A 1,004,439-nucleotide genomic window follows, 5' to 3' on the forward strand; every position below is an offset into this window, starting at 1 on the left:
TTCATGGCCAAATAATAATGAAAAAGGAAGGATAACCATTTCTCCAGTGTAAGATGAATCTTTATTTTTGGAGTGTTTTGCCCAATGAACACCATATATAACTGACATTATAATTAATTGTGTATGTAATGTAATTGGTTATTACATACTGCATGCAAGAAGAAAGAAAGCATTGGTTATGCATGAATTAGAAACTCCAGCCGGAAGTAGGTCCAAATCTTGCAAACGGTGCGAGATATTGAGAAAAAATAATCGAAAAATCTCCCCTTTATGATACCCCTTGCCGATTTTTTTAATGAAGCCGTCTTTTACTTGTGTCTGTAAAGGGACATGTACAGATGTGAGGAATGAGAAGGATATTTATGCTTATATGTGAATGATGCACTGTGTAGAGAGCACAGGTTCATCTAGTTAAATATTAAAGTTATCTATCTATTAAAATGCTACAATAGCAAATTTAAAAAGATTTTTTTAGTTAAGCCGGTCAAAGGGTTACGCCCCTTCCTCGGGACGAGGATTATAGGTATGGGGAATTATCTTTATTTGTAGGGGGCATTGAGGGTTGGGAGCATTGTTTTATTTTATTTTATTTTATTTTATTTTATTCTTAGCTGTGGGCATCATTTATTTTTAATATATCTTGGAAACATCAATTTGCAGTAGGTAGGTGGCATTTATTATTCACTATTGCTGTAATTCGAGGCCGGGCTATTGGCATGTTAGGAGACATGAGATGAAGTGCAGGTCGACGTCGCAGACACAAGGGTAATGTTAGTATGGACGAGTGAATGGTTATCTTCTGCCCTAGGGCGTTACAGAACTGATGAAGACAGATGAAGCCCGCTGCTAGCAACATTGATGGAACACTAGTGCAGAGATGGATAAATGCATGGACTAAGATGAGGTGGATGGTAAATGGCAAAGTCGGCCTTTTGAGGGTCATTGTCGTCTAAAGTGTTATGGTATAGACTGAGAAGACGTTGTAGAGGATTGGATTGGTGACGTGGGGGCGTGTCATGTATTATGTCCTGTTGAAAGGTGTCTAGGAATATCGGATTTCCTTTTGCAATGACTTTTGTAATATATTTAGTGCGAAGTGTTTCTAAGTGTGGAAGTATGGTTGGAAAGTTGATTCGGCGATAGAGGTCGGCAGTCAGTGCTGGTAGTTTGATACGATAAGCAAGTCGGAGAGCATGTCTTTTGGAAATGGCGAGTCTATTATATAGTTCATCAGGGGCAGAGATCCAGCAGATATGGCCATGTGTGAGAGCAGGTCGGAGGAATACTTTATAGGTCGTTATGTAAGCCCCAGGTTGTGTCCACTAGCCGTCGGAGGAGGTTTAACAGCCCTTTCTCATTTGGCGGCGAATCGCCGCGCAGGGTAGAAAGACATTGCAAGCAATGGAGCTTTTCATATATGCGCGGCGGTCGCCGCAAATTTTCGCGGCGAGGAAAAACAGCCGCCTCTCCCTGCTAGAAAGCGGCGCGGCAGATTGCCGCGTATAGCGAAGAGAGACATTGAAAGCAATGGAGCTCTTTACATATAGGCGGCGAACTGCCGCTTGGGTGTTGGGGGAGGTAGCAAGTGTTGCCAGGAAAGAGTAGGGAGTGGTTGCGATAATATGGATGTGTGTGTGTTTTGCGTTGTGGAGTGTTTTTGTGTATGTGGTTATGTTCTAGCTTAGAACATCTGGAGTGCTTTTAACCAAACTTGTTACATACAATATATGGGAAAAGATAGTATGTAAAAATAATCGAAAACGATCCATACTACCGAAGTGTCGAATCCATAGGTCGTTGATTAAAGAGTCCAAATCAATACAAATTATTTTTTTATTTAATAGAATATTGGGATATATGTGCGGGCAGCGCTGGGCATATGAGCTTGTAATTCTATAAATGTCTTGTGCTCCAAAATTGAAATATATACTATCAAATATTTCAAAAATATTGCATATTTTACGGTCTTTTGCTATATATTTATGTACTATTTTGCTATATATATATTTTGTTACATAAAAATTCGTAATCCGGATTTTAGTAATAATACTGTACCTTAGCAATGTACCTTAGGATTACTTTGATTACGTGATATTTGATAAATATACCGTATTTTATATATTTTATAACTCTTAACACTTCTATAGGTGTAATTCCTTGAATAGTCTCAGTGCTTTAAAGAGACTCGAGTCAATAGTCGGAACGCTTAAAACAAACGAATAAACTCGAAATACTATAACTATAATAATAATAATAATAATAATAATAATAATAATAATAATAATAATAATAATAATAATAATAATAATAATAATAATAATAATAATAATAATAATACCTACAGACCAGCCTTGGGCTCAGTGGTTGAGTGTTGACTTGGGATTCTGGGATAGATCTCAACCACCGACTGTTCTTAGACTTTATCCTGGTTTTCCCAGTCACAATAGTTGAATATCGGAATGGTATCTGGCCATCCCTACTTCAAAGGCCTCAAGAGACGCAATGAGGCGTCCTCGGACGGATATGAATTTACTAGAAAAAATATTTCCACTTGATATCGTGTTACTTCTAGAAATTTGACACAAACTCACTCCAACATCTATACATAGCAATTCACTTCCTTTGTAAGTCTCCTACCCTTTACTTGTGTGAGTAAGAAGAGATGCACAGTGGGAAGGAGATTCATGGTCATAAGAGAACGATGCGCTGAGTAGACAGCTCAGATTCAGCTAGTTGTATTATAAAACTTAATTTTAACAAGTTAAGTAGATTTCAAAAGAGAAATCAATACAATAATACTACTAAAAATTAAATTTCACTTCAAACAAAGAAACAATAATTTCCCGTAAAAATCACTGGGCTAAAAATAAAGATGGCGCAGGTATTCAACACCGTTAAAACATGTCTCAAAGAAACGTATTTTAAGAAACAAGCTGAAGAAATTAAAAGAGACCCGTTGGATTGAAAGCAAAGACATTTATTTATAAAACATATGTATGTGCATAATTGTTCTTGATAGCAAATCTATCCAATTTTGAGTTAAATGTTCTTTTCATTCTATTGATGATACAGCTTTCCATTCACTAGTACTTCTCTTATCTTCTTCCCTCTCCTCGGATGAGGATTTAAACTTGGCTTTAAATCACGAATCTCTTCTAGCATGACTTATCTTCTTAATGGAAGGGTATTTCCTCTCTTGGGCATTGATCCTGTTCTTTTCTTCCATTGCTTTTATTTCAGTATTCCTTTTCATAAGGCCAACTTTAGAACAGCTTTCCTCCTTCAGCTTCACTGGGGTGGCTGAAAGAATGGTTAGATAGGGGGAAGACAGACAGAGGAGCGCGAAAACTTCAGGAGAGACATCTGGGCCATAGGATATCGGGTCAGATGAAAATGTAGGCATCAGACCAAGTGTTAGGGCGCTGATAAAAATGCCATAAGCTATGAAGAAACATACATAACATATGGAGAGACAGGTAAGGTATGGTGTCGTGTAAGTGTAATTGTTCATATAACAATCAGCAATAGGAGAGGGTACACAAAAGTAACCGGAATTACAACACAGTATGGATACGTTTTGTAGTTACGGAATGTGCCGCTAGACATTATAGCTTGGGGTTTCCTCGCCAATGTCATGAATAGCGTCAGCCTTTGTGAAGTGTTTCCTTCTTGATACTACATTGAGTATCCTCCTACTCTTAATGTTCTGCGATTATTGTGATGTATGAGCACAAGGAATAAAGAGGACGGAAAGGATTTGTGGGGAAAACTGAATATCACTCTTAAACCAACTACTGGAGGTACATATCAGTATAATTAGTGCAGATTCAAAGCCCGGATAAGCGTTAGGAAGTGCATTCGGACGTAAAAACATATTGCCTAGCCAAAACCAACATTTTGCCTAGGAAAATGATAGTGTTCTCCGGAAGCGACGCGTAAGAGCCTGCCTCCTGTAAGAAATGAGGAACGGCTACCAAGTTATGCGCGAGAACTGTTTAACAAGCTACTCCATTTACAAATAGGAACCTTAAATGTGGGGTCAATGAGCAGAAGAGGAAGGAAAATGGCAGATCTAATGGCAAGAAGAAGAATAGAAGCACTGTTTTTTTCAGGAAGCAAGATGGAGAGGATATACAGCGAAGAACCTAAGAAGTAGACATAAACTACTGTATGGTGGAGCAACTCAACAAGGTAGAAATGAGGGCAGAAATTGTTCTGACTAGTGAGCTAATTCAATGTGTAGTTGGTGCAAATAGGAGTGATAGAACAATTAGTGTCAAATCGCGTCTTGAAGAAATGTTTAGTATTATGAGCCTGTACGATCTGCAAGTTGGATGCGAAGATGAAGAAAATGACACTTTCTGGAATGATTTGGAGTGAACATAACAAAGGAAGGAAAAATAATTGGCGATCTGAACGAGTATGTTAATGCAGAGGAGGAGTTATATCTTCAAAAGTCCACGAAGGTTGGAATGCTAGAGAAAGGGATGAGAATATTAAATTTTGCACAGGCATGTGATTATACTCTCTATATATGTAACACATTATTCCAAGAGAATACAAAGCAATTAGTTACATATAAAAGCAGAACAAGGGAGAGCCAAATAAATTCTTTCTTATGCAGATGACAGCTTGCAAAGAATTGTAAAATCAACCACAAAGAAGCAGTACATCACAGAATCCTAGTCTTGATTGCAATTCTAATGCAAAATGAAAAGAATCGCTAAGAGAACTAGAGCTAACATTAAGTAGCAGAAAGTCATAGATCCAAATCTAAGGTGCGAGTTCAAAGAACCTTACTACACAAAATACAACCCATGAAAGGTGCCAGCAAATGGTGGGAGATAAATACTGTAGTCATGAAAAAGATAGGGGAAGAAGTATTAGGTAAGACTTCAGAGAAAGGTGCTCTAGAAAATAAACACACTTGGTGGTGAGATGAAAACGTTCAGACAGCAATCGAAGAGAAAGGAGATGTGAAAGTAAAATGCGATAAATTAGGAATTAACGAGGATCGAGAACTATTCTGGAAACTAAACACAGTAGCTAAAAGCAGAGTAGAATAAAGCAAAGTCAGACGCCTAGCGAAAAGTGTACGAAGAACTTGAAACTAGTAAAAACGAGAGGGAACTCCTATAGATAGCCAGGGAAATAGATAAAGTGAAAAAGGAGAAGTACCACAGGAAGAATAAAGTCAAAAGAAGATCGGAGACTACTATAAAAAGCTGCTAAATGAAGAAAACTTGAAAGTAATCTCGAAGAACAGTGTACTAAACAAAGAGGTTGAAGACAACATAAGGGAAAAAGAAGTAATATTAGCGGTACTCAAAACAAAGAATAAGAACGCAACCGGCCCGAATGAAATACTTGTGGAAATATGGATATGCCTCGGCGAAGAAGAAAAAGTCTATTGTTAAATTTGATGCAGGGTATTTTGCCAAAGAAAGAATACCCCAAAGAATGAAGAGTATAATAATACCAATTTTCAAGGAAAAGGAAGATATCCAAGGCTGCGAATATTTTAGTGGGACTAAGCTAATTTCCCATAAAATGAAGATGTGGGAAAGAATCCATGAGAGATGGCTTCGGGAGGAGACATCAATAGGAGAGGAATAAATCAAATTGATGGATGTCGAAGAACAACAGGTATGATTTTTGCAATTAGACAAATGATGGAAAAATATCAAGCAAACAAGAAAGAACTACATGTAGTGTTTTTCCACCTGAAGAAATCTTTGACTATATCGCGTCAAGAGATCTAAAGATTCATAAGAAGTGAAGTTGTGCCAGAAAATGTGTTCACCTCATCCAAAATACATATAAGGAAGGTATGAAAGACCAATCACTTTTGGGGTGTGCAATATGTAGATGACACTGTTTAATATATCAACAGAAAAGAGTTGGAACAGTGGAAAAGACCTTTGAGGATAGAGGATCAGAAACCAGTGGGGAGAAAACTGAATATATGAACTTTGGAGCAGATGGATACGAAACCATACAGATGGAAGTACAGGTTGTAAAGAAAGTAAACAGATTTGAATATCTAGGTTCCACAGTGAATAAGAATAGTAATTTAGATGCGGAAGTTGAGCAAAGAATTAAAATGGGGTAGATGAAATGGAAGAAGATCTCAGGTATTGTTTATAATAAAAGAGTAAGTTTCAGGGTGAAGGAAGAGCCTACAAGCATAATAAGACTCACAATATTGTATGGAACAGGGACTTCGGAAATCAAAAAAGATGTAGGAGAAGAAACTAGACGTGGCCAATACGAAAATGCTCAGATGAATTGTGGTGTTACCAAAAAGATCAATGTTGGACAAGATCATAAACGAAAGAATAACAGATAGCTTTAAAAGAACTGAGATATCTAAATAATAAATAAATAAATAAATAAAAATGATGAGAGAGAAGATTCCAGTGGTATAGTCATATTATGAGAGAAAACGATGATTAAGTCGATAAGAAAATGGGGAAGCAGAAGCCAAAAGAGGAAGAGAAAGACCAAAAGGAAGATTGATAGATTGTATAACTCCTAATTTAGAAGAAAAAAGGTTAATAGAGACTGGGGTTTGCAACTGAGTAAGGTGGAATCAAATTTTCAAAAATATCGATTCCACATAAGCAGAGAAAGAGTAAAAGAGAAAAGAAGACAGTATATCACCGTCCAAAGTTCATGAGTAGAACAAGCGCTTTTGCGAAGAACGGACGTCGCTCGGGACTGACAAGCAGAATGGTGCACCGAAGCGTGTTAGAGACCAGGATGTTGCTAAAGTGGATGAACTCATCAAGGAAATGTAACAGTCGTCGAGTAACAACGAAATTTCAGGCTCACCCTTCAGTCCTTGTAGTCATACATCACACTGGACGCTATGAGCAATAACATACACAATGCAATATCAATGCTAAACAATTCCAACTCCACACAAAGTGACGCCACTCGGCTAGTGACATGCTTTCCGTAACCACAAAATGCGTGCATGTTGTGTTGCAATTCTGGTTGGTTTGGGTATTCCCTCTTACTTACGAACTGAAGTGCTAGAGTGCGCGTATTTGGAAATATCAGTGTAGTGTAGTATATTTATGTGAAAGAATGCGGCGAGGTTCAGTGCTAGAGCGCTCACTTCTGATGCGTAAGTCCTTGGGTCAACCCCAGCTCCAGCCAAGTAAGCTATATGATGGACAAACACCGTGTGCATGGATTTTCTCAGGGTTTTCCGTTTCCTCCCACTTTCGTCATTCCATCATTATCATCCATCTCATCATCACCGTCTTCCTTAGCCTCAGTGCATAATTGTGGGGCGTTAAACTAAAAAAAAAAATTTTAAAAAATCTCTACAAATTGCTGGTGTCTCCGGTTCTACTATCGGTGGAAGATCAAATGGTTTCGATTTCATGTTAAGCTATAGATCCACGTCTCATGTAGTATCAGTCATTAAGGAAGAAAGAAAAAGACTTGAAAATAATAAGTTGTTACTATGTATATGACTTTTACGTATGAAAGGGTGTTATTATGCGTAGTACACATGTTGATGAGTAGAAATATGTAAAGTCGAGATTACGATACGAGATGATAGAGGCAGTGATTGAATAAGCCGGTATGAGTCTGTGTAACACACTGGCGGTAAATTGAAAAGCCAAAAGCTCATACCAGCTGCAAAAAGTTAAAAATAAGCTTTATAATATTGAAGTATATCAAAGACATATCTATGGATATAACCATATGGGTAGTATTTTATTTCCAACATAACTATTGAATTATGGTGAATGTCGGAGTAAATGAAACGAATAGTTAGAAAAGAACAGAGTATTCGGAAAGAGAGAAGAGCGGGATAGAAATTTGATAAAAAGATGTAGAAACAAATGATTATTATTAAAAGAAAGGTATGGTGAAAGCTTCAGAAAGTAAAAGAATTGGAAAATAAATTATAGGAAAGTGATTATATCAAAGGAATTGAAACAAAAGAAGATAACACTAAACACCTAATTCATTTAGAATAAAAGTTGTAGAAAGAGAACGAAAAAAACAATTATAGATATTATAAAGAATATAATAAAAAAGGATAACAAATGGATATTAAAAACTTAATGATAGGAATAACACTGGATTTGGTAAAGAATGGACCAGACGGTTGTCACTGTTTCCGAAGTTCAAATTAAGATCAAAACAGGTTATGATTTATACTTCATTTATGGAATTTGGTGGATGAAAGAGAAGACTAATTTACGACATCATTTCTCTATATTATGTAAATGGAATGGTATCCTTGTACAGTTTTAGGAATGGAGAGAAAAACTGTAAGAAGCAGACTTACTTTTAAAAAATAAATTCATAACTATTTATAGATGCGATACGAATGATATTAATGTTTGATGATTGTTGGCAAGAAACTGTAAGGCACAGTCATCGAAAAAGTTAGGATTACTTGGATATCCCCAGGATTCAGTTAACAAGTATCTTCTAGAAATGACGTAATGGATGTGGGTGTCGCAGTTTCAAATGTGTGTGTGTGTTAGATTTTTGAGTTTAGCATGCTTTCGTTAGCAATGAGGCTATATGAGACATGGACTACAGTTTAACATTAGATCTAAATAACTTGAGCTCCTGCCGAGAATCGGACCCGGATCTCCCGCGTCAAAATGTGTATGTGTCATATCTGTCTATTTATCTATCTATCTATCTATCTATCTATCTATCTATCTATCTATATATATATATATATATATATGTGTGTGTGTGTGTGTGTGTGTGTGTGTGTGTGTGTGTGTGGATGGGTAGGTATTTGTGGGGTTGGGGGTGTTAGTGATGTAGATGGGGGGGCGTGTAGTTTAATATATTTATACATATGTACATGTGTATGCGTGCATGGAAGTGGTGTCGTACGTGTATATGTTTATGTGTAGATGTGTGTGTGTCAGAGTAATACCGGTCTGCCTCTTAATTGGGATGTCTCTTAGATTTAATTGGCATTGCCTCTGTAAGACATCCCACGCACCCAATCTAATGCCATCCAAGAAAAAAAAAGATCAATATGTAAAGTGCCGATTTTGAAAAAAAAATACGTAACTACATCCGACCGTCTGCCCAGCGGCCCAAACGCCCTCCTTCCACTGCCTGTTCCCCTGTCTGTTAATCCAGCCACCATCAATCTTCACCATTGACCCTTTGAAGTCTCTGAAGATTGATGGTACACTATCCCCACCCACCCATTGATCCGACCACCCCAATTAATCAAAGCTACGTAACCTAAAATCAGTTCTGCATACCCCTAGTGATCTGAAAATTTGAAAAGAAATAGATTTAACTCGCCAAATATTGAGAACAATTAAACACATTTATAATGAGAAACAAATAGAAACAATAGGTATCTATTCTTAATTCAAACTATACATAATATATAGTACACATGTAAAAATAACAATTGCTTGCTTATTTATGTGTGATATAGTATTTTATTAACTGCAAACTAAGGTTACCAAATACAAACTATTATCAGAAGGGCCAAAGAACTAATGCAGATTATAATTGAAAGCGTTGAAAGAAAACCAAGAGAAAAAGATAAATTTATTTTTTTATGAACAAATCTTTTTCAAACCAGGATAGTAAATCACTGAATGTTTTAAAGGATTTGTAGTTCAATGTATGGACAATCCACTCTATTCACTATGATTATAATCTATTTACTAACATAGACTGAAATTTTGAGAAATTCAGAGATTATAAGTACAAAGAGTAGTTTTCTGCAGGCCAGATAAAGTTATTAAACAATAATGCCCTAAATAACTATATCTGTAGATTATTCCCTTTTTTGTTACTTCTCAACCTCTTTCGTACTCTCAATACCTCTTTCGGTTAAATTATTTTTTTTTTTTAATATTAACTAATTTTATTTGTTTGAATTTTATATTTCACATCTATAACTTTAGGAACAAAGATGATAGTGAGAAATTATGATTATGATAATGAAATCAAGATTAACATTTTATAAAACTGAGCGCATTACATCTTAGCATTTTACCACAGAACACTTAAGTATGTACCTAGTACAAAGTATTCAGTAACATTAGTTAAGATATGGACTTATATGCTAAACTATATATTTTAAGAAAAAAGAAAACAAAAGAAAAAGAGTGAGTGTCAGCTCGGGGTAAGGTTCGTCAACTCTGTAATATTACGAAATTTACTATATTTTGTTACTACATCAACCACCACTGAATTTTGTATATTATGGTTGATTATTATTACTGATGAATAATCTTACTTATGTTTGTATACTAATTGGACATTGTCTATTGCTTGTAAGGTTTAACGGCAATAGAATATTTTATTATATTCTCTTCTATATCTAAATTCAGTACTGAATGTATGTATTATTCAAAGAATACTTATGTTTGACTGAAGTGGCTCACAGATTGTACTATGTATTATACGTTTATTCAGTGGAAATAGTACATCGAAAAGTTCTACGATGGAATGAACGGAAAGAGGAAGATAAGATTGCTCAGGATGAGAAAGAAGATTGTATACAAGAGCTTGCTAACTACCTTTATTTTTAAATGGTAGCGAGACCAGGATGCTCGGCCAAATAGATAAGAAACGCATAACAGCCTTTAAAATGTGGTGCTACACAGTGTTCGAAGTGGAAAAAAAGCAGAGGCGGTATGTTTTATTATGATCTTGGCTCAACATACCGGCTATTTAAATATTGTCTTGATCACTGAAAAACCAGAGACGGTATGTCCTCATTACTGAAAAACCAGAGGCAGTATGGCATACCACCGCATACCGTCTCACTTCGACCACTGGTGCTACAGATTTGTTTTGAAAAATCCAAGAGTGGACAAAGTAACAAATCAGAAAATATTGAAAAGGATTAGATATGAGAAAAGAGGAATATCTGGTGTGAAGACATGATGACTAGTTAAAAGGTTGCTAGAAGGATTTAGAGAGGGAGAGAATCCTAGGGTAAGACCTAAATTATAGTACATACACCAGATAATTGAAGATACCAGTTGCAAAAACTACGAAACACAAACAAAAGGCACACTGACAAGGACTTGCAAATGACCGTGTATTATGGACTGGTTCACACCAATCATATGACTAAATACAAAAGAAGGAGATTCTGTTTAATATACTACCCAAGATATTTTCGATGGGACGAGATGTGCTGCAGAAAGAAAATGGAATAAAAAATTTTAGTTGATAGATGCAAGTGAATAAATTTGGGGGAAAAGTTAGGAAGTGGAAGAAAATAGGAGAATCTGAGGAAATAAGGTCATTAATTTGAACACACATGGCCCGAGATTAAAGTACGATACTTTAAGCCAGAAGAGAATTTTATACCACCGAGATGCTATTCTTACAATTATGTGGAAAAAAACTAGAACTAAAAATATAAAGCAAATTTTTTTAAGGACTAAAACTATAAAACCCATAATGTTCCTTTTGTTTCCTTATACTAATCCAATTTAAAGTATGAGAGCATAGTTTATGATCAATCCAAAAATTCCAAACGAGATTAGTTCTTCGCATTATTTTTGTTATAAATCATATTTACTACCTAACCAAATATGGACACGACGGCAATATATCTGTTTCGAAGATGTTGCAAAAAAATTTAAGTACTCCACTGCTGACAGACGTCATGACACAACACACACATATGCATATATACATATGGGCCGCCCGATTGCTCGTATGTATATATGCATATGCACATTGCACTGCCCGATTGTCATGGATTCCCTGCCAAGAAGTGATCAAGGTACCAGAAGAGACGACAGTCGATAGGAAAATCGTCAGTAGAACAAAAGAATATGGTTGGCTAGGAAGGGTTTCATACTGCAACTTATAGAGAGTCTGCACGGTCCTTCAAGAGTAATATGGAAGTTCATTTTCGTGAAACAAAAAGATATCATGTTTGTCACTCATTGCTGGATGGTTGTGGACAAGTTTTCGGTGATTTGATGGAGTTCTCTACTATAATGTTTAGCAGTGACGGTTTCACCTTGATGGAGAAAAACATGATGCGGGCGGAGAGGTGAGTTTGGACGTTGATCACGATCCAACCAGTCCTGACTGTCTGTGGTTGTCGCAGCAGAAACGTTTTTCATCCAATTGACACTCTGATGTAGGAAATCTTCCCGGTTATTAAGTACACTCAGAGAACTGCACACTACCAGATGAGGATCCTTGTCGCCCAGTGTCGACTCATGTGACACCCACTCCAACTGTTCCTCCTTAACGATTACAGGAAGCCACCAAAAGTCGCTGATACGAGTCTACGTCCAACTCGTCTGCAATGGCACGAATACTTTTTCCAGGGTTCGCTTCCACAATATTGCTGAGGAGCTCATCAGAAATCCCTTTTGTTGATTGCTGTAGTTCTCATTTATCTCCCCATAACCCCCCCCCCTAATCATTCATTCATTCATTCTCATTTATCAATCCCTAGTTACAGGCAAGAAAATGCACTGTTGATGTTTTTCACGACTAGATAATAGAATGTCTCAGTTTAAGCTCATAAAGGATAATTACTCATAATTGTGTGTTAAAAGTCATAGTTCATACTCGTAAAGAGTAAGCACTCACACCTGTGTGCTCTCCATGATGCATTTTCAAACAACCCTGTTGAACAATACACTTCATCTTGACTGGGCACCTCAGTTTGTTTCGTGAACATCTACTGAGTTTGTGACGTCATACGCGTGATTTCGGCTCATCCATTGGCTGCATTATAGAGAGTAGTTTCCTTGCAAACATAAGAGCAGACATTCCGGTTGTACAACCGAAAATATATTGTATTTCGTCTATTCTCTGTTTTTTTCAAATGTTTTCTATCTTTCTTGGAAAGTGGTTCAATTCTTTCCAAACCCCTATACTATGTAGAATCAGTGATTTTAATAATATCACTAAGCCTCCTTGTGGCTATACGCATCTTCGATGCTCAAGTCCTGGGTTCGATTCCCGGCTGGAGATCATGTGGTTTGGATCACACATTCTAGGTTCATGTCTCATATAGCTTCGATGCTGAGAGGGACGCTAAATCTAAACTCAACCAAATAATAACATAGCTAAATGAATAATAACCACTACTATTTTGTCTTTCTATTATTTCAACCCAGGAAGTATTATGACCGATTAGACGGATTTCAGTTGGTTGGTGTGTGGTCAGCCCTTCACATCACTTCGTTGTTGTCTTGTTCCTTTCCTTTTAATCCAATGGTCCCGATTGTATCACGATGGTGTGACAACAAAAGAATGCTATGCATTCGTCAGGAATCGAGCTCGATACCATATTTCATGAAAGACATTGCAAAAGGCCCTGTGGTTGGATGGGACCATAACAAATTAGTAAACCGTTAATAGAAATAAACATAAAGCGCTGAGATCCTCGAGAATATGAGTAACATTTTAAAAATATACATAAGAATTACATCCTTTGTAATCGAAACCAAGATTTCACGTTTAATGAGAGATTGGGAGTAAAAGAAATGCCTATAATTAAACAAAGAGAAAGAGAAAGCTTACTTTCTTGAGAGGGAAGAGATACATCTTGCTCTTCTTTATGTTGAACTACAAGGTAGATCGCAAGATTAAGGTGACTCAAAAATAGTTTTTTTTTTCTCTGAAGACATCTAAAACCTGAAAAGAATGAAGAATATTAAAGTTTTGTTCACTTTATTCAATGATATTTAAGAAGTTATATATTCTCTGTAAGAGTTTTCTTACCTTGTTTACTACAGTAAAACCTGGCTTCAACGGACCCTTTATTAGACGGAAAACTGTCTTAAACGGAAATATTTCACGGTCTCATGAATTTTGGACTAAAAAACGCCTAAAAGTCCCTTCATTAAGTGAAAACTGTGTTATGTGGACAACGGAAGGCAAAATAAACCTTTAACGGAAAATTCTGAGTTCCGGACTGCAGCGTTTAGAAAAATTTTTAGACATCCTGTGAGGGGCAAACATATACATTATACTATCTGCAATAAATTCTTCGTTCCTTTGTTAAATCTTTCTGGACAATTTTCCTTACGGAGAAACGTCTCTGATTTACTAAAGTGTAGTATCTGAGGCTAAAGTGTGTGCGGAAAATGGAGCAGCCAAGCAGCAATATATACAAAAATCCCTACTTGACTATTGGAAAAAATAAGGGTAACGTATGCATAGCATATGTTATGTTTATTTGAAGATTTTGTGTATTAATTTGTAGAAGAAAGAAGTACTGTAATTGAACAACGTACGTACAGCAATATATTTTCCCAGTATGTCCGTTATAAGCATATATTTTTAAGGAAAATTCTACCTCCATTAAGCGGAAACCTGACTTTAACGGAAATTTTTACGAGTCCCGCTCGATTCCACTAAAGATAGGTTTCATTGTATTAGATTTAAGTTGAAATTCAACATTCTCAATATCAACAATTTAGAAATCAACGGATAACTCCTTTCATATCATTTTTTCATTGCAGTTGTTTTTACTTGGTCTTTTTATCTTGTCAGTCAAAATCATGGATCATACAATTCAATAAATGAATAACTAATAAACATAACTAATAAAAGTAAACTATAAATAATAAAAAGACCATCTCCAAGAAATAACGTGTGTAGTTAGTTCAAAGCATTGAGTTTACTCCTCCTTCCACTCCAGTACAGAAACGGTTCCTTTTTCCGTCCAAACAACTTGAATACAGTGACACCTGTCAAATTGGGTTTTACAGAGCAAGAAAACTACGCAACGTGAATCAATCTCTCACTTATGTAGCAGAGTGAAGGTCTTGTAGTAAGACAAAATGCCGATAAGAAGATACGTCATGGCTCTGACCCATGGAAACTTTAGAACAGTGCCAAATAATGGCTTTGTCATGAGACGGGCCAATGTTAGTGATTTAATTAAACGTTATGCATAGCATTCTTCTCTACAACTCTTATTACCAAAGGAATTGCATCCAAAGAGAACATCAGTGGAACTTACAAGATCTGTACTAAAAAAGATCTGACATATGGCTGCCTTGAGAATCCACTACCTCAGCATGTTATGGTCAAACGGTTACATGTAGCCTATGTGCAATCCATCACAAATTGAGGCTGTAAACCGTCCGCAAGGGCAGCTGCATGCGTTAACATTATGGAGCCAAAGAACAAGGGCAGATGGATGTGCGAGCGCCATCTATTTAGTACCGCTGGAAGTTTGTTGTGACAATGCAGGAAGCTTAAAGGTCAAGGGTTTGTGGAAAAGTCGGCCATCACCTACAGAGCTGTTCATCAAAAAGATCTATGTAACTTGGTACATCAATTCAAAGTTTCTCGAAAGATTTTATGACTTTTGCTTTCTCCTGCTATAGAGGAAAGGTCGAAACACAAGTCAAAATTATTGCTGCTCATTCACATGTTCTATCCCCAATTTATACAAATGAAATACGACATTGTATGGCTACTACATGCATTGTATGGAACTGCACCAGGACCATGGCCACCGGCAGGGGAAGGATAAACGCTAAGTAAAAGCATCACTGCCATCACCATCTGCTTTCCCATTCATCTCATCTAAGTATTGTCCAAATTCAGCAATGATTATACAGAAATCGATACATCAAAGAGATTAGGGCGTTGAGCTGTTCTACTGGACAGTTCTAAGGAAGCTTTTACTGGTGAAAGCAAGGTGTGTGTAAATTGACTAACAACTTTTAACTCGTGTCTTCTGAATTATTTCTTTTGATTGCCTAACAATTACCACCAAATAAGATGACTTCACATCTTTCGGGTAAGTGAAAGCGATTGAACTAACTCTTGACTTCGGGACAGTCATTTCGAAGGAATTTGTGAGAGTCTGGAACTGTGATAAATTTGAACTTGCTCAGCGAGTTTCCTGAAGCACAATTGAAACGATTATATGTATATAATTTTTGACTCTTCAACAAGTTTGTTTCTTGTTCTGAAAATAAAGAGAAAGATGCTACAGTAACTTAATGTTTAGATCTATCATTATACTTACTAACATCCATAGCATTTAAAGCAGGCGGAGACAACAGTTCTAACGTAGAAGCTGGTTGCAAAATCCACAACTGTAACCATCCATCAGTGACAGCGACACTTCATTGCAGGTATTGGATATTTCAGTTCTTTGAACATGTAACGTTAGAATCTTCTGCTAATTGCATGTAATATTGAGTATGATAAGCTCAAATGCACTATAAAGAGTTAATAGCAAAGTCTTGAAGAGGTTAAAGAGTGTTGAACAGTCAATCATAAGCGCTGAAACATTACAGAACCTTCCCTAAAATAATCACGGGAGAATGTTCGATGTCTCGACAATCATTTACTAAGCGTTGAGAAGCAACTTTGTACTCTAGATTCTTCTTTGGATGAACACTGCCAGTTAAAATTTGAATTTCTTTGTTTATTCACAATTTAAACCTCAATATTTTTTTAGTTTTCGTGTATACTGTTCACATGCAACTAGTCATAAAATATTTTGTACAAAATGTTGTCTTGTGTATTATAAAGTTTTCGAAGTATGCCATCTCATATCGGGACTTTCTGTCCATGTAATTTATAATTGATTGAGTGTATATTTTTCCATCTTCAACAACGTTATGTCCATGAAAAAAAAGAAGAAAAATATTGTGTTGATGAAAGTTGTATGCAATCGTATATTCTTTTAATTTCATCTTTTCTAGATTCTTCTGGCTGTTTATTTGAATTGACTTGTTCTTCACTTTGCATTGGCATTTATTGAGTCTTGGTGTGTGATAGATATTATCGATTTACACAGTTTTAGTTTCTTTTATATTTAAAACCTGATAAGTCCCTTTGAAATTAGAAGAGCAACTGTTTTTGCAAATGCAATGGTTTTATATTGAATGTTTCGTCTCCAAATTTAGTTCCCTTACAATCTTCTGATAAATGGATCACAAAGATTATAGAACCCGTCTTAAAATTAACTTTTTTTTAGCATATTGGAAGTACATAAGATCAGTGCATTCAAAGCAAGGAGTTATCGTATCTGTTTCATAGGTGTGTTACTCATGATTATGTCGAAGCTATCTGCTTTATCGAACTGTATTTTTCAGTATATTTTACTAATTTCTTTCTATAATATGAAGTTAGGCGGTATATTATTCTCTTAATCATCCAACCCAAGCATTTCTTGAAGATGTAATTAAGGACTATATGTACACATTTTCCCTCTGCATCACAAGTTATCTCTGTAGGTTTCGTACTCATGGCACAAAGAATATCAGTTCTTTTCTTTAATTCCATTCTGCGAAGAATATATCCAAGGTAAGTTTAGATCCATTACTTCTTCTAAATACATGTTACTCCTTCTTCCATCGTTTTGATTCCTTAAGGAGTATTTTTGAATTCAAAGGAAGACCTTTGATTGGTAGATCTGACGAATGAGAATCTGGCTGCAAAGACAAAACGCTTTAAAGAGTCTACACTTCTTAAAATATTAGGTATTTCAATTATGTTGTCTATTAATCAATGTACCATCATCACATTTTGGAAGAAAGTGATTACTAGCTGAGAATTTTGCTTTGCTTTATTGTACTTATGATTGCATATCTCATCAATAAGTATAAAACATCAATATGATTTTGTCGATAAGTATGCAACACAGATATGTTGCTAGTGGAGAATATCTTTTGACGAAAAAACACACTTGTTGCTAATGTTGGAGCAAGCTTTCATAAATTCAAGTGCTTAAAATTTATTAATATCTGAATAAATTATTATTTCATATATTCATAATTTCAGGCTAAGAATCTAATGAAAACAAACAACAGTAAATAATTACATTTAGTAGTTAATATTTTGCTAACTCTCTGAAACTCTCTGACAGGAAGACAGAACCCACTAATCACCCAACACATCAAAGTCTTATCTGTTCTTAAATACTGTATTTTCCGAAACACATTTCCCTTTCAACTATGATAATCAGAAATACAGTCCCCTCTTAGGGAGCTGCTATTAATATTTGTAATTACTATTTTGTTTATTATTCTTGTATATCTTATGTATCCTTAGTTAATATAGATTTAGAAAGAAATCCCGGCCGGGTAAATTAATTATTACAGTATATATAATCTACAGTATATTAATTCTTATCTTTAATATAATTTTGTTTAGCTTAATTGTTAACTAACAGCAGTTTTCCTTCTTTACGAAACAGATTCTTTTTAACAGCTCACTTAGGGCAGGGGGAGCTCCTCACGCGATGCGCAAATCCATTTTAAATTTCTGCTTTGCACATGACGTCACGATAGGAGCAAGTGAGTACGTACTGATAAGAGCGCTTTTAAATACAAGCGGAAAGATTCGGTTTCTCAGTTCGCGGCTTATTGAAATGTTGATTCTTTGCATTCATTGCTGAATTTTAGTTTCTGCTTGTTTCGATATTAGGTGTTTTATGTCTTAATAGCTATTTTAGTTTTCTGATTTTTTCAATTATTCGTGCGTGTGTGTGCTACGTACAATGTTTAAGATAAATTTAAGTGAAAGTTTTATTGTTATTATTTTGTTTTGTATTATTTCGCATTGTGTTGTGAGTATACACTACACAAAAAGTAAACATAATACCTGGCTACGAAGTCACCGGGTACCATACGTAGCGTGCAGTAGAAAAACTAAGAGTACAAACATAGTGTATCATTCCTTTGCAAAAGGTCCTCTTTTACAAAAACTAACTAAATAAATAAATAAAAGTAAAAAATTCTTAAGTGTCGAAGAAAAGACCTCTTCGTTGTTTCAACTTTCACTGTATGTTCCCAACATTTGAAAGCGGATGATTATGTTAGTGATTTGCGAGCAGTACCGCTTACCTCTAGTGCGTAGGGTCCGCGGTTCGATCCCCGACCAAGTAAGTATGTGTCAGACAACATTGTGCCCGTGAATTTCCTCGGGGTACTCCCATTTGTTTCCACTTTTGCATTCCACCAATTCTTCCATCATCATTCACTTGCTTTAATCATCATCTCCTTTAACCTAAACGGCACAATCGTGGGACATTAAACTCTTTCATTCATTTATTTTTTCTGAATGATCCATTCGACACATTAAATGCCAGATGTGGAAATGGTAAGAAATAATGCCATATACCTATGACACACATCAAGCTCAAGAGATAATTTTACGAGAGCTTTATGTTCGTTGTGAAGGAATGCGAGTACGAAATTCACATCTCTTGCCCTTTCAGAAAGGTTTCCTAACAACAATTCGCTCTTTGGTCTTTTTTTTTTTTTCTTATCTCCAATTGCTAAATATTAAGAATCTTCTGCGAGCGCAACTAAGTAAGTCAAGATAGTTCAGAGACTTTTTTCTCACAAACACGAGGACCAGTGTTTCTTCCAGAAATGTTTTTAGGGGGCACTACCCCCCGCAGCTCTAGGGAGTGTTCCCCGGAGGAGACCAAAATATTACGTCTATAATATAATAATAAATAGAATAGTACCAGCAGTGCCCTTGGGTACGTTGTGTGCTCCCGGAACATAGTTTCTGAAAAAAAAAAAACACTGGCGAGGACTTTGACGATTTTATGACCATCCGACGCCAACTGAATTCAAACACCGCTTGAGGCTCCTACTTGTGAGAAAAATATAAATGAAATACTTCTTTCAAATGAAGTTGCTATAGCACAAGAAGATGGTGTTCTACCCGATATGACACAACCCTTAGCAATGATTGAACGCAAAACTGAAATTGACTACATCTTTATTTCAGATTAAAGAATAGTTATTCAATCATCAGATGTTGAACAAGAGACGGATTGTTCAGTAGAAGGGTTTCGAATTCTTGCTGATGCATAGTTTATCGGGGGAAGACGATATGACACTGATCACGTTAATAAGTTGAAAATATCCAGATGTAAATGAAAAGTTATCAGGCTATTTGTCAGAACTAGAATGCTTATTCGCATGGAATACATGAATAAGAGTAATAAAATTCAGAAATGAACGCCTGCCCAAAGAATCTTGACAATGGCATGCATCAGTTAAAAATGAAGCGCACAACAATTAACTAAGTAAGAAAAGATACGTAGAAATTATTATTTATTAATTCTTTTGCAAACGCCATGCTTTCTGTTGCCTGTAGTTGTGCGCTTCTCTCGCTCTGCTCCTGCAGTGACGTCATGTGACCAGCCAATCATCGTCTCGTTTCTCCTATAGCCCAATCTTATTACTCTATTAACCTTGACTTAGGGGAGAGTCAGTTACGAACGCTAATCTTGCATTTAAAAAAAATCGTTAATTTTAAAATATTTTAAACCAAGCGTCTCGCTGGTGACCGTTGGCTGTGACTACTATATGAAAGCAGAAGAATCATAGGTGGGGGAGGATCAGACTAATCTGATGTTTTCGTTACAATCGCGATTCTGCCAATTTTGGGGGGATATGCGCAATAAATGGTTCTCTCCTATAAAGGGCTGAATTCATTACTTCCAGATAAAATGATCCGAGACATTTTTTTTCCTCTAGGTTATTAGAACTTTTTTTGAGTATTTTGAAGCTTTGTTTAAACCCTATGCATCTAGACCAATCTGAGTACATTGCTTAGAGAAAGATACTTTGGGGGCTCGTTTTCGTTTTTTATATTTTTTATTTTTTGTTACTCAACTATGCTATTCCTCCTGGGTGCACACATGTTAAATGAGCCGCTTATACTCTGTGGACACAAGTTCTGTTCTGGGAATGTTTCCTTAAACGAGGAATGGTGATAAGTGAATGGGGGACGAACTTGGAGGTGGCAGAAATAAGCTCTGAATACTTCAAGTACAGTGATTAATTGTAAACAAATATAACTTTAGTTTCATAATTTTAAAAAAAGTTTAAAACCTCTGTTTGTTGGTGAAAAGTTTCTTCTAGTTACGCCACCCAGAGTTATAATTGACCCAGCACACATTGCGGAAGAAGTAGACAAAATAATCGTGCAAAAATAAAATAATTGTTCCTTCCATCAATGTACGTATTCGTTTCCTAGCTACTTTGTACTTTATACAGATAGATCTGCTTGTATGAGTCATGTAAACAAAATATCTATAGAACTATAGCAAAAGATATAATTTTCATAACAACTGCCTGAGACTCTACAATAGCAGAATGACCCTTTAATGCAATTGAAATCTGAGCAGAGAATTCGATTAGATAATGTTGTCATTTGTGACGTGAAATTGCAATAGATCTTTTCGCTTTTGTTTTCCAAAATGTGTTTGATGAAGTTATTGGAGTGTAAAACACCGAGGGAAGGAAACTATAAAATAATATAATGAAAACATTACTAAAATTCCCAGATTACAGTCGGACGAAAACATGCGTAGGGGTGATTGCTTATTCCAGGGATAGCATATGCCAGGAACATCGCACCTGCAGCCCTCCTGAATTTCTTTGGCAACTTTTTCTTCTTCCAGTGAAGTAATTTTTCCAAGAGTGATTTGCATCCCATGAAATAATTTCGTACAGGAATAAAACAAGTTAGCGGGAAGGTCATTTATGTTTTCCGTGCATAAAAGTAAATTTTATGTTCAATACTTGAAACTATTTACCCTGCTACATATAAATGAAGGTGACAAGCAAATACTCCAGTACATTTATAACGTCCATCCACTGTTTCTACATTCAGATGCTCTCCAATACTAGAATTTGATTTTGTTTATGAATAGGTCAATGATTGTACCGAAGGACATGAACCTCGATGTACCAAAAGACCATGGGCGGAGTTATGGGGGGCATGGGGGCAATTGTCCCAGAACTTTTTGAGAAAAAATAAAAATGCCACCTATAAGATAGCCACCTACCAAGACCTCCGAGACCGACCAAAAAGTCTGCCTCCCACTGCCCTCCCAGCACACAATTCCTAGCTCCGGCTATACAAAAGACAATACTTTGGATATAATGATAACTTTTTTTTTTTTTTTTTTGCAATGATCTTGTCAATATAGCTAGTTTTGGAACCAATGTCTCTAATTGCATATTAATTGTATGTTCTTTCACCAAATGGTCTATTAAAACTGTGAAATGCGCCAGAGTTCCTTTGTATTATCCTAAATGCTTTCAATAGTGTCAAATAGTTTCCGTTTAAATGCGATTCAGGGTAATGAAACGTAACCTAAATGGTATGTTATAGAGTTATAGCTAAAGCTATTATACATAAAATGAATATGTCATAAAACACCATTTACTTAAAGATTTAACAGGCTTGACAGCCGTATGCCAAAAGTAACACATAATCTACTAGGGGATCTCATTTGATGTTATAGAATTTTAAATAAAACATGAACACATTATTTTTTGAAAGGCACTGCAGACTAAAGTTAAGGTATAGAGCTGTGAATTACTTTTGGTATGAGCTTTTAAAGTGTTTGGCGTAAGAGTTCCCAAGTCTCGGTTTGGCACATCATCTTGCTTTGCAGGTAAAGATCCATTATCTCGCTGGTCCATCAGCTGATGTGAATCCATCAAAATGTGGTTCTCCAATCTCTTTCTCTGGTTGATAGTTTTGTTCTCGGTTCGTTTTTCGGGCCCCACCTTCGGTCTCTTCCAATTGCAAATATGGAAACTGGTACTTAGTGTAATATCTACAATTATGACGAAAATAGCCGTCATCTCGGGTGTCCATGAAGGTTGTGAACCTCTTCTTGAACCCTTCTTTGATACCATCGTAACACATCGTGGAATCTTGATGTAGCTAAAAGGCGGAACGAAACTCTTGACGGTGACCAAAATTACGGAAGAGTCTGTGAACTTTTTTCGTCCTCATTAAAAACAACTAGGAAGTTTTAATTCTACTCCATCAGCAATCCATTATATTTCCACAAGCTGACACATGGGGAAGCAAAATACAGGCAAAGGGGTGAAATGAGAGGAGAGAATAAGGAATTGCTGTAAAAGACAAAGTAGTGAAAGTCGGCTAAGAAGTCTGCATAATGTACCTGAGTTTATTGTACAGAGAAAATTAATTTAAAGAAAAAAACAAGTAACAAAACCACTCAAGAGAGCTTGAGACCACATCAATAATGTGTTTATATATAAAAAAAAAATTAACGATAATTCCTTGAATTGACATCAACGGGGATCGAACCCATGGATTTTTCGAACACAATCATCAACAGTAGGAAACAGGAAAACGTCACATGGAGTTAGATCATATGATTAGGAGCAATGGTGTTCGACGGTGATGTCTTTCTGCAAGAAGCTAAACACCATTCCTTAAGTGTGACACAGACCGCTGTCATAGTGCAAATGCTGCTATTCAAATACCCATTTGTCCGGACGTTTACGTCGAACGGAATCGCGTAATCGTCGTAACACAGATGCGTAGGTCTCCTTATTGACAGTTTGGCCACATGGAACAAATTTACGATGTACGATCCCGAACATGCCAATAAAATACAACACAGTAACATTTTCAGCAGGATTGGCCTTCTCTGGCCTTTTAGGATGATTTCAATGGGATGACATTAGCTCGGTTATCTGTACCCGTAAACCCATCATTCATTTTGTATGACGATACTGCCCAGAATTTTCAGATCATTGGCGGCTGTTTTCTTCAATTCCCTGCTGATGGTGCCACGAGCGTTCTTCTGGAACTATGTAAGAATCCTCGACAGAAATTTCGCTAATACACGCCTAGATCTTCATGTATAATTTGCTAAAATTTGGAGTCAATTGAAATATTTAACGCCCCCGTACTTACACGGACAGTCAGTCTATGATGGAATTTCTCGGACCGAAAGCGCATACGCTAACCGTAGTCGCAAAGCTCTACACTGATTCGAATCCCATCAAATTGTCAGTATATGTCTCATATAGACTCAATGCTGAAAAGAGGCAATGGACAATTATGTTAATTGAAATTTTGTATTCATGTTTTCGACATACTAATGTGAACGTGATGCCTTTAATATTTTTCTCTAATGACATCCCTATTGACCTGTAAATAAAGGTCAATAGAAGAAACACACTTATTTTATTCTACTTGATAAGGAGCTTACCAAAGCTGCTTACACAGCACACGTGACCCACTCGGATCAAGACAGATTCTTTCGCCAGTTGAAGGAATAACATTCCTTAAATATGTAGGGTCACACAGTGACATCAGGGAAACATAGTCTGGAAATAAAATGATATAAATAATAATTGGCATGCAGTTTAAAGTAATTTATTTATTTGTTTAAAAACTCCGAATAGCATAGGGTGCCCAAATTATAATTGAGAACTTTTAAATTACAAGTTATTACACATTTATTACAGATTTATGACAGTTATTACACATTTCAACAAACGGGTTTTTTGGTTAACTAAACTTTGCGAAAGTAGTCGTAAGTTTGTAAATTTGTGTATTTGGTGCTGACGGTGCTAGTGTACCTTAAGAAAAAGTATAATGTGCGTATACTATGAAGTGTTACGCAAATGCAATGGAAATTTCGCCATGTGTTTTATAAGGATCGTTTGTCATGTACTATATTATACTGCAGTACGTTGACTTAGCTGAGAAAAAGTTCTAACGCGATATTTTTTCCCTCCCTTATTTTTCAAGATATAACGTTGAAACTTCGTACAGTTATTACACATAGTACGTAGTATCTTTGAGGCTTTTTTGGGTTCTGTGGGTTGACACAGGGGCCGACCAGAGGGGCCCAAAATCGAGGAAAAGGGGATTTTTGACAAAAATTTCCCTTTTTTGCAAATTTTTTCCACTATGGTACATGCTAGAGACATGCGAGTGGTTCCATTTGAAATACTGGTTCATGCCAAAGAAAACGAGGTACGTATCATGACTTTACAATAAATAGTGATAATACTGTAGATACTTTACTAAAGTAATTGATTAAAAAATGTGTAAAAAATAAAAAAAAATAAAGAAATCGAGATTTTTTTGACACACGTCTGTTGACTCTAGCAACATGAGTCATACCTAATTTTCTTCAGCGTAAGACAGCCTTTCAAATGGTACCACTCAAATTTTTGCTATCGTGAAAAGAGGGGAAGAGAAAAATGGGGAAAGGGAATTTTTCTTTTTTAAAATCCCCTTTTTTCCATTTTGGACGAGATTTTCCCGCTTCTGGTACACGATAGGGAAATTTGAGTGGTACATTTAGAACGCCTATCTCATAACGAAACCAACGAGGTACAAACCATGATTCTAGGGTAAATAGTAATGTGTCAGGGAGTTTTTGAAAAAACTTCTCAAATATATCCTTTTTAAAACCCATCGTCCATGTTTGTGACGTCACAGCCCCCAGACAGAGCACGCGAGGCTGCAAAATGCCCATAAAATATGTTCTATGATGCTTCATATTTGAATGAATGCAAAAAACTCGGTCTAAAAAGCTTTACTAGAGAATTATAAAGCAAATTACGAAGGTTGACGCCATGGCACAGGTGTTGTGCCATCATAATTTAAAAGGGTTAATGGTTATGATCCAGCTCAGCACTAACAAAAAAACGTCGAAAGACAGAGACGATCCGCGAAAATAATTTGCCCTGGCATAGATTTTGAAGAAAATATGAATTCAATGATTGAACAAAGTAAGTTTTTGTCAAATCTGGCGAATAAATCTCGTTTTATTGAGCAACTCACAAAAGAGCTCCAAAGCAGAGGAATTACTGTTAATTCAAGCAAATGATGATGCAGATAGGCTCATCGTGCAAACGGATATCAAACTGGCTACCAGAATCAATAATAAGCCTGTAGTTGTAGTAAGAGAATATGTTGACCTACTGATTCTGCTGACATCATTTACACCTATCTAAGATGTAAAGATGTAGTAAGATACCTATCTAAGATGTAGTAAGATACCTATCTACCTTTTGAAGTCAGGACGAGGCAAAGTTTCTGATAATTCTTCTATTGATGTGCAACACTGCTTTAAAAATGTCAAAGATCAATTTCTATTTTTAAATGTAGTAACTGGCTGTGACACCACATCATCTTTGTTCATGCAAGGAAAGAAGAAAATCTAAATTCTGAGAACTAACCCTGAACTTCAAAATGCAGTTTCAGTTTTTAATGATCCATCAGCACAAGCATCGATAATACTGCCTGAAAGAGAAAACTATCTTCGAGTCTACGGAGCTACAGAGACAGAGATTTCTTTAAATACCTTTAGATACACTAACTTCTGTCAACTCGTTTCTAAAGCCAAAAGTGAAGTTAACTTGGCTAGTCTTCCCCCAACAACAGAGGCTACCCAACAACACCTATTCAGTGTTTCATCAAGTGCAACTATGGAAAGTAATGTATTACCAGCAGAAAAATGGGGTTGGCAGAAAGAAGATGGAATTTCTTTGGTTCCAGTCACCACGCTTAAACTATCCGCTCCCAAAAACCTTTTAAAGCTAATAGCATGTAAATGTCAAAAGGATTGCTGTTTAGGTTACAGATGCATAAATGTAGGTCTTCGATATGTTATTGTATGTTTTCATTCTAGAGGATTGCGATGCCACAACTTGCCACCTACTATGTTAACTGAAGAAGAAATAATGGGTGAACAAGTTGAAGAACAACTATTTGTTGATGAAGATAAAAACAAAAGAGAATGTGAAAATGTAGAGTTGTGCACTTTTGGTAGCAGCATTTCGAAAGTCACAGACAAATGGCTGACGAAATATTGATAACAAGAGAGGACTGCGAACAGCCAGGACATTCAGATAAAGATATAAATGGAATTCGATTAAGGAATCATACATGAAATTAGCCTTCCTCAGTTCGACCCCGGCAACTCATTAAGAATGGTAAGCAAACTATTTTTAGTTTCTTTTTAATTTATCTCACAATTTTAAAGATTGAGTAAATATATAACGTAAAACTCCCTTAGTAAATTGTTTTTAAGATTATATAAAAATATAAAATAAAAAAATCAAAATAAAAGGCAAGAAAAAGGCAAAGAAAGGGAAAATGGTCTCGAAAAAGGAAAAGGGAGAAGAATTGTTTTAGAGCAATGGTTCCCAACACCTTTTGGAGGACTTTATTTATCTCCATCATGAACGAGACTCCAAGAAACCTAAATCCTAAAAATCGTGATTGAAGTCCCAATCCTAAAAAAATCAATGTGTCCTGTCACCAATATGTTAAGACAAAATACGGTTAGAAATTTTAAAAATCATATTATAATGTTTGATGAAGGTTGGTTTAAGATAAAAACCCTTTTTTCAACTATTAATTGCGTGTCCTCCAGTGAATATCCACTGACCTCTACGGGTCTGCGGACTGCCATTTGGAAACCTCTGCTTTTGAGAATTGCAATTTTCTTCAATTTATTGGAAATTTAATGCTCTACAAGAAAGGCCCAATAACATTTTTGCGTATCTTCCATAGTTTTAGCACAAAAAAAATTGGGAAGAAAAAAATGTCCGAAAATAGTTTTTTTTTCAAGATGGCGATTTCCCAGGTTTCCCACCATTAAGATCAATTGAACTCTCCAGTATTGTTTTTAATGCTATTCTGAACGTGTGTACCGAAAATCAGCTTATTCCGAATTTGTCCCACTGATAAAGCTAATTTGCCTAGGCTGTCTTCACTGTTAGAAGGTACCAGTTCGCCGGGGTGTTCATGGCGATAATCACTGTCCGCCGCGAGCCGCATTACATGCACATACGGAGACGGCTGTACGTGCGAAAGCACTGATAAGGAAAAAAAAACATCCAGGACGACGCCAACGATGCAGCGAACATGCAGCATGGACCATAGACACGCAACATAGATCGCAGATTAAAATATGTAATATAATCATGTGAATCATCGTGCGTCTTATTTAAAACCATGGGCCACGTTTATGTCTGGTGCAAGGTTACATTCCGCAGCATTTTTGCCCAGTCTTGAAATGGCGGAGGCTCTGTGATGCTGTAGGCCACAATATCCTGGTTTGCATTGAGCCCTGTGCTAATGCTTACCAGTCCGCCTCATTGCCTGTGATTATGTAGCTATTTTAAGAGACCATGTATATCCTATGCTTCAGAAGTTGTTTCCAAGTAATGATAGGATAATAATGCTCTCATTCATACAGTTGAAGAACATTGGAATAAAGTTGAAACATCTTCCCTGGCCCTCCCAATTCCCAGATCTGTACATAATTGAACATCTGTGATCTGTTTCGAAAACACAAATCTTGTGTAGATTTCCGCCTCCATCCTTTGTCAGTGAACTGAGTGATGCACTGCACGCGAAATGGTATAAAATTCCACTTGTTACCTATCAGGATCTTTATGACTCCATTCCTCGTTCCACTCCATTTCTTCCATCCATACTGTTGTGAGGTGAAAAGTTGGTCCAGCGCCATATTAATTCTTGTAAGTTGTACTTTTTCAAAAGGCATTTTCTCACATTGATAATTATATATATGTATATTAAGTAATACTTCCGGTATAAACTAATTCACTCTGTATCATTTACGCATTTTCCAACCTAGTTTGTCTCACAAGACTCTATTTGCTACATTGATGAGACATACCGTATAAATAAATCCTTGTACGAGAGCGATACACAAACTTTATTTATCTCCATCATGAACGAGACTCCAAGAAACCTAAATCCTAAAAATCGTGATTGAAGTCCCAATCCTAAAAAAATCAATGTGTCCTGTCACCAATATGTTAAGACAAAATACGGTTAGAAATTTTAAAAATCATATTATAATGTTTGATGAAGGTTGGTTTAAGATAAAAACCCTTTTTTCAACTATTAATTGCGTGTCCTCCAGTGAATATCCACTGACCTCTACGGGTCTGCGGACTGCCATTTGGAAACCTCTGCTTTTGAGAATTGCAATTTTCTTCAATTTATTGGAAATTTAATGCTCTACAAGAAAGGCCCAATAACATTTTTGCGTATCTTCCATAGTTTTAGCACAAAAAAAATTGGGAAGAAAAAAATGTCCGAAAATAGTTTTTTTTTCAAGATGGCGATTTCCCAGGTTTCCCACCATTAAGATCAATTGAACTCTCCAGTATTGTTTTTAATGCTATTCTGAACGTGTGTACCGAAAATCAGCTTATTCCGAATTTGTCCCACTGATAAAGCTAATTTGCCTAGGCTGTCTTCACTGTTAGAAGGTACCAGTTCGCCGGGGTGTTCATGGCGATAATCACTGTCCGCCGCGAGCCGCATTACATGCACATACGGAGACGGCTGTACGTGCGAAAGCACTGATAAGGAAAAAAAAACATCCAGGACGACGCCAACGATGCAGCGAACATGCAGCATGGACCATAGACACGCAACATAGATCGCAGATTAAAATATGTAATATAATCATGTGAATCATCGTGCGTCTTATTTAAAACCATGGGCCACGTTTATGTCTGGTGCAAGGTTACATTCCGCAGCATTTTTGCCCAGTCTTGAAATGGCGGAGGCTCTGTGATGCTGTAGGCCACAATATCCTGGTTTGCATTGAGCCCTGTGCTAATGCTTACCAGTCCGCCTCATTGCCTGTGATTATGTAGCTATTTTAAGAGACCATGTATATCCTATGCTTCAGAAGTTGTTTCCAAGTAATGATAGGATAATAATGCTCTCATTCATACAGTTGAAGAACATTGGAATAAAGTTGAAACATCTTCCCTGGCCCTCCCAATTCCCAGATCTGTACATAATTGAACATCTGTGATCTGTTTCGAAAACACAAATCTTGTGTAGATTTCCGCCTCCATCCTTTGTCAGTGAACTGAGTGATGCACTGCACGCGAAATGGTATAAAATTCCACTTGTTACCTATCAGGATCTTTATGACTCCATTCCTCGTTCCACTCCATTTCTTCCATCCATACTGTTGTGAGGTGAAAAGTTGGTCCAGCGCCATATTAATTCTTGTAAGTTGTACTTTTTCAAAAGGCATTTTCTCACATTGATAATTATATATATGTATATTAAGTAATACTTCCGGTATAAACTAATTCACTCTGTATCATTTACGCATTTTCCAACCTAGTTTGTCTCACAAGACTCTATTTGCTACATTGATGAGACATACCGTATAAATAAATCCTTGTACGAGAGCGATACACAAACTTTTCTCCATATTATTTGCAAAATATATGTAAAAACATATATTTGACCAGTGATTATGATATATTACTCTAAGATCAATTGAAGGTGTACAAAAACTTGTAGAATATAATTAAATGAGGCATTAATATGACTATTTTAAAATTTAAAAGTGTATCACTCAACTCTCATTTACGGTATTGTCTTGCACACCGTTGACCAATTATAAAGGGCAAATCCTGAAAGCATTACTTCTCATAAGTTTTAAAGAAACAGAAAACACTTATATATATATATATATATATATATATATATATATATATATATATATATATATATATATATATATATAGCCTATATGTATGTTCAATATGTTTAGTGCTTATCCATCGCTCTCTATTTCAGTGTTGATTATTCTAAATGGATCAAAAGAAATAGATGAAAGTTATCGTGTCCATTTCTGCTGTTTCCCTTATGTAGCTATAGACAACTGTGGCGTCGTTTCAGATTTTGTTTCTGGGGGTACAAGATCCTCTGCCGAAATAAGAATGTCACGTTTTATTTATTAGGTTATTAGTATTTCTTGATTAAAAATACGTATTTATCAAAACTCGAAAATGACGTCCCTGATAGACTGTGTACAGCAAATGCACCACTATATGCAAAAATTGCACGACAAGAAAGACTTGTGGGAGTGGAGTGAAATTATTTAACAAATTCATTACATGACTATGCAGAAGTAAGTACAACTACAGAACTGAACCACCCCCTACCCTTGCATTCTGATTCATCAAGATTACGTCTACCAATCAAATAGGCGTTGAATGTATCCACCAAGAATCGCCTGCCACGCAGCTGAAGTTAAGGTTACTAGAAAGCAAAATATGTATGTTCCTTGACAGAAATTGAAAAAGTTCACGGATTCTCTGAGTTAGGTAATCTTAGCTAAGGTTCTTGTCAACAAGGTATCGACACTGTCTGTTAAAGGTCTCTGATGAACAAGTTACCGACAAACAATATCATACTTATGTCGATGAGTGACGTATCGAGCGACATACAGATCAGGAAAACAGCGTACGTGTCATTCCTTTAAGAAGACGTCTACATTCTGGGATATATGTGGTTGGGCATTATCCTGTTAAAATAGCATCCGTGTTGTGTGAAGGAACTTTTCTGATTTATTGGCCACTCGTGAGGTTGCTCTGAATTGGTAGTAGCTGAAGTCGTGTGTTGCACCCAATGCAGTCGCCTCAAACCGTTATGCTTGTCTTTTGGCTGCCATGATACTCGACAATACGCTAGCAGATTACACTCATAATGACAGCGTCTAAAAGTGGGTAGCCGTCACAGTACGACTTGTCTGGGCCGCTGAACATGGTAAGCAACGGCATTCACATGCCCACTGTAGCCTGAGACGTTTGTGGTTCTGAGTCAATGGAAGTCAAGTAAAGCCATGCGTGCCCCAGTATAATATTCCCAGACACTGACAAACAGTCAACTCAAACAGCTCTACATCCATTATCCTTTACCGTCTAGCTGATGCTGTGTACGACGGTGTTTGCTGTCATAACCATCTAAAAAATGTCTGTTATCCAATGGTGTGTCCACGTCCCAATCGTTCCTGCGTATGATTATCTTCTGTTTCCACACGCGTATCACTGTTTTGGCAGCATGTTTTGCACGTGCACAAACTTCTCATGGTCTTCCTTTTTTGTAGGAAAACCTAGGACTCCATTGAACACAGTATATTAATAGGCTACATTGAGCCCTCCTATGCTGACGAGGCATATTGACACTTGGGCATATGGTATGTTTCCTGTTCAATTGGCCATGCACTACTAACTGAATGCTGCGTTGATCGTCTTCTCTCTGTGCTATTCCTTAAATATAACTAAAATATATTTCCTTGTATAAATTATACTTCTTTAAATATACTTTTCAATGTTTCTCACGAGTTTCAACTTATTTTCTCTCAACTTCCTCAAATTCTATTGATCCACGTTGGAGCATAACCATGTTAGAAATGTGGGAATTCATTGATATTTTTACAATTAAAGCTAGAAAGCCAATTAAAATGGTATCTTAAATGATTCTTTAACGATTTCTTTCTTTGTAAATTTTAAATCATGTTTGACTAACTGGCTGTAGCAAATTATAGTAGCCACGCTCATAATTTCACCAATCGTCAAGTTTTAATCGTAACTTAGAGAAAACGCTATGAGGACTTCGGCAGAGGGTTTACATTGTGGATATTTGCTTCTCCTCACAATGCATTACGTAAATACGTTAACATTATTATATAATGGTCAACTTTAAAAAGTCTGCTCCAGCTACAACCCACTGTAGATAGTATTCTTCTCACCTAATGAGGGGCACTCCCTAACTCCCAAACAATATAAGCATTCTATGAAATAGATCAACAATCGTCTAAGACAATAGCCAAGCTCATACTCAATGAAACTATGTCTGGCCCTATATCCGCTTAATCTTAAACAAAAACACCTCAGAATCGTAAATTGCAAAACTTGATGCATACTCAATTTAATTTTCAAAGAAAATTCCTCGAATAGCATAAGACGCCTAGGCTATACAGATAAACCACAGCTGCATTAACAACATCTATCGTGAAAAGTTGATCCACTTTGTAATCAATGTCATCTGTCGCAGAGACGATAAGTAATCAGTGTTGCCACACCTGGTACAATTGTGCCAAATTCAGCCCTTTTTGTCGTTCATCGGCCCGTTGGTACCACGCTGGCATTTTCAGCCCCTTTTCTGAAAAAGTTGGTACAATTCTACCCAATTCAGCACCATTCAACAAATACTTGTGACATTTTCAAAAGTGTCAGTAAGACTTTTCCTACATCTCACGTTACTCATACTGTGTGTTGGACTTTAAAAATGCTGTTGAGCATTGATTCTGTGACGTTGCACCGCATAACGCTACGACCTTTGAGAAAAATTCGTAATTCGAACTATACCGGGAAACAAGTGACGCTTGAAATTAAAGAAAAGAAGCACACACACCTTGAATCAAGTGTTGAATGTTCTGAAGAAGACCAGCGTGTGCTCAAGTAAGTCTATAATTTATGTGTCGTTGCGAAGATTCTACACCAAAACATTTTTAAAAGTAATTTTAAAGGATGTGTTTAAAAAGTAATTTTTAAAAAGAGCCCTTTCTTGACTTGGACTCTTGTAAGAAGAAAGGGGGGGTTCTAGAACTTCACCTCTTTTATTTTCGTGTTCTAGAGCCATGTATTACACTGGTATAAAAAAATCAGCCCTTTTTGTTTCAATTTGGTACTATTTTTCAGCCCACTCTAGAGGTAGGGCTGTGGCCACACTGTAAGTAATATAAATTTACATCAAATTTGACAGAATAAAGACATGCTGCATAGCTAAACCCAAGGTTACACCATCTGTCGCGAAAAGTAATTCAATCTTAACCTTGACATAACGAAGACCAAGTTACTGAGTTAACCGAAAGTTGCATCAATGCAATCTGTCGCAAAACACTCGAAAACGAGTCCTACTTCTCGGTGCCCATAGAGCCGAATTGGAGCGTTTATTACGAAGTACAGGTAAATCTGTCAGAGGCGTACGCAAGGGGGATTTTTTCGGTTTTAATTCCACATTGAGAAAGATATTATGGAAAAGTAAAGTTCAGTCACGTTTGTACTGAAAGAATATGAGTTTGAGTATCTGAACCCGTTTTGTTAAAATTCTGTGTACGCTACTGAAATATGTAATTTTTCAATGATTACTAGATTTTACACCTAATCCCCACCATAGCTGCATTATGTTCATCTTTCCAACTGTTAGATAAGGACCGTCTCCTTTACCTTAGCCAACATAATCATAGGAGGTAAAACTTAAAGATTTAACTTAATTTATGGTAGATAAGGACAATCACATCCAGTTTCAAATGAAAATTACCACGAAATTTTGCTATATACATTATATATAAACGAATGATTTACTAAATAATTTTAAAGCATTAGAGTTGTGAATCTGAAAACACTAATCATCACTATTAATATATAACATGCTTACATGCATATAAATTTTCATCAAATAGTTTAGGCCAACATATGTAAATTTTAATTCTTCCATTGGCCTATTGTTTTATAATAAGATTAAATTCAAACCTCGTCGTAGATACTTAGGCTACACACCCACTATTATTTATAAATAAATATTACCTATTGAAAATCCCGCATACGTATTTTTTCCTCCAAGAATCCAAATTCTCCACACTTTATCGTAAATTTTGCAAATGAATTAATCAAAATATATGAATAAAAATGAAAGAAAGAATGAGAGAAATTACTATCAACTCACCTTGCGTCCATATCTTGCGTCCATATATATTCTTAACATAAAAAGTTGTGTTCATGGTAATATATTTTTAAAGAATTACAACAAATAAAGTAAATTCAAAATTTTATAATTTAAACGAATTTCTATTGTTCCTTTCTATTGTTGAAATAATGCTCTGAGCAGCCAGTATTTCTCATATTTTTTTAATTTTAATTTTATTTATTTAATTTAGTTTAACATCCAATGATTATGAACTGAGGCTAAGGGAGACGGTTATACTGGAATGGATGATGATAATGGTGGAATAAAGGAAGTGGGAGGAAACTATAGAACCCCGATAAAGTCCACGCACACGATGTTTGTTCCCCACAAAGCTCACTTGGCGAGAGCTGGGATCAAACTAAAGATCCCATGCACCAGAGGTGAAAATTCTACCACTAAGCCACAGTAGCCCAGTACTCTTAATAGTAATGTATCGCTCGCGAGTGAGTCGGCTCTTATGACTAACTCTTTTGGATGAGTGAGTGAGTCGTTGTTCACTAGAAATGAGTAACGATTCTTCGAGAGTAGTTACTCTTTGAGAGTCGTTGTTCTTTGGGAGTCGTGGTTCTTCGGGAATCATGATTCTTTTGGAGTGGTGGTTCTTCGGGAATCATGATTCTTCGGGAGTCGTGGTTCGTCATTGTTCTTCGGGAGTCGTGGTTCTTCAGGAATCATGGTTCTTTTTGAACCATTATTCTCTGGAAGAGACGATTCTTTAGGAGTGACAATGTTTTGAGAACGTGAATCTTGTACGTCGCGCACTCGCAAACAGCTCTCTTGTTGGTTGATTCAGTCAGATGCTGTTTCGCTGGTTCTCATTATAGCGAGCACCTCTTCAGTCGAGTTCGGCAAATGTGCGTTGCTTTAGTGTATTTGCACCTCTGGCATGAATAAATTAAAAAGAGTACCAACAATGTAAATGTTTAGCACTTTGATGTGGCAGTTGGACTCACATTGATATTTTTCATATAAAGCAGGGGTGCCCACAAAGGGGGGCTATGACGCAAACTGCGTCATTGAAATATTTGGGGGGTTAAAAATCTATATAAATATGTTTGAGGGGGTGTAAAAATTAATCGAAAAGATTTTTTTCATGGAAGAACACCTACGGATAGACAATTAAGGGGGGGTGCGTCATGGACATGAGGGGGGCATCACTGTATAAAGCGTAACTTTTAACTATCAATTAAAATCGCATCTGCAGAATGGGGAAGTAGGTCAAGTACGTAAAAGCCCGCAAGAGCCGGTTCTTTCCTGTTCCCTGGATCCGCTCTTGCAATCGCACATAGACAATTGAATATTCAGTTGAGAAATTAATGAAAAGGAGAGCGCACCAGCAGTAGAGATTAGTCATTCTGCGTTTGTTCGTACTTCAATATTGTGCAACTGTTAATTTTAAACAAAAGTATGGGTTATACAATTCTTAAGGGAAATGGTATGTGAAAATGAACATATGTAATTCAAATAAATTCGTAATAATTACAGTAAATTTTAAATATATTTTATAATAGGGGAGAATTGATCCTGATTGTCTTAGTTCATTATTTTCGTTGCAAAAGGTAATTTCAGCTTAAATAACGAAGGTCTATTTAAGGGTATTTTAAGATACTTTAATAATATAGACCTATATGGAAATTCTTAAGACTGTGATGTACTACATTCAAAAAGTACTTCTCGTAAGTTGTACCTACAACATAACTGAATTTTATGGAAGCACACACGGTTGGGATGGGTAGGACCGATGCCCCTGTTAAGGCTTTCTGTACTTAAAACAGTTCTTAAACCGCAATGTTATGTTATTGACACAATACGTCTATTATATAAAAATGACAAAAATCTTGTAATCACGCCAAGAGAAAACAGTTGGTTATTAATAGTGTTGCCACGAGACGAGACGAGACAAGACTTCAGGCTCTCTCGTCTCGTCTAGTGCAAAGCATGCCTCGTCTCGAAAAAATATGCTCGTCCCGTCTCGCGTCTCGTCTCGAGAGGTTCTGTCCCGTCTCGTCTCGTTTGACTCGTTTTGTCTCGTCTTGTCACGTAAAAAAATAGCAGCATACCACGAAAGTAAAATGTAGCAGACTGCACCATGCTAATCAAGATACAACTAAGTTATTACCCAGAACACACAAGACAAGAAATGTCACGGTAGCTACACCGTGAAGCATTTACCTCTGGTGTGTGTGGTAGTCGGTTCGATCTCGGTTAGTGCCATGTGAACTTTGTGGTGGACAAACATCGAGTGTGTGTGTGTTTTCTCGAAGTTGTCTTGTATCCTATCACTTTCTTCATTCCACTAATTTTCCCATCATAATCTATTCGGAGTCTGCCAAAGTTACCTAAAGGTCTTAAAAATAAATTCAAATAAACTCACAAGGTAAGGACAAATAGTTTACAAGATAATATATATCTGCTGTTAGTTGTCTGAGGCTTCTCGACCCTGGCCTTTATTATTATTATTATTATTATTATTATTATTATTATTATTATTATTATTATTATTATTATTATTATTATTATTATTATAATTTTACACCTTGAAACATTGAAATTTGTTTCACCAGTTTCAATACACGAATATATAGTAAATTACTCATAGGTACGTGGAAGGTGAAGACACTAATGTCAAATAATGTTTTTACGACAAGCAAAGTTCGATGTAAAGGTGTCACCATCCCCGACACTACTGTATACTAGCAGCCCACTTTAGCAGCCCAGTTGTATCTATATCTATCTATCTATATATATATATATATATATATATATATATATATATATATATATATATATATATATATATATATATATATATATATATATATATATATATATATATTAGATAGATAGATGTGTGTGTACACTTTGATTTCATATATTCCAGCCTTTAGGTTTTACAATGTTAACCCATACCAATCAAAAAACTACTTTCCATTTTAGCATGTTTAGATTTCTTGCAATTATATATATATATATATATATATATATATATATATATATATATATATATATATATATATATATAAGGCTCGGAACCAAATACTTTTATTGAGTAATGGAAGGTATTTGATTGAAATTTTATAGGTTACTGCACCGTAAGCTCTACTTGACACATCGGAGGAAAGAATGCTTGGGGCCAGTCTACACCTCCATGGTACAAATCTCTTCCCATACCCGCGGGGTGTGTGCCCCTATATGGTGGTTGCCCCGTTTGTGTAACAAATTCATGACAGTACACCCAGATTAGCTAGTGGTCTAAAAAATTATTTTTGGGTGGCCATTTTGGGTTAAAGTTTCTTATATTGTCGTGATCTATTCGTAATCATACAATGTACACCTTCATACCAAACCGAGCGGCCTGCGGCGATAGACCATCGGCTTGAAGGCCACGGGTTGAGTCCCGGAAGGGTCATGTGTATTGATTTTATCATCATTTGTTTTTCCGTATTGTATCAGGGGGCGAAATCGTACGGAATAAAAGGACTTCAGTCTGAAAAATTTGGAGAGAATTTTCTGGCCAGGTTACTTTCATGGGAGTAAGGAATTAGTAAAAATATAGGATATACATGTTATAGCAGGTTTAAATATATGGTTTGGGTATCCTATTTCTTTTCTGTTAATTATGTTCTTCAATGTTCGAATTTTGATCATTCTCATAATATTTTCTGCTTTCAACAGAGTTCCATGAATATTATACCAAGTGTTCTTAACATTTATTAAGTTCGAAAGGTTTTATGCGCCTGTAAGAAACCATTTTTGAAGATAATTCAGATCCTAATGAATATTATTCACTAGGAAAGTGAATTATTCCCCTCCGCTAAACATGGAAGCAGAGGGCAATTTCGCACTCTGGTCAGATCAAACGTTTCCGCGTAACAAAAGGAAGGCCCCCCTGTAAAACCTATTGTTACTATAGGGGTACCATAAATTTGCTGAAAGCAAACAATTTGAAGGGTTCGTCGACAATATCTTTGCTTTCTTTGTCCTTCGCCCGGCTTCCAAACAAAAATGTGAATTTTTCAACATGACTGCTCTAAGCGGGCGATTGGTAAAACGGTAAAAGTGTGTTTTTATGTGTGTGTGTGAGAGAGGGAGAGAGAGAGAGAGAGAAGACAAAATTTTAGTTACAAGATGGCGTACTTCAGTTGCCGTTTTCGGTTCATTTAGTAAAAAGAATACCGCCGCTCCACCAGAGAATAAGGACAAGTCTAGTCTGTTCTTCTTTGCCACCTCAGCCAGAACTTTCAACTACAACCTGTGATGAGTATAGACCTTACCCAGTTTTCAAATTGAATAGCTGGTGGTGGTAGTTCGGTTTGTTGACCTTGTAAAAATCTTCCCTGTCTTTGTTTTGTTTGTCATCATTCCAGCCAGAAATAAAAAAAAAGAGAATTCCTCAGTTTACAGCAAGGGGAATTTGGGACAAGAGATTAAGGATGATATTCCTGGAAGCTCACGTATCACGATTGTTTCATTCAATAGACAGAGGACACTTTTCTATGAAGGCTTTTCAACATGTTTTGTTACAAAGGGGATTTTCCTTTTGCAATCTATAGGACCACTGCCAATTTCAATCTTGGCCATTCCCGCCAGTGTTTTCATTTTCGAGACACGAGACGAGTCCCGTCTCGTCTCGTCTTGTGGCAACACTAGTTATTAACACCTACTTCGAATTCAGCTTTTATCATGTTACTTTGATTTGATTCAGGTCCGTATCCACGGGGGGCGCGGGGGACGGGCCACTTCTAAATTTTTATTGTATCCCCTAACATTTTCATGGTAGGCTTGCAAATGACCTATAATATGGTGCTGAAGTATAATATTGTTGGATCGCCCTCCCTAACATCCACCAACCCCCCTACATTTTTGGGCTCGCTACGGGCCTGATTTGATTTGGTTTTGAGTCTAGTGTTCTTTTCAGTAGCGAGGCACTGTAGCTCAGTAGTAAATTGCTTACCTCTGGTGCGTCGGGTCCCTGGTTCTCTCCCCGGCCAAGTAAGTTCGTGGTGGACATCATGTCCGTGGGTTTTATCAAGTACTCCGTTTCCTCCCACTTTCTCGTTCCACCAATTTTTCCATCATCATTCAGTTGCTTTAATCATCGTCCTCTTTAGCCTACAGGGCTTAATCGTTTGCCATTAAACTAAAATATTTCATTTTATTTCAGCAGCGGGGCTATATGAAACGTGGACCTACTGAAAACATGGAACCCGAACCACATGAGCTCCCACCGGGAATCGAACGGCGGATCTCCCACGCCAAAAGCGCGTACGCTAACCGCTTAGCTACGGAGGAACTCGTTACTTTGATTAAAATGTGTATTCTAAGGGGGATGTGGTCGCCAACATTATTAGGAAAAATTTAGTTTCTCACTATGTTGTAATAAAATTATAATGTTTTTGGCATTGAATTTAAAGTTGTAACTCTTTTGCAGTAATTCTAAAATTGTATTGCTATAGCATTGAGTCTACAGTTGTAATATTTTGTATTCCGTATTTTCATTCGTTTAGGCTGCAATTTGCATATAGCAGTAGCGTCTTCTCTCGGTGTGCAAGACGTGTATTAACGCCCAACGAAAAATGAAGAAAAGAGTATTTTAATTTAATTAAATGGATCGTCAGAACTTGGGATTTTTTATTTTCAACGAAACAGAATCAACTGTTGAAGTGCAAAAGAACAGAAAAGTGCTGTGCGGTCTCCGTCAGGTTTTGAGGAGGCAACTCTGCGAGTAAGTCGTTAGCAACGCTTTGGCTGAATTTTCAATGCTTTCGAAGACTCCTATTGTGCATGCGCTTCGTGCGAAGCGCTCCATTCGGGCTGGTATCGCCAAACTTGAAACCAGCCAATTTACTCTACCTTTAAATCCTAAACTGGGTTGTCAACCTTGTAACGTAAAATTAGATCCTATGGCTGGAAAGCCAACTTGAAACGTTAGGTTTTACGCTTTGATTCGTAGCTAACGTTACACAGGGGAAAGAAAGAGAAAGAAAAGAAAAAATTTGGGTCGCCGAAAACTACTTTCTTTCTTATGCTACGAACATGGGCCAGTAAGCACAACGCTATTTATTTTCCAGATTCTTCCACACCAACGGTGTCATCGCTACCATGAAAAGGAAAGAAAAAAATCATTGCCAAAATAACACTATATAATTTGCGTATTATAGTTATTTAACCTCTTTTAGCGAACAGCAGATAATTGCAGGAATTATATCGATGTTAGTGATTATAAAGTTCAGCTAGACTCAATAACCATAGTTTGAAAAAAATCATCAGACATATGTACTTCAGTCTCTTGAAATTTCAGAAAACTTCTCACACCAACGCAATGGAATAACCAGTAACAACAGTGTAATAGATGCTATCCTTGATAATACGTTAGACAGTTGTTTACATTTCTCGAACAAACATTTGAGATAGAAAACTTTAGTAAACTACATCGTAGTAAGTGAAAGAAGAATACAGAAGGTACATCACTACTTGCAAGAACATCTCATTACAGAGGCAGTAGTTATGCGGCTGAATCGATAATCCCCCTTCCCAATGCACATAACGTTTCCACTACCTTTCTGCAACCAACTGTATTAAGAGGGCGCCACACCTCCACTCGGCTTACAATTTGAACAGCGGCGGAGACAATAATATATGTAATAGAAACATTCATAGGAGGTACTAAACCTGCCAGCAACCTAAACTTCACCCCTGACACCACCACATCTAGGCGTGAATACCAGTAGCGATGCCCACCGTCTTCGACGCGTCCAACTAGACGGTTTAACGTAGCTTCTTAACTAAGATCGGACATATAAATACTTCAAGGATTAACATGAATCTTTTCCTTGCGTGGCAAATTCAAATTGCAAACTATGAATTATAGCAACAATACGGAGTGCCCACTAACGGGTCGAACATGAACTAGCTATAAAGTAAATGATACATTTGTACATCTGCTCGACTAAAGAAACTGTTTTCGCTTAATGCAAGGGAGAAATAACATTGACATCGGACTACACCGTCGGCGTATGAATCGACTTACTGGATGGAGAGCTCCCTTTACTTTACGCAGTCATGTTAAATACAGAACGCATGGTATTAAATAACATTTTAGACATCGTAGAAGAATGAGAATTAAGTAAGTATTGATAATACTTGACTGACTAATCTTATGAACAGAGACAATATCAATTTTACTAATTACTTGAAATAATGATGATATTGAACAGTTCAAATACAAAGTTACTTCTTCGACCGGTTGCGTCGAAATACTAATATTATAAAGAGGTTACCTGGAGACGGATGATCAAAGTCAGTCCAGCAGCTACTCACAGTATTCCCACAGGTGGAATGAGATTAAAGCAGCAAACCAATTTCAGGAGGCACGATTACAGCAGCATATGTGAATGACAACCAATCTCCGGCAGTCTCTCCAGGCCACTCGACATGACGCGACAACAGACTCCAAGCCAGGGCGTAGAATTACTATGGCGACGACCATTAGAAGAAGTAGACGACGAACAGGATACAGTATTTGTGCTCAGCTTCGACAGCAACAGACATGAGTCGACCACAGGTACTAAGTCACTGCAGAGGATGATCTACACCGACGACATCACAGATGAGTAATTAAAAAGCAGCGAAGTCAAACCAAAACCGAAGAGAAAGACAGTTTCTAATGTCATTGCAGAGAATGTTAACACCACAGACAGGATTACGATAAAACTCTACGTCCTCACATTCCAATGTTGAAAATCATTAAACACTTAGTTGAAACCAGGCTGGTAAAATTACAGGCCAGCGAATCAGGAAATGTAGCTTATAAGTTGAACAATTTATATTACTTATGCATTCTCGCTATAACACACCATTCTTCTTTTATAGAGTCACTTAATTGTAACTGATCACATTGTTTCGTTCAATATATCATTATTATCCTCGGTTAATGCAGAGGATACGCTATTAAGCTACCTTTCAACGGCCATGTTTCTTGCGGTACAGGGAGGCAGAACAAAGAAGTGAGCTCAAAAATCCTCCTCGCTCCCTGATTGGCTGCTCTTAATTGCGCAGCATATCGCTAAACTAAATGGAAATTATAATATAAACTTTAATATGACGAGACGAAAATAAATTGAATATATGTTATTATTTAATGGATATACTTACAAACAAATTACTCAATCTTAATAAAATACAAATACTCCAATTTTAAGCCACTAACGCCATCTCGCTGAATTGAGAGAATCTAACTCGATGCAGGCCATAGACTAACCAAAAAGCGTACTTCAGCTAAACAAACCAACCCAGTTGTCGACCATCTTGAATCCATCAGAAAGGTCGAGAATTGGGAAAATAGAAAGAGAGGAGAAATAACACTTAACTAAGAGCTAATTAAATGATTCTATGAAATAGTCTCTTTGAAAAATGTAACGTTCAAGGAGGGTCGTTACATCCACCTAGGGGACAGAAAAATAAATGATCTGACCTAGATCAGTTATTTTAGAACACCCTATATTTCACCACTCGAAGGTAAGAATGACCTATGTGGGTAATTACGAAGAAGTTCATCTCTCCGTTCTTTGGAGCAGTTGAATTTCTTCAAATTATGGAAATTTTGTGTTCCCACACTTTCTCCAGTGAGGGTATGCAAAATTGCAGAGTTTTTCAGAATCTTTCTGGTCAAGAAAGGGCCTGAGAAACATTTCTTATATTTAGCAAATTCTCCTTTAACTGAAGACGAAAGATGGTGAAGTCGAACCATTACCAGATATCCTTCTTCTAACTTAACTTCTTTTCCTGTTTGCTTCAAAACTTTCTTAGTTTTCTTAGTAACTTTAGGATAGAATGTAATATGATGATTTTGGGTAGGTGTCTTTTCCAGAACACCAGGCCACGGAAAATTCTTTTTAAATGCTTCGATAGCAGAATAAGATAAAAACAACTCTTCAGGTGTACAACCAATCTTACTACATAACGAATAATTAAGGAGTTCCTGACATTGCTTGAGTACAGTACTCCACTTAGAATGATTACTATGACACTCTAAATGAATAATCCGGTTGAGCTCCTTATGGCTCCTCTCAGCCAAGCCATTCGAAGAAGGCGAATAACTAGACGTTAATATCGATTTCACATTATTCTCCTTGCAATAGTCCTGCCAAGGCGCGAAAGGAACTGTGAACCTTTGTCTGAGACAATAGCATTAGGATAAGGGAACAAATAAAAATAATTTCTTTCCATCGTTGAAATCATACGTTTGACATGAGCAGTCTTCAAAGGAAAGAAACAAACAAACCTTGAGTAAATATCTATAATAGACCAAATATAGTGATAACCATAACTAACTGGGAGTTTCCCAACGAGATCGATCGCTAGATGGTCGTGAGGTCTAGTAGCTTCTACATGAATCTCCTCTTTAAGTATTACCTGATTGGCGAACTTCGGCTCAGCACAATCTAGACAATCTCTAATGTACTGTCGAACCGACAATCTTTGCTTCTTCCAATAAAATAAGGAACGACATACAGACCAACATTTCCTTACTCCAAAATGACCACGCGAATGAACCAGTCCAACTATTTCTTTTACTAATTCCTGAAGAATAACCAAAAGCCATTGGTTCGAATTTTTATGCTTGAAATATAACAAACCTTGATAACATGTAACACGCTCTGGAGAATTATCCAATAAATACCTTAACTTAATGCAAAAATCATCATGCTGTTGCTTTTCCCTGACTTTCTCCACGTTGAAAAGAGAAGAATCCTGAACAGATAGAAAATTGACATGATAATCTTCTAGATTAGAAGGCACCTCTGGTGGATTCCTACTGAGAGTGTCTGCTATGAAATTCAAGCTTCCGGTACAGTGTTCAAAAACAAGATCGAATCTTTGTAATTTGAGAAGCATACGAGTTGTTCTGGTGTCTAAATTCTTCATAGTTTTACTTTAAAAAAATTAAATAAATAAACTGAATTGAATTAATAGTCAATTACATTCATTTTACTTTATTTATTTATTTTAATTTTTTTTAAGTTAAAATGGCGACCCATTAGCCAGGATTTCTGTTGTTTCAATCCTACGCGAGCGCTAAGGAAAACAAACAATCACAGCAGAGTATTTGTAATGGGGATCATTATGACAATCGCTGCATTGAATGAATCATGGTCACTTCTGGATCTGTATGTGAGTGATGTTGTGGGAAACAAACTTAATGAAAGTGAGAATGTCTGTGGGTAGCAGATCGAGTAACGAATCTCGTCATCCGAGCGAATATATATGCTGTTCTGACGAAATTGCAGGGTTCAGTGTTTATTGTGACAGTTGCTTTAGATGGGTACATGCCCAATGTTATGGTTTGTCAGAGGAACGAGTGCAGGAGTTAGACAAGAGTAGTGAGCCGTGGTTATGTAAGCCTTGCCTGGCGAAACAGGTGACAGTGTTGCCACTTCCGAAATCATCGGAAACTGAGAGTGAGGAAGGTGAACGTGTTACGCGGGATAGCCCGAACGATTCTGACAAGGAGGAAGGAAGTCGAGGAAACGTAGCTTCCGGTTCAAATGTGCAATTAACGGACTTTGCAGCCATGATGGAACGATTTAGTCAAACTTTAACTTTGACGTTAAATGAAAAATTTGAAAAGGTGGACAATAAATTTCAGGCGATGAGTAATCAGGTTGATAGTAAATTCCAGGATATTCATAGTAACTTTCAGGCAGTGAATCAGAAATTGGACAATGTCAAATTTGAATTGTTGCAAACGATTAATGAGAAAGTGGCTCGTGTAAACGAAGACGTAGAGGCTGTTAGGTCGGAAGTTCGCGATTTATATACCTCTGTTGGGAACTATCAGAATAAAATAGACGCGCGGGTAGATGCCGTTGAGGAAGGTCTCCGGTTATCGGTTGAGGCGCAGAATCGACGATGTGATGACTTGACTAAGGAGTTCTCACATCTCGAACTAAGTACCCAAAGGTCGTGTCAGGCACTTGAAGCCAGGATTCAGACGTTGGAGGAGAAACAAAACCAAAGAAAAGATAAACGGTGTGGACGTAAACGAGCGCGAGACTTTGTTGTCGGTGATGGAATCGAGTCTGACGGGACCGAGTCAGACATCCAAGTAGATGTACCGGTCTCTTCGGTTGGGGAGACTCGTACTATTCCCACGGTGACTGTCTCTGTCTGTCAGCCGACCAACATTCACGGCACAAATGTCCTTCCTTTTGAATTATCCCCACGTACGTTGAACTTAAACAAGTCACATACATCCTGTGTTGAGACAATAGGTTATCAGGCGTCGTCCAGGAGGTCGAATCCATTGTTAGTTTCATCTCAGGTGTCAGGATCTTCCAATACTAGTTGTCGTTTGAACCATGTGGTGTCCTCTAGTAATGCAGCAGACATGACTCCTTCGTGTGCTGGAGTTCAGGAGGGAATGTGTGGTCACGCGGTGGTATCAATGCCAGACAACTTAACTTCTGGACAAAATTACAAACACTATTCTATTTTCGGTCAAAATCACTCGGGTGCAAAGAGCCCCGTCGTTGGCCACAATTCTCCCGTGAACCCCAGTAAAAGCGAGGAAGGCTTTGGTAAGCGAACTCTAAATTTAAGACTTTCTGAATTAAATCACTTACCTACATTTTCTGGTGAATATTGTTTGGCGAGATCATTTTTAGAAAATTTGGAACAAACTTTTAAGGTAATTTCGGCATCAGAACACGAACGTCTAACCTTGGTACCTTGTTGCTTAACAGCTGGGGCCAAGACATGGTTTCAGACTGTATGTCAAGACATTAATAGTTATGCGGATTTTGTGCGTCTGTTCCGGGAACACTATTTTTCGGCAAGGATGGAAAGGTTGCAAAAGAAGTTCATTCAGGGAATGAAGTATGATCGAGCGAAGTACAACCGATTGACGGACTTTGCATGGAAAATTGTAGCGGAATATTATGCGGTGGCACAACACCCGGATGAAACCGAACTTATTGAGATAGTCTTGGATTGTTTACCAGCTGGTGATGCCAAGTTGTTGAGGGCTGTTGAACCGAAGAACATTCAACACCTTATGGTCAAAATTGCCGAGATAGAGGGACATCCGGAGCCGAGTGAACCGGTCACGGACAAGAAGTTTAGACGCTTTCAGGTGCGTCAGGCGAAAGTCGTCAAAAAGACCGAAAAGTCAGGAAAACAACCCACCAAAGATACTTCGTCTCAGACGGAGGAAGACGAAGGCAAGAGGAAGGAAGGAAATTCCAATGGCAAAGGAGATGACCGATTTTCCGGAAGCAGGGGTCGAAGAAGGAACTTTCAGTCTCGAAGACCTTGGCCCAATCAAGGAAGACCGAATTGGGTAAGAGATGGTAATGGAAATCGGAATGCTCCGTATGGGTACAACCAACGCTACTATCCAGCAGCGATGAGTTACGGGTATCCGCGGGGTACATCTCAGACATGCGCGCCAAACGCGATGACCTCAGCAGGAGCGCAAGCCTATCCGGGATACGCGCCGAATTTACTTCCTGGAGGGGGAGTGGCGGCTCCCACGTCCACTTCTTCCCCAGGAGTGAACATGGCGATGTCCACTGGATGGCCTCCACAATATACGACATTCGTACCTACGATGGCTCAGCCACCGGAAACGAACGGGAATAGTTTGGGAAATGCATACCGCAGCCCTCATTAGGGGAGAGTGTGGACTGCGATGTGGATTCCTCAACTCCCCAGAAAGAACAAGATCGGTTAGCGAGTAGTCAAAATTCCAATTTGGTAACAACCTCGTTCGATTTTGATACCAACCTTCCAAATTCAAAATTCAATGTTTTGGCAGATTCCGAAAATCGGGAAACAAAATTGGGCACGCCTCTGTTCTCGATTCGTTTCGTGATCGACGAGAAGGAGTGTGACTCCAGTGCGGAAAAAGATATTCTGTTAACTTATCCTTCACCTACGTTAAGTTGTTCAGTTGGAAGTTTAACTTTAGTTTGCATTCTGGATTCTGGAGCGGACACGAATTTGTTGTCTGGAGACGTTTGGAGGAGAATCAAGGAGATTTATCCGTCAGCTAAACTTCGTCCAAAATCCAACATTTCATTACGAGGTTTCGCAGGAGACGAATCTTTTCAAGTCAAGGGTTTTCAGATTCTAAATTTTACGATTCAAGGTTACGTTTTCGAGGTTCCAGTATATGTGATTCAGAAATTAAAAACAGATTGTATTCTAGGTTTTCCCTTTTTCATTCGGTATCATGTTCTTCTAAATTGCAAATCGAAAGAAGTCTCTCTTGAGACTGATTCTGGACAAACCATCTCCATCAACATGGAACAGCAGCATTGTTGTCGAGTCACAGTTGCGGAAGTATCATCAGATAAAGAGGAAGACTCTTTATACCAACCAGCTATTTCGAAAGAAGACATTCAAAATTTTGTTTCTCAGAGAACTGATTTAGATTCAGATTCTAGGAATCGTTTATTTTCTTTGTTAATCAGGTTTCGTTGTCTTTTTACAGAGAATCCCAGAGTCGTGAAGGTTGAGTCGTATAGAATACAGCTTTCAGACGACGTTCCCGTGGTAGGAAAGTTGTATCCTGTACCTGTTCACCTCCAGAAGGAATTCGAGCAAGTGCTGGACAAGTGGTTGAAACTTGGAATCATCATAGAAGGTCCTTCACCTTACAGATGCCCTGTACATATTGTGCGTAAGGCGTCTGGAGAGCTAAGGCCTGTAGTTGATTTGCGTGGTATCAATGAGCGTGTGATTGCACCAAAGATTCAAGTCGAACCGATCTCCGATCTAATCGCGCGAGTCAGTGGTGCAACCGTTTTCACCTCGTTGGACTGTACGCAGTCATATCACAGTGTCCCGATCCATCCAGACTCTTACAAATATGTCAGTTTCATTTACAAAGGTCGTCAATATCAAATGACACGTCTAACCATGGGTTTGAAATCATCTCCAGCAGTTTTCCAATCAATCATGCATACTTTTTTCGGCTTAGAACCTTTCAAAAACTTTCTCATTGTATACCTTGATGACGTCCTTTGTTTTTCATCATCTATTGACGAACATTTTCAGCATTTGGAAAAGGTCTTTGAAACTCTTCGTTCGGCAAATCTTTCGCTCAATTTTCAAAAGTGTAATTTTCTTCAAGTACAAATTCCTTTTCTTGGCCACATTATTTCAGGATCATCAGTCAAAATTAATCCAAAAAGTAACGAGGCTATCCGTCACTTTCCTCTGCCGCGGACGAAGAAAGCTTTACGAAGATTTCTTGGTCTCGTGGGATGGCGAAAGCGACATTTCCCTGACTTTGCGGGGTTAACAGCTCCATTTTATGATCTTCTGAAAAAGGACCGAAAGATTGAATACTCTCCGGAGTTACTGGAAAAATTTGATCAGTTGAGAGAACTTTTAAGTAGTCCTCCCGCACTTGCGCAACCGGACTTCAATCTTGATTTTCATTTGTACAGCGATGCATCTGCGGAGTCGTTGGCCGGCTATGTGGCGCAATATCCCCCGGGACAGGATGATCCGGAGGTTATTGCGTATGCGAGTCGGCGGATAAAACCGCACGAGGCCTCGTTGTCAGTGTTCCAGTTGGAATTAGCTGCAGTTCTTTTCCTCTGCGAAAAATTTTCATACTTCATATTAGGTCGACGGACTACGGTCCATTGTGACAATGCAGCAGTCACATATGCTTTCAGTTTAAAGAATCTAGATGCTCGAACTACTCGTCTTCTGCTTAAGCTGCAACGCTTTGATCTTCACTTCATTCACATCAAAGGCACGGACAATGAAATCGCAGACCTATTGAGTCGCTATCCTCCAGAGATTCCTCAGGCAGAAGAGGATCATTTTGTAAATTTCTTGACCGCGGAAGACACGGACTTCTTGAATGTCACGGAACTGAGGCGAGAACAGCGGAAAGATCCGTATTGTAGAAAATTACATACCATTTTGAAGGGTTGTCAAAACAATACTAGGGTACGTGTGGAAAATAATTTGGTTTATGTCCGAAATTCTCAAAATTCTGTTTGGTTGCTGGTCATTCCTTCCAGCTCAGTGAAAAATATTGTTTCGGCAATCCACAATAAAGGCCATTTTGGAGTGAAGCGATGTTTGTCGTTCGCTAAGGCCATGTTCCATTGGAGAGGTATGCGTGAGACTTTTACAAAGTATATTCAAGAGTGCCTTCTTTGTGCACGAACCAAGTACTCCTACAGGGTGATTAGAAAGGAGCCCTGTCATGTTGAGGCGTCTTCTTCCTTTGAGAAGCAATGCCTCGACCTGGTCGGGCCTCTTCCTAAGAGCCAGGGATATAAATATATCTTGTCCATCTTGGACGTCTACAGTCGTTTTGTGTGTTTCTTCCCTCTTCGGACGGCACACACAAGAGAGATTGTGGCGGTCCTGGAGAAGAGATATTATTATCAACTACCATACCCGAAGTATTTGGTGAGTGACCAAGGTCCGCAGTTCTTATCGGGCGTCTGGAAAGAGTTTTGTCAAAAACACCGGATAAAACATATACTTACCACGCCATACCATCCGGCTTCTCATGGCATTATCGAACGCAGACATCGTGACCTTCATCGCATTCTCCGCCTGTATTGCAGTGACAACCAGTCCAAATGGAGTAAGTTTCTAAAAGCAGCCCAAGATTTGTGCAATCACTCTTGGTGTGATGCTCTCGGATGTACTCCAGCGGAGCGTTTCTTATCGTATTCAGCATCCAAGAGCTTCAAAGAAAACTTCATTTGGCCCAAAGAGACGGTGCAAGTAAAGGAAGACAAGAAATTTGTAGTTTCTATTCCGGCAGCAGAACCGAAGAAAGAAAGAAAGCTGCGGAAACAGCAAGACATCGTCACAGAAGGTTCTTTGGTGATGGTGAAAACTCACCATGTGTCGTCGATACCAAAAAAGGTAGTCGCTAAGTTTATGCATACCTACGTCGGACCTTACAAAGTGGTATCTCTAACTCGAAATTCGGCGAGATTGCAAACTCTGAAGGGAGAAAACATAGGAGTTCAGAGTTTTGACAATCTGAAATTGTTTCGCTGTTCCGAAGAGAAAAGAAAGGAATTATTAGAAGGATAAAAGAAAAAGGAGAAAAGCTTAGTTTATAGGTTAAGGTTAGGTTAGGATTGATTAGAATGTATAGTTGTAATTAGAATTGAGAAAAAAAAACTTAAGAAGAACTCATAAGTTGAGATTTTTTTTCTCCGAAGCTCCCGGAGGATGTTACCTTATGCTCAGCATAACGTAACATGGCCCGGTGCTTTTGAGCACCTTGTATATTGGCAGGGAAATTTTAAATTTTATTTAGAATGTAAGAGAAACTTTTTATTTTATAGTAGGAAAACCGTAGGTCGAAGATTTTGCGTAATTTTTGTAAAATAAATCGTTTCAATGGATATTATATGAATATTACATGATTATTAATTATATTTTGTATATTTTACGTATTTATCCAAGAATATATCATTATTTTAGACAAATAAGTGTATATTCCAGCTTTTTCAATGGTTTTCAGTTTATTTCTATTCATATTTCGGCATAGGGAATCTTCACAAGAAAGCTAAAAATTTTATTTCGTAAAATCTTCTTCAAAATTCCAAATTAAGAAAGTCAGCCATAATTTCTTCTTGGTGTATCTCTTTGTTTCGAAGTAAATTATTTGATTGGATAATCCACAATCACAGCTGCGGCTGAGATTTCGGTTTTCTTTGATCTTCACACAGAAGCCTATCATCCGATAGTTACGTCACGATTATCTTCCAATTAGGGATCATCTTCATGTAATTCTTTGTCTTACGGCGTCAGCCATTTCAGGAGACAGACGTGCAGTGTTCAGCGTCTGCAGAAATTGTGGAATAATTTGTGGTTACGTTAAACTGTGATAAATTCTTCGTTTTGGCGAATATTAGAAATTGTCAGCAGAGATAAACGTGCTGTGTTCGGTGTTTTCAACAAAATTATTAATCCAGTAATATTCCAATTGTGAAGTGATTTCGTATTTCATAAGGGATACTAGCATGGTAGATGTCTGGTGTTACGGAATGAGCTCCTTGGCAAATTTTACGTTCTCGGTCAGCCAGAGAACATAGGAGAAGCCAGAGGAGACGGTGACGGAGAGGAAACATTGAGTCGTTGTGCAGGCATCGAGGAAGAAGAAGTCAAGCGACGCTCGATGGGTTTTTCCGGATAGGTGCTGCAGGAGTTGGTATCCGAAACTGTTTTGAGACCACAATTTAAGAGTTTCCCAGGAAATTCAAGTGGAGAAAGCCGTCAGGAAACTTTTTTTTGTGGTCTCAAAACAGTTTCGGATACCAACTCCTGCAGCACCTATCCGGAAAAACCCATCGAGCGTCGCTTGACTTCTTCTTCCTCGATGCCTGCACAACGACTCAATGTTTCCTCTCCGTCACCGTCTCCTCTGGCTTCTCCTATGTTCTCTGGCTGACCGAGAACGTAAAATTTGCCAAGGAGCTCATTCCGTAACACCAGACATCTACCATGCTAGTATCCCTTATGAAATACGAAATCACTTCACAATTGGAATATTACTGGATTAATAATTTTGTTGAAAACACCGAACACAGCACGTTTATCTCTGCTGACAATTTCTAATATTCGCCAAAACGAAGAATTTATCACAGTTTAACGTAACCACAAATTATTCCACAATTTCTGCAGACGCTGAACACTGCACGTCTGTCTCCTGAAATGGCTGACGCCGTAAGACAAAGAATTACATGAAGATGATCCCTAATTGGAAGATAATCGTGACGTAACTATCGGATGATAGGCTTCTGTGTGAAGATCAAAGAAAACCGAAATCTCAGCCGCAGCTGTGATTGTGGATTATCCAATCAAATAATTTACTTCGAAACAAAGAGATACACCAAGAAGAAATTATGGCTGACTTTCTTAATTTGGAATTTTGAAGAAGATTTTACGAAATAAAATTTTTAGCTTTCTTGTGAAGATTCCCTATGCCGAAATATGAATAGAAATAAACTGAAAACCATTGAAAAAGCTGGAATATACACTTATTTGTCTAAAATAATGATATATTCTTGGATAAATACGTAAAATATACAAAATATAATTAATAATCATGTAATATTCATATAATATCCATTGAAACGATTTATTTTACAAAAATTACGCAAAATCTTCGACCTACGGTTTTCCTACTATAAAATAAAAAGTTTCTCTTACATTCTAAATAAAATTTAAAATTTCCCTGCCAATATACAAGGTGCTCAAAAGCACCGGGCCATGTTACGTTATGCTGAGCATAAGGTAACAATAGAAAGAGAATGAGTGACAGCACCATTATCTGTATAAATATACGTTGTTCTTCCAAGGATATATTGTGAAAAGCGTTCACACAAAAATAAAACAGAAAGCAATTCTAACTGAAAAGAAAACAACGAAAGTTCATGGGGTTTAACTCTACGACTAGCGTAGGCAATGACATTTGGATGATCAGACCCCTCAGGGTACTGTGCCAGAAAACCAGCCAAATTTTCTGAACAAGCACCTGAATAGATGTGAAACGGCAAATTGAAATCAGGTTACCCCAACGCAGGTGGATTACTGACAATTTCCCTTAATTTATAAAAGAGATCTAAAATCTCGGGAGTGAGTTTGTACTTGGCATCTTTCTGAATGAGGTCAAACAACGGAGAGATGAGAGTAGAATAATTGTGAACAAACCGCTTTCGCCATCCCAATAACCCTAGAAATTGGCGCATTTTCTTCTTGGTTTTTGGGATACAATAGCAACGAATTGGTTCACTGTGACGTGGGTCAACTTTGACAGTCTGACCACTAATGACATGTCCCAGGAAGTTCACTTCCGTCAGGAGGAAGCAACACTTCCAGAAATTCAGGGAAAAATTGCCACGTTCAAAAATATCGAACACACGCTCTAGATGGGGAAAGTGTTCGTCTAGAGAAGTGCTAGATATTAAAATGTCATCCAAATACAGAGTGACGAAGTCTTTAGTAGTTTGATCGAAGAAACTATGCATTACACTTTGAAAAATGGCGTGTGCACTCTTGATCCCTTGAGGCAGCACCATCATGACGTACTGACGTCCTTTATAAACGAAACTAGTACAGGGATATAACGAAGGATGTAAACCCACGCCATAATACCCTGACGAACAGTCGAATTTTGAAAAATATTGCGCTTTCGCTACACGGTTCAATATTGGTTCCATTTGAGCCTTAGGAGCCCGAACGCGAAGGTTCAATAGGCGAAAATCGATCACGGGTGTAACAGCACCGGATGTCTTACGGACACAATGCATGGGGTTCCGGTAAGGCGAGGTCTGTTCGCGGGCTATGCCTAGTTCTATCCATTTTTGTAATTCTGTTTCAAATTCCTTTTCCATGGATTTCGGCACAGAATAATACGGTCCTACAACGGGCTCATCGTCGGTTAATTCTATTTTATACGAAGGCGTTCTATCCTACGAGGATATTCAGAGAAAATATTACGATGTCGAAGTAACAAATCATACAGACGTTGCTTGACATTGTTATCCAAATCATCTCGAGATGAGATATAGTCCTAATTTTGAGCTTCTGAGAGATTGGATTCAGGAATCGTATGCACATCTGGCACACAAGGGGCGGCTGAATTTACTACTGGAGGAGAAACCCCTAAGATATTAACATCAGAACACGGAAGTTCAGAAGAAAGTATTTCTTTCTTTTCGGATGGTTATTCGGTCCTCTCGATCTCAACCTTGTTCAAACACAAAGCTACGATAAGAATACTAGGTTGATCAGTCGAAATTACGACAATACTATCAGCATTATCACGCAATCTGATTTCCTTCCTTTCTCTATCAACAACAGCTTTGAATTTGTCCAAAAACGGACAAAATAAGATGAGATCAGTTCGAAGATACTTAATGACGAACAACGGAATGTCAAATAAATGACTCTGAATATTTAAACTAAATACCTGGATACCTTGAACTGAAAACTTCTCTGTACCTGCAAAGGCACCTAACGACAAACCAGTATCCGGTCGTAATTTAGCAGATGGAAATTTAAGCTTTAACTGTTTCCAAATATTCCAATCTAAGAGGCATAACTCGGATTCACAGTCACAGTCAATAGTACAAGTTAATTGAACTCCTCCAATATTCCCTTTGACGACAGGGGAGGAAAAAATAATAATCAGGCTTTTCTTTTTCTTCATCCTCTTCAACTACAAAATTTACATTAAACGACATAGCATTATTACTCTCATTATTGCTAACGTCTCCAGATAATGACTCGACCAAGACACTATAAGTTTTGACATTAGTTTCAGAATCATTATCTACGGGGATCGGAGAAATATAGCAGTCGTTTCCCCCCGTGTTCGGAAAGGACTGCGACATTAGTTTTCCGAAGTAGATGAAGGTTGATCTTCCCTAGGATTGGAAGATGCCTCATCTTGTCTTCTATTATTGTTTTGATAGCCTCCGTTACGTCTTCGGTTCCTTCCACGATAACGGTTCCTACCATTCCCTCGATATCGATTATTATATTGATAATTATTACCATTACTTTTATTGTTATTACTCCTATTTTCAGTCTGAGTATAACTTAAGAACTCAGTTTGACAACCACTGAGAACGTGTTCTGAATTACGATTAATAATCTTCGCTTGTTTAGCGAATACTTTCTTTGTCGGAGGCCTAACTTCATGTATAGAAGTATCCTCAATTCCAGATAATAAAGCTACTTTACTCATTAATTCATCGACACTATTTTATTGCGGAACAGATATCAAACGCATGTCCCTAGGCGGTAAAGAATTCAAAATTAATTCCACAAGTTCAGAAGTACTTGGGGTTTCACATATATTATAATAACTTTCAACCACGAACCAAACGTAGTCTAACAATGAAGCGAATTTAGTTTTATCATAACGCAAAGATTGCAACGCTCTATTTGAGGCGAACAATATTGATTCTTAAAGAGACGCACAAAGTCTTGATAAGTTTTAATTTCAGGGGCTACTTAACTATAGCAAGCAAAAGCAGCTCGAACCATACAATGTTATACGACCCGTAACCGGTCTCCATCAGTAAGCGAATATATACTTAAACATTTCTCAAGATCCCTCAAAAACTTTCTTGGGGCTCCAGGTTTAATATCCCCAGAATACGAAGGAAAAGATTGTAAATCTTTTTGCTTTATCGCAAAAGGCAATGAACTTGGTGTTATACCACTGAAGATGGCAACACTATTACGCGGTACTTGACTATTCTACACAATAGTAGTATGAAAAACACTAGGATCATAACTAGACTTTAAACGGTTAATATTAAACACTGGTGGGCTACTACCAACATGAGAAGTAATCCCTCTTGACACCGACCATGTGACGGTATCAGTGGTGCGAGTTATATTACCTACATTGCTATTATAATAAACAGAAGAGTTAACATTAGGAAAAGTATTTAAAGTGCTGGCAACAACTTTAACTTCACTAGGACTACCAGGCCACTCATATTTAATATCCGGCGTTGATTGCACAAAGATTCAGTTAAATAACTAACAGAACTAGTAACAAACACATCGCATTCAGCAGACGTACTTGTAATAGTATTAATGGGAAAATTATCCCCTGACTGGGATAACGACACTAGAGGGTCAACACTAGTGCAAGGGCGTTTACAAGGACCACCTTCCTTACCCAGGCTCCCACACTCCACAGACAGAAATTTCGTTTTCCGTAATTTGTCCACTTTATTAGTCAAAGTTAACACTTCAGAAAAGAGTTTTGATTGGCTATTACTCACCCTTCTAGTCCACTCTTAACTTCATCGTTTTCATTTTCTAGTTTCTTAATTCTATCAAAAACAACCTTTAATGCTTTATGATGAGATTCTGTTTCACTTTCTACAGAATCAACACGAGACTACTGATTCAACACACAACTTATTCTTATCAACTTCTGTTTTCATATTATCTAACTGCGCTTGCAAAGTATAGGCATTTATACTTAGATTTTCTGCAAAACAAAAACTTTGAAATTCCGGAATCACGTAAACGTTTACAGACATTTTGTGTGAGTGATATAGATTTTAAACATACATTTATGAAAAATCTTGCACAGCGAGCGTTGATAAACTGATTTCGCTAAGACGCTATGAGTACGAACTAGAGGTGAAAACAAACTTGAACGTGGCCTACACACTTTCAAACAGCAGTTAGACTAGCCCTAATAATACGAAATTAGTTTGAATTGTCATGAACACTTCATAAAAACATTTAATATAATTAGTCCGTGCGACACAACACTCGCGACACAAAGAATGATGGTGCAGTGTAATAATTGGAATTTTTAGTGCAGAAAAGTGCATTGTTGGAGAGATGAATCAGCGGAACAGTGCTTATTTCGATGGACATGGACAGACCAAAGCGCGTCGCCCCTGGCACTTTAGGAGGAAGGCTCAGGAGGAGTCTGAGGACAGAACTCAGGACCCAAGACATTCGTCGCACAGGCATGGAAAGAGGAGACGTAAGGACCTCTGTGTATGTGTGGTCAGCGCCGTGGCAACAACGAAAGTGGTCAGCGCAGTGGCAACAACGAATGTGGTCAAGGCAGTGGTGACAACGAAAGGTAGGATCCATCTAAATTATTTATTGATAGTAAAAGGAAAAAGTCTCAGCATCAAGTAAGAATGGAGGACGTTCTCTGTACCAAAATTAAAGTCCGGAAACAGTTTAGACTTTCAAGCATCATTCCATCGCATTGAGAATAGACATTATATTTCGAACTTGAGCTATCAACGATTAGATTTTTTTACCTTAAAGTCAGCCTACATTGAACTGTAGAGACACTTTGTCAATTTCACTTATGTAGTATGTGATATTAGTGACCGCATTATTCTCATTTCAAGATATATTAATTCCTATATTTTTTGTTTTTGTCACTTATGAAGCATAATTGCGGATAAAAAGAGATAAACTAAAGGTAAACAAAATATATGTAAACTTTTTAGTGGCTCGAATGGTGCAATTCTTGATAAAATATGACTATTAAGTATTCAAATTAGAATGTTTAAATTTGTATGCAGTCAAAATACGTCTAAGCCGTTGACAGGCACTCTTTTAATGTAAGATAAGTAAAAACCAAGCTTGATAATTTTTTTAAGTGTAATCAGTGTATTCTTTAAATTGTATGGAATCACTATGTCTGTAAAGTCATTTACAAAGGAGTTGGTAACTGAGTAAATTCATTTCAATCAATATGGTAATAGGAGCCTTATAAAAAAGTCTGTATCATGTCTCAATAAAAGTATTCGACGTAGAGAGCTTAAATGTCAATTAGTAATCAGAAAAACGCGAATGATCTCACGATTAGTCATCTTTGTTAGAGATACGGAATCCGTTATTAAGAACGGAACAGCTGTTAGATTCTATCATGAAAAGTATGTATTGGCAATAACCATGAAGTAGGCTAAGCAAAGCCGCATTGAATGAATTATTCTGATCCTCAAACCAATAGAGCGATCAGAAGTCTATGCGCATAGGCCACACTAATTACGACAACCTACGGATACGTGCGTATGTTACTGTTGCAACAAAAGAGAAACCAAGAAAAATAAATACATTTGTCTAAAAAAAATCTTTCAAAAGACGTCTTTGCACTTATTATGAATATTCTAGTATAAATTGTATTCTGTGTATCTATGATTTATCTGTGTATATTTGTGTCTTTATATTTTGCTATATTCGCTAATATGTGTATATATATGTGTGTGTTATGCATGGTTAAATCACTATATTAATCACATTGATATTATGTATGAGGTATTCTTGTTGTTTATGATGTTATCAAATTTAATATCAGGTGTAATTATCTCCAATTCTCAGTAATAACTAAAAATAATTAGAAGTCAGGCTAGGCTTACTCATTTTCTTTAGCTCATTCTGCTTTTCTCTCAAATTTCTCACTAAATTCTAAATCAAGGTCATGACTTAGTCCAACTTATTTCGATTTATTGCTTTTTCAATGTGTTCCAACTTATTCGGGAATATATATTAATTTTACTTAACTTATATCGTAGGTAATTAAATTCAGGTTCCATCACACTATAAAAATCTTAAATTCATAATTTTAGGAATATAATTGATCATAAAGTATCAGCTGGTCAACGCTAATCTTTTATTATCCAATGTTACGTAAATAGGTATTTTCAAATGTAAGGTCGTAAATTAACCAGCTTGTATTGTACTCATTATGAAAGGATAATCAATCATAAATTTCAGATATGACTGTTTATGTATATCGATCTCACTAGTTTGTTTATGTATGTCAAGTTACTGGTAATAAGTCATTCAAGCTGGAGGTCAAGAAAGAAAACACATGTAATTGTGTTAAATTAATTTTGGTGCTAAGGCCTTCTGTCTTATTTTTCACACTTGTTATCACAATATTTCAAATGCAACGTTAATTTTCATCATACTAATTTTTTTTATCTAAACATTTTTGTTTGTTTTTATTCATTAAAGCTTTTATTGTTTTGTTAACCTAAAATTCGTGAACTTTTTCTTTCATAAACAAATTGCATCCCTAACCTCTACGGTAACTTTTTTTTGAGTCTGTTAGGCCAAACTATTAAGGCAATATAAGCAATTTTCTAATTCTATCTGCCATGGACTGAATTGAACTGATTTTCATGATCTTTCAATCAAAATTTTAAATTCAAGATGTTTGTTCACTTCTTGCAATATTATTATTATTATTATTATTATTAGTAGTAGTAGTAGTAGTAGTAGTAGTAGTAGTAGTAGTAGTAGTAGTAGTAGTAGTAGTAGTAGTAGTAGTAGTAGTAGTATTCCATATTCATGGGAAGTGAAAATCAGTCTAGTTTGTCCCTACAAACTAGAAATTAGAGCAAGATTCTTTTTCTGCATTGCAGCATGTGGATACATGGATACAGGTGCGAATAAAATTAATTTTCGTTTGCTCTCGGTTTAGGGGATCTTATTTCCCTAAAGCTCTGGGATACCGCGGGGAGATAGGATTTTCCAAACCGTGAAATCAGTCTTTATCGAGTCATAAACCAGTTAATTCAGAGAAGGAAGACTTTAACGGTGGTGCACATGATAGCAATGGTGACACCCGGAAAACGAACCCAAAACCCCCACTTCAATAATTTTTATTTTTGATTTAATTTCGATTTTTACACATTGTGAGGTTTAATGAAATATGATCACAAGCCTCTGAACCGATTTTGAGAAAGCTATCCGAAAAGAAAAGTAAACGACTTCTTCGTGAGCGCCGACTCTGAGATAGGCAGAAGAAGCCTGAGCCCCCTGAAATTCGTTCTGGACTACACATTTATATTAAAATTCTCATCAGTGTTTTGTTAGAAGAAATTTGACACACATTGAAATTTGAATGGGTCTCCGCATAAGTTACACAGAAATCGGCACCATTGTAGCATTGTGGACTTTTTCTAATTAAATCAGTTTTTGTAGGGTTCTTTATGAAATGTGTATTTATGAAGTCACACCAAGAATAAATTACCTTTTCTGGATTTTTCTAGAAAAAAATATTGTTACTGTATTATAAGGTTGTTAATGAAATATTGATGTACGAAATATAAACGAAATCGTCAGAACCGTTTTTGAGAAATTCGCCTCTTTTAAGTTGAACGTCCCTCGGTTACTTCACGAGGGTAAGGAAAATTGTGGTGATGATGATAATAAACAAAACAGTAGAATGAAGAAACTGGGGGAAGTAGGACAATTCTGAGAAAATCCATTCACATGGTGTTTGTACACTAGAAATCTCACTTGGCACGAGCTAGGATCTAACCAAGGATCCCATACTCTAGATGTGAGCACTCTACCACTGAGCCACCACGGCCCTGTACATTTTTCTTACCCTTAAGTATACTACTTTTTTGAGAGTACATAGATCAAAATCACCCTAGAGAATCTTAAAAAAATCTTTTTGATTGAGGTACGGTTAACGGTATGAGTTGTAGGCGAGTCTAAATACACCAGGTCGGGACAGATGAACGAATGGATAGACATCCGAATTTCAGTTTTGTGGTATGCAGGGAACATAAAACGTGTAAAGCCGTTGATTATTTTAATTACCAAGTTTACTTCGCTCGGAACTCAAGTAGAAAGGATAATAATCTAATTTTAAAAAATCGAACTGACATATACAGTGGCGTATTTAGGGGGGGGGGGGTTCCGGACTTAAGCCCTCCGGAAATCTTACTTACTGTAGTAAAGCATACACCGTGTATGAAATATCTTGCAGAATTTTCACATTTTCAGGCAAAGTTTCCCCCGAAAGTTAGCAAAGCCCTCCCCGAAACAAAATCGTAAATACGCCACTGGACATATAGGTTTCATAGTTTTAAGTAATAAATTTAATCTCAAAACACATGCGTTTTCATAGCAGGTACTGTAAATGTTGATAATACGAAGTCCGACAATAAAGTAGTAAGAATGTCTTTTTTTTTTTTTTTCAACTGATGCGGGCAACCTGCAGACTGAAACTGCCGCCAGCGTGTGACGAGCCTGCTCCAGTAGTACAGCACGTGACACTCCAGAGGTTGAAAGTGCAGCTGTGTGTTGGACCCCGTCACAACAATGGAAGCACATAATATTGAGCAGCGCTACGCAATCTCCTTCTGCGTGAAACTTGGTGAGACTGCCGCGGTAACGTACCAGAAGCTTCAGCAGGCCTTTGGAAATGAAATGTTATCAATGGCACAGGTGTATCGTTGGCACAAAATGTTTTCGGAACGCAGAGCTAAAATCAAAGATGAACACCGCAGTGGGCTACCCTCAACAACACGAACGGAAGAGAACACAGACAGGGTGAGAAACTTGTGCGAGCAGATAGACGATTAACCGGGAAAATGATTGCGAATGAATTCAACATGAATCGAGAAACAGTGCCTCTGATATTAACAGAAAATTTGGGAAGGTGAAAAGTGTGTGCCAAACTGGTTCCAAAAAATCTCACACAGCAACAAAAAGATGACCGGAGGACTGTGGCGGCTGATTTGTTGGACCAAATGGAATCTAATCCGGATTTACTAAAATTGTCACTAGTAATAAAAGTTGGTGTTTTCAATATGATCCCGAAACGAAACGTCAAAGTGCGCAATGGTGTTGGAAAGATTCGCCACGACCAAAGAAAGCCCACATGTCGAAGTACAAGGTAAAAAGCATGCTTGTGTGCTTTTTTGACTCGAGGGAAATTGTCCATAAAGAATGGGTACCTCCCGAGTAGACAGTAAATCAACATTTCCACACAGAAATTCTCGAAAGACTTCGAAAACGCATCCGTCGTATTCGTCCAGAGATTGCTGACACCTGGATCCTCCATCACGATAATGCACCAGCCCATATTGCATTGTCTGTTTGGCAGTATTTGGCATCAAAAACCATTATAGTGCTATCACACCCTGCTTATTCACCGGGCATCGCCCCGTGTGATTTTTTTTCTGTTTCTAAAGGTGAAAGCAGTTCTTAAAAGTAACACCATTTTGAAGCAGAAACAGACATTCAAACAACGGTAGCATGGGCTTTGGCAGGAATCCCAAAAGATGACTTCCAGAGATGCTATCAACAATGGAAACGCCGATGCAGTAAGTGTGTGGAGGCAAAGGGGAGTACTTTGATGGTGATCACATTGTGGTTGGTTAAAAATGTAAGTAAAGTTGTTTTTTTAAACAATTCTCATTACTTTATTGTCAACCCTCGTAGAATTTCGAGGCGAAATTGGAACTAGAACTACCATATTCAGTACTTTAAATGTGAGGTTTAAAAAAAGTTAGATCACGTTCTAACATGAAGGAGAAAAAAAGGATTACAAACAATCCATTCAGGATTGTAATTGGGAGCATTTGAGAGACAATAGAACAAAATGTTATATTTTTTTAATAAAATATTTAAGATGCAAAAATTATGAATGATAGTTCGTGTTCCTTCAGTATTTGTTCTCGTAAGCCTCCTAATAAAACCTACATTTTTGCTGCATTTGTATCCTGAGTTTTATATCAATTGTGTTCAGTCATTATAACTTCAAAAGGCATGATAACGTTATAAACAGGCCCGTATACAGGGGGTCTAGGCCCCCCCTAAATTTTGGCTTCCCCCCTAAAATTTTCACGATAGATTGGCAAATGAACTATAATATGGTTGCATCGCCTCCCCTAACTTCAGCCGGGCCCCCCTTAGATTTTTGGGCTGACTACAGGCCTGGTTATAAATAGAAAATAATGTAATTTAACAGTACAGGGAGAACATGAATTCTCTCAGTGATGCACTCCACTGCCAAGAGACCTACGAAGTTGGTGGACTTTTTTTCTCCCTAAATATTGAATGCGATTCACTGCAAGTAAATGAAGTCTACAATGTCTTCAAAACACGCGTGGTTTTAAAAGGGTAAAGTTATCAATAATGAAAGAGATCTGTAAGTTTTAATATTTTACAGATGATTTAGCTGTACGTACCCCAGGTAGAAATCGAGGTCATTCTTTTCAATTTAATCTTATTTATAAACAGTAAATATCTCAGTGCATAACACCAATTCCTATAGTAAACAGTCACGCTAATAACTATCTACTTCCATTATCGTTTATTGTTAACAGATGTCGGTAGCGTGAGGCAGTTTGCCGATTTAGAACTTTTGTTACGATTTAACTGTAACTGAAGAACTGTATTGTTTCAATTTAATTTCAAAATAAGGCGACTGCAAGTACTGTAATCATATTTACACTTATGCATTAACAACTGTGTATTTCTACAGTGATATATTGTGATGATTTAATTGTAACTTAAGCTGTTTTTAATGAATTTGAATATTTCAAAATAGATAGTGATGACACTGAATATGAACGTAGTTTGCTATTTACTTTTAGACAAGGGCTGTAACCATATTTGCGTAGATTTGAGCATTAATATTTGTTTAGCCGCATGTTGGTTGGTAGGTAAACTCAAGAGATAACGAAATAAGAACTATACATTGTTCAGCGTAAGCTCTAAACTCCGATAAACAAAATATTTGTATCCTTCCGCTTGTCACAAATACGATTGGCTAGTGATATATCACTCCCACTCCCCACGGGGAGGAGCAAATTATACAAGTGCAATTTGACAATACTGTCTCGTGTTGTCCAGATACTTACAGGAGCAGCAGAAAAGAAAGAAAAGAAACTCGAAAGATTAAAAAAAGAAAAGTATTTGAATTTCGCTCGTAAACAATTGTTGCTTAGTGAGTAAAGGTTTGCCTTGTTGGTGTTTCACCACAACACTCACGGAACCGGGATTCATGCCAGCCATTTTTCAGACTTTAAAAGCAGAACACCCGTCCACAGTTGAATTGGCGCCATAATTACTGCGCACGCTTAATGTTTATTTCTATTGTTTCATTAGCCACACTCGATTACAGTATTATTAGATAATCCGTATTATATTTTTGTCATTTATAATAATATAGCAGTTTTATATGAAGCTTCATAGTAAAAGTAATAATGCAATCACATGAACTATTTTGCGGAGGAGTACAAGCGTCGGTAGGACAACAGCAAATCAGCGAGATTTAGTTTCACGTGGCTTTGTTTATCGCAGTTTAGAGCTTACGCCGAATAATGTATAAATTTATTACAGTACAACCCCTCAAATCCGAAATAATTGGGGCTGAAGCCTGTTCGGATTTCGGGGGGGTTCGGATTACCCGGGAAATAATATTACGTACTTATTTCGTCACTGAATTTCTAATCTTCGACAGTTAAAGATAGTTGACTTCAAGTGAAAAATCAGTGTTTGTTTAATCTTGTGTTGCAATTTTTCGTGTGAATCGTAATCCAGTTAACCTAAAATGATTTCATTGTTTTGGATGTTTTGAAATACGTAAGTAGACATAAACTAGTGCCTATTTTATCTAAACTTAACTGCATTTTATAACGTTTTGAATAAGCATTAAGTCTAAACATGTTAAAACCTTAAAAAAAAAACTAAATTTGTGTGATTATTTATTTTTTTTTTAATTTTCTAGCTGTAGTTATTTTTTTCCCCCAAGAACGTGTTCGGATTTGCCGGGTTTTCGGATTTCCGGGGTTCGAATTTGAGGGGTTGTACTGTGTATACAGTATTTGAAACTTTTATGAAGCTCAATTTTAGCCGAATGCTTGCCCACAACAACGCTTACATGCGGTTTTCCACGACTCGATTTCCGTATTTTTTCCCACAGTATTGTTTTTGATGATTTATCTTATATCACAATCGTAAAGATTTACATAAATCGACTCGTAAGTTTAGGATTGCCAGGGTGAAGATATAACAATGAAAAACAAATTATGTTTATAAACAGAATACATGCAAATGGTCTCAGGTAAGTCATTAGATTATTGAGCTATCGGCTATTAATGCCAATTAAATTGAAGCTCTTGAGATAATCATTACTGTTGTTAGAAACCTGCCAAAAGCGTTTCTAATTTGATATGACGTTCAACATGTGTGCGTTCGAATCTGCATCCAATGTTGAAAAATGTAATGAAATCTTTCAGTTTAACGTCCATGATTATGTCCCTTAGGTTAAGGAATACGATGATTAAAGCAAGTGAATGATGATGAAAGAATTGGTGGAATGAGAAAGTGGGAGGAAACAGAAGTACCTCGAGAAAATCCACGGACACTATGTTGTCCACCATAAACTTGGCCGAAGATCGAACCAGGGACCCCGCCAGAGGTAAGCGCTATACCCCTGCACCCAACATTAAATCTAAGCATATCACTAGGGCAATCTGTAAAAGAGAGAGTGAGTGGCAATCCCGGTTAATGTCGGGGACTCAGACCTTCGGGAGGGGGCATCTCCTTTTAATTTTTCATTACTTTCCTAGAGGTTAAATTAAACGAAACTAAATATATGATTTTAATAATCTTTTAAAAATCTTTGGTGATAAGAATGAAGGTTAGTCCGTTGACAATACAATAATTTAGTGACTTGTATTATTATTTGGCTATTTTATATAGTTATTACAAATATTATTAAAATACACTGGTGGGCAATTTCTTCCTTCCATAGCCTTTCTGAAATAAGGTGGATTATACATTGATACAATGAAGCCTATAGCCTTCCCATGGAGCCAGACAACCCATCAGAAGTAACTAAAACTGCAAAATATATCAAGCTAAATAGGCAATGCAGGTTGTGCATTGGCTATCAGAAGTAAAGATACAGGGGCGTACCCATGTGGAGGGTCCACCGGGTCCGGACTCTCCCAAACTTCGTAAACTCAACATACATTTATACACTTTTATAAAATAAAGCTATAATTTTCTGACAGAGAAACGATAGATGTAAGGGAAACATTTGATCTTACATTTCATCTATACTCCTGCTTGGCTTACAAGAGAATCTACTTCGTATGTTTTTTTTTTTTTTTTTTTTTCTGAGAATATAGGTTTCAGTACTTAACAATCGCATATACAGTAGCCTTTTCGGGTGTAGAACAACACCAGTTCAATACTACATAGACCCCCCAAACTTTGTCTTGTAATATTGGACCTCCCAAACTTTGAACCCCTCCCAATAAAAACTTCTGGTTGCGCGCATGTAAAGACACATGACATTTCTCCAACTTTGAACAGTTACAGACATCTATTTTCACTTATGAAAACTTGAAGTTGTGAAGATGTATTTTTAAATTGCAGCAAATACTACATTACACTTTACGTTTCCAAATGCAGTGATTTCAGGCTACAACTACCATTTCAACCAGAACATCTGGCGGAAACTAAAAAGTCTAGGGTTAGTCGATGACTGTCTCAAGATTAAAGAGATTCGCAGTCGGTTTGTTGATCAACATGGAGGCTGTCTGATTAGACGAAGAGTCAAACTCTTCAATGATTACTTTACGGAGCAATGGCTGGAAAATCCAAATTTTTCCCCGGAAAGTTCGAATTGTAGCAGTCATAGGCGCCGAAACCTGGGGGCTCAGTCCCCTTCAGCCCCCCAATGTTACCGACGAGGGGCCTGAGCCCTCCCCCCCCCCCGATGCTTCAGCTCTGTTTTCGTATTTTTATTTCTTCAAAATACTTTTTTCAGACTTAGTGTTTTTTGAAAACTGACTACTCAGGTGCATCTTCATTTTCAGAACATAGTATTTACTCCAGATTTTTTATTGAAAGGAGGAGAGAGATTATATGGTTACATTTTTTCCCTCACACTCCCAGCTTCAATTTTTTACTGGTGTCTGGATTGATGAGCATTGTCGTCCTGGAGTATCAAAGCAAACGGAGAGAGGAAAAGAATTACCGTCGTTTTATTAGTATATGATGTACGAACAAGTATAGTGGGCCTCTTTTTCTAAGAATTCTGGAAGCCCACTGAACTTTCCCCTGCTAGCCCTTGATACACATGGTACTTTATATAGGGGTTTATGACCCCCTGTTTGCCCTTGGTTGCACAAAATCAAAGCTGCCTCCGTCCCTTTCTTCTGATTTTCTTTCTGTATTTTTCACATATTGGGTTTTGATCATTTTGTGGAGAAAACGCATACATCCCTTATTTCTTGTTTTAAAGATTTCTTGTCGTGTCGGTGTTTTAGTTTATCGCTGGTGGGGCCAGACGGATCCGGATCTCGGATATCCGGATCCTATAAGATCCGGATCCGGATCCTATAAGATCCGGATCTCGGATCCGGATCCGAAATTTCGGATCTTGGATCCGGATCCGGATATCCGGATCTTGGATCCGGAATTTCGGATCTTGGATCCGGATCCGAAATTTCGGATCTTGGATCCGGATCCGAAGTTTCGGATCTTGGATCCGGATCCGAAGTTTCGGATCTTGGATCCGGATCCGAAGTTTCGGATCTTGGATTCGGATCCGGAATTTCGGATCTTGGATCCGGATCCGAAGTTTTATATCTTGGATCCGGATCCGAAGTTTTGTATCTTGGATCCGGATCCGAAGTTTCGAAGTTCAGATTCAGACTCCTGTTTTGAATATTTTAGGCCTTAGATAGAGACACAGAACTAAAATATCCATATGTATAAAATTTACTAGGTGAATCTAACTCAGTGGGAAGACAATTCAATTTAAATGACAAAAGATTACATCAAAATGTCATTTTCACATTTTTCGGGGTGTAGACCATTGTTGCGCACACCCCATCATTTAGTCTTTAGTATATCTTTAAACGTACTACAAGTATGCCACTTTCATCTTAAGTCAGTAGTTGTATAGATCTGCCTTTTGTTATATATTAATCGAGTTAGGATTAAAATTCGATTGTTTGTGAGACCTATGATAATATTTTCAGAATGAGTTATAACGTTGAAAAACTGCATAGTAATGCTGCATATTTTCTTTGTGCCACATTGGAATTTAATGTAGTCTACCTTATACAGTCGGCTCTTATGATTAATTCAATGATCTGAACTCCTGCAGCATTACGCTAAAATCATGGATGTCTTTGAATTTTCGTCATCATTTCTATTTTTTTTTTTTTTTTTTTTTTATTACGAGCAAAATAAATATCATAAGCGGTATTTTACATAATACATATAGACGCAGATCAGTCAGTTGATTGCTTAAAGTTTATAGCAAAGCTATTACATTTCTAAGACACTGGCGGCCTTAGAACAAAATCCATGGTTTTCCCATAAAATCTTAAATCTCTCTATATAAAAAGGGCAAAGTCCTGAGTGACTGAGTGAGTGAGTGACAGATCACCGTACAGGCCAAATCGCTTAAGCTACAAACTTGAAATTTGGACAGTTTATAGGCTTTGTGACGTAGGATACCACTAAGGAAGGACTTTGGGAAATTCGACGAGGAAGGGGGGAAATGGGGTGGAAAATATTGATGATTCTTGACGTTAGATACTTCAAATTTGATATTTGGGTTTCTCATTGAAAATAATTTGATACTTGTTTAAGTGCTTTTTGATATTTAAATTAGAAGGAGCAGAGAAGATATAGGAAGTAAAAGGGCGGGTGGTAATTGCAATTATTGCAACTAGTATAATAATATGCCTATATCTCGGAAACTTAAAGGGTTAGAAACATGGAATTTGGTATTTGGACTTCTCACTTAAAATAATTAGATACGTATTTCAACGTTTATATATATATATATATATATATATATATATATATATATATATATATATATATATATATATATATATATATATATGGCCCAGAAGGGAAGAAAAAGGGCGTGAAGAAAATTAAGTGGGGATTACAATTACTGTATTAATATGTTATATCCTTTAAGGTTAGAGACTTGAAATTTGGTATTTGCATTTCTCATTGAAAATAATTTGACATGTGTTTCAGTGTTTTTTGACGTTTTAGTAAAAAGGAAAAGAAAAGAGATGGAAAGGAAAGAGAGTGGGGATTGTAATTATTATAATAACATGTCGATTTCTGGGAACCTCTGAAGGTTAGGAGCATAGAATTTGGTATTTGGACTTTACATTTGAAATAATTAGGTATGTACTTAAGCGTTTTTTGTTGTATGTCTTAGAGGAGAAGAAAAGGGGCGGGGAGAAAAGACTTTTATATCTCGGAATCCTGGAATGTTAGAGAAATGAAACTTGTTATTTGAACAAAAATTCGTTATGAAATGAAATCCTTGAGTTTTAAGTCCCACGTTTATGCCGGTTAGGCTAAAGGAGACGGTGATTATGAGAAATAAATGAAATGAAGAAAGTGGGAGGAAACGGGAAAACCCCGAGAAAACCCACGAGCACGGTGTTTGTCCACCACAAAGTCCACACGGCGCGATCTGGGATCGAACCAGGGACCCCAAGCTCTGGAGGTGAACGCTCTACCACCGAGCCACCGCGGCCCCTTAAAAATTCGTTATGTTTGCAGGCGTATGATGTGCGAGGCCGTAGACCGAGCAAATGTGTGGGCTGGGCGGAAAGCCCCCATGTACTCGCACTGAAATTCGGTATGTCTCGGGATACCAGATTGTTATTACATACAATTTGATATTTGAACTGAGATTCGGTATGGTTGTAGGTTTACGAGGTACGAGGTCATAGGCCGATCAAATGAGATATCAGAGGGTCTAAGGGCAAATCCCCAGACATTTCTTTTTAAATTGATTATGATTAGAGGCTTTTGTGGTGCGAGGCCCTAGTAACGGGGTCTAGTGGCGAAGCCCCCAACTAGCCGAGGTCTATTAAGTATATAAATGTATTTGCGTAATGACTGGAAATTGCATGTATGCCTGTGGACAAAATTGCATAAGTAGCCACGAGAAATGACAATCCTTTAAGATAAAAATTTTAAAAAGCTACCAAAATGTACTCTTGAATGAGTTGTATATTATGTTTGCGCAGTGCGAATCCAGAACGGACTCCTGGAGGGGGCGGTTGGGGATGCTAGCAGTGAAAAATTACTTAGATGATCTGAATTTGCCACAAATTACTACTAAAGTACACTGTTAATGGTGGCGGTGGGTAGGGGCGAACGACTTTTCGCCCTCCCCCTTCATCCGCCTATGTGTTTACATGAATGATATAGCTCCTTATACAACCTATGCAGAGTTAAAGTACTGGATTACTAATTACAAAGATACGTGTTACTGCTCGTGCCTCCATATGGTATTTTGTATACACACACAGTACATTAATACATTGATTTTGATACATTAATTGCCATTTAGAACTTCATCTCTACTACAATTCTTAATTATAACTGGAGTGGTACGGTCACAGAGAAACGTATTTTTAAAGAAAGAAAAAAAGCTCATCAAGAGCAAGAAAAGGAAGTTGCTCCTTAATTTGATTTGATCTATATTTTATGGGCTGTTCCATTAGCAATGGCCTAGCCCATCACGACTAGGAAATGGCCTCATTCAGTGACCACAATAACTCAGAAAAGAATTAGAAAAGTAAGCAGCCTGAGTCTAATGAAGAAGCTTGGGCTTGAGACTAAGGTTTCATCCCAGCATTTGACTAGTGTTACAGAAAACAAAGGACAAATTTCCATCAGGACGACCGCTTTAAAAATGATTTACTACCTTTTCGGTCAAGTATTTCCATTAGGATCGAATCTGACAATGAGATTGCTCTCACCTAAGTCGACAGTTTTACTCAATCAAATTTGGAATGAAGAGAACGCAAGGCTGTCACACGATCAGATACCAAAAGTGTCTTAAAATCTTATTTTAAGCATAGGAATGAAAATAACTTTGTCAATAATTTCGAAAATTTTGCTGATTCGGAACACCCGAATTTTCTGACACGGAGTTTCGAATCCGACATTTCGGATCCGGATCCAAGATTCGGTTTCTCGAATCCGGATCCAAGATCCGAAATTTCGGATCCGAATCCAAGATCCGGTTTTTCGGATACGGATCCAAGATCCGAAATTTCGGATCCGGATCCAAGATCCGGTTTTTCGGATCCGGATCCAAGATCTGGTTTTTTCGGATCCGGATCCAAGATCCGGATTTTCGGATCCGGATCCAAGATCCGAAATTTCGGATCCGGATCCAAGATCCGAAATCTCGGATCCGGATCCAGTGTCCGGATATCCGGATACCGGATATCCGGACCCAAGTGGATCCGGATATCCGGATCCAAAAATATCCGGATCTGGCCATCCCTAGAAAAAAGAAAACTTTATTCTGGTGACTTGTTATCGTTTGTTTTCTGGAAGAAGAGGAATGTGAGTTTTAGTGAAGTGTTTTAGTTTTATTTATTCATTAATTCATTCACTATTTACTGGTAAACAGTGTTAATTGCAAATTTAAAAATGGATCGTTTTGTAGTGAGAACGAAAAAAGTGCATAATGAATCTTCTATGTCAGTGATTGACAATAGGTATACATTCCATCTTTTCTTTTTCTTTTTCTTTTTCTGTCTTTTTTTCTTTTTTTTTTTTTTTTGTGCTACCATCCACCATTTGCACAGCGGGGAGATCGTTTTCTTCCTTAAGAGTCTTCATCCCGCCGATCCCGGCGAAATTAAAATACCGCTAATTTTACGTAATTATGTGATATCTTCAAATAGATAAAAGATAATTGAAATATGGAACAAGAGCGCCCTAGACAATATTATTTTGCGTGAGGGACCGTTATCACAAGTCATCTAGTGGCTTTATGTTTTCAGCTGTTTAGAAACGCGAAAATAAATGCCGATATTCAAAATAGCTGGAAATCGAAAGCAGATAAGTGAGTCGTGATAACGGTTTCTCATGTAAAATGATATTGTCTAGGGTGCTCTTGTTCCACATTTCGATTATCTTTTATCTATTTGAAGATATCACATAATTAATGTAAAATTAGCGGTATTTTAATTTCGCCGGGATGAAGACTTTTAAGACGACTAAAGTCCTATCTGCGATCTATTATGGAACATAAACTGCTCAACGCGTTAGCAATTTTAAAACGTCAAGAACTTTATGCAGGACTCGACAGTAAAATAACATTATCTACTATTGTGGTAAGTTACCTTTCATTATTTCTTTTCACTTACGAAAAACAGGCAAAAGAAAAATTGTTAGCTTTTGAAAAATGTTCAGTAATCTGCTCCCTTAAGGGCAAATAGTCATGTTCCATCGACGTCCGTTGAGAAATTAACTAAACCTATTATGCGATAAAAGGCTAAACAGTTTATTGGTTATAATGAATTATTAGCCATTGCCATTTCTGAATTGTTGCAACTATATTGTTGAATTGAGTTGATTATCATTCAGCGTATCTTAACAGCAGCAAGGCTATATGAGACGTGGACCTACAATTTAAGGTGAAATCCGACCCACTGTTGTTCAATGCAGTCCCACCGGGAATCGAACTCGGGACTCTGTGCACTAAAGGCACACGCGAGGGCAGCAAATAGGGCTGCAACTGCATTGTGACGAGTTGCCAGTAATTCATTGTTGGCACACAGAAACGAGGAACGTAAATAGGGAGAAACATTGGCGCAAATCCTGGGGTGCTGAGGGGGATATGTTCCCTCCAATCTTCGAACTGGGAGGACTGTCCCCCCAATAATTCGATTTGAAATTTGATTTTTGCCTGAGTAGAAACATACCAATTATAAATATGCATGTATTCAGATTTCAGAATGTGTTCACGGCACTGATTTGTAATACTGATATGAACCACTACTTCATCTACATCGCCTAATACATATTTAGTCTACAACAGGCTCACCTAAGAAATCAGATTCATCTACCGTAATAGGATAAGTTTCATCTCCTCCATCCCCCAGAATAAGCCTCAAATCTACCCACCTCCCAATATTGAAGAGAACTCTGCTCCCCTGATTCTCCACAGCATTGTTTTTCAACTTCATAAATACTTTGAACATCGCTTATAGAAACAGGACTACGGCAGAGTGTTTTGTCTGTCCCTCGATTTGCGCCGCTGAGGAGAAAACGAATGAAAGCAGTTTACCAGAATTGGAGGGGGGGGGGGACTCAGGCTGTAAGGTGCCTAAATCCATCACTGATTAAAATCTGTTGGTTTTCAACCAACTAACACTACAACTAACAAATTTCTTGTTCCTGTTTACGGTGGTTCAGCCCCCCCCAATGTTTTCCTCGTGTCGACGCCTATGGTAGCAGTCACAGGAATCGAACAAATAAAGCAGTAGAAGACTGACACAGACGCTTAAACAAAATATTATCCAGAACCCCTGCACATTTCCAGTCTTGTGAAGACTATTGAGAGAAGATTCTATATGTAATCATGTTTTCAGAAGAATGGAAATGCTGAGCATTACTCAAAAGAAAATGAATGAAATGAAATTTTGAGTTTTACGTCCCACGGTTATGCCGGTTAGGCTAAAGGAGACGGAGATTATTCATTACTCAAAAGAACAGAAAAGCCATGTATATGAAAGTTGACAATGGGATACACTCAATACTTCATAATTTGAGAGAATATGTTGACCTGAGAAAATGTCTCAGTCGCTTGAGCTTTGTATATACATACATTTCAGTAGTTAATAGCTGAATTTTATTTCAGACTTACATTTTAGTCAATGGACGACGTGCAGTTTGTACAGAATATAGAGGACGGGGTTCTAATAGGCACCTAGAACTATGAATTAAATGTGAAGTGATATTATAGTCACTACTCGTATTTCATGCTTCTGGGCGCATAAATTTTACTTCTTTATTTTATCTTTGTAGAATGGTTGCTGCGGAATATTAACGGGTTAGAATTATCAGAAGGGATATATGAGATCAGCTTTGAGCTTCGTAAGTTAATATGTGTGCTTTTCTTACAATTGGCATTTTGGAACTTTTTTCTACTCTTGTGACCACCCAAACGTATTATATATGCATTTCTTATGTATATAGGGGCCACTTTGCCTCACTGGCCAAGTCTTCACCTCTGGTGTGTGGGGTCTGGTTAAATTTCAACTCATGCCAATTGGACTTAGTGGTGGACAAACCGTGTGTGTCAGTTTTCTCGAGGTTCTCCCATTTTCTTCCACTTCCTTGAATTCAACATCTTTCATGCATTCTTATCATCACCCTCTCATTTGGCCGACATGGCATAATTGTGGGGCGCCAAACTGAAATATTTCATTTTTCTGACAATAGCCGCATAGCATAATAGAAAAATGGAACATTATATAACAAGAGGCATTATTAAGATCTATGTTAAATGGAAAAATGTAGTACTGCAATTACATCAGTTTATGAAGCTATATTGTGATATTAATGATGTTTTGTAAAAAAAAAAAAAAAAAAATTAAGTTTTACGTCCAACGATTATGCTGGCTAAACTAAAGGAGACAATGATGATGAGAAATAAATGAAATGGTGGAATGAAGAAAGTGGGAGGAAACGGGAGAACCCCGAGAAAACCCATGCACACGGTGTTTGTCAACCACAAAGCTCACTTGGCGCGAGCTGGGATCTAACCAAAGACCCATGCACCAGAGGTGAACACTACCACTGAGCCACGGCGGCCCCTAATGATGTTTTGTGTTCGTTTGTTTAGAGCTTAATTTTCTTTTGCAGGAAAAAGCTAATGCTCGTCCGAAAGGCAAGAACTCGTACCACTTATTTACAGAGGATCAAAAATAGACGTGCTTACCTTTTACGTTAAGTATGTGAATCTTCTCGATAATGAGATCTAATAAACCGCATTTGAAACACTGTGGAAAATCATGCCACACAATCAGTGGCGGCGGTTGGACGTTAAAAGTGGGGGGAGCAAGACATGATCTGAACAATTGTATATAAATGTTAGATTTCCTGGTTATTTCCAACACTGTTTGATGAAAGGTTGTATAACTAATAGGATACCATCTTTTTCACTTAAAATGCCGTATATCGTATTTCTATTTTATTAAGTAAATTGATAAGAGCAATACAGGTAGGCGGAAGCTTCATAACGAGGAACTACATAGTTTATACGGTTTACCCAACATTGTTAGGGTCGTCAAGTCTAGGAGGCTTAGGTGGGCAGGTCATGTAGCTAGAATGGAAGAAAGTAGAAACGCTTTCAAAGTCTTGACTGGTAGACCCATAGGAAAACGACCAATAGGAAGACCTAGGCGCAGATGGGAGGACAATATTAAGATGGATCTCGCAGAGATAGGAATACAAAGTAGAAACTGGATGCAATTAGCTAAGGATAGAAGTCAGTGGAGAGCTTTTGTGAACGCGGCACTGAACCTCCGGGTTCCATAGGCCATAGAGTTAGTTAGTTAGTTAGTTAATACAGGTAGGTACTAGCCCTTTATACTCTTAAGCAACGAAAGTGTAAGAAGAGTTCTTGTTCATGAACATCTTAAAATTCTGTCTGGAAAATTCTTTGTGTGATCAGATTATTTAATAAATTTGCAAAACAAATAAATGGAAAGGTTAATATTAATCATAGTAATGAATAATGACGATTGCTTTGCAGAAGTTAAATTGAAACTGGGAATTAATGAACAACTTATACTTTTAATTCTACACATGCCATTAAATGAATGTTATTACTCTTAAAAAATGAAATACAGGAAGTACTCCAAACATATGCTATGACAAATAAAGAAATATGCAATTACTGCAATTAAAACGCAATTACTGTAGCTTTCTTAACTCCATGGAAAGACAAATAACCAATACGTACTCACGCAACGGCAAATATCATATGGCACCATTTTTATCTATGAAACAGTAATACATACAAAACCTTTATCAGGGTCTTAACATTCTGGAAAATAAGTGAAAGTCAAGGATAGGTCAGGGAAGTAAGAATGTATCAGGGGAAGCCAGGGAAATGGCAGATTGGTCAGGGAAAGTCAGGGAAAAATCGATTTAGGTCCATTGTTCAATTACTGAATTTATGAAATAGGGTTGATTTCGTTAATGTTACTGGATGCAAAATGTTGTGTTCTCAATGATGATATTGAGGAGGTCAGTGTTATCTGATGTAGTTGTTGAAACTAATTTTCTGCGAGAAACACATCTAACTGCATCCTGGCATATTTACTCAAAAGGGTACACACTGTTCTAGAAGAATTGCATGGTGCCAAGAGGATATTTGGACAAGTGGCTGAGAACGCGAAGAAATAGTATCTCCAGCTCACAGTGAAAGCTCAGACTGAAGAATTTGAGAAACACTCGAATAAAATCATAGCCAATGACAGAAATGGTATGGAACTTGATGAGTTTTTTTTTTTTTTTTTAACTTAGTCTTAGAAAATGAGAAGAACTTCGTTGACTTATGGTCAGTTATGAAATTGTGTTTTATCTTCTTTCACGGAAACTCATTTTTTGAAAGTGGTTTCACAATAAATAAAATTCTCATTGTTGACAACTTACAAGAAGAATCTCTGGTGGCTCAACGGGTCATATATGATTCTGTGATGAGAATAGGTGGATCATCATGAGGTATGATAAATTCAGTGAGAACTTCAATATCAGGTGTATTTGGGAAAGAAAAGAGAAATAAATGCTAGAGACGAGAAGAGGAGAGAGAAACTGAAGATTCAGCAAAAACTAAAAGTGCTGGAGGAAGAAGAGAAGAAAATTAAACTGCGGAGACAACAAGAAGCATATTCAGATCAATGAGAAGAAAACTATGAGAGAAAGGATGAAAACAAATTTCTAAATGGGTTTCATTTAACAACTGCACCAGCAGAAGTATAACGTGTGTGTGTGTGTTTTTTTAATAATCAGTAAAATCATGTATGAACAGTTTATTACTATAGGCAATATTATAATGCTGTGTAATTGGTATTATAATCTGTAAACATATAATGTGTAATTCTTTTCATATCTTAAATACTAATGTATGAACAGTTTATTACTATAGGCAATATTATAATGCTGTGTAATTGGTATTATAATCTGTAAACATATAATGTGTAATTCTTTTCATATCTTAAATACTATGTATACTGCACACTTTCGTTTGTAACTTTACATTTTGTGTAATATGTAGGCCTAATCAATATCGGTCTACAAACACCGTGCTCGTGGGTTTTCTCGGGGTTCTCCCGTTTCCTCCCACTTTCTTCATTCCACCATTTCACTCATCTCTCATCATCACCGTCTCCTTTAGCCTAACCGGCATAATCGTGGGACGTAAAACTTAAAGATTTCATTTCATTTCAATATCGGTCTAATACACATTCCTTGTAAAGAAAATTGAAAAAAGAAAGAAACAGAAGTGGAAGAGAACAAGGGCAACTATGGGGAGTGTGGAGGCTGGGGTTTCTTTTTTTTCTATATTTTTAAGTTACTCAAGGGTCAGGGAAATCTGGAACTCTCGTCATGGAAACTCAGGGAAAAGTCAAAGATCTTTTCTCGAAATTGATTGGGCACCTTGTTTACATTTCCAAATGAAATTATATAAATTAGAGCGTCACATCAAAAAAGTGGGGGAGGAGCAACTTCCCCCTCTTGCCCCCCCCCTAATCGCCGCCCATGCACACAACAACAAAATCGTGGCAAATAACGGGCCACAGCAAGAACTAGTATAGCTATAACACGTAATTTCAGACATTAAGAAATAAAAGAAAGTGTGGTAGCATAATTCACATATTACAGTTCTGTTTTACCACGGATTTTTTTTACTTGAGTTAGTCATCCCGCGACACCCAAAGTAATAAACTGAAGTTGCAGCAAAGGTTTCTTTTTTTTTTTTTTTTTTTTTTTCTTATTACAGAACGTCATAAGTAAATGAGTTTCTATTTCTGAGTATCGGAGTAATACTCTGATTTTGTACTTTTGTTTCTTCTTAATTCCCCATAGATAGTCAGAAACTTTCCCTTACGTTTTACGTACATACCAAAATAAATCAACCAAAACAAATTAACCTTTTACAAACAAATACCCCAAAATTTTAACATATAACCAATGGACTATGCACGTAATTCCATTATTAAATTTGTGCAGTAGCATCATTTTAAATTTTACTTTGAAAGATAGGAGACGAGACTCTCCGAAAGAAGTAGTTTCATTTATATATATTATATACAGTAGCGGATCCAGGATCCAAGGGAGGAGCTATGTAACCATACTTTGCCGTTTTATCCAGTGTAAAGCAGGAGTGAACCTCATTTTATCCAGTGTATACCTGAGCGTCAAGGGGGGCTATAGCCCCCCTTGAATCCACCACTGTGTGTATATATATAGTAGTTTCACGAAAAGTCCCGGGCGCCAAGCTATTTTTTTAAAAATTAGTATTCCCAATTTTTACCTGCCAGTAGTTTCTGAGTTGGCGCATCATTTTTACAACTAGCGCCTGAATAAGAAGAAAAATTGACGAGTCATATATCAGTAGTAAGCTACAGGAAGACTGGGGGCTAAGATCACTGCTCATAAACTTGGCCCAACCAGTGGTCCCTACTCAATGTGGCCATGTTGCCACTAACTAAAATATTGAAAACCGTAGTACTAGTCGATAATTACTTCGTGCTATAAAATATTCAAAACTACTGCTCGCAACTACGGCAATCTCTGTGCCAATCTTTGAGTTGACTATTAGAAAAAAAAATCGTGTATTATAATGAATGTTAAGTATAAGGTCAGTGACGACGTCAGCTTAGCGAAAATGATAATTCTATACAACTGAGGAGCACAGGTTTTGAGGGAGAAGCGACGCTTCGGTACAGAATTAGGAAAAAATAAAGTAATTGCTTACCTTTGTTTCCGAAAAAATAAAGTAGAAAATTAAAAAAGTGTTTTTAACTTACACCAGAAGTGTTCAAAGTTATGTTTTAAATGTTTATTCATTCACAAATAAACGTTAATAAATATTCATAATTAGCTTTCAATTTCTATTTATGTTGAAAATGTATTTTGGGGGTCTCTTATCTTCCATCAACCACACAGGCACAGATGAATTTGGGACTATCAAATAATCCTGATATTGTTTAGCCTACATTACAATAGGTCTGTAGGCGGCAGTCGGGGCATAGCGTTGCATCAAAGAACTACCTCCTTCCCCACTTTGGCGTCGTCGCTAATTGTATAGATTTTTGCTGGACAAACACCGTGCATGTGGGCTTCCCGGGTTCTTCCCTTTCCTTTAAATTTCTTAATTCAATTATTTTGCTCATTAGCATCTCCCTTAGTTACGCAGCCCCATTCGAGATCCCTCGTGACTATATGTTTAGCGTATGCGTCTTCGGCTCGGGAGATCCGGTTCGATTCCAGGTTGGAGCTCAAGTGGTTTGTATCTCATGTTACGTTGAGTTCACGTCTCTATAGCTGAGTAGGACGCTAAACTAAAACCAATATCCTCCTCATCATCGGAACACATTTGGAAGGTGTTAAGCTTAAAATAAAAACTAGATTGCGATTCTTCTATTTATATGTTTTCTTTTCCCTTGAAAAATATCTTAGGTCTCTTTAAAAGAAGAAAACGCAACAATCATTTGAGATTTTACATTTAACGAAAGAAAAAATTGATTAATTAGGCTTATCTTATATAAAAGAGAACGCACAAATCCTTTGTTCCCTCATCACGCTAATACGGCTGAACCAATTTCTTTCATTTTTGGGGGGTTATTAGGATTTGGACCCTAGATGGTTTTTATCATATCACTTTAATTTTCAATTACCAGTGTCTTGAGATAATTGACCATTCAAGTGTCCATAACGTACAAATCCTTTGTTAGTTCATCATAGGTAAAAATAAACGTATTTATATGCAACCCGCATGACCGTGTCACTCGGCGGGTTAACATAAATGACAGGCGATATAATGTTAACATTTACTGCAATCTACTATGGTTTTTATCATATCACTTGAAAGCGAAAAAGTAAAAATTATCTAAGTAACAAAGTTTATTGCGTTCCGGGGTGACCCCAGCGAAGCGGGGTGAACGCTGCTAGTATTATATATAATGGAACTTCTCCACTTTATAGTATAAAAATTTGAGATGGACCATTTATCTTGATACGCTCATGTAATTTTAAAACTAATTGATAAAAATGGCTGAAATTTTGTAAGATACAAATAATGACAAGGGAACTCTGTCTAATAAACTCTGCAGTACCAACAAATTAATAGTGTTGCCAACATAATATAAAGTTATATTTTTAACGGCACTATGCCATGTCTCAAATCTAAATATTAAACGAAAACTTAACAACACAAATTTGTTATCCAGTGTTGCAAATTAAGGACGCTGCAATATGACAAGCATCTAAACTTCAGAAACCTGCTAATAGTATTAATAAAAGCAGAGGCAGATTCAGGACGAACTCAACGGTGAGGAAAGAAGGTAGTGAAAGATTCTGTTTTATCTCTCAACTTGCACTTTTGCAGCACTGGTGATTGTGAAACTCAGGGAGATGAATGACCTTCCCCCCTTGATCTGTCTATGAATAGAAGTGAAATACAAACCCGAAATACCTTAGTGTCGAATACTATGACCATGACTTATTTCGAATGAATAGAAGAAATTGAAAATTAGACTTTTTTCGAAAAATTTCTTACATAAATAGAACGTCTAATCACATAGGTGATTCTCAAAAGACGTAAACTTCTCGGAGCCGTTACAACAATTTGATATCTCAAATCGTTCAGGAGGTATGAAAAACGTGAATACTGATAGCGATACTCCTAAAAATGACGTATTTGGGGATTGTTTGTAATGCATCTTGATCCTCTTTGCTTTTATAACACTACAGAAACAGATTTTGGTACTTGTAATTGTAATAAATTCTTGCAATTACATAATTTTAATCAGTGTTGCAAACTTTACCAATGTGTATCATATCTCCAGATCAGTTTGAGATATCAAATTGCTGTAAACTGCATTATTATTCTTACGTCCGTTGAAAACCTTCTATGTTGGATATGACACTCATCCAAGCAGTTATCGAAATAAAATCTTTCGGGAAAAAGTCAAATTTTCAATCCCTTACGTGAAGACTAAGGAGCATGGAAGCTTCTCAGTTGCGGTAAGTGACTTGCCAATAATGGCACAATGCCTATGATGACAACTTTTTGTACCTATTTATTTGAAATAAATCATATCATGATCATAGTATGTAACACTAATGTACTGTGGATGTGCATGCCCGTCCATGTTATTAATTACTGTTATAGAAGCCTAAAACATTTGGATCTTTGTGGATTTTCGTGATACTGTAGCATCCTTAGTTTGTAACAAAATTTCAGCCTTTTTTTATATTATTCTAAAAGTTACAAGAGTATATATTATAGATAAATACTCCACTAAGTGTGTTCGTGTTACGTTGTATTTCATTTTTACCCTAAGAGTATTAAACACGAGTGTCCCTTAAATAAATCTTATCTACCCCACTCGGGGACGAGGATAGAAGCTTCAAATGACACCAATAGATATGTATATAAAATCACTTACCTCTGTTTGTTTTGTGGCTCCATCTCTGGATCACCCTTGGCCTCAATAATGTCTTTCAGTGACTGCTGTCTTGATGTTTCCTGTATAACACCAACGTATCGTGATCTTAAATGGTACCACAAGCCAGTCGTTGAATTTCGATTGTGGATAATACTTCGACAGTAATTGCATTTTGAAGAAACACCACCCTTTTCACGAGTGAAATGTTCCCATATATTCGACTTTCCCATTGTAAACTTCCCGAAAAGATATCTTCTTGCAGTTCTTTTATACAGTTCGAAACAAGCTCTGCGTTGGTAACTGATATAATGAACGTCGGTTGGGTATTCCTCATAACGAACTAATGCTTCTCCCACTAGGCCAATAAACATATCAGAAGTGTTGATATCGTAGGACACGTGTCCTTTCTCTAAACAACAATCTTTTATTGTTACCAAAATATGCAGTCACAGCGAATATGAAACCACATACCCTATCAGCAAAGGCGAGTACGAGATAGCTAGTTAAAAGCAGTCTCAAATAGCTATTACGATTAGAACACGCCACATCAGCGAAATAAGATACTATTTAATTTCAGTCCAGGAGTAAAGCTTATGTATATGTAATGATGCGTTTCTTTTCTTTTGTTTATAACTTCAATCAAACCAGGCAGAGAAGGAAATGTTGCTCTTTCACAACTTCAAATTTCTCTTCAGTTTCGTTTCGCCCCTTCGTATTCCATCTCCAAACTTTGTCCTTCTGTTTCGATTTTTTTTTTCGTTTTTCAAAAAAATTTTCGTTTTTCGTTTTCGAAAAAGCCATTTTTCGAAAGAATGTGGCCATCTGTAGTATGATACCCATGCGTGTGCGATTTCTAACCCGTTCCTACTACTACTACTTATAATATGGATCCATATAATAAAACTGCACTGTAAATTATAACCAGGGGTGTAACCAGGGGGGGCATCGGGGCTAGGCCCCCCAAATGATTTCCTGGCCTCCCCAAATGACCAGCTTTTAAAACATCATAGTAAAATTATCTCGCTTCATTCATTTAAAAGTAACAAAGTTTACTGACAATTAATAATTTACAGTAAAATAGCATGGAAAAATATTGTTTTTCCATACCGATCGAAAAATAGGATACTTTTTTGTGACAGCAGATTATACAATTTACTGCGATTTATATTTGACAGTTTGAAGACAAACGTTTTAACAAGGTACTATAAATACAGCAATAAAACAAAGGTACAAAATTGATTTGTAAGTACATTATATTTTTATATGCTTTAACAAGTATTTTAAAAGACATAGAGGATGGAAAATTTGGTGAGTAACAATGTTTTTTTCAGTTTGGATTTCATTCGCTCTCTCTTTTATTTCTACTCAGTGTAATATATATATATATATATATATATATATATATATATATATATATATATATATATATATATATATTAGTCACGAATAATAAATAAATATTTTTGTCAGGAAACCGTAAAGAAATTAAGTGAAATTTCAAAGAAAATCAATCTTGTATAGATAGGTTTTGTATACAAGGTCTTAAATTTAAATACAAAGGTAACCAAGAAAAGTTTTGTTGCTTTTTCACCCACCATCTTCGAACATCGATATGTCACCTAACCTGGAAGATCGAAAATAGTCCCCATCAGCCTCGACGACCTTCTCCCAACATTCTTAAAGGCCATGGATTCCATCGCGGTAGAACATGGTGAGCCGCGAAACGAAGAAGGTATCTGGTGCATTTTGCACTTTTACTAGGAATTTGAACTGGCGTCCTCTAACATGATTGTCCAAATAATGGAACAGGTAATAATCGGATGGTGCAATATCCGGGGAATATAGTGGTTGCAATATTGTCTCCCATCCAAGGCGTAGAATGGTGTCCTGAGCCATCTTAGCCACGTGGGACTTAGCGTTGTCCCGTAAACGAGGACCCGTTTGCAATTGAAAGTGATGGTTCCAGAGTTTTGAGTTTGTCTTTAACACAGTTCAACTGCTGACACTACACAGTTGCATTGATACTCTGACCAGCTGGTAGCAATGCCCGATGCACGATGCGCCAAGCACACAGAAGGAGCTTCTTCTAGTGCAGTGCTGGTTTCGGCTGTTTTGAAATCGGTTCATGGGATGCTAACCAATGAATACGGCGCCGTGGAGCTTCGTATAGGACCCACTTTTTTTCACATGTCAACACCCTGTCCAGAAATGGCTCCGAAAGAGTAAATAAACACAGGCGACTGTCGCGTTGCATTCTGGCCCGGAGTCAAAACATGTGGGACCCATCGACCCAACTTGTAGTGCTTCCCAAGTTGATGGATGTGCTGCCGAATGTTTTTTCCACTCACACTGAATTGTAGTCCCAGTTCCTCTTTGTACATGTATTGGTCTTCCGGCACGTGGTGTTTTCGGGTGTTTCATCATCGTCCTTAAACTTGTTAAACCATCGCTGCACAGTCCGCGTCGTCACGACACCCTCACCAAAATCCTGGCATAGCTTCTGTCCCGCTGTAGTGGCGTTTGACTTCCATTTAAAGTCGTTCAGCATACATGCCCTTATGACGCTCTGTGGATGTCCCATTTCCCTCTGTCCTTACGCAAGTTCGCGGTGTATCTGAATTGCCACAACCAGGTAGTATGTTGGATATACCCACACCAACAACTGACCTTCGTCTTATTTCCACTCGCATTCAACTCACGGTGTGAGGACCAATTGAACACAGACCTTCACGAAAAGTGACAGAACTTTCTTGGTTACCTTTATAGTTATGCACAAAAGTGGGCCCCGTTTGGTCCCGGGCAGTAGTTCTTGATTAAGCATAAAAAAACTACCTTGAAGTAATTTATGGAGGAAAACATAATAATAATAATAATAATAATAATAATAATAATAATAATAATAATAATAATAATAATAATAATAATAATAATAATAATAATAATAATAAGAAGAAGAAGAAGAAGAAGAAGAAGCTAAAATCAAGGATGTTATAAAATAGAGGATCTGCCTATACAACAAAATCGTGAAGCCATACGTCATCGCTTCGCCACACCTACTCTGCCCAGCCCAATCCGCGCCACTAAGATTGCGATGTTTCGAGCCAACAATCATGGCGGAAACGAGAGTCGCTAATCAGACGTTCCGGCTCAGATGATGCTCGGTTGTTTTTTTGGCTTCATAGAGTTCATATGATGAAGATATGTATGGGCAGATCCTCTATTTTATATCATCCTTGGCTAAAATAATGTTTCTAGTTTTCCAGAAGGAAACCAAAATTTTCCTGTTTTATCAGGCCTCAAAAACACTAGCAGCAACACATTTTTTTGGCTTTGTACATTGTAGCTGCCCCCCCCCCTCAAAAACGACGGGCCCATCCTACATAAACTTGCTGGCTACACCCCTGATTATAACTAACGTTACCACTAACCCAAACTAAAAACCAGAATATGCTTTGTCCTGAAACAAACCTCCACTGGTCTTTTGATTTCGTTAGGACATTTGAGTTTAAATGTCTGGCTACACTGAGCTGACGTAATTTCGACGATCTGGGAGCAGACCGACATGGCCGCATGTTAGTCTCATATTTTCTTTACTGTTTGCCAACGTTGTGAAGGGTCTATAGTCCCACGTAGAACCATCTTTTTCATCTCAACCAAGAAGGATTTTTTTCCAAGACCGGTTGAAGTGAAATAGACGGATTACAGGTATGTATCTTATTAAAATATTAAAGAAATGTAAATGGGGTTTGCCGGCATTGGAAGTTTCAGATTTCTCAATAAAATCAGCATACACAAAACCAAAACCTATGAGAAAACTTGAATCATTAAGTTACTCGTAGGAATCATCTGTTCCATTTTTCTTTCTTTCAAATTTTTTCGTAAGAATATCACGCACTAATAGATAATGTGTACGATTTCGTTGCTGCCAGTTATGCTGTATTAAAAGGAAAAAGTTTACAGTGTACACTTCAGATAAACACGTCCTTCTGTATATAGAAACAAACAGTTGAAAAGTTGAGAACATTTATGTTTGTTTTTACAAATGGCGTGTCTGTCTATAAATTTGGATATGGATTAAGAATTTGGTTGCTAGTGTGTTTAAAATCAATGGCTAATTTTTGTTTTCATGAAGAAGTTTAGTGTCGAATAGTACTATCCTATCGTCACTTGGCAACACATGCAATTCACAGATTTGTAAGGAAAGAATAGTTTGGGCCAAACTACACGGCATTTTACAGATGCCGAATGGAATGGAATGGAATGGAAGGAAAGAATAAGACAAACACAAACCACTGTCGAATTTTGAAACACATTTTTTACTTAATTTTTAGTCTGTGTGCTGTAATTTATTCCTTATAACATTCTACACCCTTGTTTCTTTGGCACTTGTCCAAGATAATTGCGTACAAATTCATATGTGTGACCCTTTATGGGCATAATTACGCGTCCGGACGAGTGCCATAAAAACTGTTATACAAGAAACCATGACTAGTGCACAAAATACTAACCAACCTGTGCTAGGTGACTGCTTTTAAAAAACGAATGATATCTAACTGACTTAGGGCTGGAGTGCAGAAGCCAAACCAGCGCTTCAGGGTATAAGCACAGACAAGGATAGTGAAAAAAAAAACACCGTATGTCGCATAAAAAGAGTGCACTTGTATTTGTTGGAGTACTTGTAATGTCTTTACACTAGTAACTCTGTACTTCTAAACAAAGTATACGTTCTCTGCATTATGTAGAAACAGTCCACTGGTGGAAATTGTTAAGTTACACAGTTGTTTAAAAATGCACTGATTCATTTGAACCGTAACGTTGCACTAGTAATGTACTAACCAGGGTTGGCAAAAACCATGTTTTTTATTGAAAAAACGAAAAAAACAGTTTTTTTGTTTAAACCAGTTTTTTTTTTTTGTTTGTTTGTTTAAATAATTTACTCTTATTATATTTATATTAGATATGGACAGAAATTAGTTTGGGTAATAGCAGGGTTGGCTGGTTTAAACCAAGGTGGTTTAAACAAAAAAATCAAAAAATGTTCGCAAAAGTGTAAGTGTTTGTAAAATCTTGATGAACACACATTTGTGAGTTATCACGTTTCACTCCCGTATATTATTCGTATTATATTCAGACCTAAATTCCCCATTCATTACTCAAAAAGGTTATACTACAAAAGCAACTTTTTTTAAAAAAGTATATAAATGTTTATTTTGTGATTTTTTTGTAGTTGTTATTATTGTTATGTAATTGCAATCGAAGAAAAATTCTAAATATTGTTTCGTTTCAATGTTTACTATTGATAAAATACATCGATAATGGCGTACTTTTTGTGTGTGTGTGGGGGGTCATACAGACCCCACGAGAAACATTTAGTGAAATAAGTATCTTTGGTATCTATTTATGTATAAATGAGTCGGAGCCAAAGTGGACTCAAATAATTCGTATCTTTATTCACTTTTCTTATTGATATGCAGATTAAGTCGGTGTATTTCTTTAATTTGGACCAATAAAAGTCGTTGTTAACTAACTTGAACTAAATTAGTTCTTCCGTACTCCGTAGTACTTTGAAATTGTTCATATGTAATTCTGTGTAATGGTTTCACTTGTGCAACTGTTTATCTTTTTGTCCTTCTGAAATGACTCGTGACAGTTATATTAAGAAGCATGTAAAGATCAGTGCAACGTATTTTTTTTATCAGGATTCCTTCGTGAGTGAGTCGAGGGACGTATCGCATTTGTGGCCAATTAGTCCTGGTTCCGAGTTCAAATGGAGGACAATTTCTGTCGGATGTAACTCGAGGAGCGGTTTTTATTCCGCTTTAAGCTTATGTGACCCCTTCCAGCATAACCCGGTTGTTGCATAATAACATCAAGGCGAAACAAACTTATTTCTGTCCATATATGATATGAATATATAGAACAAATTATTTAAACCATAAAAACCAGGTTTAAACCAAAAAAACCGGTTTTTTTGGTTTTTTTAATAAAAACCATGGTTTTTGCCAACCCTGGGTAATAGTATACATGAGAACCCCCTGTCTTCCGTGCGCGAGGATACTTCATATTATATATTTATACGTTACCAAATTAAATCACTGCGTTGTCTTCATTATATGTGCTTAACATTCTATTTTTACTTTCTAGAATAAATTTTGTTGATTTCGATTCGAAAAATGTTAAATATTTTAAAATTTATATCATGATGCAGACCAAAATCCTTGTTGCATATAATGTAATGCGCTATAGCATATAAAGTACAAGGGCAAATAGGTACGTTCTTTTTTATTTTCGTATCAGTGGATAAGTAAATGAAAGTGGGTTTGTTACCCCCTTTCTAAGTTCGTAGATACTCAATGAATAATCCCTAAAAGTATGAGCGTCCAGCTTCTGGAACTCAGACGGTCTTACGTATACTATATCCTTAGTTTGTTTCGCCTTGGTGTTATTATGCATCAACTAGGTTATGCTGGAAGGGATCACATAAGCTTAGAGCAGAATCCAAACCGCTTCTCGGCTTACATCCAAGAGAAATTGTCCATTTGGACACGAAACTGGGATATTGGTCATAAATGCGATTGCCGACTCACTCACGAATGACTTCTGATAAAAATACGTTGTACTGATCTTTACATAGGCCTACTTGTTAATATAATTGTCAAGAGTCATTTCAGAAGGACAAAATGATGAACAGTTACACAAGTAAAAACATTATACAGAATCATATATAAATCGGAAAAACTCCCGCCTCAGCCATTGGGACAATCCTGTTATTACTTTAAATTTATTTGTATGTAAAATTTTAATGTCAACGTATCATGATCACTACGCTAAAACTGAGGTATTAAATTACAAATTTGGTATGTAGATATCATTCAATAAAATTAAAACCAAGTCAAATCCAAGCTGATGTTGGAAGCTACGTAGGCAGTTGATAAATTTTGCCAATTTCTATCAATATATTTAAGCAACCATGGCTTCTTTATAAAACAACAGGCATTCATTCAAGTAGAAAGATATAATTTGGTTTCATTTCGTATGTTTAAGCTTAACATCCTTATGAAATACTAAGGTTATCACGGAGAAGACTTTTGCTTAGAAGGACACGTCGAATCGCTACTTAGTTTAAATTTGTAAGATGGGTTGTGGTTCGACCGAGAATTGAACACGGGACCCCTTGATTAAAAGGTGAAAAGTAGATAAACCTAATGCAGATGGTTTGATGTGTGGAAACATCACCATGAAGTTCACACGATTTAAAGCATTTTCGTTCTTTTTCTTTTTTTTATCTTTTTTAGTTTATTTATTTATTTATTTATTTTTTTAACCTTGGTTTAAACCAGCCAACCCTGGGTCTAACACTTGTAAACATAGAATACTGGTTTGCTATATTGTGCAGAAATGCTCCGCCACTGAAAATAAACATCTTAAACAGTCCTCTCTCATACGCAGTCACTCATTTTAACCGTAAAATTGCCATTTTTATTCAGTGTATTGTAAATCTTTTTAACTTTAACCATCCATGATTATGCACTGACGAATGAAATGGATGATAACGGCGGTATAAAAGAAGTGGGAATATATGCAGGGTAGACTTCGTATCTTAATACGCCCTTATAACTTTTGAACTAATGAACAAAATGCGCTGAAAGTTTATATCGTGCAATTGTTAGCAAGAGTCGTCATTCTTTGGCATGCTCCATAAGTGATACCACAAGGTTAACAGTGTTACGGGAAGGTTCTAGATTACTGGTCCCCCACGTAGATTAGTAGCTGGGAAGGTTTCTTTCTGTACTAAAGTTTATACATTTAACTTATACAGTATTGCCGAGCGAGCGTTAGTGAGTGAAGGCGGGTTAGGGCCCCGCAGGGCACGTTGTTTTCTGTCTTTATTACTGCTCAATGGGAGGGGGGACCAGTAATCTAAAACCTTGCCCAGTGTTACCAACTCAACATAGTTCTACTTTTGGCTAGAGTGCGTTTTATGCCGACAACACTGAAAGTGGCATTGCAGGGACAGAATCACAGTCACTGGAACAGGTACGGAATCGTTCTTTCTGTTGAGAATGTTGTTTTGGTGTTTTAGCGCTTGGTGGCAGTGATATTGTCTCCTGTGCTGTGGTTGGTTGGTTTTGTTGATGTCGCTGATTGGTTGTTATGTACTCTTGAGTGATCATGCTGTATGTTTGAATTTGGAAATTGAACTATGTGTTACTTTGGTGAAGGAAAGAGAAGGCAGTCAAGTGTGTCAGCTGAAGTCAGTTTCGATGTCGGTTCGTTCTTGTAATATTGTCCAGGATTTGAACAGACCGTTTTGCGAGTTTGATTGTTCTGATATTAATTATTTTATTTATTTATTTATTTTGTTTAAACATGTATGTGATACTGAAGTGAATGCCTATCGTTTCGCTATATTGTGTGGATTGATTAACATTGAAAAGAATTGTAGTAGATGTGGTAGACTGTTGAATATTTTTTCTAAATTTGTTAATAGGGGACGGTTATTCATTTCGTTAGTCTGTCATAATAGGAAGTGTTCGGATTTCAAGAAATATGTTTCTCTGAGATGGAAGAGTTTTTTTGAAAATGTTAATTTATCTTTATCGCAGGTTTTTCTTTTATCATATTTTTTTGTGTGTAATGTTACTAATTATGATTTCATTATCAACGAGTGTTCTAGAATTTCCTCGAAACTCAGTAGGCACACTGATCCCGAGAGTGGTGCCGTCTATCGAGAATCTGTGGTTGCATTTAAAGACGAATTTAAATTTAACTTATCGTTCTGATAATTTTATGCTTCATTTTGCTTATTACTTATGAAAGAGGAGGTTTGCTGCTGGTTGTTCGATTGGTGAAATGTATTTCATTTTTCTTCGTCATGCTGGATTGATTTATAATTAGTGGTGAGTGTTGTTTGCAGTTTGTAGTTAGTATTTGTTAACAGTTAGTATTAGTGTGGTGAGTGTTAGTATTTGCAGTTAATATTTCTGTATTATGTTAGATTTATAGTAGTGGTTTTATTATTTATTGTTTTGGATGTTTTCTTTACTTGTTGTTGAGCGGGGGGTTTGGAGGGCGGCAGCTCCCCATTGAGATCACAAAAGTGATAGTCACCGTTTCAGCTGAATTGATGTTTCGGGAGACTTTAGCGTCAGTTTTCAAGGATATTGCCCTTGTATAGCAATTGAAGAGTAAATTCTTGGTGAGTGAGGTAGATAATTTCGTTAACAATCGTAATATATTATCATTGTTATGATATATCTTAGTTTGCTGGTGTGAAGTTAGATTACGATTGCTTATTAGGTGGTATGCAAAGCTTGTCCAGAATTTACTTTTCGATTGCTTCGATTCATGTGATTATTTTAGAAAACTGATCTCTGAACCGTTCCGAGGAATCAGTTCCAATGAATATTCGGCATAAAGTGCACTCTTAGCCTACTTCTTTTCAAATGGCAAATGACACATTCAAATCTACATGTAAAATGAGCATATACAATACGGTGGTGAGCATTATCTTGGTAGTGCAGATAATTGAAGGTATTATTCGAGCAGACGGTTCTACCAAATTTTGGCACATTTCTTACATTTTCAGATTAGCTTAGAACTTTTTATTTCTTTTAGCAGAGCGTACACTCTGTATAAATACAGTGCGGATGTATAACATAAAAACTAAAGTGCATAAAACACGAACCAACTTGTGCTAGGTGACTACTGAAAAGCACGAATATTATCTAACCGAATCAGGACATGAGCGTAACATGAGGGCCCAAGCAGTAGCGAAGGGTTGCGTCCGTAGGAAGCACACGCGTAAGCGATGGCGGCATACATAAGCAAGGATGCACGGTAGTGAAGGAGTATATACAATGCTTTCACTGTCACTCAAAATTAATTTCAATATGCAGTGCACTGCCAGTAGTTACTTATATTCACACTCTACGACCTTCACGAAAAATGTTTAACATCGTATTTTACCTATAAATGACCGATTACATTTCAAATCGTCCAGGCAAGACACAATTGGTCCCCATCATAGTCTCAGATTTCATTCATATTGTTTGTATGGGATCTATTTGCAATATTATTAGACATATTTTTTCTTTTTGCTGAAAAAAATTTGTCCTTCAATATACAGCCTTTCAAAGTAGCAGCCCTCCTCTCGGATTGCTCGAAAAACTGCAATACATGTCAAATTAAGTGTTATTGTACAGAAACGAGTACTTAATAACGTCTGTTGGTCCAATACGAATTGCGCGATTCACTCGTAATGTTGCCAACGTTGGTGAAAATTTTGCTAACTTCAAACATTTTTTATTTCCATCCTCACAAGCCATATCAACCTCTGCTTCTAGCATCGAAATCTACTCGATAAGGTCTCTTGAAAATGTAAACGACTTACGTTTCTGATTATTACATCCTATGTTATACTATGATGAAAAGCTGAAAATTTCATTAAGACCTCATGTTTGGCCGCCATTTTCTAAAAAAAACCACTTTTTAAAAATCAGAATTTCTTACAACTATTGGAGAAGTACCTAAGTATTTAATATCCGTTAAAACCGTTCATGCGGCTGCAGAGGCTAACGTTCGCAATTAATTACTGAAATTTCGATTTTTGTACTTGAAATGTATATATTTCCTATGGGCATTTAGGTCCTGTACACAAGACGATTTGAAGGGGAGTATGAAAATTTTGAGAGTTAAATCCTGACATCAAATCAAGTAGAAAAGTTCCTATAAACATGCGTCGAATTCCACTTCGTTTTCGAGTTACAGGATTTCCAACTCGGGACTTAAAATTTCGCGACAATGGAAAATAAAATATATATTTCGCGTTAAATCAGAAACTATGTGTTATGCGAAATTCACAAAGTTTGTTTGTATCAATATGATGATTTTTATGTGAGTTGCAATTCGGTTGGCAGTATTGCCAACTTGGTAGAACTTTTGTTTCCAAATGACACTACGTGGTTTTTATTTTATATTTGGTATTCACTAATGACTGTAAACATCAAATGAAGCACAATTTTCTCCATATCACCTCAGTTTTCGAAAACTTATATGTATTTCGTTAAAAGATCTTATCTTGTGCATTATTGATAGTTTGAAACATTGAGTGTGAATTTCACTTGATGTGTATCATCATTAGTAAAACCAAAATGTTGAATGAAAACTATGTCTGTGTAATAATAATAATAATAATAAGGAGAAAAAAATTTCTTTTTCTTTATTGCAGATCAGGGTTGGTAAAACCCATGGTTTTTATTGAAAAAGTAGGTTTTTTTAGGTTTAAACTAGGTTTTTATGGTTTAAATAATTTATTCTATGTATGTATAATAAATATGGACATAAATTAGTTGGGAAAATCCTGTCATTACTTTAAATGTATTTGTATATAAAATTTTAAGGTCAACGTATCATAATCACTACGCTAAAACTGAGGTATTAACTTACAAATTTGGTATGTAGATATCATTCAATAAAATTAAATCCAAGTCAAATCCCAGCTAATGTTGGAAGCTACGTAGGGAGTTGATAAATTTTGCCAATTTCTATCAATATATTTAAGCAACCTTTGCTTCTTTATAAAACAACAGGCATTCATTCAAGTAGAAATATATAATTTGGTTTCATTTAGTATGTTTAGGCTTAACATCCTTATGAAATATCAAGGTTATCACGGAGAAGACTTTTGCTTAGAGGGACACCTCATATCGCGACTTAGTTTATACTTGAAAGATGGGCTTTAGTTCGACCGAGAACTGAACACGGGACTCCTTGATTAAAAGGTGAAAAGTAGATAAACGTAATGCGGATAGTTTGGTATGTGGAAACGTCACCATGATGTTCACACGATTTAAAGCATTTTTCGTTCTTTATTTTTATTTATTTATTTATATTTTTTGGGTGGGGGGTTAAACCAGCCAACCCTGTTGCAGATCCTCTCGTAACTCTACACATCAAGTTCGAACTTGTTCAAGAAGTTCTGCTGGAACCATTAAACAGTTTGTTACGTGATTCGGTGTTCTCTGGAAGCATGAAAATTGTTTTCACGGGTAACATGACGTTGTAGTGCACTATTTACAGTGTTCGTGTCAATAACAATGGACAAGTCCTATTACAGTAAGGATAGTATTAAATGTGTTAATTATCCTAAAAGGCATAAAAGGATTGTGTACAAAAAGAAGTTTCGACAAAAATTTTACCTTGCGGTAAAATATGTGGATTGCATATAGCGTGTCTGCCTGAACATACTTATTAGGGGAGGATGATTATTTGTGATCTGTACCCAAGGCTATTTGAAACGCAGTATGAAAAGTTTTGAGACCTTTGCCGCAGTCTAGGTTTCACCGATGACGACCGTTTTAATGGCGACACATTCATGTTTAGTACGTGAACTGTCTGGCTAAGTATTTCCAAATCTACCTCCAGAGGAACAAATTCTTCATCTTGCTGGTGCGTGGTCACCAATATCTCACACACATATATTCACGTTGTTTACGATAAATATTCAAAGCACTCTTTACACAAATAATCATTCTCTCCTAATACTCCGTTTTGGCACGCACGTTGTACGCAATACATATATTTTACCCCAACATAAATTTTTTCTAGAAAATTCTTTCTGTACATAATCCTCTTATGCTTTTAGGATAATCACCAAACACATTTAATACGGTCCTTACTGTGATAGGACTTCTCCGTTGATATTCACACAAAGACTGTAATTAGAGCACTACAGTGTCATGTTACCAGTGGAAACAATTTTCATGTTTCCAGAGAACACTTGGACGATGTTCACGACAACGAATCACGTAGTGAACTCTTTCGTGATTGCAGCAGTACTTCTTGAACAAATTCGAACTTGATGTGTAGAGTTACGAGAGGTTCTGAAATAATAAATAAAAAAAAAAAATCTTATTATTACGCAGACGTAGTTTTCATTCAACATTTTGTATTACTAATGATGCTAAACATAAAGTGAAAATCATACTCAATGTTTCAAACTATCAATAATGCACAAGATAAAACCTTTTAATGAAATGCACATAAGTTTTCGAAAACTGTGGTGATATGGAGAAAATTGTGCTTCATTTGATGTTTACAATCATTAATGAATATATATTAAAAAAAAAAAAAAAAAAATAGTGTCATTTGGAAACAAAAGTTCTACCAGTTGGCAACACTGCCAACCGAATTGCAACTCACGTAAAAATCATTATATTGATACAAATAAACTTCGCATAACTTTAACACACAGTTTCTGATTTAACGCGAAATATATATTTTATTTTCCATTGTCGCGAAATTTTAAGTCCCGAGTTGGAAATCCTGTAACTCGAAAACGAAGTGGAATTCGACTCATGTTTATAGGAACTTTTCTACTTGATTTGATGTCAGGATTTAACTCTCAAAATTTTCATACTCCCCTTCAAATCGTCTTGTGTACAGGACCTAAATGCCCATAGGAAATATATACATTTCAAGTACAAAAATCTAAATTTCAGTAATTAATTGCGAACGTTAGCCGCTGCAGCCGCATGAACGGTTTTAACGGATATTAAATACTTAGGTACTTCTCCAATAGTTGTAAGAAATTCTGATTTTTAAAAAGTGGGTTTTTTGAGAAAATGGCGGCCAAGTAATAATCAGAAACGTAAGTCGTTTACATTTTCAAGAGACCTTATCGAGTAGATTTCGATGCTAGAAGCAGAGGTTGATATGGCTCGTGAGAACGGGAATAAAAATGTTTGAAGTTAGCAAAATTTTCACCAACGTTGACAACATTACTAGTGAATTGCGCAATTCCTATTGGATCAACAGACGAATTTTTCTCTTCCACCGGAACACACTACTTTATATTCTTCCTACTATTGTTTTTATGTTAGTAAGTGCTCTCGTTTCTCTACAATAAAACTTTTAATTTTACGTGTTTTTTAGTTTTTCGAGCAATCCGAAAGGAGGGCCGCCATTTTGGAATGCTGTATATGGAAGCAGAAACTTTTACCAGGGAAAAGAAAAAATATGGGTCTAATAATTTTGTTATGTAGTTTCTCATTTTAAAAAATAAACTAAATTTGAGGTAGTCGTGCGGACCACCCTGGACGATTTGAAATGGAATCACTCAAATTTTGTATTTGGTAGAACAATCTGCTCGAGTAAATCCAAATGAAACAGCTAAAATTGCAAGTGGAGAGTTAGGGTGCTTGCATTGTGTACACCAGTTTTTGTGATAAATCCACAGAATCGTGAGAAATATTGCTAGTGATTCACGGATGGATGTGATTCACCTTCCTCCTGAAAAGATAGAGCAAGCACGGAATCGGTCGTACTGATTCATTCTGAATGTGCTCCTCGGTATTTTTTTTTTTATATGCATACAAAGATCCCTTGTGGCTATATGAATAGCGTATGCGCTTGTGCGTAGGAGACCAGGGCTCGATTCTCGGCGGGAGCTCATGTGGTCCGGATTCCACGTTAAGCTGTAGGTATATGTCACATATAGCCTCGCTCCTGAACTGGATGCTGAATTCAAGCCAAAATAAAAGATCTGTGTCCATACACTAAGTTGATTATATTACGTAATTACTTCTGAACATTTTTTGTTGTTGTTCTATGGCGCCTTGCTTTTTTACTAAACGTAGCTGATCTGAAATAGTACTGACGGTCCTATAATTGAATTGATACCAGTGCCTTAGCATAATGGGATTTAATGTATGGCCAATACTGCATCGTAATATCGTGGAACGTTAGAATTACGTGTTGTTTTCAAAAGCTTAACGTTATAATCGTTCTGTACACCATTGATTCCATTAAAGGATGTTCTTACACGTTCATAAGTACCTGTACAGGAGTACTTTTAGGACTTGAATAAGTTACACTGTCTCATATGTGAGCCTGTATTCTTATATAAGTATAATTTCATTTCTGGAGCACAGAAGGTAAGGTATGAAAAATTCTTTGTTACATCCCTCGTATTATTTAAGAATTTGGTAACTCTAAATGTGATATACAATCACCGTTCAAGATATATTTCGAGTGAAGTTTTCATGTTTTGTAATGGGTCGAGAATGAATGCATGGCGTCACGGATATGGTTAATCTAAAAGATTTTTCGAGGGTATCGAAGTATATGGAAAAGATAAAAAAAAAAAAAAAAAAAAAAAAAAAGAAAAAAAAAAAAAAGGAAGGTGCAAAACCAAATCCTAGCATCGAAACGAAAATATTTCTCATCAGTAGCCTTAGTGATAGGACGATTTCTTGTAGAATCTTCGTGCGTGGATATTTCAATTCGCTACTCAGAAGTTAAAATTGGCAAGTCGTTACTTTGGCCATTTCATTCAATTGAATCGTTCAGTGAACCGATTCATAAGGAACAGGTTTCTCGAAACAGTTCGTTAAATATCACCAGGAACCAGTTCCTTACGAATCGAATCTGTTAGAAATCATAGTGGTTCCGACTCTAATGATTCTACTATTATTTACAACATTGCATATTTCAAGTATTTATACATACAGGACTAAGCGAACTTCCTATCGTATCAGTTCTAAATGCAACAAAACTTGAAATATATTATGTATGAAGTAATAGATTAAACTACAGCAAGAACAGTCACACTTTCACAATGGAAACAAAAGAACAAAGGGACAAACCCGCCGTAACCCCCCCCTTAGAAAGGGAAAACAAATTATACATATGAGGGGAGCAGGCCCTCCTAACCCCATTAGAATTTAGAAAAGCGACAATTAACGTACAGTGGAAATTTCACAGAACTATGTACTTGAAATGAGACAACTGCAAACGAAACCAAATAAATATTTTACAACTACGAAAAAAATAATAAAAAGTAAATACCTGATATTTTAATGCGGTATGTACAATTCACGAAGAAAAATTAAATGAAATTAAATTTTGCCCAATGCTGTAACCGGAACAAAATGTCCTATTTCATAAAAAAAAAATATCGAAACTAAAACATCCGTTCTGACCCATGCGTGCAGCAAAAACTCCTCTTCAAATGGTATCAATGAACACTCATGAAAAACATTCATACCTTAACTCAAGACACAAAATTGTAACAGTAAAAGAATCTCACGTACTTCCAACCTACTAATGAAGCTGCTAGTTCGCGCAGACAACTGCTTTAAGTAACGCGAACATTGGCGATTGTAACATACAAAGTACACTTTTAACCGATTATGACGAATTGTACTCAAGAGCTTCTGTTCTTTTTCAGAAGCATTGCAACTCCTCGTAAGATCTAGTACTTTCACACAGAAACAAAAACTATAACCATCCATGTCAGTTCCGCACACTAATGTCGTTAAACCAATAAAAATTTAAATATCTTATCACTCCTGTATCGAAAAAAAAAAAAAAAAAAAACTACATCGCATTTGACAGTAAGAGCATAGAAGCGAACCACCTGCGCCCGCAACTAACCACGTGAAACACTGAAGACTGTGACAAGATGACATCACACCATGTCCATAATTTCCTTTTCAAGCAGAAAAAACATCAACAGCATATCATCACATACCGCATGACTTGTTACTAGCAATCAAGTTAGTGGAACACGTAAGTTCTCAAAACCAGAACTGAAAGATCAAATCACTGAATCAAAGAATCGAAAAGATGAATGAAATGGCTGAAGTAAGGACTTAACTAAAATTGTAAAGAATACTGAAGTTTAAATTTCTTGATCAGTTGTGAGGGCAGACATAAGAGACGCTATACGAACCATTGCGGAAGTGTCGGACAGACAAATTCACAGTTCATAAGAATGTAAAGAATCCCTGGTAGTGATAATCAGTAAAATAAGTTGTAGGCTTTCATTCAAATATAAGCTAGCTAAAGTCAGTTCTTGCCTGCTATCATTGACAGTAGCAGTGAATCGGCCGACGTCTTGTCTCGATGAGTTGTTAAACGTCCAGGAAGCAAAATATATATATGGTGTCTAATGATGGAGTTAATTTAGGGAAACTCTTCGACTCTATTATTGAGAACCAAAAAGAGGAGACTCTTGTTGCAGACAATCAGGCCTATAATGGTGTGAGAAAGCGGATTGATTGAAAATGAAACCCTAAGTTAAGTCAAAAATCTTAAATTTTAATGTTTCCTAATGATCACATAATCAACTCATCGTTATACTACCAATCATTAGTTTTTGTAAACAAGTTTAATGTGAAGTGAATTTCTCTCTGTGTCTGCAGATCTCGCACGGTGTTCGTCACTTCTTTTACAAGGAAATTGCCGTGACAATTTTTCTACAGAAACAGAGCTCTCTGTCCAACTATGAACCTTGCACTAAAAGTAAAATGTGTTTATAAAAGAGATTCGATCTTTGTGTGTGTTACTTAACCTCCAGGAACAAAACCACAGCTTAAGTGGCCGAAACCGTTCCAGGAGTCAATATAATTAGGGTTTCAACTGATAATTTTTAATAATTTGATCGAAAATCGTTGGTTAAGGAAGAACCTGTGGGACAGCATTGAACGCGTTATGGTGGGTCGGGTTCCACTGTAAAACTGTAGATCCGCGTCTCAAATAGCCTCAGTAATGTAAAGCGACACTAAACTTCAATACACAGATATATATGAATAAAGAATTGGAATGTTCCTACCTTGTAACTCAACAGTTTTAGTGTACTTTGCCACTTTCTCCAGTAACATCTTAAAATTTCTAAACTGGATACGCATCTGGTTTCCGCCCTAAATGTGTGACTTTCCTAGTGAACTTTAATCCTTGTAACTTGTAGAAAGTGGTTTTCTTCTGTGGAAACTCAGAAGTAGTACAGTTGTCAAAATAATAAAGTTTTCGTAAGATTTTTACAACTTAATGCTGATTTTCCATTTTCTTCTTACGTTCTTCTTTTCCCCTGTTGTAACAGTCGGGCTCTTTTTCCTCTGTTCTGTTGATAATGACCTAAATCCCTACGAAGAATTTTAATACACTAGGGCAGGCTGTTACAGATATGCTGAAGTGGATAATTGAAATAAGAAAAAAAATATATATATATTGACTAATTGTTGGTGCTGAAAGTGTGTGAAGTGATTGTGAGCAGTGTCACTGTGTTTCATAACACATTTGATACAAATATTGTGAAAGAGAGGAAAAGATATCCCTCCCTTTCATAATATGTTCTGTTATAGCAATCCTGAAACAAAGGAATGAAAATAACATGTATCAATGTAGCCAACATAAATTTAGAAACATCCATACTGACTAACAAGAATAATGACCTGTATTAAGTACTATTTGAAAACGTAATACCTCTCGAAATAACTCAAAAGGTGGATAATTGTGTAAATTCAAATGAATACATCAAGAAACGAATGAAATTGAATATAAATTCCTTTGATGCTGCAGGTAAATAGCTCCAGGCAAATGGTTATCGATCTGAACCCATACATTCACATGGTCAATATCGTGCAATGTTTGGTTATGTTGAATTTTGAATCGGATCCCATTGAGTGCCCAAAATGCAACTTTGTGGTGTTTTAGTACACATATGAGACTACAATCTGGACAATTTTGAACAAATTCAGAGGAACACTTCTATGCTAAATTCAAAATTCAAATCTTACTGTGAATTTTTGAATTGTTATTTTTTATTTTACAGTTTTTTTAATGTAGCACAACTTGTAGAGCAATCTTTAAGCTTTCTAATGGTGTTTGTTCCACGTCTCTAGTGCAAATATTAACCATTTTATGACAATTTTTAATAATCACTATAACTGAAAAAATGCCGTTTTTTGCATTTTTCAACACCCAGTATGGGGGACACTTTCAGGAGGAGAGAAATAATATTTGGAATTTTTTCAACTCTGTAATAAAGCTGTGCACCAATTTTTACAAAAATCTAAGATCGTCAAGTCAGATTTTGCCATTTCATTAGTTGATTTCACATGGAATGTCCCTAATACCTTCTAGTTCTTACTTTGGTATATGTTAAGTTTTTGCTTGTTAAAAACAAAATTCCTTATGACATCAAGACACATCAGAACAACACTGCACTATAATACAAAGGGTTCGAAAGATGAATTCTGACACTTTCGGTTAAAGTCAACAGTTAAGCTTTTGAGGCGGTATTCAAATTACGAGGTCATATTGACACTATTCTTCTAGACCGCAGTAAAATTCATGACTGGCAAGGGTTTTAATTAAAAGTAGAAAACACTGACTTTTAAGATGAAACATTATAATTGCGAACCTAACGCTAACAGTTTTAATTTTTACAGGTATTTCTCCTACCTAATTAAAATTCTTCCTGTTTGTAGAGAAAATCGACATTCAGTTTGTGCGCAGGCTACAAAGATTACATGTGATTCCTCAACAGACATAGTTTTCTTTTTTGTCAGTTTTCATGTCTTTTATTTATTAATTTTGGTTGCACTCCGTTTCTTCTTATGTATTCTTTTATTTATAAAGTGCATGTGCACGTCGCAGGGAGGCAGTAGATAATGGTCAATTAAAGTGTAAACACTTAGTAAAGTGCCAACATGCCTCGTTGATGTCGATAGGCGCAATATACGCAGTTGAGTGAGTTCAGATGGTGCAGAATGATCGGACAGCGGGAAGCGTATTTGTCGTACCACGAAATTGTTGCTCTTAAAGGACATGCTGCGACCTCAATGATGCATGTGTGGAAGCAGTGAACAAAAGAGGGTCATACAAAGCGACGAGCAGGGATTAGACCATGCAATGTGACCACAGCACGAAATGACAGGACACATTGTCCTGATGGTCATATTGGAGCGGATAGCGGCGTCCAAAGTGTTGGTTCAACGTTGGAGCACTGTTACAGGTGTTGTCATGTCTGCGTCAACTGTTCGACATCGTTTGGTGAAGGCTGGACTGATGACTCGCATACCATTGCAACGGCTCCTCTTGACCAGAAACCACAAACGCATCAGGCTCATATGGGCTTGCGAACACTGTCACTGGCGTGCTGAATTGTAAAATATGGTGTTTTCGGATGAAGTCCCGTTTCAGCCTGTCCTACAGTGATAGCCGCATATGCATACTACACTACCGTCAGGAGCGCAATCTGCCAGCTTGCATTGTTGAGCGTCATAGCGGACAAATGTCCAGTGTAATGGTGTGATGGCGCCATTGGTTACATGCGATCGCAACTCATCCTTATCCAGGGCAATTTGAACAGAAAACTGTATATTAGTGAGGTTTTCAATTACTGTGGCCATAGAAACAACATGAGGGCTGGAGATATCTCTATAGAGTACTGTTCTAGATTATCTGAAGGGTTGTGCTTCATCCGGTACTGAATTCTGTTTGCACCATTATTCCATCATCTCAGTATTGCGATATCTCCTGCACATGGGATGGATAATTTCGAGATCCACGTTTCCTCCAGATGAGAAGGCATCGATTATCTGATTATAAGGTGGAACGTGATTCATCCGAGCACAGAACAGTGCTTCACTCAACATGCCCCCAACTACGACATTCAGCAACCCAGTTTCTGCGAAACCCCTACGCTGTTGGGAAGTCAAAGAGATACACACAATCGGCCTTGGCGCATAAGGCCTCTTCACAGAGCTGATTGCTCACGGTTTGGGTTGACATTCTGCGTTCTTTTGCTAGTCAAGCCTACATTGCAAGTCAGTTACGTTTACGTTTTACCGCTTATTTTTCCGAGCCAGTCTTCCCTTGCTAACATTGTCAATGGGCGACCTTCTTCTGGCTTCCAGCATATTGTTTCCGTCTGTTGTAAGCGTGTTCAGCTACTTTAAAAAACACGGAAATCCTCAGCTACCACAAATTGTGTCTGCCCGGCTTCAATCCTGCGTACAGCTTTCCATGTCACAGGTTCCTCTGAATCATGTTCTGTTGTCATTTTTCCTACGCAATACAAAAACCAGCAGGAGCCTGCCTCAATTTACTGCCTGTCAGTGTTATGTTACTAGCATTCTTAAGTGGCCTGATAATTTCACGTCTTATCGCGAGTTGTGCCTCTTGTGTGTGTATTTTCTTAAATCTGTTTATGGACTGTATTAATTATTACGAAAACTGACTTAAGGTACTTCATAGCGGAAAAGAATGGTGTCAGTGTGACTTCATCGTTTGCACAGGTTCAAAAATTATTGACGTTAAGTAATGGTTTCGTCTCTTTAGCAGGTAATCAGCGTAAGTGTATGTAGCCTCACATTCTATTTAATGTGTCATATAATCTATTCATTTTGGTGTTTGGGATACATCTTGCACTTCTGTCCATTCATTTTGTGATGTATTACCTAACTTTCTTAGTAATGTAGATAGGCTAAAGGTATATTGTCAATTCCAGTTAAATAGGATACATTCAAGCTCTTCTTTACACCCCAGTTGAGTCGGGTAAGAGAATTCTAATTCAAGATACACGCAATAAATTCCGCTTTATATCTACAGGATATTAATGAACACCATATCAAATTTAGGTGATACCTTATATGAAATGAAAGAAGAAGGTTCTAATAAATATGAGTCAGAAAACGCCTCCTTTCAGAAGTATAAACCGCCGAAACTACGAAAACACCTTGGCTTGAAAATTATGGGCAGTTCAAGGAATTACGTAGGAGCTAGTATGCTCTATCTAAATCGGGACAGGACGTTTGGGCGCGAAGCCGTTTAGGCGCCAGACGTTTGGGCGCGAGATACATAGTAAAAATCACAATTTACATAATATATAGTAAGCTAGGCACTGAAAACTAAGCGCGAATCAAGATATATACATTTCCTACACTTCTATCTTTATCTCACCTCATTTACCTATCTATTTTCTATCTTATTTATTCATCTAAATTAAATAGTTTAATGCGTTTGTGGCATTTGTTGCCTAACCTCGTCATGGATTGATTTTACGCTTGTTCACGATTCTTGTACTTCTGATCTAATGTTGATCTAATTTTTGTATAAGAAAGCTAGGAAATGAAGGAATCAGACAAACTGTTAATGATTTTCTTAATGTTAATTAAAACATATTGATTTAATTTTTGTATTTTTTATAAAAGTTAATAATTACATACTTATGAATATTAAAATTTGCTTTCTTTCGTATTGCGTTTACCAAACTCTTCTCTTCCTTAAGTCCAATAAAGAACTACCAATAAAAGATTTCCGCGTACTCGAGTTGAGAGAAGTGGCCCCGCGTAGCGTAGTCGCTAACGCTCTCGCCTTCGGTGCGAGCGGTACCGGGTTCGATTCTCGGTAGGATCACTCGGTCGAAAAAGTGTAACACGCTGTTTCAGGCCGGCCACCCTGAATGAGGTTTTCCTCATTCACACCAGGCAAATGCCGGGGTGGTACCTAATTTATAGGTCCAGGCCGCTTCCTTCCTTCCCCAATCCTTTCTTTCTTTCCTTTCCCCGGATAGTGTGCCCCCTCAAACGTGACGGGCTAAATGGCCTTACATGCCGAGAGCCCAGAAATCTAAAAATCCTAAATCCTAATCGAGTTGAGGGAAAGCTTCTAATACAGGGTGTCTAAGACATTGAGTTTAGGAACTGTAGTATGCTGTATTTTTGGTATCACTTTTTTTTTTATTAACATTCCAATATAAAAATCGAAACTTAACACACATTTTTTTCGTCTCATTGTAAGCATTTAATCTGCACTAAAGAAAGTGGCGAAAGGAAAAAAAGAACGATTTCAAAGTGAAACATAATAGTTAAGTGTACATATATTGGTCATTTAGCCACTAAAAATGTGTTTGACATTCACACTTATTGCATAACTACAGTAGCAGTCCTGCTTTAATTTTTCTAATGGAATAGGTTCACTATGTACGTAATGCAGTCAATCATATCTAGTCTGGTCTACTTACCTTTTGCTTGAAAAGTTGTCAAATAAAAAGCATACTTAACTTTGGTTGAAACTTAAATTCACAAAATTTAATTGTTAATCCAGTTTTTAGAATTTTCAAATTTCAGTATTTCTAGTATGTAAAACAAAATCCAGTATAATTCAAGGACTTCAACTACAGTAGACCAGTGATTTATTTGTGGATTTTGTAGAAGAGGGGAATGTTTATGCAAGATTGTGTTCCGTATAACAGAACAACTTTACAGTCGGGTTGGGACAACGTTATTTTTAAACCTATCTACTTTAAAATTATGGTACTAGTTTGATAGGCGGTCCCCAAGTTCTTTACCTTTCTTACCTTTTTAAAAACAATTTTATGATAAATATGGATAGGTGCGTTAGATAAGATTTGGTTAGGTAAATTAGTTTACATGTGTTACCTTGCTACTTTTCGTCCTACTGCTGAAGACAAGTGTGCAGCATCCAGTAAAAGCCCTATAGTTACATTGCAATCTGCACAACTTGTCGTAACAAGTGTCACGCTCCTACGTAAAACAGTTTTGTTATGACAAATAATTCTTTAGTCCGTTCTAATTTGGTCTTTGAAAACCAAATTCCTCACCCGAACAATAAATATGATAAAAGGTAATAGTTTACTTTGGGCAGAACAGTGATAGGTGCACATACACTTGAACCTGATTTTATTAAATAGAAGGGGAAAGACTGTATTAAATGTCATTCGTCATATCATAAATGAGTTTTTGCACTTGCTCCTTCTACTTAATAAAATTAGATTCAGGGGTGTGTGACCCTAGCATTGTTCTGCTGAAAATAAACTTCTGGTCAACAAAACATACTGGTATTAAAACGAATCCAGAATTGAACAAAGACTGTAATCTGGTCTCCGAAGAATCATGAGCATGTATTAAATAAATACCAATATAATGCTACCTAGGAAAAAAATTCCTTTTCTTTCACTTTTACTCTCGAAATTGAAACAGCCATTGTAGCCTACCATATTTACAGTTTTTACTACAAAATAACGGGAAAGGATTGACTGCCGATTTCACCTTGAGTTAAGCTGGAGCATGACTTACGGCGTGTTATCTAACACTGTCTTTAGAAATTAACAATATTTTCTCAGCGTATCCCACTTTAGAATAGTGAAGCAATAGGAGGTTAGTTTACATCGGATACCGTCTTTTTTTAGTTGGTTTGTCGGTAGCAATATGGTGTTCATTTTTTATCCAGCTGAAGGCATACTTTTCTCCATTGAAAGATGTAATATCTGGCCCATTAACGTTTATGGAAAGAAGAGATTTCAGGGTTTTTACAGATAAATGGTTTCTAGCGTCAGTATGCTGTAAGTTTAAGTTGGAAAAGCCTCTCTTACACTCTGCAGAAGAAACTGAAAGCAATTCTATGAACAATTCTTCAGAAAGCAATTTTATAAACAAGACCAACATAGCTCGCGACAATAAACATACTGAAAAAAATAAAGAATCGCTACTAAAACATGAAGTTGAATCATTGCACTCTAAAAGAAAATGAAATGAAATGAAATCTTTAAGTTTTACGTCCCACGGTTATGCCGGTTAGGCTAAAGGAGACGGTGATTATGAGAGATGAGTGAAAATGGTGGAATGAAGAAAGTGGGAGGAAACGGGAGGACCCCGAGAAAACCCACGAGCACGGTGTTTGTCCACCACAAAGTTCACTTGGCGGGGGCTGGGATCGAACCCGGGACCCCAAGCACCAGAGGTGAACGCTCTACCACAGAGCCACCGCGCCCCCTGCACTCTAAAAGAGTTTATAGCTTAAGAAACGGGGAAAATATCTTCCCAGACTGAGAAGGCTGAATTAAACCTAGAGACAGGGAATCAAAATTTAGAAGGGTGGAAATTCCCTGGCTACAAATAAATCCCTGCAGTAGACACCTTGTGATATCTTGATTCGAACTTAGTACTCAGCGCCTAACATAATGACTTTTTAATTTAACTCGCGCCCAAACGTCTGGCGCCCAAATGGCTTCGCGCCCAAACGGCGGGGCCCAAACGTCCGCGCCCAAACGGCGGCGCCCAAACGTCACGTACCGATCTAAATATCCCTGTTTTATAATATCCGGTACCGGCGTACAAAAAGTATATTGGGGTACGAGAATACGCTTTTAAATACTAGTTGAGTATTCGTTACGAGGGTACCTGAGATTGTGAAACAAATACTTAGATAGAGCGCATACTAATCCTTTGAACCGCTTGCGTAGTTCTCAAGTCAGTGTATTTTAAAACCTGGTCTTTCGCATTTTCGATGGTTTATAACTGAAAGGAGGCGTTTTCCATCCTTCTGTATTAGAATTTGGTATAAGTGTGACATGTTGTTCAGTAACACCCTGTGAGTATACGTACTGTATATTCGAAAGTAGAAACAATTACATTGTTTAAGAAACATTTTTCTTGCTTCGTTAGCGTGATCGCATTTTAAAAATTGGTAAGTTATTGGTACCGTAGTACGGATTTTTATCTTCGCCATGTACTTTGTAACATCTAATTTCCTGGTTAAGTGGAAACTTATTACGTTGAGCTACACTTCTCCTGTGTTGATTAGCACATAATCTCTACACAGAATTGTAATTTGGAATTCATTTTTATGATTTATTTATGTGAAACAACACACGAATGAAAACTTCAAGGTGGTTGTCTGCTTTATCCCCAACTATTTCGTCCATTCTTGTTTCATTTGTAAGTTCGTTCATGTATTTTGCTGCAAATTTTAAAGCCAGTGCTAACATTTTTTTTTTTTTTTTTAGTTCCGATTCTCGTAGCTTATCTTTTCGATTACGTTGTAAAACGGAGAAGGAGAATACTGGACAATTTGTCTCTATTTTACGAGCTCGTAGCTAGAAATTCCATTAGTTCTTAATAATTCTATATGAGACGAGTTTGTGTAATCCTTTAATATAAATTTGTGAACTTTGTGCTTTTCTTTGAATTTTCTAATATACATTGTTGAAGATTAGCTTCCCTCTTCACCGTCGGCTTATGAGACGTGGACCTACAGTCTAAGATGGAATCCGAACCACCATGATGTGTTTCCCAAAAACCGAATCCGGAACTTCATGAATCAAAGCCGCACGTGCACTATCCACTCACTAGACCAGGAGTGAAGACTATTCTTGAAATAAGTAAGGCAATATTAGAAGAGTATTCATTCTCTGTAATTCCGTGGCAATATTACATTTGTAAATATATTTTCTTGTCTTATCCATTGTGGATGGAATATTCCTCAATGTTGATGGAGTGCTGAATGTGAAAAATAAGTTATGTATGTCTTGTTGGACAAATAAAGTATTATTGAATATAGACTGGCAATATAGTTGATCAATGACTGACACTGGTGGACAGTCATGGCTAAAACTTTCCAGAAAGTCATGTATAAGCGCAGGAAAAGGCTTAACCGTAATTATATGAGGATGATTTTGAAGCTAAACTAAATTTATATTTATATATATATATATATATATATATTTATATATATATATATATATATATATATATATATATATATATATATATATATATATATATATATATATATATAATATAAGCAAGCCTAAACTCCCTGTCAAGAAGATCCCGAGTTTCCTAAACCGGTGAGGCAGCTATTTGAAGTTGGTATATATATATATATATTCTTCCTTCGGAGTCCGGCACATCTTTCATCCAAAAAGTTCATTGACTCCCCATCAGAATTAAATAGAATATTTCTACAAATTAAAACGTGATCTTTTCTTTATTAATTCATTTATTAACATTCAGTTATAGTGTTCTTTCGGAATGCTCAAATGATTATTATATTCATAGTATTATTTCGTTACCTCCGAAATAATACTACGAATAGATCCACCATTTGAATTTTACACTTTTGGTATCTTTATTCAGACATAGCGACGTCAAATATCTCTATATACCCAATTTCATATCCATAACTTTTTTTTTTTTTGTGTGTAATTTGTGTCCGCCATTTTGATTTGTAAACATTTGATGTCAGATTCGTATTCAGCTTTCGTTTAAACCTATATATACCACATCTCAAAAACAATTACATCAGAGCTTCCTATTTTGTCCACGTTTTCTGTAGTTTCGGAGCGTGTCTTGTTTGGATATTCAAATGGTCGCCACACCCCTACAGGCCCCATTCAAGCGAGATATTTCACATGTGAGGTGTACTCAGTGTGACTTCCAACGATATATAACACATGGAGATCCCGCGTACTACTTCACCTACTTCCCTTGTAAATCTATGGATGTAATAAGGATGAAAGCCAATAATCTTGTCATGCAGTTTGTTATAATAGTTATGCTTGAGATTGCGTACATGAAAGACAATTACAAAAGTAAACTAAATGAAGTGGAAGGTAAAAGGGTAAAGTAATTAGAAAGGAAGTTGATTTAGCATAGGAATGAGCACGATACTTCTTTTATCCGCGTCTCCTTTGATGATTCCTCTATGTCTTGAAAATGGTGGTTTTCAAATGGTTGCACAACTCTCTTGGCTCTGATAATACCAAAACAAAGATGCGTTTGATACACGGACAGCTCATCCTGTCTAGCTACCAGGGGTCACCATAAAAGTGTGTGACGTAAATTTCAAAGATGGAAACTTAATGCTGGCCTGCCTAACATCTGGAATGACTGTTTTCGTGGATGGACGACTGTATTTCAAAATCCATTGCATTTAGCGTCCTCTAGTTAGAATAAAAGATAAATTTTAAATTTAATTTTAACAAGGCGCAGACAACGAGATATTCAAAGGCGGCTGTTGAGGCCGATAATGGTAAAACATACAGTGCATTGGAGTAAGAGTTCACTTGCATTGCAGAAATCATTTGCCAATGCCTCTACCAGCTTGGAAACAGTTTTAAATAGAACGGTGGATCTCCATGAGCATTGGAAAGCGATACGAACTAATATTTGTTGGTTCATTATCTCATTAATTGATGTATGTTTTTCGATCGAGTGCTGAGGTGCGGCATAAGTATGATTGGTTGGCACCACGTAAACCCACTTCCTAAGAACCGAAAATATGATTTCACCAACAGAGGAGTATACTTTTCTTGATGTACTGCTGTTGGGGTATCGTGGATCGTGAATTATAACCTCCTGGCAGACGAGCAATGACACTTTATTGATTGTAATAAATGTATCGGTTAATTTCTTCACTTTCAAAGTGCGAGGTTCCAAAAGTCACATTTTTAGTTCCAGGAATCTGTTAGGTGAAGAACACATAGACTTCTGTATTTTCATCTCCCCCCCCCCCCCCCCATTCAGATAAGTTTCCACAACTTCCTTATCTTCGATACAATTATTTATTTTAATTCGTTCTTTTGGAAATTTAAACAAAAAATGTTCATTTCCTCTTTCATCATATAATAGTCATAGATCAACGCAAAATCGTTGTAAGGTGCATATATAGCACGTTTCTTTGGAAGTCACCGGAAACAAATGATACTGGTACTTACTAGCTGTAAGACGTCATCCTTGACTTATCCATTGAAACGCATACATGATGGAGCAAGGGGGCGCGGTGGCTCAGTGGTAGAGTGTTTACCTCCGGTGCTTGGGGCCCTGGTTCGATTCCAGCTCGCGCCGTGTGGACTTTGAGGTGGACAAACACCGTGCTCGTGGGTTTTCTCGAGGTTCTCTCGTTTCCTCCCACTTTCTTCATTCCACCATTTCACTCATCTCTCATCATCACCGTCTCCTTTAGCCTAACTGGCATAATCGTGGGACGTAAAACTTAAAAATTTCATTTCATTTCATTTCATGATGGAGCCAGTGCTTGTGGATCGCAGAAGTGTTACTCTGCATTAGAACAACGCGAAGTCACACCTTTGGAGACTCTTTTGTGACATCAACATCGCAGTTAGTTGGGAAAATAATTCCGCCATATTCTTCGTACCGTCGGATTACTATTTATTAGACAGCTATCTGCGGGAATAGCAGCTCCAAATCGTCGACGGGGTGACACACGCACTGGATGATTTCATTTGTTCGCGTTCCGCTGAGTTCTATTACCCTGGGCTTTTGGAAGCAAGTTATTGTTGCTAAAGGGATATTCTTGATCAGCAATGTGCAGCTTCGTTACTCTGGAGAGATTTAAAATCCAGCAGGGTTTTAGGATATGAAATGCGAATGAGAAATGAAAGCAAAGATAGGAATGGTGAAAGAAACATTTAGGAAGAAGAAAATTATTTTGTGGGTCCTTGAAAAGAGCTAAGCAAAAGTTCATAAAATACTTCGTGTGGAGTATTGTACTCTATGGGGAAGAGACATGGTTTTTACTCAAAAGCGGTGTAAGTAGACCGGAAGATTTCGAAATTTTGGTGTGGTAAAGAGTGGAGAGAATTAATTGAGTCTATTGGAAAACGAATAAGGAAATGCTAGAAGTAATAGAGATTAAAAAAATCACTTTGAGATTTGATTTAATAACAGAGGAGTAGAAACTGATTCGAACATTGGCTGAGAAGGAACTGTATCATGAGGGACGTGCTAGAAGGTATGCTGGGAGGAAAAAGAGGAGGAGGGCGAAAGAGGCTAGAATATGGTATTAAAACAGAAAATTCCTACGTGAAGCGTGTTTACCTGAAGATCGTGGTGCATAGAGGATTTTTCATTCATAATTTTTCCTTATTCTGTTCTTTCCGACTCATTTCTTCTCGGATCGGCTTCCAGCATTAGCTACACTTACCAATGATTGCTGAATCCCTATGATGCTATATGCGAATATGCTTGTAGAAGTTTTCATCAACTCGAACATATTAGTAGATATACATATTACTCGAACATATTACTGACAAACTTTTGCACTTTTATATGTCACGTTTCAATGTTGCATAAGACTAGTTTTGTATTTGATATTCTTAGTTATTCAGTTCTGTACCTCGGTGTAGTTGTCGACCTTTTCCATGCTGAAAGAACTGAACTTAAAAATAAAGTGGATATAATGATTGAAGTATGAAATAGTGTTATATTCGGATATAATATATATACGGGGTGTTTCAAAACAACAACGACAACGTTTGGGAGGTGATTCCTGATACCAAGATAAGATGAAAAATATAGACCAACCTGGGTGCACAAATGCTTCCTTTCGAAGTTATATGCTACAGAAAACATGAAAAAATGAAGTTTAGTGCTCCATAGCTGCAAAACTATGGAACCTACCGTAATCGGGTGAAAAGTTCACTTAGGAACTAGTATGTGTGCTATCCAAAAAGACATTTTTCAGAATCCTAAGGTACTCTCGCAACAATTTTTATAGAGGCAGTTTGGCTGCGGACATATAATTTGAAGTACTCACAACTACCTCTATAAAAATTGTTGCGGAAGTACCGCATGCTTGTGAAACTTCGATATTTGGATAGGGTACTTACTAATTTCTAAATAAAGTCTTGACCCGACTGCGGTAGGTCCCATAGCATTGCAGCTATGGACCTTTAAAGTTCTTTTTTTTTTTTTTTTTTTTTTTATGTTTTCGGCAGCCTATAACTCCGAAAGGAAGTATTTGTGCACCCACGTTGATATATACTTTTTGTCTTATCTTGGTGTCAGGAATCACCTCCCAAATGTTAGTGTTGTTTTGAAACACCCTACACACACACACACACACATATATATATATATATATATAAATTCATCTACAACCTGTTTCCTACAACATTTTAGAGGTAAGTTAGACATTTTAAATTAGCAAATACCTTAAATTTTGTTTCATAACACAAATAGTCATTTTCATAATGTTATTATTTTTCAACTTTATGACCTAGTTCTCTCTGTTTATTATTTAGACACTTTAAATAAAGGAGGAAGAATGAAAAAGTAATAAGAGGTGTAAAGAAGAGCCATAATACTAAAAGCTTGAGTTCCTTACTTGCATGCACTATAGGACGCAAATTGTGTGCTACCTTTAACTAAATAACTGCATCAGGCTTCTGCTTGTAAAATAATTAACCTAACTAATATGTGCGATTTTGTTCTTTTTCCTTGTAAACATGTTTGTTGACTGTAGTACTGTTTCAGTTCCTATGCAGCTGGTCCTGCTGTGATTTGGGACGATTATGCTACACCATCAACATCCTGTCCCCATACAAGCGAACCAGCTGAGGGAGGCCGGCAGGTACTACATTAGACTCCTTCATCTGCACTTACTTCCTCTTCTAAGTTCATTGTGGTTACATGGAATGTGTTCGTTGTTAGTTCTAGATATGCTTTTTCTTTTTTCCTCAGTTTGCTCCTGTAGCATGTAAAATATGTATAATATATAAAAGGCAGAATAATAGATAAAACTAAACCGCAGGGGAAAAAAAAGAGCTCTGTTTTCAGACCTCTGTATTTTCTATTAGATAGGCTTCTTTGTGCCTTGGAAGTCTTTATTGAAAGCTTGTGTCTCAAACTACGTACCTTAACCTAAGACATGAATAGAAAGCTTTTTAGAAAAATGTGACCATTTATTTCTAAACTTTACTCTACGTGGATTGTAAAATACATTATTACACTGTAGTACGTTGAATAATTATAATCAGATTAACATGGAAAGTAACCGACGAATTATCTATTTATTTAGCGAATTATCTTTCCATTTAAAATTCATATGGACAGATAAGCAAAGGACAAAGAATAGACACAATTTTTGAACAGTTCATGTACCTGATTAGTCTTCGTTTTATATAAATATATATACAATGGCGAATCCAGGATATGATCAAGGGAGGGGCTAAACCATACTTTGCCGTTTTATCCAATGTAAAGCAGAATTGAAGCCCATTTTTTCCAGTGTATACCTGAGCGTCAAGGGGGGCCTATAATCCCTATACCCCCCATTGGATTTGCGCCTGTATGTATATATGTATAATTTCTATTTTTCCTCATATTTCGTCACATATTTGTTTCCTAAAAATGCAGAAATGTATAAAATTTATTCCTGTAACGATCTTCCACTGGAAGAGAGTGTCGAAGTAATCAAGTGCATTGAAATGCAGTTAACGATAACTGTTTGTATTAAGAAACTTTTTCAGTTGTTTTACTTTTTAAACTGAGAATCAGTTAAAAAAAAAAAAAAACAGAAGCCCGCAGAATAAATAGTAGTCATCCATTGTTATTAGGCGAACAATTTCCTTATTTATCTCCACAATGTCTGACATTACCCAGGACTTGCATTTTGGTCATATTTGTTCTGACGGACCTGCTTGGACCTGGGCACCCGTAACCTTCTACAGACTTCCTACCAGCACTGAACCTTTTATCACATTCAAACACACGGCAACGAAAAAGAATTTTCCACATAAACCTTTTTAACATTTCAGGTGTCTGCATTAGGGTTTTTCCTAAGTGCACACTGAACTTGATATTCACACTCTTTCTTCATTCCACCATTTCATTCATTACTCATCATCACAGTCTCCTTTAGCCTAACCGGCATAACCGCGGGACGTAAAACTCAAAGATTTCATTTCATTTTTCTGTTCCATAGTTGACACGCTGATAATGTATCACAACACTAGTCTTTACTTACCCGCGTCACACGTCACACTGAAGACCGGCCGAGCTAGAAATTTCTGCGCGTGTTTTCAAGGTCACAGGCAAAATTCCCTACTATGAACACTTCCGTGCCAAAACTGATTTCACAACCAATATGTTATTTTTTTTTTTTTTTTTCAAATATCAAAGTTTTATGTAAACACTTAGATTACTCCAAGTAACATTCACGCTACTTTGCTTTTTTTCGAAACAAGTAAAGGAGTAAAATTCAAATTAAAAAATAAATAAATAAAATAGAGAACACAGTGTCTTAAAATGTGTGTAAAAGGTTTGATGAGTTTGTTTACAGCTGAGAAATACGTCGTTATCATATTTTTATGCTATGTTTTTCGCTATACTATACTAATCAAGATTCATTTCTCCTTTTTTTTATATATATATATAAAGTATTGTAATTATTTTATTTTTAGGTTCGTATTTGTATTCTTAAGCAATGTGCTCTCCAAACTTGTGACACGACTATTTCTTTCCTTTTATTTCACAGTTAGTTTAAAAACAAAATTAGTAAAATCGTGGGGCTCAGTTAGTTTATTCTTTAAGTGTGGTTTTGATAATAATCATACGTAACGCTTCCATTAAGTATTCTCAAGTTACAGTATGTTGAATATTACAATTTCGTGATGTCTTTTGATGGCATTTAGTTAGCCGTAAATTAGATTGCTTCGCTCATTGGAGGACGTTGTATAGTACAAAAATTATATATAGTAAAAGCCTGTTGAATTAGTGTCGCCTAGTAGTTTTTACCTAATCAAATATAAAAAATATAATTTTATATTTGGGTGAGTAGAATATTTGAGTGTACAGTTTTATCGGCCCCAATATAATTATTTTAAAGGAAAGGGCTACCAAGTTTTCTGACTAGTAAACAGTAAAAGGAATTTTATAAACTCTAGTAGACAGCAAAAAGAATGTTATAAACTCCAGTAGACAGCAAAAAGATTTTTATAAACTCTAGTAGATAGTAAAAAGAATTTTATAAACTCTAGTAAACAGTAAAAAGAATTTTATAAACCCTAGTAGACAGTAAAAAGAATCACGCATTAAAAGTTTCAATTTCATCCGGTAGATGTCAACCGCTGGAGGATGTTTGCTGCCATCTAACTGCGAGATATATTTGGTCTAGGAATTAATTCGTGCGGTTTTTAATAAAAATTGAAGCTTTATTTCAAAAACAAAGTAAATGAATACGTTAACAAAAATATTGTCCATCGCTAGCCACTACTTTCTCCCATCTTTCAGGCAATTTACGGATTCCGTGTCGAAAGAATTCCTCATCTTTTGACGCAATCTAATCAAAGATCCATTTTTCGATATTTTCTGAAGAAGTGAACCGCTGTCCAATCAAATCGTTATTTATGCAATCGATCAAGTAGTAGTCAGACGGAGCAGTGTCTGGTGAATATGGCGGGTGGAGTAACACTTTCCATCCGACATTTTCCAAATAGGTTTTGACCGGTTTTGCGACATGTGGTCGAGCGTTATCATCTTGATAAATAAGTTTATTATGCCTGTTATTCCATTCTGGTCGTTTTCAGGCCAGAGCTTGCTTCAAACGCATTAATTGTAGTCGATAGCGGTGTCCATTAATAGTTTAACCAAGTTTCAGAAGTTCATAGTACACCACACGTTTCAAATCCCACCATATATACAGCATAACCTTTGCACAATGAATATCTCGTTTCGGTTGTGAAGGACCTGGTTCACCTTGCTTCACCCAGGCCTTTTTTCGTTTAGGATTCTCGTAATGAATCCACTTCTCATCACCAGTTACAATTCGATGCAAAAATCCCTTCCTTTTCTGTCTTTGAAGCAGCAATTCGCAAACGGTTTTTCTTCTTTCAGCGTCTTTCTTTTCAATTCATGTGAAACCCAATAAGACATCTTTTGAATCATTCCTATGGCTTTGAGACGTTTGGAAACTGTTGTTTGCTCAACTCCAAATGCTTCTGCAAGTTCGTCCTGCGTTTGACACGAATCCTGATCAAGCAATGCTCTCAATTCTTCATCTTCAAATTCTTTTGGCTGTCCAAATTGCTTTTGGTCTTCCAAGCTGAAATCACCACATTTAAACCATGCAAACCACTTCTGACACGTTCGCTCAGCTAGAGCATGGTCACCAAACACTTCCACTAAAATATGATGACTTGCGGTAGCACTTTTCTTCATGTTAAAGCAATGAAGAATAACTCCCCGCAAAAACACTTTATCAGGCACAAAATGCGCCATTTTCAGTTGAAGATAAAATGTTGTTGTTTCCGCTTCAAGCAACTGACATATACTAAACAAGATGCTCAATGACAGTAGTTTTCAACGCATGTTTGGATCAACGAAACTATGGGACAATAAGCTAGTTACGCCATCTTTTGTAAAACCGCACGAATTAATTCCTAGACCAAATATAACTTACTATCTTTGTTATTGTTAGCTCCCGTCGTAAGCATACGGGAACTTATAGTTTCGTCCCAGGTGTGTGTGTGGGGGGAGGGGGGGGCTTTATTAGTTACTACTGGACGAATCTGAACTAAATTTGGTGAGCGAATATTCCATGGTCAAATGAATAAAAAAAAATGCTATATTTGATGGCCGGGCTTTACCAGGGACAGGGTTAGCTTGGCTGAGCTCGGCTCGCTTTGCATGTGGTACTTTATTTCTCTGTAACAGCTGGCCAGATCTGAACGAAATTCGGTGGACAAGCAGCTAATCGTCTAAAGAATAAATAACTATATTTGGTGGCCAAGTTCTGTCAGAAACATTCTTAGCTCGGCTTGGATGTGGTACGTTATTTCTCGGTAACTAGTGGCCAGGTTTGAACTAAATTTGGTGGATAAATAGCCCATGGCCAAGGGAATAAAAACTGCTGTATTTGCTGACCGAGCTCGGCTCTACTAGCCTTGTATATGGCGTTTTATTTCTCGGTAACTACTGGCCGAATCTAAACGAAATTTGGTAAACAAATAGCCTGTCGCTATATTTGGTAGCCGGGTTTGGCCAGGGAGAGGCTTGGCTCGTCTTGCCTTGTATGTGGCACTTTATTTCTCCATAACTGCTGATCGGATTTGAACCAAATTTGAAGAACAAATAGTACATTGTCTAGGAAATAGAAATTGCTGTATTTTTGTGAGAGCGAGGGGAGAGGTTCAGTCAGTGTTGCCACAACCGTAGCTCTGGAATGGGCTAAAAGAAAATGGTACCAAATTGAAACAAAAAGAGCTGAGTTCATTATTTTATACCAGTGTACTATATGGCTTTAAATGAAATTAAAGGAGGTGAAGTTCTAGAACACTCCCCCCCCCCTTTCTTCCAAGAGTCCAAATCAAGAAAGTGCTCTTTTTAAAAATTACTTTTTAGAAACATCCAAATAGGAAGACCCCAAACAACTGTGAAAGTAGATGAATCTTTTCTAGCACGTAGTAAGTATAACAGAGGCCGCAAATTAAAAGGGAAAACAGTTATCATCGGTATGTATTGTAAGGAAACCAAACGCGCCTCATTTCAGTGACCAATAAACCAAAACGGCATTATGGCCATATGAAATATATATATATATATATATATATATAAAACTAGGAACAAATCAATCATCTCAGAGTTCGTGTGTAAACAATATGTTATAATAAAACATTATTCTCGCTTATTTCATGAATGCATTTTTTAAGAGTCCCACACACAATATGAGTGACGTGGGATGTAGGAAAACGTCTTACTGACACTTTTGAAAATGTGACAAGAATTTGTGAAATGGTCCTTTTTTTCTTCTTCTTCTTTCACAGAAAGGGCTGAATTTAGTACAATTGTACGAAGTGTGGCAACATTGGGCTCAGTTCTACTCGCGTTGTATATAGTACTTTATATTTCTCGATAACTACTGGCCGGATCTAAACGAAATTTGATAGGCAAATAGCCCATCACCTAGGAACTAAAGATCGCAGCATTTGGTGGCCAAGTTTGTATCAACAACAGATCGCTCTAGCTACCTACTACAGACAGCAGAACTCAAAAATTCGTTTTCGTTCAAGAGTGTTGACTAACGGACGGACATAATTCGCCCTTACTCGTTAAAACTGTTCTATCTTGAAAGTTGGAAGATCCCTCTTACATGTCTGTACATGTTGTCTGATACAATGGTGTCGGGAATGGCTGAAGCATTTTCCAATATACATAATTTGCTTCGTTTAGAATTTCTGTAATGATATACATGAATATCTTGCACAACGCGGTTAATTGATTCGAACCACGTCGTTGAAGGTTTTATTTACAGTGAAATTAAATTAAATCTTTACAGTTTTACATCCCAATTTTGTGCCCTATCTAAATCCCGTAACCAGATTAGAAGGTTTAGTCACTGTTTTTTCGAATGCAAATAAAGTGAAGGCCAAAAGCCTATCACCAAACTAAAAGATTGGGTCATCACTCGCGACTTGGCGATCGGAAATGCACCTTGCTTTACACTAAAGGAGATAATGATTGATGAAAATGAATGATTATGAAAGAAATTGATGGAATGAAAATATGGGAGGAAACAAGAACCTACGAATAAGCTATGTTCACCACAAGCTTAAGGCTCGAACTAGAAACTCCCCCACCAGAGGTGTGTGCTCTACAACAGCTATTGTGCCATCTTCCTTCAGTTGGAGTTAATATTATATCAGACTCCAATAACTCGATTCGACTGATATAGTATTTTCATCTCATGTGTATACGTTCCATTTATTGCCTTTAGTTTATTATTTTTTTAAAAAACAGTTCCCGTCAAAACTGATATTGACTCATAACCAATTGTGATGAAAATAATAGCACTTTTTGTGTAAATCTGAGGACAGAATCCAACGGAACTATCTTTAAATATCCATTCATGCTGCTACGAGAAATGACCTCAAAGGTTGAATATGGATTTGCGTATATCTCAGAAATCATTGATAAAGAAGTTTTTCGGATAGTGTAAGAACTAAACACAATTCCTCTACAGTTTAGTCTTTTTAAGTGCTTATATGATAGCTATGAAATAATTAATAAAAGTAATTAAAAGATAATAATCTGAAAAAGTTAACGGTACAGTGCAGTTATGTTACAGATAGGCATGTGAAACTACACGTATAATTATACATTTCTACATCTCAGCTTAATAATTATCTTCAAGTTGACTTTTTTTTTTTTTTTTGTATAGAGCTAAGACTTCTGTTCAAGAGGAACAGTCTTGAAATAATGACTATTAACTGAGTGCTACAGATGGTCTTTATACATCTTACGGTTAAACTTATTTTTTTATAGCTTTTTTATTTTTATATTCTTGCGTACTCAATGATAGATCACGTCTTTTGTTACATAACTCAGTAATAACTTTTTTTTTTTTTTGCATTTTAAAACTGCATTATTATTTTATACATTAATTTTCTTAGTAAAAACCGCAAGTTTATTTTATTTAAAAAATGATGTAGTATATGATTAAGTAATGTATGTAGTATGATATAGTTAAGGAGGTTCTTTAATGATCAAATTAGTATAAAATCGCAGTTGGAAATGTATTGAAGCATATGAGCGCTATCACTTTTGGCATAAATGGTACGTCAAAGATGCCTCCCCCATATATATATATATATATATATATATATATATAATATACCTAGTTATATCAAATACTGTCACAACGTTTGGAGTGGCGCTGTAGGCACCCGGAGTGGCACAGTGCTGCCATATGTGTATAGAGCGGAAGATGCATGTAGTGTGTGTTTGACTGTTCATGACATACTTGATATTGTACTGAGTTCTGATGGAGTGGGGCGATTACGAAAATCGTGTAGCAGTAATTGCGCTACACAAGGTCGGGAAGACAGCAGGTGAGATTTTCGACCTCCTAAAATCCCTACAAATCAGCAAGAGATTCGTGTATCGCGCCATACAGTGATACACCGAGATTGGAACGGCAGCTGACCGCGCAAGGAGTGACAGACTACAAACGGTACGAACCCCGCAGGTCTAGAAAGCAGTCGCAGCAAGAATTCGAAGAAATTCTGTTCGAACACAAAGTGTGATTGCTGTTGAGATGAACATCAGCAGCAATTCCATGTCTCGTGTGCCCAGGAGTGACCTACATCTACGTATAAGAGGCGGACTGGTCACTTTCTGACCCAAACATTAATGTCACAGAGGGTTCTTAAACCAAAGAGACTGTTGCGGCGTTACGCCAACAATCTGCACAGAAAGATTCTGTTCACTGACGGAAAGGTGTTCACAATTGAGCAGGCCTACAACGCCCAAAATGACCTGTATATGCCACGTCATCTACTGCAGCTTCAAGGGTTCAAAAGGCACATCATCCTGCCTCAATGATGGTTTGGTGGGCAGTGAGCTACTTAGGCACAACCCAGCTGCATTTTTGCGAACAAGGTGTTAAAATATCTGCCAAGGTGTTAAAACATCTGCCAAGGTGTACCAGGACACAGTGCTAACACCTATAGTGAAACCACTGTCTGTTACCACGCTCCCTGGAGAAAGGTGGACCTTCCAGCAGGATTCCGCTCCAGGCCACAAAGCGAAAACAACCCAGGACTGACTGGCACGGAACGTCCCCGACTTCATTTCTACCGCTGATTGGCCTTCTAACAGCCCGGACCTTAACCCGTTGGACTACAAACTTTGGGCAGTCCTTCAAGCAAAGGTCTGCCATAAACGGCATCCATCTGTCGACAGTCTGAAATAGTATTGTAAAATTTCCGGAAATTTTGAGCCCGTTGGTAAAAAAACAGTTTTTTTTTCGGGTTTCGTTCCGGAAAAATTGGGAAAATAACTAAAAATCTTTGTATTAGGTTAATTTTACTAGTAATTGAACCATTTTTTCCTTAAATTCGTGAAAGTGTAAGTTGAGAAACTTCAAAAATGCGAATATTTTTTTTTTAAAAAAAAGAAGCATTCGAAATTAAAACTGTTGTAATTATTCTTGAAAATAAATAGTTTGCACTCATTTCCTTTATATGCTTTTTAGTCGTTTATTCGTGGTTGTGCATTAATTACAGGCCTTAACAGCTGCATACACATCTACCATCATGAAGCGTTTCTGTTGCCGCAAATAGGGCTCTTGAATGGAAATGAGTTCTTAATGTGCTCTTTGATCTGGTAAAATTTAATTTTAACCAAATTACTCTTTAAAAGAAAGAGCGGTAGGCAAATTTCACTAATACTCATGCACTAAGACATATAATTACTATTATTAAATATTCTAATATATACTTGAATATGAACTTTACACACACTATTTTGTATGTAAACAAACACCTGTTTTCTACTGTGACAAATTATATAAAAATGAAAGTGACTATATTTGTAACATTACAAATTTGAACCACCAGACCTAGGATAGTTTTTATTATATCACTTTGAAGGTTTAACTTGGAGGAAGACCGATATTAGTGTCGAATCCATAGTTTTTAAGGTTGCTGAGATGAATAGTGACTCTTCAGATGCCGCTCAAATCCAAATTCAGCGCTGTAAATTGGGGTGAGGGAGGGGAATATATAATTTTTGGGGTCGCTGAGACAAACATGACCATCTCGATGCCGTTTAAATCCAAATTCAGCGCCGTAACTTCATTGAGGAGGAAGGATTGATATATAAAAAATGATCAAAAATGACCGATATTACTGTCGAATCCATAATTTTTGGCGTCGGAGAGATGAACAGTAACACTTCCGATGCCGTTTAAAACCAAATTCAGCGCCGCAACGCGGGGAGGGAGAAAGGAAAGAAACATAAAAATGATCGAAAATGGCCTATATTAGTGTCGAATCCATAGTTTTTAGGGACACTGGGATGATCAGTGACATTTCCGATGCCATTTAAATCCAAATTCAGACCCATCAGTACTCCTAAAGGGGGAAGGTGACATGTTAAAGTAATTGAAAATGACTGATACTATTGTCGAATTCATAGATTTTTGGGGTCCAATTTCATTGGTGACAGTTTTGGTGCCCTTTATGTCCAAAATGAAAAGCATTATCCCCGTGCGAAGAACGGGTATTTTGCTAGTATTTAATAGTAACGAACGGAAGTTTTAGATGTTAAATTCTTTAATATATTTCTCGCTGCTCAAATTTACTCACTTGTACGGTGTATGTGTAAATAAGATCATCTCTCTTTGAGTTGTTCGAAAAATATGTAAATAATAAAGAGGGATTTTTTTTTACCAAAAATCAGAAAACTGAAAAGTAAAATTAAAACCTGTTGCTTTAAGTACTTTCCCTGCTAGCAAAATACATTGTATACACGCTGCAGGCACGTTACAGTAAATAAGATTAACATCAGGCGAAGAAATAATTTTTAAATTATATTTTCCGTTTTTTTTTTCCCATATTTCCGAAAGATTTTTTTAATGGATTCAAAATTTCCAGAAATTTTACACAGCACAAGTAAGAAACTTATCTTTTTAAAATATATATTTGATTTTAACATACCGGTATTAACTAAAATAATTCTGGCTCCGTTATTTTAAAACTTCCCTGCCATAAAGATTGTTTTGAAACTTCAAAAAATTGCTTAAGATAATTTAAAGTGTCTATCTTAATTAATTTATTTTAGTATCTTTTGTAGCCATAACTCCGTTCTATCACGGTGCTAACTTTAAAGGATTGGTGCACATATTTGTTGACACAAGTTTCCCTATTGTAATACAAGAAACATAAGCACTCAACGATCTTAAATGTAAACTAGTATATATATATATATAATATCATTTTAAAAGCATGATGTAGTAAAATATTCGAAAATTTCAATTTTTCTCAAATTTTCCGTTTTTTTTTTTTTTTTTCGAGCTCAGGAGAAAACAGTAAAAAACTGTTTTTTTACCCAAAATTTCCCCTTTTTTTTCCCAGGCCCTCACAACACGTCTGAAACAATCCTTGACCCGAGCAGTGAACAATTTTCCCATGGACGTAGTGCGTAATGCTATTGACCAGTGGCCGGACAGACTTCCTGGCTGCACCAAGGCCAAGGGGGGCATTTCGAAAAATGATTCGTGCGACAGATGTACAACATATCAATGTAAAATATGACCAAAATAAATTGCCTTGGTGTTAATACTCTGTGTTATTCACATTCAAACTTGTGACAGTACTTATGATATAACTATATATATATATATATATATATATATATATATATATATATATATATATATATATATATATATATATATACTTTGAAGTCATTTTTCTCGTGATCCGATGGATAGAGATGTTTTAAAATAATTTCATTGGATTTGGTATCCTCAAATTACAGTATAGAAAATTAAAAATTTATCTAAGCATGGGTACTTTTTTACCAGTGGCATGACGGGTAGTTCTTTCTCCAGTATAAGAAAAGTTCTTGAAGTAACTAAAACAGGTTGAGCAGAAAAACAGTCCCTGATTTGGTCGGCTCACTTTAGCAGTAGTTACATAAACTCAGGAAGTTTTGGTGGTGGTAATTGAGTTATCAACAGGCGATGTGTGCACCATTTATTACGCAAGAAGCATCGAGACGATAATCCACCTCAATCTCGTGGAACGTCACCGATGTATTGGAGTTAATAGCTGCACTGATGCGTTCCTGACGATCATTCTAGAACTCTGAGCAGTGTAGGTACATAGATCAGGTTTACCAAATCTTCAGGAACGCATTAGTGCAGCTACAAACTCCGTTAAATCGGTTACGCTTCGTAAGATTTGGTCGTTTCTCGGTGGGGCACTCGGTCGAAAATGTGTAAAACGCTTTTTCAGGCCAGCCACCCTGAATGAGGTTTTCTTCATTCACATCAGTCAAATGCCGTGGTGATACCTAACTGACAGATCCCAGGTCGCTTCCTTCCTTCCTTCCCTTTCCCCGGATAATGTGCTCGCCGAGGGACGTCATCCCTCAAAAGTGACGGGCTCAATGGCCTTAGATGTCGAAAGCGCAGAAATTGAAATCCTAAATCCGTAAGATTTGGCTAGAGTTGGCGCACAATTCGTGTGTTTGTGATGCCGATCAGCATCACCAGAAACTTTTTGAGTTAATGTTACTGCTAGAAAGTTTGAGCAGAGTAGCACTTTTGATATTCAAGTTACACTCATTTCAAGTCAGGGAGTGTTTTCGTGCTCATCCTGTATAGTTCATTCAATATAGTTTTATAAATATTAACTGGCTTACTTTTCAAAAGAGCCATATTGTATCTTTCCATTGTTATTTATAAAATAATAGACATAATAATAATGGGGGGGGGGGAGATTCTGATAAGTGAACTGCTGGTGTATCTTCATCTTTGCTTTTTAGCCTTTGATTTATATCGGGAAGGGGTTCATTTTCCTCTTATCTTCGAAATGAACTGGAATTTAATGCTTTGACTTCATTGATTTCTTTTAATCAGTTTAACTGTCCCTTGCTTTTTCAGAATCAGATTGCGTTACATATATAAATGTAACATTAATTAAATTAAGTGTGATTAATAAATACTAAAGTTATACACAATAAAATTTAGTTTTCACGAAGTAAGGGACACATAGCTAGATTTGAATGCCTTTACTTTTACATTCAATTGCTCTACGAATCTGCGGTTGCATTTATGCATTTAAAATTAGAGTATGTATACAATCATGAGAATTCAAAACAAAAGTAGTTAGGTTTTTGTTGCTCCTGTGGATGTATTATTATTGAATCAGTTAAAAATTTTAATATAATTTAATTTTGCCTGAAAGTGTTAACTTGAAATATGTCAATAAATGAAACATTGGACGTATCCTGACATTTGATATCTGTGTTGCTGTATGTGGTATGTGTGAAATGTTACTGTTTCAATGGATAAAGCATGGAAAGTTACAATTTGCATGTTGCTCTGCTGCTTTAATTTGCTAAACTATGCTAATACAAACTGCCTACAAATAATTGCAGAGTTAGATTTTGTAATAGAGGGCGTATGTATAGTCTAGTTGTCTGTTTGAATGATAATGCATGATCATCATATTAATATATAGATAAATTGCTTGTGACGGCGTAATCCCCTGCGTTTTGAAGTTCAAAAGGTTATTCACTATGTAGCTGTGGTAGCTTGCGGTGCTGATATAACAAAGTCCCGAAGTTGTAAGACCTTTCACCCGCTATTGTACATTGACCCACAGATTTGATAACATTGCGGACTAGTCAATATGGACGGCGTAGCCGAGAGCTAATATATATATATATATATATATAATCGGGGTTGGCATTCGTAGCTACTTCATATTCTAGTGTTCCGGAAAGCATTCCCGAACCATCAGGGAACACTCTGTACTTTGAGCAGCTCTTTAAAAACAATGCGCATGAAAAGAATGATTACATAAAGGATTTTTCAAAATGTCAGGGTTTCCTCATTGTTGCACTAGATCTGGGTAATTGACCCAGTTAACGGTACTGCTTTGCATGTAAAGTATATCATAATTGGGAATAGGTTTTTGATCGTCGTTTTTCGATGCCTCTGCCGCTAGGTGGTATTTGTGCAGCATGGCTGATATTGTTACTGAAAGGGCTTTTTATGCTCCTGTATATCACGCAACGAACTGCGATACAGTTGTAAAACGATATTCTCGATTTTCGTACTCGTTATGGGAAATATGCATCGTCTGACAATTCCATTAGAAGGTGATGTGCATACCTTAAGAAAAGAGATTGCGTTTGCAAGGCCAAAAGCAATGATAGACCATCAGTATCTGAAGATCTTCTTGAGTGAGTTCGTGCAAGTTACTAGCGGAGTCCGAAGGAATTGAGTTATGCTGGATTCAGGACATTTGAAATTGCACCCACAACATTATGACGTATTCCGCGTAAACGCCTATCCATGAAACTATACTGAATAAGCCTCACCCTGATGCTAACATCCGACGAAAATGATACAAGGGAAAAGTGGATATGTAAGTGTTCATGGCTGAGGGTGACAACTTTACCGAGAACCTGATTTTTACCTATAAGATGACATTTCGTGTAAGTGGAAAAATAAACTTCCACAATGCCTGTATGTGGGGAATGAAAATCCACACGAGTATATTGAGTTAGTTCGGGACTACCCTAAAGTGAATGTGTTTTGCATTGTGTCAAGAGAAAATACTTTCTTTTTCCTTTCTTTCATGGTCTTTTCTATTTCATTTTCCTTTATATGTTGATCGAGGATCGGTTATTTTCTCAACTCGATGAAGGTAAGATAATTATTGAACAGATAACTACCACATCATTGAATTGAGCGCGCAAGTGGTGGTGATGATAAACTTCTGTCATGCCGCCACGTTCCCCAGACTTTTCCCCTTGCAACTTTTTCCTCGGGGCTACTTTAAAGATGCAGTTTACTGTTCTCCAGTGCCGCGTCCAGTTAACGAACTGAAGGTATGCATAACAATGCCATCCACATTGTTACACGTGACATGCTAGGCGGTGTATGGCAGGAAATGAACTACCACTTAGATATCTGCAGGGTTGCCAGAGAGCACATTGAACATTTGTAATAGTTTATAACCAAACTTGCTGGGTTTTCTTATATTTTGTATGTATCTTCATTATACAAAGTACAATGTTTGTAACACCATTAGTCATTTTGAAAAACATGTATATGTGATTCAGTGGAGTAAAATGAATAATTTGCGACCAAATTATCAGTTTTCTATCGTCCAGAGTCAAGTTTTCATGTGGAGCCATGGTGGTAAGTGATAGAACATTTCTTTTGGTATGGAAAGTCCCGTCATTCAACTGACAGTGCTTTTCTCCATGTCTTCATTCGTCAGCACTTTTATTCTCGTTGGCTTGGGACATAAAATGAGATGATAATCTAAAGATTCACCTTACGCCATTAAAAGCATTTTCAGTATACAGTTTTGTTGACTTGAAGTATATTCCATGATGTCTTGTTCCAAATCTATCTCATATCTTTTCCTTTTTAGTATCTTTCTAAAAGCGATTGAAATGGACTTTAATGACAGTCTGTAGGAATTTTATAGTGAGTTGGAATACAGCAGTGCATCTTAGTAAAATTTTCTCCCCTAGTTATATTGTATATTCAATTTGGGACTTTAATGGGAGTGTTTTAAACACATTTCCGTGAGCACTTGTGAACTCAAACGTCTGCCTCATAATGAATCCTTCAGATTTAGAAACAGAGGTCACGGGTATAGTTCTTGAGACATATGAGGGACTACTTCGACGATCTTACCTTGGAAATCGTTTCTTCATCCAGCTGCCAAGGGACTTAATGTGAACCGACCTTGGACAGCTTCAAGTGATCTTTCATACTTCTTTGCACGATGCAGTGAGAGTCTCCTGTAAGGTTGCCGTTATCATCAACGGCTAGCTTTCTGTTCTCTGTAACCAGCGCCTCAATAGGTGCAATGTTTTCTTAGGTGGTTGAACAAGTTGCACTTGCGGACTTTGACATGTGACCCCTCCCCGTGAAATCACGCACTCACATCCTCACTGTACAGTCAGCAAGGGCAGTGTCCTCACGAACATCCTTCAACTGGCGATGATATCCTCAGTAAGGTCCATAATATCACACCTAAGTATCAGTATCCTAAAGAGCTTCTCTTCAACCACATATCTCAGTCAAAAGTTCAATCCGTTGCAATTTCACTAAAATGCTTTCACGCATTTCAGACGTACATTAAAACGGCATGTACTTTCGGTACACACCTCATACCCCTTCTTCCAGTTCTTTCCAATTCGGTCTCATGCGATGCATAAATGAGCTACTTGAAATGTTTCTACAAATTGCTACTTACAGTGACGCTAGTATTGGCTATTACAAAATTCGGAAGAATAAACCTTTGTATGTTCAAATTATCTTAAATTGAGTGTTAAAGCTTATTCATTTACTTTTAAACTGGGTGAAGAATTTGTTTTGTGAGAGAAATGGAAATTCCACTAGTGGAATTTTCGGGCAATGATTTTTTACGATCTCAGATTTAGTTTAACACCCGAGATAAAGCACCATTCAATAGGACTGTGTACAATTCACTTCCAGCGTGTTTGCACATTTTTGAGTGATGAATTTCGGGAAGGTCGTCCATCCACATTTGTTGTCGCCAATAATGTTGATGTGCGTGAAATCATCGAGAGACGTGTAACATACCGTGAGACTTAGACATCCTTTCACATTGACATGAAGGCAGTAGATGAGATTTTGCATGACCACCTAAACGTAGGAAACTTTCAAGCCGTTGGATCCTATTTCCTTCTCCATCCGTTTCTTTCTCCCCAATTCCCCGTGTAGTGTGATCGCCGAGGGACGTCATGCTTCACGTGACAGGCTAACATGGCCATAGATGCCGAAACCCCAGAAAAAAATTCATATTCCAATTCCATTGAGTCCTACATAACTTGGCCGAAACTCAAAAAGAGGCTCGTGCGAAGAAATGCTCAAGAAATTCAATCAACGTAAGTCAAATTTGGTGGACTGCATCGTTATAGGGAACGAAACTTGTATCTATTCATACGAACGTGATACTTAACAGCAATCGGTGTTTCAAAAATGAGCCAAAACCAACATAAGTTGTTCGTTGAAGGAGCGGTACCAAACCAATGATTGCTTGTTTCTTCAGTTATACTAAACATGTAGCAACCATAGCTTTAGAAAATCGAAGAATTGTAGATGCTGAGTGGTATACAAAATTTCTTTATTAATGAATTGCGTAAAGCAAACCCAAATCGTCGCATCATTCTTCACCATCCCAATGCCAGTTTTCACCCTCAGCACATCAAACTGTTGATTTTTCCAGTAAAAAATTCAAATTAATGACTAATTTTCCATACGCACCCGATTTAACACCAAATGACCTCTCTTTGTTCCCTTACATGGAAAATCAGATACATGGCGAGCGATTTTTGTCGCCTGAACTAGCTATTGACGCATCCCTAACAGCAGTTTCTGAGGTACTACACAACTATAAACAATCAAAGATAATTTAAGCATAGAAAAGCCTATTCTGAATTTTATAATATTGGAACGCTAGTGCTACTGTAAGTATTAGTTTGCAGAAACTTTTCCAGCAGCCCTCGTATTGTCGCTTTACGTACCTCTTCCAGAGAGAATTAGCAATGTAATAGTTCTGTGAGTTTAAATCTTCAGAAACAAATTCTTCCAAACGAAAAATGCATTAATTCATTGGAAGAGGTCCTCTACTTTGAAGTAAACCAGATGTTCGCTTCCCTCTTATTTTTTGTTCCTGTTCCCTTTACTGATTAGTTCCACAGTTCATTTGTCTTTGTCATAATTTATATTTCAGTCGTTTGGCTCCTGAACCAAATACGTCGCGACTAGGAATTGTACAAGCAGAGCAAGATATATTATTTGATTTTTGCATGTGATGCATTAAGTACTTCGGATATCACGTTTGTTAAGTGAGCTTTCATTATAAACTCTCATATACATGGTGGCGACTGCGTATGTAGGAATACAGAAATGACCTGCTTCGTAATTCTACACTGAACATGTCAGTTGAATAGCGAACGCGTTGATATAAAAGTATTTTACTTTGTACTGTTTGTTTTGTTTTCTGGATTTAAAGTCCCAGCATTTATTAGAAATGAAGAATTTCGAATGGAGTTTAACGTCTGTAAACATAGACTTTCAGAAAGCAAACGCCATTCCTTAGAATATCTTCCCCGAAATTTGCCTAGAGATTATAGAAAAATCTTTTAAAATAAAGAAGTTAAAAGAAAATAAGAGGAATCGATCGATTTTCCTTACACTACGTCGTGTATAGATTCGAATATAATGGAAATTCAAGGAACAAAAAAGTACGGTAATTGAACCCGGGCCTCTGGTTTACTGTGGTAGTGCACTAAACACCGCTGCTCAGTCCGTTGCCTAAACAGCGGACAACCAGTTTAGAATTGTCTGGTTTATACCTAAAAAGTAATTGTAAAAGGAAAAAATGCCTCAGATCATGCGAACTTTATGCTAACGTTCCCATTTCATCTAGAAGGAACCCAGGAAATCACAAATATTTTCTGAATATGTATATGTATTAATGCTTATAGCCAGAGTTAACTCAGATGATTCGTATTTTGATTCACTTCTTTTATTGATATATGCAAATTAAATTAATTCGTTGCATTTTTCAATGAACTAAATCGGACTAAATTACATCTTCTGCACTATGTAATCTTTTGAAATTGTCTTTGTGTATCTTTTTGTCCTTCTGAAGCGTGATTCAAAATATTCACGAGCGTACAAGGTCAGTAGAAGATATTTGTGTGTTCTCCGTGGATGAGTGTAGACTTGTCGCCTTTGTAAACAAGAAGTTTCGATGAGTCCAGATGGAGAACAGTTTCTCTCGGCTGCATACTGGCTAGTGGTTCGAATCCCACTTTAAGCTGTAGGTCCCGTCCTACACAACCCCGCCGTTGCATTAGGACGTTAAGGCCGAACAAACTTTTGTCCAGAGCACTTTCGTGGCTAAGCGGTTAGCGTACGCGCCTTTGGCGTGGGAGACACGAGTTCGATTCCTGGTGGAAGCTCATGTGGTTCGGATTCCGCGTTAATCAGTAGGTTCACGTCTTATATAGCCCTGTTGCTGAACGAGACAAACTCAAAATCACCTCACCTCAAACTTTAATCCATATGCAATCTAAATAAATAAAGCAAATCTGCAAGGATCAGTCACAAGTCTTGCAATACTTCTATAACCCAAACAGCAAGCGTGTGTGTACGCTGTGATCTACCGTAAGTACAAGGTCAAACTGCCCCAAGAGGTAGTTGAGAAGCTTGTTATTTAATACTGAGGCCGCTAACCCATCAAGATGAGTGTTCAACAAAATCTGATGCGTGAAATCAACGTATGAGTTCGAACTCCGGCATAATGGTGAGGGAATAAACCAAAAGCATTTTTTATGTAAAAAGGGAAGGTGCAGTGAACCATAGCATAGCAACTTGTTGGTTCCAGAAATTCCATACAGGTTGAAGAAAATGTCAAAGATCATCCAAGGTTCGGGCGTCCCAATGTAACGTTCTGAGATCATATGACTCAGCATTGAGAAAAATTCATCCACCTGCACACGACGAATGTCAGATCAACTCGGCATGTCCCAATCCACTGTAATGAGTCATCTTTACGACCTCGACCGTCTGGAGTCTCTGCATTGTGCCCTATGGGATGACCCCAGCTCAGGCCCAGAGGAGAGGGGATATGTGCCGACAGCTGCTGCAAAATTCGCGTGATGTGCGTTTCGTGAAACGGATTGTCACATGTGACGAAAAGTGAGTGTTTTTTTCCGAAATCCGTATGTGTAAAAACAGTGGTTTGAGCAATGGCCACCTTGCAGAACTGCTCTCAACCAGAACAGTTTCGAACGAAAAGTCATGCTCTGTATGTGATGGAACTATGAGGAGGTAATTCACTTTGAGTTCGTATCATCAGTGCCGACCTTTACTCCGAAGAATTGGAGTGATTTTGAGTTTTAGTGTTCCTTTCAACGACGAGGCTCTATGAGACGTGGATCTTAACGTAGGATCCCAAGCTCCTGCTAAGAATCGAACGTGGGGTTCCCACGCCAAAGGCAACAGTTTAAGTGGATGTATGCTACTTGTTTTAGTTCATGGTGCACTTCCTGAAACACGATGCTTCATCAGCCGGCAGGAAGTGGAAACGGCAGTGATTGAGCAAGACGCGGTATCAAGGAAGTGGAGGAAGATGGCTGCAGAAAGTCCAACGAATGTTGACCTGGTTTCATTGTAATGCAATAAATGCAGGTGTGTTGTGTACCAGAATATTGTAAGACTTACAACTTATCCTTGTATTAAAAAAAAAAAAAAAAAAATCATAGTTTTTGCCAAGTCGGTGAACAAACAGCACACTCTTTATTCTTGAGGTTAGTTCTCATATTTATCTGACAATTCATACTGGCACTTTAATCTGTAGACCTGAGTTCGATTTCTGACCCAGTTCCGCACTTTTTCGCTTTTTCAATTTTCATTCGGCGTTATTACAACTGTTCTACACAGGGAACTTTTTTCGGTCTGAGGGGCGGGAACGTGCTTAATGCACGAAGTGCTCACTGGAATTTGCCACATGCTGAGATAATGTAGGATTTGCATGCAAACATTTGTCTTTTGTCTTGCCATGTGAGACGCTTTAAATGTACATGCCCCAACTGAAGATAAGGATGACGATATAAAAGACAGTTTTTACGAAGTGGAACGGGTATTTGACCAACTCCCGCGATACCATATGAAAATTTTATTAGGGGATTTCAGTGCGAAAGTAGGACGAGAGGATATTTTCAAACCGATTATAGGGAACGAAAGTCTGCATAAGGAAAGTAATGACAACGGTGTTAGACTCGTGAATTTTGCAACATCCAAAAACCTAATCGTGAAGAGTACAAAATTCCCACATCGCGACGTTCATAAATACACTTGGACATTACCAGACGGGAAAACACATAATCAAATTGATCACGTTTTAGTAGATAGAAGAAGGCAATCTAGCATAATTGATGTCCGGTCGTTTAGAGGGGCTGATTGTGACACTGACCACTACCTGGTAGCAGCGATAATACGAGAGAGGTTATCGTGGAATAAAGGTAATATTCATTGTCCGAAAACGGAGAGATTCGATTTAAAGAAATTAGAAGAGAGCCAGGTAAGAGAGAAATATCAGATTGAAGTTTCGGATAGATTCTCGGCTTTAGAAGATGCGGAGTGCACTAGTGTTGAGGATACCTGGATTGAAATTAGAGATAGCATTAAAATTTCAGCAAATGAAAAATTGGGACACACGGAAATACGTAGGAACAAACCATGGTTCGACCAGGAATGCATAAAACTAGCAGAGAAGAGAAAACATGCAAAATTATGCTGGCTACAAAATCCGAATGAAATAACTACACAAAATTTCGCAGATATCAGGCGGGAAACTTCCAAAACTTTTAGAACAAAGAAACGCGATTTTCTGAAAGCTAAAATTAAAGAACTTGAAGATAATAGTAAAAATAAAAACATCCGGGACATGTAAAAGGGAATCAACGAATTTAAGAAAGGCTATCAACCTCGTGCTTATATATTAAAGAAATCTGACGGTACAGTTCTCACTGACACGGATAGCATCTTAAATAGATGGAAAGATTTCTTTGACGATTTGCTTAACATGCAACCAAAAACTAGTGTGCGTGGAGAAAAGGAGATACACACCGCAGAACCGTATATTCCAGAACCCAACCGAATAGACGTAGAAATTGCTATAAAGAAATTAAAGAAACACAAATCTCCGGGTGTAGATGAAATTCCGGCTGAGTTAATTTTAGCTGGAGGCGAAAAATTGTGGAACAAGATACACAAACTCATTCTCCTTATCTGGAACAAGGAAGAATTGCCACAAGAGTGGAAAGAATCAATCATTGTTCCAATTCATAAGAAAGGCGACAAAACTGACTGTAATAATTATCGAGGCATTTCTCTTCTGTCAACATCCTATAAAATTCTTTCAAATATTCTATTAGCAAGACTGACCCCATACGCAGACGAAATTATTGGAGATTATAAGTGCGAATTTAGACGAAATCGATCAACTATCGACCAAATATTTACCATTCACCAAATACTCGAAAAAAGTGGGAATACAATACCCCGGTACATCAACTATTTATTGACTTTAGAAAGGCGTACGACTCGGTTAGGAGAGAAACATTATACAACGTTCTTACAGAACTTGGAATACCGAGAAAGCTAATTAGATTAATTAAGATATGTTTAAATGAATCCCAAAGTAAAGTCCGGGTAGGAAAATTTTTGTCCACGAGCTTTCACGTCGAAAATGGCCTGAAACAAGGAGATGCGTTGTCGCCATTATTATTTAACTTCGTTCTGGAATACGCTATAAGGAAAATCAAAGATAGCAACCAGGGTCTAGAGTTGAACGGTATTCACCAGGTTATGGCATATGCTGCTGATATAAATTTAATAGGGGATGATAGGAGAACAATAGAAAGAAATGCAGAGATCTTATTAAACGCTTGCAGGGACATGGGTTTAGAAGTAAATAAAGAGAAAACTAAATACATGGAAGTCCGTCGGGACCGGAATACAGCAAATTATAGATGCGTTAAAATATTAAATAATACTTTTGATAAAGTGGATACTTTCAAATATCTTGGATCAATATTAACAGAGGAAAATCATATTCACGGAGAAATTAAATGTCGACTAAAAGCAGGGAATTCGTGTTACTATTCGGTTCAAAATCTCTTGTCGCGAATTCTGTCGAGGAATTTGAAGCTTAAAATATACAAAACGATAATCATGCCTGTTGTTCTGTATGGCTGCGAAACATGGCCACTTACTCTGAGGGAAGAACATAGACTGAAAGTATTTGAGAACAAGATCCTGAGACGAATATTCGGACCCAAGAGAAACGGGAATGGAGAATGGCGGAAACTTCATAACGAGGAACTACATAATTTATATGGTTTATCCAACATTGTTAGGGTCGTCAAGTCTAGGAGGCTTAGGTGGGCGGGTCATGTAGTTAGAATGTAAGAAAGTAGAAACGCTTTCAAAGTCTTGACTGGAAGACCAATCGGAAAACGACCATTAGGAAGACCTAGGCGCAGATGGGAGGACAATATTAAGATGGATCTCGCAGAGATTGGAATACAAAGTAGAAACTGGATGCAGTTAGCTAAGGATAGAAGTCAGTGGAGAGCTTTTGTGAACGCGGTATTGAACCTCCGGGTTCCATAGGCCATAGAGTTAGTTAGTTAGTTTATGTGAGACGCTTTACTAAAGCACTCATGCCTCCCAGACTTTTTTCCCAACAGCATTATTCTTTTACCTGAAATCATAACAGGACTTCATATATATATATTCTCGTTTGCAGCTATCTAATCTTGGCAAAATCGTACGCACTTCATGCCCAAACCTATTCCCAATACGGTCAAGTCACTAGACTGTGTGTTTAGAACGATACTTGGTTACACAGTTGTCAGATGCAACGCCAATGACCCTCCTCATATTTGTGAAGGCGTCGGCTCTTGGTACGTATTTGACAAAATTGATATGTTTTCCCCGTAATTTCTTTTTTACTGAACATTCTCGGATGATGTTTTAATCAGCAGCTGTTTAGTTCAGTTTTCTTAATCATAGAAGGAATATACACAGCTTGCAACAACCTAATCATCAACTATTGCATTGCTTTTAGGTTTGCTTTTGGTGCACCTTAGTGCTCATTTTCTCACCCGTATTGCATAATCTTAATATCCTGACCTTTAGGTTAAAGATGTCTCATGTAAACTTCTTTTCTTTTTTTTATTTAACCCACAACCAATAAAGGAGGAATGTCACATTTATATTAGCATATTCATGTGCTGTCTTATGTGCAGTGATGTGTACAGTCTGTTTAGTAATGCATTCAAGGTGAGTGAAGTATGGATGAAGTAATTTTTTTTTTTTTTTTTTGAATTATCAAATGTTCTAATTGAAATTTAAACAAAACAAGTTGATGATATAGTGTATACAGAAAATTAAGTTGATATTTATTTAATTAGGTATAGGTAGAGTTAGTACTTTGCGTAGGATCTACATACTAGTGAAAAGTAAACTTCCATCAGAAATCAAATTACAACCATGGACACCAAAGGTAAGCATGTTTACCATAGCTACTAAAGGGTTCGCAGAATATTTCAATAATAAATTTAATGTTAAAATTCAAATAAACATATCCTAATAAAAATGTAAGAAAAATTCTTGTTACGCTCACACAGGCTGTATAAAAAGTAGTGGTAACACTGCTGTCACGTGATAATATATAGCCACTCATATTCGTTAGGTGATAACGGAAGACTAGATTTGCAAGTGTACCGAGTGGGAATAGTTCTTACTTCAAAACAATGCAATATTTGATAAGCAAGGGCGAAAATAAGTTGTTTACGAAAATAGAACAACGTGCGTTGAACAAAATTGTAGTGGCACCTGATCGAAATACACTGGACTGTTTCCAAGGACTGTGAAATATATGAGGGTAAAGAGTTTCTGTATCTAATAATGACGCGATGGGTAAAACTGCTTGGGAAACAGGGATACTGTTCAGGACAACTCCCAAAAAGACCACAATTTAGTTCCTCTTTTCCTGATGGAGGTGAATCACTGATAAGCTGTGTGTGGTTTAGCAGCTGAAGTGGGCGTATGCCACAAAACAGTACTTCACATCCCACACAACATTTTTGGGTTCCGCAAAACTGCAGCCCTGGGGATATCCCATCAAATTACACTGTGCAATTGCACAGAGCTTGAAACACCGTTACGAAAGAGCTGATGACAGCTTTCTTGCACAAAAGTGGGCTTGGTCGTATGAACCACACTTGATGTGACAGTCGAATAAGTGGATGCATTGTGAATCTCCTCGTCCAAAGACGCAAGGTTGGACTGTAGAAGCATCCATTCGAAAGTGGCAAACGACATCCATTGTAGGATAATCGCGCACGTGCGCCGTTCTTGACGTCATGGATGGATGGTCGATGCAACTACTACTGCAGGTTCTTGCTACATTACCCTCATCATACACACAGGCGTAAACGGTGGCATTTGCAGACGACGAGGCTCTTGTATGGAAGTGTGAAATGTCACATAGTCTAATGTTGTGCAGGGTCTGCTTGGCGATGGAACGTATTTGAATATCTGTCATATTCCCGGACAAGAATCTGTGCGATTGTGATCTCCTCGCCAGAATAAAGAACAATTTTGCAGAAATACAAGAGAAAGCCATCATTGGTGCTATAGGGTGGTCCCTGCGAAACAGTGATAAAGATGGAGGTGCTAGGGTAGACAACGGGCAATTAGATTGAAGCAGTGTTTCTAATAACGCACTCTTTCTTTAATTCGAAGTCTTAAGTGGACACGAAAAAACTTCGAAATTTCCAAAAATGTACATTTTTAAATGTCCAAAATCGTGAACATACAAAACTACTGTATATGAGAAAACAATTAACATGCGATAAACTTTATCTTAGAGGTAGCATATCATTTGCATGATTCAATACCGCAAATAAACGAAGGACATTTACTCGTTGACATGGAAAACACATTTAAGTTCAGTGCCCCACACACTGAATTAACAGGCAAAAGCAGATACATGACTATCAGTCTTATCTGTTATCATTTCAAGGCTTTCGCGCTCTTCGTTTGCTTTGGTTTGAATATTATTACAAGATCAACAAAATCTTTTAATTTCATTTATTGCATGAAGTACATCATTTAATTGCATTTATTGCATGAAGTACATCATTTAATTGCATTTATTGTATGAAGTACATCATTTAATTGCATGAAATGTATCACTAATAAATTAATAACAATTGGTTTACTTTTAATAAACCTGCTTAAACTTTCAACGATCTCGGAAAGTTCAGATGAGCGTCGAACATATTGTTCTGTACTTCATCACCTGTCTCGTCTTCATCTTCTTTAGCATCATCAAATGGATTGTACTTTTGTGTCATTTTTCACTACAGCTGCCTCTTTTATCTACCCCTTTTACTACAATTCCATTACCTCCTTTCTTAAAAAAAGGAAAAAAAGAAAGAAAGTAAAAGAAATAAACTATTACCCCGAGACCTTGTTCAGAAACGTACTTCAATAATCTATTTTTTAAACTAATCTTCAAGCTAATCTTCGAAAATTCCTTACATGTTTCTTGAAAAGACTGAGTAAGTGATATCTTTTGTCATTAGTCATGAATTCCGATTACTGTTCTTCATGTGCTTAAGAATCTTATAGTTCTTCTGAACTGTACACATGTTCCTAACTAATCGTATTATACAATGGACCTCATATTATTGAGATATCTTTCCCTAGTACGTTGCCACTTTTGTTGTTTTTGCAGATATGTATCTACGAGGGTCATTTTCTTGAACTAACAATATTGTGGGATTACTGTTGACTAATGATTCTATGACAAATGATAAACTAATTGTTCTGTGAACTTGTTGGCATATTTATTTGCAGCTTATTACTATGTGATGGTAAATTACAAACAATGTAGTGTGTGATTTCGATCACCTAAATAAATGAATATATGCCAGGAGCATTGAGTATTCATAAAGTTCAGCAAATTGTAAGAAACTTGTGGTGAGGCAAAGTGGCTGCCAAATGTAGTGAGCGGTCAAATGTGGCTTGAGCCTGCGAACCTAAATTGAAATTACAATCAAATGACTGGCGTTATACGGTTCACCAGATGCGCATATTATGATGATATTGACACACATGACTACCAAGGAATTATTTTTGTTCGTAGTATTCCACAACAGGTAATACACTATAATATCTAGTATGTTCATTGCATGTAATCTCATCTGGGCCCGTTGTTAAACAAGAAATCACGTCTTCTGCAGTCATGGAGAACAGTCAAGCAGTAATGTTCTCCATAATAACAGAAGATGCTGTGTATCACGTGACACGCAGAACTTACTGCTGAAGTGTGGTTGAGGAAGTACAGAGCACCTCCTTTGTTCACTAGTACGAGTATGAGTTATTTGAATGTTCAAAAATGCATTACAAGGGCAACACTTCATGACATCTCTAACATGGTTTCCGCTCTACACAGACTTCGGACGTTATCATAAAATAAAACAATCAGTTTCATAAAACGCGTGGAAAATCCAGAAAACATGTTATCATAACATCAGAATATAATAATGACCACAAATAATAATTAACAAATCTTGCATAACAGTTAAGTTGATGTTTTCTGGCAACATAAGTTGTTTCTATCAGATATATAAATACCAGATATGTTATCAGTTCACAAGAGTATTCCTCATATAAGTCCATATAATAAAACCTAAATTAACTATTTCAAGCACGATGGTACTTATAGTATAGCACCTTTTAGATAACGCTTAGGAAAAACCGTGCCGCAGAGAGTTAAACGAAACTTGTCCAACGCGAAAACAGAATATTTTGTATACCTGTGGTTTTATTAGTGCTGTTTCCCTGTGCGATATGATTTTCCCCTCCCGCAAAAGTACCGAATTCGCATCATGGTTCGCATGCTTGTCTTTCATGTGTGTGGTTCCGGGGTTTGATTTCTATTACTGATGTCCATTATTCTACATTTTAGAAGTGAGGGATGTAAGCTAAAGATTTATCTAATAAAATAACAAAGCTTATCCTTGCACCCGGGTAGCCTTCTTTTAGTTTATTTCGACTTGCTCGGATGTCTTGTTCGCAACTACTTGTTACCTCTGTGCAAGCTGAAACTCCTATATCATCATCGTTGTCTACTTATGTAAGTTCTGTAAGGAAAATTAACGCCGAATTCCCAGAGTGCACTAGATTTTTTTAACACGTTTCACTTTTGACACTCCGTTAGCAATTATCCATCTACTAACATACAAATAAGAACTGCTAGTTTTTTGCATCAAATTAAATTTAATATATTTGCAACTGTATACAAATTTCTTAATTTCGTTTATTAAAGTAAGTATGCGTGGAAAGCAGTGAATAATGTGACAACTAAAAGTTAATATCAAGAAGCAAAAACCAGCAGTTTTTATTCGTGTATTAGTAGACAGATAGTAATTGCAAATGAAGTGTTACAAGTGAAGAATAAAGAATAAGAAATCTAGTGTAACCCGGGAATTTGGAGTTCATTTTCTTTACAGGACTTATGTAAGCAGACAACGATGACATTATAGGAGTTCCACCCTGCAAAAAGGTATCCAATAGTTGCGAACATAATTCCCGAACGAGTCGAAATAGTAACATAAACTAAGAGAAGAGAATCTAGCTGCAAAGTTAAATTTTATATTTGGCACCCCGTGGCCTCTATCAGTAAATATAAAAAATTATTATTATTATTTTTAAGTGGTTCATGAGGTTCAGTAATCAAACTTTGTGATTTCCTTACTCTTAATGATGATTCTGTTTTTTATTGTGAAATCTTTTGCTGTAAAATGTAATAGAAAGTTAATGGTGTTAGAAGCATCCGGATGTAGAGCAAGCTAGAACTGTTCCAAGTATCTTTTATAGTTACAATTGTTTAATAAAAATACTTATACAGATGGGAATAGTTGTGGCATGATGGCATGTTACAGATCAAAGGTGGGAAAATGAAGGCGTGATCTGTTTAAAAGGCATGCACATTTCCTATTTTCTACTGAAATGAATGAAGCACGAAAGTGTTTTTGTTGGAAAAGATAAGGTACCTTCATGTTTGTGTATGATCTTTCTCAGCCCGCAGAAAATGTCAGTAGCTAGAACTTAGTTTGTGAGTGCAGTGAATGTCCATTGAATTTCACCAAAAGTTGATAATGTCCAAGTGAAAATCATTCAGAACACTTTCGTCCATAATTCCACAATATGAAACAGAATGGTATAATTACTTCAAAGATGGTCGTACATTGGTAAAGAGGTACTCACGTTCCGATAGGCCCTTAACAAACCAAAACGACAAAGTAGTGGACCACTTGCGGACCTAGTTATGCAGGACATCATTTCAGTGCCCAAGAACTCGCTTTCCTTCTCCCAGTTGCAAATGCAGAACAGTATTGACATATTTTCTTATACTCCCATGGAATGATGCTTCATGAGTACACACTATAAGACCAGAAAACTACAAAATAGTACTATATTCAAGTTCTTTACCTCTGCATACCAGCATATTCTTCAGATTTTATTCAGCCTAAAACAATTACAATATCATCATGGTTTGTAACCTCCGTACCTTCGCGACAAAGTTCTTAAGGGGTCCTCAAGGTGAGAGACTCGATTTGAATCATGAAGAGACATGTCGAAAATAAAAGCCCAGTTATACTGTATTCCTATAGAAGCTTTTCTGAAATTATATAAGCAATGGCAGGGCCTCTGGGAGAAATTTGCGCAATCCTAGGGAGTTAACTTTCAAGAGGATTAGGATCGAAGACTGTTCGAAAGGTCAGATACTTATTTTAATAGATGTCATATCTCGAAACCAATTTTATTCCCCAGTGTTACCTTAATGGAAATGCAAAACTACATTCATGCCGAGAGAACAGTTTTTCAGCAAACCTTCAAAGAAAAATTAATTTTATAATGTGAGCATCATTAGTGTAACAATCCAAGTGATACTAAATTCGGAGGAAAGGTGAGTGAACATTTTTACCTCTACTTACCGTCCAAGGAAACCGTATTGGAAAGTGGAGCTACTTCTAAGGTCTTTTAAGCACATTGTCATTTTCACTGCTTTTCACGTCTTATTACTCCCGAATGCCTCAGCTCACGGTCTGCTTCCTGCTACCACTTTCAATAGCATTGCCTGTTAAGGTTCTCCTTAGGGAGAATAATAAGCACACCGGACAAAAGTAATCTCCTCCAGAACTAATATTGGGCTGTTTTTTATCTATAGATGGCATTTCGTTTAATGCTGACTAGAGTTGTAATTTATTTATTTATTTATTTATTTTTAATAAAATGTTTTTTCCACAGATGTAAAATAATGTATGTAAGAAGAAACATAAAATTAAATCATGCTTAGAATGTGCCGAGATGTAGATAAACACAATAAAGAGAAAACAGCAATGAAATTTGAACTACGCCTCTTACATTTTGTGTAACCAATCCAGTAAACAAGTAGAAGTGTCACGTTTACACCGCGTGGAGAAGTTTCATTTGTATGGCGTGATATCATCTCAGTGTTGAAATCGGAAGTGGTAGTAAGCTTTTACCATTTACAATTGTAGCAGAGAATTTAGAATTAGATGGAAACATTATTGAGATTTCATTGATTGCAAATTGATGCGATTTGATTCTGGCTATCTGATACCATTGTTACTGATGATGATGATGCATGAAGTAGTTCTTGAGGTTTTTTCCTCTCGGATGGATGAAGGCTCCAACTGCATAATAATGCCCTAAGAAAGCTGTTGCAGCAAATTCAGGTCACACCGTTGGAGAATTGACCAAGGAACTAGGAAGTAAAGAGCGTATGTTCGACGGTTGATTCTTACAGCATATAAAATACTGTAAATGATACAGTTATGAGACAGTGCTTTTATACTTGTCCAAACGATCTTCAAGTAACGTTTAGATTGTGTATTCATCTGAAAAAAAAAAAAAAAAAAAAGCAATGGAATTATTATACTTTCAAAAATCGAAGAAAAAAATACTGCATTTTTCATTGAAAGAAAACTTCACAGAAAAAAGAAGGTCGCCATGTATAAAAATCAACTAAAAAATTAATTTAGATTTCAGACTTACTCATACAACCAACTAAATCAATACTTATTTAGATATGTATTCTACCTAACATATTATCATTACTCTTGATAACATTTTTCTTTTGTATTTTTAAGTGTTTTTATTTTAAAATATTTTCTCCTTTAAATGTTTTGATCATACTCGGTATTTTTCTTTCCTGTTTTATTTATATTTGTTATTGTTGACAGTGTAACTATATATTAGACCGACTGCAAAATAAGGCACGAGCCTTAACCCAGTCTGTAATAAATTGAATTATGCAGGGTACCAACCTGTTTTAATATTACAACTGGTGTGTGCACAGGGCTTGAAGTTTTTGTATATGGTTTGAGGAACATTCATATACTCTGTCGCACCTGGCTTTGCTTGCAGTCCTCAAATTTAAAATCTATAGGACTACTTAGTCTTAGCATACATACTGTCCCAGCTTTCGAGAGTAGCTGTACTTCCGCCCGTACAAGCGAATGACATCAAAAGCGGTATGGTGAAGCTTGAGTCATTGCTAAATGAGTTGAAGAAATGTAAAGGTGTCAGTTGTTAGTGTTCAAGATGGAATGGGGCAAGTATGAAAATTATATGGCCGTGATAGCGGTGTACAAGGTAGGCAACTCACCACAGGGAAGATCTTCAAAACTCTCCAGAAGCTGAAAATTGGTAAAAATTCGTTTACTACACTATCCATCGCTTAGTTGAGACTATAGTAGTCGCGCCCAGTCGTGAAGCTTCGGCTCTAAACCATTCATAGAAATGTTTTGCTTGAGCTCCGATGCATCGGAAAACTTCGGTACAATTCGTTGAGTCGTTGAGCGCGCACTTGGGGAAACGTCAAACAGCTGAAATTTACCAACAATGTTGCCAAACATATAAGACATAGTAAATGAGTTTTTAAAAAAAAAAAAGCATCTTATCTATTCCAAAGGGACAGCAAGTTGTTCTTCCTTTTCATCCTCTTGTCCAACTTCGTCTGTTTTTACGCAGGCTTCGCTCTCCGTATCGCTGTTTTGTAAATTTATAATAAATTTTCCGTTCTGCTATCAGCAACCACTTCGAGACGAAAGTCTTCGTCTTGTAGTTTTTCCGCGTGACCAACACATGTCTCTCACTGATGTTTAGATAGGCTGTCCAAAGCAATATTTACGAGATTTTCTACTTCGTTTAGCCTAAATGTGTTGTTTCTGTCTGCAATCGATATCTTCATTTGTGCTCATATCATCTTTATTAGATTGTAGTGACAATGATAGGGAGGCAGTCTGATTACAGTGTGACCAAAACTTGAAGCAATTTCGTTCAGTTCGCTCATCTTAATGCGAGGTTTGGACATCTGTACAAGTTTCAAAAGCTCAACACGGGTTTGCTTCGGATCGTGTGGATATATATAGCCACTCAACTATGTCATTTTTCTTTGTGTTCGTAGTTGGCGATCTCTTCAAGATTACTGAGTGGCATCTCGCGTTGTCCACCACAATTACCGCATTTTTCACCTCTAGGTCACGTAACTTATTAAGAAAGTTTAAAAACCACTCCTTAAAAACAGCCGCGTTCATTTCATGGTGGTAGTCAGCAGAGCTCTCTTTTCCGCGGAAAACTAATTTGCATCCTGGTACAAATCCTCTTTTCTCGGCACCCACGTGGCATACTATTATTCTTTTCCCTTTTCTCACAGGCACGTTCAAACCACCTCTTCCGTCTTCGTCTTGCCACCTTGGAATGAGAGTGGTTTTTGTGTACAAATGTCTCATCAAGGTAAAATATCTTCCGCCCTTCTTCTCTTGCCTTGCAGATTTTGCGTAAAAATGTTATACGCTAAGTTGTAATATCGTTTATTTCAATAAGGTATTTTCGACCATCTTTTGTATTCCGGTAATAGAAACCCATTGACTTCAAAATGAAACGTAAGGATGTTGCTTTTCTCTTAAAGTTAATTTCTCTCTTCATATCATAAAGTTCATTCAACGTGGGATACTCACCCTTCTCATAGTACTGGAATATTCTCCTCCTGACATTTTTATCAAAATCATACAGATCAGTGATAACTGGTCTTCTGTTTATTCGTTTCCTTGGAGAAACGAAGGATGTTTCACCTGTTGAAGCTTGTGCTCCCTTTGCGTCTCCAGTTATGCGTTGAACAGAGCTTCTGCTTACCCCACAAGCTTTTGCAGTTATCTCCTGCACTTTTTATGTTGATAAGAGGAGCTCCTGCTTTGGCTTCTTTTTTGAAAAAACTGGAGAACAGTAAAAATAATATATCTCCGTTGCTTGTGAATCACCTTCTTATTATTTCTAATATCACTCATATTGCATATCCCAAGAACAGAACACGAACGCAAGGTGAAAGAGGGGATAAACAAATCCAATAACAAGTACGCGTATAAGAGTATACATGTATATCACATAGACACAGACGCACACGCATACACTTAAAAATTACCAATAATAACACTGCACAACAATAACCACTGTAACAATTATTCTAAAATGGTAACAATAACACGAAGAGTAACAACGAAAATATAACGCAACAATAAACAATTAACAAAACGGAACTTGGTGCCAATCCAACACTGTACTTTCAGGAGATGTCTTCCGTGTAGCGCGAGAGACGACACTGACAACATTTGATGGTTGGGGGTTGACGACCGGAACACACCCTCGCGTTCTATTGGGTGGTGAAATCGGCAGATCTAGGTCAAGCATCGCGACTACTACAGAACTATGAAAGATCGCCCGCGGTAAGGAAGACCACGCACAGTACGAACCAGGGTTGCCAATTTTTCATAAGAAAAAATCGGAACGGGACAATCGATGTTGGAACCCCCTTCCCCTCCCCGGACGACTACGTACGGCGAGTTGTTGAAAACAATGTAAATAATCAGCTGAATAACACGAACCTGAACGAATGCGCACCTTTGTTTTTGTTTTTTTTTATTATTTCCCCACCCACTGCTCGTTACTAGCTATGGGCAAAATATGCAACAAATTCAAACCAAAACAACTGCAATTTATTTAATATAAACAAAGTTTTGAAAGAAAACTATATATCTATATCTATATATATATATATATATATATATATATATATATCACAAATGAGTGCATAATATTATTAAGGAATCACTGACAAAAAGTATTACTAAAATCGAGTCTTAATCTTTGGCTGTCATCACACAACAAATTCAAACCAAAACAATTGTAATTTTCTTAACATAAGCAACGTTTAAAAAGAAAACCAATAGAATGTTTGGGTTTTATCACAAACAAACGTGTTACTTTAAAGAATCACTGAAAAAGACTATCAACTAAACAAGTCTTTTCTTTGGCTATTCCCTTTAGTAAACTTAAATAGCTGACTTGAACGTTAGTGTTACTGCTACTGCCGTAGTAGTCGCTTTTATGTAGAGGTTACAAAAGCAATATTTTTAGCACTGTATAAAATATCATCATAATCGGCTGGATTATCAACTCAAAACAATTAGGCAATAACTATAAATTAAAAGCAAGCTGCTATTTTTTTTTTTTCACGAGTCAAGTCAAAACATAAATTTGTTAAATTGATTCTATACATAAAGCTGGACGTGTAAAAGAATACGTTATCCCTTTGTAAAAATGGTCCAGTAAAATCGATTAACTTTGAAAATCGATAAATCGGCACAATATGCAACCCGACGAGTGTTCAGTCGGGACGCGGAATAAATAAGTCAGAAATCGGTACAGTCCCAACAGAATCGGGACGGTTGGCATCCCTGGTACCGTGTGTATCCGGAGCTTCTGAAAGCAGTGGCGGTGCGTGTCCGATAAAATGCAGTTAGCAAACAGTCAGTTATGGCTCATCAGCTAAAGGTATCGAAAATGTCTGTCTCACACGTTAAGCAGTGACCTGGGACCTCCGTGCGTACAAACAACGGAAACTGACAAATGAGCTCAAGCGCTAGAGCAGCGTTTCCCAACCTTTTACAACTTGCGGCACACTACAGGTGTAACTTGAATTCTCGCGGCACACTCATGTAGATATTATTATTATTATTATTATTATTATTATTTGTAAATATAAAATACCGTAGTAATTTATTTCTGTGATTATTGATCTCCTCACAGAGAAGAAAGCCAAATGACTGGTTTTCGGTAAATTATTATGTTATTTTTCATTCTAATTTAAAAATAGAAAACAACTGCAATGAGATATAGGACTCAGATTTTTAAAAATACACTTTCTTTTTCGAAAACTGTATCCAACCTTTCACTAAGAAGGAAGATCACTAAATAAAGAACGAACAAACAAATCTCTTTTACTTTTAAAACACAAATGTAGGTAATTTGTATGCATGTTTGCTTTGTCGAAAAGATTGAATGATATTACGAAACAGTCTGCAACAATAAAGAAGCAATAATGGTCATAACAATGATGATAAATACTTTTTTCAACATTAAAAATGTATAGAAAAGTAACCGAGTATGAAAATTAAAATTGTAGATTCATAGTAGAGGTTCATAGTAATGTGAAATACAAATATACATTTTCCCCTATGTTTTGCAATTTGATTGCCATGAATTAATAATTTTATTTCGATTTCCTCGCGGCATACCAGCGGACCATTGGCGGCACACTAGTGTGCCGCGGCATACCGATTGGGAAACGCTGCGCTAGAGGCTCGTAAAGTAAAGCGCTTACTCCTAAGCATTAACAGCAAATTGCCACAGTCGAATCCTTTCCACTGATGAAAAGCGACATCCCAATATTGAAAGTTTAAAGCAGTCTATTCGGAAGGCAGTTGCCGATTTCTCAGTTGATATGTTGCGTAGTGCAAATAATGAGTGCCCACAAAGACTTGCGGACTGTATGCATGCCAATAATGGCTATTTTGAATAATTATTTGTGATTTTGGTTGATAATGCATTCATGTAACTCATGTCATTAAGATATTTAAAAAATATCTATTAATTTCGTGTCAATGTACTTAAAACTTTGGGACAGTATTTATGGTAAGACTAGGTATTTGCAGCAGCAGGTGAAATGCACAAATAATCATTCTTGTATGTTGTTGGAAGTATGGGATCTGCTGATACGCGAGTGGGTTCACATGCGGACAGCAGCGGTTCATGGAGTCACTTCTGAGCATAATCCAGGTGATTATTTAAGCTGGATGCTATTAGGTAAGTTCTGGGGAGTGACTAATTTTTTGTCCGGTGTGTTTGTCTTTACAGTGTAAAGTGTTTAGATCTATTATTTTATTCCTCTTGTTTGTGGAAAAATCTAATATATTTCCATTAATTCTTTTTATGTACGAAGTAGTTGTTAATGTATTCGCCGAATGTACAGTCCTGATTATTTCTGTACTTTCTGTGGTGCTTCCAGAATGGCCCAAGTTCCACTCCGCATGCCCCAACCTGGAATGGCTCCTCCCCAACAAAGACCTCCACATGGAACGCTCATGATGGGGATGCAGCCACCTCAGGCCAGTGTGCCTGGTAAGTTTTATATTTATTTATGTTCGCAAATAAAATGTTCAAAGTGTTTAAAAAGAGTCAGTTTCTGTGAAACATTTGATCTCTGAAATTTATATTCGTACACATGAAAGATTGTTTGTATACCTCAATCTCTTTAAAATTGGCTGTAAAAAGTAATGTATTATGAACTATTTTCACAGAAGAATAAAGTATCCGAGTTTGCAGTAAGTCAAATTACGGAATTTACGTCAAGTTACATATATACACAGTCCATTGTGAAAAGTGACTAATGGGAAATGAAAGACAAGACATTGTGGACTTGTAGTTTCCAGTACCGTCTATTAGAAATGATCACTTGGTGAGTCAATACATGCATTGAAACGCTTGTAGAACTGCTGAAACAGTCTTGATATTCTTGTTTCACAATTGCTTTCAAAATCGCGGTCGAAGCCTTTTGGATGTTTGAAGTGTTTTCCTTCAACGCCAATTTTAGTTTCGGAAGTAGCCAAAGTCGATGGAGCAAAATCTGGATGATATAGGGAGTGGTAGAACTCCAGATCCCTTTCGTGATCAGATCGAATATGAATCTTGGCCAGTAGATGCTGCAAAAACCCACGTAATACTTGACGTTCACAGGGTGACCATCTGGAGTAAATTCCTTATCAATGATGATGCTTTTGACTTGAAGAAATCAGTAAACAGTTTTAATTTGGCTCTTCTGTAGGCAGTTTCTTCGAATCTGGAGAGCATTGGTCCTTCCATTCCAAGCTTTGAGTAATTCGTACAGAAAGCATCATGTTTCATTATTTGTTGCAATGCTTGACGTGAATCCTAGATCCATTCCAGCTGAGTGTTTCATGTCTGCAGTGTTCCACTCTGCAATATTTTTGTTCTTCGCTGAATGTGTGTAGCACAAACTGCATACACACCATTCGTTTACCCAAATTTACCCAAATTCTTTCGTGGCTAAGCGGTTAGCGTACTTGCCTTTGGCGCGGGAGACCCAGGTTCGATTCCCGGCGGAAGCTTATGTGGTTCGGATTCCACGTTAATCAGTAGGTCCCGTCTCATACAGCCTCGCTGCTGAAAAGGACGTTAAACTTAAAACCAAACCAAATTTTCAATTAGAATGAGACTGGCAGTGAACTTGGAAATTTCAATGAGATCCTCGACGACCCTTGCGGATGCATATTGATCCTTATGTACGATCTTCGCTACTGTTAGGAAGTTTTTGTCAGTTCACACATTGCTGGCCCCGGTCGTGAATAGTGTTCACTTGCTGGCCCCGACGTTCCACTTCGTGTAATGTGAAACGAAGTGGAACGTCCGCTAGGGGCGCTAGAATCGTACAGGCAGTAAGCACAGCAGAGCAATCAGAAACCACTTGTGTGGAGAATTCGGTAACAGGAAGTAAAGTGCTCCGAGTGTAAAATGCCTCTAAAAGTGACCACATCCTGGGAGGGGTACATCACCGCTCTTTTCGGCATCGGATACAGCTACAGTGCAATTATGAAACAGTGTTCGTCCAAGGGTTGCATCATTTCCAAGAAGGGTATTGCCAGTCTACTCAGACGCAACAAAAATACACAGCCAGAGGAAGCGGGTGTGCGCACAGTGACACGAAAACATCCCCGTCCCAAACGTACAATAGATATGGTTCGACAAGTGCAGAAGTTGGTGACCCAGAAGAGTCCACCGCCACAAAGAGACATTGCCAGGAGGGTTAGAAGAACTAAAACAACTGCGCAGAGATTAATCAGCCAGGATTTGTGCCTGCAAGTAAAACATAAGCCACGTATTCACACACATCCGGGAACGCAGGGTCCATTGCAAACGGCTCTATGAACGATATTTAGCGGGTGACAAATGGAAATATGTGGTCACGTTAGACGAGGCCTGGATCTACTTGTCAAACTCCAAGCGGGTTCGAGCCATTTACTATCACCAAAGGATGCCAAGAAATGCCAATTGGGACCGCACGTGCTACGAAAGTTTTCCCCGTGACTTCATGGTGGTTGCAGGTTTTTGCCATAAAGGCAAACTTCCCTGCATAGAGTTGCACGAAATGTGAAAATTAACGCAGCGTATTATCAACAACACGTTCTGTAGCCATTATACCGGCAGCATATTCCGTCGTTGTATGGTGCTGAGGTGTCGAAATTCTTCATTCTCAAGACAAAGCAGCCAGTCACACGGCTCGAACAACTGTGACATACATGGCCCGCAAAGAGCGTGAAACTGAAACCCATGTTATCCCATATTCAGACATCCCTGTCAAGTCTCCCGACGCTGCACCAATGGACTTTCGTGCTTTCGGGTGCTTGAAGCGGGCGATTTCCTTACGCCACCCACGCACATTGACTTGCTTGTGGAAAGTTTGCAAGGAGGAGTGGTCCAGACTTGATCAGATTTCTCTGAAGAGAAACCTACTCCAATCGAAACTTCGGTGTCGGGCTATAGTTTATAGTCAGGGTCGTCATACGAGCGCAACCGCTGGTGGAAATACGGCTTTACGCCCTAGCCTAGGAGACACAAAATCGTTTCCATAGATGTGGACCAACCTTCTGTGCTGTAAACAGTTTGAATAATTTAAAACAATTTAATGTTAGCACTTTACTCCATTGCTGTCTTTGTGACCGACGTTCAGCAAGTACTTGCTGTCAGTAGCAAGGTTCGTTTTCATTGACTGTCACTGCGAGGCTTTGCAACTTTGACGGAAGATAGTTGAAACGTATCGCTAAGCAATGTATATACTTAGCTAAGCCACTTTTCCCACTTGACAGACTATGTAATTGAATGGGTGAGTTGAAAAAGGGACATATTCCAAAAACCTCAACTTTCAAACACTGGGTGGAAACATGAACACATTCCAGAAATATCTTCGATTTTTCACACATACGTTCCCGTAGACTTCAGTAAAGAGGACCTAAAATTAATGAATGCGTTCCTTGTTTCTCTCAAGCGGTGTAGGTTCATATAAAATCAATATAACCATCCCAGTTTAGCTTGCCTATTTTTTGGAATGTGTACCTTTTTCAACTCACTCGTTCAATTGTCGTCAGCTTGAAAATCAGATGTACTAACACAGAAGATTGGCTATTGATTAGGGCTCCTTTCTCCAGTTCTGTTCTGTAGCAATCATTATGAACATGACAAATAAAACCGTGGTGCAGTTAGGTGAATACGGTATTATAGATACATGTGTGATATATTATGTGTACGTATATAAAAGATCGAGAGAGCTACAGTTTCTTGGAAATAGGTTGAATTCAATGATCTTAGGGATAGGTGACGGTAGAAAAATAAGGTAATAACTAGCTTAATTTTGCAGATTTACTAGTTACAGGAAACAAAATACTTTTATAAGCAAGTGTACAGGAAGCCTGCTAACAACACACAATACATTTAGGAGAACGTTCAAAAGAATTACATTCGACGAACATATACAGTCCTTGTTAAAAATTGAACACATTTGTGATTTTTCAGAATTACACAGAAAATACACTGTATTCATACAAACCCATGTTGACCTTGTTTTGCAAAATAAACTCATTGTTCACGTAAGGAAATGAAAATTCACTGCTTTATTTCCATTGAGATAAATTTATTGAGAAAGTTGGCGTTCATCGAAGTACCGAACCTTAGCCTTGATCAGAGTTTTACAAATTCCAAGCACTTGTTTGATCAATGTATGCGACTCCAACAGCTTTGAAGATCCTCCCAGAGATCTTCAGTTGTTGGCATGTTTCTACGGACTGTCATGTTAAGTTCATTTCTCAAGAGCTCAGTGAGTAACAAATCCAGAGACTGGTGGCTATTCCATTTTTGGTGATGATTTGAGACTCTGCTTTACAGATAACTACTGCATAACTGGGAAGAATGTTTGGGATCATTATCCTGTTGTTGTACAAAATTACGGCTCAAATTCCGCGTTCCTAATGAAATTGCGTAACTCACTTAAATGTTATGATAGTTTTTTTTTCTTCATTATTTCGTTGATGTGAACTAAATCATCAACTTGATTGCTCGTAAATCATCCCCATACAGTAGCACTGTCTTTTACGTGTGTTACTGTAGGCATTACACAGTCGGGATGAAAGCACATTTTGGAAGAGCGATGCACAAACATCCGGCGTTGGGAACCAAGAAGTTTAAATTTAGATTCGTCGGCCCAGAATACCCTTTTCCATCGTTCATCGGTCCAATCTTTATGTTTTTGCCCAACAGTACCATTTTGCGATGTTTCCTGCTCGAAGGAGTAGTTTCTTTACTGCAATTGTACCCCCAAGACCAAAAGTGTGCAGACTTCGGACCACCATCCTATCTGATACCGATTTCGAACGGCTTTTCCGTAGTTGTTATTTCCGAATTGTTTAAACTTCTATTCGTTTGCTTGTAGTCCTAATGAATTTGTCCTTACAAGAAGATAACCACTTTCCGTACAATATTTACACCAGTTTGAGACTTTCTTGAAGTCCGACCATGCATCGATCGATACTTGCAACTATTGAGCGATTTTCCGCAAGTAACAGCTCTCCTCTCAAACTAGCCATTTAAGCACGTGATTCAACACTTAACTCGGTTTTTCATCCGCATTGTATAGAGCTTGCACATTCTTCACAGTATTTTACTGGTTCCGCGAGTAAAAACAGCACAATTGAATACTACAGATTCGCACTCAATTTTACCCATATATGACACGATTCAATAGGCACATACAACTGTTTGTGAAGTAAACGTACAAGTCCTAATAAGAGTTAGTACAAATACCCTAGGTATTAAAACGAATGCATCAGCAGGCAAAACATGATGTTTCTTGTCTATTCGTTAGTTATCTGTGTACTTCAAAGCAATTTTCCTCAATAAATGTGTGTCAGTGTAAACAGGATCATAAGATTTCATGCTTGTTTAAGATACATAAACATAACGTGGCAGCGCTGCCACAGACAGCGTATAGTCCCGACCTCACTCCGGCCGATTCCCCCCCCCCCCCCCCCCGTTCAAGATCAAGAAAGTACTCAAAGGGCCGTTTTGAAAGCACTGAGGCTATTCAAGCAGCTGTGACAATAGCTTTAAAGGAGATTCCCGCCGAGGCCTTACAGGGGGCTTACCAGATATGGGAGAGTCGGTGGAGAAAATGTGTAGCTGCTCATGGACAGTACTTTGAAGAATATTAACCCTTTCTACAGATCTGGTTAATATTTTTTTTTTTAATCTGTTTAATGACTTTTGGGACATCCTGTGTATCCTGCCTAATTCGATCTCTGTTCAAGAGAGTGAACTAACACTAAAATTCATTTTTAAAACAACAACAATCTTTAATTTGTCTAAAATGGAGCTATACGATTTTAGGAAATGACTACCGATATGAATAGAATGTAAAGAGTTTCTTGAGGGTTACTTCGTATATCGATTAGTTTTCTTTAGACCGCCTTATGGTACATTCTCTATAGGATTTAGATAATAATAAATAGAGTAAATATCAGTATATCAAAATTTTCAGAATTACTCAAGTATTTGTAGGCCCTTCCCCTCTCCGTAAACAATATCTTTTAAATCATTTCATTTTAACGAATTTGGAACTTTCAATATAACGAATGAAATGTTTCCTTAACACAACTTGAAATTTATCCTATTTTATAATATAAATATTTCTCTTAGTTGGATTGTTACATTCATATGCGGAGGTTGGAGACTATTTTGAACAGTCTTTTATGACTGACTGTGTTCAAAAGAAATCAGACTTTATACAAAAGTACAAGACTAGAATATTATGTACAATGTAAAAATTTGGTAATCTGAAAAATTAAAGAAATATCTCTTGTAATCACTGTACGTCATATTGCTTGCGTAGGGCCTATATATGAATATCCAGATTTTCTCATCTAGTAAATGTTAAGCTTTTTGTGTCTAAGTTTATATTGAAGTAAATGAATCCTGTAGTGGAATAACAGTAAGTATTTTTTTTGAAACGGGATTATTTCATTATTACAAGATTTCACTGACATTAATTTGTAAGTTCACCAAAATTCTGTGTTTTACTGTACAACTGTGTATGTTCGATAGCTCAAGATATAACTTTTTTCTCTCGTTACTTTAAGCAATGTCTCTTACGTTTCTTTGAGTGGTAATTACTAGTAGGAAAGTTTAGACTGGCTACCCCATTTAAAAATAATAAAACTTTGCATCCATGAGAGAGTAGAGAAACAAAACAAAACAAACAAAAAAAATATCATAAGTTAAAACTCCGCAACTTTTGGTTCTTCTGAACAGTCAAGAGTAGCTAATATGTATATATATACATCCTTTGTGCTACAAATGCCAGATTCTAGTATAAGTATGTGGAACGTTAATCTTTAAATACCGAAGGACGCAACTGCTGCGTCAAGGCTTTAAACCTTAATAGCTAAACCCCTAATTAAGCTAAGAAGATAATTTTGCTATCAATGGGTTCCTGCCGCTGATATGCATTTTATGCATGTGAATGTACTTCAACGGAGAGGGGGAGGATAAAGGTCGGGGTTTTTGTTAGGCCATCCGCCCTCCCTTGGGGATCCAGTCATAAAAATTGGTATCAGAAGCAATGAAGTTGTCCACTACATGGTAATACCCTGTATGTGTACTTTTTGCTTATATGGGAGAGTAGAGGGTGGGGGCAAATTTGGCCAATGTTTTGAGTCTTAGTTTTTTAACGCAGATTATATTTATTTTCAAAAGGTTGGGTATAAGACAAGATATCTTTTCACTGAATTGGTCTTTGAAGTGTTACCTCCTTGGAATCTGTGTTCCATAAGCTTTCCAACGAAGTATCAATCATTACCCTGTGATAATTAGGGGTTCAGCAGATCCCCAACGTGAGAGTCTACGATTTCGTTCAAATCCCTAGCCGGTGTATAAAGGTTAACGTTTGGTCTTTTCTGACCATAATATTTGAAACCTAGTAACAAGTTTGAGAAATACAATCAGAAAAATAGGTATGGGGGCAGATATCTTTTAGACAAGAAGTTGAAGAAAATTGGAAAGATTCTTGTCAAAATGACCCAAGCGTACCATCGAACTTTACTGATGTAGTATTATATGTCCTTAAAATCATTTTAGATAATTTATCTATCAAGCGTGTCATAATGCAGATATCCCATACGGCACTTTTTTTCATTTCTTTTATATGGCTCTTACTAAAGATAGGAGGAAAAGGAAACTAGACACAATTCAATTTACAATATTGGTTTGATGAGATTAAACTGGCTAATACAGCAGTAGAGTAGGGGGAAATTACCAAACTAAGTTATTGCTCCAAGAAGTCATATATTCTTCAAAAATGCAATTTGCGCTTTCTGTAAAGAAATACGAGTCGGTAAATACGATACACAAAACCATTGAAAGCAGTGGTAGATTTTTGTTTGTTAGCTTAATATCCTACGATTGTCCTCCGAGGGTAAGGGAGACGGACGATAAAATGGATGATAATGGCGGAGTGGAAAAAGTGAGAGTAAACGGGGTAATTTCAAGAAAACCCATGCACACTGTGTTCGTCCACCACAAAGCTCACTTCGCGTTAGTTGGGACCAAACCAGGGATTCCACAGAACAAATTTGTTTTCTCCTCGTGTATTCTACGAAATCTTTTCCCCGGAGTGCACGACTTAACTTATACTTTCTAATATTGTGTTTATCGGTTCAAAAACATAACAAGCAAATTATTTCATATACAGGGTGGTAGGTAACTCCACCGAAAAACTTTGGGAGGCGGTTCCTTATACGAGATGAAAGAAAAAAGTTCTAATAAACATGGGTCGAAAAACGTCTCCTTTCAGAGTTATGAACTACCGAAAATTCGAAATATCACGTTTCAAAACGCCCTGGCTTAGAAACTATAGGGCCTATCCCAAGAGGTTTAAGGAATTACACAGGAACTGGTATACGCTCTATCTAAGTATCCATGTTTCAGAATTCACTGGTACCGGCGAAACGAACACACCATTAGTACTTAAAGGAGTATCCCTATACTTCAACTTCCTTTTTACAGTTCCTTCCACCAATAACAGAGGATGGTAAAACATGGATATTTAGATAGAGCACATACTAGTTCCTGTGTAATTCCTTAAACCGCTTGGGATAGGTCCTATAGTTTCTATGTTATGGAGTTTTGAAAAGTGATTTTTCGAATTTTCAATGGATCATAGCTCTGAACGAAGATGTTTTTTGACCCATGTTTATTAAAACTTTTTTCTTTCATTTCGTATAAGGAATCGCCTCTCAAAGTTTTTCGATGGAGTTACCTACCGCCCTGTATATGTGAGTAATATACTACCAGTATTCCATTACACGTACTACCGGTAGTATGTGCGTTCCATAAATTACTTAGAATTAAAAGCTAAAATAAGGATGACGTGAAAAAATTGAAATTGTAATCTTTTAGTTTAACGTCCACGTTTAGACTAAGGGAGACGGGTGAATAAAACAAACGAATGATGATGTAAGTCCTGAAGCAGTGAAATGTAGCATAGTGGTTAAAATAGAAAGGCGGAGAGAAATTGCTGAGCTGGAAGCCTAATTCGTTGAATATCTGTGGTGAACAGTTTACGATTAAAGCATAGTATCGTTTTCAGTAGGATCCAGTTTTGTACAGAAGTAAGTATACAGTAACCTCGGTGCTTCAAGAGCGAATTAATTCCAGCCACTCAGTCTGTTTAAAGAAAATTGATTTAATAGTTTTAAATGCCATTTATTTTCTTTCACTTTCCGTTTGTTGTTGCTCCAGAAGGGAAAATATTTTAGTGTAATGTAACTACCTATACTACAGTGCGCAAATGGCAAAATCGTTATCGTTAACACTGGAGAAGCAAGTTTTGTTGATTATGAGCTTTAATGGGTGAAGAACGTTTAAGTTAGAGTTGGGAAATATTCATTGATAATATATTTTGTCACATAAACACCCAGAAGTAACAATACCTCCTTCAGTCGTAGACGCTTCAATGATATCTTCATCGGTACAAATTCATTAAGAAAACACGTTACCAGAAGGATTACATTGTCGATGAATTTCCTTCTGTTTGCAAATAAATTAAAGCTAAAGAGCTAAAGAAGGTTGCTGAAAAAGCAGCTGATACATACATACATACATACATACATATATATATATATATATATAAATCCAGCTGCACAATATTTACCAGATTATTAATTCCATTGAGCATAGTGGAAGAAGAACATTTCATCTTTCATTTCTTTATGAATGGAAGGAAATTCACCGACAATGTAATTCTTCCAGCCTCTTTTCTTAATGAATTTGTACTAATGAAGGTGATAAACCATCATTGAAACGTGTATAGTCAAGACCGCATTGTTATTTTGTTATTTATGGGTGCTTGCATAAGTAATGAGACTTTCTTATATAGTTTACATTTTGTTTTTCATCAGTAAAACAATACTAAATTTTATAACTGATAATGGCTTGTCCTGTTTACCTTTAATGTTTTTCTGTTCCGTTTCTGCTGTGATAATTGGAACGATAGTAGTGTTTCTAAGAGTTACAAGACTGCCAGGACTTATTATATATAACAGTGGTTAATATTGGCATCATATAAATGAATATTTTTTCTTCAAAAAATTGCTGAAATAATTCCGCAGTATTTGAAACAAAGATCGGTAACCTTTTTAATGCTAAGGTATGCTATCTATGTAGACTTCCAACAAGAATCCAGTGGACTCCAGTAAATTGTAAGAATAATAATAATCTTGTGTATGATTTAGTGAATCTTTATGTTAAAAGTCATGTATTAAACAATTATTTAAACAAAATGAGTCTCCTCCGCAAGTAAGATAAACATTGTTTAAGACGTAATGCGCAGTCTGCAGAAGTAATTGCTAACTGGATTTCTGAAAACCAGAAACAGCAATGAATTAATGTGTGGGCAATGAAATGAAATAGTGAACTCAAGTGTCGAATGCAAGCTGAACAAATTATATTTTTAAAAGGATATGGTAGCAGTGAACGCACAATAGTCGACGTATTTCTCTATATTTATTGCCAGCTTAAAGGAAAATTCATGTACTACCAAATATTACGAAAGTCTTAACTAGACCCCAACGGGTATACTAATTTTTAATACTATACCAATACGAAAAATTTATTGCATTATCCAACATATTATGTAAGTGTGAAGTAAATTACAATTACGACATTAATAAATTTGAAACTTTCAAATATACTCAAAAAGCCAGTAGAATACTTGCCAGACATGGTATAAGATATATTCACAAACCTCTAGCCAACTTCTGATCGTTACTCAAACCAGTGAAGGATAGGCTGCACCTACGCACTTCTGGAATGTATCGTATACATTATGAATGTGGCAAGTCATACATAGGGCAAACTGAACGCACCATAGAACAACGATGCAAAGAACAGAACAGCTATAGCAAACCAGCAACCTCAAAAGTCAGGACTAGTATATCATAGCTTAGAGCTCCACCTCTATATATATAATTTGTCCATATATCTCCGGTCTCTTCATTACACCCCCCTGAAGATGAATGCAATGTCTACATCCGAAAAATCGGAAGTCAATATTTTCATCTGGCTGTTAGCCGGAAGAAACAACTAGAATCACGTCGCTAGAAAAGATTTCATTTCTTTCTTCAAGTATATTGTTTTCTCAAATACTTTAATTAAAAATAAAGAGTTGGAATCAAGTGAGACCTTGCTTAGCATTAGAAAGATTAATAATTGTTTCGATATTAACCAAGAAAATGTGTATATTTTCATGTTTGTCAAAATGAAATTCACATTTCTTGTACGAGGACGAATCAAAAAGTAAGACTTGTTAAAGCTATATTTACCTTAATTTATCCAACGTAATGAAAAATTGTACCATGAAAGATGCTGCCGGTCAGCAAAATTTCTGGCGCATTCAATGCAAGTGCGCCTTCGATTTATACAAGCTAATTAAACCTTTCTGGTAAAGTTCCTACTGACTCTGCTGTCCCCAGGACTTCAAAGTCAATTTGAATGCATCGAATTGCCCTGACGTGTTCGTTCCTTTAATTGCTAGAGTAAAACCTATTAACTTGGCCAGCTTCAAGTTGGCCACCTCTGGATGTTGGTCTCTTCCCTATGGAACCTGCATTTTCTCTTAAGACATTACTCCTTACTTTATAAGTTGGCCACCTGTCATCTTGTATCTTGGCTGGATTGAGGCAGCGTTACTTCGATCTTACTAATGTTAAATTCACATCTGTATGTTGGACACCTACGTAAACTTTTCTCCAGATGCACAGTCGGTCGCTTTTGATGCTTAATTGCTGAGAGAGGCGAGTGAGTGTGTTTGGATGATTTTGAGTATTTCTTGAAATTGACATTTTACCTTACCTCATCTGTCATCATATGTGGAAAATAATGTATCATAGTATGTTTTGGAGCTAATTAGCATGTTGAAATTACATACAAAGCATATTGCGCAAATCACGAGCTAAAAGAGATACTTATTTTATAGGATATTCTCGTATTCCACATATTATTTATAATATACAGACTAATACAAAGACAATAATAGATGTATTAAGGGAATTTATTACGATATATATATATATATATATATATATATATAAAGTTTGCTACTTTGCAGTGGAAACTATGGTGGCCAACATAAACAGGTTTCAAGTATGCCAGGATCTCCCAGTAATTATATTATTTATATATATATATATATATATATATGGGTGTCCCTTATATTGGGTAATTTCGTGTTGCGATACGCACACCCCCAAATGTATTCTATGTGACCATAAACACGCATTAGTGAAATAGCAGCTCTCGAAGAGAACGTTAACCCGTACCGACTTGACGACAAAGTCATGAAATGGCGTTTCCACATTATAATATAATTTAGAATTTCCAACCGTGATAACGGAGAAACTAAAAGAGACGGAGAAACGAAACTTTGCACGAAGCAACTAGAGAAAGTGCGACATCTGCTCGTGTATTGACAAAGAGCACTAGTTGAACAGTGTTGCCATCCCAAGACAGAGTTGTGTTTTTGTAAATCGAAAGACCTAAATTGAATATAATCATTGGAAGCAGCAATGAAAACAAAGACAAAAGAGATTGTAAAGGCAGATCAGTGTTGCAAACTGTTCGAGAAATAATGTGTAATATATGTTGCCACACACAGGGAGTGAGGCACTAACGTTTTGTACACCTTAAATCAGATATTGATAAGAATTGTTTGTATTGACTCTAAGTCTAGAAGCATTCGCTGAACAGTGTTGCCAGCAGCAGAAGGGAGGAATTGAGTTTGGAAGAGAAACAACAACTCGGGAAAGGTCACTAGTGCAGTATGGTTTGAAACCTATAATGCAAGGCAGAAGAGCATAAGGAGTGGCGCCGTGATTATGTGAGATTGATAACTCGCACACTGACAGATGTATTCGGTATCTTGTTAAAGTAGAGAACTAAGGTTTGTAAAAGATGATAATGCTGCACAGCAGCGGCTTTTTTACTCTTGATTTCATCATGGTTATCAGCGTCCTCAAAAGCCCACGAGTACATAAACCCATGGAAGTTGAACGCTGTTTTCATATTTTAACCAGGTTGTTGAGATTCTAACCCGCTGTGCAGCGTTGCCGCCTTTCACAAACCCTACTTGTTAGCTTTTACAAGATATCGTATATCTCAGTCAGTTATCGATCTCACATAACCATGGTTCTACTCCTCATGCTCTACCGCCTTGCATTATAGGCTTTAAACCATACAGAACTAGTGACCTTTTCCGAGTTATTCTCTCTCTTCCAAACTCAATTTCTCCCTTCTGTTAATGGCAACACTGTTCAGCGGATGCTTCTAGTCTTAGAGTCAACGCAAACAATTCTTGTCAATATCTGATTTAAGGTGTACAAAACGTTAGTACCTCTCTCCCTGTGTGCGCCAACACACATTACACGTTATTTCTCGAAAAGTTTGCAACACTGATCTGCCTTTACAATCTCTTTTGTCTTTGTTTTCATTGCTGCTTCCAATGATTATATTCAATTTAGGTCTTTCGATTTACAAAAACACGGCATTGTCTTGAGTTGGCAACACTGTTCAACTAGTGCTCTTTGTCAATACACGAACAGATGTCGCCCTTTCTCTAGTTGCCTCGTGCAAAGTTTCGTTTCTCTGTCTCTTTTAGTTTCTCCGTTATCACGGTTGGAAATTCTAAATTATATTATAATGTGGAAACGCCATTTCATGACGTTGTCGTCAAGTTGGCACGGGTTAACGTTCTCGTAGAGAGCTGCTATTTCACTGATGCGTGTTTATGGTCACATAGAATATACGTGGAGGGTGTGCGTATCGCAACACGAAATTACCCAAAATAAGGGACACCCTAATATATATACACCCTCCATTCCAAAAGAAACCGAACTTTCGAAAACAAATAGTACCGCTAGTGCCATCTGTTGTAATATTTTACCGGTAGGTTGTAATATTTTACCGTAGTCCCTCATTGACAACTGGTATACATGTCATGACATTTGGATGCACGGCAACAAAGTTATTGCGTTTCAACTGTCAGTGTGTTGTGTACATCGGTCGGAAAATGAGTTTCAAACAACGAGCTGCAATTGAGTTTTGTGTTAAACTGGGTAAAACTTTTAGTGAAACGCACCAAATGCTACAAAATGCATATGATGATGAGTGTCTATCCCGTACGCAAGTTTACGAGTGGTTCAGGCGATTCAAATCGGGTAGAGAGACGCTGGATGATGACGAAAGATCAGGCCGTCCCAGAACCGGATTATCGGAAGAAAACATCGAAAAAGTGCGTGAATTCATCAAACATAACAAAAAGTCGTCGGTGAAAGTTATTGAACTGGAATTAGGCATTCCTCAAACAACCACATACCGCAGTTTGACCGAAGTTTTGGGCCTTAAGAAGGTTAATTCGCAGTTTGTACCACACAAACTCACCGAAGACCAAAAAGTTGATCGAATTGCGCATTGCAAAGACATCGTTAAAAGTGCTCGGCAGGATCGAAACTTCTTGAAATCGATTGTAACTGGTGACGAGACGTGGTGTTTTGAATATGAGCCCGAAACAAAGCGGCAAAGTGCTGAATGGAGAGCGCCGGATGAAGGAACACCCAAAAAAAAAGTCGCTTGGTGAAGTCAAAAGTTAAGGTGATGCTGATTTGTTTTTACGATTCAAAAGGAATTATCCACAAAGAATTTGTTCAGCCCGGCCAGACAGTCACTGGAGAGTTTTACTTGGGCGTCATGAAGCGTTTGCTGGCAAGAATTCGTCGTATTCGGCCCGAATATCGCGAAATCGGCAGTTGGACTCTTTTGGACGATAATGCACCATCACATCGTTCGCGACTTGTAACTGAATTTTTGGTCAAAAATCACATTATTTGGTTGCATCATCCGCCCTATTCACCAGATCTCGCTCCGTGCGATTTCTATCTGTTCCCGAAACTGCATTTGGCGATGAAAGGAAAGTGGCACGCATCGATTGATGCCATTGAGAAGGCGACGACCGCCGTCCTAAAGACCATTCCAATAAAGGACATCGAGAAGTCGTTTGACAACTTGTTGGAGCGTGCAAATATGTGTATCGATGCAGAAAGGGAATACATTGATTAATAAAAATGATTTGTTCCAAAATGTACATTGCTTTTTTTTTTTTTTTTAAACGTTCGGTTTCTTTTGGAATGGAGGGTATATATATATATATATATATATATATATATATATATATATATATATATATATATATATAATATGGCAACCTGTTATCAGTGCATACAGTAACTCAGCGATATTAATATCTGTATTCATGAACACGTCAAAGCACTCATAATTTTCTGCTATCGTCGTTGTTGACCGTTGTTCATTGTGTGTTCATACGTGATCTGTTTCTTTTGCGTTAAGAGTTTTTCACTTTTCTCCTAATATTTCTTACATCAAGTATGGCTGTACGGTACGCTTTTTGAAGCTGACTATGAATGTTTGTAGCTTATCATCTTCGCATTACCGGCAAGTCCACAACTCTCTCTTTTGGTTTTGAGTCTATATTAGAAAACTACCTCCAGGAATAAAAATATACTCAGTTAGCGAAGAAACAACCAGTTGGTAAAAACATTGGCCTCAATTCACTTGTTTTCTTTACTGACATGTGTTACATTTCAAGTATAAACATTAAACAGAGTATATAAAGACTTAGCTGTACATATTGTATATTTTTATTTTCTTGATTTTATTTTAGGTGTGATGGTGTCGATGCCTGCCCCAGTTATGGCCACTACCCTCCCCCCGCAGCCGGCTCCTCCACCCACAACAGGTAGGAGATGTAAGTTTACTACATAGCAATTCATGTACAGTCTTGTTTTAAAAATACTGACTTCCCAGCTCTCTAAAAGCTAATATTTTCTCAACCTTTTATAGGAATTCTTAATACTGTTGATTTAAAGATTTCATTTAGTGAAGTATTTTGTGTCTGTTCGATTTTATTCCTCTTATGAATAAGAATACAGGGTAATTCAAAAAAGAAATCCACTTTTTTTTTAACAAGACTGTATATGACGTATCCGTCAGACTGTAAAATCAAAATAATGTTAATTCAAAATATAAGTGCAAAATTAAATGATTTGTGTCAAAATTCGGAATGTCCTATTAGCTATTAGCTTTAAGAAAATACTCCATTTAATGGCAAATTAAGTTTGTATTTAAGTAAAGGATAGTAGACACTACTGGTGGTACCTTAAACATTGGTTGGTGCTTCGTAGGTTTAAGTTTTCAATAGAATTTTCACTTTAATTCTAGAGGCACTTTCAAGACTACAAACTGGAAGAAAAGGTAACAGGGATAGGATAGGAAGAAATACGAAGGTCATACTGTAAATATGTGCAAATATCTTTTTCTTTTTACTAAATTGAACCTAGAATCACAAAATCAGTACTAGGATTTCCTAACTCCCAAACCATTTAAACACCTACAAAAAAGAACATTAAGTAGATAAATTATAAAACATTACAAAAACTTGTATCAAAAATAGAGAAAGAAGTTTACTAATAGTTTTAATTAGGGTGATAAATTTAATGGGTGTACTTCACAAAAATTTGTTCCGCATCATCAACTCATTTAACGTTGTTCCGAATGAAAGTACTAGTTCATTATCTTTGCAACGTACAAGTTTCAGTTAGTTATAGACAAGAAAATATCTATCTATCTTTTTTTTATTATTATTATTTTTTCTTTGAATTCAACTTTAATAGCTCCAAAATGTCGTCGCAATATATCGAATACGTACATGAGTTTCCAGGAATACAATTAGGTAAGTTCTTTTCTAATTTAGTCGTAAGTCGATTAGAAACGGCCCCGTTGTCTCAGATTGTCTGGGTGATGGTTGTGTATATTCATCGACTATCATCAACTGCAGTCACATGATTGTATGAGTCAATAGGTTAAATAGCTACCTTTGATTAAGTGCCAGACCTTGTACTTAGAATGAAGTACAATTAAAAAATAATAATAAAAGTTCTTAAAAACCCCCGGAAACAAGTTTAAACTAGGATTGGAGTTACGTACCTTGTGTCTTTCATTTCCATCTGTTACTTGTATAGCTTTGACACCTCGCGCCATCACGCATGACTCAGCGACGTGCCTGAATAACTTGGCGTCCTGTTCCATGTGTACACATTGTAAACTTCGCTCCTGCAGATGAGGTCCGGCTCATCAGCCTCATATAGACTGATTTATAGTAATAATTAATTAAATAAAACAGTTCAAATAACATACGCAATTTATGTTCCCTGTGAGAAAGGTAAGTTACACAGATTTGAACAGTGAACAACACTGTTTTCTGCAAGAGAAAGTTAGTTCGAAACTGACATCGCCATCTACCAAAATAGCAGTTTATAAGCAGGAGTGATAGTATCGTCGTTCTAAGACACACTCATAATCCTCCGACGTCAGTGGTTAGCACGTAGAGCCAGATATTGTAATAATAATGTTATACTAAGTGTGATCATTGTATTCCATATTGTCTGAACTGTTGCTATACAATCAAATTATACATTGATAGTAATAATAACACTCGTACACATCAATAATGTACATTATTTTACCATATTATATAACAAGACTTGTAGTCCACTCTTTATACCATTGTAATAACTGTAAGTATCTTTGTAAGTACTTCCTCAATTATATCTATGCATGTATAATCCATCGTGACAACAGTGTACAGTGTTGTGAATTCAAGAATGTGTCATACAGTCGCATTCCTACACCACATCCTGCCATTACATTAGAATCCAAAACAGTCAATTGCTATTCCCACAGTTTGAGATACTACATGAAAACTTGCTCCTAGCTCAAGTTATACTCCTTTACTTCTAACATTTTCAATTACACCCAACGAGATAACAGGACTCCCGCCAACTTGGAAAAGTCAGAGGCTTTTAAATACGAGCTTTTACTCCTCAGAATCCATTTTTCTTTTTGTCTTAACCAGCTTAGTTGGTAGGGAATATTTTATAAAATAAATTAGTTTGTTTTGCAGAACTTCTCTACCTACACATACATTATATGTATGCATAGTAAATACAGAATATAGTTGCTGGGGCGAGAATATAGTTACTTTTTTACATTATATATATAGACTTGGAAAACCTGTAAAAGTCAGGGAATTCGTTCTGACCAAATATGTGGGAACCCTGAATTTAGGTTTCTTTGTTCGTCAACGCATTAGTAATGGTAAGTGGAGTTTAATCAGAGAAAGGACAGGATGAGATTTCCTTTTGTCGTCATGTTATATAGCCAGTTACTATCACAAGACATCGTCAGCTTGCTTATTTGAACGTTAACTGTGAATATCGAACTTCTTGCTGCATAGCTTATCGGGTTTGATATGCAAACATAAAACTCTTAGTCGAATGTGCGAGTTGAAATACGTTTTGAAAATTTTGAAAGAGAAAATCTAATTCTTAAATCAGTTCGATCGTGTTCAAGCTTTATATATAACAGAAGAAGAAAACGATTATTCAGAAGAAGGCGGAATTACTTGATGCCAAACATGCTTGTCGTTTTATGCCAAATTAATATACTTTGAATAATGTCGAGAAATACTTATGCCATTCCGTAGTATAAAAATAAAACCTGACGAAATCAGTTTCATAACTTACGAAGAAATAGGAGTAAAACAGCATGCAAACGAAACAGAATTCAAGCAGCAAAATGCAACTTCTCACGGAAAATAGTGATTCTAAGAGGTGACTTGTAACAGCGAGTTTGATCTGTTACAGCTTTTGAATGGTAAAGTATAGAAGTAAACAAAGTTCAAATTTGTCACGACTTCGACTTCCGATCCCTGTAGAAAATCGGGAATAATTTGATGGTGTTGTCAAACTCTTTCTGGATGTAGATTTCAATGATTTACACGCTCGAAGTAAACTAAAAATAGACTTCTAAGAGATTTAATGGATGAAGTCATTTTTAAAAAGTACCTGTTTAATGCAGTTTTTATAGTATGCAATGTTGTTTTATCATCAGCAGACTTCCGAGGTTTTATAATTAATATTAATCAATCAGCGGCAATTAAATATACATGCTATATATAGGGTGTTTCAAAACAATACGTACAACATTTGGGGAGTGATTCCTGATACCAAGATAACACAAAAAGTATAAACCAACCAAGGTGCACAAATGTTTCTTTCGGAGTTATAAGGTGCCGAAAACATGAAAAAAATGCAATTTAAAGGTCCATAGCTTCAAAACTATGGGACCTACTGTACTCGGGTCAAGACTTCATTTAGGAACTAATATCCAAAAATACATGTTTCAGAATCTTAAGGTACTCACGCAACAATTTTTATAGAGGGAGTTTGACTCCAGCCATATAATTTGAAGCACTCAATAACTACCTCTAGAAAAGTTTGTTGCGAAAATACCGCAGGATTCTAAAACTTGAATATTTGAATAGGGCACAAACTAGTTCCTAAATGAAGTCTTGACCCGACAATGGTAGGTCCCATAGTTTTGGAGCCATGGACCTTTAAATTTTATTTTTTCATGTTTTCGGCAGCCTATAACTCTGAAAAGAAGCATTTGTGCACCCAGGTTGGTCTATACTTTTTGTCTTAACTTGGTGTCAGGAATCACCCCCAAACGTTGTCGGTGTTGTTTTGAAATGTCCTGTATTTTATTTTCTACTTGTTAAGTTCTCGTACGAAGCAATAACGTTAATATTTTGTTGAAAGTTGCATAGATAAAGTTAATTATAATAGACAAAGTATTATTGTACGACAAATTGCTTATAAGTGTTCATATTTCAGTTTCCATGGCGCCAGAGGTGGCACATGCTGTTGATGGTGTGGTGCATCATCAACAGCACCAGCACCAACATCAACATCAACGTCATCAACATCATCAACAACATCAGCACCATCATCAACATCAACAGTATCAGCAACCTCCAGGCTCCCATCAAAACAATAGTCAGGCCCAGCAGCAACAGTCGAACGTGGCAAACACAAAAGAGAAGACTCCCATGTGTTTAATCAATGAGCTGGCCCGTTTTAATAAGGTGAGATTCATTCAGTGTAAATGTTGAGTGAAAACTATATATGTATAGGGACGGATGTAGGTGAGTCCACGTGCACTTCCTTCGTCTTAAATATATACTATCTAAAATGAGAAGCTAGTAGTGAAAATAGCAACATTTTCTGAAACTTTCTGCCGTTATGTTTCCGTATAGGGCTTAAAGCGGAGTTTTGCAAACGCAGTAGCTCAAGTCTATTTTTTTGAAGATTGAAGGAAAAGGATTCACCAAGCAAAACAATATTTCTCATTCACACCACAGATGCGTAAAGGCATTAGGAAAAATTCAAATTTAATTCAAATGTAGTTGTTGGTGCACATCCGTTAGAAAATCAGGATCCGGCCCTACATATATCGGGTGTTCTAAAAATGGCACCCACGAACCACAAAGCATTATTCTACAAGTCAAAGCTGAATATATATATATATATATATATATATTTGTATATCTTTCGAGTCCTCGTCTGGAGACAACAAATTGCACTGTGTGGCAACGTCGCAAATAAAGAACCATAGATTAGATCTACCAATCTATCAAATAGTTATCTCGATTCTTTCCAGATGGCAGCTAAGGTTGATATTGATTGACATTAGCTTCACTTATTAGTGTAGAAGTCCATTCAACTGCTTGTTGTATTCGTAGAGTAATGCCAATGGCTCGAAGTTAATCTGCGACGTTTCTACATTGTGAAATTTTGATTCCTCATAGCAGCTAAAGAAGGCCCCGGAGGGCATATCATCATATAACATTTTCGCTTTATTTTGATCTGGAGAATAGTGTTCTGTGGTCCATTGGTGCCACTTTCAGAACACCCGATATGCATACATACATACATATATATAATAAACTATATATATGAACAGATGTGTGGAAAAATCGGGATGACAGGGATCCCCGACTCTGGTAATAGTTTTAAAATACATCTATACCCTTTTATTATTATTTGTATTCATGTTAGAATAATAATGGTAACGTCAGTAGCATTTGGCTGAAATATAAATTAGAAGTGAACATCTGGGTGAATTCATTTTATTGTGCTTTTGTTATAGTTATGAAGATTTGTTTCCTGGTCTGCATAATTCCAATTGCTTGTTTCTTAAAGTCAATACAGATTCACTAGTTAATAATAATAATAATAAATCATATGTGCACATTTAAAACCTACTTAGGCAATCTGTAAGACAAACGTAATACTTAAATATGGATATTAATAATTATTATCCCTCGCTAACCACTTCTATATATATTAGCAGTTTTGCAACCGTTTCCTCGTATACAACATTCTTAGGTATTTTTTTATTTTTTGTTTGTTTGTTTGTTTGTTTGTTTGTTAAGAAAAAGACCTCGAGAAATAACACAAAAGGGAAATGTGTCAACAACAGATCTGTCACCTTCACCGACTTTCCTTCGACCAGCTATAAATAAACCCTCATACTGAGTTTCGTGATATCCTCCATCACCCGTGGTATGTCAGCATCGGACAGTAACTGTATACCAGGATAGTGAACGTACTATACCAATTTTCGGAAGATCGATTTATACTCGAAGCACATTTTCCATGCAGTTTGAGCGTGAGAGGTCATGCACATCCCTTGTTAGACTTGTGTCATTACCATTATATTCTTTATATAACTGGGAGTGTAAATAGATGAAGTAAATAAATCGTTATACTTTCTAACACATGCTAATAATTCAAACTCTTAACGGACATCGCAAATAATTGAAGTTCCCCGTGCTGACTTCGAACAATAGCAGCGAGTATAAAATGTAAATATAGTCATCATAAGGTATTATTCTTAACGTATTCTTTATTACTCCACTGTACGTAAGTGGAAATTGTTAGAAATACAACGTATCTTCAAAACTTCATTCACATTCCCGGTAGAAGGACATTTACGTTCGAAATTAGTGGCATTTGTTAAGATACCTTCACTTTTTGGAGTTACTCAGGGATAAAATGTTGTGTGTTAAAACAAGTCTGTTAGTGCTTGTTTTCAGAATTATAGAGCTTACATTTCTATGCCGGATTCCAATATTCGAAGTACAGTCGATTCCAGAAAGGTTGATTTTAAGAAATTCTGTCCGAATTACACGTTTTTGTTGCAGTTCATTCCGAAGTATACAGGTGAATATTGAAAATATCTCACCGAACAATGAGTACGTTTATTTATTTGAAGTGTTATTAAACTGAGGTAGACAGTCTTCCAGAAAGATTGGTTAGATTTTGTGAGGCTGCTATACAGGAGTGATGTCACTTGGGTGGTTCAGTTTATGCAGTGCTACCAGAATTCACTATATTTTATTTAAAAAAAAAAAAAAAAAAAAAAAAGTGAAAATTTGTTTGCATATCATTGTTGCTTTGCGTGGTTTCTGTATGGGGTTTAATCAGACATTGTGTATACACCGTGTTAAAATCCATAATGTGAATCACCAGAAACAAGGAATCAATGAGACAATTGGTACTGTTACGTCAGATTTGCTCGACAGGCTGTTATAAAATTGGTTATCGCCTGGCGTGTATCGTGCTTTGAATGGTGCACACACAGAAACATACTGATATGCAAACGCAGTTTAATATGTTTTGTCCCCGTATGGTGGATTCTAGTAGCATTGCATTTGTTTTTGCGCTGAATAAACCATTTGACAAACAGAACAATGTAACATTGAACCACTCAAGTGCCATCATTCCTGCATAGCAGCACAACGAAACCCCACCAGTTTTTCTCGAAGGCCTTATATTTCAGTTCATGTTGTGAATTTATACTTATTCAATTCCCTATATATATTTAAAGTGTTTGCCCTAATTTGAATCTCGTGCTTGTGAGTAAAAATTGCGTTTCATGCTGATTTCGGAAAAACTAAAGCAATAGAAAAGAATGATAGTTTTCAAGTTCGAAGAAACTACTTAAAGTATAAAATATGCCTTGAGAACCACAAATTATTTTGGATGTTAATTGTTAGCTTATGATTGTGTGTAATCGATATTTTTCTGAGTTAATAAAGTAAGTTCGTATATTGTTAAAGCATATTAATACCATTGTATTAATTCTTCAGATCCAGCATCAATACCGACTCACCAACGAGATGGGTCCGGCTCACAAGAAACGATTCACCGTTACCCTTAAATTGGGGGATGAGGAGTATTCAGCAGATGGACCCAGCATCAAGAAAACACAGCATGCTGCAGCTGCAGAGGCTCTCCAGAAGACAGCGTACAAACACCCTCCTCCGAAAACACAGAGAAACATTCGACTCGGGAGAAGTAAGTGTTACGTGAAAATTTTACAATGTAGATTCATTTCATGCAAGTGTAATTTTCCAGTTATTTACCTAAACAGGATCAATTAAAAAAAAAAAAAAAGTTGTTTTCGTAAGTACATTTTCTAGGCCTAGATGAATTTTTGTTTAATACTAACTTGGAAAATCTAAATCATCTTACGAGCATGAACGTATCACTTTATTAAGAACATTACCAATACTAAAATTAAATAGCGATAACTAAAAAATAAGGGACTGCGAAGACTCAGTGGTAGAGTGCCAATACTAAAATTAAATAACGATAACGGAAAAATAAAGGACTGCGAAGGCTCAGTGGTAGAGTGCCAATACTAAAATTAAATAACGATAACGGAAAAATAAAGGACTGCGAAGGCTCAGTGGTAGAGTGCCAATACTAAAATTAAATAACGATAACGGAAAAATAAGGGACTGCGAAGGCTCAGTGGTAGAGCGCCCACCTCTGGTATGCAGTTTCCGAAGTTCGATCCCAGCTCCTCCAAGTGGGCTTTCTGGTGGAAAGACGTCTTTTGCTTGGATTTTCCCTTGATTTTCCCGCTTCCTCTCACGTTCATCATTCCATCATTGTCATCCAGATCCTTATCACCGTCTCCTTATCTCGGTGTATAAACGTGGGACGTTAATCCGATTGAATTTAAAAAAAAAAAACGGATAAACAAAAAAAAAATTGTCTTCATCTATCTAACTGATTACAAGCTTGAACATGCAAGCGTACTATTCCAGGGTTTCTACTGGTCAGGGAAGTGAGAAAAAACTGGGAAAATGGTGTGGGTCAAGGAAACAGGGGAAAAGGCTGGAAATCGGGAAAATTTTATAAAATATATTTTTTTCTAGCATTAATTGTACGTCAATTTCAGCTTAGCCTAGCACTAATGATCACAATATGGAACGTTGCCCAGATTTTTATGGTGGTAAGTGGAATGTACGTATGAGCAATTGATTATTATTTGTCTTTATAGAAAAATGTTCTCATATATAAATATTCACCGTTATTATTCCTTCCGACACTGTCATGAAAGTCAGGGAATTTCCTGCCAAAGGTCAGGGAAATAGATTTCTCCAGATCAGTAGGAACCCTGTATTCTATCAAGTGCTTATTCCCAGGGTGTCTACTGATACTGGAAATACTGAAAATATACTAAAATTTTGATCCACATACTGGAAAAATTATGAAATATACAAAAATTATCATTCTTTATAATCTCTCCTGTATTTTTCAACTCCGAAAGTCGAGGATAATAACAATCTTGCATTATAACTAGAATAAAATAATATGCAAGATAATACAAATAATGCTCTTGGCTTACTGTATCAGGCCTGCGAGCAGTGTGTGTACAGGCCATGGAAGGCATGCATTGAGGTTGTCGGTCAAAGGAAAGTAATGAAATTAATAATAATAATTAAAAAAAAAAAAAAAGTGATTTTATAGAACAACAATACTTATTGTAATACAGTACAGTTACTGAAATAATAGATTGTGATTTTCCTTAATGATCCGGCGTTAAGAGGTGAGGCCATCTCTCTTTAGGTTGCTGATAGTCACTAACTTCCCCCTTTCTACTAATATTGTGTTCAGTTTCCGCTTTTTTTCTTCCCTTTTTTTTTAATACCTCACGTATAATAACAATGAATGCATTATATTAGATGCAGTGCTTCTAGTGCAGTATACAGGCTGCAAACTAGTCAGTGAAGTCAGTAAAAGTAAGCCCAATGATGGGAAACTGAGGACCAGTTTTAATGCTTGGTATGGATGTGGCATATTGCTTGTGTACAGATTTCAGAGCTTTCGTGGGCAGCTACATATACCTAATCATTTGTGTTTCAAAGGAATCAAGGCTAACTAAATTTATTAAAAATAAAGTATTCATTTGATGGTAAAACAATTACAAACCTGAAATCATCAAGAGTGTGAGTATACCTTTAATATATATATATATATATATAATTGTATTAGATACTAAATTCTGATATTTATACTGAATATACTGGAATTTTGAAATCGTAACTCAGTAGACACCCTGATTCCGTTTTTGTGGTATTGCTAGTGTTCCCTTGTTCATCTAGGCAGTAGATTATCTCTTCTCGGCCTACAGCTGAAGATAGGTTTCTTACCAAGTCAGACAAAACTGAATGCGATAGAAACGAGTAGGAGAGTTTCGGAGATGTTCTCGGAAGAAGTGTATGGCACGCTTTAAACCCACCTTTTTCATTTAATGTGAGAAAAGTTGATTTGTCGTTTACACTGAAAAAACAAATGACTGATACTTGTCAGATTTACCTTCTCTTTTTGAAAGAGTACTTGTTTCAAACACTTGTTGCAATGCTATTAAGAGTACAAAATTAGTTTCTTGATTTCTTCGGAAAGGAGATGCTTTGATCTAGAAGCACTTCCTCGAAGAACAAGAACTAAGAAGAATAGTCAGTTGATCTGGGAAATATTTGCGCCCAGCGTATTTCAATGAACCTTGAATCAGATAACCTCGGAAAAGATCGTGAGAAGATGAGTTATACAAACATGATAAACGCGGTAGGATCAATTGATTCACAATAATGTATTACATAGTTTTTTGCGTAGTAAACACGTAGAATAGTTATCTACGATTTTCGATGTATTACATAGAAGCAGATACACAATAAGGAAAGGAAGAGAAGGAATAACGTAAGACAGCAAATGCTGGCCGTGAGAAGGCAGTAATGGATCCACGAGTTTTTTGTTTTTTTTTTCACAGCTTTTTTTCCTGGGAAATTTTGAGGTTTTTTGAACTCAATTCAATGAAGAAATAACAGTACGTTCCACCTTTCTTTTTCTATTATAACACAAAAAAGCATTTAATTGCTGCATTCTGAAGAAAAAATGAAAAGTTCAGTTATCAAGGATAATTAGTTACTCGATAGAAAAGAAAAAGAACAAATCGGTAGACGCAGTGAGTTTTCTAATTGGAACCAGTTGCCTATAGAGCTATTAAAGTAGTAGTCTACGAGAGAAATGTTGTAGTGAAGATTTAATAGTGTTAGCAATAATTATTTTGAAAACATACTAGACAGACTCACTGGAACGAAATTATCGTCCAGAATTTATGCAAAAACTAAAACTTAAAGGTATTTGGGGACTAAAGACACCTTTCATGTAGAAGGTAATGTGGAACAAGTATGTGAACCTATAATATATGGACCAGTGGCTCAGTGATAGAGCGTTCACCTCTGGTGCATGGGGTTCTTCGTTCAGTCCTAGCTTGCACCTAGTGAGCTTTGTGATGGACGAACACCGTGTTCGAGAGTTTTCTTGGGGTTCTTCCGTTTCCTTCCACTTTCTTTATTCCACCATTTTCATTCATTTCTCGTCATTGCCGTCTCCTTTAGCCTAGCCGGCGTAACCGTTGGACGTAAACTTAAAGATTTCATTTTTTTTTCATCAACCTACGATATATACTGTACATAGCATTTATTCACACTGTTAAAATCCGAACGAGAGAGATTAAAAAAATACTATTTCCTATTTCAAAAATAGACAAATACGATATAAAGGGAAAAATTCTGTAAATAAGTTTCACTATCATAACTAAAATGTCCTTTTGTGGTTTTAATTTTGTAAGCTGAACTTACATTAGATTCTAGCATAATAGAAATGGAATTACCAAAACAAATGTGGGTTTATGACACTTTTTTTTTTCTTATTTGTCAATTTGAATTTAGATAACACGTACAACATACAAGAAAAATGTATAACTCTGGATCTTGATAGTGCTCAGGCAACCAACATGTTCGTTGTGATATCCTTGGTTGCGTAACTTACACTTTCTGGCCACTAATGAAATTCCAGTGAACTAGTAAAAATACTCAGTCCCGAACTGAGCATAGTACTCGTAAAGTAGTGAATATTATAAAGGCAGGGGCCGCGGTGGCTCAGTGGTAGAGCATTCACCTCTGGTGCATGGGGTTCTTGGTTCGATGCCAGCTCGCGCCAAGTGATCTTTGTGGTGGATAAACAGTGTGCGTGGGTTTCCCCGGGGTTCTCCCATTTTTCCCACTTTTTTCATTCCACCATTGCATTCATTTCTCATCATCACCGTCTCCTTAGCCTAGCCAGCTTAATCGTGGGACGTAAAACTTAAAGATTACATTTTTTCAGTTTTTTTCATTATAAAGGTATTTTTTTAATTGTAGAATTCACTACAAGAAAACCAAGGTTATACTTAAATAAGAAAAATTATAAAGTCAAGAGAAAAAGGAAATTTTCCGTTTTTTTTTTTTCTAAAGAAAATAAAGAAAAACCTCAAAATTATTATAATGTTGGCGAAGTTCAGTATGTAGCACCACCAACCATTGGATATCCTTATTGATGATAATGATCACAACCTGTACATGTATTCTGAGTCTATAGTTCAATGCCCATATTCATTCTTATCTTTTCTTTGTCATCGACTTGCCAAGGTAGGTAGTCAATGCTAGCGAAGTTTCTCTGTATCTAAGAACTCGGATTGTCATAATATCCCCTACCTTCTCCAAACTAAATGTTGGAATACCTTAAAATTCTTGCCATATAGGTAAGAATACCTACCAAAATCTAAAGAATAACTACCAAAACTTGATAACCAAGTCTTCCTGTAAGTTATAACCTAAAGCGCATGTATCTGTGTGCTGTTTCGGTATCAAATAATTAATAATAGTAATAATATGTATTATTATAATTAACCCTACTTCGACTTCAGTCATGTGGCTGTACGTGAGAATGCAACAGTTTTCGCGATCAAGGCACTAACCCCTCGGTACTCCACTCTGTGATCTTTGTTTGACACAGATAAATCTTGGCATTTACTCATCAATAGAGACACGATTTTTTGGTGACACGCGAAAACGCGAAATGTACCAGTTTTGTATGAAAATGTTGTGTACCTAAAATATATATTTATTTCATTATTTGTTAGGTCGTATAACGCTCGCGATTAAAAGCAAAATTCTGTCGAATTAGCGAAATTTGCAACAAGTCTCGATATTCCACGAAATTTACGCAAAAGTGACAATTTTTCGACGCTTTTACGATTTATTCATTACCATTATTTCTTCCATCTGCATACTTGACTGTGAGTAATCGCTACTAGTTCGTCATTTGTCTAGCATAATGAAATACGGGACTGCCAGCTGTCTGGGGCCAGCCCTCTCTCAGTTTATTTTATTTCTTGGCTACAACGATTGTGGTCCTACATTTGCTTCGTGTACTTCTGAACGGCAAAGCAACCAATACAATGCCAAAAAATCACACGTTTCGATAGAGCACAAGAATTTAAAGATCATGGTTACTACATTTTCGATGCACGTCAAAAAATAGTTGTGTGTAAATTTTGTAATATTAGACTAGCCTGGAAGAAACGCGATTTGCGTGTGGAGCACAATGAAAGCGAAAATCAGAAAAAGAAGTTGTTGTTTTGTTACCCACAAAAGAAAAAAGACCTGAAATAATGCTTCTGTGTTATGTGCATAAGTAAACTGTGAACACTAAAGTTCTTTTTTTCTATTAATGTTCTCTCTGTGTGTGTATTTTTCTTAAAATTATACTTTTATTCAATGAGCATGCTTAGTGGTATTTTTTAAAAAAACTCAAATATTGTTTAATATAGTCATGCATGAGCTCATGTCATGATGATTGATAAGTGGAAATTAAGGTGAAACAACAGGCACCAATTGTAATTGCTAAGGAAAATAGTGTTCTTACATTGAATTTTTATTCACCGATTTTATCCCGCTTTACGCATATTTTTATAACGAAATTACGAATTTTTATTTACCGCAAAATCGTGTCTCTACTCAGCGCAACTTCTCACTACTGACTGATCTCTTTGCCCGTAGCTATTTTCTAGGCTGCATATTGCAGGGCTCATAGCGAGTCACTTTTTTAACTAAAAGTTACTTGTTTTCAAGTTGGTCACTACTAAAATTACTTTTTTTTTTTTTTAAATTTGTCACTAAAAGTTACTTTTGTGGGAGGTAGTGATTTTTTCGTGTGATTTATGTTTTGCGTTGCCAATTTTCTAAGGAAAATATAAAAATAAATGGAAAAGGCAGAAACCTGTTACTCATTACTCTTCTGAAAACTTCAGTACTTGCTGCCACATGTGAAACGGTCAGCTTTTATTCTTTCTAAAGCACAGTGGATGGTTGGTGGATGCTTTAGCTCTCAAGGTGGGGTTGAGAACCCTTCTGTGTCCATTCTTTCTTCTGTCGTAATAGTCTTTTAGTTTTCTCTCGTAATAGTTAACGCTCCGCTCAACGTTGTGTTTGTGTGATTCATCATGTTCATCTTGTGTTATGCTTCTTGTATGTTCTTCTTAAAAGTAGGTGATGATTTTGAATATTTCACGGCTTTGAGAACTCTCAATGCTAAGTTAAATATAATGTCTGGGATGAAGAAATTCGGAAATAGGCCAGAACTGGTTCCACGTACTCAGAAGCTTCTTACATCTGCTAAGTCTGTTTATCGCAACTACAAAGCAAACTTAGAAAACCTGAGAAAGGAGGAAGCTCAAAAAGAAGAAGAAAAGATGAAACAAAACAACAAAGAGAGAGGTGATGGAGAAATTCACAAAGGAAAAAGGGACATGATGAGATTTTGGTCACTTTTTCGTGTGCTTTTGGTCACTTTTCAACTATTTACAAGAGTCCAGACCACTATGAGCCCTGATATTGCATCATCATGAAACTCAGGTGCAACAAAGTTGGATCTACTTCCAGAACGATCGGTCTGTAGTAGGAAATAATGAAAGCATCACGTAACACTACAAAAAGTACAGTATAAGCATTTGCGCTAAACGCTTTATCAAATAGAGAGAAAGGGAAAAAAGAGAAGAAAAAATAAACAGAAAAGTAGAGTGAAAGAACTAGACATTTTACCACTACTTGTGTGTTACAATAAAAAAAATTAACTAACCTTTAAAATATTATTTTCATATTCCATGGTCGATATTTGGGATACATATCTCGATCGTACATACATCGTTTGATCAAAATCAGGTTTAAATCATACTTTACATCAAGTGCGTCACGTACGTACTTGCAGCAACGTTAGTGAAGATGAGATTACTATGTGTATCAATGCGAAGTAGTGTATACTCCCCCCCCCCCCTTCGCCTCCTCCCTAACTGATTAAGCATTTAGCGCAAGTGCATAGTGTACCTGTTGTGGTTTTTGTGTGATAATATTTTCACTGTTTGCTCCTGCTTTACACGTTTTCAATGATGCGTTGGAATTTCATTCTTCCAAGTGTTATTAATATATTATACATTCAAGTATACCACAACTTACCAAACTTAGAGTTCTTTTAAGTTGTAAACTGATTGCTCGATTGATTGTGCCTCTATGGTAGACCTTTTTCGCTTACGCAGGAGTTCGGAGCGTAAACTTAATATGTTTTAATGTAGAGATTGCTGTGGTGAACATAATAGAAAATATTTGGTGCATAATGTAATGCAGAAAATACATTTCTCAAAACTCTCAATTAGCGGAGATAAGAGAGGTTGGAAATATGACTTCTATTAGTATCATTGCAACATGTTTTGAGTTGTTTTACTATACTTAGATACTAATAAAGTTCTCAGCGAGATACATCAAAACTCCTTGTTCTGTCTAATCCTAGAGTCTAAGGAATTGGGCACAACAATTCCCTGTGGTTCTACAATAACCCATATTGTGTATATAGAAAGACAAAGTTTTAAATAGAAGTCACACAATGTATGAAGCGAGCAATTTTTGTTTCCTGTTAGGCATACATGGGCATACATACATAGTCTCTCTAAAAATAACGAATACAACATTAATGAGAGATGAAAGATCATTCTACTTCAACATTATATACGCAGTATTGTTTTATATAGAATGTTGGGAAACAACAACAGAAACCTTTTGGAAACAGATCTTTACACGAAAACTTGTCAAAAATTATAGACTAACATCCTGTAGTACATCATTTCAGACTTATATCCCGCCGAAAGCTGTTCGAAACGATATATATATATATATATATATATATATGTGTGTGTGTGTGAGAGAGAGAGAGAGATGTGTGTGTCTGTTTGTTTTCAGTTCCTGGCCTATCACTTTTCGTGTCTAAAAGACCCCTTGTATCTCCTTGTATCCTAGAGGTTAACACTGTTAACTTTTATTCGTACATTAATGGAATCTAGCTCGAAATGAGAGCTCCTTCCTCGGTTAGCGTACGCGTCTTTGGCGTGGGAGACCTGGGTTCGATTCCCGGCGGGAGCTTGTGGTTCAGATTCCACGTTAATCAGTAGGTCCCGTCTAATACTCAACTAGCTCGAAATGAGCTCTATGTTCGTTCACCCGAACTTCATCCGACATTTTGTTCTTGAGTTACTGTCTTTCATTTTATCATTACAACCAAATTATGGTTAACTATCTCTGAAAGTTTAACGTCCCGTGATGAGGCTAAAGGACACAAATAATGAGATGGTAGAATGAAAAAAGTAAGAAGAAACTGAGAAACCGAAAAAACCTACACATTGTGTTTGTCCACCAGAAGCCCATTTGCGATAGTCGGGATCGAACCAGGGCTCCCACGCACCAGGCGTGAGCGCACTATAACCGAGTCACTACGACCTCGAAATGACGCATTTGTGCGTCCTTGTTGATCTATCGTTTGAGAACTCAGTTCCCAAAGTTCCGCGAGTAAACTGACAAACTTCGCATTCGTGTATGTATGAATATATAGGGAAAATTTTTGTTTGCAACTTGGGTCGGAAACGCCTAATGGACATTTCCACTGAATTTTCTTTACTGCGCTGTAAAATACTTAAGAGCTAACTGCTGACGGAAAACACTTTTCGCTCATGTGTTGAGTGCAACTAGTCGAAATTTGCAATTGAATTTTGGTCTATTACTTGTGCGCTTCCGCATGTTCGTATGTTATCTGTCAGTTCGGGGAAACTGTCTGCGCCCCTCAGTAGGGAAACGTTTTAGAGAAAGAAATGATGCACGGTTTTCAAAGTGTGTACGACGTTGCTAATGAAACAAATTTTTTTTTAAAAAAAATAAGGATTCTTTCAAAAGTACACTATTTGTCTATTACTTATTTAAATATACTCGAATATCAGAGGACAAAGTTATAGAGTACTAATTTGAAAGATTATACAACAAAGTATCTATATTAATGAACTGTTACTCAGTAATACAGTCTATGCATTAAATTTACTAAACCACTTAAATATGTAATAGTGTTACTCAGAGGTGTTAATCCTCGCGAGGGTGGCCCTCTCGAGGACATCATTAGCTGTAAATGCCATCGCCCACAATGACACGAGAACGAAGGTGAGGGTAAGCGAGGGCAAGCTTCGAGAGCGAAGGCAAGGGCGATGGATAACTTCCTTCGCGAGGGCGAGGGTGAACGAGGACGAAGACTAATTACTACTGCGAGGTTGAGGACATTTCCAGCACGTAGGCAAGGGCGAGGGACAACTTCTTTCACGAGAACGAAGGCACGCGAGGGAGAAGGACAAGCTTCCTCAACTAAAACTATTTTGGAATTTATTGTTTGACCATTTTTGGAGGGTGGTATCAATTGAAATAACATCTGGCATGTCCCCTACACGAAAAGCTGGCGTCATAGCAAGATTATAGGTTGATCGTATTATTCCTTTCATTTAATTGCAGTGAACAATTTCTTTTGCATACTTCTAACATAATTTAAAAACAATAGTGTAAATAAAATAATAATTACATGTTTCCTATGAAAGTTTTCGGATAGAAATAGCGCTGTGTTTAAAAGCGGGTGTGCCTCATTGTTGCCCTGTCCCTGTGTGCCTCACGAGGGTGAGTGAGGTCGGAGTGAAATGTACACCTATGGTGTTACTTTCCTTGGCAGCACAGCACAACATAATCAGTGCCTATGAACATAAGTACTCATTCAAATTTTGCAGTACTTTTAGAAACTCTAATGTAAGCTACACAGAAAAGCACATGAAGGCTCTTGTGATAATGATTTTTGTTGCACCTTTACGTAAATGAGCATTGTTTGAAGCCTGAGTTAATACACTAATTAGTGTCCTCATGTTTAGGTCACCAACTGACCTTAACGAAGCAAAATGTTAATGCATAAAAATCAGCGGTACAACAAGTACGGTGATTTGATAGTAGAGTGCTAATTTCTGGTATGCAAATTCGTCTTAGATTCGATGAAGAATGCTTTAGGGAGGAGCTTGAGGAAATTGACTATGGAGAAAACATTTCCCCAGCTAAAAATATAAATTCTGTGTTGCATTCATAGCACGTACCAACTTAAGATAGTATTCATGTCTGAGCTTTCTGAGAATTCTTCAGTATTATTATCGGACTGTTTTACATACTACCAATATTATTTCACCGTCGTTTCCTTTATCCAATGGAACACACACGTAAATTGTTTATATTAGTCCATAAGACGTATGTAACTGATATAGTTGATTCCATGTGAAAATTTAAAGATCGATTGAAGTGCTTCAAACACATGAGTTATTTAAATCAACAAATAAACAGATATGATATCACAGTAATGATGACAATCCAGTTCGCTGATTTCTGAAAGAAACAAAGTTAAATTTCTTCTTTCATGTCCCATTATATAGCTTGTAGGGTAAGAGAGACGGATGATTGATGAAAGTGAATTATTATAAAAGAATTGGTAGAATGGTGATATTGGGAGGAAACGCCAGAATCGCGAGAAAATTTCCAGACACGATGTTGCACACTAAACTTACGTGGCCTGGGATCGAACCAGGGACCGCTCGCACCAGAGGTGAGCACTCCACCACTTATGCACCGTATCCCATAATTACTAAATGAGTATGAATACTTGTTATAAGTCATGACGAGTAAATTCTGTTCCAGTGAGTGAAAAAACAAGGAAAGCCAATTCATAATAACGAAACTTAAAGGGTTTTAAGTCTTCAAGCATTTGCTTTCCTGATTTTTTTTACTTGTGGACCTCAGAAAATATTCAAAACGCAATAGATTCACTATCTAATTTTTGTAAGTATACCACTATAGTTCAAATATTGTCCACTTTTTATGCTCAGATTACTATTTCGTATGAGGTGATTGTAAAGAAAAAGTTAAAAGTTTCAAAATAATAACGCTTGCAATACTTAATGAATTCCTGCTAATATTCCTGTTCAGCCTCGAAAAATCCCAGGCCCTGGGTAGTTATAGTGACTGGAAATAGGAATCTGGTGCCTACATGAGCTATACCCAAAATATGTAGGCCCATGTATTAAATTGCATTCATATTATTATGGTGCCTAGTTTTAAGAACTGGCCCCTAGGTCAGAAGAAATATTTTAGAGCACTGTTCTTGCTTATAATGCTCTTTCGGTAGCATAACTATCTGTACTATAGTCTGTCTCTTCAGCTCCAAACCACCGCGGTGACTTAATTCATTTTCTTTGTGAAAATAAAATAAAATAGTAAGGACACTACACTGGAATTATTATAATACGAATTCTTATACCATTAAAATACGATTACTTCTACCAGTGCTGTGTGGTGATCAGTTGCTAATACGTACAGTATTGGAAGAAACGATGTAATAAATACAGAAAGATACGATTTTTAAAAAAGGCATTAAGTTTTCGAAAAGTGCTATATTTGTAGCCGTAGAATAATTGCATAAAACTTCAATACATACGTAATATGTATGCCGACAAATTTTGAGTATGTACAGTTTAAAGCAGGAGAGACGTATTGGTGAACTTTCAATGTACTGGGAGCCAAGTTTTGAAAATAAAAAGCTATAGGGCTATTTGTAACTATAATATGGTGGCCTGAACATTCACGATCTGCGCATGATTTATTTTTAATTTGAAATGATGTAGTAGTTAAGAAGACTCCAATATTTCTGGCCTAATATAATAATAAAATAATTCTGTTGACGTATATATGTGTAAAATATTTGTAGTGAGAACATTGCAAATGACTTGTAATGTATTTTATACTAGGAAAATAGATCTTACTAATTTTTTTCAATAAGTTACTTATTTTGTTATTTTGCTTTTAGTATTCCACTAAATTTATTTGTAGTTTACAGTAAAAAAAAAAAAAGAAAAAAGAAAAGAAAAAAAAAGAAATATAAAAGCACCCCCTGAAGGTTTCAGTGCGTTTCAGAGAAGGTACCCGATATGTGACTCTTGCCAAACAGCATGTTTCCGTTGCCATGACGTAAGCAGCGCATTTGTGCATTGTTTGAAACTTGGTATCTGCGTAACTAAGAAACGTTTTCTCTGAGAGTTTTGGTTTGTGCTATCTGCGTAACTAAGAAACGTTTTCTCTGAGAGTTTTGGTTTGTGCTATATTGAGATGGGATCATTAAATTAGTACGTATGGTCAGGAAGGGAATGTCCAGTACGGAAACGGGACCAATTTAAGGTGGTTAGTAGGATTGGTTGTAGGGTACTTAATACTGAATGAAACAACCGACAGATTTTGCATACATGTTCAGTACCTCAACACAAGAAAAATGTGGCCCATGTAGTGTAGTCGCTAACGCTCTCGCCCTTGGTGCGATCGGTCCCGAATTCGATTCCCGGTGAGGACACTTGATGGAAAATATGTAACAGCTTTTTAGGCCAGCCGTCCTAAGTGAGATTTTCCTGGGATTTTCTCATCCACACCAGGCAAATGCCGGGATAATATCTAACATACAGGTCCTAGGCACTTCCTTGCTTCCGCCTTCCCCGGATAGTGTGCTCACTGAGGGACTTCATCCCTCATACTTGACGGGCTTATGTCCAGAAATATGTGTAAATAAATAAAATAAATAACTCACTCACTTTATGACCTATGGAACCCGGAGGTGCAATGCCGCGTTCACAGAAGCTCTCCATTGACTTCTATCCTTAGCCAGCTGGTTCCAGTTCCTACTTAATATTCCTATTTCTATTTCTGTGAGATCCATCGTAATATTGTCCGCCCATCTGCACCTAGTTCTTCTTAGTGGTCGTTTGCCGATTGGATTTCCAGTTAAAACTTCGAAAGTGTTTCCAGTTAAAACTTCGAGAATAGTTTTTTTTACATTCTAGCTACATGATCTGCCCACCTCAACCTCCTAGATTTGATGACCCCTAACAATGTTTGGTAAACCATATAAATTACGTAGTTCCTCCTTATGAAGTTTCTCACGTTCACCATTCCCGTTTCTCTTTGGTCCGAATATTCATCGTAGGAACTTGTTCTCAAACATTTTCAGTCTGCGTTCGTCCGTCAGAGTAAGCGACCATGTTTGCAACCATACAGCACAACAGGCATGATTATCGTTTTATATATTTTAAGCCTCAAATTGCTCGACAGAATTCGTGACGACAAAAGGTTTTGAACTGAATGATAACTCGGATTCCCTGCTTTTAGTCGACATTTACCAAGTGTAAATAAATAAAATACCAAGAAAAAAGTATATTTGCAACTTTGGAAGAAACATCTAATTACGGAGATGGAGCCAGTGTAAAGTAATCGACTTTACGAGCAGTTTCATTAATTACCTTAAATTCCCGTTAAACGCGAAGTACGAGTCAAACATATTTTTCCTAAGAAATATACATATCTAGTAATTTTTCTCCTCTCTCACCCTCCTTTTCAACATTAAAGTAAGTCATATTACGTCCCCCCATTCCAGAGGATACAACATTTTGGTAGTACTTCTTTAAGATCCGCCATAAACAGACTTTTTTTTTTTTCCACCAGTCGAACAATAATTCTCAATTTAAAACACACTTTTTATATTCAAAATAACACACACACAACCAAAAGAATAAATAAAATTTTAAAAATAAGAAAATTCAAATCAACATGAATCCATTGACCGTTTGTTTAGAAGTAAGTTCATTTCTTCAGATTATTGAAATACATACCATTCTAATTAATGTCGATTCAACACCAAAAATAGAGAGTGATAATCATATAAGCCAGTTGGACATAAAATATAGCTAGGGGTCTTTTTTGTCAGGATATAGAGTAGTGACCAGTTTTCTTAGCTATATATCGTTTCCTGCTTCATGTTTACCAGTTTTAATTCCTGTTCCAGTAGCTTCGTGGTCATGATTCCTTCATATGTTTAGGTTGACATTGATACAGTGGTTGATTTGAAAGCTGTTTCCGTAAAAAGGAAGCGAAGCTCTAGAGCTCTCTTATTGATTTGAATTTTTTGTAATAACATGTAGTAAGCGCCATTTTTACATCCACTTCGTATAATATTCAAATATATTGTTTTAACTGGTATTTCCTAATGATTTGAGTTTTCATTCACTAGCAGTTACTCTGAAATCAGTTATTACATAGGGTAGTAATGTTTTTTTATGTATAACTGAAACCTTAGTATTCATAGTCGAAAGTACGGGCTACTTGATCTGTGACAGGGTTTAAGCCGTTAATTTATAAGATCATAGTAACGATAGACTTTTGTTATTCTATTTTTACAAATAATAATAATAATAATAATAATAATGTAATAATTTTTTTTATAAATATGTTTGATTTTCAGGTGCATGATGAATTGATTTTCTCATTGATGCATTCGTTTCATTGCTGAAATAAACTTAGCTAACGAAGTCCTTCTGCTTCAATATGCGTATAGGGCGATGTTAACTTCTACTATTGAAATCTTCTTTGTAATGTTGGTATTGAATTTTAAAACATAAGAAGAGACTCTATAGCATGGCTTTGTATAAGAAGTAATGATTTCTAACTCTCCTACAGACATAACATTGGCTCCCCTTAATGGTACTTGGTCAGACACAGTGAATCTACGCGGACCTCCTTGTGGTGAGTGAAGATCAACCTTTCTTGTAGCATGTTCATGGAATAATATAGTGTAAATTTCTCTGATATTACTTAAAAGAGCTAGCAGTAAGCTCTGAGTCTCAATAAGAGCGTATGTGCAGTAAGTTCTAAAGAGCTAGCAACATTACACATTTAAAACTGTTACATCAAAATTCAAATAATGTTTATTCATTGCTTTGTGAACGTTAAAGCTATGGAATTTTTCTATTTAAAAACAAAAGAACATCAACAACTAAAAAAAAAAAGAAAGAAAGAAAAATTATAATAATAACAGCTTAAACCCTGTACGGATTGCGGCTAATACTTTTATCAATTATAGAAACATTTATAAAGAATACGTGCTTTAAGTATTTAGCTTTTTCCCACCACTTTCTTCAGACACTGTTTATTTTATATATGCAGTATACAAAAAGACTCTGTTGAAAAACTGTAAAAAGCTTTTTCAGGCGAGCCACCCTGAGTGAGATTTTTCTGGATTTTCCCCATTCATACCAAATAGATGCCGGGGTGGTACCTAACATAATCCAAGACCGCTTCCTTTCTTCCCAATTTCCCAGATAGTATAGTCACCGAGGGACGGTTTAATATGGCCATAGCTGCTGAAAGGCCAGAAATCTAATTCCTAATGTTACAAACAGATACTTATATGACAGTTTTGGAAGTACATTAATCTTTTGTTTTTATTACGTTTAGATTTAGATATATTAATACTAGGATTCCTTTTATTTTTCGAACCATGTATATATATTGCGGCCACTAGAAGTCGAGACTAAAGCTGTAGAAAAAAAAAGGGGAGAAATATATCCGTTTCATCATCAAAGTACGAATCTTTGAGTGCAGACTTGAGGAGTTCAGAAAATAGAAAATAATCGCACGGAACCAGATTTGGTGAAGAGAGAAGGTCGTAGAACACACAGATCCACTTTGGGGGGAAAAAAGACTTTCACAGTCATTACCTTGTGACATTATCATGGAGCAGACTCCACTGAACATCACCCAATACCCGGGTCTCACACGTATGATACATTACAGCAACCGCTTCAGTACCTCAAGGTAAAACGAGACATTAACTGTTAAATTCCTTTTGCACGATGTCCTTACTATCGTATAAAAGCAATGAGCAGAACCTTGATTTTTGGATTTTGACTGTTGTTGTCTTTTGGCTTGTGGAGAGTTAGAAGAATTCCACTGTGTTCTCTGACTTTCTGTCGATGGTCATATTGAAAAACCTATGTTGGCGATAGCAATCAGTGATCGACCCTATCCCTTTGTTGATTATTTGTAAATTAATGACGCACGAAGCAGCCACAGACCTTCCTCTTGTTGAGATCGTGGATTATTATTTGTTGCACAGTTTTTTATTCACGTACAGCTCCTCAACAAGGATTCACAATATCGCGTTTCAGTCTTTGTGAACAGTGTTCTCATTTTCTCCACCAATTTCTGTTCTCACTGTCCTTGCTGCAGCCGGATGTTCGTCCAATTCAGTTAACTGTCATCTCTCCCTGAAACGTCTGTGCCATGCAGATACACGCGCACGGGATAAACAAGTGACACCATATACTTGTTGAAACATTTGTTACGTTTCTGTAGCAATATTACCTAGATGCGCAGAAAACTTGATGTTCGCTCATTGTTCCATGTTGAACTCAAGACGCAGCTTAGCAACACGTATACTCACCACGCCTACACATGTAACTGTCAGTCAAGATCAATGGACTTGGTGTCAGTTATTCATAAAACATTTCTCTTTTGTTTACACCGCAGCTCACTTGCACAGCTGCGCCACATGTTGAAAAAAAAAATCAGTTTCGATTTCAAATAGCCACATTGTGTATATGTACATACACGTCGGCTGTTTCAGATAAAACGTCCAGTGCTTGGGTATAAATTATAAGCGGGTGAAGATGAAATGATGGAATGAAAAGGGAGATAGGAAAATGTAAATGGGTACATTGAATGGAGCGTTCTGTTTGTCCTACAGGGTTCTTTACCATTAGGTCTTGGGAAAGGGGTCACTCGGAATGTTTAAATGAGAAAGTATGCAGTTCCATGCATCATTGGAAAATACCATGGAAAGCAAACTCATTTGTAGAATAAAGTTGTTCGTGTGGGGAAACCATGTGCAAAAACTGAGGAGATATTTTCTACCTTGGTATTGCAATATTTCCATCTGCACCATATCATAATAACAGCAATAGCAGTGCAAGAAAACATAGTTGAATTGTAGTCATTTCGTAAACAATGCATCACATGTAAAACTTTTTCCTTCAAAAGTTATTTCGATGATGTATCAGATGATATACCTTATCATTTAAAATTTTCGGAGATGTCTTCCAGATAAGCACAACGCTCCATTCGATGCGCTTTGTGACACTCCCCTACCTCACTTTTATCATGCTTTTATCTCCTGCCGTTTGTAACTGAGGAGAACTGGTTTTGTGTGAAACATTTCGTGATATATGATATTCTGAGTACAAGTAAAAATTACGCTTGAACAGATGGTATTTTTGTGCCTATATTGCAAATCACTAATAAAAATATCTAATTTTATTGTATTACGTAATTCTAAGTTTCTGTGCCTGAGACTGTTTTTGGTAACTTCGCTATTCGGAAAAAAACAAATGGCTTTGAACTAGGATACAATTTTGGGAAAAGCCAAATGAAAGCATGGCTAGGAATATAAAAAGAAGCATTCAGTAAAAAAAAAAATGTTTTTTGTAGGCCATTCAATAAAGAACTAAGAAAAATATTAGTCAAAAAATCCAAACCGCAGTGATGTGTTCAATTTTTTAGTAGTTTTTCCACCCTAATCGAACCCGGGATCTTAAATATTTCGTGTTTAATATTATTGAGGTCAGAAACATGATCCCGACGCAAAAATTGTGAAATAGAGGCTTTCCAAGTGTAAATGTAGAGAAGAATGGAGAAAATTAGCTGGGTCGGGGAAATGTTTGGAATATTACGGGAAAATATAATAATACAGTGAAACCTTTGAATAGCAGACTCTGATGGAACATGATTATTTGCTTATAATAGAGAGGTGTCCGTCACTAAGAGGTTACACTAATTTCAATTACTAACGACTCAAGTAATTGTATGGGATATGCAGTAATTTGTATATAGTTGTAAATCTAGGCTATTGTGAAGATACCGTACTGACTAAGGGAGGGTGTGATGTCGCTCTGAAATAATCGCACCAAATTTGGTGTAGGGGAAGGTAACAAGAGTAGATATTATATCTTTACCGGGACAAAAAATAAAAAATAAAAAAAAATAAGTCTGTGTTGAGGGAGGTTTCACTATATTTGATGTAAGTAAAAACTCGAATATAAGCTTGTTGGACACATTGAGGAATATAGAAGGTATGGTAGAGGAAAGAAAAACAGGAAGGAGAAAATATATGGTAATAGATGCACCGAGTTACAACTAGCAATTGCTGCTTAATGAAGAAGTGGTTAGCTGATCAGCGTATAGCGTCGATAGTTTTCACGTTACGGCAAATAACCCAACAGTAAGGGTAGAATATTTATGATTACGATGATGTGTCTGAATATAGTAGTTAATGCCTCCTTTCGAGATAACAGAAAATTTGGCTTTTCCCGAACAGTTATGATAGGTTCTTAATGTATTGAATATCAAATATTGATAACGCTAATGATGACGTGGTTCTTGTAGTAATAATTTCGTATTCCTTTTACGAATTCTGTTCATAGCAATTTATTTATCAAATGAGCACACTCAGACTAGTTAATATCCAACTCGGATTCCATTTATTCTCATTATTAACTTCTTACTTATAGTATATTTATACCTTTTTTATGTCCTAAGGTTACCACCGACCTGAAAGTCAGGGAATTCAGCTTACTCATAAAAGTTATGTAAAGAATAAGGTAATTTTAAGTACGGCTTTTTACTTTTCAGAAGGCATTTCTCTTTTTGCGTTACCCGGCTATATGGCAAGGTATATTTTATAAAATAAATTAGTTTGTTTTGTCATACTTCTCTACCTGAACGTCCACTGTGACATACATGCACATGCTTAGTAGATGAGGAACCGCTTGGTCGGAAAAAAATATAGTTGCATTTTTACGTGGTCTGTTAGAAAAGTATCCGATCTTCGGCCGGGAGAGAAAACTGGCTTACCTGGAGCGTTGGACACCTAATCACCTTCAAAGTAGGTCCCTTGGGACTCCACAAACTTCTCCCAACGGTGCCGCCATTATTAGAAGCATGCGCAAAAGGCTCGGGTTGAGAGAGTTGAGCTCGGCTGTTGTTGCTGCCATAATGTCCTCTGGTCTGAAATCGCGTTCCTTCAGTGGCCTTTGAGTTTGGGAAACAGCCAGAAATCGCAGGGGCCATATCAGGAGAGTAAGAATCCTGTCGAAGCACAGGAGTCTGATGTTTCACCAAAAAACGTCTGCTCCGCCGTTAACAGCTTCGGCATGAATTTCGCCGCCATTCTCTTCATGGCCAAATCTTGGGTCAAATGGAATGTCCCGAATAAAGTGCTTATACCGACCTCTTCCGCTATTTCTCGGATAGTCATACGACGGTCCCGCATCATCACCGCCTTCACGTTGGCAATGACCTGGCCATTTGGGCATGTTGATGGGTGACCGGTGCGTGGCTCGCTCTCCACCGATGTTTGGCCGTCTTTAAACTGGTTGTACCACTTTTTAATCTGTGAGACTCATAGCATCGTCCCCGAAAGCCGTCTGAATGTTCCGAATCGTTTCCACCTGACTGTCGCCTAGTTCTTGGCAAAATTTTATGCAGTAGCGCTGCTGCAATCGTTCCGTCATTTCAGTTGCACTGAAAAACCGACGCGAGCACTACACACTACCATACTGAAATGCTGCTTGCCAGCAACTGACGCTATCGACAAGCGGAAAAAAATTCACGTATGTGCACGAAGGTTCAAGGTCGACTGACGCAAGCATGCTTGCTTCAACTCCCATCAGTTTTTCGAATAATAATAATAATGTCGGATACTTTTCTAACAGACCAAATTGCATATAGACATAAAAATATATACACCATAATCTGTAAAACCTAAAAAAAACAAGGAATTTGTGCTCACCAAATAAGTGAGCACTCTTTATTCTCAAATGTTTTCCAAGGGATACTTGGTTCGATCCCGAACCATATGAGTTTGTGGTGGACAGTATCGTGTCTGTAGATCTTCTCAAAGTTTTCGTGTTTTTTCCTGCGTTCTCATTCCACCAGTTCCTTCATAATCATCCATCATAGCCTAAAAGGCATAACGATGGGACTTCAGACGAGAAATTTTATTTCATTTTCCATTTATCGGAAAGATTTTGATATCTTAAATCTTGATATATCTTAACATGTACCCTATTATCCATAGTGACAGATACACAAGGTAACATTTCATCTGCCAATTACTCTGCTAACTGACGCTAACCAGCATGAGACTATCGACTAACCAACGTCAGTCACTAAATATTTTATTTCTCACAGATGAAATCTCCTAAAAACAAAGTAGATTATTATAATTGAAGAAGTAAAAGAGAAATAAAATTTCATTAAAAAGCATGATCACTTTGAATTGGGAAGTTGAACATAAACTTAGAGAGAAACATCATGGTGGTTTCCAGAAAGTAAGTTTTAAGTAAAATCTTTGATGCAAAAAACCTACGTATGAAGAATGTAACCAACACGAAATTTCACACGCAAACCCTTCCCGCTAGTCTGGAACTAGCGCGTGTTACTTTGATGCACAGGGTGTCATGATCGATCCGCAGTAGGAGTGCATTGAAATTGAGGGCATAAAGGTGGTTCGGAAACCATCCTAAACTGTAGGTCTGTCTCATATAATCTCGGTGCCGAAAAGAGATGGGCGAACAAACAGCGAAGTTTCACACCCGTATATCATACGATTTATATAAAAACGAAAGACAAATTTTATTTTTTGTTTAAAAAAAAAAAAAGGTGTACACTACAATCCCGTTTAACCGAATTGCTGTTTAGAAAAACCTGATGGATGTCCCAAGAGCATTGCCAGAACGAACTTAAAAAGAATGGAGTGGGAAGAGTGGAGTGGATGTTCCTACGTGTAAAAGTAAATCTTTTTATCCGCACCTTCTTCTATTTCTCGCAAAATATCATCTCTCTATGACGAGGTATGGCACCTTAAATCTCTCGAAATTAGAACATTTTTGGCCAATATCTGGGGAACGATGGCCAATTGACCAGTGACCGCCGGTTATTATTTAGTACCAAAATGTTCACCATCCTTTTAGATGTTAATCAACACCAATATGATCTCTCTATGACATACAGTTCCCGAGATAGGCTCTTTAAATCTTCCTAAATCAAACTATTTTTTGGCCAATATCTCGGGAACAGTGTCATAGAGGGATGATATTGGTGTTAATAAATACATGAAAGGAGGTAAACATTTTGGTACCGATGTTAATTGGTGGCCAGTGGCCACCGGTTACTGTTTAATACCAAAATGTTTGCCATTCTCTTCGGTATTGAACAACACCAATAAGAACTCACTATGATTTACGGTTTCCGAAATATGGCTCCTTAACTCTCTGGAAATTGGCCATTTTTTTCTTTTGGCCAATATCTCGAGAACGGTAAGAATAACGCGAAAAATTCAATCACTTTCACAGATAGTTTGTGATGCTTTATCGAATGGAGGGTTCAAAATTGAAATAATAATAATAATAATAATAATAATAATAATAATAATAAAATAAATCGCAAATGACACACACACGCAGAGAGAGACATAGAGAATTCAGTAACGAACTTTTTAAGTTTGTTGAAAAGCCTTTACCAAAGAAATACCAAATGAAAATAGATTTTTTTTTTTCACAAGCAGAATTAAACTTGATTGTTTTAGTCGTATGGATTTAGTTTAGCAATGTTCAGTTTTAAATGCATCACATTTTGCCAACAGCGACTTTTCATGCTGAAAATTCATCAAAAATAAGGTACGTTGTCTTTATTCCGGTTTAGCCGAATCACCGTCGGTCCCATCAAATTCGATAAAATGAGATTTTTGTATATAACTGTTCGACGGTATCTGGTTCGATCCCTGGCCAAGTAAGTTTTTTTGGGGGGGAGGGGGGCAACATCGTGTCCGTAGGTTTTTTCGGGGTACTCCTGTTTCCTGCCACAGTCTTATTTCACCGATTCTTCCATCATTCACGTGCCTTAACCATTCGTCTTTCCTAGCGTAAAAGGCATAAATGTGGGACGTTAAACTGAAAAATTTCATTTCATTTCAAAGTCCAAAATTATGGTGAAATTTCACTTCATTAACTCATTGTAACCCAAAAGAAGACCAGGCACTTAAGGAGTTTTGGACAAAGTTATAACTGCGGCTGGTGAAGTCCCCTTTATTGTTCACACATATTGATGGATTGTTGTTTAACGTCCTTCTTCAACACTCATGGGATCTGCTGCTTACAGTGGGATCTCAGCCCATTCTCGGACTTGCATTTAACATTTCACATAGGGAATTGAACCCTGCATCAAAATTACTAGTCACGAAGTGACACGTGTTTTCACTAGTGAAATAGTCAGGTGTTACAAGCACCTGTAACATCACGTTATTCAGTGTGTACTGGTTTCTATATGATTAGTATTAATCTAGTGCCGCCTCAGGTATTTGGTAGGTGTGGCAGAATAGGAAGAAGTCTTAAGAATGTAGAATCGATAATTACGTGGATCCCATAAAAGCGGGAATCGCAGGTAGTTATGTATGCTCCATGAACGAAATATCTTATAAACTTGAGTGTGGTAATTGCACTGGGAATAATGAGTGTATATAGGCAAATTTGTTCTTTCATCCATGCCTAGACTATTTCTACGACTTACTTAAGGCATCAAAATCCTTAATATGCACAAAATTTCTTTGTGGCTTGTGCCATCATCAATTTTCCAGTAACCAACTTAACTCCATAACGTTTGAGGTTAATTATAATTAGAGACATTAAAAAAAAAAAAAAAAAAAAAAAAAAAAAACATTCTTCTTCATCACGCATTAGCATTACTCTTCATCATTGTACAATTCGCGGCAAAAAACCTGCAACATGAGCATATAAGTTTATTGTGAAATGACGAAGTCTTTTGTTCCAAAATAAGTGTGCACGGGAGGAGGCCGAGGTATATCCTGGCTTGATTTGTTCCACTTAGATGTTATGTTCATTCCCTGTGCTGTTAGGCGTAGTTACACAATAAACTTACATCCTCATGTTGCAGGTTTTTTGCCGCGGATTGTACAAGCAGCCATTGTTACTGATTTTAAATTTTCAAGTTGTAGATTGAATATGTCTCTCACACGGCAACTACACGCAGAATGCGGCATAAATTTTGAACACATTCCTGTTTACGTCATTCCTTTCCTCCACTAAAGATTATGCTCCATGTGACTGACCACGAGTCTTGGCGGTATTCCTAGCGGTATGGCTGGATGCTTTGTCGATGTGGATCCACACTTTTCGGGATCATTGCCGTAGAATTGTGGGTTGTGATTTGTGTATAAGAGAGATGAAACTTCTTCACAACAATTTTGATGTTTTGTAGCATTAATTGTCACTTTCGCATTTATGTCGCATTTATTTTTTTAATGTAGCACTTTTTTAGGTTATGGAACTTACAAACAGTGTATTTTTTGGTAGTAAGGTGTATATCTAATACAAAAGTGAGGATATACCTTGATTAGGTGCATATTCTAACTACTGTATTAACTGAAATATAGAAATTAATGCGAAAATGTAAACACTTCCTCTAACGTCATCCTTAGGTAAAGGATGACATGCAGCAAGATATTACCAGTTCTTCTTTTAAGTTTGTTCTCCTGTCAATAACAAACATATTATACTTGAAAAAAAACTCTCGGCATCAACACTCGAGACTGGTAACCACATTGAATGTAACGAGCTGACAGCAAAAGATCTGAGGTTAACTTTCAAAAAATAGTCAAGGGTTTAAACAACAGTTCAGTTTTGTTGATGTCTACATCTTTATGAAGTGAAACAGTTTCTGGATCAAATAACTCGCAGAGCTTTTTCGTATATGCGATGTTTTTTGAAGTTAAATAATATTAGAAACGCACTTTTTAGTTATTATTAGCAATAATTAACAAGAATTCCACTTTTCCGTTTTCATTCGCATTTATCGTAAGTAGTGGCGAATTTCGAAAAAAATCGCGATAATATAAACTTGATTTCTGGCTCTGAAACGAAAAGTTTGAGGCTTCCTGAAACATATACGCTTTATTTATTTATTATTATTATTATTATTATTATTATTATTATTATTTTTTTTTTTTTTTTTTTTAACGTTTCGCACGTATCGCATTAACGAAAAAGTTTCGTCTCTATGTATAAGGGTGCCATTTCAATCTGGAAGGAGGTTGTATTTGCCTTCGGCTTGGAATGGACACGATGGATTGGCAGTTGCTCACGGGCCCAGAAATCTCCGACTGCAGCGCAGTGTGCAGTGCATTCAAATCGATATTATGCTAGTTTCTGAATAATTCTAGTAATGAATGACTTGTATTAAAGCAGTCCAATGTTTTATCTAACGAAGCACAATTTTGAAAGCTCCTTGATCCTTTTTTATTTCGAAATGTGTAACAAGAAATACCTTGTAATCTCAGTTGCCTGTACAATGATGAGTAATGCTAATGTATGGTGAAGACTGATTTTTCTTCTTTAATGTGTTTGAAATTTTAACCTGAAACCTTAATTAAAACCAACTACCATGGAGCCCTTTGAAAAAGTCTCAATTTCCATATGAACTTGGAGCGTAAAAAAGGCTCTGGGCTTATTTGTGTCGCCGAGATAAACCCAAGCTTCATCGAGAGTGACTACTCATTGCCAGTTGTCACATGGAAGATACTGCTTGTGTAGTTTTTGTATGTTCGTGAATCTCTCCTGAACATGCCTATCGCTTGCGACGTTTCTTCAGGCCCAAATCTTAAGTAATATGATTAACTGTGCCTTCTGATGCACTGTATGTTTCGGCAAAGTAGTGTTGAATGGAAAGGGCTTTTCCTGCTGACAGTTTTACGGATGTTGTGCGCAGCAGATTGTTTCCTAAAAGGTCATCCCCGTCGTGTACACTTCACGCCTTCGTATGGATATATTTCGAGTTGTTGTTTTCACACCAATGGAGGTCAATCCATGTGAAGTGGTCCAAGATGGGTGAAAATGGCTCGACCATCTCCGAAAATTATACAAATTTGATTGTGATGAACCTTGTGTATGAGAAGGTCAATAACATCATTCACGTTGTCGTATGTACAAATGTTCCTGAATGGTGGCCATCTTCGTTGTCGGTGGAGTACCGATTTTTCCATTTGCAAGTGTTTACGAAAACTACAGTTGCTCAAGACGTACGAATCAGACGAACAACAAACAAAACAAATGTTTACACCAGAAAAAGTACAGAAAATTACATCTTTAAAGGGGCTGTATTTTGGAATGGCATAAAGTCGGGGGTTCGTAAGTTTTGTGCTGAATACTATTGCATGTAAAGAGTCTACAGAAATATTCACAGCTATAATGCTACTGGCACCGTAGATTTATGGGAATCCAAAAGTTGAAGTTTGTGATTTTGATGCCATTTTTGGAGCGTAATATCTCAGGAGGGCAAAGTGCTAAAAATTGCTGCGTAGGCCACAAAGTAATTCTGTATGTGAATAAACTATTGCAAAAAAATCATGACTGATATTGCATGGAGAAAGAAGTAAACACGCACAGAAACACGGTAAAAATGCGAAGAAAACACTGCGTGACTATGGTCGTAGCCCGGAAAAATTTAAATGTTTGGGTATGTTTCATGCTGAATCTAAAAAGCTACGCATGGTGCAGCAATTAGGCCTGCTTTTGTTTGTATCAGTTGTGCGAAAGCTTGCAAGTGGCGTTTGTTCCGCTTTCTAGTTCGATGATAATTGCCACATCTATATGGTAAGGAGGTTAGCTTCCCCTTGCACATGACACCCATCGTCGAACTGGACCCCGATATTAAGGCACGTAATGTATCAGCAAAGTATCATTGAAATCCAGTCCCTGTTACGGAAGTTAATATATTCACAAGGTTGCGTTATAGGATAGGTAGATGTAACATACATAGGATAGATAATGTATTGGCATTATGTGAAACAAAATGCCATGAGATACCAATTTCATTTGTTACATCCCACGATTCTTAAGTCACTTCCAGACGTACAAATTAATATGCGTTATTTCTATTCGCCCGTCTCCGGGTTTAGTCACTGGTAGGGTTACATGCCTCGAAATAGAAGACACCTTACAAAAAGCATTTCACTTCCTCGTCTGTCCGATTTGGGTGATTTTTAGATATGTTGTAGCTGAAGACCCTCCGGTCAGTTGTTGATATTGGACCAACCTTGTGACCTCCAGAGGTCACCAAAGGTCACACCGTACAAACAGCATTGCATTTCAAGGGCCGCGGTGGCTCAGTGGTAGAGCGTTCACCTCTGGTGCTTGGGGTCCCGGGTTCGATGCCAGCCCCCGCCAAGTGAACTTTGTGGTGGACAAACACCGTGTGCGTGGGTTTTCTCGGGGTCCTCCCGTTTCCTCCCACTTTCTTCATTCCACCATTTCATTCATTTCTCATAATCACCGTCTCCTTTAGCCTAACCGGCATAACCGTGGGACGTAAAACTCAAAGATTTCATTTCGTTTCATTTCAGCATTGCATTTCCTCGTCTATCTGATTTGGGAGATTTTTAGGTATGTTGTAGCTGAGGCTCTTCTGGGAAATTGTTTATGTGGGGTAACTCCCTATGATCAATCCTGTTCTGTCCAGAGGTCACCAAAAGTCACTCTGGTTCAAACTTGCCATGCAAAAAATAGTTGTTATACTGGGCTACGGCAGATGAAGATAGTCCACGTAACGGTGTGACTTTTGGTGACCTCTGGAGGTCACAGGATTGGTCGTAGAGAGTTGGCCTCATATAAACACTTAACCGGGGGGTCCTCAGTTACAACATATCCAAAAATCACCCAAATTGGCCAGACGAGGAAATGCAATGCTTTTGTACGATGTCCTTTGTGCAAGTGACTGACAGGTATCTATTCTTTAAAACAAGAAGTTTTTGGTGATATGTCAACTGCTCGAAAGGGTTCTCTAATAGGTACCAGTCAGTTATAAAGGTAACCAAGAAAGTTCTGGAGGTCTGTGTTGCATTGGCCCTCGCACCGTGAGTTGAATGCGAATGGAGATAAGGCGAAGTCAGCTGTTGGTGTGGGTATATCCAACATACTACTTGATTGTGGCAGTTAGTTTACACCGTGAACTTGCTTGAGGACAGAGTAAACATGGGACTCCACAGAGTCATAAGAGCGTGTATGCTATACGAGTTCAAACTGCGGACAAACGCCGCTACAGCAGGGTGGAAGATATGCCAGGCCTTTGGTGAAGGTGTTGTGACTACGTGCACAGTGCAGAGGTAGTTTAACAAGTTGAAGGATGGTGGCGAAACACTCGGTGTCGGAATACCAACAACACATGTACAAAATGAAATGAAATCTTTAATTTTACGTCCCACGGTTATGCCGGTTAGGCTAAAGGAGACAGTGATGATAAATAATGAATGAAATGGTGGAATGAAGAAAGTGGGAGGAAACGGGAGAACCCTGAGAAAACCCACGCACATGTACAAAATGAAGATCTCCAGGCAGCAATTGAGGCGAATAGTGGCCAGACATGTGAAGAGTTGGGACTACAGTTTAGTGTAAATGGAGAAACCATTCGGCAGCACCTCTATCAACTTGAGAAGCTACAAGTTGAGTCGATGGGTCTTCCATGATTTGACTCCAGGAAAGAAGGCAACGCGAGCATGCACCTGTGTTTCTTTGCTGTCTCGTCTGAGGAAGAATCCATTTCTGGACAGGGTGTTGACATATGATAACTGGGTCCTGTACGAAGCTATCATCATTGGTTAGCATCCCCTGAACCGGTTCAAAAACATCCAAAACCAGCACTGCACCAGAAAAAGGTTCTCCTGTGTTTGTGGACTGCTCGCGACATCGTACACCGGGAACTGCTACCAGCTGGTCTAAGCATCAGTGCAACTGTGTACTGTCACCAGTTGAGCCGTGTTCAAGAAAAACTCAAAACTGGAGCTAGCACTTATGAATCGCAAAGGAGTCCTTCTGTTACAGGACAACACTAAACCCCACGTGACTAGGATTACCCGGGAGACCATTCTACGCCTTGAATGGGAAATACTATTGCATCCGCCATACTCCCCGGACATTGCACTGTCCGATTATCACCTGTTCCATACTTTAGACAGTCACCTTAGAGGACGCCAGTTCAAATCCCTAATAGAAGTGCAAAATGCACTTGATACCTTCTTCGCTTCACGGCCGACTAAGTTCTACCGTGATGGAATTCATGGCCTTCTAGAACGTTGACAGAAGATCGTCGATGCTGATGGGGACTATGTTTGATCTTCCAGGTACGTCTTAGGTGACAAAAACTGATGTTCGAAGGTGGTGGGTGAAAAAGCGCCAGAACTTTTTTGGTTACCTTTATATAATAATTTACTTTTATACCATGTATCACACGGGAGTTAGTAGTTTGAGGCCTTTACTTAGGACTTACACTTTACCATCATCCTCTGCGTCACCTATATTGAATCATTTAAGTATTCTGTCAATCAAAACAGCTTCAATGTACCAAAGTTTTATGCTTTACGACCAACGGTTGAAAGAAAGAAAGAAAGAAAAAATAATAATTATAAAATTGCCACCTTCCTTTTGCCGTTTCGAATGGAATTTATATTAAAAAGAACATCCATATATTAATTCACTGCGTGTAAACCTAGCATTTCACAAGAAATGTAATGGATATAATAATGAAATAATGAAAAATCTTTTAACGCCTCTACCTGTCGTTCAGACTTGCATTTCTCAAAATTCCGTCGTTTATGGTCTAGAGCAGTGGTTTGTAACCGTGAATGGGAAAAGCATAAAAAGCGATCAAGAGAGAGCGAGGTACTATCAGGAATAAACTGTAATATTACGATTAGAGCACTATTTGTGACTATTTTACAATTAAGCTTTAGAAAATGTAATAAACTTTACATGTTTGACATTTTGTTATGTCAAACGGGGGCGTGAAGTATGCAGGGTTTACGAAAAGAGGGTGGGTGGCAAGTTCGCCTCTTTAAATTTAGGCATAGAGCAAACATGTTGCTGTCTATAAAAGCAGTCTTTTTGAAAGATTTGTATGGCTGGTCATTGGGATTTGATTAATAGCATTACATTTGTGGTGTATTTGGTAAAAATGAACGCCTTAATACAAATCCTCGGAATAAATTAATATATTTTCTGTAAAATCCTGCTTTAAATATCTTTAACACATAGAACAGTTCATTTTAAATCTGCGTGTATGTGTGTATTTATTCGTGGCTCCAGATCTGACGTTACTAACGAGGAACCTAATTTTAGTTATTCAAGCTGATTATGATCAAATTTGGCAGGTAGATAGGACATGAAATAAGCGAATACTTTTTTTTTTTTAATTTTCTGCGAAAAAACTTCGGGAGGGGGGGGGTTGAAATTTGAAATTCCCCGCTAGAAAGTTGAAAGTCAATGCCAAGAGCACAGGAAGTAAAAGACCGAATTAACTAAAATTGCGCACAAGTATAGTAGACGTAAAATAAAGGAATACCTACTTCGTATTTTCTTTGATACAGCTATTAGGTGGGACAAAGTCCCCCTATAGACTTATGACCACGAGAGTTCAAAATTAATAATGAAGATGTGCATGATTGTAACGAAACTGTGTACAGAGACAGTACACACAAAAAAGCGAATACGTGTTTCTTACGTTCTGTGGAAAGACTGTTCTTGGGGCGAGGACTTGCAGGTCCTTGTTTTACCTCTACTGTATTTGTGCACAATTGCATTCGCTTCGATCTTCATTTTGCTATGCTTTCAAACTTCTGGGTTGAACTTTTACTCCCAAGAACCTTCCCCCCTCCCCCGCCGCCGAAAATAACCGTATTAGTTTATTTAATACTCACTGTCTCCGTATCCATCTTCATTAAGAATCGTGCATATACTTCAGGGACTTCTGAACTACGTTCATTACCAATTTTGAAATGCCCTGGTCATAAGTTTATCAAGGAAAACATAAAACACACATTCCCGTATTTTATGTCTATTATATCTGTGCGCAATTTCATTCACTTCGGTCTACTTCGACTTCCCAAATTTTTAGCTAAATTTGATCGAAATCAGCTTGGATCACTAACAGGAAATGACTCCAAAGTTGAACCTTGAATCTGGGGATAACCTGTTTATTTCTTGAAAGGGTTTGTCGAGAAGTTCCAAAACAGGTCTCAATTCCGTGCCCGGAAGTGACTCCACACCTTCAGGGTTGGAAATATATATACAGAACAACTTGACCTATATATGGTATATATCAAAATACTCCGCACGACTAGTAGATTAAGAATATAATATGCACTACCCAATTATATCCTATATCAAGGTAATAAACCCAAGAAAATATTTCATTATAAATATCGTATACTAGTAAACCTCACTATCACGCCCGTAAAGTGATCATGAGACAGTGTGAGTTACGTGGCCCTAACACCTTAAAAACAAAGGCCAAGTCCTGGCAGTACTATCTTGCCAGCACTGTGACATATGAGTTACATGACTCTCACACACAGATTAAAACTAAAGCCAAGGTCCGGCAATCAACATCCAGTCAGAGCCTCCTTCCCTCTCATTACCCGGGCTTTGTCGTGGCTGAAGGGTGACCAATCGGATTTATATAGCAACAAAGAAAGAGTTATTCCGATTGAGTAAATGAGCTGAAATTACCACCACGACTAGTTTTCCCTAATTAGTAACTCAACATCTAGTGAACGTTTTTGTACAGTGTGACCTATCAAACAACTCCTAGATGAGCAGTTGATGAATATATAATGAACGTACTGATCTGATAACTTATATATGGGAAATCGTGAAAAATACAGAAACGTGAATGTATCACATGTAGCAATGCGTCACATTAGTTGTAATAACCAAATTACTTACTGTTGCCTAGATATTATGTGGATATGCTTTTCTCAACTTCATAGGTTCACTAATATGGGATATTTATAGTGAATTTTTTTATTCAACTACAGGATATAATTGGGTAGTGCATATTATATTCTTAATCTACTAGTCGTGCGGAACACTTTGATATATAGGGCATACAGGTCAAGTTGTTCTATATATTTCCAACCCTGAAGGGGAGGGGTCACTTCCGAACAAGGAATGGAAACAACTTGTTTCGGAATTTACTCCACAAACTCTTTCAGGACATATATAGGTTATCCCCAAATTCAAGGTTCAAGTTTCTAGTCATCCCTGGTAAGATGATACTCGTTGTAAGATATTCATCTTGAAGCAGCGAAATACGTCAAACATTGGTTGGTAATTTTAATTTCCTACTTGTTCAAGAGTGTTAATATTAAACGTGAAAGTCTGTTTTTCTAGTTACATTAAAGATACAATTCACTATATTACTTTTACATAGGTAATATCACACCCACCGTAGAACTGAATGCGCTTGCAATGAAACGAGGAGAGCCTGCTGTGTATACGTTTATGGATCCCCCTCATCCTAGCCCATATATAACACCAAATTTCAATTTTCGAGGAATGTACAATCAGGTAAGACCGAACTTCTCGACTTGGTATTAGCATGGAAGGCATATATCGTTTGTTTGAAGTAGTTCCGTAGTAGTCGTATTGTGAATCGTTCATTCTCTAGAGTTTATAGTAAATTGTAGAAAATAGTGAAACTTGTAGTTTGATTCTGAAATAAACTTTTATTTATTGGCTCACTTTAAAACAAATACAGTGTGTCTCAAAAGTTCCCTGGCATAGGGTAACTGTGTTATCTGAGTTACAACAAAATGTAAGAGGGGAAACCGTCTACAAATAGATGTTTTCAATCTAAAGTGAAGGATTTTTTTTTTTTTTTTTTTTTAATCGGACGAACCGTTTGGACTGTACACCATTTATGCACCCAATGTTAAATGAAAATGCAACGTTGCCATTTACCTGGGTCCACAACATAAGTGAATGAAATTACTGTCGTTTACGCTAACGTGTCGATGGCCAACCCCAATTTCAAACAGTAACTTCATTCATTTATGTTGTGGGTCCAGGTAAATGGCAACGTTTCATTTTCATTTAACATTGGCACATAAAGAGTTTACAGTCCAAATGGCTTGTCTGATTTAAAAAAAAAAAAAAATCCTTCACTGTACATTGAAAACATCATATTTTCCCCTCTTACATTTTGTTGTAACTCAGATAATAACAGTTACCCTGTCATTGGACTTTTGAGACACCCTGTATATATAGTTTGTTTCTGTAGTTATCGCTTAAACCGTAGAGCTAAAAGGTTTTGCTGAATTGCTTTTTACATTGCATGTGCACAATGCATTAAATTAGACAGCATTTTTACCATGTTTTGCAAATTCTATTGATTTCTAATTGAGATTTTGAGTTTAGCCATGAAAAACATCTGAAACATCTTAATGGGTGGCAGGTGATTTGATTCATTCACGTTATCTAAGGAATTATCTCGAGCGTAAAACTTATTATACCTTTCGTATATAACGCGATAATCATACTACAGCAAATTAATGCTGTGTAATACACTTTTATTAGCTATACTCTCCGTCATATTACTATTTCAGATGGTGGCTGGCACTTTCTGTAGAGAGCAGGGATGTGAATTCAGTCAGTATATTCAGTATAATGTGGCTTACATTATAGAAGCAGCATTGTGTGCGCTTCTTTCTTCATACTCCGACTATATATATATATATATATATATATATATATATATATATATATATATATATATATATATAAAATATTCTTTTTCGCTTCTATATATAACCACATTCTTAACGGGCACATAACTCGCAATAACTCTCAAACACTTCCAAAGTTTAACACTCCGATTTTGATAAAATTTGGTAGGTAGCTACTACACATAAAATAAACGAATACGTGTTTTTAAATTTTCTGCGGAAAAACTGATTTGGGGCAAAAGCCCCCACCCAAAATTTTGAAAGTTGACGCCCGAAAGGCAAAAACAAGTGGACCTATGTCAACAAAATTGTGCACAGATATTGTAGACAAAATAATAATAATAATAATAATAATAATAATAATAATTAATAAATAAATAAATAAAATAGGGAATACGGGTTTCGTATTTGCCTGGAAAAAACGCTTGGGTGGGGCACGGACTCCTCCAAACCTTTGATCACGAAATATCAAAAGTGCTAGTAACAGTATGTCAGAGGTGTGTAAAGAACATGAAGAATTGCAACGAAACTTTGTGTATGGACAACACGCAAAAAATAAACAAATACGAGTTTTAGGACACGAATTTCAAAATTTTGGGTAGGGTCTTTTGCCTCTTAAAACCGTTTTTCCGCAGAAAATAAGAAAACTGTATTCGTTTATTTTTTGCGCATTGTCACTACATAATGTGTCGTTCCAATTCTTCATGTCCTTTAAGCAATTCTGACATACTGATATTAGTAGTTTTGATATTTCACGATCAAAGTTTTGGAGAGGTCTGTGTCCCACCCATACGGTTTTCTTTTTCTCAGGAAAATACGAAACACGTATTCCCTCATCTTACCTCTACAATATGTGTGCACAATCTAGTTCACTTCGGTCCACTTGTTTTTGCCTTTCGGGCGTCAACTTTTAAAATTTTGGGTGGGGTTTTTGCCCCCTGAAACCGTTTTTCTGCAGAAAATAAAAAAAAAAACATCTTCGTTTACTTTTGCGTATTGTCCCTACACAAAGATTCATTGCAATTCTTCATGTCCTTTACACACATCTGACATACTGTTACTAGCACTTTTGATATTTCGTGATCAAAGTTTTGGAGGGGTCTGTGCCCCACTTAACCGTTTTTTCAAGGAAAATATGAAACACGTATTCCCTCATTTTGTGGTTACAATATGTGTGTACAGTTTCGTTGACTTCGGTTCACTTGTTTTTGCCTTTCGGGCGTCAACTTTCAGAATTTTGGGTGGGGACTTGTGCCCCATAAAACAGTTTTTCCGCAGAAAATAAAAAAAATACGTATTCGTGTATTTTATGTGTAGTATCTACCTGCCAAATTTTATCAACATCGGAGTGTTATACTTCGGAAGTGTTACTTGTTAGTAATAAAATACACCTCTCTCGTTCGAAAGGTCCCTGCATAATCCCAGACCATGTGAGGTTTTGGTTTCTTCCGAGTTTACTTTTGATTCTTCTTGCTTCGTTATTTTTGCTGTTTTTTAATTATCATTTATTTCTTAACCATCTGTCCCTTTTACCTGACAGGGCATATCGTGGGAAATAAACCAAATTTCGTATAACTTCAAGGACACATCTATGGGACCAGTCAATTCATTTCAAATAACTAGAACACAAGTTTAATTGTAATTGCATTGCTAACATTGCATGTAGATACCCTGTCATTAAATAACATAAATTACTAAATATGTATGCTAGGGTGACGAAGTTCTTTATTATTTATATATTTTCGCCATTCATTAAATATATAAGCAAATATACAGAATTATGAATGGTTGTTTACTGTTTTATCTTCATTTTATTTTCTAACCAGTGCATATCCTTTACCGCCACACAGTGGGGCCAAAGCAGTGAATTTGGCAAGAAATAGGAATACGCAATAAGAAGCAGAAAATTGTAAGAAAACCAATTAGTTCGGTGTGTGTAGTGGCTAAAATAATATATTCAAAATGTAGAAGAAAGATTTGGAAATAAATTTACAAGCGAACGACAAAAAAAAAAAAAAAAAAAAAAAAAAAGTTTTAGATAGTACGCACCAAGATGCACTATATGAACATGTCTTTGAAATGAAATGTAAATGAAAATCTGTGGACTGAAATGTTTATTATTTCGACAGCAGAACCATATGACTCACCGCTGCTTGCCAGTGAATCATACTGGGACTGAACATGTGCAGCTGTTAATAAGGCTAATGCACCCTTGTGAAAATGAGACGTTTTCCTCTGTGATGCTTTTCGAAGGCTCGTAATAAGAGGGTCTGATGTGATTAATAGTAAGTGCATCACATCTTCGTTTATCTTCGTTCGTGAAATTTTATGACCGAAGTGTTTCTGTATTGTTTAAATTATTCCGTGCCTCTTGGGCTTCTTCACTGAGTTTGATCTATTGGAAGCAAAGCGTGCTGTATGATTTAAGCACTATGAATTAACATCTTATGCATAGTTGGTGGCATTGGGTACCAGAAGTATTTCGTAAAGAACTCCTGTTCCGTGTCGAGAGCGTATTTGCGAAATTACTCCACATGCATCTCACGACCACTATTAAGTGTCTGCAGCACAATCTTGAACCTCCATATAATGCCAACATCATCAGATATATTAAACATATGATTTACACGCATCGGTAACCTGTTCAGGTTGTTTCATATCTTGCATCGTGCAATACGTGGACTCCTTTCAGAACTTTGATTAGAACACACTGAGCTGGAGCGAGCGGAGGCTCATTACAGTTAATTCCAATCTCACTTCTCTCCACGCATCGCAAAAAGCAAGCTAATGAATTGATCAACACCATTTTTAGTCTGGTGCTACCTTATGGTCCTTAGATTGTTTAGTAAGCATTGGCGTTTCAAAATGTCTCCACTTTTAATCAAATATGGTTCAGCAGAGTTTATTTTGTGGGTGAATTCCCGAGAAGTATGATTAGATGTTGGCACAAGATAGGGCAAATTTCCCAGAATCGACTTATATTCAACTTTGTCAGTGCGTACATGAGAATCACACATCTAATCTTACACTTGCTCTCACATTCATCCCAGCTCAATTCAAAAGCAGCACTACATGCAGAATGCGTTTTTCCTAAAATATTTTCATGCTTTCAAAAAGAAAAAAAAAACTATATATATATATATATATATATATATATATATATATATATAAAAAGAAAGCTGTGATATCCAAATAACTAGAAATGCTAAATTAGTATGTACTTCGTAGTTCACTTTTTCCCCCTTGCTTTTCAGTTGACCCTTTCATGTTTTGTTATTATTTGTTTCATTTTCAAATTCTTAATTAATCTAATCTATGTATGCAAAATTTATAATACAAAGTTTTGCTTTTTATTGTTTTTGTGCATTTTGTTGTTTATTTTATGTATATATATATTTATTTAATGTCTTAGTGTTTTAATGCTTAACTAAGATAAATGCCGTTTGCTCTCAAGGTTCGAGGCTACCCTACCTATCAGACCTATGATCATCCCCGTCGTCGACAGGGTTCTCTGTACCCACAATATGATGCGCAGGTAAGAAGGTAGTAAGGCATGGCTTTATATTAGTTGTGATCTTCCGAATGTGTAGCTGTGTGTGATAAAATACTGCTTTATACTCATTAACTGTAGAACTGCTTTTTTTTTTTTAGTATTTTCTTCCTCTTATTTCACGGGAGTTATTCACTGAGGGTCATTCCAGATAGTAATTCGCGCTGTTACAGTGAAAAGGACAAAATTAATTCAGAATACGAGGATGATTCAAATGAAAATCTTACAGGGCAAGTTAAGAAATACAGAAAAAATATCTCATTCTTTGGGGGGCGAGAAAAATCTCATTTTTTATCAGTTCAGCAGTTAATTGACGTGGTATTCATCTCTTAGATATTCTATTGTCCCGGAGTGTTTGTCATTGACAATAGTTTGTGTTGAACGAATACGAATATTCGAAATGGTAGGTATGTGTTCATTCGTTACCATTCTAAGTACCTGGCCCTGTTGCGTGACGTCCTCTACAGAAGTTATGTCACTTCTAAACTTTTTGCACCGCTCGTAGATTTGCTGCAAGGACAGACAAAAACCGCCGTACTTCACTTTAATCTTGCAATGTATTTCAACTGGTTTAACATCTTCGCTACATGAGTCGGTCATTCGATAACTTCCGTTGACCTACAGATCAGTTGTACAATTTTTGCACATTCAAGGCTTTCATTTGAATCTCCATCATACATAGTGCCTTAGAATTTAAAAAGTGTTATACAACTTAGAAATACGTCATAAACATGTTCTGAACAACATTTTATAGGACTTCTTTTCTTTTAAACTTATTTCGTGTTTGGAGCAAAGGAACATTGAAATGAGCATAGAAAACATATTACATATCAGAAATCAGGAAAAGTACTGAAACAAGAACCCAAATGAAAGTAAACGAGAAGCACTTTCTTAAATAGACAATCGATGTGTAATTCAGTAAAATTAAAGAATTATCTAGTAAACGTATATATATCGGGTTTTCTAAAAAATGGCGCCCACGGACAACAGAGCCCTATTCTACAGATCAAAATAAAGCGAAAATGTCACATGATAGAATGTCCTCCGGGGTCTCCTTCAACCGCTATTGTAGATCAAAATTTCACTATGTGGTAACATCGCATATTAACTTGTAACCATTAGCATTGCTCTATAAATCCATCAAACAGTTACATCGATTGTTACGCTAAGAAGTGGTGCTAGCGTCGAAGTCTATTGGCTTTAACTGTCATCTGTCAAGAATGGATGTATAATTATTTGATGGATTGGTAGATCTAAGCTATGATTCTTTATCGGCGACCAGGGGCGGATCCAGGACCGACTTCTGGGGGGGGGGGTTGTCATACTGCTACTTAGAGCTTCAAACTCTGGAATGGGTTTTATTTATATTTATAAAATAAAAAAAAAAGTTTCCTTTTCTGGGGGGAGGCGATTGCCCCCCCTGGATCCGCCACTGTCTGCGACGTTGCCACATAGTGCAATTCGCGTCTCCAGACGAGGAACCGAAAGGTATGCAAATATATTTTTTTCCTTTATTTTGACTTGCTCTGTTGTCCATGGGCACCCTTTTTAGAACACTAGATATATATATATATATTCAAACAGTTTCAGCCGTAAGAAACTTACGATGCGTAGAAATATTTATTAATTTGTACGTAGGGAGAAAATTAAACAGTGGACAAGCAAAGGAATGTCATATATATATATATATATATATATATATATATATATATATATATATATATATATATATATATATATATATAGATCACTTTAACACTAAAATTCATCCAACTGTCTTGTACGGAACCGGAAGAGAATAATCTGGTTCAGAGAGAATAAGAAAGAAAGTATTCTGCATTCCTCTAACTTCAATTTTTAGCACATTTTCGGCAAGAGAGGAGTGATATGTAAAAATGAACGGAAACGACCGATATTGTGTTCAGTCTATAGTTTTCGAGGCTGTAGAGATTAACTGTGACACTTTCGTTGTTGTTTATGTCAAAATTCATCCCCCATTGGAAAGGAGAAGACTTATAAAAGTAATCGAAAACCATTAATATTAGGGTCTAATCCATGGTTTTCTGGGTCGCTGAGATGAATAGTGACATTCCCGTTACTGTTTAATTCCAAGCTCGGCCGTAATCGGTATGGGGGTGAGGGTGACTAAAAACAATCGAAAATGATCGATATTAGTATCCAGTCTATAGTTTTCATGAAGCTGAGATAAATAGTGACGCTCTTGAAGTCGTTTAAATTCAAATTTGTCCACCATGCATATTTCAATAAACATATTCTTATGGGAAGAGCGGGCATTTTATCTAGTCTAAAAATACTAATAGCAGCCTTCTTACAAAACTGGTGTTCAGAAGTACGAACTACCACAATGGAATTTACAGGTTGCACCAGGTCATTCTCTTCCTGGTGGACACTGCAGTTGAGAGTTCGGTGTCAACGTGACCAGCTTTCACTTCAAAAATATCCTTTCACCATTTTTTTAACGGACCTCTTTTTTATTTAATTTTCTTCATACGTGTAGAAGTTGATAGGCCTAGATATTTTTACACGAAATTCCATCCTTTTTATACAGAGTGCCCACCTAATCATGCAAACTGTGAAACTGTTAATAAGTCATGCATTTAGTATGCCGTGAAGAAATCTAGAATAACCTTGAAAATCTAGAAATTTTCATATTATACCCTGGCCGGTGAACGATGATTTCTGACAGCTTTGCACAAGGCCACGGCGAGCAAGCAGAAGACAGCAGGTCAACCAATCTCAGGCTCAGAATCTGTCGCGTCTCCATGGTAACCACCGCACATTGCCAAACTTTCACTCACCCCGCCCCCCACCCTCAACGAGGAAGCAGACGATTCTCTCCCTGCACGAGAAGCACATGGCAACACCGCACTCCTCAGTCGTCCTCGCGAGCTTAGCTGTCAGAAATCATCGTTCTCCGGCCAGGGTATAGTAGAGAAAACTGATCAGATGAAAATAGAAGTCGTTTTGAGTTTCAAAACTGTGCTTCGGAACTATTCGAAATTTATAACTGGACGAAAGTTGGGACTCCCCTTTGGTCCTGCACCAGGCAGGTTTTTGTTGTTGGTGTGTGGTTAATAAAGGTTATCTTTTGGTTTAACTGCAAGGAGAATCTTTTCAGATAATGACATATGTAATAATTGCATTTCGCTGCCCCTCAAGTACTCAGCAGATCAAGCTGAAATTTAGTACAGCGATGGAGACTGAAAAGTGCCAGGTCCGAAGGACTATTAAATGTAAGTTAAGGGAGTGGTTGATAAATCGCAAGTCTCTGCAGAACGCCTGGAGCAAATTCCCAAATTAATTACATTCATAACTTACAACCTGAAAACAAATATATTGAGGGTAAGACACCCAGCACCCCAAAGGGTTGGAAAGAAGGTGAAGTTAAAATAATAATAAACTGATATTGGTTTCGAATCCATAATTTTTGGAGTCAGATTAATAGTGCCATACCCGATGCCGTATTGTGGAGTCAGGACAACTTCAGCATTACTATGATTTGGAGGGGATGACATGTAAAAAGTAGTCGAAAATGACCGATATTAGTATCAATTCCATAGTTTTCGATGTCATTGAGATAAATAATAATACCGATACTATTTAAGCCTAAGTTCAGTGTCCCCATCGATATGGGAGTTAGAAGGGTAGAAAAGTGAAATGTCCAGTGACCAACTTAAGAATCGAATCCGTGGTTTTCGAATTCTCTGAGCTGATTTGCGACGATCCGGATGGCGTTTAAGCGTTTAAGTAAGAACGGACATGGCAGCTGGCCCAGATTGACTTTCCGAAATACATTGATCCTAGACTCTCTAATAACTCTATAACACTTACTGCAGTAACTAAAACTTGGACCAAAGATGATACAACTCTCTCTCACCAACAGATATCGATCACTGTTTCAGTATGACAGATATCGATTCACTGTTTCATTTATCCCAAGGCAAGACATTCCCGGAAGTTGTCATTGAATTTAGTGACAAAAAAAAAAAAAAAAAAAAAAAAAAAAAAAAAAAAAGTCTCGGAATTTTGTTTGAGTCCGATGGCTTGAAGACATTATTCCGACTAGTGTTCTTTTATGAAAGGATTTCATTCAGACACACCAAAATATTCAAACATTGGGAATTAATGCCATAACAAATCTCCTCAGAAGCCTTTGCTGCAGTAAATTTTGGTGGTTCCTTCTTGAGGCCACAATTAAGTGTCACCGTTAAAAGAAAGCCACTTAGCCTATTAGATCTTTTGATTTTAACAAAAACATATTTCACATAAAACTTCGAAGAGTATTATAATAATAGACGGTATTTCTAATCGGTTTCGCCGTCATTGTGATATACTACTCTACAGGTAACCTAATAAAACATTCTACATTTAAAGGCTATTAAGACAAAAGGTATTGCAGATAAAACAGTGTTTATTCAAAAAATATAAAATGATATTGACAACAGTTTGTATGCAGGTCTCTTGAAGACTAGAAAATGATCAGTTTTTACTTCAAAAATACACTTTGGTCATTCTTTCACGTAGGGGCCTATTTTTAACTTCCTTTTACCTACAATTTGATAAATGCTTTTACGTATCGTAATTTCCATAAATATACAGAAATAGAAAGTTATCAGTATCTATCATCTATCGATCAAAAGAAGGTAAAGTGATTTAGTAGTAAAACCATCAATTCTGGTACGAAGAGTCGTGTGTTTGATGCAAGGTTATACGAGTTTATGGTAGACAGTATCGCCTCCAGCGGGTTTTTTGGGGGGATTTTTTCGTTTCCTCGTACTTTTTCTTGACATTCACTTGTTTTTATTGTCAGTGACCTCTAGCCTAACGTGAGACTTTAAAGTATAAATGCTTCCTTTTATTAATCATTGTCTCTTTTAGCTTACAGAACAAAATCACGGAACATAAAAGTAAAAGGTTCGTTTCATTTGTTTATAGCAATCTGAGAGTAATTTACGTTGTTTATATATGAGAAATGAAACTAGTTTCTTTTATTGTATTCTTCAGCGTTACCATTATGGAAAACAACCAGGCTATGCTCCGATGTTTTTCGTATCACTCCGTGTCGGAGCGAGGGAGTATTTTGGAGAAGGACCAACAGCTCAGGCGGCACGACATGACGCAGCAGCTAAAGCACTGAGTGAACTCAAAATACTTCCGGAACCCGAGCATAATATTCATCCGCAAGAAAATGGTAAGATTTTGTATATCATCTTTAGGAAGTGTCATTTAACTCTTATTTGGGAACACTGTTAGATATTTTAGCACTCAGTTTGGGAACCTGCTCTCAGTAATAGAACGCTTAGCTCTCATGCTAAAAATCCCTGACCTGGTTCTTGATTATGAAATTTTGTGATGGGCAGTATCATGTCCTGGCTTTTCTCGGAGTTCTTTCATTTCTTCCACCAATTCTTCCATAGTTACTCACTTCCATTAGTTATCCGTCTCCTTTGGTCTACAGGGCGTAATCGTGGGACATGAATTAGAAACTTCATTTTATTTCACTCAGTTTGAAAACTATGTTCAAAGGTTTAGAATGTTATGTTCTCAGTTTTTTTCAGTTACTTCGAAAAAGAAGGTAAAATACCGCGATATTTTCGTTTATTCAAATGTAATTTCTGCGAGTTCAAAAACCTCTGCTAAAATCAGCATCTCCATTCTGACTTAATTAAGACAGTCAAAAGCATTTAACAATATATTGTAAAGTAGCTGTGTATTAAATGTGAAGTGACCATGTGATAATTTTATAAACTCTTAACTTAATTCGCTAAATTCAATTACTTTATTAAATTACATTTATCTACGACAGAACTATAAACATTTAAAATCCAACAGAACAAAACTTTTATTAATGTTGTATATTGCCAAACAGTTTGTATAAGCATGAATTTGTTAATTGTTACTTTTAAAATTGTCAATAAACGCGACTAGTTTCCTTTTTGCTTTTCCGCGTTACTTTCCGCCTAGCTTGACATTTCCTAGTTCACTAAACGTCGGACTCCTCGTTTTTCGATTAAGCAAAACCATAGAGGACACATCGACAAGGGGTATTTGCCACAAACTTTAAGAAGATGCAAGATTGTCGTAAAAGACACGTCGCTCCATTAATAAACAACCAACTCCATGTTTTGGAAGTACCATTCTGTTGGTTTATCGCCACAAATTCAATGGAGTCCAATATTTAACTAGTAAAATAAAAGTGTAAAAGAGCATAATTGAAAACGCATCAAGACGAAAAAACTCGACGCCCCTGGCTGATGGCACAGCACCGGCACAATATTATCTTTTCAGCAACAGCGTAAATGTTCTCAATAACGGGTACTATGGGTCATCGCACTAAACCTTCTCGCGCCAATTTCTTAAATCAGGTTATACTGCAGTTATTACTGAAACATCTGTTTGTGAAATACGAAGAAATTATAAGGCGTTTTCGGAAAACTTGGTCCGAAGAAAACTCATCCCAAAAGTAAACTAACCCTTGTGGATATTTCATAAGTAATTAAATTAATATTAATACGATTATTAGTAAAATATTTATTTATGGAAGTTCGTGTTCGAGGAAATCACTCAAGAAGAAAGTCATCCCCTAGAGTAACTAACCCTTGTATAATAATTCAGGACAAATGAGTTCTTTATGGTTGTCAAGTTATTAATAAAGTATTTATTTATGAAATATGAAGAAAATCGCCTAAATTGTTTGAAAAAATCGTCTAGAAAGAGCAACCTTAAGAGCCTTAAGAGTAAATTGGCTCTCCTGATTTTTTCCTAGTAAAAGTACCTATACCATATTATAAGATGAGTGAACATATTTACATCGAGACGAAGCGATGGACAGACATCCAAAAGTCCGTTTTTCGGCATCTAGGGGCCATGAAACGTGTAAATCCATTGAATTCTCCAATTCAGTTTTCTTCATAATCAACATACTTTCTTTTTTGTCGTCGCTCGAAAATAGTCTCAATTTCCACTTGCTTCCAGAGAAATTCAAATGAAACGTCTTTATCAGTCCGGTAAAAATGATGTAATTTTCGCAAACCATATTTCAGTATAAAACGTGGTTCTTCATTGTTACATTTGTTCTTAATAAAATCAGAGCCATATCTAGGTAATAAAAGTAATACAAGAGTGAGTCATAACTGGTGCAGTATTTCCATAACCCTAAAGGCAGGGGCGTGTACACGCCATGATCGGCCGTAAGTACAAGGTCATGTGATCAAAAGGTAGTGTGGCAAGCGGACTATTTAATACAGAGACTTGAAAATCCATATATGAATGTATGGAATTGCTCTTAGGCGGATATCCTTAGTTAGAGTAACCCTGAAAGCCACTACGCGCGTTTACCTCCTTGAGAGAAATCCAACAAAGATTTGTCATGGTTCATAGTCCCCTATAAATATTTCCATCTGACTACAGTGAAAAATGTAAGGGGTTAATAAATGTTTTAGGTTAACGATACACAAGAAAGATTTCGAAAAATAATAATGAATTGGTAATTCGGAATGTGATATCGTTCGTTTGGCTTTCTGCCCAGTTACGCTTTGATTCATAAAACACTTGTGTTCCTTGACTTTTGTCTTATCAACAGGACAAACGTGTGGAGGAACATCTGGCTGGTCTCTTGAATAAAAGTGCATTGTTCGTTACAGAAAGAAAATCAGTGATTTCAGAATGATTTAGCTTCTGCGTTTCTCACAAGAAATGAGAAATGTTAGGAAAAAGTAAATACTTTTAAGTACATTGTACACTCGGGCCAGAAAGTCGTGGATCGGTTACAAAATGGACATCGAGTTGCATGGGCGAAACTGCTAATGAGGGACCATAACGCTTTAGCACGACACGAATGGTGTCACGGACATGCAACATGAACTGCTGATGACTGGAAACTTGATATGGTCGGATGTTGAATTGTGCACCTTATTTAAAGCCACGGATCGTGTTTGTGTGTGGCGGATGCCCAAAGAAGCGTATAATTTGTGGTGTCTTTGCCCAATCGTGCAACTCTGTAACACTTTGAGCTGCAGATCTTGATGTTAAGTGTTCTATCCTGACACTTAACCTGTTGAGCCACTTCCCGCGCTTATTTCGACATTTTAGGGAACCATGTGCATCAAATGATATTTTTTATCTTAGAATGACGCTACATTCCAGAATGGTAATGTACTCATTTGAATATATGTTGTTCGTTTTGGAGAAACAAATCTAGCATAGTTTTCCACTTGCATACACTGCACGCTGAATGATATAATCCAGTTGCTATCATTCATGACCATTGGGACTCCATTCTAGATCGCATTAGAGCTGTTCTGAGAGCGAAAGGTGATCCATCGCCATATTTATTTGCTAAGTTGCATTTCTTACATGTGTTTCTATTATTTTGATAACCATAGATGTATACACTCAGTGCTCACTGAATTGTGACTACCCCCCTGCACAAGAAGACGTGGCCGGAGCCGACCTGACATGATGACCACCTCGACTGGGAGCATTGCAGAGAAAGAACACACTTGAAGCTACATGTTGGCAGACAGCACACTGTTGCAGTGGGAAGTGTGATAAATCTATCCGCATTCCAAAAGGTCATGATTGCGTGGGTCCAAGCAACAGTTGCGTCAATAACCCAGACAGCAATACTTATCGGATGCGCCCGTTCCAGTGTATACAAGGAGTGGCAAGAAAATGAGGTCCGACTTCCAAGAAACGGAACAGCAGAGGCGTATTGAAGATCACTGCGAAGTAAGCGCTGCGTCAAACTGCCCATGACAGCCAAACGAGCCATCAGTGTCTGTGAATTATTCAATGGTGAATGCACAACACTCATATCCCATGCAACTATGTGGCGTATACTGGCACACATGAAGTTCCACAGTCAATCTACTTGTTACCCACTCCTCACGACTTGTCACCGCCTCTACGTCGCGTTTGGGCACAGGAACACGGTAATTCGAACGTGGACGATTAGAAAAGGGTGTGTTGGCCCGATAAATCATAGTTTGTGTTACACCAGTCGTACGGGCGCGTACGAGTATGGCGCCAACAGCACGAAGTTACAGATCCCTCGTGCATGATGCGTACTGTACAGGTAGGTGGGGACGACTTTCATGGTTTGGGAACACTCCTGCTGACATGGACTGAGACCGTTTGTGTAGAGTTTGGCTCACGAATCTCTGCCGCGATTCTAATTCTTTCTTGCCGTCAACCGCGGCAGATTCGTGAGCTAAGCTATACATAGACCACAATGGGATACCGTTGTGTATAGGTTCGCTAGTGGTCTACTATTGCCACGCTTAGTTGCATGCATGGGGAGCATGCCCGTCACCGTCAGAATTTGTCCCCTAATTATGACTCGCCTAAACGATGTAACCCCCCCCCCCCATTCTCTGGGGGAGTGGGATACGCCCACTGCGCAGCCAGACCGAAGTTCTAAGTGCCTACCAGTGAACCTACTGGTTGAGGCAGACTACTAGCGAGTCAGTCTTACCATGCTCTGCAAGCATGGCGCCCGAGCGTTATAAGGCAAGCTCACCTCCCGCCCGTGTTCACCGTTACCCAGATTCCTGGGATTGGCTCCCATAAGCTACCGAATCCCACGGTGTAACCACAGCCCTGCAGAGTCCAACCCAAATCCGGGGCCTCAGACTATGCCCGAGGAGGTTTGTTCAATCCCGGCCCTGCCTACCTCTATCGTTCAACTGGCAACCGCCTTGTCGTGTAGAGGTACCACACACACGTCGAGATACTCCCATATCTCATCCCGGACCCAATGGTACGTGTTAAGTCACCATTTGAGTTTAGTGCCGGCCCATATCCTACAGAGTTTCCTCCCTTTAGCAGGATCAGAACCGTTACCCAGATTTCTGGGATTGGCCCCTCCCCATCTCCGTTTGGTCCAACCGCAGGCAGGAATCCGACACTTGCCCCACCCGGTAGGGTCGTCCAAGCAATAGGGGCTTCCTCTAATTACGGTAGAGGTACACCGTACATTACCAGAGCCAATGACTGATGTAGACCGTTTGCTCAAAGGCAGACATTGTCATTTGGGAGCCGTGTCTCCCCTGATAGGCCCGCCCAAACAATACGGGGCTACCTATCTTTAACGTGTTTAGGTTCCACGTACACGTTGTAGCAAAGCTACTTGTCCGAATCCCAATGGTACGTGTAAGCCACCATTAGAAGGGACACCCACTCCTTCGGTAGGGTCGTTCAAACAATACGGAACTACCTCTTCTTACGTGAGAGGTCAACCGTACGCTACCAGACCCAATGGCTGATGTAGACTGTCTACCTTTAAAGACAATGGCCATTTGGGAGCGGCGGCTCTCCTGGTAGGGTCGTGGCTCCTGCACCCAGTGAATGTGTAAACCTAGAAGGAAGGAGTGACCCACTTCCTCAGCGCTCCTGAGGTATGAGCATGCGTTAGGATACGAGTATCCCATCCCGGACCCAAGAGAACGCATTACACTCTCTTTGAGGGTAGTACCTACATCATCCTCCCGGTAGGGCACTGGATCCGCCCACACCTTTGGACACACCAGCTACCCACTCTTTCATACGTGTTGGACACCACGTAGCCTTATCTCCCGGACCCAAGGGCACGGCCTAGTTGCCTATTTCGGAGGATACCCAAGGCTCACCTCCGCCGGTAGGGGCGGCAGTTAAAAGCTACCTACCTCACTAAGGAAGTGATGAGGTCACACGTACTCTCCCAGATCCAATGGCACGAGTTAGTCGCTCATTTCGGAGGAAAGCCGAAGCCTCACCTCCGCCGGTAGGTTGTTATTCTGATTTGCACCGACAACTAAATAGATCGTTGCCAGCTTTTAGCACAGGATAGACAAGAATGAAGCGTGTTTCCACGCTGCTCCCGAAACCCTGTCTCCCCCTGTGAGTTACCTGGCCACCACAAGGCATGTGACCAGGCCACACATAAGGGGTCCCTCTCCCTTTCTCAGCACGGGCTTGGGACCGGCCATAGCGGGGTTAACTGTTATGTATCTGTAGATGTTAATCATCTACACCCTACAATGCAACACTTCTAACCACACGCAGACGGCATTTCCCAAGACGACAACGCATGGTGCCACCGAGCCAGAACTGTACTTGCTTGGCTTAAGGAAAATTCAACGGAACTGCAGCATATGAATTAGCCCCCTAACTCATCGGATCTTAATCCTACAGATCGTCTATGGGATGTTGTGGAATGAGCTCTTCGCGCCGTGATTCCTGCATCGATATCTGTGAGCTCATTGTGGGATGCCATCAGGAATATGGAAACATATCAGCAACTTGCGAACTTCATGACACGCCCTATCCAGGCCGTCCTTTGGGCAAAAGATGGATCAACGAAGTATCGTAGTTCAGTGACCACTGAGTTTATATAAATGCATACCTAGTATATGTAATAGAGCAATGCTTAATATAATAATTGAAGACAAAAAAGATAACAAAATGAAGCAAAACAAAACATCATAACGCAGTTTGTTCTACCTGAGTTTGTATTTGAATTTGTGATACATTATTTGCATTTGAAACGTGTTTTTATTTAAGTTCTTTGTTTACTTTCGAGCGACGATAAGAAAGTAGGACATATAGTAAACGCGGAAAAACTCGAAATCTGAATTTCAATAGATTTACACGTTTTATAGTCTCTATATGCCGAAAAAAGGATTTTGAATGTCCGTCCGTCTCGATATACGGACACTCTCGCCTAGAGACCATGCCGTAAGAAAAGATTAGTTTACTGAACTGTGGAATAAAAAATTTCGGTAGCCTCCTAAACAGCTCGAACGATTGTCATTATATTTCATGTATCAATCTCTCTGTACATCCTTTATCTGGATAAAATCCAGAAGGGTTAGTTTACTCTTAAGAATGAGTTAATTCTAAATGTTTTTCTCAAACCTGGTTCACTATGTTTTATTAAAACCGTGACGATACCATATAACTCATTTGTTCTAAATAAGTCTACAAAGGATGAGTTTTGTTTGTACGATTTTTTCCTGACCATTTTCTTCACATTTTACAAATAACTGTTTCCTTAATAATCGTACAAAACGGAATAAATCATTTCTCTTGTAAAATATACTTTTTAGGGAGAGTTTTCTTCGGACGAAATTCATATATTATGAGACATAGACCTAGAATACGAATCACAGTACCTTGTAAGTGAGGTAAACTCAAAACCTTTTACATCACTGAGCGCAGCTGTTGATTTTTCTCTTCTATGACAACTTCGAAGTTTTTAAACTAGAATAGTCCCAGAAGCTATCCCAAAATTCAAATATCCATACGGAAAAGTGCATACCGGTAAGGATTACGTTTACAATAAATCCTGAAATCCAAATTATACATATATTAAGGAATGAGCCAACACGTCGAAGTAAACCATTAATAATAATAATAATAATAATAATAATAATAATAATTTTTAAGTTCGCGCACAGTTACAGTTGTGCTGCTGCCATCTCAGTTGCTGAACACTTCCTTGATAGGAGGCGACAGCATTGTAATGGTGTTCCTCTCTTCAGGGGCTCTTCACTTATAACTACCACGAGGAAGTTAATCATTGGCCCATCTCTCTGGGACCTTAATAATTTCCCTTCTTAACACAATTTCCATGTGACTTCGAGCTGTCAATTTTTTCTAATTTTCTACATGTATAATTAGTATATGTTGAAGGTTATACAACAGATACTCTGATCAATACATATAATTACAGTACAACAATTAGTAAGTGAAAAATATTAATAAAAATGTGTAGGTCATAAACCTGATCAAGTTTTTTAAACGTGTTTATTTATTGCAGGAAGTGCCGATTTAGACCCTAACGCTGAGCTAAAATCACCCATCTCGCTGGTGCATGAAATAGCCCTTAAGAGGAATTTACATGTAAATTTTGAAGTAATCAGTGAAAAAGGACCACCACATATGAGAATATTCGTGACTCGTTGTACAGTTGGGGATATAATAACCGAAGGCGAAGGAAATGGGAAAAAGGTAATATTTCAAATTTTATCTTAGTCGTTATGGTGTACTATGGTAATAAATTGTGTAGAATGTGTGAATTAATATAATATTGTTATAAACTCCTGTAGTGGATTTATTTTTGCATGAACGCTGAGGATCAATGCAATATAAGAAAATGTTAAATGGTCCTCAATATGGAAAATTTTATTTATTTATTTAAGGAAAGAAGAAAATCAATATCACTTGCGAGCGGTGATTATATTCAATGGGAAAAAGCGGAAAGGCTATTACTCACCACAAAAAATACGTAGCAGAATATTCTTCTACATACAACAGGTAGCGATTTCGGAAGATGCTACTTCCTTCATCAGCCTGTGGTAGACTTCAAAAAGGATAAAAAAAACATCAAGGATGGTTAAAAAATTGTTAAAAGGTTAGGATATTAAAAAACAAATCTTCTGTCAAATATTAAAACACACGGGAATAGAAACTCACTGACATTGTATACTGCTGTTCACTGTTTTCTGTTCTTGCTTTCCAAATGGTGAAAGTATGTAGTGAAAAGATTACTCCAAATAATATTTATTTCTTCTTTATCCAGCTGAAGTTTGAGATCCTTTCTTTGTGAATATAATATGATTCCTTAATTTTTCTTTCCGTTGCTGTTTTGCTTTTTCAATTAAACATGATTCCACGATATGATGGTTATAATCTCTAAGATGCGTTGCTAGATCGGATAACTGTTGCGGATTCCAAGATTTCGAGGTACGAACGTGCTTGGTTATTCTAGTACAAATGTTCCTTTTGGTTTGACATATATACACTTTATCACACTGACATTTCACCCGATAAACGCCACTGCATTTTATCTATAAATTTTGGAGGAGCTTCTGAAATTTTGATGTTGTGTCTTTGTAGAATCATCTTGATTTTTGCTGAAAAATGTGGAACCAAAGGGACACCAATCCGTCTGTCAGTTACGGCATCTGTTGTTGGTTGATGGTGGGTGCCGACGACCTCCTGTTGTACCTGTTTGTACCATTTTAACACTAAAGATTTTTGGAAACCATTTTCCTGTCCAATTTGTAATAAATACTGTATTTTCTTGTTGAGATCCTCAGAGGTCTAAAAGTAAAAGAGCTCTCCTAAAAAAAGTTTTTCCAAAAATGTAATTTCTGAAGCCATGAATGATTATTTAAAGTTGATTTATTTTGTACCAGCAGAAGGTTTGCGGTATACCGAAGTAACAAATTTATGGTAATACCAAGAAAGTTAAGAGCACCTTTTTCTTCAAGTTCCTTCGTAAATTTTATTCGAGGGTGGATTTGATCAAACTCATCGAACAGTTTATTTAATTCTTGAGGATCCTTGTACAAAATCAAAGTATCATCAGCATATCGAAAATATCTAATAAAAGAAAATTTAAGAAGGATATGTGTTTCAAACATGTCCAGTACCAATAGAGAAAGGGTATTACCCATAGCCAATCCATCGTCCTGTCGAAAAATGGTGTCTTCAAATTGGAAGAAATTGTTCCTTAGACAAAAGGCTATTAGTCGAGAGTTAATTGGATTTCGTATGGGTTCACTTTTAGTTTAAGTAAAGCCATTTTCACTGCCTATATAGCCAGGTCTACTGATATTGATGATCAAGTGCATATAGGTCAAACAAAAAGGAACATTTGTACTAAAATAACTGAGCACGTTCGTACCTCGAAATCTCGGAATCCGCAACAGTTATCCGGTCTAGCAACGCATCTTAGAGATTATAACCATAATATCGTGGAATCATGTTTAATTGAAAAGGCAAAAACAGCAACAGAACGAAAAATTAAGAAATCATATTATATTCACAAAGAAAGGCCCTCACTTAACCTGGATAGAGGAGAAATAAATATTATTTGGAGTAATCTTTTCACTACATACTTTCACCATTTGGAAAGCAAGAACAGAAAACAGTGAACAGCAGTGTACAATGTCAGTGAGTTTCTATTCTCATGTGTTTTAATGTTCGACAGAAGATTTGTTTTTTTACATATCCTAACCTTTTAACCATCCTTGATGTTTATCCTTTTTGAAGTCTACGACAGGCTGATGAAGGAAGTAGCATCTTCCGAAATCGCTACCTGTTGTATGTAGAAGAATATTCTGCTGCATATTTTTTGCGGTGAGTATAGCCTTTCCGCTTTTTCTCAAAAAAAAATATTATTATTAAATCACTAAGGAACTTTGTGTGGCGCCACCCTCCACCACTGCGATGGCAACCGAGTCTCAATGCTGTGCGGTCACGCTACTTGTTTTCGCAGAGATTCAAATGGCGGCGCCAATCGAAATTCCCCCCTTCCCTAAATGTGAAGTATGGAGTGCCATTCGATTTCTGAAAGCGCAAAAAGTTAAGTTTATTGAAATTTATAGGCAAATAAAGAATGTTTATGGTGATAGTGCGTCAAGTCGTCAGTGAGGAAATGGTGCACAATGTTGAATCAAGGAAGAACCAGCGTGCATGAAGAAGGTCGGAGTGGGAGGCCATCACATGTTACGGAAGAACTGAAGGAAAAGGTCGAAAACAATTAGGAAAACCGACATTTCACTTATTTCCGAAACTTTAGGAATTTTTGGGTGGAAAGCAGTTCGCAAGCGATGAGTAACTCAAGCAAGGAGTGACAACCTGGCTCATATTTTTGGCGGCAGATGAGTATAACATCGGCATTGAAAAACTGGTCCTACGTTATAACAAGTGTTTTGACAATTATGACGATTATATAGAAAAGTAGAGTGAAGTCCTGTGGGTTTGTAAATAAAGTTTCGTGCTGTTATCTTTTATTTTTATTTAACCATGCCAAAACGTTCTTTACTTTCTGGACGACATACATACAGCTGTTGAGCTACATACATTAGACTCATATTATTTAAAATATATATTTCAGAAAAAACTTAAGTATATTAAGAAATTAAACATTATAACACAAGTATGAAGATTTTTTAAGCTAATAACAGATGCTGTGTGAAAAGTAGTGAAGAGGATCACACTATATTGCTCACAGATAAATGAAATTGATTGATTGGTTTGCCGAACGAAACATTAGAGTTGAAACCAACTAATTTGTTTTTCTCTCTGGCCAATAATTTATAAAGAAGTACTCGGGAATTTTTCCTCTGCGAAGCTGCAACCCGTTTTGATTAGTTATGTTGTTAGCTAAAAATTCTGAATTAAAAAAAAAAAAAAAAAAAAAGTAAAATATTAATAGCTACCGTTAAAGTTACTGTGACGATGAAATATGAGCAGCCACCGTTAACCGAGAACCAAGATGATGATACCGGATTCAGTCTATTAACTAACTTGGCCGAAATAATCGCTCTAGCTATTTATTGCAAAATAAATTATATATATATATATAAAAAAAAACGAGAATTACCGTGTGAATAACGAATGGATGGACGTATTAACATTTATCATCTTACAAGGACCACTAACATAACTCTTAATAACTAACGAACTGTGATTTACTATTTTCATAATTTCGTTTTAATCTTATTGCATTTTTACACAAGCAGTATACTTCACTATTAGGAGAAATGAAACAACAATAAATACAACCTGCTACTAAATGGTTCATGTTTCTCCTGTACAGCACATAAATTAATAATAAAAACTTTTCCAGCAGAATCAAAAATATTAACTACATCATATTGGTAACGAACGAACGCTTTTTTGTGTCGAGAACTACTTGTAAGGATTTACGAGGAAGTATTTAGGAATTTAATTTTAATTATCACAGTAAAAAAAATCAGGATGCAGGGATTGTTGTGATTTGTAGTTATTTATCTCTCTCTATGTTGTCACCACAAAGATTTACCCATTTCTTCCAGCGTTCTTTCACTTTACGAATACCGTCATTGTAGAAGTCCTCACATCTGTTTTAAACCATTCTTCCACCTCATGAATAACGTCATCTGTGTTGTCAAACTGGCGACCACGCAACGGATTCTTCATTTGGGGAAACAAGAAAAAGTCAATGGGTGCGAGGTCTGAAGAACAAGTCGGATGTTGTAATACCTGGAAGCCACATGCCCTTGCTTTGTTGACAGCAACTTAAGATGAATGAGCTGGCGCATTGTCAGCTAGAAGAAGAACTGGTTTCGAGCGCATGCTGTGGCGAATTTGTTTACGACATTGCTGTACTACTTCCCAGTGACGGTTTGTCCTTTTGCAAAGTAATCTGTGAGGATTGCCCCACGAAAATCCCAAAGAACTAACATCATGATCTTCTCCCCTGACTTGCACCTTTGCCTTTTTGGGAGGGGGAAATCTGCATGTTGATGGTTTTGGTCCACGGATCATACAGATATATCCGAAGTTTCATGAAGTTTCATCCATGGTTACCAGACGCACGAAAAAATCCTCTTTATCGCAGGGCTTATAGCGAGTCTAAAAGTTACTGTCTTATCGGGTAAAGTAACTTTTTCGTGTGATTTATGTTTTGCATTGGCAGTTTTCTAAGAAAAATATAAAAATAAATGGAAAAAGGCAGAAACTGTTATTCACTACTCTTCTGAAAGCTTCAGTACTTGCTGCCACATGTGAAACAGTCAGCTTTATTCTCACTTCAGTTTTTATTCTTTCTAAAGCACAGTGGACGGTTGGTGGATGCTTAAGCTCTCAAGGTGGGGTTGAAAACCCTTCTGTGTCTATTCTTTCTTCTATCATAATAGTCGTTTATTTTTCTCTCGTAATAGTTAACGCTCCGCTCAACGTTGTATGTGCGTATTTGTGTAATTCATCATGTTCGTCTTGTGTTACGCTTCTTGTATGTTTTCTGAAGAGTAGTTGATGAATTTGAATATTTCATGGTTTTGACAACTCTCAATGCTAAGTTAAATAAAATGTCTGGAATGAAGAAATTCGGAAATAGGCCAGAACTGGTACCACTTACTCAGAAGCTTCTTACTTCTGCTAAGTCTGCTTATCGTAACTACAAAGCAAACTTAGAAAACCTAAGAAAGGAGGAAGCTCAAAAAGAAGAAGTAAAGAAGAAAAGATGAAACAGAGAGAGGTGATGGAGAAATTGACAAGGGAAAAAAGGGCCATGATAAGAAGTCACTTTTTGGTCACTTTTCAACTATTTAAAAGAGACCAGACTGCTATGAGCCCTGTCATCGTCTCTAACAGCGTCAACATGTGTTGGGAAAGGTCACGTTGCAAGCTTCAATCTTAACCATCTTGCACTTTGGTTAGTTTTGGAGATCTATTAACCTTGACATCATGCACATAAGAACCAAACATAACACACAAAATTTTATTATCCTTCCTGGTGATAATTAAAACTACGATACCCCCTTGTACAGTCAAACCGGTAATTTTCGTCAACTGGGTGTCATCTATCGATTGATATATTTAGTTAGTGCACAGTGTTAAATAAAAATTAAAGTTTTAAAGTTAATCATAATCGTTGGCAATATCTCATTAACCATGCTGTATAGTGTCGGCTTAGTAATGTCATAATGGAAAGCGTGATTAGTATATATTTTAGTCATCCGAACAGGTTGCATGGTTATCGTACAGTAAACATTTTTTAGTTAAAAAAAAAAAAAAAATTCTCGGAAACTACACATGAGGCTTTTCGCTCACGCGCTCTCAATAACATCTATTGATTGGTATATGACTCGTTTTGGACAATTTTTGTTCCATTAAACGCTAATAATAGTGTATCATCATCATTCACAAATTATCGAACAAATTGTATTCGAAATAGGAATTGGGTGAATATATTCTGTTGTTCTTATGAATTGGATTGGAAGTTACTGGATTGGAAGTTACATATACAAGTTAATTCAGAACAAGACTTCAGTTTTATTCTGGAGAAAATCTGTTATTTGATTCTTTTTTGGGGGGAGAGGGGCACAGATCCATAAGTTGAATGTGTTGTCAGATTGTGCTTTTAAGGACGATTTGATATATGAAAAGGGAAAGAAGAGTTGATTTTTGTTTTATGTAGTGATTCACAGTTACGGCTTGGTTACTAGAAAGCTAATTTTCTTGAGCGTGATGTCCGGTGACGATCTGTTAAATGTCTAAAGTTCGCCACAATGTTAGTATCAATACTTGTTTTTCAGGATTGTTTAAACATTTGAAATTTCCAAATATCATACATCGCCTACTGTACTTCTTCAACTGCACAGCAAGTGTTTGACACATTTTACGCGGAATCTACATTGGCCTAAGCATAGCACTACCTCCAATATAATTTGATGGCAAGTCTTTGAATGATTTTTAATGGATAAATAAATATACTCAGCATAAAATACTAAACATGAAAATATAAAATGGAAAACTTACCAAGTTAAAGCTTTTTCAGATTTAAATGTTTTTTTCATCATCTTATGGAGATCCCATTTTCAGAATGCTAGCAGTATATTCAGATCAATTTGAATACCCCGTGGAAGCATCATAAAGTTAAATTAACAGCAAAAAGACTAAGGCTCATGTCACTCGTAAAAGATGCTCACACTTGAATACGTTTCTAATTGCGCTTTTGATACTAACATGAGAATGTTGAATCCAGTGAAACTGTTACCCAATCGTGGGCACGTTTTACCCCGGTGGCATGAGTGTTAGATCTTTAGGTGTCAATCAAGTCGAACCATAACACGGCATTACACGTTATCATCACTTATTTCCTGTGTACGTTTGACCTTGACGAGTCACGCAACGTTACGGTCTCAGGAAAGAGATACAGATGGTACAGTTCTGCGTGGGTATGAAATAAACACTTTACTTTTAAAGTTAAAGGGGTTCGGTTGCGATTATAATATGGAGGCTTTTTAGTAACTGAAACTAGTTTTATACCGAAATTATCATACTCTGAATTCGGGACAATACGCTAAATATCATCATCATCATCATCATCATGTAGGTATAGTGCCATTATTGGCAGGTCACTTGCTATAACTGAGAAGCTTCCATGCTCCACGGTCTTCCGCTAATTTCTTCGTCTTCACGTACAGTTGTTTTGTTTTGATATCGTCCATTAATTGTGATCTCTTCACCTCTCCCTCTCTTCCTTACCACTATACCCTCTAGCACATCCCTCATGATACAATACGCTAAATATAGAACTAGATAATTAGATATAAGTTGTTGGCATATACTCACGATTTGTAACTGCACATCTCTGAATAACAGGCAAGAAATTATTTTTCAAATAATAGGTCGTTGATATAAACATTTTGTAAATAATAAATTTCACTTTGTTCGTTACCTGATAGTCTTTTAAATAATTTTTATTTGTTAGTTGCATTGAAAAATGGTTGGATACAGTTTATATTGATGACCACTGTAAATAGGAACAAAATATCTGACCGTGCTCCTCTGTTCATACTTCTACCATCACCACTAATAGTAGAAGAAAGAGAAACAAAAACGACTTAAGAAGTTTACACTATAGTCAAATATTAGCTCCAGTATTTCCCAGTCCTTTTACATTCTGTGAAGTTACATCAACAACAACAAAAAATAATAATAATAATAATAATAAAATAAAATAAAATAAATCAAGGAACAATTAAAATTTGAGATATTACAGCGAGAATCAAGATCAGTATATTTTGTTATTATTTGTTTCGAATTTATCAGTAGAGCTAAAACTATTTTCACTGTAAAGAAATGCTTGCTTCAGAAAGAAAGGAAAAAGGTTACCTTGCAACTGGAATATTCAAATACTGCTCTGGAGAAATAAATTAAATTTACTGTCCCCGTTGAATATTTAACATTAATTCTGTACTGTATTAACATAGGTTGCAGTGACTCAATAATAGAGCTCCCACCTCTGGCGCGTAAGTGTCCTTAGGTCGATCTCAGCTTTCACCAAGTAGGTTTCCCAGTAGACAAATCGTGTGCACGAATTTTCTCAGAATTTTCAGGGAGCATGGCGGCACAATGGTAAAACTTACTTCTGGTGCGTGGGGTCTCCCAGGTTTGATTTCCGGCCAAGTAAATTTGTAGTGGACAACATCGTGTCCGTGAGTTTTCTCGGGGTACGCCCGTTTCCTCCCGTATTGTCATTCCACCAATTATTCCATCATCATTCCGTCTCCCTTAGCCTAAAGGACATAACCTTGGGATGTTAAACTGAAAGATTTCATTTCTTTTTTTATCAGAATTTTCCTGTCCTCCCCTCCCCCCTCACTTCACTATTATTATCTGTCTTATCGTCACCGTCTCCCTTTGCTTCAGTGTGTTAGTGGCTCGTTAATTTTTTTAAAAAAATATACTAACCCCGTATATATTTTCTTTAATGTTATAGTAGAATAGATCGTGAGATTCGTTGAGAATTTTATTTCACTTTTGTTTTCTAGGTTTCCAAGAAGCGAGCAGCAGAAAAGATGTTAGAAGAATTGAAGAAACTGCCTCCACCATCTCCCACTACTATGATAGCGCGGATTAAAAGAAAGCCCAATTCTACCAAGAAAAAGACTCGCAATCTCATCAAGGTATATGAGGTTAGAGTTTTCTTTCTTTGAAAGATTCTCGGTGCATGCAGTTTGTTCGTTTGCTTTTTAAACATTATATTGGTAACTGCTTTCATAGCTAATGAATTTCATAGCCGAAGCATGATTGAATTAGAATGAAAACAGTATTAGTCAATCCTTAAAATCCAATTGTAATTGTATGCTCAGTCTTCTTTTATTCCAAGTAAATCTGATCGCTGACGTTTCATGACTGAAAAGCTCCCACTTATTTGAAGAAAATACGATAATTTTGAAAGAAATTGAAATACACATTGTGTAAACAACATTATACGAAGGTTGGATTTTTAATAGTGGCAGCAATTTTATTTTCAATTGATATGAAAGAAAGGGACAGCGTAGTCTAGTGGTTAGAGCGTAGGACTCACGTCCATGTTATCCCGGGTTCGATTCCCGGTCGGTGCTTCCCAATTTTCGGCGTCTACCCAACGTCGTGAAGCAAACTGGGGAGTCACGTGAATGAAAGACGTCTAGAAAGCTTCCGATACACTCGTTAGTGGCAGAGCGACGCAGCTCGCTGACCATGTGCTCGTCGCTAGGCTGGACGTAGTTCAGCTGGTCGCTGACAGATGGTGTTGGAGTAGGCTCTGGCCCACAAAGAGCTGTCAAGCCAACTTTTTTTTTTTTTTTTTTTTTTGTACGAAAGAAAAATATTTCTATAAAACTTCTACTGTCCTAGGACATAGTCACCAGCGTTAATTGGATGTTCATTGACGTTAAGCGGCCCAATTTAGCAGCGAGGCTATATGAGCCATGGACACAGCTTAAGGTGAAATCCGAACCACCGTAATGTATTCAATGCTCTCCCAGCGGAAATGGAACCTGGGACCTCATGTACCGTGACTAGCGATGTGGGAGTCGTAGTATACCTATAACAGTTTCTTTTCTATTGAGTAGTGCCCGATGAATCTCTCTAACAGTTCGGAAACAAATACCACAAAGTGGTATCTTGATTTTTGGAAACAAAATTACAAGCACCGGCACTTTAAGTTGGGGAATATGGTGGATGGTAACCACTTCCCAGTAGACAGATGCTCTACATGAACCAATGCCTTGTCCTCTAAAGTCAGGGTAGTTTTGGTACTGACTTTTACTTCTCAGAACGCATTGTTTTGCTAAAGCAATAGCTTACCCGGCTATTTGGTAATGGATATTTTATAAAATAAAATAGTTTTTGTAAAACTTCTGTACCTACACACACATGATATTCATGTACATGCATTAGTAGTTGAAGAATACACTGGACGGGAAAATATCTGAAAATTTTTGATCTGGAAAAGTCAGGGAATTCGTGTCGCCAAATAAGCAGGAACCCTAAAAACCGTGGAGGATTCTCGAAGAAGAGTCACCGTATTTTTACAACGCTTGTTGTGATTGTTCCAAGAATGAAAAGTAATACTGTTCATGAATGGTTTGCCTTTGTCGTTTAGTATGTGTCAGAACAACGAATCACAGTATTAAGCGAGAATCATCGTAACCTTCACATTGCTGGGTTTCTGAAGAATCTTTGGTGTCCATGGTTACCTATATTGGCACAAGTCGTTCCGTTGGCACTTAAGTTATGGCTTATACCATCTAGTTTGTGCCTTATCCAACATAATGTTACGGTATTGGAAAGCCAAAGAGTGCTTTAAGTGAGTTTGACTACCGTTATAGTGTAGCCTGCTCGTTTGTTCTTTGCACGTATTACCGCCATTTTCCAACACGATGCACTTTTTCTCATGCCAGTTTTTCCGTCAAGAGTATGAAGGGTAGTCATATGTGATAATTGATAGTCTTGTCTTGTGGGCTAACTCACGAATCGTGTGGGTCGATCCGTCTCAGCAACACGCCAACCATGTTCAGTTACTTTACACCACCACTACGGCCAAGGCATGTTTGCAATACTTCGGCATCCGTCATTGGAGATCATTGAGCAGCAACACCGTACGACTGTTCCGTAAGGCAACAGATTCTCCGCCCTCCTCACGAAGATTTTATAGTACTTTGTGTTGTATGGCCACGGGCAATTTGAATGTTATCCAACTTCGTTGTTTATATTTCGAGAACATTGTGCTACACAACTTTAGACAGACAACTTACAAGACCCTGTTTTCCTCGTCACGAAGGATGCACGTAGCGTTAGAAGGAAGAGTTACTTTACTAAGAAGTAGGTTAGATATCGAACTAATATGTGGTATAAGCGCGAAGCAATGGTACAATTTTATGACGTTTATAAATCATTGTTTCCGCTATTGTATTGCAGTCCTCGTATTGTTTTGCATGTTATATGCTAGTGTATTTAAGTATTGTAAGCGTGAACCTCATAGGTATCTGTTAATTAATTAATGGAGTCTTAAAGTCATTTACCTTCAGATGAGTCTAACTGAAATTATTCGTGTAAGCCAATTAAGTGCAGCAATTTATTCAATGTAGACTGTACTAATAAACTAATGTAGGTAACTACCTGAAGGGATGTAGTGGATTATAAATTTATACATAGTATGTCGCAAAAATAACGGAACTTTTTAAATTAAACAAAACGAATTAGGTATTTTACCAACTGTAGTCCTTTTTATTCAAAATATATTCCTTCCGCATCAGTACTCCACTCGGCAGGTTCAGCCAATACTAGCATAGAGTTTTTAATGTTCTTTTCGGAACCGTTTCAGTGACCCTCGTCGCGGCAGACTGGACATTGTCATAAAATGTTCCTTTTATGGCCAATTTTAATTCTGGGAATAGGAAATAGTCACACGACGATAAATCAGGCAAATATGGAGGATGTGGAAGCACACATTTGTTTTTTAGTCAAAAAATCACGAACTGCGACGGTTCTGTGACATGGTGCATTGTCGTGCAATAAAGACCAACTGCCTGGCGCTCGATACTCAGGCCTTACGCGAACGATTCGCTTCCACAAACGCTCCATAACACCCAGATAAGATTTAGCATTAAGAGTTTGACCCTATGGAACGAATTCCCGAAGTATAATGCCTTTGGAATCGTAAAAACAAACCAACAAACGTAGCTACAACCAAAAAACAAACGTGATTTTTGTAAACGCAATGTTTTCGTTTTCGGAGAACCTGTGGACTTTTACGTAGCGCTTTGGCGTTCTGTTTGCGGGTCATACTTGAAGCACGAAGTCTCATCACCAGTTACAATCGATTCCAGGAATGTTCTGTTCCGTCTGGCTGTTTTAATCATGTCCTTGCAATGTTCCACGCTATCAAGTTTTTGGTCGTCAGTCAAGGTGTGCGGAACAAATCGAGCACAGATTTTCCATTTCTTTAAATCCTTTGTCAGAATTTCGTGAATCATGTTTTTCGTCGTATTTAATTCCTCCGCCTTCCATCTCACAGTCGAATTGGCATCATGGGCAATCATTTCACTCACTTGTTACATCAGCTCATCGTGATGTTTGTTTTTCGGTCTGCCTGGTTTTGGGTCGTCTTCCAAGGACTCATGACCGTCCCGGAATCGCGTATACCACTCGAACACACGTGTACGAGACAAGCACTCATCATTATACACTTGTTTTATCATTTCCAGTGTTTATCTAAATGCTTTCCGTAGCTTGAAACAAAATTTAATATTGACTCTGTTTCATCGTGTTTTTGTGACAACGTGACACCAGACACACTCATTTTTCTTGCTGTAACTTGACACTATGTTAATCGGCTTACATAATTGTGGTCTGGTTTTGTTGAGCAGATATCCACCTTTCCGGTGATATGTTGCTTCAATAGATGGAGCTAGTGGTTATCTGTAGAGAAAAAAAAAGTTCGGTTACTTTTCCGACATACTGTGTGTATATAGAAAAAGAGTACATGTTTTTGCACCAATATATTTCTCACTAAATTTTCTACCATTAACTACACAATTTAGTAGTGCTACACGGTATCGTAAAAAGAATCCAAAGATGGAGGTGAGCCATTAAATTTCTAGAATCTGCTCTTCTACAAGTTTTGCTTTGCTATTTGACTAGTAGTTGCTATCTTCTGAAGCTTATTTGTCCTCGAGGGGTACTACTTTTTTTAATTATCAGAAGAGACGAAAATATCAAGTAGCTACGTTAATTGGTAAGAAGACACTAGAATGCACTGGTTTAAAGTAAAGCGCGTAAATACAATAGTGTGCAACACTTAAGTATAATGTAACCAAGTTATATTTAAGGTCCAGAAAGAGTATTTCGAGCACCATACGTGGCGAATAGTGCGTATTGCTTGTAAGCCTCATTGAACTAGCCGAATACTGTTGCCTGGAGCTGAAACGCGCGCACTCTGTGTAGGTCTGTTCTGTTGAGTAAAGGAAACTAACGAGTTGAATGTGGCAATAGAGAGCAAGAATATGACACAATATGTTATATGAAAGCGTTTACTAAGGTTCACATCAACCGGCACTTGTGCACAAAATGATTGATACATATACTTTTAAAAATGGCATTCAGTAACTCAAAGAAGATGCAGATCTGATTTTTAAGGAAAATTAAGAAAAAGACTGATCAAAAATTTACATTCTTTCCATTATATCCGTGTTTATTCTAAACACGTACATTGGTATGACTAAACGCGGCATAAATACCATGGTCAGGGACCATACTAAAGATTCCAAAGACAGTAATGTTGGCATTTCAGTTTCTTCCAAATATTTCGATACTATTGATTGTAACATAAAATGAGTACAAATTTTGCACGAAAAGTCTTCACAAATGGAAATAAATGTAATATTCGAGTTTTTTTTATTATATTACAGCGAAGAATCCAGATTAAGCATAGACAAGGGGAACGTTTTTATAAGCAACTTTATTAAAAAAAATTACAGTCTCAATTACAAAAATAAAAATACGTAAATCTTCATGTTCGCGCCAGATTTTCAACTGCAAAATTGCATATCTATACCAAAGTATCCAATTGTACTGATAAATAAATTTAAGTTGTGGCAGCAATGAGTAGCGACCATTGTTTTTAAGTAAGAAAGTCCATGCTGACTGTTGATTTATTCTTAAGTGGAAATAAAATCTTAAACTTAACATCCTACAATTATGCTCTTTAGACTAAAGGTGACGAATGATTTAATGAAAGCAAATGATTGTAAAAGAATTACTGGAATAAGAATGTAGGAAGAACCAAGACAACTCCGAGAAAATCCAGGAACACCTCACACTAAAGGTGAGCACTCTTATCACTGAAACACCATGCTTCTACTGCTTTAAGTGAACATTTTATATGGATCTTTTAGTAAATAATAAAACAATAGCTAAACATTTGTGTATATATAATATTTTTGTATATTAAACCAGTGGTTCCCAACCGATCCATCGCGAAAATTTTAGCATTTAAAAGTCATGAAGCATTTAAGAAATAGTTAAAATCAATTTTAAGGTAGCCTGTCCAGCAGGCTCGTATTTATATATTGTGCGCCCCTGTGCTCAATATCCCCCCCTCCTCTGCACCATCACCCGCACAAACTTAGGTCTCAAACAAGGAAACAGGCCGTGATTTTGCAAGCATACCAGATCTTGTTGAGTAGCAATATAGGTATTACAAGTTACAAAATTTACAACATACTTTTAAATGGCCTAATTCTCTAAATGATTAATCGAAAACGACCAATATTAGAGTTGAATTCATAGTTTTTGCGGTGGCTGATGAATAGTGACAGTTTTAATCCAATTCAACTTAAAGGCTATCCTCACTCCCCACGGACGGGGCGAGATTTTAAAAATAATCGAAAATGACAGATAGTAGTGTTGAATTCAGTTTTCGAGGTCGCTGAGCTTAACGTTATCAGCTTTCATGATGTTCAAGTTCATCCTCACCCCTTGGGGTGGGGTGGGAGAGGATGACTTTTCAAAAATAATTAGATAAGTGTGCTAATTAGTAACTACTGTAATTAGAGCGAATTAAACGCATTACCAGATTTTCTCGCGCTTACATGGAACTCTGCGGGTTGTTAGTTTTAAATATTTATTGGGAATCTTTAAAAAAAAAAAAAAAAAATTGTCGCCCCGTGCTTGAGCACAGAGTAGCACTTACCTAATTACCGGCCTGTGTAACAGTCAACCTTTTCAGTGTTAGAAGTCATGCTCAGTTCTAATAGAGTAATTATTGTATAGAAACTGCTAGTCTTACACGATTATAATGTATGTTACTGTTACTAAAAGATCAAATAAGATGTTGTGACCTTTCAGTAAAGTGTGCCTTCAGTCAGAAGAGGTTAGGAACCACTGTATTAAACAAAGTGACAAGTTTTAATTTGATTTTTTTAATGCTTGTTAGGCTAGAGATGGATGGTATTTTGTTCTGAAGTTCGGAGAAAGGAGTAATTCAAAGATACAAGAAATCGACAATTAAATTTCTCAGAAAAAATGCAAGCAAAACACTAATACTCACTGCAATAAACAAACTACTCCTCTAGGAAGTACTTTCGGAGAACATTATCTCCATCTTCAGCCTAAACACAGTACGAAAAGGATTTAAAACATGCGAAGCGTAAATTTTCTTGTTGGACATAAACAGATATTAATGGTAACTCACTTGTCACTGTTCACTGTTGTTCACTGTTTTTTTAATTGCCTTCCAGACGATGGAAATGAGTTGTGAAAAGATTGCTCCGAGTCATATTTATGCCTCCTTTATCCAAATTGAGTGTAGGTTTCTCTTTATGAATATAATAGGCTTCTTTAATTTTTCGTTCAGTTGTTGTTTTTGCTTTCCCTATTAAACATGAATTAGCAACGTTATGGTTATTGTCTTTGAAATGCAATGCTAATCCGGATAACTGTTGTAAGTTACGAGATTTCGACATGCGAATGTATTCCGCTATTCTGGTACAAATATTCCTTTTTGTTTGACCTATATGTAGAGATTTTGTCACATCGACATTTAATACATTTAGAGTGATAATTAAAGGCTTTTTAGGTTTTTCAAAATTAGTAGCAGTCATTTGTGTCTACAACAAAATAATCAACTTGACACAGGTTTTTGGTATTCAATTGCATTTATTTCAGTGAAATAAAAAGACATAACTGTCTTTGGAAAGTACCTCCCAATTGCACCCCCTTCCCCGCCGTAAGGCATTTAACGTTTTAACTATGTAAAAAGGTACGTTTTCTTCCAATAATGATAATAGTGATGATGATAATTGTGTGAACTCTTTTAACGAAGGCTATAGCCTACTAATTGCAATAATAGATTTGGATTTCTATTTAAAAAATGAGGTTATCTTTCTATACTGTAGTTTTGCTTCTATACTAATAATAAATTATTCTAAGTACTTTAATAAAGTCTTCTTGTGATCGTTCTATATTTTTTGCAGGAACAAAAAGCCAAACCAGAATACGGGGAAGATATTAATCCTATTTCTAGGCTTATTCAAATTCAGCAAGCCAAAAAAGAGAAGGAGCCAATTTACACGTTACTTGAAGAACGAGGCGTGCCTCGAAGAAGGGAATTTGTTATGGAGGTGGGTACATTTCACTCATTTGTTTCATTTGTACTCGTAACATTCCAGTGCAGAGGTTACACAGAATTCATAAAATAATGCAGTTTATTTTTGAGAAATTAGATGATGAAATCTTCACAAAAACTTTTCTCTTCGTAGAAACCACTCACTTTTCGCGTAGTGTTTTGCATTTTTAACTTTTTTTCTGGTAAGTTCAAATTTGTTATAAGTCCAACAATAAAGTTCAAATTTGTGGTAAGATCCAGCTATTATGAATGTGCATATATCTTAAAATAGTTTTGTGTTAGTATATTATTTTTTTGAAGTCCAATCGGAAAACGACCATTAGGGAGACCTAGGCACAGATGGGAGGACAGTATTAAGATGGATCTCGCAGAAATAGGAATACAAAGTAGAAACTGGATACAGTTGACTAAGGATAGAAGTCAATGGGGAGCTTTTGTGAACGCGGCATTGAACCTCCAGGTTCCATAGGTCATAGAGTTAGTTAGTTATGGTTTAGTTATTACAACCACTTCGATTTTGTTCATGGATGAAAGGCATAATAATGTTTAACGCGCTCTTGGGTTTCGCACCTATTTTAATGTGTTGCTTTTCGATGATGATATTATTTTTAGTCTTTAAATAATTACGTAAGTATGATATGAGGTTGGAGTAGTTGATGAACAAACTCAAAAAAAGGTAAATTCATTGAATGTAACCAATTAGAGCTTTAAATTAAGTATCATTTTAACCTATAGTGTACAGTGGAGGAAAATAAGTTTCAAACGTGTTCGAAATTATACACGAGTAAAAGAGCAATCAAAGACAAAGGAAATATAAACAAGATTTCAGGTAATAATTCTTCCAACGTATTTATTTATTTCATCAAATTTAATGGTTGTATATTTAATTTGCATTTAGTATTTCCCAAGTTATCAGTTGGTTTCGTACAATAGTGTGGCAGATTTAAAAGGAAAAAAAAAAATAATTTATATACAACAAATATAATTTTTTTTCAGAAAACAGATAATATTAGAGTACGTTCACGAACTCAACATGTTCCGTGCGACAGAATTTTCCTGGTTTGATTTTTTGTTTTGATTGTTCAAGCCACTGGTAGGCCACCAGGCATTTTGGATTTTACTGTATGTGCTCATGCAAAATTCTGTCTTAGCCATCTAGTGCTGTCAGTATCCATGAACAAATTATTTCAGCCCAAAATATAATGAAGATGCGGGAAAACTTTTGCAATGCGGGAAAAATCTTAAAATCCATGACGATATGGGGAAAAAAAAAACGACGTGGCAGTTTTCGGTGCCACGATGAATCGAACCGCACTGAATATAATCAAAAAAGAAAAACCCAGTCCCTCTACTATCGGAACAACAACATCATCATCATCATCATCATAATATAATAATAATAATAATATCATCATATCATCATCATCATCATTATCATCATATCATTATCATCTCCTGATCATCATCATCATCATCATCATGAAGAAGAAGAAGAAATATGTTTTATTTTGATTTTCAGTATTTCATCTTCAATCGAATTTTACCCTTCTTCATATGGCTTGTTAAAATCGTGTAATATATTACTTTGGAATGAACTGCAAGCTTTCAAACGAAGTATAACTTATATCGATAGGTCAATTAGGAGTTATACAGAATCATGTTAAAATTTGTTGGCGATTTCTTAAAAATGGGCGGAAAGTATTTGACAGAACTTCAGAAACTAAATATTTCCAAACCTGCCTTCACAAGTTTTCTTATCAACGTATCAGAAACCCATACCTGAAGATATGCTGTGTAATTTTGCTGTTTATATAATGTTTAGTAATTATGTTCAGGAGATAACTGTGAATACTACTAAAGAAAATTTGTCTTTTTCTTTTTAGGTGACCGTAGGACAACATTCATGCACTGGAACCGGTCCTAACAAGAAATTAGCTAAACGAGCTGCAGCAGAAGGTCTTTTACAATTGTTAGGATATTCGCGTCCTACAACGCAACCAGGGAAACCTTCCATTAAAACTCCTGGAGAGAGCAATCAAGAAACTGATAAAAATAGAAAAGTAAGAACTTCACAATTCTATCCATAATTAAAGCACACGGTTAAATAAGTATTGTGCGATTTGTCGGAATTACATCTAGGGTTGAATTATCCATCTCTAGTAGAAGCCCGTAATGTTTACGTGGAAAACAAGATTACAGATTATGTTTTATTTAGAAGCTGAAGTGCGATAGTTGTGCTGGTTGACAGTAACCGTACCTAATGCTTGTATAATACCTAGCTGTAAATGCGTTCTCACTAAAATCAGAAGAATGTATGTCCTGCTTCAAATTCATCAGAGAGAGTACTCGGCAAAGCCATGGTTTCGGCGCGTCATTTCAGAGACAACTGGGAACCAAATAATACGTTAGTCGTGTTTATAAAAAAATTTCACGTTTTTGACGTAATAAGTTTGTCTAAAGATAATTACACCAAACAATATACGTTAGCGCAAAAAGTATTCATACACCTACAGAATGGAACAAAAAATAACTAGTTTCGTCATATTCATTAAAAAGTTCTATGGAATAGTGATTTTAAAGGCATAAATATTTTATTTAGGTGTATCAATACTTTATGCACTAACTATAGGCAAATAATTGTAGAATATGTTACACATAGTCAAATCTTACCTTAAAAGCGCTAGCTGTAGAATGTTTACATTAGATTTTATTTTACATTTCAGATAGTTGTTCCAGGAAGGGTGCAACGGTATTTCTGCGTCTTCCTAGTAGCGTTTTCAATATTCCATTGTCATTTCTGCGTTTTCTGTTCTGTCATTCCTATTCTACCTATTAGATAATTGAAATGTTCCTTCCAATAGGTAGAAATATTGTTACATGAGTTTCTTTGTTCATTGTTCTTTCAAAATGTTCCAGAAGTAATTGAAATGTTCCGTTTTCACAGCTTCAAGAAACCTCCTATATTTTTTTGCCGTGATTTCCTATATATTTTTTTTCATTAACATTGGAAAACCTGTATATGGTTATACACAAAAACATACCAAAGCATAAAAATATCTGATTTGGGTAACAAATCCTTTAATATTATTGATGTAAATGAGTGATTTTGTACTAAACAAACCAAAATGGAAGAAGTCCTGTTAACGATGATCGTGGTCATTACGTGTCCCCACCTCGCACCAGGTGAGTGTAGTCCAGAACCATTATTCAAACTGAATCTGCCCTGATCTGAGAAGAGAATGCAACTCCACTTCTCCTCGGTTCAATACTGATGATCTTGGCATCACCGCAAATTGGGTGATATCAATAAAACGGAGAAGTTACTCATTACGCCCAATTTTGAAGTAGTTACTCGCATTGGTATCAATAAAAAGAGAACTGAGCACTAGTCGTCTCGGCTGACCTCGAAGAAGCCCCGCCCCTCTAGAGTAACCACACCTCTATTCTCGAGCCGAGGAACTACTCCGCGTTTGATATCAATAAAAATGAAAGACTCTTCTGTGATGCTAGTAACTTCTCCAAATTTGTGGAGCAAGCTAAATAGGTGACTCCGTGCGAAATATGACAGAGTATATGATTGTTTTGCTATGTAGCTAAACTCATAAATTGCATAGAAATGTTGCAAATGGAGATTACAAAAAACATAGGTTCATGAAGGAAAATGTAGAGTAGTTAGCACAACTTTTTTTTAGGAGAATCAACGGAAATTTGGGGTGGTGCACTACGTAATGACGAAAAGATGCGGGTTTTCTTGCTTTACGTGAGTAATCCGGGATTCCAGGTCTGAATGTCAGGGGATTCTGTTGTGGCTCAAAGTACTGTGTCTATGACTACTACAAGTGTGATGGATGCGATTATTGCGAAATCTGAAAATTGATTGTTTCCGGAGGTGTGTGTAATATTCAAACAGCAAAGGCAGATTGGCAAAAACAATATACATTTCCGGGTGCTATCGGAGCACTTGACTATACACACATGGCAATAAAGAAACCTAGTATTTTGTAGACGAATACGCTAATAGGAAGAGCTCCTTCGTGACTAAGCGGATAGCGTACATGCGTTTGGCATGACAGACCCGCGTCAGATTCTCGGCGGGAGCTCATATGGTTCGGATTCCAAGTTAATCAGTGGGTCCCGTCTCATATAGCCTCGCTACTGAAAATGACATTAAACTCAAAAATCAACTCAACTCAACGCTGATAGGAAGGGTGTATACATGGGAATGTATATTTTTTTATGCCAAGGTGAAAGGGGACACGTATGGTGTGGAAAACGCAATCAGATGGACGTGCTTTATGACGTGACTGTCTGGACTGTTTAAAAAAGGAAACAAAGGGACCAAGTGTCTGATTTCGTTCTTAAAGCCAAACAATCTACAAAGACCTTGGACAACACGTGATATGCACTTGTCGTGCTAATCTTGATATTGCTGGATTCCAATCAACATCCATCAGTTCCAAGAGATTCGTCCCCGTGGTTTCAGTATTACTTTTTTTTTTTTTTTTTTTTTTTAATGCTCGCTCGGATATTAAAGATTCTCTTTTGGATTTGTGTCTCATTTGTAGATGTATTTGATATTTCGTTGCATTTCACTGTACTTGCCTTGAAAGCTTCGGCTTTCCTTCGTTTACTTTCTGGTAACTATAACTTTGAAAGTTCCACTGGAAACTCTCTTATAATATCCACAAATGCATTTTGATTGAAGCTGTCGTTACTACTTGTCCCTTCCATGGCGTTTAGGATACTGCACCATAAGTTACCCACAACGAAATGACCGCCCAACAGATCTGAGAAATGAGTAACCACTTCTTTTATTGATACGACTCAGTGCTACGTGCAGAGGAAGCGCGAGTAAACGTTCATAAATCTGGAGCAGACTAGACCTGAGTAGTGGCTTGTTTTATTGATACGAAATTGAGGGAGGAGATTACTCCAGGTGTAGTTACTCCGATTCTCGAGCAGGACTTCTCAGGAGTAGTTACTTATTTTTATTGATATCACCCATTGTGTCGCCGATGTGCGAGTATTGTCAGAGCGCAACATAATGCCCGTCGGCCAAACAAACTACCTCCATACAGTCGACATGTCACTGGAAAGCATCAGATTGAGCGACTTGTAATCCCATTATATATGTTTGCGTTTGCTCCCACTGTTTGGCATCGATCCGTTCTTACTTGTTGCACAATGTAACGGTCATCCGCTGCCGTGGTCCGTCGAACAGCATTGCCTGTTGTTGGGAACGCTTCCCATACACATGGAACAATATTGTGGGCAATACCAACTCCTGGGTCACACTTCGTCCTTATTGCAATTTCCCGATGATTCTTCCCCGTATGAAGTCATCCAAATGTCTCTGAACCATGTCGTTGTAAGTAACACTATCACAATGCAGCTCAATAACTCTGACTGACACGCGCTGTCTAGTCTCTTTTAACTGCTCCGTGTTGGAGAAGCAATCCATTCAGTGCTACGGTCACTCTGACGCCACGCTATGCAACGACTTTCTCCCTGTACACGTGCGGAAGATCTCTATGTCGTCCTTTAGTTTTGCACACCAGAAATACAGTCCCAACCACTGTGGCATGAAATGGGATATATTGGGAACAAGTTCCCAAACTTGAAAACCTGGATGAGCACAAACCATGTAAGTAGATAGCAACCCAGAGCCGGAGTCTGAGCAAACACGAGCCCCGATTGAAGAGCAGGTATCTCTGATCGGGAACAACAAATAGAAGATAGTGAAACGGCAGCTTTTTTAATGAATATTCATAAGAAATGACAAGAAATATTAAATTTTGTTCTACATTAAAACTTAAATACGTCATTGTTTTAGTAGGTTAAATATATGTGTGTGAAACATTTAGTCATATCGAGGGGGAAATATGGTAAATAATTTACATACATGAATACCTTGCAAACACGGTTAATTCTAGAATATAGCGCTACGCAGAAGCTCATTATACGATATCTATTTACAATGGGTTTGAATTGAGTTTGTTCATTACAAAAAATTATGATAATAAAAATACTAAAATTTGATTAGCTATATATTAAAAAAAAAAAAACTAATTTGGTAAACCTATTGCTAATAATTTGTAAATATGTGTAACAATGTAAACACTCTATTAAAACAAAATCCAAATTGTTGAAAGCCGGCTTATGCAAGAGCTTGCCTATCATTAAAACAAATTAATTTTAAAATTATAATGGAACCTACTACACCTCACAGACGATGTCACAGTATGAATGACATACTCCATAATGTTCTTGCTATCAATACAAATCTACGAACAGAAATACTGATTCAGAGAAGCTAACAGTCTCAAAATACCACAGTTTGATAACTAGAATTCTGTTTGATCAAGTATGTAAAGGCAGTATATTACATTGTTTTAAAAATCAAGAACTACTTACACGAATACCCCATTCACATCAGAAGAATGAATGTAATAAATACGTGATATTAATGTCATTTTATTATTTCAACAGGTGACATTCCTAGATGAAGCAGGTGATAAGAGTAATGAAGGACTAAGTAGTATCGGTGGTGCAGGTGGTAGTGGAGGCCGACAGTTGGTTCCTGGGTTGTTACTAATGACGGATACCAGTGCAGTACAAAGCTACAGTCAACAGACTTCCAATAAAGGTTCAGGTGAGAGAGGAACTTTTCTCTAGATTTTTGACAATGGGAAAAGTATATTTATTTTTAGGCAAACATAGCAAAATCAGAATTAATTTATAAACATGCTCTTTTATTTTGTGTGTCTGATACTTAATCACTACTATCTGTTCTTCTTCGTTGTACCCCGACATTTTCCACAGCAGAACTGGGCAAAATTGTGTACACAGTAAATAATGTCAGAAAACTTGTGATAATGTAAATTACTTGCACTAGACTAGTCTTTAGAAAGTGATATTGCTGTGAAAATCTTCCGTAGATCATCTTCATAGAGATGCATAATTTTATGCTAATTTCTAGAAATCTTGCTCGATTCCTAATGAAAGCTGATGTGGTTCTGATTCAATGTTAAGCTGTGTATCCAGATCTTACATAATCTTAATGCAGAACGGAACTCGAAACTCTAAACCAACCACTTTTAAGAGGCTTTTTTTTTTCTTTTAAAGTTGATCCCATGATTATGCATCGAGGCTAAAAGGGAGACTGTGATAATGAAGTGTATGATAACGGTGGAATAACGAAAGTAAGAGGAAACGGGAGAACCCCGAGAAAACTCTCAACGATGTTTGTCCACTACAAATTCCACTTGGCAGGAGCTGTGGTCGAACCAGGATCCCCAGAGCTAATCGCTTTATTACTGAGCCACCGCCGCGACCCATAACAAGCACTTTGTCAAGATAATGTTATACTACTGTATAGAGTGCCGAGAAAGCAGATCTATTCGAATTAGCACCATAACTGTGATACAATAAATTAGCTAAGTATTTACTATATAATGTAAATATTTGTCTGTTCTCGACAAATCCACGACAAGTGAAAGAAGTGTGTAATCATCGAAATATATCGTACCATATTTAATCGTAGATTCAAGATTAAAACAGCCTCTTCACAAAGTGTCTCTTAGAAGTGAGCCAGATTTCTAGCAGCTAGCACAGAATTGCGTCTTCATAAATATCTGCTGCGTAAATGTTACAAGGCAACACGACTTTCGAAAGATGATGAACCTGTAGTACAATGCTACATTATGATATTACCAAGTTTTTTAATCACATTATTGCTTCCGTGCAGATGAAATAGTGCAAGATAAAATTCTAAGAAGTGAGATGAGTTTGCCCAAATCACCGGAAGAAGATATTAGGGACAGCGTAACAGTACATTAAATACTAAACGCAGTAAATAAAAAGAGTACGTTTACAAATCATTAGAAGCATGCATCAATTTATATCTCATCAATTAAATCAGAATCATTTAACCAATGCCTTTGTGAAAAATAACAGCCTTATTTCCCTTTCAAGTAAAGAAGTTGCTCATTTTTTCTCGCCTATCTTGAATAATAGTCTTAAATGACACGTTAGGCTGTACCGCCTCTGGGATTATAGGATTGAGCAAGCGTATTGTTTGTGGGAAATGTTCTGGCATGATACATATGATCACTTTATTGTAATATGAAATAAATAATTTTGAAAAAAATTACATCATGTTCTAATCTACAATTTTGTAAGATATATTAGTACTCTGATGGCTCTTAGTATTAGAGAAACTTTAAGATCTCCTAAACGAACATGTCGGGATACTGGGCAGTTCTTACTTTAGAAGAATTGTTGAGCAGAAAGTGTAAAGTTTCAGTTTCCATTAAATTGTGAATAGCTCTTTATTAGTTCTTCTACATCTGATAATGCTCAGAGATCTAGGAGGAGTACATCGTACGTAAGTACGAAATTGTGTCGGGTAAAAGACTAAAATCAGTTTCGGTGTATTTTATGTTTCAGTCACTGTGCTTATTTGCTGCCTCTTATACATAGGACATTAGTTCAATTTCAACCATAAATTGAAAGAGACAATGCATTAGCATGAAGAAAAAAATAACATTTTTTATGTATAGATTAACATCCGTTTTACATTTTCAGTTATTTTCTAAATGCCGAAAAAATAATATTTCTGCAGGAAAATTTTTACGAGTTGATCTGAAATTATCTGTATGGAACGTTTTTCAAAACTAATTTGGAACCTGTTAACACTACGAAGGGTGCTGAAATGTTCCCAGCTTTGCTCAGAAAAAACTAGAGAGATGAAATTGGGGTTATTCTGAGACTGATGCACTTGATACAGAATTGTTGCAGCTTTTCTAACCCTTGCATATAAAATTCCTCCGGTTGGCCTGAAACCAGATCTCCGCAATATATTGGACATCAGGAATGTGCTCAAAATAATGTTCCTTCAGTAGTTTTTCTTTTTTTTTTTTTTTTTTTTTTTTTTTTTTTTTTTTTTTTTTTCTTCAAGTTTAGGTACAAATTATTCAGAAAGAGTCAGATCAGGCGAATAGAGGAGATGGCGGAGCAATTGGAACCCCAGAATATTCAATTTGGCAGCTACAGCGTGGAAATTAGAAAATTGTTGTTCAAAATGAGCATCCTTTTGGATAGCTCTCCGTGGCGTTTCACCTTAATTGCCTCATGCAATTAGTTCAGTGGGTTAGCTTAATACTCGCCAGTGATAACTGTTTCCGTCTGTCTAGGAGAATTGAAGCTTTAACCTGTTTTGCTGATTTCTGGGTGCGGAGCTTCTTTCTTGGCGCCACTCCATTGACTGATCCTTGGTCTCAAGATATGTGGTGCAAGGTGGCTTCAATCACCAACGGGTTCAAACTGCCTTGGATATTTTAACTCGTTATTTCCTCTGATCACTATTAACATATTTCGGCTGAAAGCTTGCGTATTTCCAGTATACTGTTGATCATAAACTCAGCACACTCCTGTTTGATGTTTGTACTTGGGCTGATATTCGCCTGTCCTGAAGGGTCAGTTTATGAACAGTATCACATGTTGGGGGTAGGTTGAGGTAGGGCTACCACTGTTAGGCTCATCTTCAATAGTGAAATGGTCAGTCTTGAAACGAGCTATCCAAGTTTTAGTGGTTTTGTAGGAAGGGCATTGCTCTCCAATGTTTTTTGATCTCAGTACGAACGTTGTTTGTTCCCTGGAGAAGCTGAAACTTCATAACGGTTCGACATTCCGGATCTGTGAAACTTGGTTGACCCTTCTCCATCGCTGCTTCAAGCTTAAAGGCAGAAAAAAAAAGATAGAAAAAATACGAATCACAAGAAACCTATATCTGCAGCTTTACCTACTTAGATACTTAGCTTTCATATGAACCTACACGCAAAGTTTTATAGGGACTGGGGGAGCGCAAGGCCAGAAACTTCTCAGCCTTCGTTGTGCATGTACCGGTAAAATATACATTTGCAATTGAAGTTGCACTCGTGCAATATGAAAAGTAATAACTATAGAAATTATATATAATTCATGAGATACATATGTAAATGTATAAAAATACATAGATTTTCTATCGACAGTAGCCACTATTGCCTTGATTACAAGAACTAGAAAAATTACCGACACTATAGGATAACAGTGATTGAGTCAAATTTACTCTCTAAAGAAAAATAAATTCGAAACACTGTAACATTCTACATTTTTATTTGTTTTATTTGCTTCTAAACCTTATGTACTTTTATGTGTGTCAGTAAACAGAGTTAGTATGCCCTTAAAGATATAAGGAACATTATTATAATAAAATGTATTGAGTGTATTACTTCGTCAGTAATGAATCACACTATTTCTTTTGAAGGACTTGGTCTTTCATCTCTGGGTATGTCTCCCAATAACTTGGTTAATATGCAAACTACCGCGACTATAGCCAAAGAACTACTGAAGGGAGGCACCTCCCCAACCGCAGAGGCATTAGTCAAGTCGGGCCAGATTCAGAAGATGTCTACACCGTCGGTCCCGTCCCAGGTCCCGGGCCAGGCGGTGCGGCCCAAGGATCAACTCCTGTACCTCGCCCAACTGCTCAATTTTCAAGTGCAGTTCTCAGATTTCCCAAAGGTAAGTGTTGTATCACATGAAGCTCGGTATTTTATGTGTGTTGGCAATTATTAAGGTAATTCTTAACGTCCAAATAGTTTGTTTCTAGCACAGTAGATGGCGCCACCGTCACCAATGTTAACATATACAACTAATAAAATTAAAACAATCAAAAATAAAATTAATAATTCAAAAATTACTCAAAAACGAATAGTCTGCTTAATGAACGTTACAAAATCTAGGGAATGGTGCGTGCCACTTTCACATATTGTTATTAGTTTCATTGTTAGAGGCCACCATTATTAAATTATCAATCAACTTCCACTGATATACTTTCTACCAGAAACTGACGAGACTTAGCATAATCATTTACGATTGAAATATCTACAGAATGGTACGTGTCGATTTCACATATTGTTGTTAGTTTCATTGTTGGATTAAATAAACAATCGTAGGAGATCACCATTATTAAATATACAATCAACATTATCTACTACAATTTCTACTAGAAACTGACTAAACTTGGCACACCCATCTACGATTAAAATATCAAGCGTCGTGCATGTCGATTTCACATATTGTTATTACTGTCATTGTTGGAGGCCACCATTGTTAAATGAACAATCAGTTTTATCTGCTACACTTTCTACCAGGAACTGACCAAACTTTGCATACTCATTTACGATTGAAATATCTAGAGAATGATACGTGTCGATTTCACATATTGTTGTTAGTTTCATTGTTGGAGGCCACCATTGTTAAATAAACAATCAAGTATATCTGCCACACTTTCTACAAGAAACTAACAAAGCTTTGCACACCCATTCATGATTGAAATATGTAGGGAATGGTACGTGTCGATTCCACATATTATTAGTTTCATTGTTAGGGGTCACCATTTAAGTAAACAATCGTTGGAGAACACCATTGTTAAATATACAATCTACTTTATCTGGTACAATTTCTACCAAAAACTTACCAAACTTGGCACACCCATTTACGATTGAAATATCAAGAGATGGTGAATGTCAATTTCACATATTGTTGTTAGTGTCACTGTTGGAAGCCACCATTGTTAATTGGACAATCAATTTTATCTGCTTCACTTTCTACCAGAAACTGACCAAAGTTAGCACACTCATTTACGATTGAAATATCTAGGAAATGGTACGTGTCGATTCCACATATTGTTGTTAGTTTCATTGCTGGAGAGCACCATTCTTAAATATACAATCAACTTTATATGCTACACTTTCTACCAGAAGCTGACCAAACTTGACAACCCATATACAACTGAAATATCTAGGGAACAGTACGTGTCGATTTCACATGTTGTTAGTTTCATTGTTATAGGTCAACATTTTAAATAAACAATCAACTTTATCTGCCATACTTTCTACAAGAAACTAACCAAACTTTTCACAGCCATTCATGATTGAAATATCTAGAGAACGGTACGCATCGATTTCACATATTGTTAGTTTCATTGTTGGGGGTCACCATATTAAATAAACAATCGTTGGAGCACACCATTGTTAAATATTCAATCAACATTATCTGCTACAATTTCTACCAGAAACTGACCAAACTTGACACACCCGTTTACGATTGAAAATCAAGCGATGGTGCATGTCGATTTCACATATTGTTGTTAGTTTCATTGTTGGAGGCCACCATTGTTAAATGGACAGTCAATTTTATCTGCTACACTTTTTACCAGAAACTGACCAAACTTGTCATACCCATTTACGATTAAAATATCAAGCGATGGCGCATGTCGATTTCACATATTGTTAGTTTCTTTGTTGGAGGCCACCATTGTTAAATGGACAGTCAATTTTATCTGCTACACTTTCTGGCAGAAAATGACTAAACTTGGCATAATCATTTACGATTGAAATATCTAGGGAATAGTACGTGGTCGATTCCACATATTGTAGTTAGTTTCATTGTTGGAGGCCACCAATTTTAAATAGATAATCAACTTTATCTACTACACTTTCTACCAGAAACTGACCAAACTTTGCACACTCATTTACGGTTGAAATATCTAGCAAATGGTACGTGTAGATTTGACACATTGTTTTTAGTTTCGTTGTTGGTGGGTCACCATTGTTAAGTAAAAGATCGTTGGAAGAAACCATTGTTAAATAAACAATCAACTTTATCTTTCATACTTACTAACAGAAACTTACGAAACCTGGTACACCCATTATATTACGACTGTAATATCTAGGGAATGGTACCGGTCAATTTCACATATTGTTGTTAGTTTCATTGCTGGAGGCGCTATTGTTAAATAAACAATCAACTTTATCTTCTGTACTTGTTACCAGAAACTGACAAATTTTGCACTCCTACGCGTATTTACAATTGAAATATCTAGGGAATGGTATAGGTCAATTTCACATATTGTTATTAGTTTAATTGTTGAGGCCAGTGTTAAATAAACAATCAACAATATCTGCCATACTTTCCACCAGAAACTGATTAAACTTGGCACACCCATTTACGATTGAAATATGTATAGAATGAAACATGTCGATTTCACATGTTAATTGGAGGCCACCACTGTTAAATAGAGAATCAACATTTATCATCCACACTTACTACCAGAAACTGACCAAACGGGGCATATCTATTTGGGATGGAAATATCTAGGAAATGTTACATGTTTATTTCACATATTGTTATTAGTTTTGTTGTTGGAGGTCACCATTATTAAATAAACAAACAACTTCATCTCCCATACTTGCTACCAGTAACTGGCCAAACTTTGCACACCTTTGAAATATCTAGGGAATGGTACATGGCGATTTTACATATTATTGTTAGTTTTGTTGTTGGAGGCTACCAGTTTTAAATAAACAGTAAACTTTATCTTTCAAAGTTGCTAAAAGAAACTAAGCAAACTTGGCTTACCTATGTAAAATTGAAACATCTGTGGAATGGTGAATGTTGATTATAAAGGGCTAAAAAGCCCCCTGCAAAATCACGTGTAATACTTCAGTATGCGTTGTGATATAACGATAATTATTCGTGCTCAAACTATCTGGCCCAATTCCGATTAAATTTGGTTTCCTTGGGGGGGGGGGTTAACAAGTCAAGTTTAAATGTTATTGTTCGGAAAATGGAATAGTGAAAAAAAAAAAATTCAAAAGTAATTCAGTAACACCCTAACCTGAATTTTACCAAATGATTAGCAAAAATAATATGGTGTGCGTGGTCCAAGGTTTCAGTCCCGGTGTGGCACTCAAACGTTGCGATGTTGACCAAACATTGAGAGAAAAGTTGGGAAACTAAAAGATAGGGGACTCCGATCCAGGCCTGTAGCCAGTCCAAAAATGTGAGGGGGGGGGGGCTGAAGTTAGGGAGGGCCGATGCAACCATATTATAGTTCATTTGCCAGTCTACCGTGCAAAGTTTAGGGGGGCCGGCCCTCCCTAGACCCCCCATGGATACGGGCCTCCTCCGATCTAGACCTAAAGTTTTAGGTTTAGGATCTAAATTAAGTGTTTGTTAATCCATACTTATTAGAACTTTATGTTGTATGTAATGCCCAAAATTCGTCAATTTTTGTAGTGTTTAGATTATTTAATATTACAGTGTTAAATACTTCTTTTTTATTTAGTAGGCTCTATGCGTTTTTTCTTCCTTTTCGCGAATGAGCTGAAACGTCAGGAAAGATAGCATAGGAAAATTTAGCCAAAAATGGCTCGAAATGGGGAAAAAAATATTAGAAAGCAAATTTTCATTGCAACACATTCTATGAACTCCCATGATACTCCACAGAAAAGTCCTAAAAAATCCCACGTGGGCAACCGCCTGAAATGACGTCATCAATATGGCGGCCATGTATATGCTTATGCGGTAATCTCTCATCACAGAACTGAGATACAAACTTCGTTTTGGTGCCAAATTAAAGATAAGGCATTTGTATAAGTGATTTCAACTAATATCGTTCTTACATGTTACCGCCATTTTTAAATATGGCGGTTATTATCTTAAACATTTCATTTTATTTATTTTAAAGTAGATTACTATGAAACTATCAGATATACGGAAAAACACCTCAAAGTAAACGTTATAGAATGGAGTCTCACCTTTCTAAAGATACCAATATTATTTCTGTATCTTAACAATTAAGCGAGCGACTCCATTTCCTGTAACGCAAGGTGTTGAATTTTTAGCATTTAGATTACGCTAAACATGTGAGAATATTTTTACAATTAAAGGCGGAAAAACGTTTGAAAAACAAACTGAACACATTTTCTTTAAATCGCTGAGACTTCCGACAGAATCGTCAAAAATAGCACATGAGCAACCACCTAAAATAACGTCATCAATATGGCGACCATGCGAATACATTCATTTATGCTTATAGGAAATATCTCATCACAAAACTGAGATAAGAACGTTGTTCTGGTGCCAAGTTAAAGTTACATGATTCAAATGTATTTGTTAATATAGTTTTTATGTGTTATTGCCATTTTTAAATATGTCGGGTATTATCTTCAACACTTAGATTACGCTAAACATATACAAATACTTTTAAAGACGAAAAACTTTTGGAAAGCTAATTTGTATTTCAATAATTCTTTTGTGCGTCTGTAACTCCATAAAAACTTGCCAAAAATAGAAATAGGCAGTGGCATAACACGACATCATCAATATGGCGGTCAAGTGATGATGATAAAAATCTTCTACGTAAATTTAAACAGGCATGTTTGTATTATAATGGGGTTGAGTGTGCTCTAGGGACATTTTAAGTCGATGAGTAAATAAATATGATTGTATATTCACAAATGTTGAAAGACAATATGTTGTCGGTTCACTTTGTACACGCGCCGCCCAAACCCCACCGTGGCCGGTCCCAGCCCGTGCTAGGATTTAGGATTTAGATTTCTGGTCTTTGGGCATCTAAGGCCATTTAGCACTTCACGATTTGAGGGATGACGTCTCGGTGAGCACACAATACGGGAAAGGGAAGAAAGAAAGGAAGCGGCCTGGGACCTATAAGTTAGGTACCACCCCGGCATTTGCCTGGTATAAATGAGGAAAACCTCGTTCAGGGTGGTTGGCCTGAAAAAGTGTGTTACACTTTTTCGACCGAGTACCCCACCGGAATCGAATCCGGGACCGCTTGCACCGAAGGCGAGAGCGTCAGCGACTACGCTACCCGGCGCCACCCAACCCGTGCTGAGAAAGGGGGAATGACCCTCTCATTACACACCTGTTATCGCATGCCTTGTGGTGGGCTGAATGCTGTGAGAGGGAGATAGGTTTGAGTGGTGCTTGGAATCAAGTAACTATCTCGAATGTTCAGCAGCCCGAGCAGCTCTTCCTCATAGACTCTTCCAACAAGCTCGACAATACCCTACCGGAGGAGGTGAGGCTTAGTCTATCCTCCGAAATGGCCAATGTGGGAGTATCTCGACGTGTGTGTAGTGCGTCTATACGCGAAGGTAGTTGCCAGTTGAACGATAGAGGTAGGCAGGGCCCTGGATTGAACTAGCTCCCTCGGGCAATGCTTGGGACTCCCGAATTGGGTTGCAATCTGCCTGGCTGCCGTCATACCATGGGATTCGGTAGCTCATAGGGGCCAATCCCAGGAATCTGGGTAACGGTGAGTATTTGTGGGAGATGAGCTTGCTCTGAAATGCACGGGTACCATGCCAGCAGATCATGGAAGGATTGGTTCGCTAGCATTTCTCTTTTACCAGTATGCAGAACTTCTGTCGCGCAGTGGATGTACCCCACTCCCTGAGAGAATAGGGGTTACACGCCAAGGTGTCAAGGTCGGGGGATAGATCTTGACAGTGCACTACGTGCACGAGGACTAAGAGTCAGAACGAGGAACTTCGGACACAATGTCTTGTTTGGCGGAGCCTGTTCATCAAATAGACCAAACGGCCGTAGGCTCGCCCTCCACGCGTGCACTTAAATGTAGATATAGTAGACCACTCGATCCTGATGTTCCAGAAACTGTAAGTGCCGAAAAGGAGGACTCCACTGCAGTGTTCGAAGTGGGGGGGAAAAAGAGGCGGTTTGTTTTATTATGATTTTGACTCAACATACCGGATATTTAAATATTGCCTTGATCACTGGAAAACCAGAGACAGTATGTCCTCATTACTGAAAAACCAGAGGCGATATGGCATACCCTACCTCATACTAGGGATGGCCGGATCCGAAGATCCGGATCTGATTGGGTCCGGATCCTTTGGATCCGGATCCTTTGGATCCGGATCTCGGATCTGGATCCGGATCTCGAATTTCGGATCTGGATCCGGATCTCGGATTTCGGATCTGGATCCGGATCTCGGATTTCGGATCTGGATCCGGATCTCGGATCTGGATCCGGATCTCGAATCTTGGATCTGGATTCGGATCTCGGATCTTGATTCTTATCCAAACCCACATCCCATCCAAATTATGATAAACATGAATATCTAAAATTCGCCGAAAGTAATTTCACGAAGTCCTGACAGTGAAGAAGAGAACAGAAAATTAAGACGAATATTGACAAGTCTATTTGTTTCCTTCATTCTACTCTAAAGATCAAATGTTTGGCTTACTTAAGAAAAAAAATGATCCGGATGAGAGCTCAAATGTCGAATCTAGTTCCACTCGGTTGCAGGACCGAGATGAATATTTAAAATTCCTCAATGCACCTATTTCATTGACAGTTAAGAAAACATAAACAGTTAAGACAAATATTGACTACTTTTTACGTAAATTTATCTTGCTCAGTCTGCTCAAAATATCAAATGTATACCCTACAATTAGATTTAATAATTATTTAATAAATCACAATATGAGCACCGAGAATAAACTATGAATTTTGGTGCCTCTTATCTAGATTTGAAATTTCGGATTCATACATAGAATCAGGCTGAAATATAAATATTTGAGATCTGGAAACCGAAACATGTGCTAGTACCAAGATCGTAGCCGTTTGTACAGTGGCGTATTTACGATTTTGTTTCGGGGGGAGGCTTTGCCTGAAAATGTGAAAATTCTGCAAGATATTTCATATAGTTTACTATAGTAAGTAAGATTTCGGGGGGGGGGGGGGAGCTTAAGCCCGGAAGCCTCTCCCCTAAATACGCCATTGCGTTTGTACCTAGGTAATGCGAGCGAAAGGCACTTGCACTAATTCCGCATGTAGTTTGAGGAACACGAGAAATTAAAAACAGATAAATATTCTTTTTCAGGAGTAAGTCGCGCTTTAACATGACTTTTCATGAGTGTTGTGTTCAAATATGAAAACTGTAATGACAACTTGTTTGAAATAAAAACCTTTTCATTTTTAACAATAAAATTAGGTACTTTCACATTGGAGAAAAATTAGCAAGGCACATACCACTGATTAGGGTGCTGATTCTTATGGAAGCTTTCACTTGAAGCGGAAGATTTCCTCATGTTAGTATCGGATTGCCACAATTCACCTTGCTGAAAGACGTGGTTTATCAGGAGGTCGGACAAGATTCTTTTGAACGTAGCCTGTAGACTGCTTCTAGTCTCAATTATTCCCATATAACAAGACTAGCCATATACATAGTTGGTTCGAAATAAGTTAAAATATCACTAATTGACCTTAAGGGGATAATCGTGATTTAAATATTCGTAAATCAGAAGAGATGTGAAAGTTAAGCGGTAAAATAAGTCCGATAATTCCGGAATAAAGAGATTTATATGCAACCTAATGATAGCAATAAAACTCTTTATGTAACATTTTCAAAGCTAAAATTAACAGTTATCTTCTTGAAGAGGGTTTACGGCAACATAGAATATTACAAATCCAATTATTATAAGTAGTACCTCTGACAGCCCTGCATTTCACATCACCATCGCCCTTCATCCTGACAAGTGGGCAATTCACTTACCCACAATGACTTTTCAGGCGTTCCAGTGACATCAATATCTCAGTTTGGGTTTGGGATCATGCTTCGGTGAACCTTGACTATCACCAGCAGCAGCTATTAGAGAATCAAAACTTATTTCTGTATTAGATAATGTGGGTAACTATAGCTTTTCGTCTATAGAAGTCGGAGAGTGTATGGTATTATCGCAGGAAATATTTGATACATAAAACTTAGATTGTCAGTATTTAGGAGCAACTTTTAAAATAATCAGTTACTGTAAATGTGCTACAGATTAGCCGAGAAAACCCGACAGCCATAGTCGAGTGGTCTGCGGCATTAGGCTGTAGATCCTTTTACTGTAAATGTCTTGCATTCAAATCTCGCTTCAAATGAACGTAAGCCCGATGATAGGAACCAAAGGACTGTCGTGCCAAGAATTTAATTTGTTTTAATTATCATAAATGCCTTCTTTATTATTAAATTTTATCCAATATTTTCTTTTCAACCAGTTTGCGAAACTCAAAGCTAGCTACTTGTTTTCTTTTTAATTCATGTTCATAGTTAGCACAGCTAATCACTAAGGAAAAACAATCATTTCAATAAAATTCGCCTCGCGTCTTTCGTAGCTCTAAGTTATTTTCAGCTTTTTTTTTTTTTTTTTTTTTTTTAAGCTGAATGGCGTTTTATCACTTTCCCCTCGCTTTCCCTATTTTTTTTCTAGTTTTACCTATGTTTCTTTGCACGGATATTGTGCCTATATGCACGTGCTTAATGTTTTGTTTACAAAAGCGGGCCATTTCCTTGCCACTATAGAAAGTAGAGTGCCCTGTATCAGAGAAATATTAATTGACGTATGTAAGTGAATATATCTGTGATGAAGTCATAATTTCTCAGTTTTTGCATCGCACATAGTTTCCTCATCCTCATTAATCTCTTCACCCCCGCTTCCTGAATTCCAGTTCTGGTATTCTTTCTTGAGCAAGGCCTATGTAATGGGAGACTGATGTCTCATGTAGGCTTATTAACTATATCATCAGCAATAAAGAAAGTAGGGTTTAATTTGCACTAATTTTAGAACATTACGTTAATTAAATAATAATAATAATAATACGGAGTGAGCTCAGGCTACTTGTTAGGATTCTTGCTTCGCAATTGGATTATACCGAGTTCGAATTCGGAGACCAGCTATCCTGACTGAGGATTTTCCAGGGTTGTTCCTCAGTTATACTGGGCAAATGCTAGGTTAGTACCTTGATCTAAGGCTCTGGAGACCTTCCTTCCATTCCTTTCCCAATGTTTTCATCTGTTGATTATTACAGTGTAAAGTGGCCTCTGAGGATGTATCTGGTAGCTTATAGTAAATAAACAATAACGACTTAATATATCTTCACGAAACGTGTGAGTTAATTTAACTATAGCCTTACAGTCACAATAGATAGCTAAAGTTTTAATATTAATTTCCTGACTTTTAAATACTATTTTCATATTGTTTCAGCTTTCAATTATCTCATGTATGTTCCACCGAGAATTGAACCTGAGATCACATGAACAAATGCGAATATGTTAAATATTTTTGAACACTAATATACAAAACACAAAACGCTTCAATGATACGATGCATGGATATGTTTTGGTTACGTCCTGCAATGTATGATTAAAGAAACCTGGAGGGTGAAGAATAAATAACAGAAATCTCTTTTATATTTACTCCTTCAACAAACTCCTGACCTCAGAAGGGCAAGCCATAAGTTAGGTAATAAAGTCGTACAACGAACACTTTTATTAATACTAATAATACTACACAACCATATCGCTCTCCTGAAATTCTCGTGTGTATGTTTAAAGATCTACTGTTGTTCCGCGCCAACCAGTCTATATTTTTTGTTGTACCTTCGAAGTGAAAGATTTGTTGATGGTTGGACTATAGTGAGTCAGAAACTACTATTAATAAAGAGTTTGTTTTGTCCAGTATTCCTGCGATTAGAAGGGTCTTATCTAAAAGATATTTCATTTGTATATGAGAAAATAAGAAAGTTTATATAAGAAAGTAAATATTGCAAGGTTAAAATAACATAAAGAACAAAGGTAGCACAAACGTGTTATGGAAACATTTAAAAGCACAGCATCCTACTATATTAGTGAATCCGAAAAAAGTTTTGACGAATTTTAGATATTCAATTTTATCATCACAATTTCAGATGTAGGTTTGGATACGAATCAATATCTGAGATTCGGATCCAGATCCGAGATCCGAATTTCGGATCTAGATCCGAGTTTCGGATCCAGATCCGAGATCCGGACCCAGATCCGAGATCCGAGTTCCGGATCCAGATCCGAGATCCGAATTTCGGATCCAGATCCGAGATCCGGATCTGAGTTTCGGATCCGAGATCCGGATCTAGGTCCGGATCCGGCAAGATCCGGATCCGGATCTCACTGGATCCGGGATATCCGTATCCGAAAATTTTTGGCCATCCCTACCTCATACCGCATCACTTCGACCAATGCTCCACTGCACATCCATGTGTGGAGAATGTGCGGGAGAATCATGCACAAACTAGTATTAAATTCATTAGAAGACGACGATTATATTTGTAAAGATCTTAAAGAAAGTTAGAAATAATCTTCTAAACGATTTTGAAACATTAATGAATGAAACAGTTAAAAGGAAATTGTAGAGAGCTAGGTTATGCAATTTGTAATGCAGTAAAGGGTTTTTAAATTTTTATTAAATATATATATGTTATGTTGTTAAACAAAATTTTAAATATGTTATTTTATAACAAAAGCATTTAATATTTACTATTTTAAATAATAATTTTGTTTGGTAATATCAATGTAAAGTGCAGACTATTTCCATTACAAAGTATAGTAAATTAGCGATATCAATGTTACTTTGAAATACTAAAACTATTTCTTATGTATGTATCTGGTAGTTTGATAATCTGATTTGAAACAAATACAATGAAACGGAGTAAATTATTTTTTAAGATAATATCCGGTACACCTTAAAATGGCGGTAACATAAAAGAACGATATTAACTGAAATCATTTGAATCATGTAACTTTAACTTGGCACCAGAACGACGTTCATATCTCAGTTCTGTGATGAGATATTTCCTATAAGCATAAATGAATGTATTCGCATGCTCGCCATATTGATGACGTCATTTCAGGTGGTTGCTCGTGTGCTATTTTTGACGATTCTCTCAGAAGTCGCAGCGGTTTAAAGAAAACGTGTTAAAAGTTTGTTTTCCAAACGTTTTTCCGCCTTTAATTGTAAAAATATTCTCACATGTTTAGCGTAATCTAAGTGCTAAAAATTCAACACCTTGCGCTACAGAAAATGGAGTAGTTCACTTAATTGTTAAGATACAGAAATAATATTGATATCATTAGAAAAGTGAGACTCCACTCTATAACATTTACTTTGAGGTGTTTTTCCGTATATCTGGTAGTTTCATAGTAATTTACTTTAAAACAAATAAAATGAAACGGAGAAAATTAATTTTTAAGATAATAACCGCCATATTTAAAAATGGCGGCAGCACGTAAGAATGATATTAGCTGAAATCACTTATACAATGCCTTATCTTTAATTTAGCGCCAGAACGAAGTTTGTATCTCAGTTCTGTGATGAGAGATTACCGCATAAGTAGTCGTAGTTGTATGGCCGCCATATTGATGACGTCTTTTCAGGCGGTTGCCCACGTGGGATTTTTTAGGACTTTTCTGTGGAGTATCAGGGGAGTTCATAAAATGTGTTAAAATGAAAATTTGTTTTCTAATATTTTTTTCCGTCTCCAACCGTAATTTGCCTATACTAAGATAATTTACTCGATTTTGTAACTATCTATTCGTTAAATTATTTTTCACTTCCTGTATTGAACCAAGCTGAAAGAATCTGAAATATATTTTTTACAGGGAAACCAGAGCGAGTTCCTGAGTCTGGTATCTCTTTCAACCGATCCAGCTCAAGTGTGTCATGGAGCAGGCTCAACAATCGATGCCTCGCATGATCAGGTAATGAATGCAGCGTGAATGCTATGCTTCAAATTATTATTGAAACTGAAAAATCAACATACTTTACTTTTGCTATTATCTGGATTTTGTGTTATATTGCGTACCTAAATAAATCTATAAACATTTTCCCCATCCATTTAATTATTGAAGCTGGTTCTGCATCAGGAGTACTTTTTTTCAATAAGTATATATATCACGTCTGAAGAAAATGTACCGGTAACTTACGTGCTTAACACGTTGGCTACCATGGGACTCATTGGTGATATCCTCAGTAAAAACTATCTAATCTGATTAAATTAGATATGTCTTATACATTTCAATCAGAAAAGCTGAGAACTGTAAAAATGCATCAAAGGTATGTACGGGGATAACTCAGAAAAGGGTCTCGGTAGCCAACGTGTTAAAACGGCATGGGACCTCCGTTAGCTTTAGAGAACAACCCTTAATTCGGCTTGGAATTGAGGCGTATAATTTGAGATTAGTTTCCAGAGAAATATTTTACTACAGAAAAGATAATCTGCTCCGGAGTCAAAACTAAAGATACCAGAGATGTATTTCATCCCAGTGTTCGTGATACTCCGCTTCAAGCAGTTTCATCTTTATCTTAGGGAACTGTGTAAACTGCCCTAAAACATTTATTACACTGGCAACCGTAGATTGACTTCAGCTAACTAACTGCGCACCAATAGTTTGGTCTCTTTGAATCTCAGAGGTCGCTCATTTTGCATCTCCTCCTGATTTAACACATGGCTGCGCTGTACTCCTCCTGACGTACTACAGATGATCACCTAAACAATAAACAACAGTCGGGCTGCATACACACCTCAGTCCATCTATAAGCGTTTCCATTGTTTTGATAACTATTGTGTATATATGTAAATCCACTCTTTGCATTAAGTTGTATATTAGAAGCGACTGCTCGAGTTTTCCCTTTCCTTACGATAAATTGTGTGTACATGTATTGAAATACTCCTAAGTAAATGAATTACCACGTTTTATTTTTTCTTCTGTGGTAGTGGGGCACTGTGGCTCAGTGGAAGATAGCTCACCTTTGATGCGAGGGTCCCTGGTTTGATCCTGGCCATATGAGCTTGTGGACAACAGTTTCTTCGGAATCTTCCGTTTCCTCCCACATTCTAATTCCATCAAGTGTGTCATAATCGTTCACTTATTATTCATCCGGCTCGTTATCATACAGGCTAAGACTGGGATGTTAAACTAGAAATTTCATTTTTCTCTCTCTCTCTCTTTTGTTTTGTCGAATACTCTTTCCCATTTTTCGTATATAAATGTGTTAGTATTCTTCTATCTTATTGTATTAGTTCTTTTCTCATGTTCCGTTACTTGTTAGTATGATTGTATACTTACTTCATGCTTCGTTTCCCCCGGCGAAGCTCTAAGTTGACAATTGTCATATAAAATAACTTTAGAAGTAATTAGAGAATCATACTTAAGGATTTATGACAGTAGTTGGAAGCATAATAAAATATAAAAATTTATATAAACTAACCAGTAAAGACTTACATCTGAAATAGCACTGATTTTTTTTTTATTTATTTATTTATTTATTTATAAGTTAGAAAGACCTGCGCATGATCATTGCGTTTGCATTTGATACTTTCGTCGTTGTTACTTCCATCAGTAACGCTACAACTGTTTCTCAAAAACATAATTTCTTTCAGAATAATTGTCTAAAGCACTTTTTGTAAGTCATCCCATTTTTTCGTTACCATTCTGCTACTTCATCAGCAAATTACTATCAAGGCGCATCGAATGGAACAACATTGTGGAAATAAATGTGGTTTTTCGTTATACAATTAAGAAAGAAACTTACATGATTTTTTTTTTTTTTAAGTTCCCACTTTTATTCTCTTTAGACTAAAGAGAATGATTATGAAAATCCTAGCGTTAATACCCATTCTTCGCATGAGGAGAATACGTTTCATTTTGGACATAAATGGGTGAATTTGGATTTGAACGGCATCGGAAGTGTCATTGTTCGTCTCAGCGACCCCGAAAACTGTAACTTCGACACTAATATCGGTCATTTTCGATCATTTTTAGGTATCCCCCAAGTTGTGGGGCTAAATTTGGATTTAAATAACATCTGAAGTGTCACTGTTCATCTCAGTGGCCCCGAAAACCATGGATTCGATACTAATATCGGTCAATTTCGATCATTTGTAAATATCACCTTCCCCCCCTAAGTTGCATCGTGAAAGTGAAATGATAAAAATCATCCAAGGCCCGAACTTCATCCATGTTTAAAATTTGATTGAGATCAATCGGGTGCTTCAAGAGTTATGAAGTCACAAACTTAGTCACTTTCAATTTTGTATAGGTAGATTGGAACGATGAGAATGTGAGAGGAAAGAGAATCCACGGGCACGATGTTGTCCACTATAACCTTCTCCGACATATGCCATCTTCTAAATAGACATTGACGCAGGACTATTATAAATATGACAGATCTCTTATGAAGTATAAAGTGATGTGTTCGTATACGATGCAGATAGTACAATCAGTAAAATACCTTGAGAAGACATAAAAACATACTCGTAGGTACCATCATTCTATACTATGCTTAATTGAACATAAATAATATACACAGTCCATGTGCACGACTACTCGCCTTTAAGTAAGTTCATGTAAATATATTATATAGGAAGCACTCTAATTGAGGTAAATTATCATAATCGGAAAAAACGTAAAATTGAATATCAGCAATATGTCAACGAAGAAAGATTGACCCAGGTTGTTTATTCTTTTAACGTAACATTGAATGGCTGTTGTGATAAATAATGTCCTCTCACATTACTATTAAAAATACGGCGGGCGTTCGTTACCGCTTATTACTTCGAGATACGAACTTAAATCTCAGTAGATGATATTGACATTAGAAGCAGTTCAAGAGTCGCAACATCTTAAGCAATAGACATAGTATTATAGAAACCTTTTTTTACGGAGGTTCTGAAAGATCTACGAAAGCATGCAGTTTATTTCTGCATATTAATTAATTTTCGCAACATAACATATTAATTATATATAGGACTAAAGCTATTAAAGGACTAAGCTTTTACAATCAATAAGCAACTCATGTCGCACTATTTTAGCAGAAATTATAACAAATTAACTTCGAACGCTTGCTCTTTAAAAAGTTTGCACAGAATCTTTTTTTCTTTCTTTCTCTTGTATGGATTATTTACTCTATCCTAGTTTAAAATTACAAACAGAAGAAAAGAAAGATAAAGAAGCTCAGAGAAAAATCTCATAACTGTGTAATAGAAAATGTGACTAAATCTAGAAGTTAACATAAACATACAAAAACAGCTTATATTTAGCGAATGCGCCAATTATGGAAGATATCTGTTGTTTAAGCATGACTGAAGTGTAGTCGCTAACGCTCTCGCCTTCGGTGCGAGCAGTCCCGGATTCGATTCCCGGTAGGGGCAGTCGGCCGAAAAAGTGTAAAAAGCCTTTTTCAGGCCAGCCATCCTGAATGAGGTTTTTCTGTGCTTTCCTCATTCACACCAGGCAAATGCTGGGGTGGTACCTAATGTATAGGTCCCAGGCCGCTTTCTTCCTTCCCTTTCCCCGGATGAAGGACATCATCCTTCATCCGTGACGGGCTAAATGGCCATTGATGCCGAAAGCCCAGAAATCTAAATCCTAAATCCTGAATTACTCCAAGCCCTATTTTTCAACCCAGTACTGGTTAACATTGATGTAGCGAATGTAGAAATTATAGATTCCGGATATCTAACGAGTATCGTGTAGCAAATGAACATATATGTATATAGGAAATAGAAACAAAAGCAAGATCCGAATCAGGAACCTTTCGCATCAAAGATGGCCGCTCTGTCATTGAACCACCGTGCCCTAGAAAAGAAAGACAAAACGAACTGTTGTTTCTTCAGTTGAACTTTCGAAACTGTTCAAAGAAAGAAAGAAAAAATCATCCATCTCTTCCTGCAAGTAAAATATGGTCTTTTAAGTTTGATGACGGTGAGGAGAGATGTGGAGCAGAGTAAATACAAACTTGAGTAAGGTCCAATTTGCTCACACACATATATACATGATACATATATGATATCGTCCCTCTCGAGACAAAAGGGCGTATCTCATTTTCGTAACTTTTCTAGAAGACAAGTTTAAATCTTCGTCATTATTTATTTTATCGTCTTCTTTTAAAATTTAGTCTGATTTACTTCGTTCCAGGCATAGAACAAGATCAAATTAAATTTTGACAGAACACGATAAAATGAATTGTGAAAGAATCTTTATAATCTTACTGTTCTGGATCCCATGTTAAGCTATAGGTCCATTTCATGTGGTCTCGCTGCTGAAACGAACGCTAAACTCAAAATTAAGTCAAATCAAGTGTTAATTGCAAGTGAAAGAGAAATAAAGGGATTGTCTAAGTAGAACAGAAGAAAAGGAAGTTCGAGGAAAGCTCTACTAGAGTGATAGAACTTAAATTATTTTTAATACTGAAAGCATTAGGTATAGAATTGTTCCAGAAAAGAATTTTGATTAGTAAATTTTACCAACCCGTGCGTCACAGATTTAATGAGAAAAGCCTAGTAACAAGCCTTCGAAAATTGCATCATTCCTCCTCATTATTTATTTCTTTATTGCATTATTTACAAAAATTGGAAAAAGGTATTTATATAAAATTATGTTGTGTTCTACAGGCAGCACTAGCAGCTCTACGCGCCTTATCTGAACTCGGACTGGACTCAGTGACGCCGTCTGGTAGCTCTCTGAAAAAGGATATAAAAACACTTGCAGGAGGAGACGGGTAAGTTAAGATAGGTCACATCGCTCTAACATATTGAACTGATTGAAGTTCTATTAGATAGAATGGAGTACAAAGTATAGGTGATTGAGTTGTTATCCAGTGGCATGTATATACCTATATAGGAAATTGTGAGACGTTATGAATGTTTCTAACTCCATTATTCACCCCAGATGTGCCGTTTTGCTCGTACGAATTGTCAAAACATTTCGCATTCAAATAAACAGGTGAAATTCACAGTTGTCAGTTTGATACTTTTTATATAATACTGTTTTGAGCGAATCAATTCGAAGTGTTTGGTTTGTTAGTTTCCTCTGTAGTAAGCATTAGAACACTAATAATTAAAATAAGCACTAACTTTGTATTCCAAAAGAATATTTGTTGTTTTATTCATATAATTTTGACCCTCACTGGAGTCTTGTGGTTAGTCATTTTCTTGAGTGTTCATCCCCAACATTCCATTCTGCTCAAATCGGTGTTTTTCTTGAAGCACAAACTAGGGATTGCCAGAACCGGTTCCTGGTGGAACCGGTTTTCGGATCTGAACGGATCCGGTTCTAGAAGATCCAGGTCTGGAACCCTTCAGATCCAGGTCTGGAACCGGTTCTTTGGATCCAAGCCTGGAACCGGATCCGGTTCTGAAAACCGGATCTCCAAGAACCGGTTCCGCTGGAACCGAAACTTTGTGACCATCCCTACGCTAAACCCGAGCTGCTGGCAGGCTGTGAACAGTATGCTAGATGAAATGGTGGAAGCGACAGGCAGGCGCCCAGGCGGCTGCAGCTTGTCTCATTTGACTAAATAAACTGGGTAACTGGCCAACTCATTTGGCTAAACACCCACTGGTGGACAAAAAATTTTTTTCTGGGGGCACAAGCGGGTCTGGGCGGGGAAGGCACAAGCGCATGATCCTCTTTGCATTTTTTTTGAAGGTGAACTTTGTGCCTCCTTTACGGGTCTTTGGGGGCTTTCGGATCCAGGTCTGGAACCGGTTCGGTTCCTAAGATCCGGTTCTGGAACCGGGTTTTCAGATCCAGATCTGGAACCGGTTCTTAAGATCCGATTCTGGAACCGTTTTCGGATCCAGGTCCGGAACCGGTTTTTCGCGGAACCGGAACTTTGTGGCCATCCCTAGCACAAACTACTAGAAAAAACAAAGATGACACAAGTGATTCTGAAAAAAAGGTATTAAGTTTTGAATTCCCAAATTTTATCAAAAGGAAAAAAAAATCGTAGAGGAAGAGTTGAGTTTAGCTATTTCAGCAAGCAAATTGTGGATAAGTGAAAAAATGTTTTATGTAAATATGATTCATTTTGTGTAGTAGCGTTGGAAGAAATATGTTTGAACGTTGGTACATAGTTTCTTACCGTTATTAGTGGTTTACTTTGTGAATAAACCATTTTTACGATTCATATGCTTATAATTGTTTTCAAGAATAGAGTGTCAAAAGTGATTATGTATGAGGTTCTAAATAATAATGTTATGTTTGGTCAGATTCGTAATTTTGGTGTGTCAATGTTCCCTTACGGAGAGCATTCATGGAAGTGAATAGCAGCAAGAGCAGTTAGTTAGGAGGACCCCAGCGAGGGTCGAAATTATAAAATACAAAATTCTTTCGGAATACAAGGCTAGTGATTATTTTAATTATTAATATTACTCTGTAGCATCCATTAGCGAACATTAATTAGTAGACTAATTACGCCAAAAAGTGTTTGAAACGACGGAAGCAAAAGGCTGTTTACTAGCAAGGCAATGACAGTAAAGCGGAAATTATATATATATATATATATATATATATAGAGAGAGAGAGAGAGAGAGAGAGAGAGAGAAAGAGAGAGAGAGAGAGTGCGCAAAGAAAAAGCTTTGAAGGTTCCATCTGTAAGTAGTTGAAGATTAAGGTAGTAACTGCTGTTATGGAGCACATGTTGTTAAAATAGTAAGATTGAAGAAAAAAGGATGTATAAAAAGAACATACGTGTTATTGATTGGGTATTAATATGAGAAACATAGCTTTAAGTGGCAGAGTGTTTCTCAATAAACATGTTATGAGGATATCAAGTGTGAATTGTATTTGGTTAAGTACTCAACTTTTTGCCACCTAACATCCTCTCAGGCTTACTTGGAAAATTTCTTAACCTTTTCACTGCTAAACTGCTATCTGACATCCACCTCGGTAACCCGAGAGAATGTTACGAGGCGAAAATGTTAAATTAGATGCAGGACAGTTAATATATACTTAATCAGACATGATCCATACTTGATACCTTCATAATATGTTGCTTATTCAAATATACTACACCAACTTACTATTCATTTCATAAAGATAGGGCCCTGACTTCGCGGTACTGCCCTGACGTTCACTCAAGACTTATATTGCATTGTCGTACCTTGTTAGAATTGTTGGAATGTTGTCTTTTCAATACTTAAGACACAGAAATTTTCTCTGTATTGTGTAGTGAGAAACAAATAGGAATTAATGAAAAAGTGCGTATTTTATCACACATTTTTGGTAGACTAATGTTTATAGGACTATATCTCGGAAAGGAGATCACATGAAATAATTCCCTGTGCACGATATGTAGGTGCATCTATTACCTGTAAGTTCTGAAAGTTTCATTACTCAACACGTAGTAATTTTCTTGTTATTCAGTAAAAAGTTAGACATCATTATCTCTGAATTGCTGCGGTGTATTATCAATCTGAAAAAACTTAGCGTGAGCTGGGGCCGAACCAAGGACCCCGTGCACCAGAGGCGAATGCTCTAACACTGAGGCACCGCGAACCTGTCTTTCGTATATTAAACTGCTCCCTAAGATTTATGGTATCAGGAAAAGCTGAAAACAGTTCCTCGTTTACTTAAAAGTGTCTCTAGATTCTTGTTTCTTCATGGTCTTTAAGTTATTCGATAAAAATAAAGAGAAAACAGGAGGCGCGTCTATGGAAACGTCCGGTTTCCGTTAAATTGGCTGGTATTGCAGTATGTTATGTATTTTGATCCCATAATGAAAGGTCTCAATGGGCACAAAACCAAAAAACCATACGTTTTTGAGAGATCCGCTGATTATTATCGTCACTTAAAGACATACACTCCCTCGTAAACTGAAAATAATAATTAGGTTGATATTTTATGTGACAGGTATGAACGAGTCTCACTAGGGTATAGTGGGGTTTTTGGGGTCCCTGATTAAGAATCCGATGTCGGTTGATCTCCATCACGTCAGGTTCAAGGTCATTTGAAAATCAAATCGAGAGGCACCGTTGCAAAAATGTGAACAAAAAGTACATAATAAAGGTTTTTCGAGTCGCTGAATCCGATTATATCATTTTCTTGATCCGACAAGGTCATTTCAGTGTCATTTCAAGGTCAAACTTGAAAAACCGTATGAAAAATCTAAAAAAGTGATATATATATGTTTTAGGGTAACTGATTCCAAATCCGAGGTCAATGATAATCGAATTTACCATTAATGTTGTCCATTTAGTGTTCCAGTCAGTCATTTACAGTGTCTTCTTCTTCAGTAAAGATTTGTTCTACATCTCATCACTCTTGCACTTCGACCTCCAGTATTTCACCTTCATTTCCATCGTTGTTCACATTACGATTACCAGCATATTGTATGTATTCCAGTAAACCTCGATTAGGATATTTGATTTGTTCTTGATGTCAAGCCCGTCCTGAAAACAATTGCAATTCCATGGCCAGCAATTTGTATCATTCACTGCAAAGCGTATCCAAAAGTGATATTGAGTAGCCTTTCTAAATCTTGAAAACATTCTAAAACGTAACAATCCTGGTAGAACTTAAAACCCAATCTATGAATTTTTTCAGATTTTATCATATAGTTTTTTAAGTTTGATCTTCAAATGACCTTGTCAGTTCAAGAAAATGACATAATCGGATCCAGCAACTCGAAAAAACTTTTATGTACTTTCTGTTCAGATTTTTGGAATGTTACCTCTCGATTTGACCTTCAAATGACCTTGAGCCTGATGTGTTGGAGGTCAACTGACCTCGGATTCTTAATCAGCGACCCCAAAAACCCTAGTATACCCTAGTGAGACTACTTCATACATAAAATGTCAACCTAATTGTTATTTTCAGTTTACGAGGAAGTGTATGCCTTTTAAGTAACTGTAATAATCAGCGGATATTTCAGAAACGTGTGTTTTTTGGCTTTGTGCCCATTGAGACTTACCAAAATACACAAATACTACAGTGCCAGCAAATTTAACGGAAACCAGATTTCCATAAGCTCTGAGCGGGGTCCTTTTTCAAAAATTAAAATTGGTATTATTCTAGAGCCATTTCACTCATTTTATGCTGTACTTGTTAGATGAATCCGTAAAAGCATATTGTTCGCTCACCTCGTAATGTTCCCAGCTAATTTTTATGAATACAGCGAGGGAAAAAAAAAACTGTAGGAAGCAGATCGTAGTAGAAAAAAACTCGTAACTTCAAGATAAGGCTATATTACTTTGTGGTTGGATATCAGAGCTTTAAAAAAGTCTCAATTTGATTCATTACGAAACGTACCTCACCGCGCCGTGAAAACAATCATGTCTGAATATTTTCCATCCAGACGTATGAACAACACCGTTAATAGGCATAATTGAATAATGAACGATTCGTCACAAGTAAAACGCGTACTGCATGAACACTTTCTACGGTTCCATTGTTCAGTATTGGATAATAAGATCTGTAGAAAAGCTGCTTCGTATTAACGTAGTGTGATTCCAGAATCTAAGCAAACAGAGTACAATCAGAAAATTCAGTAAAGGTTGTCAATGTTTCTGGAGTTATATATTAAGGAAACATGTATTATCCTTTCCGGTGATCATTGGATATCTATCTATTAAAATGCTAGGTTTATATGTTTATGGTCAAGAGAAGTTTATATGTTTGTTCCCCATCTTCCGACAATGAGATCTCGAAAAGCCGCAAGTGCTAGAAACGTGCCGTTTTCTCTAGTCGATTTCAAATTTTATATGGATTTGCCAGTTCTCATTCAAATTTTCGAAAAACTTTCTCTATTCCATATTTTAGGCGTCGTTTTGACCCTGTTAGTTTAATATTGGCATCAGGATGTTAAGGTTTGATACCCTTGTGAAAGGCAACCATTAGAGAAACTACGTATAGCGGGTTGATGGACATTTCAAGGCGCTTTGCGTTAGTCTGAATGACAAAACCTATTGCAACTTGGCAACTTCTAAGGCTTGTGGACCCACAATGAAGCGTACTCGGATATGGAATTATAAGAGAAAAATATTTGTATTTGGCATCATCTATCACTTATCCAAGTTTGCCACAAACTCACTGCAATATTCTATATATATTAAATATCTGTTATATATTTATATGTTTGTCTATAGTAATTCACTCCATTTGAGAGTCTTTCTGTCCTTTACTTGTATCCGTAAAGGGACTTACGCAGATCTAGTGAGAAGTGGGAAGATGATTCACGCTCATACTAGAACTGTGCTATGTAAATAGCGCAGGTTATCTAGTTTTATGTTAAAAACTCTCCACATCGTCTGGTAGTTTTGCTGTTTTTGCATTGTTTTTAACTGTATGTATTATTGAGTATGTTTTATTCTTTATTTTCAGTCTTCACCTTACAAGTGGACAGAAGCCAGGAGGCATGACTGCCCCAACCATCACAGCAAACGGGGCAGTGGGTAAATAATAATCCAACCCCTCTGATGAGACTTGTGAAATAACTAATCACAACGTGCGGCCATGGAAAGAGCTCTGTAAATAATAATAACTGCAGTACAAGTTTTCTTTTCCTTTCATTCTTTGCATCTTATGTGTTCAAGAAAGAAAAAAACTGATTGTAGGAAGAATTACTCGTTACAGTGTGGACGGACAAAGAAAAAAGGGAATAGTTAACAATTTCTTCCTTCCAGCTTAAATAAGTATTAGGTAGATGTGTTTTTCAGTAGTAATTCCCCAGTTTGATTCAGGATAGGGGACAGTTCTTCAAGCAAAATAGTGTTGTATATTTCATTAAAAGAAAGAAGATGAAAGAGAAAATAATGTCGTGTTCGCATATTATTATTATTATTTAAATATATAAACATTCTGCTTGTCAGTACTGTCCTCGTGTAGTAAAGGAAAACTTGTACTGTCAATTTGATGAATCTTGTTTATATACAAGACCATCCCCTCCACTCTTGACACCTAACACAGAAAAGGGGAGGGAGAGAGGAGGGAATTACTTGTATGGTGCAGCCCATCGCCACTCTTTTAAATAAATATATATATGTATCAACACTTGCACACACACACACACACACACATATACACATACATATTTTATATACTACTACTACTTTCAAATATATATCTGCCAGCACGGTTTGAAACTACGGAAATCATAGACAGTTTCCCCCATTACATTTCTTTTATAAAAAGAGAAACCGTAAAATATTAAATAATTAGAATGGCATGGGTTGATCACCTACTTCCTCTTTTTGCTAGTCTCGGGGAGTTGTTTCACAAAGAGAATTTTTCCCAGAATACACGTCGAGCAGATTAAAAAAAAAAAATGGTCAAAAATGAAGTTACAAAACACGTGACTTGACTTTTCTGGTCTTTTAGTAGTGGCTAAATACGGATATAATTTTTAATAATTATAGGCAAACTATGTGTTTGTTGATTTAGTTGTTTGTATGTAAATGTGGTAACTCTGGGAAACATTTTCCTACTTTTCGTTACAACGTACTGCAAGGTTTATTGAACATATGAATATGGAATTAAGATTTCATTAAAAAAAAAAAATATCTAAAGTGTAATTTGAGAAAATTGTGTATGAAAGCAGCGAATGTGCTACTTTTTTTATTTGTTTTTATTTGATTTAATCATGAAATATTTAGTTTCATTTTTATCTGGTAGATCTGCCATGAGGACTGGCAATAGTGTGCACGTGTAATTTGCAGTTTTTGCTACTTATCATTGCTTTTTCGTTTATTGATATATATACATGCATATATATAGATACATGTATTTCTTCTAAGAATGCGTAATTGATATTGATATCAGATTAGTGTAATATTAGTACTATTACATATACTATTTCAAAGCAATTTCTTTTTAAAAATTTAAAAACCATTATCTACAAGCTTTTTATCGTATATTCTTCCCTTTATACAGCATACACACAGGCTTTAGTTGAAGAAACAAAAACTGTCACATAAGTTTAGCACTAAAGTACATTTTGTTAATAAATAAAAATCACTTCTAAAGAAATGGAAAAACCGCTTTCACCGTTATCATAGAAAAAAAAAATGTTCCATGTGTATGTTATTTCTTGTGCTTTATACAACAAGCATTTTTAATGTTTCGTAAAGCTTATTTTTGCACTTTATTGTAGTACCATGTTAGAGCTTTCGGGGCTGGGTAGATATTTGATAAACTTATGATGAATAAAAGTGTATGAAGAGTTTCAATTTTAATATTGAGAAATGAATTAAAAAAACAACAAAAAATAATAATGGACTGGAATGCCTGAAAAAAGTTATGTGGCGAAGCAAAATTATTTTTTCTTTTTTCATGTTTTATATGTGACAGAGCAACTTGTTTCCATGCTTTTTGTCTTCGTCGACTTGCATTTTTTTTTTTTAATTGTTGGTAAAGGTGTTCCAATGTTACACACCTCATGCGTCTCCCTGCATGGAACGGCCATTTTCTTCAGGGAAACGCATGTAAATGGCACTGGAAGCAGGTTGCTTCTTTTGAACCTTGTACCCTGAGACTTTATGTAGGTTATAACTGTCTACTGGAGACAGGAAAAGTTCAAATAAAGAAACAAACTTTGATATTGTCTTTTTTTTTTATTTCCTCACTCTTTTCATGTACGTAATTTATAATATAGTTTGTATGTCTGCATCGCATTCATTAGCATTACTTATAGTAGCATACTTAATACATTAGCATTAAGTAATGTAATCACGTTATAAAATACAGTTAAGCCTATATTGGCTATCATCGATTCTATTGAAAATTGACTAATTTACAGAAAATAAGTGTATTTTGAAGCAAAACATTTTACATGTCCGCATTTCTATTGTAACTAATTACTACCTACGTATTATCAGGTTGGTGTAATAGTAATTGCGGTTTTTGTTAGTTTAAACTTTGATCTTTAATTTTGGAAAAAAACTATTATTTAATTGCTCACAATATTAATCAAGCACTGACCAGGGGACTATCAGTAAGGGTAAAGCTGAACATTGGTTCAAAAGTTTCGTCAAGGAGATGAAAGCCTTAAAGAGAAAGAGGTCTCATGCATCCTTCTGCGATTGAAGATGAAAAATTGAGTCATTCTTGAAACGGACCCATTCGAAACAAGCAGGTTTCGACATTTGCACCAAATGTAAAAACCAAAAAAGCTCGACAAATTAGTACTAAACGATCTGAACGAAAAACCAAAAAAACTTCGCCGATCTGAAGTCTACTGTGCGTTCTTCTTATTCTTTTTCGCGTTGTAATATGCGACAAGAAATGAACCCTATACGGGGTTCCACGTAGTGACTAGACAGCTATGTAACACCAAAGCACTCTTCCTAACCAAACCTGAATCAAAAATGTTAATGGTTAAGTTTGCTGGTCGGCACGAAAAAACATTTATTCACCTGCAACTTCTTGACCTCTAGCAAAACCATCACATCAGCGAAGTACTGCCATGAAATCGACAAATGCAGCAAGAACTGCAAAATTTGATGGCCAACATTGATCAATTAATATTGTAATGACATAGGTAGAAGCTAAATAACGGTCCAGGCTAGTCTTTTCCCCTTCACCAATTTATTATAAAATTTGTTAAATACAAATGTCTTTGATTACAAAGAGTAAAAATAGTGTATATCTTGTTATTAACCAGATGAGAGGAAATAGGTGTTTTGCATAGTGCCTCTTCTCTCAAGGCAGCTTCGCGAGGCTTGGTTGTAGTAAGGATACCTAATCCAATGCGACCTCAGGGCAGGTGTTAGTTAGTTGATCAGTTGGTCGACTGATGCCGGGTCCCTCGGTAGTCGAGCTTTTATCTGTCCTCTTCGGGTCCTTCCGTGAGGTCCGTCTTCTTTCGGCACTCCTTGGTGTCTTTCGTGTCGGCTTCTTGTCTGCCACGCTGTTTACAATCAATAGCACGTGTTGTGTTGACATGTGCTTTTGTCGTGATGTCGGGATCTTTACAATATGAACCACTTCGTCTATACGGAACGCAAGACCATTGCTCCACAAATGGCTGAACAAAAACAACTAGGTTACGAAACTACCTAACCCAGCTTATTCACCAGATCTGTCCCCGATTACCACTTTCTTAAGCACCTAGATACCTACCTGCAGCAAAAGGTTTTCAATAACCAAGTAGAAGCCCAAAACTCTTTCGGTATTAGAACTCCAGATTTTTATGCTTCCGAAATCAATAGAAGTGTTTCTTATTGGCAAAAATGGATAGATTATGATTGTTCTTATTTTGATGAATAAACTTTGAGATGTTATATATACTACTTTAAAGTTCATAATTCAAAACCGATATTATTTTTGCACCAACCAGGATTTTGTCAAAAATTCTTACCGTAGTTTATTATTCGCATATTATGATTTAAATGAAATTTCAATATGTTAATTACCAACAAAACGCTACGACACACCTTTTATTGTTTTATTCCTTCCTCATGTGACGACAGATGCAGATAACATCGTCAGAAATATTCCATGCTGCCTCATCATGAAGTGGCAAACTCCAAATACAGCCCTTAGTTATAAATTTACAAACAGCTACATTCACCTACACTTGGATGTTAAGTATTGATTAACAAGGTCTTCGGATGGTATCATTTTTCTCCACTTGGTAATACGTATGTGATCGTCATTTGTATTATATTTCCTGCAGGTTTCCGAAAGGAAAAGCATTCGAAAACGCGACGAAAACAAAGGGCATCCAGAGCTCAATAAATCCATCTTGGCTAGACTACCAATGTTTTGCGAAGAGAATCTAAGTGAGAAAACTTAATGGTGCCGATCTGTTCATACATTCGCCGATAATGGATACAAAAAAGGAATGAACAATACCATCGCCGCACTGTGTTGATAGTTTTCTGTGAAAAGCAGTTTTCAACCTTGCGGTCATTGACCTTCCAAAATGTAAAAATAAAAGATGTTCTGAGAAGGTACCGGTATCAAAGAAATGAAAATGAGTATGAACTTATATCGAACTTCAACCGATGTAAATTTAATATTGACAACATGTGAATAGCTTCAATGCAACCAAGTTCTAAGATAGATAGGTGGTTAATTTACAGAATAGCAAGTAGTTCATGTCTCACGGAAAGCCGCAGGTTCTACAACACTAAAGCAACATTAAATGGCGAAGATAGATTTTCCTGTAAAATGAAATGATGGAAGTTTCTTTGTTGATCTAATAAGACTGCTAGCTACCGTCTCCCTTGGGTACTGGCTTCCAGAGTATTCCCTAAAGAAACAGTTGATAACAAATCAGGTCAGAGCTCGTGTCCTGTCCAAGGGCAAATTTACAGTAGTAAGATAAAACGAGCGGTTTGACATGAGTAGCCTCAGTGGTTCGGAAACTTATGTTTAATCATTCATACTTTTGTGCACATACGACTGGCAAGCTGACGATCCATAAGTATTTGCACACATGCAAATAAAAAGAGAATATTACTTTGGATGAATTCCTATTTATTGAAGATATGTATATGTACGAAGTAAACAAAAAGATATTAACAACACAAAATTTTTACTTAATACAGCATGAATGCTTGAGCGAATGCAATTGCGCACGCACTTGAGAAATATAAAACATTTAATATCACGAAAATATATATATAGATATATATCTATGGTAAATGAAGACAGAAAATATAGCCCTTTCGTTATATTTGTGATCACTTTCACTAAATCACTATTCACATTGAAGTTGGGCTTTCACTGCGAAACAGGGACAATGAGTGTGGGGATTGGAGGGAATACTAACTTCCGACGAAGCTCCGCAACTTCAAAGATGATGCACTTATAAAGTATCTATGCAAACAACACTACATCTACTTTTCAATTGATGCTGTAACTATAATTTCCTCAAATACCTAATACTTTTTTCGTAGCTGTTCCATGTTAACACATAAGTAAGTTTATCTGCAGGAGACTTACATTCCTCCTTCACTCAATACTAGACGCCAACTCCTCGCTTCTGCCAACACTTGGGAAAATGCCGGTTATCGTGTCTGGTTGGCAGTGCATTTTATAATTTAATAAGAGAAACAAAAGTTTGTATAACCCTACATAGTACAAATATAGCGGTGGTAGATTTAATAGCTCTGGCAACACGTGTTTTAGTTTCGTGGGAGCGATAACCTGGAGATTGGAATTAAACAAGTGTTGCAGACCACAGTCCATGACTGATGGATTTTCCACCTCATAGTTCGATACAAAGCAGTTTAGTGAAAAAGCATGCACATTGGCAATTGGTGTGGCTTAACCATTCTGTCTGCGACTCATGCAGGCTGCGAGCACTGTTCTCACGATAGGTGAGGTAACGAAACGTTAATGCGTGGGAATGCAATGTTCAACGCGCACTTGTTTACACTGTAACAACTTCGTGTCTAAAAAGATTTCCAAACTTTAATAATTACTGTTATGAAGAATATATACAAAACAGTCTTAGTAGCGAAAACCATGAGTTGGTAACTTCACTCAGGGAAAGAAAAAGTTTGCTGTTTCAAAGCACTATGCTAATGAGATAAGAGTTCGGTTCAGAAACAACGAATTCTTTGTATTATCGTCAGAGACGATAAGTCTGAGGACCACCTGCGGGTAAAGAAAGAACAGAGTTTCTAACCAGCTCGGAAGCGTTCAGAGCCAAGCAAGAAAAATAACTCCTCCTTTTCCGTGAATAAAATAATAATTTTGCGTGATTAAATGTTAAGAAAATACACAATCTGTCCAAAAGTGCAACCTTGTGCCCATGCTGACGGTCACAACCTGGCGATCTGTAAGGGACCAACACATTGCGAGCAAGCGAAGTAATGCGTTGAGAATCATGGACAATTACAGGTTGGAAAACGAGTTGGGAGATTTTTAGTTTCTTTTCAAAATATGGAGTTTATAACACTGCTCTTGATTCACTGGGTGTGGAGGATTATGGGGAAAACATTTTTCAGTGAACACTTCGCAGTGAATAATTTGGATAGTATGGATTTCTCACTATAAATCACTAGGGCTATTTATTTATTTGAAACACTGTTGATCTAGATGGATGACTATCAGCTGATTCCAGATTCCATAAGTGGTTGCAGGAAATTCCACATCCAGATGTCTTCCTTGTTTCTTCTGTGGTGAAAGTTCCAAATGGTAAAATCCAGCTTCCTTGGCAATTGGGGTTATAGGGCGCGAAGACATTTGTAGCACAAATGAAAGCCTCTTTCTTTGAGAATAAATATCCTCACTTCACTGTAAACATTTGCTTTATAATAATCTTTTAGATATATTTACTATTCGTTTGTGATGTGTATAACACTTTGAGCTAAAGTGATCATGTGAAGATAAATATGTGGTTTCACCTGTATGTGTGAAAATGTTTATAGGGCTATATAGTTTTCTTTTTATTTATTTATTTTTTGTTTTATAAGAGCATTCATGCTTGAACCGTTAAAATATTTAGATGAAAACTAACAAATATAGACAAAATGTAGAAATATAAAAATACTGAATATCTTTAGAATACTTGAGTATATCGAATGAATATGCTAACTTCAAATAGGATTATTAAAAAAGTTTGATTTATTAATCTGTTTATGAATAATCGTAATATAGGTTCATTCACCTGGATAGGGATGTTAATTCGTGGTAATCCTGAGGATTTATACGAACGAACATTCGTGAGATTAGTTTTGTGTGAACTTTAAGAACGCAAAATCTTGCATAATGACAAACAAAAAGTTTCAAATTCCCAGATATGGGTAGAATACATATATATACTCCAACAAATAAGAATTCTTTCGAAAAAAACATTTGCAAATTATCCCTTCATTTATGTGTATTCTAAACACCTCATGAATTCACATGCCAGTACGCATATATCTCATTGAATTATTTTAACTAGTCTCATTCATTAACTATTGAAGATGCCAAGTTTCAACTATACTATTCTTTGATCTTATTAAAGTAAAGACAGTTAACCATTATTGAAGAATGCATGTAAAAGAATATTCATTAGTCTTTATATGACAGCTGTTACACGAGACGTCTGTGGAAAATATTCATCACGTTTAAAACGAAAGGTAAGAATAAAGGAATACTAATCTTGCATACTTCCAAGATTTTTTTAAAAATCTGGCTTCTAATGCTTGTGATAGGATAATAAAATTTTATTAATACAAAATCAACAATGCATGACAACTATGTATAGACATATTTATAAATGCAATCCTCTCTTATGACGCAAAATTCCATCGTAAACAAACGCTTAGCTTTGTCGTAATGGATGCTCATCGGCACGTCCATAATAGCCGCAAAGTCTGCAATAATATACAACAACATGTTCATTAACGACACATGTATATTTATTATAACATTCATATATTCGCCATTTCAGACTATAACTTAACGTATGCCTAAAATAAAATCCTATTAGCACTTCATTGCAATGAACACGCAAAGACGCATACTGACAATAATAAGATATAATATTCCTTAAAATAACAAGATATAAATATTCCTGAAATATTCATTATCAGTGAAAATAAGACGCCGTGAATTAGAAACACTAAAACGAAATAAAGACTTCAATAACATTTCTCGGATGAGCTTGTTAACTTTCAAGCTGTAAAATCAAATAAATGGTTAACAACAAGATTTTCAGTTAAAGTAAGAATATTAACATTAATATTACTTCAGGTTGATCAATTTTAAACTTCTGGCATCAACAGAAATTAATGGAAATTAGCTGGCATGGTAGAAATAATTAGTTTTTAAAGTTGTATGCGTTCTTGTTTTACTAAATAAATAAAAATTACAATAGCTGCGCAAAAAATATTTAAAATATATTATAATGCATGCAAACATAATCTTAAGATACATGAAGTAAAATATGGATACACAAATATTTCACAAAATTAAAATACTGGTTACACAGAAATACTTCAGATTTTTCGTGGAAACCTGTTAAAATATGAAAATGGCATTAATAGGTATAAAATTCACAAACGTTGAAATATTGATTAGAGCATAAAATACACTATAACAGTAATACAATGGAACATCATTAAATTTTAATAGAATAGAATAGAATAGAATATTTTATTGTCATTGAGCTTTACAAGCAATAGACAACGTCCGAATGAAATATACATATAGATACAGATATATAAAATACAGATACAGATATATATATAAAATAATCATTACATACAATCAGTTATTCGTTAATATTATATATATATACATATATATATAAAATAATCATTACATACAGACAATCAGTATTGGTTAATATTAAATATATATATAAAATAATCATTACATACAGACAATCAGTTATTGGTTAATATTATTATGAACAACCTAATAATATTTGAAATAAAGTGATACTGCAAACTAGGACACAATGTCTTGACATTCACTAAACTCTTGAATTGAGTAAAATGGATTCGTTATTAACCAGTCATATAACTTTTTCTTAAAAACCTTAAATGGCAGCTGTTGTATGGAGGATGTTAGTTTATTAAATAGCTTTGGTCCTATAACTAAATAACTATTTTTGATCTTCGATAATCTAGTGAAGGGTATATCAATTTTCTTACACAATCTAGTATTATATGTATGTACTTCATCTCTGAGTGTCATATTTGCCAGGTTTTTCTTAGTGTAAAGTAGCACTTGATAAATATATACATTAACTACTGTCATTATCTTAAGCCTGATAAATAGTGGTTTGCAGTGTTCTTTATCATGTGTTCCAACAATAATCCTGATGGCTTTCTTTTGCAAAACTAGAACATCATGTGCTTGGCTACTGTTACCCCAAAGCAAAATCCCATATCCAATTATGCTGTGAAAAAATGCAAAATATGAATTCCTCAGATACTCATAAGGAACTGTATCTTTTAATTTTCTTAACAGAAAGAGCACTCGGGAGAGCTTTGTACATACATATTTGACATGTTGTTCCCAGGTTAGTTGGCTGTCTATATGTATACCAAGAAATTTAACCTCAGATACATCATAGTTTCCTCTATCATTGCAGTGATTGAGACTAAAGGTTACTTTTTTTGTTTTATCTTGATTTAGCACAAAACCATTTCTTTTAAACCAGGTCGCTGCCTCTCTTAATGCGCCTTGAGCTTCTATATACACTTCTTCAAAGCTTGTATTTATGTTAAGTAGCGTATTGTCATCCGCGTATAGAATTGATGTGGTATTAGTATTTAGAGGCAAATCATTTATCATTATTAAAAATAGTACCGGACCCAGAACAGAACCCTGCGGTACCCCATATTTCACTTCTAAGATGTTTGAATACATGTTGTTAACACTGACTATCTGTTTACGTTCCTTTAAATAGGATTTTACAAAGTTTAAACTGCTACTGTGGAATCCGTAATACGCTAACTTATCACATAGAATTTTATGATCAACACAGTCAAATGCTTTACTTAAATCGCAGAATGTAGCTAGAGCAAAACCCTTATTTTCAAAAACTTCATATATTTTTTTCGTTAGTGATTCTACTGCATCAATTGTGGATTTCCCAGATCTGAATCCAAATTGAGCTTCTAGAATTATGTTTTGCTCAGTCATATATTTATATAGCTGATCTTTAACAATAGTTTCCATAATTTTAGAAAAAACTGGAATAAGGGATATTGGACGGTAATTAGATGAACACGATCGATCTCCCGTTTTGTGTATAGGAATAACTTTTGCTATTTTAAGTGCTTTGGGAAAAATACCTTGAGAGAAACATTTGTTGAAGCATATTGCAAGGGGTTGCGCAATTTGATTAATTATAGCTTTTATAAGGTTGCTCGATATGTCAAATATATCCTTACTGTCCGAAGTTTTCATTTTTTTAACTACTTTTATGACATCATCAGGGCTAACATGGTTAATAACAAAAGAACTATTAAATGGAGTATGTTGACTTAAATACTGATACATATTTACATTAGTATCTGCATTGTTTTTTCTTGATTTCCTCTACGGAAGTAACAAAATACGTGTTAAGAGTATCAGGCGACAGCGTAACATTATTATTGTTATTATTATTTCTATTGCTTACCTTGTTGATTATCTTCCATGCAGTTTTGCATTTATTTGATGATAATTCAATGCAATTTTCATTGTATGTTGCTTTCGCTACCTTTATTGCAGATTTATATTTACTCCTTTGAGACTTATAAATATCACTGGATTCACTAGTCATTTTATTCTTATATATATTATAATACTGCATTACTTTATCTTTCATGGCAGAGAGTTCTGGGGTATACCACGTTCTTTTACCTAACTTTGTTTTCTTTGATGAATTATATCGGACCACCCTTTTAGGCACACACATATCAAAAATATTTAGAAACTTTGTTAAAAAAAGATCAAATGTATCGCTGGCATTTAAATTATCATACCTAATGTTAACTTCCCAGTTTATACACGATAATTGTTGAATGAAACTTTGCAAATTAGTTTCTGTGATGGGCCTAGTTGCTATAAGTTCGGTGGTGGGAAAACTAAAGTTGCAGGATTCTACTTTTGTTGTACTTAGATTGACTAGCAGGGCATCATGATCTGAGAAAGGAAATTGACATACATTACTGGTTAAATATTCCGTTTTTACATTGGTAAATGCATTATCTAAGCACGCTGTGCCTCTAGTCGGTTTACGATTAATCACTTGAAGATTATGTTGTCTGAGTAGATTAAGTAACTCATGGACAGTTCGTTTGTCAGTAGTCACATCAAAATGTGCATTTACATCGCCCCCTATTACTATCTCATAATTATGCCAGTTGCTGAGAAATGCCAATAACTTCTCCAATTTTTCTAAAAAAATATTTGGATTACTATCAGGAGTTCTATAAACAGATACAATTATTAACTTGTACTGATCCAGAAAAATTGCAGTTGATTCAAATTCACGTTCAGTATTAAGAAAAGTTATATCTAATTGACGATATTCTATTTGACTATTAACATAGATAGCGACCCCACCATGTATGTATATACTCCTACTGTAACTATTTGCCATAGAAAAACCATCTATATTGTTGTATTGGAGTTCACTGTCCGCACTCCAATGTTCACTCACACAGAAAATATGTAAATCATTTTCGTAGGCAAAATCTGAAATAAGGAATGACTTGTCCTTCAACCCTTGTACATTAAGAAAGCATAGTTTAAGAGCATTGCTGGTCACTGAGTGTGTATCATCAGCTTTATTAGATAGTTGGGCTAATTGGACAGCATTGACTGAAATCGGTTCTACTCCCTGACTCATATTACCTTGTACATTTGATCGTTTATTAACAGTTACATTTCTACTTATATCATTAATTTTAAGCGACTTTGTTAGGTTTGAAGTTTCCACCCGGCCCCACGAAATTTTCAATTCATTCATGGAGTCGGGTGATTTGGGTTTTCCTGTACAGACCAAGGCATCGCTATTGCCTTTTTACTTTCTAATGTAGTGGCTATGCTCTTATCAATTATTTCACAGATCTTTATACTTAATAGATCCTTCCCTGCTTGATTCAGATGCATACCGTGTTGAGTATACATTTCCCTATACACAGAAACGAAAATGAAATCTTTAAGTTTTACGTCCCACGTTATGCCGTTTAAGCCGGTTCCTTACTTTATTGACTCTTCTAGGTAGCTGTCCAACACAAAGTCCACTCGACATGGTTTCCTTCTCTTTATAGACATATCTAAGACCGTTATGCACATTTCCTGGAAAGTTTTAATTTCTTACTTGCTTCATCACATCAACAACAATACAAAGGTTTGCTGGTACAGTAGCAAACATACAATCATCAGCTACCAAGTTCTTGAGTAGCTTAGATGAGTGTGTGTGCTTCATAGTTGCTAAAGTAAAGTGATCTGAATAAATTTTTAAAAAAACTATTGGAAAGTGTGATATCGTACTTCAAAATTACATCAGTATCATAGCATCTTTCATTAGTAATTTCAAGGATCCTATAGCATTTTTTTAAACCTTAAAATTGTTTATCTTTAACTCGTTGGTCTCGTTATATCTTGATTCCTTCAGTCTTACAATAGGATCAGACAGCAGCTTAGATTTATTTACGAATCTATCAAGATGAAAATCTTCGTAAACCTTAACTTCTCTCTCTAGAAAACTCAAAATTAATTCTTCCGGAGTCTTCCGAACTTCTTTAGTCAGAAAGTTATGCAACTTTACAGTTCCAGAATGTGGTTCGTACGGATTGCCACAATGAGTCTGCATAAATCGTAGAATAGCCTGAACGTGAGATTCAAGCTGAACTGCAACACTTCTTGTCAGTTTATGATGTAAGTCAAGCTCGTAAGTGATCAATATGGTGTTAGTCAATTCCCTAAAAGTATTGCATATAGACAACCTCGTGGCACACTAATTCCCATTCTGCAACACATTCTTTTCGCCGAGCTTCTCTAATTATCCCGCCACTGATTTTTTCACTCCGGTTTATAGTTTGTTCTAAAGTCATACCAGTTCCACAGCATTGAATTGAGTATTTACACGCCGAACAACAAAATGACAATAAATTTGGTGTAGTTGTTTGGATGATCACTGCTCATCAAATTCATAGTTCCCAAATACAATGAACACCATCTGACATAATTAATATAATTGAAAGTTCTAAATATTGGTAATAATTGTTGTACTATCTCAAATGTAGTTGCCACAGTCCTTCCCTATCAGCTCGAATGAGATTTTTTAGAAGTTATCATGTGCGAAAATCCACTCCAATAACGAGCCACCTAGTTTCTTTTTATACAATCTGAGACAAAACTTTTAATTTGTGACGAAGGTCAGAAATTAAATCATTCAGCTTTTGATGTTCTTGAGTATAAGGCTTGTTCCTATTATGCACTTCATCTAAGAGGATTTTTGCCTCATTTTTTAATTTTTAAAATTGCTCCCCGAACTTCTGAAAAAAAATATTTCTATTGTATACGTTCAATAGATCTGCTACCGTCAAAAATGCTTTTAATGAGCAATTGTAGTTGTTACATTTTATAATTGCTGACATTATGTTGACACCGAATATCCTTCTCTGTAAAAGTATGTTCAGTTCCGGGTCCTGACTAGTGTTGTAAAGGCCGGAAAAAAACCGGAAATTTTGGGTAAATTTTTTTACCGTTTTTTCCCCGAGCTTGAAAAAAACGGAAAAATGAGAAAATTGAAATTTTCGAATATTTTACTACATTATGCTTTTAAAAATGATTTACTAGTATTTTTTATTTACTAGTTTACAGCTAAGATCATTGAGTAGTTATGTTTATTGTATTAGAATATGAAAATTTTGCGGCAACAAATATATTTGTACCACTCTTTTCAAGTTAGCACCGTGATAGAATGGAGTTATGGCTACAAAAGATCCTAAAATATAATCCTCGTGGGATTATTTAATATAGACGCATTTAAATTATCTTAGGTAATATTATAAAGTTACCATTTTGTGGCAGGGAAGTGTTAAATAACAGGGCCAGAATCATTTTAGTAAATACCAGTATACTAAAATCAAATATATATATTTTATGAAGATACGTATTGTCCTTGTGCTGTGTAAAATTTCATGAAAATTTTGAACCCGTTAGAAAAAATCTTTTGTCCGGAAACATTATCCGAAAACCCGGAAAATATAATTTAAAAACTATTTCTTCTCCTGATACTAATCTTATTTGCTGTAACGTGTCTGCAGCATATATGTATATAACGTATTTCGCTAGCAGGAAATATACTTAAAGCAACAGCTTTTAATTTCACCTTTAAGTTTTCTGATTTTTGATAAAAATCCCTCTTTGTTATTTGTAATTATATTTTTCGAAAAACTCAAAAAGAGAGATGATCTTATTTACATATACATATATACACCATACAAGTGCGTAAATTTGAGCAGCGACAAATATATTAAAGAATTTAACATGTGAAATTTCCATTCGTTATTATTAAACACTAACAGAATACCCGTTTTTCACACAGGGAGAATACGTTTCATTTTGGGTATAAAGGGCACCAAAACTGTCACCAAGGAACTTAGGGACCCCGAAATCTATGAATTCGACACTAGTAGACCCTATCAGTCATTTTCAATTACTTTTAGATGCCACTTTTCCCCTTTAGGAGTAACTAATGGGGGCTGAATTTGGATTTAAACTGCATCGAAAGTATTAATGTTTATCTCAGGACCCCAAAAACCATGGACTCGACACTAATATCGGTCATTTTCGATCATATTTATATATCTCCCCATCCCGAAGTTCGTGGATGAATTTGGATTTAAATAGCATCGGAAATGTCACTGCTCATCTCAGCGACCCCGGAAACTATGGTTTTGACACTAATATCGGCCATTTTCAGTCATTTTTATATATCTCTTCCTACCCAATTTGCGGGTCTGAATTTGGGAAGTGTTACTGTTCATCACAGCAACCCCCAAAACTATGGATTCGACACTAATATTGGTAATTTTCGATCATTTGTATATCTCCCCTCTCCCCCGCCCCAGGTCAAGGCGCTGAATTTGGATTTAAACGGCATTAAAAGTGTCACTCTTCATCTCAGCGACCCTAAAAGCTTTGGATTGGACACTACTAACAGTCATTTTTGATCATTATTTTATATATCACCCCTTCCCCCCTCCCTAAGGTTTCGGCGTTGAATTTGTATTTAAACTGCATTGGAAATGTCACTGTTCATCTCAGCGACCCTGAAAACTATGGATTCACACTAATATCGATCATTTTGCATCGTTTTTATATATCCCCCTCCTCCCCCAGTTTGTGGGGATATATTTGGATTTAAACGACATCGAAAGTGTCACTGTTCACATCAGTGACCCCGAAAACTATGGATTCGACACTGATATGGCTTTTTCAATATATATATATATATATATATATATATATATACACCCTTCCCCCTCCCTTAAGTTGCGGGCCTGATTTTTATTTAAACAGCATCGGAAGTGTTACTGTTCATCTCAGCAACCACGAAAACTATGGATTTGACACTACCATCGGTCATTTTTGATCATTTTATGTATCCCCCTCCCCTTTTCCCAAGTTGTCAGCAACTCCGAAAACTATGAGTTCGACACTAAGATCGGTAATTTCTTCCTACAAGTTGCAATTTCAAAGTGAAATGGCAAAATCCATCCCAGGCCTGAACCTCATCTATGTTGAAAATTTTTATCGAGATCAGTCTGGTGGTTCAAGAGTGTTAAGTTAGAAATATAGTCACTTTCATTTTTATATATATAGATAATTTGTCGCACTAGAAAACAGGTATTTGTTTACATACGTAATTTTGTACATAAAGTTTATATTAAAAGTCTGTATTTGAATATTAAATAATAGTAATTATATGTTTTAGTGCATGAGCATTAGTGGAATTTGCCTATTGCTCTTTCTTTTACGAAGTAATTTTGTTAAAATTAACAAAATTTCACCAGATTAAAGAGCACCTTAAGAAATCAGTTTCATTCAAGAGCCCTATTTGTTGCAACAGAAACGCTTCATGATGGTAGATGTGTATACAATTGTAAAAGTTCTGTAATTAATGCACAACCAGGAGTAAACGACTAAAAGGCACATAAAGGAGATAGGTGCAGACTACTAATTTTCAAGAATAATTACAACAGTTTTATTTTCGAATGTTTCTTTTTTTAAATATTCACAATATTGAAATTTTTCAATTTACATTTTTCACGCGTTCGAAAAAAAAAAAGTTTCCATTACTAGTAAAACTAACCTAGCACAAAGATTTTTGTTATTTTCCCATTTTTTTCCGGAAAGAAACCGAAAAAACGGTTTTTTTACCAGCCGGTTAAAAATTTCCGGAAATTTTACAACACTAGTCCTGACAAGTACTTTCCAATGCATTTAATAACAATTTTGGACATGTGGAATGATCCTAACATCGAAATAATATCTTTAAGTTCATCTGGGTTCAGGAGTTCTATAGTTGCAGCAATACTTCATCACAAACAGTTGGTAGTGCTTCTTGCTGCACCTGTTTCCTTACATCTTGGAAATTCTTCATAACTCTATATACAGCTGCCTCATTTGTTACAGGATATGGAATAATTGGAAGAAATCCTACTTTTTTTTTTTTTTTTTTCTCGAACGTTGGCCAAAGACATAACAGCATTGAAGCTATTCCATGTAGGCACAGTGGAATCATGCTTGTTCTCGACATGAGGCAAGGCTCGACACAAACTGACAATTTTCTCTTTGTTTGCTACTAAGTTGCTCTCTTCATATGATGTTCGCAGGTTTTCTGGAAATTTCATTGTTTCTGGGAGATCCTTTCACGATAGTGATAATTTCTAAGGATTTGGCATGGTAGGTGCGTTGGCATTCTCTTGCTTTTATTATCGAAATTCATGGATGAAACACTTGGCTTTGTCGGAAGAATCGTTGACGCATATTGAAGGAACACCATGACAATGTCGTGTGTTCTATGTAATCCAGATAAAGTATCTTTCTCATGATCAAACTTATCAAAATTTCATACTTGACGACATTTCTCTTCATATTCATAGAGAACATGATTGTTCAAACTAAGATATCTGAAGTAAATATTCTGCGTACCGGGCGTAACCTCAGAATCGGCCATAATGGGAAATTTTGATTACTGTGAATGTATTTGTGAACTATATTGTATGTTATATGTTAAATTCCCCCCCACCCCCATATATGACCCTACATCTATAGTCGAAATTGAATTATATATGGACAAGTTAGTTTCAGTTGCATAGTTTTAGTGCAGAACAGTACGGAAAGAGGAGGGGTCTCCATAAGCCTAACAATAAATGTGCTTCATTGGCAAGATTTGTTTTCTGATTTTTCTCTTGCTTTGTATTACACCGATCTGCATGATTGTTGCACATGTTTTACACAAATATCTAAGGTAAACTCTGAATTATTTTTGTCGGCGTATGGTAAGCGTAAGTGTTGCCAACTGCCCAAGAATTGAAAAAAACAACCTATTTTTTCCTAAATTTTAAGTTTTCTTCTTTTTCTTCGTCTAAAATTTAGACAGTCTGAGCACAAGTTTATATCGTTTGAATCTGTGTTTTATGCGCTTTGAAACGATGTATTACTTATGACAATCGGATAATTATCAGGAGCGCTAAAATGCATGTCTGCGAACTTTGACAGACGTCAACCGGCCATTTTCCAAAATGGCGGATTCTGAAGTTATGCCCGGGATACAGAAAGTCTACCTCACATTTTTATATTCGAATGTACATGTTCTCCATGAATATGAAGATAAATGTCGTCAACTATGAAATTCCTACAGAGGTATTGCTAGGGACTCCATTAGAAACATTTGTACAAATAGCTACGTGTAGACTATTTTGAGGACAAATGTGAAAGATAATTTTATGCATTTCTATCCGTTGAGTTGAATATTTCGATTCCAACTTCGTGTGTAAGTGTGTAGTTCGGAAAAGTACGATTGATGATTGAGATCTGTACATTACGGTAATTTAAAAGCCAGTTCTTCGCCATTTTGTCTTAGCCACGATCCTTATTTATTGCTTGATTGATTATTTGGAGTTTAACGTTCCTTTTTAGCACATAAGACGGGACTGTAAAGCATGATGTGAACTCGGGTCTGTATGCGAATGTCTCCACCCAAAACTTCAACCTACAGGCGTTCGTCACTGGACCACGAAGCAACATATTTTGTATTTATATATATATCGCGAACACTACTAAATGGTATAAAGAGCAACAGTACCCATAATAGGTTGGCCGATTACGTACAGGAGTAGATATTTTCGTGAAAAACGTGAAATATCCTCTAACCAGGGTTACCAACCGTCTCTTTTCCCTGGACATTTTTTCTGGAAAATGCGCCCGGGAAGCTTCTTAAAATATAGAATTTGTACAGAATTTGTCAAAGAAAAATAATCACAACAAAGTTACTTCTTACAAGTAATCTTCTAAATGAGCCTGCGCAATTGTCAAACAGAATTAGGCTGTTTGAACAATTTTATACGACTAGGGGTTGGTACTGCTGATGAACTTCATACAATATCGCTTCTTTTAGTATTTTCAATTTCGAATTGTTCATTTAGTTTAGCTGCCATGTTGAGTAATTTTTCTCATGGGAAGGGATTATATAATGAATAGGGCCCGGATTTTTGTGTGCTAAAAAAACCGTAAAATATCCATTTTTATATGCTAAAAAATGAAAAAATATTTGCTAAAAGTTTAAAAAATTAACAAAAAATAAGGAAAGAAGTATGAGAAAACGCGCAACATTAAAAAAAATAAATATTGGTACCCACCAATAGCTCCTATTCATCAGATGTCGAAATTCCATGAGCATTGCAGTGAATAACTAACGTCTTTTCCAAATTGCCCATCGTAAAGCCATGCCTATTGTCACGGAATAATGCTTCATATTGAGAAAAGAACGTTCTACATCACACGATGGTTAACCTAGCGTATTTGAAAACGAGCATATCACGAATATTCACACCAACTTCAGTTGTGTTCTGGCTTTCCCATACCTCAGATATTATACATAGGGTTTTATGGCCAATGTTTTTCTCAAACGAATCCTTAAATTCTTTTTCTTACGACTTCAGCTTTCGAAGCAGAAAGAACATTCAGCTTTCTTTCAACCCACTCTACTTCTTTACCCGAAGTACTCAATAAATTTCCCGTAGTTTCTAGTTTCTTTACAGAGTGAGTGAACAAAACGAAATTGGGAGATATGGAAGCCAAATCACATTTCAAGCTACTGTCACTTACTAAAAGGATGAACCATCGTCTGTCTGGGTTTAGTTTAGTTCTACAGATTCAAATGCTTCAAAATGATCCGCATAATATAGTACTGCATTAAGCCAGGTACCGCACTGCGTGCTTTGAAAAGCTCAATTCTAGTCTGCGGTTTAACGAAAATGTTTTCCCATTTGACACTAACTTGTCCACTTTAGGATAAAGGGTTCGGACTTTTTCAGACAATCGATGTAGAGCGTGTACGACACATGTCACGTGAATCATGTTAGGGTAGCATATGGAAAGAGCTTTACCAGCTTTCCTCATATAAGGAGCACCATCAGTCAGAAAAAGAATAATATTGTCGTATTTCACACCATTCGGCCACAAAATGTGCAAAGAGTCATCGAACAGCCTGGCAATTGTCACGTGATTCATACCTGAAAGTTCTTTAAAGGTTAACAGGACTGTGCCTACGATTACTTCCCCTTCACCTACGGGAGTTTTGACATCTAAGTACAAAGCGCTCCTTTAGAAGCTCTTTATTTGGCACAAGTTATCCCAGCGCTGATGAGCAGAGTTTATGACGACGCTGTTTCTACAGGTGGGAAATTGGTTGTAAATACGATGGATAGTATTATATAGCCTGTTCTTTTCCCTATGTTGATTTCTTTCGAGAGAGAAAAAATTGTGGTGAAATTTAGAATAAAATAACGGAAAATTATTAAAAATATGTATTTATAACAAAAATGTCCAAAATATTTATTTACATAACTTTTTTCAGAAAATATGCATTTTTATGGGCTAAAACTCAATTCAAGGGTACATGTCTGTTATCGTGATTTTCATAAGAAGATTTGCTTCTTTCCTGGAGATCGTTCCACCTGACCAATTAGTCATACTTGATTTTCCCACGCGAGGTGCTACGTGATTTTCCCCCCTCAGTTGTCATTGTTGTTATTAGATCCAACCCCTAGGCGGTAAGACTTACAGGATCTCATTTCAAGGGTACACATTTTAATCAGTTGTAACTAGTGTACAGGCCAGTCAATATGGACACCTTTAAAAGCATTACAGGGCTACATAGAACTATCGCCACTTATGGACTGAAATAATTTCTTTTGCAATGGCATCTGGTTCAAGCTTTGAAGTTGTAGTAAGCGTGATACGTGAACAATACAGAAGCATCTAATTAACAAATTTTACAATAATACTTTCGGATAACAATCTAGTTCTACACTTACGATCTTTTTCAATGTACGCACTAATATACCTATTTCTAAAACAATCATGTTACCTTTTTAAATTCTTTAAAGAATTAATCTCTCTTAATTATCCAAAAGAGATGGGGAAAATCGATAGAACTCATTAAGCAGAATAAAATGAAATGAAATCTTTAAGTTTTACGTCTCACGCTTATACTGGCTAGGCTAAAGGAGACGCTAATGATGAGAAATGAATGAAATGGTAGAATGAAGAAAGTAGGAGGAAACGAGAAAACCCCGAGAAAATCTACGCACACGGTGTTTGTCCACCAAAAAGCTCATTTAGCGTGAGCTGGGATTGAACCAAGAACCCCATGTATCAGAGGTGAATGATGTACCACTGAGCCACCGTGGCAGCTAAGAACAAAATGAGGTCAGGGTAAATCCCTTCATTTGCAGTTTTTATAAAAAAAAAATTTACAAAAGCGAATTTTTACGATAATAAAAAATATCATTCATGGCCAACAATAACAGACTTAATAACACGGCACCTATATTACAGTGAAACACATCGCTCAAGTTTTTCGTTATTACCTCTTCAACTTTAAAGATATTAAATAGGAATTTTGCCAAAATTCAGAATTGTATTTCTAATAATGTGTCCCCTTGAATTGGAATCGTATAAGTCTTACCACCCCGGGCAAGTGCTGATAACTATGACAATCATGTGAAAGTGGTCGCTTCAAGTATGATGAACTCAGCAGAGGGTGATGTGGGCATTCACGTGGAACGATCTCCAGGGAAGAAGCAAATCTTCTGATGAAAATCACGATAACAGACATGTACCCTTGAATTGAGTTTTACCCTTTTTATGTGAAATAAAATTTGTAATTTACACTTGCAGACTCTTAATTGGGATAATAAACTTTGTTTTGGGCTTGTATGTGTTTGAAAAAAAATGTTTTTACATAAAAATCCGGGCCTTAATAATGAACCATTACCTCCAAAGACCACTATTTTTATCTTACAACTTTCTTCAAGAACCAGTAAGATTTGTCTTACATTCTTTATCTACCATCGTTAGAATTAGGAACAGAATAAATAGAAAATATTCGACAAATGAATATATAGATTGACTTGTTGAATAATATACTTTCTTCCTTATTACATCTACACAAAGATTACGATATTTATGTAACTTAGCCCTGTTTAGGGCATAGGGCATTACTTCACGTATCTTAGTTCATCATATTTCATTTTTTATAGTATCTTTAAAGGTTTCAAATACCATTACTTAAGTTGCATGAAATTTGTTAACCCTGCCTTTAAGGAAATCGACAAATTCATACAATTTAAAAAATTAATTAAGTTCAGCAATTAAGTTGCATATAGTTGGTACATAAATCCAAATCAGTTCTCATTCACTAATCCAGATAATTAAACCTATTACGGTAACCCACTACTGCATGTGATCTAAAAAATCGGACGTCGTGTTTATTACTTTTAAATTCATTATAACTATACATCCACAACTTTTGCCGGCAGAATATTGTCGCATGATCCTATAACAATCATGAGAGGATGATGATGTTTTGGAAACGCTGGAAATTTGTAGTTTACAGGGCAAATGCTTCACGGAATACCGTTATTATTGAAAGGAGAATAGTATTCCAAATACATGACTGTAAAGAAATGCCAGTTTGTAGTTAACAAGCAAACCTATTAATCAAAGTAACCAAATGCTAATTTTGTAGAAAGAATAGTTTTTTATTATAACAAATATTGGTAAAATATATTACTCCCAAGTTTTTCCTGCGCATATGATCAGATTTCTCAGATGGCGCCCACTACACTATAATCAAAATTTCAGCTAGAATCCGTTACAAATGTTTAAAATTGTTCTAAACCTAGCCTAAAATAAGAAACTGTACTCAAAAATTATCCCTAGCGAACTTCATGCACTAATGAGTTGAACAGCGAAATACAGTTTGCACCACCATGATGAATTATTGCACTAAAATTATGTATCTCTGACTTTTATAACAGATACCACACTTGCCTTAAAGTCCATGCTCCTATTTTCTACTCTCGGCTTCAAGATCTCTCCTTTTCAATGTAAACTCAGTATCATGAAACACTATTTCACCAATTTGCACTGCAAATGGTGATGTCAGATTTTGAAAGGTACAAATACTAGTAACTCTAGCCGATATATTGCAATTAATTATATATAATCCAAATATAAAATTGATGCCTAGCATGTCCGTTCACATGCTGTAGCGACATGAATTTCAGTAAAAGTATGGACCTTTTTTCATTGCAGTTTCAAGTCTTCTGTAATGTTTTCAATTTTAAGTCTTAACGTCTAAGTCTTCATATACAATGAGACGTGTCGCTGGTTTTACTAAGCATGATGAGATCCGCATTTAGTTTACCAACTTCCAACTTAATCAACGTTAAGCATACTTAATGTTATAACAGTTGATGGACATATTATTTAACAAGATTTGAATCATGTATCTCCTATAAGGAAATCGATGACTCAGGTTTAATTACCCTGGAGCCCTACCAGAACAGACAAGATACACATACAGACAATATATTTCCATAAGTGCTGTGGAAATCCGTTTTGATCGTTTGCATGGAGAAAGAACCAATTACCATTGGGTGTTGTCACAAGGAGTTGGCATTGCCATCGGTTTTTGCATAGGTTGTCACAATAATCAATATATTTCCATCTGTTTCGTTTATAGTATTTAATAGTAGAGATTAGACAGAAAGTTAGCCCTACTGTACAGCGGTCTCCTACTCATTTGTTTCTATTGTCGTCATTAGTAACTTAAATAAAAGCAACCCTGTATTAGGCTGGTGCAAATGAAATGTCGATTTAACACCTCACCTCAGCAACATTACAAAGGGATGGACTAAAGTCATGTGTGTACCATCACAGGCTCAATAAAGTCCAGCAAACATGCTAGGGTAACCAGACAATCACGAGACAGTGTGTTGTTGAACAGGGTTCTATGAAGGTGTACAATACAGAACATACAATTGCGAGTGATTTTTGTTTTGAAGAGCTCCGATATTCTACACAGCAAGTCGTAAAATCCATACAACAGTGCATTTGAGCCAGAATGACGAATGAACGCACCATTCGTCGTTGGTTCGTTAAATGTGACAGCACTGCAAACTAAGCTTCACGGGCACCGATCAACATCATGTTCGGATGAGCTGTTGAGAAACACCGTGGAAGTGGGCTCTCGAAAAAGAGTTCGTGCAACTGCAGGCGAGTTAGGCATACGCCATACCAATGTCGTTTGGCAGTTTCGTACAATTGATAAAATGAAAAAGTTGCACTCATGGATGCTACAAGATCGACATTGGTCAACAAGGATCACCGTCCGAAAGATGTACAGTTCTCCGACTGTACGGAATAACCGGAAGATTTCCTGCATTGCACTGTCACTCTTGATGAAAAATGGATTTGCTATGGCATTCGTACACCGTCCGGACAATGGTTGGATCATGATCAGCAAGCAGAGCGTATGCCAACACCCGCAGAATGCTTTGTTGCCTGTATGTTGGTCTACAGTGGCGGCTCCATCGTATCTCTCTTCACTGAGGATAGTTACTGTGCCGAACTCGATGGAATCCACCACAAATTTATCATTAAGCATCCAGCAGTTTGACAGACATTGTTCTCATGTTGCACGAAAATGCACTTAATGACGATATGCTCCATGAGTTGTAGTATGAAATCTTTCGTCACCCACCATATTCCCCCGATATATCTCCCACTGATTACCACCCTTCCGGCATTTCAGTCACTTCTTGGAAGGGAAGATCTTTCTTAATGATTGGGTGGTGAAACGTGAGGTGGAGGACTTCTTCGCATCGCTTAACTTCAGGTTTCTTTCGCCACGGAATCCAATCATTCAGTGATGACGATAGCGTGTGGCTACAGGCGGTGACTATTTTGTTTAAACAAGTATTGTTTTTTTTTTTTTTTTTTTTTTTTTTTGGGGGGGGGTCATTCGCATCAACCTAATAATTATTCAAATTTCTTAAACAACTGTATGTAAATTAAGACATTCAGTTTCCTGCTTATCTTGTCTGTGCACCCCAACTCCTTTCCCCCACACACCAGTACACAGCTAGATTCAAAATTCCCACACAGCTGACGTCAGAGCGGACAATAGTTCTGTGTTGTGATGCAAGAGGTGCTAATGTACCCATGATGTAACCGATCACATAAGATCTGAAGTTTTTCGGCCAGTTTACTGTGTCTATGTTTACCAGTGCTTCTTTATTACTACAGATAATGGACAGCCAACAGTGACAACACCGCATTTGGCATCAACTGTTGCTTCCCAAACGTACCCACTACCTTAATTCTCCGCTACATACTATAAAAAGAAAAGTCACAGTTATACCATTTAGATTACAGATGATTATAGGTAACTGACTGACATAGGGTAATTGTCCTCCTACATGGTATGCCCATGATGCGATTAGTCACCATGGCACTAAATTGTAACTATTCCGAAATTACTTTCAGAACTCGTTTCATGTTTAATTAGAGGTCGTGTAATAAATTATTGTACAGAACTGCTTGAATACTACTTATAATGGAATAACAAGTTTTGTGTTCAAATGTTATAAAACAGCCTTGTGACTCCAACTACGACGCAGAACTCTCAAAATATCTGATGTGCAAATTAAGTTCTTCACTGTCTTTCATACTATAACTGACCATATGCAACATAGACAAAACAAAATCATTTGAGTAATATACTTCATTTATTGTGATTTTAACAAAATTCACACTATAGTAAGCGTGCTATATTTTTATCAACTTTGTTCGTATACTGTTTCGCGTGTCATTTGTTTGCTGTATAATAAGGCAGCTCACAAAATACAAATCGTCGGAGGGGAAAAAAAGTGTGGTTTCCACTGAAAAAATGAATATGATCGTAGCATACCGTATGTCCTTTCTTTTCAAGGCTTGGCCTTGTTCTGAATTGGGAGAAACAATTTAAATTCCGCTGGTAACTCGTCTTCAGAGTACAGTCTGTCAGAAAAGTACACACGACGGATGCGGCAATTCGCATGTATCTGCACCCGCAGTGTCTCGATATAATTAGTTCCATAGGCACGTCGCGTGAAATCTGACAGATTGAACTGGATTTGGTTCCATCCGTCATCCAACCGCATAGGCATTGTGCAAATGAATGGCTTCACTCGAGTGGTCGACTGGTAATTGCTTGCTCGAAATCTCCGCCTCACATTCTTGTCATCTAAAACCTATAAAATAAATAAATAAATCAGAAGAATTGTATTATCAGGCTGGTTCTCAAGTTCGGATACGACTGCAGGAATTCAAATTAAATCTTCGCCATTACTATTAATATCTAAGAAAATATATAATCATCACGTTGGCTGTCTTGAACCCAATTGATATTTTTCAAATAGGAAGGGGATCATGCATTGGTTTTGAAGGTAGAAAGTAACCGAAATATACATCTGATATTGGTTTTTACCTAACTTTATGCATGTAAGAGTGATTCACATCTCAATGCGGAATATCAGCAGTTATAGTACGTACTCAATGTTGTGACCAGTTCGCTTGATTCATTTCGCAAAGACCATTCATGCACTTTGCATGCAATTTGGTGAATGCATCAAGATCCACGTTGGTACAAACGTTCGAAATGTGTTGTTGCAAATCACGGAAGCTGTTAATTTTGACCCGATTCACAATGACTTAAATGTTCCAATAGGTGAAAGTTCAGGAGTATGGAAGTCTGGAGATACAGTACTGAATGAAATGTTGATCCAACCACTATGGGATTCAGCCTCATAGAGCGGAAAGTACGTTGAAAACGTGTCTTCTGGATTCAGAAGTGATGGAAATACCTCCTCGCATAACAGATTCCTATATTGATCATCATTCGATGTGCGTTCAATGAATACGGAACTCACAATGCATGTTCCCTATCTATCTCTTGTGGCAACTCTGGATTAATATGGTATTGTTTCGGGCCCCACTGGCAGAACTCGAATCGCTTGTCGAGGTTTCCTCAGCTAAGCGTTACTGTAATTGCAGCTCATAGGGGTGATCTGTAAAATTGAACTTTGACTCGCGCCACTGCTGACATGTTACATGGCGCGTACTACCATGTAACTACTAAGAACACAACAGCTGATATTTCCTCGTTCGTAGCAACGTAAAACCATTAATACGCCGTCTCCCAAATTAACATGTGAATCACTCTACAAAAAATTGAGCTTGATAAAAACCAATAACGGATTCGTCTTTTAGGTGACTCTAGCCTTAAACGACATTATCACATGACCCCCTTCCCATTTGAAAATGTTGAGTTAGATTCAAGATGGCCATCATGATGGTCGTGTATCCTTTTAGGTTAAGCCCGACGCTCAATAGTCAAATGACAGATTTCATCCTAATCCCTGCAGTAATTTCCAACTTACAAGAGTATATGGAGAGTTTTTAATCTCCGTGCAGAAAAAATATATATTACTAACCTTGGAAAATATATAAAATTTTGAATCAAATCAATAAGTTTTCGAATTTTCGATATAATCATGAAAGTATGTTTGAGACAATAACAGCGTGAGAGATAAAATAATAAAGGTAACACAGAAAATATAGAAAAAATTACAGATATCTTCGTACAAATTTGTCTCCAGATATGTGCTTCTCTGCTAGCAGATAAGGCTTCGTTTTTCTCCCGAAAAGACAATAATATCAAATCTCTGCCAAATAATATATATGAGCCGTCCAATTCCAAAACGTCTCTCGTCCACTTTTCTGGAATGTATTTTTTTCGTGATTTTTGCTTTGTTAATACCTAATTTATCCCATATAATGTTTCAGGAATTTATTTTAGAGTTTACAAAGCTTATTTTACTCGCTCTAAGATGTACTAATTAAGATTTCCCGAAAAGTGGACAAGAGACGTTTTGAAAAACGGCAACACACATGTTCAAATTTATTTTTGCATGCTCCTTCAAGTTGAAGATCAACCTCGCCGATCTAACAGTTAACACAGAAGCAGATACCTGAAGATAATTGCAAATAAGAAGACATATTATTGTTTCTTTATCCTTTTTCTGTTATTCTTATTTCTATCCTTTTTTGTTTTCTATTCTCTTCAATGCTGTTATTTCACACATAATCATTACATTAAAAAATTATTTTTTTCAGACATTTCTATCGGTATAAAACGAAACAACTTTTTAAACAAACAATAATACCCTCAAAATGATCATCCTATGCATTATCCAAGAAAGGCTGGATTTTGATTGAATGGAAGTTAGCGTACTTTTCATCATCGAGACCATATGAGACGTGGACCTACAGGTTATTGCGGAATCCGAACTATATGAGTTCGCTACTGATTGAACAGCAAACGGTTAACGGACAAGGGCCTTCTGCGAAGAACCCAAATAAAGGAATGAACTCGTGTCTTCCACACAGAGATGCGTACGCTAACCATTACAACTGCAATCTGGAACCTTAAAAACCTACTATTGTAAACACTGTTCTCCTTACCAATCAGTTCCAAAGGCGCAAGAATGGTGTGTACAAGGCGAAATATAATGTATTTATTTACTTATTTTTTTGATTTCTACACATGATCCGTTCTTTAAGCTAATTAAGACTAGGAGAAATGAATGATAATCGTAAGATGAATTACGAAAGCATAATACCTCCATGCCTTCAGTGATATTCGAATCCGCATCCTCGATCGTCAACCTTATGTTCGAAATCAGTCATTTCTAACCCCGATGTATGATGTAGGAGTAGGCTTTTATGATCGTAGCCAGAACATAGAGAACAGAAATGGAAGAAAGCACAGGTGCTGGCAGCGTTGGGTTAGTCATGTGTCCACAAATAGTGTATTTGCAAAACCATCGACTACGCCTTGTTTGCCTGTCTCTTGTGTTACCACTAGGTTTGCTGCCTTCTCCTTGCTCTCTCTGTGTGCTTCACTGAGAACACGAGCAGCAACCTCTGACGTCACAGAACATCCTGTTGGAAGTAACTCCCTTATGGAGTGCGACCATACTACTTGACGACAAGTACCTAGTCTAGTCATAAATACTGTTACAAAAGTACTAGAGGCTGCGACACTGTTAGTTGTGGGTAGAAAGAACGAACCTGGAAGTGGAAAGTGCGATCATGCATTGAGAGTGCTGCTGTACAAAGAGATACACGTAACCCGTTAAGCAGGATGGAATGGGATGAGTACGAAAATAGTGTGAGCGATAGCGCTACACAAAAATGGGAACACCAGCGTAAGAAATTCTTAACACACTAAAAAAGCTCAAATAACCAGTTGCATGTTTGTGTACCGCACCATCCAGCGGTTCCTTAATACTGGGTCTGTTCAGGATCGCCCGAGAGCTGGCCAACCACAAAGTGCAAGGACTCCAGAGGCCGTGAAAGCAGTGGCGGCGCGTGTGGAGAAACTCCATATGGAAGCAGAGAGTAATGGCCTGTGAGATGAACATCTCCACGCGAACGATGTCCAGGCTACTCAGGGACAATCTTGGTATTCGAACGGAACACTTTCTGACCCGCGTCTAATGGAGCAAAGGAGGCGTAAAAGTATATGCCTGCTTCAGCGGTACGCTCAAAATCGGCACAGACAGATCTTGTTCACCGACGAGAAATTGTTCACTATCGAAGTGTTTCAATAGCCAAAATGATAAGGATGTGACATCAGCTCACGAAGCCAGGGCGAAGTTCCGAAAATCCAGAGAGGCCATCATCCTGCGTCCGTCATAGTGTGGTGTGGAGTGAGCTATGCTGGCACCACACGTCTTCATTTCTGTGAGAAAGGAGTAAAAACTAGTGCCCGGGTGTACCAAAACACTGTGCTGGAGCTTATAATGAAGGACTTGACAACCACCCTCTTCAGAACATCCACATGGACTTTCCAGCAAGACTCGACTCCTGCTCACAAGGCAAAATGAACCCAGGAGTAGCTGGCGCACAATGTGCCTAACTTCATATCCACTGAGGACTAGCATTCTAGCAGCCCTGATCTTTATCCCCTGGATTACGAACTATGGACAGTGCTTAAGGATATTGCCTGCAAGAAGCGTCATCCCACAGTTCCCAGTTTGAAGGGCTCTTTACTGGCTGCAGTGGCGTCAATTCCCCTGGAAACAGTGCGTGCTGCCTTAGACAAGTAGCCCGTCAGACTCCACGCCTGTGTGTGCTAACATTTTGACGGACATTTTGAAATATGATTAGTGCAAACTGTTGTCAGACTATGTATGCTTCACATACTATATGCATATTAAATTCCCTTCTCTCTTATTGCTGATGTTGAGTTCTTTCTGTGGAACAGTATTTATGGCTAGACTAGGTACAATGAAGTCCCAAAATTTTGATCACGGGTTATTGGACAAATATTTCATTTCCTTTTCTGTTATACTTTAAAATGTAGTTCTTTGTACCCCCAAATTAGCATCATTCCTGCGCCCCTGAACAATATTTTATTAACTTCTGAAAACTACATAGAACAAATATCTTACCTGCACTTCAAAAGTGAAGTACTTCTTCAGATTTTTGATAATCATAACCAAAAACGGTAATTTAATACCCAAAGTTTTCTTTGGATCTGCTGGGCACGTTATATACGTCGTGCTAACATTGGTTCCAACAATTTCTAGCACCAAGGACTGGATATCATTGTCCGTGATTCTTTTTATGTGTCCATTTCGCACTTTCTTGTCCCAGATTTGTAATGGTTTACTGCCCACACTGTACAAGATGGAGAGAAATCCACTTTGGAACGTGTTCTTGAACATTTCGAAATGTTTCCACTGAAGCACTTGTCACAGCTGTATCAGAAACTGCAATAAATAATAAGCTAATGTTTTCATTTTGTATAATATGTTATTATGTTAAATATAAAAAAGAATCACGTACCTTAAAGTATTTATGTTTCGTTTATTGGAAGTCTATTTTTAGTATCCATCCAAATTCCTGATTTATCATTCTAGAGGTAAGAAGCTACTCCAAAGTTGAACGAATCCTATTTCACTAGAAATAAACAACTGGAACTTAATCTGGATCGAGGTTCACTGGACAAAAACTGGGAACACTTTATTAAGGTATACAACTTCAAGAGAATTATTAATTAACTGCGACTGGAAATAGTTGATAATTTTTCTACTATATAGGAAACCAAGACAGTTGTGTCGCTTTTTCACCCACCACCTTCGAACATCGATATGTCACCTAAGACGTACCTGGAAGATCAAAAATAGTTCCCATCAGCATCGACGACCTTCTGCCAAAGTTCTGGAAGGCCAAGGATTCTATCACGGTAGAACTTGGTGGGCCGTGAAGCGAAGAAGGTATCACGTGCATTTTGCATCTCTACTAGGGATCTGAAGCGGCGACCTTTAAGGTTATTGTCTAAGGAATGGAACAGATGATAATCGGAATGTCCGGGGAGTATGGTGGATGGAATAGTGTTTCCCATCCAAGGCGTAGAATGCTGTCCTGGGTCATCTTAGCCATATGGGGCTTGAGTTGTCCTGGAACAGGTGAACCCCTCTGCGATTCATAAGTGCTGCTCCAGAGTTGAGTTTTCCTTGAACATTGCTCAACTGCTGACAATACACAGTTGCATTGATGCTCTGACCAGCTGGTAGCAGTTCCCGACGCACGATGCCGCGAGTAGTCCACGAAACACACAGGAGGACCTTCTTCTGGTGTAGCGCTAGTTTCGGCTGTTTTGGAACCGGTCAGCGCCGTTGAGCTTCTTACACGACCCACTTCTCATCACATATCAACACCCTGTCCAGAAATGGATTCTTCCTTAGACGAGACAGCAAAGAAACACAGGTGTCTGCCCGAGTTGCCTTCTAGCCCAGAGTCAAATCATGTGGGACCCATCGACCCAACTTGTAGTGCTTCCCAAGTTGATAGAGGTGCTGCCGAATGATTTCTCCTCTCATACGGAACTGCAGTCATAGTTCCTCACATGTCTGACCACTGTTTGCCTCAATTGCTGCCTGAAGATCTTCACTTTTTTACATGAGTTGGTCTTTCTGCACGTGGTGCATCTTCGAGCGTTTCGTCACAATCCTTAAACTTGTCAAACCTCTGCTGCACTGTCCGTGTAATCACGACACACTCACCAAAGGCCCGGCATATCTTCCGCCCCGCTGCAGCGGCGTTTGACCTGTTTGAACTCGTACAGCATACATGCCCTTACAACGCTCTGTGGAGGTCCCATATTCACTCTGTCCTTAAGCAAGTTCACGGTGTAATTCAACTGCCACAACGAGGTAGTACGTTGAATATACCCATACCAACAACTGACCTTCACCTTATCTCCATTCGCATTTAACTCACGGTGTGAGGGTCAATTGAACACATACGTCCACAAGAAGCGACAGAACTTTCTTGGTTACCTTTATAGTAATTTTTTTTCATCATTTTTTTTTTCATACTCTCAAGAATTAAACAAATATAATCTTTGGCTACTTTGAATTATGATCTGCTAGTTAAGAAACGCAGTGCTTTGTAATAAAAGTCATGTTACCAATATATTTATATTTATATGTTCAGGATATTTACAGTGAATTAGGAATTGCCGGTAGTGTTGTGCATTGTTTAAGATGATCAAGTTTCAATAGTTTAAGAAACAACACACGACTAACATTAAGAATTTGGCAGTGGAAATTACTTATCATTAACTGGGAATGAGTATAAATTAATAATTTTTCCTACGACTTATAAGAATTTTTCCGCAATTTTTCATATTCTCACGAATTTGAACAAATATAATAATTAAAAATGATGACGACTTGATTAAAAAGAAAAACTGTATGCGGTAAGAGAACTCGTTGATTTTTATGATATCAATAACTTTTCATTAGTATAATTACAATGAATTGTGAATTGCTGATAGTGTTGTCCATTGTTTAAGATGATCAAATTTTAATAGTTTGGAGCAAATCGGCAGGACTAGCATATAAATTATGCAACTCAATTAAAACTTTAAAGGGACTGCTTGCTTCAAAAAAGATGTCACGAATTTTGATGGACACTTAAAAGTTAGACTACCAATAAAAACCACAAATACCAGTATGTTGAAGTTCGTGATTTATTTCCTTCTTATTCTGCAATAAATAAATAAATAAATAAATAAATAAAGAAGAAGAAGGGAACTAAACTGACATGTGATTATAAGTATTAACTTGTTATATGTCTATCATTTAATAATTACTGGAAATTTCAATAGAAACTCCCATCTTCCTCAGCAACGTTTTCTTAAAATATCGACTGCAAACTTCTGTTTACATCTTATGATATCAATCGTTATGATATACAAGTATCATAAACAAAAATAATAAAAAGCCGACACACTTTGTATCCACAATGACTAATTGCGATTTATATCATTTTGGCTCTCACTGGAGCCTTCTTGAGTAACACATTTTCTCAGTTGCTCTTCTTTCCTTACATATTCATCTTCAAAGAGGATTTTCCTGAACTATTTAAAGAACACACGATCATTCTAAAATATTATTAAATTCGTAGTATCATTTGTTAATGGTCTTCCATGCTAGTGAAGAACACATTTTTTTCTCTCATACATAAAATGGTTCCGAACATTATTAATGACGTTCACAATTTAAAATTTAAGATTCAAGAAAAAATTTCGGCAACTATTAAATGACTGACGTATACCAAGGTTATCCCAAGTTGATAATAATAATAAATTTGCTTCGTTTCACAGTGTGAAACTACGGTAGTCTTCCGAACCATGTCAATTCAATACTCGCAGTAGCCCAACTATAACTATTGGTTGCAACAGATTAACATGATCAAAGACAGAACCTGTTCCTCGGGTATTGGATCTATATGAAAAAGCTGCCAGTCGATATCTATTTCTGTTTTATCCATTATGCGGTAAGTATTGTAACCGGACATTGTAGATTTTCACCACCTTCGTTCGAAAAGATACAGCTTGGGACACTGACTTATTTAGAAACACCGCTTCAGGTATCTTTCCCCATTTCCGCTCTATGGAAACCATTACCGAATTCGGAAATACTAGTAAATTTCAACCATTCAGGTTTCAGTGGAATTTCGCTAGTAGTAATGATATATTCTGTTGCGACTCTGAATCGATTCTCTCTCTCTCACACTCACACTCACACTCACACTCACACACACACACACACACACATACACACACACACACACACACACAAAAAAAAAACGATATATCGGTATCGGTGATATCGGCCACTTTTGGGAGTATCGGTATCGGCAAATGGACACCGATATTTACCAATATATTTTCCGAACTATTTTCAATTTGTTTGATATTAACAATGACACTTGTATTTCATCGATTTCTTTCAGACTTGTTCTAAATTATTATCAATTGTACAATCCATTTCTTTATACATGTGTACGCCTTTGATTTCCACTACTCGTACTGAACTGATATTTTTAGTCCCTCGATGCCAAAATAGTGGTGAAGAAAAGCCAAATGGCCTCAGTCAGGATACCAGACCCAAGAAATGATGATCCTCTATCGTCGTGAAAACAACATGCAAAGTATTTTCCTTTACTTGTACAACTTGCGAAGAAATGTTTCAGTGCTCCCCATCATCAGTTGGGGAAAGTGAACGTCTCTTTCGTATTGGTGGACATACATATATACGATAATTTAAGAAGTAGAATGAAATCTGAAACAGCTGAAGTACTTACGTTTCTTCATTGTGATTTTCGTTTACTGAATTTCAAACTACTAGAAAATAGAGTTAGTGTAACAAGTGATGGCAAATTACTAAATTGTGTTCAAATATTTCGAAACTACTACAAATGAATAGAAATTCTGAAATAGACTTTAGAATTTACTTCTCGTTATTTTTTGTTTCTTTTTCGAAGTCATACAACTACAATCAAGTGGCTTGTAACACTTTGTATTTACAAAAAAATATAACTTTACAATAACATTAATTTCAGAATTGGAAGAAAGATTTCATCAGGTATTTCATATGTCATTCTTTTAAGGATATAGTTTTTATGCGAGACGGGTGTGTTACAGATTTCCTTGATGTGATGAACAATCCTTTTGTAAAAACTATGGATTCCGAAAAGTGAACTGGAGGTTAAGAATTAGCTTATTACAATGCATATAATTGTTAAAAATATTTTGTAGAAAATTTTCATGGTTAAAAACAATTAGTTCTACAGTTAATATAGTTTTAGCGTTTTCGACTTCGCTTCAATAACTTCTACTTAAATAACGCTCTTAGATATACACAGCAACACCTGGTTCAGCACACATAATTCTGTAAACAATAAAAATTAGTAACGGTAGTATCTGTTTGCATTATATGTATGTAATAGAGACTAGTAAATATAATGTAACTATCAAAGTACATTATCACTCAAAATATCAGTCACTGACTCAGAACTAAGTTTACACTATACAGGGTGTTTCAAAACAACACCGACAATGTTTGGGAGGTAATTCCTGACATCAAGATGACAAAAAGTATAGATTAACCTGGGTGCACAAATGCTTCCTTTCGGAGTTATAGGCTGCCAAAAACATGAAAAAATGAACTTTAAAGGTCCATAGCTCCAAAACTGTAGGACCTGCCGTAGTAGGGGAAGAACTCCACTTAGGAACTAGTATGTGCCTTATACAAATATTCACAAGTTTCCGAATCCTGCCGTACTTCCGCAACAGTTTTTATAGAGGTAGTTGGTGAGTACTTCAAATTAAATGCCCGTAGCTAAACTTCCTCTATAAAAATTGTTGCGAAAGTACCGCAGGATTCCGAAACATGGATATTTCGATAGGACACATACTAGTCTTAAATAAAGTCTTGACCCGACTACGGTAGGTTTCATAGTTTTGGAGCTATTGACCTTTAAAGTTCGTTTTTTCATGTTTTCGGCATCCTATAACTCCGAAAAGAAGCATTTGTGCAGCCAGGTTGGTCTATACTTTTGTCTTATCTTGGTGTCAGGAATCACCTCTCAAACGGTGTCGGTGTTGTTTTCAAAGACCCTGTATAAGTATTTGCTGCATTTTAGTTCATTTTATGGGAGCTGGATTAAATTTTGAGGAAATATATTTTTAGTGTGGAACCCAATATAAAATTCAGCTTTTTGTCTTTCTATGTAACATTTTGACCTTATATCTAATATACCCTATTACAATGTTGATCATTTCATTATTCTGAAAATTCCTGATAATACATAAGAAAGGTGTCCAAAAGTATCACTATTGGTATCGGCAGTATCGGTGAAAAAGTGGTATTGGTAAATCCCTTATAAAAAAAAAAAAAAAAAAAAAAAAAAAAAAAAAAAAAACTACGTCACTATCTGCTATCGTTTTTGTTCAATAGCTATAACGTTGAAACCGGAAATGGTTGAATACAGGATTACAGGAGACAGAACCTATTGCTCTGATGCTGAATAGATTGCAGAAAAACGCTCCTCGATATCTCTTGCCGTTTTTACCTTTTGCTTTTATCATTTAAGTTTAAAAATCGATTTAAAAAAATCAACAAAAATTATTTTTTGTTCTATGGAACGAAACTTACTTGTTACGTATAATGAATGGCCATAAAACCACATTGATCTTGCGCAAATACAAAAAGAATGCATGGAAATAGAAGTATTCCCTATATGCTCACTTTTTAAATCTATTTTGTCCACTGGAAAATCGTGGTACATAAAATTGCAGATTTTTAAATACGAGTCTTCATTTGAGTCTTACCCTGGTATACAACAGTTTTGTCATTATTTTATTGTAATTTTCTAACATACGATTAATTCAATAATTAAGCTTGTGACAATCACAATGATCTAGCATTGTATAATAGTAATATTTTAATAACTTAAATCACTATACAGGCAATTGATAGTTCCCAAATTCATACCGTACTGCTTGGAAGAGAGAAAAAGTGCATAAATTACACGTAGCACAAACAAAGTTTGAAATAAACCTTCAAGCATTAGGGTGCGCAAAATACGCGAGCAAACACGACAGAAATTCTTAATTCACTGCTACTGAATATATTAAGAATATTGACTGACAGAGCGTATGGACAGGAACGGGTTAGCATAAGGTTAGGTAAGTTTTGACCCATTTTCATAAAATTAATAGAGTGTAATTTCTTGCTTCTGAGTGAATATACCAGCTGAAGCGGCCATTGTAAAGTTAACCCAACTCTTCTACTGATGACACTATTCTGTACTAAAACTATGGTTCCACCCTATTTTCGGTTAGCTTATATTTGTAAACTTTATGGAAGAAGTATTTAATATTTTTATACAAGAGTAAGGTATAAGTAATCAAAATACAGGAATCCTACTCTGACATGCGTAATTTTGTTTCAAAACGTAATCGAAAGTATATGCTTCTTACCACGTAATACTGCATAAGGAAGCAATGACAAACTCCAAGTGTTGTGCGGAGGTACTGTTCCAAGACAAGGTAACTTCTTAATCTCTTCTTATATCTGACAGCAAGCCTTTAAAATGTACAAAAGAAATATGGGCCTTTATGCTGCAGAGTAGGTTCAGTAGTTTCAGGCTGAAAAACATTTTTTTTTTGGTCATTTATGAGAAAATTATTGTCATTGCCTTATAAACTGCCTTAAAAAATTCTCGGTGTACATTCACTTTAAAAGGACTTTACCGTTTTGCGTGCAAATATTCTGCCACAATGTGTACCAGAAAAACTAGTGTAAAAACATCGACTAACTTGTGCGAGGTGGTCGCCAAAAAGCACGAATGCTATAACCAAGTTAAGGCAGGACCGTAGCGAAAAGGCCCGAGCGGTAGCGTGGAGTGCTTCCGTACAAAGCACACACATCAGCAATTGTGAATGTGTATGTATACGAGGACGTCGCTAAAAACATTGTTAGGTGCGGTACCTTTTCTGTCGACAATTGTATGTGCTTTCCCTGCCGACTTTCGCCAATAACATTTTACACTATCAACACGATGTTCACATTTGGAAGTGTAGCCATTCCTACACTTCTTTATTTTCAATGCCTTCCTACATTTGCAACATTTTCTGCTCAACTTCAATAATTCGTGCCCCTCTACGTAAGATAATAACTGGGTCTAGGAAAATTTGGTGTACAGAAAATTCGGTGTGTGGAAATTTAGGTAGTTTCGGTGTAATACATATTGAATATTACCACTTACGGTAATTTACGACACTTCATATTGTGAAAACGAAAACCATAAAATGTAAGGAATAAAATGTTATTACCTATTTGAAGAAAAGTTTTTTTTTTATTTATTACTATTTTACTTTCTTTCGACCAGTACGTATTTCATGTTTTTTGCGAGTATTACTATAAACTACTTTCCATCACACAATGGAGATGACACTTTTTGTCAGAAATAAAACAATTACAACTATAAGTTCAGAGAATAGTTATAGGAACAACTAAAAAAAAAAAAAAACACCTTTCCTATAGTACATCATCGAAGATATACAAGGTGATTCTTTTAAAACTCACGGGTTTCATTTGGGTCTAGAATTTCTAACTGAAGTCCGATTTTCATGTGGTTTGTGGCAAATGATCAAGGAACGTTTAACTATGTTATGGATCTATGTTTACTGGTTTAAATTGATTTGGGGTAATATCGGCTACGCCTCTAGAAAAACAGCAAATATTCGCCACTGTACCGAATTGGAATTAGGTGAGGTGCGGTGTTGAGATTTGAGTTTCTTTGTTAAATGGCAACCTCGCGACGGTCAATAAGAAACAGAAAACTGGGCCGTTGTATTGGGAATTATGCTGTGCTACTGTGTCAATATGATCAGGACACAGTTACAATAATGCACTCTTTGGAGCAACGTGATTTTTTCGTTAAAAAGTTTTTGGAGAACGGGATCTGTTGTTGCTACGCAAAGGGCATTTACACGCAACTTTGCCTCACGTTCTGCCCCAGACAGGAACATAATATGGTCATTAGTGAATAAATTGCAAGAAACAGGATCGCTTCTGAGTAAGACAGGGATGTTAGTTACCGACTCTAAGTCACTCAAGAAATCTCTATTCAACATGTCATTTATGTGTGTTACCACTAACACTTAATTTGTATTCTCACTAACTCTTAATTTGTATTCTTCAATTTTGCTTCACATATACAATATCTCATTCGAACTGTAACGTACAATGGCGAATATCTGCTGTTTTTCTTGCCGCCTACTCGATTTTACCCCGGATGAATTTAAACCAGTAAACATAGTCCCATAAATCTCCCATCCTTCCTTGATGATTTGCAACAAACTGCATGAAAATCGGGCTTCAGTTAGAAATTCTAGAGCCAAATGAAATCCATGAGTTTTGAAAGAATCACTCTGTATATACATAAGATGCAAAAATATTTTGATCAAAAGTCTTAGTGAAAAGGGCAATATAAAGCAGGATGGTTTTATCAGATAATAGTTGTACAAATAGTTGACTTCTACTCCAATCAGACACTTTAGTTTGTTTGCCTTAAGTTAAGGTAAACAAGTACTGTAACCCTATTGACTCCTCCAATCAGGCGTAGATACTTTAGTTGAGGCATTTATTTTTACACCTTTGAGTAACAAATAAACTGTGTCATTTTTGAAGAATTTAGATTCTTCATATCCATCACATACAATCACCATCTTTGAATTTCCTCATTCACCATAACGTTTAACGTCAGTATGTCTGCACTCAAAAAGAAAGAAAAAAAAACTAAGATAATGCAACTTCTAACACTGCAAAATACCACATTACATTTCTTGGTAAAAGTGCACTTTATACCGAACATTCATTGGAAACGATTCACCTGAACCGATTCCTCGGAACAGTTCAGAGATCAGTTCCCCAAAATGATCCCATCAAACGAAGCAATAGAAAAATAAATTCTAGACAAGTTTTGCAGACCGCCTAATAAACTGTAACATCCCAGTTGGATGTTCCAATCTGGAATATACATGGAGCATTTGGAATATTTCGCAAAAAAAAAAAAAAAAAAAATCCAACTGCTGAGAAAAAAGAAGTGAGTAATGTCAAGCATGGCGCATGAGAATATGCTCATGTAATAGATATTGATTACGCAGTTGATTTTATTTCTTCATATTAGCATTTTTAATTATTATTTGTCATTTCAATATTTTGTTTGTAGGGGAAAGGTAGTGTAGGATTTGTTGTAATAGTTTATTATTTCATACAGTTTGTAGTAAGGAAATTCGTTTCAAGGATGGTACTTTTATTATTATTATTTTATTTGCTTAGGATTTTCGAAGTTACTAAGAGGGAAGTAGGAAATGGATTGAACTAGGTAATAACCGAATTTATTTTAATCTTCAAAATTTCTTGTTCGGCCATATTTAATATTTTACGTTCTTCGAAAACATATTTCTTTTCTAATCCAGGTATCCAATAAGCAATTAGGCTCTAGAGGGATAAAAGAAAGGTGTTTAGATTTAATTGGTTTTCAGTTACGTCATCATGAAAACAATTCTATGATTCGCTTTTAATTACCCATGGTTCTGTTGTAAGAGGCTTCTAGACGCTGGTATGGCGGGATGCTGTATCCTAGGAGGGACCCGTATTGAATGGTTCCTGGAAAACTTTCAAGAAAACGATTAAATCCGTGATTCAACCCTCAAAATAACTAAAATTATGCTTTCGAGATGTTAGAGGAATGTCTACATTTGAATGTAAACTGATTTGTCAGTGAGGGTTGTATAAAACAGTTCTGTCATCTGTTTGAACGTGGTGTTCGAGGTTCACGGCTTGGCGGATCCATGTTAATGTGGACAGTTGGAACAATCGCTATTGTTCATGATAACCTTGGAGTTTCTTTTGGAGAGGTAAAGTATGGCAGATTACATCCAGATAAAACATGGCTTTGGGACAGTTCAGTTGGACTTGTGATTTACCTTGTAGTAACGAAGTAACCAGGAGGCTGGATTACTGTTTTCTTGGAGTGATGAGGTGTCAGTATCCTAGTTATTCCAACTAGGACAGCAAGTAAGTCTCATTCAGATTAATGCGCGTCTCGTGAACTACGGAAACTCGTCAGTGGAATCTACAAGAATTAGTGGATTGTTTATGTGGATTTTTTTTTTTTTACGGAATCTTCAAAAGTGATAACCTTGACTAACTCTTTGGCTAAAGTTTCGTATGTGCAAGGATCATAATGGCAATGATGGTGTAGTAAGCTAAAGTTCCCTCGGATACCTTCGATAATATATTCCACATGTAGTTCGAAAGTATACCTTTTGGGGTTAGGGGGGAATTTGTATCGTAACTTCAAAATGTGATGATCATAGTTTGGCTACATTGATATAAATAGTCTTATTTCAGAAATAACAACCTTCCAAATTAATATCTTAAATAATTGGCTCTTAAAATTACTATTGACATTATTTTTGTGGTATGATGTTTCGATATTTCAATATAAAGTAAAGAAAGAAATCAGAATCTTGTACAACAATGCAATTGGGTGCTAGAAATTAACGAGGTTCGATCGTCATTTGTCTGCTTCCGTCTTCAGTATGAGCTTTCGCTATATAGTATTCATTTGTTTATGATGACATTTTTCCTGAATTAAAAGAAAACTGTTTACACTGATGGATTATTCGGAATGTTGATCTAAAAATTTGTTAGAGGAACTCAATACTTCATATTAGTTCCTATTGAAAGAAGGCTAAGTAAATTATTAAGTAGAATAAATATTTTCTCTCTGCCAGATATGAAAAATGTAAACAGTTGCGTTGCATGTTTATGTGCTATCTGATCGTGTTGTTTTGCTCGAGGCTCATATATATCGTCATAGGATGTATTTTGGGAGAAGCGCTTGAGAACAGGGAATCTAGATTAAAATTTTGTGGATAATATTTACATTGAAGGTCAGTGCCTGTAATATTTTCGTGTGTGAGTATTTATATGTGTATTTTTATATGTGTACTTAGAATAGGTCTTGTAGTAGTAGGTTAGATTAGGTATATAATAAAATAAATATTGTGTCCCTTGATAATGTTGAATGAAACGTAAGAATGTGGAAAGGGGCCGAAAGTAGCCCTGACATTTACCCTGATTCTCTATAAGCCAAGTAACCCGTACTGTATAGAGCTGTTTTGAGAGCGTAGTATGCGATCCGCAGATTGTACAATGCAGAGCAGAGGTACTTAATATTTTAAATTCTTAATAAGCTTTGAATTCCTTCTACATTATTGGCAAGAAACTATGTAAACAATTTCAGAATTATTTCGAAAAGAGGACATTCAAAATTAAATCCTGTTTTATTTGAAGTACATGAAACTATTTGGATAAACCTGTTTTGGTAGTTGAATAATGTAGCTTTACTGTACATATTATTATTATTTGGAGTTTATAATAAATAATTCAGTGGAAGAAACTTTTCATTTCACAAGCAGAACTGTATTCGTATTGCTAAGTAGAGATTTGCTGTTGTTTCAATATATTCTCGTTAGGAAGCGGAAGCTAGTGCAAGGGTTATTTCGAATGTAAACAAGCCTCATATTTGCGTTGTATGAGAATGAAACCGTGCTTGGAAAAACAGTTTTTGGAATCTTCTTCATGTTAGACAACATTCGGCTTCAAAAATCAATATTTTTATTGAATAATTAATTTTATTTTTCGAGCTTACTTTTTTTTTTTTTTTCCTGTGAGCGCTTGCTTAATCTGGAAAGTTGAAGTACTCGCGTTTTGTATCCATGCCTGGCAATTGATTGGGTTCTCAAATCAAAGTCAAAGGTCGGAGGTATGTATACGAGCCGTGAGGGTCAACAACCAAGATTGAGTCAAGGCCCGAGTTCGAATCCAGGCTTGTATTTGAGTCTTCCATTCCATATTGCACTGAAGTAGCATATACAAGAAGAGCTTGTTCTCTGAACGGGTGTAGGCCTAACCTAGTACAGAGGACTGACCCCTTCGGGTAACTGCTCGTCCATGGTAATGTGGAAAGGTGACATCATCATCCTTATTATCATCAAGTTGCGCAATACAGTAAACAAGTAGTAGTAGTAACAAAAGTCAGAGCATAGACAGCCCATAGAGAGTAGTTAGTAATTCACTCGTTTACAAACGAGTGTCGATCTAAAAAGCTATTAATAAAAACATACAATGTAAATCATAGTTTTTTTTTTAAATATATAATTTTTTTTTTTAAAGTAAAATTGGCGACTCAGCCTTAGGATATGGTTTCCATGAGCACGTAACCGTTCTCATAGCAAGCAGCCTATTAGGAAGTTGTGATACAAATTGCCAAAATCCCGAGGGTATTCGTAATTGTATGTGGAGTATATTTGAGATGGTAGTCTGGGAACTAAAAGTGTAGCAGAAGATTAAGAAAATGGTGCGCATACGTAGAGTTATCAAAGGTGATGGTGTAGTAGTAAACATTCAAAAGAATATTGCACTGCAATCTATAGTGCCAGATCATGTTTTAGTTGTTAACAGTAATGAAGGTTCAAGAGATGTAAATATAGTTACAATAACTGGAATTGTTTATGATAATAGAAGTGAGGAATGTAGGTTCTTGTGCAAAGACAATGCTGTGTGTCTTTCAGTGGACATCAATCAGAATGAGCGTGATAGATGTGTAAGCGAGTATGATAAGGATGGAAATTTCGCGAAACTTGTTGAATGTTTATTAAATACCAGAGGTGTGGTTTGTGAACCACCAGACAAGGACAAAAACCAAGATGTATTTGGAAACATGTCTGTAATGTCTAGTATTTCTAATGTAAATCATAGTATTGTAAATGACGATACATGCGAGTCTCAAGTTTGCGTAAATGTCCTTCAGGATAATACGGAAGTATGTTACAAAGGAACTAACGATAGACTAGGTGTATTGAATTTCAACAATCGGATTTTTGGCCAGCACACGAATTCAAACTGTGATAATTACAATCATGAAAGGTCACAGTTTGCATTCGTGAATCAACCTGTAGATAATCTATCACAACGTGTGGTTGATCAACTCAGTGAGCGATCTAATATAGAGTGCGCGAACATTGAAAGAATTCCGAGCGTGAAGGAATGTTTTCGAACTCCTGCAAATGTTGGGGATATGAAAACTGGAATGGAGATCGATAAGTGGAATTGTGTTTCGACTTGTTTCGATGCGGAATATCCTGGGACGATTTCTATTTCAGTTTGCATATCAATGATGATGTCAAAGGGAACTGACACGAGAGATAACAGTGAGGAGTATTTTCGTTCATCAGTAAGTTCTAAAGGTCGGATTCTAAGTAGTAGATCAGTATTTGAGGTTGATTCAGGTTCGCTATCGTGTAGTCAAGTGGACAGATTTTGTTATATAGAGTGTATGCAGGATAATAGGCTGGAAAAGGAAATTGAAATGACAGGATCAAATGGTGAATCGCAAATGGGAAATGATGGTTCCATCTCTCCTGTACCTCTTAATTCGGCATTTACGGTACAAATGAAACAGATTAGCAACACATCAGATAACGATTTACTACGAGAGAGAGGAAAGGGTGAGAGACGAGTTCCGCATTTCAGATCCCTCAATTCGGTGAAACAGACGAAAAAGGTAAACTCTGATATGTCCCAAGGGAAGCAATATTGTGGTTTCAGTGGCGGATACCACCTACCAATAAAATCCCGTGTGAACATAAAGAAAACTGTAGGGTTGATAGAAAAGAGTGATGTAAGGTGTTTTGATAAGACAGTGTGTTCAACAAATCATGAGACGGGACATCAAATGATGACAAACAACGAACACGATGTGAGTCATATAGGTATATCACATGTGGAACTTGATACTCGGCAGGAACACGTAGGTTATGAAGGGTGTAATCCATTAGTAAAAGGAAAACAAAAGCGATTCAGTGGCGTAGCATGCCTTGGGAAGAGATTTCGATCTCACATGACAGAATTTTGTGTGAAGCGGAGAAGTCAAAGGAATAGAGTGATGAGTTCAGGAAAACGAAAGAAAAGGTGGAAAGTTAGGAATCAGTATGCATTCTCCAAGCTTCATGGTCAAAGATTACGAGTGAAAAGACACAGGCATTTAATGCTGAATAGATGGTCAATACCAGGCAATTGGTATACCAGTGGACCACCGATGGTAACTGGACTAATGTCATTGAAAGTAAGACATGCAGTTCCATCAAATCAGAGCTTCTGTAGACTTGTGCGGAAGAGGGAAAAGAAGAAAAGAAATTCTTCCAACTGGTATTTTCCAGTTTACAGAATTTCTCCTGTTCGTCCAGGAGGATGTAACATCCCAGTTGGATGTTCCAATCTGGAATATACATGGAGCATTTGGAATATTTCGCAAAAAAAAAAAAAAAAAAAATCCAACTGCTGAGAAAAAAGAAGTGAGTAATGTCAAGCATGGCGCATGAGAATATGCTCATGTAATAGATATTGATTACGCAGTTGATTTTATTTCTTCATATTAGCATTTTTAATTATTATTTGTCATTTCAATATTTTGTTTGTAGGGGAAAGGTAGTGTAGGATTTGTTGTAATAGTTTATTATTTCATACAGTTTGTAGTAAGGAAATTCGTTTCAAGGATGGTACTTTTATTATTATTATTTTATTTGCTTAGGATTTTCGAAGTTACTAAGAGGGAAGTAGGAAATGGATTGAACTAGGTAATAACCGAATTTATTTTAATCTTCAAAATTTCTTGTTCGGCCATATTTAATATTTTACGTTCTTCGAAAACATATTTCTTTTCTAATCCAGGTATCCAATAAGCAATTAGGCTCTAGAGGGATAAAAGAAAGGTGTTTAGATTTAATTGGTTTTCAGTTACGTCATCATGAAAACAATTCTATGATTCGCTTTTAATTACCCATGGTTCTGTTGTAAGAGGCTTCTAGACGCTGGTATGGCGGGATGCTGTATCCTAGGAGGGACCCGTATTGAATGGTTCCTGGAAAACTTTCAAGAAAACGATTAAATCCGTGATTCAACCCTCAAAATAACTAAAATTATGCTTTCGAGATGTTAGAGGAATGTCTACATTTGAATGTAAACTGATTTGTCAGTGAGGGTTGTATAAAACAGTTCTGTCATCTGTTTGAACGTGGTGTTCGAGGTTCACGGCTTGGCGGATCCATGTTAATGTGGACAGTTGGAACAATCGCTATTGTTCATGATAACCTTGGAGTTTCTTTTGGAGAGGTAAAGTATGGCAGATTACATCCAGATAAAACATGGCTTTGGGACAGTTCAGTTGGACTTGTGATTTACCTTGTAGTAACGAAGTAACCAGGAGGCTGGATTACTGTTTTCTTGGAGTGATGAGGTGTCAGTATCCTAGTTATTCCAACTAGGACAGCAAGTAAGTCTCATTCAGATTAATGCGCGTCTCGTGAACTACGGAAACTCGTCAGTGGAATCTACAAGAATTAGTGGATTGTTTATGTGGATTTTTTTTTTTTTACGGAATCTTCAAAAGTGATAACCTTGACTAACTCTTTGGCTAAAGTTTCGTATGTGCAAGGATCATAATGGCAATGATGGTGTAGTAAGCTAAAGTTCCCTCGGATACCTTCGATAATATATTCCACATGTAGTTCGAAAGTATACCTTTTGGGGTTAGGGGGGAATTTGTATCGTAACTTCAAAATGTGATGATCATAGTTTGGCTACATTGATATAAATAGTCTTATTTCAGAAATAACAACCTTCCAAATTAATATCTTAAATAATTGGCTCTTAAAATTACTATTGACATTATTTTTGTGGTATGATGTTTCGATATTTCAATATAAAGTAAAGAAAGAAATCAGAATCTTGTACAACAATGCAATTGGGTGCTAGAAATTAACGAGGTTCGATCGTCATTTGTCTGCTTCCGTCTTCAGTATGAGCTTTCGCTATATAGTATTCATTTGTTTATGATGACATTTTTCCTGAATTAAAAGAAAACTGTTTACACTGATGGATTATTCGGAATGTTGATCTAAAAATTTGTTAGAGGAACTCAATACTTCATATTAGTTCCTATTGAAAGAAGGCTAAGTAAATTATTAAGTAGAATAAATATTTTCTCTCTGCCAGATATGAAAAATGTAAACAGTTGCGTTGCATGTTTATGTGCTATCTGATCGTGTTGTTTTGCTCGAGGCTCATATATATCGTCATAGGATGTATTTTGGGAGAAGCGCTTGAGAACAGGGAATCTAGATTAAAATTTTGTGGATAATATTTACATTGAAGGTCAGTGCCTGTAATATTTTCGTGTGTGAGTATTTATATGTGTATTTTTATATGTGTACTTAGAATAGGTCTTGTAGTAGTAGGTTAGATTAGGTATATAATAAAATAAATATTGTGTCCCTTGATAATGTTGAATGAAACGTAAGAATGTGGAAAGGGGCCGAAAGTAGCCCTGACATTTACCCTGATTCTCTATAAGCCAAGTAACCCGTACTGTATAGAGCTGTTTTGAGAGCGTAGTATGCGATCCGCAGATTGTACAATGCAGAGCAGAGGTACTTAATATTTTAAATTCTTAATAAGCTTTGAATTCCTTCTACATTATTGGCAAGAAACTATGTAAACAATTTCAGAATTATTTCGAAAAGAGGACATTCAAAATTAAATCCTGTTTTATTTGAAGTACATGAAACTATTTGGATAAACCTGTTTTGGTAGTTGAATAATGTAGCTTTACTGTACATATTATTATTATTTGGAGTTTATAATAAATAATTCAGTGGAAGAAACTTTTCATTTCACAAGCAGAACTGTATTCGTATTGCTAAGTAGAGATTTGCTGTTGTTTCAATATATTCTCGTTAGGAAGCGGAAGCTAGTGCAAGGGTTATTTCGAATGTAAACAAGCCTCATATTTGCGTTGTATGAGAATGAAACCGTGCTTGGAAAAACAGTTTTTGGAATCTTCTTCATGTTAGACAACATTCGGCTTCAAAAATCAATATTTTTATTGAATAATTAATTTTATTTTTCGAGCTTACTTTTTTTTTTTTTTTCCTGTGAGCGCTTGCTTAATCTGGAAAGTTGAAGTACTCGCGTTTTGTATCCATGCCTGGCAATTGATTGGGTTCTCAAATCAAAGTCAAAGGTCGGAGGTATGTATACGAGCCGTGAGGGTCAACAACCAAGATTGAGTCAAGGCCCGAGTTCGAATCCAGGCTTGTATTTGAGTCTTCCATTCCATATTGCACTGAAGTAGCATATACAAGAAGAGCTTGTTCTCTGAACGGGTGTAGGCCTAACCTAGTACAGAGGACTGACCCCTTCGGGTAACTGCTCGTCCATGGTAATGTGGAAAGGTGACATCATCATCCTTATTATCATCAAGTTGCGCAATACAGTAAACAAGTAGTAGTAGTAACAAAAGTCAGAGCATAGACAGCCCATAGAGAGTAGTTAGTAATTCACTCGTTTACAAACGAGTGTCGATCTAAAAAGCTATTAATAAAAACATACAATGTAAATCATAGTTTTTTTTTTAAATATATAATTTTTTTTTTAAAGTAAAAAAACAATTGTAATCTAACTTCGTACCAGCAAACTAAGGTGTATCACAATAGCAACAATAGATTATGATTGTTAACCAATGATCTATCACTCACCAAAAATTTACTCTTCAATTGCTACGAATAATGGAGATGTCCTTGAGAACTGACACTAAACTAATCCGAGAAACGGTAACAATCAATTTTGAGATCTAAACGGAGCCGCCCCCCAAACCCCTCGCTCAAGAACCAAAAGATAACACCCAAACAACAATAAATAATAAAACCACTACTATAAATCTAACGTAATGAGGAAAAATTAACTGCAAAGAAATAAAGTAACACTCACCACTAATTATAAATCAATCCAGCATGACGAAAAAAACTAAATACATTTCACCAACCAGCCAGCAGCACCCGGAACAAACTTCAGCAAACTATCCACTTGACTACGGCGCATTCGACCCACATTAAATTTGCGTCTACCGAACAAACTCTCGCCCAGCTCAACATTTATTCAAGGACCTCCGATAAGGTCACTAGAATTTCTAACGATTGTTTCAAGACACACCTCTCTACAGAAACACAACCAATCCGAAACAGTGTACCTACTAAGTTTCGAGGAAATCCCAGAACACTCGTTTATAATGAAAGGATATAGCATACATGAAGCAGCATCAGTTCCCGAAGGAGCAGGACGCTCATACTTTTAGGGATTATTCATTGAGTATGTACGAACTTACAAAGGGGGTAACAAAGCAACTTTTATTTACTTATCGACTGATACGAAAATAAAAAAAGAACGTACCTGTACTTTATATCTGCATGTGTAGTGCCCTTGTACTTTATCTATGACTATGTGTGTGTGGGGGGGAATTTAACGCATATCGCATGTCTTTTGCACATGGATACTTCTTACTGTTGCAGTACGTAGAAAATTTATGGTATTTCATTTAGAGGTGGTAATGGAACACAGAAGAAACGCAGATCAAGGGGTTCTCATGTATACTATTACCTAATGAAATCATAATTAGCAACATTACAAACAAACAAAAAAACTATAAAAATTCTTCTCAATGTTAATCATAATCAATTTACACAATATTGCGAAACGATACGAATTCACTTCAAATCACAAACATATTTAAATAATAATAATAATAATAATTCGCAGTGAAACTTCGAATATAACTCCGAAACTCACTTGAGAATATGAGAACATCCAAACTGACTTAACATCACACTTCTCCAATGCAACACGCATGTTCAACCGTACAACAGTCGAACATCAGTCACGAATACATAACAACCGATCATCGACACAACACAACCAAGTAACCACAGCACAGGAGGCAACATCAGTGCCACCAACCGCTAAAACACCGACTCCGCACCTGTTACAAACAATGATTCCATAATGCCACAACCCAGTGGCGTATTTGGGGGGGAGCCTTCCGGGCTTAAGTCCCCCCGAAATCTTACTTATTATCAGTGGCGTAGCACACTTTTGCGGGCCCTCCCGCAAAGTATAGAGAAGGGGCCCTAGTTGTAAAGCCGACAGAAGTAAGGTTGAAGTTCTACTTCTTTAAATCTTTATTCATCGCAAGACTTCGGGGCCCCTATACCTCGGGGCCCCCCGCACTGCGGGGGTTGCTGCTACGCCACTGCTTATTATAGTAAAGTGTATGAAATATCTTGCTGAATTTTCACATTTTTAGGCTAAGCACCCCCCCCCCCCCCGAAAGTTAGCAAAGCCCCTTCCGAAACAAAATCGTAAATACGCCACTGTGACAAAATCACTTGTTCGGCATAAAGTGCGGGTTAAGTTTAGAGTTACCCCTCCGCTTTTTATAAAAATCAGGAAAATTTACAGGAGAAATGAGGTAAGAAATGATAATTTGAAGTTTTTATTTGATGTTTAGAAATGTAAGTTCGCCAGGAGAGTTATGTTTAATACGAGAAAAGATATGTGGAAGTTAGTACTATTTTCCGGATGCGGAAGCATTGCGGAAGGTTTCAGCAGCATGGTAGTTGTAAATATGGCGAATATGGCGAACAGGTGTAACGGATGCACAAATATAATGAAGAAAACCTTTTAAATTTTTGTGAAACACACGGAGGACTGAAATTAAGTGAAATGTAACAATGTTTAATACTTTAAGCACTGTTTTTTGTATGTTGCAAAGTCCAAGGGCAACTTCAGACTGGAGGGGCAACTCTAAACTTAAGCCTAAAGTGCACTCTAGTCCATTTCTTTGTTAGTATGAATTTCATATTTTGCACCTTTTTGGACCTACTCTCAGGCACTTAGCCCGAAATACGTTAGTGGCCAGTGGTTATTTTGCACTGTGGTTTTTACGCCCCTAACATAATCTAATCCAGACAAATATAACCGAATGCAGTACATTTTGGTACATTTTTTCGATGTTCAAATTTGCCTAGCCATAGAGCGCTAATGCCCACCTTTCCCGTTCTTTAACGCGGTTAACAGCATTCATGCTCTTTAGAGGCCATCTAGCACAGGTTGGTGTTTTTTGCACTGTAGTTTCTATGACATGTGTCTGGACGCTTTATTTATATGTACCACGTTCAACCCCGTAAGGTGAATCTGCACTGAGGAATACGGTACCTACGTCCCTTTAAGAAATACTTTCTACGGTAGTAACAGAGAATTCCTGACCAAAGAAGTGATATCTCATTAATCGCAGAGTAATGACCTAAAATAGGATAACAGGAAAATTATTTTCAACATTATACGAAACAAAACCCTTCGTACGAGCGTCTTTTGTTGACAGAACATGACTGTTAGCATACAAATCTGATTTTCGATCATGCGTCAACTATTAATATTTAAAATTGAACTTACATATTTTTCCAATATAAATTATTGCCCTTGTACGGTCTGAGATAATTACTTCATGTCTAGAATTAAACGAAGTTATCCATTCGCAGTTCCATCCAATTTTCCGATAATTTACATTTCACACAGTTTTGTTTTCCCACAATGATACCAGGCCAAGATCATTTTTCTATACATAAGCAGCAATAGTAGGTTGATGAGATGTAGGGAGAATATTCATTTTAACAGCTCGTTTTAGTTGCTGATTTTATTATAAAGAATGGGAAAAAGCAATAAAATACCTTTACTACTTTCCCCCATATTTATTCCGTTGTGTTTATCCTCTTCTAATTTTCCTGAGAATTTAAAGAAAGAAAGAAAACAGCATGTGGAATAAATTTGCACTTAAAGCCCAATTAATCCCAATGTTTATTCCTTATACTTTTCTGAAGTACAAATTTCGGTTATTTCATCGTGCAAGTTGAGTGAGGGAACACTACTCCAAATAATTGTTACAATATTATAATTCTTTCACAAATGTTTTTCTTATTGTCCTCCAAAAAATTTATCCTACACGACATGACTAGTGCCGGATATAGGTTTAATGGGGCCCTAAGCTTTTAAAAGGCAATGGGGCTTTTTATACAGTGGTTCAAAAAAGTTTCCGTACAGATGTTTTCCTATGAAATACACACAAAATGCTGACCGTATTACAAATCAAAACAGTTTCCGTACAAATAAAGAAATGCACGTAAATAAGGGCACCACGTTGTGTTTCGACCGCAGTTAGTGATCACTTGGTTCTCCTTTGGCCTTAAGTAATTACTTCTCGCATTCGTTTTTGCATTGCAATAACCTATTTTGATGTAGTTGCAGGGGCAAGGTGACCAGAACTTTAACTTTCAAAAAACGGGACGCATATGAATCGGCGACGGGGGGGGGGGGACTTCCACATTGCATTTTGGTACTCAGCAGTGTTTTCAATTTTCAAAATACACAAGTAAGAATGATAACACAGCGTTTCTAACTTAAGCACTACGTACCCAAAAATACTTTTAACTACTTCAACATTCAGAATTCCCACTCAATTCCCACTTGAACCACAGAATACTCAATTCTCATTTGAATATTCAGAATATTACGGCTGAACCTTCCCAATGAGTGTTGGTACGGAAGAGTGTAGAATTAGCATTGACCATTTATATTTTGAATAATAATTACGGGACACCTGAGTCATGTTTGCTTAAAAACGGGACATTTAGGCGTCCCGTTTGAGAATCAGAAAGAAACGGAACCGGTTGAAAATAAGGGACTGTTCCGGCTAAAACGGGACGTCTGATCACTTTGTGCAGGGGAGATGTTCCTTCATTCTTCATGTAATGCATTGTTCAACTGGTCCTTGTTTCTAATATTATGTTTACTAAAGCGTGTCACTAATTCATCCCACAGTAGTCCAGTCATTATAGGTTCAAAAATGAAGGTTTAGAAAAAAATTCATACAAGCAAGGGACTTTGTATAAACATTGTATATACCTTTAAGACTCAAAATATATAAAGTCCCCAAAAATAAAAGTTGTGCTTAAGCCGCCATCTTGGAAAATGGCGGAACACCCAATATTTACGAAGGAAGTCGTAGATTTAAGTTTAAAATAATATAGCAAACACACTAATTGGTTAATTGGTACAAATTGTACCTCGTTAGAGTCAATAAAATAAGCTTTCATACGACATATAGCAATCGTCCGTAGTACAACCTATTAAAGGGAAGTAATGGCGGAAATATTTTAGTGCCCAAAATTCCCTTTTTTGTATATTTTCAACTGTAACATGGAAACTCTGCATGGAATTCATACACAAAAATATTATACAAGTACACTCATATATAATAATGAATATATGAATCACAATAACATGGATATTGTATTGGTGTGCCGTTGTTGTTTAAAGTGTTTAATATAAGGAAGTACTGGAGGGAATTTTTGGAAAGTTAACTTCTTTTTGTAAAAGCATGTGAGGTTATAATGTCAGCGGAGCTTGGGAGCACACTTTCAACAGTCAGTGTTCGATTGGGTGGCTTGCACTTACTAATGAGTTTCTTAGGTTCAATAGGTTGGCGTATATCATGAGAGGCTGCAAAATTGAGGAACTGTGATCAAGTTTGTATGCTAAAAACACAATTCCGCACTTTATGTCAAGTCATGTTTTTTCTCGATTCTTGAGAGCACATCAACTAATATTTTGTGCATTGGTTTATCACTTGTATGAAAGATATAATGAATTAAAAAGCAATTGTTTCAATACAATAATAAGAGAGAGTAAAGAGGTACTTACAAATGAAGTCATTCGCAGAATTAACATTGTCTGAGGCAAGTGTCCAAGTGGTACGTGACTTAAATAAAATCTGTACAAGAGCAAAGGAAAAAAAGTCGAACCGCAAAATTGTGGCTTCTATGTGTGAGCCAATTGAAGCTGGTTATGGAATTCATTGCAGCGGAAAGAACTGGAAACTGGAGATAGTTAAGCTTATGATCTCTACCTTTCATGCATCAGGCCACAATTTGTATGCAAAAATTGCTCACCTGTATCCAGTTAGTACTTGAGTAAGAACATCGAATCTCAGCACAAAACTTCAATAAGTTTACAAAAGAAAGATTCTTCTCCATTCCTTATTCTGAAAGATATTGATCGGGAGTATCCACTGATATGGTTATAGAACAAACACCGAATCGCCCGATAAAATCTGTAGGTGGACTTACTCATGGTAGAGGCATAACAAATGAAATTTTGTTACGATGGATTTCTTCCTCACCACTTAGTACGAAAATATCAAAAGCAGTAAAGAAACTAACCGACTTTTACATCCTCTGAGCAGCATAAGGAAGAACGAATCTCTCGGCAGATTCGTGATTACAGGAAGGCGGAAACTTTTTGCAAGGGCTCTTGGAACATAATCCATTTCATCAAGAATCTGAAGAATTAATCAACATCGCGTCAAGACTAGTTGCAGATGATACAGTAATTTGTGATCAAGCCATAGAAAAGAGAATAGCTTCCTTAGCAGCAAAAGAGAGAAAAGATTTTGCGACTGTAATAATTCACAGGAAACAAAGTAATTCTCCTTACTGCGTTAAACTCTTGGGATTATCATGAACAATGAAACAATACCTATCAATATGCAGAAACTTTTTAGCAGGATAATTGGTGTTAAAGATCCTCAGGAGCTGAGAAGGTGCTTCAAGTATGAGCTTGCACCAAAACCACCATCCTTATTTGACAGTGTATCATTAAGAAAAAATAAAAGGCTTTTCAAATCTTTTAAATCTACCGATATGTCGTCTCTTCCCGAAGACTGCGTTCACGTTCTTGATGGTGGTTACTTACCTCATTGTGTGGTGTGACCCAGACCTACAACTTATAATATTTTCAAAAGCTATATTTCCTACATAAAATCACATTACGGAGGATCATGTACGGTACTGTCGTATTTGATGGATATCCAACCCAGGGGTGTAGCCAAGGGGGGTCCATTGGGGCCAGGCCCCCCCAAACGGTTTCCTGCCCCCCCCAAAATGACCAGCTTTTAAAACATCATAGTAAAATTATCTCTCTTCATTCATTTAAAAGTAACGAAGTTTGTTGACAATTAATAATTTATGGTAAAATAGTATGGAGAAATATTGTTTTTCCATACCGATCGAAAAATAGTATAGTATCTCTTCCTTATACCGATTGAAAAATAGGATACTTTTTTGTGACAGCAGGTTACACAATTTACTGCGATTTATATTTGACAGTTTGAAGACAAACGTTTTAACAAGGTACTATAAATACAGCCATAAAACAAAGGCACTAAACTGATTTGTAAGTACAGTATATTTTTATATGCTTTAACAAGTGTTTTAAAAAGACATAGAGAATGTAAAACTTGGTAAGAAACAATGCTTTTGTTCAATTTGGATTTCATTCGGTCTCTGTTTTATTTTTCCTCAGTGTCATAAAATAATTGTTTTTTAGTCACGAATAATAAACAAATATTTTTGTCAGGAAACCGTAAAGAAATTAAGTGAAATTTCAAAGAAAATCAATGTTGTGTAGATAGGTTCTGTATACAAGGTCTTAAATTGAAACATAAAGGTAACTAAGAAAAGTTTTGTTGCTTTTCACCCACCACCTTCGAACATCGATATGTCACCTAACTGGAAGATCAAAAATAGTCCCCATCAGCATCGACGACCTTCTGAAAACGTTCTGGAAGGCCATGGAATCCATCGCGGTAGAACTTGGTGGGCCGTGAAACGAAGAAAGTATCAGGTGCATTTTGGACTTTTACTAGGGATTTGAACTGGCGTCCTCTAAGGTGATTGTCCGAAGAATGGAACAGGTGGTAATCGGTCGGTGCAATAACCGGGGAATATAGTGGTTGCAATATTGTTTCCCATCCAAGGCGCAAAATGGTGTCCTGAGTCATCCTAGCCATGTGATACTTAGCGTTGTCGCGTAAACGAGGACCCATTTGCAATTCAGAAGTGATGGCTCCAAAGTTTTGAGTTTTTGTTGAGCACAGCTCAACTGCTGACACTACACAGTTGTATTGATACTCTGACCAGCTGGTAGCGGTTCCCGATGCACGATGCACCAAACACAGAGAAGGACCTTCTTCTGGTACAGTGCTGGTTTCGGCTGTTTTGAAATCGGTTCATGGGATGCTAACCAATGATGACGGCCCCGTGGAGCTTCGTATAGGACACACCTTTTATCACATGTCAATGCCCTGTCCAGAATTGGCTCCGAAACAGTAAATAAACACAGGCGACTGCCGCGTTGTCTTCTGGCCCGGAGTCAAAATATGAGAGACCCATCGACTCAACTTGTAGTGCGTCACAAGTTGATGGATGTGCAGCCAAATTGTTTCTCCACACACACTGAATTGTAGTCCCAGTTCCTCTTTGTACATGTGTTGGTCTTCTGGCACGTGGTGTTTTCGGATGTTTCGTCATCGTCCTTAAACTTGTTAAACCATCGCTGCAATGTTCGCGTCGTCACGACACCATCACCAAAGGCCTGGCATATTTTCTGTCCCGTTTGACCTCCATTTGAACTCGTTCAGCATACATGCTCTTATGACGCTCTGTGGATGTCCCATGTTCCCTCTGTCTTAACGCAAGTTCACGGTGTGTCTGAATTGCCACAACCAGGTAGTATGTTGGATATACCCAAACCAACAACTGACGTTCGCCTTATCTCCACTCGCATTCAACTCACGGTGTGAGGTCCAATTGAACACAGACCTCCACGAAAAGGGACATAACTTTCTTGGTTACCTTTACAGTTATGCACAAAAGTATAGCGTTTGGTCCCGGGCAGTAGTTTTTGATTAAACATAATAAAAGCTATCTTGAATATAATTTATGGATAATAATAATAATAATAATAATAATAATAATAATAATAATAATAATAATAATAATAATAATAATAATAATAATAATAATAATAATAATAAGACGCTAAAATAGTGTTTTTAGTTTTCCAGATGGAAACCAAAATTATCCTTTCTTTCAGGCTTCAAAAACACTAGCAGCAACAATTTTTTTTTTTGGCTTTGTACATTGTAGCTGCCCCCCCCCCCTCAGAAACGACGGGCTCCCCTTACACAAACCTGCTGGCTATACCCCTGATCCAACCAATCCCACCATAACGAGACTTGAAAATCAAAGGAGAGCTGCTAAGAGAACATCTATAAATCTAAACTCTTCACCACAAGTCACTGTCGAGAATCAAACAGAGATATTCATCAAGCAGAATCTGATACACAGGTGTTTCATTGTCTCAGTAGCCACAGATAAAGTAAACACTGGAAAGAATGGCGTTATGGTTGGTCAGGATTTTGATTTACTTTATCTTCACACTGCTAAGTCTTCTCTGTCTGACAAAAAGTATGTCTTCAAACCAGCTTCAAAGAATGGAAAAGAAGCAAAAACTGTTCAATATTCCAGACCAAAAGGCTCTTCTGCGTGAGGTTTGTGGTGTTCTTCATTTTGCTCATGCTACTTCTGGATGTGATGCCACTTCAGGCCTCTACAACAAAATAAAATAAAAGTTCTAAAAATTCTTTAGAAAGATTGTGAACTTCGGTCGAGTTTAAAGGTTTTCAATCTGTCTTCGACTTCGAAAGATGAAATTACAATATTTTTGTGTATGAATTCCATGCAGTGTTGCCATGTTACAGTTGAAAATATACAAAAAAGGGAATTTTGGGCACTAAATCTTAAATATTTCCCGTCATTACTTCCCTTTAATAGGTACTACGGACGATTGCTACATGTCGTATGAAAGTTTATTTTATTGTGATTCTAACGAGGTATAATGTATACCAATGGGCCAATAAGTGTGCTTGTTATATTATTTTAAACCTAAATCTGCGACTTCCTTTGTAAATATTGGGTGTTCCGCCATTTTCCAAGATGGCGGCTTAAGCACAACTTTTATTTTTGGGACTTTATATATTTTGAGTCCTAAAGGTATATATAATGTGTATACAAAGTCCCTTGCCTGTATGTTTTTTGTTTTGTTTTTGTTTTTTTTTTCTAAAATTTCGTATAATAACTGAACTACAGATGCTCAATGGGATTACAGTCAGGAGATTGTGGAGGAGTATGAAGTTGTTTCGGCACATTAGATAACAACCACTCTTTCAGTTTTCGTGCGGTATGTTTAGGGTCGTTATCTTTCTGGAATATAAGAGAGGCTCCCATATTCAGTTTCTTTGCACTGTAGTGGAGATTTTGTTTCAGAATGTTCAGGTAAACATATTGGTTCATTGTACCTTCAATGAAATGCAAATGTTCTACTTAAGCTGCACTCATGCACTTAAGTAGAACGAGCACACCACCACTTTCATGCTTCACGGTAGGATACAGATGTTTCGGTTCCATGTGCGTATTTGGTTTCCTCGACAGTAACTCTTCCGTCGGATTCATGAATGTTCACTAAATGAAAGAAAGTTCTGAAGCTAATTCGCTTGTCCACATGAACTTTTGCGAACTTACACGTTTCTTGGCCTTTGCTTTATTAACATATGGTTTCTTTCTGGCTACGCGACCGTTGTACCCCGCTTTTTGAGGACAGTACGAACTGTTTCAGGAACCACTAGTACATCATAGTCAGGTTTAAATATACTAGCTAGTTTTGGGTTCACTTCGGATAGTTCTTAAAATAACACTTTATAATTGTCCTTCGGCTTTGTTGGGTGGCCATTGTGCGGCAATGTTTGCAACAATTTGTTGCAATATAGGTCTACCTCAGTGGCGGATCTAGCCTGGGGCCGAGGGTCCTAGGCTCCTCAGTTTTTGGCTAGCAAATAATTTAAGGTAATATTTGTATATTTTTGGAAGTTTATAGTAATCTCATGATATACCTATGAGGTGTCTGTGTCTGCCCCACCAGTTCTTACCTTCTAGATCTGCCAGTGGTCTACATATTTAGAATGTATTGTACTCTAAAATGTGATTTCTTTACTGTCTCTGCTATGTTTCTAAGAGACTTAACTTTCTTGTCTTAATTTTCCTATTAGTTCACGGATTGGCACTTCCATTTTGACGTATCGTTTTACTGCCTCTGTAAGTCACCCTTGCCCAAATGTAACTACCGTAAAAGCTATTCAGTAGTAAGAGTATGCTACTGTCATCTGTAAACAGTGCAAATTCTGTTTGGTGTGTGTTTTGCTTAATTATTTTGTGTATTTTTGCCGTGTACAGAAACTTTTTTGACCTCAATTTTCAGCAACTTAAATCGTAAGTTATACTATTGGTATATTCAATGCCACCACTATAATGTGTACACATAACAAGTAGACACGAAGGAATTCAGCTAAAGTATTATTATATATTTATTTTATTATTTATTTATTTTAAGATAGTATAACATTTTGAAATTACTAATCTCTGGTGTACGGAAACTTATATGACCCACTGTATGTATGGCTTTCTATTTCAGCAACTAATAAATATCTAAATACGTTTACACATAATTTTTTTTATTAATTTAGATATTAATCAACATATAACATTTTATAATCTTAAAACAATTACAACACATTGCAAAATTCTTTAGAAGAGTCTGAATGTTGTGTTTCTAATAGTAACACAAAATGCAGACTCTAGTCTCTGGAAGCTAGCTATAACATGAAATAATAATAGTTGTCAATATACAAAGTATTACGCAAACTACTAATAATCATATATGGCCCTAACATCACTAATATGAGATTATGTTTAACCTCCACGCAATGCTGTTATAGTTAATAGAATGAATTTATGTAATGTCAATATCACCATAGTACTCCACACTGTTCACTGGGACAGCAAACCTTTGTACCCTGTTACACTGACTTAGTGTAAAAGACGACATTTCTAGTAATATTAATATCATTTATATTAATACATCTGCCCAATACTCATTCAAGTATATAATTTTATCATGATTCTTAATATACTGGCTAAACAAACAATTAACAAACATTATCTACATTAAACCACTTTCCTTCTTGTCTCTGCCGAAACAAAATCATTGATAATATTATTAAATGACAAACTACGGAGCTTGTTGCTTTCTATACACGTGTTATTCTAAATTCATTTTTTACCCTCTTTAGCTGAGACAAAGGTCTTTTTCCATGGCAATTTGAAAACATAATATAAAGGAATATTCTCAGAATTGCTTTTACACTAGCGAATGCTAGACATGGTCATTAAATATTACTTGATACGAATTCTGATGTGTCAGATTCTCATGTTCATGGCTTTGACTATGTTTAATATATTGATGAAAATGTTTGAATTCTCCAACAAGGTTCATGTCCACATATTCAGAATACATTTGGCTTAGAGGATTGATTTCTTCAGGAATTTCTTCTGTAGAATCTAGTTCTGTTGGGAACGAAAACTTTCTTGCAGGATCATTGTATATATCCTTTGTGACCGATTAGATTCTAATGCATCTATCACAGATACAAATATTTCGGTTCTGAACTTGTCTCTTAACTCAATATTCTTTAAAGCATCATCTTCATTTATGTGATTCCTTCTAGATCTGCTTTTCTGGTAGTCAACATCAGTCAATATGTCTTTTGCCTCTTCTTCAGAATGATAAAAAAAGACCCTGGAATATTTAACAACGTCCAAAAGTGAACCATATCGTACAATTTATAACGTGCCCACATGCTTAAAAAATGCGTGTATATTGTCACGATTTCTCGCATTTATTTCATTTTCCTTATGTATATGGGTAAAATTCAGTTATTAGTAAGTGGAGATAATAGAAAGCGATACATCTAAGAAGATATTTCTAAAAAAAATACAATAAAATAATAAAAATGTAAGCAAAAAACAAAATTATGCTCGGTTTTGTGTATACTGGCAATAATACATAGGAGGGATTTTTGCAGTAGCAGAGCACGATTGCGCAGGGAATTTCAGAATTTGCAGTCGGAGAGTTGGATCAAAGAACTGAGAAATGGAATAAAATATTGCATTTATTGGTTTAACCTAGAATCTAGATTGTCTGCCAAATATAGATTAGCTTCTGTAACCAAGATATTGTACAGAAATATAAAAACAAAATGAAAAATCTTGTCCTGAGGTTCGAAGTGACACGAACCATGGCTATGAGCTTTTATTTGTTCAGAAAAAGAGAGCAATCAAAAAGTAGCCTTCGTGGTTAGGTGCGTAGCGTGGCGGATTAGTAGTATTCTTCTACTATTTTGACACCAGTTCGAATTACATCCCATCTCAACCTTTCTTTACAAAACATTATAGGAATGTATGATTGTCATGTTAATAACAACAGAAACAATATAATAACGAAATATTTTATTGATAGTGTCCTTTAACCGACGTACAGTATTTATTCAGGATTCGAATACTATTGGAAAGAGTGATTGTTTTCAGTTTATGATTTTGTATGCTTAGTCCTCCCCTTGCCGTTTTTGCAGAGCAGGCCAACTTCAACTCACTTCGGGTATGTGTGAGTCAGGAACAGAAAAAAACATACGCGACCTGCAGTCTTTCCAATATTAATATCAAAGATAACATGTTACAGAATAATGAAGTAGAAAAGCTTGTTCTGATGAAAAAAAGATAGAAAGAAAAACGAGATGTCAAATTATTGTTCTTGTGTGTGTTTTTTTCTTTTTAAGGTATTGATTTTCTCTCTCTCTCTCTCTCTCTCTCTCTCTCTCTCTTTCATAACCACAAGTGCAAGAAATGCAATCATAAGTCTCTGTAAGAAATAAAGAATGCTTTCCTTAAACAAAAAATTATACAAGTCTAGGTGTCCAGAACACGAATGCTCTAAAAGATAGCATAAATATGAACAATAATCATGCCATTCTTCTAAATTATACAGTAACGTGAAAAAATATATTAAAATGATATAACGAACAGGCATAAGCTTTTTTTTAGAATGACAACACATTAAACGTAACTCATTAAATTTTGGGGATTACAAATTATCAACTTACATGTCTGTGTAGGCCTATTCGTTTTCACATTCGAACGACGAGAGAAGAAAGTGTGATGATAGTGATAAAAATCGAATTCGAGATTTCAATGAATTCAAGTTTCATAGCCCCTACATATAAAAAAAATGATTTTTCGATGTCTGTCCACCTGTTCGTCTGTCGGTTCGTCATGCTTTTACATGCACTCAAATAGAGGCCATACTGTTCAACGTACCTGGACTGAATTCTACACATGAGGTTTCTATAACATTTTATCGTTTCAAATTTTCCTCCGACACCTAAAAATAAGGGTAGTTCACTGAAGGATGAAAATTTAAAATAATTAAATTTTCTCAAAAACAGCTGTACCGATGTTTTTATAATTATATATTTTATAATATATATTTTAATATATATTTTATAATATATATTATAATATATATTTTATAATATATTGTAGAGGATATCAGGCTTAGCACCTATTTTGAATTCTCCCTGTGTGTTGATATTTTGTTTTTCAAACAAGAAATTGTAATTATTAAATAATAAAGAAGAGACTTACCTATGTTGTCACCTCATCTCAATACAAATTCATGCTTACCATTCTCTTCCTAGTTTCCGTAACTTCATCAAAACAAATTCAGCCACGCCGTTTCAGCAATTAACAAACTTCCCTCTTGACCAAGATAATTGTGATGAGTTAGTCACCCACGTGCGGATCACCAGGAAGAAGCGAAAGCAAGGAAGTAGAACAAAACCAGGGGACACGGGACCCTTCAGGTGAGAAATGTGACAGAAGCCGCCAGAAACACACTTTGGACCCCTATTCAGAAGAGTCGTCGTAGCAGCAATTGAGAGACGGTCGGCACGCCTGGGCCCTCACCAATCATTGTATGACAGAAGTGTCATTCTGAAGAGGCCAGGACATCTGGGAGCTGTTGCCCTGAGGTCGAGAGGTTCTTCACTCTCGAACGTGAGGTCCGGGATCGATACCAGACGGAATCACTCAACGAATTGGAGGATAAGGCTTCACACGATATTTGAAAAGGCTCATCATATCGGAATGGCTGAGGTACAGTAAAACCATTTCCTTTCCTAACCTTTGCGTCTCTGTGATTTCTTCTATTGGAAAACATGCATTTCATTTCATTCATCCCCAATTAATTACTTCAGCGCTGTACTGCTCAGATCCCCACGTACTTTCTCTCTTGCCATGCGAAGTGCTATCCCCACATTCTTTCAGTAAAGAACTGATAATTGAGCAAATAACTGTGGTTGTAACCCCACAGTACAGTACAGCAAGATGGTGGAGATGTGGACCTTCACTTTGTGAAGATTTTTGACGCCTTTGCCTAGCATTTAGGAATTTTTTCTCCTAATATAGAAATGCAGCTTCTGTGAGACATTGTTATTATAAATTCCGAACCATAAGACTTTTAAATTAACGTCAATCCATCGATTTTCATCATATCATTTTTTGTTACAATTCTGTTACATCAAACCATGTCTTTCTTCTTATTATTTTTTTAAAGTGACGCAAAGATTGGGTTTATTTTAACTTTAAGTATGTTGTGTTGACACTGATTTTATGTGCATGTTTACTTAGCATTTTCTGCATGTTTCGATTATTAGCTGAACAGTATCTACAGCCTTTTGATGATCTAAACGATATTTCCACTACGCAGTACTTTGAACATATAATTTGTTCTTCACCGATTGCCATTCCAGTTACTAGAAATTTTTATACCAATCTTAAAGACAATTTGCATTTATCTACCTCAGTTTCAAGTATTTCTTATTCTTTCACACCGGACAGTTTAAACATGGCCCAGAATAATAGTGAGAATGTAGAAGGTTCATTAACCTCGATTCATACGATAGTAAGGTCCGAACCATTTTATGCTAAATTAGAAGAAGACATCACGCGGTATTTGCAGAAATACGAGGCTATTGCCTCCATCAATAATTGGACAGGCATAAGAAAAAAGCTAATCCTATGTACATTGATGAAGGGTCCGGCTGAATTTTGCATGGACAATACTTCTAAAAAACCAATTGGACTTACGATGAGTTCAAAGCGAAATTAATAGAAGCTTTTGGGAGCGACACCATGCCTCAGTTGACAGAAAGTGAAACGCGTGCTCGCGAACAAGGAGAAACTGAGAGCATATCTGATTATGTTTATTCTAAACTCAACCTCATTTTGAGGGTAGACCCTCAAGTCTCCCCAGCGAAACAAACACAATTAATCATAGAAGGGTTGCAACCTGAGTATTTTAGGGCCGTTATTTGCAAGGAATATGATTCAGTTGAAAAACTGATATCAGACTTAATAACTGAGAAAAAAACAAAAATCTTATTAGAACGAAAAACCATCGAGAAATACATTAAGTATAATTCGTCAATATTGCAGTCTTCATTAGTTTCTAGTAATACGAATATTGACCCGATGAATACGCATTCTTGCTCTCAGCCTACCACACAGTCCAGAGCTGTTGAGAAAATTTCTGCTCAGAAAAATGCTGACACGCATGTAAACTCTCAGGTCCCTGACTCCAATGCACTGCAGCAAATACAGCAACAGTTAGAGAAACTTTCTTTAAATATTACGTCTCTCACTGCAAATCAAGGTCAATCGACAAACACAGGAAATGCAAGTTCATCTTTTCGTGGTAATAACAGAGGAAGAAGAGGCCGAGGTAGAGGGGGAAACCAAACTCGCTACTACAACAACTATGCTCAAAATCAAGGGAGTAATGGTGACAGGGGTAACGCGATTGACAATAACTCGAGTGACCAGGGTTCAAGCCCCGCTGCGGGGACTTCTAAACCACCACGTTCTCCTATTGTCTGTTGGCGCTGCCAAGGATTAAATCATATAGCCCGAGATTGTCGCGCATTTTTAAACGAAGAAACGGAATGGTTGGTCGGGACACAACTATTCGTCATTTTGTGTTACAAGTCCCTATATTCAAGGAATCAGAACTCCCATACATTAATATTAGAGCAGGGAGCGTATACACTCCATTGTTAATCGACTCAGGATCACAAGTTTCTTGTCTCCCTGAAAATTTAGTTCCTAAAGGAACAAAGAAAATAGCAATTACTACAAAATTAAAGGGAGTGACGGGCAACACAATTGAAGTATCTCATATTGTTTTTTGCGTTTCTTCATAGGAAAAAAATCCTAGGTTTCCATTTAAGCCCTTGCTTGGTCAGGATTTCTTAACATCCCATAATGTTTTCCTGGATTTTCAGAACAATATTTTTTTCAGTCAATAGATTTGGGAAACCACCTCTAAATCAGTTTCCACGTAATAACAGTGAGGGTGTAATTTCTGAAACTTTAAAAGAGAAATTAGCGAACTCTTTCTAAAGCTATTTACACACTTTCTGAACGAATAGTGCTTCCAGCGGAAACGCATACTCGAGTTTCTCTCACTAAACGTTACGACATAGGAGGGAATAAGAATCTTTTAGTGCCAAATATTTCTTTCCAGAATAAATTAGAAATTTTTATTCCTTTTTGTGTGTTGTCAACATCTCAGCCTTGTGTATGGATTACGAATCCTACTATTAAAGACATAACGTTAAACGAGGGTCAAGAAATAGGGTTAGCCGAAGAATTTGAAGAAATATCAGAGGAAGACTCTGCTTATCTAGTAGGTCAAATTCAGGAGGAATTGTCACCCGAAATTTTAGAAAAAAGAAAACTGTTTGACAGGTCACAAATTCAGGTTAACCCCGACCTTTCTGAAAGTGATAAAGAGAAATTTTATGATCTCGCTTATCGTTATAGTGATATTTTAATGTGGCACGATCAAGATTTTTCTTTTGCTAAGGATTATGAATATCAAATCCAGCTCAAAGACCACACGCCTATTTGCAAACCAGCCCTACCTATACCGTATCATTTGCGCGCTGTAGTTAAAAAACAGCTGGACAATTTATTACAAAGAGGGATCATTTCGAGAACTATATCCCCATGGAACTCACCCATTCTCTTAGTTAAAAAACGAACAGGTGATTATCGTTTTGTTTCTGATTTTCGGGCTGTAAATGTCCAGTGTAGGGTGGATTTCTTTCCGATTCCTGGCATGGAGGGCGTGTTAAATCGTGTTTCTGGAAAGAAATTTATTACAACGTGTGATCAAGAAGATGCCTTCTTCCAAATCCGCATCACAGAAGATAGCAAAACAATCACAGCATTCTCTGTTCCGGGGGAGGGATCCTTTCATTATAATGTGGTTCCCCAGGGATTACTTTGTTCTTCTGCTGCGTTGAACCGGCTCATAAAACTGACATTAGCCGATATTCCATCGCCCCATATACTGAATTATCTAGATGACTGTTTTATAGTAGCTGACGCCATAACGGAAATGTTAGAATTATGCACATTACTTTTTGATGCTTTTCGCAAGCGAGGTTTAAAATTGTCTCCAAAGAAAACCAAGTTTGCACAGACTTCTGTAGGTTTCTTGGACATAAAGTAAATAAATATGGTATTTCTATGTCTGACAAAGTGATTGACACTATAAAATGTTACAAACGTCCTAAAACTAAAAAACAACTCAAGTCATTTTTCGGCACTTGTAGTTTTGTGAGACGCTTTGTAAAGAATTTCAGTGAAATTTCAGCTCCTCTCTTACAGTTACTTAAGCGTGATGCTAAATATAGCTGGAAAAAGCCACAACAGGATACTTATGAAAAACTCAAAGAAGCAATAATAAATTCACCAACTTTAATGAACTATCACCCCAACAGACCGTTATTTCTGTACACGGATGGATGTAAATCTGGGGTGGGGGCGGTTGCTAAGCAACCAATTGATGATAACCCTGACAGTGAATTAGTTCCTATTAGGTATTGTTCCCGGTCTCTAAACGCCACAGAAAAAAATATTCAATATATGAGATTGAGCTTCTTGGGGTTCTGTATGCACTACGTTCTTTTCGTTACTGGCTCATCGGAAGACATGTTTTTCTAAAAACGGACTGTAGAGCGATCACGTTTCTAAAACAATCTAAAAATGTTAGTGGCAAGCTAGCTCGGTGGCTTTCTCAACTAGAACAATTTGACTTTACAATATCCCATGTCTCAGGAACCGCCAATATAGAAGCTGATAATAGTCGTTTTACTTCCAATAAAAGAGATCTCGAAGATGAAAAGTTCAGAGGATCCCTGTGTTTTTTTCTAGAAGATAACACCGATATTAATATTAGCGAAGCTCAGAGAAAAGATAATGTTCTTAAGCACATTATTGACTGGCTTGAGGGCAAATCTAAAGACAATCAGTATGAAAGACAAGCTTCGTGTTACGAATTGCGCAATAACATTCTTTACAGAAAAAATAAAACACCTATGGGTATGAACTACTTGCTTGCCATTCCTTTGTCATTGCGGGAAACAGTTTTTAAGAAGTGTCATGAGGAGATTTTGGGAGCCAATCACTCTGCTTTTAGTAAAACATATAAATTATTAGTTAACAGTGTATATTTTTCTGACATGAAACGCTTTGTATATAGACGCTGTAGAGAATGCCTTCACTGCCAAATGTTAAAGAAAAGAGTTGGTTTGAGTTATGGTAAGCTGCAAACTCACCCTAGTGTTATGCCCTTTTACCGACTGTATTTAGATGTAGCTGGGCCTTATTGCACTAACAATATTTTGAAACACAAATATTTTGTAGTCTGTGTGGATGAAGCCACAAGATTTTGCATAACAGGTTGTATTCTAGACACCACTGCCAATACTTTGGCATCATTCCTTTTTAATGACGTCATTTTAAAATATGGGTTATTTTATGAACTTTGCCTAGACAGGGCAGCTGCTTTTACAAGCGCCATAATTAAGGAATTGTGCAATATTTGTGGTGTTACGTTGAAATTTGCAGACGTGAAAGCACATTTTTCTATTGGGCTTGCTGAGGTAACAATACGTAATTTGGAACAAAAATTGAAGCTCAATATTGACCCAGATAATTCAGGAAACTGGGTGGAGTTACTTCCCAAGGTTACATTTAGCCATAATATTTCTATTAACACAAGTATGGGATACTCCAGTTTTGAATTACTCCATGGTTTCAAACCAAGGTTAATACATCAAGCTATGTTTGACACACAGTGTCAATTTCAAGACAACGCAGTCAGGCTATCTCATCTTAATGATATTCGAGAGCAGGCTGCTGAAAAATTATTCAAAAGGTTCCAAACTTCTGCAAAATCATATGACAAGCGTCATAAACAAGTGCAATTTCAAAAGGGATATCTTGTTTGGATATATGTAGATAATATGAAACGGGGCCAGACACGTGCTTTCACTGGGAAATACATTGGACCAGGTGAGATACAGGGCAAGAATAACGAAAATAGTTACTTCGTTAAATTCACTACTGGTACAGGAAGACAGAAAATAGACTCCATTACGGTTGACCGTCTTAAGAAATATTACCCTCCGTCGCCTCTGGACGAGTTAGGAGATCACGACCATCAATGCGAGACCTCCCACCAGTGACGATATTGAAGCCAGAGACTCAGCCATTTAAGGAGAGAACGTACCCCCTGAAGAGAACTGTACAGAAGATGAGGAGGAACGGAATCAGCTGTCTCCACGGAATGATGAAGACGAAACAGGCTTACCAACATCTAGGTTTATTATTGAATTTACTGGAAGGAAAGAGGGAAAGGAAGATAAGATGATCAAACTGACAATTACACGTGCCTAAATATCGTTAATGCCATTTCTATGCTCCATTTACCGGCGTGGGATGTCACAGCTAGACGTACGCTACATAATGCACCTAAAGTTCCTTCAAAATTTGGTGTGAACACTGAGATCAATTCTAAAGTAGCTTTGTACCATGGAAGCATTGTAGAACTCCAGGGCGATGCCATTGTAAACCTAAGCAACACGGATTTATTACCCATAGGGGGCGCAGACAGGGCAATACACTTAGCAGCAGGGCCACAATTAACTCAAGAATGTGCACGCGTTGGGAAATTAAAAGAAGGTTCGTGCATAATTACAGAAGGCTTCAATCTTTCAGCTAAACACGTAATACACACTTGTGGACCTAAAGGTGAAAATAGCAAATCATTACAGTCTTGTTACGAGAAAATCTTATTTAGTGTTTTAAACAATGATTTTCGTACAGTTGCATTGCCCACCATTTCAACAGGTGCATTTTTATATCCTAAAACACCAGCATGTCACATAGCCTTAAGAACTGTGAGAAATTTCTTGGAGGAAAATTTGGATTCCATAGATAAAATTACTTTTTGTGTTCTGTTTACGATGTACAGAATAAACGAATCTACGAACATTTGATGCATGAATATTTTCCTGTGGTGTAAAAAAAAAAAAAAAAGAAAGTGAGCTTGAGCATATGAGTGAATAAGCTAATCTTATTATTACGATACATTAGTAATGTATAGTGAAGTATTGATACTCTATTTTTGATAATTTTGAAACTACTTTTTAGTTTCTGTGGGATATTTTTATAGTCCTTTCATTTGAGTATTATTTATTGTGTATGAGTAGTGGGTTGCATGACAAGTGTTCTTTGAATATGTTTCATATTCTTTCTTGACCTTTTTCTTGGTCGTTTTTTTCACTGTCAGTGAACCTTCAAGTAACATGGAAATAAATAAATAAATAAATAAATAAATAAAAATATATATGTACATATTAGACGAAATAAGGGAAAGAAGCACTCAGATGTTTCTAGTGCTGTATATAGTAGATAATTTTAATATTGTTTTATTATTGCTCATAGCTCTTCACCATGAAGTTAAGAAGTAAACACAAGAATACTGCTTCAAATCTATATTTAATTGTAGAACTAGGCATGATTTCTATTCTAATGTGCCACTTTTCTCACTTTGTTGCAGGCAAAATATCTCATTCTGCTTTTTGTGACGATAACTGCTGTCACTACAGTAGCAACTTTAGAATTCAGTATTTCGTCTGGATTTTATTTTAAAAAGTTAAGTAATATGGTCATCTATCAACACTCAGTACCATTAATTTTCAATATCAGTTTTGTGTTCCCGGAAAAATTAAACTCTTCTACGTTGTATAAATTTTTACACTGCAATACACAACAGTATTATCACATGGATGTATGCAAAGCCGCAGATACGCTTAAGCAATTACACGATCACATTTTGAAAAACTTTTTGCATATACCGAAACCTATGTTTCATAAGCCGGCACCCAAGAAATCTAAGAGAGCGTTATTGGGTTTTATTGGCAATCTTCTAGGATATTGTTGTGATGTAGCTGAATCATCAACTGTAGATGCTTTGCATCAAAAGGAAGAAAAGTTAGAAGAAACTGTATTGCAAGTTCAAAAGTAATTAATGAAAAATAAAATATTTTTACAGAACTCATCTCAAGAACTTTCAAATTTTCAGGCTCAAATTCAAAACAACTTCCAGAGAATTAGAAATTTTTTCCCAACACATTGTAGAACAAGAAAAAAGATTAGGCAAATCTCTTAACACGCTAGATTCTAAAGTGACGGCTGAATCGTATGCTTTTATCTCCGAATTTTATGAAATCACGGCACAATTTTTGAAATTTTTGGAAATTTATAAATATGATTTATTAGTAGAAAGCTGTAGAGATGGAAAACTCAATGCCAATACTATACCATATAATGTTCCTGATGCACAACTATTAGCTTTAGAATCTACTCTTATTAAAACTGGGTTCGTTCTAGCCATTGATAGAAACCTATTAGAACTTTATTACACTATTTCAACGCTGTCATGCTCTATAACAGAAAATTACATATATTTGCAGCTGAAAAATCCTATCCTGGAAAAAGATTCTAGCTTTGAATTTTTTTCTGTAAGAAATATACCGTTCGCAATTAGAAACCAGACATGTGTTGTCGATTTGGAACCTGCTATTGTAGCCGTTCAAAACAAAAAGACTATAATTCCCATAATAGGATCTGATATGCTTGGTTGCCAGTTTCGAACTACTCGCTTATGTAAAATTCCCAACCACGTTATTACAAATTCTCGCCAAACAGAATGTATTACGCATGGATATAGAGGACAAACTGTAAAGGATATTACTTCTACTTGCGATTTTCGATGTGAATCAGTCACAACAGTTCAAATAATGGAATTAGATGACCACCAATACTTATTAACGCACCCTCCAAAATTTGTTACCCTATGGAATAATAGTATCCCAACCAACCTCTCATTACCTGATCACTTGAATTTTGGTGCTGTACAAATAACTCTACCGTGTAACATCAAATTGGAAGTCACTCAGCATCTCTTTGTAAAAACAAATTTTCCCTGCTTCGACAATGATTTATCAAAACCTAAACTTCTACATTTATTTCCGGCAATGATTGTAAACAATGATTTATTTCTCGTTGGACAAAAATTCAAACTCAATGTTTTCTTTAATGTCAATACATTAGTGAATGATTTATGAATTTAATCTGTTAGCCACATGAATGTAACGCCTTTTTCATTGGTTGAAACATCATTTGAACGTCCTATCTTTGAACATGAATGGTTTGTTCCCGGAATCATTTTTCTTTGGCAACTAATACTCACCATTTACGTAATTTACGTTCTCAAACAAAACAAAATGTTAATTCTGCCATTTTGTTTCAAGCCTGTGAGAGCAATGGAATTATCTTCGGCGTTTCAAAGCTTTTTAGGAATTACTGACCTGCTCATCTTTATAACCCTAGTTCTCATGTTATTTGTGTTAATAAAAATCTTCCGATTACTACAAAAGAAACCATCATCTCTTCATCGTACTCTTCCAAGATTTTTACCTGCTACTGCTAGAAACAACGCCTCGACAGAAACACGCGAGGACTTGCATCACTCCACGCTAGAACTTATTCCGAGAAATATCTCAGCATCTTATTTAAACAATTACATCCCTTATGTGTAACGTATTTTAGCTCGTGGTATCCCAGTCATTTAAGTAATCTGGAATAGTGCTACTCTTCATATACCGTTACCGAGTAGTCCGCGGTATATCGGACTTTTCAGGCACTTAGTAGAGGAAACGCTACTAACCAAATTAGTTAATCTAATTGTATCCTCCCATATTCTAACACTCCCATGAACATCAATTTTAACTAACTCAAACTTTTACGAATACCTAAACTTAGAGAGATTTTACTTTGCATATGTATAATATATATATATATATTATTTATCTTATATGTTATTCATTATTTATAATTTATCTTATTATATTACATATATTCATATATTTATTTTATATATCACAATTAGGTTAAGGAATCATATAATTATTGTATATAAGCAAGTTACAATTAATTTTTCTTTCAAATGTCATTTTTTTCCTTCCCACTTAACCCCTTACTTGTATCTCAGCCATAATCTATATTAATAATCCCATATTAAAATTATTACACTTACCTCCCATCAAGATTGCATAACACCACACTTCCTGAAGTACTATGAACTAATTCGTTTTATTTTTCTTTCATGTAAAAAAATCTGAATCAGCGCAACCTTGAATTCTATCCTTCTACATCTTCATTTTCTACGTAGTAATGGGAGCATCCGCCAGAGGGCAACCTTCGACAACATATTATAATTAATTCATACCTGACTGCCATCTTAAGGACATTGGAGAATTACTACAGCATCTTTTGGTCAACACTCTTCTCCAGGAGAACACTCCGAATTTCTTTCAAAATCGTCGTGGAGAAATAGAGCAGGGAGTGTATAGGATATCAGGCTTAGCACCTATTTTGAATTCTCCCTGTAAGTTGTTATTTTGTTTTTCAAACAAGAAATTGTAATTATTAAATAATAAAGAAGAGACTTACCTATGTTGTCACCTCATCTCAATACAAATTCATGCTTACCATTCTCTTCCTAGTTTCCGTAACTTCATCAAAACAAACTCAGCCACGCCGTTTCAGCAATTAACAAACTTCCCTCTTGACCAAGATAATTGTGGTGAGCTAGTCACCCACGTGCGGATCACCAGGAAGAAGCGAAAGCAAGGAAGTAGAACAAAACCAGGGGACACGGGACCCTCCAGGTGAGAAATGTGACAGAAGCCGCCAGAAACACACTTTGGACCCCTATTCAGAAGAGTCGTCGTAGCAGCAATTGAGAGACGGTCGGCACGCCTGGGCCCTCACCAACCATTGCATGACAGAGGTGTCATTCTGAAGAGGCCAGGACATCTGGGAGCTGTTGCCCTGAGGTCGAGAGGTTCACTCTCGAACGTGAGGTCCGGGATCGATACCGGATGGAAACACTCAACGAATTGGAGGATAAGGCTTCACTCGATATTTGAAGAGGCTCATCATATCGGAATGGCTGAGGTACAGTAAAACCCTTTTCTTTTCTGACCTTTGCGTCTCTGTGATTTCTTCTATTAGAAAACATGCATTTCATTTCATTCATCCCCAATTAATTACTTCAGCGCTGTACTGCTCAGATCCCCACGTACTTTCTCTCTTGCCATGCGAAGTGCTATCCCCACATTCTTTCAGTAAAGAACTGATAATTGAGCAAATAACTGTGGTTGTAACCCCATAGTACAGTACAGCAAGAATATATTATAATATTTATTTTATAATATATATATCTGAAATATATATTTTATTAACCCTCCACCGTAGTATGAATCATTACTCTGAAAGAGTATATAACGTGTAATTTACTGCATGAGATGAGTTCTTTTCCCGCACAATTTTCTCAATCATATTTCATAAATAAACGCATCATTAATAACCAAACAATATGGTATAATTCGTTCATCATGTAAACATTCAGAAGGGGTAGTTTACTCTTAGGGTGAGCTTTTCCCCGATGATTTTCCCATTAACGCCTCAGACAATTTTGTTCAAATTTCGTAAAGAAATGTTTCGTTAATAACCTAATATACTGCATAACTCGTTTATCCTGAAAACATGCAAAAGGAATGGTTTTCTCAAGGGGTGATTTTTTGGACAATTTTCTTAGTAATAACGGGGACGAATTTGTTTTAATTTCAGTAATAAATATTTCAGTAGTAACCTTACAATATGGTATAACTCGCTTGTCCCGAAAAGTCCAAAAGAGGTAGTTTACTGTGACAATCGCCTAGAAGCAATTATTATTACATGTGTAAATTATGTACAATCAACTCGATATTAAAATTTGAGTTAGCCATAACACCATTTCCTTTTTTTAAAATGAACATCTTTACTTCGCGATTCAACCAGCTTCGATCGCAGGTAACGGAAGGCCAACTTTTCTGGATAATAGATCCCGTTTCTTTCTGTCCTCGTGGCCCACACACAGGCTGAGCAATTAACAGTTAAAATTCTCCGAGGAACTGCTAAAACATCCTTTTTACATTGGAAACATTCAGAAACCCTTTAGCTTTGTAAGCATGTCATAAACTCACCCTGGAACGTTACAACGAACTTTTTTTTTTTAAAAAAAAAGAGAACAACGAAAACCGCCACCACAACAAACCAAGTTGCGAATTTTAAATTTTTTTGAAAGAAAAGAAAGATCTTTTTGTTTATAGATAGGTACGCGCCCTAACACCGAAAGAAGCTACGGGAGTTGCAATACATTCGTCGAACATTACACACGGCCGCTCTCCACACACACACACACACTAACAAATATCGACGAACTTATTTTTTTCTTCAAGTGATTCTTAATTAATAACTATGTGCTAGTGCATCGCCGTCGTGGTGTTTTGTGAGGGGCCTACCAGCTAACATTTCCTAATGATTAATATCGTTCAAACACTGTAGACTACATTGATAAATATTATTCGAATTATTTTACTTTAAGAAAAAGGTGTTATCAAAAGCAGAAGTGGTTTGTTGATAGTGGCGGTGATCGAACTTGTTGATAGTGGCGGTGATCGAACTTGTTGATAGCGGCGGTGATCGAACTTGTTGATAGTGGCAGTGATCGAACTAGTTGATAGTGTCAGCCAACTCCATAGTAGAACAGAATCAAACATTTACATCCCATGGAAGCCCCAGCATATGCTCTGTGAAGAGGCAAATGAGAGACCAGCTGAGTATCCAGCCCAGGAGATGCACAGGTCGGGATCCGAAGTAAGGACCTCAACCATAGAATTGTGACGGAAGCATGGCCCACATGGAAAGGAGCAGGAGAAGCTAAGTGCAAGCGAACATTTTAACAAGTTTAACGCAAAGAAGAAAGTACGTGCCTGGTAAGAAGCAGTCATAAAAAGAAATGGCGACCAGTTGCGGTGAGAAGGTAGGAAATATAGTTATTTTATTTCTTCCCCATTATGACTCAAGGCCGGACTATTTTGGCAGATGTCATCCGTCGATTTCTTTACTTCGTTCCCCAATCGGGTCGAGACTGTTGGTGTTGTTTGATTCTCCGTTCCCATACGGAATGAACAATTAACGTGCCTTAATTTTCATCCAATAACCACAAATCCAGTTGCATGTCAGTGATCCATTTTATTTTATCGATTTATTTTATTTTATTGAAGAAATATTACATCTTATTGCATAACCTTTTGAGTTCTTAACTCCTAATCATAAACTAAGACTTTCTGTTACATAATTAATAAAGAAAAGGTCAGAATAAGAAGCATATTTGTAGCCTATCGAGTCCTAATATTTAGAATAATATTCATGTCTGTGGAAATGCAAATTTGAGAGTTGCACTTTGAATAAAACATAAATTCAATGTTATTAGTTATTTGATGATAGGCACTTTGTTAACGGAAACGAATTGTAGTTGCACATCTATAAAGGTTTTTGTAAAAGCAAGAGTTTCGGCCTGTCGGTAAATTAAATCATATATACAACAGTTAGGATAATTCCTCGATAAGTATTTAATTAAGCGACACGTTACGCAGACGGACTCTGATCACTGAAGACAAAAAGTCAACTAATTCAAAGTAATATCCAATTGATATCAATTTGTATCAGTATTATATGTGTATTTTATGGCTTGTTTATATAGTAATGAACATTGATTTTTCTTTGGTAATTTGTTTAGATAAGAATGAATAATGATTTGAATGTTTATATGTATGAATATTTAGCTATATGATATATGTATATATACGAATATTAAGATCCACAAGTGCACTTCTATCCTATTGTATCTTTTCTATAATTTCACGTTTCCATTCCCATTCGCTAGCAAGTCATGACTTTTAAAGTAAATCAAAATTGTCCAATCATAACTTCTCTACAGTCTTTTCATTTTTTTTCTATTCTATTTTTTTTTCTTAATTCTTCTTTAATAATAATATCTGGAGGTGATAAATAAACTTCAATTTAAGTAATAGCATTCTGTTTGCCACTGTTTAGTTATAAGCAGAGAAATTAAAATCTCATTTACTGTTAGAAATTATTCAAAAACATATATGATAGTAATTCAGATTAATTGTATTTTTTGAGCCTTAATTGGAAATTAATAAAAAAAAAGGAACTGTTAATCAGGTATGAAATGATTCAGGAAATCACATAATTGTATGCTGAGATAAGAAACTAAATTCTCTATTTAACGTTCTCAGGTGGAATCCTTCTGATTCCATAAAAATAATTCAGGTATTGTCATTAACATTTTCAAAAAGCAAACAATGGTATTGATTTCTGTTGAAAAGATTTGTTTTTCTTCTGTTATTTAATTTTTTTTTTTATTGTTGACTACTCTAAATTGTTATTCCATTCACTAGTAATTACCTTTATTTTTAATTAATTAAAATTTTATTGCTGTTACCAAATTTCTGTGTAACTTTTGTTATTTAAGCAGAGTAGATTTAAATTCCTCACCCCTGCTAGACATGGTAAAAGTATCTTTTTTTGTTTGTCTTGACATTACCAGTAATTTGGGAGATGCCTGAACTGACCACCACAGTCATAATTAATTTGAGTTATTTTGAATTATTTCGATTTGATTTATTTCCATTATATCTTTTCAATAAATCAAAAATCTATTGCAGCATTCGGCACTTAAATTTTTATTCAAAAATTCACTTGCTTCTCCAAGTGGTAGTCAGTACAGTCTGTCCCATAAAAACTGCATTAGCGAGAACATTTTCTTTCAGCTTTGCAGCGTGTGACCGTTCTGTGGAGGTTGCGTAAAACAGATGTTTATTTTGTTTTATTTAAATTCTAATTAGCTGCGCAACTACTTTTTCCTAGCGCCCTGGTAATACCGTTTTGGGGGAAAAGTAGGACTTCGAAATCTGTATATCATTAGAAGTATTACCTTTTAAATTTCTCTACGTTTCGTGAATCGCTAATTGAACATTAGACTTGGAGACCTGAGGTTCAAGCCCCGCGGCATTAACTTCAGCTTTCCATGATTTAGTTTACTATCGCACCGGTGCACTTTTCGGAAGCAAACCATCAAAAGCCCAGCCTTGGTAGGCAAATATAAATTTACATATTAATTTATTCAGATCTGGCGAACCCTAGCATAATGCATATCATTATGATAATTATCACATGCTCATATTCAGGAATCGAGGTCAAATTTACATATCTAATAAATTTGACCAAAACCAACCTTTACAAAACTTGGCGCAACCGGACTTGGACCAAAGTACCCCGTTACAAAACTTGGCTTACCCGAACAGAGACCCGAAAATACTATACATAGGCTCCGAACAACATGAAACGAAATCGACCAAACTCGAAGCGTCGTTAATTAGAATCGAATTATTATCACATACCCAATAGAGAACGACCAACGTTCGTTTCCCCTCCACCTTACGTTCTTTTACAGGAGAAAGTAGAATGGAAATTCTCAGTGGAACAACAGCAACTTGAAAATATCAGTTTCAGTGACTTCTAAAAAAAAAAAAAAAAAAAAAAAAAAAAGTTATCAGCATAAAGAAGAAAAAGAAGCAAGAGAGGAAATCATGTGTATATATATAGGTTTATTTCTTCTGTTTACCTAAAAAAAAAGTGATAATTATTCTGTTTTGTGTGGATTGAAGTAAAGAAAAAGAAGAAGAAAATTAATGAAATCAAAATAGGTAAGAACAGGTAGGCAACAGGATGTATGAGAAACAACTCAAATTTATTGATTCACTTACACTTTCGTTCATATATATGTATATATGTATTCTATTATTGTGTTTTATTTACCTTATTTTGCATTTTTATTTATTTTATCTGTAATGTCGTATGTTAGTAGAAGTAAAAATAAACGTATATTCACTTATTTCAATATTAACTATTTATATATTTCATTTATGTTTATATTATGGTAATTAATGTTAAGCATTGAACGATATGGGTCAATAGGTTGTGTTGGCGCTAAGAGGGAAGCTCCGAGCAAAGCGCCACGTATTTCATGAATTGATAAATACACAAGTGTGTGTGTGTATCGAACTGCAACTAGAACGTTTTCTAGAAGTATTTGTTTTTATTAAGTGAATAATTTAATTTCTCCTATATTACATGTGTGAAAGCATAGTTACTTCTTATAAAAGCGAAGATAACTTAACCAATATATTAGGCTTATAAGTATCTTTTCAGATGCCCCAGTTGCGTCCATCCACCTTGCGGCAGAGACCTAGGAGCATGATGTCGTCCGACGAAGAAAGTTCAACTCGTCTTGCAGATGGACATGAGCAAGAGGTGGATCCCACAGACAATATTAAGAATACAGGAACGCTTGCAGACGCACCAGCATGGGCACAAGTCCTAATAAGGCTGATTCAAAAGAATACAGAAGAACAACGGAAATTAAGAAAGCAGCTAGAGGGAATACAGGAGCAAAGTAAGAAGCTAGAGGAAGATCTGACAAAAAAGATAGAACAGACGAAAGAGAATATAGAAAGCCTGCAGCGGGAGAAAGAAATTATCGAAATCGATTCCCCAAACACACAGACAGTGCCAGAAGCGAGCTGTGAGCCACAGCAGCTGCAAACATTAGATCACCAAACCTGTCAGGATTCGAGTCAGGAGATTAAGGAGTCCCATTCTCCAATGGACAACCCTGCAACTAATTCAAGTAACTTGAAGACTCACAAGGTCAAGCATAAACTGCGCGGAAGGACAATTCCAGGGAAAATAAGAGTCAAACCGAGACTCGAGAAGTACGTCAAGGTGCAGAACTCCTATGAAGGACAACAAGAACGAGAACGCAACTATTTATACAGAAGAGGAAATGACCAGCACCGGTTTCACAAGGAAACGTCCTTATATCGAGAGCAAGACACTTGCAGTGCCGATGCTAGGGGAAAATTCGAACACACGAATGAAGGATCATTGCAGCATCAAAGTTATTACTGGGATCCAGGTAACTCAAATATTTACTACGGTCGTCAGGTAAAGTTCATATTCAGCCAGGAAGAAAGTGATGAAAACTGGCAAGACGACTTCAGTCCAACCTGGTTCAACCCACCTGATAAAGGCAAGAATACCAAAGACTATACATATCTGAAAGGTCAAAATAGACCGTATGGTATAAGGATGGGTACGGTCAAGAGAGTTAAATGTCAAGAAATGTCCGATGACAACTGGCCAGAAAGAACAAGTTTGCCATGTCACAGCTCACTAGACAGACCTAAAAGCACTGAAGACAACCTGAATGGTATTAGCTTCGCTACCATACAGTTCACCATGATGTTGGCATATTAGAACTTAGTTAGTGGCCCAGGGTTCGAGATGATGGTCAGAGAGAGCATACTAGTAGCAACTTATCTTGAATGATGACGGCATGGAATAAATTTAAACGAAGTACCACAATGATTGTAGATCGGAAGAACTTGAATGCGAAGCGATGAAAAAAAAAAGAATCCAATAACTGCATACAGAATGTACTGCAGGAACAGCAGACGAGAAACTTTTAGAATGGCACGCCCCATTGGAATAAATCTGGCACATTAATAGAAGATGAAGTATAGACACCATAGTACTAAAGAAAAATTATTATTAACCAGCGTATTCCTGAATCCGATGACTATATTGCGAAGTGAGGTAAATATGAGTGAAGAGGACAGAAGGACAAAGATATCCGCCAAAGTGCGACCTTCTATATTGAAACCGGCCTAAGAGACACAATTTTGAAATACATGTGAAAGCGCCTAGAGATGCATACGTATATATGTATAGATAGCGAGCCATCGGTTGAGAGAAATTCCCGATTTGAGCTCTGAAGGGAGTATTGCGTTTGGAGCAAGAGACTCAACGCACCCCTTCACCTTGGTGATGATATCTGCGATGAGCGCGCCGAGCTGAAAGTGGATAAGCTCTGAGCTGCGAGCAGCCACCAAGAACTTAGCAAGTTTCAGTACGTTGATATGAAACTTTGCCCTCAGAATATGGTGCACATAATGTTACGATGTTATATAGAAGAGGTGAAAGTACAGCCGGATAATGAAATCTCAAGAGCGAGCCATGGCCTTGCCCTCGCATAAACAGGAGCTCTGCCTCCAGAAAATCCTCTGAACTCTGATGTCATCCTTCCCTGTAGTCCAGGACGCTGAGGAGTGTATTAAAAGATATTGTTGTGTCACCTAGGGAAGCCAGTACTTTGGGAAAATGAATTCTTGCAGCTGATGGTCAAATTAAATATCACGATATTATTGTAAACCATGCCTCACGTGCTAAATAAGAAAGCTCAAAATGACCACATACTTGAAACCAGGGACCACACTGTCCACCAGAACATTATATGGAAAATGATCACGAGATGAATAATTAGAGCCAGGATTTTTATAAAAATAACATTTCAAAACGGAAACACTTCGAAGCCTACATTAGAGCCAGGATTTTAATGTACTTTTTAAAATTAAAATAATTTTATTTTAGGGTTCGGATTTTTAGGAACTTATTTTTGGACTTTTAAATTTTGTGCATTTAATGTAACACATCACCCATGTTCTCTTGGGATGAAGCCGTACTTCAACGAAGTTGCAGCACTTGCTTCATCTTAGGAGGGGGGTAGTTGTGACAATCGCCTAGAAGCAATTATTATTACATATGTAAATTATGTACAATCAACTCGATATTAAAATTTGAGTTAGCCATAACACCATTTCCTTTTTTTTTTTAAATGAACATCTTTACTTCGCGATTCAACCAGCTTCGATCGCAGGTAACGGAAGGCCAACTTTTCTGGACAATAGATCCCGTTTCTTTCTGTCCTCGTGGCCCACACACAGGCTGAGCAATTAACAGTTAAAATTCTCCGAGGAACTGCTAAAACATCCTTTTTACATTGGAAACATTCAGAAACCCTTTAGCTTTGTAAGCATGTCATAAACTCACCCTGGAACGTTACAACGAACTTTTTTTTTTTAAAAAAAAGAGAACAACGAAAACCGCCACCACAACAAACCAAGTTGCGAATTTTAAATTTTTTTGAAAGAAAAGAAAGATCTTTTTGTTTATAGATAGGTACGCGCCCTAACACTGAAAGAAGCTACGGGAGTTGCAATACATTCGTCGAACATTACACACGGCCGCTCTACACACACACACACACTAACAAATATCGACGAACTTATTTTTTTTCTTCAAGTGATTCTTAATTAATAACTATGTGCTAGTGCATCGCCGTCGTGGTGTTTTGTGAGGGGCCTACCAGCTAACATTTCCTATTGATTAATTTCGTTCAAACACTGTAGACTACATTGATAAATATTATTCGAATTATTTTACTTTAAGAAAAAGGTGTTATCAAAAGCAGAAGTGGTTTGTTCATAGTGGCGGTGATCTAACTTGTTGATAGTGGCGGTGATCGAACTTGTTGATAGTGGCAGTGATCGAACTAGTTGATAGTGTCAGCCAACTCCATAGTAGAACAGAATCAAACATTTACATCCCATGGAAGCCCCAGCATATGCTCTGTGAAGAGGCAAATGAGAGACCAGCTGAGTATCCAGCCCAGGAGATGCACAGGTCGGGATCCGAAGTAAGGACCTCAACCATAGAATTGTGACGGAAGCATGGCCCACATGGAAAGGAGCAGGAGAAGCTAAGTGCAAGCGAACATTTTAACAAGTTTAACGCAAAGAAGAAAGTACGTGCCTGGTAAGAAGCAGTCATAAAAAGAAATGGCGACCAGTTGCGGTGAGAAGGTAGGAAATATAGTTATTTTATTTCTTCCCCATTATGACTCAAGGCCGGACTATTTTGGCAGATGTCATCCGTCGATTTCTTTACTTCGTTCCCCAATCGGGTCGAGACTGTTGGTGTTGTTTGATTCTCCGTTCCCATACGGAATGAACAATTAACGTGCCTTAATTTTCATCCAATAACCACAAATCCAGTTGCATGTCAGTGATCCATTTTATTTTATCGATTTATTTTATTTTATTGAAGAAATATTACATCTTATTGCATAACCTTTTGAGTTCTTAACTCCTAATCATAAACTAAGACTTTCTGTTACATAATTAATGAAGAAAAGGTCAGAATAAGAAGCATATTTGTAGCCTATCGAGTCCTAATATTTAAAATAATATTCATGTCTGTGGAAATGCAAATTTGAGAGTTGCACTTTGAATAAAACATAAATTCAATGTTATTAGTTATTTGATGATAGGCACTTTGTTAACGGAAACGAATTGTAGTTGCACATCTATAAAGGTTTTTGTAAAAGCAAGAGTTTCGGCCTGTCGGTAAATTAAATCATATATACAACAGTTAGGATAATTCCTCGATAAGTATTTAATTAAGCGACACGTTACGCAGACGGACTCTGATCACTGAAGACAAAAAGTCAACTAATTCAAAGTAATATCCAATTGATATCAATTTGTATCAGTATTATATGTGTATTTTATGGCTTGTTTATATAGTAATGAACATTGATTTTTCTTTGGTAATTTGTTTAGATAAGAATGAATAATGATTTGAATGTTTATATGTATGAATATTTAGCTATATGATATATGTATATATACGAATATTAAGATCCACAAGTGCACTTCTATCCTATTGTATCTTTTCTATAATTTCACGTTTCCATTCCCATTCACTAGCAAGTCATGACTTTTAAAGTAAATCAAAATTGTCCAATCATAACTTCTCTACAGTCTTTTCATTTTTTTCTATTCTATTTTTTTTTCTTAATTCTTCTTTAATAATAATATCTGGAGGTGATAAATAAACTTCAATTTAAGTAATAGCATTCTGTTTGCCACTGTTTAGTTATAAGCAGAGAAATTAAAATCTCATTTACTGTTAGAAATTATTCAAAAACATATATGATAGTAATTCAGATTAATTGTATTTTTTGAGCCTTAATTGGAAATTAATTAAAAAAAGGAACTGTTAATCAGGTATGAAATGATTCAGGAAATCACATAATTGTATGCTGAGATAAGAAACTAAATTCTCTATTTAACGTTCTCAGGTGGAATCCTTCTGATTCCATAAAAATAATTCAGGTATTGTCATTAACATTTTCAAAAAGCAAACAATGGTATTGATTTCTGTTGAAAAGATTTGTTTTTCTTCTGTTATTTAATTTTTTTTATTGTTGACTACTCTAAATTGTTATTCCATTCACTAGTAATTACCTTTATTTTTAATTAATTAAAATTTTATTGCTGTTACCAAATTTCTGTGTAACTTTTGTTATTTAAGCAGAGTAGATTTAAATTCCTCACCCCTGCTAGACATGGTAAAAGTATTTTTTTTTTGTTTGTCTTGACATTACCAGTAATTTGGGAGATGCCTGAACTGACCACCACAGTCATAATTAATTTGAGTTATTTTGAATTATTTCGATTTGATTTATTTCCATTATATCTTTTCAATAAATCAAAAATCTATTGCAGCATTCAGCACTTGAATTTTTATTCAAAAATTCACTTGCTTCTCCAAGTGGTAGTCAGTACAGTCTGTCCCATAAAAACTGCATTAGCGAGAACATTTTCTTTCAGCTTTGCAGCGTGTGACCGTTCTGTGGAGGTTGCGTAAAACAGATGTTTATTTTGTTTTATTTAAATTCTAATTAGCTGCGCAACTACTTTTTCCTAGCGCCCTGGTAATACCGTTTTGGGGGAAAAGTAGGACTTCGAAATCTGTATATCATTAGAAGTATTACCTTTTAAATTTCTCTACGTTTCGTGAATCGCTAATTGAACATTAGACTTGGAGACCTGAGGTTCAAGCCCCGCGGCGTTAACTTCAGCTTTCCATGATTTAGTTTACTATCGCACCGGTGCACTTTTCGGAAGCAAACCATCAAAAGCCCAGCCTTGGTAGGCAAATATAAATTTACATATTAATTTATTCAGATCTGGCGAACCCTAGCATAATGCATATCATTATGATAATTATCACATGCTCATATTCAGGAATCGAGGTCAAATTTACATATCTAATAAATTTGACCGAAACCAACCTTTACAAAACTTGGCGCAACCGGACTTGGACCAAAGTACCCCGTTACATTACTTTCACGGTGAAATTTTTCCCGATAATTTGCTTAGAAATGACTCGAGCTGCTTAATCCAGATTTCATAAATAATTTACAATACGGCATAAATCGTTTATTCTCAAAATTACAGATAGAATAGTTTACCTTTGCGCGTAAGTTTCTCCCGATGACCATCGGAAAAACAAGTCAGGAGATGTTTGTTATTTATATTTCATAAATAAATATTACATAAAAAACCTAATGGTATAATTCCATTATCCTGAAAATCTAGAAGTGGTATATCACTTTTGGGAGTAAGTTTTACCCTGCATTTTCTCAAGAACGACTCAGGCGATTTTATTCATATTTTATAAATAAATGTTTTATGAAAATACTAACAACATAGCATAACTCAATTGTTCTGAAAAGATCCACAAAGGATACTTTATTCTTGGGGTGACTTTTTTGACGACTGTCTCAGAAATTACTTAGACGCTTCTGCTCATAGTTCACTTACAATTATTTCCTTCATAATTCTAATATGTGGCATAAGTTATTTCTAACGGAAATATGACTGACTAATGGGCCTAAAATTTCTTCGAACAAAGTTTTCCAAAACCCATTATTTTATTCACATTTTGCAAATATATGTTTCAGTAATAGCTGCAGCCTAACACGAGTCAGTTTTAGAAATTCGAGCGAGAAAGTTCAGTGCGCTTGCTTCATATCCTTTCTTAAATATATTTTTAAATGTTACACCTAATTACAATTTTCCTAGCAAACTCGAAACTTCTTTTTAAATGTGACTTGTTGTGGCCAAATGTTTCAAGTGTTTTGTTCTAGATTTGATTCCAGTGAGAGCTAGTGTATGTTCATCCAATGTTAAGGTATAGGTGACACGTCGGTGCAAAGAAAAAAGTGTTTAAACGAGCCTAACCAAGCTAATCAATAATACAAAGAAATAATACAATGTTACGAAATTATCGAAGAAACGTTGTTAATATTAGGTAGTTGCGACTGAAATGTCCAACCAATGATTGTCAATTACAAAGATTAAAAAAATGAAAAATACAATACCAAGTAAATTAGTGGTCTCTAGGTAAAGCTATCCTACTAAGAAGTGATTGACAAACCAAAAAATGTAATCACTAGGAAACATGTTAGGATAATACAGTGGGGGAGGGAGAGCGGCTCCCTACCCTTCGATTTAGTAATAAGGTTCGCAAGAATTTTATAAAAAAATAACAATACGGCAAATCATGGATAGTCTGCACCTTCGTTTGAGGGCGAGAATTGAAGTTCGTATATAGGTTTGCACAGAAATTAACATCAGAATACAATATCTGTTGAACATTGGTGAGGGCTTGCGGACAGGTTTGCAGTGCATTTCACGGGACTCGATATTGTAACGGTCCTAGTGAACTCCTGAGCCTTCCCCACTGTACACTGTAAGTTAAATTCGTGCTTAATTAAAACTCTATTCGCCTTATGCAGAGTCGTTTTGACGTATGATTAGCATCATGCTAAACGGCCGACTACCTGCAGAAAAATTATGTTAGTCGAACTCTTTAATACGGCACTAATCACGCTTCATTACGACTCTGCATAAGGCCCTATTTGTTTAAATTTAAAACTGTTGACCGTTATAACCTATGCACAACGGGCAACAATCCACAAGTAATTCTTTGTTTTCGCCTTTGTTTTAGCCCCATAAATGTTTTTGTTCATAAATTTCTTTGTGTATGGTTTTGCATATGCGTGGTGTGACTATTAAATTTTGACTTCTACGCCATATGTATCTAATTACATCCACACGTATAGAACGAACACATCAAATTTAGAATATATTGTTTGCAGGGACGGATCCAGGATTTTATGAGGGGATGCACCGTAAGTTCCAAAATTGAATTATCGCATGTCACTTTGAAGAGTTCCAGTCTAATTGAAACTCTTCAAAGTGACATGCGACAATATTGTTTACACCTGACATCGCTGATACATAGAACGGGAGGAGAGTATTTGAAGCAGGGTGTCAAGTTTTGTGCAGGAAAAATAGTTCTTCCCTCTTCCTGGCTTGTTTTCTTCCCTACTTGATAAATGTTATTTTGCTTTGTTTGCTGAATCCTTTTCCTTCAACCTTCAGAAAATCGACTTAAACTATTGCATTTGCAAAACTTCTCCTTCTTTTAAGCTCCAAACGGAAACATAACGAAAAGAAAGTTTCGGAAAGTATTGCTATTTTCACTGCTTGCTTTTAGTTTTAGACAGTGTATATTTACAACGAAGGGGGTACACGTGCATCGGTGCACCCCCTAAATCCGACCCAGATTGTGTATGGAAAATCACACATACGGCGCTGCAAGAAGAACTGTATGTATGGAATTCCATACACATGGCAGTCAACCTGATAAGAAATGTATAATAGTAAGAATTAATAATAATAATAATAATAAACTTAAATTAAACGATCATTTACATAATTTATAAACATAAGTTAACATATATTAACGCATGTAAGTGCGATGGACTTAAGTTATTTTACAACGGTACGTTGTTGTATATTTGTACATTGTTATCACTTGTAAATTTTGGGCGTAAAGTATTTTTATATATGTACTAAACTATGTTATTTCAAGAAGAAAAAGAAGTCAGTTAGATATAATATCGATATAAAGAAGATATTTATATGTTGTCATAGCTTTTAAAAATAATAGGATTGTGGATAAGAGGTTGGCAGGACAACCGGATATAAAATAAATGAAAACAATGGCAACGTAGCTTCGTTTTATTTAATGGCTCAATAACAATTTTTAAGAACCGTTATATATATGGTAACGGAACCCGGGAAGTGAGTAGTTGTCGTTCGTTTTGAAGTAAAGTAGAAGCGAACAACATTGAGCCAATTACTAATTGTACCATTTTGAGAAGTGGCCGAATTATCTATAGAAACGTTATGAGTACTGCAGATAGTGAAACGAGTGGCACTCAAGTAACAAATTCTTCAGACAACATGATGGACTTATTAAGACAAATATCGCAACAAATCAAGATCAAGCTCAACATTTTGATGAAAAGCTTGAACAATTCAGCAACACAATGATGAAAATCTAGAGCAACTGCAGCAACGCAATGATGGTAAGTGGGACCAAATACAGTAACAATTAAATCAGATGAACCAACAAATGGCTGCCAAATTTGGTTATTATGATGAAGATATGGAAAAGATGGTACAGAGATGCACAGAAGTTCAGGACACAGTTGATATTATAGGAACTACGGTAAATGAACATGCAAATAAAATTCGACAGTTACGGGATGAAGTGAACTTCCTTAAACAAAAGTGTATTTATGAAGGTGCAGTGCAAGATGGTGGGCACATGAATGCTGTACATCCCACATCTGTCGGTTGGGAATCTACATGTAATCCAAGAACAATTCTTGAAGATAATCAATCATCGAGCTATAATGAAGACAGTACCGAAGGAGAAAGAAGAATGATGCGATCATCCCATCAGAAGCGTAAACACTACAGGTATTTAAAGGTTAATACAGGTAAATCATTACGGTTTAGTGAAGTGAAAACACTTACAAAATTTAGTGGTGTACCGGAAGACATAACAGCGAGGGGATTTCTTGAAAAATTCGAGGACGAATGCGAACTAATGGGCGTAGACGAATCTCAATATTTAAAGTTACTAACACATATATTATTGCCACCTTGTCTAACATGGTCTAAGGCAATTAGGAATAGCCTTCGTACATATTCTGACTTAAAGAACGCTCTGCTATCTAATTATTAGAACGAATTTATGATAGCAAATAGAGACGCATTACTAAGAACGAAACCCTTCAATCCCATGTTACATAGAAGTATTACAGAATTTGTGGTTTCTACATTTAACGAGTTGAGAGCGTTAAATCCGGGTCATCCAGAGTCACAAATCATTGCTTCTGTCCGGATTTTATTACCTTTTAGGTTACAACAGCTACTGTCAGTGCAATGTATCCATTTTAACCATCTGATAATGCTCGTCCAAAATTATGAAAGTCAATCTGTAATACAAAATGGTAATAGAGGACAAGACAGAAGTCAAGGCAATTCTGGTCGTAATCACATACAATATGCTCCAGTGCGTAACTTAAGTATACAACCAGGAAATACTTCCAATTCTTATTGTTTCAATAGCAGAATAAACGATCGTAATGTTACCGGTAATCAGACGCAACCGAATCGAAAAAACGTAAAGAGGAATTTTAGAAATAACAACCGGAATTTCAGCAGGAACAACAATCAACGCTTATCTATACAAAATCGATTTAGAGATGGCAGTAATCACACGCATAGAAATCCGAGTGCTGTAACCATGCATAATCGCCAAGAAAACACCCAAGATTGTGGAGTGCAGAGTAATTTAACCGAAGTTATGAATCAAAGTAATTTAAACTGGACTGTGCTGATGTGGAAGTGGTTGAACCCATGTCAGCGTTAGATACTTCCAATCAACTTTCTGATTATGAGACTGATTTTAAAACCTTAGATACAAACGCCGTTTATCAATACCTATCAATTGTTGTTTAAGATATTTTACTTTATGTTGTTTAATCTTTGAGTTTATATCTAAAATAGTAATTTCTCAAATTATGTCTACAAATGCCTTAATGTTATGTGTATTACTTCATATATGTGTTTCATACTATTTCTGTGTTTTCCTATGATTGCCAAAATGCAATATCAATCACATTATTCATGTTGTGATGTTAATAAGACGTTAATTATGTTCTGATTATTATCGATATCTCAATCTTAATCTATATTTTGTTTAACTATATCTTATATTCGATCATCTTGTGTTCAAAGAACAACTATATGAATATCATATACATCTTTTTCAAAATCATCTTCATGATGCTTAAATAAATAATTATTAATTTGTAACAAGCATTTAATGTACCCGAAAAAGGACTTAAAATCAAATAACTTGTAAATCAAATTTCGAATGTGCCTTATCGTCGTTGAAACGTATAAATAAATGAAGATTATGATAAAGTTTAAAATAAATGTGATAATATTATTATAAAATTAAATATGAGATATATGTATATTTATATGAATTGTAATTTTCAAGTATACGAGGTGCATTCGAAAACTCGAATGATTGATATGTAAAAGTCAACGATCCAGAATTCTTTGTCCTTTTATTTGAGTAAATGAATAAAAAGAAAAGTCCGTCGGGCGCCATAATATACAACAGTACGTTGTTGTATATTTGTACATTGTTATCACTTGTAAATTTTGGGCGTAAAGTATTTTTATATATGTACTAAACTATGTTATTTCAAGAAGAAAAAGAAGTTAGTTAGATATAATATCGATATAAAGAAGATATTTATATGTTGTCATTGCTTTTAAAAATAATAGGATTGTGTATAAGAGGTTGGCAGGACAACCGGATATAAAATAAATGAAAATAATGGCAACGTAGCTTCGTTTTATTTAATGGCTTAATAACATAATTTAAAGAACCGTTATAATTTCTCCCTCTCTCTCTCTCTCTCTCTCTCTCTCTCTCTGAACAAAAGAGCCTTTATTGTGACAAGGCGTAGAAGAGTACTTGTGGCACTCATGACTTTGGGTAGTGTGTGGTGAACACATCGGATCCCTTTGTAGTTAGTCCTTGTCCTAGCTTTCTAGACCGAATGCAATTATTCCCGGTTGAAAATACAAGAAAATAGACCTTTCTATTACTGATTATACTCATTCTCTTAATGTGATACTTGTGTCTGCTAAAGTGTATACAGACACCTCATCCGTGGAAGAATCGTTGATAATAAAAATAAAGAAACTTGACAAATATTCTTGTAAATAACACTTAAAAGTTTGCGTCACAATGTTCACTTTGCTGGGCATTACACCAATTGTGTCACACTGAAATTTAGGGTATGGTTTTCTAATTTTTCCCAACAATTTCAATTGCTTCAATTGAAATGAATCTATAATAATAAAAAAGAGAATTTAGTCTTCTTACCCTTCGATTCAGAAATGAGGTTCGCGAGAATTTTAGAAAAAATAATAATACGCAGAATTTTTTAGAGTAGTTTGTTTATTCGAATTTATATACTTCCTGCAATTGTTTGGGGTTGAAATTATTTGAAATGAAACCTTTAAGTTTATGTCCCACGCTTATGAAGGCTAGGCTAAAGGGGACGGTGATGATGAGAAATGAATGAAATGGTGCAATGAAGAAAACGGGAGAACCCCGAGGATACCCACATACATGGTGTTTGTCCACCATAAAGTTGTCTTGGCGCTAGCTGAGATCGAACCAAGGATTCCATGCACCAGAGGTGAACGATCTATCACTGAGCCATCGCGGCCACTCTGAAATTATTTATAGGAGAGAGGGAATGCTTTATGAAAACTTGATAAGCAACACATTTGTTAAAAAGTACCGGCTTTTCGTGAAATATTGATTATGCTTTCCTTCAAGCTTTCCAATGATATTTGGCTTGTAGGCTAGTTGGAATCACCCAAGGGCAAGTGGGTAGATTCACTCCTGGTTAAGGTTCTTATATCAGGAAAACCCAAGTCAATAATAATAATAATAATAATAATCTTAAATAAATTAAAAACTCTCTGGGCTTAGTGCATTGGCACAATTCTACGAATTAAAAAGAATTTGTTTCTTTCTCATGTAAGTGTAGAAGGACTTAATCCCTGTTGCTTTCAATATACCAAGAAAGTGTCAAACTATCAAGTGATAAGTTACATACAATACTCTAAGCAATATCATGCAGTATAGAGTCTACATTTGTCTAAAGAACACTTGTTTCAGCAAAAAAAAAGGAAGAAAAAAACAGAAAATGCTCAGTTTTAATTTATGTAGAGAGTTTGCTTTTGTGTGTTTATGTGTTAGACCCTCACGCAAGCACTCGCACAAAAAAAAGAAAGAAAAAAATAGCAGTAGTCTGTCTTTGTGAGCTAAAACTTGGCACAGATGTTCGGAATGATGTTTTAAACAACATGCTAAAAGTCCCCTGAAATCCTACGTGATCTTCGTCGCCATATTGAAAAATTGCGGCCGGAAGTGCCAAATGAACAATACCAGATAAAAATAGCAATATTTTCGCTATGGTTGAACATAAAGAGGTAAACTTAGTGTCGTTTTATATAACATGGATATCACATTATTATTTTTTTTATAGAGAAACAATTTTTCGTAAAACGCATACTTTTAGAAATATTTAGCTCTAAATTCTGAAATTCCGAAATTTACCGTCAAACTTATTTCCGATTTTATTGAACTTGGGAAGTAATTATTAACAAGTTAAAATTTGACATTGATGTTGGTAAAGATTATTTAAATGACTTACTAAAATCCCACAATTTCTTTGTTCGCCATATTGGAAAATGTCCAAATGTTCGAACTAATTGAAAGATAATATTTTGTTAAGTGAAATACAAAATCTGGACTGGGCTAAATATTTGAGAAACTGTCAATGCAGTCGATACGAAGTCAATTGCGATCAAGGGGCGAAACATTAAGACGTGTTTAAGGTTGTCGTCCGTCATCTTGGTAGCCGCCATCTTGGAATCAACTTGTTTATTTTAAATAGCATTATGATCATGTGACATATTAAACAACATCCTAATTTGAAGAAAAACTCAGTGGTGAGGTTATTTTTCCAAAACCTATAGGTTTTTAAGCTGTGAATAGATTTAAGACGTTATGTAAGAAATGCTGCGAAATTTGCTGTGCGAAGTTTCGAATTAAAGGATAAAGTAAAAACAAGCTTTGTAAAATCTCACATTACGTATTCTTTAATAATCAGGAAAGGAGAGAGCTAACACACAAAAGACAAATACAATCACATGACATATTCAACATGCCAACGTTCTGTTCTATGCATATCCCTAACCGTGAGATCAGTGCTTGTGCACTCTACGAAGCACATTTCGTGATATTTGTTCACAGACCGTAACGATTCTCCTTTTCAGGTAGCCAATGTTATTAATTTTACACTGATATACAATAGCTTTAAAGTGCCCCCAAAGATAGAAATCAAACGGAGTTAGGTTGGGGGATCTTGCTGGCCATTCAACTGGTCCATGTCGACCTATTTAGCAACCGGGAAAGTGTTCATGAGTCATCGGCTACATTTCGACCATAATGCGTCCATGCCTCATCTTGTTGTAATATTGACGAAATCGCTTTTCCTTGTTCAACAAAAGTGGCATAAGAATGTTTTCAAGCATATCTCCGTATTGTGCAGCATCCAAGGTCCCATCAATGAAAATAGATCCAATAGATCCCTTCAATGAAAACAGGTTCAATAAGTTTTTCGTCCCATATTCCACACCATTTTCTTAACCTGCACCTTGCATCTTTGATGTATCTATCTCATTAAGATTTGTATTAGCCCAGTACCGAGAAATTCTACGGTAAAGTTTTTTTTAATCTGCAACGGTTTTGAAGTCGTGGATGGATTTAGGATAGATTATGTTATCATTTAGACTTTAATTTTGTTGTGTGTGGTACATTGTATAGACGGGAACCGACTCTCTCTTTACTTTTTTCTTGTAGGTAGTACAGGATGCTGGCACCTACTCGGGTGGTAAAGTGCACCGAATGGCAGATCTGTTTTTGAAATAAAGCCTCACACCTCTCTCACCCAAGTCCGACTTCGCCTTCAAGTGGTGGTGCTGTTAACCCTTACCGGAGGCAGGGTATAAAACCTCTATGGTAAAAAAAAGAATCCCTGTGGAAAGTAAGGGGACGGAAGAAGTCGGGCCTGATCCTCCAGGTTGGGGGTTGGGCGTCAGGCCGACAACCTGGCCCCGGAAAAAAAACTACTGTTAGAAGACCGGAAGAATCGCCTCGGAATGGACGGATCAAGGGGAAGATGGACCGGAAGCGAAAAAAGGACAAAGAACTGGTACTCGGTACGTGGAATGTTAGAACACTACATAGACCGGGGGCCCTGCAAGAACTAACAAACGAAATTCAGAAATATAACATAGACATATGTGGCATACAAGAGATGAGATGGGACAATAAAGGCATTCACCAAAGACAAAAGGAAACCATCTATTTTAGTGGAAACAACAAAAAGAAAGAATTTGGAACGGGATTCATAGTCAGGGGTCAAATACGTAGTAAAATAATTAGCTTCACGCCAGTCAGCGACAGGATATGTAAAATCAGAGTAAGAGCAAATCCAAACAACATAACCATTATCACAGCCCACGTACCAACCGAAGAGAAGGATGATAGAGTCAAGGACGAGTTCTATAGCCAGCTGGAAAAAGCATATGACGAATGTCCGAAATATGATATGAAAGTAATTGTTGGTGACATGAATGCAAAAATCGGTAAAGAAAGCTGTTTCTACCCAGCGATAGGGAAATATAGCTCGCATGAAACAACAAAAGGCAACGGCATAAGGTTAATTGACTTTGCAGCTTCCAAGAACATGACCATATCTAGCACATGGTTCCCACATAAAAGAATACACAAGGTAACATGGAGATCACCGAACGGGAAGACCGAAAATCAGATTGACCATGTTGTAGTAGACAGCAGACATAGTTGCAATATACAAGACGTGAAAACAAGAAGGGGAGCTAACATAGACTCCGATCACTATTTGGTAGTAACCCGTATCTACACAAAAATAAGCACACAACGGAAGCCCAACATGCACCAAGTCAAGAAATGGGACATAGCGAAATTAAGGGACGAACAAAGAGTCAACGAATATAGGAGCAAAGTCACTCAGTATATGGAGGAAACACAATGGACAGGAAAACAAAACGTCAACGATATATGGGCATCAATAAAAGACAACATAGTTAGAGCAGCAGAAGAAACAATCGGAGAAAGGAACAAACCTCAACGGAACGACTGGTTTGACAGCGAGTGCGAGATAGCAATAAAGGAACGGAATGTAGCTAGGAACAACATGCTAACTCACAGAACAAGGGAAAGACAAGAAATTTACAATGAAGCCAGGAGAAAAGCCAAAAAAACTACTCCGACAAAAGAAAAAATCCAGTATAGAGAGCAAAATAGCAGAACTTGAGAACGTACAATATAGAGGGGAAACAAGGTTCTTTTACAAGGAAGTTAAGCAACTAAAAAGAGAGTTTAAGCCATACTGCACTGCAATCAGGGATGAAGGCAACAGCATACTAAACTCCAAGGAGGAGATACTGAACCGGTGGTCTAGATACTACGAAAGAACTTTTCACGACGAACCAGATGAAACAGCTCAGACAAATTTCGAAAACAAAGAAACTAGAGAGATGCAAACAGAGACACCAACACTTCAAGAGGTTAAAGAAGCAATAAAAAAATCCGAAAACAACAAAGCACCGGAAACTGACACAATAGCGGCAGAGCTACTTAAGAAAGGAGGAGAGGAAATAGTGATTGCTCTACACAAACTGATCTGCAAAATTTGGAATGACCCGAGAGACATACCTGAAGAATGGAAAACAGGGATAATAAACCCCATACATAAAAAAGGAGACCAACTATCCTGCGATAACTACAGAGCAATCACATTACTCACAACAGCATATAAAATATTTACAACCATCATACGCAATAGACTGGAAGCATACTACGAAGCACTGGTAGGAGAATATCAGGGTGGCTTTAGAAAAGGACGATCAACCACGGAAATTCTGGGGAAAAACATAACCACGTATCACTTATTCATAGACTTCAGAACAGCATACGACAAGATAAATAGGAAGCAAATGTGGAATGCACTCCACGAATTAGGGATACCCGGAAAGCTAGTTCAGTTATGCAAAATCAGTACAAAGGAATCGAAAGTCCAAGTGAAAATAGGAAGCGATATGTCAGAAGCGTTCCCAGTGCAGAAAGGTGTCAGACAGGGAGATGGACTAGCCCCCATACTATTTAACCTGGTACTAGAAGCAGCAGTAAGACGATCAGGCATAAAAAGAACAAGGAACCTAACGACCAATAGCCATCAAATTCTAGGGTATGCAGACGATATTAACATCATTGGAAGAAGTCTGAAAGCAGTAAAAGAAGCATTTACAGACATGGAGAAAGAAGCGAAACAAGTAGGACTTGAAATAAATGAAGGAAAAACCAAACTTCTAGTCGTATCTAAGAACACAGGACATCTGAAAAGAATCTTGACACACATAAATATAGAATCACACAACTTCGAAATAGTGAATGAATTTATCTACCTAGGAACAACAATCACATCAAATAATGACCAAAGTGAGGAAGTCAAAAGAAGAATCACTACTGCGAACAGAGCATACTTTGCACTGCTGCCCCTACTAAAATCAAATCTCATCTCTAAAACTACAAAAACCAGGATATACAGAACATTAATCAGGCCCGTAGTAACATATGGATCAGAATGCTGGACTATACGGAAAGAGGAAATACAACTACTAGGGAACATTGAAAGGAAGATTTTAAGGAAAATATATGGAGGTGTGAAGGTAGACAAAAATACATACCGAATGAGATATAATAATGAACTCTACAGTAAGTACGACGACGTAGACATAGTAACGCACATCAAACTTAGCCGTTTACAATGGGTGGGACATATTGTCAGAATGGAGGAAGAAAGAGTAGTGAAGAAAATCTTCTTCGCTAACATCGAAGGAAAGAGAACGAGGGGAAGACCAAGGAGGAGATGGTGGGACACGGTCCTAGAGGGCATGAAGGAATGGGAATCTCGTGACCCAGTCTTTCCTCATAACATTGTTTTTAGCGATGAGGCAAATTTCTATGCAACATGTGAACTTAACAACGAAAATGTCCGGTACTGGGCGAATACAAATCTTAATTAAATAGATGCATCAAACATGCAAGGTGCAGGTAAGGTAATGGTGGGTGTGAAATATGGGGCGGAAACTTATTGTACCTGTTTTCATTGATGGGACCTTGGATGTTGCACAATATGGAGGTATGCTTGAAAACACTCTTATGCTACTTTTGTTGAATGTGGAAGGGTAATTTCATCAATATTGGCAACAAGATGGGGCACCGCCGCATTGTGGCCGTAATGTCATCGATGGCCGAATGAACATTTTTCCGCTGCATGGACCAGTTGAATGGCTAGCAAGATCCCCCAACCTAACTCAGTTGTATTTCTATCTTTGCGGGCATTTTAAAGTTATTTTATACCAGTGTAAAATTACTGACATTGGCTACCTGAAAGGGAGAATCATTAGGTCCTGTGAACAAATATCACGAAATGTGCTTCGTAAAGTGCACAAGCACTGGTCTCACGGTTAAGGATATGCATAGAACAGAACGGTGGGCATGCTGAACATGTCATGTGATTGTATTTGTCTTTTGTGTGTTAGTTTTCTCCTTTCCTGGTTATTAAAGAGTACGTAATGTGAGATTTTACAAAGCTTACTTTCTAACTTTATCTTTAACCTTTAATTCGAAACTTCACACAGCAAATTTCGCAGTATTTCACACATAAGATATTCTAAGGCCGTGTCCAAAAGATACAAGTGCACATTTGAAGTACGCTTATTTCCGGAAGTGACGTCACCTAGTGTGCGTCAAAAGGTCCAAGTTCACAAGTGTGCGAGTGCATAGTGCGTAGTGTGCGAGGATGTACACTACGTTAGTATACTTGTGTGCTTAATATGGCGATTTCTCGTAGAATGACCTAATAAAATTTTAATAGGCATATACTTAATATTTTTGTTTAAGTAAATATATTTGTGGACTGATTTTATAATAATTTACTTGATAAACATACAAGTTAGTGATTTTACAAGTCGAATATAAAAATATTACGCAAATAACAAATGTATTTACGTTATGTTCTTTGAGTATGCAATAGAATTTAAAATAGTATAGGGAAAACAAACAAATAGTTTCTTTAATAATGCTATAAAGACATTTGTGCTTAAATATTACATGGTTTATGTAGCTTAATTGAAATAGTTGCACTATCGGTAATGCGGCTATTTGCACGTAAATGACAAATTTTAATGGTGTATGAATATATTAAGTTCTAGCATAGTATACATAGATTATTCATTTCTCTATAGCTACAGCTACAGCCGCAGCCGCAGCCGCAAATGTTAATTCATAGACACATAAGCCTAATTTTATAGTTTTGATTCTAAACGAATTCCTTTCAACGATACCATATTTCCTTGCACTTGAGAGAGACTGTAATATACCAATTACCATACATTGTGTATTTTTGACAGGTACCGAAAAGTGAAATACAGATCAAAAATTCCTTTCTCCACATTTATCAAAGATTTCACAAATTACTCCTGATAAGTCTTTACTATGGCCATTTCATTTTTTTTATTCTTCGATTTAGCGATTTGATCTCTTGGTTCCGGTTTTAACAACTTGCCTCTTCACCCATATACTGTATATAAGGTAGTAGGTAGGTTGGTTCCTTTTTGTACCAAAGTATAATATTTAATTCACATAATATTGACGAGCGAGTGTTAGCGAGTGAAGGCTGGTTGGAACCCCGCAGAGCACTTTCTTTTCCGTCTTCGTTACGAATCGGTTCATTGAACGATTCATTGAAAGAAATGTCCAAAGTAAAGACTTGCCTTCCTCTTAATTCATATAATCCCATTACTGTACCCAGTATTAAAAGATTATGAACAATAATTTCTTCCGTATAGTTGAACAATGAGAGCCATTACATTACATACTGTATTTTTTCATAAAACCGTCTCTTAATTTTCATAAAATTCTTATTATATTTTTAGTAGTTTATTTTACGTTTATATTTGGACAAGGGGATTTGTTTCGTTACTGAATAACCATTTTCGCAGTGGGAAGCATGTAGGAGAGTATATTTCAAGAGAGATGTAGGGCGCCGAAAGCGTAGTAAAATGCACGTAAATGTTGAAGTGTATACAATATACAGAACTCCATTCAAGCAGGCTTATAAGATAGTAATCTCATTTTTTTTTTTGTTATTTTTACCATACTACTTTCATTAGGGTTATTCGCCTTGAGTATGCATTATCCTTATAAATTGGTATTTCATAGCGACATAATAGCATTTTTCTGTAATTTTGGTCCTCATGTTGTTCAACTTTACCATTTCTTTCCTTGTCATCCTTCTATGTGTTAACTTTTGCTGTAGATTAAGAATACGGAGACACTATTTCGATGATTTCCAGGTAAAATCAATAAATTCACAGTGAAAGAATAACATCTAAGGAACTTCAATATTAGCGCAATATGGTAGAAAGAGTTCAATCAGTATGCCTGAACTGAAAGAATACAGTAGAACTACAACAATTATACTGTCATTGTTGTGAAATCTACCGTACAGGAAGCAATTATACTCAGTATCAACCCTCTCCCAAAGTAGTTTTGTGCCACATTATTGTAAATACCGCTCCCCTCGGTGTCCTAACGCTCTTGCACGTTGCCTACTTTCAGTTGCAATAAAATTCCTAAACTAATTCGCAAAAGTGTCTTCAGCGCCCTAATCACCAGTGCTACTCTTCTTTCGGAAGATTATTAAATATTCCCTCCGCAAGCATGCCTAATAAAGTAGAATATCGCCAATAGTTTAGTGTTTTTTATGCTGTTACGAGTTTATTGTGCACATAAGACAACGCACACATATATTATATATGTATTGCATTTATGCTCCGCTCTTGTTAATCTGCGCGTGAAATACCCAAAATGACAAATATTTGCAGGCACGGCAAAGCTGAAGCTGTTGGCATACATGAAAAAAGCTCTTAAATCATTTTATGGTTACCCCATATAGTCAATCTGTACGGTTTATTTATCTTTAATATAACTGGAAAGTCATTCATCTAAAGAAAAAGCATGCTATTTTTTTCTAGTACGCGAAATTCTCCCTTCTTTTGTCATCAATGTTCCATATTCCACCACAACGAGGCGCTGTAAGCAAGTGCTGATCAAAAGCTAATTTTACGAAGTGTACACTATTTAGTGTGCACTCCATTTGTAGACTTCGAGTGTGCATCCTCGAAGTGTGCACTATGCACTTTTGGACACGGCCTTCTATTCACAGCTTGAAAACTTATAGGTTTTGGAAAAATAACCTCATCACTGAGTTTTTCTTCAAATTAGGATGTTGTTTAATATGTCACACGACCATATTGCTATTTAAAATAAACAAGTTGATTCCAAGATGGCGGTCACCAAGATGACGGTCGACAACCTTAAACACGTCTTAATGTTTCGCCCCTTGATCGCAATTGACTTCGTATCGACTGCATTGACAGTTTCTCAAATATTTAGCCCAGTCCAGATTTTGTATTTCACTTAACAAAATATTATCTTTCAATTAGTTCGGACATTTGGACATTTTCCAATATGGCGAACGAAGAAGTTGTGGGATTTTAGTAAGTCATTTAAATAATCTTTACCAACATCTATGTCAAATTTTAACTTGTTGATAATTACTTCCCAAGTTCAATAAAATCGGAAATAAGTTTGACGGTAAATTTCGGAATTTCAGAATTTAGAGCTAAATATTTCTAAAAGTATGCGTTTTACGAAAAATTGTTTCTCTATTAAAAAAAAAATAATAATGTGATATCCATGTTATATAAAACGACACTAAGTTTACCTCTTTATGTTCAACCATAGTGAAAATATTGCTATTTTTACCTGGTATTGTTCATTTGGCACTTCCGGCCGCAATTTTCCAATATGGCGGCGAAGGTCACGTGGCATTTCAGATGACTTTTAGTATGTTGTATAAAACATCATTCCCAACATCTGTGCCAAGTTTCAGCTTGTTACTAATTTGATCCTTTCTTCATTAAAATTTGAGCTTCATTTACTGCACTACTAGTTGAAATACTAAAGGTCAAATCATTGTCAAGGTTTCCTAACATTGTATTCGTAGCCAATCAAAATATTAATTTCTAAGCTTTACGACTATGTATAGCCTATAAAGTAAACAATTCGAAAAGTCATTATATCGGTGCAAAGGCTGAGAACTGTTAATCAGTCCTTTTAAGGGCTACATTTTAAATTCCAAAATGGTAAATTGAAACGCAAATTAACATGAATCCGTTTTCTAAATAATGTTAAGTAAAAAGGTTTTAAAAATTTCCCGGAGTGGATTCCAACCATTGACCTTTAGTTTGAAAAACTCGCACCTTTCTACTACTCCACATCCCATTCTCTACAGAAACCACTTGAAGGAGCGGATGAAGAAGCGCAAACTTTAGTAGAATAATTTCTGTATTTTAACATTATGGATAAACGATAGTACTGTAATAGGATTATTCTATTCTCGTTTTAGAAAAGTAAACTCAGGGAGGAGTAGATTTAAGGAACAAATGCACATAATTGTCGAATAGTAAATGTAGTTCTGATTAATGGAGTAAGACATTGTAAATAGTTGATTTTTGAAATATACTGGGAGTACCAGAGACATTACCCGATGGAAATATCGAAAGAGATATGTTAATGGTGTTAGTTACAAACTATTGTAGAAGTGAAAAATTTGAGGAACTCTCTAAAACTCGGAAATCACAGATCCAAATTGACTGACTGTTAAGTAAAACTGCAAGATCTGACTAACGCAAAAGAATGTATTAAAAATGTATGTCTGAAACCTGCTTTACAGTTTCAGGCACATCATTCTCATACCAAAACTACGGTAGAAGTAAGGCATGAATATAGGGGAATTTACAGTTCTGGAATACGATTTTGCTAGATGCAAACTTTGGGAAATCTTATATATATATATATATATATATATATATATATATATATATATATATATATATATATATATATATATATATATATATATATATATATAAGGCTTTAGATTCATTTATTAGTTTGTTCATTAGCTTCTCCCTTCACACGTGAGGCAGATTGTAATCGTCCAAAAGTGTTTTGGAAAAATCCGACTTCGACTTCTGAATAATCCGTTTAGAATCAAGTGGAATCAAGGCTGCCCCACGGGAAGGTAGAAAACGTGAGGCAATCACTCCAAGCTCTACGCTCGAGAGATTCCGTCTTATTCAATACTAGACTCTTCAGGAAAAGTAACAAGTTTATTATTCGTAATTTATTCTTTGGGTTCAAAGTATTTTACGATAAATAATCGTTTTGTAAGATATTTTTATGATTGTATACTATTAATTACGAAAATTGTACTCATAATGTAATATCCCATTATGGATTTGAAAAAATCAAAGTTCGAATAAAGAAAGTTTCTTCATGTTTAATATGGAAGTCTCATCTTCATTATTGACCCCTAATATATTTTAGTTCTAGGCAACGCGAATCGACGGTACGGCTCTAAGTGAAAACATTCATTTAGTGGTTAAGTAATCAGGAAATGCTTGCTGCTATATTCGGCGGGGAACATTTATTTCGTTGAGAAATTTTATACCTCTTCACCAAGCGATGTTGGTCTTCAAGACTTTGAAATAACGTTGAACATTACACCTAAATATCGTTATCAATTTAATGGAAACACGCCAGATGTCTGGCTGCCAACGGATAGTCGGTAATCACAGCAACGAATAGACAGCGATCAATTGGCCACGGTGTGCTAGACCAAACTTCGTACTACGAAAGAAGCAATAAAACGGCAGTGTGCAGTGAATTAAGCAGACGGTAATATTGTAAAATAGGCGACCTCTGTGATTTCGAAAGGTATTGTTGTGTTCGGTTATGTAGTCCGAGCGTGACAAAGGTGGCAAATATGTTGGATGTGTGGCGTAGGACAGTCAAAGTAATGACGGGCTATAAACCCATCAAAACCACATCGGCTAAGAGGAACGGAGTTCGAAGAAACCTCTCAGTGGCAGGCTCCGCAAACGATTAAAGCGAATCATCGCTCTGAAGTGTCATGCGACTGGGGTATAAGAGACGGAAGAACTCAAGCAGCAAACCCTCCCTAAACCTGTCTCACAGTCCGCTGCGAGTTACATGGAGATGGAAATACAGAGTCGGGTTGCATGGGCGAAACCGTTGATAAAGGACCATAGCGGCTTACCAAAACAATGGCGCCGCGAACATGCAACATGGACTACTGATGACTGAAAACGTGTGATATGGGTGTATTGAGTCATCATTCATCTTATTTCAAAGCCGGACAGTCTTTATGTGCCTGGATGCCCAAAGAAACGTATGACCCGTAGTGTCTCTGCCCAAAGGTAAAACGACTCTGTGATACTATGGCAGAGGCGGACTGCTCCCCCCCCCCCCCGGATACCGGGAAATTTCCGGGTGGGCCCTGTCCTCTGCAAAATCACTTACGATATTGCTCGCTTAGTTATAACTCATTCAAAACTCCGTTTTCGTTCATAGTAACCAGTTACGGAACTAACGGGCCTACAGTGCAAGCGAAGGAGGGTCACTGGGAAAAAGGTAACCCTGGTCAAGAAGTAGCCTTGTTTTTGAAAAATCGATAATACAATAAAAATAATCGCAAAAATACATGTAAGTTATTAACTCGGAACTGTAATCTCGTCCATAATTTATGTAATAATGTAATGTGCAATCGATAACATATAAAGAGCATGGAGCTGATTCTCTCACGGCAAGGAAACCGTGTTAGACATGGAGTTGTTAGACGCGAGTGGGGGCGACAAGTAATGGTTCCCTGAGCACAGTTGTAATGTCAGAAAACGGTCCCGAAATCCTAGAAATCGGGCCCCGAAGTTTCGAGCTTGGGTCTTTTCTATTCAGCAATGAAATATGTAATTCTTGGATGTGGGAGGTTGCAATGGAAAGGCCTGGTCTCCTGAGCACACCGGTGATGTCACAAAACGAGGCCCAGGGCCCCGAAAGTATAGGGTCGGGTCCCTTCTATTCACCAATGAAGCATGGAGTTTTTGAACGTGAGTGGTTGCATTGGAAAAGGTCGGTCTTCCCTGAGCACACCAGTGATGTCGCAAATCCTGCCCAGGGCCCGAAGCCCAAGAAATCGGGTCCCAAAGGATATTCAAGCCATGTTCTCCAGGCCTTTTGTTCAAAAAAGTAAGTTTCCTTATTATTCTGCCTGAGTGTTGTTCAACCGAACATTACAATACAATACTCTGATGCTATATGTCAGTAACGGGAAGCGCAATATATTTGATATCGAATAGAAGAAACCTGAAACGTACTACTCCTTTCTTGCAAATATTTATTTTTAACTTATGATTTTTATTTTACTTTTAACTTGTTTTCAAAACTCAGGTAGAAGGTCTCCATTCTAATGTAATCATAGTTTCTTTAAAGTCAACTCGTTTGTGATTTGAAGAGCTATAAAATGGAGAGCTAAATAATTTGAAGAGCACACACACAAAAAAAAAAAAAAAAAAAAAAAAAAAATCGGGCTAAAAATAGAGTACGGTATTTTGGAATAGCTCTAGAAGCGTTTAGAGACATAGGATTGGTGTCATTTTACAGCATTTTTAGGTCTAATAATATACATATTAATATTTTTAAAAAGTCGCAAAATCTCAGTAAATATGAATTTTCTTTTTTTTTTTTTTTAAGTACATATTTAGAAGTTTTCACATGAATTCACTGAAAAGTTATTAGTGCTGTAAATCACAGGTCAAAATATACACGTGGAGTCATAATGGCTTTATTGGTTAAAAGACTGAAGTTTAATGTAAATTAACATTTCTTAACTTTTTTTAGCCATGAATCCATTATCATATGTCGTTTATAATTATAAATACTATTTACTTTTTGAAAATAAAAGCAAATTCAAAGGTTTACTTAGATTTTAGACGCTTTTTTTAATATTACCTTACAGATACGCATATACAACTTTACATTTCGTGGGGGAGGGGGCTTAACTATTCACGTCTCCAGCTAGAGGTTCATTCCTAAAAGAGCAGTCCAGACTCCAGACTCCAGACTAACTCAGTATTCATCAAGGCCCTTAAGCATCATTCTCCGGGTGGGCCCTTGTACTCCCAGTCCGCCTCTGTACTATGGGGACACAATATCGAGGTTTTCAGAGGATTCTGTGTTGGCACTTACTAGTGACATCACTGCTCGTGATTATGTCGCCATTCTAGGAGACCATGTGTATCCTATGTTCTATATATTGTTGTTGCAATAATGCCATATTTTAAGATGATAATGAACCATTCGCACAGCTGGGCCCGTTCACACAGCTCAAGCTGTTCATGCGTGGCTTGATGAACATTAGGATGAAGTTGACACCTTCCCAATCACCGGATCTGAATATAATTGAATATTTGCATTTCGTTTAGGATACACGTATCCGGTGCAAATTTCCACCTACATCCTCTCTCAAGGAGCGTAGTGATGCACTGTAAGTGAGGTGGTGTGATATTTTACTTGTAACCGTTTACGATCTTCGACATTCTAATTTACATCGCATTAGATCTAATCTGAGGGCAAAGGTGATCCAACGCCTGTTAATCCATTACGTTGCACTTTTTTCAATATGTTCCTATTAAGTTAATATCGATTTAAATATACTTCCGTGTGCAAAGCGCCGCCAACTATCATCGATTTGCAGATAGCCACCGAAGTGAAGGAAAAATGATTGCCGGTATAGGACTGTTTTCGGTTCCAAGTGGAAAGCCACCGAACAGGCACGTAGCCAAGGGGTGGGTCCGGGGGGTCCGAACCCCCCCCCTTCAAAACCAGAAATGAAAAAAATTAAGGAAGGATGAAACAAAAAGGTACGAGAAGAAGAATCAGCGTTAAAAGTATAAAGCTACAGCAAGTTTTTGGTTATTCTTTCTCATGAGGAATTTTGCGTGGAGGAAACGGGGAGAGGGCAGGTTGAAAATTGATATTATTGTAACGGAGCATTCCGAATTCCATCTAGCTCTATGCTAATGCTATGGACTACAAATGACGATCTATCTATGGTTCGATCAGATAGACTCTCAGATAGAACTTAAGAAATGCTCACAATCACCAATAATATGAGCCTGGCAACATAGATTCCAGTTACACTTGTTAAAAAAATTTTTAATCTCGCGGCAACACTAATACATTTTATAGGATGTCTTTACTACCGACAGAGATCTCGTTGCTATCTTTGACTACATTAAACGAAGATAAGAAAACGAAGAAGAAAGAAGGCAAAAAGAATCGAGTTCGAATGACCCAGGAAGACTATATCTTTCTCAATATTTTTTAATATTCTTTTACTAGAGATTTCTTCACAATTTATTAAGATACTTACTAGCATATCCTCATTTTATTGTCCTAACAAACCAATATGGGTGTGTTAACAGTAAAATTGTTTTGATTGATTAAGCCCCTACAGTGTGACCACAGTATTTCTTGTCACGTACCCCACCCCACCCTTTACGAAATCTTGGCCCACCCTAAACGAACCAATATATCGGTATGCTACCAGTAAAATAGTTTAGAATGGTCAAGCCGCTGATGTGATAACCACAGTATTTCGTCACGGACCCCCCTATTACGAAATCCTGGCTACGTGCCTGCACCGAAGCGAAAGCAAAGCGGCTGTTGTCGTCGGAAAGTTAGATGGCAGTTGTCGATTTTCCGCCAGGCGATGTTATAGAGACTTTTCGACGAAACACCGCTGAATAATGATGAGAACTCGGTAACTCCGCTGAGAACTGTTCTGGCACCTGTTGGTGTCATCTGTTTTTTATGTGCTAGGGCATAAGCGCAACAGGTGCCAGCACTGCTACTGATGTAACTATTGTCATGCGGTTCATAAACTTACTTAACTATTTTCGTGACCGATTTCAGCAAATGTCAAGTATACTGCGGAAAGCTTTGCTCGTCGCAAACAATAAAATCCAATTAAACATTCTCACTGACAATTACTAGTTACTTCTGATGTGCTCGGAAGGCCGTGTCTTTGGTGTTAAATTAACGGTATTTATTTTGTGTTTTAACCATGTATTGGTATAGAATTTTCAGGGTATAAGTACCGGTACCAATGCAATACGTTGCAAAAAGTTGAGTAGATGATTAAAGGCAACAGAAAAGAGCCCATGACTCAAGTTAATGGCGGTACTGGTGGTTTCAAGCCAGCACTGGAGGTTACGAAGCGACCATGTGGCGGTACTGGTGGTTTCAAGCCGGCACTAGCGGTTCGGACAAGGAGAAACGACCGATGCTGCCTTATTACCATCATGTTGGTAAAGTTGCGGCATTCGTGTAATTTCATAACAGTACCTACTGCTGCGTTAACCGCCATCGGCCCGCCAAATTTTTGACGGCAGGCTGCCGCGGTTCGCTTTTCGTCTAACTACGTCTTGCACATAGTGATTATGCATGGACACTTCCATAGGTTGAAATAGTTGGAAAGGATTTGGGGGTCCGGACCCCAAGGACTCACCCCTTGACTACATCCCTGGCATTTTGCCGCATCAGCCAGTCATTTACCTATGCAAAATCCAGTTTTTAAGCTACGAGAAGAAAAGCGCTCTGGATTTATGAACCCGGAAGAACATCGCCATTGCACATGTGTGTTCCCGAAGCCTGCCCGCTAAGTAGTTTTGTCCGTGTGCGTGGGTTTTCTCGGGGTTCTCCCGTTTCCTCCCACTTTCTTCATTCCACCATTTCATTCATTACTCATTATCACCGTCTCCTTTAGCCTAACAGGCATAACCGTGGGACGTAAAACTCAAAATTTCATTTTTTAAAGTAGTTTTGTAATTAAGTTTTTTTCTTTAATTTTAACCCAGCGAATCAGGTATCCAACGTTAGTATAGAAATAATCATTTCCAACCGTAAAAGATTCTGTTGCTGCTATGGTGATCAATGGTGTGGATAATCATATCTTTCTCCGTCGGTGTGAAACCACAACTACGAACCATTACAATGTTGAACGCCGTGAAATATGCAAACCTGTCCATAAGCATTCATCAATGACGAACAGACATAGTGTTCTAATGTTTACTTCAATACACTCCTACATATCGTCATTGTAACTTAAGGGAGCGCGGTGACTCAGTGGTAGAGCGTTCACCTCCGGTGCTTGGGGTCCCTAGTTCGATCCCAGCTCGCGCCGTGTGAACTTTGTGGTGGACAAACACCGTGCTCGTGGGTTTACTCGGGGTTTTCCAGTTTCCTCCCACTTTCTTCATTCCACCATTTTCATTCATTTCTCATCATCACCGTCTCCTTTAGCCCAACCGGCATATTCGTGGGATGTTAAACTTAAAGAAATCATTTTCAGTGTAACTTAAAAAACGCTATGTGTAAAATTTAAAATTTTAAAAGAAAGATAAAAAGCTCCTGCATTATTTGTTAAGCGGTAGGAAGAAACTCGGATATATGCAACTGCTGAACGCGCATTATTGTTACCTTCTAACATAAAATCAGCTATGTCTCTTTGCGAACAGCAGAAAATGATAAGAACAATTTGACTGCAGCATCACATAGCGGGGTTTGTTTCATTACGTAGCAACCACTTAAATGAACGATATCACATAACGATTGTAGGTATTTGCTCAATGCCAAAGTGCACCTACATCCGTAAAAATCATACTTTGAGCAAAAACTGCACATATAACTTTTTGAAGACTAAACAACGATATGCGCTTCAACGTAACTTCTCAAACGATGATGTATACTATCTATGATTTGAAGTATAAAACCCTTCTCTACTCACAATATTATCATAATCTCTCCCATCGATTACTCCTTTTCTGGTATTTCAGTGACTTCTTCGCAGGATAACTTTAGCCAGAGACCGCTGACTAAACCTGATACTGTATTGTAGTTTTCATTTTTATTACCTTTGAAAGTGATTCATATGATGAACATTACAGTCACTCCAACCTCTTTTAAATAACATATCTTTGATATTTTCCTAATATTGTATGCTTTGATTGAGTGATTGGTTTATTTGGTTTGGTTTACTTAACACTCCTTTTATGCGCTGATTTGTTATCTATACCTTAACGTGGAAACCGGATTTCGGACCATGCACTTAACCCGCTTTGCCAAAAGTGCACATGTGAGTTTTTCTTTTGATTTCCTTAGGAATATTGCTAATGGTATGACATTTGAAACTATTTAAAAAATACACATCGACACACAAGATGATAATCTGAAACCTAAAAAATATATTGAATTGTTTTTAGTTTGTTCTCACGCTACCAAAACAGTACTTATGCTTTCTTTATTCCACACTTATAATATAAGCATTTCACACTATTGTCTGTTCTAGGATGATACAATTCTATAAATATGCCACATTGACTTGATCCCTAGTCTTCCATTGCAAGTGCTGCTATCGGCTGAAGGAATTCCACTCGCTTTCTCTCGCTTAACAACAGCTGAACCCTTATTGGTTCAACGCGTGGGTGTGTGAGGGTGTGAGCTTTAGTTCGCATTTTTGCCACGGCTCAAGACATTTTGGCAGCACAATAGTTGATATATATGCTATCTTTGGAAATACAGTAGAGTTACGCTTATCCTACATAAACAGGCAGGCAGAACGGTGTTAAGAAAAGGCCTATTGAAAGTAAAACTATGATATAATTTTACAACATTACTTATCTAATAATCATGTTTTATAAGAAATAAATGCACTGGACTAAATCAGGGACGTATCCAGCGTGAGGCACTGGGGGGTTGCCCCCCTCCGAAACTCAAGCACTTTTTAGTAAATCTGCGTTTACCCTTTTGAGGTTCTTTTATATCAGTTTGCAATGTGTTGTTGTCTCGTTATAATGGCATTGATCCCAGTTGGAATTATACAACACTTTTAAATAGGGCTAAAATTTACGTGCCTAAAATTAACCCCCCACCTCTTCCAAATTACACCAAACATTGCACATCGTTAGTGCATGGTTAGTGCACGTTAGTGCACTCAGAACTAACGTTAGTGCAATCAGCGTTTACGAGATATTAAAGATTTTTGGTGGGGGGGCCAACTTCATATGAAGTTAGCCCCCCACCCATCTTTATGCAGACAGATTTTCACAAAACTTAGCGCATCGTTAGTGCATCGTTAGTGCACTCAAACACACTAAGCACTACCGTTAGTGCTACCATATTTTGGGATTTATTCAAGATTTTCGGTGGGGCGGCAACTTCAGAAATATCAAATTCTATACAAATAGAAGTAGAAACATAGAGTTAACGGCAATTGTTAGTGCATCGTTAGTGCACTTAAAAGCACTAAGCACTAACGTTAGTGCTACCATATTTTGGGACTTATTCAAGATTTTTGGTGGGGGGCCAACTTCAAAATATCAAATTCTATACAAATAGAGGTAGAAACATAGAGTTTACGGCAATCGTTAGTGCATCGTTAGTGCACTTAAACGCACTAAGCACTAACGTTAGTGCTACCATATTTTGGGATTTATTCAAGATATTTGGTGGGGGGCTAACTTTAGAAATATCAAATTCTATACAAATAGAGGTAGAAACATGGAGTTAACGGCAATGGTTAGTGCATCGTTATGTGCACTTAAACGTACTAAGCACTATCGATAGTGCTACCATATTTTGGAATTTATTTTAGATTTTCGGTGGGGTGGGCAACTTCAGTAATATCAAATTCTATTAAAATAGAGATAGGAACATAGGGTTAACGGCAATCGTTAGTGCATCGTTAGTGCACTTAAACGCAGTAAGTACTAATGTCAGTTCTACCGTATTTTGGGATTTATTCAAGATTTTTGGTTAGATGTCAACGTTAGAAATATCGAATTCCATACAAATTGATGTAGAAACATGGGGAGTGTTTCGTTAGTGCATTTAAACGCACTAAACACTAACGTTAGTGCTACCATATTTTGGGATTTATTCAAAATTTTCGGTGGAGTGGGCAACTTCAAAAATATCAAATTCTATACAAATTGACGTAGAAACATGCGGTTAACGGCAATGGTTAGTGCATCGTTAGTGCACTTAAAAACACTAAACACTGACGTTAGTGCTACCATATTTTGGGACTTATTCAGGATTTTAGATGTGGACCAACTTCAGAAATATCAATTTCTATACAAATAGAGGTAGAAACATACATTTAACGACAATCGTTATTGCATCTTTAGTGCACTTAAATGCACTAAGCACCAGTGGCGGCTGGTACTATATGTTGCATGGTTGTGCAACCGGATATTTTTTTTAATACTAAAAATATTTTTAAGTGTTAAAGTTGTGTATCAGTAAAAAATAAACCTTTGCTCTTGAGCGCAAAACAGTATTGATTCATTTCTGAAAAAAGTCAATTAAAAAACGGAAAGAAAGAGAGAGATTTACCTTTCCAGTGGCAGCGAACGTTGCCACTGGAAGCAGTAACATTGAGCATATGGCAGCGAGCTCCTATCTCTTAACATGGGGAAGTGGATTTATTCTTGCAACGCTCCTATTTTCCCGTATTGGTCCCTTGCGGTTGCATTTTCTCCCGCAACTGGTCAGCTTCTGTAATAGTTACGAATTCCTCCGCTTAGCAGCGCTTGATTCAATTGATAGGGTGAGGAAGATACAGACGCGTAGAAGAAAGAAGTTATTCACAAAACATAAACTCGCTAAGAACAAATATAAGTCTGGTGGTAGCAGGGACGGATCCAGGCTGAAAGTTTGGGGGGCGGTCGTTCGAAGTCAACAGATTTTATTTAACATTTATAATACAAAGGTGAAAATTCTTGGGATAAGATTTATTTTTTAAAAAAATCCTATTCTGGTGGTGGTGGTGGGGGGGTCAATCGAGTCTCCAAGAAGAAAATGTCTTACTACTGGTCTAATTCCTAGCTCTGTGTCTTTCGTGCACATGATTCCGTGTTCGATTTCCGGTGTCACAGGGATTTTTTACCCCTGGAAAGTTTTACCCCCTGGAAAATTTTACCCCCTGGAAATCTTTACCCCCTTGTCGGTTTCTGGTAACTTCAAAGGAAAAGTCAAAAGTCACATTAAAAATTCATATAATTGAATGTGATCTCTCAGTGTATGCACTCACTTTGGTCAAGATGGCTTTAAATCCGAAGATTTGGTAGGGGGGTAAAAATTTCCTAGGAAATTATTACCTCCCTGTCGGTTATTGGTTACTTCAAAGACAAACTCAAATGTTACATTATAAATTGATACCACTCTGTAGTATCTCTTAACAGACACAGTCACTTTGGCCAAGATGGTTTTAAATCCGAAGATTTGGTAGGGGGGTAAAAATTTCCTAGGAAATTATTACCTCCCTGTCGGCTATTGGTTACTTCAAAGACAAACTTAAATGTTATATCATAAATTGATACCACTATGTAGTATCTCTTAACAGACACAGTCACTTTGGCCAAGATGGCTTTAAATCCGAAGATTTGGTAGGGGGGTAAAAATTTCCTAGGAAATTATTACCTCCCTGTCGGCTATTGATTACTTCAAAGAAAAACTCAAATGTTATATTATAAATTGATACCACTCTGTAGTATCTCTTAACAGACACAGTCACTTTAGCCAAGATGGCTTTATATCCGAAGATTTGGTAGGGGGGTAAAAATTTCCTAGGAAATTATTACCTCCCTGTCAGCTATTGATTACTTCAAAGACAAACTCAAATGTTATATTATAAATTGATACCACTCTGTAGTATCTCTTAACAGACACAGTCACTTTGGCCAAGATGGCTTTAAATCCGAAGATTTGGTAGGGGGGGTAAAAATATCCTAGGAAATTATTACCTCCCTGTCGGCTATTGATTACTTCAAAGACAAACTCAAATGTTATATTATAAATTGATACCACTCTGTAGTATCTCTTAACAGACACAGTCACTTTAGCCAAGATGGCTTTAAATCCGAAGATTTGGTAGGGGGGTAAAAATTTCCTAGGAAATTATTACCTCCCTGTCGGCTATTGATTACTTCAAAGACAAACTCAAATGTTATATTATAAATTGATACCACTAAGTAGTATCTCTTAACAGACACAGTCACTTTAGCCAAGATGGCTTTAAATGCGAAGATTTGGTAGGGGGTAAAATTTCCTAGGAAATTATTACCTCCCTGTCGGTTATTGACTACTTCAAAGACAAACTCAAATGTTACATTATAAATTGATACCACTCTGTAGTATCTCTTAACAGACACAGTCACTTTAGCCAAGGTGGCTTTAAATCCGAAGATTTGGTAGGGGGGTAAAAATTTCCTAGGAAATTATTACCTCCCTGTCGGTTATTGGTTACTTCAAAGACAAACTCAAATGTTATATTATAAATTAATACCACCCTGTAGTATCTCTTAACAGACACAGTCACTTTAGCCATGATGGCTTTAAATGCAAAGATTTGGTAGGGGGGTAAAAATTTCCTAGGAAATTATTACCTCCCTGTCGGCTATTGGTTACTTCAAAGACAAACACAAATGTTATATTATAAATTGATACCTCTGTGTAGTATCTCTTAACAGACACAGTCACTTTAGCCAAGGTGGCTTTAAATGCGAAGATTTGGTAGGGGGGTAAAAATTTCCTAGGAAATTATTACTTCCCTGTCGGCTATTGATTACTTCAAAGACAAACATAAATGTTATATTATAAATTGATACCTCTCTGTAGTATCTCTTAACAGACACAGTCACTTTAGCCAAGATGGCTTTAAATCCGAAGATTTGGTAAGGGGGTAAAAATTTCCTAGGAAATTATTACCTCCCTGTCGGCTATTGGTTACTTCAAAGACAAACACAAATGTTATATTATAAATTGATACCTCTCTGTAGTATCTCTTAACAGACACAGTCACTTTAGCCAAGGTGGCTTTAAATGCGAAGATTTGGTAGGGGGGTAAAAATTTCCTAGGAAATTATTACTTCCCTGTCGGCTATTGATTACTTCAAAGACAAACATAAATGTTATATTATAAATTGATACCTCTCTGTAGTATCTCTTAACAGACACAGTCACTTCAGCCAAGATGGCTTTAAATGCGAAGATTCGGTAGGGGGTAAAAATTTTCTAGGAAATTATTACGTCCCTGTCGGCTATTGGTTACTTCAAAGACAATCTCAAATGTTGCATTATGAATTGATACCACTCCGTAGAATCTATTAACAGACATACTCACTTTGGGTAAGATGGCTTTAAATTCGAAGATTTGGTAGGGGGGGTAAAAATATCCTAGGAAATTATACTCACATGTCGGTTTTTGATTACTCCAAAGTAGTGCTCTGAAACGCGTCTCGGGTCGGGTTACGGGTCTGGTCGGATCAGGTCAACTCAGGTCGGTTTGTGGGGTGGGGTCAGTCGGGTCAGCAAGGGTCGCGTTGTCGGGTTAGTCTACTCGGGTCGAGTCAGTCGGGTCAGCTCGGGTCGGGTTGTCGGGTCGGGTCAATCGGGTCAAGTCGGATCGGGTTATCGGGTCGGGTCAGTCTGGTCAGCTTGTGTCGGGTTGTCGGATCGGGTCAATCGTGTCAGTTCACTTTGGTCAACTGAGTTTAGGTTGAGCTTAAACTCGGCTGGAGTCGAAAACTGCTGTTTTTTACTAGCTGCCTAATTGAAAATAGCAATTTTCTATTTTTTTTATAGAAACCATAAATCTATTTTGAACACTTAAAGCTAGTACTTTTATGGTAAATGCTTATTTTTGTAATTGTGTGTACTTTAATTTTTAAATATGGAAGATTGATTTTTCCAATCGACTGTAATATTAATATCTACGCCAATATGGAGTCTGGATTTAGAACAAAACTAGAAGTTGTTTAAGTAAGGCCAAAAGAAAGATTGGATATGGACGACCAAGCCCAAGCAGGGCTGCGGTGGCTCAGTGGTAGAGAATTCATCTCTGGTGCATAGTGTCCATGGTTCGATCCCAGCTTGTGCTAAGTAGGCTTTGGGGTGGAGAAACGCCGTGTAGTGGGTTTTCTCGGGATTCTCCTGTTTCCTCCCACTTTCTTCATTGCACCGTTTCATTCATTTCTCATGGTCACCATATCCCTTAGCCTCGGTGCAGAATCGAGGGACCTTAAACTGAATATTTCATTTTATTTCACCAAGCCCAAGGACATCGATACAAGAACAAGATAAAGATTGGATATGCAAGACGAATTGCATAGTAATCTTGCTCTTGGCCTTCTTTTGGTGATCACCAAGTAGCGATGAGCGTATTTTCTTGCTTTCCGTATAGTATGAAAGACCATAATCAAAATCACACTTGGTCTTCATTTGTACCGATGAGGCGAGCATTCTTGGCTCTTATATAGCATGAAAGACCACCAAGACTACGAAATGCAGGACCAATACTTGACTGCAAGACAAAGAATGAGACGCAGTATTGATGACCAAGACCCAGGGAGCGAATCGTTTGAATTTTATTTGTAGGGCTGAAAGTGATGAAATAAAATTAGTACTTTATAATTAAATATCATACTGTATTTTTAAATTTTAAATTACAAAATTCATTTTATGTATCTTGTTACGTGCAAGTATATATACTGTAAAATACGTTTTAATTACCGAGAAAGAAAAATCAAAGTAGCACGGGTCCCGGAATCATAAGAACCTATTTTGGAATGAAACTTGAAGGGTTGGAAAAAATCACAGGTGTTCTCCTGTTTCCTCAACCCTTATCATTGTAATTAAACGATTTCCTTTTGTCTCCGCCAAGAGACTCTTGCTACTGCATTCCGAGAAGACCCCCTGCCGTCCGAGCAGGTGAGAACACTGACCTTGAAGAAAATTTTCGTCACATAGAACTAAAGCAAGAAAAAAAATAATTTTTTCCCACGTCGGACGTTGTTAATAGTTATAAAAAGAAATAACCAAACCTCAAAAGTGCCAAGTATTCATTAAAATGCATATACAAATCCCCCGTTCGATCTAGCTAGTGGTTAACTTGTAAGACTTCGGTACACGTGGTCCGGGCTTAATTCCCAATGTGAGTGCATTTTGGCGTTCACCCAGTGTCGTGACCATAGTGCTCTCAAACAGATCGGGTTGACCCAACGCGACGCGTGACCCGACCCGACCCGACTCGGATCGGGTGAGCTCGGGTCGGGTTACGGATCTGGTCGGGTCGGGTTGTCGGGTCAGGTCAATCAGGTCGGATCACGGTTCGGGTCAGTCGAGTCTGGTCAGTCAATTCGGGTCACGGTTCGGGTCGGGTCGGTCTTCAACCCGACCCGACCCGACCCGACCCGTTGAGAGCACTACCTAAAGACATCAAATGTTACATTATAAATTATTACCATTCTGTGTTGTTCGTTAACGGAGGCATTCACTTTGGTCAATATGACTTTATGTCCGAAAATTTGATAGTGGGTAATATTTTCCTGAGATATTTATACCGCCTGTCGGTTATTTGTTTACTTCAAAGATAGTATCAAATGTTATATTATAAATTGATGCTACTCCGTGTTATTTCTTAACAGACGCAATCATTCTGGTCAAGATTGCTTTATGTCCGAAAATTTGGTTTCATGACCAAAAACTTGATAGTCGGTATTGTTTTCCTAGGAAATAATTGCTTTTCATGTTTTGCACGTGATTTGCTGTCTGACGAGGGTGTCTTAAGAAAAAAATGAAATGAAATCTATTAGTTTTACGTCCTACGGCTATGCCGGTTAGGATAAAGGAGACAGTGATTATGAGAAATGAATGAAATGGTGGAACGAAGAAAGTGGGATTAAACGGTAGAACCACGAGAATGACCACAAGTACGGTGTTTGTCCACCATAAACTCCACACGGCGCGAGCTGGGATCGAACCAGTGATCCCAAGCACCAGAGGTGAACACTCTACCACTGAGCCACCGCGCCCCCCAGGTGTCTTAAGATGGTTGCAGTGTCAAAGTGGTAATTTCTATTAATTGTTTTCTTATTATATCAATGAAATTTGTATAAATTGCTCTTCAAGAGGAACAATTCAAATCTTACATATTAGCGGCCTAGTATAAAAGGAGGAAGAAACTTTCCTCCGAAACACTGCACTGTTAAAAAATATTTCATAGTTTCGTTCGTGAAAGCAGCTCTTGACTTGTTCTACTAGTAGTCGAGATTTAAGGATTTAGTAGCGTCGAAAGGAAAATATTGATTTTGAAACTCGATTTTACTCTTTTGACAGTGTGGAACACGTAGGAAGAAAAATATATAGAGAATAAACAATCTTTTGAAACAAAGGTAAGTAAATCTAACTTTAAATTTTGTTATTTGCAACTGAGAAAGCAGACTTTCATTCCAAAATATAACCTAGTTTGCAGTGTAAAATATTAGATATTAGTTGCCTTATAATCTTGATAACTACTATTACACAGTTTATAACATAAATGATTGTAAACATAAAACACATCTTTCAATTAAAAACAACGTTGTTGCAATTTATTCCTCTCTCTGTCCCTATATACACATGGTAGACAATTTATCGTGATCATCCGCTATAACGGGTTTAGACAGAAATTCACAAGTGTTGCCAACCAAATATAAATTTATATTTTTTCAAATGGCACTACGTCAGTTTATTACACATTTCTAACCATGTTAAATGTAAACTTAAAATACTACTTTTATTAATCAGTGTTACAAGTTAAAGATATTATGGTATCACAAACATCCGAAGTTTGGAAGCCTCTAACGCAGACACAGCACAACAGAGATGCACAGGATAATATAGTTCGAAAGAACTTTAGCGCTGAATATCATGGACATGGTATGACGTTTTTCGAATGAATAGAAACGAAGTTACAGGGGTTGAAAATTTGAATTTTTTGAAAGTCTTTATTTACAAAAATCTTAAGTAAATATTATATCTAGTTACATGTGTGGTTTGCAAGGAACGTTCAAATTATTTTACCGTTTACAACACTTCGATTTCTCTAACCGTACCGGAGATATAATAAACATTGATAAAGTTGTCAACACTGTTGAAAATGGCGTAGCTAGCTAGTGCGAGCTAGCATCCAGAACAACGTACAAGGCTTGTAAAAAGAAGATTCTCAAGTCGTATGTACAACCGCTGAACTTAGAAACTTAAAGCTTGGTCAGTACATGGGATCTGAGACGTCATATATCACAGAGAATCGATTTTTGGAATTTCAAAGCGGAAGCGAAGAATACGTATGAAAATTATCTTATAAAAACGTGTACATTTTCGGGCTCTATTAAACCCGAGTCACCAAATTTGGTATTTCAACATCTCCTTTAAAATAAAAATAAGTTTTAGCTTTCTTTATATATTACCTCCCTATGAACTTTCGAAAATAAAACCATCCTTCATCGTCCCCAAAGTGAGTGCGTCTCTTAAGACATAAACCGGTATAACATCAATTTATAATGTAAAAATTTGACCTTATCCTTGAAGTAGCACAGAACCAATACAAGAGTATAAGCACCCCTATAAAATTTCTGATATAAAGACATCTTACCGACAATCAGTACGTCTGTTAAGAGATAACAGGGTATAATATCAATTCATAAAATCATATCTTGGCTAAAGTGAATGTGTCTGTTAAGAGATACTACAGAGTGGTACCAATTTATAATATAACATTTGTGTTTGTCTTTGAAGTAATCAATAGCCGACAGGGAGATAATAATTTCCTAGGAAATTTTTACACCCCTACCAAATCTTCGGATTTAAAGCCATCTTGGCTAAAGTGACTGTGTCTGTTAAGAGATACTACAGAGTGGTATCAATTTATAATGTAACATTTGAGTTTGTCTTTGAAGTAGTCAATAACCGACAGGGAGGTAATAATTTCCTAGGAAATTTTACCCCCCTACCAAATCTTCGGATTTAAAGCCATCTTGGCCAAAGTGACTGTGTCTGTTAAGAGATACTACTTAGTGGTATCAATTTGTAATATAACATTTGCGTTTGTCTTTGAAGTAATCAATAGCCGACAGGGAGGTAATAATTTCCTAGGATATTTTTACCCCCCTACAAAATCTTCGGATATAAAGCCACCTTGGCTAAAGTGACTGTGTCTGTTAAGAGATACTACAGAGTGGTATCAATTTATGATGTAGCATTTGAGTTTGTCTTTGAAGTAATCAATAACCGACAGGGAGGTAATAATTTCCTAGGAAATTTTTACCCCCTTACCAAATCTTCGGATTTAAAGCCATCTTGGCTAAAGTGACTGTGTCTGTTAAGAGATACTACAGAGTGGTATCAATTTATAATATAACATTTGAGTTTGTCTTTGAAGTAATCAATAGCCGACAGGGAGGTAATAATTTCCTAGGAAATTTTTACCCCCCTACCAAATCTTCGGATTTAAAGCCATCTTGGCCAAAGTGACTGTGTCTGTTAAGAGATACTACTTAGTGGTATCAATTTATAATATAACATTTGAGTTTGACTTTGAAGCAATCGATAGCCGACAGGGAGGTAATAATTTCCTAGGAAATTTTTACCCCCCTACCAAATCTTCGGATTTAAAGCCATCTTGGCCAAAGTGGCTGTGTCTGTTAAGAGATACTACAGAGTGGCAATTTATAATATAACATTTGAGTTTGTCTTTGAAGTAATCAATAGCCGACAGGGAGGTAATAATTTCCTAGGAAATTTTTACCCCCCTACCAAATCTTCGGATTTAAAGCCATCTTGGCTAAAGTGACTGTGTCTGTTAAGAGATACTACAGAGTGGTATCAATTTGTAATATAACATTTGAGTTTGTCTTTGAAGTAATCAATAGCCGACAGGGAGGTAATAATTTCCTAGGAAATTTTTACCCCCCTACCAAATCTTCGGATTTAAAGCCATCTTGGCCAAAGTGACTGTGTCTGTTAAGAGATACTACATAGTGGTATCAATTTATGATATAACATTTGAGTTCGTCTTTGAAGTAACCAATAGCCGACAGGGAGGTAATAATTTCCTAGGAAATTTTTACCCCCCTACCAAATCTTCGGATTTAAAGCCATCTTGGCCAAAGTGACTGTGTCTGTTAAGAGATACTACTTAGTGGTATCAATTTATAATATAACATTTGAGTTTGACTTTGAAGTAATCAATAGCCGACAGGGAGGTAATAATTTCCTAGGAAATTTTTACCCCCCTACCAAATCTTCGGATTTAAAGCCATCTTGGCTAAAGTGGCTGTGTCTGTTAAGAGATACTACAGAGTGGTATCAATTTATAATATAACATTTGAGTTTGTCTTTGAAGTAATCAATAGCCGACAGGGAGGTAATAATTTCCTAGGAAATTTTTACCCCCCCTACCAAATCTTCGGATTTAAAGACATCTTGGCTAAAGTGACTGTGTCTGTTAAGAGATACTACAGAGTGGTATCAATTTGTAATATAACATTTGCGTTTGTCTTTGAAGTAATCAATAGCCGACAGGGAGGTAATAATTTCCTAGGAAATTTTTACCCCCCTACCAAATCTTCGGATTTAAAGCCATCTTGGCCAAAGTGACTGTGTCTGTTAAGAGATACTACATAGTGGTATCAATTTATGATATAACATTTGAGTTTTTCTTTGAAGTAACCAATAGCCGACAGGGAGGTAATAATTTCCTAGGAAATTTTTACCCCCCTACCAAATCTTCGGATATAAAGCCATCTTGGCTAAAGTGACTGTGTCTGTTAAGAGATACTACAGAGTGGTATCAATTTATAATGTAACATTTGAGTTTGTCTTTGAGGTAACCAATAACCGACAGGGAGGTAATAATTTCCTAGGAAATTTTTACCCCCCTACCAAATCTTCGGATTTAAAGCCATCTTGGCCAAAGTGACTGTGTCTGTTAAGAGATACTACAGAGTGGTATCAATTTATAATGTAACATTTGAGTTTGTCTTTGAAGTAACCAATAACCGACAGGGAGGTAATAATTTCCTAGGAAATTTTTACCCCCCTACCAAATCTTCGGATTTAAAGCCATCTTGACCAAAGTGAGTGCATACACTGAGAGATCACATTCAATTATATGAATTTTTAATGTGACTTTTGACTTTTCCTTTGAAGTTACCAGAAACCGACAAGGGGGTAAAGATTTCCAGGGGGTAAAATTTTCCAGGGGGTAAAACTTTCCAGGGGTAAAAAATCCCTGTGACACCGGCGGAGAGCATAAATTAATATCAAATCATTCACTTCCAATACTCATCTGTCTTTTTTAGCCTAATTTGTTGGAATGTTAATTTTTTTTTCATTTTCAAAGGAAAATATCTTAGATTTCATGCTTCTTTCCAGACAAAAAAATACGTGGTTCTTGAAAATTGACTTTTTGTTCCGTATATTTATACAAAGAAATGCTAACAAAATGCATATTGTCGGAGAAGAGAGGTGTTTCTGGACCCTAAAGAAAATAAAGCGGAAAATATTTGCGGTAGCAATGCTTTCTATTCAGAGAAACTTGGCGAGCAGCATTTGAGATTTCAATAAAGTCATAGAAAAATTTGAAGCCCGAAAGATTGAAGATAGACCTTCCATTCTAAAATAATGCATAGATTATATAATTAAATAATTTTGTTTAACTGCTTGCATGCAATGTTCTTGTTTTTTTTCTTCTTTTCGGATTAACGCCATCATTCATGGCTTACAGCACATAACGTACTATATATTCGCTTTATCTCGTGTTCAATAACATGAGTGTAGAGGTTTTGTATATAAATAGTGTATAAACGTACATTGATAGTGGTTGATTGAAAAAAGGAAAATAACATATATATTAAATCAATATTAGAGAAATAATTTAATAGAGCTTAAAAGACTTTCCTCTTCATATTTCCTGAATATTTCTTGGATAAGACTCAAGAATGCTGGGGGAGGGGAACACTTGCGCGTACGTACATACCTTTGATATTGCAACATTGCAACCGGTGCTTGTACAGACTACGAGCCGCTACTGCTAAGCACTAACGTTAGCATTACCATATTTTGGGATTTATTCAAGAATTTTGGTGGGGGGCCAATTTCAGAAATATCAAAGTCCATACAAACCTTTAGTGCTTTCTAGAAGCACTAACGATCCACTAACGAATGGCATTAATTTTTTGTTACTGCTTGAAGTTGGGGCAAGTTCATCGTGCCCTCCAAAGATATTGTACTTGTTGCACCTACACTAATGAAGTACTAACGTTAGGAGTTGGTGCACTAAGAGCCACCAACAATTGCATTAGAACTTATTATTAGTGCTTTGGAATTTGGCGGAAATTTCATGCAATTAAAAATTCCCAATAAATTTCTTATGGGAGTTTCGTGACATGTAATTGTCGTTAACTACACTAATATTGAAGTACTAACGAAACTGTTAGTGTTTTCTAGAAGCACTAACGATACACTAACGATGTACTAGAAGAGATCATTAGTGCTCTTGAATTTGACGGAAATTTGAGGCAATGTAAAATTTCCATAAATATATTATGTGAGTTTCGTGACATGTAATTGGCCATAACTAAACCAATAGTGAAGTACTAACTAAACTGTTAGTGTTTTTTAGAAGCACTAGCCATGCACTAACGAATTGCACTCAGTTATTAGTTAGTGCTTGAAGTGGGGGCGCTAAGTTCACTCTGGCCTCAAAAGGTATTTTAATTGTAGCACCTATACTAATGAAGCACTAACCTTAGGTATAGATGCACTAAGAAGCACTAACAATGCACTAACGATTGCTCTAGAAGAGATCATTAGTGATTTTGAATTTGGCGGAAATTCGATTCAATAAAAAAATTGCCATAAATTTCTTGTGTCTCGTGTGACCATAACTATACTAATAGTGAGGCACTAACGAAATTGTTAGTGCTTTATAGAAGCACTAACGAATGGCACTATTTTTTCCGTTAGTGCTTAAATTATGGGTGCGAAATTCACGCTGACTTCCCCAAAGGTCATTTTTTACTTGTAACACCGATACTAATGAAACACTAACGTTGTGTTTGTGCTTTAAGAAGCACTTAAGATGCACTAACAATTGCACTAACAGAGGTAATTAGTGCTTTTGAATGCGATAGGAATTCGATACAATGAATAATTCCCCATGTGTTTCTTATGGGAGTTTTGTGACTTATAATTGGCCATATCCACACTAATGGTGAAACACTAACGTAACTACTTGTATCTTCTAGAGGTACTAACAATGCACTAACAAATAAAACTAATTTTTTTCGTTAGTGCTTGTAGTGGGGGCTAAGTTCACGCTAATTTCGAAAGTTTTCTTTACTTGTAACTTTAGTGCTTCCTAGTGCACCTACACCTAAGTTTAGTGCTTTATTAGTGTAGGTGCTACAAGTAAAAAAATCTTTGCGGGCCAGCGTGAACTTGGTTCCCACTTCAAGCACTAACGAAAAATAAGTCCATTTGTTAATTTATCGTTAGCGCTTCTGCAAAACACCCATAGTTCCGTTAATGCTTAACTATTGATGTAGATATGGCCAATTATATGCCACAAAGTCTCATAAGAAATTCATGGGGAATTTTTCATTGCGTCAAATTTCCGCCAAAATCAAAAGCACTAATGACCTCTTCTACTGAAATCGTTAGTGCTTCATAGTGCACTAACACCTAACGTTAGTTCTTCATTACTGTAGGTCCTACAAGTAAATAAACCTTTGGAAGCCATCATGAACTTGGCACCCCCACTTCAACCAATAGCAAAAAAAATTACTGCATCGTTCGTGCTTCTCGAAAATACTTTTAGTTTTGTAATATCTTTGGTGGTCACCATGAATTTACGCCCACTTCAAGCACTAACAAAGTAATTAGTGGATTCGTTACTGCTTCCTGAAAATACTGACACTTTTTATGGAATTTGATATTTCTGAAGTTGGCCCCCACCAAAAATTTTGAATAAATTCCAAAATATGGTAGCACTAACGTTAGTGTCTAGTGTTTTTAAGTGCAATAACGATGCACCAACCATTGCCGTTAACCGCATGTTTCTACTTCAATTTGTATAGAATTTGATATTTCTGAAGTTGCCCACTCCACCGAAAATCTTGAATAAATCCCAAAATATGGTAGCACTAACGTTAGTGTTTAGTGCGTTCAAATGCACTAACGAAACACTCCCCATGTTTCTACATCAATTTGTATGGAATTCGATATTTCTAACGTTGACATCTAACCAAAAATCTTGAATAAATCCCGAAATACGGCAGAACTGACATTAGTGCTTACTGCGTTTAAGTGCACTAACGATGCACTAACGATTGCCGTTAACCCTATGTTCCTATCTATTTGTACAGAATTTGATATTACTGAAGTTGCCCACCCCACCGAAAATCTAAAATAAATTCCAAAATATGGTAGCACTATCGATAGTGCTTAGTGCATTTAAGTACACTAACGATGCACTAACCATTGCCGTAAACTCTATGTTTCTACCTCTAATTGTATAGAATTTGATATTTCTGAAGTTGGCCCCCAACCAAAAATCTTGAATAAATCCCAAAGTATGGTGCGCACTAACGTTAGTGCTTAGTGCGTTTAAGTGCATTAACGATGCACTAACGATTGCCGTTAACTCCATGTTTCTACCTCTATTTGTATAGAGTTTGATATTTTTGAAGTTGGCCCCCCCACCAAAAATCTTGAATAAATCCCAAAATATGGTAGCACTAACGTTAGTGCTTAGTGCGTTTAAGTGCACTAACGATGCACTAACGATTGCCGTTAACTCCATGTTTCTACCTCTATTTGTATAGAATTTGATATTTCTGAAGTTGCCCCCCCCCCACAAAAAATCTTGAATAAATCCCAAAATATGGTAGCACTAACGTTAGTGCTTAGTGCGTTTACGTGCACTAACGATGCACTAACGATTGCCGTTAACTCCATGTTTCTACCTCTATTTGTATAGAATTTGATATTTCTGAAGTTGGCCCCCACCGAAAATCTTGAATAAATCCCAAAATATGGTAGCACTAATGGTAGTGCTTAGTGTGTTTAAGTGCACTAACGATGCACTAACGATAGGCTAAGTTTTGTGAAAATCTGTCTGCATAAAGATGGGGGGCTAACTTCATATGAAGTTGGCCCCCCACCAAAAATCTTCAATATCTCGTAAACGCTGATAGCACTAACGTTAGTTCTGAGTGCACTAACGTGCACTAACGATGCACTAACAATGTGCAATGTTTGGTGTAGGGATGGCCAAAATTTTCCGGAATCCGGATTCCGGAAATTTTATTTTCCGGAATCGGAAAATTTACTTTCCGGAATTCGGAAAAATTCCGGATTTCGGAAAAATTCCGGATTTCAAAAAAATACGGAATTCAGAAAAAATCCGGAATTCGGAAAATTCCGGAATTCAGAAAAATTCCGGATTTCGGAAAAATTCCGGAATTCAGAAAAATTCCGGATTTCGGAAAAATTCCGGAATTCAAAAAAAATCCGGAATTCGGAAAAATTCCGGATTTCGGAAAAATTCCGACATTCGGAAAAAATCCGGAATTTAGAAAAAATCGGAATTTTTCCGAGATCCGGAATTTTTCCGATTTTACTTTCCGGATTCCGGAAAGTAAAAATTCTGGAATTGGCCATCCCTAGCTAGTAGCTGTTAAAAGAGAAACACAATAATGAATATATATACTGTATTAGTTTCTTGTAGTTGGATATGTCTTTATCACTTACGTAGACAATTGCTACTGCAGTTATTTACTGCTTTATGAGAAGGTCTTATTTTCACACAAAAAAGTCGCCGGTATGTCTCAAACATTATCGCGTTCCCACCTGCAGCTGCTCCAAAGCACTGCAAACTACTTTTTAATCAGGCGAAAGGCAGTGAAGGAAAAGAAATCTCAACAAATATTCTAATAACATTCGCTTATTGTCAACATACCTACAGTGAGCGCAGAAAGTGCTCGTACACCATGCATACTTTATAATGAAAACAGCTAGCATGAGAACGGGAGGTGGAAAATATATATATAATCAGAATTAAGACTACACATTCATACATTTTATTTCTATATACAAGAGAAAGGCCAAACAAAGACAATCACTGTTTTGCTCAGAAGAAAAGAGAGAATTCCTTTTTTGTAAACGCAAAAAGTCACCGTACACTTATGATTGAATTAATGCTTATAAAGTATATTACGTTATTTATTATTTTGTGGGATTACCCTGTGCGTTAATGATTGTCTGTAGTCTTCGTGGCATTGATTTCACCTGTAGTAGTTCGTAGTTCTGTAGCTTCGGGACTATAGAAGTCAGTGGAGAGCTTTTGTGAACGCGGCATTCAACCTCCGGGTTCCATAGGCCATAGAGTTAGTTAGTTAGTTAGTAGCTTCGGGACTGAATATGTCCCATTCTTCTTGAATAGCTTTTCTCAGGCCTTCTTTAGTAGAGAAGCTGTGCCTTCTGATTCTTGTCACCAGAATAGACCATAGATGTTCTATGGGGTTCATGTCTGGGGATTGGGGAGGTGTGCGAAGCTGTTTCAAGGTATTATAGAGTAGCCACAATCGAGTATTTTCCACTGTATGTTTGGAGTTGTTGCCTTGCTGAACAATAAATTGTTTTCTGCGCACTAGTATGGAGATTTTCCTTTAATATGTTAATATACACTTTGTGGATCATCACTCCATCGATAAAGTGGAGACGACCCACTCCTGAGGCACTCATACAACCCCAGATGAGCACGGACCCTCCTGCGTGTCTTACTTTAGGGACGAGATTTTGAGGATTCATCTCTGTATTCACCTTGCGTCATACCATACGCCTCCCATTGGATTCGATAAGATTAAATTTACTTTCGTCCGAAAATATGACCCTATTCCAGAAAGAAGCCTGATCCCTTATCTTTATACTCTTTTTCAAACTTTAGTCTCTTTATACGATTTGTCTTGTTCACCCATAACATTTTCCTGGCTATCCGAGCATGATACCCTGCAAATATTCCGCACTATACTGGCTGATACTTTAACACCGCGTGTTTCCAGATCCGTTGCCAATTGCACAGCACTACTTTTCGGAACCTTTTTTCTTTCCCTAATAATGTAACGTTTATCTTGTTCACTCAACACTCTTGGTCTTCCAGTTTTTTTTTTTTTTTTTTTTTTTTTTTTTCGCACAGTGATAGAAACATTATACATCGCAATTATTGTTTGTACTGTTGAACGAGGTCTGTCTGCAAGGTTTGCTATCTTTCTCAAAGATTTACCCTTCTTATGCAATTTAATAATTACTTTTCTTGTCTCCTCATTTGTTTCTGTTCGGTTGCTTCCCATTTTAACAGCCCACCGTGCAGTTTTTTCACTCCTATTCACAACTAAACTCATTCTGTTATTCGTCATGCTATACAGAGGTGTATACTCAGGTAAATACTAGTGAATCCCAGTTAAGGTATCTTTGTTTCGTATTCGTACGTCAGGTGTACGATCTCTTTTTGCGTCTACTCTATACACTTTCTACGGAATTTATTTACTTTCTGACCATTAAACTTGTTTTTGTGGTTCTTTATTGATATATTCATAAAGCTTAGTTTTCATTATTCATATTGTGTGTGTTATTACACTTCTTAAATTTTCTGTTTCTTTTTCGCAAGCATTCTCGTTTCAATAGCATAGGTGTACGAACACTTTCTGCGCTCACTGTGTGTACAGTAAATACAAATTTATAATTTTTGACTTTACGAAGTATACAATGTAATTGTTCAATAATTAACATAAGCAGGCATTCATTAATTTATATTAATATAATAATTAATAAAACTAATAAGCGGGTGATTGATGACTCAGTGGTAGAATTTTCATCTATGGTATTCTAACCCAGGACATGTGGGTTTTCGATGGCTAATTTTGTGTTCGAAAATTTTTCCGGTGGTAGGCCTACTCTTGGTTCCCTTTCTTATATTTGTTCCATCATCACTCATTAACGAATTTAGTTTATCAAAACTCTATAGCCATATATTCATTCTGTCCGTCAGTGAAACAAACAGTCTCAAGTACTATCTGATGGATTACCATCAATTTTGGCCACGATGTTCAGAGTCAATAGTTAAAAATCGAGTTCCCTGATGAATGTAATATTCAAACCGGAAGCGGTACAAATCAACCATTTCCGGTTTTAACGTTAATCATTATATAGTAAATATGGTAATAGATAGCGAGAAACGGTTTTCAGTAATCGACATATATAACATTCATGTAGATAGAATGTTACCCAATTTGTGCATCTGCTGAAAATAATGAGCTTAGGTATTTAGAGAGCATTTTCCGCTTTAGAAAATGTGTGCTTGGTAAAGAATGTAGAGAATTAGCTGAGTCAGGCACGTAGCTAGAATATGGTAATAGGAAGGGGGGGTCTGTCACGAAATACTGTGGTTATTTACCAGGGGCTCAATCATTCTAAATTATTTTATTGGCAACATATATTGGTTCGTTTAGCCAAGATTTCTAATGGAGGGATGATATGAAATACTGTGGTTACACACCAGAGGCTCGATCAATCTCAATATTTTACTGACAACATACCCATATTGATTGGTTAGGACAATAAAATGTGGATATATTAGTAAGTATTTTAATAAGAAGCTATGAAGATATCTCGAGTAAAAAATTATAAAAAAGTATTGAAAAAGATATAGTCTTCCGAGGTCATTCGAACGGTGTCGAGAATTTTGCGTCTGGGAAATTTGCGCCCTACCTGAAGAACAAGGAAAATTGCGCCTGCAATGTACCTCCACCGGGAAGTTTGAGCCCTGCGAAATAAAAGAACCTATTCGAGCTTACGCATTTGCTCGGAAGGGCTGACATTACAGCATAAACAATCCTCCCCCCACAACCATGCCATTTGTGATTTATTTTCATTGTGGCTATATAAGGGGAGAATAAACTTCAATATAAGCCAAACGAACACAACGGATCAACGCAATCACTGCTTCTTCCAGAGATGATTTTGGGGGAACACTGGCCTCCCCAGAGCTCTCAAAGTGCCCCCTCGGAGGAGACCAAAATAATACGTCTATAATATAATAATAAATAGAATAGTACCAGCAGTGACCCCCTCCGGAATACTAAGTGTGCCCCCCGGAACATTTTTTCTGAAAGAACGACTGAACGCAATTGTGTGTTTAAAGTGTAATTCCAGCAAGTAAACACACTGTACATAGTTTTCTTGATAATATTACTGAACTGATTTTACATTCACTTTACATTTTCTTTTCTATATTTTGTGTCCTAAAAAGCCAAACAACTCGCAAGGATTGTGAACAGAGATATCTGGGTAGAGCCAAACAGTCTTTTGTAGATTAAATTATACTCTTTGATTATATTAATAAATAATTATATATCAGTCATTTATACTTTTATTGTAAATTTTGTAGTATAATGAAAAATTGTATTTGTATGGATTGCCCTTCAGTGAACTAAAATTGTATTTTTTTTTCATTTGTTCGGAATATTATAACGGATGGAGTAACTCACTGAGACGATGAGAGGCAAGCCTAGTTCAAGTGTGAGTGGAAGTTACTTTACACAGTACAAAAATAAGTTGAATTGTAGGGCGCTAACATCCCAGTGCAAATATATAGCCGGCGCATTTTCCCCTCTTTTTGCGGTAGGGCGCAAACATCCCAGTGCTAATATATTGCGAGCGCATTTTTTCCTATTTTTGTGGTAGGGCGCAAATTTCCTGGGCGCAAAATTCTCGCATTCAAGGGAAATATAATGTCCGTGAAGTTGACAAGCCACTTATGTCAGACTCCAATTTCGACTTTAAACGTCGCTAGTGCTATGTTAGTGTTCGATAGTGACGCAAATCGTTAGCACTCCACAGATAACGTGTGCTTTTTAAATAATGGATATGTCTTCTAACTGCATGCCAACACGCCCACTTCTAAGAATCATCTCAAAAATGAGGTTAACCGTTAGAGCAAGTAAGTACTCATTAGTACCATTAACATTAACGTTAATGCCTCCATTGTACGGCCCTTTGAGTAATAATTACACCACGTATAGTCTCAATGGGTCCCTATATTCTCGCGAACATTCTGACGTGCCCAAGTTAGTTACTTTTTTTTTTGGAACTATTGTTTATCTGTTATTGTTTATTGTTTATTGCTAGTCTGCAGAGTAGTCCTTACATTAATATGCCATTGTCCTTGATAATCATTGCGTATTTACAAGCAGTTTGTTATTACTGTTAGAAGATATCAAAAAACAACAGATAAAATCTACTACTTAACGGTTCATATTTTTCTTTTACAGTACACAAACGATTAATAATAATAATAATAATAATAATAATAATAATAATAATAATAATAATAATAATAATAATAATAATAATAATAATAATAAGACTATTCCAGCATAAAAGTTATCAATTGCATCACACTGGCAACAAGCGACGCATATTTTAACTTCATAAAAATTCGTTTCTCACGATTTTCTGGAAAACTACGTATGATATCTTCATTCTGTCAAGTTGTTTATCTCAGTGTGATATATGTATTACCTCTGGACAATATCACAGTAAAACAAAAATTAAATATTAGGAGTGCATCGTACTTTTGGACTACATCTCATTAACCATGGGAAGATTGAGTAGTGTATACTTTAGGATGTAAGTTTCAGCTTAACTTGCATCATACATTCTTAGGATTACAAAAAGGAAATTTGTTCGTTTGCATTTGAACAAAATTCTTAGGATTACAAGAAGAAAAAATAATTTTTCCGAATTCCGGAATTTTTCTGAATTCCGGAATTTTTCCAAAATCCGAATTTTTTCCGAATTCCGGAATTTTTCCGAATTCCGGATTTTTTCTAAAATCCGGAATTTTTCTGAATTCCGGAATTTTTCCGAAATCCGGAATTTTTCTGAATTCCGGAATTTTTCTGAATTCCGGATTTTTTCCGAAATCCGGAATTTTTCCGAAATCCGGATTTTTTCCGAAATCCGGAATTTTTCTGAATTCCGGAATTTTTCCGAAATCCGGAATTTTTCTGAATTCCGGAATTTTTCTGAATTCCGGAATTTTTCCGAAATCCGGAATTTTTCCGAATTCCGGAATTTTTCCGAATTCCGGAATTTTCCGATTTTACTTTCCGGATTCCGGAAAGTAAAAATTCCGGAATTGGCCATCCCTAGTTTGGTGTAATTTGGAAGAGGTGGGGGACCAACTTCAGGCACGTCTAAAATTTAATTTCCGTTCTGTTTATAACTTTAATGTATTAGAACGATACACTTATTGCCTTCTTGCTATTTTTGTTATGTGATATACGTGGCAGACAGTTTTCCTTACTTACGTCTCTCGAAAATATGTTTGATTTTGTCTATGGTACGATGCAGTTTGTTCAAGTAAACCGGTTCATAAATGAAAAGTACGAAAAACTTTAAGAGAAATACAAAACTGTTGCATTATTATTATTATTATTATTATTATTATTATTATTATTATTAGTAGTAGTAGTAGTAGTAGTAGTAGTAGTAGTAGTAGTAGTAGTAGTAGTAGTAGTGATATTTTTAAAACATTAGAATTACGTGCTTATGAGGATTTGTGTTGGGCCCCCTCCGAATAGTAAACCTGGATACGTGTCTGCAATGGATGATGGACACGTGAGTCATGATGTAGGCGGGAGCAATAGGTGATCGAGTCGAGAGCATAAAAAAGACCAAGACCACAACTTGCAGTTCTTTTTGCTGATTGATGCTATTTTTTTATCTACAATGATTTGTCGGATAATGCGGTATATGGAATAAACGAAGGTCGGATAAGCGAGACCATGTGAATTGGTGTTTCACGCATCTAAACCTGTGAAATATTTGTGTAAAAAAGTATCTTTCACTCCCTAGCTAAATTTGTGGATAGGCTATGATCGCACACCTTGCCTTATAACGTATAGTCTTATAGAGAAAATATATATTTTAGCTAAAAGCTAAAGAGAAACCAACTTTAATAATTTGCTATAATTCTTTTTAATAATAACAAACTTGTGAATTTCATCACAATAAATCACGTTTGGTACTAATGTCTGTTTCTGTCCATATATATATATCTTTCATACTTTGTTGGAGACAAAATTGTTCTTTTTTCCAAGAAAAGAGGATGAGAGAAGAACCTATACAACAGCATGAACTGAAAACAATAGCTATTACCAAAACGATAGCTCTAATACTGGATTCATACGTCATCAGAGGAAAATATCAATAAGTTATTTCCTTATTATATTGCTTCGGTTCTTATTAACATGAAAATTATAAACTTCCTATAATGTTTTGCAAAAAAATGGGATGGGATGGGATTCAATCTGGTGTCAAAATAGGTAGTACAGAGCGTTCAAAAAGTCTCTATACATCTGAATTGTCATATATTCAAAGCAACGAGAAAATTATTTTACTCAAAATTTATTATATTCTATGGCATAAAAGCACTATGTACAGGGCGTAGCATATACACCCACATTTTAACACACATTTTCACAGCAAATGTTGGAAATATCCCCCATTAGCCTCCAAACATGCTTGCACACGTTTCTTCGTGTTCTCAAATACTCTCACAAGTTGTTCATGTAGAACGCTATGAGCAAAATCTCGAATAGCTGTTTCGAGTTCTTGTAGCATGTGAGGGTTCCCTTTATAAACAGAATTCTTTGCATAACCCCAGAAGTAAAAATCCGGAGAATACAAGTCAGGAGACCGAGGTGGCCACAATCCCTTTGAAATTATTCGATCTCCAAAAACCTCTTGCAGTAATCTTATGGATTGGCGAGCTGTATGTGCTGTAGCGCCATCTTGTTATATCCAAGCATTACGAATTTCGTCTTCCGTTAGTTCTCCCATGAACTGGTGAATAATTTCACAATAACGAGTTGAATCTATGGTTTGTCTGGAAAATATGGGGCCGATTCTTCTTCTTCTGGATATTGCTATCCACACCCCTACCTTCTGGTCATGCAGACGAACTTCATGTATGACATGTGGGTTTTCTGCATACCACAAATGTGAGTTCTTGGCATTGACGAAACCTGATAAATGGAACCAGGCCCATTAGTAAAAAAAAAAACTATCCAAAACATCGTCAGACTTGTCCATAACAAACCGTGTAAACCATTCACAATACTGCACTCGTTTTACACTGTCGGGAGGAAGTAACTGCTGCACTGCTCTCACCTTATACGGGATAAGACGCAGTTTCTTACGAACCACCTTTTGTGCCGTACCAACACTTATTGCTTCTTTCTGGGCAAGTTTTCGAAGTGGTTTATGGGAGCTACGTTGCATTGCATCCGATATGTGTAGTATTTTTTCTTCATCGAGCACTGACAGTCTACCACTTCGATCATAGTCCATTGCCGTTCCAATGGCTCTAAATTTATCGATCAGTGCCCTAACAGTGTGATGATTCGGAACAGTGTATCCGGAAACCTAGCTGCAAACTTATCTTTGACTGTCTGTTTGTACTCACCTTGTTCACAGAACACATGTTCAACCAGGAATATTCGTTGTTCCAACGTTAACACCATCGTTTCAGAGACAGCTAACTAGATGCAACAATCACTTCAACGTCACTTTGCCGACTGGAATCTAAGAAAGTAACTTCACGCAAGGCAATAATATAGCAGTGTTGCAAACCTTCTAATGTTATTTCATGTGACTTTGAATGCGACTTTGACTTGCCACGATTCAGGTGTATAGAGACTTTTTGAACGCTCTGTATAAGAACTACTAATCCACCACGCTACCCACCTAACCATGTAAACTACTTTTTGCTTTGTTCTCTTTTTCTTAACAAATAACCAGAGCGCATGTCACTTCGAACCTCAAGACAAAGAGTTTTCCTGTTTATTTCTATATTTACGTACGACATCTTCCTTACATAAGCTAATTTATATTTGGCAGACAATCTAGACACTAGATTTAAACCAATAAATGCAATATTTTACTCAACTTCCCAGTTCCTTGATCCAACTCTGATTGCAAATTCTGAAATTCCCTGCGCAATCGTGCTCTGCTACTGCAAAAATCCCTCGAAAGTATCATTGCCAGTATACACAAAACCGAGCATAATTTTGATTTTTGCATCACACTTCATATTTTTATTATTTTATTATATCTTTTGGAAATATATCCTTAGATGGATTGCTTTCTATTATCTCCACTTACTAATAACTGAATTTTACCCATAAACATAAGGAAAAAGAATAAATGCGAGAAATCGTGAGTTACAGTATACGCGCTTTTTTTGAGCATAGGGATACATCAAGGCTAATTTTGAGGTCTTGCAGTGAATAACTAACTTTGTGAAATTCATTGAGCAAATAACTCCAATCATATAACACTATCATACATTCAAACTCCTCCATTTTATTCAAAAGGTTTCTGGTTTGATTTCTTGTTTCATCCTTCTCTAAAATCTCTGTAGTATCAATATAAAACTGATGCAATATAGAGATTATTTCATCATAACTGTCAAGAATCGAACTGGTGGCTCTTGAATGAGCTTCGTATCTAGTCTTTGACTAAAACTTTGAAGCTTTTTAATCATCTTTGAACAATGACAACCACACTGCCTATCTGTGTGTAGATGATGCAAAGAAATAATATATAATTTTTTAAAAAGTATCGCCACTTAGAGCTGTAATTCCTTGATATTTTACTATTATTTTGCCAGTTTGTCGTTTCATGTCTTTTTTTTAAATGCATCGTCCGTTACCTGCCCCGATTTCTTATCGAATTCCAAAGAGTACGCAAAAGGGTAGTGCTAGAATTCTATGGCATACAAGTTCAAGGTACCGTAAAGCTTATACTGTGGTCTTATTAAAAACAGCTAAATGAAATGGCTAGGAAACAGGGTCCTCATTACAGGCTGGGCTCTGAAACAGGGGTCCCATTAAAAATAGAGCTGAGAAACAGGGACCCCATTACAAGCAGGGCTAGGAAACAGTGGCCTCACTTCCCTACAAGAAACAAGTCACTATTGTAAGCGGCGGCGCCCCATTACTTGCTTCATACGAACCTTACATCTTTCATATCAGATGACATGCGTATTACATGAAATGGATCCTCCACTCTGGCTCTTCCAACAAGATTGTACCACAAGATCGTTCAAGCATGTATCGTGGCGGACACAAGTCTTTGACCAGGTAATGGCGACAGCTTTGAGACAAATGTAGAGTATGAGAATTAAATCTGTCATATCTGTAGTTTTGTGTGGAGAAGAAACAAACTTGTGAACCAAAGATTTAAGAACAACTCATGTTATTAATATAAACTTTGCCGAAGATTATTAACTTATATCATTATAAAAGAAATTCGAAAGACTTTTCGAAACGAAGAAAAATAACACAACTTTGCAAACGGAGGCAAAGAAACCTAACGTAACCAGACTAAAGACGAACCGTCTACAGCGTAGTGATCGTGGTTCAGTAGACAAGGCGCTTGCCCAGTATCCTGGAGGTTCTTGGATCGAATTCCCGTCGAGTAGTTTTTTTTACCTAAGGAATTTTGATGGCGATTGATCGGCGATGACACACGTTTTATTATATTCAGATATTTGAATACTCGGATGTTTCAACACTTGAACTATCAAATCTTCAGCAATAATAATAATAATAATAATTATTATTATTATTATCTCGTAGAAGATTAAAAATTAGAAGCTTATTATCGCTCAGTTCATACCATTACAAACAGAAACGTGATATTAGGCAAAAAATATTTCGGTTTTGATTAATGATGCCCATCAGAAGAGGAATTTCTCATCTCGATTCTAAAACAAACCCAACAAAATCGGGATGAAACTTAACATTTAACATTCGTCTTTATTATTATTATTATTATTATTATTATTATTATTATTATTATTATTATTATTATTATTATTATTATTATTATTATTACTGAATATTTGAGACCTCAATATTACGACATATTCCAATGCAAATAAGTATTCCCATTTTCTCATTCCACCGATTTGTGCTTTATAATTCACTTGCTTCAATAATAGTCTTCGTCAACCTAACAGGCATAATCGTTGTACATTAAACGTAAAGATTTCATTTTCAAGCTGTTACCCCAAACCAATACGAATCGAAAAACAGTTGTATTTTCTATTGCTCATAAACATGTTTTCACAAAAAAAAGTTATACGGTAGAGAAAAAACATGCGGTATCGTAATTCCATTCAAAAGTGAAACAGCAAACTCATAATACCTTAACCTAAAACGAAACCATAATATATATCGTTTGGAACTTTTCCAAAATATGTACGGATATTCTGAAAAGTGCCAATAAGAGTTGGAGTGGATCAGTGAATTGGTGGGTCAGTAGGTCAAGTGGATCGAGTTTTCTGAGTGTCAGTGGGTCGTGGATAAACAGCATGTAACCCTCTGCGACCCACCTCCCACCATAACCCACTGCGACCCACCACATATCAACCCACTCTGCTCGCTGCATTGTAGACAGCATCTTCTGAAGAGCATGTTTCTTTTAACACTCAACCCTAGCCATAGAAACTAAAAACACGTTTGCTGATTCGTTGCAGTTTACGATTATGCAAACCAGGCCCGCAACCAGAGGGGGCTAGGGGGCCTGGTCCCCTTAAAATTTTCATGGCACCTCCAGACCTCAACACAGAAAACACAATTTACATATGTGCAAGAGAATTTTTTATCATTTGTCCCCCTACCATATTCATGGCCCCTCTAAACTTCTGTGGCTGGTTGCGGCCCTGGTCCAAACCTTCTGGTGTATGTATTGTGTATTGTAGATGTAACAGAAGAAACTTATCACTTTGTTGGAGTTCAAGAAGAAGATTGAAGCAGCAGTTGAGGTTAAATTTATATCATGGCAGTCAAGGTGGAACAAGACGATTCCTGCGGGGTTTCTAAACCGTTCCTACTACTACTACTACTACTACTTTTTCTTATACAGTGATATCGTATAGCAAAATTGCACACGTAACGTAAGTAAATCACTTTTTTGGGGTATTATTCTTTTATAAAAATAGAAAAATTCCTTGGCTCGGGTTTGAACCCACGAAAAAAGCAATCACAATTACTAGCGTATTGCGATAGTATGCACGGCCACGAAGACTGCCAGTGACATTTCCTTTATTTAAGCTGTATTTATTTATGCTACGTGGCGAGAAACTGATAACTGTAACTAAGCCGAACCTCGCATTTAGCTCCTATGAGTAGAGTCGAGCGTGATTTAAAAATATGCTTCTGAACACTGGTCAATTTGTCTACGTTTTACTTTCAAGGCCTCCATTTCCCTTTTTCATTTGTTTCTGTTTACGTACCTGAGATTAGTATCTCTAGGTGAAAAAAGAACTTGAGGCATTTTTGGATACTCATATTTGTAATTGTAATAATAGCATTAGGACTTATACTGCTACTTGGCTTTCGAGACTATGAGCTTTTAGAGGAGCTAACTACAGGAAAAAAAAACATTTTTGAAGTACTGTAATATATAAATTATTATATAAAAATGAAGTAACTGTGTGTGCCTATTGATTACGGCCAAATTGCAGTCAAATGAAATGAATTTTGGTATATGGTTAGGCTTTAATTCAAAATTGGATGTTATCATATTGCTTTCATTATAATAATATCATAAGGTATGGTGGGGATCGAATTTTTCCTTAAAAAATGAGTATCTTACAAGCCGTTCAACTTACGGAGCTGAAATTCAGTATATTAACTCTATTGAAAATGAACAGAACGTTTCCTAGCATTTTTTAAACTTCTCCTGTATGGGGAGGAGCGGCATTTTCTATATATGGTAAATTGATAGTGGATTAGTTTGTAAAAATAATCGAAAACGATCGATATTAGTTGAGACACAAACGACACAATGCTTCGCGTTATATATCCATATATCCTTGCCATCAGGGGCGGATCCAGGACGCACTTCTGCGGGGGCGGTTGGTTGTAATACTGCTACTTAGAGCTACTTTTAAGAGCTCCGGACTATAGGTTTTACTTAAATATAAAATAAGAAAGTTTCCTCTTCTTAGGGGCGAACGCCCCCTATGTCCGCCCCTGCTAACCATGCGTTCTCTACTATAATAATTGCTGAAGCTTGTTTATTATATGGAGTGCTTAGAGCATAGAGCAATCAACCCATAAAGTTCTGAGAAAAATAGACATAAAATTTGTAATGTAAGCTTCTGTACGTTGGTCTACTTCCCTTGATTTGGGACTTTAAAAATTTCATCTCTTTTTGCATTGTAAAATATCGATAATTCAACAAGGAAATAATTAGACCATAATAGTTAATTTAAATTCATTATAATTTTATCCATGACAAACACTTTACCATTTTATATCTTAAAGGTCAGTTCCATCTTTACTGTAACAGAGCGGTGCTTGAGAGATTGACTGTAGAAATTCAAACTCCGATTAGTTAGAATTTCACAACCTGATTGTATTACAAGTGTAAACTCTGTAGTCGGTAAAGAGGCTGTGGATCTGTGACAGAGCTGATGACGATATGTTTTGATGGGTCAGTGGTTCATGGTGGATGGTGGGTCGGAGTGGGTCATAGTGGGAGGCAGGTCAGAGTGGGTCACGGTGGGTGGTGGGTCAAGTTTTCATTGGCTCACGCCATCTCTGGGTTAACTGGTTTGGGTTCGGTATAAACTTGAAACAGAATGTGTCCGTTTATTTCAGAAAACGAACCGTAATTGGGTTCAGTTTTGTTTGAAAACAGACACTATATTGCCACTTTTCAGAATATCTTCTATATGTTGGAAAACTTCGAAACGATATATATTATGGTTTCGTATTAGGTTAAGGTATTATGAGTCTGCTGTTTCACTTTTGAATGGAATTACGATTTCCCATGTTTTATCTCTATATATTTTTTTTGTGAAAACACACTAATGAGAAATAGAAAATACCACTGTTTTCCGGTTCGTATTGGTTTGGGTTAACAGCTTGAAAATGAAATATTTACGTTTACGAAATCTTTACAACGATTATGCCTGTTAGGTTGAGGAAGACTATTATTGAAGCAAGTGAAGTATAATGAATGAATTGGTAGAATGAGAAACTGAGAGTGTCCCGAGAAAACACACGAGCACAAAGTTATTCATCTCAAGCTTACTTGCCTTGAGAATGAACCAGGCAACCCATCCATCAGATAGTTCAGTAGGCGGGGTCTCGGTTTCGATTCCCAATGGGAGAGCCTTTGAAATATTAAATGTTCTCGATCTATCTGTGTTCGTGTTCCTGTCGTTCAAGGTTACTGGAAATAACTGTACATCGAGAATAGCTGAATACTTCCAATCTTTTTTAAAATTTAAACTTGAATTCTCTGGACTATAGTATTTTATCATGACCGAAATCAGTGTTTAATCGTTAATAAAATATTGGAATCGTAAACGTTGGCAATTTGCTACATACACGAGTGTTTCTTGACTCTTACTTAAAAGAACGGTCTTATGGTAGTGGCTTGCGCATTCATTTCATGAGTTAGGGGTTCGCGTTCAATTCCCTACGAGGATATTCAGAAAAAATTATAATTTAGAATGTTGATAAACCTGGTGTATAATAACATGAAAAATAGTCAATATCTCTCGTTCTTACAAGTTAGAGCTGAAACGACTTCTTTCACAGGGGAAAAGCTAACAACATGACGTCACAGTCAAAAACCTTGATTCCTACTTACTGAAAACTTCGCGTGTTTCGCAAACAATTCATGCATACAAAAGGGTCATCCTTCAGACCTAGTATGAGTCATAAATTTGTCTGAAACGTCATTGTCGAATTTTTTCTAAGTTCTTCCACTCTTACTAGAAATAATATTTTCGTTCGCCATTTCCAGTACGTTCCATATATTCGTTCAACAAAAATTGGTAAATAGAAACTATTTTTTCTATATTTATTTGTATATTTTGTTAAAATATCAATATAACGCGTAGATAATCCAATATGTTTTACCCAAAGAAGGAGTGTGACTATGTATCGTGAATCCTACTTAGTATCTGTTTAGGCATCCAAAGCTTCGATTTTCATATTGTCCAGTGGCTTACACCTTCTTTTCCCCTCTTTTCTTTCCGAAGTATCTCTTATAAGGCAATTCATTCTTATAGAGGGTCCAAAAAATTTTTTTCATTTTTCTAAAGTGTGCTTACCTCCACGGGAATAGGACGTAATATTGAGGTCTCAAAGATTCAGTAATAATAATAATAATAATAATAATAATAATAATAATAATAATAATAATAATAATAATAATAATAATGATAATAATAATAATAATAATAATATAAAAGATAAATTCCGTATGAGGACAGATTGTATTAAAATCTGTAAAGTCGCCCCTAGCCTTAGGCAAAAGTTACAAAATTGTCGGGATTGGAGAGAAGTGTCAGGACCATCAGGACATACTCTGCATACGTCCCTACAACTAGCTAAATGTTAAAATGGAAAGTTTCCAGGCAAATTTCATGTAGAAAGTACGGATACTGAACTCACAAGAACCCTAAGAAATTTGATTTTAAGTAATGAATATGCCGGCTTAAGCTACATAAGACGTCGATGATGAAAATTAAAGAAATATTGGAATGAAGAAAGTGGGAGGAAGCGGAACTCGGAGAATATCTAGACGCACGGTGTTTGTTCAGCACAATGTACACTAATCGGGAGCTGGGTGGAATAGGATGAACCATTAAATTAACAACACTTCAATAATAATAATATTAATAATAGTATTAAATGTTTTAAAGTTGCCCTAAAATTTGGCAAAACTTACTTAAACGTGAAAGAAAACGTAAAAAAAAGTAGTAGTAAACGAAGAAAAGAGCAATGTAGAGGAGTCGCTAAAATTAATTCTCTTTGAACGAGGGCGATTACTAAACAACACCTACTAATTGAAATCCAGATTATTCTCCAATAAAGTAAATTCCAATAAACTTTCTTGTTATTGTTCGTCCCTCAATGCATACTCATCTCATTGTTAATTATCCCATATCGGACTCCCGAAGAAAACTCATCGAAACAACTTATTGACCGTGCCAATAGCGACTACTCTCAGTCATGACTCCGTTTTCTTTCATTCAGAAATAGAAAAGAAAGAGAAGAAAGTAGAAGGGTAAAAGAAGGAGGTAGAAAAAGAAGAAAGAAAAAGAAATAGGGTATTGTAATAAGAAACAGATTACTGGATAATTCCGGAAATATAGTAAGAATTCGAGAAAGTCCTTGAAAGATGAATCATTCTAAATGTTATTAACGACTAATCAATTTTGGAATGTTTCGGAATAGACATACCGCAACCCTCATTCCACCCAGACCTAGCTCCAGGCACCACGATCGTGGGGTTGCCCAGACCTAGACCTGGAAATGAGAAAAGTGAAATCATTCTTTGTACTGTTATTCCAACCGGTGATTGATAACCATCCAGCATCTGAACTCTGTTCTCTAGGATCGACCACAGATATGAATTAGCCAAGAAAGAAAGAAAAAAAAATCAAACTTATAAACTCAATATAAATTTATGTATCGTATCAATAAGAGTCTCAACTTTCTGGAAGAAAGATGTCGTATTTAGGCTTATCCTGCTATTTCCGTTTCACTCCTAGAGCCGATTTAAACCATTAGTAGCGGTCCTTCATGACCTAGGTTATTTACCTTAACACATATATTAAAACATGACACATATATTACAGATGTTAATATGACAAATGATATCACTAAAATTACTTATATTAAATTTATCATGCATTCACACGCTCACTCACTCAGGACAGTGTATATATGTTTAAAGGAAACCAACTAACTACAAAGATACAAATAGTTTATTACATTCATAGTGAAAAGGAAAAAATAATTACAAAGAAAATCTTAAAAGCACAAGTTCTTGGTTATATATTAATAGAGTACATAGTGTTATATTCTAGTAAATTTTTATATATCCAATCATCTTGACAAATAAAAATAATTACATATATTGTATCTTAGGCATGCTAAAGCAAAATTATGATTTGCGACATAAGCAAAGAAGACACTTATTTCACTTTAAAAAAAAATTGGACAAAGAGGAAAGAAAAAAAGAAAAAAAACTTTTAGGTGTATTAAAACTTATATGAGTCTCTACCTCACATTGAGCAATAAAATATTAATAATTCTGAGCGTTCAAATCACAAATCACGCACTACTCGCAGTGTCCAAAAACATTTCGCTCCATTTAACTTAGTTTGTGTTTATATATATATCTCTATATATATATATATATAACTATTGGTTTACAAAAACCATTCATCGACTATATTTAGTTTGTAACTCTTAGCAGTTTATATCTGCACTCGCACACTGCGACGTTTATACCCATCTAGGGATTTCGAAAAAATCACTTTCGCCAGAGGATGTTTCTCCTCTTAGACAGTCCATTTCCAAACTTATTAATTGGATAATTTCAAGTTATTTGTTCAACACTGGGACACGTCATGAGACCTTTCCTTTAGATCACTTTTGTATATATGTATACATGGTTCGGATTTAAAACGATCTTCCACAGGTGAACGGAGTGTGATGGTTTAAATTGAGGATAAAAAAAAAAACTGGTCAAGTCACAGGATACATATGCAGGTGAGAAGGATTCAAGGTGCACTTTCCACAATGGTTTTAGGTTGGTAGTTCAGGGATAATATTCATCATGATGTGGGTTACGTTTAGACCTGCCGTTACTTTTTAATACATGCCATCAAATAATTACATAGGTTATCATTTACATCTATTCAGAAGAAAAGGAAAAATTACTTGAGTACACGGCGGTATTCTTGACAAAATCTACATTCTTATATTCGTCGGAAAACTTACTGGTAAACTATAGCAACCAATACACGTTTGGGGGGACAGACACGAGCGCTCTTACATATATTCATATAATACATTTAATATCATACTTTTACTTTAAAATCATATTCAAATACTAAGTACATATACATTTCGATGTATTCATTTCTCTATATATATATATTTATTATAAATGCGCACACATTTAAATTAATCACCCCAACAATAATTTTTGAAAAGGTTGCAAACATTGTCCAAGAAAACAAATGACTTCCGACATTACATATGAAAAAAAAATGATTTTACCTGATACCGCGCATCTATAAATTTTAACTTTCATATATTCAATTAGTGCTTAAATAATTTTAAAAAAAACTTTGTGAGGCAGGCACGTAACATAGAACATTCCTAAAGATATAACTAGATAACCTAAAATACAATTTCTGGGCCCAGATCAACTACAAGATAATCGAAAACCAAAACAGAAAAGGAAAGTGACCAATGGATTAAAAAAACTTAAGGGGACGACGGTGAAAGAACGTAATTGAAGTGTCGTCAAATATGAAGTCTTTGTTCATTTCGGCGATAGGTCAAAATGTGATGGAGGACCCAATCATTATCTACTCTATCCATGAATCGTGTCTTGCAACGTCTCAGCCGGTAATTTCAGATCAGAGTTGTACGTTAAATAAATCGTAAGCGACAAGTTCGAAATCGGGGGGGGGGAGGTTGAAAAATTAAAAAAAATCTCGAAGTAAGAAGGAAGAGACAAGAGAGAGAAAGCGGCGCCAACGAAAGGAGAAAGATTAAAGTACTACTCACTACACAGAAGAGTGATCGAATTTAAATATATAACAACTCATAGCCAAAAATATTCTTAACATGCCAAAAGGGTTCGGCTTACCAAATAAATAGCCGATAAAAGATCTCTGCAAAGATGAGACAAGTCTGTGTCCCCGATGGGATTTTCGGAAAGACAAAGGCTTTAGGGAAATCCCACCTCTCACCGTATCCGGTCAACACCCTTGCAGATACCGGAATCCTCCGGAAGGTTATAGACGGCGTTAATTTAGAATTTCAAAAGAGAAAAAAAAATCATCCGACCTCTTGAAAACTAGAAGATTCCAGAATAGTAATGAAATTAGAATAATAGCTAAGATATCCCTAATTAGTGATTTGCCAAAATAAAAAAAATTAAATAAACTGAATTTTGGATCGGTGATTTCTATGGCCAAACCTCACCGATAGCTTCCCTTCGCAGAATGCGCTAAATTCTGAGGCATCGATTAATTTCCATCACTATCTAGTTTGGAAACTAAGAAAAGAAAATGAAAATATTCAAGGGGGGAGAGGTCGATGCCCGGGTACGGTATAATAAATTTTAATAACTAATTGTTTTGATTCTGTAACCCTGTCAGAGCTGTCGCCTCCATGAACATTGTAAGCTAGCCCGAGTAGGTGACGTGAAGAAAAAAAATCTCACGGAGCAGGTTTATTCTATTTTTAAAACCGACCAGAAAATATAATTCACTACAGCCCTGTTGTATAACTACTACTGTCTTTTCATAATTTATTATTCAATATGTCTAGTCAGCGATTATATGATGCTACCCATTCTATCAGATGGTATTACTATGGTTGATTATTACTATAACCCATTAAACTACAAAGTATTACCATAGTCCGACTATATATCGCCCTCCGGTCCGCGTGATATTATGGTGCAGGGGTCAGAACCCGAGATGTTTGTAGCTACACGTATCTATTCAATATATATATATATCCACACGTGGCGAAGTATTCACTGGGCTACTATATATATTTAACTATATGGGTGTCCTATCTTCTATATTCATTTACTACAATATTCATATACTTTCATATTCATATTCATATTAATATTCATATAATATTCATATCATCATTCTTTTCATTTACTACGACGCTATATTTTACAAACACCCTGTCTCCTCTATCTACGCCCAGCCTATATACACATTTCATCATAACACTTTAAAATCTATAGTCACTACAAACATTTCCCATTCCGATCACCGCACGACAACCTCACTCGAACTCAAGACTCTTTCACCACACACACAATACTATGTAATACCTGGTAGCTTTATTAAGAACGAAAAAAAATCCTACGTATGTTCACTGAAAATGGAATTATCTGCGATAATATTTAATGTTTACGAAATTCTGACAACAATGAAATTATTCTGCAGCCACAAAGAAAGAAATGAACATTTAATATAATTTCAAAGCGAAGAACTAGCATCATATCGCCCGACTTCTGTTAAAAAATTACGTATTGTTTATTTACTTAAATATTTCGATTTCTAGACTAAGCAGAATGTTGTAATTTTCAGGATATATTAATTTTGGGTCACTTGACCTAACTGTACATCCATATGGGCTGTGAATTATACCTTCTAGGTTTTATTTCGAAAAGAAAGGTCAATTCCATGAAAACTAAATCACTAAGAACATCGACATACAAATGGCGGTTAGTACTGACTTTTGACACTAGGGGCTAGCGACGATATAATCAACCCTTGAACAACTGAATGTGACCTTGTACACGTAATTATTGTACTATATTACGTACACTTTTAAATATTGTGTATGAGTTCACTTAATGACGGAATAATAAAAAAATTATCGCATAGCAAATACTACACTGTCCATATTTAATTATCTCACACACTCTTTCATCACTTAGGGGGACGCGGTGGCTCAGTGGTAGAGCGTTCACCTCTGGTGCTTGGGGTCCCGGGTTCGATCCCAGCCCCCGCCAAGTGAACTTTGTGGTGGACAAACACCGTGCTCGTGGGTTTTCTCGGGGTTCTCCCGTTTCCTCCCACTTTCTTCATTCCACCATTTCACTCATCTCTCATCATCACCGTCTCCTTTAGCCTAACCGGCATAACCGTGGGACGTAAAACTTAAAGATTTCATTTTTTTTTCTTTCATCACTTAACTACCACTACCACTGATACTACATTACAAATATACACATACTACTTAAACTACAAGACACATCATGCCAATACACACCAATCATCACTATCATTAATACATGTTATACTAATAAATATACACAGACAACATTCAGATTTTACCATTTTAAATCGGCTCGAAAGGAAAGGGAAAGAAAGGAACAGGGCCAACTGGCCCTTGTATTTACTAAATCACATTATTAAAATCAACCTGTTTAATCAATGCCCCGAGGGGACATATCAAAGTGTTGACTAACAATAGGACCCCTGCCCTGAAGGGGCAGGAACCCGGAACAAACTACATGTTCAACTCATCCCGCTGGAAGCCGTACTCCCAATGTGGGAGTCAGATAGGAGCCCTTACTGTAAATTTACACGTGCATTATGATTACTATCCTAACTATAAAGAAATTAAATACCGCCATATATGTTAAAAAAATCACTCGCTACCTACATAAACAAATCTATATATGGACAGGTCTTATAACCCTCAATTAGCAGGAAAATTGGAAGGTGAAAATATCAGGGGAAACACTGATCTTCAGAACCGGTTTTAGGAAAAGAAAAACGGAAATCACACTACTTCTGAATCCTGTCCATAGCGATCGGTAGATGAAATCATGGCGTCACTATATTGCACTTACTATTTCAGCTTTTTAGTCCAGTTTTGTTCTGAAAATTTAATAGTTCTATGGCTCCTTGAGACCTCCAGCGATTTTACACGTTAATAAAATCCAAATGTTACCTTTATTTGCAGCTTTTCTAGCTCATTTTCGACTTTCTGAGCTAGAAGATCCGAATCTGGCGTCCTCAGTGAAACTTCCCGGCATGGAATGGGAATAATCGCGCCCTAATATCATAGCGTGGGTTTATCCTCCAATCAAAACAAAGCATTTTGGCGGTGGGGCTTTGAAACGAATAAAATTTGGTAAAATCTGGATTAAACTAGATTTTAGAAGGACCTAGGTATCTAAAAGAGAGGTGAAGGGTGGTCCTGAAAATTCTGTCGAATTTTAGATTGGTTATTTAATCTGAAAAGTTCCTTCCAATGGTGGACCTATGTTTTCAGATAGCACTGACACCGTAAGAATTGTAATAATCCATTTACACATCCATATACAAGACTTATAACTAATTTAAAATATAAATAAAGGTATTGACTCCCAAAACTATAATTCCTAATAAATTTTTTTACAGTTTTCCATGTTAACTTGAAATAGAATAACAAACAAAATTACGAATTATATGAACAGCCAGAAATTTTTTGTTAAACGTCAAGTACAGTCGGTGCAAAAAATTTCGGGCACCCTCCTATTAAAACATCATCACATTAGACTGTAATGGCATATTACAGTTCCCCGGCGCAAAAAAAATTTTGTTTGAATAACAAAATTTTGTTGATTAGAATTAACATGTATTAATAGTAATAAACTAACTACTCACTCATACTCTCATGCACTCAAATGAGACAGTGTAACATTCACTTTGGGTATTGAGATAGAAGTTCCCGTTTTTTGTCCTCGGTACAGTTGAAAAGCTTAAGATTCTGGAAATTGTGAGTTCCGATACTTTCACCTTTTAGATTGTGTAATACAGCGCAATTTTTCAATAATTTAACTGCTAAAAACGGGCCGGTATAGACTTTCATCCATTTTGCTGACTCATGCTTTATAAGTGAGGATAAGTTATGCAGTTTCAACATCACTAATTGCCCTTCTTGCAGATTTATAGCGTTTGACGACTGTTTAGTATGACTTTTTAATTTTACCTCTACTTCAGCGTATCGGAAACGGTTATCTACGGAATCTAACTCTTTGGGCCATGGGAACACTTTCCTATAATTATCAACGGCAGAATAACTAAGAAAGCGTTCCGCAGGCGTACAGCCAATACTGGAACAATATGAATTATTCAGAAGGTCCTGAATTTTAACTAAGTATTTGTGCCAAGTAGTTTGATCTTCATGACACCATAATCTAACTAACCTATTGAGTTCTTTATGGCTACGTTCCGTAACGCCGTTAGCCTGCGGCGAATAACTGGAAGTTTTCTTATGTTTAATTTTGTATTTGTTACAAAAGTCCTGCCATAACTTAGATTGGAACTGTGGTCCTTTATTGGATAAGAATTCCTGTGGGTAAGGCAATAGATGAAAGTATCGTCTCTCTAATACTGTGATTATTTCCTTAGTATGAGCCTTTTTCAGTGGAAGGAAAGTAACGAAACGAGAATAGATATATGTTAGAGATAAAATATAATAATATCCCTGACTGGGTGGCAATTTTCCAATAAGGTCCACCCCCAGAGTCTCATGGGGTACGGTCGCTTGGATATGATATTCCTGCTTAGCTATAGCACGGTTTGTAAACTTTGTTTCGGCACATTCTATGCAATTTCGTATAAAGTTTTTAATCGTGGTTTTTTGATTTTTCCAATAAAATATAGCTCGACAAAAACGATAACACTTCTGAACTCCAAAGTGACCGGTAGAATGGACAACACTGATAATTTGGGGTATACAACTCTGCGGTATCACTAAGAGCCATTTCTGAATACGCAAAGGTTTAATATAAATTAACCCACAGTACATTGTTACTCTGTCCAGATTACGGTTGTTTTCATATTGCTTTAACAGGTTCTTACATAACTCATCTGTTATTTGATTTTCTCGAATAAAGTCTAGACTAATATCAGCATCCTGCGTTTTGGTTAAAAAATGAACATAATGTGTTTCGGGCTCAAGCAATACCTCAGGTGGGTATCTGCTAATTGTATCGGCTACAAAATTTTCTCTGCCTGGGCAGTGTTGGAAAATTAAATCAAATTTCTGCAATTTCAATAGAATGCGGGTGGTTCGTGGCTCAAGGTTCTTTTGGGTGAATGCATGTGTGACTGCCGCGTTATCCGTATGGACATAAGTAGTACGACCCATGATATACTGCTCAAAATGTTCACAAAGGAACAGGACTGACAGGAGTTCCAGCTGAGAGATTGAAAGAGACAACTCATAGGGTTTCACCCGTCGACTGGCATATCCAATGACGTTAGGATTATCTTTATCTGAAGGATATTGTGCAAGTAGGCCAGCCAAATTTTCCATGCACGCATCACTATGGATGTGAAAAGGCAAGGAGAAATCTGGCTGACTTAATGCAGGTGGATTACTAAGAAGAGTTCTCAGTTTATTGAAAGTCTCCAAGGCTTCGTTATCCAGTACGAATTTCTGATCCTTTTTCAGGAGTTGATATAGATTAGCAGTAAGACCGGAAAAGTTTGGGATGAATTTTCGCCTCCATCCTATGAGCCCTAAAAACTTCTGTAATGCTTTCTTGGATTTCGGTACTGGAAAACAACGAATTGGCTCATTGAGTCGAGGGTCAACCCTTATTGTTCTGCCACTAATTATATGTCCTAAAAATTTGATTTCCCGTGCAAAGAACTTACATTTCTTGAAATTTAATGAAAAATTTGCTTGTTTAAAGATTTCGAAAGTTCTCTCTAAATGAACCAAATGCTCTTCTTCAGTAGTTGATTTTACTAGAAGAACATCGTCTAAGTACAAAACAACAAAAGAACGGGTTGAGTCATTAAAAAATTTTGTCATTACTGATTGGAATACAGCAGGACTACTTTTCAGCCCCTGTGGCAGAACAGTAAGGCAATATTGTCTTCCCTTGTACACAAAACTGGTGCATTGGTAAGAGTCTGGGTGTAAACTGATCCCGTAATATGCACTTGACGCGTCAAACGACGAAAACCACATTGCCTGCGAAACACGGTGTAGTAACTCATTGATAGGTTCTACCTGCACCTGTGGAGAGATAATTTTTGAGTTAGTAGCCCTCAGATCTAAAACTGGACGTACACCGCCAGAGGCCTTCCGGACGACATGAATAGGGTTTCGATATGGAGACATTTGTTCTATTGCTATTCCCAACCGTAACCATTTATTCAACTCTGCTTCAAACTCAGGTTGTATAGCCTGAGGAACGGAATAACATGTTCCAACAACTGGTTCTTCATCCTTCAATTGTATTTTATAGGGAGGCGCGTTAACGCGGCGTGGGTACTCAGAGAAAAGCGAACGGTACTTTATTAATAATTTCCGAAGACCTGATTTAATCGGTGATGGTAAGTCATCCCGAGTAGCAATATATGAATCAATATCTTGTTCCGAGACATTGCATTCGGTGCCCAGGAGTGGATCCAGCTGATCTCCCCTGTTAACCCCTCCCTTGTGGAGAGGTGTCACTGCACATGCAGCTTGACAATTTAAACTGGGGTCAAGCATAGGTTGATCCACCACCGGCCATCCTGATTCACCGATTGCAATCTCTTCTACTGGTAATTTCACTAGCATTATGTTCGGTCGATCTGTAGGAACGACAACAGTGTTTCCTAAACTATCTTTCATTCTAATCTCTTTCTTTTCCCGGTCAATGATACACTGAAATTTGTCTAGAAACGGGCATCCCAGTATTAGGTCCGTTCGCAAATACTTTATGACGAAAATGGCTATTTCGAATATATGATTCTGTATATTTAGGTTAAAATTTTGAACGCCCTGAACCGAAAAACTCTCTTTCCCAGCGAAAGCGCCAAGTGTAAGGCCCGTGTATGGTCTCAATTTAGCGGATGGAAACCGTTGCTTTAATTTTCTCCACACCTCCCAGTCCATTAGGCAGAGCTCCGAGCCACTATCTATTGTAGCGACAAGTTCAACGCCGCCGATACTTCCTCTTAGGCTGGGAGAGGTAGAAAAATAGCGTTCTTCACTTGAAGCAAAGGGTTCCTCATCTATGACAAATTTTATAACAAATTGTAACGAGTCCCGAAATAATGAATTTTGTGTCCACAAATTAGATTTATATTCGTGGTCATTCTGATTTTTCAAAATAATGGGGTATATTTTCCCGCAACTATCCTCCCCCATTTCACCAGGTAGTTGCGGAATTAGTTTGTCGATTTGACAGCGGTCTCGCGACTATCAATCCCTCGATTCGCTAGAATTCCATTTCCGCCATTAGTTTGTATTTGCGAAGGGGCAGAATTCTGAGATCTACTTGCACAGTTATTATTAACATTGCTGCCTTGACCATTACCGTTTTCTCTTCTCCGGTACGCCCCGTTAAAGTTCCTCCTATTATCGTCCCTATTCGGGTTCGATTCCCCTATTGTGCGGTCATAGGGGCGATAGCCCCGGCGATTGTTAAACATCGGTCGGTTACGGTACAGACGTCGACCATTATATTGATTGCTTTCCGAGCCACACCCACTCGGATAACGAGATCCAGCTTGGGTATAACTCAGAAAGTCCGTTTGGCAACTAGCGTTGCCTTGCTTTTCACGGGTTTCACAGCTTTTGCTTGTCGGGCGAAATACCTCTTTGGTGGGCCTCCAGTTTCTTTCCCACACAGGGCAGCTAGGCGTGACGTAACTTCTCGCACCGTTTGGCACAAGTGGGAAGCAATAGCCCGCGACTCATCTGGTGGAAGAGCGTTCACTATGATGTCTACTAGTTCGGCTTGCGATGGATTTTCTGCGATCTGGTAGTACAATTCTATGATCTTCCAAGCATAGTCCAAAAGGGACCCATACTTGGCTCGATCATATCTTAAAGATTGGAGGTTGCGTTTCTGAAGCCTCTCTATATGTTCATTGCAGTATTCTTCCTTAAAAAGGATCAGAAAATCATCAAATGTATGGATTCTATATTTAATAGAAGCAAACCACGCGCCTGATGCTGCAATTAAAAGTTTCTCAACTATTTGCAAACGTTCTCTATCGGTCAGCCGATACATTTCTAAGCACTGCTGCAATCTACGCAGGAAAACACGAGGCTGTCCATTAGTGATATTCCCATCAAACATGGGAAAACGTTCGATGTCCCTCAGTGAAACCTTGGAACTCATGCTAACATAAGCAGGGGAATAGTTACTGGGAATTAACATATTATCCTGCACAATCGGAGTAGTCACCGGATTTACCACTGATGACGTCGTAGCGGTGTTATAATTACCCATGTAATTAAAAGGGATTCTGTTGGTCGTATTGAATATGTTGGGCTCCATCCCCGGACCAATCGCACCCGTGAACAACGACTCAGAATGGTACCCATCTCCTCTTCCCGGCAACACGCTATGTGATTGTATACCTCCATGTAAGGAGGGAGCACTCACGCTAGTGACCGTAGTCGTCACAACACTCGACTGATTCGGCACACTATTGGAATTAAACCATGACTTTGGTTCTGACCGATGCATGGGGTAGTGCGTCGCAATATCCCGTGCATCAACTGACATTAAATTTTCTTTTCCTGCGCCACAGGTAGTTGTTATAGCAGGTAATATTTCTGAGGAATCGCTACCGGGGAAAGGATAGGTTACCTCTGATTTTTCGCGACTAGGTTTCGTTATTTCTTTTTGAATATTTACTATTTCGTTCTGAATTTTCGAAATTTTTTGGTCAGTTACTTCCAGTTTGGTTTCCAGTGATAAATCTGACAAGGTTGACTTTAAACTATCAATTTCGGCCTGCTGTGTTTCTAGTTTATTGTTGATCTTATGCAATTTGGTATCTATTTGTTCAAATTCAGAATTTACATGATCAAATTTACCCTCAGTCTCCTGCTGAAGTTGCTTTAGGGATTGCTGAGCCTCGCATCTGACCAAATCAATTTCAGTAGACGTTTGCTCCCTCAATGTGGTTATTGAGGAAGCAAAGTCCGAACATATGTTGTCGATTTTCTGGGTTAGTACCTCGAATCGAGATTCGGTTTCTCGTTTCGAGGTGTCAAATTTCTCATTTATTTCGCGTCTCATCTCCCGGCTATTCTTGTCTATTTTTTCATTTATTTCGCGTCTCATCTCCAGGCTATTTTCGTTTATTTCACGTCTCATCTCCAAGCTATTTTCATTTATTTCACGTCCCATCTCCAGGCTATTATTATCTATTTTCTCATCTATTTTTTGTAGCATTTGTTGCAATGAAAGGAGGAGAGCGTCATTATTGGATGACACAGTCTTCCTTTGCTCTTCTTTGGTTTTATCACCAATTGAATCCCCATCTCTTTCATCATCATCGAGGTCAGATATCTCCACTGGAGATATTTGGCCTCGGTTCTTCGGGGTACTATACCCTCGCTCACCGTCTGAATCGGGATGTTCATTTTCTTTCTCAGAGGATAAACTCATGGGTTCACGCGACTGGTGGAGCTTCCCCTCACATTCTTTACAGTATTTAACTATCTCACCAGCCCGGACCTTTTCTGCATTTTCAGCAGTATCCTCTAAATTGATACAACTGAAATGAATCCATTTCAGCCCACACTCGTGACACCTCACTAGCCTACGGGAGACGCGAGCTCTTTTCTCATTACTTTCTAATGTACATTGTGTACATGAGACTTCCGCGTTCTCGTGTGATACAACTTCTCTATTGGTTGCCATAGCTTACATACAAAATACACAATATAAACACATGCAATTATATACTTATAGACTAACAATACTTATTATTCAGGTACTGTTCATAAATTAAAGGACTCCTATCTAATTCCCTCCTTGGGTCAACTTCCAGCATTTTCAAATTTTAGAATTCACTTTGACAAATTCCTTCATTTCCTCCTTTCTACAGAGAGAGACAAAGATAGCAGAACAGCCAATGACTATAATTATTTAATCTCACTGTGACCTTTTTTAATTATTCACCTTTTGTGGCCAAGTCAATATGTGCTCGATCCTAAACAGTGTTTAATAAATAGTTTCAGATCCGATACCAGGGAAAACAATTGTTTCCATGGTAACTGTCCGATGTCAACGGTCGCCAATTGAAAGAAAACGTAAAAAAAAGTAGTAGTAAACGAAGAAAAGAGCAATGTAGAGGAGTCGCTAAAATTAATTCTCTTTGAACGAGGGCGATTACTAAACAACACCTACTAATTGAAATCCAGATTATTCTCCAATAAAGTAAATTCCAATAAACTTTCTTGTTATTGTTCGTCCCTCAATACTCATCTCATTGTTAATTATCCCATATCGGACTCCCGAAGAAAACTCATCGAAACAACTTATTGGCCGTGCCAATAGCGACTACTCTCAGTCATGACTCCGTTTTCTTTCATTCAGAAATAGAAAAGAAAGAGAAGAAAGTAGAAGGGTAAAAGAAGGAGGTAGAAAAAGAAGAAAGAAAAGAAATAGGGTATTGTAATAAGAAACAGATTACTGGATAATTCCGGAAATATAGTAAGAATTCGAGAAAGTCCTTGAAAGATGAATCATTCTAAATGTTATTAACGACTAATCAATTTTGGAATGTTTCGGAATAGACATACCGCAACCCTCATTCCACCCTCATACCACCCAGACCTAGCTCCAGGCACCACGATCGTGGGGTTGCCCAGACCTAGACCTGGAAATGAGAAAAGTGAAATCATTCTTTGTACTGTTATTCCAACCGGTGATTGATAACCATCCAGCATCTGAACTCTGTTCTCTAGGATCGACCACACATATGAATTAGCCAAGAAAGAAAGAAAAAAAATCAAACTTATAAACTCAATATAAATTTATGTATCGTATCAATAAGAGTCTCAACTTTCTGGAAGAAAGATGTCGTATTTAGGCTTATCCTGCTATTTCCGTTTCACTCCTAGAACCGATTTAAACCATTAGTAGCGGTCCTTCATGACCTAGGTTATTTACCTTAACACATATATTAAAACATGACACATATATTACAGATGTTAATATGACAAATGATATCACTAAAATTACTTATATTAAATTTATCATGCATTCACACGCTCACTCACTCAGGACAGTGTATATATGTTTAAAGGAAACCAACTAACTACAAAGATACAAATAGTTTATTACATTCATAGTGAAAAGGAAAAAATAATTACAAAGAAAATCTTAAAAGCACAAGTTCTTGGTTATATATTTATAGAGTACATAGTGTTATATTCTAGTAAATTTTTATATATCCAATCATCTTGACAAATAAAAATAATTACATATATTGTATCTTAGGCATGCTAAAGCAAAATTATGATTTGCGACATAAGCAAAGGAGACACTTATATCACTTTAAAAAAATTTGGACAAAGAGGAAAGAAAGAAAAAGAAAAAAAACTTTTAGGTGTATTAAAACTTATATGAGTCTCTACCTCACATTGAGCAATAAAATATTAATAATTCTGAGCGTTCAAATCACAAATCACGCACTACTCGCAGTGTCCAAAAACATTTCGCTCCATTTAACTTAGTTTGTGTTTATATATATATCTCTATATATATATATATAACTATTGGTTTACAAAAACCATTCATCGACTATATTTAGTTTGTAACTCTTAGCAGTTTATATCTGCACTCGCACACTGCGACGTTTATACCCATCTAGGGATTTCGAAAAAATCACTTTCGCCAGAGGATGTTTCTCCTCTTAGACAGTCCATTTCCAAACTTATTAATTGGATAATTTCAAGTTATTTGTTCAACACTGGGACACGTCATGAGACCTTTCCTTTAGATCACTTTTGTATATATGTATACATGGTTCGGATTTAAAACGATCTTCCACAGGTGTACGGAGTGTGATGGTTTAAATTGAGGATAAAAAAAAAACTGGTCAAGTCACAGGATACATATGCAGGTGAGAAGGATTCAAGGTGCACTTTCCACAATGGTTTTAGGTTGGTAGTTCAGGGATAATATTCATCATGATGTGGGTTACGTTTAGACCTGCCGTTACTTTTTAATACATGCCATCAAATAATTACATAGGTTATCATTTACATCTATTCAGAAGAAAAGGAAAAATTACTTGAGTACACGGCGGTATTCTTGACAAAATCTACATTCTTATATTCGTCGGAAAACTTACTGGTAAACTATAGCAACCAATACACGTTTGGGGGGACAGACACGAGCGCTCTTACATATATTCATATAATACATTTAATATCATACTTTTACTTTAAAATCATATTCACATACTAAGTACATATACATTTCGACGTATTCATTTCTATATATATATATATATATATATATATATATATATATATATATATATATATATATATATATATATATATATTTATTGTAAATGCGTACACATTTAAATTAATCACCCCAACAATAATTTTTGAAAAGGTTGCAAACATTGTCCAAGAAAACAAATGATTTCCGACATTACATATGAAAAAAAATGATTTTACCTGATACCGCGCATCTATAAATTTTAACTTTCATATATTCAATTAGTGCTTAAATAATTTTAAAAAAACTTTTTGAGGCAGGCACGTAACATAGAACATTCCTAAAGATATAACTAGATAACCTAAAATACAATTTCTGGGCCCAGATCAACTACAAGATAATCGAAAACCAAAACAGAAAAGGAAAGTGACCAATGGATTAAAAAAAACTTAAGGGGACGACGGTGAAAGAACGTAATTGAAGTGTCGTCAAATATGAAGTCTTTGTTCATTTCGGCGATAGGTCAAAATGTGATGGAGGACCCAATCATTATCTACTCTATCCATGAATCGTGTCTTGCAACGTCTCAGCCGGTAATTTCAGATCAGAGTTGTACGTTAAATAAATCGTAAGCGACAAGTTCGAAATCGGGGGGGGGGGAGGTTGAAAAATTTAAAAAAATCTCGAAGTAAGAAGGAAGAGACAAGAGAGAGAAAGCGGCGCCAACGAAAGGAGAAAGATTAAAGTACTACTCACTACACAGAAGAGTAATCGAATTTAAATATATAACAACTCATAGCCAAAAATATTCTTAACATGCCAAAAGGGTTCGGCTTACCAAATAAATAGCCGATAAAAGATCTCTGCAAAGATGAGACAAGTCTGTGTCCCCGATGGGATTTTCGGAAAGACAAAGGCTTTAGGGAAATCCCACCTCTCACCGTATCCGGTCAACACCCTTGCAGATACCGGAATCCTCCGGAAGGTTAGAGACGGCGTAATTTAGAATTTCAAAAGAGAAAAAAAATTATCCGACCTCTTGAAACCTAGAAGATTCCAGAATAGTAATGAAATTAGAATAATAGCTAAGATATCCCTAATTAGTGATTTGCCAAAATAAAAAAAAATAAATAAACTGAATTTTGGATCGGTGATTTCTATGGCCAAACCTCACCGATAGCTCCCCTTCGCAGAATGCGCTAAATTCTGAGGCATCGATTAATTTCCATCACTATCTAGTTTGGAAACTAAGAAAAGAAAACGAAAATATTCAAGGGGGGAGAGGTCGATGCCCGGGTACGGTATAATAAATTTTAATAACTAATTGTTTTGATTCTGTAACCCTGTCAGAGCTGTCGCCTCCATGAACATTGTAAGCTAGCCCGAGTAGGTGACGTGAAGAAAAAAAAAATCTCACGTAGCAGGATATTCTATTTTTAAAACCGACCAGAAAATATAATTCACTACAGCCCTGTTGTATAACTACTACTGTCTTTTCATAATTTATTATTCAATATGTCTAGTCAGCGATTATATGATGCTACCCATTCTATCAGATGGTATTACTATGGTTGATTATTACTATAACCCATTAAACTACAAAGTATTACCATAGTCCGACTATATATCGCCCTCCGGTCCGCGTGATATTATGGTGCAGGGGTCAGAACCCGAGATGTTTGTAGCTACACGTATCTATTCAATATATATATATATCCACACGTGGCGAAGTATTCACTGGGCTACTATATATATTTAACTATATGGGTGTCCTATCTTCTATATTCATTTACTACAATATTCATATACTTTCATATTCATATTCATATTAATATTCATATAATATTCATATCATCATTTTTTCATTTACTACGACGCTATATTTTACAAACACCCTGTCTCCTCTATCTACGCCCAGCCTATATACACATTTCATCATAACACTTTAAAATCTATAGTCACTACAAACATTTCCCATTTCGATCACCGCACGACAACCTCACTCGAACTCAAGACTCTTTCACCACACACACAATACTATGTAATACCTGGTAGCTTTATTAAGAACGAAAAAAAATCCTACGTATGTTCACTGAAAATAGAATTATCTGCGATAATATTTAATGTTTACGAAATTCTGACAACAATGAAATTATTCTGCAGCCACAAAGAAAGAAATGAACATTTAATATAATTTCAAAGCGAAGAACTAGCATCATATCGCCCGACTTCTGTTAAAAAATTACGTATTGTTTATTTACTTAAATATTTCGATTTCTAGACTAATCAGAATGTTGTAATTTTCAGGATATATTAATTTTGGGTCACTTGACCTAACTGTACATCCATATGGGCTGTGAATTATACCTTCTAGGTTTTATTTCGAAAAGAAGGGTCAATTCCATGAAAACTAAATCACTAAGAACATCGACATACGAATGGCGGTTAGTACTGACTTTTGACACTAGAGGCTAGCGACGATATAATCAACCCTTGAACAACTGAATGTGACCTTGTACACGGAATTATTGTACTATATTACGTTCACTTTTAAATATTGTATATGAGTTCACTTAATGACGGAATAATAAAAAAATATCGCATAGCAAATACTACACTGTCCATATTTAATTATCTCACACACTCTTTCATCACTTAACTACCACTACCACTGATACTACATTACAAATATACACATACTACTTAAACTACAAGACACATCATGCCAATACACACCAATCATCACTATCATTAATACATGTTATACTAATAAATATACACAGACAACATTCAGATTTTACCATTTTAAATCGGCTCGAAAGGAAAGGGAAAGAAAGGAACAGGGCCAACTGGCCCTTGTATTTACTAAATCACATTATTAAAATCAACCTGTTTAATCAATGCCCCGAGGGGACATATCAAAGTGTTGACTAACAATAGGACCCCTGCCCTGAAGGGGCAGGAACCCGGAACAAACTACATGTTCAACTCATCCCGCTGGAAGCCGTACTCCCAATGTGGGAGTCAGATAGGAGCCCTTACTGTAAATTTACACGTGCATTATGATTACTATCCTAACTATAAAGAAATTAAATACCGCCATATATGTTAAAAAAAATCACTCGCTACCTACATAAACAAATCTATATATGGACAGGTCTTATAACCCTCAATTAGCAGGAAAATTGGAAGGTGAAAATATCAGGGGAAACACTGATCTTCAGAACCGGTTTTAGGAAAAGAAAAACGGAATTCACACTACTTCTGAATCCTGTCCATAGCGATCGGTAGATGAAATCATGGCGTCACTATATTGCACTTACTATTTCAGCTTTTTAGTCCAGTTTTGTTCTGAAAATTTAATAGTTCTATGGCTCCTTGAGACCTCCAGCGATTTTACATGTTAATAAAATCCAAATGTTACCTTTATTTGCAGCTTTTCTAGCTCATTTTCGACTTTCTGAGCTAGAAGATCCGAATCTGGCGTCCTCAGTGAAACTTCCCGGCATGGAATGGGAATAATCGCGCCCTAATATCATAGCGTGGGTTTATCCTCCAATCAAAACAAAGCATTTTGGCGGTGGGGCTTTGAAACGAATAAAATTTGGTAAAATCTGGATTAAACTAGATTTTAGAAGGACCTAGGTATCTAAAAGAGAGGTGAAGGGTGGTCCTGAAAATTCTGTCGAATTTTAGATTGGTTATTTAATCTGAAAAGTTCCGTCCAATGGTGGACCTATGTTTTCAGATAGCACTGACACCGTAAGAATTGTAACAATCCATTTACACATCCATATACAAGACTTATAACTAATTTAAAATATAAATAAAGGTATTGACTCCCAAAACTATAATTCCTAATAATTTTTTTTACAGTTTTCCATGTTAACTTGAAATAGAATAACAAACAAAATTACGAATTATATAAACAGCCAGAAATTTTTTGTTAAACGTCAAGTACAGTCGGTGCAAAAAATTTCGGGCACCCTCCTATTAAAACATCATCACATTAGACTGTAATGGCATATTACAAACGTAGGGATTTCGGAGAAGTTGTTACGTACCTTTAAGAGACACCTCTGCAACTACCCAAATTTAAACGAAAGCTTTCTACTAAAGTTTCATGTAGAAAGTATTCTACTGTACGTTTTAAGGAAAATAACTGTAATAAAAATAAGTGAATATCATTGAACAGAAAGGCATTTAATAAACAAACTTGTAGAATATGCAGATGCAATTATACAAGCTTTGCTACAAAAATATATACACAGACCATAATTCAGTTAGCTCTGAAATACAAAGTAACAAAATAACGTATAAGATTCAGTCTACAGAGCAATTGTTACTTAAAGAGTAGCATACATTATTCCGAGAATCGAGATAAGACGAGAAATATTTACGATACTTTTCGTCTCGTCTCGATTCTCATCTGCAAAGCGAGACGATAATTAGAGTTAGCCTTGTCCCGTGTCGAATGTAAAATGTTAAGTCTCATCCCAATTTTGTTTGGTTTGTTTTAGAATCGAGATGAGAAATTCCAATTCTGATGGGCAACATTAAACAAAACCGAAATAGTTTTTGCCTAATGCCACGTTTCTACTTGCAATGGTATGACCTGAGCGATAATAAGATTCTAATTTTTAATCTTCTACGAGATTATTATTATTATTCCTGAAGATTTGATAGTTCAAGTATTAAAACATCCGAGTATTCAAATATCTGAATATAATAAAACGTGTGTCATCGCCGATCAATCACCATTAAAATTCCTAAAGTAAAAAAAATACCGGATGTGGATTCGATCCAAGAACCTCCAGATTACTGGTCAAGCGCCTTAGCCACTGAACCACGGTCCCTAAGCTGTAAACTGTGACAAAACAAGCGGGAAGTGAGAATCGGGAAAAACCAATGCACCAGAGGACTCCAGAATAAACTCACTGGTCTCTTATCAGATGTTTTTATTGACCCAGGCACCCTGACGTTATTTTGTGAATGTGTGTGAGAGTAAGTACAGGGATATGATCGTTGAGTAAGTAGATAAATTGCGATATCCTTTGTCTCTGCGTTTATCGTTCGTAAGTTTATTATATTTGGCAAGTAGCTAAAGATGTTTAATGCTTGCCACTAAGAAAAGACGGATCCACATTATAAAAATTTTGATGTTTCATAAAGTTAGGTTTCACTTTATAATTTTGCAGCAAACATTACCTGATACATTTACAGCAAACATGATCTTGCGATCGTGAAAATACTTTCTGCAATGTTGCTGCAAACCTTTTAATATTTTCACCAAATTTATCAGCTCATTTTCGGAAATTTTGTCAAAGAAAATTTGCACAAAATATTTGCAGCAAAGTCCTGGGAAACTTTCTTGCTGTGCAGTCGCAAACATTTCGTTGTATTGGCAGATGTTTTCATTTTCTGAGGCAACTTTGCTGCAAACTCAGCCAGCGTCAACTTCGTTATTTGCATTGAACTTTCGGCAAATTTTCTCATTTGAAAAGGCAAGTTTTTTGCAAACTTTTTAGTTTGCCTTTGCAAATTTTTAAACATTTTTACAAATTTTTCTGTGCTATCTGGGTTGGAACCAGGTAGTAGTAACATATTTCTTCAAACTTGTGTGAGTGAAACAGAATGTAATACAACAAGATTTTTTTTTTTTTTTTTTTGTCCAAAGCAGCAGTCCGAAAAGAAACAAAAATCTATCTTGTGTAGAACATGGCCCAGAGGCCAGATTCAGATGAAATTCCAGCAAGTAGGATCCTATTTGAGATGAACCACGGGAGGCTACTGTTTCTAGCCACATACACATGTATACATTTTTCATAATGCATTGCTGTTCACTGTTTCATTGTTTTGAACCAACATTTCGTTTCCGCATTTAACACTTGTTTACGAACTTTTGTTGTAGTTGTGTTTGGTAGCGTGCTACCAGGCTCCGCCATCTTTTTTTTACAAGCAGACATGTCTTCTGATTGGCCGTTACAACTGGACTGTGGTTGACCCTTCTCTCAAGACACGAGTTGTTGTGCCGCAAAACGTCACATATTTTCATTCCTATTTTTGAAGACACAGGGAACAAATTACAGACTCACTTAGTTCGGAAACCGATAGACAGGTGACGGAGCAATGCATTTCCACCATAATCTCATTTTTCTTCAGAGTGTGGTTTGGCCCCCTCTCTCGGTCAGCCCTTCAATTGTTTCGGTTTCTCGACGTAGATATGCGACTTTAAATATCTGCAGAGAAAATAATCTAATGGCTTCAAATCGCAAGAACGAAGTGGCCAGTTAACAGGTCCATTTCGTGAAATTAATGATTCACAAATATTTCTCACAGTAAATTAATTGTGGTGCGCGCTGTGTGGCAAGTGGCGCCGTCCTGCTGCAACATTAATGTCTGTCAATTGAGGCACGAAAAAGTTAATAACCATGTCTCTGTGCCGCTCACCGTTGACTGTAACGTTCTGATCTGTATCATTTTTGAATATATTGCACACTATCAATCGCTTATTGTTTCCGCACTGTACGACGTCTTACGGGAAGCTATTATCGCATAGAGTAAAGGTATTGCGAAAAGGATTCATAGTTTCTCGAATCAATCGCTCTGATGGACGATTATGAGCACCTTAAAATGCACGTAGTGCCCGATAAGTTTGTCGAATTGAACCATAGTTAGCAAAATAAATTTGCAAAATTTGCCAATCTTGCTCCGGGTTGACTCTATTCATGATGAATTGCCAAACCAAACTAACCTCGAAACAGCCTAGAATTGTAACATCAGTTGTCACAGAAAACAGTGTTGCCAGTTTAAAGTTCTCGCCTCTTAAAAAAAAAAAAGAAAAAAAGAAACCTCCCTTTACGTATTATTGTGGTTGATGTTGTTGAAATATAATAAAAGATTTCCATATCTTGAATAAAGGCAAACCTGGTTGAGAGAATATGAATAAAAGATGTTCTTGCTGTATTTTTTAGATAGAAGTATAGCTAATTCTTTATCATTAAGTTTGATTTTGTATTCGTACTTATTAGATAAATTTAATTCTCTGAGTGAGCTCACAACTTGTGTTGCGAATCCTTCGAAAATGATTTATTTCGGAGTTTCGCATTTATAAAATGTAATATACAGTTATCGCTTTTACAAGTATTAATTTCTTCATTACTTACTATTAGTACCTTAGGTGCACTTGTAGTTCTGTAATTTCGTTCTATCTAATTTTGTATTCCATTATTTATAAAAACGTATGTTATATTAATATTGGTATTCATCCATTCTGCTTATGTCTCTTAGTTGTTTGGAAAATGTCTTTCTTTTGCCTCCGTTAGTTTCCTTGGATCCAGTTGTCAATTTTGAGATACCTACCTGGCTTTTATCCGTAATTGATTTTAGAGATTATTCTGTCACGAACGGCCTTCCAAGAGGTAGTGTTTTATTTTCTGCTGAATAAGCATTTTTTGTCTAAACTTATAAGGAATGCATGTTGGTAAGCTGCTCTTGTCATTACAATAATCTTTTTTGTGATTGGTGTTGCATATCTCGTGTCTGAAATGCAACATTTTTCAATATGTCTAAAGTTCTAGCACTTATTACATTTGGAATGGAAATAAAATCTTTCAGTGCCACGACCTGGTAATTCAGATTTTAAGACATGATGTCTAATCGCAGGTATTACCTCATTTACTATGTGGCATTTGGTTCTTCCTTTTGGGCCTGCACGGAATCTTGGTTTCAAACTAGATTTAGCCTCCTCCAAAGGTTCATCCTCAGAGATTTGGTTCATAATTGCTTCTACAATTTCCTCATCTTTATAATCAGCAGGGACATTATATGCAATTTTGTGTAGATTTTTTTGTCTTTTCTCATTCACAGTTGAATACTTTCTTTATTTGGTCATTTTGTGTGATTTTTCTTAATTTTTCCTCGGTTTCAGATTCTACTCTTAGCGCTGTTTCTTGTCATTTAAAGAGATGTTAGTTTTATTTTATCTTTTTGTGGGTTAACTACGTTTTGAAACTCTTTCTGGACCTGTTTGATGGTTTGATTCTTCTTAGGTTTTATAAATAAAATTGTGTTGCTCAGTTTTGATTTCGTCTATTCTTTATGTTGTCTTTCAATATCTTGGATTGCTGTTGATACTAGGACATTTCTATATGTAGATTTCAGTTCCATTGTTCATTTTTTTTTTTCTTGTTGATTTTCAGTTTGGTCCCTTTTCACCTTCACGTTTATATTTTCCTTTAGTGTAGCATTCAGTTGATACGGTTGCATGACTCTGCCTTCTAATTTTGATTGACGATGCAGTCAACCTAGCATGGTACTTTTGATATTGTTGCCTGTCCAACTTTCAGTGATTTGAGTTTTTTCTGTACTAACTATATTGATATCTTTCTGATATTGATTCAAGATATTCTCCACTTCTTCATTTTTGGCTATCTGTAAGTAATAGTGATGGAACACTTTCGTTTTTCATAATCTTGGGATTTTTTTTCTATGTGCATGTTTCCACAAACTTCAGTTGAAGTTCCAGTTGTTTTTCGAAACTTAATTCTGAGGGAAGCAACATTTTTTTGGTGGTGGTCTCTTAAAGCTAAAGAAAAATTTCCTTTCAACTTTCAAAACCATATTCAGCCATAAATTAACATTTAGGGTGGTAGCTCACTCCATTCAGTGACGTCAAACTCTTCCCCAACTAGAATTATGGAACGAAGAGCATCATTTCCCTCTCTTCGTTCGGTTTTTGTTTATAAGTAATCCCTATAAGAGGACATCCATTAATATAGACGTGTATTGTACCTATTTAAAACATTTAATAATTATTATCTGAAATATAGTATTCTACGTATATGAATTAAGTGTGTAATTCTTTAAGTACTTATCGGAGTACAAGATTTAAGATTTTAACTATTCGAACTGTGGTGATAACTGTACTGTTCACTGAACCTTGCTCTTTTGTATGGCAAATGTTTGAGATTCTGTCGCACCATTATGCCCAAGTTCGAAATCATAGAATAACAATTCGTGGATCAAACATTGTTGAACATTCATCGTCACTGCCACTAGAAGCTGACTAAAACTACTGACGGAGTGGTTGTTTCCGAGGTAAGTAGTCCGGTTGCCACACTACCACTTGGACTAGTTTGCCTTTGTACTTACGGTCAATCACGGTGTACACATTCGCCTGCTGTTTGAGTTGTGCAAATGTTGCATGAGTTATGACTCTTCCTTGTATAATAGATTTTGCTTTTAAAAAAAAAAAAACTTTTTTCTGTATTTAGGTCACCTGCCTAAGTTGGTCACTTTTCTACGCAACCTAAATGACCACCATCGACAAGTTTCATTAAATTTGAATGATGTAGTTAAAAAGCAATACTTTTTACTCAGCTTTTCAGACTGTAGTTCGAAACTTGTGCAGTGTGTTTCAATAGCGTAAGTGCGTTTGCACACGGCAACGATAATAGCGGTGGAAACACCGATAATGTCGGCGGTGAAATCGACTTCAATGTACTCAAATCGTAGCTTGCACACGCCACCGATATTATCGGCCGATCCTCCGACACGCAGATGCTGTCGGCCAAGCTCCCGATATTGTCGGCGATATCGCCGACACCGATTTTGTCGGGGGCAATATTTTTTTTATGATTGGATGCACATGCGGCCGATAATGTCGGCCTGCCAGTGGGTTAAATGAAGACAGTGAGTGAAAGGCGTTGTATATTCTTGTTTCGTTTCTTGTCTTTGGAATTTTTTGTTTCCATTTTTTCTATTACAATTGTATAATAATATTATTATTATTTTTTCCTATAAACAACTTCGGAACAGCTTACTATTTTTTTACAGTCTCTGTTTTGGAGTAGCTAATTCCCTTTATTAAATAAGTATAAAATGTGGGAAGTCAGAAGAGTACTGGTTTCCCTCTAAGTAGCTATTACCAAATAGAATATAGGAAATTTAGATTACCAATTTCTTGATTATTTTTTACTCCTTTTTTTTCTTTCTCTCTCTCTCACACACACACACTCTTTGATGGTATATTTTTCAATCTATTAATGCATTTAAATTTTAATACATTCTGGAAATTAATTTAAGCGTAATTTTCAAAGTTTGATACACTGTAAACATAAGCATATGGAAAAAATCCTGATTATTATTACTTCCTTTTATTTTCATCAGAATTGTGTGCAGATCACTTTTCCCGGTCCCACTCAATAAGCAATTATTGAATAGAATATTTGTTGACAAGTCAAAGTAGAATTATTATTATTTTGAAACGAAACCAGCACAATCAAACACTCTTTGCAAAGCTCCCAGGACAGGTGACTCATTTGGCATTTTCTTGATTGATTGTGATTGTGGGATGTGACTTCATACATATTTTTTCTCTCACTTCCAAAACTATCCCAAATCCCCCATTTTTAAAAAGAATTTGTGAAATGGCAATTGAAAACAAAGACCAAAGCTATGTATCCAAGTTTTCCCTTTCCCCTTTGTACCGGGTTCGACCCCCTGATAGAGTTCTGCAGTTTAGCTACTACAGTGACTGGATGAAAAGGTTGTGTATTATTGCATTCTTACCTTTCTAGTTTTGCTTAGATTTTTAGAGGTTGCAAGAATTTTTCCATTCGATATTTTAACCCTTATTGAACTTGTGGAATGTTGACCTTGCATATGGGATAAGATAGACTATTTCAAGAACAGAACTGAAAACCAAAAAGCATGGCGAGAAGTTTATGCAAGCCTTGCCCAGGATTTTGAGTTCATGGACAAAAAGAAACGAGAAACGACAGGTATGTATGCAACAGCGAAAATGTGTCTTCAACATTGGGGGGGGGTCGGGTAAGATCGTTCCCATATTATATATATCTATATACCTATATCTATATCTATCTATCTATCTATCTATCTATCTATCTATATATATATATATATATATATATATATATATATATATATATATATATATATATATATATATATATATATATATATATATATATATATATATAGCGATATTCAAAATATTTCTATAGTCGAAACAATGCTGTGGAGAATCAGGGGAGCAGAGTTGTCTTCAACATTGGGAGGCGGGCAAATTTGAAGCTTATTCTGAGTGGACATTAATTTCATCTCACTTTACTTTCTGGCGACTGGACACAAATAATCAAATTTCTCCCCCAAAAAAGACATTTCAAATCGGATTATTGGGGGGGGGACAATCCCCCAGTTCCAAGATTGGAGGGGACATCCTTCCGCTTCATCCTCCCGGGATTTGGGCCAGTATATGTATGGAGCAATGTAAAACAAAATTACTAATTCGAATCTTATCATTTAATCTACTATGACATTAGTGTTAATTGCATGGAAAACAAAATAATATACATACATACAATATATAACAGTGTTTCAACAAAAATTAAAACTAATATAGTTTGCAATGTACCGCAGCATCAATTCTCATCGAAACGAAAATAATATGTTTACGACATCTATTTAAAACGGTACTGTTAAATCTAAACATGTTTAGGCATAGGTCTATTTTTTCTAAGTTTTGTACCGTTCTCTACACCTCTTCAGAACAGTTTTTGTAGTCCTTGTTTTAGAAAATAATTTTCCCGATTATTATTACTTTTATTTGTTTTCATATGTGGAGAAGACTTTTAGAAACATAGTTCAGAATATGTTATGTGTGTCGCTTACTTCGCTCATCACCGGCAACAATATTGTCGGGGCTTCCTCCGATTTTGTCCGTATCGTATGCAAACACGCTAACGCAAGAATGTCGCCCCTTCCCCGCAGAATTATTTTTGGGCCCCTCTTTCCATGCCCATTAACTTCCCACTATATTATGTCCCTGTAGAAGACAATGGTTAATAAATCCATTGAATATAATAAAATTACAATTAAAATTAATACTCACGAAAAAGGCAAAAATTATTTTCCCTTAACCTTCGAGTGTTAAGATGATTTTTTAAAGCTGAAGTTGCTAGAGTGGATGAATTTTCACCCAGAGCATATTTTTCTTTTCTAAAGTAAATAATGTTCAGGGAAATGGATATTCCGTATTCAGCTCACTTTTTGTAGCCTATAATTCTTGACATTTACTTCGCGGTGGGCCCCCAAACTCTGCGGGCCCCTCCGTTACGCCACTGGTGTGTTTTCCAGCCAAAATTTACATGCGGTTGTACAAAAGGAGAAATTATTGTACGAAATGTGTTGTCTCCATTTGCATTGTCTGAAGTACAGCTTCATTCATAGCAATCTAATTGGTCTCTTATGACCGATTCTTCAAATCATAAGAACATTAAAATATTTCCGTTACTGGTGAGATATTTCTTCTGTACTGGGAATGAATTGCTGAATCTCAAATCTTTGCCTGGAAAAATGCCTGATATTATCACTTAAAAAAAAAAGTTTTAAAGAACTCGGGATAGAAAAGAAACTTGTACACATGTAGACTACACGAATTTGAACTTGTGTATAACCTGTTATCTGGGAATCAGAGTTTTACCGCCCTCCTGCAATCTGTGCGTTTCATTTTTACTTCAAATTCTGGTCACCCAGGATAATACTTACCCAGGAAGAAAGGCAACGAAGGATTTATTTTTTTAAATATGAAATCAAAGATAGTCCAATGTCATTTGCAGTGATTTAAGTGTTCGTGTAATCGTGAAAACTTTGGCGAAGCGTGACGAAAATGTATAAACGATTGCTTGAGGCATCGAACCATAGTTGCATTACGTATACGGGAAAATGGGGTAAGATCTCCAATTGTAATATTGTATACACAACTCCAAAAGTGCATTACCACCTGCAATTCTCGTTTTCCTGCAATAGCAGGCAACCCAAAAATCTCGGCGGTTGGGTTGGTTCCGAATTCGAAAGGCGTTGGACCAAACCTCAATTCTGTTAAAAATATATCAGTGTGGCAAACTGAAAAATAAAGAAATAAAATAAATTGTTAAGAATGACAATTTTATTATCGTGACGGAGTTGGATGACATAAAAAGTTACAAAATGATCTTACTTAAACACCTCAAAAAAGATGAATGGCAAAAGACACATATCAGAAAAAACATTTCTCTCCTTCTCCCCCAAAAAAAGAATTTAAAAAAAGAAAAGTTACATAAAGTAAAGGTTTAATATAAAAGCCTCGCCCAAAATTTTGAAAATTGACACTCGAAAGGCAAGAATAACTGAACCGAAGTGAATAAAATTGTGCACAGATATTGCAGACGTAAAATGTGGGAATACAGGCTTCATATTTTCCTAAAAAAAAAAACGGTAGGGTGGGGCACGGACTCCTCCAAACCCTTGATCACGAGATATAAAAAATGCTAGTAACAGTATGTGAGATGTGTGTAAAGGACATGAAGAATTGTAACGAAACTTTTTCTATGGACGACTCGCAAAAAATAAAGGAATACGAGTTTTTAATGTTCTGCGGAAAACAGTTTTAGGGGGCAAAAGCCCCCACGAAAAATTTTGAACTTTGACGCCCGAAAGGTAAGAAGAAGTGAACCGAACTGAATGAAATTCTGCACAGATATTATAAACAAAAAATGAGGGAATACGGGTTTCTTATTTTCCTTTAAAAAACGACTGGGTAGGGCACGGACCCCTCCAAACATTTGATCACGAAATATCAAAATGCTAGTAACAGTATGTGAGATGTGTGTAAAGAACATGAAGAATTGCAACAAAACTTAGTGTATGGATAATATGCAAAAGACATACGAATACTGTTTTTTTTTATTTTCTGCGTAAAAATGGTTTTACGGGGAATAGCACCCACCCAAAATTTTGAAAGTTGACGAACGAAAAGCAAAGTCAAGTGAATCGAAATGAATGAACTTGTGCACACATATTGTAGGCGTAAAATGAGTGAATACGGGTTTCGTATTTTCCTGAAAACAAAACTGTTGGAAAGGGCACTGACTCCTCCAAAGTTTTGATCACGAAATATCAAAAGTACTAATAACAGTTTGTGAGGTGTGTGTCTAAAGGAAATGAAGAATTGCAACGAAACATTTTGTATGGAAAATAACCATAAAATAAATCAACACGAGTTTCTTATTTCCTGCGGAAAAACTGTTTTAGGGGTCAAAAGCTCCCACCCAAAATTTTGAAAGTTGACACCCGAAAGACAAGAAGAAATGAGCCGAAGTGAATGAAATTTGCATAAGTACTGCAGACGTAAAATGAGGATAAGGGTTTCGTATTTTCCTAGAGAAAACAGTTGAGTGGGGCGCCGACCCCCCAAACGTTTGATAACGAAAAATCAAAAATACTATTAATAGTATGTGAGATGTGTGTAAAGGAAATGAAGACTTTCAACGAAATTTTTAATGAGAAATGCGCTGAAAACAAAAAATACGGGTTTTTCATTTTTACGGAAAAACGGTTTTATAGGGCAAAAGACCCCATCCCAAAATTTTGAAATTTGGCGCCAAAATCGAAGAAAAAGTGAACCGAAGTGAATAAAATTTTGCGCAAATATTGTAGACATAAAATGAGGTTATACGGGTTTCGCATTTACCTAAAAAAAACGGTTAAGTGTGGCACGGACTCCTCCGAATCTTTGATCACGAAATTTCATAAGCGCTAGTAACAGTATGTCAGATGTCTGTAAAGGACATGAAGAATTGCAATGAAACATTGTGTATGGAGAATACGCAAAAAGAAAATGAATACTTGTTTTTCATTTTATGCGGAAAAATTATTTTGCGGGCAAAAGAACCCACCCCAAAATTTCGAAAGTTGGCGCCCGAAAGGTAAGAAGAATTGAGCCGAAGTGAACGAAATTGTGCACATATACTGTAGACATAAAATGAGGGAGTACGGGTTTCGTATTTTCCTTGAGAAAACGGAAGCGTGAGGCCCGGACCCCTCCAAACCTTTGATCACCAAATATCAAAAGTGCAAGTAACAGTATCTGAGATGTGTGTAAAGGACATGAAGAATTGCAACATATCTTTTTGTATGGACAATACGCAAAAAATAAAGGAATACGGGTTTTTTGTTTTCTGCGGAAAGACTGTTTTATGAGGCAAAAGCACCCACCTCAAAATTTTAAATTTGAAGCTGGAAAGGTCAGAACAAGTGAATCGAAGTGAGTGAAATATTGCACAGATATTGAAGGCTTAAAACGAGGGAATACGGGTTACGTATTTTCCTGGAAAAATGGCTTGGGTGAGGCACGGACTCCTTCAAACATTTCGATCACGAAATATCAAAAGTACTAGTAACAGTATTTGAGATGTATGTAAAGGACACGAAGAATTGCAACATAACTTTTTGTATGGACAATACGCAAAAAATAAAGGAATATGAGTTTCAAATGTTCTGCGAAAAAACGGTTTTAGGGGACAAAAGACCCTATCCAAAATTTTGAAAGTTGACGCCCGAAAGGTAAAAAGACATTAGCCGAAGTGAATGAAATTCTGCACAGATATTACAGACGTAAAATGAGGATATGAGTTTCGTATTTTTCTGAAGAAAAAGATTGGGTGAGGCGCCGACCCCTCCAAACCTTTGATCATGAAATATCAAAAGCGCTAGTAACAGTATGTCAGATGTGTGTAAAGAACATGAAGAATTGCAACGAAACATTGTGTATGGAAAATAACCAAAAAATAAATGAATACTGGTTTCTTATATTCTGCGGAAAACTGTTTTAGGGGTCAAAATCTCCCACCCAAAATTTTGAAGTTGACACCCGAAAGAAAAGAAGAAATGAGCCGAAGTGAATGAAATTTGCACAGATATTGCAGACGTAAAATGAGGATACGCGTTTCGTATTTTCCTAGAGAAAACAGTCGGGTGGGGTGCCGACCCCTCCAAACGTTTGATAACGAAAAATCAAAAGTGCTACTAACAGTATGTCAGATGTGTGTATAGGACATGAAGAACTGCACCGAAACTTTTGTATGGACAATGCGCTGAAAACAAAGGAATACGTTTTTTTTATTTTTGCGGAAAAACGGTTTTATGGGGCAAAAGACCCCATCCCAAAATTTTGAAATTTGACGCCAAAAAGTAAGAAAAAGTAAACGGAAGTGAATGAAATTTTGCACAAATATTGTAGACATAAAACGAGGGAATACTAGTTTCGTATTTACCTTAAAAAACCGGTTAGTTGGGGCCCGGACTCTTCTGAACCTTTGATCACGAAATATCAAGAGTTCTATTAACAGATTGTCAGGTGTGTGTGAAGACCAACAAGAATTCCAAAGAAACTTTCTGTATGGACAATATGCAAAAAATAAAGGAATGCGTTTTTTTTATTTTCTGCGGAGAAACAGTTGTAGGGGGCAAAAGAGCCCACCCAAAGTTTTGAAAGTTGATGCCCGAAAGGCAAGAAGAAGTGAGTCGAAGTGAATTAAATTGTGCACAGATATTGTAGACATAAAATGAGGGAATACGAGTTTCGCATTTTCCTGGGGAAAACGGAAGCGTGGGGCGCCGACCCCTCCAAAACTTTGATCACGAAATATGAAAAGTGCTAGTATGTCAGATGTGTGTAAAGCACATGAAGAATTGCAACACAACTTTTTGTATGGACAATACGCAAAAAATAAAGGAATACGGGTTTTTTATGGTCTGCGGGAAAACGGTTTTAGGCGGCAAGAGACCCACCCAAAATTTAAAAAGTTGACGCCCGAAAGACGGCAAGAAGTGAACCAAATTGAATCAAATATTGCACAGATATTGTAGGTTTAAATTGAGGGCATACAGGTTTCGTATTTTCCTGAGAAAAACGGTTAGGGGGCAGGGACCCCTCCAAACCTTTGATCACGAAATATAAAAAATGCTCGTAACAGTATGTCATATGTGTATAAAGACCACGAAGAATTCCAATGAAACTTTTTGTATGGACAAATACGCAAAAAAAAAATAAATAAAGGAATACTTTTTTTTATTTTCTGCAGAAAACCAGTTTTAGGGGGCAAAAGAACCCACACCAAAGTTTTGAAAGTTGACGCCCGAAAGGTAAGAAGAAGTGAACCGAAGTGAATCAAATATTGCACAGATATTGTAGGTTTAAATTGAAGGCATACGGATTTCGTATTTTAATGAGAAAAACGGTTAGGGGGCACGGACCCCTCCAAATCTTTGATCACGAAATATAAAAAATGCTGGTAACAGTATGTCATATGTGTGTAAAGGCCACGACGAATTCCAACGAAACTTTTTGCATGGACAAATACACAAAAAATAAAGGAATACTTTTTCTTCTTTTCTGCGGAAAGACGGTTTTATGGGGTAAAAGAACCCACCCCAAATTTTTGGAAGTTGACTCCCGAAAGGTACATGTTGTCTCAAAGGTCGAGGGCATTCTTTATTGCTAATTTGAGGCAAAAAGTTTCAAAGTCCAGCTTCGGGTAGCTTCGGAGAAAAGTAAACCAGGTTCGAACCTCGAAGCCAATCTTTGTAATCGGGAGAAATTTTGCAGATGTGTTTTTCTTCTTTTAAATATAATAAGACTTGTTATTAATTGTATAAAAAAGCAACATTGATTGAAATACTTAATAATACAATATTTCGAAACTTTGTATTAATATCAGCACATGCTTGTTTGTCATTTATCTCTCCATACGTAATGAAACATTTAGATACGTAAACGAATATTTCCATATGTGAAAGAATGCAGAAAATTAAGACATAGAACACAATTCTCGCCTGAGTACTAAAATAAAAGTCAAAATAGAACAAAAACAGCGTTTGCAGTGGATATGAATCAGAGGCCTGCACGGGCTGGGCGTGTCCTGTTCGGCCCGGACACAAATGCTATAGGGCCGAACCGGGTGCATGTATTTCCGGGCCGAGCCACGCCGGCCCGGCTCGGCCCGGGCACACTGAGACGGGTTGGAAACTAATGTTGTCATTTTTTTCATTAAATGTCCTCCACTACCCCTGCCTTTGCCGTGTTCGTACGGTCTTACTGCCAGTCTATGTTAATCGTAGTGTGTTTGGGAAACTGACTCTTTATTCAAGACTGCAAAGTACTTTAATACTACTAATATCACTACTTCTATTACTACTACTTCTATTATTACTACTACGACCACAGTTAATACTACTATAACTGCTACGATTTCGCGTCAGAGTTGACATGTCTGGTGATACAGAATTTACCTTCTAAGTTCAATATTTTATAACAAGACGTTTCAAACAGGGTGAAATATCCCTATTTTCATTTTCCAACCATTTTTGACCAAACATCGACTTTTGCGAGGTGAAAAAGGAAGATACGACAGAAGGAAAACAACATTATTGTAAAAGCATTATCATCAATATTTTGCATTCCAAAATACGAAATGTTTCTTAAAAAACATAACTTTAAAAGAAATGTCTTCTAAAATGAAAGAACAAATCATGGCATTTTAGGCGTGTGCGTAACAGTAATATACAAAATAAATAAATAAATATTCCAATACTTTTGAGGGTCTAGATCATTTAGATTATATATTGGTATTCCAAAGGTAAACAAATAAAATGTTTTTTTTACTTTTGACTGAAAACGTGATTTGAATTATATATATATATATATATATATATATATATATATATATATATATATATATATATATATATATATATATATATAGACTGTTCCATAATTCGTGTAATTTTCTACAGCACTGGGAGAAGATGAAGTTTTCACACCATTAATATAAAATTTGGCACTCTTATTGAGAAATATCTGAATTTTTCGAATTTTTAAAGGAAATAGGAGAAAATTGCTGTTTAGCCCCCCTTTTGGGAGTGTAAACACAGAAGTTCATTTTCCTTATGGGAGATTCAATGTTAAATTTTGGAAGCAGTTTTCTCCAATAATTATTCGTAAAGATTTTGGGGCAAATGAGTTGTATTTGTTACGAAATGCAAAAACACTCATTCACAAAGCTAGTAAAGCCGTCTCAAACATATTTTGGGAAGCCCCCCTTTCGGAGGGCAAGGGGTGTAAAAAGATGGTGTGTGATGTGTTACCAAAATCCCAAAATTTATTTTCGGAGTGCCAGTAAACGTCAGATTAATCACGAATGTCATAGAATCAATGCTCCAATGCTCCTTACATGTAAGAGTGACTGATAATGGGGCTACAGCCCCCTTTCAAAAGTAAGAAAATCACCATAAATATCCTTAGTAGGGACATACGAGAAGAAGTTATTTTTTGTTAATTAATGTAAAAATTGGCGTCATTGTAGCAAAAGGGTATGCATTTTTGAAATCTGGAATGCTATTTTGGTAACGCACCGCCTTAGGGGGCACAGGGGACGAAGCATTAGATGATGTATCTTTATAAAAATTCAAAATTTTGTTCCGGAAGCAGTTTTCTCCAATAATTATTCGTAAAGATATTGGGGCAAATGAGTTGTATTTGTTACGAAATGCAAAAACACTCATTCACAAAGCTAGTGAACATACGTATTTAGTAAAATTATGAAGTGTAACTTGTATTTATGGACTAAAAATTATGAAAAAATCTTTTGATCAGTGGCGTATTTAGGGGCTATCGGGCTAATACCCACAGAAATAATTTCATTATTACGTTTTCGCATCATACGTACAACACAAATGATGATATAAAAGCAATATGAAGAGCATTTACCTACGTTTAAAATGTCCTAGTCATTACACAATTTACTCCAATAATAAATGTGGTTTAAATGTTCTTATATCACACTATTCGTGGAACTATCGTGACGCGGAACGGTTGTGAAAACTCCTAATTGAAATTAAGAAAAAATAAGACAAATTTTTTAAACATAAATTAACAAAACTCAGCAATAAAATTTCGAGACAAGAGCGAAAAAAGTCTTCAATGATCGAGTCTAGGCCTATTAAACATAGGAGACGAGACGAGAAAACCTTACTTCTCGTCTCGTCTCATGAGGAACATTATCTGAACGAAGCAGATATCATTCTTGCTTGTAGTGACTAGCTGAGAGATGTTGGTGCATTTTTTTGCATGAGTCGATTTTATGGCATATCAATTTCCAAGCATATCATCAATCTGTACGCTATTATTGGTTATTAGCCAAGAATAGAACGCTGTAGAATGCATTAGGTTATTATTTAGAAATGAAATGAAGTCTTTTAGTTTTACATCCCACTCTTATACCGGATACACTAAAGGAGACTCTGATGATGAGAATGAACACGAAATGCTGTAATGAAGAAAGTGAGAGAAACGTGAGGACCCCAAGAAAACCCACACACATGGCGTTTGTCCACCACAAAGCTTACTTGGCGCGAGCTGAAATCGAACCTGGAGCCTCATACACCAGAGGTGAGCACTCTACCACTGAGTCACTATGGTCCCCTTTATTATTCAGGGCATAATAACTGATGCAAAAAGAATTCTTGAAATTCCCATATCCTTAATCTGCACGAAAATAGATTTAATGAATAATATTTCTTCTTTCTGTGTTTATTATGCTTCCAAACGATGTTATGCATAAGTATTGGAAGTCTAATAGAACGGCTCTGCCTGTTGACAGGTATCAGACCAAAAGCGGTAAAAAAAATATTGAGAAGGATTTTCCGGAATAGATTTAGCGTCATAAGAATAGGTTCTATCTCCTCCGTCAATTTTCTATATAAATCGGAAGTTATAGAGATGGACTACTTGCGGGTCATAATGGCTAGCGACAAGCAAGTTTAGGGAATTGATTCAATGTCCCTCAAAAATGTGCCATTTCTACCCCTATCTTTCTATCAAAACCGGAACTGGTAGAAATTTACTACTACTTCCAGTTTCAATATTGATTTTCATAGAGCAAAGACGATAAGATATATCGAGAAGCAGTTTTCTGGAATCCATTCAGCACCCCAAGAATAGGTTCCGTGTCCGTCTCCTCCAACAACCTTATATTTAAACCGTAAGTGGTAAAAATCGAATACAACCAGTTTCAACATTAATGGCCATAAATCAAAGACGGAAATAACTAGGGACGAGAGGATTTCGGAAATCGATCAAACGTCAAGAAAATTTACCACCTATACCGTATCTCATTATTAAAACCGGAAGTGGTAGAAATTTACTACTATTTCCGGTCTCAATATTCAGTTTCATAGAGTAAAAACTGTCAGAGAGGCCGAGAAGTGTTCGGGAATTCAAACAACGTCTCAAGAATAAGCTTTCTTTCTTCCGTTAATCCTGCATTGAAATCAGAAGTGGTAGGAATAAACCGTTTTCGTTTTTAACATAAAAATAAATTGGTAGTAGATAGCGACAGTTTTCGAAAATCGATTGAGCATCTCAAGAAAAATACCATCTTCACCTATTTCTCTCTACTGAAACCGGAAATCGTAAAACAATTTTACTCTTTCAGTTTCAATATTGATCCCTATAGCTTCATTTAGCTCCATTGAGGTGGGTAGCATACGCGTCTTTGGCGCGGGAAACCCGGGTTCGATTTCCGGTGGGTTCGTATTCTCTCGCTGGAGGTCCATGTCTTATATAGCCTCCCTGCTGAACGGTACTCGAAGCTGAAATCAAACTAAAATCAAATCCATAGATCCATAAAGCAAAATCAATAAGTGATATCAAGAAGCAATTTTTTAATTATTATTAAAGTTCACCCACAATTTTCTTCTGTCCCACCAGGCGAATATCACCAGGATGATGTAAATGAAATCTTTGAGTTTTACGTCCCACAGTTATGCCGATTATTCTAAAGGAGACGGTGATGATGAGTAATGAATGAAATGGTGAAATGAAGATAGTGGGAGGAAACGGGAGAACCCCGAGAAAACCCACGCACACGGTGTTTGTCCACCACAAAGTTCACTTGGCGGGGGCTGGGATCGAACCCGGGACCCCAAGCACCAGAGGTGAACGCTTTACCACTGAGCCACCGCGGCCCCCAGGATGAGGTACTCCGCACATATGCTCTGCCTGATTTCCATATTTCTTTGCCTTTGTTATTAATGTTTCGGCATAAAATGGCCTTTCGGCTCCATTTGACATTTCGTTTTCTAAAATAAATATTAATTAATGCATTTAAATTTACTCCCCAGTTGTGTGTGTGTCTAACACAGCAGCGGTCTATTTCTCAAAACTACTCGTCTTGTAATGTTTTTTGAGAATCCATCAAATATCATGACGCAGAAATACTAGAATAATAGTAAAATTCATTTCTAAGTACTATTGCTGACAATTTTAATTTGCCGCTTTTTTACAGTATATACAAGTGTAAAATATTTGATTTTGAGAAGTTTCACTAGCATTACAAGACTAGTAGTTTTGAGGCGTAGGCCCCTGTAGTCTCAAGTTTGATTTTTAAAAAAGGAAAAGAATTGGGTTCTCGATGTCATTCAAAACGCAGATATGTAAATAAAATATATATAATAAAAGAATCGTACGGACCGTTCTTTATTTTTACTCATTTCTAGATTTATTAGACAATTTTTTTATATAAATAAACAGACAGTAAGTACCAGCATTTAGTATGTCGTCGTTTTTCCTAAGACTTCTCTTTGATCTGTATGTAAACTTTTGTCAGTTGATGCAACAAATAAGCGAGTTTGCTCTACGCTCTACAGTTCGAAACTCATTTTATAAGATGAATAGACTTCCCTCACTTGAAAACAACATAGACAGATTTTCTGAAACTGTCGTACCTTGTTAGCTGCAATATTCTTGTACAGGTAATTATTCGCGGAGATGTTTACGTAGTTTTTATAAAATTTTGGAAAGAAATATGCTATGTTATTATATATATAATGTTCCCCTCGCGTTCACCCTCAGTTTTACCCCTACCAGGCACGTAGACAAGGGGGGGGGTCCGGGGGGTCCGGACCCCCCCCCCTTCGAGACCAGAAATGAAAAAATTAAGGAAGGATAAAACAAAATGAAATGACAAAAAGAAGGATCAGCGTTAAAAATTAAAAAGAAAACTACAGGAATCTTTTGCTTACTCTTTCTTATGAGGACCTTTGTATTACTTGCAATATGGTGGCGAGGTAAGCGAGGTATTCTGGAGGAGTCAGGGAATTTGAAATTTCAAGAAAAGTTATAGAATTCTCAGAATTCCTGCTACTAGTCAGGGAGAGTTCAAGCTTTCGAAAGCATAAGTGCCGTTGTGTAACAGCGTGGACATTTTAAATCATAACTTTTCGTCATCGCATCCTTGCAGTATCAAACATGTTATTTCAAGGACAATTTTCTGTTGATCCTTTAACCTGTCATTTGGAACCGACAGTAGTTGACGGAATAATAAAAACAAAAAATATGTTGAAAGAAAGTTTTGTTAGCATTTGATTCAACAGAGAAAGGAACGCATATATTGTAAAACTAGTTGAATATACACATGCTTCGCACAGGGGCTGTATTTGGAAGTCAACGCCTGTGGGAGTATCACCATTGATCTCAGCGACCGCGAAAACTATGTATTTGATACTAATATCGGTCATTTTGGACTATTTCTTTACATGTGTAGGTATCCACCCCCCGCTGACTCCCGGCCCGCATACTTGCAAGTCATTGCTAATGGAAGTGTCACCATTGATTTCAGCGACCGCGAAAACTATGGGTTTGACACTAATATCGGTCATTTTGGATTACTTTTACATGTCTTGGTATCTCACCCCCCTCCGGTGACCCCCGGCCCGGAGCCGCATAGCGTGAATTTAGAAGTTAATGCGACTGGAGTTTCACCATTGATTTCAGCGACCGCGAAAATATGAATTCGACACTAATAGCTCAAGTGGTAGAGCGTTGGCTTTGCATTCGGGAGGTCGTGGCTTCGAATCCCGCTGCCTATCATCCTGACAGGTTTTCCAGAGTTTCCCTCAGTCCTACCAGGCAAATGCCAGGATGGCACCTACTAAACAGGCCCTGGTCGATACCTTCCCAAATCCTTTCCATTGTGATTGTTGTTGGATATTCAATGTAAAATGGCCTCTGAGCTGTATCTGGTGATTGTTAAATAAATAAATATCCGTCATTTTCTACCACTTTTACATGTCCCGGTAAACGTCCCCCTGAGACCCCCCTGGTTTGAATTTGGACAAAAACGTTTAACTCTGGTCTGGAGCCTGGACCAAGGTATTCGTGACTAAAATTTGGTAACTCTCGGACAATTTGTCTGGTTCCCAAGCCGGTTCCGGTAAACGCTCCCCCTGATACCCCACTGTTTCGAAATTTTAAAAAAACGCTTCGTCTTGATCTGGGGCCTGGGCCAAGGTACCCCTGACCAAAATTTGGTAACTCTCGGTCCACTCGCCTGGTCCCCAGGTCGAACACAGACAGACAGACAGACAAACACACAAACAAACTCTTTATTTTTTTATATTAGAAGATAGTTTACAAGACAGTATTCAGTGTGTACTTTTTATACTAATTGAGGTCATAACGAAAGGAAAATTGTTAAATTTGAATAAACAGGAGAAGGTCGTAAATATTGCAAAAACTTTTTCAATCCTTTTTTTTATTATTATTTTGCTCGAAATTTCTCCATAGTTTGTTATTAAAATACTTGCCAACATATCCTCATTTTATTGTCCTAACAAACCAATATATGTTGATAGTAAAGTAGTTTAGATTGATCGAGCTCCTGGGCCTTCAGAATTTCATGCCACTCCCCCTCCCCCCCGTTACGAAATCCTGGCTAAACGAACCAATATATGTTCCAGTAAAATAGTTTAGAGTGATCGAGCGCCTTTTGTGATGACCACAGTATTTCATGTCACGGACCCCCCCCCCCCGTTACGAAATCCTGGCTACGTGCCTGCCCCTACTATATATGAGAATTAACATTTCCCTTTATACTTATTATGGAAATAACAAAATGGATACTCAGAACAGTTTTGGTTTTCAAACACTTAATGCCAAGAAGCAAGCATATCTCCATGAAACAAGCATATCGCTTTGTTTGTTTATTTCTTTCTTGACTCCTCTAGTCGATCGCCTGAAAGCAAAACATCGTACAGCAAACAAGCTGATTCGACACGTGCCAACGACAGAACAAAAGTCTTGATTTTAGTACTTTAGTACACTCAGGCAAAAAAAGCAAAATGCCCGCAGGCTTCTGTGCCTTGTAACATTGTGCTTAAAAAAAACAGACAGAAGGTCAGTTGTGAGTTCCTTACTTATTTCTAAAACACCTAATAATACTTTTATACAAATCGTTGTTGTTTGAAGCCTCTTTATTCCTCATAAAAACAATACATCCAGATTCGCGAAAGCCCACAGGGATTGTATTAGAAAGTTAAAAAAATATATTTATCATTCAGATCCTTTATTATTATTATTATTAGTAGTAGTAGTAGTAGTAGTAGTAGTAGTAGTAGTAGTAGTAGTAGTACCACATAATATTTTTCGTTAGTCCTTACAGCAATTAATACTTATCAGCAGAGGTAAAAGTGCTTGGGAATGCAGGGGACGCTGTCCCCCACCTCCAAAAAATGTGTACGGCGTCCCCCCAGTTCCTAAGAAATTACAATGGGCAAAGATAGGCATGGGGGACGGCGTGACGTCATGCCGCTACCTACTGTTCCCCTACCTTTTCAGATTCATTTTATCTTTGCTTAGCAGGAAATCGATACAAGAGTTAGTAGGACAGCTACTCTTTATTGATAAAAATCGTAATTTGGAGGTTATTAAAAACAATACTTCTGTGTCTAGAGGTAGAAGAGAGGGGACCATGGAAGTTACTATTGCCACGTACAAAAATGAAACCTGTATTCAACACTGACTACGTATAATTCAAGGATTTTTTTAAAAAAAAGCAAAATGCTTACACCTTTTCAAAAGTAAAATTAAAATAATTACTAAGAAATACATTCATAGAAAAACTCAGAGGTGGCAAGTCCGCCGTCTCAAATCCGCTTGAGGGGCCGCGGCGGCTCAGTGGTAGAGCGTTCACCTCTGGTGCTCGGGGTCCCGGGTTCGATCTCAGCCCCCGCCAAGTGAACTTTGTGGTGGGCAAACACCGTGTGCGTGGGTTTTCTCGGGGTTCTCCCGTTTCCTCCCACTTTCTTCATTCCAGGAGTCTTTTCTCCAGGAGTAGAGTTAAGCAAACATTAAGTTTAGTTATTTTTTTTTGTTTTTTGTTCGTTTTATCTTTATTTTTTGTCCAATCCCTTGTTTTGGTTTCACGTCCTTTTCCCCTTCCCTTTCCTTCTTCAAAATTATGAAATAAATAAACCCAAAAGAGAAATCATTCGCAATGATGATACTTCGCCGGTTTTGAATGCTCAAGGCACCGGCTGACAGTAACGCGGCTGAGCGAATGAGAAAAAGAACTTTCTTCATTCCACCATTTCTTTCATTACTCATCATCACCGTCTCCTTTAGCCTAGCCGGCATAACCGTGGGACGTAAAACTCAAAGATTTAATTTCATTTTTCATTTTTTTTCAAATCCGCTTGAGAGCGCTCGAGTCCAAATTCAATAAAGTTAACACATGGAAGACCTAGGTTCGATTCCCGGTGGGAGTTCATGTGATTCGGATTTGACGTTAATTAGTAGGTCCACGTTTCATATAGCTTCGCTGCTGAAAGGGACGTTAAGCTCAAAATCAACTCAAGAAAAGTTATAACAATGAGAATGTTTTCTACTGTTTTGGCGTATGCAATTCTATGTTAAATAAAACTACATACATTATTTGATAATGGAAGCATTGTCAGAAATACAGTATCCAATAAATCAAACTTTTCGAGGAGGCTTTATCTGAAGATACATACAAATATTGAAAATAGTTTAAGAAGGTGCATAATGCAGAAATACTATTTTATCGCGTATGAACTTGAGGCTTCTAGAACAGCAAGTTCTGACCAGATATTAACACCGCAGAACCAGGATATGATCAAGGGATGGACTAAACCATAGTTTCCAACTTTACCCAGTGTAAATAAAGTAGGATTGAAACCCACTCTATCCAGTGTATACCTGAGCGTCATGGGGGGGGGGGGGGCTTTAGACCCTATAAAATTCCTCTTGGATCCGCGCCTGTTGAAACCAATTCATATTTCATAACTTCATACACGGCACAATCAAGCACTGAATCTATTGAAATCTTACTATGTAAAATAATTATCGAGTGTCTACACTTTTTCTATTAAAGCTCATAGTATATTCTATCATAACATAAATTGTCACTCATGTAGTGTGTGCTAATGTAACTAGGGATACGCACGAGACAAGATTTGTGGCTGTCTCGTCTCGAAAATGTGCTGTAAAAGTGATGTCTTGACTCGAAAAATGTATATTCTCTATTGGAAGTGCCGTGTCTCGACTCGAATTTTGTCAGGAAAATCCTGTCTCGATTCGTCTCGTGCACATCCCTAAATGTAACTCATGACAAAAATGTTTCGTTTTAAAACAAAATGAAACGGTTGAGGTGGACTCTGCCGAGTAAAAGACATCCAATTTATTAAATCGCCTCGCAACCCACTTGGCCGCACACTTAGGTTACAGTTTTCACCTTTTTCCCATGCTATCTAAAGTATTGGCTAATCTTAAATTCGCATTGCCGACTCGGGTTTTCTAACAAAAGTTATTATGTTCCAACTTAATTTGGATATGAAATCCTTACTAAATTAGCATTTAAAAACTTCGCAGTGTGCATTAAAATCATGACAGAAATATAGTTAAATCTCTGTTTTAATTTTCATGTCTACCTTGCATCCAAATACTTGTGCTGTCATTTCTTTCAATGTTGGTAAGAGCCGAAAGTTTCAATTGATCCCAATTTTTCGCTTTAATTCCCTCTATTTGTTCATACAATTTTAAAGAAATATTATTATTAACAAGCAACACTTCTGAAATGTAACACTCCGATTTTGGTAAAATTTGGAAGGTAGATACTACACATGAAATAAACGAATACGTGTTTCTTATTTTCTACGGAAAAACGGTTTTAAGTCGCAAAAGACCCCACCCACAATTTTGAAAGTTGACGCCCCAAAGGCAAAAACCAAGGAAACCGAAGTAAACGAAATTTTACACACATATTGCAGACATAAAATGAGGGAACACGTGTTTCGTATTTTCCTGGAAAAAACGGTTAGGTGGGGATCGGACCCCTCCAAAACTTTCATCACGAAATATTGAAAGTGATAATAACAATATGACAAATGTGTGTAAAGGACACAAAGAAATGCAACGAAACTTTGTGTATGAAGAACATACCAAAAAATAAAGGAACACGGGTTTTTTATTTTGTGCTGAAAAACGGTTTCAGGGGGCAAAAGCTATCACTCAAAATTTTGAAAGTTAAGGCCCGAAGGCCAGAGGAAGTGAACAGAAGTGAATGAAATTGTGCACAGATATTGTAGACATAAAATGAGGGAATACGTTTTTCTTATTTTCCAGAAAAAAAGAAAACCATTTAGGTGGGACACACACACCTCCAGAACTTTGATCGTGAAAAATCAAAACTGCTAATAACAGAAGTGTTTGAAGGACATGGCGAATTGGAACGACACATTGTGTGCAATACGCAAAAAATAAACGAATACGGTTTTTCTTTTTTTTTCTGCGGAAAAAACTGTTTTAGGGGGCAAAAGCCCCTACCCCAAATTTTGAAATTTGAGGCCCAAAATGCAAGAAGGAGTGCACCGAATTAAATGAAATTGTGCGCAGATATTGTAGACGAAAAATGAGATAATTGGGTTTCGTATTTTCTTGGGAAAAGCGGTTGAGTGAGCACGGTCCTTCTAACCGTTGATTACGGAATATCAAAAGTGCAAATAAGCATACGCAAAAGTTCCTAAAGAATATGGAGAATTGCAACGAAACTTCGTAAAGGGACTATTTGCAAAATAGTATATGAAACATGTTTTAATTTTTGCGGAAAAACAGTGTTGGGGCCTAGGTCCCATCCGAAAAAAAAGAAAATATTACCGTAATAGCTCAGAAAGGAGTGGACCCGAGCAAATCAAATTGTGTGTAGATATTATACGTAAAATAAGGGCTCTCGTGTTTCTCAAGTGTTCCTATCCGTTTTGCTTCAAATTTGGCATATCAATAGCAAACTGAAAATAAATCGACACGTGTTTTTCTTTATGCTGAAAAAACATTGCAAGGATTAAAGGTGCCTCCTGAAATACTATAAAAGACGCTTTACTGTTTGTGTTTGCTGTTACTTGATCTGCCAAATTTGAAAAAATCGGATGGAGACACGACACTTGTGAAACACGGAAGGCCATATTTTACATATCCAATATCTACATACAATTGCTTTCGCTTCGGTCCACTTCTCCCGCAACTCAACGCCTCGGTTCACTCACATTTTTTTTCTTTCAGGAAAATACGAAACACGTATTCCCTCACCTTACCTCTACAATATTAATGCACATTTCATTCACTTCGGTCCACTCCTTCTTGTCTTTTGGGGTCAAATTCCAAAATTGTAGACGGGGGCTTTTGCCAACCAAAACCGTTTTTAACCAAAATTTAAAAATGTATTCGTTTATTTTTTCCGTATTGTCCACACACGCAGTTTGATGCAATTCCTCATGTCCGTTACACACATCTAATATACTGTTACTAGATATTTTGATATTCAGTGATGAAGGGTTTGGAGGGGTCCGTGCCCCACCTAACCGTTTTTTTCAGGAAAATACGAAAACCATATTCCCTAATTTTGTGTCTACAATATCTGTATAAATTTCATTCACTTCAGTTCACTTCTTCTTACCTTTCGCGCGTCAACTTTCAAAATTTTGGTTTTGGGTTCTTTTGCCCCTAAAACCGTTTTTCCGCAAAAAAAAAAAACATATTCCTTTATTTTTTGTCCATACAAATAGTTTTGTTGCAATTCTTCATGTCTTTTACGCACATCTGACATATTGTTACTAGCATTTTTCATTTTTTGTGATCAGAGGTTTGGAGGGGTAGGTGCCCCACTCAACCGATTTCTCCAGGAAAATACGAAACCCGTATTCACTCACTTTATGTCTACAATATCTGTGCACAATTTCACTCCCTTCGGTTCGCTTCTTTTTGCCTTTCGGGAGTCAACATTCAAAATTTTGTTTGGGAGGTTTTGCCCCCCAAAAACCGTTTTCCCGCAGAACATAAAAAAACCCGTATTAATTTACTTTCTGCGTATTGTCCATACACAAAGTTAGGGTGCAATTCTTCATTTCCTTTACACACATCTGACATACTGTTACTATTACTTTTGATTTTTCGTGATAAAAGGTCTGGAGGGGTCTGTGCACCACCCTACTTTTTTTCCCAGGAAAGTACAAAACTCGTATTCTCATTTCACGTCTGCAATATCTGTACACAATTTCATTCACTTCGGCTCACTTCTTCTTGCCTTTCGGACGTCAACTTTCAAAATTTCGGGTGGTGGCTTTTGCCCCTGAAGCCGTTTTTCCGCAGAACAAAAAAAAGTATTCTTTTTTTGTGTATTGTTAATACACAAAGTTATGTTAGAATTCTTCATGTTGTTTGCACATATCTGACACACTGTTGGTAGCACTTTTAATATTTCGTGATCACAGGTTTTGAGGTGTCCATGCAGCACCCAACCCTTTTTTCCAGGAAAATAGGAAACCGTATTCCCTCATTTTACGTAGAATTTCATTCACTTCGGTTCATTTCTTTTTGCTTTTCGGACGTCAATTTTCAAAATTTTGTATGGGAGCATTTGCCCCCTAATACCATTTATCAGCAGACTATAAAAGAACCCGTATTGTTTTATTTCTGGCGTATTATCCATACATAAATTTCATTGCAATTCTTCATGTCCTTTATACACTTTCTACATACTGTTATTAGCATTTTAATTTTTTGTTATCAAAGGTTAGGAGGGGTCCGTGCCCCACACGTCCATTTTCTCCAGGAAAATATAAAACTCGTATCCTCATTTTATGTCTACAATATATGTGCACATTTGCACTCACTTCGGTTCACTTCTTTTTGCCTTTCGAGCTCAACTTTCAAACTTTAGGGTGGGAGCTTTTGCCCCTAAAACCGTTTTCCCGCAGAACTTAGAAAAACCTGTATTCGTTTACTTTTTGCGTATTGTCCATACACAAAGTTATGGTGCAATTCTTCATGTCTTTGACACACATCTGACATACTAGCACTTTTGATATTTTGTGATCAAACGTTAGGAAGGGTCCGTGCCCCAACCAGAGCCGGATTTCCCAATAGGCCCGGTAGGCCCGGGCCTATGGGCGCAACCTCCCAGGGAGCGCACGGCCGAGAGAAAAAAAATTAAAAATATCTAGAAATAAAAATAAATAGCCATAACAACATATTTTTTGAATTGATTTAAAAAATCAGGCTAATAAAGCATTCTGAATTTGAAGCTCATTGGAACAAATAATTGTTGGTAAAGTTAAAGATAAAATTGCATCGTGGAGTGGTGTTTAAGCAATTAACATATATGCCTGATATATTTTTAAATGAAGGTTTTTAAGAAAGTAACTTTAACCAGACTAGGGGGCGGAAAAAATTATTGGGCCTAGGGGCGCCAAAATGCTAAATCCGGCCCTGGCCCCACCCACCCCTTTTCTCCAGGAAAATAGCAAACTCATATTCCCTCATTTTATGTCTACAACGTACGTGCACAATTTGATTCACTTCGGTTCACTTCTTTTTGCCTTTCCGGCGCCAACTTTCATAATTTTGTGTCAGAGCTTTTGCCCCTAAAACCGTTTTGCCGCAGAAAAAACCCTTCTACATTTTTTGCGTATTGCCCGTACATAAAGTTTCATTGGAATTCTTCATGTCCTTTACACAAATCTGATATACTGTTACTAGCACTTTTGATATTTCCTGTGCAAATGTTTGGAGGGGTCCGTGCCCCACCTAACAGTTTTTTTTTTTCAGGAAATACGGAACTAGTATTGCCACATTTTATTTTCACAATATGTGTGCAAAATTTCATTCACTTCGGTTCATTTCTTCTTGCTTTCCCGGCGTCAAATTTCAAACTTTTGGGGTGGATTCTTTTGTCCCCTTAAACCGTTTTCCTGCAGAACATTAAAAAACGTATTCTTTTATTTTTTGCGTATTGTTCATACACAAAGTTTCGTTGCAATTCTTCATGTCCTTTACACACATTTGACATATTGTTACTAGAATTTTTTTTTCGTGGTCAAATGTTTGGAGGGGTCCGTGCCCCACGCGGCCGTTTTTTCCAAGGAAATACGAAACTCGTATCCTCATTTTACGTATGCAATATCTGTGAAAATTTTTATTCACTTCGGTTTACTTCTGCCTTTCAGGGGCCGCGGTGGCTCAGTGGTAGAGTTCACCTCTGGTGCTTGGGGTCCCGGGTTCGATCCAAGCCCCCGCCAAGTGAACCTTGTGGTGAACAAACACCGTGTGCGTGGGTTTTCTCGGGGTTCTCCGTTTCCTCCCACTTTCTTCATTCCACCATTTCATTCATTACTCATCATCACCGTCTCCTTTATTCTAACCGGCATAACCGTGGGACGTAAAACTCAAAGATTTCATTTTTTTCTTCTGCCTTTCGGGCGTCAACTTCCAAAATTTTGGGTGGGAGCTTTTTCCCTCTAAAACCGTTTTTCCGCGGGAAATAAAAAAATAATATTCATTTATTTTTTTGTCCATACATAAAGTTTCGTTGCAATTCTTCATGTCCTTTACACACATCTCAGATACGGTTACTAGCACTTTTGATATTTCGTGATTAAAGGTTTGGAGGGGTTAGTGCCCCACCTAATCGTTTCTTCCAGAAAAATACTAAACCCGTATTCCTACATTTTATATCTACAATACCTGAGAAAAATTTCTTTCACTTCGGTTCACTTCTTCTTACCTTTCGGGCGTCAAATTTCAAAATTTTGAGGTTTCCCCCTAAAACCGTCTTTGCGAAGAACATAGAAAATCCTGTGTTCCTTTATTTTTTGTGTATTATCCATACAAGAAGTTTCGTTTCAATATTTCATGTTTTTTACACACATCTGACTGACATACTGTTACTAGCCTTTTCACTTTTCGTGATCAAATATTTGGAGGGATCGGCGCCCCACTCAACCGTTCTTTCCAGGAAAATACGAAACGCGGATTCCCCGTTTTGTCTACAATATCTGTGCACAATTTCATTCGCTTCGGTTCATTTCCTTTTGCATTTCGGGCGTCAACTTTCAAAATTTTGGGTTTTAGCTTTTTCCCCTTAAAACCGTTTTTTCACAGAAAATTTAAATAAATGTTTTCTTTTATTTTTTGCGTATTGTCCATACACGCAGTTTGATTAAATTCTTCATGTCCTTTACACACATCTGACATGCTGTTACCAGCACATTTGATTTTCCGTGATCAAAGGTTTGGAGGGGTTCGCGCCCCACCCAACCGTTTTTTCGAGAAAAATACAAAACTCGTATCCTCATGTTACGTTTGCAACATCTGCCTTAATTTCGTTCACTTCGGTTCACTTCTTGTTGCCTTTCGGACGTTAAGTTTCAAAATTTTGGGTGGGACCTTTTGCCCCTAAATCCGTTTTTCCGCAGAAAATTTAAAAAGCCCGTATTCCTTTAGTTTTTGCGTATTTTCAATACAAAAAGTTCCGTTGCAATTCTTCATGTCTTTTACACACTTCTGACATACTGTTACTAGCAGTTATGATATTTCGTGATCAAAGGTTTGGAGGGGTCCGTGCCCCACCCAGCCGTTTTTTCCAGGAAAATACGAAACTCGTATTCCCTCCTTTTACGTCTACAATATCTGTGCACAATTTCATTGACTTTGGTTCAGTTGTTCTTGCGTTTTGGGTGTCAACTTTCACAATATAGAGTGGGACTTTTATATTAAAACTTACGTAACTTTATGTAACTTTTTCTTTTTTATGAGATTCTTTTTTTGGGAGGTGAGGAGAGAAATGCTTTCCTCTTATATATGTTTCTTGCCATTCATCTTGTTTGAACTGCTTAAGTAAGATCATTTTGTAACTTTTGATGTCATCCATCTCCGTCACGATAATATTATTGTCATTTTTAACAATTTGTTTTATTCCCTTATTTGCAGTTTGCCACACTGATATATTTATTACAGAATTGAGGTTTGGTCCAGCGCCTTTCGAATTCGGAACCAACCGAACCGCCGAACTTTTTGGGTTGCCTGCTATTGCAGGAAAACGAGAATTGCAGGTGGTAATGCACTTTTGGAGTCGTGTATACATATATTTGCATGGTTTGTTATAGTGATGAGCGCAAGAGTCTTGGTCTTGCAGTTTTTGCAAGAGTCTTGCATGCAAGACCAAGACCAAGACCAAGACCAAGACCAGGAATAGCGGTGCAAGACCAAGACCAAGACCAAGGGGTGCAAGAACAAGACCAAGACCAAGACCATACTTGCAAGACCAAGACCAAGACCAAGACTCTTGCGCAAGTCTTGCACAAGTGCTGGTAATACTTAAATTTTTTTATACAATGTAAAAAAGGAGAAAATTCATTACATCTTTTACTTGAATTTTTTGACTTCAGTAAAAATGACACTGGAGTGAATGTGTTCCCAGTAGTGTTATGCAATCCGTGTGAGTCGGTCTGCCCCTGTAGCATATAGGTACAGTATATCGTTTCCTGAATTGGTTGTTCGCGTTTTCTGTAGATATTGCTCGTTTTCAAGCCACACATGTGTCATCTTGCGCCATGTAAGCTATTTTGGTGGACAAACATCGTGTGCGTGGGTTTTCTTAGGTTTTTTCCGTTTCCTCCTACTTTCTTCCACCATTTCAGTCGTTTTTCATCATCACCGTCTCCCTTAGCGTTGGTGCATTACTGTGGGACTAGATACTTCATTTCATTTCAAAGCATATTAGTGGTGTTCTTCTTCCAAAACTGAAGAGAAGTGTAGTATTGAACATCGGTAATTCCGTACACCATAGGTGTCGACTACATGGGTATGGCCTTGGTTATGAGACTCAAGCATCCGTTGTAAATTTTTAATGTGTGCTCATAAAATTAATATCGAAATAACATTTTCATGACATTGACAAAAACTTAGTGCATGTGACCGCAAGTTTGATTTCATGGGCGGATGCTTATACGTTAAATAATTGTTTATTCATATAACTTTTAGCCTCCTTAGGTATACGGCACATCGGGAATTGAGCGATATAACATTACAATACAACAGTAAAATTGAAAGTGACTATGTTTGTGACTCCTAATCTCTTGAGCCACCAGCTCGAGATCGATCAAATTTTCAATATAGATCAGGTTTGGGCCTGGAATGTTATTTTTCAGTTCACTTTGAAGGAGCAATGTATGTGAGGAGGATGAGAGGAGGTATACAAAAATCAAAATAAATAAAAATAAAAGTGACTAAGTTTGTGACTTTATAATTCTTGAACCACCAGACCGACCTTAATCAAATTTTTAACATGTATGAGGTGCGGAACTGGAAAGTTTTTTATAGTTTCATTTTGATAGTAGAACCTAGGAGAGGAGGAGGGGAGGGGGAGGTATATATAAAAATAAATAAAACTTAATAACTCTTGAAACACCCGACCGATCTCGTTCAAATTTTCAACATAGATGAAGCTCAGGCCTTTCACGTTTTTATCATTTTACTTTGACGGTGCAACATAGGGGTTGGGGAGGAGGGAGATATATGTAAAAAATAAAAGTATAAGTGACTGTCTTTGTGACTTCATCACTCTTGAACTAGCCAATCGATCTTAATGAAATTTTCAACATAGATGAGGTTCGGACTTGGGGTGTTTTGTATCATATCACTTTGATAGTAGAACTAAGGGTAGGAGGAGGGGAGAGGAAGTGTACAAAAATAAATAAAAACTTAATAACTCTTGAACCACCCAACCGAACTCGATCACATTTTCAACATAGATGAAGTTCGGACCTGAGATGGTTTCTGTCATATCACTTTGACGATGGAGCTTAGGGGCCGGGGAGAGGAGAGATATTTAAAAATGATCGGAAATGACCGATATTAGAGTGGAATCTATAGTTTTGGGGGTCGCTGAGATAAACAACGATACTTCCGATGATGTTTAAATCCAAATTTAGCCCTGTAGCTTGGCGGTTGGAGAAGAGATATCTAAAAATGATCGAAAATTAATATTAGTGTCGAATTCATAGTTTTTGGGGTCACGAAAGTGAACAGTGATACTTCCGACCCCGTTTAAATGCAAATTCAGCACCGCAACTTGGGAAGGGGGAAGAAGGATATATATAAAAATTATTGAAAATGACCATTATTATCAATGTCAAATTCATGGTTTTCGAGGTCATTGAGATGAACAGTGACACGTTCGATGCCGTGCCTTGCAACATGGGGGAGGAGGAGATATATAAATTTATTGAAAACGAGCGATATTAGTGCCGATTCCATAGTTTTCGGTGTCTCTAAGATGAACAGTGACGTTTCCGATGCCGTTTAAACCCAAATTGAACCCCGCAACTTGGGGAGAAGAAGGGGAGAGAAATATAAAAATAATCGAAAATGACCGATATCAGAAAGCGCTTAGTAATAATGAAAAGTGACTGATTAACGAAACATATTATTATTATTATTATTATTATTATTATTATTATTATTATTATTATTATTATTATTATTATTATTATTAATTTAACCCAACGAAGTGGGTAATTGATGCTAGTAATCCATATTCACAAGTGAGACTGATTTTATACAGTTATTTTAAATAACTTGTAGTTTGATGTCGTTATTTTGTATTTCTAATATAGGTCAAAATTATTTATACAAATTGAGTTTACAGAAAAGACAGACAGACAGACAGACAGATGAGTCGTTTTTAGTTTTCACTCAAATTATTCTAAAATATTAAGTTTTGATTATAATAATTATTTTATTTTTTCTCTTTTTTGTCGATATGCTAAACATATCATCATAATCATCATCAAAGCTATTCTGCCATTATTGGCTGGTTGCTTGCTGCAACTGAGAAACCTCGATATACGGTGGTCCTCAGCTAGTCTCTTCGTCTTAATGTAGCAATTTTCTTAATATTTTCCTTCAACTACAATTTCCTTTGCTCCCTTTCTCTCTTTCCTTTCACCATACCCTCTAGCACGTCCTCTACAGCCAATATCCCAACCAGTTCCTCTTTCTCCTCTTGTCAATATCTAAAATTCTTCTTTTTTCTCCTACTGCTAATATTTCTAACATCTTCTCATTCGTTTTCCGTTCAACACAGCTAATTCTCTCCATTTTTCTCCATGCCCAGGTTTCGAAAGTCTGTAATTTTTTCCATCGCTTTTGCGTAATGTCCATGTTTCTGCCTCATTGGAATCAGTAAAACCAAATCTAAATATTTAATTATAAGTTTGTTTAACACAAAGATTAGCTAATGTGGTTGAAAAGAAAAATCTGACGCCTTTAGAGTGTAAAAATAATTTTGCATTTCATGGTATTTCAATTATCTGTACCGTTTTGATTTTCTTTCATTCCTCCCAAGGGTAGACTCCCCAGTTTCCGGAACCTGTGGAGTGTTGGATCTGTTAAAAAATATAAAAAGATTACGAAACGTCGTGATTTATGAAAGTAGCGAAGCGTGGGCACCCAATAAAAAAATAAAGGTCATCACTTAATGCTATGTTGTACACTATTATCATACTTACACGAAGATAAACTATGTTACATTTAGAAACATATATTGTATTTCCGTTACTATTGGAGCATTGTAGAATTTATTATCCCTTATATCCAGAGTAAAATTTACCTATGAAAAGCATAAGCTTTCTTAAAAGCAAGACCAAGACTGGGTGTGCAAGACCAAGACCAAGACCAAGACTGGGTGTGCAAGACCAAGACCAAGACCAAGACTGGGTGTGCAAGACCAAGACCAAGACCAAGACCACCCCGGTCTTGGTCTTGGTCTTGCAATTGCTCATCACTAGTTTGTTAGACGAAGATGTGCCGCACGCCGCGCTACAATATCTTTTGCGTGGTGTGCAGGAGCGCACCTAGGTGGAGGTCCACCGGTCTGGAACCCCCCCCCCCAAAAAAAATGTAACTAAACATTGTATTTGCGTACTTTCTTAATAAAACTATACTTGTTTGGCAAAGAAATGATTAAAGTAGTATAGAGACTTGCTCTTAAATTCCATTTGTACTCTTTCTTATACGTATAATCAACCTACTTATATATATATATATATATATATATATATATATATATATATATATATATATATATATATATATATATATATATATTGTTCTGAAAACATAACTGGATTTCGCATTACTTAACAATTACTTATTGCCTGTTCAGAGATAGAATAACACCGATTCAATACTGCATAGAAGTAGCGTCTTGTAGTATTGAATCCCCCTTTTAAAAAAAAAACCGTTGAATCCCTCCCAACAAAAATTTCTGGGTGTTCTCCTGGTGCTGTGTATGTATGTATGTATATGTTACAAGTCCAAATACCGCATTATTTTTGTGTAAAGAAGAAAACTGTTATTGAACTGGAGAAATGAGCGACTAATGGAAACGGAATATCGGGATCTTGTATTTGGAATCTGGAGATGAAAGAGGGGGTTCATGTTTATGTGGGGAGGTCCACCGGGTCAGAGAAAGAAGTGAACTTATATGCTACAAACATAATAGTAACGACATTATTTATAATAATAATTTATTATTATTAAACTTCTGACATATCTTATCCCACCATCCAATATTTCTGGCTACACTTATAATTTATGTAAGTCGTCAATTAATTGTTTTGTTAAACATTGTTTATTCCATGAACAGTCTCCTTCAGTGACGTTGCACTCAGAGGCGTTAATTCAGACTTTCCTTGAGGGGGGCAAGAGCACCACCGACATAAAGAAATGAAATGAAATCTTGGTGAGTTTTACGTCCCACGCTTATGCCGGTTAGGCTAAAGGAGACGGTGATTATGAGAAATGAATGAAATGGTGGAATGAAGAAAGTGGGAGGACCCCGAGAAAACACACGAGCACGATTTTTGTGCACCACAAAGTCCACACGGTGCGAGCTGGGATCGAACCAGGGACCCCAAGCACCGTAGGTGAACGCTCAACCACTGAGCCACCGCGCCCCCACCGACATACAGACTTTTACGTTTTGTACTAGTATATTAGTAAACAATCCATTAAAGTATATGTATTTCTCAAACTCTTGGGGGGCAATTGCCCCCTCCTGCTGCCCCCTAAATGACGCCCCTGGTTGCACTGCTAAAAATGCTCACACAAGATAATCTCAGGGGAAGGGAAACTACAAAGATAGTTACAGTGTGCGACCAAGAGGTTGATTTTGCTTCCCACAAATAGTTAGAGATGATCTCGCAAGATGGAGTTGGAGTGGAGATCTGCAGACATTCCACTATCAATCTCTGTCCGTCCGCATGGAGTTGCAGAACAAGCGGTAGCCTCTCTGCTGGCTGAGCCGAGTGAACGAGTGAGGAGACTTGCCGCGGGTGTCAAGTTCTAGTGACGTCATACTAAACTCAAGGTTTGTGCCGTGCCGTGAACTAAAGTGTGTTGTTGTGAATGTGTGTGAGTGAAGTCGGTTGGTGAATTTTTGCGATCAATTAGTTTTGGGCGAAATTCGGGAGGATTTCGTCGCGTCCTGAGTCGGAATGGATGCATGAAGGTGCAAAGAGTGATGTTGCAGCGAAATCAAGAGGTGTTGAGTAGGGGGTAACTTACCAGCATGGGGAAACCCCCACGTCCACCGATTCGTCGGTCGGGGGGAACCCGAGGAGCCTGACTTGGCCAACCTGCCTGTCCAGCCTTCCTCGCCCGCCATGCCACGGCGAAAAGGAAGCGGGATTCTACCGAGTAAACGTAAGTAAACAAGTAGCTTATAGTGCAACAATTACGTCATAAGAAAAACAAGAGCATCGCAGTGGTAGTTCGACGATTCAGTATGCCCGCTATGAAGGCATGACGATGTACAGTTCGTCCATAAATAGCAATAGAAACCCAAGCGGGCGGGAGGGGACCCTCGGGCAATGCTAACTAGACTTGTGGATTGTCTGTGTGTGTGTTGGAATGTGGTTGGAATTACCATGTTGAGGCCGAAGGGAGAGGGAGTAGAAGTACTAAGAGGGAGGGGAGAATCACTTCTGAAAGGATTGTTTCTTTTTACGAGTGTTCACAGGGTGAATAAGATAGTTTTGCGATTTTTCCTTTAGCTTCGAATACTTGCATCTCTTGATGCGCCTGTAGATAACGCTAGTTTAGATACTGCGTGATGTTTAGGAAGGTGATGATGTACACTTGTGATCAAAAACCCTGGACACTTTAGACCAAATCTTGTATTTTTTTCATAGTCGTAACCCCAACAAGCAAATTAAGACTGTGGATAATAAAGGTGAATGAAACCTCATATATTATTTTATAATGAATGCGCACCTATTTTTGTAATTTGTTTTGGAGTAGAATTAAGAGGATAGCAGTCGGTTCAAGAGCAAGGTACAGGGAGATAAGTGTTTTAAATCAATTACAATAAAAATAGATGTAAATGTATACGCAAGAAGACTATAAAGATGTCACCTGAAACTTGGTTTTCCTCGAAATTGCGATTATCACATCTCCATTTTGCTTCTCCCCACAGGTTTTTATTTTATTTTTTAAAGTAATTTATTACAGGATGAAGCATTCAAATAACCTTAGTATCAGATCCGTTGCTAGGATTGGCGCGGGAGATCCTTCCCCACGACCACCTTCAGCCTCCTGAATTTATCAATTGTTTTGTTTACATAAATAGGTTATATACGTGTATATTTTTTAAAAATATAAATAGTCAAGAACGTAAGGTGAAATTGAAATCAAGTTGAGCCCCCCCAAAATTGTCTCGGCTCCATCTTACAATTATTACTACGGGCGTGCTGTGTGCACATACAGTTAGTTGTTAATGGTTATGATTGAGAGGTGGGTGATCAGCTTCATAGAGAGAGAGAGAGAGATGCGGATCCTGGATAAAATGGGCTGGGCTTTAATCCTCCTTTTTTTTTTTTTTTTACACTGGATAAAGCGATAAACTATGGTTTAGCCCCTCTCTTGATCATATCCTGTGGCTAGGCCTATATATATATATATATATATATATATATATATATATATATATATATATATATATATATATATATATATATATATATACTTCTTTTAATTATTACAGTACTGAACTAATCATGCTTAGAAGTAATAAATTATAATATTTTACCATGACGTGAAGAAACACTTTTGAACTTCTATCTTTCACTATTGGTTGCAGTTCCTATCAGCAATGGTACTATAACATAAGTATGTAAGGCACTGGCAACGTTAGCTTTTTAAATTGGGGGGTCGGATGAATCAAAATCAAAATTCTGTTTCCGACAAAAGTTATATATACAAAGTAGTGGCGGATCTAGGCCAGGGCCGGGGAAGGCTAGAACCCCCCCAGTTTTTTGAGTGACTAAAATAATTTAAGCTATTATTTATATATTTTTGATAGTAAACTCATGATATACCTATCATAGTCTGGATTCTGGCTGTCCCCCCCAGTTTTTACCTTCTGCATCCGCCACTGATACAAAGTAATATAGTTTCTTTAAATATATGCCTATTTGACTAAAATTTGGGGGGATGCGTCGCCCCGCCGACCCCCCGCTAACGACGCCCGTGTGTAAGGCAAGGATTTACAATTTAATGTGGGCACTGAACCAAACGTACTACCACAAGAAATAGAAATCGCCCACACTAAAGCCAAGAACGTTAAGCACTGATTACTTCCTAGAGACTCATATGCTATACTTCTCTGGGGCAGAAATAAATCTTACTTTGGAACGCAGTTAATTTTGTTCCGTTGCTGGGCTTGATATTTGAGCTTTTTTTTTTTTTTTTTTTTTTTTAAGTTCACAATTCGTTAGTAACAGCAAATGTATATTAGACGTGGACCACAGTTCTATAGTGGATGAAAATTGCACGATTCCCATCTGGGATTTGAGCTTCTTTGCTGATACAATACCTGCCCATCTGGGATTTGAGCTTCTTTGCTGATACGATACCTGCCCATCTGGGATTTGATCTTCTTTGCTGATACGATACCTGCCCTGATTTTCGTCTTACCTTGACTTTTCCTGAAAACTCAAAGACTATATCGTACCAGTTCTATCAGCCTCATTCAATGTGGATTAAACTTGGCATGGTGGTCGACCTTAACTTTCTATACATGTTGTGTAGACTTTTGATTTCCAAGCTATCAAATATAGGATGTGGACTTAGTGATATTTTCGCAAAACAATCTCTATATATAAAAATGAAAGTGACAATGTTTGTGACTTCATACCTCATGAACCACGAGACCGATCTCGATCAAATTTGCCACATAGACGAGGTTCGAACCTGAGATAGTTTTATCATTTCACTTTGACGGTACAACTTAGGGTGGGGAGAAGGAGATGTGTTTAAAAAAACATAAAAGGAAAATGACTACATTTGTGACTTCATAACTCTTGCACCATGAGACCAATCTCGATCAAATTTTCAACATAGATGAGATTAGGGGCTGTCATGTATTTTTTTTTTTTTTTTTATCATTTCACTTTGACGGTGCTACTTAGGGAAGGGGGCAGATATTTTAAAATGACGGATATTAGTGTCTAATCCATAGTTTTCGAGGTCGCTGAGGTGACCAGTGACACATCCTATGCTGTTTGAATCCAAATTCAGTCTCGTAACTTGTGGGAGGGGGCGGGATATATATATATATATATATATATATATATATATATATATATATATATATAAAATAATCGGAAATGACAGATATTAGTATCGAATTCATAGTTTTCGGGGTAGCTGAAACGAACAGTGACATTTCCGATGCCATTTAAATTCAAATTCATCTCTTTATGTCCAAAATGAAACGTATTCTCCCCGTGCGAAGAACGGGTATTCTGCTAGTTTTCAATAAACTTAACATCAATGAAGAAGGACTTTTTTCTTCAATTGGGAAAGTTGTACTAGTGCTGATTGACTAGTGACAGTATTCCAGTCTTCTATCAACGTATATGCTTATGGTTTTGAATGGCACGAATTTGAATTCATTGAATTTCCGAAGTTTCTGCACCTCAGGGACGTTCTTCACTCCAGAAGTTTACAATAGCCACGGCTTATCTTGTACGTAGTGCTGTATTTCTTGGTAACTACGTACTGGTCGGATGTGAATGAATTTCGTTGCGGAAGTATCCTATCGATTAAGGAATAAAGATCGCCATATTTGGTTGCTGAGTTCGATCAGGGATACGCTTGGCTCACCTTTTATGCGGTACTGTAAGACGGGGTTACTTTGCACATCAGGGGTTACCTTGCACAAAATATGAAAAGAGTTTCACAGTTCTTTGTCGATAAAACTATGAACTGTAAAGAGGAAAGTTCAGCTGCGACCATAAGATAGTACATCTAACTGTATTTTGGGTATAATGTTGGCGGTTAACGTCAGTTCTAATTACCCGAAGTGCGTTTGCACACGGCAACGATAATATCGGTGGAGCCACCGATAATGTCGGCGGTGAAATCGACTTCAATGTATTCAAATCGTAGCTTGCACACGCCACCGATATTATCGGCCGATCCTCCGACACGCAGATGCTGTCGGCCAAGCCCCCGATACTGTCGGCGGTACCGCCGACACCGATTTTGTCGGGGGCAATGTTTTCTTATGATTGGATGCACACGCCACCGATAATGTCGGCCGGTCAGCGGGTTAGATGATGAGAGTGAGTGACAAGGCGCTGTGTATTTTTGTTTCGTTTCTTGTCTTTGGAATTTTGTTGTTTCCATTTTTTCTATTACAATTGTATAATATTATTATCTTGTCCTATAAACAACTTCGGAACAGCTTATTATTTTTTTACAGTCTCTGTTTTGGAGCAGCTAATTCCCTTTATTAAATAAATATAAAATGTGGGAAGTCTGAAGAGTACTGGTTTCCCTCTAAATAGCTATTACCAAATAGAATATAGGAAATTTAGATAACCAATTTCTTGATTATTTTCCACTCGTTTTTTTTTTATTTTTGTTCTTTAATCTATTAATGCTTTTAAATTTTAATATATTCTGGAAATTAATTTAATCGTAATTTTCAAAGTTTGATACACTGTGAACATAAGCATATGGAAAAAATCATGATCATTATTACTTTCTATTATTTTCATCAGAATCGTGTGCAAATCGCTTTTCCCGGTTCCACTCAATAAGCAATGATTGAATAGAATATTTGTTGACAAGTTAAAGTAGAATTATTATTATTTTGAAACGAAACCATCACAATCAAACACTCTTTTCAAAGCTCCAAGGACAAGTTACTCATTTGGCATTTTCTTGATGGTGATCTCAACAATAGGGATGTGACTTCATGCTTTACTTGTTGCAGTTTTTTTCTCATTTCCAAAACTATCCCAAATCCCCCTTTTTAAAAAAAAATTGTGGAATGACAATTGAAAACAAAGACCAAAGCTATGTATCCAAGTTTTCCCTCTCCCCTTTGTATCGGGATCGACCCCCTGATAGAGTTCTGCACTTTAGCTACAGTGACTGAATGAAAAGATTGTGTATTATTGCATTCGTATCTTTCTAGTTTTGCTTAGATTTTTAGAGATGGCAGCAATTTTTCCATTCGATATTTTAACCCTTATTGAACTTGTGGAATGTAGACCTTGCATATGGGATAAGATAACAGACTCTTTCAAGGACAGAATTGAAAAGCAAAAAGCATGGCGAAAAGTTTATACAAGCCTTGCCCAGGATTTTGAGTTCATGGACAAAAAGAAACGAGAAACGACAGGTATGTATGCAACAGCGCAAATCTGTCCTCAACATTGGGGGGGGGGGGGTAGGATCGTTCCCATATTATATATATATAGCGATGTTCAAACTATTTCTGTAGTCGAGAAACAATGCTGTGGAGGATCAGGAGGCAGAGTTGTCTTCAACATTGGGAGGCGGACAGATTTGAGGCTTATTCTGAGTGGACATTAATTTCATCTCACTTTCCTTTCTGGCGATCGGACACAATCAAATTTCTCTCCCAAAAAACACATTTCAAATCGGATTATTGGGGGGGGACAATCTCCCCAGTTCCAAGATTGGAGGGGACATGTCCCCTTCATCCCTCCGGGATTTGCACCAGTGTATGTATGGAGCAATGTAAAACATAATTATTAATTCGATTCTTATCATTTAATCTACTATGACATTAATGTTAATTGGATGGAAAACAAAATAATATACATACAATATGTAACAGTGTTCCAACAAAAATTAAAACTAATATAGTTTGCAATGTACAGCAGCATCAATTCTCATCGAAACGAAAATAATATGTTTACAGCATCTATTTAAAACGGCACTGTTAAATCTAAACATGTTTAGGCATAGGGCTATTTTTTCTAAGTTTTGTACCGTCCTCCACACCTCTTCAGAACAGTTTTTGTAGTCCTTGTTTTAAAAAAATAATATTCCCAATTATTTTTTTTTTTTATTTGTTTTCATATGGAGAAGATTTTTTGTGTGTGTCGCTTACTTCGCTCATCACCGGCAACGATATTGTCGGGGCTTCCACCGATATTGTCGGCGACGTGTGCAAAGTACGCCGACACCGACACCGATATTATCGGGGCTTCCACCGATATTATCGTTGCCGTGTGCAAACGCACGAAGGGTTTGTTGTTGTAGAGGTATGGAAAGCAGTCACTGTAAAGGCCGCCAAAATTTGAAAGGCACCACGTACAAGACTTTCCATCAAAGTTAGGTCAGTTTCGACTACTGTGTATAATGGGAATCTGATGCAATAGTTGAAATTGAAATATGAAACGTTTTAAAGTCATAAAAAAGTAAAACTGGGAGAAGGTGGTTTCAGCCTCTACTCGGGGTTACTTTGTACCGCTCCAAAATACCCCTTAGATAGGAAATTATTACTACTGGAACCTCCTGGATTCTAAATTTAGATAAAGTTCCTATTTAGGTAGATGCCGGAATTAATTTCTTGTTGCAAAATAAATTATGAACAGTGGCGGATCCAGAGAAATAGTTTCAGAGAGCTTTACAGTCAGTGGCTTCGTTTGTTAGAAATCACTAGACTTTTTTTTTTGGGGGGGGGGGACTTGAAGCTTATACGCATAGGAAGGACTAACATTAGATAAAAAAAAAAGAAAGAAAAATATGCAATTTGGGTGGGATCCAGCCTGAAAGTCCCAAACCCCGTAAATCTTCCACTGATTACGGTTGGGATGATATTTTTGGACGTAAGGAATAACCAAGGCAAATCAGTTCAAGTTTTTTTTCTTCGTTTCTGAGTTGGCATTTTTGTGGGACATATGCTAAACTATCAGGATGTAATTCCTTTGCCGGTATCAGAAAATACATATTTTGGTACTATCATTCTAATATCAATATTTGTAGATTGTATACAGTTTTGTGTTAAAAGTGAAATGTATAAATAACGAAGGAAAAACAATACACAGAAACATTATGTTCGTATGTTGAACATATTTTTTAAAATGTTGTGCAAAGTAATCCCACCCATGGGGTTACTTTGCACCAAAGTTTTTATTTCAATAACTATAATCATACTGAATGTTTACTAATGAACTTGCATTAATGTTTTCCTTATATATCTAGCTATTATATGTTTTAAATACAGTGTTCTAAATCATTACGTTTGTAAGTTACATTCGATTTTCTTTAAAATTCCTTTAATCTGGTGCAAAGTAACCCCGTCTTACGGTACTTTATTTGTTAGTAGTTACTGACCGGATCTGAACAAAATTTGGTGGGCAAGAAGCTTGGTAACTTAGACTGTGATCTTGGTACGCTGGGAGCTTTCGAATTCAGTTCAATTAAAAGTGTTTCGCTTTTTTCTTATTTATTTATGTAAAAAGAAAAATGAGTTTGAACATTCCATCTTGGAAGTTATTTATTAACCATGTCGTAAGCGTACGCTAAATTAGTGTAAAACGCTTTAAATGTTCTGTCTAAAACCTCCATGAAAGGCGTAAGTTCGAGACTATAATACATTATCATTGCATCCATTATTAAATATTATCACATATGTTTAGAAGTATTTGACGTAAACACCATTGTGAGTAACATGTGTGTTTCTTGCCAGGAGTGTCTGTACCGTTTCTACGCAGTGTTAGAAAAATATAATCTTCAGCTACCAAGGACGGTACGTCCCCAGAAATATATATATATATACATATTGTAAATATAGGTCAGAAGTAGATGAACGCTAGGATTATATATATTAATTGCAGCGTAATTGAGGGAGGAGGTAAGATTCTCTACTGGCATATGTAGTTTCACTTTTTTAATTGGAATATTACTACACTATTAAATAAAATTTATACATGTCTCAAACCCCCTGACCCCCTCTAAATGACCCGCCTGCGTAAAAGATATGTGAAAAAAAGCCCGGATGATATTTTAGCAATGCGGCGTTCATTCAACACTGTCAGTTGAATGAATGAAGAACCGGCCTCTAGTCGTCTTTTTTTTTAAAGCAAAAAGAAAGATCTGCTATTTTGGAAAAATAAAATTTTCCCCTCATATGGCTTTTTTATAATGTTCGTATTCAAATATCACCCTTATTTTTCCCGTTGTAGATTCTATAATGAAAAAAGAAAAGTCTTTACAGCATATAGTACTTGTTGAGTTCAATATTCTTTTCGGAACTGACTGTCCTGCTTGGTTTTCAAACTCGCATTGCATGCTTTTCGTGCACGCGAACGTTATGCAACACAACAAATCACCGATGCAATTTTGGTTGCCTAACCGCCTTATTAAATACATGAAAGTTATACATATTATTTTTGGTTTGAGGTTCCTTAAATTCAAACTTGCATCTTGAAAGAGAATATTATTTGAATAAAAAAAAAAAAAAAGAAAAGAAAAGAAAGAGCATATTCACAGTTCGGGCAACAGTTTTCTTGAGCTGCAAATATTATAGCTATAATAAAGTAAATATTCTCGTAGAATAGCCTTAATATGACACTTGTTTGCAAAATAGACATATATCATGTCAATATGTTTTGAAATAGAAACGTTACTAATAGCGTAAAAATAAATTTATTTTCCTCGAAGGGTAAAGGCATCTTAAATATGTTGTTCGAGCTATACTTCTACATAAAATGTGAGCTTAAGAGTCTTCATCCCGGCGAAATTAAAATACCGCTAATTTTACAGTAATTATGTGATATCTTCAAATAGATAAAAGATAATCGAAATGTGGAACAAGAGCGCCCTAGACAATATCATTTTACATTGGCTACCGTTATCACGACTCACTTATCTGCTTTCGATTTCGAGCCATTTTGAAAATCGGCATTTATTTTCGCGTTTCTAAACAGCTGAAATCGGAAAGCCACTAGGTGACTGGTGATAACGGTACCTCACGCAAAATAATATTGTCTAGGGCGCTCTTGTTCCATATTTCAATTATCTTTTATCTATTTGAAGATATCACATAATTACTGTAAAATTAGCGGTATTTTAATTTCGCCGGGATGAAGACTCTTAACTCCTGAAACACGTGAATAAGTGAGGTTTATGAAATGAAATATTTCTGTTGAACGCCCCACGATTATGTCCATTAGCCTAAGGTAGGTGGATGATTGTGGCAAGTGAATGATGATGGAGAAATTGGTGGAATGAGATTGTGGGAGGAAGTTTTGATTTAAGTTCTAAATTTATTTATTTATTTATTTATTTATTGTTTATTGTCAACACAACAGGCTATAGCCCAATTACAGTGTTGTAAATTACGCAATGACATGTTCATAACTCTTGATAACAAAATCTAACAATTACATTTGAACATAGTTATTGCTAGCATAATTATCTTCTTTTTTTTTTTTTTCAGAAATAGTTTTATCGAACAGCGTTCTAGTTTAACGAACAATTTGTTTAAAGTGAAGAACCAACAGTATTCAACCACTTGATCTTTTTCTTTCCTATCGAATGACTAATTTATTTGTTTATTTTGAGTTTCATTCTTGGAAATTTTTCTTTACTTTTTTCTGTAGACTACGATAATTAATTGTGTGTTTGTGTCTGTGTGTTATAATGAGAAAATAGAGATGAGATGAACTGTTATTGCTTCATTAAAAATTATCTTAAAAAAAATAAACACGATATTTTCCAGCAAAGTAGCCATAGAAACACTTTTTAAAACCTTTTTTCTAGCCTTTACATTTCTAATGAAAATCAAAAATAAAATAATACCTATTAGGAAATACTTATATATTTCGGAATTAGTTCTTCCTGATATTATGTTTAGATGTTTTGTTTTAAAAAATAAAATAAACCGAAATATTGAACTATATGGACAATATGCTTCTTCTGCCGACACCCATTTCATTATCCGCCACTGTCTCCTTTGTTGAAAATCGGAGCCTTACTTAATCAGAGCACAGACGCTGTTTCGAATGCCGTATGATGATAGTGTAACAGAAGAAGAAGAAGATCTCATAAATGCCAACAGTTGCTTTCTGCATGCGGCTTTGAAGAAAGAAATATTGCGTCATGTCGACTCCCGAAGCTGCATTAAAAACCTCAGTAACGCGTTGAGGAAGGAGTCGTATAATTCACAGAAATGCACATTAAGTGTTCTCTACAAGCAATGTGTGGGGAGATCAAAACGAGAAAGACAACAGAAGCCAATCAGTATTATACAAAAATACAGGATGTCCACCGTAAGACTCCCAATATCGAAAGAAAATGTAAAGGGAAAAAATGTATTACACGTGCATCATTATTACGAGATAAGAATTCAAATATAACTCAAAAGGTTCTAGTGTAACACAAATTAGTGCACTTCAATTCAGCTCGCTTACACATTGGCGCCTCTGGTGGCATGATGAAAAATATCCTAACCTGTCGTTAGTTTCGTGTTATGTGTTGCGCAGCATTTCTAGTTGGACAGAGTTTGTGACATCTCTTATATGATGTAAGCCCAGTATATTCTTAACTTTTGTAGCGTACACTTTGTCTTTGACGTACCCACTTCACTTTGGTAAATATTATTGACTTCACTTTGGAAGAGCGTAAGTAGTAAATGTGTGGGTATGAATATTGTCGTGAACGATTTGGTAAGGAGCCACCAAGTCGTCAGACTTTGACCACGTGGGAGAAGAAAGCTTTTTCATGTCGGGAAGTGTTTTGGATACCCCTCGTTCTGGTCGTCCATCAAACCCAAAAGGAAACTTGTACAGAAGTTAGTTCGTCAGTGATGCACAGGTGTAAAGGGACTTTCTGGCCACCCTGTACAGAAATGCTGATGTCCAACAGTTATGCCATAAACAGTGCACTCAAATTTATGGAGGGGCCGCAGTGACTTAGTTGCAGAGCGTTCACTTCTGGTGATTGGGATCCCTCGTTAGATCCCAGCTCGCGCCAAGTGAACTTTGCGGTGGACAGACGCCGTGTGCGTGGTTTTCCTCGGTATTCTCCCGTTTTCTCCACTTTCTTCATTCCGCCATTTGATTCATTTCTCATCATCACCGTCTCCTTTAGCCTAGTGTGGACGTAAAACTATATGCACAACTATATGGACACATAGTGGGACGTAAAACTTAAAGATTTCATTTCATTCATTTCATTTTCAAATTTGTGGTCTATAAGGGAAAAAAATCCGGAAAATTTATTAGTTTAAAATTATTTTGTAGATACTACCTGGCTCAGTTTCTAGACTTTTGGTACTCTTCATTGTCCTTAAGAGAATAACATATTAAAAATAATACAAAATTTACTATTTGTCTTGCGCTTGTTTTTCGTAAGTGAAAAAAGATGAAATGCAACTTACCACAATCATAGATAATGTTACTCTACAACAGAAGATATGAACCTGAAGAATTTTCAGTGTTGCCATCGATAGAAATTACAGTGTTGCCAGAATAACATTTCCCCAAAAATCTAAATTGAGGCAGCGACTAGAGGAACGAACTCAACTGCATTTTGATTACGTATCATGTTGTGTTGAAATCTTGTGAACTGCTTTTTAAATAACCTTATTATTTAATTTTAATAACTGTATGTTAAAACTATTTTGTTTATTACAAACTGAATACAACTATTATTTAAAAAGTTGCATTTCGTTATCTCCTTTTACTTATGAAAAACAAGCAAAAGAAAAAATGGTAAATTGTATATAATTGTTAGTACGTCAGGCTCTTAATTATGTTATTCACTAGAATCCACAAAAGTGGAGGTGAGCTTACAAAGACCCATAAGAAGAGTGTCCAATTTTTCTAGTATTACTCCTATTTCGTTATTTTGCCTCACAAAATAAATTTTCTCCTTTTCATATATTTTCTCTTGTTCAGTACATTTGTAAATGTATTCCTTTTAGAAGTTTTTTTGACAGTGTTATTATTAAGTATTAAATAATTACGGGAACAAATTTTAATGTTAATATTCTGAATATGTAGTAAAAAAAGAAGAAGAAGAAGCTAGTGATTTGTCCATCCTTAAAACGGCTAAAAGTACAAAATATATGCGCCTCAAACATCATATTCCAGAAATACAACCCAATTGAGAAAGATGCATGTAACAGGTAGCAAATATAAGTATGTATGCCTCTGCATTCATGTCCGTTGCTGCTTTATGAGTGTGATGTTGCACGAAACGAAGAAGTTTCAAAATAACAACACAAAACGTCTGGGAAGCTGGTGGCCTGTTCAAGAATGTTGCGTTCCGAGACACGCCATTTCCAAGAACGCGCTGCAATTAGTTGTGAATCAACCGGGGAAAGAGAAAGAGAGGGGGGAGGGGAAGAAGTGGCCAGTTTACATCACGAAACCTGTTGAATTCACTGTTACGTTTGCTGCTGATATAATTTAGCTTCCTGCCGGCCGAACGAGAAAAGAATACTAAGCAAAACAAGTGAGATAAAATTAAATATTTTATATTTATCTAACACTAACAAAAGTAGATTTGAACCCATATGTTACTATGATAATAGAAAAATAATAAGTCCTACTTTTATGCTGGTCAGTTCAACAAGTGACGCCAAGCGTTTTTTTAAGCGGATAATTATATAGTAAAAACATTTGAGATGAAAGTTATGTATCCTATTTATAAAAAGCAATTGTCTCAGTGCTTCACGCTAATCTTTATTATAAAGCAAAAACGTTTCAGTCTGTATCACTAATATTCAAACGTCAAAACATTTAAACACACGGCTATTCGAAGCGTTCGCAACGCGTTTTTATGGCACATGCGTACGCTTGGAATACGCTGACCATGTATTTAAATGTGGATGGCTAATTACAATGCGTTACAAACTCAAAAGCAATAAAATCGTGCGAATAGGCTCGAGCGGTTTGGAAAAGTAGATCGCCTGCTGTTTCGGAATCAGTAAAAGATTTCCAAAGGAAGGGGAAAAAGGGAAAGACGTGTTGCCTTGCAAGGGGATTTTAGCAAGAAACAGCTGCTTGGAAGATGCTTTGTGCAGAGTATTGGAATTCTGCTGTTATACAGTATGTGCGTGTATACAAAAGAAAATTCACAAAAATATAAGGAAATTCCGAAAACTTAGCTAATCTCAGAAAAATGTATGTAACACAATAGGGTTATTTCTCGTGATTCACATAAATGAGAATAAGAGTGTGGCAGTAAGGCCTGTAAGCCCTGACTGGCTCACATTATGACTCTGGCGAAAGTAAAATTACAGAGTAACCACTTTGGTTACGTTCGCTGCGGGGGGTAACACATCGGAAACGCATCCTTTAATAGCCATTGGCTAAGAGTTACGTGTGACATAGACATTTGGGGGAAACATTTAGCTATTCTTGATCCTTATTATTGAAATGTTATCGTTTCTTTTTTTCTTCTTTTTCTTTCTTTCTTTTTTTTTTTAATATGGACCCCTTTTATTAGTCAGTGTTCAGCGTATCACCCTACCCTTGTTCCCTTCGAAACAAACTTACACACATATTGAATAAACTATACCGTCAAATTGCAAAACGTGATTTCTCCCATGAAAATAAGGGCGTGCCTCATCACGGCGAAATTAAAATACGGCTTATTTTACAAATTGGTATCTTCAAATAGATAAAATATAATCGAAATGTGGAACAAGAGTGCCCTAGACAATATTATTTTGCATGAGATACCGTTATCACGAGTCACTTACTTGCTTTCGTTTTCGAGTCATTTAGAAAATCGGCATTTATTTTCGCGTTTCTATATGGCTGCAAACGGAAAGCTACTAGGTAACTCATGATAACGGTACCTCGTGCAAAATAATGTTGTCTAGCGCGCTCTTTTTCCACATTTCGATTACCTTTTATCTATTTGAAGATAACATAATTACTGTAAAATTAGCGGTATTTTAATTTCGCAGTGATTACGCCTCTTAAGACCTAGGACCGTTCAACAGAGATGGCAGCACGTTTTATTTCGAATACACACCAACGTAAAGGAAGGGAGTCATACATACACTAGCCAAAAATAAATGTTTCTGCGACGTCAAATGAGTGCGCAAGGGATTTCCCTACAGGGCACGATTCCCAGACATACAGTATTTCCAACAGAATTTCCAGATATGTTCTGAATTAAAGATGGGCCCAAAATAGGCGAAAAGAAAGCTTTAACAACAGGAGTGAATACGAAATACGTCGACGGAAGTCGGAAGTATAAAGGGAACCATAGACGTACACACTTGCATGACCAACTTGCATGAAAGATTTGTATCATCATGCATGTTGAAAGAATTTTGTTGCCCACACACGTACAAACTTGCTGTCCAGCTTAACGACCTTGGCATTACAGAGGAAAGAGTTACGTGATTTCTTCCGTTGTAGTGATTGGTGGACCTAAATACAAAACAACCAACTTACATGAACGAGCACATGTTTCGTGCGGTACATCATGCATGTTTACAGAAGATTTTGGAAACTTTCAACATGCACGATCAACTTGCCAGTGGTTTTATCATTTTTCACGCATATTGGAAGGTTTCTTCATGCATGTGTCTGCATGTATGGATCACTTTATAGTTCCATGGTTCCTCGTGTTCGTAATAGCGGGTGCTGGGATGTATTGTTTCACGCTTATAGTATATGCCAATATTTTGAGTACATACTTATTGTATATTCTTTAATATAATGTTAATTAAAATTTCCTTAATTTTTATATATGTGTTAATAGAAGAAAATACCTATTAGTTTTTTTTATTTAATTGAAAACTATCAAAAATACTTGATAATAATACATCTAAATAAGTACTAAAATTTGCGTAATCTTTACAATACAGTATTAACGCATTGATAGCTATAGTAATTCATGAGAGTCTGAACTGTATGTGTGATACCCAGTTTACTGTTTCGTGTGCTGTTTATTTAATTTTATATTTTTTTAAACTAATGTTCAATCTAAGAGAACCTGAAAGGCACACTTTGTAGACCATATTTTGTGAAACTTTGGTGTGTATAGGTTGTCTTAAAAGTCCCCTGACATAGCGTAACTCTGTTGTTATCAGAGTTACAACAAAATGTAAGAGGGGAAACCGTCTCCAAATATAATTTTCAATCTAAAGTGAAGGATTTTTTAAAATCAGACAAGCCGTTTCGGCTGTACACTCTTTACTGGCCCAATGTTAAATGAAAATGCAACGTTGCCATTTACCTGTACCCACAACATAAGTGAATGAAGTTGCTGTTTTTTTACGCTAATGTAAGAGTGTGGTGAATGGCGCCATGTTTGAAATGGGGGCTGGGCATCGACACGTTAGCTTAGAAAACAGTAACTTCATTCACTTATGTTGTGGATCTAGGTACATGGCAACGTTGCATTTTCATTTAACATTCGGTGCATAAAGAGTGTACAGCCCAAACTGCTCGTTCGATTTAAAAAAAAAAAAAAAAAAAAGCTACACTTTAGATTGAATTGTCCCTCTTACATTTTGATATAACTAATAATAACAGAGTTACCGTATGTCAGGGGACTTTTGAGACACTCTGTATTAGCGGTTTCCTAAAGAAATATATATAAATAAAGCCCTACCTCCAACTGTCAATATTTTTAATGAACCAAATACTCTGTTGGTCTATTTGCATGGGGTTTTCTTTGTTAATGAAAGAAGTTGGATGTGGGAGACAGAGAGAGAGGAAAACTTTCTTTGATGAAAACAGTGTTTTGTTTTGAAGGAACCAAAATCAGCGAAGTTTCTGGCGTCACATCCTCCACATGTGCGTCAGTTATTTTTCTCTGGTTGCCACACCCTACAATGAGTGGCAAAATCATCTTCCGCCTACGCTGTTCCTGCTGTGGAATGTAGGTTCCAATCCAACCTCCTCAACTGAACTGCCTCTCAGTTCTTATTTTGTATGAGCTAAAGAAAGAAAAGGGGAGACACCAAAAAACTTACAAGAAACAACGTTCATATTGTCGATATCCAAGAACTGGCTGGGATACGAAAATTAAGGGTAATGTTTATTGAGTAGTCAATGTATGTTTATATTTAATGCTAAATTCAATATTCTTAATTGAATAAATTGGAAAAAGAAGTAGTCGAATAAATAAACATGTTTTACAATATGGTCAATATTTAACGGAAAAAAATGTCCAAAGATGATAGAGATATACAGGGTGAGGCAAAAGGATGTTAACATTAATTGAGGGCTTACTCACGTGAAATTACAAGACAAGGATTTGGTTACAGGGTTTCAATTTAGCACCTATCCTGCCCAATGTACTTATGGAATATGTCCATTGTTGATGGCCTTCTGGGCCATTTGGGCAGGGATAGCAGCGATGAGCGAAATGAACTTCCTGTGGGTGCTCGATCCTCCAGATGACACAGTTGTGTTTGTTCACACAGGTGGACCGCTGAGGTGGAATGTTGCTTCGTCAGAAAACATGAACAGAATGTCGGGCTCCATGCGCACCATTTCCAAGATAATTTGTGCAGCATTCATACGTGCTTGCTTATCCGCATTTGTGAGATGCTGCAAAATCTGCAAGTGGCATGGCTTTATTTCTAAATCACGGCGTAAAATTCTAACCAATAACCTTTGAGAAATGTTAAGGTTCTAGAGAAAGTCTGCGCGAGGACTTGGTTGGGCGCCCTGGACGAGGATGATATTTTCTTCAGTTCGGACAGTTGCAATCGTCTTAAACGGACCCCGTTTTTACAAGCTTCTCGTAGGTCCTACCAATTGTGAGGCGCAAAAGTGCATCCCGTGCGGTCCAAGCCGTAATTTTTCTTGTACGATGCTTGGAGACTGAGAAACCTCCATCCAGGCGGCTTCATTCCGCAATGGAATATCGGCACGCCATGATTTAATCTGTAAAACAAAAATAAAGAGAACACCAATTTAATGTCAACATATTTTTGCCTCGGGTCACATTGAGCTAAACGAACTGATTTGGGTGAGTTTTTTTCTTTGTTTCTTTTAAGCCTCCACGTCCCTCTGCTGTTGCCAATTATTGTGGTCTTATTGAAGTCCAGGCTCTATATAGCTCTTTTGTCTTTTAAGTCCCTCTATACTTCCATTGAAATTTTCACAGCGTTTTATCTCTCTCTCTCTTATTCGACTCGAAGCTCTAGTTTGTATTCATATGGTACCTTTTAATAGACGACATACCCTTTCTGCCACCATTTTTATTTATTTATGTTCATTTTTATATACAACACATAAAACATGAACGTACATACTATGGACAATTCACAATATACAGTGTTTTTATGTTTATATATTTTGCTTCAGTTTGTTTCTTTCCAGTATTTGAGTTGTCTTTGATTATGAGTTTTCACTGTACTTGAACGACCCAATTCACACGCACGCATAACAACATAAAAAGTTAAGATTATAATTCTTGGTATTTTAGAATTAAACTATGGTTTTAATATCGATCGAATTACAAAATTGGTTAGTTTAAAATTCTTTTCCTTTTATTTTAATTTGATATTAACCAAATTTTACGTCTCTAACACTAAAGATTCCGAGATATTAACATTTTACTATAATAATTGCAACTTCCATTTTTCTCTTCAATGTCGAATTTCCAAAAAAATATATCCGTGGTGGTACCTTACGTCACAAAACCTATGTACTATCCACATGTTTGTAGGTTCAACAGTATAGGGATGTAGCTTACTTACATCTGTTTGATCTATTAACTCTCATGCACTTTTTTTAAGTGTTTGAAGCGCATATTTAAATTCTACCACATTATGATACATATGATACCTTGATGCAAGTGTCCTTGGGATCTATAAGACTCCACAAAATTGTTCCTAATCGGGACCCACAGCTCCTTAGTTGGGCTCTGCTTTTAATCCCACCAAATGTACAGCTTGACCTGCTTGAGTTGGGTCTCAGAGTAGACTTTTCCACAGATTGTGGAGCTTCCCCTCGCTTCGGTCACGATCTTTTTTTCGCACATTATTGTCGTAGGTTATCTACTTCTCATCACTCTCGATCAACCGCTTCAGAAATATCTCGACTTCGTTACGTTTCAGTAGAGAAACGCAGCCAGAAATACGATCGAGTAAATAAGTGTCTCGGTCAAATCATATGGTACCCAAACGTCGTTTTTTGCGCTTATCTTTCTGCAAATGGAAAAATACTGTTTGGTGATCGATGTTTTATTCCTTGCTTACTTCCTTTTTGATTGGTTGCCCGCTACGAGAAACATTTTGGACATTGAAATTACCAGAACGGAAGGTACTCAACCGTATTTTGACTGTTACTTCTGATAACGTATCTTATCCATAACCAGTACAATATATTTTCAGCAACCTGCGCAGCATTTTCGCCTTTATTGAAATAAAACTGTAAAATGAGGCGCAGTTTTGCGGAAAGATCACTTATCTGCATAGCGCAATACGTGATTATAAGAATTCCAACATTTTTTGTACTGACGCAACGTCATCTCGTGCGCAAAAGGCTCAATACTTTTTAGACAACCCGATGCCAATCTTTTTATGTTGTATGTAGAATTAACTATTAACAACGTGGCGTTTAGCGTCGGGCATACATAATCGATTGAGTTGATTTTGAGTAACATCCTTTTCAGCAGCGAGACTATATGAGACGGGACCTACTGATTAACGTGGAATCTGAATCACTTGAGCTCCTGCCGGGACTCGAACCCGGATCTCCCATGCCAAAGGCGCGTACACTAACCGCTTATGCACGGAAAAGCTCATACTGAATCTTATGTAACATCGTATACCGCAAAGCCTGTTTTAAGACCAGTGTAGCGATAGATGTATCATTTACCAGATTCTATCAAGCTATTCATAATCTATTTAGAATTTTGTTATATAAAAATATGGCTTTTAGCGTTGGCATGTTGAATTTTACGTGACATCACATCCCAGTCTCAGTAAAAGAAAGTTTACAAAATCAAACTTTACACAGGCATAAAAAAAAAAAAAAAACTTTTTAGTTTCGTTACAGTCAGGTAAAAATACGTACTATAAGAGAACTTGTAGTAACATATTTTAAATTTTATTTCCGTTTTAGTACTACATCTATCTATGCAAACTTTTTTAATTTTATGGGTTGTTAAAGAATGCCACACTCTATTAATGGATAAACAGAACAGAAAAAAAACATGCTTATAAGAATAATAGCTACTTAACAGTCCTGCAAATAGTTACACATCATCAATTGAATCAATCTTGACGTATTTCTGTTTTTCTTTGTATGTATGTGTATATGTGTATGTTCTTTCATTGAATATGTAGGTACTGGGTTGTGTTAAACGTACATAGTACGTCAAAGTAGCGGCCTTGAGTTTTTTTTTTTTTTTTTTTTTTTTTGCAACAGGTCACGTGATTCAGATTCAGTATACTTACTTGTGTAAAAGACATCGGAGATTTTTCAGAGCAAGTTTCGAGATTAACATGCACACTTTTTTTTTTTTTTTTTTTTTTTTTTTAATATTGCTGAGTAAGCAATGCAATATATGCTGTGTAAAGTATCTGCTGTATTCTCTTACAATTCTTTCGTGTGAGTTTCTATATTGTGTATCATGAACTTTGATCATATGCAGTGGAGTTTTTTTTTTTTTTTTTTTTTTTAATGTTAAATTAGCTACCTGTTTGGCACTTCAAGACATCAGAATGATAATGAAAGTCTAATATTATACACTTCTGTTTGTGAAAATTGCAACACCAGAAAAGGCACATAGAGCTGTATCGCAGTTATACAGTACACGTCTTCCATATGGGAGACCCGGCTTCGATTCCCAGTGGGAGCTCATCTGTGTGTCCCATGTTAAGCTGTTGACCATGTTTCAAGTAGCTTCTGTGCTGATAGGCAGAGGCGGACTGGGCCGCCCGGATACCCGGAAATTGCCGGGTGGGCCCTGCTGTCTGCAAAATCACTTAAGATATTGCTCGATTAGTTATAACTATTTCAAAACTGCGTTTTCGTTCACAGTAACCAGCGGTGTAACTAACGAGCCTGCAGTGCTAGCGGAGGGAGGGCAATAGTGAAAGGGTCCCCCTGCCCAACCCGTAACCTTGTTTGTTGAAACATCAATAAGACAATAAAAAGTTTCGAAAATACATGTAAGTTATTAACTCAAAAATGTAATCTCGTCCATAATTTACCTGGTATGTATCCAATAATGTAATATGCAATCGATAACATAAAGAGCATGGAGATGATTCTCCTACGATAAGGAAACCGTGTTAGGCATGGAGTTGTTAGACGCGAGTGTTGGCGATAAATAATGGTCCCCTGACCATGCAGTTGATGTCAGAAAATGAGCCCGAATCGGGCCCCGAAGTTTCGAGCTTAGGTCCCTTCTATTCACCAATGAAATATGTAGTTCTTGAACGTGGAAGGTGACAATTGAAAGGTCTTGCTCCCGTGAGCACAGCGGTGATGTCACAAATCGAGCCCGGGACCTGATGTTCCCAGATATCGGACCCCGAAAGTATAGGGTATGGTCCCTACTATTCACCAACAAAGCATGGAAATTTTGGACATGGGTGGTTGTATTGGAAAGGGTCGGTTTCCCCTTATCACATCGGTGATGTTGTAAATCTGGCCCGGGGCCCGAAGCCCAAGAAATCGGGCTCAAAGGATGGTTGATGTCATATTCTCCATGTTGTTTGCTCCAAAGAGTAGGTTTCCTTATTATACTGCCTGAATTTTATTCAACTGAACATTACAAGACAATATTGATGATGCATGTGAGTAAGGTACAGCGCAAGATATTTGATATCGAAGAGAAGGAACCTGAGCCCAAACATCAGGGTCCCGAATTCTTGGATTTCAGGCCACGGGACCGATTTCTAACATTACCGCTGTTCTCAGGGAACCCGGTTCTTTCCAACCCCACAACTTGCGTTTCCAACTCCATGTCTAAACGGTTTCCTTACTGTACGAGGAGGATTTTCATGCAATATTCTCCATGTTCTTATCCAAGAGTAACAAATAGATTACAAATCTGTGGGAATTAACAGGCCATTAGATTGGGGCAATTTCTTTTTATCGTATATATAAAGTACACGGGAAATAGTTGACCCCAATGGAAACGCACCACTCCTTTCTTGTAAATCTTTAGTTTTTAACTTATGATTTTTTTTTTTATTTATTTTTTTTTTACTTGTTTCCAAAACTCGAGTAGAAGGAGGTCTCCATACCTGATGCAATCATAGTTTAAAAAAAAAAGTTCGAGGCGATAAAAAGGAAAGGGTAGCAAGATGGTGTTTCTAATTCGATATACCTAACAATAGTGCACAAATATTGACCAGGACCCATTTGCGAATATTGCGGAGTGTGGCATTGCGATACAAATCCAGGGTAGATTAAATGATAGATTTACAAACAACGAAAAATGAATCTTTGATGCTTCTTGTCTTGATCCTCGCCGATTTACTGATTTACTAAATGAGGGTGTTCCAGAAGGTGCTTGAGCTTGAAAATTTGAAATCTGAATTGTTGAATTTTGCTAAAATAAAAAAAAAATAAAAAAACTGGAAAACTATGTCAGACTACTCTGATAAAGCAAATAATGAAAACTATACCGACATACAACCCGAGGTAGATGTTGCAGAATGCGACAGTTAAGTGTAGTGCCTCGGAGGGAGAAAGTTAACCTGAGGAGTGCATTGCCTTTTTTTCAGAAGATGTGCAACGAAAATCATCCGTGTAAGCAGTGTTACTTGTGTTGCTACAGTTTGCTACTAAGGTATAACATGCAGGTTTCCACTTTCCAAACGCTGTTTACTGTACACAAATATTTGATAACTCTCTCAGTTACTCAAGTACCGTGTGAGCGAGCATTCAGTTATCTTAAATTAATTGAAACTCGTATGCGTTCGTCTTTGTCAAATCATATTTTGGAATCATTTATGCTTATGGCCATTGAAAGGGAAGTTCTGCAAAAAATCTCCAGTGATAAAATTGGGAAATCTTCTGTCTTTAGAAAAGTGCTGTTGTAAAAGTTAGTTTAATAAATGAACTTCATTATTCACGTATTTTATAAGAATTGCAAAACACATCAAAGACATGACTGGCAAATGCGTTATCATCTCTACGTAGTCAATAAGTATGCGAATTTTTACATCAAAAATTCGTGCTGTTTGTTCCGTTTTTCTTCTTCTTCTTTCTTGATTTTGAGAGGGTGATTCGTAACTGCCGTTAGTAGAAAAAATATGTTTGCCTGTAATGCTAATATATGGTAGTAATGTTCCAATTTAATTAGTGTTTGAGAAGTCAACAAGAAATAATTTATCAAACTCAGTGTGCTTTATCAAAAATGTTTTAAAACCGTTTCTCTAAACTTTCTGTTTTTTCTCACCTCCATAATTGGATGGTTACTCAATGTTCTTATTTAAATATCATGTAAACAAATCTACAAAGATAGACTATTTTACACAATAAAATTAAGGTTATTATAATTTATTCACTCATTTGCATGTATCATTCATGAAAATTAAATTCCTCATAATTTTGAAGATGGAATCGTATCATATTCAGATCTCTTTCAATATAAACAAACGTTGCTTTGAAAGGACATGTACGATTCATTGCAAAGATTTTCAGACTGTATAAAATAAAGAAAGCGAAATAATACTTGGCTATAGATATTCATATACGGGGGCGGGGGTTTAGCAGGGTTTGAAAAAACCCTTTAAAAAAAAAAGCCCAACCCACCTCGGCTTATATGGGTTTAATTGTTTTATTTTTATTTATTTATTTATTTATTTATTTATTTATTTTTATTTTTTTTTTCAAAATATTTGAATGTTTCTGGGGTAAAAGTGTTAATATGTGATTTATATTTCAAGATTATCATTGTCACAACTTGCAACAATTTTCTATTCACTGCTGTTTTGGAAAAATAGCCACCATTTTGAAATTTTACGTTGGATCGCCGCTAAAATATATAGAGCTAATTTAGAGTGTTTCGTGCTTCTACTCTGAAAATTTCAACTTAAAGGACCGAAACTTGTGCTTTGTAGCGTGAATACCCGCTACTATTAAAAAAAGCCGCCATTTTGAAATTTTACGTTGTTGTGCCGCCAAACTATACAGGAAATTTAGTGTGTCTTGTGCTTGTATCCTGAAAATTTAACAACCCTTTAAGTGGCACAATTCCCTGTAATAACACAAATATCTCGTATTTATTTATTTATTTTTAGTGTCATAACATGATTTTATAACGTGCTACTTTACCTGGGTAATAAGTATTAAGGGTCTCATACACGCAGACACATGCATGAAGAAACCTTCCAACATGCACAAAAAATGATCAAACCAAAGGGAAGTTGATCGTGTATGGCCTCGTTCATGCATGTTGAAAGTTTTCAAAATCTTCTGTAAACATACACGAAGTTCGTACTCCTTGTACTCCCAGTCCGCCTCTGCTGAAAGGTACGGTACATGTGAGTCGAATGAAATTTATTCCAGTCATTTGTTACATGATATACAGAAGTAATTACAGTTCCAGAACTCAACGACAACAGTACGATTACAGTACGACAACCTCTAACCGTTGTAAGTCGCGTGCAATCTTTCTTCCAGACATAGCTACTTGCAGGGGAATTCTCTTTCAGAGTTAAGATTAATTGAACTGGGATTACATGACACTCTTGTAGGGAGCACGTCCTTTAGAAAATAGTAACCTAGTTCAGCCCAACGTATTTTGAGTTTGCTGCCCTTCCGGACATTTTCTGAAAGAAAGCCTAAACTCGTGAAGTTTCGATATGCTGCAATCGGATCCTGTACGCGCGTGGCATCGAATCAAATTGGCGTTGAGTTGAATTGCTTACCCGACTGATTTTACTCAAATTTACGAGAATTGATAATGTCTGTTGTATGATCATAAACGAGAGGGACGACCAATTAGGCTATATCCTACACATCGTTGGCTACATATTAGGCAACGTAGGTTGGGGAAGCAGTAGTACCCGTCGTTCGGCCGGATGTTATTCTGCTGAAATGTGGTATCCGGAGGTATCTGAAGGTAGGGTCTGTCTCTAGATAATTTTCTTGATGTAGCGGTCATCGACAAGTTTGCTCTCAGTGCGTAGTAGTTGCACTTGCGTGTTGCACATGCCTTTCGACCGCTTTGACCTTCGATAAGGCACACTGGCAGATTGCGCTTACTGCATATGTTCATCAATTAGACGGACAAATTGCAGCGAGACTCGTTCGGAAACATTACTTCTGCCTTTCAGCACGCCTATGACGGTGATCACTTGCTCACTGTGTTGCTTGTGTTCTGGATAAATGGAAGCGGACACATATGAATGCATGCTGTAATCGAAGTTTCATAAACAAAGCTTTTAATGTTAGCCTTTCAGTAACAATGATTTCCGGGCCTTACCTTAAAATCCAGAAAAATGTGGGTGCAGCCTTTTTATTAAATTACGGTATTATTATATAACATTTTGTAAAATTTAAACTGATTCCATCTAAAAATTATTTTTGTTGAGGTATTTTAAAAAGAAAATCAAAAAAGAAGTGTGAGGAAGAGTGAAGAATATAAATATTTTAAGTACATTTAACTCATTGTCAACCTTATTTCTCTTCATGTCCCTTTGTCAACACTAACTACTATTAAAAACAGGTCTGGCTGGTTTAAACCAAAGTAATTTAAACTATTTAAAAAATAAAAATAAAATAAAAATCAACCCTGCTTTGTTTGAAAACCATTTTTTAACAGAAAACTAACCTTTTTTTCCTAAAGAAAAAAGGTATAGAAATATGAGTACGATTTTACTATATGACAAGCATTAGGATAAGCATTAGGATTAGGATCCTATTGATAATATAGGTTTGTGCCTGGAAGAGCAAGGTGATGACTAATTCTTGGGTGGGTGTATAAAGAAAAGTGGCTCTGAAATTTTGAAAATTGAGTTATCTTACTACGAGGAAAGCGAAGGAACTTCATTATGTATCTCGTGGTATGTGCGAGCATACAGAGTTCAGTACCTCATAATATTCATCTATCTTAAAATCAACTTTCTAGAGTTACTACATTTTATACACTTATCTGAGATCTCCAGTCTTTATCAAGCAAACTTCGAGATACAGCCTGCGAGGCCAATTTACAACAAAATAATTAATAACCAAAACCAACAAAAATAATAAGAAAAGAAGTGGGAGGAAATTGGCCAGGGTCTGTATTTAACGGTACCACCCCGGTATTCGTCTAATGAACTGTGGGGAAAATCTCGATCAAGATGGCTGCACACCGGATTCGAACCCGGGTCATCCTTATTGTAAAGTAAGAACACTAACTATTAGTTTACACCCGCTCGCTTTGCATCATTGGAAACGTCCTGAGATTTACAGACGTGTTCAAATTGTTAGACTCACACTCGAAAAATGCAAAATTGATGTAGGAGTCCTAATTTCAGAGTTCTAGAACATTGAATTTAATGCTTAAACCGCCAATATAAGACCCTTCATTTGTTTACTGTACCGTTGAAGTGGTGATATCACCGTTGAACAGCAGATGGTATTACTGATAGGGGGAAATTCTGAAAGTGGTGTTTCAAATGCAGATAGCTATTGTGATTCCTATCAACAAATTACTGTCTGAAGTGTTTTGGTTGCTGTCATAAAAAGTTAACGACATTCAAAAAGTTCCAACAGTTCGAATGGGCCAGTTTAAAATGATCGTGACGTGTTCCGTGTATCAATCTTTTATTCTGTGTAGTCCTGTAATTGCAGCATAATGGAAAAAGCAAAAAACCTTTCTCCGCATAAAATAGAAGTTAACGAAATACTTCTGGTGGAAATAAGATATGGTATGCACAGCAATACATTGCTAGTACAGTTGGGATATAACAAAAAACTGTGATTAGAATCTCTGTTGAAATGAACAAGAGCAAAATAGGGTTGGGAAGTGTGGGCGAAAACCAAAGCTATCGCTAGAGGTATCAGAAAACTAAAAAGTTGTCTCTGGGAAAGAGAAGTGCAACTTCTAACAGACTTCAGCATAAAAATGGCTGAATGTGGCGCAGACATTTGGCCTGAAAGTGTTCGAAGGATTCTTTGTGTTGAGGGAATAAAAGCACATGGTCAAGAAAGAAAACAAGAATTAGAGTCTACTCCAATCATGGCAAAGAAGCGCCTCGAATGGGCACGAGGTCTAGAATATTGGACTGCTGACGATTGGAGAATAAGAGTGTTTCAGTGATGAATCATGTATATTTGTGTCTGATGAATGTTCACAATATGTGCGATGTTGACCTGGAGGAATTCAAGTTGGAATGTTTTTAATAAACCGTGGAGTATCATACTTCAGTCATGCTCTGGGGTGTGATTTCTGTCTTCGGGCCTGGAAGACTGTATATAGTAGAGAGGACAATGAAGCACGACTAATACCTACAAGTTCTTCAAGAAGAACTGCTTTCCCAGACTGCAGTCTGATTAGATGACGTACATTTCATCTTTATGCATGATGTAGCCCCATGCCACCGAGCCAAAGCTGTGACAAAATTTTTCGAGTACAACGAAATTAGTGTTCTTCCGTGGCCAGGCACTAGTCCTGATATGAACCCGTTTGAAAACTTTTGGAGCTTCATGAAAGAAAAGCTAGAGAAGAAGCACATTAGAACCAAACTTCAATTGATCAAGGAGATCAACAATTTGTGATATCACGATGCTGAATTGAAGGCAAAATGTGCTAAACTCGTTCATAGGATGCCACAAAGCATAAAAGACTTAATAGAGAATAGGGGAAGGAATTTCATAAGAAATATTAATCTTTGTGTGAGAGAGAATTTTTTTGTAAGTATTCCATTTCATTTTTTGTTTCCAATTTGGATATACACACTTTATAGTAATTATATTTGAATGTTACGTACGTATTTGTTTTATTGATATTGAAAAGCATATGCCACACCCACTAGAAATTAGGACAGAGTTACAAAGTAGCAATTTGGACTAAGTTCGAACGTATTTTCTCACGTAATACTGTAAGAACAGTAAAATATTCTGAAACTGAATGTTGAGTCTAATAATTTGAACACGTCTGTATCTGAGGGCTCCGTTCCATCATTTGCTTGTTGACGCTGAAGAAAATCCTTGCTCTCGCTAGACTTATTCTAAATCCTAAGATTGAACTTGAGAGGCGTCATCACTGCGAAATTAAAATACCCGTAATTTTACAGTAATTATGTGATATCTTCAAATAAATAAAAGATAATCAAAATGTGAACAAGAGCGCTCTAAACAATATTATTTTGCGTAAGGTACCGTTTTCACGAATCACCTAGTAGCTTTCCGTTTGCAACCATTTAGAAACGCAAAAATAAATGCCGATTTTCTAAATGGTTGGAAATCGAAAACAGACAAGTGACTCGTGATAACGGTATCTCGTGCAAAATAATATTGTCTAGCGCGCTCTTGTTCCACATTTCGACTATCTTTTATCTATTTGAAGGTATCACATAATTACTATAAAATTAGCAGTATTTTAATTTAGCAGTGATTAGGCCTCTTAAGACCTCCCCCTAGCATTATCACTATTCGAAGACATTGGCCAAGTATTTATAAAATACTGAGGTGGATTTTTCTCTCTCCCTTATGTCTTTAAAAATAAACAGTAATAAAACTTCGGAATGAATGCAATGCTCTACTTTCAATAAATTTTGAAAATTATATAACGTGATAAGAGAAGTAAAATTTTACAATGCAAACCGAGGATGACATCTTTTAATGCTGAATTGAACGTTATTTTCTTTTCTTTGTTTGAAATTTTGTCCAAGTGGAAACAGAAACTCATCAACTACGACAGGTCCGTATTCACGGGGGGTCTAGGGGGAACCGGGCCCCCCTAAATTTTTTATGGCCACCCTAAAATTTTCACGGTAGGCTTGCAAATGAACTATAATATGGTTGGATGGATCCCCCCCCCCCCCAACACTTTAGGGCTGGCTACCGGTTGAACTATGGAATATAATTCTTGATATTTAATTAGTACGTTTTAAAAATAACATTATGATTGACTTTCATAACATTAATTGATAGTGCGTAACAACTCTCATATTTTAAAAATCAGAAATATAGTTTAGTAGTTTATAGTAATACATATTTATTTTGAAATTTCGTAACATATATATATTTAGAAAGTACTGAAAATTCTATGGTGATCCATAAATCATTTCAAATCTATATTAATTCCCTTTAGTTGTAAATAGAAGTACAGAAATGTTATCTTGTAGTATACATGTAAAACAAATACAGTGAGTGACGATTATTAGAATATAAATTTATGTGTCTCATCCGAAATAAGGGACACTTGGGTTTAGACCTTTTTTTTTTTTTTTTTCCTTCACAAGAACCTTTAAAGAAACTGATTCGCAACAAAATATCATATATTTCTGAAACCAGGACTGACTTCATATATTTTTATTAAAGGACTAGCATATATTACCCTCTTCACTCGGTTAAATGCACAACTCCGTATCTCGTGTGTTTAGTACCCGTGAAATATACTGTTTTCGTTTTTAATGGCATCGATTTAAACGGCATCGGAAAGATCATTGATGATCTCGGCGACCCCGAAAACCATGGATTCGACACTAATATTGGTGATTTTATTTTCTCTCCCTCTCCCAAGTTGCGGAGCTGAATTTGGTTTTAAATGGGATCGGAAGTATCACCGGTCATCTCAGCGACCCCGTAAACTATGGCATTCGACACTAATATCGGTCATTTTCGACCATATATATATATATATACTCCCCATGTTGCGGGCCATGGCATCGGAAGTGTCACCGTTCATCTCAGCGACTCCCGAAAATGTGGATTCAGCACCAATATCGATCATTTTCGATCATTTTTAAATATCTCTTCCTCCTCTCCCCCAAGTTGCTGGGTTGAATTTTAATTTAAACGGGATCGAAAATATTACTGTTCATCTAAGCGATCCAGAAAACTATAAATTCGACAGTAATAATGGCTATTTTCGATCACTTATATATATTCCCCTGCCCCAAGTAGCAGGGCTCATTTTGGATTTAAACCGGATCGGAAATGTCACTGTTCATCTGTATGATCCCGAAAACTGTCGACTAGACACTGATATTGGTCATTTTCGATCATTATTATACATAGCTCCCCCTTTCCCTCCTCCGTGCTGCGGCACACCGCATCAGAATTGTCATTGTTAATCTCAACTACTTCTGAATTTATGAATTTGACACCAATATTAGTCATTTTTGATCATTTTTAAATGTTTATCCCCTCCCCTACGTTGTATCCTCCCCCTCCCTAACTATCAGGGCTGAACTTGGGTTAAAACAGCATCAGAAGTGTCACTGTTTCTCTCATCGACCCCGAAAACTGTGAATTCAACACTAATATCGGTCATTTTTGATCATTTTAAAAATGTATCCCTCCTCTCCTTCCCCTACGTTGCATCGTCAAAAGTGAATAGCCTAAAGTAATCCCTGCCCCTAAACTCATGTATGTAAAAATTTGAATGAGATCGGTCGGGTGGTTCAAGAGTGATGAAGTCACAAAAGCAGTCATTTTTATTTTAATTTTTTTTTACATATTTTTTACATATCTCTCCCTCCCCCTCCCCTCCCCTAGGTTGGCTTGTTAAAGTGAAGCGATAAAAAAAACCAAGGTCCGACCCTCATAGAAGTTGAAAATTTGATCGAGAGTGGGTGGGTGGTTCAAAAGTTATTAGGTTTTATTGGTTTTTATTTATACGTCCTCCTCCCCTCCCTCTCCCCTACGATCTACCGTTAAAGTGAAATTACAAAAATGTTTCTAGATCCGAACCTCATGTATCTTGAAAATTCGATTGAGATCGATCGGATAGTTCAAGAGTTATTTTATTAAGTTACAAGAATAGTCACTTTGTCTTATATAATTGGATTTTTATATATCTGCCCCTCCTTCTCTTCCCCTACATTGCTCCGTCAAATTTAAATCAAAAAACGATCCCAGGCCAGAACCTCATTTATGTTGAAAATTTGATCAAAATCGGTCGAGCGGTTCAGGAGTTATTAAGTTTTATTTTTTTTATATACCCTTTTCTCCCCCCCTCCTCAGTTCTACTATCAAAGTGAATAGCCTAAAACCAGCCCAGCCTCGAACCTCATCCATGGTACAAATTTGATCGAGATCGGTCGGGCTATCCAGGAGATTTAGGCCTACCGCTCACTGGCGACAAAACAGTTGCGCAACTATCTCGTCGCTGTCGCCTGCAGTCAGCAACTTCACGGCGACAAAACAGTTTTGTTGCCATACCCTCGCTCACTGGCGACGGCAACAGAAAAGTTGCCGAGCATTTGATATCACAATTTACATAATCGGCAACCGGAACAGTTCACATAATCGCTGGTTTCGGACATGAAAAAACTACCGCCCATTCCAATGGTTAAATAAATAAATTTAAATAAACTTGCGAAGGTAGCGTCAACAGGGGCGTTATTTCAGACTTCACTTGAGGAGGGCAAGAGCACCACCGACATAAGACTTTCACGTTTTGTACTAGTATATTAGTAGACAATTGATTAAAGTACATGTATTCCTCAAACTCTTGGGGAGCAATTGCACCTCCTGCCCCCCTAAATGACGTCCCTGAACGTCAATAAGTGACAAAAATAACAGCATTGTGTAAGCTAATACGAACAGGAACAATCAAAAGATAACAAGAATAACGAAAATATAAAACGACTGGAAATAACTAACAGAACGAAACTAACAAAAGCGGCAATCCGACAACACTGTACAGTAACTGTACTCTCAATGTTCTACGTATAGCCATAAAATAAAAATTGGCTTTCTTCGTTCTTCCCGCGTATTCTTCACGTTTTAAAATCGGCCATTTTTATACACTACAGTTTTTTCTTCTTTATAGCTATTTGAAATGGAAAGAAACTTGAAAATGATAATTTTATCTGTATTTTTTTCTAGTTGTGGGAAATTAATGAAAGTAGTAGTGTGTAGTATGACAGCGATATGTCATTATCGAAAAATGCACCTGTCTATGTTGTTTTTTCTTAGCTGGAAAGCTCATTCTAGTTTCTTATAACAGCGAAACACACTTCCTTCCATAATTTCTTCTTTATATATATTTCTTCTTTAACGCTGAGTGTTTCTCTATATCCTCAATTAATTTTTCATATTCTTTATCACTAAAGACATGCTAGTCACTAATCAAAGAATGTGTTAGTTTCCATTGCGAACACTTCTTTTCACGCGCTACACACGGAACGAACTGTTACGTGAAAAAACTTGTAGAAAACATTTATTTTTTACCTTTCTATTTGGAGGTACCTCGGCAACTTTTTTGTCGCCGTCGCCTCAGTGAGCGGACTCCCATAAGACTCAATGCATTTTTAGATGTTGCGCAATTGTTCCGTCGCCGAGCTGTTGCCCTGCTGTCGCCCTGCTTGGCGACACCTCGGCAACTTTTCTGTCGCTGTCGCCTCAGTGAGCGGATACCCATAAGACTCAATGCATTTAGCCAGAGCAACAAGATAGTTGCCCGACAAAATGTTGCCAGTGAGCGGTAGGCCTTAGAGTCACAAACATAGTGATTTTCAATTTTATATATACAGATTTAAAATATATATATATATATATATATATTCCACGTATTAAATTTATTTTCAGAACGCTTTCTATGAAGCTATACTAAAAAACAAATCAGATACTGACCCCCCTTACAAGGAAAGCTATCCAACTCCTCGACGAGTATCGCATTGAAACTTGCACAAGTGGAAAGACATATTGAAAGATGGAAATATGCTTATTCTTACGATTCACAACGTCGTCGAACCGGAAGTAGAATGATCGTTCTCCCATAGCCCCTGAAAGTTATGTATTCTGGTTATACATGGCAGAAGGTGATACACTGGAACGTGTTTTCTCACGAAGACAAATATTGCAAACTCAAGATGATAATAGTCGGTGGTGATTGGGATCTCTAGTACGTCATTAATGCGAACCGATGTGAAATGAAACACAATACGATACACCGATCGTAAATTCCAAACGAACACCTTTACCCGGTGGAGAAAAGGGACACGCTGAAACCATAACGCAAAAATGGCTTTCTATGATTCTTATTATTGTTATTAGTATGACTTTATTATTATTATTATTATTATTATTATTATTATTATTATTATTATTATTATTATTATTATTATTATTATTATTATTATTATTAGTTGTTGTTGTTGTTGTTGTTGTTGTTGTAGTAGTAGTAGTAGTAGCAGTATGATTAGCATTATTAATATGAGCAGTATGATGAGTAAAAATAATAATAATGAAAAGAAGATGAAAACAAATGTATTGTTGGGTCCGTTCAGTCACGAAGGACTTCGGCCCGCCTTGAGTGTCCTCTAGCACTGCTATAAAGGTTTCAAAATCCACAGACAACCATATCCCAGCCGGAATTCGAAGTCGGAACCCTTGAATCGTTGGCTTGACGCCTAACCAACACGAACGTGAGGTTGGCAATAAGATGAAGAAAATGACAAAGAAATAAGATAATAACAATAATAATAATAATAATCCTATACCAGTTTTCTTAACCTAATACCGATCACGACCCCATATTATTACATCTTGCCAACGACCCCCTTATAATTTCTGGCTTGTAATAAGCTTGTGCGGATTTTTAATATACCTATTGAAGAGGTCTCACTATATACATCTATTTCTATAATAGTAGAATCCATTTCTTGTATATAGTGGATACAGTAACTTCCCTAAAAGCGAATGGATTAAAACCAAATTTGATCCGTTCATTCATATTACAAACATCGAATCCGATCCGTTATACTGTTTCAAAATGGAGGTCGTTTGGAAATTTTAAAACTTCATATCTCCTTCAATTGTGGGTCATATGATAATAAATAAATAAATAAAGTGCATTTGCATTCTTCAGGTATTTCAATGTGCAGTTCTCATTAGTTTCATATCGTACCTCTTTCATTTAAATGGATTTTTAACCAACTCTGCACCTGTTGAAAATGTTTAGCAGACCATTTTTATTTTCTTGACGGTATGTATACAAATATGTAAAAATTGTCTATCAGAACAAAATTCAAAATAATAATTATTTAAAAATATTTTCGGTATTAGATTCTAATTATATTTCTCCCTTTTGCTTATCTTCGCGAGCCCAAGGTTGAGAAACCCTGTCCTATATTATTTCTTCTTCTTGCAGACCTCGTGTTCGTGTGGGTTGAGGCGTCAGACCAGCGACTCAAGGGTCCCGAATTCAAATCCCGGATGGGCTATGGTTGTGGATTATAAAACCTTTATAGCAGTGCTACAGGACACTCAAGACTGGTGGAAGTCTTTGGTTACTTAACGGGCCCCTTCTTCTCATTATTATTATTTTTACTCATCAAACTGCTCATACTAATAATGCTAATCATACTAGCACTACTACTAATAATAATAACAATAGTTATACTAATAACAATAATAATAATAATCATAGAAAGCCATTTTTGCGTTATGGTTTCAGCGTGTCCCTTTTCTCCACCGGGTAAAGGTGTTCGTTTGGAATTTACGATCGGTGTATCGTATTGTGTTCCATTTGACATCGGTTCGCATTAATGATGTACTAGAGATTCCAATCACCACCGACTGTTGATATCTTGAGTTTGCAATATTTGTCTTCGTGAGAAAACAGGTTCAAGTGTATCACATTCTGGCATGTATAACCAGAGTACATAACTTTCAGGGGCTATGGGAGAACGATCATTCTATACTTCCAGTTCGACGACGTTGCGAATCGTAAGAATAAGCATATTTTCATTTTTCAATATGTCCTTCCACTTGTGCAAGTTTCAATGCGATACTCGTCGAAGAGTTGGATAGCTTTCCTTGTTAGTCTTCCTGATTGGAAGGATCCAATGAAATTGCGACTTCAAAGATTACAGAAGGAGGGTGAGGAAGAGGGTACAATTGGAGCTTAAGAGAAACTCATGACACTGTTCAGAAGAAATTAAAAAAAAAAAAAACTCCCCATCATACGTTTGCGAAACCAAGACAACCCCATATTTTTTGCTCGAAATTGCGAAAAAAGAAAATCGTCTTGGATTCAGAAATATATGGTATTATCCTTTCTCAATATTTTCAACGAACTTAAAAAGTTGGTTAGTGAATTCTCTATGTCTATGTGCGTCTGTTGTTTGCGAATTTTTCAATTTTGAGCTCTCTATTCAATGAAGCATCAAGAAGTGATTGAACTTTATGATATTGGTGTTGATCAATATCAATATTGATTAAATAGCAATACCAGTTATTGATTGAATAATTAATGCTTTATTAGTTATTGTCTCAATAATTGTTGCGTCACTAATAAATATAGACTATGCTGTTAAATATGTTAAAATATGCACTTAATATGTACTAACAATGCAATACCGTATAAGAGAACATTTTTAAACATGCAGCAAAGTTGTGACAAAGTTTTGTAGGAGAAATATAACATCAAAAGTGTGCGTTACCTTTCAAGGAGTGACAGTGACAGTTTATATACTCCTAACTTTTTAAAAGACAAAACTATGAAAATAAAATAAAAACAGTGATATGAGAACAGGATCTCTAATAGTTGTTCTTCACATTTGTATTTTAGAGTGCATTTACTTCACACGATTTATTATGGCGTCACTATTCTACAGGTTTCCAATTTTCGTTTTTAAGAATTTATATCCTTCCCGTAACTAGCCTTACAGTATATCACAAGATGCTTCTCTTCATTTTTTTGGTGTCAGTTTATAACATTTGTAGTCTGAGAATGACCTGTTAACATAAATAGATGTTAGTAGTCAATATTTATATAGAGAAGCAAGTTTAGTTTCTATATTTTTGACAAGTTGAAATTTAACTTTTGAAGGTATTTCCCCATGGCTTCAAGTGTTTTGTAGTTGGAGTTACTGGCAATAACATCCGTCAATTTCTTTCCCACACAGTGCCCGACCAGGAACTGACTTGAGTTCGTGCTTAAGATTATCAACTAGAGCTAAGCATTCACTGAGCATCATCCCTCGCGTCTCTTGTTTCTGAATTAAGGTCGACACGATAGTACAGTGTCTTTATCAGATTTTTCTTAACGTCTTGACAATTGCAGGGGGTCTTTGTTCTGCTGATCGTTAGCTAACAATATTGCTCCTCCATAAACTGGGTATTCTTCCACTCTCCCATGCAAAAAGATGTTTTGTTCCATAGACATGTAAATGCATTGAAAATCCAAACTAAAACTGGATTTATACCATGCTATAAGCATACGTCTGAAATAATAATAATAAAAAAAAACTTCTAGAATATACTAAATATGCTCTTAAGCACTGATATGCTCTAACATTTGAAATATGCATTAATGTGTACTATAAAACAAATTCGAGCATTTATTGTTGTTAGAATGCCCTACCAAGTTTAACAGAGATGCATATAAGCAAACAAGATATGCATTTACATAAAAATCCGATGTCTAGCCATTAGTTATTAATTCAATGATTATTGCGTCATTAGTTATTGATTCAATAATTATTGCGTCATTAGTTATTGATTCAATAATTGAAGACTCGCTGTAGAAAACAATGTAAGTGCCACCTTGAAATTGTTTCATTTATTTTTTGAATACGTTTATGTCGTAGTTAGATTTCCATGCTTGGTTATATACTAGGTTGTAGTTCTAAGCAATAGTATTTTCTACTCTTTTGACGCTTGGGCACAATTTACAATCTTTTGTCTCTACTGTTACAGTAACTTTTGTGTTTGACACTTACATTGTTTTCTACAGCGAGTCTTCAATTATTGTATAATTAGTTATTGATTCATTAATTATTGCGTTATTAGTTATTGCCTCAATAATTATTGCGTCATTAGTTATTGATTCAATAATTAATGTGTCCTTAGTTGTTGATTCAATAATCATTGTATCATTAGTTATTGATTCAATAATTATTGCGTTATTAGTTATTGATTCAATAATTATTGCATCATTAGTTATTGATTCAATAATTAATGTGTCCTTAGTTATTGATTCAATAATTAATGTGTCCTTAGTTATTGATTCAATAATTATTGTATCATTAGTTATTGATTCAGTAATTATTGCGTTATTAGTTATTGTCTCAATAATTATTGCGTTATTAATTATTGACTCAATAATTATTGCGTCATTAGTTATTGACTCAATAATTATTGCGTCGTTAGTTACATAATTTATATTAATATAATTATCTATATTGTATTATCTATTGAATTTAGTGAAAATAAATTTAATATACAATTTCATATGAATTTGGAAAAAATAATTCTTTTTTTAATTCGTTCTGGCAATGCTCTTTTAGCATTCTCAGCTGGTTTATTCCGGATCTGTTACTTAGATATGTGAAAGTTCATTCTTTTGGAGTGGATTTTTGACTTAAGGCTCTTTGTTACGTTCCCGTTTCAATCTTTTGGCTTCAAGTGCAATGAAGAATCAAAAATATAGAAAATGAGAGAGGTAGCATCTACGAAATACGATTTAATAAACTGACAACTTTTTTCCTAACTTTTTCTTACGGGCCACACATGGTGTTCAATGTATGATGTCATGATTAGTGAACCCATATTTCTACTCTATACGAAAGGTCTTGAAAGCAATTGTTGTAAAAGGGAACGATACTAGTATGCAGGAGATACTGGCTCATTTTCTAAATTTTTTATGTTTTGCGCTGTCTTTTAAGTTATTCACCAAATTAAAAAAAAAATGCACTGAGATTGATAAAAACCCTTTACAATGGTTAAGAACCACATTATCTTATATAAGATCATTCATAACGGCTGTCAAGTTGCAATGAAGTGATTAGGTCTTGCTACAAACATAAATTTGCTACATCAAGGCAGCTTTGGGGCTTAAGAAAGTTGCAATACCACACAAACACACACACAAAAAAACTTTTTTGTGGTTAAATTTGACAAGTTACCAAGGGAGAAAAAAAAACTGCCAGTAACATGTTATATTTCTTGTTTAGCATTTGGAATGAAAGGAATTTTGTTGCATTCTTTGGTGTAAAATTCTTTCACTTTCTGGCATCATCACTAAACCGAGGCGATCTCTTCCTTTTTGCTTCTTGCTTCTTCTGCAACTTCAAAGGCCATTGCGGGAGAGAGGCTGCCAGCGAATTTCTTGGCTGAGATGCAGCATTCTCTTAATTTAGCCCTCCCCTCTTCATCTGGCTATGCTGTGATGAAGTTTTCGTAGTGCGGTGAAGTTTATATTCCGTGGTTGATCTTGTTGATTGAAATGAAACTGACTCTCGTTGATTTGATACAAACTGAAGAAATCATCTTTAAAACATAATCATGTTTGTTTTCGTAATGTAAATGTATTTGTTAGTGCGCTAGAGTAGCTCCTGTTCTTTTGGTCGCGAAAGGTCCTCTGGTAGATTATGTAGTGGCTCACTAAAATATTGTCTATCTGTGATACAAGGAGACCCTTTGATCCTACGCTGAATAAGTAGAAATTTTCCCCCATCCCCTTCTCACGTAACCACAAAACAGCATTCAGATGATGCTAACAACCAACCTCTCAGCAGCATAACCTATTCTTCATTGTGTCCTTGTGGAGAACAACATGGTTTTCTCGGAGTTTTCCCGTTCCTTTCCACGATCTTTATTCTGTCAATTCGTGTTGTATCGCGCCTTCAACGTCAGAGACCAGAGTTTGTTTCCTGGTTCGGGCTCATGTGGTTCGAATTACACGTTAAGTTGTAATTCCACATCTGATATGGCCTTGTAGTTCCACATCTCACATGGTCCTGATCGAGACGCTAAACTCAAAATCAATTACCCATTTTGTTATATCATTCACTTGCATTTCACGTGCGTCTTAGGGATGTACCAAAATATCGGTATCGATATCGGTCACTTTTGGGAGTAAAGGTATCGGCAAATGGACACCGATATTTACCGATACATTTTCCGGACTATTTTCTATTTGTTTGATATTAACAGTGACACTTATATAGACCCAATATATAATCGATTTCCTTATGCATGTGTATGCCTTTGATTTGCACTACTTGTACTACACTGATGTTTTTAGTCCCTCGATGTCAAAATAGTGGTGAAGAAAAGCCAAAAGTATTCAGTTAGGATAGCAGACCCGTCATTTGAATCCCAAACGAGGCAAAGGTTTAGATTCAGAAAAAAAGTACTATGGAAGAATCCCAGAGGACGGTCGCTTTGTCATTATTTTCTCCTATTTACATATTAGAAAAGATTAACGGCGCATTGGGAATATGAATCTGCTTCACATATTCTTGATCTATGGAATAAGATGAAGTGATCAGTCCCACGCTCTTATCTTTCAGTGCCCACAAGTACCAACGACACTTTAGTATTCAATTTGATTTTTAGGCTGAACACCAGAGAAGAGACTACTGAAGAGAAGTATCAAGTGCCCTGAGCGAGATTTTGTCATACGAATTTTTATGCTTATTAAATAGGCTCCCTGACTTTCTTTAGCTACGGGATAATCGGACACATTTTTGATATTTGAAACTTGGAGAAAGTTTCAGAAGATACTCAAATTAAAGAATGCTCCAAAGCTCTCCTAACGGAATTCGAAATTTGTCTTGCAATCAGTGCATTCCAACAAATGAAAATGAAATGAAATGAAATCTTTGAGTTTTACGTCCCACGGTTATGCCGGTTAGGCTAAAGGAGACGGTGATGATGAGTAATGAATGAAATGGTGGAATGAAGAAAGTGGGAGGAAACGGGAGAACCCCGAGAAAACCCACGCACGCGGTGTTTGTCCACCACAAGGTTCACTTGGCGGAGGCTGGGATCGAACCCGGGCCCCCATGCACCAGAGGTGAACGCTCTACCACTGAGCCACCGCGGCCCCTCCAACAACTGATGATCCTCTGTCGTAGTGGAAACAACATGCAAATAGTTTTCCGTTACGTGTACAATTTGTGAAGAATCTCATTTAACTTAAAACGATTATAACCAAGGGGCGTTAGAAGTCAAGGTTTCATTTCATTTTACATCAATGAACCGTACGAAATAATAGTACTGCGACTTATGATTTTTATCCAACAAGGTGATTGACTGGACAGGAGCTTAATGCCCATTCCAGCACTGTTGCTGTGTCAGATTTTTACCGATGATTTCCACATTATAGACTTTTGTGACTATAGACCAAGGAACAAGGACTCCCCCCCCCCTTCCGGAAACTTTTGACACTATTAGAAGTGTTCCTTAGGGTACTTAGAATCAAAAAATAGTTGTTGGTCAACATATAAATGCAACACCTGGGTCCTGGGGTCCTTAACCCTTTAGCACCCGTGTATATTTACAGACATCGATGGGATCTCTTTAAATCGACCGTAGATCAGACCGTTAGTGCAACACTGGAACAAGTTATGCCTCGATCGATTTGTAAAATTGTAGGCTTTCAGTTTACGTAATGAACGGGACATTTCTGTGTACAAAAGGAAAACTAATTGAGAGATATTTAAGAAAATTTTCCTTAAAAACGTTCCTTCTCGCGACTTTTTAGTTATTACGTGGCAACACTGCAAATTAGGTGAACAATAAATTGTATTTATATGTCCTATTTTATGTTCAATTTATAAACTAAAAATTTCACCTTGATGCATCAAACAGCAGCAGAGGAAATATGTTTTTTCTAGTTTTCACAGAGTTCATAATAATAGAATTTCATGGAAGTACGAGTATGACTTTGTGTCAATGTTCCCACCTTCAGTGAAACACTGGAACAAGTTATACCTCGATCGATTTGTAAGAGTGTAGTCCTTCAGTTTATGTGACAAACGAGACAATTCTGCATACAAAGAAAAAATAATTCAGTGATATTTAAGAAATTTTCTCTAAAAAGTCACTTCTCGCGATTCTTTTAGTTATTACGTAGCAACACTGCAAACTAGGTGAATAATAAAATGTATTTAGGCATTCTCTTTTATATTCAACTTAAACTGAAAATTTCGTCTTGATCTATCAAATAGCAGTAAAGGAATAGTCTTCACAGGGTTCATAATAATTGATTTTCATGGAAGTACGAGTATGATTTTGTGTCAATGTAGAGATATTACGTGGCAACACTGCAAACTACGTGAATAACAAAATGTATTTATGTGTCTTATTTTATGTTCAACTTAAACTGAAACTTTCATCTTAATCCATCAAATAGCAGCAGAGGAAATATGTGTTTTATAGTCTTCGCAGGGTTCATAATAATTGATTTTCATGGAAGTACGACTATGGCTTTGTGTCAATGTTCCGTTTTATTTTTCTATAGAAAACATGTGATACGAATTATTCTAGTTGATTTCTCATTCGTTATATTGTGACCACCGCCCGCTGGACGGAGCGAACCTTCCGTCCAGCGGGCGGTGATTGTGACAAGATTCCCAGTACCAAGAAATCCCCCAGGAAGGTTTGTTAGTCCGTGATATAATAGAAAATATTTCAAAGCAATAATTTTACTGTTGTGCGGTTCCATTATGTTCCTTTGAAACTACTTGTTGTTTTGGTATTCTACAATGAATACACTTCCTAACATGTCTGCTAGTATGTGAAGTTATTGTGTAGGGCATGTATTCTTATTACATGTGCACACAGATAATCGCACTTAATGTAGTATGTAATATGTAGTTTTTTAATAGCTGTAAAATTCCCAAAATTTTAGACTTTTTTAAAAATCCAAGCTCATTGGAGATATTGGACAGTGAAACATGGCAAATTGGCATAATTCCCCAAATTTACGATATTTTTTCAGGCCTTTAGAAGCAGCTACAGGTATGGATTTTTTTTTTTTTTTTTTTTTTAAGTATAAACTTATGACCCCGGACTACATGCACACAAAAATTCAGACCTCTATGTCAGTTTCTTCTGTGGTTTTAGGCAAAAATGTTAAGAGGACAAAGTTTTAGCTCCGCACAAGTTGGACTAACTGACTAACTCTATGGCCTATGGAACCCGGAGGTTCAGTGCCGCGTTCACAAAAGCTCTCCACTGACTTCTATCCTTAGCTAATTGCATCCAGTTTCTACTTTGTATTCCTATCTCTGCGAGATCCATCTTAATATTGTCCTCCCATCTGCGCCTAGGTCTTCCTAATGGTCGTTTTCCTATGGGTCTACCAGTCAAGACTTTGAAAGCGTTTCTACTTTGTTCCATTCTAGCTACATGACCTGCCCACCTAGGCCTCCTAGACTTGACGACCCTAACAATGTTGGGTAAACCGTATAAACTATGTAGTTCCTCGTTATGAAGCTTCCGCCATTCCCCATTCTCGTACCTCTTGGGTCCGAATATTCTGCTCAGGATCCTGTTCTCAAATACTTTCAGTCTATGTTCTTCCCTCAGAGTAAGCGACCATGTTTCACAACCATACAGAACAAGTTGGACACGCCGAACAATTTTCAATTTGCTAGGATAAATACATGCTGAGATATATATATAAAAAAAAATGTAAATGCCTAAAATCGAGAAAAAACAAAATGGCGGAAGCCGCTGCGTTGCTGCGAGATGTTTTAAAAAATAATTAATTGTGGTTTTGAAGTACCCTGATATAGTTTAAACAATCGTGAAATATATATATATATATATATATATATATATATATATATATATATATATATATAGAAAAGGCCGAGCAGCATTTTTTCTTTTTTCTCAATCACTTGGCATGGATTGCCTCTGTAATAAAATGTAAAATATAGGCTAGGACTAAGAGGGCGCCAAAAAGTTACTTTGCCCGGATGAAAATTTTGCCTTGGTTCGCCTCTGAAAAGATGAATGCATTGACCAAGAACCAAAGAAATCGATTATTTACATCTGCTTTATATTGCTGCTACGTATGAGCGACAAAAGCAATACATTTTTCGAAGATATTCACACAGGCAAGGAAAGCTAAATATTGTACGATAAGCGACATCTTCTATCCAGGGCCGGCACGAGAGGGGGTCGAGCCGTGCCACCGCCCAGGGCAGCAAGTCTAATGGGCGCCAAAATTTGAAGAAAGAAAATAATGCTATAAAAATATAATGCTTCGTAATAGGCCCACATGGAAAAATAAAATTGTGTTCACCTGAGAATGTAATTGAACTTACTTCACTCACATTCAAGAAAATACTCACTCAGAAAATTTAAAGCATTCCCCCTCATTTTCAACTATGAAATTACTAGCCACAGGCATCTCGTTCAATATTTCTTTTGCAGCGGCGTAGATATGATTTTCAGCTAGGTGGACAAGATTATCAAGGTGTCTTTTATATTTTTTCTATTCAGCAATGTTCTAACGCTCCACTCCAAGTATGCAAAAAGCACACTCCCACTTGAGACAGACCATTCTAGCCTACAGCATCTAGGTTCTAGCAGCGATTTTTTTTAACCAATTTACAATTGGGAATATTAGAACCATTTTAGTCAAAAGAGGTCCACCAGAGCAATTAACAACTGTCCCAGAGATAATTTCAATCGTCGGTTTACAGGTAACTGTTACAAGTACACATTATGTAACGCGGTGGCTCAGTGGTAGAGTGTTCACCTCTGGTGATTGGGGTCCCTGGGTCGATCCCAGCTCGCGCCGTGTGAACTTTGTGGTGGACAAACACCGTATTCGTGGGTTTTCTTGGGGTTCTCCCGTTCCCTCTTATTTCTTCTTTCCACCATGTCGCTCATCTCTCATCATCATCGTCTCCTTTATCCTAACCGGCATAATCGTGGGACGTAAAACTTAAAGATTTCATTTCATTTTGGAAACGCTTTTTGATATATAAAATAAGCTTAAAAAAAATTCTCAGTCGTGACTAAAGCATTTTTTCAAAATTTTATTTTCTGTATACACTGCTGTACATAACAGATATATAACGAAATTGAGCATACTGAATATTGTGTAATGTATGGAGTCGTTTAAATATTACGTAAGCATTCGAGGAAGGCAGTTCTTTTTCTTTTCTTTTCTTTCTTTTTTTAAACTTTTCCATTTATACATGTTTTTAAATGGGGCATCTTACTTTTTCGTGACATTTAAATAGGGTTACCATAACTTTTTGGTCCAAAATACGGACAAGCCTTAAAATGACGACCCATCAAAGGTACGGTGCCCACACAGAATAAATATTTTGAAATTTCTTACCTAAAAATCACCTTTTCAGGTTATCACACAATTGTTTACTGTAATACTTAAAAAAAAAAAAAAAAAACCATTGGAAACTAATATGTTTCATATTTCATTAACACAAATATAATAAATCATGCAATTAAATTACGTATATTAAATCTAACCAAAAGAACCCTGGAATGGAAAAATGAGACACTTATTAAAAACATAACCTACAGTATTAATAGTGACTAAAATATAAGTTATATGATGAAAGCACAGTTCTTTTCATCCAAGATTTTGGGGGACCCGGGTTCGATTCCCGGCGGGAGCTCATGTGGTTCGGATTCCACGTTAATCAGTAGGTCCACGTCTCATATAGCCTCGCTGCTGAAAGGGACGCTAAACTAAAATCAACTCAACTCATCCAAGATTTTAGCGATTCCCGACTCGGAAATTTTCGGGCAGCTCCAAAACTGTCAAATACGGACATTTTCCTATTTCATGCTTGGTACAATACGGACACGGGCTCAAAAATACAAACAGTCCGTACAAAATACGGACATATGGCAACCCTACATTTGAACGTCTTCTGTCGAAATAAGGTTTGCGGAATAAGAGGGGGGGACATGTGAAAGTACCGCCCAGGACGGCAAATCTGCTAACGCGGCCCTGCTCCTATCCATGTTTGAAGTTATATGACTTGTCAACCTTCACCTCAGTGTTGTCAAAATTCAGCATATATCAATAGATATAATAAGTCACAGCTAGGCTTAAACAATGCATACGCATCAAACGTACACTACTTGACTCATAACAGGTCAACTAATCAAACCTATACTACTTGACTCGTGTTTTAATACCATCCATCAACTGTAGGCTCATCGCTCCCTGTTTCTCCTGCCACCATATGTACTAACACGTTCTTCATGACACAGTTCCTTTCAAGGTAATGTTCCAACCAGTTTCTCTTCTTTGTTTTTATTACAGCTAAAATTGTTTTTTTTTTCTTTCCTACTATTTCTAACACTTTTTCATTTGTTTCCCGTTTGACTCAGCTAATTTTCTACATTCTTTACCAAGCACACATTTTCTAAAGCGGAAAATTCTCCCTAAATACCTAAGCTCACTGTTTTCAGCAGATGCACAAATTGGCTACCATTTTATCTACATGAATACTATATAATGTCGATTACAGGAAAACGCTTCTCACTATCTATTACCATATTTATTGTTCAGTGATTAACGTTAAAACCGGAAATGGTTGATTTGTACCGCTTCCTGTTTGAATATTACATTCATCAGGGAACTCGATTCTTAACTATTGACTCTGTACATCGTGGCCAAAATTGATGGTAATCCATCAGATAGTTCTTGAGACTGTTTGTTTCACTGACGAACAGAATGAATATAGGGCTATACTAGGGTGACCAACCGTCCCGTAAGAACGTGATTGTCCCGTTTTTTCATTATCACTCCCGGTGTCCCGAAAACTTCTCCCGGGACACCAAAATGTCGCGTATTTACGTACACTGGGTACAAAAAACCTTTCGAATCGCTAAAATTTCCTAATTTATATTATTTTTTTTAAGCTATGTCATTATATTGGAATACGTATAATTACTGAGCAACGTCATTAAGACGTTTGCAATATTGGATGTGGTGGCTGCACTGTTTTCCCTCCTAGGCCTCCCCACTCCGCAGATGCAGTGCAAGAGGCTGAAAGTGTTATGGAGAACAAATGTAACCCGTTTTTACTCTCTGTCTCGGGCGGTGGAAGATTGAGGAGCTGTCATCAGTACAGTACAGTGTTTCCGTGATTTTGACTAAGATGTAACATACTTACATTTATGAAAGGTGACCAGAAGTATGGAACTATAAAAGTGAAAGTGAAAAGAAAAACTAGCTGTAAATGAAATAATGTTTTAAAGTAAGAAAATGCGAATAAAAGGAGTTGGAATTCGATGCTGAGAGTAATTATAAATCCTGTCGGGGATAGATTTGAGCGCTCATATATTTTTAGTAGTTTTCAAATATTTCATTTTTTGTTAGCTGCTGATAGTTAGTTATCATCTAATTAATTCCACAACCTTTTTAATAGGTTTTAAAAAGAAACAAGTGTAAATTTGCTCTTTTTTGTGAGAGATTCAAAAAGAGAGAGAGAGAAAGGAGAAGCTAAAAAATATATTTAGGGGAGCAACCTATCCAGAAATAAAGGTGTCCCGTTTTTTATAGTTGACGATTTGGTCACCCTAGGCTATACTATAGAGTTATGGTAAACAAAAGTGATTAATAAGTGACGATGAAAGAAATACAAAAAAGGGAAACAAGAGAACGACGGGAAAATTTGCGAACACAATATTAGCCATCGAAAACCCACATGACCTGGGTTAGAATACCATAGATGAAAACTCTACCACTGAGCCATCAATCACCTGCTTATTAGTTCTATTAATTATTACATTAATATAAAGTAATGAATGGTTGCTTATGTTAATTATTGAACAATTACGTACACTTCGTAAAGTCAAAAATTATATATTTGTATTTACTGTACGTAGATACGTTGACAATAAGCGAATCTTATCAAAAGAATGGTTGTTAAAGGTTTGTTTGAAGATTTCATTTGCTTCACTGCCTTTCGTCTGGTTAAAAAGTTTGCAGTGCTTTGGAGCAGCTGCATGTGGGAAAGCGATAATGTTTCAGACATACTGGCGACTTTTTTGTGTGTGAAAATAACCCCTTCCTCATAAAGCAGTAAATAACTGCAGTAGCAATTCTCTACCAAAGTGATAAGACCAGTGTTCGAAGTGGAGAAAAAGCAGAGGCGGTATGTTCCATTACGATTTTCACTCGACATACCGGCTATCTAAATGTTGAAATACCTGTACAGTGAGTGTGAGTTGCCTAAAAGATTGCATTTCTGTTTACATAATGACTCAAAACCATAATGGCTATCTATCTATAACCTCTAAATCCACCCATGCTCTAAACACGGCATTTGTATGTATGAAGGCAAGAAGTCACACATTTATAGCAAAGAAACAAATATGGCACTACACAATATAAATGAGATGAACTTCTTTCTAGACACCTCATTTTAGAAACAAAAAAATAGAAACATTTTTTTAATGTCGGTGTTGCCAATTCAGAAATTATTTCTACATAAGGAATAAAGAAAGTATTTTACACCCAAAGCTTTTTGTTAATTATTGTGTATATAATAAATTTATCAAAGGTATATTAGCATTCACTTTCCAATTACGGTATGTCTTGATCACTGAAAACTCAGAGACGGAAGGTCTTCATCACTGAAAAACCAGAGGCCGTATGGCATACCGTCTCACTTCGATCACTGGATAAGACATCTCAAACTACAAGAAACTAATACTGTACAAGTTACAGTATATATTCATTATGGTGTTTTTTTAATTATTATTATTTTAACAGCTACTAGCTAGGGATAGGTGGCCAATTCCAGGATTTTTACTTTCCGGCATTCAGAAAGTAAAATCGGAAAAAATTTCGGAATTCGGCAAAATTCTGAATTTCGGAAAATTCCGATTTCGTAAAAAGTCCGATTTCGGAAAAAATTGGAATTCGGAAAAATTCCGGTATTTTTCCGAAATTCGGAGAGTAAAATTTCTGATAAACTGTTTTTGTACATTTTTCATATGGTCGTTTGACTGTACATCGTAAAAGATTTAATATTCATCTTACACATTTTTCGAAAATGTAGTTTTACATAAGAAACATTTTACATAAAATCTGGACCACAATAGGTTTACAACATTTTTCAATGTTCTCTTCGTGCATGATTACAATTTAATAGCTTTTTCAATCCATTTAAGTTAGCTAAAACTATTTTTCAAATGCGGTGTTTTTCTTCATTGAGAATTTAGTTAAATATACACTAATTATTTGCTGAGCACAACTATATATTTTCGTTAAAATTCAACACGTGTTACAGTTTCGCCAGCTAACTCTTTGGCTTCATCAGACACTATGTGATACAGGATGGCGAAACTGTAACACGTGTTGAATTTTAACGAAAATATATAGTTTTGCTCAGCAAATAATTAGTTTAAATTTAATTATAACAAAGCAAAGCTTCTACTTATGAGAATTTAGGCACTTTTTAAGTTCATTTTCGACATTCCCCAGAAAATTTCTTGTCAGCATTCTTTTTTATTTGGTAGTGTAAGTTCTATCCATGATGTACCTAGATTCCGTAAAACGCAACTATACTTTGTTTTAATGGTTTTTGATATTTAATACTCAGGCAACTAAATTTTCCGAACGAACTGTTGAATTTCATTTTTAAAATCTTGATATTTCGGGAGCATATGTACATATTTCAGATCTGAAAAAAGTAAATTGTTCAGAATTGACTGAAGGTTTCTCCTTAAACCATTACTCATTTTCTATTCTATGTGTATGAGTACTTAGTGCCCTGTCTCTTATTACCCCTTAGGGGTGATAAGAGACACTGACTTTAACAAAATTTTTCGTTTTTTTTTTATGTGTGTGAAAAAGCAACTGGAAAAATGTGTTAATACATCAGCAGGTTTATATTTTTAGTACAATCATATTTTTTTTCTAGTTCCTCAAGAAATCAATTCAAGTATTACCCGTCGCACGAGTCTGTGCATTTGTTTTGTAGTGGCGCTGCTGTTGTTTATGTTTTGGCACATAGCGAAGGGAGTGGTGGGAGGGTAGGCAGGAATTTTTTTTTTTTTTTGTATTCCTTTACAGGGTTGCCAGGACGTTTTCCTACAAAGTAAGAGGCCTTGTGGCTCAGCTAGATGTTCCGTCGTCAAACATCCCCGTTTCCCTCATAGAGTATATAACATGCATATCACTTCCCTATTTTATTCTCCTGCCGTCACCACCAACACAGTGAAAGCGATACTGAATGGAAATATTCGTTTGCCCTTTTGACATTCAAGTATTAAAGGAAGAGGGAAGGAAAGCCATCTAGATATTTTAATGTTTGATTCCACATCAAATAGTTTTATATATTTCTCGCAAAACGACTTGAAATATGTACACACTACTCTCACGCAAATTTGATTTTGTTCATATCCTTTTGATTTTCTCGAAAAACCTGACCATAAAAGAAATCTCAAGAAACTAGTACCTCTGGCGACCCTGCCATGTTGCTTCTACCACTTGTAAACAAGGAAGTTAGTTCCCAACTTCGCCGCATGCAGAGAAAAATCAGACGAGTAATACAAGAATATTTTTTGTCTCTTATTACCCCGGCCTCCCCTATATATATATATATATATATATATATATATATATATATATATATATATATATATATATATATATATATATATATATATATATATATAGTGTTACAACATTAGACGAGAAGAAATTAAATTAAAAGGAAACGTGTTTGGCTGTTTGTGAACGATGGAAAGAGCAAGGGTTTTATTGAAAGGATGAAGGACGGTTGCTTAATTTATGAGATTTCTTAAAAGCGGAAGTGATTCTCGGAAACAATATCAGAATGGGAAGGATGATGAATCATCATGGCAGTGCCTTGCAGCAGGCATATAATTCTGTATATTATTACCGTATAACGGGAAAAAAAATCTTTTTCAAAGAGGAGATATACGAAGTCAGCTAAACAAAATGATATAAGAAAGTGTAAGTCATTAGGTGTGGCTTTCGTGAAATTGATATATATATATATATATATATAATGTTTTGTAAATCTAAAAATTTATGTTGTCGATAACTATGATATGTATTAACATTAAATTGCACAAGGTCTTCGCTATGGCACTACCGACAGATCAGTAGACGATATGGTTAATGCGATGGGATCCAGTGACGTAACTAGGGGACAGGGAGCAAACTGGGCTTATGCCCCGGGCGCCGGATTGGAAGGGCGCAAAATTGGGCGAAAAATTGGGGGTTTGTGGGAGCGTTTTGGTTTGGTTGGTCAGAAGAGCGCTGAGGCGAGTTCTTGCCTCGGGCGACAACTAGCATATTTGCGTCACTGATGGAGTCTATAGCCCAAAATTATGTTTAACTCTAAAGTTTTATTTTTTATTTAACTCTACATAAGTCGCAAGAGATGAACAAAAGGTATTTTGCTTGTTGCCACGTACTGGGACTAATTAGTTTATTTATTTACTAGCAGCGTTCACCCCGCTTCGCTGCGGTCACCCCGGAACGCAATAAACTTTGTTACTTAGATAATTTTTACTTTTTCGCTTTCAAGTGATATGATAAAAACCATAGAAGATTGCAGTAAATCTTAACATTATATCGCCTGTCATTTATGTTAACCCGCCCCGCTTCGCTGCGGTCATCCCGGTGCTGGCATATTGTAAAAGTGTCTGTAAAAATAAGCAAATCAATTAAAAAATTTTAAACAGAAGATTCAAGCTATTTTCCGCTGTATATCGCCTGTCATTTATGTTAACCCGCCGAGTGACACGGTCATGCGGGTTGCATATAAATACGTTTATTTTTACCTATGATGAACTAATAACAAAGGATTTGTACGTTATGGACACTTGAATGGTCAATTATCTCAAGACACTGGTAATTAAAAATTAAAGTGATATGATAAAAACCATCTAGGGTCCAAATCCTAATAACCCCCCAAAAATGAAAGAAATTGGTTCAGCCGTATTAGCGTGATGAGCGGACAAAGGATTTTGTACGTTCTCTTTTATATATATAGATTATATTTAGGTTTGGGCCTAGAAATGTTCCTTCCACGTTTCTCGATCTTCAGCTTGCTCTTTTAACTCCTAATACTTTCTTCTATTTTTCAAATTATCGATAAGTTGTGTCCTTTTCTTCCTACTCCGCGCTTTCTTTCCATCTATCCATGTATGGCGGTATGAAAAAAAAAAAAAATTCTTCGCAAAATGTGTCCAATTAAATTGTTTTTTTTTTTTTTCCTACGAAATATGCTGGCTAAAAGCATTCTCTTCTCTCCTACCCGTGTTAAAACATCTTAATTTGTTACTACATACATCAGGGTAAACTTTCATGCATCGCTTTCGAGAAAAACAAAATTTTATATTTATAAAAAATATATATCCTTTGTTGCCCAGGCCCACAAATGGAAGAGTTGATTAATATGGTTTTAGTTATTTGGAATGTATAACCAAACATACACACGTATATACAACTCTCCTAAACTGTTAGTTTTATTACATCAGTATACATGTTAAAACCATGCAAAAATCAATAACTCTGAAACAGACCATTGATTAACACTTCTTTCGACTTGCTAAATATAGTGCTTGTTTGTTGACCCATTCATATGTAATAGGCTCTGCTCACTGTAAGAATAGTAAAAAAGATCATTGAAAGTGTCAGTTTTGTCCAGTAGATGTCACTGCTGAGGATGTTTGCTGCCATCTAATGGCGCGATGTGGAAAATGTAACATTCTATCTACAGTTATATATTTTCGTTATATATGTGGAAAATAAGTTATACATAGACACCGTTACTCGTTAAGGTGTTAACGATTGACTCCTTTAACGAGCTCTGTCGAGAGGTAACCAAAAAAGTTCTGTCGCTTTTTCACCCACCACCTTCGAACATCGATATGTCACCTAAGACGTACTTGGAAGATCAAAAATAGTTCCAATCAGCATCAACGACCTTCTGCCAACGTTCTGGAAGGCCATGGATTCCATCGCGGTAGAACTTGGTGGGCCGTGAAGCGAAGAAGGTATCAAGCGCATTTTGCACCTCTACTAGGGATTTGAACTGGTGTCCTCTAAGGTGATTGTTCAAGGAATGGAACAGGTGATCATTGGACCGTGCAATGTCCGGGGAGTATGGCGGATTCAGTAGTGTCTCCCATCCAAGGCCTAGAATGGTCTCTCGGGTAATCCTAGCCAAATGGAGTCTTAGCGTCGTCCTGTAACAGGAGAACCCCTTTGCAGTTCAGAAGTGCTAGCTCCAGAGTTTTGAGTTTTTCTTGAGCTAGGCTCAACTGCTGACAGTACACAGTTGCACTGATGCTCTCATCGCCTGGTAGCAGTTCCTGATACTCGCTACCGCGAGCAGTCCACGAAACACACAGGAGGACCTTCTTCAGGTGCAGTGCTGGTTTCGGCTGTTTCGGAACCGGTGCATGAGATAGATGACGGTGCCGTGGAGCTTGTACAGGATCCACTTCTCATCACATGTTAACACCCTGTCCAGAAATGGCTCCTTCCTTCCTCAAACGAGACAGCAAAGAACACAGGTGTCTGCTCGCGTTGCCTTCTGTACCGGAGTCAAATTATGTGGGATCCATCGACCTAGCTGTAGTGCTTCCCAAGTTGATGGAGGTGCTGCCGAATGTTTTCTCCGCTCACACTGAATTGTAGTCCCAGTTTCTCATATGCCTGGCCTCTGTTTGCCTCAATTGCTGTCTGAAGATCTTCATTTTGTATATATGTTGATCTTCCGGCATGTGATGCATCTTCGAGTGTTTCGTCATTGTCCTTAAACTTACCGCTCCGTTGTCCGCGTAGTCACGACACCCTCACCAAAGGCCTGGCATATCTTCCACCCCGCTGCAGCGGCGTTTGACCCCAGTTTGAACTCGTACAGCATACACGCCCTTATGACGCTCTGTGGAGTTCCCATGTTCATTCTGCTCTTACTCAAGTTCACGGTGTAACTAGTGTTGCCACGAGACGAGACATTTCTCGTCTCTCGTCTCGTCTCGTCTCGTTTACGAGACGAGACACGAGACGGGACAGAGCCCTTTTAGACGAGACACGAGACGAGACAGACAACTTGTCCCGTCTCGAAAACGAGACGAGACACGAGACGAGACGGGACGTCTCGTGAAATGTCTCGTCTCGTCTCGTGTCTCGAAAATGAAAACGCTGGCGGGAATGGCCAAGATTGAAATTGCCAGTGATCATATAGATTGCAAAAGGAAAATCCCCTTTGTGAGAAAACATGTTGAAAAGCCTTCATAGATAAGTGTCCTCTGTCTATTGAATGAAACAATCTTGATACATGAGCTTCCAGGAATATCATCCTTAATGTCTTGTCCCCAATTCCCCTAGCTGTAAACTGAGGAATTCCTTTTTTTTTCTGGCTGGAATGATGACAAACAAAATCACAGACAGTTAAGATTTTTACAAGGTCAAGAAACCGAACTGCCACCACCATCTATTCAATTTGAAAACTGGGTAAGGTCTACACTCATTACAGGCTGTAGTTGAAAGTTCTGGCTGAGATGGTGGGAGATAACAGAACAGACCACATTTGTCTTTATTTTCTGGTGGCGGTATTCTTTTTGCTATATGAACCGAAAACGGCAATTGAAGTATGTCATCTTGCAACTAAAATTTTGTCTTCTCTCTCTCTCTCTCTCACATACACACACATACACATAAAACATACTTTTACCATTTTACCAATCGCTCGCTTATTATACAGCAGTCATGTTGTAAAATTCACCCCTTCGTTTGGAGGCGAAGGACAAAGAAAGCAAAGATATTATCGACGAACCCTTCAAATTGTTTGCTTTCAGCAAATTTATGATACTAACAATAACACTTTAGGTGAAGAGGTTTTACAGGGGGACCTTCGTTTTGTTACGCGGAAATGTTTGATCTGACCAGAGTGCGAAATTGTCCTCTGCTTCCATGTTGAGAGGAGAGGAATACTTCCCTTTCCTAATGAATAATAATCATTAGGACCTGAATTATCTTCAGAAATTGTTTCTTACAGGCATATAAAACCTCTCGAACTTGATAAGTTTAAAGAACATTTGGTATAATATTCTTGGAACTCCGTTGAAAGCAGAAAATATCATGAGAATGATCAAAATTCGAACATTGGAGAACATAATTAACAGAAAAGAAATATTATACCCAAACCATATTTTTAAACCTGCTATAAAATGTATATCCTATATTTTTACTAATTCCTTACTCCCATGAAAGTATCCTGGGGAGGATATTCTCTCCAATTTTTTCAGACTGAAATCCTTTTATCCCGTACGATTTCGCCCCCTGACACAATACGAAAAAACAAATGCTGTTAAAATCCATACACATGACCCTTCCAGGACTCAACCCGGGGCCTTCAAGCCATGGTCTATCGCCGCAGACCGCTCGGCTTGGTATGAAGAGGTACGTTGTATGATTGCGAATAGATCATGACAATATAAGAAACTTTAATCCAAAATGGCGAACCAAAAATCAACTTTTTTTTTAGCCACTAGCTAATCTGGGTGTACTGTCATGAGTTTGTTACACAAACGGGGCAACCATCACATAGTAGCACACACCCCGCGGTTATGGGAACAGATTTGAACTATGGAGGTGAAGACAGGCCCCAAGCATTCTTTCGTCCGATGTGTCGTTCAGCTCCCATTACTATGGCACTTTAAGTAGAGGTTACTGTGCAGTAACATTTAAATTTCAATCAAATACTTTCCATTACTCAATAAAATTATTTGGTTCCGAGCTTTTTTTTAAAAAAAATAATAATTGCAACAAATCTAAACATGCTAAAATGGAAAGTAGTTTTTGGATTGTTATGGGTTAACACTGTGAAACCTAAAGGCTGGAATATATGAAATCAAAGTATACACACATATTTCCATCTCTCTCTCTCTCTCTCTCTCTCTCTATATATATATATATATATATATATATATATATATATATATATATATATATATATATATATATATATATATATATATATATATACTATAAAGCAAGTGGGCTGATAGTATACGATTGTGTCGGGGATAGTGACACCTTTACATCGAACTTTCCTTGTCGTGTAAACATTATTTGACATTAGTGTCTTCATCTTCGACGTACTTATGAGCAATTTGCTGTATATTCGTGTATTGAAACTGGTGAAACAAATTTCAATGTTTCAGAATGGTAAAAAAAAAAAAAGCCAGGGTCGAGAAGCCTCAGACAACTAACAGCAGAGATATATTATCTTGTAAACTATTTGTCCTTGCCTTGTGAGCTTATTTGAATTTATTTTTAAGACCTTTGGGCAACTTTGGCCGAATGGATGATGATGGGGAAATTAGTGGAATGAAGAAAGTGGTAGGATACTAGGCAACTTCGAGAAAACGCACACATTCGAAAAATGAAATGAAATGAAATGAAATCTTTGAGTTTTACGTCCAACGGTTATGCCGGTTAGGCTAAAGGAGACAGTGATGATGAGTAATGAATGAAATGGTGGAATGAAGAAAGTGGGAGGAAACGGGAGAACCCCGAGAAAACCCACGCACACGGTGTTTGTCCACCACAAAGTTGACTTGGCGGGGCTGGGATCGTACCCGCGACCCCAAGCACCAGAGGTGAACGCTCTACCACTGAGCCCCCGCGGTCCCCACACACATTCAATGTTTGTCCATCACAAAGCTGACATGGTACTAACCGAGATAGAACCGACTACCACATACACTAGAGATGAAGGCTTCACGGTGTAGCTACCGTGACATTTCTTGTCTTGTGTGGTCTGGGTAATACTTGTAACTTAGTTGTATCTTGATTAGCATAGTGCAGTCAGCTACATTTTACTTTCGTTCCCATGGTATGCTGCTATATTTTTTACGAGACAAGACGAGACAAAACGAGACGAGACGAGACGGGACAGAGCCTCACGAGACGAGACACGAGACGGGACGAGCACATTTTTTCGAGACGAGACACGAGACGGGACATGCTTTGCACGAGACGAGACGAGACAGACTGAAGTCTCGTCTCGTCTCGTCTCGTGGCAACACTAGGTGTAACTGAACTACCACAACCAGGTAGTATGTTGGATATACCCACACCAACAACTTAGATTCGCGTTATCTCCATTCGCATTCAACTCATGGTGTGAGAGTCAATTGAACATTGACTTCCACAAAAAGCGAAAGAACTTTCTTGGTTACCTTTATAAAAAAAAATTAAAAAAATAAAAAAATCGTTTCCGTTTAAGAGTTATCTGTGGAGTAATGGACGGAAGCTAAAGTCACGTTTACCCATTAAGATGTTATTGGATTGGCTCTATTAATGAAGTCGGCTGAGATAAGTGTTTTAGCTATCAGTTGCAAAAGATAGAATTGAAAAATTCACTTTCGTTGAAGAGTTATCGTATGGAGTTATGGTCCCCGTACTAATATTACAATCTTGTGAGGCCCACTTGCGTTATCCTAATTAATTGAAGATGTGGATTCAAGATAATAATTTAATATATTTAGAAATAATAGGTTTGTTAGTACATTTATGTTTTTCTTTAAAGTTCTTCTGAAATTTTAACATTTAAGAACGTTCCCAGATTACGCCTTTCCTGTGTGAAAGGCTTGGTTGTAAGTAGGGAGTATAATCTGTTATCAACTAGAAGTATCCTGAAAAATGGAATCACACTACATTTATATCCTGCAAAATCCATATGATCACAGAGGTTTGAATTTACACCATAGAAATCATTGCTCTCCTGCTGGTACAGGATCTTACAGATTAGAAGTCATCATAATATATTCTCTTAAAATTATAACTGGTTAGCGGAGCCGAATTTGTCTCCATTTGATCAATACCGTTCTGGATTTAGATGTTTTTTCTTCTTTTCTTGTATTGGACCCGTTTTAATCAGAATTATTTTGTAGTTTTGACTCTTACGTGTGATTAAGGTCCTTTTGAAAAAAAATATTTAAAAAGTTTCCCATGATTATGCCCTTTAGGCTAAAGAACACAGATAGAGCCATTCTATTCCACCTGTGCCCTCGGAAAATATGTGAAACATATTTCAACTCCACCCCGCCTCCTTCTTTCGGAGGAAGCCGCCTTTCCTTTGCTTTGGAGGAAAGAAGTGAATAACCTCGATTGTGTTGCTAATTTGTCATTCAGTCGCTTGGTCTTGGCGAGTGAAGATCGTAGGCTACTTAGAATGGCTAACAAGACAGTGCACAGCGAAGCCTGTCAACGTGGCAACCCTATCCACATTCAACTATTAAAGAATTTCGGCCACAGTAACTTATCCCTTTTCTTTTGAAGGAGATACGGGGAAAACACACACCGACAGCAGCGCCAGCAGAGGCATAATTGAAATAGAAAGGAATGAAAATTAATGTGAAATTAATTTTTAAAGTTGATTTATTAATCAAACGTTTCTCAATAACTTGATTTGACTATTTTGTTTCTGGTTGCACTCTTTTTACCATTTTTTAAACCTAACTTAATACGACAGAAATATCAGGGACAGTTAAAATTTCATACGAGCCCTCCGACCGGGAATCGAACCCGAGACCACGTGCACCAAAGGCACATGTGTTAGCCACGAGACCGGTAGGGAGAGTTAAGAATCCTTTTCTCGCTCTCTTTGTTCGGGTTCTTCTGATAGCACATTCCAAGACTTAATTTGGATAAGACCTCATGCAGCAAATATGAAATATTACAGTTTTTTCTCACTCTTATCCCAAACTGTACATATTTTGTTCTCCGTGGACATAAGCATATTCTTATTGTGTCGAATACTTTGGTAAGCTCTGTGTGGACACAAGTTCATATGAAAACATACGACAAGTAATTTTTGCAATAAAATGCCTTTTGATTTAAGATTTAGATTTCTGGGCTTTCGACATCTATGGCAATTTAGCCCGTCACGTATGAGGGATGACCTCCCTCGGCGACCACACTATCGGGAGAAAGGGAATGAAGGAAGATGCCTGGGACCTATAAGTTAGGTACCATCCCGGCATTTGCCTGGCGTGAATGAGAGAAACCCGGGAAAACCTCATTCAGGATGGCTGGGCTGAAAAAGCTTTTTACATTTTTTCGACCGAATGCTCCCCACCGGGAATCGAAAAATTATCTTTTGAAGAAAATGCTACATAAGCCCTTATCCAAATCAATCCTTCAATTTTCAACTACGTAACATTTCAAGAAAATCAAGCTTTTTCACGATTTGTTTATTTAAGAGTTTCATTCACAAATATATGTTCTAGAGTTATTAGTAAAATAAATTACCGTTATTAAACTTGGCCGTCCAATTTCAAATATGTACAGTACAATATAGTTTTTTAAAACAAACTTTCATATTGATCTCATGCCATTTATGATAGTATATCCTATAATAATTAATTTGATCCTGTTATTTATATTTTTAAAACATAATTTTCACTTCTGTTTTAATTCCAGGTGAGTAGCAGTTTTATTCTTCTCGCTGGGACTAGAATTGTAATTTGGTAAGTTTACTTAGAGCGTTCCGGCTAGTAAGGTCGAACTCAACTGGGATTATTATTTTTATCAACAATAATAATAAGTAATTATTAGAGGAACGTTTTGTTAAGTTCACTCTTACTACTCAGAATGACTCAGTTGTCTGTAGTAGTTACAAAGAATAGGCATATGAAATCATAAGGTAACTTGAACGAAGATGTCAAGCTTCTAGAAGAAACTCAAACTTAAAAAGGTAGATATCAAATACAACCTTGGGACCATTCTTCAAAACGTTCATGTAAAAACGTTTCTTACAGGAATTAAAATAATACGAACTACCAGCACTGGAATAAGAACAGTAAAAGTCATTTGTAAATAAAAGTCCTAAAAGTGAGTTTTACAAGTCGAAAAATATTTTGAAGTAGCATCACTATCAAGTCTCATCAACTGGAAACGATTTGAGCCAGGAAACTACACGCTAATTTCTGTATATGGTCCGGGTATGAATTCATGAAGCGACAATATTGAAATTGTAATCCATTTCTTATCCACGAGAGAACAATATAGTAGTTATACAACCCAACCTATTACTAATGTCATTTGGGTTGCCTAATTACCTTATCAGTGTCTGACAATTACATTTTTTTTCTTAAATTCTTGCTTAAAGTTTAAATTTAAACTGGCAGACAAGAAAATGTTATCATAAACAAAGCAACAGATACAAAATTATTTTTGTTTTGGTGTAAAAATACACTTATGATATACAAGTATCTCGTTCACTATTGTTCGGAAAACACTCTTTTAGAAGAACCTAATATGAATTCAGTTTGTAAACTTTGGCCATTTTAGTTATGATTTAAGCTTAACACGTAGGGATGCGCACGAATCGAGTCACGTCGGGATTTAAGCCTGTCTCGATTCGTCTCGACAAAATGTCTCGACTGGAAAATATGTTTTTGTTTCGATTCGTGTCTCGACTCGAATTCGAGACGAGACGTCTCGAAATTCGAGTCGAGACAAAATATACGAGTTAAAATATATGCACACATCAGCCAGGAGTGAAAGTTGAAGTTCAATATCTCATGAACAATCCATATCTCTTTTATGTTGGGAATCAAAACCATAACTATTGTATGTAGTTTATTGTTTTATAATTTAGTGTTTACAAAAATCCTTTTAAAAAATACCTATCTATAGAAGTGAAAGGTACATATCTGTACTAGTTCTTAGCATCCAAGCAATCCATTTATTGTAATATACTATGTAAAATACTCTCGTATCATAATATCTGATGTACAACAAAAGGTTACATTATATATTATCCGTAACACGTGATATACTGCAACACATTAAAGCCTCAAAACAGTTGGGGAAGCGAATAATCCAGAAGTTATGTAGCCCTTTGCGTTCATGGGAACGAAAACACAATGATTATAACTATACTAAATTACTATAGACTGCCAATTGGTCATTCTGAGAATTTATGAAGTTCACTTTATCGCACACTAGATATAGGCGATACAAACTAGTTTTATACAAACTATATATAGGCTGCGAATAATAGTTTTGTACAAACTAGATAATCAAATATTATTATATTTGAATTACATCTGAAAATTAAATCTGATTCAGCTGAATTCACTGAAATATGAATTAACTGAATTGAGCTGAAAATTAAATCTTGATCTCGAAAGATTAACTATTAAGTTTATGCGTTCTGTACCTTTCTAAAGTAATAAGTACTGGAATTGTTTTCAAGACTATTTCTGAGTGAATACTTTCTTCAAAATAATATTAAAAATTATAGAAAGATTTTCGAGACATTCGAGTCGAGTCGAGATTTTTACGAGCAGTCTCGACTCGACTCGTCTCGAATTTTGCAAAGTGTGTGTATCGACTCGTCTCGAATTTTACAGTGTGTCTCGACTCGAATTCGAGTCTAGTCGAGTCAAGATTCGAGACATGTCTGGACTTGTGTGCAACATCCCTATTAACACGGTTGCAAAAGGTTTTCTTTTTTTTTCTTTTTTGTAAAAGGAAGCAACTTTTAGAGTAAATCCATCTGAAAGTTCAAAAGTTTAAGAGAACACATTTCGTAGTAGGAGTAAAATATGCACGAAATGAAATCAATTTATCGTTTTTGTGTGCGAGAAAGCAATTTATAAATACGGCATTTGAAATAAAATGAAATGAAATCTTTAACTTTTACGTCCTACGATTATGCCAGTGAGGCTAAAGGAGACGGATGATGATAAGAAATGAACGAAATAGTGGAATGAAGAAAGTGGAAGGAAACGGAAAAACCCTAAGGAAACCCACGAACACGGTATTTGTCCCCCACAAAGTTCACTTGGCGTAAGCTGGGATCGAACCAGGGGTCCTATGCACTGGAGGTGAGCGCTCTACCACGAGATAGTGGTGGCTCAGTGGTAGAGTGTTCACTTCTTGTGCGTGGGGTCCTTGGTTTGATCCCAGCTCGTGCCAAGTGAACTTTGTGGTAGACAAACACCGTGTGCGTGAGTTTTCTCGTTTCCTATTCCTTTCTTCATTCCAGCATTTCCTTCATTTCTCATCATCATCGTCTCCTTTAGCCCAAAACCTTACTGTTTCAACTGTACCCCTTCTGGCGCTGCTGTCGATATGTGTTTTGCCGTACCTCCCTCGAAGAAGGAGGGACAAGTTGCTGCACCCGAAATCTTTCAATTGTTGGATGCGGAAACGTTACCACAATGAATTATTTCACGGACTTCGCTGTGCTCTGCCTTGTTAGCCACTCTAAGTAACCTACGATCTTCACTCGTCAGGACCAAACGACTGAATGACAAATTGGCAACAGAATTGAAGTCATTCACTTCTTTTCTGTGAGCAAAGGGAGGGTTTCATATCTCAGAGAGTGGTGGGGTGGGGCCGAAGTATGTTTCACATATTTTCCGAGGGCACAGGTGAAATAGACAGGCTGTAGCTAGCATAACTGTAGGACATAAAACTTAGTACCACGAATCTTGATTGAGTTTGTTTGATAGGAGTAGAATCTGGTGCTGTTCTTTTAATTTCTACGGCGTGAATCGCGTGTTCCTTAAGTCATGGAATACAATAATCAGTTTTTCGATCAAGAAACCAGAAATTGTGTGTATTTTTTAAAAAATAGTATTTCCCTACATATTCTCCTGTTAGCAGGCGAAGAACGGTCATTTAGCATAGAATACTTAAAACTTTATGATCCACCTAACATTACAGGAATATTGAAAAAAAAAAAGGGGGAACAATGGATCGATAATCTCTCTTTATGGTGCATTCAATAATCTTTACTTGCTGAAATTTAATGAGTTGTAAAAATTTTGTGTATGTTTGATAGTCCTACGAATTTCGTCCACACCTCGTTTCGTTTTTACCTCTTGATCTTCGCAGAAGAATACTCACTCTTCCCGCCTGACAAGAGAAGGATGCTCCAAGATAGAAAAAGACGTTGCATAACAGATTGGTACTTGTGAAGATGATAAAAATAGCTGCCAAAAAGAATTTCTCTCTCTCGACCCTTCGTCGTCATTCGTTGGTTGCATCGTGCAGTTTTTTTCTTTCTTTCTTTTACTTTCTATTTGGATTGGGCGCGAGAAAAACGGCGCCTATTGCCCGCGCGGAAGACCCGCTTCCCACGCGAAACCACTTACGGCTCAGCTCTTTCTCATCCCAGAATGTTCTTTTCTTTTTCACTTTGCTGTCATTTCAAAGGACAGTATGAAGAGTTTCACATATAGGGTAATTTTGGGTAATATGGCCAGAGAAAACAGAAATGGTAAAAAAAAAAAAAAAAAAAAATTCTCACAGATATTAAAATATAATTTAATAATATAAAGCGGAATTTACATTTGATGATATATCATCAAGGGTAGAGATAATTTTCAGAAATCAAGTCTAAATTAGTTTATCTGATCACATATCTCTCTTGCATATGATACGGTGAGATAAGTTGATGCAAGCCAGGTATAGCTTCCCCTTCCCCCGTAGAGAAACAAAGAAATGAATAGGTCACCCCTCTTTGGCTGTCAGTTTCTGAAGGAGGCCATAGACGCACACTTGCATGACCAACTTGCTGTCCAACTTACTAGAAGAATGAATCATAGGAAAAAGTCACGTGATTTATTCCGCTGTCGTGATTGGCGGACTTAAATATAAAATAATCAACTTGCTTGAACGAGCACATACACGATAAACATGCATGAAGAACGGCACAACCATCATGCATGATTACAGAAGATTTTGAAAACTTTCAACATTGCATGAACGAGGCCATACACGATCAATTTGCCTGTAGATTTATCGTTTTTCATGCATGTTGGAAGGTTTCTTCATGCGCATGTCTGCGTGTATGGGCCTCTTCAGAAATAATGCGGAAAATATCTGGTTGGAACAGGTTTTGGTAAGAATTTGCTGATACCTGTCATCCAGTGGATCTGTCGTGTTGACAAAACTGAAAGAAATAACTTCTCGTTTTCTGTGCATGAAATCCAAGAATTATTCCAAAAATACAAACACCCAACAAATTAACCAGCTCGATTTGGTTTGCTTTGATTTATGAAGTTTCGGAAATTGAAACCTAGAACACATACATCAGAAGCAACAGGTCCTTAATTCAAGCCCTTTTCCATGTCCCCGAAACAAAATCTTTTAAACCGAAAATTAAAAATTTGTACGTATACTGATACCTTGTCTTGTCTGTAGCCTCATAGAGTTTGCTTTCAAAAATATTTAAATAGTGATCGAGAAAACTTAAAAATTCAACCTTACTGCAATTGTCCATATTTAACAAAATGTGTGTGTAATATGGATAGGCGTTATGGATAAAAATGAGCAAGTACCTCTTATTAATAAGTAAATTATTATCCACCAAAAACTAAGACCAAAATGTAATAATGGATGAAATAGTAGTAAATACTTAACACGTATCACATTTGATCCGTGAAATAACATCACAATATACATAAAAGCATTAAAAAGAAAGTGCATAATGTGCATTGTGATATTCTTAGAATCAAATTGTGAATGAATGTGAGTGTATGCGACATGGTAAAAGGGAAATAGTAATTTTTACTTATATGTTCCAGTTCATTTCCAATCTAAGCGTCATCTACGCTATGACATTTTATTTAAAAAGGCGGAATCGTTAATTGCCTTTGCCATATTTGCTGCTGATTTTTGCGTCGCAAAATTCAAATTTAGTGAAAAGCCGACCATGGTGATCACGGATTTAAATACGTGACACAAATTCGTTTAATAATATTCCTTCAATGGTCTTCAGAGAAATTTGTTGATTGTAGCCAGTTATTTAGTCAGACAGAGATATACTTTAAAGTAAAATATAATTTTTGTACTCACAATATACTTTTTTTTTTTTTTAATTCCTCTTTCATGATGAAAAAAGTCTGTATACAGTAACATGAAAATGTTTCTTTGTTTGATAATTGCTCAGTGGATGTTCATTATAGCTACCCATTATATGTAAAAAGATTTTTCCCATATTGTACCCAAAAACTGTATTTACTAATTTGCAACACTACAGTTAGAATGTAACGAACAGCTCCCTCATTTGATCTGTAATGATAATTGGGCAATGTCTATACAGGCCCATATCCACGGGGGGTCTAAGGGGTCGGGCCCTCCTAAATTTTTGCTGACCCTCTAAAATTTTCTAGCAAATGAACTATAATATGGTTGGAATGGGCCCCCCTTAACTTCTACCGCCCCCCCCCCCTACATTTTTGGGCTGCCTACCGGCCTGTGTTTCACCATAAATAAACTGATTTTTTAAGTCAAAAGTTTACAGTGCGTGAATTCCTTATATCCCTGATACTGACCAATAAAATGTGGAATACAAATAACAACAAATATATATTTTTGTCCTCGAAATTAACACAGTATTAGTTACGTCTTAAAAACGAGACGATACTTTACATTATAAATCAAGACGAGACGAGAAGTATCGTAAGAACATCTCGTCTCGTTCCGTCTCGATTCTCGAAAATTTTATGCCCATTTTTCAAAATCAAAAATTGCTCTGTAGACTAGACGTAACACAAAAATTTTACTTTGTATAATTCGAAGCTTATCGAATATTCAAGGAACAGAAGAACAAATAGTTAATTGTTATGCCTAATATTTGCTTGTTGTGCATGTACACTGCATTCCTTTGTCTTACATTGTATCATTGGATATATTACTTAATATCCAATTTACTACTTAATATAAATAGCCATTTCTTCAGTTCTGTTATATGACTGTAGTCACTACGTTTTGCTACATTACATCTTTACCAGAAGTATAATTATATGTTTTAGAAGAAGTAGAATGTCATTGCTTGTGTATTAACAAAATTTTCTTATTGTTTGTGTTTAAATATTAAGGTTATAAGCAGGGCTGGAAAAATCTCGGGTGTCAAGATGCCGTGTCGACCGGCAATACGAGTTTGGCACTTTGCTAATTTAGGCCAAAACATGTATATCAAATTAGAGTTTTATTATGATGCGTGGTTTTCAGAACTGGTGCCTAAGTCAGAAGAAAATTTTTCGAGCATTGGTTATTTTAACTATTGGTTTTACTTGAATTGTAAATTTTTGTTGAAAGATACATAATAGAATTGAGTTAAATGTTCAGTGGACAGATGAGAGAAGTAACTTCAATAATCTCTATATATACGAATGAAAATCACTGTGTTTATGACTCAATAATTCTTCAACCACCCGACCGATCTCAATCAAATTTTCAACATAGATGAAGTTCGGGCCTAGAATGGCTTTTATGATTTCACTTTGAGAGTGGAACTTAGAAGAGGGGATATATTTAAAAATGATAAAAAAATGACCAATATTAGTGTCGAATCCGTAGTTTTTTGGTGTCGCTGAGATGAACCGTGATACTTCCGATGACATTTAAATCCAGATTCACCCCCCATTAGTACTTTATGTCTAAATGAAACATTTTCCCCGTAAGAAGAACGGGTATTATGTTATATAATATTGATATAAATATATTTGTATAACTTGAAACACACAACGTATACAGATTAACTACTATGGTTAATGTATCTAAGACATAAAAGAAAGTTAAAAGTAGCGAAAAATATGGTACATAAAGGTCGACTCGTCATGTATGACTTAATGCCATAAACAAATTAACCTAATTTAACAAAGAGAGGGGATATAGCAAAAGTCCTGCGTCAGTGAATGTGATAAGTGTCAGCCATGTTCTCAAGTTTCGACGTGTTATCTCGCGCGAAAACTGACGAAAAAGGAAATTTCTTATTTCATTTAGCATACAGAATAAAATACAAAGTACTATTGCTTTGAAAATGAATTTTCTGAAAGTAATTAATCATATCTCTAAATCAATACAAACCGATAAAAATGAATATTAAAATAGTAGAGGAATTGATAAAGGAGTACTGTATGTTCGCAGTAATGAAAATAACAGCAAGCTGTTGGTAATTGTTACGATAACTACATTTCAGCTACTCCAAGCCGAGATATTTTGGTCGCAGGTAAATCTTCCAAACCGGAACACTTAGATAGGAAGTTTACTCCCTCCATTGGTAGAAAGTATCAAACCAGCAGAAGAATCATTTTTATTTCAATCCTGTTTGATGTTTCAATAATGATGCTTAGGAAAGTTTAAAGATCATAAATGAACTGTATGCTGAAGAGAGGATGTGCTCTACCAAATTCAACCGTACTATGAATTAAGTAAGATTACATATGTAGTTGTAATAGCAAAAATATTTTAAAACTGCAATGAAGATATGACACAGAAAATAGGGATGAAAAGTGGGACAGCAAACTTCAAACCATGACTGCCCTGTTCAAAACTCAACGTATGGCAACCCTAATAATAGTAGGAGTGACAATGACGAAAAACAAACGAACAGTTTAACATCACGATGGCAGGATTTTGGGTAGAATATCAGATTCAAGTAACAAATCACACTTGCGGTTGGTTGGATAGATTTTGGCGCCATTATTCTGCACTGAAGCTATATAATACGTGGATCTAGTTTAAGATGAAATCCGAGCCACCGTGATATCTTCAAATCTCAGGGAATCGAACCCGGAACCCTGTGCACCAAAAACGACTCTACTAGCCACTGTACCAGAGGGGAAGCTTTTTGTACTTGGATCAGGAGCAGGGGCACAGCCACAAACATTTTACTTTTTTTTTTTTTTTTTCATTGACAATTTTTAAAATGAACGTGCATTAGCTCCCAGTGTATGTGTGTACTTTCTGTTATGAAGGAGATTATAACTGACAAGGGAAGCTAAAGATATACCACATTGACTTGATCCCTAGTGGTTCTGTAGCAAGCACTGCTATCGGCTGAAGGAATTCCAATCCCTTTCTCTCTCTTAGCAACAGCTGAACACTTATTGGCTCAACGCGTGAGTGGGTGAAGGTGTGAGCTTTAGTTCGCATTTTTGCCACGGCTCAAGACATGTTGGCAGCACAATAGCATAAGATGGTGTCTTCATGATCTTCATCTTACGCCAATTACCCATACCCTGATCCAGGCCGGTAGCCAGCCCAAAAATGTAGAGGGGGGGGCGGCTGAAGTTAGGGAGGGCCCGATCCAACCATATTATAGTTCATTTGCAATACTACCGTGAAAATATTAGGGGGCAGCAAAAATTTAGGGGGCTCGGCCCCCAGACCCCCCTTGGATACGGGCCTGCCCTGATCTTGTTGACTGAACATAGGTAGGTATACACGTTTTTCTGAAGTGTGTAATATTTTTTCTTTCTTGCAGTGTACTTATCCCTCTCTGGTTCATGTTCTTGAGTTTTGATTCTGACAACGGATATGTCGTCCATGTCAATTCTTGTGACGAAAATTTGTTATCCTTCTTCTGTTTTAGAACAGTGGAATACATAGATTGAGAATAATTCCCGCTGGAATCAAAATTTATTCTCTCGTTCCACTTATTCCAGATCTCCAATGTATTCGAATCCTGACATTCGGCACTTTCTGGCTAAACAAAGTGAAATTTGAGTATGTTAGGAATATCCACCTTGACCCCTATTAAGAGTGGACTTTATGGAAATGCTGAAACACATATATCGTTATTTTTAATAAAGAGCTTCTTTGCCAAGTTTCATCTCTCTAACCTGTGGGGAAAATTTTAAATTCTCTTTACCCCCTCCGGATACGTATTTCCAAAAATTCCTTCTTATCTCTTGCTTAGGAGTACTCTGCCTAATTTTCACGTTTCTACCTTTAGTAGTATGGCCTAAACGTATCTGCACGAGGTAAGGTGATAAACGTGTCTGCCGAGGTTAATTCTCGAATTGCCGCCTAAAAATCAAATCGTCCTCCAATTGTGTCTGCGGCCACGTTTTACGTCACGGATCTAGAGCTTGTGCTTTTTGTTGCCTCTTGTAGCAAATCGTCATATGAAAGGGGGGGAAACAGTAAGCCCCAGTTTCAGGTTAAGTGGAAGAGGAAAAAAATTAATATAACTGAGAAATGGTAAAAGTAAAGTCCCTTTACTATAAAGCTGTTCTTCAAATAGCTCTTGATGCTACGCTTCTGTCACGGAGTTCATCTTGGATGTACCTTTCCCGCGCCACAATCAAAAGTTAAAGAGCAAATAGACAGAATTCTGTCTTCCTTGTTTTTGGGCCATTATTAAGACTTTCGTGTGTCGTTGGTCCGTGCAACGAAGGAATGTTGTTGTCTCGAACGAAATCTGGGATTTTCATCCGAAAAACTCGTTCATCGCGGCTTGTAATTACGTGAGTGGCTGAGTAGCTGAGGTGGCGCCGGCAGCTGGTCCGCCGTCCATTGATCGCTTTGTCCACAGTTTCCATGACAACCAGAGGCTGACACTGTCGTCGTGGTAACAGCCAGGCCGCCCTTTCTGTCATGTGATGATGACACAAAGACAGTCATAACAATGACAAACATTAATATCAGTACTTTTTCGTGCAGGTTTACTTTTGTGGAATTACAAACACTTTTCAAATACGTAATTTTGAGGTAAAAGATTGTTACTTATTAGTATCAAAAACAGGCATTTTATCCGTCAACAAGCAGATTTAGTTTAGGATAAGTATTATAAACATTTTTCCAACCATTAAAAACAAATTAGTCCTCTGTGCCTAAGATACTCAAAATAAGTTAAGTTGGATTAGGTTTGTTTATACTTTAGGTACGATCTTCTCTGTGTTGTTGGTTTATACAATTTGCCGGTTTTTATTTATTTTATTTCTTTTAGCCTTTTACTTACCGTCAAATGTGAATTTATACAACTTTATAAACCTCTATGGTACTAGGCATAATAGACTATTTCCTTGTGGTCGTTTTAGTAATTGCTTCTTAGGTATAAGGATTAACTTAAATAGAAATAAAACGTAGTAAAAGCAAATGCTTATTATTACTAAAATGTGTTATAATTTCTGCAATATACAACTGTCTTCATCACATATATATATATTATCTAATTACACTATAAATATAATGCGTCTTTGTTTTTCGTCAAATTTTACTTTTATTGAAATAATACGGTTCTGAAGAATTAGAATTTAGATTTCTGACCGTTATCGTAGGCGATGAGAGCGCAGTGAGTGCGTACAGTAATAAGAAAGATAAAGTATGTATCACCAATTCATTTTTTTTTTTTTTTTAACTCTCGTGACAAGAAAAGACTTCTTTTCTCTACTATGTAATCTAGGAGTTACAATGTTTAGGACAAAACAAAAGAAATGCTCCCTCAATGTGAATAGTTTTACCTCAACCTTTTCATTTTCAAATTCCGTCCCGTACAAAAATATCTCAATTCTCCACCGGTTGGATGGGGGAATATCCGTATTGTAGGATAAATGCCGATGTATTTTACGATGTTGTTTATGAGAAATAGAAAGAATGGAACTGACGTGTGTGCAAAGCATCCTTGGAGAGGGGAGAAGCGAAACATATCCTAGTTAGAGAAATTGGAGCGGAAGGACAAGTAAACAGAAACTTATAAAATAAATAAGGGTCTTCGCAGTGAACCCTTTGACTTTTAAAAATTAATTTTCTATAAAAAAAAAAGCGTTTTGTTTCTTTTTTCTTTTTTTCTTTCTTTCTTTCTTTCTTTTTTTTTTCATGAAGAACCACTTTATATGTATATAGCTGAGTTTGGGAAAGCAAGTTTGAGTACACAACATTAGCTACTGATGGAAACCACATATGGTCCATTGATAGAAAACATGAGGTCCATTCATGGCCACCTACCTCCATGAATGGGATGTAGTTTTTGTCTTTATTATTATTGTTATTATCGTAATACATTATCATTCTTCATGATATTTTTGGTTCGGATTTGCTGTGTATACAATTATTACCTAAAAATAGATACATTATAAGTTAATAGTACTTTACTGCTACACACAACTCTGCTGAGGTGATTTAAATGATAACTTTATCAAATTTCATATGTTTGTGAGTTACTTTTCACGCTTAGATCCTAGAGATGTGACCAGTAATGTAAAAGAAAGCGAGATGTCTGGAAACTGAATAATAAATTAATGTCTTCTAGTTCTTTTCATTACCTAAAAGTTTTCTTGAAATTGGATTAATCTATCGCTTTGGAAGGAAAACGGCGGTTAGCTCAGTTTTTTGTTGATCTTTGGAGTGACTTAGGAAGAGAGAGGGAGGAAATCCAGAACATCTTCAAATTCAAATTCACACTAAAGTTGTACTTAAACCAAAAGGTAGATTTCGTATATGCTTCAAACATGTTCCATTAACCTTATCTGTTGACGAAAAACATATATTTCAAGTAATTGAATGTATAAGTTTGAAAAAAAAAATTGTTAAAGTACATAATACAATTGTCGTTTTGATTGGGTCTTCCCTAATGGAAATCTGTGCATATTTTTAGGTAGAGGGAAATCAGGCGGGAATACAGACGGAATCTGCTGAGCAGACAGGAAAGGGATGGGGAGCAGAAGACCTCTAAACCTGTGACCGAAAAATAGGTGACGAAGGCGGAAAGAGAGAGGGGAATAAGTGTCATACAGTCATGGAAGAAAAAGAAAGGAAATACGTGATGCACGTATGTGTGTCAGTACATATGTGCACCTTCACACCCGTTCCTCTCCTTTCCTGATCATCTCTTTGCTGACCTGTCTCATGCGCTCTCCGCCAGATCACTTTATTTCTTTCTCCCACTCTCTGTGCAATTTCTTTCTTCTGTGCCTGTCAGTCGTAATGTGTCTGTATATAAGACTTTAATAGCGCCCAAGATCGAATACTGCTCTCCCATATGGGCCATGGCAGCACCTACACATCTCTCCAGACTTGATTCTGTTCTCAATTTCTTCATCGCTATAGTCCGTTTTCGTGTTCCTGCACTTCGAATATTATCTAAGAGAAGGAGCTCTTGCGACATCTTAATATTCAGACTCCTGAAGTACGCAGAATTATCTCTGACCTGAAATATCTACATAAAATAGTTAATGGAAGCTTAAGATCGGAAATATTACTTCAGGAACTATCCTTACGTGTCCCTTCCCGCATCACCCGGAATACCCACCTATTCCATCTTGCCCGTCCTAGGTTGGCTGTTATACAGAGGTCTCTTTTTTTATAGAATACCAAACTGTTATAATCAAGTAACAACTGATGTGGACATTTTTTCGAGCTACCCAGTGTTTGAAAGAGCAATTAAACGAGCTTTGACGGAATAGTTTTACTTTTACACTCTTTTTTCTATGTTGTTGTTATTGTTGTCTTGCTTTTTTTTTCTTTCTTTAGTTAGCATGTCCCTGTGTAAAATGGCAAAGTTATGCTGTATCTGGGAATTTGTTCAATAAATAAATAAATAAATAAATATAAACATTTTACATAGTATAAGTTCGAACAAGAACTAATTTTTTAGTTGAACGTCTCACGAATATTCATTTTAAGCTAATGGTAACGAATAGTTAATAAAAATGAATGATTGTGAAATTAAAGTTTTATGCTCTCCCTCCGGACATTGCACCAGAAACTATGTGCCCCAAAAGCACATATACCAGCCACTAAACCAACAATGAGAACTTGTAGACGTCAGAGATCGAGACTAACGTGCAAATAAGATTTTGCAGATATTACAATGTTAATTTTAGACCCTTCTAACTCCTATACTCTCTGATATCTGTCGTTCAGATTTCGTATTTTTACTAATTTCGGTTAGCATTTTACGAATCTCTCTCTCTCTCTCTCTCTCTCTCTCTCTCTATATATATATATATATATATATATATATATATATATATATATATATATATATATATAGTATGTCTAGCTCTTCGGATGTTGGGTGACAACATTTACTAGTTAGTGAAATATAAAATAAAAATAGTACCATGTAATATTAACATTTTTCAAATCACCCTGTATTAAAAAAAAAAAACTATAGTAATTTGTGTAATGTTGATAACACTTCGTTTTTATTTATTTTTTCCTCTTTCTTTTCGAGAAAAAAGGAATAGAACAACTGTTCATGTAATTTCTTGTTGAAAAATATCTTGGATTTAGAGGTGAGAATTATAATATATTCTTGCATGTATAAGGCGTCTTTAATTTTGCCTACAATTTCAGGGGGAAATGCATGTATGTCACAAATAGCCTAATTCAAAATTAATATTGTGCGTAATTATTTTGTTTGACATCCTTCCTTAAAAGGACCATTTACCATATTACTACTTACCCCTATTTAATTGAATGCCAGATAACGGTAACCCAACAACAATTATGACTCACAATTCAAGTACATCAAGTAAGATTTGTTGTGTTTCGGATTTACGTATTTCTCATCTTTCTCGTCTATAAGCCGCGTCGTTTTTGATATTTTGGAAGAATATGCGGCTTATACACGCGAGAGTAGAGTAAGTTATCGGAGTTAATGATGTTATATGAAAAATAAATTGCAAGTTTAAGATATCAAAAGTAAAACTAAATTGTATTCGAATTAATCTCGAAACCGAAAGTACTCGTAGTAACTACATCTGGGGAGTACAGTTGTCAGACTTCCAACCTATGCTAGGCGTATGAGAAATTTTATAGACCGCTTCGTCTGTCAGTTAACAGGGTTGTCAACCCAACATAAAGTTGTATTTTTTTTCAAACGGTGTTACGTCACGTTATTGCACTTTTCAAATCTGTGTGTTAAGCAAAAACTTACAATATTATGTTTGTTTGTTTGTTTTTATTCAATGCTGTAAACTAAGAACGTTACAGTATCACAAATATTCCAATTTTGGTAGCCTCTACAGCAATAATGACTCAAATGAGACAGACTGTGCAATGCATATCCAAAGTACCTTACGCTTTAATACTAAGTCAATAGTCATTATATGGCGGATTGTGAATGAATACAAAGTTACAAGGGATGAAGATTTTATTTTCTTCAAAAGCCTATATTAAAAAAAAAAAAAAAACCTAAGGTAAGTACCTCATACAATTATATGAATGGTTCTCAATAGCTAATAAAATTATAAAGCCGTTTACGGCAATTTAGTATCTCAAACCGTTCTGGAGATATTGTTAAAAATATTAAAGTTTGCAACACTACTTAAAATTCTGAGAACTTGTTGTAATTAGACCTACAAAATGTATTGTAACTTTTTAGAAGTAAAGTAAATGAAAAATTGTTCTGAAAAGTTTCCATAAAGAAGCCATTTTAAGCAATATATCAAATTTTAACATTCCTTCCGTATCTCCCGAATGTTGGAAATGATTGCGTAATTCGATGTTATGTAAACATTTTCTTGAAATAAAAGCCTTCGTAAAAAGTCAAAATTTCAATTTGTAACTTTGTAACTACCTATTCAAAATACGTCGTACGATGACCGTCGTATTTGACATTAAGATACTTTAAATGTGCATTATCCCGTGCGTCTCACTTGTGCGTTATTACTGTTGTAGAAACCTCCAAAATGTCCTTATTTTTCGATGTTTGTGATACTGTAGCGTTTTTAGTTTGCAACACTGCATAACAAATGTGGTATTGTATCTTTTCGTTTTACATGTAGATTTGAAGTAGCGTATGTAATAACCTGATATAGTGTCATTTAAAAAATATATGGAGTTGACAAAACTCTTAACCTTGTAATGTCGTAGAATATGCCAGACAATGTCCGTCCCTCTGCAGATATTTGCATTGTATAAAATTTCAGTGTTTTTTTAATTATTATTATTATTATTAGTTTAAAAGTTACAGGGGTGTATCAAGATAAATGGTCCACCCTATGTATATCCACTTTGTAGTATGAAGTCCAACTGTAACTAAACATCAGTTTGGTTGCATACCATTCAGTTACTTTCAGTATAACCAAATTCCTTCACATGGTGTACACATTACACCATTACATGTTCTTGTATACTTTCAAAACAATATCGTTTCCATCCACCAAGTATTTCTTGTTTGTTCTTTTATGCACTGTGGCAAAATATTCATAGCATTTCACGATCGTTACCGATCGAAAACCAAAACAGAAATAGTGCCCGTAAAATGAAATGCCAAACGTCAAATCCTCTGCTCTATTCATGTGGATTGTAAACCGTAACTAAGCCGTTGCAAATTCGTCTTATTCAAATGGCTTCGTGTATCAATTCGTTGATAGTATTGCGAGTAATCTAATTGGACATTTAATACTGATATGTCAAACGTAATCCCTCGCACTGCGACATTGCTTTAAAATTGGAAACCGTTCAATAATTTGGATTCTAATTACAGAATGCAACACAAGTTTATTTATTTTGCTGCTTTTTGCACAAGTTCAGTCTCTATATTTAGCTTGTCTCAAGACAAAGTTTGAATACTCATATTTTAAATTTAATTGAATTAGTTATGAAATTTCTCACTCCTTGCAAAATGCAGTACATTAGAAAGGTAGGGAGATGCGTGCTGCCATCAATTTAGGATTTAGATTTCTGGGCTTTTGGCATCTATGGCCATTTAGCCCGTCACGTATGAGGAATTAGCTCCATCGGCGAGCACATTATCCGGGGAAACGGGAAAAAAAGGATTGGGGAAGGAAGGAAACGGCCTGGGACCTAGAAGTTCGCTATCACCATTTGCCTGGTGTGAATAAGGAAAACCTCATTCAGGATGGCTGGCCTCAAAACGCTTTTTACATTTTTTCGACCGAGTTCCCCCACCGGAAATCGAACCCAGGCCCGCTCTGGGGATACTCGAACTTCCCCTAATAGCAGAGACAAATTGCAGACCACCTTGCTATAAGCTTGACTTGTAAGTCGGCCAAGCTTGCATGCAGCTTGATTGGAAAACGTGGAAGTATGCCGCAAGCTGCATTCCATTAACGAAGTTACATGGAGACAACCTTGCATTTAATGTTCCATTTAAGCTTGGCGCAAGCGTTTTACAAGTCAAGTCAAGTCAATAGCCAGTGAACGGCCAGTGATGCTATGGCACTCTGCGAAGGGTCTAAAGCATCGCTTGCAAGTACAACAAAAGGCAGATTGTATGAAAGCGTTTGTTTCAAGTGCAAGCGTAGAAAGCCAAAAGCCAAGCATGCGCCAACTGGCCGAAAGCTTTCTTGCTGCTAGGGTCTACTCTCATCTTCAGGGAGAAGAGTATTTAAAAACTACAAATATACCAAATATGGTGAAATATTATTCTTATTAGCAGAAGAATCAAATTAATTGTGACCAAACGTCTCAGATATACTGAGACACACCTAGTCTTCCACAATATACTGAAGAATGTTTTACAACTTTGTGATTACCCTATACAGAACAAGGAGCTCTTGCAGAAAATTCACTCTTCTGCGATATATATTGAATTGCATTAAATTGACAATGTTAGTGTTACATGCTCTACCTTAATTAATTTGCATTGTACAGAACTACGTTCCTGTATTCCTAGATGTTATGGTTTAAATAGAGTTTTTTTTTTTTTTAAGCAAATATAAGTGTGACTATTACTATGGCAGTGTTTAAGGGAACACAACAAATAATACCCTAAAATTGAAACCTGACCACATGATAGTTTTTTTTCTTTCTTTTTTTTTTTAAGTCTGGCCAAGCTGATCAAGTCATAAACTTTGTCACGGATATTCCCATATATGCTTCCCGAGTATGTAATCAACACCAACATTAAGAAAGAAAGAGTTGTGCCACCTAAAGGAAATTCTAGCTATAACCTTGCTATGGTGCTTGTGTGTGTGACATATTCAACAAGTAATGGTCAGCGGCGGACCAAGGGACGGGCAATCTGCGCGACTGCCCGGGACGCCACAGTCAGGGGCACGCCGAAACCAGTCTCAAAAAGCAGATTTTGTAACGTGTTTTCTACTGAAATTTTGGGTTTATATTCTTGTAAAGTAGTGTCAATTACATCATCTTTTTCCATTCCACCATGGAAGAAAAAAACTTTCATGGTACTAGGGTGCCTGTATTGACAAATGCAAACATGGCATATAAAAGAAAAAGTGGAGGAGGAGTTGGTATTGTTTTATAACGGCCATGTTCTTTATAAACTTTTCCCAGGCAAGTACTAAATATACCTATACCATGTATTCGAGTATTAATTTTTCTTTTTGAAAAATGGGTTTAAAATATGAAAATCATTGTAATAAAATGTAACATATAGGCTAGGACTAGGGAGGCCCCAAAAAGTCACTTTGTCCGGGTGAAAATTTTGCCTTGGTCCGCCCCTGATAATGGTAATCCCTTGCTGTGTGTACAAAGGTTTAAATCTCTGCCTTTAGTGAACTTGAACTTTGTTCATAATACTGTACTACTAAATTGGGAATTCAACTAAGGATGCTGATACTGTAGTAGGGATGCGCACGAGACGAGTCGAGACAGGATTTTCCTGACAAAATTCGAGTTGAGACACGGCTCTTCCAATAGAGAAATATACATTTTTCGAGTCGATACATCACTTTTACAGCACATTTTCGAGACGAGACAGCCTCAAATCTTGTCTCGTGAGCATCCCTATACTGTAGATTTCTAATGGTAACTTTTGAACTTGTTGGGAGGATTTTATAGAAGTAAAATTCTATAATTAGAGGGTAAATGAAAGTGTATTTGTTTGTACGTATGTGAGATATCTCTGGGTTGGGGAATCCCTTGTTTCTTGTAGTGGCGCCGATGAGTAATGCAGTCAGGACGTGTGTGTGACCCATGAAGGAATTCCACGACGCAGTCACTCCCTCCGTTCGTTTCCAGCTCTCCCTCTCGCACTGCAGGGAATCCCCGGGATTCCCCCGTAAAGGAAATCGATTCGCGCCGTGTTTGGGGGATCCCTCCTCGTGGGGACCCCTTACACCAGTAAACATCTCCCACACGAGAGCGAAAGAGTACAGAGATGGACCAGCGAGTTGCTAGTTGCTATGGTAACCTGAGGAGACAGTGTTACAAGCTCAAAATAATGTTCATGTTACATAATTTGGTTTCCAACTATTTCAACGTGGGTACCAACATATCCATATTTATGTCACAATTAGAGTTATGTAGTATCCGGATTTGGATATCGAAAATTGATATTGACAAAATATCAAAATTTGGCCGTTATGTTGAAAATATTAATTAGTAACATTTTTCGATACCACTATTTGAAAATATCATCTGATATATTGAAATCTGACACGGAACAAACAAACAGACAGATATCCAAAAATTACTTTGTCAGCATATAGAAGCCATGAAACGTGCGAATCCGTGGAACTCTCGAATGATTTTTTTTTTTTTTTTTTTTCATGTTCACCATACTTTCTTTTCTTCTGTCGTGACTCAAGAGCAAAATGATCCAGGAAGCAAGGAAAAGTGCTGTTCAATTACCATCGAATTATTCAGAAATTGAACTATTTGTTCTTCATCATCAAACATAGCTAAGATTTTATTTTAAAAATGGAAAATATCGAGATACCTTGATATTGACAATATTGATATATTAATGAATATTTTTTTCAACATTTCGATATTTGAAAATATCGATTCATCGATCGGTGTATCGAAATACAGCACAGCTTTAGTTACATACAGTCTAGAATTTCATTGTTCATCGTCCTCTACCAACAAACACAAAGGGTCTTTCGCAGTGATGTATTTTGGTATTTGGTAATTCTTTCGAGATTATTCGAGTCATGTATTGAGCATATTATGAAGACTAAGATTCAATGAAGGAAGCTAATTTGTATTTCTTGCTCAGGAACATTGGAGCTATTTCTTACCAACAAGCTATCCTAACCAAACTCTTAATGCGATATATGTCAGCTGTTAAATCCCAACATTGTTTTTTCAGACATGAAGATCCTTGCCTACCACAATACGAAAAATAAAAATCGCTTTTTATTAAGAAATACGGCAGAAGTGTATCCACGGAGAAATGGGGTCTCAGTCTCCGAAACGATGTCCTATCCTTCCCCGAAAAGCAGTTTGCCTGTTATGATTTCAACAAATGAAAAGTGTTTAAAATAACATGTGAAATAAAATTTAAACTATTCCAACACGTTAAAATAATTAAAACAACTTAATCATCTATCTTGCAACCTCTTTTGTCTAACTGTAATTCGCCACAGAGTAGCGAATTTATTACTATCCTATTACATAACAATCCCTAACGCTCTTACCTTCATGCGAGCGGTTCCGGTTTCGATTCCCGATGGGGGTACTCGGCCGAAAAAGTGTAAAACGCTTTTCAAGCCAGCCATCCTCAACGTGGTTTTCCTGATTCACACCAGGCAAGTGCCGGGGTGGTACCTAACTTATAGGTCCCAGGCCGCTTCCTTCCTTCCCTTTCCCTGGACAGTGTGCGCGCCGAGCGACGTCATCTCTCATACGTGACGAGCTAAATGACCATAGATGCTGAAAGACCAGAAATCTAAATCCTAAATCTCTATTACATAACAATGTCTGATCTTGTTTTCTCTTCAAGTTATTATTATTATTATTATTATTATTATTATTATTATTATTATTATTATTATTATTATTATTATTATTATTATTATTATTATTATTATTATTATTATTATTATTATTATAAATATAAATATAAAGGAATGAACTTCCATAAACAATCTTCGATTTCTTATGAATAGTTTATAGATGTATTTCCTACAACATGTGATTCTAACTTAACCGATTGTTAAAAACCTTGTTTCAGTAAGGTAGCATTTTGAAAATAATATATATCTGGCCATGATATGTGTGCCGTAAATGTATATAGTGAATTATTATTGCTTTCGTATTGAAAGAATTCATTTAGTTTGGTTTTAGTATGTAAAAGCCTCTCCCCGTAGAAAAACTTGGTGGCTCACCATTGCACTAAAGCTATGTCATTCATTCACTGGCAAAAAGATGAAGGAAGGGCTGGTAGTCCTTTCGTTATATCTAGACTTCTTAGATGAGTCTGCTACAACAATCGTAAACTGTTAGGATAAGGGTTGGATCCTGATCAATGTCCAAAATGGTTTCCTAAATCGCTTCTCCATGCACAGAATTTGTTGTTGCTGGTGCGATAATCTCTGGTGGGAGCAATCTGTCATAATACCTTTCTCAGGCGAGGTGAAACTATCAATGCAAATCGGTAATACAGCTGAACTGCGTGAAATGCAACGCGAACTTGCATTAATTGTCAACAGTCATGGTGTCCTCCTGCTGCATAACACTGCTCGCTCACATATCGCGTAAAAGACGATACAAGGCTCTCAATGAGTTGCAGTATGAAGCCCTTTCTCACCTCCCGTATCCCCCGATATCTCTTTAACTGACTTCCACCTTTTCTGGCATATCGACCACTTCTTGGAGGAAAGATCTTCGGGCGGTGCACTCGTATACGACGGAGGACTTTTTCACACTGTATACTCCAGACTTCCTTCGCCACAGATCCCAACCTCGTGGGATGAGCGATGTCAAAAATGTGTTTGGTGCTGACGCCAACTATTTTGTTTGGTCAGTCATTGATTTTTTTTAAGCACATGGTGCGGATATTTTGTTCGCACTGACTAACAATAAATAAACTAATGAAATTTCTGCCGCAGCGTTTGTATTTTTGACGATCTGTTTATCAATTTCTACAAAGCGTTTACATATAACACGACAGTTTTGGTCTTAAAGTTTTTTTTAAAAAAAAATGATGCTAAAAAGACGCTGAATTATTTGAATTGAATGAATTAATCTGAAATGAATTAATGAAAAAGGAAAGACAAACACAAAAACTTAACAACGTTAATCCACCACCGTGTCTACCAGCTACAGTCACATTTAATCCAGTTATTATTGCAGAAACCAAATAAATTATTTATCGTACTATCTCTAATGTTTCTAATATAAATAAATTAAAGAGTTTTGTTTGTCTGTCTGTGTACGTACTGGAGACCAGACGAATGGACCGAGAGTAACCAAATTTGGGTCACGGGAACCTTGGTCTAGGTCCCAGACCAAGACGAAGAGTTTGTTTCAAATTTCGAATCAGGGGGGAGCGTTTACCGGGACATATAAAAGTAGTAGAAAATGACCGATATTAGTGTCGAATTCATAGTTTTCGCGGTCGCTAAGATCAATGGTGAAACTCCGATCGCATTAACTTCCAAATTCACCCCATTCGGCTGCGGGCCGGGGGTCACCGGGAGGGGGGATATCGAGACATGTAAAAATAATAATAATAAAAAAAAACGATATTAGTGTCAAATCCATACTTTTCGCGGTCACTGAGATCCCTTGTGACTCTTCCATTTGCGATGACTTTCAAATTCAGCTACCATTGTATGCGGGCCAGGGTTCACCTGGGGGGGGGGGGGAGAGATTTTACCGAGACATGTAAAAATAATCAAAAATGACCTATATTAGTGTCAAATCCATAGTTTCACGGTCGTTGATATGAATGGTGATACTCCCACAGGCGTTAACTTCCAAATACAGCCCCCATGCGAAGAATGGGTTTTTCAGCTAGTCTTAAAATAAAATATTGGGTATGTGATATCTAACGGTTTTATTTATTTATTTATTTAGTATCCATGGAGGGAAAATGCAAAAGGCTACAAAGGCAAAATTTTCGTGTTGATATACGCGACGAGATAGCCTCAATTTTGGCCTCGTGAGCAATCCTAGTCGCAAACTGTCAAATTTTCAGATAAGAGTCAAAGTAAATTGATTGAATAATAGTATTTTATGGTTATAGTACGTACCTAAAATGTGAAGTCTTGAGTATTCTAATGGTAAACATACTTGCTGTTGATTCTTATGGTTTCAGGTTCAATTCTGTAATATCTAGTTTATGGTCTATAAAGCATAATTATGGGGGTGAGAATTTAACGTAACTTCACCTAGCGAAGGAGTTCTGCCGTAGAAACCACCTTAAAGATTTGCAACACTGCAGAAACGTGGGTTGAAGTCACGTGGAAAGCAGGGAGGAGAGTTTTCCTCCTGCAATGCTGCGCCACCGGCACGACACCGGGTTATGAGAGGTTGCCTACGCTGCAGGAAAGAACAAAGAGTTTTGGAAAAAGATAAAAGGGGGGAGAAGATTTTCTCTCTCCCTGTCGTCATTCCAACAGAAGTAGGGGATTTAAGGTGGGAGAGAATGGAAGGGAATTGTTAGAAGTCAAGGGAGTGATTTTGAATATGGAAGAATAGAGGGGTTAGTAAAATGATAACTGGAAAAGACATGAGGGAAAGAAACTGCCTCGTCAAAATATGTTTCGCTTCAAGAATTACATTACAGAGAGGTGTGTGCTTATTTCCGGTTTTATTTCTACTAAAGGCGAAGTCTGCTTCTTTTTTTTAATGTTTTTCCAGCATTGGAGCAAATATAATCTGCATTTTGATTACAAAAAAAAAAAAAAAAAAAAAAAGTTAAAAGAAATTAAAAGAAACTACTGCAATCTCTTACCTTTTGATCTTAATTAGAGAAATTATTGGGCTTTTATACGAAATCTTGCTAAAGCCGATTTCCGCAGCAACTTCGCCACTATCGTTTATTGGTGTTGCAAGAATGCAATTCAATGTTACCATATGTATTTATTAGGTAGAGTATATATTAGTACTTAGATGATAATTCAATAGTTGCATAGTTTCAATTACTAAAGATGTATGCACGGATCAAAGATCTGGACGTAACCTTGAGAGTAAATCTTTCTTTAATCCCAAGTTGTTGTTTTTTTAAAAAAAAAAAATTGGAAAGTCTCTGCGGAAAAATAGAAACTTCTTTTTTTGTCTTTAATCGTAGCATTTCGCCGAAAACTGCTCTCAACAGAAGCAGAAACTATTCATAGACAAGTAACGATTTACAGTAGATGTCAATAACAAGAGGTGCTGATTTTTAAATAAGGTGCCTCTAATTTTTGTTTCTATGATTTAAGCTTTCATTATAAATGGATAATCTGTAATATTAACAAATTTGAAGTATGTAGATCTATTGACAATATACTTATGAATCCTAAATTTTTAGGGAGTTATATTTCCTGCAATAGATACAATCTATTATATATCAATATTTTTACATATACTGTAAATAAATAAATAAATAAATAAATAAATTGTTACATCAAAATTGATACTCCCCACCATCAAAATTGCGACACAAAAGAGTCAAGATAGCAGCGCAAAAGTTGACAAGAAGATAACTGATGATACGAGTAACAAATGATTAGATTTATCGCTTTGTGCAACTGTGACAACGTGACGATAGCGAAGCAGAACTGTCGATGGTCACTTACCTCTGGGCCTACAATGGGCAGTAACAGCGAGGCATCGATAGAATAAGATCTTCGATGTCTTCTTGGGGTACAGTAGGTTATGTTTCTTCGGCATGATGTCACAGCTCATCAACTGTAGCTGGTAGAGTTCGCAGATATGAGAGGCGTTGTCCAACCATGGACTAGATATATTCAATCGGCGAGATATCGGGGCAACGCAACGGCTAAGGAAGCAGAGGAATATTGTGTCCAGCTAGGAAATGCACAGTAGGACAGTACATGCAACATAAGGACGCGCGTTATCCCGCTGGAATGTGGTTCCCGACATAACCCGCACTAAAGGGGTCACAATCGGGTCCAACACCTCGTCAACTACTGTTCCTGAGTTCACAGGATATACTAACGGTTATGGAATCCAATGTCACCCCACACCATAATACTCGGTGCCGGGTCGACGTAGTGACCCAAAATGCGGGAGTTACCCAAGATAATGCACGGTACCTGCGGCGATGTTGCTGTAGAAAGAAGTCGGATTAATCGGAATAGAGGATGTTCATTGATTCGTCTCTTCATGCGCGACGTTCGTACAACATTGTACTGTTCTATAGCTTGCTGTGCAGTCTGCGGAAGTTACACCACTGGGTACCGTGAAAATATGCCCCGCTCTGCCAGGCGACGTAGAACTGTTCGTGAGAACAATTGAACGCTGTGTAATGCATCAAGTGCTTGCGTCATTGCGTCATACGTGCTGGATGTGATTGTCCGATCTACCACAGCCAAACGCACTAGCTGTCTGTCTTCCAGGCCTGTGATATATCGCGGTCGTTGGCATCCGAAGTGTCGCTCCGTAATGACTTCGTGGAGCCATCGAGCCCAGATGCACTGCACCAATGTCCAATATGAGCACCAATGTCGCGGAAGGATGAACTATATACATGATACGCCACAATTCGTCTGCGAAGGCCAAAACCTTCTGAAAGACTGCGGCATCTACTTGCTGTCACTACCTAGATAGCATAACCGCTGCCTCTGCTTCTTCATTGTGCTCTTGTGTTAATCAGTTGTTTATCCTTCCATGCTCTATATATTCTGAGACTTCCTATTGTGTCTCCTATACGCACGTGGAATTAATCCTTTGGCATCTCACTTTATTCATCTCGATGTGATTTATCAATTGATAAGGACTCTAGGTAATATATATTAGGTTAACAAAAAGTTTGACTTAATCATAATTTTTGGCTATATTTGATTTTATCTGTAGTATATAATGTCGCTTCACTAGTGCCATCTCATAATGAAAAGCGTAATTAGTGTATGTTCTAGTATCAGTTTCATCTTAAGGTGGATTACCAGCCGGAAGTCAGTACATATTTTAGCTCATTTCCTTAACTACTGTGCAATGAAACATTACATATTATAAATATTGTACTATAAGATAGAGTTATGTTTCAGCTACAACACAGGACACTGATTCATTTGGTCGTGGCTTCTGATATCGAAAAGGGTAACAAATAAAAGAAAATATTTGATTTATTTTACAATGAGCACACAAGATGGCACTTGTTGTTAGATCTTACTTGAAGTGCTCCATTTCGTGAAATGTTTATTTGTGTGTGTAAAAGTATTTTAAAGTAACAATCTTATCACGAAATAGATATATTGTTTGGCCGTTTTTCGTGTTATGTTTCATATTTTATTTAAATGTTAATTTACATTTAAGGCAATAAGAGTTTGAGACGAAACTTGCGCAGAACGCCATAATGCGTTGTTGCCAAATTTGTACGTTTAACTGTAGTAGTCACAACAAGAAAATTCCTGGGTTCTAGCGTTGTAGTTGGAGAAGCGGAATCGTGGTAAGGGTCCAAAACTAAGTTCTCCAGTAAGTATCTAAGAAGAACTTTATGAGTACCCCCTTTAGTATCTAGTAAATACTCGACACTATCTACACTACCTGGCAATGCCGCACCATTCATGCAGCGTTTAGCATAGCAGCGAGAAACCTAGTGATCCACCTTAACAGGTGGCGTAGTTATCGTACAAAAAAAATAGTTCATCCGCATCTTTTTGTTCAGTTCAATGTGATATATCAATTGGTGTGTGCTTCATATTTGGAAAAATGAAATGAAACCTTTAGTTTTACGTCCCACGCTTATGCCGGCTAGGTTAAAGGATACGGTGAAGATGAGAAATGAATGAAATGGCGGAAGGAAGAAAATAGGAGGAAACAGCAGAACCCTGAGAAAACCCACACACATCGTGTTTGTCCGCCACAAAGTTCACTTGACGCGAGCTGGGGTCGAACCAAGGACCTAATACACCAGAGGTGAACGCTCTACCACTAAATCACCGCAACCCCGCCTCATATTTGGACAACTTTCAGTTGTTTATTTATTTTTCGCAGATAAAATTTTAGAATTTCACAAATAATGTTACAGTATTAGCACGTAAATAAACTACTAATATGTTGTGGTTTCCTTGAATAAAACTTGCAGACCCCAGTTTGAGAACCACTATCATGTACCATATAATTATTTGCATGTATGTAGTAATGAGTCTATCGATTTCGTTAGGATGAGGGAGGAGCAAGAGTCGCTGTGAGCACAATCCGCTGATATATTTATTAATGAAGAATATCCCTCATATATTCTAGTTCTCTTTGAAGTACTTGTTTCCATGGAGACAACCTCTGCCATATTTCCTCGTCTGCCTCCCAACTCAACAGGTAATTTTAGAAGATGCTTAATTAACTTTTAATTTGAAGTCTGGCCTCCTCTCCATTGTGTATCGCAGGATTAAACTTTTTTTCTTTTAGTCTTTAATTATCAATTCTATGGAAGAGAGAAGCTTATGGATATTATTTATATGCTTATAAATAGTATGAAAGGACAAGAGATTGATTAGTATATACGTTCGAGAGGGTTTGATTTCAATTCCAGCGAATGCATGATCAAGAATGTGGTTTCATATTTCAATAATCTTTCCACGTATATTCCCCCATAAAGTGCTATGTGGACAGAGAGGATTGTGGACGATTTTATTGTACAAAAAGAATAAATGGAAACCAATAATACAATATTGATGAAGTCTGTACAAATACCAGAGATACAATATACGTTGCTTATTTTATAACTAGGGTTAGCTACAAGACAAGACGAAACGAGAAATAAAGTATTATTGTCTCGTCTCATTTATCAAAGAATTCCGTCTAGTCTCGATTCTCGAAAAAAAAATATCGTCTTATTCTTTAAATTTCCGGCCGGTGCATCCCAATTTTCGGCATCTACCCAGTGTCGTGAGGCATACTGGGAAGTCGCGTGAATAAAAATGTGACGCCCACTAGGTCTAGAAAACTCCCGATACACTTATTAGACATAGTGCGACGCAACACACTTAACTACGTGCGTGTTCGTCGCTAGACTGGACGTAGTTCATGGGGGCGCGGTGGCTCAGTGGTAGAGCGTTTACTTCCGGTGCTTGGGGTCCCTTGTTCGATCCAAGCTCTCGCCGTGTGGACTTTGTGGTGGACAAACACCGTGCTCGTGGGTTTTCTCGGGGATCTCTCGTTTCCTCCCACTTTCTTCATTCCACCATTTCATTCATTTCTCATCATCACCGTCTCCTTTAGCCTAACCGGCATAATCGTGGGACGTAAAACTAAAGATTTCATTTCATTTTTCTGGGCGTAGTTCAGTTGATCGCTAACAGATGGCGTTGGAGCGGCTCAGGCCCAGAAAGAACTGTCACACCAGTGGTTAGTTTCATCTGTAAGTTATCAGAGTCTTCCGCGTCATGAGAGATCCACAAAGGGTGTGGTATAACAAAATTCAAATGATATTTATGGTTGAAATATATTGTGTAATGACTTTGTTGTGTTGAAATATTCATAAATGCACTTCATTGTGTGCTCATACCGTCACTTTGATCAATTTATTATAGATTTTATACTGTAAATCGTGTAACAATAAAACAGTGTTTTAGTTCTAAGACTTGGACGAAGTAGTGTTGGACTCGTAAAATGTCTCGTCTCTTTTTTGAGACGAGACGAGAAATTTCTAATCTCTTTGGCAATATTAATCAACTTTTTGTCCCTTCTTTAATTCTGAAATTGATAGTACATAGACACCCCAAACCCGGTACACAGGTATGGCTTCTGGATTTTGTATCACAATAAAATGGGATTTGCAATTACTTACTGAATCGTTTTGTTAGAAATTAAAACATTTTCAAACTAATGCTAATCCGTATATTATATATATATATATGTATAATATTGCCTTTCTTAAAAATAAAATTTTTAACTTCGGACGCATTCAGTCTGTACGATTCAGTATAAAAGATAAACTAAATAGTATTGTAAATATTCAAGTTAAGAAAGAATCCTTCATGGTCTCAGAAACCATTTGATCTAAACAATAAATTTCGTGCTGGGTTTTTTCTTTTTCTTTTTATAGAAGTGTTTTTTTCCTGTTCTTAATTCTTTATCGTTTCTTCTGTTTCGTTTTTCTTTAGCTTTGAAGGCGTCTTCCTGGAACCATAAGACAGGCTCGTCTTTTCTTTCACACCGTTTCCAAGTATTCACCAGATAAGAAAACAATAATAAATAAAATAAAAAAATGAGTAACAGAAAAAGAACTAAACTTTTTGTTTAGTTTTCGTTATAAATCTTTTTCTTAGGCTGTCGCTGAGATTTTGAATAATAGTTGTCACTTGTTTATGATAGATATCATTTTACATTAGCTATTTATATTAGTGGCGGATCTAAGATATGATCATGAAAGGGGCTAAACCATAGTTTGCGACTTTATCTAGTGTAAAGCAGGATTGAAGTCCATTTTATCTAGTGTATACCTGAGCGTCAAGGGAAGGGGCTACAGCCCCCTTTGGATCCGAAAAGATTTTCTTATAAATAGCTAATGTGAAATGATATCTATCATAAACAAGTGACAACTATTATTCAAAATCTCAGCGACAGCCTAAGAAAAAGATTTAAAACGAAAACTAAACAAAAAGTTTAGTTCTTTTTCTGTTACTCAATTATTTTATTTTTTGAAACGTATCACGTTTAAAAGCGTATGCCTTATGGCGATGAAAGGTGTAACTGCAAGGCTGCAGGTTTCTTCGTTTGAAAATTAGAGAGCTGGAAGTGTATGTTAGTTTGAGTCTGTCGTCGACAACAATCGAGCTGGAACGACTTAATTTCTGTGCAGACGTCTTTTACTATTTCAAGTACACCCGGCGAAATTAAAATACCGTTAATTTTACAGTAATTATGTGATATCTTCAAATATATAAAAGATAATTGAAATATGGAACAAGAGCGCCCTAGACAATATTATTTTGCGTGAGGTACTGTTATCACAACTCACCTAGCGGCTTTCCGTTTTCAGCTGTTTAGAAACGCGAAAGTAAATGCCGATTTTCAAAATGGCTCGAAATCGAAAGCAGATAAGTGAGTCGTGATAACGGTTTCTCATGTAAAATAATATTGTCTAGGGCGCTCTTGTTCCACATTTCGATTATCTTTTATCTATTTGAAGATATCACATAATTACTGTAAAATTAGCGGTATTTTAATTTCGCCGGGATGAAGACTCTTAACGCAAGAGCAGTGCCATGGGTATTGTTTAGAAAAGTGTTTCGGAGACTGTCGTTCACGCACAGCTGTTTTTAATTGGTTTGCGGAATTTAAAAGCAGCCGACAGGAACTGACAGATGAGCCTCGCTCTGGGCACACTAGCACAGAAGTTATGGATAAAAATGTAAGAAATTTTGTGAAAAAGGATCACTATATCACATATCACATGCTAGGAAACTCAGTCAACTTTACAAGATTGATCAACTGCATCCTAGTCTATAATAAAAGATTACCTCGGTCTTTCCAAGCATTGCTATTGCTGACTTCCACGTGTGCTTACGCCTGAGCAAAAAGATGACCGCGTGGAGTGTTGCCGCCATATCCTCAAAAGATGTACGCAAGGATAAAGTAAAGACGTTCGTAATATTGTCACAGGTGATGAAACATAGAATGACAATTATGATTCCGAATAAAATAAAATTCCACCTTCAAAAATTATGGAGTGTGAAGGACGGAATGGGGGTAAAGTTATGGTGGCATAATTTTTCGTCTAAGATTTGCCATTTAGCAATTGTGTAGTTAGATGATCGAGGTACAATAACAGCAGAGTGGTATATTACTTATTATCTTCCGAGTCCGAAGCTTGTAGATATGCCCACCAAAAGTCTCCACTGTCTCACTTTCTTCTCCATCACGACAGTACACGGTCACACAAAGTCGCTACAGGGAAGTGGGGTCCATATTCTACCGCACCCGGGTTATTCTCCTGATTTAACTCGGTGTGATTTTGCCTTCTTCCCAAAACTGAAGGAAAAGCTTCGAGGACGCCGCTTTCAGACAAGTGAAAAGGTTATTGCAGCGTATAATAATGAAATTTCTGACATTCTAAAATAAATAAAATTAAAAAAAAAAAAAATAAAACAATATTTGACTCATCATTTTTAAGAATGCAAGAGCATATTGATGCATGTCGGAACTATTTTGAGAAATTGTAAAATGTATTATGTAAATAAATTAAGTTTTCGAAGAGTATCTAAAACCTTTAGAAATGCCCCTCGTAATGTAATATTTTTTAACTTTCGAATAAACTGAAAAAGAAAGTTCAACCATCCCATACAATGCAATACAATGACAGTATGTACCTTTAAAAAAAAAAAAAAAAAAACTTTCCCTGACATCTGAAGATATATTTCCGAAATTAAACTGCCTACATACTATTCTGTGCGTGTGGTTCGATTCAAACCCATTCCATCTTTTTTTTAAAAAACAAATCTTTTTCACTTGAGGTGGCGCTTACGATTATGTCACCCCTTCCGAACTGTTCAATTTGTCTTGCAAAAATGGTTTACTGTGCAAACAATTCTGTATTTAACTAAAACCAATACTTTATGAGATACAGTAGTAAAGTACTTCTCTATTCCCTTTTCCGGAAGAGAGTCACAGTTTAATAATAATATTCTTATTATATAAGGTTTGTTTACGCGTATTACAAGGAAAAAAATAATTTAACACGGAAACGATGCTTATACGAAGCACGTATTGCTTCCTCTAGCCATTTAAAGTTCTGCGAATTATAACGTTAGCGTTCGACTATTCTCTATAATCACATACGTAAAAAGAAGTCCTAGCTGTTTAACTGATCAATGCCAGCCCAAATCAACTTACGTCAAAAATTTCAAATTTGAACAGGGCATAGGATTTTTGACGTAAGACACCACTAAGGAAGAATTTTTAGAAATTCGACGGGGAAGGAGGAAAATAGGATAGCAGTTAATTATTATACCGAAATGTCAATATGTCTGAATTTCTCAAGATTAGAGATATGATAAGGCACTCATTTAAACTTTTTCAATTTGATCGAGAAGAAAATAAAACGAGTGGGAAGGAAAGAAGTGGTGTTAAAATAATAATAATAATAATAATAATAATAATAATAATAATAATAATAATAATAATAATAATAATAATAATTATTATTATTATTATTATTATTATTATTATTATTATTATTATTATTATTATTATTACATCTCGAGATCTCTTAAGGTTAAAGACACGAAATTTCGTATTTGTACTTTTAATTTAAAATAATTAAACAGATGTTTCAGTGTTTTTAGATATTTGACCTAACCACATTAACACGTGGAGTAATTTGTTAATATATCCATAAAATTGCATTGGGATTGCTCAAAAACGAATTATTATTAAGCAGTTTACAATTCCTTTCCCTGTCATGCGTTGCAGTTGTCACTCGTTAGGCACGTTTTGTCATTTGAGTATTATCTCGCAAACTTTTGATTACCAAAAAGCGAGCAACATTCAGTTAGTTTACAAATATGCAGCAGGGATATGTTATTTATCTCACTTGCACAGTCGATTACAATAAAGCATTTACTACAATAAGTACGTGTATTGTAAAATATACATATAATTCGTTCTTTATAGATGCCATTGACATTTTTCCATATAGGGGTTGATGGTGGTAGAAGAAACAGCACTCGTAAGTCTGTCAAGCTTGATTGAAGCATACAATGCTAACAGGGCAGAAAAAACTTCGATAAAGGGTTTAATTAAATTGCAGTTAATAATTAACTGTTAAGCCCAATGCAACATATATGCTGGAAAGAAAAAGAATTAAATATTGGCGTAGTAAATGCAGCTTCTACTCGTGTATATTGAAATTAGAGCCTACTTTTTATTGTTGTTATTGGTTGTTTTTGTTTTAATAATTTGTGCTTTTTCATCTATCAATTTTCGTAAGAATGAACATATTTTCATACGTTGATTCACTTGGTCAGAGCGTTCAGCTGACTAGGTAATCCGTATGAGTTGAAATCAAGGAAATATCTCCCTACTTAGCCCTTTAGCCTCCTATAATTTGGCTCGAATGGCGTACGACCAACTTCTGTATGTGCCTTACCCTTACGCAGCCTGTGAGTCTGCTATGATCTGTCTCGAATTATGTGCGACCGCCTTGTGTATGTGCTGAAGTCAAGAAAATGCCTTACCACTGTACAGCCTGTTAGGCTTCTAGGACTTGTATGGAATGGCGTACCACCTTCTGTATGTGCTGAAGTCAAGGAACTTTCTATGAACTGTCCTGAATGGCGTTCACCATTTCTCTGTGCAAATACGTAGATACCACGTACGGTAACTTTATTCTCGAAGTGTCTTTACTATGGCTTCCACTGCACTTTTTCTGAGTTTTTGGTAAATAACTCAGTAGCAAATATCAATACGGTAATTTCGGAAATTGGACAGTATATAAACGTAATATTGCAGGTGCTCCGTTTAGGATTCGTAGAAAGTAAACATTATGGAATACATGATGTGTGTTTTCTCGATGGTTCAAGATAATCGGGAGTTCGTGTTGGTGAGGTTTTCCGTCATATGCCGTGTTTAGGCACATGTTACATCGGGGCACCGTTTTACTGGAAAATTATGCTGTTTAGAATTCTATCGTACTCCAATTATAGTGTGGTTTTAACATATCCTAGTACTTGGTGTCCACGGTCTTCCTCGACGGAAAAAGGGGCAGGATGGATAACGCCACAGCTCGCGCAGAGTTGTCTATTATCTGACAAACACATTAATTACACTACATGTCGGAGGATATCTCCAGATGTTTTCCGTACTACATGCAATGTCAGGGATTTCCATGCCAGATACACGTTTTGCAACGCAGTGTGTGAGCGAAAGACAGTAGATAGTTTGATGAGTGCTTACGAACAAAGCCATCTTTCACATCAGCGGCCGTGTGAATGCACATAATGCAGTCATTTGATGAACGGAAACCCACATATCGGCCCTTGATCATGAAAACGCCTCCAATATTTTAACCGGAAGTTCAGGTGGAAGAAAGCTGTTAAGTAATAGTAATAGTAATAACGTAACTGTTTTGATTATGTAATTATTCCAGGCGGAATATTCCACACTAATGCTGCGCTATGCTTAGAATATTTTAATATGGTATGATATAGTATTCGTACCAATAGTTCGAACTAACAATACTCAAGTTACAAAAAGATGTACAGTAATAAATTTCATATTTCACAACGCTCTTTTGCTTGTAACTGAGGTTAGTGTAAACGTCTTCGAAACTATCTTTCATTAAGTTCACTAAGGTTTTCTTTCTTGTGTAATTTGCAATCATAATCATGGAGTGAACAATCTGTTGTGTAAGATTCTTTCAACTTTTTCAGTACTGCTTCATATCAGTGTATCTAATAGTTTCGTTCACCGTTATACGGGTCTACGAATTTGACTACGTATGGTTCGATGATAATGCGATGATGGATAGACTGTGTATTATGTAATTTGTTTCGAATTTCCCAAAGATAGCGTACTGTACGTGGATTTGAAGATATTTTGTCTACAAAATTTTGCCATTGTGTGGATCAATGACGCTCAAACTTTTGTTGCGTCGTAATTTTGTTGATTGTTGCTCCTAGTGTCTGTAACGTTGGAACAAGCCGTATCTTCAAAGAATCTGCTAAACCCACTTTTCAGATTTTTAAAACTTACTTTACAGTTTGGAAGCATCCCTTGTTAAACATCGTGACCATATTATCCGTTGCATATGAGGTGACTTGCAGCTATCGTGAAGTTCAATTAGTTCATTGTTGTCTAGCATTCTCTCTCGTCTTCTTATAGAATTAGTCTCTATTAGAAAAATAAAAACATTTAAATACAGTATATATAACTATAATTTAACGATATTCGTAGAGTGGTTGCTTCTAATAAGGCAAACTCAACGAATATTCATTTTGTTCACAGAAGGCCACAAGCCAGAACGCTAATAAGGGAAGTGAGTAAAGTGGTACGGGGGGATCTGTATGTGTTATATATCGTTGGAAGGTTCACACCGAGTACACCTCATATCTGGCATATCTCGCTTGAATAATGCCTGTAGGGGGTGTGGTGACCATTTGAAGATCCGAACAAGGCATGCTCCGAAACACTAGAAAACATGGACAATATAGGAAGCTATGGTGTAATTTTTTCGAGACGTGGTATATATAGGTTAAAAAGGTAGCTGAAGACGAATCTGACATCCAAGGTTTATAAATCAAAATGGCTGATCCAATATGGCGGACACAATTAAAAAAAACAAGCTATGGATCTGATATTGGGCATATAGAGATATTCGACGTCGCTGTGCATGAATCGGATGCCAAAAGTGTAAAATTCAAAATGGTGGATATGTCACGTCTGAGGTGTACTCGGTGTGACCTTTCCAACAATGATAACGTATGCAGATCCCCACGTACCACTTCACCCACTTGCCTTGTAAGATCTGGGCAGGCAAGATTTTGTTTGAGGGGGGGGGAGATAACTTGAGTTTGCCTTACATTCATAGTTTCCTATTACATAAATGCTATTGTTATGAAATGCAGTACCGGTACGTATTAGTGAGCTTGAGCTACGTGGAAACAAAACCGCGTGAAATGCATTGAACAGTTGGCACAATTTAGTCCAATTTTAACAGGTTTTGAAAATTGATTATAAAATGAATACGTAAATCTAATAAGGAAATATAAAGTATGCCTGTCTGCAGAATGGTAGCCATCTGGAATTTCTGCAAATAAAGAAGAAAAAAAAAAGAAAATGGAAATACCGGAACAGCCATATTGACACAATAATTGAAATTACTGCTTCCGACTAAATACATGAATTTCTGGAGACAAGAAATGACAAATTTATCCCTCTTCAGTGATGCAAAGAATCGTTTTCAAGTTAATAAAGATAAAAACTCTTCTATGACGACAGAGAAGTCATATATATATATAAACTGTCGGAGAAACATTGGGCCAAAAATGCTAAAATTTTAAATTGGATTATCTATTCTTCCCACAACCAAATTTTCTTTTTCTGGTAACGAAGCTGTAAGAATTCCGTGGTTCTGTTTAATTCTTTTTAATATATACCTACTAAAAATAGGAATACTAGAAACATTTTGTGGAGGTTGATTGTGGTCGCAGGGGGAGCTGAGCTGCCCTGATCAACCCTCAGCTAAGCGTGACAACTAAAATAATGATTTTGTTATAATAGTTTCTTTCCTTCAAGTGCCACATCATAGAAATTCCTTTCTTAGCTTTCAGCAAAAAATATTGTTTATGAGTGCATGTGTTATGTGTGTGTGTTTATATACATTTCTTTTTTGTCACTTGTACTAAGAATGGAAGGGGAGAGAGCAAGAGACGAAGACACCATCAACTTGTTGGAGGCCATGTTCCTAGAATCACGTGACCCAACTATTTCCTGGAACAGCCATCATGTCCTGGCTAAAAGTAGCCTCATTATGGTGTTATGTTCTATTCTCTTCTCCCGGCATCTGGATTCGTGGAAGTTTGCATTGGCGGGGGGATACAACTTCTTACTTCCTGGAATAATGTCCACGCTCCAGTCAGCGCGCCTGTCTCTTTGACTTGTGTTATGTGCATGCATTTCAGTGCTTTTCATACCAGTGTAGCCAATGTAACTATTTTATAACTACGAAAGTTATCGCAAAAGTCGTGGCAACATTTTTTAAATTTAGTCATTTACTTTACGAAAATGAAATGAACCAGGTACTTCTGAAATATGCAAATGGAAGATTCCATCAGGGTTTAGCACGAGAAAAATTAGTAGAACGGATGGTTCGTTTCACACAGGTATGTATTCCACGCAATGATTCCTTAGGCCTTATCACTGCGAAATTAAAATACCGCTAATTTTACAGTAATTCTGTGATATCTTTAAATAGATAAAAGATAATCGAAATGTGGAACAAGAGCGCCCTAGACAATATTATTTTGCATGAGGTACCGTTATCACGAGTCACCTAGTAGCTTTCCGTTTGCAGTCATTTAGAAACGCGAAAATAAATGCCGGGTTTATAAATGGCTTGAAATCGAAAGTAGATAAGTAAATGGTGATAATAATATCTCATGTAAAATAATATTGTCTAGGGAGTTCTTGTTCCACTTTTGATTATCTTTTATCTATTTGAAGATATCACAGAATTGCTGTAAAATTAGCGGTATTTTTAACTTCGCCGTGATGGGGCCTCTTTAGTTTTGGTATGAGTTCGAAGTCGCAAGGTGATAAGTCTGGCAAATATGGTGGAAACTCGAGATGTTGCAATTCCCATCATGCCAGAAGACTCTGGACATACGCTGCGGTACGGGAAGGGGATCGGGCGCCCTCCCAGATGAGGAAACTTTCTTATTTTATTTTTCATATTTATTTATTTATCAGCATAATTCCAGATACAGCTGAACACCAGTTTATTACATGGTAAAATTGCGATTTACCATTAGTTATTTGATTTTGGCCAATTCTGCATTCACAATTGCTAGTTCCTATCCATTTGTTCTTTATCAGTAGGCCTAGTTGGATTTCTTTTCTAATAAAAATCTCTTAGAAAAATGTGAATTAAAAGAAAAGGTAGGTTTCTATTTTATTTAATTCTTCTGCTTGCAAGAATTCTTCTGCTTGCAAGAGTATAGTCACATCATAACAGGTAGCCTATCTTCTTTGTATTATCCTCACCTTCGCATATGTTTGATTTGAGAATATGGGGAATAATATTACAATATCAATATGACTCTATTGAGTACATTAAAATTAGGATTTTTATTTACTTCACTGTTAAATTTTGTTAGCTATAATTGCAGGCGGCAATTTAGGAACCCATAATTCCCGCCTTCCCACGATTTTAATTCGTGGTTAATTTGTGTATGATTTGCTTCCAGTGAATTTTCGTCCTATGCTGTGTATATTTTACTATAATAGTATTGTGTTACTTCAATAATATCATCAGAATATAGTCAGTCTGCATTACCACAAGATTTGAAAACGAATTTATTTGGTTTAGCTACTTGTAGGTAGAAAAAATTTTTTTGAAATGTTATCCTTTTATCACAGGCGGAACAAAACATACATGAATACATATTATACGGGTGAAAATGTTTGATTTGAGAATATGGGGAATAATATTACAATATCAATATGACTCTATTGAGTACATTAAAATTAGGATTTTTATTTACTTCACTGTTAAATTTTGTTAGCTATAATTGCAGGTAAATTTAGCTAATTTTAGCTAGATTCTATGCACTATTTAACAATTTTCCGAAGGTACCTGTTGGCAACGCTGATACTTCAACTAGCAATGTCTGACTGCCTCTTTTTGTCCAGAGAGAATCTTACTTTTTCTTGCTCTCTCACACGCACACAACAGCTTCTCAGTTAGGTTAACTTATATGTAGCAAAAGGCATCCTTCGTAAGCTAAAAACAATTCAACCTTAACTTATATAAAAAGAGTTCTAGTTATGAATGTAAGAGTTGTAATATATCAAGATTTTTTTTAAACATAAAAGTGTAGATGTAAGATAAATCTATAATGAAGCCTTGATTCTCAAATGTGAAGCTAAATTTATTTATATGCTGCTCGTTATGTTTTCATAGTCATAGGAGAACATACAATAATTGACGAAGCGTCAGCAAGAGGTAAAGTAGCAGTAAAAGTACAGTAATTAAAAATGTAAAGTCATATGTTCAGTCGATTCTTTGAAGTGGGAGACCCGGGTTTGATTCCCGGCGGGAGCTCATGTGGTTCGGATTCCACGTTAATCACGTCTCATATAACCTCGCTGCTGAAAGGGACGTTAAACTAGAAAAAACTCGATTCTTTGAAGATACAGCTTGTTCCAACGTTATAAACACTAGAAGTAACAATCAACAAAATTACGGTGCAATAAATGTTTGAGTGTCACGGATCCACACAATGACAAAATTTTTTAGACAAAATATCTTCAAATTCACGTATATGTCAAATTCACGTATGAAATCACCTAATTTTAAAACATGACCGTGCTTCAATGTCTCAGATTCTCTTCAATGTTTTTTCATACATAGATACCAATGAAATTATGCTGAATTTTTTTTTTCGATTTTTTGGATGAGAAATGGGCCGGGAAGAAATTTTTGAAAAATGTGAATCTGGCGCCAATTTCACTTTCCGGCACTCAGCATCATGGAACTAAAATTATCACATCTTCCTTATTTTTGAAATTGTTGGACTGATCCAGGTGTCAACTGAAAGCTTAATTTTTGCTCTTTCAGAGGATCCCAAGGAACCTTGCAAAAGGTTACACTGTCAAACATTAATGGACATGCAAAGCAAATTTTAGTTTTTTTACAAATTGTACCATTGCTCAAAAGTTACAATTATGAAACTTAAAACATTTTTTGTACATTCATCTTAACATGTGCATGGTATGGTTAAAAAATAAAAAGTTTTTTTTTTGTAATTTTGTAATTATTATTTTTTTTATTATTATTGTATTTTACACATAGGAAATATATACTAAAGTTTTAAGTTTTGTTACAAATTGTGTCATTGTTCGTAAATTGCAACTATGAAACTTTTGAAACTTTTTTTCTAGAATCCTCTTAGCACACACATGATACACAAATAAAAAGGGTACTTTTTTTTTTTTTTTTGAATTTACGTACAAGAATGTACTAACAAGTTTCAAAAGTTTCATAGTTGTAACTTTTAAACAATGACACAATTTGTGAAAAACTCTTAAGATTTGCATTGTATGCCCATTAATGTTTGATAGTGTAACCTTTTGCAAAGTTTCTTAGGATCTAGTGAAAGAGCAAAAATGAAGCTTTTATTTGACACCTGGATGAGCCCAATATATTGAAAAATATGGAAGTTATGGTAATTTTAGTTCCACGCTGATGAGTGCCGGAAAATGAAATTGACGCCAAATTCACATTTTTCAAAAATTTCTCCCCGGCCTATTTTTCATCCAAAAAAATATTTAAAAAAAATAATAATTTAGCATAAGTATGAGACATTGAGTATGAAAAAGTATGAAGGTATCTAAGTACGAAAAAAAAATTGAAGAGAATCTGAGACATTGAAGCACATTGCTCTAAGTGAATTGCCGTGAAATGACACGTATAATAAGTCTTAAGTTTTGTTAGTACTTTCAAACTAGGATTACACGTTTGGCAGCCCTTATATACCGAAAAATAATTTTTCTTCATATCCTGGAAGATAAGGGTAGATTACTGAAGAGTGAAAATCGTAAATTCAAATTTTCTTGGAAACAGCTGTAGTGATTTATTTCAGATTTCGTGAACTAATATTTAATTTAAAATCCTCTATTATGATATAAGTCGTGTATCTGGAAAAAATTCCAGAAGAAACGGTTTACTCCTCGGATGAGTTTCTTTTCGGATGATTTCCTCAACAAAAGCTCAAACAATTTTGTTCGTCTTTCGTAAATAAACATTTCATTAGCAATCCCATGATATGTGGATTAAATAATCCCTCTTCAAAAATATCAGCAACGGGTACTTTGTGTTCTTCTGGTGAGTTATCTTATGGGTAATTTTCCCCGAAATGCTTCAGGCGATTTTCGTCATATTTCATATATAAATACTTTGTCAACAATTTCACAATATGAAAAAAAGTTTTTTTAAAAAAAAAAAATTTAAAATAGAAATCTGTAAGAAATAATTTACTTTTGAGGAATTTTTAGGCTAATTTTATCAAAAAGAACTTAGGTAACTTTGTTCATATTTCGTTCCCACAATCTTCATACATAATTTTATATAATTAACAATCGTACAATATGAAGTAATGCCATTTCTTTAAAAATTAATGTATAATTTAATTTTGGGTTGTTTTTCAAAATAATTTTTTCTCTAACGGAAATTGAAAAAATATCGGTAGAAAAAAAGTTTAAAAACTGGAGAATACTACAAAAATCTGATGTTTAAAATTTCGTGTCAGTTCATATTCAAAATATGTATTTACAATCACCATAATTCTCCCGTACCGTCACTCGAAGGTAAACTTGATAGATCCCGTATTTCAGTACTTTCGAAAATTCCGGTCTTAAAGTGAGAAAAGAGAACAATTTCTACATAAGTATAATATTCAAATTTCCGTCTCATTCAGTAAACGGCCAATGAAACCATTCACTCTAATTATACAGGGTGTTTCAAAACAACACTGACAACGTTTGGGAGGTGATTCCTGACACCAAGATTAGACAAAAGTATATACCAACCTGGGTGCACAAATGCTTCCTTTCGAAGTTTTAGGCTGCCGAAAATGTAAAAAAATAAATAAATAAATAACTTTAAAGATTTATAGTTCCAAAACTATGGGACCTATCGTAGTCGGGTCAAGACTCACTTACGAACTAATATGTGCCCTATCCAAAAATACAAGTTTCAGAATCCTAAGGTACTCACGCAACAATTTTTATAGAGGGAGTTCGACTACGGGCATATAATTTGAAGTAGTCACCAACTCCCTCTATAAAAAATTGTCGAGGAAGTACCGCATGATTCTGAAACTTGGATATTTGGATAGAGTACATACTAGTTTGTAAGTGAAGTCTTGACCCAACTACGGCAAGTCCCATAGTTGTGGAGCTATGAACCTTTAAACTTCATATTTCATGTTTTCGGCAGCCTATAACTTTAAAAGGAAGCATTTGTGCACCCAGGTTAGTCTATACTTTTTGTCTTATCTTGGTGTCAGGAATCATATTCCAAACGTTGTCGGTGTGGTTTTGAAACACCCTTTAGATGTAAACTCTTATTTTAAAATAAGCTAGTAAGTGGTACGATGTTGTAGAGAATTCCCTTCTAAGAGGGAATGGGAAAATTTCTATATTATTCAAATTTCGGTTTCCTCATTCACAATGTGCTTATTGTGAGGATTCGTTTAAGTTGGAAGTACGAAATTGTGTGTCTAAATTCTTCATTAAAAATGAGCGAGCATCAGTCGCATATTGTCCAATATTCTGCTTCTGCAGAAGAAAATGGGGAAATTTCTACAATACTGAAGTTGTCCGTTTTATGTTCATTAAACCTACTTTTTCTTGCCCGAAAAGAACAAATACATCTGCCAGTATTATTTATATATTAAAATGGTATGTTTATATGTTTGTGGCTAATTCTTTTAACAGTGATATCTCGGAAACCACAAGCTCTACAAAGATGACGTTTTCATTGATCGATTCCAAATTGAATATTTTTCTTAAAAAAATCTTTATTACATATTTAGGGGTACACTGGAACTATCGACATTTTAAAAAACATAATATCCTATGATTTATACATTCCAACACCACACATTTGTATACGGGGTTAGTATATATCTCAGGAGTTTGTTTCATGGCCAAATAATAATGAAAAACGAAGGATAACCATATCTCCAGTCTAAGATGAATCTTTGTTGTTTGGGGTTTTTGCCCAATGAACACTATATACAAAATATCACTGACATAATAATTAATTGTATGTGTAATGTATTTGCTCATTACGTACTGTATGCAAGAAAACAGAAAGCAACGATCATACATGAATTAGAAATTCCAACCGAAAGTACGCTCAAATCTTGCAAACGGTTCGAGATTTTGAAAAAAAATAATCGAAAAATCTCTCCTTTACGATACCCCTTGCCGATTTTTATCAAGGCGTCCTTCGCTTGTGTCTCTGTAAAGGGGATGTATAGATGCTATGAGGAATGACAAGGAGACTCATGCTCTCATGCTTATATGAGATCAAATGAGAATGACGCACTGTGTAGAGAGTGCAGGTTCAGCTAGTATATTTAAAACTTTCTGAACTTAAAAATGAAAACTGACCACTGTTCGTTACAGATTTCGCCAAGGTGTATTAAATTGTAAATATGTAGTAAACACAATATTTAGCTTTAATTTATTTTTGTAAACAAAGCTATAAAATGACCACTGAAAAGGAGATTGTACCTCGAAATTAACTGTGTTTGTTTTCTCATCAAGGCAGGAGCAGCATTCCTCTGTTGTGATTGGATCTGCTTATTTCGAAGAAGAGCTACTGTTCTTGGAAATGTTGATAACCTGTTGAATGAAGATTAAAGAAAAGAAGATGCCATTAATCTTAGTGTGTGTTTTTTTTTTTTTTTTTAATAAAATGACTCATCAGTTTGCGACAAGCTGTTAATGTTAGTGGATATTAAATCGATTAATAAAAGCAACACTGATCAGGTTGTACAGCAATTATTCAGGGGTACCCAGAAAGTTATGGTAAAGAAAGAAAAATAATCCAAGCATTCACACCGTTTGCCAACTAAAAATTTGTATGAAGGCAAGTTTCAAGGAACGGTACTCATCAGTAGGTGGCAGCACAGTTCCTCTATTATTCCCAAATATATTTTATATGGAGAGACAGTATTCAAAATAATTCAATTAAATTTAAAGGCACGTTTCCTTTTTACATGAACTTGTAGCTGTCATAAAAATAACCTTGTAACCCGATCTTTTTATTTACTCCTTAGACGTTACAATTTCTTGAATGCAAGAAAGGTGTCTCCACACATGCAGCGCTACACTCTAGTGGACAAACAGTGAACCTTCTCAATAAAAACTTGTATTTTGGCGCACTTCCCCTCCCTGACCAAAAGAATCCGTTGTTTTTGAAGCGACGAAACTGGTTTTTCCTTTTTGTCAGCGGGAGGGCGATAGCAGGTAGCAAGCAAGACGTCCCAGAATGTTGCACACTGTTTAAAGGCCAATCTACACCATAAAAGATCTTGTACAAGATCTTGTAGCTGTCATAAAAAAATCTTGAAACCCAATCTTTCTATTTACTGTCTACACATATCAACTTCTTGAAAGCAAGAAAGACATTTCCACCCATGCAGCACTGCGCTCTAGTGGACAAATAGTGAACCTTCTCATTACAGGGTTCTGCCTGGATGACAAATGGGTTTACCTGAATCACCTGAATGAAGTCTATCTACAGTGATGGCAAAAAGTCCTGAACACACTCATTTTTTGCCTAATTTTTGTGTTTGACTTCATTTATCGTTACGAAATTATCGCACTATCTTAAATATTGTTATTGATTTTAATGTATTTTTTCATGCTGATTACAAATCTGTTTGTAGATTCCATCTAAAGTAAATGGTTTCATTGATACGCTGAAAAAACCTTGACAAGAAAGCACAGGGTCAATGTAAGAATGAGTGAGTGTGTTTTCAACAATGAAATGCTCCGTTATTTCAACCAATCAGAGAGCAGTAGCGATAAAGGGTTGAAAGGAGAAGGTGAAACGTGGTTTAATAGTGTATTGAAAGCAATTTGAAGTACGTTTGTGAAAAATGTTGGAATTATGGCTAAGTTTTCATATCTGCCTAAGAATAAAAGGTACAAAATAATACATTTGAAGGAAGAAGGTTATTCTATGAGCCACATTGCTGCCAAAGTACGATGTGGCCTTTCTACTGTCGTGAGAACTTTGAAAAGATTTTCTGAAATAAATTCTATTGCGGACAGGGGGTGATCAGGACGAACAAGAAAAACATCTTTACGTGAAGACACGTTATTGCACAGGAATTCACTTTCAAACAGAAAGCTTAATTCAACTCAAATTTTGAAACAATGGACTTTGACATCAAATGTGAGTGTGTGCCTAAGAACTGTTAGAGGAAGACTGCTGGAAATTGGGTTACGAGACTGTCAAGCGCGCCCAAAACCATTACTGACTTAATTTCAACGCAAGAGGCGATTGACGTGGGCAAGGGAACATTCATTATGGACCATTAAAGACTGGAAAAAGGTCATATTTAGTAACGAGAGTCAGTTTTGTATTTCTGGTAACCAAAGTAGTGCCTATGTAAGACGAGGCACTCATAAGGAATTCAGCCCTCAATGTCTGAAGCCCACAGTAAAGTATCCGACAAAAGTGATGGTATGGGGTTGGAAATCTCGTGGTGTTGGAAGACTTCACATCGTTAGCGGAACAGTAAAAGCCATGGACTACATTGAAATACTACAAAATAAATTGCTACCAACTGCGAGAGATCTTTTGGGGAATCAGTCATGGATTTTTCAGGACGATAACGCCCCATGTCACCGTGCAAAGGTAGTCCAGAAATGGTTCAAAGACCATACTGTGAATAGAATGAACTGGCCAGGACAGTCTCCCGACCTTAGTTGATAGAAAACTTATGGTTTAAAATTGGTTATGAAATTTCAAAGAAAAAACCTTCAAACAAACGTGAGTTAATTGAAGCTTTAATATTTTCCTTCAACCATATTGTCACGAAAGAACTTCTTTTGAAATTGGTGCATTCCATGCCAAAAAGATGTAGAGCCGTAATCAAAGCAAACGGCTGGCCCATAGAATATTAATGTTCTAACATTTGACAACAATGTAATTTTCAAAATGCGTATTAAATGCACCGTATTTGTCAATTTTCGTGTTATTCTTCTATTCATATTATGTTATTCTATATTGTTTATTCTGCACATATTTCACATTATTGTGTTCAGGCAGCTTTACTACAAAAAATATTTTAGGCATTAAAAAACTAGTAGTAGATTTGAAATCAGCATGAAAAAATACATTAATATCAATAACAATATTTAAGATAGTGCGATAATTTGAGAACGAAAAATGAAGTCAAACACAAAAATTAGGCAAAAAAATGAGTGTGTTCAGGACTTTTTGCCACCACTGTAGAGGAACTGTACCAAACCCGGGCCCGGGTCCATAAAGCGGGCCCCCTCAATTACTCCTCCGGGTATTTGCGTAGAATGCTAGAAATACACTGAATTGTAGTTTACGGTTACTGTTGCATGCAGCGCTAGTTTCTGTGTTGATCAGTTAATCCTTTGTTCTGCAATCAGCATCCGACAAGTTTTCATGTAGTGGAAAGTTTTGAAGCTCCGACGAGCAAGTATTGTTTTCCATAGTTAGTAAAGTGGTAAGTGAGCCAACTATTTATTTATATAATCTTAATGGTAAGGGGTACGTTCTACGTAATTAGCTAGTAATTTAGACGTAGGAGTGACAAATTATTTGCAGCGAAAGTGAAAACACGTATGGTCGTAAAGTGGGCCCCATTGTCAATCCTAAAGCGAGCCCCAACTATGTTGTGCAAAAGTAAAAGATATGTGTCATACAAAAGTTCCATGACTCGTGCAATTTATTTACAATTTTCAAGAGGACCTAAATACCCAAAACAAAGACGAAACTAACAACACAATGTCATGGTCGAGGGCATGGTAGTGTTAAGTCATCATCAATATCCTATTATCTAGGAAAGGAAAAGACACCGCTGAAGCTGAAAGGAAGAGCCAAGGAAGACGATTCTGATTGTGGCTCAATCTCTGATATAAGTGAAGCATCAACAATATTCTCAACTTTAAACGTTCCACAGGGAAAAACACTGTCCACAGATGAAGATGCCACCTACATGTTCTGCACTGAAAATTGTTCGAGTGATCCGAGAGTTGAACTCTGGGTCCATTGTGTGATGTGCTCTTAGTGGGTCCATGTAGATTGTGATGGGACTGACAAAGTCATTTATATTTGTGACTTTTGCTAGTAGCAATCTTAACTACGTGAAGCATTTCATTTATCACATTTAATTTTGGAAGTTTCGGTTCTGAAGTTCGAGAATTCTTTTTTTAAGGGCCAAATAAGGAGGTTGGAGAGAGAGGGATGTTTAGATGTCTTATTTCTACCAGTAGAATATTGAATATTTTAGTTTTGAAAGTTTCAATTTTCAAGTTTAGTCTTTGAAAGATTGTTCTGGAGCTTTAAAAAATACTTTATGATTTGCTATTTCCACCAGTAAAATGTGGAATATTTAAGTTTAGACATTTTCAGTTTACAAGTTTAATCTATTTCAAAGGTGTGCTGGAGTTTAAAAAAATACTTTAAGATTGCATTTCGGCCAGTAGAATGTGGAATATTTAAGTTTTAAGTTCAATTTTAGTATGTTGTTTAGTTTTCGGAGTTTGTTTCAATTTCTTCTAATAAAGTCTTTTAAACATTCATATTTCATTTTATTTCAATCCCCACTGTTTAGGATATTTGTTTTAGCTTAAATACGTAACTCACTTAATGTAATACAGGTTTTTGCTTTGTGAAATTTATCTAAATTTAAAGGAGCCCGGTTTTGGAACAGTTTTTTTGAATGCCAAAAATGCAGTCCATATGAAAATCCATTTCTTCTCAACCTATTTTTTCCTTGATTGTTATGGGAAGAAACAAGCACAGCAATTACATATCATATTATTTTCAACCTGGATAGCATTCTTTTCTGATCGATATTTTCTTAGATATATGGAAAAAACAAAATGGGGGCTCACTTTTGGTACAGTTCCTCTATATATTGTATTTTTCTTCACATTTATGTGGTTTTCAGATATTCACTATTTTTAATTAAGAGTTCAAATACAGAATTACACACCTCCAATTTTTAAAAAATCCTTACATTTGACCTTTTTCTAAACAAAGAATCGCAAAATTTGAAATATTAAAGAAATTGGCCTTCATTCCCTCTTCAACATCGAAATTTTTGACAACGCTGCAGCATGTGTTCAGTTATTTATAACAAGGAGTTGATATGCCGAGTTTCACGTCCCTTACTTAAGGGATTTCTAAAATACTCTCGGTAGTTCGTATTTTAATTTAAAATCCTTTCTGATTCCTTGCTATCATATTAAAATGATTTTTCTTCCAAATATCACATTTTTTAGTATATTAGTATGACCTGGGCCAGTGGTGTAACTACAATGGAGCGAGTGGAACAGTTGCTCCAGGGCGCACAGTAAAAGGGTGCATGTGCGAACGGACTTTATGCAAAGAACGTTTGAAATCATTTCAAAAGGTACGCTATGACTATTAGCAATTAATTGGCAACAGCCGATACCGGAGGCGGATCCAGGAATTTTTGAGGGGGCGGGCAGGTTTGAAAAATAAACTAGAAACATTTTTCGATATTTGGTTCGCTAACTAAAAGTGTAGACTGCAGTGCTTCATAATTCGTATTTATCTCCACCCTTCTAGAGGCGGCACTGAGGAGTGGCGAACGCACCCAGAATCTTCCTTTTGAAAGAAGTTTTATATATATTTTTTTCCTACAACCTTTAAACAAGCGCTCCGTTAGGGACTAATTTATATATTTTACTCCTCATGGAATATGGATTTCTCTCAGGATTAGAAACCTGCTTGTGTTTGATTATTTTTGAAAGTATATTTTAACATCAAAAGATGATATTATATTACGAACGTTTCTATTCTATCCATTAATTAAATCACATCTAAAAGTGAGACAAGTGTAATATCAGAGAAGGGGGATGGGATAACGAGTCAGTTGTTACGCCATGCCAGCTCTGTTGGCCCGTGTTTCACGATGCGAGCAGGTGTTTTCACGATTCATCTTACAAATATCTCCCAAACCGTTACTCCCTGTTAAAAATCTTAGTGCACCTTCTTTGTAGAAGTAGTCTTAGAAATAAAATGAAAAACGAACAAACAAGCCAGACTGTACGATAACGAAGATACGAGTGATACCGTAAACGCTTCCAGAGGGAGGGGATCTCGATTTTTACAAATATCCCCTAACCAGTTACTTCCAGCTATAAATTGTACTGAATCGTATTTGTACTACGTAATCTTAGGGGGGAAAAAAGAGTGAACGCGCTAGGGTATATAGTAACGAAGATATGAGTGATGCCATAAACGCTTCACAGGGGGGTTTAGGGGAATAGTGGGATAAGCATCGGGGAGAATTTAGGAGAATTTTGAGAAATTATACCTTTACATGTGTGCTAACGATTGGTAGATAATTCATGTTGCTACAAATTTGTTCTGACATTTTCCCTTCATTGACCGGGCTAGTGGGCAATATATATATATAACCGGGTCACGGATAATTCGCAACAGAAAATGAAAAGGGGTCAATTCCCACCAGGAAAGCAAAAGAAGATAGGTTATTCGTTATACGTACAATATACCTAATAAGAAAAACACTTGTAGATGAAATATAAGCTTTAGAAATATGAACTACTACTACTACAACTATTATATTATTACTATTATTATTGACCACATAGGTTCGGAGGCCAATTCACCAAAATCTGTTGACTCCATTCTTAGAAGCCCATTATTATTATTATTATTATTATTATTATTATTATTATTATTATTATTATTATTATTATTATTATTATTATTATTATTATTAGTTTTGAAATACTAACAGCTGAACTTCCTATTTGCTACTTATTTCCTATTTTGATGAATGTTGAACAATGACTTATGAGAAATGATAACTTCGATTAAAATTTATTGTGATTACAGAATTTAGCTTGAAGTACCGTGATGAATTCAATATGCTATTTCCATGACAGCAGAAATTATATTCTTTTGACACACATATTCATATGGCCACGTCTCTCGCAAGAGGATACCAAAAGTGTCATAAAATTCCTGACCTAAGTTGTTAATTTATCACATCATTAACTTCACGAGTGATCAAAATGATGTGTTTGTGCATATAGCTTTCATTTTATTTATAGACCCTATTAATTGCTGTATATTTATATTTTATTGTTTGTGAAGTCAGTGTCAAGATTTTGTATTCTTGGCCTTTTTCTTTTGGCGCGAACAATTTTTTTCACTCATTCATGTCTGCATACTTTCTTTCATCTGTAGCGAAATGGATCCTCAGAAATGTGCATCGGAATATATAAAAGAGCAACCTTTGTGTAGATTTAGGCCTTCTGTCCCGAAGGAAAAGAAAGGATGTTTCCATGCTTCTTTCCTACCGCGTAGGGTCTTTGTTTCTTCAATTCCCAGTTTCAGTACAGTGCAGTTTATTGTACGTGTAACATGGAGCACGCTGCTAGTACACTTGGAGTGGAAGAGCAATTTGTTTTGTCCTGTACAAAAGCTCCAATTTAAGCAATACTTTACATGCAGTAACATAACTAGGTGGTTGCGTGTTAAAAGGACATTAGAAGAACTTAAAACACTAAAACGGCGTAATCGAATTTTCCGAAGAAATAAAATTAATTTCGATGATTTTTTCCAAACCAAACTTTGACTTTCCGCTGAATAAAGTCGAAATCACTACTCCAAAAATGAAATGAAATGAAATCTCTAAGTTTTACATCCCACGGTTATGCTGGCTAGGCTAAAAGAGGCAGTGATGAAGAGAAATGAATGAAATGGTGAAATGAAGAAAGTGTGAGGAAACGAGAGAATCCCGAGAAAAAACATGCACACGATATTTGTCCTCCAGAAAGCTCATGTGGCGCGAGTTGGGATCGAACCAAGAACCCCATGCACCAGAGGTAAATGTTCTACCACTGAGCCATCGCGGCCTCTATTAATAAAATTGCAAACCTTTATTCATGTTATAAGTCTCAGCATACAGTACATATATACATTGTATTATTTATACCTTTTATAAACTATGAGATGTAAATAATGCCACGGACCTTCTAACGTCGTAAATATATTTCACGTGAATTACTTTTCTATATTGAAAGTATTTATGGCGAAAACCTATCAACACGATATTTTCAGATTTCGAACATCCAAAACTGGAACGTTACGCGCTTAAAAGTAGGTCAGATAAGCTAGTGAATCTGCATGCATAGTAAAACTAAGTGAAGTTGACTGATAGTAACTCCCCCTCCATCACATTTGGTGCCTCAACTCTCTGTGCTATTCGCCTATCTTCACAAAATTGATTCCCTCCCTTCACAGTGTTTCACGAAAAGCACTTGGACCCAATAGAGCGCTCAACTCTTGCGCGTTTGGTCCATAGGTCAATTTCAGCCACTGTCAAGTGAGCTTTTGGTGGACAAACACTGTGTGCTTGGGATTCTCCTGTTGCATCCAACTTTATTCAACCATTATCACCTATCTCATCATCAACCATAAGTCACGTTAACATGTTACTAATATATTAAACTTAAAGCGAGTTATACTAAAGTAATCGGTAATTAAAGGAATATTTAATTGATGTTATAATAACTGTTGTACTTACTCAGGCTTTTGTTTCCTTCCTTTGTTCTTTTTAGTTGTAAACAAACCTCGTTCAGTAAATGACTCATCATCATCATCATCTTATTATTATTATTATTATTATTATTATTATTATTACTATTATTATTATTATTATTATTCACCAATTTAATGCCCGAGGCTACAAATATAGTTAGTAAATATATGAAGCTTATAATAAACTAATAAGAGCGTGTTGCGTAGTAAAGTATTAACAGCACGAAGTAGAAGATATACACCCTCCATTCCAAAAGAAACCGAACGTTTTAAAAAAACAAAAAAGCAATGTACATTTTTGAACAAATCATTTTTATTAATCAATGTATTCCCCTTCTGCATCGATACACATATTTGCATGCTCCAACAAGTTGTCAAACGACTTCTCCATGTCCTTTATTGGAATGGTCTTTAGGACGGCGGTCGTCGCCTTCTCAATGGCATCAATCGATGCGTGCCACTTTCCTTTCATCGCCAAATGCAGTTTCGGGAACAGATAGAAATCGCACGGAGCGAGATCTGGTGAATAGGGCGGATGATGCAACCGAATAATGTGATTTTTGACCAAAAATTCAGTTACAAGTCGCGAACGATGTGATGGTGCATTATCGTCCAAAAGAGTCCAACTGCTGATTTCGTGATATTCGGGCCGAATACGACGAATTCTTGCCAGCAAACGCTTCATGACGCCCAAGTAAAACTCTCCAGTGACTGTCTGGCCGGGCTGAACAAATTCTTTGTGGATAATTCCTTTTGAATCGTAAAAACAAATCAGCATCACCTTAACTTTTGACTTCACCAAGCGACTTTTTTTGGGTGTTCCTTCATCCGGCGCTCTCCATTCAGCACTTTGCCGCTTTGTTTCGGGCTCATATTCAAAACACCACGTCTCGTCACCAGTTACAATCGATTTCAAGAAGTTTCGATCCTGCCGACCACTTTTAACGATGTCTTTGCAATGCGCAATTCGATCAACTTTTTGGTCTTCGGTGAGTTTGTGTGGTACAAACCGCGAATTAACCTTCTTAAGGCCCAAAACTTCGGTCAAAATGCGGTATGCGGTTGTTTGAGGAATGCCTAATTCCATTTCAATAACTTTCACCGACGATTTTTTGTTATGTTTGATGAATTCACGCACTTTTTCGATGTTTTCTTCCGATAATCCGGTTCTGGGGCGGCCTGATCTTTCGTCATCATCCAGCGTCTCTCTACCCGATTTGAATCGCCTGAACCACTCGTAAACTTGCGTACGGGATAGACACTCATCACCATATGCATTTTGTAGCATTTGGTGCGTTTCACTAAAAGTTTTACCCAGTTTAACACAAAACTCAATTGCAGCTCGTTGTCTGAAACTCATTTTCCGACCGATGTACACAACACACTGACAGTTGAAACGCAATAACTTTGTTGCCGTGCATCCAAATGTCATGACATTTATACCAGTTGTCAATGAGGGACTACGCCATCTACCGGTAAAATATTACAACAGATGGCACTAGTGGTACTATTTGTTTTCAAAAGTTCGGTTTCTTTCGGAATGGAGGGTTAGAATGAGGGGTGTTACGACCTCCCATGCCATGATACGATATGCATAAACCGACTCGCAAGAAAACGACAGTTGTTCTTTGTTCAATGACGTCACTCATGATGAAAGAAACAACTGTCCATAGGCGGTCAGAATCACACATACAGATGGATGTATGAAATATATAGCTGACGTATATAATATACGTATACATGTGTAGTATACGGAAGTTTGTTAGATGTCAGACACCCTGCAGCGACATGATATAATGTCTAAATGAGAAAAAGGCAGTAACTATGTAGTATATGGATAACGTATGCTCCGTACAGATTTCCGTACTAATCGTAAGGATTCCATATATTTGTACAACATACCGCTGTCCGAATAACAGACTTTTCTCAGTGTACACATAATTCTATACTATATGCAATAGTATCATATATACTTTGATTTTCATATTTATATTGCCAATGTAAATAGCAGCAATACAAAATATCAATATCAATATCAAAATACTTGTATGTTTTTTTGTAGTTTCAATCAAATCATAGGGTCAGATAATGGGGGATCAGGGCCGTCTTACGCATCCTTTTGCATTGTTTGCTTAATATATGGCCAAACATGTCTTGAGGCTGTGAACTGTGGAACCTTTTACGTACTGCGAGCAGTGGCGGTTTTAGCCGGTAGACACGGGGCTACCCAAAAATATATAAAACTGAAAATATATAAACACTAAAAGATATAATAAAAAGTAAATATATTTTCACTTTTTCTATTAATGGTAAATAATTATTTAATAAACAGCATCAACAACTACTGTAAAAGTAATTTCCTATTGTCATTAATCAATCGAATGTGCATATGTATCCATACGCGAGGAGCGGACCTACCCAAAATTAAAATCCTAAAGCCGCCCCTGACTGCGAGCTTTAGCATGTTGGAGGTGAACTACTGGAAAACAATACAATTGAAATGACTTGATACTAGACCGAAGTAAGTTTGTTTTATCTTTGTTTCAGCTATAATGTCAAACGGTTTACTTGCAACTGAGTCAGTCAATTTTCAATTTCTATGCAGTTAGCTTTCTTTCTTTTTTTCTTTTTCTTTAATCACATTCAATTTTACTGATATAGATGTAAATAACGCTGCTAATAAGAGAATAGTATCTAGTTATTTTTCCAAGAAGAAGAAGTAGAATAACATCTAAAATTTATGATAAAACTAAAAGAAAGAGTTATTCTTCTTACAGAATTATTGCGAAAAAATGAAATGAAATCTTTAAGTTTTACGTCCCACGGTTATGCCGGTTAGGCTAAAGGAGACGGTGATGAGATATGAATGAAATGGTGGAATGAAAAAAGTGGGAGGAAACGGGAGAACCCCGAGAAAACCCCGGAGCATGGTGTTTGTCCACCACAAAGTCCACACGGCGCGAGCTGGGATCGAACCAGATACCCCAAGCAACGGAGGTGAACGCTCTACCACTGAGCCACCGCAGCTTCTATCTACAATCAAAATATAGGCATAATTAAAATAATTGCAAAACCTAAAGATTTCTGCTCAAGTACAACCCTGAAAACTATGTACATCGGTTCAAATTTCCATTTAATCCATCATATATATTATGCCATCATATAAAACATTATTATTATTATTATTATTATTATTATTATTATTATTATTATTATTATTATTATTATTATTATTATTATTATTATTATTATTATGAAAATTAGTAATTGTGAAAGATAATAACTTCGATTAAAGCTGCTATGATTACAGAATTTAGCTTGCAGTACCACCCTGAATTCAGTATGCTATTTTCATATCTGTGAGGAAGCTAAATTATTTCGATGCCTACATTCATGGAACCGAGCTGTTAACAAAAGAAGAGACACTTTTTTTCCCTGGCAATCGTAAAAATGTGTATTTTGGCTCTTCCCCCTCCAGCCCAAAAGAAACCGTTGTTTCGGAAGCGGCGCAACTGGATTTTCTTTTATGTCAGTGGGAGGGCGATAGCAGGTAGCAAGCAAGACGGCCCAAAAAGTTGGACACTGTTGAACTTCTTGCAAGATGGAAAAAATGTTTTATGACCCTATCAAGACTATGTGTACACGGGGAAATATGGTAGGGTTTCAAGATTTTTTTTATGACAGCTACAAGATCTTGTACAAGATCTTTTATGGTGTAGATTGGCCTTAACTCTTTGCAAGATAAAAAAAAAAAAAAAAAGTTTTATGGGTCTTTCAAGACTATATGTACATGGTGAAATATGGTAGGGTTTCAAGATTTTTTTTTATGACAGGTACAAATTCTTCTAACGTGGCAACCCATCTTAAGAGATCAGTATTCAGAATTTGCGCAAAAACAAATTGAATCAGTGATCACTAGAAATCGGACTTTCACGCAAATGCATAATTTGTTTGGTTATGTGCATCTCTGTTAAACTTGGTAGGGGTTTCTAACAACAATAATACAGCTCGAATTTGAAGTTTTAGGATGCATGTAAATGCACATTTCAACGCTTAGAGCATATATTAGTGTTTAAGAGTATATTCAGCATATTCTATAAGTTTTTACTTCAGATGTATGTTTATAGCATGGGAATAAATCCAGTTCTAGCTTGTATTTTCAATGCATTTACTTCAATATAACAGAACGACTTTTTGCATGGGAAGATGGAAGACTGCCTAGTTTATGGAGGACCAATAACGTTAGCCACCGATCAGCAGAACAAAGACCCTCGGCATTATAATATCGTGTCATCAGTTCAGAAACAAGAGATGCAAGGAATGCTGCTCATTAAATACTTAGCTTGCGGTGGCACAGTGGTAGAGCGTTCACCTCCGGTGTGTGGGATCCCTGGTTCGATCCCCGCTCGCGCCATGTGGACTTTGTAGTGGGCAAACACCGTGCTCGTAGGTTTTCTCGGGGTTCTCCCGTTCCCTTCCAATTTCTTCATTCCACCATTTCACTCATTTCTCATTATCACCGTCTCCTTTAGCCTAACCGACATAAGCGTGGGACGTAAAACTTAAAGATTTCATTTCATTTATTTAGTTGATGAGGTTTAGCACGAGACCTTATAACGACTTATCAAAAAGATAGTCGTAAACCTGGTTCGTTTGCTGAGATAAAAATTCGAAGTGGTAGTATTTCTTTGGCATGAAAATATTAGCTTTGATAATTATGTACCATTAATCTCACCTTTTTAATAAAAAAGACAACGTCTATAAACGGTGCTAAACTGGTTTATTATTTGATATAACTTATAATATCCTTTTCTTAAAACTGTTAAGTACACAAACTCACTGACTAGGTAACCATAAAACATGTCCATAGCAACAACTATCCCATAATACTAACTTACATATATTAAAAACATTCTTCTTTTGTTAATATGAAATTAACATACTACTAAGTATAGTGCACATGTATGAGTACTTTCTGCCCAAGGTACAGGTAAATATTACACAAACCAAAGTATTTTGTTATAACCTTTCTGGTAAATTCAGGCGCTCTGTGGAAAAGGAACTGACGGATGTTATTGCCAGACATTCCGACTACAAAACAACTGAAACCATAGGGAAAATACTTTCAAGGGTTAAATTTCAACTTGCCACAAAATATAGAAACTAAACTTGCTTCTCTCTATAATTATTATCCAGTAACATCTATTAATGTCAACAGGTCATTCTCAGGCTACACTGTCACAAACTGACACCAAAAAAATGAGGAGAAGCATGTTGTGATATACTGTAAGGCTAATTATGGGAAGGAGTAAATCCTTTATTATTATTATTATTATTATTATTATTATTATTATTATTATTATTATTATTATTATTATTATTATTATTTTCACAGCAGAAAGATGTAGAAAAATGAGGCTCATATTGTTTCGTGTAAATAAATGCACTTTAAAATACAAATGTGAAGGAAAACTACAGACCGTGTTCTGATACTGTGCTTTTAATTTCATAATTTGTGTGTTTTTAAAAGTTTACGAGTATATAACTGTCAAAAAAAAAAAAAAAACTGTCAAAAAAGAAGAAAAAGAAAAGACCCTGAAAGATAAAGTACACTTTCGATGTCATGTTTCATCTATAAAACTGTGTCTCAATTTTGCTGTATGTTTGCACAATAATAATAATAATAATAATGCTCTCTTTTATTGCATTGTTAGTGCATATAAAGTGCATATTTTAACTCATGTAACAGTATAGTTTCTTGCATATTTCAAGTGCATAAATTTCCGATGTCTAGTGATCACAGACTAACCCGTTTTTTTTTTTGTTTTTTTGTAATAATAATAATAATAATCTTCGTTCATTGTTGGGAACCTGGTTCTAAAGGGAAAAAAATAAACGGTTTTAACAATGAAAGAACAAAATAATAAACAATTATTCTCTAAATATGTGAGGTTTTTTTTTTTTTTTTTTTTTTAACGTAAGTACCGTTTTGAAATTCGGCCGCTGCAGAACTGTGGTTGACACCCCACGCATGCGCACTGTGTACTTACATATGTTAGCAAACCAGATCGACCGTCTTTAGATTTCAAATTGCCTTTGGACAAAGTCTGAATGTTAATCTCTTCAATCTGATCAGTGGCGGATCTCGAAGATAAAAACTGGGAGGAGGGACAGACAGAACCCAGACTATAATAGGTATATCATGAGTTCACGCAAATGATTTTAGTTTGAAATCTGTTTACTATCTGTTTGAAGTCTGAAATCTAGGATTTTTTTTTCTTTCACCAGTTACAGATAAACATGAAGTACGAATTAGCAATTAATAAATTGTAGGCATTTACAGGTACGGTAGCTTATCAGATTAGTCACAAAACATCGTGTTATATGAAAAAAAAAATGTAATTAACATTCAAGTTATAAATTGTCGGAGAAAATAATCGTTGTTTATAAATATACAACTCACCATTATTAATATTATCCTAGAAGTGTCCTGTGAACCTCTATTGGAAGAAGACTATTTCTGTCACTCAAAAAACGGGGGGGGGGGGCGTGAACACCCTGGTTTCGGGCTAAATCCGCCACTGGATTTGATTGAGTTATTGTGAATATTGTCGCTGCTTACGAAATACGTCAGCAAAGTAGAAGAAAGGTGCTCCTGCCCTCTATTGACAATAGTCAAATCTTTACACACTTTATCATACCGATGGTAAGTAAATGATTTCTATTGTGGGATGTGGGCTGGTAGCTTTTTTCTTGGACGAGTAAAATTTTGTTGCTTTTTACATTCCTGCATTAATTTATATGGAAAAGTACTTTTTCTTTTCTTCCTTTTTTGTTTCAAATAATGTTGTAATTTAATTTTTTTTAAATTTTTACCAATTTCTTTTTTTTTTTTTTTTTTACTTTAAATTCTGCTTGCTTTGTGAAAACTGAATTCTGTTATCTATAATATTTAATAGTTATATCATAAGTTGAATTTAATTTTGAGTAAAATAGAGAGACTGTATTAGTTACATGGTTCATAGGTACCCAATAGACTTCAGTAATAAATATGGTTTAAATGTTATAACGTCATAGGCTTCGTAAACCTCTCGAGACGTAGAAGGATCCTGATGAAATGAAAGATTCTGATCTTTTCAATGAAATTAAAATGAAAATCAGGTCATAAATTTTGTACATAAATTTGCAAAACGAGGCTTTATATTTCGTCAGGTGATCATAACTACTCACCAATCCTCATAACAGTGCGAGTGCTATTATTATTATTATTATTATTATTATTATTATTATTATTATTATTATTATTATTATTATTATTATTATGAATAGTATAACTGCGTGTCTACGTCAACAACAAACAAATATGCCATATTTTCCGGTGTATAACTCACACCCTATTTTCTCCATTCGATTTAGAGTAAAAAACACATGCAGTGAAATAAAACAACAACAATTCAGGACATAATTGAAAGGAGGAAAAACCATCTAATTAGGTCGTCGTCATTTGAGAATTTAGAGACCACGTGCGAGTTATAATGGGAAGAAAACGAAGTTGAAGGATAAATTGAATTGGATTTCAGTTTAGCGTCTCGTTCAGCAGCGAGGCTGTATCAGACATGAATCTACAGCTTCGAAACACACATGAACTTCCGCCGGGAATCGAACCCGGGTCTCCCACACCAAAGGCGCGTACGCTATCCCCATGACCACAAGGGAAGTCGAAGGTGAGGGATAGAATACTGCAACTGACAAGGGAACCTTCCGAAAATGATAGTTGCAGTGAAAGATGTGACCTGTGCCAATTGAAAGAGCTGTAACAGAGATGAGCATTCCCAAAAAATTAGCTGCCCATAGCAAGAGGTTCAAGAAATACAAGGGGTGGAAGTTCGGGAAACAGCAAGGTTGGACAAGGAGGGAAAGGTGCAAATTCCCAAAAAAAAAAAAAAAAGGAGGGGGACACGGCAAAATACAATGCTCACAAGTGATGTATAGAAAGAGACTTGCCATAATAGGGAACAAATGAAGGCCACCAGTGGGGTTAACAGTGTTGCCAACTGCAATGAAAAGTACATGTTTTGCAAAGAGCAATATTCAATGTCAACCTGTCATGTAGAACATAAGATATGACGTGTATAATCAGTGGTACAATCTAACAAAAGAAAATAGAAAACCAGAAGTACGAAAAATACGGAAAAGACGGAGTTAGCCATAATGCGCCACATTTGATCACGAGCTGTGCATATTAGAATGAACAAAACAAGAAAGCACCAACTATGCGGGAAACTGACGTACCTAGAGTCGAAAAGAAAAACGAGTTCCAAAGTTGGTAACACTGGCCATGAAAATCCAGACAATTCTAATATAGTTAGGCCACTCGCTTCACAAAAAGAAAATTCCGGCAACAGGCATTAGCCTTCGCATCATTTGTGCATGCTCGTCAACATTGTACGTGCAATTGTTCGGTGAGATATGGTCCAAACAGAATATACATTTGCAGTGAGCACAGCGGAATACTGCCATGGTACAATGGTCGCCTGTAAATGTCTCGAAACAGTACTCTAGAGGTGTCAGAACCTTTGGTGGTCTTTCTATCACGTATCCACACCTGTAGAAAGCATACATAATCAAAGGCTTGAATAAACATGCGGTAAACTGGTAATGAATTAAGGCTTGAAGTTTCAGAAAATTCTCGCGGGACCAAATTTTAAAGTGAGTATCTGATAACACAAGCTCTGTAACGTAGCGCACAAAGTTCTTGTATGTTCTAAAAAAACTAAACATCAAGTGGTTGTATCAGACCCGTACAACCAGGAAGGATCAGCTCAACTTTGAAATTCACTCCAGATGGTACATGCTCGTAGAGCAAGTTGGTGTCTTTGTTCGCTGTCCAAGTTTCAACAAGTAGCACAACATCAGTTAGGTTTCTTTCTTCAAATGTGGCGCATTATGGCCAACTCCGTCTTTTCCGTATTTTCTTTTGTTAGATTGTACCACTGATTATACACGTCATATCTTATGTTCTACATGACAGGTTGACACTGAATATTGCACTCACTTCATATAGTGCTCTTTGCAAAACATGTACTTTTCAATGCAGTTGGCAACACTGTTAACCCCACTGTTGGCCTTAATTTGTTCCCTATTGTGGCAAGTCTCCTTCTATACATCACTTTTGAGCATTGTATTTAGCCGTGCCCCACTTTTTTTTAATTTGCACTTTTTCCCACCTTGTCCAACCTTGCTGTTTCCCGAACTTCCACCCCTTATATTTCTTGAACCTCTTGCTATGGGCAGCTAATTTTTTTGGGAATGCTCATCTCTGTTACAGCTCTTTCAATTGGCATAGGTCACATCTTTCACTGCAACTATCATTTTCGGAAAGTTCCCTTGTGAGAAACTGAAAAACAAATACCTCCTATATGAAAACGAAAAGATTGCCTCAGGTTCAAAATGATGGAAACTTTTCAATTCGTCATAATTTAACGGCCAGTGATAGAACAATAGATATAATAATGATAAAAGATATACGTATATGATATAGCTCTCACCTCTGTTGCGAGAAGTCCCTGATTTCACTTCAGCTCGAGTTTCTGGTAAACAACATAGTGTCTGTGGGTTTTCTCGAACTTCCTCCACATTCTCATTCCACCAATTATTTAAGAATCATTCACGTTCATTTATCATCCGAATCTTTTAGCCTAAAACGCATAACAATGAGACAAAACAATAGAAATTTTATTTCATTTTTAATTCTTTAATTGGAATGTAAATTTAACAGGGGATGATAGGATAACAATAGAAAGAAATTCAGAGGTCTTATTAAACGCTTGCAGGGAAATGGGTTGAGAAGTAAATGCAGAGAAAACTAAATACATGGAAGTTCTTTGGGATCGTAATACGGCAAATTATGGATGTGTTCAAATATCAAATAATACTTTAATAAAGTGGATATCTTCAAATATCTAGGATCTATTTTAACAGACTAAAATCATATTACGAAGAAATTAAATGTCGACTAAAAGCAGAGAATTCGTGTTATTATTCAGTTCAGAATCTCTTGTCGTCGCGAATTCCGTCAAGGAATTTGAAGCTTAAAATATATAAAACGATAATCATGCTTGTTGTTCTGTATGTTTGTGAAACATGGTCGCTTACTCTTGACGGAAGAACGTAGACTCAAAGTATTTGAGAACTGAGACAAATATTCGGGCCGAAGAAGAACGGGAATGGGGAATAGCGGTAACAAGGAACTGCATAATTTATACGGTTTACCAGACATTGTTAGGGTCATCAAATTTAGGAGGTTCAGGTGGGCAGATCATGTAGCTAGAATGGAAGAAAGTAGGAACGCTTTCAAAGTCTTAACTAGAAGACCAATCGGAAAACGAACATTAGGAAGATCTAGGCGCAGATGGGAGGACAATATTAAGGTGGATCTCGCAGAAATAGGAATCCAAAGTAAAAACTGGATCCAGTTGGCTAAGGATAGAAATCAGTGGAGAGCTTTTGTAAACGCAGTATTAAATCTCCGCGTTCCATAGGCCATAGAGTTAGTTATATTTGAATTCTTCTGCAAAATTCGGATGTGCTAATATTGGGAGTTTCCTCCCGGAACACACTGTATATAATACCTTTTTTTCCTACTGATTAAAGTTAACCTAAAGCGAACTGTGGTGGATACTACTGGAGTATTAGCGATGAAATCATCTAGGAACAAAAGTAGATCCTGTTACACTTTAAGGAACTTCGTGGGAACACTAAAGGACCATAGGTTAAAAATAGTACTGAAAAAAAGTAAAGACGAGGAAGAAAAAAAAGATAAAAGAATATTTTGCACACCTCATCTAACTGGATTGGAAATGCATGTGTTACGTAATTTCTCGAGGGCGGCGTTTCATTCGGCTATTTTTGCCCTTTCCTTCATCTTCAAACATCCACTGCTGGTGCTGATGCTCAATAACTTCCCTACAAAACTACAATGTTTCTCCTATGTGCATATATATCGTGCAGCGTTTATATATCTTTTTATATATCTTGTGAAATCTTTAAATAACGGAGATGGTGGAGCATTTATTTTGTACGTAAATGAAAACTGTCTGTTGCAGAAAGGTCACACAAATTTAGAGTATTCTCAAATCATGGAGTAATTGTATGCAGTATACACAGTGGTGTTATTCTAATTTTTAAAACCGGTTCTATATATAGACAGAGAGAGAGAGAGAGAGAAAGATAGTAGATGGATAGGTAGGTAGATATAACTTTCTTATGAAACAAAACCATACAAGGTAGACAAAAGCAAAGTTTTTACTGGCTATTACAAGTGATAAGAAGATACCTATACAGCATCTTAATACAAGGTGGTATCACGAAATTAGGTAACACTGCGGTAGCTCTTTGAAACGAATTATCTAAGATTTGATGCTTGTCAAATAGTATTGTACAGACCTTAATCCAGAATTGGATCAACAATAGTTGACAATTATATATATGCGTTTCAAATATAAATAACCCTCATCATTATACTCATGTGATCCCAGTTTGCATTCTTGATATCTGAGCATTTGACATGAAATGAAATCTTTGAGTTTTACGTCCCACGTTTATGCTGGTTAGGGTAAAGGAGACGGTGATGATGAGAAATAAATAGGAATAAGAAGAAAGTGGGAGGAAACGGGAAAACCCCGAGGTAACCCACGCACACGGTGTTTGTCCACCACAAGTTTCACTTGGCGCGAGCTGGAATCGAACGAGGGACCCCATGCACCAGAGGTGAACGCTCTACCACTGAGCCACCGCGGCCCCTATCTGACTGTGAGCATTTGATATTAAGAAATAAATGCTTATACCTTGTTCTGTTTAACCCTGCAACTGTAAGAATTTTTAAAAACAAAGAAAGTTACAGCAAACGGTTCCGCGAACTGGAAATATTTTAACAACCGGTTGTGCCGAGCCAGTGCGAACCGGTTGAATATATATATATATATATATATATATATATATATATATATATGTGTGTGTGTGTGTGTGTGTGTGTGTGTGTGTGTGTGTGAGAGAGAGTTCTTGTTAAAAAAAAAAAAAAACTGAATTAGTTTTAGAATTGCAACAAAACTCTTCACTTAGCACTGAATCTGTTAACCTAGCAACTCATTAGTAGAAAGTTTACACGGTATTAAAAAAGAAAGAAAGTGTTATATGTGTAGTGTAATGATAAACATATGTGATGCCCGCAATGTTCACTTACGAACCGTAGACTTGCAACTAACTTCAGTCTTTATTATTATTATTATTATTATTATTATTATTATTATTATTATTATTATTATTATTATTATTATTATTATTATTATTATTAAATACCTTGTTTCTCTCGTTGTTCTTAGACCTTTGTAAGTTTAAAGTTTAGTTTCTGATTTCTTTCTAAATACTGGTGTCCCGAACTCTCAAAAATCGGTTGAGGTGTTGGCGACCTTTCTAGTGGTGAAAATATCTGAGACGTGATATTGCCAAAATTCACATATATTTGTTGAAATCTTAGATGGGCCTTCTTGACGACAGTCTGTCTGATGTGTGTCCTGTGGCTGTTCATAAGTAATAACTTTGTATAGGGTTACTTCTCGAATACAATGAAAAGTGCATTTAGCGTAGAGGTTCTAAAAGGGCTGTGTGCGTGTGTGGTCGGCTTCAGGTAGGTTCCTTTCGTTTGAAAATCTCGATGGCCTCTACAAACGAGGATAGTTGTACAAAAATAAAATGAAATAGAGTGAAAGTCCAGTTTAGCTTTTTTTTTCTTTTAATGATGAAATAAAACATTTACTATTTTGAAAATCATATAAATAATAATTAATTTATTGAACTGTTATAGTTTGTTCCTAACAGTGACACTCACATTGCTTGCAAACATTCAGTGGTCGAAGTGAGACGGTATGCGGTGGTATGCTATACGGCCTCTGTTTTTTCAGTGATTAAAACATACCGTCACTGGAAAGTAGATTCTAAATACCTTTAATCAATCCATATTTATACACAGTACTGTAATTCACGAATAGCTTTGCATGTAAAAAGATTTAACTTCTTATGTAGAAATAACTTCTAAGTTGACAACACCGACATTTTTGTTATTTTTCCTACCTTTTTCTTTTTAAAATGAGGTACCTTCACAGAAGTTCACTTAGTTTATATTTTGATGTGCCATATTGAATTGTTTCATTGTTATGTATGTGTGTGTTATCTTGCCTTAATGCGTATAAATGTCATGTTTTGAGCATGGGCGGACCTAAGGGTTGTTTGATGTGGGGGTTAGGCCTGCAGGGGTTTGGAATAGTCCACAGTCAAGTAGGGGGACCGAGAGTTTTCCCACAGGAAATTGCTAATACAGTGAAACCTCTGAATAACGGACACCAATGGGACGGGAATTTTTGTCCGTTACTGAGAGGTGTCCGTTACAGAGAGATTACAAAAATGTAATTTCTCTCAACGGTAATTGTATGCAGTAATATACAGTAAATACATTATGTATGAGCGTAATTACGTAAAATTCAATATGAAAATACTCTATGTAGTACGTATTTGAATTACTGGTACGGATGAAGGAGAAATTACTTTCTGTTTGATAATAATATTGTTGGGGAATGTGTTAGTATGTTCGTATACTGCAAATGATAATGCATGTATGGTAATTTTCTTAAGGACATGTCATCACCCTGTAAAAAATCAATTAATTCACATACTGCCAATACTAAAAGTAAAAAATAGCTTTAAAAAGTATGCAATATTATTATTAAATACTGAAAATGTGCAGAAGAAACTCGCCAAATTTATTGAAAAAGTCTGCAGTACTTGTCTGCCGTGTACATTTTACGGACACTAGTTTATGTTCGAAATTTGCTTGCAACTGTTGGATTAATTGGAGAACTTCTGTTTCACCGCGATTAATGGCAAATTTCTTAAATTGTTCAACTGTTTGACACGCCAATTTGTACAAAAGAAAAATTTTGCTTTTCCAAAAATGTAAGAGAAATGCTCGTTGAGAAATGTTATTGCAAAATAAACAGTTTTTTTTTTTTTTTTTTTTTTTTTGTTATCTAGTTATCTATGAAATTGTCGGTAAAGATGCAAGGCCCAGAGGAAAAAGCACTAACTTTGTTAGGGAAGGGAAGATTCACATAGAATTCTTGACCATACGACTAACCCTGCATGAGTGTTAGTGCTTATTGAAGATTTTCTAGGATTTCCACCAGAAAGCAGTTTATTGCGGGCAGAAAAAAAAAAGCATTTCAAGTTCAGCTTGAAGCTGTTCTATTTGATGATAAATACACTTGTGGGGAAAAGACTTTTCTGTCTACTGTCATATATCGCAGAACCGAGAATAATTCCTGTCCGTTATGAAGAGGTTATTGAAACGTTTGGGGGTAAAAAAGGACTGTCTGCGTCCGTATCTGAGAGTGTCCGTAAAAGGGAGGGTTTTGTTCCGTAAGAGAACATATATTTTTGCCGGGACAAAAAAATCTGTCCGTATTATAGAGGTGTCCGTTATTGAGAGGTTTCTGTTAAGGGAGGTTTCACTGTATTCTTATTCGGTTTTAGAGCATTTTCGTGTATAATTCTCCGTAATACAACATAAGGGGATTTTTTTTTCAGAAAATAGTTGGCGGTTGTGCAAAATCTCTCCATATATCCCCCGTAATTAAAGAGAAGCTCTCCAATGGTTTTCAGAAATCATGTAAATAGAAAAAATGAAAATGAAATCTTTGAGTTTTACGTCCCACGGTTACGTCGGCTAGGCTAAAGGAGACGGTGATGATGAGTGATGAATGAAATGGTGGAATGAAGAAAGTGGGAGGAAACGGGAGAACCCCCGAGAAAACACACGCACACGGTGTTTGTCCACCACAAAGTTCACTTGGCGGGGGCTGGGATCGAACCCGGGACCCCAAACACCAGAGGTGAACGCTCTATCACTGAGCCACCGCGACCCCCCTGTCGTGTAAATAGAAATGCAGGCTACATACCCTCATTGTATTTCAACATTTAGATAGGCGGTATGTCGACTCAAAATCGTAATAAAACATACCGCCTCTGCTTTTTTTCTACTTCGAACACTGATAAAAATGATTTCTTCTTCTTCTTCTTCTTCTTCTTCTTCTTCTTATTATTATTATTATTATTATTATTATTATTATTATTATTATTATTGACATACTAAATTTAAAAAAAAACGTTTTTAATACACAAAAGGAGAACAGCTATTGCTTTTGTGAGAAATAATAAGGTTTGTAAAATTGTATTACAGGAGCTGAAAGAGAAATCATTGGAGATGCAAAGGGCAAAACTTTTTGTCAGGGCTTCTTTGCCTGAAAAATTTTGTGCTTTTAAAAGCATTTCAATAATAATAATAATAATAATAATAATAATAATAATAATAATAATAATAATAATAATAATAATAATAATAATAATAATAATAATAATAACAGGTTTCACGGTTATTTCTATTTATAAGACAAAAAAAACTGTTATCATATGCTGAAGATTTTAAAATAAACTGGCAAAATTCAAGAAACAAAGAAAACGGGTCATTTAATATTGAAAAGAAACGGCGAATCTGTGGACATAACGAATTGTTTGTAGAGCTAGTACAGTAATGTTCAATGACAGAAATATAGAAAATATAATATTAATGTTAACAATAAATATTCTGAAAATGTAAAAGTTTTTATTTCTTTAATTATAGTAAAATAAGGTATGTAAGATGTGTGTGTCATCAAGTTTTCGCATTGGAAGCAGCCACTTAGAGCCAGCAAATTTCTGATACAGTAACAGATACATCTTTACCTGATCTAATCTCGTACGAAGCCGATTTTTCTTCGATTTTCGGCTGGTGAAGGGAATCCTTAAAAGTCAAGGATAATGCATGTTTTTTCTCTGGTTATTTCTAAGAATGCCTTGTGTATATGAAACTTCCATTACATATATATTGTGCAGGTTTACATAACAACCTAGGATAAATACCTAAGCAGTGAAACTTAATGGAGGAATTCTTCCTCTCTCATTATCTAGGTTCTCTACTTAGAACCAGTAATGACGCGTGCTTACATCTAGTGGAATAAAGTTATCATTCACGTCAGGTAGCAACGTGTTTTAGGAGCTAAAAACATTAGGATCATAGGCGGAACAAGTATATTTTCTGCTACCCTATCTATCAATCAGTATATATTCATGAAGGCCTTAAAATTCAAGGAGGAAAAAGTTTTTTTTTTTTTTAATGTTGCCAATAAACAATCACTAGGCCTATTTGATACAAATTACACACGATAAAAGCAAAAGGAAGATAAACGTTCCCCTACTTAGGAAGTCTAATATCTTCGGACGGAAGAAGTAAAAAAGACGTAAGTTCCAGAATAGCACAGACTAAACAAACATTCAATAGGAAAAGAGAACTGCTAACACCAAGAAATGTATCGGTGGAAGTTCTAAAACCATTTATTAATACTCTGGTATGGAGTGTGGCGCTGTACGGATCAGAGACGTGGACATTGAGAAAAGCTGAAATATCCAAGCTGGAAGGATTTGAAATGTGGTGTTGCTGCAGAATGCTGCACATATCATGGACGGAAAGGAAAAGGAATGAAGACGTACTAAAAGAAACCGATGAAGGACGACAGATCATGAGGACAATAGAAAAAAGAAGAAACAGCATGTTTGGCCATCTTATTCGACACTCCGATTGGATCACTGTGCTGATAGAGGAAAAGGCAGAAGGAAAACGAGGAAGAGGAAGACCAAGGATAGAATATTTAGATGCAGTTATGAAGAGGAGACCTTACCAAAATGTAAAACATCTGTAAAGGGAGAGAAAAGTTTTAAAATTTCCATGTTGCCCACCAACTTACGGTTGAGGTTAGGAAGAAGAAGAAGATAGACAGGGTGGCCCAATAGTAGGTATACACCTCTGTATTGATCAAATATAACATTCTAGCTTATAGGTTTATTTACCACGGCTGTTTTGAGCTTAAGATATAAGTAAAAAAAAAACTTTAAGAACAAATAATATAGGAACTAAGTCTATCTGATGGATAATAATAAGAAATTATATAAAAAGCAGTGAGTTGATCAGTACCGGGCTGTATACTTACTTTTGACCCACTCTGTATATCTTGCCTACAGTTCGAAATTAGGCAACAAGAAAATATACATGACAATATGTATAACTTTCAGGAACTTGATACGGTGGTTGGGCAACCAAAACGACATATGTGATGTGTTGGGTTACATAACTTACAGTTGGTGGTACTAACGGAATGATAATCTGAAGACCAATGAAGAGAGCCAGCCCTGGACGGGGTAAAAGACTCGTAACATAGACGTAGCTAGAACTTCTCATATTGGCGCATAAACGTTATTAATAAAGGAAATCTTTTCATGTGAGTATGCACAAACGTAATTAATGAAAAGGGAGACTTTTGATATGAGTGTGGACAAACATTTGGACCTTCAGTGGGCAATCCGTCTTTCTGAGTTCGAGATATATATATGTACTTTTTAATCAATAATACAATAATATACTAATGCACATCAATAATTTCTTATATAAAAAATCTTCTATCTCCCTCAAACAAAAATTGAAATGACGTTCCCTTTATCCTTAAGATATTTTTTTTTTTTTTTTTTTTGCATCTCCAGAAATCTAATATTTTAAATTGTTATTCGCGAGTCAGTTGGACCGCTGGCCTAAATTTGGCCATCACTGGTGTATGAAATTGGGGGTGTTACTGATTTTATTTTTAACGAATAAAAAAATAGATTCTCTTCTGTTAAAAAAAAAAAAAGAAAAATCTGCTGCAATTTTCTGCGAAATGTTGCTGTCTGTTAATTGTTGAGAACATTGTAAAACCAAAACATAACGCTATTTCCTCCTTTTATTGATATAATACCGATAGATTTTGAGAGAAAGAATTCCAGATTGTGGCTTTTAATGCTATGGCTATTCGAGGATGCGTTTCCGATGCGTAACCCCTGCCGCAGCGAACGCGACCTAGGTGGTTACTCGGTAATTTTATTTTCGCCAGGGTTATACTGTGAGCCAGTCAGGATTTCAAGGTCTTTTTATCCAGGTACAAGTCTATAATAGCAGAGTTCCAATACTCTGCACAGAGAATCTTCCAAGCAGCTATTTCTTCCTAAAATCCCCTTGCCTGGCAACACGCTCTTTCTTTTTTTTCTTTCCTTTACACATCTTTTAAATATCAATTGGTCTGTTGTTCCGAAACGCACCAAATACACTGGAACCGACGTTTTCTGCACGTTTTTATTGCTTTCACCTGTGCAGTGTATTGTGATTAGCCATCCACATTTAAATACATGGTCAGCGTATTCCAAATTACGCTAATAAAAATGTGTTGTGAACGCTTTGACTAGCCGTTCAGTAAGTCTGTGGCTATTTGAGAATGCGTTTCCGATGCGTTACCCCCCCCCCCCCGCTGCAGCGAACGCGACCTAGGTGGATACTTGGTAGTTGTACTTTAGCCAGAGTTATAAATCATACTGTGAGTCAGTCAGGGTTTCCAGGTCTTTTTTTGCAAGGTCCGGTCTAAAATAGCAGAGTTCGAATTCACAAAGCATCTTCAAAGCAGCTGTTTCTTGCTAGAATCTCCTTGCCTTTTCCTTTCCTTTAGACATCTTTTAAACACCAGGCGGTCTATTGTTCCGAAACGCACCAAATATGTTCGAGCTGACGTTTTCTCCGCGTTTTTGTTGCTTTCGCGGCACATTGTGATTAGCCATCTACATTTAAATACATGGTCTGCGTATTCCATGCGTACGCATGAGCAATAAAAACGTGTTGCGAACGCTTTGAATAGTCCTGCACAAAGGTAAGGACAATCACTATTCCGCCCCGCCCCTTCCCCCCCGCCTCTCCTTGTTAGCGTTCCAATATAAAACTTCCTTTTTGGTCTCTGATCGATTTGATTTGATTTTAGTTTAGCGTCCCTTTCAGCAGCGAGGCTATATGAGACGTGGACCTACTGATTAACGTGGAATCCGAACCACATGAGCTCCCGCCGGGAATCGAACCCGGGTTTCCCACGCCAAAGGCGCGTACGCTAACCGCTTAGCCACGAGGAAGCTCTGGTCTCTGATCGAGTGCTTACTCGTGTGAAGGAAATGTTTTTTAGAGGAGCAAAGAGAGAAAAAAGGAACGTGGAAGAGCAAAAAGAGAGCAGAACGCTCTTCTTCAGCTGTCATAGAAGTGACGGTCACTTTTCATCCTGTCGAAGTATGAAACTTTCGAAGAAGAATGAGGGTGCTTGTCAAGTAGTTGCAGCTCTGCCATCTGACGTCAGAAAAATAACACTACAAGCAGTGGCGGCGTTAGATGTTAAAAATGGGGGCAAGACATGATCTGAATATTTGTTTATCAGTCTTAGTTTTCCTGAATGTTTCTAACACATTGTTTGACAAAAGGTTGTATAACTAATAGGATACTATCTTTTTCAGTTAAAATATCGTATTTCATATTTTATTAAGTAAACTGAGAAGAGCAACCCAAGTAGGTAGTAACCCTTTGTAGTCTTAAACAACAAAAGAATAAGTAGAGATTTGATTCCCATCTCATAAACATCTTAAAATTCTGTCTGTAAAATTGTGTGATCAGATTATTTAATAACAAATTTGCAAAACAAATAAATAGAAAAGATAATATTAATCATAGTAATGAAGGATGAGGCTTGTTTTGTAGAAGTTATATTGAAACTGGGGATTAATGAACAACTTACATTTTTAATTCCACACATGCCATTAAATGTATGTTATTACTCTTAGAAAATGAAAGACAGTAAATATTACAAGCATATACATTTAAGCAAAGACATTTAAAGAAATACGCAATTACAATATTAATTGCTTTGAATTGCAATTAAAACGCAATTCCTGTAGCTTTCTTAACTCTACGGGAAGACAAATAACCAATACGTACTCACGCAACGGCAAATATTATATGGCATTATTTTTTCTCCCATAACCAGTAATACAAAAACTTTACATTTCGAAATGAAACTATATACATTTAGAGGTCACTTCAAAAAAGTGAGGGGCAACTGCCCCCTCTTGTCCTCCTAATCGCAGCCTCTGGCTACAAGTATTATAGCCATAGATGTAAGGAGCGAATCCACTATATAAATCTTTAAACTGAGTTATAATTTCTCACAAACGCACTCAAATTACAAAATCATTTCCTTATTCAATCCTTCTCTTTACTAATATATGTATATACTGGAACGTGTGTGGTGGACCAATAGATCTTCGTATAGAAAGGAGTCACCTGCAGTCCCCAAATTTTGTGCACAAAATAGACCATAGATCTAATCGTGTACGAAGCCTTTTTCCATTTTCAACTCGAGAAAGGATTGAGGAAGCTTACGGTTCTGAGGGTTCAAAATAGTATCGTGTGCAAGAAGTCTTTAAGTTAGGCAACCCGAACTGGTCTACGGTATTACAGGTTACATACTATTTGATCCCAACTCATGCCTACAATAGTAGTCTTTATGGTTAACAAACGCCGTATGCGTGGGTTTCTCTCGTTTCCTCCCACTTCATTTATTCTCATTTCCTTTAGGGTGTAACCATGGGGTAACCATTGAACGTAAACTGAAATACAGTAAAACCTGTCTTTAGCGGAATCGAAAAGACTTGCAAAAATTTCCGTTAAAGATAGGTTTCCGGTTAATGAAGGCAAACGTATTTTAAAAAAGTGCATATATATAATCGACATACTGAGGTAAGGTAAGATGCTGTACATATCTTAGTATATTTACAAGATTTATTTCTACTACGAATTAATACATACAATACTTACAATGAACAGAAAAAATACTATCCACACGTTAACTTAATTTTCCCAATAGTTAAGATGTATTTTCTGTATACATGATTGTTTGTTCAGCTGTACACAAAGACCTAAGCCTGAGAAACCACACTAAGCATATCAGTGTAATTTCGACGTAAGGCAAATGTTGCAGTTCCTTTAAATTTTTCGCAGAATCTTGATAAGTGTTTAGGCTACTACACTCTTCTTTCAACTAGGCCTAAATGCCTTATTTCTCTTCTTCCTCGACCTCCTCTTGTCCATTCAGACTTCCCTATAATTCTCAATTAAAGCATGTATATTCGTCGTGTCTGCTTCAGTTTGCAACTCACTGTCTGTTTTGCTAAAAGTATATCTGATATCTCGTAGAATGTAAAAAAAAAAAAAAAAAAAAAAAAAATGCTGCAATCCCAAACTTGAAATTTTCCGTTTGATTATTTTGATTTCCGTTGTCCGCGGAATACAGTTTCCGTTTAATGAAGGGAATTTAACATGATTATCACGAATAAATTCATAGTGCCGTGAAATATTTCCGTTTAATAGAGGGCCCGTTGAAGACATGTGTTACTGTATTTCATTTTATTTCATTTGAATAACGACGGGGAGAGGTATAGTGTTTGCAGAGTTTATAAGGGAAGGGCATTAACTGTAATAAATATTACGAACTTATGAGCTAAGGAATCCCTCATTATTTTTGTAAAAGAAACTAATTTTGTTAAGTTTCTGACTATCGATAAATAAATGAATGTGTAGATCGTTAGCCTATTGTGACGCTGGAACACAGTTGATGACATTCAGGCTAAGCGAATAAAACGAAATCCGTGACGCATTCGTTTCCATGTGGTAAACGGATGGGGCTAAGGTGACCCACTACATGCAGTGCGAGCAGGTGACAGAAGACATGACAACACTACAGCCCTTTCATTTGCTAACAGCGTTCGCAGAGAAATCGGATCGCCACCGCCTTCTAACACCGTAGACGATGTCAGTTTGCATAGTTTTAAATGTAAGTAGATAGATATAGGGTGGCCCAAAAGTAGCTATACAGCCGTGCATTGATCAAGTATAATATTCTAACTTATAGATTTATTTGCTTCGGCTGTTCCGAGCTTAACATATAAGTAAAAACACATTAACAACAAATAATAAAGAAATTAAATCTACCTGATGGATAGCAATAAGAAATGATATGAAAAGCAATGAGTTGATTAGTACGGGACTGTATACCTACTTTTGGACCACCCAACAAACAAGAGTAAAAGTAGAATTTAGAAATAAAATTCTCATTGAATAAGAACAGAAAACTAAAACTATAATTATGGTGGGAAAACCCGTTTGCTATTACTTAATAGAGAGTATATTTTCGGAAGTTTAAAGTGAAAATCCTGTCCTATACGGTATGGGATCAAACCAGGACCCCACGCACCGGAGGTAAACGCTCTGCCACTGAGCCACCGTAGCTCTTGTAGGATAAAAAAGTACACGTTCAATATAGGTGAGTGCTTACGGAAGTCCTGATAAATAACAACCTAGAAAGAAATAAGGAAGCCGCGAGAAAATTTACGAGTATACTGACACGGGTGCCCCGTAGGCCAAAAGAGGTGGAAAAATGCTGTAGGCAAAACTCGTTCTAAGAGACCACACAATATACGCCCGAGGATGACAATTCGTTTTTGCGGCTGTGAACTTCAGAGCTGTACTGAAGACCTCTTCGAATTCTTTACATTCAAGTAAAATATAGCAAAATAGTATTTTGTACGCAGTGCCAATATTGTTGAGTTGGCAATACTGCGTAGAGGACAGTTCGCACATTTCCTCCGGTTTCTATGGAGACAAAATGGGATGCGTTTGCGAGCAACAGAAGGGGAAGAAACGGGAATTCTGCCAAAGAGTCGGCGCCAGCGTGGCGGTGCGGCCGGGGATTCCGCAGCAGCAGCGTGGGCGGAAGTTTAAAAACAAAAAGGAGAAAAAAGAGGAACTCCCTTCAGATGAGAGCGAGAGAGAGACATTCAGCAGGTGATGCTCATCTTCGGAAAGCCTAAGATCCTATTTCACAACCACCCCAGAGTCGGGCCGCTTACATTTTCAGATTGTGAAAAATATGGTTTGGGGAAAATGTTCGTATTTTATGCTCTCTACACTACCCATCCATCGCAGACCATCTTATGCCAGTATGTTTTCTTTTTTTTTACTTAGAGAAGAATTTGAGATAAAACGAAAAAGACAGGGAAACATCTTGACGCTTGAGGTGATTGTTTTGTCAGATTCAGGAGCAGCGCTGTACCAGTTGACAAGATAGACATTCATTGTCTTCCCTAACTGTAATTTTCTTTCGCTTCCGTGTTACTCCCTGTTGAAACTTCATTTCTAGTCTCTTCCATGTATGGATTCTAGTGCAATGCTTTTCCAACAAAACTAACAAAATGAACAAGTGTCTAAATCTTCATCTCTCTCTCTCACGTTGATTATTGTAACAAATATTCCATTATATATAAGGAAACACAAATATGATCACTAATTTGCACCATTGTGTATTTTGCGCTCCCTAATTCTTCAAGGATTATTTTGTACTATATTTTTGCTTAATATACTTTACACATTTTTTAACTGATCACTGTCAATAGGATTGGTAGTCATTTCTTCAAGGTCAATTCTCATATTATATAGTATTGTTCATTTACCAATTCCTCCACTACTTGCTTTATAAAGACAGCCTGCTTCGACACTGATGTTTACCGTTGCAAATACCTAAAGAGGTAGTGATGTCAGTAAACATTCCAGTTGCTTTTCAGCGGGGGCCATGGCGATTCAGTGGTACATAATCTGGTACATGGGGTCCCTGGTTCAATCCCTGTTCGCGCCAAATGGATATTGTAGTGGACAAATACCATGTGCGTGGATTTTCTTGGAGTTCTCACGTTTCCTCCCCACTTTCTTTATTCCATTATCTCATTCATTATAATTATCACTGTATCACTTAGCCTCGGTTTATAATAGTGGACATTAACTTCTTAGAAAACTTGCTTTTCCGTATTTTTAGTGTGAATTTGTGTTAACAAGACAAAAATACTGTATTGTTAATCAGATTAAAACTTGATAAGATTTGACTCTAAAATCCTCATATTTTACGCATCTCGATTTTTAAGTGGCCAAAATAAATTTAAAAAGTACAAATTAAGAGGCAAAATACTCTTACTCTTTTATAAATCGTCACTGATTTGCAAACAATTCACATCAGTCTAATAAGTTCTGTTTTTTGAATCTCTTACAAAGAGATTTTGCCTTATAGTCGAGAGTAGTTTCACCTCCCTAATGGAAATTCTGAAAGTTTTATTTTGGTTAGTACTAAGAATTCAATCGCCATGTGAAACGACAGAGATTATGATTAACTTTTGCAGAAAGAAACTAACATGGCCACTATAAGATAAGTTTTCTTCTGGAATAATCGTAAAAAGGAAGAAGAAAAGCTTGACAGCGTTGAAGATTGACTATTTATTGGTAAGCAAGTAAAAAGTTATGCATGGTATATCTGTGACCAAAGTTTATCAATTTGGCCTTCATTCTGTGTTTCGTCTTTCTTGTGATGACGTCAATGTATCTTGTCGAGAGACATTTCGTCCTTTGCGAGGAGCGGAAGGAGGAATACTGGTTTGAATAGTTGGGAATTTTAAGAGATATAAACTACAGAGTAAAATAGGAAAGGGATATGTTAATTCAACATAATGACTCTAGTTACGTTAAATTTTGACATATGTCTAGTGTTATTTCAACTCTCATCAAATTTTGGAGTAAATTATTAAAATGGTAGTGGTTAGATCAGCTTTTTGACATGGTATTTACCGGTTGGGATATACCGATAAGTGTAAGAGCATCGAAAACAGATGACAGCACTCCTGTTAGTGTACATTTTGCCGGACGCTCACGAAACTATTTACATGAAAAATTACAGACAACATAATATGTGGTTCGCTACTTCGTATAAATGTCAAATACCAGGTGTGTTCAAAAAGTTTTGATCCTTTTTTTTTCGCAAACCAATGAAGATGAGGAGACTTTCTCTAGTGTAGATGTATAGGGGACACTCATGCGTGCTCTTGAATGTTTTTTCCTCCCGCAGAAAGTGTCAGTCGCTAGCAATCGGCCAACGAGTGAAGACGTGTAGTGAGCGGTCATCAGATTTCCGTTTTTTTGTAAAATGACAGAAGAAAAACTTGAGTAGCGATATTGCATCAAATTTTGCCAAAAGCTTGGCGATACGCAAACAGAAACCATTCAATCGGATCGGTACATTCAATTTTGAACGAGAATTTGGGCATGAGGAGAGTGTCCGCGAAATTTGATTCAGGCTTTCACCGCCAAAACACAACATTCATGTGTGTCGTCAGGCTCCCTGGTCACCCGATATTACTCCGTGTGACTTTGTTATTTCGCAACCTGAAAATGCCACTAAAAGGGATCCGATTTGACTCAAGAGAAAACATCGGTCGGAATGCGACGGCATGATTGCTCACCATTCCAAAAACTGCGTTCCAAAAGTGTTTCCAACAATGGCAGGGGCGCTGGGAGAAGTATGAGCATTACCAAGGAGATTACTTTGAAGGGGATTTGTGTTTCAGATTTCCAAATCAATAAATGTACTTTTGCCAACTAAAAGTTCAATACTTTTTGAACACCTCGTATATATCGTAAAGTTCAATATGGCGACCCTCCATGTCCGCGGGGTCCCAGATTCGATTCTCGGCCGGTGCTTCCCTAATTTTCGACGTCCACCCAGCGTCGTGAGCCAAACTGGGGAGTGACGTGAATAAAAGACGTGACGACAACTAGGTCTAGAAAGCTCCCGATACGCCAGTTAGCGATAGGACGACGCGACGCACTGACCACGCGTTCGTCGCTAGGCTGGACGTAGTTCCACCAATCGCTAACAGATGGCGTGGAGCGGCTCAGGTCCACAAATTGGGCCGTTACAGCAAGTAGTAGTAGTAGTAGTAGTATAGCTCAATATGAAAACTAATACAAATGCTCAATGTCAGTAATTTAGATATTTATTATATCCTTCGAGGCAATGTACACGCTACAAATTGTAAGTGTATGTGTATCTGTGACACACAGGATTTCGAAGTGGCTGTAATACCTTCGCCAAGTCATTGTTCTTAGCACAGGAAGGGTTTGGCTGTTAGGTGACAAATAATACAGTTATCAACCATTTAATTATGTAACAGTACCGCGATGTTATTTTCACGCCGTTCAACTCCGGTATTTTGTCAAATCTGTAATACTCGGCCTGTGTTAACCACAACACCAGGCCCTTGGTGTTGAAATAACACACTAAAGTGGTAATCATGTATACTACAATCATTGGTCTGTGTTAAAATTGAATTACATTTAAAACATCATTTTTTACTGAGTAATTTTAAAACAATTATTAAGGATAAGTAAAATATAAGGAAAAAGCTGGGAAGGATGAGAATAAAGTACGAGGATCATGGCAACTATTTTTTTCCTCGAAAATGGTAACGAATAAAAAAATTTTGAAATATGCAAATGAAAGGTTAGTTCATATGAAACATTACATGTAAGGACAGTGGCGCATTTAAGGGGGGGGGATTTTGCTCTTAAGCCCCCTCCCGAAATTTTATTTACTTTATTAAAGTAAATGAAATATTTTGCAGAATTTTCAATTTGCAGGACTAAAGTTAGCGAAACCTCCCTCCGGAAACAAAATCGTAAATACGCCACTGTGTAGGGAGATGGATGAACACACACACCACTTTAAAGATATAGTATGGGAGAAAAGTCGGGAAGAATGTTGTTTCAAACGTGTTTTACTGACAATTGCAACCGTACACAATAGTACAAGGCAGGAACATGTACCTGTGACTACTGCGAGTCCGTCGAAGTAGTCTCCCAAAGAATCCATCACATACTGTCTCGTCGTTTGTAATGTTCTATTGTATACTGTTGCAACTGACATTAAAACACGTTTGAAACGACAAAAAAATTTTTCGTCTTTTTTCGCGTGCTATATTTTTATGGTGGTGTGTGTGTTCATCCACCTCACTACATGTAATGTTTACATATGAACTAATCTTCCATTTACACATTTCAGATTTTTTTTTATTCGTTACCATTTTCGAGAATAACTTTTACAACTTTTACAATCTACACAAAATTTGGAATAGACCAGTGAAAACGGCACGTTTCTAGCACTTGTAGTTTTCGAGATATCATTATCGAAAGGATTGGAACAAACATATAAACTTTTCTTTGGAGACAAACATATAAACCTAGGATTTTAATATATAGATTCATAAGGTTGTAATTTCCTTGTCTGTTTAAATGTACAGAGTTGTTGTGTTTTGCCATCCTCGTATAGATATACATATTCCCAAAAATGAGTGCGTAAAGAGGAAAAGAAGAAAGTTAAAAGTTATGAGAAGAAGAAAGAACTTCCAATCGTTTCCCATAATTCATCCAAACTTTAGATGATTTACTTGTATATGCTGGAAACTTTTAAAGAAAAAGGAGATAAATGTAAGGAAAAATCATAAAGTAATGCTGTATATCATTGGTTTCTAATGTCTATATATATATATATATATATAAGAGAAAGAATGGGAGGGAGAAAATCACGAACAAGAATTTCCATTTCATTGCGATAAAATTGAAAAGTAAAGCAAGAAAAAAAGTTTATGAGTATATCTTTGTAAAAGTTTCTGGAAAAATGTGCAACACAGCATAGTTGTAATGATAATATCAAAAATTTCTTCCTAGCCCCTTGTGAGCAATGTGACAAATCGTTTGCTATTTTTAGTTTCTCAAGGACCGGGAAAAATCTCGAAAAATATTAAGATATTAGTGGTGCTAGATCCGTAATTCCTTACCATTTTGTTTTCTTCAATTTTATTATCATTATTCAGCTGATTAGAGTACTGGAAAACGTATCTTAAATCCTAACATAAAAGGACAATGCAATTCAAACTAGAGTTGGCCAATTCAGGAATTTTTACTTTCCGGAATCCGAGAAGTAAAATCGGGAAATTACCGGTTTTCGGATATGTACCGAAATTCGGAAAACTGGAATTTAAAAAAAAAATCCCATTTCGGAAAAATTCCGGATTTTTTCCCGAATTCCAGAAATTTTCTTTCTTAGAATTTTCGGAATTCGGAAATTTTTCGAATTCTGGAATTTTTCCGAAATCTGGAAAGTGAAATTTCGGATTCCAGAAAATTTTGACCATCGCAAATTGAAACCATTAAAAAAAAATAATAAATAAGTTCCAATACATAATACAAAATAAGAAAGATTTCAGCCTAGTTATGCGATATTATATTTCAATTTCGAGAAGGTGCTACAAATTAGAATAACACTAGCATATATTACCCACTTCGCTGGGTTGAAATAAATAATTTAAATGCACACTGATATTACTCATTGTCAATCATTTTAATGTATGTCATCCCTCCTCATCATACCCCCAAGCGTCGGGGCTGAAAATGGATTTAAACAGCATCAGAAGTGTTACTGTTCATCCCGGCAACCTCAAGGACTATAGAGTCAATACTAATATCAGTAATTTTTGACCATTTATATATATACATACATACATACATACATACACACATACACACACACACACACACACACACACACATATAATATATATATATATATATATATATATATATATATATATATATATATACCCATGTTGCGGTCCATGGCATCGGAAGTGTCACCGTTCATCTCAGCGACCCCCAAAAATGTAGATTCAGAACTAATATCGGTCATTTTCGATGATTTTTAAATATCTCTTCCTCCCCTTCCCCAAGTTGTGGGTTTGAATTTGGATTTAAACGGTTTCGAAAGTATCACTGTTCAACTAAGGGGCCCAGAAAACAATTAATTTCACACTGATAGTGGCCATTATCGATCATTTTTTATATATATCGCTTTCTCTTTCTCTCCCAAGTGGCGGGGCTGATTTTGGATTTAAACCGGATTGGAAATGCCACTGTTCATCTAAATGATCCCGAAAAATACGGATTAGACACTAATATTGGTCATTTTCGATCATTATTATATATAGCTCCACCTCCCGCTCCACCGTCACGCCGCACATAGCATCAGAATTGTCACTGTTAATCTCAGCTACTCCTAAAACTATGAATTCGACACTAATATTAGTCATTTTCGATAATTTTTAAATGTTTATCCCCTCCCCTACGTTGTACCCCCCTTCCCCAACTATCAGGGCTGAACTTAGGTTGAAACAGCATCAGAAGTGTCACTGATTCTCGTATCGACCCCGAAAACTATGAATTCAACACTAATATCGGTCATTTTTGATCATTTTTAAATTTATGTTCTCTTCCCCCTCCCCTACGTTACATCGTCAAAGTGAATAGCCTAAAGTAATTCCTGCCCCTAAACTCATGTATGTTGAAAGTTTGATTGAGATCGGTCGGGTGGTTCAAAAGTGATGAAGTCACAAAGGCAGTCATTTTTATTTTTATTTTTTTTTACATATATCTCTCCCCTCCCCCTCCCCTATGCTGGCTCGTCAAAGTGAAACGATAAAAAGCAACCAAGGCCTGACCCTCATATATATTGAAAATTTGATCGAAATTGGTTGGGTGGTTCAAAAGTAATTAGGTTTTATTAGTTTTTATATATACGGCCCTCCCCTCCCCCTCCCCTAGGATCTACCGTTAAAATGAAATTACAAAAATGTTTGCAGATGCGAACCTCATGAATCTTGAAAATTTGATTGAGATCGGTCGGATAGTTCAAGAGTTATTAAGTTATAAAAATAGTAACTTTCAGTCTTATATAAATTGATTTTTATATATCTCCCCCTCCTTCTCCTCCCCTACGTTGCTCAGTCAAATTTAAATCGCAAAAACGATTCCAGGCCTGTACCTCATCTATGTTGAAAATTTGATCAAGATCGGTCGAGTGGTTCAGGAGTTATTAAAATTTTATTTATTTTTTATATCCCCTCCTCCTCCCCCAACCCTCAGTTCTACTATCAAAGTGAATAGCCTAAAACCAGCCCAGCCTCGAACCTCATCCATGTTACAAATTTGATCGAGATCGGTCGGGCGGTTCAGGAGATTTAGAGTCACAAACATAGTGGTTTTTAATGTTATATATACAGATTGCTGTGAACTATGATTCCAAACATTTTAAAGTAGTTTCGTTTCTTTTGTCTTTCTAATAGAACCTATAGTGGCCTACCATGAATTAAAACATGTTTACGAAACCAAATTCCCTTTTTAACTTAATAAAAAGTTGTTTACTGTAGTTTTTTTTAATTGATTAATTAATTGAGGTACTTTAAGGATTTTTTAAACTTTCGTTAGCTCTTCTATATTAGCATTTCTTTGAGAAAAATCCACAAGAAACAGTTTAATCAATTTATTTATTTACGGGAGATTTTCTCGAAAAGCACTCAAGAGAACGTGTTCATCTTATTTTATTAGTAATTAAGACCGGATGTTTAGGCATTAAAAAGCTGGAAAATCAGCTAGGCAGGCAAATAGGCACTTAAAATTTTTAAAAATAAGCACTAAAATTTAACTGGAAATAATAAAGATAAATAATGAAGAACAATACAATACAATTAAAATTAAATTCAAGTCAGATAATGTTCAAAGAGTATATATATACTATGTGATCAAAAGTATCCGGACACCTGAGTCCGGAAAAAAGCCCAAATTGCAAAAACTTAATGAACACAAAATTGCATTTTTATTTACAGCAATTAGAGGTTTAATTTTGAAGTTGTGCTTTAAAAGTTCTCCAGAAAAAACGGTCCAATAAGTATCGTTGTACAGTATGTTTACAAAGTCAGGTCCGAGAAATATGGTTGTATATTTAAAAATTTATGGCCCGAGCCCGTGCAGATCTCTAGAATTTAAAGAATCAAAAGTTAGGAACTGGATTCGTTGATGGAGGTGATTATCAAACCGGAAGTGACAGAAATTTACCGGAAGTGACCGGTTCTAAAATTGATCACTATAAAGCAAAAGCGATAATAGATAGCAAAAAGGGGTTTCCTGCAATCGATTAAGCGTCCCAAGGGTACGTTTAATCTCCAACCTTAGCTCTCTATTGGAACCGGAAGTGATGCAAAATCCACTACAACTTCCGGTTTCGATATTGATTTAAATAGAGCGAAAACGATAAGTTATAATTAGAACCGTTTTTTTTAAAAAAAAATCGATTTAGTGTTTTAGCAATAGGATCTTCTCTCATAAGGCTCTTTTTAAACCGGAAGCTGCAGAATGCAAACATTTCCGGTTTTAATGTTCATCGCTATAGAACGAAAACGGTAATAAATAGAGAGAAGTTGTTTTTTGCAATCAATTAGGTGTTCCTAGAATATATATTTAATCTTCACTTTAATCTCTGTACCAAAACCGGAAGTGGTTGAAGTGTACTATCACTTTCGATTCTAACATTGATAAAATATCACGTCATACAAACCAAACTTCTCTCATGGTGTACACGTGACCGTGTTATTTGTTCAATAGTAACAATACACGATGTATGAAATAATACTGGGTTGAGCACCTGTTTTTGATTTTAATAGTAACTTCTCATGGAGGGAATATGGGCGATTTCGCCAGTTGCAAGTATGAGAAAACAGCTGTTAAGAAATTTAATTGACTTTGTGTTTGTAAAAGCGGAAGATGTTTAATTGACGTTGTGTTAGTCGTTAATGATGGTTAAAAAATGTGTTCAGCATTCTCTGAGTCTATTAAAGCTTTGTTGTGGAATATCGCACGTCTTTTGTTTTTGGCCTTGGAGATGATTATCGGCGCACGCAAATGATTAGACTCAAACATTTAAAGCGAAACACAAAAGTACCTACGTAACATAACATACCTCTTTCACTCATGAGTGAAGCTCAAAATATTGATCGACATTTTGGTCACAGATTAGCCAAATCCTGCATGCATTTTTTTAAAAATCTTTTATCGTTTTTTGCATTTTTTTCTAATATTTTTTTTTTTCGATATTTCCAGCATCTTGAATGAAACGTCCAATCCTGAGATTTGTTTCTCAAAGCAAGACCACTATAATAGTAGTTTTGAGAAATAGGCTCCTAGTTTTGAGAAATAGGCCCCTGGAATTATTTCACTATTACTTTCGTATCTGCCTGCCATTTCGCCGTGGAAGTTAATTCATACAACTTTCAGGAAGTACGTAACATAGTGAAAATTCACGAACTCAATAAAAAATCCAGTTTGCAGTCTACCAGAATTTTCATTCAAGTAATGGTTGAAAATTTGTTTAGAGACAGATACCGTATCTGCAAGGGCGCCCATCAGGGGGGTCAAGGTGAGGCGCTCGTTTCCCCCCCAAGAAAATTGTACTTCAGAATATCGAAAATCCAATAGAAATTTTACATTAGTTACAGCAAAATTTGAAACTATTTTTGAAACGTCGCTTATACTTGCCCCCTTCCTTGGAAACCACAACATGGGTGCCCTTGCGTATCTGGATCTTAAAAATTACTGTGTTTTTACTGGATTCCCACCTTTATTCTTTTAAATATTAGAAAACTTCTACTACCTATGTATTTTCGCATTATCTAAAAATAGCAATATCGTAAGATTTTTTTGTTTGTTTGTTTGTAAGGAAATTTCGTGTAATGCTTCGATTAATGATATTTCGTTGATGTATAGACCTAGTGTATAGTGATTTCAACTATCGGAAATGAGATCGAGTTTGACTTGTAAATGCAAATCTTATATTAGTATAGGCACATATAATATTAATTTATTTTTCAGTTTCACGTGTCACTATTCTCTTCTGTAGGCTAAAAGAACCGATGAAAAATTAATGAGATGGTAAATGGTGCAAGGATAAATATTTAATACGTCTGACTCTGCTCAATATTCGGATCCGTGACGGATAGATCACCTCCTTAATGCATTAAACCTTTCGGCTAGTGAATTATTAAAATTATTCGAATATTCGTTTTCAATATTCCAACAGTCGTTCGAATTATTTCGTTATTTGAACAATTGTTCGAATGATTATTTCGCTATTTGAACAATTGTTCGAATAATTATTTCGTTATTCGAACAATTGTTCGAATACTTGTTTCGGTATTTGAACAATTGTTCGAATACATGTTTTGTTATTTAAACAATTGTTCGAATAATTGTTTCGTTATTTGAACAGTTGTTCAAATAACTGTTCAAATAATTATTTCGTTATTCGAATAATTATTTCGCTATTCGAACAATTGTTTGAAAAATTATTTCGTTATTTGAACAATTGTCCTGATAATTGTTTCGTTATTCGAACAGTTCAAATAATTGTTCGAATAATTATTTCATTATTTGAACAATTTTTCGAATAATAATTTCGTTATTCGAACAATTTTTCGAATAATTTCGTTATTTGAACAATTGTTCGAATAATTATTTTGCTATTTGAACAATTGTTCTAAAGTTATTTCGTTATATGAACAATTGTTCGAATAATTATTTCGTTATTGAAACAATTGTTCCAATAACTGTTTCGTTGTTTGAACAATTATTCGAATAATTGTCTCGTTATTTGAAGAATCATTAGAATAATTATTTCATTATTTGAACAGTTGTTCAAATAATTGTTCGAATAATTATTTCGTTATTTGAACAATTGTTCGAATAATTATTTTATTATTTGATGAATTGTTCGAATAATTATGTATTATTCTAATGTTCTTTCTAATAAGGAATATTCAAAGAATCCATTATTCGGATTTTAACAGTACTACTTTCGACCATTCCAGCTCCCTAGTAATTAAAATAAATATACCATAGTAGTACGTAATAAAAAGAAAGTAGCAATTTACAAAGTATTTTCTAAGTAAATGATTATTCTTGCCTTCTATGCACTGTACAACCTTCGCCTATCCGTTTTTATAATTAACCGCAGTTTTTTACTGTTTAGAAGTTCTTTAGTTCCCACCGGATGTGTCGCGTAGTCCCAAAAGGTGTATCGCGAAATCTTAGAATTTAAAAATGATAAAGCATTTAAATAATCAGTTAAAATGAATTTAGAGAAAGACTGTAAATATAAGAGTCATTGCTGTATAATCATCCAAGAGAGAAGCATTTGCACACAGTGTACGTAGATAATAATTATTAACATCCAGTGTTCGAAGTGGAAAAAAAGCAGAGGCGGTATGTTTTATTACGATTTTGACTCGACATACCGGCTATCTAAATGCTGAAATACAGTGAGGGTATGATGGCTTAAAGATTACATTTCTATTTACATAATGACTGAAAACCATTGGAGAGCTTCTCTTTAGTTACCGGGGGGGGGGGTCATGGAGAGACTTTGATCCACTACCAACAATGTTCTGAAAAAAAAAAAATATCCCTTATACTGTATTATAGGGAATTATACACGAAAATGTTCAAAAAAACGGATTTTTATATGAAAAATTTCCTGCGAGAAAACTCCCGGATCTCCTACTCGAATGAGGGGTATTTCAAACCCTGATAAGATCCACCTTCATAGCAGACAACACCTAAATCCGCGATGCTCAAAACACATTCATATGAAGTAAGACAAGAAAACACACACACACGTATGAAAGATTCAATATGGCACATAAAAATATGAACTAGATGAACTTCTTTGAAGTCTCCTCATTTTAAAAACAAAAGGTAGAAAAAAGTTATAAATGTCGGTGTAGTCAACTTAGAAATTATTTCTACATAAGAAATAAAATCTTTCTACGTGCAAAGCTGTTCGTCAAGTACTGTGTATAAAAATGGATTTATTAAAGGTATTTAGGATCTAGTCTTCCGTGACGGTATGTCTTGATCACTGAAAAACTAGAGGCGGTATACCTTCATCACTAAAAAACCAGAGGCGGTATGGCATACCACCGCATACCGTCTAACTTTGACCACTGCTAACATCTGCACTCCATACTGACTTCAAATAGCTTCCGCACCTGTCTGCTTTGTCTGCCTTTGCTCACCGTTTCATTCGAACTCACACATTCCCCAATGGGTTACATAGCAAATTCCCTCGTTCAAGTATGCATAGTACAAATGGAAGATCGGTAATAGAAAAAACGAAATCTTTAACGTTCCACGGTTATGCCGGTGATAATGAGAAATGAGTGAAATGGTGGAATGAAGAAAGTGGGAGGAAACGGGAGAACCCCGAGAAAACCCACGAACACGGTATTTGTCCACCACAAAGTCCACACGGCGCGAGCTAAGATCGGCAATAGAATAACAGCCTTTTAGGCGTTATGATCAATCAATGCAAAAGACAATTTATGTGTAGTTATTTAGTTGTAAGTGCTGCTATTGTTAATTACACGTAAAACCGCAAGCTTCTTAAAAAAAGAATAGATATAGACCCTATAGTCATTATATAGTGGCACTCATATTTTTAATCTGCACAGAAGATAGTACAAGAAGAAAAGTTCATCATTTATGAAATTTTTTAGTGTTTTTGTACACATATACGCTATACCTTTCTCTTTCGTTGAGAATTTTGATCATCCAACAATGTCTTGTTCTTAGTTGCTATGGAAACAGCCACCTGTGCTGGGCATCTTGGCGCCGGATACGACCAAGCGCCAGGAAACGCATTAGTTTTTAGTAAGAGTTCAGTTTTGACCGATGAGTCAGTTGGCGAAGCTTCTGTGGGAAACATAAGGAGAGGGGAGCTGGAGATGATGTATCCAGGGATAGAGAAGGAAATTGAACCAACCAAGCAAGGGAGATGTTCAGAAAGAGGTCTGTCTGTCGCGGTATTTCAGCAACTTCTGTTTTTATTATCCACTTGATCGATGACGGTATACGGTGAATAACTCCCTTGCAAACAGCATCTAGAAAGGTCAGGGACGCTGTGGAAGCATTTCGTGCAAGTTAATAGAACCACTAGTATGTAGCATACTAAAAATTCCACAGGAACAGTTACGGACAATCACTATGTACACTCATGTCCAAGATGATTATCGCATATCTATAATTGTCTTCTTGTAAGAATATAATTTGATAATGATTTTCCAGGGTACTTTTAATACTGATACTATGTGTATAATCGGGAAATGTATAATTGTGGTAAATTTCATAGAAAAAGAATTATAAATTCGAAAATTAGAATGAGTAAAACAAAATGTTGCTAAATGGACAAGAAAGTTTTATTTTTGTTTCATTGTTCTTATTTACTGCTCTTTTGACATGAAATTTTCCATATACATGTCTTTGATGATTATACACATACTAACATTATAAGAAATGCCGGGAGAATTCGTTATCAAATTATATTCCTACACTATCATATTTATAGACATGTGACAATAATTTTAGACATGAGTGTACATATTTCTTTATGTAGGCAATTTTAATATACATGAAGAACAAGAAGAAATTAGTTACTGGATACGTACTGTAGCTCCTTCACATAAATCAAGCAAAAAAAATATGGGATCAACATATATTACCAGTGATTAAACTATATGAAAAAAGTTGGACAAAACCATTCCATTTCCAGGTAATATGAGTATTTCACAAAGTTATCAGTTCATGGCGTTAGATTAATACTTACGATCTATGTATCTGTCTTTCAACATAAATAAATATTTCGACAGAACACTTCATAATGCAAAGGCAATTATTATACTATATAATCCTCCAGAATGGAGCAACTACACACAGTACAGATTAAAATGATGTATCTTACAAACTCCCCGAACAGAGGCTAGTTGCATGTATCTTTTGTATTGTAAGTAACAGTAACATCCGTCCCCGTGCCTCCGGCACCCCAACCCTTTTTGTTACTTTTCTTTCTCCTCTGTGTCTGTGTTTCCTAAAGAGTTGATAGCTATCCCTTGTGAAAGTATACGTATGTACTAAACAGTGTAAAGTCGCTAACAGAATACCAGTTTTTCATTTGACAGTAGATGACTATGTGAACAATTACATAGATATGATATACATGCTGGGAATATTCTCCATCTGTGCGAAATTGCGGTTAGAGCAAGACCTATTATGTGACTAACACTGTAAGTTATTTTGACTTACTAAAGAACCATCGCATCTTTAGCCTTAATTTAGTATTTGTTGTTTGTGCATATTCTGCAGTTCAGAATACTTAAAACAGCCTTCAGCGGTTGACAAACTGGTTTCTTCTATTTCCAGCAACATAATTGTATACCCGCAAGGATAAAAAGAAGACAACTAAAATATTAGCATATGTTTATTTTGTTTAATTTTATCACAACACAGTGAAAGGAAAGGTTAAGGGGAGGAGAGAGAAAGAACTTACTTCTAAAAAGAAAAAAGTCTGGCAGCCTTGATGACGTCATTCTTGTCAGACAAACTAACCTCACGGAAATGTCTACGGAAAATGTCACCTTGCAAGTTTTCCCTCATCCCGTTCCATTTTTTTATATTTATTTTATGTAAACGAACAGTAATAGTGATGGGAAGTTTGAACCATTCCTTAGAACCGCTCTTTTCAAAACATTTCAACCGAAAATAATTAGTTTCATTGAACCGAATCATTGATCCCCCCTCCCAGTTGACATGTTCGAATGCTCCCTAATCAAATAAATTTCCTTGCGTTTACCAGAGAAATTATGCCTTTCTAAAGAGCAAATTGACCCTAATAATTGGGTTTTACTGTCGAACAGATTTTGATTAACTCAAAAAAAAAAAAAAAGACATGACTACAGGCGGTTTTGTATCAGAAGTGCCCGGATAAAGGAGCAAGGACAGATAAAGCTTGCTCAGATCGGGCCGATTTGAAAAGTGACTCAGTCAAAATAGCCCTGTATCAGAATTGCGCCGGTCAAAAAGGCCCCGCGTTAGAAGAGTCGAAGTTAAAATAGGACCTGAGTTGCACAAACTGAGATGAAGATATTGAAAGTGTTTATAAGTTAAACAAAATATTCTCTGGATAGTACATGTTTCTATTTGCGTGCAGTGAATACGCATGTCTTTCTACATATGCTCTTTCTGTTGATTTTTTAATGTTTTTTTTTTTTTTTTGAATCCATAGCTTTCTTCTCACTAAGTTGCTGAATGAAATGAAATGTCTATTTTTACGTCCGACAATTACAAGGGGTATCCAAAAGTTTTAATTATTACTATGAAAGGAATAACAATACTCACTGTAATTGGACAAAATTAGTTCTTCTTCACGTAGTCTCCCTGCAGAGTCACACATTTTCCCCAGCGTTTCTTCACCTTTCCCAAGCCCTCTTTGTAGAAGTCCTCCGATTTAATCGAAAACCACTGTTCTACTTCGAAAATGACACTCTCTCTCCTGTCAAACCGCCGACCACGAAGTGGCTTCGTTGTCTCAGGACAGATGAAGAAGTCATTTGGACCAAAATCAGGCGAATAAGGTGGATGCGGCAAAAGTTCATAGCCAAACCGGTGGATCGTGGCAAAGTCGTGGAGTGTTTACTTCTGAAAAGGTATCAATAAGTGAGGAACCCATCGTACAGACACCTTATTCATGTGCAATTCCTGATGAGTAATCCTCAACGCACTTCCGTAACATAATCCAATCTCCGTCATCATTTCCGTGGTCGATCTTCTGTCTTCGAGGATAACGGTCTCCACTTTCTTCACCATGGTAAGATCATCCTTGACTGAGGGTTTACCCGCTCGTGGCTCGTCTGTGAGGGACATGTGGCTACTTTGAATGTCCGCTTCCACCTCACAACCGTGTCATATGATGGGCTTTCATCCCCATAGACAGCTTTCGTTTCGTCGTGGAGTTGGCTTGCGTAGTTGCCCTCCAAATGGAGGAACTTTATGACACTTCGGGCTTCAGTTTTGTTTATCGTGGAGGTTGATGTCTTCTATAGACTGTGGAAAGAAAAATATTTTAGACGTATGTTTGATATTTGCACAAGTATGCATAGAAATGACACTAATTATGCACAAAAAGTTTCATGTAACGTTAAATATCTGTATAACTTCTTTATGATAATTAAACTTTCAAATACCCTCTCGTATGTCCTTTAAAATAAAGGAGAGGAGTCATTTAATGAAAGAATGGATGGAATGAAAATATGGAAGCAAGCGGAAAAACCCACGGACACAATGTTATACACCACAAACTGACATGGCCTAGGATTGAACCAGGGACCCATCACACCAGAGGTGAATACTCTACCAGTGAGTCGCCATGCCCCTATTAAATTGCTGTTTAAAAGAATAATCAAAGTATCCTTAGGATTACGTGGATGTTGTTGCCCTTGTGTTTAACGATCTCATGCATTTTGTGTTCCTTCCCTTGCATTTCTTGCTCTGCTTGTTTTCCCCTCTTCTGTGTTCCTTCCTCTGTGTTTCCTTTCGTGTCTCTTCCCTTCTATTTTCTTCTGTTTCTTAATGTGTTTCTTCCCTGTGCTTATTCCGTTTCTTTCACTTTGTCACCTTCTCTTTCTTCTTCTGTGTTCTTTCCCCTGTGTTTTTCCTGTGCGTACCTTCCTTTGTGTTCCTTTCTCTATGTTTCCTTCTATGTTTCCTCACTGTTTTGCACCTGTGTTCCCTTATGTGTTCTTTCTCCTGTACCCCGTGTTTCTTCTCTGTGTGCCTTCATCTGTTTTCTTCTGTGTTTCTTCCTCTATGTTTCCTTCTGTTTCTTTCTTTCATTTCTTCCCATGAGTTTCCTTCTGTGTTTTCCCCCTCTGAGTGCCGTCATCTGTATTTCCGTTTTTGTTCCTTCCTCTGTTTCCTTCTCTTTTTTGTGACCCTCTCCTGTGTTTCCTTCTGATTTTGCTCTGCAAGTCTTCGCCTGTACTTCCTTACGTGTTCCTTCGTCTGTATTTCCATGTTTTTCTTTTCGTCTTGTGTTCCTTCTCCTGTGTTCTTTCCCTCTGAGAGCCTTCCCTGGTGTTTCATTTTGTGTTCCTACCACTACTTCCTTCACACTTCCGCAAACAATTACGTTGTCTCTTTAGTAGGGAAATGTTTAAAACTGTGAATTTTAAATACTTTATTTGGTCTTAAGCTTTATATTTATTTTCTTGTTACCATTATCAAGGAAATAGACCACCACAAATAAATAAATACTTAATTTGTTTTTTGTTAATTTTCCGTAAACTGATATGCAGCATCTTTGGTAGAAATAAAAATGAAGTCTTAGTTTTACGTCCCACAGTATTACCGTATAGGCTAAAGAAAATGATGATAATGAGAATGAATGAAATGGTGAAATTAAAAAAAGGGAAGAAAATGGAAGAACCCGAAATAAAACCTACGAACATGGTATTTGCTCATCACAAAATCCATTTAGCACGAGCTGGGATCGAACCAAGGACTCCACGCACACCAGAGGTGAAAACTCTATCACTGAGCCACTGTGGCCCTGCATCTCTTTAGTAGAGTAATTTTTTATATTGTATTTTACTATATTATTGTCGGGCGACAGCGCTTCTTTAAATAAAATACAGATAGGAAGTACTTTTATTAGTCACAATAATCTGTGAACCACCTACGTAACTCTTGTCCCATTCGAAAGTAAATTTATCACTTTCAAAATACTTTTTGGATCAAAGATCCAATATATTTCAATCAAAAATTTTCTTGTGCACCTTATATCTGGAGAACTACTTATTGTGTAACCAAACCCAAACTATCACTTAACTCAGTATGATGTGCTTATTCCGTAGAAAATACGAAAACTCGATTTAGGAGTCGTTCAGAAATTTTGTAGCCCCTGATCCAAAAACTAATTATTGGCCAGGATCGCAGTCTTTTGATCAGCGGCGCAAATCTGTCTTCAACATTGGGGAGACAAGTAACACCGTTTTATTTATTTATTTATTTATTTTTAAGCGATTCTCAAAATAATTGTGAAGTTGGAAAAATAATGTTGTGGAGGATCAGGGAGCAGAGTGGTCTTCAACATTGCGAGACGGGCAGATTTCATGCTTATTTTTTGGGGGGGGGGGACATCAATTTCACCTCACTTTCCTTTGTGGCAATCGGACACAAATCATCACATTTTTTTCCCCAAAACACATTTCAAATCGGATTATTGGGGAGGACATTCCCCTGAGTTCCGAGATTGGAGGAGACATGTCTCCCTCATCCCCCGGGATTTGCGCCAGTGCTTTTGATCCATTTTTTGATCATTCCGAAAATTCTTGTTCATAATTATACATCTATATAAGCTATTAGAATTGAGATTATGAACTTGAAACGTATGTTACTCAGTTTATTGCCTTTGATTTTTCTTTTTACTAATGTTCAATCTGAGGTGGCCATAAGATCAAACCTCGAGAATCACTTGTAGTCCACGGACCAGTGTTTGAGGAAAGCTGATCTGTAAGATACTTTTTAAAAGTTCAACAAATTATTTTTTCAACCATTATAGATTGAACATCAACGAGAAATGCCTAAATAATGGATTCTTTCTTTTACATTGTATTGTGAGGAATATATCCGTTTATTTCGGAGTAACTTGTTTCTTGATTTCTCTCTCTTTCTTTCTTTTTGGCTCTTGGTTTAAAATCAGAAGCATGGTACTATCCTTGTTACATTTATTATTTGCTAGAGATGGATGGTGCAAAATTAAAATGAAACAATTTGACTTGGAAAAACAGAATAAAAATGTCACAAGTTAGAATAACTTCTGATTTGACGCGAACACTTTTGATCTTTTTGTTTTTTCACCGGTTTAACCCTCGTCCGGTCGTTTTTACTTGGAACATTTTGGGCATGAGTCAATATTCACTGGGGTCTTTTTGCAAGAGAACTTTTTGGTTCAGGCGACTCGACGTGGAGCAGTTTTTGCTAGAGCTCTGCTGATTCGGAATTGTTTTGATTGGACCCTTTTTATGCAAGGCCGGTTTTAACTTGGTGCTTTATTCAACTACTAGAAACATACTAACACAGGGATGTAAATAAACACTCGCCTATTCGCCCGGGATGAGTGGTTCATCGGTGCGGGCGAGTATTTAATACCATTCCGAAAGTAAGTAAATGATTTCCAGTGTAGGATGTAGACTAGTAGATTTTTTTCTTGGGCTAGTAAAATTTTGTTGCTTATTTTCATCCCTGTAACTAACAACTTCAAACAGCTTAAAATAGAATTTGCCAAATGCTGGATTACTGCTTTAAAGTACCGAAATTTCACCTGAAATATGCATCCTGGGCCTATTTCTCAAAACTACTAGCCTCGTAGTATATATTTTACAAGTCAAAAATATCATAACGTAGAAACACTAGAATAATAGTAAAAATCATTTCTAAATAGCCCTACTAATACTATTTCCTCGTATGTGGCATGATTTTATCGTAAATACAATTATAAATGTTTGATTTTGATAAATTCGATATAATATTACAATACTGGCAATTTTGAGAAATGGACCCCTGGTAAAACACCTGTAAACTTTGCGGTGATATTTCCGCAAAATCACCTGAATTTTTAAGAGTGCTAATATTTTCATGAAGGCAAGAGTCTGAAAACAATTTCTAGCCTCGTCTTTGTGAAGAAAAGTAGCTTGTGTTAGAAGTGCAGTTCTTCGCCTGACACAATTCTTTGCCCCAATCTATCTTTATGATGAAGCTTTCTATCGAGTAAAAGTTATAAAGTTGAAGTGTAAACTAATACTAGGCTGTGATATTTGCAAATAGACTGAGGTAGATGGACAATGATATAGATCGGGTCTAGGAAGATTTGGTAAGAAAACTCGGTGTGGGGAAAGTTAGGTGTAAGGTGGATTCGGTGTAATACAATTACAGATTACCGCTTACGATATCTTACAAAACTTTGTATTGTGAAAACGAAAACGCCATAACCGCCGAATAGAATGTTATTACGTATTTCACGAAAAGAAAATTTATTTATTTATTTATTTATTTATTTTTTGTACTGGATCCTATATTTCTTACATGTCTTTTCTGGGGGATTACTATAATTTGTTTTCATCACAATCAATCTGGCACTTTTTGTCAGAAATAAAACAATTGCAACTATAGGTTCAGAGAATAGTTATAGAAACAACTAAAAACACCTTCCATGCCACAGGACACAATGCAAAAATATATTGACCAAAAAAGTCTTAGTGCGACGGGCAATATAAAGTGGGATGGTTTTATCAGATAATAGTTGTAGAAATATGATTGAGATAATAATAGGAACAAAGGCTAAAATAATAAATAAAAATAACAAGTTCAGTAAAATATTTACTTCTGTCCTAAAACACCTACAATATACACTATGGGTAATAGGCCCTATATACACAACAAATGCGAGATTCAGAATTATTTGTCAAAAAACAAATGCGAGATTCAGAATTATTTATCAGAAAGACAAATTGTGAGCTACTCGTTTCAAGTATTGAACTATGTTCCCATTTTCAAAAATGGTTGCAATGATTGCACTCTGCAAGTGGTACATTTATATTTCTTCTTACTGTTGTAGAAGTGACCTGCATGTAACAGTCCAATTTGGAAGGTCGCTAACGCCTACTCCCTTTGTAAGTTTCTCTTCTTAAATAATAATAATAAAAAAAGAACTGTCGTTTTTGAAAAATATAAATTTAAATATTTATTTATAAAATAGAAATAAAATCATTAAAACTGTTTTCAAAAAATCTGCAATTTTCACCTTTACTTCTTCAGTAACCTACATTTATTTTCGGAAGTAGAAAATTCTAGAAGACACCCTATAAAACAACATAAAAACTTGAAAGTTTCAAATTAAATGTCGATTGGTAGGTTTGGTTGCTTTTCTAAATCACACGGACGGACATCGAAAGACTAATTTCTCGTCATGTAAGGGTCTTAAAATCCCGAATCCGTCGAAAACTCGAATTCAAATTATTTCACTATCACATTCTTTTATTCCTTATAGTAGACAATAAAAGTATGTTCTGCACAAAGTTTGAACTTAAAACTAATACGCTTCTTTATCCCATAATGAATCCTATGATCTACTACAACGAACTTACACCTAACATTACCTACACCGAGTTTTTCGTACATCAAATTTTCCATGCACCGAATTTTCCTACACCGAATCGTCCTGCTCCCAGATAGATCACTATATGAAAATGTTTGCTCATCCAAATTTTTAGTGTTGAACACAGAATGAGATTTTTTTGATGTCTGTCTTGAAAAAGTGTCGTGAAAGTGTCTTCTCAAAAAGTATATCAGTTTCTGTTTATAGAGCTCGACACGAAAATTCTGTCTTGATTCGTCTCATGAAGTCATGAGCAATACTACCTGTTTGCAGTGATGCTAGGTCCTCAAGTTAAAATTTCCCTCATGAATGATCAAAAATTCCCTTTTAAAAATAAAATTTCCCTAATTTTCGTTCACTATATACATATCATTTTTTAAAAGGAGCATTACTACATATCTATAGATTATTATACTGTGCTCATATCTCCTCAACTTATACTTGTGCTTTTGATCTTCTATTAGTACTTCAATGTTATCTTATATTATGACATCCTCAAGCCAGGTCCCGGAAGGCTTAGGAAAAAAAGAAAAATTTTGTCACTTTATGAGTGGGATTCTGAAAAGAATGCCATCGTCTTTCGTCGTATTGCCGGAGTACTTAGTAACAAAATTTGTTGAAAAGTTAAATTTCCCTACATTTTATCTCATATTCCTAAAATCTCCCTTTTTCCCCTCCTTAAAAAAAATCTTTGCTACATCTCCCTACGCCACAGGAAATTTCCCTCAAACTAGCATCACTGCCTGTTTGCAGTGACCTTCCTAATGGCGATATTTTATCGAGCACATTCTGTTTTGAAATGGACTGTATTAACACCTGTTTTATAAAATCTAGTGGATGGTATTCGCTGTGGTGTATCGTCAAAGAGAGGTAGGCAGGAATTCTCTGTACAGATGAGAATGGGGAGAGGGAAGGGGGGAGGCACACAGGGATTTGGTTGGTGGAGGAGGGGTTGAAGGCCAATTACCGGAGAGTCTCGGCCGTTGCACTTCATCTCAACAGCAAGGACCTCCCTGACTGAATCATGGCGCTTTCGACAACAGTAATTGAAGGGCTTCCCTGTGCTCAGTAATTTATTGGTGAATAAATAAAAAGCAATGATCTCTTTCAGTGGTTTCCAAGTGAAAAGCACATAGTGAATGATTCACAATAAGTTAATAAAAAGAAAAGCTTTTAAATCACATCGTCAACAAGCAAACAATAAAAGGAAAACTACACAATAGTTACGTAATATATTTACAGCAATTATAGGGTACTATGATTTTTTAAAATCTTCTTTCATATCGTTATTTGCTTCTGTCTAATAGTGTGAAAAGAGTCAGATAATAAACTATTCAGGCTCCCATTGAACTGTTGAACGTCATTAGCTACGTATAAAACAGTAAAGACTTACTGTACTTTTTCCCCAAACGAGTGTTTTGTGAAAGGTATTAGGTTTAGGACTTAGATTTCTGGGCTGTGGGCATCTATGCCATGTTAGCCAGTCAGATTTGAGGGATGACGTCCCTCGGCGAGCATACTATTCGGGGAAAGGGAAGGACGAAAAGATTGGGAAAGAAAGGAAGCGGCCTGGGACCTATAAGTTAGGTACCATCCCGGTGTTTGCCTGGCGTGAATGAGGAAAACCCAGGAAAACCTCGATCAGGATGGCTGGTCTGAAAAAACGTTTTACACTTTTTCGACCTAGTGCCCCCCACCGAGAAAAAGTATTAAGGTTCAGAGGGCAAAATTGGAAATACATTTAATGTGATTTGAAACTGATATAAACCATTCTGTTCGATTACCTTGTGCTGTGGTAATGTAATCCCATAATCATGTTACTATAGATTATTTTTTTTTTAAAGTGGCACCCGGATTTCACGGGCATCTTTTGAAACTAATCTAACATTATTCAAGGAGTTCTCTGGAGACCGAAACAAATCATATTCTGGCGGTGGCATGTCCAGGCTATGCGGTGGATGTATTAAAACCTCCCAGCCAAGTTTTCTTAATTTCTGACAATTCATTAAAGACGTATGAGATCTCGTACGTGGTCTGGCGTTGTCAGCGTGGTTACGACACCCCTTCTGTTGATCAGTTCCGACCGTTTCTTTTGGCTTGTTAGGTACATTCGCATTAATTCACTACAGTGCCCCACCAAATGCACACAGGACATATATGTTATTATCCAATCGTAATGTTCATCTTTCGTTTCTAATATGTTTATCACTTCACCTTTAAAACATCGTAGGGCAGACAGTCAGCATATATGTCATATCTATTTTTTCGAACGCTTGCAGAAACGCTCACAGGATTTTTTTTAAAAAAAAAGAGGGGGAAGGGGAGCAAAACAGCAACACACAAGCGAAGTTCCAAATATTTACACTTTGATGCACACAATACTTGATGTAAAACTTTATTATTGACGTATATTTCATAATTTTATTAAGTACAGTAAATACATTAAATATTATAGTGGGAGATTAAACAAATCTAATGTACTTTGACATATATTTAGAATATCCGAACCTCTTTTCGAAAATCCAGGGAAGGGGAATTGCGACCACTTGCTCCCCGCTGCAGGCGCGCATGGTTCCAAATGCATCACCGTCTCCTTTAGTCATATATCACACCTGATTTCTTCTCGGAGTTCAAAAATGAAGGGTATAATGGGAAAGTAATAAAGATTCAAAAACTAAAAGTTTTCGTGAAAACTACCTATATCAAACCTTGAACCACAGCCAGTGGCGTATTTACGATTTTGTTTCGGGAAGGACTTTGCTAACTTTATTCCTGGAAATGTGAACATTCTGCAAGATATTTCATTTACTTTAAATTAGTAAATAAAATTTCGGGGGGTTAAGCCCGGAAGCCCTCCCCTTAAATACGCCACTGACCACAGCGTATGTGAAAAAGAGTAAATATTTCCTTAAATGGTTAATAACGTGTCATTCAATGGATTGTTTTATGAACTTTTGGGAAAATATATACAATACTTGTATAGCTGCCATACGTGCGACAATCCTGCGGGCACTAATTTTCTGATCGAAAAAGGAACTAATTGTTGATTTATTTTCAAATTGCAGAAAGTACAATCCTACGTATGAGTTTGGAACAATTCCTTTCCGTTATGAAGATATTACTAAAGCGTGGCGTAAAAAAAAAAAAAAAAAAAAAAAAAGTCTATGTCAGTAAATGGAAGGATTCTCTCCGACAATAATACATATTTTTGCCGGGACTAAAAAGTTTATTCGTATTATGGAGGTATGTTAACGATAGTTTAACTGGAATTATATTCTAAACTGACCAGCGAAAAGATTATTGCAGTTTTCGTTTAAAGAGAGAGAGAGAGAGAGAAGAAAAATAAATAAGATATTAAACTTGCAAAGTCAAAGGAAAGGGGTTACATACTTGTTATCAGTGACCCGCACGAACTGCGCCCGAGAACTTGTTGCATTTTGCTTGACTGAATAACAGGAGATAATTGGATCACATGACCCATACGCTTGACAGTATGGCGCCATATGTACTGATAACAAGGATTGGGAGGGGGAGGAGGGAATATGGGAAGGTGTCTGATAGATAAGTAAAGAAAAGCTGTATCACATATTGCGCTCTTATTTTGAGTTATTAAAATCAGGGTTGCCAAATCAGTTATCTAAACACCAGATGTAGGATCTAATGAAATATGTGGAATTTTGAATAAAATAGTATTTATCTTCTTTAATCAAGTACTTTTGGCAGCTTATTTAGCTGTGAACTTTGGAAAATAAATTTATTTACATAATTTGTTGAACTTTTTTGACAATATCATACGTAGCTAGATACAGGGTGTTTCAAAACATCACCAACAACGTTTGGGAGGTGATTGCTGGCACCAAGATAAGACAAAAAATATAGACCAACCTGGACGCACAAATGCTTCCTTTCGGAGTTATAGGCTGTCCGAAAACATGAGAAAGTGAAACTTAAAAGTTCATAGCTCCAATACTACAATTTATATAATTCAAGTGTTGAATTAGGTTGAATTCATTAAAATTATTTATTAAATTATAAATATCTCCTTGAAATTTAATGGGATATATTAACATTGACTTGTTTTTCCAATACTTTTATATCTAATATAGTTTCTTCATATTTCGAAGTTTACTTATTTAAATGTAATAAGGAAATTTTCTTTAATAACCTACACCAAAATGATTATACATTATTCGGCGTAAGCTCTAAACTGCGATAAACAAAGCCACGTGAAACTAAATCTCACTGATTTGCTGTTGTCCTACCGACGCTTGTACTCCTCCGCAAAATAGTTCATGTGATTGCATTATTACTTTTACTATGAAGCTTCATATAAAACTGCTATATTATTATAAATGACAAAAATATAATACGGATTATCTAATAATACTGCAATCGAGTGTGGCTAATGAAACAATAGAAATAAACACTAAGCATGCGCAGTAATTATGGCGCCAACTCAACTGTGGACGGGTGTTCTGCTTTTAAAGTCTGAAAGATGACTGGCATGAATCTCGGTTTCGCGAGTGTTCTGGTGAAACACCAACAAGGCAAACCTTTACTCACTAAGCAACAATTATTTACGAGCGAAATTCAAATACTTTTTTTTTTTTTTTTAATCTTTCGAGTTTCTTTTCTTTCTTTTCTGCTGCTGCTGTAAGTATCTGGACAACACGAGACAGTATTGTCAAAATGCACGTGTATAATTTGCTCCTCCCTGTGGGGAGTGGGATTGATACATCACTAGCCAATCGTATTTGTGACAAGCGGAAGGATACAAATATTTTGTTTATCAGAGTTTAGAGCTTACGCCGAATAATGTATAGATGTTGGTGCAATACAGCGTGTATTTTCTTTTAGGCTTCCCAATCAGTAATTTGCTTGGGGTTAAGTCAGTCAAGAATATAAGGGAGGCCGCGGTGGCTCAGTGGTAGAGTGTTCACCTCTGATGCATGGGGTCCTTGATTCGATCTCAGCTCTCGTCAAGTGAAATTTGTGGTAGACAAACACTACGTGCGTGGGTTTCCTTGGGGTTTTCGCGCTTCCTCCCACTTCCTTCATTCCACCATTTCATTCATTTCTCATCATCACCGTCTCCTTTAGCCTAGCCGGCATAACCGTGGGACGTAAAACTTAAAGATTTCATTTCATTTTCATTTTTTTGTGTCAAGAATGTAAGGATGAATTCCCTACCTCCTCCCCATAATGATATTCCTCAATAATTTTCGTTAAAAAAAAAAAAAAAAAACAATGAAGCAATATGGCTCCTATTTCCTTTGTGCCCCTTCAGTGATTACCACTGAATTCAGTTAAAGACAGTAAAAAATAAAGTATGAACCCCCCCCCCAAATTAAAATGGCATGTTCCACGATAACTATAAAAACATCAATTTCTGGTTAAATGTAGCATAGGGCCCTATATGACTGAAGCTTCGCAATCACTCCTAATGCTTCAGTTTAGAATCAGTTGAGAATGGGGTAGTGATTTTAACACACATATATACAGTGTTTCTTCCAAACATGTTTTTAGGAGGTACTACTCCCCTCCCGAAACTACGTCTCTAATATTATATAGTAATATGTGCCCCTCCGAATTCTAAGTGTGCCCCCTAGAAACATTTTTTTTTTTTTTTTTTTTTGAAAGAAACACCGCACATACGTTATCCCAAGATAACTTTCGTAAAAGAGATATTGTATTTTGATAGAATATGGCGTGTGTTGTTCTACTATGAAGCTTTTCCTAATCCTCTGGTTGGAGTTCAAATCAATCAATAATAAGTGAATGAATATATTTGTTCTGAGAGATTTCGTAGAAAAATAGCCGATTTTTATTAAATAAAGTGAAATTGGCAAGAAAACAAGGTTTTAAAAAATCTGGAATTTATTTTTTTAATCGTTCGCTACTACAATGGACTACTATTACTATTGTAGTTATTTGCTCTTCAAAATGTATACAGTAATAAATTAAATAATTACTTAATATATAATAGAAATGTGTAAAATGAAATTATCTTGTAATATGTTTTCAAGGTAGTTTTATAAATACATGTACGCATTATGCATGAAAGCAGTAATTACACTGTATACAATTACTTAAGTTTGCCTGTCTGCTTTCCACAAGATTTCCTGTTTTGTAAGAGGCGTGTGCATTTTTCGTGGAACCAAAGGGCATAACTACTTGTCTTTAAGAACAAAGATGGTATTTTGCGTTTACTGTTTCTTTTCTGTCTTTTTTTACCCACTCTTTTCCATTTACTGACAATTATTATTGTGCCTTTGCATGTTTCATGAAATAAATATATACCTTGCTCTAAAAATAGTTTCGGCGTGTCCTCTTCTGTTGTGCTTCGTTCTACCTCTTTTTCTTTACGTTTTTTTAAAACCAATTATTTAACGCCGTCTTATGTTAGCCGAGTTCTTGATTTCATGCGTGTACACTTTATAATAAGTCAGTTGGGAGAGCGAAGAGGAAGGTGTAAATTTTTTTCATTGTCCCTTCTTTTTCCTTTATATTATTATTTATTTTTGTACTACTGATTAAGAAAACGGTAAGATTACTAACTTAACATGAGTGGCGAAGTATAGTCATGTTGATGGAATGTAACAGTTTCCGGTTGTGTCGTAATTGAGTCAGTTTTCCAACCAACCAGACCTCAGGATCGTCATTGGAGGTCTACAGAAATGTTTTCTTTCTCATGTTTAAACAGTTTATAAAGGTAACCAAGAAAGTTTTGTCGCTTTCTCACCTACCACCTTCCAACAACGATATATCACCTAAGACATACTCGTACCTGAAAGATCAAAAATAGTCCCCATCAGCATCGAAGACCTTCTGCAAATGTACTGGAAGGCCATGGATTCCACTACGGTAGAACTTGGTGGGCCGTGAAGCGAAGAAAGTATCAAGTACATTTTGCACCTCTACTAGAGATTTGAACTGGCGTCCTCTTAAGGTTATACTGGGATTATCACCTGTGCAAAGAATGGAACAGGTGATAATCGGACGGCGAAATGTCCGGGAAGTATAGCGGATGCAATATTGTTTCCATCCAAGGCGTAGAATGGTGCCCCGGGTCATCCTAGTCTCGTGAAGTTCAACTTTGTCCAGTAACGGGGGACCCCTTCCGGATTCAGAGTTTTGAGTTTTTCTTGAACACGGCTCAATTCCTGACAGTACCCAGTTGAATTGATGCTCTGACCAGCTGGTCCAGTTCCCGATGCACAATGCCGCAAGCAGTCCACCAAACACACAGAAGGACCTTCTTCTGGTGCAGTGCTGGTTTCGGATGTTTTGGAACCGGTTCCTTGGATGCTAACGAATGATTACGGCGCCGTGGATCTTTGTATAGGATCCACTTCTCATCACATGTCAACTCAGTTTGGAAATGGATCCTTCCTCAGACGAGAAAGCAAAGAAACACAGGTGTGTGCTCGCGTTACCTTCTGGCCCGGAGTCAAATCATGTGGGACTCATCGACCCAACTTGTGGTGCTTCCCAAGTTGATGAAGATGATGCGGAATCGCTTCTCCACTTATACTGAATTGCAGTTCCAGTTCCTCACATGTCTGGCCACTATTCGCCTCAATTGCTGCTTAAAGATCTTCATTTTGTACATGTGTTGGTCTTCCGGCACATAATGCGTCTTGGAGTGTTTCGTCACCGTCCTTAAACTTGTTAAACCACCGCTGCACTGTCCGTGTAGTTACGTCACCCTCACCAAAGGCCTGGCATATCTTCCGCCCCGCTGCAGCGCGTTTGACCCCAGTTTGAACTCGTACAGCATACACGTTCATACGACGCTCTGTCGAGGTCCCATGTTCACTGTGTCCTTTCGCAAGTTTGTGGTGTAACCGAACTGCCACAACCAGGTAGTACGTTGGATATACAGTACCTACACCAACAACTGACTTTCGCCCTATCTCCATTCACATTCAACTCACAGTGTGAGAGCCAATGGAACACAGACTTCTACAAGAAGCGACAGAACTTTCTTGGTTACCTTTATATAAGAATAACAATAATGTTAATAGGCATAGTCGAGCGGTTTGTGGCGTTACATTTGGGAGCACAAGACATACCATTTATTGATGCAAGTCTCCTGTAGGATTTGTGATACAGTAGAGCGTCGATTATCCGAAGTAATTGGGGGACATGGGTGTTCGGAAAACTGGTTTGTTCGGATAATCGAACTGTACATGTTTATTTGCCAAAAAGAAGTACTGTACAGTAAATTTATTCATAAAAAGAAGTGTGCTGATTGTTGAAACACAGCGACTGGCGGCTTGGCCGGTCAGCAGCGCCTTATGAAGGCCCCATTAGTAGCAATGTTCCGCCAGCGGTGGCTCAGTGCGGCGACTACTGTGGGAAACTTGGTTTGGGAGTGAGGGGGATGATGGACGGTAGGGTGGGAGAGTAACAGGTGCGAGCGAGTACACAGTTCGGTTAAGCGGTCGTTCGGTTGACCGACGTTCGGATAATCGACGCTCTACTGTATTGCGATATACCAATCGATGTTGATCTCCGATATTTAAATCCGGATCGTACTCAGTAATGGAACAGTTTACCCGACCACTTGGGTCACGACTTTTGTTCAGAATGTCCTGTTGCTTCTGAGGTTCGAATTGACGTGGACAAACCTGAGAGACAGACAGACCCGAAGACCTAGACAAATCCATTGACCTGGAACCAGCTAAACTATTAACTTTGCAGTATTACTGCAGAATTTCATACTAGATTAATGATGTTCACTACTCGAAGTCACTCATTCATTTGTTTGATACCCAATGTGATATTAATGAATGTATCGTGTTTCAAATATTTTTAAATACAATTTCATGGATTATTCGTCTTGCCATATTGATAAATAATACAGTGGGTTTTTGAATACAGAATGTACAAAGAAGTTTAGCAAAATACAATTTGGCTTTTGCGGTATTTTTTATATTCTAAACGACAATTTTACAGGTCTGCTCGATTAATCTTTGACGGAAAGATGTAGCTTATATTTTCTGTGATTCTGCCGCGTTTATACTATTCAATCTTGCAGTGCAATGCTTTGGCAAACAAGAACGCACACAGCAAACGATATTTAAGAGATAGGTGTTAGAATTACATTAGTACACTCATACATACTCTGTATATGATGTTTTGTCGTCTCCGGGTAACACCGAATTCGTTCGGGTCAGACCGCATCACTTCGGGATACGGGTCTGTTCTAGTCAGACCGAGTCACTCCGGTCCGAGACACTGGACCATAGGTCTAACTGGCTGTGGGATTTCCGGGTCACGGAGTTTATGACCCATCCCATTGCTATTAAATGGCAACAATGTATAAGTTGAGAATGTTGCTGTCAGGTTGTGCTGTGTAGTCGAGCGATTTGGGCCAGTAAACTGATAATTGTGACATGATCTCATCGTTGGTTGGAGTGTCATCATTGGTATATCTATCTATCTATCTATCTATCTATCTATCTATCTATATATATATATATATATATATATATATATATATATATATATATATATATATATAGGCGCGGATCCGAGGGGAGGGCTATAGGGACTATAGCCTCCCTTGACGCTCAGGTACACCCTGGATAAAATGGGCTTCAATCCTACATTCTTTACACTGGATAAAGCGGCAAGCTATGGTTTAGCACCTCCCTTAATCATATCCTGTATCCGCAACTGTATACCGTATATATATATATATATATATATATATATATATATATATATATATATATATAATATGAATCATTATACTTCATTTTCGTCTTCTTTCTTAGCTAGTACTAACAGGGGAAAATCGTACTGTCACACAGCATCAGTTGGAAGTTATTCTTCTACATTATAGGAGCTTGTGTCAGTCATCTGAAATTAAAGAAATAAATGCATATCAGCTATCAGCCAGTGTCAGTAATCTGAAATAATATATAATCATGAAACATATGCAAATATGTGGACAGAGTTTTGGACCAAACTGTGTTGATTTATCTATAAAGAAAGAAAAAAAAAAGAGATGAAATATGTGGGTTCTACAAAATTAGATTAGGATTTAGTTGCAAGTCTAGTTTATAACCCAAAATTCAGGAGATTAAAAGAGTTAAAAGTTACAATAATAATAATAATTTAAAAAATACTATTAGAATATAATATTTTAAAGCATAATTTATATATTTACAATTATTTTTATTACATTGTAACACTAACATGTCTTTTTTCTAATTTTAGGTAAGTACTCCTGTGATATAGGCTGTAGTTAGCTGGTAAGTGTTATTTTCTTCGACTTTCAATACTTTGATCATCGGAAATGAATGAAGACGTGATACACGATGGTAGATATATCGACCACTAGAATTTCCCGTTTGAAAGAACTGAGATATGTAAATAAAGTGATATGAGTGACGTAGTAGAACGTCTACATTGATATATCTTTCCAGTGATAGTTACATGACGTCACTCATATCACTATTAGATACTTAAAGTTCTTCAAACGGGGAATTCTAGTGGTCGATATATCGACCATCAGGTCTCTGGATATATGTATAAGGGAACAGTTAGATGGATGTCACCATGGTTTTAAAATGTTTTTCAAACTAAAAATAGGATAATTTCTTTGTTGTTTTAATGTAGTAATTACAAACAGCTCTGTAGATTTTTTTTTTTTTAATTGCTGGTTCACTACCAATTGATAACAGGATTGTGCATGAATTTTTTCGTTGTTTGAATATAGCGTCCGTTTTCAGCTCTGAGGTTATGTGAGATGTTGACCTACAGCTAAAAAGTGCAATCCAAACTACCATATTATGTTCAGTGCTCTCCTATCAGGAAGTGAACCGCGTACACCAAAAGCGGAAACGGTAGCCACTAGATTAAGGTGGAGGGCAGTGCATTTGTTTTGTAAGTTTGGTTTCGTGTTTATTCTCCACACTCCCGGAATGTTTTTGTTAATATTATTATATCTGAGCTTTACAAATAGTTTAAAACCAATAAAAATATGAGAAAATTATAAGGTAAGCCAGTCAAAATGCCATATAAAACTGATTTTGATTGAATCTATTCTGATTCTGATTCTATAACGATAGACGGGGCGACGGTAGCTCAGTAATAGAGCGTTCACCTCTGCTGTGCGCGGTCGCAGGTTCGAACCCAGCTCACATCAAGTGGGCCTAGTAGTGGACAAACCACCGTGTGCGTGGATTTTCTCGTAGTTCTCCCGTTTCCTCCCACTTTCTAACTAACTAACTCTATGGCCTATGGAACCCGGAGGTTCAATGCCGCGTTCACTAAAGCTCTCCACTGACTTCTATCCTTAACCAACTGGATCCAGTTTCTAATTTGTATTCCTATCTCTGCGAGATCCATCTTAATATTGTCCTCCCATCTGCGCCTAGGTCTTCCTAATGGTCGTTTTCCGATTGGTCTTCCAGTCAAGACTTTGAAAGCGTTTCTACTTTCTTCCATTCTAGCTACATGACCTGCCCACCTAAGCCTTCTAGACTTGACGACACTAACAATGTTGGGTAAACCATATATATTATGTAGTTCCTCGTTATGAAGTTTCCGCCATTCCCCATTCCCGTTCCTCTTCGGTCCGAATATTCGTCTCAGGATCTTGTTCTCAAATACTTTCAGTCTATGTTCTTCCCTCAGAGTGAGCGACTATGTTTCCCAACCATTCAGAACAACAGGCATGATTATCGTTTTGTATATTTTAAGACAGAATTCGCGACGACAAGAGATTTTGAACCGAATAGTAACACGAATTCCCTGCTTTTAGTCGACATTTAATTTCTACATGAATAGGATTTTCGTCTGCTAATATTGATCCTAGATATTTGAAAGTATCCACTTTATCAAAAGTATTATTTAATATTTTAACGCATCCACAATTTGCCGTATTACGGTCCCGACGCACTTCCATGTATTTAGTTTTCTCTGCCTTTACTTCTAAACCCATATCTCTGCACATCCCACTTTCTACATGTCATAATTTCATTACCGCCTCATTTAGCCTACACAGCATAACTGAAACATCTCGAAACAAATGCTTAAGAATGTAAGCGGGAAGAACGAATGGGTGATCGGATCCAGTGATAGTGGAGTAAAGTCTCGCTAAATACTGACAGCACTATACTCAGTGCTGTTGAGTTGAGTTGATTTTGAGTTTAACGTCCTTTTCAGCACGAGGCTATATGAGACGTTGCCCATTGATTAACGTGGAATCCGAACCACATGAGCTCCCGCCGGGAATCGAACCCAGGTCTCCCACGCCAAAGGCGCGTACGCTAACCGCTTAGCCACGAAGGAGCTCTACTCAGTGTTGTAAATGCGAGAGTTATTGGTATAGTATACATACGCTCGAACGTTTTCAAGAATATATTGTATGCCTACAATACGCTCGTTATTTCGTAAATTTAAGGTTTTTATAAGGTAGGCTATGAAAAAAAAATATTAGATGGGTATACGTTGTTTATTCCGTTATAGTCACATTACATCCTTACTTTATATTTCCAATATACCGGGTGTATCAAAAGTCCTGGGGCATAGGTCAACTTCGTTATCAATAAAGATAACGGAAAAAATGGGAAGTTGTTGGGAATAGGTAGTTATCAATTTAAAATTGTGGAATTATTTCCCATGGCACTAGCTGGGGGGCTTCACACCGGTGAATCACGTCACCCTAGGTTAAATAAAAAGAAGTAATGCTTCCAGTTCAGCAGCCTATTCAAACGGAATGTCAGGGGACATATAAACTACGTTGTTGTGCGAGGGAACGTAGAATACCTCAAATCAGTTTCCTAATAGTCAAGGGCTCTGATCCTGGGGGTCCGGGGGTCCCAGGCCCCCACAATGCTCGTGTGGAACCTCATGTATTTTATGAATGTGTATTTTTATTGTTATATGTATTTTTATGAATATACAATATTTGACATAATTTCAATTCAATTTGTCTTAAAATCTTCATATATCCCTTCTTTGACCCTTGTCTGCAACCAAACACACATCTGAATGGGCTCCCCCAAAGTTACAGAGAAATCGGCGCCTCGGCTAACAGTGCTGTATTGTTGGTATAGTGAGGGCCCAAGAGAACAGCCTGATAAACTGGCAACGTTTCCTTTTCATGTAACATTGGTATATATATTCCAATCTATTCGTCATCTTCTTGTCGATTGCCCCACTGTGGCTCGGTGTTGACAACGATATACACTTCCCAAAGACCTGCATTTGCTCCTTGGCGATGACACTCGTTTTATCTCTGGACTGCTGCTGTTTTTACATGACATTGACATTATTTTGCATGTAATTTAATTTTAGCTCATGTTTTTCATGTATTTTAATTAACTTATTTCTAGTTTTATTATTGTTGATTTTGTCTTAGTTTTGTTTTCGTGTTTATAAGTTATGTTATCACATGGGTGCAAAAAGATCTAGCTGTCGATGCACCCCCAAAATGCTCTACTCTACTCTATTCTTTTATATTTGTTTTGCGAAAATATGTGATACATAGAACCAAATCGGGATGTAGAGTTACAGATGAGACGAGACGAATTTCCGTGATGAGACAGAATTCTACCAATAGAAATAGATGCATTTTTCAAGTCTCATCTCCACCTTGCCGCGGTGGGGGGAGGAGGGCTTGCGTACTCTAATGATCCGGAGATAGCTTCGCTATCAGAGGGCTTCCAATGCCGGACAGGTCTTTAGGGGTAGGAGTCAGACGAAGAGATATTATGGTAGTGGGCAGCAGCTCTACCATTACCACACTGAGGCTAAAGATGATTGACATCGGCAAGGCTCAGATGTGGACAAAAACAGGCAGGGGCAGGATGTTCTGTATGGCTGATTCACTGCGAGGTAGAAGGAACTGGGACACCACCACTTTACTCAGTCCCTAGATAACAACATGGAAAGAGAAATAAGAGAATGTAATATTAGGGAATACGACACTACTGTTTCACAGAGGGTCGTCCCCGGCAGTGGAGGAAAACAAAGCAGGGCATCCTCGGTCGTCATCAAACGAAACCCCTGCAGGATAGGAACTTGGAATGTGCGATCGCTGTTATAGTGTGGAAAACTGGAAAACCTGACGAAAGAAATGGAACGCATGAAGATAGATATCTTGGGAATCAGCGAAGTTAGGTGGCCTGATGGAGGAGACATGTGGAGCGGAGACTTCAGAATGATTTACTCAGGAGCTGTAAGCGGTACAGCAGGAGTCGGTTTTTGTCTTGAATAAGAAGATAGGACAGAAAGTTATAGGCAGTTGGAAATACAATGAAAGGATAATAATGTTGAAGATAGCAACCGAACCGAGAAATATGACGATAATCCAAGTATATATGCCTACATCAAGCTACACAGATGAGGAAGTAGAAGAAATCTATGAGCAAATAGAAGAAGTATTGATGAAAGTTGAAGACCAGGACAATTTAATCATCATGAGTGACTGGAATGCAGTAGTCGGCGAAGGCAAAAGAGAATGCAACTGGGAATTCCGGCCTAGGAGAAAGGAATGCGAGAGGTACACGATTAATTGAGTTCTGCAAAAGCCATAATCTGACTGTAACGAACACTCTCTTCCACTAAGAAGAAGATACACATGGACAAGACCAGTAGACAAAGAAAGATATCAAATAGACTATATACTGGTCCGACAAGCATTTAGAAATCAAGTGAAGAACAGTAAGAGTTACCCAGAAGCAGACGTTGACTCAGACCATAATTTAGTTTTGATGAAGAGCGAACTCCGACTAATGAGGAAACGAGTGGTAGTACAAAACAAAAGATGGAACACAATCAAGCTAAGAAGAGATGAAAACATGAAAAGGGAATTTCTAAATGCGACAGGCAAAGAGACGTCTACGGTAGTTTTAGCAGGTGATGACATCGACTTGAAATGGAAAGCCATGAAATAAGGGATTACAAAAGCTGCCGACGAGCACATAGGAAGAGAAACGAGAACCCAATATAAACCCTGGATAACAGCAACAATATTGGAAATGATGGAGCAAAGAAGACAGTTCGAGATAACAAAGAAGAGGAATACAGAAGGTGCAGAAATCACATCAACAGAGAAGTAAAGGAGGCCAGAGAAAACTGGACAAACAATTTATGCAAAGAAATTGAGGAAAATGTAGTCAAAGGCAATACAGAAACGGCATATAGAAAGATTAGAAAACAGTTCGGTGAGAAAAAGAAACATTATCATAGATAAGGACGGAACAATGCTAATAGAAGAGGAGCAGATAACAAGAAGATGGAAGGAATACATTGAAGAACTCTACAAAGGAGACAGAGTGAACGAAGAAGAAATAGAGAAGGAAGAATATGTCGATGAAAATGAATTAGGACCATCAATTTTACAGTGCGAATTTGACAATGCTTTGAAGAAAATGCAACATGGTAAAGCCCCAGGAATAGATCAAATACCAACGGAAGTGATTAAGAATCTCGGAATAGCAACAAAGAAGAAACTATTTAATCTTATTAATGAAATGTACATCTCGGGAAAAATACCAAGGGACTTCGAGAAAAGCGTATTGGTACCTATCCCAAAAAGGAAAGGCGCACGGAAATGCGAAGAACACAGAACGTTAAGTTTGCTTTCCCATGCATCAAAAGTACTGTGCAAAATTATCGCACAACGAATAGAGCGGAAGATCGAAGAACGGTTATCCGAGGACTAGTTTGGATTCAGGAGGAAAAGAGGAATAAGGGAAGAAGCAATACTGAATCTACGGTTGATCATGGAACAGCACATCAGAATAAACAAACCAATTGTGATAGCATTTGTAGATATAGAGAAGGCTTTTGACAACGTAGATTGGAATATGATGTTCAGAGTGTTGAAGAAGCTGAGAGTAGATTACAGAGACAGAAGAATAATATACAAACTTTATAGGAACCAGACAGCTGTTATAGGAAGAGATTAGAAGGAAGGGAGAATAAGTAAAGGAGTGAGGCAAGGATGTGGACTTTCACCTCTCCTGTTCAACGTCTATATAGAAGAGGCTATGAAAGAATTCTTGGATGAAAACGAGAAAGACGCAAAAGTAAATGGTCAGGTTTTCAGCACAATAAGGTTTGCTGATGACATATCATTGATAGCGGAGAACGATGAGGACATGCGGGAAACACTTTTAAAGTTGAACGACCAACTGGAAAAAACATGCAAAATGAAGATAAATAAATAAGAAGGGAACGAAAATGATAAAGTGCACAAGAGCAGGACAGGAAGTGGCAAACGTATGGCTCAATGAAGAGAAAATCGAAGACGTTAAGACGTTCCCCCATTTAAGAAGTCTAAAATCCTCGGACGGAAGAAGTGAAAGAGGCGTAAGTTCCAGAATAGCACAGGCTAGACAAACATTCAATAGGACTACTCGTACTAACATTAAGAAATGTGTCGCTGGACGTTCGTAAACGATTTATTAAGACACTGGTATGGAGCGTGGAACTGTACGGATCAGAGGCGTGGACATTGAGAAAAGCTGAAATATCGAAGCTGGAAACATTTGAAATGTGGTGTTGGCACAGAATGCTGCACATATCATGGACGGAAAGGAAAAGGAAAGGAGACGTACTAAAAGAAACTAATGAAAAACGACATATCATGAAGATAATACAACAAAGAAGAAACAGCATGCTTGGCCATCTTATTCGACACTCCGATTGGATCACTGTGCTGATAAAGGAAAAGACAAGAAGGAAAACCAGGAAGAGGAAGACATAAGATAGAATATCTAGATGCAGTTGCGAAGAAGAGGCCTTATCAAAGTATAAAACAGCTTTCCCAAGTGAGATAAAAGTTTTAAAATTTCCATGTTGCCCACCAACCTGTGGTTGAGGTGAACGAGAAGACATTCAAGTCACATTTGCGAGAGCAGTGGATTGAACAGTATGCAATGCAACCTGCAATCCAATAGAATTATGTGGGTTGCCTAACATGAAGGATTATGTTATGCTATATTTTTGAATTTCCAGAACGTGTCGCAGCCCGGATCCTTCCTCGACTCGAAAAGTGAAAAAAAAAAAAAAAAAGCTTCATACGCCATATGATCCAGTGAAGATGTATATGTGTACAAAATTTGCTGATTGTAGATGATTCATTTCTACGCAACGCACACACACACACACACGCGCGCACGCACACATTATTTTATTATTAACTAGCTGAAATACCCATTCTTCGCATGGGGGATGTATTTGCAAGTCAACGCCTGTGGAAGTTTCGCCATTCATCTCAGCGACCGCGAAAACTGAATTTGACACTAATATCGGTCATTTTGGATTATTTTTGCATGTCTCGGTATCCCCGTCAGTGACCCCCGCCCGCAGCCGAATGAAGTGAATTTGGAAGTTAATACGATTGGAGTTTCACTGATCTCAGCGACCGCGAAAACTATGAATTCGACATTAATATCGGTTATTTTTTTTACAACTTTTACGTGTCCCGGTAACCCCCCCCCCCAGATCCCCTGGTTCGAAATTAAAAAAAAAAACTCTTCATCTTGGTCTGGGGTCTGGACCAAGGTACCCGTGACCCAAATTTGGTAATTCTCTGTTCATTCGTCTGGTCCCCCGCCGCACACACACAGACAGAGACACTGACAAACAAACTCTTCATTTTATTTATATTAGATTAAGTATTTTTTTTAAAAGCCTGTGACAAACATCTTGGCATTTCAGCTAAACAAATAAAACGCAAGCTCTGAAGCGACGTTGCCGAGTGAGAAAGGGGTGTGGCTATGGCTTGGCTGAGCAGAACAACTACAGCGCGATCAGGTGGCAGGGGTGAGTGTATATAAAATAAACATGGCAATACCGCAGCTCTCTCATTTGCTAGCAGCATTTAAAGGGAACTTGGAGCGCCGTCTTCAAATGCCAAGATGTTTGTCACGCCGTTTAATATTGTATATACTTACTACACCAAAGAGAACAATTAAGGATTGCCGTAGCCAAAGAAGCATTCAACAAAAAAGAATCACTCTTAACTATTGGACTAAGGAAAAAGATGGCCATGTGCTATACATGGAGTATTGGACTGTATGGCACACACACACACACACAGAGAGAGAGAGAGAGAGAGAGAGAGACTTGGACCTTACAGAAGTTAGAAAAGAAATATGTAGAGAGCTTCGAAATGTGGTTTTGGAGGAAGATGGAGAAGATAAAATGGACAGAGAGAATAACAAATGACGATGTTTTAAAATGGATAGGAAAGAAGAGGACGCGTCTACCACTATCCTCCGTAGAAAGGCTAATTGGATTGGACACATCCTGCGAAGAAATCGTCTTCTTCCTACCGCTATAGAAGGAAAGATGGAAGGAAAGCGAGGAATAGAAAGAAGAAGAACACAACTGAAAGATGGTTTGAAAAAAATAGAAAATAATATTGGGAGTTCAAAAAGAAAGCTGAAGATCGGTAAACGGGGGAGAAACATAATCAGGCCAAAACCTAAGCTTAAAAAAAAATAATAATAAATAAATAAATAAAAACCTACTAGTCCCTGAACCTGTCAAAAGGGAGACTACTTAATAATAATAATAATTTACACAAAGTAAAGAACATTAAAACGTAGGTTTGGTGAAGAAAAAGGACACTCATGCCCAGGGGTAAAAGTGGATCTGAAAAGATAGGGGTACGTATGATGTCACTTCGTCCCTCTTACCTATCTTTGCTCATTGTAATTTTTTTTTAGGAAGTAAGGGGACGCCATATATATTTATGGAAGTTAGGAGACGACGTCCTCCCGCGTTCCCCCTCACTTTTACTCCTGCTCATACTATTAAAGTGCCAGTTCATGTAAAAGAAAACAGAAAAAATACTTGTCCATAGAAATTAATGGAGTAAGAAAACAAAGGTGGCGCACGTATTTGACACCATTAAATAGCCTTAATTTTTGTATTTTGCCATGCCATCCAAAAAATGCCATTAGCATTTTTAAAAAAAATAATAATACAATAGAAAAGAAATGGAAAACAGGTTAATACCTGTACGATAGCAGTTTCTAATATGTATTCAGTTGATGATTCTTATTTGCTTAACAAAACATATTTCAACGAAAGAATATATATAATGAAAAGTATACAACACAAACACATGAGAATATTCGTGTTATGTTGTAATGTATATTTGTTTGTACGCGGCCTTGCTGGACTGGGAAAACAGAAGAGAGTTGAGTAGACCACAACCAGACTGCATTTTTCCTCCCCCACGCATTCCAACACCAGGGTGCGGTCCGATTTTAGCCGGAATAAAATTTGGCGAAGTTTTGACCATGGAGTATTCTGTCTTCCTCTCTTTCGATTGCTTTGCTTACCTCTTTTCTTTTTCTCATTTTACTTAAAAAAAAAAAAAAAAAATGAAATGCCTAAGAGGATTCGAGGAAAGTTGTTGGAGCTGATCCAAGTCAGGGGATTCCGAGGTACAGCGTAGGAGACATTTTGGCTCGGCGGATCTAGGACTGAAGGGGATATCCTCTTTGCAGCGTTACCAACTGCTTGGTACTAAAATTAACAGGCTGAGATGTAAAACTTTTATATAACTATAAATAGCTATTTACTGTATTACTATATTCATTTTTAAAATTGCAGTATTTTGGACTGTTTGTATCCCGGGGTATGATAAATAACACAGAATAATCTGGAAGCAATTACATTGTAGGTCCTTTTCGTATTTATGTGTGTTCCATGTATTAGTGTATATTTGTATGTTATAAAAAGGAATTTGGTTCACCAACGCTCCTTTATATACGTATTTACCCTGTTCAGGTGTCCGTCCGGAAGACCCCCAATAAAAAAGTCAATAACTTGGCGTTAGGCTGTGCAATACGTCGATATATATATATATATATATATATATATATATATATATATATATATATATATATATATATATATATATATATCGCAAAAATATAGACGTCGATATCGATATATCGATTCGATATCGAATCAAAAAATAGCAAATGTCGATATCGAAATTTCGATATCACACAGCCCTAGTTTAGGGGCTAGAGCGACTGTCCAAAGAATACATTTAATCCCCATTCTTATCTCTCTACTAATACCGGAAGTGGTAGAAATCGACTTCAACTTAACAGTTTCAATATTGATTTACATTGAGCAAAAACAATAAAAGATAGCAAGAAGCCCTTTTCTGGAATCGATTTAGCGTTATAGAAATAGGTATAATCCGCCTATTTAAACCGGAGGTAGCATGATAGCAAGAAGCGGCTCTTTATAATCAATTAACTAACCCAAGAATATATTCCATCTCCACTCTAATCTCCCTATTAAATATAGTACCACTCCGATTTCAATATTAATGAAGAGAATATCACGCCATAGAAACCAAATTCTTTCACGTGGCGTACATGTGACAGTTTTCTGACAGTGACGCTATTTGTTTTCTGCACAGTTAGCCATGTATTACGTTAAAGATCTGTAAAACAGCTACTCTAGCCCGGCAGTGCTGGATTTGTTTGATACCAGCAAAAATCAGTCCCTTTCCCTTGGACCATGTGAACGCCAATGATTTCAACCTTACTTGCACGGATTACATACGCCACCTATGCGTAACCACTAAGCCCAAACCAGGATTAGGAAACGTTACTATAGTTGAGACATTACCAAATCTTCAGAATCGTAATAATGCGCTTAAACTGGTATTCAATTCAATCAAGTGTAGTCAAATGTTATGTCCCATAAGGTACTGTAATTTATGGAAATTTGTATGATACTAAAAACAGACTCTCGGCATCGAAACCTAAAGTAAAAATGAGTGGCCTTAAGACTTCTTAATTAAGGTTTACAGAAATATGTTGTTTCTACAGAGGATGTACGGAAAATGACGTTTAAATTATGGGTGATACCACATCTATTGCTTGTTCATTTCGTGGTTCACAAAGAGCAACGTGCATTTCACTATTAGTTAGTTTTTTTTAAGGTGAATTACTATTTGCTGATTTTAATATTACTTAATTACGAATTATAATTAATATATTTATCAGAGTTCCAGATAGAATCTCCAGTGATAATTTAGGTTGAAATACGTTAAAAAAAAAACATATATTAAATCATCTTTAGTCCCAGCAATTGCTGATAAAATCTGAAAACACAAATTTCCTTTCGGAAGTAAAAAATCTCTCTTTTTATATTACTAGCTGAACCTGCGCTCTCTACACAGCGCATCATTCACATATGAGCACGAATCTCCGTGCTATTCCTCACATCTGTACATGTCCCTTTACAGACACAAATTAAAGGTGTCTTGATAAAAATCGGCAAGGGATATCATAACGGGAAGATTTTTTCGATTATTTTTTGAATATCTCGCACCGTTTGCAAGATTGAGTCTACTTCCGGTTGGAGTTTCTAATTCAGGTGTGATCAATGCTTTCTTTCTTCTTACATGCAGTATGTAATAAGCAAATGCATTACATACACAATTAATTATAGTGTCAGTGATATATGGTGTTCGTTGGGCAAAACACTCCAAAGAATAGAGATTCATCTTAGCCTGGAGAAATAGTTATCCTTCGTTTTCATTATCATTTGCCTATGAAACAAATGCCTGAAAGATATACAACACCTGTATACGATTGTGTTGTGTTGGAATGTATTTAAATATAATACATAAGATATCCTGTTTTTTTAAATTCAGCACTTCCAGTGTACCCCTAAAATGTAATAAAGAAACAACGGCCATGTTTTTTTAATATTCAATTAGAACTGGACAATTACACAAAATTTGGAAACAACCAGCGAAAACGGCTCGTTTCTAGCACTTGTCGTTTTCGAGGTCTCATTATCGAAAGATTGGAGACAAGCATATAAACATTTATTTTGAGACAAACGTATAAACCTAGCATTTTAATAGATAGACTAGCTGAACCTGTGCTCTATACACAGCGCATCATTCACATATGACCATGAATCTTCTTGTCATTTCTCACAATATTTGTACATGTCCCTTTACAGACAAAGGTAAAAGACGGCTTGATAAAAATCGTAAGGGATACCACAAAGGGGAAAAAATTGATTATCTTTTCAATAGCTCGTACCGTTCGCAAGATTTGAGCCTACTTCTGGTTGGAGTTTCTAATTCATGTATAATCAGTGTTTTCTTCCTTCTTGCATGCAGTATGTAATAAGCAAATACAATACATAGACAATTAATTATAATGTCAATGAAATATGGTGTTTATTGTGCAAAACACTCCAAACAGTAAAGATTAATCTTAGATTGAAGAAATGGTTATCCATCGTTTTTTATTAACCATGAAGTAAACGCCTGAGAGATATGCAACCCACATACATGACTATGTGGTGTTGGGATGTATAGCTCGCAGGATATGATGCTTTTTAAACATTCAGCATTTCCGGTGTACCCCTTAAAAATGTAATAAAGAAATAACGGCCATGTTTTCTTTTTTTAAATATTCAATAAGAACTGAACAATTTACACAAAATTTGCAGTCGAACAGTGAAACGGTACGTTTCTAGCACTTGTGGTTTTCGAGATTTCATTGTCGAAAGGATTGGAGACAAACATACAAACTTTTCTTTGGAGACAAATAGATAAACCTAGCATTTTAATATATAGATTACTCCAATTCAGGGTTAGTGACAATATCAATCTAATTCAAAAGGTATAAGCTTTGATGTAACTCTTCTTTAATTAAATCTATTTCGAAGTACTGATATGTTAGTATGAATGCTATTTCCTCTTGATGCTCTAATGAAGCTGGGATACTCTAATGAAGTGGTGGTCGTATAATTCAGCTCTTTTGGAAGTGAGCCACTGAGGTCGGGGTGAACGTCCTATTTGCGCAAAAAGTTTTGGTCTTGCAGTTTTTGCAAGAGTCAAGACCAAGACCAAGAGCATGAGTCTTGCACAAGTGCCAGTGCTACTTCTGCGTGGATTTTCTCGGAGTTTTCCCGTTTCCTCCCGCTTTCTTCATTCCACCATTTTATTCATTTCTCATCATCACCGTCTCCCTTAACCTCGGTGCATAATCGTGGGACGTTAAACTACACATTTCATTTAATTTCAAAACATATTAGTGGTGTTCTTCAAAAACTAAAAAGATAGGTAGTAATGAACATTGGTAATTCCGTACACCATAGGTGCCGACTACATGGGTATGGCCTAGGCTCTGAGGTTCAAGCATCCGTTGGAATTTTTAAATGTGTGCTCATAAAATTAATATCGAAATAACATTTTCATGACATTGAGAAAAACTAAGTGCATTTGACCGCAAATTTGATTTCATGGGCGGATGCTTATACGTTGAATAATTGTTTATCAATATTGTATATCAATATTGTATATCAATAATTGTATATCAATATTATCCAGGATTGAGCGATATAACATAATGCAATAATAAATACTCGATATTCACCAATGAGAGTGATTATGTACAGTTATTTGAAATAACTTTGAGTTTGATGCCGTTATTTTGTATTTCTAATACAAGTCAAAAGTAATTATATAAATTGAGTTTACACGAAACACACAGAGAGTTGAGTCATTTTCGGTTTTCACTCAAATTATTCTAAATATTTAGAGGTTTGATTATAATCATTATTATTTTTTATTATCTCTCTTTTGTTGGCCAATATTACTAAACATATCATCATCATTATCATAGTTACTCTGCCATTATTGGCAGGTCACTTGCTGCAATTGAGAAGCTTCGATGTATGGTGATCCTTAGCTAGTCTGTTCGGCTTGACGTAACAATTTTCTGTTTTAATACCTTCTTTCAACTCTAGTCTCCTTCGCCCCCTCCCTCTCTTTCCTTCCACCACACCCTCTAGTACGTCCCTCATAATATAGTTCCTCTCAGCCAATGTCCCAACCAGTTCCTCTTCATCCTCTTAATTACATCTAAAATTCGTCTTTCTTCCCTGTTGCTACTATTTCTAACACTTTCTCATTCGTTTTCCGTTCGACCCGGCTAATTCTCTCCTTTTTTTCTCCATGTCCACGTTTTGAAAGCCTCCGTTTTTTTCATCGCTTTTGCGTAATGTCCATGTTTCTGCCCTATAGAGTACATATTGGAATCAGTAAAACAAAATCTCAGTATTTAATTGGAAGTTTATTCACTACAGAGATTAGTTAATCGTGGTTGAAAAGAAAGAAATCTGACACCTTTAGGGTGTAAAAATAATTTTACTATTCAAGGTATTTCAATAATCTGTGCTGTCTTAATTTTCTTTCATGCGGCGTCTCAGGGGTAGCCTTCCCAGTTTTGGAACCAGTAGAATATTTGATCTATTAAAAAATATATAAAGATTACGAAACGTTGTGATTTATAAGTAGTGAAAATGGGTACCAATTTGAAAAAAGAAAAAGAAAATAAAAGTGATCGCCTATGTTGTTTCACTATCATCATACTTACACAAAGGTAAACTATATTACATTTAGAAACATACATTGTATTTCCGTTACTATTCGTGCATTGTGCAATTTATTATCCCTTATATCCAGAGTAAAATTTACCTATGAAAATCATAATATTTCTTAAAAGCAAGACTTGCAAGGCTCTTTGCAAGCAAGACCAAGACCAAGACTGGGTATGCAAGACCAAGACCAAGGGTCCTAGTGCAAGACCAAGACCAAGACCACTCGAGTCTTGGTCTTGGTCTTGAATTTGCTTATCACTAGTCCTTTACTGTGAGTGTCGATTTTACATGATGATCTGTACACCCGAAAACTCCACTGGGTCCAATCCCTGACCATAGTTCGAAACCTTTGTTAATGGTAGGCTTAGATCCGTCCTTCAGAACTTCGGTGTTGCTTACGCGTCCACAATATTACAATTCCAACTCAATAGGAGTTATGAACTCCTTCGCGGTTACATAGTAAGCGTACGCGCCTTCGGGACGGCAGACCGGGATTGAATTCCTTATGCAAGCTCATGTGTTTCGGATTCATGTTAAGAGGCCTAATCACTGCGAAATTAAAATACCGCTAATTTAACGGCAATTATGTGATACCTTCGATAAAAAGATAATCGAAATGTGGAACAAGACCGCTCTAGATAATATTATTTTGCATGAGGTACCGTTATCACGAGTCACGTAGTAGCCTTCCGTTTGCAGCCATCTAGAAATGAGACAATAAATGGTCGATTTTGGAATTGGTTGGAAATCGAAAGCGAATAAGTGAGTCGTGATAACGGTATCTCACGTAAAATAATATTGTCTAGCGAGGCCGACTCCATTTTTCGATTATATTTTATCTGTTTGAAGATATCGTATAATTACTGTAAAATTAGCGGCATTTTAATTTCGCCACGATGGGACCTCTTAAGCCTCGGTGCTGAACGAATCGCTAACTCCCAATCGACTAACCAATCAATAAAAGTTTTGCTGTAACAAGGTAAATAAATAAATATTAAAGAAAAAAATATTATTTGAATTTAAAAGAAGCGATAATGACCAATACATTGCACTACATGCCTCCTTTTATCCTTTCTCATACATTTAGTCGGTAACGAGAAGATACAAAAATAATTCAATCAAATCCAAATTATGACTATTCAAACTTTGACCTAGGAGAAGTTGAACAAATGATCATAGAACAACCGTGTACTTGTTTGATATTTTGTATCTATATTTCGTTTCTTTCATTATCGGGAGCATGTTTCCGATTAATTAAGTGCTCTCAGCAATGAAAAAATGAAATACGAGGAAGGCTCAGAAACTAAGGTTAGAAGGCCAATATTTCTGGACTTTCGTCTCTTCTAGAAGAATGAGGAGTGTGCGGTAATTGTAATTCATGAAGTTGGCAACTGTGCAGAGTTTCAGCCACCCACCACTTTCGGCGCGAGTTGTACGTAAACACAAGTGGCCGTTCGTTTGGAAAACTAGCCTCACGAAGAAGTCCGCTCACTTATTCGATTTTTGTGGACGAAACATGTAACCGAAGCTAAAATTCACTGGCAACTGGTAGAAGTTTACAGAAAGACTGTAATATCTAGTCAGCAAGTCGCAGAATGGTGTCGAAAGTTTGTGGCTGGTAGAGAAAACGTCACCGACAAGGAGCGCATTGAGCGATCCAGCAGTTTCGCTAGGACATCCTCGACCATCTTCCCTATAGCTTAGACCTCGCTCCAAGTGACTTTCACGTGTTCCTGCACTTGAAGGAGCACTGAGGAGACCGTTGGTTCGCTTCAGACGACGTGACAACGTGGTTGAACACGCAATGACAGGATTTTTACCAGGATGAAATCTTCACACTCATCCCACAATGCGACAAATGCCTTAAACAATATGGAGACCATGTCCAAAAATAACCTAATGTATGTACTATCTGTTGGATGTATTGGTTGTATGAAATAATATATATACACATTTCACTGCAGGCTTTGTAACCTTACTTTCTGATCGCTCCTCGTATTAAAAAGTCTCGGATTATTTGTTCAACTCGCCCTTGGGCAAAGTTTAAACATTTATCTCTTGAAGTTGATTTAGTTATTTTGAACACATGGAAAGATAGGGGCATGTGCTGCCATCTGTTGGTGCTGTTAGTCGAGTTTCTACACTTACCTTAAGAATCACGTACCCATCGTGGTGTTTGTCGTGAGGGGGAAGATAACGTGGAGAAAATAACAGATGAATTCATCCTTCTCAGCATTGTTCACAGTAATACGTTTCGAATGGTCAGTACTTTGTATTGAGGTAGGACATTAATTTACCGGTAGTTTATTATTATAGCCAACTTGAATTCTATTGTTTGGCGAGAATATTGAAGCTCGGTTAGCACATAACGTCCTCGTTATGTTTAAAGTTCACAGCAATACCAATAACAATAATAATGTCCAATAACCATTATTCTATGCCTTCGGCTTCCAGGGAAATAAAAAAAAATCTAGCATCTGTGATTCAAAGCATGACGAGTTGATTTGCTACAAGTGTTAGATCAACTAAAATGTGAGGACGGGGGTGCATCCACGCGGGTTAACCACTGGGTCCGGACCCCCTCCCAAAGAAAAAAATTTACAGATCGACATATATTTGTACAGTTTCTTACAAGATTTCTGTAAGACTTGCGACACTTATGTATAACATGGTTGGAAGTCTAAGATAAGAGAATACGTGTTTGACAATTTTCGAAGAAACTCCTCATGTAAAAGGGGACAGCGGAAGCGTTTGTGTAATTCAAGTTTCCAATTTTGTATTAATTAAATCGTATTCTTCGCAAGCCAAAAACGGATGCTTCTACTAATGTTCCAATAGAGCTTTTTCTTTTTTTCACACTTTAAACATTTACTTGCAATGTAGAATTTTAAAAGGGGATTTCTTCTTTGTTCTCTACAATAAATTTTAAGCTGCAATTTATTGGCCTTCTATTGCTAAGTGTAGCTCCAGTTTGATGCAGTGTACGTATATTAACCGTCACAGCTAGATGTTTGGTCCTAAATAGCTGAGTCATTGTTATAAATATTCCTAGAGGCAAATATTCGAGACATAACTGTATTGAGAACGGAATATGCATTCCTTAACATTGGTGTCACCTCAAAAGTCTGCAGCACTTCATGTATTTGTTTGTTAGCTTATTTAGAGGAATTTTTGTGCTGTAATAACACAGATAAACACGTTTCTAGTTAATTTTATTATATTATTAGCGTAAAAAAAAAGTGTATTGATTGATCTTGTTGTACTGAACAAAATGATGAAGCGTACAAAACTATCCGAGTAAGTAAAAAAAAAACTTTGTAAACACCTTATTTGTATACTTTTCTTTACCCTTAGCCCTCTCCCTTTTCATTCTAATTCTAGCAAGACGACAGTGCATGGTATAGTTGGTGATATATAGCCGAAAAAAATATTATTTATTCTTAAACTGTGATATTTGTTTACCTGTAACTCTTCACAAAGATAAGACAATCATATCAATCGTCAGGTCACATCGAGTTATAACAAAATTAAGTATAAATTCTCACTTTAGTTTTCGAACAACCGAGAAATATATTTTTGTGGCGTTCAAAAATATGTTGTTCTTTCCCAAAATAACAAATTACATCTTTTTTCTGTGAACGTGAAATAAAAGCAATGATAGGAATGGCGAAAGAAGCCTTTAGGAGGGAGAAAATAATATTTTGTGCCACCTTGAATAAGGAGTTGAGAAAAAGACTCATAAAATGCTTCGTGTGGAGTATTGTATGGTATGAATCAGAAACGTGGACATTACACAAAAAGGATAAGAAACAACTAGAAGCTTTCGAAATGTTGGTGTGGAGAAGAATGGAGCGAATTACCTAATTGGGGGCTTGGGCCCCAGATTTTTCCCAGTTGCTGGGGCTACGGCTTCATACCTTTCATTTCAACCTACACTCTTTTTCTTCCCGCCTTTGTTTCTTTTTTCCTAAGAGAGACCTTTAAAAAAAGCGCTGAAAGACTTTATTTATTTAAAATGAAAAGTTTAAATACCAAATTTCATGTCTCTAACCCTTAAGAATTTCACGATATGGTCATCCTGTTATAACAATTGTAACTCCACCCTTTTTTCTTTCCTTCTTGAGGAAATATATATATATGAACGATATATAGAACGGGGAAAACGTGTTTAATCATTTTAAGTGGTGAGTCCATATACCAAATTTCATTTCTGCACACCTCAGAGATTCTGAGATATGGACATTTTATTATATTAATTGCCAACCTCGTGTCCCACTTCGTTCCCCGCCGAGTTTCCAAAAATCCTTCTTGAGTGGAACCTAACGTCACAAATCCTATGCACTGTCAAAATTTCAAGTTTCTATCTTAAGTGGTTTGTCCTGAGCGTTGATCAGTCAATTAGGACTTCTTTTATATGTGGAGATTTATTTACAGTGTAATTAGAAATGCATTATTAGATAGCAGATTGTCTGTATGCTTTGTCTTTTCACAGTAGTGACACAGGTACTTACAACAGTAATCTTAAAGTAGTTCACTGTCTGTATTGTTTATCTGGCCTTCGGTGGTGACACAGGTACTTGCAACAGTAATCTTAAAGTAGTTCACTGTCTGTATTGTTTATCTTCCCTTAACGGTGGTGACACAGGTACTTGCAACAGTGACACTGTAATCCTTACAGTAATGCACTGTTTGTATTGTTTATCTTCTAGCTATGAGTAACACAGGTACTTACAACAGTGATACATTAATCCTTATAGTAATGCACACACTCCTAACAATAATGCAATATTAATTGTAAAAACGAGGGAAGGAAATATAGCGAATCTTGTGCGAAACCGAATCTTGAGTAAGTGACTGGAACTTAATGTCCCTTTACACTACCGAGGCTACATAAGATAGGGCTTATAGTGGAGTTCGAACCACACTCACGGGAAGCACGCAGTTACGAAGAGTTTGTTAAGATGGATAGCATAACGAGAGACCCAGGAAAGATGGATAGCATCTTTGGCACGGGAGACCCAGGTTTGATTCCCAGCGGCAGTTCATGTAGTTCAGATCCCATTTTAAGCTATAAGTCAACGTCCCATATAGCTTCGTTGCTGAACGGAACTCAAATTCAATCCAATCCAAAGAGCCGAAACGATATGAACACACAACAAAAAGCTGTTCTGTGCCAATACTTTGTAAGTAAATATGGTTTACTAAGTTCTTTGAACTCAAATACTTTGTGTGATTTGGGCTATATGTTGTTTTTATTTCACATGCAGGTCCTAGAATGTTACATACACTTTGCAGATTATTGAAATCTTTTAGATATTATTCTAATGGACTGTCCAAAACATTTGCTGGTGTTGCAACACTGCAGTTACGATCTTCCGCGAGGTACCAGATCTGCGTAGAGATTCCACAACATGTGGACAGATCTAGCATCAACAAGAAGGGATATCCTCGGACGTGTCAATGGAGGGAGAAAGAGAGAGAGAGAGAGAGAATTTGAAGTTGGAGGGAGGAAAGTAGAAAAGTCCTTCGAGATTGAAGCAAAAAGAATTGTAGGTTTTTCTTTTTTTTAATTCCTCCTTGAGAGCTGCTTGTTGTTAAATAACTCCAATACTTGTACTCTGGGGCTCGGCTGACAGTGTTTTCTTGGCTGGCCAGTTGCAGATTCTTTAGTGGTTTTGGTTAGGCTTAGTTTGTTAGGGTCGCTGGCCTTGCGTTGTCTTTACACGAGCAACCTAGCCACCTTTGCAGATTTATCTGTAAATGTACAGGTTTTTCATTGCAATGCGGAAAAATATACAATTTTATTAACCTATATAGAAGAAAGTCCAAAAAAAATAGGCATATACTAATCGATAGATTATGTTGAGCTCAAAGCCTCATGTGTGGTTTTCGAGAAGAACGAGAAGAATGAATTTTTGATAACTACGTCATCTATTAACTTGAAAATTATACTGAAGTATATAGACTAATCAAGCTTTTCATTATGACACTGACAAGACGACAATATATTATATGGTTAATGAGATATAGCCAAAATTATAACCAACTCTTAAGCTTTAATTTTCTAACTCTAATATTCTTCAAAGGAAATATGTGATATCAATCGATAGATTACATCGACCCGAACAAAATTAAATGCTTGAGGGTAAATTCTGATGCGTAGTTTTTGAAAAAAATCGAAAGAAACACATTTTATGGTACTAAAAACTATGTCGTTCATTATCACTAGAATAGATACTTTTTATTCTGCTGGAATAAGTTGTTTATTAATTTACTACGGTATATGTGAAAAAAAAAGTAAACGGTGCCACATACTCCTAACAGTGACTCAAATACTCTTAAGCATGACTCATACTCCTAAGAATGGCACCTACTCTTAACAAGTGACTCATATACTCCTAATAGTGACACAAATACTCTTGACAGTGACTCATATTCTTAACAGTGATTCAAATTCTTCTAAGAGTGTACTTACGCTTAACAGTGACTGACATTCTTCTAACAGTGATCAGCATATTCCAAACAGTGACTCACGTACTCCTAACAGTAACTCAAATTCTCCTAAGAGTGACACCTACTCCTGTGACTCACATTCTTCTAAAAGTGATACCTGCTCCTAACAGTGACTCAAATTCTTCTAAGAGTGATACCTACGCATAACAGTGTCTCACATTCTTCTAACAGTGACACCTGCTCCTAACAATGACTTACATACTCCTAACAGTGACACTGGTCTTAACAATGACTTACATACTCCTAACAGTGACACCAACTTCTAACGGTGATACACACACTCCTAACAGTGACACCTACTCCTAACAGTGATTCAAATTCTCCTAAGTGTGACACCTACGCCTGTGACTCACATTCTTCTAACAGTGATACCTACTCCTAACAGTGACTCACATTCTTCTAACAGTGATCAGCATACTTCTAACAGTGACACCTACTCCTAACAGTGACTCACATGCTCCCAACAATGACTCATATACCCCTAATAGTGACTCATATTCTTAACAGTGACTCACATAATCCTAACAGTTGAGCTGGGACAAACACCGTGTGCTTAAGTTTTCTCGGGGTTCTCCCACTTTCTTCATTCCACCATTTCATTCATTTCTCATTATTGTCAGCTTTAGCCTAGCCGGCATAACCGTGGGACGTGAAACTTAAAGATTTCATTTCATTTTCAATCCTAACAGTCATTCGCATGCTCAGTGACTCATATGCTTTTAACAGTGACTCACATCTTCCTTTCAGTAAGTCACACACTCCTAACAGTGACTCATTTTAAGTATGGACTACGTAGCTTTCCTGTAGTATTAAATAATGCATCGTCTATAGACTGAATATTAATTTATAACTCACAATTATTCATCATAAATACGAGTAAGAATAAACTTGCAGCTGAAAAGCAGCAACTATGCTTTAAAAAGAAAATAAGTTCAATCAATTTTTTGAAAGACACTGTAAGCTCTGTAGCATTGGAAAGAGCGGCAAGATAGATGGACCATTTTCAACAGAGTGATGTGGTCAGCGCATCGAGTGCAGCTTTCAAGACTGAAATGTGATAACATTTTAATTCTAGTAGTTTGTCAATAGTCTCTCAGTCATTACGAAAAGCTTCGTGCACCCAACGAACATCGAAGCTAAAACCACTAACATCAATTGCACGTGTGTTAGTCACTTGGCTACGAACATTAACTGTGTGTATGTGTGCTTAACGTCCCAGAATTATGCACCGAGGCTAGGGGAGATGGTGGTAATTGAGAAGAAATAGGAAAACTCTGAGAAGACCTAATAATTTGTTTGCTGGGACCAAGAGAGGGACACCACGTAGCAGAGGGAATACTTTATCACCGAGCCACTGTAGCCCCTACATATGTTAATTGTTGACTAAGGGGGCCACATATAGGATTAGTTAATGACGCAAGGAGTGGTATTGCATTGCATTGGACGAAGAGTCAATTTTTAGCACAGTATAGAGCATCGTTTCTCAAACTGAGGTTCTTAGACCACAAGTAGCCCTCGAATTATGTCTTTCTGATCCTCTTAGATTGAACATTAGCCCAAAAAGAGAAGTAGGCCTAATAATAATAATAATAATAATAATAATAATAATAATAATAATAATAATAATAATAATAATAATAATAATAATAATTTAAGTGAATTTTGTATTACACATAGTAGCTGAGAATCTGAAACAGAGTTTTGAAAATCACGTAAGCAAGTGTCGCTCACTTTCTGTCCCAGGACTGACATTTTATGAAGAACAATGCCCTGTCTAGCCTGTAAAATATTGTTGATAGCTTTCAATAACGTATTCTGTTAAGACCAATTTAAAATTAAAGAAGTTTCATTTAATACTACGTTTAAAATAAGTATGTGTACAAAAAGTGATAGACTTGTTTTCGAAGGGAAGAAGATCATTGTGGTCCGTAGAACACTCATCATCATAGGTGTTCTGTCAGGTCACTTGCCGCAACTGAGAAGCTTCCATGCTCCATGTTCTTTCGCTACCTCTTTACCTTGACGTACGATTTTTGTTTTGATATCGTCCATTAACTGTAGTTTCCTTCGCCCCCTCTCTCTGTTTCCTGCCACCATACCTCTAGCACGTCCCTTATGATACACTTCCTTCTTAACCAATGTTCCATCCAGTTTCCCCTCCTCTTCTTAATACTATATAAAATCCTTTTTATCTCCACCACCGTTTCTAGATTAATAGAAAACCGCATACAAATCGATGCCCCCCACTTGAAAAAAAGTTTGAGAAGCACTAGTACAGAATATATCCACTAATTAAGAAATGTTACATCGATTTGTTTTTGTTTCTTATTTATTTATAGTGTTCTATAAAAGGAAATTAGTTCACTAGATGTTTTATTTTCTTTCTTTGAAGAATTGTCTGATTACTTTCCAAAGTACACATACATCTATACACTATTTACATATAGCTATTTTTCCTGACAAAATGTGGATTTATTCTCCAAATATTGTAAATAGGATTTACATATATTTTGACTTTTTGACCTGGCAACGCTGCACCCAAGTCGTTGCATGGGAAGGAAAGAGGCAGGAATGTCCGGTGTAACATGACCAGCGAAAGAGCTATTTACAGATGGAAGAAACGGACACATGCGAATGCACTGCTTGGCATTACTGCAGTTTTCTGTGCATGCAATGTCAAACTACATTGAAAGCAAACATTGCAAAGAGCTTCAAGTGGGAATAAATAACTCGATAGATATCACAGTTGCTGTGCTACATATGAGAAGTAAAATCCCTTAAAATATGTGAACTAGAGTAATCAGATTCCATTTCTCTTGCTGTGAACCTAAAAAGCGACTGTTCATTCGTTGAAAGTGAGTGACCCTTTCATTCAATTAGCAACGTGGAGAAATTTTTAACTGGAATGAATCGTACAGTAGCACTGGCAGTTGTGGAACTTACGGAAAAGTGATCAAGAACAGAAGGTAAACTACCTTCTGTGGACTATACTTCATTGCTGCACTATACCTTTGAATTTGTTCTCTGTAAGAAACGTTGATCTGCAATTTACAGGAGCAACTGACACCTTCAAGTTTTCTTTATTCATTCGAAATTGTCTTTTCGAGATGTGTTTCTGTACAGCATGCTGTGATGGTTTCGTAACTAAAATTCCTTACGTAGTCTTCCACATTGAAAATTCTTTGCTCCAGTGTGTACAACATACTGCTATGGTACTGTACTAATTCCTTGCCTCATTTATCAAGATTCACGACCAGTCATCAGTAGCATCATTTTAGATTTTGCCAGAGGGAGGAAGCAAGATTGTCCATCGACATAATAATTTCACCTTTTGTATTATTATAGGCTATTGGTATACAATTTTTAAAAAGCATGTCTTTCTTTAACATAGAATAGTAACTCCCTCTCCAAATGATTTTCCTACCTGTTACCTGCAACGAAAAAAAAAAAAAAAGGATTAAAGATTACGAGACTTTTTGATCACTCTGTATAATTTCAGGACTCGCTCCTGCAATAACTCTTTTCTAAACCCCTTAAAAGGCTTATCCATCCCCAGAATTTGTCTTAAGTTCTCGTACGAGATGACTTTCTGTTCATGTTCAGTGGATGAATATGTAACGAACTTTGAGGAGTAAAAATGGTTCCTTATAACCTCACATCCGGTGATGGCTCATTACGACGCTAAAGGACTTTGAATTCCAAGTTCAAATGTAAGATCAAATGTAAAAGCAACACTACCAACAAACAGAAACATCAACATCACAGCAAGAGAATGACATGTACATCACATTAGTGTTTAAGTAGTCCACAGATGCTCAAGCTCACGAACCTGACTGTCGGGTTCAATCGGAGTCCAGCTCAGGAAAAGTTAATAGCGAGCTCTAGCCCTAATATGATAACGCTATTTATTAGTTGGTTGGATTTGAGCTAAGCGTTCCTTTCAACAGCAAAGCTTTATGGTTGAGACGTGGACCTGTGGAGTCTGAACCACATGAGTTCCCATTGGGAACAGTGCCAAAGGTGGGTATGCGCACGAGACAAGATTGGTGGCTGTCTCGTCTCGAAAATGTGCTGTAAAAGTGATGTCTCGACTCGAAAAATGTATATTTTTCTATTGGAAGAGCCGTATCTCGACTCGAATTTAGTCAGGAAAATCCTGTCTCGACTCGTCTCGTGCTTATCAGTAGGTGGGTCTACTAACCATATAGCCACGAGGGAGCAGCTTGTGATGATTCCTGTGTGGAGTGACGTTACCAAGTACAACTACAGTGGAAAATGCGAAATTAAGTACATGTTTGCTCATAGCACTACAGTGTACAAAATACATAATCATATAGTCATACACAACGGACTACGGACATCCATGAAGTACTACGCACAACGCACATAACCGAAATCTTCGTGATTTACTGATGCTTAAAGAGGACCTGTATCGATCATAATGCATTCAAAAATATCTTTGAGGGTCTTTACTTGCATCTAAGATTTTCCCTTTCTGCATTATCCACTGGCATATACACTATGCTCTTTCATATGATCCACAGCTAATGGTCCAGGGGTCTGAGGTGTGCGGAATCTGGAACTATAAAGACCCTCTGTTGTTCCCATGTGGTTGCCGCGCACCTCAGGACAACTCACGCTTATATATAATCATTGAATGATTGGTGCCTTACAGTCCCGGGTTAGATTCCCGATGCGAAAACTTGGTCGAAAAGTGTAAAAGCTTAGACCAGCCACTTCATCCTGAGTGAGGTTTTCATGGGTTTCTCCGTTCAGACCAGGCAAATGCCGGGATGATATATATCTTGAAGGTGCTATTAAATGGACTAATGTTGTTTTTAGGTCTTCTGTAATAGTTCAGAAAGTAAAGTCCGCAGTTTAGTATATTATAACGTCGGACATTCAAATTTGTGCACATTATGAATTTTCTTGAAAAGAAAAATTAGATATATGATAATACTTATAATAATAGATTTATAAGTATTAAATAACCGGCTTTCAAACATTGTCATTCTGTTAGTGGATTATTTACAAGTAGATAAATAAAAGAAAGAAAGAAAAAGAAAAGGAAACTAAAATGTAAAGTGAAAAGTATTCGGAAATGCAATGTGAAACTATTAGCGGCAAGGGTATACTAAGTACTGTAGTTTAATGAGATTGAGAGTTAATATTCAAATATTTAAATTCCCGGACTTATTTACTTGTTCTGGTTCTCTTTACCACTTTACTGTTGAGGTTTTCCAAAGAGCTCACCACTTGTTTCTATCCTGAGCTAGACTCTTCATCTTTCCCAATGGGAAGTCCATTTGCAAGTTTGTCTTGGCCTTCCCGTTAGTACTTTCTTTCCTAACACTTTTGACCTTGCTTCTCGTACTTGTTTAGGTTGTCTTCATTATTTATTCTTATTTCGTATCATTAATTATTATTTATTCTCCCTCAACATATTGTCCGGATATTTGCAATTGGACCTTTTCATTTGATTTTAGGCTTGTCATATTTTTTTGTTGACTAACCGGGACACTAAAAGGGGGGATTAAAATACACCACAATGTTTATTACATTGCTACTTTTTTTCTATTACAGTATTGAGCACATCTATACAATATGATCCCCAATTAAAGCTAATTCCAAAGAGCTTGCCAGCCATTTGGCCAAATTCAAGCAAGCTTGCAGTGGACTATCTGTCTGTTGGTTACATACATGCAATAGAGCAATTCTATTAAGACTGTTTTTTTTTTATAAACTAATTTTTCACTTGACTGCACCTTTCTCAATATGTTCTTTTTTGTTTTTATTTTGTTATAAAATTCACTGCTGGTAAGTTCAAAATGTACTTACACAGCATCAATGCACGTACTGTTGACTCATGCACCAAATCTCTGTCATCTGCCTAAGCATCATTCATTAACGAGAAAAGCCTCTGTACTGGAGTTGATGTTCCAGGAAGGCAAAAGATGCACCCAACTATCAGCTGAAGATTGCACATTCGGATGTCATTTTGCTTAGCATAGCTGAAAGAGCTGCATCCATTCTTCTTCACTCAATAACTTTTTTCCCCTTCTCTTTCCTAGGTTCTCACTTTAGAAGTCTTTTTTTTTTTCAATGACAACTACGTCATAAAGTTCATCTAAATTTATCATATCTTTACCAACATTTTTATTTATTCAGGTAAAGTCATTGGCATCACCAAAACTGTTCTCCCAAAGTTCTATGTAAGATATACACCGATCATAAAATGCCTTGAAGTCATTTTGTATGGTGATATAATCTAGCTGACTTTTTTTCTTGCATTTTTTTAAAACACCTTTTGCACCATCAGAACAAAATTGCTGTTTATTCTTTCTTCCATGTTTTCCTCCAAATTTTGGAGTGCACCTACAACATCAGTGGCACTTGATTTGTCTCTCTCCATGGCTAAGATAGCTAGCTTTCCTGCACTGACCGGGACATTTGGGCAACCGGGTGGGACACCGGAATTACACTCTGAAACCGGGACTTTCCCGGCCAAACCGGGACGTATGGCAAGCCTAATTTGACTGAGCCTTATATATTAAATCCTACTATTTTCTTTGGAAATATAAGCTTCGTGCTTCCCTTCAATAAATAAGCGGAGGTTAGGTGTATATTCATTTTGATCAAAGAGACATTTCCCATTGCAAGCACATAATGGATTAAAAAAAAAAAAAAAAAAACAGTTGTTCTCATCAGAGATGAGCGTTCCTTGCAAAATTCTCTATACCTAATGATGTACTAATAGGATAAAGAAAGAGAAAAATGGGTGAGTTGGATACGGACCTCCATTAAAAATCCAAGTTGGTATATAAAGTCACCCTTTCGACTCCATATTTTTGATAGCAACTGGTAACCCTGAGATAAAAGTTGATTTCTTCCGAAGATACTTTTACTTCCTTCTGAACTGTACCTGTTCTTTTTTTATATTTATTCTATTGGCTCCAGGTTCCAATTTTTTTCTCTCTCTCTCTCTCTCTCATACACACACACACACACAGACATACGTACATATACAAACGTAATCCTCTCTGCATCACCCACCATGGAGATCCTGTAGCCTCCTCCGTCCCGTCCCTCTCGTAACTTCAAGTCCCGAAGGAATTTCCGGCGCCGCCACTGTGGAATTTTCAGTTGGCCAGTTGCCATGACAACTAACAACTTGTTCTTTCTCTCTTCATCGTTCTCCCTGTCCTGGGTTCGAGATTATACAACCATTTCTTCACCTGTCACGAACGCTCGTTTCTCTCGTCTCACGATGAAAAAGAAAGGTGAAAAAAAAAGAAGATATATCCGACATCTAACGTTTTGGCTGCTTGGGATGGATTTTTCTTCCGAGTTCTTAAACTCCTTCTTCTGATGCTAACCCTTCCGAGTCCTCATTAAAATTTCAGTGAAAAACTATTCAGATTCTTGTTAGTATTCACAAGAGATGTTACGATTCAGCTCATACATTTCTAATTTCTAAAACTTATCTTCGGTGTTACTTCACCACTGGAATGTGTGTAAATATGCGTAATATAAAAATATATACGCATTACTCTCATTCTTCCTTGGTTCACTTTTTCTTTATGCTATACAAGGGCAACGGAACGAAGTTGCGAGTGGGCATTCAGCGAAGATTTACCACTCCATTCTTTCTGACAAATGGTATGTATTCGTTTGTACGTACAGGGTGGGATGAAAGTCGCCTTTCCCCCCCCAAAAAAAAAACTGTTCACAGTTTTCGAGTAGAGAAATATCAAAAAAAAAAAAAAAAAAAAAGAGGAAACCGAAAACGAAAGTGTAAAATCTGACTACTGTGTTGATTATGTTTTGGTTTCTTAATATATTTATAAGAATTGGTTATTCCAGAACTTTAAAACTTTCTTTTTTCTTTTTTTTCTTTTCTTTTCTTTTCTTTTCTTTTTCTTTCTTTTTTTTTTTTTAACCAAGGGCAACTCTTTACGTTAGTGTACAGGTGAGAAACTTCTTGGAGCAGCATTTACGTGAACGGATTGGTCGTTTTAGCACGATAGAATGGTCACCCAAATCATACAGTCTATTGCCTTGCGATTTTTCGCTGTGGAGTATCTTAAACTATTAACTTTTTGCTCACAATCAGCAGGATCTGCATCAATTGCAACAGAGGATTGATCACCTGTTCAAGAGATTGAATTCAAAGGAATGAATTGGTCGTCATGGCACACCATTGTTACTCAGATTAAACAATCTAACACTGTGTGGTTTTTCGCTTTGAAATATAGTAAACAAATGAGGTTTTTGCTGACAAACTGCAAGATCTGCATCACCTGCTACAGCAGACCCGTATCCATGGGAGTCTAGGAGGGCCGCCCCCTTAAATATTTACAGACCTTCCTAAAATTTTCACGGTAGGCTTGCAATTGAACTGTAATATGGTGATGAACTATAATATGGTTGGATCGGGGCCCCTCCTAACATCTACCTCCCCCCTACATTTTTGGGCTAGCTACCGGCCTGTGCTGCAGTTGATCAGACTGTCGATCGAGAGGTTGAATGAAAATCGCAAGTTATGTAACAATGTAACAATCTAATCTACAGGGTGTCCAATATACAATGCAACCCGGGATAGTAGAACTTTTGAACCTGAAGTGATACACAAATACCGGTAATGGTTATACCAAAATGAAGCCTTGTTCATGCATATATTTTTAAACTAGGAAGCAAGGATTGAAGTTCACTAGGAACCACACAGTGTTGCCAGATGTAACCGAAGGTGTAATATTTTTTTTTTTTTTTTTTTTTTTTTTGCAAAACATGTAAATTGACTCATAACACATACGTATGGATGTTCTGTCGTTAATTTTCAGTTTGTTTAGTTGGAGTGGCTTGTAAACTATGGAGCAGAAAAAAGAATTTTTCATTGCACCGATAACTAATCGGTTGAACCTCTGTAAGGGGGACTAGGGAAATCGTAATTTTCATAAATTAACACTCTGAATTGGCAACCCTGCTGATGTTTCAGTGCATCAAAAGGTGTGTTAAGGATCTGTCTACATTGTGCAATTCCTAAAAACAATGAAAAACAAACTTTGAAATTATCATAATAAAATTTTTACTTACATGCACCCGGCAACACTGCTATTCATTTCTATGGGGCTATTTAAAGCAAGAGGTGTACAAGAACAATCTCGAACTATTCAAGACTTAGAACGAACATTCGCAGTGCAATTGAGAACATTAACACTTCTAAACTTCGTAAAGTTGCTGCCAAGCTGATGAAACGTGTGAACCAGTGTTTGAATCAAAACAGGGGACCCTCCCAGCATCCGCTATAGAGCTGGTAACACATTTCTGATAGTAGCAATGTTGCCGGGTATATGTAAGTAAACGTTTTATCATGATAATTTCAAAGTTCGTTTGTCATTGTTTTCAGGAATTGCATAATGTAGACAGATCCTTAACACACCTTTTGATGCACTGAAACATCAGCAAAGTTGCCAATTCAGAGTGCTAATTTATGAAAACTACGATTTCCCTAGTTCCCGCTTACAGAGGCTTCATCCAATTAGTTATCGGTGGAAATGAAAAATTCTTTTTTCTGCTTCATAGTTTTCAAGCCACTCCAACTAAACAAACTGAAAATTAATGACAGAACATCCATACGTATGAGTTATGAGTCAATTTACATGTTTTGCAAAAAAAAAAAAAAAAAAAAAAAATCTCCGGTTACATCTGGCAACATTGTGTGGTTCCTAGTGTGCTTCAAACTTTGCTACCTAGTTTAAAAATATATGCGTGAGCAAGGCTTCATTTTGATCTAATTATTATTCGTGTATCACTTCAGGTTCAAAAGTTTTACTATCCCAAACTCAGGGTTGCATTGTATATTGGACAGCCTGTATTTCCCACTGTTTGGCCTACTGTCTATGCTGCTAGGGTTCAGTCCAACATAATTTTGAATATCCGGTAGACAACATCCAAGATCAAACAGACTTGTTCAATATGAGTGTATGTAATGTAATTTGCTCTGTTGTATTTCTGTCAATAAAAAGAAAGAAAGAAAAGTTGATCATCTCGATGCTAAAAAGGAAATTGCTGAATTTCGCTTTAATTTTCTTCAGTGTATTGTTTACATTTAAATCTTATGCTTTCTAGGAGCAGCTAGAAAGAGTTAATTTTCCATAAACTTTACATTGTTAAAAGCTTTCAGGGAGTAGGTAGAAAGAGATGTACATTTTCTCAAATTTTGGATTGTTAAAAGTTTTCTTGAGTTGGTAGGTACAGAGCGAAATTCTCAACAATTCAATTTTGGTGTGCCGTAACTAGATGCCAGACAGAGTGCCGTAACTAGAGGCGGGTGTCCGGGGGAAGACCATCCCCAACATCTCACCTCAGTTACTTGAAAACGCTCACCTTTGAGTCTAGTTTGTTTCTTGCATTATGTTATATTCATGTAGTTCAAACTAAGCAAAAGAAAAATATGTCGCAGTCTTCACGTTTTCGAGATATGCGCATGCGCACAATTATTTGCGCATTATGCGCAGTTCTGTGTAGGTGCAGACACTTCGTTTTAATTTCGTTTTAAAGCTATCATGTATCTACTATGGCTTGCAAAGTTTGTTTGTTCTCGGTGGAACCGTTCTCAAGATATCACGACAAATGACATCTTTAATGAATCGATTGTATCTCAGAAACTACAACTTTTTCGACAAATTCCTGCTAGTTACATAAGTTTTGCAAAGTGTCGTATTAGTCTACCAAGTTTCATCAAAATTGGTTGTTGTGGAGCAGACACCTTATGGATATGTCACAAGCCCTTTAAATTGTTGAGTTTTTTTTTTTTTTTTTTAATAGATAGAGATCTAAATTTTACACAATTTGAATTGCTGAAAGTCTTTTCTCAGTATAAATGTGCACGATAAAGTTCGTATTAAGAGATGGGATTCGTGTTTGTTGGTATTTGGCTTCTTGAGCGTTTGCGTGGAAACCAGCTGTTCATCTCACCACAGAGAAACAACCAAGTGCCGTTCCTTAGTCGTCCGGGTAAAGATGTCTGCCAACTGTGTTTTTCACTTGCTTTATCGTTCTCTTTTCTCTTACTCACGTTTCTGCCTTGTTTTCCTTTTGCTTTGTTTTCTTTTTTCTTTTTTGTGCAGTGTTTCAAGACGTCAAATAATGCCTCGAGTTGATTTCTTCTTCGTATTTTGCCCTCTGTTTCAAAGACAGAACAACATTAGTATCCCAGCCTATGTGGCTTCTATTTTTTTTTCTGTATCATATTATTTATGAATCAGGGATAAATTAAATTGGAGGTAGCATTAGCATTTCCGTTGAAAGTATAATGGAAGAAAATAGCCCTGTCATTCCTTTTAGATTCATTTCAGACAGTTACCATATTTTCAGGCTGAAAAACTATATATATGGGAGTTTTGAACAAATAATTTGTGTGATAGTTTTCGCAACACTTTTCACTACCTTTCACTGTGTTCAAGAAATCTATGTTAGAAGGCGGCGTTACTCAGTGGCAGAGAACTCATCACTAGTGCATGGGGTCCTTGGCTTGATCTCAATCATACCAAATGGGACTTGTGTTGACAAACACTGTGTGCATGGGTGTTTCTGAGTTCTTCCGTTTCCTTTTATTTATTTTTTTTTCATTCTACCATTGTCATCCATCTTGTCATCACTGTCTCTTTTAGCCTCAAGAGCATAACGTGGGACGTTAAACTTAAAAAAGAACTGTCTTAGATAACATAGTATCATAATAATTTATACATGTTATGTATTTTAAGTTAACAAACATATTGATATCAATTTTATTATCATTGGTATACTGTTCACATGGTTCTATCGTCTTCCGCTGAATATTTAACACACACACACACACACACACAAAAGCATTTGTATTCTCTATTCATGGTTTTAGTTTCAGTATTCCCACATCCACACGAAAAATATTTTGTTAATACGTAAGTGAGGAAATGTCATTCTACTCCTACCTATATAATTCATGGTCGCCTTCCGTGCGAGTGATCCCGGATTCCGGAGGTGGGGACACTCGGTCGAAAAGTGTAAAAAAGCTTTTTCAGGTAAGAGATCTTGAATAAAGTTTTCCTCATTCACACCAGACAAATGCTGGGGTGGTACCTAACTTGTAGGTCCCAGGTCGCTTCCTTCCTTCCCTTTCCCCGGATAGTGTGCTCTCCGAGGGACGTTATCTCGTATGTACGTGACGGGCCAAATGGCCATAGATGCCAAGTGCCCAGAAATCTAAATCCTAAATCTCTAAAATTCATGTTCATGTAGGTATAGTTTAGTTAATGTAGCGACTATAGATATACTGTACAACCTGAAGAATTCACTATTTGCCAGTGTATAAAAAGAAAAAAATTGTATTGTACTTTTTAACAATGCACTGGGTTTGTCATTACATTTGCGAATATCGTGAATGGAAGAAGAGAAATAGAAACATGAATTAGATTAGAATGGACTGTGTACAACAGGCGAAAAGTGTAGCAGTTGCCGTTCCTATTTTTCCATACTGTTAATAATAATAATAATAATAATAATAATAATAATAATAATAATAATAATAATAATAATAATAATAATAATAATAATAATAATAATAATCTTTTCGCTGCAAATAATAAGTCTTTTGATTTTTTTGAGTTGCAATTTGATGTTATTTGATTTTTCACATCTTAATAAGTCTTGACATCAAAGTTTCACTTGCACAAACTAAAGAATCAAAAGTTATTTATGGTTAAAGTTTTGCTAAAAATATAGATACTTTTATGGTCTTTTGATTTCTTGAGTTCAAATTTAATGTTAATTATAATTAGTCTATACACTCAATTTCAATTTGCCACACTAAAAGGTCAAAAGTTGGATAGTCAAAGTTTTACCAAAAGAAAAAAGTTTTAGATCTTATTTATTTATTTCTGAGAGACATAAATGCATAAAGAGCATAAACTCACATTTAGTGAAAAATTAAAGTGCGAATAAAAATGAAATCTTTAACGTCCGACAATTATACCCTGTAGGCTCAAGGGAACACACTGAGAAAAATCCGCTATGCGGACAGCGGTATATTGTACAAATATACGGAATCCTTACTTTTACTACTGAAATCAGTATGGAGCATACGTTATCTATATCCTACATATGTACTTCTCTTAGATGTTACATCATGCCGTTGCAGGATGTCTAACATCTAACAGTCTACCGTATATTACATACGTATACGTAATAAAATATACTTTATACGTAAAGTACGTATAAAATATACTTTTTCAGTTGTACATTTGCTGTACGTTATGTCTAAAAACTATAGGATTTACACATGTAACCTAAGTTTTTACATACGCCACATGCGTTTGTTTTCTCAATGCAGAAAATATTTAATAAAAGTCAATGATTATGTGGGAGGAAGAGGGAGAGCTGCGAGAAAATGCACACAATGTCCACCACAAACTCACACGGTCTGGGATCGAACCAAGCACCAGGCACAGTAAAAGTGAGCGCTATATACCACTCAGCTACGATGTCCTGGATTTCCAGACTCAATGCACAGTGCCCAATTTTACAGCCGTTCGATTTAAATAATAATACTCACAAAATTAAATTAAATTTATCAAATCTGTCCAACTCCAGAGTCCATTCTAAATAATTTTCACTGGTGTTTAGTGTACCCTGCCTTGTTTGTAAAGTTGGATTCTTACTGTTATATTTGTCTTAATTATTTGGTTGTCTATCTAAGGACATTAGCTCCTGCAGTTGGAACAATGCTTTTCTTCACATCGATATATTTGCTTCATCTTCTTCCTCTTTTTTCTCACTGCTACTTATCTCCATTGAGAAAATGGGTTGTTAACAAGTTCTCATCGCCTTCAGACAATTGACTACACAGTGCCAAAGTAATATAATGGACAAAGAGGCAACACGAGGCAAGGCAAAACAAGTTTATTGAAAGAGCTACTCAACATACAGGGTGTTTCAAAAAAGAGGGGTCATATTTCGCAATATTAAGATAGAAAAATACCAATCAAAGGATATACATAATTAAATGAATAAAAAGTTTAAAAATAAGTAGTATTTCGTAACTTCTTGTTAACAAATTGTTACAAAACCTTACTTATACAGAGCAGAATGTTCGATTGTTTGTCCACTTTACAAGTGCACGCCGTTGAATCAGACAGGCATTGTTTCATGAAGTGTCGAGCCAGCATATATTTTAATCACGCTCGATCCTAGCCATAGGAGTTAAATACACGGTTCTGATTGTTTGAAGTTATCCGTTTCTGACCACGTAGCATACATATAACACAAATCAAACACTACTGTTGTCAGTCTTCATTGCCGAGCGTGCTAGTAATGAAAATCGATTTTGGCGTAGGTTCAAACCCGACCCAGAGAAAGTTTTCTTTTTAATTTTAATAATATTTTTATTATTAAAATAAAATAAAAATAATACTCATTTGCCCTTGTACGTAATATATAATACATAAAAAGTGATTTACTTAACGTTACGAAACAGCTGAGCAAGAGTCAGCGAGCGAAGGGGATTAGAAGTAGGGATGGCCACATTTTCCGGAAACCCGAAAATTGAAAACGGAAGACGGAATTTTAGTTTGTTTTGTTCCACCCTTAACCCTCACGTGACATTATGTCAGACTCGGGTGATCCAACTTGGAACCTCACCTGTTTCTTTGTGTCCAAAATGCATATTTTCTTTAGAGTAGCACCTGAAAAAAATATGCCTCATGTCTTACGAAATGTAACCCAAACATAATTACCTTTTTATCTTTATCAAAACAAAAAATGACAATTTTCTTCTATTACTGTAATATACAATACATGCACCAAAAGGTGTGGAAAATTGCAAACTGCCGCCAATCAGAAACGTGTATTTAGTTCCTATGGCTAGGGTCGAGCGTGAAAAGAATGTGTCGAGCCACGACCCTTGACTTTCATTTGATTTCCACATTCTCTGTTGGTGTGCAAACGTAGTTGGTGTAAACGGACAGCAACTGTCGCGCATCCCTTCCTTAATTGTCTCTGGTTATTTGGTTCAGTGTGGCGCTGTTGATTTGGGCAGCCAGTATATTCATGTCTTTGGGATGCCTAAATCCCAATGTTGGAGATGTAGACATATCGTGAGTGTTGGATTCTCCTTCAGAAGTCGAGTAAGTATTGTGTTCTTACGTCTTCTAAGAATGAGAGTTCCAGATCTTCATGAATTTACTCTAGAGATTGGTGTCGAAACGCTGAAAATGTATTTTTAAAAATTGTTAGCAGTGGGTTGGCATGAGTTTTTATTGTGTTATTTTGGTTAAAATGTTTATCTTAAGATAGAGAGGGATTTCAAGAGTATGTGAAAAATAGCGTATCTCAGGAGTCCTTTATATTAGGCAGATACAACTCTGTCTATAAACTCGTTAAAAATAAAATTACACATGTCCCAGCGTTTTATAAAATGCATTTTCTAAAAAGAGGAGGATGCAATTTATATAATATTTTAATTTGTCACTTGGTATTCATTTAGTGACAAAAATAAGGAAATGACTGAACTCGTTAAAAATGAAATGACATAACACATGGGTAGAGCTGGATTTTTAATAATTTCATTTCGATTCAAATGTTTGTCAATGCGACTCCCTAGCTGAGTGTCGACGATCAAGGGAGAAGCCTAGCCCTTTCAAAATAGTAGATTTAAAAAAAAAAAAAAAAAAAAAAAAGTGAACTTCCAGTTAGGAAGCCATTTTTCACACTAATTACTTCTGGTTCATGTTTCGTGTGTCATTGTGTTTAGAATGAATTTAGCTTTGGAATATGCATATGTCACAATCCATAAATTCGGGAAATCTCCCTAAGTTTTGCCGAAATATATATATATATATATATATATATATATATATATATATATATATATATATATATATATATAAATTTGGATGCCCATATCTCCTAATCCAAGGATATACTTACCAAGTTTCATTGAAGTATGATTAGTAGATAAGAAGATAAAATAGATTTTCGAAATAAGAACAACAGTTTTGGTAGCTAATATGACTTGGAGAGAGAGGTTGCACGGTAACTCCGTGGTAGAGCGCTTACCTCTGGTGTGTGGATTCCGTGGTTCGATCCCCGGCCAGGTAAGTTTATGATGAACAACATCGTGCCCGTGGGTTTTCTCGGGGCACTGCCGTTTCCTCGTACAAGTTCATTCCACCAATTCTTCCATTATAATTCACTTATCGTAATTATTCGTCTCCCTTAGCTCAAAGAGCATAATCGTGGGATGTTAAACTGAAAGATTTCATTGCACTTCATGACTTGGAGAGAGAGAGAGAGAGGAGGGGGAATAAGGGATAGGAGGAGGAGGAGGAGGCGGAGACATTCTTTTCATATCGAAACCTTAGCTTATGACCTTATGAGTAAAACTAGTGTACACAAAGTACATGTCAATACCAGTCCATGGTTCTCTGAACCAGCATATGATATATTGATTTTGTAAGGTCTAATCATAGGATCGAAGAAGTGACCATATTTTGAATGGAAAAAGAATAAGGTTTCCATATATATATATAGCCTATATCCATAACATGTATTTTTGTTGTTTGAAATCTGTTTATTTATCTTTAAGTCGGTGTGAAAAACCTCTCCAAAAGGCTTCGAGACAACTTGTTGGTATTGAGGACTCCAGCCTTCAATTACATTGGTTTCCTAATAAGCGGTACTTTTCCAATCAAGAATCGACTGACGACGATTGAGACAAATATAATAATACGCATAAATAATTGTGATCTTCTCTCTCTCTTACTTTCTACCACCGTTACCCATGAAGATCCAACGTGGAACCTCCTATTATAACGGTATTTGCGTAACACGACATTCGGACGCCACAGCATCGGGCACAAAAATATCTACTCAAGGCCTAGTGAGAAAGTGGAACGCCGATTGCCACCCAAGAACAGAAAAGCACTTGTGGTGTGAACTCTTGTTTGCGAAAAAGGAAGAAGAAGAAGAAGTTCCAATTGCATCGCAAAGAGTTCGTTCACACGTCGATCACAAACTCAAATTAGCCCTCCATCTCTTGTTTGCATCAGACAAACCACCTTCCCATCTCTTATTATGGCAATAAGGTAGACAGAATCTAACTCCTAGGTGTTTGCAGAGTATTGACTACCGAATGGTTGAAACGTGTAGTGACCAATCTCCACTTTGCTGGAAACGAAGAACCCAAAACCTAAATTTCGCCGTCACAACTTTACAGTCTACGGCATAGAAGAGGCTAGGGAGAGTTATATGGTCAAGTGCCTTTTTCATTTAGTAACGTTTGACCAATGTATTGGCATTTATCGTTGCTGTTGAGGCTTTCTATACCTGAATTCAGAACCTCTTAATTAAGGTAGCTCCTCAATTGCTTCAATGGTAGGGAAAGGCAAAACCAGTTTTTCATTTTAAAAAACAGAAACCCGATTTTAGAAAGACTAAAAGCCGACATATCGGTTTTCTTAAAAAAAAAAAAAAAAAAAAGTTTGATTTTTCACCGAAAACGTTTCACTTTTCTCCAATAGTTTTGGATTTTTAGTGAAATCAATGTGATTTTCACCAAAGTCCGTATCCTTTCTTGCTCTCATAGTTCGTGGAAGACCGAACCGGATTTAAAAAGCTGCTTTTTGAAAGTTATCAAGAACGAGTTTCGGTTATTTTAAAAACCGTAAACTGAGTAACAGGGTTTTGTGCCCACCAGTACTATTTGGGCAACACCAAAAATGTTTTGCCTCCATGAAGAATCGAAGAAGGAATCACTCGCGCTAAACATTACACACAGACAAAAAGGCTTGAAAAATGTCTATTTCATATAGTACAGTGGTATTCCTATTAAAGTTACTTGCATCACGTACTTATATGTTAAAAACAGAAAAGATATTGGGAGTGGCAGAGCGCTTACCTCTGGAGCGTGAAGTCCCTGATTCGATTCCAGCTCTCGCCAAGTGATTTTATGGTGGACAAACATTCTTTGTGTGTGTGTGTGTGTGTGTGTGTATGTATCTTCTCGGGGTCCTCTCTTGTTTCTTCTCACTTTCTGCATTCTCCCATTTCATTAGTTATTATCATCACCGTCTTCTGTAGCCTCGGAGCATAATCGTGGGACGTGAAACTAAAGGAAAAAAAATAATTTTGCGTACAATTACGAACAATAGATAATAATTTTAAACATTGACTTGTTGTAAACTAGACTAGTGTTGCATGATCAAACATTGGTTGAAAACTTTGAAAATTTTAAATTGCGTAGCAGTTTCTTAGTTGACAATCTCCTACTGTAAGTTGTCGCTGATAAGACGGAACAAGGAATAGTGTATGTTAACACGAGTGAGAGGTATATTTTTGACAGGTACTAAAAAGCTAACAATGCTGCGGTGGTGTAGTAGTTCGTAAGAAATCTTCCAAGCGGACAGTTTGAGTTTGATCCTCGGCGGAAGCGGGATTTACTGTATTTGCATTTCTACCTTCGTTTTAAATTGGTCAAGTGTTCGCCCACTCTATAAAATGGCTACTTGGACAAAGGCAGTCAAAGTATTATACTGACCTATCGTCTCTTCTACATACCAAAAGTCAAGCAAGGGCAGAACTACTTCTATTTCGCACGTGAGCAAGCTCGGCCTGTGTCAAGTAGGGTACTCTTAACCAGTGTTCGAAGTGGAAAAAAGCAAAGGTGGTATGTTTGATTGCGATTTTGACTCGACATACCGGCTATCTAAATGTTGAAGTGCAGTGAGGGTATGTTGTCTAAAAGATTACATTTCTATTTACATAATGACTGAAGACCATTGGTGTGCTTCTCTGTAGTTACGGGGAGGTGGGAACATGGAGGAACTTTTATCTCCAGCCAACAACTTTGTGAAAATATAAAAATCATATTCTCTTATTTTGTAATATAGAGAACAATATACAAAAATGCTCAAAAACCGAGTTTTTGTCTTAACAATTTCTTGCAGGAAAACTCCCGGACTCTCACTCGACTGACTGTGAGAGATATTCCAAACCTCCGGAAGGTCCGCCCCCACAACAGACAACTCTTAAATCCGCCAATGCTCAAAACACGACATCTATATGTATTAAGGCAAGCAGACACGCACATACATAACAAATAAACAATTCAATATGGCACATCAAAATATAAAGAAGATGAACTTCTTTGAAGACACTTTATTTTAAGGTTGGTGTAAAGGGACAAGTATTGCCGCTAGATGTCACTACGGTCTTCGTATCTCTTACATGTATTTTTTTACCTTTCACGAAAATTTACAATTTCTCTTACAAATTTCAACCTAGAGACTTCAAATTTTTAGAGAAGGAACTTCATAATCTATGCAAGGGAATAATCCGTGCCGATTTTTTATTTAGTATTTTCTTCATTGTTGAAAGAGTTACATTGTTAAAGGTTTGGATATCCATTTTAACATTCAAGCCATTTCAACAATAAAGAAAGTGCTAAATAAAAAAAATGGCACGGATTGTTCCCTTGGATAGATTATGAAGTTCCTTCTCTAAAAAATTTGAAGTCTCTAGGTTGAAATTTATAAGAGAAATCGTGAATTTTCGTGAAAGGTAAAAAATACACGAGAGAGATACGAAGACTGTAGTGACATCTAGCGGCGAAACTTGTCCCTTTAAACTAACCTGAAAAACAAAAGGTAGGAAAAAGATGTCGGTGTTGTCAGCTTAGAAATTATTTATTCAAAAGAAATGAAATCTTTTTACGTGCAAAGCTATTTGTCAATTACTGTGCATAAAAATGGATTTATTAAAGGTATTTGGCAACTACTTTCCAGTGACGATATGTTTTAATCATTGAAAAATCAGAGACTGAAGAAGAACCAAAAGCGGTATGGAATACCACCGGATACCGTCTCACTTCGACCACTGCTTTTAACGCAGAATCGAGCAAATATCGATGAACGATTTTGCATTGCATTCTCGCTTACCTATCGGCGTCCAGAGTCGCGAGTCGAGTCCTGGAGACAGAACAGCTTCGAGCTCAATACTTCAGTACGAACACTTAAAAAAAAAAAAAAAAAAAAAAAAAAAAAAAAAAAAAAACACGAGTGCTCTAAGTGGATACCGAGCCAAACACGAGTGCTCTAAGTGGATACCGAGCCAGAGTTAGAGCCCAAGCGAAAGTATGAGGAGCAAATGCGAACCTCACCTCAAGCAAACACAAGTTTGAGATCAGGAAGTCTCATTAATGAAAATGTTCTGAGGCCGAGTAAGCCAAATTCGCAAAATGGCCATCTCTGGTTTAGCAGAGCTCAGATTCGAACCCAGTGGCGGCGGTTGGACGTTAAAAGTGGGGGGGCAAGACATGATCTGAATATTTGCATATAAATGTTAGTTTTCCTGCTTGTTTCTAATATTTTGTTTGACGAAAGGTTGTATAACTAATAGGATACTATCTTTTTCAGTTGAAATACCGTATATAATATTTCATATTTTATTAAATAAATTGACAAGAGCAACGCCAGTAGGTAGTATTCCTTTGTACTCTTAAACAACGAAAGTGTAAGAAGAGATTTGATTCCTTGCTCATGAATATCTTAAAATTCTGTCTGGAACATTGTGTGATTAGATTATTGAATAACAAATTTGCAAAGCAAATAAATGGAAAGGATAATATTAATCATAGTAATAAATAATGATTAGGGACACGAGTTTTTCGCACTAAGAATTTGAAAATTTCGCGTTTCGTTTTTCATATTTCGCGTTTTGTCGCATTTTCCAAATAACTTCTGCATTTTTTAGCTCTTGTGAAAAAGATATTCCCCGACATTTTTATAATTGTTCCTTCTATTCATAGATCACTACAGAAATAAACCATTAATAACCTAAAAACAAAATACACTGAATATTGCACTTGACATTGTAAATTTCACTTATAGAAAATTATATTTTTTTTTTAAATCAAACGAAAGAAAATCAGTAACTAAACTTACTATGAGTAGGAAAGTTTTGCTGTTTTATGAAACACATAAGGACAAATTACATTTAAGCATTAAACATAAGCATGTTACACATTTCCACATTTTCCTTCATTGTTGTACGTTTGCCACTTATCACCAGTCTATACTTGGGGAAAGAAATCTCTCACAATTGGCATTGCTTTTTGGAAGCCACACATATGTAAGTGGCGTTTACAACAAACTTCAAACAATCATCACTTCAGAACTTTCGTCCATTCAAAATATTCATTACACTGTACTTTCCAGACGAATCACTTGTCATGAGTTCATAGGGTACTTTGTAAAACTCCAAATGCAAAACTCCAATACTTCATAATCAGATGCTTTCATTTTTTAAAATGAAGGCCAAGCTTAAAAAAAAAAAAAAAAAAAAAAAAAAAAAACTTCCTTAACGCAACAACGTTTGGTTCACTACCACATGCAATTACAGAAGGATCAAATAGCTTTCCCAAAGCATCAAATATTTCTTTAGTTTGGGAGTCTTCTCTTTGCGAAGAAAGCTTCAAGGATGATCTTTATGCACATTTTTTAAAAGTCACATACAACACTAGCCTCTTTTCACTTCGTAACAAACGTAAGTGTGCTTTAGTTTTTCCACCAAAGAGGCCCTGCAACATGTTCTCTATCCGAATTACCCAAAATGCACCGTTCATGACACGTTCTACCGTTCCGACAGCGGAAAAGTGGCGTTTCCAAGTTAATGAAAAAGTATGTTTAAAATTTCGCATTAAATCGCGAAATTTCGCGTTTTATCGCGCAACAGAAAACAATGAAAATACACTAGAATATCACAAACCGTCAAGAAACTGAAAATTACTTAATTCTGACGCATTTAATTTTGTCGCGCAATGCGAAAAACTCGTGCCTCTAATAATGATGTTTGTTTTGCAAGAGTAATATTGAAACAGGGATTAATGAACAACTTAATTTTTAATTCCACACATGCTATTAAATGTATATTATTACTCTTAGAAAATGAAAGACAGTAAATACTACAAGCATAATTATGCTACGACATTTAAAGAAATATTTGCTTTTGCAACTTCCCGAAATATATTCTTCGCCATTAGGTGCAGTTTTAACTTTCTTGGAGCACATCAAAACACAACAATACTCAGAATCACTCCATACTCCAGTTATACAAAATAACACTAAAACCTAGAATTATGTTGAATTTACTAAATTTTATTGTATATACACTCGTTCACCTCTAACATACCACTTCATTTATACATTACACTACAAAACAATGGAAAAGGTAGTAGTTGTTTCTTATTACACTTTTCCCCCCTTACTTTAGAAAGAAAAGACATTTTAGGAACTGTCAATTTTTGTGCAATTAAAAAATAACTTGTGAAAGACTTTTTTCTTTTGCGAAATGCTCTCTGAATTAGTTTCAAAGCGGCTGACTATTATATTGAGCCCTTGTAAGAAGTGAAAGTATGTTGAAATTGTTGTGCTCCAATAGGTTAATTTTGGGGTTATTTTCTGTGTCAATTAAAACGCAATTCCTGTAGTTTTCTTTACTCCACGGGAAGACAATCAATACCTACTCACGGAACGGCAAATATATGGCCCCATTTTTTCTATGAACCAGTAAAACATACAAGAACTTTACATTTCTAAATGAAACTATATACATTGATGGGTTACTTCAAAAAAGTGGGGGGCAACTGCCCCCCTTTGCCCCCCCCTAATCGTCGCCCATGTTCGAACCCCATGGCCAAACATCCTAAGTTTTCGGGGAATTTTCCTTAGTCCCACCAGGTGAATGGTACTTTAAATATCATAGTAGGTCTTGTCAGACTTCTTTTCAAAATTCTTTCCTATGTTGTATTGTTATTTGCAGTGTAAAATGGATTGGCAGTTATAGCGTCCTAATAATAAAGAGCAAACACCTCGAGAGCTTTCTCCTGGTTATACAGTATGACAAGTGTACATGCCTTTGGCATGGAAGACCTGGATTGAGTTCCTGGAGTGGGTTCATATGGTTTGAATTTAATCTCAAGCTGTAGATCCACGTCCCATATAGCCTTGCTTGGTTGCCAACCAAAGCAAACCTCTCAGTCCTTCATTCTGTGCATCACGCTAACAGATGTAGTTACATGCGCTATTCTTGTCTGTCTTATGCCAATAGATGTCGTTACGTGCGCTATCTGGTCCCTGAACTGCAACTGGTCCCTGAAACATCTCTAATCACCAACTACCAAATTAAAAAATAAATAAACAAATAAATACAATACAATACAATAAAATAAAATAACATAAAAACCTATTCATCTTCGGACCACCAATTAAATTGTAACTATTATATCATAACAACGTTTTATAGTAAAATGATTGTTTAAAAAAAAATCAAAATTCCATATACATTATTACTCTACCAAACCAGTTCCAACAGAGTATCTTTACAACATAGAAATCGCCCTCTTTTCCTCTTAAGGTACGAAATTTTTGAAAACGCTGGAACAGGTATTCCCCCATATTAAATGAAGAGTTTATGCCAAGTTTCATGTTCCTAACTCAAGGATTCAAGAGATATTTTACTCTTGACAAAAAAAAAAAAAAAAAAAAAAGCTCCCACTATCCCTCGCAGAATTCATATATATGTTAATCTTTTGCTTCCGTTTGAGAAAAGAAATTTTCTGACCAAATTTCACATTTATGGCCCGGTCGTTGATGAGAGAGTCACTTTTACTCTTTTATAGATAATTCGTAAGAATTCAAACGTAGTTCCACTTATTATCATAAAAATACCAAATATTTTATGTGCAAAATGTAAACTGTACTTAAGAAAAAATAAGTGCTGTGAAATTCATTAGTATCTGTATTATTTTTTCTCTCCAAAGACATGAGTCTTCCATTAAGTCTGCAGTGACAGATAAACAGCTTATAGCGGAGCGGCCTCCTTAAGAACCACTTGTTGAATGCAATTAACAACTGTTTGTCAGAAGGATCGAAATCAGATCCTGCATTAAGCTCCCTCCTCTTGCTCCCAGCCTTATCAGCAGGAAGCACCAGATTTCCGCTTTGACTCCATTTGCGTGCCGTGGAAAGGTCAAGGTCAATCCATTGTGAACTCAATAATAAATGATTTTCCCACTAATTCCCTAAGGCCAGCTTCACCTTGACCAGAGGACAGGACAGCGAACTCTGAGCACAGTACTATGAGCAATACAATGAAATCTGGTACCTCATATTCACTGATTTATGTGCTTAAAAAAAGTCTCTCTTTATTGATGTGATTGAAACACATATGATTCATCCATGCACTCATACTTCTCTCTACGCATCCTCTCCTACCTTCTCTGCTTCGGCTTGTATCTCGTGACTCTGGTCAAGGTACAGCCGGCCTAGTTCACTCCCAAGGAGAGGCGCACCCATGGGGGACATACCGGGCCCGAATCCCCAAAACTTCCTAAATTAACGTTGATTTGTTCACTTTCTCAATAAAATGATATCCTGTTTGTTTAACAGGGCAGTGATTGATGCTTGATGAAAGTTTGATCTTACACTTCGTCTGTACTCTTATAAAAACAATCTAGTTCTATCATTTTTTTTTTCTGAAAATACAAGTGGAAGTATTTTACAATTACTTATTGTCTTTACTGGTGTACAATATTGCCCGTTCACTACTACGTAAACGTAATGGCTTGTAGAATTAGATCCTCTCCCCCAAAATTGGACCTCTCTCAACAGAAATTGCTGGGTGGGCGCCTGCTCCCAAGAGAGTGCGCTGGAAGCCATACTCTAGTAAAATTTATTGTGAATTGTTATATTACTGTCTGTTTAACCAAAATGCATGAAAAGTGTTCACTGTCATCTCATCCATAAGCCAGAACTCATCTCAAAAGAATAATACGAGGAGACAAAACTATATGTGTTTCTTCTTTCAAGGATCATTATTACCAGATGCGCAACTATCGATTTTTTTTTTTTTTTTAAAGTTTAACTTCCCACGATTAAGCTCCGAGGCTAAGGGAAAATGAAATGAAATGAAATTTTCGAGTTTTACGTCCCACGGTTATGCCGGTTAGGCTAAAGGAGACGGTGATGATGAGTAATGAATGAAAACGGTGGAATTAAGAAAATGGGAGGAAACGGGAGAATCCCGAGAAAACCCACGCATACGGTGTTTGTCCACCACAAAGTTCACTTGGCGGGGGCTGGAATCGAACCCGGACGAGGCTAAGGAAGGATGATAATGAATCAAATTGTGGAATGGAGAAAGTGGGAAGAAACGGGAAAACCGCTAGAAAACACCACATACACGGTATTTGTTCATCACAAAGCCCACCAGGGACGCCTCGCACCGGAAGTCTATAATTATATTATATTACATACTTCCATTATATTTACGTATCTTATCATAATATTTTATCTGAGGTCTTGTCGCTAATCTAATGGCTGACGCTCGTGTATTTGCTGAACGAGATCCTGGGTTTGGTTTTCAGTGGGATCCAGCACTACATTGGTTCAGATCCCACTTTAAACTGTAGGTCTCGTCCTCTGTGATCTCGCTGCTAACGAAGAACGTAAGTACAAATCAATCAATCAATTTATTTTATCGACTTCATTACAAAAGGAGCATCTAAGTACCAGTGTAGTAACCACCATTCTCCACCAAGGTCAGAGCGCGCTAGTACTACTAAATTTACCATTACACCGCATTATTGTGCAAATGAAAAGCTCATGCTAAGCAAATATTTCACGAAAATTGTTTCTTTAATGTCCTTTTCCAGCATCGAAAGTCTGTATCAGACATGGACAAAGTGGAGTCGAACCCAGAAGCAAAGATACCCAACAAATGGACGTGCTAGCCGCTAGACCAATGACTGGGGGTTGGGGAGCATTGAAATTCAGAAATTTAAGAGAAGAAACATGACAGATGTAGTTTAGGGGATGTGTCATGTAGGCTACCAAGGAGTTCGTTAGTTTTTCGGTACTCCTACAGCGTGAAGGTATATATTAAAGATCAATATTGTGTGCACAGTGGTGCCCCTCCCTCATGTTCGTGACGCACCCCCCTCAATTGTCTATCCGTAGGTGTTCTTCCATGAAAAAAAAAATCTTCTCGATTAATTTTTACACACCCTCAAACATATTTATATAGATTTTTACCCCCCCCCCAAATATTTCAATGACGCAGTTTGCGTCATAGCCCCCCTTGTGGGCATCCCTGCAAGCGTAGAACTTTGTACTTCCCTGTTCACAAGAAAACAAAGCAATTAAATTAGCTTTGCTTGATGACATAGCGTATTCGAGTGTCAGTAGTGACTTGGCCATGAAAAGCTTTATGTCATTATTCAATAACTGCGTATATATTCTAGGAATTGAAAGGGTTCCATTACAAGGAAGCTTTGATAGGAAGATCTGTCGGCAGAAGTAAATCTTAGTTCCCCGTAGCTGTAAATACGCCTTATTAATCCAAGGACTTCGGTTAAGACGAAATGCATCTCTTGTTGCTTTAAGGAGAAAAAATGTTATGTTGACAAAAAAAAAAAAAAAAAAAAAAAAAAAAAACACTCGATCTGGCAATGATAACATATTTGTTTAAAAAGAAGTACTAGGGCTATATACTGTACAGAGTGGCCCAAAAGTAGGTGTACACCCTTGCATTGATCAAGTATAACATTATAGTTTATGGCTTTATTTGCTTTGGCTCTTCCGAGTTTAAGATGTAAGTAAAAACACATTAAGAACAAATAATAAAGAAACTAAGTCTACCTGATGGATAACAATAAGAAATGATATAGGCCTAAAATCCAGTACTCTACTGTATACCTACTTTTGGGCCACCCTGTAGAATAATGCTTTAGTTGCAACTTCACGAATTAATATTGAGAGACATTGGGTTCGAATCATGGTACTTCCATCTGAGACATTCCTTGTATGTGCGAGAAGCCTGGGACACATTGTAGTGTCCAATGAATTTATAGTGGATAACATTGTGTACACGTGGATATTCTCATTCGTTTTTTCGTTTCCTTCCACATTTTCATTCCATCAATTCCTTCATAAAAATTCACTTTCATTATTCATCCGTCTTATTTAGCCTACACAGTAAAACACGCAGAATGGCATTTTGTTGCTCTAGTTGCGTTAAATTTTGACACATGCTTGGTATAACTTGAACTCCATTGCACTGTGGAGTAAGGTGTTAAGCTGGTAGTCGATGAATCAACCATTTAACATGATAATTAGTCATTTTATAGATAGTAAAGAGGCCTTGTCACTTTACAAGAACTTGTAGCTGCCATAAAAAAAAATCTTGAAACCCAATCTTTATATTTACTGTGTATATATTACAACTTCGTGAAAGCAAGAAAGGTATTTCCACCTATGGGTTGCCACGTTAGAAGAACTTGTAGCTGTCATTAAAAAAAAATCTTGAAACCCTACCATATTTCACCATGTACACACAGCCTTGAAAAGGGTCATAAAACATTTTTTCCATCTTGCAAGGAGTTGAAGAGTGTGCAACATTCTGGGACGTCTTGCTTGCTACCTGTTATCACCCTTCCGCTGATATAAAGGAAAAACCAGTTTCACCGCTTCCGAAACAACGGATTCTTTTGGATAGAGAGGGGAAATGTGCCAAAATACACGAGTTAATGAGGAGGTTCCCTGTTTGTCCATTAGAGTGCAGTGCTGCATGTGTGGAGACACCTTTCTTGCTTTCAAGAAGTTGTAACGTCTAAAGAGTAAATAGAAAGATCGGGTTGCAAGGTTATTTTTTTTTTATGACAACTACAAGTTCATGCAAAAAGGAAACGTGCCTTAACACACCGTTGGTGTTGTGTATACAGTAGGGATGGCCACATTTTCCGGAAAAACGGAAAACGGAAAATATTTTTTCCGGAAACCGGAAAATTGTAAACGGAAAACGGAAAATTTTCCGGAAAATCGGAAGACGGAAAATTTTCCGGAAAATCGGAAGGCGGAAAATTTTCCGGAAAAACGGAAACGGAAAATTTTCCGGAAAACGGAAGACGGAAAATTTTCCGGAAAAACGGAAACGAAAAATTTTCTGGAAAATGAAAATGTTCACTTGGAATAGTGACATTGGTCGTCTTACATTAAGAAATATAACGAAAAATGCTACGCGAAAACAAGTAAATGAGGCAATGCTCTTCATCATCTAGTGCTATAGAAACGCAATTCAAACTTAACAGTGGACAGGAGAGGAAAGGTCGAGTAAATCAGCGACGAAACATTCCTTCCTGCTACATCTATTTGTACACTTGCTTAATCATGTACTTTTTTTGTTTGCGTGAGGGCTTGCAGATCATTCGTTTGCACCAGGAAATTCCGATCATGCGTGTGTTTCGGGGAATCCCCGATTATGCTTGTACCTGATGGCAGAACAATGGCAGTAAAGAGAGCTGGCAGTGTGTTATTAATACAACTGGTATGTTTATATTCCAACCATTTCTTCATTGCTTATCGTGACCACGGTGATCTGTCAAGGTCACAGATCCTGGGGGGCCGGGGGCAGCCCCCTCAAATTTCATGTGGACTCCGCATTGTATTTATAAATATACAATATTTTGCACAATTTGAATTCAGTTTGTCTTAAAACCCTCATATATACCTTCTGCATCTGAATGGATCCCCAACGTTACAGAGAAATCGGCGCCCTAGATTCTAAGGAATCCACACGCAGTAGTATTGGCGGGAGTACACTACGGATTCCAACTGAGCTCAGGCGTTAGTACATCGGAAATGAAATGAAATGAAATGAAATTTTTGAGTTTTACGTCCCACGGTTATGCCGGTTAGGCTAAAGGAGACGGTGAAGATGAGAGATGAATGAAATGGTGGAATGAAGAACGTGGGAGGAAACGGGAGAACCCCGAGAAAACCCACGCACACGGTGTTTGTCCACCACAAAGTTCACTTGGCGGGAGCAGGGTTTGAACCCGTTAGTACATCGGATTAACATTCAGAAGACGATGTTCGATTCGAGCGCCCTACCCGTCCCGACTGTTTTTTTTCTGTAAGTTTATTACTCAGTTACATCCGACCAGAGTTGGCGTGGGTCAATGAAAACTTGACCCACGATCCACTGACCCACCACCAACCGTGACCCATGACCCACTGTGACCCACTACCCTCCGTGACCCACTCTGACCACAACCCACCATGAACCACTCTCATCCATTGTGACCTACTCTGACTCACCAAAATCCATCGTCATCAACTCTGAACACGATCCACGGCCTCTTCTGTACTGACTAAAGAGTTTACACTTGTAATAAAACAAGACTGTGAAATTGTCACTAATCGGAGTTTGAATTTCTAGTCAATCGCTCAATAATGGTGAATCTGACCTTTACGATATTAAATGGTAAAGTGTTTATCAGTGAGGAAATTGAAGCACTCCGAGGCGGGGGAAAATTAGTGTGTGCCTAAAATATACTTGTACTAAGAGAGTATTCTTGCAAGTGTTAATTTCTGAACGCTTTCCAAAAGAAACTTCTATTCACAGGAAAATACCCCTGTACAATATGGAAAAGGTTATGGTTTCTCAATTCACAGTATTTTTCTCACAAAAGACTTGAAAGTCAGTTTTTCATAGTGTATAAAGGTGCTCGGGTACCCTATGTGAGAGCATCTACATAAAGTATGCTCATAATTGTAATTTGTGTAATCACTAAAACGCCACGTTAAATTTAAGTTACCACCTTAAAACCAATCTGAAATCGGGTTTATTTCCTGTTGGTCTCCAGAACTTTTTCGTGGTAAATCATCCGCAGCGGAATGATGTGCATCCTTCAGCCAAGAAATAACTACAGTAGCTCATCTACTTTGAGCTTGTCTAGCGGTGAGCCATTAACATTGATAAACAACAAGTTAGACAATGTTCGAGCACTTAGTCTATTTCTAATATCAGTCATCTGTAAATTCATAAAATCCCAGTTCGCACTCTGTCGTGGAAATTGATAATACTTCTACCCGATTCTGCAACTCCTCATCGACAATCTGCTTGTTAGACTTAAGTCTGATAACGATTTTTCTTGATCAGTTTTGAAATACTCAGCAAGAAGTATCATCTCTCTATCACCATACAACATATTTTCCATATCGATTATGTCAGTTGGCAATGTCGACTCATGGAGAACAGAAACTTCATCTACCACACCTTCGATAGGGAATCTTGTGCATAAATTATCAATTAAAGCCTGATAAACTGATGATTTCTTATTTGTTTATATATTTAATTTTTGTAATTACACATGAAAGTTTGATGCCATTACCAAGTTCCCTCCCCCGTCTAGAAAGCGAAAGGGAACGAGGTTCCTGGAAAGTGTTCAGAGGTGAATGGGAATTTCCCTCTTTCTTCCCTTTTAATTACCACACTGCTGTTTGCCATGGACCTAATTACGATGAATTTCAATTGAATCATCATAGTATAATTATTTCCTTGATGAATTATCGATACTTTTTAGTGGAAAAAAGGATGAAATTTGAAAGTCCCAAACCGAGGTAAGTAGACCAACGTAAAGGGAAAAAAAAAAAAAAGAGTAAAATTTTCCATATAATTATGTGTACAATCCAAACTTAAACTTTCCATGTAATTAAACTTACAGTACAAATTTTATGCCTATTTTTTCTCACAACTTTGTGGGTTGATTGCCCTGTGTTGTAAGCGCTCCATATAATAAACATAAGCTTCAACAAATATTATAGTAGAAAGCAATGGATATATGAAGCAAAGCACTGTATTTTTTGTTGCTGATTTTTTCTTAACTAATATCGACCCTTTTCGATCATTTTTACAAACCAACTCATATCAATTTTCCATATATAGAAAGTGCCCCCTCCACAAAGGAGAATTTAAAAAAATGCTAGGACACATTCTGTTTATTTTCAATAAAGAGCTAATACACTGAATTTCAGCTCCGTAAGTTTAGCGGCTTGCAAGATACTCATTTTCTATTCGCACAAGTTCGGATCCTCACTACCTCCTTAGGATATTATGCAATTATAATGAAAGCAATATAACATCTCAGTTTGGATTAAGGCCTAACTATATACCCACTCAGAAAACTTGACCCACTTGACCCATCGACCCACTCCATCTCTGCATCCGACCTGTGCCATAGACTTTTTAACCCTAAGATAAATTCAATTCTACTGATGTAATTCAATTGTACACTTTACTCTAGTGTTACCCCCATCTTGCAACTATAAGCGTCACGAATTCCAAATACCGGTACTATTGACTACAAATACCATAGTATGTAGCACTACTTGAAACTAGCGCCAGCTATTCATATAATGATCTATTCCACATAATTCTCTTCGTAACTTTTTCCGCTAATTTCTCTTAAACTGAAGAACAATTCCACCTAGTCATCGATACAATTCAGTTCTCAATGCTGACTTATTGTCTGTTTCTGTATGCATTTGAAAGTTTTACCTATTATTAGAGCAACCCAAAAGCATACAAAGCATAAAAAGCATAATAGCTATTTACACATATGGCTGGTACCTTGAACACGGTTGTTTCTGTCTAAGGGTCCAGAAGAAACTAATTTTAAAAGCATAATTTTAGAAAATAAAGCATAAAGCATAATTTAAAAGATATAGCACAATTCTTTAAAAAATCTCTTTAACTTCAAGTTTAATTATTAATATTTTTAAGAAACAATATTTACAATGCAAAATCATTGAGAACATAACAATGCAACAATGAAAAGCTTATTTTTATTTCTGTAAACTTTTTGGTCTAATCTTTTGACGTGGAGAAAAGAATAAAGGACAAGAAGAAGAAAACTTCCAACAATGAATAGTACACAAGAACTCCACACTATATTGTTATGTGTACCTCTTGAAGTTGAGCACTTTCTGTATTTTTTGGTGGTATCTTTTACTTTCCCTTTCTGTATATATGCACTTCTAAAGCGCACACAAGTGATTTAAAAAAAAAAAAAAAAAAACTGACTCGAGTAAAGCCTCTCTTTACAGTGCATTAGGTAGAAAGTTCATTAAATATGAAAGAAACTGGTTGCATAAAAAAATAAATAGATCAAGATATTTAGAATATTTAATGTATAGTAAAAATTATACGTTATACATGATTAATGTAAAACAATGATTGAAATTAATAATAAAGCATAGTTTGGAAAAAAATAAAGCATAATGTGGGTTGCTCTATTTATTATTCTACATTCATGTTTTGTTACTAAATTGTGAACTCCTAATTATTATTATTATTATTATTATTATTATTTCATAAACGTAGATGATAATCTAGGTGCTGCTACCTCTATATCTCAGATTATCGCTTCACCTGGCGCATGCTCAAATGCATCTAAAGTAACAGAAAGATCCCAGAAAAACTGTTTTACAAATAAGGGAACATAGTAGTATCTAAGAAACAGAAAAGAATTCTGTCTTATCTCAGAGACCCTAAACCTTGTTCTTCCGCAAGAGCAGAGGTGCTTGATAGTAAGATAAGTAATATGGTACCAAAGGATCTTCTTCCTTTGCCTTTCGTTGAAGCAATTCGGTTTCTTGAATTTATGAATGAAGTAGAACCAAGTTACCACTCACCATCCAGGCAAACTGTGACTCGCCGTATTGAGGCCTTGTTTTCTAAGAAGTGTGGCTGCGGAATCGATTGATTTGACAACAGATAGCTGGGCTTCGCAGGCTACGGAAAGTTATATTACAATCACAGTCCACTATATGCTTCCATATAAGTTCAATAAGTTCAGTCCTTCAAATAATTGAAATAGAAGTGAGGCACACAAGGGTAAACCTAACTCAGCACTTAGCCCATGTTGCAGAGTAATGGAATATTTTAGATAAAATACATGCTATTGTCTATGACAATGCTAGTAATATCACAAGTGCGGTACGAGAACTTCCGTATGCAAGCATATGTTGTTTTGCTCAGACCCTACAAATCTGTATAAATAAGGGTCTTGCAATAGAATAAATCGAGAAAATGTTAAGCGTTGTTAGTCAGATTGTTTCCCACTTTAAACATAGTACGTTGGCAACGTCAGAACTGGAAAAACAGTAAAGGTTATTAGAATTGGAAGTACATTTCCTTATACAGCAAGTTAAAACTCAGTGGAACAACATACATGGAATGCTTGAGAGATTGATAGAACAAAGAAGAGCTCTTAACAATGAATTATCAGATAGAAATGTAACAAAGGCGTCAGATTGCAAGAAGTTTAACCCTTTAAGGATATCCGCTTTCTGATGTAAATTTTAGACTTTCACTCAAACAGCTACTGCTTCCTTACTATTTATTGTAGGATCATGGTTCATACCTCGTTTTTCTCATGATAGAGCATACTTACCAACGGTACCGCGTGTCCGTATCATAAACCTTAACCGGAAAAACCAAAAGAAACGGAATTTTTCTGAAAAAAAATCACACCTTCGTAACACCTGCGCCCCTCGGGCCCGGCCCCGGTTTCACGTAGAGATCTAAAAAAACTGATAAATACCCAAAGGTACACACAATCCTTATGCAAGTTTCAATCTGATATCTTGAAAACTAAAGGCGTGAAAAAGTTTTGAAATTTGCCTTAAGAATAAAAGTCACGTCCCTTCGCACCACTTGGCGCCGCCAAGTTGACCATCCGGTTCCAAAACGCATCTGCGGTGTTCTTTGGTCCATCCTTGACTTGAAAAATAATAATAATAAAAAAAAACCGGCTTAAATACCTGTTATAGAACCTAAATAAGCGGTCAAAGACGATAGTACACCATGGTATATAAATATACCAGAACTCTTAAAAAGGTTAAACTTCCTACAGACTAAGGATGACCACATTTTCAGGGAAAACGGAAAACGGAATATAATTCTTCCGGAAACTGGAAAATTAGAAAGGAAAGACGGAAAATTTTCCGGAAAAACGGAAACGGAAAATTTTCCGGAAAAACGGAAACGGAAAATTTTCCGGAAAATCGGAAGACGGAAAATTTTCCGGAAAAACGGAAACGGAAAATTTTCCGGAGAAACGGAAAACGGAAAATTTTCCGGAAAAACGGAAAACGAAAAATGTGATTTCCGGAAACCGGAAAACTCTTTTTCCGGAAATGGCCATCCCTAGTATACAGTTGCCTCAAAAACTGCTGTTACAAAAGTATTATCTTTCTTGTTAAACGAACAAGGTTCTTATGACGGATAATAAAGTATGGCATAATTATTTATAAGTACTTACGAGCAGTGATGAGTTCAGAAGATTTCCACAAGGAGGAAAATTTAATTATATTGGGGGTGAAAAGTACTACTACGAAAATACTGGGAATCCACATTGAGCATGACAAAAGCTATGGTCTTAAGGGGAAGAATTTCCTTCCGGGACAGTCCCTGAAGTCGATTCCATGTCAGAACGGCCCGGACAAAAGAGGCGAGGACAAAAAAGCTCGATTCAAAATAGCTCCATATCAAAAGGGTCCGGATCAAAAGAATCCCGCGACAAAAGGGCCCCGCGTCATGAAGATCCGGATTAAAAGAACCAGTGTTATAAGAGCCACACGGCCAAAGAACCTGAGATCAAAATAGGAGTAGAAATCAGGGGGAGATGGCTTCACCTTAGTAAGCTGAAGTATTTGTACAATAGAAAGAAGAATATCAGTGGTTATTAGTAACAAATGGGAAACTTGATTTGTTATCTTGATTTTGTTTGGTTGTTTGTTCTGCAAGAAACGCTATCGTTGCGGTTCCCCATGAAAATTTACTTGCGCCCCCGTTTCCTTGGGCTTATATTCTTGTGCCATAGCCCGATCATACTACTGTATATCTATTAATGACTGTCCCCTTAGTTCTGAAATTCCATTTTGCACCCCTGGATCAAAGAATACTTATTAGTATGAAAAATATTCTGTGGACAGCACGTATTTAATTTTATGTAAGAACATATATATGTGGATGTGTGTATAGGGTTAGTCAAAAGGATTGGAACAGGTCAGTAATAACGACACGCGTGGAAGGAGGAAAAGCAAATATTGCAATTTGTATTATTAGAACAACTGCATTGATTAGGAGTGTGGCCATCATGGAAGCCATCTTGAATTCTGTAGGATTGCATATCAGAATATTTACTATATTTTTTTACATTTCACTTTAGGCTTGGGTATTCCCATAAATAAGAATGTGAACTCATTTTTGACCCATCATTATCCATTTATGAGATAGGTGTGCTTTGTTTGACATTTGTATCTAATGCAGGGATGCAAATAACCACTCGCCCACTTGGCCGGGGCGGGTGGTTCATCGGTGCGGGCGAACCGAAGGTAAGTAAATGATATCTGTTGTGGGGTGTGGGCTAGTAGTTTTTTCTCGGGCTAGTAAAATTTTGTTCCTTATTTGCATCCCTGATCTAATGGTAAAAGATGTCGGGACCGGGCAATATTAAAGAGACGCATGCACAGAGGAATAGCGAATGTTGCAAGTTGGTATAAAAATTGTTGAATGATTGTGTGTACATCATGGGAGCCAACTTGAATTCCACATATTGAATATCACAATATTTTTAAATAGAAAGATGTCTCACCAATTTAGGCTACAATCTTGCCACATGCAAGAATCTGAACTGAGTTTTAACCGACCGACGAGATAACGTGGCCTACGTTCAGTAGCAGATCTAGAAGGTAAAAACTGCGGAGGGAGGAGGAGGCAGAATCCAGACTATGATAGGTATATCATCAGCCTACTATAAACTTTCAGAAATATATAAATAATAGCTTAAATTATTTTCGTCACTCTGAAGACTGGGGGGCGTAGGCCTCTCTGGCCCCAGGCTAGATCCGCCAGTGCCTAGTAGAAGAAACAGGCAAGTAACAATGAAGGACGTTAATCGTGTTCTTCAACAATTGAGTTTGTAAAATATTGTGGAATGAGTTACCGATACCAACATATTTTAATAGTAAGTATATTTGTTGTTGTTAATAGTTACCTTACGGCTATAAAATAATAGAATGATCATGCAAAGTTTCGAACATTCATTAGAGCTCAATGACTTCATTCAAAGAGTAGCGGGTGGTGACAATGTTTTGTCTGATCAGTACGTGCTAAGTAGGATTAAACGCGAAGCGTATAATGACAGAATACCTAGAAAGAAACCATATATTATCCAAATTAACAAACATAATATACTTAAATTTGCTAAAACTTTCGTAGATAAACCCAAAAATTGGTAGGAATATATGGTTACCAACGAACATAAATTGAACTTGTATGGATAGAATAATAGTTTTTGGACAAGTAAATACAGAGCTAAATATCAAGAACTTCTAGCGCATTGTAAAACATGGAGGAGGAAAATGTAATGGTTTGGGTTATATATGTTCATTGACGAGATTATGACAAAAGAAATATATCTTAATATTCTTAAGGCAAATCTTCACCAAAGGGCGGAAATTTGAGGAGAACTTCTAAACATAAAGTGTATGTTGTAAGGGAAAGTTTGTTCTACAAGTGCCCCAAAATGCGTGAAACCTCATCCCAAAGTACATATTGAGTGAGAGTAAGGTCTTCTTGTTCACCTCAAGCACAGGTTGGTGGGCAACATGGAAATTTTAAAACTTTTCTCTCGATTGGGAGAGCTGTTTTATACTTCGATAAGTTCTTTTCTTCGTAACTGCATCTAGATATTCTATCTTTGGTCTTCCTCTTCCTGGTTTTCCTTCTACCTTTCCCTCTAACAGCACGGTAATCCAATCGAAGTGCCGAATAAGATAGTCAAGCATGCTGTTTCTTCTTTTTCCTAGTCTCTTCATGATGTGTCATCCTTCATAGTTTTTTTTTATTTATCTTTTTTAAGTACGTCTTCATTCCTTTTCCCTTCGGTTCATATATGCGCAGCATTCTGCGCCAACACTTCATTCCAAATGCTTCCAGCTTGGACATTTCAGCTTTTCTCAATGTCCACACCTCTGATCAGTAAAGCGAGAGTGAGGTAAGAGCACTTTAACCCTATTGAGAATCTTTTGAATGAATTACAACGTAAGGTCAATATATACAAGTTACGTTGAATGGAGGTTTGTAAAAAGCATTAGCAACAATGTGGAACAGTATTTCCCCCATTCTTTACCAAGAAAATTGTTAGACAATTGGTTGTTTCTAACAACCATTCTGAAACGCTTAAAGAAGGTCATAAATGGTCGTGTGTGTGCTATTAAATCTTGACTGTGAGTAAATACTAATTTGCAGGAAGAAAATAATTTTTGAGGATATTTTATGGTAGTTGTTTGATGATGTCCGAATATTAATATGATGAGATAAACACAGAATGACACATACAAATTTAATTTACTACGCGTGTGGCTATGGAGATCACAAGCGATCGTATATCGATATGCGACAGTAATTTAAACCTGTTTTCCCCGAACGTAACCGAGTTTCGAAGTCAACTGTCGAAAGAACCATTCGACATTTTGCAGAAAATTTGAGAAGAAAAGGGAAAATGTTGTGTCATTTTATAGTCGAGGGAAATTTTCTTACGGAAACCTGTGAACACTGCCTTTTATGAGAAATGTGCTTTATCGCTGATTGAAAAGGATAATTTAGAACAGTCTTACAAGTTTTGGAATGATGCCTTTAAAACTTCAAACTATCTCATCTCCTTGCACAATAAATAAATATATAAATTAAATTTCATTCATTGATAGTTTGTACTGTTATTTTACTAAGAAGTATCAAAAATCAACGTGAATTTGAACGGTTGTCATTTATTTATTTGGCGAAAGAGCAGATAGAATAGGTTCCACACAAGGAAGAAAAGGAATAATGCTGTTTTTAGTTGAATTAAGAACGAAAAGAAAGGGAAAAAAATGTTCTTCCGAAATTTCTTTGAGAGTACGAGAATATATGGAATTCTTGAGATGTGTTTACTCTTTTCTATATACGTGATGATTTAATCTCAATGAAAGCAAAAGACAACATAAAATAGAAGTTTCGGCGCCATTTTGGGTTCATCTAAAGGCCATAATGTATGTTTGTGTGCGGTTAGGAGAGAAAATACCAAAAGCAAGGAGAGGAAGAAGAATGAATTATTTTGCCGGCTTGTAAGATCTTTCCAGTTTTGTGTTTGGATGAGAGAGAAAAAGGGGCAAACGAGAAGCGTTTTGTGAACAAAAGTAGGAAGGCTTTTCTTTTTCTTTTTTTGTTTTTAAATATAAGAAATAAAAAAAATCGCCCGCGGCAGAGTCGGAGAAACTCGGAACTTTGGTTAGGTCATTCTGGTGATGGGTGAAGGTAGTCCAGTCCACTCGACTCCACCTCCAGCCAGTCAGCGTGTCGAGCCAAGGTAATAGTAATACCGGAGACGAGTTTACAAGCCAGGCAGCAAAGCAACAAATAAAAATTTGGCAACACTGTCATACAAGCGACCAAGAGATAGAGAGGCAGAGAATGATAGAAGTTTTGTTGTTTTGTGTGTAACAGGAGGAGAGGGGATTTCTTCATTAGTGACGAGAGGGACTGGTCGGCGCCAGTGAAGGAACGCGACAACATATTCTCTGCTCTCTTCGGCTCCTCGCTTCCCGCATCACACATACTCTTACAGAATTGCCACCTGCGCACGGCTAATATATCATGAATAGTGCGCGGATTTATATACACTAAAATGCACTTAAAATGGGCTATAAATAAAATAATATGTACTTTAAAAACAGCTCATTCCTTTCAGATTTAATTGTTCACAATGTTCACTGGTGCAAAATAAATTTGAACAGTACACTATTAGGTTTTTTTTTTTTTTTTTTTCATGATTTTCTGGTGTCAAACTTCATCTTCTGTCTGTTAAAATAAGTGTATAGGCCAAAAATGACCTATCAACATCAACTTAAGCAATTTGAGCCATTTTTGTACACTTGTATAATGGTACATTAAGTTGTGAATATTCATCTGTTGATGATTTTCTGATCGCACACACGTGCTGGTTGATTGACTCAATCTTTCCTAATCCCGCATGTAACCACCCACTGGCACAGACAACGGAAAAGTAAATGGACAAAAGGAAGACTTATGGAAATTTTCCGTTTTATCTTCTGTCCCATTTCCCCCCCTACTAACTCAATAGAACTTTAGAATAAGTTACTAGACTAAGAATTTCGTGGACTTCAAAATTGATATTGCTGAAGGCATACTTGGAAGTGTTACATTTCTAGAACGCAAGATACATTCGTAAGTGGCAGGCCTTGACTTTCAGATATTGTCTGCAACTCCATGAGAGCTCATGAGGACATTTATCTGGTTGTGTGTGTGTACACAAAAATGTGATTTATGTATATTTAGAGGAATGTTTTGAGAAATAACACACAAGTCATGGTTATTAACGTTCAGTATTGTTATTGATTATTGGAAATCTCCACATGGAACATATTTCATAGGATTCATTCATATACAGGAACATTGTGTAGAGTAATTATAGTCATTGCGGAGACGGTTAGACGGGTGTCTACTTCAAATGTTTATTTGTTTCTTTGGTTTCTTATAGGTAACTAACACTTACGAAGAATAATTATTTCATATAGTAAAGTAGTTAATGAAGTATGTACAGGGATGTAAATGGTATTCCAGAAGTAATCATGATAACACAAACCCAAGAGGGGGAAGGAATGCAGGCAATCTATCGTGGGTGACCGACGAATAAAGCGCCAGCGTTTGATGCAGAATGATCAACAACCAAACATTAGCACCTTGATAGGCAAGCGTTCTTTGTTTAATATAATTAAAATAACAAGTCATCACCGAAATTTCGAATAATTGTCTTATTTTTAGAGCATTCGAAACCATCCTGAACTGGATTCAGACTATTTTGTGATCATAATCAGTTTGTTGAGAACAAGTGTCGGTATGTTGTAAGAGGGAACGAAATAAAATAAAACGAAAAGTCTTCCCCCACTTATCAAAAACACTAAACAACTACCAAAAAATTCAATCTTTTGTCATTTCATTGGTCTGTTGAAAGATTTGTTCACACACAAGGTTGGGGAGGGGGATTTTCCTGGCCAGAGGGGGAATTTCCATATCTTCCTGTGACTCTAATCATTTTACTTTTTTTCTGATTTTGCAGATAATATTTAAAAGGGGACCTAATTTTTCATTGTAATTCATTGGTACAGTCAAATTGAAGAACGGTAAATTTTGGACCAGAATGATAAATTTTTGGAGAGAAGGGTAAATTTGAAAGAAAAATAGCTAATTTGGGGTTGTGCCCAAACCCTTGGGGGGATGAACAGCCTGCTTTCTCTCTCTCTCTCTCTCTCTCTCTCTCTCTCTTACACACACACACACACACACACACACACACACACACACAAACACACACACACACACACACACACACACACACACACATAGACACACATAAAGATACACACTTCACATCTTAGGGGCCGCGGTGGCTCAGTGGTAGAGCGTTCACCTCTGTTGCTTGGGGTCCCGGCTTCAATCCCAGCCCCCGCCAAGTGAACTTTGTGGTGGACAAACACCGTGTGCGTGGGTTTTCTCGGGGTTCTCCCGTTTCCTCCCACTTTCTTCATTCCACCATTTCATTCATTACTCATCATCACCGTCTCCTTTAGCCTAACCGGCATAACCGTGGGACGTAAAACTCAAAGATTTCATTTCATTTCACACTTCACATATTTTTTCCCTTTTTTGTGCTTTCTTTCCTTCTTTTTCTATCTTTTTTCTTTTTCTTTTTTCTTTTCTTTCTTTCTTTCTTTCTTTTTTTTGAAGAATTTTAAGTTGAAGGAAATAAAGTTATTAAGCCTACTCTCTTATCTCTAGATTTCAATAAATGTAATAGGGCAAATACACTGTCCACGGTTTGTGCAAACAAGGCTGATTGTGCAAACAGTTTGACCGTGTATGGTGCTGTATGAACTGTTTGCGCAAACGTTTGTGCAAACATTTTCCACATCGAACTCGTTCGAAAATTGTTTTATTTTTTCGTACTGTTTGCGCAATCACATTGACCGTGTATGGGCATGTTTGTGCAATCGCGAGATTTATTTCCGAGTAGGAAGTCTAGTATAGAGACGCTTATTTCTTGCATTATGGCGTCAATGATAGGATTCAAGAATCCTGGAGAGAATTTATTGAACTTTATCGAGATTTACCTGAACTGTGGAAGGTAAAGAGTGAAGATTACAATAACAGGAATCAAAATTGCGGCTTCACATGTTTCTATAATAATTTGTCCAAGCGTCTGAGGTGCAATGGCTGTTTCAAATTTAAGTCCTCTTACGTGTTTCCGCACACAAGATAACCCAAAGTGGCAAACAACCTCTGATCGGGAGATATCGTATCTCTCATATTTGTATCCTGTTTTTGAATAAGAGGCGTAACCACTTCCAATATTTCACCAAATATAGTTGAATCCATTCGTAAATAAGTCCATAGTCGAACTTATCTCAAGCTTGGCTATTAAATTTTGATGACTAAACTAGACCGTTTCTTGAACCACCGTTTCATACACACCCTCTTTTTTCTTTTTGGTTTCGTGGGTCTTTACCCTTCCAAAGTACAAGCAATTACTATCGCTAAACAAGCTTCTTCAGTGGATATGTTTATGCGATCAAACTCAAAATTGAACTGAAGTTTGTGCAAATAGTTGAATCGTGTATGGTCGAGTGTTTGCACAAACCGTGGATCGTCTATGGGCCCCTTAATGAGTAATTTTGTTTTTATTGTAACATCTCTTCTCCCCCAGTATGCGAAACGAATGAAAACTTCCATCAGAGTTAGAAGGAGATTTTTTCCCCTTCGTTTAAACATTTAAACCAACAAATAAACAGATATGGTAACACACAGTAATGATAACAAATTAGTTACAATTGGCTGATTACTGAATAGAATGAAATGAAATTTCTACGTATGTTCCACGAATATGCCCCTGTAGGCAAAGGGAGACGGTTGATTAATGAGAGTGAATGATTATAAAAGAATCGGTGGAATAGTCGTGTGGGAGGAAACGTCCTGGAGTGGGTTGGTTCTTTTTGCGTACCTATTATTACACCCTTGTATATTATTAATGGAGTGGGTTCTTCTACGGCGTATGAAGAAAATAGCATAAAATGCGTTTATACAGGGTGGCCCAAAAATAGGTACACAGACCAGTATCTATCAAGTATGACAATTTATTAATATAATGAATTTATTTGCTTTGGTTTGTTCCCAGCTTAAGAATAAGTGAAAATAAATTAAAAACAAATAAGGAAGAAACTAACCAATACCTGTATGAATAACAATAAGTAAATGATATAAAATGTTATGACCGATCAATACAGTCCTGTATACCTACTTTTGAGCCACCCTGTACTATAGAAACGCAGCCTTTGTATTTTAGTGGTAATACATGGCGTTTTACACTGCTAATTTTAAGAAATGCCTCCTCTAGTGTCATATGTCTTTTATGACAAACATTGATATGTGTGGCCTTGTGAGAATTTTAGGACCACAGTGCTGCTCTTGAGGCAGTGAATCCATATAAACGATTGTCAGATAGTTGTCGATAAATGGTCTATCAGTTCAACAAAACTTCCCATACGTATATATGCATAGCAAATCTAAAATGAAATTAAATCTTTAAAATAACGTTCCACACATATGCTCTTTACACTAAAAGTGACGAACGATTTATGAAAGACCATAATAATTGAAGAATTGCTGGAATGAGAAAGTAGAAGGAAAAATGAAATCTTTTTTAAGTTCTACGTCCCACGATTATGCCGAGTAGGCTAAAGGAGACGATGATAATGAGAAATGAATGAAATGGTGAAATGAAGGAACGTGTGAGGAAACGGGAGAACCCCGAGGAAACCTACGCACACGGTGTTTGTTCACCAAAAAGGAGAACGTGGAAGGAAACGATAGAGAATACACTAATACAATAATATTCTCCCACATTCTCATAGCCTGGAATCGAAACCGGGACCTCTTGAATCAGAGATTAGCGTCCTATCGCCGAGCCACTGTGGCGTTGGATAAAAGCTCAAAACTCGCGTAGTGAATTTGAAGTCCATTTTAAGCAGTGTATCCTGTCGAACATAGCCTAGATGTTGAAAAGGAACAATAAATTTTACAAATCAAATCAAATTAACATTTCGTGTTAAATGTTGAATGGATGGTAACTCTGCTAGTGCTGCCGAGATAACACTTTAAATTAAGATAAATATAGAACAGAATTGTTTTTAAAGAAAGTAAAAAGAAAAGGACTCAAAGTTTATATTTTCTTTCTTTTTTTCAAAATTTAAATGAAATTATGAATTGTGTAGATAATATTGTTTTCCACTTTTCAAGACTATTCTTTGCTATTTTTCTTTTCTTATTGTAAATTTTCTTGATTGATAATGATAATAAGAAAACCATTTACAAAGAAAGAAAGCAAGAAAGAAAGAAAGAGAGAGAAAGAAATAGATTGGGCGGTTGTCGAAGTATATCGGCCACATTTTCCCACATTTTTCTCCTCACTAGGGACATCTATTGAGCACTTCTCCAATTTATCTTATATTTTAACCTTCCTTCCCGTTTTTTACAATTACGATTTATCTGTTGGATAGAGGGCAGCGATTTGTACATGTACAAAGAGCGGTGAAGGTAAACAATAAAGAGAAGAAGCGATATATATAACGAAAATAATAGTAAAAATAAGACGAGCAAATAAATAAAAAGCAGACAAATGAGTAAACCAAGAGATGGAGCGAAGTAGAAACGAAGTAACCCGGAAACCCAATCGAGAACTTTTTCGTGAGTATGCTCAGTGATCTGTGAAGAATAAATAGGCTTGTATATGTACGTCCATGACTTTTACAGTTTACCTCAATATCGCAGTGATCATGTTATGATTATCATTGGTATTTCTATACGAACGGTGCGAGCGATTTTGTACAATAATATTTGTAATCTGTTCCTATGAGTCCAGTTATAAACCCAATTTGTTAGAGGATATAATTATTATGGACAAGCAAAGCCGGTTTAAACAAAATCTATATACTTCAGAAACCGGTTCGTTTTTTTCTTTATCAAAATAATTTTCCGTGTAATTCGAAGAGTTTTGGGTTTTCACTTAAATCAATGTGATTTTCAGCTAAGCCGGGGGTATCTGTTCTTGTAGTACCTACGCATTTCAAACAAGTTAACTTAGTTGTTGATGTTGTTGTTGATTTTGAGTTTAACGTCCCGTTCGTCAGCGAGGCTATGAGACGTGGACCCACTGATTAACGTGGAATCCGAACCAGCTGAGCTCCCGCCGGGAATCGAACCCGGCTCTTCCACGCCAAAGGCGCGTACGCCAACTGCTTAGCCACGGAGGAGCTCTCAAGTTAACTTAGAAGCCAAGAGTTCTTGATAGACTGCCCAAACAGGTTTTACAATCGGATGGAAAAGCGAAACCAGTTTGATCAAAAACAATTTTTTTAAAAAATCTTCAGAAATATATTTTTTTTAACCGAAAAACTATAATTATGATTAAGCTAAGTTAGTAACATGCAGTGTCCGACTGACCGAGTTGAGGACCCTTGGCGCGGATTCTTAAAGGTCCCACGTCATTAGCAAAACATAATAAGTGACAAAATCATATTTTCTGTATTGAATAAATATGTAGTGCAAAACAGATCGCAAAAAAGTTACAATAATAAACGTAATCGTGAAGTTACTTCAGTTACTTTGACATTTTTTTTAACGCAGTTCTTCACTTCATGAAGCAATCAAATGAATTACTTTTTATTTGTCTACTTTCAAGGAATAAATCTTTTTCTGTAAATATAAAAAGTAAAGGAGACAAATAGTTTTGACTTATCGTAGATCTTAGTTTAGTTTTAATAATTTTCAATTTAAAAAGTGCCCTCTCGCATGTGAAAAGCGCAAGGGGCCTTTACGACCTAGAGAGGACCTTTGCTAAGTACGAAGTTAAACTGGCTCACGGGGCCGTACTGATGTGATCAAGGGGGGTCCGAGAACACTTATCGGAAAGACGAACTTAGGCTTCCGGAACCTTTTTGGTAGGAAGACTCAAGAAAGCATTTCCGATCGCGAAAATTCGATCAAGGTCTACAGGTCCTGCGCCTCGTGATCCCTGCGGGGCCTCGGGCCCTTGGCGATCGTCAAGTAGCCAACGTTGTCAATCCGGTACTGGTAACATACGCTCTTAAGCTAATGACTGAAGTTCGTACTTTGCAATCGGGAGGTCCTGGGTTCAAATTAAGTAGCTAACCATGCTGAAGTTTCTTCTTCTTCAGTTAAGTAAGTATTTCTCATTGTGTGTGTGTGTGTGTGTATTTTGCATGGTTACATTTAAAATCGTTGAAAATCCCAAACCGAAACCTTTTTTAAATGGCGACCGTTCCCCACTATGGGCATCTATGGAGTTTTCCAGTATTGTTTCTAACCCCAATCTGAACGTGTGTACAAGAAATAAGCTTGTTCTCAATGAATTCCCCTGATCGCCACTTTTCGAAAGGAAGGTTGATTCTGGGCAGCCAGACACTCTCATCCGTTGCTCCTTTTATTCATACACATGTAGCGCATGTTAGTCAAAATGGTAAGTGATCATTGATGACTGAATGTTGTTTCCAAGTTCTCAATGGCTTGGTTCAATTCGTCGTACTACTAAAACAAAATGCCACACGATTAGTCCCGTTTGTCAGTCATTGTGAAATGGATTAAATGGAAGTTAAATTTAAAAATACATTATTAATTCAACGTACCGCGGTTATGCCTTGTTGGTTAAAGCAGAAAAATAATGAATACAAATTAATGATGATGGAAAAATTAATGTAATTAAGATAAGAGAAAATGGGAAAGTCCCGAGAAAACTAGGAGCGAACATGTTTCCACTACAAACTTGTAAGGGTTTTAATCCAATCGAAGATGTTTATTATTAGAGTAAGTGCTTCATCACTGGGCCACTGTGCACCGTATGTGTATTTCAGGAATTGATGCATAACACGTAATTGTTTTCTTGTTGTGAGACTTCCTTTGTCTCACAATTAAAAATAATCAAAACTGTGAGGCATTGGCCTTCGGTTTGCGGGGTCGTAAGTTTGATCCTCGGATGGATGTGAATAGGGTTATAAACGACGTACCTAACCAACTAATATAATGTATATATGCATTCATTTGCTTGTCATTGTATATTCTAACCAAATGAAATATGATATTCATACCATATTTGTAACAGAAAATATTATTAATAAGATACGTACATTATACTCCGCATCACCCAAATTGGCGGATGACGTCAGCCAATAAGCTCTTTCTGCGCTGTTACCAAACCTTCAGTGACGAATCTAATCATTCATAATTGTCCACAAAGACGAACAAAATCAATTATGAATGATTAGATTCCTCCCTGAAGGTTTAGTAACAGCGCACTGCAAGCTTATTGGCTGATGCCATACGCCAATTCGGGTGACGCGGAGTATAATAATCATGTTAATGTCAAAATTTTGTGTTGTTATGACATACTGGATGTTGTTGGTGAGACTTGTACCTTTGATACATGCAATATGCGCCCGCTGGAAGCTGGCTTTCTCACTGAAGGTTTGGCAACATCGCGCTGCGGATTCATTGGTTGGTGCCATCGGTAAGTTCGGCTGATGCGGACCATAGTGTAATATTGTGAAAACATGGAGAGTACTTCCACGTAGACTAGATCGTACTATCTATATATATAAAAGAGAACGCACAAAATCCTTTGTCCGCTCATCACGCTAATACGGCTGAACCGATTTCTTTCATTTTTGGGGGGTTGTTAGGATTTGGACCCTAGATGGTTTTTATCATATCACTTTAATTTTCAATTACCAGTGTCTTGAGATAATTGACCAATCAGGTGTCAATACGTAAAAAAAATCCTTTGTCCGCTCATCACGCTAATACGGCTGAACCGATTTCTTTCATTTTTGGGGGGTTGTTAGGATGTGGACCCTAGATGGTTTTTATCATATCACTTTAATTTTCAATTACCAGTGTCTTGAGATAATTGACCATTCAGGTGTCCATACGTACAAATCCTTTGTTATTAGTTCATCATAGGTATAAAAATAAACGTATTTATATGCAACCCGCATGACCCTGTGACTCGGCGGGTTAACATAACTGACAGGCGCTATAAATCACTTGAAAGCGAAAAAGTAAAAATTATCTAAGTAACAAAGTTTATTGCGTTCCGGGGTGACCGCAGCGAAGCGGGGTGAACGCTGCTAGTTATATATACACACACATGATTAATGATACTTATTTTTTCTATATGCTATTATTGCCAATAAACAGCGTCTAGGAATTTGAATTGTTTCTTCCTTTACTCTGTTGTTGATTACTTAGTTTGCTGAGAACACAAGTTGTGGTAATTACTGCGTTGTTATCGCCAATGGTAAAATAACCCCCTATCACTACTTAAAAAAGAAAAACTCTTGAAGTAAGGTGTTATCTCGATTCGTTCGTAGATGCATCCAGAAATAACGAATAGAAATATATATGTTAATAGTGTACAGGTGACATTAGCTGTTTCATTTTGCAACGTACAACAAGGTGAGAGGTACTTAAAATACAACGATAAAGACAAAAGAGAATGACTCAATGACTCGTTGTCACATTACGACAGAGCAAATGGAAAACATGGATCGAGTAAGATGAACGGAAACTTCTGAAAAGTCTTTGCTACTAGCCTCGCCTTGCAATATATGAGAATAGAAACATTAAGAATAGGTAGCAAAAACGTTAATATATTTATACTAGCAATACTGTGCAATTGAGTTACTTCGTGGCTAAGCGGTTAGCGTACGTGCCTTTGGCGTGGGAGACCCGGGTTCGATTCCCGGCGGGAGCTCATTGTGGTTCAGATTCCACGTTAATCAATAGGTCTACGTCTCACATAGCCTCGGTGGTGAATGGGACTTCAAACTCAAAGTCAACTCAACTCAATACTCTGCAGTTCAGAAAGAATAAAGGGGCTCTTTGTAGTTGTAAGTGTATTGTACTTTTGCTGGGCAGATTATTCTAGATTTCTGTTTCCTTTGAGCTCACGTATTGCTATATAGTTCAGGGGCGGATCCAGGACCGACTTCTGCGAGGGGCGGTGGATTGTCATACTGCTACTTTTAAGGGCTCCAAACTTTGGGATGGGCTTTATTTATATACAGTGGAGTCTCGTTAATTCGAACTTGGATAATTCGAAATATTGGATAATTCGAACAGAAGTCCATTCCCCTTGAAAATTGTATTGAAAACAATAGTAAAAATTCGTGGATAAATCGAACTTTTGAACCTATGTTTTGGATAATTCGAAGTAAATACAGTTGAAAATTTTTAATGTTGGACAGATGTAAACAGAGAAATACAGTTTTCAGTTATCCAGATGAAGCCATAGGGAAGAGTAATACAAAAGATAAATAGAAAATCTATGTAATGATAAAGATGAAGGTGAGTTGGGAAAGAAGTAAAGATAGAGAACGTGTGCCAATCTCATCTTGTTTCAGAATTGGTTGAAAATTTAAGATGAATTATTGATCAAGTCAACCAAATGTTATTAATATCGTACTGTATTCCACGCAATACGTGAAATTCAAGATTTATTGACCGTACAAAAACAATCAAATTTAGCAAATGAGGTTTACGACTTCTTAAAAGTGAGAACAGAATATTCAAATTGTTACTGGTGTTTAATTGTTTGGGCCATTCAATGTATGTTGTAGTGTTGCACGTAAATACACTGCTCCACAAAACTTAAGCAACTCGAAGAAAGTGGCAGAAAATAAAACGACACGATCACTGCACCAAGTATAATGAACAAACAGACGGTCCAGATGCACAATGCAACACAAGTGAAGACGAACAATACAGTTAGGATGTACAGGGTGACCAAAAAGTTCAGCACTACGATACCTCAACAGGTGAAGCTGGGTTGTGCGAGGGCATAGGCAGTCAATATGGCATGTAACCACCACGAACAGCTATACAGGCACGACATCTGGCCTCCATGCTGCAAATCAGAGTGTTGATCAAGTCTTGCGGCAGATGGCGCCACTCCTCGAGGAGAGCTGTTTGCAGGTCAGGGAGAGTGTGTGCTGGTGAACTGCGCTGCGCTATTCGCCGCCCAAGAGCATCCCACACATGCTCGATGAGATTCAAGTCCGGCGAATATGCAGGCCATGCAATACGCGTAATGCCTTCGCTCTCCAGATACTCGGACACACGATGTGCACGGTGTGGGTGGGCATTGTCATCCATGAACAGGAAGTCTGGGCCAAATGCTCCGCGGAAATTGCACACATGTGTATTGAGAATTTCATCCAGGTACCATTGTGCTGTCAAAGTGCCATGTTGCACAATATGGAGGTCCGTTTTCCCGTCCAGCACAATTCCACTCCACACCATAATGGAACCGCCGCCATAGGAGGGCCGTTTAGCAATGAAGTTTGGATGATAGCGTGCTCCTGGCTCTCTCCACACTAAAGTCCGATCAGAATCTGACAACAGGCTGAATCTCGACTCATTGGAGAACATGACACGCGCCCACTGGTGTTCCCCCCATACAACATGTTCCTGACAACATGTGCAACGCGCACGTTTGTGCTCCAGTTTCATGGCACACACAGCGCAGGCCTTTTTGCATACAGTCCTGCTCTATTGAGTCGCCGACGAACAGTTTCACGACTCACGCGTTGTCCTGTAGCCTGAAACAACTCATTGGCCAGGTGAGAGCATGAAGCTTGACGGTTACGTTTGACAGAAATTGTGAGAAATCGGTCCTCGACGGCCGACGTCTTCTTCGGACGGCCTCCTCCATGACGTCTACTGACTTCACCTCCATTTTGAAAGCGATTGCACAGCCTCGACACAACACTTTTGTTCACGTTGAATTCCTGCGCCACTTCCATTTGCGATCGGCCGAATTCCACCGCCCAATTGTTTGCCCGCGGTCAAAGTCACTCAAATGTAGTCTACCAGCCATTGCAAGGTGTGTATCTCACACAAGAACCACTAACTCAATGCTTGGAGCCTCGGACACTACTGGGCTGTGGTGTACGGCTCATGGCATAAGTTGTTCACCGCGCTTGCAACGATGCTGCTTATGCGATAGAGTGGGTGCTCGCCTTGCCTGTGTGTCTTTGTGTACGTGCATGCCACTAACCAGTGTTGAATGGGCCCCAAACGTCACTTATACCACGTTCTCTCGGGTTGCTTAAGTTTTGTGGAGCAGTGTATATTTTCCATTGTACACGTAGTTTGAATTATGTAGAGTCAATGTCGTTTGTTAGTTTGCGGTATTCGATCACGCAAATAATAAGCTGCTTTAAAGATAAAGTCTACACCATATGAATATGTTTTTGATGCACAGTACTTCGGTTTGTTTGTTGTTATATATGTGAAAATGAATGTTGTTGGATAATTCGAAGTTTTTTCGTGTCCCCTTGGACTTCGAATTAAAAAGAGTCCACTGTATATAAAATAAGAAAGTTTCCTCTTCTGGGGGGGGGGCGATTGCCCCGATCACCCCCCCTGGATCCGCCCCTGATATAGTTAACGTACGCGCTTTCGGCGCAGAAAACCTGGGTCTAATTCCCGGTAGGATTTCATGCGATTTGAATCCCATACTAAGCTTCAGGCTTATATCTCATACATCTTTGATGCTAAACTGATGTAAATAATGTATTTCTTATGTAAAGCCCCTCGTACAGTATTCCTTTAATTTCCCACATATTGCGAGGCTTGTAACTCAAACAGGAAATTGAGTTAACATTACCATTTTAAATATTATTATAGGAAATCAATGAAGATAAATAAGAAGAAAACCAAAGTAATAAAGTGCACAAGAGCAGGATAGGAAGGGGCAAACGTATGGCTAGGTGGAGAGAAAATCTAAAACGTTAAGACGTTCCCTTATTTAGGAAATCTAACATGTATTCTCGGACGGAAGAAGTGAAAAAGTTGTAAGTTCCAAAAATAGCGCATGCTAAACAAGTATTCAATAGGAAAAGAGGACTGCTAACATCAAGAAATATGTCGTTGGACGTTTGTAAACGATTTATTAAGACTCTGGTATGGAGCGTGGCGCTGTACGGATCAAAGACGTGGACATTGAGAAAAGCTGAAATATCCAAGCTGGAAGCATTTGAAATGTGGTGGTGGTGCAGAATACTGCGCATATCATGGACCGAAAGGAAAAGGAATGAAGACGTATTAAAGCTAATGAAGGACGACAGATTATGAAGATAATAGGAAAAACAAGAAACAGCATGTTTGGCCATCTTATTCGGCACTCCAATTGGGTCACCGTGTTGATAGAGGGAAAAGGAGAAGGAAAACCAGGAAGAAGACCAAGGATATAATATCTAGATGGAGTTACGAAGAAGGGATCTTATCAAAGTATAAAACAGCTCTCTGAAGGGTGAGAAAAGTTTAAAATTTCCATGTTGCTCACCAACCTATGGTTGAGGTGACAAGAAATATAGGAAATCTAAAACCCTATTATCCTCTTTCCTGTTATTGTTGAGAATTATAAAATCTATACATATTACGTATCTATAAATATTTGTATGCATACATTTTGATGTACTTACAAACGCGGTTTAAAACACCTGCTGGAAATTTACGTGTCCACAGTTTGTACACAAGAAGAAGGTAATAGTAGAGGATAGGCAGTGCTGTAGTCCTAAAATTTTCAGAGGGTATACGCTGTTTTGTGATTACTGTTTTATAGTCTAAAAGCATTTCATGCTATTTTCTGGATGACAATCCTTGCTTAAATCACACCATTAATAACATAAATGGGTGTAAGCATGGAGAAGAAACCAACTCACTCCAAGAAGGAACAGAAAAAAATCGCGCCCGATGTGCCAGAAGTAAGAAAATTGTGCCCAAATTTAACTCTTTAAAATGATTATATGTTGTTTGCCTCGACTCGATTTTGGTGTTGTTTGCCACGATATTGTTCTTTTTGATTTATCTTATATCACAATCGTGAAGATTTGTACAAAATCGACTCATAAACTGAGGGTTGACAGATGACTATATTATAACATTCAAATCTGTTATATTTATAAACAGAATACATACAATACAAACGGTCCCAAACACGGTTACTGTTTCTACTTGGTAACCATAGTTTTGAATATCCATTAGGCATTTCTCTCAAAAGGTATTTTAGGAGAATTTTAGTTTATTCCCAAAATTGAAATTATATCTGAATGTTCCATTTCGTATTCTCTGACTTCGACCATTTGACAATAGACAGTACTCGATCGCGTATTAATTTATGTTTTAATGAGTTTGTATAGGCTAATTCTATTGAGATACACGCGGTGACTCAGTGGTAGAGCGTTTACTTCTGGTGTACTGCGGCCTCGGTTCAATCCCTGCTAGCTCCAAGTGGACTTCATAATGGACAAACACCGTGTCCGTAGGTTTTCTCAGGGTTCTCCCGTTTCCTTCCACTTTACTCATTCCACCATTGCCTTCATTTCTCATCATGACCGCCTCCATTAGCCTAGCCGGCATAATTGTGGGACGTAAAACTGAAATATTTCATTTCATTTTCTAATGAGATATACGGAAAACCCACTTCGCGCGAGATGGAATCTAACCGAAGACCTCAAACACCAGAGGTAAATGCCTTACCACTGAGCCCCTTTGTCCCTACATACTTAATAGTTCAGGCGGTCGCAAATAGGAAAAGTTACAAAATGTAAACTGTAACACAAGTATATAAATGTTAATTTACGAACCTCGAAGTTGATGTCATATAGCCCTTCTGCTGTTTCTAACCGGTTTCTAATATCCCGCAGCAGGCTTTCTATAGAATTAATATACTGTAGAGTAGAATTTATGCACCCAGAAGCATGAAATAGACTGGTGATTGTAACTCCACATCATATTTGGTTCATAATCCTAGGCGGCTTCTATAAGAATCCAAAATGGTTTGTAGTGAACAAACACTGTGTGCATGAGTTTTCTCGGGGTTCTTCTACTTTTCCCACTTTCTTCAATACACAGTTTTTCATTTATTCTCATCATCATCATATCATCTAACTTACACGACATAAGCGCGGGACGCAAAAATAAAATATTTCATTTCATTTTTTTTTAATATGTAAAATCCAGTTCTTTAGTCGCGTAGCATAACAAAAACAGAACCTTATGTAACAGGAGGATATATTAAGAACTTCAATTATATATATATTGGACCTACATATCAATTATATCAATGATAAAATGCAATTATATCAATTTACTAAGTTATGGTGATATTAATGGTGTTTGTGTTCATTTGTTTGGAGCTTACTTGTCTTTCAGGAGGAAGTCTAATGACACCTCTCTCGTTCCTAAAGCGAGAACACTTAGCACGTGATCCAGGGGATCACAAACAGAGGTATCTGGCAACCCTTCCTTTTTATCCAGATGCGTGTGAAGCTTCAAGATAATGAGGTCTGATAAGATCAGAATGCAAATATTGTGGCAAAATGGTGGCAAACAATACACCACCTTTAAAATCATTAAGATATTATTATTATTATTATTATTATTATTATTATTATTATTATTATTATTATTATTATTATTATTATTATTATTATTATTTAATTTTAGGTTCTGTATTGCTCAAAGTTACGTATTATCATTGGCGTGATGTTAAAAATATTCATACCTTAATTTAAAAATATCTAACAAGTTTGGTTCTCTTCAGCAGAGAACAAGGTTTTAAGTAATTGAAAGATCACAGCCATCGACCTTCAAAACGCTTGGATATCTTCTCAGAACAAAAATGGGTCATTTTGCATCGATCCTATCCAGCTGATCCTAAAAAACTAACAATTTTGTGTTCTAATTCCTTTCTGTATAATAACATTCAAATAATAATAGCTAGTAACAACAGTAACAATGAAAACCTTCGATGAGATATAAGCCGTAACATTAACCTTAATAAAGTCTTCTCCAGAAGCTACTTGCCAGTGGACACTGGTTACTATTTGGTACCAAAATGATCACCATCCTTTTAGGTATTTAGTTTGATCAAAGCCAATATGATCTCTCTGCGCCTTACGGTTCCCAAGGTATGGCTCCTTAAATCTCCCGAAGCCGGCAAGTTTTTGGCCAATATTTCGGGAACTGCAAGACTGACGCGAAAAATTCCATGACTTTCTCAGATAGTTTTTGATGCTCTATCGAATGGTGGACTCAAAATTGAAAAATTCGCAAATAACACACAGAGAGAGAGAGAGAGAGAGAGAGAGAGAGAGAGAGAGAGGGGGGGGGGGAAGAGAGAATTCAGTAACGATCTCTTGAAGTTCATTGAAAAAGTGATACAGTAACTTTATCATTAGTCATGGTCCGATTAAATAAATATAAATTAAACGAAAGTAAGAAAAAATATACGGTTTGAAGCAGAAGGTACATCTAAGATTAAGCAGAGTGTACTGGCCGTGTACCCTCAACTATAGCCTTGAGGATAGGGGTTTCAAAGTGGCGCCTGTGGGATATTCCAAACATTTTATACAGGGCTATGAAAAGCATATAGTACTCGTTTTAATAGCACATGCAACCATCTCAAACGGGCATTGAATTATCTACTCGGCAGGTATTCCGTATCCCGACAATATCAGTCTGGAATATAGCTTCCTATCTTCACTGCAGACCTTAGCGTAACTGGGCTGTGATCGTGCCGAAGCCCAGCTGACAGTCAGGCGCATCCCACAATGTTCCACACGTGCTTGTTGGGGCTGAGTCTGGAGGTCTAGCAGGCCGAGTAAAGCACGGTAAATTGCCCTTGTGGTGTGCTGACGCACATTATCCTGTTGGAAGATTAGGAATGCCGCGAAGTATCTAGTTAATTCAGTGCATTCACTACCTCACTTTCTCTCAACAACACCGAAGATGATGTCGGCTTTATGCAGGTGTCAGGTCGATTGTTTAGTGTTCCTTGACGCACATAGGGTTGGGATGGAGATGAGTGATGTCACGGTGGCTGTAATTACTCTTGCGGTCTCTATCTTGTCAAATAAGGTGGTCAAACGATCCTTCCTTGCAAGTACTCAGCGCGCTTACTGCAAAAACTCTCTTCTTCTTTATGGTGTACACCATTGATGTGAATGGCAATTGTTGCTACGATCGGCTGGCTTTCGCCACTTCACTATACGGCCAAGCAAAAGTCACAAAGTTGTACGAGTTCATTGACGTCATGCTGGTATTGTAGACACGGGACATACAGTATTTCTCATACCGTTGCAATATATACAGAACGAATTTCGCACACACCGTTACAATAGTGTTGTACGACGTATAGACTAAAATTAGCAATTAGCGTGTCGTCCACAAACGTATATTCTGTGTTGCAAATTTTGGTTGGATCGGACTGTTGCTAAAAACATATCTTACCCATCTGCGCTTTACTAATGTAACCGTCTTGTTTACAATAGAATTGCAAGATAAGAAGTAAGAGCTTTATTTGAAAACCAAGTACATTGGGTTAAAAGTGAATGTGAAAGAAGATAAAAGTGGTGTTGTGCAACTTCCAAAGAAAAATCAAAGGCTGAATTGAAAATACGAAACTAGCAGAAGTGAATACATCTACCAGGAATATACGGTATTCATTTGATATAGATTATATTTGTGAATACTATTCTATTATTGAATATGTTAAACTAGGTTGGAATGCGTTCGGAAGGAACAACTTCGTATTAAGAAATAAAAGAATGATTGAACTTGAGATTTTTGAATATGCCAAATTGTACTCTACCTGTTTTGACGTGAATCGGACTGTGGCTGGAACTAACAAAACCAAGACTGTCACCATCTGCAAATTGCACAATATAATTAGCTTGGAGAGAGGTGTGGACAGAGTAATTCGCAAAGTTAGGATACACAAAAGCATTTTCTTGAATGGATGCCAAAAGACAAGAATTGATCCTTCGTTCAAGGTATTATGAAAAAAAATCACGAAATGTTGCAAAATAACATGAAAAATACTCTCCAAATAGATCATTATGGAAAAGAATTGGAGAGACATTTACGTTGCAGTGGATTGAAACAAATGATGTCGGTCTACTGTTGGACGAAGATGTTTCAAGTAGTGGATTTAATACACTATATTGGTATATACTCAATGCCACTTACATTTTATGAGAGGCAGTGTTCAATTGAAATGGAGATTTGAACATAAAAGTTACCTTCTAATCAAACTCTTCCTTATTGCATTTACGTCTCTTAATTTGTTTTATACTGATTGGAGTTTAGCGTCTCTTTTCGGCACCAAGTTTATATGAGACTTGAACCTGCAGTAGAATCCGAGCTATAATGCGTTCAAATTTCAAAGTTCTCCCACCGAAAATCAAATCCGGAACTCCGTGTACCAAAGGCTCGCGCGCAGTTACTCAACCAGCAAGGGAGCTTTTTAATATGTTGCCTAATGTGAATTTTCCCTTCTCCTTAATACTTATCTCTGATGATCCTGAAAATGTAATTAACTGATTTAGCATAGTTTTGTTCCCAGTCGTACTGTTGCGCAGGGACCCTTATTCCAGTTTGCTATGCCCTTGTCTGGAACCGAATTACATATGGTATGAAACGTAATGACAAACTCGCAAGTACAACTTTTGCCTCTTTCCTTCCTCTTCTTCTTCTTCCTTTCAAAGTTGATCAGTCATGTCTACAAATCCAGTGTAGTTGAATAGTGATCATTGCTCACCGAGCAGTCGGAAGTTGTAAGTTCGAATCTCACAGATGTCAGTACTGACAATCAGGGGCGGCTTTAGGATTTTAATTTTGGGTAGGCCCACTCCCTCCCTTATGGATACATATACATATTTGATTGATTAATGACAGTAAAAAATTACTTTTACAGTAGCGGTTTATGTTATTTGTTAAATGATTATCTACCGTTAATATAAATAGTGGAAAATATATTTACTCTTTATTGTGTCTTTTAGCGTTTATATATTTTTCAAAATTTTTGGGTAAAGCCATGCCTACCCGGCCTACCAGCTAAAGCCACCACTGCTGACAATTTTCCAGAGTATTTTCTAAGCGAATGTGGGGATGGTAATACCTCAAACATAAAAGTTCTTGATAATTTCCTTTCAAATTTCTTTCTTATGATATCATTTCATTTTTAGTTGTTTCACAATTCTACACGGAACTTCGTTAATTAGTAAATGAATTAATGTAACAAATAAATTAACTTTTAATGATCGACACGGGGATTCGAGCCTATGATTTCTTGACAGTAGGCGAGTCTCGTTGCTCGTTTTGCTGCTGCTTACAGTTAAATGGTATGTGTAACATTTGCGTTTACAAATGGCATATCAAAAGTGTTAATTATTATCACGATTTAATTAGCTAAGCTAGATGGGAAAGTACGGGAAAACGGTGGAGGAGAGGGGCTATCAATCTCTTTAATGCTTATGTGTCACATAAACATCCTCCACTGCTCTACTCACCCACATGAGCTGTCAGTTTATATTCCTCTCCCCCGTCTCCCTCGATCCCTGTTCAAGCCGGAAAGCTCTCCAGCCACAAATATTCGCTTACTCAGTATGTATACTTTCCCGCTTGCCCTCTCACTACCCTCTGCAACTGAATATCAAATGTGCAAACAACATGCGTAAGCAGATACTTGCAGTGTGGTCATTCTCATTAGATCTTTATGTTGAGATAGAAAGACGACACTTCAAGATTTTTATTTTCATTATTTTGTCGTTTAAATTACATGACACCACAAATAAAGAAAGAAAAACGTTTAGAAGGAAATAAAGATGTGGACAAGTTAACTATATGACACAATAGTTGCCAAGTCTTGTTTTTTCTATATAAAAAAATAGTATTATACGTTGGACGATACCAATTAGGAATTCTCTTAAATTTCTTGGAAACATTTTAGACTTCTATACTTCGTAAGGAGTTCTCCTTGCTGGCGTAGTACTAGCAGGCGCACACAAGTGATCCCGGGTTCGATACCCAGCTGGAGATCATTAAACGCATTATGATAGTTGTTTACTATCTCTAGAAACTTTTAACTCCAGTATTTGGGTATTATTAACCCTTAACTATTCTGAAGGATCTCACGGACCTCAGTCGTCATTTGTTCTTCTCTAAATTTAACGGTAGTCAACACATGATGCTGGTTTCTTGTGTACTGTTATAGTTTGGAGTGAACTATTATTGTTTTAATGAGAAAGTATTCTGACTTTTTACAATGTGAGTTGCTTGGAGTTTGATATACCTCACCCGATTATAAACGTTACTATATTTTATTGAACGCCATGACTGGTAAACTCGGTAGATATGCTTTTGCAGTTATAGTTTCTGTGTGACTTTTGCAATTATTATTTCTGTATTTTACACATAGATCTCTCAGAACGACACAACATAAGATAGATCCTAGAGAAGGTGTTACATTTTGCAGCTAGCCTATCTTGAAATAGGAATGAAATTACATTTTTTAAAGTACATAATGCAACTTTACAAATATCTGTTGGAGTTTGAGTTGAGTTCAGTTGGTTTTGAATGTAGCGTCCCTTTCAGCAGCGAGGCTATATGAGACGAGACCTAATGATTAACGTGAAATCCGAACCACATCAGCTCCCGCCGGGAGTAGAACCCGGGTTCCCCACGCCAAAGGCGCGTACGCTAACCGCTTAGCCACGAAGAAACTCTCTGTTGGAGTTTGTTTGTGATATTACGACTTACTTGGAAATGCCAAGACAACTACTAAAAATAAAGAAAATTGTTCAGCATTGGAATTTAAAGAAAAAAGAGAACAACAAAACTCAATATTCGTGAAAGAAATAATAACGGGCCTGTCAGATCTCAGTAGAGTGTAAATGTAACTTATTTCCACGAGGGTAGTTAAGGGTTAATGAATGGTAGTAATTGGTAAAGAAAAATGGGAATACTTTTATAATGTCCAATCATCGGTGTTTATTTACCACATGATGCTCAACTTGTCCTCGTAGACGCTAACGCTCTCGGTCCCGGTGGGGGCACTCGGTCGAAAAAAAAAATGAGAAATGCTTTTTCAGGCTACCCACCCTGAATGAAGATTTCCTGAGTTTTCCTCACTCACATCGGGTAAATGCCGGGGTGGTACCTAACTTATAAGTCCCAGGCCGCTTCCTTCCTTCCCTTTTCCCGGCTCATGTGCTCGCCAAGGAACGTCGCTCATTAAAATGGGATGGCCTAAATGGCCTTAGATGCGAAAACCCAGAAGGAATCATTCTATCAAGTGAACCACGAGGCTATGGTAAGTCGCCGTAGTATCTGTTTGTGTGTTAATTCAGTATAAATTGATTACTGTGAGTGATTAGTTTTTCATCCTGCTGAAGAATCTTTCAAGGTTTTGTCAGTGAATCGCTAATTCTTTCGTCTGTTGCAAAGTGAAGATGAAGGAAAAGCCAGGCTGCGAGGGGCGGAGAGGGGATATTCTAATGAGCAAGGACACCTTGACATTCTACACGTCATTGCAGCTGGCAGTTTCCCACTGCTATAGCTCGTTCATCAATCTCCCTCACTCGCAGTGTGATGTGCAATGTTGTCTCTTGTATTGGCTGTGGTTCACAGCATCACGCGAGAGGGCACTAGTGTCAAATACTGTGACTAGATAGATGTCTTGGCTCAGCTGTTTTTTACATGGCACCACAAATTGTCTTACTTGCCAACATGATTCTTATAAATTCTATACCCTTAGGCTCTCGTAAAGTTTCCACAGGTAATTTGTTCGCAGTTGTCGGATATTTATTAGAAATAAGACAGCTTTGTTCTCGTGATTTTACAGCCGCGCGCAGAAATTTAAAAAAAAGAAAAAGAAAAGAAAAGTTTTTTAGGACGTAAGTTTTGTTATAAAAACCGAAAATTTTCACTGTTTTGACTTTTTTTATGATATTTTACAATGATATCTCTTATGATATTCTACAATTAAAAATTCATTTACAACATTCCTAAAAGTGGCTATTTGCTTTGATTTTCAAACTGGCATTTCATCGGTGTGTATCAGATGTAAGTTATGCAACCCATCATAAGAGAAAAGTCATGTTGGTTGCCTAATCATCTCACAAACGCTTGCAACTTATACATCTTGATGTATGTTGTACTGCTTGTGTGAACAATGTATCGTATACAAAGAAACAGATATAAACCCGGTTTGTTTTGGTATAGAATTTTGGTTACATCTCGTTCTCCTTTCGGGAAACTCTATTGTGAGCTATACATATTGGATTAAATCTTAATGTATGTTCAATTGACAAAATTAAAGACACAAACGGCCACTTTAGATATTATATTTGTTTAAGGGTATTAAACGTACATTATTTACAGAATTTATTCATTATATTTGTCAACAAATTTTAAGTGGGAAAACTTAAACTTGGATATAGCATCTTAATCTTTTTCCGATCGAATTTTAACGACCTCAGTAAATATATATATATGGATATAGATAGCAGGTAGGTAAGTTTATTTTGCATAACCTTCTACATAACACGTCTTTAACTCCAAAAACTTTAACTAACTCAAGTTTTAATTTAAGTAAGAATTCTAAATGACAATTTTGTTCCGTAAGTGGAAATATTATATTTTCTGAATAGTTAGCCTGTTGCTAACATTATTGCATTTTAACTTTTTTATTAATTTTGTTCCGTAAGTGGAAATATTATATTTTCTGAATAGTTAGCCTGTTGCTAACATTATTGCATTTTAACTTTTTTATTATTATTATTTTCGTAGAATATTACTCTAATAGCTCCACAAACTAAAAAAAAAAAAAAATCCGATTTTCCTTTTCGCATCAAGTGGCTGATTATCCCTGTTTTTTTGAATATCTCATGACTTATTTTTTTCAGAATGTATTATTAAATGTTTCTTTCATGTTATAATCAGAGGCGCATCTAGAAGGAAAAAGCTAGGGGGCAACCAGGTCCAGACTATCATAGGTACATAATGAGTTTACTATAAACAATGAAAAGTATATACATAAAAGCTTAAATTATTTTTGTCAGTTAAAAAACTGGGGGAGGCTAGGCCCACCGGCCTAGAACCACCACTGGTTAAAGTGAGAAAGGAAAGGTAAAATGTTCTGTTACTTCTTCACCTCATCTCAGATAAATGGGTAGCAGTTTTCAGTTCTACGAAAAAGTCTAATTATTTTTATTTATTTATTTATTTTGATGAAGTTAGGTTTGGCCTGAGCTTCATATAATAATCACATACTCAAGTTTCTAGCGAATATTATATATGTTTTATATAATTATTTCAAACTGTTTGTATGATGGAAACCCGATATTTCTTTTCCCTCATTTATTACGTTGTTAATGTGGTCATCAAATGTAAAGGAATGTGGGCTTTTGTCTTGTATCTAAATCCTTACGTTTCTGAAACTGTTTTTTAAATGGGTATCACCTTTAGCAGTCAGAATATTCTACGGACCACATTACTGTTATCTTCTTCGAAAGCAAATTTATCTTCTTTTTGGATCAAAAGATCCAATATAATTCAATCAAAAAATTCTTGTACTCCTTATATCTGAAAAACTACATACAGTGTAGTCAAACCCAAACTATTACTTAACGCAATATGATGTGCTTATTCCGTAGAAATACGAAAACTCGATTTAGGGGCCATTCAAAAATTTTGTAGCCCCTGATCCAAAAAGTAATTATTGTCCAAGATCGCAATCTTTTGATGCATTTTTTTATCATTACTAAAATTCGTTTTTTTTTTCTTTTAATTTAATGATTAGGAGCTATACTAGTATATTTATACTTTTAAATAGTATCCTAATAACTGAAATTCATGCAATTTTATATTTGTGTTAATAGAATAAAATACGATTTCTTTTATTAATTTACAGCGATAATGTATACCTTATGTATTTTTAAGTATCATTTTTATTTACGGACAAAATGAGCTATTTAAAAAGTCACAAGCTATCAAGAAGAAGAACAAGAAGAAATTATATAAAGAAATAATTTAAATATTTTGTATTATATTGAGATTTGTTTGTTATCGTTGCTATGACTATTTGTTTACTTGTTTTAATGATATAGAGGTAACGAAGAACCATCTTGTGTAATCTCAATATACAATATTTTAAAGTGTCGAACAAAATATACGTTGAATAATATATATCTATATCTATATCTATATATATATATATAGATATATATAGATATGCGTTGAATTATTCCAGATAATCTCGTGTGTTGGCTAAACATTTAGTCAGGGCATATGTAACATACTTCACGACAGAATTAGCGTTACAAATTGAAGTTATGAAGTATATTTTATAGCAATACATCAATTAGAGTTTGTATAATCTTTACTTTATTCAGTTATAACTGTTATTCATATGATCTATACTTGTTTGCAGTAGCATACAAGTATCAAAAAAGGGGGAGGAGTCAATCTCTCATGTTCATATTATTTCAAATGTTTGTACGAGGTGTGATCAAAAAGTACGGTTACTCATTTTATTAGAAACAAAGCAATAAGCTTACATGGAATTTAATTTAACCTCCTTCAAAGTACTGTCCTTGCCTAGCAATACACTTATCCCAAAGTTGAAACCATGACTGGGAGCATTTCTGGAAGTCTTGTTTTGGAAGGGCGTTCGGCTACTCTGTCTTGGTCCTTCCAATATGAAGAATGATGTTAAAACGTTTTCCTTTAAGCGTGATTTTAATATTTGGGAAGAACCAGAAGTCGCGTGGTACTAAATCTGGTGAGTAAGACGGATGTGGACAGACAGGAACACTTTTTCCGGACAAAAACTCGCGGATCAAAAGCAAGGTGTGGCCCGGCGTGTTTTCGTAGTGAAGAAGGAAGACATTTGCCTATTTAATCGGCGGTTAAAATGCTTTCTATGGACCCATAGGAGATGTTTAGTTATTCGGAAAACTCTCAGATAGTCATTCGCTTGTTTGAACAAATCATTTGTGCCACATTTTGCACCTTTTCAACTGTATTTGACGTCGAAGCACCTCTCTATCGTTGCTCATTTTCAACCGACTCCTTGCCGCTTTTAAATCGCTCATACCACATATAAACAATCTTCGCCGTGCACTGATTTTTACATTTCGTGAGCTTCTTTTTCACTTTTTTGCAACTTAGAACAAAACTTAATGTTGGCGCCCGAGATTTCTGCCTCTGGAAGGCAACTAATATGTCACAACTCGTTCAAACTCGACACTGACTATAACCAAAGATTTAGGCTACCGGGCTTACTAGTTGAAATAGATACATCTATAAATGTCATTGTGCAACTACATTCACCGCACTTTTTGATCACAGCTAGTATATGCATCCAAATATGGTAAATACTTACTTTCGCATAATGCTTTGCTCAAGAAGAGGGTTGAAATCCGGAAACCCACCTTGCTTATGACACTTGTCTGTTTAAGATTCACAACTATAGTGTGTGAGGCAATACAATACAATTTTATTTATTTATTTATTTATTTATTACTAATGCTTAATTTAAGAGAACCACAACAAGAGGTGCCTCCGATGATCACTTGTGCTACTTTATAATGTTAAGTTCACAAACGGTAAATCGGTTTAATTTGTGTTGTATTTAAATTCAAATAGTGTCTTACGTTTTATGAAGTTGCATACTATTGGCTGTCTTTTGTGGGTCAGGTATCTCAAAAATTCTTGCTAAATATCCTTGTTCTTCCCTGAAATGATTAAGACTGTAAGATAATCTGTAATTACAAAAAAAGTTTTTTTTTTCTGAGAACTTACACTCAATAACTAATTAATCTGTAGTATTTGTTTAAACAATATCTGGTTTCCCATTTCAGTGTTGAAGGAAGAAGAGTATGAATAATTCCTAGATCTTGTTGCTGATTAAGAAAAAAGAAAACAAGTTTAATACAAAATACTCCCGTCATTTTCTAAAATAGACTTTGAATTAATTGGAACCATGAACTGAAGAGAAGAAGGAAAGAAGATAACATTGAATGCTGATGCTATCTGTTCCTGGAACTCTCTTTAAGTGTAGAGGGAGATTCCTTCCTTATCAATTCTACCATGATATTTTTTGTTCTCTATTGTCAATCATTCATAAGTCACGTGAATCATTTTGTTAACATTTTTTTTTTGTTCGCAAGTACGGAAATCGTGTTGATTTTTTTCTAACGTGTAATTACGAAACGGACTTTAGTTATCCTATAGACATTTTTTTTTTTTTTTTTTTTGTTAAATTACCAGAACAAGATGAACAGTTCGGTTGAAAGTACTTCTTCAATACCTGGGCTACTTTTTTTTTTTTTTCGTCCGAGCAATTTGTTTATAAATACATGTATTAAAATCACAGGACTGCACAGTATATCAGAATTATGACAAAATGAGAGACATTTGAATAGTAAATTTAAAGCAGAAATCAGTAACACCAAAGCGTTAAAATTTCCGTTCTTTTCAAAGAAAAATAAAATATTTTTTAAAATTTAATTTAAGAGGCTGACAAAACAAAATGGCGCAGACATTTATTTGATCCGAACGACCTGCTTATAGGCTAAATGAAACTGGTGGCAATTATAAGTTGGGAAATGATGGAAGAATTGCCAAAATGAAGAGTAATGGATGACAAAGGAAGAATCCCAAGTAAACACACAAACATAGCACTTTCTGTTCCAAACTCTCGTAGGCTGGAAGTGAAGATCCCCTTTGTTCCAGAGAGGTGAGCTCCCTACTATGCTGGTGTGTCGTCATAACCTTGAGAAAGAGCAAGTAATAATAATAATTACTGATACTAATAAAAATATTATTACTTGTATCACGCCAGTAAACCTTACAAAACTGTAATATTAGGGCGTACGTCTGTCTATTACTCCACATGAAAACCGATTTTGAAATTATATTTTTTTGCAGTAGATAGCTCGAACGATTATTTAGCCCGAGTTCGTTAATATAGCCAATCCGTTAAAATCTTCACGGATAACGGTGACTGTATGTGCTCGTTAGTGCAAACGATAACTCTTAAACGGAAGCAAATTTTTGAATTCTGCTTTTTGCAATAGATAGCTTGAGCGATTATCTCAACCGGGATCGTTAATAGTCCGTTAACATCTTCAATCCGTTAACATCTTCATGGATAACGGTGACTTATGTGTGCTCGTTAGTGCAAACGATAACTCTTAAACGGAAGCATTTTTTAAAAAAATGCTTTTTGTCAATAGATAACTTGAGCTGTTATCTCGGCTGAATTCGTTAATGGAATCAATCCGTTAATATCTTGACTGGTAACGGTGGCTTTTACTGTGGCTATCTGTATCCCATACATGTAAGTTGTGCTTGATGCTCTTTACAGCCTTTAGCAGACTTTATTCTCATTCTTGTCACATATGGAAATCAAGTCTTTTAGTTACAACTTATTATTATGTTCCTGTACTACTTATGTATTAGTCTATATACTTACTTGTCACTATTATTATCATTATACCTACAGGGAATTTCCCAACCTAATGATTGGAGTTCAATTATTCAAGTATTTCTAGCGTAGTTAAAGATACAACCAAAACTTTTATAAATAAGTTTACAACAATACACGTCCCTTATTAACCTAAATACAAACATTCAATGGGGTCCATAATATCGCCATATGTTTTAAACCATCCAATGGATATCTGTTGATATTGATGTGATGTGCGCATATCCTTAATTAATAATTCTTGGACATTTGGGAGTCTCGCGCCAACATAATACTTTTGTATTTCGACAGTAATATATTGTGGCGATTTAGTTTAAACTTGATTGTTTCAATTTAATTATTTGAAAATGGATAATGATGATAGGAACATGAACATGTTTTGCTGTTTTATTATTAGAACAACTAAAGAAATAGAGCTTTCAGCTAAGCATGATTGTAACCAACAGTGTACAGATGTCGAAGGCCTAAGCGCAGCAAGTAGTTATCTTACTTCCCTAGTAGCAAAATCGGTTGGCCCAACGTTGGAAAAATGGGGGCGATGCGACATACCAACGTTGGCCCAACGTCAAGTTTGGCCACTTTGGCAACCATTTCCCACCCAAACCATTACCCACCCATTTCACAACCAAACCAGCGATTCTCCGACACTTAACCAACGCTAAAGTAACATATTTCTTGGTTGGGAAAACTGTCAGTTCTAGTATCATTGCGTGAAGGTCGGGAGAATAGTTAGTTGCCCAACTACACATTTAACCAACGTTGGGCCAACGTAAATTTTTCCGCTTTAGTCTCGCACCGACCATCACCCACTGTTTTGACCAAATCCCACTCAATTCCCAACGGTGGGCCAACCAACTTCGCTACTAGGGTTAGATTTTCCGATATTCCAATCAAAACTATCAGGCGTTAAATTACAGCACGGTCACTCCATATTCTTCACTTTGCCGTGCTAAATAAATTTGCACAATATTTGAGGAAGAAACGACAGTAAAATATATGGATTTAGAAGAGTTCTTTCAATATATGAGAAAATTGATTAGTCGTGTCACCCTTGATGTAAATATCAGAGGGTGAGGCATTATCAAATGACAGAATACAAAAACGATTTGTGCCTGGCAATGTCTTTTGTTAGCGTTAAAAGGGTAGAAGAGGATTCGGGTAACCCTTTTTACTGTGACTGTAGTAGATGACGCTCATTGTGTGACTCGACCTTTAGCAAAGGGGATCTCGGTGGACTCTGGAGTTTGGCCGCGCTGTCTGCTAACGGCGTCACACCACCGGTGGTGGCGCCAACGAGAGAAGAAGTGGGGAGAAGCCTTAGTGACTTCTTCCTGGAACTCCGCCAGAGATTTCATCTCCCCTTGCTCTCCTTCGGAAGAAGAAAATAACTCCACTCTTGCAGCAAATAAGCATCACACGTCCTCGATAACGTCTTGCATTTGTGCGGAGCGTCATTATGAAACTTCGACCGAATAAACAAACATTCTGCAACACATGTTTTTAGCTGTTCTTTTCTTCTGTTGTAGGGGAAAAAACAAAAAACATTCTTGCACTTTTTGAAGGAAAGGCTAAAATGTATGGAAAGTGTATTTATACTTTTGATTCCGGTGAAAACTAGAGTGGTTTTGGATCCCACATTTAAACAGTAGACCTACAAACTCATATACCACCGCTGCTAAAAAATATACATTTATACTAAACTGACGATCAGAACAAATTCCTGCTCCTCAAAATAATGAGTATCCTTTCCTCTCCCAACAGTAGCGGATTTAAAGGGGGGACTTTGGGGCTGAAGCTCCCCCCCCCAAAAAAAAAAATATCAGAGCAAGAGGAATTTGAGGTCATTCATACTAACAATACTGAGCATTTTGCTGAAATGATAAATAAGGTTTCATCTGAATTATGGAAAGTGATGATCGAGGCCTCTTCTTCTGTTTGTCTTTAGATATTAACTGGTGGTCTTTTCAATTACAAATGCCGATGGCCTTAACAGCCAAATCGCGAACGAAGTTGTAAACAGAACCCACAGAGGAGCAGTGGAGAACTTTTCTTGGTGATGATAACTGAAGAAGTTTTGTACTAATGTCTCGAAGTACATCGGGTGATTCTGTGGATTTTCGTTCTGTACTAGGAATGGCCATATTGCAGTAAGATCTTTAATAAGGTCGAAGAGGTTGCTATTTCCCATGAGGTTGATATCACATTTCCTAGGACTGTAAGACGCCAAACTCACCGCTCAAATGTAGTAAACATACCCCACACGAATATTTTAACATAAATATGTATATTTCTTTCTTTCTTTCTCTCTCTCTCTCTCTTTTTTTTTTTATCAGCTCATAAGTCTGATCTCAAGAGTTGCTTTAACAAAGTCAGTGATGCCTTTGTTTAGTTTGATTCCAGTATATACGGCACAATTGCATGAAGAAGTCGTAAAATCTTCACTTCTGCAGAAAGAGGTTTTTCAACTTTAAAATTGGTAAAATCCTATCTGAGAACAACAATGGGTCAAGACAAACTTAGTAGTTAACCCTAATGAATATTGACAAAGATATTACAATTGATGTGTCTGAAGTAGTGGATCTCTTCGCCCAGAAACATTCCAGAAGAGTGCAATTTCTGTATGACTGAAGCAAAGATATATAAATTTTGCATTTTTTAGTTCTGGTTTGATGTGAAGTTTGTGATATGTATTCTTTGTTACAAAGTATTTTATGTATATCCTGAAATTTCTTATTAATCCTAGCTTATTAAGAATACAGAAAAAAATATTACACGATACATTGAACAATGTAACAATATTAGTAAAATAAACCTTTTAAATAGATGAGATTGAATATCAGGTAATGCCACTTCTTTTTTTTTTTTTTTCATGAACTAGCCTATTTTTAAATATATGCAAGTGTACTATACATTGCTATCAAATTTGAGTAGCAAAAATGAGTTCCGAGGGACACTGTCTAAATTATTTTGTTCCAGCCCCCTGCCCCCCCCAAAAAAAACAATTTCTGGATCCACCATTGTCTCCCAGGATAATATCGTTTTCCGTCTTGGTGAATCCTCATTGAAATTTGGCACTCAGTGTGTTCACTGTCCATGGTGTCACCGTATTCCTGTGCTCATGCACTCACGTACTTGTCACAATATGAGTACTTTATTCAAGTGTAAATGAGCTTAAACCGGCCATTATTTGAAAAACGGGAAAGAAACGTACATACAGGCATAATTAAATAACATAACATAACATATAGATAAGGAACGCTGCTGTGTTGAAAAATGTATTACAAAACATGGCATGGCGTCCATAATATGATGAATGAGCATGCTCAACAGCACACAGATACACTAGACTGGATACGTAAGGGACTTACGAACCATTCTGTATACAAGGGCTGTTAATTTTAATTAAACCGACAAACATAAAGGGTTCTGCTAGATTTTGGTTCTCGTCTCCTCCCTTCCCCTCCCCCTCAAGAAAACCGATTCCGGCTTCGGTACAGAAACCAATTTTCCAACAAAATCGGTTTAGATTGTGGTACCTCAATTGATCTTGAAATGGTAGCAAAGTTAGAGAGAAAAAAGAAGTACGTTTTGTAATAAAATCACTGTAGGAGGTTTCCTCGAGTTATCATTTCACATTGTTCAATATCGTTTACAGTTTGTAACAATCTTTAGCTAACGATGTTTACAATTGATGATGCCGAGATGCATTTCAGTTCTCCTCTCGATACACATCGAATTATGGTTTTCGGTTCCGTGCACAGAAGCCGTATGTCAAAATATATTATTTCGGTTCTTTCTCTGACGTACACTACCTTAAAAGGTTTATTTAGATTTCGAGAACCGAGCCCAAAACATTTTCAGTTTCGTTACCCTACCCTATACCAATATTACAAAGAATTCTACTCCTTTCTTCTGGTATTATTCCAAAAATTCAGATTGGATATTTGCATACGTAGAGCATATGCTCATTCCATATATCGTAATCGTGTGGTTCACCATTCAATTCCAGAAGCCAACAGTTGTTTAAAGTTGTCGCAGCTTTTTTCACATTGTAGATACTGGTAATTACAAAACTTTTAGCTTATATACATTCACAGCGCCGCTTTACTTCACAGGCTATGAGCCTGATATGTGTAGTAATTAATGAAGTTTGTGTCTGATAACGGCGATGTCCGGTGTCATTATTATGAATTCGACATACAACAAAAGACTTCCTCTCCCACCGCCACTGTCCAATCATTGTTTACACACGACAGTTTGTACAAGACAAATCTTGCATCTCAATAATCGCAAGCTTAATTTTGCAAAACTTTATATGGTATCAGTAATGACTTCCTGACTACACATCATCACTCTGTAAGAAGTTACTTATGTGTGAATGTATGCTGCAGACAATTTATGCTATGGCCTGAAGACGATATATATATATATATATATATATATATATATATATATATATATATATATATATATATATATATATATATATATATATATATATATAGTCACGCGACTTTTTCAATAAACACTAATGGAAAACATATTTACAGTCATAGGCAAGTTATCTTTACGCGGAGAAAATGCACAGAAGGACATAATGTTGGTCGTGCTCGTGAGAAATTTGCCCCACCTAGGAAATAACGCATGTAGAAACTCAAACTTGCCGCGAAAATATTCTCCCTGAAGAAAATTCTCCATTGAAGAAAGGAAAGAAAAGAAAATATAAAATGCACAGAACAGAATTGAATCGTAGTTACAATTACTCGTATATTGTGTTATCCTTTAAGAGAAAGAAAATGCTATTTTGTGGGTCTTTGAATAAAAGAGTTGAGAAAAAGGACTCATAAACTGCTTCGTGTAAAGTAATGTGGTATATGGGTTAGAAACATGAACACTATGCATAAAAAAATTAATCCTTTTAAGAAATGTTTTTTTTTTTTTTAAAGGTGTTTCTGTTGACTTTCAGTCAAGAAGGTATAGCATCATCCCTAATTATCGTAGGATTGTGGTTCATACGTAGTTTTGTTCAGAATAGAGTAGGCTTTCAGACAGTACCACTCACATATTCCTATCATGTACCTGAGGGGACTTTTTTAAAAAGAGAAATAGGGATTTTTTTTACAAAAAAACTTTCTTCAAAGTTCCCCCCTCCCCCGGTCTGCGCACAAGCCTGAAAAATCTTGAAAATACTACGTAGTGTACTAATTACTTGTGATAAATTAGAATTTCCTGTCTTCAATAGTAAGGTCGGGAAAAATTTTTATCCATGTTGTGAGAGCATCAAAAAACGCCCAAAATTTCCGTAAAATGCACCCTACAAAATTTAACAATTTCATGACACGTCCCTAATTATCGTAGGATCACGATTCATACGCCGTTCTCTTTAGAATAGAGTAGACTTTCAGACAGCACCACTCAGTGTCCCTCGGACGTCCCAAAGGAGGAAAAAGTTGAGAAAAATAGGGATTTTTGTAATTTTTTTTTTTTCATTTTGAGGCTTTCTGGTGCGGTCCTGGGTAAACATACAGATCTGGAAATCACTTGCAAAAATAGTACTTGTGGTACTAATTACTTGTGACAAGTACCAATCTCCTATCTTCAACACTAAGGGCGGGAAAAATTATTTCCCTCTTCTGCGAATATCTCCAGAATTTGCCAAAGATTCTATGGAAACTTTAAAAAAATTCCTGACTCGTCCCTAATTATTGTACTGTAGTATGATGATTTATACGTTGTTCTCTTCAGAATAGAGTAAGCTTTCACACATTACCACTCGCATGTTCCTCGGACGTTCTTAAGGAGGGAAAAATTGAGTAAAATAGCTTTTTGTGAAAAATCCTTTTTTTTTTTCATTTTGGAGCCCTCTGGCCCAGCCCGGGGTAAACATACAGATCTGGAAATCACTTGCAAAAATAGTACTTGTGGTACTAATTACTTGTGACAAATATCAGTCTCCTATCTTCAATACTAAGGGCGGGAAAAATATTTTTCCATGTGGGAAAAGCGCGCACAACGCTCCAAATTGCAGTAGTAACAAAAAGGATATTATGTAAAAAAAAAAAAATTCCTGACACGTCCCTAATTATCGTAGAATGATGATTCACACGTCGTTTTGTTCAGAATCGAGTAGGCTTTCAGAAAATACCACTCATATGTCCTTATCATGTACCCGAGCGGAGCAATAATCGTGAAAGTGGATTTTTTGGTCAAGAAATATTCCTTTTTTACCCTTTAGCCCCTCTGAACCCCTCTTCTGTGTTGACGAAGAGATCCGAAATAATGCAGATAAAAACTAAAGAGTCCACTGATTGTGTAAAACTTCAGAAATCTAGGGTTAAAGAGAAGCTCACCAAAAAATGTTGAAGTTAAACCTCACTAAAAGAAGAGAATTTGTAAAGTGATAACGTCATACCCCTCTATGTTCCGACCCTCGGAAGCGTATAGACCATCCAATGCTTTCTTTAATGCCTCCTCTCTTGTAATTATTATAAAGGGGCTAAATAGCTTTCTTAGTTCTCTTTTAATCGAATTTTGAAAACACTATCATTTCGTAGTAAAAACTACGATATATCTTAAAAGGTTAAAAACGACTGGTAGCTTTCAAAATGTGAGTGTGGAGAAGAATGGAGATAATTAGTTGGTTCGAGCGGAAAATGAATGAGAAGGTGTTAGAAATGGTGAGGGAGAAAAAAACAATTTGAGATATTATTAAGAAGAAAAGAGAAACTGGTTGGGACAATCACAATAGCTAAGAAGGAATTTAATTGTATCATGAGAGACGTTTTAGAGGGCATAGTCGCAGGAAAAGGAAGGAGGGGAAGAAGAAGACTACAATTAATGGACTATATTAACACAGAGAAATCGTATGTTAAGACGAAGAGGTTAGCGGAAGACCGTGGAGCATGGAAGCTCCACAGAATAATTATTATTATGATGATGATGGTTATCCCAAAACGAACTAAGCGTCAGAATGAGAAAATCTAGCTGAATACTTGTTCCTGAATGAGAAAATCTAAGTAAATACTGGTTCCTGATGTGCATTAGAACGTTATGCAAAAAAAAAAAAAAATCTTTTCACAAAATAGATTATTTCATTGTAGCTAATGAGTATCTTCCTGTTCGTTATCGTACTTTATACTCAGTATTCTTAAAATTATTTTGATATGGCGCGTAGTTTCGTTTTTGCTCAAGATACGATTTTGAGAAACTTTATTCATATATTTATTTATTCGGTTAATAATCAACAAATTAAGAAGCAGAGTAAAACTAGCAGTGACTTGTGAGGGAAGGTGTATCAATTAGAATTATAGTTATATCTCTACAACCCAAGGGAAGGAAACTTAACTAATGCCTTAACCCTAAGTACACCAAGAGGTTACGCGTACGTAACACAGCACACCAAAGGAGGGTTAAAAAATATTCACATTCTTTTCCAGAAAATGTAATATTCTTCTCTTTACTGTGCGCCTTCGGTTGTCTTAGTTTATAGTTAGTGCAAAATAGAGAAGATTATTACATTTTCTGGGACACAAAATAACGATTTATGTGGTGGAATTTTTTTAACCCTCCCTTGGTGTCTGTTCAGGTGTAACGTCGCTTTGAGTCGGCTATACCCGTAGCGACGCCTAGTGTCAGAATCTTCAACTTCAACCATAACCTCATGCAATTACAGTAACACGGTACACCAAGGGAGGGTGCTTAGCCCACCACGAAAACTTTTTAATTTTTTTTCTTGAAATTAAAAGCATTGAATAATAGAAAATAAAATTTATATTATTTTCGACATAAAACCTGACTTATGACATGATACTAAAGGAACATCCATAAAAATTCTTAACCTAATAAAAAATATGGACAATTTTTAACCCACCTTGGTTTTGTAGGGTTAATTATTGTTACAGTTGGTGTGTCGCGACATAATGGTGTGTCACGTGTCGTATAGAGCGTGTTGCGAAATTTTAGTATTAAAAATCATGGAGCATTTAATCTATCTATTAAAATGATACAATAGCAATCAAAAACGACTGAGCTCCAACCTATAACTTTGGCTTTCAAATCTTTCATTTACGGTTGTGTGTAATTTCACGTTTAACAAAGAGAAACATTTTTAGTATGTGTACTTTAAATAAATTAGTTAACTAAATATTTTTCATAAAGTTTGTTTTAAAATTATTGTTCAAAGCCTTTGTATTTTAATAAGCCTTTTCTAAAATCAATGCACGGGAATTGGGCTTCCATCTTCCGAGTTCTTTTAAACTATGCGTTGTGGACGTTTATATGTTTGTAGTCAACCTTTCGACAATGATATCTCGGAAACTACAGGCTCTAGAAAGATGATGTTTTCACTGATCGATTGGAAATTTTGCGTAGATTGTCCCGTTCTAATTGAATATTTAAAAAGAGCATGGCCATTATTTCTTTATTACATTTTTAAGGGTACACTGGAAGCGTTGAAATTTAAAAAACTAAAACATCGTATTCTACACATTATACATTCCAACAACACACTATTGTGTATATGGGTTGCATATGTCTCAGGTGTTTGTTTCATGGCCAAATAATAATGAAAAAGGAAGGATAAACATTTCTCCAGTGTAAGATGAATCTTTATTTTTGGAGTGTTTTGCCCAATGAACACCATATATAACTGCAATTATAATTAATTGTGTATGTAATGTATTTGCTTATTACATACTGCATGCAAGGAGAAAGAAAACACTGGTCATGCATGAATTAAAAACTCCAACCGGAAGTAGGCTCAAATCTTGCAAACCCGCGGTGTGAGATATTGAGATAAAAATAATCGATATAATCTCTCCTTTATGTTACGCCTTGCCGATTTTTTTTTGGGGGGGGGGGTAATTAAGCCGTCTTTCACTTGTGTCTGTAAAGGGACATGTACAGATGTAAGGAATGAGAAGGATATTTATGTTCATATGCAAATGATGCGCTGTGTAGAGAGCGCAGGTTCAGCTAGTAATGAGTTAAAATTAATTCTGAAACAGTGTAGCGGCTGCAACAATGCTGAGTACAACATAAGGGTTCTTACTTTATAGAAAGTGATAGTCTTACAATTATCTTATTAATAATAAATTAATTAAGTTTATAACATTATTCAATGCTCTTTCACCGGGAATCGAATCACTTAATCACCCATAAACTTCCCACCGTATGAGTTTTTGGTGGACAACATCGAGTTTTATTAAAGTTTTCCCTTTTTCTGCCACATTGTTGTTCCACCAATTCTTTCATAATTATTCCTCTTTATTAATGACCCATTTCCTTTACCCTAAATGAAATACTTTATTATTATTATTATTATTATTATTATTATTATTATTATTATTATTATTATTATTATTATTATTATTATTATTATTATTATTATTATTATTATTATTATTATGAGTTATGCTATGAAAAACTATAGAAGTTCAAGATTGCCAAATATTATTATGTTGTTTTAGTATTGTAAGCCTACAAACTTAACGTCATGAGCATATTGGGGAGCCGTGATTAAGTGGTCAATGATTAAATAAGTGATTCAGTGATTAAGCGCTCACCTCTGGTGCGTAGAGTCCCTGATTCGATCCAGCACACGCGGAGTGGGCTTTGTAGTTAGCAAACACCGTGTACGTGGGTTTTCTCAGAGTTTTCCCGTTTCCTCCCAGTTTCATGATTCCACCATTATCATACATCTTATTATCAACTTTTTCCTTAGCCTCGGGACATAATCTTGGAACGCAAAAAAAAAAAAAAATGTATTTTCAAAGGACAACCTCATAAGACAAAGAGGTATTAGGACAAAGGACAACCTCATAAGACCAAGAGGTATTAGGAATTTGGTTGTAAATCATTGAAACGTATGCTATGAATTTTATTTTTATTTTTATATAGCTAGACAAGAAACATGTATAGAAATGCTTGCTCATATATAATTTAAAGATGTATAATATAACTTAATAGTTTTCTTTTCTTTTTTTTTTTTCAGGTAAGTCCTTTTGTGGTTACAAGTGGTCTTATGTGTTGCGGGTTTAACTGTAAGTAGAACTCTTCTTCGTGCATTCATGTCTTTAAATCATAAATAAAAGATAAACAAAAACAATATTTTTCTTGACTGATTTGCCATCTGCACGGATTTGTACCCGCAGGAATATCCCTCCGCACCCGCTTCCGCAGATAATGAGGTAGCAGATACATACAGCTTATTTGTTATATGTATAACAATTACAAATTCAAAAGAAGACTCTAAATTACGTACTAATTAAAAGTACATCCTGTGTACTTTTGTGAATTGCTTTTATGAATGCTCTGATCGGATATGAATTAAATAAATTGTAAGTGAATTATGGTATTTTCAGTACAATTGAATAAAAGTAATGCTAATACAAGTTACGAAATTAAAGGGAAAAGTACATACTTACCTAAGATCATCTTAAATGAGAATTTCTGGCGAATTGTGAAGTTTGTAAACCATATCTGTCAAATACGCAATTTCAGAGCACATCGCAATTTGGTGTATAAGGTCATTATTCATTAAGCAATGAGCGTCTTTCTTCAGAACGCAGACAAGAGAAAGATTAAAAAAAAAAAAAAAAAAAAAACTCCTTGAGAAAAAGAAATATGCCACCTCAAAGAAACTCACATAAAATCTTAGTGCTAATTAATTTTTTAAAGAAGTTAATAAGTAATAGTCCCCGAAGAATTATCACGAACACTCTTATCTTCACGAACAACTGCAATTTTATCCGCAAAAAGCTGTATTGATGCAGATATCTGTACCCATCCGTAAATTCCTCTAGCCACAAAATAGGATACAGTACAACAAGATTTGTTTCTCCAGCGATGATTCTGTGGATTAAACCATCAGTCTGAGCAAATTAATCTTACAAACAAAATATAGCATACTTATCTTAAAAAAACACTTCATTAAGGATGTAACTTCGCGTAATGAATTCTTTGCTAGTCATTATAAGAAGTCAGAGCTCTTTATATTGGGGGATTTACTGTACGAATGCTTGTAAATACAATATCTAGGTTATAACGTTATAAGCCGCCTTGAATTCTAGTTCTTAACATTCCCTTCTATTCCCTTAATCATCAAGTTTGCACGAATCCTTTTATATCACAGGCGACAGGGGAAGGATAATTTAAACTAGCTTCTTTTCCTGCTGTGTCGGTTTAGTTACCTAGCTTAGTTAGTGACACTAGGTGAGTGAGCTGGAAATTTGCCTTCGCACAGTGTTTCCGCAATTGACATGTTAAGCTGTAGGACATAATCATACATTGAGCATCAAATAGTTTCCAAATTTGTACTTTTGTATCATGCGATTCGAAGGAAACTCGTTTTGATAAGACAAATTTTAGTATCCAAAAAAAAAAAAAAAAAAAAAAAAAACTTTCGTTATGTAGTAGATTGTTCTTTTACTTATTAATATTGATCATAACAAACATGCCACGTTATTTATAGTGTAAATTTTGATCCCGCATTATGTTGCCGTCTTGAAATGTCGTCCGAGTAAATAACCGTAGTCTTAAATTTTTCTAAAAGAGAAAACACCTGTGACAGGAGGAAATTGTCTGGCAGCAATTGATACAAAACTCTAAAAATTCATGTCTAAATCTGACCCATGTTTACAGAAGTCAATTATAATTTGATACTTTGCAACCTTCAATTTGTAGCTTGATGTGAATAGTCCATAATAAGGTTACATATCGGTCGTGAAGTATTAGGGTCCAAACAAATTTGCCATTGGAGCGTTTCCATCACTAATAATTCGTTCTGAGATCAGAAAGAAACAGCCAGGTTGTTTAGGGAAATCGAAGTACAGTTATTCCCCGATTTTACTTATCACTGTTTAATGGCAATCGGAATCAACGAGCAAAATCGGAGTAGCCGATTCAGTTTGAAAGTCCTCATTTTAAACTAAAAAACGACAAATGTTCAATAAAAATGTGTATATCTACAGTGTACTGTTAGTCTATGCTGTCATATTGGATAATGCGCGTGAGTAAAAGTACAGTACTCTGTTACTCGTATTTCTTTTGTAATGTAAATAATATTACTGATATTGGTCACTAGAGACTTAGTGTCGGACAATCGGGAACGTCAGAATGGTATTACACTTTTTTAATCCACTAAAACGACGGGTGATTGCACATAATGTCAAGGAATAGTGAAGTCCTAGAACGTAGTTTTGGAAGTGAGATGAAACGAAATCTTCCACATTAAAACGAAGCAAGCAAGACAGAAAAACAATCAGTTAGATAAATACGAACTTCCGATATAATTCGTACTCATTAAGAAATCTTTTCCTTTGTATTTTATAATGTCTAAAGTTAGGTCTATATCCAAAATACTGCTTTGAACTTTACTCTTTACCATATTTCTGTCATATTTGCCCATGACTAGTACCATCTTTTTATTTCTATAGTTTTGTTTCTTTATTCAGTTCAGATGTATGTTGGTCTTTTTACACTGAAATAAGTAACAACAATTTAACAACAATAATAATAATATAAATTGATTTTAAAAAATCAACAAGAAACATGTAAAATTGGACTCCTCTTGAATTTATTATGCTCTTCGTCGGCGTTCGGGCAGAAGTCACTAGCTCCGAAACATACGAATGGAATTAGGTTTTTCTTCCAGTACGACAACGATACACAAGGTAGGGGTGTTCGATAAGGCTGAGGACCTATCGAACTTCGGAGTGAAAATTTATCGAGTTGTCACCAGTTACTCGAAACCGTTCGAGTATTTGAAATTATCGAAGTTTCGGGTATTATCGAAATTTCGAGTATTATCGAAGTTTCGGGTATTATCGTAATTTCGAGTATTATCGAAAGTTCGAGTATTATCGAAGTTTCGGGTATTATCGACATTTCGAGTATTATCGAAGTTTCGGGTATTATCGAAAGTTCGAGTATTATCGACATTTCGAGTATTATTGAAGTTTCGGGTATTATCAAAATTAGTAATGGACAGTTCGGTTCCTTCACCTCTGCAATGATTCCTTCTTGCAGCCAAACTAGTCAAACTTTTTTCATCTGATAAGTTATTGCAAAGTTGTATTTGTGAGGAGAAATGAAAGCGTACAAAAAGGGATTGCTTTTTAGTTCGACACACACGCATACACGGGAAGTTCAATTTCTTCCTGAATTTTATCTCTTGTTTGTTATTTGCTGACAGCTATTGTATCAGAGTTGTGAGACATAGGTCTTAAACGTACAAATAGGGTAATTTGCTCTTCATACGATATAGTATACACCCAAAACCTCAACCATATTAATCACGTACGATGTTGCTAAAAATTGTAGCAAAATATTATTTTTAAGCCAAATGTGTTATCTTCTGTCTTGTTTCCTTTTCATTAATAACCACTAGTTCACACATTGCCGCAATCAGATATGATGATGCTTTGGGCGCAAACTCCCCCTTTAGCCTTTCAGTAAAATAAATGTTAGTCAAATCAGTGGTGATTTCAGGGGGTTGCTCAGGAGGAATATTCCCCCACAAACATATCTCTGATCATGTTCACCGTGGCTTACCAGTATTTTTGCTACTTTCACCCTCCATGTATTCAAAATCCCCCGGGGCAGGATTATCATAATTTCTGGATATTTTTAAGAATGGCGTGTGTTTATTGAGAAGTTACGAAAAGTCTAATCTTAAGTTCCAAAAATGCTTATGCTCATTTTCTATACTTAAAATATATTTTTATATTATTGTCTTAATTATTTCCCTGAGTAAAGTATTCTTGCGAAGAACACCTTATCGCTATTGATTTTTTCATAAATATCAGCACGACTGAATTACAAGCCAAGCACTTGACCAAACACAGCGAAATTTCCCAGTCTTCCATTTTCCCTAAAATTTCAGGCATTAGTTAATCCCAGACAATTTTCCGGACCGGGCTTGAATCTAGGACGTATGGTAAGCCTATCCCGGGGAAACCTTGAAATCATCACTAAGTTTAATGAAGATGAAGAACGGAAATAAATCTATTTCCTCGACAGTGAATATACAGGGTGAGCATAAAGTCTTGTCCCGATTACCAAAATTTATTACAGAAGAACCATTTGACATAATAATGTAAATACTGGTCAGTTACAAAACATTACAAGTTTTTTTAAAGACCACTTACGTTACTTATGTTACTGATAGGCGATTTGCTTTCGTGATACCACAGCACGCATTGCGCTTTCTCCTGCTTCGATTGGCTTCTTGTTTCGGAAAAGAAAGAAACAATGATAAATAGTCTATTGTATGCAAGACATAACAGGAGAGATATGGTCTAATATTTCTGTCAGCAACTGCAAAGCAAGTAACTGCACGACCATCTTTCTTTGAAAGTCTGTTTGCAACAATATACGAAGCAGCTGAGAGAACTCTTGAGGATATAATGTTTTTCTTTTTTCCCTTAAGAACTGATCGGAAGTTATTTTAATTTGATATGGAAATTGAATCAGAGCCATTGAAATGTAAGTCAGAGCATGTATGTTTTCTCCCCTTTCCCCTTCATCCCTTTTGTCCCTCCCTGGTTCAATCCCCGACCAAGTAAATTTTTCGTGAACAACATTATGTCCGTGGGTTTTCTCGGCCGTACTCCTGTTTACTCCCACATTCTTATTCCACCAATTATTTCATCATCATTCACTTACCTTAATCATCCTTCTCCCTTAGCCTAACGGGCATATACGTGAGACTTCATTTAATTTCATTTTCCATTAGTCTCCATTCTGTCATATGTAAAATTCTCCCTTGTGCATAGCACCATGCCATGAGGGCATATAGGGAGTGTGGAGTTAATTCTCCAAACTTTCTTGATCTCAGTCGTAGATAAATGTGGTGTTGCTGGCACCACGCTTCGGCCGCATCCCCCCTCCCAGGTACGCATTGAATCTGAGGTTTGTAATGTCCCAGAGCCGCACGGCATCTTATATACAAAATCAAATATCGTAAAGTAACCAAGAGCAACAGATATTTCACCATGCATTTAGACCAATCCCCTTTAAAATCGGACAATTCATTCGAAAGTTATCGTAGCTTTTACACGCCTACGCTCAAAGTAAGAACAAATACTTGAATTCTGGAAAATTCCCCTTGTCGTATGGCAACCAAAACAATAGGTGTCTGGTGAAAGCAAACGAGAGCATTTTAAAATGACTTCCATCAAAATCGGACAATCCGTTTGAAAGTTATCGTCGGATACCACATAGACAGACAGGACGGCCTGTAATAGACAGCTTCGCACCTAAATTTCTCAAGGTTTGTTTCACGAGAATCTCAAATACTCGAAGGCATTCGAGCGCCGGATGCTAAATTTTCTAAACGGCAGTTTGATAAGTCTTCAGCCTTGTCGAATTTTCTTACCTCTACCTATATCAGTAGCTGTCTCTATACAGAACTTTAAATTGAACCCTCGAAATCATCTGCCTGCCCCGTTATTGGCGCAATTGACAAAGTGACTATTAGTAGACTAATGGTGTCTTGGATTCCAATTCCATTCGGGTGATGCATGTTTTCTCTTCCTCTTTCTGTCTTCTGACAGACTGCTTAAACGTTGTATGGATCTGTGGGGAAAAAACTTTTCCTTCACTTTATTGCTAAGGAGAGAAGTTTTAAAATAAACATCCTGCATATATGTAATACATATTATAAACAACTATGGTAACCTCGAATACATTGTTTCTTCCGAACACTCCGATAATCAAGAACTTTTAAAAATATTCAAGCGACTCGACAAATGCGATTATATTGATATATTTCTGTATTTGCTGCTTTCAAACAATTCGAGACTCTCGAACAGTTCAAATGTCTCGAAGTTGTCTAATGTTTCTTACATTTCGAGTGCCTCGAACACTTCGAGAGTCCCGAACATTTCGGGAGTCCCGAACATTTCGAGAGTCTCGAACATTTCGGGAGTCTCGATCATTTCGAGAGTCCCGAACATTTTGAGAGTCTCGAACATTTCGGGAGTCTCGAAAGTTCGATAATTCGATAAAATTAAAATTCTTTATCGATGAAACGGTTTTGAAATTTTATCGAATTGTTATCGATTACTCGATTATCGGAACAGCCCTAACACAAGGTAAAATACAAGACGTTCTAACGTTGTCCGGCTAACGTAAGGTAGCAAAAGTTACCAAAGCCCCCCGAAACAAAATCGTAAATACGCCACTGGAGATTTTAATAATCATATCACCATTAGTAGTATTCAATTAATGCTGTCGATATTGTTTTTGTTTATACATATCGGTACATAAATAATAATAGTAATAAACACAATGTAATTGATACCATATGTATATTTTTAAATACTAAATATACCTATATCATGTATTTGAGTATTAATTTTTGTTTTTGAAAAATGGGTTTAAAATATTAAAATCACTGTAATAAAATGTAAAATATAGGTTAAAACTAGAGAGGCACCAAAACGTCACTTTGTCCGGGTGAAACTTTTTGCCTTAGTCCGCCCCTGGTAACGCCATTGATGTTAAGGTATCCCGATAACATTTCGAGTTAACTCTACATATCTTTTCCAATATTGCAAAGTTAAACAAAAAGTCATCACGAAAAGAGAGGCATTGAAAAGTACCGATAAACACACACACACAAACTTCCATGGAAAAATGGCGTAGGAGTAGTGTCTTCTTCACATTGACGATATTGGCAACATACTCCTCTATCATTGATTTCTTGGAATCTCCTTCACTTTCTGCAAAAAGCGATAAGGCTTAGTTTAAAGAGGAAATGACGCACATGTGGGGCCAAGGTCTTCCTCTCCTCCTGCGATTTAATGTAAACCGATGAAACAACCCAAGTGTTCGCCTTTGGCACTTTGTATGAACTGATAAAACATAGAGTGTATTACACTTTTCTTGGAGCTGTCTCTGTACTCTGGAAGCTTCAATATAAAATAAACAAACAAAAATTTGCTTGCTAAAATGACAAAAACATGAAGGATACGGGGCAGTATAATGGTATGCAGTGTATTAGTAAAAATGTTCCTCTGCGAGTTTGTGGAATATCCTAATAGTGACGATTTATTTTAAAATATTTATTAATTATCCTATTTATAATACAAAAAAAAAAGGTCAATCTGTGAGTGATGTTAATTCCTAATAGTACACAGTTAATAGGTGCCGCTAGTGTGCAAGCAATTTGCAAATTTAAAACTGTTGTGACGATTCAATTCCAACTTAAACTGTGTTATTTCAACGTAATTATTTCGGAATGATTAATTAAACTAGCTTATTGTGCTTATAAGCCTTCAGCCCTCTGCAGGCCCGTATCCAGGGGGTCTAACCCCCCCTTAATTTTGGCGGGCCCCCTAAAATTTTCACGGTAGGCTTGCAAATGAACTATAATATGGTGATGAACTATAATATTTTTGGATCGGGCCCCCCCTAACTTCAGCAGGCCCCCCCTACATTTTTGTGCTGGCTACCGGTCTGGCCCTCTGTAAACTATATAGTTTAAAATCGTGCTTAATTTAAAAAAAAAAAAATTAATTCTTTAGTTGTCTTAATAATAAATAGTAAAGCACGTTTGAGTTCAGTATCATCAGTATTTTGGATAACAATTAAATCAGAAGCGTTATTTCAGATTTTACCGGGTAAAGGGGACAGTGACATAACTAGGGGAAGCAAATGGGGCTTGTGTCCCGGGCGCCGGATTGGGAGGGCCCAAAATTGGAAAAATATTTGGGAGAGGGTTTTGGTTTGGTTGGTTAGGGAGGCGCTAAGACGAGTTTTTGCTGCGGGCGACAATTAGCGTAGTTGTGTCGCTGAGAGGGGAGCAGGATTGTCCACCGACGTAAAAGTTTCACGTTTTGTTATTAGTGGCTTACTGGGAGCTTATATGGTTCGGATCACACTTTAAGCTATCGGTCCACGTCTCATATAGCCTCACTGCTGAAAGGTGTGCGGTAAACTAAAAAGCAAATCAACTCATACATTAAAAAGCAAGTGTTCCTCAAATTCGGGAACAAATTGACCCTCCTTTCCCTCCCCAAAGACGCCCCTAAATTAAATATGCGATCATTGTTGGAGTGATAAAATAAGCCAAAATTGGTCCATCAATATTGAACAATAGAGGAAATAAAAAAAAACATTTGGAAGAATACACATGTTATATGTTTTCCCCTCCAAAATTACGAATGTTATTTTCCTTTCAGTCTACTTAATTTTTGAAACATTCTTAATATTCTCTATTCGTAAATGCGTACCGGTCGCCAATTTACATGTTTCAGTTTTCAAGAAAGCACTTTTGGTCTTGCTAACCTGCGTTAGTAGAAGTCAAAATAGCAAAAAATAAATGCAAATAGTCCAGAGAAATGCATTGATGTTTGTAACTGAAAATTTCATCATATAAAAAGTGGAATGCAAAAATAGCTTAGCTTTTTGTTCCAATCTTCGCGTCCATTTGAGACTGATTTAGCCTTTTCTTCGATTTGTACTCTGAAATTACACTCTACTAGATCGCTTTCTTCTATATGAGAAGCCGATGACACATACACGCTCATTAATTTTTTATTATTAAAAATAAAACGAAAACAAAAATAAGGTAACAGTCTTACCGCCACGATTGCGTAGATTTTTTTAAAAGTTATCTAGTATAACGTACTCACGATTCTGCAATACCGATCGCTCAGTGCTCGAGCACTCACTTCTTCTGCGTGGGGTCCCTGGTTCCGTCCGAGCTCACACGAAACGAATTTTGATGAAGAAAAGCATCATACAGGTATGCCTAGATATCATTAGGACAGTCTCCCGTAGCCTCGGAGCATAATTGCGGGACGTTATTTTTTTAAAAATGGATTTCGTTCCCCCTCATCCCAAGATGGGCTCGCTTCAAAACCTTAGGGTTTTCTGGATGTAACGAAGGCAAATTTTTGAATTATGTTTTTTGCAATACATAGAGAAATTTCTTCCACCACCGTTAACATCTTTATAGGAAACGGTGGCTTTAATGTACTCTACCGTTTAAAATGCTTGATATTCTGTAACTGCTATGCAATCTGTATAACAGCAAATAATTGTCGGTTGCCTATGATAAAGGATATGTAGTTTTTACAGCAGTGATCCTATTTACTTTCTGTAAACCAGAATTTGTTTATTTCTAGCTATTGAAATATGAATACGCCTACATTGTAATTATTATTGAATACGAATGTTTTTAAAGCTTAAAAAAATATCCATAGAACAGTATAAAAGTGATCCGAACTCTAAGACTTATGAGCATGTTGGAATATAAGAGTATGTAGGTACAAAGTGTTTTAAAATGTGACTCTAGTCGTTTCTAAGGAAGATAGTTATGAGTATTTGCAAATATAGAGATTATGTAGAGATTATAGATGGATAAGAGATGGCGCTGTAAACAATAAGTATTGGGGAGCTTTGCTCTCAGTTTTTATTCAATTTTTACTATTTACATTTCACTATTTTTGACAATTTTGTTATTTGTTACAATTTTAATATACTGTGCTTCAATTTCAATATGTTCATGCGCCGCTTATCCTTCCTTATTACATTAACAGAGTAAAAAACAATTATAATTAAAACAGGCTAATTCGGTCATTTAGGCACGAGCCATCTTAATACATAATCTTATTTCAAACGATTTTCATTTAAAACAACATTAGTGAAACAGTCCACAGGGCTCTAAGGCCGGGACTTCCTTTATAAATCTCCCGCAAGGGAAGTAACTGGAACTGGAACAGGATTATAGAGATTAGATTCATGGAAGATTTTAAGGAAGAGAAAATATTTGGAAGGCATACCTAAGAGACTTTAAAGATAATTGTGGTAAGAGTTTAAAAGGATAAAAATTAGTAAGACGATGATGATAATTATGTGTAAAAGAATGTATGATGATGATGAGTTGCAAAGAAGATAATCAGATAGGTTCTGATTGAAAATAAAGCAACTTAAGAAGATTTGCGAAGTAGTAATTTTGGAGTAGCATTACTGTATAGAAGCATGATAGAGATTATTAGAAACATTGAAAGATTAAGAATTAGATGAAAGATAACATTTGATTGGAGAAACCTAAAAATAAAGAAACGAACCTACACACATACGTAAAATAAAAATAATCTCAACAGGGAGGAGGATAACATTTCGGTGGCTAACTTTAACTCATCTTAGAACATAAATATTGTTATTGCGAAAGACAAGTTTTTGTTTGTGGTCGAAGTGAGACGGTATGCGGTGGTATGCCATATCGCCTCTGGTTTTTCAGTGAAGGCGGCATACCGTCTCTGTTTTTCCAATGATTAAAACATACCGTCACTTGAAAGTAGATTCTAAATACCTTAAATAAATCCATTTTTATACACAGTAATTAACGAATAGCTTTGCACGTAAAAAAGATGTTATTTCTTATGTAGAAATAATTCTAAGTTGACAACACCGACATTTTTCTTACCTTTTTCCTACCTTTTGTTTTTAAAATGATGTGTCTTCAAAGAAGTTCATCTATTGTATATTATGATATACCATATTGAATTGTTTCTTTGTTTTGTGTGTGTGTATGTGTGTTTTATTGTCTTAATACATATAAATGCCGTGTCTTGAGCGGGTTTAGGCGGGTTTAGGAGTTGTCTGCTCTGGGAGCAGAACTTCCAAGTGTTTCGAAGTGGGAGACCGGAAGTTTTCCCGCAGGAAATTGTTAATATCCTCATTCGTTTTTTGAGCATTTTCGTGTATACATTCTCTATAATACAACATAAGGGGATTTTTTTCTGAAAGTTGGAGGGGATCAAAGTTTCTCCATGCCCCTCCCCCTTCCCGCGTTACTACAGAGAAGCTCTCCAATGGTTTTTAGTCATTATGTAAATAGAAATGCAATCTTTTATATATAGCTACTTAGAAACGAAAGCATTGGAAATGAATTCAATACTTGGCACAGTTTAACGTAATTTTAACAGATTCTGAAAATCGAAAATTGGTTAGAAAATAAATAAGTAATTCTATCAAGTGAATATAAAGAGTAGCTACCTGTAGAAGACAAAACAATCTGGAACTTTCATGAAAAGAAAAAGGGAAATGCCGCAGCAGCCAGATTAGGACAATAAATGAAGTGGTGCTTCTGACGAAACATTTGGATTTCTGAAAACAAGACATTATTAATAAATATACCCTCTTTAAGCGAAGCAAGGAATCATTGTCAAGTCAACAACGGCAGATTCTTGCACGATAAAAGATCCTCTTTTTGAGTAGCTTTTTCTTGGATAAACAATGGAGCCGAAATACAAAAATTTTAGTTTGGGTTATGTCCTTCATCGTATAACCAGATCGGATTTTTCCCCTCGCAACGAAATAAGCTGTAAGGTTTTTTTTTTTTTTTTTAATATTTCTTTAAACGTAATATCATATTCATCTAAACAACAGGCTGAAAGTTTTCTAGGTAGCTGCGGTTATCGCAAAATGGCTGAGTCCTTATGGCCACCCCTAGACACAGACCTGTTGTAAAGAAAATTTTTATTTATTATTTGCTATTCTGTTATTTTAACGTTAGAAATAAATGGAAGTAATATGTAAATTTCTCTCCTGCTAAATACCAAAAACAATTTACTCTTTTTGTTTTTATAGGTCAAAGGCATAATTACGTACCAGTTTGCGTAAACGCATCACAAAATTTACGTTTTATTTTGCGATATAATCAGCATAGCGATCATGATTACTTCTTGCATTTTTTTGGGGAGGGGGGGGGTTGAGTTGGGATCCACAAAATTTGCGAATACACTGAATACCTAATGAAGCCTCAAGCACATGAAAATATATTACAAAGCATATTGTGTTCTTATAGTTACTTTGAAAATATGTATATCTTTCTTTGATAGAAAGATAACAAGTGTTAAAAAAAAATGGTCGAAAGGTTGAGTTGTGTTTCCCCAATAATGATAAGCCTTATCTCGTGGTAGTTCAAGGTATTTTGCTAAGCCTACAAGAACTGTTCATGAGCCAACTTCGTGGACACTATAATTCCATGAGCAGTAGACGGTATCTGTGATGTATGTAGACGCAATACAGAGACAAGTTGTACTTTAATTATCAGTAATAATACAAATATGCGACAATAGCTTTTATCGTTACTTCTCATTTTAATTTTAGCTTTAATCAAAATTTACATTTCCTCCACTAGCAATTTGTCATCTCAGTCACTTAGAGATTTTTTTTTTGTCTGATCATTGTTTATATTGTCGTTTTTTCATTATAAGATTAGTGTTGCCAAACTTTGATAACACAATCTTCCTTTTTGAGATGAAGGTTTCCCTTTTGAGATTAAATTTTTATTCATAAATGTTTCTGATTTTAAGATGTCGCTGTTAGTGTCATGCATAGGAAAAACATTAGTGTTTTGTTCTTGTTTACTAGTAGTAGTCTATGTGTGTCACTGTCAGTAGTATGGTGACACCGTTAACAAAAGACAAACAACAGCAAATTTATAATACTTTCGACATAATGGATACTTTCAAATATCTAGGATCAATATTAGGAGACCAAAATCATATCCACGAAAAAATTAAATGACGACTGAAAGGGGAAATTCGTGATACTCGTATTATTAATTTCAAAATTTATTTCTTGTTCTCGTCGAGGAATTTGAAGATTTAAATATATAAAATGATAATCATGCCTGTTGTGCTATATAGTTCCGAAATATGGTTGCTTACTCTGAGAGAAGAACACAGATTGAAAGTGTTTGTGAATAAAATACTGAGGGGAATATTAGGACGGGAGTGAAAATAGCGAAAACTTCATAATAAGGAACTGCATAATTTATACCGCTTGCCAAACACTGTTAAGGTAATAAAATCTACGTAGGACTCTCACAAGGCAGGGTATCCTGATATAACTCACCGATTGTGATACGATTGCATAGACGTAGAGAACATCGAAAAGAAGCGACACGTATTTTTTTATATATCGGCCAATAAGCGCATTGAAAGGGTCAAATAGAGGCATAAAAATGGGGTCAAAATGAGATTATGTGGAATATAGCGAGAACGAGAAGAGATATCGGAAAAGGTTAAATGTACGAAATACTACCCATAGTCGAAGCAAGGCAATAAAATAGAACACACCCATGCGAAGCAAGCAGAACATCCGGAAATGGACTAATCACGTGCACAACATTGTCACAATATGTTACAGAAACGAGCGAAAACGGTGGTAAGAAGCAGGAAGAAAGAAGAAACGAAAAAAAAACGTGTTTTTGCTTTGGGTGCGTATGCGAGAGACGCAATTCATCTTAATGCACGAAGATGGGAGAACACGCAGGGAGGATGCAAACGACGTTCATATAGGCAACCAGCGAGACAGTACTGTGCAGTGGGTTGCATATATCGCGTATGGATACAAAAATGCATAGCACAGAATAATGTAATCGCAGGTGGTCCAGATACGTAAGATAAACAGCAACAGTACTATAAATACCACGCATGAGTATCAACATTATATCACTACGAAAATACGCGTACAACATAACAGTAATAGTAACATCCTTGTTTTTGTGTTACTACTGCCTACACACCTCCTGGTTTCCAACATTCATCTCATCGTTGTTCCCATAACGCGATATATGCAACACATTGCACAGTACTGTCTCAATGGATGCCTATACGAACGGCGTTTGCATGCTCCCTGGGTGTTCTCTCAACTCTCATCTTCGTACATTGAGATGAATTGCGTGTCTCTCGCATACGGGCGATATATGCACCCAAAGCAAAAACACGTATTTTTTGTTTTCGTTTCTTCTTTCTTCCTGCTTCTTACCACTGTTTTCGCTCATTTCTGTAACACATTGTTTACACGTGATTAGTCCATTTCCGAATGTTCTGCTTTCTTCCGCATGAGTGTGTTCTACCTCATTGCCTTGCGTCGACTATGGGTAGTATTTCGTACATTTAACCTTTTCCGATATCTTCTCGTTCTCGCTATATTGCACATAATCTCATTTTGAGCCCATTTTTATGCCCCTATTTGACCCTTTCAATGCGCTTGTTGGCCGATAAAAAAGAAAGTACGTGTCGCTTCTTTTTCGATGTTCTCTATGTCTGTGCAATCTTATCACAATCGGTGTGTTACACCAGCGTACCCTGCCTTGTCAGATGAACAGATCATGTAGCTAGAATGGAAGAAAGTAGGAACGCTTCCAAAGTTTTAACCGGAAGTCCAATCGGAAAACGAATATAGGAAGACTTTGGCGCAGATGGGAGGACAATATTAAGATGGATCTCGCAGAAATAGGATTTCAAACTAGAAACTGGATCCAGTTGGCTAGGGACAGAAGTTAATGGAGAGCTTTTGTAAATGCGGCATTGAAGTCCCATAGCCCAGTTAGTTAGTTATACAGTATTATTTATATATTTATTTCACTTGGAAACTGTGTATGACAATTTACTCTGATCCGCAAATGTTGTTCTGCTTGATGTGATTGATTCACTGATATAATCGCATATATGCATAAGATCACAGGTGTTTCTAAAGGGGAGAACGAGGGGAACGCGTACTCCCCAATATTTTGAAGTACAAAATATTCAATATTTTATTCTAATTTAATTACTAACGACAGAATAACATATAAATAATATAATTATTATTATATTTATTTGGAATATAATATTCAGGCTGTAAAATAATTATAACAGGCGGTCCGTATCTTGATATACCTCAGGCGGGCGGCGGTTCTTGATATACCTCAGGCGGTCCGTAAAGGTAAGCAGAAAGGTAGCAAATGGAATCGAAGATAATAAACAGGTTGGGGTAGGTAATAACATTTAAATCATTCTTTGATGCCGTCCCCCTCCCCCCGCCGAAATTGTACATGCCAGAGACGCCAGTGCATAAGATTATAATTAAACAAAAAATTAAAGAGAATTGAACAAAAATTAAAAGAGTTAATCGTAATTTTACACTCATCAGCCATACTGTGTACTGTCGTTTTCCTAGTATCATAATGAATAATGTAATCAGCAGTGATGCCTACAGGATTCTTTCCGAAGGGGGGGGGGGTCATAAGACCGATTCCAAAAGCGGAAGGGAAAAAACTCATAGACAAGCACAGTCGTGAATATCCATACATACTTTGATGCAAGCGTATACATATTATTATAATGTAAAACAAGAAACAAGTATTTAAACTACTGGTTCCTAATCTTTTTTTGGCTGACGACAAACGGTATTGAACACCCACAACATCATGACACACTTGTTTGACTTTATATTAATAATAATCTGCCTTATGCAGAGTCGTTTTGACTTATGATTAGCGTCATACTAAACGCCTGACTACTGCAGGAAACTTATGCTAGCGGAACTCTTTAGTATCGCACTAATCACGCGTTAAAAAGACTCTGCATAAGGCCCAATATAAATTATAAAACTGTGACAATAAGTTTCTATAAAATAACGACTCTATGTAGTACTAAATAATGTAGCTGCCGCTGGGAACGTTTACTGTTACAGCCTATCTCAAAAGCGGTTTTTAATTATTAAATGCTTGAAGGTTTCTAAATTCTAAAATTTCGCGACACACCCTATGGGGCTGCGCGACATATCAATGCACAACACACCGGTGAAAAACCATACCATTATATATATTCGCGGAACCGTTTGTTATATCCAGATCGCGTAAACACACACACATACACACACACACATGACCTACACTAGCCAAGAGTGAAAGAAGCCAAACAAATATATGGAGAAACCTCTGTACTTTCACGCTCGCTTTTAGTGTTGTGCAGACAAGCAACTTTGAATTGTTTCAATTCAATGGGTCGACAGAAATTTAAATGGGCAGATAGAAACGTAAATATGAAATTAGGGATATTGAGATCTGCGAGTGTAATGAACGTGTGCTACCTACCTGTTTTTGAATGATTCCGTTGTCTTCATTAGTTCTGGACATAACGCGTCTTCGAACCAATGTGTACGAAATAAAACGGTCTTTTCATCGATATCTCCATCGACTGCTTGTCATTACCCATACTATCATTCCTCAAAATATGGCACTTTCTTGGTGGGACACCCTATATATGTCTATGCAACATTTTATTTATAAAATTAAAGGTGCCGGTACGCTGGACCTCAGGTTCGTAATGGTTAAAAAGTTGCATACATTTCAAGGTATTATTATTATTATTATTATTATTATTATTATTATTATTATTATTATTATTATTATTATTATTATTATTATTAAAGTCCAGTAGCATATTGCTGTAGTCTTGTAACTAAAGGCTCTTACGTACTTATATATAAAGATGCTTTAAAAATGTGTGATTCTTACATTTTAGTTTTATAATACAATAAACGTAATGGTAATCTTTTTTTTTTTTTTTTTTTTAAACGGGCTAAAGTTAGCTGCTATTTTTTTTTTTCAAAAGGCATCAAGAGTTCTACAAATACTGAATTTCAATAACAACACCCATAAGTACATTGTTCACATAATGTTCTTCAGAGTGTTAGTCATGCTACCACAATGTTCTATAAACCTTTACTAAATTAATGGATATACTTTGCTAAAAAAATCTAGGGGATGTTTTCACTTAATCCTTTCCTAATAATGAATAGAAACAATTAATTGGATACGTTAAAATGGGGACTGTGTAAAGGTTTTTCTGTGGAGAAAGTACAGAGATGAAGTTGCAACAGAATTTTGGTACTGGCTTTCAGTTTAATTTAGTTCACTTCAGGTTAGAAAAGGTAATACTCCGTTCTCATTAAAAAGGTGTCGGTACGTTGTACAGTTGCGTACGGCCAGAAGAAAGCATTGCATCTATCTATCTTTATACAGAACTGGTTGTTAAAGAATTAGAATAGCACCACTGACTATAGTACAGTATTTCATATAAGTATATTAAGTACTATAGTGTGTGAGAGCAAATTAGTATGGTATATTTTGGCATGCATTTTCAGTAACTGAATACCCTTCGACAATCCATGGGGACAGTTGCTCCCTGCTGCGGGTAGTCATATAGTGCTGAGGGTACAGTTCCATCTTAATAGATCTGTGGTTAACACATGTGTGGTTACAGCTTCATACTTTAGATTTACAAAATAATAATAATAATAATAATAATAATAATAATAATAATAATAGTTTTTTTATCGATTTTCTCTAAAACTACGCATGAGGATTTATAATCAGCCCTATCACTTCCTTCAGTTCAAAGAGATCTATGAGCATACTGCGCGCCATTAAGAATTAAACACCAAAGGCCTGATGCAGAGTCGTTCTGACGCGTGATTAGTGCCATAGTAAAGAGTTTGACTAGCATATGTTTCCTGCAGTAGTCAAGCCTTTAGTATGACGCTAATCATACGTCAAAACGACTCTGCATAAGGCGGCAAATATTTTAGTTCAGCGTCCCACGTTCATGGTCTTTAGGCTAAACGAATGCATAAGGCAAGTAAGTGAATGACGATGGAAGAATTAGTGGAATGACGTCACTTTTCATTAATAATGAACAGTTCAACTATGATCTATTTTATGCTGGTGTTGAGAATGCCGCTTAACATTGTTATTTCCACGAAGACGTAAAATGTCTTCTACTTTATTGAATGGTGTAAAACCTGTCTTAATACTGTATTGAGATTTCATATTACCAGAATTCAAGTATCAAGTCATCATCTCTTCGTAAATCAGGATCATCAATTAAATTTAAAAATCATGTTTTATAAGTTAAACATTAAAATTCAGACTTGACTTAACTTGATTTTTGAAGGCAAACTCCAGTGCAGTATCTAGCGCGTCGCAGGGCCCGTAATGCGAGGGATCCTCAGAAAAGGGGGGGGGGGGCCTATTTAAGTTTCAGAGATTAAATTTATGATGTTACGATGCTCAGATCCGCTTTTTCAAGTTTCATATTATTTCACACCATTTCCTCAATATTGTTCTGTAGTCTTCCAATATTCAAGTTAGTGCTTATTACAACCTATTAAACTTACCGTGAACACTCTGTATCAGTCGTTCTTTCAGAAAAAGTGTTCCGGGCGGCACACGTAGTATTCCGGGGGGCACTGCTGGTACTATTTTATTTATTATTATATTATAGACGTATTACTTTGGTCTCCTCCGGGAGGCACTCTGAGCTCCAGGGGACCAGTGCCTCCCCCCCCAAAAAAAAAACATGTCTGGAAGAAACACTGCTCTGTATAGAGACCGGAATAATAAACGGGAAGGATTGACGATATTTAGTAATTATCAGCAGAGAGTGAATTAAATATTACCTTCTTGCTTGGTAACAAATATGACAAAATTTATCTGTGTATAATAATAATAATAATAATAATAATAATAATAATAATAATAATAATAATAATAATAATAATAATAATAATAATAATAATGTGCAATTTTGTGTAATAGGACAAGTAGAACAAATCAGATGAAGCACCTCAAGTATAAAAAAAAGAAAAAGAAAATTTTCTATTGTTTATAAATTTTGTGTCTTAATGACCGTGTGAAAAGAGTGGGGACTTTTGAAATTTTCGACGGGGGTCTATGTATTCTTAGTCACGCTACGCGGTGGCTCAGTTATAGAGCGTTCACCTCTGGTGGATGGGGTCTCAAGTTCAAACCCTGCTCCCGCCAAGTGAACTTTGTGGTGTACAAACACCGTGTGCATGAGTTCTCCCGCTTGTCCCACGTTCTTCATTCCACCATTCATTCATTCCTCATCACCACCTTTAGCCTAGCCGGCATAACTGTGGGACGTAAAACTCAAAGATTTCATTTCATTTTTTCTTAGTCACGGTACTGGCAGGCTCAATGTGGAGTTCAGTAGTTCAATGCTATGTTAGTATGTATAAAAAGAAAGGAAAATGTTAAGATTTCCAAGTATTAATGTTTCCGTTATATAAACAATAAATTTCAATGACGTCATGTAATTAAAATATGGCCAGATTCTGTTATTAATCAAAGTCCACATAAATATATAATCATATCTAAATTATCTGCAAATCCTATGTAAACATGAATGATGACCTATTGCCAAAAATATTTTTGTTTAAAACAAAAGGATGAGATCTACTAAATTCTGTTCTGGGATCCTTAACTCATGACAAGAAATTAGCACCACAAAACGAAAATCATAAACAGCTGTGAAGCAAGAACGCAACACTGAAATAAAACAATGGTCATTTGTGATCGTGTTTTCAATAATCGAAACAGAATTGTGTCAGGGAATAACAGTAAACTACTCATTTCACAGACTTTATTTACACAGAATAATGAGATCAGTTTGGATTTAGATCAGAAAGAATACTAAAGTTTGGTGTTGGCTAATTTGAAAAAATTGGTGAAAGATCAATAGTGTCATTGAACCGGTTAGTCCGAAAAGGATGTTAAAATTTCGTAGGTTTTCGGAATCTGTTGTTGAATGTGCGCCTCCACGTCTAAACCAAGAATTTAGTAAATATATGAGCCTTTCCAGCTTTTAAAGATACAATTAAGAATTTTTACTTGACACATGACGCTTGAAGAATTTTTACATGACACTTTACTAGCGTCCAGATGATTAATGTACATTCCTTCGGAATGGGAGACCCGGGTTCGATTACTAATGGAAGTTTATGTGGGTCAGATTCCACGTTAAGCTGTAGACCCGCATCTTATATAGTGATGAGCAGTGGGAATATTCCCGGTGGGAAGGAAAATAAAAAATGGGAATATTCCCGGGTTTTTCTCTGGCATATAAATGCCCGGGAAAGAATTTATTTCCATTTCTTTGCTTTATCTTCCAAATTATAAGAACCATATGACTAATTACTTTATATTTTTATTTATTATCATTTACTTCTAGGTTTTAAATAATTTGGAGGTTAAAAAATTGAAATTCGTTGACTGTACTTTATATAACTAATAATATGTTTTTTAAAAGTTCCACTTCCATTTGAACTAAAAAATAGCAAAGTACTAATTTACAAATGATAAAAAGCAACCAGTCTGTAAAGTATTGTAGAAAGTATGTAGAAATAGAGATTAAGTACTATTAATACACCCCAAACCACCGTTAGTAACATACGTCGGTCTGTCTCCTGTCTCCGACTCGAATTTCTGAACAGGTACTCGGATTTCTCTTACATGTGAATTAACGCATGCAATTAGGTAGGAAGAAAGGTCGTGTGTGGCAATGTTACGTGCAAAATTATAAACATAAGTATCTTGCAAATATTGAGAACATAAATATGTACGCGCAAATGATCATAAAATGGTGAGACATGTGTTTTCTGGCAGTTACCCAACCTAATTTGTTTATAACATTTAAAAATTTAACATTTTTATAATATCAGTAGTAAAGTAAAGTTTAGAAAATCCACGTACATGTAAATTTAAACTGTTTAGCCCGGTAGGTCCGATTAGGAACATTTTGCGGGGCCCCAGGTTTACAACTAACTTGCACCAAGGTCTGTAGAAACTATATCTATCTATCTATCTATCTATCTATCTATCTATCTATCTATCTATGGATAGATCGTTGGTCCAAAACACATTTCAGCCACTTTTTTTCACTTTCTTCAAACGATTTGGAGTTGCGAGCGTGATCAACAGATCTATCTATCTATTAAACCCTGTCCATTTTTTTATTATGGATTTTAATACAAATAGCATTAATGGTGTAAATTCTTTCTACTCATCTGTTATTAATTCATGGAAGCATATGAATGTCTATCCAAATCTGGAAAAATTTACATTGGATTTCTTTCGTTCTTTGCCCGTTTACAACTGTCTAATATTTCGATCAAACACAGGTTTGATTTCTTTGAGTCCTGAATGGAAGCGATTAACCGTATATGCAGTTGGAGATTTAATATCTTAAACTGGTAGTTGGTACGAAGAGGACCATTTTGATTATTCAAATCTCACAAAATGCTTCCAACGTGTCTTGACACTTGGCTTAAGAAGATTTAAGAATTTACTGGAACAATTTTTGACAAGAATTGATCATATGGCTGAAAATAAGATTGAATATACCTTTCTGCGATTTGGAACAAACGATACTATACATTTTCCAACAACAGCAAAAACGCTGTATCGACAGGTACTTTCTCGATCATTATCTCCTAATCCAATTACAAATAAATGTCGTTGGACGAATGAAAGGATTCCGTGGACTGAAATATGCCGATTTCCCTCAATTGGATATGATGCTCAGAATTCATGGAGGTTTTTCCATGATAGACTAATAACTCCTGAAAGACTGCATCAATGGAAGAAATTAGATGGTCCGAAGTGTCTTTTCTGCCCGCAAGTCGGTACAGGTTTACATATAATTTATGAATGTGATGCTGTTCAGCCAGTTTGGAAATTTGTAAGCACTTTAATCTGTAAAGTTTTGGACTTAAATGAGATACCTAATAGTAAACTCATGGTAGGCTATTTTAACTCTAAAAAGTCAACTGCTATTTCTCTCTCCAACTTTTTGATTATTTTAGCACGTAGTACAACATATATTGTATATAGATATAATTTATATTGCAGTTTCAATTGTCCTCTGGATTTTTTGAGTATCTATATTCGCCGTTTAAAGTATGCTATAAATAATGCTTATAAAGAAACTGTATCTCAAAATAATATTGTAGCCTTCGCAAATATATGGACATACAATGATGTTCTTTGTACCTTCAACGAGCAAGAACTTGTGTATAAAATATAATATGCACTTATACGTTGAATATAAATACGAAAATTTAAATTTGTAGAACAGTGTACAGTCTAGTTTATAAAATATTGATGATAGGATTACCGATGTAACCTTATTGAATGGAAATAAAAAAAAAATCTATCTATCTATCTATATATACATACATATATATATATATATATATATATATATATATATATATATATATATATATATATATATATGCGCAGATCCAAGGGAGACTGTAGGGGCTATAGTCCCCTTGACGCTCAGGTATACACAGAATAAAATGGTCTTAAATCCTGCTTTACACTGAATAAAGCTGCAAACTATGATTTAGTCCCTCTCTTGATCATATCCTGGATTCGCCTCTGTATCTATATACAGTATATAATTTTAATTTCATTTCAAAAGTTTAATAGAGATTTTGCAGTCAGAATGGGTGGCAATCAAAAGTGCGCTTAAATAGTGCGTGAAAGTTAATAGCTAAACATATATAAGGTACATAAGTAACTAACTAACTCTATGTCCTATGGAACCCGGAGGTTCAATGCCGCGTTCACAAAAGCTCTCCACTGACTTCTGTCCTTAGCTAACTGCATCCAGTTTCTACTTTGTATTCCAATCTCTGCGAGATCCATCTTAATATTGTCCTCCCATCTGCGCCTAGGTCTTCCTAATGGTCGTTTTCCGATTGGTCTTCCAGTCAAGACTTTGAAATCGTTTCTACTTTCTTCCATTATAACTACATGACCCACCCACCTAAGCCTCCCAGACTTGACGATCCTAACAATGTTGGGTAAACCATATAACTTATGTAGTTTCTCGTTATGAAGTTTCCGCCATTCCCCATTCCCGTTCCTCTTGGGTCCGAATATTCGTCTCAGGATCTTGTTCTGAAATACTTTCAGTCTATGTTCTTCCCTCAGAGTAAGTGACCATGTTTCGCAACCATACAGAACAACAGGCATGATAATCGTTTTGTATAGTTTGTATATATAAGGTACATTTCAATATAAAATCAGTTGAGAATGCTCCAAGAGCATTGCCGGAAGGAACTTCAAAAGAACTGTTTGTTGTACACGGCAAATTGGTTTAATAAGAAAAGCGAATACGGAAGGCTATTCGTCTGTTATAACTAGAGGAAGAATGATTGGCATGTGGGAAGCTGGAATGCCTAAAAAGCAAATTGCTTGAGCCATAGGCCTGGATATTAAAAAATAGTAAGATATTGAATTGAACTATTCGAAGCAAAAGGGGGATAGGAATTACAAACTAAAGTGAAACTGAATAGAGCAGAGACATGTAACTACTCATATTATTTGTTCTCCTTTACGGGTCAAATTAACAGATGCACATACACGTGCTTGCTTAAAGTTTGTAAGGACGCAAATCAACAAGCCACAGTACTTCTGGAACAGTGTAATCGCGTGTGATGAGAAAGTGTTTAGTTTGTATAAAGATAACCAAGAAAGTTCTGTCGATTTCTCACCCACCACCTTCGAAGATCGATATGCTACCTACGACGTACCTAGAATATCAAAAGTAGTCCCCTTTAGCATGGACGACTTTCTGCCAACTTTCTGGAAGGCATTGTTTTCCATCGTGGTAGAATTTGATGGGCTGCGAAGCGCAAAGGTTATCAAGTGTATCTTGCACCTCTACTAGGGATTTAAACTGGCATTCCCTGAGGTGATTGTCCAAGGAATGGAATAGGAGATAATCGGACAGTGCAACGTCCGGTATGTATGGCGGATGCAATAGTGTTTCCCATCCAAGGCGGAGAGAATGGTGTTCGGAGTCATCCTAACCACGTGGGGCTTAGCGTTGCTAAAGGAATATTTGAAAATGAATGGAATAAATGAGAAAAGGAATTTACCTTAGGGGTGTGCAAAATACTTCCTGGACATAATATCTATTTTTACAACAGAAGTTGTAAAAAAAAAAAAGAGAAAGAAAGAAAGAAAGAAAGAAAGAAAAACCTACTGCAGCATTAAATTCAGAAAATATTTGCTTATGCTCGGAAACTTAATACAAACTCTTCATTTACTGGTTAGCGAGAGACCATACTCTCTCTTGTGGAGTCAATGGATATACCTGTATTGCAAAATATTGTGTGTACTTGACAACCGAGAGTATCAGAGCCATCTTAACAGTACCATAGCCACTTCCATTTTGAAAATTATACCACCAGCGGTGTAGACGCGACGAAACACCAGCGAACCCCAAAATTACTCCCCAAAAATATGTTAAATCGCCTATATGCGTGATTTGTTTGAATTATGATGTCTAAAAAAAGACTTAAAAAGTTCGTCCCAGCCGGGATACTGATGTTCGCCATGGGCAGTTCGCGCAATTTCTGCGTAATCTAAACATGACAGGGACACGAACACAGATTGATCCAGGACAGTTAAAATTCCGACCTTGCTCTTCAGAGGGATTTGAACCCCCAGTGGATTGCGAACCATAATCCAAAGCCGAACGCCCGAGACCTCTCCCTTATTGCCATCAGCCACCGACTTCACCACGGAGGCAATGGAGGAAATCTCGCTTGTAGACGGTTAAATCATTGAGGTCCTTTTAATTCGGCCAATCAGAGTACTCCTTTAACGGTGTACATTCGACGATAACCATTTGGGATCAGGTAAAATGCATTCGCCATGTAATTTTATAACAAAATGACGCTCGTCTATTTACTTTGTTTTATTTAGTTCTCCCATATTCACTTTCTAATGATTGGCGACAGTTTCCATCTAAATTCATACAATTATACGCACTCACCTCAAGATCTTTCACTTCATGATGTAGAGGCACGGGTTACTCTTGACCTCCGAAGCTCACTTTAGGAACAATTCGTCAGGAAAAAATGATATATAGTAATAACCGCATGCACATGACTGGCAATAGTTCGCGTTCGTCCCTTCGCGATTCTCCGCGACGAATCGTAGGAGCACGGACCAAAATGAAGTCCTCGCTGCTACGTGGTGGTAACTTTAACACCCTGACTATAGGTATCTGTTTCGACTCGACGAAACCCTGCCGCCAGTGGCACACTGGCAGCAGGCAATCGTTCGACGCGTCGCTACATAGACGATCGACATTTACCGGCAAGTGAGCCACAATGTATTGGCTTCCTTTATGGCATAGGGTGTTTTCTTTGTTAGAAGTAATATGCGGAAAATAGTGCTAAAAGAACTATTAAAAGGTGATGACATTGAGAAAAAGGTGAAAGATAAACTAATTTGGGCATTTTAATTTAATAGCAAATAAATAAACTAATAAAAATAAGGTGCAGCACTTAAAATTTCTAGTTTTAATAATGGACTATGTTTTACTCCAAAATGTCCAATTAATAACCTTTCCCCTCCCCCCAAAAATGGCAGAAATTATTAATGGCTGCAGTGCATATTTTTAAATCAAGCTCGACCCTAGCCATAGGAGCTAAATACGCGATTTTGATTGGTTGAAGTTATCGGTTTCTCGTAATGTACCTTACATATGGCAGAAATCAAACGCTTGTTATTATGGTTCCACGTGGCCAAGCGTGCTAGTGCAACAGGCTACTAAAAGTAATCACTTTTGGCGTGGCGACCCAAGGATTTTTTTTAAAAAAATTGACAGCACTTTTATCATTAAAATAAGATAAAAAATAATACTCATTTTTCCTTATACGTAATATATACAAGGGCGCCCATGTTGTGGTTTCCAAGAAGGGGGGGGGAGTATAAGCAACGTTTCAAATATAGTTTCAAATGTTGCTGTAACTAATGTCAAAATTCTATTGGGTTTTCGATAATTTCAAGTACAATTTCCTCTTAGGGGGACAAGCGCCACACCTTGCCCCCCCTGATGGGCGCCCTTGAATATATAATACATAAAAAGTGATTTATTTATGTTACGAAACAGCTGAGCGAGCGAAGGGGGTTAGGAGCCTCGAATGGTTCGTTTTGTTCCACCTTTACCCCCCACGATAATACCACATGACATTACGTCACATTTGGGTGGTCCAACTTCGAACCTCACCCGCTTCCTTGTGACCAAAATGAATATGTTTTTAGGGTAGCGCTTTAAAAAAATAAAAATATATCTCATGTTCTTACGAAATGTAACCCAAACATAATTATTATATTTTTATCAACACACAAAGTGACAATTTTTGTATTGCTATAATAGACAATACATGCATGAGAAAGTTTGGACAATCGCAAACTGAAACCAATCAGAAACGTGCATTTAGTTTCTATGGCTAGGTTCGAGCGTGAAAAAAAGGTATGCGTTTGCAGTAAATTATGTTAAAACAAAGAATAACACACGGAGCTGTTAACTAACTAATGAAGTTGTCTTACTGATTTACACTGCTATGTTTAGTAAGTAAAGAAAAAAAGAAAGAAAAATGGTTAAGATATGAATAGAATAATAACAAAAATAACGCAAAGACATTGGAAATTCTCTAAACTGTGAACTCAATGTTTTCTTGTTGACAATGGGAAGAAGGCTTGATAAAATATCAAAAGAAGAAGAAGAAGAAGAAAAAGAGCAAAATGTATTGAAACCAAGACGTTGAAAAGAACTTTGTCCGGAGACAGTGAACCAATCTGAACCAATTCTCGGAGTGGGGAGAAGCTGTAGATATGCTTTTCGATTGGTTGTTCAAAGCATTGCCTGACGGTCCGAAAGTCACACTCAGTTGCTTCTGATAGATTCTGTTATAGCCTACATGCGTCACATGCAAGCATTACAAACTTACGTAATTTGTAGTCTGCGAGAGAACAAAAAAAGAAAACTTATTTTATCTCAAACCATTTCAGCTTGTCATAAATAAATTAATTCATTCGTGTTTTGAAATCGTAGTACAGCACAGTCTACTGTTTTGAAATGTCGATATCAAAGTACTTTATGAACTTCAATTTGTTACAACCCTATTATTATTATTATTATTGTTATTCTGATTTTGACTACTACTTATTACGTTCAAAGGGGTTTGGTTTCCCATCAACTTTTTTATACAGGGTGTTTCGAAACAACACCGACAACGTTTGGGAGGTGATTCCTGACACCAAGATAAGACAAAAAGTATAGACCAACTTGGGTGCACAAATGTTTCTTTTCGGAGTTATAGGTTGCCAAAAACATGAAAAAAAATGGATTTTAAAGGTCCATAGCTTCAAAATTATGGGATCTACCGTAGTCGGGTCAAGACTTCACTTAGGAACTACAATGGCCCTATTCAAATATCCAAGTATCAGAATCCTGCAGTACTTCCGCAACAATTTTTATACAGGTAGTTAGTGAGTACAAGAAACTATATGCCTGTAGCCAAACTCTCTCTATAAAAATTGTTACGCGGGTACCTTTGGATTCTGAATCATGTATCTTTGGATAGGTCACATATTGGTAGATCTCATAGTTCTGAATCTATGGACTTTTAAAGATATTTTTTTTTTTTCATGTTTTCGGCAGCTTATAACTCCGAAAGGTAACATTTGTGCACCCAAGTTGGTCTATACCCAAGTTGTTTTTCGTCTTATCTTGGTGTCAGGAATCACCTCCCAAACATTGTCGGTGTTGTTTTGAAACACCCTGTATACCTAGGTATATTATGTTTACCCTGTCCGTATGTCTATTCAGGAGACTCAAAAACTGAAACACTGTCTGATGAATCACCATGAATTTTGGCCAGGAGATAGAGGGGCATAAGCTTGGAATCGTGTCGAAGAGTTTAGAGGTAATCCATCTACCGGAAGGAAGAGAAATAAACCATTTCCGGTTTCAGCGTTGATCACTATAGCACAAAAACGATTATATTATATATAGCAAAAACTGGTTTTATATAATCGATAGGCGTTCCAACTATACATTCAATTTCCATTCTTAACTGTCTGGTAAAACCGGAAGTGATATAAATAAACTACAATTTCCGGTTTCAATATTAATCTACGTAGAGCAAAAACGATAAGAGGCAGCGAGAAGTGTGTGTGTGTGTGTGTGTTTTTTTTTTTTTAATCGATTTATTGTTCTAAGAGTATGTACCATCTCTCACAACTCTGCATTCAGTTTTTGGAAATTTAAACTCGATTTTTTAAACCCTAACTTTCTTATACATATTATGTTATATTACAATATAAATGTATTAAGTATTGCTAAGGTAAACAAGAACTAATTTACACACTCACCTTTTTCTCATTTCTCATGGTTTTTAAAAAGGCGGAACCTGTCCCGTTTTCAACTGAAAATTTTATGGTAACCGTAACGGTAATAGATAGCGAGAAGCTGTTTTCTGCAATCAATTAATCGTCCCAAGAATGTATTCCGTCTCCACTTTATGCTGTCTACTAAAACTGGAAGTGATACAAATCTGTTACAACTTCTAGTTTCAATGTTACTGTGAAAAATGTAAAAGGGAAATGGCTATTACACCTTACGAGGGGAGGCTGGAAAGTTCATGAAATCACCAAGAAATTTACCTGGAAGAACCATTTTAATTCAACGTATTTCCCCCGAGGCTCAATATATTTTTCACAACGATGTTGCAACATTTCTAACCCTTCCAAATAGAAGGTCTTGTCCTGCTATGCAAACCAGCCCTCCACCTCCGCAATGAGTGCCTCATCGGATGGAAAATGTTTGCCTTTGAGATGTGGGAAGAGGTGATAGATAGAGGGGGCTAGATCAGGTGAGTAGGATGGGTGTGGTACACAGGTGAAGCCCAGATCCACCAGCAATTGCATGGTTTGATGAGTCTTGTGGGAGGGTGCATTGTCCTGGAGAAACTGAACACCACTGCTCACTTTTGCCCGACATTTTTTCTTCAGAGCCTCCTTCAGCTAAATGAAATAGTTGGAATAAAATCCAGCATTGATGGGTTCACCCTTTTTAAGATATGATACCGTCCTTATCCCAAAACACCGATGCAAGCACCTTCCCAGCTGATCTTTGGCTTCGGAACTTCTTCGGTCGAGGAGATCCACTGTGGCGCCACTCCATGGATTGTTGTTTAGTCTCTGGATCGTAGTAGTGCAATCATGTTTCATCTTCTGTCACCACAGTGCGCAAGAACTCACCAGGGTTTTGAAACTTTTTGCAGAATTTCCTGTGACATCTGCGCCCGTGTTTTCTTCGGGTCAGCATTCAAACATTTTGGGATCCATTTGGCACTGACCTTTCGCATATCCAAATATTCTGCTATTATGACACCCATACGCTCGCGCAATATCCCCACACACGTAGCAATCTTTTTGATCGATATGCGCCTATCCTTCTTGATTATGTCATACACTTTGTCGATGTTTTCCGTGGTTTACTGCACTTGAAGGCCTGCCGGAGCGAGGTTCATCTTCAGTCTCACGATGACAAGTCTTAAAACGCCTCACCCACTTTGCTACTGTTGTATATCCAGGAGCCTGTTTCCCCGAAGTGTCTTGCAAAGTTTTATGAATTTCCATAGAGGAGTTCCATGTAGCACAAAAAACTTGATGACACTGCGAAGCTCATTTTTCTTGAATTTCCTTAGATCCTCCACCATATCTTCTTACAGAACTAGGGATGCGCACGAGACATGATTTGTGGCTGTCTCGTCACGAAAATGTGCTGTAAAAGTGATGTCTCGACTCGAGAAATGTATATTTCTCTATTGGAAGAGCCGTGTCTCGACTCGAATTTTGTCAGGAAAATCCTGTCTCGACTCGTCTCTTGCGCATCCCTGTAGCAAAGGAAATAACAACGATAAAATGATCATATACGGGATGAGAGGTTCACAATATATGACCTTTCTAATGACTACAATGATATGTTTCAATTTTTATTTCTTCTTGGTGATTTCATGAATTTTTCAGCCCACCCCGTAAATATATTAATAAATATATAATAATCTTAGAATATTATAGACATCAGTTGCCATGGCAACACTATAGGTATTGATTGGGGAACATATGGTGAGGGAAAATGCATTATTTAGAAGAGACTGCGTATTCAAGATTTTTATGTGAGGAATTAATAATGCTCTATTAATGAAATATTGATTTATGGAACACAGTTGTTGGAGCTATTTTCCATTTTCACCCTTCCGTGAACTTAAGACAGTAATGGATCTAGAGCTCCCTCGTGGCTGAGCGGTTTACGTAAGAGCCTTTGTGCTTTGGATCCCACGTTAAGCTGTAGCTCTCTGCTGAATGGGAGACTAGACTCAAAATCTCTAATTCAACTAACGTATCCAATACCGTCGTTTGAGGGTGGGATCGCTACCTGGACATTGAACGTAGACTCGAGTTACGGAACATAAATTTTATATAAATACAGAACAAAAAACTCATAAAAAAGCCTAAAATTTGGAACAAACTCGAAAAGAACTGGGAATCAGTTGTCATCATGTATGATTTTTATTCTAAACTAGCTATAAGCATCCTTTGTTGCCAGATCTTAATCCAGAACCTGGATAAAGGGACAAGAAATCCATTGTCCGGGTATTTTATCTTCTGTTGTTAGATAACCCTGCATAATTAATATGTTATATTGGTTGCAGACAGGCAGGGCTGGATTAAGGGAGGGGCTTAGGGGGGCTATAGCCCCGGGCCTCCAGCTGTCTAGAAAGAATCATACAAGATGCAATCATCGTCATAAGATAAAATATACAAAAAATATGGAACATAGTTCCTTAACGTCCCTACTGGACTTTCACAGAAATGTACTAGGCAAAGTCACCAGGGGTCACATATTTTTTCTAGCCCCGGGCCTCCACATAGGTTAATCCGGTCCTGCATACAGTCAAGGTGTTATTAGAAACCGCGAGAAATATGTATACATTTTGACCCCCCCTAATAATTTATCCTGAGCCAAAAATCGAAAAGAAACTACTTCATGCACGATTGCATCTATTTTTTCTATTTGTATATAAAATCTGGTGGTTCTAAGTGACTCTTTTCCACGCGAAAAACTTATGACAGTCACACATTATTTTATTATTATTAAAAAAAAATTAGGGGCAATTATAAACTAACAGAAACAAAGAGAGGATTTGGACAAGCAGAAATTTTCTTGTAAAATGTGATGAAATTGCTAATTCCTCAAAAAATAATGTAATGTTGATTAGGAAGCTGATTTAAAATACTATGACACACAATGTATAGAAAATAAAATTACTTCAGTAAATATTTCTTCAGATCTAGCGAAAATATCCTAATTGTTTGCCATTGCACTTAGGTATGATTCCAATTATTCGAACTTCAGTCATCTGGATCACCAAATATCCGGATCGATATCAGGAAATAAAAAAAAATATATTTGAATCGGTATAAGGAAATTAAAAATATCTGGATTGATATCAGGAAATTAAAAGTATCTGGATCGATATCAGGAAATATTTTTAAAAATCCGGATCGATATAAGGTTAAATCCTGGTGAATCATGAAATAAAAAAATATTTTGATCGATATCAGGAAATAAAAAAATCCAGATCGATGTAAGGAAAAGAAATGCTGATATCAGGAAACAAAGCTTTATATACGGATCGATATCAGAAGATAAAAAATACCCGGATTGATATCAGGAAATAAAATAAAAGTATGTGAATCGATATCAGGAAATAAAACCTTATACGAATCGATATTTGGAAATTAAAAAATCCAGATCAATATCAGAAAATAAAAAAATCTCGATCGATTCCAGGAAATAAAAAATCTGGATTGACATCACGAAGTAAAAAATGTCCGGATCGATATTTAAAAAATTAAAAATCTGGATCAATATCAGGAAATTGAAATTATCCATATCGATATCAGAAAATTAAAAAAAAAATCAGGTTTGATAAAAAAAAATTCTCCGGATTCATATTAGGAAATAGAGTATTTCATAAAAAAAATTTTTAAAAAACTCGTTGAAAGGCCAACTGTATGTATGGGTTCGCTAAAATAAATACTGTATATATTTGACTGCAAGAGATAACAGTACTTTCTCATCGACATGTATTCATTTGTTACATGTAATAACCCTGGCAAAGAGTGAAATACTTTAATGACAGGACATGGATAATATTTTCAAGATTTCAAATTAAATAAACATACTGTAAGAATAACCAATCACACTATCAATAAAATAAATAGTAACCTAGAAGAAGAAAGAATAATACTATTCGTACTGCGAGTATACGTAAGCTCTTGGCGTAACAACTGGAGGAGAACAGGGCTTACAAGCTGGCTTGTAGTACTCATGTCTTTGAAGTAATGTGTGGTTAGCACATCAGCTTTCCTTGGCGTTAATCCTGGCTTTCTAGACCGGAGATCTTTATTTTTCTTTCAAGTAGCTCACAAATTGTCCTCACAACCCTGGATGGACGCCGCAATGTCGACACCACCTGGTGAGTACGGACGGTACCCCCCATCTATCCTCTGATCAGACCCGCCACTGTTTGATTTTGCTAGTTTCACTAGAAGCGGAAATCCAGTGCAGCTAGGACGTTGGCAAAAAGAATAGAAGGATATTTCTTTTTAATAATATGAACATAAAAATGCATGTATTGAATTACGAAACAAAATGCTAATGAAAACTTTATACGGTAGCGTATCTGTCAATATACGGCGGAATGGATACCAAAATGTCAAGGACTTCTCGATTTCTATAGTATTTCCACTTATATATGTAATATATCTGCAATTCCCTTGTACGTACACTAATTATTAAAATATAGGGTGGCCCAAAAATAGGTATACAGTACCGTACTGATCAGCTCATTGCATTTTATATCATTTCTTATTGTTATCCATCAGGCAGACTTAGTTTCTTTATTATTTGCTCTTAATGCGTTTTTACTTACATCTTAAGCTCGGAAGAGCCAAAGAAAATACACTCATAAACTAGAATGTTATACCTGATCAACTCAAGGGTGTATACCTACTTTTGGGCCACCCTGTATATGGGACATTTAGAGCATACCTGATTACCAAATTGGTGAGAATATGAGACATAACGATTGTACCATATGATAGAATAGATGGAAAAGTTAACACTGTTTTTTACATTATAAGAGATATTTACAGTATATGGTCATGAATCTTTTTTTTTAGCTTTGAAAGAAGCTTCGGATAGAGATTTTAAAGATGGAATGTGTCCAAAATGAGCGAAAACAAACTTGATTCTCTTGTGCAGTGAACACACAATGTAATTATGCCATATCAAATGATTTTCTTGTTTTCATTTTAGCAGAAAATATAGTTATTCATATTTGAGGCAATAGAGTGCTTTTCTACGTACGGTACGTAATTCATTGACAATTATCATTACAATTTTGCTTTATTTAATATACTTTAACGTTTGTGATTTTGATTTGAGCTCAGCTTCCCGTTCAACAGCGAGGCTATATGAGAAGTGGATTGACAGCTTAACGTAGGATCCGAACCACACGAGTTTCCTCCGAGAATCGTATCCGAGTCTCCCGTGCCAAACGCGTACTTTGAACGTTTCGTTGCAGTTGAAATTATAAAGATTGACAGTGTTTTCGTAGAAACTTTGTAAAATATTATACATATTGGTGACTCAAATCTTTTTAATTTCTGATGTTAAAATGCATGAAGAGTTATAGTTGATCAGATAAGCTGTAATCGAATTGTGTGTTTTAGCTCATCAACTTCCATTGATATCGCAATTTTCTGGTTTCCCATAAACTGAAATTTCCTACAACTTAGATACGTCTATGGAAAATTTTATTTCAAGAAGCGGTATGAAATGGGAGTAGAGATCAATAGAAAATCATTACATAAACTCTGCCTCTTCGATCAGCTCGATTCTTGGTACTTTCAAAAATCGTATTTTCTAACCAGCGTTCCATTCCTGGACTAAGATTTTCTTTATAATAGCGTAATTGTGATGGTTACAAATACAGCCTTTTCTGGGTAAAATTCGATCCAAACTAGATTAAAAAAGACTGTTATATACTTTTACAAGGTGGTTGTTTTCATAAACCTTCGGAGAGTGGAGGAACCTGAGAGAGCAAAGGCAGGCGAGTAGCAGTGCTGGGTCAGGCCTACCTGCAGTATTATAGTTTCTCTTAAGGTTAGTCTAAAGGGATGAAATAGTGTCGTCAGAAAGAAGTACAATTTTACGTTCGCAGGGGGCATAGCTTTCAGTTTTTACGAAACTTACAAAAATAGATGGCAGTGTTGTCGAACCCAATTTGGAAGATTAGTTAGAAGTTTACCTCCCCTTCTTTATTTTTTCCCTCGCGAAGGATGGGGCAGAGGGTGTGGGATGTCGTTTGTCTGCGACCTTCGTAGGAATTTTCTTTTTCGATACTTCCATCCCTCTAAGTAACCTGACACCACTGACCACTGTCTAGTAAACTGCAGCTTGTACGGAAGAGGAGTTTGAAGCTAATCGTTCCATTTCTGGTAAAGAACGCTGAATAGCGAAAATGCCGATTGCTGAGAACACTTTTTTTTCGGTATTTGCAGTATATTGCTTGTCTTTTTTCACGTGATACTGGACTTGCAATGAAATACATTTGCTCAGCACAGATTTAATCAAAGATGTCATAAACGACAACTCAAATTGAACACAAGAACCCCCAGTGGCGTACACACAACGTTATAAAGAGGAGTTCAGGCACACAAGTTCATATCGTATACCATTGATCTGTACAATATATTAACGGGTAAAGTACAAAAATTTGAATTCTTTATCCAGCATAGGAGTTTTGAAATGCGTTACTCCTTTAAACCTTCATGTACTATCGGTGTGGAGTCATAACGCTATTTAGCGATGAAGACAATATAAGAAAAAGAGAGAGAAATGGAAAATAATTTTAACGACAAGATTAGCAAGAGAGAGTAGTGTTGTATTTACGAAGATACAATAATTATTATCAAATATTTGGAATTAATGAAAGAAGTGGCTAAATTGTTAGTCCATTTTAGAGTGGCATCTTATTTACGAAATATCAATATATAAATTATAGCAAATCACTTCGTAAATAAATATTTTATTAGCTTCCCCACAATATTACGTTATTTTCCATGGAAAGGAGTAGTATACACTTTGGAGTGAGTTTTCTTCTGACGTATTAATAGTTTTCCGAAAACGTTTATTATGATTTTGTTCATATTTTGTACGTAACATTCCAGTATTAAATGCAGCATGTCCTTATTTAATTTTAAAAATCGGTTTGGGTTTGAAGTTTTGTGTTTTTCGTTCTTATGCAACAATGCAACTTAGAAATTATAAAGGACGGAACCAACTATTAATTTCGAACCACGAGCGGGGCTTGAGTGTTGCGTGATTGGCTAGTGCAGTAGTTCTCAAAGTGGGGTCCACGGATCCCTGGGGGTCATGGGATCTAGCCAGGGGGTCCGCGACGCCTAAAAATTGAAATGTGTTGTAATAAAATGGAACTCACACCTGTTAGGCAAGAAGTATTTTTTTCAGTTACTAAAACAGTTACTAAAAAGAAAGCAATTAGAAATTATACCTACGTGTGTAAATTTAAATGTTTTCCTACTTTACTAAATTTCTGCCCTGAGGCTGGTCAACGGTTATATAGGACTACTTCAAGTGAGAGAAATTTCTTCTTTGTTAGGGCACTTTTTCAAGAGCAGTTGTACATTAACTGTACGATGCCTCGGAATTTCATGGATTTCATCTTCAAGTAGCAGAAAGCTCGCAAAGTAAATGTTAGTCATTTCTATGCTTATAAACATCAATCCTCCCCCAATTCAGGTATTAAAAAAAAACTACGAGAAACCTCTCCCAAAATATGTTCCTACGTCCGCCACTGCGAGTAACTTTTGACTCAAATTGGTTTGTGTGTGTGCTGTCAGTGTGAAGAGTTGTCTGAAAAGGCATTGCAACCTTTGATGCCTTTCCCTAACACTTACTTACGCAAGCAGACCTTTTAACTTATTTGCAGTATTAAAACTTTAAAGCGAAATCGTTTTAATGTGGAATCGGACCTAAGATTGGTGGTGACAAAAATCATTCCACATAGTGATGTGAGGTGGAAAATTTTCTGCTATATTTTTCCGGAAAATTTGCCGTTTGAAAAAAAATCAGTGCCAAGTAACAATTCCTCAGCAATCATAAAATTGGTTGAATTCATGTATAGAAACGTTGAAAAGTGAAAGATCCTTTAAAGAATTTGAAAATTTTCATGGCTCAGACAATTTTCAGTACTATGTAGGAATAAGTGAAACCATTTTTCATGAATCGAAATATTTTCTGTCTTATATTGAAAAATTGAAGAACTTTTTATGTCGGAAAATTTTCATCATTTTGAAGCAAAAAGTAAAACAACTTTTTGTCAATCGGAAAGTTTTATTGCTCTGTAGAAACAAGTGAAAGGAATTTTCATAGATCGGAAAATTTTCATCACGATGTAGAAACAAGTGGAAAAAACTTTTCTTAACCCAGACAATTTTGGATATTATGTATAGTGATGTTAGGTGGAAAACTTTCCACTATATTTAACTGCACATAGAGCTACAAAATTGAATTTCTGTAGAGGAAAGGTAGTCAGCAACAAATTATAATTTTAAAATTAGCTTTTGGGAACCGGAAAATTTGCTAATATTTTAAGTTGGAAGTAAAATTTTACACACTGTTTCTCTCTCTCTCTCTCTCTCTTCCTCTGCGAGCTAATTCGTTTAGCATACACGGCTTTGGCTTGGAAGATCTGGCTTCGATTCCCAGCGGGAGCTCATGTAGTTCGTATTCTACGTTAGTCAGTTGGTCTCGTCTTATATAGTCTCCCTGCTGAAAGGGACGTTAAACTCAAAATCAACTCAATTCAACTCCTCTCTCTCTCTCTCTCTCTCTCCATCTCTCTCTCTCTCTTTGTGTGTGTGTGTGTGTGTATATGTGTGAGTGTGTGTGTGTGTGTGTGCGAAGTGCAGAGAACATACATCGAGTTCGTAGAGTACATATATCCCATTTTATTATTTAAAATTCCAATTTATTAAAAGTCATAAATATTTTCCGATTCATAAAAATATACTGCACTTATTCCTACTTCGTTGTTTAGCCGTAAAATTTATTAGTAATAAATATTGTCTTAAAAAGTTTCATGAAGTGAAAATCTAACGATTTTTCATTTCAAGAATGTTTCAAAAACTTCAATGCGTTCTTCCCTCCAAATCCACCTTTGATCTTACAATATTAGATTTCGTCAGTTTAATACTCATAAGACGGTATTCTCATAGCTTTACTACTGTTATAGATCTACATACTGCAACATTTAGAAATAAGTAGAAATAATATAAAGTGCCTATTGTAAATTTTTGACTACCGAAATTCGAGTATAAGTAACTCATGAAAGCAAATACTGACCATTTTCTGGAAATAAACATTTATTTATTCATATATTCATTCAGAACAGAAAGTGAAATATAACTAATAAGGAAGCTGATTTGTGTAGATGTTCTTCCAATAAACTAATAAAAGAAACATGAAAAGCTGCACTATTAGTGCTGCGTTCTAAAAGCGATATAGTGGAAAATTTTCCACCAAACATCACTTACATAATATCCAAAATTGTCCCGATTATGAAAAGTTTTTTCACTTGTTTCTACAGAACAATAAAACTTTCCGATTCACAAAAAGTTATTTTACTTTTTGCTTCAAAATTATGAAAATTTTCTGACATAAAAAGTTCTTCAATTTTTCCATACAAGACAAAAAATATTTCGATTCATGAAAAATTTTCACTTGTTCCTACATAGTACTGAAAATTGTCTGAGCCATAAAAATTATCAGATTCTTTAAACAATCTTTCGCTTTTTAACATTTCTATACATGAATTCAATAAATACTGAGGAATTGTTACTTGATCACTGACATTTGTTAAGAACGGAAAATTTTCCGGAAAAATATAGAAGAAAAATTTCCATCTCACATCACGGCTAAACAACGATGTAGGAATAAGTGGAGTATGTTTTTATGAATCGGAAAATTTATCACTGATTTCACATTTCAATGCAATTACGGAAAAAAAAAACAAAGAATTTCATTTCTCACATTAGTGACCCCAAAGATTTGAGAACGTTGTTTATCAAGTGAATTCCCTTTTTTAAAAAAATGATTTTTAGTCTTGAAAGTTACTGTATTTTCAATTGAAATTTCCTTCACTAGGAAACAATCTTGTATCTTTAGAATAAATTACTTATTGCATTATTTTTCTTGATCTTTTTCTTGTCAGTAATAATTCTAATTAGTATATTTTTAATAGCATGTGAAATTTCAAATTAGCATTGCAAGGGGGTCCGCGTTATCGGAAAGTTTGAGATTCTGGGCTAGTGCATAGATCAACATGAAAGATCGATCCTCACAGTGTATTCCATTACCCAACAAATACAGAACATCTGCCTCTCATATGGGAATTCGAAAGAGTTGAGTTGATTTTAGTTTAGCGTCCCTTTCAGCAGCGAGGCTATATGAGACGTGGACCTACTGATTAACGTGGAATCCGAACCACATGAGCTCCCGCCGGGAATCGAACCCGGGTCTCCCACGCCAAAGGCGCGTACGCTAACCGCTTAATCACGAGGGAGCTCTGGAATTCGAAAGAGTTAAGAAAAATAACAAAAGTGTATTTTTCGTGGCCAAGATACGCAGGTAAATTTATCATTATCATCATAGGGTAAACATTGGTTCAGTGTGGCCAACTTCCAAGATAGACAGGTGGCCAACTTATAGAGTAGTAAGTAACGAATATCTTATGAGAAAATGCAGGTTCAAGACGAACTAGGCCAAGATAAGCAGGTGGCCAAGTTGACAGGTTTCACTGTAGTTAGTTTGGAAAATGTGAGAACGAGTCTATATGAGACGTGTGGCTACATGCTTATCTGCATCCTAACTAGGGCTGTGCGATATTTCGATATATTGATCCATCCATAAGATATTTTCGAATATTTAAACATCAATACCGAAATATTTACGAATCGATGTTTTCGGTATTTCATATTTTCAATATTCAATGTTTTCGATTTTTTTTTTTTTTTTTTTGATATTTCAATATCTTTCCATATTTCTGTTTTTCGTTTTTCTTATAACATGTTTGATGTTACCATATAGATAGTCTACCACTGATGGAATAGGTCACGAATTTCGTGTAACATGACTCGGAAGACACACTGCAATCAGACCCAGAAAGACCCATGACTGAGAAACCACAACCAATCATCCGGAGTGACCCGATGATTCGATAGAACCCAGAGATGGAACGTTGTCATATACATGAGAAGTGTGTGTGAGGCTACTGATGCAGTTCTAACAAATCTGATTCTCTCCTCTCTTATCGCCTTTTCACTAAATATAATTTTATTTTTCGCTTGTTTGCTTCCTTGTGTCAAGCGTTGCACTGAAAGATAACTACAATGCTTATAAGGGTACCAACATTGAAAATCGCAAAGAAAAGTCACATGTTTCTCTTATGAGAGATCGTTAATGATTAATCGACCTGTAAAGCTTCTTGTTTAGAACATAAAAAATACCGCTGAGGTTAATCAGTTTTTGTTAATTCTTTTTTTTTTTTTTTTGTATAGGCTATAATCAAAAACCACATGCTTGAAGACGAATAAACATGAAATTATATTTGAAATATTCAAAACATGGTATATTGATTAAGAAATGACACATCAAGAATCGGGCAAATGAATGTTCTAGCCCAAGCAGTGAACATCATTAATGAAGTATAAATAAAATTTTTGCAGTAATTCTGCAGAGCTATTTCGGTTGATTCTCAGTCACCAGGTGTATCCGAGTTTCCGGATATGATTGGGTCTCCGGGTTCGTTCAGTCACCGAATCAGACCGAGTCTGAGAAGCGAACCCGGACGACTCAGACAAAAGTCGAGACCCAAGTGGCCCATGTCCCATTCCATCACTGCTATATGCATAATCGAACAGTCCGATTTCTCAGTAATGCTTTAATTCAACGTTTGGTTGCTTTCTGGATAATTTTTACTTTCCAGTAACGATAAGAGAAGAAAACATGGTGAGTGTAATGGAAGTAAATGATCATGATAGAATTGGCGGAATGAGAATGCTTTTGGAAATGGAAAAGCCCCGAGAAAAATGCGGCTACAGTGTTTTCCACCACAAATTTGCGTTGGCGGGATCAAACCAGGGATGCCTGACACTAGAGGTGAGCGCTCTACCAGTGACCCATCGTATCGTCCTCCAAGCGACAAAGATTGATTGAAATTGGAGGTGATTACTTATCTTATTAAAATTTTATGATCTCAGTCTCTAAGCGTCTATATAGCTGGGAAAGTGTACAGATTCTTATACGAACAATACTCGAACAAAGAAAGGGCTTGGAAATTCAAAAGGGGAGAAGAGTAAAACATTTATTTTAGTTTGTCTTTTGATAGTAAATGCACAAATTTGTCATGTGTCCTCAAACGAGCACATACAGCGCACAAAGGGACTACGATAAAAAAGAGCCGATTAAAAAAAAAAAAAGTTGATGAGGCTAAGTGCACTTCGAGAAATAAATGCATTTCATTCATTGTTAATTGCGAGTAATCTTGGGAAGATTAATAAATTAACTGATGAGGCTTTTGAATACAAATAATCGTGTTTGAGGAAATTTCAGAAATATAATTAATAACTTTTTTAATTAAAGATAACAAGCAAGTGTAAACAATCCTTGGTTTAGTTTTATGTATTTATTTAGTTAAATATTTTTACATAATTTCATAAGATCAGTATAGTGGTGTAAAGACAAAATAACTCTAAGGTTTTTTTGCTGTCAGCGGTGAGCGGTTTATCCAATCTAATCCAGTCCATTTACATGAGTTTTATGGATGCAGTAATAAGACATTGAAACAATATTGTTTCCCCTCAATAACACGCGGCGAGTTGTCATAGCATGTAGCTGCATTTGCTCGCTTGAAAACCGTATTGATTGTATTTATCAAATTTGAAACTAAAGTTTTCTAATCGCAGTTTCAGAGTTACATAATTATTCTAAATTGTTCATAAATGTTCCTGAGAAACCTTTGAGTGGTTGGTATTTGTTTCCGCATATAATGTGTAACAGAAAGATGTGTGTGATTGTATAGTTAGTTACATTGTGTGTGTGTGTGTGTGTGTGTGTGTGTTTGGTGTTTAGAGAGAAACTCACAAGACGGTCGTGTCCAGTGTCTTCAGAAGGATGTTATCCCTCCCCTCAAGGACAGTGAAACGAATTGGAGGGAGAAACGAAATTGGACACTTGGAAAGAAAACAGATGTGAAAGAAAGCGGGGGAAAACTGTGGGTTCGATTAAACTGAATATGTCCATTATTATAATAGCCAGAATAAACAAAACATTTTGCATAAATTAAGTTGGTTCACAACAATGGTTGGTTTACAAACTTACAACAATGGAAAGAATAAATTGTAGTAAAATTTCCATTTAAAAACTCATAGAACACTTGGTCCTGTACTAAATGACAGAATTTCAGAGACTTAGAACAACCGATGACGCGAGAGGTATCTAATTCCTCTACAACAATTAAAAGCTTACAACAATGGAAAGAACAAAATATCGAAAAATGATTACCTTATGAATCATACACTACATTACGATATAACAAATGCCGAAATTTCAGAATCTTAGAATAAACGATAACGGGAAAAGCATTGGATTCCTTCAACAATCAAAAGCTTACAACAATGGAAAGAACAAAATGCTGTAAAATTTTCGCCTTGAGGTTCATATATTACTTCATTGTGTACTCAGTGACAGAATTTCATTGTCCTTGTGCAAACAATAACGGGAAAGGGATCAGATTTCTCCACAACAATTAAAAGGTTACAACAATGGGAACGAAAATACATAATAAAATTTTCGCCTTCATATTCATACATTACTACATTCTTTGCTAAATGCCAGAATTTCAAAGTCCTAGAACAAGCAGTAACTCGAGAAGCATTGGATTACTCTCCAACAATTAAAAGTTTACAACAATGGAAAGAACAAAATTAAAAAAAAAAATGTCAACTTGTGATTCATACATTACATCACGCTATACTAAATGCCAGAATTTCAGTGTCCTAGAACAAATGATAACGGGAGAAATAAAGGATTTCTCTGCAACAATTAAAAGCTTGCAACAATGGAAAGAACAAAATGTCGAAAAATTGTCACCTTGGAACCTATAGACTACATCATGCTGTACTAAATACCAAAATTCCAGAGTCCTAGAACAAATGGTAAGGGGAGAGGCATTGAATTTCTCTGCAACAATTAGTTGAACTCAACAATGAACGAGTCAACAATTCGAAAATCTGCACGGAACAATTGCTGCGTATAGTCATTATCTTCAAACAGACTGACAGTGAAGAACATAGTTCAGTATTTGTAAAAGTTATTAGACATTTTGTGAATATTAATTAACATTGAAAATATAGGGCGATAGTAACGCCATCTCTTATCACAGAAACAAACTTTTTGTGGCTTTAGACCATCCTTAAACAAGTGATGGGGAAACTAGTCCGCGTGCCAGGCGCAACGTGCCTGAAAGTTCTATCCAGTCCTCGACAAAATATGGTGAATGAAGATACTGGCAGTCATTATTCTCTCTTGTTTATCTTCCTGAAAAAAAAAGTTTGCCCGTCATTGTCATAGACCATCAATTATCTCTCTTCCTGCTTAGTCTCATATATTCATTACCATTACAATTATGACGTGATATCTCACGCTTTCTTTCGCTGTTAGTTCACACTCTGCAAACTTCAAAATAATTATAACACTTTCAAACGGACAACTTTGAAAAGGTAAGACAACTTTGAAATTTTAGACAGACAATTCTTTTCTTGTTTAAAATTCCAACGCATTTGGTGTTCGTGTTCGTTCAGAATTCTTCGCTATCATTTACCTTACAGGTATTTTGTATGCATGACAATTCTATTTTCTTCTTGTATGTAACACATTTTACTTTACATTTCAAAATAGTTGTACATCTATTGTCAATCGTTATCCAAGTAGCTACGCAATTGCTTCATAATGTTGGGCCCTCATCAAATATCTTCGCCCTAACTGGATCGCGAATATTATTTGACTACACAGGAGTATAATATTTTATGTATTTGCCTTCTTCATACTGAAGCTGAAGGCGTCGTTTCTATCGAACAAATGTTTGATTATTACTTTTCCTGAAACCACGTATAGTACCTGGCAACATTTAAAAACACAGAAATGTATGTAGATAATACAAGGAAAAATCATTAAGTATCAATCAATGCGTTTTATAGAAGATATGAAGCGTACAGTGTTGTTGATAGTAATATAATTTCTCATGAATACGTCATACAATGCTGGAAAATCATAAATGAATGCATTTTAATGTCTCGTTTTAATGCAAGCACGAGATTCGTTTACAGCTTGGCATTGACATTTGTCATTTTTATCGTCGTCACTTTGTCCTTTCGTCTAGTTTTATATGGAAGCTGTTACGTAACTATTTCCTCACTAGCGTACGTACAGTATATAGTCACTCGTTATTCACACAAGATTAGTTTTCCTTTTTTTTTTTTTTCATTTGTGCCAATTCTGAGTATAGTGAGCTGTTTCTAAGGAATCTTAAAATGGTGATAGATTGCATAGTGGTGGTAGATAAAGCAATAAATCTTCCACTGTTTATTGAAGCAATCAGTGCAGTGGTGGCTTTAGCGGGTAGGCACGGGTCTCCCCAAACATTTTGAAAAAAATATATATATAAACGCTAAAAGATACAATAAAGAGTAAATATATTTTGCACTATTTATATTAATGATAGCTAGTTACTTAACAAATAGCATCATTCACTACTGTAAAAGTAATTTCCTATTGTCATTAATCAGTCAAATGTGTATTCATAAGTGAGGGAGCGGGCCTACCCAAAATTAAAGTCCTAAAGCCACCCCTGAGTCAGTGGCGGATCTAGCACGGGACCAGGAGGCCTAGCCCCCCCCCCAGTTTTTTAGTGAAAAAATAATTTAAGTTATTATTTATATATTTTTGCAAGTGTGTAGTAATCTCGTGATATACCTGCCATACTCTGGATTCTGGCTGCTCCTCAGTTTTCACCCTCTAGATCCGCCTCTGAAAGCAGTTTATAATGTGCTTTTCACAAATTGGTGTCGTTTTGATATTTTTATTGCTGCATATTGTCATTAGACATAAGAATTCATTTAGATTTTTTTTTTAATCGTGTTTGGTGGAACCCAATTGACAGTCCACAGAAAATTTTTATAATATGACTCAGTGCTCCAGCCGAATGTCGATCTACGTGTCGACAGTTCTAGTTGTTACATTTTTTTACGTTTTTAAAAAAAATAGCAATGTATGATGTCCATATATTGATTCAGATAATAAAACCTGTCAGAAAAACATTAAAACTCTAGGAAAAGCGTAAGATATGGAAAACTTTTTAACTTATAGTCGACAGGAATCATACGGTAAAGGATAACGAGAAATGGTTTTCTAATATAGATTCAGCATCCTAACAAATGGTTTCGTCTCCGTCTTTACTTCTCTATTGAAACTGCAAGTAGCAGATATAACGTTGAATCAGGATTATTGCTTAAGAGAACCACATTAGATAATAATAATAATAATAATAATAATAATAATAATAATAATAATAATAATAATAATAATAATAATAATAATAATAATAATAATAATGGGCCACGGTAGCTCAGTTGTAGAGCTTTCACCTCTGGTGCATGGGGTCTCGGATTCGATCCCAGCTCCGCCAAGAAGACTTTGGTGGACAAATACCGTGTGCGTGGGTTTTCTTGGGTTCTTCCGTTTCCTCCCATTTTCTGCATTCCACCATCTCATTTGTTTCTCATCATCACTGTCTCCTTTAGCCTAGCCGGCATAATCGCGGGACTTAAAACTTAAAGATTTCATTTCAATAATAATAATAATAATAATAAAGTTTCGCAGAATTTCATATTGGAAATAGCCATAGCTTCTTTAGGATATCTTTGCTTTAGACATATTGCTCAATATGACAAAATATTTCAAAAGCGCTGACAGTTTTATATTGCAATATGAAAGAGGTGCGTTGTAACATTTCATGTTATTCTCCAGCTTTTCTTTCTTTTCTTCTTCTTCTTCTTCTTTTTTTAATGGCGTAATTGCCTCACATGCTCTGCATTAGATACACTAACGATATTTAAGCGTCCGAACCCTGGTCTTGGGCTCAATCGCGCTTAATAATTGAGCACGAGCGCTGTAGGAAATAGCCTCAATTCGACCAAGCGCAAGTCTCAATGAAGTTAGTGCGCGAGCACTATGGAGGATAGCGAATCCGTATCGAATTCTAGCCCAATAATATTAATGAGCGCGAGATCGAGCGTGTGCGAGTTTGACTCAGATCTAATTGCTTGGTTTAGTGAATTGGAATGTATAGAATGAATTTTCTATTTTAACGCGCCATGATTATGCATCGAGGCTAAGAAAGACAATGATGATTTTTGATAATAACGAATAAAACGGTAGGATGAAGAAAGTAGGAGGAAACGGGAGAACTCATAGAAAACTCACACGCACGGTGTTTGTCTACTATAAAGTTCACTTGATACGACCTGGGATCGAACCAGAGACTACAAGTATGCGTGATTTGTTTATCATCCTCTTCAGCACTGATGCTTTATAAAAGGTGGACCTACATCTTAACGTGGGATCCGAACCACTCGAGCAATGACCGGATGATCCGCCGTCTTTGAGCTTGAGCTAAGAGCCGGAATGGGTCTATATGACAGGTCTTTTGAAAAGTTTCTGCTCCGAAAGGGTGTCATCTCAGTATCATAAGGCAATTGGAGAGAAACTTGAATTTAAAAACCCGAATAAAGGCGATGTGAATCCACGGAAAAGCAGTAAGACAGCAACAACCCTCCATGGCAGAGAACTTAGTTCTAGTTTAGTTTCCAAATTGGTTATTGTTGTTGTCCTATTTAATTGCTAAAACTAAAAATTAAATTCCCCGGCGAAAGATATACAGGGTGGCCCAAAAGTAGATATACACCCCCGCATTCATCAAGCATAATATTCTAGCTTGTAGGTTTATTTGCTTCGGGTGTTCCGAGCTTAAGATATAAATAAAAAGACATTAAGAACAAATAATAAAGAAACTAAGGCTACCTGATGGGTAACAATAAGAAATGGTATAAAAACCAATGAGTTAATCAGTACGGAACTGTATACCTACTTTTGGGCCACTCTGTATGGTTAACGTACGCACTTTTGGCGCGAGGGACACAGTTCCGATTCCCCCTCTCCTCTCATCCTCATTAAATATCTAGTTATCAATCAAACAACCCAGTAGCACCTCTTGTGGCTTGAATTTACGTTACGCTGTAGTTCCATGTCTCATATAACCCTGATGAAGGGGATGTTAAACTACAACCTGGGTAACGGAACCGATAGGTGTAAATGGGTTCTATTGGGTTTCGTTTCCCTAAAAAAATATATAATAATAATAATAATAATAATAATAATAATAATAATAATAATAATAATAATAATAATAATAATAATAATAATAATAATAATAATAATAATAAATAAATAAATAAATAAATAAATAAATAAAATTCCAGGGGTTGAACCTAAAAATATTTTGTGATAACATATAGTTTCAGACTCAGTATCAAAACCAATTTTTCGAGAAATTCGGTTTCGGCTATGAAACCGAAATTGATTTTCTGACAAAATCGGCTCCGGTTCTCAACTGACTCCGATATTAATGAGGAAGGGAAATCACAGATGATAGAGACATTTTGCAATAAAACTTACCTTTCGTTGCTGTAAGTGGTTCCCTCATGTCTGTTCACTTCCCAAAGTACACCGAATTAAAACGTTTGTTTAAGTTTCGGGAACATTTTTCTGTAACAACCCTGACTACAACCAACAAAGCAACCAATTGCTGGAATTAGAGTCCATTAAGAGTTACAGCTTTTAATTAAATTAAATCGTTAGTCCTGTGTCCCTTGTTTACGTTTCGTAGTCTACAAAAGACAGATTGCTAGTAAGTGACAAAAATGCAAGGGAGGCCCCAAGGGAGGACCAAGTTGGAAAGCACGTAATTGAAATTTTATCGTAATTGAAATTTTTTACAAGAAATAAGATTTAAACCAGTTAGCAACTAAAAAATGTATGAAAAATTTAATTTATACAGCAGCAGCATACTTCAAACAATGTCTTATCCTGATTGGTCGAGGGGGAGGGAGGTGAAAGTTAGATTTTGTTGTAAATGTAGATAGATATTGCTTCTATAGGGGGTCATAGAAAGAAAATTTACAGAAATGCGTCAAGGATCTAAATAAGCTCCCTAAATAATGAAAGAATAAGCACATATGGTACCCTACAAATTAGTAATCTTTTAATACGAGAAGTATACAAAAAGTAAGTTTCCTTAGGGTGGTAAATAGAAAGAAGATACCATAACCTGGAAACATTTATTGCTACAAATACAGCATAGGTGACACTACTTCTCAATATATTCAGCACCGGATTTCAGACATTTGTCATACCTTGGGATCAACTTATGTATTCCAATGTCGTAACACTCAGCCACCTGATACTGAAACAAGTGTATAAAAACTGTCAGCAATTGTTGATTATTATCAAAAAGCGTTACCGGTCAGGAATGGCGTGAGGTGTAAGAAGACATAAAAAATCCTTCAGAGCTAGATTCGAGCTATAGGGCTACGGCCCCTACGATCTTCTGCAGTTATTCCATTGGAAGATGTTTGACCAGCCCATCGTGTAAGCTACATCTTACTACGAAAGATTTCCATACGTATCTTATTACGCTTTAAGAAATTCCTGTCTGGTAAACATTTTGATGATGAACAATTGTTCCACGCCCAGGCGGCTGTTTTTTACGACATCGATATACAAAAGTTGATCCCACGATATGAAGGCTGTCTGAATTAAAATGGTGAATATGTTGAAATGTAGTGTTATCTGTGCTAAATTTGTTGCAATAAATGTATCGAGGGTGCTGTATCTTCTTTCAGTTTACCGCCCTTAAGAGTCTTCATCCCGGCGAAATTAAAATACCGCTAATTTTATAGTAATTATGTGATATCTTCAAATAGATAAAAGATAATTGAAATATGGAACAAGAGCGCCCTAGACAATATTATTTTGCGTGAGGTACCGTTATCACAAGTCACCAAGTGGCTTTCCGTTTTCAGCTGTTTAGAAACGCGAAAATAAATGCCGATTTTCAAAATGGCTCGAAATCGAAAGCAGATAAGTGAGTCGTGTTAGCGGTTTCTCATATAAAATAATATTGTCTAGGGCGCTCTTGTTCCACATTTCGATTATCTTTTATCTATTTGAAGATATCACATAATTACTGTAAAATTAGCGGTATTTTAATTTCGCCGGGGTGAAGACTTTTAAGGAAAACGTGCTTTCTGGACGTAGCTCGTACTAGTGTGGAGTTGGTAAACGGAACGCGATGAAGTTCAGAATAACTTTCGAGGGCCACGGTCGCTTAGTGGTTTGAGCGCTTACCGCGGGTGGGTGTGGTCCCTGGTTCGATCCCTGTTCAAGTAAGTTTGTGGTAGACAACATCGAGTCGGTGTTTTTCTTTTCAGGATATTCTGGTTTCTTCCTTTGTTATCATTCCACCCATTCTTCCATCGTCATTCGCTTGTCTTAATAATCATCTCCATTTGACTAAAGGGCATTAATCGTGGAACATTAAACTGAAAGATTTCATTTATTTTTCAATTTCATTTCATTTCACGAATAACTTTTAGTATTGTTCTAGAATTCTACTTCATAAGATATTAACGACTTACTAAAACACATTTTTGAAGTTGTAAACTTGGAGAAAATGGGTTCCAGGGATCGAAACGAGGGTGATCTTTCATATCAAAAATGGGAGCTTTATCACTGCGGGTCCGCGCTTCCTATACTTTTTTTTTCAACTTTAAGTTATGTATAGTCACCACATTCGCAGTTGTCGTCATTATGTCTACTTTCCTAAGCTGAAGTTCTCTGTATCTTAATTCAAATATCTCTCCAATTTCGTCACAATGCTGGTTTAACATTGAGCAAAATGTATAATCGACAGTGGGGAACCCAACGAGGTACCAGTGGTATACACAGAATTTCATCAAATGGAAGTTCAAGCATCTAAACTAGGGTGACCAAATCGTCAACTAGAAAAAACGGGACACCTTTTATTTCTGGATAGGTTGCTCTCCTAAATATATTTTTTAGCATCTCCATTCTCTCTCTCTCTCTCTCTCTCTCTCTCTCTCTCTTTGTCTCTCTCACAAAAAAGTGCAAATTTACACTTTTTCTTTTTAAACCTATTGAAAAGGTTGTGGAATTAATTAGATAACAAGTAACTATCAGCAGCTAACAATACATGAAATATTTGAAAACATTACTAAAAATATATGAGCGCTCAAATCTGTCACCCACAGGATTTATAATTACTGTCAGCATCTGATTCCAACTCCTTATATTTGCATTTTCTTACTTTTAAACATTATTTCACTTACAGCTAGTTTTCTTTTTACTTTCACGTTTATAGTTCTGTACCTTTGTTCCCCTTTCGTAATGTATTACACAGCGGCGCAAATCTGTCTTCAACATTGAAGGGGAGGAAGGGGGGTAGGATCGTTCCCACATTTTTTTTTTTTTAAGCGATATTCAACAATGCTGTTGAGAATCAGAAAAGCAGTTGTCTTCAACGTTGGGAGGCGGGAAAATTTGAGGCTTATTCTGGGGGACATCAATTTCATCTCACTTTCCTTTGTGGCAATCGGACGCAAGTCGTCACATTTCTAAAAAAAAAAAAAAAAAATAAAAAATAAAAAATAAAAAAAAAATTAAAAAATCTAATCTAATTATTGGGGTGATAGTCTCCTCCAGTTCCAAGATTGGCGGGGACATAGGCCCTATCCCCTCATCCCCCCGAGTTTTGCGCCAGTGGTGTTACATCTTAATCAAATCACGGAAACACTGTACTGTACTGATGACAGCGCCTCAACCTTCCGCTGCCCGAAGCAGAGAGTAAAAACAGTTTGTTTTTATGAGACTTTCAGCCCCTTGCACTGTTGTCTGCGAAGTGGGAGTCTTAGAGATGGAGGCCTAGGAGGGAAAACAGTGCAGCCACCACATCCAATATCACAAACGTTGTAATGACGTTGCTCAGTAATTAGACATATTCCAATATAATCACATAGCTTAGAAAATAATAATATAAATTAGGAAATTTTAGCGATTCGAAAGAATTTTCGTACCCAATGTATGTAAATACGGGACAGTTTGGCGTCCCGGGAGAATTTTTCGGACAATCCCGTTTTTACGGGACGGTTGGTCACCCTAATCTAAACTCATATCGTTTCAGTGTATGCGTGATTTTTGGATACCTGTCTTAATATTGTAAATGATTATTTTTGAAATTGTCCTATTGATAGTGGGAGTTAAAACTCAGAAATCCCCCCTTTGCGTACCTCACTGTGTTGTATCACACATCACTTATTGGTACTAAACCCTTTCGTATGAAAAGCGTATTCAGAAAAAAAAAAATGGGAAAAGCCGTGCCTGAAAAACACTTATTATTAGCCCTTCTTGATGGTCTAGTGACTAGCGTGTTGGTGCACGAGGCCCCTGATTCGATTCCCGGTGGAAGCCTTGAAATTTGAATGCGTTACGGTGTTTCTGGTTTAACTTTAAACTCTAGCTCCACGTTTAATGTAACTTGCTGAAAAGGGTGCAAAATTCCAATCCAACCAAAAGACCCCTGACACACAAACTTGAGCATACGTAAAATGTCATTTTAGCCAGTGTAAGTTGAAAAGTACAGGGATTGTGACCCATCCGGGTGACATCCAGAAGTCCTAAACGGCAGAAGTCTTAAAAATATAGGCACTAGACCTAACTTTTAGAACTTCTGCAGTTTAGGACTTCTGCCGTTTAGGCCTTGTGCCATTTAGGACTTGTGCCGCGAAATAATTTTTAGGACTTGTGCATTTTAGGTCTAATGCCGTGTGCCTTTTAGGACTTCTGCCGCGTCCCCTAAATATCCCTCTTTCCTAGTTACGATCTTGCTTCTTGTTTTAATTCGAATAATAAAGAAATAAATACGAATAACAAGGGAAAATAAGTAAAGTGCATTGTTAACGTGGTGGGTTTGCTTAGTCTCAGTTTTCTCAATGAAACATTTCATTGAAGAATTTATCAAAAAAGAAAAGGAAAAAGAAGGACGAAACAGAGTTAACTTTGATTTTAGTAGCAATCACTGAATATGATTTCCTCCCTCTTTTCATGCTAATTGCACTGTGCTTGCTATATTCTACTACTTAGTCAGGATGTTTGTTCAGCGAGAGAAATGTTAAAATGCGGTGTTAATCAAAATGAAGTGTTGATGATTAATTGTGGAGTCACTTTATAAAGATTATGCTCCCCTTCCACTCCCCGCCTTCCGTCGTGTGCTTCTGCTGAAGATACTCATCTTTTCCACACGCTTGCACCAAAAGCAACAGAAGAAAAAGCGGAGCCAAACACAGTTGCCAGTTTGTCTCTGGAGATAGCGCAGGAGCCAATTCCTTCAGAGTTTCCAACCGCGCAGAAAGATACTGTAAACCATCAATAAAAGTATAAGAAGGATTGATGCAAAATTAAACAACAAAAAAAAGGAGGAACTTCAGACAATTTCATAAACAACAAACTTCTCAGTGTGTCTTACGCTAATTCTTAATAGTAGACTGTCACGTTAATAATACATGTCGCTACCTGTGCTATCGCTTGCCTGCCTGACACTAATAGATGTCGCTACCTGTGCTATCGCTTGCCTGCCTGACACTAGTAAATGTTGCTGCTGTCGCTTGCCTGCCAGACGCTAATAGATGTCGCTGCCTGTGTTGTCGCTTGCCTACCAGACGCTAATAGATGTTGCTGCCTGTGTTATCGCTTGCCTGCAAGACGTTAATAGATGTCGCTACCTGTGCTATCCCTTGCCTGCCAGACGCTAATTGATGTCACTACCTGTTCTATCGCTTGCCTGCCAGACGCTAATTGATGTCGCTACCTGTGATGTTGCTTGCCTGCCTCATGCTAGTGTGCAGGCAGTTTGCCACTTTAAAACTATTTAACGATTGAATTGCAACTTAAAAACCTGTATTGTTTAAATTAAATTATTTGAAAATATATATTGATCTTTCTTTCAATTCAACGTCCCACGATTAAGCCCGTGGGCGCCACGGTGGCTCAGTGGTAAAGCGTTCACCTCAACTGCATGGGGTCCTTGGTACGATCCCAGCTCGCGCCAAGTGAACTTTGTGGTGAACAAACACCGTGTGCGTGGGTTTTTCTCGGGTTCTCCCGTTTCCTCCCCCTTCATTTCTCATCCTCACCGTCTCCTTTAGCCTAAGCGGCATAAACGTGGGACGTAAAACTTAAAGATTTATAAAGATTAAGCCCGTTAGGCTAAGGGAGACGAATGATTAAGGCAAGCGAATGATGATAGAATAATTGGTGGAATGAGAATATGGGAGGAAACGGGAGTACTCCGAGAGTTGAGTTGATTTTGTTTTTGAGTTTATCATCCCTTTCAGCATCGATGATATATCAGGTGTGTATCGGTCACGAAAGTCATGAAAAAGTCACGAAATCAGAAAATGGTCATGAAAGTCAAGAAAAAGTCACGAAATTTAGCTTTAGGGCACGATTTTTTTAAAAAAATCTGTACAAATATAAGTATAGACTGGAAAATTTTGTTCTATAAAACGTCAAAATTCACCACCAAAAATGTCTATGGTCGGCTTTGGACGCTACTAAATTTCAAGCAAAGCACGCTTCCATCACATGCATAAAAATTCAGCTCAATTCCCACCCAAATTCGCTCTTGAGAATGTTACTAAATTGTATGGTATGGGAAAGAAAAGGTAAGGGAAAAAATCACGAAATTTCATTTTGGAATTTTAGTAGACACCCTATATATGAAACGAGACCTACTGATTAACGTGGAATCCGCCGAACCACATGAGCTTCCGCCGGGAGAGTATCCCGAGGAAACCCACAGAAACAATGTTGTCATCCACAAACTTACGTGGCCAGGGGTCGAACCAGAGACCTCTCACACCACCGATGAGTGCTCTAACGTGTCCGCACAAAATGGACAGTGATTAAACTGGAGGTGAATGTGTTTTGCTGTTTATTGTTGGAAATGAAATGAAATCTTTAAGTTTTACGTCCCACGGTTATGCCGGTTAGGCTAAAGGAGACGGTTATGATGAGTAATGACTGAAATGGTGGAATGAAGAAAGTGGGAGGAAACGGGAGAACCCCGAGAAAACCCACGCACACGGTGTTTGTCCACCACAAAGTTCACTTGGCGAGGGCTGGGATCGAACCCGGGACCCCAAGCACCAGAGGTGAACTCTCTACCACCTAGCCACCGCGGCCCCTGTTTATTGTTGGGATAAGAGCTGTAACCATATCTAAATTTGATTATTAATATTTGTGTAACCGCATGTTGCTTGGTGGGTAAACTAAATATTTTAAAAGATGTAAAGAATTAGAATAATTAACCAATTAATTATAATTAGAGTAATTAAGCACGATTTTAGCTGTAGTATACAGCAGGCCGAAGACTTTGGGCCAACTATTAGTCTAGTTTAATTTACCTTCAATGATTTAATTATTGCATTAATCAGTTTGATTCACAGTATTTTAAAAAATCAAATTCCTCATTCATGTATGATTTTATGTATGTTTTCTGTAATTTATCTATTTACACATTTCTATTACAAATGATGCTGTACATTGTGGGCGGAAAGGGAGTTAAATTCATTCCATTCTCGGCTAACATTAAATGCAAGCAGATTTTTTTTTTTAAATCATAGATCATTTATTTCGTTGGGGCGTTAATTTAGCGTTTTATTCTTTACTGATTTTAACTATGTGTAATGGGGATAATTGGAAAGCTTAAAAGGAAATATGCTCCACATTTCAGAGAAATTATACACAATATTTAATTAAAATTTGAATAATTTTAGTGAAAGTTGTGGAAATAGTTATTTTCAGCCATATTGTTTGAATAAGCAAACAGAAGTTTATCGGAAGTTATCCCCTTTTTACCTGCTTATCCGTGACTGGTTTCATCAGCAAACAATGATTATGATTAAAATGCTGTACGTAAGGTGCAGGCCCGTATCCAAGGGGGGACTAGGGGTGGCCGAGCCCCCTCTAAATATTTACTGCCCCCCTAACTTCTGTCCGGCCCCTTAAATGTTTGGGCTGGCTACCGGACTGGTAAGATGTGTACTGTGTTTTATTAAAATTAAATTATTTTTACGTAGTTCATACAGGAAAATTGTGTATATGTAAAAACTTGCAACATTGGATGAATATTACAATCTCTTGTCCAGTTATTCTTGATAGATTCTAATCCTAAACAATAGGGTTATTTCGAAAAGTTGATTAAAGCCTATTGGAAAGTTTTGTAAAATCGATTAAGTTGTAGGCCCTACCTTTTACGAGAGTTATTGCGAAATAGACAGACGTACAGACGTACATTCAGCGACAAAAGTTCTTTCCCTATGATGAAATTAGGTTCGTAAATCACTTCAGAATGGAAGGTCAATTTGAGTACGATTTTCAATAAATTAAAAAGAATGTATTTTTCCGTATATTCCAGTCATACTACCGTTGTACGTTCCAACCATACCAGAATTATTCCCAAAATAAATTTTACCAAATGGAAAGAACTTTTGTCGCTGACTGTACAAATATCACTTAAGTCGAATGGTGACGCTTGTTTTAACTAGTGCTCTGTTATACACTTCTTCATTATTGAATTCACCATAATTATGATTATACTCCATCCATCACCTTAATTGTTGGCACATATTTAACTCCTATTCACGTTTTCTCCAACTTTTTTTTTCTGAGTATGCACTGCCTAATCTGATGATTCGTTCATATTTTGCAAGGTTCCATCTTGTTTTAACCTATTTTTGTTCAGCTCTGTATCCACAAGATATAACCGTTTTTTTTTTTTTGGTCTTCCTCTTCCTTTTGTACCTTCCACCACAATTCTCTGTGCTCTCTTACCTACATAAACCTTATTTCGTATCATGATGTGACCACACCACTCTAATCGTTCTTGTGCGTCCTTCGAAGAAACTTGTTCTTCGAGGTAGTGTTGTCCACGGGAGGATGTGAGACGAGAAATAAGATTTTCCCGTCCCGTTTTCGTTAATTTTGTAGAAGTCTTGTCTCATCTCGATTCTCGAAAATATTTTATCACCTTGTCTCCAAACTACTTTTTTCGTTTGCAAATTCATGTACAAAATGTACGACCCTTTTCTAATTTCATCTAGAAGTTACTCAAATCCTTCTTCACGAGAAGTTCACGAAGATGCAATATTTAAACCATATTTATTGTTGTAGTATATTGTGCAATAACTTTCGCATCTTTAAATACTAATAGCAGAGACAGCTTGCAAGCCGCTTGCTGTAAGCTTGCATTGCAAGTCGGCCAAGTTTGCATCCAGCTTGATTGGAAAAGCGTGCAAGCAAGTTGGATTCCAGTAACGAAGTTACATTGGGGCAACCTTGCATTCAGTGTTTCATTGAAACTTTAGGCAAGCGTTTTGCGCTGGACGTAAGTCAATAGCCAATGAACGGCCACTGATGCTATGACGCTCTTCGAAGGATTTAAAGCATCGCTTGCAAGTAGAACAAAAGGCAGATTGTATGAAAGCGTTCGTCTCAAGTGCAAGCGTAGAAAGCCAAAATCCAATCACGCGCCAACTGGCCGTAAGCTTTCTTGCTACTTGAGAAACGTTCATAAATGTTCTTCATTTTGTTTCACCTTATCGAGATTTGTGGTTTTGAGTTTAGCGTCCCTTTCAGCAGCGAGGCTATATGAGACGTGGTCCGCCAGTCCGCCACACAGTAAGCTACACACATAGAGCAAGGAGAAGACAGCAAACTTGATATATAAAACAGTAGTGACAGGCAAAGAACTCAGTCCTAAGAGTAAACTACTAAGTTACTTCTGGAATTTTCCCATTGAAATTACTTGTACCATGTGTAAGGTTGTTGATAAAATCTAATGTTATCGAAAGACAGCATCCCTATCGAACTCCCCTTCCAATTGCACTCTCCTCTGTTATTTCTTCCCTTATTCTAACATTTACTGGTGGGTTCATGTGTAAGTTCCTTATGAATCTTTTATGTTTCTATTCCAATCTAACCTTCTTCAGAATTTCCAACAGCAATCCCCAATTCACGTGGTCAAAAGCCTGTTCTAGATCAATAAATACCACATACACCTCTTTCTCGTTTTCTATAAACCTTTCACCGATTACTCTTAATAATCTAATTGCATCTCTTGTGCCCTTACTTCTCCAGAAGCCAAACTGTTCTTCCTCAACTGTTATATTTGTTCTTCCATACAACCTTTTGTTTAGAATTGAAAACAAAATTTTTGCTTCATGAGATATTAAACTAATAGATAATCCTCATATCTCTTTGAGTTCGATTTCGTAGCCATCGGTATCGTGATCGTCGTGAAGAAGTCTTTTGGTCACTCTCCTCTTTCATATACATGTGTATCTTATTGCAAAGTCGGAACAATTCTTTCTTGCCCTTATCTTCCATATTGTTAATGAATTCGATTGGTATATTATCTATCTCGGTTGCCTTTCCATTCCTAATCTCGGATATAGCTTTTTGAAATTCACCTCGAAGAATACTAAACTCTCTATCTTTCTCGCCTACTTCATTTTATACTTCAACATCTAGGCCGTGTGGTCTATCCTTACTTTCATATAAGTCCTCAGCATAATATATGAAATATAAACAAAATTATTCGAGCTGTTTTTTTTCTTTTATTTTTATTTTTAATAGCAGTTATTAATATTCGCTCTTCAGTAAATTACCCTTTACTGGAGAATAGAAAGAAAGTTTCGAATCCCTCATGGAGAGTCTTACAAAAAGAAACCTTGAGCCTTATACTGAGTCGTTTTGACGTATGATTAGCCTCATACTAAATTCCTGACTAATGCACGAAACATGTTAGTCGAACTCTTTAGTATGGCACTAATCACGCGTCAGAACGATTTTACATAAGGCCCCATAAGTTTGGGTACGTTGAACAGTGTGCATACATTGTGAGAACGAACGGACATTCAAAAATACTTTATCGGCTTGTAGGGGGTCATGAAACATGTAAATCCATTGAAATATCGAATTCATTTTTTTAAACCATCACCATACATTTTTTTCTCCTATTGTCGATCGAAAGTAAAAAGAACAGGAAGGAAAAAAACTTAGAATGTTTATCGACCTAAGCTCTTTAAAAACTTAAGTGAACTCGCAGGTGTGTAAAGGGCTCAAAAATAATTGTTTCCTAAAGCTCTTTATTTCCGTATTGCTATAATCAGATAATTTAAAGAGTATGAGTTGAAAATCCTGTGGAAGAGCAAGGTTAACACGAGGGACTTTGTATATCGCTGAGTTGGTGTGTATGTGTGGAATGGAGTATCTCTATCTATTCGTTGTTAAATGTGTGTGTGTGTAGGGGAATGCTGTATTGTCTTCCCCTTCTGCTGGCTGATGTGAGCGGTGCGTATATTCCAGCTCTGAAGTGAACAGAGAGAGAGAGAGAGGGGGGGGGAAAGGGACGTAGGAGGTGCAGTGCAAACCAAGCAGCTTGTTGTTAGTAGTGTAAAGTGTAACCAGCAGTAAACAAGGCAGACTATGAGACGTGTTTAACCTTTTTCTGTTGTTTTTCTTTTTTAACTTTTCCGCGCTTATGGTGTTGATTAGTTTCAAGTGGTGGTTTATTTTTAATGAATGAGAGGCATATAGAGTGACAATGTTGTTTCACACATGATGGTTACAGCGGCTACCAGATTCTGTACATATTGGGGTCTAGCATCACCAGCACGTAAGTGTTTCTGTAATTTTTTTAGTGCTGCCACCTGGGCTGGGAAGCTTTTATACTGATGACGATTCATGATTGTTGTTATTTTTAAGGCCCGGATTTTTATGTAGTCCAAACTACCGAAATATGTACATAAATATGTAGCAAAAATCAATGAAATATGTAAGAAATATGTTTAAAATATGAAAATATGTAAAAATATTTTTTCGTGTTTATTTTGTGTCTGTGCTATTTTCTTAGCTAATTAATATACTGTAACATATTTATGTAATAAAAGCTTAACAAGTGTAAATAACTTCCTACAGATACGTACAAATTTTCAGAAGAAACAAATGAAAATATGTATAAAGAAGTTAAAAAATCACATTATTGAACATATAAACACAAAAAAAAAATATTTATTTAAACAAAAGGCACTTACTTTTGGGACGAACAATGAACCACTAAATACTTTTACGCAATGGAAAAACTTTGTCACTAACTTGTCACTGATACGTTCAAATTTTCACTAAGAACAAATAAAATTGTCTCGTGGAGAAATGAAAATCACATGATTGAATATCAAAAGAGAAAAAAATATTTAAAATAACGAGCGCTTACTTTCGGAGCACACCATGAACCACTAAGTATTTTATATGATGGTATTCGAAAAAATCTCTAACTTGCCACAGATACTTCAAGCTTTTACTAGTAACAAATGAAATTGTCTCAGAAAAAATGAAAACAACATTATTGTATATGATGAAAAAATCTTAGAAAAAAAAGCGCTTACTTTGCTGATGCTCAATGAACCACTACATACTTTTCCAATTGTTCAGGAGCTAAAGAGAGTCGTTGGTCAGTCAGGATCCTTTTATAGGCTGAGAAAGACCTTTCCACGTCGCAGGAAGTGACAGGCGCGAACTTCAGCAAATGACATTTTCCAGGACTGATTTCCTCAGGTGCCTCCGTTTCTTCTCCATCCAATATCCTGCATGCAGTCCTCAATGTTAGGTATCTTGGATTCCTCTTCAAAACTGACTGGAACTTTCGGGCAATTTTCGCACCTGTTTCTCCCTGCACAATGTTGAGTTTCTTGTGTTTCCGTAGAGGTTGCACATACAAAAAAGGTGAGAAAGCCAGCCAACTGTATGCGTTTTAGTTTGTTTTGTCGGCACACCCGAGTGGCGTCTGCTTGCAAAGGCGATAAGCACAAAAATCCTTATATTGTTTTCTTTATTTATATATAAGAAAACAGATTTTTTTTCAGGATTGGAAGCGGTAACTGACGACGGTTTTTTTTTTTTTTTTTTTGCATATTGTAGAGTGTACGATTTGGTTTAACCTAGCTTTCCCTCAATGCAAATCGGTTGAACAAAGTGAGAGAGAAAAATACACATATTTAAATAAAGTACTTTTTGTGTTATTATTACATATATAGGCCTATTTTTATTTGCGTATTATTTAAAGAAAATTAGCGAAAAGGAGCCAGAAAACTGAATTTATTTAAAAATATGTACAGTAGACGGAAAATATGTAACAGACTTCAAAATATGTAAAAATATGTAACGTGATTTTGGTTTATATGGCTTCTTACTTCGTAATTTGCGAACATTTCATATTTTCACCAGCGTACATACAAAGGAAAAAATATGTAAAAACATAAAAATCCGGGCCTTAGTTATTTTGTGTGAGGTCCAGAGCCAGTTGGAAGGGAGTGGAATTAAGGAAGAATTAGAATTTGTGGGAGCTGGGAGCAATAACCTATTTATCTAATGCTATTTTAATTAACAGAAAACAGTTGTAAAAATGGAACCTATTATATATGTATTTAAAATAAAAACAAGTATGTAGCACTTTACGGAAAGAATCATTGTATCATATATCCATAATGTAATTATCTATTCCTCCTCCCTACACTTCATTTCCGTCCTTTATTAGTATGGTAGACAGTGTTCTTTGGCACAAAGAATGCAGTCTTCTGTACAACTGGGTGAGAAATCATGGAGGAACAAGGAGGAATTCCTCTCACTCAACAGGGATGGCGATTAGAGGAGCAAAAGAAATGCCGTAGCATATGCGTGTAGTATTTACTGTCTTTCATTTTCTAAGAGTAATAACATATATTTTTAATTCCACACATACCATTAAATGTAAGTTGTTCATTAATCCCCATTTTCAATATAACTTCTATAAACCAAGCCTTATTCATTACTATGATTAATATTACTCTTCTGTTTATTTGTTTTGCAAATTTGTTATTAAATAATCTGATCACACAATTTTCCAGACAGAATTTTAAGATATTCATGAACAAGGAATCAAATTTCTTCTTACACTTTCCTTGGGCTAGTACCTACTTGCGTTGCTCTTGTCAATTCACTTAATAAAATATAAAATGCGATATATATATGGTATTTTAATTGAAAAAGATAGTACCCTATTAGTTATATAACCTCTCGTCAAAGTGTTGGAAACAACCACGGAGACTAAGATTGATAAACAAATATTCAGATCATATCTTACCAACCCCCACTTTTAACGTCCAATCGCCGCCACTGTCCTCACTTAATATTTTTTGGAATAAAACCCCCTTCCCCATAAATAAGTTAATGGGGATGAATAAAGTTACACTGTTGGCAGAAGTTTACAAATTAATTACTGTAATCTACATGTAATAACATTTAGGTACATTTTATCTATTGACCTAATGCATGTTCACATTTTTATGTGCTACGCACAATCTTCTATAACAAACATAATATATGCTAAGCTGTTCATATATTGTGCTAAGCTATTTCTCTTTCCAAATAGTTTAATAAGTTTGGTGTTGAAATATGTGAATTATCTGTGTCAAAACATTTAAGCGCGAAGAGATTTAATTATTATTAGACCTATTATTATTTTCCACTCATAACTTCCCTGTACTCACCTCTTTATACATCGATTGTGATAATTTGGCATCATTGCTATACAGTACCGAAAACTGTTAATTTAGTTTTATAGAGTAAACCAGGGACGAATCCAGGGGTGGATTACCCCCAGAAGAGGAAACTTTCTTATTTTATATATAAATAAAATCCATCCCAGAGTTAGGAGCTCTTAAAAGTAGCTTTAAGTAGCAGTATTACAACCCACCGCCCCCCGAGAAGTTCGTCCTGGATTCGCCCCTGGAGTAAACACTATTATTCTTGGTTTAATGATCTTCAGCAGTAATCTGATGGCTAGTGCGCACGCTTTGTGCGTGGGGTTCCGGGTTTGATTTCCCGTGAGAGAGCCCTGGAATTTGAATTAAGGTGGTTCAGATTCCCGCACTATATTAATATTATTATTATTATTATTATTATTAATAATAATAATAATAATAATAATAATAATAATAATAATAATAATAATAATAATAATAATAATATTTGCTCGTGCCTCAAAGTAAGAATATTTCATAAACTGCATGCGGTCTTCCCCTTTGTCCTTAAATTAGCAGTTATCCGTTTCAATTTAATTGTAGTTTTTTTTTTCTTTCTTATCTTTCGCCCCCAAGAAAGGAGAAAGGTGCTAAGCGCCACTTTCCTTGATTTCCAACTAAGTGCATATCCTGACTACCTACTTCATGTTTAATGTTGTGCAGAAAGGAGACAAGTGGCAGGAGACAATATGGAAGGTCTGCAGTGACAACTGAATTCTAGAAGAAAGAAAGAATCGGAATTAATTAGTGTCTCATTCCTTTTTATGATCTGAGAAATTTGCATGTTGGCGCGTAGTACCTTTCTGCTTTCGGGGGGTCTTACCTAGATATCATGTATCTTAGAATACCCTTCTTTCTCAAGAAATATCGTATCTTTTAATTGCATTGCCCATCAACTCTAGTTTTCCTCCCCTCCCTTGTGTCTTCTGCCACCATATCTTATGTCAGATGTCGTCTCTCTCAGATTTTTTTTTTTTTAATCATACCCCTTGATGCACTTCTGCTCAATGTGGCGTCCTTGGCATTCTTTCGTAACGCCTTCCGAAATTACAGTTTGCTCATATCGTTCATAATTCAAGACAAAGATATATTTTTTAAATACCTCATCTTCATTTTTCACATCTGACACATGAGCCTATATTTGTTTTCCGTTAATAATGATGATTCCAGAAGTTAAAGCGAATAAGTTTATTACATTTTATTACTATTATTGTTGTGGTAGTAGTAGTTGTTGCCTGGTAACGTTCATAACATCCATATACCTTAGTCATGTGTTCCCCATCGCGGAAGAACGCTTGACTCTTGGACAGCACTGTTTTAGCGTATATGACGAAAGCTATTTACCCTACGCCCCCTTGCTTGCTTTTCCAACAGTAGTAATAGGCCTATTATATATTATGTCAAGTGTTACGTTTACGCGAATTTCTGGTGCAGATGACGCGTTATGCTGAGCTGTTCACTTATTGTTTACTGAGAGTTTTCATATTTCATTTATTGTGTAATGCATCACAATGCATACTATCTAAAATTCATACAGCATATTGCTTAGTTGGATTTAAGAATGCCATCTAAAAGTACTTCAGCTAGTGTCATTTCCCAACCTCTTTTCAATGTACTAGTGAAATAAAGGTCTCAATTAAAAAATCTAATCTAGTTATTTAAATATAGTCTAATAATGATTGTCCAGCATTAAGCAATTTCTGTTAATTTTAAATCCAATTTAAGTTTATATTCATGACTTGCAGGTTAGTTTTAGTTCTATACGGAATTCTTTACAGGTTGTAACCAGTGTTTCTTTCAGACCTGTTTTTGGGAGGGCACTGCCCCCCCCCCCCCCGAGCTCTGAGAGTGTCCCGCCCCCTGAGCAGCCAAAATAATACGTTTATAATATAATAAATAGAATAGCATCAGCAGTTGCCCCCCCCCCCCAGAATACTATTGTCTTGTTTTGTAAATTTATGTACAAAATGTATCCTTCTATCTTGTTTATTATAACTTTGGAAATATTTCAGAGTATTAATAAAATAAAACTGATTAAAGAACCAAATATATATTGATGTAACAGTTTCAGCAATGTAGTATTGCCTTCATCAGACACGTATCAAATACCAATCCAAGAATAACAACTTAAATATAAACAGAAAAACAATCCTCTGATTTTTTTTAAATATCAATAAATAGAAGTTATCATAATTTTTGTGTGTCACAAGATGTCCACAAAAGGTGTGTGAGAACTGCAGTTTAAGGTTAGTGTAAAGGGACAAGTTTTGCTGATAGATGTCACTACAATCTTCGTATCTCTCCCATGTATTTTTTACCTTTCACGAAAATTTACAATTTCTCTTACAAAATTCAAACTAGAGACTTCAAATTTTTAGAAAAGGAACTTCATAACCTATCAAAGGGAACAATCCGTGTTGATTTTTTATTTAGAATTTTCTTTATTGTTGAAACAGATCCATTGTTAAAGATTTAGATAACCATTTCAACAATCAAACCATTTCAACAATGAAGAAAATCCTAAATAAAAAATCGGCACGGATTATTGCCTTCGATAGATGATAAAGTTTCTTTTCTAAAAATTTGAAATCTCTAGGTTGAAATTTGTAAGAGAAATCGTGAATTTTCGTGAAAGGTAAAAAATACATGGGAGAGATACGAAGACTATAGTGCCTGCCATCTATGGGCAAAACTTGTCCCTTTAAATCAACCTTAAACCATATTTATTATTGGAGCAAATTGTGTAATGACTTCCGTATCTTTAAATGTTAATAAAATGTTCCTCATTGTGTTCATGCGGTCATTTTTTAAATTAATAGTTCTATACTATGCATTATCTTACACTAAAACAGGACTAACCCGGGTAAGACTTGAAAGGTTTGCTAGTCTTACACACGAGACTCGCAAAATTTGTAATCTCGTCTCGTTTCGTCTCGAATTTTAAAAGATACTTTCTTGTTTCGAGTTTCATCTACTGGGCAACACTAGTTTTAGCACAGAGAAAACAGTCTCTATGGTTTTGGGTAAGGGAAGTAGAGGGACATCATTGGAGAAAATTTTACTTTTTCTGAAGCTCCTCGTCATTGGCCAAATCCGATGATTCAGCAAAAACGAACTGATTTGAAAGAAAGAAAAGAAAATCAAATAGCAGGCACATATGTTCTATATTGTAGATAATTTGATGGCAAGAGTCTTTATACGAGTTTTATGAGAGTAATAACTAGAGACCGGATGTTTAGGCACTAAAAACCTAGAAAATAAGCAGGCAAATAGGCACTAAAAATTTAAAAAATAGGCAGTAAAATAGGCACTAAAATGTAGCTCGAAATAATGAAGATAAATACTCAATATCATTAAAAAATAGATTCAAATCATAAATATTGCTCAACGAATATAGAAACATACTTCTTTGTCAATATCTTCTTTTATTGTATAGGGCCTATATAAAAACGAAGCTTGTTATGGATTCCATATATACTGGGCGAACCTGGAAGATGTGCACATACTTCGGGAGGTGATTCGTGACATCAAAAGAATACAAAAAGTCCTCTTGCATGTTATGGAATTCCGCGTCGTATACGAGTGACAGGGGGACCAACTTGGAATCGAAAATCGAATCCTGACAATTGGAGCGAGACATAAAAGTGTGCACGTATTTTGGGAGGTGATTCGTGACATTCAAGAGGACTTTTTCTCTTCTTTTCACGTCACGAATCACCTCCCAACGTATGTGCACATCTATCTGTTCCTCTCCAATTGTCAGGATTCGATTTTCGATTCCAAGTTGGCATCCCTGTCACTCGTACACGACGCAAATTCCACATACAACAGGACTTTTTGTCATCTTTTGATGTCACAAATCACCTCCCAGTGTATGTGTACATCTGTCTGTTCCATTCCAATTCTCAAGATTCGATTTTCGATTCCAAGTAGGCAACACTATCACTCGCACACAGCACGGAATTCGACAAACTACAAGATAACTTTTTTGTCTTTTTTTGATAGCATTAATAACCTCGGATGTGCACATCTTTGAAGTTCATCCTGTGTATATATTGTAACGTACCACGTGCTTGTGTTTATAAACACCTAATATACGTATATATGTATGTATTATTTGTTATATAAATTATATATTTTCGGAGTGAAGGATTATTTTGAAGAAAATGCATAAAATAGGCAACATTAGGCATTAAAGCAATTATTTAGGCAGTAAAGGTCAAAATAGGCAAAATAAAATTGGCTTAAATCGAAGGTATAACCCCCTATATAAACTTTAAAATGTTATTTTTGATCATATCTTTAATGTTACAGAATAGGCATTTTGCCTAACATCCGGTCTCTAGTGATAACAAATAACGTTCCTTGCATTTTTAATATTATGAAGTTATTTGATCTTGAGTTGTATATTATACTTGAAAAGTTAAACAGAAAAAAGTCACCTGATATTAACATAGTACTCTACCAAATCAACTTATGAATAAATTACTATCCTTGGAATCGTGTAGAGTGGAAAATGAATTCTCGTACCAAACTTCGCGAGTGAATGAATATATATATTTTAGAACGAGCGGCCGCTACACCTGTCTGAAGTACGAGAAACGACCTTGCGTTGTCTTCGGAGTTTGGATTGAAACATCCTTCATTGCTGTAGTGTCATATTTCACACGCTGATTCCAAATATACATCTTTCCATACATATTTTGTCCTACTAATGCGCGGTGAAGCATTGGCATGACTGCTAGATTAACAACGTTGTTGGTACCACAGAAAATTATTATGTAAAGTAAGAGATTTCCTGGTCAGCAACTTGCAACATTGAACAAATCGGAAGTGGTCTTAAAAGTTGTCCGTTAGTGTTTTTTTAATAAACGTTTCGTGTCTCTTTGAGTTTCTTTTATTAGTAATAATAGTTGTTGCTCCTAAGCCTTCGGCGTGCTGTGCACTAAGATTAAAATCGTTCGCCCACTAACCATCCAAACTCCATACCATATTTTTATGTTGTTCTTCAAGGACTTCGTTATACATAAGTCTGGCATGTAGCAACATGTATTAGCGTCAGGCAGGCAAGTGATAGCGCAAGTAGCAACATCTATTAGGAATTAACGTGACACACTGAGACGTTTAGGGCTACCGCTTGTTAGTATGAGGAGGTCTCATTGTGCCCCTTGTCTTGCTATAACCAACATTACAAATAGCAAGATTGTATAACATGCCAGGATATAACGTAGACCATAAGTCGCATAACACTAGCGGTTACTGTTTCCAGTTGATAGGAACAGCAGTAACTAACTGATTGACGTAAATAATGCTTTATGGCGTGATTCGTGAACAATGACGACGACAGGGCAAGAGGGGCAGGCAACTCCGGGGCACTAATTCTCCCTCCATGCTTCATGTATTTTAATCTAAATAATATAAAGCTATCCTTTTTTGGTACCCAAACTGTAGCTGCTGTCCACCGAAAAATGTCTCCGCTCCTTAATAATAATAAAAAAGCTAACGTCACCGCTGTTCGTGAATAGTACGTTGTAGAAAGTAAGTTTATAAAGGATGTAAACCTTGTTACATTTTACTGTGAAGAAAAACTTATCAAAGGATGGTCGTGTGTTCATATGTCAAAAGTAATGGTTACATGCGTGACAGTTACCAAAATCTCAGTTTAATGACCTTTCCTATCGGGGGAATAATGTAATTATATATCCCTCTCAACATTAGGAGAGTAAAATGTTCTTCGCGTAAAGAAATGTAATTTGTGTATTAAAAACAATGGACACTTTGAACCAGTAATCGAAGTGAGACGGTATGCTATTGTATGCCATACCACATCGGGTTTTTCAGTAGTGAAGACGTATCATCTCTGGTTTTTCAGTGATCAAGACAATATTTAAATAGCCGGTATGTTGTCAAAATCATAAAATATACCGCCTCTGCTTTTTTTCCACTTCGAACACTGCTTTGAACACTTGATTTACACAGCCTAACGTAATGTTTTGATACAAATTGTAATAATTTTATTGTTTTGTATTTGATTTATAATTTGTGTGTGTGTGTGTCAAAAGTGTCTTATGGCTCACCGTGTACATAGTGGGTTCAGGATTTTGGATACGTCGATTGCATTCCCGCTGAGATGATCTTAATAAGATTAATGTGTTGAATTGTCTTATGTGGCATTGAGGCTATATAAGAAAAGACCTCCAGTTCAAAGCATCAGTCCGAGGGATCTGAACCACTCTAGTCGTGATGCACTCCCACCGGATATCAAACCCAGGATCTTGTACATCAATGACACTCACGTTAAGTACTAGAGAAACGAGAGGAATCCCCGAAATAAATGAAATTAAATGTTTAACATAATATCCCACGCTGATGCTCTATAACTTAAAGGAGACAGACGATTAATGAAACTGAATGATTCCTGAAATAATTGGTAGGGTGAGAGTGTGGGAGGAAACGCGAGAATCTTGAGAAAACCCACAGATATTATGATGATGTTCACCGCAGACTCACATGGCCTGGTATCCAACCGTGTACGATAAACTCCTTACCAAATCAGAGGTGAGCGCTTTACCATTAAATCACCGTATCCATCGGGCATGAGGGAGGGACTCTGAGAGACAATTGTGCAATACTATGGGCGCCCACAGCGGGTGCAAGGGGGAATTGCCCCTCCTCGGATTTTTGAAAGGGGTTCAGTGATTCGTAATTCATGTCAAAACATCTCAATCTACCACAGTATTTAGTACATTATCTGTAGTTAATAAAGTATGCAATGCGTTTCAATAATACTTGTTTTACAGGAAGTATCATGTGCATCTAGATGTATATATTCGCGATTTCGCTTGTATATCGGTTTCCCATGAAAATAATCCTTCAAGCGCTTCTGTGCAATACTTTACGAATTGTGAACAAAATCAGTAGAGCCGTGTTTTGATAAAATTGCGGTTTTTTTTTTCAATTGTCTTTTCTTATTCTTGTTCAGGACAAGGAGGGGAATTGTGTGATGTAAAAGGAAGAAATGAGCTTACAATCAATATTTGTTATTTAGCGAGTGCTATATGTTAATTAGGTATACATATGAAACAATACGAATGATTTTTTTTTCGACATGCAGGAAGACAGTTGGCGTGGGAGACTACTCCTGTTGAGTGCATGTAATTTTGACCCCAAATTAACCAATCTGTTAACGCCTTATGTAGTATCGTTAATACAAGTAATGTTAAACACTACACTCTTCTATTAAAATCTCGATTTTGATTTTTTAATTGTTACTTATTATTATTATTATTATTATTGCAATACTTTGTCTTGACTCTTAGCCCCACTGAAAAGTTTAAAAGCAAAGGCCACGTTGTTATTAACATTTCTTGTTGGCGTTTCTGTTACCGAAGTGAAAAGAATGAGTTAAAAGCAATGCCTGGCACATGTTTATATAATTATATTGATGCTACGTTCATCTCCCCATACAGGACGTATCATTCTATGCGGTGATAATCGGATAAACACTTGTTCTGTGTTGTACTAATAATGATTACGTTATGCGAGATCTTATTGACTTGTGTCAAAGAAAGAAAGAAAAAAAAAACCTGGGCGAGATTATTTGCGTATATTTTGTGACAAAGAAGATAAAGAATATACACGTTGTTAAGAATATATGTAGCCTACACGTTTATGACAATGGCAAAAGAATTCCCTAAAATGAATACATTTCTGTTTGGTCTTTTTATACTAATTTGAGGATGCTGAATGCAGTGGAACTACTTTAAAGCATATCCGTCCATTGGAAGGGGGGGGAGTCACAACAAAAATTATCTCGAAGTTTGGATGTAAATGACTTTAATAAGTATTTCCCTTTCTCTGTCTTCTTTATATTGATTTGAGTATATGAATGATATATTCGTATTTTCTGAAGCGAAATATTCAACAATGACGATTTCTGTAAAACTTTGGAGTCTCGAGGTTTCTATGATTCTTTGATAACCAAACAAAAGTATCCAGATCCTATGATCTCGCAGGCAGACGATAGAAGGGTACGGACCAGTTTTTCTTTCAGAAATAATGTTCCGGGGGAAGGGGGGGCACTGCTGATACTATTCTATTTATTATTATTATATTATAGGCATTATTTTGATCTGCTTCGCAGGGGGGGGGGACTCTCAGAGCTCCGGGCGGCAGTGCCCCCCAAAAACAGGTCTCGAAGAAACACTGGTACAGACCTCCTCGATGACCATGAAAATACCCTTAATTTTCTGCTTTAAAACTTTCTTGATGTCCTGTCGTATAGAATATCCAAAGCGTTCCAAATAGCACATTTTGTGTATGTACGTAGTAGTATTAGGAATAATAATAATAATAATAATAATAATAATAATAATAATAATAATAATAATAATAATAATAATAATAATAATAATAGTGGTAGTGGTAGTGGAGGTGAACATCGCCTTCTGCGAGGTGCAGTGGAACAATGAGAGCATATAAAGGGCTTGAAATGACCTCTTATCAGAATTATTTGGATCTAGAAATTTATTGTTTTTGTGATTATGCAGTTTGCATATTAAATGTTTCATTTTTATGTACTGGGATTTTTTATTTCTCCGTCTCCTGGGAGGTTGACGTGTTAACGGTGTAGTTGACTACCAACACCAGGGCTCTCCAGTCGATCGCTGCTGAGTATCGGTTAGATCGTGAACCTTTTACGAAGAAAATATTATCTGAAAAGTAATCTTTCACACCATTAAAGAATAATAATAATAATAAAGTTTGAATTAGGGTAAAATGATTTGCAATAAAAGGACAAAATCATACCATTTCCGTGAAGAATAGGAACGGTAGGCTATTTATTCTTTGTTATGTCAAATGATAAATGAGTGTGTTGTACAGCATTTGTGTTTCTTTGGTAAACAAAGAAATTACTTAACTTTGCAAAAGAAGAAATAAAGCTCCGACTTCCTCCGATTACTGATCCCTTGCTTTCCCGAAATGGATTTGCACTATATATAAAATTAGTGTTACTTAGATTTCATTTTATATATATAATGTACTAGGTGCTGCCAAAAATGGAAAAGTTCGGTTTAATGTAAAAATGTGGTCTATGTGTCTAACTCTACTGAGTGAAAAACTGTCTATCTAGTTTTCACTTTGGAAGTAGTTCAGATAATTCCCAGAAAAAAGCGCGTGTCTATGTGTCCCATCAGTTCTGAAGTAACATCTCGGCTGTTTATTCAATATTTTCGGTTTGGTACTTAGCACGGATTTTATATTCAGTCTACATATATATACACAAGAGTCATTTAACTCGAAGTAGCAGCATAGTTGTGAAATGGAATGTAGTTAATCACTCACCTGAAGAAGCTTACAGTCCTTCGATGTAGTCTCCGCCAGCTTGTTGCACTCTTTGCCAGATGTCTGCTAACCGTTGAATACCTGTCGAAGCCCCACTTTGTGAGAGGGTGTTGACAGTGCGCCCTAAGGCACGATCAATGCTGGGAATGTCTCTGAAACGTTTGCCCCTGAGAGGTTCTTTCATTTTTGGGAAAAGATCAAAATCGCAGAGGCTCATATCCGGGGACTATGGTGGTGATCCGGCTCCACTTCCTCCCAACTCCATCGTCGTAACAGAGTCTGTACTTGATTAGCTGTATGGAATCTGGCATTATCGTGTAGGAGAATTGGTCCAGACTTTAAGAGGTGTGGACGTTTGCGCCGCAATGCTGGTCGCAAATACTGACTGAGGTATGAAACATTGACGGTAACGCCCGGTGGAACCTGATGTGACAGGATAATGCCTTCGTGGTCGTATGACATTATCATCATCACCTTTACGTTTGCTTGCTCTTGCCTAAGGTTTTTCGATCGTGGAGATTTTGGGTGGCACCATTCACTCGAATGACGTTTCAATTCAGGCTCGTAAAATCTTCCCCACGTTTCGTCACTTGCAATAATGCGGTGCAAGAAGTCATCACCTTCATCATTGTAACGTTGAGGGTGTAGGCGCGCACATTCCCACCTATGCCACTTTTGAACCTCGGTCAGAGCATGGGGTACCCATCTAGCTGCAAGTTTTCGCATGCCAAAATCTTGTGTTAGCATGCGGAACACTGATCCGGAAAAAATGTTCAGCTTCTTCGCCAATTCACTACAAGTCCAGCGCCGATCACCGTCAAGCAGTATCCGTAGTCTTGCAAGATGAATTTTATCCGTAGCCGTTCGCATATGCCCTCTACCGTGCATTTTATCTGTTGACTGTCGTTCCGCCTGAAATGCTGCAACCCATTTCGGCACTGTCCGATACGGTAGAGCAGCTTCACCACGGCCTTTACTAATCCTCTGTGAATCGTCCTAGCATTTCACCCTTGTGCCACGTGGAATTTCATAAACACACGCGTGAACATTGTGTTAGGACGGTATTTCACACAACAATCACTTTAACAACGTCTGCTCGCCACACACACCATAATATGGGACCGCAGCAACGTTGAACTGACTCATACATATCCACGGAACACACTACAGTCGTCATTTGTCTCCTGCCCCCGCAACACTCCAATCGTAGCAGTGTTGCCAGTTTGAGTAAAATGACCCTCGTATATATATACTCCCTACCCCTATATGACTCAATAAGGTATTAAGCAAAGGTAGTACAGTTATTTAACACCGTTAAATACTAATAACTGCAGCACCTGCCTAATTTGAGGTTTAGTTTTTAGAATAAGAGAGGGATTTCCTTACTTTTACTATACTTTTTGGCAGTTGTGTGTATAAAGGAAATTTTCCCAGGTTTTAACCACCTTTCTTGAACATACACTATAAAACAATAAAATTTACAGTATTAGGATAGGCACACAACAGTCCTTAGGATTAGAAATTAGATTTCTGGGCATCTATGGCCATAATAACCCGTCACGTATGAGGGATGATGTCCCTCAGCGATCACATTTCCCGGGAAGTTGGAAAGAAAGGAAGGAATGGGGAAGAGGCCTGGAACCATGATTATGGCATATACTATCCCGATATTTGCCAAGTGTTAATGATGAATACTTCACTCAGAATGGCTCACTTTTTCGACCGAGGGCTCCCACCGGGATTCGAACCTGGGACCGGTTGCACAAAAGTCGAGAGCATTAGCAGCTACGCTACGCGGGACCAGAACAACAATCCTGAAACGATATGAATTTAGAATGTTCAACAATGAAATTCTGCTTACGCTACTCTTTCTGGGTCTCATGAAGGTTGAAATCCTTTGATTCAGATTTTTTTTTTCCACAAATGTTTTGTTCGAAAAGGGAGTAGGAATAAAAATGTGAGGAGACTGCACTGGGACGCTATTTTGGTACATAGAGTGATTTATAACTATTCTATCAGGCCTTGTTTTCATTTTGTACTAATACACAATAACACACTGAGCAAGGCTATGTGAAAATATGAAAAAAAAAAAACTATCACGTAACAGTTTTCAACACAATAACTGTGTCTTCATCCGACTTCCACTTCTTCTAGCTGCTTGGGATATGCTAGAGTGTATTAGAGTGATTTATATGGTGAATGTCCCATCCCTGCCTTCCAGAAAGTATGTCTGGAAGAAACATTGCTTTGATTTGGTTCCTAGAGTTGAAAAGGTTGCGAAACATAAAGACTGCTCTAAAAGTTTGAGAATCCGTACTTTAGTGTATCAGTTCTTGGAAATTGACGATGACGCAAGTTGGCAATAGATTTCACTGATAAGAATCAAAATGCAAGTAATTTAATGACATAACTATTAAACTGGAAGCTTGAACTTTACTCTTGGCTAATAAAATATGCCATGATATGTCTCGCACGTAAAAGAGCGAAGATCGTGTTCTTTATTTATGGTGCAATTCTTCCTTATCGTAATCTTGTCTCGCTTTAAAAGTTAATTTTCTTGGATGTGCTCGTGAAGTCATTCACTATTACGTAGACTGCAAGTACAAGCATAACGTATCAATAAGTGATAATAAACGGAGACTCTTCTTTGTTCTTTCTTGAGGGGGCACGGTGGTTCAGTGATAGAACGCCTACCTGGGGTGCGTGGGGTCCCTGGTTCGATATCCGACCAAGTAAACTTATGATGGACAATATCCAGTCCGTGGAGTTCTCATTTCCTTCCATATTCTCATCCCACCAATTTTTTAATCATCGTTCACTTGTTTTAATGGTCTCCCTTAGCCCAAAAGACATAATCCTGGGATGTTAAACTAAAAGATTTCATTTTAATTTCATTTTCATTTATGTACTGGTGGCTCAGTAGTAGAGTGTTCACTTTTAGTGTATGAGGTTCCTGGTTTTGATCCCAGCTCCCGCAAGTGGGCTTTATGGTGAACAAACACTGTGTGTGAGTGGTACTTATCGCGGTTTTTCCCTTTCCTATCACTTTCGTCATTCCAACATTATCATTACCGCTTCGATGCATAATCACGGGACGTTAAATTAATAAAAGCGGATTTATTTCTTGTGTTCTAACGTTGACACACATGGTCCTAACAATAGCCTAGATATCCCTAACAGTCACATACATACTGCTTGCAAAACTTGCAGTACGTTTACCCAGTTCTTGTGTAAGTGATAATGTTCTTAATTCTAATTCCTTATCGATCCCTTAATTTAAGTTTCTAATTAAGAGGAAGCAGCTAATGGAGGTTTCGAGCTTCGATTTAACACGGGTCTTAAAACATTTTTCATTATATGCACAGGTTAAATTTACAGTGGTGAAAGTCACTTTTTCAAAAAGAAAGACACAGCAATCAGATCATCTTCCTTATCCTAATCATGGTACGTTAAACTGAAAAAAAAATCATTTCATTTAAATAAATTCCTGACTGTATAAATACATCGAATTATTCAAATGAGAGAACTTTTTTTTCAGTCTGAAGTCTTTCATTTTCTGTTATCAACATTCTTCATTTGCTGTAAATATTAAACAACTTTAATAAAGTATATAATAGACGAATCCTGCTTGAAGAAGCCACAGTATCGTTCCTGGGGGGCCGGACCTCAGTGACGTAACTATGGAGGAGCAAACATGGCTTCTGCTCCGGGCGAAAAATTGGGCAAATATTTGGGGTAGCTCTTTGATTTGGTTGGTCACGGGGGGAAGGGGGGCGCTAAGGTGAGTTCTTGTCCCGGGCTACAACTAGCGTATTTGCGTTGTTGTCGGATCCCCATTTTGTCTCCCTTTTCCACTTGGCTACACGCCTGGGAGTAGGCCTACTTGGCAGGATGCAAAATCATAACAGTTGAAGTCAGATTGGGGTAGAGGGAGACAAAATGGGGACAGGAGTGTGAGTAAAAGAACGACAAAGAAAAGATCTCTTCGCTTTGCAATGTTTCAGTATAGAGAGTTCACGTATTTGAACATGTATAATTATTATTAAACTATGTAAAATTAGAGACATTGCTAACCACTGGTTCACCTACTAATTACTTATGAATTATTGTAATTAATCTGCAACATTCAAACAATAGTGTTACTTTATTAACTCGCTAGTAAGGTATTAATGAGGGGAATTTTCTTTTTAAAATATTAAGTAGAGGAATTTTATCCCAACCTTCCCAGGATTTCACACCCTACTCTAAGGAAAATATGAGCTCCTTCGTAACTAAGCGGTTAGCGTACGCGTCTTTGGCGTTGGAGACAGGTTCGATTCCCACTAGGAGCTCATGTGGTTCGGACTCCACGTCAATTTAGTAGGTCCCGTCTCATATAGCCTCGCTACTAAAAGGAACGTTAAACTCAAAATCAACTCATCAACGCTAAGGAAAATATGCTTTTCGGTTGCTCACACTTTGCAGCATAAGATTTGCTTAGATTTAAGAGACTGTAAAATTAGTTGTATTGTTGGTGTTTATATTCTTGCTTTCAATTGTGCTGTGCAACAGGTATTTAAATAAGTGGAGTTACGTTGTAAATAAATCCGTTTTCCTAGAACACATAGTGTGTGCAAATACTCACTAAAGTTCTTTCAAGTCTGTTATTTTGGAGGGAAAAAAAAACACGCAACACTTTGAAAGTATACCTTTGGTAACTTTGGAGACAAAACAAATTTTCTCATTAGTTTACACATGAATTATATGTGGTACTTAACATTGCTAGTGTTTCAGTGAAAAAGTGTGTCGAAAATTGTTTTATTTTCTAGTTCGTTACCAAGAAAACAGTTCTTTGCCCTTGAAATTACCGTATTTTTTTCTCGCTGCTCTTTGACGCATTTAGGCTTTAATGATAGTTTAAAATATGACGTCATTCTAGCAGTTCCCAGGTTTGTGGTCAGGGTCAAGGTCGGAATTGTAAAGTGAGAAAGTAAAGATTTTGTTAGGGGATTCCAAAAATTGTTTTCTTAAAAGAAACTTACATTTAACTAATACAATTAAGAAATGCTTAACGTTTTAAAGAAAAGCGTACTTCTTATGTTAAAGACAAAAGACAAAAAGACATTTTGATGAAAATAATATATGTTGCTGCTGTGCAGTTAACTTATTAATTAATGCTATATTTAACCTTTTTATTCCTCGTAAGCAGGTGCGGCAGTTATGGGGTAAGGAGCAGAGGGCGGATCCAGGGGGGGACGATCGGGGCGATCGGCCCCCCAGAAGAGGAAATTTTCTTATTTTTATATATAAATAAAACCCATCCCAAAGTTTGGAGCTCTTAAAAGTAGCACTATGACAACCCACCGCCCCTCCCAGAAGTCCATCCTGGATCCGCCCCTGGTCAGAAGGTGGTATTTGACCCCACGTTTTTTGAAGTGACCCTTTAATGTATATAGATTCATTTGGAAATGTATGCATTACTTGTTCGTAGAAAAAAAATGTTGCCATATATTATTTGCCATTACGTGAGTACGTATTGGTTATTTGTCTTCCCGTGGAGTTAAGAAAGCTACACAAATTGCTTTTTTTTCCGAAACAATTGTTAAGTTTTGAAAAAGTGACCACTTTAGTGAATTTTCGTTTTCAAAATATGTAATTTACCACAACACGGATCATACTGTGTTTATAATTAGTAAAATAGACCAGTTGTTTGTATTTGAATATATTGATAGTCTTACACGTGGCGTTAATAGTGAGTCATATGTTTTGTCATATTTTAGCAATTTATTTATCCGACAATTTGTTTGTGTAGGAACTTGTAAAATGCAGAGGCTTACATCACACATTTCTTTTATACTCAATGATTTTGCTGTTTTAGATTCTTATTTATTAGTGACAGTGTGAGTCAGAATGATTAAGCAGAGATCTAAAAGCACTTTCTCTTCTCATTTCATACCTAGAGAAAAAAGAAAATCTCATGATTATGTCTAGCTCATGCTACTTTGAAGACTTGATTTTGTAATTCTTGCTGGATATCGCTACCATGGGCGTACGCGTGGGATACAAATGTTTTTTCCATTATCTGGTATTCTAGAAATTCGTTCGAACCGTCTTGTTCTCGTACATTTTGTAGGATCTTGTCCCGTCTGGATTTTCGATGAATCTCTTTCTCGTCTCGTTTTCTAAATTCAGAATCAGAGATGGCGTGGGTCAATGAAAACTTGACCCTTGACCCACTGACCTAGCATCCACCAAAATCCATCGTCATCAAGTGTGCCCCATGATCCACGTCCTCCTCTTCACTGAGTAAAAAGTTTACACCTGTAATAAAAACAAGGATGTGAAATTATGACTTATCGGAGTTTGAATTTCTACGGTCAATCGATCAAGCACCGCTTTGTTACAGTACCGGTGGATCTGACCTTTACAATATAAAATGGTAATGTGTTTGTCATGTGCCATATTACGATGAATTTCAGTTTAATTATCATAATAATTTTTTCCGTTTTGAATTATGGATACTTTTCATTGGAAAATTGGATGAAATTTCAAAGTCCCAAATCAAGGTAAAGTAGACCAACGTAAACAAAAGTATAAAATTCTACTGTGTCCCGAAAGCCAAGTAGCTATTATTCAGTGGTGCCCACCCCCCCTTATGTCCATGACGCACCCCCCTCAATTGTCTATCCGTAGGTGTTCTTCCATGAAAATAAAATCTTTCCGATTAATTTTTACCCCCCCCTCAAACATATTTATATAGATTTTTAACCCCCCCAAATATTTCAATGACGCAGTTTGCGTCATAGCCCCCCTTTGTGGGCACCCCTGCATTATTACATATTGTTATTATTACTGTTATAAATATCAATATCCAAAAGTACCTGAAGTTCTATTTCCACTTAGATATATCATCTCAGGTAAGTAAATAGAAATAAATAAGAAAGAAACAAAAATGGAGACCTTGAAAGTAAAACGTAGACAAATTCACCAGTGTTCAGAAGATGCTGTCTACAATGCACTGAACAGAGAGTGGGTCACGGTGGATGGTGGATCGCAGTGATCACGTCCTGTTGACCCACTCAATCTCTGATCAGAATCTTTACGTGTCACGAGAGGTTCACGAAGGGTATGATGTAATAACAAAATTACATTTATTATTGAACTATTTTGTGTAATGACCTGTATATCTTTAAACGTAATTGATAAATGCTCTTCTTCATTGTGTTGACACATTTTCAATTTATAGTTTTTATACATGTACTATGAATCATAAAACAGTAAAACTTTGTTTGAGATCGGCTGAAGACTTGGCTGACTTAGTGTTGCTCACGAGACTCCAGAATTGTCTCTTCTCGAAAAGGTCAAGAGATTTATCGTGTTTCGTTTTTCACCTCAGATTTAAAAAGGTACCGTGTCTCGTTTTCGAGATGATAATCAGTACGAGACTAGAAAATTTTCGTCTCGTGAGCGACAGTAATGATAGCTGTGATGAAGAGGGAATCACCTTTGGTGTGAGGATTCACTTGGTCGATTCCAGCTCATGAGAGTTCGTAATAGATAATATTAGGTCCGTAAGTTGATCCGTTTCCTCCCATATTCTCATTCCACCACCAAATATTTCATAATCATTCACTTTCTTTAATCATTTGTCTCCTTTAAAAAAAAAAAAAAAAAAAAAAAAAAAACATGACGTCGGGCTTTGAGTTGAATATTTCATTTCCTTCTCTCTGGTTGTTCTGTCTCTTCAGGGCTGGACTGGCCAATGGAGCAAATGCCCGATACATCTCCCCCCCCCCTAAAGAGAGATATTTTATAATTTTAAATGATAATATAAAGCTTTTAGACCAGTGATGGTCAAATGGTGGCCCGCAATTAAAAATAAGGAAGTCTGTACATGTACAGTGTATCCAGGATGAAAATATACTCATAAGAAATTTTAATAAGTCGAGAATCAGTTGTGATAGAATCGTTCGGTTTTGTTTTTCTGAAAGAGCAAGGAATAGCATTTTATATCCAACACACACACACACACACACACACACACACACACAAAAATCACTCAAATGCGTCTCATTGCTCTTCTACGTGTTCCCCTTTTGTTGCTCGGTAAAAACAGGCGGTACTCAACCTCACTCCAGGTGTTGCATAACATTTGAGGTGTCATGGCTCCACAAGCATCGATAATTCTTTGTCTTAGATTATCTAAATCTTGAACTTGGGTCTGGTACACAAAAAGTCTCCAGAAAATGTCAGGGTTAAGTTCGGCGATCTCGGAGGCTATTGAATGCGACCTCTGCTTCCAATCCAGTAGTTATCCAGAAATGTTTTCTCGCAACGGGCATAATGGTGAGCAGGCTCCCATTAATTTAGAAGGGAGGGCGATCGAATCATATCATAGTTCATCACTATATTATAGTTCATTTGTAAGCCTACTGTAAAAATTTTAGGAGGCCAGTAAAAATTTAGGGAGCCTTGCCCCCTAGTCTCCCGTGGATACGGGTCTGATGGTGAGGAGCCCCGTCTTCTTGGAACATGTATGCCGTGGATGCGAGGTACAGCATAATTTTTCAACATTGCCAGGTACGTTGCCCCTTGTAGTATCTTCAATGAAGAATGGGTGTATGACAGAATTTTCAGTCAACGCACACCACACATTTAATTTTGGGCTGTTGTGTTCATGTTCTACAAATTGATGTGGATTTCCCCCCCACCCCATATCCTGCAATAGATCATTGTCCTCATCAATGTGCGATACCATTTCAACAGCTAACTCATAGCTGCAAGACTTGTCATTAAACTGAAGTTATTGAACAAGCTGTAGGTTGTAAGCTCTGAGACGTAATCTTTTATGCACGATATCATGCACAGTCAAACGTGGGATTCACAGTTGTGTACTCACACCCCTTATCAATTTGCGTGAACTTTGCTGAAAGGCTTCTCGAATTATCTTCACTTCTTCATGCGTTGGTCTTTTTCCACTGCCTTTCTTCCTTAACACAGAGTCAGTTTCCAGCAATTTTTAGTGCCATCTAACAACGCAATGACGGTCCGGTGGTTCCTGTTCGTATTGTTGTCGAAATCTTCGCACGGTTACAGAGGGACTTGATTTCTGCGGACCAAAAGCAGCACTCCACTTTCCGACGAACAGTGAAGGATACTATTTTGCTCACGAGTAATGCGCATGAGTGAAGTCACGTTGCGTTCAGTTTCCTGCTGCGCATAGAATTCTATTCTTTCCTCTTTTTGGAAAACAAAAGCGGACGATTCTATCAAATTGGTTCTTGTATTATTCAAATTTCGTATTGGTATGGTTTCATCCGAACACACTGTGTGTATATATAATTTCATATATCAAGAAGATTATATCTGAATCAAATCTATTCTGTAATGTAAAACCATTGATACCGGGGCGATTTTCAGAAAAAGTACAGATTTTATAGAATGTAGTTACTTTCAAACGCTGGCAGCTGAGACCCTAGTTGGCCTAAACACTAGAAACTAGAAACAGGATACGCAGAATAGAACAAAGATCGACAAAGTGCGTGATTTACATAAATTCAGGGATCCGTCACCTCAGAGGGGAAATGATAATGGAAAATGGTCTGCAAGCATAGTTCTTGAGTTGAGTTGATTTTAGTTTAGCGTCCCTTTCAGCGGCGATGCTATATGAGACGTGGTTCTACTTATTAACGTGGAACCCGAACCACATGAGCTTCTGCCAGGAATCGAACTCGGGTCTCCCACGTCAAAGGCGTGTACGCAGCATATAGTTCTTATTAGGATCACGTGGTGTGACATATAAGATTGTGTTGTTAGTACATCCGTTACTTAGCGCGATAATTCTTGAACACATGCGATTTTTAATTTTTTTAACAGCAATTACCTTGTCTGAGTTCGTTAATGGATTCAATCCGCTAACGTATTAACGGAAAACGGCGATTTTAACGTTTGCTATCTGTTGTCTATATTCCATACATTTAAGTGAATATTTTTAGTTCTGCTTTTTTAAATTTTTGCAACGGATAGCTAGTGATTATCTAGGACGAGTTTGTTAATTGAGTCAGTTCGTTAACGTATTAACGAATAACGAAGATTATAACGCTTGGGTGTCTATAGCCCATATCCCATACATGTAAGTAATTTTTAATTTTCTTTTCTGTAAGAGATGACTGATTATCTTGGTGAAGCTTGTTAGAGAAATAAATCCATTAACGTATTAACGGATAACGGCTACTTTAACGATAACTATATATATATCGCATACATTTATTTCGCGTGATCCTTTTTACTGTCTTTCAGGGCTTATTTTGTTATATTAACATACTATACGGTTAAAGGTATAATGTAAAAGATGTATTGTAACAGACATTTGCCTATATAAGTGGAACAGCACCCCCTCTCCGACCAACGAATATAGTGCCCCTCCCAATATCTGCGTCACTAGTCTATCCCTACTCGTCTTGATCGGATTTAGCAGTGCAAACAAGGATGTATTATAGAATCTTCGTGTCCAGATTTTGTTTGCAAATACCAAGTGTTAAATAGAGGCTCTGATACAACTTCAGCTTCCATTTCGCGCGTATCAAGAATGTGTTACGTACTACAGTAGACAGGGCGTGATTAGCTTCTATTGTGAGGGAATGAATGTGTATGCGTTTCATGCGTGCATGTTAGGATGGATGCGACCGGAAAAGTGAGAGGAAACAGGAGGGAAGCATGCAATGATATCCACATAGAGCTATACTCTATATGTTGTATTGCAAAAAGCAAATCCCTAATGATTGTTGATATGAGTCATCATCCTGTCATGAACTCGCAAGCTTTTCAACCGTGTCACGACGAAGAGGAAAGATCAAATCAGGTTTTGATTAAGAGAAAGCTGTAATTACTGTAATCACAATAAATACCTTTGGGAAAAATCCACTCATACAACATACTTCAAAAGACGTAAATACTAAATACGAATACATATATACATATATGCTTCTGATAAAGACCATTTCTGTTCACCTCCTAATAACCAACAGGTGATTTTTATTATTTTCTTTCTTTTAATCCGAAGTACCAGTTTTTCCATTCCTGTATGGTTTGTTACACCCTCTTGCAGTATTTCAAGGTCGTGCCGGGTCACGTGGAGTCTTGTGTGCTGTGACGTCAGTGAAGGACGAAATCGAGCCCTGGTAGCAATCTGTCCGTATACGATTGTCGTAATGAGGGTTTCCTGCTTACGTCATTCGGAAAAATCTCTTTTACTCTTGTCTCCATCGCGCTCACACATGCAGAGTAGCAAAGCTCTTTTGCGCGGCGCTTTTAGATGAGGAAACTAAAAAATCTGATGTCGTAACGCTGATAGAAGAAAATCCTTTTGGCTTAGATAACTTGGTTACACTATAACATTCTTTCCTTATTTATTTATTTTTTGTGTATTTACATACATTCCCTCCATGACCGGGGTATATATATTCCGGTTAAATTCCTAAAATCATAAACTTATTAACCTACAACGTAGGACCCATCTCGCAAAGGACGTAATTGAAATTTTAGATCACAATACAGTTCGTCATTGAAACTTTCGGGATTTCGAAAATAAATAAATAACCTCTTAGTAACCAATATCGAGGACGCAGCACTGGTCCTGAATGGCACAAGACCCAACTGCATTGAGCCTCATATGCTGTAGTGATGCTAGGTCCTCAAGTTAGAATTTCCCTGAAGAATGCTCAAAAATTTTCTTGCACTATATATATATATATATATATATATATAATTTAAAGAGAGCATTATTGCATTTCTATGGATTATTATACTGTGCTCATATCTCCACAACATACATTTGTGCTTTTGATCTTTTGTTATTACTTCAATCTTATCTTGTATAATGACATCCTCAAGCCAGGCCGCGTAAGGCTTGTGGAAAAAAAAAAAAAGTAGTTTGTTATTGTGTATGGGATTCTGGAAAGAATGCCACCGTCTTTCGTCATACTGCCGCTGTGCTTAGTAACATAACACTTGTTGAAAATCTAAATTTCCCTACATTTTATCTCAAATTTGTAAAATCTCTCCTTTTTCCTCCTTTAAAAATTCTTTGCTAGATCTCCCTACGCCGCGGGAAATTTCCCTCAAACTAGCATCAGCCTAAACAGCACAAGTCCTAAAAATCTCTTGTAACGCTACCATCGCGTCCATGCATACTATAGAAGCGATACGCATAGGTAACGAATATCGCCATGTTTTATCGAATATTTCAGTTCCTAGTTTGTATCAGGAGTGCCCAGTGATGATCACAGGGAATGGCACGGAGAGAAAGTCCGTACCTAGGTTACACTACACAGTACTTCTTTCACCCCTGTTTCTTTGGGACGTCCTTCCCCGAGGGGAAAGCTGAAATCATCACTAGATGTGCGCAAAGAGATGAATGGGTTATAATCCATAATACAGCATTGAAAATTAGGGTATTTCCAAAAGTAACTTAATTAAAGTTAATGAAACTTAATAATAATGTAACTTGCTTAGACAAAATAAGTATTAATAATATAAGAACACCTTTTAATCAAGGCTGCGCGCACAGTTGGCAGGAACGTATAGAGGTACGAGCCATTCAATCAGTTTACAAGCCTTAGCCGAGTTAGATTATTTATTTATTTATTTATTTTAAAATTTTTTTGCTAGTTGTCATTTTTCTTTACTCTCTAAATTTCAGTACTTTTTGAGCTCCCTTCTGTGGTGAAGATTTCTATCTTATGGGAAATTACATGTTCGGCGAAAGTGTGGATAAGTTGGACAGGTAGCCAAATTAGAGATTAACGTATTTTACTGTAATAGAGTAAGGTAAAATAGATTAGGTTCCATTGAGAATATCCATGGATCTATCAGCAAAGAATCTGGAATCGAACTAGCGAGTTGTACTGCGTCATCGTACTTTATTTCATAGTTATTATTTCCTTCTTTCTTCCTTTTTCTTCTTTTCTTTGCCTGTGGTAAGAATGAATAATCAATTTGACTCATCCTTGTTATAGGTAGGCAGTGAGTGAAAACTAAAGCTTTAGTTATTTTTAAAAAATTAACACATTTGGTGTGTTTTCTTTTTTCTTCTTTTCTTTTTTTTCTTTTTTTTTGTAAGGAATGGGGTATAGATTTAAAAGAAGGGAAGCCACTGACAAAAATTCTGCTACATAAGCAAATTTTTGCAGATTGCTTATTTTATTTTTATTATTTAAAAAAAAAAACTCTGAGCGAAGGACTGGAACTGAGCCAAATAGAATTTTAGGCGCGATGAGAGGAGGTTTCCTATGACTGAACTTGGCATACAGCCCTCTTTTCAGCCATATACATTGTCAATAATAACACATAACAGACATTTATAAACACACATTTGTAAGGCGTTTCCGTTTTCTTTCCCGTCTTTTCTTTTCATTTTCTCAGTTCTGGATTTTGAAAATTACTACCATTTAGTCCTTTATATTATGAATTAATATCGAAAATCGAAACCGCTGTCTAAAAGGCTGAGTTTATCAAGTTGTGCCATGTCGATTCGATGATGATGATGATAATGATATTCTCCCGCGTTATAAAACAATTAACTTGTGTGTCTTCGTTACACATGGTTCGCAAGTTTGCTCGCGAGGCAAATTTGGGTGATACAGTACTTGAAATTAAGAGGTAGTGAATTGCAATTTGGAAAGCCAGAAGTAATTTCAGTGGGAGCCGATATCTTGACGACTGGTGTTATCCCCAAGATGAGACAAGACAACAAGAAGTAAGGTTTCCTCGTTTCATCTCGTAAATTCAGTAGAAATCTCGCCCACGAAGGTCCATGAGGTCCATGAAGGATGTAAATGAACAACGAAATGAAATGTTTAACGTCCCACGATTATGCCCTTTAGGCTAAGGGAGACGGATGATTAAGGCAAGTGAATGATGATGGACGAGTTGAGTTGATTTTAACGTCCTCTCTAGCAGTGAGGCTATATGAGACGGGACCTACTGATTAACGTGGAATCCGAACCATATAAGCTCCCGCCGGAATCGAACCTATGTCTTCCACGCCAAAGGCGTGTACACAACATAGTTCTTATTAGGATCCTGAACAATTGTTTACGAATCCTGAACAAATGAAAATTTTATGAGAACAATCGTGAACAAACGATCTACATGGTTTAATTTTCAAATTCTAAAAATTTGGCTTCTTTCTTTCACGCTTGGCTTGGTGATGTGTGTGTGTATGTAGGTTTTTATCAGTATAACAAACGGTTCTGCGAACTCGAAATATTTTAACAACGGTTTGCGAAATAGAGAAAAATAAAAGCCTAAAGTGCACATGAAAGAGAAGCGAAGATGATGAAAGAAATGAAGATATTTCAGTATGTGGACAATAGAATATCCTTGAATGTAAGAAATGAAAAAAAAAAAAAAATGTTGGTAGTAGGATACGAAGACAAAACTAGCATTCTAGGAAAAGCAGTTATTACTGATTTCGAAGAACGTATTAACAATATTGAGGAAACGATTCAGTAAGAACTTTTGTTCGATGTATATCTCTGTATGGATTAAAAACCATGGATACTTTACAGAATAAGCTTGGAGGCGGTCAACGTATGGTGCTGGACAAGTTAGTGCTTGTATCGCAGGAAAAAATAAAGGTAAAAAGAAGTAACAGAGCTTTTGTAAAAATAATAATCCTTTACATCATGGCTGTAGAGAAAAAAATCCATCATTCTTCCTTAGCACACCATTCAGAATGGCTTAACTAGTGTATGAGGAAAATCTGCAAGAAGCGTGTTCGTGCTGTAAGAAACATTGCATATTTCAATTCTACATGTTAAACAAACACGTGCAATACCACATTTATTATTCAGTATTACGAATCAAGGATGCTACAGTATCATTAACATCCAAATTTCGTATTGACCTTCTAATAACAGTAATAACGCAATTGAAACGGGCGGGGCGGAGCATACTTTAGGTCTAATACTGTATGATCAGGATATAGCTTATTTCGAATTCTCTCTCTCTCTCGCTAAATTCATCATACCTTCTATTGCAGCCATTAGAGTAGAATTTCTTCACAATCAATGACGTGACCTCTTTCTTTTCCTGTTTTTAACTACCCGCAAGCAAGAGTTCTTCTCTCCCTGCCTATTTCTAATACTTCCTCACCAGTTCCTCCTTCGATCCAGCTTTTTGTATTGACAAGTCGACAAGAAAGAAAAGAAGATATTTGTAATTTAAAAATAAGATCTATATTGCTCCGTGATCAAGAATACTTACACTTGATGCATCTACTCTTGTTTGCTCCTATGTCGTGTGAATTAATGATTTTTTCTCGTCTACCATTTTCTCACTTCACCAATAGTTTCAACATCAGAGTTTTCCAAATATTGTGTAATTCTTTCATCCCATTACAGGAGTAATTAAAAAAAGCTGGCCAACTTCCTTATAAACGATCCTCTGAATCTATTGTTCCGCGTAAATTTTATTCCTTACTTTAAATGTGTCTAGTTTTCGAGTCTCGGTTCAATTTCATTTTGTGGTTTCGGTTTTAGCGTCCTTTGCGTGTTCTTGGTTGGAATATCATCGGTTTATGAAAATCATAATATCTGACAAGTACAATTCGCCGAGTTTCTTCTAATTAACTCACCTGTGTGTCCATCTGTTTAAACAAATGAGAGTATTGCTCTGTATTTTTCTTTTTAAACTTGCGAATGAAGTCCACATTGCCCATTAGGGATGGCCAATTCCGGAATTTTTAGTTTCCGGAATCCGGATGTCACGTAAATAAAAGACGTGCATCTGGTGACCACTAGGTCTAGAAAGTTCCTGATACACCTGTTAGATAGGGCGATGTAGGGCTATACGATATCGAAATTTCGATATCGACAATATCAATATCGGATATCGATTATCGATATAAGTTGATATCGATATCGACATATCGCACAGCCCTAGCGGCGATGCAGCGCGCTGATTATGTGTTCGTTGCTAGGCTAGACATAGTTCAACCATTCGCGAACAGATGGAGTTGGAGCGGTTCAAGACCATGAAGACTGTCATGGAAGTGGTTGTTTCTTTGAGGCTCCTAAATAATATCAAAAGCCGCCAAGTCCACTTTTTATCGAAATTGAGTTACATATCGCTTGTTATATGTTTGATCTAAAGGAATGCCATGCAAACAGTATCTTGTTTAAAAGCTTAATATTTCATACTAAAAAAAGAACCTAGTTCAAATATGGGACATTGTACGCTGTGTATGGAGCTTCACTGCACGTTTTGCGAGATTACTCGAAACTAACTAGGGATGATTCCATATCGGGACCAAGTACCTGGGGAAAACCTATATATCGGCTGAAAGCTCTTGCTGAGAAGTACGAAACCGTTTTCAAATCACGGGCAAACCCGCATCTTGACCCTATAAGGGACCGGTTTGTTGGTGTTTTTGACCTTATTATGGCATATTTGACAGAATAAAAATGAATGTTACGCGTAAGCGCCTGAAGCCATGATGTTCCTTTTAGGCTCATTGCTAGAACGTGACTCGAGCAAGGGTTTGATAATATCACTTTGCACCTAGACATACCCATTTGGTCAGTGTTGCCTACGAACTATAAATACAATGTGGTAGATGGTTTCTGTACCACTGGATGTATGTAACACTGACAACCTAGAATGGTTGGGAGGCGGTAACACTCAACGCCTTTTTGCTATAGTGTCGTGTGATGTTTCTGGCAAGCTTGGTGTACAAACGTCTCATCGTATGGAACCTGCTTTACAACTTCTCATTTTACAATTGGTTGGCAACACTGACAAACTGGGGTACTTGGGAAGGAATATGTCCACAGTATATTTTCTCTAATGACAAGTATTGTTTATCCCACGTTTCATGGATATACATTCAATGGTACAGAAACCATCTTCCACATTGTATTTATAGTTCGTTGGCAACACTGACCAAATGGGTATGTCTGGGGAAAGTGATATTATCAAACACTTGTTCGAGTCATGTTCTAGCAATGAGCCAAAAAGGAACATGGTGACCTCAGGCGCTTATGCGTAACATTCATTTTTATTCTGTCGAATATGCCATACATAGGGTCACAAACATCAACAAACCGGCCGCTTATAGTGTCAAGTTGCGGGTTTGTCCATAATTTGAAAACGGTTTCGTACTTCTCATAGGAAGAACTTTCAGACGATATATATATTTTTTCCCCAGGTACTTGGTCCCGATATGGAATCATCCCTAGTAAGTGAAATATATGTGGCGGATTTTGATATTAGGCGCCTTATTTGTTCTTTATGATACTCAAACCTAGAAGAATGGGAACTCCTCGGACACCCTGTATAATTTTACAATATTATTGATAAATCTCGTTGACCTGAACAAAGTGATATACATGAGTGTAAAAGTTCAGGCGCATTTCTTCGAGAAAATGGGGAGCAGGAAAATTCGGTGTAGGAAATTTCGGTGTAGAAAAATTCGGTGTAAGAAAATTCGGTGTACAGAAAATTCGGTGTACGGAAAACTCGGTGTGGGGAATGTTAGGTGTAAAGAAAGATCCGTTGTAGTAGAGCGTAGGATTTATTAAAAACTCAACTTTGAGGATAAATGAGCGTATTAGTTTTAAGTTCAAACTTTGTGTAGAACATACTTTTACTGTCTACTATACCAAATTTTAAAAAATTGTGATCGTGAAATAATTTGAATTCTAGATTTCGACGGATTTTAACATTTCATGGAGCTTACATGACGAGAAATTTGTTTTTTGATGTCCGTTCGTGTGATTTAGCGAAGCGACCATCGCTACTAATCGACATTTAATTTAAAACTTAAGTTTTTATGTTGTTTTGGAGGATGTCTCCTAGAATTTTCTACTTCAAAAAGAAAAAAAAGTAGGTTATAGAACGGGTAAAGTTGAAAATTGTAGATTTTTCAAAAATATTCTGACGAATTTATGTCTATTTTATAAATAAATATTTAAATCTAAATTCTTCAAAAACGACATAGTTTATTTATGTTACTCAAAAGGTGTAAAAATAAATGCCTCAACTAAAGTACCCACGCCTGATTGGAGGAGAAGTCAATAAGGAGTCAATAGGGTTGCAGTGCTTGTTTACCTTAACTTAAGGCAAACAAACTAAAGTGTCTGATTGGAGGAGAAGTCAACTATTTGTACAAATATTATCTGATAAAACCATCCCGCTTTATATTTCCCTTTCCACTAAGACTTTTTTGATCAATATATATTTGCATCTTACGTATGTATATGCAGAGTGATTCTTTCAAAACTCACGGATTTCATTTGGCTCTAGAATTTCTAACTGAAGTCCGGTTTTCATGCGGTTTGTTGCAAATCATCAAGGGAGGAGGGGAAATTTATTGGACTATGTTTACTGGTTTAAATTCATCCGGGGTAATATCGAGCAGGCCGCAAGAAAAACATCAAATATTCGCCATTGTACGTTACAGTTCGAATGAGATATTGGATATTTGAAGCGAAATTGAAGAATACAAATTAAGTGTTAGTGAGAATACAAATTAAGTATTAGTGGTAACACACATAAATCACATGTTGAATACCCGGTTTCTCGCTACAAACGACAGAGAGATTTCTTGGGCGACTTAAAGAGTCGGTAACTGATATCTTCCACAACATCCGCCAGCGGGATCCGATGCTTCCCTGTCTTACTCAGAAGGATCCTGTTTCCTGCAATTTATACACTAACGACCATATTATGTTCCTGTCTGGGGCAGAACGTGAGGCAAAGTTGCCCTTTGCGTAGCAACAACAGATCCCGGTCTCCAAAATATTTTTAACGATAAGATCACGTTGCTCCAAAGAGTACATTATTGTAACTGTGTCCTGATGATATTGGTACAGTAGCACAGCATAATTCTCAATACAACGGCCCAGTTTCCTGTTTCTTATTGACCGCCGCGAAGTTGCCATCTAACGAAGAAACTCAAATCTCCACATCGCACCTCATCTAATTCCAATTCGGTACAGTGGCGAATATTTGCTGCTTTTCTAGAGGCGTGGCCGATATTACTCCAAATGAATTTAAACCAGTAAACATAGTTCCATAAATCTCCCAACGTTCTTTGATCATTTGCCACAAACCGCATGAAAATCGGACTTCAGTTAGAAATTCTAGACCGAAATGAAATCCGTGAGTTTTAAAAGAATCACCTTGTATATGTTCTATGATGTACTATATGAAAGATGTTTTTAGTTGTTCCTATAACTATTCTCTGAACTTATAATTGTTTTATTTCTGACAAAAAGTGTCAGCTTCATTGTGTGATGAAAAGTAGTTTATAGTAATGCAAGAGGTATTGGACTCAAGGCAAAAATAATAATAATAATAATAATAATAATAATAATAATAATAATAATAATAATAATAATAATAATAATAATTTGCTTTTTTAGAAATAGGTAATAACATTTTATTCGTTACATTTTATAGTTTTCGTTTTTACACAATATGAAGTGTCGTAAATTATCGTAAGTGGTAATATTCAATATGTATTACACCGAATCTACCTTACACCTAATTTTCCCCACACCGAGTTTTCCGTACACCGAATTTTCTGTACACCGAATTTTCCTACACCGAGTTTTCTTACACCGAATTTTCCTACACCGAATTTTCTTACACCGAATTTTCCTAGACCCGAGAAAATGAAGAAAAAATTAATGTCTTTGTGAACCTACAAGTTTTTGCTGTACAAGAACAACTTGATCTGTTAAGGTGAAAGTCAGTCTGAAATATGTCCTCATTAGATAATTTATTTTGACAGTGGTAAAACAACACAGTATAATATGGTTAATGAGATAAAGCATAAAATTATCAATAAGTATTAAAATTTAATTTGTGATTAACTAAAATGATGTTTAAAGATGCAGTATATCAGGCGATAGACCACATCGAGTTCAACAAAATAACATCCTTGAGGGCAAATTCTAATGCGTAATTCTCGAGAAAATCGAAAAACGAACTTTTGTGGCGCTAAAAAGAAGTTGTTTGTTGTCAATAATAATTAATAGGTCTTTTTTAAATTCTGTTGGAAGAAATTGTTATTTGTATTTATGTAGTATATAACATTGTTAAATAGCAAGTTGTATGTATCGTTGTTTGTCTTTTCCTAACGGGGACACACCAGGGGCATCATTTCAAACCGCTTGAGGGGAGCAAAAGTACCACCGACATAAGACTTTCACGTTTTGTACTAGTATATTAGTAGATAATCAATTAAAAGTACAGTATATGTATTCCTCAAAGTCATGTGGGGCAGAGGCAATTGCCTCCTCCTGTCCCTCCTAAATGACGCCCCTGGGACACACCTACTCCTTTACGCACATACTACTAGTAAATAATTAACTAGATCATATTAACTGCCACATACTACTAGTAAATAATTAACTAGATCATATTAACTGCCACAGCAAAGCGGCTAGTAATACCTACCACGTGATATACAAAAAGTCAACTAAATGATTTATAATTTATCTCTGTATTAATACAAAGTATAATTTATTAATATACGGGATTCTAAGAAATGTTACTTAATCTTAACAAGAGGAAAACAGCCAGTTGTTGGAATAAGAATAATGATAATTGTTATTTCCTCGAGGAAATGCTGACATCGCCACATAGCAACAATAATTTCTGAGAATTATATCAAGAAGATAGCCTGAAATAGGCTAGAGTTTACAAACATAAGAAAGTGTGTGTGTATGGGGGGGGGGGGATAGACAGTGAGGCTGAGTATACAGACCCAGGATGATTTGTTATGAAAGGATGAAGGAACGCGTAAACACGTAATAAAATGATAGTAACTAATATACTACGAATACTACCGTGCAGGATGAGAGACCCGGGTTCAGTTCCCGGCGGGAGCTCACGTGGTTCGGATTCCGCGTTAATCAGTAGGTCCACGTCTCATATAGCCTCGCTGCTGAACGGGACGCTAAACTAAAATCACCTCACCTCACCTCACTACCGTGCAGGAATTTCAGTAGGTAATTATGTTTACGTGTTCTCGCTATTGCTTTTGATATTGAGCATTAGGCAAGTAATTTGAAAGTTACTTGAATTACTAAAAAGTGGTAGATCTTCCCTCTGAGCTTACCTTCACTTTTTATTATTATTATTATTTTAGACAGTAACTTAAAGACAATAAAGAGCATCAAAAATGTACAGTAGAAGTGAACTAAATGATATGTACAAAATGCTGTTGAAATAAATTAATAACTGTTCCCAAATATTTTCTTAAAAATTTAATAATTGTTAGGCACCCAAATTTATACACTGTACGAAATGTCTTCGAAACAAGTACACAGCCATACACAACAAATAAATAAAAATTCCGTGCAGCAGACCCTATATGGATTCAATATATTTTGTTACGCCGAATCCAAATTTCAAAACCCCCGTAGGATTGACGGTGTCAATTTTGTTTTATGAGCGATTTTGGATAGGGAGGACACACGTTTTTCGCCCACAAAACAAAACTGATATGGTCAGTCATTCTGGGGTTTCGAAATTTGGCCTCGACATTAAATACATAGAATCATATAACCTGAGGTCCGCAGCAGTTTTTTTTTTTTTTTTTTTTTTTTTTTTTTTTTTTTTTTTTAATGGCTGTCATATGTATCCTCCCTATCAATAATTCCACACGCGCTGTAATGCTTTTACGCGTTTGCCGTAAACATTTTCGGTCCGAATTCCGAATTCAAAAACTACTTTTTGTGTTTCTTAGCTCTCGTATATTTGTTAGCCCTTTGTTTAATTTACAGTGTTACTTATTTGTGTTTGAAAAATATTAAATTATATTTTCATTTTACGTTCTTCATTATAGAAAAAAAAAAAAACACTAAAATGCAATGGTAGTGTGTTTCTATGGTTAGAACAGATTATTGTTTACATTAATTTCAGTGGGAAAACAATTACGATTTACAGAACGTATTAAGTTCATAACTCCCTGGTCCACTGTATTAAAATTTGAACAAGGCAGCGTAAGGAAAAGATGGTACTATCAATTAGAGAGGTGAGACTTTTAGATATGCCATTTCCAGCTGAGAAATATTTTCCATTATGACATCATGCTAACATTATGACGTCCTTCTGGAATCGTTTCATGATTGCTAGAACAGTACAAATTCTGTTCGGCATAGGGTATGGCAGTAGCGAACACAGAAGTTCATCAAGGAACGAGGGGAGTTCAAGATCCCAAGTTTTCATAATTTCAGGCATTTGTATATCTATATCACTATCTATTTCTGTATGTACAGGGTGTTTTAAAACAACACCGACAACGTTTGGGAGGTGATTCCTGATACCAAAATATAGACTAGCCTGGGTGCACAAATGCTTCCTTTCGGAGTTATAGGCTGCCGAAAATATGAAAAAATGAACTTCAAAGGTTCATAGTTCCAAAACTATGAAACCTACTGTAGTCGGCTCAACACTTCACTTAGGAACCAATATATGCGCTATCCAAAAATGTATGTTTCAGAATTTTAAGCTACTCATACAACAATTTTTATAGAAGGAGTTTGGCTACGGCAATCTGAAGTACCTACCAACTACTTCTATAAAAATTGTGGCGGAAGTACCGCAGGATTCTGAAACTTGAACAGAATATAACAAGATAAATACTTGTTTTTGCATAATCCCTTGCTCAAAAGGGAAGAGGTAGTTCAAACCTCGAATCTCCTCTTGCGTATGCCTTTTATGTATGGAATATAATCTGTTTTAAAATTCTATTTTTCATTCAGACCTTTGATTTGTACTGTTCATCCTTTGTTATCATCAGACTATTAGGGCGAGGCTGACTGATTAAAATGAGACTTTGAACCAATGTAATGCATTCGATGCCCTCCCTCGGGGAATCGAACATTGAACTTTTTGCACCAAAAGCATATGCTCTAGCTATTAGATTAGGGATTAAAGTAATTAAGAACTTACGTACAATAGTAAATATCGTAATAAAGTATTTAAAAAAAATTGGTACGCCCCTCAATAACAAGTGATCTTTAGTTACACATATAAACTTTTTTAAAGAAAAATAAATTGTTGATTTGTTGTTCGGTGTGAGTTCTAAGAAGGGTTGACTCATTGTTTTAATACTCCCGGTACACAGCGAATTTCCAACCGTAGTAGTTAGGTTGCAGAAACTTTCCTTCATAGATCATTCGTCTTCCGTGGGAGCGCCATGATGACTGTCACCAGTTTTCTGAGTAACAAAAGAACCAGTTCTATTGGCCGCCATTGTCGTTTTTCCACGAAGTAATCCAGTTCGAGGAAATAAACAACTAATATAATATGTCTTTCAACTTTTCACAACAACAACAAACACACACACAAACATGCACAGATCAGCGAACTCATTTTGGTGTTCGTTGCAATTAAGAACCCTAGATTTGAACTTATCAACTTCTCTCGCCAATTTTTCCATTACAATAATTCCTTGTCCAATTAAGAAATTGCGGTTGACAAGAATTTCATTCAATCTGTTTTAGCGGACACTTACGTTTCTTATTGAGCTTCAGTAACGTGTAGACGGAAAATTTACGAACTAACTTGGATATTTTTAATAAGTAGATCAAGATCTTCATACATACATTTGAAAAGTTTTTAATGACTAGTGTAAGATACGTATTTCGTTGTGAAAGAGCAGGAGTTGAGTTGAGTTGATTTTGAGTTTAACGTTCCCCTTTCAACAGCGAGGCAATATGAGAAGGGACCTACTGATTAACGTGGAATCCGAACCACATCAGCTCCCGCAGTGAATCGAATTCGGGTCTCCCATGCCAAAGGCGCGTACGCTAACCATTTAGTCACGAAGGAGCTCGAAAGAGCAAGAAAGATGGGACATTGTTTTCTTTTCGTTCTTAATTTTGAATTTTCCCTGAAAAATTAATAGCAAGACATTAATATCGTACGAGTTCAACAGAACTCATCCAATCTGGATCAAACTTGGCATGCTGATAGACCCTGAACTCCTGTACAAACTTGTGAAATATTATGCTGTGCAAACTTTTGGTTCCTAAGTTATATGTAAAATTAAAACCAAATTTAAAATATTTTTTATACTATTCGTAAGTTTACAAGCAAAACGCTGACTCACGCAAACTCTGACACGTTAGCTAAAGTTAGATACAAATTGATCTATCTTTGATTAATATCTTGAACGCGAGAAGAGGTACATGGACAGGTTAAAGTTATAGTACAATAAATCAAATTTTCTGTCTTCCAGAAATTAACGCAATAAAATACTTTAATAAAATCGGGAACGATATTTTTTTTTTTTAAAGAACTTCCACTGCCACCTGCTGACAATTAAACCCAGCTCTGAGTTTCGTTTTCTATGAACAAATTTGTTATCAAGTTCTGAGTTTTGTGAACTCCTTATGGTGGGGAGCCCAGTTTGATGGATGGCTGTATGCAAATAAGAAGTAAAACAGAAGAAAATAATTAAATTTCTGAGGAAGTCTTACACCTTGACCTGCGTCACGGAGCCACCACTGCTAGTAGACTGCTGTATTACTCAAGTCCATCGCACATAGACTTTTCCCAGGGATAGTACTACTGATAAGCAGATGAATTTATCTTGTTAGATGTAATTAAAATGATATGTAAGAGGGTAGAGGTGTGAGGTATACAATTTTAAGAAAAAAAATCTAAACAAAAAATATTACTCAACAGCCCTCGTTTAAGTCTAAAATGGTGCAATAATGTTTGGTATGAGTATCTTCTCTTATGTTTCTAATTAGATCCTATAAACTGGTTCATTGGGTATTCACTTCCACTAGCCCAGGGCGCAAAATTTCGGGTTGCCAGGTCGCCATTGGCGACTAGATATTTAGAGCTGGCGACCAGTGTTCAATAGGAATAGTTGCTGCCTAAACTCACAGGGTTGCGCAGTTTCTGTTTCGCACGAAAATAATTGTCACTGAATGAGAGAAAACACAGAATGTGAAGTCTTCACAATAAATGTAATTCGCTCCTCCTTTCCCACCGTCAGTCGAAATGGTTTGCCTTGAGGTAAGGATTAAGGTAAGATATTTTTAAACCTACATATGAATTGTCCTATTCAAAATTGATTATTCTGAATCTAATTGCCTGTTTTTGAAATTGTATGCCCTGATGTAATCTCTTTCTTTGTCAAACCAAAGGCCGTGAGGGGGAAGAGGATCTTTCATAATTTGTACAATCCGCGGCAAAAACCCTGCAACATGAGCATATAAATTTATTGTGAAATGACGAAGTCTTTTGCTCCAAAATAAGTGTGCACGGGAGGAGACCGAGGTTTATCCTGGCGTGATTCGTTCCACTTAGACGTTATGTTCATTCCCTGTGCTGTTAGGCGTAGTTTCACAATAAACTTACATCCTCATGTTGCAGGTTTTTTTGCCGCGGATTGTACATGAAAGATACTGGCGGCGACCTCATTTTTGGATTGGCGAGTGCGTCTGTCTTTGAAATTTTGCGCCTTGCACTAGCCCCAAACAGGAGAAGCAGTCAGCGCGTCTGAAACTTTTAATGAGATTCCTCACTGTACCAAGCTGAAAGAGAACATGATGAAATACAGAATGGCCCAAAAGTAGGTATACAGCACCGTATTGATGTGCATATGCCATTTTATATAGGTTCTTATTGTCATCCATACAGATATTGCCTAATTTCTTTTATTATTTAGGGGCCGCGGTGGCTCAGTGGTAGAGCGTTCACCTCTGGTGCTTGGGGTCCCGGGTTCGATCCCAGCCTCCGCCAAGTGAACTTTGTGGTGGACAAACACCGTGTGCGTGGGTTTTCTCGGGGTTCTCCCGTTTCCTCCCACTTTCTTTATTCCACCATTTCATTCATTTCTCATAATCACCGTCTCCTTTAGCCTAACCGGCATAACCGTGGGACGTAAAACTCAGAGATTTCATTTCATTTCATTTTCTTTTATTATTTGTTCTTAACGTCTCACTTACATCTTAATCTCGGAACAGACCGACGAAAATAAAATTCATATTTTAATAAATTAAAATGTCATTCTTGGTCAATGGAGGTCTGTAAACCTACTTGAGCCACCCTGTATTTCACAGAGGAAGTTATACTACTCACCAAACAGGAGACATGAATATATTCACATTCCCAACAGCAGCAAGACAGATGTATGTTAATCCAGCTTATATATATAGCTTATATATCCACACAATTTTGATATTTCAAGGAATGATTATTTCCGCACAACACCAGCTCCGACCGGAAATCGAACACGGATTTTCCAAAAGAAATTTGGAATTTGGAGGGTGTAATTGAATCAGTGGGAGGGCAAGGACAAGAGGAACAACTAGTTTTGTTAACGTTGGGGTTCTCAACAATGGATTGACCCGGAATAATAATAATAATAATAATAATAATAATAATAAAATATTGGTCGTGCTGAAAATAACAAATCAGGTCAGGTGTATATGTATAAATGATTTTTAATATAGGAATGAAAAGAAACTCCATAAAGATATACGGAAAGATAGGAACCATTAGTTGTTCTTATTGCCACTGCTTGTGGAAGACCAATCATCGCCACCTCAGCTGAATTTTCAAATTGCTTTCTTTCCTGAGACAGAATTGCGATAGCTTCAAACTCTCACATTTATTTATTGGTTTATTTTTGCAACAAACGTACCTTATTTCCGGAATTTTAACCACACCAGTAAACAAACAAATAAACTGTATGGGACACTATGTAGAATTTCTGATTAAGCCCGCCAAAACCAGGACAGTTAACGTACATTTCTTTGTGCGGGAGATCTGAATTCGATTCCCGGCAGGAGATGATGTCATTTAGATTCCACGTTAAGTTGTATGCCCACGTTCTATAATTAGCCTCAATGCTGAAAAGAACGCTAAACTAATCCAATAAGCTAACTTTGTGTTTGCATGTATCGTACAATTGACATTGAATCTTCAACAGTAAATGTTCAAGAGAGAGAATCGCTGAAAATAAAATAGTTCCAGAAGCCTTGGTTGGATGCGTGAAAGCAAGGAGTAATCTCCATTTGTTACCTTCGACTTAGGTCTATATTTCATAATTTGTAGAAGTCACATGAAAAACTGTTCCGCTTTTCATTTCCTGGAGTCTGCCGCCTGCCGAACAGGTGTTTGCTTGCTGTTATAAACAACACGTGTGATGACCAGTTGGTTTACTTATAGAAGAGTTCTTGATTTTATGAAGGATGAGGGAATAAGAGAACATTGGGCAAGGGTTATCAATGTAGTTTGAGTTATTTTCAGTTTCAGCGTTGTAACCAGCAAGTTGACTTTTACAAAGAAGCCAACACTTTAACATACTAATAGCAAATAAAAATCTTGTTTCAGTATAACTCAATGTACGTACATACAACTAATATTTTGGCTTTTTTGACTTTCTATGATTTTCTTATTCAAGTACCATATTTGTTCACCTGCAATCGATTCTACAATTGAGAAGTGCCTTTACAACATTCATTACTTTGAATTCTATGTTCAGGCCGCGGTTGGTTATCTTTTATGGATTTTCGAACTAGTATTTCATTGTTGTTCAACAAATGTGAGTTATGCAACCCAAACACCAGAACGGTCATGTTGGTTGCCTAAACTCAAACGAAAATGAAAATGAAATCTTTGAGTTTTACGTCCCACGGTTATGTCGGTTAGACTAAAGGAGACGGTGAAGATGAGTAATGAATGAAATGGTGGAATGAATAAAGTGGGAGGAAACGGGAGAACCCCGAGAAAACCCACGCACACGGTGTTTGTCCACCACAAAGTTCACTTGGCGGGGGCTGGGATCGAACCCGGGATCCCTAGCACCAGAGGTGAACGCTCTACCACTGAGCCACCGCGGCCCCCAAAACTCAAACGAGTATACAAGATAAAAAGTATTCGTAAACCAAGAAACAGATACAAACCTATGTTTTGTTTTGTTATAGAATTTGGCTTAGATTTCGTTCTCCGTTGGGGAATGTTTTAGTCTAAACTTAAGATATTGTATTAACACCTAATATATATGTTCAGTTTAGAAAATTGGAGCTATAAACGTCCACTGTATGACTTTAGGTATGGTGTTAGTTTAACGGTACTAAACATATATTAATTGCATAATGCATTCTTCCTTTACAAATACATCATGTCAACATACTGTATTTGAAAAGAAATAATTGGAATAGCGTTTTTAACTTTCAGCTCGAATGTATATTGATGTTATTCCGTGTTTTATCTCCAAAGACGCGTTAAGTTTTAGTTTATGTATAAATTCTAAATGGAGCAGTTATATATTCCTAACACTTAAATTTTCTCTGAAACATTTTAGTCGTAGGACATTGCTCTGATAGCTCTGCAAACAACCGAACTAGAGAACTCATCGTATCCACCGATTTGCCCATATTCCTTCCCATCAAGTAAATGATAATATTTGATTATTGAGCTTGTTATGATATATTTTTCTTCAGAATATATTATTAAATGTTTTTTTTTAAGTCGTCTTTTTCCTCCAGTTCTAGCATCTCTATTTTCTTGTAATAATCTCAGCACAGAATACTAGCAAACCAGTGTTCTCAAACGCAAGTTGTTTTTAAGTCAAATGAAGTTGATACAACCTCATGTCTTAATGTGCAGTTTCAGTTGTTTTAGTTATTTTGACGTGTTGGTTATTTTTTTTTTAAATAATGTTTTATTTCATATTGTTACAATATAATCATTCTTAATTTGCTGGAAGTATTAAGCAACTTTAATAAACACACAACAAATTCATGGGGGGAGGAAAGAACCGAGCTCCCCTTTGCTCTTCTCCTGTGGTTACACCTGAGATTGTATTCCCCTCTACTGTATTTATGCAAATAAATTTTTAGCTATGTTTTTTTTTATGAATACTTAGTGTTTGTTGTGATGCTTATATACAATGTTTGTAGCACGTTAAGAGATAAGTTCAATCTCTATATATACACATTGTGCAGAATATCGTGTCCATTGGTTTTCTTATTGTTGTCCCGTTTCCTCCTATTTCTTAAATCCCAATTACTTTACGATCGTTAACTTTCATTTTTCATACGTTTTGTTCAACGTACTTGATTTGCTGTTCTTTCTTATTGAAGTCAGTGGAACGGAGGCTCAGTGGTAGAGCGCTTATTTCTGGTGTATGGGGCCCCTGCTTGATCCCCGGCCAAGTAAGTTTCTGGTGGACAACATCGTGTTGATGGGTTTTCTCGGAGTAACACCGTTTCCTCCCATATTCTCATTCCACCAATTATTCCATCATCAATAACTTGCCTTAATCATCCGTCTCTCTCTTAGCGTAAAGGAACGTTAAAGTGAAAAATTCCAGTTCATATATATATATATATATATATATATATATATATATATATATATATATATATATATATATATATATATATATATATTTGAAGTTTGTTATGCACAACGAATTAAATACTGTTACAATTTAGATCATACTGTTGTATGCAGACAAGGTACTCTTCATGCTATCGGGGACGCGGTGGCTCAGTGCTAGAGCGTTCACCTCCGGTGCTTTGGGTCCCTGGTTCGATCCCAGCTCGCGTCGTGTGGACTTTGTGGTGGACAAACATCATGTTCTCGGGGTTCTCCCGTTTCCTCCCAGTTCCTTTATTCCACCATTTCATTCATTTTTCATCATCACTGTCTCCTTTAGCCTAACCGGCATAACCATGGGACGTAAAACCCAAAGATTTCATTTCCTTTCATTTCTTCGTGCTGTCATTCTTAGTCGAGTAGCTAGAGCGCGTATCTTTGATGCACAGGCCGATTCCCGATCGTCCAACGTACTACGGTGATTTGGATCCTACTCTAAACTATAGGTCTCATTGTAGATAGCCTTACTGTAGAAAAATGATGTAAATACACACGAAGATATTCTTCGTATATTAGTATGGAACATTAAAAAAAATAGTCTTTCATCAAAAACACTTGCTCAAGTAATTACTGGAATATCAGGCACTTTTTCGAGTAATTATTTAAATAACAAAAACTTCTGTGAATAACAAACGGTTTTTGGAATAATTATTGAAGTAATGCCCTTTTTTTTAGTTTAATGTCCCACAGTTATGTCCTTTAAGCTAAAGGAAATAGTAATGAACAATTATTTCAATAATTTTAACGACATTAAAATACAACGTTATTAAACGGATGGCCAGATTATTGTAATAATCACCTTGAAGTCATATTTGGTGTTTGAGTAGTATTTATTTGTTACATTAGTTTTATGATTTATTTTGCTATTTGTTAAAGTCAAATTTGGTAACTTAAATGTCACACACTTCTATATCAACTAGAAGTACGAAATTTTGAACAGGTGCTGAAGCCCGATGACCATATTGTCACATAATTTTCGTTATTGCGTATCTTTTTTTGCTGTAAAATTAATTATTTAGAAATATTTGTTGAGCACTTGCTACTTACACAACTCAAAATTCTCTGAGAAGTTAGATTCGATCCCAGCTCGCGCCGTGTGGACTTTGTGGTGGACAAACACTGTGCTCGTGGGTTTTCTCGGGGTTCTCACATTTCCTCCCACTTTCTTCATTCCATCATTTCACTCATTTCTCATTATCACCGGCTCCTTTAACCTAACCGGCATAATCGTGGGACGTTAAACTTAAAGATTTCATCTCATTTTTCTGTGAAGTTAGGTTGGCTGCAGACTACAAGATGTTCTGTTGACTTGAAATCAAGAAGTTAGAGCATTTGTTTCGTAATAAGACGGAACAGATAGGGATGGTGTATTAACTAAAAAAAAGTTGGATTCACGTTCGCGTGGTCCCGGGTTCGATTTCCAACCTATGCATCCTAATTCCCGACGTCCACCTAGCGTCCTTAGGTAAACTAGGGAGTTATGAAGACGTGATGGCCATTATGCCTATACGCCTGTTGGAGATAGGGCGCTGCAAAGCGCCTAAAAACCGTGTTTTTATAAGAGATGCACTAAAAAAGAAAAAATGAGGGGGGGGGGTCAAATGAAGAAATAGGACTAAGAATAAAGGCATTGGGTGCAAGCGAACCATTTTCGTAATATCCATAAATAGTTTTGCCCTCAACCTCAGGGAAAGCGCACAATGCTTTTAGTTTCATTTTTTTTTTTTTTTAATGTTATCCTACCGGAACAAACTCCCCTGTAATATAGACTATTTTTCCTTAAATGTTGTTAATAAACCAGTAACTTTGAGTTACCACACCAAATATTCAGTTAAACTTCTAAATATCGAACACCAATGAGACCAAGATTATTTGCCCATAAATCAGAGAGGTTACTGAGATTTAACTTACAGCTCATACTGTAATTGTATGGAGCGTTAAAGAAATACATTAGTTATAAATGTAAATACAAGCTAATATTGGGATTATGTACCCACATGTTTGAATTAGAGGGAAATATTCCTCTGTTAATAAACAACGACCGGAAATGTGTCTATATGTCTGCATACTGGAATATATACTACAGTATGGTAATTTCCTCCGTAAGTACATGTTATACCCTTTAATTCCATGTAAAAATCCTGTAATTTACTTACTGGTTGTACTAAAAGTAAAAACATGCAATATTATTATTATCAGAGGCGGCTTTAGGATTTTAATTTTAGGTAGGTCCTCTCCCTCGCTTATGGATACATACACATTCGATTGATTAATGAGAGTAGGAAATTACTTTTACAGTAGTGGTTGATGCTGTTTGTTAAATAATTATCTACCATTAACATAAATAGTGGAAAATATATTTACTCTTTATTGTATCTTTTAGCGTTTATATATTTTTCAGAATTTTTGGGTAGACCCATGCCTACCCGGTCTACCCACTAAAGCCGCCACTGATTATTATCTAATACTGAAAATGTAGATAAATCTCACAACAATCATGATGGTTTATGAATTTGTTGCCTACCGAATACCTACTGCGAACATTAGTCTATAATCGTCATTTGTTTGTAACTGCTGGATCAATTGAATATTTATTTTCAAATGAAAGAAGAAAATATTTTCTGTGCTAAATACGTACGAACTGAGAATAATTCCTGTCCGTCATAAAGAGGTTACTAATATGTTTTGGATTAAAAAAAAAAAAAAAAAAAAAAAAAAACTACGTATCTAAGAGTGTCCGCAAAAAGGAGATTTGAGTTTAGCGTTCTTTCAGCAACTAAGCCATAAAAGATGTGAACCTATGGGTTAACGTAGGATCCGAACCACATGAGCTCCCTCCAGGACTCGAACTGGGTCTCCCATGCTTTCATACTACTATATTTTTTTTCCCGGAACAACATGCCTAAAAAATCTGTCTGTATTATGGAGATAAAAAAAAAAAGAAGAAGAAGCAGAAGCAGAAAAAAAAGAAGCAGATATTTACCTGCTTCTTTGGTGCTTTTCAAATTATTGTTTTTATTTATTGATGTTTTTTTTTTAATTAGTAAACGTGCAGACAACATTCGTGTAGTTGGCAACGCTGTAGGTCAACCATGCAGAAGGCAGCTGCGCGCGTGTGTGAATGAAGGTTGTGCTGAGCGGCAGGTGCGGGGGAACAGCTCCACTAATCGACAGACAGGTGAAACTGTCAAGACTCCTAACAACAGGTGGTTGCATGAATAACCACCATCTCTCCAGACAGCTATTAATGAAATACATAATAGCGCACTTGATGTTGCACGGAAGACAACGTAGTTCTGCTTCCTTGTTCAAAATATCATTCAAAAAACAAACAAGTCAAGTTGTGCGATTTTTTTTTTAAAGGTCAGTGGTATGCTCTGAATAAGTCCAAATATTCAGTTGTGTATTCTCATGTTTTACAGTCTGGTGAAACTTAGACAATGTACTGTGTCTCAATTCTGATACAATATTCAGTTCAGGAACTATATTTGTAGACTGATCTATAGAATTTATGAACAATAAGGGCGTTGCCTATCGCTGTTCTTACACCAAGGTTAAGCAACAAATACAACTTTTCCTGGGTACCAAAACATTTCTGTATTTTACATGATTTTTATTTTCTGTCTGTGTCAAATTTTGCTTCTTTCCCCCTCACTTCTGCTGATAAGATTTTTAAAGTGAGTGTTTTCCAATTGCTAGAAGATGGCAGCACTTTCCACTATCGTTTAGATGTGATTTTCAGAGAGCGAATCTGTCAAATACAAGAGACGAATACCGAACCTTATATAATTCGGTGATTACAATGACTTATTCAGTAATTAATATTCAAATTAGTGAAAATAAATGTTTACAGGAGTGTAAGGTTAGGTTAGGTCACGTTCATTTTCAACAAACTTACTGAATTATCTGTCTGTGTGTGTGTGTGTGTCTGTTATTTGCGATTTTTTCAATTATGGGCCCTCCTCCATTCGATAGAGCATTAAAAACTATATGACAGGAGTGATGGAATTTTTCGCGTTACTCTTACCGTTCCCGAGATATTGGCCAAAAATTTCCGGTTTCGTGAAATTTAAGGAGCCATATCTTGGGAACCGTAAGTCATAGAGAGATCGTATTGGTGTTAATCAATGCCTAAAAGAATGGTAAACATTTTGATGATAAATAGTAACCGGTAACCACTGGTCAACTGGCCATCGTTCCTCAGATATTGGCCAAAAATGTTCGGATTTCAGAAGATTTAAGGAACCATATCTTGGGAACCGTAAGTCATAGAGAGATGATATTTTGCTAATTTTTCAATTTTGAGCTCTCCATGCGTCTTCGTTAGAACTCTCAAACAAAAGATATGGGAAAAAATTTAGTACTCAAGGAAATTGTAAATGGATAGATATAATACAAAAATTGTTTAATGAGTATAATAATAAAGTACATAGAGCAATTAGTATAAAACCTGTAGAAGGTAATAAGAAAAAATAATTCTGTTTAAGTTCGTTCTGGCAATGCTCTCGGAGCATTCTTTTTTTTTTTAACATTCGGGGAAGGGGGTTTCCCACTGTATTATTATTATTATTTTCTTCAAATATGTTGACACGAGGTTCAGTGTATGAAGTAACTTTACAACAGATCTAGATTTACTAAATACCCAAAATAGCAGTCATTTATTTAACTTAAGCAGAATTCACATTAGGTTTTAGACAGAATATGTGATGAAAATATAGAAAAATGTTTACCGAACAGAGAACGTGATGTGAACATAGTTTTTGTACAAGAAATGAAAATGTATCTTCTATCGTTTTGTACCCCCTTTTTTTTTTTTGTCGAACATAGTATTGTTTTCTTGTTCGGAAGTTTGAATTTAGGAAACTCTCCTCCCTGGTCAACTGGTTAGATTGCATGTTTTGGTGAATAGAGTTCTTGATTCGATTTCCGGTTGAAGGGTATCAGGTTCACTACAGTGGTCCAGATTCCACTTTTAACTGTAAGGTTTCTCCTTATAACCTCGCTGGTGGCGAAGGACGTAAATACCAATCAAATCATCATCAAACATATCTGAGAATCAAAAAGTTATTATTCTGTACGAAAACATCTTTTATTAAAGGCGTGGATAAGTAATGAAAACACTCTTCGCTCCTGATCACACTAAACTTCCTATATCATCAAAGTGGTAGGTAGAAAGTGGGAGAACTTGTAGAAAATCCACGAATACGATTCATTCAGTTACGAATCAACATGGTGTGTGACAGGCACGGGCGTCTCTAGCGGGGGGACGAGGAGTGCACGTCCCTGCCAATATTTTGAAGTACAAAATATTCAACATTTTATTCTAATTTAATTATTTACTAGAATAACATATAAATAATAATATTTTTTATTTGGAATATAATATTCAGGCTGTGAAACGATTATAACAGAGTTCTTGAAATATCTCAGGGGATCCGTAAAGGTAAGCAGAAGGGTAAAAATGGAATCGAAGATAATAAACAGGTTGGACTAGGAAGTACCATTTAAATCAATTTCTTTGATGTCTCCCCCCCCCCCATTTTACATGCCAGAGACGCCAGTGGTGACAGGGGCGTCATTTGGGTAGGACAGAGGAGAGTAATTACCCCCCTCTAATTTCGGGAAACACACACATTTTAATAAATTGTATACTAATATAGTAGGGTACAGCGGGGTAATTCGAATAGGCGGGGAATTTGAATAATGTTAAGCATTTTGCCAACTGGAGTGGAAACGCGGCTCGCCATGTTAGTGAATCTGTGGTGGATTTGTAGGTGGTGGTTTGCAGAAGTCGTTCTCAGAAATACAAATTATTCCTCCGATTCTGAAGGCTTATACGATTTTTTGTTTGCTGCAAGGTAAGTACGAATGTGTGTATTTTTAGGTCGTTATAATTTTCAACGTTGTTTCCTTAAGCTTTCCTTATTATTAACTGGATAAAATGAAACCGCTCTGGATTATATTCGTATCAGTAGCATGTGGGGCATTGATATAGTATACGCTGGCGTAAACTAATCAGCAGTTTTCATACCACGTTCTGAATGGAATATTCGTCGACTGCGGGGCAATTTGGATAATTCAAAACGGGGCAATTTGAATAGCAGTGAAATTAAAACTATAGACCTACTATTTTATATTTGTTTATCAAAAGCGAAAGCTTCTAGTGTTAACAAAGAAACTGCGAATTCTTATTTTGACTTACTGGGAAAATTAATGAACGAGTATGATCTCCATAAACCATCGTAACCATATTTATAATATGGACGAAAGTAATCTTCCTCTAAATAACAGACCCCTAAAATTTTTGCAGAAAAGGGTAGAAAAGAGGTGGTAAGTTTAACATCTGTTGTAACGCTGATAGCATGCTGCAATGCCAGAAGGTCTTTTATACCTCCTGTAGTAATATTCAAAGGCGTACGCCTAAGTCCGGACTTTAAAACCCAAAATCTCACTCACAACTTTTGTCCTTAGAGTTCTACCCAAGTCATGACATCGAAATGCTTTACCTACCTCCAGACACAACACACGTATTATAACCACTCGATCGCTCTGTTTTTAAGGCCCTTAAAGCCAATTACCACCAAGAGGCAACTATCTGGATTCACTAAAACCCGAGGTCAGTGATTAGTAAATCTCAGTTCTGCATTTTGTTCACTGAAGCCTAGAAGTGCACAGCTTCTGTTGGACTGGCAGTTAATTGGTTTTCATATACTGGTATATACCAGTTTAGTCCATAAGCTATTGAAGAATTTCGATTCTCCCCTTCGGAAACGTATGGCCTTATTATACATTTTAAGGAGCAGTCTTCTCGGGAAGAAGATCTTAACAGCGCGCCTTTATTTTGTTGGTTATTCATATTACCCCACTCGTTATTCAAATTGCCCCTTACATTTACGTTTTTCGAAATTTCGGCGGGGAAATTGAATACCCAAATTTCACAATGATGTATCTCAGACACTATCTTAAGAAAAATTGTTAAGTAATAGTAAGGTTCAAAGTTTTTGTTCACAATTTTATATTTGAATACCAATTACAGTTTCCGAGATATATAAGAAAATATCTGAAATTATTCAAATTACCCCGCTGTACCCTAACAGAAAACGTGAAATTTTATATCGGTGGACAACTTTGCCTCCCGGGGCAAAATCATAAATGACGCTTCTGCGTGCGAACAAGACCTCACACAGTAGAGGAATTATTGCTGAATTACTTATGGGTATCGGGTAAGCGTTTAAGCTATATGGGAAACCCATGTGAATGAAGTTTGATTTTACAGAAAAGTGACAACTTTAAAATAACATTAATAGCATAGAATTATATTTACGTAGTTTCGCAGATGTTCAACGGACGATCCATTTTAGGTTCTTCTGATAAAGTTTTCAATTCACAGATAAAACTATCCAGAAAGTTATATCCGGCATTACTACCTACCATAATCACCACCTGTCTTCTGTTAAACTTACCAGAAGATCGTAGAACTGGCTCTCAATTAAGGAAGTGGTCAAGATAATAAAGTAACTATTTCACGATAATTAAAGAAAAAACTAACTTTATAATTATATTATTTCAGGAACTTTGTTTCATTTCTTGCGTAGTGAAGTTGAGGTTGAAATTCTCAGCTGTTGTATGTGTCTGGTGTTTTGTCTTCCGCTAATGAAATTCTGTGGCGTGAAAATCCCGGATGTGATGTCATACAAGATTGTCTGGTGACTCATGTTGTTGATACATGTGTAAGAGCCTGCTTGGCATCCTGAAGATTTAAAATAAAACAATATTAGTTTACTACTGACTCAGAATGAAGTCTATGTGTATATTTATTGGATTTGAGATTCAGTGTTCTATTTTTGTTAATTGGAATTTATAGAATGCTGCTTTTCGTTTCCCTTTTGTCGGTAAATATACTTGTGTATAGGTATCTTCGGCAGGTTGTTTTTGTGTTGGCACTTTCGCGCTGAAACCAGTCTAGATTATGTTATTTCTGTGGTTTCTTTTTAAATGTAACATTCATTTGAATGAATATTCTTTACCAGCTGAATATACCCGTTTCTCGCACGGAAAAAATAAGATTAATGCAAAATAACTTAAAGATTTGAAAGGTATGCAACTAGACAAGCGGGAAAATGGTTAAGTTGTGTACATCACAGGCTGCATTGTTCACTGTACCTATACGTACTTTTATTTATAATTTGTGCATAAATGTTGACTCCCAGTTCCTCCCCCTGAGTCGTGGGTAAAAACGACTTCGTACACGTTTAGATCTGAAAAATGAAATGAAACCTTTTAGTTTAACGTCCCACGATTATGCCCTGTAAGGTGAAGAAGAAATATATGTATACAGAATGTGATACTCTAGGTCAGAGATAGAGTGAGTCAAGATTTGTGAGTGGGTCGTGGGTCAACAGGACACGACCAAACTACTCTTCATGAAACCTCTGACCCACCGATCCACTACGAATAATAATTATTTTACTACTATTATTATTATATTTTCCTGTAGAATTTACGAACGTGTTTGAACAGCGGCTGAGCGATTGACCGTAGAAATTCAAACCCCGATTAGTGATAATTTCACAGCCTTGTTTTATTACAAGTGTAAACTCTTTAAGCAGTGGATGAGAGGGCGTGAATAATGGGTCTGAATTGATGACAATGAATTTTGGTGGGTGTTGGGTCAGACTGGATCATGGTTGGTGGTGGATCAGTGGGTCGTGGGTTAAGTTTTCATTGACCCACGCCATCTTATAGGTGACTCCTTTTGATGCTAAAATCTGATGACAGACAAACAGACACACATACATTCTTTTACACATTACAAGCTGTAAGCACTCGTCGTTGTTGGGTCCTCATTCAGAACCTGGATAGAGAGAGAGGAGGAAAGATATCCTTAAATGAATGTTGCTGCAACCATTTCATTGCCTGGGTATGTGTCCTCTCCTTGAAACCATACGTCAGTATGAATAACGAAGAGCAACAATTTTATCCTGACCAGTTATGTAAGCCCGCATGTCTAAAAGTAATGTGGGTTGCATACGGACAATGCATTCGAAAACGTTAAATAAATGAATTTTTCATCAGGAAAAACGTGCTTAACACATAAAACCTGCATATTACTTGAAAAAAAATACCCAGAAAACCGGCCATTTTTAATGTTTTTTTTTAAATTAAGGAATTACAAAATATTCTACTGCTCAGTAGATTTGTTTATTTCATCAAATTAAAGATCATTGCCTCCTCTACATCCACAAACAAACGTTGCAACCATACATGTATCCTTAGCCGAGCTATAATGGTTTATGTTTGACATTATTTTCAATATAGGAAAAAGGTCCATGCTTATTTCTTAAGCGTATTTAGCCTTGGTATGAAATATTCTGGTATGCAAGGCCCACACTACATTCAGGACACATCCACGTTGTGTTATTTTGCATTATTTTGCCTTTACTTGTCTTTTCAAACCTCATGCGAGCACATCTTAAAAAAAAAAAAAAAAAAAAAAAAAAAAAAAAAAAAAAAAAAACATCTGTAACATGCTACGCGCTCAAATAAAGCTACTTATTGTTCTTGCTTTCTGCCTACAACGGAGTTAATTTTTTGCCCACAAAAGTGTAGAAGCATGCAGAGGTATCCACATCTACGCTGTAAAATATTTTTTAACTTGCCTGGCATGAAATAAGAAACAGTATATAGTAAAATTAGCGTTTTCGTGCTATGCACGAGCATGGCCTTCAATGTGTTAACTTATGACTTACCTACTCCCCGAGCCCAAAATCAAAGAAACAGATTCGTACCCGATTAGATCCGGTGAAGATGTTTCTGTGTACAAAATTTCGTGGCTCTTTGTGACTTTTTTGTGTGCAAAAATATGATGATACACACACTATTTTTTTATTATTAAAAATATGGATAATTCTACCGCGTTGACGAATTTAATTTCATATGTTTTCTATTTAGTTAGGGTTTCTAAACCTGTGGGACGTACTGTACGACTTATGTTGGTATCAATATATTTTGATGGTACTTTAGTGGGAAAGGTTGAGAACTCTTGATTTAGCTCATTCCAAACATTTATTTTCCTGTTCCTTCCTTTTAGTTCATTCCAGCAAAAGAGAATAAGAAAAGTTTTTTTTTTTCCCTCTCGGACTGATCACAACAGACAAACCCAGTGTATAAACATATGAAGGGAAGATTATAGTAGCGTAAAGGGTGAAGTTCGGTATATCAGTCTCTCACTTGGTAGATATCATACTCGCTATCTTCACTGAATAACGCTATCTCAGCCTCTCACTTGGTCGATATCAGAGTCTCTATCTTCAATGAATAACGCCTTCTCAGTCTCTCACTTGGTCGCTATCAAAGTTGCTATCTTCAATGAATAACGCTATCTCAGTCTCTCACTTGGTCGATAACAGAGTCGCTATCTACAATGAATAACGCTTTCACAGTCTCTTACTTGGTCGATATCAGATTCAGTGTTCTCAATGAGATTCCAACTCTCTAATCTCAGTAAGTCACGCTATCTTAGTTTCTCACTTGGTCGATATGAAACTCGCTGTCATCAGTGAAACTTACACTTACTAATTTCATTACTTCGACTCAATGTCGATTGAGCAACCCAAGAGCTGGCCCCGCGAGTTTTTACATCTCCACTCCCTGTAATCCAGGAGTGAAAAATGTGAAGGTTATCATATTTCCTTCCTCGAGTATCAGTTACGAGTAGAAACGACAAGGAAAACAGTCTTTCGATTTTTTGCATGTATATATATGCGTAGCATTGATTATGTAGGTAAAAAAGAAAGAGAAGGAAAGAAAATTAAAAGAAAGCCAGTCGTACAATGTTTGGCTTAAAGCTCCGCTTAACTAAGCAGAGTAATGATTGACATACAGACTTTATTTACCCTTTCTTTATAGGATCTGCATTTCTATCCTGGTTGATGCATATCCGATAATTACTCATATTAAGCTTTACTCTGCTTAGTTATGCATCAACCAGGATAGAAATGCCAATAATCACTCATATTAAGCAGAGTAAAGTCTGTATGTCAATCCTATATATGTAAGCAGAGTCTGCCGATATGTAAGCAGAGTCTGCCGATAATCACTCATATTAAGCAGAATAATCACTCATATCAACCAGGATAGAGATAGCCAATAATCACTCATATTAAGCCGACAATAATGGTGTCTAGTGCGAGATTCAGCGACCTACCTCAGATTGTTAAATACTTTTGAGTTTTGACTATCTAACTCAGCCCTTTTGCTAATACCTTAGTCTAGTATTAATTTACATCTTGAAGAATACACATAGAAATAAATTTTAAAATAAATATTTACAGGAAAAATAATTAGTAAAAAATGTTTTTTTACTGACCTTTTGCTTTGAATTTGAAAGGTGGCACTGCATTTCTCCCAAGGATTGCGGTGGTTCAGAAGTAGAGCATTCACCTCTTGTGCGTGAGGTCCTGATTCGATCCCAGCTGGCACCAAGTAGGCTTTGTGATAGACAAACCCGTGTGCGTGGGTTTTCTCGGGGTTCTCCTGTTTCCTCCCACTTTCTTCATTCCATCATTTCATTCATTCTCATTATCACCGTCTCCTTCTACCTGCACGGCATAAACGTGAGACGTAAAAATGAAAGATGTCATTTAATTTTTCGCGATAATTCGCACAAAGAAATATGGTTTGTAGTTGGTCAAGCACAAACGAAGACAGTATTTTAAATATTATATTCATTGGTCAGTAGTTAACTTGACTTTTCACTTGAAAGTCAGATGTTTCAAGAAAATAAGTTGAGACAGTATTTCTGCCAGACGAAGAGCTATAGCTCTCAAACAAGAGTACTTCACCAAAGAAGTGGCCAGAAATTAGTTACTAACGCTTTTGCCTTCATGAAAGTATTAGTTTGAAGTTCCAGTATTTCGCTCTCGTATATCCAGTGCATTAAGATTTAACAAATCTGAGAACATGCCAGAAATGTCTTCAGTGCTGATTTCAGCTAATGGAATGACATGAATACCAAGCCAGGTTTAAATCATTTCACATTTTGAAAACGTGGTGTTAGTTCTTCCCCGTAAGCAAGAACAGAATTCAACTGTTTCTAAGTTCGTTATTTTGCAGTAGTATTTCTTTTCAGATAATCTTTCTAAAAAGTTTCACCTTCGACATTTTGGCCAGCCATGGTCTGGGGGCTCTTAAGTACCTTGGTGATTACCTGTCATATCAAGGATCTTATAAAATAGAGGATCTGCCCTTACAACAAAATCTTGAGAAGCCATACGTCACAGTTTTGCCACACCTACTCTGCCCACTCCGCCCAATAAGATCGCAATGTTTTGAGCCACAATCATGGCGGAAACGAAAGTAGCGAATCAGACGATGGCGAAAAGAGAATAGCTAATCAGACTTGCCGATGCTCGGTTATTATTTGGCTTCATTAATTTAATACGATGATGATACATGTAGGCAGATCTTCTATTTTATAACATCCTTCTGTCATTCGAGAGGTTCTTGGTTCAACCGCAGACCAAATGACTTGGTCAGTATCGTGTCCGTGGTTTTCTGGGTAGTCTCTCACTTGTTCTCATTGTCATTTCATCAGTTTCATTATCATCATTCATTTGCATTTATCATTCGTTTCTTTTAGGTTGAAGGGCATGAAGAATAACCGAAGAAAATCAAGCTATAAAAGAACATATTTTGACAAGATATCCAAAATGGAAAAAATAAATAAACCAATTATTTATCCTTTCACAGGGTATTTAAGAAAAGTACCTTTTCTGTTACTATTACAACCTCATTACAACCTCTTGTTCAACATATGATGATTGCGTCCGAGGCTTTGAAATTCCAGGAAAACCACGTTTCCAAGAACAGTTGTCATAATGACGAGACCACGTGACGACTGTGATCTTTTTTTACATCCGCTTGTGGTTCCATTGACATTTAATATATACAAAAGCAACTCAACAGCATATGACTAACAAAATAAATAATAATAAAAAAAATAAACTATAAGGAAAATAGTAAGCGATGCTTACAAATTAGAAGCAAGTTTTGAAGTAAGGCATGACGCAAAGTTAATTTATAGTAAATACTAATTTAAATAAACATAATTATGCATTATCCTGATTTTCTTATATTATCAGCCGTAATCAAAAGGCATTTGCCTCCCGTATAACTTAAAGTATATTTGAGTCATGTATTTCTCGCAGATCTCTTCCTGCAATGTTGTGACGTTTTGATGATTACTGTTTGTCTGACTATATATTGTGTAAGTCAAGCATACACACTACCAGAGGTGTAGTAGATGGTATAAGGGCAGGCGTACACCATATTTTTGAAACCAGTTTAGTGTATATCTATCAAAAGTTCTAGCAATATATCACTGCCCATCATCAATTATCCGGAATGTACACCCCTCCTCATTCTCCTACCCAGAAGTCACGTGTAAATATATATAACATTTCGGTGTTATGGCGTCTTGTGTGTAGCTCTGATAATAATAAAAAGGATAATATTTTTAATGAAGTGTGTAAAATTAAATGATGATCATGATTTTTATCATGTAGTGTATCATCTTTCATACCATTTTTGTTCACTGTAAAATACTTTTATTTTGAAGAATTGGATAAAAATTTATGATAGTCACGTGATCAGTGCCGAATGATAGTAGCTAACCTTGTATTATTTCAGCTATATAGTAGACCTTTCATATGCTGTATAAACTTCGATGTCTAACAATTATGATATCATGAAGTACTTACCGAGATCAGTGCCTGAGAAGAAAATATTTCTAAAGAATAATTATTACTTTATTTAATGGCGCTAGTTGGCCTGCTCGAGCTTTCAGCCCTCTGTAGACCCTATACTAAGGGCTGAAATCATGCTTAATTAAAAGCTCTCTTAGTCACATTTAACAATTTTATTCATTTATTTTAGTTTGAACAACAACTACTTTAAAACTCCACACCATATCATGTTTATCCAGTTATTCAAGACTTCACTATACACGTAAGCGATGGCTCAGATTAGCATGACTGTATATTATTAGGATTAGCGAGACACATAGACTGAAACGTTTGCCATTTATCAGGAAGATTTTGCTGGTACTATGTGGTTCACTTTCTAATTTTTGTATGTTCACCACTGTCTTTAAGCGCTTCCACTGGTAACTGAACTCTGGTCCCCCACACACCGAAATCAGAAACGTTAATTTTATTCACTGGGATATTTTCAACGTGGATTCTCAGTTAGTTTACAGATGGAACGATAAATATGAACAGAAGGAGACAAGAATAGATTACGGTACAGATTTCGTAAGGGCATAGCATTATAGTACAATTTATATCTCTATACTCGAAATTCATTTGCAAAACTGCAATAACGAATATAGTACATCAGATGAACGGAATTATTAAGTGCTGTTCTATGTACTTATTTGTTTGGCGCCGAAAATAATTTGAATGTTACTGGCGCTGTATATAACGGGACTAGGTGTGGATTTTAAAATATCGTGCAACGAAGATAAAAGAATCGATGACTGCAGAAAGGACCTTAGTCCATTTTGTGTTGCTTTGAGGTATGGAAGAAAAACGGGTCTAGGAAAATTCGGTGTAAGAAAACTCGGTGCAGGAAAATACGGTGTACAGAAAATTTGGTGTACGGAAAACTCGTTGTTGGGAAAGTTAGGTGTAAGGTGGATTCGGTGTAAAACATATTACATATTACCGCGTAGGATAACTTATAAAATTTCATATTGTGAAAACGAAAGCACCATAAAATGCACCGAATACAATGTTATTATGTATTTTAAGGAAATATTTTTTTTTATTGGGTCCGATGTCTCATATATATCTTTTGTGGGGGATTACTATAATTTGTTTTCATCACACGATCAATCTGACACTTTTTGTAAGAAATAAACAATCATAACTATAAGTTCAGAGAAGTTATACAAACAGAATTTATAGAAACAACTAAAAAAACACCTTCCGTATAGTAAACTATACACCGTAACATGCAAAAATATATTAATCCAAAAAGTCATAATGGTATGGGTAATATAAAGTGAGATAATTTTGTTAGATAATAGTTGTAGAAATAGTTATTGAGATAATAATAGGAACAAAGGCTAAATAATAAATAAAAATAACAAGTTCAGTAAAATATTTCCTTAAAAAAATGTCCTAAAACACCTACAATATACAGTATGCATAATGTATACATAACAAACGCGAGATTTAAAGTTTAACGTTCCACGATTATGCTCCAAGGCTTGGGGAAATGGTGGTGATGAGAATAGGGAGGAAACGGAAATGTATCTGCTTTAGAAAGGTAAGATATTTAAGAAATTCGATGAAACAAGTCTCTCTCTATGAATATGTACAGAAAATAAATACATCTTCATTTGTGAGGAGTGCTCTTTGCTTGCCATACCCAATTCATTCACAAAGAGTTCTGAAATACGATGTCTAGAAGACAGTGTATGGTTCATTCATATCACACGCCTGAGTTCCTGTCAGTGCAACATTTCATATCAACTCGAAGTTGTTATCACGAACGAAGATAGCCGAGAGAGAGAGAGAGAGAGAGAGAGAGAAAGAAAGAAAGAAAGAAAAAGAAAGAAAAAAGAGAGATTAAAATGTTTTATGTAGAAATACAAACAGTTCGCATAATATCCTGTGAATCACCTTAGACATATTCATAAAAGAAGAATACGTATTCGACAATATGTATCCGTCGTGCTTTTTTCGATTTGGCTACATGAAAGCGTGCAGAAATTTTAGATAGATTTATGTAACAGAATTTACATTAATATCTTATTCTTATATTTTGCTGTTGAAGTTAAAGCGTTATGCCTACCTCTTTGGATACTCATAGAATATTGTAAAAATATTCTGTTTGCAAATGTTAAAAAAAAAAGTTAAGTATTGTAGGCTAAACAAATAGACAAGAATGGCTGTACTGGAAGGAAGTTTGTAGAACGTGGTATTGTGGTATTGCAAAGGCTAAGTTTATTTATTTATTTTTAGTTACTTGTAGCATGTTATTTAAATAATATCCCCAAACAACTATTTTCATTCTTTCAGAATATTTAATCAGAAGGGATCTCGCTTCCTTCTCCCCACTCCCCCTTCCAGTGCAATTATGTACTGGTGTTCATTTAATACCTAAAGTTTATAATGACTTGCTTGTTTCTCGCTTCGAAAGGCAGTGTTCAAGATTTCTTATCGTTCCAGTATTTTGTCAGTCTTTGATTTTCATTTGCCAATAGGCTTTGATAGAAGAATGTTAATTTCGAGGATTTGTTGTTGCTTTGATTTTCGGAAACAATTGTGAATTTTAGTGAAGTATTTTATTTTTTGTTCTTTTCGGATAAGCAGTGTTAGTTACGTAAATTTGAAATGGATCATTTTTTAGTGAGGACGAAAAAAAGTACTGCATCAATATTTTTGTCACCGTTGCAACTGCATTGTGACAATCTATTACTTTTGTTATTATTGTTGTTAGTGCGCAGAAGAAGGAAACGGAAATGTGTTATGTAAGTGGGCAGAATGAGTGGAAGAACAGTTAAACAGGGTGAAAAATTATTATCATAGGTATTCTGTCATTATTGAGTGAGAAACTTCTATGCTTCACGGTCTTTCTCTAACCTCTGTCTCTTCACGTACGATTTTTTTTTGTTTATATATCATCCATTAATTTTAGTCTCCTTCGTCCCCTCCCATTTTCCGGCCACCATACCCTCTATCACGTCTCTCCTTCTTAGCCAATGCCCCAACCAGTTTCTCTTTCTCTTCTTAATACAAATATCTAAAATTTTTCTTTTCTCCCCCCCCCATTTGTAAGACCTCATTCGTTTCCCCTCTACTTAGCTAATCCTCTCCATTCTTCTCCACACCCACATTTCGAAAACTTCCAGTCCTTTTTTTTTTTAAATCATTTTTTCGACACACATACAGTACAATACTTCATACGAAGCATTTTATGAGTCTTTTTCTCCAACTCTTTATTGAGGCTCCCATAAAATAGTATTTTCTTTCTCCTAAAGGCTTACTTCGGCATTCCTATCTCTGCTTTTATTTCGCGTTAGCAAGTTGTTATTCTGCTCAGGAGAAGTGAAGATACAGCTAATAAATCTAAGATACCTTCAAGGCAGTTGGTTTTCAACCACTCAATCCTATATATAACAATTCCCTTATTTCGATTTATAGAGTACTCGCTAAGGATAGCACACGAAACAAAAGTTCAGGATGTCTTATCCCAAAAAGTGTATCTGTTGTTATTGGAAGAGCTGTCTCGTCTTGTATATCATCACACGAATTCTGTCTCGACCATTCTTTCAAGCATACTTTCGGGGGGTGCCTCCCCGGAATTGGCTATACCCCCCAGGAGCTAACAAATATACAATTGACAATATACCAAAATAGTGTTCCAGTACAGCCTGTCACATTTTGACCCTCCCCCCCTACGGACAAAATTTTCTGGAGAAAGTGTGGTCTCGTGGGCAACGCTACAGTCCCTCGTCTTACAGGGCGGCTATTTGAAGCGATCGCAACGAGTTTTTATTGCTCATGCGTACGTTTGGAATACGCTGACCATGTATTTAAATGTGGATGGCTAATCACAAACGCGAAAACGCGGGGAAAACGTCAGCTCGAGCGTATTTGGTGCGTTTCGGAACAATAGACCGCCTAGCAAAAGGAAAGACGTGTTGCTAGGCAAGGGGGTTTTAGCAAGAAACAGCTGCTTTGAAGATGCTTTGTGCAGAGTAATGGAACTCTGCTGTTATAGACCTGGGCTTGGCAAGAAAGACTTGGAAACCCTGACTGGCTCACAGGATGATTTGTAACTCTGGCAAAAGAAAAGTTACCAAATAGTCACCTTTTTTGCGTTCGCTCTAGGGAGTAACGCTTCGAAAACGCATTCTCAAATAGCCACAGACTTAATATTTTCTTCATTTCAGCGCTTATGATCGTACCTCCATTATTTTCTTCCCATGTTTTCTACTCTTCGGTGTAGCCACGTCGGTCCCAGCGTCCCCCACAGGGGACATAAAATATGAGGAAATTATTATTTCTTTACAACTTCAAAATCAGACTGGCAACATTGAAAATTGTTTACGGGGGATGATCCATCTATGATCATCCCCTGTAAACAGTTTTCAATGTTGCCAGTCTGATTTTAAAGTTGTAATGAAATAATAATTTCGTCAAATTTTATGTCCCTTGTGCGGGACGCCGGGACCGACATGGGTAGAGTCTTCGTCAAGTCTCTTTGGCTTAGGAGACCAAAAAGAGTCTAAGGTTCAGTGTTAATTATTTTTGTATTGGTAAAAATTAATAAAATTTAGGCTTTCCGTCAGAGAGAGAGAGGCAAAAATAATAAAAAGTGCAACAGGTATGAAATCATTCACAGACGATATTTATTTCTTTCATGTCATTTTTATGCAATCCTATTTGATGATGTGTTCAACGGTTCAATAAGAAATTAATTTTAGCATGCTCCATTGCGTCATAAAATTCGTAAACAAAACTATATAGATAAGTCATCTGCAAGGGAGAAGAAAGTCGTAAAGAAGTCCAAAGGAATTACAGGGTGTTTCTATGCATGACTCATACATAGCAAGTGTATACCCAAAAGAGAAGGGAAATTCCTTGTGAGTTGAATCAACGCATTACACAAGAGAGGAAGAAAGGTCATCAGCACCAATGCACAATCGAAAGCAATCCTCCACCATCCAAAAGAAAAGACGCTTCGTTGTTGAATGTTTTGGTTGGTGGGCAGAGGGGGGAGTGGTTTGGTCACAGACAGCTAGACTGCGGCTGGAGGGTCAACAGACCACACCATCACATTCTTCTTCAAAAAAGTTAGCATGCGCAGAACACGATGCGCAGAATGACTGATGTCACCTTTTAGATTCTTGGAATTTGCCTGGGCGCAAGACACGTGACCTAAAACTATCAGGCAAGGGGAGGTACCCTACCGAAAATAACAGAAAGAAAGTGAATTTCGTGTTTGATCTATCAGTTTAGGAACACGTGTAATGTTGTTATAGTAAACTTCTCCGGAAAAACTTATTTTAGTGTGTGAAATGAAGATGTGTTATGTTGTGGCAACAATGTAAGTATCATTAGGGCATTTATTTTTGTTTCTATTTTCTTAGAACCCTTGAAAACTTTGTGAATTGTATGTGTTGGTGAATTCTGCTTCACCTTAAGCTTGTTTTCACCTTGAAAGCGTTTCCATGAAATCGGCATTTCTTTCTGCATAACCTGCAAATGTTTCAGTTGACTTCAGAAACTGAGAGGCTAGTTTCTTAACTTTGAAATACTGGAATTTATGATGGAAACTCTCGCTGTTCTTCTTTTGTTGTTCATACCTATTACTGATTGATAGTATATTTGTCAAAGGAGAACTTCAATAACTCATAGGTAGGCCTATTTATTTTTCTGTTCGTAGGTACTGACACAGCACATATGTTCATTTAATCATTTTTTTTTTTAAGAATTATTGACTAATTACTTGTAACGTTAATCGTATATCAGGTTACTATGTAGTCGGACTTTCTTTAAAAAAAAAAAAAAACAAGTTCAGGGGAGGTAAAAATGTAAGGATGCTTTCTAGGACACTTGTTTATTAAAAGAGATATCATGCACAAAAGTGGCATGTAATTGCAATTTAATTTATTTTAGCTTCGGGGTGGGGTTGACGAACTCCTCGAGGGCATCCGACCCCTCCGGAAGCATCCCTGCAAGAAACTATGGGGATTTCCCCAATAACAAATAAACACATGAAAATATTTATTTCATGAATTTACCGGCAAGGCAATACAGACGTGGAGCATAATCGGGAAGTTTAAAGAAAAGAGACCCTTGGGAAGACCAAGGAAGGATAATATAAAACAAGTCTTTTAGGATGTGAGTAATTGCAGTTTAGAATGGATTGGATTGACACAGGACAATAAAATCAATGGAAAGGTCACTGTTTAACTCTCGAATGCGAATTAATATAATCACTAGCCTACGCTGACTCGATGATGTAATCAAGACCTTAACTCAGTTCTTATACAGTTCGCGTAAAAAGAAAATGATGCATAAACAGCAATGTGTTACTTACTGTACGTAATGTATATGACTGTACTCTGTGGTATCCAGACACTCGCATGATTTTTTTTTTTTTTTTTTTTTTTAAGGAAAGGCAAAGACCGACACCTACGAGCGAAGTTGCGAATATACACACACACTTTGATGCACTAATACTTTATGTAAAATAATTATTTATTGACACACATTACACACTTTATTAACTACAGTGGCCTAAATATATTAAATGCTTCAGTGGATGAATAAGCAAATCTAATATATTTCAAGATGTATTTCGAAGAACCGAACCCGTGTCGAAAATCCGGTGGGCAGTTGTTTCCCGCTGCGGACGACCATGGTATAATAGTTTTTCATATGGTCTACTCATAAACTACTGGCTACCGTACTTCTGCTGTATAGTTTAAATAGTTCACTACGTAAGTAAATGAGGCCGTAGTGGCTCATTGATAGAGCATCCACCTTTGTTTCGTTGATTCAGTCGTAGCTCCCGCTAACTAGGCTTTGTGGTGTACAAACACTGTGTGCGTGGATTTTTCTCGGACTTTCGCCATTACACTATTATCATCCATCTCATTGTCACCTTCTTCCTTACTCTTGGTGCATAATTGGGGTTATACATAAAAGAATTAGCCTATAAGTAAATGTTGTAGAACTTTCTTCGGGATAAACAGTAGAAAAAAGTATCTAGATGGGCTTATACTAGGGATGACGAGAGTTATCCGGAATTCGAAAAAATCCGGAATTTGGAGAATTCCGGAATCACAAAAATTTTGAAATTCGAAAAAATCCGGAATTTTTCCAAATTTCGGACTTTCCGAAATTGGAATTTTTAAATTCCGGTTTTTTCCGACCGGAATTTTTCCGAAATCCAAATTCCAGAATTATTCCGATTTTACTTTCCGGATTCTGGAAAGGGAAAATTCCAGAATTGGCCATCCCTACCTTATTATGCAAATAGGGTACCCAAGCAGTATTTTTATTATAGTTATTTTAATAAAAGAAGATTCTTAAGAGCAGCGTCATTTCAGATGTTACTTGGGGGGGGGGGGGTTCTACACCGACGTAAATTTTAAGTGTTTCCATTAGTATATTAGTATACAACTGATTAAAATATAGGCATTTCTGAAACCCAGGCGGGAAATCGCCACTCCGTGCTCTCCCCAAATAACGCTACTACTCTTAAACTTTTCTGTGGTAGTGCGTTTCTTGGTAGATGACAAAATCAGAACTGTTTCGAGTCAGTTCTGAGGACAAGGGTTGTGAGTTAGATCCTTTATTAGTTTATTGTGATAACCTACTAGCAGAAATCTCCACTTTTTACATCAAAAGAAGTCAAACATAATGTCAAAGAGTGTGCAGTAAACTGAGAATATCTCCTTTTAAAACATTGTTGTTTGTTGTGTAAAATTCAAGTTATAACGAATAAAAAGATTATAATGCCGTGTGTACGCATTATAATGGGATTGTTTAAGTGTTATATGTTCATTTAACCTTCAGATAAGGAAGCTTTATATGCGAGTGACAATAAAAATCTCTTCAAGTCGCATTCGAATAACATTCTCGAACTCATTGCAGTAGCGCTGTTTTAAAAGCTGGACCAGACACAAAAGAGATTGCATTATAGACAATAATAATGCTATAAATTACGTTCGTAACACTGAAATGTCACTTTGAAATTGAACTAACGTTCTTGTGGCCTTTAGATCTCTTTTTCTTTTTCGCCGTTCATCCTTGACGATTTGTCATCATTGCTTCTGTTATTCCTTCCCTTCTAACCTCAGTTCTAGAGGGAAGGAGGGAGGGGAAATTGATTTCTTATAATATTAGCTAATGGAAATTCCCTTAACGAACACCTCTTAATAACACATTCCATAATATGAACTTTTTTTCTTGGTATATATATATAATATGTACGAGGGTCACTACGAAAGTTTTGAGATGTGAAATAACCTACATACTTTCAAATTAATTTGACACGTTTTCTCAAAGTATTCACCATTACACTGTACACACTTGCATCCTCGAAAACCACTTTTGGAAGCAGTGTTGCCAGTCTTTTTCTTCAAATGTTGAAAGTTCATTCTCGTAAGCCACTACAGTTTCTTCAGGGCTGCAAAATCTCTTCCCACGCATGCGATCTTTGATCCTGGGGAGCAGAAAAAAAAATCACACGGGGCCAGGTCAGGGCTATGCGGGGGATGAGTCATAAGTTTGACCTCCTTAGATTCTAAAAGCTGAATTGTGATGTTGGCCGTGTGTGCGGACTCGTTGTCATGATGAAGCAGCATTTCACGCAATCCAGTTCTTGGACGCCGTTTTCGAAGCTTCTGGAACACTTTTGTTAGGCAAACAGTGGTGTATCACTGAGCAGTAACAGTCCTTTGTTCTTCAAGTGGAACAGTTGCAACATGGCCAAATTTGGAGAAGAAAGTTGCTGCCATCTTCTTTCCCACACTTCGCGGTCGCTTCACTTTTGTGGGTGGATTTTCGTCTGGAAAGATCCAAACTGTAGACTGGCGTTTATTTTCAGGGTCAAATTGGTAGATCCAAGTCTCATCATCAGTAACAAGGTCAGAGACGCGACGAGAATTGCCTCAATCAAATTTTGCAAGCATTTCTTCACACCATTTCACACGCATGCGCTTCTGCTGATCAGTCAAAGTGTGAGGCACCCAACGAGATGAAACCTTCCTGAGCCGAAGATGATCATGAAGAATTTTTGTTTCTGCTAGCGATCCAATGTTCACTGTAGATTCTATGACCTTGAAAGTTGTTCAAGGATTTTCTCGAATCATTTGTTCCACAGCGGCAATGTTTTCATCTGACACAGCTGTTGCCGGACGTCCAGCTCTCTCTTCATCTTTAAGCGATGTTCGGCCTCTTCTGAATTCACCAAACCACCGAAAAATTGTAGCACGGGAAGGAGCAAGGTCCCCAAATGCCCCGTCTCGTTCAAACCACTTTTGAAATCGTAAAGGATCATTGCCCGAAAATGTTCCCTTTCGAGCTCCATTCTAGACAGCCGAATACTGCTTACATCAACAAACAAGTGAAGGCGATACGGCCACGCCGATAAGCGAGGCGCGTTGAAACTTGCTTCGCTTCTTCGCTCTGCATACCACTACCGAACGCAATTGTTGGAATTCAAATACTGTGCCTCAACAATGCGTATCTCAAAACTTTCGTAGTGGCCCTTGTGTATATATATATATATATATACAGTGACGGATCCAGGATGTGATCAAGGGAGGGGCTAAACCATAATTTGCCGTTTTATCCAGTGTAAAGCTGAATTGAAGTCCATTTTATCCAGTGTAAACCTGAGCGTCAAGGGGGGGGGGGTATAGCCCCTTAGCCCCCCTTGGATCCGCCCTTGTATATATATATATATATATATATATATATATATATATATATATAGGGTGTTTAAAAAAACATCGACAACGTTTAGGAGGTGATTCCTTACACCAAGATAACTTTAAAGGTCCATAGCTCCAAAACTAAGGGATATACCATAGTCGGGTAAAGGCTTCACTTAGGAACTAGTATATACCCTATCCAAATATCCGAGTTTCACAATCCTGCGGTACTTTGGCAACATTTTTTATAGAGGTAGTTCATGAGTAATTCAAATTATGTGCTTGTAGCCAAACTGCCTGTATAAAAATTGTTGCATGAGTACCTTAGAATTCTGAAACATGTATTTTTGGATAACGCACATATTAGTTTCTAAGTGAAGATTTGACCCGACTATGGTAGATTCCATAGTTTTGGAGCTATGGACCTTTAAAGTTCATTTTTTCATGTTTTCTGTAGCCTATAACTCCGAAAGTAAGCACCTAGGTTGGTCTGTATTTTTTGTCTTATCTTGGTGTGAGGAATCACCTCCCAAACTTCATCGGTGTTGCTTTGAAACACTTTGTATATTATTACGAAATAAAACTCACCGGTTTACAGACATGGACAGCCTTCTTATCCCCTTTACCCCCAGTGTTTTAGAAATCTCTTCATAACGGATATGGATTATTCTCCGTTCATACGTATGTAGTATAGCTAATTCTTTCTGCAATTTGAAAAATCTTCAAGTGACCCCTTCAACTGTTCTAGAAGTTGCAAGAAATTTCGAATAGAAAGTAATATCTGGAAGGAGGAGGTAAACGACGAATTCAATAATTTCATTACGTCTTTTATTCCCATTTTGTCCAATTTTTCCATCCCAAATTTTCCGAAAAAAAAAATAATCCCGCACTCACATCACTAGGTTTCAGATGTCAGTTGCGGCAATGCATGTGTCTCTTTGGTATAAATATTGCACGGAAATAAACTAGTCGTCCAGAAATAATAACTTCTCGTAAAGACAAGTTCGTTAGAACTACAAGCAAACAGAAAAGACCTTTAACTGCACCAGAAGTACGGGGGAGCCGTTTCTAATCAATATCAGATGGAACAGTGGTCCGAAACCACCCCTCCGAGCAGGAAACATTGCAAAGAGGTACTATTAGGCAAAAACATAAAGACTGGACCAATTAACAATGAAAGAAGGTACTCTGCATCGCCGAATCTAAATTTGAGCTCTATGGTTCTCAATGCCAGGTGTTTGTGTATCGCCCTTCCGAGAAGTGCTTTCGTCCCGACTATATAAGATAGTGTAATTGTGTGGAGATGTTTTACAGACAATTAAGTTGGTAAATTTGAATCAAATCAACAGAATATTGTCAAACACATATATATCACAACATTTAAGCGAGGCATGCAATTCCATTAGGAACGCGGCTTTTGGACAACAGGATAACAATTAGGGATGGCCAGAACCGGTTCCTGGTGGAACCGGTTTTCGGGTCTGAACGGATCCGGTTCCGGAACCGGTTTTTCGGATCCAGGTTTGGAACCGGGTTTTTGAATCAAGGTCTGGAACCGGTTCTGAAAACCGGATCTCCAAGAACCGGTTCCATTGGAACCGAAACTTTGTGACCAACTCTACGCTAAATCCGAGCTGCTGGCAGGCTGTGAACAGTGTGCTAGATGAAATGGTGGAAGCGACAGGCAGGCGCCCAGGAAGCGGCCGCTTATTTCATTTGGCTAAATAAACTGGGTTACTGGCAAACTCATTGGCTAAACAGGCAAACTGGCCAACTCATTTGGCTAAACACCCACTGGTGAACCAAAATTTCTTTTCTGGGGGTAAATAAATACAAGCGGGTCTGGGCGGGGAGGACACAAGCGCATGGTACTCTTTGCAGTGTTTTGAAGGTGAACTTTGTGCCTCCTTTACGGGTCTTTGGGGACTTTCGGATCCAGGTCTGGAACCGGGTCCTAAGATCTGGTTCTGGAACCGGGTTTTCGGATCCAGGTCTGGCACCGGTTCCTAAGATCCGGTTCTGGAACCGGGTTTTCTGATCCAGATATGTAACCAGTTCCTAAGATCCGGTTCTGGAACCGGGTTTTCGGATCCAGGTCAGGAACCGGTTCCAGAACCGCTTATGAAAACCAGATCTCCGAGAACCGGTTCCGCCGGAACCGGAACTTTGTGGCCATCCCTAGTAACAACAACAAACATTTTCTCAAGTTATGCAGTAATTATCTGCAAATCAATAAACAGGCTCTCATTGTCACAAAAATGGAATAGGCACCACAGTCTCACGATTTGTCAGTCATCGAGCTCTTGCGGGATGAACTTCACATGATAGTCGGTTACCACATGACAAGGAATGCAGAATATGTATGAAAGGCTCTTCAAAGTTGTTGGAGTCGCACAAATTAGATAGATATATCAAACAAATGCTTGGAATTTATAAAGCTCTTATCAAGGCTAAGGATGGGCACTTCCATGAACGCAAACTTCCTCAATAAATTTGTCTCAATGGAAAGAGAAAAGTGTATTTTCGTTTTATCATGTGGACCATTATGTTATTTTGCAAAACAGGTCCCACAAACAGGAGTTTGTATGGATATAGTGCATTTTGGAAAGTTCTGAAAAATTAATAATGTGCTTAGCCTTTGACACTGTAAGTTTGACGTAACAAGTTAAGAAGCACTATTTTGATTCTTCAAATTGACGTTTATTGATTTAAGAATCATTTAGATACAATCAGCAACAACAATGACAAAGATGGGTTCGTTTGAGTTTAACGTTCCTTTTCGGCTCCGAGGGAGCACCGTGGCTCCGTGGTAGAGCGCTTACCTCTGGTGTGTGGTGTGGAGTCCCCTGGTTCGATCTGCTGCCAAGTAAGTTTGTGGTGAACAACATTGTGTTTGTGGGTTTTCTCGGGGTACTCCCGTTTCCTCCCACATTCTCACCCACCAATTTTTCCATCATCATTCACTTGCTTTAATCATCACCTGCTTTAGCCTAACAGGCATAATCGTGGGACATCAAACAGAAAGATTTCATTTCGTTTCGGTTCCGAAATTATGAGGCAGAATATATTCATTAAATCGTCTTCTGTTCAAGGCAGGTATTCTGGGGGATGTAACCAAGGGCGTCATTTGAACTCGAAAGGAGCAGCTGCACCCCGAGTTTGACATTTATATTTATTTTAGTCAGTAGGATAATAATATACTAATGTAAAACATAAAACTCGACTTACATTAGAGAGCACCCCTTCCAATCTAAAACGACACTGCTGAGCAGAGGCACAACAGTAGTAAAAGAAGCGGAAGGAAATAAACCAGATGGTTGCACTGAGGAAAAAAGCTCGATGAGGATGGCCGACTGATAGGCACGGATCCAAGGGGGGGGGCTACAGTCCCCCCTTAGTACTCAGGTGTATACTGGACAAAATGGGCTTCAATCCTGCTTTACACTGGATGAAGCGACAAACTATGGTTTAGCCAAACCCTTGATCATATCCTGGATCCGTCACTGCCCCCGCCTGAGGGGCTTCAAGCTGAAACCTCATGACTACAATCCAAGAATGATAATGCTAACCACTGGTCTACTCCACGTCTGCTGAGTTCCTCCGTGGCTAAGCGGTTAGCGTACGCACCTTTGGCGTGGGGGGCTTGGGTTCGATTCCCGACGGGAGCTCATGTGGTTCGGATTCCACGTTAATCAGTAGGTCCACGTCTCATATAGCCTCGCTGCTGAACGGGACGTTAAACTCAAAATCAACTCAACTCCACTAGTCTGCTTCCACTAGTGATTTTGTTCTGTGTGATAAAGTGATGTAGTCGGGGAGCAGAGGGATTATTCTCCCTTAAGAGTTCTCATCCCGGCGAAATTAAAATACCGCTAATTTTACAGTAGTTGTGTGATATCTTCAAATAGATAAAAGATTAACGAAATGTGGAACAAGAGCGCCCTAGACAATATCATTTTACATGAGATACCGTTATCACGACTAACTTATCTGCTTTCGATTTCCAGCCATTTTGAAAATCGGCATTTATTTTCGCGTTTCTAAACGGCTGAAAACGGAAAGCCACTAGGTGACTTGTAATAACGGTACATCACGCAAAATATTGTCTAGGGTGCTCTTGTTCCACATTTCAATTATCTTTCATCTATTTGAAGATATCACATAATTACTATAAAATTAGCGGTATTTTAATTTCGCCGGGGTGAGGCCTCTTAACTTTGTGTTTTGCTTCTTGCACGAAGACAAAAACTAATAAGCCTATTAACTATGTAAAATCAAAATACAATAGAGTGATAATCGAGGTCATCAAATAGGATGAGGGGGGCGCGTGGCTCAGTGGTAGAGCATTCACCTCCGGCGCTTGGGGTCCCTGGTTCGATCCCAGCTCGTGCCGTGTAGACTTTATGGAGGACATCGTGCTGGTGGGTTTTCTCGGGGTTTTCCCGTTTCCTCCCACTTTCTTCATTTCACTCATTTCTCATCATCACCGTCTCCTTTAGCCTAACCGAAATAAACGTGGGACGTAAAACTTAAAGATTTCATTTCATTTTTCAAATAGGAGGATGAAGTTGTTTTTTTTTTTTTCCTCTCTGTACTCAAAATTTGATTACGATAGTGCTGTGTGTGAGTGTTATTGGTGTTAAGGCCATTCAATGTTGCTTTCTCTTACTTTTTTTTTATTTAAATGCGTCTAATGTTAATTATTCTTTTTTCGTTATTTTTAGGGGTCGCGAACAACAAAGAAGACCCGACTCACAGAGGACCAAAGAATAAATTAGAAACTAACGGTAAGGATTTTTAAAAGTAAATTAAAGTAAGAGTTTATTTAATTTTATACGGGGGTTGGAACTTTAATAGTGGCAGTTTTGCTATATATATACGCCATAAGACGGAACCACTACTACTTGCTTATTCTACACATTAGTTCGATATGTAACCCAGCTCATAGTAAACGGACTCTTCTTACCAACTCTACGCACATGCACCATAACAAGAGTAAAGACTCGTGTGAATTGGTATGGGGCCGCGGTGGCTCAGTGGTAGAGCGTTCACCTCTGGTGCTTGGGGTCCCGGGTTCGATCCCAGCCCCCGCCAAGTGAACTTTGTGGTGGACAAACACCGTGTGCGTGGGTTTTCTCGGGGTTCTCCCGTTTCCTCCCACTTTCTTCATTCCACCATTTCATTCATTACTCATCATCACCGTCTCCTTTAGCCTAACCGGCATAACTGTGGGACGTAAAACTCAAAGATTTCATTTCATTTTTTCGTGTGAATTGGTGATCCAATATTGTTTACATATGATGTTCCCGCAACAGAAGCAGACGTTCCTCAACAACTGTTAATTTTTGTAACAACCACGATCAGTATTATGGGCTTGGAAGTGTTCTGAAGTCCGCTATACTTCTTGAATCTATGACCTTGTAGCTATGTTTAACCCTTCTAAGTTTTAGTGCCTATTTTTAGGCACTAACTATTTTAGTGTCTTCATTATTCGATTTAAAAAGTACCAATAAAGCTTTACTTTTCAAAAATTTTATTTTTCAAGCATGGAGGCATTGTAGAACACATGGTTTTACGCCTTTCTGTATCGAGACATAGGGTATGATAACGTCATAACTTTAAAAAATATTTTTTCCTTATGCCTCTTTTTATTATTTTTGGTGGGCTTACTTTTGAACCTAGAAGATTGAAATTTTTACACACATTTAGTGCACCCTTTAATATTTTTCAGAATTTTTCCAGACCTCTGCGTTAAAAGAGGGAGGGGATCCAAAAAGGGCAAAAAGATAAAAAAAAGGATAGTTTTTAAACAAAAAATCTCCTTTTTCGCGATTTTCCCCCCTTTGATACATGACGGAGATATGTGAATGGTGTCGTTTGAAAGGCTGTTCTATTCTGAAGATAACAATGGACGAACCATGATCCTAGGATAAATAGGGTGTCTCAGGTAATTTTTACCTGAGATCCTCTTTTATAAGAAATTTAGGATTTGTGGGGATATTGTTGTTTGTGAAACGGGGGACTTACTTTTGCACTTAGAATATTGAAATTTTCCACACACATTCAGTGCACTCCTTAGAATATTGAAATTTTCCACACACATTCAGTGCACTCCTTAGTATTTTTCAGATTTTCTCAGATCTCTGCGTTCAAATAGGGGGTCCAAATGGACAAAAACTTAAAAAGAACGGATATTTTTTTAAACAAAAAACCTCTTTTTTCGTGATTTTCCTACCTCTGATACATGATAGAGACATGTGAATGGTACTATTTGAAAGTCTGTTCTATTCTGAAGAGGATGATGTACGAACCATGATCCTAGGATAAATAGGGATGTCTCAAGAAATTTTTATATTACATCCGGCTATTTGGAGTAATCTTGGGCATGTGGGATTCGTTGATAAATATTTTTTCCCCGCCCTAACTATTCAAGATAGAAGCTTGAAATTTTGTACACACATTTAGTACAACCCTTAGTATTTTTCAGCTTATTTTGAGATCTCTGCGTTACTACAGGGGGGTCTAGAGGAGCTCAAAAATTTAAAAAATCAGAAAACATCCCGATTTCTTTCGAAATTCAAGTCTTAGGGACATGATGGGGAAATGTGAATTGTACCGTTTGAAATGCTGTTCTATTCTGAAGAAAATGAGGTACGAACCATGATCCTAGGGCAAATAGGGATGATGAAGCCGTTTGACTGAAAGTCTATAATTTACCCCCTTCTCCCAAAAAAGCTATAATTTAAAAGGGTTAATCATTAAAAGGAAGGAAACATTTTGCGGTACTCATCTCTGAATTGTTCTGAAGATTCTTCAGGCAATAAACCGCACAATTCGATTTGAACTATCAACAGAACAAGTGCTGCTACAGGTGAGCGTATATTGCGACTTAAATTTTGGGTTGTTCAGGCAAGAAACATCAGTAAAACATTTACGTATGTAGATCATATATTGCGCATCGATTGTAAATAAATAGTTGCTACTATTGAAGTCCCAACCCTCATAAAAATTAGTGTAATGTTCAATAATAATTAAGATTGAACGCAAGTCTGCATGAAAAACAAGTGAAGAAAGAACACATTGATTAATGTTGCCTCATACCTAGAATATTTTCTTGTCTTCCTATTCGTCAAATAGCAGAAGCCAAACTGGATTATTGCCAAGGAATAAATCCTATTTGTGATAGCAGAAGACTTACAGACACGCGCTGATAGAAGAAAGTAAGAAAGAGAAAAATGTTGCTTTGGGTTAAAGTGGATGTTGGTTTAAAAGACCAACCATTCGCATATGCGCGGAATATTTGTTTGATCAATATTGCTTTTACTTTTTGTGCTAAAGCCGACTTAAAGATATTGTAATGATCATACAATCGTACAACATGGTTGCAAATAGTGATAATTCAAATATTAGGGTCCAGTTGATAGAAATGAAATCTAAGTTTTACGTCCCACGTTATGCCAAAGGAGATGGTGATGATGAGAAATGAATGAAATGGTGGAATGAAGAAAGTGAGAGAAAACCCCGAGAAACCCATGCACACGGTGTTTGTCCACCACAAAGCTCACTTGGCGCGAGCTGAGATCGAACCAAGGAGACCCCATGCACCAGGGGGTGAACGCTCTACCCCTGAGCCACCGCAGCCCTCCAGTTTATAGAGTATTCTATATACGAACTTTTATTTGGTTTTGGTAGGTCCCATAGTTTTGGAGTTATGGATCTTTAAAGTTTTTTTTTTTTTTTTTAATGTTTTCGACAGCATGCAACTCCGAAAGGAAGCATTTGTGCACCCAGGTTGGTCTGTACTTTTTTGTGTTATCTTGGTGTCAGAAATCACCTTCCAAAAGTTGTCGGTGTTGTTTTGAAACACCCTCTATCTACTCTTAAAATATACTACTTTGGTCAGTTGGAGTTCTATTAGCAATCTTGAATTTTTCAAAGCTATAATGAATAGTTTGCAAGTGGAATTTCCAATGTACGATTGAAATTGGTTTGGTACTATGCATATTGTAGTTTCTTTCGATAAACTTTTCAACTTTCAATATTTTTTTGTGTACCTAAAGGAAGAGACTTAATTTTAGGTTTTCAGTTAGCTTAATTTGCTTCCCAACGAGTGCTTAATAACCCATCGCTACTTCGTACTCCAGTTCTTGGAAACGAGGACTTGACAGTACTTCTTTTGAGACAGACGATATTGCTAACAGCTCAGGCAATTTTGTATTCCTTTTCTTATTTCTTTCTCCTATACCTGTAGGGGTTCCAAAAGTTTAAGACATGTTCTTGGAATCCATTAGTAAATATAGTAAAGCCAGTTTTTAATCGTAACTTAAGTTTGCGGAAATAACTGAACGGTCTTCTTCTCTTTTAAACTATATATATATATCTTTAATTCTTGTGCAACAAGGTAGAAGGACTTTCCTATACGACGAATAAAATATATTTTTAAAACCATATTTAAGAAAGATGATTTAGTAACTGTATGCATTACGCGTAAAAACTATAAAACTATTGAAATTTCATCGCTGAACTACTATTTTCAAAAAATGTTTCGAGAAAAATAGTTGGTGCGAAAAGAGACCTTATCCTCAAAGGAGATGAATTTACGGATATAAACAATGTGGATGATTCTAACGGGGATTCCGACTCATGAGTCCCGACTCCCGGGCTCAGCCGTCCCTGAGTTAAGTAATTGAACACGAGCGCCACCAGTAGATAGCTTGTTATACCCTGCTTTCGAAGGGAGCGCTAACCCCAATGCGATTAGTGGGAGTGAGTGCGAGCCGCATTGAAGAAAACAATCTCGAGATGGAGCTACCGTGAGCCTCACTGAATATAACGAGCCCGACATGGAGCTAGCGCGAGCCTCTTGAATATAGCGAACCCAAGATGGAGCTAGCGCGAGCCTCTTGAATATAGCGAACCCAAGATGGAGCTGGCGCGAGCCTCATTGAATATAGGGAACCCGAGATGGAGCTAGTGCGAGCCTTGTTGAATATAGCGAGACCGACATGGAGCTAGCTCGAGCCTCCTTAATATAGCGAACCTGAGATAAAGCTAGCGCGAGTAGCGAGCCCGAGATGAAGCGAATACGATTCTGAGCTGGCATGCGCTCCAGTTCGGTTAAAGAACACACTCATGAGCACGTAGCGAACGTGAGATCAATGATATAAGTGAGCGTGAGCGTCGTTAAGGAAAGTACACAAAGAAAAATCCGTTCTCCGGACAGCTGTATATTGTACAAATACACGGTATCTTCTTGCTTACTATAGAAATCAGTATGGAGCATACGTTATCCGTATGTTACATAGGCACTGCCCTTAGATGTTACATCATGCCGTTGCAGGATGTCTGACATCTAACAGTTTTCCGTATATCACATGCATATACTTAAGTTACCTTCGTCAGCTATATGTTATATACGTCCATTTGTATGTGAGATCCTGACCGCCTTCATTGTTTCATACGGAAAGTACATATAGGTGGAACACTTATACAGAAAGCATTATAAAACATGCGTTTTCAGTTATACGTCTGCTGTACGTTAAGTCCAAAAACTACAGGAATTACGCATGTAACCTATCTTTTTAAGTACGCCACCTACATTTTTTTCTCATTGTAGGAGGAATATCGTCATCATAGGTATTCTGCCATTATTGGCAAGTCACTTGCTGTAACTGAGAAGCTTCCATGCTCCACGTCTTCCGCTAATCTTTTTGTCTTCACGTACAGTTTTCTCTGTTTTGATATCGTAAATTAATTGTAGTTTCCTCCGCCCTCTCCTTCTCTTTCCTGCCACCACATCTTCCAGTACATCCCTCATGATACAGTTCCTTCTTAGCCAATGTCCCAGCCAGTTTCTCTTCCTCTTCTTAATAATATCTAAAGTTGTTACTTTCTCCCTCACCATTTCCGCTCGGTCCAGGTTAATTCTTTCCATTCTTCTCCACACCCATATTTCGAAAGCTCTCATCCTTTTTGCGTAATGTCTACGTTTCTGACCTATACAGAGCAATACTTCACACGAAGCAAGTCTTTTCTCAACTCTTACTCAAAGTCCCACAAAATATATTTTTTTCTTTCTCTTAAAGGCTTCTTTCGCCATTCCCATCCTTGCTTTTATTTCACGTTCGCACTTCATATCATCACTAATAATACTACCCAGGTATGAAAACTAGTCACCTCTTAATGGTAACTGGTCCGAAAATGTTTTCGGTTCACGTCCCGGAATGTAAACTTGGAAGAGAACCAAAGTGCAGATGACATATCGATTCTGATCACAAAACCGAAGACCATAATTCGGTCTATTTCAGGAAGAGAAGCGAGATATATATCTATGTGTGGAGAAGCGATTATGAGTTCGTGTGATACCCCATCATACAATAACTACGGAACCAATTAAAATAATACTTGGCATGATTATTATCAACTGTAGGCCTCCCAAAGATCCTATAATATTACATTGATAATTTTCGGTGTGGTGCTGAGATGATCGGAAGGGGTGATATGTAAAAATAATAACCGAATCGAAAACTACCAATATTAGTGCCTAGTTTCGGGGTCGCTGAGATGAATAGTAACACTCGTTGCAGTTGCCGTTTAAATCCAAATTAAGCGCTACGACTTAAGGGGGGGGGGAAGGGGCAGATATATAAAAATGATCGATATTAGTGCCTAATCCATAGTTTTCGGGATCGCTGAGACTAACAGTGACACTTTCAATACCATTTAAATCCAAATTCAGCCACTTTTAATGTTCTTGAGAAAAAGAGGATGGTGTTATGTAAAAATAATTGAAAATGACCGATATTAGTATCGAATTAATAGTTTTTGGGGTCCCTAAGTTGATCGGTGACAGTTTTGGTGCCCTTTATGTCCACAATGTAACGTATTCTCCCCATGCGAAGAACGGGTATACTCTAGTAGAATATAATTTTCTTTTGTGCGTTCCTACTTGCGATTTTGGTAGTAACGAGTTTTGCAGCACTTATGTGAAGGCACTGCAACATACTTCGCTATAACGTGATATGGGATTAAAAAAAAAAAAAAAAAACACTATGGATGAACAATATTTAATGTTTAAGTTCTATGTTGTTCATTTGTTCATTTCGATTACCGTAGTTAAAATACTTCGTATTGAGGGAAGTCCTTGTGCTACACCGTGCCATGTTTCTGAGATGTCCGAGACATTTTTTTCTCTCTTCGTACATGAAAATAAAGCAAATTGTAAAACATTGTAGTGTTAACATAAAATAAAAGTGCGATAATTATCACTCAGCTACAACATAGTATAAAAATCTCTGAGGCATAACAAATTTTGCAACAACAGATACTAATTTCTAATTGTAAATTATCCACATACGTAATTAGAGGTAAATTCGTAGATGTTCAACCTTGTACTTCTTTTTGGTAAAGAATATAGATGTCTGGAATTTTGTTCAAGGTAATGGTATTTCCTTTTTCTTCTTCTTTAAATAATTTCTCATCGAATACCATATCTTAGTTGATTACGCTTCACTTACGATTCCGCAAAGCTTGATTTTGAGATCATGTAAATTTTTAATTTCTCTTTTTGGACGCTCACATCAGGGTCATAGATGTTAGGAAATGGGTTGAAAGAAGGCATATAAAATATTAAAATGTGAACATTTTTTATAAAGATCGGAAGTTTATACAGTTTAAAAAACTTTAACGTATTTTAACATTCAGTTATTGCAACTTAATATGATTTAGGAAACCTTTCTTTATTAGGCCTATACGGTAACACATTGTTTAAAAAGTTCGTAGAATTCTATAAAACAAACAGCTATTGGAAATCGGACAACAGTTATTGAATGTCCTCTTCTGTGCTGATCAGTCATACGTTCCCAATGTTTGGGCAATACATCAACTTCAGCAGAAAAAGAAAACTTATGTTTGTGATCTAGGAAATATTTTTGAACACAAGCAATCACTTCATAATCCAACCCTGGACTTTCGGCATTTAAGACCATTTAGCCCGTCACGTTTGAGGGTTGGTGTCCCTCGGCGAGCACGCTGTACAGGGAAAGGGAAGGAAGAAAGCAGCCTGGGACCTAGAAGTTAGGTACCACCCCGCCATTTGGCTGGAGTGAGTGAGGAAAACCCAGGAAAACTCCATTCAGGGTGGCTGGTCTGAAAAAGCGTTTTACACTTTTTCGACCGAGTGTCCCCACCGGGAATCGACCCCGGCACCGCTCGTACCGAAGGCTAGAGCGTTAGCAACCACGAAAATGCTTCTTCAAGTTCAGCATGCGTTGCGAACAATACGTATTAGAAAATACTGCAAGGAGGACAACAGAATAGCAGAAAGGTTGCGGAAAATACTCATAGACATGTAAAGGACAATTAATAGTAGACACAGTAATAACAAGCCAGGCTTATGATACAGACAGGAGCATATATACAGTATACATAGACTATCAGAAAGACAGTCAGACAGAACTAGACACAGAAGATATACGAATTACGATAGGTATTTGGTCTAGGAATTAATTCGTGCGGTTGGTACGCACACATTGAAGCTGTAGTACAAACACAAAATACATAAATACCTTAAGAAAAATATTGTCCATCTCTAGCCACCACTTTCGCCCATCTGTCAGGCAATGTACGGATTCCGTGGCGAAAGAAGTCCTCATCCTTGGAAGCGATCCAGTCAGAGACCCATGTTTCGATATCTTCTGAAGAAGTAAACCGCTGTCCAATCAAATCGTTGTTCATGCAATCGAACAAGTAGTAGTCCGAAGGAGCAACGTCTGGTGAATACGGCGGGTGGGGTAAAACTTCCCATCCGACATTTTCTAAATAGGTTTTGACCGGTTTTGCGACATGTGGGCGAGCGTTATCATGTTGAACAATAAGTTTATCATGTCTGTTCTCCCATTCTGGTCGTGTTCTGGCCAGAGCTTGCTTCAAACGCATTAATTGTCGTCGATAACGTTCTCCATTCATAGTTTCACCCGGTTGCAGCAGCTCATAGTACACCACATTTTTCATATCCCACCATATGCACAGCATAACCTTTGCACAGTGAATATCTCGTTTTGGTTGTGATGGACCTGATTCACCTGGTTTCATCCAGGCCTTCTTTCGTTTAGGGTTCTCGTAATGGATCCACTTCTCATCACCCGTAATAATTCGATGCAGAAACCCCTTTCTGCTCTGTCGTTGAAGCAGCAATTCGCAAATGGTTTTTCGTCTTTCAACGTCTCTGTCTTTTAATTCATGTGGAACCCAATGTGACATCTTTTGAATCATTCCCATGGCTTTCAAGCGTTTGGAGACTGTTGTTTGATCAACGCCTAATGCTGCTGCAAGTTGTTCCTGCGTTTGACACGAATCCTGCTCGAGCAATGCTGTCAATTCTTCGTCTTGAAATTTTTTTGGCTGTCCAGCTCGCTCTTGGTCTGCCAAGCCGAAATCACCACTTCTAAACCGTGCAAACCACTTCTGACACGTTCGCTCAGCTAGAGCATGGTCACCATACACTTCCACCAAAATACGATGACTTTCAGTCGCACTTTTCTGCATGTTAAAGTACTGCAGCAGGACACCCCGCAAAAACACTTTATCAGGCACAAATTGCGCCATGTTCACTTAACTAAAAACTGGTGTTGTTGACGCTTTAATCCACTGCCCTATACTACGAACGATACGCGATGACAGGGGTTTGCAACACATGTGTGGATACACGGAACTGTGGGACGCTCCGTTCGTTGCGCCATCTCTTGTCCACCCGCACGAATTAATTCCTAGACCAAATATTTTCCAAGAAGATAGCTTAAGCCCACAGCTATTTCTCCTAGGACAACCCACTCTCAGAATTACTAGACAAGTTGACAATTGGAACAGATGTGTCAATATAAAACTGAACAAACAAACAGAACTTAAAGTAACACACTTAATGTATGTGGATAATATCAAATTATGCATGAGCACGGAAAACCAACTGAAGAATCTGCTGAAAGTAATCGAAATGTTCTCAACATACGTACAAATGAAGTTTGGAATAGAAAAATGTAAAACAATCCACGTTAATCAAGAAAAACAAATGACTAAAAAATACGTTAGCCACAGAAGAAACAATAGAAGCCATAAAGCAGAAACAAGTACTGGTTTCATGCATATACATGCACGGTAATATACATGCATGTATTGTAATATACATGTATTTAGGATTCAACCAATCCACAGCAATAGAACACAAAAAGATAAGAGAAGAAATAGCACAAAACTACCAACAGAGATTGAAAGATATATACTAAACAAACTGCAATAGTAAGAACGTAAGTAAGGCTATTAATACCTTTGCAGTACCGGTTGTAACATATTCATTTGGAGTAATACAATGGACAGAGAGCCACCTAGCAGATTTCGAAAGGAAAACCAGAACGATATTGACAGAATACATGCAAAATTGTAAAGAAATACCTGCAAATCACAGAATAAACGGAAAAACAGAGACGAAAAGTAATATACTTGGGTGACCTGTATATTACTATATCACCAGCTCGGTTGAAAAGTGAAGAAAATAGTACATATTCGCATTAAACTTACAAAAAAATATTTGTCTGGGACTAACATTTATTTATTTTTAAAAACCTGGAAGAAATAATTTTACGGAAAAAAGTAGAAACGTTTGATGTAAAATGCATCAGAAAAATGTAAAACTTGCGGGAAAATGTAAGATCGGGCAACTATAATTTAATCTGTTCACACGGAACTCAATGAATAAAATCGTTCCTCTTTCGTCACGGCAACAGTGCGGAGAATGACAGCACCGGATTCAGCACCAATTAAAAAATAAAGGTACTGCACTTTTGAACAACTCCTGTGTCGGTGCAGGAGGAAGGAGCTAGGTCCCAGTTGAGAAACCGGTTCGTCACATTAGTAATCAGTACAGCCCGGATTTCCATGCACAAACCAACCTCGAGATGGATAGGTGCTGACTGCCACGGGTGCTGACTGCCACAGCCAATTATTGGTGCTGACTGCCACGACTGTGGCTGATTGCAAATATGAAGGTGCTGACTGCCACGACGGCGTGCTGACTGCCACGAGCCTGGGAGAAACTGTATTTGGAAAGAGAGAAATTAATCCCTCATACTAAATTTTTGATTATTAATTAATTTAGTAGAGAATAATTAGGGATTAATTTAGTAATCATCACAGCAAATCTATGTGGCGTCCTATAAGTTACAAAGTTGCTCACTAAGTGGAACGACATACGCTTGGATGTTTATAAAGGGATTGTCTTTTCTGTTATATGTACAATTTGCACATTTCATTGTTTATATTAATTGTTTTATTGTATTATTTAATGGATATGAGGGTCTGAAGCCAGCTAACAAGGGAAGTTTGGGAGAAGCACTCGCCTGCAGAGAATAAGCATGCCATTTGAATGACCAATTCATGCTGATTACAACAAGTAATAAAACTCCTGTACGTTGAGAACTGTTCGAGATATTCAGCTTAGAAGTTTATATGAGAAAATGAGTGATGATTGTTTCAGTTTGCGTTCTACAAGGCAGGTTACGAACAAATTATAGGCCTATAACTTTTGAATCACTTGTCGAATTTGCTTTTTGCTTTGGTTCTGCGAACTGTTCCCTTGACGGATGCAACGCAATTGCACATATAAAATGTTCATGGTGCAAGGGAGTCTTTTGCCTGCGTCATTTCTTCATAAAACAGAAGAACAACAGTGATCAATTTTCATCTCTAACCTATGATTATTGTGAACAATGCAATGACTAATTGTCTCTAACAAACCCATTAGTTATTGCGAAACACTTTTTTTTTCTGTTACTTCCGATAGCTTTCAATTCTTATGTCAATATTCGTTACTAATTATGTTGAACTTAACACGTATAAATGCGTATATCCTCATTTTCTCATATAAACTTGTATGAAGTTGAATATCTCGAACCGTTCTCAAACGTACAGGAATTTTATTAGCTTGTTGTAATCAGCATGAATTGGGACTTTAAATGGCATGCTTAGTATCTCTGCAGGCGAGTGCTTTATCCTGAACTTCCCTTGTGAGGGAATGCCAGCAGTGCTTTTTTGATGGAACTTTCAAGAGCTGCTCGAAACAATTTGCGCAGCTGTACACAGTTCATGCTGACATAGAGAGTTCAAGTGAGAATACATAAATCGTACCAATTTTGTACGCACCGCTCCCTGACAAAACTGAAGTACACTCATGTTCAAAATTATTGTCCCATATCTATAACTGTCTTCTTGTAAGAATATAATTTGATAATTTTGCAGAGTACTTTTAATACTGATATGTGTATAATCAGGAAATAATATATTTGTGGTAAATTTCATAGGGAAAGAATTATAAATGCGAAAATCATAATGAGTAAAATAAAATGTAACTAATGGACAAGAAAAATTTATTTTCGTTTTATTGTTCTTATTTACTGCTCTTTTGACATGAAATTTACCACATACTTGTCTTTGCCGAATATACACATACTAACATTATAAGAAATACCGGGAGAATTCGTTTTCAAATTCTCAGTGGTAGAGCGTTCACCTCTGGTGCTAGGGGTCCCGGGTTCGATCCCAGCCCCCGCCAAATGAACTTTGTGGTGGACAAACACCGTGCGCGTGGGTTTTCTCGGGATTCTCCCGTTTCCTCCCACTTTCTTCATTCCACCATTTTCATTCATTACTCATCCTTACCGTCTCCTTTAGTCTAACCGGCATAACCGTGGGACGTAAAACTCAAAGATTTCATTTCATTTTTTTTTCATTTTTCGTTATCAAATTACATTACTAGAACAACATATTTATAGTCATACGACAATAATTTTGGACATGAGTGTACATACAGAGACCTTTGTTAGGTGTTGGTCTGAACAACACGATCCTAAGGTTAATCTAGTTTCTTTCATGCTTCTTGGCGTCTGGTAATGTTACTTCTAGCAACTTTCTCTCAGGCTCGTGGCAGTCAGCACGCCATCGTGGCAGTCAGCACCTTGATATTGGCAATCAGAGCGAGTCGTGGCAATCAGCACCAATAATTGGCTGTGGCAGTCAGCACCCGTGGCAGTCAGCACCCCACCCTCGAGATATGCATGCAAATATGCACGAAAATATGCATTGAAATTTTAACATATGCACTGAAATATGAAATTTTAACATATACTAAGAAAATAAAATTTAAATTTCTTTCAATATCGTAATGACCTCTGTTGCAATGAACTATGAACGTCTTCTTTAGGCTTTCTTTTGTAAACTTTCTGCATTTATCAGTGAGAAACGTTTTGCAGATAGAAAAGTTATTTCCTACATCAGCAAAAGTCACTGGTGCATGTGAAAAACATCGAATGCGAAAGGAATCGAAAGTGAATTTACCTACGATTATGAACAACAAACTTAACGTTATTATTATTATTATTATTATTATTATTAATAATAATAATAATAATAATAATAATAATAATAATAATAATAATAATAATAATAATAATAAACTACATCTGCGTTTACAGCAGGGGCGGATCCAGGAGGGGCGATCGGAGCAATCGCCCCCAAGAAGAGGAAGCTTTCTTATTTTATATATATAAATAAAATCTATCCCAAAGTTTGGAGCCCTTAAAAGTAGCAGTATGACAACCCACCGCCCCCCCCCCAGAAGTCGGTCCTAGATCTGCCCCTGGTTTACAGTCAGGGTTGAATTCAGGGGGTAGCCCGGGGGGAATCTCCCCCCGAAGAAAATTCATTCCCCCCCGGAGAAACTCAAAAAATTTCGGTCACAAAATGTAGAAATTACTTCACCCAATTATTTGCTTTCTTTCCGTGTACGTGCAGACGAAATCCGATCTCTCAATATACATATAAATGACGCAGAACCATTCTATATAAATATTAAACATGTAACATCTAAGATAGAACACCAAATAGTCAGTAAAACTTGTATTTCTTAACTCTATAACCGAGTTTGGCAGAGCATGAAATTGTTAACTGTTGAAGAAAGGTTTGTATTTTAGTAGGTACTATATTCTCGCCCTATATTATATATTAGTAGGTAGCACTATCACAGATTGAGATAGGAAAGGAAAGATAGGGAAGATCTTTCGATCATTCCATATGATCTGTGATGTCAGCAGACTTCAGTTCTTGAAAATGTACAGTTCTTTCATTATTTGAAATAGAGCGCCTAAATCCCATTTCTCCCATCGGAAGTAACAGACGTAAATGATTTTACGATTGTTAAAGTAAACACACTTTTCTTTTATTAAAAATAATTCAGTTAAAGGGTGAGATTCAGAGTGCGTCATTTAGAGGGATCAGGAAGGAACAGTTAACCCTCCTTGGTTAGAGATTTATAGAGAATTTATCAATATGATAGTAGTATATGAGTAAAAGATTGCTATTGAAGGTGATGAAGATCCTGCTCAGTGCCGTGCCATGGGGGAGGGGCAAGCGGGGCGACGGCCCCGGGCGCCGAAGTAATGAAGTAATGGGGCTGTAAAATTCGGGAGGGAAACAGAAAAGAAAAGGAGAAAAGAAAAACAGGAATGAAACACGTGCACATATATAAAATGAAAGGAAAAAAGTAATGAAAAGTGCTCAAAATCAAGAAAAAGCAGGGTTTACATTTAAAATTTTCTCTTGTTTCACGGCTGGTCTGTCGACCTCACTCATATATACGGGTGCCATCGTATACTCTCGCGCCAAGCGCTGATTTTCCACGACACGGCACTAATCCTACTGAAGATTTCGTAAACTAAACTATTGATGCAGTGAAGAAACCAAGGCTAATATGCTTGATTTAGAATCAGAAGTATGAGAAAGGATGATAACTTTTTGTTAAGATATTCCTATGTATGTATGTTTGTTTTAGGACAAAAAATATTTCAGTTAATTTAAATCTTTTTAAAAACTTCTATATTGGTAACAAACAGTAACTACTGAATATAGGAAATAATAATAAAAATAGTTACTGTAAATAGCAGTTAAAGTTTAGTGTAAAATATTTTGCCAGTCTTTATTTAATGTTTTAGATAAAATTAAACGATTTTTTTTTTAAATTATAATCTCTCATTGAATATTTAGCAGCAATTAGTCCAGTGTGCGAATTGAAAAATTTTCCCAGGGGGGGATGAATTTCACCCATATGCGCACCCAGTCCTCCCCCCCATATATATATATATATATATATATATATATATATATATATATATATATATATATATATATATATATATATACACTAACAAGTACAAAACAGTTGAGATGTGAGATCTTTCATAAATTTTTACTCAAGTAATATTTAGGTTAGCTACGCAAAGTAGACCTTATCTTTATGTCCACTTAAAAATACTCCAGAGGGGGAAAAAGTTATCCCTGCCAGGGATAAAATTTTCCTTCTCCAGGGTGGGAAAGATTTTTGTCAGGGGAGAAATCCCTGGCATCCCCCCCCCCGCCAATTCGCACCCTAAATTAGTCTTAATATTAGGTAAGATGTGGATATGAATGGAATTGTTAAATATGCTGCTTTCTTGCAAAAATACAGAAAAACAACCCTCCCCCCCCGAGGAGTTGACATTCCCCCCCGGGTGAAAATGTCTGAATTCAACACTGTTTACAGTGATTCAGTTCACTTTAAATATAACCTACTTTCTTGTGATATACTCTGAAATATGCTAGTATGCACCAATAAAATTCGGAAATATGCAGTATCCTGCAAAGTTTGCGAAATATGCATGCACATCAAAATTCACTCAGAATATGCACTTACGTGCGCTAACATATGCGTCTCAAACGAATCCTTACAAGTGCGTCAGAAAGGAAAATATAGTTTCCATACGTTTCTGCATGTTAATATAATCATGCATTTTGCATATAAGTCCAGGCTGTAGTAATCAAAAAACCATCGACTCCGCCATTAATGTCGTGATTCTGAGCCTGCTCCTTATGTTTGTTCGTCTGGTTTACTGAGAATGAGAAAAATAAACGTTATGACGCCATAGAGTATGAAGCTGGAAATGGCTAGTATACAGAATGTAAATGCTTACCTACATAAATAAACATAATATACTTGCAAACAATTGTAACAGATGATGTCATAAGCGGAAGAATAACTTTATTTCTGAGACATCGAGTGATGTGTGCATTGTACATATATTTAAACTTATTGCACGCGTGGTAAAGAAATGACAGATTGTAGCGGTATGCACAGTGGAAGTGAAGCCAAGCATTTTTTATGTTTGATTGAGATTTATCGGTAATTCACTCCTTTATATTTCAGAGAGTTCAGCCTCGAGCAATAAATCATCTTTTTCTTCTAATAATGTTTAATATTGTGAAAGACAGAGAGAGAGAGAGAGATGCTTTATGCAAATTCGAAATTCTTTAAAAAGTTACCGTGAAACAGATACCCATATTTACATTTAAATATATACATATATTTAAGTTTCATATCCCAGGGATGTGTTCTTTAGTCTAAAAGAGGCGAATGATTAATGACAGTGAATAATCATGAAATAATTGGTGAAATGAAGATGTTGGAGGAAATGGCAGCATCTACGGACATGATATTGTCCACCACAACTCACGTGACCAAAATCGAACCAGGAAATCCTCGCACCATTAAGAGCCTGCCTTACTAAAAATAATACAAAATTTACTATTTTTCTTTTGCTTGATTATTCATCAGTGAAAGGAGATAATGAAATGCAAGTCACCACAATTATAGATAATGCTATTCTATAACAGAAAATATGAAACTGAGGAATGTTCAGTGTTGCCACCCATAGAAATTACAGTGTTGCCAGAAAAACAATTTCCCTAAAATCTAAGTTAAAACAGCAAGTAGAGGAATGAACTCAACCGCATTTGATTACGTATCATGTTTTGGTTTCTTGTGAACTACTTTTTAATTAACATTATTATTTAGTTTTAATAACTGTATGTTAAAACTATTTTGTTTATTGCAAACTAAATACAACTATTATTTAAAAAGTAGTTCACAGGAAACCAAAACAATATGATACGTAACCAAATGCAGTTGAGTTTGTTCCTCTACTCGCTACCTTAACTTAGATTGTAGGGAAATTGTTTTTCTGGCAACACTGTCATTTCTATGGATGGCAACACTGAACATTCTTCAGGCTCATATTTTCTGTTGTAGTATAACATTATCAATGATTGTGGTAAGTTGCATTTCATTATCTCCTTTCACTGATGAATAAACAAGCAAAAGAAAAATGGTAAATTTTGTATTATTTTTAGTAAGGCAGGCTCTTAAGTCATCGTGCTCCCCTCCTAGTAGTTAGTTATTCGGCCAGGGATTGCATACATGGAACACACAGTATATCTATCAATTACTCTTGATAAAAGAATGCAATGGATACCAAAATTGAACACTTTCGGCACACGATACCTAATTTGCTTGACTGTTAATGGTATTGCACTTGAATCTAAACCAAAGGTTAGGCCGCGTTCTCTTAGTGCGCGTGATCCCGGGTACGATTCTCAATGAAAGTACCAAATCTCACATAAAAACTCAAGTAGTGTTTGATACCAGGTTTAAGTTATACGTCCCGTCTCGTGTAATATTAGGGTTCCGATCACTTTCTTTCGATAAGACACAAGTTGATTAAGTACATATTGCATATGCACAGTTGCTGAATATATATATATATATATATATATATATATATATATATATATATATATATATATATATATATATATATATATATATATATATATATATATATATATATATATATACTTACGCCAGAAACTAAATTATATATTCCTATTATTATTATTATTATTATTATTATTATTATTATTATTATTCAGAACTTTGAAACAACTGTGAGAGTGGATGCAAAAGCTTGCGAACGCTGTTTTAAATTGTTTTTGAAACCTTGGATATGTATGAAGAGTGAAGACAGAGACAAAGTACGCGTACAACAAAATCATACAAGAATGCCATCCGTAGTAATTACAATGTACCGTTGATACATCGAATATATCATCCATGTTAAGTAAGGATATGACACATGCGCTTAGTATACAAGTGTAGGGTTTTTTTTTTCCTTTCTTTGAAATCCTATTGTTAGTAGTTTGTAAGCGTTAAAAAGAGAGAGTGTAACAACTAAGGAAGACCCTCAGCTGTTTATTATTTCCAAATGGGTTTTTGCAGGCAGAGACTGGCCGTGCCTCTTTCTTGATGACATCAGCCTTTTCCTTCCCACACAGGAGAACTCCCCAAGATTTTTATCCACTGATGCAATCAAATTGCCTTCCGGATACTTTCCTCCTGTTTCAATTTAAAACGAAAGACTTTAAAGCTGAAAACTAACCAAACCAACCATTGTGATGTTGTAATTGCTACACTGTCGGATCACTCACTCATTTCAAACACACCTTTGCATTCATGGCTCAACCTGTTTCCCTTTAAACTCTTCACACTGCGATATATATATATCACTTCAATAAGTAACCAGTTGAGAATGCTCCAAGAGCATTCCCAGAACGAACTTAAAAAGAACTGCTTGTTGTCTACGGCAATTTGCTCATATACAGGGTGTTTCAAAAACAACACCGACAACGTTTGGGAGGTGATTCCTGACACCAAGATAAGACAAAAAGTATAGACCAACCTGGGTGCACATATGCTTCCTTTCGGAGTTATACGCTGCCGAAAACATGAAAAAAAATGAATTTTAAAGGTCCATAGCTACAAAACTATGGGACCTACCGTAGTCGGGTCAAGATTTCACTTAGGAACTACTATCTGCCCTATCGAAAAATCCATGTTTCAGAATCCTGTGGTACTTCCGCAATAATTTTTGTAGAGAGAGTTCTGCTACGGGGATATAATTTGAAGTACTCACAAATACCTCTCTAAAAATTGTTTTATGTAATTTGGGCCTTGTGTATAAAACCAATGATGATAGGCTATTTGTCTCATAGCTAGAGGAAGAATAATTGCATATGGGAAGCTGGAATGGCTAAAAATGCATGTTGCTCGAGCAGTGAACCATAACAGTAAGATATTGAATTGAACGATTCGCTTCAGTAGGGGAACAGGTATTAGAAACTAAAACGAAACCGAGTAGACTGCAAGTGACAACGGAAGACCAAAACCGATTATTGAAGCTAGCGCAGCAAACCCGTTTACTGCTGCAACAAACCTGAAAACAACTTTAGGTCTGGAATACGGTGCAGACACATGTAACTGTACTCATATTATTTGTTATTTGTTCTGCTTTGCACGTCGAAGTAACATTTACACATATAGTCCTACATGCTCGATTAGAGTTCGCAAGGACACACATCAAGCCACAAGACTTCTGGAACCGTGTAATCGGAAGTGATGAGAAAGTGTTTAGTTTATACGAGGAAGGAAACCTGTTAAAACGTTCTACAATATGGTGTTATACGAAGACTCATGCTCAAAATTGAGAAATTCGTAAAATATGATCTCTCTATGACTTACGGTTCTCGAGATATGGTTGCTTAATTCTTCCTAAATCGGAACTTTCTGGGCAATTATATCTCGGGAACGGTAAGAATGACGCGAAAAATCCCATTACTTTCTCAGATAGTTTTTGATGCTTTATCGAATGGAGGGGTCAAAATTGACAAATTCGCAAGTAACACTCAGACACTGAAAACAAAGTTGACTCGGTATGTAATGGTGTTCGAATACCTGTACGATCTTTGTTTTTTAACCTCTTTCTTATGCAAACAATTTTTTTTTTCTGTTTTCTTTCAAATGAACGAGGATTTTAACGATTTGAGTTTCCTTATTTCGTCTAAATCTTGTGAAAATTAAATGTTGTTATACCGTTTTGTCCCGAATATTAGCTGTGCAAGTTTCAATGATGAAAAAGTAGGGTGCGTTTTATATTCGCAACCTTACAAAAATGATAACATTTCGCCATATTGTGTGCTATTAAATGTGCTGATTTCTCATTTTGAAATAACGACAGTTCAATAATAGGTTCGATTCCCGATAGGCGCTCATGTGGTTCGAATTCCACGTAAGCTGTAGGTCCTAGCAGTGTCATTTCAGATTTTGGTTACGGAGGGGTAAAACCCTAGATGCCAGTAGATTTTGAGGTTTTTCATTGATTCTTATAAGTTAAAACGTATATAAACGTCAAATTAAGGGGAGGGAGTTGCTTTCCTTGGAGTCCCAAATGACGCCCCTGGTAGGTCCACGTCTCGTATAGCCTCCGTGGTAAGACGGATGCTAAACTTCAATCCAACTAACAAACAATTCACTCTGAACATATGCGTATGCTGGTTATTGATATTCTTAACTTCAAACACCGAAATATTATGAATATTTCTTACAACGCATTATCTAGCTATGAATATGTTCATTCTCACAGATTTTTTTTTTTTTTTTTTTTGTTAAAAAATTTTCTGCTGTATACAAAAATAATAGTAATAAAAATCATTATCTCTGAACTTAGCACCACTGTAGGTGCTCCAACTTTGCAGTTGTCATGGATACAGCCAGCAAGAGATTTTCCTGGAATAATTTCCAGGGGTTGGCGGCCTGCAATTCCTAGAAACGATTTTTCAACGAGTCAGTTAACAGAAAAGAATCAACAAGGAAAAGAGTGCATGCGTTAGTTTAGTTTAAGATATTTTATATATATGTATATATCTATATAATGTTGCAGCTATAAGCTAAATCAGTATATATTTATACTTAGATATATGGTACGCTATTTTGCTCTTAAATCAGGACAGGAGTTTTAAGATTAAATCCAAGGTAATAAATGTATTTAATTTTACCTCAATATTGTTTTTTTTTTTAACTTTTTTTTACAAGTAGTATGTACTGCATTGTTAGGATGAATCAAACAACTAAAGATACGATCTGCTACTTACCAGTACTTACTAGGGATGGGCAAAACGGTTTTTATGAAAACCGGAAACCGGTTTCCAGGAAAACCAAAATCCGGAAAAACGACATTTCGGTTTTCTCTAAAACCGGTTCGGTTTTTCACCGCAACCGGTTTCGATTTTCTCCAAAGACCGGTTTTGTTTTTGCCGAAACAGTTTAGGGTTTTCTCTAAAACCCAGTTCCGATTCTCACCAGAGTAGAGATTCGTTGTTCTCCGAAAGCCGGATCCATTTACAACAAAAGCAGTTTTGCTTTTAAACATATTGGTTTTTAAGCATATCGGTTTCGGTTTGCATTTCCTTTTTATGAAAAGTTATACATTTTTTTTAGCTTCTTTCATATGTGTTCTCAACGCATATTACAAACGGAATCTGTTTTCGGAGAACAACGAAACACTATTCTGGTCAGAAATAGAACAGTTTTCGAAAGAAAAAAAAAACGATTTTGATGAAAAATGAACCGGTTTTGGGGAAACCGAAACCGATTTCGGTAAAAAGAACCGGTTTGGGGGAAACCGGTACTAAAAAACCGAAACCGGATTTGCTGAAAAACCGAACCAGGTTTACGTGAAAACCAGTTTCAACGAAAAACCGTTTTTAAAAATTTTCAAAAGTCGATTTCAGTTTCCTAAAATCCGGAAACCGAAAAAACTAGTTTTTGTGCCCATCACTAGTAGTTACATATAAACACAGGTACAGATATTATTTCGTATACAGTATATTTATACCATGTAAACTTGTTATAGCACACTAAAAAAAAAAAAAAAAAATCAGATTGACAATGAGCGATATACATTTAGACTGAAACGTGGTTTTCACGAATACGGTGAATGAGAATTTGCTCTCTGGTATGTCAATTTTGTTCAGATCGATGTGATCTATCAATTTTTTGGTCATTATTATAAACTAACGTCAATTACCTGCTTTGCTGGGTTAAAAGAAGAACTATTATTAATATGTTCCGTTAGTCAGTCACTTTTTACTATTAGTGGAGCGCTTTTATATATCTTCCCCAAAGTTGCGGAGGTACATTTTGATTAAAACGGCATCGGAAGTGTCACTGTTGATGTCAGCGACCCCGAAAACTATGGATTGGACGCTAATATCGGTAATTTTCCATCATATATATCTCTCGCTATATATATATATATATATATATATATATATATATATATATATATATATATATATATATATATATATATATATATATATATAGAGAGAGAGAGAGAGAGAGAGAGAGAGAGATGCAAGGGCTCGGAAAAAACCGGCTTTTTTGGGAAAAAACTCGGTTTTTTCTGCTTTGCTTTTTTGCTTGGGAAATTTTGGGCTTTTTTCAAAATACTGCTTTAAATTGATAAAACAGACTTTGTATCGCTTCTCTATAACATAAAAAATCATTTAATTAGTGGTTGATGCTGATAATAATATAAAACATCGAAAATAAACTATGAATTTCGAAAAAATATTTCAAACAATTTTTCTTCAACATATTTACATTATGAATTCCACAGGATTAACCAATGTATATAATAAGAATTTTTTAACCTCCTATATACAGAAGTAAGCAGAGTTGGCAAGAACCGTGGTTGTTTTTGAAAATGCCAAAAACCCGTTTTTTGGGGGATGTTTAAACCAGGCTTTTTTGGTTTAAACCAGGCTTTTTTGACTTAGATTTTTTGCTTTATGTATTTATATTACATATTCACAGAAATAAGTTTGTTTCGCCTTGATGTTATTATGCAACAGCGGGGTTATGCCGGAAGAACTCCCATAAGCTTAAAGAAGTGCGGTCAGTAAATTTCTTAAGTTGAGAATCTCCCGCCCTAGCCATTGGGAAAATCCCGTCATTACTTGAAATGTAAGACAATAACGGGAAAATCCTGTTATTGCTTTGCATGTAAAATTTAAAGGTCAACGTACCATAATCAGTACGCTAAAACTGAGGTATTAAATTACAAATTTAGTACCGGTACGTAGATATCATTGAAAGTCCAATCCAAGCTAATGTTGGAAGCTACGTAGGCAATCGATAAATTTTGCCAATTTCTATCAATATATTTAAGCAATATTGGCTTCTTTATAAAACAACACGCATTTAGGCATGCAGAAATATACAATTTGGTTTGTTTCGTATATTTAGGCTTAACATCCTTACGAAATACCGAAGTTATCAAGGAGAAGACTTTCGCTTAAACTGACATCCGAACCGCTACTTGGGTTACGCATGAAAGAAGGTTTGTGGTTCGACCGAGAATTGAACATGGGATACCTTGATTAAAAGGTGAAAGGGAAATAAAACTATTGCAGGTGGTTTGATATCCGGAAACGTTACCATGAAGTTCACACGATTCGCTTTTTTTATTCTTTTTATTTTTGTGGTTTAAACCAGTTATTAAAAAAAAAAAGTTGGTGTAAACCAGCCAACCCTAAAAGTAAACACTTCTTTTTAAAGAATACACAAATAACTAGCAAAATAGTATGTAGTATTTTTACTTCAAAATATTCCATACCCTCTTTTTGAAACAAAATAAAATTAAAATAAAACATAAGAGAAATACTTAGATTTATATGATACACTTAAAGGCTGCACATCTAGAGCTTTTGGTTCTGTATATTCTTGAAATTCTACAGTTAAGTTTTATAGAACCACCATCACAGTTTACCCAATCCTCAAGTTTTCTGAATTTTTAACAAGAGGGATTCAACATATCATTACGGAACTTCCCCCCCCCCCCAAAAAAAACTACGGAATATATTTAAGGTAAGCTAAATACAACTCCACAACAAACATGACTGAGTGATTAGCTTTTGCGCTTCTATCGGGAAGTCCGGGATTTAACCAGCATTCGACCATTCTGACAAAGCTTTTCTTCATTCCATCTGTGAATGTAGAAATAGTGCGTGTACTGTGAGTTGGGCGTCTTCCTTTTTTATTGTTTTTAAATCGTTATTATTACTAATTACCAGGAGTGACGGTTTTGCGAAGGTTAGGGGGGCGGTCTTTCGGACTGAAGCCCGTTCCCCAAAGTTACGGAATGTCTGCAACAAACGAAATATCTATTATTTATGCCTTTACTCATAAACTTTAAGCTCCCGTCAAATAAAAATTACGAATGTTTAAAAAACTAAACATTAGTAAGAAACCCTTCCCAAAATACTTTTCTAAATCCGCCACTGATTCTCAGTATAAAATGATTTTTAAAGTTGTATCCGGAAGATTATTGCTAAACATATAAACGAAACGAAATATTATGCCTGTACTCATAAACTTCAAGCACTTCCCAAATAAAATTAGGACTTTTTAGGAAACGAAACAATCAGAAAAAACCCTCCTAAAGTACTTTTCTAAATCCGCTACTGATTATTTGTATAAATTGGTATTCAAGATTGTGTCCGGAAAATTATTGCTAAATCACTTCACAGCTACAGTATAACAGAAATATGAAAGTACGGCTTGACGGATATATTGAAAAACGTACGCTTTGACGGATAAATAGAAAAACGGGCAAGTTTAACTTTTGCGCTAGAAGCTAGAGTACTAAAAGCTCTTAGAAATGAAACACGGATGACAAACTAGAGAAGAAAAGAGATGTCGATAACTCAAAAGTTAAAATAAAGTTAAATAGCCTCTAAAATTACCCTCAAATACTACATTCTTCATGTTAGCTTTAATTCGTAAAACACGTGCTCCATCCATCTTGATGGTGAATTTCAGAGCGAAATATCACATTCAGGTCATGGAATTCTTATCTAACTATAGAATATACTATAAGAAAGCTATTTAGATAGAAAAATCATGAAGTTGAAAAAAGCCAAAATTTCCAAAATTCTCGTTTTTTTCCCAAAAAAGCCGGCTTTTTATGTGAAAAAAACCATCGATTCAAAAAAGCCGGCTTTTTTGCATCTCTCTCTCTCTCTCTCTCTCTCTCTCTCTCTCTCTCTCTATATATATATATATATATATATATATATATATATATATATATATATATATATATATATATATATATATATATATATATATATATATATATATAGGGTATCTCAAAAGTCTCCTGACATAGGGTAAACAAAATGTAAGAGGAGAAACCGTTTCGAAATATGATGTTTTCAATCTAACAAGGCAGGGTACCCAGGTGTAGCACGCCGATTGTGATAAGATTGCACAGACATAAAGAACATTGAAAAAGAAGCGACACGTATTTTTTTTTATATCAGCCAACAAGCACATTGAAAGGGTCAAATAGGGGCATAAAAATGGGGTCAAAATGAGATTATGTGGAATATAGCGAGAACGAGAAGATATATCGGATAAGTTTAAATGTATGAAATACTACCCATAGTCGACGCAATTCAATGAGGTATAATGCACCCATGAGAAGAGAGCAAAACATCCGAAGTTACTGTTTGAAATGGAGGCTGGCCATCGACATGTTAGCGTAAAAGACAGTAACTTCATTCACTTATGTTTTGTGTCCAGGTAAATTTCAACGTTGCATTTTCATTTAACATTGGGCGCATAGAGCGTACAGCCCAAACGGCTTGTCCGATTAAAAAAAAAAAAATCCTTCACTTTAGATTGAAAACATCATATTTGGAAATGGTTTCCCCCCTTACATTTTGTTGTAAAACTCAGATAATAACAGAGTTACCCTATGTCAAAGGACTTTTGAGACACCCTGTATATATAAAATAAAGAACTTAAAGTGCTAAACGTTAAATATAATTTGGGGCCATATTCTGATTAACCATCTTGTGCACTACCATCTTAATAGATGGCGTGGTTATTGTGCAGCTTCAATTTCCTTTAGGTTAATATTTTCTTTTCGCAATTGTCTATAAAAACTACTCGTGAGGATTTTCACTTACTCATATCATTTTCTTTAGCTCAATGAGATGTATAGTTTGGTATGGGTGTCATCTTTGGACTTTTTTAAAAATGTAACACTAATGATATTGTAGAATTTTTTAAGTATCTGTATTTGTAGTGTTGCCTACAAGACAAGACGAGATAAGAAATAAAAGTTTTCTCGTCTAGCTTCGTAAATTTTTGTCAAATTTTCGTCTCTCCTCAATTCTCGGAAAATTTATTTCTCGTCTGGACTCTATTTTCGGAAAGGTTTTATCGTATATTCGTCTGATTTTGTAATTTGATGCACAAAATGTATTAGGTGCTTTATTTTTTTTTTTCTTAATTTCATCTAGAAGTTATCAAATTCTTCCTGCGTCACAAGAGTGTCGACGAAGATCTTAATATAACAACATTTAAACTGCATTTATTATTACAGAATATGGTGTAATGCGTTGCGTTATCTTTAAACCTTGATAAATCCTCTTCATTGTGTTCGTACAGTCACGTTTGTTATTTGCTATGAATCGTGTAATATTTAAATAGTGTTTGAGGGTCTAAGGCAGCGTTTCCCAACCGGTGTGCCCCGGCACACTGGAGTGCCGTGAATGGGCCGCTGGTGTGCCGCGGGGAAATGGAAACAAAATTATTAATTCTATAACAATCAGATTGCAAGACATAAGGGAAAATGTATATTTGTATTTCAAATTACTATTAACCTCTACTATGAATCTATAATTTTAAGTTTCATACCGTGTACAATTTTAATGTTGAAAAAAGTATTATCATTGTTATGACCATTGTTGCTCCTTTATTGTTGCAGACTATTTCGTAACCTGACATTTTAAAATATCATTCAATACTTTCGACAAAGCAAACATGCATACAAATTACCTACATTTGTGTCTTAAAAGTAAAAGAGATTTGTTCGTTCGTTTGTTATTTAGTGATCTAACTTCTTAGTGAAAGGTTGGATACAGTTTTCGAAAAAGAAAGCGCAGTTTTGCAAACATGATTCCAATATTTCATTGAATTGTTTTCTTTTTTAAAATTAGAATGAAAAGTAAGCATAATGATTAACCACGGGGGAAAACCAGTGATCGAGCTTTCTTCTCTGTGAGAAAGATCATTAATCACAGAAAAAATACAACGGTATTTTATATTTACAACTAATATCTATGAGTGTGCCGCGAGAATTCAAGTTACACCCGTAGTGTGCCGCAAGTTGAAATGGTTGGGAAACGCTGGTCTAAGGATTGGGTGAACTAGTCTGCCTTGCGAGAGAGACGTGAATTCAAAATGCAACTTCTCGTATCGACTGTCAACTCATGGGTAACACAGTCTTATCTGGATTTTCAACGAACTTAAAAAGTTCGTTAGTGAATTTTCAATGTCTGTATGTTTGCGAGTTTTTCAGTTTTGAGCCCTCTCTTTCATAGAGCATCAAAAACTATCCAAAAGAAGTTGTGGAAATTTTCGCGTCACTCTTACCGTTCCGGAGATATTGGCCAAAAATTGTCCGATTTCGGGAGATTTAAGGAGTCATATCTAGGGGATCGTAAGTCATAGGGAGATGGTATTTGTGTTGATCTATATCTAAAAGGATGGTAAACATTTTGATACCAAATAGTAACTGGTGGCCACTGGCCAACTGACCACCGTTCCCCAGATATTGGTCAAAAAGTTCCGATTTTGGGATGTTTAAGAAGCCATATCTAGGGGGCCGTAAGTCATAGAGAGATGATATTGGTGTTGATCAATACCTAATAGGATGTACCAAATGGTAACTGGCGGCCACTGGTTATATCTGCATTTTCAGTATATATACGATGATAAAAAATGACAGCTCAATATAGCTAATTCAGTATAGTATCCCCTAGTACGTAGGCTACAAATATGTAAGTGCATTATGCATTGAATTTAATCAAATAAATTTAATATACAATTTTATATAAATGTCGAAAAAAATCTGTATAAGTTCTTTCTGGGTTCTGGCAATGCTCTTCGAACATTTTCATTTTCATTTTTTTTTTTTTTTTTTTTTTTTTTTTTTTTTTTTTAAAGATTATATCAGAGTGGATTCAAGACAGGGTCTTCTCCACATTTAAAGTTAAAATTTTAAACAAATTATGAAACATTCGTTATAATTTATGGGTTTTCTTCTGCCACGTGAAAACAAGCTTGTAAAAAATAGAATGAAATAAGTTTTACGTTCCACAGTTATGCCGGCTAGGCTAAACGAGACGGCAATGTTGAAAAATGAATGAAATGGTGGAATGAAGAAAGTGGGAAGAAACGGGAGAACCTCGAGAAAACCCACATAATATTTTTGGATAAGCAACCCTATTTTTTTTAAAGAAAAGTAGTTGAGTGCTCACTTCCAGTGAGACGTGTCCTTGGTTCGATCCTAGAACCGATGAGCTTGTAGTGTATAAAATTGTGTCTACGAGTTTTGTCTGATTCCTGAATTTTTCCTCAGTATTCTCATTCCAACAACTTTTAATATAATTATACACTTCAATTCATTAATCACCCATCTCCTTTATTCTAAAAGGTATAAGCACGTAATACGTTAAAATCTAGTTTCATTTTTTCGTGCTTGTGGTCCCAGCTTTGTTATCAGATAAGTGTCCAATCTTCATTAATTGATGGTACATAAAGACAGAATGTAAAATTACTTAAATGAAGTGGAATATTTCTGTGTTAGTAACCAAGCCAGAACCGTATCAATACAGTAGTTTTCAAAAGTAGTATCAGTTCTGTTAAATGGAAAGTACTACCGTGTATATATATATATATATATATATATATATATATATATATATATATATATATATATATATATATATATATATATATATATATATATATATCAAACCAAAATTTATCAGTTTCACTGCCTTATTGTTACTTCGAATTGATATGTTCGATCTTTTTGCTGTTGAACTTTAGACTACAATAATGAGAAAATTTCTGTTCATGTAACACGAACAAACATTTCCTATCTTAATTTCTTCTTGAAAGTATTCAGAAATGTTCTTCAAACTGTCAAGGACGACTCGCATTCTTACAGTGAAATTTGTTTGCTTTTTACAGTACAAACAGGAATTTCTTTGGTAATTTTCTGGAATTAGCATTGGAACATAAGAAATTCATGATTAGTAATTAATAATACTTAAAGCCGTTTTGGTTTTGTAATTAATTCTAATAATAACAATAATAATAAATTCATAATACTGAAAAGAAAGTCACCCAAGTTAGAATATAAGAGGTAGAATGAATTGTAAGAAACTTAATATACAGGAAGAAAATTTCATTGTATAAATAAAATACGGGAATCATGCGATAAGGTATGTTCCTAGCTAATCTATACTCACTAAGACCATGTTTTGTCAAGTTATCTCCCTTATAGAGGACAGACCCCTCGCAAGGGAGCAAACATTCGACTAGCATTTGAAGGATAAAAGAAACGGTACCGGTAACGTACAGAAAAACATGAGTTCGGTGTAGCGTCATGACTGATTTTAGGTCGTGACTTTCGTAATAGAATATGTGCCCTCCCTAGTGATCTAACTGTCCTCCATGCTAGTCTAGTGGATAACGCGCGCCCTTGTGGAACACGTGATCCCGAGTTGGATTCCCGGTGGGAGTGCATTGACATTGAATGCATTACGGTGGTTGAGATTGCACTTTAAACTAGAAGTCCACGTCACATAGAGCCTCGGTATTGAAGATGGGCAATAAACTTCAGTAAATAAAGGATCTGCAATGATGTTTAAAACTATGCACTATAAAAAAAGCACACTAGAATAAATCTGTGTACGGGTTTAATCATATTAGGCGACCGATCAATTTCGGCTTATATCTCGATAGACAAGATATCATCATCATGGGGTCGCGGTGACTCAGCGGTAGAGCGTCTACCTCTGGTGTGTGGAGTTCCAGGTTCGTTTCAAGCTCGTCCCCAAATGGATTTTGCGGGAACAAATACCGTGTGTGGGGGGGGGGTTCTAAGGATTTTTCCGTTTCCTTCCACTTTATTTATTTCATCATTTCGTTTATTATCATGTTCAGTGTCTTCCTTTGTCTCGGAGCGTGGGACACTAAACAACAACTAGTATTATTATTATTATTATTATTATTATTATTATTATTATTATTATTATTATTATTATTATTATTATTATTATTTACCGTTACAGTTAATTAGCCAAGTTGGGAAACTTTCATGCAACGCGATTCGCTAATACCTTCATCTTGACATAAAGTCGATCTCTCTACTATCATCCATGAACTGCATTTAAAAAAAAAAATCCGATCCCGCATCTTCTTTCCACTATAACGCGTCCCTAAAAAAAAAAAAAAAATGCTTAAAACTTGGGATGTCCTCTCTAATTTGGGACAGGTGGCAACCGTAATCATACTACTTACAATATTATCACATTGTTTTACATATTCGGTAATTCTGTACGTAATACTATAGCTAAATTATGTAAAACGTATGCATAACCTGGATTAAGAGGAATTTTGTCCACATCTGGAAGTTAATATTTAACTGGCATCCTGTTAAAACAAGTTGCAATATGATGTCCAAAAGCAGAAAACATTTTCAATGCACTATGGTATATAATTAAATCATGAGAGTGAACAATTTCTCTTAGTATCATATTAAAAGATTTAAGCAATATTTGAGTAATTCATTATGTACACTTTTGCGGGAATTTTGACATGTATTATTGTTATTTTGGCAGATCCTGGAGGAGGCACAGGAACCGTGGAGTCCGCTGCACCTGCCATGAGCCCAAGGAATACAGAGAACACAACGCCCACTGCTTCAGGACCTCAGACTGAAAACAATATGGCAGGGTCCCACACAGATCTCAAGTACAGACATAAGAAGTTCAAGAAAATGGCCACCACTATTGATAGTGATGGTGCTCAAGACATGCTTCCACAGCCTGTAAAGACTGTTTCTCAGAATGTGAGTGCCAATTCAAGTGTGTCTTCCTCGGTTTCACCACCGTGTGGAAACGTTAGCAGTGCCACCAATACCTTCGTGTCGAGTTCTAAATCTGTAGATGTGAATACGTCACAAGTGAGGGATTTGCAGCGACCTACAACCACATCAGACAAAGTGGTGGTGTCGGTTAAAAGTGATAGTGACGTAAGTGATAAAAAGCGAGAATCCGATTGTGTTGTTAATGGTATGATTGTGGAAAGTGGTGTGGAAGATAGTGAGGAACAAGACAAACGGAAGAGACTTAATTCAGGTCGGTATATCTGTCCATATTGCAAGTTGCCATGTGCCAAACCCAGTGTTCTTCAAAAACACATGCGTTCTCACACAAATGAGCGCCCGTACCCTTGTATTCCTTGTGGTATTGCTTTCAAGACGAAAAGTAACCTATATAAGCATCAGCGATCTCGAGCGCATGCTCTTAAGATGGAAGGCGCAGATACAGGAACTGGTGAATCATTTTCTTTTCAGGAAGCGGTGTCCGACACAGAAGAAGGGGAAGATAATTGTGATAGCACTCCTCCGGCATCTTCCCCAGCACCCCAGACACTTACATGTTCCACTCCATCCCTCTCCAGCTCAGGGCAGACTTCCAGCTCTACCTCACAGTCGACAACCGGCGGACACGTTGTCACATCATTACATAAGAGCTTTACACCTTTGAAGGACAGACTGAAAGAAGCTACCCGCGATCCCTCTCCCTCGCATTCTCAATCACAGTCGCATGAAAACGAGGAAAAGCATCGGATTATTTATAAGCCTAAATTTCATACCGCTCTGTACAAAAGTGACGAGAATCATCAATCTGATGCAGCAAAGACTCAACCAAATGATTCACATTCACAAGCTACTTCCATATTTGTGCCAAGAAGCAGAACGGATTCCGAGTCATCCATTGACATGAATAGTAGTAGCAATTCGAGCTCTCTTCACACAACTGTTCAACATCAACCCTCCGGCATTCCCTCAACATTTTCTTCAGTCATCTTAAACACTACTACATCTGGTTATACACTTTATGCCCAATCATTACCTCAGACTACTTTCGGAAGCACGCCATTAGTAACTATGCCACCGGCTCTCAGAGGAACACCTTCCTCGTTAACCATGACGACATTCTCACCGTCTTTAGCCTCTGCCCCCTCACCAACTCCTGCAGCCTCACAGTCACCGTTGTCTGCGAAAGTTTTGAAATCTGCTAGTCCAGAGTTTCTTCAGAGGCATATTAGTAAAATCATCAGCGAAAATGAGGCGATAATGGAGACCATGGATCCACTGTGGCCAAAGAAGTACATGAGGCAAATGAGTAGTGACAGTCCTGGAAGTCCAGTTCCAAGCGTCAGACAAACGTCAAGCATGAGTGGAAGAAGATCCAATGAATCACAGTCTCCAGGATTGGATGCTGCAATAAGTTGGTCTAAGAAGTGTGTAAGACAGTTAAGTTCTGGCTCTGTAGAAGATAGATTGTCACCATATGACGATGACCCAAGACGAAGAAGGAAAAGTTTTAGTGAGAACATGGTGACTCAACCGACTTATATAACTGCTCAATCTGCTTTTCAGCAGTCACAGTCAAAGCTCGCTCTTGCTCTCTTGGGGCCTAAAACGGAAGGCGAGAAACCAAAGCTACCAGTAGTAATTGGCGGAAGAGAACGAGGCTTTAGTTTAAATGCTGACATACCCATTTTACAAGGTGAACGAGCCAGTCCTGCATCAGTAACTTTACGTGGTGGTGCCACGATGACATTGGAAACCGTAACCTGTGTTCCTTCAAGAGAGACGACTCCAGTTCCTCAGCAGCAGTCTGGACCATTAAATTTATCAACTAGCAACAACAACAACAATAATAGTAATTCTGAAATGCATCGTAAGAGATGCTTTTCTGAAGGTTTTCCAGGTGCTCCAAGTTCAGTGAAAGATTTATTATTAAAATGGGGGCAACCGAATAAATTTCCTCGAATTGGATCTCCTGGAGAAGCAGTTCAGAAGAATAACGATAAACTTTATCACCCTCAAAATCCTGAGGGCTCCATTATCAAAGATCTGCTGCTTCAGGCACGAGCTGCTTCAGGATTGCCTCCATATGGAACACTTCCAAGTGGCGCAGAGATAATTGCAGGAGATCCTACCGCGCCATATCTTAGTACTTCTTTACCATTGGTCTACCTCCCAAATGTTTCTAAACCAAACAATCATGAAGAAGGTGGTCCATATGCTTGCTCTCGTTGTAAAATTGCATATAGAAATGCTGAAAACCTTGAAATTCATCACTTGTACTATTGCAAAGGTGATACGACAAAGTTGCCGCCACCATCTCATCCTGTATCGCCGCAACATAGCCCGAGTAGAGTGCCACTGTCTGCAAGGTCATCCGAAGGTATCCAAATTCATCGTTCAAGAACCCCGGAGAAGAAGATTGAAGAGTCAAGTGCCATATTGAGAGGCCGACCTAAACCTCCAAAAGTGAAAATTCATGATGATTCTAAAGGCACTGAGGAAGGATCTACGTCTTTCCCATCTCCTGGTCCGTGGCTGGGAAATACTCCTTTGGTAGAAAGTTACCAAAAAATGCAAGAAGTTCCAAGCACGGAAGGAGCATATGTGAAGAAAGATGATACTATTGAAAGAGAACCTCCTTTGAAAAAGAGAAGACTTGTCGAATTATCAATTGACACAAGTCTTCAGGCAGGTCGACAAACACCACAAAGCTCCATAGGCTCTCCTGATGTACGTCCGTTGTCGGCTGGAAGTTTGTGTGGCACCACAACTCTTCGATCTCTGGAAGAACTGTCAAAATGTCCAATGCGAGCAAATTCCTTACAGATGTTTGGCGGAGAAGTTCAGATTTGTGATGGGCCTGAAACAAAAACATTTCGAATTGACCCTCTTCGTGGTAAAAGTCCTGTCTCGGATCTTGTGCTTACAATTTCGAATGCATCATTACTTCCTCAAAGTAAAGCTAACAGTGCTGATGGGTCCGAGCAGAATAATCAAGGATCGAATCAATCTGGTAGTGTGGCAGACAGCTCACATATTGTTGTAACAATAGCAAAATCTGGTCTAAATTCAGGAGGTACTATCATGCAAGTACAGAAATCAGATAGTAATAAATTGTGTAGTAATTCATCAACTGTGTCCACATCAGGCGGTCAGGCGATTAACACAAACAACTGTATGAAGCAACAGTTAAAGAATGGTAGTGTTGTTGGTTCATCAAGCGTACAGTACCTGCAATCGACACCTCATAAATATACATCCGCAAATACAGCATCATATCCTGACTCCAAGATATTTGCTGTTTCTCTTCCTATTGTACCTAACATCGCAACTCCTAATTTGGCAGTTCCAGGTATCCCGGCACCAACACTTAGTCATATTCCTTGCGTACCGTTCACTTCATTGTTGCCTGATGGCTCGCTCAATCCTCTTACTAATATTACAGCTTACAATCCGCTCACATTACCCCGTTCTCCGCTTCTGCATGGATTTCCGCAGGAGAAAGCGTTAAGGTCTCCTGCTGGGACACCATTTCCTGAAGGTGTTGGTATTATCATGCATGGTGGAAAACCTATTCCTTATGTTCCCGGTATGCCTGGGCCACAAAGTCTTAGTGGTGGATCAGGCATTATATCATCGCCACAAAGAGATTCTTCGCCAAAACCACTTGATCTGGCGAGCCCCTCTAAGGAAATTTCATTGAAGATACCAGTGACATCTTCAGCATCAACTACGACGTCTACTACAACAACATCTGAAGTCAATTTGAGTCAATTAAGCAAAACAACAAAATCAGTGCCTCCACAACTTCCTAGTGTAACGTCTAGTCACACACAACCATCAGCGTCGTCGTCAACGATTCCAAGGATAAAAGTTGATCCTGCCACGTCAAGTCCACCGAGAAGCTCATCTCCAGCATCAACGACTGAAGTTCCACTTACGAAAGATGATAAGGGAGACAGTAAAAAATCGGGAAATAAATTCCTAAGACCTACATCTCTTCCTCTCAAGCCAGGAACGTATCAACTAAAGAAACATAGCGTAACTGGGATGACATTGGTCAGTCCAGAAACTCCACGGCCGAAGAAATCGTATGGACAGCTGTATCTAAACGGACATGCTTATACATATCTGGGGCTAAAATGCTCAACGCGAGTATATTTTTGTTGCAACAACAGACCTCAACCAATGTATGTGCCACAAAGTACGAATCCAAAACTTTCCATGTACTCTAACTGGCAGGTATGTAACTCGAAACCAAATCCGTTTGGATTGACGCCTGGTAAAGCAATGGCTTTGTATGATTCAAGACATAGACCTTCTGGAACTACAGTTGCTAGGCAAGCGGACCAACCAATGATACTGACGCATTCTTCATACTGGAAAACAAGGAAACATAAAACCAAGTCTGAGCAAGGTGTTGATGTAGACAAGGATAGTAAGCAGCCCAGTGGACATTCTGAGAAGAATAAGGATGGTGATTCTGTAACGGAAAAGAAGATTCAAGGGGCAGCCAGTGCAGGGACCAAATCAGGATCTTCTGTTGAGGTAAGTTCTAACAGATATAAAATAATGTACAGGTTCTACGGTAAATGGATGAGGTAAGTTCCAATAGGTATGAAGTAATATTTATAAAAGTATATGGTGAAGCACTACAAAACACGTGAGTTTAAATATCTTTGGTGGAATGAACAATATATTGATGTCAGTGGATGTTAATTAGGTAGAAAAACGGTTTTTTGTTTATATTTACCAGTCAGGAAAAAGAATATGTCAAACATTTGCGGATTTGGAAAGAGGAGGAGGGGGAATAATGCACTTTTAGTGTTTATTTGTCAATTTCTTTAAAATGTATTCAGCAAGAATATTTTGACATAATATTTAATTAACTTATAAAATATAAAATAATTTGCGGACTACTAGATGAAAAACATGAAAGTAGAGGGTTGTACGTAGGGGGTATTTGGTTATCCTAACAGTTATACTAATATCTATATATAAATGAAAAAGTTCTGACTGACTGATCAGCGGGTAGACCCAACTCCTAAGCCAGAAAGTTGAAATTTGGACAGTACGTAGGATTTGAGACGTAAGATACCATATATATATATATATATATATATATATATATATATATATATATATATATATATATAACGATATTGTAAAGGGAAAATGGGGCAGTAATAATTATAATAAGATCCCCACATCTTCGAATTCCTTAAGATTAGAAACATGAAATTTGGTATTTGGGCTTCTAAATCCAATAGTTAAACTACTCACGTTGCGTGCTTTTGATACTTGACATAGAATCGAAGAAAAAGGTGAGGTGATGTGTGCAAGACTTCAAATTCAGGTGAAGTGTATATGAAAGACACAGAAGGATTAACCAATATTGCCTACAGTAACATGTGAAGACATTTGCGAATAAAAATAAAGAAGAAATATATCAGAAAATACACAATTAAGAAAATAATAATAAGAAGAAAGAAAAGTTCCCACATTAAATTCACGCTCGTAAATCTAAATTTTAGTGTTATTTGATTTGAGTTTAGCGTGTCTTTCTGCAGTGAGGCTATGTGAGACGTGGACCTGCAGTTTAACGTGGGATTCGAACCATATGGAATTGAAGGAATTGAACCTAGTTCTTCCGTTTCAAAGGGTTGTATGCTATTCACAGAGCCACGAGGAAACTATGCAAATTTTAAAGGGTGGTAATAAATCTATCTAAATCAAAGGCAATTAACATGGTTAATATATTGGTTATTTTGCAATAGTTATTTTATTTTATTTTTCAGGTTCTTCATAGTTCTCAGATACCATCCTTTCAGAGATATGAAGTATGTGTTTTGTTTGAAATCACTTATGATATTGTTTATTTACCTCTCTGTAGACAGCTTGTTTCGAATCACCGAAATCTTTCAACACATACTGGTCGTTGAAAAGGTGAAGAAAAAATAGTTTCTTTCAGAAGATGCTTTTGAGACAAGCAATTCAGTTCTTTACCTCACAAATTCAACGGATTATTTTCCCGTACAAGAACTACAATTCTCTAGTAATTTCCTATTCTTGTAGTATCATCTTGACCATCGGTGCTGCCAATCTCCTATGGCCAATTTCATCATTAAATTGTCATTTGTTGTCCTTAATGTAGAGTTACCTAATTCTAAAATGCCGAAATAGGATATGATAAGCACAATGTGCATAGTCTTAATCATTTAAATATGACAATATGTTCACAAAACACTAGAATAACCGGGTAAAAAGGTACTGAGAGCACAAGAGGAAATATGAATGCGCGATGCACCACGAGAGCATTTGTCATGCCAAGACAACCAACCCTACATTCTTCATTGAGCACTATTACGATAGATTAAAAAGAATATTCTTGAGTTTAAAAAACAAATCAGTGACTTTCGGAAAATGTACGCGGACGAACATTTTTACTCTTCAGATACAAATATGTCCGCATAAATGGTGACGTATGGTAACCCAACCTTAAAGTTACCAGACCCAGTGTTGTCATTCAGACGCTTCGCATCGGATCACCCGAACCGATTGTTAAAATTCTCTACTTCTAGATCCAAAACTTACTAATACAGTAGACTCAGTAGACTCACGATTATCGGAGTTCCGGTTAACCGAGCCTCTGAATGAACCGAGGCAATCTATAAAAAATCGCAAATTACAGTTGTTGTAAGAGATGGGACGCATGTTGATTGTTGCCGAACTGCTAAGTTCCAAATCTTAGGATCGGCCGTCTGTCATCGTTTATCGCTCTAACATCTCAACGTCAATGATAGGCCAAAAGATATTCCAGAAAACAGTTACTTTTTCTAAAAGAATAAGTTTTATATGACACTTTAAATATGGAAAAACATTTTTAAAAAAAGTTTTATTATAGTATAATAAACAATTCCCGCGTAAAAAAGTTTTGTAATTTACAGCACATACAATAACAGGTGATCTCTGTATTATCCGAGGTAGGCTCGGTCCCAATTACTTTGAATAATCGCAAATTTATTGTAATAATAATAATAATAATAATAATAATAATAATAATAATAATAATAATAATAATAATAATAATAATAATAATTCTCTGGTACTATTTTTGAGAATGTAATATATATGTATTAGATAATGAAGCGTAATACTTTAATCTTTTATTGGACTTAACTATTAGAAATGTAATTCTACCGATTTGAAAACAATTCGTTTATGTTAACGTGTGTTTAGTTTCCATGAGAAAGCTAGTATTGCGTTGCTCTGACGCAAACTGATACGAAATGACGCCTTTGATGTTTTTAAAATAATAATAATGAAATACAAATACATAGTAATACAATCATACAGTATTAATATTAAGTCAACTTACTGTACTAATGATAGAAGCGGTTGTCAAGAGATTTGAGTGAACCACTATCTATCCTAGATATTTAGTTACTTATTCCCTTCTCTTTTAAAAAGAAGCCGCTTCTTCATTTCCGACTGATGAAAACATCCGTACGTATTGAAAACTTTTGGCGACTTGAAATAATTTGAAATGAAATCTTTGAGTTTTACGTCCCACGTTTATGCCTCCTAGACTAAAGGAGACGATGATTATGAGAAATGAATGAAATGGTGGAATGAAGAAAGTGGGAGGAAACGGGAGAACCCCGAGAAAACCCACGCACACGGTGTTTGTCCACCACAAAGCTCACTTGGCGGGAGCAGGGTTTGAACCCGGGACCCCATGCACCAGAGGTGAACGCTCTACCAAAGAGCCACCGCGGCCCTGAAACAATTTGTATACAGGTGAATAAACATTAAAGAATTTCAATTTAAATATATTCTTTGCGCGCCGCTTACGTTACATTTATGATAAGGTGTTTTCCATTCATATTATGTTTAATATTAATTTATAACACTATATCCTTATGGCAAAGTGTATATTTATGAATTTCCGTTACATTCACAGAAATTAACAATATTATCAAGTTTCAATCCTCTGCTAAAATGTGTTCATCGTGCTATGTTCAAAAAATAAATTGTAGTATTTCTCAGCTTTATTATTATTATTATTATTATTATTATTATTATTATTATTATTTGAATACTTTCACAGTATATTTTAGTAAAATAGTTAAGTGTTTGCTAGTTATTGTAGAGCAGTTCTCCGGTGAAGCACATAATCATTGAATTTTTAAAACAACAGCATACTGATATGGATTTTACTAATTCGTATTTGAAAATTTCATGGAGAAATTGAATAGTATTTTCTATGAATGAAAAAAAAATTACGCATATAAACTTTTAAATGGTATTTTGTTTTTAAAAAATTGCTTAGATAAATAGTTATTTTCTCTGAACTCTTGTATTTCGACCAGTGTTAGTCACTGAAGCGGAGAAGGTGTTTTTCGGTTTCTAAGATCAATGTAAATCTTTGGCTATGAAACCAGTTCTACTCTTTATTGGTCAGGATTATCTAATATGCAGGGGAAACTTTGTTACGTACTGTTTTCTCCGATTATGTAATCTTGTGTACATTACTGCTATGAATGTAGTAATTTATCCCTGTATTTTCATACTCCAGTTGCTTTTCCTCTTACGGAGGCATATACGCGAACTACCAATGCAGTAAGAAATACAATTTTGGCAATTGTTCCTTCTATTTAGTGTATAGTAATCATAAAAATTAGATGGTACGAAAGATCTTTTTCCTGAATCACCCCCTATACATATATATGAATTCTAATTACTCGTACGTATTTTCATTATATATCCATTTGAAAAACGTTGTAAATCCAATGAAATTATTATTATTCAACATAATTCCTTATGAATGTAATATTGTCAAGTGTTTAACTCAAAGAAGGTATGTTTTATTGTGGTATTAAAGGCACTCGTTTGTAAAGAAGAACAATACAATCAAAATATCGAAGAAATAACTATTTACGATTTTAAACTTGTTTCATTTATTTTTCAGACTTCCTCACCAAATGAAAAACCGCCAAAGCGTGTAAAGATTTTCGAAGGTGGTTTTGAGTCAAATGAAGAATATATCTATGTAAGAGGAAGAGGTAATTTTCTTTTCAATATATTATCGCAATATGCTGTTTAATTTGCTTGTGTTTAGTTGATAAACTGTAGTTTAATTGGCAAAGTTTGAAATTTATGTGGCATAATTGTATAATTGTGTTTTAATTAGTAAAATTTGAAATTTAAATTCCAAAGTTTCTTGTATGGTGTGTAAGTTTACGAATACACAGTGTTGTATTTTACATATCTTTTTAAGTGAGAAGCTGTTGACAAATAAATTTTCAAAAGATTTTGAAATTTCAAATGGTAGGATGATAGTTTAGTGCTCTTCTCTCTTAATGAGTTTTTTCGGTATTTCTTTTAGTTTATTTATTAATAGTATTTCCAGTAATTTTATAATGAAAATCATTTTAAAGAAAGTTGTTAATAAATGTTTATAAATAACCTTTTATAATAAAAGAACCGCTTCTAAATTGCGAACGGTATTTCTGGTTTATGTATTGCGCTTTTGCTACGAGAATGAACACTTTTTAGAGTTGTTTTTCGAGGAACTAATTTATGATAAAACGAAAAATCTGTTTTATCTTTAAAACGAAAAATCTATTCTTTCTACGATTTTATTAGCTTACTGTCTTAAAAGGTCTAAAAATTACACATTTGCGATAATCTAGATAGAGTGTTGGTTTTCAGTTATGAATTTTGGTTTAAATGTGTACAGTGCATTTCAATCGTACGATTCCAGTTAGTTTATTACCATATAGTTACGTTACTCATACACATTACCACCGCAGTTCTTCGCAAATTTAAAAAAAAAAAAAAAAAAAAAAAAAAAAAAAGACACATGCTTGCAGGCTCGTAGCTAGGGAGGTGCTAAAGCCCGTTCTAAATTACCTTTCTGCCTTCTCTAAAACAGAACATTGTAGAGAATTTTTAAATTAAAGCAAAACTAGATATGAAATTATTGCAATTTTATGTACTAAATTAAATTCAATTTAATTCATTTTGCTGATTTGTGCATAAACTGTTAATTTTCTTGCTAAATGCAGCACACACCTCCCATTGACATTTTCACACTCGAAGAATTTCAAATTCAAATGTACTATTATTGTAGCATGACAAGCATCAAAGGCATGAGTTCAGAATCACTTCCAAACAATAGTTGCACCAAGGTACGGAATGTTAACTGCGAACATCGATACAATGTAGAGCAGCCCTATAGCTAGGGAGTGGCCACAGGGAGGATTAGCACCCACTGCGATCACCTTCAGCCGCCACTGAAACTTTGAATTGCTTGTTAGATAAATATATGTTAAAAAAATAAGCATTTAACAATGTAAGTTAAAAAAGGATTCAGAGTTCTGTTACTGATTCCATAAATAATAAATAAACAGTTTCCAGGATGTTTTGTCATTGTCCCTGGGCTGGCTACGGGTCTCATACACATTCAAGGCATTAGAGATACGTAGTTTTCCAGCCACAAGCAGCGTGTGGACGGAGTGTATCAACCTGCTGCCTTCAAATCCAAATCCATGCACATGAACCAGGCACGTAGCCAGGATTTCGTGAAGGTGGAGGGGGGCGCGACATTAAATACTGTGGTCGTCACACCAAGGGCTAAATCATTCTAAACTATTTTACTGTAACATATATTGGTTCGTTTAGCCAGGATTTCGTAACGAAGGGGGGGAGACATGAAATTCTGAAGGCCCAAAAGCTCGAACAATCTAAACTACTTTACTATTAACAAATATTGGTTAGTTAGGACGATAAAATGAGGATATGTTGATAAGTATTTTAATAACAAACTATGAAGAAATCTAGAGTAAAATAATAATAAAACTATTGAAAAAGATTTTACAATATTTACGTCCTTCCTCTTTTTATTCAAATATAACAATTTTCCTTTTATTATGACCTCAACTATTATAAATAGTACATACTCAATAATGTCTTGTAAAATATTTTACATCATCTGCGTTCCTTTCTCTGTTGAATCAACTGTTAACAACTTTTTTCCACATACATTTTTGTTTCTATTATTCCGTCAACTACTGTCTGTTCCAAATATCAGGTGAAAGGAGCAGTAGAAAATTGTTTTTGTAATAACATGTTTGATACTGCAAGGATGCGATGACGAAAAATTATTATAAAAAATGTCCATGCTGTTACACATTGGAACTATGCTTTCGGAAGCTTGAAATCTCCCTGACTTCACTGACTAGTAACAAAAATTCTGAGAATTCCGTAACTTTTCTAGAAATTTCAGATTCCCTGACTCTTCCAGGTTATCTCGTTCACCTCGCCACCATGTATTGCAAGTAATACAAATCTCCTCAAAAGAGAGAGTAACCAAAAGCTTTCTGTAGCTTTTTATTTTTAACGCTGATCCTTCTTTTTCTCATTTCATTTTGTTTCATCCTTCCTTAATTTTTTTTTCATTTCTAGTCTCGAAAAGGGGGGGGGGAATGTCCGGCCCCCCTTCCCCTTGGCTACGTGCCTGACATGAACTATCGTAAAAAGACTTATCCGCACCTATATCTTTCACATAAAGTATGTGATCACTTTATTATTTCATTTCTGTTTCAAATTGGAAACAGAATTATTTACTCTTTTTTTTTTTTTTTAATTGAACTTAGTAATAAGAACTCGTAATAAAATGATTTTCTTTCTTTTTTTCTCATCAAAATATACAAACTTCCGTTTCTTATCTTCGTTTATAGTACAATAGGCTACAGCTTCCAGATATACCCTCTGTATGGGTTTTGAAGGTATAGTTAGTCGTCGATTTACGAATACTCATACTCACGACCGGTTGTAAAGGTTGAGTTAGTTGCTTATTTATCATCAGCGACCTATAATAATAAAAGAGAAAGAATAACAGCAATTGTAATAATAACAGATATATCATTAAGCTACTGTTATTAAGGTTACAGAAATATAAATAATTTTGTATATGAAAACAAGATTATGTGTTTACATTATGAATTTAGAAACATATGAAATCCAGGCAAGCAACTGACTGCTGCAAGTTAACAACGGCTGACGATAGAGCAAAATAGATTTTATACTATGCTGTATAATAAGCTACTGTCTTGTCCTACTGAAGTCGACTAACTTTGATGATAATTTGTCTTCATGCAATGAAACTGAAGATACTATTTTACAATATCACATAGTTAATTTTAAGAATTTATAACCACAAATTAAAGAAAAGTGAAAGCTTCTGTACGAGGCGTTTTCTTTGGTAACGAGCATACTTTGATATCGTTCCGTTTCCAGTAAAGGAAGCCTTTGATATCAATTTGGCACTGGGAATAAAGCTATGACAGTTGCATTGCCATAGAAAGTACACTATTGTTGAAAAAATAATAATATTAAATATTGGCAATTATTATTCAATTAAAAGAGGAAAACAATAAACGCTTTTAATTTATTTATTGTGTGAAACATCCAAATGTACTAATAACCAATAGAATTTTAGGATTCACGTAACCTTCGATTTAGTAATGAGAGAATTTAAGAAAATAATATAAAGAAAAGAATATTAATATCAGAATGGAAGTACAGTGCAATGGGGTCACCAACTTTGAGGCGGAAGGGGAATTTGTTGCTAAGAATCTTAAAAGACAATAGAAAGATTACTCAGTGCATCTTGTAAATAATAATTTAAAAGTAATGCTCTTTAAATAACACTGTTAAACTCTTCTTATTAGAATAGTCAAAAAGATTGTTCTAATTCAAGTATAGAATTAGTCGAACGTATTCTCAGTTATTAATGAAACTTTAGTAATAAACACGCCAAATTTTACTCATATAAACACGAGAATAAAGTATAAAGGTCATATCACTATGGTTACTCCAAAATTTAGAAGATGAATTTATGTTAAGATTCAAAAAATTGTTACAAACCTATTTTCTTAAAATATACAGAATAACCATATTAAAATGTGGCATAACTTTTAACTTTGAACTAAGACAAAGGAATAAAGTTATATTCTGTATCGTCACTATCTAATTCAATAAATATTTTTTAAGGTATATCTTTCTTGTTGGTGCTGACTGGCGTGAAGCAGCACCAATAGTCTGTGTTGGTGACGTTCTTGTGGTTTGACTCTGTACAACTGTATATTGCTTCCTTCTTCACGAGTCATTTTATTTAAAGAGTTTCATTTACTAAAACTCCGTAATATATTTACCCTGTCCGTCCGTGTGTTTCCAGGTTACAAAATAAATAAATATAATATAAAATCAAGAACTAGTTACTGAATCACCATCAATTTTGGTTAAGACATAAAGACAAAAGTTAGGAATCTGGCTATTCATGGAGCTTATGAATCCACTTCACGTGGTAGAAATAAGCCATTTTCGGTTTTAACGTTGATCACTATAGAGCTAAAACGGTAATAAATAGGGCCAGTGGCGGATCCAGAGGGGCGATCGGGGTGATCCCCCCCCAGAAGAGGAAACTTTCTTACTTTATATATATAAATAAAACCCATCCCAGAGTTTGGAGCTGTTAAAAGTAGCTCTAAGTAGCAGTATTACAACCCCCCCCCCAGAAGTCCGTCCTGGATCCGCCCCTGAATAGGGCAACCAACTTTATGTTTTATACAGCTGTATATTATGCTTTTTCCTAAATTATGCCTTAATATGCTGTTCCTTGAATTGTACTTCATTTTTACCCATCTCTATTATATATTTGTTTCATTTTACTCGGTTTCATTACACAAGCATTAAAAATGTATGTGAAACTATTAATTTTCCCCACTAAAATTACATCAATAAGGTGCATCAAGGTACGGTGGTACAAAATTGCATCAAGATGCGGAGAGAGGAGGAATTCGAACTTCCCATTGTTACGTGTAAAGGCAATTGGCAGTTGATTTCCATTGTTTGCGGCATTGATAGCAGCCTTTGTTGATATTTTGTTCTTTGGTACAAAATATATTAACATATTTTTCTTTGTTGTACCTAGACACAAGGTTCTGGAATAAAAAGCATTAAGCATTATGCTTTATTTCTGTAAATTATGCTTATATGTAACTAGCAAATTTGGATATGTAAAGTGGTTAAAATCACAGATATGGTACCAACTATAGGTGGAAAATTTCATTATGCTTTTACTGTTTTTTATGCTGTATGGTTGCCCTAGTAATAAATATCAGGAAGTGGTGTTCTGTATTTGATTAAACGTCCCAAGAATACATTTCGTCTTTATCCTTAACTCCAGGGGCGGATCCAGGACCGACTTTTGGAAGGGGGGGACGGTGGGTTGTCATACTGCTACTTAGAGATACTTTTTAACAGCTTCAAACTCTGGGATGGGTTTTATTTATATGTATAAAATAAGAAAGTTTCCTCTTCTGGGGGGGAAGGGCGATTGCCCCCTGGATCCGCCACTGATTAACTCTATTAAATGTGAAAGTGGGAAAAATCAACCACTTTTGGTTAAAATGATGATCGCGATGGAGTTAAAACGATAATAGATAGCAAGAAACAATTTGATTTATTGTTCTAAAAATATGTATATTTTCTCTTAATCCTCTATTCAAACCGGAAGTGGCAGAAATCAGGTACTTCCAGTGTTAATGTTAATTACTATAGAGTAAAATCGCCAAACAGATACCGAGAAGCGTGTTTTTTTAAATCTATTAAGCATTTTAAGAATCTTCAATCTTAACCTATTCAAAGCGTAGGTACAATCTTCACTCTTAACCTATTCAAAGCGGAAGTGTAAAGAAATCAACCACTCTCAGTTTTAACATTGATCGGTATAGAATAAAATAGCAAGAAGCAGTTTTCTGAAGTCAGTTCACCGTTCTAAGAATACTCTGATATCCATGTCTAATATATTTACTAAAACCAGAAGTGTTAGAAATCCACTACCACTTCTGGCTTCAATAGTAATTGAAAAAATATCACGCCATACAAACCAAATTTCTTCTTGTGGTATACACCTGATACTGCTACTTCTTTAATGCAGACAATACATAATTGTGTGTTTAACCCTATAAAGTCTGGCACTTGGGATGTCTACCGTTAAAAAATGGGAACCAAACATATTAAATCTCTTCCTTTGAAAAATCTTGGCACTGGTACTTACCGAACGACAAGGAGAGGAGGAAGTTTAGCACTCTGCACCTAAAATAAAACAAAATGTATAAGAATCGAGACTCGAATTAATCTTTAAAATAAATTATTAATGGGTTATATTTAATTTCAGGTCGCGGCCGCTATGTATGTGAAGAGTGTGGCATCCGGTGTAAGAAGCCCTCGATGCTGAAGAAACACATACGAACCCACACTGATGTCCGTCCTTTCACGTGTAAACACTGTAACTTTAGGTAAGTTAAAGATTTGTTATTTTTTAAGGTCCAACCATTAGATAAGTTTTAAAGACTTGATGTACTATTTTTAAGGGTCAACCATTAGGTAAGTCAAATACATAATGTATTATTTTTATGCGTTAACAAACATCAGAAACATCGACAATTTCGCTTTTAAAGGGACACCTTCCATTATAGACATTTTAATTTCCAATTTTGTCTTCATAAAATGCCCAAAGTTAGGAAAATGGCTGACCTGTTCGAAAACACTTTCATGGAGCTGTTTTTTTTTTTCCATTTTGATTGAAATATGTATCCCAAGGAGATATTCTTTCAAACATTTTCCATAAGCCATATCTTTTCCATGCGAAGAACTTACATTTCTGCTAGTAGTATATCTCGTAAATGCAAGATTACAGTAGTTGTTTTGATACAATCCTGCTGTAGGTAAGAAATGGTTTATTTTAACAAATCTAATCAGAAGTGGGTTTTCTCATATCTTCTGTAGCCAAATGGGGTTTTATTATTATTCTGCCTGTTGGTAAGTCCTAGGACTAATAGAAGCCCTAGTTAGAAAAACTAGGGGAACTAATAGAAGTCTTAGAGTCTGGAAATGTTCCTTCCATGTTTCTCGATCTTCAGCTTCCTTCTTTAACTCCCAATATTTTCTATGTATGTTTCAAATCATCAATAAGTTGTGGTTTTCTTCCTATTCCTCACATCGTATGCATTTTGGCAGTATGAAGAAGGCAATTCCTTCGCAAGATGTGTCCAATGAAGTTGGTCTTTTTTTCACGAAGGGTGTTGGATAAATGCGTCCTCTTCTCTCGTGCTCATTTTAAAGTATCTTTATTTATTACTCTCTCTGTCCATTTTACCTTCCTTATCTTCTTCGAACACCACATTTTGAAGCTCTCTGCTCTCTCACTTCCGTAATGTTCAAGTCTCTAAACCATACAATTCTATGCTCTATATATAATATGCTCTCACCAGCTTCTTCCTTAGTTCAATGTTAAGTCTGCTAGTTAGGAGTGATTTTTTTTTTTTTTTTTTTTAATGCCTCTTTCGCTATACCAATCCTTTACCTGATCTCTTTGGTGCAATAAGCATCTTTCGACAAGATATTCCCATATATTTGAAATGATTGATATATTTAAGCTCTCTCTGTTTTACTCTGTTTCTTAAAGGCGTATTCTCATGACTTTTGACTTTTCAATGTTGATTTCTATTCCATATTGTTTCCCAATGCCATCTATTCCGTTCGTAATCTGCAGCATTCTTTTCTCGGAGGAAATAAATTGTTGTATTTTAAATTAAATAATATTCAATTTTATTCTTTTACACTTGCAGTATTTAAATTGATAACAGTTCTAGTGCAAATTTACTTTTTAAAAATCACCTACACCTAAGACGGATTCATTCAGATCTTCCTTTTAATTTTAATGTTATTTCTAGTTCCGTGCTCTTTATTCCTTCAAAACCGTGATTATAATCCCATCTGTATTTCAAATATGGTTTTGCAGAAAGACACGAATGAATGGTCCAAGGGTAGCTCTACATTTAAGATTTTTAAAATTCTACGCACAGCGTTGTAGGAATCTTGGTACTATTAATTTCTGATAAATCCATGGTCGTCCACATTGGGGCCAAGAGGAGTGATCGCTCTTGTTGGCACTCCAAAACATTTTACTTAATAAACGATCGAAAGAAAAACATATAGGACATCAGTAAAATAATTAGCTGTTTACTTTATCACTCATATTCCTATGTAAAATCTACATTAGTGTAAAATATCTACCTCAAAGTGCGGAAAAAAAAAAAAAGAAATTCTCAAAGCAATCACATTGTACGAATTTTACTTTTACCAAAAAATCTATTTCATGTATCCTTGTAGATTTATATATTATAACAAGGAATTTTATTGTACTTGTTTCATAAGATCACAATTTTTTGAATGTGATAATGCCATAATCAGGTGCTCTTATGTATTAAGTTAGTCTGCAAGTATCTTGACTGTACAGTAGTGTAGTATTCTAAGAGGAAATGAGGCGAGTTTTGCCTTTGCCATATTTCACAAAGCTTGGATATATATATATATATATATATAATAGGGCAAAAAGTCTTTCCTTCCCACAGAATCAATCATGTGAAGGCCCGTAGATAATGATATAATGCAGGTCTTTTTGTACGATACGCTTCAACCGCGTTACCTAACTTCAGTAATATTAGAGCTATTTATTCTTTTCTTCTGGGCCCATGTTTCATAAGATTTCCTGCTTACCTTATTCAGATTCTGAAAGTATTTCGTTATTCAGTACAGCATTGTAGTTCTTAACATTAAAAAAATATATATAGAAAAAATTGAAAGGAGGTTTCATATATAATTCTACATATACATGAAAGTAAAAATAAAAAAAAAAAAAAAAACATATAGAAATATGATTTTTTTTTTTTAAAAAAAAGTCTATATTTTGATATATGTACACAACGATGGATTACTTATCTTGATACTCCCTTGTTACTTTTAAACCAATAGACTAAAAGACGCTGAAATTTCGTACTATGCAAATATTGATCGTTTGACATATTCTGCAATACAACCAGACGAACAGTGTTACCGACTCAATACAAAGTTATATATATATATATTTTTCAAATTATTATTACTTCGTCAAATCTACATGTTAAACAAAAACTTACAAATAGCACACTTATTATTCATTATTATTAACCAGGGTGGAAAAAAATCATGATTTAAAAAAAATCCTTTTTGTTGATTTTTTTAATTTAAATCAAATCTTTCTCCTCGTATAATACAAGTTGCGAACTGAAGAAATAACATTAGGAATTAGTATTAAATGTCAATTATGCCATTTAAGTGTAAGTATTGGGTCCCCAATCGTTAACCTATTTGAATCCCAAACAACGTTTTAAGGAAAAAGTACAGCAACGTTTATCAATATGACACTTTTCTTTTCACGAAGGTTACTGATATTTGGCAGGGACATACTTTTAAAAAATGGGAACTAGCTAGCGGCAGGAAATACATATAAAGTATATAAATTTCACTTAAAATTAACTAACTAACTCTATAGCCTATGGAACCCGGAGGTTCAATGCCGCGTTCACAAAAGCTCTCCGTTGACTTCTATCCTTAGCCAACTGGATCCAGTTTCTACTTTGTATTCCTATTTCTGCGAGATCCATCTTAATATTGTCCTCCCATCTGCGCCTAGATCTTCCCAATGGTCGTTTTCCAATTGATCTTCCAGTTAAGACATTGAAAGCGTTCTTACTTTCTTCCATCCTGGCTATATGACCCGCCCACCTGAGCCTCCTAGACTTGATGACCCTAACAATGTTTGGTAAACCGTATAAATTATGTAGTCTCTCGTTATGAAGTTTCCGCCATTACCCATTCCCGTTCCTCTTGGGTTCGAATATTCGTCTCAGCATCTTGTTCTCAAATACTTTCAGTCTATATTCTTCCCTCATAGTAAGCGACCATGTTTTGCAACCATACAGAACAACAGGCATGATTATATCATTTTATATATTTTAAGCTTCAAATGCCTTGACAGAATTCGCGACGACAAGAGATTTTGAAGTGAATAATAACACGAATTCCCTGCTTTTAGTCGACGTTTAATTTCTTCGTGAATATAATTTTCGTCTATTAATATTGATCCTAGATATTTGAAAGTATCAAAAGTATTATTCAATATTTTAACGCTTTCAAAATTTGCCGTATTACGATCCTGAGAAACTTCTATGTATATAGTACATAAATTTCGCCTAAAGTTTTAAAATCTATTTTGTTTGTTTGTTTCAGAGAGGTGATCGGACCCCACTAAATACGCCCCTATTATCTTGAAACAAACAAATAGACATGGGCACAAAGAATTTTCGTCCTAAATGTCCATGGTGATTTCCCTGTTGGAATAGTAAAGATCTGAAAACCCTATGTTGCGAAGAGAAAAAAAGAGGATTGCCTCGTTACCCGTTGAAAACAGGATTTTCCCTAATCATCCTCTGCATGACACTCGTTTTCATACTGTGCTGTACATACATTTGAGTCTCATTGTATTATGATTATTATCTTCCATAATCGAAATAACAGAACAGAAACGGGATTTTAATTATTTTCACTTTAAATTAATTTATTTCGGAATTTGATTTAAATCAACGATTTTTATTGAAAAAATCAAGTGATTTAAATCAGACTGATTTAAATCAATCCACCCTGTTATTAACTCAGGACGCTACAGTATCATAAACATCGAAATTCAACCAGGCTTTGGAGGCTTCTACAGCAGTAAAAACGCAAGTAAGAAGGACAGGGTTACAGACCCGTAGCCAGCCCAAAAATGTAGGGGAGGCGTAGAAATTAGGGGGCCCGATTCAACCATATTATAGTTCATTTGCATGCCTACTGTGAAAATTTTAGGTGGAAGGGGCAATAAAAATTTAGGGCCGGCTCCCATTAGACCCCCCCATGGATACGGACCTGCAGGGTTATGCACATCCAAAATACCTTTAGTGTCGAATACCACGACCATGATGTGTCGTATTTCAAACAAGTACAAAGTTACAAATTTGATTTTTTTCAAAGGACTTTATTTTACAAAATGTTCTTAAATAAGCATCACATCCTACCATACAGATGGTTTGCAACAGATATAAAGATCATATTGTCATTTACAGGAGTTCAATATCTCAAACCATTCCGAAGATACCCAAAACATTGGTAAACATTGTTATATACTGCTTAAAATATTCGTATGAGGTATTCGTGGGAAGTTTTTTTTTTTATTTTTATTTATTTATCTATGCCCTTGCAACGAATTTTTTGTAAGGTATAATTACAATAAATTCTCGCAATTACATAAGTAGCGTTGCAAGCTTTAACAATGTTTATTATATCTCTGAAACGGTTTGAGATATCAAATTGCGGTATTATTATCTTTACATCTGTTGAAAACCATCTGTGTGATTGAATAAGTTCTTGTCTTGAGCAATTTTTCAAAATAAAGCCTTTTGAAAAAAAAAAAAAAGTCAAATTTTCAATTTTTTGTAACTTTGTTTGTGTTTATTTGAAATTACGTCATATCATGATCATAATATTAGACACTAAGTAACTTAAGATATGCATTGCCCCCCCCCCCCTCGTTTCACTTGCGTTATTACTGCTGTAGTGGCTTCCAAAATTTGGATGTATGAGATACTGCAGTGTCCTTGATTTGCAACACTGAATAATAAATGTAATATTGTGAGTTTTCATTTAACATTTTGATTTGAAATATGTAATAACCTGACAGTGCTGTTTGAAAAAGTAGATCTTTACGTTCGGTTTGCAACACTGTTAGTCTGGTGGTTTATATATGTTGTATTTTTAATATTATAATATTGTATTTTTATTTAGCTTCAAGACTAAAGGAAACCTGACCAAGCATATGAAGTCTAAAGCTCATTACAAGAAGTGTGTGGAACTGGGAATCACGCCAGTGCCTACTGTTGTTGATGATAGCCAGATAGACGAGGAATCATTGGCCAGACAGGTAAGAAGGGAGGTCTCTGTTTATTAAAGAGATTGCTTATCTACCTGAAAAACACTTAAATCCAAAGTATTGGGGAAGAAAATAAAGAAAAAGATCATTTTGTTTACCATTTGCAAAGTAGTTAAGAGATTTTTCAAAGGATGTCTTGTCCAGTGACTGAAGATGTTGGATTGGAGAGTTTGTTGAGTTCAGTTTCTCAGTACTCTGAATTTAAATTGTTATTTTATATAAATAGAAAATTTAGTGAATAACTAAGAGCCCACAATACCTCTAGAGAAGTGTGTGAAAGAATCGAGAATCTGACTACAAATTTGGGCTGGCTGAAATAAAATTTTCAAGCTTTCGATGTTGTAGATTTCAATTTTAAAACATGAAATTTAGTTTTTACATTTTATTATTATTATTATTATTTTCTAAGATCGTAAAATTTTAAATAACATAGTTCCATACTTGTAAATACCATTCGGCTATTTATTGTTTCTAATATAACCAAAAAACCAGCTTTCCGTGAGGGTAATTTGCGCCAGTAACCGAATCTAGGATTAGGATCTCGCAACTGGTGGCCAAATATACTAGAATTTAGAAAACTTTAAAAAATGACACGTTTAATGTGCAAAAAGGAAGTGTGGGGTAAAGAAGTTTTGCATAGTTATATTGTATCTATAATCATCGTACAGAATGGCCGCAAAGTCTGGTTACTCCTAAAATAAGTAACATAAACCACTAAACGTACGTAAAACGTACTACACGGAAAGAACTAAATGACATGAACAACAATGCTTTCTCTGTCAATTATCATTCTTATGACAAAAGAATAATACCCACCAGGTTCTGTGCGACAATTTGCTGAGCATTGCAGGTGTAACTTGAGTGAAAGCTTGTTTTACAGCTTTTGTCAGTTCGGCAGTGGTATCGTAACGGTTTTGTGCAATGATGCCGTTTATGAATCCCCATAGCGCATTATCATAGGTGGTGAGGTCTGTGCTTCGTGGTGGTCAGGCAAGTGGAAGTATCAGCTATCGTTCCACAATCTGAAATAATGAAAAACCTTATATTAGCATTTATAAAAAGGTAACGGGAAAACTTACAAAACTTACATTAGCATTTATCAAGGATAATGGAACTTTGTGGCCACTGGCTACCCTGTAAATTTTAGAGTCGACTTGATATTTGATAGTTAAAACAGTTCATACTTTAACTTGTCTTATATTTTGTATTATTTCATTTCTCGAACTTGCTGGATAGTCAAGACACGTACACGCTTATCTCATGCAAATTTTTACAGGACTTTTTTCTTCTTTCTTTCTTGCAGCAAGAGTTACAAGGACCTCGAGGTTCGGAAGATGAAAACGAATCTGATGAGGATGAAGATGAAGATGAGGATGAGGACGAAGATGAAGAAGAGGACAATATGCCAGTTGATGAGGGTCAGTTTGACGACGCTGAACCATCAGGTATCGAATATGACATGCTTCAAAGAATAGTGTGTGTTTTGGGGTAGAAGACATATTGAATATAATGGCGGACAACTGCACGTGAAAGGAATTTGACCAAAAATGAAATAGATGCGTTTAATTTGATATTCTGCCGTGATATCCATTAGCCTAAAGGAGGCAAAAAGTGCAAATGTTTGATAATATAATTTGGCGGGATAATCAAGTATAAAAGAGGGAGAATTATGATAAATAATAATAATAATAATAATAATAATAATAATAATAATAATAATAATAATAATAATAATAATAATAATAATAATTATTATTATTATTATTATTATTATTATTATTATTATTATTATTATTATTATTATTATTATTATTATTAGCGCACTCAGCATTTTCCTTTATTAATAACATCACAGAAACGGCTCGTGAGGGAAGGCACATCGGTAAAAAATAAAATTTTATTTCTGCAAACTAAGTGAAGAAAGTTTATCTAATATACCCATTCTTACGTGCATTAATTAGTACATCAGGTAATTTTTCTTCTCGTTTAAAGCGGTAACACTTTAATTTGTGTTGATAATGACTTCCCTCATACGCCGCTTTAGATCCTCCGAGCAACTTCATCAGTTGGAATACAGTTTTCAGCATTGTACTCTGTACGTTAAAGAAAACCGAATTGAAACGAGTTGACTCTTTCCGAAATTATTGATAAAAGAATATAATATGGAAGATGTATACCCATTTTTTTCTTTTTTCTGTTGACTGTAAACGGTGCGGTGCAGAGCTGAAATAACAATACCAGTATTGAAGGGAGAAATATTTTGATATAGTAAGACTTAAACAGTCTGTAGCATTTTCACTCGCATGAAGAACTCTGCTTCCAGATGGCGCACTCTTTAGCTGGGTGACGCGTTGTCAGGGCATCGTTTCCATTTCCAGTATTTCTGACTTTTTTGATCCATAGTTAGCTACTTAGCGTATCCCAGTTGCTTTACGATGTTAACCCTGCACCCACAACAGGCGGCGGACCCGAGACAATGTGCGGTAGCCAGTTGTTTACACGTGAACACAAAACTTGTGCATACATGTGTGTGTTTACTTTTAAATGCACGGTATTTAATCCCGAATTTAAAAACATATTTTTGATCTCTTTTTATGGTTTAAAAAAAACAAGAAAAAAAAACGTTGATTTCACGTTGGTTTAAGCAAGTTCCTATACTGTCAATTACTGTATTTTTCTCCTGTTGGGATGAGCAGTTGGCAGAATATCTTCAATGGCCTCTTAGTGAACTATCCAGTCAGATAATTAGGCTCGTGAGTATAACGACACTATAGAAAAGCGTCGTCAACCTGGTCCGTCTTTTAAAATATAAGCTACGAAGCGATAATTACTTTTCTTTATGCAAGAATCAACTCAGATATTTAAAGATCATTAGTCTCACCTTTATTGCTTGATATGTCTTAAATATTCTCCTTTTAAAACCGTGAAATACATAAATTCACTTGACTAGATCAACACATAACATGTACATAGTCACAACTATCCCATAATAATCTCTTACATATCTTAAAAACATTCTTCTTTTCTTGTTAATTTAAAATGAACATTCTACTAAGTATATTACATATTTATGAGCACTTTTTGCCCAAGGTACAGGTTAATATTATACAAACTAAAGTATTTCGTTATAGAAAATGTCGCCCGATAAAGGGACTGAATATAAAAGTCATGAGTGGGCTTGGCTTTTATATTCAAGAACCACTGGTCTGATTACATTAATGTTCGTACATTACATATGTTCTTTATATTTTGATCACACCTCGTATATATCTCCATTACATTTTGGTTAACCCTCATATATATAAAATATTATTTATTATCATTCACATAAATACATTTACAATAAATCTTTGATTTCATTAATATTTCTCTTTTATTACATTATTATTTATTCTTTATCATTAAAAACATCGTCGCTTATAAATATAATTAACGAGGGTGAACTACAAATTATGAAGATTAATAGTTTCGATCATCATTACAAACGGTGATATGACAAAATAATATTTGTTCTTTTCGGGCGCATTGTATAACAAATAAGTTAGATGTTGCAATTTTAATGTATACATAGTAGTACTAAGATGTCATAAATAAAGAAGAATTTCATTCAAGGTAGTCATTGAATAATTGATTTTATAGAATGGATCTTATTCTTAACATAATCTTTGATAATTAAACACAAATCAATCTAATATAAATAATCTTTGCCTTTAACTAATTATAAATTGAATTATGATTCTTCACATTAATAAGAAAGAATAAAAATTAAACATAACCTACGTTTGAATAATCAAATGGAAGTAAATAAATTTATTTTACAGAAACAAAAGACACCCTTTTGTTATTATATAAACACATTTTTCATTATTATTATTCTTTTTCATTCTTATTTATTTGATCAAGAATGTTGGGTGCTATTAACTCTTTAACTAGATGCATTTCAAATATTTATAACCATCGTTTTCATTATTAATATTAACACATAAACATTAAAACGAAAATTCACAAGAATCTATAACCAACATGGGTTTAACCTAATTTCGTTAACGGTAATCATGTTACATTCACACTGGCATATGAATCTAATAAAGTGCACTGTACCGCACAATCGTGATTAGGTTCTACATTAGGTTGTACATGTCTTTCATCGTGATTTGAATTTTGATATGAAGTACCATCTCGTGAACAATGATTATGTCTATACATAGGATTGGTAGCATCTCTAGGATTTCGACATGTATTTCTATTATTTTTGTGTCTACTTCGGTTGATTAGGTTAGGCGGATTCCCTACATAACCTTGTCTATTTTGTTCATTTTGAGTGCTAGAGTATACTCGTCTTAGGTTCGGTTCAGTATTATTCACACTTCGGATATTCAAATTTCGAACAGGGACCAAATGATCTGAATTATTCTTATTTTTACCCATTCCTGATTGTGTTAGATTCATAGCATGATATTGAGTTTCGTAGCATTGTACAAGCATTAATAAATGACTGAAACTCATACACTGTGTGGAAAATAAGATCTGCTGTAATTTAAATGGAAGCAAATTGCGAATCGATGCTATTATTCTTGATTCCGATTGCAAGGGATTAACAACCTTTAATTCGTTATAGACATTTACAACAAATTCTACAATTGATTTGTGCAATCGAGGATTGAAATGTTGATTTCTAAGGGTGGCATCTCTGTTTGCCAGCAAAAAGTCATTTTCGTAATTCGCGATCAATGCCGCTTTAAATTCCTCATATGTACTAATGTGATCACGTATTGCCTTAAACCATAAGGAACAAGGTGGGAGTAATACATGGGGTATTAATTTCATGTATTGTGATCGGTCGATAGACATTATATTGCATTCGTCTTGGAATTTCTCTAAGAAAGAACTAGCATTTTCATTGCACTTACCACTAAATTTACTCATGGCTTTGATTTCGCTCATCTTGACACTTAACTTTACCTTTCTTTTCTCACTCCTTGTTCTTGTGGTGTGATTGTTCCGGTCCGTGGCGTGTTGTGTCATGATACCATTTATATTTCGTTCATCAGTGATCTTCGGACAATTTTCCTCTAATATAATATCCTCCTCAGATTCCGGCGAAGGCGTATTTATATCCGGTGATTGGGGAAACTCGAAGCGATCACTGCCCAGATTATTGCGATAAATGGTGTCTCTAGCCTGTAACGTTTTAATTTCTTCCTGCATAGTAGCCAACTGGATCTTTTGATGTTTAACGGAAGATTCTATTAACGTTAAATCCTTTTTTACAGCACAGATTTCATGATTTTGATGATCGTGCTTTTCTTGACACTCATCGGCTATCCTTTTTAACTTCTCTTCAAACTGTGAGGATATGTCGTTCATCACTTGGACGATTGTTTGTTTCGTATCGTCTGATTTCAGTTCTATCCGTTCTATCCGTTTACTTAATTCTTCATACTGCTTGCTAGCTTCGTTAAATTTCAGTTCTATCTTCTTTTCCATGGTCTGGTTAGCTTCATAGAACTTCAGTTCTATCTTCTGTTCCATGGTCTGGTTAGCTTCATAGAACTTCTGTTCCATGGTCTTGTTAGCTTCATAGAACTTCTGTTCCATGTTTGTGTTAGATTCATTGAGCTTCTGTTCCATGGTTTGTTTTATCTCAGTCGTCATTTGCATAATTTGTCGCTGCACAGCTAACAAAAGTCGATCCTCAGATGACAAACTTGGTGTTGCACTAATTTCACCTTGATTACTGATATTTGATTCCTGTTGCACAATTTCACTATCCATTTTTCTTTTGATGACCTTACCGCTTCGTAATACGGTTAAGTTCGTATTCATAAATGGTAATATCAAAGTAAATTCAGCCCTACTTTCCTTCTTCGGGAACTGAATTTTCAAAAGTCCCGGGTTTGGTAAACCAAATTTTTATAACGACACTATAGAAAAGCGTCGTCAACCTGGTCCGTCTTTTAAAATATAAGCTACGAAGCGATAATTACTTTTCTTTATGCAAGAATCAACTCAGATATTTAAAGATCATTAGTCTCACCTTTATTGCTTGATATGTCTTAAATATTCTCCTTTTAAAACCGTGAAATACATAAATTCACTTGACTAGATCAACACATAACATGTACATAGTCACAACTATCCCATAATAATCTCTTACATATCTTAAAAACATTCTTCTTTTCTTGTTAATTTAAAATGAACATTCTACTAAGTATATTACATATTTATGAGCACTTTTTGCCCAAGGTACAGGTTAATATTATACAAACTAAAGTATTTCGTTATATGAGGTATTAAGAGGCAGATAGGTTTAGGAGTGTAAATTAAATCAATTAAATTAATCGTGTGTAGGTACTTGATGTAGATAAGAAAAGAACCAGATTTATGGATATCTTGACTATACTATGACTGTGTACCTATAATTGTTGTGAGATTAGCAGATTATGTAATGTACTGTAATGAAATACATTAATAATTTTGACTTTAAAGCATTGATTCCTAACTGTTTTAATCTGCTCAACTGCAGAAATCTTCAGTAGTTTGAAATAGTAAAGAGACTATAAAATAATAAAAATTGATAACTCAAATAAAAAAAAAAAAAAAAAAAAAACGGGAACAAGTGCACTGTTTTCAATAAAATCTCAGGAACATTTTCTTTAAATCGCATTAACACGTGTATTTGTTTAAAAATTCGCTATTCTTGCTATTCAGAGAGAATATTTTTCACATTTATTTGATTATAACAAGTTGTAATTTATAAAAGTTGGATGAACGTGAATTTTGAATATAATATATATATATATATATATATATATATATATATATATATATATATATATATATATATATATATATGAGCGGCTCGGGCGAACACAATGGTAAGCGCCCTTCTGGTGAAATTGATTTATTAACGTGAAACAGTTAGTTTTAATTTCGGAATGTATCCGCAAATGGCAGGAGAAGCTTATTTGGTATGTGTCATTGGATTGAATTATATGGGAATATTGAACCTTCTTTCCCGGTTTACTCGAAAGTTAGAAAAATGTGACATACCATTGTACTCCCTCGAGCAGCTCATATATATATATATATATATATATATATATATATATATATATATATATATATATATATATATATATATATATATATATATATATATATATTGTACGCAATCTACATAATTCATCCAATTTTGACTAAATTTGGCGTAGATGTAGACCTTTAGTTGCATAGTACGCGTTTTAAATATTTTAGTTGCAGACCTTTGGTTCCCGAATTGTGGACCGTTAAAATTCAAGGGGCTAGGACTTAGGTTCAATTTAAGCAAGAAATTACTGATTATTATTTTAAACAGGAATTCCAGGGAAATACACGGAACAAACTTATTAAACGTTAAGCCAATGTAGCGTGTACTTATAAGTAAGAGTTGCTAAAATCGATAAAGATTTCTTTATTTTTTTAACGCAACAAGCAAGCCCTACTAATACTCCTTTTAATTTTTAGCTTCAAGAAGTACAGCCTGATTGTACATGATTCATCGGGTTTTAAAGTGAAATGTGTCGTAAAAACTATTAATACAGTGCGTGTGTGTTAATGATGAAACGAAATAACACATTTGAACGTTTAATTTCTCATATTCGTAATCTTAGCTTGTGACAAGAGATGGCAGCACAAGCCTGGTTTCTAAAATGACTAGAAAGCATTTTGTGTTTTGAATTTTTTTTTTTTTTTAAATCGTACAGCGTGCATTCTGTATGCGGGTTTGTAACTGCACCGCCAGATCAATAAAGAATTCTGAGATGGTATCGATGGTTTAAGGACACTGCCTATGTAAAGGTAAAAGCACAGAACTCCCAAGGCCCCCTAGATCTCCTGGTCTGACAGTCGTAAGTGAGCCCTTTGGAGGCATGTGAAAGATGCAGTGTATGTGCTTCTACCAAGGGCGCCGATTTCTCTGTAAATTTGGGGGGCCCATTCAGATGCAGAATGTATATACAGGTGTATATGAGAATTTTAAGACAAGTTGCATTCAAATTATGCCAAATATTGTATATTCATAAATACAATAGGGGGCCCATATGAGCTTTGGGGGGATTGCCCCCCCCCCCCCCAGGATCGGCGCCCTTGGCTTCTACTACCAGTAACTTCGGGTAAGCACCAAGATCACATTACAGTTACATTTACATTAGTAGGGATATGCTGCAGTGCGTGTTGGGCGAATTAGAACCGCATAGATATGTATCGTGTGACGAAAGGATACCACATCGAACATTTGTAACAGTATGTATGAAACGTGGACAGTTTATGTGTCTTTTAATATATTATTCGTTATTGTATATGTTATACATTTTTAATACAGGCTTTTCAAACCTGATGAATCATTTATAATAATCTTGTACATTTTGAAAGCAGAGTGAATACTCATTTAGCTTTCACCGTTATTTAATTTTTACACAGAGTGGCTCATGAGTCAGTTGGAAATAGCGGTGAAATACTAACCAAAAGTGATACCTTTTACTGTATAATAATTAATAAATAAGTAAATAAACATGTTCAAAGTGGCTTCCATTCTGTTGGATGCAGAGTTCACAGTATTAAAGCATAAGTTTTATTAGAAGTTTTCAGAGAATATAGATTTTTAAGTGCAGATTGAATTTGTTCTTTCAAATGTTCCACATCACTAATCTTCCTGGAGAAAACATTTTTTAGTATATCTTAGACAGAATTGCGGGTAAGATCTGGGGAACGGGACATGTTTCCCACCACGTTTTCAGTACAAAAGCATGCCATGTTGTAGATAGTTTTCTATTTACTGCTTATCAACTAACTAGCACTAAGAACAGCACAACTCACATAGGCAACAACTTCCCCTCACACAAATCTACATTATTGATAGTGTTAACTGAATTAGAGGAACTACTGCTCTAGTCAAATAGTTTCTGTGCTTATCAAACCAAAGCCATGATTACTAGTGCCAACTGACTTACGGACCATGTGGTATATATATGTATATTGTGTGTGTGTGTGTACAAATAATTAATATAAAAAAAATGATAAGGTTCTTGTAAGTGAATTAGAATAATGTGTCAAATATGAAAACTCGGTTACGAACACACCTTTTGATAAATGAACTTTGTGTCTTTCTCAGGTTCAGAGGAGACGACAAGCACTACAAAAGAAGGATTTGAGCGTGATGAACGTGAAGTAGCACGAAGCCTTTTGAGTTTATCGGACTCAGTTCAGTCGACAAGTTCACAACAGTTTTCTCAATATTCAGGCCTCGTGCCTACGGCAACAGTTCGTCCCAACACCTATCCTTATAGTGAACCAGTGAAACCCGTTGAAAGACCTTCATCCTCGCTAGGAAGCTCAAAAGCTGTGTCTCCGGTTCCTCCAACAACACCAACGGTTAAAGTTATTAGTGAGCAAACTGAGCGTGAAAAGGTCTCTCATAACACACGGATGGCTTTTGAATTTCGCGGTGAAAAGAGCCGACGAAATGCGATGATTTTACGCAGTAGCGATGCAACGCGATACTATTTCCCATCGTGTCGTGATCTTGCTGGAGTAGGAACACCAGGGACACCCAAATCTCCTATATTTAGTGAGTCCAGTGATGTTCCGTTCTCAGCAAAAAGCCCAGTTTCGTCAGAATCGAAATCAGTATCCATGGATGGAAGTGGTGAAGACAAAGAAAGTGATGAAGGGACATCCGAAGACAATGAAAGTGACACGGATAAAGTTTCAGTTAAAGAGGAAACACATGACACTCTTCAACCGATGGATTTAAGCACAGGTGGAAGCCAGGATCCACATCCAAAAAGACCCACACATTTGTCTCTTACGTCGGCAGCGTATGCACCAGGAAAGACTGCACCACCCGGAACTCGAACACCAACCACTCCAATCAGGGAACAAGCCTCTGAAATTTTGACTCCAGTTTCGGATTCCGCTACTCTGCTGGCGTCCCTTTGTAGCACCATGGAGCGGATACCGAGCACAGCCAGTTCCCGTAGTTTAACACCAGATCCTGCAGAGACTACCATGCTACAGGCATACCTAACTGAGCGTGCTTTACAAGATGTACGTATTAAACAGCATCAGTATCATTCTGAAGCCACCGCTCAGGGTTACGATAGTCAGAAAACTCCGTGGAAGACTTACAATGCTGCTGCTTCATCATCACTACCTTTGCCGTCCTCCAATCAGATGACATCAACAACACCAACATTATCCACTACAACGCCATCTCAAAATACAAACAAAAATTCACCGCCCCCTCCACCGTTTACCCCAATTGTTGTGCCTGAGAATAGCAAAACCTCAAGTTCGCTTATAGTGCCTATGGTCAGTGTAGCTAAAGTATCAGAGCCTACGCCAGTGCCTGCAAGGAAAAAGAACTATTCTGTGCACCCAGAATCATCTAACATGAGCAATCGGATCATTGTGCCACGCATTATTAGAAGCACTACAGAAGGTGGGAAGGATATTGTAATCCCTTGCACCGAAGTATCCAGTGCTCGGAAATTTGGATTTGTAGGTCATCCGTCATCACCGCCCACATCTGCAAGTCCAGGGAAGCCCAAAGCAGAGTTTTTGCCACCATCTAGTGGACCTGCCTCAAGTTATGCAGGGTAACATTTTTTTATTCTTCTTTTGAAAATTTTTAGTTTAAGCAAGTGTGACAATTGTATGCATTAAAGCGTAGCATTTTCTATTCATATCTGACAGTTTAGGTCACTTGCAGTTTTCAATATTTTGTAGTTTTGAGTGAGTACTTTGGTTTTATATGCAACAAACTCATTTGACTTCTTATTCAACAAACTCATTTGACTTCTTAGACTGATTAAACAATACATGTGACTTATATATAGCGGGTTTTATTCATGAATCTTACGTATTTTCTCTTCCTTGCCCAAAAATATCAAGGAAAAACGGATCATCGCTTGTAACTTCTACAAATAATGTCTGTGTAGCCTCGAAATGCTTTTTGAAGGGTGTATAACTTATACTTTAGATGAAACTAGAGTCGCCTTGGTGAAATTATGACACCCTGCCGTGATCCCGTAATCACCTCACCAGAACTTATACTACGGAGGGAGGGAAATATTTACGTGCTTTTTTCAACTTTGATGTATTCTTCTCCGTACTAGAGGATGGCATTTAGAAAAATATTCCAGTAAACAGCAAGTGTTTAGGTAGACAACTTTGGGCTTTTCTGATTACAACTTCGTAAGAATACGTGTAATCGGTTAATTAAAATGACGCCGGTAAATCATTGCTTATAACTTTTACTTTACCTTTTCTCAGTATGGACATATTTTAAATATAATGGATCAGATTTAGTCCCTTATATTAAATTATTTCTTACAACACAAGATGCATCCTTTTCATACTTACTTAACTTGAGCCAAGATGCGGAGAGGCTTTTGTTAAGCTATCCACAATACGATTGTCATCAGATACTAAAAGCAAGGAACAGAGGGTTTCCTTGTGTTATTATATCCCGAGTAAGCGATGAATGCACTTAATTTTCGAGTTGCACCGAACCTTTTATTTGAGTGTGTTAATCATATTTAAGGAAATTACAAAGTTTAAATGTAAAAGAAATATTAAGCAATTCTTCCTTTATGTGGTCTTGGAATCTTGATCAGATTATTGTATACCTGGAATGATATCGGGAACCAATCGTGTTAGCTTCGACAAGAAGGCACTGACGAAGAATTTTGGCTTTACAAATACTTTTATACTTTATTCAAATTACTCTTTTTCACCATAGACAACACACAAGTCAGCAAGAAGTTATTGAAATGCTAGTAATCACTACTCACAATAACTCACAACTTAGCGCTATCAATGCCAAAACAATCTAAGATGTTTTGTTCTATTTATCCGCAATAGACTTCCGTAGCTTCCGTCGAATACTTAATATTGTCCTTTCTTCATTCAGTTTGGTAATAGCTGATTTCCTTCCATAACTAAAGAATTGAAGTGGAGGAAAAAAAAAAACTTATTTTACATAGACTATGACTCATTTACTTTCGTCTTCGTAAAATGAGTTGGATACTTTAATAAACTGACAATTTTTCTGCTGAAGTAGTAATATCTTTAAAATGTCTCAATACAAAACGATTCATTTTTATGCAAGCAAGTAATTTGCCAATAAACCGATCTTATTTCTTTGCACGGAAGAAAGAAGAAAAACTGCTGTTTCTAGAATTTGAATCAGCGTAGTAACTTCATTTTCGTAGTCATATTCTTACTATTTGTAAGTTGTGTTGGTACAACCAGGGGTAAAAGTGAGGGAGAACGTGGGGGGATGCCGTCCTCCCACCTCCAAAAAATATGTACGGCGTCCCCTCAGTTGCTAAAAAGTTACAATGAGGAAAGATAGGAAGGGGCACGGCGTGACGTCATGCCGCTACCTACCGTACCCCTGCCTTTTCAAATCCACTTTTTCCCTGGGTACAACTCATAACTTCTTTCCCTTCTTTACTTAAATTAAGGTTTTATAGTTTCAAATACAGACCTAGGTTCCAGTCACCTAATTGTATCACTGAATATTGGTAGAAATAATTGTTCTGTAATATATTTAATAGTAATTTTCACATTTACAGATAGAAGATGTTTACACTTCGCTTGTATTTCAGCTTTATAATTTTATTGCTGTAGAGATTGATTTATTGTTAATCATAGCACTACTGCATATATATTGTTGTTGCTAGAAATAATGTACTGTGCCAAACAAGGAAACCATTGTTGACTAAACCTTAAGTTCGTATATTATAACTTTTCTTGGATGTACTGAGACGAATACAGTGATAATAATAATAATAATAATAATAATAATAATAATAATAATAATAATAATAATAATAATAATAATAAGTGACTCAATTATTATGGTTAGAGATCTGTACACACTACATTTAAAGCCCGGCCTGAATTTGCTTTATTTTCAGTACGTCCGAATTTCAGAAATTGTCGCAGAACTATAAGGAACAGTTCATTTATAATTCATTTTATAGATCTGTCGATGTTATTTTCTTTTAGGTCTATTTGCTTCTTTTGCACAGTATATCTTGAATGCTTTTAATTTTAGGCATTTCATTTTTCCCATTTTTTTTTCTTTTTCTTTCTTTCATTTTCTTTTTACTTAAAACAAACGCCCGTAGAGATTCGCTTTGAAGGTGGCCACAGGATGATCACTTTAAGTTTTACAATCCTATTTAAGGTTGGTTTAAAGGGACAAGTTTTGCCGATAGATGGCACTACAGTCTTCGTATCTCTCCCATATATTTTTTATCTTCCACGAAAATTCACGATTTCTCTTACAAATTTCAACCTAGAGACTTCAAATTTTTAGAAGAGGAACTTCATAATCTATCGAAGGCAATCATCCGTGCCGATTTTTTATTTAGAATTTTGTTCAATGTTGAAATTGCTTGATTGTTGAAATGGTCATCTAAATCTTTAACAATGGAACTGTTTCAACAATAAAGAAAATTCTAAATAAAAAATCAGCACGGATTGTTCCCTTTGATAGGTTATGAAGTTCCTTCTCTAAAAAATTGAACTCTCTAGGTTGAAATTTGTAAAGGAAATTGTAAATTTTCGTGAAAGGTAAAAATTACATGGGAGAGATACGAAGATTGTAGTGACATCTATCGGCAAAACTTGTCCCTTTGCACTAACCTTAAATCAACTTGCAATTCGAAAACGTCTTTTATTTTAGAACAATTTTTATTTTGATATGATTTACATATATAAATTCAATCATCCAGTACCAATATCAAATGTAGTTTCAGTTTTTGCATTTTGATATACCTACTAGAAACTGGCAATTCAGCATAGTTCGTGGCATTTTGGTTACAGTGTATGCTGTAACAAGTGCAGGGCTCATAGCGAGTCACTTTTTTTTTTTTTTTTTTTTTTTATAGCTAAACGTTACTTTTTTTCAAATTTGTCACTAAAAGTAACTTTTCTGGGAGGTAAAGCTACTTTTTCGTGTGATTTATGTTTTGCATTGACAGTTTTCTAAGAAAAATATAAAAATAAATGGAAAAAGGCAGAAACTTGTTACTCATCACTCTTCTGAAAGCTTCAGTACTTGCTGCCACATGTGAAACAGTCAGTTTTATTCTCACTTCAGCTATTATTCTTTCTAAAGCACAGTGGATGTTTGGTGGATGCTTAAGCTCTCAGTGTGGGGTTGAGAACCCTTCTGTGTCTATTCTTTCTTCTATCATAATAATCTTTTAGTTTTCTCTCGTAATAGTTAACGCTCCGCTCAACATTGTGTGTGTGTATTTGTGTGGTTCATCATGTTCATCTTGTGTTACGCTTGTTGTATGTTCTTCTTAAGAGTAGGTGATAAATTTGAATATTTCATGGCTTTGAGAACTCTCAATGCTAAGTTAAATATAATGTCTGGGATGAAGAAACTCGGAAATAGGCCAGAACTGGTTCCACTTACTCAGAAGCTTTTTAGATCTGCTAAGTCTGCTTACCGTAACTACAAAGCATACTTAGAAAACCTAAGAAAGGAGGAAGCTCAAAAAGAAGAAGTAAAGAAGAGAAAATGAAACAAAACAACAACAGAGACGTGATGGAGACATTGACAAAGGGGAAAAGGAGCGTGATGAGATTTTGGTCACTTTTTCGTGTGGTTTTGGTCACTTTTGAACTATTTATAAGAGACCAGACCACTATGAGCCCTGCAAGTGACTTCAGTTAATTGTGTGAAAAGAAACCCTACATAAGACAAATTTAGTGAGAAGGTTGAGTTAGTTTTAAAGCTGCGACCTTTATAGCCCCCTATAAGTGTCTCAAAGACAGAAAGAAAGAAAGACAGTATATTTTAAAATTTACTGCGCTAGTCTAGCCTGAATAAGGAATCCAGAATATGTTCTAAGCCCGAGTCTGGGTTTCTGGTTAGGTTACTGTGCAGACCTCTAGCTTTGTTTAAAGAAACAAACCAAAATTTGTCTTACATGTATACCTTATTTACTGTTTGTCGTGCCAGTATTCCCCTTTCCCTTTCTGTTGCAGTGTGACTGAAGACGGGAGGAGCGTGTGTGTTATTTGTAACAAGGTGTTCTCGAAGCCTAGCCAACTACGGTTGCATGTGAATATTCATTATTTCGAGCGTCCATTCCGCTGTGAATCGTGTGCAGTTTCATTCAGAACCAAAGGTCATCTTCAGAAGCATGAAAGATCTGTTAGTCACCAGAACAAGGTAATGAATAGGATACTTTTTCTAACGAGGGAAGAGATAGTTCCTTTTACAGATATATAATGTTTCTGAGTTTCTTTTACAGATATATAGTGTTTTCGTTAAGTTACTGTGTACTGTAAATGCACGCTTCTATGTATGTAATGTATATCCTAAGAAAGATACTGACTAACGTGTAGAAAGGTTTGTACATTCGAAGAGGCCTGTTTGTAAAATATTTTATAAAAGCATTTCACAACAGCGTTATTTTCAGTGCTCAGAAACTTTCCGGACACCATACGGGGGTTGGGGCATAAGTCCTGGCAATTACTTTTTTCTTAGTAGGAAAAGAACGTAAACAGGATTATCTTGAGCCTGGAGAACTTGACACCCATAGTAACATGGACACTTCATCAACGTTAGAATATAAATATTAAGTCAACCACCGTGCAGCAAGGCGTGACCCGTCAAGAACAACGGGCTTACATCAAAATATCCGTTTCTCCGGAAGAGGATGCGACATGGAGCTATTGAAATATGTAGGGAATAATGCCCTATCGTACCGAACTGTCGCAATTGAGCAGCAGAAGAACGTGAAACAACAAGCGATAGACAATGGATATAATGCCCTATGAGTTTGAGGACGGGTGTGTCGCGTGGGCAGTCACAAACAGGCATTGACACCCACGCAATCCATAGGATCTTGTAAGATGTGTACCAACACGAAATAGCAGTCAGGTGAGTGCTCTATTCACTCACGGTGTGCAAAAATGCTATATGTTACGACACCGGTACGCTACCAACAGGAAAGAGTACCTACTATAGTGAACCATTGCTATCGATGAACTAAAGTCAAACAAAAGTATGGCAGTTGCCCTATTCTTTCTCTGCTCCGTATGTTGTACATTACTTCTAATTCAAATAGTCCATTTTCTTTTGTACTTGCATTAGTCATTGACACAGTTCTCACCAGCTTACGAAAAAAAAAAAAAAAAAATCCATGATTTATGCCTCAATCTCCATATACACATCTGTTACATAGTTAATTTGGTGTTGATTAGTTTTAGTGAAAGTAACTTATCATCAAAAGTTTCTAGATGAATATTTAGAATCAAGCGCCTTATTTAAAACATTGCAATTTGTGTGTTAAACTCATAGAAAATTGAGTTATTTGATAATTCGCATGCTTAGTTTAAATATTGGAAAGTAAGTAATGGAAGAAATATATTGTAATGACTTCTGATTTGGGAATGATTGAAACCAGTAAACCTTAGGTTTTTATTTTCTTCCAGAGTATTGGGCATTACGGCTTCAAATATGAACTACATTTTCACTTGAATATATTTTTTTATTTGTTTTTGTAGTCGTACTAGAAGAAAAATGAACAATACGTTAAATACGGTACAAGTCGTAAGAATATTTTTGTTCATTTTTACTTTTCTGCCAACATAAAACGTATTACCAGAATCTAAACTCACAACTGAAAATTAAGATAACGATGGTAGTTGTTAATTTTATTGCCTATGTCGCTAAAGTTTTACATTATTTATGGGTGAGTATATATTTAACTACTTACTCTGTTTTTAGTACTCGAGTATATTTGATTTTGAAAATTTCTTTCTATATTTAAGTCTTGGTTTTACTATTTCTTCTTTCTTTTTAATGCCCTGCATATACTCGAATGTGTTATTTCGAACTTATAATTCAAAGATATTTTTCTAACTGCATATTTCTTATTTATTTATTTTTCGGGCTATGTTACAATAGTTTATAGTTTTAGATGTATAATACATACAAAATATAAGAATGCAATAAGAATGTGCGAAAAGTTACAACTTTTTTTTTTTTTTTTTCAGGTAAATATTTAATTTAGATGGTTAAAGGTAACGAGAAAAAATAAAAATAAGATGGAAGTTGGTTTTGCCATCAACATCGCATCAAATATGGAAGTCTTTTTTTAAATCACTTATTTCTTTTTTTGAAATGTTGGTTAAATCGTATAATTACATAACAATGATATAGTAACAGATAAATCTGGACACTAAACTAGTGGGAAACTGCAGATTCTTAGTGAGCATTTCAACCGGCATTTAGTTAGTTTGTGCAAGTTGAAAGAATAAAGTACCAAAACATAAAATCATTAGCGTGTCACAAAAACTTCAATTGATTAGAACGAGCGTCTGGCAAACCAGCATCCAGATTTTTCTTTGTTACCACGCTGTTAGTTTGTAGTTTAGCTTTCCTTCTGAGCACTGAAGCCACAGTATATAAAATGTCAACTTACAACCTAATGTAGGGTCCGAGTCACATGTAGTACCACCGGATATCGAACCCGGTTCCATTCAAATTACTCAAAACAGCCATTGTATTTAAGAGGAAAAAAGTTCATCTAGTTAAAATGAAAAAATTAGAAGTAATAATGAATAGTCCACATTTCACTTCTAGGTTAGTATGAATTCTACTTTTGGCATGCCTACGTCAGATAATCCACGTCCGTTCAAATGCGAAGACTGTAAAATCGCCTTTCGCATTCATGGTCATCTGGCGAAACATTTGCGTTCAAAGTTGCATATTATGAAGTTGGAATGTTTGGGCAAGCTTCCGTTTGGAACGTATGCTGAGTTGGAGAGATCTGGAGTCAATATGAATGAAATCGATACAACAGACTGCGAAAACTCATTGGAAAGTTTACAGGTTAGTACTAATAAGGTGCATTTGAGATGAAAAGATAAGCTGAAAGAGTGAACCCTGTTTCTCTCAAACAACTCAAAAAAACTTGGGGAAATAAATACTTACAGGAAACTTTATATATATATGCAGGGCCGTAACTTGTAGGGCCCAGGGGGGCAACTGCCCCCCAGGGAAGCTCCCCGCCGTTCGAAGGGGACCCACTTTAAGACAGAATTTTCTTACTTCATATACGATACGAACACGAAATTATAAATGAAGCATCAAACAGGTTCACTACATTACATAAATAAAACAGCACACAAACGGTAAATAAAACAAAAATGAGTCGTGGCCCCATTTCAGTAAAAAAATGTCTATTAGGGGCCCTAGAAATAATATTTATTCGTGTGGCTTTGAGATTTGCCAATATTATCCCCTTAAGTAATTTGTCATGCATGGAACGAGCCCAGGGCATGCGGAAGGGCCCACAGGCTACGGGGGCCCACAAATGGAGAGAAAGATGAAAAGAAGTCGCCTATTTTCGAATTTTGCGGGAGGGCTCAAAACAATTTTTTTTCTAGGGGGAGGGGCAAATATTAATGCTTGTCTCTCCAGAAAAAAATTCAAGTTACGACACTGCTAATATGGGTGCACAAATGCGCCATTTCAGAGATATAGCCCGCTGAAAATTGACCTGGACATTTTAAAAAGGGTCCTAACTCGAGAACAAAATGTTGGTTGAAGGATGGATAAAAGAACATAGTAGTTATCGTCTGTCTAGATTTTATTAATGTGTCAGTAAATATGGAATACATGCCATTTTTCAGTTCCTGATCTATCATTTTTCGTTTCTACGAGATCTCATGAATCTCGGTCTATGCATCGAGAGCGCTGTTTCTATCGTCGCTCCTGTTTTACATCCGTTGGTACATTAATGGAATCTAGGCTCAAAATAACGCTATTTACTCAATCTTGATACGATATTTCTTTCTTGACATATGACTGTTTTACCGTTCTAACAAATTTTCGGCGGGTCGTAGCTCTGAAATGGCGCATTAGTGCACCCATGTCGGTTTTATGAGAGTTTTCGTGTGAGGAGTTCCGTAGGTTTTTTGGTGTTATTTCCAAACACCTTCTGTACTATATATATATATATATATATATATATATATATATATATATATATATATATATATATATATTGGTTAATATTTTAATATTGGTGGTTCATAAGTAAACCCAACCCAAAGGAACATGAAAGGGATTCTCAAAAAGAGCTGCGCTTACTATCGAGTTTAAAAAAAAAATCAATGTTGCAGACCGTGATACATGTCAAGCTTCTTTTCAAGATTCGTATATCTTTTGTTTTGTTCTCTCTTTTGTACATTCCAACGATGAACTGTTTATGGCTTTCAAAATGATCCTGCAGTATCTGTCTTCAGTGTCTGTTTTCTAAACTGCAAATAATCTCAAGTACATCACAATGTTGCGCGAGCGGTGATTATATTCAATGAGAAAAAGCGGAAAGGCTATTACTCACCGCTCCGCTTTTTCTCAATCTCAAGTATGTTTCTGGAAGATAAACAATGTCAAGCACTGAAAGCAGTGGCGTAGCACACTTTTGCGGGCCCCCCCGCAAAGTATAGAGAAGGGGCCCTAGTCGTAAAGCCAATAGAAGTAAGGTTGAAGTTCTACTTCTTTAAATCTTTATTCATCGCAAGATTTCGGGGCCCTCTATACCTCGGCCCCCCCCCCGCACTGCGGGGGTTGCGGGGGCAGCTGCTACGCCACTGACTGAAAGCCAAATATAGGTATTTATTACGAAATATTATAGTATCAATGAGCTTTTAATTGTTTGCTAATTACTTTACGCTGTAGTAGTGAAGAAATAATTTTATAGGTATTTTGTTAAAACCTACTATGAAATACATAAATACACATATCTTTGCGCTGGAATACAATCTTACAAAAAATAAACAAACAAACAAATAAATAAATAAATAAAAGAAAATAAAATGAAAAAATGTTGTCTTACCTTGATTGTCCTCTCAACCATGTATAAATGAGGAATACTTCCAATATATTGAGAACCTTCTGTCCTCTTCCACAGGACAAAAATAATAAAAAAATAGTCACACTGTATTTTGTTTTGTTGTGGAAACTGCGCGATAAAAGAATGAAAAGTTGAAAAGATATGAAACAAACTGGTTTTACAATTATGATGTACTGAGTTTGGGAACCAGGATGGGAGAAAATTTGAATGGAAAATGGACACTATTGTCAGATCAATTGTTGCATAGAGACATCATTTTTGCTGAGCGTAATTGATGCTGCCTGCGAGGTTGATACAAAGCCCTCTCGATTTTCACACATGCCCATAATATTCATGAGGTGTAGTGCAGGACTACAATTCTTGACTCTACTTTACTGTGTTATTATTATTACTATTACTATTTATTCTCGAAGACGAAAGCAGATTCTCTAAATCAGTGATGGCCAGATGGCGGCTCTCAAATAAAAATGAATAACAGTATATGATTTATTCGTTTTTTTTAAAAAAAAACTCCGTGTGTAACAGGAAGAGTGGTCCTCAATCGAGACTTCATTTTTGAGGTTTGAAAACGTCATCTGTAACCTTTTGCTTACCAAGCCTGTTCTGAAAGATGACGCCTATGCTACCAGCGAAGATTAATAAAATAAAATAAAATAAACAGATTCCATGTAATTATTTAAATATTCTTAGCTCAGACCCTAATTTGCCTAGACACATGAAACAAGAAGTTGGATATCTAGAATAGAACAAAAATTCAGAAAACGTATGACTTATGCACATTCAGAGAACTGTCAGAATATGTATAGGGTGCTTCAAAACAACACCGACAACGTTTGGGAGGTGATTCCAAAAATTTTTATACAGGGAGTTCGGCCACGGGCATACAATTTGAAGTACTCCCGAACTAACTCTATAAAAATTGTTGCGGAAGTGCATCAGGATTCTGAAAATATAATATTTGGATAGGGCAGTGAAGTCTTGACCCGACTTCGGTAGGTCTCATAGTTTTGGAGCTATAGACCTTTAAAGTTAATTTTTTCATGTTTTCGGTAGCCTATAACTCCCAAAGGAACCATTTGTGTACCCAGGTTCGTCTATACTTTTTGTCTTATCTTGTTGTCAGGAATCACCTCTCAAACATTGTCGATGTTGTTTTGAAACACCCTATATATATATATATATAGATAAGAAAAGATGAAAAAGACTATCAGTTCTCTTCTAAGGTGGGATATTATGACGACCAGGGAATTTCACCGTGTCTGGTAGTGAAAGAAAAAGTTGTGTCGGACAGTGTTTTTATTTCAGAAAATTCTTAATTTTGACCGAGTGGAAGAACTGAAGGATATTCACAACTCATTAGAAAACTTGTTGGTCTGCTTGCATAAAAGATAATTGTTTCAGTGTGAAGTTAAATTAATTAAAAGAGATTAAGATGATGAAAAGCATACTAATGTGATCTCTATACATAAGGTTTATTGGTTCACGTTGAAACATTGCGTAGATACTGAAATATATATATATATATATATATATATATATATATATATATATATATATATATATATATTATACGTAGGTAAAGTCTATTGTAATTCAATTTAAATTATTATTACTATTTTCTTTCCAGATCATGGCTCAAAAGTTGTACGAAAAGGATCCGTCTAAATTACAACAATGGGATCGAAGTCATACAACAAGTGATTCATCTGAGGAAATTCCTGACGATACTACGAGTTTTCACAGCGGTGTCGATGTTAGTTCAGATCATAAAACGGACGCTGGCGAGTGTGGAGAAAGTGAAGGCTCTATTCAAACGAGAGGCAGGAGTCCTGCTTCGATGTGTGACGCAGATTATGAGGATGTGTCTGATGGAGAAAGTGTATGTAGCTGAAATCTATCTATCTTTAATAAGACCCAACTAAGTCGCAATCTTGTGAACTTTCGATTGTTGAAATCTCTTACACATACAGGACGCAAAATCTTCATTAATGTTTCTCTCTGAATTTCTCCACAAATTAATAAATGGCCACAATATTCTGTAATGAAATTTTAACTGATATCTTTCTTCGTATAGTTGTTCGTAAACACCCAATAAATATCCCGAGATTTGTCGTGATTAGAAAATCACTCCTGTACAGATTACTGCTCCAAATGAATAAAATTACTGAGGTTTAGATATTTTTAGCACTAAAGTTTCTTTTGTTCACGCAGTACAATTGAAAGTTGACCATTTGCACCTTATATGGTTGTTAATATGTTGTACGTTATTTAGTGTTTTCTTATAAGCAAAATGTGCATCATCTAGTGCGGGATTATGTGCATCACTGTTAGGAGCATGTGCATCACTGGTAAGGTTAAATTTGTCACAGTTAGGAGTATGTAAATCACTGATATGGTTAAATTTATCGTTGTTATGAGTGTGTGCATCACTGGTAAGGTTACCGGTAAATTTGTCGCTGTTAGTAGTATGTGCATCACTGATAAGACTAAATTTATCACTGTTAGGAGTATATGCATCACTGTTAACACTAGAATTTGTCACTGTTAGAGCATGTGCATCACTGTTAACACTAAGTTTGTCACTATTTAGGAGTAGTGCATCACTCTTAACACTAAATTATTCACTGTTAGGAGTATGTACAGCACTGTTAACACTAAATTTATCACTGTTAGGAGTATGTGCAGCACTGGTAAGACTAAATTTGTCACTGTTAGGAGTTTTTACATCACTGTTAAGAATAAATTTGTCACTGTTAGAGCATGTGCATCACTGTTAACATTAAATTTGGCACTATTTACAAGTATGTGCATCACTGTTAACACTAAATTTATCACTGTTAGGAGCATGTGCATCACTGTTAACACTAAATTTGTCACTATTTAGAAGTGTGTGCATCACTATTAACACTAAATTTATCACTGTTAGAAGTATATGCATCACTGTTAACACTAAATTTGTCACTGTTAGAGCATGTGCATCACTGTTAACACTAAGTTTGTCACTATTTAGGAGTAGTGCATCACTGTTAACACTAAATTTATCACTGTTAGGAGTATGTGCAGCACTGTTAACACTAAATTTATCACTGTTAGGAGTATGTGCAACACTGGTAAGACTAAATTTGTCACTGTTAGGAGTATTTACATCACTGTTAAGAATAAATTTGTCACTGTTAGAGCATGTGCATCACTGTTAACATTAAATTTGGCACTATTTACAAGTATGTGCATCACTGTTAACACTAAATTTATCACTGTTAGGAGCATGTGCATCACTGTTAACACTAAATTTGTCACTATTTAGAAGTGTGTGCATCACTATTAACACTAAATTTATCACTGTTAGGAGTATATGCATCACTGTTAACACTAAATTTGTCACTGTTGGAGTATGTGTCGCCGTTAGGAGAGGAAAAATAGCAATAGATACAATGTGCTACTTGACAATGCCTTTTTTAAAATATACAGTATGTAAATAAATAAACAGTATGTTTCAGCAGAACAAGAAACTAGCATTTATTATCTAGAACGAACGACATACTTTTCAGGGTCGTAAAATTCTTTTTATCAATTTTCTCGAAAACTATTCATTCTTGAGGATTCATTCAGATCGATATCACGTATTGCTCAATGTGTTTTATCTTTCGACAAATTATTATAGTTAAAGGAAAATAAAAATTTAAAACTTAGTCATAAATTTGGGCTATATATCATTAACCATATTGTATGCTGTCATCTTGCATACAAAAGTAGCAAAAAATAATAATAATAGGTTTGTTTTTTTTCCCGAAAACTATGCATGGGGATTTACACTCAGCTATATAATTTTGTTTATCTCAATGAGATCTATTGAGATCCTTCATGGCTGTGTGAATATCGTACACGCCTTTAGGGTTGGAGACTCAGTTCGATTCTTGGCGGGAGCTTATGTGGTTCGAATTCCACGTTAAGCTGTAAGTTCACGTTTCATATAATCTCGCTCCTCAATGGGACACTAAACTATCAATCCAATCAGTGAGATCTATGTCTCATTTTTGGACATTTTTTGTTTTGTTTATCTTTAAACGCTAATAATATTGTAAAAATATTTTTTCTTGTTCTTTTCTCTTTTCCTGTGCTGAATGTCCAGTCTAAAATGAGAGCACTTGATCGTCGTAAGTAAATAAATATATAGCATCAATCTCACAAACCCAGCACACTATTCTTAATACTTGGTACTAAACAGCTTTTTTTATGTATCACTGGTAAGACTAAATCTGTCACTAATAAGATTAAATTTGCCACTGTTAGTATATGCGTCACTGGTAAGGTTAAATTTATCACTGTTAGTATATGCATCACTGGTAAGGTTAAATTTGTCACTGTTAGGAGCGTGTACATTACTGATAAGGTTAAATTTGTCACTGTTAGGAGCGTGTACATTACTGATAAGGTTAAATTTGTCACTGTTAGGAGTATGTGTGTCACTGTTACGAGTAAGTAGATCACTGTTAAGACTAAATCTGTCATTGTGATTTGCTCCTTTTCTATCCAAATTGTATAGGATTCATACAAGTTAACACCATCAGTAGTTACACTTGAGTTTGGAAGCTTGGCATACAATTAATTATTTGTTTATAATTGTTGGGGCGAGAACAGTTTTTCCATGCACCGTTCATTTTAATTGATTGTAGATTAATCTTAAAGGTATTTTGTCTCGTTAACAGTGAATAATAATGAAATGCAACATATTTGTATCTGAAATTAAAACAAAATATACGTACTAATGTAGTTATCGTCAAGAAAATTAATAGTAAGTTTGCATCCGATGTTGCTTTTGGTTTAATGTAGTCTTGAGGGTATTATTGACATCTTAGGTGTAATAACTATGTACTCGTACTTATCCGGCATTCAATGGAAACACGAGAAAGTAATACTGTGAAATTTTCATTGTAGGAGTCCTTTTTACAGGTTAGCGTATTATTTTCTGATTTATCGCAGTTTACTAATACGTACAAAACACTGTGAAATATATATAACACATTAGCTAGTGATTTCGAGTTTTTCTTAGACGTTGATGAATGATAGATTTGAATTAAATTATGTCATAAATTTACAAGCCATGTGAGATAAATAACCAAACCAAAAAATTGAAATTTTCATTTATTTGAGCGAAGAAAGGAAAATGGTAATGAAAGAAATATAGGAATTTATTCATGTTTTAATAACGTAAAACAACTTATAAACACTATACGCACATGCTGAATGTAACACCAAGGACACATTTTTTTAAAATGCTTTGTTATTTCTTCTGTTTAAACTGTACTTATAAAGTTAATTAACATGGAAGAATAATAATGTATTTCTTTTTATTACCGCAGGAAGGAGCAATGTGTTCCCCATTTGTGTGTACAGTGTGTGGTAATAGCTTCCAAAACGTGGGTTCGTTACAAGTTCATATGTTTGTGGAACATGATTCAAGCGCAGATGTTGACAACCATGAACTGAGACCGCAGTCGAGAACGAAGACAGATTCTCAGCGATCAGAAGGCTCCGGTGGCAGCGAGGAGAGCGATCCAGAGACTGACGGAGGGAGCTTTCCATGTCACCTCTGTGGGAAAACTTTCGCATCGAAGGATTCACAGAAAAAGGTATTAATTCAAGTAAGAATGTTCTGTAAAGCGTTCCAGCTAAAAGATCAAATCGCAGTTGGGTATCATTCATGTGATTAACTTACTAAATTCTTGGTAGTACTAAAGCTTTAAACCTGCATTTTTCTCTAGGGTAACTCTTAAAAGCATGGGACTCATCTCTTTCGTAATTTGCATTCATTGTAACATCGCGTGAATAGAAGAGGTTGGTATAGCGAAACCAGCATAATTTCAGGTTATGATTGGAAACTCACGCAGAAACGCATATCACTAGTAAAATTACGGAACTTGACCAATAGTCTCTCTCCTACCCTTCCACAAGATCTTCTCATAGTCGTTTCATACCATTAGCTCAGAAGTATATTTACAAGTATGTATTTTGCTACGCTGTCCTGTTTTGCACGGAAATAGCGAAAGAAATGTTGTGTAAAATGAAGCTTCACTCCGTAGTCTGTGTAGTTTCAGTTCTCCATTTCTTGATAACATTACAGATTCAGTACTTAATAAATAAATAAATAAATAAATAAAAACTCCATATGAACACTTTTAAAACCAGCTACCAGCTTTAGACAGCTTACAGAATGTTAGTACTTTCTAAACATATTCTCCGTAATTGTCGTTAGTTACTCTACTCTTTACTTTTCATAATTTTATGTCCATGTAAAACAATAAAATACATGATAATAAATATTTTCAGTCAGTGTTGAAAATATGATACAAAAGTTTTAAAATGCGCTCTAAATTGATATTTGTTTAGTAGTTTGGTACGCAAAAATTAAATTCTAAACAAAACACTGATATAAATATATACATAAATTATAGATATAAACATACAAACAATGATTGCAGAAAGGACCTGAATTCACGTTGTATAGTTTTGAGATATTAAAGAAAAACTATTTAAAACTTCTCATGGCCATATTCAAGATATGCAGTTGATCTATTTATGAAGAGCACCTATCTATTCTGGATGCTCTTGCGAGGAATTATTATAAATATGAGCCGCAGCTCTAACAGCCTGGTCAGTTACGTCACTAAAAATTGTTATAAGAAAAAGTATGTACAAAAATGGCACGTGCCAAGATCTCTTCTCCGAAGAGCACCTAAATACACATGTTTAAGTTACATTTTCATCACTTAGTAACATAATTACAACAATGGTTACAATTTCAGGTCCTTTTTGTAATCAACTTAATTAAGTAACATCAAATATTATTTAAAATAAATAATAACAAAATATCTGCGCAAGTAAAGTCGTGTAACACATAAATCAGTGCATCTAAATAAAAAGTAAATCACAATTTTATTGTTACAATAGTCAAAGAATATAAGATAATTTGACGTTTATGATAATACTTGTTAATATTCATATATTACAATTAATAGACAGAAAATAATATTGTAGGAAAAACTACAGTAACCTTACATTATGTCGGTTTCCTGCTCTAATATATGGTTTCTCATTTTCAGTGGTTTTTGGCATATATTTATTTTTTATTTATTTATTTATTTATTTTTTTAAAATTTTTAATTTTAAGCATTATCTTCTTATTGAATTTCCGTTCACATTATGTAGATAGGCTAGATGCACAGGTACAACAACAACTGTCCGTTTATTATGCAAATACGAAGACACAGACAACATTCCGTGTCCATCAACAGAAGTTTACCTTGAACCCAGAGTTACCTAAAGTCTCCCTACAGGCTTAGTTGATAGTACATGCATCTTTCATACACGGGGTCCCGCGCTGGTTTCCCACTGGGAGAGCCTTCAAATTTCAACACACTACGGTGGTTCAGATTGCATCTTAAACTATAGGGACACTAAACTCCACTCAATCCCATAGTTTGTTTGTGGTGTCCTTTTACTGTAGAGAACTAAATTTCATTGTTTTGTTACTATTTGCTCTTCCGTTTTTTGCGTTTGTCTTGAATTTTGCTATCAAGATCGTGATCTGATTCCATTCTCACTGTTACAACCAAAGTGCATTTTACCGGTTTATTACAAAACGAACGCGTCAATAACACCATGGATATAGTATTGGTGATCTCTGAGTGAGATTATGCCCAGCGTGGAAACAACTAACTAGAGGCAGATAACTATTGAGTCCAAAAAGGACCAAGATCTAGGACTGCGGATCTTTCGGTACTCAGCCTTTAATTTGACGCTGTGTTTACGCCGTTGTAACATCTTCAACACTTGCTCTTGCTATACATAAAGTTGCGTATAGCCCTAGAGAATCGGAAAAGTTCATAAACCAAAGGTCATTAAAAATGTTACTCAGGTTCTTTCTGTAATCATTGATTCATATAAAACCAATAGTATACTCATATGTTGATGAAAAACGTACAAGTCTAAATGTACTAGTAAAGAATCTTCCTTTCTTCTCAGACAAAAACTGAAATGACGGTCATGGGAGGAAAATATTTTATTTGTGGAGGTTGAGTATTTATAAGGATCATTTGGTATAATATATAGAGATGTGTAATTACATACGAGAGAAAAGCTCCAGCTGTGCATTATATTGTATGTGTCAAATATGTGTAATAGGGTCTTTAAAAAAAAAAAAAAAAAGTGAAAATAAATTTTCGTAGTTATGGATATTAACGTCCTATCCATATTAATGGTGGTAGTGGTAATACAGTAATTGGGACGGTTCGACCATGCAGTTTTTAAAGCACTACGAAAGTAGGCGTCGTAATCTTTGGTTACTATTTAGTCCAGCATTTCTAAAACTATAGAGGTCTGACCTCCTGCTTCCTTTTAGAGTGAATATTATTTAAGAAACGAAAGAATAAAGGTTCGGAATGTAAACGAAAGGATATAAATGAAATAAAGTTTAAGTGAATTCCGTATATAGTTCAGAATCTCAGGCATGTATAGATTCTAATATTTAGTAAATAAAGGTTGTATAATTTCTCGTAGCTTATATAAATGTATTATTCTTAAATAAATATTTTATTTAGTTTTAGTTTAAAGAAAAATAATACATTTTCTTCTATCAATGTCAATATAAAATTAAGGAAAGTTTAATTAATAGTATTTATGAAATGTAAGGATACTGGTATTAACATATATATACATATACATGGTGTTTCAAAACAACACTGAACGGTTTGGAGGTGAGTTCTAACACCAAGATTAGACAAAAAGTATAGCCCAACCTGGATGTAGAAATCCGTCATTTCGGAGTTATAGGCTGCTGAAAACATGAAAAAATGAACTTTAAAAAACCATGGCTCCAAAACTATGGGACCTACCGTAGCCGAGTCAAGACTTCACTTAGGAGCTAGTATGTGCACTATCCAAAAACACGTGTTTGAGAATCGTAAAGTACTCACGCAACAATTTTTATAAAGGGAGTTTGGTTACGGGCCTATAATTTGAAGCACTCACCACCTACCTCTGTAAAAAATGTTGCGTAAGTACCGCAGGACTCTGAAATAGAGCATGTACTAGTTCGTAAGCGAAATCTTGACCCGACTAAGGTAGGTCTCATAGTATTAGAGCTATTTTTATATATATATATATATATATATATATATATATATATATATATATATATATATATATATATATATATATATATATATATATATATGTTTTCGGCATCCTATAACTCCGAAATGACTGATTTCTGCATCCAGGTTGGTCTATACTTTTTGTCTTATCTTTGTGTCAGGCATCACCTCCCAAACGTTGTCGATGTTGTTTTGAAACACCCTCACACCTAAACAATAAAAAAGTCCCTATGAACATAGGGCGAAAAACGCGTTGTTTCAAAGTTACGAGATGCTGAATTCAAAAAAATTGTTACTTTGAGGTTGCCTAGCTCGAAAACTATGAGAAATATCAAATGTGGTTAAAGAACTTTAGAGGAGCTAGTACACTCTCTATCTAAATACCTATGTTTCAGAGTTGGGTTGTACGGGCGCACATGATTTTAGAGAGAGAGGTGAAAGAGCCGAACCTATACCACAGCTCCCTCTATAAAATCCGTTACGCCGATGCGTCTCAACTATGAAACATGATTATTTAGATAGACAGGGTACTACTTCCTCTAATATTTGTTTAACCGCCTTTGATATCTTTCATAGTTTTCGAGCTAGGCAGCCTCAAAGTTACAATTTTCTCGATTTCAGCATCTCGTAACTGTGAAACAACGCGTTTTTCGTTCTATGTTCTTATGGACTTCTTTTTATTTATTGTTTAGGTGTGAAGATTTCACCAATGGATTTTGGCTACATAACAACTGAACACCCTATATATATATATATATACACACACTTTTCAAGGGGAAATGTGTAAGATGGTCTGTAGAACATTCTGACTATCCACTTAATAAAAGTTTGAGAAACGCTTATTTAGTCTAATACTATAACATGACCCATATTCAGTTGATTCAACTTTACGTTAAATTAATAGAATGTAATCTTGATACTAAAAAAGGTTACAATTACTTTCAGCATATCCAATCTCACACCCAACCTCGACCATTTGTATGTGAATTCTGTGATGCTGGTTTTACTTCGAATCAACTTCTTCAGACTCATCTGGCACTTCATCAACATCAAAAGGATTCGAATCAGGGTCCAGAATGAGAGCTCAAGTCAATAGACAGCAAAGAAAACAACGCGTGCGTGTGTGTGTGTTTTTTTCGTCGTCCTTCTCGTCAAATTCTATTATTATTATTTGTGTATTGGCTCGTCCTGATTGAAAACAGATCAGGATATGTGATACTTATTATTGTAGTTAGAACTGGTATTTTGTAAATATCATGTACCTTCCTCCTCGCTACTCCAAAAGTCCCCCCTCCCCCAACTCCAGACGTACAAATTTTCAAGTGTCAAAACTAATTACATTATATAGGAAAAAGAGAGTAAAAAATAAACCATTTTTAAAAACTCCAGTTACTTTCACTAAGGAAGAAGAATTTTTTTTGCAGTTGTATCTAGATTAGCCTTGAACATGTATATACTTGTAAATACTGCCATTTTAGTATGTATTATTGTTACATTGTTAATAATTTGTGATTGGGCCAATATTTTGTAAATACACAGACCAAACATTGCCAAATAAGTTTAAATATAAAAAAAAAGCAAAAACAAATTAAAAAGAGAGGAATTTCAATGTATAGAAAACTTTTTTTTTTAATTCAGTGACTTTGTTATTTGTCAAATATTATCCTGTCTGCTCTAACATTTGTATATAGATGCAGTATTTTTCATCAACTCATACCGTATTAGATGTTGGATAGAGGTTTCTTTGATTTTTTTTTTTTATTTTTTTAAGCAGTGGTATTTCAGTTTTTTGTGTACAAAGAAACTGGCATCATCGATTAACTTTTTAACTTTTCAAAAATAGCAGCAACATTGTAAACTCATCTTCACTATTCATATAAAAATGTTTTATAATTGCATCTAAAAAAATGAGTGTTATCGTGTAGTATATTTCTTGAATTCTCTATCTTTACTTCTTCTTTTAAAATACGAGATGTTAAATACAGTAATTTTTTTTTAATTAATCAAGAGTCTTTTTTGGAAGACAGTCGATTGGATTTTGGTACAGAAAGATTTCTTTTTCTAAACTATGATAAAAAAAGTTGTCCAAACAAACTTTGCTATAAAAAAGTATTACTGTAGATACATGAAATACAATGAATATTTAAATTTTTAGAAAGTGTATCCTTTAGACCGCTCATAGAAAGTCCATTTCTTCATAGCAGCTGGTATTTGATGACATTATTGTGTCATCGAAAGTTATGAACTGTTTGAGATGATTGTATGTAGAATTTTTAATTTACAGAAAGTGTAATATGATGTGCTCCACAACATATCTTCGAACAAAAACTTAAAAAATAGTGCCTGTACGCAATTCACAATCAGATTTTTTTTTTTTTTTTTTAATGGAACGAACCAAGTTTAATATTTGGACTGTTCATTGTAAATTTCCTGTCTTCAACTGCAGTTTCATTTTCTTTTCAACTAAACAGTATTATTGTAATTGTTATTATTATTACTGTGTATTTGATCTAATCTTTTTTTCGTATTAGGGCTTACCAAGTGTGGACTGCTCTTAACAATTTCTCTCATAATAGCTGTTGGTATGGTTTAAACTCCCGTATTATGAAATCGTCGTGTGCACCAGTTTATTGTAACGTGTAAGTGGACTCTTTTTTTTCTAAAATTCGATGCAGCTGTGATTGCAAAATATTATGCGAAATATGTATTTTGTAATAATCCTCATTGATAAATTGTAAGTCGACCACGTTGGGTCAATGTATTTTTCAAGTTTTCTTTTTACAATTCCAGTTCTCAACCGTTGTCCTACGTAGGACCTATCAAGTGTGTCACTAGGAATGGTGGTGTGTTGTGCAACGCGTTTTAAAACTGATCTTTGGTGGTCTTATTTGTTTGAAGTTTGTATAATTTTTTGCTTCAGGATGCGTATAGGATCTTATGCTGTAGGATATAATATACTGGTGAGCTTCTGTTTCTGCATCTGCAGCGTTAATAAACAGTTTTTTAAATTATTTTTTAAAGCCAGAATCACTTTAAAAAGAATTGCAGCATAGAAGATAGGCGAACGTAATTAATCCATTGGAACATATACGTCTGGGTCAGAGGAAAGATGGATGATCATCATCATATAGTGTTACCAGTCACAGCATCATGAGGACAATTGGGAGTTACTTCAGAGAAAGAAGTAGCGAACTCCGGTCTAGAAAGCCAGCAATTACGGCGAGGAAAGTCAATGCTTTGACCATACATTTCTTCAAAGGCATAAGTATCACAAGCCAGCTGGGGGCTATAGCACCAGAAGTTGAGTTTAGTATTGGAACATTTGTTTTTCTCAGATTTGAATTAATCTATTGGATCCCATCATGTTCACATATTAGTATAATGTTCATATTCATGTTCATATATTAGTAATCACATATTAATCAAATCCTTAGTACGACGATAATCACACACATCGTTTTTAAATATGGCCCGACAGTCTCATATAAGTCAAAGAAGTAAATATTTTAAATATCCTTGAAGTAAACCCAGAAAAAAAAAATAGTTTTTACAGTTCCTCAAAATGACACATTTGTAGTTTTAACTTTCGTTTTCAACATTAACGTGTCTATACAGTTTAACTGAGATCAGAACTACCTGTACTTCCAGTGACAATCAAATCCAGATGACATCTCAAAATTGGAGAAGCTCACTATTGTGTATTTTTTTTTCTTTCGAAAATTTGATGTCTTAACATGCTATTAATATGTATATATCCGTTGTAATGTAAATTCAAGATCATACTGACGGTTGTCATAAATATCTCCTAAATTTCCTTAAATAAAACCAAACCACTAGGCACAACAGCTCGATTTATGGGCCTGAGCCGCTCCACGTCCTCTTCTAGCGACGAACTTGTAGTCAGCGTGCCGTGTCGCCCTATGCTAACTTTCTAGACCTAATGGCCATCACGTCCTTTATTCACGCGAGTCCCCAGTTTGCCTCACGACGCTGGGTGGACACCGAAAATTGGGGAAAGCACTGGCCGGGAATCGAACCCGGAACCACGTGAACATAAAAACAACGCTCTAACCACAAGACTACAGTGTCGCCCTTAAATTTTTTTTTAAATACTGAAATTATATCTTGTTTTGAAACAATGAAATTAGAGATATTTTGTCCTGTACATGTGTAAATCTTGATCGTTGACTACTGACTGGTTGAAACTTATGCATAGTCGTCAAAAAATGTCCTTCACTTGATTTTATTTCCTTCACTATAACTTAGGAACCAAAGGTCTGCACACCGTAATAGTTCACAAGCTTCTGTAGGGTGTCAAAGTGTACCACCACGCCAAGTTTGATCCAGGGTAGATGAGTTTGGTTGAACTCGTACGGTATATAGCATAGAGTAATGATATAGTATAAGAGGTTTCAGCTGTTCTTCCCGCTGAAACTAAGTTACGTGAGTGCAGACTGTGGCGCCGCCACTCAAGGGAGTTGGGTACCACGGAGTCCTAAAAGCAAGAACGAATCAAATCATTCAGAGCGTGTGAGTGTGATAGAACTATCCAATGATACACTTAGCTACTGCCAGTAGCAGACGATGCAGTTAGTTACGACTCTAGCCGGCCGGTTACGACTCACTGATATAATTTTCGTTGCATTGTGACTGTGAGAAAGATTTGAATTTCCATTAGTTATATAGGAAGTGGTGTATCAGGATGATCAGTTGTGTATAGTGTCTGTGTGATTAATTTTTCAAGGGAACGAGTCAAAGCTTCGAAAAACAAAAGCATTTTAGGAAAAGGAAAAAAAGAAAAAAAAGAAAGAGAGTCTACTTACGCTTTTAAAACGTACAAAAACTGTATGAAAGGCAAAAATAGTTAATTTCATTATAAGGCAGCTAATTATGGAGGGAAAAAAAATAATAAATTTTCAAAATACGTGTTTCATTCGGTTTTAAATTTGCACAAGATTTTGGGTAAAAGGCTATTTTTATCGTCACTTATTTTTGTTGTAAAGAGTTCTCACACCTTTCTCTCTAAAACTCACCACTAAAAAAAAAGTTATAATAAAAATCATATTTATATGTATTATATATATATACATACTTATCTTTGTGTATATATGTATATATTCAGTCTTGTGCAAAACCGAGTGAAACGCGGCCATCTTTTTCATACGTAGTTCGCGCATGTAAATTTACATTTGTGCATGGCTTTACCACACTTGTAAATATGGTCTTTTTGAATGTATCTGGACGAGAGTAAGAAACTATTTTTCGTGTATTTGCTTCACATGCTTGTATTTCGTGTACTTGTATCGTACAGGTTAGACCTTTATAAAATATCTCTTCTCTAATGTATTTATCTATCTGTATTAATACTATTATTGTAAGTTTTTGGAAATCTAATTCAGCGAAGCATATACATATATAGCTACGGCAATAACGACAGGTATAAATATGTATCTTGTACATTTCCTTGACTGTTTCTTCAGTGTTTATATTGCTCATGGAAATTCATGACGTAGTTTAAGTTTCACATTATAATTTAAAGAGTTATTGGAAGGAAAATTTGCACCATTCTACATTAAGCTAACTGTAATGGCTTTTAAGAGTAATTGGAAAACAAAATCAACATTAACATTTAGAGAAGATTTTGGCCTACAATATAGTATTACGATATACAGGGTGTCTCATAGGCATAGAACCGTAGAGAGAATGTTCAGTTTACAGACGGTGTTCAATATGGCTACCGTTTATTATTACAAAGCAGAAGGTGGTTTCTCTAGTCTCTAAAAAACATAATGAAGGCTGACAGGGATGATTTGAGCTTAACGTGACATGATATGTTATCAAAACATACGCATGACACGACACGATATGTTATGAGCCATGTTTTGAATTTTCTCATTGTACGCCAGTGTGTTCAAGTAGACTCACTCAGCCTGTTCCCATCGACTAGTCCAGGGCCCAAAATTGACATTTAATATTTGTAACAACTGCATCTGTTACGGATATCGTGTGTTGCTTTGGATAATGCAGTGGAAGGGATCTTAAGTAAGGATTTCCGTTTCTGCGGATGGATTTCTTAGGGCTTTTAGAATCACTGCGAGTTTTGTCGAACACAGATTCTCCTCTCCTCTCCAATTTTTGGATGTTTTCTATGAAGCTATGAATAATAAATGATCTGGTTTAAACGATTCAATTTTTGGTAACTTTCTTGTCAATATGACCGTCAAACAAGCAAGATCTTTTGAATGTTCCCTCAGCACATAGCGATATCACACAAGTCACGAATATATCTGTAAGGAGAGAAAACTTGTAATTTCCTATGAATCTAGACTTATGAGACACGCCGTAAAACGAAAATGGCTATGTTTCTTTTAGCTGAGAAATACGATATGATAACTTCATGATATCATGAGGTGATCATGAGATATTTCTTAGGTGAAAATTACACATTCAAAACTGTCATTGTGTTATGTCACAGCGCATCCTATTTCCTAGGGCGCTATGTCCAAATATCAATCTTCTGTCTTCCAGTTACTTATAAAAAATGGTGCAAAATCAAACTTCTAATGATCCTTAAGAAACAAAACTGACTTTACATGAAGAGTATACATTTAGAAAAAAAGAGTCAAAATAATTTTGTTGAGTATTTGTTTGGAACATATTTTCTAGTAACTGTTTTATAAAAAATACGTGTGCATAGTAGTTGACAAAAACAACAAAAAAGCAAATTACCAGGTATAAAAATTCATATCAATATTGAATGATATATATGTATGTGTGTGTATATGTTTCTCAAATTAAGAAAGATCCCAGGTCCGGAAACTGCTCAATTGTGCCCAAGGATGAATAGTATAAGAACAATTTATATTATTCTTGATACCAGAAGTTTGATCTGTTTTTCTTTTTTATTTTTATTGTTCTACACAGAAGAAGATTTTACACAGTAGCACAGTAAACGATTTTTTAAAATACAATTTGTGCCAAATTCGTAATTTTAAATATAGTTGTTATGGTTTTATAATATAATTATATACCCAACGAGGATATATGAGAGATAACACACAACACAGTGGTTAACAAAGTACAATGGTGTTTAGTCTTCTAATACACATCTTCTATACAGTTGTGATTAACAGTGGATGTTCAGAAAGTAAGGTGCACTCAGAATATATGCTATGTATTGTATGATTTGTTACTGCTGAATCATAGAGGATAAGTTATCGCAAAAGTGGATATACGCTTACCGACAAATCGATAGATATATAAAAAATATATATATATTACGCGAAATATTGCAAGAGCAGCGTGTGGACTGCTCTTGTTATTGCAAGAAAAAGGAGCTGGATAGCTTTACCTGTTTCACTCAAAATAAAATAGTTACTCGATTTGCAGGAATTCCTAAACACTCATTAGCTTGCGAACATGTTTCACAAAAAACAGGCAATTAACACGTTTTGTAATATTTGTTTTCCTTATGAGCGGCTTATTTCTCAGAACAAGGCCCTATTTAAATTTTAACTCAATAGACAAACTCAGTTTAACATAACCCAATGTTCAGTTGTTGTTAAAGCCAATTCAACATCAGATCGAAATAATTAATAAAAACTAACCTCTTCTTTCCTTCCTGTCGGAGAAACCTGATATAAAGAATAATTTCCAGATTTAAAAGGAATATTTTGATTGAAGAAATACTATGGTAGCTACTTGCTCTGTAATTGGAAGTTCTGCTCCGATTGTGTCAATTAGGTGAAAGGTACAGTGATGCTTTTTATATATATTCCTAGGTTGACCAAGCCATCCTTTTACTTTATTTTTTTTCTTGCATTAAAAAAAAGATATATACTCACACCTGACTTAAATATTGAAATTATATATCGGGTGTTCTAAAAATGGCACCCACGGACCACAGAGCACTATTCTACAGATCAAAATAAAGCGAAAATGTTATGATGGTATGCGCTCTAGGACCTCCTTCAGCCGCTATAGGGAATTAAAATTTCACTATATGGCAACGTCGCAGATTAACTTGGAGCCATCTTGGAGCCATTAGCAAGCATTACTCTGAGAATACAATAAACAGTAAAATCGATTGTTACACTAATAAGTGATGCTACTGTCAACCAATATCGACTTTAGCTGCCATTTGGAAAGAATTGACTTAACTATTTGATTGGTAGATCTAATCAAATCATATATAGAATAATGCTGTGTGGTCCGTGGGTGTCATTTTTAGAACACCCGATATACATGTGAATCAGAATAACCAAAATAATAAATAATATGGTTATCTCGAGACAAGCCCCAAAGTCTTCGAGTCATAATGATTCGTCGCCGAGGTATAGAAGAAAGGGACAATGCACAAAACGTCCAGTTGGTCGACAGCATTAATGGCATGTAACACATGAGACGATCGGAGTTCTGTGCTTTTATATAATGTTTATATGTTGTCCTTTCTCTATAGTTCTATGACCGATTGCTGGAAGGTTCAATGTTCGCGTTATTATTTTCATTGTGATTTTCTCTTTGTAATCGTACGTGTACCAACTATTTTGATGTATATTTGTAAAAGGAAGTTTTTCATCTTTCTTTCTTCAAGGAAACACTAAAATATTTCTCCTTGATTGGATTCTGAAAATAATTTCATACAAACCAATCGACTAGATAGCTATAAAATATGAAAGGTCAAAATTCTAAGTTTCTTTCGTTGAAATGTAATAATTATCTATTTTAATATTCTATCAATGATTACAGAGCAAGTTGTCTCTCTTCTCCCTCCCATCCCACCCACCGATAAACTACAAATAGAAACACACTGTACTTGCTTTATGCTTTTACTTTTTTTTTTTTTTTTTTTGAAAAATCAAATGTAAGATATATATATATATATATATATATATATATATATATATATATATATATATATATATATATATATATATATATATATATATATATATTTAATTAAAGAGCTTTCGAATGTAATGTTATAAATATGTTAAAAAAAGATTAATTCTAAATTAGTTTCTAAAAGGTGTTAAAGTGATATGAACGTTATCAGAAAAAAAAAAAATAAACACTAATTTTATTTCTAAAAGAGTGCCAATTTTGTATTGAAACTTCCTGTGCAATTTACCATAAACAAATCATCATTTTACCATTTTACCCATTAATGTAAGGTTACCAGTTTTATTCAAAGGATTTGGGCACATGTCCAGTATGTGAGTTCTCATTATTTAACTTTTATTATTATATCTTCTGAATCTAATTTAGATTTTTATGCAGCAAATGGTGAATGAAGTGTGACAAGAGTCAACAGAATATACCAGTCTCATTTTTGAAACCAAGTCATTAAAAATCATGTCAAACGGTGCGCGGTTCCTTTTGGAATTTTATTCAAAAATAAGATAAATATAGTCTACTGTACATGCACGTTGTTGCATATAAACATGACGTACAAGTTATAATTTTCATTTGTTTTACCTAAAGATATTGCAGCTGCATATGATGTGATTTTGTGAATTCGCGATTTTTGTTCGCTTTTTCTTCCGAAGTTTTGCGAATTCACTCACGAGTCTAATCGAAGAGGACGAAACATCGGCGCAATGATTTCATATTGAATTGTTCCTTTCGTGTTGACTGTTAAATCAGCGCAGGAAAAATTTGGTAGAAAAAATAGAAAATCTGGGGAAAAGATAAAAGCTTCTTGCACATATTTCTGATAACCTTTTAAATGCTCCTATAAAACTATTCCACGAAATAAAATGCAACATCTTAAAACCCAAAGACAGAAATATCAGTGATAACAATATAGAAACCCCTGGTACTGAAATTGGATAAAGCCTCTATTTAGAAAGAGTTTCAGCAACCTTCTTTTGTAGTGGAAATGTACAAATATATATCTGTGGTGTTTGGGAGAAGATGAACAAGTCCAAAACCTTAATTTTGAGATACAGACATTTGAAGGCTTTTACCCATTTTGTTAATGGATTGTGCTAACAATGGAATGTTGTTCCTTATTATTTGAAATATAAATATTGGCAAACAACATTCTATTGTCAGCACAAGCCACTAACAAAATGTTTAATTTTTTTTTAAAGTCCCCTTCATTTGAAGATTTAGTTTATAGACTTGTCCCCTTTTCGCAAAAATCACAAGCTTATATATAACGTATTAATTGAAATATATATATATTTCCAAAATGTAGGGCTAAAATTCTTGATGGGCGCTTAAAATGTCACAATACATTTTTGGACAAATGAGAAAAGTACCAGTAGATACTTTATAACCGTATCTTTAACGTTTTTACGTTAAATGTATATAGGCCATAGTAACAACGTGTTCTCTTATCAGTTATTTTACAGTTCATAACTGCATGTGAAGTTCAAGCATAGTACTTGTATTTTTCAGGACGGGTAGACGTAGTACCGGTAACTCTACCTGCAAAGATACAACTAACAAGTCACTGGCTTTGTATCAAATGATGAGCTGTTGGTTTGGTAGTTGCATGAATTTTCTGTACTGATCTTGTAAATGGTGATGGTATCAGCAGAATGAACGGATTCTCAAACACGACACAATTTTTTTTTTTTTTTGGGGGGGGGGTGCAGATATTTAAGAGGTGCTTATATTCGAGTAAATATGGTAAAATAAAACAGGGCAAGACCATAGAACGAAATTTAAAGAAGGGAATAGGAGAATTACAGGAACATGTTAACAGATCCGCAAACAGAGTTTTTGGTAACCTTATATTAATATTCAGAAATCCCGGTACAAATAAAATTGCTTCCTTCAATAAGAGCAGTATTACCGATCTATGTTGTTAGTTATTCAAACTCATGTCTTCCCTTTTATATGTTGCGAAATAAGGTACAAATTTAAATTGCGACTTATTCTTGAGAAAACTCAATATAATTACTATATCTAATAATTGTTTGTTCCTAACATAATTTTAAAGCTTCCATTGCTTTGTAAGAAAGATTGCCTCAAAAATAATAATCACTCCTTTTAAATTAGAAACCATTTCAGAACAGATAAACGGATTTATAATAAAATCTGTAACGTTATTTTTTATATTCTGATTAATTCAGAAGATTAATTCAGAAGTATGGAGGCTGTCAATGAAATTCCGTGTTTGTATATGGTCCAGAAGTAACAGAACGATGCCTTCTCAATTATCACATTCTTGAGATTTCGGAAATTTTAAACTTAAAAGAAAATCACAGCATTTATGGTATATAAATGTATTACATCTAAATTTCAGGTAGCTATTTACGAAATATTTATGTAATTTTCTGCCCGAAAGAGGTACTAATTATTTTTTGTAATTGGATGACTTTATAATAATTTGTTTAAAGAAAAAATCTACGATTTACTTCCAGAGTTTCTTCCAACATTAGTAAAATTGCTCATATTATTAGATATGATATATCCTGGGCACTAGTTAAACAAAGCACTTATTTTACAGAAAGCAAAGTATATAAAACTGTGAAGAATACTTTTTATTTCTTTCCCTTTTTTTTCAGCATTACTGTTTTTAAGTAATATTGTTTTCATAATACAATATTTTAATAACTGTTAAACTTATATATAAATATATATATATATAAAAGTTTTAAACTTTTATTTTCTGATTATCCTGCACTCAAGTGTGCATTTTTAATTAGCAGTATAAAAAAATGGAAGTGCCATGAGGGCTGGTGCGTGTATATGTATAAATATCTATATAAATACATATATATACATATATCTATATATATGAGGCAAAGAAGTGGGTTTTTTATGTAACTACATAAAGGAATCAATATTTAGATGTTTTTCATTCATACGACTGCTTGAACTGTGTGTAACATAGTATAAAGAGAATAGCTTGGTGCATAGAAAAAGTTGTATTCCAAAAGTCCAGACCCGCGGGCACACTGTATAGTGAAATGAATTATTTTTGTATTTGAACCAGGGAATTTGAAGATAACTATAGAGTTCACATGGGTGTATGTTAAAACTTGTGTGAGATAACTATGTATGGTATCTCCAATGCAAACTATTTCGATTTTTTTTGCATATACTATTGTTGGATGATTGTATGTGTGTATTTATGTATGACTCAAAGATTTTTTTTTGAAAGTTCGATAAACAGTGTTTTTTTGATCATACTTGTTGTTTTTAACTTAATACCTATATATATAACGGTCTCAAAAGCATTCGAAAAATAAAACAAAAGTTTTTTTTTTTTTAAAAAAAACGCTTTCATTAGAAAAAAAAAAAAAAAACAAATCGTTCTAAAAAGTAATCATTAAATCTGTTTTCAAGAAAATTACTATTAATATTTTTCTACTTATATACGACTAAAAAGAAAACCATGGGGAACTCTCACATATAGTCAATTTTCAACGAATTGAAAAAAAACTTCATTAATGAATTCTCTATGTCTGTGTATGTCTGTTATTTGCATTTTTCTGTTTCAATTTTGAGTCCTCTATTCGCTAGAGCATCAAAAACTCTCTCAAAGAAGTGACGGAATTTTTCTCATCACTCTCTTATTATTCCCGAGATATTGGCCAAAAAAGTTCAGATGTCGGGAGATTTAAGGAGCCATATCTCAGGTACCGTAAGTCATAGATTGATGATATTGGTGTTGATCAATATTTAAGAGAATGGTGAACATTTTGATACCAAATAGTAACCCGTGGCCACTGGCCAACTGACCACCATTCTCCAGATATTAGGCAAAAAAGTTCCGATTTCGGAAGATTTAAGGAGCAATATCTCAGGAACCATAAGTGATAGAGAGATGACATTTGTGTTGATCAATACCTAAGAGGATAGTGAACATTTTGATATTAATAGTAACTGTTGACCACTGGCCAATTGGCTATCGTTCCCCAGATATTGGCCAAAAAAGTTCCGATTTCAGGAGAGTCATATCTCAGGAACCGTGTCATAGAGAGGCGAATTTTTCAATTTTGAGCATGTCTCTTCATAAAACAACATATCGTAGAACGTTTTAACAGAACTCTTAAACAAAACATGTGGGAAAAATTTAGTACTCAAGTAAATTATAAATGGATATAGATTACAAGAATTTTTAATGAGTATAATAATAAAGTACATAGAACAATTGGTATAAAGCCTGTAGAAGTTAATAAGAAAAAATAATTCTTTCGTTCGTTCTGGCAATGCTCTTAGAGCATTCTCACTGGTTAATATATGACAGCGCTCGTGATAATGAACTTTTTAGTGATGCATAAATAGAAAATAATTTCTTGAAAACAGAACTATCTTTTATTTTTGAGTACGATTTGTTTTATTTTCTACAGAAAATATGTTTAATAATATTTTATTTTCTATTTTTTAATCCTAATTAAACCCATTTTCTATTTACATTTTATACATTCATTATTCTCCGTACGGTTCAAGTACAAAATGCTCTTAGTTAAAAATATATGAAAGTGACAATACAATATTTTATTGTCATCCGATGTACAAAGTTTAATCATTGTGTGACGATGGAAAATGACTTAAATTATGGTTGGAAGATTTGAAGACAAACGAAGTTAAAGTAAAACCTGTAAAATAGAAAGAAGTCAACCCTATTCTCTAAGTTAAGCCATATATAAGCTAACAAGTTGTATGTGATATTGTGGGAATGGCCTCCTGGACAAAGATAATAATAATATGAAAAATTCTTTGTGCAGATATTTTTAACGTTTGTTGATTTGCGAGTTCGTGCGTGACTGACTTCTGAAATTTTCAATACTACTTCGCTTTTTATTAAGTTTTTGTGTTTTGCTGGACACACTATCACGATTAAGTGAACTCTGAAGCGTGACCACGGCTTGAACCAATAAAGTTGGAGCTTTCCGCACCACGTTATCTCGCCTCAAAAGAGAGCTGGATTACAAGACAACGCTAACAGCCCCAGCTCACACTGCTTCGTGCAAAGTCCAGGGTCGGATTAACCCATCTGGTGGTCTAGAGCTATATATATATATATATATATATGGGAGTGTGTGTGTGTAACCCCTGCTGACTTCGCCTAATGCATTTCTGTGAAAGTACAGTAGAAAAGTTAAGGGGATACATATACCTACGACATCAACTATGCAATGCATTAATTAGATTATGATATACTTAACCCTTATAAGACCACCTTGAAAACGGCCCATACGGGGTTGCTACTTACTTAATCCTCTGCTGTGTGATCTGATTATTAATTAAGATATCGGAATGATCTTTTTCTATGACAAATATGGATAGACCATAGTTTATCCTGATGGTATTTTTTCCCTGAGTGTCGAATTTCCTTCTCAAATTTGAGCCTAAGATAAAAAATTCGAGAATTTTTGAATTTCCACTTTTCTTTTTTCCTTATAGCTTCCTTCGTTTTAGAGAGATCTACCTAGGACTTGTCAAGTACATACCTCGTATACCTAATTGTTGAAATTAATTGGACCATCCCGCGGTCAGTGTTGCCAACTGCGGGAATTAAAATTTCCCTATATTTGGGTAGGAAAATTAGAAATTTATGTTTATAATTTTGTATCTATACGTACGAACGCAAATCAACTTACGCCAGTCGAACATCAGTCCTTACTGAACAAAAGCAAGTACGTATTGTTACAATTGGGTAATTAGGCGGCGCACGAAAACTTCGAATTTTCGTTCTAAGCCTTGATTTTTTTTTACTTTTCTGTTTACCATAATCTATTTTTTAAACTACAAACTTCGTTTCCTAGATGTCGACATGATACTTGTAGGATATATTACTGGTGTACGAAAGTTTATTTTAAGATAGTCTGCGTCTGTTGGTGTCAGTGTTTCCAGCCACAGGAAATATTAATTTCCTATTTTATGAAGAAAATTCGGAAAAATCCCTTTTTCCCTCTTGTTAGTTACATTGGAACAAGTGTACCAGCATCTGAAAGCCTCGTCTCTGGTGTACACAACGTACCATGGAAAGTTTCACGTGGATAATTAGAGGGAGTACAGTTGAGGTTTATAGTAGACCTTGTTCTCTAAGTGGATATTTTTTTAAGTAGAATGAGATATTTTTTAATGACATGGTTACTTTATTAGATCTTGTTACGATACTTGTAGCATGTATTAGAGGGATACCAAAGTTTATTTTAAGATAGTTTGCGTCTATCTGGTAGCAGTGTTTCCAGAAAATGTTAGAAAATTTTAATTCCCGATTTTAGGTGAAATATTCGGAAAATATCTAACTTTTGCCTCTATAATTTCCCTCATGTTGGCTACATTGGAAGAAACCTACCAGTCTCTGAAAGCCTCGTCTTTGACCTATAGAGCGAACCATAAAAAGTTTCAATAGGATAATTAAGAAAGTTGCCAACCCTGCAAACCGTCGATTTTTGCTTCTGAGGCGGAAAGTGTCAAAATTTCGTGTGTATGATGAAGTATTTTTTCTTTCTGTCTTTGTATGGTAGCTAACGACTTCAGGTTTTCACTATGTGTTATCAACACATTAAAAACATTTCTGAGGTGACTTGGACTCATGTAGCAACAGTGGCGCCAGCTCCAAATCTTAAAATTCAGTTAGGAATTTTTTTGTAAATTTTTACTCCTACATTTCCCTCCCACTGGCAACACTTCAATCAAACGACATAAACTTGCTACGTGTCTTTTTCTAAAAAACATGATATCAATCATATCAATCGAGTTATAATTCATTAACTGAAAATATACGAAAACGCCAAAAAATGACCCTGTCTCGAAAGGGTAATGGAACTTTCCAAATACATAAAAAAAGTTACCGTCATATAAATATAATAAATAGAAAAATGAGTACATCAAAAAATTTCCTTTCTCAGCTTTCGTCCAAGCGAAGTCCTCTATCACATCCTGAAAGTCAAGAGAACTGATCAACGAACGAGTTTGTTTCATATTTTATCTTACGATTATGGTATCTTGTATGTTTCTTTTCAGATAGCCAGTTAAGATTTTGATCAGAGTGGAGGTGCCCTATCTCCTTAATCCGGCCCTGGCAAAGTCTATTATATTTGTGGTCTATGGTCTAAAACCTTTTTTTGTCCCATATATAGCGAAGCTTGTAACGCAGAAGCTAAACAAAATTTTAAAACTTATCTTTACCATTTTATGCGAGTCGAGTCACCTTCCACCATTGTGAAACAATGTACTACATCTAAGAAAGAAAGCAGAATAACTAGCAGATTAAGATGTCGATTTCTTAATATAGTTCACGAATGGAGACAGATACTCAAAAACTCAAATTCTTGAATTGAGATGACTGGAATCTGAGAAATTCGATTGAACTTGTATGACAGCAAGATGAAATGTAACCTCCTGGACATGTTTAAAAATGATAATTATTCCTCCCCTTCAAGTCAGTACTCGGAATTCAATTCATCTGAGTGAAACTAAAAGACTCGATCCAGAGAAATGAATTTTCGATTCGAATAGGTTGAAAAGAACCAGTCTCAGAAAATATACCAAACTTTGTATCGCTACACTTTGTGGGAGAATGATGGCAAAAGATATATTTACACTGGTAGCAGACACACATTCAAGGGATCTAAGTGCGCTTGAGAATTTTGGATCAGCACGATCATTCCTGAAGTTGATACACTATGCATTTTTATTTTTCGATGACAGAAAATTCCTATATCTGGAAACATGTGGTTGTATGCTACACAGCAAAGAAAGTATGAAAATCACATGCGTCTGCTGAGAGAAAAGTGTAGTACTTCTGATGCTAATATTAAGGAAACACATTTGTGTATCTTGATGAGTTGTTGCTTTACATTAGGGTCCAATACACAAAAGGCTCGACGTGCCGACCATTATACTTACGATGTATGTTCCCGTACATACGCTCGAACATCCATCATATTTATTGAATAGCTTGTTCTTCGGCCATTACACGTGCAAATCTTCCTCTGACTCAATGCAAAGCATAAGTGGAGTTAGGAATTGTCTGCTGGGGGGCGGGGGCAAACCTGGGGCGAGGCAAACTTTCAAAACAACCGCAGCATTTTTATTTTTATTATCTTATAGGTGGAATTTTTATTTTTTGTCGCAAGGTTGGGGGGGGGCAATGTCCCCCTCATAACTCCGCCTATGATGGAAAGTCTCATAAATTCAACTCTACGTTGTTCCACAGAAAGAGAAAGATTGAAGTTAAACCGGTCGAAGATGCAGATCACGAAATTGGGTTCCCTGACCTATTTATCTACCTTGAACCTGTGTTGAGATTGTCACTGTGTTGAAAATATGTGCAAAAGAACAGTGGTGCCATATTGTTCAAACTACATTTGTTGGTGTTTCACACTGCCTTACAAGCAGTTAACAACACAAATATATACACTGTGCAGAGCCGTACCCATGAGAGGTATAATACAAACAATTTTAGGTGATTCGCGTCGCGTGACATAAGTAAAACGCCCTTGGCAATGCAGAGTGTATACGGTAAAACAACATACATTTATTTTTAAGACTTGCTTTTGCTTTGGATTTCCATTTACCAGGTAAACAATATGTTTATCGGACGTAGGTTCCTATTTAAAATATACTTTCTACACGTGGTTTATATTTGTAAACATGAACGTGTGCTCATTATTTATAAATAAAACTACGTGCTCTTCTACTACAAGTTACTACATGAAGCAAACGACATGAATCAACATTATCACTTGGTCATGTAGAGGAGGAACACCAGCGCTACCGCCGCTCAGAATAAGGTATAAAACTCCATGCATCGCCTCAATCGACATCAGTTTCTACTGGTCAACTCCCCTCTCTTAGCTTGCCTGGAGCTTTGAGGCCTCCTACTCAGTCAGGTTGCTTGCAGCTTTCTGGGAACTCACTCTCCTAGCTTGCATGGAGCTATGAGAGATTCCTAAATGCAACCACGTAGCTTGCGTCGAGCTATATGGTTTTCCTTCCCGCCTAGCTTGCCTGGAGCTTTGAAGCCTTCTACTCACTCAGGTTGCTTGCAGCTTTGTGGGAACTCACTCTCCTAGCTTGCATGGAGCTATGAGAGGTTCCTAACTGCAACCACGTAGCTTGCGTCGAGCTATATGGTTTTCCTTCCCGCCTAGCTTGCCTGGAGCTTTGAGACCTCCTACTCACTCAGGTTGATTGTAGCTTTGTGGGAACTCACTCTCCTAGCTTTCATGCAGCTATGAGAGATTTCTAACTGCAACCACGTAGCTTGCGTCGAGCTATATGGTTTTCCTTCCTGCCTAGCTTGCCTGGAGCTTTGAGGCCTCCTACTCACTCAGGTTGATTGCAGCTTTGTGGGAACTCACTCTCCTAGCTTGCATGCAGCTGAGAGAGATTCCTAACTGCAACCACGTAGCTTGCGTCGAGCTATATGGTTTTCCTTCCCGCCTAGCTTGCCTGGAGCTTTGAAACCTCTACTCACTCAGGTTGATTGCAGCTTTGTGGGAACTCACTCTCCTAGCTTGCATGGAGCTATGAGAGATTCCTAACTGCAACCACGTAGCTTGCGTCGAGCTATATGGTTTTCCTTCCCGCCTAGTTTGCCTGGAGCTTTGAGGCCTCCTACTCACTCAGGTTGATTGCAGCTTTGTGGGAACTCACTCTCCTAGCTTGCATGGAGCTATGAGAGATTCCTATCTGCAACCACGTAGTTTGTGTCGAGCTATATGGTTTTCCTTCCCGCTTAGCTTGCCTGGAGCTTAGAGGCCTCCTACTCACTCAGGTTGATTGCAGCTTTGTGGGAACTCACTCTCCTAGCTTGCATGGAGCTATGAGAGATTCCTAACTACAACCACGTAGCTTGCGTCGAGCTATATGGTTTTACTTCCCGCCTAGCTTGCCTGGAGCTTTGCGGGACTCCAATTTCTTTGCTTGCCTAAAGCACTGAGAATCCTAACTCATTTCCACTCAGTTTGCATGGAGCTTTGTGGGAGTCCTATCCTTGGCTGCCTTGGCCTTGGGGCACCTGTTTTACGCTAACTATTTAGTCGATTTTGTATTGGTCTTAGGACCACACTATAGTGATTGTGTTATATTGTTTTTAACATACATTTTTAAAATAGAAGGTTGTGGGAGAAAACCGAATTCCGTATGTAAATTCTTTTAGTTTGTACCTTTAGAAGGCATTTTACAGTACTCTACTCAGTACCCATTACAAGCCTTAGAAATCCGTGATATGAATTTTTCATCATCTTGTATATAATATAAGATATTCCGGGTAGTAAAGATGAACTCAATAAAAATTTGTGCAATTCGAACGTTCGGAAATTACTTTTGAGGTGATAGAATAATTGTGTCAAACTGCTCTATGGTGGCTCTTGATGGATATATATTTAGTTTGTGGAAGTCATTGCTCTTTCCCGTGGAAAATGCAGTTTCGAAATAAATGGACAATTATTTTAACCGTTTAGAGTGCATTTTTAGGAAACAAGCCTTTGTTGAATTTGCTCTTATTATCGTCAACGCCTTATATACTTACATACATGTATATACACTTAAAATAATGGAAACATGTCAGATGTCTTGGTTGGCAACAGTTAGGTGGCGACAGGCTGTTGATGGTGCGTTACGGCAAACTTGGTGCTACGTGAGGAGCAGGAGAACGGCAGTGTGCAGTGAACTGAATAAGCGTGATAATGTAAGATGAGTAACCTCTCTTATATCCATACAGCCAAAATGTTAATGCTTGGAAATGTGATGCAGGTGTGACAAAATGCCAAGTATATTGGGCAGGAAACGAGGAAAGTGTCAAGGTGATGAAAGCGTACAAAATTCATTGCAAAACCACATAAGTGAGGAGGAACAGTGGTCGGAAGAAAGCTCTCTGTAACAGGTTCGGCCATTAAAGTGGATTATCACCCACAACCATTGTGTGACTGCGCTGCAAGTAATAAAGGAACTCAAACAGCAGCCCCAAAGCCTGCGTCGAACATCACATTCCGTCACGAGTTACATAACATGAACATACGAGGTCAGGTTGCACGAGCGAAACCTCTGCTAAAACAACCACGATCCTTTAGCATGATGCCAATGCTGACGCGAACATGTAACATGTTCGCTAATGATTGGAGACGTGTAATATCGTAGGATATTTCAAACCACGGACCGTGTTTGTGTAGCGATCGCCCAAAGAAACTTACGATCCGCAGTGCCTCCTCCCAAACGTGAAACATGGCGACGGCTCTGTGCTTCTGTGGGCCGCAATATCGTAGTGGGTTTTTCACACAGCTGAAACTGTTACGGCGTGGTTTGAGGATAATCAGAATGAACACTTTCCCTGGCCCACCCATTCCTCGTATCTGAACATAACTGAACATCTGTGATCCATGTTGAAGACACTTATCCGGTGAAGATTTCCACCTTCATCCTTTGTCACTGAACTGAGATGCAGTGTGGAATAGCGTAAGATTTCACTTGCTACCATTCACAACTTCTATGACTCCATTCACGTCGCATCAGAGCTGTTCTGAGAGCGAAAAGGTGATTCAACGATATATTAATTTGGTAAGTTGCTTCTTTAGGTGTTTGTATTAAATCGATAGGTATTAATATACAGTATGAATTACTATTATTAGAAAAATCACATTAAAAAAATAGAAAGTACGCTCCGATTTCCTAAACTAAATCATGTTACGCTGCAGTTATTACTGAAATGTTTATTTATGAAATATGAATAAAATTGTGGTTTCAGAAAACTTAGCCCTACAAGTACTCTACGTTTGTGGACGTTTTCATGAGAGATGACTTATGCCACTCAGGGTTACTAAAGCAGTTTTGTGTATGAGATGATATATTGCACGAGCCGTATTTGGTGGAACTGAAAAAAAATGTTGCTAATATTTCCGTGATAAGTAAGTCGCGAACATTAAAGGTTATGAAATGAAGTACTAACTAAACCTGCGCTATTTACACAGCGCACAGCGCAGTGGCTCCGCTGAGATCCGAACGAGACAATTGTGTTCAAAGTTATACGTGCTACCGGGCGGAATATCGTGAGTTACAACATATTTTGTAATGTAAGAACTACAAAAAATTACCTGGCAGAATAGTTTGAACCGAGTAATTTGTTCGGAAATGGTTGGGTAAGTGGAAAACTCGGACAATACGTATCCCATCATTTCCAAAAACACACTTTTTCGGATAAAAAAATTGCTCCAGGGTCCCAGACGGGGTCCAACTCAAAATTTTCAAATTGCAAGGGGGTTAAGTAGCACATCGTTTGAAAGCTGTTGTAAAATGAAAGAAAATGCAGCAATTGACACTCTACGACAACCCTGTGCAAAATGGCGACGAGTCAAAGTATAAACAAAAACTTAATTGAAAAGTCCATGGTCACCCCTATAAATCGGAAACTGTGAGACAAATGTGAAAATAAGAAAGGTAGTGTGGCATTATTTTCAAAGTACAATAATTTAAGTGAAAACGTCTTGTCCCAGGGTCCCAGGACGGGTCCAACTAAAAAGTTTCAAATGGCAAGAGAAGTTAAGTAGCTCATTGTTTGCAAGATCTTGTTAAATGAAAGTAGATAGAGCAAGTCTCGACTTTCTACGATAACCCTGTCCAAAATTGTGGTAGGTCAAAATGTAAGCAAAAGCTTAATTGAAAAACTATGTCCACCTTGAATCTAAGATGGCCGCTTAAAGCCTATGTCATTCATAACAGTACAAATCTGAATCTCTATTTTTCTCTATTATGTATTTAGAAACAATAGGAAGAGTAAAGAACAATTGAATTTCGATTCACTTCAACTATTATTTTATTCGGTAACAACATATATATGTTTTGTTCTTAATGCATGTTCGTCACGGTTCTCTTGATATCATTTACTTGAATATAACGAATACGCGATGAACACACAACTCTGACTTTCTACTCATAATGCTAAACAAAAGTTGAATACCTTCGGGTATTTTTTCTAATTTTGTCATACGTAGTTCATGCATAAAGGACTTGCTGGACAAGTAGGTTGGGGGCTTTATTGCAACGTATTCGTGATGGTTACATTTGTATGGCATTCTTTGGTTTGATCGCAATATTTCAAGCAATACCAAATATATATAAAGAAAGATTCATTTGCAAGATTGGCGAGTAGTACCAAACCATGTGTAAGTCATTTTAGTACATAGAGCTGCGTCAAACTTTGTTGGTTTGGTCACATTATTCAAAGAAATAACATATTTATATACGAACTCATATTTTACGCTGACAGCCATATTGGATTACAGATTATGCACCTCTTTGATATTTTGTGGATACCTACTATTAATCATAAACGCAAATACCACATTTCGCTTCTCCAACACCAGTGGTGTGAGCTGGACATGCGTTCGATACATAGTGCGGCATTTTGAGCTCAAGATGTCGCGTTTTTGAACACTTCGCATATTTTCGTCACCTACTAATCAATATTAATGCAAATTTGGTTTTCCTAGCTTCAGCAGTTTGGTATGCTTATCCTTTCGATATAGGTTTTAAGCAACCATCTTGGATTCAAGGTGGACATAGATTTTCAATTAAGCTTTTGTTTACACTTTGACCCGTCGTAATTTTGGACAGGGTTGTCCTAGAAAGTCAAGATGTCTTCCATCTTCTTTCACTTAAGAGCTTTCAAACGATGTGCTACCTCTCTTGCCGTTTGAAACTTTTTAGTTGGACCCCACCTGGGACCATGTGGGGACCCTGGGACAAGACGTTTCACTTAAATCGTTGTACTTCGAAAATAATACCACACTTCCTTCCCTGTTTTCACTTTTGTCTCACCGTTTAAGATTTATAGGGGTGACCATGGACTTTTCAATTAAGTTTTTGTTTACACTTTGACCCGTCGCCATTTTGCACAGGGTTGTCGCAGAGAGTCGAGAGTTGCTGCATTTTCTTTCATTTTACAACAGCTTTCAAACGATGTGCTACTTAACCCCCGTTGCCATTTGAAAATTTTGAGTTGGACCTCGTCTGGGACCCTGCGAGGACCCTGGGGCAAACTTTTTATCCGAAAAAATGTGTCCTTGAGTTTGTTTATGAGTTTAGTGTATAAATTACACTTTATACGAGAACTCAACAATGTGTAAAGCATACATAATATTCTTGGTTAAAATTAACTGCCAGTATAAGGGAAGTTGCTCAAGCAAGGTATACGAGGAAACATGGCACTTTAGCCTTCCTGAATTTGATAGGGAATTGTTTCTTACTTCTACTAAAATTATTCCTCTGAAAGTAACTTGCTTACCATGAACTAATGCGTACGACGACGAAACAAATTAACGACAAGGCTATTTCTGTTTTTCGTGTATGAAGTAATCTTTTGCTTTCGTCATTTGAAATTATTTTCCTGCTACTAATAAGTGGAAAAGACACGCAAATAGTGCAATCTATTTAAGCCAATATACTGTTTTTACATTTAGATTATTTTAATTTATTATGCACTTTTTTTCTACAGCTGTGTTTTGTTTTCAATTAATTAGAACGATGACTGTACTAAGGAACATTGGCCTTGATATACTAAAGGACAATACTATAGTTGCAATGACTACTATCTGTTGTAATGGTCTTATGAATTATATCTAGTTTTGAAACCAATGTGCTTAGTTCAGCATTCATTGAATTCTCTTTCAGCAAATAATATGATAAAACTGAAATATATTTGTTTTTACATTCACATTGTGTCCCTTGTTAATATATGAAACAAAAATTCCAATTCTAACTTAATCAGAAGGAGGGTTGTTTCTTTCTTTTTCTTTTTTTCATTCATTCGTTTCACCATGAGAGGTAACGATGTGACTGCAGACGTAAGTCCAAGCAGCCTATATTCAAGTTTAGTTCTATTAAATTGTTAAAAATGTTTTTCAGTACTTACACCACATACTGTAACTGAAGTGGCACAGACAGTGACCGAGATTCCTTATTCAAGTGATATGTTTAAACACTTCAAATTGTCATAATAAGGTCCTGAAACTAGCGTTTGTTATACTTTACTTAAACTACATGTTATAAAAAAACATATAAGGTCCTAGACAGAGTCGTGTTTAGCGTTGTATTAAAAGTTGCAAAACTTGCTCTGGTATTCACCAAATTCTGCAATACCTTTGTATCTTTTATAATAAGCTGAAATATCTAGTTATCAGGTACATATTTTGTCTTTACCTTTAGTCTTGCGCAGATATATGCATATCTGAAAGCCAAAATATAAAAAGTGTCCCTTGGTTGAGCAACTTCCTCTACCATTTGCTCTCTAGAAAGTAATAAATAAAACATGTAAAGTAAGTCCACTGGAAACTAAAATTAACAATAATACTGACTGAAAAATATATTTAAAACAATGACTGTTACAAGACTGAACATTTATAATTTATTACGGATGACGAAATAGTCTCTTAACAGTATTATTTTCACTGTCCTCTTTAAAGATCATAATTATTTTACACAATTCACATTTTCTGACTTGAAAGCATTATGGTTGAACAAGTAAACAAGCTCCTTGTATGATCCATCAGTTGTTTCACATATCTTCATCTTGCATCAAAAACAACCACTGTTTAGAAGTTAAGGAGAACAACACAATACAGTAATAACAATATTAAAAGAATAGTACATTTTCTTTCCAGTAGGAAATTCTACGAAAACTTTACATGTTTTCTTTTTAAATTAGCCATCACTTTAGCATATGCGGCTACATAAACCTTTCTGTATTCCCAACAAGACTTGTATCAGATAAGTAATAATAGTGCTATCAGTATGAGCCATTCTTCTCCGGTTATTCTTGAGCAGCACATTGTGCCGTAAAGTATGCGCTGTGCGCCCATTCAAAAGTATTCACAAATCAGCGCAAGAGAATATGATCTGTTTCACTAGGATCTATGGCCCTCCCGCACGGCAAGGTCTGCGGGACCATTAGTTGCGCCCCTAAGCCCATTTCATACAAGACAAATTAATTAAGGGGGCAATATTGACAAATCTCAAAGCCATACTAATACATATTATTTCTAGGGCATCTAATAGTAAACATTTTTTACTGAAATGGGCTCTAGACTCATTTTTGTTTTACTTACCTTTAGTGTGCTGTTTTGTTTATGTAATGTAGTGAACCTGTTTGATGCTTCATTTATAATTTCATGTTCATATCGTATATGGAGTAAAAAAAAAAAAGTCTTAAAATGGGCCCCCCATCGAACGGCGGGGAGATTCCCTGGGGGAGGGAGGCAGTTGCCCGATGCCCCCACACCTTACGACCCTAGGTGTAACAACAAACTGGGAGGAAATAAAATGTGTCACCAAATTTAGTACCCTCAAACCTTTTACTATTTCCTATTTAATAATAATAATAATAATAATAGATTTTGAGTTTAGGGTCCCTTTCAGCAGCGAGACTATATGAGAAGTAAACCTACAGCTTAACGCAGGTCCCGAACCACATAAGCTCCCGCTGAGAATCGAACCGGGTCTCCTACACCAAAGACGCGTATAATAATATTTGATTTTGAGTTTAGCGCACCTTTCAGCAGCGAGGCTATATGAGAAGTGAACCTACAGCTTAACGCAAGCCCTGAACCACATGAGTTCCTGCCGGGAATCGATCCGGGTCTCCCACGCTAAAGACGCGTATAATAATACTAATACTACTACTACTACTACTACTACTAATAATAATAATAATAATAATAATAATGATAATAATAATAATAATTGCGTTCTGGTAGTGATGAAGGAGGTATTAGATCTGATACTGATTTCTTGAACACTAGATCTTCGGATTTATTTACGGTTGACGAAAATTTTATGGATCGATGCAAGAAGTTATTTGCACTAAGGGAGACTACACTGGGATATATAGAAAAGGTTTTACACCTGTACACCTTCTTATTTTTGGATAAATTAGAAAGTTGTTCATCACCTCCATGTAATTCATATACTATAAAAGTGTACGGCACAAATAAATGAAAAATTACAAAATGACAAAAAGTAAGAGCATCGAGTAGGATTCGAACCACGTTAAAAAGTACTAAATCCGCACAGAAAGCAAGAACTTAGCACGCATGGCTATTGAAGTAACTATGAAGTTCCATTCCCATTTTATGGATAGAGGCCGAATTTCTTAACATGTGTCCTCCCTTCTTTTAACGAATACTGTGGTCGAAAAGCGTGTGTGCTTTACTTACAACCAAGTTTTCAGCATTTACCAAGTACTATGATGTTCTAAATGAATCATTACATTAAGTTATAAAAAGAGAACTGAGTATTTCAAACTGAGTATTTAACTGAGAGCTGTGTTCGGAAGTCTTGTTACTTTTTTCCCCCCTTTAACTTCCCCTACCATTACGTCGACTGCGTTGTTGCCAAACCTACCATTTTAAGGGACTTAGAAAAATTCCGGCATGCAATTATATCTTGGAGAAGTGTACAAATGTTATGTTTGTGGTTATTATTGAGAACTATAAAGAATTTATAATTTGTTATCTCCGGAAAACTTACGTAAAAATTCCATCCTGAACGACTTTTGATGTTTGTTATATGCAAGACAATGTTTGCATACTTTCTGTATTTATCTATATTTGTATATACACCCGGATTGCTTACATACATATATATTTATATAACTAATTTGTTTAATTTTGTTACTGTTATGTTATGCTGGCATTTATGCGTTTCTACGAAGTTGTCTTCTAACACAACCGAGTGATTGCTGAGACAATGACACATGATTCATTGTCAATCGGGAACTTCTGTTACGAGCTTAAAATAGTTTTACTTACTAGCTAACTTAATGTATATTAAAGCTGTCTGTATCTATCGACGCTGACATTTTCATTTTGTGCTAACGTAATGCAATTTTGACTATTCATGAAAATATTTACGGAATGAGTCACAATTATATCTTAAATGCTAAGCATCAAGGTGAAATTCTCATTTCCACCATAATATATGATGATGATTAATGATAATGTAAATAAATAAATTATGCTCTGTAGGCAAAGGGAGACGATGATCAAGGCAAATGAATGATGAAAGAATTAGTGGAATAAGAATGTGGGAGGAAAGGGGAGCACACCGTGAAAACCTACTACGGATATGTTGTTGTCCACCTGAAACTTACTTGGCCGAAGATTGAACCAGGAACCCCACACACCAGAGATAAGCGCTCAACCAATGAGACATCGTAGTCCCCGTCTATAACATACGAATGATAAATTATGTTTTGCTCTGATTTAAAAACATTACAGCGAGAGAGAATTGTAATACGTGCTTAAATACTTGAAAAGACTGAAGTTGAAGAATAAATTATCAAAGACAATACCAAGGAAGGAAAGGTATCTGAGTAAAAATACACGTAAATATACAGATGGTGATCAGAAAAATGGAAACACCTGAACGAAATTGAAACTCACCAGATTAATATGGTGTCGGGCCACCTTTCGATTTCAGAACAGCCTTGATTGGACGTGGGATGGAGGCATAGAGGTCGTGAATGGTAGCAATTGAATTTTACATCATTCCTCGTGCAGGGCATCAGCCAGTTCTGTGAGATGATGGAGGTGGAAATCGTCGACGGAGTCGTGTTCCCAAGACGGACCACAGATGTTCAATTATGTTGACATCTGGGGATTGGGCGGGCCAGGGGAGGTGTTGAACTTCATCCCGATGTTCCTCAAACCACGCTGCAACAACGCCAGCTGTGTGAATGGGTGCATTATCATCCTGGAAGATGGCGTCATTGTCCGGGAACAACATCCGGACCATAGGATGCAAGTAGTCTCCTAAAATTGCGACATAATCATTGGCAGTGATTCGTCCGCTAAGTGTGACCACAGGGCCCAATGAAAACCATGATATGGCGCCCCACAGCATCACCGAGCCGCCGCCATGTTTCACAGTTGGGCGGAGACACTGCAGATCATAAGCTTCATTGGGCGTTCTCCACACACAAACACGGCCCGTGGTTGGGAATAGGGTGAAGGATAATTCATCCGACCATATCACACGTTTCCAGTCCTCAACGGTCCAAGTTGCATGGTCGCGGCACCATTTGCGGCGTGCGAAAGCGTTATGGTCCCTGATGAGCGGTTTGGCCCGTGCAACACGACCCCGTAAATTCATGTCATGTAATTCGCGGCGGACTGTGATTGTCGAAACAGGGTGGGGGAGGTGCTGATTGAGTTCCTCCGTCACTTGCTCCGCAGTGGCACGACGGTTCTGCGTGACAATGCGCTTTAATACCTGGAATGACCTGTCACTCATGATTTTCTTCCGCCCACTGTTCCGCTTCCCCGATGTGGTTTCCCGTGTGTTGTGTATGCCGTCATCACCTTCGACACTGTCCCACGCGACACACGTAACACAGTAGCCACTGCCGTTACACTCACTCCACATAACCGCGCATCAACAATTTGCCCTCTTTGAAAATCTGAGAGACAATCTGCCCCATTTTACACTACCTCCGTCTGCTGCAGCCACTGGACACTGCGCCTGACGTAGTATGGAGATCGACCTAACACACCACCACCAGCCGTCCGGCGCTGCGGGTACCACGACACCACTGCCAACCCATACATCTGACGTGTTGCCAACTACAGGTGTTTCCATTTTTCTGATCACCATCTGTATATATATATATATATATATATATATATATATATATATATATATATATATATATATATATATATATATATATATAAAACCGAAAAACCATGTCTTCGACCGTAAACACAACTTTTGAAGCCTGCATTTTTGTTGATACTGGCAGTGACGAAATAATTATTCATCTGCTACGTAACTCAATATGCTAGGATAATAAAATCCAAACATCTAAAGTGTGCAACATGAACTCCTATCGAGTACATGTACATGGTGCGGTGTTGGCTGGAAAACATTAGGAAAGCTATTTTTAAAAGACAAGAAGATAGGAAGATAAAGCAGAATGTAAGGGAGAATCACAGTCAACCAAAAATAATAATTGCACAAAAGTACTAATAGAATACAATAGAATTTACTGGCACGTTTTTGATTCTATGGCATTGAACCTGTATGTTCCCTACGTCAGAGGCTAGTTATGTCTTTAATTGCGCTATTCTCACACTATTTTACTACATCGTCCACTGTTTTCACGAATTTTCGTTCCTATAAACACACCAGACGTAACAACAAACTAAACATACAGAACACATTTCAAATTTAATACTATACTGACCTTTATGTATTCCTATATTGATTATGATCAACAACTTTTTATCCTCAAGATGTTTAACTGAGCTAAATTGTAAAAATGTTTGCTACTCACATTATAGGGTGCAGCGCTCCAGCAGCAAAATCTAAATCGAAGAAACAATGTATTCCAGTACTTCATTAATAGTTCAATGATCCTTTTTAAAAAGTACATGATTTTCTACTGCTCTGGTGTGGAAAACAAGATAATGATTGAACATATTTTTGGTGAACTGTATGAAATACTGGGTAATGATAACCTGCAATAGAAATCTTCAATTTATATTGTCTTAATAAATGCACTTTTAGATCATATATAATAAACAGAAAATATATATGTAACATTTTGATAGAGTTTTGTACTGGTTGAAGTATTGGAATACATTGATTCTTACAATTTAGTTTTTACTACTGAAGCACCATACCTTATAATATGAATGGCCAACATCTTCACAATTTAGTTTAATTAAACGTCCCAAGAAAAAGCATTCGAGTAACATGCTAGAAATATAAATGGAAAGTTAAAAAATGATGTCCATCATCACTACAGGAAATCATAACGGTGAGCACACCAAAAATGGTAATTACGCAGGTACAAATATGTAAACGCGAATATTGTAAAAGGATACATCGCTTAGTTCTCTTCTTGTACATAATACGATACCCACATTCTCGACATCTAATAGGATCTCTTGGCCGAATCTCGTTCTCATGGTGGCACTCTGTAAAACAAGAAATAAACACTTAACTATTTAAATTAAAATCAATTCCGTCTAACCTCGACACAACCTAAACTGAATTAGGTACTAAATGATACGAGTATTTGTATTATAAATTCTACTTTTATATATACCTAGTCTTACCATAATTGAAGAGTTTGGTGCAATAAGAGCGTAAGTCTGAAACATGCAGTTGGAGAAAAACGATGTTGAAAATTTAAATAGTGTTGTTTTCTTACAGAAAACAATAATATGCAGCATTTTATTCCGATATTAAATTGAAATGTTACCAGGAGGCTAAACAAGCATGGCAAAAGCCACAAATGCGTTTGATGCTACAAGGGCGTAAACTCGCTTACGTCCTTATTACATCAAACTTCTCAATTACTGTCCCAAAGTACGTTGACACAAATTGGTTAGAGATAATTTAATATCCTAATAACGTGAGTTATATGGATGTATTATGAACCAAAATCACAAATGGACTAATTATGGAAAATGGCTACTATTAGCACGCACACAATCCTTAAGCCTTTGTGGCCACTCATCAATTACATTACACATCAACTGGAAAATCTGCAGCTGCCTTCCGAAGAGACCGCTTTAAACTTTTAATATCGGGATATCTTTTCTAGCAAGCAATCTCCTGAAGCTTAAATCACAATCTGTAGTTTAGGTCCGGACTTGCAGAAGGCCAATCTGAAGTGAAAATAAAGTTCGGAACATTTGCCTCCAGCGACTACTGGCTTGTTCGTGACTTGTGAGCTGGGGCTGAATCCTGCTGGAAGCTTCAGTTTTTTGGAATGAAATGAAATCTTTAAGTTTAAAGTCCTACGATTATGACTTTTAGGGAGACGATGATTAAGGCAAATTGATGATGGGAAAGTTGGTGGAATGAGAAAGCGGGATGAAACAGGATTATACCGAGAAAACTTACGGACATGATGTTGTCTACCACAAATTTACTTGACAGGGGATCGAACCAGGGACCCCACTTACCAGAGGTAAGCGCTCTACTACTGAGTCACCCAAATTCCCAAGTTCCAGTTCTGTTCATGGAAGAGGGTGTTGGAGAGATTCTTGACTAGTCTCTCAAGCACTGTCTCCTGGTACACTTTGGCTGACGTTTTGACCCCCTTTTCACAGAAATGAAGCTCCGTTATGCCCTCGTAGCTCACACCCCATCACACCATGACTGAGGCAGGATGCTGATCCCTCTGGATTCTTGTAGCCTTTTCACCAGCTTCTCTAGAGGATATATCATATATCCTGTCATTTTGGGCATCCTCAACACTGAAAATATTTTAATCAGTGAAACGGATTTGACGGTGCCCATTTTGCTGTGTAAGGCTTAAATAAGTGCTTTGTTTTTAGGAGCCTCTGGTACTTCAGTTAATAAGTCAGGAGATGTCCATTGCGCTGTTTGTAAGTATGGTGTCCCAGATCACTGCTTAATGTGCATGACATAGACATTTTCGATATCTTTAGCTCACGAGCGATAACTGACTGTTTCCTAATTCGATTTCGTCGGACACGCGCCGCCAGTGCTTTCACAAGTTTCGGTGTTCGTACTATGCGTGGTCTTCCTTGACGCGAGCGATCTATCACAGTTCCAGTCTCAACAAAACGGTTGATAGTGCGGTAAACAATTTTTTTACTAATTTGCAGCTTGTGCAACGCTATCACGGCCACACGATTTTTATACTCGCCCCATTCCATCTTGAACACTTACAACTGACACCTTTACGCTTCTTCAGCTCATCTAGCAATGGATCACGCTTCATGATACCACTCTTGACATCGCTCGCTTGTACAGGCGAAAGTAAAGCCACTTTCAAAAGTTGGGACACTATTTATGGTAAAACTAGGTGTATATATATATATATATATATATATATATATATATAAACTCTGGTGTCCCAACAGAGCGAGAAGAATTATTTAATAATGGATACAATTCTTAATGGAGGTGATATTTTAACGTGAATAAATATAGAATACGATACAACTTCGCTAGTACACTATTGCTCTTTCGATTACATCTTCGCATAACTGTCGATAAATTCTGTAATGATGGATCAAACTTCTCTCCTCAAGTCCTCAATCAAAGAATTGTTGTTGATTGATTGGCTTTGAAGCAAGAGATTTTATCCTCGCCTTTCTTCACCTTCAAAGAAACAAGTCAAACGGTGCCGGTAACCAATTCTGGTTACCACGTGATTTGCAAACTGTTTCCTGAAAGCTTTGCCCACATGTGTCATAATTTTTTCCAATAATAACGCGTTGTTTATTCGTGCACTGATCCACTAAGTAATAGTTCCAACTGTTCACATTACCGTTTATATATATGTGTGTTGATAGAAGAAACACACAAGTGATTAGCGCACGGATAATTCTAAATGTTCGATAAACAACAGAAAATCATTACCATCATAGGTATTCTGGCATCATTTGCAGGTCACTTGATGCAACACAGAAGCTTCCATCATACAGTCTTCAGCTATGCTCTTCATCTTCAAGTACGAATTTTCTGTCTTGATAATTCGCCTCCTCCCTCTCCCTCCATCATACTCCATAGCACGTACCTCATGGTGCAATTCCTTCTCAGCCACTGTCCCAACCAGTTTCTCTTAATCTTTTCAATTACATCTGAACTGTTATATTCTTCTACTATTTCCAACAATCTTCCATTTGTTCTTCGCTCGTCCCAGCTAATTCTCTTCATTCTTCTCCGTACCCACATTTCGAAAGCTTCCAGTCTCTTTCGTCACTTTTGCGTAATGTCCATGTTTCTGCTTCATACAGTACATGGTGAGTAATTAAAACCTTGGGCTTTATATTCGGATACCCGGTATATGTATGAATATTATTATATATATATAAAATTTCGAAATATGATTCTTGATATTAAATAAAAGAGAGTTGAGTTGATTTTAGTTTAGCGTCCCTTTCAGCAGCGAGGCTATATAAGACGTGGACCTACTGATTAACGTGGAATCCGAACCACATGAGCTCCCGCCGGGAATCGAACCCGGGTCTCCCTAAATAAAAGAGGAAAGAAAAATGAAAAAACTACTTAAATAAATAACATTAAGTTTACTTGCTTAGGTAAAAGCTTAGGAAAGTTCGAAAAGCCAGTTTTAGAGGACCTCAGGTTCGAAAAGCTATACAACCGGAGTTATATAATCATAAAACTTATAAACAAAACAAGACTCTTGTAATCACTTTTTTTTTTTTATTTTTGCTATATTCCACAATTTTATTTCAGGAACTAAAATAATTAGAAGGGTGTCACTGTGGAATTTCATTGGAAAGAAAATTTAACATTATAAAATTATGCGACGAAGCCTTCGTTTGCTTTTAAATAATGCATCAAGCCTTGCTGTACGAATTCCGTTATTGCCATTGAATGATGGCGAAAATTCTGGAGGATCATTCAATCAACTTTTATTCTATTGCACTATCCAATTCACACTTTTTAGTTTTTCTTTTCGAAAATCTGTTTTTCTGCAACTGTAAATGTAAATTATTTTCAACATCATAAAGCAGTGGTTCCCAATGGTGTGTCGTTCAGTCCTATACAATGTATCGCGAAATTTTAGGATTTAAACCACGAAATATTTAATAATTAGTTAACGTAAATTTTGAAACAGACTGTACAGTCAAAGCCTTCACATTCTACATACAGTCACTACTTTATAGAAGCTTATTGTCTCACACTATTGTATGTATATTATTATTATTATTATTAAAAATAAAATGAAGCAAGTGTGTGACGATGTCATGGATTCTTCAGTAGTGTGTCGTCAGTCAAAAATAGGTTAGAAGCCACTAGCTTTGAGAACTGTGTTTTAATACATGTTTCAACAGCCCCAAAACTAGGAAGCTGATATTTTTCTATTGTATATAATTTATATTTATTTTCTGTATTTCTTCTTCAGTTTCACGATTGTCACTTTCTATTGACATTTCAGTGCTATACACCCATGACTTTCGAATTACGTGTCTCCACACAAAGGGAAACATCATTAAGAGCCATATTTAACTTTATTTCTTCTTCTTTTTAATATAAAGGGCGAGGAAGAAAGCTCTCTCCTATTTGGGAAACTAATAAATTTAAAACCACAGAAAGTACGGCAATTACATCTTGCTGGAAAGTATGCAGAATGCTGTTTTAAATCATTGTGTTTTAAACAAAACATTATTCAAGTGGCGGCCTCTATTATTGATATAGGTGTGAGGCTGATGCAAAATATATGTTGAGCTACTACCAACGACCCGCCATGTTTCTAAGCTCGTCACAAATAGCACGATGTTCTCCCGACCACGCTATGGTATACACTGAAATGGGCACTTAATTGCTATTCAGCAGCATGCTCCCCACCTCAAGCTATGACCCTCCCAAATCGGAGAATTTGACATTTTCCCGCACCAAAGAATTCTAGGTTACTTATTTACTTAAAATATGGTTTTAATGAACTATTTTTAATATTATACTCATTTAGTTTCTTGCTGTTCCGTTAGGCGAGCCATATTCCAGTCACAGAAATTTTTAGAATAAGTAATTGTAATATTATATATCACCCAATGTTTTACTAAATGATCTTTTCTTGTTCCTCAAACACATATGAAATTTATATAAGAAAACTGAATGTGAAAGTCTGTCTGATCGCATAATGCAATAATAACTGCTGAACAATCGCATAATGCAATAATAACTGCTGAACAAAGTAAAACATCTGGTACCATATGATTATCAACCTTAGGCCTCCCAAGGATCTTGCAAATTGAAATATTCGTCAATGACCGACACTGGTGTCCAATCCACAGTATTCGGGGTCGCTGAGATGAATAGTGACACTTCTGTTGCAGTTTTAGGTTCAAAAACATCTTCCACCGGCATGAGGGTGAAGGGAGGGGGTTACGATTGGCTAACTGGTGTTCAATCTTTAGTATTATATAAAAAGCGAATGTAAGTTTCCGCCTGATCGCATCACGCTATAACTATTGAACCAATTAAAATTATACTTTGCATGATTATCAACCTTTAACCTCTCAAGAATAATATATTCAATTGTTTAAAATACATATCCTAAGGGGGCCATGACTTGCGAATAATCGAGTATCTCATGAGCCCTACAAGTTAGGAGGATGAAACATTGTATATAAATTCCTCACTAGAAATAAACAAACCCATGTCCCAGCGTTTTTGAACATTTCTGTTTTAAGAAGGGAACATAAAAATGTACGTACGTATGTGGACATATTACAACATAATTCTGGAATGTCTTCGGCGATTCCAACCAAATTTGGTATACATATGACATACAATGTGGGAAAAAATACTCTATGGGTAAGACCCCTACCAACTGTACGAATGTGTAAAAATAATTGAATACGGTCAACATTAATATCGAATTCATAGTTTTCGGGGTCGCTGAGATTACTGATGACACTCTCGATGACATTTGACATATAAGTTTAGATAAGAAGTGGCAAGGCGGCAATCCAGCGGCCTGGAAATTGAGAGGGGCAACGTTGAAAGCGTTGTTAACAGTTAATTATTTCACTCATTTCTTTAATTTCGTCAGAAGCAGCAACGCCGAATTTATTAAGAGGGAATTAACAGAGAAAACGGCCATGATGTTGCTCTTCAATATTTCTTTCATTCATTTCTTTATTTTTAAAGAAGCAAAGCTGAAGTCGTTGTTCTTCGTTATTCATTTCATTTGGCGTTGCCCGGAAGTTGACTAACTACCCGAAACAATGTTAACCTAACCTAAGCTTAGCAAAATTGAATAAGTTAACTTGTTTTGTATCACGACAGAACGCTCTTTCTTTCATGTCATTTCGACTCTCTCTCTGGGCGGAGTTTTCCTAAGTAACTCTTCTTTTGCTGTATATATATATTTCTCGAATACGAGGGAGACATTCTTGGAATACCGATTTTGAGTATGTTGTTTGTAAAATATCACACGTTTTCACTTTTGGTTTTCTATTCTTGAAAACTAAATCGTAAGAATCTTTGTATTGCAGAACTAATCTCTGCCGTGTGTGTCTATTAAGAAATAACGCGATGCAACGTCCACTGCTGATTGACTACTTACTGGTAAGAATATTTCTAGTAAGTTCCAACATCTTCCGCACAAAATACACTCTATACCACTTAATTCCCAAACATTAATGCAGCCAACCAGAAATCTGCTGTGAGTGCAAGATACGTAATTCATATATATATATATATATATATATATATATATATATACAAGGAGTTAATGAACTAAACCGACAAACTGTAAGAGGTGATTCTTCACATAAAATAAGAGAAAAAGTTCGTATGGACCTGTGGGGAAAAGTGCATAGTTTCAGAGTTTCATATGGAGCTGTGTCCAAAATCACGAAAAAGCCAAATTTCAAGAGGCTCTATTCCGAATTCTAGAAACTGTGGGTGGTGGTCCTTATTTGCGTAAAGGAAGTTCAGCATATGCAGTCCAAAAATGCACATTTCATTAATATTCAAGGGGTGTGCAATTATTTCCTGCAGGGTGAAATTCCCAAACATGCCATCAACCGAATTTTGAGATATGCTCTGACTTTATGATTGGTTCAAAATAGGCAAACGATAAGTCTTGATAGCACTGAACATGGAATCCTTTGGCGCGATGTTGGAAGTGGTAAGGATCGTCAGCAGCACGGTCTCTCGTACTCGGGAAAACGTATGCTGCGATGTTTTCTTTCATACTTATAAGTGAAAAAACATGAAATATACCGTGAGGAAATACATCGCATCACACGTTATTCTGAACACAGAAAAACATGGAGCTGCCGGTTCCTAAGACTTTCGACTTCCCCTCGAAGCATTGGATGTCCACTGTTGTCAAGGCTTACCTCCTGCCTACTTTGGACCACCCTGAAATCAGAGTATATCTGAAAACTCTATTGAGAGAATATCTGAGAATTATATCCTGTAAGGAATACCCTATACACCTATTGATAATTGACGAAATATGCACTTTTGGATTGTGTATGTGTGGCTTCCTTTACGCTGATATGGACAACCTTCCACAGTTTCTGGAACTCCAAATAGGTCCTGTTGAAATTTAGCTTTTTCGCAATTTTGGACAGCCCTATCTCTGAAATTATGCACTTTTCGCCATAGGTCCATATGAACCTTTTCTCTTATTTTGATGTGAGGAATCGGAATCACCTCTTACAGTTTGTCGGTATAGTTCATTAACACCCACCTTATATATATATATATATTCATACAATGTTGTAGAAATCATGTATATTTGAATACGATGTATAATTTTGATCTTTCTTAAAATTTTGCACGTTATAAAAAAATGATCACTCATTTAAACAGGTTTTAACTACAGGAACACACATACTTACCGCCGCATATATACACCATAGGAGTTTTCGTTTGACTCTGCTCTTTATTCTGATCCATGTTCTTCACCTAGAAAAATAAATATATAAATTGAAACCACAGATATTAATATCAGAGTAGGTCGAAATGGTATTTTCCATTCCATTCCATTTCGGCCTCCTTGTAGTTAAGAAAATTATTCAACAAACAAGCAAATAATATAAACACAACTGCGAATTAAAGAGGATGTCGAAAGTACTGTAAAGCCTATTTCGAAACATAACAGATTAGGAAAACTAAGACTAAGAGTCCTCAGACTTCTTTTTATTAAAATATTTATTTATTTTTGATTTTCCCATGCCCATCATCACCAGTCTAATGCATTATACAGTTCCACTATTTCAAGCTTTCCATCTATGTGCCTTAGATGAAAGCTTCATTTTTTTAATATTTTAAACCGCTTTCTATTATGTTACAGGTACGATAAAATAAATATTTCCAGCAGAAAATATGTTTTGATCAAAAAGGTTAAAGATGTCAAAAATAGCTGAGGTTTGATCTTTAAACCTATTACCTATATTTCACGAATTTTAAAAAGGTCCTAAGGAAAGGGTTTGAAGTATCTGCACAGTGAGTTCCACAACTAAGGTCCACATAACTTACTGGAAAATCATTTAGAAGAAAGTATACGATTTTCTTCAGTTTTTCTTCTTTATAAAGTTTACTTTAACGTTTCACGAATATATATCCCGAGGTTAAGGACGACGGCGACAATTATAATAAATGAAACTAGGTAGAATGAAGAAAAATGGGTAAACCCCCAAGAAAATCAATGTAGTGCTGTTTGCACATCACAAAACCTGCTTGGTGCGGGCTGGAATGAACCAAAAAACCCACGCACTAGTACCTAGCTACTACTGAGGCACTGCAGCCTCCAAATTACTGGTTATAACACATGTACGTGATATTTCAAAACTTCATTTATTCCCAAGATAATGTTGTGCCAATCATGAACCTACTGTAATTAAGGTAGGAGTAAGTTTCCTCAGTGGAATTCTACACTTCCTTACGTCCTTTGAACAACTCATGCTATACAAACACTGTATGTGTGGTTTCTCCCGTTTTCTCCCACTTCCTTCATTTCACAATTTCGTCCATTATTATCAATACTGTTTTCCTTAATCTCGGAGCATAATCGATAGATATTGAAGAAAGTAGAGAGACAGCGAGAGAGAGAGAAAAAAAAAAATAATACAGCGCTCATACGGATGGTGATCAGAAAAATGGAAACACCTGTAGTTGGCAACACGTCAGATGTATGGGTTGGCAGTGGTGTCGTGGCGCCCGCAGCGAAGGACCGCTGGTGGTGGTGTGTTAGGTCGGTCTCCATACTACGTCAGGCGCAGTGGAACAGCAGTGTCCAGTGGCTGCAGCAGATGGAGGTAGTGTAAAATGGGAGACCTCTCAGATTTTCAAAGAGGGCAAATTGTTGGTGCGCGGTTATGTGGAGTCAGTGTAACGGCAGTGGCTACTGTGTTAGGTGTGTCGCGTGGGACAGTGTCGAAGGTGATGACGGCCTACACAACACACGGGAAAACCACATCGGGGAAACGGAACAGTGGGCGGAAGAAAATCATGAGTGACAGGTCATTCCAGGTATTAAAGCGCATTATCACACAGAACCGTCGTGCCACTGCGGAGCAAGTGACGGAGGAACTCAATCAGCACCTCCTCCACCCTGTATCGACAATCGCAGTCATCCGAGAATTACATGACATGAACTTACGGGCCAAACCGCTCATCAGGGACCATAACGCTTTCGCACGCCGCAAATGGTGCCGTGACCATGCAACTTGGACCGTTGAGGACTGGAAACGTGTGATATGGTCGGATGAGTCATCCTTCACCCTATTCCCAACCACGGGCCGTGTTTATGTCTGGAGAACGCCCAAAGTGCAGTGATCTGCAGTGTCTCCGCCCAACTGTGAAACATGGCGGCGGCTCGGTGATGCTGTGGGCCGCAATATCATGGTTTTCATTGGGTCCTGTGGTCACACTTAGCAGACGAATCACTGCCAACGATTATGTCGCAATTTCAGGAGACCACTTGCATCCTATGGTCCGGATGTTGTTCCCGGACAATGATGCCATCTTCCAGGATGATAATGCACCCATTCACACAGCTGGCGTTGTTGCAGCGTGGTTTGAGGAACATCGGGATGAAGTTCAACACCTCCCCTGGCCCGCCCAATCCCGATTTCAACATAATTGAACATCTGTGGTCCGTCTTGGAAACACGACTCCGGCGACGATTTCCACCTCCATCCTCTCTCATAGAACTGGACGATGCCCTGCACGAGGAATGGTGTAAAATTCCACTTCCTATCATTCACGACCTCTATGCCTCCATCCCACGTCGCATCAAGTCTGTTCTGAAGGCGAAAGGTGGCCCGACACCATATTAATCTGGCAAGTTGCAATTTCGTTCAGGTGTTTCCATTTTTCTGATCACCATCTGTATACGTAATGGTAATTTCCTTTTTTATGATACTTAGAAACGCGCAGACTTATTTCTTTAAGACAAAGAACAAGTTGCCCACAAAAGGCGCACCAATTAGTACAAAATCTGATCCCAAGAAAGTGCAAAGCAAAACAACAGGAATCTACGCATGCTAACAGAGATGAATCAATATACGACCTGCACTACAATTAGTCAGCACGTCTAAAGAATTGTTTCAGAGAAACCAAGCCAAATAGTTCCAATAGACTTAGGGAGAAGTAACTTTAGCAAATCAAGGGCTTGAAACGATTCCAGTAAAGTGAGTCGTCGGTTCAGCAGACTTGGCTCAACTAAGCCGATGAATCCAGACAGTTCATTTGATGAAACGCATCGAATCATTATGTAGCTTAGTCAATTAGTTTCTTTAGATCTTATATGGTTGCAGAGTTTAACGACTACTCCATGTATATAAGTAAATTCTTTGGCAACACGCTTGAAGGTCTTAATTTAAACAGAGAACGTGTTTGAGCACATCACAATGGCATTTTAAGCATTTATCTTATTTTTATTTTACTGCGTTCGTGCCAAAGCCGGAAGTAGTACTACTGAAACAATATAAGGGATGCTGACAGTTCAACACAAATTGTATAGTTGTGTTAGTTGTTATAAAAATAAAATCACTATTGAATGAATACTTAAAGTAAAATCCTACCCTGACTACTAACCTTGACTAAGAATGTTAAAGAGTTTCCTTATCTACTAGTGGAAATCGGAAAGAGATGGAACAGGAAAGTAGCACAGAATTAGGATATCGATGATGCAGAAGTTGAATTTTTTTTTTCTACTGTAACTTTCACTAGTAAAATTTAGTTTCGGTTTGCTAAGCCTTAGCTAACTTACCATATTATAACTGGTGGTTAGGTAAATTTAGCTTCACTTAAAATGGTTAAGAACAAAGGTTTATTTTTGACTAACACCGGAAAGTAAGTTTATTGTCCTCATACTTTTAATTTACATCACTATAGGATGGTGAGTATACAAATTTAAAGAGGCCAATAAAATACACATTCACCCGGGCATTAGAAAAGATATTATTGAAACAAAACAGGGATGAGCCTTACAATGCCCGTTACAATTTATATCCTTACGCAGACACAACAAGTTGCACTCTTTTAACAAAATGGGTCCAAACTTCTCTAAGCCTAAACTAACCTAACCATACTCCACTACAGTAAAACCTGTAAACTTGGCCACCTGCTTATCTTGGCCTGGTTCGTCTTTAACCTGCATTTTCCCATAAGACATAGATTGCTTATTACTCTAAGTTGGCCGAATTTAAGCAACGTTTACCCTATGACGATAATGATAAATTTACCTGCGTATCTTGGCCACGTAAAATACCGTTTTATTATTTTTCTTAACTCTTTCGCATTCCCGAGGCAGATGTTTTGTATTTATGTCTGAGGATAAAGAAGCATGGATTCCCACGATTTGTTCTTGGAAGTCAATGGCCAGAACGCTACCCTGATAAAAGGGTGGTGAAGGAAGATGTAAATAAGAAAAATCACGGTGATGAAGGAAGATGTGAATAAGAAAAATCACGTACAGGAATTCAGGAAATGGTTGTACGTATTTGTTTACCTTGTCTCTTTTGGCAAAACCTTTAGCTATAACGGCTCCTTTCGTAAGTGGGGAGCTTTAGTAACTCAAGGTGAAATCTAACCATCTTAATTGTCTACTATTGGCACCTGACGGCTTGTCGAAAGGTAGCGGAGGTTTTAAGATATGAATTCCTATAAGATTTTCTACAAAATTAGAATGTGCATATGTGCCAAAAAGAATAAAACAAACATGTCTAGAATAAACCACCATAAGATAGGTATTTTTCTATTACCGTATATTGTTATGATTACATTCAGTGGCATATTTAAGGGGGCTTCCGGGCTTAAGCTCCCCGAAATACTACTTTAAAGTAAATCATACATATTACAGAATTTTCACATTTCCAGGAATAAAGGTAGCAAAGCCACCCGAAACGAAATAGTGAATACGCCACTGATTACTCTCTCTCTCTCTCTCTCTCTCTCTCTCTCTCTATATATATATATATATATATATATATATATATATATATATATATATATATTAAAGGAGCTTTTGGTCATTGTTTATTAAAATTTTACGATCAAGTAATACTAAAAATCCTATTCTAAAAATATACTAATCACACCTATTCTCTGTAAGTTGGCCACTTTTCAATGGAACCGATGGTGGCCAACATAGACACGTTTCACTGTATATCCTTTTAAAACGCTTCTACTTACGTGCAATTACAACGTGTAGAGGGTAAAGTGGATAGTATAATTTATGATGGGTTTAATTAATTAAATATAGTTCATATTCTAAAATCGGTTACGTTCCATACTCCTGGACCTACTCTCCAGCACTTAACCTTAAAGTTGGTGCTGGTTTATTTTAGCACACAGCATTTTGGAAAATTTGCAGTTAAAATTCAATACTCTGAATGAAAAGACATGTTTATAAGGAACAAAGTACTGCAAGGCGACACAAGTAAATACGAAGTAATACACCTGTATTGTAGGTTCAAAAGTCTAGGGATTACAATTGCTTTACGACGGACAAAGTGAATGAGTGCATATGAAAGAAGACTATTAGATGCTACTTTCCACCGGTGGTATTTTATGCTTACAAGTGGAATGTTACGGGTATACCCACCGTTGATGACGCGCCTGCTCCCTTCAGAAGCATTCCAGCGCTACGGCACTGGCCCTGCCCTGACTCGGTTAGATAGCATTCGTGCTCTTTAGCAGCCACCTAGCACAGACTTTACACAATGGACATTATGCCATATGTTCTGACGCCGTATTCGTATGAAAATCGTGAAAGAACTGCAACTTTTCAACAATTTCTACGGGTAACCCCCTTAAAAAATGAGATAGTTTCATGTTGCCTAGCAGGGTTGGCCGGTTTAAACCAACTGTTTTTTTTTTTTTTTTTTTTTTTTTTTAAGTTTAAATCGTGTGAACTTCATGGAGACGTTTCCACATATCAAACCATCTGCATTACGTTTATCTACTTTTCACCTTCTAATCAAGGGGTCCAGTGTTCAATTCTCGGTTGAACTACAACCCATCTTTCAAGTGTAAACCAAGTAGCGATTCGAGTTGTTCCTTTAAGCGAAAGTCTTCTCCTGATAACGTTGGTATTTCATAAGGATTTTAAGCCTAAACATACGAAATGAAACCAAATTACACATTTCTACTTTAATGCATGCCTGCTGCTTTATAAAGAAGCCAAGGTTGTTTAAATATTTATAGAAATTGGCAAAATTTATCAACTGCCAACGTAGCTTCCAACATCAGCTTGGATTTGACTTTAATTTTATTGAATGATACCTACATACCAAATTTGTAATTTAATACCTCAGTTTTAGCGTAGTGATTATGATACGTTCACCTTAAAATTTTACACACAAATACATTTAAATAACAGGATTTTCCCAATGGCTAAGGCGGGAGTTTCCCGATTTATATATAATTCTGTATAATGTTCTTACTTGTGTAACTGTTTATCTTTTTGTCCTTCTGAAATGACTCTTGACAATTATATTAACAAGTTGTCTATGTAAAGATCAGTACAACGTATTTTTATCAAGCATCCTTCGAGAGTGAGTCGGCAATCGCATTTGTGATCAATTAGCCCCGGTTTCGTGTCCAAATGGTCCATTTCTCTTGGATGTAAGCCGAGAAGCGGTTTGGATTCCGCTTTAAGCTTATGTGACCTCTTCCAGCATAATCCGGTTGTTGCATAATAACACCAAGGAGAAACAAACTAATTTCTGTCCATATTTAATATAAATACATAGAGTAAATTATTTAAACAAACAAACAAACAAAAAAAAAACCTGGTTTAAACCAAAAAACGGGTTTAAACCCAAAAAAAAAAAAAACTGTTTTTTTTGGCTCTTTCAATAAAAACCATGGTTTTTGCCAACCCTGTTGCCTAGTACAAATCATTTAGAGGATAATAAGAAGGAAATCAGTGGAAGATTTATAATTTTTGAATAATTATCTCGAGTGGTGTGACAAAAGTAAACATGCATGCTGCAGTTTACCTGAAAACATTATACAGAAGGTGTTCGGTTTAAATCCGATCATATTTGACGGGTACTCACCTTACGAAAACCGAGCCATCACCACCGTCATGGTCTATTGGATCCCCAGAATTGTGGACTTTCACATGGCATCGCAATTTCCAATCGATGCCAAGCTTTTCATAAACCGTCCGCGGACGGCGATGTTGAAGACGTCGTTTTAACATCCAAATGAGCAAAAATCCATTGGACTGGCATCTGGGACTTGCAGAGGAGTCTTCAAACGGAATGACACGGATTCCTCTGCTATTTCCTGGGAAAAACAAACTGATATTCTGGTGGTATTATTCGAAGCCTAGTCCATATAGATCACCACCTGGTTCGCGTGCAATACATACAATTGTGAGATATTTCTCTGATGGATATGTATCAGAATGAATTCTTGGAAGTATCAAGCATTCACCTTCGTTTTTGTCCACCTTACGTATCAGTAAATTAGCCTAATATCCGAATCTCTAACAGCCATAAAGCCACGAGGAAAATTTTCCCCTGAACTGACGAACAAAGATGCTGAGCCCCTTGCTGTCAATGTCACGGTATGTGATCACCCGAATGTAACCAGCAGCAGAGTTTATGGACGATTCATACATTGTTACAACTTTCTTCTATTTGGAACCCGAAAGGCACTTTTCATGCAGTTCCCTGCCGTCAGGCAATGTTATGCGACAGAAGTGATGTGCACGAGCATGCGAATTGTTTTGTTCACAATTGATGGTGCAAGGGAAAATCTGTGACCCATATCACTTTGCGTTGAGGGATTTTTTTGGCACACTAATTGATAGATCCCCCCTAACACTACGGGTGTTTCTTTACCTCTAGCCCTTCTCCTGCTGCTTTTCATAGGTGAATGTTTCGCAACGGGAGCCTGTTCTGTATTTAACAGGCCACAATAGGTTTCGTAGTAGTCACCCCAAGTGTTAACCCATTCTAACGACACTGTTCCACAATGCTTACGTACGAAATCTTAGGGCATTACTCGAACAAACGGTTTTACCAAATTTTTACACATTTCTTAACTTTTCAGATTAGGTTTGAGCCTTGTATTTCATTTAGTAGAGCATGCACTAAATGACGAGTTCCAGTACTACTTGCAGATTGGCTTCAGGAGGACTCAGTATAAATACATTGTGGACCTATGACAAAAAAACTACAGTGATAAAATACGAAGCAACTTGTGCTAGGTGCCTACTAAAAAATATGAATGCTATCTAACCAAATCAGGGCAGGAGCGCAACGGATGCCAGAGCGGAAGAGACGGAGCTTTTCCGTAGGGAGCATGCGCTTCAGTGACGGGGGTACACGCATAAACAAGGATTGTAGAAGAATACACTTACACATATAATAGTCTCACTCGCATTCCTTTACACAAAATGCTTCACATTCTATTTCACCTATAAACTTTCTGGTTGGGAGAACCGTCTCCTCGTATGAACGCAAACTTGGTATGGAAAAGGGCCACGAGGTAACTCTCCCAATACCGGTTGATTTTCGGCGCCACTTGATAACACTCGCTACCAACATTCACGCACCTAGAAGGCCAGATAGAACACTGTTCCGCCAGCAAACCTACAGCGGATGTTTAGTAAAAGGGGTACAGTATTATTTTCGAAAACGAAAAAAAAAAAAAAAGGTTCACTTAAGCATGCGGTTGTACCAAATGGACAATTTATAGGTAAAATACGATGTGAAACATTTTTTTGTGAAGAAATGTGAGTACCGGTATGAATGTAAGTAATTACTGTCAGTTCACAGCATATTGAAATGAATTTTGAGTGATAGTGAAAGTATTGTATGTGTAAGTGTGCTCCTCCATTATTCTTGTTTATGCGTTTACTCCCAGTCGCTTACGTGCCTGCTCCTTACGGACGCGCCCCCTCGCTTCTGCTCGGGCACCCTGCTGCGCTCCTGCCCCAACTCGGTTAGATAGCAGTCATACCTTTTAGTGGGCACCTAGCACAAGTTGGATCCTGAAGTCAATCTGTAAGTAGTGATGGAGCTCTTGATTCAGAGTATGCTCTGCTAAAAGAAATACAAAGCTCAAACCGCCTTGTGTATAGCCCGCTCCCCCCAGTTCTTTGTCACCATAACTGGAAGAGTCACTACTATTACTACTGCTACTGCTACTACTACTTCTACTACTGCTACTACTACTATTACTACTACTACTACTACTACTACTACTACTACTACTACTTATATCGAGAACAGAATCCAACCAACCCCTGCGGGACTTCTAACCCGTTCCTACTACTATTGCTACTAACTACCACTATTATTACTACTATTGCTACTAACTACTACTCTACTACCACTACCGCTACTACTACTACTACTACTACTTATACTAAACCTTCCTTACCGCAAGATTTACGTCTTAAATCTTTATAACATGCGATTCCGATTCATTATTAACTAGCAAGGTATATGAACTACTATGAATCGTTAGAATCACTTTGATTCGTTAAAAATCACTGGGGGGAGCGGGCTATACTCAATCCCTCAAACCTAACCTGGAAAATAATAAATGTGTAAAAAAATTGATAGAACCGTCTCCTAGGATAATGTCAAGGAAATAAAATTTCGTTTATTTCTGTTATTAGGTTAGGTTACGTTAGTTAAGGCTAAATACTTGCACATTTGTATTCAAGTTCTTATATGTGCGCTTAGAGTAAGTAGGCCTACATATATTCTCTAACGTATTTTGCATTTCTCATTTCTACAACATGTAGTGTGATTCCATTCTTAAATGACACAGAAATCAATTACGATTCCGTTACTTCAACTCGTTTCCCATGTAAATCTACTTTTTACGTACTTCTGGAGCCCTTTAACTAAACATAGCCCATTGTGTATTTGAAACAGTTATCGTTGTATACAGTTGTCCCAAATCTGTGTAAGGGAAGGTGTATAAATACGAAGTAACCACTAAGCTGAGCATTGCTACAAACTTAGAAAACTATTTGTAAAATAAAACAAACATATTTGTAACTTTTTTTTTTTTTTTTTTTTTTTTTTTTATCTATACAAGGTAACGTCAGACTACTATTCGAAGATGAAGTTTCCAGCAATTAAAGTATGGTCCAAACAATTGATTACTACTCCAAGTCTGTGGGACGATTTTTCTATACAGTTTTAACAATTTCACGCTATGTTAAATTGTACTTACCTTACTAAATTAAAATAAAAGAAAATGCATATGCCAATACACATACAACAACTATGTTTCACATTGTCTATACAAGTTCGTACTATGAATACATCTTCTTCTTCTTCTTCTTGTCAAAAAGATCTACAGTATTGCCAGACATGGCAAGCAAAATTACACACACCTTCCGTCCTTGCACAATTTTACACACAAGCTGGAAGACAGTGCACACAACATTACACAATACAAAACTACCCATCTATATGTATATTATGTCTAATGACGTATCATACATACCTATACGTAAACTCATGTCCAAAATGATTGTCGCATATCTATAATAGGCTTGTGCGAATATATTTGGATAATGATATCGCAGGGTACATTTAATACTATCACTATGTGTATAATCGGCAGAGACAAGTATGTGGTAAATTTCATGTCAAAAGATCTGTAAATAAGAACAATATAACGATAAAAATCTTTTCTTGTCGTTCATTTAGCAACATTTTGATGTACTCATGCTAATTTTCGTACTTATATTTTTTATATGAAATTTAGCACAAATATACATTTCCCGATTAAACACATAGTAACAGTACTAGAAGGACCTTGCGAGTTTCTTATCCAATTATATTCGCACAACACGACCGTTATAGATATGCGACAATCGTTTTGGTCATGAGTGTACATTGACCAGCCATTGTTCAGGGATTCAGCGCTTGATTTACTACTACTACTACTATTATTATTATTATTATTATTATTATTATTATTATTATTATTATTATTATTATTATTATTATTATTATTATTATTATTATTATTGTAAAACCGTAACCTTACCGCCCATTGTTAATTTCATTTTACTTTTCATGTGGTTCGGATTCCACGTTAATCAGTAGGTCCACGTCTCATATAGCCTCGCTGCTGAAAGGGACGCTAAACTAGAATCAACTCAACTCAACTCATTTTACTTTCAACCATGCTTGCTGACTACGTGGGTGCTCTAGGGCTCCGGCGCACCCACAAGATTTTTAGCTTGAACCCGGGTTTGAACCAGTTTCTCTTGCGTTTAAATCAGTCGTGTTACCGACTGAGCTAGGGTAGCCCCAATTTATCCTTATAGTACCGATATATTTTACTTTCTCACAGCACAGGCCTTTATGACAATGTTCATAAAATATTTTAACTTAAAGTAAATCAATCAAACATTGAGACTTCCCTGAAAACATATAGGCTAATATGACCCGCCATTGATATGCACCCACATAAATCTTGGAAAGTCTGCGGCATTGCTTTCAACATACTTAATGTTTTTAATTGGACATCGGCCACTCTGTCGTTCATCTGTTTGCAAAATGGAATTTTCTTCACAAGTGGTGAGAAGACAAGACTTCTTAACACCTCTGCCTCATGTTTTGGCCAACATTGAGGACCAACATTCATTCACATTGCTTACTTGAACAAAAAGTCTTTGCTTGAGGGTGTCATGACACCCTCCTCTGAAAAACAAGAAGTGAGGTACCAAGGAAGCAAGATAGGTTTTTATCATACTGTAGAGAAAATAACAAGAGATTAATAATAAGAACAAATAACTTGTTATTTTCTATGTGGTTTTATTGCGCTGGCCTGGAGTCAGGCGTTGGAGTTCATAGTTTTTAGAAGGCAATTTTCAGAAGAAAAAAATGGGGGAAATAATGAATATTTGAATGAAAGGAACTTCGTAAAAGTCATCAATGATCAAAATTTTTAATTGTGCCAAATTACACACAAAATGCACACAGATTGGCATTACACCCAAAATGCACAAACAGGAAAAAATTGCACATATTTTGTGCAATTACACACACATTGGCAGCGCTGCAGATATAAGCGATCCAAAGTGATACCAAACAACTTGTACGAGACTTACAATCAATGGTTAATATTCAATGAGTATGTAAACACAGATCAAAGTGAGACGGTATGCAGTGGTATACCACACCGCTTCTGATTTTTCAACGATGAAGACATATCGCCTCTGGTTTTTCAGTGATCAAGACACCGTCATTGGAGTGTAGATGGAGTGTAGTTTTACTAAATACCGGTACCTTTAATAAAACCATTTTTATACACAGTAATTGACGAATAGCTTTGCACGTGAAAAGGTTTTATTTTTTAATGTAGAAAAAGTTTCTAAGTTGACAACATCGGCATTATTGTTATCTTTTTCCTACCTATTGTTTTTAAAATGAGATGTCTTTAAAGAAGTTCATCTAGTTTATAATTTGATGTCCCATAATAACAATAATAATAATAATAAATTTTATTGCAGAAACATCTGAGAACATCAGATGTATTACAATCGTCAGAAATAGAAGTTGAAAATTTTAGGGTTACATATATAACATACCATAATATACCATAATATAAACAAAGATCACTACATAACAGACGCGAATATTTCAACTATCAATTTTGAGTTGAAAAAATTCATCACTATATATACAATTTTTAATAAGTAATTTCTGTACTTCTTTTTTAAAAGCCAGAAATGAAAGTTCTCTTAGAAATATAGGTTGAAAATTATAAAATTTAACTGACATATAGTAAAATGTCTTTTGTGTCTTACTATATTCACATCTAAATTATCCTAAACAGTTCCTGTTTCTAGTTTGATAAGTATGAGAGTGCCCTAACTCATTGTAAATATGATTGTTTTCCTTAATGTAAAGCAAACATTGGTATATGAAAATTGCAGGTACTGTCATAATTCCTAATTTAACGAAACTTGACCTACAATGTGCACGACTAGGGAGACCGAGCATTAATCTTAAACATATCTTTTGTATTTTCAATAGGCTTTTAATGGAGGACTGATGACCCCAAAGTATCGTTCCATAACTTAAATGACTGTGAATTTGCGCATAATAAACAGTTTTAAGTACCTTTAACTTACGCACGATCTCAATCTACGAATTAGATAAACTCCTTTACTAGCTCTAGATTCTACCTTAAGGATATGGTCGTCCCAGTTCAAATGATTATCAATTAAAAAACCCAAAAAAGGAGCGGAATATTTTTTAAGTTCTGCATTCGAATTTTTGTTATTGTAAGTAAGCACCAAGTCTTTGATCTTATCAGAGTTAATACAAAGCAAGTTGGAAGTACACCAGTCTTTAATAATATATGAGGTGATGTTTAATATAGACTGAACTGAGTCTTTTTGTCGTGAGTTAACACAAATATTGAGATCATCAGCAAATAAATAACTATTAACGAAGGGTGAAGCGACGTTGTATGGGAGGTCATTGATATAAATAATAAAAAGAATCGGACCAAGAATAGATCCCTGAGGTACTCCATATCTGACAGGCAGCAGATTAGACTCTTCCCCTTCATAAACGACTCTTCCCCTTCATATTCAATTGTTTCTTTCTTATGTACAAATGGTGATCAGAAAAATGGAAACACCTGAATGAAATTGCAACTTACCAGATTAATATGATGTCGGGCCACCTTTCGCCTTCAGAACAGACTTGATGCGACGTGGGATGGAGGCATAGAGGTCGTGAATCGTAGCAAGTGGAATTTTACACCATTCCTCGTGCAGGGCATCGTCCAGTTCTGTGAGAGAGGATGGAAGTGGAAATCGTCGCCGAAGTCGTGTTTCCAAGACGGACCACAGATGTTCAATTATGTTGAGACCTGGGGATTGGGCGGGCCAGGGGAGGTGTTGAACTTCATCCCGATGTTCCTCAAACCACGCTACAAGAACGCCAGCTGTGTGAATGGGTGCATTATCATCCTGGAAGATGACGTCATTGTCCGGGAACAACATCCGGACCATAGGATGCAAGTGGTCTCCTAAAATTGCGACATAATCGTTGACAGTGATTCGTCCGCTAAGTGTTACCACAGGACCCAATGAAAACCATGATATGGCGGCCCACAGCATCACCGAGCCGCCGCCATGTTTCACAGTTGGGCGGAGACACTGCAGATCATAAGCTTCTTTGGGTGTTCTCCACATATAAACACGGCCCGAGGTTGGGAATAGGATGAAGGATGACCCATCAGACCATATCACACGTTTCCAGTCCTCAACGGTCCAAGTTGCATGGTCGCGGCACCATTTGGGGCGTGGGAAAGCGTTATGGTCCCTGATGAGCGGTTTGGCCCGTGCAACACGACCCCGTCAGTTCATGTCATGTAATTCGCGGTGGACCGGGGAAGATACTAGACAATTTGAAGATAAATATGCTTTTCTGTTTTAAAATGAGTGTGAAAGCCAGTGAGGAGAAAGTTCTATAATGTAGGACGACAAGTGTTCTGGTTAGCAGATGTGATGTCAGAGTGAGAGTGAGAAGTGGATGAATCGGCTACAGTAGGATGGACAACATCCATAACGCTAGTATCCATAAGTAATGCTTGAGCCCAAGTAGATGGTGGTGGAGATCGTGAACGGTTGCTATCATTACCAGAAATATGGCATGTACTTGTTGTCTAAGAAAGTTACAAAATTTGGGTCAAACTTTTTGAAAATTAATAGAAAGCTGAAAATTAGTACAGTGGTCCTTTTTGATGTGTGGAACAACATATTAAAAATTCCCAAGTCTCTCGTGTCTGTGTCTTGGAATTCCACGTCCCGGAAGTTCTGGAAGGCTGAAGAAACACAGCACTGGAATTGACCTCACGTTCAAATATTTTATACTATGATGCTCTAACAGGAAACAATTGATAGTTTCTACACTGGGCTATAATTTTTAGTAATTTTTGTTTGCACACTATGGCAATATGTGGCACGCGAGAAAAAAACGCCAGTTCATCAGTTTATCTCTCCCTACTTTCTTTATCCGATCTGCTTCTTTCCACTTCCTTATTATCATTATTTTCTCCATCTCCAATACTTCTGTCTTATCCCAATTAATTCCATGAATAGTTTCCTTATCGTGTTTGTATATGGCATTGGTATCTTTCTTCGACCTCACATCATCTTTATGTTCTTTTATCCTTTCTTTCATTCTCTTTCCAGTCTCTCCTATATATGACATATCCCAGTCCTCACACCATACCCTGTAAATGACTCCTTCTTCCTCTTCATTAATCTTTTGTGCCTTTTTTTATTCTTCTTTATTGATCTTAATTAGGGATGCGCACGAGGCGAGTCGAGACAGGATTTTCCTGAAAAAATTCGAGTCGAGACACGGCTCTTCCAATAGAAAAATATACATTTTTCGTGTCGAGACATGTTTTACAGTACATTTTCGAGACGAGACAGCCACAAATCTTGTCTCGTGCTCATCCCTAATCTTAATACACTTGATCCACTGTTTCTATAAGTTCTGATCCCTCCTTTCTGCAATAAATTCTTCAGTTTCTCGTTCTTCAGAATTTCTCTATGCTTTCTTTCCTTCCTTTCTTTTTGTTCTCCAGCATTTCTACTCTTCTTATCATATTTGTCATGAAGTTTCTCTTTCGCACTCCTATCTACGTCGCTCCTCTTATGGCAGTACACCCCCGCTGAGCACTCTTTCTGGTACACTCCGCATCAAAAAGATTGCGACAGCTAACGCCATGCAGTTAGGCCACCCAATATACACATTCTTATCCTATAATCGTGTCAGGTAAAGAGACACCCTCTCTCTCCTCCTTTCTTCTCTCCCATACTAAAATTAGCTAACAACATGACCGCAATTCTAATTTCAAACTACACATGTATTAGTTTCGATAAAATGAAATAACAAAACCGAGACGAAAGAAGATTCATAAGTTGATGTAGGGAGAAACTGAAACACACACAATGAAAAATTGAAACCAATGTATGTCTATTACATAGAGAATCAGAAATGAGGCAGAGAGAGAGAGAGAAAGAAGAGGAGAGAAGAAGGAAACGAAAAGGGAGAACTGATAAAAATGTGGATTTAAACGTAGTAAGAAAACAACCTAACAATATCAAGTTCCGTTTCCAGAAATCCAACAGTAATGTAGAAATAACATTTGTTTTTACCTACTTTTTCAGAACTATTCGAATGTATAGAGGATGTTTTAAACAGTCATTAAGTCACTTTCATACAGGATACTCAATTTGCAGTAGAACTATAAATCTCCGAGACACATCTAGGATAATGTCAAAAGTTTAAAAAATATGCTTTGTTTCCTAGTGGTTCGATTGCAAATTCGGTAGTAATCATTGGACGTACTGACCCAAAATACATTCTAATAAACCCAGTAGGTAGCGTTGGTCATATCTTCCATTTCAGACTACTAATGCAAAAGGAACAAAAAAGAAAAAGAAACGAAACAAAAAAGAAAGAAAGAAAGAGAAAATAGAATAAGTGCTATTTTACTGTTAAATTTCTATCAGATATACCCTATATTAAAAGTCCAAACTGTATCGTAATGAAAAGTTACAAATGTTCGAAAGGAAAAGTTTATGTTCCTCTTGTTTCAAATTTCAACGTGAATAAAACACATTGAACTATAGTATGATAATAAATTTTGTGTCAAACAAATATAGATAAAATTTTGTTTTCAAATAACCAAAGAGGTTACCATTTTCTAGTCTTTTCCGAACATCCAGCATCGATTTTCTCTCTTGCGGATATAACGTAATTTGAACAGATAGAATGAACACGCTAGAGCTCAAGCGGATCATCGTGTCAGTCGAATGATGTTGGTTAGGTTATAGACCACAACTGGGTCAAGGATTCAAACCCGTAGTGGCCCGGTAATTCGACTGAGCCTCGGTAACCCAGAGGATGAAAAAGAGATTTTACTTATTCCCTTGCGTTTAAACAGTATTCTTGTCAGAGATGACCATTACTGGATATGTTATCCTCAGACGACGACAAACACGACGTCGAAGTTCCCAGTTAATTAGATTTTCCAGACTAGATATATCGGGTTCTTGCTCCGTTTTAACTTTGGAACACGTACACGCATATGAAGTGTGTGTGTTTGTGAGAGAGAGAGAGAGAGAGAGAGAGAGAAGGGGAGAAGTGAAAGATGCAAAGTCGATAGGGAAACTTCAAAAAAGAGAGAGAGTGGGGGGACGAATATAAATATGAAACATACTTATCATTGCAGTGTATGATGTAGAATGCACACACTGTTTATTGGAATTATCCCCAGTGATGCCTTGTAAGTTCTCCAATAGAAGATAAATCTCTGTTTGCAGCCATTATTTTATGTGAAAAAATCATAATACTTGATAGGGGAATCGAACAAAGATTTAACCATTTGAAAGTTTAGCACTTTACCACAACACCACCGCTTGCTTTACCCAAGAACCTTAAGATAGCAGTTACGACTCAGTCTAAATTAATTATTCCTGGTGAATCTGACTGAATAATGGTTGCGAAGTTATTTTTGATGCAATTTGATTGGTTGATCATTTTCAAATTTGGTATTATATTTTTAAAAAAGTTTCAATATTTTGCTTAACATTTTTTGATTCATGTTTAATTTTGAAATTTTTAGTTTGAAAATTTTCTATTGAAAATGTTTAGATAGAAAAATCTTGGTTTGAAAAGTTTTAGTTTGAAAATTTTGATTTAATTTTTTTAGTATGAATTTTTCTTAGATATTTTAGTTTGAAAATTTAAGTTTGAAATATTTTAACTCTAAAATTTTAGTTTGAAAATTCTAGACTGAAACTTTTTGTTTTCAAAATTTTGGTTTATTTCTTATCACTATTTTACTTTTTGTTTGAATATCTTTGTCTAAAATTTTTAAACTCGAATTCTTTGCAGTGGTTATTTTTTAAATTAAATGTTCTAGTTGTTTCCCCTTGTAGAAAAGTTTTTTCAATTTTAGTTTTAAAACTTGTCATTGCCTGAAAATTTATAGAGCACAAATAATTTAAAGAGAAAAAAAAACACAATCGGAACAGGTTTGCAAAAAGAAATATTGCAACATTATTCAGAAGAATTGAGTCATCAAAGGGGATAAATTAGATAAAATCTCCAAATTTTAGCTCTTTGTCATTTTTATATCCTTGAAAAGGAATTAGATGAACTACTCAAATTTTTAGAGGTATGTATTAGGTCCTTGAGAACATTTACGAATTATTTTTTGACAATTGCCAAATTTAAAGAGTTGTTCTATGTACTGCTCCCATAATTTAAGAAGGAAGCATCATGTATTCATGTTCTATGAAAGGGAATGGACTCCTATACTCACTCATTTACATATAAAATAATAAAACCTAATCAAAGAGAAAAAATAGATAAAAAACTTCCGAAATTTTCATTTTTGGAATTATACCCATGAAAGAGAACGACTTGAACTACTCCAACTTACAGATGTACATACCCCGGTTTTATGCTAACATACCAAATTTTAAACTTTGGCAATTTTAAAAATTTAATGGCGGTGGTTATATGTACCCCTCCCTATATTTAGGGTGTGGGCCAAGGTACCCATGCTAAAATTTAGAGGAGATGGTCCTTTGTATCCGTGGCCATGTCCTTCAGGCAGGGTCCATGGGCCCTGGATGCAGGCGCATAAAAATTCGGCAAGTTTCCCAAATACTACTCGCCATCTTGGTGATGATCGTTCGTTTTATTTTTTTTATATATATATAATACAAAAGAAAGCTCTTCATTGTCTATACATACTAGAAACCCTATTCCATTTTTAGGGTCCTACAATAATAAACAAAGCCATTAACAAAGTAATAAAGACCCTCTCGGAAACTTTGAGGACAATCCTATCGAGGACTATACTGTGAACCTCCAACGTTGGTCCTACTTTGTGAATGGCCGCGTTGCTAAGCATTTGCGTTCGAAAGAACTAATATTGCGATTGGGAGTACAAGATTAGATGAATGATCTAAAGCATTTTTTCTTTTTGGCCAACGTAAACTTTATAATTTGTTGAGCCAACTTAGTTATTATTATTATTATTATTATTATTATTATTATTATTATTATTATTATTATTATTATTATTATTATTATTATTATTATTATTATTATTTTAAGTTTCCAATTACGCCGTCCATTAGTCCACATAGGTTCTACGAAGTGTACTGTTAGAGAAATAGCCCCACTCAGTTAGTATCTTAGCGATACTATTCTCTGAAAACTTCCTTCTTCTCTACTCCATACTCAATTATCTCTCCACATTCCAATCAAGTTCTTTGCAACCTTGGGGATAGTCTTTGGATTGATCTTCTTTCAAAACTCTCTTCTTCTCCCAATCCACGCTCTATCATTTCAGCAGATTCCAATTCAATTCGTTGGGATCTTGTGATAATTCTGGATTGACTTTCTCTTTTACATCCGCACATCAGCATTTCTCCGCATTTCAATGTAATCCGTTAAAGTCTTGGATATAGATTTTGGATTTAGATTGCCCTTCTTTCAGAACGCCCTTCTTCTCCACATCCACATTCTAACATCACTCCACATTCCAATCCAGTTTGTTGGATCTTAGGGATAATCTTTGGATTTACCTTTGTCGAAAACTTCCTTCTGTTCACATCCACACTCTAATAGCATTCCTGAGGGCGCGGTAGCTCAGTTGTAGAATGTTCACCTCTATTGCATGGGGCCCCAGGTTCAAACCCCGCTCCTGCCAAGTGAACCTTGTAGTTGACAAACACCGTGTGCGTGGGTTTCCTCGGGGTCCTCTCGTTTCCTTCCTCTTTCTTCACTCCACCATTTCATTCATTTGTCATCATCACAGTCTCCTTTAGCCTAGCCGGCAATAACCGTGGGACTTAAAACTAAAACGAGACGAGACGGGACGTCTCGTGAAATGTCTCGTCTCGTGTCTCGAAAATGCAAACCTCTGGCGGGAAAGGTCAAGATTGAAGCTGCCAGCGGTCATATAGATTGCAAAAGGAAAATCCCCTTTGTGAGAAAACATGTTGAAAAGAAAAGTGTCCTCTGTCTATTGAATGAAACTCTCGTGATACATAAGCTTCCAGGAATATCATCCTTAATCTCTTGTCCCAAATTTCTCTTGCTGTAAACTCAGGAATTCTCTTTTTTATTTCTGGCTGGAATGATGACGAACAAAACAAAGACAGGGAAGATTTTTACAAGGTCAAGAAACCGAACTGCCACCACCAGCCATTCAATTTGTAAACTGGGTAAGGTCTACACTCATCACAGGCTGCAGTTGAAAGTTCTGGCTGAGGTGGCGGTATTCTTTTTGCTAAATCAACCGAAAGCGGCAATTGAAGTACGTCATCTTGCAACTAAAATTTTGTCTTCTCTCTCTCTCTCTCTCTCACACACACATATATAAAAACACACTTTTACAATTTTACCAATCGCTCGCTTAAAGCAGTCATGTTGTAAAATTCATCTCTTCGTTTAGAAGGCGGGCGAAGGACAAAGAAAGCAAAGATATTGTCGACGAACCCATCAAATTGTTTGCTTTCAGCAAATACCGTATATGATACTAACAATAACACTGGAGGTGAAGATGTTTTACACGGGGACCTTCGTTTCGTTACGATGAAATGTTTGATCTGACCAGAGTGCGAAATTGCCCTCTGTTTCCATGTTGAGAGGAGGGGAATACTTCCCTTTCCTAATGAATAATATTCATTAGGACCTGAATTATCTTCAGAAATGGTTTTTTACAGGCGCATAAAACCTCTCGAACTTGATAAGTTTAAAGAACATTTGGTATAATATTCATGAAACTCCGTTGAAAGCACAAAATATCATGAGAAGACCAAAATTCGAACATTGAAGAACATAATTAACAGAAAAGAAATAGGATACCCAAAGCATATTTTTAACCTTGCTATAAAATGTATATCCTATAATTTTACTAATTCCTTACTCCCATGAAAGTAACCTGGGGAAGATATTCTCTCCAAATTTACCACCATTTAGGTTCACACGTCCCGCGGGTATGGAAACAGATTTGTACCATGGAGGTGATGACTGGCCCCAAGCATTCTTTCCTCCGATGTGTCATTCAGCTCCCAGTACTATGGCATTTTAGGTAGAGCTTACTGTGCAGTAACGTATAAAATTTCAATCAAATACTTTCCATTACTCAATAAAATTATTTGGTTCCTAGCTTTAAAAAAAATAATTGCAACAAATCTAAACATGCTAAAATGGAAAGTAGTTTTTGGATTGGTACAAGTTAACATTGTGAAACCTAAAGGCTGTAATATATGAAATCAAAGTGTACACACACACATCTATCTATCTATCTATCTATCTATATATATATATATATATATATATATATATATATATATATATATATATATATATATATATATATATATATATATATATACCGACACTATAAAGCAACTGGGCTGATAGTATATGGTAGTGTCGGGGATGGTGACATCTTTACATCGAACTTTGCTTGTCATGTAAACATTATTTGACATTAGTGTCTTCATCTTCGACGTACCTATGAGCAATTTACTGTATATTCGTGTATTGACACTGGTGAAACAAATTTCAATGTTTCAGAATGTAAAAAAAGAAGCCAGGGTCGAGAAGCCTCAGACAACTAAGAGCAGAGATATATTATCTTGTAAACTATTTGTCTTCACATTGTGAGCTTATTTGAATTTATTTTTAACACCTTTAGGCAACTTTGGCCCGCTCCGAATGGATGATAATGGGAAAATCAGTGGAATGAAGTAAGTGGTAGTCGATGTTTGTCTACCACAAAGCTCACATGGCACTAACCGAGATCGAACCGACTACTACACACACCAGAGGTGAATGCTTCACGGTGTACCTACCGTGACATTTCTTGTCTTGTGTGTTCTGGGTAATAACTTAGTTATATCTTGATTAGCATGGTGCAGTCTGCTACATTTTACTTACGTTCCAATGGTATGCTGCTATATTTTTTCCAGACAAGACGAGACAAAACGAGACAAACGAGACGAGACGAGACGAGACGGGACAGAACCTCTCGAGACGAGACACGAGACGGGACGAGCACATTTTTTCGAGACGAGACATGCTTTGCACGAGACGTGACGGGACAGTCTGAAGTCTCGTCTCGTGGCAACACTAGTTCCAATGCAATCCGTTAGGATCTAGGGGATAGTATTGTCCTTCTCTCAAAGTTTCCTTCTTTTCTAGATCCACATCTTAATATTTCTCTTGAATACAATTTAATTCGTTTTGATATTGGGGATAGTTCTTGGATTGACCTCTAAATACTTTCTTCTTTTTCACATCCACACTCCGATTACAATCCAGTTTTTTAGGATCATGGGAATAATCTTTGACCTTTCAGAACTTCCTTCTTCTACAAACACACTCCAATTCAATTTATTGGTATCTTTTGGGATATTCTTTGGATTAGCCTTCTTTCAATTTTTTTTTTTTTAAATCCAAATCCATACTGAACATCTCTCCTCATTCTTATACAATTCTTTGGGATCTTGGGGGTGGTCTTTAGATTGATTTTCATTCAAAGCTTCCTTCTGTATTTTTCATATTTACACTCTAACACCCCTCAACATGCTAACCCAATTCACTGCAATTTTCGGGATAGTATTTGGATTGGCCATCATTCAAAACTTCCATGTTCATCCATACACACACACTAACATCCCTCAAGTTTCCAATCTAATCCATTAGAATATTGGGGATCGTCTTTGGATTGGCCTTTCGAAACTTCATTCTTCTCCACATCCACGTTCTACTCTCTCAAAACTGAATATCTCCACTTGCATTTCAAAGCCTGAGTCTCTCCTTAAAGCAGTGGCGTATTTAGGGGGGGGCTCAACCGGCTCGAGCCCCCCATTGAGTGCAAAGTTTTTTTAATGTACTTGCAGCGATAAGGGAAAAACTGACGAAATTGTCACCGAACGAAATGCAGAACAAAAGACAGCACATCTGCACCAGGATGATCAATCTCCCTTCATCTTCACCCCCTACCACACACACCAACAAACACTTTTAACCAGCAAATATGTTATTGCAGCGGAACGCTTTAAGGCCCCACTCCAATTCTGCTCTCACTGTTTCTGGTACTAACCTCCTGCGCATGTTTGTTAATATATATATATATACAAGGTGTTAATGAACTATACCGACAAACTGTAAGAGGTGATTCCTTACATCAAAATAAGAGAAAAAGTTCATATGGACCTGTGGGGAAAAGTGCATAGTTTCAGAGCTAGGGCTGTCCAAATTCGCGAAAAAGCCAAATTTCAAGAGGCCTATTTTGAATTCGAGAAACTGTGGATGGTGGTCCTTAACAGCGTAAAGGAAGTCAGGCACACACAATCCAAAAATGCAGGTTCTATTAATGTTGAATGGTTTTACAGAGTATACCCTGCAGAGTGAAATTCCCAGACATGTCATCAACCGAATAGTGAGATATACTCTGACTTTATGATTGGTCCAAAGTAGGCAAACGATAAGCCTTAATAACAGTGAACATGGAATCCTTTGGCGCCATGTGGGAAGTGTTAAGGATAGTCAGTAGCACGGTCTCTTGTACTCGGGAAAACGCATACTGCAATGTTTTCTTTCATGCTTATAAATGAAGAAAACGTGAAATATACCGTGACGAAATACATCGCATCACACGTTATTCCGAATACAGAAATCATGGAGCTGCCGTTCCCTAACACTTCCCTCCGAAACATTGGATGTCCATTGTTGTCAAGGCTTACCTCCTGCCTACTTTGGACCCTCCTTGAAATCAGGGTATAACTGAAAATTATATTAAGAGCATATCTGAGAATTACATCCTCTAAGGAATACCCTGTACACCTATTGAAAGTTGACGAAATATGCACTTTTGATTCTGTATGTGTGGCTTCTTTTACGCTGATAAGGACCATCATCCACAGTTCCTGGAATTCGAAAGAGGACTTGTTGAAATTTGTCTTTTTCGCGATTTTGGATAGCCCTAGCTCTGAAACTACGCACTTTTCGCCATAGGTTCATATGAACTTTTTCTCTTATTTTGATGTGAGAAATCAGCTCTTACAGTTTGTCGGTACAGTTCATTAAAACCCTATATATATTAACTCTCTGTAAAGGAATTTTGTGTTTTAAATGTGAATGTAGTTATTTAGAGAATATGTGATGAAAGATTTTCTAAATGGCTTCAAACAAATGTTGTACAGACTGAGATACAGGTAAATGACATCAAAAGGACAAGCAAGTCGAATCTTTGCGTGGTTGGCTGTAAAACACCCCTTTACAATTGAAATGGATTCGTACGTCAATCGGTGCCAGTGCCACTCTCACAAGTGATGCTAGTTTGAAGAAAATTTTTCGTGGCGCAGGGAGACTTAGGAAGGATTTTTTAGACACGGAAAATGGGAAGATTTTACGAATATGAGATGAAATGTAGGGAAATTTATCTTCCCAGTAGATGTTACACTAAGCACTACGGCAGTACGACTAAAGACAGCGGCATTCTTTCCATAATCCCATCATATGTCAAAATGCAAATGCAACAGACTCTTCATTCCTTTGAAATGGGAATGGATCAACAAACAAAAGAAATGTTTTCAATGGTGTTTCGCCTTGTCATAAGCAGTGCCCCCGCATAAACTTTGGTTCAAGTACCACAGTTAAGGGTTGAGAAAAGTCAGTATAAATGAATTGCACATTATCGAAGTTCAAGCGACTAGGCTTTTGTTGTCTATTGGTCCATGGAGGAGGGCGAAACTAAGAAAAGACAGGCGGTACAAATGGATTTTTTTTTTATCATTTCTGAGGGAAATTCTAACTTAAGTTCCTAATATCATTGCCTCACAATCACTGTCCACTGCTTAATGCTCAGTTTGTTAATGTCTATTAGTCCGTTTGTCATTCGTCAACATTTCGTTTCTAACCTGAGTCGCTTTTTAAATTTATAATGGTGTATGATTTCACTTTTCAATAGTACTTTGTTTTTTTATGTAATAATAATGGCCAACGATAAAAAACCAAATGGACCATTTTATCGGAAAAGAAAACTCGAAGCTTGAAAGATGAGAGGCAAGCGAAGGCTCTAGAAATGTGTCATTCGTCTTCTGGACAAAATTTCGAAAGTGATAATCATACAGGTGTTCAGGTGGAGGAGTTGCCAATACTAGTTACTAACGAAGCATCAGCCAGTCGACAGACTTTTGAAACTGTAAGTTTATTTTACTGGATTACAGTTATTTAATTGTTAAATTAAAATTGAATGAATACGGCTTCTTTGGTTAGGCCTAAAATTTAAATTTAATATGTTTCAAAATTTGTTTTGAATACAATTAGTTTTCATGCAACATGTGCGTGTATAACTCGAAAGGGTAACAGTAATCGAAAGGTCATTAGGATTATAAATATAAATTAGGATTATAAATAATTTCAGAACTCTTACTGTCAATCACAGCAGTGTATACATGTGCTTATTGTAGTATAACAATGTAACAATCATTATCAATCCATTCTCTCGTATTAAATTTAGATGGAGCGATATTTTTAAACATTTGGTAATAGTCCTAATGCAAAGAAGAGTTTTGATAAGTAGTTACTTGTCTTCAGGGATGCACCGACGGAGGTGATCCGAGAGTCTGGATCCTCCAGAATTTTTAATTTTTAAGAAAGTTAGCCCAATTTTAGGAGAAATACACAAAATCATTTGCATTTTGTAGGCTGCTCCGAAAAATCTTCGGACCCAAAAGAGAAATCTTGGAAGCGCATAGTGTTACTCATTGTCTGATTTTGGATGTCTATGATGGAAAGAGATATGAAAGGACTGAATTGCTTTATAGACCTAAGGAGCAGGAGCGTCATTTCAGATTTTGCTTGGGGGGAAAAAACCCTTGATATAAGTAAAATTTCGCGTATTTCACTGATTTACTACTATTTTACTGATAACATCTATAGAAATCTCAAACTCAGGGGGGGGGGAAATTGCCCCTCCCTGCCCCCCATAAATGACGCCCCTGCTAAGGAGATCTGAGAAGAATTTTTGCGGACAGGAGGCCTGATTTTGGAGTTCTGCCACTGGATCGAAGACAAATTAAATATCGATTAAGACACACACTTTTGTCATTTGTTATGTAGTAAACAAGTTCAGCTAAAATTAATAAATAATTATTTGAGATCAACTAGGGATGACCAATTCCGGAATTTTTACTTTCCGGAATCCGGAAAGTAAAATCGGAAAAATTCCGGATTTCGGAAAAATTCCGGAATTCGGAAAAAATCCGGAATTCGGAAAAATTCCGGATTTTGGAAAAAATCCGGAATTCAGAAAAATCCGGAATTCGGAAAAATTCCGGAATTCGGAAAAATTCCGAATTTCGGAAAAATTCCGGAATTCGGAAAAAATCCGGATTTCGGAAAAAATCCGGAATTCAGAAAAAATCCAGAATTCGGAAAAAATCCGGATTTCGGAAAAATTCCGGAATTCGGAAAAAATATTTTTTCTTTTTGTAATCCTAAGAATTTTGTTCAAATGCAAACGAACAAATTTCCTTTTTGTAATCCTAAGAATGTATGATGCAAGTTAAGCTGAAACTTACATCCTAAAGTATACACTACTCAATCTTCCCATGGTTAATGAGATGTAGTCCAAAAGTACGATGTACTCCTAATATTTAATTTTTGTTTTACTGTGATATTGTCCAGAGGTAAGACATATATCACACTGAGATAAACAACTTGACATAATGAAGATGTTATCATACCAGAAAATCGTGAGAAACGATTTTTTATGAAGTTAAAATATGCGTCGCTTGTTGCCAGTGTGATGCAATTGATAACTTTTATGCTGGAATAGTCTTATTATTATTATTATTATTATTATTATTATTATTATTATTATTATTATTATTATTATTATTATTATTATTATTATTATTATTATTATTAATCGTTTATGTACTGTAAAAGAAAAATATGAACCGTTAAGTAGTAGATTTTATCTGTTGTTTTTTGATATCTTCTAACAGTAATAACAAATTGCTTGTAAATACGCAATGATTATCAAGGACAATGGCATATTAATGTAATTACTACTCTGCAGATTAGCAATAAACAATAAACAATAACAGATAAACAATAGTCCCCCCCCCAAAAAAAAAAGTAACTAACTTGGGCACGTCAGAATGTTCGCGAGAATATAGGGACGCATTGAGATTAGCAAAACACGTGGTGTTATTATTACTCAAAGGGCCGTACGATGGAGGTATTAACGTTAATGTTAATGGCACCAATGAGCACTTACTTGCTCTAACGGTTAACCTCATTTTTGAGATGATTCTTAGAAGTGGGCGTGTTGGCATCCAGTTGGAGTACTAACGATTTGCGTCACTATCGAACACTAACGTAGCACTAGCGACGTTTAAAGTCGAAATTGGAGTCTGACATAAGTGGCTTGTCAACTTCACGGACATTATATTTTCCTTGAATGCGAGAATTTTGCGCCCGGGAAATTTGCGCCCTACCACAAAAATAGGAAAAAATGCGCTCGCAATATATTTGCACTGGGATGTTTGCGCCCTACCCCAAAAAGAGGGGAAAATGCGCCGGCTATATATTTGCACTGGGATGTTAGCGCCCTACAATACAACTTATTATTGTATTGTGTAAAGTAACTTCCACTCGCACTTGAACTAGGCTTGCCTCTCATTGTCTCAGTGAGTTACTCCATCCGTTATAATATTCCGAACAAATGAAAAAAATACAATTTTAGTTCACTAAAGGGCAATCCATACAAATACAATTTTTCATTATACTACAAAATTTACAATAAACGTATAAATGACTGATATATAATTATTTATTAATATAATCAAAGAGTATAATTTAATCTACAAAAGGCTGTTTGGCTCTACCCAGATATCTCTGTTCACAATCCCTGCGAGTTGTTCGGCTTTTCAGGACACAAAATATAGAAAAGAAAATGTAAAATGAATGTAAAATCAGTTCAGTAATATTATCAAGAGAACTATGTACAGTGTGTTTACTTGCTGGAATTACACTTCAAACACACAATTGCGTTCAGTCGTTCTTTCAGGAAAAATGTTCCGGGGGGGGTCACTGCTAGTACTATTCTATTTATTATTATATTAGAGACGTATTATTTTGGTCTCCTCCGAGGGGGCACTCTGAGAGCTCTGGGGAGGCCAGTGTTCCCCCAAAATCATCTCTGGAAGAAGCAGTGATTGCGTTAATCCGTTGTGTTCTTTTGGCTTATATTGAAGTTTATTCTCCCCTTATATAGCCACAATGAAAATAAATCACAAATGGCATGGTTGTAGGGGAGGATTGTTTATGTTGTAATGTCAGCCCCTCCGAGGAAATGCGTAAGCTCCAATAGGTTCTTTTATTTAGCAGGGCTCAAACTTCCCGGTGGAGGTACATCGCAGGCGCAATTTTCCCTGTTCTTGAGGTAGGGCGCAAATTTCCCAGACGCAAAATTCTCGACACCGTTCGAATGACCTCGGAAGACGATATCTTTTTCAATACTTTTTTTTTATATTCTTTTACTCGAGATTTCTTCATAGCTTCTTATTAAAATACTTACTAATATATCCTCATTTTATTGTCCTAACCAATCAATATGGGTATGTTGTCAGTAAAATATTTAGATTGATCGAGCCTCTGGTGTGTAACCACAGTATTTCATATCATGCCCCCATTAGAAATCTTGGCTAAACGAACCAATATATGTTGCCAATAAAATAGTTTAGAATGATTGAGCCCCTGGTAAATAGCCACAGTATTTCGTGACACCCCCCCCCCTTCCTATTACCATATTCTAGCTACGTGCCTGACTCAGCTAATTCTCTACATTCTTTACCAAGCACACATTTTCTAAAGCGGAAAATGCTCTCTAAATACCTAAGCTCATTATTTTCAGCAGATGCACAAACTGGGTAACATTCTATCTACATGAATGTTATATATGTCGATTACTGGAAACCGCTTCTCGCTATCTATTACCATATTTACTATATAATGATTAACGTTAAAACCGGAAATGGTTGATTTGTACCGCTTCCGGTTTGAATATTACATTCATCAGGGAACTCGATTCTTAACTATTGACTCTGTACATCATGGCCAAAATTGATTGGTAATCCATCAGATAGTTCTTGAGACTGTTTGTTTCACTGACGGACAGAATGAATATATGGCTATAGAGTTTTGATAAACTAAATTCGTTAATGAGTGATGATGGAACAAATATAAGAAAGGGAACCAAGAGTACCACCGGGAAAATTTTCGAACACAAAATTAGCCATCAAAAACCCACATGTCCTGGGTTAGAATACCATAGATGAAAACTCTACCACTGAGTCATCAATCTCCCGCTTATTAGTTTTGTTAATTATTATATTAATATAAATTAATGAATGCCTGCTTATGTTAATTATTGAACAATTACATTGTATACTTCGTAAAGTCAAAAATTATAAATTTGTATTTACTGTACATACAGTGAGCGCAGAAAGTGTCCGCACACCTATGCTATTGAAACGAGAATGCCTGCGAAAAAGAAACAGAAAATTTAAGAAGTGTAATAACACACACAATATGAATAATGAAAACTAAGCTTTATGAATATATATTAATAAAGAACCACAAAGACAAGTTTAATGGTCAGAAAGTAAATAAATTCCGTAGAAAATGTATAGAGTAGACGCAAAAAGTGATCGTACACCTGACGTACGAATACGAAACAAAGATACCACAACTGGGGTTCACTAGTATTCACCTGAGTATACACCTCTGTATAGCATGACGAGTAACAGAATGAGTTTAGTTGTGAATAGGAGTGAAAAAACTGCACGGTGGGCTGTCGAAATGGGAAGCAACCGAACAGAAACAAATGAGGAGACAAGAAAAGTAATTATTAAAGTGCATAAGAAGGGTAAGTCTTTGAGAAAGATAGCAAACCCCAGGGGCAGATCCAGAGGGGGGCGATCGGGGCCATCGCCCCCCCCCCCCACAAGAGGAAACTTTCTTATTTTATATATAAATAAACCCATCCATAACAAGTTTGGAGCTCTTAAAAGTAGCAGTATTACTGCCGACCGCCCCTTCCCCAGAAGTCCGTCCTGGATCCGCCCCTGTATAGAATAGCCACAATCGAGTATTTTCCGCTGTATGTTTGGAGTCGTTGTCTTGCTGAACAATAAATTGTTTTCAAGAACCATCTTCTGCGCACTAGTATGGAAATATTCTTTTAATATGTTAATATACACTTTGTGGATCATCACTCCATCGATAAGGTGGAGACGACCCACTCCTGAGGCACTCGTACAACCCCAGACGAGCACGGACCCTCCTCCGTGTCTTACTTTAGGGACGAGATTTTGAGGATTCATCTCTGTATTCACCTTGCGCCATACCATACGCCTCCCATTGGACTCGATAAAATTAAATTTACTTTCGTCCGAAAATATGACCCTATTCCAGAAAGGAGCCTGATCCCTTATCTTTATACTCTTTTTCAAACTTTAGTCTCTTTATACGATTTGTCTTGTTCACCCAGAACATTTTCCTGGCTATCCGACCATGATACCCTGCAAATATTCCGCACTGTACTGGCTGATACTTTAACACCGCGTGTTTCCAGATCCGTTGCTAATTGCACAGCACTACTTTTTGTAACCTTTTTTCTTTCCCTAATAATGTAACGTTTAACTTGTTCACTCAACACTCTTGGTCTTCCAGTTCTTTTTATTATTATTATTTTTATGGTTTCGCACAGTGATAGAAACATTATACATCGCAATTATTGTTTGTACTGTTGAACGAGGCCTGTCTGCAAGGTTTGCCAGGGGCGGATCCAGGACGGACTTCTGGGGGGGGGCGGTCGGCGGTAATACTGCTACATTTAAGAGCTCCAAACTTGTTATAGATGGGTTTATTTATATATAAAATAAGAGTTTCCTGTTGTGGGGGGGGCGATCGCCCCGATCGCCCCCCTCTGGATCCGCCCCTGACTCTATAATACCTTGAAACAGCTTCGCACACCTCCCCAATCCCCAGACATGAACCCCATAGAACATCTATGATCTGTTCTGGAGACAAGAATCAGAAGGCACAGCTTGTCTACTAAAGAAGGCCTAAGAAAAGCTATTCAAGAAGAATGGGACATAATCAGTCCCGAAGCTACAGAACTAGGAACTACTACAGGTGAAATCAATGCAACGAAGACTACAGACAATCATTAACGCACAGGGTAATCCCACAAAATATTAAATAACGTAATATACTTTATAAGCATTAATTCAAGCATAAGTGTACGGTGACTTTTTGCGTTTACAAAAAAGGAATTCTCTCTTTTTTTCTGAACAAAACAGTGATTGTGTTTGTTTGGCCTTTCTCTTGTATATAGAAATAAAATGTATGAATGTGTAGTCTTAATTCTGGTTATATATATATTTTCCACCTCCCGTTCTCATGCTAGCTGTTTTCAATATAAAGTATGCACGGTGTACGAACACTTTCTGCGCTCACTGTAGGTATGTTGACAATAAGCGAATGTTATTAGAATATTTGTTGAGATTTATTTTCCTTCACTGCCTTTCGCCTGGTTAAAAAGTAGTTTGCAGTGCTTTGGAGCAGCTGCAGGTGGGAACGTGATAATGTTTGAGACATACCGGCGACTTTTTTGTGTGTGAAAATAAGACCTTTCTCATAAAGTAGTAAATAGCTGCAGTAGCAATTGTCTACGTAAATGATAAAGACATATCCAACTACAAGAAATTAATACAGTACCGTATATATAGCCTATTCATTATTGTGTTTCTCTTTTAACAGCTACTAGCTAAGGATGGCCAATTCCAGAATTTTTACTTTCCGGAATCCGGAAAGTAAAATCGGAAAAATTCCGGTTCTCGGAAAAATTCCGATTTTTTCTAAATTCCGGATTTTTTCCGAATGTCGGATTTTTTCCGAATTCCGGATTTTTTCTGAATTCCGGAATTTTTCCGAAATCCGGAATTTTTCCGAAACCCGAAATTTTTCTGAATTCCGGAATTTTTCTGAATTCCGGAATTTTTCTGAATTCCGGAATTTTTCTGAATTCCGGAATTTTTCCGAAATCCGGAATTTTTCTGAATTCCGGAATTTTTCCGAATTCCGGAATTTTTCTGAATTCCGGGATTTTTCCGAATTCCGGAATTTTTCCGAAATCCGGAATTTTTCCGAATTCCGGAAAGTAAATTTTCCGATTCCGAAAAACAAAATTTCCGGAATCCGGATTCCGGAAAATTTTGGCCATCCCTAAGATCAACTATATCTCAAAAACGATTAAATGGACTAGCTATAATGGCCATTGAAAATGACATTCAATGAAATGGACACGAACGCAATAATAAGAGATTTTGCCAAATTGAAAACCAGAAAAGTATATTTATAACATGAACTTTTCAGAAAGAAAGAAAATGAGAAATTTACCTAATTACCATAATCATATCACTAGAAAATACTATGTAAATATGCTTTTAATAAAGCATAAGAACATACCTCATTGTTAAAATAAAATCTGTGTTAATGTTAGACTTGAAAATCATGAGATTTATTCTTTTTTGATTCTTATGTTTCAAATGCTGTCAAAATACATCTTAGGCAGTGGCGTATTTACGATTTTGTTTCGGGGAGGGCTTTGCTAACTTTCGGGCTGGGCTTTGCCTGAAAATATGACAATTCTGCAGGATATTTCATATACTTTACTATAGTAAGTAAGATTTCGGGGGGCTTAAGCCCGGAAGCCCCCCTAAATACGCCACTGATCTTAGGTATATATCTTAGCTATGTCTTGTGCTTATTTAATAAAAAGTGCTATTAATTACTAAAATTGGAACTTTATTCAGTATTCATCCACAGCCAATTAGTTATAATTTCGCCATTTTGCGTTAATATTCACAGAGAGACTACAAATGTTGAAGAAATTTACAATTGTAACAATTATTTAAAGAATCATTGTCCACTACAACTTTCTACTCTGGGTGCACTGAAATATTGTTTGCTTATACTTAAGAAATGTCTAGAACCGGCCGTGATGTTGTATTCAGTTTTGCCCCAAAATTTTCAGCCCCCTCCATTGAAAATTTCTAGATATGCTTCTGTCTTGAACCAAGGACGCAAGCAACTTAACAAACTGAAAATTGAAATTTTCAGCCAGCGAGAAAGCTTCCTCATTTCAGAATAGAAGAAAGAAGGGGAAAATTTCTAGGGGACAAGGAAAGGAAGAAGAATGCGATTTGTCGTTTGTTCTCTAACTTCGTTTGCACATTTTCTTGATGATTCAATATTAGACACCTTCCTCATATTTCCTTGTCTGGTTGTCGGACCAAAATAAACCACAACCAAGGCTTGTAGTCGCTTCTACACCAAGGTATCACATCCTTTCTCAAAACAAAACTATTAAAGGTAAATTTTCTTTTTAAAATGTCAAATTCTGTAAATTGTTTTCTTTTATGGTGCCAATTGGCAACGCTATAAAAGAAACTTGTCGACTTTGGTTAAGAGCGGTCAATTGGACAATGTCTTAATTGGAAATTATTATTGTTATTATTGGTATTAAAAGTGATCCACCTTTGTCAATAACCAAAGTCAGTGTCATAATGGGCTAATTTGACCTTTCAATTTTTTCTGCAATCGATAGGTCAAGTATGGCGAAACTTTTTCCTTCAGTATTTCCCGCACCATTTTGTTTCTGCTGGGTTCCGAAGACATAAGCTACATATGAAACTTACAAAATTTACAGTAAAGCCAACGAAATTTTTTCTCCAAGGAGGAAGGGCGGTGAAACAGCGTCACAGAAGGGTAGTTGCGAGTATACTAGCCGCCGTGGTTCAGTTGGTACGTCATTGATTTAGCATTAATGAGATATTGGATTCAAAACCCATCCATCAACAAACTGGTATTTCCAGGTTTATGTATGGTTTTACTTCATTTAAACAAAGGGAAAATATTTGACTATAAATAAAAGTACCAATATTTTTCTGCAGATCCAATATAGTAAACGATTTCTTTTCTACTGAGAAACTCAAAGGTTGATTCTTTAAGGTTTATCCGTAGTTGATATTCCTTAAAATTATACCTATCCCTACTATCCCTACAAGCCCCTGCCCCTGTGTATTCCTTAGTAATAGTTGGAAATGACGTAAAAAGAGATAGTAATGAGATGCACCGAAAATCAATTTAAACAGATAAAATAAGTACGATCGATAGTTCTGTCTTATATTTTTAAAATGGCTGAGTGATGTGGATGTTATGCGCTTTGCCCCGTTTCGACCTTTGATGGAAACACAGAGCTTCAAGTATAAACATGAGTAGAAGATTGGACCACAGTTTTAACTATTCACAATATATCGCAGAACATACTTTTAAGAAACTAGCTCAGGTAAAAGAATACATCTTTGTGTCTTATTAGGAGTTTAAACACCTTAGGTCTATTGCAGAGGCAATAGAACACCATGCCTTTTCTTCCCACAGAACCGAAAATAGGGCTTTGCTTTAGAATGCAATAATCAAGACTTCGAATAGTATCCGCTTTATCACACTTATTCTCTGTATTACTCGTTTGCACCTGCTTGCTGCTGCTTTTTTCTTCCCCAGCCTTTCCCACAGATCACGAAACCAATCCTCTAGCATAAGCGCAGAGCAGTAAAAATCAAAAGTCATTAACAGAATAGCTTTTAAAACATTAAGCAATGGTTTTTACAAGGAATTATTTTACGCCGTGTTTTAACTTTATCTGCATGAAGCAAATATCAAATATTGAATTCTGAATTATATACAACTGCATGCCTTTATGCCTCTTTCGGATACGTAAAAAAATACATTTTAAATAAATTTGAAATTTGTTTAAGGACACTTGAAAGGGTAGTAATTGAGTGCAAATTTGTTATTTCTAAGTGCAATTGGACGAGATTTCAGTGGATCAGCACACACTTTACATTTCCACATACATGCATTTACCTGTTACTTTCTACGTACACAATTCCTCAGACAGATCTCCATTAAAATTTTGTTTTGCATTTTGCTTTCCTCATCCTATTTTAAATTTTTGTCCAACTGGCTAGCGGCAAGCCTTCTTTGATTTCACAAACTGGTTTCCAACTTTCGTCTCATTCTGTGTCATTCCTTGCAAATTTTGAGGACTGAAACGGAAAACAAATTATTCTTTTAAAATCATGGTGGTGAGTTTGTGAGAAAAATGCAGAATAAACATGATTTTAAACGTCGATTTCCGTCTCAAAATGCAATAGGTAATATGTTCGCAAATTCTATTTAGGTCATTAACGTCATGAGGCAAATTCATTATATAATATGTCATAACCTAAATTTAATCACAACTGTTTGCTATGCGTTGAGGATAACCAATATGGAACGAGATCTTTGAAGCCTCCCCTTATTACTTATTTTTTTTTTACTTTCCTGGATATGATTCCATTTACAAGGTCTCATTCCATACTAATTTTGCGACAAAGGGACCCATACTGAAACAGTTTGCGTCAGAATAACGCAACACCTACGTTTAAGTTTGCGTTAATAAGCATAGCAGTTACGATTGATTTCTGCAAACCATTCCGTTATATTATACGCCGCAAGTTTTGCGAGGGCTAGTATGAAATAAAGCCAATAGTGAGTGTTTATTTAGGTGATAGTACGTATAGAATTTAGAACTCAGTTTTTGCTTGGTCTTATAGCCCGGAAAATTATGCGAAGACTGGTATGTTATGGCTCATAAAAACCCATTTTACTTTTATAATTATTACTCTTCCGCTGAATTCCTTTTTATCTTTCGCTGTGGTTGCTTAATTCCCGTATCATATTCAATGGGCTCACTCAGCGTCGGTTAGCGTAAAAGCACCAAATCTGCGTTTGAGTTTGATAATTGAAATTTGCAATATTTGCAATTAATATTATACAATATTTGCGAAAGGTGTAATGGAATAAGGCGCCACAAGACAAGAAAGAATCACTAGAGCGCTCGTTCGATACGTAAGTCTATCTTTTTGATTTTCGTCTATGGAAACAGCTGTTTACCCCACCACGGTTAGCCCGCGCAGCGGTGATTGGCCCTTGCGTAAAGGAAGTTACAGTGAAGGAAATTCGAACGTTGCGGAGATTAGGTGTTGTTTGGGAGGAAATATTTATGTTTCTATTTATTATTAAAGCGCGAAGCAAATGGTAAGAAATAATTCGAACAACAGTTTTTAATATATGTTAGAGCTGTTTTGGTGAAGGGAAAATAAATGCTTAAAAAATAAGTTTCGTTTTGTGACCGTGTTCGTCTCCCGGCAATCAAACATTTTAAACCTTGTTTTTTCGATTTATTTGCATTTTAAGTGATAAGTAAGAATGATAAAAAATGATTATTTATTTATCTGTGATAAAATAATGATTTTTGTTTTATAGTAATGGAGTGCAAATCATAATGAGGTTTAAATCTAGTTTCCCTCCATTTCATCGTGTACATTTTGCACTCAATATTTACTTGCATTTTAATTCAGATTTTTCAATTAAGTTGTGCGCTTAGCTTTAGAATAGATTACGCTAAATGTATTGAGCACTATTTGAAAAGAATATTGTATCAGCCTTAAATTTTCCGTGATTTGTAAAGCACAGAATTTTGTAATCGATTGCGAAATATGTACCGGTAGGTAATGTGAACGTTCTCTAGGAATGTGTATTTTTACATGATCATATATATATATATATATGAATATTCTCTCTCAGTTCAAAAGGCAAAACACACTATAAGAGCACAAAATACAACCTTTATTGTGATATATATTAATATTGTAATGGGTAGAAAGGAAGGGGGGAAAAGTGCTATACATTAGATGACGTGGAAGCAGAAGTTGGGAGTTCATTTATTTTAAAATGATATTCGGTATCGGTATCCTCTGGAGCCGAGGAAACAAAATTTTAGTGTCATATTTACGTGTTAATTTAACTGGATTCCTTCCTAATTACATGAATAAATTTTAATGATTTTTATCTCAAAAGATACAATTAGTTTATAAAGGGTAGTTGTGGACAACGTGTTATGGGGTTTTCTCGAGTTTCTTACACTTTTTTTCACATCCTCATTACACGAATTCTTTTATAATGATTCACCTTCATTAATTATTTGACTTTAGCCTAATGTTTATAACCACTGAGTGTGAAACTAGAAATTTTATATTTATAAGAAGGGAACAGTGAACCGGTAGTTCTCTTGAGTTTTTAATTTAGAAACCAGAATATGATGATGAATATGTATGATTGAGAATATACCTTCAAACGGCCTAATTTGCAGGAAATGATCAATAGCTTATTTACGATGTTTCGCTTTTTGTACTTACAAAATATTTCTATTGAGCGTTCGGCCTGCTGAAAAATCGTGTTTACAAATTTATTTTATATAATTTACTCAGCAACCACCTAAATTCCATACTGTACTAAGGCAATTATTTACGGAGTACATTATACAGGCAAGCGATAGCGCATGTACCAACATCTATTAGGGTACGGTAACTGTTTATTGTTTGGAAATAGTGTGATTTTTTGGTCAATGGTCATAAACTGAGGTCATGTGGTGCCCTTGTAAGTTAGACAAGCACTTAAAAGGGGGGTAAAACTTCGTTGTTTTGAAAATATATTTTATATGTTTTTAAGCATTAAAAAACAAACCCTTTCAGCTACAAGAGAATCAGAAGTAAATTCACGTTAGTGTCAAACGTTTGCATTTGTTCACAAGATTTTTGGGTTAATAATAGTCCGAAGTCCCTTCTCTCTCTCTCTCCCTCTCAAGTGTGCGCTTTGGAGCACGTAGTGCGATTCGATTCCCAATGGAAGAGCATCAAACTTTGAACGCAGTACAGCGGTTCGGATACCATCTTGAACTGTAGATCTACTCCTCATATGTGGCCCCCGTCCTGAAAAGGAGAACTAAACTTCAATAAACAAATAAGGAATGGTAAACTTCAATAAACAAACAATCAAACTACAAAAAGTGTGGAAGCAATGAAAGTTTGCTAATTAAAGCAAAACATACACACACACATACAGCATAGAATAAAGCGATATAGTAGATGATATGGAACATATTGTAATAGCCTATTATCTACTAATTGCGTAATGTTCCTTCCAATATGTATTTCAGTTTTTCTTCGATATTTCAAATGCCCGAACAGTGCATTTAAATTTTAGTAGAATTAAATATATTTGAGATTCAAGGTATATTTGGAAACTTTTATCTTTGTGACGAATTTGCTATAATTTTCTTTTAGTCTATCCTCGAATAAAATTCAAATCTAATGGCTGTAAAAACTGGGAATAGAAGCTGGACCCCAGATTCTTATTTAAAGTCGACGTTGCTCCATCGTTTTTTCGTTCCTTGGCTAGAAGAGTCATTAAGCAAACTGCAAGTGCCATTCATGAACCCATCAATTATAGCTGGAAAATAATAGGTTGTAGAAAAGAGAACAGTGGAAGAAATCCCGTCTTTAATCTAGCGATGTAGTTTCCAAAAAGGAAAAGTTAGCTCTTGCATCTCGGGATAAGTGAAATCTATTGTGATTCCTTTCTAGATGCAATAACATGCAGATAAGCGTTATCGTTGTTAACTACAGCTAGTCTCCACTGATGTGCTGTGTGCTTCGCAGTGCATTGGTCTGTGTTTTTAAGAAAGGTACCTAAAGTGATAAGTTCGGATTTTCGTGAGGGCATTTCTCATTGACCTTTAAGTATGTGAAGTCATAAAAGAAAAGTGTTCGATCATGAAGGAAATGCAACGTTATTAATTTTTTTTTTTTTTTTTTTTTTTTTTTTGTTTGTTCCAAAAATGGTCCATGTCCTTATAGTTACAGATACTTCACATTTTTCTATCTGGTTGTTTTTATTAACATCACATTTCTTTAATTTTTATCTTCTGCATTTCTCGCATTTCCCGTAAAGCCACTACTCGTTGGTGCATTTTTTGAATTGTTAACGCTATTCTGCTACTACCGGTACTACAGTATGAACTATTTCTGTGATGTTTTATAACTAGTCATGATGGCTTAGTTATAGAGAATTCATTTCTCTTTACTAGGATTCTCTGTTTCTGTCTCAGGCCATGTGAGTTTGTGATGGATTGCATGGTGTCCATGGGTTTTTTTCGTGATTCTCCCATGTCCTCTCATCCTCACTCCATTAAGTCTTGCATAATCATTCATTTCCTTTAGCATAAAGGAACATTATGATGGAACATTAAAGATTTCATTTCATTTTCCGACGTTTCACGGGTTCGAGATGTCTTACGAACTATATAGTAAGCCCCTTTTAATAGCGAGCGTTATTGATCTGAAATGTAATGTAATGAATTCGTAAACTATTCTAGGTCTAGGAACGTTGGGTAGGTTGTGTCGTTTGGCAGTGTTATAAGCCACTTCTATGAGTGGTTTCAATCTGGTAATATACCCAAGGTTACCACCGGCCCTGGAAAAGTCAGGGAATTTTAAGTACGGATTTTTACTTCTCTGAACCCATTGTTTTAAGAAATGCCTGAAAAAGATGGCGTCTGCTGGATATATCTTTTTGCTTTACCCGGCTATTTTAATAAGGGATGTTTTATAAAATAGTTTAGTTTCATTTTGCAAAACTTCTTACATATACACACTCAATACATGTACGTGCATAGTAGATGAGAAACCTCTGGTCGGGAAAACTATAATTGCTTTTGAACATTATAGATCTGAAAATTTGTAAATTTGTCACCTTGGTAAACGTGGAAAAGTCAAAATTCGTGCTTGTCAAATAAAGGAACCCTTATACCGTTCACAATGTCAACCACAGTCTTATCATGCGAGCCATACTTTTGTGTTCCTCCATATACATTGCGTATATGCATAGCACTCTTGTGTGTCAACGAGGCTAAAATATGGACAACGTTTATAAACAATCTTACATTTTATATTTCAGTTTAACATGTCAGAGAACGTTTTAAAACTGACTAATAGTATTAGGGTTTAGAGGTAACTTTGTTTTTTATGACCGTATGGGGGGATTAAAGCAGTTAACGTTCTCTGAGGCTTTTCCTCTTAATTTTTGCCTGTTTTGTTTATTATATTTATTATTATTACTACTCGTTTATTTATAACATATATCCTTATTATATGTTTTGTGTATTTTTTGTTCTGTTAATGTTTTCATTATTTTAATGAAATTTATAATTTTGTAGGGTTTTTTTGTTTATATTTTTTGAGTTTGTTTATTTGAAACATAAGTCAACCATTGGTCTTACCGTAACGGGGACAATAACCTCGTTGCTGACGTCCGCACTAAACATTTCAGTCAATCTTTAACAGTACGTCTTGTTTCGGCTCAGCACAGTTGGCAACCCCCCCCCCCCCCCACTCACATGCATATATATATATATATATATATATATAATAGTTTAAACCAGATTTTTTTTTGTTTTTTATAGATTTGGCTTATCTATTTAGATTATAAATAAGTTTGTTTCGCTTTAATATCCGTATACAACAATGGGGTTATAAAGGACGAAACCTACAGCTTAAAGTGGGATTCGAACTATTACTCTATTTGCACTC

At 36.4% G+C, this 1,004,439-nt stretch overlaps 5 protein-coding genes across 16 annotated transcripts; 3 read left to right on the plus strand and 2 right to left on the minus strand.

Annotated features, from left to right (window-relative positions):
* Positions 1-84,688: 84,688 nt before the first annotated feature.
* On the plus strand, positions 84,689-270,292 carry stau (double-stranded RNA-binding protein Staufen). 9 transcript variants are annotated; one of them, XM_081755796.1, is made up of 19 exons: positions 84,689-84,869; positions 112,034-112,130; positions 147,088-147,200; positions 162,430-162,513; positions 166,502-166,752; positions 169,822-170,029; positions 184,789-184,854; positions 201,439-201,575; positions 206,187-206,267; positions 211,308-211,494; positions 219,103-219,293; positions 227,618-227,761; positions 235,091-235,237; positions 237,126-237,302; positions 241,732-241,894; positions 245,549-245,805; positions 257,577-257,675; positions 262,370-262,476; positions 268,080-270,292. In XM_081755796.1, exons 2-19 carry the CDS (start codon positions 112,072-112,074, stop codon positions 268,156-268,158), a joined length of 2,550 nt encoding a protein of 849 aa, XP_081611922.1. In that variant the 5' UTR covers positions 84,689-84,869; positions 112,034-112,071; the 3' UTR covers positions 268,159-270,292. The 9 variants fall into 9 exon arrangements, with proteins under 9 accessions (XP_081611922.1, XP_081611924.1, XP_081611923.1 ...); XM_081755798.1 differs by having other exon boundaries at positions 227,618-227,752; XM_081755797.1 differs by having other exon boundaries at positions 162,430-162,504.
* A 22,357-nt stretch (positions 270,293-292,649) lies between these two features.
* LOC145684011 (cilia- and flagella-associated protein 20) lies at positions 292,650-319,364 on the minus strand. Its single transcript, XM_081755805.1, has 3 exons — positions 319,058-319,364; positions 298,229-298,549; positions 292,650-293,962 (listed from the first exon to the last, which is right to left on the minus strand). Exons 2-3 carry the CDS (start codon positions 298,502-298,504, stop codon positions 293,657-293,659), a joined length of 582 nt encoding a protein of 193 aa, XP_081611931.1. The 5' UTR covers positions 298,505-298,549; positions 319,058-319,364; the 3' UTR covers positions 292,650-293,656.
* A 41,426-nt stretch (positions 319,365-360,790) lies between these two features.
* On the plus strand, positions 360,791-361,969 carry LOC145683105 (protein CFDP2-like). Its single transcript, XM_081754464.1, has one exon. The coding sequence runs from the start codon at positions 360,791-360,793 to the stop codon at positions 361,967-361,969; it is 1,179 nt and encodes a 392-aa protein (XP_081610590.1).
* A 99,781-nt stretch (positions 361,970-461,750) lies between these two features.
* On the plus strand, positions 461,751-934,694 carry shn (zinc finger protein schnurri). 4 transcript variants are annotated; one of them, XM_081755807.1, is made up of 13 exons: positions 461,751-462,178; positions 846,814-846,876; positions 876,605-881,415; positions 885,839-885,932; positions 892,115-892,235; positions 897,640-897,775; positions 899,088-899,229; positions 906,936-908,421; positions 912,839-913,025; positions 915,447-915,695; positions 919,352-919,603; positions 923,085-923,354; positions 927,822-934,694. In XM_081755807.1, the coding sequence occupies exons 1-13, from the start codon at positions 462,139-462,141 to the stop codon at positions 927,954-927,956; spliced, it is 7,986 nt and encodes a 2,661-aa protein (XP_081611933.1). In that variant the 5' UTR covers positions 461,751-462,138; the 3' UTR covers positions 927,957-934,694. The 4 variants fall into 4 exon arrangements, with proteins under 4 accessions (XP_081611933.1, XP_081611934.1, XP_081611932.1 ...); XM_081755808.1 differs by lacking the exon at positions 461,751-462,178 and adding an exon at positions 776,386-776,939 and having other exon boundaries at positions 899,088-899,202; XM_081755806.1 differs by lacking the exon at positions 461,751-462,178 and adding an exon at positions 776,387-776,939.
* A 16,441-nt stretch (positions 934,695-951,135) lies between these two features.
* Positions 951,136-974,125, minus strand: Polr2K (DNA-directed RNA polymerases I, II, and III subunit Rpb12). The gene is made up of 4 exons (XM_081755811.1): positions 973,974-974,125; positions 964,157-964,223; positions 956,672-956,764; positions 951,136-951,375 (listed from the first exon to the last, which is right to left on the minus strand). The coding sequence occupies exons 2-4, from the start codon at positions 964,212-964,214 to the stop codon at positions 951,353-951,355; spliced, it is 174 nt and encodes a 57-aa protein (XP_081611937.1). The 5' UTR covers positions 964,215-964,223; positions 973,974-974,125; the 3' UTR covers positions 951,136-951,352.
* Positions 974,126-1,004,439: the final 30,314 nt, after the last annotated feature.

This window comes from Thermobia domestica, chromosome 4 (genome assembly GCF_964235325.1).
Source record: "Thermobia domestica chromosome 4, izTheDome1.hap1.1, whole genome shotgun sequence".
NCBI classification, from domain to species: domain Eukaryota; kingdom Metazoa; phylum Arthropoda; class Insecta; order Zygentoma; family Lepismatidae; genus Thermobia; species Thermobia domestica.

Coding starts and splice junctions, on each gene's coding strand:
- stau (XM_081755796.1), top strand. CDS start 112,072: ATGCTACACCATCAACATCCTGTCCCCATACAAGCGAACCAGCTGAGG. Junction 162,514..166,501: donor ACCCACAACAGGTAGGAGAT/GTAAGTTTACTA, acceptor TTCATATTTCAG/TTTCCATGGCGCCAGAGGTG. Junction 201,576..206,186: donor TTCGAGGAATGTACAATCAG/GTAAGACCGAAC, acceptor TTTGCTCTCAAG/GTTCGAGGCTACCCTACCTA.
- Polr2K (XM_081755811.1), bottom strand. CDS start 964,214: ATGGATCAGAATAAAGAGCAGAGTCAAACGAAAACTCCTATGGTGTAT. Junction 956,765..964,156: donor TATGGTGTATATATGCGGCG/GTAAGTATGTGT, acceptor CTTGTTTTACAG/AGTGCCACCATGAGAACGAG. Junction 951,376..956,671: donor CAAGAAGAGAACTAAGCGAT/GTATCCTTTTAC, acceptor ACTTCTAAACAG/TGGTTGTTTTTGATGCAAGA.
- LOC145683105 (XM_081754464.1), top strand. CDS start 360,791: ATGGACCGGAAGCGAAAAAAGGACAAAGAACTGGTACTCGGTACGTGG.
- shn (XM_081755806.1), top strand. CDS start 776,882: ATGATGGTTACAGCGGCTACCAGATTCTGTACATATTGGGGTCTAGCA. Junction 885,933..892,114: donor TATCTATGTAAGAGGAAGAG/GTAATTTTCTTT, acceptor ATTTAATTTCAG/GTCGCGGCCGCTATGTATGT. Junction 897,776..899,087: donor AGGAATCATTGGCCAGACAG/GTAAGAAGGGAG, acceptor TCTTTCTTGCAG/CAAGAGTTACAAGGACCTCG.
- LOC145684011 (XM_081755805.1), bottom strand. CDS start 298,504: ATGTTCAAGAACACGTTCCAAAGTGGATTTCTCTCCATCTTGTACAGT. Junction 293,963..298,228: donor ACTTCACTTTTGAAGTGCAG/GTAAGATATTTG, acceptor TTTATTTTATAG/GTTTTAGATGACAAGAATGT.